Raw genomic sequence first — 1,153,433 nt, forward strand, 5'->3', positions numbered from 1 at the left:
AAATGGCAGATTTTATTCATTAAAAATACATTTCATTGCAAGTCATGTAATGTTGAAAGAATAACAGCTTAAAAAGACTCTTTCTCCCATGTCAGGAAAGCCAGCAATGCCATAGAGATTTATATTCTTCCTCTCCTTTGTTTACTATCTTAACTGTGTGGTTCCTCCCCTCATCCCCACGCTTATTGTCTTATAGTTTCCTGTTTGCTGCGGTAGCTCCAGATATTGCATGTATATTCAAGGCACAGAAGGAGCAGGGTAGGAAGAAAGAGAGGTATGGACTGTGGCTTTTCCCTTTCCTCAGGAAAGCAAGCTTTCCCAGAAACCTCCCAGCAGTCTTCCAATGGTTTCACTGGGTAGATCTGTCACATGACTACCCTCAGCTGTGAGGGAAGCTGGGAAAGCAAATGCTTCCTGGTGCTGAGCACATGGCTGCTCCCAAAGGGAGTTAGGGTTCTGTGAACAAGAAAAAAGGAGATGGATCATTGGGTGGGCAACTTATAGTGTCTGCCCCAGAACAGTTGACAATGATTTTTATCTGGATTTAAAAAGTGTGTCTTTAATTATGCATTCAGTGATTCATTCAATAAACACATCTTTTATATAATAGGTTTACAATGCCATGTTGAGTACGATAGTATTCTGGTTCTTAAGAAAATTAAGTCTGCAGTCGTTTCCAAGAATAAACCACTTATTATGAGAGAGATGTGTAGGACCATAAAATCCAATTTCACTCCCCCGCCCACCCCAAGGAAGAAGTACGTGGAGAAACTGAGATAGCTTCAAAGAGGAGGTGATGGTAGGACAAAATGTTAAGGACTGACTGACAACTGGCCTCGCGAGTGAGGACGCTGAGACAGCACCCGAGCAAGGCCGGTGGTGCTGGAGCAGGTCGTGCGAGTCCGCCAGGGTCTGTGCGGGAAAGCAGACACCTCTGCCAATACTCACAGCAGAGGGAGTTCAGAGCGGGGATTGGCTATATGATAGAGAGATTAAATGTGGGAAGATAATATGCAGAAACTGGGGTCAGCAGGGAGCCAGTATGATGCCTGCTAGAGGGAAAATGAAAGGACCAGAAGCTGAAACCATGGTGGGCCTGTCTGGCATGTGGGAAGTTGTAGAAGATACAAAGTTACTGATGCAAAAGCTGCCCTGGGCAGCAAGGAGAGATACCCTGGCTTCTTCCTTCTCCCTTCCCTCCTTTATTTTACCTGTGTCTCCCACTGGCCTAATGTAACCAGCTAGATGTCTGAAAGAGTGATGCCTGCAAGGGTCAGCCACAGTGGATAGGAACAGAAGGGGGAGAGGAGGCTGGATTCAGGGAAAACGGGCTCAGGACCAGTAATGCATCTTTGGAAAAACAGTGACTATCACTAATATGCAATAATGATAGCCAGCGTTTATAAGTGTTTAGTAAGTACCAAGAAGTATACTATACTGCTCACAAAAATTAGGAGATATTTCAAAATGACTATGAAGCGATAAAAAAAGAAGCATTTGATTTTTTTTTATTAAACAAGAACATCAGAAAAGCAAATGACAAGTCAAAAAAAGTTGTTTGACTATGCAAATGAGATGCAAAACCAACTTTATTTCATTGGTGAAAATGCACTATATATTGTAGAAGGCTGAAAGTACTGGAGCAAGTTCCCTGATACCCTAATTTTTGTGAACAGTGTGAATGTTTTAAATGTATTATCCTATTCAGTTAGTGTAGGTTAGGTACATAAAGAGGAATAGCAAGAGATGATGCTGAAATAGGAATTAAAAGCCAGGCTCACATCACAAAGCATGTATATACTACACCAAGGGTTTTGGACTGAGTCCTGAAGGCACTGAGGAAATCAGTGAAAGATAGTAAGCAGAGGAGTTATATCATTCAATTAGTATTTCTGAAAGATCATCCGTGACTATGTCTGAAGTTCTAAGCGTTGCTAACTCGTCAAAGTAAATAATGGGGATCTGACTAAGGAGACCTGGGAGTGTGACCGGCTTCTCTTCCTGCCTTCTCTCTGCCTCTGCTTGGAGCAGACAGAATCACTTCTGAACACTTCTGTCATCTGTTGACATAAGTACGATCTCCGTTTACTTTAGCCCAGCAAAACTGGAGCAGCAGACCTTTTTAAAGCAAAATATTTATTACTAATCTATACAATAGTTACAGTATTAATATATTACCCACCTCATTAACACACTTCCGGAGGGACCTATATCCTAGCAATGTTTTAGAGATAGTCTTGATCAATCTGCTAGTCCCTTAAAGCAGATGTGGTCCTTCTGATTTGGTTTTGAACTTTTAAAATAAATTAGTGTCATTTGTCATTGGGTGTGGAGGTGACAGTTGGAGACAGAACCTCAGATTATCTTGAAGTGTTGACACAATGTTATCACAGAGCCAAGACTTATGGCCTTGGAAGAGACATTTAGAGTTTCTCTCCTCCAACCACCTCTATCACAGATGAGAAGAGTGAGTGCACACAGGTTAAGCAAGGAGGACTGAGAGTAGCTGGTGGAGGTAGGGCTACAGCCCAACTCCCATCTTCATTGCCAAGTTGTCTACAGCTAAGAAGAAACTGCCATTTCAGAAATACTGCTCAGGTGATCAATCTCATCTCTCATGAACTGAAGCAGAAATGGGTGTTTATTGGCTCAGGAAACAGTTTAGGGGGGGTCCCAATTTCAGGCATGGGTCAGTCTAGGAACTTGCTACAGTAGTCAGGACTCAGCCACTTTCTGTTTCTTGGGTCTGCTTTCCTCTGAGCAGGTTCCATGATGAGGCAAGATGGCAACCAAAGTTCAGTCTAACAACCTGTCTGCCTAGCATCCCTAGTGAAAAGAACATGTCTCTCGCAATAATATCAACAAAAGTCGAGCTTGGGTCATGTGTCTGTCCTTGAACCAGTTGTTACAGCGGAAGAGAATGGAAGGCTCTGATTGGCTAGGTCTGGTTCCTATGTCTATATACTATAGGTTCAGCAGATGGGCTCAGCACTTGTATTGTCAAATTATCTATTTGGAGAGTGAAGGTGGTAAGGTTCCTCAATGGAAAATCCAAGTTTCAATCCAAGAAGAGAGAACGAGTGCTGGGCATTTCTCGGAACAAAACTGAGATGTAGACCCTGAGACTTACGTCAAATGACAGAGTGGATTTCCAGATAATATTGGTTAGGTTTTTCTGTTGGCTCTTACCTGTTATAGGAAATAATCCCCTTTAAGGAAAATGAATTTCTCATGTTCAAAGGACGTGTTTCCACCATGGAATTCAGAGAAGCCAATTGTTTCTGCAACTTCGAGAAATAATTCTGAGTAGAAGACCCCACCACCAGATCCTATCTCCAACCCCATGCAAAACAGGATTGCAAATGAATCCAAGCTCTCAAGTGAGCAAGCAGTATGCCTTGGGGCATCATTGTGTATTTGGGGGCTTCACTGGCCTCTTCAAGCTCTGTGAAAAATTAGCAAGAACAAGCCAACTATAGTAAGCAAAAACATAGGACTTTCTTTCCCTGTAATTTAAGTCTCACTGCTCTGACTTCACCTTCTCTGTTCTTTTTGTTCAAAAATGCATAAAAGGATCTATGGCTGTTTGAGAAAGCATTGTCTAAAAGCCACCTTTCCCTTCAGAGAACAGACATAAATGGAGAAGTTTGTAAGCATAATTCCAAGGCAGAACCTCTTTTTCTAATCTGAAAAAGAATTAGCTATATGGCAAAACTATTAAAAATTTAAAGGGCAAATAGCAAACTTGGAGGAAATATGTAACTTGTACTGAAAGCTGATAAAGAATATCCTTTACATATAAGGATTTTTTTTTGTGGAGAAAAGGTGAATATCACAATAGGAAAATGGGCTAAGGATATGAATAGCAAGTCGATAAAAGAAAATAAAATGTATGAAAGTAATTCATTTTACTAGTAATTTAAAAAACGCAAATGAAAACAAGGAGACACCACTTTTGCACTATCATATCAGCAAGAAGAAAATGTTGACAGTGCCCAGAGTTAGCCAGGGGAATACCTGGGAGTGGCTGATAACACGTGGAGTCAGAGGGGTAAGGGTGGGTAGGTTTTGGAAAGGTTTCATTTTGGCAACAAACATTCTAAGAAGCCACAAAACTTATACAGCTTTGACTCAACACCTCTAGGAACTTATCCTAAGAAAGTAAGTTAGAACTTTGCACATCGAATTAAAGATTCAGCTACAGGTTGTTTATAATAATAAAATACTGGAAACAACTAAGCTGTCCAATACACAGGGATTAGTTAAATATGTTAGGACCCATTCACTGCAGGTATTGAGTGGGAAAAAAATGTAAAGTATGAAAACGAAGTAAATGTCATTTTCTATTTGATTTTTGTTTTTAAGTGAGAGGAGGGGAGATAGTGAGACAGACTGCCACATGTGCCCCGACTGGGATCCACCTGGCAACCCCCTGCCTGGGGACCGATGCTCGAATAAACCAAGCTATGTTTAGCACCTGAGGTTGACAGACTAGTGAGCTGTCCTCAGCACCCTGGGCCTGTGCTTGAACCAATAGAACCACTGGCTGCAGGAGGGGAAGAGATAGAGAAGGGGAGGGAGAGAGAAGGAGGAGAGGAGGGGGAGAGGGAGGGAGAAAGGAGCAGATGGTTGCTTCTCTTGTGTGCCCTGGCTGGTGGATAGAACCTGGAATGTCCATATGTCAGACCGACGCTCTATCCACTGAGCCGAGTGGTTGGGGCCTTCTATTTGATTTTACACATAAAAGTTTTGAGGAATATTTGCAAAGATGTTCAGAGTAGTTTTCTCCTTATTTTATACTTCCTAACTTATCTTAAATGAACACAAATAAAAATTATAACATCAAAAAGGAAATCAAAGACTAAGAAATGTTAAACTGACTAGTTTCACAGGGATTTTCTCTAGACATCCTGCTCCCTTTTGGGGAAGGAACAATCACTTCTCTCTCTTCTGTGGGATGTGCTACAAATCCTATGGCAGAACAGAACTGCTCTACCCATTTGCCCTGCCTGGAGGGCCTCCGACTTCATGGGGGTGGGGGTGGGGTGGGCCTGGCTCCCCCGGGTGTGAGGAGAGCCCACACTGAGATAACCAAGCTAGGCTTTGATCTCAGTGCCTAGCCAGTGGCGTCTGAGGCCAAGCTGGGCTGCTCGCTAGGCCTCTGTGAAGAAGGGAAAGGGCCTGTCGCATATACCAGGGCGAGTTTTTCTTTTATTTTAGAAATAGAATGTTTCTGGAATTCTCTACTGTGTTTGCACACAGATATTGATCAGCTTTTATGAAGGAAGAAAAATGGGAGCAAAGACGCGGGGGACTCAGTCCGCTCAGCTGGTCTCCAGATTCCGTCTTGGGTGTGTTTCCAGTCTGCTACTGCCTATCTCCTTCTGGACTCTGAGACCCCTGGATAAGATTCCCTTTTAGTATCTTCTCTGCGCTTTTCGGGGAAAGAGGCTGGGAGCTAGGCAGGCCCTTTCATCTCCAGCTGATAAAGCTGTGTGTTTATTTAGATTTAGTCATAGTGACTCCATTTCAACAATTACATCTGCCCCCCTACCCCACCCCCGCCCCAACCCCCTGAACAATTGATGCCCCCTCTCCCTCTCTCCTTGGGCCCACTCCTGGACTTCCAAGGAATTTAAGAGATTTGAATCACAGCTCTGGATGCAATGATAGGGGGAGAAAAGAAGAAAAAGAAGAAAACCACGTCTGCAGGCCATGAGTCCATGGAACTGCGTATTTTCAGATGCCCCTGTGCTCCCGGTCCTTGACTCTAACGGTGTTTCATCTCATTGATTTCATTCGGTGTTGTTTCATTTTTCAAGGGAAACCCTTCCCTGTTCTGACTGTGTGTCATCTGGATGGAATTGCAGTGCTATCCGCTCCCACCTGATGGATAATTTCCTGCACTGCACGTTGCAAGGCAATCTGGTGAACACTCCTTCCCCCTGCTGAGCCAAGACATTTCATAATTCTTCAGTCCTTCACAAGGGGCTCCAGCTCAGAAGCTGCAGTGACTCAGAGGAGGATGAATGATTCCTCTGGCCTCTCCCCCCCCCCCCTTTCAGTTTCTAAGTATTTGTGTTGAGCTCTCTCTCAGACTGATGTGTCTTGGGGGTTGAATTCTGCTTCAGAAAGCAAGGAACTACATCTTCCCAGCCATCCACTTCACTTGTGACTTTCTCAGGGACTCCAGGAAGGTCACAGCGAGTCTCGTGCTTTCTTCCCCATCTGTTCATGTTAAGTTCTCAGCGAGCCCCATCAGGTTGAATGAGACCAGTGTATGGAGTGCTTAGAAATTCCTGAAGGACACTCGTCTCCCAGAGTCTTTACATAGTGGGCAGACCCGCAGCCAGAAAAGCAGAAATCTGACCAAACAGGGTGTTTAGTTTCTCTCCGAGTTCTAAAAGTCAGTTTTGTCAGGGAGTGTTGCCCACTCCCGGCTTCTGTCTAGGTCCCCACGTGTATTACAATCTTGGCTTCTAATGACGGATACTCTTTTTCTTTGCCTTGGAAAAATCGGATTTATTTTAGGAGTAGGGAAAAGAGATAACCAAACTCCATAAGGAATTTCTGGGGGTGATTTATATTTTGTTTTTCTTGATTGCGGGATGGTTTCACAGGTGTATACATATGATAAAACTTATCAAAGTTGACACTTTAAATGTGTACAGTTTATTGTATGTCAGTTATACCTCAATAAAGCTGCTAAAACAGAACAAAATAAAACCCTATATCCAACATTATTCATCACAAGAGTCCACTGTACTGCCTTGTACTATTAATAATAAGTAGGTGTTCAAGTTAAAAAAAAAACAACCCACGAGGAAATGATGTTGGCTCAGGCAGAACTTTCTAATGTGGTCCAGTGTCTCATATTATCTCTTTTGTCTACTTTCAGAATCTAAGAGAACTTAAAGCAAGATTCTATGTCTGGGGAAAGAGATTTAAGGGTAACTTGCTGTCAGAAACAAAGGCAAAGTGATGAAGTTCTACCAGAAATTATTTAAGACGAAGCTGTATATAGGAGACAGCCAGGAATCCACTCTTAAACAAGCTTGAACATTTTTAGCTTGGCTTGCACACCATCTTAATTGTTATCAGGCGGTTAACTGCTCACCAGTTCTCTCAGCCTGTAATTGAAGCAGCATTTATTGGTCATTTTGAAGGCTAGAATTTCAAACACGGCTCTCTGGATTGGAACAGGAAGCATGAAGCGGGAAAAGAGAAGAGTCAACTATCATTCAAATGGTGAGTGATTGCCCTCTCTTATCCACTATCCAAAGTACAGTAATTTTGCTAATTTAGATCAAATGTGAAAATCGTTTGTAGGTGGGCACAGACCCACAGGGCACTTGTAAGTGACTGACTATTCAAGGGTAGCACTGGATTACGCTCGTGGGAGAGGAATCAGCAGCAGGGCTGTGCTCTCCCGCCAGTCTGGCTTCTCTCTGTGGCACGGGCTCCTGCATGGGGCCAGGAGTTGTGAAGTGAGTATGGACATACCTCGGAGATGCTGTGGGCTTGGTTCCAGCAATCAAGTGGGTGGTAATCTTTTTGCTACGGGAGGTCTTGCCCTCCATTTGTTAAAAACACAAGACCTGTGAAGTACAGGAAAATGAAGCGCACTCAAAGGAGGTATGCTTGCACATTTCCCACCTGATGATGGGCAGGCTGGTTTGTTTGCAATAGGCTTGCTGCTCTAGATGTGTCCTTTTTACCTAACCTTTCCACTTGGAAGTAGTTATATTATTCCCATTTTATTAGAGGGGCAACTTGAAGCACAGAGACATCAGGCAACCTGCCCAGCATCACATAATACTAATACTAATTAATGCTAATGCTAATAGCAACCCATATAGCATTGACTACCAGCTAGAGATTATACCAATTGCTTCACTTATATTGACACATTTATTCTCCCAGTAACTATAATGAGTTACAAAATACTGTTATTCTCACCAAACATAAGGAAACTGAAGGCAAGGAACATAACTGGATCACTGGTTGGAAACTCTGGGTTTGCCTGGTCAAGGCACAAACCTGTTCCTCCCCCACCGCCTTTCTCTCTCTCTCCTCTCTTTAAAATCACATTTGATAAGTGGTAGAGTCTGTGCTTCATTAAACACAACATCGTGTGTCTTTCTCATATATTGAAGGCAGTTAATTAGCATCTGTGTGAATGTGTATGTGAGTTTTTGTATGTATCATTGGGAGAGTTGGCTCTGGCAACATACTAATTTGTTCTATTTCTAACCAAAATCCTTAATTTAGCTCAATTGATTAAGGCTAGATCGGAGTTTAACCTGACTGAAGTTTTTGCTCTGCCAGGGCCACAGAATGCCCCATGTGATCCCAGCCAGTTTCCAATGACAGCTGCCAGCACCCTTTGGGGAACTACACCAACCCCACTCCCAGTGCTTCTGGAAGGACTCTTAATGACAGCTCTTACTCCTTGACCACTGAAGTGAGCATGTTTTCTCCGCCTGGCCTCTTCAATGGCCACAGTGATGGGACCAGCATTCAGTATTTGACCAAACAAGGACCAATTAGAGTTCTTCCTTGAGACTGTATATTCATATGCTCAGGCAGAAAACCTCAGTGTCCCCTGGAAATTTTCATTAGAAGGGGTTATTCTTTTTTTTTTTTAATAATTTTATTTTTAATGGGGCGACATCAATAAATCAGGATACATATATTCAAAGATAACAAGTCCAGGTTATCTTGTTGTTCACTTATGTTGCATACCCATCACCCAAAGTCAGATTGTCCTCTGTCACCTTCTATCTAGTTTTCTTTGTGCCCCTCCTCCTCCCCCTTTCCCTCTCCCTCTCCCCCCTCCCCCCTAACCACCACACTCTTATCAATGTCTCTTAGTTTCACTTTTATGTCCCACCTACGTATGGAATAATGCAGTTCCTGTTTTTTTCTGATTTACTTATTTCACTTCGTATAATATTATCAAGATCCCACCATTTTGCTGTAAATCATCCGATGTCATCATTTCTTATGGCTGAGTAGTATTCCATAGTGTATATGTGCCACATCTTCTTTATCCAGTCATCTATTGAAGGGCTTTTCGGTTGTTTCCATGTCCTGGCCACTGTGAACAATGCTGCAATGAACATGGGGCTGCATGTGTCTTTATATATCAATGTTTCTGAGTTTTGGGGGTATATTCCCAGTAGAGAGATTGCTGGGTCATAAGGTAGTTCTATTTTCAGTTTTTTGAGGAACCACTATACTTTCTTCCATAATGGTTGTACTACTTTACATTCCCACCAACAGTGAAGGAGGATTCCTTTTTCTCCACAGCCTCTCGAACATTTGCTATTACCTGTCTTGTTAATAATAGCTAATCTAACAGGTGTGAGGTGGTATCTCATTGCAGTTTTGATTTGCATTTCTCTAATAGCTAAAGAAGATGAGCATCTTTTCATATATCTGTTGGCCATTTGTATTTCTTCCTGGGAGAAGTGTCTGTTCATGTCCTCTTCCCATTTTTTTATTGGATTGTTTGTTTGTTTGTTGTTGAGTTTTATGAGTTCTTTGTATATTTTGGATATTAGGCCCTCATCTGAGCTGTTGTTTGAAAATATCATTTCCCATTTAGTTGGCTGTCTGTTTATTTTGTTATCAGTTTCTCTTGCTGAGCAAAAACTTCTTAGTCTGATGTAGTCCCATTCATTAATTTTTGCCTTCACTTCTCTTGCCTTTGGAGTCAAATTCATAAAATGTTCTTTAAAACCCAGGTCCATGAGTTTAGTACTTATGTCTTCTTCTATGTACTTAATTGTTTCAGGTCTTATGTTTAGATCTTTGATCCATTTTGAGTTAATTTTAGTACAGGGGGACAAACTGTAGTCCAGTTTCATTCTTTTGCATGTGGCTTTCCAGTTTTCCCAGCACCATTTATTGAAGAGGCTTTCTTTTCTCCATTGTGTGTTGTTGGCCCATTTATCAAAAATTATTTGACTATATATATGTGGTTTTATTTCTGGGTTTTTTATTCTGTTCCATTGGTCTGAGTGTCTATTTTTCTGCCAATACCATGCTGTTTTGATTGTCGTGGCCCTATAATAGAGTTTGAAGTCAGGTATTGTAATGCCCCCAGCTTCATTCTTTTTCTTTAGGATTGCTTTGGCTATTCAGGGTTTTTTATAGTTCCATATAATCTGATGATTTTTTGCTCCATTTCTTTTAAAAATGTCATTGGAATTTTGATGGGAATTGCATTAAATTTGTATATTGCTTTGGGTAATATGGCCATCTTGATTATATTTATTCTTCCTAACCAAGAACAAGGAATATTCTTCCATCTCATTATATCTTTTTCGATTTCCCTTAACAATGGTTTATAGTTTTCATTATATAAGTCCTTTACATTCTTTGTTATGTTTATTCCTAAGTATTTTATTTTTTTTGTTGCAATCGTGAAGGGGATTATTCTTTTGAGTTTGTTCTCAAATGTTTCATTGTTGGCATATAGAAAGGCTATTGACTTCTGTATGTTAATTTTGTATTCTGCGACCTTACTGTATTGGCTTATTGTTCCTAGTAGTCTTTTTGTGGATTCTTTGGGGTTTTCGATGTATAGGATCATATCATCTGCAAAAAGTGATACCTTTACTTCTTCTTTTCCGATATGGATGCCTTTTATTTCTTTGTCTTGTCTGATTTCTCTGGCTAGAACCTCTAGTACCACATTAAATAAGAGTGGAGAGAGTGGACAACCCTGTCTTGTTCCTGATTTAAGGGGGAAAGCCTTCAGTTTAGTGCCATTTAATATGATGTTAGCTGATGGTTTATCATATATGGCCTTTATCATGTTGAGATATTTTCCTTCTATACCCATTTTGTTGAGAGTCTTAAACATAAAATTGTGTTGTATTTTATTGAAAGCCTTTTCTGCATCTATTGATAAGATCATGTGGTTTTTGTTCTTTGTTTTGTTGATATGGTGTATTACGTTAACCGTTTTACGTATGTTGAACCATCCTTGAGATTCTGGGATGAATCCCACTTGATCATGATGTATTATTTTTTTAATATGTTGTTGTATTCGATTTGCTAGTATTTTGTTTAGTATTTTAGCATCTGTATTCATGAGAGATATTGGTCTGTAGTTTTCTTTCTTTGTGCCATCCTTGCCTGGTTTTGGTATGAGGGTTATGTTGGCCTCATAAAATGTGTTTGGAAGTATTGCTTCTTCTTCAATTTTTTGGAAGACTTTGAGTAGAATAGGAACCAAGTCTTCTTTGAATGTTTGATAAAATTCACTGGTATAGCCATCAGGGCCTGGACTTTTATTTTTGGGGAGGTTTTTAATAGTTTTTTCTATTTCTTCTCTACTAATAGGTCTGTTTAGGCTTTCTGCTTCTTCTTGACTCAGTCTAGGAAGGTGGTATTGTTCTAGGAATTTATCCATTTCTTCTAGGTTGTTGAATTTAGTGGCATAAAGTTTTTCATAGTATTCTACAATAATTCTTTGTATATCTATGGTGTCCGTGGTGATTTCTCCTCTTTCATTTTGGATTTTGTTTATATGAGTTCTTTCTCTTTTTTCCTTGGTAAGTCTTGCCAAGGGTTTGTCAATTTTGTTGATCTTTTCAAAGAACCAGCTCTTTGTTCTATTAATTTTTTCTATAGTTTTACTGTTCTCTATTTCATTTATTTCTGTTCTGATTTTTATTATCTCCTTTCTTCGGCTGGTTTTGGGTTGTCTTTGTTCTTCTTTTTCTAGTTCCTTAAGGTGGGAAGTTAAGTGGTTCACTTGGGCTCTCTCTTGTTTGTTCCTATATGCCTGAAGTGATATGAACTTCCCTCTTATCACTGCTTTTGCTGCATCCCATAGATTCTGATATGTCGTATTGTCATTTTCATTAGTCTGTATATATCTTTTGATCTCTGCACTTATTTCTTCTTTGACCCATTCATTTTTTAAAAGTATGTTGTTTAGTTTCCACATTTTTGTGGGATTTTTTTCCTCTTTTTTGCAGTTGAATTCTAGTTTCAAGGCTTTATGATCAGAAAATATGCTTGGTACAACTTTGATTTTTCTGAATTTGCTGATGTTGTTTTTGTGGCCCAACATATGTTCAATTCTTGAGAATGATCCATGTACACTGGAGAAAAATATATACTCGGTCACTTTGGGATGAAATGTCCTGTAGATGCCTATCATATCCAGGTGCTCTAGTGTTTTGTTTAAGGCCACTATATCTTTGTTGATTCTCTGTTTGGATGACTGATCTAGAGCCGTCAGCGGTGTATTGAGGTCTCCAAGTATGATTGTATTTTTGTCAGTTTTTGTTTTAAGGTCAATAAGTAGCTGTCTTATATATTTTGGTGCTCCTTGGTTTGGTGCATATATATTAAGAATTGTTATGTCTTCTTGATTCAGTGTCCCCTTAGCCATTATAAAATGGCCATTTTTGTCTCTGAGTACTTTTGCTGTCTTGTAGTCAGCATTATCAGATATGAGTATTGCTACGCCTGCTTTTTTTTGGATGTTATTTGCTTGGAGTATTGTTTTCCAGCCTTTCACTTTGAATTTGTTTTTATCCTTGTTACTTAGATGAGTTTCCTGTAGGCAGCATACAGTTGGATTTTTTTTTAATCCATTCTGCTACTCTGTGCCTTTTTATCGGTGAGTTTAATCCGTTTACATTTAGTGTAATTATTGACACTTGTGAGTTCCCTATTGCCATTTTATTGGAGGGGTTATTCTTGTAGCTGTATGTGGCCATGTTCTATGGCAGAGGAACCCACCACAGTGGGAGAAACTGAGGCCCAAACATCAAGAAAAGCAGAGGCTGGCAACGGGGACAGGAAAGGGGAGAGGGAGAGAGGAAGCAAATGACATCGTTTGATTCTTAGAAGTTTCTCAGGTCCTCTTAACCTGTGAATTTTTAGTTATATGAACCAATAGACTTCCTTCATTAAGGTGGTTTTATTTGCATTTCTTTCATTGGTTACCTTAGAAGTATTAATATAAAAGAAATATTTTTCCTTTTTCTTAAAATATTAAAATTATGTCCACTTCAAATTTACTTTTAATAATGCTAAGCATTAGATTTATATTGTGAGGAAAAGCAATTGTGATTCTTTAAATACTCATAGTAAGAATATTGTTCTGCCTGACCAGGCGGTGATGCAGTGGATAGAGCATCAGCCTGGGATGCAGAAGACCCAGGTTCAAAACCCCAAGGTCACCAGCTTAAGCACCGGATCGCTGGCTTGAGCATGGGATCATAGCCATAACCCCATGTTAGCTGGCCTGAGCCCAAAGGTTGCTGGCTTGAAGCCCAAGGTTGTGGGCTTGAGCCCAAATTCATTGACGTGAGCAAAGGGTCACTGGCTGTGCTGTAGATACCCCTCTCCCCAGCCAAGGCACATATTAGAAGCAATCAACAAACAACTAAGGTGCCACAACAAAGACTTGATGCTTCTCATCTCTCTCCCTTCCTGTCTGTCCCTCTCTCTGTTTCTCTCTCTGTCTCTGTCACACACACACACACACACACACACACACACACACACACACACACACAATATTGTTCTATTTATTTTTAGGAAAGTCCTGCTATGGAATGTAGTATCATTAGAGAGGAAAATAAATATTATAAGATTAACATTATTGTGTCTATTGTAATAAAAACAGAACCAGAAGAGCAGAGATATGCTTCAGTCACAACGAGTGAAAATAAAAATAGATTCTTTATTGAAGAAGATGACTCCCTTGGGCAATAGAAGAGATTAATCAGGATTAGTAAAAATTGAGGCAATTCTAGAATTTTCCTTTAAAGCGGAATGCACTTGAGTGTTTTCCTACAAACTCTGTTCTAATCGAATAGATTTCAAAGACTGGGATCTCCTAGGCAGAGAAGTTCTCCCTCTACTTCCTTTGGTCCCAAAATCCCTGAGAGCACACCTTTAGGGAGCCACTCTTTTAATTAAACATTTCCTCTTTCTCTGCTTTTCCTTGAAAAGAACTTTGCAGGATAATATTATGTCACTTTCATCTTAAGACAGTAGTAATTTTCTAGCTGTTAAGTGCATGGATTTGAGTCAGATAGCTTTGGGTCACATCCTGGTTGCACCAGCTATGTGACTATACTCCTCTTGTTACCCCTGTCTTTCTGTACTTTATCTTCTTCTGCAAAGTGAGGGTAATAATAACATCTTCCTAAAGTGTTGTTATAGGACTAAGGAAGATAACACACATTTAGCATGGTGCTGGCCCAGAGCGCGTGCTCAGTAGATGTCAGCATTCTGGCTGGGTGCCAGGAGCACTAAAAAACCAGCCGGGAGTCCTGATGCTAAGCCTGCCCCTCCAAATACTGTCTTAGCGGCCTCGATCAAGCACATCTCGGTGTTTCTCACATGATCAATGGCAGTACTGATGTTCCTCGTGCCAAGTTCCCAGTGGTGGCAAACCTGAGGTGGGTGTTTTGAGGATAAAATGAACTAAGGGATATGAAGGACATTTGGAAAGAGTAAATAGGCTTAACAAATAATCAATACTATCAGGGGAAAGAGTTTAGCCATTCAACTAGTATTTAACCAGGTGGAAGGACCAAAATAGTATAGTTTTATGATCAAGCAGGTGGTAAATCCTGCTCTGTGATGGAAAAAACTCAGAAGACAACATGGGAATGACCACAATTAGGGAAAATGTAGGACATGGAAGATGAGGGAAAGGCAGACCTCACCTTCTTTCATTTTTGCAGTAGGCAAACTCCATAAAGTTTTCCTGAACCTTTCTCAGTGCGGCCAGCCTACAACCTGCTGTGATTTGGTCTGTTTTTCAAGCCTGTAAAAGGCAAGTCAAACACATATTTCTCAATAGCTTAGAAGAGAAGCCATTTGCACATATTATGCCCATTGCTCTAAATTAATGCAAGCTGCTTTCCAAGGAGCAGAATATATATATATATATATATTACCATTTATATATTACTTGTGGTAAAATGCACATAACATAAAACTTACCATCGTAATCATTTTTTAAATTTAAATTTATTGTGTCTACATAGATTCAAGTGTCCCCCTGAATGCATCCCCCTTCCCCTGTGTTCCTCTCAACATCCCCCTTTTTCTCCAGGGTTAGCTTTCTGCTCTCTATAACGTTAGGTTATGTGTGTATAATTTCACCAATCTCATTCCCTTTTCTGATCCCTTCCTCTCATCCCCTTTCCCTCTGTTTGCTTTCCCTCTGGCCAATTGATCCTGTCTCTGTCTCTATTCCGTTCCTCAGTTCATATTGTTCATTGGATTCCTCAAATGAGTGAGGTCATATGATATTTTTCTTTCTCTGCCTGGCTTATTTCACTAAACATAATAGTTTCCAGGTCCATCCATGTTGTCGCAAAAGGTAAGATTTCCTTCTTTTTCATGGCCCATAGTATTCCATTGTGCTTTTTAGTCCACTTGTCCACTGACGGGCATTTGGGCTGTTCCCATATCTTGGCTATTGTAAAAAAATGCTGCCATAAACATGGGGGAGCATTTCTTCTTTTGAATCCTTGATGTGTTCTTGGGATATATTTTTAAAGGTGGGATGGCTGGCTCAAAAGGCAGTTCTATTTTTATTTTTTTGAGAAATCTCCATACTGTTTTCCACATTGGTTGCACCAGTCTGCATTCCCACCAGCAATGCAGGAGGGTTCCCTTTTCTCGACATCCTCACCAGCACTTATTCTGTGTTGTTTTGTTAATGAGCACCATTCTGACTGCTGTAAGGTGGTATCTCATTGTGGTTTTAATTTGCATTTCTCTAATGATTAGTGACATTGAACATTTTTTCATATGCCTATTGGCCATCTGTATGTCCTCTTTGGAGAGGTACCTATTCATTCCTTTTGCCCATTTTTTGATTGGATTGCTTATCTTCCTGGTGTTGAGTTTTACAAGTTCTTTATAAATTTTGGTTATTAACCCCTTATCAGACATATTCTCAAATATATTCTCCCACCATGTGGTTTGTCTTTTTATTTTGTTCATATTGTCTTTAGCTGTGCAAAAGCTTTTTAGTTTGATATAGTCCCATTTGTTCATCCTGTACTTTATTTCCCTTGCCCGAGGAGATAAATCAGCAAATATATTGCTGCAAGAGATGTCAAAGAGCTTACTGCCTATGTTTTCTTCTAAGATGCTTGTGGTTTCACTGCATGCATTTAAGTCCTTTATCCATTTTGAGTTTATTTTTGTGAGTGGTGTAAGTTGGTGGTCTAGTTTCATTTTTTGGCAAGTAGCTGTCCAATGTTCCCAACACCATTTGTTAAAGAGACTGTCTTTACTCCATTGTATGATCTTATCTCCTTTGTCAAATATCAATTGTCCATAAAGGTGTGGGTTTATTTCTGGGTTTTCTGTTCTGTTCCATTGATCTATATGCCTGTTCTTATGCCAGTACCATGCTGTTTTGAGTACAATGGCCTTGTAGTATAACTTGATATCAGGAAGTGTGATACCTCCCACTTTATTCTTCCTTTTCAAGATTGCTGAGACTATTCGTGTTCTTTCTTGGTTCCATATACATTTTTGGAATATGTGTTCTATATCTTTGAAGTATGTCATTGGTATTTTAATTGGCATTGCATTGAACTTATAAATTGCTTTGGGTAGTATAGACATTTTGATGATGTTTATTCTTCCTAACCATGAACATGGTATATGCTTCCACTTGTTTGTATCTTCCTTGATTTCTTTTATCAATGTTTTGTAATTTTTCGAGTGCAAGTCTTTAACCTCCTTGGTTAAATTTACTCCTAGGTACTTTATTTTTTTGTTGTTGCAATAGTTAAGGGGATTGTTTTCTTAATTTCCTTTTCAGGCAGTTCATTGTTGGTGTATAAAAATGCCTCTGCTTTCTGAGTATTAATTTTATATCCTGCCGCCTTGCTGAATTCATTTATCAGGTCCAGTAGTTTTTTGACTGCGACTTTAGGGTTTTGTATGTACAGTATCATATCATCAGCAAATAATGATATTGTTACTTCTTCTTTTCCAATTTGGTTGCCTTTTATTTCTTCTTCTTGTCTGATTGCTGTGGCTAGGACTTACAGAACTATGTTGAAAAAGAGTGGTGAAAGGGGGCACACCTGTCTTGTTCCTGATCTTAAGGGGATTGCTTTTAACTTTTGTTCATTGAGTATGATGTTGGCTGTGGGTCTGTCATAGATGGTCTTTATTATGTTGAAGTATGTTCCCTGTATTCCCACTTTGCTGAGAGGTTTTTTGTTTGTTTGTTTTTTATAGAGACAGAGAGAGAGAGAGAGTCAGAGAGAGGGATAGATAGGAACAGACAGACAGGAGTGGAGAGAGATGAGAAGCATCAACCATTATTTTTTCGTTGTGACACCTTAGTTGTTCATTGATTGCTTTCTCATATGTGCCTTGACCATAGGGCTACAGCAGACCGAGTAACCCCTTGCTCAAGCCAGCAACCTTGGGTATAAGCTGGTGAGCTTTGGTCAAACCAGATGAGCCCATGCTCAAGCTGGCGACCTCAAGGTATCAAACCTGGGTTCTTCATATCCCAGTTCGACGCTCTATCCACTGTACCACCGCCTGGTCAGGCTGAGACTTTTGATCATAAATAGGTGCTGGATTTTATCAAATGCTTTTTCTGCATCTATTGATATTATCATGTGGTTTTTCTCCTTCCTTTTGTTTATGTGATGAATCACATTGATTGATTTGCTAATATTGTACCAGCCTTGCCTCTCCAGAATAAATCCCAGTTGATCATGATGTAATATTTTTTTTATGTATTGCTGGATCCAGTTTGCTAATATTTTGTTGAGAATTTTAGCATCTCAATTCATCAAGGATATTGGCCTATAGTTTTTTTCTTTGTGTTGTCTTTACCCGGTTTTCAAATCAGAATTATGCTTGCCTCATAAAAGGAGCTTGGAAGCCTTCCCTCCTCTTGAAATAGCTTGAGAAGGATAGGGATTAGTTCTTCTTTGAATGTTTGGTAGAATTCGCCTGTGAAGCCATCTGGCCCAGGGCTTTTGTTTGTTGGGACTTTTTTTGATAACTGTTTCTATTTCATTTGTTGTAATTAGTCTATTTAGATTTTCTAATTCTTCCAGATTGATTTTTGAAAGATTATCTTTTTCAAGGAATTTGTCCATTTCTCTTATGTTGTCTAATTTTTTAGTATACAGTTCTTCATAGTATTTTTTTTACAATCTTTTGTATTTCTGCTATGTCAGTTGTGACTTCTCCACTCTCATTTCTTTTTTTTTAAATTTTTTATTTATTCATTTTAGAGAGGAGAGGGAGAGACACAGAGAGAGAGAGAGAGAGAGAGAGAGAGAAGAGACAGAGAGAGAGAAGGGGGAGGAGCTGGAAGCATCAACTCCCATATATACCTTGACCAGGCAAGCCCAGGGTTTCGAACCGGCGACCTCAGCATTTCCAGGTCGACGCTTTATCCACTGCGCCACCACAGGTCAGGCTCCACTCTCATTTCTAATTTTATTTATTGAGTCCTCTCTCTTTTTTTCTTGGTGAGTCTGGTTAAAGGTTCATCTATCTTGTTTACCTTTTCAAAGAACCAGCTCTTGGTTTCATTGATCTTCTGTATTGTTTTTTTTAGCCTCTATGTCATTTATTTCCACTCTGACCTTTATTATTTTCTAACTTTTACTTTCTCTGGGCTTTACTTGCTGTTCTTTTTTTAGTTCTTTTAATTGCAGGGTTAAGTTGTTTATTTGAGCCTTTTCTAGCTTCTTAAGGTATGCCTGTAATGCTATAAACTTACCTCTCAAAACTGCTTTTATGTGTCCTATAAATTTTGAGTTGTTGTATGCTCATTTTTATTTGTTTCAAGGAAATTTTTTATTTCTTCCTTGATCTCATTGTTGACCCATTCGTTATTTAATAACATGCTGTTTAGTTTTCAAGTGTTTGAGTGTTTTTCAATTTTTCTATTGTAGTTGATTTCTAGTTTCATGCCATTGTGATCAGAGAAGATGCTTTATATGATTTCAATTTTCTTAAATTTATTGAGACCCATTTTGTGCCCTAACATGTGGTCTATTCTAGAGAATGTACCATGAACACTTGAAAAGAATGTATATTCTGCTGCTTTAGGGTGAAAAGTTCTGAAGATATCTATTAAATCCAATTGGTTTAGTGTGTCCCTTAATTCTGCTGTTGTTTATTAATTTTCTTTCCTGAGGATCTATCCAGTGATGTGAGTGGGGTATTGAAATCCCCTACTATTATAGTATTGGTGTTGATCTTGCCCTTTATATCCATCAAAGTCTGCTTTATATATATATTTAGGTGCTCCTATATTAGGTGCATAGATATTTATAATGGTTATCTCTTCCTGCTGAATTGCTTCCTTTATCATTATGTAGTGACCTTCTTTATCTCTTACTATAGTCTTTGTTTTAAAGTCTATTTGGTCAGATATAAGTATTGCTATCCCAGCTTTATTTTCATTTCCATTTGCATGAAATATTTTTTTTCATCCTTCTATTTTTAGTCTATGTGTATCTTTTGTTTTGAGGTGGGTCTCCTGTAGACAGCATATGTATGGGTCCAATTTTCTTATTCATTCAGCTACCCTATGTTTTTTGATTGGAGCATTTAATCCATTTACATTTAAGGTTATTATTGATATGTAGTTGTTTATTGCCATTTGATTCTTTAAATCTACATTCCTCTTTTACTAGATTTTTCCCCCCCTTTGTTCTGTTTACAACAGGCCCCTTAACATTTCTTGCAGCATTAGTTTAGTTGTGATGAATTCTTTGACCTTTTTTTTGTCTAGGAAGTTTTTCATTTCTCCTTCAATTTTAAATGATAGCCTTGCTGGATAAAGAAGTCTTGGTTATAGGTTCTTGTTCTGCATTACTTTGAATATTTCTTGCCATTCCCTTCTGGCTTCAAGTGTTTCTGTTGAAAAGTTGGATGTCATCCTTCTGGGGGCTCCTTTGTAGGTGATTGACTGTTTTTCTCTTGCAGCTTTTAGTATTCTTTCTTTATCTCTTAACTTTGGCATTTTGATTTTGATGTGTCTTGGTGTAGGTTCTTTTTTAATGAGGTTCTCTTTGCTTCTTGAACCTCTGTGACTCTTTCCTGCTTCAATTTAGGGAATTTTTTCAGCTATAATTTCTTCAATCAGGGTCTCTATTCTTTTTTCTTTCTCTTCTACTTTAGGAACCCTTATTATGTGGATATTGTTTCTCTTCATGTTGTCACAGAGCTCTCTTAGAGTTTCTTCAGACTTTTTGGTCCTCTTTTCTTTTTTCTGTTCTGCTTCCATGCTTTCACTTATCTTGTCCTCTAAGTCACTGATTCCAGCCTGCTTTTCTATCCTTCTAGTGTAGTCTTCATTTCTGATGTTGTGTTTGTCATTTCTGTCTGGTTCTTTTTTATGACTTTAGTGTCCTTTTTGATGCTTACAATTTCTTCCGCATCCTAGTCCAATGATCCATCCAATGCACCACCACCTAGTCAGGCCTTACAATTTCTTTATTTAGGTGCTCATTAAGTCCATCCATTGTAGCTTTGAGATCCTTAAGCATCCTAACAATCATTATTTTAAACTCTGCATCTGGTAATTTGATTACTTCTATTTCATCCAGATCTTTTTCTGGAAAATTTTCTTGTTGATTCATATAGCTTACATTCCTCTTTCTTCCTATTGTTTCTGTTTGTGGTTTGCAGGCTTGTTCAAGTTGTGGTTTCCTTAACTAGTAGAACCTCTTTTCCACTTTCTATATCTTAACTGGGTCAGGTGTGAGAAGCCCTTCCTTAAGATGTCACTCTAACAAGGATTGTTAGGTCCTGAACTGATACTCTCTGTATCTGACCTCTAAATGTGCCTTCCTTGGACCTTCTTGGTCAGAGCCTGGCACAGACCAGTAGGGGTTGCTGCCTATGACTGGCCCTTATCTATCTTTTGGAGCAACATGTGATCCAGACCCTGTGGCTGCCTCTGCTGAGCCCAGGTGCTATTGTTAATATCAACTTAGGCTGACTTTTATCTACTTTTGACCTAGAAGATGTTTATTGAAATGTTCAGGTTCCCCTGAGATCTGCTTTCTGCTACTTCTTATTGATGGCTACTTGTTGGGCTCAGTACTATAAATCAGGGGTTAGGTAAGGTATTAGATGTGGCTTGCCCCTTAGCGTCAGGTGTCATTCTATCCAACCTTCTTTTTTGTTTTATTTTTCTTTCTTTTCAGCCCTCAGAAGGGTGTGGCCACAGAAGTCCAATGAATGTGGCCTTTGTGTTCCTGAGGTGCAGTCTGTCCATTGGCCCGCCACCACCACTGCTGCTGCCTTGGGCATTCAGGCACGGCATTGCTGGCACCGGCCTGCTGCTGAGGTCACTGCGGCTTCCACCTTGCCTCCACAGCTGGGGCAGTGCACGTGTGCCTGGTCTGCAAGCTCTGGCTGCCCCCAGCCTCTGCCCCAACCCTGCAGGCAGGACTGCTTTGGTGTGGCCTGGGCTGCAAGCCTGGGCAGGTTCCCCAGCTTCTATGCATGACTGCGTTCATGCACCTGGGCCACAGCCACGGCCAGCTCCCAGCTTCTGCCCCTGCGGACAGGACCACACTCCTGTGTCCCACTGCCTCCTGCCCTTCGGCGAGCACTCAGCAGTGTGGGGGTAGCGTTGTAGCTCAGGCCTCAGCACTCAATACTGTATCCCTGATGGGCTCCCTGCTTCTAAGTGATTCTTTACTCTGACTAGCAGGAAAGCTTGTTTGGCTGGTGATCTGCTTCCCTTTGCTGGTATTGCTGGTTCCAGGAAAAATATTCACTTTAGATTTGAGTTGTGACTCAGCCCAGGGGTTAGGGTGGCTATCCCTCAAAGTGTTTCTCCCTGTGCCTCCTAGATTACACTCTCTTCCTGCTACTCTGGTCCTCTCATATCTCCTTATCCCCCGGATCCCCAGGTGAGTGGTTGTGAAAGAGGTTTTCTGTGCCATCCCTTTAAGACAAATCCTGGGTCTGAGAAATCTTTCTCTTTCTAGCAAACAGTATCCTGACTTGTTTCATAGCTAAATACTGTCTATACACCTCTTCTAGGCTCCAGGGCTGCCAGCTGGAGCTTCATTCCTGAGGCACAGGACCCTCCCCTCTCCGGTAAAACCCCACCATCACGCGAGTCCCTCCGGGCCGCCACTTGCTCCCAGGAGCTGGGCAGCCCTCTCTGTGTTTCTGCTCTTCCTACCAGTCTCAGTGTGGCTTCTTTGGTGATCTTTGGTTATAGATTCCTCTTGGTTTAGCCCAAAGTTGGTTTTTCCAGATGATTGTTCTTAAAATTAAGTTGTAATCCGCCTGACCAGGTGGTGGCGCAGTGGATAGAGCGTCGGACTGGGATGCGGAAGGACCCAGGTTCGAGACCCCGAGGTCGCCAGCTTGAGCGCGGGCTCATCTGGCTTGAGCAAAGAGCCAACCAGTTTGGACCCAAGGTCGCTAGCTCCAGCAGGGGGTTACTCGGTCTGCTGAATGCCCACGGTCAAGGCACATGTGAGAAAGCAATCAATGAACAACTAAGAAGTCGCAATGCACAACGAGAAACTGATGATTGATGCTTCTCATCTCTCTCCTTTCCTGTCTGTCTGTCCCTGTCTATCTCTGCCTCTGTTAAAAATAAATAAATAAATAAAGTTTTAAAAATTAAGTTGTAATCCACTTTGGTTCTGGGAGGTGGAAGTCAGTACATCTGCCTACTCCATCGCCATCTTGCTGCCCCTCCCATCTTAATCATTTTTAAAGTGAGACATTCAGTGGTATTAATAGATTAAATGTGCTTCCATCATCACCATCCATCTTTAGAACTCTTAATCTTGTAAAACTGAGACTCTGTGTTCATGAAACAATAACACCCCATCCCACCCAGCCCCTAGCACCCACCATTCTGCTCTGTCTCTATTGAGTTTAATTACTTGAGGGACCTCCTATCAATGGAATTATATAGTCTTTGTCCTTCTGTGACTGGCATATTTCACATGAAACTTTTTTTTTTTTTGGAAAAGGTCTAAGATAATTGTACCTGGAAATTTGGAGATTGGCCACATTCTAGATTTTTTATTTCCAGGCTCCCCAGTTTACAACATGTTCTCTCTCTTGGTTTCAACAGTATCTGGACTTTAGTAAATGGGCAGAAGGTGCCACTCTGTGTTCTTACGGCTTCTAATCAAAGCGGCTATATCTGGGTCTGCGAACTTCACCTTTTCTTGACTCTCTCCATTTTCCTCCACTTTCCAATAAACAAAGCCTTTGGGGGGAGGAGACGAACAGCCTGTGAGTTGCAGCGCCCTTGGACACTTTTGTCCGAGGAGTTTAATGGAGGCTTCTGAAGTCTGTAAAGCAAAGTGAGAAACAACAGCTGCTCCTGCACTCTGAGCTTCCATTAATAATGACATGTACATTTGTTGTAAAGGTAAACACACTCTGAAATGGGAACATTGCAAAGAAGACCTGGCTTATAGGCAGGGGAGAGGCCAAATGGACAGATCGCTAGTGATCCTGGTGATCCCGGGGCCAGCAGACAGAGGTGTGGTGGCAGTGTAGCCTTAGGAATGGGCGTCTGCACCCAGATCCTGAGAAAACGCACAGGGTGGGTGTGTCCTCATCCTCTGCATCTGGGCTCCGGGACACGCTCTCAGCTATGCGATGTCTATGTCCTTTGAACAGCTGACTTTTTATAAAGCATACATTCCAGCACTTACACTTCCAAGTGCTGGGTGCCCTCCTCAAAGTCACCACGTCACAAGAATATCCTTTTATTCATCAGGGCCACCCTGGAATGCTGCTATGAACAGGCCTATGAGCAAAGACAAAGTAAGTTTGCTGAGCTTTCTCATAATGGCAAGTCAAGCTTTGGCTTGGATTTTGAGACAGATGCTGAAATTTGATAAATGAAGCATGTAGTGTGTACAGTCACATGGTTTGCAGTAGAAAGGCCAGGCATAAGTTTGTATAAAATAATAGCTGGTGCTTATTGAGGCTAGCCAGGTACTAGTCTAAGTGTTCTGGTTAACATAGCTTATTGAATTTTCTCCATAACCCCCTGAGTTGGATGGTATTATCTCAGTTTTACAGAGCAGGAGACTGAGATACAGAGACGTTAAGTAACATGCCCCATCTTACACAGCTACCGATGGTGGAGTTGGAGTCTCATTTCATGCAGTCTAAATTGGGAAGACTCTCCTTAATTTTCTATATTGGCTTCCTAATTTATTTGTGTGGCTGAGAAATTGATGATTGAGCAAGTTACTAAAGGGACTTTCTGACTCAATCTTTCCTAGGTCTACAAGGCTCAGAGTTTCACTATTACAATTACTCCTTAGGCATTTTGTTTTGACAAAGGATTACACTTTTGACAAAGGCTACTGTGCTGTTATCATCTCCATTTTACAGGTGAGAAAACCAAGATGTAGACAGCTCACATGACTTGTCTGAATTCTCACCATTGTAAATGCAAAAACTACATGTGTGTTGCTTTGAAGAGCATTTATCCACATGTGTTTAATAAATTAAAAAGACTAAGGGAGCAGGGAGATGGAAAGCAAGGCAATGCAAACTGACATTTCAAGATGTAGTGAGAGATCCTAATCCTAGAATCCCATGGGATGGATGGGATGGTAGTAGTCTGGGTATCTATCCATCTATCTGTTCATCTGTCCGCCAATCTGTCCATTCATCCATCAGTTCATCCATCCATCCATCCATCCATCCATCTATTCATCTGTCCATCCATCTGAAATTTAATGAAGCCCTATGATGTTTTAGACATCATGTCAAAAGCTGGGATACAATGTTGTGCAAAAACAGACCAAGGCCCTCTGAGAGTTTAGAGTCTACAGGTGGAGTAGTAAAAATTTAACTGTGATAGGATCTGGGAAAGAGCAGTACAAATTGCTGTAAGAACAGTGAGCAAGGGGCTGGAACAGAATGATCTGAGGGCACTGTGTGTTTGGGAGGGGGAGAAAGAAATGCTGAAAGAGAGGTGGGGATGGGTTCAGCATGGTAGATGGTGCTGAATGCTCAAGAAACTGCAGCTCAGTCACCAGGTTGACTCTCCCTTGATGTTCAGTGATGGCCAAGTACATATGTGTGCAAACAATTCTAGCCCTGTGAAAGGAGTTATTATGGTCATGCACTCAGCCTTGACTCTCTTCCTCCCTAACTGTCCTACTCTATCTCCTTAGCACTTCAACTTTAGTTGTCTCATGCATGAAATGGTAAGGTCAGACAAACATTGTCTCTAATCTCTCATGAGAATCTTGTGTGGCTATGGTAGGAGCCTCAAGGGCTGTACCACTATCTGTCTTCCATTTTTCTGGTATCTCTGCAGAACCTGGGAGACAGGAGGGGCATCCATAAGGCAGCATGCCAGCAAAGACATGAAGTACCAGGGGGTCCAAGATGTGGTGGGGAGAGCAGAGGAGACTCTGTTCCTTTTGTTCTCAGAGAGAGGAGAATCAGGCAAAGAGGTCAACATTTACTCACTCCACTCTGAAAGCTGGGTTCATTGACAGGGGCCAAATCAATTCATTCTATAAACAACCCAGAAGACAGGTTTTGCCTGGAGAATTCAAAATATAAAGTCAGTGCAATCCAAACTACAGCTAAGAGTAGGTTTTCAAGCAGTCATTATTTACTAATAATATCAATAATAATAATAGTTAGCATTCATTGAGCATTTACTATGTGCTAATTGCTTCACATTCACTTTCTCATTTACTTCTCACATGAATTCTAAAAAGTAGATACTATGCTGTTATGATCTGCATTTTACAGTGTAGAAAAGTCACATGACTTGCTCACTGTAAATAGTACAACCAAGGTTGAAATCAAAGTTTGACTGATCACAAAGCTTTTAAACATTACTCTCTACTGCTTCTGTGGTAAAAGGCTGATTTTAAAATATTTACCAACTTGTTACTTGTTCATTAAGAAAGGTAGGTCTCTAAAGACAGTGAACCCAACATTGCTGGATTTTACATATGGGTAATTTTAAATATTTGGGAGTCTGACTAAGGGGTATTGAGTTTCTGCTTTGCTAAATAAGATCATCTTACCATCATTACTTTAAAAATGAATAACTTAAAAATAAAAAAAATCAAAATTAAATATTTTTTTGGAAAAGTTGAATAAATTTAACACCATGAACAAATTACTGCATCATTCTTGCTTTTCTCAATTTATTTCAAACCAGTGAAAACAGGACCCCAAAATGCTAACTGGTATAGTGCAAGAAATAATATTTGGGAGCATCTATCCATTGGCCTTTTATGAGCAACACTTTGAGTTAGAATACAGCTTAGAAAGAAAAATAGGATGGTATTTGTTATAATCCTTTATAACACAGACTTCCACTAACTTCATCTGGTTTCTATCCTTTCCACCACACAATTAGTCTGAATACTTGAGGTTTCCCTATTGTCTCCAGAAAGGTTCTTGGAGACAAGGTCAAATTAAGGGCAAGTCTCACAGGTCAGTGTGGTCTATTTTGAGCCATATGAATGTGTCTCTAAATAATATTTAAAAAATAAAATTGCTGCAGTACTAAAGTTATTGAGTATTCAAAACAAATGGTTGAGTAGGTTTTGGGCCAAAATCAAAGACCATATTTTAAAGGGGACCAATGATTTTATGATAAAATGATAATCTATCACAGCAAATGGGCAAAGAGAATTCACTTCAGCCATGAGGAGGCTCGGCTCTGATCAATGTTTGGGTGGATCTGATTTGTTTGGGCCAGTGACCTTTCCCTGCTCCAGTATTTTTGCAGACCTTTTTTGACCATTTGACATTGCACAGTTCTTCTTAGTTTATGAGTTACAGGTTATCTTGAGGGCAACATCTCCTTTTCTGGGGGGTATATATAGAAATTCAACCACCTTTACTTTGTGCCATCACATTTCTTCCTTATTTGGTTTTTTTTTTTTGACATTTTGGGGAGAATCTGACCAAGTGTGTGAAACATCTTTCTTTTTAAATAAAGTGAAGCACACTGTGAGGAAATATTACCTTTGTGAAATATTTTTTAACATTAAAAATAAAATGCTACACTTGATACAATTATAAGATCAGGTGACAGTATCATTAGTTTTAAATCTAAGGTTCCCGATCTCCAAGACACCCAGATAATTCAGACAGTATAGATAATCATTTCAAATATTTCAGGATTTTAGCCTCTCATTTTCCCCTGAGCAGTTCAGAAGACAAATAAAAATAAAGGTAAGGGCTTTTAGATATTTAGGAAAATATTTTCCATCAGTATAGCCTAGCAGCTATACTTCTGGAAATAGACATATTCAACTTCTCATTTGGGTCCTACTTATGTTTACATGACCTTGGGCATCTTAATGTCTTTAAGTCTCATTTTCCACATGTATAAAAAAGCAAGAGGCTCTATGTAAAGTTCTTAGTGTTATTGCTATTACATAAAGAGAGTTCAAAAAATATGGCAGAGGCTGTCTGAGCTCACCAAACAATCTATATGCTTCCTGACATTTCCCAGTTTCCCTTGATGTTAGTTGGGACCCATGGTTCGACAGCATATGTGTCATCTTGGGCTGAGGCAGTTAAAAGCTGTTGTGTATCCTTTCTCTCTCCCCCTGCGATAGTGATCTTGAAAGCCCCATGTTGAGATGGCCACATCACAAAATGAGGGATCCTGGATCCCTGAGTTACCACTTGGAAGAAAACTCCTGCGGCACCAAATGACATTTTGTTGTAAAGACACATTCAGCTTTTTCATATAAAGGCACTGGACTTTCAAGGATTCTCTATGTGGTAACATACCTTAATTATCCTAATACACCTAGCAATTGAGATACATATGCACTTTTATTCAAATCATCAAACCACATTTTTTTTCTATCTGGAGCCCATGTTCATAGTCCTACCTCAGTTTCTCTGGGTAGGCAATTCAGGAAAGCCTCTCTCATTCATGGATAATTTGTTTCCTCCTGACCTGTAAGAGGAGAAGCCCATTTTAAAGGTATGACTTCCAACCATCTGGTTACCAAGTCACTGGACAGAATCTGCCTACCTGATGGCTATGAGTTTGCTCTGTGGCCTGCGAAGATTCCAGATTCTCTTCAGATTATTTCTACTCACTGCAAACATATGTAACTTTTCATGGTCAAATGTAGTATTTTTTTTAGCTTAAATATCAATAGTATATTTAAAACCTGGGTATATTAGTTTCCTAGCAGCACCATAACAGACTACCACAGACTGTGTGGCTTAACCAAAAAACAATTTATTTTCTCAGGTTCTGAAGGATAGAAGTCCAAGATCAAGGTGCTGGCAGGGTTAGTTTCTTCTGAGGCCTCTCTGCTTGACTTGTAGATGACCATTATCTCACTGTGCCTTCACATGTTCTCCCCTCTGCATCTGTCTGTGCACACATTTTTTCTTCTAATAAACACTCTAGTCTTACTGGTTTAGGGCCCACTCTAAGGACCCCATTTAAATTTAATTACCTCTTTTACAATTCCTATGTCTTCACATTCAGAGGTACTGGGAGTCAGGACTTTGACCTGTGAATTTAGCAGGAAACAAGTTCAGCCCACCACACTGGGAAGTTAGGATTTCAATGAGAAAAGAAGCCCAAACACTGGAGCTCCTAGGCTACGGCCTCAGGGCATGAGTCTGAGACAGGAACAGAGAGTGCACAGACGTGGGGCAGCCCAGCAGCCAGGATCTCGTCCTCCCTTCTCCCTCTCTGTCTCTCTCTCTCCCTCTCTCTCCCTCTCTGTCTCTCTCTCTCCCTCTCTCTCTCCTCTCTAAAAATGAATAAATAAAATTAAAAAAAATTAAAATCGATTACAAGGCAATAGTAGCTAATCAATCTACACAGCTTTTAACTCAGCTCGTTCACATGCTGTCAAGATTGATCACTGACCATTGATTTATCTAGAGCCAGCTCAAACAGTACAGCATTTAGAAAGTCATGTAAGAGACATATGAGGGCACTTTTCAGGGATGGCCCTTCCCCAGCTTGGTAAACAGGGCAGACACTATAAAAGCAAAAGAATATTTGTTCCCCAATTGCTCATTAGCTTTCATGCTTTTGTTTAGTTTGGATTCATCAGTCGGACGGAACCAGAAAACTGGATCAGCCTATTTACTGATTTAGTTTGAGCGCCTGGTCAACGTGCCTTACCCCGGGGAGCACTTCCAATGCCACCAAGAAAAGGCTGCACTCACATAAATAAAGCTTGGGCCATAATCTTTACTAATTAGACAAAAATATTTCCATTTCAATTTTGGATTTTGCTGTGCTTTCCAAACATGTGAAAAAAACAATCTGAGGTTTCGTATATGCTTGCTGTTTCAAACTCACGCATCAACGTAAGAACATAAAAGGAAGTAAAATCCAGACTCTTGGAGCAGGGAGAAGTGATGAATTGCTGGCCTTCTAAAGACAATCACTACACAAAGCCAAGTAATAAGTTAATAATGTCTCAGATCAGGAGTGAATAACCACAGCTTGCCTAAGAGGCAGATGACAACGTGTGGAGGCCTGTGCAGGCGACTATCTCGGACAGCGATTGGGAATGACAATCACCGTGACAGGCTGGTTTATTCCTGACTGTGAGAAGTTTAACAAACCAACCTCAGACCCCAGAGTTCATTCCAGTCTAGATTAGAAAGAAGACTGTTTCCTCTGACCTGCACAGACTCGGGGCAGAAATGGGAGGCTATTTCATGGTGGTATTGGAGAGATGGTGTGGAGGGTCTCCAACAAAAGCCTTAGTGGTCTAAGCCGACATGCCAAGTATTTGTTGGTGGCCCAGAATTCTGCGAATAAGCACTGTGGAAAGCAAAGCAGGTCGGTCAGTGTGTGTCAGGCTAAGGGTCAGTTATGCAGCAGGAGTCTGCTGCCCAACTTCTGGGGGTGGGGGGTGGGAGCCAGGCTGTGAGTTGGGACTGCTTCTGGGACTCACTTTGCAGGGCAGCCTGATCATGGACAGGCCCAGCCCCAGACTTCACCCACTCCCCCCTCACCTGGGAGCATCCTCTCTGGCCGCATACCACGCCCCCCAGCCTTGCCCTGGTCAGGCAGCCTCCCTTAGAGGCTGGCAGCTGGGTCAGCAAGGCTGCTGGGAGTCTGTGACCAACCCAGACAAAACCTTGAGGAACGGACTCAATTTTCAGTCCTTGAAACTGCCTGTTTCCCCCTTGTCCACCTGCCTTTAGCACCAAAGTAGAGAAAATAATCACCTTCTGGTCTGGGTGTCCAGACAGCTGTCCCTTTCTTACAGGTGCTCGTTGCCTGAGGTTGATTTGTGCTCACCACAGACTCCTAACCTTCTGTACCCTGGTCACTCATTGGATTGTTCTGAGGTTTAAATGAAGTAATATTTATCAAATACCTGGCACATGGTGAGGCCATACAGGTTTTTCTAAAAGAAGTTAAGTCCGAGTCTGATTAATTTTACTTGTAATGGCACCAAGTTAGCTCACTGGCTACCCTCGTAATTCCCGAACTTGGCCATTTAAGATTTGTTTATCCTGCTCTGAATAGCATCATTCTGGAGAGGTGCTTCTTAGTTCTTGTAGTCTGGCCGTTCTTTGGGGTGAAGCCTCCAGAGAAGATGGCTTGGGGATTGGGGAGAGAAGACACTGGACCAGAGATTCTGGGAGGACCAGAACCACACAGCCTAGTTTGAAGGCCACAGAAAGGAGCAACCACAAGGCCTCAGGAGGCCCAAGAAGGTGTTGGGAGCAATCTGAGGCTGGGGTCAATGGGACCTGCCACTAGTGGCTGCTTAATCAGGCTGGTCCAGCCATAGTGCACCTGGCACTGCCGAAGCTGTCTCCTCACCTTCCTCTCTCATTCTTCTACTCCATTACCAGTCTTCCATCCACATCTTCATAACGGAGTGAAGAGGGCATCGTAACCTGGTGAATTAGACAAGGTGGGCCAGGGAAAGGAGAGGAGGAGGGGAGGGATCAGAGGTAGTCAGTACCCACTTGTACCTTGGCTACCTGACAGCTCACACGTCATGAGTCCGTCCTCCGGCTGAGGAGCCTGAGGCATTCATGGTGACATGACTTGGTCAATGTACACCACCCAGTGAGTGGAGGCAGCATCCAATGTTAGCTAAACATGCAAGTGCTGAAGTCAGACTCCTTCAGTACCTTGGCTCACATCCTACTCTGGGGGAAGAAAAGCGTGGGCTGTTGGTGCTCTGGGACCAGGCACTACAGTAAGAAACAGAGCAAAGTAGCCTCAGATCCCAGAGCTCGCTCTAGAGCTTCTTTTAGAAAGAAGACTTTTTTTTTTTACTCACACAGAGTTTGGGTAGGAATGGGGACTGTTTTATGATGCCAACAAAAGCTTTCATGTTCTGGGCCAACACACCAAGTATTGGCTGGTGACCCAGAGTCTGCAGGCGAGCATTACGTAAAGCGAAGCAGGTCAGTGTCAGGCCAGGGGTCAGCTGTGTGGCAGGGGTCTGCTGCCCCGCTTCCAGCAAGAGTAGGGGCCAGCCCCTGGCCTGTCAGAACTCGGGGACAGCAGCAATCACCTACCCAGCCTCTTACTGCATCGCTAAAGAAAACTAGCCAGGGACCTAGTGGGAGAGCACAGAGCTCAGGGTGGGGAGCGTCAGATTTGAGTCCTGACTGCTTCCTGCGCACACGAGCCGTTCACGTAACCCCGGGCCCTCCGCTTCTTCCCTGGTAGGTTGAGAGTTGGAAAGGGGTTTCCAAATGTTTTTAGTTGTACTGTTGTAGCGAAACCAGCGAGAGTATACAGACGTTCTCTACACAAAGTTCAGATTTAAAGGAGTCTTTTATCAAAGCCCACAACTGCACGAGGACCTAAGTCATTCCGGTCATGCAGCCCCAAACACAGTTTGAAGTTAGCTTTTAAAGACAGAATTACACACTAATTGGAAAATGGGGAGGAGGGGAAGCAGAGCAGTAAAACAAAGCAGTGAAACAAGCTCTCTTACAGTATTTATCTATGAGATTAACTCAGGGAGAAACCTTCTGGGAACATCTGTAACCTTGCGGAACTACCCAAGGCCACAGCCTGGGAGACCAGCCTCAAGGCCAGGGGGAGGGAGTCTTTTAGAAAACAATGTAAGTTCAGCTGAAAGTTACATCTGCTAAGAGCCTTTCTTTTCTACATTTCAGTACAACCCTTTTCTTCAACCCAACGCTTAAGTGGAGCCCAAGGAGCTGAGCCTTCTTGTCGGCCCCATCCCAATCAGACACCCTCACCCCAGCTGAGGGACTTGCTCAAAGGGCATAGCTTAAAGTCCACTCTCTAAACAATGCTTCTCAAAATTTTAATGTGTGTTATCATTGTCTAAATGCCTTTAAAACATAGATTCTGGCTCAGAAGTTAGGGGAAGAGTTGAAATTCTGATTTTCTGTCATGCCCCCATGGCAGGCTGCTCCTGCAGATCCCCCCTGTAAGAAATGAGATAGTCTCTGTTTAGTTATAACAGCCTATAAATTCTCCTGACCCCTAACTCAGTGCACATTGCTACAATGGTCCCCCCAGTGATGGTTCTCAGTGGCATGGGAAGATATCATGTGCTAGCTTGCTCTCTGCCTGTTCCTCCCTTTATGTAGCAATGTGTAGGGGTACTTTTGGACTCCACAGTCATTAGGATCAATGTTGGCATCTGGTAGGTTGAGGCCCAAGAACCGCTGGATATTCTGAAGAACATGGAGTTACTGCACATGGCAAAGAGTTGTCAGCATATGTTTTTAGGCTCAGCAGCTGACAAAAACTTCCCCCCTTCCTCAACTTTTATTGTGGAAACTATTCACACCCAGCCCTGGCCGGTTGGCTCAGCGGTAGAGCGTCGGCCTGGCATGCGGGGGACCCGGGTTCGATTCCCGGCCAGGGCACACAGGAGAAGCGCCCATTTGCTTCTCCACCCCCCCTCCTTCCTCTCTGTCTCTCTCTTCCCCTCCCGCAGCCAAGGCTCCATTGGAGCGGAGATGGCTCGGGCGCTGGGGATGGCTCCTTGGCCTCTGCCCCAGGCACTAGAGTGGCTCTGGTCACGGCAGAGCGACGCCCGGAGGGGCAGAGCATCGCCCCCTGGTGGGCAGAGCGTCGCCCCTTGTGGGCGTGCTGGGTGGATCCCGGTGGGGCGCATGCGGGAGTCTGTCTGACTGTCTCTCCCCGTTTCCAGCTTCAGAAAAATACAAAAAAACCCCACAAAAAACCACTATTCACACCCAGAGAAAAGTTGCAAGAGTAATTCAAGGGACACCTGAGTGCCTTTCACCTATATTTTTCAATTGGTAATATTTTGGAACATTTGCTTTATTATTTTTTCTATGTGTATATGGGGAAAAAAAACCCTTCACTCTCTCCTGCTCCCTTTCTCTCTCTCTTACCAAATCATGTAAGATTTAATTACAGACATCCTAATACTTTACCTCTAAATATATCAGCTTATATTTTCTTAATTACAATGGCTATGTCTGACATAACTAAAGATATTACACTCAGGAAAAGACATTGCTACAATTATAATTAAAATGAATAATTTACAGTGTATGTTTATGAATTTTCCCAACTGTACCAATAATGTCCTTTCTGGATTTTAAAAAAAAATTTCAGAATATAATCAAAGATTGTATCCCCATGGCTTTCTAATGCCCACTGAATGTTCATGTAGGTTAAAAAAGAAACAAGTATCTTTGTCGCTGAGCCTAGAGCTTAACTTTATAAGTAAACACAAAGTTATTTTTCCGTAGTTTTAATAAACATTGAATTCTACACAAATGCAATTACTGGGTAAATGAAGGAAGAGTGTGGTACTTTGCTTTGTCTGGGAGTTTAATTAAAGTTGCTCCCCATTTTGGGAAATTGCATCACTGAAGGCAATGCTGCTGATGGCGTCTGTGTTGCCAAACAACATACCTGTATGACCTGTATTCATCACAGAAGCATGTGTATGCAGGTGTAAGCGTTTAACTATTTTATTATGGCTTCCAGTTTATGCCCACTTATTTATATACTCCATCACATATTATTTTATTAAAAATTGTTTCTTTTTATTTCTCTTTCACTTTAAAGTTAGGGTATTGTGTTGGTATTTTTTTTAAATGGTGCATTGTAGGTAGGTATAATAACAATAAATTTTATTTCAGGATAATAGAGGGGTGTTACAAAGCATTGATCATTAAAAGGAGTTAATGACCCCTATTTGAAAATCTAAAATTAGAAAGACCAACCACACCAAATGTTGGTGAATATGTGAAGCAACTGGGATATTTAAACACTGCTGCTGGGAATGTAAAATGGGACAGCCTCTTTGGAGAACAGTAGGACAGTTTCTTTAAAAGTAAAACGTGTGCCTACCATATGATCCAGCCATTCTCTTTCTAGAACTTTACTCCAGAGAAGTAAAGACACTTGTTAATACAACAACCTCCACAGGAGGGTTCATAGCAGTTTCACTTGTCATAGCCCAAACTGGGCACAACGTAAATGTCCACCAACAAACAGATGACTGGATAAACAAATTGTAGTATATCCATACAGTGAACTACTACGAAGCAATAAAAAGGCATTAGCCACTGGTACACACTAAATCATGGGTGAATTTCAGAATAATTGGACTGAGTGAAAGCAATCAGAATAAAAACGTCCATGCTGCATGATTATCCCACTGGAAATTTTTGAAAAGATAAACTAATCCAAAGGGATGGAGAGTCAATTAGTGGCCACTGGTGGGCAAAGGGGTGGGGTGTTGGGTGGAAAGGGGACTAAGGGAGGGATTACAAAAGGTCAGGAGAAAACTTTTAAGGCACTGGCTATGTTTCTTATACTGATAGTGGTGATGTTTCACAAGTTCATGCATGTGTCAAAATGTATCAAATTGTACACTTTAAATATGTATGATTTTTAAAATGTCAACTAAGAGAAAAGGGGGTTGTTGTTAAATACAGTCTGTGCAATGTCCTCTAAGATTTGGGCTCTTACCACCTTTGTCCAGATAACCACTCTTCTCTTGAATGGTTGATCCCAAAAGATCTACATTAATTATGGTGGTTTCATTTCTCTCCTCCCCCATAGATTAGATTATGTGTGGGCCTCAGTATCCCTGCTGGACAATAGATATGAGAAAAAAAATCTTTGGGGGTAGTTTCTGTGAAGAATTTCTTCCTTCAAAAGAAAGAAAGAGAGGACACTTTTTTGCACTTTGACCTGGCTTTGTCCAGATGTCATGTCTGGGGTTTCTACAGACATCTTGTGAATGTGAAGGATGGCCCTCTGGGAATAAAGCTAACACATTGAGGAGGACAAAGCAGAGATATGGAAAGAAATTGGGTTTTTTATAACATTGTTCAGCTTTTGAATGAACTAACCTGGCCTATCTCTAGACTGTTTTGTGTCATATGAGTTACCTTATCATAAGAGGGAGTTGAGTCTAGATTTTGTGTGTGTGTGTGTGTGTGTCACATGTAGCCAAAGGCATCCTACCTGATAAATTCCTTATCTTTGAAGACTTAACTCAAGTATCACCTTTTCCAGGAAGTCTTCCCGGATATGTATTTCCTTTGGGCCTGGACTAGGTTAGATATCCCTAATCTGTGTCCTCAGAAATCCTCTTCATAGCCTTTTTTCACACTGTGTGTAGTTATTATTTACAATCTTTCTGCTGCATTGGATGGAAAACTTCTCAGCACAGGACTGTGTTTCATTTACCTCTGCTTCACCAGAATGCAGACAGTAATTGAGACATAGTAGGCATGTTATCAATACCAGATCAACTGAATTGAAACTCTCCTGCTCACCTTGTCATACACTAGTAAGTGGGTCTCACATTCCCCCAGCCATTATCAGCCTCATATTTCTCACATCTAACGGTTTCTTTCGTTGGTTCCTCATTGGTTGCTCTTTCCTGCTCTTTAGAAACTGGAGTTATCTTTGAAGTCTCTCTGCATCTAAAAAGGCCATCCTCCAGGTGTGTCCGCGCGGGCTGCAAGGGAAAGAGGAAAGGGGGCTTGGCCCCTTCTCCGCCTTCTGGGCACTGCCTCTCAGTTGCTGCCCACCATGGCCTTGGCTATTCAGGCAGCATCAGCTTTTCTGCCCAGAGAGCTGGTGGGCCAAAGGCCCTGTGCTTTTACTGGCTTTCCCCTGTCCCTCCTTCAGGTCTACTTGGGTTATGTTTCTACAGATGTCTTGGCCCAGGTTTGCCAAGGTTTCTAAGTTCTCTCTATTAGACTCTTCTGTAAGTCCTTCTTGGGCCTTTCCCAAGAGCACTGACTCCAGTGATACTGAGAGGTAATGTTTTCCTCTCTCCCACATCATTGCCAGTGAAAAAGATGTAAACCCAGAACAGGCCAACGCCCAGCCTCTGGGGGCTCCCCCTGCACATTTTCTTCCCTTCCTCAGAACCTCAGGCTGGAAACAACACTGTGCATCACTTCTTTAGCTGCAAATGGTGCAAGATGACGGGATAACTATCAAACAGCATCGTCCCTCTCCCCTCCCCTTCCTCTCTCAGCATTTCTTCTCTTCCTATATTGTACCTTAAACCCATACACTGACACTAGACCATCTGGTTTTGGTCCTTGTTCATTACTTAATAACTTTGTAATCTTGGGGGTGAAACTTGAACCTTCTGTACCTCAAGTCCCTCATCTCCAAATTGATGACGATTATGCTACACCGATTGTGTAGGGCTGTTTTGAATATTAAAATGTAATACATAGAAGGCTCACAAACATGCTTCGTACAAGCTAAATTCAACATAGGTGTTAAATATTATATCACTATATACATAAGCATTCACTATTAAGGTGTTAATTATTACATTAATATGTTTAAGATGAGTATAATATGGGTGTTAAGTGAAATGTTACTACTCCTACTACCATCACTGCCACTACACTGCTACTGGCTAGCATTATTGAGCACAATTTATTTTGTGTCTGGTGTTTACTATACTAGACTAGAATCTAAAACCACTAGCCTCGTTTTGAATCTGCCTACAGCCCTACAGCTGGTTCCCAAAAAATTCAGTTTTTGAGTTTATGGTCATCTCTTTTCTAAGCACTATACATTGATTTTATTATTTAATTTTCACAACAAGCTTATAAAGTAATCACCACTAAGGTCCAATTAACATAGATGAGGAAGCTGAGGCTTAGATTAAATGTCTTGCCAAAAGTTACACCAATTACAAGTGGAAAAACTAAGACTTGAGCCCAGTCTGACTACACCTGTGATTCTCACACATGAGTAAACATCAGATCCCTAGTGGGCATGTTAAAACACAGATTGTTGGACCCACCCCAGACTATCTGATTCAGAAAGTCTAGAGTGTGGTCTGAGAATCTGCATTTCTAGTAACTTCCTAGGTAATGTTGACATTGCTGGCCTGGGGTCACATTTTGAGGTCTACTGTATCAGTTATGGCCCTGGTTTATCCTAAAAGAGGCAGAATCCTTTTGTTCAGGGTTTTTCAACTGCCACTCTGCAGTCTGATGCTGGTTCTCCAGAAATTTTGTGCCAGTCCACAAAAGATTCAACCACCCTAATGTTGATGAAGATTATAGACCTAATGATATAGACTCTATAATCTTCATTGAAAAAAGTTTTAGTTAATGTCTTGAATTTTGGCAAAAAAAAAAATTAGTTAAGACTCATATTTGTCATCATAGGGGAACATTTTCTGTTTGTGATCCCACTCTCAATCTTCTAGGGGACATTGTGACTTGAATTCAATGTCTTACGTAGGAGCTCAAGGAAACAGACTCTCACATTATACTTGGTTAAGCTCATCTCCTTGATTAGATTTCTGTTATTTTATTAGTTTTTGTCTTTTCACAAGGAGGTCACTTATTTCAGGAGTTTTTCCTGCAAAGGAATCATGAATCTGAACACCAGAAAGCTGACACTGTAAACTTCAATCACCAATCTGTGGGGAGGCCCAGGAGACAATCAGACTGGTAAAGGGTATGGCAATTAATTTTATGTGCCAACCTGACTGGGCTGTGGGTGCCCAGGTTAGACATTGTTCCTGGAGTGTCTGTGAGGGTGTTTCTGAGTGAGATTAGCATTTGAATTAGTGGACTCAATAAAGGAGATTGGGCCCTGGCCGGTTGGCTCAGCGGTAGAGCGTTGGCCTGGCGTGTGGGGGACCCGGGTTCGATTCCCAGCCAGGGCACACAGGAGAAGCGCCCATTTGCTTCTCCACCCCCTCCTCCTTCCTCTCTGTCTCTCTCTTCCCCTCCCGCAGCCGAGGCTCCATTGGAGCAAAGATGGCCTGGGCGCTGGGGATGGCTCCTTGGCCTCTGCCCCAGGCGCTAGAGTGGCTCTGGTCACGGCAGAGCGATGCCCCAGAGGGGCAGAGCATCACCCCCTGGTGGGCAGAGCGTCGCCCCTGGTGGGTGTGCCAGGTGGATCCCGGTCGGGCACATGCGGGAGTCTGTCTGACTGTCTCTCCCCATTTCCAGCTGCAGAAAAATACAAAAAAATAAAATAAAATAAAGGAGATTGTCCTCCCCAATGTGGGTGGGCATCATCTTGTCCATTGAGGGCCTGAATAGGATAAGAGGCAGAAGAAGGAACAATTCACCCCCTTTTTTCTGTCTCACTGTTTGAGCAAGGACATCTCATCTCATCTTCTATGGCCTTCAGAATTGGACTGAATTATATCACCAGCTTTTCTGGGTCACTAACTTGGAGACAAGCATGGGACTTTTCAGCCTCCATAACCATCTGAACCAATTCCTCATAATCTTTCTCTTTCTCTCCACATATAAATGTATGGGTTTGAGTGCAGTGATCCTCTCCTCACCAATGGGGAAAGCATGCTAATAGTTATGGCACTCAGTGGCTCCACAGTTACCAAACCTGGTGATTGTGAAAAAGTACAAATAGAAGCAAGGAGCAAGGACTACGGTGTTGGATGGGTTCTCCCAAATGCACCGGAGCATTTACAGAAAGTAAATAGCCAGCGAAGGTCCTTTCATTCTCAGCTCAATCATGATCTAGGAACCAGAAAATTTTCGTGGCAACCCTAAAAGAATCTTTTATTTATCATAGCCACAGGCTCATATTGCCAAAAAATCAACACAAATTTAATTGGGAGGATTGCAGGCTTGCAATGTCAGTTGAATTCACAGCCTTTCCAAGTTTCTCATGTAAAATTTAGGGAACTGATTGGAAAAGAAGGAGACACTGAAATTTGAAGGGGAACATTAGGTTGGAACAGGCACTCTAATACTAACTAGCATGTCTTTGAGCCTCCTTGGCTGGATGGAGTTTGTCCTCCTGGAGGATAGTCTTCCTTTGAGTGAAAGCCTCATGCAGGACAGAAGCCTTGCAAAGGGATGTTCATCCTTCTCAGCACCCTCCACTGCTACCTTTGTTGCCACTGGACTAATAACTAGGGTCAAATATCAACATGCTCCAGGGGTCAGGAACATATGATGACCTAGGAGGAAATAGCATATATACACTGAAAGATGGTGCTAATATGTATTGGGCAGAAAACCTGAAGATTATATATGGGAGTGGGTTTTGTAAAATATAATACTGTGTCTTGTCTTTGGGGCATGATGAAGCATACTTTAACAAACTTCATTTTATGGAAGAATATTGGGGAGAATAGCCTTTACAGAAACTAAAAATGTATCACAAAGCTACAGTATTTGAAACAGAATAAGACTAGTATATGAATAAAGAGAAAGATTAGTAGAATAAAATAGGGTCCAGAGAAATACCTAAGTGTGAACAGTAATTTGAGTTATGAAAACAGTGGCATTTCATGTAAGTTGTCAAAAAACAAATCAGTCAATTAATAGGATAGCAATCTGGGGGGTCAGAGGGAAAGTGGAGAGAGAGAAAAGGAGAGAGAGGAAGCTGAGTGCCTACACTATTTCTTACCTAAAATGAATTCCGTTTTGGTCTATTATTTGCAACATACATATAAAAATTTTATTAAAGCATTAGAATAAAGGTAGAATTTTATTCTCTTGGAATGATGAAGTTATTTTGAGCATGTTATAAGACACAGGAGATATAAAGAACAGATTTATAAATTTGACCATGCAACAATTTTAAGTAGCAAAACAAACATAACAATGCCAAGAAACAGACTGGGAACTATAACTGCCATCCATGTAGTAGACAGAGACTCAGTTCATTTGATTTACAAAGAACTATTATAAACCAAGAGGGAAAAAAGTGAAAACCAATAGAAAAATAGAAGAAAGATAAAAAACAAACAATCTCACAAAGAAATAAATACAGTCTGACCAGGCGGTGGCACAGTGGATAGAACATCGGAATGGGATGCCGAGGACCCAGGTTCAAAACCTCAAGGTTGCCGGCTTGAGTGCCAGCTCATCTGGCTTAAGCATAGGTTCATCAGCTTGAGCACAGGGTCACTCGCTTGAGCGTGGAATCATAGACATGACCCCATGGTCGCTAGCTTGAGCCCAAAGGTCGCTGGTTTAAGTCCAAGGTTGCTGGCTTGAGCAAGAAATAACTTGCTCTGCTGTAACACCCCCCCCCCATCAAGGCACATATGAAAAATCAATCAATGAAGAACTAAGGAGCCGCTACAAAGAATTGATATATCATCTCCCTCCTTTCCTGTCTGTCTGTCCCTCTCTCTGTCACAAAAAGGAAGGAAGGAAGGAAGGAAGGAAGGAAGGAAGGAAGGAAGGAAGGAAGGAAGGAAGGAAGGAAGGAAAGAGGGAAGGGAGGGAGGAAGAAAGGAAGGGGGAGGGAGGGAGAGAGGGAGGGAGGAGGGGGAGGGAGGGAGGAAGAAAGGAAGAAGGAGGGAGGGAGGAAGAAGGAAGGAGGGAGGAAGGGAGGGAGGAAAGGGGGAGGGAGGGAGAGAAAGAGAGAGAGATTGAGAGAGAGAGAAAGAAAGAAAGAGAAAGAAAGAAAGAGAAATAAAAGAAAGAAAGAAAAAAGAAAGAAAGAGAGAGAAGAGATACAAATACATGAAAACAACACTGGGAAAACAGTATAAAGACTGATGATATGGTGTCAGTGAAAGTGTAGGAAAGAGGAACTGGACTGCACTCTTGATGCAAATACAAACTGATGCAGTTTTTGAAAGTTAGTCAAATTTGTCAAAATTTAAAATGTGAATGCCTTTTGACCCAGCTCTAAAATATTTATGAGATATGTATTCACAGTGGTGCACAGGATATTTAAACAAGATGCTTATCTTTGTCTTGTTGGCATTAGTGAAAAAAACATGCTGGAAACAATGTAAATGTGTTTCACTAGAGAACTGGTTAAATAAATCATGTTACACCTGTACAATGACTCTGTAGGGCCACTTAAAACAATGAGGTAGAGCTATAAACATTGACATGGAAAGATAGATCTAGTGTATCATTAAGTATAAAGGAATAAATTTCTGAATTATATTTATTGTGCAATCTCATCAGTGTAAACAAAATAGTATATACATATATATGTGTGTGTATACATATAAATATATAGAAAAAGTCTGGAAGACATACAAGAATCATTAATAGCTTTTACCTCCGGAAAGTGGGATCGGGAAGGCTGTGTTTGACAAGTGGCCTGAGATTACCTTTTATTTTATACAATTCTCATTTTGTGAATGTATATCAATTTTATATTTTAAAAAACACAGTTTTCTCTTCTTCCTCTCCTGCCTTAAATATATATATTTATATATATATATATATATATATATATATATATATATATATATATATATATCCTCCTTTCTCTTTCTTTTTTGGCACCACCCTGCTTCCCAGCGGATTTCTTCTCCTCCGTTCTGGACGTTGCCCAGGGTAATCACTCAAGCTCCCTCCGGCTGAGGATCCCAGAAAGAGTGGGGAAGGCTCTGGCTGGGCTGACAAGCTGGAGACCTGAGGTCTCTTTTCTTGTGTTGCCTGCAGCTAACGTTGTGATCGGGGAAACTGGACCTCTTTGAGCCTCTGTTTCTTTGGGAAATGGGGCTTTGGGAAGGTTTCTTCAGGGTCTCTGTCATATTGATGGCCCGAGCAGTGACCTCCTCCAGTTCAGCAGCTCTTGTCTTCTGCAGACCCGGCCCCTGCCTTATATGGGAAGCTCCCAGGACCTTTCACATGTAGGTGCCGCTGACACTGATGGGCAACAGAAGGCTTTATTCCACCTGCATCTGCTCTATTTCGGGGCTGCTATCAGCCAGCTCACATCTCAAGCTTGCTTTTGTTATCTAAATGGCCCTCTTGGGGTTGGAAACAGATGCTTGAGCCATTAAGGAGAGCTGTCTTTGTCTAAGTTTGAAGTGGGTTTCTCTGAACAATCCTGTCACTCAAACACCTGGGTACCTCCTGAGTTGAGTCTAGAGACATTACAGTGTTGGTGTCCTGTATGTGGAAGGACTGTGGACCCAGGCCTAACTGTTGGCTGTCTAAAACATGACATAAACAACTCCATAAACATGACGTGTGTGTGTGTGTGTGTGTGTGTGTGTGTGTGTGTGTGTGTGTGAGAGAGAGAGAGAGAGAGACAGAGAGAGAGACAGAGAGAAAAGGAGAAACTACCTTTTTCTAACAACTCCCTCTGAGCTGCCGGCATGCTTGGTGCTTCACATAGGGCACATCATCTAATCCCCCAACTACCCTAGGCGCTACGTGCTATAACCCCATTTCACAGATGAGGAAAACTGAGGCTCGCAGAGAGACAGTGACTTGCGAACCCATTTACAAGACATCGGTTTGGTTCAAAGAAGTTGGGTCAAAGGGTATACACAGAGACTTTCTTCCCCTGTGTCACGCCTGCCCTTTTGTTTTGCTTTTGGCAAGAACGTGAGAGATCGCCTGGTGAATACTGGAGGATGGTCTCTGGTCTTCCTCAAGCCTTCCCTCATCTTCACTCCCAACCACCACCAAAATTTAATTATCCCCATTTTCTTTCTGCGCCAGATATTTGTTTAAATAAATGAAAACCTTATGGTTAACAGTACTTGCCAAGTTGTGGCGGCGGGGTGCGGGAGGAGGGCCAGCGCTGAGAAAGCAGGGTACGAAGCCAATGCTTACTCGTCGTTTAAAATATAGTCTGTGCCGTGTTGGACATTCGCACAAAGCTTCGAATCCATTTCGTTGATTCGGGCACCTTTTGGAGGAGAACCAACGTGTCATGAAATATGGGTCTGGGAGGCAACCTCACTGGAGCTCGTTTTTCAACGACAGACAGGTTCCACCTTATCTCAAGTGCCTTCATTCCTAAAATTATAAGCATATGTCCTACTGCTATTGAAAATCAATGTGTCGAGACAACAAGCTGTGTGGTGGGAGACAGTGTGCAAAACAGGAAGCCCCGCGAGTGCTTCCATGCTTCTCCAGGAGACAAATTACTCCGCAATTTTCACTGGGAACAACCATAAAAGTTAGTGTTTTATTTCCTGGACTTCTAAAAGCCTAATTGGTGCCCATATGTCAGACTAATATTTCTTTCAGCCCTTTAAACTCAGCGGCAAGACTAGGCTGGAGGGGGAAAAAAGGATAATTGAGTTCTCCTTGGAATGAAATGACTTCACCTGCAAATGCCCGGACTTCGTCTATACACAGTTTGCATATTACCTGTCCTTTTCTGGGTTCCTTAGTCCCTCTCCTGCTCACAGGGGAAACCCTTCCCAGCCTTTGCACCTTCCCCTATAATGTAAACCCCAGATCACTTCTTTGTGAACTTAAAGATTATTCTAGAACCCCTGGTGAGTTTGGCAATATTCCCAGAAGAAGGTTATGCGTGAGCTTTTAAAGAGGACACAAGGAACTGCTTCAACATCATTGAATGCAAGGACCTTTCTGGGAGGGCAGGGATTTTTGTGTGTTTTCTTCATTCTGCATCTCCATCACCTAAGACAAAGCCAAGGCCCATTCGTGATGTTGCAAACACTATTTGTTGAATTAAGGATTACATAAATTTGAGGGGCCATCTGCAGTTGTTGCCTGCCTGCAGTCATGCCTTTCTTCCTGGTATGAGCACCTAGAGATGTGTTTGGGGAAGCTCACCTTTCCCACTCTCAGAGCCCCTGGCTCAGGTAGAGCTGGACTATCCCCCGTTCCAGCAGTGGGCGTGTGTTCCAGGCTTGAATCTGGGGTTGCAGTAATTGGTTTAGAAATGGGCGCAGGATCCAAGGACAGTCAGTCTTGAGGGTTTTGTGGGAACTCTGGGCAAAAGTTTTTTTTCCCACTGAAGCTGCTATCTCTTTGGACACTGTAAGCCACAGAGAGGTCCTGCCTGGGAGTCAACCCAAAACAGAGAAAAACAGAGCCAAGAAATGGAGAGATGGAATTTTACAGACATGATTTAACCCTTGGATCTAACTATTCCTGAGGCCCCAAATTCCCTAGAATTTTAAATTATATGACCCAATATATTCCCTCAAACCAGTTAAGTTTCTAGAAATCAAAGAGATATGAGATAAAGAACTGAATTAGGGAAATATTAACGATTTTTACCATCTCAGTAACTATGATTTTTTTTACAATGTGTTGATACTAGTCAAGACTAATACTAGTCAAGAACCAGGCTGCTGTTTTCTAAGAGACCCCAAAACACAGCAACCTGAATGAGATAGACCCTCCCCCACCATGAAGAAATCTGGGAGGCAGTCCAGGGCTGTGACGGACACAACTAAGATTCTATCTTGTTACTTTATCATCCTCTAAATGTAGCTGCCCTTTCATGCTCTCATGGTTCATGTTCAAGCTCCTGAGATAATAATTAAATGAGATAATACATGCATGTTAACTATATCTAAAATCACTTTTATTATCCTTTGTGATCCGAGAACATTCTCTCTCCCTAATTCTATATGGGGCACCTGGTAGAGAAAGTGTCTAGTTTTTTTTTTACAATGAGTATACATTGCTTTTATGTTTAACAATGTAATATTCAAGAGTAATAACTTCTTTGTGTTTGTAAAAATGAAACATGCTCATTAGAAAGTATTTAGCGAATAGAGAAATGTATATTTTCTAATACCAACCCCAAATGATTATCATTAGGAAAATGATATTTCACATCTTTCTAAGTAGATGTCATCAGTTACAAGGTTTTTATCTCCATGAAATATATAAAATCTGATTCAAATTGTTTTAACACATAGGGAAATATGTTGATTCCCATAATTGACATCCAGAGACAGGTTGATCTGACCAGCTCTATTTCTCTGTGACTCTGTCTACCCTCTGAGTGTGTGTGGGGTGGGGAGCATGAGTCCTAGGCTGGCTTCCCTGGTGGTAAAGTGGCTGTAGTGTAGCTTTGTACCTTCCCACCACCAAGTCCAGAGGGAGAGAGGGAGACTCCTGTGGTGACGGTCTTTTAAAAGCTAGGAAGCTAGTTTCCCCACAAGTCCCCAGCAAGCCTTTCTGCAGGGTCACAAAGCCATCCAGATGCTGTGACAGGAATAGGCCACAGTCTGGTTGGCTTTGTCCTGAGCTCCCGAGGATAAGGAGGAATGAGATTATCCTGACACCAGTCACATCACCCAGAGCTGGAGCTGGGTCAGAGTCCCCTGAAGTACATAGGTTACCCGATGGACAGATGACTGTCTGGATAGAAATGAGCATTCTGTTTGAAAACAGAGGGAGGAAAGGGGAGTTTATGCTAATGAGAGATTGAAAGACAAACAGACATAGACAGGAAGAAATATTCTTACAGAAATACACTGCTCATAAAAATGAGGGGATATTTCAAAATGAATATGAAGTGATAAAAAAGCATTTGATATGTCACTTGCTACTCAATCACGATCATTAAGTTTGCATTCCATTTGCATAATTGAACAACTTACTTTGACTTCTCATTTGCTTTTCTAATGCTCTTGTTTAATAAAAAAAATCAAATGCTTTCTTTTATCACTTTATATTATTCATTTTGAAATATCCCCTCTTTTTTGTGAGCCATATGTAAGTATGTTACACATGCTCTTACTAATAAAATAATAGTTTAATATTACTTGAATTTAACATTAGAAAAGTAAAAATGAAACTGCGGCTCTTGAGTTAAACGTATCTTTACCACAAGAGCCATGATTTCCTTAAAATTCCCTCTTGAAGAAATAAGGTTAAGAAAAGAAATTATGAAAAATGTTAAGAAGTTGAAGTTATTTTTTAACAGCAGTTTTCAATTTTAGACAGTATTAAATGACTCATGAATATAAAAGATGAGTAAATCTTTAGACTTGTCCTTCCTCCCAGCTCCCGCCCCTCTCCTCCCAATGTTGGCTCTATTACTGTTTGTGCAATATCGTAGTTTATAACAGTCACCGTCTGTTGTGGAAACATTACTCCCATAGTTGTTTAATATCATCAGCTCCATGTTCAAATGAATTACATTTCATGATACGTTCTTTTCACCCCAGTCTTTCCATTCCCAAATTCTTTATTTTGATTCATCTCTAAATTGACTGGGTTTCATTGCTGAATAACTTTTTTCAAGAAAGATCCATGAGTGTGAATTCTCTGCGTTCTTTCATGTGTCAGAATATTTTCTGCTGCCTGTATCCTGGCACTTGTATCCTGCTCTCTGTGACAGGGACTCACTCCTTGGCAAAGCCCGTTATTCAGTGGGTAAACAGCTTTCCGAATGAGTAATTATTTCTATATATGAAGGCAGAATGTGCTTTCCTGAACATCAACCTGTAGACTGCACTTCTGCTCTGTTTAGCAGGTGACATATAGGCAGTATTTGAAGTTGTCACAATGTAAAAACATCAGCATACTAAAAGGAAAAAGAACCCCTACATGATTTTCGTGCTTTAGTAGGAACAACACAGATCACAATAATTTGTGTGAAGTATTTTTTATTCATACCTATATGGCCCATAGCCACAGCCACCATTACAGCTGCCTGGCCCGTGCAGGTTTACATTTGATTCGGACAAACAGTAATGAAACAATGGAGCCAAGAACCTGTGGGCCATTAGCTTTAATCCTAGCTTGCACCCGGTGGGCAAGAAATACACACAGTGGAAAAGCACTTTGCCTTTCCATTCAGGGCTCCCAAAGCCACTGATTCATCTGAGTTTCCTAGAATCAAAGGTTTCTAGCTCACCAGCCTTATTTACCTCTGTTGGTCAAATAAGTTTGTAAATATGATATATATGTTTGCATGCTTATAGTTTGCATTGGGTGTGGGGGACAGGCTGTAAACAGGCAGGGTCGTTACAGCCTAAGGCTTAGTTTTAAAACTAAGTTTTTCTCACCCTTTTAATACTAAGATCTTTTCAAAACTAAGCTCTTCCCCACACCCTTGACTGTTACATGATGGGGGGTGGTGAACTTTCATGAGGAATCCCATTATGCTCAGTTAAGTGACTTTGTTTCGAGGACTTTCTTGTTTGTATATTGGATTACAGGTTTTGATTTCTACACTATAAAATGGGGCAGAGGAGACCATGTTGGAGAAGAGCAGAGAAAGGCCACATGGAGGAGAGGAAAAGCAGTCAAGATGGTGGAGTGCTGAAAGAGAACCAGTTTGTGCAGAGTTTGTGCAGAGAGAAGGAGATGGGGAACAGAGGTGAATAAGGCTGGTGAGGTAGAAACCTTTGATTCTAGGAAACTCAGATGAATCAGTGGCTTTGGGAGCCCTGAATGGAAAGGGAAGTGTTTTTCAACTGTATGTATTTCTTGCCCGCTGGGTACAAGCTAGGATTAAAGCTAATGACCCACCAGTTCTTGGCTCTGTTGTTTCATTACCGTCTGTCCGAATCAAATGTGAACCTGCATGGGCCAGGCAGCTGTGATGGTGGCCGTGGCTACTGGCTTTACAACCTCTGTTCCCCATCTCCTTCTCTCTGCACTAACTCTGCACAAACTGGCTTCTCCTTTAGCACTCCGCCATCTTGGCTGCCTCTCTTTGCAATGCTAATTTCAGGAACCAAGAAAGAGCAAGCCCTCGGTCTGCCCCATTTTATAGTGTAGAAATTAAAATCTTTAAGCCAATATACAAATAATAAAATCTCTGAAACAAAGCCACTTATCTGAGGCATAAATGGGATTCCTCATAAGGGTGCACCACCCCACATCATGCAACAGTCAAAGGTGTGGGGAAAAGCTTAGTGTTGAGAAGATTTTAGGATTAAAAGGATGGGAAAGGCTTAGTTTTAAAACTAAGCCTCCTTAGGCTATTAGGACCCTGCCTACATACAGCCTGTCACCCACACTTAATGCAAACTATAAGTGAGCAAACATATACATCATATTTGCAAACTTATTTGACCCACAATACACAAAAAGATACAGCAGGAAAAAAGGATTTTAACTGTAAGAGTACCAGAATAACTTTGTAGCAAGTTTTTCTATGAATTTAACAGAATCCTACAAAATCTTGTTCAAAGTCATAGCTCACTGCTCCTACAAATGTTGGCAACCTTAAAAAAAAATTAAAAGGAGTGTTGCTGAAATCTGGCTCTTATCACCTCTCTGCCTCTCAGGCTGCTGAACAAGCACTTGGTGAGTGAGAAGAGCGTTTCCCAGCAACCCGACCCCTTCTCGGGAGGAAGCCGCCCGAGGGCCACTTCCTAATCTGCACCCTCTGCTTGCTGGTGCCAAACGACCCATTTAGAAATATTGTTTGGGCAAATAACTGCTCTGTAGCCAGAGGTCTCAAAAAATACTTTAAAAAGTCTTTTCAACAATGCTCATTCCAGTCTGTAACAGAAATGTACTTACATTTTTGCACCAGCTCAGATGTTCCTAAACAAACACTTGGGAGCTTCCGATGGTCTTTTGCTCTCCTTTTGAGAGTAGATGTCCCTGAGGAATTTGGGTGACACTTCAGTACTGACACTCTGGAGTTAGATAAGAGGCAGATGGAGACACAAGGGCGGTGTGCAGAAGGTCAAGAGCCCCGTGACCCCGCAGTCCCTCCTGCGCCTGAGCTGAAGGCCAGCAGGCTTTGCCCTTTCTCACCGTAGCCTCAGAAGAAAGGGTGGCATCTCTGGGTGAAGCCCTTTCGGCCCTTCTGTGGAGTCTTCATTTTTAGGTCAATGCGCACAAACTTCAAGTAATTCTCCTCCAATTCTACATTTTCAAAGAGGCTTCCTTAGATCTTTTATCTTTTTCCTTTTTTCTGAGCATTGGGGCAACATTCTTCTCAGTTACAAAGGTCATAATTCAGGCTCTTCCATCTTTCTCCTGCCCTTTTTCACTTCTGGAAAGAGGCAGAGCTCTCTGATGACCTTTGCCCCTCTGTTCCTGACCTTGTGTGTGAGCACTTAGAAAAGACAGATCTATTCTCCAACGGAGGGCTTTTCCCTTAAACTAACAGAGGCTCGGCCCTGGCCAGTTGGCTCAGTGGTAGAGCATTGGCCTGGCATGTGGAAGTCCTGATTTGATGGCCAGTCAGGGCACATAGGAGAGGCAACCATCTGCTTCTCTAGCACATTCCCCTCTGCCCCCCCCCTTCCTCTCCGGTAGCCATGGCAAAATTGTTTGGAGTGCATCGGCCTGAGTGCTGAGAATGGCTCTATAGGGCCTCAGCCTCAGGTGCTGGAAATACAGTGTGTCCGTCAAGTCCTGGCGCACTTTTGACCCGTCACAGGAAAGCAACAAAAGACGATAGAAATGTGAAATCTGCACCAAATAAGAGGAAAACCCTCCCAGTTTCTGTAGGATGATGTGGCAGCATGTGCGCATGTGCAGATGATGATGTAACACTATGTATACAGCGGAGCAGCCCACGGCCATGCCAGTCGAGATGTGGATGCTGCAGAGCAGGGATCCTCAAACTGGGGGCCAGTTTACTGTCCCTCAGACCGTTGGAGGGCCGGACTATAAAAAAAAAACTATGAACAAATCCCTATGCACACTGCACATATCTTATTTTAAAGTAAAAAAACAAAATGGGAACAAATACAATATTTAAAATAAAGAACAAGTAAATTTAAATCAACAAACTGATCAGTATTTCAATGGGAACTATGGGCCTGCTTTTGGCTAATGAGATGGTCAATGTCCAGTTCCATATTTGTCACTGATAGCCGTAATAAGTGATATGATGTGCTTCCGGAGCCGTGACGTGTGCGTCTGCATCACTGGAAGTAGTGCTGTACAAGAGCAATGCCCCGCTTTGCGGCACCACCACGTCAGTACTCCTCTCACTGACCACCAATGGAAGAGGTGCCTCTTCTGGAAGTGCGGCGGGGGCCGTATAAATGGCCTCAGGGGGCCGCATGCCGTAGTTTGGGGACCCCTGGTACAGAGGAAAGTTCAGTGTGTTCTGTGGCTCGCTAAATTAGAATCCATAACCAAAGTGCAACGTGAATATCGGCGTGTTTATAACGAAGTGCCACCACATAGGAATAACATTACTTGGTGGGATAAGCAGTTGAAGGAAACCAGCAGTTTGGTGGAGAAACCCCGTTCTGGTAGGCCATCAGTCAGTGACGAGTCTGTAGAGGCTATATGGGATAGCTACCTAAGGAGCCCTAAAAAATCTGTGTGTGAGCCCACATCGAACTGCACTGAATAGGTATGAAGCTGGGAGAGTTTTCCTTTTATTTGGTGTAGATTTCACATTTCTATCATCTTTTGTTGCTTTCCTGTGACCGGTCAAAAGTGCACCATGACTTTACGGACACACTGTAGCTTGGTTGCGAGCAGGGCCCAGATGGGCATAGCACTGGCCCCAGATGGGGGTTGCCAGGTGGATCCCAGTTAGAGTGCATGCAGGAGTCTGTCTCTCTGTCTCCCCTCCTCTCACTTGGAAAAAAGAAGAAAAAAAGAAAAGAAAAGAAAAAAAACTAACAGAGGCTCTCCTTGGTAGAGAGCATACTCAGCACTGGTCCTATGCATAGATGACCTCATCGACTGCTCTCAGTATCTCCCTGAGGTAGACTCTTTCTTATTCCTCCTTCACATGGTGGGAAATGAAAGTGCTGAGACGTTAAATGACTTACCCAAGGTTACCTATCTAGGAAATAGAAGAACTTGAATTTGAATCCAGTTAGTTTGATTTCAGAGTTTGTATTCTTCAACCCCACATGATACTGCTACCCTATGTATGACAGTGTGGAGTACCTACATGTATAGCACATGCCCATTAATTCAGCTCTGCTTGGCTCTCCTGGTCACTCACTCAAGTGATCATTTCCAGGTAATATCTTGTGAGCACCTCATGAAGTGCTCTTCTAAGTGATAAAAGGGGCAGGGGCAGATACCTGTAGGTGACTTATGATGCTGGCAGCATCTTCCACAGGTCTCATAGGTGCCCAATAGGATTTCAGTTTCCAGCAATGTAATGGATTACATTCCACAAACTCGCCCTGCTATGAAACACCTGGAAATAGAGCTAGCACTATAAAAAGAGCTAGCATCCCTTTAAAAGTCCATCTGGGCTCAAAAAGAAAAGAAAATTCCAGGGACCAAAAATGAAATGGAAAATAAAAACCAGAATACAGGCTGCTAACTAAAACTGGGGCTGCCTGGGGGTATTTGATGGTCTCAGCAACCAAGGAACTTGCTATTTACTGGTGACTCTGGAACAGGAGAAAGAATTGATATTCCACATTAAGTTGCTATTCTTAATGAAAGGATAAAGGGAAGAAAGACCCCCAAAAGACCTCTGAGTTGGGAAAAAATTTGAAACCCCGGCTTGCCCTCACCTGGTTCTAAGGTACAATTGTTATATGGTGCTGATGAGCACTGGTGTTAAATTAGCAAAAAGATGGTTTTTAGATACCCCCAAAGTTCCTAGCAAAAGCAAGGGTGAATTATCACTGAAGAGACACCCCAAACCAGAATTCCTTAGGATCGACCACTGAGAATAAATTCACTGTCCAAGATTTAAAAAACCCCAATCATATATGAGTCAACGCCAGTAGACATATCAATAACAAGTATAAATCTTTTCAAAATTCAGATATCAGATAGAGACTATAAACTAGAAGGTTTAATGTGATGAATGGTAGAAAAAATAAATAATAAGAAAAAAAGAAACCATTAAAAAAGACAAGTCAGTTTGTGCCGAATAGAACTTGGAGAAATGAATGAGGTTACAAACTTGGGCAGCTGAAGAGGGAGCCAGTGAAGACGTGGTCCAGCTGTCTCCACCTGAGGCAGAAACAAACAAACAGAAATGTCCATAAGGTGGCCATGAGAACAAGATGGTGCCAGGAAGGCAATCTGGGGTCTTTGGGGGAAACAATAGACAAGAACAGCTCTTTTTGAACTGGAGCTGCTATGTTGGCAAATCCTTTCTGAAAAGGGCTAGATAATAATTATTTTTTGGCCTTGCAAAGCCATATATCTGTCTCTGTCACACAGAATGATTTTCTTTTTGCAATCTTTTGAAATGTAAAATTTTTTCTTAGCTTTTGGGTTGTACAAACCAGGCTTCAGGTGAGATTTGGCCCAGTGGCTATCACTTGGGGATCCTTGTGCTGAGCCAGAAGTCTGTAGCTCTCATGGCCTTTTTCACGGAGAAGTGAGGCGATCTGCTTGGGAATGAAACTGCTGAAGGGAGCCCTCGCCAGGGGAGAGAAAGAGAACACAGATTCCTAGTGGCATGCTTGCAGTGTCTGGACCCACCATGTACAAAGATCCAACCCAGGACGTTTTAATTATGGTGAACCAATAAATATTTTTTAAAAGTCATTTTGACTTGGTTTTATGCCACTTATAAACAAAAGAGGAACATGCAAATTTAGCAGTGCACTTGAAGCTCACTTTAAAAGAAGCTCCAAATCCTTTGTGCATTCTAATCTGTCTGCCTTAATATTATCTAAACTGTAATCACTTTTGTTCAGGAATTACTTAAAACCAAATGAATGCAATATTGTTTTAAAGTCAGTTGCTATGTGGAGGCAAAAATAGGAGAGAAAAATAATATTTTTGTGTATCTCTGTGCTGTATTGAGTGTTTTACGTGTTCTCTCGTTGGATAGTCAAAATGGCTTGGTGAAATACTCATCAACCCTGTTATAGGTGAGAAATCTAGACTTGTAGGTGAAGTAGTTAGTCCAAGACCAGTCTTAAGATGAAACCGACAGTCTGACTGCTTGGATCTAGGACTGTTTGGATCCAAAATCTGTGCTCTTCTGTAAGCCCAAACTGAAAAAGTCCTAGATCAATGTTTGCATGGGAAAACATCTTGTTTAAGTGTTGGGTTGGAGAATCCCTGAGGCATAGGTATCTGGAGGAGGAGTGCAAGCAGAAAGGGAAAAATACACCATTCTACATGGGAAAACAAGAAGGATGTTGGGTTTGGGCTCCTGAAAAAACAGAAGTGTGTATGTGTGTGTGTGGGGGGGTTCAGGGTGGGTGGCAGAAAAAGGATTAGAGAGAGAGGAGCTGGGAAATTTTAGAAAAGTAGGAATGTAATGTTGAGTGGAGGCAGGGTTGCAGAAAGATCGAATGTGTGATTTTCAGTTGTTTTCTCTGTAGTATACAATATCATCCCTCCCTCTTACCACCCAGTCTTCAGTGAAATGCCATGATTGATGGCTGCCTTTGAGGGAGGGGGGAGAATTATAGAGAAGAATCTGTCTGTTATGTAGAAGCTGATGCCAGAGCAGAATTGAAAAAATAGCTACAAGACATGGAACAGAGCAAATTTTGACTAAGTCAGGATGTGAGAATAGAATTAATTGTTAAGACTGTAAAAATTTTTACCAGAATTTGGAGAGCCCTTGGGAAGTGCTTTAGGTTTACCTAATCTTCAGAATGATATTAGGAATTAGACTTGAGTCCATAACCAAACAGGAATAGATTAAGAATCCATGGAATCAGGACTTGAATCAATCTTCTCTAGAGTTGAAGGGCCAGGAGACTGTAGCTGACGGCTGAGCTATTGTACATACTTACTTAACTACTATATGACTCAGCAATTCTCCTTGATCAAGGAGCCTGAACTGTTGGGAAACAGACTTATGAAGAAATTGTGTAGTTAGTCTGACAGTAAGATGCTGTGAAATGTGTTGAAAGCATAAAGGGCAAAATGATCAACTCTGCCCAGGTGGTCAGGGAGGGCTCCAAATAGGAAGTGTTATGGTGAAACCAGGCCCTAAAAGACAGGAAGGAGTTAATTACTCAGAGAGGGGAAGGGAGACTCTCTGGCCAGAGAGGACAGGTGTGCACAAAGGTGAGTCAGGGAAGGACATGTCAGGAAGTAGGAAGCTTCCTCTGAGAGAATCCAGAGGGTAGAGATGGCCCAAAGCCACGTAATTTTGTATAACTCCTTTTCTTTTCCATCATGTTGCTTATTATGTAAGAAAGCTGCTCAATAAAATTTGTTCTCAAGAGTCACTTAGAAGGAGGGAGCCATCAGGAATACAGTATTGAGTGCTAGGGTCTGAGCTGCATTGCCCCCGACACACACACTGCTGAGGGCTCCTCGGAGGGCGGGTGGCAGCAGGACATGGAAGCACGGTCCCCTCCACGGGGGTGGAAGCCAGGCTGGCCACTACTGAGGCCCACAGGGGCAAGGTGAAAGCCTGGTGAAAGCGAAAGAATGGGTGGACAGCCATGGCTGAGCAGGGGCTTGCAGCCCCGCCCAAGAGCCAGGGCTTGCAGCTCGGCCTGCGAGCACAGCCCTGCCATTTTGGGGCAGGGCTAAAGCGGGCTAACCGGAAGAAAGCTATGGCTGAGCGGGGGTGTGCACTCCACCATGGAGCAGGTTTTGTGGCTGTCAGAAACATAGCTCTGCCTGCGGGGGGCAGGGGGTGAGGCGAATGCCAGGAAGGGGCAGAGACCCATGGCTGAGCATTGATATGAAGCCCTGCTGGTGGTGCCATGGCTTCTGGCCCTAGGGTAGAGTGTAGCCCCACCTTAGGGGGGCTGGGCAAAGGCCGAGGCCAACCAGGGCTTGTAGCCTGGGCATGTGAATACACCCCGGCCTGTGGAGGAGAGGTAGAAACCGCAGTGACTGCCACAGACTGACGACACTGGCAACACCCATACTTGAACACCTGAGGCAGCTGCAGAAGAGGTGGCTGGCCTGCTGACAGACCAAACATAGAGAACACAGAGGCCACACCCATTGGACTCCTGTGGCCACACCCTTCTTATACACAGACAGAATGGGAAGGCAGAGAAATGCAACTCAAATGAATCAAGAGAAATCCCCAGAAAAGAACTTAAATGAGTCAGATATAAACAAATTACCAGATGCAGAGTTTAAAATAATGACTGTTAGGATACTCAAAGATCTTAGAACAGCAATAGATGAACATAGCTAGCACCTAAATAAAGAGATAGCAAATATAAAAAAGGACATTCAAATAATAAAAAAGAATCAGTCAGAAATGACAAATACAATATCAGAAATAAAGACCACAATGGGAGGAATTAAAAGCAGGATGGATGAGGCTGAGGATTGAATCAATGAGTTAGAGGACAAGATAAACGAAGGCATGGAAGCAGAACAGCAAAAAGAAAAGAGACTCAAAACGTCTGAGGAAACTCTAAGAGAGCTCTGTGACAACATGAGGAAAAATAACATCCACATCATAGGGGTTCCTGAAGAAGAAGAGAAAGAACAAAAGATAAAAACCTTCTTCAACCAAATCATTTCTAAAAACTTCCCTAAATTGATGCAGGAAAAGTCACACAAGTTCAAGAAGAACAGAGAATTTCATTAAAGAGAAACCCAAAGAAATCTACACCAAGACGCATCATAATTAAAATACTAAAGCTAAGAGATAAAGAAAAAATATAAAAAACTGCTAGAGGAAAAAAGACTATCACCTACAAAGGAGCCCCCATAAGAATGACATCCAATTTGTCAACAGAAACACTTGAGGCCAGAAGGGAATGGCAAGAAATATTCAAAGTAATGCAGAACAAGAGCCTACAATCAAGACTACTTTATCCAGCAAGGCTATTGTATAAAATTGAAGGAGAAATAAAAACCTTCCCAGACAAAAAAAAACTCAAGGAACTCATTACAACCAAACCAATGCTGCAAGAAATGTTAAGGGACCTGTTGTAAATAGAACAAAGGTGGAAAAGAATATAGTAAAAGAGGAAGACAGATTTAAAGAATAAAATGGCAAAAAACAACTACATATCAATAATAACTTTAAATGTAAATGGATTAAGCGGTCCAATGAAAAGACATAGCGTAGCTGCATGGATAAGAAAACAGGACCCATACATATACTGTCTACAAGAGACACAGCTCAAAACAAAAGATACACATAGACTAAAAGGAAAAGGATGGAAAAAAATATTTCATGCAAATGGAAATGAAAAAAAAAAGCGGGCGTAAATACTTAGACAAAATGAACTTTAAAACAAAGGCTATAGTAAGAGATAAAGAAGGTCACTACATAATAATAAAGGGAGCAATCCAACAGGAAGATATAATCATTATAAATATCTACGCACCTAATATAGGAGCACCTAAATATTGATATATAAAACAGACTTTGATGGATATAAACAGCGAGATCAACAGCAATACTATAATACTAGGGGATATCAATACCTTACTAACATCACTGGATAGATCCTCAAGAAAGAAAATTAACAAAAAAACAGCAGACTTAAAGGACACTAAATGAACTAGATTTAATAGATATCTTCAGAACCTTTCACCCTAAAGCAGCAGAATATACATTTTTTTCAAGTGCTCATAGTACATTCTGTAGGATAGACCACATGTTAGGGCATAAAAGTGCCCTAAAAAATTTAAGAAAATTGAAATCATATCAAGCATTTTCTCTGATCACAATGGCATGAAACTAGAAATCAACCACAACAGAAAAACTCAAAAATACTCAAACACATGGAACCTAATAGCATGATATTAAATAATGAATGGGTTAACAATGAGGTCAAGAAGAAATAAAAAAAATTCCTAGAAATGAATGATAACGAGCATACAACAACTCAAAATTTATGGGACACAGCAAAAGCAGTACTGAGAGGGAAGTTCATAGCACTACAGGCATACCTTTAAAAGCTAGAAAAAGCTCAAATAAACAACCTAACCATGCATCTAAAAGAACTAGAAAAAGAATAGTAAGTAAAGCCTAAGTGTAGTAGAAGGAAGGAAATAATAAAGATCAGAGCAGAAATAAATAACATAGAGGCTAAAGAAACAATACAGAGGATTAATGAAACCAAGAGCTGGTTCTTTGAAAGGGTAAACAAGATCAACAAACCTTTAACCAGGCTCACCAAGAAAAAAAGAGAGAGGACTCAAATAAATAAAATTAGAAATGAGAGTGGAGAAATAACAACTGACACAACAGAAATACAAAATATTGTAAGAAAATACTATGAAGAACTGTGTGCCAAAAAATTAGACAACCTAGGTGAAATGGACAAATTCCTTGAAACATATAATTTTTCAAAAATCAATCTGGAAGAATCAGAAAATCTAAACGACCAATTACAACAAATGAGATCAAAACAGTTATCAAAAAACTCCCAAAAAACAAAAGTCCTGGGCCAGATGGCTTCACAGGTGAATTCTACCAAAGATTCAAAGAAGAACTAACTCCTTTCTCAAACTATTTCAAAAAATTCAAGAGGAACGAAGATTTTCAAGCTCCTGTTATGAGGCGAGCATAATTCTGATACCAAAACCAGGCAAAGACAACACAAAGAAAGAAAATTATAAGCCAATTTCCCTGATGAATTTAGGTGCTAAAATTCTCAACAAAATATTAGCAAACTGAATCCAGCAATACATGAAAAAAAATCATACATCATGGTCAAGTGGGATTTATTCTGGGGAGGAAAGGATGGTACAATATTAGCAAATCAATCAATGTGATTCATCACATAAACAAAAGGAAGGAGAAAAACCACATAATAATTTCAATAGATGCAGAAAAAGCATTTGATAAAATCCAGCACCCAATTATAATCAAAACTCTCAACAAAGTGGGAATACAGGGAACATACCTCAACATAATAAAGGCCATCTATGACAAATCCACAGCGAACATCATACTTAATGGGCAAAAATTAAAAGCAATCCCCTTAAGATCAGGAACAAGGCAGGGGTGACTCCTTTCATCACTCTTTTTCAATATAGTTCTGGAAGTCCTAGCCACAGCAATCAGACAAGAAGAAATAAAAATCCAAATTGGAAAAAAAGAAGTAACAATATCATTATTTGCTGATGATATGATACTGTTCATAGAAAACCCTAAAGTCACAGTAAAAAAACTACTGAATCTGATAAATGAATTCAGCAAGGTGGCAGGATATAAATTTAATACTCAGAAAGCAGAGGCATTTTTATACACCAACAATGAACTGTCTGAAAAGGAAATTAAGAAAACAATCCCCTTAACTATTACAACAAAAAATAATAATAAAGTACCTAGGAGTAAATTTAACCAAGGAGGTTAAAGACTTGCACTCAAAACATTATAAAACATTGATAAAAGAAATCAGGGAAGATACAAACAAGTGGAAGCATATACAGTGCTCATGGATAGAAAGAATAAACATCATTAAAATGCCTATATTTCCCAAAGCAATTTATAAATTCAATGCAATTTCTATTAAAATACCAATGACATACTTCAAAGATGTAGAATAAATATTCCAAAAATTTATATGGAACCAAAAAAAGAACACGAATAGCCTCAGCAATCTTAAGAAAGAAGACTAAAGTGGGAGGCATCACACTTCCTGATATCAAGTTATACTACAAGGCCATTGTACTCAAAACAGCCTGGTACTGGCATAAGAACAAGCATATAGATTAATGGAACAGAACAGAGAACACAGAAATAAACCCACACCATTATGGACAACTGATATTTGACAAAGGTGGTAAGATCATACAATGGAGTAAAGACAGTCTCTTTAACAAATGGTGTTGGGAACATTGGACAGCTATCTGCCAAAAAATGAAACTAGACCACCAACTTACACCACTCACAAAAATAAACTCAAAATGGATAAAGGACTTAAATGCATGCAGTGAAACCACAAGCATCTTAGAAGAAAACATAGGCAGTAAGCTCTTTGACATCTCTCGCAGCAATATATTTGCTAATTATCTCCTCGGGCAAGGGAAATAAAGGACAGGATGAACAAATGGGACTATATCAAACTGAAAAGCTTTTGCACAGCTAAAGACAATATGAACAAAATAAAAAGACAAACCACATGGTGGGAGAATATACTTGAGAATATGTCTGATAAGGGGTTAATAACCAAAATTTATAAAGAACTTGTAAATCTCAACACCAGGAAGATAAACATTCCAATCAAGAAATGGGCAAAAGGAATGAATAGACATTTCTCCAAAGAGGACATACAGCTGGCTGATATACAGATGAAAAAATGTTCAACATCACTAATCATTAGAGAAATGCAAATTAAAACCACAATGAGATACCACCTTATAGTAGTCAGAATGGTGCTCATTAACAAAACAACACATGATAGGTGCTGGTTAGGATATGGAGAAAGGGGAACCCTCCTGCACTGCTGGTGGGAATGCAGACTGGTGCAGCCACTGTGGAAAACAGTATGGAGATTTCTCAAAAAATTAAAAATAGAACCAACTTTTGACCCAGCCATTCCACTTTTAGAAATATATCCCAAGAACACCATATCACTAACTCAAAAAAAGAAATGCACCCCCATGTTTATGGCAGCATTGTTCACAGTAGTAAAGATTTGGAAACAGCCCAAGTGTCCGTCAGTGGACAAGTGGATTAAAAAGCAGTGGTACATATATACAATGGAATACTATGGGGCCATGAAAAAGAAGGAAATATTACCTTTTGCAACAACATGGATGGACCTGGAAACTATTATGTTAAGTGAAATAAGCCAGAGAAAGAAAAATATCATATGACCTCACTCATTTGAGGAATCCAAGGAACAATGTGAACTGAGGAACAGAATTAAACCTGTTGGGAGGTGGGCAAGTGATATGTTGAGGAGAATATGTGGGGAAGGGGGGATGCAATCAGGGCAACACTAGAATCTATGTAAACACAATAAATTAAATAAAAAACATAAAATTCATTCTCAGAATTGCCAACATATCTTCTATTTAATAATAACTAAGATTTAATGGAGTACTTGTTTTCCTTTCTTTCTGCTCTCTGGAGTATTTAATATTTGGTGGCCTTACAGTTGTTCTTACTGTGAACATGTGTCTTGATGAACATCATGATGTAAATCAAGGACTTGGAGATTTTAATTGATTATATTGCAAAGAAGCAATATTGTGTGTTAATAATCCATAGCTTGAATTTAAAACCCAGCCCTGATACCTGTTGGTGAAGCACAATTTATTTAACTGTTTTCAGCCTTAGTTTCCTCATCCTAAAAAGGGGATAATAAATTTACATGGCTGAACTGTGGTGAGGAGTAAATTACATGACTTGTATAAAGTGGTCAGCCTGTGATTGTCATAGGTGCTCCATAAATATGAGTTCCCTATTTTCAAATTAAATGGGATTTTTATTGTATGTGATTTTTGTATTTAATAGGGTAGCCTCTAGCCACATGTGGCTACTGAGCACTTGAAATGTGACTAGTCCTGCCCTGGCCTGATAGCTCGGTTGGTTAGAACATCGTCCCAAAGCAGAAAGGTTGCTGGTTTGATTCCCAGTCAGGTCACATACAGAAACAAATCTATGTTTCTATCCCTCTGTCTCTCCCTCACACTGCTGGCCCATTCCTCTCTTGCTGAAATCAATAAATAGAACTTAAAGAAAAAAAGAAATATGGCTAGTTCAAATTGGGAAGTGCTATAAATATAAAATATATAGATTCTAAAAACTTGTTATGAACAAAAGAATATAAAATATCCCATGAATACATTTTTATATTGATTACATATTTAAGTGATAAAATTTTTTATATATTCAATTAATTAAAATATATTCTTAAAATAGTGCCACCTGTATCCTTTCATTTTTTAAAACATGGTTACTCAAAATTTTAAATTTTATTAGCAGCTCACTTTATATATTGCTATTAAGACAGTTGCTGATCCAGAGGAATTTTGGAATTAAACTTAAGGTCTTTCCAATGTCCAGGTGATCAATTAAATATTTAAATTTTTAAAAATCTTTTTGCTCTAAAGATCAAATTGCCTAAAATTCAATGAGGTTTTGACAGTAAGTGTTGGTACTTAGTCATTAGGGATCTGTTAAATGATTTTGATGGGAAAAGAAAATCCAGTTGTCAATATTTACTTTTTTGTGTGTGTGTATTTCCTCACCATCTGTATAATCTGAATACCCTATGCTCTATGTTACAGGTAAGTGTGAAAGTTCAAGGGCTGTCTCTCTGACTCACTTCTGATGGAATCCTTCAGCCCAGGCACAGCCGCACTCCGTCCCTCCTGGATTGCTCAAGGAATTTGTTTTCTCTTCATGTGTGACAGCGCTTTCACTGCTTGAACTCCTCATTCTTCTTAGAATCCACACAGGGATGTCCCTGGACTACACAGGAAATTCTTTTAACTTTTAAAGTCATTAGTAGACCTCAGGTTTAACGTTAAGATCATTTAAACGTATACACATAAATGAAGAAACCCAATATAGGAGGTATGGTCTCTATCAAAAAATGCAGGGCCTCCGCTGTCTTTGGGATGTAGAAAAAGGCTGCCTCATTTCTTCATACACTGTATCTCTTCTTCCTTGCTATCATTTTTCAACCTCTTGCTGGGGTAGGCACAGGGGTGAACAAAACTCCATTAAGCACTTACACAGGTGGAAGCAGAGAGACAAAGGAGAGTGAAGCCAGTTTTCATGGTCAGGCCCCATGGAGAAGAAAATTCTCCATTTTCTTCTCACCAATTCTTAGTACCTCTAACCTGTCTTTCAAGCTGAAGAATACTCTCCCACAGTGGCTACCTCTTCTTAAGGGCACCTATAACCTCCACATTGCTAAACCAAATAGATATTTTCAGTCATATTATAGGAATACCTTTAATGTCCACATTACTTAATCTAGTAACAAGGGTGCCATAGCTGTTCTCACTGTCTCTCTTCCCTCATCTTTCAGCCAACATTCTCCAGTAGGCTTCCTCCTACCAGGCCTACCAGTCTTCCAAATGGCTCCTTCAGAGGTCATCCATGGCACACACAATGGTACATCAACATGTATTTTTCAGTTCTCTCTATTTTAACCTCTCATCGATATATCATCCTTCCATCTTGAGTGACTCTCTTGGCTTTCCAGCACAATCCTTATCTAGTTTGCTCTTAGATATTTGGATGTCCCCTGTCCATCTCTTTGTAGGCTCAATGACTCCCTGTCCATTAAGTGTTGCCTTCCCAAGACTTGGCCATAAGTCCTATTCTCTTCTTCTATTCAATACTCTCTCCTTTGGCTTCCAGCAATCATAACTAGAGACAGCGTTTCAGCAACTGATAATTCTGATAATCCTAAAATACATTTATCAGCCCATAATGCTTTCCTGAGCTCCAATCTAATATATTTTACCTCTTACCTGATATCTTGAGGTGAATGTCTTAAATATCTTCAAAATCAACAAGGCCAAACTAAACCACAATGCCTGCTTCTCCATAAGGTTTTTGTTTTTCAGAAAATGATGGTACTAGTCACTTTTTGCATGAGCCAGCAATCAAAAGGTCACTTTTGAAACCTCTGTTTTTCTTTGCTTTTCCACTAACTGTATCACAAATTTCTGACATTCTTGTGTGCTAATAATCTCTCAGATCCATTCTGTTCTTTCCATCCTCCCTGCGAACCCTGAGCCAAAGTTACCATCATTTCTTGGTTGGATTGCTTCAGTAGCCTCCTGTCTTCTTTTCCTCTCACTCCCCTTCAAACACAGCTACCAGCATCATCAGGTGTATTACTTCTAGGACTTGTTGAATCTTCTCTATCTTAGTCCCCTTCCAGAATATGGAAACCCTGGGCACTTTTAGATGTGGCCGAGGAGCTCCATGATTTTTGAAAGCATTAGGATTTACTAGGAGTTCAGAGAAAAGAGAAAGTTACGTCCAGCAAATGGGCCAGGGGAGACTTCACAAAGGAGGGGGTTTGACTCTGAGACATCATTAAGCTCCTATTATATAGACATGGAAAAGAGTCATTTTAGGGAATGGAAACATGAGCCGAAACAAGAAGGCAGCAAAATACAAGTATTGATTCATTTAATAGTTCATTATTGAGTATTCATTATGAGACAGGCTCTGTTATAGGTGCTGTAAATAGATTGATGAACAAACTAGACATTGTCTCTGGCCTCACAGAGATAATAGTCAAGAGGTACAGTGTGGGGGTGTAGGGGCCATGGAGCATGGGAAGGGAAGAGTGGGAAGCTGGGCTGGAAGAGCAAGCTGAGGCCAGATCGTGGAAGGATCTTGAACAGAAGGCAAGGGGTTTCAGATTTTAGTCTTTCATTCAAGATTTATAAACTCAAATGCTTGCTGGGGACAATAAAAAAAAATGTAAATTCGGGAAGTAGAATGAATGTGAGTTGAAAAAAAATGAGTTGAGGTTGGTTTAAAATGGAAATCCTAAACTCTGTCCAAAGCAGTGAGAGACTCCTCAACCACAGCTAGTTACTGCCATGGGGTGATGGGTCCAGAGGCTGACTCTCAAAGAAGGAAACACAAGATTTTAGAGAGCTTTTTGGTGTGTTAAATAGTGAGAAGTGAGACCTGAAGATGGCAGCGGAGTCGGCAGACGCACAGACTCCCAGCTCACACCACCAAACTGGATTATAAACTAATTTATGAACAATCAGCATGAAAAACCACATCTGAACTACAAGAACAGCTTTCAAAAATCAAGGAGCAAAGAAGAAGCCACAACAAACCTGGTAGAGAGCACCTGAATCTCCCCTGCTTACAGGAACAGGGGTGGTGGTGGTGAGGCTGGGCTCTCAATTCCAAGGATAAAGAGCAGTAAATATTGCTCACAGCCACTTACCTGGCGACCAGGGAACAAGGAGTGTTGAAAGGGCCCGCTTGTCTTCCAAAAAGAAAGGAGAAAGAGAGAGACAGATGGTGAGGGGGAGAGGAATATAGGTGATGACATAAAAAGCTGACTCATTCAGTGCTGGAGGCAGCCATAACTGGGGGAGGGGCTGATCCTTCCACAAAGCAAAATACAAAAGTACTTCCAGGTCATAGAGATACATACATCTCTCCAGCTCCAATCAGCGCAACAAGACACAGCTGAAAACAAGAAGTGGGGAGGAGGGGCAGTAACTCAGGTCTCCTTGGAGATCTGAGATACACCTCCCCCTACTGAAGCTGAGAAAACAACACGCCCCCAGAGAGAATAACTGGCAGAAGAAGATTTCAAAACCTCAGGTCACACCCACTGCATTCCTGGATACAGTTTCAAATAAGCCCCCAGCTGAGATCAGCAAACAAGACAATCACCTGTTAAGAAAACAAACAAATCAAGATTTCAAAGCGGCCCAAATCCTAAAGTGGATTACAAATAATAGCTGAAGCCAACCCAAGAAGACTTAGAAACAACACAAGTAAAAACTAGAGACAGACAACACCAAACCTAGACTCAACCAGCTCTACAAAGAAAACACCCAGATACCCAGGCACAATGAGAAGACAAAGAAGTGCAATCCAAATGAAACCACAAGAGAGACCTTCAGGAGATGAACTGAGTGATATGGAAATAATTAAACTTCTGGATGCAGATTATAAGGATGCTTAGGGATGTTAGAACAACAATTGATGGTCATCACGAACACCTAAATAAAGAAATAGCAAGTATAAAAAAGGATATTGAAATATTAAAAAAGAATCAGTCGGAGATGACAAATACAATATCAGAAATGAAGACCACAATGGAAGGAATTAAAAACAGAATGAATACAGCTGAGGATCGAATGAGCGAGTTGGAGGACAACTGGAATGAAGGCATGAAAGCAGAGAAGAAAAGAGAAAAGAGACTCAAAAAGTAAAAAAAAAAAAGTCAGAGGAAACTCTTAGAGAGCTCTGTGACAACATGAAGAGAAATAACATCTGCATCATAGGGTTTCCTGAAGAAGAAGAAAAAGAACAAGGGATAGAGACTTTGTTCAATCATATCATAGCTGAAAACTTCCCTAAATTAATGCAAGAGAAACTCTCACAAGTCCAAGAAGCACAGAGGACTCCATTAAAGAGAAACCCAAAGAAACCTACACCAAGACACATCATAATTAAAATACCAAAGCTAAGCGATAAAGAGAAAATATTAAAAGCTGCAAGAGAAAAAAAAGTTATCACCTACAAAGGAGCCCCCATAAGGATGACATCTGACTTCTCAACAGAAACACTTGAGGCCAGAAGGGAATGGCAAGAAATATTCAAAGTAATGCAGAACAAGAACCTACAACCAAGACTACTTTATCCAGCAAGGCTATCATTTAAAATTGAAGAAGAAATAAAAAGTTTCCCAGACAAAAAAAACTTAAGGAATTCATTACAACCAAACCAATGCTGCAGGAAATGTTAAGGGGCATGGTATAAACAGACCAAAGTGGAAAAAGAATATAGCAAAAGAGAAATACAGCTTTAAAGAATAAAATGGCAATAAACAATTACGTGTCAATAATAACCCTAAATGTAAATGGATTAAATGATCCAATCAAAAGATATAGGGTAGCTGCATGGATGAGAAAACAGGACCCACACATATGCTGTCTACAAGAGACACACCTTAAAACAAAAGATGCACATAGGTTGAAGGTAAAAGGATGGAAAAAAAACATTTCATGCAAATAGGAATGAAAAAAAAGCTGGGGTAGCAATACTTATATCAGACAAAATGGACTTTAAAACAAAGAACATAGTAAGAGATAAAGAAGGCCACTACATAATGATAAAGGGAGCAATCCAACAGGAAGATATAACTATTATAAATATCTACGCACCTAATATAGGAGCACCTAAATATATTAAGCAGACCTTGATGGATATAAAGAGCAAGATCAACAGCAACACTATAATAGTAAGGGATTTTAATACCCCACTAACATCACCAGATAGATCCTCAAGGAAGAAAATTAACAAAGAAACAGCAGACTTAAAGGACACACTAGATCAACTCGATTTAATAGATATCTACAGAACCTTTCACCCTAAAGCAGCAGAATATACATTCTATCCAAGTGCTCATGGTACATTCTCTAGGATAGAACACATGTTAGGGCACAAAAGTGGTCTCAACAAATTTAAGATGATTGAAATCATATCAAACACTTTCTCTGATCACAATGGCATGAAACTAGTAATCAACCACAACAGAAAAGCTCAAAAATTCTCAAACACATGGAAACTAAATAGCAGGTTGTTAAATAACGAATGGATTAAGAATGAGATCAAAGAAGAAATTAAAAAATTTCTAGAAACGAATGATAATGAGCATACAACAACTCAAATTTTATGGGACACAGCAAAAGCAGTCCTGAGAGGGAAGTTCATAGCACTACAGGCACACTTTAAGAAGCTAGAAAAAGCTCAAATAAACAACTTAACCCTGCATCTAAAAGAACTAGAAAAAGAACAGCAAGTAAAGCCTAAATGTAGTAGAAGGAAGAAAATAATAAAGATCAGAGCAGAAATAAATGACATAGAGACTAAAGAAACAATACAGAAGATTAATGAACCTAGGAGCTAGTTTTTTGAAAAGGTAAACAAGATTGATGAACCTTTAACTAGACTCACCAAGAAAAAGAGAGAGAGGACTCAAATAAATAAAATTAGAAATGAGAGGGGAGAAATAACAACTGACACAACAGAAATACAAAGGATTGTAAGAAAATACTATGAAGAACTGTGTGCCAAAAAACTAGACAACCTAGGTGAAATGGACAAATTCCTTGAAACATACAATCTTCCAAAAATCAGTCTGGAAGAATCAGAAAACCTAAACAGACTGATTACACCAAATGAGATCAAAACAGTTATCACAAAACTCCCAACAAAGAAAAGTCCTGGGCCTGATGACTTCACAAGTGAATTCTACCAAATATTCAAAGAAGAACTAACTCCTATCCTTCTCAAGCTATTTCAAAAAATTCAAGAGGAAGGAAGACTTCCAAGCTCCTTTTATGAGGCGAGCATAATTTTGGTTCCAAAACCAGGCAAAGACAACACAAAGAAAGAAAATCATAGGCCAATATCCCTGATAAATATAGATGCTAAAATCCTCAACAAAATATTAGCAAACTGGATCCAACAATATATGGAAAATATCATACACCATGATCAAGTGGGATTTATTCTTGTGAGGCAAGGCTGGTACAATATTCGCAAATCTATCAATGTTATTCATCACATAAATGAAAGGAAGGAGAAAAATATGATAATTTCAATAGATGCAGAAAAAGAATTTGATAAAATCCAGCACCCATTCATGATCAAAACTCTCAGCAAAGTGGGAATACAGGGAACATACCTCAACATGATAAAAGCCATCTATGAGAAACCCACAGCCAACATCATACTCAATGGGCAAAATTAAAAGCAATCCCCTTAAGATCAGGAACAAGGCAGAGGTGCCCCCTTTCACCACTCTTATTCAACATAGTCCTGGAAGTCCTAGCCACAGCAATCAGACAAGAAGAAGAAATACAAGGCATTCAAGTTGGAAAAGAAGAAGTAAAACTATCATTATTTGCAGATGATATGATATTGTATATAGAAAACCCTAAAGTCTCAGTCAAAAAACTACTAGACCTGATAAATGAATTCAGCAAGGTGGCAGGATATAAAATTAATACTCAGAAATCAGAAGCATTTTTATACACCAACAATGAACAATCAGAAAGAGAAATTAAGGAAACAATCTCCTTCACTATTGCAACCAAAAAAATAAATTACCTAGGAGTACATTTAACCAAGGAGACTAAAGACTTGTACTCGGAAAATTATAAAACATTGATAAAAGAAATCAAGGAAGATACAAACAAGTGGAAGCATATACCATGCTCATGGTTAGGAAGAATAAACATCATTAAAATGTCCATATTACCCAAAGTAATTTATAAATTCAATGCAATACCAATTAAAATACCAATGACATACTTTAAAGATATAGATCACATATTCCAAAAATTTATATGGAACCAAAAGAGAACACGAATAGCCTCAGCAATCTTAAAAAAGAAGAATAAGCCCTGGCCGGTTGGCTCAGTGGTAGAGCATCGGCCTGGCTTGCAGAGGTCCCGGGTTCGATTCCCGGCCAGGGCACACAGGAGAAGCGCCATTCTGCTTCTCCAGCCCTCCCCCTCTCTTTCCTCTCTGTCTATCTCTTCCCCTCCCACAGCCGAGGCTCCATTGGAGCAAAGATGGCCGGGGCGCTGGGGATGGCTCCTTGGCCACTGCCCCAGGCGCTAGAGTGGCTCTGGTCGCAACAGAGCGACACCCTGGATGGGCAGAGCATCGCTCCCTGGTGGGCAGAGTGTCGCCCCCTGATGGGCATGCCGGACGGATCATGGTCGGGCGCATGTGGGAGTCTGTCTGACTGTCTCTCCCCATTTCCAGCTTCAGAAAAATACAAAAAAAAAAACAAAAAAGAGAGAGAGAGAGAGAGAAGAATAAAGGGGAGGTATCAGACTTCCTGATATCAAGCTATACTACAAGGCCATTGTACTCAAAACAGCCTGGTACTGGCATAAGAACAGGCACATAGATCAATGGAACAGAACTGAGAACTCAGAAATAAACCCACAGCTCTATGGACAACTAATATTTGACAAAGGAGGTAAGGAAATACAATGGAGTAAAGACAGCCTCTTCAACAAATGGTGTTGGGAAAATTGGACAACAACCTGCAAAAAAATGAAACTAGACCATCAACTTACACTACTCACAAAAATAAACTCAAAATGGATAAAAGACTTAAATGTAAGGCGTGAAACCATAAGCATCTTAGAAGAAAACACAGGCAGTAAGCTCTCTGACATCTCTCGCAGCAATATATTTGCTGATTTATCTCCACGGGCAAGGGAAATAAAAGACAGGATAAACAAATGGGACTATATCAAACTAAAAAGCTTTTGCATGGCCAAAGATAATAAGAACAGAATAAAAAGACAAACTACACAATGGGAGAACATATTTGACAGTATGTCTGATAAGGGGTTAATAACCAAAATTTATAAAGTACTTGTAAATCTCAGCACTAGAAAGACAAACAATCCAATCCAAAAATGGGCAAAAGAAATGAATAGACACTTCTCCAAAGAGGACACACAGATGGCCAATAGGCATATGAAAAAATGCTCAACATCACTAATCATTAGAGAAATGCAAATTAAAACCACAATGAGATATCACCTCACACCGGTCAGAATGGTGCTCATCAATAAAACAACACAGAATAAGTGCTGGCGAGGACGTGGAGAAAAGGGAACCCTCCTGCATTGCTGGTGGGAATGCAGACTGGTGCAGCCTCTGTGGAAAACAGTATGGAGATTCCTAAAAAAAATTGAAAATCTAACTGCCTTTTACCCAGCCATCCCACTTTTAGGAATATACCCCAAGGACACCATAGAATGGTTCCAGAAGGAGAAATGCACCCCCATGTTTATAGCAGCATTGTTCACAATAGCAAAGATCTAGAAACAGCCCAAGTGTCCATCAGAGGACGAGTGGATTAAAAAACTTTGGTACATATATACTATGGAATACTACTCAGCCATAAGAAATGATGGCATCGGATCATTTACAATAACATGGATGGACTTGATAACATTATTCAGAGTGAAATAAGTAAATTAGAAAAAAACTAAGAACTATATGAACCAATGCATAGATGGGACATAAAAATGAGACTTAGAGACATAGACAAGAATGTGATGGTAACAGGACATGGGGTGGAGGGGTGGGGAAGGGACGAGGAAGGAGAGGGAGGGAGTGGGGGGAGGGTAGGGGCGCAAAGAAAACCAGATAGAAGGTGATGGAGGATGATTTGACTTTGAGTGAGGGGTATGCAGCATAATAAAAGGTCAAAATAATCTGGAGATGTTTTCTCGGAACATATGTACCCTGATTTATCAATGTCACTGCATTAAAATTAATAAAAATAAGATTTAAAAAAAATAAATAGTGATAAGTAATTCAGTCTTTTAAAATTATAATGAAGATCAATTAAAATATGAATATAAGCTGGATTCACTTGTGAGACACTAATTTGTGGGCTCTGCTTGATACAAATGGGAGCTGCTGAAGACTGCTCATGTATAATATGGGTTAAAGATAGGAGCCTGTAATCAGAGAGCCCAGGAGGTGTGGCCTAGGAGTCCAGGAATGAGTCTGGGTTAGTATTTAGGCAATGAGAAAGAAGATGCACCTATCCAAAGAATCCAAATGATATGCTGGAAAAAAATTCCATGAGCCAACCCCTCTTCCAGACAGATAAGTGTGGCCACATGAATAATTTTGACCAATGTGATGATCATGGCAGGTTGCTGGGTAAAGTTTTAGGACAAGTCTTAAAAAAGAATATGCCTTTTTGTTCTCCTTCCTTCCATCTTTCATCTTTCTGGAATGTGGACATGACAGCTGAAATTCAGGTCATTCATAGGTGATGAAGAAGAAGGATGGAAGGACTAGGGTCTCTATATCCACAGAGCCACCGTCTCAACCTGGGCTTGCCTACGTTGAAATTTCTACATGAAAGAAAAATGTTTTCTCTGTTTAACTTGCTGCTTTGAGTTTTCTGTTAAGGCTGTTGGGCCTAGTTCTAACTAAGAAAGGAACTAGCTGGATGTAGAGGGAACAGTGGTGATAGGAGTCAGGCTTGGGTATAAGGCAGTGGAAAGGCAGGAGTAGCAAGAAGCTCAACACACATTGGAAGGAGCAGGTCTATAGATAAAAAGGACCTACTGTGTGCTCACAGTGTTTCAGACACCATTCTAACTGTTTTGCATATGTTCATTTGTTGAAATCTAACAACAATTCTATAAAGATACTGTTCTATAACCATTTTACATATGGGAAAACTAAGGTAACTTACTCAAGGTTTCCCAGCCATTAAGTAGTAGAACCATGTGCTACTCAAGTGACCTGCTCCAGTACCCACACCTATAACCTCTGTGCTATGCCGCCTTCACCTGCCATGTGGTCTGTCCCTACCATCACTCCCATAGCAGCTCCTCCACTCTATCTCTTACTTGTTGCTCTCTGGCCACAATGCTTCCTTTTGTCCTTGAAAATGCCAAGTCTCTTCCTGCCTCAGCTCAAAACCTTTGTCCTAGCTGAACTCTTTGCCTAGAAAGCTCTTCTCTCTGTTGCATGATTGGCTCTTTTCTAACTCTGGTCTCAGCTCTAAAAGGACAGTAGTAGTTGAGATACTCTTGCAATGCATGTTTCTTGTGCAGAATTATAAACTGTCTCCACATTCTCAGATCCATGCTTGTTTCTACATTTAAGCAAAATAGAATGGTCTATTTAAAGAAAAAACCCTATGATCCTAGAACTGAAGTGCCAGAGAGTTGTCATGTCCTCCAAGAAATTCTCTGGCTAATGGAGAAGCACACAAGAAAACCCACATATAGATAGAAGACAAGATGGCGCTGGAGTAGGCAGATGTACCAACATCTACCTCCCAGAACCAAAGTGGATTACAAACTAATTTTAAGAACTATCATCTGGAAAAACCAACTTTGGACTAAACTAAGAGGACTCTTCAACCAAGGAACACTGAAGAAGCCACATCAAGACTGGTAGGAAAAGTGGAAACGCGGATAGGGCTGCCCAGTTCCTCGGAGCGAACGGCAGCTGGGAGAGACTCGCATGGCGGGAAGTGAGTTTAGCAGAGAGGGGAGGATCCTGAGCCCCAGGAACAAAGCCTCAGCCTGCAGCCCCAGAGCCCAGAAGAGGCGTAAGGACAGTATTTAGCTGGAAACAAGTCAGGATACTGTTTGTGAGAAAGAGTCTGATTTCTCAGACCTAGGATTCTTCTTAAAGGGACCACGCAGAACAGCTCTCTCACAACCACTCACCCGGGGCTCCGGGGGATGGGGAGAGAGGAGAATACCAGAGTAGCAGGAAGAGAGTGCAATCTAGGAGGCACAGAGAGAAACATTTTAGGAGATAGCCACCCTTACCCCTGGGACAAGTCACTCCCCAAATCTGAAGTGAATATTTCCCCTGGAAATAGCAATACCAGCAAAGGGAAGCAGGAGAGCAGCCAAGCAAGCTCCCCCTGTGGCACTCAGAGCAGAGTTGCTTAGAAGGAGGGAGCTTCTGGGTCTACAATAATGAGTGTTAGGGTCTGAGCTGCAGTGCCTGCACCCATGCGGCTGAGGGCTCACTGGAGGGCAGGCGGCAGTGAGAGATGGAAGTGCGGTGCTGTTGCAGGGGCGGAAGCTGGCTGGCCACCACTAGGCTCAGGTGCAAACTCAGTCTTGCCCGGCTGGGGAGGAGGGAGCGTGCAAAAGTGATCAAGCCCAGCTGCTGGCAGCCTGTAATCCAGCCTGTGGGAGAAGGGCGGGAACCCCAGAAAGGGTGGAGACCAGCCCCTGAGCAAGGGCGCAGGAGCAAAGCCTTGCCCCGCCCTTGCAACCCAGGCTTGTGGTCTGACTTGGGAGCCGGCTCCTTCCGCAGGGGTGGAGCCAAAAACCCAGAACAGGAGGAGTTTCGCTACTGAGCTGAACGTGGGCATGCAGTCCTGCCTGGCCGGTAGAGCCAAGGCTAGCAGCCATTCCACGAGTGGGCTCCTCCTGCAAGGGCGGGGCGAAAGCTCAGAAACAGACAGAGACCCGCAGCTGAGCAAAGGTGCTCACCAGTGCCCTCAGGACCGAGCATAATGTCACCCACAGGGGTGGGGCAAAGGCCAAGGCCACCAAGGCTTGTGCACCCGAGCACATGATCACAGCCACTCCCGTGAAGAGAAAATGCAAAGGCAGAGAAATGCAACACAAATGAACCAAGAGAAATCCCCAGAAAAGGACCGAAATGAATCAGATATAACCAAATTACCAGATGCAGGGTTTAAAATAATGATTGTTAGGATGCTCAAAGATATTAGAACAACAATAGATGGTCATTATGAACACCTAAATAAAGAGATAGCAAATATAAAAAAGAATCAGTCAGAAATGACAAATACAATATCTGAAATAAAGAATACAATGGAAGGAATTAAAAGCAGGATGGATAAAGCAGAGAATCGAATCAGTGAGTTAGAGGACATGATAAATAAAGGCACGAAGCAGAGCAGAAAAAAGAAAAGAGACTCAAAACGTCTGAGGAAACTCTAAGAGAGCTCTGTGACAACACGAAGAGAAATAACATCCACATCATAGGGGTTCCTGAAGAAGAAGAGAAAGAACAAGGGATAGAGACTTTGTTCAAACATATCATGGCTGAAAACTTCCTTCAATTAAGGCAGGAAAACATTTTACATGTTCAGGAAGCACAGAGAACTCCATTAAGGAGAAACCCAAAGAAATCAACACCAAGACACATACATCATAATTAAAATACCAAAGCTAAGTGATAAAGAGAAAATATTAAAAGCTAATAGAGAAAAAAAGACTATCACCTACAAAGGAGTCCCCATAAGGATGACTTCTGACTTCAAATAGAAACACTTGAGGCTAGAAGAAAATGGCAAGAAATATTCAAAGTAATGCAGAACAAGAGCCTACAACCAAGACTACTTTATCCAGCAAGGCTATCATTTAAAATTGAAGGAGAAATAAAAAGCTTTACAGACAAAAATACCTCAAGGAATTCACTGCAACCAAACCAAGGCTACAAGAAATGCTAAGGGACCTGTTGTAAACAGATCAAAGGAGAAAAAGAATATAGCAAAAGAGGAATACAGTTTTAAAGAATAAAATGGCAATAAACAATTACATATCAATAATTACCTTAAATGTAAATGGATTAAATGATCCAATCAAAAGACGTAGGGTAGCTGCGTGGATAAGAAAACAGGACCCATACATATGCTGTCTATAAGAGACACACCTTAAAACAAAAGATGCACATAGGTTGAAGGTAAAAGGATGGAAAAAAAACATTTCATGCAAATGGGAATGATAAAAAAGCTGGGGTAGCAATACTTATATCAGACAAAATGGACTTTAAAACAAAGACTATAGTTAGAAATAAAGAAGGTCACTACATAATGATAAAGGGAGCAATCCATAAGGAAGATATAACCGTTATAAATATCTACGCACCTAATATAGGAGCACCTAAATATATAAAGCAGACTTTGATGGACTTAAAGGGCGAGATCAACAGCAATACTATAATAGTAGGGGATTTCAATACCCTATTAACATCATTAGATAGATCCTCAAGAAAGAAAATTAACAAACAGCAGACTTAAAGGACATATTAGATCAACTCGATTTAATAGATATCTTCAGAACCTTTCACCCTAAAACAGCAGAATATACATTATTTTCAAGCGCTCATGGTACATTCTCTAGAATAGACCACATGTTAGTGCACAAAAGTGTTGTCAAAAAATTTAAGAAGATTGAAATCATATTGAGCACTTTCTCTGATCACAATGGCATTAAACTAGAAATCAACCACAACAGAAAAACTGGAAAAACATTCAAACACTTGGAAACTAAATAGAATATTATTAAATAATGAATGGATTAACAATGAAATCAAAGAAGAAATTAAAAAATTCCTAGAAACAGACGATAATGAACATACATCAACTCAAAATTTATGGGACACAGCAAAAGCAGTCCTGAGAGGGAAGTTTAGAGCATTACAGGCATACCTCAAGAAGCTAGAAAAAGCTCAAATAAACAACTTGACCCTACATCTAAAAGAACTAGAAAAAGAACAGCAAGTAAAGCCCAGAGCTAGTAGAAGGAAGGAAATAATAAAGATCAGAGCAGAAATAAATAACATAGAGGCTAAAGAAACAATACAGAGGATCAATGAAACCAGGAGCTGGTTCTCCGAAAAGGTAAACAAGATCAATGAACCTTTAACCAGACTCACCAAGAAAAAAAGAGAGAGGACTCAAATAAATAAAATTAGAAATGAGAGGGGAGAAATAACAACTGACACAACAGAAATACAAAATATTGTAAGAAAATACTATGAAGAGCTGTACGCCAAAAAACTAGACAACCTAGATGAAATGGACAAATTCCTTGAAACATACAATCTTCCAAAAATCAATCTGGAAGAATCAGAAAACCTAAACAGACCAATTACAACAAATGAGATTGAAACAGCTATCAAAAAACTCCCAACAAAGAAAAGTCCTGGGCCTGATGGCTTCACAAGTGAATTCTACCAAATATTCAAAGAAGAATTAACTCCTATCCTTCTCAAGCTATTTCAAAAAATTCAAGAGGAAGGAAGACTTCCAAGCTCCTTTTATGAGGAAAGCATAATTCTGATTCCAAAACAAGGCAAAGACAACACAAAAAGAGAAAATTATAGGCCAATATCCCTGATGAATTTAGATGCAAAAATCCTCAACAAAATATTAGCAAACTGGATCCAGCAATATATGAAAAAAATCATACACCATGATCAAGTGGGATTTATTCTTGTGAGGCAAGGCTGGTACAATATTTGCAAATCAATCAATGTGATTCATCACATAAACAAAAGGAAGGAGAAAAATATGATAATTTCAATAGATGCAGAAAAAGAATTTGATAAAATCCAGCACCCATTCATGATCAAAACTCTCAACAAAGTGGGAAAACAGGGAACATACTTCAACATGATAAAAGCCATCTATGAGAAACCCACAGCCAACATCATACTCAATGGGCAAAAATTAAAAGCAATCCCCTTAAGATCAGGAACAAGGCAGAGGTGCCCCCTTTCACCACTCTTATTCAACATAGTCCTGGAAGTCCTAGCCACAGCAATCAGACAATAAAAAGAAATAAAAGGCATCCAAATTGGAAAAGAAGAAGTAAAACTATCATTATTTGCAGATGATATGATATTGTATATAGAAAACCCTAAAGTCTCAGTCAAAAAACTACTAGACCTGATAAATGAATTCAGCAAGGTGGCAGGATATAAAATCAATACTCAGAAATCAGAGGTATTTTTATACACTAACAATGAACTGTCAGAGAGAGAAATTAAGGAATCAATCGCCTTTACCATTGCAAACAAAAAATTAAAGTTCCTAGGAATAAATTTAACCAGGGAGATTAAAGACTTGTACTCAGAAAATTATAAAACATTGATAAAAGAAATCAGGGAAGATATGAACAAGTGGAGGCATATACCGTGCTCATGGTTAGGAAGAATAAATATCATTAAAATGTCTATATTACCAAAAGCAATTTATAAATTCAATTCAATACTGATTAAAATATCAATGACTTACTTCAAAGATATAGAACACATATTCCAAAAATTTATATGGAACCAAAAGAGAACACAAATAGCCTCAGCAATCTTGAAAAGGAAGTACAAAGCGGGAGGTATCACACTTTCGGATATCAAGTTATATTATAAGGCCATTGTACTCAAAACAGCCTGGTACTGGCATAAGAACAGGCATATAGATCAATGGAACAGAACTGAGACCCCAGAAATAAACTCACACTTTTATCAACAACTAATATTTGACAAAGGAGATAAGAGCATACATTGGAGTAAAGACAGCCTCTTCAACAAATGGTGTTGGGAAAATTGGACAGCTACCTGCAAAAAAATGAAACTAGACCATCAACTTACACCACTCACAAAAATAAACTCAAAATGGATAAAAGACTTAAATGCAAGCCATAAAACCATAAGCATCTTAGAAGAAAACATAGGCAGTAAGCTCTCTGACATCTCTCGCAGCAATATATTTGATTTGTCCCCACAGGCAAGTGAAATAAAAGACAGAATAAACAAATGGGACTTTATCAAACTAAAATGCTTCTGCAGAGCTAAAGACAATAAGAACAGAATAAAAAGATAAACTACACAATGGGAGAATATATTTGACAATGCGTCTGATAAGGGGTTAATAACCAAGATTTATAAAGAACTTATAAAACTTAATACCAGGAAGACAAACAATCCAATCCAAAAATGGGCAAAAGAAATGAATAGACACTTCTCCAAAGAGGACACACAGATGGCCAATAGGCATATGAAAAAATGCTCAACATCACTAATCATTAGAGAAATGCAAATTAAAACCACAATGAGATATCACCTCACACCAGTCAGAATGGCGCTCATCAATAAAACAACACAGAATAAGTGCTGGCGAGGACGTGGAGAAAAGGGAATCCTCCTGCATTGCTGGTGGAAATGCAGACTGGTGCAGCCTCTGTGGAAAACAGTATGGAGATTCCTCAAGAAATTAAAAATCAAACTGCCATTTGACCCAGCTATACCACTGTTAGGAATATACCCCAAGAACACCATAACACTGTTTGAAAAGAAGAAATGCACCCCCATGTTTATGGCAGCATTGTTCACAATAGCAAAGATCTAGAAACAGCTCAAGTGTCCATCAGAGGACGAGTGGATTAAAAAGCTTTGGTATATATATATATATACTATGGAATACTACTCAGCCATAAGAAATGATGACATCAGATCTTTTACAACAACATGGATGGGCCTTGATAACATTATACTGAGCGAAATAAGTAAATTAGAAAGAACTAAGAACTATATGATTCCATACATAGGTGAGACATAAAAATGAGACTCAGAGACATGGGCAATAGTGTTGAGGTTACAGGGTGGGGGGAGGAGAGGGAGGGGGTTGGGGGAGGGGAGAGGCACAAAGAAAACCAGTTAGAAGGTGACAGAAGACAATTTTATCAATGTCACCCCATCAAAATCAATAAAAAAAAATGTGTCTCACGGCTAATTCAGGCAGTTAGAAGAAGAGTATAAGGATGCTAATTCTGCTTCTCAGGCCACATCCTGCAAAAGGGGCCCCAAGCAAATTGGTTATTTGGCTCCTCTGATTTTGCCAATTGGATTTAAAAAAAAATAGGTCAGGAACGCCCTGAAATGGAACTAACAATACATGGGCATAAATTTAAAGGACTTTTAGATACTGGAGCTGATGTATCTGTTATTGCTAAGCTACATTGGCCTCCTTCCTGGCCCACTCATGCAGCAGCCACAGAATTACAAGGTACAGGGCAGAGTAAATCCCCTCAACAAAGTTCTAGTTTTCTACATTGGGAAGATTAAGAAGGTCATTCTGGATTTTTTAAGCCTTATGTGCTCACTGGATAGCCAATTAATTTGTGAGCTAGGATGTTTTGAAAAATATGGGAGTGTTGCCTGTCAGTCCTAATGGTTTAGTCAGTACTCAGATGCTTGATCGGGGATTTTTGCCCAACAAGAGTCTAGGGAAAGAACAGCGAGGGATTCTCACCCCCAGAGAAGTGGCACCCAATACCAGAAGGTGTGGATTAGGATATCAAAATTTAGCATAGGGGCCTTGGTAGCTCCTGCTACCTCAATATTGCATTGTGCAGACCCAATTACTTGGAAATCAGATAATACTGTATGGGTAGACCAATGGCCCCTTTCTCAGGAGAAACTTAGGGCAGCTGCTCAATTGGTACAAGAGCAGCTACAGCTTGGGCACATTAAACCATCTAATAGCCCATGGAATACACTTCCATATTTTGATCTTGTTGCCTCCTGGATTATCAAGGGGCATAGGCGACCCTTACAGCTTATAGGTTTTGAGCCTCAAAATTATTGTTGTTCCTTTTTTCAAAGGATCAACAACAATGGCTCTGGGAGACTTCCACTAAATGGCAAATCGCTCTTGCAAATCAATGGACAACTTTATACTGAAACTGTCAATTTAAAATCAGCTCAAAGTCTAGAATTATATGCTATGATCATGGCTTTTCAGCATTTGCCATATAGCCCCTTTAATCTATATACAGACAGCAAATATTTACTTATGGTGTTTCCACTATAAAGACTGCTGTCTTAGGGACAAATGCTGATGAACTATTTCAGCAGTTCTTCCTTCTTCAAAGACTTGTATGTCAACATAGAGCTCCATGTTTCATGGGACATATTTGAGCTCACTCCATGCTCCCTGGAGCTTTAGCACAAGGGAATGCCCCCCCCCATCCTTTTTTTTTGTATTTTTCTGAAGTTGGAAATGGAGAGGCAGTCAGACAGACTCCTGCATGCGCCTGACTGGGATCCACCCGGCACGCCTACCACGGGGGAATGCTCTGCCCATCTGGGGTGTTGCTCTGTTGCAACCAGAGCCATTCTAGCGCCTGAGGCAGAGGCCACAGGGCCATCCTTAGCACCCGGGGTGGCTTTGCTCATGTGGAGCCTTGGCTGCGGGAGGGGAAGAGGGAGACAGAGAGGAAGGAGGGGGGAGGAGTGGAGAGGCAGATGGGCGCTTCTCCTGTGTGCTCTGGCCGGGAAGCGATCCCGGGAATCCTGCACACCAGGCCAATGCTCTACCACTGAGCCAACCGGCCAGGGCCTAGGAATGCCCTTGTTGATCAAGCTACCCAAAAGAAAATTATTTGGAGCAACCATGACAGATCGGGCAATTCAGTCTGATACTATTCATCACCAGAATGCTGCAGCCCTGTGTAAACAGTTTCAACTTTCTCGGGAAGCAGCACGGCAGATTGGGAAATCCTGTCCAAGGGGTCCTATACTACAATCTTCCCCTTCATTTGGAGTTAACCCTCAAAGACCCCTACCAGGACAACTTTGGCAGATTAATGTTACTCATATACCTTCATTTGGCAAACAGTCCTATCTCCACATTACAGTGGATACATATTCTGGATTTATAGTAACCTCTGTCAGAATAGGAGAGGCTGCTAAGCATGTTATAGCTCATTGTCTGTATGCATTGTTCTATACTGGATTTCCTAAACTGGTTAAACTGAAAATGCTCCTGCATATGGAGCAAAAGCATTTACTGTATATTCTCATTCTTACAATCTTTAAAGTTAAGGTATTATTAAAGTATACCCAGCAAATATTTTAAGGTCAATTTAAAAAAATTTAAAAGGGGGTAGTCATATCCTGGGACTCCTACGGGTCTACCATATCATGCTTTTTACTTAAAAAAAATTAAATTTCTTTTGAATGCTGATGAACAGGAGACACCAAATCTTTTTCGTCTGCAAACTACTACCTTCTTTATTTGATTCAACTAATAACACTGTTTTGTTTTTTTCCAAATAGCTCCAGATATAAGGAAAAGATTTATATAGGTGGATGGGGATCCTCAAACCACTCAGCAAGATCTTCTGAGCATGGCTTTTAAGATACCTAGAGGCAGAAAAAGCCCAATAGAGATCAGGGGAACTACCAGCTTTTAGGATATGCCCTTAAAGGCTCCAATGCCCCAAAGGGATCTTATAGGATGCTATCTGGGTCCTGCTTCAATAGTGGAAAGGAAGGTCATTGAGCTAAAGCCTGCCAGGCTTACATGCCTCTGCTGTAAGGAAACAGGGACACTGGAAGGTGGGCTTCCCCCTCGCTCCTCTAAGGGAGGGTTCAGTCTCTTCCAGCCCTGCTCCAGCCACCTATGACCTAACCTTGCCCATGCTGGGGTTTGCCACTGAAGGCTGAAGGTGCCCAGGGCCGTCAGCCTCATCTACGACACTGTGGATGAGCCTAGGGTATTTCTTCCAAGAAGCAGGTAAACTGATCTCATTCGCACAAGGGCCACTTAACTACGTCTTGCCTGAATAGTCAGGTTTTTTATTCTCCCTCGAAGATCTCTGTTGTGGGTGTTGATAGTCCTATTTTCTGCTGCTTTGTTTAATATATAGTGTTTCCTTTATCTCTCCTACCTCAATGCCCCACTCATATTTCAGGCTGGGACCTACTCCTAATTTAGAGCTCTCTTTCCCCCTTTTGTCAACTTCTATTATGAATCTACCTTTGCCACCCAGCTTAGTGTATCCCAAGGTTCTCTTTACCATGCCACAGTCGCAGAGCTCCAGGGAAAAGCAACCTGGTCTCATCTCTCCAGGCAGAGGAGAACAGAAGCTCCATATCCACACATGCTGCAGATGGCTTTTCCAGTCTACCTGAATCATTACCAGCTAGAAGCAGCTATCATTGGGACTTGGACGTGAGCTGCAAAGTGTAGAATTGTGACAACAATTCCAGTGCCATGCGGACTTTTCCTGGACTCCTGCTCCCTGTGACAGCTCCTAACAGACTGAACTGTAGTTGAGTTGCATTTTTCAGGAATTTGGCATGGTGATGGGGCCAACTTGGACTTGTTGAACATGTTAAGGACACTACTCTTTTATGGATTCTTGCTGTATTGGCCAAGAGTTTGCTTAAAGGCTTTAATCACTGTAAAAAATATATATAGAGAAGACTAGATAAAGAAGATGTGGCACATATACACCATGGTATACTATTCAGCCATAAGAAATAATGACATTGGATCACTTACAACAAAATGGTGGGATCTTGATAACATTATACAGAGTGAAATAAGTAAATCAGAAAAAAACAAGAACTGCAGGATTCCATACATTAGTGGGACATAAGAACGAGACTAAGAGACATGGACAAGAGTGTGGTGGTTACGGGGGAGGGGTACAAAGAAAACTAGATAGAACTAGATAGAAGGTGACAGAGGACAATCTGACTTTGGGTGATGGCTATGCAACAGAATTGAATGACAAGATAACTTGGACATGTTTTCTTTGAATTTATGTACCCTGATTTACTGATCACCCCATTAAAATAAAAATTTATTTATAAAAAAAAAAAAAAGAAAACCCACATGTATGGTGTATTGTAAGTGCTCTTAGGGAGGTGCAGGGGTGAAGTGCACACCAAAGACAGAGAGAACAGCTTCTATAGAGACTACTGCAAATAGTTGAATGTTAAAAGATCAAAGTCTACTGGTTGTCTCCAGTTTTTTTTATTCCCATTTTATTGGTAACAGATCTCCCAATTTATTGCTAGACAGACAGCCACCACAAACAATGATTAGCTTTCCCAGTCCCTTTTGCAGCAAATGTGCCCATGTGGGCCCTGGCCGGTTGGCTCAGCGGTAAAGCGTCGGCCTGGTGTGCGGGGGACCCGGGTTCGATTCCCGGCCAGGGCACATAGGAGAAGAGCCCATTTGCTTCTCCACCCCCGCCCTCCTTCCTCTCTGTCTCTCTCTTCCCCTCCCACAACCAAGGTTCCATTGGAGCAAAGATGACCCAGGCGTTGGGGATGGCTCCTTGGCCTCTGCCCCAGGCGCTAGAGTGGCTCTGGTCGTGGCAGAGCGACGCCCCGGAGGGGCAGAGCATCACCCCCTGGTGGGCGTGCCGGGTGGATCCCGGTCGGGCACATGCGGGAGTCTGTCTGACTGTCTCTCCCCATTTCCAGCTTCAGAAAAATACAAAAAAATAAAAATAAAAAAAATTTAAAAATGTGCCCATGTGACAATATTACAAGGAGCAAAAAGTAAAAGTTCCTAATTGGAACTTAACTAGAATAAAACATCAAGGGAAGGGCAAGACTAATTGTGATCCTTCGTCCTTCCTGTGTGCTAAAATGTGGATCTCAATCAGCCCTCTTGGCCAGTGACGTGGAGGTTACCTGGTGAAGAAGGCGGAGCAGTAACATAGAAAGGACTTGGATATTGGATAATTAGAAAACTGTTCCTGCCATATGGGAAGGGGGCGACATCAGCATTTTATAGTTTATACCACTCTTATTTTTAGTTTTCTATAATGTGTAACCAAACCTAATCCTGATCCGGAGAGTACCATACAGTAAATGAAGCTCGAAAGATAAAGTCAAAACAGTCAAGTCATTGAAAGGAATATTAAGAAACTTGAACTGCATCCTGAAGCAATGAAAAGAAGGTGGATGTTTTTAGTAGTAGATAAACAAGATTGAATTCACTTTTTTTTTTTGAAAAATTACTCTTGGGAATGAAAGCATCCTTGGGAAGCATGAATTGGGGGGAGCAAGACCGGAGTCAGGGAGGGCTGGCGGAGCCTGTTGTAAGTGATTCAATGGGATAGTGAACTTCTGGACTACAGTAACAGATTCGGAGTTAGTGGAAATGAAAGGAAGCTGAAGAAATAGAACCTCTAGAACTCAACTCGGTGGTGTATTGGCTAAGAAGGGAGCACTTTTACCAACTTCCAGTGTTCCCACTCAGCCATTGCATCACTCATGAGTGGAAGACATTAGAAGAAGCAATTTAACCAGGCTGTGAAGGGGAGACCCCATCTAAACATATGGAAACGAAACAGTGGGAGATTCTGGAAACAGGGTATTAACCCAGTTTCCAGATTGCCAGCCCACATGTAGGATTTTTTGGCATAGTCAAAAACATGAACCAAACAGATCTGGTTCGAATTCTGCACAAACCGTGTCCATGTCATCTGACCTTTGGCCCAGTTATTACCTCCAGGCCTGCAGTTTCCTCCTGTATACAATGAACACGCTCACAGAGACTTCACTGGGTTTTGTGAAGAGTAAATGAAATTCTCAGTAGAGTGACTAGACATAGTAAATGGTCGATTCATGAGACCTGTTATTTGCTGCTTGTTAAGTATTTAAGTCATCATGTGGGAACATTTCTCTTCCTCCTGAGCTATGAACTAAATATTCATGTCCCCCTAGAAGATGAGATTTAGAGATGGAAGTCTGGGAGGTAATTAGGGTTTGATGAGGTCATGATGGGATTTGTATCCTTACCTGAAGAGGAAAAAGTTTGAATGGCTTTCTGCAAACCAGGAAGAGAGGGGGGTCTCTTAAGGAACCTACTTGGCTGGAACCTTGAATTTCGACTTCCAGCCTCCAGAACCGTGAGAAATAATTTCCTGTTGTTTAAGTCACCGTGTCTCTGGTATTTTGATATGGCAGCCCAAGGTGACTAAGGCATTCTGCTTAGTCTCTTAAAAGTCATTAGTATAGGCCCTGGCCGGTTGGCTCAGTGGTAGAGCGTCGGCCTGGCGTGCAAGGGGTCCCGGGTTCGATTCCCGGCCAGGGCACACAGGAGAAGGGCCCATCTGCTTCTCCACCCCTCCCCCTCTCCTTCCTCTCTGTCTCTCTCTTCCCCTCCCGCAGCCTAGGCTCCATTGGAGTGAAGATGGCCCGGGCGCTGGGGATGGCTCCTTGGCCTCTGCCCCAGGCGCTGGGGTGGCTCTGGTCGCAGCAGAGCGACGCCCCGGAGGAGCAGAACATTGCCCCCTGGTGGGCATGCCGGGTGGATCCCTGTCGGGCGCATGCGGGAGTCTGTCTGACTGTCTCTCCCCGTTTCCAGCTTCGGAAAAATACAAAAAAAAAAAAAAAAAAAAAGTCATTAGTATATAGCACCCTGTTAGTCTATGATGGTCAATGAAGAACCTATTCAAGTTTACCTTCATTTTGGTTCTCTTTATGCTCAGATCTCTCTCAACTCCTTTCAATGGCTGATAATCTCACCTGGAAGTTCCAGCAAAAATGCTTTTAAAAGTTTTAAATTTCCTGATAAAGATTTTGGTAAAATCCTAGAAGTATTAATGTGGTATACAAATGATTTCTTCCCTTTTATAAACCCTTTTTTTTCTCTTTGAAAGAATCTCAGTTGGCTTTATTGAACAAAAAAAAATTTAGTATGACATATAATATTAACCAGCTATAAATCTGGAAGAAATTAAAAAACCAGACAGAAGTCTTTGATTTTAAAAGCATATTTAATCATGATTTAAAGCAAAATGAAAGACCACAAATCTATTCAGACATTCCTAACAGTGAAGAAATAACTTTTATCAAAATCTTGTAACCTTACTCACACCGAAAGAAATTGTCCCTAAGCAATGCTGACAATCCTGTCAGAGATGTGAATCTGAAAATACTGTGTATTTTTTAAATTATACATTGGAAGCCAATATGCTCAATGAAATTCCAGAATGAGTCCACTCCAGTTTTGCAATAGGCACTGACTCATCCCAAACTCCTCCCTGTTTCCTTTTGGCAAAGTCTCCCACTTACACACACACACGTGCACGCACGCACTCACACACAAGCACAAACATATCTTCAGTTAGAACCAGTGATGCTGATACATCAAAATATTCAGTTAATCCAGTAGACTTTCATTTCTGTTTTCTGCCTCTGTTTCCCCATCCCAGATGGAGGGAAAACATCCCATTTACCAGCTGGCACATCTCCTGGATGAGCTGAAACGCAGAGACCTCCTGACCTAAGGGGGTGGGTTGGCCCTTTGTGCTTTCATATTCAGGCTGCTTCACAGGCTCTCACAGAAAGCCCAGAGAGCTGTGTTACCCACGGGCTCTCACTGAAAGCCCAGAGAGCTGTGTTACCCACGGGCTCTCACAGAAAGCCCAGAGAGCTGTGTTACCCACGGGCTCTCACTGAAAGCCCAGAGAGCTGTGTTACCCACGGGCTCTCACAGAAAGCCCAGAGAGCTGTGTTACCCACGGGCTCTCACAGAAAGCCCAGAGAGCTGTGTTACCCACGGGCTCTCACAGAAAGCCCAGAGAGCTGTGTTACCCACGGGCTCTCACAGAAAGCCCAGAGAGCTGTGTTACCGACCCCACAGATGCCAAAACTGAGATGGGTTGACATTTATTGAGCAGTGACCACATAACAAATGATTTATCAAGAAAGAGACAGTCTTCCAGTGAGATGACAGACAGTTAATTTTTCTTCCAGTTCTGCTGAGGTAGAGAGTCCATGAAATAAATTAGCTTTAAAATGTATGGTTTACACTAATAAAAGATCTTTAAAAAAAAAGAACTATTTTTGAGATATAATTTACATACACAAAATTTATTCTTTTCAAGTATACTATTCAGTGGGTTTTATTTAATATATTTACAAATTTCTATGACCATCACTATTATCTATTCCCAGAACCTTTTGCTACCCCCAACACACACAAAGAAAACACCATACCTACTAGCAGTCAATCTCATCACTCCAGCCCTCCAGCCCTAGGCGATCACTAATCTACTTTCTGCCCTACAGATTTACCAGTTCTTGACATTTCATATAAATGGCATCATGTAACATATGGCCTTTTGTGCCTGGCTTCTTTCACTTAACAGTGTTTTTAAGATTCTAGATGAGTGTTTTTGATGCAAGGTTGAATTATTCTACTAACAGTTATCCTGTATCAAGTGTCTCTCTATGTCAAAGTGCTTTACATGCATGATCTCACTTCACCCTCACAACAATGCAATGAGGCATATACAATTATATCTGTTTGGGAGGAGGACTTGGGGCTAACAGGGAAGTCAAGTCACTTGCCAAAGATCACACAGCTAATAAGTGACATAAAAGGATTTCAATTTAGATCCACTTGACGCCAAAGCAGTGATCTTAGCCTATAGGCTCCATTGCCAGAATTCTTTTTTTTTTTTTTTTTTTTTTTTATTTTTCTGAAGCTGGAAACGGGGAGAGACAGCCAGACAGACTCCCGCATGCGCCCAACCGGGATCCACCTGGCACGCCCACCAGGGGCGACGCTCTCCCCACCAGGGGGCAATGCTCTGCCCATCCAGGGCGTCGCTCTGACGCCACCAGAGCCACTCTAGCGCCTGGGGCAGAGGCCAAGGAGCCATCCCCAGCACCCGGGCCATCCTTGCTCCAATGGAGCGTCGGCTGCAGGAGGGGAAGAGAGAGACGGAGAGGAAGAAGTGTGTGTGTGTGTGGGGGGGGGGTGGAGAAGCAAATGGGCGCTTCTCCTATGTGCCCTGGCCGGGAATCGAACCTGGGTCCCCCGCACGCCAGGCCGACGCTCTACCGCTGAGCCAACCGGCCAGGGCCCAGAATTCTTTTTTTTTTTTTTCTTTTCATTCTTTCTTTCTTTTTTTAGCAAGAGAGAGAAGTGGGGGTGGAAAGACAGGAACAGACAGACAGGAAGGGAGAGAGATGAGAAGCATCAATTCTTTGTTGCAGCACCTTAGTTGTTTATTGATTGCTTTTTCATATGTGCCTTGACTGGGAATCTTCAGCCAAGCCAGTGATCTCTTGCTCAAGCCAGTGACCTTTGGGCTAAAGCCAGCAACCATGGGGTCATGTTTATGATCCCATGCTCAAGCCAGTGACCCTATACTCAAGCTGGTGAGCCTGCACTCAAGTCAGCAACCTTGGGGTTTCGAGCCTGGGTTCACTGTGTTCCAGGTCAATGCTCTATTCACTGTGCCACACCACCTGGCCCAGCTCCATTGCCAGAATTCTTAGAGACGAGTTCAGACATCCTCATTTGGGTCTCTAATTGGTGGGCTAATAAATCAGATTAGTCACCAACAGAAACTGGTCTTCTTGAGAAATTTTGGAGAAGTAGAAGAGTCATCTTGCCCATCACTATGTCTTCATAGAAGATTCAGCCCTAAGAATCTTGAGATGAGGTCCAACTTATTTCTGAAGACCCTTCAAAGAATCCCAAAACATCCAAGCAGAAATTCAGATAGCTGTCAGTTTCATGTTTCTCCCAGAAGAAATGATGCAACCTACAATTGAAATCCAAGTTTAACCTTTAATTTCAACTATTTGTATCACCCCCTGCCCTGAAATTTCAAGAAACCAAGTGTTCAGGAGTTATTAGCCTCATTTCTCCCTGTTTATATCCTCCCAAACCCTAGAGGCCTTGCGACCCATAAACTGACATGGTTCAGCAGTGGGCTGCGTGGGTCAACAAGGAGCAAAACAAAGGGTCTGAGTCATTTTTCCTTAAAACACTGAATCTGGATGCATTTTGGATGCAGGTGCAGAGGAAATGGTCTTTAAAGGATGATACATTATTAGGCACACTGTTAGCCAACCAAACTCAAATGCTCAGATCTTCATCCCGGTACAATTTTAGGCTTGAGTTGAATCCTTTAAAGGGGAGAAGAGAGCACTATTCCCCTCCTATTCCAAAGGAAGGAGAGTCTGGCTGCCTGGCTCCTGCTGTCTCTCTGCTGTTTCTGTCTTCTCTGCCAATACACCCAAGAGAGCTAACCTTAGTTGTAGAGCCAGATCCAAACAGTGTCCTAAACCTCACTCTGCGTATTCCTAGGTGTGAGGCAAGTTACTTAACCTCTCTAAGCCTGTGTTTCCTCACTTGTTAAATGGGAATATTAAAACCAAACTCTTAGGGCTATTAGGAGGATTAAATGAGATAAAATATGTAAAGCACTCAGTAGAGTGTTTAACATGCAGTCCATCCCAGTAAACATTAGCTCTTGTTTTTATAAACGTCTCTGGGACATTTGGAAGTGCATCCCCGCGACATGTAATGCTGTCTCTACTTTAGCTGGCTGAACACACATGATTTAGAGAGGCAGGGAGGGAATGAAAATGGGAGCCAGCTTGCCGGTGTGAGCACGGCAGCTGAAAGGGAAAAGCTTTCAGGCGGCTGGGAAATTGAAGTGTTTTTTTGTCTTGGGCTATCAGACCTCCTCCTCTTGGAGGAGGAAGGGATTAGAGGCTGGGCCCAAGTAAGGAGCCCAAACAATAGGATGCTAAGTGAGAGGGGAAGGCCAAGAGCAGCACTGCTCAGGAGCCAAGGTTCAGAGACTGGGAGTGGGAACGGGGGGGACTCCAGCCACATGGGTGTGGGGAGGACCGCCCTGGCCATTGCTAACCACTCACTCCAGGGAGGAAGTTCGGAATGGGCACGGCTTCTCCCAGACAACGCGTTCCCTCACCGGGAGCCAAGGTTTGGTGAGAGGAGCTCAAGCTAGATTTCAGTCCCCTGCCCTTCCCCACTCATCTCCCCAAATGGGTCCCCCAGCAGGACCTGGACTTAACAGTCCTAAACGGCCTTGAGCAGAGCTGCAACTGAGTCTGTCTATGGACTGAGAGTTCACAACCAGGAAGATGAGGGCAAGTAGGCTGACCTCTGTCCAGGGCAGGAAGGAAGGAGGGAGGAGCTTAGTAACGTGTTTCTCTATATTTTGCCATATTTGTGAACCACAATAGCAGTCTGGACTCTTCAGAAACAAGCTGAAATGGAGGCTGAGATAGCAGGTGTTTATTAGGGATCAGCATCTGTGAAGGCAAAGAGGGAGAAGCAGAATTGGATAGGGGAGAAGTCAAAGTGCAATCTTGACAAACCCCTCAGCCAGCATGGGGGAGGGGGGCTGGGAGGTTGCCCTTCAGAGGGTCAGAGAAGGCGGGTTTCCACCATACCCCACCAAACTCAGGTGGACTGGGGGAGGGCGTGACCTTGGGCAGACCCTGCAGCTGAGGGGGTCCTGAAGAAGCTGCCAGCTGAAGGTTGTCTGTTGATGACACTCCCAGCAGCTGGACAGCATGCCTTCCTTACAGGCAGTCTGGGTGGTACATGGTGCTGTCTACACAGCCACCTTGGCAACTATTCACAGGCAATTAACAAATACAGTGTGTCCATAAAGTCATGGTGCACTTTTGACTCGTCACAGGAAAGCAACAAAAGACGATAGAAATGTGAAATCTGCACCAAATAAAAGGAAAACTCTCCCAGTTTCATACCTATTCAGTGCAGTTCGATGTGGGCTCACACACAGATTTTTTAGGGCTCCTTAGGTAGCTATGCCATATAGCCTCTACAGACTCGTCACTGACTGATGGCCTACCAGAACAGGATTTCTCCACCAAACTGCCGGTTTCCTTCAACTGCTTATCCCACTGAGTAATGTTATTCCTATGTGGTGGCGCTTCGTTATAAACGCGCTGATATTCACGTTGCACTTTGGTCACAGATTCAAATTTAGCAAGCCACAGAACACACTGAACTTTCCTCTGTACCGACCACATTTCGACTGGCATGGCTGTGGGCTGCTCTGCTATATACACAGTGTTACGTCATCCTCTGCGCATGCGCACATGCTGCCACATCATCCTACAGAAACGGGGAGGGTTTTCCTTTTATTTAGTGCAGATTTCACATTTCTTTTTTTTTTTTTTTTTTTCATTTTTCCGAAGATGGAAACGGGGAGGCAGTCAGACAGACTCCTGCATGTGCCTGACCGGGATCCACCCGGCATGCCCACCAGGGGGCGATGCTCTGCCCCTCTGGGGCGTCACTCTGTTGCAACCAGAGCCATTCTAGCACCTGAGGCAGAGGCCACAGAGCCATCCCCAGGCAATCTTTGCTCCAATGGAGCCTCGGCTGCGGGAGGGGAAGAGAGAGACAGAAAGGAAAGAGAGGGGTAGGGGTGGAGAAGCAGATGGGTGCTTCTTCTGTGTGCCCTGGCCGGGAATCGAACCTGGGACTCCTGCACGCCAGGCCGACGCTCTACCGCTGAGCCAACCGGCCAGGGCCAGATTTCACATTTCTATCGTCTTTTGTTGCTTTCCTGTGACCGGTCAAAAAGTGCACCATGACTTTACGGACACACTGTACTGAAACATTGCTCCCCGGGGGAATATAGGGCGAGGTTCCTGTGAGCCTCTGATCACAACTTTTTCATCAACAGATGAACACATAATTTCATTTTAGGTTTGTTTCTTTTTAAAGACATTTAAAAAAATATGTATTGTTCATTCATTAACATTGAACTCACAGCCAATAGCCCCACAATTCTTGCCTGGAGGAAGCTTATCTGAATGCACCTGTTCTGTGTTTTCTCCCCAGCCTCATCACATCTTCCAGGGCTCAGGGACACTGGCTGGAGCTTCAGAACTACCTACAAAAAAAATCACAAAAAATGCAACAACAAAAAGATGTGTCACCGAATGGAGCACGAAAAGGACTCTTTCTCTTCAAAGAAAGGTTTTTCTCCTCAAGTTTCTGTTGGAATGATTCATGGGATTTGTTTACAGAATGGGACCTGAAACAAGACAGCAGGGAGTCACCCTGCTCAGCCTCCACAGGGAAGTATCTGACCTGCCGCCCACGTTTGCAGCCAATCTGCCTGTCTGCAAATAACCGTGAAAACATTGTGAGTATTCACTTTGGGGTTACAAGTAAATTTTAGCAAGTAGGTGAATTCTTAAGTTCAGAATCCGTGGGTAATGAGGAATAATTGTACTCAACATTTTTAACTGACATCCTTCTTATAATTTAAATACTTACTCTATTCTCATTTGGTAATATTGATGACATCATGGTTGATATCTACCAGATATATTTTTTGTAACATATATTAATTTAAACACAGCACTGTTAAAGTTAAACCGTTCATCTTTAGACTGCCCAAGCTCACTTCATACACCCCTAGCGGTATGCAGAACTCAGGACTCAGTGATCTTTGTGGCTGGATTTTGTGGGTATCCTGAATTTGTTATGTGGATGATTTGGTCCCACCCCATCTCAAGAAAGGTTTTTCTCCTCAAGATTTTGTTGGAATCATTCATTTGTTCCAGGACCATCAGACTAAGAGAGACTACTCTTCCATATTCCACTCAGCATAAGTTAATGTTTATCCTTCACTTGCTAATAAAACAACAGCCAGTGTTTAATGTGAATTGATCCAAATGCGAGAATTCAGCAACTTTCCAAATCCACCAATTTCTTCCTGTGTGGTTAAGCGTTCCCACATCCAATGGAAACGGAGAGAGAACATGACAAAGTATTGGAATAGTATCCTGCAAGCTATTTGTTTGCTTTGAAAATCTTAATAAAAGCCTTCTCCAATTGATTTTTTATAACTTCGTGGAAAGCAAGAATAATTTCTGAGAAAAAGCTGCTTTTTTCAGACAAAACACCATTTGATCTCCTGGTACACTGTGGATCAGTTCTAAGTGCTACCTGCAAACGGTAACGTAAGATGTCCAAGGCTGATAACGTTGCGAAGCTTCTGTGATGGTGCAATAGTCACAGGGGTGCAAGTTGTTCCCTTGGGTGGGATGTCTATTCAAAGCGTATGAGCTTTGTAATTGGCCTCCAGCTTCTCTGACATGTTGTAATCTAAGTAGGTTCCCCCACTATTTGTAAGCAGCAGCTGAGATTTTTAAAGACAAAGCTAAATATTCATTAGTTGAAAGTGGAGATGATTTAAACTAAACCAAAGACAGCGTGTAATACAGATTTTGTAACTCGGAGCCTATATTAAATATTCAAGAACCCACATTGTGTTTTCTTCTCCTTTGTTATGTTTTCTGATGGGTATTAATGTCCGCATCTGAATTTCTTTGGTAATGCCACCCTCCCCGAGTTAATTACTTCAGGAGAGAGAAAGAGTTGCTACAGATATAATAGAACTAGCCCCACTCACCAGGAGGGACCCTCCCACTCTGAATACGGACTCCAGATGAGGGGAAAGTTTGTAGTCCCTGTACTTTACCACATATGGAGTGCTTCAGGAGAATTCTGCTTCCCTTGGCTTTTACAGCATCTATTTCCCTCTTGGATTTTATCTTATGATGGGTGGCCATAGGTTTTGTCCAGTTGTGCGGTTTAGCAGTTCACACTGCTTTGGCAAAACTGATACCTAATTTTTTTTTTTAGTTCGGTGAACTGATTGTTAAATGGCGCTTGTAATCAGGTTTCTCTCTAAGGCGGGCACTTGGACAACTGCCCAATGTGGAAATCACAAATTTACATTCCTTACTCTTTTATTTTTCTTTTTTCTTTTATTATTCATTGAGAGGTAGAGAGTCAGACTCCTGCATTCACCCTGACTGGGATCCACCCGGCAAGCCCACTAGGGAGTGATGCTCTGTCCATCTGGGCCACTGGCTTTGTTGCTAGGCAACTGAGCTATTTCAGTGCCTGAGCTGAGGCCATAGAACCATCCTCAGTACCTAGAGCCAACTTACTCAAACCGTTCAAGCCTTGACTGTGGGAGGGGAAGAGAGAAAGAGAAAAGGGGGTAGGGGAAGGGTGGATAAGCAGGTGGTTGCTTCTCCTGTTTGCCCTGACTGGGAATCAAATCTGGAACTTCCACACACTGGGCCAACGCTATACTGCTAAGCCAACTGGCTAAGGCCATTCTTTATTCTTCTCAATGTTCATCTGCGCAACAGCATAGTCCAAGTGCTTCGAGCAATGTTCACTCCGTCCATAGATGAAAAGAATTGCAAGGGAGGATTCCAATCAAGAAGCAATATGGAAATATTTTAAATAACAGTTTTATTGTTTTTTGTCAGGTATTACTTAATATTTTTCCTTAATATTTTAAAACTCTTTCTTATAATCTAGTTTTGTGTACCTCTTTTCTTATTCTTATTTAAGTATGAAATGCGTGAAATAATAAACTACCTTTCGGTATGTTGTTTTTTTATACTTAATGGTCATTAGCGCAGAGAACCGGTTGTTAAATTATTTGAATCTCACTACTGGTTTGTCTTCACAGAATACATGTCACCTGCTTTGTTCTCTAGACTACACAGTGCCCCCTGAAAGGCACAGCATCGTACTATGATGCGAACAGGTTACTGGAATATGATCCTCATGCTTCGCCATGGCCAGATGGCCTCCTGGAGTAGCAGGAGCCTCCTGGACCATCACCTCTGGCCTTGAATAGCCTCATCCATAGTCTAATACTCAGCACAAGAATGATCGTTTTCTATATGAGCCATGACACGAGAAAGGCTGGGGCACACCACTGGAGACCGAGTTTCATCATGGCTTCGGGAACCTTGAAAGGTCCCTTAATGCCGTTATCCTCAGACATGTTCGCTTGACTTTCCAGTACCTGCTCACCAGTCCCCAGAACAACTGGCCCATCTCTGAACTTGAGACTGGCCTAGCTGTGTTCATAACTGTGGCAGAGACTGACTAGATGTTCCAACCCACTTCCCCTCCTGGGCTTAGACACAACTGCTTTCCCCAAACCCCTTTCATCCAGCTGGGGACATAAGACTAGCTCTTGGAAGAGATGTGACACTTCTGGGTCAAAGCGACTAAGAGTTACGTGCCTTCTCCACACTTTCCTCCTAACTTCTCACTCCAGAGTGTCCTTGGACACAGCATGTGTTGAAGAGGGCAGCTAGTCCCTTAGTGACTGCATTTTGTCCACAATCTCTAACTGGCTGAAAGGGACTTGATGTGAGTGAGAAATACACTTTTTATTGTGTTGAGTTCTAAGACTTCAGGATTTATCTGTTATAACAATTAGCACTACTTACGATGATCAGTATAATTTCTTTGTTATAGACATTCATGGGGTTATGGGCTGAACTGTGTAACCCCCCAAAAAAGTCATGTTTGAAGTCACAACCCCCAATACCTCAGAGTGTAACTGTATTTGGAGATGAGGTCTTTAAAGAAGTGACTAATGAGGTCAAAATGAGGCTGTGAGGGTAGGTCTTAAGCCAGCAGGCCTGGTGTCCTTGTAAGAAGACCACACCAGAAGCACCAGTGCACAGAGGGGTCGCCATGGGCAGAGGGGTGGGAGGGTAGTCACCTGCAAACCAAGGAGAGGGGCCTCGGAGGGGCCCCCACCGCCGGCCCCTTGATCTTGGAGTCCAGCCTCCAGAACTGTGAGACAATCATTTTCTGTTTTTCAAACCACCCAGTCTGTGGTATTTTGTCATGGCAGCCCTGGCCTCCTCAGGTATCATCTTGTTTCCTTCTTCTTTCCCAAGAGATTTGCTTGTGCCTTTAACTGGGAGTGACTGAGCCCTCATTTGTGCCAGCTCTCCTGTCTCTGCCATAGGTATCTTTCCTGACCTCCAAACACTGTTCATAATTCCTGTTCTCACGTGAATCCAAACACACATGTTACTTTTGCTTGTTATTTCCCACACTTCATGACTGTCTCGGTCACAGGTTTATTCAACAAAGGTCTTTACCAAAAGCCGCCCAGGATTTGAATCTAGCGCAGTCCGAGGCCCCACCGGGAGCTAGGTTGAGTAGGTGAACACAAGCTGAAAACACTTGTGAAACATTCTCCTATGACGGCATCTCTGTGTCAGCCTCTGCCCTTAAAGCCTGTTGCTGACAAACCCCTGACATCGTAGGTTTCTCTGACACAGGCCCCCTCTCCGGAGACCGTGAACGCGAGCAGCCCGGCCTGGTGTGTGAGTGCAGGGTCAGCGGAATCGCCCATCTCCCTGCCCGCGCTGGAGCCAGAACCTGCTATGGAATCTGCCAGCCTGTCTAATTGTGGCAACTGTCACATGGAGCCAAAACCAAGCTCTGCTGATGGAAGCAAGATGCACAACCCTGGGAGGCCACAAAACCCAAGATACTACCCTGCCAAAGCTTTGCTCTGTCTGGCTCAGAGCTTTAGACTAGGCAACCACCTCACTGATAGATGGAGCTTCCAAGGTATATACACAGGGCCACTGCTTGCTTAATGGAAAGTATTTTATCATTCAGCTGAGGAAACTTGTTTAATGGAGCTCCCTCTACTGGGCGATTAGTCATTCTGAGCTTTCTGTGTTCACAAAACTGGAGGAGAAACGACCCGGTTACCAGGCACCCACTGACACAGTCAGTGAGGTGTCAGTATTCCCTGAGGTGAGAACACTAAGGGGTGCATGAGCGGGGCCCTCTGGGTCTTCTCAGTCCTTTTTGGGTGGTTTGCCACTCTTTGTGCATCAGTAACTTGGGTTCTGAGAGAAAAGGGGCAGTAATCCCAAGCAGCCTTCCAAAAGGTGCAGGATAATATGGTTACACTGTTTTCTCGTAGGGGCAGATACGATCCCAAGTTCAGCTCCGCAGGAAGTCAACAAGCATGAGAAACAACGGGGCAGAGTGTTCCAGAAAGGCAAGCCAAGACACGTTTACCAAAGGGGCCCTTCCAAAAATAAGGGCAGACCGAGAGGAAAGCGGGCAGCTGTCCGGAGAGTCTTACTGGGGACATCGGTGGGGACTCCAGGCTTGGACCAAAGCTTAGTCTCGACCTTTGCTGAACTCCTACAGACTCGAAGACAGGACAATCCAGATCTGCTTCTTTTTTACCCTGTGTTCTCTTTTTCCTCCCACTGCCGAGCTGGGTCAACAGGAAGATCTAACACAGGAGAGGAGGCAGTGAGAGTGACTGAAAATGTGTCTCTTTGCTCTGCAGATCTCAGGGTCCTCCTGGTCTCAGTTCCACACATGAGTGAAGCTTACTCTCAGCTGAGCCGGAGTGGTGAGTCCACCCCGGTCACACACTTGTACACGCCCACCCAGACTTAGCGTAAACATTGTCTACGTTGGGGTCTGAGGAGGTGCGATAAGTAACACTTTTCTTCCCTGTCACAGGAGTCAGGCAAATGGAGATTACTGCATTTCTTAGATACCACATTGTCTACAGATTGAAGGTTTATGGCAACCCTATGTCAAGCGAGTCTATAGGTACCATTTTTTCTAACAGGGTCGAGTGATTTTTAGCGATAAAGTATTTTAAATTAAGGATATACCTTGGTTTATTTTTTTAGACATAATTCTTTTATACTCTTAATATAGTATAACTTTTATATGCACTGAGAAACAAAAAAAATATTGTATGATTCCTTTTACTGCGATGTTCACTTTTTTGTGGTGGTCTGGCACTGAGCCTGCAGTGTCTCCACGGCAGGGGTCCCCAAACTACGGCCTGCGGGCCACATGTGGCCCCCTGAGGCCATTTATCCGGCCCCCGCCACACTTCCAGAAGGGGTACCACTTTCATTGGTGGTCAGTGAGAGGAGCATAGTTCCCATTGAAATACTGGCCAGTTTGTTGATTTAAATTTACTTGTTCTTTATTTTAAATATTGTATTTGTTCCCGTTTTGTGTTTTTACTTTAAAATAAGATATGTGCACTATGCATAGGGATTTGTTTATAGTTTTTTTTATAGTCTGGCCCTCCAACGATCTGAGGGACAGTGAACTGGCCCCCTGTGTAAAAAGTTTGGGGACCCCTGCTCCACGGTATGCCTCTGCTGGGTGGGGAGATTGTACAGGACTTTAAATATGCTAGTTACGTGGGCTTGCTGGTCTCCCCCGCCGTGCTGAACTCACCCAGTTACAAGCAGCATCTCCCCGGCAGAGCCTGCCTCTGTGAAGTTTATAGCATGGAGGAGCAGAAGGCAAGGGTTCCACTAGGGAATGACTGAGTCACCCTGTTCTAAACTCACAGATCAGAGAAGTCACCCCGCATCCCCTGGGGAGATGAATGAAGGGGTGGCAAGTGGCCAGGAGTGGGGCTCTAGTGGAGGGCTCCACATGGAAGGAAACATCAGGAGAGGCACACATGTCCTTTGGAAGCCTTCGCCTCTTTCCCTCTGTATGGGCACAGCGGGGACACTCACGCACACCCTCAGCACTTCCAACAAAGACGGAGGCAGAGCTCCACCCTGAGCTTTTGTAGCCCGAGATGACATCTGTCGCTGCCCTTATCCTTCTGCGCGAGAACTGATGTCCTTCTCTACTCCCTGCATCAGAGCTTGAACTCCTGGGAGGCAAGACTGTATCGCATTACTGTTTAAACGCACCTCTGAATCCCTAGTGCCTAGTACTAGCGCACAGTGGATGCTGAAGAAATGTTTCTAGGATGGGTGGGTGGATGAATGAACAGACAAAACAAATGAAGAAAGGTTATAACTGTAGGGACCCAGAGAGGTGGGGCTTCTTTCTAGAGACAAATTAAGGCTGACTCAGTCTAAGGGCAAAGTTGCCTCGAGCCTGAGAGTTACCCCGGAGCACCCCTGGGGCCAGTCAGCCTAATGGAGGCCGCCAGAGTGAAGAGGATTGGATCCGAGCTAAAGTGCTCAGAATGCCAGGGTTTCTGGGTGCCGTCAGCCCTGTTGGACCTCACAGCCTGGCGGGGCCCCTCGGCCTGAGTGGGGCCTTTCCTGCGTCCTGTGTGCTCTCCCGGCTCCCCGTGTGCCCCACTGCTCCCCACTCTCCCTTCTCTAGGCTGCAGGCCCTCTGGGTCCTGGCTGCAGAGGTGCTCTGGGGGTCTCCAACCCCGGAAAACACAAGAACCTCTCACAACCGAAGCACAACTGTTAACAAGAGCTAAATAGTCACATATTACACATCATACTTTGGCGGGGGGGTTGCTGGTATGGACTCAGATATCATCTTGCCCAGAGAATGAACTTCATAAATACTGGTTGGATAATTAGTTGATCAATATACTATGTGTAATTGCACTGATAACAGGTACAGGACTTTGAACGAGGAAAGATGGTGGAAGAGAGGCACGCTAAGACCTGCTGACTTTTTCCCGGGCGTGTGATGCCGTGGTTAAGATACGGAAACTAGCCCATCGGGCCTGAGTCTGTGCTCACCTCCGCTGTGGTGTTTCCAACCGCAGTTTCCTCCCCCGTAACCTGGAGGTAATAGTCGTACCTGCCTCATCAGGCTGTTCAATGGAGATTAAATAAAACAAAATGCACAAAGTGCTTGGCATGGTATCAGGCAGACAGTAAATATTTAACAAATATCTTTTATCGTTATTGACGTTGTTTTGCTTTATATGAGTTAAGATTCTAGGGCAGTGCAGGCAGCTGCGGGGGGAGGGGGGTAGAATTGTAAAAGGTTTTCAGGAACCTGTGTTGAAGGGGTAAAGCCTAGGCTGACCCCATGCTGTGTCACAGCTCTGTGACTCTACAAGATGTCCACAGTGGACTGGTTTTCTGCAAAATGAAGATGAACAGTGAATGGGGTCAGGGAAATGTACAGGAGCTCAGAGAAAGAGTTGGGAGAAGAGTCTTTCAATCACTAAATCAAGCTCAACCCCACCTCCTCCCCAACCCCCCAAATCCCTGACAAGGCAGCCTCATGTTCTTACCTGGAGAGTTCACTTTGGGGATCTCATTCAGCCTCCATCCACAAAGGCAGCAGAAATAGTCAGAGAGAGAGAGAGAGAGAGAGAAGGAGAGAGAGGTCTCATCCTGCCAACCCAACCATTTCTGGGGCCCTGTTTCCTACCTCCCTCTTAAGAGGAGACAAGGTCCTTGGCCCAGTAGCCATCAAAGGTGTTAGAGGGACACCTTGCATGGACCTGCCAGGGAAAACAAACAAGCCCCGCCTTTCGCTGCCCTGGGCAACCTCCCGGGGTGCTGCAGAGGGAGGTCTGCCTGTGTGGTCACAGAGGGAAGCAGCTCGTCGCTGGGGCCCTTGACCGGTGGAGGAGCAACTGTGGGGTTGGGGGGAAGCCTGTGGGCTATTTTTGGCCAGGCCCACAACTGCAGTCAATGGAGGTTTTGTTTATGTAACATCTGCAGAAGGCCCTTTGGAGAAAATAACCCCGGGTCTCCAGGCCAGGGCTGCAACGAGCAGGGGTGCGGCGGGAGCTTCCTGTTGTTCTTGGCTCCGCTGCCCGGCTGTTCGTCCGGCTCCTCTCCTAAAGCCGTTGGCTTCCAAACTGCCTGCTCCTTCCGGGCGCCCTCTTCTCAGCGTCCTTCCGAGGGCAGAGCAGACAGAATTGTCCCTCAGAGGTGGGGACTCGGGCTCTGGGCCGCAGAGTTGCCCTCCGGACCTCAGGCTCCCCGTCACTGTGCAGCCTCAGGACGTTTCAGGGTGTCCTTCTTGCACATCTTTAGCTGAGGGGTTCGCAGTGAAATCCCAGTGTGATTAGTGAAAGGGGTATGGCCTGAGGTCAGCAGCGTGAGTCTGAGTCCCAGTCTACCATTTGGCAGTTGTAGGATCTAGGGCAATTTGCATAATCCCCAAAGTTGTTTATTACGGACATACAAAAGCGTATCTAAGTACATCAGGGATAAATACACATAATATGTTTATTGCCCTCCTACCAGGCTTATTCAAAGACATTATGACTTTACATATTGTTATCTTTTTGAAACCCAGGTTCCCTTGGTGCTATGGTCTGAATGTTTGTGTCCTTCCAAAATCCATACATTGAAATCCTAACCCTTAAGTGTGATGGTACTAGGACGTGTGGCCTTTGGGAAGTTCTTAGGTCATGAGGATGGAACCCTCATGAGTGGTATTTGTGCCCTTATAAAAAAGGTTCCAGAGAGCTTCCTGCCCCCTTCTGCTCTATGAGGGTACCACAAAAAGTCCGCAACCCAGAAGAGAGCACTGAACGTTCATGATGACACCCGATCTCAGCCTCCAGAAGAGTGAGAAGTTTATTTCTGTCATTGATAAGTCACCAGGTCTACGGTGTTTTATTACATCAGTCCAAACAGCAACACAGTAGGGAAAGGTTGGGGTAAGAGACCCTTTTTCAGTGTAAGTAAAGTTTACATACACAAAAATGTACAAATCTGGAATGGGCAGTTTGGTAAATTTATTTACCTGTGTATCCACCCATGAGCTACTGCTCAGATCACAGCACAGAACATTCCCTTCAGCCTGTGTGAGAAGTTCCTGTGTGTCCCTTTCTCGTCAATAACTTGCTCATCCCCAATCTACCTGTCTTAGCCAGCTAGCACTGACAAAACAGAATACCACAGACTGGGGAGTTTAAACAATAGACATTGATTCCTCGCCGTTCTGGAGGCCGGAAGTCTGAGATCCGTGTGCCAACGAGGCCAGGTTCTGGTGAGAACTCTGACTAGGTTGAAGCAGGAGCTCTCTGGCGTCTTTTCTGATAAGAACACTAATCTTATCAGAACAGGGCCTCACCCATATGACCTCATTTAACCTTAATTACTGCCTCCACTTACAGTTCCATCGGAGGCTAGGGCTTCCACATGCGAAGTTGGGGGAGACGCAGTCCATATAGTGCCACCTCCACTCCCTGCTCCTCCAGCCCCTGCCTGGCAGCCACTACTTTGTTCATAACATCTCAAAACTGGGAGCAGCCTAAAAGTCCCCCAACACAAAAAATGGGTAAGTGGACATTGTATAAGTAATCTCATACAATGAAATACTCTTGCAATAAAAAAATATGGCCTACTGATATAGAGGAGCCATTGAAGGTATTCCCCTGAGCAAGTTATGAGTGAAGCAAACCAGCGGAGGCGTTTGGAACTTGTAAATTCTGATCTGTGCTGAGATCACCCCAAAGGTTGGTTTGTTCAGACCAAGTTTTGAAAGCAAAATTCCAACTCTTTCAGGGCCTTACCTAACCACTGATGGTGTTGGGCCCCCAAATGGTGACGGCATCCCCAGCTCAGAACATGATTGGTTGGTGTCCAGTAGAGCCTTGTTAATATGAAACAGGGCTTTCCTGGGGGAGAAATTGACTTTGAATTTGGACTTTCTATTGTTTTTATTTAAGAACAATAGGGTAACCAGTTGGCTGAGGAAAAAAAACAGTTGTTTCAAGTTAAGTGTAATTTTGAATTAAGCCAATATTGGCTTAACAGGTTTTACTCGAGTTGATTTTCTGTACATAGGATGTTTTACTGCGTCCGAGGAAGATCGTGGTAGACTTCTGCGTCTGTTGTGACTTGGCCTTATGCTTTGTAAAATATCAAAGTATGTACATTTATTTTTAACAGTTGTTCTTCCGGTTTGGGTTAAACTGTTTAACAGGAAAAAGGTTTTATTTTTAATATATATATAAATTATCTCTTTTGAGGCAAGGAGTTTAAATTCTCTTAAATAATAGATTTTAAAGTGAAGGTAGCTAGAACTTGAGATCTGAAGTAACAAGCCAAACCGCTCAAAATTCTGCACAATACAACATTTCCCAGGCAATAGATTGGGTTTTCTACTCCCAGAGGTTTTGTTCTGGTTTCTGAGTCTGGTTTTTATCCAGAGGCCTTGCTTGCCTGTTGTCCTAATTTGCCTTTGGTTTTTGCACTATGTGGATATTACAATAGCCAGAAGCAGGGACGCCAGTGAGGATAGAGGGAAGGTCTGCATTGTAATATCCAAGGGACCTGGATTTGAGTCCTAGATCCTCCCTACTTGACTGTGTGCCCTCAGTTTCATCATTTGTAAAAGGAAAGTGATAATGCCTGCTTCTGAGCATGTGATAAGAATTTGGAAGTAGTATCTGTGAGGTGCCTGGCTTATTCATTACCTACTATGTGTCAGACACCTTACTGATGGGGACAGAGCAGTGAACAAAATGATCTCTGCCCCAAGGAACTCATGGAGGTTCAATAAACAGGCACTATTCCAACTTGTACATGAAAAGATGCTCGACATCACAGATCATTGGGAAATACAAATCAAAACCACGATGAGATATCACCTCTCACCTATTTGTATGGCTATTATTTTAAAAAATCAAGAGATAACAAATGATGGGGAGAATGTGGAAAAATTGGAACGCTTGCCCTGTTGGTGGAAATGCAAAACGATGTGGTCACAGGGAAAGACAGTATGAGGTTCCTCAAAAATTTACAAATAGAGCTGCCATACAATCTGCAATTTCACTTCTGAATATTTTTTCAGAAGAATTAAAATCAAGATGCCAAAGCAGTATTTGTGCACCCGTGCTCATTAAAACATTACTGACAATAGCCAAAATGTAGAAACAATCTAAAGGTTTATTGCTGGATGAATAGATAAAGAAAAGCTGGTATAACCATGCAATGGAATATTATTCAACCTTAAAAAGGAAGAAAATCCTATCATATGGAACAATATAGATGAATGTTGAAGACATTATGTTAAGTGAAAGAAGCCCGTCACAGAAGGACAAATACCGCATGACTCCATCTATGTAATAGTCAAGCTCATCGAACCAGAGAGTAGAATGGTGGTTGCTAAGGAAAGGCGGAAATGGAGAGTTGCTATTTAACAAATATAAAGTTCAATTATACCAAATAAATAAGTTCTAGAAATCTGCTCTACAATATAACACCTATAGTTAATAATAACATACAGTATATTTTTAAAAATTAAGAGGATAAACCTCATGTTAAGTGTTCTACAACAATTAGAAAAAAGGAAACTGTCTAAATTTAATTACATAATATTTGCATAACTCAAAAATTTAAATTTATCATAAAATTCATTGAATTTTGTGATATGTAAATTATATTTCAATAAAGCTGTTTCCAAAAAATGGTAGATGGAATATTATTCAGCACTAAAAAGAAGTGAGCTATCAAGCTGTGAAAAGACATAGGAGAAACGTAGATGAATATGAAAGAAGCCAGTCTGAAAAGGCTACATACTGCATGATTCCACCTATATGACATTCTGGAAGAGACAAAGCTAGGGAGACAATAAAAAGGCAGTGGATGCCAGGGGTTGGGAGGGATGAACAGGTGGAACACAGGATACTATAATGATGGATACGTGTCATTACACATTTGTCCGAACTCATAGCAGGTACAACACCAAGAGTGAACCCCAAGGTAAACAAACTTTGGGCAATTATGATGGGTCAGGGTAGACCTGTCCTTGGAACAAATATATCATTTTGGTGAGTGCAGTTAATAATTAAAGAGGCTATGCAGGTGTGAGGGAAGGGGTCTATGGGAAATCTCTAAATCTTCCTCTTAATTTAATCATAGACTTAAAAGTGCGATAAAAAATAGTCTTTAAAAAATTTAACAGCCCCACCTCCTTCAAGTCTGCTCTGTGTCGCCATTCGCCCTCTCAGACCCTCTTTGTCTGTTCCACTCTTTTTTCTCATAATCACCTTCTGACATACTATATAATTTATTTACCTTATGTAATTGATTCTAAGTGGTACATCCAATTTCACACTTTAGTACACATGAATCAGGAAGTGTTTAATAATTGGCAGTAATTAGTAGTGCTCTTTCTATCTCTAGTGCATCTCTTAACATTGTCCTTTTAAAGACAATATGTGTCATGTTATGTTATTGTTTGTTTGTTTTCATTTATTTTCCATATGAGAATGTCAGCTGAATAAGGGTAGGGCTCTTTATTTTGTTCACCGCTATATTCTAAGTGCCTAGAACAGTACCTGGTATGTAGCAGGTTCTTGATAAACATTTGTTGAAAGAATGAATAGGTATCATGCCTACTGTTAATAAACTGATTATAAAACAAGAAAACTAAAATTAAAAGATTAGATGAGTTATTAGTAGAACGACCTATTTTTACTATTTCCTCACTGTTCTATCCTGGGAATACTGGGAAAAGAGCCTGGGTAAGAAGAATGTTGGTGAGTCACTCTAGGGTATAAAGTGACCTCCAGAGACCTTTGGGAAGGTTAAAAAAGGTTACATTAGTTAGCTCAGTCCCAGAAGCCTCTGTCCATACTGTCCCTCCTCTGAAGCACTAATTCATGACATTCCCTGAGGGTAGCCCAGTCCTATAGGAAACGTTGATAGATGGTCCCCCCACTCTCCATCGGTCAATTAATCTCTTCAACATGCCTTGATTGTCCAGGAATCACCTGTCCCCCAAAGCAGGCTCAGTCTTTCAGTTTTGTTGGCCAGCACTGCATTGGCCCTTATTAGCAGTGACCTGGAGGCCCCTGAGGTTGGGCGGGGGATGGGTGGTTTCCCCGGACAGTCTGGAGAGGCTGTGCAGCATTCATTACCGATGGCCCTGGGGCAGGACTGACACCAGGTCTGGGCTTGCGCACCTGGTAATGGTTAGTTTCCTCGTTAGAGGAACCTCCGCTCTGGTTCACATTAGCTGATGTTTACTGTCACTGCCACAGACCACCCCCTTGTTTTCCTTTTGTTTCAAGGGATAAATCTTATATTGTCAGCCCTTTAGAAGGAATGAACGGGTCAAGGAGCTGGGAAAACCCATGGGGGGAGGGGGGACAAGTGCAACTTCCCATAGGATAGAGACCCCCTTTCTCAAGCAGCTTTAAGTTGCTTCACTTTTTTCTCTCTCGTTCGACCACAATGCCTGGGATCCACAGTATTTTTAAGGAACCATAAAAATATTTTCTTTTCTTTTTTTAATCAGAAGGAAAAAAAATAAACTTTTAGGGTTAAAAAATGTTTTTATTTTTGTCTGACAGCAGAGAATTTTCAGGTCAATGAAAAACTTTTATATTTTGCCTAAAATAAAAAAAAAATGTGAAGTATTTAAAGTTATTTCAAAAATAATTTCTAATTTCGATGGTATTATGAGGAAGGGGCCCATGAAAGTCACATGGTGGCCTTGTTTATTACCAGATTAGGAAGGTGATCTTGTCCTTCGTGTGAGGACTGGTGGATGGGGAACCTCTGGGACTGTGGCAAACAGCAAAGGGAATGTTGAAGGGAAGATGCACAGACATGTCCTGAGTGCCACTATGGTGAGCCTGGTGCTGGCATGTTAGGCATGTTATCTTATTGAAGGCTTACAACTCTGGGAGCCCATAGAATCACCCAATTTTTCAATGAGCCCCGTGTCTTCCCCTTTCTTAAAAAAATTCATTGCCATGCTCATAAATCCTTCTCAATTAGCTTATCCAAATGTTGCTTGGATTTTTTTTTTTTTTAGAAAATTGTTTTTTTCTCTCTTTGATCTTTAAATTAGAACCAGGAAGATGGTTTTGTTTTTTTTTTTTACCGTCAGAGCTGGACTTAGGAGGTAAACAACTTTTGACTGTGTTCGAAGTTGCTCCTGGAATCTTGGTCTTGATAACCTGCCTTGGAGAAATACGTCAATTTTACTTACTATTTTTGTAATGTTTAAAATGTCCAAAGATCATTTAAAAAACAATTTCACAATCAAACTTTAGTCCCGTTGGCCCTCGTGCAAACACCCACGCTGTCCTCAGAATGTGGCCTATGGGCCATTCAGTTAGGAAAAACAGAAAACAAAGTCTGCCCACTGAAACAAATCCTGCAAAATCTGGCCCTAGAAAGACAAACTGCACTGACTTCCGGAGCCCGAGGATCTTGATTGAACAACTTGGGTCGTTCGTTTATTTAATGTCCCTGCGTGCCTGCTGTGTTATATATTGGGCATAGTGCCAGCAGCTGACCATTCAAACATAAACGGGAGTTAGTTCTAGCTCTCAAGCCCTTCACAGTCTAGTGGGAAAGACCATCCTGGCCCGTATCCTTTAGCCCTAGACTCTTGCAGAGGCCTCCTAACTGTCCTCCATTCTCCACACCTGAGACAGAAGGTCCCATGTAAACATACTGGCCATGCCCCTCTGTTTTTCTAAACCAGGCCAAGACCCCCAGTCTGTTCATGGCTCTCCCCTTGCTATTTCATAGTCCTAGAATGCTTGCCCGTCAGCCGCCAGAGGCCCACGGGGCTCCTCCTCACCTCCTTCAGGCTGTTATGCAAATGTCATTTCAGGGAGGCTTCTCCTCCCTTCACTATTCACTATTGTAGCTCCTGTTGGGAACCTTCCTTTGCCTTTTCCTGCAATTATTTTCTTCTATTGCACTTTTCATCATCTAACCATGCTGTGGCATTTTACTTATTTATTTTCATTATCTATCTCCCCTCTGCTTTCTAAGAGCAAATATTTTGTCTGTTCTATATCCAACCGCTTAATCCCAATCTAAGGAGCACCTGGAATAGTACCTAAAGCAGCAGTTTTCTGCCGTGTGCCACCACAGGGACACTGGTACGGGCAAGGATTTTTAAAACGTGCGCTACCTGCCTATTTAGTCAGGGGCACTGACCTCTTTCCCTTAGATTAGCAAATAAAAAAAAAATGACAACAGCCAACACAACTATAGCCATTTATAGTGTGAATGAATAAAAATTACACTTATTTTTTGTCAGTTAGGCAAAAAATATATTTTCCAGTGTGCTGCAGAAATTTTAGTAATTAGTTTATATGTGCCATGAAATAAAAAGAAAAGGTTGAAAATTGCTGATTTAGAGTATAGTAGTTGCTCAATAAGAATTTATTTTTTGTATAACTAAGTGACTGAATGAAACATTCGTATAAAACGAACACGTGCTACATAGGAATGGCTTTTTGAGCACACAGGCTGATGCGCGCTTAACGAAACCTTGCAGGCTGACGCCAACAGGTGACTTTGCACTTAACCTCAGAGGTTCAGCAGCACTTAGCCAGGCGAAGAGAAAAGGAAAGGTGCTCAGGTGGACGGAGCAGTGTAAGTGAAAGAACGTGCCTGTTCGGGAACTGCAGGAGGTAGGGTGCTGAGTGTGGGAGTGTGTGGAACAGGCAGTGGCATGAAACAAGGTTGGAAATGTAGCCCAGCTCTAGCTTGTGTCCAACTGAGGAGTGCTGACCTCTTTTATCAGAGGATGGGAGCTACTGACGGTTCTTGAGCAGAAGAAAACCACCACCAGGTTTATGTTTTAAGAAGACCACTCTGGAAGTCCTGTGGGGGAAAAATTGGGGGGAAGCTGGAAATTGGGGGCAGAAAGAGCAGCTTCAAAGGTTGCTGCACTCTGCTTGCCACATCTATTGCGAGGGTGAAGACCATTCTCAGCAATCAGACTGTCACATCCCAGAAAATGTGGACCTCACTCTGAAGGACACACAGTTACTGTGAAGGACCCCAGAGGCACCTTGTGGAGAGACTTCGATCACATCAGTGCAGAACTCAGTCTCCTTGGAAAGAAAAAGAAGAGGCAGTGAGCTAACAAATGGGGAAATAGAAAGGAACAGGAAATAGGTCGCATTGTCTGTAGTCACATGCAGAACGTGATCAAGGGCATTCCACTGGGCTTTAGTTACAAGGCGAGGTCTGTGTAACACTCACTACCCCGTCAATGTGGTTATTCAGGAGAATGTTTCTCTTGTTGAAATCAGAAATTTCTTGGGCAAAAAATTTATCTGCAGGGTTCAGATGAGGTCAGGCATTGCTTGTTCAGTATCTTAAGCCCAGAAAGATGAGTTGTCTCTTGAAGGAAATAACATTGAACTGGTATCAAATTCAGCAGTTTTGATTCAGTAAGCCACAGCAGTTAAAAACAAGGATATCAGAAAATTTTTGGATGGTATCTATGCTTCCAAAAAAGGAACCATTCAGCAGGCTGATGAATAAGATCTAAGTTGTCCAGTTAGAGAAATAGAAGATGCTGGATGATTCCTCAGACTTATTTGTGATATTTTAAAGATGCAATAAAGCCATGTGTTAGAAGAAATTTTTTTTATGTTGGTGCAGTAAAATTGTTGAAAGTGGACAAATACTTGCAGCAGTGAGAGTAGGTGTGACAAAGAGAAAGGATTTAAGAGATATTGAGATAGTAGATTCTAAAGGATTTGATGACCCGTGGGAGGGGGGAGGAGAGAAGAGACTGGCTTGAGTGGAAAAAGGAGAGAATGACTCTTTCTAGTGTCTTTTGGGTAATGCAGGTAAATATAGAAATTCATCCCATAAATATTTATTGACAACCACTGTGTACAAGGTACTAATCCAGGCACTGGGGATATGGCTTTGCACAAAACAGAAAAAGCCCAAGTGGAAGAGACTGTCAATAAATAAGTCAAGAGGTAGTACACTTTCAGACTGGGATAAGCCTGTGACAAAAACACAGCATGGGGAAAAGATGCAGTGCAATGTTTATTTTATGGAGGAGTCTGGGGACAGTTCTCTGAGGAGGTGATGTTAGAGCACAGGAAAGCCTTGTGAAGGTCTGGAGGGAAAGATGCAGGCAGGGGAAATAGTGAGCACAGAGGCTGTGACTGAAACAAAGGGCTTGCCTGACAAACAATACAAAGGTCCATGTGGAGCTCGGTGAGTTAAGTGACATGGCAAAGGAAGGTAGGCGGGGACTAGATTCTTCCAGCTTTGTCCACCATGACGCTGAGTGTGGATTTCATTTGGAGTGTGATGGGAAGCCATTGAATGGGTTTGAACAAGGGTGAGACGTAATGTGACTTACTTTTTTGTTGTCTTTAAATCTTAATGGCTGTGGGATATAGAATGAATTTCAGAGATATAAGAATGAAAGCCGTAGTTCAGGTAAAAGAAAAGGGTGGCTAAGAGTTGGGTTGTAGCAACAAAAATGTTGAGAAGTAGATAATCTTTTTGTCGTTTGGAAGGTTGAACAATCAGAACTTGCAGAGGGATTGACTAATGGGGGAGAATAGGAATGAAGAATTACTCCAGGGTTATTCACCTGAAAAAGTAGGTAGATGTTGATGCTCTTTACTGAGGGTGAGAAATGTTGGGAGAAATAGGTTTTAAGGTGATGGAGGAGGGAATCAACTGTTTTCAGACATATTTCACTTGGAAAGCCTATTTAATTCCCTGAAGGAAACACAGTAAGACAGCTAGATACGCAGGTCTGGAGTTCATAGGGAAGGATTGGGCTAAAATGAAAATTTGAAGGTGTTTGATGACTTGAGATTGAATGACATCACCAGGGAGCTGAACATAAATAGGAAAGAGAAGGTGGCCCGGGCCTGACGCTTGCTCTCTCAAGATCACAGTGGTTGAGTGGAGGAGGAGCAGCCCTGATAGATGAAGGAGATGTCACTGAGACAAATTTGAGCAGGTGGTGCCCCAAATGCCAAGCGAAGAGATTGTTTCAAGAATGAAAGAGTGATCTTCTGTGTGAAATGCTGCGGAGAGGTCCAGTAAGATGAGACCGGAGACTAAGGCATTGGGCACGGCAAGGTTGCCAACATAAAGACTTTGCCTACCTTGACAGGAGCTGTTTTGGAGAGTGGGAAGTGAGAAAGTGAAAATAAGGACTAGCGATTGCTCAAAAACCTTTGCTCTGAAAGAATGTAGAGAGAGGATGTGAGCACTGAACAGAAACAAGAGGTCCAGGGGCTTTTATTTTGTTTTATTTATTTATTTTTACTGCATATTTATGTGGAGATGGAAGTTATTCAGTAAAAGAGGAAAACTAATGACACAGGAGAGAGAGGGGTGAATTTTAGGAACCAAACCTTTGACTCAGTAGGAGGATGGGGCAGAGTGGAGGGGTTGGTCTTAGTAACAGGTACTTTCCCACCTGCTGTAAGAGGAAGGCACATAGGGGCACAGGTGCTGGTCCTACAAGGAGGCGTCCTCTCCAGTTGTGTTTACCTATGTGGGAAAATGCACTGCTCACAAAAATTAGGGGATCAGGGAACGTACAGATATTCCAGTGCTTTCAGCTTTTTGTATAGTGCATTTTTCACCAATGAAATAAAAGTTGGTTTTGCATCTCATTTGCACAATCTAACTTTCTTTGACTTGTTTGCTTTTCTGATGTTCTTGTTAAATAAAAAATATCAAATGCTTCTTTTTTTATCGCTTCATATTCATTTTGAAACATTCCCTAATTTTTGTGAGCAGTATATTCAGCCAAGAGGGAGGAAGTAGTATGGATGCTGGAAGCTTGAGAAGCAAGGAGGAGAATATGAAGAGTAGCCACAGGATCAGGTGAGCCAGCTGGAGAGCAAATATATTCGGGTTGTTAGGCAATGGTGAGTGCTCACATAAGATACAGTGTTTAATTCCCATCCCCAGCTTTATTGAGATATAACTGACATATAACACTGTATAAGTTTAAGGTGTACAATGTGTTGATTTGATACTCTTGGATATGGTATAATGATAAGTACAGTAGCATTAGTTAATACTTCTATCGTGTCATATAATTACCATTTCTTTTTTTGTGGGGAGAAGATTAAGAGCTACTTGCTTAGCCACTTTCAGGTATATAATACAGAATTGTTAACTATAATCACCATGCTGTACATTAGATTGCTAGAACTTATCAATGGGAGGCGGTGCCCTTTGACTGACACCTCCCTATGCGCCCCACACCCCAGGCACTGGCAGCCATCATTGTACTCTCATTTCTTTCTTTTATTTAATGAAAGATTTTATTATGTGACTTGCAAACTGGCACCTCCAAGTTACTTCCAAAAGCATTTATTGTCAGCATTAACAATAAATTAAGGGCCCTGGCCAGTTGGCTCAGCGGTAGAGCGTCCACCAGGCATGTGGAAGTCCCGGGTTCAATTCCCAGCCTCACTCAGGAGAAGCGCCCATCTGCTTCTCCATCCTTGCCCCTCTCCTTTCTCTCTCTCTCTCTACCCCTCCCACAGCCGAGGCTCCATTGGAGCAAAGTTAGCCTGGGTGCTGAGGATGGCTCCATGACCTCCAGCTCAGGAGCTTGAATGGCTCTGATTGCAGCGGAGCAACACCCAGACTGGCAGAGCATCATCCCCTTGGGCATGCTGGGTGGATCCCGGTCAGGCGCATGTGGAACTCTGTCTGCCACGCTCCCCCCTTCTCACTTCAGAAAAATAAAAATAAAAAATTTAATTAAGTGGGTAACACAAGACAACTATGGAGAAGGGCACCTTAAAATGGGTAGATTCTGGTTTCCTTAAAATAAAAGGTTGCTATTCTGTATTTATATATCCCTGTCTATCTGTCTGTTCTTTTTCCATTTATGATCACCTTCCACAAATTGCTGAGTGTGCAACACTAGGAGCCAGAAGAGTGTCACAAATTTCAGTATTCTCTCTGTTCCCAGCTCTCCAGGGTTCTGCTCTGTTTCTGTGAGTTTGGCTTCTTAAAATCCCAGATATACATGAGATCATGCAGTATTTGTCTTTGTCTGATATATTTTACTTAGCATAATGCCCTCAAGATTCATCCATATTCTTGCAAATGGCAGGATTTTCTTCTTTTTGATGACTAAATTATACGGTCCCTAATTTAAAGTGAGATCATTCAGTCTGGTAGTATGTTTAACTCAAGCCATTTTAGCCACATGAGAGCAGGTGTAAAGTAGGGAGAGAAAAACAAATTATGATGCTTTGGTGGAGGGAAGCATTGTGGGGTAGGAAGAGAGCCCAGCTCGGCACGTATTGGGTTTGAAATATCTAAGGAATCCAGGTGAAACTGATAGACAGTTGGAAATTGGGATTCATGCTATAAATCAGGCGTCCCCAAACTATGGCCCGTGGGCCGCATGCGGCCCCCTGAGGCCATTTATCCGGCCCCCCGCCACACTTCCAGAAGGGGCACCTCTTTCATTGATGGTCAGTGAGAGGAGCACTGTATGTGGCAGCCCTCCAATGGTCTGAGGGACAGTGAACTGGCCCCCTGTGTAAAAAGTTTGGGGACCCCTGCTAAATGGAGTGTTGGGAATTCACTCACTGATTCAACATTGACTGAGTGTGTTCTGTGTGCAAGACAATGTTCTAAACACTGAGATACAGCAGTGAACACAAGATAGAACCCCTGCCTTTATACAGAGTCTGCGTGCTCATGAGGAAAATCATTGTGTGTAGTTCGGGGGTTTCCACAGAGAGACATGTGCAGCCCAGGGATGTGCAAAATGGTCCTTTGTATGTGGGTAGAAAATATTTGAACTTCCATTCCATATTTCTTATCTTTTTTTAGCATCTATTTTTGTATGTGTCTTACTAATTTTATAATATGTTAACAATAATACATACATCATTACACAATAAATATGTGTGTTGGGAGATGCATACTCAAAAATTATTTACTGATGGAAGTTCTTGATCAAAAGCATTGGAAAACACTAACCATATGTGAGATAGTAGAGAAAGAGGGATTTTAGTGAAGTTCCCCCCAAACTGACATTGTCGAGGATGTATGTAAGGAAGTAGATTAGCTTTCTGCAAAGCACAACCTCTGAATTATTTCATCCTGTGTTGGGAATTAAAATGCCTAAGTGGCCCTGGCCAGTTGGCTCAGTGGTAGAGTGTCGGCCTGGTGTGCAGAAGTCCCGGGTTCAATTCCCGGCCAGGGCACACGGGAGAAGCGCCCATCTGCTTCTCCACCCCTCCCCCTCTCCTTCCTCTCTGTCTCTCTTTTCCCCTCCCTCAGCGAGGCTCCATTGGAGCAAAGATGGCCCGGGCGCTGGCCATCTGCCCCAGGTGCTAGAGTGGCTCTGGTTGCAACAGAGCGACGCCCCGGAGGGGCAAAGCATCGCCCCCTGGTGGGCAGAGCGTCGCCCCCTGGTGGGCATGCCGGGTGGATCCCGGTCGGGCGCATGCGGGAGTCTGTCTGACTGTCTCTTCCCGTTTCCAGCTTCAGAAAAATACAAAAAAAAAAAAAAAATGCCTAAGTGACCACCAGCCTTCCAGAAGTGGGACAGAATAACAATATCAAAAGGACTTTATTATGATTGTGCTGTTGAAAAACAGGACAAGCTGCAATGTGACGAGGTAGAGACCGTTCAGCAGAGGCAGGATGGCGGTTGGTGAGACAGGCTCTGGAGGGGCGTGGAGGACCCCTGACTGGATAAAGAAGATTGGGCTGCATGGCTCCCAGGAGCTTTGTAACTCTAAGCATCCACACTGGGTAGGCTGAGTCACAACCTTGCATCTACAAATAGAGGGGCGATGGTGTGCCCAGACTGTAGCAGAGGAAGAGCAGGGGAATGTGTCAGTATTCCCAACTTACTTCATGGGAGAGGGAGCCTGGGGACCAGATGGGAACATTTTGGTTCCTGTGGTTGGTATTTCCCAATAGTGGAGAAGAGTGACTCACTGATGAAAATCACCCTAGAAAAGCAGCTCAGAATAGAGAAAAATTACGCTATGTGTCATTGTCTCTAGTGTTGATGGGTAAGGACGCTGAGGCTCAGAGAGGCCAAGTAAGTAACCCAGAGTCACCCACCTGGTAAGTGGTGGCGCTGGAATTTAAAACCAGCACTAACTTAAAACCCCAAGTTTTCTCTGCTACATGCTAAATCGAAGAAATGCCTTAGAAAAAAAACACAAAGACTGCAGGTGCTCAAGGAGAATGCCCTCCTAAGGATACAGGTGGCCTGCTGTAACACAGAAAACAAGTTACCAAAGCCTGACAATGGTTTAAACAAGATGGAAATCTTTTTCTTTCACATACCATCTGAGCATAGTCAGGACTGATGGGAGAGCCCCATGTGCTGGGGACCCCGTTCCTTCTCACTCTTGGCTCTGCCACCCACGATGGTGTCCTTTATCTGTATGGTTGTATGTTGCATCGGTGCCTGCCATGTCCACCGGGTCTGCAGTTCATGCAGCAGGGAGATAGAGAAGGAGAAGGGAGGCCCTGGATCCTCTGAGGAGTGACCCATTATTGCATACCTCGCTTCTGCTCACAGACTCCTGACCGGAACTGGCCACACCAAGTCATGAGGAAGCCGGAATGTCTTCTTCCAGGGAGCTGGGTGCCCAGCTAAAACTCAGAGATGCTACTCCCTAAAGGAGAAAGGGAGGATGAAGGTTGATAGGCACCAGCAGCCTCTGGCACAAGAGATTACATCTGTTAGAAGAACAAGAAAAAGTGCATTAAAGAACTTACACTATTCTAGAGGGAAGGGGGAAGTATTCCGGTTATGGAAACAGTCTGGGCAAGGGCAGAGACACATCTTTTCTAGAGAAGAGCTTGTAGCCAGGGCTGGAGAACATTTAGTAGGGCATACACGGGAACTCTAAGAAACAGGGCTGAAAATGTGTCTCATGGGCCTCCAATATATCAGGTAAGGGATTGCTACACTGTCTTTGTATGCAAGCCATTGCAAGTTTGTAAGCGGAAAAGGTGTTATGACGGGGGTTGTGCTTTTCAGAGATTGTTCCAGCAGCTGAATGCATAGTGTATATGGAGGAGGGTGTGATAGGAAGTAGGATGGGACAGTAGGGAAACACCGACCAAGTCAGGAGTCTGGCCCTGGGGTCACGGGGCCAGCATTCATGTCTCAGCTTCAGCACTTACCTGTCGCACAGGAAACCCGGACACTCTATGGAGAATGCTTAGCACGTAAGGGGCATTTGGTGAGTGTTAGGTAGGCTGCTATAGCCCCCAGCCCCAGCCTGGGGCTCCACTGTCATGCCCTGAACAGCAGAGATTTGCCTCACATCTCTAACCACCTCTCCCTGGTGAATCACTGCAATGGACGGTGGTAGATGATTTCTTTTAGAGGTTGCACATAAAAAAAAAAAAATAACAATAATGTCAAACACCAACACCCAAAGAGTTGGACAAGGTAAGAACTTCCTTAGTGTTATTAGAAACAAAACGATTGTCCCATGTAGGTCAGCGTAGAAGAGTTGTGTAATACTTGTATGCCTCTCATCCAGAGAAGTATGATGCTGTATTGAGGGAAACGCCAGAATATCTGAGCCCCCCGGGGCTAACCCCCCCCCCCCATGCAATGCCTCTTTGCTTTAGGCTGTGTTCAAGTCAGTTATTCATTGTTTCATGTAGGTAGGTAGCCTCTTACACAATCAAAAAGCCCATCAGTGCTTTTACACACCAAAAGGAATGTTAAGTGAGACTTTTGTCCTTGGATTGAAAACATTTTATTGATAGAAGATATAAGAAGGAGAAAAACTGTTAATGCGAGGGACAGAAAACCTATCTGTCTCGGGGAAAGAACTTGAAGACGTAAATTGCCGAGCTGGCTGACACAGCTGTGCCCCTCTGCTGTGTCTATTAGACAAGGGATATCGCTTCACTAAAGAGGCATGGAGCACCACAGTTTTAAGTCTTCACGGTCTTAACTCCTGTATCTGTCTGCACAGCCTGAACCACTGGTTCCCCACCTGAGGAGTGGAATCACAGTAAACCCCCTCTGTTTTGATTCATGGAGGAAAAGAGCTATTCGAGTTAGTAAAAGTTCTGAAGTGCATTTTTTTTAACCTCCCATGCCTAGTGTTGAATTAATTCATGTTCCTCATTTCACCAGGCGTTATTGTAATTTATCCTTGGGAAATCCGTTTTATTCTTCTCCTGCCTTCCCATTTTTCTTTCTTCTTTCCTTTTCTCTCCTTTCCACAACACCATCTGTTCTAATGTGTTCAATATGTATTGTGTGTGTGCTTGCAAAATAAATGTGTGCTCTGGTGCACGTGCATTTTAATTTTTGCATACTAGCTTGCCTTTAGAACATATGCTGTGCAATCTCAACATTTACTCTCCACTGTCCCCATGATGGGTCTGCAGATTGCCTTCAATAACCCAATCCACTAGTAATGTTAACGTGGCTTCGTTTATTCAGCAAATAGTTACATGAGCACCTACTATGTTTGAGGTGTGATTCTAGCCACTTAGGATATATCAGATAACAAGCAGATAAAAAGTCCTTTGCTTTTAAAGTTTACAATTCAGCAGAATGTGATAAAAATTAAACTTTGTATGTTGGAAGGTGATAGATGTGACACGGAAAAAGAAAATGTAGCCCTGGCTGGTTGGCTCAGTGGTAGAGTGTTGGCCCAGTGTGTGGAAGTTCCAAGTTCAATTCCTGGTCAGGGCACATAAGAGAAGCGCCCATCTGCTTCTCCACCCTTGCCCCTTTTCTTCTTCTCTCTCTCTTCTCCTCCTTCAGCCAAAGCTCCATTGGAGCAAAGTTGGCTCTGGTGCTGAGGACGGCTCCATGGTCTCCTCCTCAGGCTCTAGAATGGCTCAGATTGCAGCAGAGCAACACCCCAGAGGGGCAGAACATCGCCTCCTGGTGGGCATGCTTAGTGGATCCCAGTAGGGCGCATGCGAGAGTCTGTCTGACTGACTCCTCGCTTCTAACTTCGGAAAAATACAAAAAAGAAAAAAAAAGGAAAATGTAGATTAGAGAAAGCAGGACAGGCATTGTAGGAAGAGAGGACCTGGCAGCAATTGAAATAGTTTTTCAGGGTGGTCATTTGAGCTTAGCCTTGAAGAAGACAAGGGCATGAGCATGAGGAGCCCTCAGGGAAGAGATATCCAGGAAGCGGGAACAGCCACTGCCAAGCCTTAAGGCTAGAACATGCTGGACAGGTTGACGCTACAGCCAGCAGGCCAGAGTGACGGGGGCCACGTGAGTAAGAGAGAGGTCAGTGGGAAGTGAGGACAGATCGCGTAAAGCCTTGAAGGGCATTTTAAAACACTTTGATTTTTATTTTAGGTGGAGAACCTCTGGAGAGTTTTGAGCAACGATGTGTCAGGATCTGATTTATGTTTTTAAAAGATCAGTCTGGCTGACCTGCTCAGAAAAGACTGCATGACAAGCAGGGCACGGAGAGACGTGGTTACAAGACTTCTGTAATCAGATGAACGAAAGAGGGTGATAGATGAGAGCAGAGTGCAGGTGGTAAAGATGGTGAGAGGTGGTCAGACTTGGGACAGATTTGACACTTAAAACTCGTAAGATTTCTCAAAGCTCCATGTCTCACTAGGATATAATGAGAAAACCACAAGAGTACAAGGCTCCCATACTATCAATGAGAAAAAGCCCAGGATAATTTACAAAATCATAACTTTTTGTAAACCCATCAGAGAGCTGAGGTCTCAAAGCAAACCAAAGAAATGGAATTCAAAAAAATTGACAAGATCCTCCCAGGAGAAACGAGATGCACAGACTGTTTCACTTGTGGAGAGACACGGGGAGAGGAGGTGGCTGTCGTAGAAGTGATGAGAAGAAACAAACTATATAATTTTAGCAACTTCCTAAAGACCTGCTATGGGCTGGTGCCCCAGGGTAGGGTAGCGAGGAGCTGTGCACACCAGAGGGGTTGCCACTCTCAATCTCCTCTTCGGGGTCCTCTACCAGGTGCTCTCAAAGGTTGAGGGCAAGGCAGGGGACCGAAGCGAGCGTCCCTCAGTGTCCCAGGTGTGCAGGAAAGGAGCAGATGCCACTGGAAAGTAGCTAAGAAGCACTGCGTGTCCTCCCCCAGCCTTTCTGTCTGACAAAGCAAAGTCTCATGCCGCTGACAGAAATGCAACAAAAAAGTCTCACCTCGAGCTCCTGGGGGGGAAGGGTAGAAGTAAAACCCCTCTGCCTTTGAGTGAGGGGTATAATCGCCTTACTCCTGCCCCCAGGGACCAGGAAAAGATTCACGCTTCTGGGGGAAGGAAGGAGGCAAATCCCACGGGCCCCTAGAGCAGGGGCAAGAAAACCTCTTGGCCCCAGGATCTTGCACCAATACAAAGCAGGGTTCTGTGACTGCCAGGGAAGGGGCAGGAAATCTCTCCTGTCCAGCAGTGTGCACCAATGTGAGTCTTACTCCCACGGGGAAGAGAGAGGGCATGGTGAAGAAAAGCAGGAATGCTGGAAGACCCTACTCCCAGAGCCAAGTACACAGTCTTTACCTAAGACTACAGTTGGACCAGAAGAATTGAGAATCCCCTCCTGCCATCTAACCAGGAGCCTCATACCATGTAACAAGCACTAATATTATAGTACAGAAGGAGCAATAACAGGGTCAAAGAGCCTCCATATGTCCACATGCAGGGACTGCTGAAGTCAGAGAGTAAAACAGAAACACAGAAATTACTGTTCTAGTACCCAAGACCTCCCACTAAGTAAAAGGTAAAGATAATGTTACCTCTGGAGGAATTTGTAGCCTATGCTGCCCTGAAGGTAAAGATCACAGTAATAAACCAGACACAGCCCACCTACTGAGTAGATGACTCAGTTTCCCTATACTAATGGCCTGACAGAATAAGAGTTGTGTCCACTTCTGAGAGTAAATATCATTTACCCCAGTCTCTAACACAGTGTCTTGAATTCAATAAAAAATGATAAGACACACACAAAAAAGCAAGGCGAGAAAAAAGACACCCATTGTTCAGAGATAACTCCATTAACAGAACCAGCTCAGAGATACTAGAATTATCACAATGTGTCTTTGAAATAACTTTGATTAATATGTTAAAGGAATTAGTGGAAACTTTGCAAACAAATGGAGAAAGACTGTTCCCAGGCAAGGGGGAATAGGATTAGGATGATCCTTTGAACAATTTCAAGTCATTTCAGTGGCTGGAGGCAAGGGTAGTATGTGAGGGGTGGTACCTTCATGCTACAAGCACAAACAGACCTACCTATAAATGGAAAAATATCAAGGTTCTGCTGGCAAGGAAGAACAAGGAAATGACTATGATGTAGGCAACCAGTAGCAATATTGTGAGGGCACTTATGGAAATCACTACACTTTAGTTAATATTTTTTAAAGACCTAAAGCAAACTTTATGCTCTTATTTTCTCAGAACCTTCTAGGTGTGTGTGTGTGTGTGTGTGTGTGTGTGTGTGTGTGTGTGTGTGAGAGAGAGAGAGAGAGAGAGAGAGAGAGTCAAAGTTAGAGTAATATAAGAAAGGATGGCCATGATGACACCAAAGCTATGTCACTTTTCCCTGGACTGGGTCATATCTTATCATACAGTGGATGGACAGGTCTCAGTAGACTCCAGGAAGAAACAGAGGTAGAAGGAGAAAAACTCAAAAAAGAAATACAATCAAGCAGAAACACTGGATGGAAAAGAAATTAGAATAAACAGAGCTGAGAGGAAAATACAGCAAAGATGAAGAAAACAAGGAAAAAGACTGCAGAGAATTAACACTAACTTCATACGATTGTAAGTTGTATCAACTAGGATTACATTACTGTACATAACCGACAACTTGACTAATGTCTTAAACAAGGAGGCATTTTGTTTTGTTTTTATATAATATGAAATCTGGAGGTAAAGAGTTGCTAACATAGGTTCAGTAACTCAGTGATGTTAGGGCTGACATCTTTGTTACTATAAGAGAGTTGCCACAGCTCCAGCAATCACATCTGGGTTTCAGACAGGAAGAAGATGTAGTAACACCAGCTATTCCTGTCACCTGTATCAGAACCACCCCTCTCCATCTGAATACTTCTGATTACGTTCATTGGCCCACAGGTCACCTCTAGCAGCAAGAGAAGGTGGAAAAGCAAGTATTTATCTGGGTCATTTCCTTTGCAAGCAGAATCCAGGTTCTGTTAGTAAGGAAAGAGGGTACATGATATTGGATAGACAATATCAACAGAATCTGCTCCTTGAATATTCGTTGAGCCAGTTTCTGGAAAAGAGGCTAATATAGCATCTGGCACATGTAACAGATGCTCAGTAACTGCAGGTCTAGAAAAAGCTGAAGAAAAAGAACTTCTCTGAGATAGAGATTAGGCAATGGCCTATCAGAGGTCAGGTTCCCACACTACAAGACTGACAAATGCAATGTTTAAACTTGATTTCGTAAATCCTTAAAATACTCAGCAAAGACATTGCCATCCATTTTAAGAGCAGTATTAACAGTGGGGTGGGGGTTGTCCATATATCCTTAGCAGGTGGGACGGTTATTGTAAACGAAGAGGAGAGAAATGGGGCCAGAGGCAGAGAAATAGCAAATGTCACAGGAAATAAGTACATGTAGAGGTAGCCTCCACTCTGAAAAGGACTTTTGAGAGGTGGAAGACAAATAGCGCACGGAGTCGGTGAGTGTATTATATATACACGCATGTGCACTGTATAAATATTTCACAGGCCGCCAAGCCATTCTTCAGAACCGTGATATAGGAGAAGTTTCCATACTGCCAAACAAATTTTTTCAACGTATCCCTTCTGTCCACTTTGCAAAATCATTTCAAGGATATTAATTTTGTTGCTCTTAAGAAATTTTAAGGAATAACTTTTAGAGTCTATGTCCACACAGTCTAGGGGAAGAGAGGAACTGATTTAAATTCTGAGTTCTTTAACAATGATAACCGACAGAATGAATTTAAGCTCAACACAAAATCCTTTTCCATAATAATAAGTTCTTTTTTTCCCAAAAATCTGATGATAATAGCTGTAGATCATATTTTTCATCTCGCCGTTCAATTTCTTGGGGGTACATGATACTACAGGTAATAGGTACTGGTCCCTTTTCTGAAGTCATGCAGGGAGACATGTCATTAGTCCATAATGACATCTCTTTCTCTTGCTAATGAAAAATGGTGGGGAAGGCTGGCTACAAAAAAGTACCAGAACATCTGTTTAGGGACAGCCTTTTAGAGAATATGTATTTAGTGGCAATCATCCTGGTTCAAATAATTGTTTTCAATCAATATCCAGTTAGGGACCTTAATTAGGCTAAAAAAAAAAAAGAAAATATGTTTGAAAATTATTTTATTCAGTATGGATAAATAATTATTAACTATATTACCATACAGTTAAGTTAAACATTATAACTTACTACAAACATACAACACAGGAACATTCTGATTTTGACTCCCGATCCTTTTTTACGTAAGGAGATGGCTACATTTGTTTGGATATAAGCTTTGATGCTTCAATAAAGACCCCAAATGACAGGATTTCCTAGAAGTATGTGCTCTCTCATGTACAAGGTCGGGAAGATAATCCAGGGCTGGCATGGCAACTCCACAATCACCATGAGCCCAGGCTCTTTCTAACTTTATTGTGGGGTCATCCTCAACAGATGATTTTTACCTCATGGTCTGTCTTAGTCTTCTCAGACTGCCATGACAAAACAGTACAGACTGGGTGGCTTAAATAACGGAAATTTCTATTCTCACAGTCCTAGAGGCTAGAAGTCCAAGGTCAAGGTGCCAGCGGGTTTGGTTTCAGCTGAGGCCTTTCTTTCTGACTTGCAGACTACCACCTTCTTGCTGTGTCCTCACCTAAACTTTTTCCTCTGTGTGTTTGTGTTCCTGTGGTATCTTCCTTTTCTTATAAGGGCTCCAGCCCTATTGGATTAGGACCTCACGTTATGACCTCATTTAACTTTAATTACCTCCATAAAGACCCTATCTCCAAATACAGTCCCATTAGTGGCTAGGACTTCAACATATGTATTTTGGATGGATACAATTTTGTCTATAATATGGGCCAGGATAGCTGCTATAGCTCCAACGATAATATTCACATTCCAGTTAGAAAACAGAGAAGAAGAAAAAAAGAGGAAAGGGCACAATTTCTCTCTTTAAGGGCATAGCAAGAAAGTTACACACATTACTTCCATTCAAATTAATTCCATTGGCCAAATCCTAGCCCTAGGGCCACACCTAATTGCAAAGCAGGCTGGGAAATAGATTCTCTAGTAGTGGAACTTCCATGCATTTGGTTTAAATTTCTATTCTGAAGAGGGGAAGAGATGATAGGAGATGACCAGCAGTATCAGCCACTGGAAATAGTCTAGTGTCTGGTATAACCATATTAGTATGTCCATTTTGTCCCTTCTCTCTCTACTTTCCTTTTGTTTTTTCCTGCTTCCTCTCCAGAGAATTGGTTCCACTCTCTGCAACCTGGGAGGAACATGGTGCATCCTTATAGCTGAAGGCTACATTATGGTATCCAAAAGACACTTGAATGCATTATTATATCTCTTTTCCTTTGCTGGTGAGGAGATAAAATATGTGAGGGGGTTATGCAACGAGCCATGTGAGGTTATTAAGGGAGAATGTAGAGGTAGGGAAGAGAACTAAGATGGAAACATTAGAGCACTTTGTCTGCTGGCAGGAGTGATAACCCTTTGTCCTATTTTTAAATATCTACAACAAGAGCAGACCTTTTATAGGGGAGAGGACATTTAGAGCCCTTTGACTTCCTGTATTATTTCACTCAGAGCAACAACTGGCTCTTGCCTCCTGCTTCATGTCTCTTGAAAGTGGAATGTCTCCTTCCATTAGTATTTTTAATCTTCCTCATACAAAATTGTGCGATTTCCTGCTGTATCTCTCCTGTAATAGTCTAGCCAAGTTCTTCTTTGTTGGACTCTCCACTGTTGCTTTAAGCTCTCCCAAAAGCCTTGCGTTAGTCCTTGACTCTTCCATGCCTTCATGGGAACATTTCATTCTGGTACTCATGAAAGAGCTTTAGAAAGAGCATCTTGTTATCTTGGCTCCATTTCAACCGACAAGTATTTATTGAGCGCTGTCTGTGTTCCAACCCTGTTCTAGATCCTGTAGAATACTGACATAAAAGACTCTGAGGCCTGGAAAGCACCTTTGAGGTAGCCACTGATTTTCCAAATGAGAAAACTGAAGTCCAAAGGAGAAACAGCTTACCCCAGTGTCAAGAGGTTATTTAGAAGAGAAACCTGCTGAGTCTTCCCATTTCCAATTCTCATTAAGATTTACATTTTGGGAAGATGAAAGAAAGCATACGGAATAATGCAGAGCCTTCTCTGAGTCAAGTACCATGTGCTCAGTATGCTATGTAAATTGCACTATCCCCCAAAGAACTTAGTAAGATGACTTTGTGAGAACCTATTTGAAGAAATAATGACTGAATACTTCCCTAACCTGGTGAAGGAAAAAGACGCACAAGTCCAGGAAGCACAAAGAGTCCTAAACCCAAAGAGGCCCACACCAAGACTCATCATAATTAAAATGGCAAAGGTGAAAGACAAAGAGAAAAATTTTTAAATAGCAAGAGAAAGACAGTACCTACAAGGGAACTCCCATAAGACTATCAGATGATTTCTCAACAGAAACGTTTCAGGCCAGAAGGGATTGGCATAAAATAGTTTAAGGGATGAAAAGCAAGGACCTACAATGAAGTCTACTTTACCCAGCAAAGCTATCATTTAACATTGAAGAAGAAATAAAGAGTTTCCTAAACAAGAAAAAGCTAAAGGTGTTCATTACCACCAAACCAGTATTATAAGAAATGTTAAAGGGTCTTACTTAGAAGAAGAGAGAAAAACAAGAGAAACAGAGTTAAAAAGAATAAAATGGCAATAGATGCATACCTATCAACAATCACTTTAAATGTAAATGGCTTAAATGCTCCAATTAAAACTCATAGGGTAGCTGAATGGATAAGAAAATATGATCCAAATATATGCTTTCTATCAAAGACTCACCACAGAATGAAAGACACATGCAGACTAAAAATAAAAGATAGAAAAAGATATTTTACGCTAATTGAAGGGGAAAAAAATCTGGGGTAGCAATAATTATATCTGACAAAATAGACTTTAAAACCAAGGCTATAATAAGAGACAAAGAAGGACACTATCTAATGATAAAGGGAGCAAACCAACAAGTGCATATAACTCTTGTAAATCTTTATACATCTAACATAGAAGCACCTAAATATATAAAGCAAATCTTGATGGACATAAAGGGAGAAATCAGCACTAATACAGTCATAGTAAGGGGTTTTAACACCCAACTGACATCAATGGATAGATAAATCTTCCAGGCAGAAACTCAATAAGGAAATGATGCCCTTAAATGACACACTGAATCAGCTGGATTTAATTGATATCTCCAGAGCATTTTACCCCAAAGCAGCAGAATATACATTTTTTTCAAGTTCACATGGAACATTTTCTAGGAAAGATCACATCTTAGAACACAAAATAAGTTCTCTATAAATATAAGAAGATTGAAATTCTATCAAGCATCTTCTCTCACCATAATGGTATGAAAGTAGAAATGAATCATAAGAAAAAAACTGAAAGACACACAAAGACATGGAGACTAAATAACATGTTACTAATAATGAATGGTTTAACAGTAAGATCAAGGAAGAAATCAGAAGATACTCTGAAACAAACGAAAATGAGAATACAACAACCCAAAATCTATACAACACAGCAAAAGCAGTCATAAGAAGAAGTTCATAGCATTACAGGCCTACCTCAAGAAACAAGAAAAATGTCAAATGAACAATTTAACTTCACACTGAACAGAACTATAAAAAGAATAACAAACAAAGCCCAAAGTGAGTAGAAAAAAATAATAAAGATCAGAGCAGAAATAAAAGAAATAGAGTCTAAAAAAATATAAAAGGTCAATGAAACCAAGAGCTAATTCTTTGAAAAGATAAACAAAACTGACAAACCTTTAATCAGACTCAGCAAGAGATAGAGAGAGAACCCAAATAGGTAAAATCAGAAGTGAAACAGGAGGAGTAACAACTGACACCAAAGAAATATAAAGGATTGTAATAAAATATTACAAACAATTATATGCCAACAAATTGGACAATCTGGAAGAAAGGAATAAATTTCTAGAATCATGCAGTCTTCCAAAACTGAATCAGAAAGAATCAGAAAATCTGATTAGACACATTACAATTAGTGAAATTGAAGCAGGAATCCAAAAATTCCCACCAAACAGACGTCCTAGACTGGTTAGGTTCACTGGTGAATTGTGCCAAACATTCAAAGAAGTATTAACACCAATCCTTTTCAAACTATTCCAAAAAAATTCAAGAGGAGGAAAGACTCCCAAATTTATTTTATGAAGCCAGCGTTATCCTAATTTCAAAACCAGATAAAGATACTACAAAGAAAGAAAATAGCCACAGTGATCTTGTGAAAGAACAAAGTTGGAGGAATCATACTACCTGATGTCAAACTATGCTATGAGGCCACCATAACCAAAACAGCATGGTTCCTGCATAAAAAGACATAGAGATCAATGGAACAGAATACAGAGTCCAGAAATAAATCCATGCCATTCAGGTCAATTAATATTTTACAAAGGAGGCAAGAACGTATCATGGGGTAAAGACAGTCTATGCAACATACGATGTTGGAAAAATTGGACAGATACATGAAAAAAGATAAAACCACATCACCTTCTTACACCATACACAAAAATAACTCAAAATAGATAAAAGACTTAAATGTTAGACTCAAAACTATAAAAATCCTAGAAGAAAAGATAGGCAGTAAAATCTCAGACGCTTTTGTTGCAGTTTTTATTCTGCTATATCTCTTCATCAAGGAAAACAAAAGAAAAAATAAACGAGTGGGACTACATAAAACTAAAAAGTGTTTTCACAGCAAAGGAAAAATCCACAGAATGAAAAGACAACCCACTGAATGGGAGAACATATTTTCCAATGATACATTTGATAAGGGGCTAATATCCAAAATTTACAAAGAACATATAAAACTCAACACCAAAAAAAACCCCCAAACAACTCAATTAGAAAATGGGCAGAGGAACTGAATAATACTTCTCTAAAGAGGACATACAAATGGCCAATAAATGTGTGAAAAGATATTCAACATCACTAATCATCAGAGAAATGCAAATCAAAACCACAATCAGATATTTCCTGTCAGAATGGCTGTCATCAATAAATCAACAAACAACAAGTGTTGGTGGAGAAAAGGGAACCCTTGTGCACTGTTAGTGGGAATGCAGATTGGTGCAGCCACTGTGGAAAGCAGTATAGAGTTACCTCAAAAAATTAAAAATGGAACTGCTTTTTTGACCCAGAAATTGCACTTCTAGGAATATATATGAAGAAACCCAAAACCAAAAATTCGAAAGAATATATGCACCCTTATGTTCATTGCAGCATTATTTATAATAGCCAAGGCTTGGAAGCAGCCCAAGTGCTCATCAGTAGATAAACAGATAAAAAAGCTGTGGTATATTTACACAGTGGAATACTACTTGGCCATAAAAAAGAAGAAAATGTTACCTTTTGCAACAACATGAACAGACCTGGAGAGTATTATGCTAAATGAAATAAGTCAATCAGAGAAAGACAAGTACCAAATGGTTTTACCTATATATGGAATCTAATGAGCAAAACAAACTAACAAACAAAATAGCAACAGACTCATAAATACAGAAAACAGATAGACAGCTGTCAGAGGGGAGAAGGGTTGGGGGCATGAGTGAAAAAGGTGAAGGGAGTAAGTAACAAACAAACATACTTACACAGAGACAACAGTTTATTGATTACCAGAGGGAAAGGGGGTTAGGAGGATGTGGAAGATAGTAAAGGAGGGATAAATGGTGTTGGAAGGAAACTTGACTTTGGGTGGTGAACACACAATACACTATACAGAGGATGTAGTATAGATTTGTACACATAAAACTTTAATAATTTTATTAACTTATGTCACCCCCAATAAACTCAATTAAATACATATATAAATGATTATATACTGTATATGTGGATAATGGGAGCAGGATTCTCACTGTTGGAGAAGGAAGTTAAACCAGTACTGAAAGGGAGAAACTGGATCAACCCTGTGGTTGATTGGAATTGGAAGTGTTGATGTGAACCCATGATTTTCTATACATGGATAGAGAGATTCATAGAAAGAGAGATGTAGAAATAAACATAGATATACATAAAAATTAATTAAAATGTGCACAGCAGACCCTCCTACCACAGAACTCTATCTGGATAAAGTAACAATCCAAATTCTGGACATACAAAGCTAAGGATGAGATGCCGGATGTCAGGGCGCTGGTATTTCGTAGGCACTCTTAGAGACTAATCAGTCAGACATCCAGGGGTCTGTCTTACTCTTGGCCTTATTTAAACTGCTACAGGTATCTTATTTACCTTCCCAACAACTCTGTGAAATAGATATCATTATCCCATTTCAGAGATAAAACATCCAGGCTTAAAGAGGACATTCTGGGTAGAGGAGTGTGGCCTGATCACCAAGCGACTGTGATGGCATACAAAATTCAAGTTTTAACCCTGGCCGGTTGGCTCAGCGGTAGAGCGTCGGCCTAGCGTGCAGAGGACCCGGGTTCGATTCCGGCCAGGGCACACAGGAGAAGCGCCCATTTGCTTCTCCACCCCTCCGCCGAGCCTTCCTCTCTGTCTCTCTCTTCCCCTCCCGCAGCCAAGGCTCCATTGGAGCAAATATGGCCCGGGCGCTGGGGATGGCTCTGTGGCCTCTGCCTCAGGCGCTAGAGTGGCTCTGGTCGCAACATGGCGATGCCCAGGATGGGCAGAGCATCGCCCCCTGGTGGGCAGAGCGTCGCCCCATGGTGGGCATGCCGGGTGGATCCCGGTCGGGCGCATGCGGGAGTCTGTCTGTCTCTCCCTGTTTCCAGCTTCAGAAAAATGCAACAACAACAACAAAAAAAAACCAAAAAAAAAAAGATTCAAGTTTTATTGAGAGCTCTTCTCATCCACGAGGTGCAGGAATAAGTCACATTCTTCTCTTTGTCCAGCTTCCCAGTGCAGGCAAGATGGTGCAAGTGTGTGGGGCAGAAGCAGTTCGGTGGACAGGGGTGTGGCTGTCAAGGTGAACTTGATGTTGAGTGTTGGTCCTCAAGGCTGATCTCTCTGTCTCTGTGCAGCACGGAGGCCCGTGGTGCCTCCTGCTCAGGACAGAGAGCTCTTTCGGAGAGAGGCAGAATACGGCCCTGAAACTCCATCATAGAGCTGGGCCTCTGCAGAATGAACAGGGGCTAAAAAAAAAGGCTACGAGGACTGGGTGCGGAGGGTGAGGAGAGAAAGGTTGACCAGAGAAGAGGCTTGGGGCCAGGTGCCCACCTGAGAGGGCTGTTTGTCCTAAAATCGGATTTTAGGCAGCATTTGTAGCCTCTTCTGGAGCCATAGGATTGCTTTCTTTATAGAAATGGGGTTTTCCTTTATAACTTTCTGTATGTTGCTGGACTGTGAATAGAGTTAGATACAGATATTTGTGTATATATGCAGAAAAAAATATCTAAAATTATAGTCACCAAAAAAATGTTATTAGTTGTGATCTCTGAGTGAAAGCATTTGATGATTTTTACTTTCTTCTTTATACTTTCTGTATTTTTTTAAAAAATAATGAGCTAGAATTTTTTTTCATGAGAATAAATGAGATTATTTTTTATTGTCATTTTGGGAAACAAAGAAACTACCATGCTTATCCACTAGCTTCAAATACGATTGCTGACTTCAGGATGCTCATTAGTTTCAAAGCAATCCTGTGTGCAAAACAGTATCCTCTGGCCACACAAACAATCTGAGAAGAGATAGGAGAAAATGAGGTACATACCCAGTTTTGCATCTGAGAGTGCGTTCATGTTACACCCTCCCCAGATCACACACTTTCTGGTTCCAAAAACAGGCTGTCCAATATCTCACGTCTCCAGGCAACATCACTTTCAACCTTCCCAGCCATTTACTCACTGCCCCTGAGGGCAAAGCAGGCTATTCCAGCGAATTATGACTATCAAGGATGTAGTAGGAGAAGCTGACAAAACAAGGAGGGAATGGAGTGAGGTTTTTCAAATTCACAGTCCAAGAAGAAAGGTGATGACCACTCCAGAGTGTATACCAGGAAGTAGACAAGAATCAAAATGCCCTGAAAATTTTAGAATGAGGTCAATTAAATGTTGGCCTGGGGTACTGAAGCAGGCTTGCGATTTCCTTCTTTGAAGACCTCTTAGCAATAAATACATGACCAACTAACAGGATTTGTTTGTGTGGTTGACTGTATAAAGGCAAAAAAATTCCCCAGACTGTGGTTACGGGGTGTTTAGATTTACTTCATTCCAAGAGGAAAACAGCAACTCATGCCCAACCCAATCCTCCCTCACTACCCTGACTTCCAACGGTTGGGGCATTTAAAAATACGTATCACCTCTATCTACAGTTTGTAGTTTTCAGAGTTCAAGTTATACAATGAATCTGGACTGCATTCCTGACAAGGAGACCCAGGTAGAAAGAGCAGGGGGACCTGAGTCAGATTCCTTCCATTTTGAAGAAACAGAGGACTTCTTTGAAGAGCGAGCGCCTTCCCTAGACCGGTGCTGTCCCAAATGCTAGCCACTGGCCATGTGCAGCTGGGACAATTTAAGTTTATTCAACTAGGTATGGAGTCTCAGGAGAACAGAGGACACAGACAGTTCTGAGCATGGGACCACCTCCTCTCTCCATGTTTCTAAGATTTTCAAGAGTGATAACACATGTGGCAATACATTTTTCCTTTAAAATAGTCTATTTTCTTTCCATGTACACAGAAAAAAGTTGAGAAGGATGCACACCAAATGACAAACAGCGGGACTAAGAATGGGACTATCTTCCCGGCCAGGGCACACAGGAGAAGCGCCCATTTGCTTCTCCACCCCTCCGCCGCACTTTCCTCTCTGTCTCTCTCTTCCCCTCCCGCAGCCAAGGCTCCATTGGAGCAAAGATGGCCCGGGCGCTGGGGTTGGCTCCTTGGCCTCTGCCCCAGGCGCTAGAGTGGCTCTGGTCACAACATGGCGACGCCCAGGATGGGCAGAGCATCGCCCCCTGGTGGGCAGAGCGTCGCCCCATGGTGGGCGTGCCGGGTGGATCCCGGTCGGGCGCATGCGGGAGTCTGTCTGACTGTCTCTCCCTGTTTCCAGCTTCAGAAAAATGAAAAAAAATAAAATAAAATAAGAATGGGACTATCCCTGGGCAAAACAAAGAAACCGCCACACGTGTCCACTAGCTTCAGATATGGTCTGCAGGTGGCACAGGTGGGCCACAGGGCAGAAGGAGAATGAAGAGGGACTTCCACTTGTTCTTTTAGTGACTTCTGGGTTGTTGAATTTTTTTTTTTATTGGATGAGGGCGCTTTAATTTTTAATACGAGAAAATTAATAGAGTCCTAAAAATAAATACATGAGCAAATAAACACATGGATCTAAAAATTCTAGCCAATCTCATTTTTCTTCTCTAAGAACAAAGATTGTAGGAATAATAAACAATGTTTGGGAAGAAATCTTGACTGCTTTCACCTGCCATATGTTTGGCTGGGTCCAAAGCAACTGGCATGCCATTGTTTACCCACAATGTTTGCGTGAATTTGGTTGGCTTCATGTCCTGGGCTCTGCAGTTCTAAAATCAGCACCACGCCAGCTGGGAACATTCATGCTCCTCCTTCACCCCCAGTGCTGGATGAACAGAGATGTGAGTTCTTTGCTTTGCCTGATGACCTTCCTTGCCTTCAAGGACTCATTCTTGGTCTTATTTAAGGGTCACATTTACTGAGATGCTGAGTTTCCTCTATATCAATATGGTCAAATAGAAATTGAAATGTTCTTCCATGTAAAGTTTGGCTGATCCATTTTGCTGCCTACACATACTTAAACATGAATGTCTAACAATATGCCAGTTAATTTTATCATTCTCTTGGTCAAGCTGGCCATTTTCTTTTCTTATTTAAATGAAACCTATGGAGTTATCAAGCTCAAAAAATGATATTCTGAAATATGATATTTTCTCAACTACATATGTGTCGACTTCCATTTGCATTTGGCTTTTGATGAATAATAGTTCACATCCACTAGCTGGGAAACTTTTAAACTTATTTACTAGTAAAAAGACTTTGATGGTAGAACAAAGATTGTCTATCTATCTATCTATCTATCTATCTATCTATCTATCCATCAATCCATCCATCCATCCATCTTGCCTGTGAAAAACTGAGAAGGTTACTCCTGGAGAAAGCGAGAAAGCCTCAGAGAACACAATTAGAGCATATGCCCTGTGGACGAAAGGCTGTGTGGAGGAAAGAGTGGGTAGGAAAAGCTTCAGTCTCAGCGCAGCTCTGAGGCTCTGAGGAGCAGCTGGGGAAGCCTGGCCTTGGTGTGAATGTTACAGTGGGCCCAATGGTGGGGCAACAGGAGGTCATCAGCCAGTGACATGCCCCGTAGCAGTTCTCTTGAGGGAGCTCTGAGAGAAGCATGTATTAGTCTTCTAGAGCTGCTGTAACACATTCTACAGCCTGAGTTACTTAAATTAATTCTCTCTCAGTTCTGGAGGCTAGAAGTCCAAGATCAAGGTGCCAGCAGGGTTGGTTTTCTCGGAGGGCCATGAAGGAAGAATGTGTTGCTGGATTCTCCTCTTGGGTTATAGATGGTCACTGTCTTCCTGTGTTTTCAAGTTGTCTTTCCTCTGCATACATCTGTAACCAAATTTCCCCTTTTTATAAAGATACTAGTCATATTGGATTAGGGCCCATGTTGGATAATGACATGATTTTAACTTAGTTACCTCTGTAAAGACCCTATCTCCAAATAAGATCACATTCTGAAACACTGGGAATTAGGGCTCCAACATAGGAATTTGGGGGACACAATGCAACCCATGACATGAACCTCTGTGGTCGCCACAGTTCATCCCTCAGGCCACACAGCTGCCATTCACACTGGTTCAGGGAACAGCTCCTCCCAGTCTCTCATTGGCTTCCCTCCCTGAGGAGAAACCGAGAAGAGAAAAACTAGTGAAATAAGCCACTGCCCATACGGCTGTCGTGAGACTCAGGGCAGCAGCAGGCGTGCCTCCTCTCCCCCCACCACTCCTCAGTCTAAACCTCACTTCCCAGCAGGTGTTTGTGGCTCTCCTGACAGGGTGAGATTTGCCCATGCTAATTACCCCTGGTGAGGTCACTATTTCGGGCAGTAGAATCGGAAACAGAGACACACTTCTTCTCCACAGACCTGCTTTCAAGACTTCATTCCCACTTAAATCATATTCTTTTTTTTTTTCTTCAGCATTTGTACTTAAAGATTAAAGCCTCACCTTGGCATTTTTATTTTATTTATTTATTTATTTATTTATTTATTTATTGTATTTTTCTGAAGCTGGAAACGGGGAGAGACAGTCAGACAGACTCCCACATGCGCCCGACCGGGAGCCACCTGGCATACTCACCAGGGGCGATGCTCTGCCCATCCTGGGCATCGCTATGTTGTGACTAGAGCCACTCTAGCGCCTGAGGCAGAGGCCACAGAGCCATCCTCAGTGCCCGGGCCATCTCTGCTCCAATGGAGCCTTGGCTGCGGGAGGGGAAGAGAGAGACAGAGAGGAAGGAGAGGGGGAGGGGTGGAAAAGCAGATGGGCGCCTCTCCTGTGTGCCCTGGCCGGGAATCGAACCCGAGACTTCTGCACGCCAGGCCGATGCTCTACCACTGAGCCAACCGGCCAGGGCCCATTAAATCATATTCTTGCTGGGAAAATCAGAGAATGAGGACTCTGTTTTCTGGTGGAAGCATAAGGACCTTCTGAATGGTTAAACTTTCAAAGGATAGGTGACCATTTCTATTAGAAATAAAATTTTGAAAGCTGGTTGTGGTACAAGGGCACAGAGCAGAATGTTTCCTGGTTCCTATTGGGGGACATTTCCAGTTCCTATCTCTGATTCTCCCTTATTTCAACAATTAGCACAAGGCCTTTGCACAGCCAAGTAAGTTGGCAAGAACTTTTTAAACTAGGATTCCCCCACTTAAAACACAAATTAGCTTTTTCCCTTTTTACTTCTCTTTAGTAAAAGTGATTTTAAAATGACGAAACTTGTCATTAATAACCCTTTGTGTGTGTGTGTGACTAAAATAGTAAAATCAAGCAGGGCTCTGATTATTACACATGAAATTTGTGCTCTGAATTCTTCTTTTGGGATTTCTGAGCTTTGTCTAAAAATACAATTTCAATGTACCCAGGTTACAATTAATGACATTTTCTGGGAGGCAGCATAATAATAGGAATGTTTTGTTAGGTTGATTTCGGCTACAAGAACACCTTCATTAAAAGTGGTCTTAAACAGCCTGACCTGTGGTGCCACAGTAGGTAAAGTGTCAACCTAGAACACTGAGGTCGCCAGTTCAAAACCCGGGGCTTGCCTGGTCAAGGCACATATGGGAGTTGATGCTTCCTGCTCCTCTCCCCTTCTCTCTCTCTCTCTCTTTCTCTAAAATGCATAAATAAAGTCTTAAAAAATGTTTTTTAAAAAACCTGGTCTTAAACACACAGGAATTTTATCATCTCACAAAACCAGAATTTGAGAGGTAAGCAGGCAAGGCCAGGTTGGATCAGCAGACTGATGCATCATTAAGGATAGAGGTTCTTTCCACCTGTCTGCCAGCTGACTTCTCCTAGGGTCCTATTGGTCACAGATGTGTGTTCTAGTGCAAGGGGTTCTGGGAAGGGGATGCATCTCCAGCCTCTCACAAGAAGTAGTAACAGTGGGAGTAGGCAGCCAACAGGTCCATCACACAGAAGCTGATGTGATCAGAGCCTCTGGGATCAAATTATTAGAATGATGGCTCCTCTACTAATCACTGCTGTAAACTTGAGCAAGTTTCTTCATCCACTGTGTGAATTAAATGCAACAATATGTGATACCTTTTTATTAAGTGAGAGGAGGGGAGGCAGAGATAAACTCTCGCATGCACCCTGACCGTAATCCACCCAGCAAGTCCATTAGGGAGTGATGCTCTGCTCACCTGGGGCCACTGCTCTGTTGCAACTGGAGCCATTTTCTAGTGCCTGAGGTAAAGGCCGTGGAGCCATCATCAGCACGTGGGGCCAGCTTTCTCTAATTGAGCCATGGCTGCAGGAGAGGAGAAGTGAAAGAGAGAGAGAGAGAGAGAGAGAGAGAGAAGTGAGAGTGGGAGGGGGAGGGGGAGGGGGAGGGGGAGGGGAAGGGGAGGAGAAACAGGTGGGTGCTTCTCCTGCGAGCCCTGGCTGGGAATCAAATCAGGATATTTACACGTCAGGCCAATGCTCTACCACTGAGCAAACCAGCCAAGGTATGATGCCTTTTTAAATGCATCTGCCACAGGGTGAATATTAAACATCATCATTATTTGGACATTTAGAGTTACAGGTCTCTAGGGGTTTGGGGTTCATCCACATGCTCTGGCTAAGAAAAATGACTGACCAGTTGGATTTAAGTTGCCTTAATGTTAAGTTTTTATTGGACCTTAACTGCTACTGTTATCTTTAATACTTCAGACTTATTATTGCCATATTTTTTATTTAGAAAACTCTTAGTTGGCAACCTTGTCTACTAAACATTTCCAGAAAAACTCTCAGAGGTAGAAAAAGTGTCTTTGTGTCCTGTGGGTGGAGCCAAACTCCTCCAAGTTGCCCCCACCCACTCCCTCACTCTCCTGTCCTGTCTTCATATCCTGTTCTTGGCTCTGTTCTCACTACTTCTTAAGAGAAAGTTCCACACAGTTCTGCGCCTCTCCCAAGCTCTGTTTCCCAATTCTCTGGCCAACTTAGGGAGAGGGCCGAACCAAGCTATTAAGATTTTCCTTTAAAATTTGATAAAGTCAATGGGCTGGGAGTTGGCACAGCCATTCTGAATTGCAGTTGGACACATCAAACATTTAAATGCATAATTCCTTTAACCCAGCAATTCCACTTCTATCAATGTAAGTGATAAGGTAAAGCTCACAAAGCACTGTTTGTGTAAGCAAAATTTTTGTTAACAACCTGCGTCCACTAATAGTAAATATTTTAAATAATTCTGGCCTTTTCACATCATGGCTCATTTTTTAAAACATGAGGAAGAGCTGTGTACACTGACTTGAAAGAGTGTCCAAAATGTATTTCACTCATTTTAAATTTGAGTTTAAAAACAAAATATAGACCGTTGCCTATTCTACTGTATCAGTTCTATATTGTTTCATAACACACCATTCCAAAAACTGTCATGCCTTAAAAACAGCAATCATTTATGTACTCATGATTTTGTGGTTTGGCAGTTTGGGTTGGGCTCAGTTAGGACGGCTTGTCTTTGCTATATGTGGCCTTGGCTGGGTGCACTCTTATATACTGCTCACAAAAATTAGGGGATATTTTATCGCTTCGTATGAAGAGCTTCAAATGAAGACTTTCAAATGAAGCAATAAAATATCCTCTAATTTTTGTGAGCAGTAGACAGGGGACCGTTGTCTCCACCTGGCCCTTTTCTCTACCTATTCTCATATCCTCAGGAAGGCTAGTTCGGGCTGTTCCCATGGCAGCAGCAGCATACCAAAGGGTGACAGCAAATCTTGTAGCCTTGACTTCTGATCCCCACAGGGTCATCTCTGCCTATTTCTATTGCCGAAAGCAAGTCATAAGGCTGAATCAGAATCTAGCTAGCTAGCTAGATCAGCGGTTCTCAACCTGTGGGTCGCGACCCCAGCGGGGTCGCCTAAAGCCATCGGAAAATACATAATGCATATCAGGTATTTACATTCCGAATCATAACTGTAGCAAAATTACAGTTATGAAGTAGCCACCAAAATTATTTTTTGGTTTGGGGTCACCGCAACATGAGGAACTGTATTGCGGAGTCACGGCATTAGAAAGGTTGAGAACCACTGAGCTAGATGGATGGATAGATATAGTTATATATATATATATATATATATAAAATAATTATCCCTAGCAACTGGGATGAGGGTGTGTAAGTGTGCATGTCTGTGTGTGTGTGTGTGTGTGTGTGTTTGATATTGGGCATGAAGGGACAGGCAGGATTATACTTTTTACTTGAGGTCCTTTTTTCTTCACACTTGTCTGAGTTTTTCACTAAGAGTGTTTTACTTCTGTGATTTTTAAAGCAAAACATAATTTCTCTTGATATCTCAAAGCATTTGTACGTGCACATGTTTATGAGCAGCTGGGTGGGGAAAGAGGTACTGACCCATGTAGAGTCTTTAGAGGCCACGTGGCACGATTGCCCTGGACACGGAAGGTCTAGCAACTGTACATCAGCACAGGCCTGGTGTGCGAGGACGAGCGCTCTGACCAAGAGCATGGAGACCGCAGAACTAAGGCAACTACACTGAGATTTGAGCATCCATTTTCCTTTGAAACGAGATTTCCCAGAAGAGACAACATCAACCAGTCACTGAAACACAATTAGTACAGCTGGAGTTGGTTTAGAACACTAAGAATCTGTTTGAAAAAACAAACATAAAATGGGGTCCAGCTGTCTGAACCAGTTTAGAGAACTCTCCACGTTTAAAAACAAAATGCTTCTATGTTTTCCAATTGCTTTTTCATTGTGATGTGGCTTTAAAAATTAAACAGCCCAACCAATTAATCAGAGCAATTAACCAGGCCTTTTCAAAATGAGGATTATAAAGCCTTTTGTCCTCTAAAAATAAAGACGTGTCACAGCATCTTGGAATTTTTTTTTTTTTCAAAAGTCTGATATAACTCCATGAATTTTTTCCTGGATTGTAAGAAATCTGGAGTGTTCTTCACATCATTCTTTCCATTCATAATACTTGTTATTGCTCTTTTATTTATGTATTATGTGTTGACAGAATCCTCAGTACTGAAAACAAAATCGTGGAGAACACTGCAGTCCTTGCCTGGTGAATAACAATTTGGTTACCTTCTCCATGACTGTCCCAAAATAGACAATATTGAGGCTCATGGCATTCACAGAGCCCTGGAGGAGGTAGTTTCCCCCCAAAGGGAAATATTTCTAATTTTTTTAAAAGGCATGAAAAAAAAAATAAATGTATAAAGATGACATCTTCCTAAACCCTGGGGCAAAACCAAACTGCTCAGCATTTCTAATACATGGGACAGTGAAAAATTTCAGTCTATGCATTCTTCCTACTCTGATGAAAAATTTAGAGATATTTAACCCCGGCTGGGTAGCTCAGCTGGTTAGAGTATTGTTCTGATACACCTGGGTTGCGGGTTTGATCCTCAGTCAGAGCACATGTAAGAATCAACCAATGGTGGTATATAAATAAGTAAAAAAACATATCATTGTTGCTCTCTCTCTCTCTCTCTCAAATCAATAAATTAAAAAAATAGAGACATTGCAAGTAAAATTTGATTTTTCTTGATGTAACAAGTCCTGTTATTTGTCTTTATTGCTTTCAGAGCAACCTCTGCTCCCAATTCCCCTTCCTATGGTAGTCTGGGGCACCTTAGGGGTAGAAATGAATTACCCTAGAGATTGCAAACTGAGTTTTCCTGGGAAGCAGTTGGGAGGAAGTGCAGCCACTGCGAGGTAACTTGAAATTCACAGGGTGCAGATCTGAGGGCTGGATATCTGATGAGTATGCCCAGCTCCAGGACCCACTGTGGTTTGGAGCAAGCCCCCTACATCCTTCTAGGTCTGTTCACTTCAATGATAGGGTACTTATTTGTGAGCAGAGTCTTGCAAACTATTATATGGATGACAGGAGTGCAGGCCCGAAATCCTAGATAGGGAGATCAAGTGCACGATGTGCATTTGATTGGGTTGGCTCACAGGCAAAGCCATCTAATATGAGATTCCTTGGGGAGTTTATGTAGGTTTTATTCACTAGTCTAGGATGTAGAAGTTTTAACACTGGTTTTGCAGACAAGGCTAACATCTAATATACACATTTTCTAATTCTTGTGTAAAATTTGTTTTTACGTGCATTTACACATAGATATAAAAGTTGTTTATATTGAATAAAAGAAACAATTTAAAATATAACACAAATTACTGAAGTTAGGGGGTAGGGGGTGTTTCTTCTAGTTGAGGAAAGAAACAGTGAATAAAAGACCCTAAATCAGCAGCCACTTTAAGGAGCTGGTCTGAGAGGTTTCTGCTGCCTTCCCTGAGCCATGAGATCCACAGTCTGTCCTCCCAACAGGGGCAGGCACGGAAGGAGATGGAAGCTAGAAAGCAGAGACCTGCATCAGCTGGCCTGGTGTCCCCCCATGAGTTGCCTAAAACAGGGAACCCAGGGGCTACACAGGCACCCTTCCTGTCATCCAAGTGTGAGCACGTAAGATCCAGGAGGCAGAGGGAAAGAGACCCTTACTTTTCAATGCAGCAGCCCAGTACCTGGAATGGGGTGGGCATGCTCTGACCAATCAGATTGGTCCTTCCTCTTCCTCTTGGGAGGAGCTCTGGGAGGTGACTGGCAGCCCACTTCCATATTGTGCTCTCTTGGGGAATGAATTGGAATTTGCTTCCGAAAAACGGACAGGAAAATAAACATTTCCTGCTCTGCCTCAACACAAATAAATACCCTCCCCCCCGTAAGAATAAATTATCTCATAGGCATGCCCAGTGTTGTCCTAACCAGGATCCAGATTAGGATGAGATGTTGGGGAGGGTGTGGCTGGTGATGAGTCATCAGATATTTGAAAATTTATATAAAACACAGAACAAGCACCTCCCACTTAGAGTTTTTGCTCTGAGAGATTTTTTTTTTTGTAGTATGTTGGCTGTTTGAATTTGGAACACACTCCCCCCATAAACTGAGGCTCTAAATCTAAGTGGTATTTGGTTTCGCAGAGCTGGCCTCCAAACGGGTTTATAACGGCAGTTTCCACTCGGCCGTATTGTTTCCACAGGGAACTACTTACGAAAGCTAAACTGGGAAGCCAGAAACATGTTGGTCTTGGGCCCACTCCAGCCCATCCCCTAGGTCCCCCTTCACTGGGGTCCCCACGCTATGGAACAGTGTCCTCTCAGAAGCCACAGAAAGGGGAACCTCAGGGGAGGACTTGGTTAGATTCTCTGAGACCGTGGTCTTGCTAATTCTCTGTGTGCACAAGGAGAAACTGTGTCTGCATCTGAATAAGTACAAGTAAGTACCTCTCAACAGCTATTTAAGAAATTCTTAAGTGATGTGAATTGAGAGAAAAAGATTTTCTCATTTAACTACTCATTCTTTTATTCAACTTACTTTTTTTTCCCCCTTTAATTTGGAACTTACTATGTACCAGGCCTTGGACAGGTAGTTGTGAACAAAACAGACCTAGTTCCTGCCTTCAGACCTAGCCGTCGGCGGAGGAGTGGGTATAGAAGGGTTAACTATACATTAAGCAAATAAGCAAGTAATACCCTTACAAATTGTATCAAGTACTACAAAGGAAATGGGGGAGAGGTTCTCTAGAAAATGACATTTGAGCTGAGACCTGAAAGATGAGTTAGGAGGTGAGAAGGGGGTTGTGTGTGTAGGGGGGGGGGGGGGTAGGGGTGGAGGGCGGTTGAGTGCGGCAAAGCTGTGCGATGGAGGAGAGAGCTCAGCGTGCTCAGGAGACACCGGGCCAGCATGAGACGGGAATATGCTGACAGGGGAGTGTAGCCGAGGTAACACTGCAACATTGCAGAGGTGACGGCAACCAAATTGTGCCAAAACTCGTGAGCCAAGTCAGCAATTCTTTATTTCTTCCTTAGTGCAGTGGAAAGCCTTGAGGCTTTTTCTTAGGCTAATGGCATCACGAGTTACTCTTGCAAAAGTCTAGTCTGGCTGAAGTGAGGAGTGCAGATCTGGTGGAGGGCCCCCAGGCAGAAAGAGCAGGAAGACCAGCTGGGAGCCTGCTGCGTGGCCGCAGCCCAGAGGGCAAGCCAGCAGTGGGTATCAACCAGTGGTCCCCAACCTTTTTTGGGCCACAGACCAGTTTAATGTCAGAAAATATTTTCACGGACCGGCCTTTAGGATGGGATGGATAAATGTATCACGTGACCGAGACAAGCGTCAAGAGTGAGTGAGTCCTAGATGGATGTAACAGAGGGAATCTGGTCATTTTTTAAAAATAAAACATCGTTCAGACTTAAATATAAATAAAATGGAAATAATGTAAGTTATTTATTCTTTCTCTGCGGACTGGTACCAAATGGCCCACGGGACCGGTCTGCGGCCTGGGGGTTGGGGACCACTGGTATAAACTAGGAGGTGGAATTGATCAAAGAGCTCTGTAATGGCAAGTGGGACTGCAGGAGGAGGCTGAGGAAAAGCAGCCCTCAGGCCGCAGCACTCCGGGGAAAGGGCCATGTGCTGAGGCGGAAAAAGAAAGAACATCTAGAGGAGTTGAGGAGTTGGCTTTGGCTGTGTGAACTTGGAAATGGCTGTGAGGCTCTGGGGGCGTGGTTGAGCCAGCAATACAAACATGGGAGCCGTTGGCACAGAGGTGGTGTTAAAGCCTCAGGTGGGGCTTTGGGCTCCTCTCTGCCTCTACATTGTGTGGACACAGGTGAACAGACTACCACTTACCGTATTTCCCCATGTATAAGATGCTCCCATGTATAGAAGCACCTTCCTTAGTTTGGGGGCCCAAAATTTTGAAAAAAAAAAGTGTACATTATTACATAAAGTTATTGAACTCAAGGTTTATTGATCTACAACAATGAGTGCAAAACCAAGCACAAAAAAGTGAGAAATGCAAGTTTAAAACTCTACAACCACTGTATAAAACGCACCCAGTTTTTAGACCCCAAATTTTTCAAAAAATGGTGAGTCTTATACGTAGGGAAATACGGTATGTGCTTAGAGGAGGAAAAAAAGACAGCAATCAGTTTCAAAGAAACCATTTCCACCTCCTGTTATGATAAATCCATTTCCCCCATGAGCGTCTTGTAAAGTGGGCATATTCCAAGCTAGCTCAGGTGCTACAGAATGCCGAAAGGGCTCCACTCTGGTTTTGCATTGCTCAGAGTTCACACCCCTCCCTCAGAATGCACCCAAAATGAAATTGTTTTCTCTGCATGTAACTGGGCATGTTACTTTTCTGGGACACCAAATACCGGGCCATTTTACCTTGTGTGGCAAAGCCATGTGTGCTTTCCCATAATAATTAGGATTTTGATTACATCTGGACATTTGTGCCGAGTTGGAGCTTGTCACTCACCTGGAATATCCCACGCCAAGTGGAATGGATACTCTGAAGCCGCAGAGTCTGAGCAGACCCAGGTCTCCACGCCATGAGCTGCCAGGGAGTGAGTAATTCTGGCTTTGGAAAGGGCACATTTGTAAGGCTAAATTAATACGTCCTGTTTTTCATCCATGACTTCTCTCTGTTTCCAGTTTTAAACAGTCAGCGCCCTTGGTTACATGACCATGCAAAAAATATTTTTGGAGTTGTGCGTGTTTATTGTCAATCCCAGAACGGACTCAATTCTTGGATCCAATTTAATCAGGACTGATCCAGATGCTTGCAGGAGAGGAGGGAGAAGTGAAATTCATTTACCTTACTTTTCTGAATGAAAAAGCTCGAAGCTTCCAATGGTCCCCGGGCCTGCTGTCTTTATTTCCTGGTGGTGAAAAGCTGTGAAGCAGATGAGGAGCATGAAAGCGTACATGACCTCAGCTCCTTTCCAGCGTTTGGTTTTTTGTTTCACATGATAAGGTTGAAAAGGCCCATTTGACTCTAATAAATTGCCTTTTCTCATCAAAGAACTCCAAGACCCGAATCTATAAACATATTTGGACACTGTACTCAGTTGAAAACCACCTGGAAAGAAAAGTGAAATGGTATCTAAACTGAACACCCAGTCCCTCTCTAATCTTCTTTATTGCTCTGACTCTGATAATGCTGGAATCTCTGTTAAGAACAAAAAGCTGACCCACCTCAAGTTTAAAGGCTTAGGGGGCCCCAGAACAAAACATCCTAAAGCTGCACCACATCAAACCCAAGGGTAACAAGGATGAGCAAGAACTGCCCCGATGTCGCAACTTTCATATTTACAAAAACAGACAACGTGGACCCCGCTGGGAGCCATCTCCTTGTCGCCTAATCAATGATTGTGCTTTCCTTTGACTGGCGGCCAGCTGTCCTGGGTAACCGCCATGGCACGGGAGAGCTCAGGGCGAATGACTGAGGTAAAGACGAACACAATAAAAAAACAATGAGAAAAAAAGAAGTTGCACAATGACCTGGAAACTGAAAACACATGTGCTGAGTGATCTCTTCCTTAACAAGCAGAAGTGTTGGGGCTGGGAATTGAGTGTCATTCATTCTATGGATTATTGATTAAAAGAAGCTTGGAATGGTTAGGCTCCCAAAGTCAAAAGGACACACTTGTCATCAGGCTGTGACCAAAGCACACACAGAGGCCAAGAGATTCACAGTGCACTTCCTTTTGGTAGATTAGAGTCACGGTGACAGCAGCCAGAAACACCTTGGATCAGAGAGAAGAGAGGGCACCCGGGCTAGGGGTGTTCTGTGGGCAAGTGACGTAAATATAGCAGGGATCCACAGCACTGGGGGAGACCGCTTAACTCACCAGTGATTTATGTTTCTGTCTAGAATTCTATTCCCAGAGCTGAGTTTACTAAGCGAGCCATTTGCCCACCACCAGACCTGTCAGTCTGCAGAAGTACTTAAGCTGACGAGCAGGAAAAGCAAGATGCAGAAAAACACCCTTCCAGAAAGGCAGTTTTTACATTTTTAAAATGTAGCTGGGTCACTTTGCAGGATTGTGACTTAATCTCTCTAACCCTCAATTTCTACATCTATAAAACGGGAGTGAGAGTTACAGGATTATGTTGAGAATTAAATAAAATAGAGCAGGCAGATCAGAAAATCCTCACAGGACCCGGAAGACAGTAAGCACGCAGTAAGTGTTAGCAAAGATGCTGCTTCTGTTGATAATGATGATGACATTGAAGAATGCGTAGAAAAAATCCTATTTAAACAACAATTCTGTATCTGCAGAGATAAAAGTCTTAACTAGCATCAGCCATCAACATGCTCAGTTTTGCCTACAAACATCAGCCAATGTCCCGCTATGAGAGACACTGCCTATAGCAAATCTTTGGGTTTTGGCAGGGCATTGGAACAAGTCAGAATCGCTTGATTTGTCTGATACAGATTTCAGGGCGCATTTCTTTGCATATGTAAACATGAAAAGATGCCCAGGATTCTGAAACCCATCCAGGTCCCGGCATGATGATGTCCCAGGACTCATCATGACCTGAAGGTGCAGTGACCCTGTGTTTATTTCCTTGTGGATTTCCCTTGGCGGGCTCCAAGCTCACATTCCCACTGCCTGCAGGAAAACAACAGCAGGGTCGCAGCAAACCCGACTTGGCAGTCCTGCAGGTGAACAAAGGGATCCTGGCTTTTACCGACAGCAAAAAGGAAGTTCGTTCAAGGAAGGGTGGGGGTGCGCAGTCCCATCCACACCAGACCAGAGCCGGCACTGATGCTAACGACAGCCTGCTCTGAGGGGGCTGCTCTCCCTGCAAACTCCCAGCTAGTTTCTCTCAGGGTCGTGGATCAGCTCCGTCCGTGACATTGTGCTGGTGCTGAGTGTTCTGGGATCACAGAGGAGCCTTGCAGAAGAAACGGGTGAGCTGATCATCCCCCGAGTGTACAAAGTGAAGTGGTTTACGTGCATGTCTGCGAGACAGGACAGAGGAAAGAGGAAGAACATTTCCCTGGGCTACTGCTGAGTCAGAAGAGCTCAGCCTGAAGGGGGACTGTCCCCCAAGGCCTCACACCGCTGGAACTGCCCTGCCAGCGCAGCAAAGGTAAGAGGCCTGGTTCTCATGCAATTTGAGAAAAGCTTTTCCCTTGACTACCCCAGCCCAGTCCCCCACTCTGCCTCTAACACACACACACACACACACACACACACACACACACACAGAGTTGTGAGAAGAACCTACTTAATATGTTTTTCAAAACACTCTAAAAAGACCTCAGGACGTTTGCTCTCCTTATGTCCGATTTCTTTTCTGGGCTGGTCTTCTGGGAAGCTTTCCTTTACTTTTAAAAATAAGAACTGCTTTGTAATTTAATATTTTTATTGGCCAATCTGGTCTGTAAAAACATAAGCAAAACCACTAATGGTGACTATATTTACATAACATTATTCTTCATCAGCATTCAGAACACAGTCACATGTTCCATTCCCACGGCAGGAAGAGGCACTGTCATCGCAGACTCACTCATGCAGACTTAGGTGCAGAGAAATTGCGACTTGCCCAGCAGCTTGTGGGTAGGTAAGGGCCAGACAGCATATCTTATCTCTACTCCTGCCTCTTTTCAGTAGAATGATGACTCCACTTTCTAAACCAAATACTGACCGCATTCTCTGCCATATATTCTGGCAAATGATCTGGTGAGAAGATGAAGTTTAGAGGCTGAAACTCTCCTGAATAGTCCAGAAATAGATTGTCCTAGTGTCCAGTACAATATACCACTCATTACTTACACCTGTTTCCACCCACTGCCAGGCCTTGCATCCAGTTGAACAAGTATTGATAAATAATGTGCCTTGTGCTCAACACTGGGTCACATGTCAGGGTGTGGTACAAACCGTCTGCTCAAGGAGATCAGCAGGCGTGCCGAGTGGGGCTGGGTGGCAGTGTGTGTGAGAACTCCCCGCAGCCAGTGAGCATCATGCTTGGGTTGGCAGGAAGTGGGTGCTTGCCCCGAGGAAGAGCTCTTCAGATCCGCACAACTCCCCACGCACCACTGTGCTCAGAGCTGGGGTGAGGAGCACAGCCTGGGAATTAAACCATCTGGACTTGAATGTTGGTCTCAGTGCCTATTAGCTCTGTGTCCTGCGGTAATTCAGTAAACCCCTGCAATCTCAGTGTTCTGATATATAAAATGGGAATATTGGCAATACCTACTTTGTGGAGCTGTCGTAAGGTTTAAATGAGATAATGCATGTGAGGCCTCGATAATTGCTGACTATTGCAATGACCATGTGCCGGGCTCCATGGGCCGTGCTAGGAATGCAGATAGGAGGAGCCCTACTCTCAATTTGGTTCGGATGTTGTGAGTTAGTTGTATGCAGCTGTTTGCATGCAGTGTGATATGTGCCCTGGGATGACAGAGGAGGGACCTGCTGTGTCTGTGAGATTTGGGGTGAGGGTTCCAGCAGCCTGTCTGGAAAGCTGAGAAGAGTTTTCCCAGCGAGGCCTACACAGAGGAAGGTGGCATAGGGCAGTGGAAAGAGCTGTGCGGATTTGATTCTGAACCCAGCTTTCTCCTCTGCCAGATTCATAGCCTAACTGCCTTAGTCACTGGGGCTGCCATGACAAAATACCACATCCTGGGTCATGAAAACAACACATTTATTTTCTCTAAGTTCTAGAGGCTAGAATTTCCAAGTGAAGGAATCAGCAGGTCTGGTTCCTTCCTGGTCACTCTCCTTGGCTTGCCGATGGGGCCTTCTCGCTGTGTCCTCACAGGTCTTACCCCTGTGGGCGCCCACCCCTGGTGTCCCTCCACGTGTCCAACTTTCTTCTGCTCATAGGACACCCATCACATTGGATTAGGGCTTACCCTGATGACCTCCTTTTAATTTAATCACATCTATAAAGGCTCTCTATCCAAATTCAGTCACATTCTGAGATACTGGGCTTCAACATAGGAAAGTAACAATGACCTAGTTACTAAATCTTGCTGAGCCCTATTTCCTCTCTCTAAGTATAAATATGGGGACTATATTTAAACAGAAGAACCGTTATGATGATTATTAAAGAAAACGCAGAATGCCTATCCTGCTTTCTGGCCCACAAGAGGTGCCCGATAGGCAGTGGTTATTATTAGCCCTGTGGACCAAGCCTCGAATGAACGTGATGGGGTCAGTCCCCTGCACAGGTCACATTCCCGATCAACAGTGAAGAACTTGTCCTTGGTTGTCCCACAGACTTCCTGAGAGCTCAAAGGAACCCTCAGTGTTTCTGCTTTTTGGTTCTGGCAGCTGTGTCCATCATCAGAGAAGTCAAATATTGGCACTGTCAGCCCTGCAGATGCATGTGCTAGGTAGCTCTTTCTAGCTATTCAGGAATCTATTCATTCTTTATGAGTGCGGTGAGAGTCCCCATCTCCTGCACCTCAGCAGAGAACCAACATACAGCAGATGTGCCCACTGCATTTTGTCCACCCCAAAATAGCCTCTGGACAGCTGTGTCCTTGAAAAGCTGGAAAATACTATCATTTCAACTTAATGTAGTCATTAGTTGTAAAGATAGTTATAGAATATATGTGTGTATATATGTGTATGTATATGTGTAGTATACATATATATATATGTATATTGTTTTGGAAAATCTCAAACTTTTAGAAGAAGGGCATGTACAGTATGGTACAAAGAATTGTGTACTACATTCTTCTGAACACCTTTGAGAATAAACCACCAAAATGAGGCCTCATTTTACATAAATACAGTTATGTGCATTTCCAACAGATTTCTCCTGCATAACCACAAAATCAGGAAATGAATATTGATACATTAATACTATCTAATCCTCAGACCCAGTTTGTTTTCAATTGTAATTGAATCCTCAGACCAATTCAAGTGTTTGCCAGTTGTCCCAATAACATCCTTTACAGCCAGCAAGTATTTCGGAATTAGGCATTTAGTTGTCACGTCACCTTCGTCTGCTCCAGCACGGAGTGTTGCCTTGGTATTTCCTTCACTTTCATTACCTTGACACGTTTTTAAAATAGAGGCAACAGGCCTGACCTGTGGTGGCGCAGTGGATAAAGCGTCGACCTGGAAATGCCGAGGTCGCCGGTTCAAGACCCTGGGCTTGCCTGGTCAAGGCACAAATGGGAGTTGATGCTTCCAGCTCCTCCCCCTTTCTCTCTCTCTATCTCTCCTCTGTCTCTCCCTCTCCTCTCTAAAATGAATAAGTAAAAAAAAATAGTTAAAATAGAGGCAACAGGCAGGTATTCTGTAGAATGTTTCTTAATTTGGGTTTGTCTGAGTTTCCTCATGCTTAAGTCAAGTTACACAATTTTAGTAAGAATAGCTCAGAAATGATGCTGTGTTCTCATAACCAGTCGGGTGGCAAATGATTTTAAATTTCACTGAGATCATTTGATTGAGAAGCTGTCTTCCAGAGTTCTCTATGGTAAATTACTCTTCTTCCTTTTTAATTAATAAGTAGGGAAATAGTTTGAAAGTACATAAATATCTAATTTCTAATCAAAATTTCACTGTGCCCTTTTGGCATGTTCCCATCATCCTTTGAGCACTTCCTGGTACAACAAGATGTGACAGTTTTTAAACCAGCTATTTTCCCCCCAAAAAAGTTCTAGTTCCTTTTGGTGGAGAATTATTTAGAATCCAAGGTCTGACTGCTCAGTGTGCTGATTGCTAATTGGAATATCACTCTTCCCTGACTATGTGGGTAGAGTCAGGACCTGTATGTGTATGTATACATCTATATTTCTATATCAATCTAAATGTATTTAAAAATTTAAACTCACACTGGTACTTCCAATTCCAATCCAACACCGCTGGACTCGTTCTAGTTTTCTCCCTTTCCACGTTTGTGAGGCTCGTCTCTAATGCTGATGGAGCCTGGCCCCCATTATCCTTACGTATTTCCTTACTTGATCCGTCATCTGAAAGCAACCAGCTGCAGTCACGACCATGCCCCCTACCCCATGCAGGTGACGTTGCCATGCCTGAGTTTTGGTGCTCCAGGCTGCCCCATCAGGAGAACAACTTCCTCTTGCTATCCAGGCCTGGCCCCTGTGCTGGGCAGCCCTTCTCTGTGGCGAGCCTACCCACCCTGTCTGGGCCACCATCCTCCTCCATCCCCCACCTTGGTGACCACCTTCTCTGCCCCACATAATGACTTTAAGGACTGAATTATTTAGAAAGAGAAGGGAAGAGTAAGAAGACGTTCATTCAGTCTTGACATTGTTTAGAAACTCGGAAGTCACTGTGATCCATGATAACATTTGTGCACATATATGCATTGTCATTGTCTTTGATTTGCGGGGAGTAGAGGGGTCTCCTCCATTTCTCTAGAGCACATGTCCTGAGTTCAAGGCCTAAGGGAGTGAGGTCCACACCACCGATTGTGTTCCATTTGGTACTACTGTCATCTATACAACATGGGCTGCTTATTATCTGCTCAGGGTACTCACAGCATTTCCAGAGCGCAACTACTGTTGGGCAATTGCTGTTCCTTTTTCTACTCTAAGTCCTAATCTAGGTTTCCCTTCATTTATTCACTCAAAACCCAACACTAAGCAGTTTTCATGTATCAGGTTCTTGTCTAGTTTGAGACATAGAGATTTAAAACCTTGGTCTCCACCCTCAAGGATCTGTCAGTCCACACTGAGGGAAGCAGACTAGAGTCAGGCAGGCCCAGTGCCATTCAGGAAAGCACAATCACAGCCGTCGGACCGCCTGCCTTGGGAAGGCTCCTCACCCAGATGGGGCGGCAGAGGGGAGACAGATGCCAGAGGGATCCCCGAATGAGCGGGTGCTAACAAGGTGGGGAACAGTTGGGAGGGAGGCAAAGCGGTGGTGTGCGTGACATGCCAGAGGCGAAGGGAGGGACTGGAAAGGCAGGTGCAGGCTGGTTGAGGTGAATCGCTTGCATGCCGGGCCGATATGGTTGGATTCTGGCCATCAGAGCAAGAGACTCTGGAGCCAAATTTTAGGGGTTCAGATCTTGGCTCTGCAATGTACTAGCTGTGTGATCTTAGGCAAGTTACTGCTCTTGACTATAAAACTAGAGATTATACTAGTACTTACCTCATGGGATTGAAAAGATTAAATTTGTTCTTTTACATAGTACACAGAAAAGGGTGTATAATAAATGTTAGGTTTTATTATTATTTCTAGCAAAGCAGAGTCACTAAAAAACATCATTAATTAAAACAGAATTTTTTTATTTTATTTTCTTATTAGCATTTGGAGAGAGTGGAGAGAGAAAGAGAAAGAAAGAGGAGAAGAGTAAGAAAGACGGTAGAGAAGTGGGAAGCATCTACTCATAGTAGTTGCTTTCTGTATGTGCCTTGACCGGGCAAGCTCAGGGATTTGAATAGGCAACCTCACTGTTAAAGAGAAATTTAAAAGAATAGATTTGAGCAATTCAAAAGTAACACTATCTCATCATTAGAAATAAAGTTGTAACTATGTCAGATAAGGGATGTTAATTAGACATATTGTGGCAATCACTTTTCAATGTATATGGATACCAAATCAGTATGTTGTAAACCTGAAACTAATATAATGTTATATGTAAATTATATCTCAACTTAGAAAAGAAACTCTGAAGTCATTATCTGGAAAAAGAAATCAGAACTTTGCTGCAGTTATGTAAGCTTATTTTATGGCTAACTGTTGTTTTTCTTTTGACATGTACTTTGGGAGGTGAGGTGCCACCATAATCTTGTCATTGTTTTGGCCTTTAAAGGTTACAGTGTTACAGAAGATTGGTTTCCCATTCACTGAGATCATTTGGAGCAGCTGTTGTACTCACTCATTGAGTTCCAGGCCAGTAGTACCTGGGACTGGTTGTCTGACAAATCCAGCACCAACCAAGGCTACCCCAAAGCTTGAAATCTAGTATTGTTAAAGCAGTTCTGCCCCTCACTGTGGAGGTTAGGAGTGGCAGGGTGCAGAGTGCGGGCATCCTTGAAACTGTCTTAAAAATCTATTTGAAATAGGAGTTGGCAGCCTTTCCACAATGGCCTCTTAGTCTCTGCCTTTGAAACTGTGAGGCAGTCCTCTTTTCCCGATAGTCCACGTGCCCAGAGAGCCAGGGGAACCAAAAATAGAAGCTCAGAAATGTCGATGGTGCATCAAAATTAAAATTTTCTATGCACGAAAGGATACAGTCAATACAGTGAAAGTAACTGTGGAACAGGAGATTATATTTGCAAACCATATATCTGCTAAGGGTTGATATACAGAATATATAAAAAACTCCTGTGCCTGACCTGTGATGGTGCAGTGGATAAAGTGTTGACCTGGAATGCTGAGGTCACCGGTTCAAAACCCTGGGCTTGTTCGGTCAGGACACATATAAGAAGCAACTACTACAAGTTGATGCTTCCCGCTCCTTTCCTCCACTTTCTCTCTCTCTAAAATTAATAAGTAAATTTTTTTTTTTAAAAAAAGAACTCCTGCGACTCAATGATTAAACGAAAACAAACAACCTGAATCCAAAAAAATGGGCAAAATAGACATTTCTCTAAAGAAGATATTCAAATGGCAAACAAGCACATGAAAAGATATTCAATGTCACTAATCATTAGGGAAATGCAAATCAAAACCACAACGAAATACTATCTCACACCCCTTAGAATGGTTGCTATAAAAATAAAAATAAAATACCAACTATTGGCAAAGATGTGGGAAAAGTGGAGTCCTTGTGCTCTGTTGCTGGGAATATAGAATGGTGTAGCTATGAAAAATGGTATGGTGATGCCTCAAAAAATTAAAAACAGAATTAACATATGAACGAGAAATTCCACTTCTGAATGTATGCCCAAAAGATTGAAAGTAAGAACTTAAACAGATATTTGCCCAACCATGTTCATGGAAGCATCGTTCACAATATCCAAGAGATGGAAGCAAATCAAGTGTCCATCAACAGACAAAAGAATAAACAAATGTGATAAAAACATGCAGTGGAGTATTACTTGGCCTTCAAAAAGGAATGAAGTTCTGACACATGCTACAACATGGATGGAACTTGAGGACGTGCTTCCAAGTGAAATAAGCCAGTCACAAAAACAAGTACTGAATGGTTCCACTTCTGTGAGGTCCCTGGAGTCGTCAAATTCATAGACTGAAGATGGAATGGAGGTTGCCAGGGGCTGGAAGAAGAAGGAGTGGAAGGTTACTGTGGAATGCTCAGAGTTTCCGTTTTACTAGATGAAAAGGATTCTGGAGATGGATGGTGGCAACAGTAGCACAACACCGTCAATGTACTTAATGTCATTGACTTACCTGTACACTTAAAATTGGTTAAAATGGTCAATTTTGACATGTGTATTTTACCACAATTTAAAAAATTAATTTTAAAATGTCAATAAAGCTGGGATTTTCTGCATACCACAATGAACCACTGCTTCTGGGGAAAATGGTTAGAAGGGGGAAAAAAATTCTACATCTCATAGAGAAATTTTTTTTGCATCTCCATGTTTCCTAGAAATGTTTGAGACTTATATTTCAATATTTAAGTTTTATTTGAAAGCTCTTCTCTGGAAAAATAAGTACATAAGAAACAAAGTTTTGGTCAGAACTTGGTCATGTTTTCAAAGACTGACTGAGATATTTACTAAATCACAAAAAAATCTACAACTCTAACAGAGTGTAAAGAGACGGCCTCTGGAAACAGTAAGGTGGACATCACCTTGAAGATACAGACATGGAAGAGACACTATGAAGTATGTTTGATTAGACAATTATCTGTGTCCTACTAAAACATTTTCAGCTTGTGGTTTTTGACTGGTGGCAGTTGAGCCAAAGGTGGTGTCTGAGAGAATTTTAAGAGACGTTCATACTGGTCACTCCCTTCTGCACCGAAAGGTGGACACACAGAGCCCGCATGAGGCTGAATTTGAACTCAAGGTCACCACCTGTGTCAGGTGAGGCATCCGCCTGACCTCGGGTTCCGGGACAGGAGGAGGAGAGGAAGCAGAGCAAGAAGGGCCTTTCTGCCCTCTTCCCTGAACTTGAATGGTGAAGGAAATGTTTAACTCATGTTCTTTTCTTCAACTAATTCCCAACCCCCTTCATTCGGATTCCTCTGACCAGGGAGTAGAATAAGAAATAGCTAACTCGTTTACCAGTCCCCCGACCCCCTTCATCCGGTCATCCATTTTTTTCTGACCATTCTTCAACCCCCTTACCTAGTTAATGATATCCACATCTCTCCCTTCCACCTTGGCATGGCCATTTAAACTAGCCAATCAAGAAAGAATGAGATTGTGCGGTCAACACTCCAGCCAATGGAACAAGATCCAGCAGCCTAGGGCCTGCATTAGGGGGAAAAAAAATCAAAATTTGCCCTCTGCCCATGCGCTTGCTGGCCGGCTTTCACTAGCGACAGCACACTCTTCTGCAGAAGTTATTCAAGTTGCCTTGCTGAGGTGTTTTGTCTCCACAAGTCTTGCTTAATTCCATCTCTAACAACAGGAGGCTGGATCTGATGGCTGGGGCAGGTTCTGCCTTCCTCCACTAATAGGTCCGCCTCGTCTCCTCAGGGGCCTTAATTTACTCCCATGTACTATTGGAGCAGTAATAAAATACTCTTGGGCAACGGTGCTTTATAAGCCATACAACAGAAGTAGGATTTTATTTGTGTGTATACTACTTCAGTGGTCCCCAACCCTTTTTTGGGCCAAGGGCTGGTTTAATGTCAGAAAATATTTTCACGGACCGGCCTTTAGGGTGGGACGGATAAATGTATCACGTGGCCAGACAAGCGTCAAGAGTGAGTCTTAGACGGATGTAACAGAGGGAATCTGGTCATTTTTTAAAAATAAAACATCGTTCAGACTTAAATATAAATAAAACAGAAATAATGTAAGTTATTTATTTTTTCTCTGTGGACCGGTACCAAATGGCCCACGGACCAGTACAGGTCCGCGGCCTGGGGGTTGGGGACCACTGTACTACGTTATTCCACAAAGAAACTGTGGAGGTTACAGCTGGAGAATGGAGAGCAGAACACTGGTCATCCACTAACAAGGCCTGAGTCTGGCCAGCACGGGGTTCTTCATCTTTTTCTACTAGCCACCGACATCTAAAAATCAGGAGATTTCATATTAAAATCCAAATTTCAAATTCTGTTAGAACAGGCAAATTTGACCACCCTGGTCCCATACTCATTCGCTAACTCACTCACTCAGCAAGTGTGGACTGGGGGACAGTTCAGTGCCAGACACTGTTCTGGGTACGAGGACATAGCAGGGGTAAGGCAAGCATAATCAAGTAAACAAATAAGTAAGATAGTTACAGAAAGTGAGAAATGCTGTGAATAAAGCAGGGTTAGGGTAGATATTGACATCGAGGGTAAGGAGATGATACTGTTTTAGTACCAGAGTGGCCAGAAAGAGCTCTTTCAGTTTGCCACAGTCCACACCATGCCTTATTACACCACTCACTTTAGTTATTTACTGGTAGCTGGAAACTGGAGGTATCTGACGTCGTGAGCTCTGCAATAAGATGATGGGAAATGTAATCAAAAATTTAAATTAAGAACAGGAGGAATATAAATAAGAACAGGATGACATAACCAGAGGAAATAAGACCAAATTAGAGCCTTTGTGATTGGTATAGTTGACATCAGATTTAACTCTGAGCTTCCTGGCAACCAGAGCAAAGGGAAGATCTGTGCGATGGCATCATCCCCTTTCTCAGAAAGGAAGTAATAAAGCCATTCCTTTCTAGGTACAAAGCTTCCCTTACCTGAACAGGAGTAGGGATTGAACATGTCAGGCTTTATAAAGGAAACTCTGATTGATCAAGTGATCAGTATCTTCACCAATACATGCCCAGAAGTACGGTATTTCTCACTGTTTCAGTTATTCAAAACACCTTTATTTAGACACTAATGCAAGCACAGGAGATGCAAAATGCCTTGTCTGGTTTTTTTTTCTAGCGTCTGTCTATAAATAAAAGATGAGAGTGTAGCTCAGTGGTGAAGATGGTTGCATGATAGGTCAAGATAATGCAGTGCAGACCCCCTGCTCAGGCTGAGCTCAATTCACAGAGTATTTAGAAGAATGGACAGAATAGAAGAATGTCACTCAAACTATCATCCTTCTGTAACTATCTTCTCAGTCAGCTAGAGAGAAACTGAAGAGTAGAATTAACAGTTCTTTGTGACATTCTTTAGTAACAGCAGCTCCTCTTACTAAAAAACCATTTATTTCTGTGGCCCTTGGACTCTGATATAAGTAAGGAAATCTCCCGCTGTCTGGAACAGCCCACTGGTGAAACAGCCATGGTCATGCACAGGGGTTCCTTAATGCTGAGAACAGCCCACCTGAGGGGAGAGTATTTCTAAGTCTATTCACTGACACACACCCCCTGCTCCCTGCCCACGAGGACTCTGCCACACTCCTGGGACAGTGACCAAAGACCCGGAAATCAAGCCTGTCTTCTAGAATGTTCCTTGGGAGCTCTTTATGTCTCCAGTGTCCAAAGCCTCATAAAAGTTCCCTTGCCAAAGGAACTCAAAGGATTCTTTTTTGCATTTTTTTTGCATTTTTTCGAAGCTGGAAACAGGGAGGCAGTCAGACAGACTCCCGCATGTGCCCGACCGGGATCCACCCGGCATGCCTTCCAGGGGGCGATGCTCCGCCCATCTAGGGCATTGCTCTTTTGCAACCAGAGCCACTCTAGCACCTGAGGCAGAGGCCATAGAGCCATCCTCAGCGCTGGGCCAACTTTGTTCCAATGGAGCCTTGGCTGCAGGAGGGGAAGAGAGAGACAGAGAGGAAGGAGAGGGGGAGGGGTGGAGAAGCAAATGGGCGCCTCTCCTGTGTGCCCTGGCCGGGAATCGAACCTGGGACTCCTGCACGCCAGGCCGATGTTCTATCACTGAGCTAACCAGCCAGGGCCTCAAAGGATTCTTAATTTGGGTCAACCCCACTGTGTGTCTCCAAGGGCAGAGTATGCCTTTAAGTGTGTCTCCTGCCCCACAAGGTAACATACAGGCAGAAATATAGTTAAGCCAAATTTTCTGTTTTTATTTTTTGGCCAAGATGCTACCTGGCTAAGCCCTTGTCATCTGGATTATCTTTTGGCTCCCTGGCGACCCCGTGGGCTCACTCTCCCGCAGCTGGCAAGAATCGGGCATTGTCTGAGGGCCAGGGCCACCGCCTGGCTTCTCCCTCACTCTTTTGAAAATGGAGAAGAGCAATTTGCCTGTGCTGGTTGTAATCCTTACCCAGACTTCCTCCACTCCATTACCACACCTCTGTCTGTTACTCTGACTAAGTATCCTCTGGGAGCCAACCTCACAGAACTGGTTCCCTGGGTTTGCAACAATGACCTTCCAGAAACTCCCTGAGCTCACCCTGGCACAGGCCTCGCAGTCTCTGCCTGGCTGTCTGGCAATCGAGTCTTCGGTGCTGGAGTAGCCAACCCCACCTGAGATGTTATCCAAGTCATTGGACGTGGAATCCCGCCCAGGCTTGGAATGAAACAGACTTGAGTTCCCGAGGATTTGCGACAAGAGTCCCAGTCGGTGCTGTACTGTCTGACAGACTTCACTGTGTGAATTTCTCATCATGGACTGTAAACAACTTATACACGTAAATCTGAACATGTGCATGAAGACCTCAATATATAATACATTGTTTTAACTTAAATCACTTTTCCTTCATTATTTTTATCACTAACGTGAAGTGCAGCATACCCATCAGGATTTATTTCTGAGGGTTGAGAGTTAAGTTATTAAGACTTCAGAGTAAATGTTTTTATAGACTAATAAAAATTTGTTGCCAATTGGCGCAGAGTGGCTGGGAAACACACCTGGCAGGGTGCTTTGTGTTTGGCAGGAGCTCAATGTATGGAATAATAATAATCATAGTCACTCACTTGCCAGACATTGTCAAACTCTGTCCATGGCTTGGTTTGTCTTAATTCTAATAATTCTGAAAAGTTTGTCTTGTTCAAATCTCATAATACAGTTATTTCCATTTGCTGGTGCAGAGACTGAGGTTTAAAGAGATTAAATAGCTTACCCGAAAGCACCAAGCAGCAGGACCTGGGTGTGAAGGCATGTGTGTTCCACTCCAAAGCTCTTAACAGGGGGAGAGGGAAGGGAGGAAGGGCGAAGGGAGAGGGTGAGCAGTCTTGGGCAGCCAGCTCTTCACATCCCCAAGCTTGCTGACCAACTCTCCACATCCTCACTGCGGTGCCTGTGTAACAAATGAACAAAGAACTGCTTTTTCAGACTCTGCGTCTGTTACCCTTTCTGTCCATGCTGGTTGACATGTGATTAAATCTTTAAGATTGAGGTTTCTCAATCTGACCAATGCTGGTATTCTGGGCTGGATAATTCTTGGTTATGGAAAGCTGTCCTGTGCATTGTAGGGTAGTTAGCAGCATCCCTGGCCCCTACCCTCTAGATGCCATAACACCTACCAAATTGTGACAATAAACAATGTCTCCAGACAATGCCAAGTGCCCCGCAGAGGGCAAAACCACAGCATTAGATACCACCGGAAGTAAGAGGGGATTAAAGCTCGCAGAGGTGCTGAGAGAAGTCCCCCAAGGGCGGAGCCTCTGTGTGTGTGCCTGGGAGGTGTCCTGGGGACTCGTGGAGTGAAGCAGTCCCTCTCTTAGCCACAGCGTCATTCTGACCTCAAACTAAGTGAAGAAGGCCAAAGCGCCAAGCAGCTCAAAGGAAGCCTCAGGCTTGACAGACTTGCAGTTGGGTAAAGCAGGGGTCCCTCCCAAAGGCCCCAAGGACCATGCTTGGCCTTCCCGGAGTCACCATTGTGGCAGGACATTTGTGTATATCTGGAAACCGTTCTTTTCTTCCATAGCCATCTGTGTGCTGTTTATAAATATTTGAACCCAAGCATAAATAGTTAAAGAGAAATGATGCAAGATATGACTTTAGGGGTGTACAGGGTCTGTGAGCAGTGCCTGAGCCGGTGCTGGCCTCTCATGGCCTATCACAAGATGGCCAGGGGCCATGGCAGCCCCGGGTTCTACATTATGCCTTCAAGTTAAAACCTTGACTACATCTCCAATGTTAAATACATGCTGAATTGTAACATATGTTCAAAAGCACTAATTTGTTCAATATACACATTTAAAATGGATCACGATTCTCATATCTCTGTTTTGGAATTTCTCTCATTTGTAATATCCGAAGAGCCTCAAAGAGTAAGCGTGGCCTGGGCCTGTGCTGACTTCTGGCCCCGCCGGCTCTCCTCAGGACAAGGCAGCGTGAGGCCCAGAGGCAGCGTGAGGCCCAGAGGCAGTGTGCTCTCCACGGGCCAGAAGATCCCCGGCTCCCAAATTGTCCAGCAGGCTCTGATTAATGCTGAAAATTCCATGAAAACTTTCTATGCAGCATGGTACATTCTAATTCTTTAAATCGAAAATATCACTGAGAGAATGTATCATGATCTCTCAAAACTCAATCGTTAGAAAATAGACAGGCTAATTTAAGAAATGGTAAAAATAAAAAGATTTGAACAGTCATTTTGCTAAAAGAAGTTACACAGAGAACAAGTAAACACATTGAAAGCTGCTCAACATCATTAGTTATTAAGAAAAAGCAAGTTAAAACCAGAATGAGATCCTATTGCAGTTTGAATGGCTAAATCAAAAAAGACTGACCATTCCGAATGTGGGTGAGGATACGTAGGGACCAGACGGCTGGTGGGGAGGTAAAATAGTGCAGCCGCTTTGGAAAATGGGTTGGCAGTTTCTTAAAAAACTAAATGTACACCTGCCATATAAACCAGCCATTGTGTTCCTAACTATTTACCAAGAGAAATGAAATCCTTTATCTATAAAGAAGCTTGTATACCTATAGTCGCAGCAGCTGGAAACAACCCAAATGGCCATCAACAGGTGAATGAATAGGCTGGTTGTGGTATGGCCATACAACGGAATATTACTCAGTGATAAAAAAATAAATAAAAAAAAAAGGAATGAACTGTTAATACACACAATATGAAAGAAATTCAGAATTATGCTGAGTTAAAGCTCCAGACCAAAAAAGAATACACAGTGTCTGATTTCATTCCTATTGAATTCTAGAAAATGCAAATAATCTATAGTCATCAACTGTAGATCAGTGGTACCTGGGGATGTGGTTGTGGAGCAAGGAGTGAGATAGGCGTTACAAAGAAGCAGAAGTGGATAGTTGTGGATGATAAACATCTACTATCCTGATTGTGGTGATGATTTCATGGCTGTATCTGGGTACCAGAATCAATGGGATTATACACATTAAAGGTGTGCATTACGAGGGAGCCCTGGGTGCTGTGAGGGGGGCAGAGACACAGTCATTGTTTCGGGCAACACCTGGGCAATTTCTCCATTCCCTCTCAGGCTGAGCGCAGAGGTTGCTGCCCGCGCTCCTCAGCCCTGCCCGGCTAGTGTTACCGCAGTGTGAGAAACGCATAAAAAATACAGCAGCTTCTGGGTCGGAGACAGCCTTGCTGAGGCACCTTCTCATACTACCTGAAGGGCACCCTCTATCTAGGTAAATCCTCTGGGGGCCAGGAGAGATTAGATCAAAAAGCACTGGCTATATTTGCATGGCTGGCTAAAAATCCCGCTGCTTAGAGAGTAAAGGGTGCCTCCTCCCCAGAAAGAGGAGAGTGGCCGAGCAGCTCGGATCCCTTCCAGCATGTTCAGGCCAGAAAACTGTGCAGCGTCCCAGTGTTCACTGAGGAAATAAATGCACACACACACACACACACACACACACGCACACACACGCACACACACGCACACACTCACAGAAACAGAGCCCAGCCGCCGCGGAGGCTGGGGCCTGCAGGTGCAAGCTCCAATTAGAGCAGCCGGCCTCCCAATACCTTTTCATCCTGAACAAGGCTAGGCCTCAGCCCCCGCCAGGGACTGGGAGGCCCGGAAGGACTGCCGACCAGACGGAGGAGAACAAAGACTGGCCAGAGAAAAGCAGCTCCTGTGAGTCGAACCTGAAACCCTAGCTTCATTTTCCAAACCTCCTGTGAGAATTAGCCAATGTACAATTTTGTGGACACGCAGTCCCTGGCCACAGGGAGACAAATCCCCTTGCAAGGCCCTCCACTTCCTCCATAAATTATCGTGGGGAGTTTCCTTTTGCTAACCAGCGCGGCACAGTGTTTCTATAATGGCACCACCATGTTGGTGGTTTCCACCATTGACAGCAGTTCCCCTTAAACTGATGTATTTTTCAGGGTTACGGATGCAGGGTGGTCCCTCTGTAACTGGTAGTTCTTTATCATTAATATCACATCAAGGCTCAAAACAAAAGCACTTGTGACTTTATTTTTAGCAAAGAGCTATGTGTTTGATGTTCCTCCCAATGCTCTATTCTTAGCAGAAAAACACTAAGACCACTGACTCATTTTCTCCACGTCTCCTCCTACTCTCTCCCTCTTCATATTTATTGACTTTTGTTTTTAAAGAGAAGGCTAGGAAGGTCGAGAAGCAGCCAAAGAAGCACTCCAGGGGAAAAAGGACCCTTTTGCAGGTGTGCCTTCCTGGTGGTTCTCCAGGCTGCTTGACGACCACCAACCCCTCTGTCAGGGGCCGCTTCCTGGACTTCCTGACAATTTTTCTCGTTTTTCATAACAAAATCCCAAAAGAAGTGCCAACAATTAGAAATGTTAACAAAAGAATGTTAAAAAAAAACCCTATATTTCTATCACTCCTGTCCTACTGTTTTCTGTGTTTCTCTCCAGATCTTGTCACTGGTCATAGTTTGTCGTGTGTGTGTGTGTGTGTGTGTGTGTGTGTGTGTGTGTGTGTGCATGCTGACCTGACTTCTCCACTGGGTTTTCGGTCATGACATAGGAATGGCTGGTAAGTTAGCAATGGAAGAAATTGTCCTTTTGACACTTATACATCCAAAAAGCAGTGAATTGTCATTGCTGAGTATTTACTGCTCCTGGGGAGATTCAGAGTGGGGTTCCTGTGAACCTCTACTTACAGCAGACTCATCAGTTGGTCAATTCATATCCTAGTTTCATGTGTGTTTCTGTTTGAAGACTCTTTATTTAAAATAAATTATTGATTCATTAATCCTGAACTCCCCGACAGCCGCACTATTGTTTGAGCCTGAATGAAACTTATCTAACACACCTATTTTCTCTGTAAGGTACAGTTCAGCCTTCTTGTGCTTAGAGATACTACGCAACTCTTCAGAACTACTTTAGGGGGCCGTTATTTTTTAAATTGACATATAACATATTAGTTTCAGGTGTACAGCCTAATGATTCAATATTTGTATATACTGCAAACTGATCGCTACAGTAAGTCTAGTAAGCATTCATCACCATATATAGTTACAAAGTTTTTTCTTAGCAACTTTTTTTTTCTTAGCAACTTTTTTTTCTTAGCAACACAATATTAACTATAGTCACCAGGCTGTACTAGGGGCTATTTTAAATAGTGAAAATTGAGCTGCCATATTTCAAGCAACAGAAAGCACAGAAATGCAAACCGTGACAGTCAGTAGACCAGGCAGAAAACACCTGTTGACAGCAGGAGAGCTGAAACAAGAGGCAGGGTACCATCTTGTGGGACCTCAACTGGGAATTTGTGTATCAGATGACTTAAACTTTTTGCTGCTCTGCACATGTCTGTAAATAACTGAAAGTGCGTGAGTATTGATTTTGGGGTTATACATACATTTTATTAAACAGGCAAATTTTAAAATATGGAATCCCTGAATAATGAGGATCGACTATACCTGCATTGTATTAATGCAGTGTGTTGTAAGGACAGAAGATGGGTAGCCATTCATTTTCCCTTCAGGGGTCGTCAAACTTTTTATAAAAACCGCCCACTTTTGCAGTGCTGGTAGACCTGGTCCCTACCGCCCACTAGTGGGCGGTCCAGCTTTCATGGTGGGCCAATCGCGGCGCTGTTTGGTTGCACGGTAGGGACCAGGTTGCACTGCAAAAGTGGGCGGTTTTTATAAAAAGTTTGACGACCCCTGTTAGCTGCCTCCAATTAGTGTAAATAATTTCCTTCAAAAGTGGTGGTCTCAGAAATATCTGGTGGGAGCCTTCTATCTTGCTTCCATAATTGCCAGGTCAGGTTGAGTGGGGTCCATTGGGGTTGCAGTCAGAAAGCCTGAGTTTGAGTGGTGCTTCTGGCTTTAGTCTCTATCAACAGCTTGACCATGAACATGGCAGACATATTGTCATCTACAAAAGAGAAGGTCCCGAGGTCATCAATTCTAAGATGCTCATTCTTTCTCATTTTAACATATCTGAAATGGTGTGGTCTTTTTGTTTTGTTTTGTTTTCCAATTGGTGATATGCCCTGGTTTCATTGTCAGCGTTCTGTTTTCTTTCTGGGTGGTACATAAAATACAGGTGCCTATTCCACCCTTTGGCATCGCAGAAGTGATGCAATACAGTAACAATGAAACCTGCATTGTGGTCTTGTGAGCACTGAGCAATGCTACAACTCCATAGGGCTGTTGTGGAAAAGTAAATAAGCTATGAAAGGGTCTGAACAGCGCAGGGCACTTGACACGAAGGAATTATTATCATGACTAGGAGTATTTTCTTGCCTCTGGAATTTTACTTTTGAAATTTCTCAAGAAATTTTATAAAAATTGCACTATGACCCTCAACCACTCTAATTATATTTTCCACACAGTCATTGGTGAAAACAAATTAATGTAGAGAAGCACACAATTTTTTGTCAATGGAAATAATTCCAAAAGGAACTACTGCTTTGAGAAAAGCAAACATGTTTCTTGGGGGCCAGAGTTGTCCTTTCTTCATGTCTATGATGTTGCAACAGGGAAACCTTCGATTATTGGGGTTCACTTATTTGCATTGTGAGATTCTTGGCCAGTGCAAATTAAATTCCCTTTTATAAAACCACTTTTGCTTATGTTCTGGCTTCTTAATAGTAAAAGGAAAATGAAACAATTGAGACAATAATTCAGTCCCAAATTATTAGTATAACTCAAGCTTCTTTATTCTGTGTCATCTAGATCATCGCTTCATTGTTCTGTTTTGGGGGGGAGGAGGTTACTTAGATTCTAAGTGCAAGAGAAAGTTTATAACACCTTCATTCCGAATAGAAGCTTTAAACGAGAGCCCCTGGCCATGTTTCCTTGTACATGTCTGCTTCTTGATGAAGGGGCACGCTAAATATCAATACAAGACATGTGGTGGCATCACCCAGTTGGGTATGTAGGACTGAGGACCTGCTGAGGCTTTGCTCCCTGTTAGCAAAGTATGGAGGCTGCTCTATCTGCTGTTCTAGGGCCATATGACTATCAAAGTAAATGGAAAAATGGAAAGTGGTGGAAAATCAGAATTCACCAGGCTGCTTCTGTGTGCCGTTTTGTTCGGGGCTTGTGGATAACTGTTCCAGCACAGCTAAATACGGGCCTGATCATTTCCACTCCACTGTTAGCGGAACCTGACACTCAGAGGTGAAATGATTCGTGTAAGGTCACAGGAGTAAAAAACAGAAGCACCTTAACTCCTAGTTCTGTCTCAAAGCCCCGCTCTTTCTGTTCTGGGGGAAAACCAGGGCTAACGAGCGAGCGTCCCAGAGGGGCTGCTACGATTCCTTTGCCCTCCGTCCTCCTTCTCCCAGGGTATTTCAAACCTGGCCGCTCATTCACATGGTTGCCTCCTCGCTGCAAAGATGTGCACAAGCAAAGGCTTGCTATTCTTTCTGAGACAGCGAATTTTTGTTTTTCCTCAAACCAGGCAATGATACCTCCCTTTTACTCCAACACTCTTCTCCCTTAAAAAAAAAAAATAAGAAAGTAATAGATGGATGATCTTAATGAGATTCCTCTTTGATTTCTGTTCTGAATAGCAGGTATTGTCCTCAGAAGTTATTACTTTTGGAGTGCCGGCCAATAAAGATCCGTATCTGCTCTTCTTAAATGCAGCGCTGGAACACAGAGATTCTAATTGGCCTGCCAAGGTCACACAGTGAATTAGCAGTGGAGCCAGCAGTGGGGCCCACTGCTCCAACTCCCCCTCACCGGCTGCCTCAGCCCACACTGCTGTTTCATGCACACTTAGTAAATATTTACAGCTTTAAATATCTTCCCAGCTGTAGTCAGGACAAGAAGTACTTTCATATATGTATATGCATGTAAAACAGATGTGAGAAATATAAACGAAGTAAATGGACACAAAACCCGATCGTAAAAGTCCCAGACTAAAACCTAGGGGACCCAAGATTTGGTCCCACCCTGTCCTTTTCACTATTTGGTTGGTCTTTAATGCTCTGGGCAGAGAGGTCACCCCGTGACTAAAAGACTTATAGCCTGTGGTCACTGATGAAAAAGGATGAGGAAAATGTTCAGTGTGGCAACTTTCCCAAGCTCGATGCTTTAAAACATTTTATTTTGGAAAAAGTAATAAACACCCACTATAAGATGGTTTGTTTCTAATGTATTAGATTGCATTAGATAGACTATTGATCAAATTATGCCCCTACTTCCCAATAGACATGATTAAAAAAAAATTTTTTTTTAATTGATTGATTTCAGAGAGAGAGGAAAAGAGAGAGAAAGAGAAAGACAGGAACATCGATCTGTTCCTGTATGTGCCCTGACCCAGGATCGAACTGACAACCTCTGTAGTTCCAGACGATGCTCTAACCAGCTGAGCTGACCAAGCAGGGTAATAGATAGACATGTTTTCTATTCAAGCATATATAACTTACACCAAAATATAAGTTCTATTTTTCTTTATAATAATATTTAAATGATTGCAATATATTGACACTAAATGGAGTCTATTCTAAATCACACCTATTCTTTAATGTAAGGTATTTGAGGAAGAACACCTATTGAAATCGAAAGATGAGTGGTGGGCCTTATCCTAACTGCTTGTTTTCAAAAATGTGGAGGGTGCTTACCCTTCTCCTTCCTATTCCAAAATGCTGAGAAAGGATTCGGATTGACTTGATGAATCAACCACCACTTGGAACATCCCTGTGACCAGAGAGAAAGGGACCATGGTTTGCCGAGTCTGGGCCATGTGCCCACCCTTCTTGCAGGGTGTAGGGGTGAGCTGACTGAGCAGTGATACCCACCGGGACCAGGGAGTGGAGAAAGAGCACCCCAGGGGGAAGGGAGTACCAATGCCAGGGAAGGGTAGACAAATGCGCTGGGCAGACAAAAAAAGTATTAATTAGCTCAGCTTATTTCATTGGGCTTATGAGAATAATTATTATTAAAATCCAGTTGAGCAGCTAGTATTGGGTGCTCAAGGCTAATTTATGACTTTCAGATTACCCACCATCTTCAGTGTAGAATGTTACCAGGACAGACACGATTCACAATATACTCCATGACCTAGTGAGTTGATTTGCAATGATTTCATAGTGTTAGTAACAAGAATATTAGTAACAGAAGACATGGTTTACAATCAATTTCTGCCCAGAGTTCCAGAGCTTCCCAAATAATATTTTATGAATTCTAGGAGGTCTGCTGTGAAGTAGCTGGCACATATTTTGCTATAGAGCCTTCCTGGTGATGGTCCTGAGCTCTAAGGAGGTTATGCAATCTCCCCAAAGTCCCACAGCCAGTTTGTAGCAGAGCCAGTGAACTCTTGTCCTGCATCCTGACTACAGGGAACAGCTCCCTTCTGCTCCACCATTTGGCCCAGACGAGAAAGACTGATGTTAATGAGGGTTCTTATGTCAAGCACTAGTGTGATTGTTTTTTAATGGCCTTTATTTTTGTCTTACAAGGAAAATAGTATATCCTTCCCTGGCTCAACACTATTTCAGGAAAAGCCACAAACTAGACCCTTGAGTCCTATTTACAAAACTAAACCCAACATAACTCTGCTGAGCTGGCAAAACCCGATAACCTCCCTCCAACCTGCCTGGCCATGGCCCACGGAACGAGGACCTGTGTGTTTGGGTATCACCGCGCATTTTTCTTAGTGTAACATGGCTGTGGGAGGTGAAAAGCAGTTACACAAAATGAAGGCAGAACCCTGGAAAAGGGGAGAGTAAAAGGGAGATATAAAGGGGGGAAAGGAGGAAAGAGAGGGGAGAGAGACTAAGAAAATCACAGTGCATGAGGGACCAAAGAGGACGCTGAGAGACAAGTTTAGAAGGAGGTGGAAAGTTTCAGGAGGCAAGGGAAGCTGACCCTACTGAATTCCTACTATGTACCATGGACTTCCATATCCATTCTCTTGTTGCGTTTAATGGCATCATCATGACGTCCTTGCAAGGGATGTGTGGCTATCTCATATTAGGTAGAGAAGGAAACAGGATAATAGAGTCCAGGTAACTTGATTCATGCAGCTAAGAAGTGGTGAACTTGTGGCTGACCCCAGATGTAGCTAACTAACTATTCACATTCTTTCTGCCCACCCTCCCCATCACCCACATACTATCTAATCACTTAGGATGGGTTCTCTAGGAGCAGAGCCAGAGACAGGATTCTTGTACACAAGGATTTCTTGATGAAATGCTCTCAGGAGAATGGGAATGAGGGAAGCAGGACAGGGCAGGGGGAAAGTCTAAGCAAGGAGATAGGCTCCGTAACCAACGTTAGCCTGGTCCAGCAGGGAAAATGGATTGCCCTTCAGAATTCATCCCGTTCAAGGCCAGGGAGTCAGACTTTGGCACCCTGCCGGTCAGCCATTGTCTGTGAGCTGTCTCTCTTGGCCAGGATGGAAAAAGATGTGGGGATGTGATCTCCAGGGAGAGTCTGTTTAGCAGAAGGCCGGTCTCTGAAGAAGGAGGTGGCTGTAAGCTGTTAGCAGCCACAGCAACTGGGGATGGGTGCACCAGCCCAGCAAAGGATCTGTGCCAGGCAGCGAACAGTGTCTGCCCTACAATCAGCTGCCGTCCTCTTAGTGGGCAAGGAAGGAGAGTAGAGGAGACCAGGGGAGAAGGAACCACTGCCCCACGGTCATCGCAGTCACTGAATGTCCCACTCTGACTACCAATGTCATCCAAGAACCTGGCCCCTGCACTGGCCCATCTCACAGCCCATCAGCAGACCTCATGCTGGGGCAGCTCCTGCGACAATGTGACCCTAGATCTGTCCCCTCAAACTGCCCTGCTCCCCTCAGTGGCCCAACTGCCTCCCCTTCAGGTCAAAATTCAATGCCTTCGAAGACTCAGAGGGCCCAGCGTCTTTGACCTCACCTTCACCACACTCTTGTATTCATCACCAACTCTTCCTCTACTCTCTCTTCTTTGCTTTCCTCCTGCCAATTTTATTTTTAAATTTTAAACATGGGATAACTTTGTAATCTCACTAAGCCAAGAATTCTAATAAAAAAAAAAATCAATGCCCAGGCTCCCTCCATCTCCAGGGAAATCCTGAATCAATCAATTAACCTGGGATTTCTCTTAAGTCCCAGCATGATTCTCATCACAGCCAGGATGGAGAATCAGGGAGCCAGGCGCTCAATCACTTTGGGCCTATGTATTAGAATCTCTGTGTTGAGACCCCATTCCCCAGAAATTCTGATTCGATTGGTCTTGTACTGGGGTTTTAAAGTCCTCTGGATGCTTTAAGGTGAAGCCAGAGTGGAGAGGACCTCTGGCGTGGGGAGTTTTTAAACTGTTCCACGGGGAGGCGCGTCCGCGTGGGGAGATGTGGAGCCGGGTTGGAATCAGATCCCGGGGAGAGGAAACGAGGCTTCCATGCTCAGAAGCAGCCCAGGAAAAGAAGAGACTCTGTGGATTTGACAATGAGCAGCCAGTTTGCTCACCTGTCTTTCCAAATGTAAAGTGGAACTAGATTTTTCAGGAATCTATTTGCTTCTTCAAGGCTTCCTTGGCAGCTTTCTGTTGGAGGCCACATGGAGGCTCCTCCTGAAAATGGTGGGCAGCAAAGGGGATTATTATACCTGAGATCTGACCTAGAATAATTTACCCGGTCAAGACAGTTCAGACATTATCCCCCCCCCCCCCCTTACACACACTCCCCATCCTTCATCCCCACCAGGTACGCAGGCCCCATGAAGACTAGCCTTTGGGTTCTGAAATCGTTTCTAAGCTCTCTTATTCATGGCTCTCTGCCCTCCTTCCCTGTCCTACACACACACACACACACACACACACACACACACACACTCTTCCATATTAACTTCATCCATAGAACTGCACTTCCAGCCCAGCGGTCCCCACTGCAGAACTCTCACCATTCCCTGTGAGGACTCACCTGAGCTGGCCTGCCGGAAATGGCCTCTGCAGCCAGGTAGGCCCTGACCCCCTTGGCAGATGGTTCACATGCTCGATCCTGATTTGCTCTTCCAAATTATAAAAGCTGATCTCACCAATCCTCAGTATTCCTTGTAGTTATTATACTCCATAACGTCACTGCAAACACTGACCTAGCAAACACGGAAGAGAAATAGAGGGTTAGCTTCCTATAAACTTCTGGACACATTTTCAGCAATCAATCAATTTATAACCTTGTTTCATGTGTATTTTTTCCAAAAGCACCTTATTTAATATGTGTGATTGATTCATTCACATTGAATTCACTGACAGTGGCACCATAACTTGTGCCTTATCTAACACACCTATATTTTCTATCAGCCACAACACAGCAATTTTATAAATTAGAAACCCATTCAGCACAATGCCTTGGGACTATTTTTTTTTTTTTTTTGTATTTTTCTGAAGCTGGAAACGGGGAGAGACAGTCACACAGACTCCCGCATGTGCCTGACCGGGATCCACCGGCACGCCCACCAAGGGGCGACGCTCTGCCCACCAGGGGGCGATGCTCTGCCCCTCCGGGGCGTCGCTCTGCCGCGACCAGAGCCACTCTAGCGCCTGGGGCAGAGGCCAAGGAGCCATCCCCAGCGCCCGGGCCATCTTTGCTCCAATGGAGCCTTGGCTGCGGGAGGGGAAGAGAGAGACAGAGAGGAAGGAGGGGGTGGGGGAGGGAGAAGCAAATGGGCTCTTCTCCTATGTGCCCTGGCCGGGAATCGAACCCGGGTCCTCCGCATGCCAGGCCAACGCTCTACCGCTGAGCCAACCGGCCAGGGCGGTACTATTTTTTTAAATTGATTTTAGAGGGAAAGGAAGAGAGACAGACAGACAAACTGAAACAGGGAATCAAACTGGCAACCCCTGCACTTCTGGAAGACACTCTAATTAACAGTTATCTGGCTTTAATCAGTGAAGTTACCAGTAGAAAGCACAGAAACACAAATTTTGTGGCACTAAACAGACCATGGAGTGGACACTGAGAGCTGAAAGGCGAAGGCAGGTGCACCGAGCAAGCCCTCGAATGACTGCAAAAGGGCGTGGGTACCACTCTCGGGGCTACAGAACAGTCCGAGCAAGTACATGGGTGCACAATTGTGGAATCCACAAATAATGAGAACCAACTTTATATACATACTGTAAGGTATTTTTCCCCGCCAAGAAGGAAAGAAGGGGCCGGAGCCACAAAGTGTGGAATAGTAAAAGGCTTTATTGAGTACAGAGCACGCATCCCACCCGACAAGGTTCCCTGGCCCCGAGGAAAGATGGAGGCCAGGGAAGTCGCAAGAGGTGACCCGTGTGGGAAATATTTAAAGGGTCCCTAGGGTGGTCAAGCTAATATGACGTGGTGAAATCTCACTGGCTGGCAGACGGTCGCTTTTTTCCAAAGGGTTCCTGTGAAGCCTCTTTTGGTGCGCTTGGTTGTGGGCGGTCCTAGCTAAAGTGTGCGGGTCTGGGTTCCCCACATGACCATCCCCCATTATCCACCAACCTTACATTCTGACTTTTTGTGTTAAATAGAAAAGGGGCGCCATTTATTCATCTGGCTACTTCCTGCTGAATAGGGGCATCGTGGGGAGGGGGAGATCGGAAGGTGGTGGCTTTGAGGGGTGTCAGGAGGAACATCTGTTTGGCCGTGAGTTGAGAAACTTTGCAGATGCGGTCCTGTAAGAATTTTTTAAAAAGAGGAGTAATAGGGGATTTGTAGGGTCCAGCCTTTTGGTGAGCTGGAGATGGATGGAGTCCAGTGGTTCTGACTGCCAGTGGTCCTGTAAGGAGGAAAGCTTGAGGCAAAACTGCATGTCAGGAGTGGCATAAAAAGGGGAAAGGAAAGGGTCCCATCCATTACCATAACCGAGACCTGTGAGGGAACTAGAGGTCCAGAGTGTGAGGGCAAAACAGAGAAGGTAGCCCCTGTGTCCACAAGAAATGAGATGGACTTACCCACTCATTGCAGAACCCTGGGTTATCCAAGTCCAGGCCATGTCCTAGGAGTTTGAGTGATGCACTCACCTGGCAGGATTGGCCTTTCATTCGGGTAGCTTGTCCTCCACGTAGAGACACTGAAGAAAAGCCTGTTACCCAAAGGGGCAATCGCTCCACCAGTGACTGGGCTGCTTGCAGTCAGGGCAGGGCTCAGTGGGCAGCTGCAGGCAGGGGCCCTGCAGGGACCAGTGACCCTGCTTGCCACACTTAAAGCAAGCTGCTGGTGGCTCTGCTAGTCTCAGGGTTGCCACAAGAGTTTGGGTTTGGAGCGTTACCTTCTGCATGCGGGCCTGGTGAACAGCCTTGGCCTGTCTCTACTAGTTAGGACCATTAAAAACTTTAAATGCCATGTTCACAGGTTCCGGATAGGAGTTTGGGGGTTGGGAATAAGAGGAGCAGGGCTCATGGGGAGCCCAGCACCCAGATCCGGCAGGAAACGCTGGAGCCAAAGGCAGGACAGGGCCAGAACTTCCTGCAAGAAAATTGGGGTTGAGCATCGGGGTCCTGCAAACTGGTGTTAAGAGCCAATAGTAGGTGGAGAAAGGCTTGACGGAGGAGGGACTTAAGAACACAGTGGAGAATGGAGGGGCCCCTGGCCAGCAGGGGAGGAAAAAGAGAGATGGTAGTGGTGGATAAGAAACAGGATTTTGCAAAGGGAGGGGAGGGGGCTCTCAGAGGGAAGAGACCTGAGCACAAAAGAGGTCCACAGAGGGACCAGAGAAGTCCCAAGAGAGGGGTGCCCCCGGGGGTCAGACAAGAGGGAGAGAGAGTTGGGAGTCTGCAGAGAAGGAAAGATCAGGAGTGGAAGTTTTAGGTGAGGTTTCTCTGGCCAGAAAAAGGCCTGCGCGGTGAACAGGCGGCACAGAGATTAAGGATGGGCACGCAAATAATTAGAAGCCATGTATGTAAGAGATCTTCAATCAGTTTCCAGCTTTTTTGGTGATAGTTAAGTTGATGAGGGTGTTAAAACCAGAAGTCCCTTCAGGAGGCTAATTTAGTGGGTTCTGTGGCCTGACCACAGCGGAGAAGAAGAACAGTTTCTTTTTCTTTAGGGAGGGAGCTTCCTGTGCCCCCATGGCTGCCTTCAGGCCTTGGAGTGGTCAGATTTGAGTATTAGCATCCTAAAACTCAAAGTCTGGCCACGGACGGAGAAGGTAAAGTGGATGTGCTCTGGACGTCTCCACAAGTACACTCACCCGGAATGAAAAGACTTCCCTGATGTAGCTACGGTTTCGGACAGGGAGTCTTGGAAGAAAGAACTGAGGGGAAGGCTGGAGGCAGGAGACTTACTGCACTGTGCACCGAAGTGGGTGGAAGGTCAGAGATCCTGGTTCTTTTCTCAGAGGGGAAGGAAAGAGGAGTGGTCCTTGTGGACTTCACACTCCTCCCGGGTTTTCGGCGCCAAAATGTAAGGTATTTTTCCCCACTGAAAAGGAAGGAAGGGGCCGGAGCCACGAAGTGTGGAATAGTAAAAGGCTTTATTGAGTACAGAGCACGCATCCTGCCCAGCGAGGTTCCCTGGCCCCGAGGAAAGATGGAGGCCAGGGAAGTCACAAGTGGTGACCCGTGTGGGAAATATTTAAAGGGTCCCTAGGGTGGTCGAGCTAATATGACGTGGTGAAATCTCACTGGCTGGCAGTTCCTGTGAAGCTTCTTTTGGCACGCTTGGTTGTGGGCGGTACTAGCCAAAGTTTGCGGGTCTGGGTTCCCCACGTGACCATCCACCATTATCCACCCGACCTTACACATACAATTCTGAATGATAAGATATTTTAATACTTCACTATTAATTTAAAAGACCTCTGTTTTTAGCAAGAGCTCCTAAAATACTACATAACTCAGATGAAGAAAAGAAACTCATATGGTGTTGTTACTTTTTTTAACCAAGAAATTATTTTTATGGGAAAATATTCATATTTCCAAAGATAATCGAAGATTTTTTTTTCTAGACCAATGAAACAATAGGAAAAATAATAGGTACATTGTATAGATTTTTGCTTCTCACTGGAACAGTGTTTTAGTAATGAGAGAAATAGGTTCATTTGTGGTCTTTATCATAAATACATAAAGAGAATTTGTTTTAATTTTTTTTTGTTTTTGAAAATGGTATCATCCATTTGAAAAATCAAACCAAGGTGTGTGCTTGTCACATAAGAATCAAACCAAAGCAAACGTGTTGGCCTCAGTGTGTCCAGCTGAGAGCCGCTGGGCAGAGGCACAGACTGCCCAGCACCACCCTGACTGCTCCAGAGGCTGAGCAGAGGCACAGACTGCCCAGCACCACCCTGACCACTCCAGAGGCTGAGCAGACACGGACTGCCCAGCACCACCCTGACTGCTCCAGAGGCTGAGCAGAGGCACAGACTGCCCAGCACCACTCTGACTGCTCCAGAGGCTGAGCAGACACGGACTGCCCAGCACCACCCTGACTGCTCCAGAGGCTGAGCAGAGGCACAGACTGCCCAGCACCACGCTGACTGCTCCAGAGGCTGAGCAGAGGCACAGACTGCCCAGCACCACTCTGACTGCTCCAGAGGCTGAGCAGACACGGACTGCCCAGCACCACCCTGACTGCTCCAGAGGCTGAGCAGACACGGACTGCCCAGCACCACCCTGACCACTCCAGAGGCTGAGCAGACATGGACTGCCCAGCACCACCCTGACCACTCCAGAGGCTGAGCAGAGGCACAGACTGCCCAGCACCACGCTGACTGCTCCAGAGGCTGAGCAGACATGGACTGCCCAGCACCACCCTGACCACTCCAGAGGCTGAGCAGAGGCACAGACTGCCCAGCACCACCCTGACTGCTCCAGAGGCTGAGCAGAGGCACAGACTGCCCAGCACCACCCTGACTGCTCCAGAGGCTGAGCAGAGGCACAGACTGCCCAGCACCACCCTGACTGCTCCAGAGGCTGAGCAGAGGCACAGACTGCCCAGCACCACCCTGACTGCTCCAGAGGCTGAGCAGAGGCACAGACTGCCCAGCACCACCCTGACTGCTCCAGAGGCTGAGCAGAGGCACAGACTGCCCAGCACCACCCTGACTGCTCCAGAGGCTGAGCAGAGGCACAGACTGCCCAACACCACCCTGACTGCTCCAGAGGCTGAGCAGACACGGACTGCCCAGCACCACCCTGACCACTCCAGAGGCTGAGCAGAGGCACAGACTGCCCAGCACCACCCTGACTGCTCCAGAGGCTGAGCAGAGGCACAGACTGCCCAGCACCACCCTGACTGCTCCAGAGGCTGAGCAGAGGCACAGACTGCCCAGCACCACTCTGACTACTCCAGAGGCTGAGCAGACACGGACTGCCCAGCACCACCCTGACCACTCCAGAGGCTGAGCAGAGGCACAGACTGCCCAGCACCACCCTGACTGCTCCAGAGGCTGAGCAGACACGGACTGCCCAGCACCACCCTGACCACTCCAGAGGCTGAGCAGACACGGAGCACCATGTCTTCCCCCCCCCCCCCCCCCAGGTCTGAGCTCGTTCTGTAACCTGCTCTTCAGCTCTGTGGCGACATCAGTAGGGCAGACAGTTCTGCCTCTGGTTCAGAGCAGCCTTGGACAGGGCTGTGGTCGGTGTGCAGACGGACCATTTGGAAGGCAGATTATGTCATTTTCTTTACAACGCGCTTTCTTTCCAGGTCTTGGAAAGAAGTCACACTTTGGCACTGCCTTGGGGTATTTTTAAAGGATGGGCCAACACAAGGGCAAAAGGCATCAGAGTGAGTTCTCTCTCTCTCTCTTTTTTTTTTTAATGCTAGTCTTTCATAATATAAAGTTATTTATTCATTTAAAATTATTTTATTTAAAAAATTAAATTTAATGAGGTGACATTGGTCCATAGGATTACATAGGTTGCAGGTCTATATCTCCATAGCACATGATCTGTACGTTACATTGTGTGCTCATCACCCAGAGCCAAACCTCCTTTGTCACCATATGTTGGGCTCCCTTTAGCCCCTATTACCCTATCCCTCTGGTAACCACCATACTGTTGGTTGCTTCCTAAATGCAGTTTTCCTCAGGGACTGTGAAATCAGAGTTAGGTAAATCCCTGGTCCACTCGACTGAGAGCTGAGCACTGCCGTTGACACCATCCTGAAGCTGTCTCGTGGAGCGTGCAGGAGCACTGGCCAAGAGAGGCTGCTCTTCCTGTCCCTCAGAGGGGCAGCAATGGCAGGAGGACTCCACAGGCTCTGGTTCAGCTCAGAGCATTGAATTTGAACAGATTACAGCATCTGTCTTTAGATGTGTGCTGACTCAAGGCTGATCCACCTATACTAAGCACAGTTAAAGAAGAGAAAGAGGATTACTTCACTAACATGCATTCATTCAAGGATTATTTAATTTTTTAAATATTTCAATTTTTTTTCTTTAGATTGGGAGAATTCAATTGGGATGACTTCATTTTATTAGAGTCAGGGGACAACAATTTAAAGCAGAAAATCTTTTGTTGATCTGTGGTTGAGTTGCTTTTAGTGAAAGAGCCACCATTAGAAAGAATTCTCATGTAAATAATGTGAATCAACCAAAGTTATTTGGAAAGAAATGAAACTTTCAACAAGATTGTTTGACGCTGTTAGACTCACTTTAACAAAACTTGATTGTCATTTTTTCTTATATAAATTAATAGACAGTTCAAATGACAGATGAGGACCACCCTGTACCTCAAGGACCGTGATAAGAGAGTTAAGAGGATGTAAAAACTCGTGGGTAATCACAAACTCCAAACCTGATCCCCTTCACAGTATTTCGGAGTGTCTTCTTACAGGAGCTAAGCTCTCCTCCCTGAGGACACCAGTAGCCTATGAGACAAAGGCTGGGTACAAAGTTTGAACCATCCCATGCCACAGTCCCATTAAAACCTAGTGAGTGGACTTGGGGCAAATAAGGGTGAAGGGGACAAGAGTATGTGGCACTCCCACAGGCCACTCCTGTCCGAAAAGCTGGCCCCACCTCCTCGGCCAGTCTTTATTATTGAGTTTTTTTGTTTGTTTGTTTGTTTGTTTGTTTGTTTGTTTTGTCAGAAAAGAGAGAGGAATGAAGGTTTGGTCTTCCCGACTACTTGATGTGCCTTTCCATTTCAGTTTCTTGGCAAAGATAGGTGCATGGTATGTTTTTTATTAGATTTCAAAAGTAAAATTAATACTCGAGTCTTTGGTTTTTATGATTATAAAGCTCTTTTCGGAAGCCCCAAAGAACATCAGAGCTTTCTTTGGATCACAAAAGAGCTGAAGAAGAGCTTGCTTCCTTTCTTTGGTTTGCCTATTTATGGTGAAAAGAATGTAAAGAAATGACTTTTGACTGAGAAGAGAGATGATTCGCTGTACTGGCTTGCTCCCAATTTTGTCAACTGTCCATATGGCTCTGGCACACTTCCAATCTGGTCTCCACACTGAAGCAGGGCCATCTCTTCAGAATGCTGTTATGCCCAGCACATAACACAGACCCTGGCTCAAACCAGGTTCCACAAAAGTTAGATAAATGAGTGAGAAAATGGATAGTAGTTTGCAGGTAGCTAAACCCTACTTGTTTTTTTCCTTTAAAAAAGCTCTGTTGAGTTATAATTTACAACCATATATTTTACCATTTTGAAGTGTACAGTTTGGTGGCCTTAGTATATTTATAAGGTTGTGGAACCATCACCACTATCAAATTTCAGAACATCTTCATTACCCCAAGAAGAATCCCCAGACCTATTCACATCCCCGACTCTGCTCAGCTCCGAAAAAGTACTAATCTAATTTCTCTCTCTATGGATTTGCCTATTCCAAGATTTTCTTTTAAATGGAAGTACGTATATGATATGAGAACTGTTGTGTCAGACATCTTTCACTTAGTATAATGCTTTCAATATTTTCATCCATGTTGTAACATGTATCAGTACTTCGTTATTTTTTATTGGTAAATAATATTCCATTATGTGAACATACCACATTCTGTTTATCCATTCATACACTGATGGACAGTTGGGTGCCTCCTGCCTTTTGGTTATTGTAAATAATGCTGCTATAAACCTGAGAGTACAAATATCTGTTTGGGTTTCTGCTTTCTGAATCTTTTAAATAAGTATCTGGGAATGGGGTTACTGGATCATATGGTAATCCAAAATTTAATTTTCTTAAAGGAATTGCCATACTGTTTTGAACAATAGATCTACCACTTAACATTCACATCAACATTGCACAAGAGTACTAATTTCTCCACATTTTGGCCAATACTTGTTATTTTATGGGTTTTTTTTTTCTTTAATAATAACCCTTCTAATGAATGTGAAGTGATATCTCACTGCGGGTCAACATTTGTGTTGTCTATCTTTTTTATTTTAGCAATCCTAGAGTGCATGAAGTGTTATATTATGGTTTGGATTTGCATTTCTCTAATAATTAATGATATTGAGAATCTTTTCATGTGCTTATTGACTATTTGTATATCTCCTTTGAGAACTGCCTATTCAAATTATTTGACCTGTTTGAAATTGGCATGTTTGTCTTTATTGTTGAAGTTGTAAGGGTTCTTTATATAGTCGGAATACAAATCCTGTTTCTAATATATGATTTTCAAATATTTTCTTACAGTCCATGGGTTCTGTTTTTATTTTCTTGTTGGTGTTCTTTGAAACACAAAGGATTTGACAAAACCATTTTGTTGTTGTTGTTATTGTTGTGGTTTTTGCTTTGGTGTCATAGCTAAGAAACCGTTGCCTAATCCAAGGTCATGAAGATTGACTCATGTTATCTTCTAAGAATTTTATAGCTTTTGCTCTGCGTTTAGACCAATGATTCTTTTTTATATTGAGATATCATTAACATATAACATTGTATTAGGTTCAGGCATACAACATAATAATTTTATATGTTTATATTGTAAAATGATTGCCAGAATAAGTTTCATGGATATCCATTACCATGCATAGTCAAAAATGTTTTTTTCTTGTGATAAGAACTTTTAAAATATACTCTCTTAGCAACCTTAAAAATATAATACAGTATTGTTAACTACAGTCAACATGCCAATAATCTATTTTGAGTTAATTTCTATATATGCTATACCTACATTAAAAAATATTAATGTAAAAATATATCAATCTTTTTTAAAACACACACACACAATTGAATTTATTTTGTATTGCTACAATGTTGGGCAATTTCCTTAAATCATTTTCTTATGAATTTAAATATATATATATATATATGGATGTTTATATGTAAAAGTATTTTGATATTTAGCCATGTATATTGCATTTAAGAATTCAGAAAATGGTTGACTATTTTATTTTACCAATCATTTAATAAACTTTTATGTATCTAATGTGCACATGCAGCTTTCCAAGAAGTAGATGGTCTGCAGAGCCAAATGCTGCAGAGAGGTCAAGGTGAAGGACAACCTAGGAAACGCCTTTAGGGTTTGATGGTTAGAGATGACAAATACCCTGTCAACTTCAGCGGAGGGGAGGCTGGGCAGCGAGGGCCAGGAGGTCGCAGTTAACAGGACTATTTGTTATGGAAAGAAAAGAAATAGGGTCATTATTACAAGGTACAAAATAGTCAAGTAAAGAATAATGCAATATGCATATGTGTGTTGAGGAGAGATCCAGTGAAAAGGAGAAATTAAGAGCCCGGTTCTCAGAGACAGGCAGAAAAGACGACATTAAGAACATAGGTTACACAGTAACTTGGAAATGAGAGAAACTATATTCCTTTGAGGAGTAACTACTTACACAAAGATCTTTCAATTCATAGTTGTAATTTAAACTAAAAGAAGTTCAAAACCTAGAACTTGATCTTCAGGGTGCAGACACACCTGGGTTTAAATTTTGGCTTTGATGCTTGTTAGCTGTGTGACCTCGGGCAAGCAATTGAACTCTTTAGTTTCCTCTTCTATGAAATTGGGAACAAAAATAGACCTACTTTTTATGTGAGGATTCTATGAAATCTATATATAAAACTCTCAATAGTTATAAATTCTCGGTAACTCTAACAAAAATTAAAAACATAGAAACATCCATATGACTTCAACTGAGAATTCAGTTGGTTGGAATTATGTTTTATACCACCAAATCCTCTTCCTACCACTTTGTCACAATATTCTTGACAAGTATTTGAGAAGCACAACATATGGTTTGTATAAGGATTGAGCTTGACATATCTTCATTCATGCTATTATATATGGAGTCAACCCTCCCCCCATCCTCTAGTATAACTGAGATGAAGTCAGCTCACATTTTAGTCAAGCAGCTTCCATTGGTTGACTGGGATATAGTCTAGCCATACCCTACAAAGTGCGCAATAGAGCCAGAGCGATGACGTCAGCTCTCCATTTTGAAATCTCTTCCAACACAAACCGCAATAAGTTATTAAAGCTTTTTATGACTGAATATTGCCATACAACATTTCCCCTAATCTCGGGGTAATAAAAATACAAGCTGTTTTTACCTTTCTTGTGTAACCGTATTATGGGCAAAACTCATTAAAACTCCCCTGTAACAGAATAATATATATTTCACTTTGAAGAGGAATAAAATTGTGAAAGAATATGCTATTGACTTTCAGTAACATAAATCAGATTGTAAAATCATGTGACACGGGCAACGGGAGCAGTCTTTCTGCCCCACTCCCACACTGCCCTCCCCGCCCCCCCCCCCCAGCAGTGCTGTTCCTTCTGAGAAAGACAAGTCACTGCACTGTGTTGGGGGTATCGTGTCGGGGTTTTTCCACCCCCAGAATATTACTCTTCTAAACCTCTTCCTTCTCATGAGCTCCCTTTTTTTTGTTTTCTTTACTGTATCCTGTTGCAATAAGAGGATTTTGTTTTTATACTGATTTGGAAAACTTCCTTCCTGGCATTCAGATTCTCTCCTCAGATGTCAGAGTGAGAGATAATGAGCCATTGCTAGCCCTTGGGTGGGGGAGCGACAGAGGGAACAAGGAGAGCTGTAGTCTCCACAGCCCGGTCAGGTTGACATAATCCATGTGTGAGAGTGGCCTAGTGTGAGCCAACAGTAGTTCACTGTTCACTTCCACGGCACCGTGGCATTAAAATGCAGGGCTGCTGTTCTGAAAATCATCAGTATTTTCCAATCGACACACTCTTTGCCACGTCAATAGGTTTTCTGAAGAACTGACTCACTCAGAACAAAGCTGGATTGATTGCAAATGCCAACCCTCTTGATTCGAATCCGCCCTTCCTGGTTTACGACATACCTACGATCTCTCTGAGGCAGGGTCCATTCAGAAGCTTCCTTCTCATGAAATAACCCAAATGTGCAATAAATAGTGTTTTTAAAAGATACCTAGGGAAATAAGGGAGACACGTGACTTAGTGTAATTTGCTAATAAAAGAGATTTTGAAAACTAATTATTATCCTCCAGAGGCCTGTTCAGATAAAACCTTAATTTCCAAAAGTTGCCTACATATCACAAATATTAGAATTTGAGCACTCAAAACATCTATGGCGAGGTAGGGAGGGGGCTTCCAGGATTGCTTACTCCCACTCCCTCACTTACGAATGAGGAGTCAGCCCAGGGAGGTGAAGTGAAAGACCCAAAGCCATGGACCGCTGGCTGGCACTGTATTTAGAACCCACCTCTCAACACTGTGTTCACTTCCTTTCCTCTCACTGCCTCCATCTTTGGAAGTGGGCTCTGGTAAATCAGAACATACTGGAAAATCATCATGCTAACTTTTCAAAAGTAGAAATTAGATTGTCTTTTTAACCCCTAGCACTTCCCAGTCTCCTCTGGCCCTACCTTTCTGTCCGGTTCTCTTGACCCTAATGAACCAGACAAGTGATTAGAATTATGTGACTGTGAAGAGCGACTTGTAAATCCTTTGATAAAATTCATGTGGTATCTCATTGGGTATTTGCCACATCTCATTCACCCACACATTGTTTCATCACATGAACATTGACTGAGTGAGCACCTATTACATGCAAGGAAGCAATCCCTGCAAATTACAGAAAAAAGGAAAGTCTTTCTGACGTTGAGAAGCTCCCAGTCTAGTACTGTAGACAAACAGGTCAATAAACAACCTGCAGCCAGCATGCTGTCACAAAGGGGGTCATGACTCCAGGGGTCAGAGAAGGCAAAGGAGGGAAGGGTACTCAGAGCAGAGGGTGCTACACAGAATATGACTGGGCAGGCCAGGGGATTGCTAGGTCCTTCAGAGTAGCTAGAACTGGGCTTCTGAAATTTTAATGTGCACCCAGGTCAACCCGGTTCTTGTTAAAATGTAGATTTTGATTTTGTAGGTCAGGCGTGAGCTGGGAAATTCTGCACTGATAACAAGCTGTGAGGTAAGGTCAAAGTACCCAGTGGCCACCACTTTCAGTGGTAAGGAGCTGGGGGAGATGAAGGTGGGGACTTAAGCAGGAGCCAGTCCAGGAGTGTCTGGACAGTGATCTTATAGAATTGGATTCTCTCCTAAAAGTAACAGGAATAACAAGTACACTTGAGTAACCTGAAACTGACGTTGGTTTTCTAAGTTTATCGGGAGCTCACAAGTCATTTTCACTAAGAATCTTTCTCACCCTCCCCTCAGAACCCACTGCACCGTAAGGAACCACCGATTCACCCATCCAATTCACTGAGCTGAAATTCTAAGCACTGAAAGGACAGTTATGCCTTTTTCAGCATTGAATCTTCAAATTGAATGCACCCAACACCTATTTGGCCCATAGGAGGTTTTCCATAAACTTTAATCATCTGATCTGTTTGTCTGGATCAAATGTTAGCATATATCAGAATCACGGAGGGGGCTTATAATAACTATTGCTGGATTCCACGCCCAGAACTTAAGATTCAATAAGTCTGGGGTGGAGCCTGAGGTTCACATTTCTAACATGCTCACAAGTGATTTATAATTCACACCCATTGGGATAGCTATCACAAAAAAGGCAGACAATAACAAATGTTGGAGCAATTTGCAACTTTCTTACATTGCTGATGAGACTATAAAATGGTGCAACGACTGTGGAAAACAGTTTGGCAGTTCCTCATAAAGTGATACATAGAGTTACTATATGACCCAGAAATTCTATTCCTAGGTATATACCCAGTATAATTGGAAACATTGTGTTCTCACAATAACTCATACATGAATGTTCATAGTAGCATTGTTTTTTTATAGACAAATGTATTTATTTATTTTTATTTATTTAATTAATTAGTGAGAGAGAGAGAAAAGGACAGGCAGGGACAGACAGACAGAAAGGGAGAGAGACTAGAAGCATCAATTCTTCATTGCAGCACCTTAGTTGTTCATTGATTGCTTTTCATGTGTGCCTTGACCAGGTGCCCCCAGCAGAGTCAGTGATCTCTTGCTCAAGCCAGTGACCCTGGGATCAGGTCTATGATCCCACACTCAAGCCAGTGACACTGTGCTCAAGCTGGTGAGCCTGTGCTCAAGCTGGATGTGCCCAGGCTCAAGCCAGTGACCTCGGGGTTTCAAACCTGGGTCTTCAGCATCCCAGGCTAACATTCTATTTACTGCGCCACTGCCTGGTCAGGTAGTAGTATTGTTTATAACAGCCAAAATGTGGAAAGAACCCAAAGGCCCATCAATTAATGAACAGCTGAACAAAATATGGCATATCTATACAATGGAATAACATTCCATTATACAAAAGAATGAAGGACTGATACATGCTAGAACGTGGATGAGACTTGAAAACATTGTGCTAAGTGAAAGAACTCTGATACCAAAGGCCACATACTGTATGTCTCAATTTATATAAAATAGGCAAATTCATAGAGACAGAAAGCAGACAAGTGGTTTCCAGGGCTAGAGAAAGAAGGGAATGGGGAGTGACTGACAACAGTATGGAATTCGTTCTGGAATGATGAAGATGTTCTGGAATTAGATAGCCAGGATGATTGCACATCTCGTAAAAATACTAAAGCCCCCTAAATTGTATCCTTCAAAAGGTGAATTACATAGTATGTGAATTATATCTCAATGTAAAAAATAATATATGATTCTATAATACTCCTTGGAGAGAAGAACATTTTCATCTTAGAGTTGCACTGTCCGATAAGGTAGCCACTAGTCACATGTGGCTCTTGAGCTCTTGAAACGTGGCTAGTCCAAAACAATCTGTGTTCTAAGTGTAAAATACACATTGAAATTCCAAAATTTAGTTTATAAAAAAAGGAATGTACATTATGTAAATACATTTTTAAAATGGAAATGATAGTATTTTGAAAATATTTAGTTAAACAAAATATAATGTTAAAAGTAACTTACCTGTTTGTCTTTACTCTTTAGAATATGGCTACTAGAAAATTTAAAATACTGTACATGGCCCCCATTGTGGCTCACATTATCTTTCTATTGACCAGCTCTTTGAGGACCTCCCCCGTAGCTTCTGTCTTTGTAGAGACACATGAAAGTGTTTATGTCTGGAGGCTAGTGAATCTGACACTGGTCCTTTGCCTCAACATAAAGGCCTTTGTACCAAGGCTTGATTAGCTCTATTACATTAGCATGACTCAACACGTGTAAACAGGGCAAGTCAATAGATGTTTCCAGTTTTTGTTCTTTGAGTAGTAAGCCACCTGCAAAAACAGAGCCTTGTTATCTCAAAGAGTTCTGGGCCATTATTATTTTAGAAAGTACTTTTTGTGTCTCTTGCTAATGAACTACACAGCAAGTCATCTGAAAAAGAAATTTTTAAGGCATAATTTCTTCTCTCTTCAGAGTAACTTTTTCCAAGGCTTGAGTCCTATGTCAAAATAATCTTAGCCTTGACATGTATTTCTAGATAGCAGTGAAATTGATCACAGGATTCTCCGGAAGGGAAAATTGTTTTTAAATAAGCTGAAGACAAGGATTTATTTAATAGGTGAAGTAGTTAAGGGCAAATTATTTAAATAGTGTAGAAATTTCTATCAGTAAAGAGGTTCAACAGTTTGCTTTTTAAAAAATTGTATCATCCTACCTAATCACTATTAATACATAGCTGTCTATCTCTCCTGGGGATAAAAATGCCTTGATAAGTCAAAATTACTCTATATTGAGAAAATTGACCCAAATTCTATTGTTCATTATCGGTCAACAAATAAGAGAACAATATTTTTCATCCATTCCAAAACAAGTGCTCTAAATTTTGAGAGGGTAAATTCAATTTTTTATAGGTCTGGTTATATAACGCCCCTCTGTTATAATTTAGTGGCTAGGCTAAATGTAATCTTTTTGCTTTTACTTCAATAAAACAAAAAAGATGTTTACATTACACACATAGAAGATGTGGGTGGGCATGTCTCCGTACATTTTTCTTTTCTCTTCGCCAACAAGGTTGTATAAAAATATTTACTGCTTTCTTATAGGCTCATGTATGTGGTGTGTGTCCACGTCATGAGGCAGAAGGATGGATTATTCAATGGAGTTTTCATGAACCCACATTTAAGTGTTTCCTCAGCTGTGTTTACAGCTTTGGGTTTCTAAGCCTCTTGAGAGGTAATCAGTTTTGATTACCTTAAATCCCAAAGTAAATTTTTCTGGATATTATTCTGGTTGCTAACACAGGTTAGTCTGGCCTATTGAACCATCTTTTAGTGCTGTGACATCCCAAATGAAAACTGTGGTTTTGCTTCGAGAAGAAAGAGGGATTTGAAATATGACTTAGATTCTTCGCTGCAAGATGTGAGGGCTCAAAATTCTTTTGCTCTCTGTTCTTTTTTTTTTAAATCATATCTTGTCTTCTTCTTTGGTCATCTCATTGTGTAAATCTGGTTTCTTCAAAAAAAGTGTAAGTTTGACCCGGGCCGATTGGCTCAGTGGTAGAGTGTCGGCCCAGCATGTGTAAGTCCCAGGTTCAATTCCCAGCCAGGGCACACAGGAGAAGTGCCCATCTGCTTCTCTGCCCCTCCCTCTCTCCTTCCTCTCTGTCTCTCTCTTCCCCTCCCATTGCCAAGGCTCCATTGGAGCAAAGTTGGCCTGGGCATTGAGGATGGCTCTATGGCCTCCACCTCAGGTGCTAGAGTGGCTCCAATTACAGCGGAGCAATGCCCCAGAGGGGCCAAGCATCACCCCCTGGTGGGCATGCTGGGTGGATCCCGGTCAGGCACATTCCAGAGTCTGTCTGACTCCTCCCCCCCCACCCCTGTTTCTCACTTTGGAAAAATACAAAAAAAAATGTGATTTTTTTTTTTTTTGCATTTATGTACAACACAGACCTAGGCTCTCAGTAATACTTGTTTCTTGATGAATGAGAAGTACTAGTGATATTTCAAAGTTTTGGAGATTGTAATTTATAGGTGACTTTTTCTTAGGTAACTTTTATAAATGACAATGTTTAATTTTCCTTAATTTAAACCTTCTAGCTGTAGCTGCACAATTACTATATTTAGAGCCAGAGTTGGCCAGGACCTAAGGCTATATCACTTTATACTGTGTTAGTTTGGGCAGCTCAATTAACCCATTGGTGCCTCAGTTTCCTTATGGAAATGATAACTAACTAAATTAGTTAATTCATGTAAAGTGCGCAGCATAATGATTGGCATGTTGATACGGTGTCAATAAATGTTAGCTGCTTCTCCTGTTGTTCCTGTTGCTCCTGACACTTAGTATCAGTACAGTCACCACACTGCAGACCAATGAGCTCAGTCCTCCCCCAGATAGAGAGAACCTCTCTTCTGCCGAGCTGGGATTGTTGAGGGTGATCTAGGGCAAAAAGTGAGGCCACAAGGAAACACCTGCAGAGCTGGCTAAGTAAACCAAGTCAACCAGACGATTCAGATTGTGACACTTGCAAGCACGAAGAAAGTGAGGTGAAAGTGGCAACAGGTGTCTCATGAAATTCTTAATTTGGTCAGCATATGCTGACTTCCCACCGGCTGTCTGGTGCTGTGCTGGTTGCAGGATACTGTAGAGTAGATGGAAGAGCCAGGGGCTGCTTTTGCAATCTTCTGCCCCCTATAAACTTTTAATTGTATAGTACCTAAGAGTTATTTGTATCCCTGTAGGGAATGTTTTTCTAGATTTCTAGAGAGAAACATAGAAAAGCAGCCTTATTATATACAGAACCCTAGAAGAAAGAAAGATGAGATAAATATTGGATTAAAACAGAGGTCAGGAACCTATGGCTCGCGAGCCAGATATGGCTCTTTTGATGGGGCTCGCAGACAAATCTTTAACAACAAAAAAAAATGTTAAAAATATAAAACATTCTCATGTATTACAATTCATTAATTTCCTACCACTCATGTTCATGGTTGCAGGTAGCTGGAGCCAATCACAGCTGTCCTCTGGGACAACACCAAATTTTTATTGGATAACCGTAACAGTACAGGGGTCGTTGCATGGCTCTCACAGAATTACATTTTAAAATATGTGGCGTTCATGGCTCTCTCAGCCAAAAAGTTTCCCGACCCCTGGATTAAAATATCCAAGCCTCTGTATTCATCAGTGATATGAGAAACCACTTCAAAACTCAGTGTCTCAACCAATAGTCACATATTATTTCTCACAATTCGGTGGAAGGGGTGGTTGGCTGAGCTAGTCCTCTGCAGGTTTTGCTCAGGATCACTTGTGAGGTTGCCTTCAGCTGGAAGGTCTTATTCACATGCCTGGGAGTTGGCGGTAGACAGCAGCCTCAGTTCTCCTCCTGTGGTCTCTCCTTCCCAGGGGGCCGGCCTGAGCTGCTGGGCAGTGTGGCCGTCTCAAGGTTCCAGAAGGGCAGGAGTGGAGGCTGCAGAGCTCTCAAGGACCCTCCGGAACCCTCACCTCGCCCCGGTCCCCCCCCCCCACCGCCAGGCCAGGCTGATTTGCTGGCATGGAGAAATAGTGCCCATGTCTTGCTGAAAGAAGCATATCACATTGCAAAGGGGTTGGGCACAGAATCAGTTAACTACTGTGGCAGGCGAACCACTCCAAAAGTTAATGGCTTAAAACAACAATTTTTTATTTCTCCATGATTCACTGGGGGCCGTCATGATACTCAACTCCCACAGTCTATTTACTCTTTAAATTGTGGCATTTTCTCTTTAGTGCATGTTTATCCCTCCTGTTTCTTTCTGCAATTAATCAACTTAAAGTGTCATGGCCCAACAAGGGTCCGTGATTTGAAGAAAAAGGAAAATTGCATTTCTTTCCCACTCTCGGAGTTCAAAAGCAGGAATGGCTCCAAAAGTCAACTTGGGATAAGATGAAGAGAGTGCATGTTTCAGTAAAGAAAAGGAGCCGGATTCTGAGGCCAGGCCACACCCTGGTGTCCCCTCTGCACCTGGAGCTTCCTTTGAAGTGAAGGAAATCGCTCCACCACGCGGAGGCTGAAGGAGGCAGACAGATGTGAGCCTGGAATTTGAATCTGGTAAACATTCTGTAAACATCGAGGAGGGGATGGACTCACGGGCAGTAGATAGCGTGAGCTGACCGAAGGCATCTCGTTAGTGTTCTTGCCTTCTTGCATGCCATTTCATATTTGATCCTGGTGAAGTTCACAGTTTAGACAACTCTAAGATTCTAAGATGTATGTCCTAAATTTAGCGCAATTTATTCATTTCCCCAAGTACTTGTAGCAGAACCCTTCACCTTCTGGCTTCTCTGTTGTGCAGAAAGGACCATGGGGAGTCTGCCCACAATGGCATGATTTACTTCACTTAGAAACATTAGCCTGGGAGTCATTTCAAGAAAGGAAATATAGACAAGGAGAGATAAAAAAAACCCCAAAAGGAAACTATTTCCAGAAGAATTTTGGAGCCTTTCTGAGTGCTAGTTCTGAGAGGAAGCACAGTGTCATGGGAAGACAAGGCTTAGAACTGAGTACGGGCATCCCGGACTAGGAAATTCTTTCCTGGAAGGGTATAGATGGAATAGCACATTTTCCTGGAAAGGAAGAAGTTATCTGTAAGACAGAGTCCCTCTAACTGGCCTGGCTGGGTGAGTCTATTATGTCTTAAAAGCACACATTCATATGTTTTTACAAATGCACATACATGATCAATTCAAGCAAAGGTACAGGTGTGCTCATGTGTAAGTGGTCTTTTTGTTTGTTTTCCCTTTTTCTGGCTTGGTGCTCCTCTTCTCTTCAATGCATATCAATTCCCAGCCCATCCCCATACCCAGATAACTGATAATAATAATCTAGTATGTATTTTCCCTGTTTTACACACAGCTGTATAATCAATCATGTACAGATGCACACACATTCACACTTGGGGGCTTTTTGATCATTGTTTAGCAAAAATAGCACCATAGTCATATCTTTTTTTTTTTTTTTTTTGCCTTGTGCTTTACTCAGTCAATAATACATTCCAAAATCCTCTGCAACCAGCACAACTCTGATTCATTCTCCTTAATGGCTGCATTGTTCCATCATATGGATATACCCTTCAGGGGCACCCAATTGCTAGAAACACATTGTAGCTTTTACAGTTTGCAAACAAAACAAAACAATCCCCCTCCCCCTACCAAAAAGAACACCTTTATATAAATCCTTATGTTCTGATGACTTTCTTTCCATTGGAGAGGTTCTCAGGAGAAGGATTGCTGGCCTGAAGAGTATATGTATTTAAAATTTTAGTAGCTATTGTCATACTGTTTCTCCAAGAGACAGTAGCGCTTTTGACCCCACCCATGCTGCGTGAGAGTCCTCCCTTCCCTACAACCTCACCAGTATTGGCTCACGGGTCAGGTCTTTGCCGTGCTGGACAACCTGGTACGTATAACATATCTCATTGTTAGTGTTATTTGCATTGCCCTCGCTTTTGATGAATTGAAGGATCTTTTCATGTATCTTAGCCATTTGGATTTGTTTTTCTGGTTACTGCCTAATTATATCCTTTGTCCATTTTCCTATGGGTTTGTTCTTACTTCTACTGTCAAAGTATTATAAATCTCTATATATTATAAAAACTAAATGTTACTTTTATTATCTACATTTCTGAAAATCTTCCATGGTTCATTGTACTTTTATAATATCTTTGACTTAATTTTTATTATTAAATATAACTATCTTTTTTTCTCAAAGCTTTGAACTTCTCAGTTTTGATAAGGGAAGTTTTCCTGTATCATATAGTATATATGATCTACTGGATTTTCTTGCAAGAGCCTTGCTTTATCTTTTACGGTTTTTTTTTTTTTTTTACATGTTTGATGTTTTTGGTGCATGTATTTGTACTATCTCCTTGCATGCACAATAACAACGGGATCCAATAGGATGCTGGTTTGAGTATACTGGCTTTATAGAGAGCCTCAGTAACTGGTGAGGAAGTCCCCTGCTCCATCTCTATTTTTCCAGAATTACTTGCCTTTTGGGGGGTACTTATTTTTCTCTAGAAACTTTTTTTTAATAAATTTTTATTTTAATGGGGTGACATCAATAAATCAGGGTACATACATTCAAAGAAAACATTTCCAGGTTATCTTGTCATTCAGTTCTGTTGCATACCCATCACCCAAAGAGAGATCGTCCTCCGTCACCCTCCATCCAGCTCTCCCCGTACCCCTCTCCCTCCCCGTCTCCCTCCTCCCCTCCCCCCACCCCCCATAACCACCCCACTCCCGTCCATGTCTCTTAGTCTCATTTTTATGTCCCACCAATGCATGGAATCCTGCAGTTCCTGTTTTTTTCTGATTCACTTATTTCACTCCGCACAATGCTATCAAGACTCCACCATTCCGCTGTAAGTGATCCGATGTCATCATTTCTTCTAGCTGAACAGCATACCACGATGTATATGTTCCCCATCTTCTTTACCCAGTCTTCTATTTTTTTTTACAGTGATTAAAAGCCTTTAAGCAAACTCTTGGCCAATACAGCAAGAATCCATAAAAGAGTAGTGTCTTTAACATGTTCACCAAGTCCAAGTTGGCCCCATCACCATGCCAAATTCCTGAAAAATGCAACTCAACCACAGTTCAGTCTGTTAGGAGCTGTCACAGGGAGCAGGGGTCCAGGAAAAGTCCACATCCAGGAAAAATCCTCATGGCACTGGAATTGTTGTCACCATTCTATACTTTGCAGCTCATGTCCAAGTCCCAATGACCACTGCTTCTAGCTGGTAATGATTCAGGTAGACTGGAAAAGCCATCTGCAGCATGTGTGGATATGGAGCTTCTGTTCTCCTCTGCCTGGAGAGATGAGACCAGGTTGCTTTTCCCTGGAGCTCTGCGACTGTGGCATGGTAAAGAGAACCTTGGGATACACTAAGCTGGGTGGCAAAGGTAGATTCATAATAGAAGTTGACAAAAGGGGGAAAGAGAGCTCTAAATTAGGAGTAGGTCCCAGCCTGAAATATGAGTGGGGCATTGAGGTAGGAGGGATAAAGGAAACACTATATATTAAGCAAAGCAGCAGAAAATAGGACTATCAACACCCACAACAGAGATCTTCGAGGGAAGAATAAAAAACCTGACTATTCAAGCAAGACATAGTTAGGTGGCCCTTGTGCAAATGAGATCGGTTTACCTGCTTCCTGGAAGAAATACCCTAGGCTCGTCCACAGTGTCGTAGATGGGGCCGACGGCCCTGGGCACTTTCAGCCTTCAGTGGCAAACCCCAGCATTCTGGGCAAGGTTAGGTCATAGGTGGCTGGAGCAGGGCTGGAAGAGACTGAACCCTCCCTTAGAGGAGCGAGGGAGAAGCCTACCTTCCAGTGTCCCTGTTTCCTCACAGCAGAGGCATGTAAGCCTGGCAGGCTTTAGCTCAATGACCTTCCTTTCCACTATTGAAGCAGGACCCAGATGGCATCCTATGAGACCCCTTTGGGGTGTTGGAGCCTTTAAGGGTGTATCCTAAAAGCTGGTAGTTCCCCTGATCTCTACTGGGCTTTTTCTGCCTCTAGGTATCTTAAAAGCCATGCTCAGAGGATCTCGCTGAGGGGTTTGAGGATCCCCATCTGCCTATATAAATCTTTTCCATATATCTGGAGCTATTTGGAAAAAGACAAAACAGTGTTATTAGCTGGATCTAATAAAGAAGGTAGTAGTTTGCATTCTCTAGAAACTTTGAGTGTAATACATACCCAGTTTGAAGAAATTTAATATTTTTACAGCATTGAGTCTTCTCATCCAAGATAATGGCATATCTTTCCATATCTCCATTACTCCTTTTACATATTTTAGTATGACTTAGTTGTTTATCCCCCCTTTTTTGGTTATACTTGTTTCTAAGTATTTCATAGTGGTTTCATTGTTACTATTTTAAATCAATTTTTTCTATTCCTTTTCTTATTGGCAGGTTAAAAAAAACCTAATGACTTTTTCTTTTTTTTTTTTTAATATTTTAAATGCATTACTGTTCCAAATTCTCTTAATTCCAGGAGAGTTTTACTAACCTCCTTTGGGTTTTCTAGGTTTACGATTGTATATCATCATAAAAAGTAGATCATTTTTCTTCCTCTTTTCCAATGTTTTTCCTAGTTTTCAAATTTGTTGCCATAACATTTTGTATTATGTCTCTTTTAATATTTTTGCTCATTTTTTAAGGTCTGTTATTTCTAATTTATGATCTTTTTATAACTTTGCTTTTTCTCCTTTTAAAAAATCACACTTATCAAATATATAGATTTTTAGTATAGCAAGATTTTAAATGTATTTACATATTTTACTACTTATTTTTTCTGTTTTATTAATGTAAGCTTTTTAAATTACCTTCATTAATTGCTATTGTTCTTTTTATAATTTTTCTAGGATATAGATTTTATTTTATATTTCCCATCATCTTTACACAAGAAAGGCATTTTGGCTATAAATTTTTTTCTGACAGTTTTTATAGTGTTTTAGAGTACATTATAAAATTATTTTTTTGCATCACCTTTGAGATGGTCAGTAATTTTCACTTTGATTTCTTCTTTGAACCAAATACTTTTTAAGTATTTCTTAATTTTCAAATAGTCAATTTTGGGGCCACCTTTTAAAAATTTTTAAAATGTATTGAATTAGGATCAGATCATGCAATCTATAAAATCTTTACCCTTTGAATTTGCTGAAGTTTTCTTTGTAGCCAGTAATATGATCAGTCTTTATAAATATTCTGTAGACACATGAAAAGTAATAAAAATTCTCTGTATCAGCCATGTAGGGTTTTGTTCAATAATTTTGTTGGGGAACAGCATGCCACAGAGGTTAAAAGCAAAGACTTTAGAGGAAATATGTCTACCTTTATATCTTGACTTATTATAGAAAGATTAAATTATTTAATATTCATAAAGTACTTAGAATAAAAATTAGCATATATGAATGATATATAATTAATTGTTATATACATTTTTTAAAATCAGTCAATTTATCTATACCCTAATTTCTGCCTTTCTATAGAATTGTCAGTATAGTCAAAAGAAATATATTGGATTCACATACATTTTTTGATGTTTTTGAAACTGGTTTGTGAATTAAAACATTATTCTTGTATGACTTTTTAATTACATTTTGAACTTTTTTTTTTTTTTTTTTTTTTTAGTGAGAGAAACAAAGAGAGGGATAGACAGGGACAGACAGGCAGGAAGGGAGATGAGAAGCATCAATTCTTCATTGAGGCACCTTAGTTGTTCACTGATTACTTTCTCATATGTGCCTTGATCGGGAGGGCTACAGCAGAGCAAGTGGCCCCTTGCTCAAACCAGCGCCCTTGGACTCAAGCCAGCAACCTTGGGCTTCAAGCCAGTGACCTTTGGGCTCAAGCCAGCGACCCTGGGATCATGTCTATGATCCCACGCTCAAGCCAGCAACCCCATGATCAAGCTGGTGAGCCCATGCTCAAGCCGGCGATCTCGGGTCTTTGAACCTGTGTCCTCCACATCCCAGGCTGATGCTCTATCCACTGCATCACTGCCTGGTCAGGCACATTTTGAACTATTAAAGTGATAAAATTTTAAATGCATTAGTTTTTAGCTTTTCTTTTCTCTAGATTTTCAATGTTCATCTTGATTCCTTGAATTTCTCTTATCTTTATTATTTATTTTTTTACACTTGACCATACAAAATTAAAATGTTCTTTGTTGTTTAATAAACTTTGTCCCAACTTCAGTTTTTCTTAACTAACTTGCCTTTTATACCAGGTAGTACATAATAACCATTCTTGTTATACTTTAGGATACTAGTTTCTTTCAGAGCAGCTCAGGGGAGACAAGGTGGCCTGTGTAATCAGATTGGATTAAAGGCATGCGCCCAAAGTGGTGTTAAGTGTGCTGAGATACACAGTTCATTCATTTTTGCCATTGGCCATGTTTTTTTTTTTTTTTTAGATCCAAGTTTCTGTTTCTTATCATACTCCTTTTGCCTAAAGAAATTCCTTGAAGATTTCCTGTAGTGCAGGTCTGTTTGCCATTGAATGCTCTCAGTTATTTTTTAAAAAAATCCGAAATAGTTTTAATTCCTTTTATATTTGAAACAATTTTTTCAATGGAAATAGAATTTGGGGCTGACAGTTTTTCTACCTTTAGCACTTGAAAGATGTTCCTCCATTGTCATTTGGCTTTTATAACTTCTTATGAGAAATTCTGTTGTCTACACTTGTTTCTCTGATTGTAATGTGTCTCTTTTTCTCTGACTTTATTCATAATTTTCTTTTCATTTTTGCTTTCCAACATTTTAAACATAATGTATATATTTTTTGGGGGGGTGGAGAGGTAGGAATTTATCCTGCCTGATATTTCTATTAGCAGAAGTTTTGAGAACCAACAATGAATCTACAATTTGATGTCTTTTATTAATTTTGGGGAAATCTCCACAATTACCTCTCATTTTTTCTTTTGTCTATTTTTTGTTATTATTCTCCTTTTGTGATTTCAATTATATGTATGCTAGACTGATATCATCTCATAGCTCCTATATTGTTTTATTTTGTTTTTACTCCTTCTCCTTGCAGCCATAATAAGTAATTTCTATGGATTTATCTTCAAGTTCACCAATTCTTCCTTTGAGTTTGTTGATTATATTGATGTCTCCCTTAACTCTCTGATGTCTATGCATATCAAACAGGGGTTATGAGGAGGGAGTAGTTGTTTTAGCATGTGTTTAGCATCAATTTATCTTTTTTGTTACTTGATTCTACTCTGAAATATTTTCATATTTTTCAACAACTTTTATAGAACATTAAATTACCTCCCATTAATTTTGTATACCTCTTTTTTCTTGTCCAATTTTGTAGTCACAGTTTTAAGACTATCCTAACAACATATAAAGTTACCTACCAGAATGTTTTTAAATCCAAGTTGTTTTTATATTTCTAATAGCGTTTATCTTATACAGTTTGACGTTTGATGCATACTTTGTTGTTTGATTTAAACAGGATTGTGACTATTGTATCTTCTTTATAACAAGTGTCTTTTATGACAGAAAGTTCTTTTTATTCTGTTTAATAATTTTAAAGTTAAATTCCATCTTTGCTGATGTTAAAATTTTCCTTCAGATATATATATATATATATATATTTGTATTTTTCTGAAGCTGGAAACGGGGAGAGACAGACTCCCACATGCGCCCGACCAGGATCCACCCGGCACGTCCTCCAGGGGCGAGGCTCTGCCCACCAGGGGGCGATGCTCTGCTCCTCAGGGGCATCGCTCTGCCACGACCAGAGCCACTCTAGCGCCTGGGGCAGAGGCCAAGGAGCCATCCCCAGCACCCGGGCCATCTTTGCTCCAATGGAGCCTTTGCTGCGGGAGGGGAAGAGAGAGACAGAGAGGAAGGAGGGGGGTGGGGGTAGAGAAGCAAATGGGCGCTTCTCCAGTGTGCCCTGGCCGGAAATCAAACCCGGGTCCCCCGCATGCCAGGCCAACGCTCTACCGCTGAGCCAACCGGCCAGGGCCTCCTTCAGATATTTTTATCTTTCCATTTGACTTCTTTTCCTCTCATATTTCACCACATAGGCACCTAGGTGAATTTTGTGTTTGAAAGTCCTTGCTATTTACATATTCAGAAAATATTTATTGACCACCCACCCTGTCCTATACTCTGTTCTCAGCATCGGTATAAAGTAGGATCCCTGACCTCCAGAAATTCTGTGGGAGGAGACAGTTGATAATGCACATAGTAAATAACCAATTAATTCTATATCAGAAGTGCTAAATGCTGTGAAATAAAAGTGGAGCCAAATATGTAGGACTGGGAGTACAAGGCAGGGGTAAGGTTGCAAATAGAGTGGTTATGATAGGCCCTGTTGGGAAGATGACATTTGAACAAAGATTAAAGGAGGAAGCGAGCTAGCCGTGTGGACATCTCAAGGAAGATTATTGCAGGCAAAAGGAACAGCCAATACAAAATCATAAATGGAGATATGCTTGGCATGTACAAGGAACAGTAAAGCAACCAGTGTGGTTAGAACAGAATGATAAGGAGAAATCAGAAGATTAGGCCTGAGGATCATCATGGATTTGGCAACAGGATGTCATGGGTAACCTGGCTGAGAGGCACAGTGCTGATGGAGTGGAAGGGAAATGTCCTTTTCCTCATTCAGTATGCTGGTGAATATACGTAATTCTATGTTTTTCTCTCTAATTTGTTTACTGTTGGTTTGGCTTTATTTTTTGCACTTTGCCCTTTCTTAATTTTTGCAAGTTTGATCATTTCTGAGGGAGGATATCTTCAGTCTGAATTCCTTGAGTTTCCTGCCATCCAGCACTAATCTCATTTCCGCCTTTGCCTGGCACACACAGAGGTGGGGAGTTTCAGCTATTCTTTCCTGCAAGTCCTGGACACAGAGCACAGCAGAGAGCTGTGTGTGGCTTTGAGCCACTGTGTCAGTCTGAGCAGGAAACAGGTGCCATTGTCAAATCAGGTCACTGAAAAAGAATTACTAAGGAATTTTTCCCAAAAGTGAGCAAAGGGATAGTACAGAACTTGGTTCTAGTGAGAGTGTGTGTTTGATGGGATGGATGAAGCCATTACCATGCAGGAGGAGAGAAACAGGGACTAGAACTCTGAATGAAAGCATGTGCCCTATGTCAGAAAATTAACCACTCCATTGATATGGAAGGGGAGTTTAAATGCACATGAAATACCATGTCACTTCCTCTGAAATCCTCTACATCTGTAGCATTATCTTTTCCAATTTCCCACATTGCTACCCTCTTTTCTTGGAAGAGGCCAGCTGTGATCTGCCATCCCTTCCCAAGAGGTCCGGCCCCATTCAGACATGAACACAAACCCTTAGTCTTGGAGAATTTACCTTCCAGTTTATTATAGGAAAGGCAAAGTTGTCTCTCTGACTTTGGACTGATGTTCATAATTCACTCTTGGTTATGAACAAACAAACAAGAAATAAACAAATCTAGCCAGCCCAAGTACATTACAGGTGTCAGGGATGCACCCTGGCGCACCCTTTGGAGATGTAGTTAAACTCGGCCTGAAGCCCCACATCACTGCCCGTGGGGATTCACAGCCCTCAACGCAGTCTCTGGGAGTTCCTGGGCTACTTCCTGTGGCTTCTCCCTGCCTTCACACTCCCTCACCGGCGTGGGCTCTACCAGTTCTGCTTCTTGTCCACTTGGCATTTAAGTCTAGACATTTCAGCAGTCTTCTCCAAACACTCCCTTGACTCCAAGCATTTTGTGAGTATTAAGGGCTTTGATGAAAGGTCACTTTTCATTTGGTCTCAGTTCACTTTTCCTCATTCTCCAGTTTAAGGAGGATGTACTGTGCTTGTGATGAGAGAACAGATAGAGAGTTCCCCAGCTTTAGGGGCTAGTATATTTTTAGTGGGGCCGTGGAAAAAGTGATATAAATTCTTTTCTAGGAAGGCTTGAACAACATTCAGCAGCCCATCAGCAACTTTGAATAGACCTACCATCAATTTGGTAAATCTCCAAATTCCAAACCATCAAATTTGCAGAACAACAAATGGGGTTTGTCAGCTCCCCTGTTTTCTGCACCATAACCATAGATCCATAAGAACTGTTCATATGTACGGTGGCCCTATGTCAGTGGAATGGGCATCAGAAAGAAACTGTTTTCTATTTGTGAAACCATTGCCAACGATTCTAGACAATACGATAATTTGTGTAACTAGGGATGGTTTCTAAAATATTAACAGTCAGTACAGCACAGGCATTAACCATCAGAATAGACCTGCCCAATGGAAACGTAAGTCAGGAGGAGAGACGTGGACACCAGCCGAATGCCCTGCCTATAACCCCCAGGCAACTCCGCATTTGTACCACGTGATTCTTGTTTCTTTCCCTTTCTGAACTGTACTTTGTTCACTTGTGCTTTCATTCAACAAAGACATTATTAGGCTTCTTTATACGTTTTCCCAACCTTTCTCAGCTCCTGTCCTATTGTCACTCACACAGATATTTTCTCTAATAGAAGCCCTTGCTCATCTCAGCATCTGTTCCTCACAGGACCCAGACTAACCCCCAGTGGTGGTGTCAAGATCACAGACAGTAGAGCTCACTTGTTACATTTGGATCCTTTCCTACATCATCACTACAAAGGGCAACTTCATTTCCATTACTTTGGGCATGTGCTTCGACAGACTAGTGACTTCTTTTTCTCACTCTGTCCCTCTCTCCATCATACCAGTGGAATCCTAAGATTTCCTGGTAAAGATCCCCTTTGCTTTTTTATGAACTCTCGGGTGATCATTTCCAGGGCAGACCATGGTGCTAACAGAAGATAGCCATTTAAGCAGGAATAAAGAGCGCAGTGGTATACAGATTCTATAGAACAGGGAGATTTGTGGGAGGGGGGTGGGGAACAGGAAGAAATAATGGTAATCAGTCTGGAGAATTTTCTTTGAGATCACTTGCACTTGGGAATGGCCTATTGGTGACCCCTGGCACATGGTTTATGGTCTCTTTATTCTAGAGAAGCTGCTACCTTAAGTGGGTTGAGGATAGACCAGGAACCTCACAGATCTTCCACATCAAGTTCAAAGGTGTGTGCAGCAGCCCCGAGGGGCAGAGATGAGGAAGAAACATACCACACACCACTACTGTCCCCTCGGCCAAAACCCCACAGCTACATGACATTGAAAAATAAACATCCCCGGTACAGTTGGCTTGCTGTCACACTCAGCGAGTTGACGGGTAGGTGGAAGGAGCATGAACAGTGTTAATCCAGGTGCAGCCAAATCTCCTAGAAGAACTCGCTGCCCTGGGGAGACACATTAGTGAAAGTCACCGACACAGCCGTGTGAGCGTGCCTGTGACAGGACTTGTCAAAGCTGCGCCTCCAGTCCACCTTCTGAGACGACTCAGAGAAAGTGGGAGAGGACTGGAAGGGCGGCCTCTCTTCCTGCCAAATGGGCCACGCCACTTTAGGGGTACAACCTGAACTGGAAAAACCAGCCAGGCCACCCTGGGCTGATGGCAGGCACTGATTTCAACAAAACCTCATATTAATACGGGATAAACAGGGAACTTGCAGACCTGGGGCCTCTATGACCAGTTAATAGCACTGTTTCGAGCTCTTAGCTCTTCATAAAGGTTCATTGAATTGAGCTGAAGAGATTTGAAGAGAAAATGCAGGCCTCTTGCTAGGCATGCTCCTCTCCCCGTGGTGATGGGTGCCCTCTGTCTCGCCTGGACTCTAGCCCCTTGGTTACAGTTAGAGCCAGCATTTCCAGCTCAGGATTAGTTGAGCTACTCAGTAACGGTAGACTCTGGGAAGGGTCCATGATGATAGCAACCCCACAATCTCATAATTGGCAAAGAGCAGTAGGAGAAGAGAGCATTAATTACTCAGTGATAATCTAAACTTTGCACTGGAAGTGCAGCTTCCATGCTGAGCTAGGGAGGAGATGGCTGCCCCTGGGGTTGGAGTTACCAGAACTAGACACAGAGAAGCCCTCCCACCGCATTGTCCGACCGGGGTCCACTGCTCCATCTCGCTGTGGCTTCATGACCGCCAGGAAATCTACCCTTGCTTACTTCAGGCCCCACATCACGAATTAGTGGCAGGTGCTCACAGGGCATTCACCACTAAGAAGGATGAAATGAAGAAGGCATCCAATCAGATTCACTGTCCAAGTTAAAAAGAAGCATCTTCATCTGCTCATGATGTGAGAAAAGTTCAATGACGTTTCCTTTGCTGAGACTTTGTTAATCAGAATCTGACCAAGGGGCCATCTCCCCAGTAATGGTGAGTGGTTTCCATGATATTCTCTTTCTTCTGCATAGTCTTTGGCTTTGGAGAATGAAAGGATGACTTCTTGGCAGGGATTCCTGTTTTCTGAGGCCCAGCCCTGTCTTGGATGGAAGTGAAAGGTCCCCACCTAGAAAGTTGGCTTCTCTTGTGCGTATCACACCCGGGGAGGGCAGCAACATGAGCCTCCCCTCGCTGTTGTCTTTTCCACCCCGTCCCTATTGGGACATTTTTTTGTGAGTCATTTTATGTTATTGGTTAGTTGTTATAAATTTTCAACTCCCTCAGGAAAAGTTTGAAGACGTTGGGCTAAGGCCTGGGAGAGCACTGTGTGAAGCAGCAAGCCTGTGGAGGGGTGTTATGAGGAGGATGGTTATTTGTCCTTATTCACTGAGTGTTGAAGATGCAAAATTAACATTAAATGGGAATTAAATTACAAAACAATTAAAAAGTATATGAAGTTTGAGGTGAGGCTCTTTAAAAAATAGGTTTACTGCCCTGGCCGGTTGGCTCAGCGGTAGAGAGTCGGCCTAGCGTGCGGAGAACCCGGGTTCGATTCCCAGCCAGGGCACACAGGAGAAGCGCCCATTTGCTTCTCCACCCCTCCGCCGCGCTTTCCTCTCTGTCTCTCTCTTCCCCTCCCGCAGCCAAGGCTCCATTGGAGCAAAGATGGCCCGGGCGCTGGGGATGGCTCTGTGGCCTCTGCCTCAGGCGCTAGAGTGGCTCTGGTCGCAACATGGCGACGCCCAGGATGGGCAGAGCATTGCCCCCTGGTGGGCAGAGCGTCACCCCTGGTGGGCATGCCGGGTGGATCCCGGTCGGGCGCATGCGGGAGTCTGTCTGACTGTCTCTCCCCGTTTCCAGCTTCAGAAAAATGAAAAAAAAAAAAAATAGGTTTACTGGCATTGCCAACTCTCCTTTAAAGGGATTTCAATTTATCTAAATACAGATGTTACTGTCACCTGACAGCACAGTTCTTTTTCAAACTGTTCTCTTGAGATGCCAGCCAGAGCTGACTATAGGCACAAAACTCTGAGCCTGCCTTTGAGAAGTAGTCTTTCTAACCACTCTGCATTTGTGAAATTGTAAAGCTGCAAAAGATCTCGGGTCCTCTGGGGTGACACATGCAGATTCTAGAAGCAGGTTCGGTCCCTATTCCCGTGGGCCTCCTTCTCCGCCCGGCCCAGCATGGCTAAGGGCCAGGACACGGCTGTGAGGGCTCCTGGGAAGACAGTGGGTTCTACTGTCAAGAACTACACTCCAATATCGGCTCCATCATTTACGAGCTGGGAAAACCTGGGCAAGTATTTTTTATTATTTATTTATTTTCCAATTTATTTTTTAATAGTATGTTAAAATAAAACATACAGTACTATTTTATTTTAACACGGATAAGAAGCACTCCATTCCAAAGAATTCCTTTAAACAATAGCTGCCGAGTTAGGACTCAACACACTCCTTTACCTGATTCCTCAGTCCATAGCGTTCATTTCTACCGGCCTAGAGTCAGCCGTTTCAAGCATTTTTTCCCTAAAGGTAAAATCTATATATTGATATATCTGGGCTGAATTCAGTTTGCAGTTTGGAAACTGAAGACTGCCATGAGGGATTCTGTTTGTTAAAATATACCCCGATAGACAGCCTTCTCCATGGAGGTAAGCGGCGCGTCCCCATGAGCAAAGAGCTTCTCATTCTTTACAAGAATCCACGTGCTCTGGTTCATCTACAGAAGGTGGCTGTGGTTTTTCCAGGAAGCCACTGCCTGATGAGGGAGGCGAATTTTCTTGTGTCGGAAATTAAGGATCATTTGTGCAGAAACAGACATGAGTAACAGAGTATTAGCTGTATCAATATCCTGATGATACCTGGGCCTTCACCAGAATGGTAAAGTGTTGCCAAACTAGCTTTCCTTTGTGTTGGCAGAGCGCACACCATGATATATGGTCCCTTTCTTCTCAGCCACGAGGCTGGCACTCCCGCCAGAGTCTAGAGCAGGGGTCGAGAACCTATGGCTCGTGAGCCAGATGTGGCTCTTTTGATGGCTGCATCTGGCTCGCAGAAAAATCTTTAATAAAAAATATAATAATGTTAAAAATATAAAACATTCTCATGTATTACAATCCATTCATTTCCTACCGCTCATGTTCATGGTTGCGGGTGGCTGGAGCCAATCACAGCTGTCCTCCAGTTCAACACCAAATTTTTATTGGATAATGCCTAACGTACACGAGTCGTTGTATGGCTCTCATGGAATTACATTTTAAAATATGTGGCGTTCATGGCTCTCTCAGGCAAAAAGATTCCCGACCCCTGGTTTAGAGGAAACGGGCAGGAGGCGATGAGCCCATTCAAGCGCATTAGCAGTGTTGTCCAGTGGGGATTTTTCTATTTTTCAATTGATGCAAACTTTAAAACCACCCTATTTGAAAAAGGGGGTAGATCTATTTCCATAAGAAAATGTTATATTTACCAATAGAGTTTCTTTTTGTTGCTATTATTGAATTTATTGGGATGACATTGGTTCACAAAACTGTACAGGTTTCAAATGCACAACTCACCAAACACCATCGGCTCACCCCATAGTGTGCCCTCCTAGGCAAGTACTTCTTAACCTGGAACCTGTAAATGAGAAGAGACAGGCCCACTTCCCTCCTTCACGTACTGCAACTGTACCATTCCTTTCTTGTGGCAATTTTCATCTTGTGCTTTAATCGTTGATCTTGACCTATGCCTCTATTGACTGCGAGGTTCTAAAAACAGAGGCTTCTCCTCTTTGACACTGACTAGGATATTAATGGTGCTTAATAAATTTGTTGAATAAGGGAGGGAATGAATGAATGAGTGAATGAGTGAATTATGGGTGTCCAGGTAGTAGCATTATTGTGAAACTTGGGCTAGGCCCTGAGGATCTATGAAGAGCGTCTTCTCTGGCTGTCTGCAGAGAAGACAGTCTTTTAAAAAAATACAATTAGTAAAGTAACTGTTGAAGTAGCATGTGGGGAGAACGCAGAGAGACACGGATACCTACCTGCTTGGGGAAGCCAGGGAAGATTTTGTGAAGGAGATGGCATTTGAGTTGAGCCCTGAAGATGAAGTAGGAGTTTCCCAGCCTGAGCGAGCAATAATACCTGAGTCTCAGGTGTGCCTGTGACCAGCTAGTCATATTGGACAAGTTACTTTACCTCTCAGTGACTCGGTGTCTTCATCTGTTAAGTAGAGTTCATTCGTGGGGTTTCTGCCAGGATTCTGTAAGAAAACGTAGACGAAGTGCATAACACCACTCCGGGCAAAGGGAAAGGAGCACTGAGTGCTGGGCGGAGCTGCGTGGGGAAGCCCCAGGCGGGAGACCCTCGCTGTTACAGGAACCACAAACCAGGTTGCGGAGGGCACCCAGGGGGACACCAGTAAATACTGTCTCTCTTCCCCACCTGGGTTTGGGATAGTTTTGGAAATTCAAAAGAGTAATTATGAAGGCCAAAATATCGCATTTAAATGGCAATGGCTACATTGGAGAACAAGGCCCGAAACAACAAAAGCAGAGCTTGAAGGCACCCAGACTGGGCAGATCTGGGCCGGACCGCTTCTCAAACAGACGCCTGTCCAAAAAAGACTCAGAGCAGGAGCAGGAAACACCTCAGGAAAGGGCTCGCTCACTCTCAAGACAGAAGAGGGAGGAGCAAAACCGAGCCGGCCTGGTTTTCTTTCCCATTTTCGTCAGGGACACTGAGGGGAGAGTGAGTACAGTGTGGAGCATTGTCAGAGCTTGCTTTGGAAGCTGCTTTTCTATAGAATGGGGGTGTAGAGAGTGCTCCCCATTAACACAGTGGTACTAGAGCGTGGCAGCTAGGGTCATGATGGTGAACCTATGACACACGTGTCAGCACTGACACACGTAGCCATTTTCAATGACATGCGGCCTCATCCAAGAGAAGTATGGGGCCGCATGCCGAGAAGGACTTTTCATCCTCGACTCCTGCACAGCCAGGTGCAGTAGCTGAGGATAAAACATTGCTGTAGTGTAGACACTGTGCTGGAGGTCTGTAGGCCAAAACAACAGAACTCTCGCACAGAGCGTCTAGTTCCGGGACTTCCGGTTAGGCCGTTAGGGGATCTTTGACCTCACTTCTGGCCAGTGGAGCAGGGAGCAGCAGAATGCTGTGGGGGACGTATCTCTGGGGCCCTGTGATCGCCATTACCAGCAACCACATAACCACAGCAACCATCATCCAATCTACTGTTCTGGGGTGTCATGGATTTCTAATTGACCATCATTACTGAGATAAGTGAGGGGGAAGCTGGGAGAGGCGAGGGCCTGTGCTATGGGTGCCGTTTCCCGCCATTAGAAATAGAGGCAGCTATCTTAACTTACATAAGATGCAACTTGCAGAATTTCAAGACAGCATCTGGGCTCAGGCGTTTGTTGACTTGAGGTCAAAGCTTGAGAATCTGGAAAGGTGCCACTTGGAGAATCAAGAGGAGTGGCACTACGAACAGGAAATTTGGAGTGCCTAGAACCGACTACCAGACACTTTTAGCACCCTGAAAAATATAGCAATGGCTTTACTCACAGTTTTTTCCTCTACATACTTTTGTGAGACTTTATTCTTGGTGTTAAATAATATAAAAACCAACAAAAGAAACAGATTGACAGATGAAGTTAGTAGCGCTTGCTTGGGCTTGCAGTGTACAAAATACCAACCTTCAATTGAAGATTTAGCCAATGAAATTCAGCAACAAAAAAGTCACTAATAGGCAGGTTAGTTAAAGAATTCCCCCTCCCCCTCACTTATCTTAGTTCACAGCACCCCACACAAGTTAAATATCAAGACCAACAAAAGAAACCGACTGACAGATGAACAAAGAAGTCACTAAGCAGGTAAGTTAAATAATTAGTTTTTGGTTTACTAAATATAGTTATATATTACAATTATACATTTTTGCTATTTCAACTATAAATATTGTGAAATTATGGTTTTTTTCACAAAGTGACACACCACCTGAGTAATGCTCGGTTTTTTGGCGAATTTTGACACACCAAGCTCAAAAGATTGCTGTCACTGAGCCGGGGGGGGGGGGGGGGTATTGTGTGGATGGGAAGGGTGTTGATGAGGTCTGACAGGCAGGCAGGGGCAACACAATTGAACTGAAGGTGGAAGGCCACTGAGAGGAAAGGAAGAGGCACTAGCTGGGTTGGCAAGGAGAGTGACAAGTGCAGCTGCCACTGCAGACCACACCTAGTGACGCCAGTCTTTATGCTTATAGAGAGGGCTGCCGCCATGGTTCCTCCAGGTCATCAGGAAGTTGAAGAAGCTGCCACGGAAGTGGCATCTGGACCAAATAGGCTTGAAGTGACAACAGTGGGGAGTGGATATTCCTGGGCCACCTCCAGGAGTCCAGAAACCAGGGATCAGAATCCAGAGAAGAAGGCAAAACTGAAATAGGAGCGAGAATACAGCAAAGAGTAGCATTCTCATATTTTTTTTGAAATGGAAGATTTGGGGATGATAAAAATATCCAAGGGGCAGCCCTGAGAGTGGGCAGCTTAAGAGGAGTAGAGGTAAATGTCCTTGTAGTTGAGGAGGTCAAGGATGCTGGAGGCGTCATCTAGAAGGACATGGAAGCCCTCAAGATGGGGCTAAAGTTAACTAGGAGAGACATTTTACATCTTTTACATCTTTAAAGATGGCATTTAGTCATTTATAGTGGATATTTATAAAGGAATCAATAAAGAAACAATGATATGACAAGCTCCAAAATAGCTACAATCATCACAAAAATATTGACAAACCAACCTGGTTTGTGGAAGAATGGGGTCATAGAAACATAAAGATATTTACAGTTGTGAGCCATCTCTAATAACTGAGGTACTCTCTCTCCTCCCAAAAGTATACAAACCAGAGGAGTGTCTGCTGCTAAACTATAGCTCCAAAGAATATCCTAGAAGCCCATCTGCAAACCAGGCAACACACAGGCTGTGAGTGTGTAGGAGAAATGCAATCTCTTCACACAGAACCAGATGTCATCTATCACATCAGCTGATATTTGTGATTATTACTGTTATTTTCCATAATTGCCCTTCAGGGATCTGCCTCTTTGTATCATGTTAAGTACTTGTAATTAGCCAATGAAAGATTTGGAGCTAAACTAGTTTTGAAAAAAAAAAAGACTGAGAAACTGAGGCCAATATGATGGAATGTACACAGTAATTCCATTCTCATAATGTTAAATACGTTCAGCCAAGATGCTTTTTCTAGAGATGTGTTTTATTAGAATCAGATGGAGTATGTCCACTTTTGTTGTAGCATTCACTTTTCTTAGACCACTCTACAAATAAGCCATAAAAAAAGAAAGAGAAAGAAAGAAGGAAAGGGAGGGAGGGAGGGAGGGAGGAAGGAAGGAAGGAAGGAAGGAAGGAAGGAAGGAAGGAAGGAAGGAAGGAAGGAAGGAAGGAGAGAGAGAGAGAAAGAAAGAAAGAAAGAAAGAAAGAAAGAAAGAAAGAAAGAAAGAAAGAAAGAAAGAAAGAAAGAAAGAAAGAAAGAAAGAAAGAAAGAAAGAGAAAGAAAGAAAGAACAAGCAAATGAGCTTCCAAAAAGTAATTCTGAAGGATCACCTCACGGGGCTGAGCAATACGTTCATTGCCAGAGGCAATCCTTGAGAATGCCAACCTTCATTGTGGTGATTTAGAAGGAAAAGACTTTGAAAACAGACCTCCTTTCCCCCTTTCGATTTCCCTGTCAAGACACATAAAAGAATTTAAACTAATCAAAAAGCCCAAGTGAGCTGGCTGGTTAACGAGGACAGGCCCAACCTTGAGTTCAGAGAGCTTTCTAATGCATTCCACCTGTCTCTCCCAGGAGCAAAGTTTACAGGATATAGTGACTGCAAAGGAGGCTTGCTTCTAAAGAGAAAGAAGCTCACATAGCCGCCAAAATGGTGTATCATGGACTTTTAGCTCAACGTTGAAAGCGTTGTCACTCTTAATAAATTACCTCATGCCCAAAATACTGAATTTCTTTCTTTCTTCCTTAAAAAGAAAAAAAAAAAAAAGGCTGTTTAATCATCATGGGAAAAGGAGCCGGCAGACACTCCTCTGGTTTGTGTACTTTTGGGGGGAGAGAGAGTACCTCGGTTATTAGAGATGGCTCACAACTGTAAATATCTTTATGTTTCTATGACCTCATTCTTCCACAAACCTGGTTGGTTTGTCAATATTTTTGTGATGATTGTAGCTATTTTGGAGGTTGTCATATCATTGTTTCTTTATTGATTGAAAACCTGAATCAGTCGATCCTGGTCCCACCTTACCCATCCATTCAGCATGTGACGGGTTCTCTTCACCCTGGCAGGACGAACATTTTTCATTGTCTGGTCTTTCCCGTCCCCCACCACACAGCTTCCTCCTCGACACACATAGGCTGTGATCACCCCTGCCTTCGCCTACAGTCCTGCCCCACCTGGACCTGTTTGCCTTTCTCCAAATCCACCGCTCCAAATCTTTCAAAGTCCAATTCATGTTCCATTCTCCATGACCTCTTCCCCAACGGCACCAGCCAACACCAATCTTTTTCCAACCTGATTATCCCTCCCACTTCCTGTCAAACTAAGGATAGAAATTGCACTGTGCTTGGACTTACGTTTTGAAGATATTGAGGTTGCCTCTGAGCTCAAGGGCACTATAGCCCTTCAGCAATAACTGTGAAAATAGTACGGGGGCAGGAATGGAGAGGTGGGTGTGTGCTTAGTATTTGCTAACCTTGGTCTAAACCACCCACCTTGGCAGTGGTTCCTATTGGAACTTACTTTCACATTGTCTCGTATCACCCACTTGTCTGGAGTTCCGTGTTCTTATGAAGTGATAGAGAGGAACAACCATAACAGAGGTCATAGAGAGTTACAACTGACCTTTTTGGAGGGGCTCTTCAAGGTGGCTTTCCCTTCCTGGGGTTGGTTTGATAGGCCTCAAAAAGATGATTTCAGATATGCAATAGGGATGCTGGATTTCCTGGTATGTTTTCTCATAAATATATCTGTAAATATATCCATATGTATGTCCTATACATATATACTCAATGTAGAAACTAGATTACTAATTAATTTGCAATTGGAGACGATTCTTCCCAGAAATTACACTCCCCAGGCCATTTCTTCAAGGCACTTCCTTCTGAACAGAGGATAGGTAAGAGGCTTCCTAGTTTCTGAGAAGTTGTCCAAGGAGCATGAAATCAGAGCCTTCCTCGCCTCTCCTTCCAGCGGTGAAAGCTGCTCTGGCCTGCGACTCACTGGGGTGCTGTCCCTGCGACTCACTGGGGTGCTGTCCCTAAGCAAGTGCCCAGCCTCTGTGTGCTTTGGTTTTCCCAGCTGGAAATGCAGATAGTTCTCCTGCCTAACATACAGGGTTGTTGTAAAGAGTGCTTACAACAGTAAGTAGCATCTGCTAAGCACTTATTCAGTGTTAGTTCTTTATGACTTTTATTTTTATCTTTTTACCAATTCTTTAGAAATTTTATTTCCATAATAATACAACAGCCCTAATAGAATAATGAAGCCCATGTTGATTTTTTTTTTTAACCTTTAAAGATTATTCAAAATCCAGGAGTACCTACACAGGTCTTACTTGGGATGGCCGATTGTGTGAAATACTTTGGGGTTTTTTCTCTCCTTTTCTCTACACCATGCCTGGGAGGGAATGCTACTCCTGGTTCAACGCCTGTTCTAAATTTTTATTCCCTAGGTTGTATGTGCAGACATCTGTGTGTATGTGAATATAGTAAGTGAAGCCCCATGAAGCCCCATACCTTCGAGGCCTTTTGATTCAGCATCAATGCACTGTCCCGTCTCACAGATTTTTTTTCTCGGCCACCCTCCCCCCTTCCAAAAACAAAATAGCCTGTCTGTGATTCTCCTATCTCAAGTTGGAGCTGGGCCCTTCGGAAAAGGTGAGGCGTGATTGACACACAGGGAAGGCAGGCTTCTGTGAAGACTGCTGGAGGGTGACCTTCCAGGTGATTCATCAGGTTGGCGGGCCCGCCCAGCCCCTCCCCCCATCCAGGGGTGTCCTGCTGATGTTTCTTAATTGAGTATCAAACTGGAGGACTGGTACTTTTTCCTGAAAGACCTGCGTATAAAAGGTTTTGCTGTCTTCATCTTTGTCGCCTTTGTTGTTTATAAAAATAAAGAGGTAGCCCCACCTACCTTCGTTTCTATTGGATAAAACACAGGAGTTTTTGTTTGTTTGTTTTTAAGCTTCCAACTCTTCCAAGTGCACACAGTTCCCAGGTGGGGAAGGTAGTTGGAGCAGTCTGCGGTGGCTAGGTGGCTCAGGAGCGGAGCCAGCTCTCCTGTGAGGAACCGTCCAGAGCCTGCCCCACACCCTGCGCCCTTGACTAGAATTTCTTCTCCTTGCCTCGCTGGTTGTTTTACAGAGTGTCAAATGACTGCCCACACTGAGTCAATGTCAAGACCAAGAGAAAGAATCAAATCTTGCTTTTCCCCCTCCAATCCCCACCCTTCTCCTCCCTCTCCCCCCTCCCATCTCCCCTTCCCTGGTTACCCTTCTCCCCTCTCCCCTCCCCCAAGCCACAACACCAACCAACCAAACAAGTGGTCTGAAATCCTCTAAAGTAGTAACAGTATTAGAACCTGTGGAACCAAAGCATTTCCAGTATCAGTAGAGGGGGGAAAGGGAAAGAGGGATACAGAATAGGGGAGAAATAAGAATTTCAACGTATTTTTTTCTTTAAGGGGAGAAACAGTGTGTCTGAGCAAGCAGGCCATGGCCAGGGTAGGAGAACCCACAATTCCCCCAAATAACATACTCCAGAGATTGAAAAAATTGTCCAGAGATGCTGGACAAGGGCCACAGGAATACAAAACGTCTACATCCGATGATGGGAGTTGTTTACAATCCTCTGGAAGATGCCAAAGGGTTTAACAGTCAGGGGTAATCGCTCTCAGCTGCGGTGCGGGCCTATCACCCTCCTCCAGCCTTCCCTGCTGGAAAAGCTGAAGCAACACAGGAACAACACAGTGACTTGTCCAGGGTCACACTCTGAGCTTGGGACAGAAATAGTTCTGACTCCTTCCTCCTGGCTCTAACCAGCAGACAACGCCACCTTATTACTGTACTATCATTCAAATCTGAATCATTTAAATGACTCCTAATTGCAGGCCTATAGTGAAGTGTAACCTCCGTGTGACTCTGCCAGGCGAGCCCAGGTAGGAATGGCTGGGGCTTTACAGTCTCCCGAATATGGAATTGAAATGCTGGAAGGAGTAAGGGAGGGGAAAAGCATCTGCAAACTCCACTTGGAAACTGCTGACAGTACCCCATTTAGGGTTTTTTCAATGAATTTGATGTCACCTCCAATTAGTTATCATGTCGGAACTGAGAAGCACTTGGTGTTCAAATGAATGCCATTCAAAACAGCATTTGAGGGTAAATCTCAGCTATTTCTCAAGCAATCCATCTTCACACCCTTCCTTTTTTATGCCCCACTAAATTACTGTCTCATTTTGGTGTTTAAACTCCTTTTTAACTATTTTGTAGGCAGCTATTTGGAGGTGGGGGGGCAGGGAAGCAACCAGGCGTGTATGATGTCCGATCTGTCCACGGGGCTGGCCACGTGCTGTGCTCAGGAAAGAAAGTGCATTCCACTCAGCAAATCGCTCTAACTGATTCATTTGACCACGCAGAGACGCCACCTACCTGCTTGCAGGTATTCAGGTAAATGACAGGTGGGCGGGACCTACTGACTGTTTCAATAGCTAAGGTCCCAGCAATGTTTTATCTGTGGAGGCTCCCGTGATGTCACATGTTTCCTGCTCTCCACCAACCAATGCCCTCCTCCTTCCTCTAGGCACCTGTATCCCGAAGCTGAGGCCGGTCACAGCGGCGGCGGCGGCCCAGGGAGCTGCTGGATTCATCCACGAAGCATGAGGAGCTGGCCGGCTGCCTCAGCGTTGAGAGCCCCAGGCAGGCACTTAAAAAGGTGAGCTGAAACCCTCCATTTTTCTCTCTTGGCATATAGACCACTGGCCCCGTGAGGGATGTGAATGAGGAATGTGAATGGAGAATACAAGCCTGAGTGTCTGTCCCAGAGGGAGAAGCCCTTGGAGAGGAAGAGCAGAGGATGCCTTTGACATTCTGGCTGCACAGGAAAGTTCTCCCAGGCCAGAGAGTTCATCCTTTTTGCTTCTCTTAATCATTAATCCAGCTTCTGCGTGTCTGGGAAGTTGATCTGATTTTTTTTTTTTTTTTTTTTTTTAAACCCTAGAGTGTAGTGGAGACTTTTTTTTGAAACTTTAACTCAGTTCAGCCTGTCTAATGGGAGTTGGGAGCAGTGCCAAGTTCAGAATTGCCTTATTTGCCTATTTTGCTTTACTTTCTGCATTCGTCATGCCAGAGACAATTTCAATCAAAACCTGTGAACCGTCCTTAATATTTTTCCCCTGAAAGGTTGTTACTCAAACAGGTCAATTCTGTTGCCCCCTTCAGACGTCCTCTACCCCAGTTTCCCTCCCTCTAGTTCTCTTTAAAAAAAAAAGTCTACTTTTTTTGTTGTTGTTCTTTTTAAAACCACTTTGCTGTCTGGTTAGAATTGTTTACATTCAGATCTGGACTGGCTGCCTGTTGACCTTCAGTTAAAGTAAAGACTACTTCCTCTTTGCTTACAAGAATGGAACTTCAGGTCTGACTCTTAATTTTTGGGCACTTGTCCACTTTTTCTCTCTTTTTCTTTTTAGCAGCAAATATACTGAGGAGAGTGTTCTGCCAGGACCTGACTTTTTTTTTTTTTTACAAGTAATTTTACCTGTAGGATCCATTTTGGTTTTCCTAGTCCTGATTACAGCCATTTCTACTTCTTTTCTTGACAGCCAGTAGCCATACTCGACACCCAATCCTGTTGTTAGAGAAAGAAACCACCTCCGAACCCAGTCCATCGTGTGTCCGCCCCCCCCCCCCATGAGCTGGAAAACTTGGGAGAGAAATCTACCTTCTAGGGAGGCATTTCATTCATCGGTTATTTTTCTGAGATTTCAGTTAGCAAATATGTTTGCAAAAGAATAACCTGTTAGGAATTATGCTCATCTTCATCCACCCAGAAACATAAAGTGCATGTCTATTCTTCAAAAAGTATAATTGAAACAAGCTGAGAAAATCCTTGTCTCAGTTGCTTCACTGAGAATCGGCAGCGCGCTTGTTGCCAATTTCCCTCTTACTCCTTGGAGGCTTGTATTGTTCTTTAACTGACCTGTGTGTCAGTTCTTTGTGTCTGCGGGTGTGTTTGGGTGGTGGTGACTGCTTGTCCTTCACTAATGTTCGCACTTGAGTCAGAGTTTTGACAGTTGGGGAGAGAAAAAAAAAATCTCTTGGATCCTGAATCTTCTGGATAAAAACATGTCCTTAAAGTCACAAAATTCTCCCACAAGATTACCATGGTTTATGGTTCTTTGCACAGTAGTTAATTTATGATTGAATGAATCAATTCATCACTACATGTCAGCTTCTCTGGCTATTCAATGAACAAAGCTGTGGCTACCAGGTCCCCAGATAATAGAAAGGGGGAAAAATGACAGAGGCTAGCATTTCAGGGTCAGGTTGTCTAGAATGCCGTTGGTCTCTTGGATAATTTGCATGTGAGTATTGTTCAAAGTGGCGAACAGAGACTCAGTGGTTCCCTTCCTGTGATAACCCCATCCCTTGATTCAAGTGGCAATAAGGCCTGACGGCAAAACTGTAAAATCTCTTCCATTTACATCCTTAACTTCTCTGACCCTCAGTTTCTTCATTAGTAAAACGAGGAGATAAGGATCTCTACGATGTAATGTAGTCGTGAAAAGTAACATATATGGAGCGCTGAGTGACAATGTCTGGTGCCAGGTGGGAGCCACACAGAGGCTAGGTCCATTCTTCTAGGAAGGCATCTCCCTGGGTTGTTTGAAGGAGACAGTCTGACCCTGTCGAGATAAGAGATCTTACGTACTTACAGTTGTTAAGAACCCTGATAGTTCTTGTTATGGTTATTAATTGTAAGTAATTGACTTCAAGGTTAACAGATCATAGAAAGAAAGCAGTCAGGAGGCAGGAGAATGCTTAAACTATGTCATTAAACAGCCAGGCAGGCTGGTCCCTGCCAGTCTCCCGGCCGTTGCTGTCACTCCTACCTTCCCCCACTCAGGGCGCTCATCCCAGGACAGACCCACAGGTCTTCAGGGGATGTGTCTTGTTGCCACTGTCTATAATCTGACTTGCTGGCCACCCTTCTGCTTTTGGGCATGCTATCTCCAGGGCAGACTGGTGGGTGCTTGACCTCCTCCAATCTTGCAGGTCAACACCTTTTGCTGACACCTGGGTGAGCTGCTTGCCAAGTCACTGGGAGAAGGAGGCAGCTGGTTTGGAAACTACACTGTGCCAAGAAAGGGGGACTGTGGGTCCCTTGAATATGACTGTCCCCTAATGGAATATCCTCTGCCCTTCGAACACCTTGAGTCACTACACAAGAAACGGAAGAAACGGTGTGTTCCCAGGCCCCTGGGTCTCACCCTATCCTGAAAAGATAAGGCAAGCTTTCATCATTCAAGAGCTAAGTAATAGCCTAGTTGACTGAGGACAAGGGTTTATAACCTTGAACCCACTACTAGCTTACTTAGGGGACCCTGGGGAAGAACCTCAACCCCCATGCCCATCAGCTTCCTTGTCTACCTTTTCCCAAAAGAGGGATGCTAAAATGGCATCCTTCACAAAACACCTCTGTCCCGGAACAGAAGCTGCCTGGCTGTGCACCCAGGACAGCAGGCCAGACTGACAGCGGAGGGGCGAGCGGTGCCTCAGTGGGGCTTAGCAATCTTACTCATTCAATTCTCGGTGAACTGGTGCTCCTGCTTTAGAATAGTGGGCTGGTCTCTGACATCTGCCTGGGTTCAAAACCCAGCTCTACGGTGTACTAGCTGTGTGGCCTGGGATAGGTTCTTAGCCCCTCTTTACCTCAGCTATAAAACAGAGTTACTGTGGAGATGAAGTGAGTCGAAACATGTAAAGTTCTTGGGAAAGTGCCCGGCACAATGATAGCTGGTACTAGCACTATTTTCCTGAAAGGAAAGTATAATGGGTAGGATCAGAAATCTGGGTTCCAGGCTGGTTCCGCCATGTAAATTACTAAGCTAAATAAGTGACTTAGTATCTCTTTGTCTCTGTCTCCTCATCTGGAAAATGAAATACTTATCAAACCCAGTGCTGTAAGGAGGAATAATTGAAATGACTTTATGTACATGCCAAGTACATAGTAAGTGCTCAACACATCTTAAGCATTGTTATAAATTATTATTAAAAAAACATTGGTTATATCAGTTACAGTTAGACATCTAAGGTCATGCTTGTCTGGTTATAATAATTATAGAAACAGTAATAAGTCAAAGGCTAAAGACTGAACAAAGCAGATTTCCCTGAAAGGCCCCGAAAGGCCTGGAAGGAATGCCAGGTAACAAAGATTATCTTGTTTATCTTGGAGTTGCAGGGTAGGGTAGCTGCCAGTCTCAATGCCTGGTCTTTGCAGAACTGTGGGCAGTAGGATTCTGCGACTAAATAAACAGTGGATTCTTCTGGAGCAGTGATTCCTGGCTTCCTGGCTTCTGGTGTCTTCTTTTTAGATTTGAATTCCTCACTTAAAGTGGAGAACATCCGGTCTGCTAGGATCCTAATGACTTAAAAGGCCATTCTGTAAGATGCTGCCAAGAGAGGACCGAGGAGGGAGGCTCTGCAATGGGCTCTCCTCATCGCCTCAGCATTCAGAGACTTCCTGATGGTGCACAGCCATGCCTGACCTCCAGATGCTGACATCACATAGACACTTTGATGGGGGTGGCAAGTTTATTGTCCTCTGACAGTGTGTCCCAAGTATTGAGGGCTTTTCAAAACTATTTGGAGGGAAGACTACATCACCCTTCTGGGATTAGTGTGATTTAATCATTTTCTATCCCCAAAGAATAAGAATTAACATGAAAACCATAATGTTTCTCAGAACAAACACATCATTGAACTGAAATCAGAAACAGAAAATGTTGGTTGTCTCCTGCAAACCTCTTATAGTCATCATCTGGTCTTATCACATTTTGTTGTAAGTGACTCGAGTAGAGTGACTTACTGTTTAGTTACCCAGAGACACACTTCAGATCAGTATAAGGAAGAGCTTTCTAAGAATTAGAGTTGTCCCCAAATCCAGTAGGTTGCCTCTGGGGTACTGAGTTCCCTGTCACTGAAGGTGAATATTTCTTGGTATATTTAGCAGGTGGTATGGGCTTGTGAATGGATGAATGAATGAATGCCAAAGAGGATTTGTATTCCTTTTGCAGCACATACTGTACACTCATCTGAAAATAAAGATTATATCGCTGATTTCACAGTACCATTTTAAAGATTAAATGAAAAAAATAATGTAAAATACCTAGCACAGTACCTTGTTCCTAGTGACCCGCTTATCTAAGAGTAATAATTATTGCTTTGTTTTATATTCTTAAAAGAATGGGAGAGAATAGATTCCTGCTTCAAGTAGAGGGTAGACAAGATCTCCAAATTTGAAATTTACAGTTTGTATTCTGGTCTCTTTATTCAAACTCTCTCTACCGCTGATCTTCTTCCTTCATTTCTCCAGAACTCCCTCCGCTCTAGGAAGCCAAATGGCTGGACCCGGTGGACTGACGAGTACAGTGCTAGCAGTACCAGGAATTCTGTCCCAGTTACCCAGGGCCATTTTTTTTTTTTTTTTTTTACATCACTAATTTGTGACTTGGAATGCATGGACTTAAATTCCGCCATTATTTTCCAGTGACTCTTATTTGCTTCTTGTGTTGATGCATTTGTCACAAGGACAAAAAAGAGTTCACCAGCGGCAGCAGAGTGGAAGGTCTCCAAGAATTTTCTTTAATGACCTCTTGGCACCATCCATGCATGGCAACAGCACATGCATGTCATTGCTATCTGCTGAGATGATTTGCATCACTTGCTGATGACTGCTTGGTCAGTCACGTGGCCTTTTTTTGAATAGAACACTGCATGTTTAGGCTCCTGCGTGCTCATATTAACACATGAGTCACCTAGTGTTTTCATAGTCCTCATTAAGTATTATTGTTATGCTTGTAATATGTCTTTGACAACACACACACACACACCCTCAGCCAATCTATCTATGGCCTGTTTTTCGCTTGGGGCCCTTACAATTGTGGTTTAACAATCATCCTTGAAGACTTTTGTGTTATAGCTTAGTAATGGATTAAAAATAAGTTATTATGTTTTTATATTAGGGCAAAACTACTATTCCCTAAGTACGTAATAGTCTAAGTAACTGCCACGCCGATGTACTTTCTGTATTCCTAAGCTGTGTAGGGAAGTGTTGGAGGGTTTCATTGGGATGTTTGCCCCATTTCTGGGGAAAACCCCTGGAAATACATAGCCCCTATATTAGCTTTCTAGTGCTGCTATAACAAATTATCATAAACCTGGAAGCTTAAAACGACACAAGCTTATTCTCTCACAGTTCTGGAGGCCAGAGCTTGAAGTCAAGGTGCTGGCAGAGCCTTGCTTCCTCCAAAGGCTCCAGAGGAGGGTCTTTCCTTGCCTCCTCCAGCTTCCGGTGGCCGCGGCGCTCCCTCAGTGTGGCTGTGGAACTCCGGTCTGCCTTCACATCTCCTTCTTCCCTATGTCTGTGTCTTCTCTCCTGTCTCTGACAAAGACACTTGTTGCTGGATTTAGGATGAATCAGATCATTCAGCATGATCTCACTTGAGATCCTGAATTATATCTTCAAAGACCATTTTTCTAATAAGGTCACATTCATAGGTTCTGGGGTTTTGGATGTGGACATGTCTTCTGAGGGGGGGGGGCATCATTATACTTCCTATATGCCCCAACTGACATACACACGCACAGACCCATCTCACTACTTATGGAGAGACTCCTTGTCCACTTCGACACTGAAATAATAGGCAAAACATAGGCAAGGAGAGTTTAAGTTGGCAGCCTTTGCCACTACCATTATTTATTTCTATGTTCAAGGCACAATAGTGCTTTATATTCTAATGACCTATTGAGTATTTTCAGTCCATAGTGTGATGTATCTATAAAAGCAGATCAGTAAAGACCACCTTAGGTTGTCTTTAATACATAAGTAGTGTCCCTGTTAAGGAAGTGGTTAGTGATGATTCTACAGTATCCTAAACTCATTCATCTACAACTGGTTAGGTAAGTGTTCACATCCAGGTGCCATGTTTTCAAAGGGACCTTAACAAACTAGAGGTGTCCTGAATGGACCATTTACTACCACCTGGAATACCCAGGAGGACAAACAGCTGGAGAAACCAGAGACAAAGAAAAGACAAGAGAGAAACCACCAACAACACCATCTTTAATTTGGGGGAGGGGCTGTCGTTTGTTACACTGAAAGGCAGAACAAGGGTCAAAGGTCACAGTAAGGAGAGAAGCATTTAGCTATTGGCAAACTGATGCACTCCCCATCGTTGGAGGTGTTTCCAGCAGAAGTTGGTAGGTCACAGCTCAGGGATGCTGTAAAGAGGATTCCTGCACTTGGTGAGAATCTAAGATCCTTGCTCAACTCAAACTCTTGTGACTTCTAAATAAATAATTTTAAAATCTCAAATACACAGTGTCACGGGGGATCACCAAACACCACTGTGTGTGTTCCTCTTCCTTGGTTGAGAAATTTGCTCAGGTTCCTCCCCCAAACCTAGATTTCTTCCCACTTGTCCACATCCCACTTCTCTTTCGTGAGCCGCACAGAAGGCCCTCTATTCCGTGAGCTTGCCTGGGCTCTCTGGGCCACACTCAACTGCTCGCTGGTCCCGTTCCCTCCAAACTCGTCCCTAGCTCTTATTTTGGAAGACCGCCCTCATTGCCATACTTACTGTGTATTCTCTTGCAGTGTTTTAACATTTTTTTCTATATGTGCCCTTTATTTTTCTAATTAGACTTAACTCCTTGAAGATGAAATTGAATTCCCTGTGGGAACTCTCACAGAATTTAAGGCACATTCCAGCATGTAATAGGTGATCAATGAGTACCTGTAGAATTGAAACACAGCCGAAAAATATTAACAATACAAGTATCTTCCTTCATCTTGTTCTTCTCTCCACAAAGGGTTATCTGTTAAAAAGTCATAAGCGTTTCCTGAAATTGTTTTTGTAGCTTTGGGTGGAAGAATGCCCTGCTTCTCCTCTGACACGGGCCTTCCCGGGATCCTATGACAACCATGGGCATGAACAGAGCCCTTGTTCAATACAGAATACTCAGCCTTCATTTCAGCTGTTGGTAGGGGCGAGCTCTGTTTTACCGTGTTGATAGACCAGGAAATGGAAGGACGCTTTTTCTGGGACAGAGCTCTTATAGACAGACTCAACTATGGAAGGTGTGCCTCACAACCCAGGGGAAAGGCAGTAATCTGCAGGGGAAGGCAAAGCTCCTCTCGGCCCCACCTGGGAGGATCTGCCCTGGCTTCTTAAACTTGTCTCTAACTGATGAGCTACTTAGGACTCTTTCCACTTAATTACTTCCCTTGTTTTTCCCCCACTTTCTAAATATCTATGCTTTCAGTTATTGCCTCCAAAGGCATTATCTTGTCTTCTTTTAGTTCAATTCTCCTTTAATTTCTTGGCTATATTTTGACCTCCTTAAAGATTGTTTGTTTTTTTCTGTCCTCCTGGTGTTGCCAATGCTCCGCAGGCTAGTGTCGTTCACAGATTGTGTGAGTGAACTGCCTGCTCCCTCTTGGAGACCATAGAATTAGATATTACTTAGGAGCAGAGCTACCCCCACCTTGGCAATAGTCCATAAGCACCTGCCATCCCTCTGCTCCCTCTTCTTTTCCTCTGCAATGTATATAGCACTCCTCCCCCCACCTCCCTACCCCCAGAACTCCTACTTTCTACTCTGGCTCTTGATTCAAGAATATCTTTTATCCCATGTATGACTATTTGTATTCGGGTCACTAGAGCTCCCAATTCCTCTCTATTACAGATGTGTCTCTAAGCTGAGGAGTAATCCATTTGTCCATCTTCTTATATACATTGGCTCACAACTGATATTTACTTAAAAATTGATGGCACCAAGTCGATATTGATTATTGACACCTGTAAATCTCACACATTTGTCCGTAATCTAAAATGTAACTGTAAATTTATTATGTTTAATGGAAGATGGACTTTGCCCTAATTTTGGCAATTGCTTTCCCCCGGTATGTAATCTAATTTAGGAGTTCCAGTCAGGGTCAGGAGTGGCTAGCTCAACGTGCCTACTAGGAATTATTTTAGAGAAAGAGGCAAGGCCACCAGATTAACGGCACCGTCTGCTCTGTTTCTCCTTGGGTATCCTTCCGGTTTTCAAGGGCCAGGATGGTGTTCTGACAGTGATCGTGACCTGTGCCCTGAGCAGTGGCCCCGGTGACCGGCCTGAAGCCAACTCTGCAGCTATTTTGCCCCATGTAGCTTTATCCAAGATTTAAAGCGTCATCATCAACAACAAGAAAAACCTTAAGCTCAATTTCTGGCAGGGAGATCATTGGGTACAGGGTTCGTGGACTTCCTGTGTTTGAGATGCACTGTAAAACATTAGGGTTAGTTCAAGGAATGAAAAGATTCCAAACAAAATTAAATAAGTCAGCAAAAATTGTGAAGCAGACACAATTACAGTAGGGCAGAGCCTCACATTGCTTCTAAAATGTCACGGTCCCACGGTGTCCTTGCCAGAGAGACCTGTTTGATCACATGACTGGGCTCTCTCATATACTCACAGAACAAAGCTCTTCCAGGATCCGGTCATTTTGTGAACCTTTGGGGGACCTGGCTTTAGATTACATTTCTTTCTCTCATTTGAAGCAAGCTCCTCCGTTCTTTTTCTTGCCTCATGAATCCTTAAGCAAGTTGATCACCTGGTATCTCTAACAAATGAAATAATCAGCTGGAGCAACCACCAGGTGAGACCTCGGTTAAAACTCAGTGGCACACCTGTGACAAGTTTGTATTTCTCCGGTTTTGCCTTTGCAGGGATGGGAAAAGGTCAGGTACGAGGGAAATACTGAGACCCACAGGAGTTGTTGGTAGCAGAGCTGCATCCAAACTACACTCTCTGTACTTGGGTTTCTAAAAATAATAGCGACAGGGTCATGATTAAGGTGAGGCAAATGAGGCCACTCTTCTTTCGGTGCAGAATTTAAGGAGGCACCAGAAATTTCAGTAATCACAATAAGTAATGTTTTGATGATTATTTTAAAAAATCAAAACTAATGCAAAAAAAAGTCTATGATGAACAAACGATCAAAATTTATTTTAAATAAAGACAAGATCAATAAGCTGAATTTATTTTTAAATTATTTAAGACTATCAGTCAGAGAAACTGTCAAATACAGCAAGTCCCTTCATTGAAAATGAGATAAGCAAAGAGGAAGGCTTTGCAACTAACCTTCTGTTTTTAGCATAAATAAAATATTTAAACTTAAAATGATGTTGTGATTTTTAATATTACATTTCATGTTTCCCAAATTTTTTCAATTACCTGAGTGATGCCATTACAATTACACAGAAAACACGTGTATCAGGAGATACACACTTCCTTTAGCCTCAGGCTGCGACGTGGGTCAGCACAGCACGAGTGGGATAAATGCATCTGTATTCAGAAATGTCTTCAGTGCATTTTTGCGAACGTGTTGGTCATAGACCCAGTAGGAATTTTCCGTAGGCGTGGCTTTCTAGTAGGTGCCCCTCCCCTAAATAAGTGGAGAACTCCAAGAGGGCCAGTACACCTCGGGCAATTGTGCATCTTCTCTGCAGGGCTGAGGGAGGGCAGGGGAAGGAGCACCTGCAGCTGCAGGACTTCCGGTTCATTCCATTGTCCCCGCCTCCGCTGCCCTCGGCCTGCCACTATTTTAACTTCTCCATTTGTTAGTGAACTCCAGGGAAAGTTAACCAATGTTTGTGCTTTGGGGAGGAAAAAGTATCTCTGATTTGCCATTTGTTTAAATGGTTTCCACTTCTCTTGTGTTGTTTTGTTGGCAAATTTTAGAACAGCAAGAATGATCAAAATAAAGGAGTGCTTACAAACAAATGGAGGGCCCCAATTTCCCCAAATATCTGGGGATCAGGTCAAACATGAAGGGTTCTAACGTGGAACTCGTTAGCCAATGAGGACTTTCTTCTGTTTATAAAAATCTACCCGATGCCATTAAATATCTTTGCATTTTCTAAATCGTGTTCATGGTCCTTGTTTTTGCTTTTAAGAGCCCTACTTTTCTGCTTTATTAACCATGATTTTTCCATCCCCTCTGTAGACAAGAATTGCTAATAGCTTCCTCTAGGCCCCGGGCAGGGCCTCCTGCTCAGCCTGCCGCCTCACCAGAGAAAACAGAGCGTCTTAAGCTCTGGGCGTGGTTATTCCCCTGCAGTGCGTCCTGGAGTTTTTCCTGTTCGGTCTCCACACACTTTGTAGCAGGGACACTGATAAAGCAGGGAGCTTGCAGAGGAGGGTGGTCGGGCTTCTGGAGTCTGCAGACCTGAAGGAACGTCAGGTGAACCTAAGGCTGCTGAACCTGGGGGAGAACACGCGGTGTGCCTTCAAATACTGAGAGGGCTGAAGGAAATGCACATTTTCTAAATAGCTCCTAGGATATTGCTGGCACTTGTGGAGGGGTGGGTGAATTCTAGAGAGGCATATTCTTGCTCAATATATGGACTTTCCCTCCCTAATAGAGTTATCCAAAGGAGGAACGATCTGTTTTATAAAGTAATACAGGTCTGTTGCATTTAAGGACCATTTCTCAAGACTCTCTTTCAACCTGCAGAGTCAATGGCTACAACATTGCGTCTTTGTGAAGGTTATAGTTCCAATTCAGGACATACTGCCCTTTGACTCTAAGGATGGATTCTCCCCCCCCCCTTTTTTAAATTTTGCAATTATGGTTTACTTTCAATATTATTTTGTATTGGTATTAGGTGGATGTATAGTGGTTAGACAATCATATACTTTACAGAGTGATTCCCCAGATATTTCCAGTACCCTACCTGGCACCATACATAGTTATCACAATATTATTGACTATATTCCCTATGCTATACATTATATCCCCACGACTATTTTTTTAACTACCTGTTTGTACTTCTTAATTTCTCCACTTCTTTCTCCCAGTTACCCAACCCACCTCCCCTCTGGCAACCGCCCATCAGTCTGTTTTCTGTGTTTATGAGTGTGTTTCAATTTTATTTGTTCATTCATTTTGGTTTTTAGATTCCACATGTAAGTAGAAACATATGGTACTTTCCCTGACTTAGTTTACTTAGCATAATACCCTCTAGATCCATCCATACTGTCACAAATGGTTAAGATTTTATTCTTTTTATGGCCAAGTGATATTCCATTGTATATATGTACCACATCTTTTTTACCCACTTGTTTGTTGATGGGCATTTGAGTTATTTAGAATGGGTTCTTTTTAATAACATGATGTCCCATTACTATTGTTGGAAAACTGTGACTCACGCAACTATTGAAGAGATGCTTTAGAGTCAAGTCTTGTCCTTTCAGTAGGAGGAAAATATGAAATTGTCAGTGAAGTATATCCATCGCCTTTTTAATGAGTATATGGTTTACTCTGGTGACTTCATGAGGTAACTGTTGTCTATAAAACCCATGTGCAGCCTGACCTGTGGTGGCGCAGTGGATAAAGCATCGACCTGGAATGCTGAGATTGCCGGTTCAAAACCCTGGGCTTGCCCAGTCAAGGCACATATGAGAGTTGAAGCTTCCTGCCTCTCTCTCTCTCTCTCTCTCTCTCTCTCTCTCCTCTAAAATGAATAAATTTAAAAAAAGTGTTTAAAACCCATGTGCATTTAGAGAGTTAGTGGGGCAATGGCACACCAGGGACTCCATTGTTCTGGGAAGTTATCTCAGGCAGAAATGTTTCTACTTCCAAACAGGCTGTATCCCAAAGGCTATTCTTAAGTCTATTGGGGCCTGACCTGTGGTGGCATAGTGGATAAAGCATCAACCTGGAATGCTGAGGTTGCTGGTTCAAAACCCTGGCCTTGCCCGGTCAAGGCATATATGGGAGTTGAAGCTTCCTGCTCCTCCTCCACTTCTCTCTCTCTCTCTTTCTCTCTCTCCCCTCTAAAATGAATAAATAAAAATATTAAAAAAAAATTTAAGACTATTGGGTTTTTAGTGTAGGGACAGTACACATACTACTTCTAATGACCCTCTCGGTTGAGGACAGCACTGATTCACACTTGTTCAGGAATATATCTTTGTTGTCAGCCACAGAAGGTCAGAATTTGAAAGTTAGGTAGAAGAATGTCTGTATAAGTTTCAGGTGAGACCATAAACTGGTGAGAAAGGAAGCAGATTAGAGACAAACAGAGGTGGAGATTTTTATTTTTCCTGGCACTGCTCAGCACTACAGTATGTAGACAACACATAGGTCTTTGGGTCACCGCAGGCTTCTCGTCTACCCCAACTCAGAGGAAAGGGGAAAAGAATGGTTTCCAAGCCACAGTAGGGTTGCACCACCTCCATCCCCCATACACACACTCAGTGAGGGAATCCATTTCTGTGCTCTTTCTCCAAACGTAAAAAAAAAAAAAAAAAAAAAAAAAAAAAAAAAAGAAACCATTTACAGGTTGCTCTCCTTCCTTCAGCCAGGGCTGGAAGTGCTGATATCCAACACATTAATTAATGTAGATGGACCCAAAGATGACAAGCCTTCTCGCTCACTTTTGGAGGAGAAATAGTTTACCTTTTAAGCCCTAATGATTTTTTATTATTTCCTCTCAGTGCAGTAGCACAGCACATCTATGTCAAAAGTATGATACATCACACATTTATATGATGTAAACTGGAAATAAGAAATGTCGGGTTAATGTTCTTAATCATATTTTTAAAAGTCTACCTAGTTCTTTCTTTAGAGCCAAAACTGCTTGTTCAGTCAATTCTCTCATAATCTGTGTTTATTCATATAGGCTTTATTTAGTCTAAAGCAAAGTTGGAAAATATATACAGCAGTGTTTACATTAATATTATATGAAGAATCTGGTTTATGCACAAGGGCGAGTGCCAGGGAATTCAAACTGCTCTCAGAGGGAGAGGACAAAGGGAGGAAGAGAACCAGAAGGAGGAAAGGAGAGAGAGAGGAGGGAGGGAAGAGGTGGAAGGAAGGGAGGAAGGAAAGGAAAGGAAAGGAAAGGAAAGGAAAGGAAAGGAAAGGAAAGGAAAGGAAAGGGGAGGGAGGGAGGGAGGGAAGAAGGAAGGAAGGAAAGAGAGAGAGAGAAAGAAAGAAAGAAAGAAAGAAAGAAGGAAAGAAAGGTATTGGAGTTGGAATGAAAACCTGCCATTTTTGCTTGCCCCCTCGGGCATTTTAGCACTCAGTAAAGTCAAAGAAACCTTTTATTCAGAGATCTCGGCAAAACCTATTTGCAAGGCAGCATAATGAGGTTTTTTTTAAAAGCGTCTAATGTCCCAGGACTCTCAGAGTTGGTTAGTTACATGATGGGATTTTGACTAGTCATAGTCAGGGGATAAGCTGGGAGACAAAGCAGCAAAGTAGGTGCAGAGCCCGGAGTCAGCAACCCCTTCTTGGTTTGTTTCTTTTTTGGTGTGACTAGCCAGTTACTTACATGTCACACTTCAGTTTCCTTATCTGTTAAAAGAAAGAAAGAAAGAAAAACCTGGGGATTTGTGAGTATTAAATAACATGATATATAAGGCCCCTAGCACAGTGCCTGGCATGTGGTCCGTGCTCTGTTAGAAAGCAAAGAATAAAAAATTTTCCAAAATAGCCAATCACCCAGAAGAGAACAAACCACCTCCAATTTATTGGCACCAAATCACAGCACTCCAGTTCTGCAAGAGACTATAACTCTATAACTAGTTGGGTGATTTGCTTTTTTCTTTTCTTTTTTTTTTTTTTTTTTTTGCATTTTTATGAAGCTGGAAACAGGGAGGCAGTCAGACAGACTCCCGCATGTACCCGACTGGGATCCACCCAGCACGCCCACCAGGGGTCTATGCTCTGCCCATCTGGGGCATCACTCTGTTGCATTCAGAGCCATCCTAGCACCTGAGGCAGAGGCCACAGAGCCATCCTCAGCGCCCAGGCCATCTTTGCTCCAATGGAGCCTTGGCTGCGGGAGGGGAAGAGAGAGACAGAGAAGAAGGAGAGGGGGAGGGTTGGAGAAGCAGATGGGCGCTTCTCCTGTGTGCCGTGGCTGGGAATCGAACCCGGGACTCCTGCACACCAGGCCAACGTGTTCTTCAAACAGAATATTATTAGGAACCTGATGTGTCCAAGAATTAAAAGTGGAGCTAACACTGGGTGAGGCAGAGATGTGGCCACCACACCACCCTCCAGTCCTTCCCACCACTGGAGGACGCGGAGGCATCTGACACCTTCCAGAGCACAATTTGAAAACCGAAAATCGGGTCCTCCTTCTCCGTTTCCCCAGGAAGGGAATGGCCCCGAAATGTGAAGTTGTTTTCCATGGTGCAAACAGAGCGACATTCCTATCATTTCTAGTAAGGGACATGAAGAAGAATGGGTGGGACCAAAGCACGCGAGAGGATATTTGACAGAATTCTTTATTTTATTATTATTATTAATTTTAATGGGGTGACATAGATCAATCAGGGTACATATGTTCAGAGAAAACATCTCCAGGTTATTTTGACATTTGATTATGTTGCACACCCATCACCCAAAGTCAAATTGACAGAATTCTTACAGAGAAGACTTAAAAGATTTAGAGCATTAGTTCAAAATATGTAAGTCATGTTCTATAGTGGAAAATAATTTTGGGGGTGGCCCATTTCCACTTTCATGTTTATTTTTCAACTGTGTCTCATGCCACTTAAAGTTTTCCCTGGGTGGCTCTGGTACCTTCTATCAGCCTTGAGGACAAATAGCAGCTGGGTATGTTTCCATAAAATTTGACTAGAAACAGCTTCACCTTCTGTTGCCCCCTCCACCTCAGCCTCCTGTAGTCCCTTTGATGCCAGAGAAACTGCTGTGACTCCTGCCTGTTTTCCCATTCAGGGTATTTACTTCAACCTCCTGACTGGGGTGTCCTCTCCGGCATGTTAGCACAGCCCAGAAATGTAAACACAAAGCCGCCCCAATGGAAGTCTGAAGTCAATGTATTTTCTTTTTGAGATAAGGCGATGTTTGCACAAACAACCTCGGACTTTATTTGGATAAGAGGAAAGATATCACACAATTTATGACTGCTGTGCTGTTTCCAAATGTAGCCGGTTTCCTGTTGGGCTGTTCACGTGTCTGATGTTCTCGTGGAATGCTGCAAGTCTTTCACTGACTTTCAGAAAACAACAGAGTGGAGTTGGGGAGTAGTGTGGGGTGTGGGATTCCTGTTTTTATAATTCTTAAAATATTTTCTTTATTGATTTGAGAGAGAGACACCTATTTGAGAGAGAGAGAGAAAGGGAGAGAGAGAGAAACAACGATTTGTTGTGGGTGTGGGGTTCTTAATCGTTACAAGAGCAGACCATGTCTCCTCGGGCACGCCTCTGTTTGCACTGCCAACCTGGGCTGCTAATGAGTTGCACTCACACCCACTCGGCCAAACAGGGGATGCCATGAGAGCTGGGACATAGTCTTTAAAGTTCTCTGGCAGGTCTCTATACCCAACTCACTCCCTAGCCTAGAGCTTGTGCCAAAAAACTACTTACTGACTAATTTTCCAAGAGACTTCCTAGATTTTAATAGGCATGCTAATTACTTCATTATTTTGTATTTCTATACCAAAGAAAAATACATAACATGATACTATTCTACTGGTTTGAAATATATATATATATATATACATATTAAATAAAAGACTACTATTAGAACTAAACAAAAAGACCCCTTGTAGGAATGAAAGGTTTCAGTTTCCAGGCCGAGTGAGCTAGACTAGAGAAAAAATGAATTCAATAGCAATACATGCAAGAATTGTAGACTATCTATTGATCACTGATTGTATACCAGGCACAATTCTAAAAGCTTATGTATCATATCTCATTTAATTCTTACATCAGTCCCATGAGGTCAGCTGTTACTATCACCAAGGCTTAAATTATTGTCCATGGTGGTGGTGGGATTTGAACCTGGGCAGTGTGTCTCCAGAGCCTGCTTAACCAGTAAATAACTAACTGATTGAGTGAGTAAAATGCATACCAAAAACAATGCTTTCACCATAGTAGAAATACAGCAGCCTCAACAGCCCTTATTTCTTCTCAGATCAGTTAGTAGAAAGCTCTGATGTCCTACATTTCCTCAGCTTCGAAGAAAGATGGAAAAGAAAGATAGGAAAAATCCATCAGCATGTTACCTGTTTTTCTTCTCTTGAGCCAACAGAGAATTTTATAACTCACTGATGTATTTTATTTTTTTTTAACAGATTACATTTCTTAGAGCCTATTACTTCTGAGTTACTCTAGGCACTTTTCAGATACTACCCAAATGATTTTTCCATAGCACCATGAGAATGTGAAAGGAGAACACTATTCCCTCTCTAAAAGGTGGTTAAATTGAGGCGTAGTGAGGCAGGGTCGCTTGCCCAAGGTCCCGTCACTCAACCCTGGCCTTCTGAATCAGAGATCGGTGGCCTGTCTACCGGCCGCACTGTCTCATGTCTGTAACAGAGGGTCTTCAGTTTGCCATGTAAACAAAGATGTCATCTTGTTCTCTCTTAGATTTGTGGATGGCTTCTAGAAGACCTTGATTGGCTCCTGAGGAAATATTACTGTGCTGGGTTGGTTTCCTGTCCCCCTGTCCCCCTGGTCGACCATGAGCCAGCCAGACACTGCTGATGACCCGGATCCCAACCCCACACCTCTGTGTGTGGTGTGTGGCCAAACCCACTCTCCTGAGGAAAATCACTTCTACACCTACACAGAAGATGTGGACGATGACCTCATGTGCCACATCTGCCTACAAGCATTGCTGGACCCTCTGGACACTCCCTGTGGACACACCTACTGTACACTCTGCCTCACCAACTTCCTAGTGAACAAGGACTTCTGCCCCCTGGATCGCAAGCCTGTGGTTCTCCAGCACTGCAAGAAATCCAGCATCCTGGTCCACAAGCTCCTCAACAAGCTGACGGTGACCTGCCCGTTCACCGAGCACTGCGCCGCGGTGCTGCAGCGCTGCGACCTTGAGCATCACTTTCACACCAGGTAGGGCCCCTCCTCCGCCCACTGTGAGCCGGCGCTCACCTGCCTCCCGCAGGCGGGGCTCCACCTGTGTCCTGGTGCTCCATGCAGGCCTGTTTCTCTGTCTGCTTCTTTGCAACCAGTGAAAGAATTCATTCAAAATAAGAAACATTTTAATTAAGTGTTTGTGGTTGTGGCACAGCATAAGGAAATGGCACAGGGTAGAACTGTGTTCTCTGTGTGTGTGCTTTGGGGGGGGGGATTGGAGGTAAAATAGACGCAAGATAAAATTTACCATTTTAATGAGTTTTATTAAGTGTCCAGTTCAGGGGCCTTAAATGCATTCACGTTGCTGTGCATCATCCCTCACCATCATCCGTCCTCAGAACTTTTTTCATCTTCCAGAACTGAAACTGTACCCATGCAACAAAATCTCCCGTTCCCTCCCCTCCAGAATGGGTAACCACGGTTCTACTCTCTGTCTCCATGAACCTGGCTGTGCTGAGAACCTAGAAAAGGGGAACCCTTTGATATTTGCCCTCATGACTGGCTTGGTTCAGATGTGTGCCTTTTGAAATGTGAGAGAGAATGGGAAGATCTGGTGAGCGGCTTTCTCTGAAGCTTGTGATCCCCAAGAACGCTCCTGGGTGGGCACCACTGTCTTTTCATGTAAGAAAAAAATGTCTCCTAACATGACCCATACTTATTAGAATTTCCTCTGGACAGGAATTGGCGAAGCCCAGCTGTTCTCTGAAGAGATAGGAGTTATTTTTGACTAAGGATTAAAATGAGAAATTTAGAAAACATTTTGTCCTTTAAGCGAATTGTTCTATGAACTTTTTGGTCAAGGTGCACACCCCGGCCGCAGACGGACAGAGTGACCGCCACTGCTGCAGGCAGCGTCACCTGCTCCACCTGTCCGCCCATGATTTTGTCCAGGTGCATGACGTTCCTGGGCAGCCCTCAGGGCGGCCCTGGGTCTAGCTCCACATGAGGTGGTGTCTTAGAACATGTAAGGTGCTTAGTAAAGTGTGAACAATAATGCCGCAATTATTTTGTGAGAGAGAATTTGGTGTTTATCTCGGTTTCTATCATGACCAGGGCAAGAAGCAAGTGCAGGTATTTCTTCTTAAAGGTCACATTCCTTAGGCCATGAATTGGAGTCTTTGTCTTTGGGGACACACAGATTCTCTACCATGGGAGTCTGCATCCAAAGCAGGGGCCGGGGTGTAATGCTCACATGGTTTCTACAGTCATTACGCCCGAGAAGTCGCTCTGCTCCCCAAGGTGCTGAGCCAGACGCCTCTAACTCGGTGTGTGGTTGCCTCTGCCCCTGCGTTATTGCTGGTATGTGAGCTAGGGTGCTCCTCTTCTGTGACTGACTGGGAGGGGATGTGGCCAGAGGAGAAGAGGGTAGGGAGTCCATCTGTGACCTTTGCTGAGAGTTGTCTCCAGGTAGGAGAGGTGTCACCTGGGTGGAAGTAGGTCTGGGGTCAGGGATGAGGTAGGTGCAGCAGGTGCTGGTGCAGAACCAGAGCTGGGACCGGGACCACACTAGGTGGAGGAGCTGAGGGGCGGGCGGGAAAGGCCCCGGTATAGTTCCTTCTGCACGTCGTATCCCCGTGTTTCTGAATTGCTGCAACTTACACATTTGCGTTTGGGAGCTCTGTTGGTTTCCATTTGCTGCTGTAACAAATGATCAAAAAAGTAATGGCTTAAAACCACAAAAATGTGGTATCTACAGTTGTAAGGGTTCTAAGTTCAACCTGGGTCCCAAGGTACCAACATCAAAGTGTTGGGAAGGCTAGTTCCTTTTGGCTTTAGGGAAGAATTGCTTTCTTGCCTTATCCAGCTTCTCGAGGTCACCTGCTTTCCTTGGCTTGTGGCCTGTTTTTCTATCTTCAAAGATGGCATTACAGAATCTCTCTCTCTCTCTCTTCCTCTCTCTCTCTCTCTCTCTCTGTCTCTCTCTCTGTCTCTCCTGTTTCCATGGTCACCTCTCCCTCTGTGACTCTGCCCCTCCTGCCTCTCTCATACCTGATTACCCTGGGGTCCACTCACTGCATCCACCTGGATTATCCAGGGTCCGCTCCTCATCTCTAGGTCCTTACCTTAGTCACATCAGTAAAGCCCTTCTACCATGTAAAGTAACATAAGCATGGGACCTGAGCTTTAGGAGTGGACATCTGGCGGGTGGTCATTATCCTGTCCACCACAGGAGTTTTGCAGGAAAAGGCAAAAAGAGAAAAGAGAGAGAAGAAAATAAATGGAGGTGCTTTCTGGAGAGAAAGTAGAAACTGAGCAGTTAGTTCCTCCTCATCTAGAAATGGATGTGGGGCCAAGAACAGCCTCTGAAAAAGTGGGGGTAAGACGTTCATGGACCTAAGGGCAAGACCAGGGTCTGGGGCGGGGGGAGGGCTGTGAAGGACTGTTGGGGACCTGTGGGGTCTTGGAGGGAGATGCCACAAGCACACTCAGCAGCCCAGAGCGGAGACTGCATTCGCGCCCACGCAGGCTATGCGACCCACACCTCAGGGTGCCCTGGGCTAAAGGCTTGGTGAGCACTCTGCTGATAGTGATATGCATGTTGGGAAAACAACAGTGAGGAAAGAGCACAAAACTAACTGAACTCACCTCTCTGAGCTGCGCCTCCGCTCCTTCCCGGTGCCAGTCAGCGGCTCTCTGTGGAGGGGAAGCTCTCCTGGCAAGGAGGTGTGGGCCCAACACGCGCTCTAGAGCCTCTCCACACTTCAGCTTCCTAAGTAGGTCGAAACCCACATTTCTAAAAATATGGTCTATATGTTAGTCATCAAATGCTTAATATACACCTCCCCTCTTCGCAGCCCCTGAGCCTTTTATTGGTGAGGATGGAGAATTTGGAGCTAACCCAGAGCCTGCCTCCAGAGCCCTCTGGGCCTGACGCCAGGGCCTGAGCCTGGGCCAGAGACAACTTCTTTCTCCCCTGAGGAGGGGTATTAACATTAAATAGTTACCATCTCTGGAATTCCTTGAACTGGGAAAACCCAGAGGCAAGTGTTTTCCTCACATTTCTCTGTGAGGCCTCCAGGATGGTGGCTGCCTGTAGGGGGTGTTGTCAGATGTTTATACTAGAAGACAGCTTTGTTTATAAATTTTGCATCTTGGTTTCAGGATTGAAATATAACGAATTTAAAAATATTCAAATAGTGCCAAAAATTATGGCACTATTTGAATGGAAACTGGTGAGGCTGAGTCTACCCAGTATGGAGAACTTAACATTAATTCTGGCTGGAAACTTCCGTGCGACCAGTAGGGGGACCCACTTGCTCCTTTGGGTGAGTCCAGCGGAGCTCAGTCCTGAGCTTTCCAGGGACCCACATGCTTAGGTTTATCTACCTGTGAAATGGGTTTCATTTCAGTTGGCTCCTGGAACACAGAGCTCTTGCAGAAATAATCACATCTAGAATGTTCCCATTTGTCCCTCTAGAAAAAGGACACCAAGGAGAGAAAGGCTTTCCTCGCCAGCCAGGGTCTCAGTTTACTGCCCGTCCTTAGGACCTCGCTAATCCAACAGTTCACTGGAGGCAGGGGTGCAGGCCGTGGCATCTCATCTGTAAACAAATGCTGCCTGTTTTCTCCAGGATCTGGGTCACATGTAAACATTGTTATCTAACTACTTCAGGTCCTTAGTTGAATGTAAATCCTTCAGTGAAACATTTAGGTCAGACTGTGGGTGCGTGTGACTGGCTGGACCAGCAGCTACGGGGATAACTGTTTCTGACTTCGGACTAGAGAGGACTTCTAGGGGAGTAAATCTGGGCATGGAAACTAATGCTTGGAATCTCCTGGCTAATTCTGTTGCCTTCTGCCCTCTTAGATGCTTGCAGAAGGCCCATCACATGGGCATGCGGCAAAGAATTCCCATGAGGGTGATGGGCCAAGTCAAATGGCAGCCTTCCTAACTGGAGGACATTGCCAGCAGACAGATGGGGCGCAACAGAGGACCGACTCCATGCATCTCTCTTGACCCCGACTATCAGGGGGTGTATGGAAGAAGCAAAGGTTTAACTTCCTGGAGTCTGAGTGGGAGTAACGTTAGCCTCAAGGCTACCTCTTAATTGTGTAATATCATCATCTGCATCTATAATATTTATCAAGATCCACAATAGGCCAGTCCCCAAAAGACAGAAAAATCTATACAAGCCATGATATCTACCTCTGAGAAAATCACATTTTAAAGGTAAAAGAGAGAAATTGAAAACACACGCACATTGAATTGTTTTGTAGGACAAGTCATTTTACCCTTTAGTTTTTCTCTTATGGAAGATAATGAAATGGGAGAATAATAAAGCTGACCCTTCTTAGGTATTTGCTAGCATGCATAAAGAGACCTTTGTTCCATGTTGTGGAGTCAGCCCAGAATGGAAATGTGATGGAGCTGGCACAGCTAACTAAAGGCCCTCTGGGTTGTTTTCTCTATTAACTTTGCACCCACTGTCCTGGAAGTTCCTTCTCCAAAGACCTAACCCTGGAACTTCTCTTTTATTTTATGTATTTATTTTTTTAGTGATAGAGAGACAGACAGGGACAAATAGGAAAGGAGAAAAATGAGAAGCATCAACTCATAGTTGTGGCACCTTAGTTGTTTATTGATTGCTTTCTCATATGTGCCTGGACCGGTGGGCTCCAGCCAAGCCAGTGACCCCTTGCTCAAGCCTTAAGCTCAAACCAGCAACCTTGGGCTTCAAGCCAGCAACCATGGGGTCATGTCTATGATTCCATGCTCAAACTGGCAACCCTGCCCTCAAGCTGGTGAGCCTGTGTTCAAGCCAATGATCCCAGGTCAATGCTCTATCTGCTGTGCCACTGCTTGGTCAGGCTACCCTGGAACTTCTCTTGACCTTTACTTATATCTGGGCCCTGTTCTATAGTGCATTCAATACAACACAGGCTCAGCTGTTTACAGTACAGGGAAGATTTTACTGCCAAACTGAAGGTCTAGGGCACTATTAATCTAGAAAGGTGGGTAAATTAGTCTTGTTGGTTATTGAGGCCTGGCTCATCATCTCCACTGTAACTTGAACATGTATCCTTCATGTTCCCAGTTTTTCCTGACGTTACTTAGCTAAGAGCCGCTCGTTTGGCTCTCCTGGGCATGGAATAAATAAGGCAATTTTTCTGCATTACATTTTTAAAAGAACAATTAAATTTCCATCAGATAATGCTCCAAGCAATTCTTTAAAGAAACAACCTTGTCCTGGGCACTCCTTCCCGGAAATCTTCCTTACCTTTTTTCTTTCTTCCTGGTCAGGTATTATCCATCCGTATAAATGCTTTAACCCCTATCATGGCTCTTAAAGTTTGAAGTCCTGTTCTGCTAACTTGTCTCTGATTGAGAAAGTTTGTCCAAAAAATTGACTCTTTAAATAAATTGAATTCTTTTTTATATTATAAGTTATTGAGTATCTACTATGTTCCAGGTACTGTGATGAGGATGATGGAGAACACGATCAGCAGAACTCCATCTTTCATGGAGTTCCCTGTTCAGTGAAGAGAAAAGACACACACACACACACACACACACACACACACACACACACACACACAAATAAGAGGTGATAGGTGATATCTGAGATGACATTTGAAGGGTAAATAGGACGTAGGCAAAACCTGGTATCAAGAATTAGAGTTAGGACTATTTATTTGTGAGTAAACTACAGAGAAATCCATGACTATTTAAAGGTGGGATTTTTATCCCCACGGAATTGTATTAGTTAGGATTACATCTGATAGAAGTCAGCTTATATTGGTTTAACTATTTTTTCTTTTTCTTATTTAACACAAATTCTAAAGTTAGGAAGTCTATGATGTTGTCATAATGCCATCAGGAATCCAGGGTCATTCTGCTTTTCAGATTAGCATTCTCAAGTTTGTCACCTAATGATCTTAGGATAGCTGCTCAAACTCCAGCCTTACATCCAAGTTCCAGGTAGAAAAAACCAGGTAGGAAGAACAAAGCAGGAATGACAAAATACAATGTGCAGACTGAGACTCCACTCTTAAAGAACTTTCTGGAGTGCCTCACCCGATCATTTCTGCTTATACCTCATTGGCCAATATTATATTACATGACTGCCCATCTATGAGAGAGGTTACATGCATTACGACCTTGAAAAAAACTGGGCTCTGTTAAGGAAGAAAAGGAGATTAGCTATTGGCTAGGCATCCAGCAGTTTTTGCAGTAGTGACATAAGCAACAACAAAAAAACAGTACCTTCATTTTTTATATTGCATTCGTATCCATTAATACATTTTATCCTTTTGAAATGCAAAGAAGTGAAAGGGCAGGCATTCTTATATTTTCACAGAGAGTTTGAGAAGCAACCTGACATGTTCAAGATTTCAGAAATGCAAGCCAGTACACTGTGAAACCCACAGGCTTTATGACACACAATGTTGCTTATGAGTTCTGATCTATACAATAGAGCATGAGTCAGGACTTGGTGAAACTGCATGTTTCGTTCTGTGAAACACAGATGTCAGGTCCCTAATAGTATAAGAGAAAAGAGAGGGCAGGAAGAGAATAACAAAGCCTTTTGGAGACAAGTGCTTAGCTGCCAGCTAGCCTCACTCCCTATTATTAGTAATTATTATTAACAATATATATAACAACAGCTAACACTCACTGAGACCTTTGTTCTTCATAGGCATTATCTCATCCTACCTTCATAACAACAGTGTGACTTAGGCCCTATTATTATTGTTTTTCTTTTACTGAGGAGAAAATGGAGGTTCAGAGAGGTTAAACAGCATGCTCAGTGTCACACAGCAAGTATGTGGTAGAGTTCAGGTTCAAAACAAGGCTGTTTGACTCCAGCATCTAAATACCAAACTTGACATCCTTTTTACTGCTCTTCGCCAGCTCTGACTCACTCTTGCATACCAGACTTAAACGGAATGGAATTCAAATTAAGGCCTCAACAAAATTAATACATGTCATGCTTTATTAAAGTTGCTTATCTTGGATCTAAACTGTAGAAGTTAAATCTGTACATTTTAAGGGTCTACTGTATTTAATCTGTTTTAAACTTGCCTCAAGTAAATGTATATCTCTGATGCCAATTCCTACTTCTTACAGTTGATCTTCCTACTTGCAATTGGTCTCATCCCATAGATTTTTCTCTGGTCTTCTTCCTCCCAAGTGTAGGTTGCTGTGAATGCTTGGTTGTCATTACTGGAACTATCCCTTTGAGCCATTTCTATTAAGATTCAGGCCTTGAGTTGGCAGAATGAATTTTAATCTTGAATATAGAGCAGAAGGAGAAGACTCCTGGGGGTTTCTGTGGCATTCCAGGGCTTAGGCCTGCAAAGTAATCCTACTATTAAGTTGATAGTACCATCTAGAGCCACAGACCTTAAAGCTGGAAGAGAGGGTGTGGTCCAGGCTCTGCTGAACCAAGCAGATAAGGCAGGGTTTGGGAACCTTTTTGGCTGAGAGAGCCATGAACGCCACATATTTTAAAATGTAATTTCATGAGAGCCATACAACGACCCGTATACATTACGCATTATCCAATAAAAATTTGTTGTCTCGGAGACAGCTGTTATTGGCTCCAGCCACCCGCAACCATGAACATGAGTGGTAGGAAATGAATGGATTATAATACAGTACATGAGAATGTTTTATATATATATATTTTTTTGTATTTTTCTGAAGCTGGAAACGGGGAGAGACAGTCAGACAGACTCCTGCATGTGCCCGACCGGGATCCACCCCGCACGCCCACCAGGGGGCAATGCTCTGCCCCTCCGGGCGTCGCTCTGCTGGGACCAGAGCCACTCTAGCGCCTGGGGCAGAGGCCAAAGAGCCATCCCCAGCGCCCGGGCCATCTTTGCTCCAATGGAGTCTTGGCTGCAGGAGGGGAAGAGAAGAGACAGAGAGGAAGGGGGGGGGGTGGAGAAGCAAATGGGTGCTTCTCCTGTGTGCCCTGGCTAGGAATCGAACCCGGGTCCCCCGCACGCCAGGCCGACGCTCTACCGCTGAGCCAACCAGCCAGGGCCATGTTTTATATTTTTAACGTTATTATTTTTTTTATTAAAGATTTGTCTGCGAGCCAGATGCAACCATCAAAAGAGCCACATCTGGCTTGCGAGCCGTAGGTTTCCGACCCCTGAGATAAGGGATTCCAAGCTCCATTTCAAAGATGAGATGACTGAGACTCATAGCTTTCCATGAGATGCCCAGGGTCCCACAGCTAGGGGCAGGGCTTATTTCAGTTACTCAGGGAAGACGGAGGAATGGAGTGCCCTTTTCCCTCACACAACAGAAGCCTGTACATTGTTTGGACAGAGCTTTATATCTATCAAGGTTCTTTGTTTTTCTCAAAGAGAATAATTTTCCAAAATAGGCAAGGAAGCCCTCACTTCTCTCGTATCTGGGTTTAGTCGGGACAGTGAGAGATAAAATGCCTCAAATTCATATTCTAAACCTACATTTAGAGGTGCAGTTGGTTCGTGTATCATAGCTCTGTCACGCTATCAGAAGCCTCCCCTTGAGCTGAGATCTGCAGCCTGTGTCCCCAGGATGCTAATTTCTCACAGCGTCTTCCTCGAGCAAGCTGGAGGACAGCTCTGGTTATTTGCTCATTCACCCCGCAGGGTCTGAATATGCCATGCTCGTGCCCTTTCCCAACACAGTTTAGCTTCCAGCCCATCTGCTCCTGGCCAGTGATGTAAATGTACCAGCTGCTTCTCAAGAGCCAGTCGGCATCCTGCAGGAGGGGCAGGTCCCTTTCTGGGGCATCAGCCTGCCTGCTCTCTGCCTAAGCCCTCTCGCAAACCATGGTGGGTCCCTTCCTTGTCCTGTTTACCCATCTGAGAATCAGAGGGTGCAGCCCTCTGCCAGGCCCATTACATATTTATCAGCGTGGCTTGAATGAAGGGCTCTAAGTCAGATTTCTTATGATCTCCTGACTGTGGGGACATGGCAAGGTTTGTTTAAAGGGGCTGGGCTGGGCCCCTGCAGCTGACAGAGAAGGTGTCCAGGAAGAAAGCAGCACACTGCTTGGAAAATGAAGGCGCTTCTGTTGCTGGTCCTGCCTTGGCTCAGCCCTGCCAACTACATTGACAATGTGGGCAACCTGCACTTCCTGTACTCAGAACTGTGAGTCCCCCTCTAATCGTGCTGCCTGGGTTGGTGTGCCGGCTGTATTGGGGGTGGGACCTGAGTCAGCTGCCCCCCCCCATGTCTGCTTATTGGAATGAATTCCACATACACTGAATGCACTTGGACAAATCACCCTGCCAGCAGTTTAAAGCAATGCTTAGCTGTCTGTGACTTCACAGAGAAACCATCTTACTGATGCGGTGCTTTCCCAACAAGGCGTTTTTTCTCTCCTTTTGTGCCAATAATGCTTTTTTCTTTTTTCTTTCTTTTTTCTTTCTTTCTTTCTCTCTCTCTTTCTTTCTTTCTTTCTTTCTTTCTTTCTCTCTCTCTCTCTCTCTCTCTCTCTCTTTCTCTTTCTTCCTCCCTCCCTTCCTTCCTTCCTTCCTTCCTTCCTTCCTTCCTTCCTTCCTTCCTTCCTTCCTTCCTTCCTTTCTTTCTCCCCCCCCTCTCTCTTTCTTTCTTTCTACTCTGCTTTTTCTCAATAGATGAGTCTTCTCTTCCTTCCATAAATAGAGCCTCAGAATGGAGCCTGTATGCTCGGCAGCCACTCTCGGGCATTCCTCATTGCAAACAGAAATCACCCCTTTTTGAGACAGTTGGACTCTGTACCTGAAAGCACATACAGTATCAGAGTAGGGGAAAGAGAGCCCTAGATGTAAAATATGTATCTCTTTTGTTTTTCTTTTTGGTCATTGTCAAACAGATGGGAAAGCAGGAAGAACTGGGTAGTGACCACCCATATATCCCCATTGCCTAAAATTAAGGATTTACATTTTTTGCCACCTTTGCCTCATTTATTTATTCCTTATTGAAGTGGTTTGGAGTAATGTGCAGTTATTATAACATTTCAACTCTGTTTCATTACATGTCTCTAAAAAATAAAGACATCTTTCTACACAACCTATGTCTGTTTTATAAGAGGATATGACTAATGTCCCCCAACCTCGACATTGATATTTTTCTGGCTCCTTTCGTTAATAAGCTTTGAAAGAGGATTGCTGATAGATGTCAACAGCTTCAGCAGTCATATAAAAAAGTTGCTGCTGTGTGTGCCTTGGTGTTTGGAGTATTTACAAAAATGTATTTCTCCTTATTAACTAGACTGGTCCGAATAACAAGGGTTAGCTTACATGTAAATTAGAGTCCGTGGGCAAATGAACAGAGGGACTCTAAAAAGAATTTGTAGAACCCAGACTTGAAACACTTGGCTGGTCATATTTAGATAGAGATGCCCCATCCCTGTGAATCTGAGTGATAACCAGGGCCTCTTCTGTAATTAGCCAGACTGACCAACTTGTCCAGCACAGTAGATGCTCAATAAATGCTTGATTATTAGAGGAAATAACAGATTACCTAGGTCCTTGGAGGCAAGCCTTTCATTTTGAGAACTCTACATTTTAGGGTGATCTGGTCCTCCCTTAATGGAATGTAACCCACTACACTTTAGATAAGAAGGTTCAAAGAGAAAGTATCTGGCTCAAGCCTGAATAGTGAGCACCTCTGGGATAATAATGAGATTGTGGTCTCTTTTCTAGAAAAAACATGCAATGGCAGAACTCACGAGGATTATGAAAAGTTCCCTTTCTTGTCTTGATGAGTGCTGCAGTGGTGTCTCTGAAAGCTAGTGCCAATGCTCCTCCCATTGCCCTTTCCCACCTACTGTCTTTGTTAATTACTGTATTAGTTTCCTACGGCTGCTGTAACAAGTTACCCCACTTTTAGTGGCCTAAAACCATAGAAGTTTGTTTTCTCATAGTTCTGGAGGCCATAAGCTTGAAATCAAGGTGTCAATAGGACCACGGTTCCTGTGAAGGCTTTAGGGAAGGAACCCTACCCTGCCTCTTCCTGTTTCTAGTGGTTTCCCGGGCTTCTCAGCTTGTGGCCGTGTAACTCCAATCTCCGCCTCGGGCTTCACATCACCTTCTCCTGTGTCCTCTCCAGTTCTGTCTCTGTCTTCTCTTCTTATAAGGACGTCTGTTGTTGGATTTAAGGCCTATCTGAATAATTCAGGATGATCACATCTTGAGATTTTTAGCTTAATTGCATCTGGAAGAACCCTTTTTTCCAAATAAAGTCACATCACAGTTCCCGGTGGACCTATCTTTTTGGGGGGGTCACCATTTAACTCACTGCAGGTGCTACTGAGGAACCTGTCCGTTGAGTTGCTTTCAGTTTTATAGCCTATTTGAAGGAAGGCTCTCAGACCGGCTTAACAGTTTTTTTTTCCTACAAGTTCATGAATCAAAGGCAACTCTTTCATTGAATCACTGAGTGGACGTAAGCAAGCCATTCTTCCCAAACTCTGAAGTAATCCAGGAAGCTGGTGCCAGGAAACTTCCAAGACACTGTGCCCAAACTAATTTGGTAGAACTTTCTGGGAATCTTTTAGTTGCTGGGAATGCTCTGAGGGAGGAGTCTGTGCAGTTACCTGATGCTACTGCGGGTAATGAACTCACCAGTGAATGAAGGACACATTTCAGGCACTGTGGCAGGCATTGTAAGGAATACAACTGGAAGAAATGAGGCACAGTACTCCCCCTCAAGGAATTGTCAGTCTAATGGAGAAGATAGAATGAATACACGTAAGAAATATAAACGGTGACCCAAGGTATAAGAGAGCAAGTTTTTAAAAAGAAGAGAAGGGAGTAAGTTGAGAAGCAGTGGAGACTGTCCATTTCAGTGAAAGTAGCCAGGGAAAGCTTCTAGAAAAGTGAGAGGTTTGAGCTGGATTTTGAAGTAATCAGAGAGGAATTAGGTAAAATCAAGAATGGAAAGAGAAAGCATTTTAGGCAAGGTAAATACCACAGGCAAACAGGTAGCAAGGTGGCTGTGGTTGTCACTAAAGCTTTAGAAAATGGCAATTGAGAGCATTGAGTGGGACTTCTGGGTCTGTCTGGCATTCTTGGGAGAGAATACCAGTGGTGGCTGCACGGCCCTGAGATGAAGAGATCCTACTCTCATGACCGTGGGCTGCTGGGCTCCTGGAGGCGGGCGACGCTGGGTGGGCTCTCCAGGAAGGCTCTGGGGGGCCTGTCTTCCTCCTGCTGCTTCATCTAAGTGGGACTCTCTGGGTCCACACCCACCCCCTCAGGAAAAAGCTGGAGCTAATCCATTAAATGGAGTCAAATTGAGCATGTGACCCAGGGGGTCTTAAACTCAAATGATACAGGAACTAGGCAGGAGCAATTTAAACATGTGAATCATTTGGATATACAGCTACTGCTCGACTTACGACCACGATTGGTTCAGACAGACCAGTTATAGCATGATTTGGTCGTAAGTTGAGTAGGCTATACGTACAGTACTGTGAAATGATGTTATAAAAATCTTTAAGTCATATTTTATCATAATTTTCTTTTATTATTGTTATATGTCATAATTTTCTTTGTTCATTTTATGCCATTTGTATCATCTCTACACCATTTTGTTTCTTATTTTTACATTCGTCAGGTTTAAGTAAAACACTGCATTATCAGTACAACTGGTTTAATATTTGCAAAGACAATTTCCTCTTGGTAGACATCTTGGGAGAGGTTTAATGAAAAATATCCAAGACACAAAACACAAATTGCTGTACCGAGTCTGGGATAACAGTTGAAATGGTGCACGCGGAGATGGTAGTGCTGCCGGAAGCTGGTCCGCACTGTCGTACGCCCAGCTGGGCAACGCTTGCGCTGCCAGACGCGGAGCAGCCGTGGCTAGCAATTGTGGTCGTAAAGTCGAATGGTCATAAGTTGCATAGGTCATAAGTCGATTAATATTTGTAATACAGAAGAAAGTGGTGAACTCTGGTCCACTAACTGCAGAGAACACAGTAGATACAGGGGTGGGCAAAAGTCGGTAAATAATAGTAATTAATACAAAATTAATAAGTAATAATACAAGAATGAACTCTGTTCTACCTACTCACAACTGTAAATCTACTCTTGGCTACTCCTGAATATATATATAATGACTTAAGGTATTCACATTCAACTGAACACAAAATAAAAGAAAAACACCTTGTCTAATCCAGCTTTAGCCTTGAAGGGCCCATAGCTGATGACTCTGGCAGCTCCTTCATTACACATGCCCCTTGCCTCCTGTTGCCATGACCCAGCAGAGTGGATTCCACAGGAGGAGCTTACAACCAGAGTATTTGGTGTGCAGCCCGCCTCCACAGGTCAGGGCGCAGGGAGTCTGGGATTGTTCTGGAGGCTACAAAGAGCATGCCGTAGGATGAAGGGCAATGCTCTCTTCCCCTACAAGCCCGGACCCCTGACTCCCACAAACTCTCAATTTTCTAAACCCCAAAGCGGATTTAGGAAATAGACTTTCACTCACAGGCATGAGCACGGACACCGCCTTCTCATCTTCCTGGGCCTATTTGCAGCCCCACATATGACAACACTTTTGGGTGAAGTCCTCAGAGCAGCTTGGGTTCTGAGGACAACCCGCATGAGAGCTGAGGGCTGGGTTTGGTTTTTAAAATGCAGATGCTTGGGCTTTAAATCAAACCTTCTGAAACAAAAATCTTCTACTTCAGCTTTCTTCCCAGAGACACTGTCTGTGGCAGAGCAGCTGAGCCGTCAGAAGTGGGGGCTCCAGACTCGGGGTTAAACGCAGGAACCTGCCTCGGATTAGCTGTGTGAGCTTGAGCCAGCTACTTGATCTCTCTTGCCTCGTGTTCCAAATCTGCAAAATGAAAATAACAGTGGTACCTTCCTCAGACAGTGTTGTGAAGATCAAATGAGCGAACACACCTAAGCGTCCGCTGGGCAGGGTCTCTGAAGGGTGGCGAGCCCCTGAAATGAATGCTCCTGCCATTGTTGTGTGTCTCTGCAGATAGTCAGGAAATGCTGGCCGTCTTTCTAGATTACATTCAAATATTTCTGGTTTGTAAATGTCATCGCTATGAACAGTATTCGTGCCAGGATCTGGAGAGCAAAGTTACTCTAGTCCCTGACCCCTGCAGAGATAAAAGTTCTAAGTGGGAACAGTTTATTCCGACGGGAGTTTCATGCCCGGAAAATTAAGATGAATGACTCTGATTTTGCAACTTGAATCATTTAGGTCTTCACAAGAACATGTTCTCCTGGACAAACTGCCAAGAGCACAGGAGTTAGGAGGCAACCTCCTGTGTGTCCTTCTCGGGAAGTGGGGTTTGTCCAGAAATCAAAGATGTGGGACACCGACCCAGTGTCTCCGGCCCACAAGTCTAACTACCCTCTTCCTTGCAGAACTTTCTCAGACCAACTTGCACAGTGCACCTCTGACACACTGCACTGTCGTTATGCAGCCAGAATGCTCGCTCTGGGGCTCACGGACCAGAGAGCTGCACTACCCCCACCCTGCCAGCTGAGCCTTCCAGACTTCCGTGGGAAGATGGCTCACTTTAACTTTACAGATCACTCCTTCGGCCCTGGTCCACCTTCTCCGTTTCCCCTCATCTAGGTCAAGGCCGAACCTGAGCAACTTTATTTTCTCCCTGCCGACTTCAGGTAGATTTGGGCCAGGGGTTGGGTCATGGACTACATCACCTAGGGAAGCATCCCTTTAAACAACCCTATACTAAATAGAGAGCCACAGAAGGTGCCTCTAGATGGCTGCAGTTGAATTTTCGTGTGAGTGAGGAGGGAGGGGAGGAGGGAGGGAACACTGGGGTCACCTCAGCACCCATTTCCTCCTCACTTCATTTTCACTGTGTTAACAACTCCCAATACTTGTGTCGACGCCAGAAGTGTCCAAACCCATAGATGGTTTCTATGAGTTTATTTGAGCCAAACTGATGACAATTGCCAGGAAGCAAAAGCACAACAGATTGAGAAGAGGCTCCAGAGAACAGCAGCGTTACAGCACATTTTATACATTACGATCAAAGGACGGGATGCAGGAAGGTTACGTGGAATCTATTGACGGTAGATTGGGGAGGCGGGAGAGAGCAGAACAGGGGTGGGGGATCTCTGAGACGGGGGAAGTAAAATGAAGAGACACACGCTTCTTTTACATAGGTGGGCACAGGACAGTTAGTTATCAGCATTAACAGCACATAGGGATGGTGTTCGGGGAACACGACAATGAGGGGCTCTGTGGCTCCTGCTCTGCTGAGGTGCGTGCGTGTCCGCTGAAGGGCCCGGAAAAGGAGATCATATCCTAGATGCAGAAAGATGGTGGTAGACAGGCTGAGTTAAGGGGAAGACTGACCTTTGTTACGGAAACTACAGGAAGTGACTGCCTACCGTGACTCACTCTGTTAGACAGTTTTCATTTCAGACCGTCGTCCTATGTGGCTCCTTTAGGTCTCTCAGCTCCTAGGGCTCACCATGCAGGCCTCTCCCCTGAGCTTGTCAGGTTTGGTATGGGGCCCCTTTTTCGTCTGCACTTCGCAAGTTTAAACCAACAGGGTGAGCTCTGGGGATTTGCCAGCAAATGCTTTCTAAGTTGAGTCTCAAAGAATTTTTTTTTTTTCATCAAAATTGAAAAGAAAAAATAATGTTGCTAATCTCGAGATTGTGTGTGTGTGTGTGTGTGTGTGTGTGTGTGTGTGTGTGTGTGTGATGTTTTGAGGATTTGAAGTCGAGTTTGGATGAGGACCTGGAAGGAAGGAGGTAGAGTTTGCAGAGAAAGAGGGTGAGGTGGGGAAATCATACTCCAACAGAGAGGAGCGAGGCCCAGTCTGGGGAGCACAGTCAGGGCCCATTTGGGTTCAGTGATTCTCTTCACGTGTCTCAAAGGATGGCAGTTTAGCACTTGTGTCGTAGGTCCTTTTTCCTTAAATCTGCAAATGTATTTGGAAGGGAATTGGAGCGGCATGTTCATGATTCATTTACATCTAACTCATCACAGTGTTCCTTTGCAGTTGTTCTTTGATGTTCACAGGGCATCATGCTCCCATTAATGGTCTTGTTTTCTTTTTGTCCCTTGGATTCAGTGGATTCTCTTTTACCCGGCTGTAAAGCAACTTCCGTCCCAAACAGTTTGCTTCCTGGTCTAAAAGGCAAAACCCAGGAGATCACAGACTGCTTCATGTTTGGTTGACTTTTTATTTAACTTTTATAATGAAAACTTCAATTCAAAAGCAGAAGAGTATAATGGGCCCTATATACCTGATTACCCATCTTTAATATGTAACAATTCATGGATATCTTGTTTCATCTATATCCTCCTTGAACTGTTTTGAAGCACATCTCAAACATATTTCACCTGCAAGTGTTTCGGTATTTATCTGTAAAGCGTAGATTGTTAAGAAATATAACCATAATACTAATATCACAACAAAAACAAGTAAACATAATTTCTTATCAAATATGTAGTCAGTTCAAATTTTCCCTATTGTCTCCTAACTTTTCTTTCAGCAGTTTGTTTGAATCATGAGCTAATTTAATTATACTTTGCAATGGGTTGCCATCTCTCTTAAGTCTCCACCCCACCCCACTCCCTTCCACACTCCATTGACACAAAGGAGTTCTTGAAGTAAATTTTGAATAATAATAGCTTTGGCAAACTCAAAATACTGAGCTAGTCGCTGAAAAACAGAAAAATAAAGCAGTTATTTTAATTGACTGTCAAGTCCAGGGAAATCTAAAAGGAGACAAGAGCCAAACATTGAACAGTCTTAGAAATTCAACCAAGTTTAACCAAGATGAATGTTTTGATGACTTTGTCACCCAGAAGCTCTAAGAGGGGAACTTAAAGAGAATGGAGGACTGTCTTTTCCCTGGGGCAATAATCGCTCAAGTTTTTCAATCACAGACCTATATTAATAAAGAAATTCATCCATATGCCTGTCATATGTATTGTTCTCTATACATTATACATATGTATTACTGCATTAGTGTATCTACTATAAAACATAATGTTCTGAAAGAGTAAGAGAACATTGTACTTAAGAGTCCTGTTACAGTGCCCCACGTTCCTTACGGGTGTCATCACTTTGGAGCCCACCGTGGAAAAACAGGCTCTCAGTCCTCCTCGGCACTAGAGCACAACCCCTTCAAAGTCAATGGGAGGAACTTCCTGCTGCCAGTCCGTGGGATTGGGCTTGGAAGGAGTAGGGCCGGAAGTGGCCCATTTCTTCAGGCCAACGAAAACTTGCAGGCCAAAGAACCAGATATCTTTTCTTGTAGTCATTTTCCCCGTTTCTGACCATCACCCCTTCCTCTGTGTGGCCCACGTGGACCCCACCCTCTGCCAGCTTCCTCCACCTTTAACCACACCTGCATTCATACACACCAGGAGTGGGGCCAGGATGGGCCACGGTTGTGAAAGCGGAAGTATTTAGAATTTAAGGAGTCCTCGTTTTAAAAGAGACACAATCATAAATTCATACTTGCTAGGTCTCCAGTCAGATTCTTGGAAGGGCTCGCGCATGCCTTGAGATCCAGTCACCAGTCTTCCGGGAACCCCTTCCCGCATGAGCACCAAACACCACTGTGTCTCTGTGTGCCCTCCACCCCCATTTCGTACTCTCTTAGTTCCCTATGGGACTGGCTGTGGAACCCTCGTTCCCCTCTAAGCCCACTTCTGTGTTTAACTCTTGCATATCCAGTGCTAGAACAGTCTTCCTTCCTGATGCTCTGTGGGCCTACTAAGTACCGGGGGCCCCTTCTCCACCTTTGGCCTTCAGTAGCAGCTCTATGCAGAAAAGTGGGAACGGGAGAGGTCAGGGCCCCAAGACAACGAGTAAGTCCCTTTGTCATCCTGAGGACATAATCAAGTGGCCTAAGCACTGGAAGGTTGGAGGTGACTGGTGATTAAAGGCACACACCAGAGATTCAGGCTGATTTGAGTTCCTATGCAGTCTCGGCCGGCAGGCAACATTGGGCAGGTGACTTGAGACCTCTGAGCTTTCCTCATACACGAATGGAGACAATAGCACATCCACTCAGGTTGTTGTCAGTACTCATGGAAATTATGTAAAGCATTCAACAAAGTTCCTGCCCAAAGAAAACCCTGAAAGTATGGATTCTAGTAACAGAAAGAATTCTAAGAACATATTTCATCAATTCTGAGATACTTTTTAGCCTCTGAGAGCAGGCTATATCTTAGAATCAATGCACCATACATGCGCAGTGTTTTTCGTTCTTGATGATCTGTAAAATAATGCTGCATCCTGTAAGAAAGTCTTCAATTTGGTAATAATTAACTTTGCTAATAATTAAACTTCATCCATCCACAGAGAGCATGGATGGGTTGAGGTCAAGAAAATGGAATTGCTGAAACCATGTAGTTCCTCCCTCCGCTCCCCTCCCCCCCTTTCCCTTTCCTTCTCCATGGAGAGGCAGGTGAGTGATTTACCTGAGCTGAGAAAGGGGCAGCTAGCCCCTTGGGGTGAAGTCTGGCTGATCCACTTGTTAGTGGACGGGGCCACGCCTCCCACCCAGCTCCAGTTACACCTGTGGGTCCTTCTCTACCACACCCCCTTTCTCCCTTGACTCTGTCTCCCACTCTTCTTCATTCCTCAGCCTCTCAGTTCCTTTCCTTGCTACCTTGGCACTGCAGCTCCCACTCCCTTTCTCTTCCCTACTCCACGTCCCTTCCCCAATCTGAGAGAAAGGCTGAATCCAGCACATTCTTTGGCTGGAGGAGTGTGTGTCCCAGAACCGTAGATTTCTAGAGTCAAGGGAGGCCATGGAGATGATGTAGCCCAGTTTTCCCATTTTGTAGAACAAACTAGGCATAGAAGTTTGCCCAAATGATTTAACCCTGACAGTAACAAGGTCTATGAACCTGGGTAAATCATGACATTTTGCCAGGGAACGATGGTAATGCATTCATTATTTTAATGTGTCCTCAGGAAACAATAAAACTGGAGTTGTTAAAATTTTTAATTAACAGCTTTGGGCAAAGCAATTGCATAGATGTGATTCAATGATGCATGTGACCATGTGCATCACCTGTTAGTAACTGAATGTCCTCTGAGAGTATCTAACCATCTGGGCATGCTCAGAGAATCCTATCATGGGACTTGCTTGCCCAATTTTGTACAAATGCAGCCTGGGGTCATTTGACAGTTATGAAGCTTTACATTCAAATATGGCATTCCAAGGATTTGCACTCTGTGCAAGGGTTTCATATGTAAAGGATGCAGCCGAGAGGCAGAGCAGAGCCCAGTCATGAAGCAGTTACAAACTTCAGCTTGTGATTTAAAATCTGGCATCTGGAGTCTTTCTGGTCTGAGTTCAGGTCCTGCTGCATCGCTCCCCAGCTGTGTAACCTGGGCTAGCCGAGTCACTTCACCTCAGCGGGGCCTCAAGTTTCTCATCTTTAAATCAGCTCTTAATGTCAGTACCTAATTCATGGGGTAACAGGGACAGATAGTACACTCGAAGCAGTTAGTACACTGGGAGCATTGTGAGCGCTGGAAGCGGCTGTGGTGAAGATAAATAACTTTGTGTGTACCTCACAGCTAAGGCAGCGACTCCCACCTTATTGATGAGATTCATTGAGCACAAGCATCCTGATTCCAGAACCAGGGCATTTTCCACGGCAGCTCCCTTTGTTGCCATGGAGATGGCATTGCTGGAGTGTGTGTCGGGTTGCTCCAGCCTCTACAGTCCACTAGGGCCAGGCTGGGGGATAGAGATGGATTCTGAACCAGAAAAGTGAATTGCTTTACGGATGAAACTTTTCTGGATGAACTATTTGGGCAGTTTCTCTGGCCAGTTAAAATTATGCTGAAGACGGAGCTTTCTAGCATGTACAATTATTTTTTCCACTGAAGTAGACATAAGGAGGCAGACTACAAGTGGTCCCAAAGACGTCTTTAAAGTGGTCAACCGAAAAATGTTTTTGGCCTCATGAGCTAATTGATGATAGATTAAAGAGGATCAAAGGGGTTCTGTTGTAAATGCATCTGGAATAACCCTTTCTGCCAATGCTGCTGCAGTTTTTATAGAAAAACACCTGGCACCATCAAAAGTAGAAGCCTCCCCCCGCACCCCCCATGACAGAAACCCTGTGGAAGTTTCAGTGTCACCAGGGATGTGTAGGTCGTGAAGCATCGGAGTCCTGAGTGTGGACGCCAGAGCCAGGCGGACGCTGGCTCTGTCACTTATTAGGTGTGTGTCTTCGGGTAGCTGCCTTCACTTCTGAGCTCAGCCTCAGGGAGTTCGGTAAATGAGGCCATGCATATGCAGCACCAGGGCCATGCCTGACACATGGTGGGATTGACTAGCGTTAGCTATTTTACTGTTTTTTGTCTTTGCTACTCCACAAGCCAACTTCCTTTCTCATTTTCTCTCTAAAAAAAATACCCAGGTAGCGCTGGGCAGTAGTGTTGGTGTCTGATGACTGAAGGCTCTTCCCTTTTTTGGCCTTCTTGGGTTATAGTCCGACAGTGGCCTATTCTCATCAAGGAATTATAATTCCTTTTCACATCACAAAAGAATGATTAAATCCCTGGATGGTTGGCTCAGTGGTAGAACATTGGTCTGGCATGTAGATGTCCTGGGTTCGATTCCTGGTCAGGAGAATCGCCCATCTGCTTCTCCACCCCTCCCTCTCTTTCTCTCTCTCTGTCTCTCCCTGTCTCTCTCTCTCTCTCTCTCTCTCTCTCTCTCTTTCCCTCCTTCCCAACCCCCACCCCTCACCCCCACCCTCGCAGCCATGGCTGGATTGGAGCGAGTTGGCCCTGGGTGCTGAGGATGGCTCCATGGCCTCTGCTTTAAGTGCCAAAAAGAGTTTGATTGCTGAGCAACGGAGCAACGCCCCAGGTGGGCAGAGCATCTCCCCCTAGTGGGCTTGCCAGGTAGATACCGGTCAGGGTGCATGTAGAAGTCTGTCTCTGCCTCCCCTCCTCGTACTGAATTTAAAGAAAAAAGAATGATTAAACATCTGAGAGGTGCTGATTCTCCATTAAAAGCCCCCGAACACATATAGTCAGCTTCAGGGACTCTTAAGTCCAAATAACGACTTGCCAGGAACGGTGTCTAGGACTCAAATATAGGACAAGGCAGGATGAAGGAGACTGAGAAAAGCCGTCTTTCCTATAACTGAGGCACTGTTTCTTCAATTACAACATAGGGACTTTGGGTTATCCTGTGGGAAATGTGTTCAGTTTGGTTCTGTAATGTGCCCTTCAGTTGCTTATATCACTAAAGAACGCATCAGAGTGACTGACTTCCACTTTACAGTTGATTTCTGTGCCCATAGTCCTCTCGCTTTCTTGGTGTGATTGACAGGGCTGGGTTGAGGCATGTGAATCGCAAAGAAGTCCAGTGATTTGGTTCTCCTTCAGATTTTTTATTTAACATCTAACAAAGGCAGGGACTTTCTGTTGATAAAAACAAACAACCAGTTACTTTACATAAACATGGTGCCTGCTTTGTTTGGTAGAAGAAAAATCCAGCAGGACTTTTCCTGCTTCTGAGTTATTAATTCTCTGTTTAGTGTTTTGTTGCATAAGAGTGATTTTTTCCAAACTAGGCAACCCACCGGTAGTTGAATTACGTTTACACTTGCGTACTGAAAAGAAAGCACTCATTGCTCGGAAGTGTATAATTAATAACAAATACTGAGTACCTATGAAACACCAGGCATGTCCTAGGCTCTGAGGGTTCTGCAATAAGCGATGTGCTAATGAGCGGGCAATAACAAGCAGATGTAGTATGGCGGATAGAAATGAGGGGTATGAAATAAAACAGCGTCTCCTCATCTGGTTTATTTTCACGGGAAGGCCTCTTTGAGGAGGCAGCGTGGAAGCAGAAACCAAACCTAACGGAACCGAGGGAGGGAGCCGGGAGGGCCTCTGAAATTGGGACTTGTGCATCAGGCTGTCCTGTTTGCAAACCGTAGACCTGACCCTAGCTCTGCCTCTCATGTGGGTTTGGCCTCCCGAGGCCTCAGTGGTGTCATCTGTAAAGGGGGAATGGATTCCTGCAGCCCAGGATTCCTGTTGATGACAGGGAGGCCCGTGAGCAGGGAGCTGGCACCTAGGCAGGCTAGGCAGGCCAGGTGGGGCTGGGGGGTGGCGTGGGAGGGGGGGAGGTCCCGCTACGCATGCTCTTACCTCTGCTGTTTTATTCCTGGAGGAGGATTGGGAAAGGATTTTTACCTGCATAAGAGCCCTGGCCAGTTGGCTCAGTGATAGAGCGTCGGTCCAGCATGTGAAAGTCCTGGGTTTGATTCTCAGTCAGGGCACACAGGAGAAGTGACCATCTGCTTTTCCACCCTTCCCCCTTCTCTCTCTCTCTCTCTCTCTCTCTCTCTCTCTCTCTCTCTCCCCCTTCTTCTCCCCCTCTCCCCCTCCCACAGCCATGGCTCAAATGGTTTGGGCAAAATTGGTCCCGGGCACTGAGGATGGCTCCATGGCCTCCCCTCAGGTGCTAAAATAGCTTGGTTGCTGAGCAATGGAGCAGTGGCCCCAGATGGGCAGAGCATCGCCCGGTGAGAGGCTTGCCCAGTGGATCCCAGTCAGGGCACAGGCAGGAGTCTGTCTCTCTGCTTCCCCGCCTCTCATTTAGTAATAAATTTTTTTTTAAATCACAATGGGTCACGTGGTCCTGAATATAGTTTTGAATGGGAATCTCAAATACCAGTGATCTTTCTCTCCACATCACCCCCGATCTTACTCAGTGTGAATTCATATATTTACTTTTCTCATCCCTAAATTGCATGGCTTTCTGAATTTCTCTAGCTTGTTCATATCTGTTTTTGGTGGGTTCGCTCTAATTGCAGGTGTGTCTGTGTCTAACATTGTTTTTTCTTTTTTCTTCCTCATATCTCACATCTCCTGTGGCACATCCCATCTGAGTGACATCCATAAATCTTGTGGCACCCTGTCCCAGGTCATTCGTCAGGGGCTTGAGTCGGGCCGATGTGATGATGGATCGTTAAGACACCCCCTGAAACACCTGTCACAGCTGGGCTTGACGCCACGTTTGTTTGTGATTTCTGTCCATTTTCAGCCCCCCTTTTGAATCTTTGGACGAAAAGTGAAAATAAAATATTTCCCAAGACACTGCACGTTCAGCTCAATGCCCCCCTCCCTGTCACTTTAGGTTCTGAACTACCATCATGAGCATTCGAGTCTTTAAAATAATGTGATAAGCTCATCTGTGGCAATGGAAATGCACATTGTTCTTTGTTCGTTCATCCCTGGTATTCTGAACCCTCTAATTTTGTTTCCCTAACGTTTATTCCACAATTGGTTAAACCAGCAATTTCACGTATCCTGCTCTAATTTTTCACTACTCTTTCCCTCTGCTTCCTTTCTGTATCACAATCACATGTGGCTGGTCGCTTTCCAATCTTCTAACATCCCCCTGTGTGCAAGGTAATTTTTCAGAACTAATTATTCATCTTGACTGCACCAGTGTTCAGTAAGCATATTAGTCAAAATCTTTAGCTCCCCGAGGACGTGTCATCTGGAACAGCTGATTTATGTGGGTTTGTGTTTGCCAAATATTCCTCTACCTATTTTTTTGTGTGTGTGTGTCTAACTTATCTGTGTAAGTTTCTAATACTCCAGATTTCACCTATGTGTACTTATGAAGATATTTTTAAAGGCAGTTTTAACATTTGTTTTAACATTTTTATTTCAGTCTTTGCCTCTTTTAAAAACTTGGTAGATCTGTGTTTTTTCAAGCTTCTGGGCCTACTTTTTTGTGACTCAGGATGAGCTTACAGATGTTAATGCTGTTGCTAAGTGGTAAGTCATTTTGATTCAGCTCGTATTTTCCTCTGCTGTGCTTAATGGATACAATCCATTGTCCAGGCGTCTTGCTGTTCTTGTATTCAGAACTGTTCAATAGTCCTGATTTTCTGACACGTGACTAAATAGGTGTTCACTTTCCCCATTTGATATAAACTGTTAGAGACTGGAATAAAAAAATCACAAATTATAAATTTCAGGGAGAAAATAGCAATGAAATATGCTGATGAGCTTCTTAGGAACCTTTCTCATCTTCCGAAAATGTAGAACTTTCCACTACGCAAATAATTTGGCACTAATTATTCACTCTTTTCCTCAGTGGAATAATTTAATTCAACCTAGCCTCTTTTTTCAACATGACCTTGCCAAGTCAAGATGACTGTAGAGAGCATTTTGCTGAAGTTTACCCAATTGCTATCTGTATCCTAATTTAGTCGATACCTCCACCCACCCACTGGAGAATCCTGAAGCCACAGAGCACATTTCTGGCATTTATTTTTAGAAAGTCATCCAGTGCCTTTATTTTACTGAAGACAAATGTTTGACCCCAACAAGCAAGGACGCTTAAACCTGTGACCGCTCCATGCCAGTGACTGTCTGACAGAAAGCTCTTTTTGGGAGGCTTTAATCCTCATTCTCAGAGGCTTTACCAGCTTGGAAGGCACTTGGTGCTGAGGTTGGGGTGGGACTACGTTCAAGTGAAGCCCGCAGGCATCTGGAACTGTTAGCCCGGACAGCACAGTTGCCATGCCTTTTATCTATCTATCTACCCATTTATTTATTCAAATGGCATTAGATTTTATTAGAGTAGCCTAAGCAAAAAAAGAAAGAAAGAAAGAAAAAAACTACAGCAACTAAAAATACTGTTTCCACTTTCAACCATGTGGTCAAGTCAACCTGTGTCACAGATGCCCCGTGGAAGGATCTCAGAAGTAAAATACTCATTGCAGCTGGTTGCTATGGGGGAGTAGCCTCCCTCATGGCTCTTATAAGAAACCGTTGTCACTGTCCTCAGAAAGCATTAATCTTAAAATGTGTAGTAAATCCAGAGGAGGAGTAAGCTTGGTTGAGGCCCCAGGCGCAAAAGAAAATATTGGGCCCCTTAAAAAAAAGAGAGAGAGGCCCTGGCCGGTTGGCTCAGTGGTAGAGCATCAGCCTGGCTTGCAGGAGTCCCGGGTTTGATTCCCGGCCAGGGCACACAGGAGAGGTGCCCATCTGCTTCTCCACCCCTCCCCCTCTTCTTCCTCTCTGTCTCTCTCTTCCCCTCCAGCAGCCGAGGCGGTTGGCCCGGGCACTGAGGATGGCTCCATGGTCTTTGCCTCAGGTGCTAGAATGGCCTTGGTTGCAACAGAGCAACGCCCCAGATGGGCAGAGCATCGCCCCCTGGTGGGCGTGCCGGGTGGATCCCGGTCGGATGCATGCAGGAGTCTGTCTGACTGCTTCCCCGTTTCCAACTTCAGAAAAATACCAAAAGAGAGAGAGAGAGAGAGAGAGAGAAAATAAAAATCCATGTTAACCATATTTTTAAATAAATAAAAAATACTATGTACTCTTAATGTTAAAATTGCACATATGAAACCCAACTTGGTGCCATTAGAAAAAAGTATAAAGTTGGGGTTTTGCGGGGCCCTTCAGAAGTTGGGGCCCAGGGCACGTGCTCGGTGCACCCGCTGTTAAATCCGCCTCTGAGTAAACCACGTCTCTGATGGCATCAGTTCAGGTGACAGAGTCCCATTACTGCAGGGCTGAAGTAGATGTACATTTTGAAGACATCAGAGCAGAGGTTAAACCAAACGAGCTGGAACTGAACCATTTTCTGCAATCAAAAGAATGTATGAATCATATACTTACGCTATAGGCGGAGAAATTTCAAAGTTCTAACATCTTATACTTAAAAATGAGTCATTGGAAAAGAAGGAATGAGAGAACATCTGAGCATGTTGTCATTCCAGGCCTAACTCGGTAGGTAATTACGATATACTCTGTATAGACAGAGGGGAGCATGATTTTCTCACTTCCTGAAACTCTGCATGACGAGGGGACCAGAAGAGCAGGGAACATTGCTGGGGACCTTCTGGAAGGAGACAGCAGACATTTCTCTAGGCCTGGCCTTGGGCACCTGGTAGCTCCCCGTGGGGCCCTGTTTGTGGCAGAGGGAACCCTGACCTCCTGTGCTTTCCATAAAGCACCAAGAGTGCTTTCGGTGTTGTGGGATGGTTACACTGCCGATCTGATTCTAGGGAGGAAATCTATCTTATTTAAAGTTTAAAGAAAAAACTCAAAGCAGAGAGCCCTTGGAACTGACTCCACTCTCAGTGGGGCCAAGTCCTGTTTCTGGATCCCCTTCAACCAGTCGGATCTCCTGGACGTGACCAGTGAAATCTGTGTGTGACTGTTAATCCACGCTTTGGCTTCTCCCCCTGATTACTTCCAGGAGTCGCAGAACATGTTGTCCCCGCTGAGGGTCTTCGGTTACCTTCTCTTTTCTCTCTACCCCCGAAGGGCCTGTGTTCCAGTGTGCTCATGCTTGGCCTTTCCTGGAGTCTGGACACTCACGGCTGCTGCACTCTGAATGTTTGTGTGTTGTCCCCAGTGAGACGCACACCTGTGAGTTTGAAGGCTCCTTCAATCACAGCTTTTGAATCACAGATGAACGAAGCGAGACTTGGGCTACGTGGGGAAGAGCTTTTGTCCAAATACATGCCATGATACTAGGCTTAAGCCATCTGGCACAGCAAGTAGACAGACTCTGACTCCTCTAAAATAGAAGACTCATGCAGATTAATGGGACTTCAATTGCAATTTAGTGGTTTTCTAGAGAGATACACGAATCCATTCAGGAAAGCAGCCGAGGGGTTCTGCTCTCATGCCCCACCTCAGTTACATGGGTGCCCCCTCTCTGCTTTGCCCCTGGAGTTAGTAGAAGCCCCCAGTGCAGCCAAATTGTAAGAAAAAGCTGGTCTACATAGCAAAAGACAATGCTGCCAGAGGTGTTTTCTGTCATGCTGCTTCTGGCTCTTAGGCTTCACGACAAGGTCCCACTCAACACCGTGGTCGTGGCCAGGCCAGGAGAAAGGGGTGCAGGTAAAACCCAGACACCGTGGTGTCCCACCCCACAAGCAATCCCCACCCTGTAGGACCTGTGTGGTCCAGGTACCAGGCTTGGGGGTAGGTCTTTGTGATTGGGTTTTGTGTTTGTTTCTTTTTTAAGACATTTATATTTATTTAACCAGTGGCTGATAGAAACCGATTGCTATGCAAAAATTTTTACATACTTTGTGTCCCCTAACAGTTTCTGAATGACGATAATTAGAGAAGTTGTTACTGACAGAAGCCAAGCCCCTCCCAGCCTTAGGATAGTCTGTCCCAGCTCACCCTGGTCACCAGCTTCCCCACACCATCACCCGAAAAGAAGGAACTCGATGGACCAGGCTGTGTGTTTTATGAGGAAGATGGAGTGCTGCTCTTTTGAAACCTCTTTTCATTTTTGGTGACAAAGATGTTCTGTTCCTTAGCTATGTGAGAGGGTGCGGTTAGGCTGGAATCCGTCAGGAGGGAAATAAGGCAAAGGAGAGTGCCCAGGGCTGCCCGCCTGTGTGGATCTCTGTGAGGCTGATGGCAGAGCAAAGCTGAGCAAGAATTAATGGAGGGATGGAGAGGGTGAGAAAATACTAAGGAGCCTCAACCTAATCTTCTTTAACTACTCAGCGTGTGTGTGTGTGTGTGTGTGTGTGTGTGTGTGTGTGTGTGTGTGTAACTGTAAAAGGAATAAAACTAATTAGTGCTTGGCAAAGAACCAGAACCTGTTAATAGGAACACTATAGCCTCTCTTCCCTCTCTACCCAGGAACAAGGCTAGACATAGAACTCAGCCCTCAGACAAAAGATTAAGAAAGGGTAGACCTTAGGCTGCTGTACATGTAAAACTTTAAGGGTCCTGTTTGCCATTTCCAAGCATTTATAGGCATTCTCATAATTTCTTTATAATTTGCTGGGTGTTGGACTCCATAAAAAGGGCCAGGTGTTCATGCAAGTTGGCAGCCTTTGAAAAATTGTACATATACACCTTTTTCACATGTTTTAAAGCAAAGCACTTTTGACAGGATAATCAGTATACCTTCCCTCACTACTCCCTGCCCTGCAGTGCAAAGAAAAAACAGCTAGAGGTGAGGCTCTTCACCCAATGCCATGCCAGGGTAATGACTGACATGGGCTATAAATCAGTAACCAAAAAGGTAGGTTTTCCTAAGTAATTAGGATATAATCACTGCTCAGGCCACATTAGAGATATGTAGATTTTTGTTACCAACAGAGAAAAGAATGATCGTGGGGTTGGAGCAAAATTCCACATTGATGCTAGTATTTATTCCATAGTGTAATGCGTGGAGTCTACCTCATCTTTTATGTTGTGGTTTAACCAAGTCAATGTGTCATTAGGTGTAGAATCAGGAAGAGGAAGAGAACCAGCTAATTATAGAAAAACAGGAGCGATTTCTTGTGAACATTTTGTGCCTCCTCAGGGCAATCAAAGGCTCTTGAGAGGCATGTAGAGCATTTGTTCAAGGAAGCTGTGTCACTTGGTGTTTATGAAATCCTTTCTAAAAATAACGAAGCAAACAGACTCATAGACACAGAACAGACTGACGGTTGCCAGATGGGAGGGGGCTGGGGGCCCTGGGTGACAAAGGTGAAGGGATTAAGTACAAGTTGGTAGTCACAAAATAGTCATGGGGGTGGAAAGCACTGCAGAGGGGATACAGGCAATAACACTGTAATAACTCTGAGGGTGCCAAGTGGGTCCTAGCCCTATCAGGAGTATCACTTCATAAATTATATAAATGTCTAACCACTATGCTGTACACCTGAAACTAATATAAAACAATTTTGAACGTCAACTGTGATTGAAAAATAAATTTTTTTAAATCCGAAAAGCAGCGATGTGGGAATAGAAGCACCAGACTCGAAATGTGGCAGCTCTGAGATCTAATATAGAGTTGGTTCAGCGGGACGCTAACCACATTTTTATAAAGTACATCTGTGGAACACTCTGTGTTCCGGGACAGAGGTGGAGAAAAAGGGGAAACCTTTTTCGGTCATGAGTTGTGTGTGGTCTAGGCAACGTTCTACTTGGTAATGCTTCTGGATATTTTACTGTGACCCTTTTTATGTTTATCTCCCAGGGTCAGAATTCCTCAGGGGACAGTTTTGATGGCTGTGCCCTTAGTGAGAATCTTCTCATCTCCACTGGGTGATGTGTGGCTTTAGTTACCAGAGGAAATCCTGTTAGGTATTTCCCATGAGATTGCCATGAGCTTTTGTTTGACTTGAACTTGAGGACATAGGCGATGCCTTCATAGAGGGCATTGCATTTATGTAGAAACAGCCTTAGCTATCCACTACCTATCTCTTTGTGGTTCAATAAGAAAAACCATGCTACCAGGTTAGGTGAAATCACTAATAGAACAATGGTAAGATACTACAGGGCGTTGTAAAATGCTCAATAAAAATAGGTGGGAAATTTGGGGTCAGGGTCAAGTGATTCAACCACAAGGCTTACATTGGTGCAGTCCCTGAAAACCTCGGAGGAGTACTGACCTTGACTGAGTCTAATATTAATAGTTTAGTATTTGAACTTCCCCATCTGTAAACGGGGGTGATGGTGCCTTTGTCAACAGTTTTCAAGCTGTATACCAGGGGTCCCCAAACTTTTTACACAGGGGGCCAGTTCACTGTCCCTCAGACCATTGGAGGGCCGGACTATAAAAAAAACTATGAACAAATCCCTATGCACACTGCACATATCTTATTTTAAAGTAAAAAAACAAAACGGGAACAAATACAATATTTAAAATAAAAAACAAGTAAATTTAAATCAAGAAACTGACCAGTATTTCAATGGGAACTATGGGCCTGCTTTTGGCTAATGAGATGGTCAATGTGCTCCTTTCATTGACCACCAATGAAAGAGGTGCCCCTTCCGGAAGTGCAGCGGGGGGCCGGATAAATGGCCTCAGGGGGCCGCATGTGGCCCGCGGGCCATAGTTTGGGGACCCCTGCTGTATACCATAGAAATAAAGATAGCCCCGTGTGTTGCTGAGATGAGCCAGTAGATGAATGAGAAATAGTAGAGGCAATGAGAGGGAAGGGGGTAGCATCAAGAGGTGAGGACCGACGGGGAATTGCTTGGTGTGCACATGGTACTAGGAGTGGGGACCTTCTTCAGGCATCTGGGACTCCTGGCTCCTGGCTCTTACCATCCTGCGTCTCATTCTAATCCATACCAAGAGATTGTCGTTTTAAAAATATAACTGATAGTAGTGTTTACCTCTGAGGACATTAACATGGTGTCTTAAAAAGTATACATAAATAGAATGGTAAAACGAATCATAAAAAGAATTGATGTTCAGTTTCGTTACAATGCAATGAGACAATTTATTTCATTGCCCTGGCTGGTAAGCAGAATAAAATAAAGTTTGTTGTTTTGGATGAATGGGGAGATAGTTCACTTGTGGCCACATCAAAATGCAGATTTTATGTCATGGAAATAATAACATTTCAGGAGAGAGACAATGATTGCAATAGAATTTGCAAAAAGAGCCATGTCTGAAACAGCCAAAACAAGAAACCACATCTCAGTCGTTTATGGGGTCTGCGTGACCTAATTAAACAGACTTAGTTTGTAATGGATACAGCAATATTGGTAGGTCTCATCTGACTTTGATTGTATTGTTTGTGTTCCTTAAAAAATAATAATAGCCTGACCTGTGGTGGCACAGTGGATAAAGCGTCGACCTGGAAATGCTGAGGTCGCCAGTTTGAAACCCTGGGCTTGCCTGGTCAAGGCACATATGGGAGTTGATGCTTCCAGCTCCTCCCCCCTTCTCTCTCTCTCTCTCTCCTCTCTAAAATGAGTAAATAATAAAAATAAAATAAAATTTAAAATAATAATAATAATAATAAATCTAAACCTTTAAATAATAGTGCAGAAAAAAAAGTCTGCATCGATTTCTCTTCTGATTCTTTATTGCCATGCAGATTTATAATTATCCCCAGAAGATGATAGATACCTTCCATCAGCTTCATAACTTGCTAGAAAAACATTTCCATTTATATCAGGTTAACACTACTGGTTTCCTTTCACCTACGAGCACCGTCATTTCCATTGTAATTTTTTAAAAGACCCTTTCTCAGACATTCTCCTGGTGATCCTTCCCAAAATGCAGTGAGTTGCACAGGTCAAGCGTCATCGTGGCCAGGACACTGAGGCTCCCAGGGAGGGCAGCCAGGCCAGAGACCACGGCTGCTGAGAGAAGGTCGAGCACAAGTCATTTGACTTTCAGCATGGTTCTCTCCTGAGCACTAGAGGATGGTTAAGATGTTTCCTAACTTTTTCCCATCTTCCCCAAAGACAGACATAATCTCTTAGGCTTCTGTGGCATACCAAGTGACCAAGATCCAAGACCTAGAAGTAACTTCCGTTATCCCATTACTAACTTATGACACTTAAGGTGGAAGCTAGGGCCCTACCCAGCGACACAGTACACTTGAGAAAAAGGCTTGTAAATGCAGTTGAAGAATTAAGTCTGTAAAGGTAACGATGGAAAATTGGCAGTGAGGTTCGTATTTCGAAGGCACAGCTGCTCAGCAAACCCTTGTACAATATTTCTGCCTGGAGTTCTAGACCTACGCTTACTCATGCCTACAATTTCATTAGAAATCCTATTATTAAAGTCTTCCATGTGTCTGTCTTAGAATAAACTTGAGAAGTAGGCTGTGACTGTCCTCAGTGCTACCGATTTGGGCATCCTCCATGACCTTGCATTTCTATCCCTCTCTGCCCTCACTGCCCTGGCAACCTGAGCTCTGCCGTCCGCCAAGACACGGTCAGGGGTTCTCAAACCTCAGTGTGCCTGGAATCACCTGCAGAGCTTAAAAACTCAGGTGCGTGGCACTCCTCTAACCCGTAGAGCTGAGTTTCACAGTCTTAGCCCTATTGATGTTTGGGGTCAGATCCTTCTTTGCTGTGGGGGGCTGTCCTGTGCATTGTAGGATGTCTACAGCATTCCTGGCCTCAGCCCACTAAATGCCAGTAGCAACCTCTCCGGTTGTAGCCATCAAAACTGTCCTCAGCCATTGTCTAACGTCTCTGGGGGCACAAGATTGCCTGGTTGAGAACTATGTCTTAGGGATTCTGATTCCTAAGAAGAGAATGGGGCCCAAGATCCTATTTTTAACAAGTTCCTTCGACAAATCTAGCTTCTGTATGTACCTTATTAGGCCTTTTCTTCCTTCTCAACACCCCGTGTCCTTCAGCCCCTGCTTGCAAGGCCACCTGGAAGGTCACAGAAGTGTTCAGGGTGAGGCCCAGCTCTGCTCTTCGCAAGCAGGGCATGATGCTGCCCAAAGGCAATGAACTCCCTAAATAAATAAACAAACCCGTGCTCTGCGGCAGGCGTGGCCTGGCTGCATCTGTGAGTATCCGCGCTCAGTAACAGAGCCCTTCTGGTGGGGATGTTCCTGCTGTTGTATAACCCAAGAAAACAATAAACAGCCTCCCCTGAGGAGATTGTTAGACCCAAAAGGGCCCCCCCCCCCAGAGCATTAGTGTAGCAGACTCCCAGAGGGGGAAATGTTTGGAGCAGATGATGCTGGCGGCCCCCTCTGGGGCAGCCTGGAACTTTCCCTGAGAGGGGCTAGACCTGACTCCACCCGCAGGGGAGGCAGCCTCGGTCGAGACCCCAGCCCTCAGTCCCGCAACCACCGGCCACCAGCAAAGCCAAGTCTGCTGCCAGGGTTCTAGCATGAACGGTTTGAATGCTCTCAGGAATTCCATTTAGTCTGTCTCCTTTGGGTGGGACTTCCTCCCTACACAGTGAAATTGGGGATGTTATTTTCCAACTGTCACGAGGAGAATTTCCTCCAGGGACTAAGTGCTCCACAAGAGCCGGCCCACACCAGGGGCAAGGCCGTCTGAGGGATCTTTACGGAAAACATTTTATTTGCAAACAAGACTGGCTGCAGCCTCACAGGGCCAGGGTTTCCCGTGTGTGTGTTCCCTTGGGGCTTTCAGATTTTGTAGCTGATGGTTTTATGTCAGCAGGTACTTCCTTAAAGGGGACACTGAATATATTGATATTCATGTCCATGGTCCATCCCTTAAGAAAAAAAGCCATTGCGCAGTTATGTTTAGAAATGACGTTGCCTCCGTTTTTCATTGGAAGACATGAATAGACATGTGGGCTGTCAGCTTGTGGCTTCGATGTGTCCTTATCAGAGCCCAGAGCCCCTGAACTTCTTCCTAGCAAAAAGAGCACCTGAGACAGAAAGCGGTTTCCAGTTCTCAAGGAGGCCACACAAGGTCTGCCTCCTAAACATTCCTGAAGAGACAGAAATAAGTACCTCGCCAGGATGCTGTCCTGATAGAACAAAGAGCAATGACACCCGCATCCGAAAGATTTGTTCCAAGATCCCTCTTAGAACTCTGGGCATTCATTACGGTCCAAGGTCAAGAAAAATGAAGTGCAGGAATTGTGGCTCACCCGCAGCTTCGTTCAAACATATCACAAACGTGGGGCGTTTCAGTCTCACGTTTAGTCCTCGTTCACAGTTTACACGATGGTTATGAGTTCATTCACCACCCTTTACATCCCCCCCACCCCCCCGAGCTTATATGTTTACATGGCGGGAAAGCATCGGGGTAGGCAAAACCAAACAACTAGCTTCAAGCTAAAATAATTTATACTAAACATTTGGAAACTAAATATTGTCCTAACCACTGCCTGTTTCTGTGAGCCTCATCCAGGGGGCGGTGAGTGGAGAATGTGAGATGGACCCCGTGTCGAGCCGGGCCAAGCTATAGCATTTTAAGATGATTGGGGGCATTAGAGAGCATCGTCTAATTCAAGTCTCTCACTTTACAGATAAAAAGATGCCCCTCAAAATGTAAGTGGTTTGCTTCAAAAACACAATGGGTTTGTACAGAAAAAGGACAGGTGGTATATCTTAACTTTTGACCCAGCTTCCGGCAAATCACACAATTCTGTTGCCCATAAAGTGTTCTTTCCCTATGTCTTGTTCCTTGCTGGATGGAGGAAAGTAGAGAAAAAATTCTCCGCTAGTTCCCGCCAAGTTCAGCTTACTGGAGGAAAGAGAGTCAGGAGGCTGAAGCGGTGTGTGCTGTCAGCTTGGGCTGCCATAACCAGCCACCCTCGTGACTTGATCTCTTTAAAGATCCTATCTCCAAATAGTTATATTCTTAGGTACTGGGGTTGGAACTTTAACATATACATGGGAGCAGGGCACAATTTAGTCCATGCCGTATATATGTCTGCACATTTTTGTGCAAAAGAAGAGAAAATGAGACAGGGCAACAGAGAGAGGGGGAGAAGGTGTAAACATGAACAAGAGGGTGCTCAGAGGCCTGTCAGGGAAATATAATCATTTGATGTCAGGACCTTGACGGCAGATGGATGGAGAAAGAGAAGAAGAAATAAGAAAGAGAGAGAGAAGCTGTGGGCTTCTACCTGGCCAACTACCAGGACCCTTAGGACTTTATATCATTATCTGACAGGACCTGGTATACCTGAGGTTGAGGTGTTAGTCTTCCAACAGAGCAGGGTAGGGATTAGAGCATCACTGTTCTAGCTCGTTTATTTGGTTTGCAACTAGACCACCCAGGAGTTCAATATGTAGGGCAATGGGTTTAAAAAGGTCCAGCTCTATACTTTGTGTCCATTATGGTAGTCATTCTGATATAAAGAATAGTTTGTTGGTTTCCCCACTTAGTGCCAGGGTTTGGTGGGTTGATCGGTTAGTAATTCAGACACAGGAATTCAGAATTATGGAACTAGTTCAGAAGTCGCTATTGTCTCTCATTTACATAGTAACAAGTACTCATCATTTTATATCAACATTTATAAATCCTCCAAATTGAATTTCTGATATAAACATGGGATTGGACAATTAAGAATGTGTCCACTGATTGAGGGGTTGTTTTGTTGTTGATGTCACCATTGATTAAAAGAGATTTATCCTGGAATCTTTATTAAATATTTTCTTTTCTAAATATTCCCAAAATAAGCAATCATGCTTTTCCTTTAGGCAGCTTCCAAACAAATGGCCTGTATTTTTAAAAAACTTACTTCCAATAACCAAGTGATTATCTTGATTAAACAATAATTAGATAGATACTGGCAATTTGCAAAGTCCAATTTGCAAATTACTGCTTTGCCCATTTTATTAAATGACAGGGTACATGCTAGCACCAACCAGGTGGTATATCCCCAAAATGTGATTGAGCTAACAAAGAACTTTATTATTTTAACCATCAGCCCAGCTTGCCAGTGCCTTCCCCCTGACATGCCCCTTTTCCTGGTCTTCAGAGTACTGTGCCTGAGAGGGGGGGGGGCTGTTCAGCCACAGGATAATTGCATTGCCTACCGTGGTTTTGATCCAGTAACCTTCAGTGACTGAGTCCACCTTTAAGAAGTTTTGAACGCTTGAGCAATTTCCATTCGCCATCCTGACTGACCCTTCCCTCCCCGTGACAGTGTTGGCTGGAGGACTTTGTTGACTGAGGGACAGAACTGGTTCTTAGATTTGCTGAGGTCAAAGGGAGCTGGCATTGCAGACAGGCAGCCAAGCATCTTTGTGTATGGTGAGCTAGAGAAGCTAGGTTAGGCTGAATGAGTAGCGCTTCAACAGTAGAAGTACAGTTTGTGTGCACAAAAAGGCTCATGCTGGAGTCTTCCTGGTTTACCAGCTGTATGACTCGGGGTCAGTGGCAGAGCTTTCAGTTAGTTTTTCAATCTGTAATGAGGGGGAATCATAGCCCACCTGGAGTGGCTTTGGGAGTTCTAAATGGCACTGAAAGAGAAGAGAGGGCATGTGAAGGCCCTCTGGCTGCAACGGGCTGCAAAAGGTAGGTTACCACTATTTGGGTAACACGGGAGGGTTTCCTGGGAGCTTTCAACCTATACACTCTGATTTCCTCCACACGAGACCCTCTTCAGATCATGTGTAAACTATCAATAGAAGAAAGCACCCCATTGGCAAGTGGACAGAGTCTTTTTTGCAAAATCATCTTGGGCTTCTGGTGTGGCCTTGGATGAGTGATTTAGCCTCTCTGAGTCTGTTTCCTATTCTCTGCAATGGAGGAAAACAACACGCTTGTCCCCGGAGTTGGTGGCTACTAGTATATGTGAAAGATACCATGTATGAAAGGGTGGTACAGGGCTCAGCAAATGTCCGCTTCCCGGAGGGCCATTTCCTCTGCCACCTCCACACCTGGCCCTTGGGTCATTCCCAGGACAGGAAACCTCTACTCTCCAGTACTAACCCTTCAAATTACAATTTCAATGAGATAGTGACCATTCTGTTACCAAGCTCCAATGAAAGCCTTGTTGACTGTAATTTTAAAACGGGGGGGGGGGGGGGAGACATTTTGATATAAACTGTAGGACTGTTTCTTATCAAACCGTATCTTCCCCAAAACACATTAATACTATTAATGTGAAGAGAGCAGATATTAGCCAAATCTCCTGATCTTCTGGGGGAACAAAGATCCTTATCCAGAATGTCAGTTATATAATCCAATTGATGGTCAATTGAAGAACAGGCTGACCAGCCAGCTTACAATTATGGTAATAGAAAAAGTGGTCTTCTGAAGATTAGTTCCCATGTCATGATTAATGAAACCCTGTACTATAATTAACCGAGTCCCCTCCCTGCCAGGCAGCAGGAGGAGGGGAGACAGTGGCAACGGAGCCCTCTAGCAGAGTTTAGGACAACCGGCAAAGAACAGAGAGCTCTTCATTGTTGCATGTGTCTGAATCCAGAGTGAGTTCTTCAGTGTATCCGGGCTGTCCTCACTTGAAGAGGCCAAAACTAAACTTGCAAGTTCACCAATGACACAGAAAAGCAAGGGTTTCCTTCTAGCAGACCACCGTCTGATTTTACGTGAGCTATGCACATTTACATTTGAAAACTCATTACACAGCTTGAGATAATCATTTTCTTTTTTATATATATATAATTTTATTTTTTTAATGGGGCGACATCAATAAATCAGTATACATATATTCAAAGATAACAAGTCCAGGTTATCTTGTCGTTCAATTATGTTGCATACCCATCACCCAAAGTCAAATTGTCCTCTGTCACCTTCTATCTAGTTTTCTTTGTGCCCCTCTCCCTCCCCCTTTCCCTCTCCCTCCCCCCCCCCTAACCACCACACTTTTATCAATGTCTCTTAGTTTCACTTTTATGTCCCACCTACGTATGGAATAATGCAGTTCCTGGTTTTTTCTGATTTACTTATTTCGCTTCGTGAGATAATCATTTTCAAAGTTCAAAATATAATCTCTTTTCTCTCTAACAATTCTTTTTTTTTTTTTTTCAGTGACAGAGAGAGGGATAGATAGGGACAGACAGACAAGAAGGGAGAGAGATGAGAAGCATCAGTCATTAGTTTTTCATTGTGACACCTTAGTTGTTCATTGATTGCTTTTTCATATGTGCCTTGACCATGGGGCTACAGCAGACCGAGTAACCCCTTGCTCAATCCGGCGACTTTGGGTCCAAGTTGGTGAGCTTTGCTCAAACCAGATGAGCCCACGCTCAAGCTGGCGACCTCGGGGTCTCGAACCTGGGTCCTTCCGCATCCCAGTCCGACGCTCTATCCACTGCGCCACCGCCTGGTCAGGCTCTAACAATTCTTGATGTAATCTTTGCCAGGAACATGAACCCATGCCTAGTTTGCTCTTTCCTTGAGAGATTTCTGTTGTTTAATCTAGCTGGTGGCCTATGCAATTATTCATCTGTATTCATATTATGATAAACAACTCATAATCAATGAAATGCCTAACATATTAACAAAAATTTAAAGTATCTAAGTTAAGATCCACAGGATGTTAGCACCAAATTCCATCATCTAGAGACATAAATTATTGCTGGTTGTGATAATACTCTGCAGATTCACTTCCTATTCTCCCTGTGTTCATTCGTTGTTGGCAGATGGGTAAAAGCTTGATTTGAACAACTTGGAAGTCCACTTTGCCCTAATAAATCTGGGAACTCTGTTTACTCTCAGTGGAATAATTGGACAGATTAAAATGTTTGACCCCGATCATTTCAGTTTAGTTCTCTGGTGATAGAGTTTAGTCATGAACAGGTAGAGTGATAAATTAGATGGTTGGCAGGTGGCCAAAGTTTAGCTTTTACTCATTTTTTTTTCTATTTCCTTTCTTTGCTATTCCTTCCCTAGGGATTGTTGAATTCTTAGAGAAGTAAAAGGAAAAAGGATCAAATAGATTGAAACCCAAAAGGCAACCTCAGCCCACAATGATAGAAAGTAAGAGCTAAAGCCACACTTAGGATTCAGTCTGGTGATAGCAATCAAAACTAGATACGGCCTGACCAGGCAGTAGCGCAGTGGCTAGAGTGTCAGACTGGGACGCGGAGGACCCAGGTTTGAAACCTGAGGTCACTGGCTTGAGCATGGGCTCATCTGGTTTGAGCAAAGCTCACCAGCTTGAGCCCAAGGTCACTGGCTTGAGCAAGAGGTCATTTGGTCTGCTGTAGCCCCCCAGTCAAGGCACATATGAGAAAGTAATCAATGAACAACTAAGGTGCCGCAATGAAGAATTGATGCTTCTCATCTTTCTCCCTTCCTGTCTGTCCCTCTCTCTGTCTCTCTCTATCTCTGTCTCACACACACACAAAAAAAATCTAGATATGTACGGAAGTGTCAAAGGGTCAACAGGGAGATGTAGCCTTTAACACATAGGTAAATCCTAAACTCTGTTTATTGAAAATCATTTACTAAGAACACATAGTGGGAAAATAGTATCTGAAAATATTTACTCACCTCAAGGATTTTGAATCTTAATTTGTACGGGTGTGTGTGTGTGTCTGTGCGTGTGTGCATGTGTGTGTGTGTTCATGTATTGGAGAAGTGGGTGTGGAAATAAACGGGATGTAGGAAAGTATGGGTGGCATTAAAGTTATTTCCATTCTTATTCCTGGTTCAATGCAGATATTGGACCAGGAATACAGAGACATTTTTAGACAGATAGTTGAAATCAAGAATCTATTGAAATATTCCTTCATCATCATCCAATAAGCATTCATTGAAAGCCTGTTATATATCAAGCACTCCGTATAGCTCCAAATTGGGTTTTATTATTTTAGGCTTATACTAGAGCTGAAAGAGAATTCAATAGATACTACATTAAGGTTTTAACTATTTAAGGTAATGGAAACACCTTTAATGTGGTTTATATTAAGCCATAGGAATCCAGCATTATGTTCATGGCCTTTTATTTACTCCTTGAAATAGATATGTTTTGTGATCATATTGGACATTGCTTGATTATGTATTAAATATATTGTGCAAATAAATAACACTGTAAGAATTCAACTCCTAATATTTTGGATGAAACATTAATTTGTGCTTTATGTTGTAACCCCCTGCACTCATGGGTTGGCACTGAGCCTTAATTCTCTCCTTTTCCAAGTCCAAATGTAGCAGAGAAAGAAACCCTCTTCTACCTCTTTTCCTAAGGGACATGCACAACTGTGTCCTACTACCCACTTCCCCAGAGATGGTTCCTAACGCAGCCTTCAGAGAGGGAAAAAGGAAATCACTCAATAGCTACCGTGGGAGCAAAGACACTTGGCCACCCAGACATCAATAATGAAATGAAAGATTTAAAAAATCCACACAGTAATGTGGCAGGGGCAGTCAGTCCTAAGCAGTGAGATGCAAGTGACTGGGTTAGCGGTTCTCAACCAGAAATACATATTAGGATCACCTGGACACTTTACAAAAACACAGATATTAGTGGCCACACCCCAGAGATTCTGATTTATTAGTCTGATATACCTAATAGGCTGGATGTTTAAGTCTTTTTAAATGAATCTATGGTTCAGCCACAGTTACGAACTGATAGATAGGGGAACAAGCATGTTGATACAGTGATGATTGAATTATTTAGCAGTATATCTTAAAAGCCCTAAAACTGTATATTTCGTGTGGCCCAGTTATGGAAAAACAATACACAAACATAAACATATATGTATACCTGTCTATGCATTGAAAGAGATTGGAAGAATAGATATTAACAGATTAGCAGGCATCTTATTTGGGGGCAAAGTTATGGGTTATCCTTTCTTTTTTTACTTTTCTATATTTTCAAAAATCATAGGTACCTGTCATGTTTGAGCCATTACAAAAGGTGGAGACTACAAAAGACATGGTCTTAAGGAGTTTGCAGTCTAGTTGAAGAGACCCGCCCAATGTTCATCAGCATGCCATGTTATCATGTGATGACACTGAGCCCTGGGCTAGAGCACGTGTGGTCCACACTGGGCTTTCTCTGTCTTGTTTCTGTGGCAGAGTGCTCACCATCAGAGGGCGGAGTCTTCGGAGCACCTAGTCATGTGCCTTATATTTAGTAGATTTTCGTGGTCATTCAAATATTTGTGGAATAGATGGATGAACGAGCTCAAAGAGGAGAAAGGTGACTATTAAACTTCAGTAGAGACAGTGAGACTACAGGCAGGCTTTGCACAAACCAAGTTGGATTTGTTTGAACAGCAGCCACTCCAGGTAAGGGGCCAGTTTGGATGAGAATTGAAGTGGCGGTGGGCTTGATGTGAGGGGACAGTTTGTAGGTGTGCTCTACTGCAGAAAGCCTTGTCTAGTTCAGTGACTTGTTTTCATGAAACCTAAGAAATTGGGCAGAGAAATAGCCAAAAGGTCGGCCTGACAGGAAAGAGAGAGAAAGAAGAGGTTTTCAATTATCCAATAAGTGAATAAACAGTCAGCATTTTCTACAAATAGAAGAATCTACTCCCTACTCCATTTGCATAACACAATTCTGGGGAAATTAAATATTCACTGAGGGACTAAGGTTGTTTCCTTTTAATATAGTGGAAAGAAGAGGAAAGCTCATTACAAGTAGAAACTGGCTAGAAAAATAGACTTTGTTTCAGGCACAAGACTCGGCATAAAAGAGTCAAATATCTCGACATGACATATTCTCAAACTGAGTGAGGAAAAACACACTTCTTCAATATCTGAGCACCGAGTAGGCAGTGATTTTCAACCTCCAGTCTATGAACCAGCCCACCAGAAATTCTGTGCCAGTCCACGAAAGAGTTAACCACCCTGATGTTGTATGAAGATTATAGACCCAACGATCTTGGTTGAATTTGCTTATGCTCAGAGTGATTTCTGCCTTAGCAATACTTGAAATAATTCTCCTATTTTCACCGGCCCCCAAGTGCAAAAAGGTTGAAAATCACTGGAGTAGTGGATCCAGGAGGGTTCACAATTACCCAGCTCAGAAAGGGCTTGAAGAAGTTCAAGCATTTCATAGTTATCCTAAGAACTAGAGTGGAATGCACTTTGAAGAACAAAGAAAATGCTTTAAAATGCTGTCTGAGAACAATTTCCACTTGAATGCAATGCCGCCTTCTCCCACCCCACACTCCAATGCCGCCTTCTCCCACCCCACACTCCAGTGCCGCCTTCTCCCACCCCACACTCCAATGCCGCCTTCTCCCACCTACACTCCAATGCCGCCTTCTCCCACCCCACACTCCAATGCCGCCTTCTCCCACCCACACTCCAATGCCGCCTTCTCCCACCCCACACTCCAATGCCGCCTTCTCCCACCCACACTCCAATGCCGCCTTCTCCCACCCCACACTCCAATGCCGCCTTCTCCCACCCACACTCCAATGCCGCCTTCTCCCACCCCACACTCCAATGCCGCCTTCTCCCACCCCATACTCCAATGCCGCCTTCTCCCACCCCACACTCCATCGCCGCCTTCTCCCACCCCACACTCCAATGCCACCTTCTCCCACCCCATACTCCAATGCCACCTTCTCCCACCCCACACTCCAATGCCGCCTTCTCCCACCCCACACGCCAATGCCGCCTTCTCCCACCCCACACTCCAATGCCGCCTTCTCCCACCCCACACTCCAATGCCGCCTTCTCCCACCCACACTCCAATGCCGCCTTCTCCCACCCCACACACCATCGCCACCTTCTCCCACCCCACACTCCAATGCCACCTTCTCCCACCCCATACTCCAATGCCACCTTCTCCCACCCCACACTCCAATGCCACCTTCTCCCACCCCACACGCCAATGCCACCTTCTCCCACCCCACACTCCAATGCCGCCTTCTCCCACCCCACACTCCAATGCCGCCTTCTCCCACCCACACGCCAATGCCACCTTCTCCCACCCCACACTCCAATGCCGCCTTCTCCCACCCCATACTCCAACGCCACCTTCTCCCACCCCACACTCCAATGCCACCTTCTCCCACCCCATACTCCAATGCCACCTTCTCCCACCCCACACTCCAATGCCGCCTTCTCCCACCCACACTCCAACGCCACCTTCTCCCACCCACACTCCATCGCCACACTGAGCTGTGAGAGCCTCTGGACTGCGCCACAAAAACTCAAGCTGCTCAGATGAGACGCATCCCAGGCGGCTGGAAAGCAAGGCTGCTGCTTTCACAGCCATTGGGAAAACCTCACTGGGCAGCCAGTTCTGATATTCGGAAACCCTCACCGCCTTGCAGCCCACCCTTTCCCAGTTTCCCTAAACACATTTTCTGGTCAGTCCTGAAATAGAAGCAGTTGACCCATAGCCTGGTTTCTCGAAAATGAAAAGCTAGACTTTGGTTATTTCCCAGGACTTTAAAAAGTAAAGATGGTAATTCTGAATGGAAACCAAGAATTGCAGGGACCAAATGTTAACCAGAAAGAAGATGCTCCCCACCCTCAATCACCACCATGGCCATGACCAACGCAAACACTCCCTAATTCATGGGTAGTTGAAGAAAAACTCAAATCATTTATAGTATGAGAAATATCTGCTCTCCCTCTCCCGACGTGCCCAGGGAAAGACTCAGTAACTCCAAAGATGCTGGAGACTCAGAATGGATCGACTGTCCTGCCGTCTCTGAAGAACGGACCTGGCATGGGGACCGACCGGACCAGCCCTCCACCAGCCCTCATTAACCGCTGTCAATGTCACATCTGGTTTCAGGGCTGGAACCCTCAGGCTTCACCCCGGGAGCAGCGCTGGTATTTATCAGGCACTCCTGCCTATCCGCTGGGCTCTTCCTAAGTAGACGGTGGAGTGGGCTCTTCCAGGCGCTGGGAGCCCAGGGATTTCATGCAGTTCGGACCTGCCAGGGCTGCCGGGAGGGATGTGCTGACACGACAGTTTGGGGGTGGCCTTTTGGACACCCTGCTAAAAAGGTGTCATGTGAGCACTTACTGGGGGGATCTGAAACCACGAGCACCACCACCCAACTCACTTCAATTTCTCTTAAATCTTTGGGCAAAACATAGGGAAAGGAAAAAAAAAAAAGATGTGGCAGAATACCATGGCGAAGAGCATGCTATTCAGAGTCGCAGCTCTGACTTCAGCTCTGGCTCTGCCACGTGGGGCGCCAGCCTGTCCTGGTTTGCCTGGAATGGGCCCAGTTTTGAAACTGATAATCCTACATGCCAAGATCCCAGTCAGCCCTAGGCCAGCTGGGGCGGTGAGTCACCCCAAATACTGTGTGCCCCTGGGCACGTGAACCTCCAAATTACATTTCCACATCTGCGAGCACTCGCCCCGTCTGTGGCCCGGCGGTCAGAGCAGCCGCGAAGGCACAGGCAGCCGGAAGCTCATGGCTCATTAGGTTCTTGTGAGGATTAAATGGCCAAAGTGCTCAGAACTGCCTGCCCCATGTTAAGAACCACGTATGTTCATTATTAATATTATCATAAGGTACCTTGACAGTTACACACAGGCTTTAAATCAGCAACAACAAAATTCCAGACAGAGGTATGATCAGCTTTCAGCTTCTTTGCTTTAATGCTGTGCCATCTCAGATAAATTACTTAACGTCTCTGAGCGTTGTTTTCCCCACCTGTAAAATGGGGACAGTAGAACGCAGCTGGGGCAGAGTTTGACAGGATAAACCCCATTGCCATGCCTAGTGATGTAGCCCATGCACCGGACAAGTAACAGCTCAGGTGTTTTCTCTTATGACTTCTGACTAACAGAAAACATAAATGCCTGGCCAGCTTGGGATGAATAGGTCAGCTTCTTTTCACCAAGAAATCCTGCTTCTCCCTACAATTGCTGTGTATTTATACCGTGCATTTGCATGTGATTGCCTGAACTGAGGGGCTCCCTCTAAAGGAGGAATAAATAACCCCCCCAGAGGTGCCCACACACCCAGACTGGATGGTTTTAAGCTTCTACTGCCTAGAATGCTTGGCGCTACACCCCTGCTCAGAGATAATCGGGTTCTCTTCAGAGAGGAAGAACGGCAGGACGATACCAGCAAGTGAGAACCCCGCAGCTGCCTCCCCCACCCACTGGCACACTGACCCACGAAGCGTGCCCCACTGACAACAGCCCTGTTGCCGGAGGAGCAGATGTTGAGACACAGGCAGCTGGAAGCTCATGGCTCCGGCCTGAAGATGCTGCTGACTTGGTGAGAACAGGCCACACACGCCAGCCCCTGCTGTTTGTAGTCCTCAGAGCAGCCACTAAGCTGGCAGTGAAAAAATCTGTAGTAAAGAGTATAAGCCCTGAACGGTTGGCTAAGTGGTAGAGTGCAGCCCAGTGTGTGGAAGTCCCGGGTTCAATTCCCAGTCAGGGCACACAGGAGAAGTGCCCATCTGCTTCTCCACTCCTCCCCCTTTCACCTCTCTCTCTCTCTCTCTCTCTCTCTCTTCCCCTCCTGCAGCCATGGCTCAACTGTAGCAAGTTGGCCCTGGGGTGCTGAGGATGGCTCCATGGCCTCCACCTCAGGCTCTAAGAAGAACATGGTTGCTGAGCATACCCCAGATGGGCAGAGTATTGGCCCCTTAGTGGGCTTGCCTGGTGGATCCCGGTCAGGGTAATTGCAGGAATCTGTCTTTGCCTCCCCACCTCTCACTGAATAAAAAAGTTTTTTAAAAAGAGTATAATGTTGTAAATAACCTTTTAATTTTTCTTGCTTTTTCTTGTCTCTTACATTGGAGTCACCTGTGAATCATCAGCCACCAGGGTACATATAGTGCATCCTAAGCCTCAACTGAAAGTCTGTCTGTCTTAGGTTCAAATCCCAGCCCCTCCAAAGCTGTGTGACTTTGGGAAAGTGAATGTCTCTGTGCCTTAATTTGTCATTAATAAAATGGAGCCCTGGCCGGTTGGTTCAGCGGTAGAGCGTCGGCCTAGCGTGCGGAGGACCCGGGTTCGATTCCCGGCCAGAGCACATAGGAGAAGCGCCCATTTGCTTCTCCACCCCTCCGCCGCGCTTTCCTCTCTGTCTCTCTCTTCCCCTCCCGCAGCCAAGGCTCCATTGGAGCAAAGATGGCCCGGGCGCTGGGGATGGCTCTGTGGCCTCTGCCTCAGGTGCTAGAGTGGCTCTGGTCGCAACATGGCAACGCCCAGGATGGGCAGAGCATCGCCCCCTGGTGGGCAGAGCGTCGCCCCTGGTGGGCGTGCCGGGTGGATCCCGGTCGGGCACATGCAGGAGTCTGTCTGACTGTCTCTCCCTGTTTCCAGCTTCAGAAAAATGGAAAAAAAAATAAAATAAAAATAAATAAATAAATAAATAAAATGGCATTTGGGGGTCTTCCTCATCGGGATGATGTTAGGACTGCACAGGTTGTATGAACAAAGTCCATGGACTAATGTCTGGTCCATAGCAAGTGTGCTGCATTGGCTGTAATTGTAAGGTATCATTAATTTGCATTGGGATTTAAAGAACAAAGGGATGTAGCCACAGGTCGCCTTGCAGACTTAACTCTATAAACTAGAAAAGATAGAAAAGGAGAGCCATTAACATTAGGTAAAAGACTATCTGCTTCTTCCCTGGGGGGAAAGCCCCCCAGAGTAAAAATTGACACTGTGCTGATGGGCTGAACGTTTCTCATGCCTGCACAGCTTGGTGGATCTATTCTATGGGAACATGTCGGCATATTGGGTAAACTGAGTCAAGTGTGCGCACTTATGTTGGCATCGGCCGTTTGTCTCCTAAGCTGACTCTGCCTTCGGAGACCCTGCGCCTCTCCCCACCTCACCCTGCCCAAGCCAAGAGCCGGGAGTTCTAGCTTCCCAGAGCTTGGCCTGCATTTTCATGTTGTTTTCCAGTTTGCTTTGAATTTTCTTTCTGGAATTCATTAACAAGTGAGGCAAGGGTGGTTGGAATTGCTGGGGACATTGTCACCAGCGGTGTGGAGGCAGGAGATAGGGACCAGTGAAAGGACGGAGTGTGTGGTTGGGGGGGGATGTGAGGAGTCCTCGGCTTTCCGGGATGACAGCCTTCAAGGGCTCAAGTTCATACTCAAGAGCCTAAGCTGACTCCCAGAGGGTGAGCTTGCCCAAGCTGTGACCTCTTTTACTTAGGAACTGATGTTTACTTCACCCATGACTACACAAAAGTGCTAATGATTTTTTTTTCACATATGGTTTCTGCTAGCTCTGTGAGTGGCCACGTAATTTGACCCCAGGGAATATAGGTTTTAAATTTAGAGGGGGAGAAAATGTAATCCAAATAAGGAATAATGACCTCACCTAATGTTCTTAGACCAAAGAGATATTATTTAAGAAGCTGCAGGTATAGCAAGTGAAATGTACAAACTAATGATCCCATCAAAATCAGGAAATTGCCACAACGGGTCCAGTGCTCAGGACCAGGCTGCCTGACAGCCGGAGGAATCGTGTTAATAGACATGGTATTACTGTTACTTGAATCTTTTCCAAGTAACATGATCAGGATTTAATTAGCAAGGATGGGCTCTGCTCGAGGGTGGGCTCAGGGAGCTCAAAGGAGACTGTTTTGGAAGATGATGACTGATGCATTTATTTTTATCTTATGCACAGTAAAGATTTGTAGTGCTTTGCATTAAAGGGATCATGAAATATTAGTGATATATTTTAAAGTTATCACTTTAAAAAAAAGTAAAAAAAAAAAAAAAAAAGGCCGCCTGCAATGATTAAAACACATCTGGGCCAACACAATTAAAGTATAAACAGAGCCCTGGCCGGCGGTAGAGCATCGGCCTGGCGTGTGGAAGTCCGGAGTTCAATTCCCAGTCAGGGCACACAGGAGAAGTGCCCATCTGCTTCTCCATCCTTCCCCCTCTCTTTTCTCTCTCTCTCTGTCTTCCCCTCCAGCAGCCAAGGCTGCATTGGAGCAAAGTTGGTCTGAGCACTGAGGATGGCTCCATGGCCTCGGCCTCAGGCACTAGAATGGCTCCGGCCACAGTGGAGCAATGCCCCAGATGGACAGAGCATCGCCCCCTGGTGGGCATGCCTGGTGGATCCTGGTTGGGCGCATGCAGAAGTCTGTCTGACTGCCTTCCCACTTAAAAATACAAAAAAACAAAAAGCCAAAGACAAATAAATTATAAACAGAAACCACTTAATAAAAGGGGCAAGAAAAACACAGCGGCCCCCAGACTCTCCCAGGCTGCTCTGATACGCTGACTTCGCATCCGTGAGTGTTGTCTACACAGGGCTGAGGGTTTAGTGGGGAGCAAGGCAAGAATGAACATTTTCTCCTCTGGAAGCTATATTCTACTGGGGGGCGGGCAGAAACTGTTATTTAAAATAGCAATAAATAGCCCTGGCCGGTTGGCTCAGCGGTAGAGCGTCGGCCTAGCGTGCGGAGGACCCGGGTTCGATTCCCGGCCAGGGCACACAGGAGAAGCGCCCATTTGCTTCTCCACCCCTCCGCCGCGCTTTCCTCTCTGTCTCTCTCTTCCCCTCCCGCAGCCAAGGCTCCATTGGAGCAAAGATGGCCCGGGCGCTGGGGATGGCTCTGTGGCCTCTGCCTCAGGCGCTAGAGTGGCTCTGGTTGCAATATGGCGACGCCCAGGATGGGCAGAGCATCGCCCCCTGGTGGGCAGAGCTTCGCCCCATGGTGGGCATGCCAGGATCCCGGTCGGGCACATGCGGGAGTCTGTCTGACTGTCTCTCCCCATTTCCAGCTTCAGAAAAATGAAAGAAAAAAAAAATAGCAGTAAATAAACATACAAAATAACCTCAAACGTGTAAGTGCTGAGGAAGTGACGCGGTGACTGGGAGGCTGGGAGCAGTGGTCCGCTGTCGACTGATGGTCATGGTTTTATGTGAGGAGGTGACTGAGCCTCCACTGTCAACTACACCCTTCCTACTCCCTCCTACCCTCTCCTGTGTTGGCGTCAGGCTTCTCAATGCCCACTTGTCCCTGGCCGCCAAAGGCATGGCTTAGCCCGCCTGAACCCCAGAAATGGGTGATGGCCTAGTGGCCAGGTGTCCTGGGTTTTGCCCCCAGCACCCCTCCAGCATTCCTCTTCCTCTCACGTCATCTGTGTTCCATGCCTGTGTCACTAGGGACAAAATCTGCACTGAGTCCAATACTGCCAGCAGCTCCCACGCACGAGCGTCCTCCAGGCCTTTGAATGTGACATTCACACCTTGTCGCTAGACCAGTGTCACTCATTTTCCCAGACTCAGCTCACATTTTACATCTTCTGAGAAGCCTTCCCTGGTTACCCTGAGCAGAGTAACGAGGGGCCCCTTCCTCTGAGCTCTCCCAACACTCGGCTCATCCTGCGAACGCCCTCTGGTTATGTGGCCTGGTGGATATTCTGTTTGCACGTCCATCTCCTCAAGTGCAAACACTAGAGTATTTTTCTTTGCACCCATGGTGTCTAACATTATGACACCTGATAATAATAATTATGCTAGTTACTGTTTACTGAGTTACTACTATATTCCAGGTACTGTTAGGCACTTTGCATGCTTTTCTAAACCTTGAAGTAAGTAAACATTATTTGCCCATTTTACACCCAGGAAGAGTGAGTCAGAGGAATAAGGAACTTGTTCAGAGCCACGGAGCTCACAGGTGGCAGACCCAGGGTCCACACCAGGTGTTCTAAACTTGAAAGTCTGTGCTTTTTCTGCTTTGCTGCCCCATCTTTCTCAGGAGGTCCGCCTCCTGCAGTGTTCACTGATGGGGGAATAAATCACTCTTAAAAAAACTCTGCTGGACCAGCATAATCTAGTAATGCGAGGTATATGGTAACCACTTCTCTTAGACATACCTCATGCATAATAGTTTTAAAACACACATCAAATAAAATCTTGAGTTATTAGGGAAGTAGGTGAAAAAGAAAGAAATTGAAAAAAAGTCTTACTTTTCCTCTTTCCTTTGTTTCACCTTGACGTGGAGTGTAGGGAAATGGAGGAGGAGAATCACGTGCTCGCTGAGGGAGCAAGGAGATTGGCGTCAACATCACAATCAGCCACAGCAGTTACATGTTATAGGGACCATGTCGGTGAACCCATCAGTTCCCAGTTTGGTAATTTCAATAGACAGAATATCAACAGGGAGGATGCTGTTAGTTTAATTTAGCATGTCTGCTGAGTGTCTGCCCGGGGTGATCTGTGATAAGCAGACCCTGTGAAAAGTACCCAGGTGAGCAAAGCTTTGTCCCTTTACACCCATTTTTGATACCCTGGGGAGCAAGGCATGCCCAGGGCGAACTAGTTAGCTACGGCAAGAGCTGATGTGCCCTGGCTGTTGGCCAGAAGAGACAGCGAATCTAGGAGCTAACTCTTCTCCAGGCACCAGTGTGAGGAAGCCATCTTGGTCCTGGAGGGGTAAGTGTTACAGTCTGGAGAAAGAGTGTTCCAGACCACGGCAGAATGCAAAGCCCCTGAGCGGAGCCTGCCAGGCAAGTGCGGAGACCGGCAGGCGGCGAATGAGCGAGGGGTGGGTGAGGGCAGCGGTGACGGGACAGAAAGCACGGCCTCGTCGGGATCGTGCGTTTCAGTAAAACGGGGACTTGGTGTGAAAGGGTCCTCCGCGGCTCTGTGGAGAAGAGCTGGGGAAGCGGAGCAAGTGCAGGAACGGCGCAGTCTCTCCGGAGGATGTTGCGGTGCTCCAGGCGGTGGTGACGGTGGCTTGGACCAGGGCTGCTGCGGTGCCCCAGGCGGTGGTGACGGTGGCTTGGACCAGGGCTGTTGCGGTGCCCCAGGCGGTGGTGACGGTGGCTTGGACCAGGGCTGTTGCGGTGCCCCAGGCGGTGGTGACGGTGGCTTGGACCAGGGCTGTTGCGGTGCCCCAGGCGGTGGTGATGGTGGCTTGGACCAGCGCTGTTGCGGTGCTCCAGGCGGTGGTGACGGTGGCTTGGACCAGGGCTGTTGCGGTGCTCCAGGCGGTGGTGACGGTGGCTTGGACCAGGGCTGTTGCGGTGCCCCAGGCGGTGGTGATGGTGGCTTGGACCAGAGTTTGGGCAGCGGAAATGATGAGAAGTAGTTGAATCCTGGGTAGATCTTGCTGGATTATATTTGGAGTGTCCAGAGAAAGATAGGGTTCAGGGATGGCTCTGGGGGTTTTGGGCCTGAACGACAGGATGGATGTGAGGTGCTATTTAAAAACGGGGAAGATGGGGGACGAGCCAGTTTGGCGGGAAAGGTCTGGTGTTTGGGTACGTGAAGATTGAGAAGCTTGAGACGTGTAAGTACAGACGCGGGGTGAACAGTTTGCTATACGAGCCTGGGGTGCAGGGGAGGCCCAGGACAGGGGCCAGGCTGTGGGAGGGGAGAAAGCATGGAATCCCACAGCTTGCAGTCCAGTCCCTGCTCCACTCTAGGCACCTGGACAAGGCTTTCTTCCCTTCTGGCTTCTGTATCCTCATCTGTGAAGCGGAGGTGGTTTAACTAGTACGACAGGCTGGTTAGGAGGGTAAAAACCCACAGCGTAAAGCATAACACACAGCACACAGTAGATCCGCAGACGTTAGCTGTCCTCTTCCCAACTCCCTTCTGGATTGCCAGAGTGGGGTGATGTGGGCACCTATTGCATGCCTCTTGTGAGGCCGTGATCAACACAGGTCAAGAAAGTCCTGGAAAGTCAGGAGTGAAAAGCTGAGTTGAAGTGGTTAGGATGGTGGGTTGGGGGTGAGGGCAGGAGAAGACTGCGAGCAGGGAGGTCAGCCAGGCAGGACGTATAGCAAAGCCATGGGGTGTGGTGTCAGGAAGGCTCTGGACCCGCGGTTGGCAGCTGAGCATGCACGACCACCCTCAGCCCCCGGGTCACTCGCACCGTGACAGAGACGGTCAGTGAGCTGGAGCACAGTGGGCCCGAGGCTCCCTGAGGTCTGCCTCCCAGTTGCCTTGTTCAAGGACACGAAGGAGAGCCTGGTGCTCTCTCCCGAGCCACCTCCCAGCCTGGCCCCCAGGTACCAGCTCTGAGCAAAGTTGGAGTCACTCCTACTGCCCCACAGAGCAGCTGAAGCCCAAGGTCAGCTCCTGGCAGGGACACTTGCTTCCTCCAGAGCCCTCTAAATTTGATTCTCTGCCTGAAAGTGAAGATGTTCATTAGGGTAGAATGTCTCCCTTTCCCGCTATATAACAGCTCTGGGCAAGTGATTAGCTCTCCCATGAGTGAAAAGGAAACAGTTAAGAATTCAGTCTTACTCCCGGACTTGGATCAGACTGGTGCTGGGGCAAATAATGAAAGGAACCCTGTTTCGGGCTATGTCCCCTACGCATGCACGCACACACACACCCCACCCAGGTGGGGAGTGGGGAAGCGAGGGGGAAGACTGTAAGGGTGCCTGTGTTGCTCCCTGAGGGGCTGGAAAGAGAGCAGCCAGCCTGATTCGCCCACACTAGCACTTTTATTCCCAGAAGTCGGGATCTGTCAACCCTACAGATAGATCTGGCCTACAGATGTGTTCTGTGTGGCCAACACAAAGGTCTTAAAAACTTTGCGCTTGTTGCCAACTTTTAAAATCAAGAGATTTTACATTAAAAACTGAATTTCAGGCCTGAGCAGGCAGTGGCGCAGTGGATAGAACGTCGGACTGGGATGTGGAGGACCCAGGTTTGAGACCCCGGGGTCGCCAGCTTGAGTGTGGGCTCATCTGGTTTGAGCAAAGCTCACCAGCTTGGATCCAAGGTCTCTGGCTTGAGCAAGGGGTTACTCAGTCTGTTGAAGGCCCACGGTCAAGGCACATATGAGAAAGCAATCAATGAACAACTAAGGTGTCACAACAAAAAACTGATGATTGATGCTTCTCATCTCTCTCTTTTCCTGTCTGTCTATCCCTATCTATCCCTCTCTCTGACTCTCTCTCTGTCTCTGTAAAACAAAACAAAACAAAAACTGAATTTCAGCTTCCAAATTGCTCACTTCAGCAGCACTAAGCTGACCTTTTCTAAAATTTTTAATTTTTTTTTATTTTGGCTTAATCCCTTCACCTTTTTCACCCAGCCCCAATGACCCTCTGACAGTTGTCAGTCTGTTCCCCATATTTATGAGTCTGTTGCTATTTTTTTTGTTAGTTTATTTGTTCAGTAGATTCCACATATACGTGAAATCATATGGTACCTGTCTTTCTCTCACTGGCTTATTTCACTTACCATAATACTCTTCAGATCTGTCCATGCTGTTGCAAAAGGTATGATTTCCTTCTTTTTTATGGCCGAGTAGTATTCCATTTTGTAAATGTATCATAGTTTTTTTATCCAATCATTCACTGCTGAGCATTTGGGCTGTTTCCAAATCTCGGTTATTGTAAATGATGCCGCAATAAACATAGGGATGCATATATTCCTTTGAATCAATGATTTGGGTTTGTTCAGATAGTCCCAGAAGTAGAATCACTGGGTCAAAAGCAGTTCCACTTCTAATTTTTTGAAGAAACTCCATACTGCTTTCCCCAGTGGCTGCACCAATCTGCATTTCCATTAACAGTGCACAAGGGTTTCCTTTTCTCCACACCCTCACCAACACATGCTGATTGGTGCTTTATTGATAATGGCCATTCTGACAGGTGTGAGGTGATATCTCATTGTGGTTCTAATTTGCATTTCTCTGATAGTAATATTGAGCATCTTTTCATATACCTATTGGCTATATGTATGTTTTGGTGTGTTTTTTGGGGGGGGGAGAAGTGTTTCTTCAGGTTCTTTGTTTATTATTTAATTGGATTTTTTTTGGTGTTGAGTTTTATAAGTTCTTTATAAATTTCGCATATTAACCTCTTATCAGATATATAATTGACGAATATGTTCTCCCATTCAGTGTGTAATCTTTTCATTGTGTGGATGGTTTCCTTTGCTGTGCAAAAACTTTTTAGTTTGATGTAGTCCTGTTTGGTTTTTTTCTTTTGTTTTCTTTGCCTGTGGAGATATATCAGAAAAAAATATTGCTATGAGAAATGTCCTAGGTTTTATTGCCTATATTTTCTTCTAAGATTTTTATGGTTTCAAGGCTAATGTTTAAATCTTTAATCCATTTTGAGTTTATTCTTGTGTATGGTATGAGAAGGTGGTCTAGTTTTATTTTTTTGCATCTGCTTGTCCAGTTTTTTTCAACAGCACTTATTGAATAGACTATTTTTACCTCATTGTATTTTCTTGCCTTCTTTATCAAATATTAATTGATCATAAAGGTGCGGGTTTATTTCTGGGCTCTCTATTCTGTGCCACTGGTCTATATGTCTGTTTTTATGCCTGTACTATGCTGTTTTTGTTACTATGGCCTTGTACTATAGTTTGATATCAGGTAGCATGATTCATCCAGCTTCGTTATTTCTTAAGATCACTGTTTCTATTTGGTGTCTTTTGTGGTTCCATATACCTTTTTGGAATATTTGTTCTAGTTCTGTGAAATATACCATTGATATCTTGATAGGAATTGTGTTGAATCTAGAGATTGTTGGGGTAGTATAGACATTTTAATGTTGTTAAGTCTTTCTACCCATAAACACAATATATACTTCCACTTATTTGTAACTTCTTCAATTTTTTTCTTCAGTGTCTTATAATTTTCTAAGTACAGGTCTTATACATCCATGGTTAAATTTATTCCTATGTTTTTTATTTTCTTTAATTTAATTATAAATGGAATTGTTTACTTAGTTTCTCTTTCTGATAGTTCATTATTGGTATATAAAAATCCAATTGATTTCTGCGTATTTATTTTGTGTCCTGCTACTTTATTGAATTCATTTATCAGTTCTGGTAGTTTTTTTTTTGTTGTTGTTGTTGTTATTTTTCTTTTTTGGTGAAATCTTTAGGATTCGCTATATACAGTATCATGTCATCTACAAATAATGACAATATTAGTTTTTTCTTTCCAATTTAGATGCCTTTTATTTCTTCTTGTCTGATTGCTGTAGCTAGGTCTTCCATAATTATGTTCAATAAGAGGTGGGGAAACGTACATACCTGTCTTGTTTCTGATCTTAACGGAAATGCTTTTAGTTTTTGCCCATTGAGTATGATGTTGGCTGTGGGTTTGTCATGTATGACATGTATAACATTGGGTATGTTCCCTCTACTACCACTTTGCTGAGAGTTTTTATCATAAATGAGTGCTGGATTTTATCAAATGCTTTTTCTGCATCTATATGATCATGGAATTTTTATCATTCATTTTGTTTATGTGGTATATCATGATCTTCTTTTATTGAGCTATAATTGACATATAACATATTAGTTTCAGTTGTACAACATAATGCTTCAATATATATAGTATAATATATGTATATATGTGTGTGTATATGTATATGTACAATATATGTATATATCTTGGAAAATGATAATAAGTCTAATTAACATTGTCATCATACATAGTTACAAAATTTCACAATGAGAACTTTTAAGATTTATTCTCTTAGCAACTTTCTAAAATGCAATACAGTATTATCAACTATAGCCACCATACTGTACATTACATGCCCACAACTAATTTTACAAATTGGAAGTTTGTACCTTTTGACCCCTTCACCCATTTCACCACCACCCCCAACCTCTGGTAACCATGAATCTCTTGTTTCTATAAGCTTGGTTTTTGTTTATTTTTTAAGGTTTTACGTATGAAATCACCTGATTTCATATAGATGGTGGCAGAGTAAATTGAGTATCGACCTAGGATGCTGAAAACCCAGGTTTGAGGCCCCAAGATCAGTGGCTTTAGCAGTGGCTCATAGACATGACCCCATGGTCGCTGGCTTGAGCCCAAGGTCACTGGTCCAAGGTCGCTGGCTTGAGCAAGAGGTCACGGGCTCAGCTGGAGCTCACCAGTCAAGGCACATATAAGAAAGCAATAAGTGGACAACTAAAGTGCCGTAAGGAATAATTGATAATTGATGTTTCTCATCTCTTTCCCTTCCTGTTCGTCCCTGTCTGTCCCATCCCCTCTTGTTTAAAAAAAAAAAATCATATTTGTCTTAGTCTGGCTCATTTCATTTAGCATAATGCTGTCAGTCTATCTGCATTGTCACAAATGACAAGATAGCATTACTTTTTTATGGCTAAATAATATTTCTCTGTGAGTGTGTGTGTATCACCTTTCCTTTATCCATTTATCCACTGATTGACACTTAGATTATTTCCATATTTTAGCTACTGTAAAAATGCTGTAATATAAGTATAATACCTTTCAAATTAGTTTTTTGTTTTTATTTCATTGGAGAAATAGCCAAAAGTGGAATTTCTGGATCCTATGGTAGTTCTTTCTTTAAATTTTTGAGAAATCTTCATAATGTTTTCCATAGTGCCTGCCCCATTTTACTTTCCTAACAATAATGCACAAGGGTTCCCACTTCTCTACATCTCCACCGTTTATTTGTTGTCATTTGATTTGTATCTCCCTGATGATTAGTGATGTTGTGAGAGTTTTGGGGGTTTTTTTTAATGTGCCTGTTGGTCATCTATACATCTTCTTTAAAAATTTTCTGTTCAGATTATCTGCCCATTTTTAAATTCAGGTATTTTTTCTTTTCTTCTTCTTCTTCTTCTTCTTCTTCTTCTTCTTCTTCTTCTTCTTCTTCTTCTTCTTATTCTTCTTCTTCCTTTTTTTTTTTTTTTTTTTTTGCTATTGAATTGTATAAATTCTTTATATATTTTTGATATTAACCTTTTATCAGCTATGTAATTTGCTAATATTTTCTCCCATTTTGTAGGTTGTCTTTTCATTTTGTTGGTGATTTCCTTCACTGTACAGAAGTTTTTTAGTTTGATGTAGTCTCATTTGCATATTTTTCTTTTGGTACCTTTGTTTTGGTGTCTGATCCAAAAAAAGTCATTTTTAAGACCAATGTCAATAAGCTTACCAGCTGTATTTTCCTTTAAGGGTTTTATAGTTTTAGGTCTTACATTCACATTATCAATTCATTTACAGTTAAGTTTGAGTGTGGTATAAGATAGTGGTTCTGTTTCATTCTTTTTCATGTGGTTCTCCCAACACCATTCATTGAAGAGACTGTCTTTTCCCTATTTTATATTCTTGATTTCTTTGTTGTAAATTAATTTGTCATATGTGTGGGGGGTTTATTTCTGGACTCTGTGCTGTTACATTCATTTACATGTCTATTTTTATGCCTAACCATGCTGTTTTGATTACTATAGTTTTGTAATATAGGTTGAAATCAGGAAATATGATGTCTGCAGCTTTGTTCTCCTTTCTCAAGATTGCTTTGGCTATTTGGGGTCTTTTTATGATTCCATATACATTTTAGAATTGTTTTTTGTATTTCTGTTATAAACATCATTGGAAATTTTATAGAGATTACATTGAATCTGTAGATTGCTTTCAGACCATAGACATCATAATATTAATTCTTCTAATTTATGAGCATGCAAAATCTTTGCATTTATTTGTGTCTTCAATGTCTTGATGAAAGTTTTTAGTGTATAGATCTTTTACCTCTTTGGTTAAATTTATTCTTAGTTATTTTATTCTTTTTGATGAAATTACAAATGAGATTTCCATTAATTTGAGAGAGAGAAAGAAAGGAGAGCAAAGGGAGTAAAAGAGAAGCATCAACTCATTTCACTTAATTGTTCCATTTAGTTGTATACTCATTGATTGCTTTTCATATATGCCCTGACCAGAGGTCAGACCCATTATCTCTGGTGCACTGGGTCAACACTTTATTCACTGAGCCACCTGGCAAGGGCTGAGATTATTTTTTAACTTCTTTTTCTGATAGATAATTATTAGTATATAGAAATGCAATGTATTTTTATATATATTAATAGTTTGGTATCCTCCAACTTTACTAAATTTATTAGTTCTAACAGTTTTTTTTTTCTTTTCTTTTCTTTTTTTTTTTTTTTTTTTGTATTTTTCTGAAGCTGGAAACGGGGAGAGACAGTCAGACAGACTCCCGCATGCGCCCGACCGGGATCCACCCGGCACGCCCACCAGGGGCGCTGCTCTGCCCACCAGGGGGCGATGCTCTGCCCCTCCGGGGTGTCGCTCTGCTGTGACCAGAGCCACTCTAGCGCCTGGGGCAGAGGCCGAGGAGCCATCCCCAGCGCCCGGGCCATCATTGCTCCAGTGGAGCCTCGGCTGCGGGAGGGGAAGAGAGAGACAGAGAGGAAGGAGTGGGGGGTGGAGAAGCAGATGGGCGCTTCTCCTATGTGCCCTGGCCGGGAATCGAACCCGGGTCCCCCGCACACCAGGCCGACGCTCTACCACTGAGCCAACCGGCCAGGGCCGTTCTAACAGTTTTTTGATGGAGTCTTTATGGTTTTCTGTTATCTGCAAATAGTGACAGTTTTACTTCTTGCTTTCCAATTTATATCTTTTCTTCCTCCTTCACTCCCTCCCTTCCTCACTCCCTCCTTTCCTCCCTTCCTTCCTTCATTCCTTCCTTCCCTTTTTTCTTTTCCTTGAAATAGTCTCCTTGAGGCACCAATCAGCAGAGTGTGTCAGCTGTGTGGCTGCTGCACCCTTAAAACACTGCTCCACATGCCCCCCCCCTCCCAGCCTGATTGCCCTTGTTTCCTCACCTGACTAGCATATAGTTTGTAAGTCTCATTTCAAGGAGGGACAGACTTGCAATTAATAAACTCAACATGAGGAGCAGACTCGAAATTTAGCTAATTCAGAAGTGAACCAAGACAGCAAGAACGTGAGGGAAGTTAGATCAGAGGGAGGTTGTATAGTTACTCAGACTGTTATGATGAGAATATTGAGGCTCTTTCTTATGAACAACTTTGATTCTTCTGTTATAGTGGATAGTTCCATCAGAAAGTAGCCCTCCCCTGAAAGCCAGCTTATGATGCCCAGTTGGCTGAACTCAGTGGAGGACACCCCATCAGAGCCTCCATGAATTATGCCTGGGGTCCATCCTGCTTTCAGGTCAACTTCCATTAATATTGAACTCATGGGCTTGGGAATTTTTGCAAGAAGGTTGATCATTTTCTCTTCTTGCTCCCCACCCTTACAAAAAGGACAGAAATTCCATGGTGCACCCAGTGTCAGCATTCTAATATTAAGACTGACTTGCCTCTGCTCACTTGGATATAGGAGCTCAAAATTCCAATTCTATTATTCAAACAACAACAAATGATTTTCAGAGTTGTTTTGCTGAACAAACAGCATATCAAAAGCACATAGTTTGCTTAGAAAATAGTTTTCCAGCCCTGGCCAGTTGGCTCAGTGGTAGAGTGTTGGCCCAGCATGTGGATGTCCTGGGTTTGATTCCCAGTCAGAGCACACAGGAGAAGTGCCCATCTGCTTCTCTCCCCCTCCCCCTCACCTTTCTCTCTATCTCTCTCTTCCCCTCCCACAGCCAAGGCTCCATTGGTTTGAGCGCATCAACCCTGGGCACTGAGGATGGCTCCAAGAAGCCTTTGCCTCAGCTGCCAAAAGTAGTTCAGTTGCAAGCATGGCCCCATATGGGCAGAGCATCGGTCCCAGATGGCGGTTGCCAGGTGGATTCTGGTCAGGGTGCATGTGGTAGTCTGTCTCTATCTCCCCTCCTCTCACTTGGAAAAGAAGAAAAAGAAAAAGAGAAAAATGATTTTTCATGTTCCCTTATGTTCATCCTTCAAGTTCATGGCCATCGCCCATCACCACCTGAGAGTACTTAGTGCTCAGGATAACTTAAAGAGAGAATAAATCCTGCTTGCTTTGAACACAACCCAGGGTTCACAGTATGTTCCTGTGCTGGCCAAGCTAATCAGCCCTTCCCTTATCCTCCCTTCTTTTGTGCTTGTAAATCCAGAGGCCCCACTATTAGTCAACACAAAAGAGATAATTAGTAAGTACGAGCTGCTACCTTCATAGATCACTCTGCCTCAGATCCCAGCTAAGCCAAGAGACTGGAGCAGGCAACGTTACACAAGTATGAGTTGCTTTAGCAGAACCTTTTTTTTTACCAACGCTTATGAGCTGGAACCTTAAATCTAGATTCTGTACCCTCTGCAGCTATTGTAAGGATATGAGGCCACAGGGAAGGCTTACTTGCCCATTTTAAGAAGTTTTTCTTTCCTGACTCATGTGTCTTTGGAACTCCAAGGATTTGAAACAGCAATGGTTTCTTAATGTTATAGTCTTGGGATTCAGATACTTTTAAATACGTTCACCCTCCTCCCAAATGAGACAGCAGAATAGGATGCCACTTTTTCCCACTGGGTTATGTGATGTCCCCAGAAAGCCATGGCTGGTACCTTTGCCAGCCATTTGTCCAATCAGAAAATTCATTTTCTGCCCTGGCAGGACACATATAATGGGCAAGGGCATTGCTGCCCCAAGAAAAGAAACTCTTTCTAGTCTGACTAAATCGTCTAGGAGCTTCCTTCCTGTGTGTGGCTAACCAAACACTACTGGCCTGCATAGAAGTGTTCCACTCAAGCATTTATGACCTTGGAGCTGCTCAAATGAATGTTGGCTTTTATTTTTTCCATCACAAAGTATTTCTTCCAATTTTTTGAGTTTCCCATATCAACCACTTTGCTATTTTTAAGCAGAAAAATTCCAAGCCAATGTAGCTAATCAGAACGGTAAGACTTTATCAATTCAAATAGGGAGACTGAATGCTTTCAGTGAGGAAAGGACTAGCATTGGAAGCTGGTGGCCTGTTTCATCCTTGATAACAGTGTAAGCTTATATAATTAAAATCCTTTCTCTACTAATAGTGAAACCACATTTCATCAAATCTAAGATGCCACTGATTACAAGAAACATATTTCATATACCAACAAGAAAAGAAAATTTAAAAATCTTCCACTGGTTAAATGATCTCAAAACATCCTCAAAGTTATCCCTACAGTGTGTGGACTGGTCACATCAGACACTTGGGGCTTTGAAATCCATTCAGACAAACTGGTGACTTCTCCTGCCCTCTAGTTGTATTGTTTGGCATAAAATAGTTCAGTCCTTTTGAATAATCTCAGTAACAAAATGTAACACCACTTTCATCTTCTTGGGAGGTATCTTTTTTCCTAAGCAAATAAAACATTTGCTTGTCTCTTTGCAAGAGAATACAGAATGTCTATCCTTCTAACAATGAATATTTGTTTCATCAATACCAAATTTATATGCCACTTACTGTTTTGGAGACCTTCTGTATCTATAATAACTTTTCATTTCAATGTTGAATAATAATGTAATCTAAGACATTTATGACAATTAAACTCTACTGAGAGTAGATGTAACTCAATAGAAATGACAACATGGACAGTTGTGACCATGTTTGCCATGCCCAGGCAGTGGCATCTGCAGCAGGAGCTGTAAGACCACCAGTCACCCATGCATTCTAATCTCAAAGATGTTAAAGTACGAAAAAAAGAACATCTTATAATGCATAAATTATGGAAGTAGCTACAATTTACTGAGGACTTACTATCTATCTGACAAGGTACTAAACTCTCGACAAGACAATGTCAGTCAGATTTTATAGCAACCCAAGATGTATGTGCAAATAAAATGTTTCACGAGGTTAACAAAATTGCCCCAGGTCACACAGCTAGGTAAACTCTAAAGCAAGGATTATTTTTCTGATATGGATAGTAGATCCTTCTGTGTACCACCTATGCGGTGATTCTATCGCCATGGACCATATACATACTGTGTGCATACTGACTATAGGTTGCTGATTGATTCTGTTTTCATTCAAGCATCTTACCTGTATACCTGAAGCATCACTCAAAATAGGCTCTCAAATGAGTTATTTAAAATAGCTCATTCCTTCTCATTCTTTTGACTAAGACCATATACTACTCACAAAAATTAGGGGATATTTCAAAAATGAATATAAAATTATAAAATATCTTCTAATTTTTGTGAGAAGTATATATACAAATAGCCACTTCTTAAAGGGGCTTATTCATATAATTTCTGCCCTCACAAAAAGTATGGAAGCTATTGTGGCTATCTGCAGCTACTTCTTCTCCACAGTGCAATGACATAGTTCAATCACTACCATTATCTAACCAAAACCCTACCAGAGTGCCGAAATAACTTGCCCAGTTGTACACGAAAGTACATTCATAACACATATATGGACCTAGATCAACTCAAACCTGGTCTCCTGGCTCTTGGGCCTGCTATTTAACACGGATGGAAATGGGTACAGACTACTATGTTTGTTTGTTTTTCAACCATAGATGTTGTTTTACTCTCCCAGTGTTAGAAGATAGAACAATGAATGAAATTTTTTAGCACACAGGAGTCCCCAACCCTCGTCCTGGTCACTCTGTGGCCAGCCCAGATGTACAGAAGGAAAGCTAGCAAGTCTGCCTCTCAGAAATGGCCATGCTGAGTAAATTCCTGTGGCTTGTGGCCACTCTGTTTCCATGGACAGTGAAATACGGAATCTAGGAGGAGCGTTGAACTTACGTTCAGTGCTTTGGGAGCTAAACCCAAAAGAGAGGACCGTGAATGTGACTAAATGCTTTTGTAGTCAAAATAAATACAAGCAAGAAAGAATTACCAAGTCCAATTAATAGTTGAAGATCACCAGCCTCAGGCCATAGTCTTGTAGATACCACAATGACTTTCATAAATTTGCATTCCAGGGACCAATGTAGAGATAGCTCTAAGAGAATTCAATAAGCATCTTTCAAAAATTTTCTCAAATTAGTGCATTTGGTTGGCAAGTGTGCTCTGAGTTTGTACACGTAAAAAGGGAGGTAGATCTAGGGGTGAGCAAATCAAGCTCTGAGAGTAGCACGCATGCCTATGTGAAGAGGTTGGTTGAATAATGAGCCAAGCTGAAGCCTTTTCTCATGTCCCCTGGCTTTGTCACAGCTGTAAGGGTGCCTCCCACTACGGCCTGACCAAAGACAGGAAGAGGCGCTCTCAAGATGGCTGTCCGGACGGCTGGGCGAGCCTCACAGCCACAACACTCTTCCCGGAGGTTTCTGCAGCTGCCACCGTTGCCTTAATGACAGACGAGCCTGGCCTGGACAACCCTGCCTACGTGTCCACAGTGGAGGATGGTCAGCCAGCAGGCAGTCCGTCAGACTTTGGCCGGAGCAACCGAACTAGGGGTGAGTCAAACGGATGGTTGTCCTGGAATGGACTCCTTGCCTTGGGATGGTCCAAGGCAAGGAATATTGTGGAATATTCCCTATGGAAAGTTCTCGAAATGTTTTTTTTTAAGGAGAACTCACTCTAGTAGTTTTGGCAGCCACCCAATGTCCAATTCTCCAAAGTAAAATAAAACCACGGGTACTTCAGATCATTAAAAAAAAATGTGTAATCTGAGTTGGTGAAAGGGGGTGGAACTAGTCCTAATGACTCATTCCCCCCACCCCACCCCCCGCAGAGCCGGTACCTTCCCATCTGTGCGGCTCCTGAAAGGTGTCGTTCTTCAGCCCAACCCCGGACAAAAGAAAAGCAGATTTTTAAACAAGTCATACAATTTCACTGTAAAAAAAATTTAGAACTATACCTAAGCAAATTCTACCATCCTACCACGTAGCAGTGATTACCAGTTGTGTTTTGCTGTACATCTTACCAGATGTGTGCCTCAAAGAGGATTTCTGTGCCTGTGGAGCGACTGTTCCTTCTCTCTGTTTCTCAGCATGGCCCTTCGAGAGATCTTCTGTTAGAAGCAGATCATTTAAAAAAATAAATCGAGCTCTGAGTGTTCTTCGAAGGACGAAGAGTGGAAGTGTTGTTGCCAGCCAAGCTGACCAGGTCAGAGAAAATTCTGAAAACTCCACTTCCTCTGAAGGTAAATGAACTCGCGGCAGGCTGGGGACGGGCTCGTCTTCCAGAATGACTTCAGGGGTGATAACAACCTGACCGCCACTCACTTTCTGTGACAACTCTCCTCCTAAGGACATGTTTCTTACGTTGATTAGCCTATTTCTCACATACGTAATTGCAAGCACAAATTATTGTTCTCTGTTTTTACATAGGTGTGGGAAAAGGTGTTAGAACGCCCACCTTCAGGTACTAGCTTAATACATACAAAGAATAATTATAGTTAATAAATGAAAAAGAGAGCCATGCCTGGCAAAGAGTAAATGCTGTGTAACTACTTGTTCTTATTCCAACTATGGATGGCCTATTGCGAGGTTGGAGCTGTGTTTCAAAAAGACGAATGTGTCAGCCGTGTCGTGGGTGCAGGGTGCTTAGAGACTCCTTGGATGCCCCCCGAGGCTCTTACTCTGGAACAGGATGACGTCGGAAGTTCCAGTGAGGCTGGTGGTGATACCTGGTTTATCCATACTTTTTATATGGGTGAAGAGACTGGCTCTACTGCTTATCAGCTGCATGGCCCTGGCCAGGTTACTTAAATTCTCTAAGCCAGCGGTTCTCAACCTATGGGTTGCGACCCCGGCGGGGATCGAACGACCAAAACACAGGCATCCCCTAAAGCCATCAGAAATACATATTTTATTTAAAAATGTATTGTATAATAAATACATATTTCCGATGGCTTTAGGCAACCCCTGTGTTTTGGTCATTCGACCCCCGCCGGGGTCGCGACCCACAGGTTGAAAACCGCTGCTCTAAGCTTTAGTGTTTCATCATCCTTAGAGGAAAAAACGATAATAATTATTACTTCATAGGATTTTTAGGACTAAAAAAAAGAAAAAAACTATTCATACCAATTGCTTAGCTCAATGCTCAGTATAAAATAATAAACTCTTAGTAAATAACATTGTATCACTAAATCCTTGAGTGAAGAAAGATATTGAACAATTCTTTTTTTTTCTCCTAGACCAACGCATGTTTGGCAGTTTAAAAATTTAACTCTTTAAAGTCACTAGGGTCTAACTGGTGTGACTGTATTTAACATCATTTACAAGTGTGATTGGTGTGTCCTCTCAGATTATTAAATCAAACATCCTTGAGTGGTTTAGGTTTGGGAATACGGTTTTTGTAAATCTGCTGGGAGAGAGGGAGAAGAGAGGAAGAAAATCAGCAGCTTTGATTATTTTCAAATCTTTCTTTGTTCAAAATAATTTTTTTTAATTTCCATTCCCTTGTCACCAAACCTGTTCCAGCAAATGCTTGTGGTGTATCTTACTCAGTGTAATCAGTGTAGTTTAAACAGTAACTGAACTCGGTCACCGAAGCGCTGTTAGCACCAGGGAACTGACAGGTTAAGATGGCTGCCCACAGGTCACAGCAAAGCCAGTCACTTCTTGTAAATTAAATCCCACTGGGGGTTAAGGACCCACATTTACAGTGTTTCTGGCTTCCTCTGGCCACTAAATTGCTTTGTTTATCATGTTCTATAGTACTTAGAAAGAATTAAAGTTATTTCTGTATTGTTCCTAGAAAGTTGAGTACTCATGAATGAACTCAGAGTTCATTAGAGAAAATGGACTAAGGTCATGGGGTGTGATAATAATCACAAAGAATGCATTATGCAGAACTAGGCGTGTGGTCTTGATCTTCCCAGCTGACATAATTAAGGAAAAATCAGGTGAGGGGGCAGAGGTGGTTGTCAGCAGCTACAGGAAACAGAAGCATTTCTGCCCTCCTCATTCAAACTCAAGCCTCAAGCAGCTCCAGCTGAGTGTCTCACCCACCAGACAAGGTTTAGCTTGGCCTGCGATTTAATGGTGTCCCCTCTGTATACTTCCATTCAAACCCAGGTGGGGAACAGCACCAGTTGTTACTGCTGGCTTCTAGGTATATAGGGCAAGTCCCCTGTGTGACTGTTACCAGGTTGTGAACCCCTGGCTCCAGGGAAACCTAACTTTGCAACTTTCATCCAGTCTCATCACTTCCCTTCTCTGGGCTCAAATATCCTCACTTGTCAAAAAAAGGTTTGACTTGCTATCAAACCGCACAATAATTAGAGCAGATCTTCAATGTGTGGGCACCGTGGAATGGGGTGGGGAGGGCGTGAAATACGTCATGGGGGAAAAAAGAGTCCTCAGTTCAAGATCACGTTTGAAAATGCCAGCCTAGAGATTTCTGAGTCTCCTCCTTGCTCTGAATTAGTGATTTTGGCAAAGTGGGTCCAAACCTCTTAAAGCCACCAACTAAGCCTGGGGCTCTTTTATTTAATCACGAATCAAGCTGTTTGAGTTCCTTTATTGACAAGTGTCTGGTGGAGAGGACTGGTCAGTCCCTAAGCCTGAGAAGCAGGAACTTCTGGGAAGAAATATTCAAAATGATCTGAGAGGGCAGATGAGCAGGTGTGTTTTGTTTTGTTTCTTGATAAGTAAGTGATGAAACTGCAGTCTGTTCTATAAAGACCTGTCATTCATTCATTCATTCATTCCTGTTCACCCAAATATTGACTAAAGTCTCCTGTGTGCAGAGATCTGTGCACAGAATGCCAGAAGAGCCAGAAGTTATGTCTTCGGGGGTCTTAGAGTTCAGTGGGAGATATAAGAAAGGGGCATAAAAAATAATAGAAGATTGAATACAATGAGAAATGAAGAGAAAGTTTTACGGGAAATGGAATGTTTAGAGAGAGCAGGGAATGAGGGATCAGGGCAGAGTTTAATTGGAAGGGATCATTTCATGCAGGCTTTGAAGGAAAAATTGGGTTTAGGCCTAGAATAAAAATCATTCCAGGCAAAGAAGCTTATGCTGGCATGGAGGAAGGAAAATTGAAAACATGTATGAGGAACAATGCATAGTTTATTTTGGCTGAAACCAAAGTTTGGCAAGAAGAGTGGTTGGAAATGTCCGTTGGGTGGGCGTCTTAAGTAAATACTGTCTTTGTCCATTTTAGTCTTTCCAAGGTTGTATCACCTGATTCCAGATGGTGAAATTACCAGCATCAAGATTAATCGAGTGGATCCCAATGAAAACCTCTCCATTAGGCTTGTGGGAGGCAGCGAAACCCCCCTGGTCCACATCATTATCCAACACATCTATCACGACGGGGTGATTGCCAGAGATGGCCGGCTACTGCCAGGAGACATCATACTAAAGGTGGAGACCATGGCTGTGAGGCCACGGAAAAGGGCTTGATAAAAAGCACTTCAGAGCAACTAACTGGGTGGATGGATGGATGGATGGATGGATGGATGGATGGTGGGTGGACAGATGGATGGATGGATGGGTAGATGGGTGGATTGATGGGTAGATGAAATACTAAAATAAAAGTAGAGCAGTCACTTTTCCTAATTACTATGTTGATATGCTTAATATGACCATTATAATTTAATTGAGATAGGTCTTTGTCCTCATCTTTCTTCCTCATTTTTTCCTCTTATTTCTCTCTGTTGTACATACTTCTCTGTCTCTATCATTTGTCTGTCTCCCCTTCCTTCTTTCTTCTCCTCCTCCCTCTCTCTTTCTACCCCTTCCTCCTAACTTTAAGTAACAGCAACATAAAACAATATAAAACTAGAGCATATATCTTTCAAAATTGCTTTTAGATAGATAATGGAACACTTCATATTTTATCTACTTACTCACATTCACACACGGCTCTCCCTGTAGCTTAATGGACCTCCATGGGGCTGGGGGGGGGGGGAGAAGTCATCCCTAAGTTATTTCCACCAACCCATAGACATTCAGGGAGACAGGTGGTGGACAGAATACTTTGGGCAGTACCGTCCGTCCTCTGAGGTTTGGTGGAGGGGAAGGACGTTAGGGAGGATTTATTCAAAAGAAGAGACAGGATAAAGGAAGAGTTGTTTATCAGACAAAAGTCAAGCATGTGCCAAAAGTGACAGAAAATTTCTTCCTGGTAATATATTTCCCATCTGATACTCAGATGACAGCTTCATCCACCCCTTCTAGGTCACTGAGGGGTCAGCTACTGCCACATCATGAGCAGTTTCTTTGGCAAGATGTCCTTATTCTTTGGAATAAGAGAAAATGTAAAGCATTTATCGCAGAAACACTGAAATTCCCACTGGCCTCCGAGGGTGGGGTTCAAGGCAGGGCCCGTCAACACTAAGGGACAGTCCGGGTGCAATCAGCAGTGCTCCCCGTGGCACCCTCCCAGCTCTGGTGGAGACTATGACCCTCTCCTGCCTGGGAGGGTTGCACAAGAAAACATTCGGATTCCTACGGCCTTCGCTGGCGCTCGCAGGCGAAACGGCTGCCAGGACTGTTTAGCAGGCGACCCTGACCTTCTCTTGGCCTGGATGTGACAGAGAAACCAGACACAGGCTGAGGCGACAGATCAGAGTGAGGTCTTTAAGCTCACCTGGGCTTGGACAAAGGCCCTGCGCCTCCTCTGTGCAGGAGGGAGCTTCCCTCCTCCCAGAGACGCAGCAGGGAGCCCACAGTTGTATGCTGCAGGAAGGAAGGCCCTTTAAAATCTCACTGCAGAGCTCCTCGAACAATTGGCTGCAAGTACAAGAAATCTTACCAAACCATAGAAACTCAAGAAGGTTGTTTCTGTTCTGTGGGGCCTCCCTCCATAAGCACAGAGGAGCACAGGGCTGCTGTGAAACTGTTTTCGTCCAGAGCAATGACTGCCCGTGGGGGCTGGAGCCTTCGGGCTGGGCCACTCAGCCAGGGTAATTAAAACCAGACAGCCCCGTGGGCATCCATCCCACAGATCTTTAATGAGGCACAAATGAGAGGGCCGAGCTTGACGACATTTAAGTAGCATCCTAAAGTGATCCAGCCCTTCAGTGAAAGAGCCTAGAAACTTCTATTCACACCAGTTTATTCAAAACTGCAGAGATTTTGTTGTTTTTGAGAACACAGGCAAAAACTTTGCAAAATTCTTTCTCTGTCTCTCTCTCTCTCTGTTTCTCTCTCTCTCTCTCTCTCTCTCTCACACACACACACACACACACACACATGCACACACGCACACACGCTCAGTAGTGCGGCCTGGAAGTTCCAGTATGGGTGACCCAGGGAGAAAAATTCGTTTGGGTACTTTGAGAAAGAAAATGTCACCTCAGTTTGAATTGAACAGCAGTTTACTTTTATCATTGGAGCTCTGTGGAACATTTTCTATTCTTATTTGCCTTTTTATACCTTTTTTTCTTTTTTTCTCTTCACTCCAACTGAAAAAAATAAGTTTGGCAACAGAAGTGAGAGTGCAGATTACATGAATTGTAGGGCCTGGGTAAGGACGGGGGAAGTCAGATAGTTCCCGCCAAGAGAGACCTGGGAAGGTGTTACAGGTGACACTCGTGGCAGGGTAAGGGGTAATGTTGGAAGATGGAGATATCGGGATACAGGATAAGGTGACAGAGCAGAGCGGCTCTGTGAACGGCCCTGATGGTTCTGTGGTCCTGGGCCTTCTGGGAAGGGTCATGGCAGGCGGAGCTGACAGCTGGGTCCCCTCCCCCCAGGTCAATGGGATGGACATCAGCAATGTGCGCCACAACTACGCCCTGCGCCTCCTGCGGCGGCCGTGCCAGGTGCTCTGGCTGACTGTGCTGCGTGAGCAGAAATTCCGGAGCAGGAACAATGGACAGGCACTGGACACCTATGGGCCCCGGGATGACAGCTTCCATGTGATTCTCAACAAAAGCAGCCCTGAGGAACAGCTTGGAATAAAACTGGTGCGCAAGGTGGACGAACCTGGGGTGTTCATTTTCAACGTGCTGAATGGTGGTGTGGCAGACCGACACGGTCAGCTGGAGGAGAACGACCGAGTGCTGGCCATCAATGGACATGACCTCAGATACGGCAGCCCGGAAACGGCGGCTCATCTGATCCAGGTGGGTCACAGGTCTCCCCTAGATCCCGACCAGAAACCCTCAGCCTGAGCAGGGATGCTCAGCACCCTGACCACCTTCCCTGTCCCTGCTAATGTGATATACAGTGCCTCCCCTTCGAAGAGTCGAGATCGAAGGCCAGGTAAGAACATTACTCAAACAAATGCTGTGTTTTGGGGTGATGGACATTCCTTAGGTTTTGCCAGCCATCCAGTCTGATGCAGGTGAATACACTGGGCTGTGTACTGCCAGCTCACCAGGTTCAGATCACTCTAGGTTAGCAAGGTTGTGTCATCCCTGTACCTAGCATGTTAGTTATAGACCCAAGGGTCATTCAGATAGATTCTGGACACACTCAAGCCATCCCATTGTACCAATTGTCATTAGAAGCTGTGCCATGCACCCTCCAGTGATCCTGTGGACAGAGACCACTATAGGAGTGGCTAAGGCTAAGACCCTTCTCTATGATTACATCCAAGCCCCATGGAAAGCCCACAGTAACTCAGGTATAAGCTTGTGAAGAAGTCCTCTAAGAAGAGAGATATATAAACTATTGATCATTCAGGCCAATAGAGCTTCCAATAGCACAGCATTGGTTCAGATTAATTCACTTTCCAAGCAATGTGGTGTCATTCAGCCGCAGTATGCATTTTGTTGACTTTGGTTGAGTCGTCATGAGTTTTCTAATGTTCACTGAGCTTCTAGCTTTATTCTTAAAGCAGCAGGCTTTGCTCTGTGGTTTTATATTCTCACATCCATTCATTTACTTCATTGAGTCTATATGTATTCAGTTTCTGCTGCTTGACTAGCCCTAGGTTAGGTGCAGAGAACAGAGAGAGGGTGACCCTTAGGCTTACGGGAGGTGGACTTTTTCTAAATTACTTCATATGGAATGATGGTCATGTTGTGGAGACATTAAGCGCTGTGCTGCTGCAGATGAAGGAGAGGAATTTTTCTTAGGTGGCCTAGAAACTCTGCAGAGAATTAAGATCTTGAACTGGGGTTTTGAGGAATCAGAAGTTCTCCAGGTGGACGAGGCAAGGAGGGTCACCCTAAAGACATCCAACACAAAAGGACATTTCCCTAAAGCCTGTTAGGAAAAAAGGTTAATACCTGGAGCAAGGTGTCTTAGGAAGCATTTGCAATGGTCTGGCACATCATGTCAGCTTCTATTTAGCGACTGAAGTGACTTCAAAAATAGTGAGTTAGCATCCATATTGACTGACTCTTGTGCCAAGTTCCATGGAGGACGACAGTCAGAACACAGAGTCTGCCCTCAAGGACTTGATTATCCAAGTTTAAATAAATCTCCCTACCCTCCGGTTCCAGCCACGGAGTTCTTCCGGGTGTTGGCAACACTCTTCAGTATTGTGTGTGTCTTATCCCTCTTCTTTGGGAAGAATCAAATTGTGGATGATACTGTCATTTTAAATGTGGATAACCTGAGGCAGAGGGGACAAGGGGACTTATCTGACTGCTCAGTCTACCAGAATAGGAACCACACGCCGTATCTTGGTCCCTGAACTATGGCTCTTGGTGGTACCCCAATTCCAAGGTGATTCTCAGCCTGATGGGTATTCCCAGTGAGGTGTGATGTCCTATAGCTAGAGAACAAAAGCAGGCTTATAAGAGGCATCGCCCTTCTGGAGTTTATGCCATCTCTTCCCAAATTCACATGCCCAGCCCCAACCTCTCCGAACACCATACCTCATATGCAGCGGCCGCTTTGTTTCTCCATGTGGATGTCTAGAAGTCATCTCAAATGTAAAGTCCAAAACCAAATCCTTGGCTCTCTTCCACTCCAGCCCTTGTCATATCTGCTCTTCCTCCTGTCTTTCCCAGTCTCTAAAAATGACACCACCATTTACCCAGTTACTGGGGCCAAAAAGAATCTTTACCCTTTTTTTTTTGTTTTTTGTTTTTTTGAAGTGAGAAGCGGGGAGGCAGAGAGACAGACTCTTGCATGCGTTCAACTGGGATCCACCCAGCAAGCCCACCAGGGGGGCAATTATCTGCCCATATGCGATGTTGCTCCACTGCAACCGGAGCCATTCTAGTGCATGAGGCGTAGGCCATGGAGTCATCCTCAGCACCCGGGCCAACTTTACTCCATTGGATCCTGGGCTGTGGGAGGGGAAGAGAGAGATAGAGAGAAAGAAGAAGGGGAGGGGTGGAGAAGCAGATGAGCGCTTCTCCTGTGTGCCCTGGCTGGGAATCGAGCCTGATACATCCACACACTGGGCCAACCACTCTACCACTGAGCCAGCTGGCCAGGGCTTTTACTCTTTTTAACATCCCCTTTCCACAACCCATTTCTCACCACTTCCATGGTTTCCATCAGTCAGGCAACCATCAGCTTTGGTCTGGCCACTGCAGGAACCTCTTCACTGTCTTCTTGCTTCCACTCTCAATCCTCTCCCTGTGCTCTTCCCACAGCAGTTAGAATGACCGCTTTGCAAAGTCAGTGCCATCATTGTCCCTCTCTTGCACTCAGCTCTCTGATGCTTCCCAAGACACGTAGATGAAAAATTCTAAAACCCAGCACTGGCCTCCAATGCCGTACATAGTTTGGCTTCTAGTTGTGTCTCCAAACTTTACTTCCTAGCCGTCACTTTGCTGTCTTACTACTCTTCTGAGTTTTCAAAAACTTCTTCACCTGAGGACTACAGTATTCTTACTGTCCCTCTGACTGGAACATTCTTCCAAATAGCTATGTGACTCACTCCCACACTTTATTCAGATCTCTTCTCAAATGCCACCTCTGACAATCCCACTTTAAATAGCATCTACTCCCAATTCTGTATCCTCTAATCGGCTTTGTTTTCTATCAACTAATTATTATTACCTGCCAATTAAATAAAGTATAATACAGTATAGGATTATATCTCAATCACTTAGAGAAATGCCTGGCATTTGTAGACATTCCATATATATATATATATATATATATATATATATATATATATATATATATATTTGTTGAATATATAAATTGAGTCAAATTTTAAAATTTTAAATTATTAAAAATATAATTTAAATATTTTATCTCATAGGGATTTTTTTTGTTAAACCATTTACCAAATAACAAGTGCCAAATATACTTTTATATGCTATTTGTCCCTAAGATAGCATCTCTATTTTTGTCCACTTGAATTTGTTCCATTATTATTGGCTGAGAACCTTCTGTGTGCTGAGAGGTGGGCGGTACAATAGGAGACAACACTGACACAGTTCCTGGCCGATAGAGTTTGGAACACATTCCCATTTCTGATCTCAAACACAATCAAGCCAGCATGAAGTAGATTATTCCTGCCTGTACGTATTGCTGGGTGAGGCAGAAAATAGGCAATGTTTATGAAAACATTAACCCATGAAAAAGGAAATAGTCCTTGCTGTTTTTTCATCAGGAAGAAACTGCACTCTAAAATAATCTGCATGATTATTTTCTCTTTAAAAAAACTAGGCTTTTAGCTGTTCATCAATTTTTTTGTTGTTGTTACACTTGTTAACGCCCTCTGCAGGTCGATCAGTGCAACTTGCATTCATTCTAGAGTGCCTGCCAACTGCACTTTGCAACAGGCAAAACAAAAAACTCCCTTACTCATGTCATTTGGAAAACTTTGGCATTCTACATAGGATTGAATATGGCATGCTACTTTTGTAGATTAGTAACAGAAGAGGAAAAACATTCTTTTTCCCTGAGAAAGTTAATTTATGAAATCTTGCCTAACAGTGGGACTTCCTAAAAGATTCTTCTGCTTGCTAAACAAAGCCAACGTGCTTTATAAGCAGGGAAGGAGAAATAAAAATAAAAAAAATGGGCAAAGCTAGTTGGAAATAAAATGGAAAAAATAGAAGGCTGGGAAAACCCAGTTAAGCAATCTCAGGAGGAGTGGATTTTATTTATGTGATACTTGTAACACACACCAGGCTGGGAACATTACACTAAATACCCTCAAAGGTTACAACTCAAGTTCCCAACCAGTCCGTGGCTGTATTGCCCTTGTACCTACTCCATGAATCATAGTTACCTTACGGAGAAATTCCCAGACAACATGTCCTTTGCTTATGTTTTCTCCCACAGTACCACTCACTCTGCCTCTCTCTACATGATTTCAGGGAAAAGTTATTACAGAAAAGCCACAACTGTTTTGAATTTGACCAGCTTTACAGATGTGGAGGTCTAACCTCAGCTTACTCAGCAGCTGCCCTGGGTGCCAGAGCCCAGAATCAGAGATGTTGAGAGTCAGGCTCCTGAAGAGGAGAAATCTAAGGAGATGGAAGCTTCAACTATGGGGCAGTGAACTTATTTAGAACTTAGTACAACTTTATTTTTCTCTGTCAATTTAAGGTTTTTGAGAACCATGGCTAGAATAACTGTGTGAAAGAGATGACTTTGTGGAACTGTCTGGTGTCATACCTACAATGAGAGAACAAAGAAATATGGACGAAGGATTTGAGATGCTAGAGACAAAATGACATGTGAACATTCCAAACCTTGGCCATTCAGCAGATATGTATCCAACGCTCAGTATGAGAGTGGTTTAGCCTGAGACTTGTGCCTATTTTGAGATGTTCTCAGTGAGTTCATATTTATTTAGTTCAAATATACACATTCAGTAGATCAGGGGTCCCCAAACTACGGCCCACGGGCCACATGCGGCCCCCTGAGGCCATTTATCCACCCCCGCCGCACTTTCGGAAGGGGCACCTCTTTCATTGGTGGTCAGTGAGAGGAGCATAGTTCCCATTGAAATACTGGTCAGTTTGTTGATTTAAATTTACTTGTTCTTTATTTTAAATATTATATTTGTTCCCGTTTTTTTTTTGTTTGTTTTTTTTTTTACTTTAAAATAAGATACATGCAGTGTGCATAGGGATTTGTTCATAGTTTTTTTATAGTCTGGCCCTCCAATGGTCTGAGGGACAGTGAACTGGCCCCCTGTGTAAAAAGTTTGGGGACCCCTGCAGTAGATGAAGAAAGTCATCATGAATTTCAAATTTTGAGTACCCCTTTTGTGCTTTTTTTCCCTAGGCAACTTCCAGACTCAGTGCAAAAACTAAAATAATTCAAAGCCAGTTGAAGAGGTGGTGATAAGATTGGTTTTCATTCATACTGACATATGTGTGGTCCCCTTCCCCCTACCCCGCATGACTTCATATTTAAAGGAAAAGCGCTCTTCAAAGAACTGACATCCAAGCTCTTCAAGTTTTTAAAAGGAAAGTGATTGGCCTTTAGACAAAGCCAGAAACTAATACCGGGGATCCTCGGGTTACGGCAGTCTCAACATAGGATGTTTTGAGTTTACAACACTCACTTTCATAAAAACTAAAAAAAAAATTGAGACGCGTGCTCCGGCATTGTACTTACGGACTACGTGGGTGAACTAGTTTGGTTGTGCGGCGGAAGAATACACAGTAACGCAGCATATTAGTGAGGGTCTTGGGATCCCCCAGCATGCTGACCTAGGCCATTTTCTACAAGTGTTGCTAGGGTGTGTTTCAACTAACACCAAAATTCGGGTTATATCACATCCTAGGAACAGAACTGTGTCGTAACCCAAAGACCCTCTGTAATGCACTATTCACCGACTTTTGTTCTAAATACACGATTCCAGCTCATGAGTTTCAGTGCAAAACTGGAAAAGGGGCAGCACTGTTGTTCGCTGGAGCCAGTAAGAATTGTCAGTGTGGCCCTGGCCGGTTGGCTCAGCGGTAGAGCGTCGGCCTGGCGTGCGGGGGACCTGGGTTCGATTCCCGGCCAGGGCACATAGGAGAAGCGCCCATTTGCTTCTCCACCCCCCCCCTTCCTCTCTGTCTCTCTCTTCCCCTCCCGCAGCCAAGGCTCCATTGGAGCAAAGATGGCCCGGGCGCTGGGGGTGGCTCCTTGGCCTCTGCCCCAGGCGCTAGAGTGGCTCTGGTCGCGGCAGAGCATCGCCCCCTGGTCGGCAGAGCATCGCCCCTGGTGGGCGTGCCGGGTGGATCCCGGTCGGGCGCATGCGGGAGTCTGTCTGTCTCTCCCCGTTTCCAGCTTCAGAAAAAAGAAAAAAAAAAAAAAAAAAGAATTGTCAGTGAAGTAAGACCTGAGAGATCGCTGTGCTTTTTACACATTAGCACAACTAATACAGAATCAAATGCCTTTAAACCAATTTTCTTAGCGTGGTATTGTAGCAAATTTAAGGCTCATAGACTTAATACATCAATTCTAAAAAACATTTCTTCTGAGTTGAATTCTTATAGTCCTAATGGTTTTTACACGGAGCTCCAAATTCCATGCATTCGTATTGAAACATGACTTAAACTGTACAGCTTAGAATTTTGGGAGCGAATCCATCAAAGCCACACACTGCAAATATGAGGGGATCTTGAAACTTCACTGCCTTTCTCCAACCTACATCTTCCCCACTTGCACTTTCTTCTTCCATGGGAGAGAACTGACCATAGGGGTAACTTCCAGGAACCAGAAAGAAAAGCTGTTTGGGGTGAAAGAGCTGGGTCATTCTGTGGACAGCAGATTCAGGGACTCAAGAACTAAATTCTTATTTTGACCATGTCACTGACATGTGTAGGATTCTGTCTGTATATGTTGTAACAACATCATCATTCATTTCTTCATCTCTAAAAGATATGTGCATCTATGAACGTAAAGATGAAAAAGGAGCCAGAATCTAGTGGGGGGAAATTCGCTAAACTGCTATGTCAGATCTTTTCTTACCTGGTTAAATCCTGTTTACCTCCTTCCTCAGTATCCTTTTCCCTTTGCTAGGCTCTGGTTGCTCTTAGCTTGCTATAGTAGCTGCTGCCTCTCCGGCAGAAGATACGAATTCTTTCTAAATGTGCCAGGCACTGTGCTGAAGTTTCAATGGTGAACAAGTTGCCATACACCATACTTGCTTTCATGATGTTCATTTTACAGGGAGCGATATCAGCTTACAGTGCACCGTTAGCTCATGCTGGATTTGTGTTTCTAGAGCCCCTGACTTTTTGCTCAGTGAGAGGTACTTTTGTTTCTCAGCAGTTCCCTTGCTCACTGGAAGGAGAGTTAGGGCAAGGACTTTGTTTCTGTACCTCCTTGTGTATAGTATGTTGCCACCTCACCAGGAATAACTGATGACTTAAGTGTTTTTCTAGCATATCAATTGGTGACCCTGTTCATCTGGGTCAACATCCTGGTGTCTGTGTTTGCCAAAAAGGGTCTTTGTGCCATAGGAAATCTCGGAGCAAGGCTGCACGCTACAGTGTAGTGGGGGTCTGGGAATCTCACTGTCATCTTTCAGTTGGTCAGTGATGATGAAGACACACATCTGTGGACCTCTTGACTTCACAGAACACAGAGACAATCCCCTGTGCACATATGAAATGGTAAAATGGGAACTCTACCAATGAGGTCTTGGGTGCAGCTGGTCCACCAACAAGAAAAGAAAAAGGAAAAAATGCCCTATTCTGTGCTAGTCAGACTAGAATTCATTTTCTAGTTCCAATTCTGTTGTTATTAGAGTAAGTCCAGAGTTCATCAAGGTTTTGAGATGACTTGAAAGTATATTAAATTTTGAAGACACTAGGAATATTTGACCTCAGAAGGAGAAATGATAAGGGAGGGCAGCGATGAGAGTTATCTTTAAGTAGGGTTGTCATGTGGAAATCAATCTGAGGTTACCCAGAGGGCATGGCTAGAACCAATGAGCTGGCAAGAGAATGGCCAATTTAAGCTCAACCTGAGGACAAACTTTCTAATTAGTGCTATCTAAAATGGCCTGGACTGCCTTGAGACACAGTGAGTTCACTGTCATTGGAGGCACTGAGGCATGAAGGGGGTGACAACATTCATGGAAATGGAAGGGAAATGGAAGCAGGGAAAATGTTGGATTAGATCAGTGGTAGTCAACCTTTTTATACCTATCGCCCACTTTTGTATCTCTGTTTAGTAGTAACATTTTCTAACCACTCACCAGTTCCACAGTAATGGTGATTTATAAAGTAGGGAAGTAACTTTACTTTATAAAATTTATAAAGCAGAATTACAGCAAGTTAAAGCATATAATAATAATTACTTACCAAGTACTTTATGTCGGATTTTCACTGTTTTGCAGAATAAATCTTTATAAAACAACTTACTATAGTTAAATCTATCTTTTTATTTATACTTTGGTTGCTCCATTACCACCCACCATGAAAGCTGGAACGCCCACTAGTGGGCGGTAGGGACCAGGTTGACTACCACTGGATTAGATGATGTCTGACATCCCTTCTCTATCTGTGACTTTTTATTAAATAACTGTGGAACCAGCTCTCCGTAATTCCCAGGTCGTTGTGAGCACAGGATGGATGATCTGAGAATGATACTGAGCAGCCGCTGGAAGGGAAACTAAAGTGGGGGCAGCCTGGACAGTGTAGAAAGAATCATCCCCACAAGTATATGTTGAAAATTGTCTCTCTTTGAATTCACGGAAAAGAAACCAGTATGGTATGCAGACGCAGAATGAGTTTTATTTTGTTTTTTGTTGTTTTTTTCTAAAGACATAGTCATTAAAGTCTGATCAGGTGATGGTGCAGTGGATGGAATGTTGGACTGGGATGCAGAGGACCCAGGTTCAAAACCCAGAGGTCGCCAACTTGAGCATGGGATCATGGACATGACCCCATAGTCGCTGGCTTGAGCAAGAGGTCTCTTGCTCTGCTGTAGCCCCACGGTCAAGGCACATATGAGAAAGCAATCAATGAACAACTAAGGTGCCACAACCAGGAATTGATTCTTCTCATCTCTCTCCCTTCCTGTCTGTCCTTATCTATCCCTCTCTCTAACTCTATCTCTGCCAAAAAAAAAAGAAAAAAAATATATTAAGAAATAGTCATTAAAACCTCTAATGTCAATGGATGAAATGCTAACTAGAGAGATAAGCTCTGTAAGCTTATGTTATTATAAATTCAACTATACCTCTCACTCATCTCTATAACAGGAGAGACACCCAGTCGAGCGTGGGTCTCCTGTGGGCCCACACTGTCTTATAAAAGGTGCTGTGTGTATGGCCTACCTGCTCTGAGCAGCACAATCTCCATGCCCAGTGGTCAGTGTAGAGTTTTTCTCTTTCAGGTATTTCTATAGAATAAAACCAGGGGCATAGAGTGGTGAATGTGGTGACTCTTAATTTGATACTTTATAAATCTAACATAAGAAACACAATGAATGCATACAGTTTACATATGCATTGCATACACTTTACCACATAAATTGCATACAGTTTACCAAACATTTTATTTAAGCATGTGCATATATATTTTTTAAAGTAGCAAGTGCTATAAGTCATTTGGTTTAACTCCTAGCCTTTGGCTGGGTGAGAAATTTACACCTTTGACGTACAGGTACTCTGTCTGCTCTTGCTCTGCCTTTTTAATGGTGACCCTCTCAGCCACCACATGGGCCCAGATAATGCCAGGACAGAAAGACCCCTCTACTCCAATAACTGGTTCTGTGCTATGCTTCTCCTGGCTCCTTAATTTTCATTGTTCTGTTCTTTGATTTTCATTGTTCTGTTCGGTGAAGTTTCTGGTCCATGTTGCATTCTGACAATTTGAGCAATTCTTTTTAGCCGTATCAGTTTTGTAGGAAAAAGAGCAGTTTCCAGTCTGAACATGATGGAACAAGGCATTCCCAGACTCCTCCGTCCAACTGTTAGGGGTGGAATTTTATTATTTTAAAGTGGGCTAAATACAAATGAGGCTGCCAGACTATGGTTCCCTTCAGTGGCCTCCACTTACTCTCATCATATAAATATTATTGGCAGTTTTTAATCAAGTCTCAAATGCTTAGAGAAAAACAGACGTTTAACAGAACAACACAAAATAAACTTTTCCATGAAAAACAATCCTCAATTATTAACCCTCTGGCTTTCTCTGACATTTAGGATTTTCCTATTTTTTCACATAGAAGTAAGTAGTTGATTCTACCTCTGGAAGCTCTAATATGTGTTACCCATCTCTCTCTGGTGGCCCCCGTTTCTGACTGTCCCTGAAGTTGGAACAAGCTCCAGAGGGCAGGAGCCATGTCCCCAGGGCTATTAGTGAAGTGCCTGGCCCAGAGGTGGCATATGTCAACTATGGGGACAGAATGGTTACAACAAGCTGAGGTCCACAAGAGAGAATATGGATGCCATCGGAATCTCTTCTCTTTGACTTGTAGGAAGGAGAGAGGGAGTTGAATGCTTGGACTCTTGGAAGAGAAAGGAGTATAAGTTAAAGCAATCAGCCTATGTAACTTGTAACCACACTGTCCAGAGTTTGTCTAGAGCAGTGTTTCCCAACCTTTTTTGGGCCATGCCCCACCTTAACCTTTCTAAAATTTTTATGTCCCCCCCTATGTAACATACATAATTTTTAACATTAAAAAATTGATTTGTTCACTTAATAAACATAAATGATAGGTTCTAGGAAGAAATCACTATGAAATTGTTAACAAAACACAGTAAGTAAAATTTCAAAACATATAATGAAAAACAGAAATTTAAATTCCAAATAATTTTAATACAGATTTTTCTATATTAATTTATTATTTTAATTTAGTGTGATCCTTGCGCTTGATGCTTGCTGCACAGAGATTTTATATTAGGTTCCAATTTGGTTAGCTTTAGTCTCAAGACCACGTTGTGTTATATCCAGCTGATTTCTTTTTTTTACCAGTAAGTCATTTACAGCACTAAATCCACATTCAGCTAAAAATGAAGATGGAAACGGTAGCAATAGTTTTCTTGCAATTTGGTTGAATTTGGGTATTTGATTTCTGTTTCCTCACAAAGCCATGCCATTGCTCCTTTGATATTGAATAAAGCTTTAATTGACTCATCATTTTGCAATTCTGCGAGTTCTTCTTGATACTGCATATTTGATATATCAGACAAATCCACTAACATTGGCTGCATCATCCATGTTGGGAAATCAATTTGTTTTATTTTTTTTTTAATTTTTTTTCTTTCATTTTTCTGAAGCTGGAAACAGGAAGAGACAGTCAGACAGACTCCCGCATGCGCCCGACCGGGATCCACCCGGCACGCCCACTAGGGGCGACGCTCTGCCCACCAGGGGGCGATGCTCTGCCCATCCTGGGCGTTGCCATGTTGCAACCAGAGCCACTCTAGCGCCTGGGGCAGAGGCCACAGAGCCATCCCCAGCGCCCGGGCCATCTTTGCTCCAATGGAGCCTTGGCTGCGGGAGGGGAGGAGAGAGACAGAGAGGAAAGCGCGGCGGAGGGGTGGAGAAGCAAATGGGCGCTTCTCCTGTGTGCCCTGGCCGGGAATCGAACCCGGGTCCTCCGCACGCTAGGCCGACGCTCTACCGCTGAGCCAACCGGCCAGGGCCTCAATTTGTTTTAAATCAGAAAATCTTTCTTTTAAATCAGCCGATAGAATATTCAAATGATTGACAATAACAAGTAAAGCAGTATCAGTTACTTCACATTTTTGGAGCCAATGAAACTGTTTAAAGTTTTTGTTATTAATATGGTTCTGACATAACTCAATATTGGTAATGAAACCAAATATCTTTTCTTTTGCATCGACAAGAGTTTTATTTGTTCCTTGAAGTTGCTTGTTTAATATATTTAGTTTTTCAAAGATATCGGCTAAATAACTCACAAATGCTTTACCATCTATTGTTAACAGATACTTCATTTCAGGTTTGTCGCTTAAAAAAATCACTAAGAGTATCAAACAGTTCCATAAATCTTTTCAAACAGTTTCCTTTAGATAGTCATCTTACTTCAGTATGAAGTAAAAGTCTCACATGGTCTTCATTTTGTTCTTCACAAAATAGCTTGAAAAGATGCTCACATTTGGCACTAGCTTTAATAGCATTAACACACTTTATTACTGTATGTAATACTTCATTCAGAACAGGTGAGATGTTTTTAGCTACCAAGTTTTCCCTATGAATAACACAATGCACAAGAATCATTTCTGGATTCGCATCTTTCATCAATTTTAAGCAGCCATTTTTCTTGCCCATCATATTGGGAGCACCATCTGCAGCACAAGATGTTACATTTTTCATTGGTATATCATTGACATCTAAGTAGTTTTTTAGCTTATTATATATATCTTTGGAGGTAGTGGTGTTTTCTAATCTTTTACAGAACAACATTTCTTCAGCAAAATGTCCTTTATCAATATATCTTACGTAAGTTATCAATACTGCCTCACTGTCTCTCAAAGTTGATTCATCCATTTGCAAGGAGAATTTTCTTGTTTTCAGCTTTTCAATAAGTTGTTTTTCAATATCCTCACTCATTTCGTCTATTCTTCTGCTAACGGTATTGTCACTGAGTGGCATAGCTTTTACATCTTTGTCATCTTTTTCAAGAACCGTTTTAAGAAATGCTGATATTGACGGTTTTATTAAATTCTCTCCTATAGTGTGATTTTCTCCAGTTATAGCGATGTATAAAGAAATTTGATAACTAGCCTCAAGAACACGATTATTAGTTGAAGTATGAGCAGTAAATAGAGACTTTAATGTTTTTTTTTCAAAATTTTTCTTTAAAGTTTTAAAGTAACTCAAATCTGAATTAATATGAGCACTATGTTTTGCCTTCAAATGCGCCTCAAGACGACCTCGTTTCATTGATTTGTTGGTCAAGCATTGCTGGCATAAAAGACAAAAAGGAATCCGCTCATCGTGAACAGTGGGTATGAACCCAAATTTTAAATATTCCTCCGAATATTGACGAGTTTTTTTCTTGCTTGCACCACTCATTTTACTATGGGCTATAATAAAAATAAGATCAATTAAAAACTAATATTAAAATATGTGTTAAAATATATTCAATGTGACAGTAAACGTATACTAAAAATTCATATTTATTTAAATGTATATACCACATCTACTACACTACCACCGCAAATCAAAAGGTATCTATATTTTTTCCACTTGACAAAATTTTCTGGAAAGTTATGCTTCTAAAATTAAAATTGTCATGCATGCACTATTATAGCCCCAATAATATTTATAAAATATTATTGCTTTCTAGCCCCGATGCAAGAAGTACTTAATAAAGAGTTTAATATTGATAAAAATAAAATCAAATACTTACCAATTATATCTATACAATATATATATGTATATTTATTAAATCAATGAGCTTTTACAGCAGTTTTGACTGACACTTATTTCAAATTAACATCAACTGAATGATGTGAAACACTACAGAAGTTGCAATGGGCCAATTAGGTGAGAATAACTGCGTTGTTTAGCGAGTTTTTAAAACATCCGGGGTTCCCCGCGGCAGACGGCACGCTCCGCGGTGAACCCATCGTTAAGTTTACTTAACGATGCCAATCACCCAGTTGATATTTTGGTCTCGTCAAATGAAATTATACTTAATAATTATTTACTGCAATTATTTAAGAATTGCATTTTTTGTTAAATTTGGCACCGATATCTAGCATTGCATTTAAATGGCCCGGGGCAAAAGAGTTAAAGTCGTGTCGAGTCCATTTTCATATTGCCTGCCCTTAACTATTGAATTGCCCCACAGGGGCGTGGGCCCCACGTTGGGAAACACTGGTCTAGAGCAAAATGGAGGTTGCTGAAGGGAGAGAGGAAACTTCAAGTGAAAAGAATCTAGCTCTCACCTTGTTTACTGCTTGAGCCACAATTGTTAAACAGTCCTTTCATTCATATTGCAGTCCCCCAAGATGCAAGAGGAAGCTGCCCTACCCTCCACCTAACATGCTCTTCCAGCATCAGTGTGCTGTGCCCGTCTCCCTGGCACATGTTTCTGTGAGGATGAAACAAACAAGTTTCTATCATTCTCTCCTTCACTCAGTCTCTCTGTGCCTCCCCTTCCCCCACCTCTCACACTCACTCCCCGTTCACACCGACTCACCTCTGTGGAAAGAAAGACTGATGCTAAGGGCTGTTTCTCGACATGGAATCCAGCTGTTCCTGAGAGATGGAGCCAGGACAAACACATTAGCCCATTTTCCACCTTCCACTTCAAAAGCTCGGAAAGAAAGTGCATCAGATAGAGTCTCCCCAAGAGCAATTTATAAGGCGGCTGGTGAGAGCAACGCAACCCCCCCCCCCCGCCCCAGTCCTTGCAGGGAATTTATTTTCACGTAAATTGATAACAGGGTTATTTATTAGAGTGTTCTTCCTGCCAACATCTTAATACTGAAGTCAGTATTTGAAAATCAGTGAGAGATTTGTGCTGGAAAGTGTGAATTAAATAACTCTTGGAGGCTGTTCCTTGACATTTTGGATTTTGCCTGGCACGTTGATTCCACATGTAAGTGTTGGATTTTCTCAGCGTTTATGAGGTGGCTAGGTCATGTTCCTGGTCCAAAGTGAATGGGATGCAATGTGCTGGCCTAGAGACAAAGCTGCTGCCCGATCCTTCAAAACATCGGAGTTTCCCTGCAGATAAGCAGATCTAGGCTCGGCCATTGAAGTTTGGACTTGAATGCTTGCCACTTTTTATCTCAATAATTTTTGTTTCAGAAGGTTCTGAGAGATAGCCTCTTTAAGATAAGTGGGGCTTACGGTCTAAAGAGACAGTGATTATGAAATACTCTTCCAAGAATTGAATTTAGTTGACTAATGCCATAGTTCTTTGTGTCAGCCTGCTTCGTTACTGTTTCCTGGGCTTGTTATTTTTGTTCTGTTCTGACACAGGCTTCATATGTGATAAAACAACAACAACAAAAAAACCAACAACCCCACCAGGGGTTGTGGGGTAGGAGAAGGAGCAGAGAAAGGGCGAGTACCCCTGACTCGGTAGATCAGCAGATGTGGTGGCCGGCTTTACATGAAGGAAACTGAGTGACGAACCTGACTTTGCCTTCTGAGTCCTGTTTGGTAGGATCTTCTAGATGCATGTGGTGTTGACGACAGACACACTGTAGACATGCTGTAGCAGTTGCTTTGAAAAGTTTATCTAATGAACAGCCACCCAATTGATGACCCTAAGTTTTAAGAAAGTCCTCAGGAGAGGTGTGTATTAATGTAAGAATGCAAAGTCATGAAGGTTTGGGCTGATTAGTATTGGACGACAGAAGTGGGGATCTGATTTCATTGGTGGCGGCTTAAGGTTTTAAAAACAAGGTCCTAGCCCCTGAGAGTGGGGGTGAGCTGTATGCTGTGGAGAGGAAGATGCCGAGAGGAGGGAAACAGCTCAGCTCCCATTTTCCAAGCTCATGGAGAGGAACACACACTTTCCATGGCCTCCTTTCATGACCTGACTTGTTCATGGTCTGACGACCACGCCTGCGACATGAGAAAGAAGGCAGGCACGCAAGTGTCCAGCCCTGCTGTGTCTGGGAGTGATCAGCGGATGGGAGGAAGAAAAGAAAATGTAGAACTTAACTCCTCTCTCCTCCACTTTCCTTGTCCCCAGATCTAGATTTGGAAGGGGGCCTTTCTAATCCAATCTAGCACACCCCAGCCACTGTTAGCATTTACTAGAGCAATGGGGGAGCTCAAGTAGCTACTCACCAGGGGCTGTCAAGGGAGCCCCGTTCATGTGCGTTTCTCAGGTTCAACATCTAACTATCCTACAAATCTGGAGCCTCAGTAATCAGCAGTTCTGGAATAATGATGTATGCTCTCAAACACACGTGAAACTCATCTGTGGCAGAAAGCCAATCTGTAAATTTATGGTGTGGAATGGGCCTTAAGATAAGCAATAGGTTTGCTATTTGTAATGCTTTGTCCAAGTATCAACATGCATAGCAGAGAGGGATAGTAGTCAGAATTAATGGTCATAACATAAAAAAATAAAGGATCAAGGCAAAGGCCTTCGATCAGGCTGTGTTAGACCCTACTGATTCATCCCTGTAGTCAGACGGGCTCATCTTTTCTGATACTCAAATGCTTGAAACCATCAGATGCAGAATTTCTCTTCCTACAGTGGTACCATCACTGCCACTCACTCCACTTCTTCTGCTTTGTTGTTTACCTTGGGTCTTAGACCTTTGGCTGGGATTCTACTGGCTGCTACTTTACATTGTACACCCAATTCTTCTGCAGAGTTTTTCAGACAAAGGAAATAGCCCTGGCTGCTTGACTCAGTGGTAAAGCATTGGCCTGGTATTTATAAATACCGGGTTCGATTCCCAGGCAAACAGAAGAAGCGACTATCTGCTTCTCCACCCCTCGCCCTCCTCCCTTTCTCTTTTTTTTTCCTCCCACAGCTATGGCTCGATTGGTTCAAGTGCATTGGCCCTGGGCGCTGAGGATGGCTCCATGGAGCCTCCACCTCAGGTGCTAAAGATAGCTCAGTTGCCTAACAAGGGCCCCAGATGGGCAGAGCATCAGCCCCTGCTGGGAATTGTCAGGTGCATCCCAGTTGGGGCACATGCAGGAGTCTATCTCTCCTCCTCTCACTTGGAAAAATAAGAAAAAGGAAGAGAAAAAAAGATAAAGGAAATAACTCTGTGTTCTTGAGAAATGACTAGGTGGACACTGCCATGAAAGATACTAGAAACCACTTTTTTTTTCCATAAAAAAGGTAAAGCCCCGGGGTGGATGCCTGGGAGGGAAGCTCTGCGTGGCTAACACCTGTGTCTTATCCCAGGCCAGTGAAAGGCGCATTCACCTCGTCGTGTCCCGCCAGGTTCGTCAGCAGAGTCCTGACATCTTCCGGGAAGCCGGCTGGGACAGCAACGGCAGCCGGTCCCCAGGGCCAGAGGACAGGAGCAGCAGTCCCAAGGTGAGGCCCAGCAGAGCATGTCCACTGCTTCTGTGGGAGCTATTTCTTGGGAAGGATGCACACTTGAACATTTCTAAGTGTCATCTCTGGACTTCATCACTTAAACATGATGTGACTTACCTTGTAAAGCTAAAAGCCCAAAGTCCCATCTTTAAGACCTGGTGAGATAACAGGTGTCTCCCATCTAAGCAGCACAAAGGGTGGAGAGTTTGGAAACCTGATTTTGCACACCGCATATGGAGACCTAAATTCTAATCTAAGCCAAATAGATGTCATGTTTTTTTCAAGTCATTTTGTATAAGGATTTTTTGTTGTTGTTTGCTTTAAAATGAAACAAGAGGTTTGCTTGGCTTCTGGATTTTAAAGTTCCTAGTCTGTTTGAATATTAACAGTTCCCTTGCTATATTTAGCATGTTTGTTTTTGTAGAAGGACCCAGAAAAATAATATAGACACTTGAAGTTCACGTAACATTAGGGCACGGTGGAGGTTGGGGCACACCCAAGAACACACACATGTCCTATCTTACGGAATTTAAATCCAGAAAATGATTTACAAACTGGACGAAGCAGAACATATCTGTAGACAATGCATCCTCAGGTCAGCAATTTGCAGCCTCTCTTTAAATGAGGTGACTCAGCCCAATTTCTGCTTCTGTCTGTGGCCAGTCTTAGAGGCAATGCTATAACCTCTCCATTGGGATAGGTGTCCAAGCAATACACCTTGCTTAGGCTAAATTGAGTCCTATAGCCCTGGCTTGGCATCTTCTTGTGATGGTGATGAGTTTCTAGCCATCATTTCTTCTGGGATCTGGTTTCATTAAATCCCTTGTAACTAAAACAAACAAACAAAAAACAAACCCCACAGGCAGTCCCTTCTTCCTGAATCAGACGAGGGAATGCCTGCGTACCACGTCAGGCTATGTTTCAGTATGGAGTAACTCATGAGTTTGATTTTTTGAGCAATGCACATAGAACAGTACTCAACATTTTGACTTTGGAACATGTCTGCTTTGTATGCTGTTAATTACACAGCCTGCAAGGCCACACCCCTTCCCCTTTCACCAGCCAGCCAGCCGTGCTCCATAAATCCATAAAGTCCAGGCTTATTTATAATAAGCAATCTCAACAGACCAAGTATCTCCTGCTAAAACATTTTCTGAATAAGGACTCCAGGTGTCTTTGTCCTAATAAATACTCTTAGTGTGCTTAAATTAAACTAATGCTGCTTATTAATAGAAAACTAATTCATTCTAATTACAGTTTTAATCTAATTAACTGATTATTGGTGAATTAGCTAGACCATATTATATTCTAGCTCATTGAACCAGTAAGAATAAAGCTTCCACCAGCAACTTCTTTATAATCCCTTCCACCAAATCATGAATCATGGAAGGAGCCAAGATGATCTGGTCAAATGTTTGTTGCCACCTTCTCTTATGTGTTCAATCCCTGGAAAACATATATAACAAACTGGCCTAGTAGAAATTATAATTATTTTCATTTCAACTTGTAGTTCTATCTGCCTTCTAAAATGCTCTCTCTCTCTCACAACACACAAAGTGACATATTTGAAATGAAACAAAGACACATGGCCCTTTGATGATTAGTTTTTTATGATCCTACTAAAGCTGTAGTTTGTTTAGGAAACAATGTGTCTTTTGAAAGCAGGAAGTTACTCAAAGAAATACCAAAGAAAGCAAACCAAGATTTGTGAGACAACGATGTTTTTAGCAAATTGAGAACTTAAAGAATTCTAGGCACCAAATTTAGGAGTGTGGTTACCTCTGTGGGAGAGGAAAGGGAATGTGACTAGAGGGAATCAGAGAGGGACTTCAACTGTTCCTGGAACATGTGTGTGACACTGGGTTGCCAAGGTACATGGATGGGCAGGTTATGTTCATCTTTATACCTTGTGTCTAACATGGTTTTTAAAAATCCAAAGCAAATATTGTATCACATATATTTATGGTTGAGTGGTCTAGTTGAAGGGTACAAGTACCCCTGATATATTTTAATCAGCTTCAACTGTTTCATCATAAATCATGTTTTAAACATTAGGAAGCATCCTGAAGTCTCCAAAGTAGAGTCGGGGCGTGGGGAGAACAGACAGAAAAGATCTGTTGTATTTAACTCTCCTCTCCCAACCCAAGTCAAACAAGTCTGGGTACGGAGGGTTTGTGGGAGCATTTGAGTTTTTCCATTCCGGCACGGGTGTCCCTGTGGGGAAGGCGAGTGCTGGGGGAGACACAGCACAGGGACGCACAGGCACATTTCTCATTTGGGGCAGTCCACTGTGTCTGTTGGGCCCGAAGTTGCTCCATGAAGCACATGTTTGCTCAGTGCAGAAAAGCCACTTGGTAAGCACAACGAAGGGAAAGAAGGCTCTGCTCTCCAGTAACTTGCATCTAAAAATACAGATAACATGTCTCTGCAGCCAGGAGGACAAAACTTTCTGCGTTCAAATCGTGTATGCCATGTGTTTCATTTGACAGATTTGAATTTGGGTTGAGTTCTCTAGTCAATGAACTAAACTCTTTCTGGAAAAATTGGGTGATTGATTCTCACATGTGGGTTAAACAACTGAAAATTGATAAATTCACTTAGATCATGTGTTTACATATTACCTCTATAAGCAAAAGAGCATAGTGGGGAGAACGCAGACTTAGAGTCCGACATCCTGGGTTTGGGGTCCCAACATTCCTTCTGCCGTCTCTGCCTCACTGGTCAGACATTGTAAACTGTTGGGCCTCGGTTTGCCTGCCCTGACCTATTTAAGTAGAAAACAAATATTTCCTTCTTTTCCCTAAAGGTGTATCTGGCCAATTGGTACAATATTCAAGGAATATTTACAAGAAAATAATTAAAGCTTCATGAATTCCCATTAACTATAGTGGCAAAAGTGAAGCCAGTATAACTTCTGGAATATTTTATATTTAATTTGCTACTTTCAAATGAATTCTGTAACAGTTTTTTGTTGTTGTTGTTTTAAACCAAAGTATTCTTGGGTAGAAGCCCTATATCCCATTAGATTACATTTCTTTTAGCCACAGCTTTACAGTACAAGGGCATTCTTCCCCATTTGGTAGATGAAGTCAGAGGGAGCTTGAGTGATCACCTTATAACAAATCTCATAAGCTAATTACTTTTAGAAACCCAAATAACAATAAAAGATGTTCAGACTCACTACAAAGAAAGGCACTTAAATTATTGGAATCTTTGTTTTCCTGGGAAAATATTACAAACATTGATAAAAGCCTAGTATTGGCAGAATTGTGAGAAATCACCCTTTTCAGAATGTATTGGTAAGATTATAAATGACAGAACCATTTCAAAGGCAATTTATCAATATCTAAAAAATGTAAAATGCCCTAGGCTCTTTGATTTTGCCATTGTAATTCTAGAACATTAGCCTAGAGAAATAGTTTACCTGACTGCACAAGATATGTGTATCTAAGGATGTTCAGTGTCCCTGTTTAATTTTGCAGATGGCAAACAACCTATCATCAATGGGGGATATAACATACCGACATGAGGTATTAGGCAGCTGTTCAAGAATGAGATAGTGTGTGTGAAATGTATTTGTTTTCCAGAATATTCCATACTGTGTTTTAGACAGCACCTTGGGAGATTGATCAGCTACCCTTAAGCCCCGTCCACATGTGGAAATAATGAAATGAAGTCCTTCTCGGAGAACATCAGGAGTAATGCTTTATGGATACCCCCAGGAAGGAGCTAAGCAACAGGGCAGAGAGTAGGAGTCTCCGGGTTTAGAACTCTTGCCAAATTGGGGGCATTTCAGAACCGCCTGCATCTCCAAGTGGGGTTCTTTTGAGAGATGTTTGTGATTAAAGGAAGAGACATCCTGCATCTAATTGCTTTTCAGAGGGAAGAGTTATGTACAGGGAATGGATCTTGAGAGCCCCGCTAAATCTACTCCTTGGCCTCAGCCACAGTGCTAGGACTATTACTTATTTGTCTTATTTTGAAATTTTTCTCTGAAGAAAAGTCCCATTTCAGTTTTATAACCCGCATCTGATAACCATTATATTCAAGGTTCTGGGATTTAGATAACACAATCCAGACCTTACAAGTAATAATTGTAACATATACCTTACCATAATTATTCATAGTTTCTGATTTATTACTGTTACTACAAAAAATGATTTGTGACAATTGGCAATTTATCCACCCATTTATTCAACAAACATGTACTTACCATCAATGTGCTAAATGCTCTGTTCAGTACTAGGGATACAGTAATAGGCCATACTGTGTACAATAAGGCCATTAAAACAGACGTGAGTAACTTAAAACCAAAGGAAATCATGAGATAATACATGCACAAAAGGAAATCATGAGATAATACATGCACAAAAGGAAATCATGAGATAATACATGCACAAAAGGAAATCATGAGATAATACATGCACAAAAGCCTAGGCTCATCTTGCTTCATAATGAAGCAGTTAAAATTGACCCTGTGCACGCAGGTAGAAGTTTTGTGTGATGTCAACCATCAGATTTATAGAAGCCTGTTGAATTATAAATTGATTTGTTGGATAACATACATACAGGACTCACGCAGAAAGGATATGCTAAGTCTGTCACCTTCTCTCATCTAGTTAGGTTCCCCTAACTCCATGAAATCCCTTTTTCTTCCAGTTTCTTTATGAAAATGCAAATAGTAATATAAATTCTCATTTTCCTTTCTTTTCAAAAACAAAAGGCAGTACACTTACATATTTCTGTACCTTGATTTTTTAAAATCAGATGTGTTTTTAAATCTCTTATTTTTTTATTGAATTTACTGGGGGACATTGGTTAATAAAATTATACAGGTTCCAGGTGCGCAAGTCTAAATCATCTGTGCAGTGCATTGTGTTCACCACCCCGAGTCAATTCTCCCTCCATCACCATCTACCCCCTCTTCCCTCCTCCGCCCCCTTTCCCGCTTACAGTCCCCACATTGCTGTCTGCGTCTGTAAATTTTCTTTTTCTGTTTAATCCCTTTCTTTCACCCAGCCCCCTACCCCATCCCCTATGGCAGCTCTCAGTCATTTTCTTTCCTTAGGTACAACTGGAAGCTATGTTTAGAGGCAAAGACTTCTTTGAGATCTGATCAAGTGTTATACTTATTTGCAGTGTACACACCTAGTCTTAGTTCCCCGCGCCAGCAGGGAGAAGACATTTTTGAATAAGTATATATTGATATGTATTCATTGATAAACAGTGCCCCAAACTCTCTTATTATATATTTCAAAATAAAACATATAGCTTTGCACCTTTTTCATCTACTGCTGTTCCATCAAAATAAGTTTTCTTAGTTTGATTTTCAAACGTTGGTCTACAGTTCTATATGATACAATATGTATAGTATATATTTGTATTTTATATTTATATATATTTTTATATAATGAGAGTACAACTGACTACATACTATTTAGAAAGCTCAAGTAAGAAAGAGTAAAGATACCAATTTGGGGGGGGGGGTCTAGATATTGGTGAGCTTTTAGTCATAAGAGCTATTCATAGGCCTTCAGGCTATTATTTTTCTTTGAGAGTTTCTATAATTGGTTGCCTGCATAAATTAAACTGGTACTTTTTAATTAAAATATGGTTACATTTTTAACTTAGAAAAAATTCCTGATATTCATGAATGACAAGAACTTTATGAAATGCTGACTCACTACTTGTCAGGAATGAATGAATCACTTGAAAATTTTGAGTACAGTGCACGTATGCTATTTCTCCAGGGGTCTCCAATCTGTTCCACCTTCCATTTTTACTGGTCCTGTTTAAAACGTAGACTTCCTCTGAGTCAGCCTATGGAATTTGGAATACTGTAACGTTGCCGAGGGTGGGGGGCAAAGCAAGGTTCTCTACATGCATGTCTTTCTCTGTGAGACCAGGCACCACCATCACATATTTATGCAATTTTGGCAGTTTTTGTATGTAGGAAATACAAACCCATGTTTGTTTTTGTCTGTGCCTTTAGTGCCTCCAACCTGCGGTCACTTGTCATGAGAAGGTGGTTAGTGTCCAAAAAGACCCCAGCGAATCTCTCGGCATGACCGTTGCAGGGGGAGCATCACACAGGGAGTGGGATTTGCCTATCTATGTCATCAATGTTGAGCCCGGAGGAGTCATAAGTAGAGATGGAAGAATAAAAACAGGTAAAAAGAGACTCTTAAGGTTCTGGGGTAGTAGAGTGTTAAAAGGAATTAGCAGCTTGTTGGGTTAAGTAACTGTTACCAGATTTCACAAGAATGCAAGGGTGATCTGGCCAGGACATCTGTTATCCATTGACCGTGATTGGTTTTAGTATAATTGCTGGACTGGGTTTCAACCCTTGATTCATGCGGGTTGACGTGGACGCCATCTTGCTTGCTAGTAAAACAAGTACTGCAAACTATTCAAGAATAGGAAAATGCTACAGTTAAGAGCAAGCTGCCTAGATTAAATGGCATAATTTGGTTCCATTTATTCCAAATGATTCTTTGCTGAACTGACCCAGTGATGAAACTATTCATGAATTGTTCCATTTTGTGGGTTGGATAGAATGAACTGGATATAGTCTAACTGAATGAATATTGAGTCAAAGTACCAGGTGATAGGTGCTTTTCCCACTGGAAAAGTGTTTAATTACTTTAATCTTATGTGGCCTGGACTCTTGGAATGAAGATGTCAAATGTGTAACCTTAATAATATTGTCAGTTCACATGGGGGTAGCTCCAATGGTTGAGCAATTATGTCATTTAAGGACTCACATTCAAAAGTACAATTCTGAAAGAACAAGTGCTCAGTCTGTGGAGCTGGGGTGGGGAAGAGGATGGCATGTTAATGGATTTCATCAACCAGCCTAACAGTGCTTGTTTGGGGGTCAGGAAGGACCATTTTTCTCCTCCTGTTTTTAACTCTTGCTATGGTTTTTCTGTGTATAAATATATACATGTATATTTTTAAAAAGCTATTCAAAGGAGACAGAAAATCAGGAAAGAGATAAAAGATTAGAAATAGAAATGTTAACTCTTCTTTCCACCTCTTTTAAGAAAACAGTTCCGGCCTGACCAGTGGTGGTGCAATGCAGAGCATTCACCTGGGATGCTGAGGTCTCAGCTTCGAAATCCCAAGGTTGCTGGCATGAGCCCAAGGTCACTGGCTTGAGCAAGGGGTCACTGGTTCAGCTGGAGCCCTGGTCAAGGCACATATAAGAAGTAATCAATGAACAACTAAAGTGCCACAACTATGAGTTGATTGTTCTCATCTCTCTCCCTTCCTGTCTCTCACTCGCTCACTTAAAAAAAATGTTCCAGGGCCCATTTTTAACTCTTCTGCCAGATACTCTTAGTAGTTTCTTATTCATTCATTCATTCAAACCATGTTTATTAGGTGCCTGCCACACGCTAGGCTCTGTGTAGGTGATGAAAGCTTTTGCCAAGTGCTCTCCCTTTGTGCTAAAAATAGGAAACAAAAAATAGGAGTGAAAATGTAAGGTTTCTTTGATTAAACAGTAAATGAGAATAATCTTCCTTTCCTTTCCCTTCCCTTTTTTTCCCTTCCTTTTATTTTTATTTTTAATTTATTTTTTAAAGGCAAGAGCCAAACACCAACGGGTATGCTTTAGCAACCTCCAAAACGACTTACTAACACCTTGGAGAATGCAGTTCACCATTTGCTATATGAGAATCCAGCCTCATATCAATGCAAGAGGCTAATGACATACCCCTCATCCTCACAACTTCCCCACATCCCAGTCAGTCCCTGCCCCTTTGCACTTTACACAAAAAGGTCCTGTTTGCACTCCCACTAAAGATAGCTTCTGCTTCTTTGACTATTAGGTGACATTTTGTTGAATGTGAATGGGGTTGAACTAACAGAGGTCAGCAGGAGCAAGGCTGTTGCATTATTGAAAAGCACAGCCTCCTCGGTGGTTCTTAAAGCTTTGGAAGTCAAACAATGTGAGTCCCCAGAAGACTGCAGCAGCCCAGAAGCCCTGGACTCAGACTCCAACCACAACACGGCCCCGCCCATCGACTGGTCCCCCTCCTGGGTCATGTGGCTGGAACTACCACGGTGAGCCCCAATGTGACATCCTTAGGGAGGTGTGGGAGGAAACAATTGTATTTCTTAGATCACTCTTCCATTCTCTTGGGCTGATTCATGGCACTACCATCTTAACCCTGGGCTTGGTTGTGGGACTATTTGAAATCATTGTCTTCCCTTTTAAAACTGAAAATGCATGCAGAAATCACTGGGGAGGGAGGAAAGCTTGGATGTGGAAACATGATTAGGCATTCACGACAAGGACTGCCACAGTTTTTTCAGTTCATCCAACAGGGAGCTCAGCCCATTTGAAGAGGTGGCTGAAATTCAGCTGTTCACACACCCTGGAGCACAGGGGCAGTTCACCTTTCCCTAATTTGCTAGCAGTACAGCCCCAAGAACTTGCAGGAGGATGACTCCCTTCTGTCTTTTTTTACTTCTTTAGCTTTCCGGTGGCCCTGGCTAAACATAAAGCAATGCAGCAGACCACTTTGCCTTCCCCACATTTAAGTGTGTGTTGAGAATGCATCTCTGATCTTTTCTCCCTAGTTCCTACTCTTGTGAGGTTCTTGCTTAAAAGTTCAGGAAGCAGCTGGGCCATCATTTTAGTGAGATGTAGCTAGATGTAAAGCTGTTTAATTGTCTCATAAACACTTCAGGAAAGGATTTTTGGGGTAGCCTTGCTCAATGGCTATATACAGAAATTAAATATTCAAAGAACAGATAGGTTTGTTTACCCACATCAGAGCATAAACTCTTGGCCTTCAAAAGGTTCTAATTCCAATGCATGATTTAAATGTTAGATACTGGAGTCACTGAAGATGACATGATTAAATGAAAGCAGGATGTTTCGTGTTTAGTACATTTTTCTTGAGGGTGGAGATAGGTCAGCTTCTATCATTCTCTTTTTTTAAAGTTTAAATGAGGTTTAAAAAAACATCCCTAACTCAAATACAAATTGACCTAGACTCCTCTTTGAGCCTTCAGGAATTGATCAATTTTAAATGAGTACAATTTTAAATAGTTGAACACTGAGCATTAAGGCAGTTTAAAAATCTTTATCTTAGAACTGAGCCTAGATGGAAGAGTATTAACTTTTTATTGTTAAAAAATATTTTTGAAATTGCAATATATATAGATCATTTTTTTGTGCTTCAAATCTATTGTTATGTAATTAAGGTTCATGTCAGAGGGGACAAGCAGATGCTTTTTATTTCAAATATGACCAAGTAAATGGCTTTCTTCCCCTCCTTTGTCCCTGCTCTTGCCAGAACAATCTGGATTTTGCTCTTTTCCTTTAGAATAGAAAGGCAGACAACACTGGTTTTCAGTGCCCTGACAATTCGTAGTTTCATCTCCTTCTCTCCTTGCGGTCATTTCACAAGCACAGTACACAATTCAGAGGGCACCAGTGGGTCTAGATTGAAAAGCTGAGTCGCCACCCTAGTCCCCTCAGGTCTGCTCAGTGTAATCTACGTCACCAATTCTTTGTATTTTTTCAGGGAGTATCTGTCAGGCGGTGGCAAACCGTTTCTAAAACGGGTCAGAGTTTAGACTCTGTGGGTCATACTGTCTGTCACAACTATGCAGTTCTGTGGCAGTGTGAAAGCAGCCATAGACAATACGTAAACAAGAGCAGAGCTGTTTATTTGTAAAAACAGGTGGCTGAGCTATAGTTTGCTGGCCCCGTTGATGTATTTTTGCGCGCGCGCGCACGCACGCACGCACGCGCACACACACACACACAGTGGTGACGTACACACTATTATGTACTCAATGATTTTTAAGAAATCTAATACACCTTGGCTATCATTTCATATCAGTACGTATGAAGCTGCCTCATTCTTTCAGTGGCTCAATCATATCCTATTGTATCAAGGTACCACCATTTATTGAATTGATAGTAGACACTTAGGTTGTTTTCCAACTTTGTGTTCACAAACAATGCTAAAATAAGAATTCCTAAGCAATGTATAATGATAGCATACACTACCAGTAGGAAATGGTTCAATTACCTACCAGTGGATGTATAACCATGTGACAGTTTGCCTGGGTCTACGATCTTACCCCACTCTGACTTTGTAGGCATTGTATCACTGTTAACCAGCATTGAATCGTGGGGCAGAGAACAGTGTGGCTCATCTCATTTCTTCCCATCTATGTGTGGCTTGGTCTTTTCACCTAATGTTCAAAATAACTTGAGTTCTTTTCAGGGAGTCCATTTATGTATTTGATATGTTGTGTTCTATACCTTCCATTTTCTCTTGAATTCATTTCAAATGTTTATTTCTATTACTTTCTTTGCTTATTTTCATTTGTCCTTCATATCCCTTACTGTTTTCAGTAGTGTATCTTTGTTTTTGTAGCCACTTCTGTTTTCATATTTCTCTTCCACTTCTTTCTTCTGTTGGCTCATTCTTGTCTCATCTCTTCCTTGAAATCTTCACTGATCTTTTATAATTTGATAAGTAGTTTTAATTCACAGTAATAATGGTTAGAATTTCATTTTCTGTAGCAGCATTTCATTTCTGTGGTGGCATTTTTCTGGAGAGTGGTTTTAGTCTCGTCAGCATTATACTGTTACTTTCTTGTGTTTGTAGTGTTTCTGCTGATTCTTTTTTAGTGTTTGAGTTAAGTAAATCTTTCCCGGAGCTGCTAATTGCTGGGGGTTCATACTCCAGGTGCTAGGGTTTCTTTACTTCTCCCAAACCGATTAAGATCAGCCTTGCAAGGCAAATCCCAGTACATCTCCCTCCTTTCCCTTACCATACTGACAGCTACTTCCTGTCCTAGCGGTTGTCTGTCTGGGTTATCACCTCACGTATGCCCTCCTCCACCACACTGGGCTGGGGGAAGCTCTGCTAAACAGTCGGCCTGCCTACTTCTGGTGTTTCCACGCGGAACAGGTGTCTGCCTATCAGTGGACCACTCACTATTGCCCTAGACCCTGAAGGGCACATAATTTTAGAATCACGCAGGGGCTCAGAAAAATACTGAGGGCCACTGAGAAGAGGGCTGAGTAAAGGGACCAGCAGTGAGAAAAAAAATATGTATAGCTTCTAGAGCAACCAAAGGCTTCACCATACTTACCAACTCCTTTCAACAGTTTAAATTATTTTTGAGGCAAACCATAAGTTTCTTATTTGGAAACATTAACAAGGTATTTGCTATTCTTTATATTTTGCAAAAATCTTCAATTAGGCCTACCTAGAATAAGTTCAGGATAGGAAAAAAGCTCACATTTAAATTCAGAGTTTAACAAATGTCACTGACATTGGTCACTTAACATCATTTCACAGGATATTTTTGGGTTTTTTTTCAAAATGTTAATATTTTAATGTACAGCTTAAAAACAAAATAATATTCTGGTTTAATTTTTTTAATCAACATGGAAATGTTAAGTATCCATTAAACCGGTTACTGGAGTGGGGGATTTTAGAGTCAAATCCAGCTCTGTAAGTATAACCTCTATCCTAACGGTAATACAGTCTGCACTTAGCCTGTACCTATATGAACACTGATCCAAATGCCACCGAACCATCTGTATTTCTAGTTTAGCTGAAGATCCTACTCATTTATAGACAGCCTGTGGTTTTCCCTTCTGCTATACCTTTTACTGTCAGTTTTCTCTCTTCCAATATGAATAATTCTTAATAATCTTTAAATGTACAATTTCCACTCATTTTATGCCTGCAAGTATCTCTATAACCTTTATTAAACACATAGAACTACAGATAAACTAATATTTTTCAAAAAGTCCAAAACTTCCAACAAATGCATTAGGGTAGGTTTAAATTTTTTCACTGAGATTAATCATTCTAAGAATTTTGCCTTCATTTAAAATTATATGTACAAGTAAATAAAAACGGCATCCATAAGTATGCTTGAATTGGGTTTACCAATAACAATTTATGCATATCCAACTTTTTGCTTAGTATAAATTTAGGCATTAAATCTTTTATGATTACCTTTACCAGCAGACATACAAACAAAACATTTGGTGTCATTTTTTAAAAAGGTTTTTAACAATGGAAAATGGAAGTTCAATTAGAAAAAGCCAGCTAACAGCACAAAGGTCAACAGGCTATGACACAATTTTGAGTGAGACCCATCCATTGCTATTTACCCTAAAATAATGCTAATAAAGAAAATGGGAAATGAATCACCATAATTATTGACTATGAGTTCAACCTAACTGTGCTTATATATTGGTTACATTCTATTTCAGGTACCTGTATAACTGTAAAGATGTTATACTACGAAGAAACACAGCTGGAAGTCTAGGCTTTTGCATTGTAGGAGGTTACGAAGAATACAATGGGAACAAACCTTTTTTCATCAAATCCATTGTTGAAGGAACACCAGCATACAATGATGGAAGAATTAGGTAATGACAACTATTTACCAAAAAAACCCCACAAAAAACTTATAATCAAATATTGTATTATACATGTAAAAGTTGGCCCCACTTAAAATAAGGCATGTATACCTTTTTATTGGTAAGAAATTAAACAGATTTTATGTAGTCAATTTCTAAGAAATCCAAAATGATTATAGTTATTTGGTCCCATACAGCAACTTGCTTTACTTTTAGCATCTCTTCTAGTGCAAGGTGAGTGGAGAGTTTGCAGAATTTAAGTGAGGAAGGGAGAAAAAAAACATGAGAAGTTATGTTATTAAAATTAACAGATGTAACAAAAATTAGGACCACCAAATAAACTTGAATTAACTTTAGCTATGGATCAAAACGTTAATTTGATCCTTGTTTTATCTATTTTTTTTAGATGTGGTGATATTCTTCTTGCTGTCAATGGGAGGAATACATCCGGAATGATACATGCTTGCTTGGCAAGGATGCTGAAAGAACTTAAAGGAAAAATCACTCTCACTATTGTTTCTTGGCCTGGCACTTTTTTATAGAATGAATGACGGGTCACGGAAAATCAGAAATGTATTGAAACAATTATTTATCTTGTCAATTTTTGTATTTAAAGGCTACATTGTAAAAATGTGAACGTTAATTTCAGCAAAAGTATGACCTAATAAAAGCCAGTTACACCTCAAAAAAGATAATTCTCAAAACACAAATAACACTAATAGTTTTTATTCAGTGTGGAGGATTTTGCATCACTCTACATCTTTAAGTTTATATTTTTCTATTTAATAAAGCTCTTAAACAGATGAAGTGGTTTGTATGTCCATAATGAATTTGAATCATACAATTAAGTTAAATTAAAAATCTGATATATGCTGAGGTCTGCAAGGGTACATTATGGGTATTTTAAAAACAATTTACAGCCAGGGGATTGTAAAAGTACATTACTGAAAAATGTTCCTTTCATCATGTGAAATAAATATTTTTTAAAATTATAGTTTTTTTGTGATACTAAATTCATTTCTATTACCTCTACTTAAAAGAACCTAGTAATTCTTTCAAAACCATGTTGTTATCATCACTGACAAATACCTAAGAGGTAACCCTGAAACTGTTCACAGAACTATAAACTTGTTCTTTAATAGGAAATAATGGAAGCTCTTGTCACTTAATTTTGATTCACAGTATAGATATTAACTGTATAAAAACCTGCAGGCTGCTCCACCAATGAGCCTTGGGAAAAGCCTCAAAGGCCACACCAGCTTGACCCTGGTTCATACAGATGGCCATGAGGAAATTCAAACTTGTGTCAGTGACAAGTGTCCGCGTGCCTGCTAGGAACTACACTTAGGCTAAGCTGTTTTGTGGAGGCCACACAAATACCATCAGATTTTATTATTCTAGATATAAAAGTTCCCCATTTAATTTCACCATTAACCTAGATACAGAATACTGAAAACCTATCAAAAAGTTGTGATCTCAAAACTGTATGAGTTCTTTAATATGCTAAGGAATTGCTAAAAGATTAGTTTTTATCTCAAGACTCAGAGGTGCCCTTTCATGCCTTTTGCAGTGTAACCTCTTCAGAGACTAGTATTTAACTCAAGAAAACTATGGCTAAGATGGAAGCTTGACCTTTATCAGATACTGGTATATACTAAGCTGAACATAGCTCTTTCAATTCCCTGCTGAGTGACTCATTCACATTACTTTCTTGGATATAAAGTCATTGCTATCTTATTTTTTAAATATTACAAAACAAAGATTTTTAACTTAACATGAAAATTCACTTTTATTTTGGAAAAAAAATTATACTAACAAAAGACTAAGGGGAAATTTCTTAAACATTATCCAGAAAAATAAACAAGATCTGTAGTATCTATTTCTGGTACTAATATACACAAAAGGTTATACCATGCCTATTCTGCAGGGGTGGCTTCGGTGCTCTCCTGTTCAGGGGCAGGCTCACTGCCAGCTTCTTTTCCTTCTTTGCTTCTTTTAGATTTTTTGTGCTTGTGTCTCCTGTGACTATCTCCTTCTTCACTTTCATGGCGACGTCTACTATTACTAGAAAAACAAAAAGGTGTGTTCTTAAAAATGCTTAAGTATACAAGTTGTGAAAAAAAATCCACTTTGTCTAAGTAAATTCTCAATGCTGGATTTAAAATTTTTTAACGCATTATTTTTCTCAAACACTGTAGGGAGTAATCACTTTTTTGTGACTTTTATGTTGAATTATATTTACATTATAGGCTCATCTTCACCAATACTATTCTAGATTTCCAGGGTCCATATATTTTATTCTGAAAAACAAATTATAAATGAAAAACTGAAGCACTAAATCAGAAATACTTTCTAGGACTGATTTTAGGCAAATGATAGGCATTAGAATTTCATAATTTATTATTTGAGATGACAAGGTTCTGAATTTCCTTTAATTAAACTGCTTTAATAATAATTACTATTAGAGACTGGTTCGTATGTTAAATTTGTATGTCATATGACATACGAACATGTCAAACATGACAATGTAATAAGACTATATTTTATATTCCATGCTAATTTTGGTTTACTAGTATTAAACATAGTCTAATTAGTTTTAAAAGTTAGATTTAAAAATCTTTGTTGAAGCCTCTAAGAACCAACTACTTCAAAGGATTATTCTTAATCTTCCAATTATACCTGTCTTCTACTGCTTATTGGGAAAGTTTGCTTTTACTTCCTGAAGTCACATCAGCTTCTTAGCTTCAAAGTGACTCACTATTTTATTAAAGAACAAACCTTCGAGATGACTTGTGTCTTGTTTCCTCTTTCTCTCTGTGTCGTCTTTCTCTATGTCGTTCTTCTTTCTCTCGACTTGCTCTGTGACGCTCATAGCCTCTTTCTGCATACTCCCTATATCTGTATCGTTCTTCATCACTGAAATTAGAATAGAAACAACTTTTCTTGACAACTGGACTGTTAACAGTGAATGATTTCAAACTGATGACCTGAGCCCAAACCAGAAGGCCCCATGTTAGCACCTTATAGAGAACAGATGCAAAATATTTGTTGAACTGAGGGGGAAACAATGCCATTCCTAAATCAAGACTAAAGCTAATACAAGAATACAAAATATGTAATTACATATAATGTTAAGGGAACAATTTTGTTCTATGCTTTCACAATTGTTATAGGGTATTTTATAAAATAATGCTGTTTTTCTTCAAAAACTGGAAGCTATAACTAATTTAATTTTAATTAGCTTTCTTTTACTCCTCTTAGGATTAAAAGCATATTTGCATATTTCAGATAACCAACCAAAATTCTCATATTACTTTTAAAATGGTAGGCACACAGAGTCTAAAAATGTATTTTAAATATTTAGCTCACAAAGGCTATACAGTAAAAAGTAGATGAAGGTTCTTAAGTTTTTCAATCACATAAAGATTACGTTCATATATTGAAGAAGTACAGGAATGAAGACCAGAGGGGCATCAACTTCTACAATACCCACAAAAAATGCAGGCAAAAAGATGCCAGTGGACACACTTGCATTCTGACATCCCAATTACCGATACTACAGGTATGTGGTGAGAAGGGATTCACAGGTCTAGTAACCTCAAATGCATCACCGTGAGCTGCACCTCCATTTCCTGACTTTGGATAGAATGGGCTGGGGAAACTGGGTCTGGTGGTATACTTTCCCTCCCTAGCCACGTCCTCTTCTCATGTCCCTTCACTGACATTCTTCTCTTTCCAATCATTCCAGTCTCTCTTTTTTGTTCAGCAAAGATGTCAATACTTTTTACAACCCAATATCAGTAAACTCATTTAGAATGAATGAAAATAACTTTTAGAGAACACTGTGTGCTGAAGAGTCTTGGATAGAAATACATATTTAATACAAATTATTAATTTGAAGCATCATGGTGTTGAGGAATGTCAGTAGAGTTACAGAAGATAGAATCAGGTGAAAGTATAAGCCATATACAAAAATCAGCCTCTGGTCTCCTAGCCAAAGTAACGATGCAGTAGTGCTATGCCTAATGCAAGTCATATTCCTGATCTAGTTATTACTGCTTCAATACATTATATTATAAAAATACTTTATTAAAATAAGAAAATGTACTAATATACAGGTATAGGTATATAAGTGTGTGTGAGTACATATGTATACATAAGCTTTTCCCCCTAACTATAAATACATACTTTGTATTTGGAAGGTGGAAGCACGTCACTTGAAAAGCAATGTTGACAGGCAATGTAGAGTAGTGGGAAGAATATAGGTAGATTAGGCCCAGGATCACACCCTGATTCTATTTCTTACTAAATGTGTGACCCAGGGTAAGTTACATAACCTGTCCAGGCCTCAGTTTAGAACATCTGTAAAACTGGCAACAGTTTTTTTCAGGGTTGTTGTAGAATTGGCAATAACATTTATACAGTGCTTGGTACAAGAGAAGGCCCTCGATAAATGGCAGCCAACATGTAGGCTCACCATCTTCAGTAAACTTACTGCTCAATTTTGCAAAAGCAGAATTATTACTATTATTTTTTTAAGTGAGAGGAGAGGAGATAGTGAGAGACTCCTGCATGTGCCCCAACTGAGATCCACCCAGCAACCCATCTAAAGCCAATGCTTGAATCAACTGAGCTATTTTTAGCACCTGAGGCTAAGGGAAACGGACCTATCCTCAGCACCCGGGGTCACACTCAAACCTATCAAACCACTGGCTATAAGAGTGGAAGAGGGAGAGAAGGGGGAGAGGGAGGGAGAGAGAAGCAGATGGTCACTTTTCTTGTGTGCTCTGACCGGGAATCTAATCCGGGACATCCATACACCAAGCTGACGCTCTATCCACTGAGCAAACCATCCAGGGCCAAAAATATTTGTAACGTTTCTGAAGCAGAATAAACTACCGTGTACCAGGACAAAGGAATGTTGTTAATATTATCTTTTTAAAAAATGAGGCTCTCTTTGTAATAATTCCAACTAGGTTTACATTAAAACAAAGTCAGTTATCTCTTAATTAGTCATTTGGAACTTTCTTATGCTTACATCAATTTTTGATAGCTTTGAGGCCTTTTAAGATTATAAAAGCAACCACATGATGGGAACCTTACTACAGAAGATGGGAGATTTGGTCTCATACACAAAATACAAAGACCCCTTCTTAGATAAGCAGCTGCAGCGCAAAAGTTTCTCTGGGCCTGGAAATCATTAGCATTCATTCAAATACCCTAGAACCAACAGACTTCATTCTGGCCCACAGTAAGTGACCTAAAGACCAGATGTTGAAACTGGTCTGTAATTTTCAAAACAATGACCCTATAATTTGTAACACAACACATACTATATGCCATACTGCTAAAATGTCAGTCTTCAAAAAAAATAAAGGTCTTTTAGTTCACCTGAATTTTCCAGGAAACACTTTATTCCTGGGATAATTCAGAACAACACAAAATTCCTCCACCTATTGCCTCTGTGGCCTTGAACTTTTAGTCAGACTTAGGCAAACACTGACTTCTGATGCCCTACAGCATAACAACCTGAAAATTAAATGTGGTTTAACCCTTAACACTTTGGTTTTAATAAAAGTTAAGCAGCATGTGTATGTGAAATTGAATCTGGGATTTCGCTTCAGATATTCTATAAACCTTACGTTACATATGTTTATTCAAAGAAAATTTATGAGCTGTAGCAAAGCCATTCCTTTCAATCTTCTCTACCATCAAGTTTTACAATAAGCTCCTTAGCCTGTGAGTATGGACATTCTAGAGGTAACAGTCAAATAGTCTAACTGCATTAGAAACAATTCAACCTTCTGGAAAGCAATGCCCTTGAGCTTAACAGAATCATGCTGACCTATGCAGCTAAAGTTAACAGCATATGTCCCACCACATAAACACAAAACATACATTCACACATTCATACAAACATGTATGTATCACATTCATTTAGTTAATAAAAGTTTATCAGGTTTTTATCAGTTAGCTTTAACTTAATTTTTGTTCATTTAAAAGTCTTTCTAGATAAAGGTTTTACCAAGTTTCCAAAATTGTTTTTTCTATATTATATTTACCTTCCTCCTCTGAAATACGTAAGTCACTTTGTACACTGACACAGAAATGAAAAATGGTGGTCAATGCCCTTAAAGAGGCTTACTAAGAAAAACCTGCTAAAGAAAATATATAAAATACTTAGGGAACATGTGAACAAAATTAATTCTTTCAGGTTCAGAGATGCTCACAGAAGACAGATGTGAGCTGGACCTTGAAGAATGAATAAAGTTTGTGAAGCAGAGAGGTAAGAAACAACATGAACAAAGAAAGTATGGAACCATGAGGAACTCCCAGAATAGCAACCAGGTCACACAGCCAGAAGCTGCAGCGCATTGGTTTGTGAGAGAACTGGGGTTAAATGTAGCAAGGTGCATGACTCCTGACTTGTGGATCGTAAGAAGAATCAGGAGTTTATCTTTCAGGCCAGCAGGACATGCCAGTCCCACAGCACTGTGTGAATTCTTTCCACTGGCACAAAACATATTACAGATACAATTTCCAGATCCCCAAATTCCGTATTTATCTTTCCTAAATCTGAACTGCCTCATAATATTACTGCAGGTAAAACACCATGCTACTTCTCCAGCTAACCTGCTTCTCTTACAATCACCCTCCAGGCCCTTTACAAAAAAAAAAAAAAAAAAAAAAAGGGCATTCCTTTCACCAATTTTACTATGGTATAATATATTGGCTCAGGGTGTAAAAACCATCATGACATCAAGCAGTTCTAATTCATAATATTAATGGCAGTGAGACTTATTTTATTCAAGGACTCATAAAAGTGTCTTTTAGGGCTTTAGGTTTTCCTATCTTATACATCATTCTTCTAAAAACAAAGTATGGAGTAAGAAATGGAATATCTTACTTCATACATGCTGTAATGTGGTGGAAGTCATAACAATTTCCCCTGAACTAGTACAAACAAAAACAAAAAATCCTTTTAAAGAAAAGCAAAGTATTGGAATACAGCACCTTATTTTGAGCTCTGTGACTATTCTGTTTATTAAACTCTAAGTAAGAGAATATATATATATTAACTCATTTGACTAAAAAGAAAAGTGAAGGAAGACTTTTTTTTCCATTAGAAACTGAATGCAGTCTAGCTATATAACTTGACAATGAGAGCTGTCTCTTACCAATTACATTAGAATACAATCTTTTGTGTGTGTGTGACAGAGACCGAGAGAGACAGATAGGGACAGATAGACAGGAAGGGAGAGAGGTGAGATGCATCAACTTTTTAGTGTGGCACCCTAGCTGTTCATTGATTGCTTTCTCATATGTACCTTGATCAGGGGACTACAGCAGACCAAGTGACCCCTTGCTCAAGCCAGCCAGCAACCTTGGGCTCAAGCTGGTGAGCCTTGCTCAAATCAGATGAGCCCACGCTCAAGCCTGCAACCTCAAGGTTTCAAACCTGGGTCCTTACATCCCAGTCCTATGCTCTATCCACTGCACCACTGCCTGGTCAGGCTATATTATATTTATATATACAAATAAATAATGATAATTAAAACCAGGGAAAATTTTAAATAATTAAAATTCATATGGTCATGTAAGTTTTTTATGCATTTTAACTTACATAAGTACGTTGTAAGGAAGACTGACAGGATGATCAATTAAAAAAGATTGTCTTAAGAATAAAAATATTTACGTTATAGTAAGTCTTTGGGGGCCTTGGCTGGTTGGGTCAGTGGTAAGCCTCTGCCCAGTGTTATAGTAAGTCTTTGGGGGCCCTGGCTGGTTGGGTCAGTAGTAAGCCTCTGCCGGCGTGTGGATGACCCGGGTTCGAATCCCAGTCAGAGCACATGGGAGAAGCATCCATCTGCTCTTGGTATTCTCTCTCTCCCTCACCCCCTGCAGCCATGGCTCTAGTGGAGCAAGTTGGCCCTAGGCATTAGGATGACTCCATGGCCTCTGCCTCAGGAGCTAAGAAGAGGTGGATTGCTGAGCAACAGTGCAACACCCCAAATGGGCAGAGCATTGCCCCCTAGTGGGCTTGCCAGGTAGACCCCGAAGGGGGCGCATGTGGGAGTCTGTGTCTCTGTCTCCCCTCCTCTCACTGGAAAAAAAAAATCTTTGGGGGAAGTAGCTCAGAAATAAGAATTTCACCTCAAAAAAAAACAAAAAAAACTTAATGTCCACCTATTAAAGAAAGCTTGTTCATGCACTTTAAAAAATGGATGATGGCCCTGGCCGATTGGCTCAGCGGTAGAGCATCGGCCTGGCATGGGGGGGACCCGGGTTCGATTCCCGGCCAGGGCACATAGGAGAAGCGCCCATTTGCTTCTCTACCCCCCACCTCCTTCCTCTCTGTCTCTCTCTTCCCCTCCCGCAGCCAAGGCTCCACTGGAGCAAAGATGGCCCGGGCGCTGGGGATGGCTCCTTGGCCTCTGCCCCAGGCACTAGAGTGGCTCTGGTCGCAGCAGAGCGACACCCCGGAGGGGCAGAGCATCGCCCCCTGGTGGGCAGAGCGTCGCCCCTGGTGGGCGTGTCGGGTGGATCCCGGTCGGGCGCATGAGGGAGTCTGTCTGACTGTCTCTCCCCATTTCCAGCTTCAGAAAAAAAAAAAAATGGATGATGATGTTTAGCAAATCACTATAATGTTCTTAACCCATCAGATATATTTAAAAGAGCAATAATTTTGTTTTAAAACTGTAATGTTTATAATACATTGGAAATTATATATTGTCAACTATTTACATTTAAGGTGAAAATTGTAGATGGCAATATATGTGTGGGGGTACAACGTTTTCAAAATTCTTTTAAGGGTGAAGTAAGCAGATTTGAAGACTACTGTATTTTAAAAACATGGCTATCCTAAATATAAATACTCTTCAAGCAATCCTTTCTCAACTGAATTAGATTTTCCATCCTATTATCAAATATAAAACCTACAGTGCACATAAATACACGTATACAAACTCATGCACATTCCACAAACCTGTTGAAAACACTGGGCGTAGGACTGTGGTCGCGCTCCCTCTCCCTCTCTCTCGTGCGCTCTCTCTCTCTGTCCCGATCGCGCTCTCGGTCTCGGTCTCTGTCTCGGTCCCTGTCCCGGTCTTTCTCTCTTCTTGCATAATAGTCCCATTGCTTGCTGGTGTCCACAAGACTAGGCCACGAAGGAGCAGAACCAGGAAGGTGGGGAAAGGCAACTAAAAAAACCACAACATAACAATTAAACACAAAAGTTATGGTATTTAAAAGACAAAAGAAAAAGACCAGAAAAAGTACTAAAAAATAAAGACAAAACTCCCACCAAAAATGTTTCATTAAATTATATTGAAAACTTATAATTAGAAATTAGATGGTGCCACTGATTAGGGGAATATCCAGAAACAAACCTTAAAAAGACCTAACATATAAAGACATTTCATTTTGCAAGGTGAACAGGAACCAGAAATATAGACACGACAAACTTAGCAATATCAAAAATATAAACCAGATTTTATTAGGATTATCTTCAAAGAGAAAATGATAGTCAATCTAGAAACATGTACTGAATAAATTATATTTCAAAAATAAGAAAACAAAACAAAGGCATTTATAAACAAAACAAACGGAATCGGCAGAGTTCAGCAAAAGTACATCTATCAGATAGATGTATAATTCATTTAAAGAGTAACCAATAAAATATATATTTTTTCAAAACAATAAAGGAAAAAAACAGAATTTTTAAAAAATCAATTCAACGAAGATGGAAAACATGGGGGTGAGGTCAACAAGGTTATTAGCTCAACAGTCAGAATACTATAAAAGATCAACTTCATCAGGACTGAATGTATAGGTTATATAACAGGATTTTTATTCATACTTCTAAAAACTGGGACTATATTCTGAAGATGAAAACCACATAAAATGGTTGAAAGGATGGGAGAAAAAATATTAATATCCCTCAATCTCTTACTGTATAACAAAACTGAGTCGTACAGTAAAAATTATCTAGGAAAGAAGAACTACATAAAGATGGAAAACGTAACTAACCAAGAAGACAGAACAAATTAAACTCCCCAGTGTCTAACACCATAACCTTAAGTTTTAGAGAGTAAGAGCTACTACTAATATAAGTAGAAATAAAAAAATCCACAAAGATTATGAGAGAATGCCAAATTTATCTCAATTATTGATACCTTAAGCAGACAATATAATTGCTGCAGATATGTAAGGCTTGAACAAAGCACTGTTAACAAGGTTGATAATGAACATAACAGAATACTGTCTATAAAAGTTAAAGAATACTCCTTCTTCTCAGCACATATGAAACATTTACAAAAATAGGCTATGTACTTTCAGAGGATAAAATAAACACTCTACTCCCTGATCACCATACAATTTAAATTAGTAAAATTTTAAATTTATGAAAAAATAATCTCCATATATTTCAAATTAAAAATACATTTCTCATAACTCAGGTGTCAAAAAATTTTTTTAAATCATTTAGGAACTGATTATAAACATCAAATGTCTAGAGATGCAAACTGTTCTGGATGAAAAGTTACTCTCCAAAAGCACTACATTAAAAAAGATGAAAAAGGCCCTGGCCGGTTGGCTCAGCGGTAGAGCGTCGGCCAGGTGTGCAGGAGTCCCGGGTTCAATTCCCGGCCAGGGCACACAGGAGAAGCGCCCATCTGCTTCTCCATCCCTCCCCCTCTCCTTCCTCTCTGCTCTCTCTTCCCCTCCTGCAGCCAAGGCTCCACTGGAGCAGAGTTTGCCTGGGCGCTGAGGGTGGTTCTGTGGCCTCTGCCTCAGGTGCTTGAATGGCTCTGGATGCAAAAGAGCGATGCCCCAGAGGGGCAGAGCATCGCCCCCTGGTGGGCATGCCGGGTGGATCCCGGTCGGGCGCATGCGGGAGTCTGTCTGACTGCCTCCCTGTTTCCAGCTTCAGAAAAATGAAGAAAAAAAAAGATGAAAAATTAACACACTAAGCTTCTAACTTAAGAATTTAGAAAAGCACAGAATTCAAATTATACTATAGAGCCATGATAATCACAGAATTCAAATTATACTATAGTGCCACGACAATCAAAACAGCACAGTATTGGCAGGAAAACAGACACACAGACCAATGGCACAGAATCATATATATGGATAAATAATCTTTGACAAAGGAGCCCAAAACACACAATGGAAAGAAAGCCTCTTCAATAAATGGTGCTGGGAAAGCCTCTTCAATAAACATACAAAAGAATAAAACTTGACTATACCTTGTCCCCATGCACAAAAATTAATTCAAAATGGATCAAAGACCTAAACAAAAGATCTGAAACAATAAATTACATAGAAGAGAACATAGGTACTAAATTCATGGCCTTGGCCATAGAGAACAATTTATAAATTTGACCCCAAAGGCAAGAGAAATAAAGGCAAAAATAAATGAATGGGACTATATCAAACTAAAAAGTTTCTGCACAGAAAAAGAAACTGGCAACAAAACAAATAGGCAGCCAATTAAATGGGAGATGCTATTTGCAAACAAAAGCTCCAATAAGGGGTTAATATCCAAAATACATAAAGAACTCACAAAGCTCAGCAACAAACAAACCAACCATCCAATTAAAAAATGGGGAGAGGATCTGAACAGACACTTCTCCCATGAAGACATCCAAATGGCCAACAGATATATGAAAAGATACTCATCTTCACTAGCTATTCGAGAAATGCAAATCAAAACTACCACCTCACACCTGTTAGATTAGCTATTAGCTATTATCAACAAGACAGGTAGTAACAAATGTTGGAGAGTCTGTGGAGAAGAATCATTCATGCTGTGGTAATGCAAATTAGTACAACCATTATGAAAGGAAGTATGGTGGTTCCTCAGAAATTAAGAATAGAACTACTATATGACCCAGCAATCCCTCTACTGGCTATCTATTTCAAAACTCAAAAACATTGGTATATAAAGACACATTCACCCCCATTTTCATCGCAGCATTATTCATTGGCCAAGACTTGGAAACAACCAAAGTGTCCCTCAAGAGAGGACTGGATAAAAAAAGATGTGGTACATATACTGCTCACAAAAATTAGGGGATATTTTAAAATGAATATGAAGCAATAAAATATCCCCTAATTTTTGTGAGCAGTGTATATACCCTGGAACACTACTCAGCCATAAGAAATGACGACATATTGCCATTTATGACAACATGGATGAATCCTGAGAACATTATACTGAGTGAAATAAGTAAATCAGAAAAAGCTAAGAACTGTATGATTTCACAAATAGGTGGGATATAAAATTGAGACTCATGTACATAGATAAAAGTGAAGTCGTTACCAGGGGGAGGGGACCATGAGAGAGAGGAATGTGGGGGAGGAATAAGGATGTAAAGAGGGACAAATACACGGCAATGGAAAATTATTTGACCTTGGGTGATGGGTATAGAATATAATCAAGCTCAAATGCTATAGAAATGTTTACCTGAAACCTATGTACTCTTATTGGTAAATGTCACCCTGCTAAATTCAATTTTCTAAATAAAATTTAGAAAGATTATGAAAAACAGAATAATCTAAAAGAAGAGAGATAATAAAAAGTATAAATCAAGAAAACAGAAAAATACTACACAAATAAAAAAGTCGGAAGTTGGTTTTTGTAGACAAATAAAACATGACAATCTCTGACAAGACTATACAGAAAGAGACTGCATGAACAATATCAGAACCAAAGAAAGACCACAACTACAAATGGTGCAGAGATTAAACAGTGCATAAACTATACACTTGATGAGAACACATTTAAAGACTTAGCTGCAGACAGATTAATTCTTAAAAATTACCAAACAAAAGTGACTCAAGAATTAAAAGAAATCTTAATCATCCTATAACTATTAAAGATATTAAATTAGTAATTTAAAACCTTTCCACAAGATCAGATGGCTTTTATAGGTAGGTTTTTATTAGTTTATAAGGTATTGACCATGTCAAAATCCTAGATAAATCAGTACTTTTTTTAAAGTAATCAATCATGTATCTCAGCAAATAAATAGTGGTTTAATATTAGAAAAACATTAGAAATCTGCCACATTAACAAGTTAGAGAAAAACAGTATAATTATCTCAGAAAGCAGTTGATAAAAATAAAGATCATTCAGTTTAAAAACTATTAGAAAACTAGAAGAAATTTTCCTTACTGATGTAGGGTTCTATCAAAAACCTAACAGTAAAACTGTAGTAGTAAAAATTATAAAAGCTTTGAAAAAAAGGTATTAAGAAAAGAACTCTACTTTCAATACCTCAACATTATATGGAGGACTTAGAACAGTAAAAAGAACAAACAAACAAAAAAATGGTGGAGGGTGAGAAAGAAGAATCAGAAAAGGAACAAAATCATTATCTGCAGATGGTATTACCTGAAGACACTTTACAAATTATAGTGAAAATTTAACAGGTAACTGGCTACATGATCAACATACAATGATCGATGTATGTACCTTTATTATGCATAACTCCATAGTATATAGAGACACATGAATGAAACAAAAACCAATTCTATTTCTAAATATAAGCCAACAGAACATGGAATTCAAATGAATATATCATTTACAACAACAAAAACACCATATGCCTATTACTAAATCTAGCCAAAGATAGGCAAGTAGTATATATGAAGATAATTATAGCACTTAACTGAAACACATTAAAAGACATCTCCCTAAATGGTGAGTCTTTGTTTATAGATGAAATCATGTTGTAAGGTATGAATTTCACACAAAATTGATAGGGAGCTCAACTGAATTTCAACCTATGGTATAAGAGCTAAAACTACAGAGCCAGGCTACATGGGTTTCAAATCCTGACTGCCATTTACTGTGATACTAGGGAAATTACTTAATCTGGCTGTTTTTCATTTTCCTGTCCATAAAATGAGGATAATAACAGTATGCCTGCTTTATAAGGTTGTCAGGATTACATGAGTTTGTCATTTAACAAACATAATATAAATGCCAGTTATTTTAGTCAAAATCTAAACAGTTTTTCATGGAACTTGTAAAGTTGGTTCTAAAATGAATATGGAAGAACAGTGGCTCAAGAATACTTCCAAAAAGAAAGTATGGTGGTTCCTCAAAAAACTGAAAATAGAACTACCTTATGACCCAGCAATCCCTCTACTGGGTGTATACCCCCAAAACTCAGAAACATTGATACGTAAAGACACATGCAGCCCCATGTTTATTGCAGCATTGTTCACAGTGGCCAGGACATGGAAACAACCAAAAAGCCCGTCAATAGATGACTGGATAAAGAAGATGTGGCACATATACACTATGGAATACTACTCAGCCATAAGAAATGATGACATCGGAACATTTACAGCAAAATGGTGGGATCTTGATAACATGATACGAAGCGAAATAAGTAAATCAGAAAAAACCAGGAACTGCATTATTCCATACGTAGGTGGGACATAAAAGTGAAACTAAGAGACATTGATAAGAGTGTGGTGGTTACGGGGGGGAGGGGGGAATGGGAGAGGGAAAGGGGGAGGGGGAGGGGCACAAAGAAAACAAGATAGAAGGTGACAGAGGACAATCTGACTTTGGGTGATGGCTATGCATCATAATTGAACGACAAGATACCCTGGACTTGTTATCTTTGAATATATGTATCCTGATTTATTGATGTCACCCCATTAAAAAAATAAAATTATTTAAAAAAAAAAAAAAAAAAGAATACTTCCAAATAAAGGTTACATTTTGCTTAACTAGGTATCAGATTTACAATAAAATTTATAATTAAGATAGTGCATCATTATTAGCACAAAGAGTAGTTAAAGAAACCAAATGAATAGTCGAGAAAGCAAAGAAACAGATTCATGATCCTTATGAAGGATAGACTACTCAACAAATTGTTCTTATACCTTTACTTTATAACATAGGCAACAATTTATTTTCCAGATGGGTTAAGGATATATACATGAAAAACAAAATCTGAAAACTTCTGGGGAAAAATATGTACTAGACTCTAGAGAATATTTTTTATATACTCAAGGTTGAGAAAGTCATGGTCCAAATATGAACTCAATTAAAACATGGTATGACTTTACACAGTTGAAGTATATAATGGTAATTTTAATATATTTGTCATAGGAACGTTCTCCTTTGAGTGGCTTGAGTATCAAAACTAGCTCTATAGTACACAATGCTTCCAGTCATAATAATGTAAATAAGGTTTATTGTTTAGCTTTTAGAATAAAAAAACTTGCCACAGACATAATTTTGGTACAGGACAAGATATAAACGCTGTAAGTAGCAGTAGAGCTAACCAAGGTTGAGAGGCAGAGGGAAAGGAAGAGATGAAGGCTTAGAAAGATGCACAGTAGTTGTGATGATGGTACTACCTGAAAACAGGACACTATAATTTCTTCTCATGGATTATAGTCATGTGCCACTTAATGATGAAGATACATTCTGAGAAATACATTATTAGGCATTTTCCTTGTTGTGCAAATATTAAGAGTGCACTTAAAAAACCTAGATGGTATAGCCTACTATATACCTAGGCTATCTGGTATGGCTATCCGGTGTAGCATATGCTGCAAGCCGGAATAGCATGTTACTATACGAAACACAAGACTAAATCAAGCACAAGAGAAAATGACAAAATCAAAAGTGGTAAAAATGCGATGTATGAGGCTGCGGCTCATGTAACATGGCATACTGTTTTACAACAAACCTTTTTTTTGTAAGTACAAATAGCACACTCTAAAAATAATGGTAAAACATTTAATATAGTAAATACATAAACCACTAACACAATCCTTTATTAAGTATCATGTACTGTACACAACTGTATGTGCTATACTTTTATATGACTGGCAGGGCAGGTGTGTTTACACCAACATCACCACAAACACATGGATAATGCATTACAATGGCTATGATGTGATGAGGCGATGGAAATTTTTTAGTTCCATTATCTTATAGGACCAGTCACATATATACGTAGTTTGGTCCATCACTGACAGAGCATCGTTATGCAGTTAAGCAGCACAGAATGTACTCCCAACAGTTTATTGTTCTCCTAATCAAGCAGGTGTCTGAGCCATTCCCACCTTCTACTACCAATAATTTCCTCACAGTAGGGAACCAGAATGGAACTTCTCCAAGTAATCTAGCAATTTCACAACTCAGCATAATACTGAACTCTTCAGAGCCCTCTGAATCAGGTTGAAACTAGACAGTTATAAGGCCCTGCATCCTCTCTTCTCATTTCTGGGCATTCATCATGCATTCTTTACGCTCCAGCCACACCACACTTCTTCCAGTTCATAAAGCCCACCACATTGTCATTACCACATCTCTGAACATGTTTTGAACTTCAAGTCACATCATTTATAGCTCCACCCCTTGGGAATGGGAGACCCCTGGCACTATGCTCTCATGACACCCTCTTCTATACCTGGCTGTTTCCTCACTACCCTATAAACATGATAAGGGCAAACTTACATCTATGTCTAGTTTACTGTATCCCTAAAACCTAGTACCAATGCACAGCACTTTAAAATAAAATAGGTAACCAAGGATCTAAGCAGAAAGTGGTATTAAAAGCCCTTGGAATGGATAAAGTTGGTAAGAGTGAACCTGATAGAGAACCTAGCCAAAGAATCAAGGAAAAAAGATAAACCACTGATGGGGAAAGATCAGAGTAAGGCTAGATGGATACTATGAGTCAAAACCCAGAAAGATTATGGACCATAAAGACAATTGGTGAGAAATCCTAAATCTTTTAAGGAAAAGAAAAAGTATAAATATCACTGTTACATCATCATTCATTAATTTTTAAAAGTTCAGTTGATAAAAAAATAAAATTTATCTGTTAACTGTCCTTAAATATAAGATCTAGTTACTACTACTTTAGTTAATACATAGTATTTTAAACCATGGAAGTATGTTTTCATTGCTATAAAAATATTTAAGTCCTTTATTGATTCAAATGGATCTGGTAACTAAAAATACTTACCATTGCCATATGGAAAAGCACGTGCAGAACGACTATCATAGCCAGAGGAATGTCCACTGTTGAAGAAAAATGTATATTTATGTAGTGCAAATAAATTTTAAATTTTAACAGTTTGGTGCAAAACAAAAAGGCAGAGAAGTATGACTTATTTAACCACATTATAATAATAAGCTTTAATTCAGTAACTTTACTTTTAATTCTATAAACACAGGCTTTTTAACCTCTAAAAATATTAAACTTTAACACCAGTTGTAAAGAAAAATATAGCTTGCTAGTACTATTTAATATGAATAATCCAATGAATTCATCTTAACTAATAACAGAGAAACTCTAAGGCTCTTAGTTAAAATTTAGTCTTAAAAAGAAATTGGGTCTTAATGGTTATAAATCATTACTTCAGCCCCACTGACAGGATCAACAAATAATACTTTTAACCTTTTGATTGAGAAAACAAACATATGTTTAACAAGGACTTAATGAAATTAAATCCTTATGTTCTCACAAATCACACTCCACTGAGTTTTATCATTTTCTTTCAAAATCATATGGTTTGTTGCTATTGATATAAAAAGATTCTCACAATTTTTCTGTCTTTTTATATCAGTTGAATCACTTTTTCAGAAATACACTACCTTTAGAGTTTAATCACCACTTAAGCAGAAATAATTATTGTCAACATTTATTAGTGATTTCTATCTATCAAGAATTATGCCAATGCTTTATATTTACTGGCTGTTTTAATCTTTACAATTCTATCAACCCCATTTGGTAAAAGAAACTAGGTGTTGAAGAGTAGTTATGAATTTTGTTTAGTCTAGTGTTTTTTCCACTGCCGGCCCACCGACCACAGCTGAGAAACACTGTGCCTAGCAGCACAGAGCTGGTCAATTATGGCGGTCAAATATGGCCTCGGTCTGTGTGATTCCAAAGCCTATGTTGTTAAACACAATGTTGGCATCCATGAAGTCAATATTCTTTAGTATAGCATTTCAACTAACATGAACCGTAAATACAGAGTATAAAAATAAGGCTAAGGCTCCTCCCATGCAGAATGGACCCAGCCCCCCTTTGTGGGAGCTGAGCTGTAGCAGGGTAGCAAGGACTTCGGCAGCTTTTCCTCACCATGGTCCCTGGTAACAACTGTCCTCACCTCATCCTAAAACAGACACTCACTATTCATGATTACTAGTCATCTGTTTGTATTTCCCACAAAATTGACTACAGTCAATTTTTAAAAAAATCAATTTAGGAGTTTCTTTAATCAGTATGCCATAAATCAAAGGAAGATATTTCAAAATATTATCAGTTTTCTTTGTATTTTGTTATTGGGCCATGTAGATTCAACGTCTTATATAAAAGTAACTAACATTGATCTAGACTTATTAATTAAAAGGTAAGGACTACCATTTACAAAATTAAGTCTTTGAAAATATTACCAAAATATGTATGAGTCTTCAATTAAGTCTATCAATGACAAAAAATTTACAGTATACGCAATGATTTACCTTTCTATTGTTGGTATAAGAGATGGAGGTGGAGCGCCTGGTGGAGGCGGAAAACCTGAAAAATTCAATCATAAGAAAAAAAATGTTAAGAGAATATGTACATTTAATGCCAAGAGTGGAATAAAGTTGCTGCACATTACTAAATTTTTCTGGGGACATAACATGCTTTTCTATGTTATAATGGACAGAAAAAAATGAAGCTTAAACTTATAAACAGATACTAGAATAATAAAACTTTAAATGAACAGTCTGGTCTAACATACAGAACACAAACTGGAAGTCAGGACACCCACACAGGTCTTATTTTCAGCACCACACACAGCCCATTTTGTATGAGAAAGTTCATCTCAATGCCTTACCTTTTTCACACATAAAACAGTAGTATTGCCACCAGATATGTTATACTATTTTAGAAGAAAAACAACTAAAATAACATTTACCTCTTTCAAAAAATATTTTGAGTTTCAGATGTATAGAAATTTCCTTAAAATATATAATTTATAAATAAAATTTTACCAGTAGATAGAATAAATGCTTAAGGCTGAGAATATTCATTATAAAACATTTTAATAGCACAACCCTAAAAAATTATTTTATAAAGAAAGGCACATAATGTAGTTTTGCATTAGTTTGGAAAGAAAGAAATTTGCACTTTTATATCATGAGGTTTGTATTATCAATAGTTTGCAATACCTAAATGAAATACCACAGAATGTGGCTAAAAGGGACCCTAACAGTTAATCTACCCTGCACTTGCAAATTCAGATAGGCAAACAGAATCCCAACAAAGACTTTAAGATTCCACAACTTACACCAATTCCTTCCAAGTTTTAACAGCTCTCACTACTAGGAAATCCATTAAATTATATTATTTAAATCTCTCACACTGCAATACATATGCTATCCTAAATGAAGACAAGAAACAATCCATTGTCCTATTATCTAACACCTTCTACATATTAAAAACATTTCCACTAGGCCTTCATTTTAGTATTATGTGTAAAAAATTGAATCCCAGTTCTCTTAACCCTTTCCAAAAGTCTAATTAAATTAGTTTTCGCCCTACTTCAAGTTGTTCCAAATTAACCGTGCTCATCTTCACTGATTCCAGTTTTAGGATTTATAAATCCTACACTGAACATTTTAGCAGTGTACAATTTAGCAATTACCACGTTAGTCCTCAGAGTCCACAATCCTATTTTATACAGTCTTACCATCACATTTCTTTTTAAACTAAAAAGACAGACCAATGAATCCTTTACAACTAACCTTTCCTGGTAAGTCTCCTTCAGCCACATTCACAATCAGTGACTACCTCACATCTAACAATGAGTACTGACCTATGCTATCTCAACTCTGCTGCTTCTGTTTAACAAGTCTTTTTGATTTTAGACCCACCCTTCCAAGCACTGTCACTTCTCATTGTCTTTATGCTCCTTGGCTTTTAATACTGAAATCAGCTAACCCACTTGCTATCATATTTGCATCGCACTACAAAAAAACAAACAAAAAAACAAAATCTGAAAAAAAAGTAAAAAGCCAAAACTGGGCCATATATAAACTATTGATCATAATACCATTATAACAATGAACAATTTAATCACCAAAGAACAACCATCTGTCCAGTTACCAATCTACCTAATAGAGTGGTTCAGAACATATTTTCTCATGATTTTTAGTTATGTCAGTAGGGTAAAAAAATAAGAAACCATAATAAAGTCAAGATAAACAATCTTTCTCATTTCTTGCAGTCAATTTATCACATAAAAATTTGTTGGTACTTTCTATAAGAATTTTATATCCTATATTCACTTTTCTTCAACAAATTGATATGGTGGGAATTTCTCAGAATCTCTATTTCTACAGAAATGGGTAAGACAGGTATAAGAAAACTAATTATCTTAATCAAAACTGGAATGAAGCAAAGGCAGAGCTGAAAATAGGACCTTGAAATCCCAATAGCCTATTTCACATTCTAACCATATCAACACTGTCCCTCCTGTAACTATAGGCTTGAAATTTCATGTTTATTAACAATGATGGAGAAAACATGGAAAAAGTTTTACCTGGAGGTGGTACAGTTATTGGAATACCTAAAAAACAAGTGATGAAATTTAATATAGTAATTGGATTTTATAATCTGTTATGTATTTATGCCATCACCAAAAAAATAACCAAACAAAAAAAACAAAAACCAAAAAGAACCAAAAACAAAAAAACCTTTGAAATAACCCCCTCGCCTCATTTTCCTGGCTTATTCACTCAAGAGAAACATTCTGCTTTCTTGCAGAGGACCAACAATTCGAGTATAACATCTGACTTCCTGATGAAAACCCAGTCTAACAACCTGATAATAGGTTTTCCCCCACAAGCTGTAATCACCAAGTTAGACATCAGTTTTAAAAAGAGCACACCTGTGCATACACAAACATCAAACTCCATAAAAATAACACTAAGTTTGATAATCAACATCTGATCTTATAATTTTAACATTTTAATACAAAAATAGATCAACGAGCTCTTTAATACTGTAGATACCGCAAGGTAACTTGGAAGAGGATGGATGTTCACTTAGTAAAGCTTTGTGGGACATTCAAAGGTTGACAGGAGTGGGGAAAGGTTATTATTTCCCTTGATTTGTGGGAGTAGAGAAAAAGGGTATAGCCAATTCATATATATACACAACCACAGGGCACATTAAAATAAATGTAGATACTTTACTTCTACAGGAGTTAGAAAATACTAATTTGAGTGACTCTCACTCATTTGTACACTTTATGAACTTTAAGAAACATTCAACTATGTATAAACATTCTCAGTTTATATGTGCCCTTTAATCCGAATGTAAAACTTATGTGGCACGCACTTTTTTCTTTAAAGAAAAATAACATTACTAAGTAGGAAAACAGAAAAAAGTTAAAAACAATTTCATGATAATTTTATACCATAAATAACTGCAACAAAGCCAAAATGGTTTATTAAGTCCCATCTTCATAACTGTAGCAAATTTAGTCCAAAGAGGAAAATAATCTAATTCATGAACTAAATGCATGGGGAAAAAATAATGAAAGCTGAATCACTTTCAAATGTTTTGTCAATGGAAAATCTGCTAATAATTTATTTTAAAAAATTTCTCTGTTTTACCAGAAAAGGAGTTTTTATATAAAAAGATCTCCAGGCAGCAAGTGGCCTTAAAATGGAGGATGAAGCGCCATTTTAACCACCAAGCAATAAAAGGACACGATAAACTTACAAAACCAACAAGACTGAGAAAAATATGTAAAGCGGCCATCCTCTTTCAAAAATCATTAGGCCTCTACAAGTCTACTTAACCTGATCTACACTTACTGGCAATTCTCATCCATCCTGTGGTTACCCTGTTGCTTTCAAAATTACTAAACTAAAAGAATCCAGCAAACAATACAAGTCAGAAGAATCCCAGATGCCTAACTGCATGGGAGAGTATGAAGGGCAGAGCATATTCAGTGTTGTTAATATCCACTGTTACCCCATTTTCTTTAGAACCGTATAGGTTTTTTTCGTGCACTACTGAACTTTTCACTTTGTAATCTAGTTTTTGTATTTAAACACCTATCTTCTTAGGTATATAATAACTATACCAAAACCTACTCTGTAATTCTAATAACTTTACCCAAATGAACACATGAGCAGTATGTATCATTCAGCTAAGGCTCATGCTCACTATAGCTTACTAAAATATGAATTCATGTGAAATAACTAAAATTACTTGTCAGTCCTTCTAAAATTTAGTCCTCATAAACATTAACATTGTCAAACTTTCACAAAACATAGTGACAAAAGACATATAACCAAACTGTTAAATATAGTCTGCTTTTAATTTGCATCTTACTACAATAGTATCATAGGATAGGTTGTTGTTGTTTTTTAATCAACTAGAAGAAATTAAGAACAGACAAAAAGATCATGCTATCTATATAGATGGTTTTCCAATCAGTAGTTACACATGAGAAAGTTGGCATCACAATTAGAAAGAGACCTTTTTGTGAGACTTCTATTCCACCTACGATATTTCAGTGCAAATCTTTATTGGTAAATTTTCACTGAAACTTAACTTATAAAGTTGATTAAACACAATACAATCAATTCTTTGATAATTATCAAATGTATTTTCAAAATGCAACTGAAAAAGTTTAATATATGATACAATGTTAGGCAAACATAACTCTCATCTAAAAACCACTATTTAGCATTTGACTTTTGTTAACAAAAGAGAAACAGGGTAAGAAAAAAAAAGTCATCTCAAAAATCCCTGTGCTCTCCCTCAACAGTTCCACCTTCCTGGCCAACACATGTGCTGTCTAACCAACAGACTTGAAATACACAAGGCAAGTACTGTGTTTGTTTTGTCATTTACTCTATAAAATGAGTAGGGAAAAAATGTTTATTTTCCTGGAAAGTCTTGTATAAGAGTAGTAAAGATTTCTAGTATTGGCCAAAAGCTTTCAGAAATGTAATATTCAGGTTCTAATGGTGCTGAACAGATCAGTGGTTTTGAAATTTCAGCAGCCATCAGAACCAACTGGAGAGTTTGTGAAAACACAGATTGCTGGGCCCCTCCCCTCCCCTAGCTTCTCTGATTCAGTGAGTCTGGAAAGGGGACAGAGAATCTGCATTCCTATCAAGATGATAATGTTGCTGACCAAAGAGCTTACTTTGAGAATCACTGGATTAGATTCTAAACTTCTCTTTTATATTGCTGAACACTTCAATATTCAATACAGACAAAATAAATTCCATTCCAAATTGTTATGAAACAGGCTTGTGACACTTTGAAGTAAAACAATACAGCTGTATGACAGCCTATACTATCTGGCATCCTCAAAAGAAAGAGAATTTAACTTTCTAATTTATTACGCATACTCTTTAAAGTATGAGGATGGGAGAACCTGAAATCTTATCTGGAGGACTGAAGAAATTGAAGCAAAGAAACAGAAAGGTAGCATACCTGCAAACACCATACTAAAAGAATGTTTACAATTCTCACAAAATTAAGAGGCTCCATATTTAACAAAAGAATAAAAATTATCTATGAACTCATTCTCAATAGTTCATCATTATTTTGTATAACTAAGGCAAAAAGAGTTACATGATAGGCAGCCTCTGACATGGCTTCCCTGAGCCTCCTAGTATTTATTCCTTTTTATATGAGTGGTAAATATCCTCTCCTTGAGTCCTGGCTGGATATAATTACTTGTTTCTAACAAACAAAATAAGCAAAAATGATAGGATTTCACTTCCATGACTACATTTCAAAAGATAGTGACTTCCACTTTGCAGGTATCCTCTATTATCTTCTCAGCATGCATGCTTTGATGAAATAAGCTGCCATACTGGAAAGAAAACCTCTTTTCAACAAAATGGTGAGGTTGGAAATGAATCTTTCTCAGTCAAGCCTATGAAATGACCATCTCAAAGTGGGTAACAGAGACCTTTAAGCAGAGGACCCAGCTAAGCTGTCCCCAGATTCTTAACACAAAAAAACTGTTCAATAATAAATATAATGTTGTTTAGAGTCACTATATGCTGGAGTAATTTATTATGCAGCAATAGCTAACCAATGCATATAATAACTACCTATCATTTCTCTATTAAGTTCAAATAAAAAAAAACCCTCATGGCAGAATTAAGTGATAGGTTCTCAGTTTCAAATTTCAATAGCACTATTTATGTTGCAAATAAATAAGCCTGATTACTTTCCTTAAGTCTCAATGATTTCTACTTTTAAATCAGCAAGCATATATAAGTTCTGCACAGAGAAACAATACATAGTCAAGATTTATAAAATCATTAAATATCACCTTCCACCACATGCTTTTTTCTATGTATCAGAATTCTTAAAATTATATGCACATATATATCACCTACCATTTACTCTTAAAAAAAAAGAAACATAGGGCCTGACCAGGCAGTGACGCAGTGGATAGAGCGTCGGACTGGGATACCGAAGACCCAGGTTCGAGACCCCGAGGTCCCCAGCTTGAGAGCGGACTCATCTGGTTTGAGCAAAAGCCCACCAACTTGAACCCAAGGTCACTGGCCCAGCAAGGGGTTACTTGGTCTGCTGAAGGCCCGCAGTCAAGGCACATATGAGAAAGCAATCAATGAACAACTAAGGTGTTGCAATGCTCAACGAAAAACTAATGATTGATGCTTCTCATCTCTCTCCGTTCCTGTCTGTCTGTCCCTCTCTATCCTTCTCTCTGACTCACTGTCTCTGTAAAAAATAAAATAAAAAATAAAAAAGAGTCTGTCTCTGCCTCCCCACCTAAAAAAATAAAAAATAAATAAAATAAAACCATCAGAGCTGGAGACAAGATCTTTAAAAAAAAAAAAAGAAACATAGGATATAGAATAAAATTATATTTAATAATTAAAATGAAACAATTATAATATAATATAGAATATAAGTAATTTTAAAAGAAAAAAATGTGTTTAAAAGGTAGTATGGTCACAAAACTTAAAGCAACAAAGTTACCAGAATACTTCATACCTAACAGGTAAAAAAGATGACTTACAGCTAACTAAAATGGAATGAACTATTTTATCCTTATCAGGATCTCTTTTAATCCTTAATCTACAGGCCACAGAAATTAAAATTCTGTTAAACAGAAACATAGAAATTTTATTATTTTTACAAAAAGAAACTTGTAAAGGAATTAATCTGTATAAACTTATATAATCACAATGACATGTCATACAAACAAAAGGCAAATATTAAACTATAATTAAATTCTTTAAAAAATGTAGCATGTTATTAAAAATATAGCTATTATAAAGGGAGTATCCACTAGCAACGAAGACATTCAAAAATCAACACCCTGAAATTCACCATTCAAAAGAAGCTTTTAATTTCTATGAAACTTACATTTAAGTTAATTTTTAATTATACCAGAATATACTACTTTTACACATAAAGATATTAGTCCCTATTTTGAGTTTATTAAAAACACAATAGACTAAGTGTTTGTTGTTTTTTTAACATAGAAAAACACAATAAAAGAGAAAATGAGTGCAGTTCTCAAGAACTTCAAGGAATTCTTTTGCAAAGATACTTTTCTAAGATACATTTTTGAACTGCTTACATTTTTGGCAAATAACATCAGTTAATAAGCAGACGTGCTCTATAGGACCAAAAAGGAACATGGAACTATAAAATTAGCTTAATAAATGCTATATTCATAAAATAGATTATCAATTAAAGAGACAAAATTGTACTTCCTCAAATGTGCTATAAATATTCATCCAATATAGGCCACCCTTCTGCCAAAGCAGCAGTTCTCAAAATGTCAGCTGGAGATTCCTGGGGTTCCTACGACCCTTCTAAGAATCTGCAAGGTCATCGTTACTTTTATAAAAATACAAAGATGTCACTTGCCACTGTCACCCTCATTCTCTTATAGGTGTACAATGAAGTTTGCTCGAGGCTACATGACATGTAAACTCACAACAGTTTTAGTGCAGAAACATAAAGGAGAGTCCAGTTTCCCATTAAGCCACACACAGTAAAGAGTTTCCATAAGTTTAAAATAATGCCATTGTTGACACTAAATGTTTTTTGTTCTGGAAAAATAGCTATTTTTTAAGAAAATGTTTTCATAATCTTCATCTGTAATGAGTATGAGTATTTTTTAAAATAGTATTTAAACTAATATTTTAATTTATCAGTTAATATCCAATACAAAAAATAGATATAACATGCATACACAAAAGCTCTTTGGGATCTGCAGTAATTGTTAAGAGCGAAGGAGTCTGTGACCAAAAGGTTCCAAAGCCACTGTGTGGAACCAGACTGCTAACAAAAGTAATGCAAAGACACAGGAGGCCTTGGAGGGAATGCAGACAACTCTAGATGTAAGTTGCTTTTCTCTCAAACCCAAAATCAGGATAGTTAAGGAATAAACAAGATTTTCAAGTTCATATAATTTGTAGTAGTACTAGATAAGTAGTAAGACTTGACAATCTTTTAGGAGACACTCTACTTCCTTCTAAAACGCAGCTTACACATTTTGAAATCTAGATAAACAGCGAAACCCGAATCCAACTTTAGAGTAGAGATGACTTGTCTGTGGTCCAGACTAGTTGGGCTGCATCTCAGTAAAGCAAAGAGAATCTTTGAGGTAGCAAAATTCTACTCCTCAGCTAGATTTCAGTTGTTCCCAAGATATACAGAACCATAGTCACATGAGCCTTAATATTAATGTAACAAAAAATGAGTTTAAACTGAATTTGCTTTCTGTCCATAAACTCCATTATTGAAAACTGAAGATAAAAAGTCACTGAAGTATATTAACATTTAAAAGACTAAATTAAAAAAGTCTATCATAAAATGTAATATTGGTTGAACATAGTTTAGGTTGAATATAGTTTGCTTATGATTATTTTTTAAAACAAACAAAATAAGCCATACACAAATAAATATTGAATAATTTCACTTATATGAGGTACCCAGAATAGGGAAGTTCATAGAGAAAAAAACGTCTAGAGGCTACCAGGGACAGACGTAAGCAGGAAGGGGTGCTTGTTTAATAAATACAAAGTTTTATGTTATAGATAATAAAAAAGTTTTAGGTGCAAATGCTAGTGAAAGTTACATAACATTGTGAATGTACTTAATGTCACTGAATTGTAACATTTATGAAATGTTAGTTAAAAACATAAATACCATGTTATATATACATATTTTACCACAATAAAAAAATAACCTATAACATCAATTCTTCCAATTTCATAATTTTTCTTCTAGTGAACAACTATTTCAAAACTAATTTGTTCAGTAAACACAGACTTCTACACAAATAAGGCAAATAAATATCTCAAGTTAACTGGATTTTTAAAAAAAAAATCTGATTCCTGTGTAACTTCCCTACACACACACACACACACACACGTGCATACACTTCAACATCAAGGAAATACTTGGGGAAGAAAAGCCTCTAAGACAATTTATTAGGGTGAATACACACAATCCAATAATATAGCCTTCTTGACACAGGTAATGATTCACTTCAACATAGTTAATAGGCTTTCAATCAAAACTGCCTGAGTTAGAATTCTGGTTCTCCTACTTTCTAGCTATAACTTAAACTCTTTGAGTTTAATTTCCTCATCTGTAAAATTATGATAGCATCTACTTTGATGCTGTCAAGAATAAGATTGTTAATACAAATGTATTTAGAAGAATGTCTTCAATGGTAAGCATTCAATAAATTATTTTTTACTATTACTCAGTGAAAGCATGAAACCACACTAAAGTAAATATCCTTTAAATGAATGTTGTCTATCACACCTTATCATTGCTAAGGAGTAACTATCTACTTATGCTATGAGCCAATTATAGAGTTGACTACAAATTTTATCCTCTAAAACAGGGCATTTGAGTGAATAATAATTAGGATAAAAATTATAAAGTAGGGATGTTATACACAAATCTGGATGTATAATCACCCTATTCATTAAAAAACTGGTAGCACACCAAATATTGAGTTCTATATATATCATTACTTACTTGTCCCATTATCTAAAAAAAAAATACACCATAGTTTTAAAAACTTATGCATTTAAACTAATGTTAACAAAGGAAAAATTAAAATATATTTAAATTAATTCTCAAAAGTTTTTTTTCTTTTCATATTTCTCAACAAAGCACAAAGAAAACCTAAGGTCTCTCCTAGAAAAAGAGTTTACTTATTAAGGCAATACTTAACAAAAAGACCCCTGAGTCACAGCTTTCTTTCATTGGCTGCTTATGATTCTTAAGGTGATATAAATTACAACAAACTCAATAGACATACTACAATCATGTAGTCCTTTGGTAAATGATAAGTTAAAATGTGGCTTTTGGCCCTGGCCAGTTGCCTCAGTGGTAGAGCATCGGCCTGGCATGTGGAAGTCCCGAGTTCGATTCCTGGCCAGGGCACAGGAGAAGCGCCCATCTGCTTCTCCACCCTTCCCCTCTTCTTTCTCTCTCTCTCTCTCTTCCCCTCCCACAGCCAAGGCCCCATTAAAGCAAAGTTGGCTCTGGGCACTGAGGATAGCTCCATGACCTCCGCCTCAGGCACTAGAATGGCTCCAGTTGCAATGGAGTAATGCCCCAGATGGGCAGAGCATTGCCAGGTAGCATGCCAGGTGGATCCTGGTTGGGCACATGCGGGAGTCTCTCTCTCTTTGCCTCCCTGCTTCTCACTTAAGAAAAATACAAAAAATAAAATAAATAAAATGTCTAGTATGTTTCTATGTAGCCACAGTGTTTTTTAAAGCCAGTATTCTGATTGGTAAGTGCCTGGGTGACAGTACCAACTGTCAATCTGAAAATCCCCCTGTGTTACAAGAATACTACAGGGAAGGACATTTTCAGACCCTTTATTTGCCTTGTATATACTCTGAACATAACTGTCACCTTAAAACAAAGACAATCTCTTGTAAATATGAACTGAGTGAGTGGTCATGGCTCTTAGGTATAAACTGACATATATTACAACCTAAAAAGCTATTACACAAAGAATTCTGATTAGGACTAATAGCTAATTTTTATCATTGACTACAAATATTTGCCCTAGAAAAAAAGTAATTACTATCTCAATCAATCTTGTTAGTTTCACTAAAATTGGTTAAGGGGGAGAAATACTAGAAACCATTTGGGAATAAAATAAAGGCTACTGGATAAAAGGCTGACAGGCCTGACCAAGCGGTGGCGCAGTGGATAGAGCATCGGACTCGGATGCCGAGAACCCAAGTTCGAGACCTCGAGGTCGCCAGCTTGAGCACGGGCTCATCTGGTTTAAGCAAAAGCTCACCAGCTTGAGCCCAAGGTCATTGGCTCGAGCAAGGGGTTACTCAGTCTGCTGAAGGCCTGCAGTCAAGGCACATATGAGAAAGCAATCAATGAACAACTAAGGTGCGCAATGCACAACAAAAAACCAATGATTGATGCTTCTTATCTCTCCGTTTCTGTCTGTCTGTCCCTGTCTATCCCTCTCTCTGATTCACTCTGTCTCTGTAAAAAAAAATAAAAAAAATAAATAAATAAAAGGCTGACAGTATAAAATTTGAGGATTATTTGTAATTTTTTTCTATTAGCACTATTTAGTTTTTAATACATTATCAAAAGTGGCTAAAAATACAATAAAATTTACATTAATTTTCTGTCTCATTTAAAAGTAAATACCAGGTACCTGGCAACCAGAAGTAGTCTCCTAAAAGGAAACCAGTATACAAATAAACAAGACGACCAGTCTGAGATTTTTATATCAAAAATCTCTTGCCTGACCTGTGGTGGCGCAGTGGATAAAGTGTCGACCTGGAATGCTGAGGTCGTGGGTTTGAAACCCTGGGCTTGCCTGGTCAAGGCACATATGGGAGTTGATGCTTCCAGCTCCTCCCCCCTTCTCTCTCTCTGTCTCTTTCTCCTCTCTCTTTCTCTCCTCTCTAAAAATGAATAAATAAAATAAAATAAAAATAATAATAATAATAAAAATCTCTTCACAGAATATATAAATATATTTATATATATATATTTTACCTATTCCAATTCTAGAAGTATTTTTTAAAGTTTTCTCGAAACAATTTAACATAGTTTATAATTCAATATGACCTTATACAATTAGCAACTTTAGTTTGGGGAATACAATCAGATTTTTGGATCATAAGTTTAGTATCTGTACATTTTTTCTCTATTTTAGAATACTGTCTCTGCTATGCTGAAATAGCAAGACATATACATATCTATTTCAGTATGAATTTACTGAAGACAACATAATTTCCTATGTATTACTTTTAATGCAACGCATTCAATAAAGATGTTATCTTCTGATACATATATTTAATTGTTAAATTGAAAAGAAAAAAAAAAGAGTCATAGATTATTTTTTTCAAAAGCAAATGTCTTATGTACTATTTACCTGGCGGTGGAATCAGAGGTGGAGCAGTGCTGACAGTTGGAGGAGGTGGAAGAAATGGAGGAGGTGGAAGGTGGGTGGGAGGAGCTCCCGGAGGGAAAAACGGAGGTGGTTTGCTAAAATTGTTGTCTACTTCAGTAGCAGATCTTTCAGAAAGAACCTAAAATTAGAGCACAGCTAATTAAAAAAAGATGAATAAATGTTCTTACTTATGATTAAACTCATTAAATTAATTTCAGTTACTCTAAGAATCAAGTAAAAAGTTTTATTCACATAGACAAATTTTGAGGAAGCAGGACTAATTTTCTATATGTGATGTTTGTGTATATATACACATAATGAATATACACTTAGAAACATTTAAAGCCTAAAACAAACAACTGAATCATTATTAAAAAGAAATCTGAATAAAGAGTAATTAATAAAAAGTCTAAAAAGAGATAATTAAGTACTTTATAATGTAATAAGTATTATATTTGTTACCCAACTGAAGTTAAAGACTTCAAATTAAAGCAATGTAACCTCTAGTCCCAGATACTAGCATTAAGAAATTAACATGGCAGCAGAACCAGATATCCATTGTAGCAGAGCCTGTCATCACCAGGTTGCAAAGTGAGAGACTGTAAAGTACAGAAGGGACAGATATATAACTTTTTTGTATGTGACCTTTGTAACTTGGGATTCTAATATGTAAACACATTGAAGAAATATAGAAAGAGGCAGCATAAAGTTATATATTTTCTCAAATCCTTACTAGCTAAAGAATATCATTTAACCATATAATCCATTCATTAACTTTTCCTAAATTTATGTAATTTTTGTAAAGCATATGCTGATAAGCTATTTTTTTAATGAAGGGGACAGATTTATTTTAAGAAATTATAGCATTTTAATGGTGTGGAAAAGAGAAAACCACCTTCATTTAAAAATGATTTTCCTTTAAAGATGCTAAAAAGAACATTTTCATGATTAATTTATTAAAGGTAATAAAAATGAAAAACACTTTGGACATTTTTTAAGTATTCATAAAAAGGAAAAACCAACAAAGTAGAAACAGACTCATTGACACAGAGAACAGACTGACAGCTGTCAGGGAAGAAGGTTGGAAGACTAGGCAAAAAGGTAAGGGGATTAACAAACAAACAAAAAACAACTCACAGGCACAGACAAACATATGGGGATTATAAGGGAAAGGGGATTGGGGGAAGCAGGGAATAAATACTGATGGAAAGGGACATGACTTGGGGTGGTAAACACCCAACACAATATATAGATGATGTATTACAGAACTGTACACCTGCCACCCTTATTTCTTTTTATTCAGTGAGAGGAGGGGAGGCAGAGACAGACTCCCACATGTGCCCCCACCAGGATCCACCCCACAAGCCCACTAGGGGGTGATGCTCTGCCTATCTGGGGCACTGCTCCGTTGCTCAGCAATTGAGCTCTTCTTAGGCCTGAGGCGGAGGCCATGGAGCCATCCTCAGCACCCGGGGCCAACTAGCTACAATCGAGCCATAGCTGCGGGTTTGGGTGGTGGAAGAGAGAGAAGTGAGAGAGGGAGGAGTGAAGAAGCAGATGGGTGCCTTTCTTGTGTGCCATGACAGGGGATTGAACCCAGCACATCCACACACCAGGCTGACACTCTACCACTGAGCCAACAGGACAGGGCTGCTGAGTTCTAACTTTAATTATCACAGTTACTAATCACTCATCCCTTTTCATTCTTTCACTTGAAAACAAAGGGCTTATAAATTTGCTTCCTCCAAATATAGACACATTAAATAAATTACGACATATCCATAAAATAAAGCTATCATGAAGAGATTTTTGTTTTTTTTGTTTTGTTTTGTTTTTATATTTTTTCTGAAGTGAGAAACAGGAAGGCAGAGACAGACTCCTGCATGCGCCCAATCAGGATCCACAAGGCAAGCCCACTGGGGGGCAATGTTCTGTCCATTTGGGCATTGCTCCATTGCAACCACAAGCATTCTAGTGCCTGAGGCAGAGGCCACGGAGCCATCCTCAGCGCCCAGGCCAACTTTACTCCAATGGACTCTTGGCTGCAGGAGGGAAGAGACAGAGAGAAAGGAGAGGGGGAGGGGTGGAGAAGCAGATGGGCACTTCTCCTGTGTGCTCTGGCTGAAAATCGAACAGAGGACATCCATACTCCAGGCCAATGCTCTACCACTGCACCAACCGGCCAGGGCCTAGGTTATATTTTAAGAATAAGCAAAAATGCAAGTGGTAATTTCAAATTTAAAAAAAAGGGGGGGGGAATTCACAAAAATATACTAGTATTCCAATCTTGCTTAGTGAGAAAGAAGAGATGTACCAGAATATTAAAAGTGGTATTTTTACGTGGTAGAATTATCAGTGGTTTCATTTTTTTTCTTTAGATTTTTCCCATATTTCCCTCTTTTTGTCCAATAAAGCCATATACGGTATTATGTTTATAACAAGGGGGGGAAATCTCATTAAAAACAACTTAAAGGTTATACATTCTAAATGGAATAGCTTTCATAATAAAAGGGTGATTGACTCCACATTTTAAATCTTTTTGTAGTCCCTAACACCATAGCATAGCACTATGAATATATATCAAATAAATGCAATTGAAACATGCATATAATTTTTCAGCTAAAAAAATAATTTTAAAAATATTAAACCTGTATGTTGCTGTTTTCATTTGCCCGTCGTCTTCCTTCAACTCGGCTGATGGTTATAGTCTGACCAATAACATCAATTGCCCCAGGTAATCTCCTGTAACATAAAAATTGAATCCACTTTCACCTAATAAGAAGTTTAAAAAAATAATACATATATCAGGTGAGAAATAAACCTAAAACCCTTTGCAAGATACTTTAAAATAAAATCAGATTAGAATACACACTGAAATTATCTCACTGAATTAGATATCCCTACTTTGCATTGTGATAAATACTAAATCTTTTTAATAAGCTTGGACCAACCCATCCAATAATGATCATGTTTAATTTAAGTATTTTATAGGCTTTCTTCTAAATTTACTATTTTTAATACTATCCAACTGAATTTATACTTCTGGAATTAAATCAGGTAACAAATGTTAAACAATTGAAAATAAAATAATTTGGCCACCATAATTATAATACATAGCACACGTCTATTACAAAAACTTAGAAATGCCCTAAAAGAGACCTGAAAAGAAATAATATTCATTTTGATACACAGAGGATACTTTCCTGCAAATTCAATAGGAAAATCTAAAGTTAAATCTTTTTAAGAAAAACCGTTTAGTACAGTAAGGACTTTATTAAAGTATGTATGTTTAGTAAGATACAGAAATGACCTGTAGGAATAAACAATAAAAAGTAAATGCAAATTAGATGAATTTGTCTTGAATACATTTCAGTTATGAACAATTCTAATTTAAAATTTTATGCCTGACCAGACGGTGGCGCAGTTGATAGAGCGTCAGACTGGGATGCCGAGGACCCAGGTTCGGGACCATGAGATCGCCAGCTTGCTGGATTTTCTCCATCTTTTTTAATGTACTATCATCAAGAACTACTAGTCTCAAGCAAGGGTTTAACTCGGTCTGCTGAAGGCCCACGGTCAAGGCACATATGAGAAAGCAATCAATGAACAAATAAGCTGTCGCAATGCGCAACGAAAAACGAATAATTGATGCTTCTCATCTCTCCATTCCTGTCTGTCTGTCCCTGTCTAACCCTCTCTTTGACTCTCTGTCTCTGTAAAAAACAAAACAAAACAAAACAACACAACAACCTTTATAAAAGTAAACAACTAAAGTACCATTAATCCTTCCACAGTCATCCAAGTAAGGTTTCTAACATGACTAAACACAGCAGTTACCATCTGTTGAATGCATATATATTTTACCTAAACCTTACAATAACACTTAACCTAAAAAACTACCATGTTCTTGTTAGAAATTATAAAGCTAGAGCCCCAAGTGATATCACTGACCTCAGTAACAATTACATGGCAAAACTAACTTTCAAGCCTGCGTCTGATTCCAAAGCTTACAGATTCCTTCGAGTCATGCTGCCTTCCAGCAGGATAACTGGTCTTTGAGAAATATAAGACTTCTGGAAAATCAAGGAATGGGACAAGTTTGTCTCAAGCCAAGCTTGAAAAATCCCATAATTTTATGATCACAAAAACAATGGCATTTGAAATGTCTTTACACAATTAATTCCTACTTACCATTTGGCCCCATTTTAAGACTTCTGTCCTCTATACATTTAATACAATTTTTTTTTAAAGTTCAAGCCTTTCTGATTTTATGCCTGAGTCACTGACTTCCTAGGCTGCCTCATGATCTCAAAGACCAACAGCGATATTACTTAACCTTCAATATAGAAAAATCCAAATACAATACCTTTAACATAAATATTGCTCCAATTTATTCTCCAAAACTTAAAATAATTATAAAAGTATGACCACTATAAACTTCACATCAAAGCACATGCCACTAGCCCTCCGATGTATGCACACATTTCAGATTCCAACAGATAAAAAAGGTTTGTAGTCTGAGGCCAGGATTTCCCTCACCATTTATTGTCACATAGACTTCACTGTAAAAATCTTCATTTCTATTTCCTTTTCCATTCTTTTCTATTCTTAATTGCTGAATTTTCTCTATCTTTTTAAATGTACTACCATCAAGAACTACTAGTCTCACAAATTTGTTTGGATTTGAAATTTGGATTACAAATTCTCCAAATTGTTAAAAGTGGCAACAATTAAAGCTGCATACAATACTATAATTTTTGTGCTGGAGGGAATATTCCTATAACCTTTCACCATGGATTTCTAAGAACTTTTGCTTCCAAAAACTCTTCAGCATATGGGAATGCTTATTTCTTAAAGTTTATCTTAAATATGATCAGAGAAGTCTAATTATTTTTTTCAATGTTAAATGGATTCTTTAATTACTAAAGATTCAAAATGGCAAATACTGTGCTTCTAAAAACATAAAAATGAGAAATTATCCTTAAAAAATCCATATCTCTAGAGGGAGTCCAGAATTTTCAACTCCTTACGTTTCCATAAAAATAACGCCTCCTTGGTCAGGCATTTTTACCATACAAGTTAATTTAACTTAATCAGAATTGTGATGGTTAGCATTTTGTTTAGAAACATCTTATGACAAATACATAAGTTTATATAGTACTAAAGTAACAAAAAGCACATATTAACACAGAGGAGTAATGGAATTCAACGTTTTCTGATGCCACATTACAGAAAAGAATATTGATTTCCACAATGCACAAGTTTAGCTAGCTTTAAAATTTTGTTCAATAAGACAGAAAGCTAATACAGCTATCAAGATTCTTTTCCCTGGCCTGGATGGCTCAGTTGGTTAGAGCAGCATCCAGAAGTGCAGAGGTTGCAGGTTCAATCCCCAGTCAAGACACATAAGGGAACAGAGTGATGTTCCTGTCTTTTTCTCCTTCTCTCCCTAAATCAGTAAAATTCTCTTCCCTACACTGGATTCAATCATGGAGTAAAAAGCTGAAAGACACAAACTAATCACAGTGATATCTACAGTTTCATTAATCTACAGTGTAATACAGGCAGTGAATGTTCATAAGAGCCTCTATCTTTCCTCCTGGCACAAATGAATATGAAAACGTATGATATTATAATTAAATTAAAATGTCATGCCTTGGCCAGATAGTTTGGTTGGTTGAAGCATAGTCCCGAAGCACAGAGGTTTCTGGTTCGATCCCTGGTCAGGGCACATATAGAAGGAGCAGCTTGATGTTCCTGTCTCTGTCTCTCCCTCTCCCTTCCTCTCTCATTAAAATCAATAAATAATTTTTTAAATGTCCATACTGATGATTCTGATGTTCCTGAAAGGTATGAGGGCTGCTTACAGAGATATAACAGAAAATTTTAAAAGTGACAAAATCAGAGCCAAGGGAAGAGAAAAACAAAAGGTTAGTTATTAATCTTTTGTTATAAATTTATCTCTGAGCTTATTTTTTAACAGCCAAAATAAAGGACATTAATTAATAACAAAAATTTAATGTGTAAAAACAAAGCATTATCTCTGAAGACTGCTTTTCCTGGTAATAATAACAGCTGGTATTTATTTATTTTTATTTATTTGAGAGGAGGGGAGATAGACTCCTGCATGCACAAGGCGACCCCCATCTGAGGCTACTGTTCTGCCCATGGGGGAAGCTGTGCTTGCCACCGAGCTATTGCTTAACACCTGAGGCGGAGACTCTACAGAGCCATCCTCAGTGGCCAGGGCTAACACACTCTAATAGGAGAAGCTACCATCTGCTTCTCCTCCCCTTCTCCTCTAGCTATGGCTGCAGGAGGGGGAGCAAGAGAGAGAATGATAAAGGGGAGGAAGAGGTAAAGAGAAGCAGATAGTAGCTTCTCCTGTGTGCCCTGACCGGGGATTGAACTTGGGACTTCCACACACCAGTTTGACGTTCTACCACTGAGCCAACTGGCCAGAGCCACAGCTGGTATTTATTGAGCTTCTACTATGTGATAGAAAAGTACTGCTCTAAGCACTTTATATACACAGGCACCCCTTGACTTACAATGGTGTTATATTATAATAAACCCATCATAACTTGAGAATATCGTTAAGTTGAAATGTTTTAATACACTTAACATACCGAGCATTGTATCAAAGCTTAGCTTAGCCTACCTTACGTGTGTTCAGAACACCTACATTTGCCTACAGTTGGGCAAAATCATCTCACCGCTGCTGCTCAGCATGAGAGTATGTTGCCACAGACCACTAACCCAGGAAGACATTAAAGACGAAAATTCAAAATTCAAAGTATAGTTTCCACTAATTATATATCCCTTTCACACTATCATAAAGTCAAAAAATCATGAAGCTAAACCATTACTAAGTTGGAGACCATCTGTATTTACTCCTCATAATAACCCTATGAGGAAGCAACTATTTCCTATTTTATAGATGAAAATAAACAGCAAAAATTTTTACCTAAGTCTACCTTAAGAGCAAGTATGATAGAGTACAGTTTTTCAACTTTTTAGACCATAAAACACAGTTCTTTAAGAAATACTTGGCACAGGCCCTGGCCGGTTGGCTCAGTGGTAGAGCGTCGGCCTGGCGTGCGGAAGTTCTGGTTCGATTCCCGGCCAGGGCACACAGGAGAAGCGCCCATCTGCTTCTCCACCCCTCCCCCTCTCCTTCCTCTCTGTCTCTCTCTTCCCCTCCCGCAGCCAAGGCTCCATTGGAGCAAAAGATGGCCGGGGCACTGGGGATGGCTCCTTGGCCTCTGCCCCAGGCGCTAGAGTGGCTCTGGTTGCAACAGAGCAACACCCCAGATGGGCAGAGCGTCGCCCCCTGGTGGGCATGCCGGGTGGATCCCAGTCGGGCGCATGCGGGAGTCTGTCTGACTGCCTCCCCGTTTCCAGCTTCAGAAAAATACCAAAAAAAAAGAAATACTTGGCACAGCAATCTAATACATACATATTGTATAAAAAACTTAGTTTCATGAAACAATACTATAAAAAAGTAATATTAAAATAAAATATAATTTTATAAATATTTAAGTATAACAGAAAAAGAAAAATAAACAATACAAAACCAAGAAATATTTGGTGGTCAAAACCACCAAACTGACTTCACATCCCACTAATGGATTACAATCTAATGCTTTGAAAACACTAAAATAGGAGAAAAGTCTCCAATATTATTACTACAATAAAACAGGGCTGTTTCTCAAAATATTCCTCGATACTGGGTGAAGCATAACAATAATGCACAATGCAATAAAAGCAATTTATTTAATAACAGGAAGCAAATAATGTGGTCTGAGTATACAGCCCTCTTAACAACTGTTAGGCTAGATCTAAGAATGTAATTATACTTTAGAGCAAGAGTTTTTTTGTTGTGCTGGGTTTTTTTTAGATTTTTTTACTTATTGATCTTTAGAGAGAGGAGAGGAGGGAGAGGGAAAGGAAGGAGAGGGAAAGAGGGAGAGAGAATGAGGGAGAGAAAGAGAGAGAGAAAGAGGGGAGAGGAACTGGAAGCATCAACTTGTAGCAGTTTCTTCCCGTAGTGCCTCGACCAGGCAAGCCCAGAGTTTCAAACCAGGGACCTCAGTGTTCCAGTCGACACTTTATTCACTGTGCCACCACAGGTCAGGCTAGAGCAAGAGTCTTAACTAGAGTACATGTGATACAGAAAAATCACGAGGTCCCTGAACCTAAATATACACATGTGTATGCATGTACTTTTCAGGCAAGAGTCCACAGTTTGCAGAAAATTTCTAAAAGGGTTACTATTTTAAAGACAGTTCAGAACCACTATTCTAAAAAAATGAATCACATATTCTTCCAGAAATCTATACTATTGTTGCTTTCTCATATCAGGGCTTCTATTAAGAACTGGACACAGATATTCTAGGGCATATTCTCTAGGAGGAAAAAACCCCTAGAATGTAGCTATTTCATACACCTAAGTTAAAGACAGATGTCGTCGGTATAAATATGTAACTCAGACATCTAAATAGATGGCTATAACGATTCTGCACGGAAAACTGGTAAAACATTTTTAAAGCTCCTAGAAAAAAGATGAACTTTGAAAAACATGTAGTATAGATTTAGACACATAGGATGAAAAGGGAAGGAATTTTAGATGGAGGGAAGAATGTAAGCAGAGAAAGGATGTGCGAATATTATGTGTAGGATTCCAATTTGGCAATAGACTATCAATCTGTTTGCAACAGAAAAAAGTACAATCCACCTTTGATAGTGGTTACCAACAAAAAGACTTTCAAAGAGACAAAGAATATAAATTAAATGAGAATTATATACAGGAAAGGGATCCGAGAGGCTGTGAAATACTATGAAAATGTCAGTTCTTGTTATAGCTAAATAATTTTATTTTATAATCCAAGATGCTCAATTAACATTTGAATTTAATCTTTATGCCAGCCCAGAATCTAGTCTCTAAATCAGTGGTTCCCAAATTTGCCTGCATATTGTAATCAACTAGGGAGATTTTAGGAATACCAATGCCCGGGGGCACTCCAGACTATTTAAACTGGGAGTCTCTTTTGGGCCTCGGCATCATTAAATTTTGAAGCTCACCCGCTAATTCCAATATTAGTCAAAGTTGAAGACTACATACCCAAGAAAAAAACATATATTTGCTCTCTTCTAGGAAAAACTTAAAGTACTTGATAAAAATCAATGTTTAACTCCCTTACTAAATATATATATATTAATATAAAATCATACCATCAAAGTCTGATAATGAAGGTAAGAATGTCATTTATCACATACACATATTTTTATATTGATTTTTAGTTTTACGGACTGACAGTACTGCTTCTGTATTTTTTTTAACTTTCAAAAGCACAAGAATAACTTACTCTATAGTGTATACCTAGTTTATAAGAAAACTTAATATGTCCCATTTTTTACATGAAGATCTATTCATCACAACTCCTGTCTAGAAAAGTAATATATGACCAAAAGTAAAATCACAGAATTTAAAACATATAACTGATTTTCTATCAGTGCTTTGTTTAAAAAGGCTGAGAAAGCCTATGACGAGTGCAGAGATCCAAAAGGAGCTAACACTTACTGGGTGCTCTCCAAGAGGTGCTTTCACAGGCTTAGAAATTATTTAATTCACAAGTAGGTTGCAAGTAAGGTGTAAGTCCACTTAGTTTTATTTTCACAGAAAATGGAAAGATGCTCTTTTGTGTAGTGAAGTGCCAGGATCAGGATTTAGGCTCAGGTAAGACCAACTCCTAAACCTTTCTCTTATTCAGCAAGAAGTATTTTCTAAGCTAATTTGGGGCCTGACTTTACTTTTTAAGCTATAATAAAAACAAATAAAAACTCCCAAGTACCTAACGGTGAAAGATGATAAAATTTGACTTACTGAAATACATAAATGTGTTCACTGGACAGTCAAATGTACTCACTTTTTTGCAGAGCTTGGAATAAAGTATTGCCTGTCATATTTAATTTCATTTTTAAATGTATCATTGGTAGGAAAAGATATTCTACAGCAAATTTATTTTAAAGATTTTATTTACTGGTTTTAAAGGGAGGAGAGAGAGAGACAGAGAGAGAAAGGGAGAGGGAGGAGAGGGAAGCATCAGCTTGTAGTAGTTGCTTCCCGTATGTGCCTTGACCAGGAAAGCCCAGGATTTCGAGCCAGCAACCTCAGTATTCCAGGTCGATCGATGCTTTATCCACTGAACCGCCACAGGTCAGGCAGTCAGGCAACAGTGATTTTTTTTTTAATAAAGGTTTTCAGTGTGGTGATTGCCAAGGGGAGGGATGAAGGAGGGTATGGGGGCAATAAATGGTGATGGACAAATACTTGATTGTGGGGGGCACTGGTAAACAGCAATGTGTGATAGTATTGACCACCTGAAACCAGCATCACCCCAATAACATTTAATTTAAAAATAAATTAATAAACAAAGGCCTTCATGTGTCTAATCACATAAATCTTACAAGCTACACAATACAGAAACATGTAGAGTCCTCAATCAAATGCCATGAAGGTACAGGCACATCTTTTTGGTACATTATTTCATCAAGACATAGTAGTAAGTAGTGCAAGAACAAATGAAAAGTTCTCTTCTAGATGCAATGTTCATTCAACATCTAGTTTTATTACTATAAGTTTTATGTTTGTTTATTTTAAGAAAGCAAGCAGGTTTAAATATTTTAGTGGTTCTACACTGAAAAACAATTTTACTACTCCTCTTTCAAGAGTCTGAATCAGTTAAAAAGCACTGACACTGATAAACAAGTTTAAAAAAACAACATAGAATCTACAACTAATTACCTAAGAGAAACAGAATTAAATATTATAAAATGGAAACAAAAGAGAAATAAACTGAACATTAGTTTAAGCATAGTAATCATTCACATTGCCAATTTCAATTTTCTTACTTCATTAAAATTAGTGCAATCTTCTTAGTGACTATAAGTTACAAAACTGAACTTATAACACAAACCTGCACCAATAAAATGCCATTGTATGTACACAGTTAGCTCAAAAAGCACTATTAAACAAACTTTGAGAACAGTTTTAAACAAATTAAGAGGTACAAGTATAAGTTTGCGTCTCAAACAAATACAGTAACTTAAGAAAATGATCTCAACCACTGTTTAATTGCTCTTTACAGAGACTTAAGTAATACTTCAAAGGAATACTTCCCTTCCCCCTCCCATCTCTAAAAATTAATCAATTAAAAAAAAAAAAGCCCCGGCTGGATAGTTCAGTTGGTTGGAGTGTCATCCTGCCGTGCAGAGGATGCCAGGTGGACTCCGGTCGGGGCACATACAGGAGCAGCTGCATGTTCCTGTCTTTCTCTCCCTGCCTCTCTCAAAAGAAAAAAAAAATCATACTACCTACATTCCTTGAAACTAATCACAAAATCTGGTTTCCAAGGCATCTTTTTTTTGGGGGGGGGGCAGGGGGAGGTTTCATAGCATAAACACTGAAATGTATCATTTTCAGATATGAGAACTAATATTTTCCCTGTAAACTAGTCATCTTCTTTCTTTCTTTCTTTCTTTCTTTCTTTCTTTCTTTCTTTCTTTCTTTCTTTCTTTCTTTTTTTTTTTTTGTATTTTTCTGAAGCTGGAAACAGGGAGAGACAGTTAGACAGACTCCCGCATGCGCCCGACCGGGATCCACCCGGCACGCCCACCAGGGGCGACGCTCTGCCCACCAGGGGGCGATGCTCTGCCACGACCAGAGCCACTCTAGCGCCTGGGGCAGAGGCCAAGGAGCCTTCCCCAGCGCCTGGGCCATCTTTGCTCCAATGGAGCCTTGGCTGCGGGAGGGGAAGAGAGAGACAGAGAGGAAGGGGGGGGGGTGGAGAAGCAAATGGGTGCTTCTCCTATGTGCCCTGGCCGGGAATCGAACCAGGGTCCCCCGCACGCCAGGCCGACACTCTACCGCTGAGCCAACCGGCCAGGGCCATAGTCATCTTTTTTCAATTATTGTATCAAAAACAACTATTTTAAATAAAAAAATCCTAAGTCAAATGACTGATAAAGAAGAAATTCCTGATGTTAAAATAATATTAGCAAAAAATCCCACAAAACCACAAAGTTTAAAATTACATTAAAAATAATGGATTTTTAAAGTAATTCTATATCTCGGCTAATGCAAGTCAACTTTCCTAAACTGGAGATATGAAATGAAGACAATGTAGGACTCTAGCCATGACTTCGCCTCTTAATTAGCCACAAATTTTGGCCAAATTCCCTAATTTCTCAGATTTCATTTTTCATGTAAATCAGGGACTAGCCAGAAAATAAAGAATTTCAGGATAAAAAGAGCCTTCCAGATAACACAGGCCAGCCCTATCATTTTACAAATGTGGCAATAAAGGCCTAAAGATTTTAGGGAACTGTCCTAAAATCATACAAGTGCAAAACCGAACCTAATTAATATACCATGAAACAGCTGCAAATTTAACACATTGTTGACCGCTCACGAGTTAACTTGTGTTTGCACTTGCATTAGCTATTTTAAGTTTTGAAACTCAGGGTAATAAGGATTATTGTATTTGTGACTGTTCACTCTGAGGGTCGAAGTTCAATGAACAGCACCCCGTTCTATATTCTCATGCAGACTCCTTTTCTTCCCACTCCTCCAGGCGTGAGAACGCAAACTCGAATACAACAGTAAACAAAAACAATCAAGAGTGTCGAGCCGTCTAAACTTGGACTATTTTCTAACTACTCGCAGTTTAAACATACATATCAAGGATATGTAAAGGATATTGTAAAATCTTTCTTCGTCATGTTCAATCCAACTAGAACGTGTAAAGTGTGTGTTTCAAAAGGAAACCAGCAAAACCAGATATATTTGCAAGACATGTTGTGTACCATTACACGTAGGTTACTGCTATACAGTGTACCACACAAAAAAAACCCCTAAAATACATAATATGCATAAAATATAATATGTAGCAGATATGTACAAAGTTTCATTTAAATTCATTATGTATAAATAAAGTATACTGACGTTTATTGTTTCACTTTCATACTCAATTACAAAAAGTAGCCGGTGACATGAGATAACTTTTGCATAAAATTGCTGGTCAACGTTAAGAAAGTAGTTTGTTTTTTTTTAAAAAAAGATTATTGATTTTACAGAGAGGAGAGAGAAAGGGAGAAAAGCAGGGGGGTTGGAGGAGCGAGAAGCATCAACTCATAGTTGCTTTCCATATGTGCCTTAATTGGGCAAGTCCAGGGTTTTGAACTGGCGACCTCGGTGTTCCAGGTTGAGTTGTATCCACTGTGCCACCACAGGTCAGGCAGAAAGTAGTTATTCTTTATATACAAAGATAGCTACTGACTTATTATCAACAGGAGCATCATGAAAATGAAAACTCTTAGGGTCAGTAAGAGGCTGTCCATGTTGTTGAATACATTAAATATAAATCCAGTATTTCTTTATGCACTGTGCTAAAATAATAAAATTAATTGTTATATAAAAATTATACTATTAGCACTGTTGTTAAAAACTTTTGGGTTCCATAGAAGTATTAAAGGTGAAAAGATTCACTGACTCTGCTCCACACTTGTCAGATCTAACTTTTCTTTGTTTAAAATAACCCTTGAAATTTCTATTGGTTCTTCAAGGAGAATTTTAGCTTTAAAAACTAAGATCAATCAATGTTTTACACTGTAAAACTACTTTTGCCCCACCCTATACATTTCTATCTGTATGAATTACTGTACTTATAGTATTGGACAGCCTTTAAAAAGTGAAAATATTTCTGACTTTGAGACATATACCCATTTTTGAGAATGACTTAATTTATTCTCTCCTAACAAGAAATCCTATCACAGTAAGTTACCTAGAAATTTCTAATACTTGTAAAGGCCTATATAATAAAGACCCCAAAGAATAAAAAATCTAAAACAATAAAATTCTGATGTTTTGTCCCCCTGCTTTTCTTTTAAAGACATCTGAGCATAATTTACATATGGAAAAGTCTATAAATGAAAATAATTAAAAGCATATAACATCAAGCTGCCCAGGAAGAAAGCTTAAAATTCTATAACAAAAACATAATAGTTCTCCCATTCCAAATATACCATCATTGTATAAAACTTCAAATGGTAAATTACAAAGGTATCTTAGTCTATACTTCTAAGTCAAGCAAAATATAACTGCTTAGACTGATGACTGTTGCCATTGCACTTACTTACCCTAACATACTTGCTTCTCGCTACATCCCTTAGGGTAGAAATTATTATTCCCATTTTATAGGCTTCGAGAGTTTACAATACACATCCAAGACTGTATACTTTGTAAGATTTAGAACACAAACCAAAATTCTATGAAGGGTGAATCATGCGTAAAAGCATAGCAACGATAAGGGAAATAGCACTTCCTAGGTCAGCTGGTAGACCCACTTAGGAAATGGCAGGTTCATGCACTGCAGTGGGATGTAAAGATTGGAAACAATCAGTGAAGTCCAATTTTATGAGTGCTACATACTGACTCAGAATTTAAATTTTCTTAAGCAAATAGTGAAAAGCACCCAGAGATTTTTAAGTAAGTTGTAGTATAAAAAAGAATAATTAAACCTGCAGCAAGGGGGAAGAAAAAAATACTTATTGAGAAGCCATTTGCATGGTTCTATGCAATTTATATTATATGATAAAAGGCTGGAGAGATAAGAAGCATGACAGTAGGTGATTAGACCTGATTTATAAAGTAACTTAAACCTTTAATACTATACTCAAAATCCTAATTTGGGAGTAAAAATATAGCAAAGTCTAATTAACAGGTATTATCTTACTAACAAAACAAAACAACACTGACGCTTTACCTGAACATCAGGGAGTACCCAATGTTTGAAAGCAGACCTACCTTAGATCAGGTGACTCGGCTCTCCCATATCGATCCTGCCACTTCCCAACGCTGGAATTGGCTTTTCTGGAGGCGGAGCTTGTCTGAGACTGGGAAGAGGTGCTGTTTCTGGCAAGATAAATTGTGTTTTTTCTTATATATTGTTGCCTCTGAGCCCCCCCCCTTGTTTTGCTTTTTCCCCCCTTGACATGCTTTTCCTAAAATCCTTTATCATGTTTCTATAGTATCATTCTCTTCAAATCACAAAATATTTGCTGTGGTACTAAGACAGCTAGTGGCATTTAAATATAGATGTGTTACCAACATTTTGTGAACTCTAAAATATTTTTAGAATATTTTTCAACATAGATGGTATCACGTCAAAATGCAGAAATAAAAGTCAAGGTTTTATTCAGGTTATGTTACCAAGAAATAAATTTCTGAGCTTGTATGAATTAACAACATTAATTTCTAGTTTCATAAAAACTTATTCAAAATTTTGGCATTTCTTTCCCTATTTCCTTCAATAATAGGTATAAGTATTGTTAGGGTAACCAATTAACAGTAGCACTCTGATTTGTTTAACAAAAACCTATACTAAGTAAATATTTCATAAAAATTCATTTCAAAAAAATAGAACTTTCAAAGTAAAATTCTAAAAAAATATATATTTATGTATCTACTTATTTATGTAAAAAAACCAAACAAACAGAAGCACAAACCAGAAACCTAAATGAAATGAAATGGCTCTGGCAAGTTGACTCAGTGGTAGAGCGTCAACAGGGCATGTGGCAGTCTTGGGCTTGATTTCCAGTCTGGGCACACAGGAGAGGTGACCATCTGCTTCTTCCCTTCCTTTTCTCTCTTTCTCCCTCTTCTCCTCCCATAGCCATGGCTCAGCTGATTTTAGCATGCTGGCCCAGGCACTGTGGATGGCTCCCTGGAGCTTCTGTCTCAGGTGCTAAAAATAGCTCAGTTGCCAGCATGGCCTCCAAATGGGTAGAGTATTGGCCCCAGGCAAGGGTTGCTGGGTGAATCCCAGTCAGGGCACATGAAGGAGTCTGTCTATCTTTCATCCTCTCACTTAAATAAAAAAAAAATAAATAAATTTAAAAAAATAAATGAAATTGGTTATTAAAAGAGAAAAAAACTGGGAAAAGAGACAAATCTAAGTACACATTGTATAGCTTGCCTTTGGAACTACGCTAAATGTTTTATGTCTGTGAAAAATAATGTGAATAAGCAAAGAGGAAAAGAAATGCTTATACTGAATACAAATAGAAGCTACAGATCAAATTATATTTTAAATGATTAATATAATTATTCTGAAGAAAACCTTCAAATACAATATGTTCACTACATATTCTCAGTCTAAAAAAAAGAATTGCAAAGATATCTTGAACCCCAAAAGGTTTTTTGTAATTGTAGGTGTAGCAGCTCTAATGTATTTTCTGTATATTATAAAATGAAGCAAATGAGAAATATTGAAGTTCTTGGGAACTAGGTTTTCTCTATGGAAAAGAAGGATACAATATGGAATAGAGAAAGGAAAGTAGAACATCGTGATGTCAAACTGAAATAGAAACATGATGAATGAATAATTAAAACTTATAAATTGAACAGTACCAATGAGCCTAATTAGTGCCAAGATCTTGGTTTCTAATTACCATTTCCCACTAAAAGTCATCAGAGTGCCTTCAAGAAATGGATGCTTCCAGGTGTTGTAGTAATATAATGTTATAGTAGTTAAATATATAGAAATATAAAAAATATGGAAGATATATAAAATTAAGATATAGTATTAAAATTAATTAAGGAAATTAAATAAAGTTATGCCATCTGGATAGGAATTATGTGTGCAGATGTGATAAACAGACTCTGACTTTCGAGCAGGGCCCAGTTAGTGTGTGTGTGAAGTTATACATAGATAAGAAGTGGCTTGGTGTCATAACTCCATAAGTTAACATAAACAAGAAGCTTCCCTAGGAACATCTTAAAAATGGCTTGATGTAACATTTCAGTAGATTAACATAAAAAGGGCTCCCTTGAAGGAACTACCAAAAAGGTGGTTTAAGGTGATAATCCTGTAAATTGACACCTGTTAGAAGGTAGATTGAGAAAATAATCTTGTAGATTGACACCTGTTAGAAGGTGTAGGCCAGAAAAGATACTAAAGCTGTGGGGCCCCTGCTGAGGTAGTCGCCCAAACTCCAATGTGAACATGGACTGTCTCCACGCTGCTCTGAGCTCTGACCAAAGGCAGCCGAGAGGAGCACGCCGACCGGGCCCCCTTAAACTGTAACCAGGCATGCCAAAAGGATTTGTGAGTAATAAACTGCCTGTGTGATTCTTGCAACTAACTTTGTGTGTCGGTCTTGTGTCTTTCCTCCGGTGGCAGTTAGTGTCGGCACCGGTAAGTAGAATCCGCATAGCGGCCTCAAGAGTAGTTTCGAAGAGGCTGCCAGCCTGCTGATATAGCAGCAGGAATGTCCCGCTGCACAGGGAAGTCAAATCAGGGATGCCTGATCGACATAGAGTTTAGGCTCTACTGGGACAACAGGGAAGGGACAGGGAAAGTACAAGATAAGCCTGAAACATCTGGCTGTGCCAAAAAGTAAAAAAATTCTTAAAAAAAAATATGGCCTGACCAGGAGGTGGCGCAGTGGATAGAGCATGGGACAGGGATGCAGAGGACCCAGGTTCGAGACCCCGAGGTCGCCAGCTTGAACGCAGGCTCATCTGGTTTGAGCAAAGCTCACCAGCTCGGACCCAAGGTCGCTGGCTCGAGCAAGGGGTTACTCGGTCTGCTGAAGGTCAAGGCACATATGAGGAAGCAATCAATGAACAACTAAAGTGTTGCAACAAAAAACTGATGATTGATGTTTCTCATCTCTATCCATTCCTGTCTGTCTGTCCCTATCTATCCCTCTCTCTGACTCTCTCTGTCTCTGTAAAAAAAAAAAAAAAAAAAAAAAATGGAGACATGTCAAAAGGTCACAGGAGCCAGTTTGAAGGGGCTTCCATGGACCAAATATGGAACAATTTGAGCATGAATATCAGTTACAGTATATATAAATCAAATATATATAGTTCATATACTACATTACAAATAAGCCATATTTATAAGCCACACATACTTCTCATGCACAAAATAAAAATCAATGAGTTCATCTGATAATAAGTGGGTGGGGAAATTGGAATACTCATTTTAAAGAATGACAACTAATAAATATAAGAGAACAGAGGTAGATAATCACTATTTTGCAGCCATTATATTAATAATCGATTAAAACAAAAATCATCAACAGCTACTAAAATTAAAAGAAAAACAGGATATGTAGGTGGTCTCTTCAGATTACTTATTAAACACAAAAGGGAAACATAATAACTGCAGAAATCCAAAGGACACTACCACAAATAAATGATTGAAGTTATCACCACTAATAATGTGACAAAGTGAGAAGGATACTTCATCATTCACTTAGTATACATGTCCCAAAAGCAAAACCTGAATCTAATAAAAAGAAAGCATCAACAAAACGATTGGATTGTACTCTTCAAAATTCAATGTCAACAAATACAAAGAATGTTTGAGACACTGTCTCAGATTAAAGAATAAAGAGATTAAGTTAATTATATTAAATGATCCCACACTGAATCTTAAATCAAGAAGGAAAGAAAAGAACTTTCATAAAAGTAATAATTGGCAAAATCTATGGCTTATATTATGTCTTAAATGACATTACAGTTTTCTCCCTAAAGTCAGAAAAATTTTACTTTGAAAGAAATCTCTCTAGGCTCTGGCTGGGCGGCACCGTGGACAGAGCGTTGGTGCACGGAGGCCCCGGGTTTGATCTCCAGCCGAGAACACACAAGCAGCAATCAGTGAAGGCACAACTAAATGCAACAACTAAGTGGAACAACGAATTCATCCTCCTCTCTCTCTCTCTCACTGTCCCTCGTTCTTTCTCAAGTCAATGGAAAAATTTAGAAGAAAAAAACGATGTCTCTCTAATCTCCATAAAAATAAAAAACAGAAAACAGATACTTCACAATTATCGAAATGCTTCACAATTGTCGAAAATTACCCTTTGACCACGTGAAGATGAATCCAGAAAACAATCTTTCCTAGTAATAAACAGGTAGGTACTATTTTGCTTTTGGTTTTGTTTTGAGAGGCAGTGAGAGACAGAGACAGGAACATCGAGCTGCCCCTGTGTGTAACTTGACTGGGAAATCGAACCAGCAACCTACACAATCCAGGACAATGCTCCAACTAACTTATCCAGCCAGGTGGTAGGTACTGTTCCTTACATCCACAAGTAACATGCTGGGTATGTTCCTATAGGAGTTGTATTGGTAATTATCCATTTTTTAGTAGTAAATCTGCTAATATTTCTATCATTTGTTTCCTTTTTTTTTTACTGTCCCTTACTCACCACTGTCCTTCTTTCTCTCCTTATATCCGTGGTCCAGCATTTCAATCACTCCTGCAAGTATCTTCTCACCTTTCTTGTCCCTCTAACCCTATGTCCTATTTGCCTGGTAGAACTACATCCTCTGTTAAATCCAACTGTAGCTAATCTTAATAAACATAAACCACAGGAGCAAGCTGACTTATTTAAAACACATGGCCATTAACAGCTGGAAATGTACAGTCTCTCTCCCTACGTCATCAATTTTTCACTTTACTAATTCATTCCTACAGTGGTGAGATTCAGCAATTCGGCAGAACCGATACCTACTTTTTTTGTTGAGTTCGGCAAACCTGTTGTTAAAATGGCATTGTAATCAGGGGTCTCTCAAAGGTAGGCACCAAGAGGCCGCCCAATGTGGAAACTACAAATTTACATTGCATACTCTTTTTTAATGTTCATCTGTGCAACAGTGTGTGCTAAATGCCCGTAGTAATGTTCATTCCGTCCATAGGTGAAAAAAATTTAACGGGAGTATGCTTGTAGTATTTATCTATTCATTTCATAATACTCATTATACCTTTGGTGAAATACTACAGTTTAATTCCCTTGCGTTTGTTACTTCAGTAAACAAACATATAATAACATAAAAAGAAAAAATGCCAAACAATGAGGGCGTGACAAACTATCATTGATCCTAACAGTTTTATTGTTTTTTGTCACGTATTATTTAACATCTTTTCATTAATATTTTTAAACTTTCTTATAATCTATATAGTTTTGTACTAATGGCCATGTGTTTTAAATAAGTCAGCTTGCTCCTTTATTGTTCTTATTTAAGTATTAAATACATGGAATAATAAACTACCTTTCTGAAAACAATCATTAAGGCAGAGAATTGGTTGTTAAATTATTTCTTTCACCTTGGAAAAAAGCACTCAACTCTAACATTTTCCTAGAAGTAACCTAAAAATCCGACTCCTTTTCCCTAGTTTATTCATCTCTAAGTAACTAGTTCAGTCCTTTTCCTCTCTTCTCACTCACTCCTTTCCACTATTATTACCAAATAAGTCTGCTTCCCTGCTGCTGAGAACAAAATTAAAGCAATGGAGAGAATTTTCAGTTGTTCCCATCACCATTATCTATCCACCACCTTCACAAGCTGCTTTCCTTCCTGTGACTATGAGTGAACTGTCCATGCACCTTCGTAGGGCTAAACTCTCCACTTGCATATTATACCTAATCCCCTGTGACCTTCTTAAAGTCACTTCATTAACAACTGTCCCTTCTCTAGTAACTAATTCTCCTAAATACACAAATTTGCTGCAATCTCTTTCATTTTGGAAAAAGCCTTCTCCTGACCCCACAGTTATCTCCAGATATTATACTGTCTCTGCTGCCCTCAAAAAAGAGGGAAAAAATCCTCAAAATAATTATGTATTCTCTCTTCAATACAAAAAAATCTTTCCAGAAAGTCTTTTTTTTTTTTTCTTTTGGAGAGAGGGAGAGAGATGAGAAGCATCAACTGGTAGTTGAAGCACTTTAGTTGTTCAATGATTGGTTTTCATATGTGCCTTGACTGGGGGTGGGGGAGGAGGCTTCCAGTTGAGCCAGTGGCCCCTTGCTTAAGCCATCGACCTTGGGTTTCAAGACAGCAACCTTTGGGCTCAGGCCAATGATCATGAAGTCATATCAATGACCCCATGCTCAAGCTGGCAAACTCAGGGTTTGACACCTGGGACCTCAGCATTCCAGGTTAATACTTTATCCACTGTGCCACCACTGGTCAGGCCAGAAAGTCTTTTTTTAATCTTAACCTTACACCACTAAAAATGACTCTGGTCAGGATCACCAGTGACCTTTGCATTTTAATATCAAGTCATTCTCAGTATTCTTCTTATTGGTCAATCAGTATTATTTGATGGTTAATTACTCCTACTTTGAAATGCATCCTTTTCAAGATGTACAATGGGTGTGCTTTTAACCTTGCTAGTCATTCTTCTCTGCTGGTCTCCTCTTAATGGCTCATCCTTATTTTTCTGATCTGCAGCGAGTCCCCAAGGACTCTGTCCTCTTTACCACTTCTCTATCAATATTTACCTCTTCTATGATCTAATTCAGTTTCATTTCATACTATTTAAACATTAATCACTCCAAATTTGTATCTCCAGCCCCTACCTTTCATCTATATATCTATTCCACTTTAATATCTAGTAGGCATCTCAATTTTATTATGTTCTAAACCAATGGTTTTTAACCACCAGTCTGCAAAAGAACTAACCACATTGATCAAAATCTATAATCTTCATAAAACATCAGAGGGGTTATCTCTTTCCTGGACTGACACTGCCATGAACCAGTAGTTGTAAAACACTATCCTAAACTGAACTCTTGGTCTTCTTCCTGCAAAAATCACGCCTCATGTAGTCTTTTCCATCTCAGCTATAAAAGATATACCTTTGAAACATATCTAGTATTTGGCTACTTCTCATTATCTATGACATTACTACCTTGGTTCAAGTCACCATTATCTCTTGCCTTAAATCAGGGGTCCCCAAACTTTTTACACAGGGGGCCAGTTCACTGTCCCTCAGACCGTTGGAGGGCCAGACTGCACATATCTTAAAGTAAAAAAACAAAACGGGAACAAATACAATATTTAAAATAAAGAACAAGTAAATTTAAATCAACAAACTGACCAGTATTTCAATGGGAACTATGGGCCTGCTTTTGGCTAATGAGATGGTCAATGTCCGGTTCCATATTTGTTACTGCTAGCCGTAACAAGTGATATGACACACTTCCGGAGCCATGATGCGTGCATCCTGCGTCACCGGAAGTAGTACTGTACGTGAGCGACACCCCCACCCCCGGCTTTGCTTTCACTGACCACCAATGAAAGAGGTGCCCCTTCCGGAAGTGCGGTGGGGCTGGATAAATGGCCTCAGGGGGCCGTAGTTTGGGGACCCTTGCCTTAAATAATCATTATAACCTCCCAAATGACCTCCCAGTTTCTGTCCTTAAAATCTCAGTAGTTTGATCTTAATAATAGCAGTGAGACTTTAAAAACCTAAGGCAGCCCTGGCAGGGTAGCTCAGTTAGTTAGACCATCATCCCCATATGCTAAGGTTGTGGTTTTGCTCCCCAGTCAAAACACATATAAGAATCAACCAATGAATGCATAAATAAGTGGATCAACAAATTGCCTCTCTCTCCCTGCCTCTCTATAAAATCAATAAATCAATTTAAAAATAAACCTAAAGTAGATTCTTTCATTCTTCTGCTCAAAATCTGATGGTGACTCCCCATTCATTTCACTTATAGCAAAACCTTTATAATACTCTACATAAAGGGTCGGGAACTTATGGCTCCTGAGCCAGATGTGGCTCTTTTGATGGCTGCATCTGGCTCGCAGAAAAATCTTTAATAAAAAAAAATGTTAAAAATATAAAACATTCTCAGGTATTACAATCCATTCATTTCCTACTGCTCATGTTCATGGTTGCAGATGGCTGGAGCCAATCACAGCTGTCCTTTGGGAAACACCAAATTTTTATTGGATTATGTGTAACGTACACAGGTCGTTCTATGGCTCTCACGGAATTATATTTCAAAATATGTGGCATTCATGGCTCTCTCAGCCAAAAAGGTTCCCGACCCCTGCTCTACATAATCTGGCCCAAGCTTTAAAAAGGGGGGAGACAGGCAAATACAGAAAAACTACTACTGATAGTTAATTATGATATTAGCAAATATCCATAGAGTATTTATTTACTCTGTGTGTGTATGTGTGTGTGTGTGTGTGTGTGTGTGTATATATATACACACCACTATTCTAAAATATTTAATATAAGGCCCTGGCTGGTTGGCTCAGTGGTAGAGCATCAGCCTGGCGTGCAGGAGTCCCGGGTTCGATTACCGGCCAGGGCACACAGGAGAAGCACCCATCTGCTTTTCCACCTTTCCCCCTCTCCTTCCTCTGTCTCTCTCTTCCCGCAGCCAAGGCTTCATTGGAGCAAAGTTTGCCCGGGAACTGAGGATGGCTCTATGACCTCTGCCTCAGGTGCTAGAATGGCTCTGGTTGCAAGAGAGCAACGCCCCCTGGTGGGCATGCCGGGTGGATCCCAGTCGGGCGCATGTGGGAATCTGTCTGACTGTCTCCCCGTTTCCAACTTCAGAAAAATATTTTAAAAATTTTAAAAATAAATAAAATATTTAATATAAATTAATTCATTTAATATGCATAACTACCCTTGAGGAACATATTACTGTGCTTTACAGATCAGAAAATTAAAGAACAAGATTGGGGGATTTGCCCAAGAACACATACCTAGTAAGTAAACAGAACTAAAATCTGAAGTCTGGCTCTTGAGTCCAAGCTTTTACCATTACTCTACACCACAGAACACAATACACTCAATGAATGAAATCTGACCACTAATATGTAGATTACTATATATTAAAAGGCTCAATATTCCTCAGCTATCATAATTTCTTAGTCAAACATTTTGTAAAATTCCATTTAGTTTTAATAATATTTGGAAATACCCATGACTAGTGATTATTAAGATGAGAAGTGATAGTCAAAATCCAATGGCTTTGTGACATTTAATTTTAGCTAAAAGTTTCAAAAATCTCTATTTCAGGGCTAAACTACATAAGGTCTCTTCCTATATTCATATATTATGAAATATAACCTCAAAGCAGTTCAAAATTGCAGAATAATAAAATCAGAAAACTGTATAAAATAAATATAAGCAAGGAACATAAAAGGTAAATAATCTGGCTAAGAACTAGAAATAGTTATTATTTCAGGCTTAGAGAAATAAGTGATTTAAATCAAGTTCAAGCCAGAATTCAACTGCTGACATCAAACTTCCCTACTCTTAGCTAATCCTTTACCATTTTCCTGCTAACCATTTGTCATGTTTAATTTAAAAGGACATCCTTCAGCATATTTGCCTCTCACAATTGGTACCTTGTGGAACTCAAAGTTAGATATTATCACAAGAAACCAAGGGGAAAAAAATGGCTTTAATTGAAAGATTTTCCAGGCTGAAATTTCTACAATCTCTTTTATTAAAATCAGTAAAACATCTTTAGGCTAATGGATAAGGATTTAAGAAACTCTAATAACTCTTTATATAAGAATTCTAAGCATAGAAAACAGCAAGACCATTGTTGTTACCACCTCTCCTGAATACAAAATTGTCTCTGTACACACACATAACTATAGTACCATATTTCATTTCTTGCCTTGATCTTTTCAGATGGAATAGCACTCAGACAAGTTTTTCACAAAGAATTCATTTTGTATTAAACAAAGTAGAATGTCCAGTTTTTTGGTAGCACATTTAGAGCTTTTACACTACATAGGGCATTAATAAAAGATGAAGATACTAATGCCTTCAATAAACTGAATTATAATGGTCTAACTAACCTGCTTGGTGGAAGTCCAGTCTTGAACAAAGAAGGAGGAGAAGTAAACTCAGCTTTTGTAGATGGAAGTGCTGTTTCCTTCTCCGAATTTCCAGTTCTTCCCTGCTGTACCTTAAAAAAAGGGTTATTAGCTTGTTTAATAGAATACTCAAAAATAATACACCGGTTTTAAAATAAATTTGTAATATCTGATTTGAAATGAAATATAAAGAATGTTTAATTGCTGAATATTTAATAAAATTAACCTATTTTAGAACAGCATTAGGGGAAAGACACCAAAGATGAAGTATGGGATCAAAGTGTTCCCAATGATTACAAATTTCACTTTAATGTCTTAAAAGTCCAATGAACTATAACTCTTTAACATTTTCATTAATTCCCTCAGATCTCCACATATAAGTCCAAGATACTTGGTTAAAACTCAATGTTTCGGAGCTCAAGAAATGCTTTGAAGAATTTTCCCTTTCTATAGTCACTACCCTTCTTATCTAAGAAAACCACCAGTGACCATTTTAGCAGCTCTAATCATTTTCCATTCAGACTGTGATTTGCTAAAACACAACTATTAACTATCTGTTCCTGCAGTTCCATACCATCTCTCCCATTTCCACCATCATCAACATCCTGCCAGCTCTATACACTGGCAAGCTGGAAGTCAGTCATCTGTCTCCGTACTACCTCTTCCCTTTATTTTCATTTTCAAAACTAAGTACCAACCTCACCCATAATTTCTCCCAGATTTGTCTATCCCATCGGCTCCTATCATATCCTTCGAGTACAATTCGTTTTTTCTCCTTTACAATGATAAAATATACCTGTATGTGCTCTTGCTTTTATACTCACCTTTCTATCTAAACCTGTCATTATTTAATTTATTAAATTTAAACAAACTGCCTGGCGTATGTTGGCACAGTGGATAGAGCATCGACCTGGGATGCTGAGGACCTAGATTCAAAACCCAGAGGTCACCGGCTTGAGCATGGGCTCATAGACATAATCCCATGGTCGCTGGTTTGAGCAAGGCGTCAATGGCTCAGCTGAAACTCACCAGTCAAGGCACATATAAGAAGCAATCAATGAACAACTAACAGTGATGCAACTACAAGCAGAAGCTTTTCATCCACTCCCTTCCTGTCTTGTATGTCTATCTTGCTTGCTAAATAAAAGTAAACCAAGTTGAAAATGCCCTACACTTGAATAGCATCACAACGTTCTTCGTGCACTATTTATATTCTACTGCCCCTGTTCAGACTATATTCAGCATCATTCTCCTTTTCCCATGAGGCAAAGGCCAAGAGAATCTCAGAAACCATGACTCTGATAATCAAACCACTGACTGGATTCCAGAAACCACATACCTCTCAAATAATCAATGAGAAAAAGAAACCTATATCTATATATTTAAGCCATTATAGTGAGAGCTCTTATTAATAGAGCTGAACCCAATTCCTAATTGGTGCCTCCACATAATTAGGGTTTAACATTGACATTATTTTAAGAGTCCTACTGCTTAAAAATATCTACTTAAAAGGTATTGACCCTAATGAGGAAAGATGAGGATATAAAATTGACAAAATGTGATAATAGGAACTAAACATGATTCATTCATCAAACATTTACTAAATATTTATTTGTACTAGAAGCTGAGACTACACAGAAGAATACAACAAAATCCCAGACTGTGGGAAAGGAAAGACATACAAATAATGAAAGTAATACAATAAATGCTATAAAAAATATCAATGAGATAAAAGATGCTACGAGAACACAGAAAAAGAAATGCATTGCTCTTCATAGAGATATCAGAAATACTCAAGAGTTGACACTATGGTCTAAACTGTTTCCCGAGTTCCAATAATTTACATCCAACTTCTTACATGTCAAAAAGTATTATCTCAAACTTGCCATGGTCAAAACAAAACTACTGATTTTCCACTATTCCCCAATCTGATCCTCTCTTTCTTACAAAAGTAAATGGCACCATCATCTATCAAATTGCTCAAGGAAAAAAGTCCTATCAGTTATCCAATACGTATAAACATTCAGTGTCAATTTTACTTATATAAGATACACCAAATTTCAAGCACTTATCATTATTTCCATTCCTAAAAGCCAAGTCAAACCCACTGCCACATCTCAACCATTCTACTAAATTAACCTGTCTTTCTGCTTTGGTCTCACATACCTAAAATCTATCCTCTATACCAGGGGTCCCCAAACTTTTTACACAGGGGGCCAGTTCACTGTCCCTCAGACCGTTGGAGGGTCGCCACATACAGTGCTCCTCTCACTGACCACCAATGAAAGAGGTGACCCTTCAGGAAGTGCAGCGGGGGCTGAATAAATGGCCTCAGGGGGGCCGCATTGGCCCGTGGGGCCGTAGTTTGGGGACACCTGCCAAAGTAACCTTATTAAAGTGTAAATGGATTCATCTCTCCCTGCTCAAATTCTCTAATAGCTTCCCAATGCAAACAGAGTAAAAGCTAAACTTATAATGGCCTACAAGGATTTACTTGGTATGACCCTGCCTACCTCTCCAACCTTGTTTACCTCTTCCTCCCCAACTTATCTTTATTATGCGCAGTCATAATGTACTTTTCCGAACTCTTTTTAACATTTAAATTCCTCTTTATGAGAACTTTTTTTTTTTGTATTTTTCTGAAGTGAGAAGCGGGGAGGCAGAGAAACAGACTCCCACATGCATCCGACAGGGATGCGCCCGACAGGGATCTACCCGGCATGCCCACCAGGGGATGATGCTCTGCCCATCTGGGCCGTTGCTCCATTGTGACCAGAGCCATTCTAACGCCTGAGGTGAAGGCCATGGAGCCATCCCCAGTGCTCAGGCCAACTTTGCATGAGGGGAAGAGAGAAATAGAGAAAATGGAGAGGAGGAAAGGTGGAGAAGAAGATGGGCACTTCTCCTGTGTGCCCTGGTCCAGAATTGAACCTTGAACCTGGGATTTCCACACACCAGGCTGATGCTCTACCACTGAGAGCCATGGGCTCTTGTTATGAGAACTTTTGCACTAGATGTTCCTTCTACTTGGAATATCTCTCCTCATATTTTCTCATGTACCTCTTTCTAACCGAATATTGTTCAAACATCTTCTTGGAATGGCCTTCTCCAACCAGTCCTGAACAATCTACCATATTATCATTTTGTATTTTCTTCACAGAATTTCTTAATATTGTTATCTAAAGCAGTGGTCCCCAACCCCCGGGGCCATGGACCAGTACCGGTCCATGGGCCATTTGGTACTGGTCCGCAGAGAAAGAATAAATAACTTACATTATTTCCATTCTATTTATATTTAAGTTTAAATGATGTTTTATTTTTATTTTTTTATTTTTATTTTTCGAAGCTCTTTCTCTTGTTTTTTTTTTTAATTTTTTTATTTTATTTATTCATTTTTAAAGAGAGAGAGAGAGAGAGAGGGAGAGAGAGACAGAAAGAGAGAAGGGGGGAGGAGCTGGAAGCAACTCCCATATGTGCCCTGACCAGGCAAGCCAGGGTTTCGAACTGGCGACCTCAGCATTCCAGGTCGACGCTTTATCCACTGCGCCACCACAGGTCAGGCAATGTTTTATTTTTAAAAAATGACCAGATTCCCTCTGTTACATCCGTCTAAGACTCACTCTTGATGCTTGTCTTGGTCACGTGATACATTTATCCGTCCCACTCCTTTTACAAGGCTGGTCCGTGAAAATATTTTCTGACATTAAACCGGTCCGTGGCCCCAAAAAAGGTTGGGGACCACTGATCTAAAGTTATCTTCTTTACTGTTGTATGGTGATGGTCTGTTTGCTGCCACTGTAACACAGAATCTGAAAATATGGATGGTCTCCAGTTCAAATCTACACCCCAAATGCCTAAAAACAATGTCTGTCATACAATAAGTGCTCATTATACTATATTTGTTATTTGATTGATTTTAGAACTAGTTTAAATGTCAGTTCTTCAGTTTGTAACTAATATAATTTTGGCATTATCTAATTAATAACTACTTTCCCATTAAGTCAGATAAATTCTAACACAGAGAGTTTATCTATGTCTATAATGCTCACCTCATCTCCACACCCATCCTGAGATACTTCCTGGCATAGGCAAAGCTCAATTAAAAACTGGGAAGGGGGGCCTTACTGGTGGTGGTGCACTGGATAGAGCATTGACCTGGGATGCTGAGGACCCAGGTTTGAAATCCTCAGGTTGCTGGCCTGAGTGCAGGCTAACCAGCTTGAGCACAGGGTTGCTGGCTTGAGCCCAAAGGTCACTGGCTTGAGCAAGGGGTCACTGGCTTGATTTGAACCTCCTAATCATACAAGAAACAATCAATGAACAACTAAAGTGACCCAGCTACAAGTTGATGGTTCTCCTTTCTCTCCCTTCCAGTCTCTGTATCTCTTTACATACCCCCTCCTCTTCCTCCTTCTCTCTCGCTAAAAAAATAAAAATGGGAAGAGGTAAGGGAGAAAGTTTAGAGAAGTGGAAGAGGAAAGAAAAGAAAGGGAAGAGAGCATAAATAAAAAAAGAAAAGGTATCAGGAAGACAGGTACATTTTAAAACATGTAAATAAGGCTTGTGTTTCCTTATGGTTTTTACTCTCAATTTCTTCATAATGTATTAATTATATTAAACAATTCTTAAAACCCTCACCATTTCAGCAATGCTCCCAAACCATTTCCATTATCATTATCCACTTGTTTGTCTTCAAATGTTTTACTCAGGATTACAAAGACTCAAAATTTATTTAATTATAACACTCTTTTTTTCCCCCATGATGTTATCTATTAAGAAATGACTGTAAAATACCATGACTGGTTTTCTAAAAACAAACTCATGTCAGTTCTTACATATCCAAACAAAAGTTGAATGAAGTCTAAAATTAAGAATTTAAATATATACCAAAATTATGCTACCACTGTATCAAAACTTAAATGATTTTGTGAAATATCTTTCAGCTGCCCTTCATAGCATTTATAAAAGTTTGACATTATAAACAAAGTAATATCTAAAAATAATGGGTTATACAACTATTTAAAGTGTTATTTATAAAATGAAATAAAAAACTTTAATAAACTAAGAAAACATTTACCAGATAATATTAAGGTAAAAAAGAAAAAAGTAGAAAACCACATGTTATCAAAATTTTGTTTTAACCAACAAGAACAAAAAGATTGGAAAGCAACAAAATTTAGGACCTTTAAAGTGGATAAAGCCTGTCTAGATTGTGGCAAAGTGGACAGGGGACACTGAGGTCCCAGATTTGAAACTCTAGGTCGCCGGCTTGAGCATGAAATCCTCGACATAACCCCATGGTCTCTGGCTTGAGCAAGGAGTCACTGGCTCAGTTGGAGCCCTTCCCCTTTGTCAAGGCACATATGAAAAAAGAATCAGTAAACAACCAAAGTGCCCCAACTATGAGTTAATGCTTCTCATCTCTCTTCCTTCCTCTTTCTGTCTCTCTCTCTCAAAAAAAAATAGTGGATAAAAATATATAACTGACTTAGCAGACAAAAAAACCTGAATCCTAAATCAGCAATGACAAAGCACCTTTCATGGCAAGATCTCAAAAGGTTCAGGAATTGACAACATTCAAAGCAGCTAAGTAGAAATCCTCTAAGTTGAGTATTGGAATCATCTTTTCTGAAAAATCATATTACCACACACACACACACACACAAAAAGTAAAACAACCTAAAATACTGACATCAGGGACTATGAAAAAGCTTTGCCTTACAGTAAAGCCCCACAGTCAGCAAGCTCTATTCACATGCACAGAGTTTCCAATTACTTTTGGTGACCTAGTCTCATGACTGAATGGCCAAGAATCAACAAACATTTGAGAAAAGTCTAAGTCAGAGGCCAAAAAAACAAACTTAAAATATCAACTTGAAGCCCTATCCAGTGGCTCAGGGGATAGAGCACTGGCCCAGCGTATGGACGTTCTGGGTTTGATTCCTGGTCAGGGCACCCATGAGAAGCGACCATCTGCTTCTCTCCCCAACCCACACCTCCTTTTCTCTCTCTTCCCCTCCCACAGTCAGTGGCACGATTGGTTCAAATGTGGCCCTGGGCACTGAGGATAGCTCGGCTGGTCTAAGCATATCAGCTTCAGGTGCTAAAAATAGCTCAGTACTCAAGCATCAGCCCCAGACAGGGTTGCTGGGTGACTCCCAATTGGGGTGCATGCGGGAATCTGTCTTTCTACTCTTTGTTCACTTAAAAAAAAAATCAACTTGAGAAAAACAGATTATGCGGAAAAGAAAAATAATACCTAACAGAAACAAACAACCTATCATTAATCTGTTTTGAGAGACTGGCGTGGGGATACTGCATCACTACACGCATGAGCAAAAATAGCACGCTACAGTTTAATACTGAATGCGAATTATCTTGGCTATTAAAGATATAACAGCAGAAATGAAAAAGAAAATAGAAGGGTTGTAAGGTTGAAGAAATCTATCAGAAAATAGAAGACAGATACGGAATATAAGAGAAAAAGATAAGAAAATTAAAAGACCAGCATAAGAGGTCTAAAATAAATAAGGGGTCCAAAAGGCAGAAGAAAGCAGAAAGGACACTAAAAAATAACAGAAGAAAATACTCCAGAAGTAAATGATTCATGCTTCCAAATTAAGAAGATACAAATGAATACTTGGTACAATGGATGATAACAGGCCAAGACACATAGTTGTGAAATTCAACAATGGTGACAAAACCCTTAAATGCTTCCATAGAGAAAAATGATGTGTGTATACACATGTCCATAAAATACTTCAATAGAAAGTGATGGTCAATTTTTTCTTACACATACATGTTACTCATACCTTCTAGTCACTACTCTCTTGTCCCGTGCTCCAAATTATATAAATACACAACTGTTTCTGTAACCAATTTAAGTGACTTTATTTATTTTTGACAGAGACAGAGAGAGTGTTAGAGAGAGGGATAGATAGGGACAGACAAGAAGGAAGAGAGATGAGAATCATCAATTCTTCGTTTCGGCATCTTAGTTGTTCAATGATTGCTTTCTCATATGTGCCTTGATGGGGGCGAGGGGAGTACAGCAGAGAGAGTGACTCCTTGCTCAAGTTAGCAACCTTGGGTTCAAGCCAGTGACCATGGGGTCCTGTGTATGAACCCATGCTCAAGCCAGCAACTGGACACTCAATCTGGTGAGCCTGCACTCAAGCTGGAGACCTTGGGGTTTTGAAACTGGGTCCTCCACATCGCAGTCTGATGCTCTACTCACTGCGCCACCACCTGGTCAGGCTGACTTTATTTTTATACCTATTAAACTTCATCATCTTTCATTTCAATAATAAACAAACAAAACCCAAAATGAAACAAAACCTTTTTATTTGAAGTATATAAAAGATTTTAAGAACGTCAAAATGTTGATAATCATGAGGCACTATAATAAAACATATGGAAAGGTCATTTGTACTATTTCTATCATACTGTATGTTTGAAAATTTACTTAATGAAAAGTAAAAAAAGTTAAAGAGAACAAGTTGCTTGTCTCTAAGGATAAAAAAAGTCTTTGCAGTAGACATGAAAAGAACTTAGATTACAATTCTCAAATCTGTTATTATGTCCATTCAGCACTATGGACCTCGTTCATTTCGTTCCTACAGTACTATAATAGCTTCCTACCTGGTCGATGACTCCCTTTTCTCTCTTTTACATTATATATCTTACCCTGGTGGCCAGATCTTTTTCTATAAACCAGATTTGCTCATACTAGTCTACACAAAAACTTTCAAATGGCTTCCTATTGCCGAATGTCTGCAGACTAGTTTAAGATTAAGGTCTATATTATCATGGCCCCATATCTACCATTTCTAGACTTCTCTGCTACAGTTTCTCTCATCCACCTCAACTATGCTTTCATGCTATCTGGTTTTGCTCATATTGCTCTCTTTGATGACAATGTTCTATACTACATTCTCTCCTCCTAATGAAAACTCTAATGTTTCAATTATGACCTCTCTCATACTCCTAGACTCTGCAATGTAGGATAACTCACTCTTCTGAACTCTCTACACTTTGTCAAATCCATCAACATAACATTTGTTATAATACTGTATATCATCATAGTTACTCCATATGTACACTTCACTCAATAATGAGCTTCTTGAATATGGAAAACCTGTCTTACTGTAGCATCTAAAACAGTGCTGGGTGTACTAGAGAAGCTCAGATATAATAAGAATATTTGGGAAGGTTTTTCACTTCTCTTGCTCACCAATCCTAATTATTCTAGTTCAAATGGTGGATAAATGGGAAGAGCTTGACTTTATTTATCCAACCACAGCACAAAATGTGGTCAGAATAGTGTTAACTTATAAATCACTCTCCTATTTACAAATAGGTAGTAACTCCTCCAACTCATACTCATTTCTAGGCTTTCTGGAATTAAACCACACTCCACAAAGCCATCTCTCTTCTCTCCTCTCCAAAGAGGACGGATCCAATAAGGCTAATTTCTTAAATAATCCTCTCATCTGCTTCTAGTCAATTGACGTATAAATTTCTTTACCTGTGCATTTCCTCAATCTGCAATAGTTTTTTTCTCCAAACTCTCAAAGCTCTGATTAAGATGGCATATACTTCTTGGCCTGACCTGTGGTGGCACAGTGGATAAAGTGTCGACCTGGAAATGCTGAGGTCGCCGGTTCGAAACCCTGGGCTTGCCTGGTCAAGGCACATATGGGAGTTGATGCTTCCAGCTTCCTCCCCCTTCTCTCTCTCTCTGTCTCTCTCTCCTCTCTATCCCTCTCTGTCTGTCCTATGAGTTTCCTTTTTATTTTTTAGTTTAAGAAGTTCACTGCTAAAAGACAAACTATACAGAAGCTGGCAGTTTACAAGGAAAATTTTCATTTCTGTTAGAAGAAAATTCAGAGCACCACCGCAAATGAACTATTTCATTATCAAAAACACTTTTTTATGTATTCATTTTTAATCACATGTAACAATATATTCAATGTCTGAATATGTAAATATCACCAAAAACTCAATGACCATTTATTTAAAATATGAAAAATATCATCATGCACTTTCAAGATAGTTACAGCAGAACAAGAACCAAATACTCACCCAGAGTAGGATGTAAATTAAAATAAAATTCTCTATACAGAACTGTGTCCAGCAGAGCAGCTACATCTGCAGCTACAGAACGTGCACTGCATTAAGGCAGTATTTAGGTGGACAGAGCTGCAGTCCGAAAAGGGCACAAAAAAATTCCTGCCCACAAAAGTTCCCTAAATATACAAACCAATTTAGAAGCCTTTCCCAGTCTTCAAACCAGTGTCATTCAATATAAGAATTAAGAATCAAGAACTAAGATGAAGAAAGAAGAGTATACAATCAGGTTTCAAGAATAGGCTGCTATGTATTGCAGAAGTATGAAAATTTATTATTCCTTGGACTGGGACTGTGATCATATGGAATAGGGAAGCCAGAAGTCAGACTTGATATCCAAGTGGTGGTATCAACCTGCAATGCCCTCACTAAACCTAGTCCTTTTTTAAGTATTAATTTTAAAATTAATGGCTTTAACCTATCTTGTTGAGTCTTTCTTAGAGACTCTCAAAGAATGCATAAGATTCTTGAGCTATCTTACACTACACCAATAATTTCACTGTCATAGAGATAATAAGCCTTACCATTTTTAAAAAGAAAATTAGGAAAGATGAATCCCTAATTCTGATAAAGATTACATATACATGATCTGTAATAAGAGCTTAACGTGTTGGCATGAACTTTTATATCCTATATACACTGACTAAAAACAAAATCACAACATAGAGCAAGAATAGTTTTACTTGGCATTTGTTAGTAAAATAGGCTATAAACTCACATGCTTGCAAAAGTGGAGATAAAAAACAGTCAGCAAATTTGTAAGTCACCAGGAAGCTGAAGGTTTGGAAAAAAGGTAGCTATTTCCACTTGAACCTTGTTCCTTGAGTAGTGGTATGGAAGCAGACTCAAGAACAAACTATGAGAGCAACCAAGGATAATTTACTAAAATTCACCTTAAAAAGATTGAATCTGCCATCTTGGATCTCTGCACCTGGTGTAACTTCCATAGTACAGTCTTCGGCCTAAGTTAAATGACATATTCCCCATTAAGATACCACATAATTTTTAACTGATAGGCCATAAAATGACAAACTAGTTGTGGCTAGGCTGTGACTTGAAACTAAGAACATCAGAAAATCATTAGTATGAACTTGAAAGGGAAGAAAGGAAAAACAAACAAACATGGTAAAAAGAATGGAATTTTTAAACTATCATATAGCTTTTAACCACCTTTAGAGGAAAAAGTGATTTATTTGGAAAGTAAAATTGGGACAGCAGAAAGAAAAGGCTGGGGTATTCTGAAACATTTATTAATTACCGTAATTTTATTTGTAGTAGAGGTAACTGGTATAACTTCAAGTCCCATCCGTATCCTCTTTTGTTTTTCACAGTAAGCTTTCCAGGTATCTTCATTAAACCCATAATTAAAATAATCAGAAAGATCAGCACCTAAAAATAAAACAGTGTACAAATATTTCAGTTCAATTTTTTATGCAGCATAGAAATATAAACTTATATAAACTTAGAGTTCATTTAGTCTTATCACCCCTTCTAATCTTACCTGTTTGCCCAATTACTATAAAGCAAAGAACTCTTAAGAATTTTTTATCAAAATGATTTCCTTTAGAAACATATTATAATAAAACAATATGTAAGTCTACTTTAATATAATGGTAGGCCACCAGCAAGATTTAATAAATTCATTATTGTTTAATTTATTACATTAATTCATTATTACTCTCATGAGCTTAAGACTACAAAAATGATACTAAAACAATATTCTAAACCGATACTGAAAAATAATTTTTTAATGACTGTTTATACTATAAATCTTTTGAAACCCATATAATCCACAATAACCTTACCAGGTTTACGCCATGGTTTATCTTCAAAAGAATCCAAATCTACCTCCAAGAGTGGAACTCCATTAACGCTTCCAGGTGCCTCAAGGTCTACCCCTTTGACTTTTGTTCCTATTTAAAAAAATTACAAAATGGTAAAGGAGCTATGTTAGCAAGAAGCTGAGAATTACAATAGACAATCAGAAAACATTGACAACTTTTTATTGGTGCTAGCACTAAATATAGCAAAGGTTCCAAACAAAGCATTGATGTTTACCATAAATAAAAGGTAAGGTCAGCCCTGGCTGGTTGGCTCAGTGGCAGAGCATCAGCCTGACGTGTAGAAGTCCAGGGTTCAATTCCCAGCCAGGGCACATAGGAGAGGTGCCCATTTGCTTCACCATCCTTACCCCCTCTCCTTTCTCTCTGTTTCTCTCTTCCCCTCCCACAGCCAGAGGTCCATTGGAGCAAAGTTGGCCCAGGCGCTGAGGATGGCTCTGTGGCCTCCGCCTCAGGCGCTAGAATGGCTCCGGTTGCAACAGAGCATGGCCCATGCTGGGTGGATCCTGGTCAGGCTCATGTGTGAGTCTATCTCTCTGCCTCCCTGCTTCTCACTTCAAAACAATATGAAAAAAAAATGTCTAAGGTCAAACTTTAAGGTATAGCTATAAGATAAAATGGATAGAGAGATTAGGGACTTATTATTTACAATAAGTAACTCCTGTACAACTAACAAGTTTCTAACTTCCATGTTTTAAATCTGTTTTTGTACAGTCTGCAAGCTAAGAAAAGTTTTTACCTTTTTAAAGGATTGTAAGACAAATAAGTAAAATAAACAAAATACCATATGGGAACCTGAAGTGGCCCTCACAGCCTAATATATTTATTATCCAGCCCTGTGATATATGGGCAAAAGTGGTATTTTTTAATTGAGCTGTAATAGCTATTACAATCTATTTATCACCTATTCAGATATCCTATATGCCTTATTTTCCTATTGATACAGATTGTGGGGGAGTAATTAGGGCCAATATATACAGTGACAGAAGATGATTTGACTTTGGGTTATAGGCACACAATGCAATGTATATTCAGTGGTCAGCAAACTCATTAGTCAACAGAGCCAAATATCAACAGTACAATGATTGAAATTTCTTTTGTAAGCCAATTTTTTTTTTTTTTTTTTTTTACAGGGACAGAGAGAGAGTAAGAGAGAGGGATAGATAGGGACAGACAGAAACAGAGAGAGATGAGAAGCATCAATCATCAGTTTTTCGTTGTGACACCTTAGTTGTTCATTGATTGCTTTCTCATATGTGCCTTGACTGTGGGCCTTCAGCAGACCGAGTAACCCCTTGCTTGAGCCAGCGACCTTGGGCTCAAGCTGGTGACCTCAAGGTCTCAAACCTGGGTCCTCCATATCCCAGTGTGATGCTCTATCCACTGCGCCACCGCCTGGTCAGACACGAGCCAAATTTTTTAAACTTAAACTACATAGGTAGGTAAATTGTTATTAACTTAATTAGGGTACCCCTAAGCTGGCCAAAGAGCAGCATGTGGTTCGTGAGTCGCGGTTTGCTGACCACTGATATAGATCATGTATCGCAAAGATGTATGGTTGAAACCTTTATGAGCCTATTAACCAATGTCACCCCAATACATTAAATAATAAGAAATTTTTAAAAGAAAAACACAATTTTTACCTGTAGCTCCATAAACTCTTCCTCCTGTCTTGATATTAAGATTTACAGGTGCTGTACCGTAACTCCTAAAAACAAAACCAAAATTATCCTGAGAAACTTAAAAAGAAAAAAAGGAATATATTCAATATGTATAAATAAATTATACAGCCACATAGTAACTGGATAAACTGACAATGACTCATACATTTTAGAAAATGTTTTAAACTTTTAAAAGTCTATCACTTGCTCAGTAAAAGATAAAAACAAATACTGTTTAAAAGTTTGACTTGTTTTCCATCCAAAAACCTACCTGCCACTAACTCAGTATCTCACTATAGCACACATCACAGGAAACATGGCTAGGAAGGAAAGAAGAGTTTCTATGCTTTGTCATCATTTCCTTGTCTCCTATTTAATTCAACATACACAACAATCCTGCAAGAATGAAATTTCTACCCTTTGTTCCCAAATCCAATGACCGCCCTTAAATCCTTCCTGCTTCTGGTATTGTTGATAAATCCTCTTTCAAATACCCATGGAGTACTTCTGTGGGTAAAATGAAGTTTACATGAAATTCAAAAATAAGTCTAGAGTAAAAGCAGAACAATGTTTGGTGATGATCTGTGGTTAATGATCAGGAAAAAACAAGAGGTAAGTTTCTAAATTGCTTGTAATATTCCATATCTTGATTTGGATGGTGGTTACATGAATTTATACACTTCAAAAATTTATTGAGCTGCACCTTTTTAAATGTAGTACAATGTTCATGTGATAGAGGGGGAAAAAATCTAGAGTCAGATGGACCAGGGTTCAAACATAAGTTTTGTTATTAATAGTATAACCTTAAAATAGTATAACCTTAACCAAGTCACTATAGACCCCACAGACCTCGTATAAATTTTCTGTAATATGATTTTATAGACAGTTCCTTGCTTTTTAATATACCGTATTTCCCCATGTATAAGACACACCCTTTTTGAAAAATTTGGGGTCTAAAAACTGAGTGTCTTATATAGTGGTTGTCAAGTCATTTAAGAAGTGAGGCATTTCAAATGCCATAGATGGAACCGAGGACGAGGCAATATATGAAGACTGATTTGTCATCAGACACAGAGGAGGACAAGCTAATGGATGGGAGTTTTGACAGTGATGAGGAGTTGTATGAATTTTATGATGAATGAAACTTGAGTTCAATAACTTATGTATGCAATACATATTTTTCAAATTACAGGCCCCAAAATTAAGGTGCGTCTTATACACAGGAGCATCTTATACTTGGGGAAATATGGTAATGTATTCTGTGTAAGAGTAGGAAAATCAAATATATTGACCAAAATAAACTTTACACTATTGGGCAGGTTAGGGGGAAAAAGACAGAAGGGAATATATGATATATGGAAGAAGGCTCAAAAAAAGATAAGACAGAGCAAAAAAAGATAAGACCTCAAGTTCCAGACAATTGTTTTCAATGATATATTTCTCAACATTACATTCATATTACTTAATTTGGTTCTTTAGCCTAACAAGTTTAGCCAACTGGACTTCTGAAAATACACTGCTCTTGGTCTGCCTACTGATTTCCACCTTTTGGTCTCCAAGGTACTAAATTTATGAGACCTACTTTATTCATTTAAACAGCACTACCATTTTGTTTTCTGCTTTAAAAAATAAGGATAAATGAATTAAAATATTCAAATAATTGTATAAAGTTCCACCACTATAAATGCAAGAAATAAAAATAGCCCAAATTTAACTGTTAACAATCAAACAGTACTATCATTACCAACTTGAACTGTTTACTCATGTCACTGATTAATTAATCCACTTAAATGCTTAAGCACCAATAATACATCACATATAATTCTAGCTAAGGAGAGAGACTGAGGTGCTAGACAAATATGGCTCCTGCCCCATGATGCTTACATTTCAACAATCAAAATTTGGCACAGCAAAAGCACTTTGGGGTATGATATACAGAAGTTCTAAATGTTTGAAAGTCAAATGTACAAACATCAGTGACTGTCTCTAAATGGTCCTCTTACAGAACTGCTAAAGGACAAAACAAAACAGCATTTATAAAAGGCCTAGCCAGAAGTTCAATAAACTTTTCTTTCTCCCCAGATACTTTCTCTTCCCCATTTCTGCCTTTTAAAACATCACTTTTCTTTTCTAAAGGCACAAAACCTTTGTATCCAGTATCTTTAGAGAAGTTCAGCTGTCTGAAAAACTGCACTTAAGCAAATCTGGTTCTGTGCAACAGACCTCCATGAAGTTTCATGCTTCCCTAGGTGCTAGATCTTACATACCTGGGTATCTAAAGGAACTTCAAAATAAATGCACCAAAAAAGTTTTTAACCTGCTCCTCTCATATTACTCATACACAGTAATACACTGTTCTGTACTCAATAAACTGCTCTAGAAACCTCTAAGTCACTACATCCTTTTTATCCCTCTCCATTCACAACCAGTTACTCATTTATTTCTATTTATTACTCACTCAATTATACCTCACTTTCCCATCTATTCCTATACTACTGCTGTTGGCTTAGTATGGATTATTTCATGTGGATAATCACTTCAACAACTAATTTTTATCTAGTCCATCTCAACTGTTACTGCTAGAGTTCTTTCCAAATAATCTGACTTGCCTAAAAAAGCCTTCAAAGGTTCCATGATAGCCATGCTAGCATAGCAAAAATGTCCTAACTTCCTGTTCCTCAAGTAGTTTTAAATATTCTTTCTCATCTACCTTTATCCTCCAGCCATGTGATTCCTTTAAACCACGCTTGCACATCTAAGTAGTATCCTCTGCCTAAATCATCAGTCCTCTCTTACTTCTAACTCAAGAATTATTCAAAGTAAAAATATTTCCTTCTCTAGGATCTTCAACACCTGTAGGTTTTTAGCAACTCTGAGTTTTCAAATCGCTTTGAACCTGTTACTATTCTAGCACTTAACTATACTACAACTATCTGCTCACCTGTTTATCCTTTCTCATTACTTCTGGTAAATAAGGACTATTATATTATCTTTATATCCCCACCATCAATTAGTACAGTGCCAGGCAAACTGTATTTAAAAAGTGCTAACTGGAAGAAGGGATGACTCTCAAAGCTATAGTTAAGAAACCTCTTCTCTATACAAGATAAATTATTCCTACCATTCCTTCATATCTTATAGAGCAGTGGTCCCCAACCCCCGGACTGCGCACCAGTCCGTGGGCCATTTGGTACTGGTCCGCAGAGAAAGAATAAATAACTTACATTATTTACATTTTATTTATATTTAAGTCTGAACGATGTTTTATTTTTTATCCGTCCCACCCTAAAGGCCGGTCCATGAAAATATTTTCTGACATTAAACCGGTCCGCGGCCCAAAAAAGGTTGGGGACCACTGTTACAGAGAATATGAACTTTGTAACAAAAGTGTTACAAAAAATGCTATTTTGTACTAACAGCTAACAAATTTAATATTGTTCCTGGAGCATAATTTGCCCTTTAAATGTGCTTATGAAGTGTACACAAAAAAAACATTCACCAAACTTAACTTTCTCACTGGCTTTCTTTCAGTTTTCTGAAAGAAAAGAATATATCTTGAGATATCAAGGTTAAGTAAGCTTTATACACTTCAGAAAAATCTGTAACTTCAAAATGCATTAAAAATACATTAAAAAACAAATGGTTTGATGAATGAGTGAAGGCATGGATAGATGGAGATACACATACACACACACACACACCTATCTATACCTATGTATAAATGTGTATATTACATGTGTGTGTATATACATGCATATACACTAAAGCAACCATAGCATTATATAAATTGAATAACCTAGATAATGAGTAAGTGGATGTTCACACATCAATGCCTTAAACATTTTGAATATTTAAGTTTTCATAATCAAATGTTGAGTTAGAAAATGTTCAAAGAAATTGTTTTTAATATGCAGTCTACTTGGCCAATAAACATTTACTGAATTCTTACTACATGTAAGACAATATAAGAAATAGGAAAATCCATAAACTATGTTTTCTATTCTTAAGAAATTTAGAGTCTAAGAATGTATAAACATAACTAGAATTCATGCAACTGGAAATTGCTGTAAGAAATAAAATTCAGATAAAATACTATGAGAGTCTCTGTGCACTTTATATTTGTATGCAATTCTTACCAAAAACTGTTCATATTAATAAAAGATATCACCATTTGCTTTCATTGCTCTATACGGGAGTCCTTGGGTTACAACACAATTCCATTCTTATGACAGTGACATAACCTGAATTTTGGTGTAAGTTGAAATACACTCTAGCCTAACACAAATGGAACACTTATGCTTTTAACAGTCCAAGATGGTGTACGTAAGAGTACTAGGGGATGCTAAGTCCCTCACTCATATGCCACATTACTGCATATTCTTCTGCCGCACGCAACCAAACTACAATAGTTCGCCCATGTTGTCCGTAAGTATGACCCTGACAGTGTTAAGCCAAAACACTTCTCAATTTTTTTTTTTTTGGTATTTTTCCGAAGTTAGAAGCAGAGAGACAGTCAGACAGACTCCCACATGCGCCCATCTGGGATCCACCCAGCATGCCCACCAGGGTTGTTGTGAAATTGCAACCGGAGCCGTTCTAGCACCTGAGGTGGAGGCCATGGAGCCGTCCTCAGCATCTGGGCAACTTTGCTCCAATGGAGCCTTGGCTGTGGGAGGGGAAGAAAGGGATCAAGAGAAAGGAGAGGGGGAAGTATGGAAAAGTAGATGGGCACTTCTCCTGTGTGCCCTGACTAGGAATCAAACACAGGACTTCAACACGCCGGATTGATGTTCTACTACTGAGCCAACTGGCCAGGGCCACTCACATCTCAATCTTATAAAGTCTTAATTGGAGTAAACCTCATAAACTCAAAACATCATATGTTGAGACTGTCATAACCTGAGGACCCCCTGTACTTGCAAATACAAATAACTTTATATAAGTATTTACTAACCATACCATGATTATTGTGTCAAAATAAGCTGTTCCTTTTGCATAATGCAGATGGTAAAATAAAGGCCTATTAGCATAGGAGTCCTACTATCAATATACAGTAAGCTCAACACTACTTAAGTGGGGATGAAGAGAACATCAAGAGTTATGTACCCCTAACATGAGTAATTTTGTCCCAAAAAAGTTGCTAAGGTTTTAAAGTTACAGTCATTATTATAATGCAAAATTGACTTCCTGAAGTAAGTAAGTGCTGAAAGAACTGGCTCTACTTAAAAAATAAAACGCAGGAGTGGGCAAAAGGAGGTTTACAGTTGTGTGTACATGAAAAACAGAGTTTATTATTGTATTATTATTATCAACCTACTTTTGCCCACTGGGTATTCAAAAGTACTTATGTGTTTATACATGGGTGAGCAAACGCAGGTTTACAGTTTATATGAAAAATAATAGAATAATTAAGAAATAATAAATCAAGAATAAACTGTTTCCCATACTTGCAACTTGTAAACCTACTTTTGTCCATCCCTGAATATTGGTTGATTCCAGATAAGGCTGCTTAATAAATAAACTATAGTACAATTAATGAAAAGTTTATGTTCCCAATGCACAACTCCATCGATCTGAAAAACACAGAAGTCATAAAAAAATCACAACCTGTACTCTAATATATTCCCTTCCAATATTTCCGTAAGATTCTTAATGTGCTCAGTGAGTCAATGACAATCCATTCACTTGATTCAGAATGTTACCAACTATAAAACATGAGACAACACATTGGCCTAAACTGGTCTACAGGATAATTAACTTAAAAACTATGAGGAGCAAAAAGAAATACTTATAATATTGTTGTTTCTGGACAAAAAATTTAAAAACCTACACTTAGTTTTAGATAAGTTATAAAATTGCAGCACAATAGAGACGCAAACTGTCAATTTAAGGTTTTCTAATTCTAACTAAAGAATTTGTTGTACTCGACTCATTTATAAAAACACTTTAATTTCAAGACTAAAAAATTCTTTTGATTCTTTACTTTACTTAATTATCTTTAGGAAAGAAATATTTCCATGGTGAAATTCCCTTTTACCATGAGCTATAATTAAAATATAAGACTTAATTTTAGGTGTACAACATAATAGTTTATGCTTAAATTGCAGAGTTTAGTTAACACATCACCACATACAGGTACAATTTTCTTTACTTGTGATGAGAACTTTTGAGACCTATTCTCTCAAAAACTCATGGTGAAATTTTAACAAGAGTTCTTTCATATCGTAAAATGGAAAAATGTAAAAACACTGGAATCAAGCCCTAAAGGTTTGATACAGGCACACTACCTTTGATTCAGTCCCACAATTGTTATTTAAAAATAACTTACCCATACTGTGGTGCTCCTGTTTTAATGTCTCCTATGGTGACATGAACATCATCCTCATCATCATCACTGTCACTGTCACTATCATCTTCAGTCTCGGTCACTTTCTATACCAACATAAACAATTATACAATACATTCAATAATCCATTTCAACATCTAACATGAATAAATGAAGTACTTAACCATTTTGCGATTAAGCTAGTTTTACAGAAAAAAGTTGTAAGTTCACAGAACTGCTATTTATTTCAATTCATTTATAATTTCAATGCTTTACATGATGAAAAAGGATTAATGCAAAAATCTTTTTTTGCCATTATCTTTGTGTAAATAATACCTCGGGATTTTTCCTACTATTTATAACTATTCTCTTGCAAAATAGATATAAGGCAATTTACTAAGATACAGAGAAGATAAAATTATAAAAAGTTTCTGAGAAACTCTTGGTAAAAAGAATATGAAGTTAAGAGAAAAACAATTAATTTTAAGAATCACAGTGTCCTGATTAAAAAGCACTAAACAGCAGCTCACCTATGCCTAGAATTCAGAAGAGACCTTGCAGGCAAACAGTTCAGGGAATAGTTTGTTTCTATGGATATAAATGTGGGGCTCTTTACAAAGGTTTTTTTTTTTTTTTTTTTTTTTTTTTGGTGACAAAGTCAGACAGAGGGACAGATAGGGACAGAGAGCCTGGAAGGGAGAGAGATGAGAAGCATCAATTCTTCTTTGAAGCACCTTAGTTGTTCATTGATTGCTTTCTCATATGGGCCTTGACCATGGGGCTACAGTTGACCAAGTGACCCCTTGCTCGAGCCAGCGACCTTGGGTCCAAGCTGGTGAGCCTTGCTCAAACCAGATGAGCTCCGCTCAAGCTGGCAACCTTGGGGTCTCGAACCTGGGTCCTCCCGTCCTAGTCTGATGCTCTATCCACTGCGCTACTGCCTGATCAGGTTCTAAAAGGTTGTGCTTAGTTACATAATAGTGAATTTAAAAAGTAGAACACCTAGGCAAAATAATTTTTGTATACAAATTCAAACTTGCAGAACAATTTTTGTTTTTATTTTTACAGAGTTAGAATGTTAAAAATATTCATAGGACCCCTTATATGTCCACACCCTCAAACTATATCACATTCAACAAGCATGAGGTCAAATACTGTCACATAAATTTTTTTTTACTAAAAAACATGACAATCAATGTTGGGTTTAAAGATTCAAATGTTTGCTTTGAAAATCAGGGGATGATCTATTCAGTTGATCAGTGACCATTAAGTTCCTTAAGGCAAAAACATCAAGCCTTCACACATGCCCTATTTCATCTGAACTCTTCCCACTACTTCTCTTCGCTATGCTTTTGATAGCACTAAGATGATGTAGGTAGCCAGATCATGCATGATACTTAAAGTCATTAAATTTTGGCTTTGTTCTAAGTGAAAGCAAAACTATTGGTAAAAATTTCAGACAGAGAAGTAACGAGATTGGAAAGCTTTATGTTACCGGTTTAGGCACGCCGTTTTCAGCAGTTTCATCTTCATTTCCAGATGGGGGATTATTAGCACTACAAACAACAAAATAAGTATACATCCCTAGTATTACTTTTCAGAAGTACAGATAAGGTACACTAGTATTATTTTTGTTTGTTTTATTTATTGATTTTAGAGAGTGGAGAGAGGAGGAGAGAAAAATAGAAACATCAGTCTGTTGCTCCACTCACCCATGCATCACTGGTTTACTTGTGTTACATGCCCTGACCGAGATCGAACCCTCAATCCTAACGTATCGGGACAATGCTCCAACTGAGCTACAACTATGTCTGAGTTTCCTAAAATTGTTTCTACTGATGCTAAGAAGATGGATGGTAAAAACCATGTACCTGTCGTACTACGCTATTCCTCATGCCTTACATAAAACACATACTCAACAAAAAAGAAAAGAGGATGGAACTGCCTCCATAATTTGTTAATGATGTCATATTAGCAATTTGATGATGGGGTATGATTTGAGGGGTTGTTTTGGGGGTTTTTTTTTTGCACTTTTAAAATATGTATCACACTTAATCAATTTTACTTATCCTAAATCTTTATTGAACATACACTATGTGCCAGGTACTACTATAATTGCCAAGGACTACCTAATAGTTCCCTCTTTTCAGATATAAATTATGACCACATGAACTCTCAGTATTCAATTAACATATATGCTTCTGGCTTTCTGTTTCATCCATTTTATTGGATGGTATGTTTCTCATCATATAAAAACAAATTTTAAGATAAAAGTTCATCTTCATTTAAAACTGCCTTACAATTTGATACTAATGACAGCTGCAAACTAATTTTGATGTATTTAAAAACTAATTACTTTTTTAAGGCCAGTTAATACTAGAATTTGCCATTACAACAAAATTGACACAACAGTAAGATACTCTTAATCTCATGTCTTCCCTTCAAGTATATGGCCATTATTAATAATCAAATAAAACTTCTAGTACTATAGTATAACTGGTTTCTTAAATTTTTAATAATTATAATTTCCATAGAGGGAATTAACCATTTACCTCATTTTATAAAGAAATACAAGTACAAAGCAACTAACAATTATTCAGTAACATTTCTATTTAAAAAAAAAATCTAGATGTTGATATTGTTCAAAGGTATATAGATCATTAGATTTCTGCTATCTTCTTAACAATCTGTTATGCAGTTTCTATACAAATCAATTTATTTTCTACCTTGGTATTTTATAAATACAATCTCCAAATAAAGTAAAATAAAGGATAAAAACTGATAGTTTATCTGTTAAATTTTCACTGTTCTATTACTTGACACAAGAAAACAACTATATTTTTACAGAATATTTACCTCCTGCTTCTAGGTAGCCAGGTAACTTACAACCTTATATTCATTTAAAAAAAATTTATTTTGTTCAGTGAGAGGTGAGGAGGCAAAGGCAGACCCTACATGCACCACCAGGATCCACCTGCAAGCCTACTAGTGGGTGATGCTCTGCCCTTCTGGGGCCATTACTCCGTTGATCAGCAACCAAGCTATTTTAGGGCCTGAGGTGAGGCCATGGTGCCATCCTCAGCGCCTGGGGCCATCTTGCTCAGATGAGCTATAGCTGCGGGAAAGAGAAGAGGAAAGAGGGAGAGAGAAAAGGGGGAGGTGGGGAGGTAGAGAGGTAGAGAGAAAAAAGGGAGGAGAGGAAGAAAAGAGGAAAAGCAGATGGTCGCTTCTCCTGTGTGCCCTGACCGGGAATCGAACCTGGGACTTCCACACACTGGACCAATGCTCTACCTCTGAGCCAACTGGCCTGGGACACCAATTAACTTCTTGACCAAATGAAAAACAGGACATGAAGAAATACTTAAGTAATTTCCAAACAATAAATTCCACAAATCCTTATTTTGTGGTCAAATTTAGCATTAGAAACTGGGTTGAATACGTAAATTTAAAAGCTAAATTATAAAATTTCAGATGATACTGCAATGAGTTAAAAGAAATATCTTCCAACATAAAGGATAGTTTTAAGTGGGGAAGAAAACTCTAATTTCAGAACCCACAAAGCTATTTCTAGTTGTACTCACTTCTTTCCTCCATTCACTTGTTTTTAAATAACAGCTCTGAGATATATACCACAAAATCCACTCATTTGAAATGTACAACTCAACGGTTTTTAGTGTGTTTACAGAATAGTGCATCAATAACGACTAATTCCGAAACATTTTCATCACCCCAAAAATAAATCTTGTATGTATCAGTCACTATCCATTTTATCCTGTACCCAGTCTGAACAAACACTAACTTTCTTGAGTCTCTATGGATCTACCTATTCTGCCTATCTAATATAAGTAGAATTATATAATACAGTCCTTTGTGACTGACTTCTTTCACTTAGCATAATGTTTCCAAGGTTTACCCATGTTGTAATACATGAGTACCTCATTTCTTTTTACTGCCAAAGAGTATTCTACTATATAAATACACCACATTTTATCTATCCATTCATTATTTAATGAACATGGGTTATTTCCATTTTTTGGCTATTATAAATAATGCTGCTAATAAACACTCATGTACAGCAGGTGTTCAAATAACATCCTTTTGTTTAAAGTCGTTTTGTTCTAATATTGATAAGGAGCCTAGGAACATAACTTTTGTTTATATCAATTAGTCTATGGCAGAACCGATCTCATTAAAGGTAGCTTCACTTAAACTTGTAGAATCTATCCATGGCGTTAAGTGAGAACTCAACTGTACAAGTTTTTGTGTAGATGTATGTTTTCATTTCTCTTAAGGTACACAGACATAGCAGTATATTCCTGGATCACATGTTAACTGTATGTTTAACCTTTTAAGGAACTGCCAGTGTATTTCCCAAAGCAGCTGTACCATTTTACAATCCCATCATCAGTGTAGGGGGGTTCCAATTTCTCCATATCCTCACCAACACCTTTCACTGTCTTTTTAATTACTGCCATCCTAGTGGATGTAAAGTGCCTTTTCCTCTACTTATTAAACCCAATATTCTCTAAAAGCTGTTTTTGTTTAACCATCCCTTTCCCCATTACAGAACACTAAAGCTTCTAGTCAGAGTCAACCTGTATGCATGAGTTGTTTTGAAATTTAGAATTCAGTTTCTGGCTCCCAGTACAACACTCATACTATTCTAGCAATATAACAAAAGAAACTAATCTTATAAAAAATTCATTAATTCCACTTTGCATTTAAATAAATATAAAATGCTGAAATTATAACAAAAGTGCATTACACTATCAGAAATATTAATTGTGAAAGTAGTAATTAAAATTATTTTAAAAATTTTAAGTTACAGCGGTAGAGTGTCGGCCTGGCGTGCGGGGGACCCGGGTTCGATTCCCGGCCAGGGCACATAGGAGAAGCGCCCATTTGCTTCTCCACCCCCCCCTCCTTCCTCTCTGTCTCTCTCTTCCCCTCCCGCAGCCAAGGCTCCATTGGAGCAAAGATGGCCCGGACGCTGGGGATGGCTCCTTGGCCTCTGCCCAGGCGCTAGAGTGGCTCTGGTCGCGGCAGAGCGACGTCCCGGAGGGGCAGAGCGTCGCCCCTGGTGGGCGTGCCGGGTGGATCCCGGTCGGGCGCATGCGGGAATCTGTCTGACTGTCTCTCCCCATTTCCAGCTTCAGAAAAATACAAAAAAAAAAAAAAAATTTAAGTTAAAATTTTTTTCTTAGTAGTCTAATGGTTACACTGCATATTCCACTACTGAGCTCACTTAAGAATAAAAAGTTACTTAACAATAAAAAGTATTTAAATCTTTACTTCAAAATCTTTGTTCCCTGAGCTAGTAACAAATAGACTGGTATAAGATTAGGTCCTGAAACAGGAATAAACTTCCAAACATTCAATGTCTTCCAACCTTTAGCCAAAAAGTTGTAATCAAACCAATGATTATAATAAAATAATTCTGACAAGTTGTTGACAGAACTGTATCACACGATCTGTTAAGTATCAACAAGAAATTTCACTAACCTGGTATTTTCTTCTTCTGGCCTTTCAACTTCATTTTCATCTACCAAAAAAAATATGTAAATAAATAAATAAAATTAACAAACTACTCTTAAAGAAACCAGTAGTATGAAAATCTGAAGTGATCATCACAAGCACTAACCTAGGTCCTTTGCCAAATCACTGTGCACATGCACGTCCCATGGGCCTATAAGCACATCCAAAGTTAGATCACCTTATAATGACTTAACAAAATACGTCTTTTATGAAAAAAAAAAAAAGTCAGACTTTACTTCCATAAAAATCAACTTAGGTATTAAAGACTTCTAGATCTTTGTAAAGGAAACCCTACACGTTTACATTTAAAGAGTATTACTAATGCTAAATCTTGCCACCAAAGACAACTTATTTTACAAGGGTATCAGAAACAAAGTTTGTCAAAGTCACATCATCAAGGAGCTGCTACATGGTGCCCAAACGTATGTTTTTTACTACACTATTCTAAAGCCAATCAAGAATAGAGATTTCTGGCAAGGAACAAATATTAACTCTTAAATCTAATATGTGAAACAAAATGGGACTGTGACTTGATAAAAATTAAAAACCCAATGTCTAAACAAGTCGTTTTCAACAAAGAAGTACAAGATGCATTAAAATTTGAGAAAAAAATGCATAAGACAATATTGAAAACTATAAGCCTAAGGGACATTGTGTTACTTCTACGATGTGGGTTAAAAAATAGTCTCTTAAATGAAAAAAACTTCACCTTAATACATACAGGAGACATTCGGGATTTTCTTTATGGGCCAAAATGTATTCCATATCTTTCTTTCTCTCAATTAATTATTTTTAAAGCACGACTTTCAGACAAGGAGGTACCCTTGCAGGTGCATTCCATACAAACTGACCATCAAGAAACAAGACGTTAATTTTACAGTATCAACTTTATTTAGCTCTTACAGAATGACTGTTGCTTAAAGAACAGGACAGAAAGGGCATCCTACAGCCAAGGGGCTTGAAGAGACACACCAACACTGCTCCCGATCAATATAAAAAACAAGAGCCAAAAGCGCGGTGGAGAGGAGGCCGAGAAGCCTTGGCGGGGCGGAGGACGAGGATGGGGGCCGGGCCCCGCGCCCGGGTACCAGGTCCGACCCAGCCGTCGCCGGGGGCGTGCGTGCTGGGGGTGTGGGCTGGGCGACAGGAGGCCGAGGCGGGTGGGGAAACGCGCACGCAGCGCTCGGCCTGACTTAGGCCGAACCAGGTGCCCTACCAGAGGCCCCAAGCAGGGCCTTGAGGGGTCCAGGAGGAGGACCGTTTGCGCGCCGGGAGGAGAGGCCCGAGAGAACCGGGGAGAGAGAGAAGGGACAGGAAGTTCCGTACCGCCATAGAGCCACTCTTCCTCCTCATCCCCTCCGGTCCCGCCGCTCAGCTCCGACACTAGGCGCTCTGCCTCCCCGGCCGACATGGCCGCCCCCAGCACAAGTTAAAGGCAGCGGTCAACAGCCCCCTCAAACCCCTTCCCCAGTCTCGCTGCCTGAGGACGGGAGAGGGGCGCAAGAACGCCAGCGATCGAACGAAGGAAGCACGAGACACAAATCCACGGGACGTGGTCGCCGTAGCAGAGGCGGCAAATAAGACTCTGGCCTCGGCCCGCCTGCACATGCGCAGCAGCTTCCAAGTGGCGCGACGTCTGTAGTTGGCCACCTGGGCTATTATGCGCATGCGCATCGTAGTTAGCCCTGCCCCTATACGTTCCCACTGTGCTTTTCTAGCTCTGATAGCTGTCTTGGCTTCCTGCGTAAATTAGGGTTCCCCTCCCCCAATCATTCCTCTAATAATCCGTATTGCCTTCGCCTAGTAGTACTCTATTATTTCTTACTGCCCTTGATGCTTTCTCTTCGCAACCTTTTTTCCTGTTTTTCAATAATCTTAAAAGCCTTTTTTCTATTCTTCGTACGTTGTATTAGCGCTACTAAAGAATAGTTCTCCCTGTCAGTCCCCTGTTTCTTGTTAAATAAGAAGTGATAATTCATGGACTCTTTCTTGAAAAATTAATATTAACAGCAAACAAAAGCAAAACTAGTATAGGAAGAGTGCATTCTCCTTGTTAAAACAAAGCATTATAGTTAAGGTAAAAGACTCCACCCCCCCAACTATCGACCTATCTATTGTCCTTTCCAAAGGTAGCTCTTGTTATTTGTTTGCTTGAATCATTCTGAAATTTTCTACACATTTACTTCAGTTGAATTGTATTGTTTTAGTGGGAGAACCTAAGGTTAATCTTTTTGTGGATTGCTTTATTATTATTTTTTAATTGAACAGCGTCTTGGAGATCCTTTCATGTTAGTACATATATTTCAATGTCCATTTTTAAGTGCTTCATAATATTCAATAACGTTGCTCTAATAAAGTGAATATGGCTATTCCTCTGTAGATGTCATTTAGATTTTCACTTTTTCATTTTAACACAAAATAAAACCTATAATTGAAGATCCTTGTCAATGACTTCTTGTAGATGTGTATCAGTGTTTCTCCGAGATAGATCATAAAGTATCCGCAGGTTTTATTTTAGAAGATAATGCCAAATTTTCAGGCCACTTTTGACAATACATCTTTCAAGAAGATGACAGATGATTGGTAAAAACTAGTGTTCTAGTTCTTGAGTATACTGCCTAGTTTCTGACCTCAGGTAATCAATCTTCCTCTGCTTCAGTTTTCTCACCAATAAAATGGAAAAGCTGAATTAGATGATCTCTAAAGCCTTTCAGTTCTAAAGTTTTCAAACAAGACACTTTTTCAATGAAAAGAAACCAATATAATTCTTAAAATCAATAATTTTCCATTCTATAATAAGTAAATACTAGCTTTTGTTTGTTTATTTAACAATTACTAAATACCTGCTGTTTAAGAAATTGGAAAATAAAGATATAACTAAAACATAGTCCCTGCCCTGAAAGAGCTCTCTATTATGTAAGGGTGGTAAGCAATGAGCTGTCCTACAGGAAAAGGTAGATCTGCTATAAAGGAAGCACAAATCGTTCCCATCCTACCAGTTTGACACCGTTTTATATAATTTAAATGAATCATGTGGTTTTAATTGTTCTACTTTTGAACACTCTTCTATCTGCTATTCTCAGTCTCCCTTACCTGTATGGGAAAATCCCTGCATCCTTCTGAACTCTTAAGACATAATAAACTTTGTGACATCTTTCCTAAATTCCACTTTATCTCTCCCCATTTCTTTCTTTATTCAGTAAACATTTATGTAGGGATTGCCAAGTGCCAGGAACTCTTCTAGGCTATGTAGATGCAGCGGTGAGAAAAAAAAAAAAAAAAAAAGTCCTCCTCTCATGAAGCTTTCATTCTAATGAAGAGATAGCCAATAAACATAAATGTATGTCAGTGGTAACAAGGATTATCTTGGCCTTTACTGGAAGTAATGGAATGAAGGTTTTACATTCTGCATGGGAGTGTCATATAGCCATCATTATAGTTTGATTTATCATTCCATGAGCATATAATGAACTTGGATAGTTTCATGGAAGAAACAACTGCCTTATGCTGAGGAGCCTCTATTTCCTTTCAGCTACCTGAAATGAGCTTGTTTTACAAAGAATTACTTAAACGGAACTGAAGAATTATTAAATAATAATGGATGCATCCAAATTGCCTTCATGGAGGTAGCACTTGAGCTAAGCTTTAAAAGAAAGATTTCCACAAGCAGAGAAGCCCATAAATCACTAAAGCCAGTCTTAAAAGTCATCTTCCTGCTTGCTTTCAAATTGGGTTCCTTGCCTGGATAAGCTCCCTCAGTTAAAGATGTCTTTATCACTTTATTCTTCAGGGGAAACTTTAAAGATAGATAGCTTGAAGATATTGTATAAAATTATGATGTTATTAAACTATAATACTCTATATATTCTGATTATATTTGTTTCCCATGTAATTTTTTTGTGACCTGTTGGTTCTTTGCAAAACAACAATAACAACAAAGCATCAATTGTAATGTATCTATCTCAGAATTACTGAAGGAAAATTCTTAATAGATGATTAAAACGACGATAAGAGTACAAGAGTTAAAAACAAAATAAAAGTACTTTGCTCAGTATCTAACATAGCAAGGACTCATAAATGTGTTTTGAATATGTCATTTAAGCCCAACTGTGCTATTTGCTGTTAATTTTAGATGTATTGCTTTGATTTCAGTGTTCTTCAGTTTTCTCATCAGCAAATCAATATATTAAAATAAAATTCTACACCCACTTCTTGGAAGAATAACGAAGCTAAAATGAGGTTTCAAATGTCAAAGCATTTGAAAGATTAGTGGCAAGCAGGTGGTGAGTTATGGTTTAGACCTACTGTCCTTTGAACAATCTGAATTACTGCATATGTGCAAAGGGTTTTCTTTCTCTCTAGATATTTCCATGAGCAATTAAGTCCCAATTATCTATCCTCCTCTATATTCGTACTCGTTGTCCCACTTAGTTTGCCTTCATTGGTTGCTTCTGATATATACCCTGACCAGGGATTGAACCCACGACTTCAGTGAGCTAGGGCTGAAAATTGTATCGTTTTGTATTACATCTGCACTGTTAATTAAACTGCACATTCTTTGAGGGTGAGAAGAATTTTTTTCTGTAGTCAGCAGATCCTGTCTTGCAATGTCAATGACATGGAAAGTGCATAGTAAATCTTTAAATTGATTGTGCATATTGAGGATTTAAAAATGAGGTGAGGCGAGATAAGCTTGATTTTTTAAGGTGTAGAAATAATTGCTGGGGGTTTTTTAGTGAAAGACAAATCACATTTAAATAAGGTAAATCTGATTATCTTAAGCATGTAATTTTAGCAGGAATTAATTTGACTCTACCACAACAGTTGAGAGCAAGAAATGAAAGAAAGGAAATTTTGACACACGATATGGATGAACCTTGAGGATACTATGCTAAGTGAAATAAGCCCATCACAGAAAGACAAATATTGTTTGCTTTCATTTATATGAGGTATCTAGAGTAGTCAATTCACAAAACCACAAAATAGAATGATGGTTGCCAGGATTTGGGGAGGGGGAAATGGGGAATTGTCATTTAATGAATAGACTGTAGAGTTTCAGTTTTGCAAGATGAAAAGCTCTATAGATTGGTTGCACATAAATGCAAAAATACTACTGAATCATTCACTTAAAATGGTTAAGATAGCAAATTTTATGTTATCTGTATTTTGTCACACTTTAAAAATCAGACAAATAAACAAAACGTGTCCCAACTGAACTCAGTACATTTATATCCCAAACTGCTTCTTTTTTGATTTTCCAAATCGCAGTGACTGCCATGTAAATTTTCTGACATTAATCAGAAAATTTCCCTCTGCTTTACTCTGTCAATCAGGTTTTTGGCTATGTCCCTTTAATACCTCTTTATATACCCCTCAGTGTCTATTATCTTCATTGGTTCCTTACTTACTCTGGGCAGAATAGTTGCTGTTACTGTTTCCTAACTGTTCTCCTCGCTCAAAATCTTACTGCCACATCTTTACTGGAATTTTCTTTTCTAAACTCCAGGTGTGAACAAATTATTTCCACTCTTAAAAATACTTTAATAGTTCCCCCTAGGCTGCTACTATTTAAAATAAAAAATAAGACTCATCTTGATCTAATCCATTCCTTTCTAGTTACTAGCGCCTATCTCATCTTGAGTCTCTATACAATATACTCCAGTTATACTAAACTATTTGTAGTTCCAAAGAACATACTGTATGGTTTCATGACTCACTTTATTCATGCTACAGTTTCTGCCTGGACTGCCAGGAATCCTCGACCCCATCTTGTCCACCTGGTGAACACCTGGTTTTCTTTGAAGACAACTCAAAAAAACTCATTTCCTATATGAAATTTTCAACCACTTCCTTTTTCAGTTCACCCAGTCAGAATTTATTTTTCTCCCTTTGGAATTCCTACACATTAAAAAAAAAGTCATTACGTCTTTAACATTTTATTGCACTTGCTCACTTTACCTGTATGGGTGCTTTTAATTGATTCTTTTGAAGGCAAAGCTGTGGCTTATTTGTTTTTATATCCCCAATGTCCAACACAGTTTCTGGAATATTATACAAGTCCATTAGAAGTTGGTTGATTGACTACATTATTTATTATATGGATATGAATTGAATATTATTCAACATTTATTGAACACCTGTTATCTTCTAGCATTGGGGATACACAATACATAATAGTGCACAATTTAGCTCAACACGTATGTTAAAGAAAATAGGTATGTTAAAACTTACCCCAAGATATGTCAAATGCTTAGTAAGAGGTATCAACTGAATGTTCTGTGTTGAGGGGCTTAAGAGGACGTGGTGATGATAGCCATGGTGGTGATTTAGTAAGGTGACCACCTTTTTTACAATGAAAAGGAGTACAAAAAGAAATTGAAGAAAAAAACATTGTAAATAAAATAAACATTTTATTCACTGCAACAGTAATACACTATAACAGTGGTCTCTAAGCCCTGGGCCGCAGACCTGTACCAGTCTGTGGGCCATTTGGTACCGGGCCGCAGAAAAAGAATAAATAACTTACATTATTTCTGTTTTATTTATATTTAAGTCTGAACGATGTTTTATTTTTAAAAAATGAACAGGTTCCCTCTGTTCCATCCGTCTAAGACTCACTCTTGATGCTTGTCTCAGTTACGTGATACATTTATCCGTCCCACCCTAAAGGTCGGTACGTGAAAATGTTTTCTGACATTAAACCGGTTCTTGGCCCAAAAGAGGTTGGGGACCACTGCACTATAATATAAATGCATAATTAAAACACTTGTAATATTTTATATTGTAATTTTGCTTACATGCCTATTAATTTTTAATAATAATTGTAAGAAAAAAGTTCTCAGATACAAATAAGTCACATCATACGCAATGGATCGACTGCATCAATGGAATACGGACATTTACAGGTTAATCTTCCAATATCAAAAAGGAGCACATGTAACAGGACACTTTTCCAGGGAGGACGGAACGTACAAAAGAAAGACTGTCCTCCCTAAAGGAGGACGATTGGTCACCTTAGATTTAGGAACATCCTCACATAGATAGTATCATTATAATGATTATTTTTGTTAGGAGTTTGCAGGGTGTAAATTCTTTGTAGATCAGGGAATATATTTTACTAACCATTGTATCTTCAGAATCTGGTACAGTGATTATACTTCATAAGTGTTTAATAAATACCATTTGAATAATAGAACCCATGAAACATTCTGGGATCAATCTGCAGACCTCATTGTGCGGGTGTATAATGTTCCAGGCTGGAAGTAACTGGAGAGAAACTGAGAAGTCAGGAAGGATTTTGGTGCCATTTTAAGGGGTCTGGCTGTATCTTTTAGGCAATTGGGTCAGGAGAGGCCTTTAAGTAGGAAATGGACCAATTTAGCTTATTAGGAAGAAAACTGAATTTCTGGGAGAAGAGATGCAAAGCTTAGAAATGATGGGGGATCATTGCAACTGTCCAGGTGAGTGATGGTGGATTAAGACAGTGACGGCAAGGCTGAGAAGGGACTGAATTCTAAGATTTTTGAAGTTGATCGAAATTTACTGACAATGCAATGAGGGAGGGAAAATGGGGAAAGTAAAAAGATCAGTAGGTTGTTTATGAGGCCTATGTGCAGTAACATATGTGACAAGGTTCTATAAACTACAAAACATTACCCTGGCCGGTTGGCTCAGTGGTAGAGTGTCGGCCTGGCGTGCAGGAGTCCCAGGTTCGATTCCCAGCCAGGGCACACAGGAGAAGTGCCCATCTGCTTCTCCACCCCTCCCCCTCTCCTTCCTCTCTGTCTCTCTCTTCCCCTTCAGCAGCCAAGGCTCCACTAGAGCAAAGTTGGCCGGGGTACTAAGGATGGCTCCGTGGCCTCTGCCTCATGCGCTAGAATGGCTCTGTTGCAACACAGCAACGCCCCGGATGGGCAGAGCATCACCCCCTGGTGGGTGTGCCCTGTGGATCCCGGTTGGGGGCACGCGGGAGTCTGTCTGCCTGCCTCCCCGTTTCCAACTTCAGAAAAATACAAAAACAACAACCTACAAAACATTACAGTTGGTTTATCTTAGGCTGCTTGGAGGTTAGATGAAGGGAGTGGCTATACTTTTAAATAGATATTCATATCTAAGGAAGTATCAAACTTTTCATTCTAAGGGGCAGGGAAAGGTAATCTCAGCAGACAGGGAGAGGAAAAGAACATACTCCAGCTCTTCCCAGCCAGCTCCTCACCTCCCTGAACTTTCGAGGAACCCCAGAGCCACGGAACTCCGCCCACTCCTTCTTCCCAGTCCTCAGCATTCTGCCGGGAGGGTCTCCGGGCAAGCCAATCACGTTCTGTTTACGTCATCACCGTGCGCAGTCGCTGGGCGAGTCAGACGCGGAACCGCGTGTACTGTGTTGACTGTCAAAGTCTCAGCGAGTCCAGTTGCCGGAAGCTGTGGGTTCTGAGTGAAGTTCTTGCACTTGAGTCCCCGAATCTGCGAGTTTCGAACTATGAGCGTCCCAGGCGTGCAATCCTTTACCCAGCAGGGCTGGGACCAGGTGCTGGCCAAAGTGAAGCGGGCTGTGGTCTACCTGGACGCTGCCTGTGCCGAGAGCCTGCACTGGGGCTGCGGATCCACCCGGCTCCTGGAGGCGGTGGGGGGTCCTGAGTGTCACCTGAGGGAGTTCGAGCCCACAGCAGTTGGTGGCGGACCTAAGCAGCCCAAGGTGGTCTTCGTGCTGAGCTGTCTACTGAAAGGCCGAACCGTGGAGACTCTACGGAACATCATCAGCCGCAGTCACTTCCAGTACTGTGTGGTGGTCACGGCCGTGAACCACGCTGTCCACCTCACAGCTAATCACGTGCCAGCAGCGGCAGCGGCTGAGCTGGAGGGTCAGCAGCTGGTGTTCGAGCAACTGGAGGAGAAGCTGTGTGAATGGATGGGCAACATGAACTACACCGCCGAGGTCCTGCACATCCCGTTGTTGCTAGCCCCTGCTGCTCCCCACCTTGCCTTGACTCCAGCCTTTGCTACCCTTTTTCCACTGTTACCCCAAGATGTGTATCTTCTTAATAGTGCCCGACCCGACAAGAGGAGGCTGGGGAGCCTGGGTGAGGTGGATGCCGCTGCCCTGCCCCCTGAGCTGCTACTGCAGATCAGGTGCTTGGTGTCAGGCCTCAGTTCTCTGTGTGAGCATTTAGGAGTACGGGAGGAATGTTTTGCTGTGGGTCCCTTCAGTCGGATCATCGCTGCAGATCTGGCCAATTATGCTCCTGCCAAGAACAGAAGGAAGACTTCTGCAGGCAGGGCCTCAGTGGTCTTTGTGGACAGAACTATGGATCTCACAGGTAAATGGGATTGCTGTGCAGGTCTTCATAACCACTCTCCAAGGTTCTGGGACTTTCATTGATTCAGCATATATACATTATTGGCCTCTTACTGTATGTCAGGTTAAGGATACAAAGATGAAGTAAATGTACAGAGTCTCTGATCTCACAAAGGAAGGTGCAGAAAGCAAATTAGCAATTTCAATCAATTTGTCAAATGCTGTAATGGGTAAATACATCTTCAATGTGCATTGCCTTGTTACACAACAACTACATCTATCTCAAGAGACTGGAAAAATGTAATTTGCAGACATCAAGGAGAACTGTTTACCTGGGAACTTTTTAGAATGTGCAGATGCTGGTATTCACAACATCTTTCCTAAGAGGGCTCTAATTTTTTGGAGAAGTGTTAACATGATTTAGTGGAAGGAAACTGTACAACAAAACATGAAATTATCATAGAGAGTTAGTTGAATTTTGGATTTCTTTGAGTATTAATAATGTAACTCCCTTCTGGGCTTAGTTTAAAGACATATTTCACTTTTAGACTTTTGACCCACCTCTGGATCTCAGGACCACTTACAGCCACTCGGTATTCATTCAGCAAGTATTTAATGAGGAGCTGGTAGTCTCAATGATGGGGAGTCGACCAGAAACCACAGACAACATAAATAAGATGTAATTCCTTTCAGGCCTAATCAATGAATGTTCTACTAGACTAGAACTCTTTGTTGTTGTTTTTTAAGATTTCATTTCTTGATTTTAGTGAGAGAAGTGAGAGAGAGAGAAAGAGGGGGAAGAGCAGTAAGCATCAACTCCTGTTTGCTTCTTGTATGTGCCTTGACAGGGCAAGCCCAGGGTTTCAAATCTGGAACCTCAGTGTTCCAGGTTAGCGCTTTATCCACTGCACCACCACAGGTCAGGCTAGAACTCTTATTTAATGTCAACAGTTGCCTTAGAAGCACTCATAGTGGCTGTGTCTTCAGTCACTTTTATGAACCTGATTTTTTTTTTTTAATAAAGAGTATAGTTTTGGGAGTTATCTGTCTCCCGAATTTGACTTCTTGTCTGTAATTTACAAGTTGTGCTGTCTTGAGCAGGTTACTTAAACTGAATCTTCTGCTCTGTAAATGAGCATAATAATACCTACCTATTAGACTTGGAAGAATCCAGTGGTTGGTAAATGTACAGTATGGAGCTTAATACCTGGTACACTATAAGCTCTCAATAAATATTAACTGTTGTAATAAAGATGATGATTGAATGAATAAAGATCTCTATGATAATAAAGATCATGAGGATGATTTCTTGAATTCCAGTTTGGTCTTTTCTATCTAGTTCTTCTGTTCAAATATTATGACAACAACAAATAAAATTATAGAAAAATAGAGATAGAAAGAGCTAGAGACAGAGAGACATTAAGAAACAAAATGTTAATTGAAGTGAGTGGGATTGAAACAAGTGAGTTTGCCAAGTCCCACCCATTTTTGGAATGAGGTCTTCCAAGCAATAAAGGCTTTTGGAAAGATAACTTAGTTTCATGGGAAAAGTATTAAATTGTGTCATTGGTCTTGAGTTTCAATTTTAGTTCATTATTTTATTTGTTATTAAAAGAATTAATACATGTAAAGCACCTAAAACAATTCCTTGTACATAGAAAGCACTCTATAAATACATCTATCAATGCAAACTATTAACATTCATTCATTCATACTTTTCTTTATCTAGAACATATTTAGTGAGAACCTACTAGCTACCAAGTTGCCTGTCAGATATGGTAGGTATAGGATGAACTAAATAAACAGTTGCCATTATGAATTTATGGGTCTAGCTGAGGGGAGATTCTGGGTCTTACAATCTTCATCAGTAAAACAAAGTTTGGCTCTAAAATTAAGGATAGTGTTATCCTATGGCACCATTTACCTGGCTAACTATATGCTGATAATTTACTTGTTCAATCAATATTTATTAATACTTACCATATGAATAGCACTGTACTAAGTGCTGGGAATATAGTTGTAACTGGAGCAGACACAAGGTCTGCCCTCATGGAGCATTAAGTCTAACACATAAGACCCATGTCTACTAATTAATTGTGAGCTTGATTGGTATTACAGAGGGCAAACTGCTAGGTTTGTATTGTTGATTTTTGTAACAGAAACTAAATGTTTGGTAGTCTTGATAGTGGGGCCGTTATAAAACATGAATCCAGCTTCTCTTGACTCCCTTTCTCCCTTTTTGTGAGTTCTTATTATCTATCTGCTTAAACAGGAGCAGTTGGACATCATGGAGACAACCTGGTAGAGAAGATCATTTCAGTGCTTCCGCAGCTTCCTGGCCACACCAATGATGTGATGGTTAACATGGTAGAGCTCACCTCACTGCAGAATGAAGAGGAGAATCAGAATATAGTTGCACCAGGCTGTCTTGCACAATCCAAGTAGGATATGTAGATTTTTTTAACCTTTCATTCTTCTCTTTCTTCCATTTTCTTTCTTTCTTAGAGTGTTCTGTGAAAGAAAAATGACAGGTTGGTCAGGCTGAATAATTCATAGTAGATAGCATTTAGAAAAAACATTTTTTTTTCTTAACTATAATAACCATACCCATTAAATAACAATAAGCTGACAAGTATGGAATTTTATAGAGGTGTCATTTGGAGATAATATAAACTTGTTCCCAGGATCAGTTAAATGAGTCAGTTTGTGCATTTCTGTTTCACAGACAGCCTTACATGAATTTGTCCCTTGTCTTACTCAATTTCTCTTTCTCAGTTGACTTTTCCACATGATTAAAAAACTGCCTATATAGCTATGAAACAGTGCCATCTGTGTAGATGTAAATGGTATGTTCTGGGAATTAATGGGAAAAGTTTGTATTTCTGTGTATATTTTTTTCACATGCTTAGAGAAATTCAAGAACAAAGATGATGTATATACTTTTTTATGCAGAGTTTAAAAAATAAAAGAACATTTTCTCCAGAAACATGACAGTAAAAATATACAATAGTTACCTTCTCTTTGTCCTCCATCAACAATTCTATGGGAAAAAATATATATATATTAAAAAGTGAACAAGTATCTGAGTGCCTGTTCCCTTTACCTTCATGTTATTAGTTTTTATACAAAGCAAGACCTTTAAGTACTATAGTTTTAAATATTAAAAGTAATGGATACATTTAAAGTTTCCTATCATATTAGGAATTAATTTTCAGCTTCTGAAATTTTCAATGTTTTTTGTAGATAGTTAATAACATTTATTGGATTCTCAGTATGTATGAACCAGTGTGGTTAGAAAACAGAAAGTTCTATAGCTTGTCTTTTTTGCAAACTTATAAACACAGCAAAAACATGGGCCATGAGTCCACTTTGGCAGTACATGTATGAAAACATAGGCCTAAGAGCTTGTAGTTTTACAAACCCAGAATTAATTGTGATTGGAAATACATTTAGCAGTTCAGAGGGACATTCAAAAGTTAATTATTAAGGACTTACTGTGAGTCTTACTCTGGGTTAAGTACTATGAAGAACATAACAGGATATAAAATATCATTTTTTACTTCAAGGAACACTTTTCTTGTTGAAATAGTTATGATTTACATAGAGGTATAATTAAAAACAGTATAAGTCAAGACTCGTATATCTGCTACAGATTCTGTAAGTCCTACAAAGTACCAGGTTAATGTGGTCTTTGTAGATCAGTGTGGCTTTATGGAAGTGGCGGTACTTGAGTTGACGTATTGAAGGATTTGAGAAAGGAGAGAAGGCGAGCATGAGCGTAGGTGTGGAAACAAGAATGGTCAGTTATGAGGAGGAAAGATAACCTCATCGAACCACCATTGCCATCAGATATATTAACATTTTTTAGGACTTACTATGTGCCCAGCATACTTCAGTCATTTTACATTTTGGAAGTCATTTAAGCTTTACAGTAACCCAATGAGGTAGGTTGTGTTATTCTTCCATTTTACAGGTAAGAAACTGAGGCAAGGAGACAGTAAGTAACAAAGCTGTCAGGAAGTGGAACTATATTGTGAGCCCTGAATTTCTGACATCAGAGCCACTGTTTTAACTTCTATGCAGTAGCGAGAGAAGAGTTGGCTTCTGAACAGCGACAATGAGAGACAAAAATCAAGTTACTTGATGATTTAAATTGGTGAGACCTGTTTATTCAATGTAGTGTTTACACAAACAACACAAATCAATTTTGGGTAATACTGATGGAATCAAAGGAAGAACTTTTAATCAGATTTTGAAAAAAACAACAGTTCCCAGGATCTAGGAGGCAAAAACCTGGGAAAAGCCTGTTCAAGGCCTTGACACCCGAAGGACTGAATTTTAATTGTTTTCCATCTAAGTCATTATTCTTAAGATTCAGGTTTCAGAGGAAAGGGGAAGATAGGCCTGACTTCGGCCTTGTGCCCACCCTTTTCCCAGTGGAGGCTGGGAGCAGTTCATACTGTCTGAGAATTGTGCCAAGCTCGCATGGCATGGTGGAGAGTTCTTCAAAGGAAAACTGAAACATTTGACAAAAGAATGGGAAAGGGATGCTAGGAAGGCAGAATGAGTAGCCCCTCAATAATAATAGCACACACTCATAGAGGACTTATTGTGTAATAGGCATTGTTCTAATCACTTTATATAATTTATTTATTCTCCGTCTCTATGAGATGGATTCTATTATCATCCTCTTTTATAAATGAGGAAGGAGATTAAATAATGTACCTGAGGTGACACCCAGAAATGGTGCAGGGCCCATATTTGAACCGAGGCAGTCTGGCTTTAAAGTCTATGCCTATTGGCCTGGCCCAGTTGCTCAGTTGGTTAGAGTGTCAAGGTTGTGGGTTGGATCCCTGGTCAGGGCACATACATGAATCAACCAATAAATGAATTAAAAAGTAGAATTACAAATCTCCCTTCTCCCTAAAAATTGATTTTAAAAAATTATAAAGTCAGTGCTTACTGTTATCCTATGCCACTTCCACAAAAGTCTAACATAATTACAAAGAGAACACATGACCTCCCCAGAGAAGTTGGCAAAAAGACAGAAGAGTGGAATCCACCATGAATGAGCAGAAAAAGCAAGAGAATTCTGAGAACTGTAGTAGGGCAAATGTAAGAATCAAGATATTGCTCAGATCTACAAGTAGCATTTTGAACCTGGCCTATGAAATAACCTTGATTCCTCAGCCCTCATTTTACCCCAACCTTAGTCCCAGTCTTGGAATCCCATTCCTCTTTCCACTGTTTGCTTTAGAAAAGGGAAGTATAAGAGACAGTCTTCAGTTTTCTTGGTCAGATTTCTCTGCTTCTCAAAAAAAGAGGTTCAAGAAAAAGACATACTTTCCCTTTCCCCTTATCCTCCTCCCTCAACTGCCAGGACTCTGATGTAAGTCCTGAAGTTGTTGTGGCCATCTTGCTCATATCCAGAAGTTGAAGCTAACAGCTGGAAGGTGGAGTGGCCAAAGGAGGCACAGAGAAGAGCAGCAACTGGGATCCTGTGTCTGGTCCACCTATCATGTAGCGGAGGATAGTTGCTCATTGTTTAAGCCAAAGTGAGTTGCTATTTTTCTATCACTTGTAACCAAAGGCATCCTAACTGATACATTTTCTGTACCTCATTATTTCGTCTATAAATGAAGGTGTTGACCTATATGACTTCTAAGGCTCTTGGATTTAAAATAAAAATTCTTCCTGATTGAGCCCCATATGTGACTCAGCTCTGCCCCTGAGCACTTACAGCTAAGTTCATTCATATATCTTTCATCCTGCTGCTCTTTGTTTTCAGCAGGTGCCTTTCCTCTCAGATTGTGAGTGAGTGTTGTCATGGAATATGAGCTTTGAGTGCCACCCAAGTATGAGAGTGCAGTTGTGAATGTCAAAGGTGGGGATGGGTTCTAGAAGGATCCAAATAAAGAGGAAAGCTTTAATGAGAACAGGTTTGGTGAAATAGTGAGACCAGAAATCAGGTTGCAGAAGATAGAGATAGATGGTGAAAAAATTATAAGCAGATAAAGGTCTAAAACAGAGAGAAAACTGATGGTTGCCAGAGAGGAAGGGGTTGGGGGATGGGTGGAAAGGGGGAAGGGGAGTATAATCAATAATACTGTGATCATTGCATGCTGCATGGTAAACAGTGGTGATTAGATTTAGTGTGGTGATCACATCGTAAGGTGTATAAATGTTGAATCACTATGCTGTACACCTGAAACTAATAATATTGTATGCCAGCTACTCAAATAAATAAAAAAATAAAGATGGTAATAAGTTTACTTAGAAAATAGCAATAACTGGGATAAAATGGTAGTTATTACATTTTTTTTTTCCTGAAGCTGGAAACGGGGAGGCAGTCAGACAGACTCTCGCATTCGCCCGCCTGGGATCCACCCGGCATGCCCACCAGGGGCGATGCTCTGTCCCTCCGGGGCGTCGCTCTGTTGCGACCAGAGCCACTCCAGTGCCTGAGGCAGAGGCCATGGAGCCATTCCCAGCGCCCGGGCCATCCCTGCTCCAATGGAGCCCTGGCTGCGGGAGGGGAAGAGAGAGACAGAGAGGAAGAAGAGGGGGAGGGTGGAGAAGCAGATGGACACCTCTCCTGTGTGCCCCGGCAGGAATCGAACCCGGGACTTCCGCACGCCAGGCCGACGCTCTACCGCTGAGCCAACCGGCCAGGGCCTTACATTTTTTTTACAATTACTTGGAAGACTTAAAGAATTATACTGATTAATTGCTCTACAAAAGAGATATTGAAATAAATTCAATTTTCCTAGCATATAATGTACTTCTATCAAAATAACAAGCACAACTACTGCCTCCAAGATCACCCCTCCCCAGAAACTTCTCAGTGAAATAAGTGTGAGGATAAAAATGTTAGAACTAAAATGCAAAACAGATGGGTGCTTGGCAATAAATAATGTTCCTGCAGTGGAATAATCTTTAAAAAGCATGTCTCTATCTATGATATCAGCCTTGATAATCAAAATTTACTCCTAATAGAATCTTATAAAAGGCTGTTTATAATTATAGGCACTGAAATTACTGCCAATGCAAATGAGGAATTGATAACTTAAATGCATTATGGCTTTGCAGCCCTTGTCCATTGGTCCCAGGATTACGTAGAATATTTTCTTCAAGAAGGAGGCAGAACTTGACTGTTCTTATGTTTTCCTTCTGCTGAAGAGGGTATCATTCCCTGCCCCGTCTCCATTCTCCCTAACCTTTCAGTTTAAGCACCCTTACCCTGACTTCTTTTACTGTGTGCTTGTTGTCCCTGTCTTTGATGTAACACAGCGCCTTGGGACTGCAGGTTCTGGCCTGTGCAGGGCCCACTTCTCCTCCCGTGGCTCTCCATATGCCTCACAGTGAAAACCAAAGACCTTGCAATGGCCTGTGGGTCCGAGTATTGGCTGGTTTTCAGGTTCCTCTCTAACCTCATCTCTTACTTGCTCTACCTGACTCACTCTTCTACAGCCACACTACATTCCTTTCTTGTCCCCTAACAGGGCGCTCGCTGTCCGGCCACAGGGCTTCTTCTCTTGCTGTTCCTTCTGCCTGGATCGTTCTTCCCACAGATACATATTTGCCCCACATTTCCTTCTTGGTTAGTCCTTTCCAGTCCATCTTAGCACTTATTTTTCTCCCTATTTTATTGTTTTTTTACTTGGCACTTACTACTTTTAGTGTACTTATTTTGTAGACTTGTCTCTCCTCTCCTAGAAAGCAATGGAGAGAATTGCCCTCTAGAGAGTCCCATGAGAGGAAGGATTATTCGTTTTATTCACTGCCATGTCCCCAGTGCCTAGAATAGTAGTTGGCACTCAGGAGATACTTGTTGAAGGGAAGCATGGTGATAGACGTCTCCAGGCAGGATCTGGGAGTGTAGTGAGGTTGCTGGACTGATACAGAGAGGGTGAAGCCAAGCCAGAGCATCGGAGAGGTTCGTTTGGGCATGGACAGGTTCTCATTATTGAATATTCAGACGCTCTTGTTGGGTTAGCAAAATATAGCAAAACTGACCCAGCAATCCTACCTTAGGATTTTATTTTATAAATGTATTTTGCATACATGTGGAATGATATATTACCTTTATTAATCACTATGGTATTTGTAATAGCAAGATGGGAAATAACTTGACTGTCTTTTCAGCTCACTAAACTGTGGTACATTCATCTGATGGAATAATATTCAGCTATTAAAATAGAATGATGAATGAAGAAAATGCTCATATACTGATCAGCAATGAGCTCAATGACATACTTCAAGTGAAAAGAGCAAGGTGTAGTATGCCTGTTTGTAAAGAGGGGAGGTATATATTCACATTTGCATTAAATATACCAGGAAAATATACAAGGAACTGATGACAGTGGCCTCCTCTGTAGAGGGCCGCTGGGTGGCAGGGGGCACACTGAGAGATTAGTAAAACGAGTGAAAATGGAGCGAGGTGGGTGATGTCAGTTTGTATGGATTGGCTTCCCAATCAGGTGAATGTATTTCCTATTAAAAATAAACAGAAGTTAGATTTAAATAAAAAACACTACTTCCTTCTTAAGCCAGCCTAAGGTAGGTTTCTGTGCCCCCAGGAAGAAAGGTGCTGTCTCCTTGGAACCTATACCCAGCTTTTCTCTACCACATTGCCTTCCTTCCCCAATGAACTCCTCTGTCCTCTAACATTTCTATCCAAATGCCAAAGCATTACATTGTAATAATTTGTTACATGTCTGTCTCCCCTAGTAGCTTGTAAATTCCTTGGAACTCTTAATAAATGCTAGTAAACTGAATAAAAAAATGAATAAATGATTAAATCTTATTACATTTGAGGCCAAGTATTAAAATGATTATATAAAATGATGAAAAGGCTTATGGACTTCATTTTAGCACTAAAGTTTTATAAGAGTTTTCATAATGTATACACACACATATTTATATATCTTATTTTTTCTCATTAACTTTCTGCAGTATAGGAATTTTGTATGTACTTTTCCTCAAATGCACCTCATTGTCTAGGTCAGTGAGAAGGAAGGATGGTAACACTGAATGCCTGAATTTTGTCAGATATTATGCTAGTGTTTTAAAATGCATATTTGACGTAATTCTGTAAAACAACTCTACAAGGTCGATCTTATTCTTTATTTGTTTTTATAGAAGTTGAAAGAGACTTAAGTAAACCTGCCCTAAGCCAAACTTTCCCTAAGAGATTGAATCAGGTTTAAAACTTTTTTTTTGTGCCCTGGCGGGTGGCTCAGTGGATAGAGCGTTGGCCAGGCATATGGATGTCCCAGGTTCAATTCCCGGTCAGGGCACACAGGAGAAGTGACCATCTATCTGCTTCTCTCCCCTTCCTGCTCCTGCTTCTCCACCTCTTCCCCTGTAGCCAGTGGCTTGATTGGTTCCAGCATCAGCCCCAGGTGTTGAGGATAGCTCAGTTGGTCCAAGAGCATCAGCCTCAGGTACTAAAAATAGCTCAGTTGATTAGAGCACTGACCCAGGCAGGGGTTGCTGGGTAGATCCCCATTGGGAGGCATGCAGGAGTCTGTCTCATTATCTCTTCTCCTCTCACTTAAAAACAAACAAACAAACCAAAAAAATCCCCACTCTTTTTTGCTATTTTTTATTGAGGTATAATATAAAAATTATATTAGTTTCAGGTATACAACATGATGATTTAATATTGTATATATAGCAAAATGATCACCCAAGTCTAGGTAACATCCCTCACCATACATAGTTACAAATATTTTTCCTTGTGATGAGAGCTGAAAGTTTTTTACTGTTCAGCAACTTTCAAATATGTAACACACTATTATTAACTATAGTTGCCATGTTGTACATTACATTCCTGTGACATTTATTTTATGGGAAAATTTGTACTTTTTGACTTCTTTCTCCCATCACCCCTACCCCACGCCACTCCTGGCAACCACCAACCTATTATTTGTATCTATGAACTTGGTTTATAAAATATTGTTTTTAATTCCAAGACACGTTTCTATTATACCATACCAACTCTCTGACTCATGCTTAGTTGAATGAATGTATAAGTTAACCAATTAAATTATAAATGGTGGGGGCCCTGATTTATATAAAAACAAGAGAGAGAGAGACAGACAGACAGACAAACAGACAGACTGGAAGGGAGAGAGATGAGAAGCATCAACTCGTCACTTTAGTTGTTGTTCATTGATTGCTTCTCATATGTGCCTGGACCAGAGGCCTCCATCTGAGCCAGTGGCCTCTCTGTTCAAGCCAGCAACCTTGGGCTTCAAGCCAGCATCCTTTCAGCTCAAGCCAGCAACCTTTGGCCTCAAACCGGCAACCTTGCGATTATTTCGATGAGCCCATGCTCAACCCGGCAATCCCAAACTCAAGCTGCTGATCTCGGGGTTTCGAACCTGGGACCTCAGCATCCCAGGTCTATGCTCTGTTTACTACACTACCACCTGTCAGGCTCTTGTTAGTTTTTATGTTAGAAGTGGGAATGTTTTTTTCCTAGACTATAGAGCAATAACTCTGTAGTAACAGAGTAGATCTTATAGATAAGAGACAAATGCAGCAGTGGTTCAATCTAAACACTTATAACCCCATTTTTGTTAACCTTCATACTGTGAAGTAACCTGATAATGGAGTATATTAAACCATTAACTGGAACTCCAAGTCAAAAATTCTTAAATCATCTCTAAATAATGATGACATTTTCTATTCTGTTTTTGGTTTCCAAATACCAGTTCAATATCACTATTAAAAAGACAATAACATTTTCAGAGGGAAGAAAGGTAATTTTTGTTTTGAGCAGAACTAGAGGTATTACTTTGATTTTAAGTTTCCCCACAAATAGTATTACTGAACTTGGATGGGAACATTAAGTGACTTGGATATTTTGTGTTGACTTTGAGTCGGAGAGCTAGCACACAAGGGGGTGTGTCATCACAACAGTGTTATGAATGACCTTGCCGTTGGTACTGGCTGTGGGCATCTCTTCCTCCCCACTTGGACCTCCCTGAAAAAATTGGCTTTTTTTTTTTTTTTTTACTTTTCAAGTAAAAATTGCAAACTGAGTAGAAGAAAGGCCTACCTCTTCTAAGCATACAGCTTGCTATATTTAACTTTTTTGAGGCTTTCTAAAAATCATCTGGTCTCAGTTACAGGTTTGGAAAACAGAATTAATGAGTAATTTGTGGGGAGAAATAAAGCAGGGTTCTTTTCTGAAAATGAGGGGATAAGTGTCCACTAAGAAATAATTAAATAATTCAATATGCCATAGACATTTCAGTTATATTTCTTAATAAAAAATTATGTTTCATAGTTAATAGTTTTCAAAATATTAAAATGCATGTTAAGAAATAAGTTTTTGTTAAAGGTAGAAATGCTTGTTCTATAATTGTTCATGTATTGCAGCTCTATCATGGTGTTAGTTCAGGAATGTGCAGGCAACCCCAGAATCTTTTTCACATTGAAAAATTTTAAATGGTTTGTGGTCTGTGTTATAAGAAGACTGAACTCTGGGTCATTGTGGCTTTGGGATCCATAATTTAAATGGAAACTATGGCTCCTTTATTTAAACAAAGCCAAAAACCCTCTGAAGTTAGCTAAATGGAAAAAGAAGAAATGGAAAGACTAATTACATTTGAGTGACAAGTTTTTAATTAGGTTGATGTTTATTGCCTAAGCAAAAGTCAACAAGTCCAAAAATTTAACTCCTGGTGAGTTAAACAACCACAACTTTTTATTTTTTTTATTTATTCACCTTTAGAGAGGAGAGAGAGACAGAGAGGGAGAGAGAGGAGAGAGAGACAGAGAGAGCGAGGGGGGAGGAGCTGGAAGCATCAACTCCCATATGTGCCTTGACCAGGCAAGCCCAGGGTTTCAAACTGGCGACCTCAGCATTTCCAGGTCGATGCTTTATCCACTGCGCCACCACAGGTCAGGCCGACAACAACCACAGCTTTTATTGGGGTGCTCCTGAATCTTTTTTTTTTAAATATGCTGATTTTAGAGAGAAGGTAAGGGAGAGTGAGAGAGACAGAAACATCAGTCTGTCCCCTGAATGTTCCCTAACCAGGGATCAAAACTGGCAACTTCTGTGCATCAGAATGATGCTCTAACCAACTGAGCTATCTGGCCAGGGCCGAATTCTATGTAATATAGACCAAATGTGTTGAACAGCACAACAAATACGTCCCACAGCTCTGACTACAGCTTCTCTCTTCTAATACTTGCTGGTATTCTTGCCTGAGGGCCCTTTTCCTTTCTTTTACTTTTCTTCCCTTTTACTTTGCCATCTAATAATAGTATCACTATAGGATAATTGGGGTACCTGGGATCAACAGAGGGTGGTAAGTGTCCTTTTAGCAGATCTGGAAGGAGGATACAGAAAGAACTAACAAAGTGATGGTTTTAGCATTAAAAGAAGGTTTTGGGGGAGTCCAAGGAAGGGGAAGTATGAAATCCTGGAAGTCTATTTGGGTAAATGTCCTGAAAGTAAATCCTTTGAGCCTGTAAATGTGTGTTATAATTTATCCAAAATATATATAAATTGACTACTCTGTACCAGGCACTTGAAGACAAGCTCTTTGCTCTCATGGAATTTACCCTAATAGGGGAGACAGACAAGAAAACAGATAAACACATGAATATATTATGTCAGCTGGGGATAAGGGATATGAAGCAAATAAAAGAGTAAGGGAATCAAGAGTGATGAGGGATTTGGGGTGATGAGGATGTCTATGGAGGAGGTAGAAAAAGCCTTTCTGAGGAGACGTCTTTCAAAGACCTTAGTGAAGCCGAGTCAGGAGCTGGAACATTCCAGCCCAGGGAAACGACTAGTTCAAAGATAAAATATGCCATTAATTTGTGTTTCTCTAATGGCTAATGATGTTGAACATCTTTACCTGTACTTATTTTCCACCTGAATATCCTCTTAGATAAAATGTCTCTTCATGCCTTTTGCCCATTTACTAATTAGAATTTTTTTATTGTTGAGTTTATACAAGCCTTTGTCAGATAAGTGATTTGCAGATATTTTCTTCTAATCTGTAGCTTATCTTTTCATCTTAACAGGGTCTTTGCACAAAATAAAAGTTTTTTAATTATGATGAAGTTCAATCATCGATTTTTCTTTTTATGAATCGTTTAAGAGCTCTATCTGCCTAGCCCTTGATTATAAAGTTTTTTTCTATGATTTTCTCTCTGAAAGTTTTATTATTTAATGTTCTACATTTAAGTTGGTGGTTCATTCTCAGTTAATTTCTTTAACAGGTTTAAGACATAAGACATACTGAAGTCCTTTGTTTCTTTTGCCTATGCATGTGCAATTGCTCCACTTATTTTTCCTCCATTGAATCACTTTAGCACCCTTGACAAAAATCAGTGAAACATATTCCTTTGGACATGTTACTGGGTTCGATATTCTGTTCCACTGATTTGTATGTCTTCCATGTATTAGTACTATATAGTCTTGACTACTACAGCTATATAATAAGTATCAAAGTCAGGTAGACTGATCCTTTCATTTTAACTTCTTTTTCACATTTTTTTTTAAATATAGCTCATTTGCCTTTATATGTAAAATTTAGAACAATCTTATCTATGCCCATAAAAAGTATTGCTGGGATTTTGATAAAAATTGCATTACACTTATCAATTTGAAGTAAACTGACATCTTTACTGTGAGTCTTATACCCACAAACTAACTTGATATATCTTGATATATGTCTATTTATTTAAATTACTGTTGATTTTTTTTTTTTTTAGTGAAAGAGACAGACAGACAGACAGGGACAGGCAGGAAGGGAGAGAGATGAGAAGCATCAACTAGTAGTTGTGGCACCTTAGTTGTTCATTGATGGCTTTCTCATATGTGCCTTGACTAGAGGGCTCCAGCTGAGCCAGTGATGCCTTGCTCAAGCCAGTGATCTTGGACTTCAAGCCAGTGACTGTGGGGTCATGTCTATGATCCCATGCTCAAGCTGGTGAACCTGTGCTCAAGCCAGATGAGCCCACACTCAAGCCAGCAACCTTGAGGTTTTGAATCTGGGCCCTAAGTGCTCTATCCACTGCACCACCTGGGTCAATGCTCTATCCACTGCACCACCACTTGGTCAGGCCATTGTTGATTTTTTAAATCAATGTTTTGTACCTTTCAGCATATATATCCTGTACATGTTTTGTTAAATTTATACATTTAGTATTTCATTTTTGTGTGATTATAAATGTTACTGTAATTTTATTTTATTTTTTAAGAAGAATTTATTTATTGATTTTTAGGGAGAGAGAGAGAAGTGGATAGGGAGGAGCAGGAAGCATCAACTTATAGTTGATTCTTGCATGTTCCTTGACTGGGCAAACCTGGGGTTTTGAACGAGCGACCTCAGCATTCCAGGTTGATGCTTTATCCACTTTGCCACCACAGGTCAGGCTCTCATTTTCATTATCTATGTCCACATGTTCATTGACAGTGTATAGAAATACAATTGATTTTTGTATGTTTATTTTGTATACTGCAACATTGCTGAATTACTTACTTGTTTTAGGATTTTGCTTGTTAGATTCCTTGGACTTTTTTAGGAAGATAATTATGACATGTAAAAATAGCGTCAGTTTTATTTATTTACTTATGACCTGTATGTCTTTTACTTCCATTTTAGTTATTGCCCTGGCTAGAACTTCCAGTATTATATTGAATGAGAATGGTAAGAACAGATATCCTAGCTTTATTCACAGTCTTAGGGGGAAGACATTCAGTCTTTTGCTATTAAGTATAATGCGAGCTGTAGATTTATTTTTTAATAAGCTTTTTATTTATTAAATTTTTTAAATTCACTGATTTGGAGATAGAGGAATAAGAAAGAGAGAGAGAGGAAAACATTGATTTATTGTTCCACTTACTTATGCATTCATTGGTTGATCCTTCTATGTGCCCTGACCGCTGTATCAGGACAATGCTGTAACCAAATGAAATACCGGCCAGGGCTAAGATGCTTTTTATTTATTAAGGAATTGTCCCTCTAGTTCTGTTTCTCTAAGAGTTTTTTTTTTTTTATCATAAATGGGTGTTACATTTTGTTAAAGCCTTTTCTGCATCAATGGATATGATCATGTGATTTTAAAAATAATTTTACCTTGTTAACATGGTAGATTACAGTGATGGATTTTTAAATATTAAACCAGCATTGTATTTCTGAGTAAACTCCACTTGGTTATGTGTACAATTTGTATTGTTAAATTCTATTTGCTAATATTTTATGTATTGTGTTCTATTTGCTAATATTTTGTTAAAGATTTTTGCATCCATATTCATGAAGGATTCTAGTTTGTAGTTTTCTTATTTTGTGTGCTGTCTTTCGTTTTTTGTGTCATGGTAATACTAGTTTCATAAAATGGATTGAGAAGTAGTCTCTCCTCTTATTATCTGGAAAAGGATGTATATAAATTGTATTAATTTTTCTTAAATCTGGTAGAATTCTGTAGTGAAACCACCTGAAACTGGAGATTTTTATTTGGGATGTTTTATTTACTTATTTGTGTATTTATTTATTTATGTATTTATTTATTATTTTTTTAGCAAGGGAGAGAGAGAGACAGCCAGAGAGTCGGACAGGAAGAGCGAGAGATGAGAAGCATTAACTTGTAGTTGGGTCACTTTAGATGTTCATTGATTGGTTTCTCATATGCGCATTGATGGGGGGGGTGCTCCAGCCAAGCCAGTGACCCGTGACCCCTTTTCCAAGCCAGTGACGTTGAGCTCAAGCCAGAGACCATGGGGTCATGTCTATGATCCCATGCTCAAGCTGGTGAGCCTGCATTCAAGTCGGCGACCGTGAGGTTTGGAACCTGGGTCCTCCGCATCTCAGTAGATGTTCTATCCATTGTGCTGCCACCTAGTCAGGCTCTATTTGGGGTGTTTTAAATTATAAATTTAACTTCCTAATGTTGATACTTTTTTTGTGTGTTTTTTTTTTCAGTCTTGCTAGAAGTTTGTCAATTTATTGATTATTTTTCCTTAGGAAACAGTTTTATGTTTCAATGATTTTTTTTGTATTTTTTGTTTATAATTTCATTGATTTCTGCTTTTATCTTTATTCCTTCCTTCCTTCTGCTTTTTTTTAGTTTATTGTGCTCTTCTTTTTCTAGGTTGTTTAGGTGTGAGCTCACACTGTTGGCTTGAAATTTTTTCCTTTTATAAAGATATTAAATGTTTGCATTTAGTACTATAAAATTTTCTCTCAGCACTACTTTAGGTATATTTTACAGGTTTGATATGTTGCACTTTTATTTTGATTTTTAAAATTTATTTTATGATCTTCACTGAGACTTTTTGTTTGATGCATTATTTAGAAGTGTGTTGTTTAGTTTTCAAATGGAGATTTTTCATGTTATATTTCTGTTACTTATTTTTTAGTTTGTTTCCATTGTCATTAGGAAATACACTCCATATGATTTCAATTACTTTAAATTTGTTGAGGTTTTTTTTTTTATGGCCCAGAATATGGTCTATCTTGATATGTGTTCCACAGGCACTTGAAAAGAATGTGTATAATGCTTTTGTTGGGTCGAGTGTTCTATAAGTGTTGATTATATCCTGTCAGTTGATGGTGTTGTTGAGTTCTTATGTATTCTTGTTGATTTGGCCTAGTATTCTATCAAATATTGGGATAAGGGTGATGAAATCTCTAATTATAATTGTGAATTTGTCTTTTTTTCCTTTCAGTTCTATCAGATTTTTCTTCTCATATTTATTAGCTCTGTTGTTAAGTGCATATGCTGCTATAGCCCCATGAACACTATTGAGCATCTACTAGCCCTTGGGTGTGTATAAACAAACTAAATGACTGGGCTGACTCTTTTTTTTTATTATAATTTTATTTTTTTAATGGGGTGACATCAATAAATCAGGATACATATATTCAAAGATAACATGTCCAGGTTATCTTGTTGTTCAATTATGTTGCATACCCATCACCCAAAGTCAGATTGTCCTCTGTCACCTTCTATCTAGTTTTCTTTGTGCCCCTCCCCCTCCCCTTTCCCTTTCCCTCTCCCCCCTCCCCCCGTAACCACCACACTCTCATCAATGTCTCTTAGTCTCACTTTTGGTGAATTTAGAATTTCCTTTAATTCCCATCCCCTTAGCCCCTAACCTCTACCCTTTGGCAGCTATCAGCTTATTCTTTATACCTCTGGATCTGTTTCTGTTTGTTTGTTTCTTTTGTCCCTGACAAAACTGATAGCAAGACCCCATATCTTCTAGGAATGACAAGATACTTTCTCTTTCTTGTCTTGTTGCATGTGGTGTTGAATAGGAGTGGTGATGGTGTCTATCCTTGTCTTATTTCCGAGTTTAAAGGGAATATTTCTAATGTTTTCCCACTTAGAATTATGTTCATTGTAATCTTTATCAGGTTAAGGAAGTTTCTCTTCTGTTCCTAATTTACCAAGGATTGATTTATTTTATTGTTTTTTTGAAATCATAGTGGGTGTTGAAATCTGTCCAGTGTCTTTTCTGACTCTATTAAGATCATATGGTTTCTTTCTTCTCATCTGTTAATGTGGTGAATTGCATCGATAGATACTCAAATACTGAATCATTCTAGTATACTTTGCATAAACTCAGCTTCATCATGGTTTACTATTTTCTCCTAGGCTTTTTATGACCTTGGTGTTTCTTTCTCTAGTTCGTTCAGGATTGATTTGGGGGAGAATTAGCAGTTATGTAGCTATAGTTTTCTGAATGGAACTGGACTAGCTTAAACAATAATACTCTTGATATATAGTTTTGATACTGAAGTGTTACTGTTTGTTATGCTCTCTGAACCTCAGTCTCCTCAACTGACAATGTGGGTTATAGCAATGCTGCCGCTTAGGAGTGTGAGACTCAAATGAGGTAGAGATGAGTCCATTGCCTTGTACAGTGCCTTCAGAACACTACAATTATAAACTAGCCTATGCTAAGCCTGCTTAGCCTGCTTACCCTGCCTTGCTCTCATTCTTATGAAAACCACAATAAAGACTCATGCCCACGTTTTCCCCTCACTTCCTCTGCCTCCTGACCAACCCTGGTTCTTCCTCATGATGCCCTGTGTGGTGAGCCAGGCCTCCTCCTTTTTAGGGACCTGTGAGTATAAAAACTACTCTCTTTGAGACAGTCATTTTCATTTGTGCGTGTCTTACCATACCCGCACAACAAATCCCAGATACAGTTCAAAACAGGATTGATGCCATGTGTCAGGATGCAGTGTGCTTCCAGGCCAGGCGGGGGAGTGTGAAGCAGTTGTTTGGGAAGTTCCTTACTATGATACTGTTCTCTATGCAGGACATTCTAGATGTGTACTAGTTTTCCCTTCATTTGGGGTTTTTGAGTTCCTGTCTTTTTTACTGATAGGGTAATTTTGCCTGCAAAAATTTAGAAGAAAACATAAAGATTCTTTTTTTACTCTATTCCTTAGGTCTGGAGCCTCAAGAAGTGGTTCCCAGATTTTTGGGTTTCATGGAGCATAGAAATGAAACAACAACATAAAGCTCCCTTCTTTTATTAGTCCACTGAGATCCTTTTGCCACATGGCACACTCAGAAGAGTAATTATCTTACAACATTGAAAATACTTTACATTGATTAATATAGCTTTATGAGAAACTCTACCTCATCCTCATGATAAACAAAAATAGTGTTTGCTGTGCAAATGCAACTTCAAAATAAATTCTTTTTTCTACCCCCCCAGATTACAATCCTTAAATCTCCTCTTAATGAATTAACTATTGTATATTATTCTCTCCTCAGAGTTGTATCCCCAAAAACACTTCACACTGTTTTTACACATTTTTAAGGTACCAAAGGAGATGATACAAAATACCTTAGCAAAATAGTTAGGCATTAAGATGGTCAATAACGGGAACATCATAAATTTATATTTTACCTGATCCAAAACCAACCAAAAACTAGTGAAGAATAAAACAAGACTGTAATCCTTCTGACAAATCAAGTTTTCCCAACTTAGTATCTTTGGAACTTCACACATATTGTGAGTATAGATATACTGATGTCAGTCACCCATGGTGAACAGAGTGAAGAGACTCTAGAATCACTAGGAATAATACATTATGATGATTTTGAAATGACCCTTCTTCATGGAGCAGAATGACAGAAGGGTAAAATGAACAGATGAGTTTGCTTCTAAGAACTTCTATAAAACTGTCTCTAACTCTTTATCTTCAACTTTTTTGACACATGAACTAATCCTTAACTTTCCAAGTCTTGAATGCAAGCCAAAACACACAGATGTAATCCAGGCTAGAGTAGAGTTTCCTGGTGAATCAAGTGCTGGCCTTTGGAATGGGTCATGGAAGTAACTTACAGGAACTCAAAATTTATCCTTCAGCATTAAAAAAATGTGCACAGAGGGATGTTTGTTTGGTTTTTCAGAAATCTAACGGTGTTAGTGATTTAAAGTCCTCATATTGAGGTATGGAGTTAATCTGTTTTATGCATTAGGAGTCCATATGAAAAAGTCTCTCCTATGCCTTATTGTTTGCTGGGAGGAAATTATTAATGTTTGTGTTCATTTTGGTGTTATTATTAATGAGCTAGCAGAAAGAAGGAATAAGAAGATAGTTGTCTGCACTGTGATGAAGTTTAATTACTCTCAATTATTTTATATCATGGCTAACAGCTTGTATGTTAGGTTTTGGTTCATTTTAAAGAGATTTCATGGGTCAGTTGCAGTGCTAAATGAGGGTACATTAAAGGAAGAAATGATAAACTAGATCATTCCTTGGAAAGAGATGAAACTGATTATATATCAGTAGGAAATTGTTCTCTTATTAATTTGAACATGATAAAGCTTGTGTGCAATTGTTTATCCTGGAATTAATGTTTTAGCCTGGATTTTTATTTAGTTTTTTTTTTTTAACACATGGTCATGATTTCTTCACTGTTAAAGACACTCTAATACCTTTATAATCCAGACTAGTCACACAGATATATTTTCTGGTAGCTATAGATTGATACAAAAGGATCATGCATTTTTGAAAGGACATTTTTTTTTTTTTTTTTTTTTTTTTTACAGAGACAGAGAAAGAATCAGAGAAAGGGGTAGATAGGGACAGACAGACAGGCATGAAGAGAGATGAGAAGCATCAATCATTATTTTTTTGTTGCAACACCTTAGTTCATTGATTGCTTTCTCACATATGCCTTGACCGTGGGGCTACAGCAGACTGAGTAACCCCTTGCTGGAGCCAGCGACCTTGGATCCAAGCTGGTGAGCTTTGCTCAAACCAGATGAGCCTGTGCTCAAGCTGGTGACCTCAGGGTCTCAAACCTGGGTCTTCCGCATCCCAGTCTGATGCTCTATCCCAGGGGTCCCCAAACTACCGCCCGCGGGCTGCATGCAGCCCCCTGAGGCCATTTATTCAGCCCCCATCGCACTTCTGGAAGGGGCACCTCTTTCATTGGTGGTCAGTGAAAGGAGCACAGGACGCATCCTGTGCTCCTGGAGTACTGTATGTGGCGGGCTCGCTCATGTACAGTACTACTTCCGGTGATGCAGGACACACGCGTCACGGCTCCGGAAGCGCGTCATATCACTTGTTACGGCTAGCAGTGACAAATATGGAACTGGACATTGACCATCTCATTAGCCAAAAGTAGGCCCGTAGTTCCCATTGAAATACTGGTCAGTTTGTTGATTTAAATTTACTTGTTCTTTATTTTAAATATTGTATTTGTTCCCGTTTTGATTTTTACTTTAAAATAAGATATGTGCAGTGTGCATAGGGACTTGTTCATAGTTTTTTTTATAGTACGGCCATCCAATGGTCTGAGGGACAGTGAACTGGCCCCCTGTGTAAAAAAATTTGGGGACCCTGCTCTATCCACTGTGCCACCGCCTGGTCAGGCTGGAGGGACATTTAATACCAAATCAAAAGTATATGATATACAATATTATTATGCTAATCATTTAGAACAGATAATACATTTATTCATGATTTCAACATGACTGCTTTTCCCCAGTAGAACAATACAAATTAAATTTATGTGGTGTGCCCTGACCTGCGGTTGCACAGTGGATAAAGCGTCGACCTGGAACGCCAACATCATCAATTCAAAGTCCTGGGCTTGCCTGGTCAAGGCACATATGGGAGTTGATGCTTCCTGCTCCTCTCCCCTCTTTTCTCTTCTTTCTCTCTTGTTCTCTTCTCTTTAAAATGAATAAATAAAATCTTTTAAAAAGTAAGAAAAACAACCATAATTTTAAAAAAATTATGTGGTGCTTTGTTCTTGTTGAACAAATCAATGAAAATCACTTTGCTATCATCTAAGAGATATACAATATTGATGAAACTTGAGGGGTAGACACCAGTGACTTGATCAAAGCACAACTTGTGTCAGGGTCCATGTTTTTTCTGTTCTACTCTGATTCTTCCCTGAAATGTACTCAATGTAATATTCTAGTTTGAAGATTTTTGAAGCAATCTTATCCTTTTCCACAGTGTATTTCATAGTTATAGGAACAGTCTTTTTTTTCCTTTCTTTATTTTTTTAGAGAGGAGCGAGTGAGAGAGAGAGAGAAAGAAAGAGAAAAGAGGTGGGGGAGGAGCTGGAAGCATCAACTCTCATCCGTATGTGCCTTGACCAGACAAGTGCAGGGTTTCAAAACGGCAACCTCAGCCTTCCAGGTCGATGCTTTATCCACTGCGCCTCCACAGGTCAGGTGGAGACAGTCTTTAACAAATGTGCAGTGGATGCAGAAACTCATTAAAACAATCTCCTCCTTTCAGTTGTTGAACCAAGAGAGTTGGTTTCTGTTGATGTGATGATTTTTTGGAACTGCACATAGCTTCTGTGCAGTTCTTGTTTTCTAGTCATTACTGTAGTATAGTGGCTTTTTCACCAAAACTTTATGACCTTGAACAAGGTATTTGATTTCTCATAGTCACAGTTTTCTTCTCTGTAAAAGAGAAGGACACTGGAAAATTTGTTAGGAAACTTTGATTGTAAGTTTTCTTTTATGGTTTCTGTGTGCTGTGTTCAGAAAATAAACTCCAGAACATGAATTATATGAGGCAGTGATTTTATGTTTGTTTAATTCACTGCTGTTTCCCCAGCACATGAACAGGGTCTGGTGTATAGTGGGCACTCACTCATATTTGTTGAATAAATGAACAAAAGCACAACATAAGAACCTCCAATGTGATGAAATAGATGGATTAGATCCTCATAGTTTTGTAATATTTAAAAATTAAATTTTATCTGCACACTTTGAAAGGATTATAGGTTTGTTTGTTTTTAAAGGATTATAGTTTTAAAGTCCATTTAAAGACTGATTATTTATACATATATTTATTCAGCTGTGCAAGTAATAGTGAATCTGATTCTAACCCTCCTGTGATAAAATTCCTTAGTGGCTCTCCTTGCCCGTGGGGTAAAGGCTAAAAATTTTAACTTATTTTAGAAAGCCTTCTGAGATCTGCTCCATGCTTATTTTTTTCAGCTTCATCTTCTACATCTCCTTCTCCTCTTCTCCCTGCTCCCTGTTTCCCTTCCCCCCCTCGTGCTGACACTCTTGGCTACAGCCACACTAAACTTCTTTCAGGTTCTCAGTGTCCTGCTCCCTACCTTTTGGTCATCCTAAGTGTTGCTCTTTCCTCCTCCCCATCTCCCCCTTTGTCTTTGCTTCCACAGACAGCACCCTTTATTTCCTATATCAGCTCATAGTGCATTATCTTGTAGTTATCGGTTTAGTGCCTGCTTTCTCCAGCTAGGCTTCGAAGCTTGCTGAGAGAAGATCTATCTCTGACTTGTTCACCCTTATACACTGTTACACTCACAGTGTCTGGCACAGTCCACGGGCACATGGGGCATTGGTGGCCTGAGTGCACTGCCACCATGGTGCCAGGATGCAGATATTACGATAAAGCCAAAAAGCTTCTATCTTTAATACCCTGTGATTTCACTCCAAAGTCATTAAAGTAAACTTTATTTAATGATATATCATTTGATTTAGTGACAAACATTATAAATAAAATAAAATAAAACAGAGCAGGTGGGATTGGGAATAGGAAGTGCCAAATTAGCTCAAGTGGTCAGGAAGAAAGCCTTGAGCTTCACCTAGTATAGAACTGGCATTTGGTTGGTGCCCGATAAACATTTGTTGAATAAATGAGACTTAGTCAACTAACATCTGGAGGAAGAGGGTTCTAGGCAAAGAGAATAGCAAGTACAAAGGCCCTGAGTTGAAAACACAGCTGACCTATTGAGGAGGTTGACATCAGGCCACTGTGGCTGAGGCCTAATGGATGAAGCTAACCAAGGTGAGAGAGAAAGTTATAGATTTAGGACTGCACCAAAGCCTGTTGGCCAAAATATGAGAACTTCAATTTTACTGTAGTTTTAGTAGGAAACATGGGATAGTTTTGGATAGAGGAATAATATAATCTGATAACTTTAGGAAGTCACTCTAGTTTAAGCCATCATTAATTCTCGCTTGGACCATACAGTAGTCCTTACCCAGTCCTTATATCCATTATCTACAATGAGGCCACAGTGATTTTTTTATTACACACCTGATCAGGTCAGTTTGTTGCAAAAGACCTTTTACTTGACCTTGGGAAAAAGTCTGTAATCACTAATGTGGGTTATCAGACCTTGCATGATTTGATACGAGCTGAGGGCTGTGTTATACTAGATCAGTGGTTTTCAAACATTTTGAAGTTGGGGTGCATTTAAAATCCTACAAATAATTGTAGGCACACTATATACAAATTTCTGAGAAATATGTTATAATAATTCAAATACTAAAGAAAAAATATAAAGTCTAAGCATGCTTTTATGGTAATTAAACAAAATAAATACAACAAAATTAAATTTATTCTGACACTAAAAAACACTTTTATGTTACATTTTTTGAGTTATGCTTTTAAGAATTTGTAAAAAAGAGGGGTTAAAATATAAAGAAACGACAAAAGTTATCTTTTTATATATATAGATATATTCTTAGTAAAATTTAGTAAATTCAGCAGGTCCTGGCACCAATGTGTTAAGTTTTTGTATTTTTGTGTTTATGAGAAACATGAGCCTGATGTGTCCTAGTGATTTCTTCAATGTTTGGACATATATTTGAAAGGCAAACTCTCATTTCCTCGTCAATACATTGAAGAATTCCTCTCTTTTTACTCTTAATTGTGTTGAGTGCAGAAAACCCCCACCATACATATCATCTTAACTTTACACCAAACAAAGGATAGAAGAAACTTGCCTCTAGTCTTTCTGGGGAACATGGGGGGGGGGTAGTGTAAACAATCCAGCACCACAGCTTAACAGCCTTTTGCAACCTAATCAGGCAAATCAGGTGGGGAGTTGGGCAGACTCTCAGCTTACAGCCAATTCCCCACACCTCTATCCCCCCAAAATCTAAACTCCAAAACCCTGTTGGTTTTTTGGTCCCCAACAGGCACATATTTCTCTGGAATACCATAAGGCGCACCTGGAAATCTTCTAGGGCACACACTCTGAGAACTACTGGAGTAGATCTTCATGTTCCATTCATACTTGTTTTCATTTCCTTGCAAAGTCTCAAGTTCTCTTCTCAGGACTCCTACCCATGATACTACTGCCACGGCTCTTTTACTCCATTCTTCAACTGGCTAATTCCTACTCATTTTTCAGGACTCGCTGGCACATCCTCAGCTCCCCTGACCTCCACTTGCACACCAGACCAGGTTAGGTGTTATATACTCTCCCATTCTCTTCTTCTGTCACCTGTGCAGGAGCATGCTCAGTTCTAGCTTCCTGCGGGATCCCTAGCTTTAGGAGGGCAGGTCACTGGAGGTTGCTCACAGCTGTGGTTGCAGTACTTCACTGAGTGTCTAGCCCACAGGAAGTGCTCATATTGTGACAGAATGGATAGACCTAGAGCCGTGATGGCAAACCTTTTTATAAAAACCACTCACTTTGCAGTGCTGGTCAACCTGGTCCCTCCCGCCCACTGGTGGGCGGTCCAGCTTTCACGGTGGGCCAATCGCAGCACCGTTTGGTTGCTCTGCTACCGCCCACCATGAAAGCTGGAATGCCCACTAGTGGGCGGGAAGGACCAGGTTGACCAGCACTGCAAAGTGAGTGGTTTTTATAAAAAGGTTCGCCATCACGAACCTAGAGGGTAATGTGCTAAGTAAAAGAAGACAGAGGACAAATGCAGTATGACTTCACTTATATGTGCAACCTAAAAAAACAAAATAGAAACAGACTCATTGATATGGGAACTCAGATATGCCAGAAGAGTAGGAGGAGAGTGTGGGAACAAAAACAATGAGGAGAAACAAGATCACAAATTTCCTGTTGTAAAACCAATAGGTCACAGTTCTGTTATGTACAACATAGGGAATATAGCCAATAATATAAGCTTGTACAATGGCAGATGGTGATCACTTTGTTACATATAATAATGTTGAACAACTATGTTGTACACCTGAAACTAATGTAATATTGTATCTTAACTATATTTTATAATAAAAAAAGAAAGAATGCAGGACTGCTTTCCAGTGCCAAGGTCTATCAATATCCTTCTGTGTTTAGCTGCTTTCTCTTCTATTGAGATAAAGCTAAGTGGATAATTTTGTTAAAGATGAGGCAATTGTTTAAAAAAGGGTTCAAGAAGAAAGATGACTATTGAAACCTCTGTGAATAGTCTAATTAACAAAACTACTTTTAGAGCTCATTAAGCTCACCCCTGATGGAAGCCATTATTTTCTGCTGTGAAAATCTGTGACTCAGATTGCTCTCTGTTTAAAATCAGTTGAAAATGTTTGTTTGTTTATTTTGTTATTATTGTAGTTCTGTTGAAATACTGTGACTGTTATTGCAGATCCTGTGAGTAAGCTTAACTTCCAGAGCGTGCCTCAAAGAAACCATTTCTCTGAGTTTAGTCACAAGATAATGATATACACTCACATTTCACCCTCAGTCCCTTAATTACCTGCCTTCCATTTGATTGAAGTGTCACCATGATTCAACATTCAATCACCTTTTAAAAATTAATTCTGTCTTGTATTTTATTTGGTGATGAATAGCCTGTCAGTTTCTAGCAGACTGCACTTGACATTTTCATACATGCCAAACCAAAGTAGCTCTAAGATTTCATTCATAATGGAGTCATTCTGGTGACTAGTAAGAGCCAAAAATTAACTGAAAGAACCTTATCTTCATGTACAGAAGTATTCTGAAGTTTTTAAAAAAGCTAATTCTAGCAGGTTATTGTTGTGTGTATATTGTAGTCTTTTTCAAACAAGACAATTTGTCATAATAGTTTGATTTTTAAGGCTACAAGGTAATCAGTATATACAAAAAGGATATACATTTAGTATGTATTTGACGTAGTTACTGTCAATATTACAACTAATTCCATTTCATAGTAAAAAATGGATCTTTTCATAGGACAAATATTCTATTCTATTATTTGTTTCAATAGATTCCTTACATACAATATAAAAGTAGAACATTGCTCTCTGTTTCTACAGTGATAAAATAGCTAGAGGTTATTTCTCCTTTCCCAAGAATATAATGAATCTCAAATAAGATCTAGATTAGAAATAAAACCTCAGGGAAATTTAGACTGTAGTGTTTTGTCTTTTCAGTTTATAAATGATATATGTATAAAATGATATAAAATTCAGCAAAGTCTTCTTGGAGAGAAACATTTAAAGGAGAGAGGTGAATGAAAGTGATTGGCATTGTATACAAAGTGACTGTCAATGGCTTGTAGTAACCTACAAGGGGAACAGTATGATATTGTTTAAAAGAGAAAGTGTGCAAAATCCTGAGAGCAAGTTTTACCAGCTTTGTGAGTTACTGTGGATTTGTTTCACTATTTACCCTTTACATTCTGTCTTAACTGGGGCCCATGTGTCAATTTAAGGGGAGAATAAAGGATTTGAAAGAAAATCAGCATGAAAAGTTGAAAATAATTGACATTCTACATAGTTGATGCTCTTGATGATTTGCATAATACAAGCCTGGTATATAGTATAATGAAAATGGTACTGGACTCAGAAGTCAGTTACCTGGGTATAAGTCCTGGTTTTGCTTTTTAAGTACAGGTTGAGTGTACTTAAGTAAGACAGTGGCCTCTTTGATGGTCTTTAATTGGGGCAGAGATAATGGCTTAGTTCATGAAGAGAGGATCAAATAAATTATAAGTAGTTGTTTTATAAATCCTGAAATGTTTCTAAACTAGAATGTAGTGGTGGTATTTAAAATTAGTTTTTAGTATTATGTTTGGTTTGCCTTTCAAAAATCTTAAATTACTCATGAAAAAAAAAAGAAAAAAGCTGTTTTGGGTGGGCCTGATTGTTAAAAACATGTTGCCCAGCTGTTCTTAAACTTAAGGGAAAAGACTAAGTAAGACTAAGGTTTACAGTAGAGCACAAAGGGTTTAGATTAGGTATAAATACAATCTAATAGCAGTTTGATTTGTTTAAAATAGTAGTATTTTTCTCAGGCATACTATTAAACTTTCTTTAGATGCCTTCAAAAACTGAAAATAGACTTTCATCATCTGTGTTGGTTTAGGTAATGTTTTGCTGAAGATGTAAGGATGATTAATTTAATATTACCTTTAATGTTTGCTTCTACTACAAAAGCTATACATCACTTTTTAAGTCAGCCTGGAAATACTTATAAAATTGGACCTCCTCAAAAAAGTAACAAATGTAGTTTTAAAATGTCCTGTTCTGTTCAGTCTACAGAATTTCAATGTGGTCAAATTAATGGGGCAGGAAGCTAGAATAGAAGTCATTGCTTAAAAATCTTCATCAACTTACTATAGTTCTAAGTCTCTAAGTAATCCATATCAAAATTCTTTACATCACCAAGTCATATATAAGGGGATTGCTTGAATTGAGGTTTTCAGTGTTTCCATTGGTATCATGAATTCTGCATTATGTATTGTTGGCCTTTTTATATTAGAAATTGAAGCTACTAGCAGTGGTTATCCACATGTGTATGCAAGACTAATGTGCTTCTATTTATTTATTTTTTTAAGTGTAAGGAAGGGAGATAGCGAGATAGATTCTTGCATGTGCCCTGGCAGGGATTCACCCGGCAACCCTGTCTATAGCCAATGCTCAAGTACCAAGCTATTTTTAGTGCCTAAGGCTGATGCATTTGGATCAACTGAGCTATCCTCAATGCCCAGGGCCACACTTGAACCAATCGAGCCACTGGCTGCAAGAGGGGAAGAGGGAGAAAAAGGGGAGAGGGGAGGGGAGAGAAACAGATGGTTGCTTCTCAAGTATGCCCTGACTGGGAATCAAACCCAGATATCCATACACTGGCCCAACACTCTATCCACTGAGCCACCAGCCAGTTCCCTAACATGCTTCTAAGACAGGCTTCTTCCTATAGCATATAAGAAAATTCTTACCTTTGATATTTTTTGTTACTACTATTGCTTCTATGTTTATTGATCACTTAATATATGCCAGGCATTGTTCTAGGTGCTTTAGATAAATTAGCACATTTAATTCTCACAACAACCCACTGAATAATTTAATATTACCATCCCCAGTTAAGAGGGCAGGAAACGTACAGGGAGGTTAAGTGGCTCTCTTAGGGACATAGAGCTGACAAGTGGCAGAATCAGAACCCTTTGTTGTGTGGTTCCAGCCTGCCACTAGTCTCCTATGCTGGTGCTCTTGTCACCACCCTCCGTGTAGTGCTTGCTGCCTCCTCTGGAAAACAGAAAGTTTGTACAGTTGAAAAGGATAAAGAATGTGTCTAAAATACACTTATCATGATTATAGTATGGATTTCGGTTAACTTTTCTTGACTTATAAAATTCAACATCAGGGGTTGGTTTCATGTGAAACTTCAATAGTATGGAATGTGTATTGGATCAACTATTCTGAGCATATTAGAAAAAGGCAGTGATTAACTCCCATACTCAGGTGCCAATATAGTAGTGTGTGTGTAAACCACCAGGCATCAGCAAGAGTGACTTGGTGTCGACATGGTTACAGGACACAGCAGAGCGGCTAATGAGTATGACCTTGACTTCTTCAGTGCTGAGTATTCAGAAAACCAGAATTAGTTCATGAATGTTAACTGAGTAATCTTGAAATGACCATGTGTGATGTGGGTGTTAGTATAGTGTTTTGAATAGGAAGTAGATATTAGAAACTGCCACACATATCTAGACAATCAGAATTGTTTATATTAAAAGAAATCACTTTTAAGGAAGCATAGATTGACATTATTAGAGTTAGAGGTATGGAAACTATTTCTTCTAAAATGTTTTATTATAAAAGAGCCAGAGAGTACAAGCCCCAAGTTATATAAGTATAGGTGAACAAGTCAGTGTTGTATAAAAATATTCAATATAATTACGTAAAGCCATCTAATATATTACAAACCCTCAAACATATTGAATTATAGGACAGTATCATTCATAGCAATAGTAACAGTAGTAACAACCACACAACTACTCATACTTATTGTAAATCAGGAAAGTGCGTTATGTACATTTAACCTTTACAGTGTGTGAGATGGTTGCTATTATCACCTCCATCTCACAGATGAGAAAACAGAGGGAAAGGATTAGTTATGTGCGTAAGGTTACTTAACTAGCAAGCATTATTCATTCATATTTATTAAGTGTACCTAACATAGGCTGGCAGTATTCTAAGTAGTAGAAAATCAGTAATGAGAAAAACAAAGTCCAGTTTTCATAGAAGGACCTTACCTTCTGTGAGGAAAGTAAACAGCAAACAGATGATCATAGAAACATATAAGAAGTCAGATGGTGATAAGGATTGTGTGGGACAGTAAAGCCCAGTAAAAGGGAAGTGAGGGGTGCTGGTTATGGTGTTGGGATGGGCTGTCATTATTCTTTTATACAGAACAGTAAGGAGGACCTCTCTGGTAAGGTGGCATTTCAGCAGACACCTGAGGGAGAGGAGGGGTAATTTGTAGGAAGACCATTCTGGCAAAGGAGGGAAAGAGGTCCCTGTACTTGGAGTGCCTGAGGAAGACCGAAGAGGCCATTTAGGTGCTGTGGGTGAAAAATGGCTGGTCAGAGTTTGAATGCAGATTGATCTGACCCCAGATCCCACATTTTTTATCACCATACTAATCTGATGGGTCAACCACAGTGTTACCTAACCCACTGTGGTCTTGGAGACACTCTGTATTGTACTCATGGAAAAGAGGAGGGCAGTACATTTCTACTCTAGAAGTTCTGTGTGTAGAGTTCAGTGTATGTGAGAAATCCCTGTGGTTTATGGAGAATAAAAATAGGAAATGATTGTGTACTTTAAATTGGGGAAACTGGGGCTATAACTCGCTGCTCAGGATTTTGTAGTGGTTCTTCATTGCCTTCAGAGCTTTGTAGAAGGTAAGTAACTTTCCCAAAACCCCAAAGGAAATAGACCTAGTTTTTAATGATGTCAAATACTATGTTCACAACTGCTAAGCAATGCTACTCTTCTCAAAATGCAAAATCAATCCCATGTGCACTGGCAACCTACAGACTGAAATCGACAAGCCTTGGTAAGGAACGCAGGGCCCTCAGAGAATAGCTCCCATCTTCTCTTTAGCCCTTACTTCTACTGGCCCTCCCTGGCACCTTAGCATGGAGCAAAACAGTTCTCCTGGGTGTCGTGTACCCAGAACTATGCATATTCTGAAATAGTCTTCTTCCTCTTGCTTTATTTTTGGTTATATGTTTTTGTTTTGCTTTTTTTGGGGGTGGGGCAGACAAGGACAGACAGGAAGAGAGAGAGATGAGAAGCATCAACTCATTGTTGCAGCTCCTTAGTTGTTCATTGATTGTTTTCTCAAATGTGCCTTGACCAGGGGCTACAGCCTAGCCAGTGACCCCTTGCTCAAGCCATCAACCTTTGCCTCAAGCCTGCCACCCCATGCTCAAGCCAGCGATCCCATGCTCAAGCTGGTGAGCCCATGCTCAAGCTGGATGAGCCTACGCTCAAGCCAGTGACCTTGGGGTTTTGAACCTGGGTCCTCAGTGTCCCAAGCCTGATGCTCTATCCACTGTGCAACTGCCTGGTCAGGCTTTCCTCTTGTTTGGTGATGAAGATTTTGTATCTTCCTTGAGGACTTTCTTTACCATTCTCCTTCCCAGATTGAATTATAACTTCTTTCCTTGGCTGTTTTTAGAATTTATGTGTTTGTGAACTTGCTCACATTTCCAGTAGAAATCATTCTCTGAGCCTCTGCCCTCTCAGCTGATAAATCTGTGCAAGCATTTGTCATGCCTCTTATCACACTATTTGGCAGGGGGGGGGGAAGGGAATAATTTCTTTGCTTATATCTCTGCCTCTTATAAGTCATTGAAAGCTTATACCTTGTTTTTATCTATATCTCAACTACTGAGAATAGGGCTTGGCATGTAGTTTACCTGTTTATTTAAATTTAACATAAACTAGTGATGCAGAGTTAAAATGATGCAGAGTTAAAATGTTTTCATTAGATCAAAACAAATGGAATATGCTAAGCAGTGATGTTAGTTGACTCAGAAAAAAAAATAGGTGATATTGAAAGTAACTGCTCTTTAATGAAAGATTAGTATGTGCCAGACATGAAACTCAGTGCTGAAGTACAGCATCTCATTATTCCAAGTCAAATTTGAACTTGAAAGATATACTTTATTGGGGTATCACTTTAAAGCTGAATTAATACCTTATTAGTTATAAATTTTTAAACTAAACCTTAAAAATGCATTTATTTTCAAACAATTGCTAACTGGATAGTAAGAGACTTTAGTAGAGCTATAAGTGGCGGAAAAAGCCCTTGGGATAGGACAGAAGTCATCTTTGTTTCTGTATATTCAGTTTTTAAAACATTACTACAAATGGGTATACTTGGCTACATGTAAGCAGTCTTCCGGAAAGAACACTGTATTCATTTATAATTTAAAAATGGTGTTTTGGGTGAGACAGAGGGCTTTTGGAGTAGGGAGCCCAGATGAGACCCTGTTTAATGCAGTGCTTCGTTCCCTTATCAATGGTTAATTGTAAAGGCTTCAGTAAGTGCCATCCTTCCAACCTAAGGCCCAAAGCACAATACTTAAGGCCTTGGTTACTTAGCCTCATTCTTGATTTTTATTCAATAGAAAACCCATTCATTTGGAATTCTACTGAGTGATTTTTGAACAGGAATTTTTATTGCTAATTGCTTTGTGTTTTCTAGACAAGTATGTTATCTCAAATTGATATGCTTATTATCACTGACAACTTATTTTTTGACATGGATTAATTTTGGCATACATAACATTTATATGTTACTATAGCAATATTAAACTATACTCTGAAATGCTTTTAAATGCAAAGTCTGAAAACAATGTATCATATCATTTCCCTCCACTTCTCAGAGCATGATGTAATCTTTCTTTCTTTTCTTTTCTTTCCTCTTTCTTTCTTTTCTTTTTTTCTTTCTCTTTCTTTCTTTCTTTCTTTCTTTTTCTTTCTTTCTCTCTTTCTCTCTCTCTCTTTCTTCCTCCCTCCCTCCTTTCCTTCCTTCCTTCCTTTTCTTTCTTAATTTTTCGCTTGATTTTATTGTCTCCTTAGGTTCTCAATATTTTGTGCTGATTAAAGTGGATCAGATAGTCTTTATTTAATCCTAATGCTTAGAGTCTATCAGTAGGAAAGACTACATTAGTGTTCACAAAAGATATTTAAGAAATTAGTTTGCTTTCAACCCTTTTCGTTCTCCAGTAGAAATTTATTCTAAAGCTCTGTGTGGTTTTATTGCAGTGACACTGCAGCCAGAGCCCTGTGGGAAGCCTTACTAAGCACCAAGCACAAAGAGGCAGTGATGGAAGTCCGGAGACATCTAGTGGAAGCAGCAAGCAAAGAAAATCTGCCAATCAAGATGAGTATGGGTAAGAGTCTACTTCAGCCAGGATAGACGGTAACTGCAGGCTCTAAGGGAGTTCATTTAAGTCTGCTGTGAATGGTGAGCCAACTTAACCAGTATGGCATGTTGTTAAAAGTATTGAAGTATTTGTAAACTGTTGAAAGAGTGGGGAGGAAATACGTACACATTGCCCTTGAGGCTCAACAATGACCCCTTTTCTTAGACTTAAATTTGGGAACACCAGGAGAGTCATTGGATGCAAAGAATAATTCTTTTAGTTTCTTTAGTTAATGTAGAACTATTGAAATCAGTCTGTACCACCTTCCTTTCATTCTATTCCACCCTCACCTTCCTACCTTTTAATCCTCCCTCCCTACTTAATGTGGATAAAAACTCTTTTTATTAATTTTGCATTTTGAATGAACTATTATGCTGACAAAGCAGTTGAGCAGATAGGCATGCTTTGGCCTGGCCTCTCACCTTCAGAGGGCTCTGCTAATTGTCCAGTCACATAAATGTTATCCCTTCTTGACTAGGGTATCCCATATCTCATTTTTCTCATTTCTCATGTTTTTCCACACTCAGCTTTGTCTTCAGTCTTAGAAGAATCAGGCTGAAATGGAATATAAGTTTTAAATAGCTTTTTCTTTTGGTTAAAATGTCAGAGAACTAATGTTTTCATTTCAGAAAAGGAATTTGGTGTTTTATTTTATTTTATTTTTTTAGGTGAGAGGAGAGTGATAGTGAGGCAGACTCCCACAAGTGCCCCAGCCAAGGTCCAGGTGGCAACACCATCTGAGGCCAATGCTCTAGTACTGAGGTATTTTGGCACCTGAGGCTGATACGCTTTGACCAACTGAGCTATCCTCAGCACCTGGGGCCATGCTCAATTGAACTACTGGGTGTGGGAGGGGAATAGGGAGAGAAAGGGGAGGAGGATGGGGAAAGAAACAGATGGACGCTTCTCCTATGTGCCCTGAATGGGAATTGAACCTGGGATGTCCATACACCAGGCTGATGCTTTATCCACTGAGCCACTGGCCAAGGCCAGTGTTTTACTTTTTTGTTAAATAATTCTATTAATATGGAAGTACTTAAATATATATATTGAATCTGGTTAATAGGAAAATTTTACTTATGGAAGGTTTATTTCTATATTTTAAAAATGTTTTCTTACTTATAACCTGCTCTTAGATATCCAATAAATAGTATTAGTACATTTTACTGAGAGGAAAATCTTTGCTGAGATTCCTAGCCCAAGTTCTTAAGAACTTATAAGTACAAAATTTAAACTATCAGTTTGAAATGGAAGAACAAGATTCTAGAAGTAAAGAAATGTGGATAAACCTTGAAGAAAAAATGTTAACAGAGTCATTACTGGGGGAAAAAAATCATGACTTCAGTGTGTAGGGAAACTATATTTGAGGGCTTCAAGGAACATAATGATAATAAGAAAAATGAAAATAGTATTTATAGAATATTTACAATGTGCCAGGTTTTCTTCTGATTTTTTCAGGTGTTATTTTATTTAATTCTCAGTAATTCTGGTGAGATAGGTACCATTACTATCCAATTTTTCAGAAAAGGGAACTGGAATAGAGAAAAATTAAGTCGAAGACCTTACCTCTGAGAAGGAATAGGACCGAAATTCAAACCCAGACAGTCTGGTGAAAGAGAAGATGCTCTTCATTTGTAAAACCATCCTTGTTCTATACAACCAATGCCAGAAGTCCTACTGTTGTATTAGGGTAGAAATAAAACTGCTACTTTAAGACCATCCTGGCATTTGACTATTAATTTCAGTTCCTTTCTTTCTTCCTCTCTCTCTGCCTCCCTCCTTTCTCTTTCTCTTCTTCTTCTTTTTTTTTACATTTCCACAGTTCTAGGTACATATTAAGAGTAAGCATGTTTACTTTGTAGAGTTCTTCATCCATGATTATGTGAAACAACAAGTAGTTGAGGGCTTGGCTGGTTGTCTCAGTGGTAGAGTGTCTGCCCGGTGTGTGGATGTCCTTGGTACTACAATTCCTGGTCAGGATACACAGGAGAAGTGCCCATATGCTTCTCTACCCCTCCCCCTCTCGCCTCTTTCTCTCTCTCTCTCTCTTTCTTTTTCTCTCTCTCTGTCCCTTCTGCAACCATGGCTCAATTAGGGGGAGCTGGCCCCATGCACTGAGGATGGCTCGATGGCCTCCCCCTCAGGCACTAGAATGGCTCCAGTTACAATGGAGCAGTGGCCCCAGGTGAGCAGAGCATCACCCCCTAGTGGACTTGCCAGCTGGATCCCAGTCAGGTGTATGAGGGAGTCTGTCTCTGCCTCCCCTCCTCTCACTAAAAAAGTACTTGATATAGTCAATCAAGAAAAGTAGAAACGCACAAAAGGTCTTGGTGATAAGATTGACTTATAGTCTGCTTCAGTGATATATCTTATGATGCTATCACAGAGCATAAGTGAATTTTTATTGTTTAATGCACAACTCTTGAAAGATTAACACACATTACTTTTTGAAAAGGCTGTGTCTTTTTTTTAAAAAAATCAGAACTAAGGTGGGAAAAGTTGAGTAACTTCATAAGGATTCAGATTTAAATGTTTTGAGATTTCTGTTGGCTAAAAAAAATTTAGATAAAATGGTTTGCTTTATCCCTCAAACTCCAGACATGGGGGAGGGTGGGAAGAGAAATAAAAGAGAAGAAAATAGACAGTTGTTAGCAAACTTCTGTTGTAAAAGGGCCAAAGGGATAGATCCAAATCACTCTATCCAGTGTCAAGTATAATTTAGTAAAAGAAATGCAGTGTGACTACCCACTTCTGCTTCATGTCACTAGTCATAATACTAGTCAGAATTTTTGGTGTGTTTCATTTCTATGTACCAACAGATATACAGCCATCGACAGCAAGGAAAATAGCTGCAATATAAACATAATAAAACACTGGTATTTGAAAACTGTGTATCATTTAGCTTATCATTATAAGAAGCCATGTTCTTATGTCTTACATATACCAAAGTATAAAATTTTTTTGACTGTCATAGAGACTTCTAGTATTTTTGAGACATTAACCAGAGATTTTAATTTTATACTGAGGATCATCTTGTATTGAATTTTTTTTTTGTATTTTTGTATTTTTCTGAAGCTGGAAACGGGGGGGAGACAGTCAGACAGACTCCCGCATGCGCCCGACCGGGATCCACCCGGCACGACCACCAGGGGCGACGCTCTGCCCACCAGGAGGCGATGCTTTGCTGCGACCAGAGCCACTCTAGCGCCTGGGGCAGAGGCCAAGGAGCCATCCCCAGCTCCCGGGCCATCTTTGCTCCAATGGAGCCTTGGCTGCGGGAGGGGAAGAGAGAGACAGAGAGGAAGGAGGGGGTGGCGGGGGTGGAGAAGCAAATGGGCGCTTCTCCTATGTGCCCTGGCCAGGAATTGAACCCGGGTCCCCCGCACTCCAGGCCGACGCTCTACCGCTGAGCCAACTGGCCAGGGCCTTGTATTGAAATTTACTGAGAGGGATCCCATGAGTAAAATCTCAGATCTTAAATATAAAATTTTTCAGTACAAGGTAATATTAAAACATTATCAGCACTAGGAGAAATAAACATCATCCTCTTAAAGGAGAAAATTTCATTGCTAAAACAAACCCACAAACTTTTGTGTATGTAGATTATATCTATTGATATCTGAGGAATAGATAGATATATAGATTTTTAGATAGGTAGGTAGGTAGGTAGGTAGATAGATAGATAGATAGGTAGATAAAAGGTAGATAGCTCCCAGAAATAGCTCACATTGAAAATTGAAGCAGGAAAATTTTTTTAAAGTATTTATTAAGTAATGTAAAAATATAATAAACTTTTTACATGTTAATATAAATAACATATTTTTGTAAAAAATAACTATGTTCTAAAATAAAAAAAGTTAGTGAGAACAATGGCACAGTTTTATATTTTTGCACATCTTGATGTCTGGTTTAATAGAAGACAGCTATATCTCATATCTGCTTTTCATTCAACATGTGATGTATTCTTTTGTTTAAAGTATACAAAGAAAATCTTGTCATACAAATATGCATAGTTTTAAAAGGAAGAAATATTTTAATAACTTTTCAGAAAACTGAAGATACTCTTCTTTGATACGATATTATTTTTACAAGAGATAATTTCTTATAGGTTAATTGCAATAAAGAATATAAATCCATATAATTAAATTCTCTATATACTGTTATGTTAAAAACCATTGCTCGCTCTTGCACTTTGAATGGATCTTTTACACACAAAGCGTTCTATACCATTGTACATTAGGCACTTGGAAAATACTGGTTCTTTAAATTGTGCAGATCTTCCAAATGTTGTACACAGTATGCAATATAATAAAACCACATTTGTTGCTACCCTCACTTAAAGATTTTCTAAGGTATCCTTAGAATATTTCATTCGTTTTTTATTTTTTAGAAAAATGTGTGAAGAACTCGTTTTTCAGTTGTCTCTTCCAGTAAATATTTTGGGCCATTAAAACAGTGTGACTAGTTCAGTTCACAGTCAGAAAACCACACTGGTGCTTTTCCGCAAGGCAGTCCTTCTATCATACTTAGGTTGGCACCAGAAGTATTTCTCGTATATTTCTCATTTCTTTACACAGCGTATTGACATTTTCTTAAGAGTTCGGATTTGATAAAATGAATTACATTTGCAGTTTCATCATGGCCATTCTGAAGTGAAATTGCCTACTTATTTATATTGGTGTCACTACTGTGATTGACGCCAAAGCACCAGCACTTTTACCTGTTATTCTTTTTGTACCCTCAGTGCAAACACAGCATAGTAACAAGATTGGGTGATATCTTAGTATTATAATGAAAATAGTTTTGATTTTTCTGACTATCTAATAGTGTCTCAGGGTCCCTGGGGTGTGTCTTTGAGAACCGTTATTTAAAAGATGGCCATGTTCTCTGTAGTTCAACATTAGTACAATTTCCTGGAGATCTTTGGAATCATAGTTAGATGTGAAAATAAAAGAAGAAACCTCATTGAAATTTTTTCCAGATAGATCCAGATCTAGAAGTAATAGACAATTATTGGATCCTTGTTGGTGATAGGGAACATATAAAATATTATCTTGCATTCAAAGAAACAAGTTATTTAAATTTGCTGAATCTGTTTTTCTGTTTGCAAAACGGGGATTCTAGGACCTGTAAACCTGATAATTAGATGGGATGATTACGTATATGAGACATAGTGTTTGTGAAATTTAAGATGTTCTGTAAAAGGAGTGGATAGCATGATGAAATTATTTATCGTCTTCTGGTCAGATAAAACCCATTATGAAAACTGTGTCCAATGGTCATGCAACTGTGCATGAAGAGTGCTCTACCAGATGTAGGGATGGAGTTAATCTCTCAGCAGGTTTTGTGCCCTGATCATCTCACTGGGAAATATGTGACTAGAGTAATGGTTTGCAGAAGTGAAAGTAGGGATTTGGGATTTAGTTACCTAGTGATTTTGTTGAAGCCTTAATCTAAAGGAAATATAAGAAATATAACAATATTTCTAAAGGAGATATAAAATTATCATCTAGAGAGAGAAGGTAGAATAAGTGAGAAGAGAGTGGAAGGCAGAGCCTTAAGGCATACATCCATTTAGGGGTATAAAGAAGAGAATCTAAAGAAAGAGACAGAAGGTTTTCACTGAATCTAAAATTAATAATGCTTGAAAGTGTTAGGGTCACTAAACAAATGGTTTCTTCTTACACTTGCACCTAAAACAGAATTAGTTGCCTCTGTTTCTTTAGTTCCTCATCTGATATATGGGAATCTGAATTTCTTTTTCTCCTTTTTATTGAATTTATTGGAGTGATACTGTTTAACAAAATTATACAGGTTTCAGGTGCACAGTTCTACAAAACGTCTCCTGTACACTGTTTTGTGTGTTCACCACCCCAAGTCAAGTTTTCATCCATCACCAGTCATTCCCCCTAGAGCCTCCTGCACCTCCCCCCAGCAATCACAACACTGTTGTTCATGTCCGTCAATCTGTGGTCCTTTCATCAAGCATCTACCCTGTGGCTCTATGTTTTTAACTTAAATTGGTGCATCTTCTTTTTTCTTTTTCCCTTCTCCTCTTCTTCATTCTCCTCTTATTATTATTAATCTTTATGTTTTCTCAAAATAAGGGACCCTCAACATGAGAATATGGGCTAGGAGTTTAAAAACCTATCAGAATGATGGGGGAGGGGTATACAGCACAATCAAATGTCAAAATAATCTGGAGATGTTTTCTCTCAACATATGTACCCTGGTTTATCAATGTCACTGAATTAAATTTAATAAATAAATTAATTTTAAAAAACCCTATCAGAATGATATGGTCAGGAGGCTCATGGCTGCAGGATGGAAGTTTCTTTACTTAGAAGCTCTCTTGAAACCAGAAATTTCTTTCCAAGTCAGAGTGGACCCACCAAGGAAATGCCCCTCCCCTGGCAGCCTAATAGTCTACCTCCTTGGTAACAGGGGCAGTCATCTATTTCTTTTCATGCTCTCTGCTGATTTTATAAAAATTGATGCAGTGTTTAAGTCAGCCTTGGGAAGGCTCCATTTCCAAAGAAAGCCAAACCATAAATGTTTCTGGTGGTTTTATATTTCACTGTTTTGTTTAACTTTCAGGGTGAGCTATTTATTTTCTATTTGTGACCTCTGGTCCTGAAGTAGTTATAGTTTATTCTGTACTATCCTGAAAACATGTCTTGCAACAGGTTTCTGAACTTTGGATCCATTTGATTGAATTGATTCATATAAATAAAATGCTATTTTTACATTAGTTTCTTATTCTTTTTTGATAATGCTGCAGAGCTCAAAATCTGTGCTGCAGGAAATATATACTATTTAAAGGATATCCCAGAAAACCATCTGCAGTATTTATGGTGTATAAAAGTGGTGGCACTGGCATAAAAACAGACATATAGATCAATGGAACAGAATAGAGAGCCCAGAAATAAACTCATGCCTTTATGGTCAATTAGCAAAGGAAGAATGTGAGACTTTCCCAGGTGTGAAGAAAAGCATCATCAAATTGAATAGGCTTACTGAAAAACAAGTAGGAAGAATAAAAAAACCTCTAAACTAGACATAATCACTGTGAATCCTCAGAGTACTAGAAAAGGAGAAGGTCCTAAGGGTCCCACGATGGGCAAAGGAAGCTCACGTGCAAAGGAACAAGAATGAGAGTGGCACACTTTCCTCATCAGTAAGCTTGAAAATCTGAGGTAATGAAGCAAAGTGCTATTATAACCAAGAATTCTAGACCCAGATAAGCATTGAGGGCAAGAAAAAGCCTTTCAAAAATAAAAGGGCTTTGCTTTCTACACACCTTTTTTGAGAAAGTTACTTGAGCATATCCAGCAAAATAAGAATTACACCAAGAAAGAAAAGTCAGGGATTTAACACTGTTCCAGCAGAGGAGAGCAATAAAGGGAGTTCTATGTTGCTGGCTGTGCAGGAAGGCCTGGAGGGCCAACCACCCGGGGTGGACCTGGAGAATGACAGGGTTTGGTAGTCAAGTATTCAGAAATAAAAAAATAAAATAAAATATAACCCCACAAACTCTAAAAATTAGAATACTTTAAATCTTTGGTTAAGAGAGATAATGCCCCCCCTACCCCCAAAAAGAATTCCATTGAACATTCTAGAAACACAGTGTATTATATGAATAAGGAAATGTAATCATAGCACATTATTATATAATTCATAATGATGCAAACACTACTGATTCATTTTGACCCTTTAAATCAAACTATAAAGAAGCACATAAGACTAAAGTATACTTATAGAACAAAATATAAATGCTATCAATTTTGACCAGATAAAAATAAAAGTAAATATGAGTTGGAAGATAAAAGGGGGAATATGAAGTAAAGAGAAGGGAGCGTAGCTAAAATCCTCTTCTTAGAACATGAAAAAGGCATGCCATTTATAGTTGACAGAATAAGAAAGAAAGTTTAAGTATATAATGTAAGTTACAACGATAACCAACACATTGGAGCAGAAGCGTTTGAAATCTTTTGTCTGTCTATGGACTATCTCACCATATCACCATCTCTTTGTTGTTGTGTGTTCCTAGCCTTTAAGTTCCTCTCTGTCACTCTGACAGAATGAGAATCAGCTGTAAAACCTATGTGATGTGCTTGGTCTGCCCTCTGAGCCTTTTGTACATTACTTTCTTTTTCTTTTTTTTTTTTTCTTCTTTTTTTTTTGTATTTTTCTGAAGCTGGAAACGGGGAGAGACAGTCAGACAGACTCCCGCATGCGCCCGACCGGGATCCACCCGGCACGCCCACCAGGGGCGATGCTCTGCCCACCAGGGGGCGATGCTCTGCCCCTCCAGGGCATCGCTCTGCTGTGACCAGAGCCACTCTAGCGCCTGGGGCAGAGGCCAAGGAGCCATCCCCAGCGCCCAGGCCATCTTTGCTCCAATGGTGCCTCGGCTGTGGGAGGGGAAGAGAGAGACAGAGAGGAAGGAGGGGGGGATGGAGAAGCAAATGGGCGCTTCTCCTATGTGCCCTGGCCAGGAATCGAACCCGGGTCCCCCGCACGCCAGGCCGATGCTCTACCACTGAGCCAACCGGCCAGGGCCTGTACATTACTTTCAAAACTCCTAAACCATCTTTCATATACAAGACACTGCTCTCTTATGTCAGCCGTTGAATTAACATTTGGAATTTTCCCTGATGGTGTTGCCCACCAACCAATAATTTAATTTTAATAGAGTTGTCACCTTTGTCTATATATCAGCACAGGTGGTGTTGCTATCTTACATGTGTATCCTAGAAAACTTGCTTTGCAAAAGTCACATACTCTCAGTATAGGGCTCATGATAAAAAAGATATCATTTGCAGAAGCCCATTCAAAAATCTTTGCAAACTTATTATCAGTGCACTAATAAAAACAAGAATCTTGATAAAAAATACTAGCATAGTTAATATTATGTTAAATTCCTATAAATAACAAAATGTTATAGCATATATGTGAACAAAAGACTTGAAGGTAGCTCACTGAATTGGGGGATAAAGGGGTTTTGAGGCTGTTTAGTTACGAAGACAAAAGCCAAAAGCCCTGAAAATCAGGTAGAACCAAACAGGAAGCTCTTCCAGGGTGGGACCCACAGCCAGGCAAAGCCAAGAGGACTAGGGATGTGTGGGTGCCACACATGGCGCTCAGTTCCTCTGGAGGCTTGCGGCGTTCAGCTGTGTTCATTTCCTTTACAATCCTCTGATGGTACTTGGTGGCACAAATTGTTAAAATTATGAGAAAAATAACAAATGAATAGATATGACCTTTGTATAAATTAAAATTATTTCCATTTGCCAACGATTGTGTGTGAGTTAATAGAGTTTTAGCAGAACATATTCTATTTAAATATTTTAATGTCCTTTGCCTTTATTATATGAGAAAAAAGATTGAAAAAATGGAAAATGAAATGCTAATTACTGGGAATGCAAGTCTTAAAATATATGTTTGTTTACTTACATTTCACACACTGGGTATTCATTCATGTTTTTAGGAAAATGAATAAAAAACATGCAATGACAATATTATTTCTCATAGCAAGAGTTTCCTTAAAATAACATATAGTACAGTACTAAATATGGTATTTTAGACAAAATTTCTGATGGTGGTTGCTTTCTACCATTAAAACACAGGTTTATGATTAAATCAAACCTGGCACTGAATACATTTAAAGACTCCCAACAAAGAATCGCCTATGTGTAGATATTTTAAATATATTTTAATAAGTCACAAAACAAGTTGAGAGAGTTATAATTTATTGAGTGTATATAATAAATAGAAAAATAGGCTCCATTATGCATTTGAGTTCAATTAAATTCAATTTTTAAAGGATCATAAACTATATTTATTAAAATATTAAATCATTTTGTTTCCCAAATCTGTCCCCTTTTCCCCTAGAGATAATTATATTTTAATAAGAATTTTAAAATATGTATAGAATTGATGGTTGAAAAAGTTTAATGTTTTTCTCCTAGCTAAGTTGAAATTAGAACCTTATTTCTCTTTCTTAGAAACTATTAACCAGAAAAATAAAACCTAATAGCTGTTCCTGCTTGAAAACCATTTTTTTAAATTTCAAATTGTCATTTTTTGAAAAAGTTGCTGTATGTTATGTGGTCTTGATATAAAATAACTTGTTTTTATGGCTTTAAAAATGGTTTGCAAAGCTTTCTGGGCTGACATATTGAAATCACCATGTAAATCTGCTTGACAGGTGTTCTGGGTGTTTTTGGTAATGTGAGATTTGAATAAATGTTCTGTCTATGGCTTTTCAACACCTGGTTCTATAATTAGGGGATATTTCAAAATGAATATGAAACTATAAAATATTCCCTAATTTTTGTGAGCAGTATAGTTGCTTGCTGTTTTAGTTGATATGAACTGAGAAGCTTTCTCAAATCGTTAATCTCATTATAGTCTTTTTATTAGTATTTTGCCTTCTTTTGTGTAAGGTTGTGATTAAGTTTAAAACTTGAAAATGTAACTAGCCTGTATTTTAAAACATTTGTGTTAAGTAGTCTTTTACTAAATGCCAACTAGCATGTTATGGATTTTTATCAAAAGTTCTGCTTTCATGACCTATCTTATGAAATGTTCATGGCTTGTGTGTATAAGTAAGGATATACAGAGAGTAGCAGAATTCATCAAGGATGAGTAATTGCTAAATTCACAATGTAATGTTCCATTGGCATTTCCTTTATGAAATACACCCATTTGTTTCTTTGGACCAAGTACCTGATGTGGGAATGTGGTGCTATACAAGTATGGTTACTGGGTCTGAGTCTGAGCTTGGAAATGCTAACTGGATAAAAAGTTCAACTATAGGTATATTTTTGAATCAAAGACACCCTTATCTTTAAGTAGAGCACAGGATTATTACAATAGAAGTCTAGGCAACCCCTCCAATGACTTTCTCTGATGATTTCCATGTCTGTGGTCTCTCTATAAGACAGTTATATTACAAATATGCAGATTGTGTGTATTTTGAGCCTGTTTGATTCCTCATCCTTCAGTTGAGGGCATAGCACTAGAGAGGTAGGCAGTTTCATACCATGTAGAACCATTCACACTTTCAAGCAATTTTGATTAAGTGCTTATTTTTATAATTATTTCATGAATATCTCTCTTGATAAACATATCTCTGTGTGTCCAGGAACAACACTACCATCACCTGCAGTACAGTGAATAAGCAAATGGAACTTGCAGTGATCTTAAATTTGAACCCGTTTTGTGTGAAAATTATACCTTATTAAACCTGACTCAAAACCAGAGTTCATGAGCCTCTTCTTTATTTGTAATTTAAGCAAGTGAAATCGTTAGCTTGTTATTTGGAGAATCAGGAATGAACTCATGCTCTACCAGGGACCAAAGAAACTAGTGGGACTCAACTTCCTACTTTCCATTCTTACTATTATTATTCTTTAGATGCTCACCCTGATGAACTGATAAGGAGTTTAAAAATTCTTAATATTGTTAAAATGTAATGAAGAGAAGAATATGTCACAGGCTTATAAGTTTCTTCTGTCAAAGTCTTTTTTTTGTATTATTATCTGTGGCAAAAGGCATTTATTAAGTGATATCTGCCATTTAGCACCATGTAAGACACCTAATTCTCAGTGCTTCAGGTCGGGCTAAGCGATGCAGCTCATGTTTGTTTGCTACCTCACAGTGTTGCTGTGAGGATCAGAACAGGGCATGGTTGCACTGTGTAAATTGCAAAGTGCTGAATAAACACAGGTGGGTTCATTACCAAATATTAACAAACCCCTGTATAACAAACAAACTTGGATTTTAGGCATCGGAGAGCAATCTGCAAACACGGCCTGGGTAAGATGTGTAGGAAGGATTTACTTGACTTTCATCTGAGTTTGGCCCCACTGCCTTCCTCTTGCCCAATACGGAGAATATGCAGTGCTCAAGAGTTTTGTTCATAGCTCTGATACACGGCAGGAATTAAATTCGACAGCTAGGAGAGTGAAAAGTGACTCAGTTGAAGGACTGCTGTTGGCAAAAGTGAAATATAGAGGCTCTGATGGAGTGACTCGTCAACAGGTTTTTTGTTTGTTTTTGTAAAAGCTCTTTCTTTATGATGTAGGTTTTCACATTCCAAATCTAGGTGATCTCTGTAGCAAATGCTTCCTTCTGATATCTTATCTTCCAGTGTTTTTGCCACCCTCATTTTCCATACATTTTTGTTTTGTGTAACATCCAGTTTTTATGGTCACAAACCCACTGATACCAGTGATAAACTTTAATCTACAGTCATAACAAAATTCTCCTTTTATTGTGTATACACACATACACACACACACGATTAGAAATCTTGCCTTTTGGCCTCTTAGATTGCTAAATCTTATGTCTTGGAGACATACCCCATGTTGAGCTCAACAATTTATTTGTGTGCGTTTGAGAATTTATTTACGGGGGTACTGCAGAATTAGAAAATGAATTCTACTGGCAATATAGCCTTGGCCAGATCACTTAACATCTGTTTCCTCACTTGCAAAATGCAAGTAATAATTTCAATTTCACTGTTGTCACCATGTTGTCGTAGGAATCACAATAGCTTAGCAAAACTTGAAGTCAACGCTGGAGTTCTGTGCCAATATAAGGCAGTTAATATTATTAATGACACTCTTCTTATTATTTTTACCACTCCCAGAAGAGGTTCACTGATAAATTATTATGTTTCTCCAGGGAGAGTCACTCCGGTGCAGCTCATGTCCTATATTCAGCTCTTTAAGAACAACCTCAAAGCTCTAGCAAATCACTGTGGACTCCTGCAGCTTGGGCTGGCCACTGTTCAGACTCTGAAACACCTGCACACTGCCAAGTGGGACAACTTTCTGGCTTTTGAAAGGCTCCTTCTCCAGGTATGTTGCTATGGGAGCTTCTTGGGATATTAATAATTAAAATTTTCACTTCCAGAGAAAGACATTGATATTTTTTGTAGTCTCAGCAATAAATCATATTGCTGACATATGCTCTATATCATATTCTCCTTGTGCCCCAAAGTAAAATTTAAGTAGAAACTTTTTCCATACCTTTTTAAAATTTTGACCATGACATTTTTGGCTTCTCACTCAACACTAAGAATGTTTTTGAGCATTTGGCTCACCTTTGAAAACCATTTTTCATTTTTATGACACTTGGATCTTTCTTGATCTTTATGGCACCCTTATTCAATTCCTACTGCTTTTCCTGTAGAACAGCACACAGCTTAAAATGATACTAGTGTAAGATGAAGGGAGGAAAACTCCATTTGTAGTTTTATGAAAAAATTTGTATGTGGGGTAGGACCTTTTCATGATTGATGAAATGTTTTTATGGAAAACTTGTAAAAAGATATATTTTTAAAAACTTGTAAAGTATTTCAAACTGACATAAAATAATATGACAAATATCCCAGTATTCTCTATATAAACTCAATATTATTTACTAGTTTTTAATCCTTTTTCATTAAAGAAATAAAACTAGAGATAAATAAAGTTGAAGAATCTCTGATATTATACCCTTCCCTGGCATTCTCTGATTCCCCTTTTTCCTTCCCCAGAGGTAATTACAAGCTACATTACTTGTTTCTTTATTTTTATTAAATATTTATTTTTTTATGAATAGTGCAGATTATTGTCACGGGTTTTACTTTTCATGTAAGTGATGTCGCACTATCAATATCCCTAAACAACCTGCTTTTTTTTTTTTTTTTTTTCCATTTTTTTCTGAAGCTGGAAACGGGGAGAGACAGTGAGACAGACTCCCGCATGCGCCCGACCGGGATCCACCCGGCACGCCCACCAGGGGCGATGCTCTGCCCACCAGGGGGCGATGCTCTGCCCATCCTGGGCGTCGCCATGTTGCGACCAGAGCCACTCCAGCGCCTGAGGCAGAGGCCACAGAGCCAACCCCAGAGCCCGGGCCATCCTTGCTCCAATGGAGCCTCAGCTGCGGGAGGGGAAGAGAGAGACAGAGAGGAAAGCGCAGCGGAGGGGTGGAGAAGCAAATGGGCGCTTCTCCTGTGTGCCCTGGCCGGGAATCGAACCCGGGTCCTCCGCATGCTAGGCCGACGCTCTACCGCTGAGCCAACCGGCCAGGGCCAACCTGCTTTTTCAGCAATCTATTTTTAAGATAATCCAAATTGACATGTATAAATTTAGTTCATTTATTGGAACTATACCATACTATTTGATTGTATAGATATACAAAAATTTATCCACTCCATATTGATGTATAGTTAGGCTGTTCGATATTTGTGTGTGTGAGATTAGAAAGAAATGTGATGAATATCCTGGTATAGGCCTTTGGGAACACATGTCAAAGATTTTGCTAGGATATATGCCTTGGACAGGATTGTTAGATTGTTGAACATGTATGTTGCTGAGTTTACTGAATATCATCAGATAGTTCACCAAAGAAGTTGACTAGTAGACCCTTCTGCTAGGAAGGGATTGCAGCTTGTTTCCCAACACAGTGTCCAGAACACAGGATTATCAAACTAAACATTTTTTTAGTGAGTCAGTGCTATCTCTTTGTATACATTTGCAATTCTTTGACTACTGTGAAGTTGAGCGTCTTTTAAAATATTTATTGGCTATTTGAATTTTCCTTTCTATCAATTGTTCATTCTTACACTTTGCTTATTTTTTCTCATTGGGTAACAACAAAAGCTGTTTTACATCATGCAGATAGATACATCTCTCAGACTATGGTTTGCCCATTAACTTTAAGTCCTGTATTTTATTGTATAAAAGTTTTAAATTTTGATATAGTCTAGTTAATATTATCCTTTACGATTTGTGCTTTTTTATGTTTTATATTAGAAGTCCTTTTTACCCCAATTTCTAACTATATTGTTCTATATTTTATACTAACAATAACAGTTTACTTTTTTTTTTTTTTTTTTTCTGAAGCTGGAAACAGGGAGAGACAGTCAGACAGACTCCCGCATGCGCCCGACCGGGATCCACCCGGCACGCCCACCAGGGGCGACGCTCTGCCCACCAGGGGGCGATGCTCTGCCCATCCTGGGCGTCGCCATGTTGCGACCAGAGCCACTCTAGCGCCTGGGGCAGAGGCCACAGAGCCATCCCCAGCGCCCGGGCCATCTTTGCTCCAATGGAGCCTTGGCTGCGGGAGGGGAAGAGAGAGACAGAGAGGGAAAGCGCGGCGGAGGGGTGGAGAAGCAAATGGGCGCTTCTCCTGTGTGCCCTGGCCGGTAATCGAACCCGGGTCCTCCGCACGCTAGGCCGACGCAACAGTTTACTTTTACATTTGAATTTTTAATCCACCTGGAATTTATTTTTGTTTATGATATTATTAGGATCTAATTTTCTTTTTTTCCATATGGATAGCCCGTTTTCCCCACACCGTTTATGAAATGTTCCATTGTACTTTGGATTACTTATCCAACAGTCATTTTTCTCTTTCTTATGTTGGCAGAACACCAGTTGTATTCTGTGTCTACTCTTTTCCCACATGATTTAGGCAAATGCTGATTGGTCTCAGATTATACTGATAGTCTCATTTCCCCACTTAGCAATTGGCTTAGCAGGTCTAGCCTAAGAGAGATAAAGGGAAGTTTGCTGAAGGTAATTCTAGAAAAGATTTTCTTTTTTTTTTTCTGAAGTTGGAAACGGGGAGGCAGTCAGACAGACTCCCACATGCGCCCCACCAGGATCCACCCGGCATGCCCACCAGGGGGCAATGCTCTGCCCATCTGGGGCGTCGCTCTGCCGCAATCAGAGCCATTCTAGCACCTGAGGCAGAGGCCACAGAGCCATCCTCAGCACCCGGGCCAACTTTGCTCCAATGGAGCTTTGGCTGCGGGAGGGGAAGAGAGAGACAGAGAGGAAGGAGTGGGGGAGGGGTGGAGAAGCAGATGGGCGCTTCTTCTGTGTGCCCTGGCCGGGAATCGAACCCGGGACTCCCGCATGCCAGGCCAATGCTCTACCACTGAGCCAACTGGCCAGGGCTGAAAAAGATTTTCTTTTGCCCTTATACACAGATACATAATGAAGAAACAAGCTCCTTTTTAAGCCTCTTGATGTAAGTTTATGACACTTTGAGCGCTTTGTTTATAATGAATAGAACTCACTGATATTTGAAGGAAGACAAAACAGAACCTGAATCCATAATAATGAGTTTGAGCCTTATCAAAAAGTATCTGGTTTTGTGAGATGATAATTCTTCTCATTGTTCAAAGCCATTTTAACAGTTGGTTTTCTGTAATTTGTAGCTGAAAATATTCATCCTTTTCCCACTGATATGTATAATAATATTCTAAGAGTTCATATAAAGATGGGTTTATTTTTCTATTTCTAGCATTCTAGTGTTCAGTTTATTCATCACAGAATTCATACCACAGCATTTTAAAATCAATATATCCACTTTATGTTTTTCTCTATAAAAGAGGCTTATTAGATTAATTCATGTGTATTTTAAAGATTTTGATGCCATTGTGAATTAAATTTTAAAAGATTTCTAATACTTTATTGGTGGCATGTAGAAATGCTCTTTTTTTACTTTGAATAATTTTTTTGTTTTTTAATTATTGTTGGCATACAATATTATATTAGTTTCAGGTGTACAATCCAGTGATTAGATATTATGTAACTTACTAAGTGATCATCATGATAAATCTAGTAGCCATCTGACACCATACATAGTTATTACAATATTATTGACTATATTCCCTATGTTGTACTTTACATCCCCATAACTATTCTATAACTACCAATTTGTACTTCTTAATCCCATTCTTTTTTATCCATCCTCCTAACCCCCCTCCCATCTGGCAACCATCAAAATATTCTTTGTACCCCATGAATGTTTCTGTTCTCCCTGTCTGTTTATCTTGTTTTCTGGATTCCACATATAATAAAATCATATAATATTTGCATTTCTTTGACTGACTAATTCACTCAGCACAATGCCATCTAGGTTCACCCATGTTGTTGCAGATGGCAAGAATTCATTCTTTTTTATGGCTGAGTCATAATTGTATATATGTGCCACTTCTTCTTTACCCATTCATCTATTGATGGACACTTAGGTTGCTTTCATATCTTAGTTATGGTAAAGAATGCTGCAATGAACATATGGATGTATATATTTTTTTGATGTAGTGTTTTGGGTTTCTTCAGATAAGTACCCAGAAGTAGTTGCTGGGTCCTCCTTTGTCTCGTTATATACCCTTTGTTTTAAAATCTGGGTATAAGTATTCCTACCCCAGCTTTTTGTTTGTTTGTTTCTATTTTCATGAAATATCTTTCCCCATGCCTTTACTTTCAGTTTGTCTGTATCTTTTTATCTGAAATGAGTGTCTTGAAGGCACCATATGCAAGGATCTTGTTTTGTTATCTACTCAGCCTCCATATGTCTTTTTATTGGAGCATTACCATTTGCATTTAAAGTAATTGTTAATAGATATGTATTTATTGTCATTTTATTATTTATATTTTCATCTTTCTTCTTCTCCTCCTCCTTCCTTTTCTTCCCCCCTTCCTCCTTCTCTTTCCCCTCTTCCTTCTCCTCCTCCTCTTTCTTCTTATGTTTTCTATCTCTGTTTTTATTTTTTCTATCTCTTTGTTCAAGTTCTCACTGAGTTCATCTACTCTTCTCCTAAGTTCAGTGAGCTTCCTTATAACTAGTGTTTTGAACTCTGCATCTGGCAGATTGCTTATCTCTATTTTGTTTAGTTCTTTCTGTGGAGTTTTGTTCTGTACTTTCATTTGAGACACATTTCTTTGTCTCTTCACATTGGCTGCCTCCCTGTGTTTGTTTCTATGTATTAGGTAGAACCACTATGTCTTCTGGGCTTGGTAGAGTGGCCTTATGTAGTAGGTGTCCTATAGGGCCAGTGGTGCAGCCTCCTTGATCACCCAAGCTGAGTCTTCCAGGTGCACTCCCCTGTGGGCTGTGTACACTGTCTTGTTTTAATTGAGCTCTGATTCCTATTTGAACCTCAATGAGAAGGATTTACCCCCACCCATCCGATCAACTGTGAGGACTGGCTGGGACCATTGAACCACTATGGAGAACCAGCTGTTTAGGGACAATCCCAAAGAGTAAGACTTACTTCATCAAGACTCTGGTGCCCACTGAGTTTGTCCCTTGAATATGTCACTTGTGGAGGTGTTTGGGTGGTGTTTTGGTGTGCTGGCTCTGGGGTCTCCTAGGAGGTGCAGGCCAAGGTCAGCGACCACCTGTGCCCTGCCTGGGGCCACCCAGCATGACCTACAAAGTGATCTGCAGGTGGCTTCTAACTGTGTTGGGCTTGGAGGTGCCCAGGAGAGGCTAAGCTATAAACCACGGCCAGCAGCCACTAGTGCAGGGTCTGGGGCCACTTATTGCAGCAGTTCTCAACCTGTGGGTCGCGACCCCGGCGATATTATGTATTGTATAATAAATATGTATTTTCCGATGGCTTTAGGCGACCCCTGTGTTTTGGTCGTTCGACCCCCGCCGGGGTCGCGACCCACAGGTTGAGAACCGCTGACTTAGTGAGTAGGACAGGGTATGCCAAGGCCAGGTGCGGCTGTTCAAGAGTTTAGGAAAGTCTGAAGCAGGAGCCAAGGCAGGCCATTTGATTGGAAAATCCATCTGGTGGGTGAGTGCATGGGACAGGATCTCAAGCAATCAGCAGAGCAGGGGAATGGTGTTAGCCAGGTTGATGGAGACTCAGATATGACAATCACCTGCTGGCTTTGTTGGGGGAGGGCTTAGAAAAGGAACAGTGGCCTCTGACAGCACTTCTGTCTGGAAGAAAGTTGCCCCTCCAGCTTTCACTTGATGCCAGACAATTCAGTTCTTCTTGGATGTTCCTTGTGCCTTTTGAGCTGCTGCCCCAGCACTGGAGGTCAGAGTGAGTGAATTCATGTATGGGTCCTCTAAGTGAAACACCTGGGACTCCAGCAGCCCTTCCTTTCACTCAGTCACAATTGAAGTTGGGTTTTGCAGCTAGCAGTTATGGGTATGTATCTCCCTGGCACTAGAACCTTATGCTGGGGGTGCGGGTCTGGTGTGGGGCTGGGAACTCTCACTCCTCAGGGGGAACCTCTTCAACTGAGATATTCCTCCCAATTTTTAAGTGCCACATGTGGGTATGGGACTAGACATTTCTGTATCTCTGACCCCTCTACCAGTCTCAATGTGGTTTCTTCTTTCTTTAGTTGTAGGATTTCTGTTTAGCTAGATTTCATGTGGTTCTGAATGATCGTTTTATGGCTGAGTAGTGTACCACATCTTCTTTATCCAGTCCTCTATCAAGGGACACTTTGGTTGTTTTCAGGTCTTGGCCACTACAAATAAAGCTGTGATGAACATGAGAGTGTGTGTGTGTCTTTGCATACCAGTGTTTTTGAGTTCTTTGAATAAATACCCAGTAGAGGGATTTCTGAGTCATATGGTTGTTCTATTCTTAATTTTTTGAGGAAACTACCATACTTTCTTCCATAATGACTGTACTAGACTACATTCTCACCAGCAGTGAATGAGGATTCCTTTTTCTTCATAGCCTCTCCAACACTTATTACCAGTCTTGTTGATAATAGCCAATATGACAGGTGTAAGTTAGTATCTCATTGTAGTTTTGATATGCATTTTAAAAATTTTATTTAGAAAATTAAATTTAACAGGGTGAGATTGATCAATAAGAGTACATAGGTTTCAGGCAAACATTTTTATAGCATTTAAACTGTTGATTATGTTGTATATCCATCACCCAAAGTCCAATCATTCTCCATCACCTTATATTTGTCACTCTTTACACCCTTCTCCGCACCCCTTGCTGCCATCCCCCTTCATTTTCTTTTTAACAGCAAAGATGAGCGTCTTTTCATTTATCTGTTGGCCTTTTGTATGTCTTCTTGGGAGAAGTGTCTGTTCACGTCCTCTCCCCATTTTTTAATTGGATTGTTTGCTTGTTTATTGCCAAGCTTTATGAGTTCTTTATATATTTTGGACATTAACCCCTTATTGGAATTGTTGCTTATAAAATCATCTCACATTTGGCTGGCTGGCTTTTTGTTTTGTTGTCAGTTTCTTTTGCTGTGCAGAAACTTTTTATTTTTATATAGTGGGACTTCTTTTGTATGTAATTTATTTTTAGAAATGTTCTGTATGTGCTCAGAAGGAATGTTTATTATCTAATCGTTGATTGTTGGTTTTCAAAAATGTTTCTTGGCTCATAGTGATTATATGTAATAACTACATATATTACATATAATAAAATATATTGTTATAATATAAATAATCATTAATAATTGAATGATTTAAAGCTACAAGTTTTAAATTCTTAATCTTATTTATTTATTAGCTTTCAACAGAGGTGTTTAAAAATTTGTCATCATTGTTTTTTATAAGGAATATTTGATAACTCTCTATTTCTATCTCCATATCCTATACCTATACCTATACTTATACCTATTAAAAACCATGAATTCATACTGATGTCACAATTCTAATCTAATATCACAAGTTTGTTCTAGTTTTCTCCCTTTCTTTCCTTATTTGTAATCCCCTTCTCTGATGGTGAGGAACCTGTCTCCCCTTATACTCATCACATATAATGACTTGATAAATCCTGCCCTATGTCATCAGCCTTCCCTTAAAGCTGCTGTCCCTTTTATGGGTGCCATCCTCACCTCACCTGGGCTGTGTTTTCCGGCTCCAGGCCATGTCGCAGCCCACATAGATGTTCTCTTTCCTTTCACATCCTGTTGATACCCTTTGCCAGAATACTGCCATTGACACTCCCCTGTTTGGATCTTCTCACCTCCCTGCTCAAGCTCTGACACTCTGTCTTGGGATACTGCTATGCCCCAACCTTCATATGCATGCCTTTCTCACCTCCTTTAGTTCTGACAACCTCATGTAATGCTGCTACTTATAACACCTCCTCTCTCCCCAAGGGGCCTCGATAGCCATTTGGACACCCCCCTCACCTAGCTCCGGTTCTGATACCCTGCACCAGGCTCTCACAGCCTTATCTTACACATGGATGTTCTCTCTATGCTCTTGGGTTCCAGTAACTCATGCCAGGCTCTACCAACCACTTTGATGCCCTTTTCACCCTCATTTGACTCTGGCACCTTTACTGGGCTGTCATTGCCTCACCCCTTTTCGCTCCCTTGGGCTCTGATAAGCTGCTCTGGGCCATTGCTACAACCTTCTTCCCTCCCTCCTGCACTACCACATGGGCACCTCCTCACCCTGCTGCTGCCTACCACTGATGTCCTTTAAGGTGACTCTCTAGCTCCAACATCTAACAAAAGTATTTATTACACAAGCAGTGTTCTCCCAAGAATATTAGTCTTTCAACTTATTAGAGATTTTGAAGAAACTTGACACAGTATTAATTCTAAGCCACCTGTATTTATTATTAATTTTGAAATCCGAGTCCATATGAGGCTACCTCAGATGTGATGTGGTACTTGGTATGATTCTTTCAGCAAATGAAAAGGAATAAAAAGACTGAAAAAAGAAGCATTTAAAATACTAAAACCTTACTTTTATTATAATTGCTCATTATACTGGCTAATGCTATGTTCTCAATGACTCTGGATCCTTACAAGTTAGTGGTTCAGTGTAAGTGAACTTACAAGCTAGCCATCAGGATTTCTCTTTGTTTGACATGCTTATTTTATGTAGTATACACTCATCTATTAGTGTAGCAAGTCATACTATAAGGTGAGCTGTTCCTTTTACAGATTTTAGTTTGAAAGTAGAGCATTTGAATTTATTTTGAGCATGAGGACAACTCTTAGCTTTTTCTTAAGGGATTTTTCTTATACTGACCAACTTTCCTACTTTCTAAACACCAGCTGAGTGACCCTACAATTCCATTATGACACTGTCTACATAGAGTTAGGACAGACTCTAGTAGGCTCAGTCCCACGAGACTGTCCCCACTTCAGACAACAGTTGCAAATTTGAGCATCTCATACTTCTGACCAGGGATAGTCAACCTTTTTATACCTACCGCCCACTTTTGTATCTCTGTTAGTAGTAAAACTTTCTAACCGCCCATCAGTTCCACAGTAATGGTGATTTATAAAGTAGGGAAGTAACTTTACTTTATTAAATTTATAAAGCAGAGTTACAGCAAGTTAAAGCATATAATAATAATTACTTACCAAGTACTTTATGTCGGATTTTTGCTAAGTTTGACAGAATAAATCTTTATAAAACAATTTACTATAGTTAAATCTATCTTTTCATTTATACTTTGGTTGCTTCGCTACCACCCACCATGAAAGCTGGAACACCCACTAGTGGGCAGTAGGGACCAGGTTGACTACCACTGCTTCTGACCAACCGATTATAAATTGGGATTTCCCTCACCCCCTTTTCAGGTTTGATAGTTTGCTATAATGGCTCACAAAACTTAGGGAAACATTTAAGTTTACTGGCTATTATAAAGGATATTAAAAGGATACAAATGAACAGCCAGGCTAAGAGGTACATCTAGTGAGAACCAGAAGGAGACCAAGGCAGGACTTTTGTCCCCTGGAGTTGGGATGTGTTAACCAACCCCAAAGCTCTCTGAATTCTGTCCTTTAAGGATTTTTATGGAAATTTCACCATGTAAGGATGATTGATTATTAACTCAATCTCTAGCCCTCTTCCCTCCCTTTAGAATAAGGGGTGGAGCTGAAAGTTCCAAAGTGCTACTCCTGGAGCCTGGTGACCAGCCCCTATCCCCAACTCTCAAGGAATCTACCAGGAGTCACCTCATTAGAACAAAAGATGTTCCTGTCACCTAGGAAATTCGAAGGGATTTAGGAGTTCTCTGTACCAGGAAACAGTGTCAAAGACCAAATATTAGAACAAAAGATGCTGCGGCCACCCCATTTGCTCAGGAAAGCACAACAGTTTTAGGAGCTTTGTGTCTGAAAGTAGGCGGGCGGGGGGGGGGGGTAGGGCAGAGATAGTTACCTGCAATAAATGGATAAATATTTGAGCAGTTTACCAGAGTCTAAGGGATGTCTTGTTATAACCTTTAGGCCAGAGACTTCTTATGTTCTTATCACCTATTCTCACCTTTTCACAAAGCACAGGGTCACCCAAAATAATGCCTTCACAGCTACTCTTGCAACTAGCTGTGACCAGGTTCTGGTGAGTGAGACATGAGTGGAAGTGACGTGGGCCACCTTCAGGCTGTGTGCTGAAAGGACAGGTGCGTGCCTTTCCTCTCCCCTTTCTGTGTGCTGAAATGCAGCCAGGGGGGCAGGAGTGGGAGGGGCTGGCTCAAGTTATGAGAGGAAGTTACATATTGAAGATGTTTCAACAAAAAGATGGAAGAACCATAGTTGATTCACTGAAAAAGGTGCAAACACCATACCAGCCCTGGACCACCTACTGCAGGGGTCCCCAAACTACGGCCCGGCCCGCGGGCCACATGCGGCCCCCTGAGGCCATTTATCCGGCCCCCACCGCACTTCCGGAAGGGGCACCTCTTTCATTGGTGGTCAGTGAGAGGAACATAGTTCCCATTGAAATACTGGTCAGTTTGTTGATTTAAATTTACTTGTTCTTTATTTTAAATATTGTATTTGTTCCCGTTTTGTTTTTTTACTTTAAGATAAGATATGTGCAGTGTGCATAGGAATTTGTTCATAGTTTTTTTTATAGTCCGGCCCTCCAACGGTCTGAGAGACAGTGAACTGGCCCCCTGTGTAAAAAGTTTGGGGACCCCTGACCTACCTGGTCTTTATTTGAGTGCAATATCTTTTTATCTTGATAAGCCTCTATAATTTTGAGACTTTGTGATAAAAGCCAAACATTCCAATTAGTGTGGTCATTTTGTACTGCAATTTTCCTCACAGAAGTTTGTGCTGTGAGCTTTGTAATTCTTATCATTTTATAATCTCATGGGGAAATGATAAAAAAAAAATGGGTGTGTTGACGCATGGAGTATTTGAAAATAGTGTATTATATTTAACTTATTTTAGTGCAACAGTAAATTATTAGAGTTCCAATTTCTAAGAAATTTATGGGGCCCTGGCCGGTTGGCTCAGTGGTAGAGCGTCGGCCTGGCGTGCGGAAGTCCCGGGTTCGATTCCCAGCCAGGGCACACAGGAGAGGCGCCCATCTGCTTCTCCACCCCTCCCCCTCTCCTTCCTCTCTGTCTCTGTCTTCCCCTCCCACAGCCAAGGCTCCATTGGAGCAAAGATGGCCCGGGCGCTGAGGATAGCTCCATGGCCTCTGCCTCAGGCGCTAGAGTGGCTCTGGTCGCGACAGAGCGACACCCCGGATGGGCAGAGCATCGCCCCCTGGTGGGCGTGCCGGGTGGATCCCGGTCAGGCGCATGCGGGAGTCTCTCTGACTTGCCTCCCGTTTCCAGCTTCAGAAAAATACAAAAAAAAAAAAAAAAAAAAAAAAAAAAAGAAAAAAAAAAAGAAAGAAATTTATGTGAAAAAGACCCAGGTGGACATTTGGAATTAAAGAGAGATGAATAAGCTAAAATGATGGTCTATCAGAGAGAGGTTCATGTGGTTAGACTCTTTTATTAATTTTAAAGACCTCTATCCCCTTTAATCTCTACAATTCAGATCACCTGATGAGTCACTGCCTCATCTAAAGATAGAATAAATGTTACTAATTATCAGAAATTTAAGTGATCTCTTACTTTCTCCAGTGAAGTCTCTGCCCTCTAATTCTTTGCCAAGAGAGGTGTCGTTTCCAAATGATGGAGAGAAAAGACTGAAAATCTTTTTTCAAAAGCAAGTATTCTGTTCCGTTCCATGTACTCATGATCTACTGAGCACGTGCCATCTGCTGGACGCTGAGGTTATAAGACTAAAATATATATATATGCTTTCTTGGAGGAATCTAGAGTTTATTTATTTTTAGTTTTTTCTTTTCATTTATTTATTAATTGAATTTATTAGGATGACAGTGGTTCACTAGTCAGGTTTTGCCTGACACAGTGGATAGAAGAACATTGACCAGGGACACTGAGGTCCCAGTTTAGAAACCCCGAGATTGCCACTTGAGCACAGGTTCAACAGCTTAAACACGGGGGTTGCCGGCTTGAGCATGGGACCATTGACATGATCCTATGGTCACTGGCTTGAGTCCAAAGGTCACTGGCTTGAGCTCAACTTTGCTGGCTTAAGCAAGGGGTCACTGGATCAGCTTGAGTCCCCGGTCAAGGCACATATGAGGAGTAATCAGTGAACAACTAAAGTGACTTGGAGTTAATGCTTCTCATCTCTCTCCCTTTCTGTCTCTCTGCCTCTCTCCTCTTTCTAAAACAAACAAACAAACATACAAAAACAAAACAAACAAAAACACTATGCAGGTTTTAAGTGTACACTGCATCATGTACCCTCTGCCCCAAGCGAAGTCCCCATTGACCCCATGCCTAGCTCCACCTCTCCCCAACCCCTGCTTCCCCTCTGGCTGTTGCCACCTTGTTGTCTGTGTCTGTGTGTTATGTATATATGATGTTTTCTGACTAATCCCTTCACCTTTATCCAGTCCCTTCACTGTCCTCCCCTCTGACAACTGTCCAGCTGTTCCATGTGTCCATTCCTGTCTTTCATTTTGTACACCAGTTTATTGTGTTCATTAGATTCCACATATGAGTGAAATCATATGGTATTTGTCCTGGCTGACTTATTTCACCTCGCATAATGATTTCCAGGTCCATCCATGCTGTTGCAAAAGGTAAGATTTTCTTCTTTTTATGGCTGTGTAGTATTCCATTATGTAAATGTACTATGGCTTTTTTATCTACTCATCCACTGATGGGAACTTGGGCTGTTTCCGGATCTTGGCTATTGTAAATGATGCCACAGTCAACATGGGGAGTGCATATGTTCTTTCAAATTAGTGTTTAGGGATTCTTAGGATATATTCCCAGAAGTGAGATAGATGGGTCAAAAGGCAGATCCATTTTTAATTTTTTTAGGAAATGCCATACTGTTTTCCATAGTATCAGCATGAGTCCACATTCCCACTAACAGTGCACAAAGGCTCCCTTTTCTCTACATTCTTGCTAGCACTTGTTATTTGTTGATTTGTTGATATAATCATTCTGACAGGTGTGAGGTTATAGCTCATTGTGATTTTAATTTACATCTCTCTTGATAGTTAGTGATGTTGAGCATTTCTTCATGTCTAGTGGCCATCTGTATGTCTCCTTTGGAAAAGTGTCTCTTCAGGTCTTTTGCCCATTTTTTAATTGTATTGTTTGTCTTCCTGGTGTTGAGTTTTGTAAGTTCTTTATAAATTTTGGATATTAACCCCTTAGCAGATGTATCAACAAATATGTTCTCCCATTCAATTATTTTCTTTTTGATTTATTGGTTTCTTTCACTGTGAAAAAGCCTATTTGCTTGATGTAGCCCTATTTGTTCATTCTTTCCTTTGTTTCTCTTACCCAAGGAGATATGTCAGCATAAATATTGTTATGAGAGATGTCTTAGATCAGCAGTTCTCAACCTGTGGGTCACGACCCCGGTGGGGTCGCCTAAAGCCATCGGAAAATACATAATGCATATCAGGTATTTATTCCGAATCATAACAGTAGCAAAATTACAGTTATGAAGTAGCCACCAAAATTATTTTTTGGTTTGGGGTCACTGCAACATGATGAACTGTATTGCGGGGTCACGGCATTAGAAAGGTTGAGAACCACTGTCTTAGATTTTGCTGCCTATGTTTTCTTTTAGGATTTTTAGGGTTTTTCAATTTACATTTAAGTCTTTTATCCATTTTGAATTCATGTGAATGGTGTAAGTGGGTGGTCTGGTTTCATTTCTTTGCATGTACCTGTCCAATTTTCCCAAAACCACTTATTGAAAAGACTGTCTTTAGTCCACTGCATACTTTTGCCTTCTTTTTCAAATGTTACTTGACCATAACATCATGGATTTATTTCTGGGCTCTCTGTTCTGTTCCATTGATCTATATGCCTGTTCTTATACCAGTGTCAGGGTGTTTTAATTACAATGGCCTTGTAGTATAGTTTGATTTCAAGTAGTGTGACACCTCCAACTTTGTTCTTCTTTGTCACAATAGCTGAGTTCACTTAGGGTCTTTTTTGGTTCCATATAAATTTTTGAAATATTTGTTCTAGATTTGTGAAATACGCCATTGGTATTTTAAAATGAATTGCATTGAATCTGTAGCTTGCTTTGGGTAGTATGGACATTTTAATGATGTTAATTCTTCTAGTCCATGAACATGGTATATGCTCCCATTTATTTGTATCATCCTCAATTTCTTTCTTCAATATCCTATAATTTTCTGAGCATAGGTCTTTTACCTCTGTGGTTAAATTTATTCTTAGGTACCATATATATGAAATATGTCTGAGATTTTTACTGCCTATGTTTTCTTCTAGGATTTTTGTGATTTTGCCACTTATTTATATATTTGTTGCCATAGAGTTTATTCTGTAATGTGGACTAGATATCAGCACATTAGTACTATTTGTGCCATTTTCAAGAGATTTTCTAGGATGGTCTGAATACCTGAGTGCATTTATAGTATTGCCCCATGAGAAAAATAAGTTCTAGATTCTCATCAACCAATTTACAAGTAAATTTCTTGAATTGCTGATTCATACTTGAGGACTGTATGGCAGAGGTTGGCCAAGTTATGAACCTGACCGTGGTCCTACTGCTAGTAAGAGTCAAAGCAAAGCCAGGTTAAAACCCAGATCTGGCTGATACTGAAGTCATGCCCTTCACTACTATTTATTGCTAGAATATTCATCCTGGGGCAAGGCATTAAAATGACTGCTGGCTATTTTCTTTGTATATGCCACTCATACTTGTTCTGAGGCATTAGAATAAAAAAGTTTTAAAAACACAGTAAGGTCTACATAACTCATTAATACAAATTTCAGTTTATATGCATTTAAGTTGCTAACTTTGAGATTGCAATCATTAAAATATTTCCTACTAATACGTTTTTTCTTGATAGATCTATAAATTTGGTATCTAGGTTAGATTTCCATTTTGAGTCTTATTCTTCAGCAAGCCTTTTAGTGAAACCTGATGAGAATACATCATCTCAATTATACTTTTCTCCTGCAGAATATTTCATTGTATGTTGTTCTTCTTCCCCGTCACGTTATGGTGTAGCATTTTTGAATAATAAAATGACAGAGACAAATGGAAAATAGAAAATAACACCCATGAACTTCTTGTTCCCTTGCCCAAGCAAGGCACATTGCCAGGGTTTTGGAGTTAGGTGAGTTTGCGCCAAGCATCTGATTAGAAAGTGAGAGTCTAATGTATAGGCTAAGTGAACAATTGCTTTTAAACTGGGCCTCCCTTAGACGCAGTGATATCATATGTTATTCCAGCTGGAAGCCCGAGTTAGTAATCAGGCAAAGTAAGTTCAAGCCTAACAATTTTGGTTCTTTGAGTTTTGTGGGTCTACCAAAAAAGTTTCAAATACAGACTTTATGCCTGTGGCTGAAAGTACATCTGGGTGGGTCTTCATGTTGTGAAAAACAAGAAGGGCACTACCGTCTGGTTTTCTTGACCAACAGGGAAATAATGATAGTTTGTGCTTCCCTGCACTGATTGGATATTCTGTCCTGCCGGCTCCCTCTAGCTGTTTGTGCTGTGCTGGCCTCCCCAATGTTGCTGGGATTCATTTTTTTCTTTTTAAACATCTGAGTGCTTAAGAAATAACACTGTCTAATTGAGTTTTCCTTCCTTCCTCCCTCCCTCCCTCCCTCCCTCCCTCCCTCCCTCCCTCCCTTCCTTCCTTCCTTCCTTCCTTCCTTCCTTCCTTCCTTCCTTCCTTCCTTCCTCCTTCCCTCCCTCCCTCCCTTTCTTCCTTCTTCTTCCTTAATGTTAGTCAACTTTGGAGAAACCACGTCTTGCTTATGTCCATTCACAGGTGTCTTGGGTATAACTTACTGGCAGGTATCTCTGAAAGAAGCCTAGGCCTAGTCTGGCTGAATATTTAGAGGACCTCACCACTTCACTTCTGACTTAGAATTTGAAGGTCCTAGAGCAGGAGTTGGGAACCTATGGCTCACAGACAAATCTTTAATAAAAAAAATAACGTTAAAAATATGAAACAGCCTGACTTGTGGTGGCGCAGTGGATAAAGCGTCGACCTGGAAATGCTGAGGTCACCGGTTCAAAACCCTGGGCTTGCCTTGTCAAGGCACATATGGGAGTTGATGCTTCCAGCTCCTCCCCCCCGTCTCTCTGTCCTCTCTCTCTCTCTTTCTCCTCTCTAAAATGAATAAATAAATAAAAATATAAAACATTCTCATGTATTACAATCCATTCATTTCCTACCACTCATGTTCATGGTTGCGGGTAGCTGGAGCCAATCACAGCTGTCCTCCGGGACAACACCAAATTTTTATTGGATAATGCATAACGTACACGGGTCGTTGTATGGCTCTTACAAAATTACATTTTAAAATATGTGGCATTCATGGCCCTCTCAGCCAGAAAGGTTCCCAACTCCTGTTCTAGAGGTTAGCTTGACATTAGAGAGTACCTAAGACTAGACGGTAGGCCTAAGCCTGGATATGGGTTTTTCCATTTTCTTTTTCTTTTTTTTTACCACTCTCAAAGGCCTAGATAGGATGAATTACTTATCAAGGGTTTTTTATTTTGTTTTGTTTTGTTTTGTTTTTGCTAGACACTGCTTTCTCCTCAAAAGTAGGGGAAATGCCCTGGCCGGTTGGCTCAGTGGTAGAGCGTCGGCCTGGCATGCGGAAGTCCCGGGTCGATTCCCGGCCAGGGCACACAGGAGAAGCGCCCATCTGCTTCTCCACCCCTCCCCCTCTCCTTCCTCTCTGTCTCTCTCTTCCCCTCCCACAACCAAGGCTCCATTGGAGCAAAGATGGCCCGGGCGCTGCGGATGGCTCCTTGGCCTCTGCCCCAGGCGCTAGAATGGCTCTGGTCGCAACAGAGCGACGCCCCGGATGGGCAGAGCGTCGCCCCCTGGTGGGCGTGCCAGGTGGATCCCAGTCGGGCACATGCGGGAGTCTGTCTGACTGCCTCCCTGTTTCCAGCTTCGGAAAAATACAAAAAAAAAAAAAAAAGAATAGGAAAAATATTTGTTTAGGCTCTCAAGTTTCTTTCTGGTGAGGGACACTGAGCATTTGGCCAAGCTTGGTTCACCTGAGCATCTTGACTGAATGTCTGTGCTTTGGTATTTCCTCTGTCACTCCCATCTTTACTTCTGGGTTAAGGAACTCAAAGCGGAAGGGGAATAGTGCTGAATGGGACCTGATGTACCAAATAAGCCTATTCCAGTGGAAAGTATGTCTCATTTTCTCCAGACTGTTGTTGGTGTTGGAGGTGATAAATGTCAAGTGCTACGAATCTCCTAAAGAGTTATGTGGTTGAGGAGGAGAGCTGTGCGTGGCCCTCTCCTCAGCACTCTCTCCACTCAGTCTTTTCCAGTAGGGGCAGCACTTGCTTAAAACTTGCCAGATAGTGTTGTGTCATGCTACAAGCATTATGGAAATACTTATTCTAGAGTAATTTATGTCATTTTATATCTGTGCAGAAAAATATTCACCACTGAGCAGTTACATATTGCTGTACCAAATAAGCCTAGTCCAGTGGAAAATATGCGTTAAAAATTGATAGATTACCATATTGCCATATGGAGCTTTTTCTATTATTATCTATTCATGCAATTAAAATAAATCTTTCTTGTTTGACAAAAGAGCATAAAAGATTCCTTTTTGTTTTCACTCAGTCCATGTTGAGTTGTTCTAATATTTTTAATTGGGTTTTGTTTTGTTTAATGTTGCAGTTTTCTTTGTATACTACTGTTTGAAATTTGTTTTTCTTGCAACACAAGAAAAACATTTGTAATATTTAAATAGAAAAAAGTGAGGAAGTGAAATTGGAAAATTTGGGGTTTCACAATATCTTATCTCTCACTGAAAAATATACTTTTTCTTATGAATACATGATATTCATACTTTTTTATTTTATAGTCAACTTATTTTTGGTAGAAAAACATTATAAACTATAAAATAATTATAAAATAAAATGTGTAGATTATATCAAGGCATTTAGGGAGTAGAAGGAATATAATTATGTGAAACCTTCATATGGACAGGGTCCTCAGGTTACGACAGTCTCGACATATGACATTTTGAGTTTATAGCACTCCCATAAAAACTTTAAAAAATTGAGATGTGAATGTTTCAGCTTACGCCATTCGCATCGTACTTATGGACTACATGGGTGAACTGGTTTGGTTGCACACGGTGGAAGAATACACAGTAATGAGTGTATGAGTGAGGGAGTCGGCGTCCCCAGTGCACTTACCTACGCCATTTTGGACTGTTAAAAGCGCAAGTGTTCCATTTGTGTTGCTGTTTTTGGCGACTTTCTGGCCCTTATCATGGCTCCTAAACGAAAGTCAGAGTTTTCAGATGATAGTGTTTCGAAGAAGAGGAAAGCCATCACGATGAAAGTGACGTTAGACGTTGTAAAGAGATTAGAAAAAGGAGAATCAGTGACAAACATTGGCCACATGTTAGATCTTAGCTGCTCTACTGTAGCAACAATTATCAAGGATAAAGACCTCATCCTAGAACATGTAAAGGGATCAGCCCCTATGAAATCGACTGTGATTACTAAACAATGAAGTGGCATAATGATTGAGATGGAGAGATTTCCAGTTTTGTGGCTGGAAGACCAGCATCAGCGGCATGTACCAGTTAGGATAGGTAAGTGACTTAGGCTAGGGTATGTTTCAACTTAAACCAAAATTCAGGTTATGTCACTGTCGTAGGAAGAGAACTGTGCTGTCATCCAAGGACCCCCTGTATGTAATGTTTTAGTTCATTTATTTTTTTAAGGTAACTTTCATTTGGTGGATTTGGGGTTTTTTTGTTCATTTAAAGATTTTAAAAAAATTATCATAGTCTAACCTGACCAGGTGGTGATACAGTGGATAGAGCATTCACCTGGGATGCTGAGGATTCAGGTTTGAAACCCTGAGGTTGCTGGCTTGATTGCGAGCTTGCGTGGCTCGAGTGCAGAGTGCAGGGTCACTGGGATGAGTGGGGGATTGTAGACATGACCCCATGGTCACTGGCTTGAGCCCAAAGGTCATTGGTTTGAAGCTCAAAGTTGCTGGCTTGAGCAAGGGGTTACTGGCTTGACTGTAGCCCCCAATTAATGAGAAGCAATCAGTGAACAACTGAAGTGCCACAACTATGAGTTGATGCTTCTCATCTCTCCCTTCCTGTCTGTCTCTTGTCTCTCTTTCTCAGTCTAACTGATAAAAATAAAAGGCATACTGGCAATAATCTCTGTAAGCATATCTCTCCAGAAGAAAGCTGCCCATGTAAATATGATAAGTATGCTAACCGGGCACACATCATCAGCACTATCTCTACTGACCAGTATAGTTCCTATGGAACCCACCTGATTTAAATTCTCCTTATGAACAATTCATATACTAATTGGGGAAAGCCTAATTCAGTATGTTTCTGCCTAGCATGACAAAAGAATAGAGTAAAAAAAAAAGATAAATTTTGACCAAAGTTAGAAGCAAAGATATTTCACTTTTGTAGCAGTGCTAATGAAATGTCCAGCAAATGGAAGTAATTTCTTATGTCAGCAGAACATAAAATCCACCCATCCAACCAACAAATGCTTATTCAGCACCTATAGACACCAGACACTGTGCTTGGCACTCAGGCTGCATTAGCAAACAAGGAAAGTAAGGTCTCTGCTATTGTGGAGCTAGCATTATATAGTGAGTCGAGTCAAGCAATAAAAGTTAAATGATAAGAACTGTAGTCAGCACGAATTTTGAGTATCTTTTGGGTGTGAAGCACTCTATTAGATGTTAAGTTGGGTTTGTTTTTTTTTGTTTTCTTTTTTTTTTTTAATTTTCTGAAGCTGGAAACAGGGAGAGACAGTCAGACAGACTCCCGCATGCACCCGACCGGGATCCACCCCGCACGCCCACCAGGGGCAACGCTCTGCCCACCAGGGGGCGATGCTCTGCCCCTCTGGGGCGTTGCTCTGTCGCGACCAGAGCCACTCTAGCGCCTGGGGCAGAGGCCAAGGAGCCAACCCCAGTGCTCGGGCCATCTTTGCTCCAATGGAGCCTTGGCTGCGGGAGGGGAAGAGAGAGACAGAGAGGAAGGAGAGGGGGAGGGGTGGAGAAGCAGATGGGCGCTTCTCCTGTGTGCCCTGGCCAGGAATCGAACCCTGGATCCCTGCACTCCAGGCCAACGCTCTACCACTGAGCCAACCGGCCAGGGCCGTTAAGTTGGTTTTTTTAAGAATAGTTTTTAATTGGTAAAGGTTTTATGTTTTAACACATGATTGGTCTCTATTTCACTATGCCATCCACCCTTATTCGTACATCCACACTATCAGTCGTAGCGTGTCTCAGAGTTATTTGCATCTACCTCTTTTTGTCACAATTACTCCGATACTGACAGCCTAGCTTCTTACAACTGATCCATGCTTTCCTTCACTTGGAATATGCCTGATTTATAAGATGCACACAGTACATATTGATTCAATTAACATGTAGTTCTTTACAGTTAGTGAGACATTTTTATCTGATTTATCTCAAATTGATCTATACCAAACCTTTATAAGAGAGGTGATTTATGGTTGGAGCAACAGAAAATGCAAGAATTTAAGACTATTTATGGTCAGACAGAATATATATGTTTTTAGGCACAGGTAAGAAAGTCATGGGTCATAGCCAAATCTGTTTTCAGAACACTAATCGGACCACCTCCCCCCCTTTTTGTTGTCAAAATTCATAGAAGAGGAGGGTGTAGCCTATCTGTCTATAACGTGGTCCAATCTTGTCAAATCCACAGATCTTGCCCAAAACTCTTATCATCTTTCTTTTGTCAAACCACTACCACTTTCACCTTTCACTTTGTGAAATCTTTCTGAAGTTTTTACAAGATGCGTATACTGAAATTGTAGGATATTGATTCTTATTACCACTTCGTCCACCACCACTGAGCTCTTGCTAAGTACAACCAGGCTGAAGCGCTTTACATGCGTTGTCTTATTCAGACCTCAGGATTCTGGGGACTATTGTACAGATGAGGAAACAAGCTTAGAGGAGTTAAATGCCTGCTTCTGGTGGAGTCTGGATTCTGTCCTGGCTCTGCCTGACTACAGATCTGTGCTCTCACCAATTACACTATACTGCCTTGAAGAGCTTCTTTGAAAATAGAAGTTAAAAGTGTATGTCGCTGTTAAGCTCCATCTCTAGTACAGAACGTGCCTCTCTGCCTGTTTACAAGAAAATCATCTGAACATCAGTTTACCAGGAAGTATAAATCCTGGCTCACGATTTTTGATGTTTTATAGAATTGAGCCTTTGTTTTTGCTTTATGAATAAATAACATACCTTGGATGTTTTTCAAGGAGCAAGTCTCTCCAGTACATCTAATTCTTTTTATTTGCCACTTTTCAGCCACACATTATGAATGACCAGTAAATACAGAAAGAGAGCTTGAGGCTTCCAGTGCAAGTTCCAAAGGCTGGACGTTCTGGTACAGAGAGATTTGACTCAAACAACAGGCAGTTTTCAAGTTCTTGTAAAGACTCTGTATTATACATAGTTTACATTTACTTCAGAAATCTCAGCCCTGTTTGTATGTACCAGGTGGATCCTTATTGTTGGAAGTTACATTAGCAGTCATCTTTGTAAGAATCTGCTTTATGCCAAATCCTCTCTATAGACAGTTTTTGTGGGTCTATTTAATACCTAAATTTTCTTTGTTAACAGTGTGTGAATAGACCAGTTTTACTGTTAGCTTTGAGGGACAGCACAATCAAATCAATAAACTATTTACTTCTTTTTTTTAAACTATTTAAAAATTTATATTGATATCTCTCATATACAATACTCTTTTCTCAAAGTGTACTTTATTTTGACATCTTTCAATGGAAGCAGTTATAACTGGTGCTTATTTATACAAAAGTACTGAGTGGTGACCGGAAGGCATTTACTATTGAAGGACGGGATGCTCAATAAAAAGGCCAGAAGAGACACTCTCAGAGGTTACCCATCCCAGCCATTTTCCACTCTGGCCATCGCTTGCTCCATCTTCGTCCTCAGGACCACAAAATGGTAAAAAGGCACGAGAAGATCCAGGACACCCTTAACCGCTCAGAGCTCTCTGGAATGTACCTCTACTGGCACTTTCTTTTTTCTGCTGGGGGTAAATAACTCAGAAAAAAGCCAATCACTTGACAACTGTACAAGGAGTGTTAAAAAGATGATTTTGTTAGTAATAGAGGGGTTTTTGTAGGTAGGCTGGTTTCTGGTGGTAAAAGGGATTGTTTTAATGAGACACACGTAGTTATAGTGATCTTCATATGCAAATCTGATCGTTTCATTGTCCTCTGCACCTTTGCATGTGCTGTTTTCTCTCACTGGGTCACTTTCTCTGCCTCCCCAGAATTCCTGGGTGCTTCCCATCATCTTGCACTGATCGGCCTGTCTTTTTATTGTCTAATTTATTTGTATTTCTGTAGCTCTATGAAGGTGGGGATTGTATATTTTGTTTACTGCTGGTTTTCCACCTGGCACATAGTAGGTATTCAATACAAATTTTTTTCTCTACTGATGAATTTAATGCAAAATCAGTCAGAATTCCAGTGAATGATTTTTTGAAAGAATTTAAGCCATTCTAAAAAATCGCCATTAAAAATCTGAAAACCAGTAATGTTAAATGAGACTTTTTCATTTAAGCTACATTATGATATTTATTAATATATATATAAATTATATATCAGCAATGCTAATCAATAATTTTCAGTTTCTTTGTTTTGGTTTTATTGTTTACTCTTTTAATTCAGTAATACACCACCCCTCTCATCAACAATAATTGCTAATTATACAGTACTGTTGCAAAAGAGTTCAGGAACAGATGCAAGAGTATTTTAGTATTTAATGAACTTAGTGTATTTTTTTTGTTTGTTTGTTTGTTGTTGTTTTTTTTTAACAGAGGCAGAGATAGACAGGGACAGACAGACGGGAACGGAGAGAGATGAGAAGCATCAATCATCAGTTTCTCGTTGCGCATTGCGACTTCTTAGTTGTTCATTGATTGCTTTCTCACATGTGCCTTGACCGCGGGCCTTCAGCAGACTGAGTAACCCCCTGCTGGAGCCAGCGACCTTGGGTCCAAGCTGGTGCGCTCTTTGCTCAAGCCAGATGAGCCCGCGCTCAAGCTGGCGACCTCGGGGTCTCGAACCTGGGTCCTTCTGCATCCCAGTCCGACGCTCTATCCACTGCGCCACCACCTGGTCAGGCGAACTTAGTGTATTTAATAAAGGCAGTCCCACAAACCAGTGGGAAATGGAAGAAGGTTTAATAAATGAATAGAACAGTTGGTGGGGGGTGGTTATTTCTGTATAAAAAGTGTAAATTAAAAACTAAAACCAAAAGAAAGCTACTATAAAATATTGGCAATCATATGGTTTATCAAGAACTATTAAAGAACATCCCAAACATAAAAGTTATAGAATTAATCACAAAGGGGGAGAATGTCCAGATATGGTAAAGTATAGCTTAGTACTTAAGAGAAAGAACTTTAATATCAGATAGTTCAGAGATTTGAATTTTGACCCTGATCTTACTGAGTGATCTTGTGGAAAATTATATACCTCATTAAGCAAACCTCAGCTTCCTCATCTATAAATTGGAGGTCTTAATAAGAAGAGCAAACTCTTTAAGTCTTCAGAATACAAAAACTTATGTAAAGTACTTGCCTTTGCCAGTAACATAGAAACCATAAATTTTAGCCATTATTATTACCACTAAAAATTTTACATAGGATATTGATAAATCAAAACCACTATAAAAGGTGAACAAAATATTATAAAGACAAAGATTGATATACATGAATATGCAGAATCCATTCATATGAATAAGAAAAATATAATCACTTAACCAAAAAAGAATAATAAAAAATATGTGCCCAGCCATTTTATAGACAAAGAAATAACAGTGGCCAATAAACATATGATAAAAAGTCACTTTTCCTAGTAATAAAAAAGGTAAACTCAAGCTACACTGAGAAGCAACTTACCACTTTAAATAAGCAAAAATTATTATTATTTTTTTAATTTTTTATTTTTTTTTAAGATTTTATTTATTCATTATAGAGAGGGGAGAGAGAGAGAGAAGTGGGAAGAGCAAGAAGCATCAACTCCCATATGTGCCTTGACCAGGCAAGCCCAGGGTTTTGAATTGGCGACCTCAGCGTTTCCAGGTCGACACTTTATCCACTGCACCACCACAGGTCAGGCCACAAAAATTATTTAACAAATGATAATTCAGTGTTGGGTAGAGCTCAATGGCATGGTCTTGAAGACACATTACTTTGGGAGAGTGATTTTTTTTTTCTTAAATTTTTAAAAAATTTATTGATTTGAGAGAGAGTGAGAGAGGAGAGAAGGGAGGGAGAGAAACATCGATTTGTTGTTCCACTTACTCAGTGCCATTCACTGGTTGATTTGTGTGTGTGTGTGTGTGTGTGTGTGTGTGCGCCCTAACTCCCTGACTGGGGATCAAACCTGCAATATTGGCAGGAGAATGAATTTTTTCAAAGCACTTTGGCAATATATGATGAGTTTCTTGACAAGGTTTATATCTTTTCTGCTAATTTTATTTCTATTGATTAATCTTGCCATAATCAGAGATGCTAATATGATTTACTTGGAAAGATGTTTACTACAATTTTATTTATAATAATAAAAAATTAGGAGCAACTTAAATGTTCCACAAAAGAAGAATGATGGAACTCTGTATATAGTTATTAAAAATCAAATAATTAAAGAATATTTTTAATGAAGTGAGGAAATGTTAATAGAATTTTAATGAGAAAAGTGTTTTTTTCCCTATTATTTTTATTTAGAAATTCAATTTAATGGAGTGACATTACAAGTGCTTATTCTTATGGATATAAAAATAAAACTGCACATATAATATGAACCCAACTCTGTCAAGTTTAAAAAGAAGAAAAAGAAAGTAGAGGGACATTAGGTACGTAAACAGAATTAGAAGAAATAATGGAAAAATACATGAAAATGATTATCATAGTTTTGAATGAGTGGTGGGTTTTCCAGTTATCTGTTGCCACACAGGAAATTACCCCCAAACTTACTGGCTTAAAGCAAACATCTTATGATAGCTCACAATTTGGTGTGGCAGAAATTCAAGCAGAGCTCAGCTGGGCAATTCTTCAGCTCCACATGGCAATGAGTGAGGTGACTTGGTGGTGGCATTCAGCTGGTAGAGGAGTGAGGGTCCAAGATGGCTTCAGTCACATGTCTTGAAGGACGGGCTCAGTTGTAGGATCTATACATGGCCTCTTCAGCATGGCAGCCTCTGCGTAGTCAGACCTCTTACCTGGACGCTCAGGTAAGAGAGATAGATCCAGGAGAACTTGTGGAAGCTGCTACAAGACATCTTATTCTTATAACAGCCTCTGAAGTCTCGCATATCACTTCTACTGACCAGCTCAGAACTGAGAAGAAAAACATCAGACTACTTTTCAAGGGCAGGAGAAGCAAATAATTTGTGATCATTTTTAGTCTACTTCAGTTAGATTGAGTGGTTTTTATTTTCCTGTTCTTTCAAGGTCTGTGATGCAAATGTATTCTCTTTTGTATATTTGTAAGAAATCTTTGTACAGTGTGTCCATAAAGTCATGGTGCACTTTTGACCGGTCACAGGAAAGCAACAAAAGACGATAGAAATGTGAAATCTGCACCAAATAAAAGGAAAACCCTCCCAGTTTCTGTAGGATGATGTGGCAGCATGTGTGCATGTGCAGATGATGATGTAACACCGTGTATACAGTGGAGCAGCCCATGGCCTTGCCAGTCGAGATGTGGACGGCACGTTTATAATGAAGCACCACCACATAGGAATAACATTACTCGGTGGGATAAGCAGTTGAAGGAAACCAGCAGTTTGGTGGAGAAACCCCGTTCTGGTAGGCCATCAGTCAGTGACGAGTCTATAGAGGCATGGGATAGCTACCTAAGGAGCCCTAAAAAATCTGTGCACGAGCCCACATCGAACTGCACTGAATGGGTATGAAACTGGGAGAGTGTTCCTTTTATTTGGTGCAGATTTCACATTTCTATATCTTTTGTTACTTTCCTGTGACCGGTCAAAAGTGCACCATGACTTTACGGACACACTGTATATTCAGTTCACAGCCTTGAAGGAGATAATTCGCATCAAGTATTGTACTTAGCATTGTGTCTGGTATAAATAAAGCCCTCTGTAAGTGTCAGCTGCCATCAGTATTATCTTTGTTCCTTTCTCATTGGAATAGAAATGAATTGGTGGTTTATTTGTGGTGACTCATTAAAAAAGGCATTTAAAAATACAATAATTTTGTCTGGGCAAGCCAAACAAGATTTCTCAAGCAGTTGATACTTAAACTATGTTTTAAAGGATGAGAGAGAATTTGCCAGTTAGGGAAGGGGGAGAAAGGCACTCAAGGTAGTAGGAGTTGCGTATTTGGAGACACAGAGTTCAGCTAGTGCCTGGCTTGCTGCAGGATCTGTTAGCATGGTGGGGCTCAGATATAAGGTGCACATTTGTAGAGAAAGGGCTGAGGCTGGTGGAGGGAAGGATGAAATTCAAGAGAGAATCCGGAAACAGGACAAACTGGCTGGTTGTAATCAGTCACTACAACTGATTAGCTGTAACAGTTCTTTTTGAGTTAGAGCAAAAACAAATTTATCTGTTTGCTAGTTAAAGCAATCTTACTAGCTGTTTCTGATTCAGTTTTCTTTCTTTTAACTTCAACATGAATTGTATGTGAAAAAGACAGAATTCAGACCAAGTAATAAACTACACATGGATAAATTTCCTTTCCAGCCAAAACAATAACGAGTTGGAGAAAATGGCTGGCTAAGCTGTATTTCTAGGTTTAAAAATAAAGTGATTTATATATATATTTTTTCCAGAGAGTCAACAGAATCGAACATTTGTCCATCATCTCAGAGTGTTTGTTCCTGCCTGTGGGGCTTATTACCTTCATTCTTATTGTCCCGGGGCTCTTGTGTTCATGTGCCATATGGCCTCCACATCTGGTGACCAGTCCGTGCTCTTTTGGGGGGAAAAAAACAAAATTTCCTTTGAGGCACTATGAATACATTTCTGTAGAATCTGCTACTGCCCATGTCTTCAAATATCTGGGTCCAAAATTAAATGCATAAAGCTGAAATTATATTACTTTTCAAAGATAACAATAATTAAATAAGACACAATACAAATTAGGGCCTTAAGCTTTTTGGAACGAGTTCTTCTCTTTCAGCATATTACCGTACTTGTGATGATATCCCTTTGATGTTTTGACATATCTCTGAAATCATGATTAAATATGGTAACCAGAACTAGTACTGACTTAGTGTACTGGGCAAGTCATTTGGAAGCAATATTATAGGGGGAAAATGCCGTTTGGAAAAGCTCTCCTAATTTTAATGAATTTAATTTGTCTTGTGAAGTTCCAAATCTTTTTTTCTCTTTCTCTCCAGAACTGTCATTAAAGTAGTTATCTTAATAAGTTATTAAGCCAAATAAAAAAGTAAGTTCAAAATATTATTAGCAAATGGTTATCACTTAATATTTTCAAATCTTATTACAGCCAGATATCCACTGTTTCATGGATAAAAATAACAATTAAGCTCTCTGGCAACTACTCATATTGGTATGCTTTGCAGTCATTTAAAAATAATTTCTTCCATCAAAGCTTTGAGAAGAATGTTGGAGCACATACATGTGCAATTCTGTGTTGGTGACATAATCAAGATTCTGTGTTTCAACACCAAGGGTTTTATTCTCTTTTTAACTCACTGAGTCATTGTTGCTTCTCTCACTGTTTTAGCACATGATTAAAATTTGTACCATTTTTCTTGCGTTAAAGAAACAAAGTTGGGGGAAAGAGGAAAGACATAATCCAGATAAGATGGTTGTATAGGAACAGATTTCCAAAGTGTTAACTGATGTTGTGAAAAGCTGTTTTAGTAATAAACCTAATGAGAAAACAATGTGGTCAGGAAACTCAGTGATACTGAAATTTGACTCCTTCAAAGTAATGTCAGGTACCAGGAACAAAGGGATATAATGAACAGCATTAGTACCATGTGTTGCTAAATGTAGTTTTTTGTTTTGTTCCATTTGCTGCCTCTTCTCGAAGCCTCCAGTGGTGTTGGTTGGGTTCAAGGACTGGAGATGCCACCAGGTCCTGCAGAGCAGCTGGGTCTCCCCTCTTTCTCAGCCTCTAATCACCATCTCCCAGAAATATTTATCTTGTTCTACCTTCCCCTAATTTGTCTCCTGGCGATGCTGTTTTAATCTTAATTATTCTTCTCCAGCACAATAATCTTGACTTGGAGTTCATATGAGTAATAAGTAAAAAAGTAATAAGCAAGCAATTAATGCAATATTCTAAAAATTGTATACAAAATCTGGACAATATTCATTAGTTGGGAATTCATATCATAAATCACCATTGGAGAACAAGTTAGAGATGGTAAGGCATAAATATGCCAAATTGTGGTAATATTGTGAGAATAAATAATTACCAGCAAGGTCTTTTTATTTTTATTTATTTTTAAAATTTTGATTTATTGGGGAGACATTGAATAATAAAATTATATAGGTTTCAGGTATACAATTCTATAATACATCCTCTCTACATTGCAGTATGTGTTCACCACACTAGGTCAAGTCTTCTTTCATCACCATTTATCTACCCTTTACCCTCTTCTACCTCCCCTGACCCTAACAAGGCCCTTTTAATTCATAAAGATTTGGATTCATTACAATTTATGTTGCAAGGCAAGATCTTGGTGACATTAAGGATGCACAGGGTAGGCTCTGGCTGGGTAGCTCAGTTGGTTGGAGCATCGTGCTGAAGTTGTGGATTCAATCCTCAGTCAGGGCACATACAAGAATCAGCCAATGACAGCATGAATAATTGGAACAACAAATCAATGTTTCTCTCTCTCCCCCTCTCTTCCTGTCTCTCTAAAAAATCAATCAATAAAAAAAGATGCACAGGGTAGTTTAGTCTCAATAGGCAAAGACTCCTGTGAATGGGAGTCAAGAGACCTATTTTTCAGTCTTTAAATTCTTTGCTTCTTAGTTTCTTCATCAATCAAATAAGGGTATTTTCTTCTCTCCTTTCCCTGAGGAGATTCAGTAATGATCAATATTACCTTACTCCCAAGTCTCCAAGGAGAGTTGCTTGATCTTTCTAAGCCCCCTTTCTCTCATCTGTTTAGTCGGGGTGGCTTTTGGCTGGTTCTGGACATTAGGAATAATGTATACACTGCATTAGGCACAGTCACTGCAAACTCATGGGTACTTGAAAGATAGATTTGATCATTGCAGTGACTACTGTTACTCTTGCTACTACTCTGCTGCTGTTGCTATTACTGCTGTTACCTTTTTATTTGCCAGTACTTGACCAATACTAGTTCTTTTCTATAATTAAAATAAGAATTATTATGCAACTGAGATTTATTTGTACTACTTCTGTATGGAAAATTTGTTTCTCTTTTTTGAAAGAAAGAGAAGATAGCATTTTGAATATCCCTGAATGTAATATAAATTAAGGTTTCAAATTTTTTATTTCAGTAAGGCATGTTTATTTTCTTAGAGAGATGTGCCCCCTTCTCCACCTTCAACAGTAGAATCAATAGGAACTGGATGGAGTCTTTGAGACTTTTGTTTTTGCATTTGACCCCTGAATTATCAAAGATTTTGAATTATGGTTAGTAAGATGTTATTAATTGCTTTATTGTACCTAAATGCTGTTAAATTGTGCACATGTGTACATTTAGATGGTCTTTGAATAACTCAATACTTGATCATATTTCATATAATCATATTCTTTGTATTTCTGATAAGTTAATAAACACACAATTACTTATTTCAATAATTATTGAATGCCTACTATGTGACTAATCGTCATAATCCATGTGGTAGGACTAGAGCAGTGAATACTAGAGAGTCCTTTCCCTAATAGAACTTACATTCTAATTAAGGAAACAGATAGTAAACACACAAACAAACATATAAACAACCAAATATAAGGCATATATAACTTATAAACTGATCAGATTGTCTAGCATCTGGTTCTTTGATTGGTGCCCTTGCTGTACTGGCTCTTAAATAATTTGAGTATGGGGATTGGGGAAGCTCTCCTGTACTGTGTGGTTAGGTTTGGACTTTTCTGAAGAAATGACATTTGAGTGGAGACCTCAATAAAAGGGAGAGTGAGCCATGAGACCATCTAGGGAGAGAGTGTTCTAGGCAGAGGCATCAGGAAGTTCAAACACCCTGAGGCAGGTTGGAGGCCACTGCTGTGGTATGAGTGTCAGGTGGTGGGGGGATGAGCTCCAAGAGGTGGACGAGTAGGGTGGAGGACAGATTCTGAGGTCTCATAGACCCTGGTGGTGGTGGTGTTATTATTATTATTGTTTGGTATTTTTATCTCAGTATGTCTTAAAATGTTAAACATTGAGAAAAACCATATGTCGGTTGGATGAATGTAAAAATTTTAAGAACCCTTTGAAGCAGAATTCCACAGGTACTCTTACATGCTGTGTTATTTGCTCGTACATCTAATCCTTGAGTTCCCTTTTAGCTTACTGGCATGAAGTTTCTATGTACAATACTTAAGAGTTGTGACAAATGAGGCTTTCTGTTTTGTTGCTTTTTACAGGGCCTGCCTGGGAGCAAGGCCTGACTTTGGAGATCACATTTACTCTGGCTTTAATTTTTGCCCCCTCTCTATATCAAAAGTCAGGTTCCTGAAGAGAAATGAATTAAATAAGAGACAGATTTTTCTTATTCTATTCCAAGAAGGTTTTGGAGTTTTTGTTTTGGCACTGTGTGTCTCCAAGAAGAATTTTTTCCCAATACACCTGCAGCAATAAAACATAAAAAGATAGTGATCTTGTGTTCTCTTTTTATTCATCAATTCTTTACATGTATGTAGAGACCACTGGGTCTAAAATCTTGAGTGGTATTGATTATCTTTAGATAGTGAAATTTGTAAAACAGTGGAGCTTTTTACACCAAGCCTATGAAATAATTTTAGGAGCTCTTTTTTTTAAATTTTTTAATTTTATTTATTCATTTTAGAGAGGAGAGAGAGAGGGAGAGAGAGAGACAGAGAGACAGCGGGGAGGAGCTAGAAGCATCAACTCCCATATGTGCCTTGACCAGGCAAGCCCAGGGTTTCGAACCGGCGACCTCAGCCTTTCCAGGTCGACGCTTTATCCACTGCGCCACCACGGGTCAGGCAAGCCTATGAAATAATTTTAATAGAATCATCATCGCTAGAAAGTATTTATATTTACCATATGTTATTATTACAGAAGTGTTTCAATAGTTAAATAATTGGAATAGCCATACTGACACATACAAGCTGAATATTTTACTTGGCCCACTGTCTACCTGCACCTAGCTGTCATAAACTTTCTTTTTAATCAACTATATTTGTAAACAAGATAGAAAAAGTAGAATGTGCTGGTTTAAAAAATTATTGATGTCATCATTGCAAATGAGTTAAGTAAGGTTGACTTGTGAAGCAGAATTTGAATAGTTCTATTCATTTCTTTTAAAAAACTGGCATCATTTCAAGAGAACAAATGATCCTATGTAGAAATTGTATAACAATAACTGCTCTAAAACTATGTCTAATATGAACAGTTTTCCTTGTACCTTTATGAATGTTAGTCATTTGTCTGTAACCCCTTATCTCTGCCTCCTCCGCAGCAAATGTGCGTGTGTGCTACCTCTTGCACTCTCTCACTCATCATCTCCTTTAGACTTTATTGTGCTGTTGTTCTCTGTTCATGTGCAAATATCTTTGCTTTCTTTTGATTTGGGTACTCTTTCCAGCCTGTCCTGGAATTGGTTGTTGGTCTGGGAAGTGAGTTGGGCAAATACTGGCAACAAGGTTTCATAGGGGTTGTGTCAACTTTGTTGTACTGAGTACACCAACCTAAACATATTTCCCACATTTTGTATTGTTTTGGCTCTTGCGAACCCTGGTCCTTTTAAGGCTATAATACAGTGATATCTACATTTTCATTGATAATCCGTTCGAAAACAATCGGCAAAATTCGAAACCGAGGAAAATGAGGCAATTATTCCATATGAATCAATGTAAATCCAATTACTGTACTCAGTAATCACTTACATGTCATTGTAGTATTAGCATTCGCAATCAATAAAAAAAACACTGGAAAGTAATGGAATTGTTTGGCTAGATGCGCGGGGTGATGTTCACACAGCTAGAAACAACTGAGCAGGAGAACATGTGGGTCACCCTTTGTTTTCACAAAATTAGCAGCGAGGTCACGTGGGCACAGCAATGAAAACCAAGACAATTTTTTTTGTGGAAAAAAATCGATAAAAACCGAAACCGATGATAACAGAAGTCCGCGAAAACCGAGGCATTACTGTACTGTATATGGTTACCTTTACTAATTTAGGGAAGGAAAGGAGCATTTGGTTTTGAGCAGAGGAGATTGTTTTCCCAGTAGTGAACTCTATTAGGTTCTGAGTGTTAATTTTTCCCAGCAGAAGGAACAGAAGTGCCATGCCTGAGTGACTTATAATTCGGCTGGAGGAAACTCAGCTTGGGAGTGTACCTCCCATCTGATATTAGAAGGCAGCCCAAGAAGGCAACATGAAGCAGTAAACTAGAAAGGAGGAAATAGCCGCATAAAGCCGGGAATTCAAACTCCTCAGTTGGCATTTTTTACCTTTCAGTATATAGTTTAAACCAGCGGCTCTCAAACTTCTTGAACATTATTATGGAACCCAAAGAACGTTTGTTTATGAGGGTTATAGCTGTTGATATTAACTATCTTAGAAAATAAAACTGAGAAATTAAAAAAAAACTTATTACTTGATTAAAAATAACAGTAATAAATCCACTGCATGTTAAAAAATAATAATTTTTGCATGAAAAATACTATTTTTCAAAACAAAAGCATTTAATTAGAAGAGTGGCATTGTTTTGTATTTTGAAAATCTCTTGAAAATGTCTGCCTTAATCGGAGACAGCTGCATCCTCCTATCTGCTTCTGCGTTCAGTCTGTTGTCATCTCACATGTCTCATAGCTTCTGGAAAACTTCACTGTGTGCTCCTCAGAGAATGAGAGTGAAAAAAAGCAAATAATGTCTTAGTCTTATTATGAAAATAATTTTGACCTTGTGGCCCTTCTGAAAAGGTTCCCTAGGGTCCCCTGACCACAGTTTGAGAACTATTGGCCTAAACAAATCTCTCTAGTTACACTCTTGTGTCAATCACCTACATAGCCTCTTAGTCAACACTTCAGCCTGTTCTCCCCACCCATTACCCTAGCTGCCTGCAGTTTAGAGATCAGCAGCTTAAGCACTGGAGTCAAGTAGAATCTATTCACTATCTCCCCTTCTGTCTTTCTTACTATCTCCCTTTCTCTCACTTAAAAAAATGAAAAAAAGAGAACAAGGGAACCTGCATTTTTGAAATAAAACTATGAAGTCCTTTCCATAGTGATCAGTGCTAGAACATGTTGGTTAATTTTAAAAAGGAGTTTAAAAGAGAGAATCATAAAAAAAAAGAAGATGGCATTTGCACATCAACATTTTTTACTTATATGAAATATATCCATTTGTTCACCAGTCTTGTGCTGTAATAGTGCCAAGTATTTTCTTTGATTAAAGGTTTGATGATTGGAGTTACCCTTTCTCTTTGTTGTGTAAACTACATTCAAAATGCATCATCTACTATTTCAAATTTTGCATTTTTAAAAAATGGACTAAGATCTTAAAGCCACGTGCAAAACAATCTAAAGGTTCTATGAACACTGTTCTTTCACTTCTCTGTGATGTTGCTTCTCGAGGACGAGACTATGTCTTGCCCTCTTTTTCCTAGTCTTAACACAATGTCTAACAATAGTAAATATTCCCTGAAAACATATTGAGTGTATAGTGAGGGCATGCACCCATGAATAAACGAAGCACAGGCTATATAGTGGAATTATGTTCATTATATATGATTTCTGATCCCACCCTTAACATTTGAGGGAGCAATAGTTAAATGAACAGCCTTATATTTAGAGAGGAACTGACCATTAACTGGCTTTCTAATGTTTGAATCTTTTAAAACTGTTTCCTATTTCTTTTGGTTTTTTTCCATTTTTGTCCTGGGAGATAGTCTCAATTTTGTCTTTAAAGCTTTTTATTGAGTTTTTTATTTTTGATATCATATTTTTAATTTCAAGAGTTCTTTGTGAGTGTGTGCATGTGTGTACTCTGTATATTACTTTTTTAACTTTGCAAATTCTTTTGCTATTAAACATACATTACATGACTGTCACCAAAGTGGGAAGATGACTCTCCAATAGAAAACTTGCTAAACCAATTATGTCCTTTATGTCTAATTTAATATAATTTTTTAAAGAGAATAATTTTTTAAATTATTTTTGTTTTTAAAAAGATTACAACTCTGACTACATGAACTATTTGCTTTTGTTCTTTCTCCTTTCCTACTTTCTTTTGTTTTCCTGCAGAATACTTCCCACTTACTTTAAAATGTGAATAAGCTAAATTTTTAGTAGTAGCTGGTAAGAATCTAAATGAAACTTGATTACATCTAAGTGTTGTTAAAAAATAGTAGCTACTTGAGAGATTAGAAAATTCTCAGATTCTAGATTTTATATCTTTTTTTTTCCCTATGGGACAAATATGTTTAATATATTGCATAGGGAAACTTTTTTAACCAGTTAAGATACTGGAGAATCATATCAGTAAGCAAACCAACAAATTAGATTTTGAGACAAAGTAAATATAATAAGTAATAATAGCAAAAGCAATAATTAAAAGTATTATAATTTGATTTTTGTATAAAGTAAATAAAGAAACTGAGAAACAGGAGGCAGGGAGAGGGGTGAAATGAAATGTCGGGATGGCAATGGATGGGGATCGGCTCGGGGGAGGGTAACACACAATACTGTGTACGGAGATGTGTTGTGGAGTTGGGCACCCAAAACCTTTATGGCTATTATGTTAACCGGTGTCACTCCAATAAATTCAATTAAAAAAAGAAAGTTGACTTATTTTATAATAATTATTTTTAAATAGCATTTTGTTCTTGTTTTATGAATATAATATCTTCTCCCTGATGGTTATTTTCATATTGCTTTTTAATTTTTTTTTAAGTTGTGTTTTTCTCTATATTCTATGTTAGAATCTTTCTTCAGATGTTGGATAATTGCTGGTTGTATGGCTTAGAGTACATGTCTAAAAAGTTGAATGGATATGCTGAACCTATATTAGGCTTATAGATTTGAGTTTTACAAGTGGGTGATCAGGTAAGTTGTTTGCTGGTGAACCATTAGAATCCAAACTATGCCTTTTCTCTTGAGCTATAAGTATTCCCCCAAAGAGTTCCCTCCCAATTTTCTGCATTGAATGGAAAAGGCCTTAATGTATCTTCTGAAAGCTATGTAGAAGAAAGTGTGGTATCTTAGTCCATGCAGGCTGCTATACCAAAATGCCACAGGCTGCATAAACTTATAAACAACAGAAATCTATTTCCCATGGTTCTGAACGCCAGGACAAAATCAAGATCAGGGTGCCAGCAAGGTTACATTCTGATGAAGGCCCTCTTCCTGCTTCACAGCTAGCGTCTTCTCGCTGTGTCTGTATGTGGTTAAGGGGCCACTGAGCTTTCTGGAGCACCAGTCCCCCTCATGAAGGTACATCCTCATGACTTAAGCACCTCCCAAAGGTCCCAGTTCCTTATATCATCATTTCTGGAGGCAAGAATTTCAATATATGAATTTTAGGGGGGAGGGGACATGAACATTCAGACCAGCAGATGGATAATGTCAGCGTTCAGCTTTTGATGTATGTCAGTTAATCCCCATGTCTTTACTCAGCAACCCCTAGACCAAAACCTTTTGTGTTAATCTCTCCAGAGGACCCTCCCATCTGCCCCCAAGGTAAGGGAAAGGCAGTTGCCAAGTGCTGTAATATGTTGGAAGAGACTTAAAGATCCAGGCCCTTCTCAAACAATTTTATCCCACTTATTAATGTACTAAGTCCCTCACAACTTCTGAGGAAGCTCTTGCTGTTAATTTCAGAGCCTTGGCGGACTCCGTAGTGTAAATAGGTTTACTTTTTCCACCAGTTAGAATAGGGGTCAGGAACCTATGGTTCGCGAGCCAGACGTGGCTCTTTTGATGGCTGCATCTGGCTCGCAGACAAATCTTTAATAAAAAAAGAAATAATAACGTTAAAAATATAAAACATTCTCATGTATTACAATGCATTCATTTTCTACCCCTCATGTTCATGGTTGTGGGTGGCTGGAACCAATCACAGCTGTCCTCCGGGACACCAAATTTTTATTGGATAATGCGTAATGTACACAGGTCATTGTATAGCTCTCATGGAATTACAGTTTAAAATATGTGGCATTCATGGCTCTCTCAGCCAAAAAGGTTCCTGACCCCTGAGTTAGAACCTGGCTTTCCTGGTTCTCCTGAGTCCTTTAGCACGTTTGCATTGACTTTCAAACTTCCAAAATTTTATTGCTGTTATTTCCTCTTCAGTTTTCTTTGTATTTGTGAGTTTAGTTATTAAAACACAAAAGCTTTTATTTTCTAGGTTTGTTGTTTTCTTTTTGTAATTTTATTGGGGTTTTGGGAGGTAGAATATTTAGTTGTATATGTTTAATCTTCCAGCTTTACCCTGAATTCTTGATCTTACTAAAATTTAAAATGTCACTTACAAATCTTCTATTACATCTTCCTGACCTCACTAGAGTCATATACAAACTAAAGGGACTATTTGACCATACTTTCCCTTTTTAAGATCTGTGCTTCTGTATATTATTTGTAAATAGTAATATCAACTATATTTTCCAGCAAGTACTCAGACTTTACTGAAATTTTAAACTTTGATTTTGAGGATGGATTTATATATCTCAGATGCATAGAGATGACTGACTGAAGTGAATTCATTGTGTGTGTGTGATGAGATCGAGTCTATCAGAAGCTATACAGGTCATAAGGTAGATTAAATTTATGTGCTTACAACAATATACTTTCATCTACATTTATTCTTCAACAGTAAATATATATCAGAATTTGATCTAAACATATTTTGCTAAAACCAAAGACTGTCTACTTCATGAAGTAAAACTCCTTTCAGTTATTAATAGAAGGCTTGCCCTAGCTCCTGGTTTTCCAAACAGGAAGCCCCAGTCTTTTTTCTAGAAACTGTTTTTTTCTTTCACTCTAAACAGTGAAAAACTGTTACTAGTCAGAGACAGTGCTTATATTTTGCCTTCAAATCAGGATGCTGTAGTAATTTTTTTTCATTTGTACTACACTTTAGCAGTTCAACATTTTCAGAGATTCACATTCATAATACTTCTTACATACTACAGAGAATTTTTTGTCGAGGGTGAGTTTGGAGGTGGGCGGTGGGAAGAAAAGCAGGGGAGGTTGCTAGGTAGGAATTAAGATGAACCTCTCTGATGACTCTGGTGTCGACTCAGTTTCTTGTAACCCAGTTTTAAGAGTTCGGGTGAAGTATAGTCCCCATCCATAGAAAGAAATATTATTATATAACTGCAAGCTGTGTTTCTGATTTTGGCTAACAATCTCAGTGCTGGGGACTGAATTATATCCCCTCAAAATTCATATGGTGAAGCCTTGTAACCCCCCATGTGATGATACTTGGAGATGAGGTCTTTGGGAGATACTTGGGGTTAGATGAGGTTGTGAGAGGGCAGGGCCCGCCCTCAATAGGATTAGTGAGTGCATTGTAAGAATAGACACCAGAGAGCTCGCTTGCTTTCTGTCTGCCACATGAGGACAGGGTGAGAAGACAGCCACTTGAAAGCCAGAAAGAGAGCCCTCCCAAAACCCAGCCCTGCTGGCACTCTGATCTCGGACTTCAAGCCTTCAGAACTGTGAGAAAATAAATTTCTGTTGTGTAAGCAGTCCAGTCTATGGTATTTTGTTATGGCAGCCCAAGCTATTAATGCACTTGGAAATTCTGTCATTGGTCATATGGGAGACACCTGCCTTCAACCCATCCATACTCCGGAAACACAACTGAGGACTTTTCTCACACCAGACATTCCTCCAGTTCTTTTACACACCAACTGTGTGTGCAGTAATTCAATTCAGTTCTGACACTATCCACCTGGATTTAGTATCAGATCCGCCAAGGTAAAGAGTCTCAGTGCCACAAGACAACGTCACTTCAGATGCCAGTTGTAAGTTTGGCCACCAGTACTTCTCACTGACTAGCTATAAATCAGAGGTTCCTATGAGCCCCTTCTCTGGTTCCGTAGTTTGCTAGAAAGTCTTATAGAACTCAGTAAAGCACTTCATTTACATTGATCAGTTTATTAGAAAGGATAAAACTCTGGAACAAGCAAATGGAAGAGGTGAATAGGGCAGGGTGCAGGGTGGGAGAGGGGGAGGGCAGGACGTGGAGCTTCGGTGCCCTCTCTGATGCACCACTCTGCCAGCAAGTTAATGTGCTCAGCAATCTGGAACCCCATCAGATCCGCTCAGGAGTGTTTACGGTGGTCAATCTCCGGCCCCCCTTTCCTACAGGGCTGTGGGAGGGACAGGAAGTTTCAACCCTCTAATCAACCCGCCTTTCTGGCGATCATTTCCATCTCGAGGCTCCCTAAAGATCCCACCCTAAGTCACCTTGCTAGCATAAACTTAGATGTGATCATCAGAAGAGGTTTGCTATGAGTAATGGAAGATACTGGAAGACACTCTTGTCACTCAAGAAGTTCCAAGGGATTTAGAAGCTCTGTGCCAGGAACCTGAGACAAAGGCCAAATATATCTCTTATTGTATAGCATACAACCCAAAGCTCATACCCGTTTTTCTGGGTTAGCGCCTCACTCCTGTAAGAAGGAAGGGAGGTAGAAAAGTAAGTACAGGTTTCTGGGGTTTGTCAGGGTGCTTTTTGACTATACAGGTGACAGAGAAATGTTTTCAATAATAGGGAAAATATGTTATTATTAGAAGAAAAATGCTGCCATTTTCTCTGTCACAAATGCCAGCATTTGGAAATGAAATCATGCTTGCACTCAGAGGAACCGAATGGTCACGTGAGCTTTGCCACAGAGGAACCTTGGACCCTGCACACTGTGGCAGTGCTATTTTGACTGGTGAGAAACTAATTAGAAGATGGGACCATTTTACATTCTCTTTAAAAGACTGAGAGTTTCAAACAGATTTTTCAAGGAAATGCATACCTAGTGCTCTGCCATTAGTCAATTACTTTGTTGCAACTGTCACGGGTTCTTTTGTACAATAATTATGAAGAATTATGTCCCAACTGGCAACTCAAATATATGTTGTTTAATCTCAATTTGAGGGAAATTTGGTGGTAATTATAGGTCCAGTTTTTCTGTTAAGTCTTGAAAAAGGATACTGTCACAATTGAGAAGAACTGATGAGAAGGCAGTGGGCAGAGCAGCTTCTCCAAGCTGGGTGCACTGCAGTCTTGTGCGGTCATGCACACACACTCACACTCACTCACACTCACTCACACAACATAAAACCAAAGAGCTCCAACTTTAAAACAACTTCAACCGAAATGGAGAAGTATAGAGAACAGTAAGGAATAAACTTAACCTAACTTGAAGTAATGAAATTTAGAATTTATAGTGTTCAAGCATGATTCAGTGAATTCTTGCTGGCTTCTTATGACATAATGTTTTTACTTTTTTAGTCTCTCTTCTTATACATTTAAAAATATTAACTCATATATCTATAAAGGGATAGTTTTAGTATTGAATTTTTCAGGAGAATTATTAGATTGGGAAAAATCCTTGCTTGAATCTGTAACATCCCAATCTCTTAAAACAAGCAAGCCAACAAACCTTTGAGATGAAATTAAAAACAAAGATAAGCATAAACACTTGGTAAGACTGCATGAGGCTTGTTTTAAAGTCAAACAGTTTTTGTTTTATTTGGTGACATAACGCTTTCAGGCATTAAAGAAAAGTTTCAATTGCTCAAATTTACAGAATTTAGAGAAAGTATTATGGATTACCATTATGTATGGTTTAAAAAAATCTCATTATATCTTGTATCTATAGGTTTTATTCTTGGAACCTGGCAAAGAATTTGCTTTTTCCTCTGCAAATTCCCAAAGCATTGTAAGTCATTGGAAGCCAAGCATTTAGTACAAACAGTTTCAGTTTCCATATTTCCTAGCAGGCCAGCCAAGAGCCATTCTAGGCAAATGGAAAAAAAAGGTTTATTTCTGAATATACAAATACAAATACTTGTAAATATTTTCTTACCTCATATTTTTGAAATTAGCATCAATTAGCATTGGTCACCTTGACTTGTGTTTATACACCAGCTCTGTATTATTTCATTTTGTACCAAGATAAAACATTCATTCTCTCTCTTTCTCTCTCTCTTTTTTTTTTTTTTTACCATCTCCCGATGTGATATTTTATTTATAATAAAGAACATCTGGATATTTGCAATTGGAGAAGTCTTCATGCTTTTGAAATATGACATTCAATAAATAGTTCTTCCACTGCTAAGTAGCAATTTTGTCTCAGATATTTGGGTAGGTTTTTATAACAGGCATTTATTTTTTGTATCATTTAAGACATCTTAATATTGTAAATAGGCAGTCAAAAAGCAAGTTGGAGTCAAGGAAAAAAAATCTAAAAATTTGTAATAAATTACGATAATTATGCCAACATGGTGTAATCTTAAAGAATAATGGTCCTTTTTCCTCCTTCGGTCAGCCCATGTTTCAAGAGTGAGCATGATGTTACAATACTGCCCCCTACTGTAAGACTGCTTGGCCCTTTCAAAAGAAAATCAAGAAAAGATAGAAACCCACAGATGACTAGGACTAGTAGATCTCATTACATTTGGCATTTTAAAAGCATATTCTGATGAATGGTTCAGGCCTCTGAAATGCAGAGATCTAGAATAACAGTACAATATATACTTTTGTTTCTCAGTTTGTTTTCTTTTGAATTAATGTCTCTGCTGCTCTGTTCCTTTGAATTAAACAGAGGAGACTTTCCTCCCCTGACATACTTTGAGATGATGGATCTTATCCTGGGCTTCGTGAATGTGTTTTTGTTTTAATTAATGTTGGTTTCAAGGAATTTTGCATCTTTGAAAAAAAAAAAAGCATGCAGAGTATCTCTGAGGCTGGATAAAGAATGATGCTTTTGTCTATCTTCAGTGTGACTTTGGTATTTTTAATAATGGGAATGAGTCTTGTGGCAAAGTATAGCAATTCAACCAATCATATCTTGGAGCTCATCCAGTCTTAAATCTAACTCTCTGTAAACAACTTTGGTTCCTTTTGCATTGAGTAAAACTACACATTCATGTGAACAAGCATTTGGCATGACTAATATTTAGACTGACTTTTTTTAAGTTGAATTTTTTTTTTGTATTTTTATGGGCATTGTTTAACAAAATGATTTTGATGATATTTCTTTTGCCAATGCATATTTTATGACATTAAAAAACAAATCAAAAGCCACTTAGCGTATGAATCATTGTTAAAGTCAGCAGTAATCCACTGTGTAAAATCTCCCTGTAAAGGCTCCGAGGCTGGGGGCTTAAACCTGGAGCACATTAAATTAGTTCCAGTCTCTCGCGAATGGGCTGTGCCTGGCTTGCTTAGGCAGGCAAAACGGAAACAGGCAGTTTATAACAAGAAGTCTGCTTTAAAAACCATGGGGTTCATTGGAGAAAGATTTATATCCCCCACTTATATAAACATTACAAATGTGGATTGCAAGTAGGAGGGAAGCCTTTATCGAAATCTCTTGAAGAGCTTTTTCATTGTGAGTAAAATGGACAGCTTGCACTGTTGTTTGAAGATATGCCAGCAATTCGACAATCATCTTTTTCACTGCTTTGCCTGATTAAAACGTAGCATTGTGAAGACTAACCAGACCACCTACTTTTAATTTATTTTCATGATGAGACTATGTTGGCATCTAAAGTGGAGCCAAAAAACTCTGTGCCAAAGGAAAAAATTGTCATTTCAGGATTTTTTTTTAAGAAGACAAATTAATTATGTAAAATCTTGGGGTGAGGAGAATCAGAGAAACTAGATGTCAGTTTTTATCACCTCCTGATTTAAAATGATTTTTGTATGTAAACACTATCCTAGGTATCATGTTGTGTGTAGGATTATAATGGGACACAAAAGAGGCTTGAATTATTTGGTCCAGTAAACTGAGAAAGGCTGCAAGGAAGGATTACCATTTGAGAGTACAGTAGCTATTTGTTTACTGTTTCACATATGGTGATTTTCAGGTCCATGAGCTAAATTTCTTTATTCCTCTCATTTGTTTTTATTTCATTTTCAATATCTCAAAAATCACCACAGAAATGTACTTTCCTTTGCCCCAAACATGTCTAACAGGGCAGTAAGACCGAATTATCTTTTTTCTTTAGGCTTGTTAACAATAGCTTCTATTTGATGAACTTTCGTCACAATCCCAGGTAGTACTAAATCAGCCTTTCTTAGGATGTCCTCAGTCTGTCTCGAAGAGAGCACATCTGTTTTTAGTATTCTTAGATGGTTCTATACGTGAGGTTATTCAGATGTACCTTAAAAAAAATCAGGGCTTACGGTAAGAAGTGATATAACATGAAACTAGTACCTACAAGAATGTGGGGGTTAGCATCTCAGGGAGTTCAGCCCTGGAGCACCAGCTTGAGCTATTTGCCCACCAAGCTTAGTACCAGTGACTGCAATTAGAAGTAAAGGCAGATTTTGAAAAGGAAGAATGTTCATTTGACTTCCAGGTATGCAGAAGCAAGAGATGTGATAGGTCCAACATAAAATGTCGTATAATCAAGGCTCTCCACCAATAACATCAAAATAGTGATAACAATAATAATTTTAGTGAGTCTGTTTGTTAAGCTGTTATTATATGCCATGCAGCATACTCAATGCCTTACATATATCATTATTTTTCATCTTTGCAACAACTCAGTTTCTTAAATAAAGGGTGCAGAGACTTGGGTCACATGCTCAGGTCATACCACTGGTGGTGGTAGAGCTGGTCATTGAAACCAGACATTCTGACTCTAGAGTCATAGACTCTTAGCACTCTATAGTACACATTGATTTTCCTGTTCCTGGAGACACTGGGGTTTCCATATCGCATCTCTTACTTGTTATCCTGTTAACGCCAAACCCTATCCAGTTTAGATCCATAGATATTTTAATCAGCAGGTATATCTGTACCTGTAGCCATGATGGTCAGATAAATGGCGCTGAGCATGATAATAAACTGCTTTGTGTTGTGAACTGGGGTGGAGGCAGAAGGGATACAGGGTGACTTCTACCAAAGGTTGTCAGGTAGTGATGAAAAGAATGGTTTAGTCAAGGACACCTGGTACTCTGTACAGAAGGATTAAGATAAAAAATGATTCTTTTTAATCTGTACCTTGTCTGTGATGTTCCAAACAATTAAGTTACCCTAAATCTGTAATATTTTCTAATGATAGTTAGAATTCCACTGTGGAAGGCTTCAAAGATAAATTGACCTAAAGTTGAAGGCAGCAGACTTCTTAGCCACTTACAATTGGTACTTCTTTGGCTGAGTAAAATTTTGTTCTTTGAGAACTTTGACTGTAATATAAAGAACAAAATGTATATGTTATTAAAATGGATTTTCATAATGAATAGCAGTCAGTCTTCAAAGTAAGGCACAAAAACACCACCAGCAATAATGTATAATTATAGGCTCTAGAGAGGTTGTGAAAGACAATAGTGAATTTCTTTACTTTATATAATCAGAGTACATGTCGGCCAAGAAAGAGAAAATCCTGATGGTATGAGCTGACATACTGGTCGTAGTGAGAGGAGGGAGAGGAGGAAAGGAGAAAGCCCTGCTCTTGTTAGGATGCTTACCTGTGAGATAAAAGGCACAGTCAGTAGGAGAAGAAACAAAGGTGAAACTATTGTGTTTATAGTATTTTAAATGAAGAAGGTAATTGGTAGAAAAACCAAAGTTGTGATATAAATAGATGATGTCTGTGTGTGGGGGGATGTGGGATAGGGATGAATGTGAGCTAAATTCTGGTATATCATAATAGGAAGTCAGTAGTAGATGGTGTTAAAAAATATGATTTATGAAAGAAGTGGTATAATTATAACTCATTATTTAATGACTTGTTGGTGAGTCCCAGAGAAACCAAACCCCCAAATCAACCAAAAGTGGTTTCCTCTGAGAAACAGGAGCGGGCTGGTGAAGGGCTGAGCAGGGGGCTGTGGCCTTCCGTGACAGACCCTTCTGCACTGTTTGAATGGGATCCTCTGAATCATGGTCACGTTTTATTTTGATAAGAATAAAAATTAAATTTAAAACCACAGTGATAGAAACAAAAGAACACTGAAGGTTCTACTTTAAAAACATATCTCTTCATGTACTCCATTATACCTTTTTTCCTTCTTAAGGAGAATCTGAAAAATTAAGTAGAATGCAGCATGTAAGTAACTGCTCTTGGTTTTGTTTAGTCTCAAAAGTTCCCTTTGTTGGTAAGGTGAAGGTTTCCAGAGAAGACATTTTTCATAATGTTTGGTTAATTAGACCAGCTTTTTTGATGACTAAATAAACCTGACCAATGACCTGTGGACCATTTTGATTAATTTTCAACCCAAATTACTGCTGTCCATAGATTTAAGTGATGGATGTAGTGACATGGTGCCTCAAGGACTTCTTAGACTATCTGTGCCTCTTCGGTACCGTTACTGGAGTCTGCTTGTGTTGTAGGTCTGTTTCTCTGTAACAGATAATCACAGCAACCTTGACTGTCTGGACTCTTAATGCTGGTTAATCACTTATGAAATTCTGTTATGTTCTCTTTAGAGGTGGTAGCTAATCCCAGCCTGTTGCACGCTTTAACATCAGCATTTGTCTTAGTTTCCTTTGCAGATGATTTTTGCTTACTTTTTACATCATCATTCCTAAAGAGACTTTTCTTGGTCATATGTATTATTCCTGAAAACCTTAGTTGACTGAACATATATGACCTTAAAGTTATCTTTAGTTCCAAGGAAATTTAGTCATTTCCCAGTTTAGCAATCTGACAAGTCAGATGTTATTTATGCTTATAAGTTTTTAAAATAAAGAAATAGTTTTATATATATATTTGCATTTCCTGAGTATGTTGTCTTTGGCTTGATAATTTCTTTTGTACCATTAACCATGAATAGAAAATCAAGCTTTCCCAGTGTACTATCCTTAAAGATTCCTAAGAAATGCTGTTGTTTTACAATATTTTAATTTTTTTTTTAATATTGAAAATTTACTAATTGACTTCAGAATGAGAGGAAGGGAAAGAAAGAGGCAGAGAGAAGAACACTGATTTGTTGTTCTGCTTATTTATGCATTCATTGGTTGATTTTTCTATGTGCCCTGACCAGGGATCAAACCCACAACCTTGATGTATCTGGATGACACTCTAACCAACTGAGCTCCTTGACCAGGGCTTATAATATTTTTTAAATGGGCTATCCTATCCAAAGATTAACACTTACTGTATTGGTAGCACCTCCTCTCTGTAGAGCATTTTAACACCCCATATCCCGTTTGCTCGCCACAGCAACCCTGTGAGAGAGACTGGGAGCACTGTCATTCCCACTCCACGGGCCAGAAGGAGAGCGGAGAGTGACCTGCATGCAGTCGCACGGTTGGTGGTGGAGGGACAATCCGGTGCTCTTACCTCGAGTTCACGTTGCTCTGCAGCAAGCAAGATTTAAATCTCAGGTTTATGCTTAAAAGCAATAAGCAAGTGTGTCGGACTATGAGAGCAGGTTTCACACCCATCGGCAGCCAGGCAAATAATATCGACATGGTGGAAGACAATGGAGAGTTGCAGAGACGGTTGTGACCCTGAGAGCAGGTGCCCAGGCTCAAGAGGGCAGCATTTCTATAGATCCTCTCTATTCAGCAGTTTAGTCTCAATGTTGCTTGAACATTCAGATTTTTAAGAAAAATTGAGAGTTTGAATTTTTTCTGAGAAATTGTCTAATTTCCAAACACCTTTCCTGCTAAAACAAAGTATTTGACTCCCAGGGCCTGCAGCTTGAGACCTCTGCAGTAATTACTACTGTTCCACTGTTTAGGCTCAGGGATAGGCAGAGGTGAGGCCACCCCTGGGGCTGAGCTCATCTTTTCTTCCACCACCCATCCATCCTCCAGGGATGGTCTCCGCTGGAAAGGTAACCGTGGAAATGGGGCTCCGGTGACACAGCAGGTAACAGGCAGTCGATGCCAGACCTTTCTGCATCCAGGAAACTCCTCTCTAATTGTTTTTTTTTTCTGGTTTTCATAGGGAAAAACATTTCTGAGGTTACAAAGAAATTCTCTGTTATTTTCTGTGATAATGCCTTATTTATTTCTGTTTAAGAGGCCACCTAATCATGGTCATGTTTGATGTATCCAGGAAAAAATAATTTATGAATATTATCAAACTTGATTTTTATGTTAGCAAATATTGTTGAAGTTTTATATTTAATATTGTTCTAGATCTAAACAAAAGTAAATGCAAACCTTACACTTTTTGGTTATCAGTATAGTTTTTCTGTAATAGCATATTTTGATTCTAAAATAATTTTATGTCTTAATTTCTATACCGTCAGAGACTTTAAATAGCAACTCTAGTTTTAAACATATTTGTAACAACTCTCTGGTGTCAGGTTCTGGAGGAGATGAAACTAGGTGCTCCTAACTAGAGAGGGGACAAGGCCCCTGGGCGGGGAAGGTAGCCGCAACTTGCTATGTCCACTCAGTCTGTGCTTACTGTTAGAGCAGCCCCGGCCAACTAAGACAGGCAGATCAGTCGTGGAGGGTGGAGGCAAACTTCTGATGTCCCTGCCCCATACTTATTGCCTCCTTTTGGTTTCATGAGACAGAAATCCAAATCAAATGGTGATGAGTGGCTTCAGGCATGGTTGAGTCTAGCTTGTAAAACAGTTTCTTAGGACTCTGTTTCTCTCCATTTTTGGTTCTACTTCCTTCTTTATTTTGGGGTAGGCTCCAAATGATGGTTAAGCCCCCCCCCCCCCCAGCAACAACAGGCTTATTATATTCTTTCAGCATGGAACCAGGGAAGAAAGAATGTGCTTTTTTCCTAAGAGCTTAAAGAAGTATTTCACGTCTAGCCTGACCTATGGTGGTGTAGTGGATAGAGTGTGGACCTGGGATGCTGAGGTTCCAGGTTCAAAACCCCGAGGTCACCACCTTGAGTGCAGACTCATCTGGCTTCAGCGTGGGGTTCCCAGCTTGAGCGTGGTATCATATAATTGATCCAATGGTTGCTGGCTTGAGCCCAAAGGTTGTTGGCATGGAACCTAAGGTTGCTGGCCTGAGCAAGGGGTCACTGGCTCAGTTGGAGTCCCATAGTCAAGGCACATAAGAGAAATAATCAGTGAACAACTTGTGCCACACTGTCAGCTCCTGAAGTTAGAAAATGAGTTCAACGCTACTATATGAGTCAAAATGTGAGAAGTAGCCTACCCCCCAAAGGAAAACTGGGTGCTCTTAACCAGAGAGGAGGCAATAGATGCTGGCAGAAAAAAACAGGTGAACCATTGTACCTGGGATAGACAGTAGATAGCAATTTGGGCAGTTATTTGATTTATTTTATTAGATGAAATTAAGAATCTTAAGTTGGATCTATTATCAAATTGGTTTTAAAAAGGAACAGGTGAATAGGCTGCTCTCTCAAATATCATTAACTTTTGGGACTTTTGTTCATTAATAGTCATAATAATGAATCAATGTACAATCTAGTGACACAATGCTGTGTCCGTTCCTTCTATGTCATATGGGGAAGAGGAGGCTAAATGTATATATTTGTATTCAGACTAGATTCATTCTGAAATTGGGCCATTCTTAGGTTTATTATAAAGCTGGGAACACACATGTGCGCGTGCACACACACACACACACACACACACGATTTTTGAAGCATGAGGACTTTGTCTCCTTTTGTCTCTTTCCAAAGTGGTTGAACTGATTTTTCCCCTTAGCTGTGACCAAACATTTGAACTGTCAACCAAAAAGGTCTCTTTAAATTTGCAGAAAGCAATGAGTTATAGCCTGGATAAACACACACTGGAAGTGTTTCTAGGACTGTAACCATAAGATCGGTAAATCTTTTATAATTAATGTTTGTTTTTGTTTTTTCTTTTTGCTGCTGAGTAAGCATGAGATTAAGGTGTCAGCTTTATCTAGTACTGCTTGGTTGTTTTTTTTCCCCTAATGCCATTTAACCATTAAGCATGTGCTGGTCCCCTGAGTTGTTTCGAACTTTTTTCCATTAAACGACTTGGACTTCTTCTATACCCATAGACTGTGGGTCTGATGATCACTACTGTATGCCTTCTGGGGAACGGAGTGCAGCCCGCATTGAAGATATAGTCTAAAATTAGGGCCCTCTCAGGAGTGGGGCAGGACCACCTCCTAATGACTTTTTCTTTATTTTGTAAAAGATAATTCTTATTATTTTAAATTATAAAAATATATAGAGAAATATGGAATGTTATAGCTTTCCAAAGACACCTATAATTTTATTTAGAAATAATGTTAGCATTTGGTAAGTTTTCTTTCAGATCTTTTTTATATAATCTGTTGTTGTTTTTAATGAAAATGGAATCAGGTAATAATGCTGCTCTATCATTTGTTTTGTTCATTCATGGCTTTAACTATCTTCCATGAGATCACTGTAGTCAGTGTTGTAAAGACATTATAATTAATTTACTAACCATTCTCATTGTTTGGATCACTATGTTATGTTCAGTTTTTCACCCTTATGAACAAGGCTGCAGTGTAAATATTTGTACATATCAGTGATAATTTTCTTGGTATAAATAAAATACCTAGATTTCCTAGGTCAAAGGTATGTACAGTTTAAGGCTTTCGATCCTTACTGGCAAAATGTTGTCTGGAAATATGCCAGTTGGAACTCTCTACAGAGCTCTGTCAGTGTGCCCTTTGTTTCACACCGCCACCGATACTGCAGATTTAATAGGAAAAATTTATATCTCATTTTAACCGACACCTTCTAATTACTTAATTGAATGAAGTAGTTGTTTTTTCATGTTTGGTTATTTCATTGTATATGTTCTTATTTTGTGAAATGCTCAATTCTGCTTTTCTGTTAGTTCTACAGGGGTTTTCATCTTTATGTTAATTGATAAAAGATCTTAATGTATTTAGGATAGTCATCTTTTTTCTGCCTGTTTATTTGATATTTATTTATTTATTTATTTATTTTAAGAATAAGGCTATTTTTATGCAGTCAAATCTTTTTTCTTCCTGGTTTGTTTTAAACATTTGTGGAAGACATTGTGTCTGGCGTTGTAGTAAGAACTTTACAGTCATTATCTCATTCATCTGACCCCATGAACTGTACAATCCGGGGGTTATTATTAGCAATCCATTTTACAGTGAAGAAACTGGCTCCACAAATGGTACCTGGGAATCCATGCAGCCTGGCTCAGGGCTGGCTCTCTTGACCATTTAATGCTTCGCTTGCTTGATTTCTGTTTTGAGTGTCATAATTAGAAATTCTTTTCACCTCTTAAGATTATGTAAACATTCACCTGTATTGTATCTTTTTTTCAGTATAATTATGGTTTAATGTTTACCTGTTATTTAATTAAATGTTTTACCTCATAATCTCTGGATCTCTTTTGTTCTCTTTATGCAGACACAGAGAATAATTGCTTGTTGCTTTTTACTCATGACTCTTTCTTTGTTTTTATAGCTGCTGCTAAATTCCTTTCTTCTTTCCTCTTCTGCTAATACCAGTGTTTGTTCCACAAGAATTTGCTGGGAAGGCAGTTGGTGCAAGAATCTTTGTTAGTCGCTGTGGGCATAAAAAAATGAAGTGGTCTACCTCTCCAGAAACTTGTGATGTAGTGGCAAGAAAGAGAAACAGAAGTAAGAAACTTGAATGTGAACTCTAAGTCCTATAAAAGAGAGAAACATAAAATAATGGGAAAAGGAGAAAAAAATTCAAGAGTTAGAAAAAAAAATTGAAATGGTGAGGGAGGTAGGCATAATTAAGAAAGAATTAATGAGCCTGACCAGGAGGAGGCACAGTGGATAGAGCATCAATCTGGGATCAGAGGACCCAGGCTCAAAAGCCCAATGTCTCTAGCTTGAACGCAGGCTCACCAGCTTGAGCGCAGGGTCACTGTCTTGAGTGTGGGATCATACACATGACCCTGTGGTCACTGGCTTGAGCCCAAAGGTCACTGGCTTAAAGTTCAAGGTCATTGGCTTGAACAAGGGGTTACTGGCTTGACTGGAGTCCCCCCCCCCGACCTCCATCAAGGCACATATGAGATAATAATCAATGAGCAACTAAGGTACCACAACAAAGAATTGATGCTTCTCATCTCTCTCCCTTCCTGTCTGTCTGTCCCTATCTGTCCCTTTCTCTGTCTCTCTGTCTCTTTGTCTCTCGCTAAAAGGAGAGAAAGAAACAAAGAATTTGTGACAAGTGAAGTTTAAACCAGACCTTGAAGGACAGGAAACACTCGGACTATAAAATTAGGATGGTATTAGAGTCATCTCGTAGGGCTGTCATATAAATCAATGATGGGTGCTAGCATGCTGTTAAAAACTGACTCAATGTTAAGCGTTGTCTTTGAGATCATGACTTGAGCAATATCCTGAAAAATGCTGATTGTTAAGTCCTACCTTGTTTATTTTTATTTATATATTAGAGTTTCCTTTTGATTTTTTGTGTTAATAATTGCTGGTTTTATTCATGATTTTCTACCTTGCTTTTTACAAAGCTATTCATGTTGCCTTTAGAGGAAAGTGGGATATTTCTGAAGAAAAATAAATTTAATTAACTTGGAGCCAGTTTTATTAACTTTTATATATCATGCTTTTATTCTGAAAACTATTCATTTTTTACAAATTAACCTTAGACTTCTGTTTAATTAAGAGTCTGACGATCTCACTTGTAGATTATAATCAGTTATATTTAAGTATCTTTTGTTATGTGCATGTGTACGCACACGCATGTTTTATATTACTCTTAGTAACTAAAACAGTAGCTGAAAATAATGTATTAAATAATTCAAGTTTAATTCAAACAATGAATAGTGTTTTCAAAAACCATGTCCTATACCCTTTTGCTTTTGGGTCGCTTGGGGCTCAGAGCACTCTCCCGTTGGAAGCAGGCTCCTGCCAGGGAAGGACAGCATGACGAGGAACAATAGCAGAGATCAGGAAGCAGGAAGCTTGAAGCCTAGAATGGAATCTTGGGAACCTCAATATGTAGCTGTCTGAAACGTGGGACAAGGACTAGGTCAAATAGATGATGATTGCTAAATCCTTCTCTATCTTCCTTTGAGAACAGAAGCCAGTCCCTAAGCCTTGAGGGCAGGCAACAGGCAGGAGATCAGGGTAAGGGGACCAAGGGCTAGGCACTGCTCTTACTGATCTTTAACATTTATGGGACACTGAGTGGGACACAGTGAGAAACCAGACCGTGTCTCTTTTTCTTCTCTTCTTTCTGTCCATACTCATCTGAACTGTCACTCACCCCCCGCCGCCCCAGGACCAACTGTTTTTGAGGAAAACACAGCTCTGCCACTAGTCCATATGGTACCTTTATAGGAATAAGAAAAGGCTCTCCTCCCTCAAGACAATTGTCATACTCCCTCTGCCAGAAAACTGTCATACTTTATATGACATCTATATTGTCTATGACTCTAATTGTGTCCCCTTAAATGTACAGTATAGATCATATGGTACTGGGTAGTGGAAGAAGGGAGGAAAAATTATACAGGCCATTTTGAAGACATTTTTACCCCTGTAGTCTTACCCCAGCACATAACTGCCTACCCTACCCTCTGTAGAGCTACAGCCGGCATCTTGGATTGCACGGTTCTTTGTTGCTCAGGACTGCCTTCGGCACTGAGGGTGTTTGGTGCTCCGGTTCCCCTTTCCACTGCTCACACTAAATGTCTGTACTCACCAGTTATTGCGTCAGCCCCAAACACCCACTCCCATTTCCAGATGTCCCCTAGAGGGACAGATCATTCAAGCTGAAGACCTCTACCCTGGACTGACTAATCCTCATTCTCAAAGGTGCTGTGCATGAAAGCTATGCCTTCCTGTTGCCTCCTCTGTGCATGTTTCCGTTCTTCCCTCAGACAGACTCAGTCCCTCTGTGCTCCCACAGAGCACCCTATATCAACACTTGTTTGGGCAAATGCCACACAACATTGTGTTTGGATTTGATGGCCTGTCTCTCTCTCTCCCCCATTAGACTTTGAACTATTGAGGCCGGGGGTATTATCATTTTGATATCCACAGACTTCAACACAGTGCTTGCATCTTCCTGGGAAGTTTTTCTCTCCCTTCTCTACCAGGTCAACTATAATTTTAAAATCTCTAAAACTTGATTTTAATATATAAAAGAATTTTGCATAATGAAGTACCACTTGAAATCAAACAAATAAAGACATATAGTATATTATAATTCAAAATAGTAGGGAATTGATGCTATAATACATCTAAAATATTAGTTTGCTGTTTTGACCAGCATTTTTAAGAATGTCAGGCTGTTGCAAATATAATTCTATGTCAAAATTTTTATAGCTTAGTACTATGCAAGTAGGTAAGATAAGATGTTTTGTGTATGGTTCCTATATAGATTCTTGTCCTAAACTTAATATTACAGAGGATTATCATTACCAGAGAATTTAATTACTATCTATATTTCCTTTTGAATTGTATGTTCCACTGAGTCAGCTCCTGTGGCCAGAAGAAAGTGAAGAGTTGTTTTTTTTTCTCTCTTATCTCTCTATAGTGTGTGTAAGACAAATAGCTCTTAGTAATGTTCACTGGCTTCTGGTTTGGAGAGGACATTTTTATATTTCATTTGATTTGTTTTGAAAGCTTTTTAACCCCCCTAGCAAGAGGTGAGTCAAAATCATCACAGTAAATCCATCCACAAAAAGATTGCTTGCTCATCAGGAAAGTTAATCTCCTGTAGCTACTGGGATTGTTTCACGGGCGACCAGGGTATATTAAAGCAAGTAAAAAGTTCCCAAGCTTCTGCAAGGACTCGTGATTACAATAGAGGTTGTTATTTCTGCTTAACACTATTGCCATTTGACATGAAGCAAGTAATAAGTACAAAGTGAGGCATTGATAAGTGAATTCCTGTTGCCAAATACTTGCTTAGGGGTAGTGTACCAGCCATCTGGAAAGGCCTTTGGGCATACAGAGCTGATAATGGTTCAATTAGTTAGGATACATCGGAAGCTATAATAAATAGACTCTAAAATACAGAAGACACAAGTGTTATAGAAATTTCACTTGCTCTCATGTAAGAATCTCTGTTAGTGGTCTAGGGTTAGTAAGGTGACTTATTGGTGCTCAGGCTCAGACACCCTCAATTTGGTTATTTTGCTCTACACACTTTCATTTTTTCATTCCAAATAGCTGCTCTGACTCTTGCAAGAGTTCCTTATTCCACAGGTAAAAAATAGGTACAAAGAGGAAGTAGTGGGTATGACATGTTTTCTTTAAGATCGTGACCCAGAATTGATACCTGTCACTATAACTCACCATCCCATTGGTTATATGGCCATACCTAGTGAAAGGGAGGCTGGAAAATGCAGTCTCTTTGAGGGGTGGCTATGTGTCATGCTAAAGAGGTGGTTGTAAGGAAATCAAATATTGGAGCATAAGTAACAAGCTCTGCTTAAATGGCTCTCGCTACTAGTTACAATTGCTGAAAATCAGTGAAATGAATGGCACATTTGGATGGGACATTTCCTTGGAGTAGATTACTTTTCCTAGTTCCTTTAATAATCTTTGAAAGACACTTCAGGTAATGCTGATAAAATAGACTATGTCATTATCCTTGCTTGGATTAGCTGTTATACTTGCTTGGATTAACTGTTCTATGTGTCAACATCATGCAGAATGAAGCCAAGATCAGGCAGCCTGCTGCACTCTCGGGCCACCTGTGGATATGGAAACTAGTACAACTTTGTTCTTAAAATTGTTGTTTTATACCTGCTAGTCTCCATCATCCTGATAACCAAAATGTAAGGAAGATAGAAGATTTCATAAGAGTCCCAAAGTACGGGCACATTCTTATTATAACCCTACTAAATGTTAATTTTATTTCTTTTTTTAAATAAAAATTTTATTAAGTATAATTCACATACTATGTAATTCGCCAATTTAAAATGTACAAGTTATTGGTTTTTCATTTATTCACAGCTGTTCAACCACCACCACATCTATTTTAGATTATTTTATCACCCCAACAAGAAACCCTGTACCCATTAGAAGTACTCACTCTTTCCCTCCAGCATCTCCCCACCCGTCAGCCTTCTGCCATCCCTCCCTCAGCCATAGCCTCAGTAGTTACCAACCTTTCTTTGCATCTGTTGATTTGTTCATATAAATGGAAAGATATGTTGTCTTTTCTTTTTTGACAGAGATGGAGAGAGGGATAGAAAGGGACAGACAGGAAGGGAGAGATGAGAAGTATCAATTCTTCAGTGCTGTACCTTAGTTGTTCATTGATTGCTTTCTCATATGTGCCTTGACCTGGGGGCTACAGCAAAGCAAGTGACCCCTTGCTCAAGCCAGTAACCTTGGGCTTCAAGCCAAGTGACCTTTGAGCTCCAGCCAGTGGCCATGGGGTTATATTTATAATCCCACACTCAAGTTAGTGACCCCTCGCTCAAGCTGGTAAGCCCGCACTCAAGCCAGATAAGCCTGTGCTCAAGCCTATGATCTCCTTGGAGTCTCAAACCTGGGTCCTCTGCGTCCCAGTTTGACACCCGATCCACTGCGCCACCATCTGGTCAGGCTGTTATGTGATCTTTTATTACTTCTTCCCCTTAGCATGTTTTAACAGTCCATCCATGTTGTAGCATGTATCAGAGCTTCATTTCTTTTATTCCTGAATATTATTGCATTCCATGAGTATCCATGTTTAAATCCATTCATTGATAGATGGATATTTGAGTATTTCCATATTTTTGTTATTATGAATAATATTGCTGTGAATATTTTTTTTTTAGATTTTATCTATTCATTTTTATTAGAGAGAGAGAGAGTGGAAGAGATAGAGAGAGAACAGGGGGAGGAGCAGGAAGCATCAATTCCCATATGTACCTTGGTCAGGCAAGCCCAGGGTTTTGAACCGGCGACCTCAGCATTCCAGGTCGACGCTTTATCCACTGCGCCACCACAGGTCTGCTGTGAATATTTATGTGTTAGTTTTTATTTCTTAAAATGTTTTTCCTCTCAATTTACTTTGACTTCTAAAAAAAAGGGCCTTAATCCCTTCGCCTCTCCTAGCCCACTCTCTGACTCTCTTTCCTCCAGATTTTGCATGGTCTTTACTTCCTCGAGGAAACTTTATCCAATCTCCCAATTTGGGATTGGGTGCTCAAAATGTATTCTACCCTAAAACCAGGAATGCTATTTACTGTCTTCACGCCAAACCTTTTATTGTAACTGTCAGTTCATATATTACTGTTACCACTAAGTTCTGAGCTATATGAGGGGTGGACCTTGTTCATTTACCAACATAACCCTTCTATCTAGCACACAGTGTTCCTGGACACACGTTTATTACATAAATGTAAGAATGAATGGATGAAAAGAAGGGAAAGAGGAGGGAGGCAAAGCTAACAAAAAGGGAAGAAGAAATAGAAGAGGAGAAAGTACGTTTGATTTCATTTATGTTAACATGTTTGAAAACTGCGTCTATCTGACCCACCCAGCTGTGGTCTAGACCAGTGGTCTCCAACCCCCAGGCCGCAGACCGGTACCGGTCCGTGGGTCATTTGGTACCGGTTCACAGAGAAAGAATAAGTAACTTACATAATTTTCGTTTTATTTATTTTTAAGTCTGAACGATGTTTCATTTTTAAAAAATGACCAGATTCCCTCTGTTACATTCGTCTAAGACTCACTCTTGACTCTTGTCTTGGTCACGTGATACATTTATCCATCCCACCCTAAAGGCCAGTCCGTGAAAATATTTTCTGACATTAAACCGGTCCGTCGCCCAAAAAAGGTTGGGGACCACTGGTCTAGATGATTTTGTTGCTTGAATGTCCACTTGCTTAGCATGATGGTTGTTCCTTTTTCCTAGTCAGGTCCCTCCTCTACACTGATGGTGGGGAGCGGAGGGGAATTGGGGCTTGGCTGGAGTGAGAGCATTTCTGTCTTGGCTCTCTGGTCTGCTGGCCCAGGTAACAGTCTCATTTACTACCCAAGGTATCTCATCGGTTCACTCCCAGAGAGCTCCAGGACGTTTTAAGAGTGTTTCAGTAATGTAGTTCAACTTGTATTATACTCTAGCAGTTCATAAAAATAAATTTATTTTGGATGTTATCTGTATTTTTAAGCATTGCTTATTTAAAAACCTATCTAGTATTTTTAGACTTGCCAAAGTGCATTTCTACATAAGCTTTGAGTTGCAGAGTTTTTAAAGGAGAAAATTTTTAGAGATAGACATGTTTTTAGTTTGACTATGTTATTTAAATCATGGTATTCAATGATACATTTTTGTTATGGTGCATTCCATTGTTACTTTCAACATTGAGGGCTCTTTCCCAACGTAGTGTGCCTGCTCTGTAAAATAAAGTGATAAATATTTGAGTAGATAAGAATAATTGAAAGTAGGCTGTTATGTGGAAGCAGAGAGATATGAAGAATTGGATGGGCAACTGTCACTACAGTTATAAATTCACAGCCTTGGTGATAGATTCTTAATAAATAATTAAATCAAACACGGGTTTGAAAGATATAAAAATTTTATATGTATCATGGGATTATAAAGCTGGAACCAGGAACTTTTGAAATCCTGTTGTGCAGTGCTCCCATTTTATGGATGAGAAGAGACCCTAAGTGACATATCGATAGTCACCAAAAGTGACAGTTGTCTTACTTGCTATTTAAGTGCTGTTTGATTTCTAAAACTGTCACAGCCTATAGTCTAGTAAAATATTTCCTAGAGGCAAATTTAAAGACACCAAAGTGTTCTAAATTAGTCACTGCTCTTTTATTACTTTAAATCTTATTTCTGGGAAAAAAGAGACAAGGCATGAATAAACAAAATAATAGCAATATAAATCTGATTCTTGGTTTTATTTCAATTAATGTAGGAGTTCAATGTCAGTCTACAATGAATGCTAAAGAAAAAGGGAAGATTTCAGAAGAACATAGTTATTATATACACTCATTAAATTATTTGCAGATTAAAACATTTAGTCTTACTCCATGTGCAGTTGAAAGGCTAAATTTAGTAGAATTTTTTGTTTATATTTGAATAATTTGGAAAACATTACAATTTTGTCTCAAGTGAATTTGCACATTTAATATGCTAGCCTCTAAAAAAAACAGGAAATTCAAAAATGCAAACCAAGCTAAAATATATCACACCACATGGCTTTGTTTTAAGAAATAAAATTTATTCCTGCAGTAATAATATTTGCTTTTTACTTAAGTGGGAAAATTATTAACTCTAAAAATGATTTGAAATTTTTGCTATTTGTTAGGTGCCTTCTGAATTCCTGAATTTCAATTCAAATTCCTGCGGAATTCTATGAGGATGGCTAAATATGCACAGCCATTGTTGAGAGAGAAAGTTTGATCTGCCGTCAGCAGAATATGAAACCCAGAGTAGAGTGAGACTGAGGCTGAGTGAGGCTCTCTCTAGTCAATATGGTGCACTGGTCAGTCACAAACATTAAGAACAGTCGCCTGTACTGCACGGCAAAGGCAGCGACATTTGCATGGATGATATGAATCTTTATTATAAACAAAAACATTCCATGCCAAGTGTACTGAATAAAAGACATTTCTCTTGGCTGAGAACAAGGGTGAGGTGTGGGGGTGTAGGGACACACTGATTCATATTAGCAGATGCTTTTCTCTTTGTAGTGACTTTCCTGTCCTAAGACTCTTAGCAAATTGAGGAAATAAGCCAATTTCCAATTTTGTTCCTGTGAGTCTCACTTTATTCTTCCTACTGATTAATTTAGTCATTTGGTTTGAGTGGAGATGAAGGATAGAATTGATATATTCGCCTGACCAGGCAGTGGCACAGTGGATAGAGCATTGAACTGGGACACAGACCCAGGCTCAAAACCCGAGGTCACTGGCTTTACTGCCAGATCATCCAGCTTGAGTGTGGGCTCACCCACTTGAGCCCGGGGTCGCTGGCTTGAGCAAGGGGTCACTTGCTCTGCTGTAGCCCTCAGTCAAGGCACATATGAGAAAGCAATCAATGAACAACTAAGGAGCTGCAATGAAGAATTGATACTTCTCATCTCTCTCCCTTCTTGTCTGTCTGCCCCTATCTAACCCTCTCTCTGTCTCTGTCAAAAAAAAAAAAAGAATTGATATATTCAAGCAACTCTTTCTGAACACTTTAGGATGTGCTTGATACTATAATAAAAGCTCTATGTACAAAGGTGATTATTATTCAGAATTTGTCCAATTATATTTATTCTACTATATCCAGTTTCTATTGTGCAGTAACGGTAATGTCCATTCCTTTTACTGTGATTCATTGGCTGCTTTTCAGGGTGTGTGTGTGTGTGTGTGTGTGTGTGTGTGTGTGTATGTGTGTGTGTGTGTATTTTGTATAATTTTATTATAATGTTGCCATTCTGGATTTTTTTACATTATCCCTGCTTGGTGTACATTATATTTCCTGTTCTATGTGTTTATATTTTTCTTCAGTTCTAGAATATTATCATGTATTATCTTTTCTAGTATTATATCTCTTCCCCCTCTTTTTTAATTCTGGGATTCCAGTGAAATTTGTTTTATGCCTTCTCATTCAATATTCTTTCTATATTGTTTGTCTTTTCTTTCTTTGCCATAGTTTTGATAATATCTTCATATTTATCCTCTATTTCAGTATTTTTCTCTTCAGTATTTGAAGTCACTATTTGAGTTTTTAATTTCATATATTATGTTTTTTACTTTTAAAAATCCTGCTTTATTCTTTTTTGTTAAAAAATCTTCAGGTTACTTTTAATAGTATATTATTCTCATCTTAATTTTTTCATTTTTATCTTAATTTTTTGAACATTTCATATATAATCAGTTTATATTCTTCATCTCACGATTTGCTTCCTTGTGTGTTTTGTAAATTTTGTTTGTGCGCTCATAGCCAGTAGAATAATCTTCGGTAATTCTTCAGGCCTCTCCATAGGGAAGATTTGGTTAGGCTCCTCCATAGAGCTAGAGGTCAATAGGGACACTACCAACCTACAACTGCTTTAGTCACTCCAGTGTCCTGAATTGACATAGGAATTGCAAGTTTAATTCTCCCATCCTGAAAGGGGCCCAAGGCCAAATTTTTGGATCCTTTGCAGAAGCCAGTGTTTCCCCAAGGGAGCACTAGCTTTCTGTTGGTTTGTTTTCCAGTGTCTAGTTTCAGCTCAATGGTTGTTTTGTTTGTTTGTTTTGCCAGTACAGATTTTTTTTTTTACTTTCTTACAAGCCAGCAATGAATTAAAAAGTAAGTTTATTATCATTTATATATGATTGCATTGTATGTGTGCATTATTGTAGTAAGAGGGCTTATAGTATCTGGCCTAAAATTACTCTAGGACATTGTAGTTCACCTTTAACCCTTCGAGTAGTACGAACGTTCCTATACATCCTCACTCAAAGGATTAACAAAAACTCACTACTAAAAGGGTTAATTATTTCACCACTCCAATAATCTGTGTTGTTAAGAAAAGAACAGGTGGTGGCACAGTGGATAGAGCATCGGACTGGGATGCCGAGGACCCAGGTTCGAGACCCTGAGGTTGCCAGCTTGAGCGCAGGCTCATCTGGTTTGAGCAAAAGCTCACCAGCTTGGACCCAAGGTCACTGGCTTGAACAAGGGGTTACTCTGTCTGCTGAAGGCCCACGGTCAAGGCACATATGAGAGAGCAATCAATGATCAAATAAGGTGTTGCAACGAAAAAACTAGTGATTGATGCTTCTCATCTCTCCATTCCTGTCTGTCTGTCACTGTCTATCCCTCTCTCTGACAAAAAAAACAAAACAAAAGAAAAGAAAACTTTTGGCATAATTAATATTGAGAATTTTGAATAATGGAGAGAAACACTGCAAGTTAGAGAAATTTGTCCCATGTGAGGAGAGACCTGAATGTCTCCTCTTGGATTTGGTGGATAGTATTACCCAGTGTTTCTCAAGCACTGGTCCGCGGACCAGCACCCGTCCACCAGAAATTTTGTGCCAATCCGCTAAAGAGTTAACCACCGTAATGCTGTATGAAGATTATAGATCCAGTGCTCTTACTTGAATTTGCTTATGCGCAAGTGATTTGTGCCTTAGTGGTCCCCAAGTGTAAAAAAGTTGAAAACTACTGATATAATCAATGTAAAATCTTAGCATTTGGCTCTGTCTTTATCCTAGGTTACCAGATATTTTTTATATAATTTTTTTTTTTCCTGAAGCTGGAAACGGGGAGAGACAGTCAGACAGACTCCCGCATGCGCCCCACCGGGATCCACCCAGCACGCCCACCAGGGGCGACGCTCTGCCCACCAGGGGGCGATGCTCTGCCCCTCCGGGGCGTCGCTCCGCCATGACCAGAGCCACTCCAGCGCCTGGGGCAGAGGCCAAGGAGCCATCCCCAGCGCCTGGGCCATCTTTGCTCCAATGGAGCCTCACTGCGGGAGGGGAAGAGAGAGACAGAGAGGAAGGAGAGGGGGAGGGGTGGAGAGGCAGATGGGCGCCTCTCCTGTGTGCCCAGGCCGAGAATCGAACCCGGGACCTCTGCACGCCAAGCCGACGCACTACCACTGAGCCAACCAGCCAGGGCCTTTTATATGATTTTTAAACACAATTAAAACCCAAATCAACTGTCTTGGTTCACTAACCAGATTATAAATATTGAGTAGCTCACCAAGGACATCTGGAAATGCCTAGGAGCAACTGACAAGCTGAATATCCTGAAAGGTGACCTTATTTTAGGAATTTTCTTTACCCACTGTTTATGCTGTGGTCGTATCAGTGTTGATGTTCAATATTTGGTGATTCCCATCAATCTTCAAGTCCTGCTGGACGGGTTACATAAGGTAGTAACTGATAAATAAGTGACACCTGTGCCTTGACCATGGTAGACCATTGAGTAAGTCACATCCACCAGTGATTACAGTGCAGTGGGCTAGGAGGTGTGTAGGAGGGAGCATCTCTGCCTGTGCTACTGAGAGTCTAACTCATTAAGAAGACTTCACAGAGGAGGGGACATATACATTGGGTATTAAAGAATAAGTAAGAATTATCAGGTGGAGAGAGGGAGGATCAGGAATTTCAAGCAAAAGGGTCATGAGTGGGCTCTATCTGGTTTCCTCTATTTGTCAATATTTGCATCAGTTGTAGGGAAACATATGTTGTTTACCACAAGTTGCCATAATCCTTTTTTTTCTCATTTTTAGAAATGTTTCCCTTTACAATCTAGGAAATTACTTTGTTTGTCTCAATTGTTTTCCAACTTCAAATTTTCCCTCTTTCTACTGTGTCCCCAGCATTCATTTCTCTCCAGGTGCCTTCCCAGAGAAGGGGCCTGTTTCACAAGCATGAAGGTAAAGAATATCAGGTATTACCAATACAGAATTAATGATCTATTCTACAAGCAGCTAGCTTGTTTCACGGAGTTTTGTTTCTTCTTTCTTTTTGTCACTAAGGCAAAGAAAGGAGATTGGCATATTGGCAAAAATGGGACATCATGACTTCTGAGCCCTCATTCGTTTTTTGCTTACTATGAAAAGTGCATTGGATACACCAATATTCATAACAGCAGTATTCACAATAGTCAAGGTGGAAACAACCCAAATGTCTATCAATAGATTAATAGATTTTAAAAATGTGGTATATACCTACAATGGAATATTTTTCAATGTAATAAAGGAATTTCTGACACATGCTACAACATGGATGAAGCTGGAAGATACTGTGCTAAACGAAATAGATATTGTATGATTCCACTTATATGAGACACCTAGAGTAGTCAAATTCATAGAGACAGAAAGTAGAATGGTAGTTGCCAAGGCCTGGGGGAGGAGGCAATGGGGAGGTATTGCTTAATGGATATAGAGTCTAAGTTTGAGAGGATTAAAAGTTCTGGAGCCTGACTGGTGGTGGCACAATAGGTAGAACATTGACCCAGAACCCCTGGGTTCAAAGCCCCTGGGTTGTCAGCTTGAGCATGGGTGTGTTGGTTTGAACACGGGATCATCAACATGATCCCAAGGTCTTTAGCTTGAGCCCAAATGTCACTGGCTTGAAGCCCAAGGTCACTGGCTTGAGCAAGGGGTCACTGGCTCGGCTTGAGCCCCGCTCAAGGCACATATGAGAAGCAATCAATGAACAACTAAAATGAAGCAACTATGAGTTAATCCTTCTCATCTATCTTTCTCCTCCCTCTCTCTCCCTTCATGTCTCTCTCTCTCTCTCTCTGAAATATAAACTACATTTTTAAAAAAGTTCTGGAGATAGATGAATAGTTGGTAATAGTTGGAATAGTCTGGTAATAGTTGTATAACAATGTGAAAGTATTTAATGACACTGAACTGTACACTTAAAAATGGCTAAGATGGCCTGACCTGTGGTGGTGCAGTAGATAAAGCGTCGACCTGGAAATGCTGAGGTTGCCGGTTCAAAATCCTGGGCTTGCCTAGTCAAAGCACATATAGGAGTTGATGCTTCCAGCTCCTCCCCCCCTTCTCTCTCTCTGTCTCTTCTCTCTCTCTCTCTCTCTCTCTCTCTCTTTCTCTCTCCCTCTCCTCTCTAAAATGAATAAAAAAATAAAAAAATTAAAAAAATGGCTAAGATGATAATTTTTATGTTATGTATATTGTACCACAATAAAAATAAAAAGTGCAGCTATGAAAAGGTGAGTTGGAAAAAGTCATTTGTGTGAAGGATTACTATTTCAGAAACCTCATTTATTTAGTCACCCATTTATTCAACAAATAATGAATTCCTATTATGTATCACCGACATTTTAGACACCAGGCATAGGGCAGGGAACAAAACAGAAAACAATCATAGACTGAGCATTTGGTGAGGTGAAACAGACAATGAACAGAGTAAGTAAACATGTCATAAGTAGGGGCTGAAGTTCTCTGGAGAAATCCAAGGCAGGGAAGGGGGTGGGCTGAGTGGTATTAGGGGAGAACTGTTTCAATTGGTCAGATTAGTTAGTCTTCAGTGAGAAGTGGCATTTAAGTCAAGACCTGAAGCCAGTGTGGGTCAGCCACATAGGATATCTGGGGGAGGGGGAGTGGAAGGGGGAGTGTTTCACGGAGAGGGATCATCGAGGGTCAAGGCCTGAGACAGACACAGAGGAATTAACAACAGATTTCATAGGGAAAAGCTGGGAGAGAACTGATCTCTCACTTCTTTCCAGTCTGCCTTTCTTTTTCTTTTTTCCCTAAACTGTGGGTATATTAAATGTTATATTTATTAAATTAGTACTTTTGATACATACACACACAAGCAATAAAATATTTTATTTATCTGCCCCCAAAAGCATAAAAATCGATGTAGTTTTGAGTAATGCAAGCTGTCAGAACTTTTGCAGAAAAATTACATTAATTTTGCATTTTCAATAAGACAGTATATTCTACTAATTGTGGTTTAATGGTAACTCTATGTCACTGTGTGATAGCTTTCTGTGGCTGCTGTTACACATTACCAAAGCTTGGCGGCTGGCTTTATTTATTTATTTTTTATTTTTTAAAAATTAAAAAATGTTTTCAAGTCTCCATGCTGTTCATTAGTCTTAAAGTTTATTAGAAGAAGTTTAACTTCCCTTACTTTCAGGGTGGCCCTGAGGGGAGCCAGAGCCTCCATACGACTAGTTGGGTTGGACGTATGCATGTTGCTTGTGTGGCTTTAGCCATGGTGGGTGTGATGGAGCCAGGTCAAAGCCATCCCCGGGGTGCCTGAAAGGGTCAGCAGTGCAGGGACGAGGCCATATGGCAGGAGTCCAGGCGCTTCACTGAACAAGCGGCCAAGTCTCAGGGGGTGGAAGGCAGTGGGTAGCTCAATCTCTGAAGATACAGAAATCCATCTAGCCCACCAGGCCTCTGCTAAACAGAAGCGTAGCTTTGGAGAGGAAGTGAATAAAGTAGCAATGAATGTGGTAGTAAAGCAAGCAGAGACTGCTTGATAGTTGGTGAGGTGCTCATCGCATTTGTAGTCCATGAAGTCTGAGGTGAGCTATGTGGTCTCAGCTTTTTCTTGAAAATGTGAGGCCCAGAGATGTGAGATGCTATAGTTTAGTGGTAGAGCTGGACTTCTAATTTACCCTTTCATACTGTCCCTTTAATGAAATGAAATATGTACCTACTGAATATAGTGCATTTTCAAAATAGGAGGAAAAGTATCTTTCAGTTAATTCCTGTAGGATGTGATTTGAGCAGCTCCAGAAAGGTTTCCTCTGACAAATTACTGCCCAACTACTACCAAACCAGAAAGTTAACCATTAAAGAGTCAGCTCACTTCCTCTTAGATTCTCTTCTTTTAAATTGCAGAATTCTCATGGAAGACTCAGCCATCCCACCATTCATTTCTAGGAGTAGGAATGCTCATTACTAGTGCAATGGAGGGGTAAAGTCTGAAAAAGGGCAGATGAGACCGCCAAAGTCAAACCTACTTCCTTCGTTACTCTGCCTTTGGGTCCCCATTCCAGCTCTTAGGCTTTGTTCTGGAGCTGGTCCAAACTTCCCCTCTGGAGCAGAGGAGGTTCCTGAATTGCTTCTGAATAAGATGTCCCAGGCTGCTGAGATTCTGGCTGGGATGCTTCTAGAAGAGAGGGCTCTGGGGCCTTGTCTCAGCTCCCTGAGCCGCGGGTCTCTGCAGGAACGTCCTGGGTGTGGGGAACGGTGCGCTGCTACTGAACACAATCTCCGTGGTTCTGGTACCTCTCCTGAGCGAGTTTGGGGCTTGAACAGGACAGTGCCATTCTCCTTACTTCCTGTCAAATGATACGCAATGTGTTGAAATAGCACTTCAGAGAACCATCCTGGCTTCACAGACTACCTTTACGCTGGCCCCTTTCACTGGTGCTCCACAGGCCTTTTCTTCCTCCTCCTCATCAGTAGTCTTTGCTCTTTGCTTTGCTCTGTGATCCTGGACTTCAAATTCTATCATAGGCCTGGAAGTGCAGTATCACATTCTCCGTTAAGATAGCTAAGATTTATATTTTCATCTTCTCATAGATCCTCTAATTAGCCAAAGTGTAACTCCTTTGCTGGAGTTAGCAAAATGACATCACAGTTGCCTGCTAAGATGTGTGAAACCGTTGCGTAGCCAGAGTGAAAAGAAAGCAAGCAAGGAAGGAAGAAGTGGGTGTGGGACGGGTTTTTAGATATGTATGGATTCTATGGAGTATTTTGTTATAAGAGGTGAAATTTACTGAGAGTTTAAGCAGAGAGTGGACACATTGAATTGGCACGGATTGGAGGAGGGTGAATATTTTTATACAGGCTTCAGAAGCCTAGTGTTGACCTGTTTTTATTATTTTTATTGGTTCCCTTGACAAACTATCCTAACTTGGGGCCAACAGAACCAGCAGGAAATTTAGGTCGTGGATAGTTACATTTAAAAAAACTCCAGTTTTTAGCGGCTCCTCAATCATTATAATTGATTGATGATAACATGGCAAAGAGAGCTCTTAAATCGTTTAAGTGGCCAGATAAAGACAAATGGCTGGAGATGCTGTTGCATGCACAGCTCCCAACTCCCTGTGGTGTTCTGTTCTGCTCTGCGAAGAAGCAGCTTGTCCCTCATTGCATTCAGTGTATGGCCCAGCTGGCCTGTTTACAGAAAACAGCCTCTCAAACTTGGCAGTTTTGTTTGAAGCACAGCGTAACATCATTTCCCAAGAGATGGGGAAAAAAACATTCCAAAAAAATTTCTATCCCCCTAAAACATATGTGTCTTTTAAACTGAACAGCCATTGAAATTGTACTTTCCATCTTTCTCAGAAATTAAGGCTGCGGCCTTTACCTGTAGCCGAAGGTAAGTGTAGCAAAATTGAGTTACTTTGGTAACTCCTGTAAGCATCTTCTATCTTCTTGCTCTTGCTCTGGACAAATGTTAATCTGTAATAAGAACTCTCAGTAGATAGCTCTGTTCTTCCCAGGACACAGGAAATGTGGCCTGGTATAATGGCATTTTAAACAGTTCCTACTGAAGTCAAATATAACATAGGAAAGTGCAGCTCAGTGAGTTTTACTAACTGAAGACATCTGTGTAATCAGCACCCAGATCAAGAAACAGAATATTACTCGCAAGCCTGGAAGCCTCCCAGTTACTCCTTTCTTCCAAAGGGCAGGGACTTCTAAAAACATAGATTGGTTTTCACTGGTTCTTTCTGTCTTTTTCTTTCTTTCTTTTTTTTTTTTTTTACATAAATGGAATCATATAATGTGTTTTTTTATGGATTCTTTCATTCAACATTATATTTATGAGATTTACCTGTATTGTTGATTTATAAAATTATAGATTATTCTCATTGCTTTGTAGTTTTCCATTGCGTGAGTGCCTATACTACAATTTTTCTCTAACGGCATGTTTAGTGGGAGAAAAAGTTGTAGAATCTGTTTTCTCCTTGACTGAGGACTCCACGTTTCCCAGTGCCGGGGAGTCATTCATTCAGACACAGAAGGCCAGCTCATTCCAGGTGCCCCTCACAGCGGTGGATTCTGGGAGTCATGTTCATACTTTGAAAGTAGCCTCTCTGTGTTCCTTTACATCTTGTTCTCTTAAGTCTTCTTAATATATTCTTCCAACTTTCCTGTCTGTGCCGTTATTGTACTCACTTCGGAATCGTTCCATTTATTCTGGTGCCTTCCTCACTGCCCTGAGCTCAAGCATCCTCATTCCTGAAATATTTATATCCATCCTGTTTTTACATTTCACTCCAATTCTGCCTCTCTCTTTTCTCCTTTGAACCACCTCCTCCTGTTCTGAAGCTCCATTCATAAAGCCTGGAATAATTTTAGACTTTTCTTTCTCTCTCACATTCCTTATCCAACCTATCAGCAATCTATGCTGGCTTTAGCTTCAAAAAATCTTCAAATTCAACCAATTCCCAGTACCTCCAGTCTTCTCCCTTGATCTAAGCCCCACTGCTCCTCACTTGGATAATTGAGCTTGCTTCCTACCTGTCTCTGTCCTTCGGCCCTTGCCCCATGGTCTATTCTCTTCACTGCAGCTTGAGTAATAGTTTTTTAAAACATAAATTAAATCATCCCACTCTTTGTATGAAATTTTATTCATCTCAGGAAAAAAGTGGAAGTTCTAACAATGGGCTCCGTGGTTCTGCATTATCTGGGCTCTCCTCTGCCTTGTCCCTTACCCCTTCTCACTTCCCTTGCTAAGGTAACTTAGCCTGTCCATACAAGCTCCACAGCATTGATTTTCCGCCCTCTTTCTGCATCTTCTCATCGGAAGCCCATGCCATAGCCCCAGCCCACCCTCTTCAGATCAGACGCTCCTGGAGATCGCTTCTCCCCTCTCTGATGACTTCAGGATCTGACCCTTTTGGTGACTATCTTCTCAGCGCGTCCCATTCTTCTTCTTCTTCTTCTTTTTTTTTTTTTTTAACATAGTGAGAGGTAAACATAGAGAACTGTGCTCTTTGTACAGGATTCACTTGGTTAGCAGCTACACAGATGGGGGCCATTGGCCCAGTGGCACTAGCTCTCCTAAGCCCCAGCCAGCTGTCACTTGGATTTTGGGGTTGGGGGATAAACATGCATGGAGACACAAGGATGGGAAATTCTGCCTTAAAATTTGTGGCAAGAACCACATATTTCTCTATGAGAAGTTTTTGAACTTGAATAAGATTCTGGGGCCAATCATCTGTCTTACTGGGACTCTTAAAAACTTCAAGCCAGGCCCTGGCCTGTTGGCTCAGTGGTAGAGTGTGGATGTTGTGGCATATGGATGTCCTGGGTTCAGTTCCCAATCAGAGAACACAGGCAGAGCAACCACCTGCTTCTCCACTTCTCCCGCTCCCTCTTCTCTCTTCTTCTCTCTCCCTCTCCCCCTCCTGCAGCCGTGGCTTGATTGGTTCAAATGCATCAGCCCCAGGCACTAAGGATGGCTCCATGGAGCCTCCACCTCAAGTGCTAAAAATAGCTTGGTTATAAGCATGGCCTCAGATGAGCAGAGCATCAGCCCCAGATAGGGGTTGCCAGGTGGATCCTGGTCGGTCAGGGCTCATGCAGGAATCTGTCTTTGTATCTTCTCTCCTCTTACTTGAAAAAGAAGAAGAAGAAAAAAAAAAGAGCTGCAAGTCCATAGCTCACCTCTGAGGTGTTAAGTGGGCCTAGCTGCCACCCGCCTTATCTGCTCATTTGCTGGGTTCCCTTGATGATTTGTCTCAGAATCCTGGCATCACACCCCGTCTCAAGAGTCTGATTCCTGTACCCCACAAGCCCCGGTTTCCCTCTGACTGGAAAGTGCTATAGAGGAAGTGTGCAGGGGACCAGGAGTAGGTTTTGGAGGAAGAGAGTGTGGAGTTGAACTCAGCTCAACCTTTTGCCAGCTAATGTTCTTGACAACTAATCTCCTCAAGGTCAGTGTCTTCATCTGAAATAATAATACCTGTGTTACAGGGTAGCCAGGAGGATTACACAAGCTAATTGATAATTACATCTTTGTAAATGTTCATTTCTGTTTTTCTGATGTTAGCTACTTCATTACAAGGTGAATGTAGTTTTGATACTGTGTTCAAAGGATGAGCTAGGTGTTGGAGGTACCATTAGGAATAAGATGTGGTTCTTGCCATCAAGGATTTTTCTGTCTTAAAAAGGAGCTAGGCATGAACAAACAATTAAATCCAGGGTGATAAAGAGCCATGGCAGAGGGAAATAAAGGCTTCTCACAGATAACAAAATAGGCACATTTAACACATGTAGGGAAAATCAAAGAAAATAATGCTTCAATGGAATCACAAGGCCAGTGGAAAAGAGGGAAAATGTGTACTCAGGAGGCAGGGAGATAAGCATGATCGAAAGCACAGAGGTACAGGCAGGTCGTTCAGTGAGGCTGAAATGTAGCCTGTAAGGAAAGGCTTCATGATGGATGAGGCTGAGCAGTTAATCTGGACTATGAAGGTGAAAGAAGTGCCTATGGCTTTATCTTGGAACCATGGAATAGTTTTAAGGAGATAAAATATACATATTTGGTTTAGAATGAGATAAATCATGACTAGAGATAATGGTAGTTGCAATTTAAATGGTAGAGGAAGGAACAGAAAGGAGGACATGGTATATATAACTGTGAGGACTTGGTGGCTGATGTATGTGACAGGGACAAGGGGAAGCTGCAGTTGAGTCTAAGTTTCTGTCTTGGTCAACTGGAAGAGCATATGTATCACATAGGTATGCCGACTGCGAAGCAGGTTGGGGGGTAAAAACTCTTCATTTCAGTTTTAGATGTGTTGAGTTAATTCACAGGTGAGTTGCATGAGTGGAGAAGTCTAATAGGTGGCTGATTGTATGGGTAGGGAGTAAGGAGAGAAATTTGGCTAGAGACACAGATTTGTCCAACAGTGAGTTATATTAGTATGCAGATTAAGGTGCAATGCCAAAGGAATCCACAAATACGGCGACTCAAACAGGAGAGTTTATTTTCTGTACACATTGCAGTCTAGAAATTATTGGGTGGTTCAGTTCAGACGCTGCTCAAAATTTGGTTCGCAGACCAGCAACATTGGGATCATATGAGAACTTGTGCTGGGGTTGAGGGGGGGGGGGGCTGGTATATGGGGGATAAATGGTGATGGACGAAGACTTGACTTGGGGGGGATACACAATACGGTGTATAGAGATATGTTGTTGGCACCTGAAACCTGTATAATTATGATAACCAGTGTCACCTTAATAAATTCAATTAAAAATAAAATAGAGGTGTTTGTGGAATAAAAAAAAAAAAAGACAAAGCACAGAATCTTCAGGCCTCATTTCAAACCTAAAGAATTAGCATTTACATTTAACAAGAGTCCCAGGTAATTCACACGCACATGAAATTTTGAGAAGCTCTGTCTGATTCAAGGGATCAATGTTGCTTTGCCTTCCTTTCAAAGAAGACAGTTGACACTAGCTTACTACCACTTTATCTGCATTAAGTCATAAAAAAGGGAAGAGAGAGTAGAAAATAATGAGCTTTCTTTTTAGAATGTGATATCCATAAATCAGTAAATATTGGTATTTATTGTATTAGGAATTAAAACTAAGAAAAGTTTAAAATGACTTATTAATTCCTTTAAAATAGTAACAAACATGTTTACATGCTAACATAAATGACATACTATATTTCCAAAACAAAACAATAAGTGAGAATATCATTGGTTTATATGTTTGTAAATCTTTATAATGTCTTACTGAATAGAAAACAACTGGATTCTTGTATTTGCGTCCTCATTTAATATGCTGCCATATGGTATTCGGTTGAAGTATATGAGGAAAGTTCAGCCTCATGCAGATTCATAATTGGAAAAGGGAGGGATATTTTGATAGACTTTTCAGATGTTTGCAGATTTTTTTTTATATATCTGAACTCTGAAAGTAGTAATTTCTTAAAGGTAAGTCATAATGGGGGATTGGAAACCGTATCAGTGAGCTTTTTGTACTATTTTATGTTAAAATTCATTCATCTATCTTGTATTTTGGATGGATCTTTTCCCTATGCCTGATTCTCTTACATCACACATGGGTCATTTGGAAAATATTGGCTCCCTGAGTAATGCAGATCTTCCAAATGTTGATATATTTCATTATGCAATTCCAAAAAACTCACATTTTTAATGTCACCATTAATCTCGTTGGAAAGTCTTTAAGTATGGAGAATCTGGCAGTAGCAGATACAAGTTTTCCAAAGTCTGAATTTTTTGCTTAAAAGGCAGAATTTTATCATTGGCAATAAATATATCAGTTGTTTTTCTTCAAGGAACAAGCTCACTTTGTTCATTTTTGAGAAAATGTTTGGCAAATATCCAAGTCTTAATAATCATAATTTCTCTACTGAAAGTCTTTCAATTAACAATAGTATTGCATGAGAGAAACCACTGGTTCAGTTCACAACTCAAATAATTACGTAAGTGCTTTTCCTCCAGATAACCATTGTACTTAGGATATAGTAGAAATGCTTTATGCATAATTCCTATTTTGTTACACAGAGTACTAAAGAAACATTTATCTAAGGGTTGACATTTTGTAAGATTAATTTTTACTACTTAATCAAGAGCATTCTTAAGTGAAATTGGCTTTAAAAAAAATTCCATCTGTGAGTACATAGCATAGTGATAAAGACGACATACAATGCCTGTTAGCGCAATTTGCAGCCACTCGCTGTAATCTGTGCTAAGGTACCAGCAATCTCATCCCCATTACGTTTGCACTCTTAGCATAAATGTCAACACAGTGAAAAGGGTAAAGAATGTTTAGTATAATTGTAAAAGCACTTTTAACCTTATACATATCTTGAAGATTCTCTGGGGCCCTGGCCGGTTGGCTCAGCGGCAGAGCATTGGACCAGCGTGTGGAAGTTTTAGGTCTGATTCCTGGTCAGGGCACACAGGAGAAGAGACCATCTGCTTCTTCACGCTCCCCCTTTCCCCCCCCCCTGCAGCCATGGCTTGAGTGAGCAAGTTGGCTCTGGGTGCCGAGGATAGCTCCATCAGGCGTCCCCAAACTACGGCCCGCTGGCCGCATGCAGCCCCCCTGAGGCCATTTATCCGCCCCCCACCGCACTTCCGGAAGGGCCACCGCTTTCATTGGTGGTCAGTGAGAGGAGCACTGTATGTGGCGGCCCTCCAATGGTCTGAGGGACAGTGAACTGGCCCTCTGTGTAAACAGTTTGGGGACCCCTGCCCATGGCCTCACCTCCAGCGGTAAAGTAGCTCAGTTGCCAAGCAATAGAGCAGCGACTCCAGATGGGCAGAACATCAACCCCAAATGGAGGTTGTCGGGTGGATCCCGGATAGGACGCATGTGGGAGTCTGTCTGTCTCCCTGCCTCTCACTTGATTAAAAAAGAAATGTTCTCTGGGATCTCAGGTCTACCATCCACACTTTAAAAATAACTATCCTATATGTTTATTCTGGGCTTGATGAATATTGATATATGAAATTGCATGGTTTTAAACTAACTAGTTCTAGGTGAAACTGATAAGTAGCAAATTTTAAATGTGGTGTGTCTCTGTGCCTTCCCTCTCTGTGCCATCCCTGATGGTGCACACTGGATCCCTAGTGGTGCAGACGGACAAGGTACCACCCCGTACCTTCATCCTTGCTCTTCCCGTTTGTTTAGTTATTTGGCAATTATCTACGCAACCCTACTATGTATCAGGCTCTCTGCCTGGACTGTGGGCCCCAAAGTGGAGCTTCTTATGTCCTACCTTTCACAAACTACATGTATTAATTTCCTATCGCTGGTATAGCAAATCGCCACAAACTTAGTGGCATAAAACACAAATTCACTCTCTTACAATTATGTGAGTCAGAAGTCTGACACCAGTCTCACTGGACTAAAATCAAGGTGTTGGCAGCATTGCATTTCTTCTCAGAGTCTCTAGGGGAGCATCTTATACCTCCCAACTTCTAGAGACCCCTTTCATTCTTTGGCTCATGGCCCACTTCCTCCATCTTTAACGCCAACAGAGTAGCTTCTCTCCGACGCTTCATCATTGCATCTCCCTCTGACCACAGGTGGAAAATGTCCTCTACTTTAAGGACTCATGTGACCAGATTGGGCTTACCCAGTAATGCAAGATTCAGTCTCCCCATCTGAAAATCTGTAACCTAAATTGCAGCTGCAAAGTCCCATTTGTTATATAAGGTAACATATTTATGGTTCTGAGACTGGAGTTAGGGCTTCTTTGGGGGGCCATTTTTCTGCCTAGCACACACTCTTAGTAAGTGTGCATGGAATATTTGTTGAAGGGATGAAAGAAGGATTCTATCCCATTGCTCATTTCTCAGAGCTTCGCTTATTATTGCATCATCACCATTGTTTACTCCAGCCCCACTCACCTGTTTGTAAGACAGTCAGGGGTCCCCAAACTTTCTACACAGGGAGTCAGTTCACTGTCCCTCAGACCGTTGGAGGGCCGCCACACACAGTGCTCCTCTCACTGACCACCAATGAAAGAGGTGCCTCTTCCAGAAGTGCGGCGGGGGCTGGATAAATGGCCTCAGGGGGCCACATGAGGCCCTTGGGCTGTAGTTTGGGGACGCCTGATGTAAGTTCTTGAATCTTGTATCTTTCTTAGTTCTTTGCATGCTCAGAGTATATCATAGCCTGGCACATCAGATGTACACAATAAAGAATGCTTAAATGAATCAATGAGCTAACCCTTCACATACCAAGTTCCATTTTTGCATTTTGCCTGGGACACACATGAAGAAGTATATAGAATGGCTTGTTATGGGAATATAAGGCCCAGTGGCAAGTATTCATGCCAGCATGGCAAGTGAGGTTTTTGGGGTAGAAGGGCCTTAGGCAGTCCTTCAGGAAGCATGCCTGAGACTGAATAGGAGCTTGGAGGAGCTGCAGAGATGGGTTCTCCAGCAGCACCTTAGGATGGCTTAGGGCACCACTGAGTGTCTGCAGTCTCTGCACCACAGAGGGGCAGGTGTGAAGCCAGCCCAGCCTGCTCTGGGCGCACTTTGCTCCTCGTGCCTGCAGAGGTAGCCAGCACAGAGACTGACTGACTTTGCAGAGGTGTTTTGATTCAGCCAGAAAGTTGGATTTTTCTAAAGCCAATATGCATTTTACAGAGGGCCTTTTGTATGGAGGTAGTGGGGACTCGTTCAAAAATAACAGGAGCCCCAGTCTACAGAATAGTTTTGTCACTCTAGACACAGCTCCAGTCTTCCACCTCCTGCCAGTGGGCCCATTTATATCAAAATGAATCAGAAATTTAATCCCTGGAATTTTATAAAGAAGTCATTTATTTTTTTGCTTTGGTTGTGCTTTGTTCTGTGTATGCTTTTTAAATGGAAGTGTTTAATAATGTTTATATTGCCTTTAACCTTTGACTGACTTTGCAATTCAGTCCGACATGTGGTTTCCCATCCAGTGTTTTGAGGCCGTTCCTCCCTCCTCTGAGACTGCTAACCTCCTATTCCTAGAAGGTATTCCATTCCCTTACCAATCATCTCAATCATTTCTGCCGGGAAGAAAGGAGTCCATAGAGAGGTAGGAGATAGTAGTTGGTGTGACAGTTAATATTTACCTGAGGCTATGTGCTGGGCACACTATGTGATTTATTTCTATTATTAAATCTTCAAAACGAACTTATGAAGCAAAGGCTTTTATTGTCTATCCTCAAATGTACAGGAAAGTGTTTTCCAAGGAATTAAACTTTAGAGAAGAGGGTGTTATGTTTGAGTCCCGACAAAGACTGTCCCATTTTAGGGATTATTCTGTTTTAAGCCACAAAGTTATTTGAGTAATTGTCCCAGAATTATGAAAACAAGTGCCTATGATTTGGGATTAGTTAATATTCAAGTATTTGTGGCATTATTGCCACTTTATAGATGAGGAAACTGAGACTTGGCAAAGGTTAACAACTTACCCAAAGTCACCCAGCTAATAAGTGGTACAGCCAGGATTCAAACCCAGGCATATAATCATACTCCCACATCCTCATTATTAATCCCCCTTAGATTCTTTCTTTCACCTTTAAAAAGGTTTCAGTATAGGGAATCACTGATGTTTTCCTTCCTTCTTGTCAAAGTTTCACTCTAAGAGCAAAGAGGATCAGATGGTGAATATATATCCAGTCTGGAGCCATGCATTTATGAATAGTGCTAGGAAGCTCTAATTTACCTTCTAACCAAAGTGTCATGGGAATCCTTCTGTTTCATCCTAGCCAGATGATCACCCTGCCTCCCTTTGCCATTGGTGGGAAGTTTATTGCTTCCTGAGTCAGTCCCTTACCTTGGTGCTGGTTGTAGGAATCTTCCACCTACTAAGCTCAAATTGTCTTTCCTGGAATTTTCAGTCTAATAGAAAGGAGATTAAACTGTGCCTGGGTTTGTCTCATCTGATCTTCCCTATCCTTTTCAGTCATTCTTCTTTCCTTCCCAATAAATATTTTATTTTATTTTCCTTTTCACTGAATTTATTAGGATGACACTGGTTAACAAAATTATACAAGTTTCAGGTGCACAGTTCTACAATACATCATCTGTACACTGTATTGCGTGTTCACGGCCCCAAGTCAAGTCTCTGTCCATCACTTTTTATCCCCCTTTAATACTCCTCCACCGCCCCCGTGCCTCCTCCCCTGCAATCACCACACTGTTGTCCATGATCATGAGTTTCATTTTAGAATAGTTTTAGATATATAGACAAATTGCCAAGATAACACAGAAATTTTCTATATATCCCTCGGCTTATTATTAACATCTTACATTACTGAGGTACATTTGTCAAAACTAAAAAACCAACATTGGTCCATTATGATTAGGTATAAACTCTAGACTTTATTCTAATTTCACTAGTTTTCCCCTTTCTCTGTTCCACAATCCCAAATGACATTTAGTCATTTTGTTTCCTTAGTCTCATCTGGTGTATGATAGCTTTTCCGCCTTTCCTTTTTTCATGGCCTTGACAGCTTTGAAACGTATTGGTGAGGCATTTTATAGAGTGTCTCTCAATTAGGATTTATCTAACGTTTCATTGTGTGCTTTTGGGTCTGGGAGAATATTACAAAAGTGAGTCTCATTTTCATCGCGTCATATTAGGGACACGATATCACTATGACTTACCACTGGTAATGATAACCTTGATCTTCTGGCTAAGGTACAGTTACTCCTCCCTCCCCTTTTTATACATGATCTTTTGAAAAGCAAGTCTTCGTGCACAGCCTGTACTCAAGAGGCGGGGCTTCTGCTTCCAGGTGGAGGGTATCTATACAAGCAATTGGGAATTTTCTGTGAGAAAGCTTTATCTCTTCTCCTTTATTTATTTATTAATATAATCACTTATTCATATTAGTATGGAGTGATGCACTTTTTTTTATACTTTGGATTGTAATACATTACAACATAATTTTCTTGCTTATATTGTTTCGGCTTTGGCCACTGGAAGGTCTTCCAGTTGTCTCTTATGTTCTTCTGACTGGATGCCATTCTTTTGTTTTTTAAGGGCTTCCTGTTTTCTGGAACCACAAGATCTCCCAGGTTCCTCTTGTATTTCCCCTGACCCATCCCTGGAATTAGCCATTTCTCCAAGGATCCCTGATTGCTTTTATTTTGGAATATTAGAAACTTAGACCAGACTACTGGTCATGCTCACTGCTCCTGGGGTGTCACTCCTTCTAGATAATATTAGTGGACAGAGTTAGGATAACATTATATATATCAGACTATGTTGCACACATGTGTACAGTATTTCTGTGTTTGCATTTGTTTCCACAGTAAAACTTTCTTTTTTTTGAGCACTTATAGTTTGTTGTGGAGCCAATAATGAAAATATGATTTGCTACCTTCTACTACCAATGGTAATGTTAAAAAAAAAAAAAAGTGGAAGGGGGTAAAAATGGAGAACTTGATAAAAATATAACTTAAGAGCATAGCCATCCTCTAGTTATATCATTTCATTTTAGAGATAGAAGATTCTAGAGGTTAAGGAACCTAGGTAGTAGAGCAGCCAGGAATAGAACTGAGCTTTCTGAAATGGAGCCTCTTCATCTCCTCTGTGTCCCATGCCTCCTTAAGACGTATCTTAGATTAAGAACTTGAAAATGCTGCTCTGGCCTGCCCAGGTGGTGGTGCAGTGGATAGAGGGTTGGCCAGTGGATAGAGGACCCAGGTTTGAAACCCTAAGGTTGCTGACTTGTGTACGGGCTCACCAGCTTGAGCACAGGGTCACTGGCTTGAGCTTGGGATCATAGACATGACCCCTTGGTCACTGGCTTGAGCCCAAAGGTCACTGGCTTGAAGCTCAAGGTTGCCATCTTGAGTCCAAGGTTGTTGGCTTGAGCAACGGGTCACTCAGTCTGCTGGAGTCCCCTGGTCAAGGCACATATGAGAAAGCAATCAATGAACAACTAGTCGCAATGAAGAATTGATGCTTCTCATCTCTCTACCTTCCTATCTGCCCCTATCCTACTCTCTCTCTCTCTCTCTCTCTCTCTCACTAAAAATAAGAAAAGAAAGAAAAAGAAGAAAAGAAAAGAAAATGGTGCTCTGATGCCCAAATGTTAGTGAGTGAATCTTTTGAAATGACTACTATGATTATCCTACCATGTTTTACATTTTATTACTATTTCTTAAAATAATCCTTTTACTCTGGGGAGAGAATCATAGGCCTTCTATAGGATAAACACTTGATGTATACACCTACTTTTTAGACAGAGGATATAAAACAATGAAGGAATCTGTTGAATATCATCCAAGGAGTTGGTGATAGAGTAAAAAGTAAAAAAAAATAAAATAAAAAAAATGCTGCAACCCCCATGGCCCTTCTTTGAAATTGCTTTTGGCAGCCTGTAAAGCAAAGAAAGAATACTCGAAGGTTCCTCCCAGGAGAATCCTGAAGCTATAGGACAGTTCTAGGCTGCCTCCAAAACTTCCTGCCATTTCCTTTGAGAAGCGGGTGTGTTTATACTCGGTAAAGCATGTCTTGTCACTATTAACAGTAAACTGTCCGTTCTACTCTTTCCATTTGTACCTTATTCATTCCAAAGGCTTACCATTTTCTTTTGTGTGGTATGTGATGAACATCCAAGATTTTTAGTGAAAATAAATGGTAACAGCTGTTTTTCATGTACCAAATAATATTAACCTTGAGATGCTATATCCAAACTTTTCCAGGTGTAGAAATGACTTGACTAGAGAAGCTCGTTCTGGGTAGTCATCCAGATCAGTCAGTGACGGTCAGCTGCTTGCTGCCGGCTTTGTTCAGAGAGAGTTTCTGTAGGTCTTTCTTTATTCCAATATTAGTATGGCTTTTTCTCTTTAAAATAGTCCATGTTCATCCCGTACATAAACACCTACCCTAAAGTCTCATCTTCCTTTCCTGCTTTATTTTTCTCTATTTTAACACCATCTACTACATTATATATTTTTGCTTTTTAGCTTGTTTCCCCCGAGTACAATGTAAGCTCTTTGAGAGCAGGGGATTACTTTGTTCACTGCTATATCCCCAGACCAAGAACAGTACCTGGAACATAGCACATGCTCAATGAACACTTTTGAATGAACAGTTTGGAATTTGCAAGTTGTAATCATTTAGTCCCTGATTTTAATATAAATACAAATAGTTGAGTTTTATTTTATATTATAGGTGAAATTAAATCACATTATTGAAAATAGTTATTAAAAAATAGGAGTTTATCTCTTCACCAAAAAAATCTCAGAATTTGTACTAGAAATGTGCACAGTGCTTTGTAAGTTAGGCACTTGCTCCAATTATGCAATACTATTTTCACATGCGTGGAATTTTGAAGTTCTCTGTTAAATATTATTCAAGAAATTGGTGGAAGAACTAAAAGCAAAACTTTTTTCAAAGTGTTAAGGTGAATTACCTTCCTACTAACCCTAAGATATCTTGAACCCCAAATGACATTACCCAGTTTCATCCTTTCTTCATTCACCAGATTTAATAGAAAATGACTTCTCATTGTTATTAAAAAAAAACAAACAAACCTATTCAGACTGATATTTACCAATATAGAGAATATTGAAAAGATTATGCTGTACAATGTGAAGTCATTCCTTTAAAGGCATGTCAGCATTCGTTTGGATATACAGATGCTGGCATATTTTTATTTTTAATCATTTACTTTACAAATATGTTATTTTTATTTTAAATTTCTAGTGTCTGAAGTACTTGTATTTTTATTTTTCAAACTAGTGGACTCTGTCTGAGCAATATGTAAGAAAACATGAAAAGTTTTATAATTTGACTAGCTGTTTTATAAACGAAGTCTTTCAAAACAACAACTCTAATGCCAAATTTCTTATGGCATTCTCTCCAGGATGAGAAACAAACAAATAAGAAGCAATCTAGGCATCTAGGCAGAGAACATCATGGACTTGTTTGCATGCTTTGGACTGACGTGGTGCATGGATTACACCTTTGTACAAGACTGATGTATTTTCACATTACCACTTTTTATTTCAGAGCATTGGGGAGTCGACGATGTCTGTTGTGTTAAATCAGCTGCTGCCCATGATTAAGCCTTCGAATGAGAGGACCAATGATGACTACAGCCCCGAAGAGCTGTTGATCCTCCTAATATACATTTACTCTGTCCCTGGAGAGTTCACAGAGGACAAAGACCTGGCTGAAACTGAAGAAAAAGTGAAGAGAGCATTGGCTCAGGTCTTTTGTGAGGAGTCTGTGTTGTCACCTTTGCTGCAAAAAATCACAGGTGAGTGGTTACCAAAGGTACAGGACATGAACATCACTGATACAGAAAACAGGTTTCAAAATAAAAGCTGTGTCAGAAAGAGGACGTAGCCACCTTATTGGAATGGTTTGAAATTTCTTAAGGCCTGATGAATGCTAGCAAGCCGTTAGGATCGCAGGGTTCCACTGCAAGTATTCTTTTCTCCAGCCGTGGGAGTGAAATGGCCTTTCAGTTGCTTGTCGGAATTCATATTCCTTAGAGCCAAAGCCTTGTTAAAGTAGCAAAATACTTAGAAGGCATAATATCTTAAAGTAAAAATAAAATGTAGTGCACCCTATTCCCAGGCTTTCTGTTGACATATTCTCTTTGACATTGTCATTTCAAACTTAAAAAAAGGTCTTTCTAAAATATTACACAATGTTATAGTATTAAAAAGTTGCTCTTTTTTAGAGTAGTTTTCTATTTTGACTCATATTTCATTTTGAAGCTGCATTAATTGGTGGTCTCCAAAATAATACCCAAACATCCCAGTAAAGTAGGATGTTAATTTGGGAGAAATATACAATTAAATATTATAAAATCTAACTTTTCACTTCTAGTAAGAACTGCGATATAACTCATAGAACATTCATTTGTTTTACTCTGTATCAAATTCCGTATTTTTATTTATATTTTCTGTAAAGCTTATTTCCATTGGTATGAACTGAGCCTGGGTCTGTTTGAGAGTGTGATGTTATTAAAACTTACACATGAAACTTAAATAGTTTAAAAACATACCAAGTTTCAATTCACTAGTGAATGTGTGTGTGTAGACCTCTCCATTCAGTAATGCTCAATTGAGCCAGAATATATATCTTCCAACTCTCCCTCCTGTCCCCTGTCGTGCCTTGCTGGGGGGAGTACCCAGCTTGCTCAGAAGCAGGCTGTGTAGCTGTCAACCCAAGCAGCCCATGCGCGTGTGTGTTTTCCTTTGTGCCCATACTGACCTTTCCTATGTTTGGTTATGGAAAATGAAACCCTCATGAGATGGAAACCAAATGAAGTTTCCACAGAAATGAGACGTGTTCTTCCTTAGTATAGAACCTGTTTGCCAACTTAAATGTACTTAAGGAAAACTTGTGGAATTTGTTCCCATTTCACTTAGGTACAGCACTATATGTGATTACATGCATTTGACTCTAAATGAATACTGAAGCTTTTATATGGTTTATACTGTGCTAAGAACAGTGATGTGATTCAAAATAAAATTTAATGGTAGGAGAATTTAATTGGAAGTTATTCTTGAAATGCATAATTTCAGAAACAGACAACAAAGATGGTGTGTTTTAGCTGAGGCTATTTGGATAGGTTTTCTGTAACGTTAGTATGTTTTCATATTATATTGGGAATTGAGGTTACACTCTAACACTCATTTAATATTTGCTCAAGGTGTTTATTGACCTAGCATTTCATTCTTTATTAGTTTCTCTATTTATGATTGCTCAGGATATTGCATTTTCTTGCTTTTAACTGTGATTTCACATTTTAAAACACTTCTGTACATTTATGTTTATATTAGGAGAATTTGTAAGTTTAGCAGTTGAAGGTTAAAAAAATAAGAATTCATGGAAATTTTAGTATAGTTAAAATTTTTAGCAACATCTTATTTTGTAACACTGAGTACACATTTCTCCCCAGATGAACTTTGCACATATAGTTTAAACAGAAGGGATAGGATATGCTACTTAAATTTGACTTAAGTGAATTTACCAGCCGTGGAACACACATGTGTTGATCAACCTCTCTGTGTACACCAAAAGGACTTTATTTCTGAAGATAGACTTACTTGGCTGGTTAGACATACACCCTTATTAAGTATGGTGTAAAGTTAAATCTCCTGAGAACTAGGGCTTATGTTTCTGTTAGCTAGCTGCTGAGAACAATGTTTAATCTACATTCCATGATAAAAGGTAATAGGAGAGTGCTGAGGCTGTCATAATCTTGTAGAATAGGATGAGATACCACAGTATGTACTGAAGAAGCCAATTGCTTTCACATGTGTTTATCATGGAACCTACCATGTGACCAGGTTAGCCTGGCTTTTTACCATGAACTTATCCATTTCATTGTGCTTATGTTATTCCATTTTACAGTTTTGGCTTACTTGTTACTGGGTGGCAGAATTTATTTTATGTCTTGTGCATATTTTGTGGCTGATGAAATTTGGGTAAAAAGTATTATTGAAAATAAGCAATTAATCAATATAAGAATTCTACTTTTTATAAAATGCTATAATTTTACTAATATTAACTGTCAATAGGGTCGAGAAAGCAAAACTTTTTGTGCACTAAAATCTTGAGTATGTTGTCACCCAACTGCTAAGTGATAGAGCCAGGATTTGGCATGGATCTAGAGCTCATGTCTTTAAACACAAAATTCTAAGCCTGCCACAAGCTCACTTCCATAACCACTGCATTTTTTTTTTTCAGAGACAGAGAGAGAGAGTCAGAGAGAGGGATAGACAGGGACAGACAGACAGGAACAGAGACATGAGAAGCATCAATTTTTAGTTTTTTGTTGCGCGTTGCGACACCTTAGTTGTTCATTGATTGCTTTCTCATATATGCCTTGACCACGGGCCTTCAGCAGACCAAGTAGCCCCTTGCTAGAGCCAGTGATCTTGGGTCCAAGCTGGTGAGCTTTTTGCTTAAACCAGATTAGCCTGTGCTCAAGCTGGCGACCTCGGAGTCTCGAACCTGGGTCCTCCGCATACCAGTCTGACACTCTATCCACTGTGCCACTGCCTGGTCAGGCACCACCACATTTATTATATTCCTTAACTTACACTTGCTTACACTTACTGTGTTAAGCCATGCATACTCAACCATTCCAACATGTTCCTGTTTTTTGAATCGTGAATTAATATTTGGTTAATATTTTAGATATTACTTATGACTTTTAATTTGTTTATAATAGCTACTTATAGATGCGTCCTTGTACCTTCCTGTTTTTGTGCATGTTCCTCTTTGTTTCTGCATTGCTATAAAGAAATTAAAATGCCATTTCTAGTCATTGAAGTCTGTTGGTTGGCTAGCTCTTTTAAAATCTTTTATTTCAATAATATCTCGACAATAATTGCCTTATGTGTAAAATCATGTTTTCTTTTGTATGTTAAACATGTAATTTAATTTTGACCATTTCTTTTATTTCTCCCTACTCTTCCCTGTTATGGAAAGGTCAATGAGAAATTGTAATTGGCAAAACAAAACAAAACTTCAGCATGGTCAGTGGCAGCATGCTATTTTCTTTTTAATAGATAGTTTTGGGGAGAGTGGTAGGCAAAAATTCTTTTCTACACACACAAAATAACAAGGATTGGCTCTCTGGGTGTCAGTGGTGTGAGCTGAAGGAAGAAAATGGGTATGGTCTAACTATGCTCTTTAATGTTGTTCTTTCTCAGTCTTGTTAAGTTCAAAGAGAATATCAGTTTCCATATACGTTAGTGTTCACATGGCAGTCACAAGAGAAACCAAAGGAAGACCATTTGAACTGTCTTCAGAAAATGAAATCAAAATGCTAATTTTAAAGATCTGTACAGACTTGGAATGTCATCCTACAGGAAAAGCATAGGGCTCAGAGGCAGAAATACTTGATGCAGACGTCTTGGCTCTGCCATTTCCTAACAGATATGAGCAAGTTACCCATCTTTAATAAACACAAGTGCCCTATTGACCACTCATGATTTTGCCAAGAATAAAGCAATGTTATATGTGTGAGCTAATTTTTGGTCCGTGCAGTATTGTAAATAGGCCGTTTCTCCCCATCGATGCTATTGTTTTGATAGCATCTAGCTGTCATATAGAGTAGTACTTCCCAAACTTATTCACATTGTGATGATGCACATAGATAGTGAGAATGTTTACATTGTACACTGAGATAAGTGGACAGGACTCTTATGGTCAGAGGCAACTGGCCACTGTAGGCATTGACTCAGTTGACCTGTGAACTGAAATGAAGCAGCAGGTTGGCACGCGTGGACCCTGTTAGGAGCAAATCACTGTGTTTTTTGTTTAGTCAAAAGGGTCTGGAAGGAAAATAAAGGAAAACAAAACTTGCATATGAATTTTAACACCCAAAACTGTTTTAGAAAAAAAATTTTTTGGTAAACAACGTTTATGCTACTCATTGATTTATTTCCCTGAATTTTTATACAATCTTTAAAGAAAAGGTCAACAGGGGTTATATCTATTTAATTAGGTTTAGTGTAAAGCTAGGGAATTAATAATTCAAAGTATCTAAAGATTATGTGGTTCAAGGTAGAGGTATAAAAATGCCATAGAAACTGTAATTTATACTTGTTGGACTCTTATTTTGCTTCCTGTTGATAACTTGGGGTTATCAATTACTATATTTTTGCATTAGGATTGCACCTGGATATCTGTAGTAAAAAATTACCAAATTAGCTTAACCAACAGGGATTTCTTTTTCTCAACAGGAAGTTCAGAGACAGGTAGCAAAACTCTTTCTGGCTTCTCCCTCCCTCCCGCCCTGCCTGCCTCCCTTCTTTCTTTCCTTCCCTCCTGAAGTTGTGGTTTTGTCATCATGGTCCTATGGTGGGCACTTCTTCCTGACATACTGTATTCATGCTTCAGTCAAGAGGTGAGGAAGGATGTAAGTAAGAGGCATGTAGCAGTGAGTCTGCTCTTTTTATGTTAGGAAAATAATAGTCTTTCTGTAAGTCCTAACCAGAACCCTTGTATCATTGTCTAGAACTAGGTGTCATGACCATCTCTGGCTACAGGAGAATCTAATGGATATTTTTAAATGGGCATGTATTTGTCATGAATAAATCAGAATTCTGTTAGAAGGAAGTAGGTAAGAATGGACATTAGGTAAGACACTTTTATTTGCTGCAGGTATCTTTATAGGCTTCCCTGACAGAGGAAATTCTAAGACAAGATAATATACTGTGAAGTGGAGTGATGCCCAGGTTGCTTTAATTTTACAGTTATCATATTGAAATGTCCTTTAAAAATATGTACTGAAATGACATGCTATTGCATGCTAGTGTCATGAGACATATCAGAATTACTTTCAACTTATCAATGTTTATTGAACATGTCTGTATACCTAGCATTATTCTAAGCCTGGAACCCTGAGGGGATTGGGTGCTGAGTGTAAAGCATCTGAGCACAGGATTTGCAGTAGGTGGATCTGGGTTCTGGTTCTGACTGTAGGGCTCAATAGTTGTATAAAAATGTCATTTTACTTTACTGATTTTTGGTTTCCTCATAAATAAAATGGAGATAGAAATAGCACGAAACTCATCATATAAAATATTCAAAGTGCCTGATACAGATCCTGATGCGTCATGTGTCCTCAGTGTATGTTATCTGTGCCATCATTACTTTTATCATTATTGTTATTTCTTTGTTGTCATCACCATTACAATCATCAGGCAATATCTCTTCTCAAAGAGCTTGCAGTCATTTTAGAAATAAGACAAACACAAAGAATACTACAAAACAGCATAATATTATACAAAATATAATTAAGCATTCAAAGTATGAATTTAATATGATAACCTGGTATTAAATGACATCTATGAACAAAGAATTTCAAGTTACTGAATTGTATCTGACCATATAGAATCCCATATAAATAAGGATTGGGGAAATATCAGGTAATAATACCATTAAAATAACTGACAATCCTACGCTCTGGATGGGTTGCCCAGTGGATAGAGTGTCATCCTGAAGTGCCAAGGTCATGGGTTTGATCCCCAGTCAGGACACATACAAGAAGCAACCAATGAATGTACAACTAAAATGGGGCAACTAAGTGAAATAAGTTGGTGCTTCTATCTCTCTCTCTCTGTCAAATCAATGTAAACATTTTTTTAAAGTCTAACAATCCTAGATAACGCTATAATGTTCAAAGTACTTTTATATACAGTCTCTCTTTTGATATGAAAAGAATATATATTTGAGCCCATAAACTCACATATCTAGATATACCCCAAATCTGAGCTCAAATGAGATATATCTATATTGCTGAGTTCTCTTTGAGATAATTTATTCACAAATATAACCACTAGTATTTTAAACATGGTTTGGGAGAGAATATAAAAGTGTATCTAAATTTGGAAATAGCAGTTTTCACTGTGTTCCCATGTTTCCCATATCAGTCCCCTCCCTAATAAACCTGTTGTTTTTAGGTACAACCCAGGTACATTCTTGGGAGGTCCTGTAGTCACCTGGCTTTATGAAAGGTGTAAGGACTCACAGGCATGTCATCATGTTTTATTGAATAGACTCAATAATTATTCAATCTATTCCCTTTGCGCATGAGAAAAATCAAGGCCCCAAGAGGTTGACCTGCTTGCCTCAGATTACTAACCAATATCCTGTTCAATACAAGGATGAGACTTGAGACTGTGTCTCCTGATTCCCAGTTTAGGATTTCTTTTTCACTATACCAGTGATTCCTGAGCTTTGGTTCATGGGTCTCTAGGAAAATATAGGACTTAGAGCAAAACATTCATTGTTCCATATGTGCTTAATACCTCCTCCATAAACTAAATATTACTCGTCACATATAAATATACAATACTTGTGATGTTATTGATTTATAATATATAAATTTATTTAAAGATATTGAAGTTATAGAATTTTTTCTTTGTACCTTTCAATTGGAAAATACCGAAAGCATAATTATATCCATGGTATCCCCATACTTTAAAAATGTTGAAACCATGGGTTACAACAGGAGTATCAAACTCAAGTGCTTATAAGGGCCAGTAAATAATTTAAATAAGTGAAATAGGTTAGGTTTTAGAACAACAACAGTGAAAATACAATGATAATTAGCAAAGGATATTCAGCCTTAATGAAGGAGCAATAGGGAGTGGTGGGGACTGTGTCAAACTGGTGATCCTCCAGTTGTTGCCAGGAAAGCATAAACCTGATATTGCCAATCTCTCAAAAAATCAGGAATCTAAAAATTTTTAAATTCAAAATTAACCTAGTTTAATAAATCAGCTCATTTTCTAAAACACTGTATGAATCAAAAGAGGTGTTACTAAAGGGCAGAACTCAGCCTGTGGGTGTCCAGGTCTTAATTTTTTCACTAGATTCTGACTCAGATATTGATTACAAAGGAAAGCTTTTGAATCTCTAACTCTAGGACTTCCTAGAAATCTGAAAGAACTCCAGGAAGATGAAATGGTACATGACAGTTCATCAGAAAGCAAAGGGAGGGACCCAGTGACCTCTTTTTTAGACCTCTTTAACTAAAGGAAAAAACTCACATTTGTTTAAATGTTAATCTGGCATAATTTATCAGTGAGGTCGCATAGATTTTCTTTCCAAATAAAGTCTATAAAGATACCATCTAAGTGGAAGTAGACTTCTCACAAAACTCTACTTATTGGACAAAAAATTCTAGGAGGCAGTCTGAGTTTTAATAAAAAGAAGATATCTCAGGAAAAGAGTCAGCCAAAAAGTCTGACTCATCCCATGAGAAGAACTTCCCACCACAAGGAACAGACACTGGGACTTAGGCATTGGCAAGAATTGTACTAATTGAGTTCTAAGACATTTTTAGACTTTAAATTATTAGAATGTGAAGAGTAAGTTTTATGGAAAGGATGGTACATAAAAGCTCCTCAACTTCTGTGGATGGTGTTTTTCTAGCTAGATCTATGGCTATGCCTCCTTTGCTATTTAATTCCCAAAACATTGACTTAAAATAATGGTAAGATTCTTGTTAGTCTAACTCAGAGGTAGTCAACCTTTTTATACCTACCGCCCACTTTTGTATCTCTGTTAGTAGTAAAATTTTCTAACCGCCCACCGGTTCTACAGTAATGGTGATTTATAAAGTAGGGAAGTAACTTTACTTTATAAAATTTATAAAGCAGAGTTACAGCAAGTTAAAGCATATAATAATAATTACTTACCAAGTACTTTATGTCGTATTTTTGCTAAATTTGGCAGAATAAATCTTTATAACACAAGTTACTATAGTTAAATCTATCTTTTTATTTATACTTTGCTTGCTCCGCTACCGCTCACCATGAAAGCTGGAATGCCCACTAGTGGATGGTAGGGACCAGGTTGACTACCACTGGTCTAACTGGAATAATCAGAACTTCATGCTGATTTGGATAAACATCTATAAATTACCTTCCAAACAGCGTGATTTTTTAGATCATATTCAAATTTTTTTATATAGTTTTGATTTTGAGCAGTTTTATTTCCCAAGTTTTTCCTTTTCTTTTCCTTCTCACTTTTCCGTTGCCCTGTGTAACATCAACTATGTATAACAAACGAAGGTCCAGTTTGGAAAATACCATTCTTAAGGACACCCAGAAGGTAAACATAGTCTAGTGAGCTCTCAACTGGGGTTCGCTTGCATTCTGTAATGGCTACCTAACAGAGAGTCTCTTTATCAATTTCAAATGAGGAAGGAGTTGAAAATTTGCTTTTTAATAGGTTGTGCAAGGCAGCTCATGGTGTTTTAAGGTCTTCTTTACAATAGAAAACATGCATGTGCCCCTTTTCATAGTAAAACAAAGCCACATTCTACAACGAAGAGTAAAAATCTATTGCAGTGATTTGTTTATGACACCTTTCTTCTCTTGAATTGGGTAATGATAGACCATATACAATTATTATCACTACTGTGGCTGCCACATTATTATAAAAACTAGCATCTCCATTAGCACAAGGCACAGACATTTTGTTTATTATGTCAGTGAGATATGCTTTTCAAACAAAGCATTTTTCATAATTGGCCAAGGATTATTCCTAGTCCTGTAGAAAGTTTGTTTTTTTAGTAAAATGTGGAGTACTTCCGAACAAATTTGTAAAAGATGAGCTAATGCTCATTTCTCCTGGATGCTTCCTTTGCGCCATCACCTCTGCATTCTTCCCTCTCGCACAGCTTGCCCTCAGCAATTCATCAGATTCAGAATATGCATTTTTGCAGCTCTTTGCTCCTAAGGGCACTGTTCAGATTGAAAAACAGTTTTCAAGATTTCACAAATCTTTCCCTTGAGAAGTTGTTCCTTAGACCTTGAGCATTCCTATTGGCTTGGCAATGACAAGGATGGTGGTGTGGTAACTGGAAGAGTGATCCTAAAGACTCATCACCAGTCTTCATGTTACCCACACTTGCACAAAAACTTGAGCTAATTATAGTAAGTGACAGTGTACAAAATGGTGACTGTTGAATCCGCCCCCTCAGCTGAAGGAGAACCTCAGGATGTAGGGAAAATACATTTCAGAAGGTACTCGACCTCATCTCTTGGTCCTAATATGGATTCTCGGTTATTGCAATACTCCAATATTAGACTTTTCATTAGGAATAAATACACCTTCATTTCACATTTCAGGTGTCCTGTTTCAGGGCTGCCCAAATGAAATAAACCAAACCAAAACAAAAGACAGATTGTTGTTTTCCATTATGGCTTGCAACACTGTTTGCTATAATAGGGTCTATTTTTCCTCTAGATTTCTAAGATTTCTGCTGGAAACTCTGATGAAGAACATATGTCTGCCCTAAATCTCTCCCATGAGAAATGTTGGAGCCGTTACATTTAGTTTTACTGTCCAACATATTAAAACAGTTAACCACAGCGCATATTATAAAACAGCTATATCAAGTGAAGTTTAAAATATTTAGTTCATATTTAAAATATATCACAAGCTGTGAAGAAAGGTATTTAGAGCCGCCTATTATGGTGGCTAACTAGTTAAGCAATTTTGCTAACATATTAAGGGATTACTACATATTACTTTCTCAAACACTTAATTTTTCCATGCTACATAAGAATGGTCATTCTTCACTTAAACACTGGAACAGATCTTTTGCACTGATATTTATGTGTACATAAATACATGAGACGTACTGTCTATATCACTATATTTTGCATCTGCACAAGATTGCAATAATCATAATTGTGTATATGAATGAGAGATTAATTATTGTTGATTCTTAACTACATATTAGATATATAAATGTCTCAATCATGGATGAGAAGAAATGGAATGCATAGAATACAGGGTAGTTTTATTGAACACATAGCTATAGACAAGATAGGAGAGATGTGGTGGTCTCATTGAAAAGTAAGGAGAGGGCCTTATTTCTACTCCTAACTATGCCCCTTGATGTGTAACCTGAAAGTAAGTTGTTTAGCTTGCTTCAGACCTAGGATACTCATCATAAGAGTTTCTTTAGGTGAATCTAAGGTCTCTTTTTTTCTCTTCCATTCTATGGTTCTAGTTTCATATGCCTTTTATTTTTATCTCAATCAGGATATTCCCTTTCCTACTTTTAAATCAGCTCTTCCTAAATACCTCTCTGCTTTTTCAGGACACCACCAGCCTCTCAGGAGGGAAGCGAGGGAGTCATTGACTCAACTGCACCCCCTATAGCAGTCAGCCACTCCCTACAGCCCATCTCTGTTTCCTTGGAGATGCTGTTTGCATCTCTCCAAAGATGCTTCCTTATGCTCAGGCACACACTGGCCCGTGGACTTCTCTCAGCATCCCTGACTCCATACCTATCCACTCATTCATCCCTGCCTGCTGGTGGATGCCAGCCTAACATTCTTACATTTAATTTTATATGTTACTACTCTAAGATTTTTCCTCTACTATTGCAGCCATACATTCTCATTGTAGAAAATTTAGAAATATAAGTAACAATGTAGAAGCCACAAATAAATTTCACTTTATTGATTAGGAAAATAAGTATATGTTGCTTATGGTCTTTTTCTTTTATTCCTACTGAATTATTTATTTATTCTTAATAATTTAAAATCAGAGCAATTGGATTATTAAGGTTATTAAAACTTAGTCATATATTTTGCTCATATGTTTTCCATGTTGGTATCTGCCTTTCATATGTGCTCATATGGGAAGTACAGAGACACAGCTATATTTGGGAGAGTCGGGGTAGGGGCTCCAGCAATTTGAACAGGCCTCTACATCTTCTAAGCGTTTCTTCCTCCTAAGTATTACCTCATTCTTTCCTATCACAACTGCCTCTGTGTGACCTTTCATCTTTCCCAGCCATTCCTGCCTTATGTCATTCCAGAATAGCAACCCAAGGAAAAAAAAAAAAGCCTTTTACTTCTAGGGGTTATAGATCAATCCTAGGAAATGAAGCTGACTTTCAGTCGCTGCTACCAGGAGAATGGGTTCCCTTTGACCAAGATGAGTCATGAGTGTTCATTACCCAAAGTCAAGTCTCCTTTCATCACCATATTTTGGACTCCCTTTATGTAGATATACAGATGATGTATTATAGAATTGTATACTTGAAACATATATATATATATTTTTATTGACCAATGTCACTCCAATAAACTTAATAAAATTTAAAATAAACTAATTTATTTTTTAAAAAGAGATGAATCATGAGCCCCTTACATGTGTTGTATGGTGGCAGACAAGCGGGAGTCAGGGGCAGGAATTTGGAGCAGTGGGCAGTGGGCTGTGCCAGTCCACTATTCCTACTTAGAGTAGAGGTTGGAGTGATTCCACAAAGGAAGGGATACTAACATACAGAAGTGAGGTATGTTTACCACGAGGACCTTTCACTAATCAACCAGTTTTATATCTTTACATTAAAAAATGCATCATATCTTTCTTGAGTCTAATATTTTACCTGTAAATGGATGAAGATGTCATTGGTACATGAATCATTGCTACAAGAGTAGGTATTTGTTTTCTTAAGAGTAATTGTCTGAGCCTAACCAGGTGGTGGCGCAGTGGATAGAGCATCGGACTGGGATGCGGAAGGACCCAGGTTCGAGACCAGAGGTCGCCAGCTTGAGCGCGGGCTCATCTGGCTTGAGCAAAAAGCTCACCAGCTTGGACCCAAGGTCGCTGGCTCCAGCAAGGGGTTACTCAGTCTGCTGAAGGCCCACAGTCAAGGCACATATGAAAAAGCAATCAATGAATAACTAAGAAGTCACAACGCGTAAGGAAAAACTAATGATTGATGCTTTTCATCTCTCTCCGTTCCTGTCTGTCTGTCCCTGTCTATCTCTGCCTCTGCAAGAAAATAATAATAATAAATAAATAAATAATAAAAGCTAGGTTGCCCAGTGTAATTTTTTTTAAAAAAAGAATAATTGTCTGAAATTTTCTTAAGTCTTAGAAAACAGCATCAGAGCAACAGTCAACAAAGTAATTCTCAGAACTAAAGCCGTGCTTACCACGTGAATGCCCCTCGATACTCAAGTAGCAATAACTGTGGCTGTCATGCATAGCTGTGTAATTACATATCATTCTTTGACTAGAACCTTTAGAAGGGCAGGGATTGTCATTTGGGTGAATTTTAAAGCTACATTCATGTTTATATGTTCCTTAAAATATTTATAAGTCAGATTTTTCCCTGATTACAGAAATCTTACTTGTTTATGTTAGAATGCTTGAAAGGTCTTTTACTCTTTAACAAACAGAAAAAATTTAAAAATTACCTACAAATCTACCACCCAGGGAAAACTACTGTTAGTATTTTGATGTATATTTGATGACCTACTGTTAAGTGGAAACTCAGGTCCCAGACATGCCACCCAAGTGAAGATTTCAGGTGGGATTTTGTTTAAAATGTGTTTTGCAGTTTATCTATTAAGGTCATAGGCCTAGAATAAAGAAGGCACAGGCTTATTGTCAGCATAGGTTTCTGAAACTAATATTGGAAGAGAAGTTGTTGAGAATATTAGTGCTGAATCCATGTTCCAAGTTCTAGGAGACGTTATCCTCAAAAGTAAAATCAGAATACAAAGCAAGGTCCTCTAAGCCTAAAAGGAGGATGGATCATTAGGCCCCTAGGTAGGAGGAAAAACATTTAAGTGTAAGCAGTTCAACCTAAAATTGCAGCAGAAGAAAATTAAAAAGAGACACAAAGGGCTCTAGGCTTTGACTTACATTATTTTATTATGTGAGAATGGAAGATTAACATTTTAAAAGCCAGAAGGAAAACATATGTGTACAATGACAAGTGATATCGGTGTGTATTTTAAAATTTAGTTTTAAATGTAACCAAGAAATGTAACTCCCATAGAAGCCTGACATTTTCTGCCTCCATGTGTTGCCTGTTTGTTCTGTCCTTAGCACCTGGACTGAATTGGTCCCAAACGGAATTGTAATTTTCACTGAAGTGTTTATAAAATGAAGCCCCCTTCTTTTTTTGTTTTAACTTTCATTTTAAACACAAGACATATGCCTGCACCTCTTCGTCAGGCTTTCTTGAGTTGTTGCCAACCTGACAGAGAACCATCTGGAACAGGAAACTGATACGGTGCAGTGTTCATTAACAATTGACATTTTCCAACATGCAAAATGGGTAGGGTTTTAATTTTAGAAGCTGTGGTTTTTTCCAGACTGTACTCTAAAACAATTGGACTCCTTATTTTTGTTGTGGTGGTTAGGAAAACAGTTAAACCTGATCTGTTTTCTACATGTAGTGATGTCGCATTTGGAGTTTCTATTCTGTACAAATCACCACCTTGCAAAGAATTGAATTTTTTGGCCAAGAAAGATTTTCTTTCTAGTTATAATGTGATCAGATACTTCCTAACTGGGAATACACACCCTTTCTGTCAAAGTACAGTTTAAGCACGCTGCATCAAATAAACATTACCATTTGTTTCAGTTCTCACTATTTTGGTCATCTCTGATGTACAAGAAGTGAAGTCAAGTTTCCATCTATTAAAAATTCTTAGAACATTTTAAATTTTGTTCCTACACAGAGTGCACAATACCAAGTTATTCTGTAATTGTGTCTTTATTACTGCTTTTAAACTTGAGTCTCTGCTTGCCATCCCCCGTCTCCCGTCCTCCCTCCCAGTCTCACCCTTCTGTGAGGGAACCCGTCACCATGGGAGTTTGCACATCATATTCTTGATTATTTCAAGTTGTTCTCCCTGAGCACGCAGAAGCCCAGACAAAATGACATCATCTGAGATGAGTTCAGCCCTTTATTTTAGAAATGGATATTTAATGACTTTTGACTTTAGGGCGATTATAGCATTTGAGAGCAGCAGCCCTTTCAGATATTAGAATGGAAGTGTTGAAGCTGTTCTATATCAGGGCAGCTCCACACAGAGGTTAGAATAAAACAAAAACCACCAGGGCATATTTGTTGTAACTTTCTGGTAGGGTCTGTGCAAATAAAAATAAAAATATCAAATTCCTAATTACTTCCTGATTGTTATTATCTTTATAGTTCTTTCTTGAGCCATTTTATGCCTACATTTATTTTAAATTTAGATTCAATATGTGAAAACTCAGTGAAAAATTCTGGGAACATACATATACTGGCTTTTTTTTTTTTTTTTTTTTTTTAGGGACATGGCTCTTGTTTTGCAATTGGGTAGTGAAAAAAACCAGTATTTTGCTTAAAATAATAGAATAGCAAAAATGGACATGATCAGGCTGAAAAAAATCTGGGTCATTACTCTCCTGGGTAGGGAGGAGCTAGAAACAGTTGCCAGATAGAGGGCTCCACCCAGTGTCCTCTGCATCTGGACAACACGGCACACCCTCGGCACTGGACTTCACAGACAGTAGAATGTCGTTTTTCTATGATCACCTCTCACTCTGGAGGCCTCTTTTCCCCCCTCGCATATCCTTTGTTCCAGTCACAGTTATTCAGTTCCTTAAATACCTTCCACTCCCCCAAGACTTGATGTCTTTGTACAAGTAGTTCTCTCCAACTAATTCCCCTCCCCAGCCCAATAAGCCCCTGTGGACCTCAGTTCACATGTCCTGGGGTTAGCCCCCTCTGACTCTTCATAATAGCTCAGAGACCCACGCCCCATCGAGTGTCTAAAGCAGGGGTCCCCAAACTTTTTACACAGGGGGCCAGTTCACTGTCCCTCAGACCGTTGGAGGGCCACCACATACAGTGCTCCTCTCACTGACCACCAATGAAAGAGGTGCCCCTTCTGGAAGTGTGGCGGGGGGGGGGCAGATAAATGGCCTCAGGGGGCCGCATGAGACCCACGGGCTGTAGTTTGGGGACTCCTGGTCTAAAATGAACAGGTTATAGATTTGTGTGATGATTTGATTAGCATCTGCCTTTCCTTCTTGATTATAACTCCATGACTTGTGTTTATCATTGTATCTCAAACACGGATCATGTTTTGGGGGCACATGGAAGGCTTTTGATAAGTATTCATTAAATGAATGAGAGAATTAAAAAGTTGGCTCAGCTTCAGTGTTTAATCTGACACTCTGCAACATTGCAAATATGTTGCAGCTTTACCAGAGGAACTTTTTGTTACCTAAAATGAATGGGAAACTTGCAAAATGCTAGAAGGACAATGAGAATGAAGAAGGCTTTAAATCCAGGTAAATAATATGTTTAAGAACCCTTCTATGTTTCTCCCCAGGGTTTAAATAATTTTATTTTTATCTCTACAATAAAATATTTTCCAACAGTGCTATATTTTAAATACTATTTCCTATGCCTAAAATACATCTCCTACCCACATTCTTACCTGTAAAACTCTCACTTGTTCATTAAGATGCAACTCCCTAGTCATCCCAGCCCAAAGTGAACCCCGTGCCACAGTATTGATTTGTGCAGTCCTAGGGCACCTATACAGTATTTGCATTGTCTCATATACTTGATATTTATACATGTGTGCTCTTCATACCTGGTGATTTTGGGCAATTTACCTAACCTCTCTTTATCTCCACTACTCTACCTTTTAAATAGGGATTAGAGAAGCCCTGGCCAGGTGGCTCAATGGATGGAGCATTATCCTGGCTCAGTGAGGTCATGAGTTTGACCCCTGTTCAGGGCACATATGAGAAACAATCAATGAATGCAAAACTATTGAATAGGTGTAACAACTAAGTGGAACAAGTTGACACTTCTTTCTCTCCCCCCCCCTCAAATTAATGGGAAAATATTTTAAAACATGAGGCCATAATAGTGCCTATCTTATGGGATTGCCCTATGTAGCACTTAGCTGTGTATAGCTACTAGTGTTATGTTACCTCTTCTATTACATTAAGTTCCTAAGGATAGAGACCATATATTATTTACCTTTGCATATCTGGCTCCCATTTTAAAATTGTGGTGCTGAATAAAGGAAGGAATAAATACTGAGTTTTGACATTTTTATGATGCTCTTCACTTTTCTCTAATTCTAGACTTGGTTTACATTGAATGGAGGCTAGACTGACAGCTCACCCTTTAGGGGTCTAGAACTGATTCTAGGATGTTCAGATGGTGAAATAATTTGGTAACAATGACTATTTCCTGTAAAATCTTCTCAGTTTACAAAACTCTATTTGCTGTATTGCAGAAAACGATTTCTTCTAGTCCCAATAAGCCAAATAATACAAACAACATATCATCATCTTTAAAGTAAATCTGGATATCCCTCCCCAACACCATTTAGAAAATAAATCTAGAAGTTGACTCTTATTTTTCTTTCACACATATGTATTTGGAATTGAATTTTTTTTTAACTTTGTAAGAAAAGAACATTTAAGCCATGCATAGGTACGATGAACTTACTTTCTTATACTTCCTTTTTCTGAAGAAAATCTTACAGGTAGGGTGATCACCTGACCCTCAGCTTCCATTGAGCTGTCAGATGCCAGTGCACTTGCCTGTATGACAAGAAGAACACCGATAGACTTGGTCTCTCTTTCTCAGATACTTGGGCCCACGTTCCTAGTACACCAACCGGCACTAATAGGATTTAATAGTTATTGTACACCAGAATATCTAGAGATAGCATCAAACCCATCTCGTGGGATGATCTAGCTCATAGTCTGAATGACACAGTGAGCTGTTGGGCCCTCTACTAGGACGGAGCCCTACCTGCAATGTTCTATTCCACCAAGCTCGTCACTAGGACACATAGAGTCTTTGGTGTTCTGTTCCCCGGGATGGGAATTTTTATTTTTATTTATTTATTCTTTTTTTAACTGAATTTTAAAGATGTACTCAAAGCCATTTCAAACATGGGATTTCATTCTACTTCCCATCCACTGTACAATCCCCTTACCAAACGTTTTAGTTAATAACATTTTACATTGAACTGAAATGCCAGACTTAACTTAGTATACCTATTACTTATTTCACAAAGAACTTTAAGCCATTACAATACAAATAAAATATCAATAAGAAATCAAGAACATATAAACATCAAAAAACACAGATCATAAAGGCTATTTTAAATGTTCACCTCTCAGCTTCTAAGAAGCAAAAGTAAAAAAAGAGAAATCATTTATATATTTTATAATTTTATAAAATATCAAAAAGTATCAGGCAATATAAAATTTTTTGTTACTAAATTCTAAAAAGATTATTCATATGACTGGGCAGGGCATTTACTATGATTGAACATGACTCAGTGAAAATAATTTTTCAGTGAATTAAGATAATATAGTCCATGTACTTAAGTTTTGAGTGGTTCAGCTTGATCCATCAGGAGGCAGAAGGGGGATTTTTTGGACTGTTGTTAACACAGATGTGTCTGTGGAGATCCATTTGAATTCCTTTCCAAAGTGGTTTCCAAGAACCGTTCTGCAAGCCAGCTGTAGCAGAATCGCGGGAGAGTTGTTTAGCATGCAGATCTGCAGGTTCTACTGCAGACCTACTGAACCTGGAAGTTGAGAGGTCAGATCTGGGGATCCATATGGAACCAGAGATGGTATATCTGGCACCTGATTGATCAGGCATAGGAAGGGGCTTTCCTTTGAGACATCACCTCACCTTCTCTTCTGGAACATTTAAACAAGGTCCTAGCTCATTGACCAGGATGGGAGTTGCCCACTTGGAGTGGGTCAGTTGGCAGACTCTTGGTTGTCAGCGAGCAGTCACTTCTTACAGGCATTCAACTGGCGACCCGCTGGCCATGTCTGTCTGTGCCCATCACACAGCTCCTCAGTAAAGGAGCTAGAATTACAAGTGAGGCCAAAGCCAGAGTTCTCATCTCTGCACCTTGTAGTGTGCTGATTCTGGACTGGGCTCCCCCAGATACTCCTCCCCACCTATTTATTCTGTTTATTTCTCATTGTTTATGGTGACACAGCTGTTCCATTTAGTGGCTGAAGTTCTTGCCAGGACAGGGTTCGTGTGGGGACTCTTTCTTCCCTTTCACCATGAGTGAGCTGGAGCTTGTCAGCATGTCACACTTCAGAAGTTACAGCCCAAGATTTTTTTTCCCTTTAGAATTTGGTATTTGGTGCTGAAGTAATTGAGTCTCAGCATTCCTTAGCTTATGCCATTAGGTGAGGACTTGGTGTAAATGGATAATATGGTGGTGATGGCAGCTGAAATATTAAAAGCCACAACACATTTTGGAAGAGAAGATAAGAAAAATGAGAGCAGTCTTAGTAGTTGCTTATATTAGTAGTCTTGATTAATCTCTCCTTTTAGAAAACATCAAATTGCTAATGCATCTATAATCACTGTACCAGCCATAACCAGTTAGGTGTGTTTATGTAATATGAAACAGTATGCAGGCAGGGCTGGCTGGCGTGTCACTTTCTTCCATGAAGGGAGTCAAGGTTACAGGCCTCGCTGCTTCTCTCTGTACCGTGTTTCTGCAGGACACCCTTCTCGTATGACCAGGTCGCAGCCTAGCACTGAGTCGGTTCTGCCAGCAGCCCCCAGAGGCGGTTCTGTTGTGGACATGGAAGGGCCCCGAAGGGACTGCCCATACCAGCATTCCCCTAGGTCAGGCGGCCTCCTCCCTACAACTCCTCAGATGGAAACAGGGCTGAGGACTCCTAACCAGTGAGCCTTAGCAGCTCTGTGGCTCCGTCTTGTGTGGCCTCCTCAGTGTTTGTGAAAACTTTCAATTGAAAGCCAAACTAGAAAAATAGAAAGACGTCCCATAAAAGTTGAGTTTTTTCAAGAAAAATGTAAAGAATCAATTGGAGCTGAGTGGTGGCTGCCATCTTAGGAGAGGCCGTGTGCTCCCTCCAGTCCCAGCATCAGCCTTCCACTCCCCGCCCCCAATCCCCTCAACCCCCCCCCAATCCCCTCAACCCCCGCCCCCAACCTCCCCAACCCACGCTCTTTCAATGCGCAGAGCAGCTGTAGCCATGACTTCATCACCACTGCCGGGTTCTTCCGCCCCCCCCCCCAGTGGAATGAAAGAACAGAAAGAATATGGTACGTCAACTGTAATTAAAAAACAAATACAAAAAAAAGGGGAAAAGAGCTCAGTAAGTATTTACATGCACTAAAAAATAAGAAGAGTAGAGCAGGCAGCAGTGCTGATCAACTTGGAGGTGGTTCACTTATCACTGTGTCAGTTTTGTAAACAGGAACCCAAGGTCCACACATGACGAGTGTCCTTAGAGGTCCAGAAATGCTTCAAGCACAGGCTGTGGTGTGTAGTAGCTACTTGGCAACCATCTGCTAAATGACTGACTCTGCGACTAGAAGTCCCAGGTGCTTGGGGACTCAGGGTCATTTGTTTGGCTAGAGGAAGAGGCATCATGGGGCAGTTTGGGAATATTAATAATATATGCAGAGCTTAGATGACAGGTAGAAGTTTTTTAGTTTCCATAAAACACAGGACTTTATTTTTATTTTGTGATGGGATACCTTGGCCACTTAATTCCAAAGTCCTTTGGGAGACATTAAACTTTAGCGACCTTATAAAATTCCATTAAATTTGTTCTCATTTATGCAAAAAGTCCTCTTGGATTCTATTGGGTCTGACAGTCTCTCTAACCTGACATCAGCTATTGTTGCCAGTGTCGAGCTATGAAGCAGGGGCTACATACTATGTCTCTGTCACCTCTGGCTCTCTGTGACCCAGAGACCTTTGGTGTTAACCATGAACCTTTATTTTGTTAATAACACCTGGGCTCAGCCCTACCAGGCCAAATACAAGTTAGTAATGCCTCATCACAGTGGTTGAGAGTAGGGTTCCATGAGTTGCCTAGTTTAGAATTCTGCTTGTGCTGCTGCTTATCATGTGGCCCTGCAAGTTATGTATCATTTCTGTATCTTAATTTTCTCACCTGAAAAATGGGTATCCTAGTAACACCTACATTCTAGCATTGTTAGAACAGTGCCTGGCACATATTGAGCACTCAGTAAGTGACAGCTGCTATTTTGGTGGTGGTAGTGACAAGGGCAGGAATATCTGTCATAAATTATAAGAATATCACCAATAAAAAATGAAAAAAAGATTATAGCCATTAAGAACATTTTTGTGATTTAGTTTTGTCTTAAATGCATTAATACTTGAAAATTACAAAATCTTTTTTTTACACCAGACTATAAAAATATTGTATAATTTTTTCCTTTTAATGCATGATCAAGTTTGATTTGATAAAACAAGAACCTTTCAGTTAGCACACAAGGGGCCCATTGCTTTCCTGCTTACAAAAGGCAAATGAGGCTTGTGTGAGGGAGGTAATGATCTTCCCATAGTAATTACTGTTCTGTAAAACCCAGTGCGTTCTCACCCTCATGCCTGAAGGAACACAAGGCTGGTTTTTGTGTGTGCTCCTTCTAGTGAAGGCCAGCTTGGAATGTGGTATGATGTCACTGCTGATTGGGCCCTGGGGTCTGGGTTTCATCTGTGTTGTTGGAATACCTCAATTTATCTGTTTTCCACAGGGGATTACGGCACTCTTCAGGGGGTTGGAAAATTCTGAAATGAAAGCATACTTCATCGGTAAGACATGCCTATCCCAAACACCGGCAGTCTTCACAAGGTTAACAGTGTACGTTAACCTGAAGGAACTATTATTTTCCTTAGCCACCAAACCACAGGATTTTTTAACTGCCTTTATTACCATCTCGCCCTCTAATCCAGCCCCTTACTTGGGACAGAACCTCAGTTTCAGAGGGGTAAATGCTCGTTCTGGCCCTTTTCTTTCCAGTTAAAAATTCCTTTCAGGTCTCCACCAGGAGAAAGTGAATCTATCAGTTACAGTTAGTTTCCTAAGTGGCTTTGAACACCATGTGGTATGGATACCATTGAAACAAAAGCCTTCCATCAGTGGGGGGAAAAAAAGTGAATGCCTTGCAGACTATAAAAGGAAAGAAATGTAGTGTGGTGGTTAAAAGAGAGCAGAGGGAGGTGTGGAAGGAAGTCTTGGAGAGTCGGAATTGGAAGTATCCTCTCCGATTAGGCCTGGGACCTTGGCTCGTTCTCATCTGTCAGTTTCTTCCTCTGTGAAGGGGAGTCACAAGCACAGCCCTTTCACGGAGCCGGGGGGATGAGTGCTTGACCTGCTGGCAACAAGCACTCAGCAGCTAGCAGGTTATCGTGATTGCTGTTACTATTAGCATGCCTTCCTCTACTGAACCTGGGAGAAAGTTCTCCTTATTCAAGTTACGAGATCTCATGTCGTCAAAGCGTTTCGAAACAGTTCTTTTCTGATAGGAAAATTTGAATTAGCTCTCTCTTTGTGATCATGTCTCATTTCATATCTTACTGATCATCAAATCTCTTGAACTAATCAATAACTACGCATAGGTGGAGAAATGCAGTCACCAATATGACTAATGTTATTTCATTTTAACTCCTAGTGGACTGTGAGCTGTCTGAGCCGATCATTTCATCAGTCCTCGCTTGTTTACTGAGCACCTAGTGTGTCCCAGTCAGGAGTGGGTTCTGGGGACTCAGTGGAAAGTGGCAGAAAGCCCCTGTCCTGCGAGAGCTTGTGTTTTAGTGGCAACATTGCTCCCTGCTCATACTTATGTCCCACTCATACTGCACGGTACCTGGTATACAGTGAGTACTCAATACATGTAGGGTTGTTGGGTGAACTGAGTGCAGCTTACTGAAATGAAAGTCCAGTGTGCCCTTTCTGGAAAGTTTTCTTTAAAGAAAACTTTTTTTCTTTCTATGAAAGAGCCACCTTGTCTTTATGTTTTATTTATTAACAATTTCTATCAGTCTGGTTGGATGGAAAAATACATCTAGCTGATTACTGTCTTCTTGATGTTTGAAGAAACCCTTTGCTATGATCCCGTTTATATAAAATTACCTGTGGTTTTGGATGTATATTTGAAAAATGTGTAAAGAGAGGTTTAACAGAAATACAACCCAAGGTTGGTGGACTTGCTCTTGAATGTTACCAGACTTGGAAACACTCGACAAGAGCTCCTTCTCTAATGTACACAGAACTCCTAGTCGGCCAGCACACCAACAGCTTCCCCTCTATACCTGAAGGAGAAAGACAGCAGGTGGCGAGGGGGCGGGAGCTAGCACGGGAAGGCCTGTGTGGTGAGTGGACTTGTATAGCATGCTTTACCTTTTTTTTTTTTTAAGATATTAAACTTAATATCTTAAAATCTTAATTGATCAATAAGAGTATATCAGTTTCGGGTGAACATTTCTATAGCCTTTCACCCAAAGTAAAATCATTTCCATCCCTGTATATTTGTCCCTCTGTACTCCCCTCCCCCCACCCCCTAACCCCTGGTAACCACTTCGCTTTTATCGGTGTGGTGTCCATGAGTCTCAGATTTATATCCCAGCTATGTGGGGTGTATATTTGTCTCTCTTTACTCCCTTCTTTACCTTTTTTATTAAAATCGCCTCTTACCACTAAATACAGCTGAGGAACCTGAGGGTCAGAGGTTAAGAAACTCCCAAGGACACACAGTTGGGAAGTAGCAGAGGCTGGATTTGGGCCCAGGCTTGCCCACCCAGAGGTGCTGCCTGCGGGGACAAGTCCGTACCCCTCCTCCACCTGACTGATGTTCTTGGGCGGGTCTTACAGGAGTCACAAATCTCTTCCTCAAAGCTGCTCTGGGATGAGCAGAACAGATCACAGGAAGTGGGAAGTTGAAGTGTGCTCTTGTGGCCTGCAATCCTCAGGCTGAACACATGGGCTCAGAGGAGGGGAGGCAGCATGACCTGTAAAAAACAAACAAACAAACAAACCCAACTTCCTAGTCCATTTCTCAGAGCCTAACAAGCTAAGACGCAGCAGTTTTGTCCAGGTGCAGTTAGAATCAGTGCATCTTTGGTTTTCTTTTTCCAATAGCATCATCAACTCTTATCCCTCAGAGAACCCGAGATATCTGTAACAAGGTGCTGGCACCTAGAGGCCCTGTGGATGTCTAAAAACCTGTTTGTGTTTCAAGAATATGTTAACATTCTTCTGCCTTCTACTATCTTCCTCAAAGCCCCAAAAATACTGCCTGGGTCTGTTGTTTGTTGAGGAGTATGTGGCTCAGGATTCTTTCAGTTGTCATATATGGAAGAAAACCCAACTGAATTAAGCAAAAAAGGGAGTTTATGGTTTCACATAAACTAATAGCCCAAAGCTACCAGCTTCCGGCACAGCTGGATCCAGAGGCTCAGTGTTGTCAGGACTCTGCTCCTCCACCAGTGTTCTTCTCCACTAGCCTGGACATTCCATGTTTGTATTCTGTATAATTGTTAATTGTTCACCAAATATTTTTCCACTTTCTTCCTTCTGGGCTCAAGGCATTTTAGTCCTCTGTCTCCTAAAGTTAGGTGCAGCAGTGTGGTTTGCTTTGACCAGTAAAGTGTGAACATAAAAGGCATGTGCCACCTCTGGGCAGAAGCTTTTATGAGCCATTGCACTTTTCACTATGTGCCCTTCTCCCTACCATGGTGATCAATGAAGTATGTGTCAAGATGGGGCCTCCATCAGCTTAAGTCACTGAGCAACTTCCATGAGCAGAGCTCCCCTGCTGACCCTTGATGGGCATGTAGAATGAAGGAGAGCCTCTGTTGCATTAAACCACTGCAGTTTCACATTGTACTAGAACACAGTAGCCTATTCTGGCTAACCTATCCTCCGGGTTCACCGCAAGGGAAAACAAAATGAATTTCTATACTGAGTTCTCGAATAAGAGTTCCAGTATCTACTCTGAATGCTATGGTTAGATGATGTAGCCATTTCTGCATCAACCCTGTGGCCTAAGAAGGCAGTGCTCTGACTGACCAGACCAAGGTCACATCTTTACCCTTGAGTCAGGAGAAATCAGCCCACCCAGTGCTCATGGACAGAGTGAAAGCAACAGAAAAATAGAGGATTAAACGAAATATGTGCTCTGTAAAAAGTAATAAAAACTTTCCGCAGCATTTCTCCTTTTTATTCTGGAGCAAGACTTCCATTGTCAGACCCTTTAGATGGCCAGTGTCTGCACAAAACTACTGAAGAGAATTTTACAGACTTATTTATTGTCAAACTATTAACAGCTGTTGTCAGGAAAAATTGTAAATTAAAGTGGAAAACCTGTCAGTCTCATATCCGGGTGTCAGTAATAAAATAAAATGGTAAAATATTAATGTAACTGCCTTTCTTTTACTTAAGTTACTTCCATAATATCCCCCAACTTCAGTATTTTTCTAGCTTTAGTAAAGATACTGCCAGTGAGAGTACATGTGTATTCTCTCTTTGACTTCTTACACTGATTGATAACCTCTCAACCTCTGATTGATGCTCATTAATTCTGCCCTCTGGGAATCAGGATGAAAATAAATCTTTACCACTACCATGTGTGTGGAAAATACTAGCACAGACCTGGCATAGTGAAGAACAGGTTTGCAATGTAAATTTTTTTTTTTTTAATTTAAAGATTTCTTGTGCTAATCTTTTCTTCTTTGGGTTAATCTTATCATATTTTCTAGTTTTTCCTTGAATGACATGCTTCTAAGTCTCCTAATTATATTGGCTATTTTCTTCTTCTTGTGCTCTGATTTGCCTATTTATCTATTTTCCTTTTATTTTTTAATCTATTCCATAACCTCAGTCTTTTAGTTTGGTGTGTTTAGGCCATTTAAATTTATTGTAATAATTTAAATAATTTTATTATTTCTTTTCTGTTCCTTGTGTTTTTTATTCTTATGTTTTCACTTCCCTTCCTTCTTTTGAGTAGTTTAAACATTTTTTTAGTGTTTCATTTTAATTTTTATGAAAACTTTTTATTCAATTTTTTATTCAAAAATTTTTGCAAATCTTTCTATAGTATTTTGGTCTCTTTTTAATCAATTTTAAAAATTTATTTATAAACAAGGGACATTGGATTTTTATTTTGTATATATTTGCAAATATTTTTTTCTATATTTATGGTCTTTTTACTTTGCATACAATGTTTTTGCTATGGATTTTTTTTTTTTAGATAGTCAAATATATCAATCTTTTTTTATGGCATCTGGATTTTGAGTCATAGTTAGAAAACCTTTTTTAATTTTTTAATTTTTAGGTTATAGAAGAATGATAGAGGAATTCCATGCATTTAAAAAATTAATTGTATGATTTTATTTTTTAAGTATCCAATCTATTTGAAGTGTGTACTTATGGATAGCATGGAAAATAGATAAAAGTTTTAATAGTCTTTCTATTTGCACTCCAGTACCACACTGTTATAATTACAGACATTGCAGTAAGTTTTAATATTTTATTTGGCTCTCTCTCATTGATAGCTCCCATATTGTTTTCTTTAGATAACTTTGTGTAGTTATTTTTTATTTGAACTTTAATATTTAGTAAGGTCAGTTTGTTTATTTCCAGGAAAAAAAAAAAAGACTATTGGTATCTTTATCGGGATTTTACAAAATTTATAAACTTACTTATCAGAGGTATCTTTTGACGAGTTGAGATGTTCTAACCAAGAACCAAAGATGTCTTTTCATTTGTTCAAGTCTACAATTGTGTTTTAGAAGTGTTTTTCATATAAGTTTAAATTTTTTCTTTTTAAATCTATTTCTAAGTATTTTATATTTTTCATTGTTATTGTAAACAAGGTTCTTTCTACCTTTACATCTTTTAACTTCAGTATTCTTTAAATTTATCTTTCAAAGCTCTGCTTAATGCATTTTTTCATTTCAAACAACAATCTCAGCTCAGCCAGACTGTGTGCTATGCATCAAAGATAATTCTTCCATGAGTAACTAACTGCTTTCATGTTAGCAGATAAGTTTAAAACCTTACACGTTGTGTAGACTGGAATTCGCTGGAACTTCCACCATCCAGAATTTAGAAGACCAACTACTATCAAAAGGAGAATATCATTCTGTAAGCTCTGTGAGTTTCTCGTTGATTAGTGCAACAGGAATGTTGTAACCACAAAGAATGGAACAGGGCCAGAGATCAGCACCAAGTCTTATGGGAAATTAGCATCTGGAGCTGTAGCTCACTGCTGGGTTTCTGTACAGTATAGGAGTGACTAGAACAGCCCCATAAAGTCACTCATCCTGAGTTTATGCAAGCCAATCCTTTTTATAATGCATGAGGGGTGTTGTGTGTTAAGTATTTTACCATACAGAACATATTGGTAGTTCTTCCCTGTTCATGGGAGCTACAGTGCTTCAGTGTAAACTTTGTGTTTGACATTTTTGTCTTCACTGAGGCATTTGAAGTTAAGCCAGAAGTGGAGATCTGTCTTTTCTGTACTTAATTTCACAGCTGTGGGTTTGTGTGATTCATTCTGCAATACATTTGGGGGAGTGGAGTGGTGATTATTTATGCTGAAGTTCTGAACATTTACAAAGTTGTGAGATTTTAATGGAAACTTACAGTTTTTTACAAATTACTTTTGCCATTGGTACATTTTACACTCACTAGAAAAGATAGATAATAGAAAATACAGAAAAAGAAAGCAAATTTTCAGTACCCAGAATAATGCTGAAATAAAAACAGAAGTTCATTTTTCATAATCTGTTGATAATTGCTGGGTTTGGACTGTGGTCATATATGATTTCATGGAGAACCTTGTGTGTTTGTTTATCATCCCTTATCCAAATCTTATTCTCACAGGACACGTTGTCAGAAAACCTACTAAAGCATTTTTTTAGTAAAAGGATTTTGTAATATAGTCCTAATGACCTTTCAACACCTGGTTTAATGAAAGCAATTACATTTGCTGTGTAACATGGATAGAAAATAGTTATGACTAATTAAATCATCAAAATAAGAAACCATTTCTGTTTCTCTTTTCACATTAATGTGCATGCATATGTGCACACAGTTATTCATTTATTTATTTCTATAAAACTTGGTCTTTTACAACTGTGATATATTTATGATTCTTAATATTCTAAAGGCCATAATCAGGAATGCTAATATTTTTAGAATGTAATGAATAACAATAATAATAGATAATATATATTACACATTTTTGTGCCAAACTCTGTTCCACAAATGTCTTTATTCTTCATAGGAGTCCTATTTAGTAGTTGCTATTATTATCCTGCATTTACCAAAGGAGGAAACTGAGGCAAGTTAAATAACTTACCCCAAGCTCACTGAGATAGTTAAGTATTGGTCATTTAATTCTTGGGCTCTTAACCACCATTTAGCAGAAATGACATCTGAGGGTTCTGCTTGCTAATGTGACAACTCCGAGTGCTGTTACTATCATTCTATCTCTTATCCAGCTTCACTGGCCCCCTTGCTGTTATTCAAATGGACTGAGCATATTCCTGACTTGATACAGTGTTCTATCCTCTCTTCCTCAGATACCCACTTGGCTCACTGAGACTTCCTTCAGAGCAGCCTTTCTGACCACCTGTGCAGAATAACCCAGTCCCAAAATGGGCCTTCTGCTTTATTCTTTTAGTCTGCTTTGCTTTTTTGTATAAAACTTATCATCTGACATACTATATTTTTACTTATTCTACCTCATGTCAACAATCTGTTTTCCACCTCTATAATTTCATCATTTCAAGAATGTTCTATAAATGGAACCACACAGTAAGTGACCTTATGAAATTGGCTTTTTTCACTCATATAGCCTTGACATCTAAGTTGTTGGCAATAGTTCATTCCTTTACATTGCTGAGCGGTATTCCATGGCTTATGTTTCACAGTTTATTTAACCATTCAGCTATTGATGGACATATGGGTTGTTTCCAGTTTGGGGTTGTTATAAATAAAAATGCTATGAACATTCACGTACAGGTTTTTGTGTAGGTGTAAATTTTTATTTCTCTAGGACAAATGACTGAGAGTATAATTGCTGAATTGCATGGTAAGTGTATATTTAGATGCCAAACAAATTGCCCAACTATTTTCCAGATTAGGTGGACCATTTTACACTTCCACTAGCACTGTAAGATCTTTCTTTTTTAAGATGTTCAGAAAACATAAGGGCTTTTCATTATGTATTGTATTATGAGTTTTATCAGACAAATTGCAATGTAAATTCATCAAAGGCTGAGACTGTGCCCTTCTGTCTCTGTATATATGCTTGTAGCACAGGGCTGTTAGTATTGCTTATTATAACTACTTGTTGAATGAAATGAAGCACTGATAGGAGCTACAATGTGCACACTACATCTTGTGGCAATTTCTTTTTTTTTTTTTTTTTTTTATTTTATAATTTTATTTTTTTAATGGGGTGACATCAATAAATCAGGATACATATATTCAAAGATAACAAGTCCAGGTTATCTTGTCGTTCAATTATGTTGCATACCCACCACCCAAAGTCAGATTGTCCTCTGTCACCTTCTATCTTGTTTTCTTTGTGCCCCTCCCACCCCCTATCCCTCTCCCATTCCCCCCTCCCCCCCGTAACCACCACACTCTTATCAATGTCTCTTAGTTTCACTATTATGTCCCACCTACGTATGGAATAATACAGTTCCTGTTTTTTTCTGATTTACTTATTTCGCTTCGTATCATGTTATCAAGATCCCACCATTTTGCTGTAAATGTTCTGATGTCATCATTTCTTATGGCTGAGTAGTATTCCATAGTGTATATGTGCCACATCTTCTTTATCCAGTCATCTATTGATGGGCTTTTTGGTTGTTTCCATGTCCTGGCCACTGTGAACAATGCTGCAATGAACATGGGGCTGCATGTGTCTTTACGTATCAATGTTTCTGAGTTTTGGGGATATATACCCAGTAGAGGGATTCCTGGGTCATAAGGTAGTTCTATTTTCAGTTTTTTGAGGAACGACCATACTTTCTTCCATAATGGTTGTACTACTTTACATTCCCACCAACAGTGTATGAGGGTTCCTTTTTCTCCACAGCCTCTCCAACATTTGCTATTACCTGACTTGCTAATAACAGCTAATCGAACAGGTGTGAGGTGGTATCTCATTGCCGTTTTGATTTGCATTTCTCTAATAGCTAAAGAAGATGAGCATCTTTTCATATATCTGTTGGCCATTTGTATTTCTTCCTGGGAGAAGTGTCTATTCATATCCTCTTCCCATTTTTTTATTGGATTGTTTGTTTGTTTGTTGTTGAGTTTTATGAGTTCTTTGTATATTTTGGATATTAGGCCCTTATCTGAGCTGTTGTTTGAAAATATCATTTCCCATTTAGTTGGCTTTCTGTTTATTTTGTTATCAGTTTCCCTTGCTGAGCAAAAACTTCTTAGTCTGATGTAGTCCCATTCATTAATTTTTGCCTTCACTTCTCTTGCCATTGGAGTCAAATTCATAAAATGCTCTTTAAAACCCAGGTCCATGAGTTGAGTACCTATGTCTTCTTCTATGTACTTAATTGTTTCAGGTCTTATGTTTAGATCTTTGATCCATTTTGAGTTAATTTTTGTACAGGGGGAGAGACTGTAGTCCAGTTTCATTCTTTTGCATGTGGCTTTCCAGTTTTCCCAGCACCATTTATTGAAGAGGCTTTCTTTTCTCCATTGTGTGTTGTTGGCCCCTTTATCAAAAATTATTTGACTATATATATGTGGTTTTATTTCTGGACTTTCTATTCTGTTCCATTGGTCTGAGTGTCTATTTTTCTGCCAATACCATGCTGTTTTGATTGTCGTGGCCCTATAATAGAGTTTGAAGTCAGGTATTGTTATGCCCCCAGCTTCATTCTTTTTCTTTAGGATTGCTTTGGCTATTCGGGGTTTTTTATAGTTCCATATAAATCTGATGATTTTTTGCTCTATTTCTTTAAAAAATGTCATTGGAATTTTGATGGGAATTGCATTAAATTTGTATATTGCTTTGGGTAATATAGCCATCTTGATTATATTTATTCTTCCTAGCCAAGAACAAGGTATATTCTTCCATCTCATTATATCTTTTTCGATTTCCCTTAACAATGGTTTATAGTTTTCATTATATAAGTCCTTTACATTCTTTGTTATGTTTATTCCTAAGTATTTTATTTTTTTTGTTGCAATCGTGAAGGGGATTATTCTTTTGAGTTCCTTCTCAGTTGTTTCATTGTTGGCATATAGAAAGGCTATTGACTTCTGTATGTTAATTTTGTATCCTGCGACCTTACTGTATTGGCTTATTGTTTCTAGTAGTCTTTTTGTGGATTCTTTGGGGTTTTCGATGTATAGGATCATATCATCTGCAAAAAGTGATACCTTTACTTCTTCTTTTCCGATATGGATGCCTTTTATTTCTTTGTCTTGTCTGATTGCTCTGGCTAGAACCTCTAGTACCACATTAAATAAGAGTGGAGAGAGTGGACAACCCTGTCTTGTTCCTGATTTAAGGGGGAAAGCCTTCAGTTTAGTGCCATTTAATATGATGTTAGCTGATGGTTTATCATATATGGCCTTTATCATGTTGAGATATTTTCCTTCTATACCCATTTTGTTGAGAGTCTTAAACATAAAATTGTGTTGTATTTTATCGAAAGCCTTTTCTGCGTCTATTGATAAGATCATGTGGTTTTTGTTCTTTGTTTTGTTGATATGGTGTATTACATTAATCGTTTTACGTATGTTGAACCATCCTTGAGATTCTGGGATGAATCCTACTTGATCATGATGTATTATTTTTTTAATATGTTGTTGTATTCGATTTGCTAGTATTTTGTTTAGTATTTTAGCATCTGTATTCATTAGAGATATTGGTCTGTAGTTTTCTTTTTTTGTGCCATCCTTGCCTGGTTTTGGTATGAGGGTTATGTTGGCCTCATAAAATGTGTTTGGAAGTATTGCTTCTTCTTCAATTTTTTGGAAGACTTTGAGTAGAATAGGAACCAAGTCTTCTTTGAATGTTTGATAAAATTCGCTGGTATAGCCGTCAGGGCCTGGACTTTTATTTTTGGGGAGGTTTTTAATGGTTTTTTCTATTTCTTCTCTACTGATAGGTCTGTTTAGGCTTTCTGCTTCTTCTTGACTCAGTCTAGGAAGGTTGTATTTTTCTAGGAATTTATCCATTTCTTCTAGGTTGTTGAATTTAGTGGCATAAAGTTTTTCATAGTATTCTACAATAATTCTTTGTATATCTACGGTGTCCGTGGTGATTTCTCCTCTTTCATTTTGGATTTTGTTTATATGAGTTCTTTCTCTTTTTTCCTTGGTAAGTCTTGCCAAGGGTTTGTCAATTTTGTTGATCTTTTCAAAGAACCAGCTCCTTGTTCTATTAATTTTTTCTATAGTTTTTCTGTTCTCTAATTCATTTATTTCTGCTCTGATTTTTATTATTTCCTTTCTTCGGCTGGTTTTGGGTTGTCTTTGTTCTTCTTTTTCTAGTTCCTTAAGGTGGGAAATTAAGTGGTTCACTTGGGCTCTCTCTTGTTTGTTCATATATGCCTGAAGCGATATGAACTTCCCTCTTATCACTGCCTTTGCTGCATCCCATAGATTCTGATATGTCGTATTGTCATTTTCATTAGTCTGTATATATCTTTTGATCTCTGCACTTATTTCTTCTTTGACCCATTCATTTTTTAAAAGTATGTTGTTTAGTTTCCACATTTTTGTGGGATTTTTTTCCTCTTTTTTGCAGTTGAATTCTAGTTTCAAGGCTTTATGATCAGAAAATATGCTTGGTACAACTTCAATTTTTCTGAATTTGCTGATGTTGTTTTTGTGGCCCAACATATGGTCAATTCTTGAGAATGATCCATGTACACTGGAGAAAAATGTATACTCAGTCACTTTGGGATGAAATGTCCTGTAGATGTCTATCATATCCAGGTGCTCTAGTGTTTTGTTTAAGGCCACTATGTCTTTGTTGATTCTCTGTTTGGATGACCGATCTAGAGCCGTCAGCGGTGTATTGAGGTCTCCAAGTATGATTGTATTTTTGTCAGTTTTTGTTTTAAGATCAATAAGTAGCTGTCTTATATATTTTGGTGCTCCTTGGTTTGGTGCATATATATTAAGAATTGTTATGTCTTCTTGATTCAGTGTCCCCTTAGCCATTATGAAATGGCCATTTTTGTCTCTAAGTACTTTTCCTGTCTTGTAGTCAGCATTATCCGATATGAGTATTGCTACACCTGCTTTTTTTTGGATGTTATTTGCTTGGAGTATTGTTTTCCAGCCTTTCACTTTGAATTTGTTTTTATCCTTGTTACTTAGATGAGTTTCCTGTAGGCAGCATACAGTTGGATTTTCTTTTTTAATCCATTCTGCTACTCTGTGCCTTTTTATTGGTGAGTTTAATCCATTTACATTTAGTGTAATTATTGATACTTGTGAGTTCCCTATTGCCATTTTATATCTTGCTTTCTGTTAGTTTTGTGTCTTGTTTGATCCTTCTCTTTCGTTTTTCTATCTTTTGTTTTTATTTGGTTGTATTCCATACATCTTTCCTCTGTTGCTATCTTTTTTATCTCATGTGCTTCTGTGGTGGTTTTTTCAATGGTGGTTACCTTTGAGTAATGAAAAGGGTCCCTACCCTGTTCATTGTAGCGAACTATTTTGTGAGTACTTTTGCACTCCATCGTCCTTTGCTACTGTTAATCTCCGTCTTCTCCCCCTCTTTCTTTTTGTTGTTGTCACAGTTTAAATTTGGTTTTATTGTGTTCTTCTTGGAGCTTTTACTTGTCGCTCTGTTTTTTTTTTGTTCTTTGTATCTGATTGGAGAACCCCCTTTAGTAATTCCTGGAGTGGGGGTTTTCTGATGATAAATTCCCTCATCTTTTCTGTATCTGTGAATGTTTTTATTTCTCCTTCGTATTTGAAGGATAGCTTTGATGGGTATAGTATTCGTGGCTGAAAGTTCCTCTCTTTCAGGACTTTAAATATTGAGGTCCACTCTCTTCTAGCTTGTAGAGTTTCTGCTGAGAAATCTGATGATAATCTAATGGGCCTTCCTTTATATGTTGTATTCTTCTTTTCCCTGGCTGCCTTGAGAATTTTTTCTTTGCTTTTGGTTTGTGTCAATTTCATTATGATATGCCTTGGAGTAGGTTTGTTGGGGTTAAGAAAACTTGGAGTTCTGTTTGCTTCTTGAACTTGAGGCTTTAGTTCTTTCCACAGGCTTGGGAAGTTCTCATCAATTATTTGTTTAAGTATGTTCTCCATTCCATTTTCTCTCTCTTCTCCCTCTGATATACCTATTATTCTTATGTTATTCTTTTTGATGGAGTCAGATAATTCTTGTAGGGCTATCTCATTTTTTTTAATTTTTGAGTCTCTTTCTTCTTCTCTCTGTTGTGCCTCAAGTTGCTTGTCTTCTATTTCACTAATCCTCTCTTCTATCTGACCTGTTCTATTAGCTAAGCTTGTTACTTCGTTTTTCAGCTCGTGAATTGAGTTTTTCATCTCTGTTTGATTTGTTTTTATAGTTTCAATTTCCTTGGACATATATTCTTTGTGTTCATGGAGTTGTTTTCTGAGCTCCCTATATTGCCTTTCTGTGTTTTCTTGTATATCTCGGAGGATTTTTAGGATTTCTATCTTGAATTCTCTGTCATTTAGCTCCAAGGTTTCCAATATATTAAATTTTTTCTCCATAGATTTTTTCCTCATCTAGCTGTGTTACCTCTCTTTCTTTTGTATCCATGATATTCGATTTTCTCTTCCTTAATGGCATCTGAGGGTGGTTTTGTTGATAGTATTAATGAGATTTAATAAAGAATAAAAAGTTAAAAAAAATAAAAAAATAACAAATCGAAAAGAGTTGTTTTTTTTAAAAAAAATTAATAATGAAATAAAGAAAAATAAAATAAAATAAAAATTTTTTAAAAAAGGAAATTATTCCCCCCCTCTTTTTTTCCTCTCCTCTCCTCTCCCCTCTTTCTTGAGAAAATCTTGTGGTGGACTGTGAGTTATAACAAACCATGCCTGTGATGGAGGGCCTGAATTGGGGAAAAGTAATAAAGGGGCAAAAAAGAGAGAAAGAAAAAAAAAAAAAAAAAAAAAAAAAAAAAGAAAAAAAAAAAAAAAAAAAGAGCGTATGGACCCACAAAAAGCAAATAAGGAAAAAATTTGGGTCAAGAATAAAATGATTTGCTTTTAGGTGTTGGTTTTCTAAGAGTTATGATGAGAGGAATAAGAGGAAAATGGAAAAATGGGGGGACAAATTAAAAACTTACTATTGTATTTAGTGGAACAAGAAGTAGATAATATGGAGAGCCAGGGATGGGAGCACTGCTAGTGAGTTAAAAAGGTGAAGTAAAAACCCCCCAAAATGCCACAAACATAGGTTTGAGTCCCAGATAAGATAATTTGTTTGTTATTGAGGTTTGAATGAGAGGAGATGTAAAGGAGAAAGGAAGAAACTAATATAGAGGGAGAAAAGAAAGAGAGAGAGAGAAAAAAAGAGGGAACCACTAAAAGAAGAAAAAAGAAAGGAGAGAGAGAGAGAGAGTTAAGGGTTTTGGAGTGCAATCCTCATAGAGAGAAAGGAAGAGAAGAGAAATGATAATGGGAGATGTAACACTTATGGGTAGTGTAGTTCAGGGAGAGGAGAGAGTAAGACCGGTAGAGAGTTAATCGGCCAAATTGGAGGAGGAAAAAAAAGTCTCAAGAATGAAGATAAGAGAAACAAACGAACAAATATAATAAAATGGGATAGGTTATAAAGTCTGCAGATTATTCTTGATTTTGAGAGGTTATCTTCTTGCTTTTTCTTTTCTCTCCCTCTTCCTGGTCGGTGACTCTGTACCCCGGGTTCTGCCCCTTTGGCACGCTCAGGTTGCAGTTGATAAGTCTCTATGGCAATGTCATGTATTGTGCTTTATTCTCGTTGGGAGTCGAGGCTCATTAGCATTTATAGGCTCCGACAGTGAGAGAGTCCGTGTTCCTGGAGCCTTTCTCCTAGTCTTTCCTTCCTTAATTAGTAGCCTGATAGTCCAGGTATGGGGTTGCTGCTGCCTCTGCCTGGATAGTAAGAGGCTCAAATTGCTGGCAACTCCCCACTCTATTTCCACTCAGCACAGGGCTCTGGGTAAGGCTCAGTCAGTCAGAGCTGCTAGCATAATCAGGCGGGCTTTCCGCCCACTCGAAGACCTCTGGCTCTGCCACTCTATCCGGTAACACAAGCGGGCGCCCACTTCCGGGGTGCTTGGAGGAAACTCTCACTCACTGTCTGCAACCAGGATATCCTGCCAGCAGTCTCACGCTCTGAGTGAAACCCCCAACCGCAGGGAAAAGTTGCAGCGTTGGAATTGAGTCTCGCTCCGTCCCCGTGTGCGGCTTTTGCAAGGCACTGGGGCGGCCCGAGATTCCGCTTTGGCCCACACAAAGGCCCCTGACTCTGCCCCTCTGTGCGATAACACGGGCGCGCACTGCCGAGGCACTCGGAGGAATCGCTCACTCCTTATCTGCGCGCGCAAACCAGGATATGAGGCCGGCCGCGGTTCCCTCTGAGTGAAACAGCCTCCAGCACGGAAAATCTCCACCGTTGGGATTAGTTCTCACTCCCTCCCGTGTGTGGCTTTCCCAGGGCGCTGGGGCTGCCCAGAGACTCTGCCCTCAGCCCACAGAAAGGCCTCTGACCCTGCCTCTCCGTGGGGCAACACGGGCACCCACTCTCGGGGCCTAGGAAGAAATCTCTCTTCCACTAACTGCGCACCGACCAGGAGACCGGGTAAAATGGCCGCTCCGCTCGTCTTTCTTTGTTTGGGTTTGGCGCGAGTGTTAGCTTGTATTGCCCGGGTTGCCACAGGATCAGATTTTCCTCGGCTTGGATCTCTGAGCCACAGCCTGGTTCGGCCGTTTTTGCTGCGGCGGCCTGGATCTATTCACCCCCTTTGCCCGCCTCAGTTTCTATATTCACAGTTACCAGAGAAAGCCACCCTGTTTAGGTTAGTGAGGAAGGCGGAGCATTTCTTACTCCCTATTTCCTTCGGGGTTTGGTTATATATTTAGCCAATTTTTCACTCAATCATACCTTTGGGTGTATTGTGAAGAATCTGGAAGCTCCAAGTATAGGTTTTTCTGTTTCTGGTTGAAGATCTTGTTGAGTTTTGGGGGAGATTTATCGGTATCGCTTCCTACTCCGCCATTACTCTGACGTCATCTCGTTTGTGGCAATTTCTAATTGGGGTTTGATACCCTGGGATTATTTCTTTTCATGTATAATATTCTGATGTAATTTTGATGTCTCTTTTTCTGCCATTCCTCCTAAAAACCAGCAGTGATGTTGATTTTTACTCTAGGTGATTTATATTTCTTTAATTATTGAGTCATTGTATCTTCTGTAAATTTCCACAGCCCAGCAGAATATAAACTAAAAGAATTTCTTCAAGAGTAAAACTGTAAGTTATTATAATTGGAAAAAGAGCATGACCTATTGTGTCTTTATATCAATAGTTAAGATGTGATGTTGCTAAGATGGCTTAAAAGGGACCAGACTCCATAGCCATGTACATCTTTTCTCCCAGAAATCCCCAAGTGTGCCTGTGTTCTATCACAGGTCACCTGAGCAGTTTTTATGAAAGTTGTAGCCACAGGACTCAGGAGAGACTTTAGGTTTTCTAAATTGGAACTGTTGAATGTTGTACTAAACTGACATTTTATGGAACAATAAGTCATAATTAACTTTTATTTAGCAATCAGATTTATATAGATATCCCTGGAGGACTATGTTAATATCAGGTATTTTCCAGAGTCTAAATTACTGAAAGACCATCAGAGATAATATATGCCCTAGTGGTGTTTTGTTTTTTAATATTCTTAATCACTTTAGGACATATGCACCTTCATAGCACAGAGTTTGCCAGATTTCTTCTTTTCCCAGGTGCTAAGAGTCAGCTCTTTATTTCTAATGGGAGATAGCACTCTTCCATGTTAGAAAAATTCATAGCATTATTCCCTCCCATGTGACTATCTCTCTAAACTTTGTGTCTCCCAACTCACTGCTCTTTCCTGTCAACAGTCATCAGAGACACAGTTTCCTTTATGGAGTCCATGGATTTAAGCTTTACAAATCTCGTGGTGTTTTGTATATATAAATGACTATATTATAAGGTAGAACATGACAGTATAGCACTCATCTGTATTATTGCCATCCAACACTAAACAACATGACATAGCAGCTATAAGATTGTGGTCCTAGAGTCACATGACAAATCTGTGATGGGCTGTGCCGCCGTGAAGGTTAGAAGTTTAGTAAGTCAGAAGACCTGTGTTTGAGTCCCTGATTCCTGGACCTTGGTAACTTTCTTAACCTAAACCTCAATTGTCTCATCTGCATTTGGGAATTGAGAATAATAATAGTGGCTTAACAGTTGCAAAGAAACCACCACAGATTTCACACTAGCTTTACTTGAATTAAATATTGCTCTCTAGAAATTTCAGTTGTGCCTGACCTGTGGTGGCGCAGGGGATAAAGCATCAACCTGGAAATGCTGAGGTTGCCGGTTCAAAACCCTGGGCTTGCCTGGTCAAGGCACATATGGGAGTTGATGCTTCCTGCTCCTCCCCCCTTCTCTCTCTCTCTCTCTCCTCTCTATAATGAATAAATAAAATCTTAAAAAAAAAAAAAAAAAAGAAATTTCAGTTGTATTCTGTTAAATATATATATATATTACTGTTTATCTGATTATTTTAGAGAATTTTTATTTTATAGTACTATAATTAAAAGATAATGCACAAAGTGCTAATGACGTTTTTATTTCTACCTCAGTGGTCCCTGAAATAATTCTCCTATTTTCACCAGTCCCTAAGTGTAAAAAGGTTGAAAACAACTGCTGTAGATAATTTTACTCAAGCTCATTTCTTTCCTATTTAGCCTTTTTTTTTTTTTGTATTTTTCTGAAGCTGGAAACGAGAGGCAGTCAAACAGACTCCCGCATGTGCCCCACCGGGATCCACCCGGCATGCCCACCAGGGGGCGATGCTCTGCCCATCTGAGGCAGAGGCCATAGAGCCATCCCCAGTGCCCGGGGCCAACTTTGCTCCAATGGAGCCCTGACTGCAGGAGAGGAAGAGAGAGACAGAGAGGAAGGAGAAGGGGAGGGGTGGAGAAGCAGATAGGCGCTTCTCCTGTGTGCCCTGGCCGGGAATCAAACCCGGGACTCCTGCACTCCAGGCCAACGCTCTACCACTGAGCCAACCGGCCAGGGCCCTATTCAGCTTTTATAATTCTTCACTATACCCTCTCTTAATATATTTATTTAGCTAGCACTGAGATTCTAGGAATACAGAGCAAAGAAATATTTGCCTCTGCTCTCAAGGAGATTGTGTTTTTTTTTTTTTTTTTTTTTCCATTTTTCTGAAGCTGGAAACAGGGAGAGACAGTCAGACAGACTCCCGCATGCGCCCGACCGGGATCCACCCGGCACGCCCACCAGGGGCGACGCTCTGCCCACCAGGGGGCGATGCTCTGCCCATCCTGGGCGTCGCCATATTGGGACCAGAGCCACTCTAGCGCCTGAGGCAGAGGCCACAGAGCCATCCCCAGCGCCCGGGCCATCTTTGCTCCAATGGAGACTTGGCTGCGGGAGGGGAAGAGAGAGACAGAGAGGAAAGCGCGGCGGAGGGGTGGAGAAGCAAATGGGCGCTTCTCCTGTGTGCCCTGGCCGGGAATCGAACCCGGGTCCTCCGCACGCTAGGCCGACGCTCTACCGCTGAGCCAACCGGCCAGGGCGGAGATTGTGTTTTTTAAAAGATTAAATTTATTGGGATAATGTCAATTAGTAACATATGTACAAGTTTCAGATGTACAAATGTATAGTACATCATCAATATATTCCATTGTGTACTCGCCACCCTTGTGTTCAGTCCAGGGAGCTTCTGTCTTATACGGAAACACACTAAAGAGACATTCCTAAAGAGGTGTCCTGTCCTGCTTGCCTTTCATTTTCATTCCATCTCTTTCAGTATTTTCAGTGAGTTTAGCATGTGCATTTTCTAAAATTGTTGCCATATATGATTTGAATCCAACAGAAAATCTGTTTGTGGGGAGCTGTTTGTTTTTGGTTTTTTATTTTATGTTTTGTTGCCAAAATAGTTTTCACTTGTTATCCTCTTTTTGACTGGCTTCCAGTAGAATTTTAGATACAAAGCAACAGATGGCTGGGAAGAGGTTTTCGCAATGTCCCTTGGGCCTAGGGTAATCCCACTTGCCACCCAGACATTACAGTTTCTGACAAACCTTCAAAGTTTCTCCAGCTTGTTTTCCAGTGCAAAACTAGACTGTGCTTAGAAGTCACCATAGCATATTTTATTATTACTAACATGAAATTCTGGCTATTGTAGCATTCTGTAGAAGAAGCAAATATATTATACACAATGGCACAAATGTCTTTATAATTAATTTTCTTTTAATGGTTGAGCATGTTTTGAAATATTACAGGGGAAATATATATGTACAACTTACCATCTTTAAAAATGTTGGCAAACAAAGATGGTCTTTGAATTAATAATATTAGCATTTAGTCCAGATTTAGATTCTAAAACATTTGAAAATATAGAAATTCTACAAGCAGACAAGCCATCTAGAGGTGGGCCTCACTTCTATCCATTGTCAAAAAACTGCTCAGATTCGTTCATTTTGATGTCTTGTCAAACAACTTTCACCTACGTTATATAGAAAAACAATTCTTTTATCATAAATGTTTTATGACAAAGTGAATTCTGACTATGCAACTTTTAATTAGTCCACTTCATAGATATTGTTTCTTTTATAACTATAGAATTAAACGAGAGGTAAACCAGAAGCCTGGTTGTTGATACATCTCCTAATTACATATACCAGCACAATGAATTTCATCAAAATTAAAAACTTATTTTCCCAAAAGGTACTATCAAAAAGAGTAAAACAAAATTCCACAGAATTAGAGAAAATATTTGCAAATCATTTATTTAGTAATAGTTTAGTATTCAGAATATATAAATAACTTATAACTCATCAATAAAAAGACAAATAATCCAATTGAAAAGTACACAAAGGATTTTAATAGACATTTCTGCAAAAAAAAAAATGACCAATAAACATATAAAAAGATTCTCAGCTTTCTTAGTCATTAAGAAAATGCAAATCAAAACCACAAGCTACCACTTCACACCCATAAGAATAACTGAAATTTTTAAAAAAAGTACAATAACAAACATTGGTGAGGATGTGGAGAACTAGAACGTTCCTACACTGCTGATGGGAATGTAAAATGATGCAGCCACTCTGGAAAACGCTTGGCAGTTCCTCAGAGAGTTAAACATAAAGTTACCATATGAACCAGCAATTCCACTTGTCTATCCAAGACATTAAGAATGTATGTTCACACAGAAACTGGTATGTGAATGCTTATAGTAATATTTCTCTCAATAGCCCCAAAGTAGAAACAACCCAAATGTTTTAGCTGATGAATGGTTTAACAAAATGTTGTATAGCCATGCAGTGGAATATTAATATTATTCAGTCATAAAAATGGATGAAGTACTGACACGTGCTATAACCTAGATAAAGCTTGAAAACATTATGCTAAATGAAATAAGGCAGACACAAGAAGCCACACAGTATGATTCCATTTATATGAAATAACCAGAATAGGCAAATATATAGGGACAAAAAGTGAGTGAGTGATTACCGGGGGCCTGGGGTGGGGAACGTAAGGTAGTGAGTGGGGAAGAAGGAGGAGAGAAGAGCATAGAGGATGGCTGCTAATGGGCCTGGGTGTTTTTATGGGATGATAGAACTGTTCTAGAATTATTAGTGTTGATGGCTGCACAACTTTGCAAATACGTTAAAATCCCCTGAACTGTATGCTTTAAAATGGTGAATTTTATGGTATGTGACCTCAACCTTTAAAAATCTACACAAAAAAACCTATAGAAAATCAATTAAATTAAGAATCATCTTGATATGAAAATATGGTAATCACTGCAGAGTCATGATGTTCCCCTTGAGGTCTTATTAAAAAGATGTTTATGACAGCAATTATCTCTCCCAGGATATAGATGATAGATTATACAGAAATCACCTAGACTTCCTTAACCCACATACTGAGATAAATGTCTGAAATTCTGCTTCAAGTGTTGTCAAGTAAATTTAACCATGTGTTGTTGCATTTATGGAGTTAGGAGGTAGACTAGAGTTTATAACAACTGATTGAAATAATGAACGTAGAAGATAACGCCTGAAGCTGGAACTGTCGCATTTTTTATCATATCTATTCTAAGATGCACATCCCTCCTCCCCCAGTTTTAACACCTTTGGGGTGTATTTTACACTTGACAGTGTCTTGGGTTTTATGAAATATGGCAGTTTTGTATTGTGTTTGCTTTCAATGCCTTTCTAGGGGGGTTAGCCATAAAAGATGAACTTTGCTATTCCCTAAAGGGCTATTTATATTAAAATATCATCGCCAAAGCACCCCTAGCAGTTTGTTTACTTTGAAGCTTTGAAACCCAGTTGTTGACATATCTCCTAATTGCATAAAAATAGTTCTTAGAGGTTAAATAAAAGCTTCCCACACCCCTCCTTGTCTTTTGTATTATGAGCACCGTGAATAATTTTCCTCCATTGTTTTTGTGGATTGGGTGGAAAAAGGTTTCTCAGTCGTTCTGCCTTCTTATTCCCTTCTGTTACAATGGGCCACTGGAAGGAGTAGGTGGAAACTTGAAATAATCAGGCATTTTATAAATCGTGTTTCTACATATGATTTTTTTATTTGAAACTTTGAGCATAAACTTTTCTTTTTGTTTTTTTTTAAACTTTGAGTATAAAGTTTTCAATGTTTCTATTATAGACCATAATTTAATCGTTTTTTTAAAATTGCTATAGCATATTCTAACTATATCATAAAAACCCTATAATACAACAAAGAGAGTTAAAGTTTTACCCAGTACCTTCTTTAAGTCCTTAGGAATCAGAAGATCTTAGATTCCTGAGTGAAGATTGGGAGGATATTGTTAATCCATAGTTTACAAATATTTGTTTTACCCCTAAACATGGAGTGAACCTGGTAATTACAAATAGCTATACTTCTTAAAAATATGAACATGAGATGAAAACTCAGAGCATACTTAGGCTCAGAAGCAGGTGTCATGGGAGTATTTTCATCATTAGCCCTCTTAGTTCTGAGTGATGGCATCCTTCTCCAAAGACAGAGTTTTCACTGGCATAACCTTTAAGCAAGTGTATTAATCCTAACCATCTGTCTATACGTGTTATACAACAGGACTACCTAACTATTCCCATAGTGAACAAAGAAATTGCTTCATGTATGTGTCAAAATGAATATTTATGCATATGTATCTTGTAATATATGTTTTCTATATAACACAGATAAGTATCTCTGTATGCCACACAGCCATCAATCATTCCCTAGGGGCTTAGTTCAATGGTGATTTATAATGGCAAGATTGACTTTCTCGTGCTCTTGGTTGAAGATTTGAACTGGATATTAAGTCTAGGTTATAAAGCACAATGTCAAGGGAAGAGAAGCATTTAGTAAGAGCCTAAATCATATACTTTGCCAGGAACCATATAATGGTCATTACTGAGTGCTTTTCAGTTTGGATTCTTATTGTTGTTTTAAAAAATCCTCTGGGTGCTTAGATGAGTATATGTACTGGACAATCTCCTCTCTCCTACTTTCTTTCCAGCACTTTCAGACCCCTCCTAGTGAACGAAGAGTAGATTGTAGAGAGCTTCCACAAAAAGTCAAGAAGTTCTCACTACTGTACCTTCCTAGCTATCTCCGCCTAGGCATTTTGGCCATCAGTGTTTTTCATGGGACAGCCTAATTGTAGAATGTCACATGAAAAACTCATTTCAGACCCAAGAAATTGCAGTGTTCTTGCTTGATTTACACTTCATTCTGTTTTCCATCTCAACTCATAAGCTCAAGTAAAAGAATGAGTTGTAGCCATTTGACAATTGTTTTATTCTATTAGGCAGTACAGCATTGTGGACAAGACCATGGGTCCTGGAGTCAGCTTATGTGGGTTCATATTCTGATTCCACTGTTTACTATCTCTGTGATTCTGGGCAAGTTATTTAATCTCTCTGTACTTTATGAGTCTTATCTATAATGTGGGGCTTGCAGTAGCATCTGCCATATGGCAATATTATCATAATTAAGTGAAATTGTATGCGTGAACCACTTAGAACATTACTGACACAGACAGTGCCCAAGGAAATGCTTCTTAATCACGATAGAAAGTAGAACTAAAATAGACTTCTGATTTATGAATACTATAGTAGTTTGAATTATTTGCTACCAAAAAAAGGGTAAATTGAGACTAAAGGCAGTTTAGTGTACTAGAAAGACTATGAGCTTCAGACATATAAAGACCTGATTCTAAAATTCATTAAATGCTTTGTGATTCCAGGCAAATATTTAACGTTTCTAAGTCCCAGTTCTTTGTAAAATGAATTAATAAGGCAATTGTTCTATCCAATAGTATAATACCAATGATGGTGCTCCAGAAAGAACTCCTATAAGCAAACAAATAACCAGTTCCTATTAATCATTCAAAGGACTTAGAAAAACTAACAATGTCCTTGATGGGTCTAGTGGTGATCATCTTGATATCCTAAACCTGGTAGAGCTTAACAATGATTACCAGGCAGAACCTGACAATACACAAGCTGTCGTGTAGAATGTTGGCCTGAAAAGGAAGATTTAAAGTATATCACAAAGAAAACTGGCATATATTTTAGGTGTAAAATCCAGTAAACTCCTAACAACAACTAATTATCTGATCTTGTGCAAGTCACTTAACTATCCTATGCCTCATTGCTGATATTGGATGACTGGTCTAGACCAGTGGTCCCCAACCTTTTTTGGGCCACAGACCGGTTTAATGTCAGAAAATATTTTCACAGACCGGCCTTTAGGGTGGGACAGATAAATGTATCACGTGACCGAGACAAGTGTCAAGAGTGAGTCTTAGATGTAACAGAGGGAATCTGGTCATTTTTTTTTAAAATAAAACATCGTTCAGACTTAAAAATAAATAAAACGGAAATAATGTAAGTTATTTATTCTTTCTCTGCAGAGCAGTACCAAATGGCCCACGGACCAGTACCAGTCCGCGGCCCCAGGGTTGGGGACCACTGGTCTAGATGACTTTTGAGAAATAAATGTTCATGAGTTCAGGAAAGATAGAATGGGCTTTTAATACCATAGAGCTGATTGAGCATTTGTCAAACTAGGATATAAACATTATTGTAGTTTGCAACAGTTTGTTCAGAAAAGTAGGATATGAGAAAGGGAGAAGTGAAAATTAGATTTGAAAACTGAAATTTGACCTATTAAACACAGTTAATCATTTAAAAGATCACAAAGTTTTAAAAGCACTGATCGAATATTAAAATAACTACATGTAGAAAACTTCTGTTTTAGAAGTTTTGTTGTTATTTTTACTGTCATACTGTGAGATCTTAAAATTAAATGTGATCACACTGAAGCCAATTACCTACATATGTACCCCGCCACACACACAATGCTGTATTTCCTCAGAAGAACAAAGGAAGGTTCTTTCTCTTTTTTTTTTTTTGTGAGAGGAAGGGAGGCAGAGAGACAGATTCCTGCATGTACCACAGGGATCCACCTGGCAAACCCACTAGGGGGCAATGCTCTGCCCATCTAGGGCCTTGCTCCATTGCTTAGCAACCAGAGCCATATTTTAGCACCTGAGGCAGAGGCCATGGAGCCATCCTCAGCACCCAAGGCCAACTCACTCAAACCAATTGAGCCATGGCTGTGAGAGGTGGAGAGAGAGAGAAAGAAGAGGGAGGGGTAGAGAAGCAGATGGTCACTTCTCCTGTGTGCCCTGAAAAGGACATCCACACGCCAGGCTGACGTTCTACCAATGAGTCAACCAGCCAGGGCCAGAAAGTTCTTTCTTATAGGAAGGAAATACAGTGTAAGCTCCATGATATCCATGCTATTGGATACTAGCATTGTATTCTGAGACTTTCCCATGACAAAGTTTGAGCATTATATGAAATATCATTAGTGCATTTATATTAGCATGAATATCAAGTCTATTGTCTCAAGGTTCTACTCTGCTGCTGAATGAGGAAATATATTAATTTGTTCAGAATAGAATAGAATAGAATAGAATAGAATAGAATAGAATAGGAAATAGGAAATAGGAAATAGGAAATAGGAAATGAAGCCCACTGGATAAACCCAGTGTGCCAGCAGCCCACTCTGGGCCAGTACAGGGAAATGCTGCCCAGGAGCCCTTGTCTGTCACCATTTAAAGGTTCATCAAATTCAATGGAGAGCTACATTGAAATGCTTCGAGTTGGCAGGTCCTTTTTCCCTCACAGCTTTTTAAATTACTCCTTTTCCCACTGATTGGTCCATCCACTTCATTTCCCTCTTACTATTTCGCTAGCACGTCTGCTCCTGACAGTTGTAAGGACTCAACGCCAGCCAGATATCAGCGGGCTAGCTCAGCCCAGCAGCAGCTTAGAAATGAGTCTGACCAGCGCCGGGGAGCAGAGGCTTTTCATAAATAATGGTGTGTTCTTGTCAGCGGTTTTGGCCCTCGAAGGATGGTAACATGTTTCCATAGCAGATGGGTCAGCTCTTGTCTGCCATTCTGTCTTTTGAACTTCCTGTTCAAGGGTATGGTTTTCATCAACCTTGATGCTATAAAGCACACCTACTTTATAAGATTGTATTTTTTTAGCAAAATAAAAAAAATTAAAAAACTGTTTTTGTGTATAAAAGGTTTCTTTGAAAAAGATTAAAAGGGCGTGGAGTAGCCAGCCCAGATGTCCAAATGAAAAGTTGTAACTGTGAAAGGAGCTTTTTCTTGTAATGCAAGATGGGAACAACCTTTTCTAGGCTCCAGTTTCATTAAATGCCATTGAGAAATTATACCTTTTGCTATAAAACTGCTTTCCCATATATTTTTTCTAAATAGTCCCTGGATATATATGTCATTTTGCCCACTCATGCCTACAAATCTTTTGGCAGGAAAAATAATGTCTTCTATCTTTTCATTTCAGCATCTTGATCTCATTTGCAGAGGGGCAACCCAAATGCAGTGTTCACAGGGTGAGCTGGGTTCGGAATGTTTGGTATGCTAGCCTCATTTCGATGGTATTTACTGCCGGGCGGGGGGCGGGGGGGCGCTGACCATGGCTCAGGTAAATTATAGGGACCGATCAACCTTATTGGACCCATAAAGTTAGCTTCATCCAAGCAATAGAAAGTGAACAAGTTTCAAAGCTTTGTCTATTTTCAGAGGGAAAAATAACATATTTCTGTCATGTCTACAGTGGAAACACAAGTGTGTCCTACGTTAAGGAATATTTTCTTTCTGTCTATATGTGAGAGAATAGATGTTAACTAAGCCTATTGTGGTCATCATTTCATAGTATATGTACATCAAACCACCATGCTGTACACCTTAAACGTATCCAGTGATGATGTCAATTATTTCTCCATGAAATGAGGGGAAAACTAATGAGCCATGGAAAAATGAAAGTTTTGTTCTTAGTTGCTACTAAAATTTAATAGAATATAAAATCCTTGAAAACTAAGAAGTTTTTCTCTTTTTTTAATTTAGAAAATTAAATTTAGTGGGGTGACATTGATCAACAAGAGTACATAGATTTCAAGTAAACATCACCACATCATTTGAACAGTTAATTATGTTGTACACCCATCACCCAAAGTCAAATCATTTTCCATCACCTTATATTTGTTCCTCTTTACACCCTTCCCCAACCCCTCCCCCACACCTCTCCCCAACACCCCTCTCCCCCTGGTAACCACTGCACTCTTACCTATTTCCATGAGTCTCAGTTTTGTGTCCCACCTATGTGTGATATCATAGTTTTTAGCTTTTTCTGACGTACTTATTTCACTCAGTATAATGTTCTCAAGGTCCATCTATGTTGTCATAAATGATGCTATGTCATCATTTCTTATGGCTGAGTAGTATTCCATTGTATATATGTATCACATCTTCTTTATCCAGTCCTCTATCAAGGGGCACTTTGGTTGTTTCCATGTCTTGGCCACTAATTTTTTCTCTTTTGTTTCCTACTTTATTCATGGCACCTAAAAGGTTATGACACATAATAGGCTCTCAACATACATTTGTTGAATTAATGAAAAAGTCATTGAATACATTTTCATTGAGGCAAACTGAAAATGATAAGAACTAAAAATAGTAAATCTTTAGGCTCAATTAGATCTTATCCTTAAATTGATCGCCTGAGTGTTCATTTGTTAAATAAAAGGGAAAAATGAAATAAGATACACAAAAGCTAGAAAGATGCCATTGAAGATAATGATGCAGTGAGTGAGGAGAGCTAAAATTATGGATTGAAAGTGTCACACTAGTGTTTTAAATGCTGAAAGAAGCTCACAGAATCATGGCATTTGATAGACCCCTTTACTGTAAAAGAAGGTAGTTCAACAGTTTTGTGACAGAATTTTTGAGAAGTTTAGGGTCATCAAAGTTAGCACCACTAAATTCTCATCAGAAAGTCCCAATTCTCTGTATTAAAATTTTTCTTTTGTTAGTTTGTGCTTATTTTTGTCCTTGAAACTATTTATCTTTATAAGGTCAGGCCCTGTGTCTGTTTGGCTTACCACAGTATTCCCAGCTCCTAGCCCAGTGCCTGGCATATAGTGAGTGCCTAATAAACATTGCATGAATGAAAGCTTAGGAATTGAATTTACATTATCATGTTTAATGTTTCTATGTCAGTGTTCTTTAGGTGGCAAGTATCAGAAACCCAGCTCAGACCAACAATAACGGTGGTTTTCTTGGGAGGAGACTAAGTCCAATCAAAGACTAGTAGAAGCCACAGCAGCCACGACATATCAGGGACTGAACCGGGGTCTGGATTGCAGCCAGAATTCGCTCTTTCTCTCCATCCCTGTCTCTTGTCTTGGCCTCTTCTTATGTGTAGATGATAATCCTCTACTGCGCATGAGGGTTTCTTTAAGAACCTGAGTCTCCAGACTCATGTCTAACAATTCACCCACCAGAGAAGAAATGTCATCCCATCAGCTCCATTTGTAGAGTTATTACGGGAGTGCCTAGAGTGGCCTGTTTGGATTATACACAACTAGAAAAGATCTGTCACCAGTAAAAAGGGAGGCTGTGGTGTTAGTGAAACATTACACATGAGACAAAGATTTTTTAAAGCTTTTTTTTGCATATAAGCATATGCAGATTGTATTACTAGCTTGTGCTTTAAAAAGTAGAAATAATTGTAATGTAATTAAGTAAGAACTTTATGATGTCTAAAATTTTTAGTTATAAGAGAATAGAACCCCCCCCCTTCAGCCTGACCTGTGGTGGTGCAGTGGATAAAGCGTCGACCTGGAAATGCTGAGGTCGCCGGTTTGAAACCCTGGGCTTTCCTGGTCAAGGCACATATGGGAGTTGATGCTTCCAGCTCCTCCCCCTGTCTCTCTCTCTCTCTCTTCTCTAAAATGAATAAATAAAAATTAAAAAAAGAACCCCCCCTTCAGAATATAATTCTTGCTCTTGAGATAGATGTATTTAACTTTCTTATACGTTTCTAAGAAGGATTTTTTTACAAAAACTGAGGATACCTTTACATGTATGTATTTCAGCCATTGGGACAGTGAGGAGGGAATGGGGTTTGAAATCACTCCACTTGGTGATAGTTTCTACTCTGTTATTAACTGAGCAAGAGAAAGCCCCTGAGCATTTTGTGTTTGTTTGTTTTTGCTTTTGAATCAATATTGTGGGGTTTATGTTTGTTTTTTAATCTATAAACTGATGGAATTTAAAAACAATTTCTGCTTGACAGGGTGATTGTGAATATTAAGAAAGATGATAGGTGTGAAAAACATTGGTAATTACAGAGTACAGACATTAAGTGGTTATGTTGTATCCTGTACAGATGCTCCTCAACTTACAGTGGGGTTACATCTGGATAAACCCATTATAAATTGAAATTTTCATTAGTTGAAAATGCATTGTCAGTATTGGTGTTTACCCTCGTGTTGCTTGGCTGCACGATCCTGTGGCTTACTGCCACTGTTGAACATCACAAGAGACTGTCGTAACAAATATTACTAGCCTGGAAAAAAGTCAAAATTCAAAATTTGAAGTATGATTTCTACTAAATATGTACAGCTTTGGGACCGTTATAAAGCTGAAAAATTGTAAATTGAACCATCGTAAGCCAGAGACCGTGCATATATATTTCTAAAGTGGTATTCTTAATTTGGGATCCATGGATTACCGCCCCCCCCCAAAATTAGATGTAAATTTGTATATGTTTATACCTGTATCAGTTAATAGTAGGTTCAGCTGTGACAGAATACCAAGAAACTGTGACTTAACAAAACATAAATTCATTTCCCTCTAAAACTCTACAAATTCCAGGCATAAGCCTTCCAGAACTAGTATGGCAGCTCCATAATCATTAGCCCAGGCTCTTCCCTTGTTTTGCTTTACTAAATCGTTGGTTTTTTCCTCTTAGTCCAAATGACAGTTTAAGCATTCAAGCTAGCAACATAAATGAGTGGGTGGAGGGAGTGGTAGAAGGCAATGATCCCTACCTTTAAGAACACTTCCTGGAAGTTGAACGTGACACTCATGCTTATATCTCATTGACCAGAATATAGTCACCCTAGCCCCACCTAGCAAAAAGAGCAACTAATAATCGAGGCATTCTATTACTAAGCAAGGAGGAAGTGGGCCTAATGACCGAGTCTTATATGTCTACAATAATATGGATATATATGTTAGCAGCTTTCATTAGAATATTTTTTTTTTTGGTATTTTTCTGAAGTTGGAAACGGGGAGGCAGTCAGACAGACTCCCGCATGCGCCCAACCAGGATCCACCCAGCACGCCCACCAGGGGGCGATGCTCTGCCCATCTGGGGTGTCGCTCTGTTGCAACCAGAGCCATTCTAGCGCCTGAGGCAGAGGCCACAGAGCCATCCTCAGCGCCCGGGCCAACTTTGCTCCAATGGAGCCTTGGCTGCGGGAGGGGAAGAGAGAGACAGAGAGGAAGGAGAGGGAGAGGGGTGGAGAAGCAGATGGGTGCTTCTCCTGTGTGCCCTGGCCGGGAATCAAACCCGGGACTCCTGCATGCCAGGCTGATGCTCTACCACTGAGCCAACCTGCCAGGGCCTCATTAGAATCTTAAAGAGATTTATTATAATTTATTAAAAGTAAAACAAAAAACACTGTTCCAAAGTAGAATCAGCCATTTCATTATGTAAACCTACAGAATAAAGATACCTTTCTAGATCATTTTCTACCTGTGCTGTGAGCAGGAGAATAGGAAATAATCAGTCAACACGTTAGTATAGATCTGATGCTGTTGTATACACAACATAGATACCACTGATAACGATAGTTCATTATTTTATTCTACCCTCTTAAATCAATCACTTCACATATTTTAAGTCAGGGGCTTCTTTTGCATGCCCTCAGCTTATGATGTATTGCTTGAAAGATTATTAAGCAATTTAAAATTTTATCTGTATTCTTTCTTCTTTCATCATTTTGGATAATAATCAGGATTCTTTTTGAGAATTAATTGACTTCTGTTTTACATGATTAATTTAATTTCAAATTAATAAAGCCTAGGGAATACAGTATCTTTCTTAATTTAATTGAATTTTTGCTTTAATGCTTTTGCTTTGTATAAATCGTCTGATCTTTTTGTTTTCACCCCATTTTAAGTAAGTCATGTTGAGCAAAACATAAAATGTCAAAAATTCTAATTTAATTCATTTCAAACATAAACAACTTATAAAACTAACTCTAATAAAGTAAACAGTTTTTAGACATTTTAATGGTTTTATTTTGTTTTTATTGTGCATAGTCTTCACTTGTGCAGAAACTTGTAGCTATAAATAGTTGGGTTATTTATTTTAATTTATGTCTACTAAGAAGTTTCTCTCTTTAGAAATAAGTCAGATGTCAGCATTAAACACATGACCCAGAAAATAGTCCTACTAATTTAATTGTCAAAGTAAAAATATGTCAGAATTTTTTAAAGTATTAAAAATAGTTAATTATGCAGCTGTAAAAAAAATTAATCCTGATTAACACAGAAAGATATTTATTTATATTATTACAATGGAAAGGAAAGTTGCAAAGTAAGTATGTCTAATATGTTATTAAAAATATTTAAGTGTCAAGGAGAAAACAATTTCTAACAATATACACCAGCTATCCAACCTCATAGCATCTATATTTGAATGATGAGATTAAAGATGATTTTCACTTTCTAGAGTATTTTCTCTATGTTGTATAGATTTTTATAGTATTATGGTACATTATTTTTATTACCAGGAAAAAACAATAACTAGCAAGCTTGTCTCATTTTGGAGAACAGTTACTTATAATAAAATGGGTAAACCAAGGTAGTATTTTTTTTCACCACAGAGTTCTATCTTTAAAAATAAAAATGTCACTTAGAAAGTAAAATTATATACCCGTGGATGAGCACTATGATTCCGAAGGGTAGCATTCGGGAAATTGGATATATTGCTGCTTTTGTGGCAGAAGCTTCTTTGCCTTGCCTGTGTTGGACTGATCGCTACATGGAATTGCAATGAGATATGCAATACAGTAACTCAATGTCAATTGGAAATTCAGTCTCCTGGATATCCTTCCCTATAGAGTCACTGACTTAACGTTAATGAGGATGTGTGTGTGTTACTTATCACAAGGTGTGAGATTAGCAGGTGACTGCTGGGGAAATCAGTAAAGCTTTTGTGCACTGTGAAAGGAAGAATAAGCCCACTATTTAAACCAAGCCCAGGCTTTCCCTTCTTTGGATTCCCTAGCGGATCCTTCATCTGAATCTAAGCCTTAAAAATAAAGCCACTTTCTATGCCTCTCTGTGCACACTGAGAATCTTGCCAAAGCCTTCTATGAGATATCTGTGAATTTGTCCTGGGAGAACATCACGCAGTGTCCTTGGCTTCCTGTTCTAAATGATCCACTCCAATGACACACTGTAATACTACTCAAGGTAGGGAGAATAAGCTGCCAAGACCTATTTATCACTTTGCTGGCCTTGAACTGTGCCCATCCATTTAAAGTTAAAAGGGGGGGGGGGGGGCGGTTATAGGAAGAGCCTTTTTTCTCTCCCGCCTTGCCAACACTAGTATCTTGTATAAAGAATAAAATAAATTGTCTAGTGTTTCACTGCTGTGGTTTTCCTACCCTATGAACTGCCATTCCTTAAAAATGTATAAGAGAATGAATTTGGGAAACTACATGCCTGCAGTTTCACAAATAAATATTGAATGTCCAAAGCTAGGAAGCGTTGCTTAAATAGATGATGGTTATCCATATCATGGAATATTATGCTACCATTAAAAATGATGTTGAAAAGTATTTAATAAAGTGCAGAGATGGTCAGAGTATTTAATTGTATGAATAACCATCATCATCTGTTTAACCAAAATATGTAAAATATTATCCCAATTTTGGTTTTTAAAATAAAAAATACGTATACAGGAAAAAGTACAGAAAGATATGCCCCAGTATACTTCTTTTAGGTACCTTTGAGTGAAAGGATTATGCTTCAGTTATACTCTCTCTTTCCCTCCCTCTCTCTTTCTTTTTCTTTCTTTCATCAGTATTTATTAACTTTTCTACTTCTGAAATAAACTAAAAGTGAAGTCATCTAAAATAAGTTAATTAGTGTTCTTACCTAAAATAGAAAAATTGCCAGTTAACTAAAACAAAGGGGATACATTTTAAAGTATATTATTTCTGGCAGTTAAATTTATATTTTAAAAAAGACACTAGAAACCGAGGGTGGGGTGGGGGTATTACGGGAACTCTACTTTCTGCATATTTTCATCTAAACCTAAAGCATCTCTAAAGTTAAATCTATTAATTATTTGTAAATGCCCCTTTACACTTGTGTTAACTTGGGTGTCTTTTATTGTCTCGCCATCACAGGTTATGATAGTCTGTGTTAATTAATTAATAATTGAGCTTGAATAAGCCATAGGGCAGTGATTACGAGTAAGACAGTCTGGCTGTAGCCTGGGAGCAGTAAGGGCTGGCTCAGTATTCTGAAGGTTGTTAGGACCTGATACTGTGACTCCTCCCTTTGGCTGACTCCTCCTGACCTCTTGAACCTCAAACTCTATCATATCCCTCCCCCTCTTAGTCATAGACCAAAGAAGAACATTTACCCTCTGGATTCCCATACAAGTTGGTGGTGAATCCTATCCTCGGGGTCTTTGCTGTGAAATCAATTCAGTGCACATGCTGGTTCTGAAAGGTTGACACAGTTTACAGCCACTCTGTTGTTTAAAATCCTGCATCCAGAAAGCCCTTTTTGAACTACGAGTACTGACCACATGGACCAAAAGCAAGATGTGAGGTCCAGGGTGAGTAAAGCAGTTTGAGATGCATACAGGAACTAGGAGGCCAAGATATATAGGATTGAGGTCTCTACCCCCATGCTGTATATCTTGCTCCTTGTTTCCTGTAGCATGAGGCTACAGGGAGAAGGAAGAGAGAAAAAGGTAGAAGGGAACCAAGCAAGATTGATGAGGGAGCCATCACTGTTCTGGGCTTGGCTGGGAGTAGGATTCTAGGCATCATTTTCACCTAACCGACCAGGAGTAACTACCTTACCTACTATAGTTACCTCTTCCCTCCCCTTTTGTCATTCCATAAACATGCATTAGATATCTGCACTGTGCCCAGCTCTTTGCTACTATAATGGTGAGAACAAGCTTCCATGTCCCCTTTTCCTCATGAGGCTTATAGTCTAATGGGAGAAAACTGATCAAATAACTACACATAAAAATATTTATATAAAGTTGCAGCTGTGACAATAGCCAGGGAGGAGAGGTACACATTTTTATTAAATATTATATTATTATTATATCACACATATTATGTATTGTATTATCATAGCAGGGTTGAACCTAGGAAGTTAGGCAAAATGTTGGCAAAGAAGTAACACTTGAGCTGAAATTTGAAGAATGAGTTGAGAGAACAAGAGTGGAAGGTTTTCCGGACAGAAGGCAAGGCATGTGCTAAAGCACTATCTAATCTTGCTGTTTGGAAGGGGCCTACTAGAGCATAGAAAAAGCCTTCAGTTTTTAATGTTCCGATTCCCGAACACCCCACATCAGTGGTCCCCAACCTTTTTTGGGCCACAGAGCAGTTTAATGTCAGAAAATATTTTCACGGACCGGCCTTTTAGGTTGGGATGGATAAATGTATCATGTGACCGAGACAAGCATCAAGAGTGAATCCTAGCCTGACCTGTGGTGGTGCAGTGGATAAAGCATTGACCTGGAATGCTGAGGTCTCCGGTTCAAAACCCTGGGCTTGCCTGGTCAAGGGAGCTGAAGCTTTCTTCTTCTCCCTTCTCTCCCTCTCTCTCTCTCACTCTCTCTTTCTCTCTCTCCTTCTCCCTCTCCCCTCTCTAAAATGAATAAATTAAAAAAAAAAAAAGAGTGAGTCTTAGATGGATGTAACAGCAGGGGTCCCCAAACTACTGCCCGCAGGCTGCATGCAGCCCCCTGAGGCCATTTATTTGGCCCCGCTGTACTTCCAGAAGGGGCACCTCTTTCATTGGACCATCTCATTAGCCAAAAGCAGGCCCATAGTTCCCATTGAAATACTGGTCAGTTTGGGCCCTGGCCGGTTGGCTCAGTGGTAGAGCGTCGGCCTGGTGTGCAGAAGTCCCAGGTTCAATTCCCGTCCAGGGCACACAGGAGAAGCGCCCATCTGCTTCTCCACCCCTCCCCCTCTCCTTCCTCTCTGTCTCTCTCTTCCCTTCCCGCAGTGAGGCTCCATTGGAGCAGGGATGGCCCGGGTGCTGGGGATGGCTCCTTGGCCTCTGCCTCAGGCGCTGGAATGGCTCTGGTCACAGCAGAGTGACGCCCCGGAAGGGCAGAGCATCGCCCCCTGGTGGGCAGAGCATAGGCCCCTGGTGGGCGTGCCAGGTGGATCCCGGTCAGGCGCATGCGGGAGTCTGTCTGTCTCTCCCTGTTTCCAGCTTCAGAAAAATACCAAAAAAAAAAAAAAAAAAAAAAAGAAATACTGGTCAGTTTGTTGATTTAAATTTACTTGTTCTTTATTTTAAATATTGTATTTGTTCCCGTTTTGTCTTTTTACTTTAAGATATGTGCAGTGTGCATAGGGATTTGTTCATAGTTTTTTTTTTATAGTCTGGCCCTCCAACGTTCTGAGGGACAGTGAACTGGCCCCCTGTGTAAAAAGTTTGGGGACCCCTGTTAAAGAGGGAATCTGGTCATTTTTTAAAAATAAAACATCGTTCAGACTTAAATATAAATAAAACGGAAATAATGTAAGTTATTTATTCTTTCTCTGCGAACCGGTACCAAATGGCCCACGGACCGGTACCGGTCTGCGGCCTGGGGGTTGGTCTGCGGCCTGGGGGTTGGGGACTACTGCCCCACATAACTCTTCCAGGTGCAAATGAGTATTCTTCTGAAACCGTGGTATTCATTTTTGTGTGTTTTGTTTCAGCTATAGAATTTGTTTTTACAGCTGCACTTTCTAGTACAGAATTTGAATATGTATCATAAAAATCACAGGGAAAGAATATACATATTGATTGTTCTGATTTTGATTGCTAAATGGCCGCTGTCACCCGGCAACTCTTTCATCACCTTGAGAACTGTAAAATAAGCTCCAAAGGTCAGGCTCTCAAAGTTAGGTTGTGTTAATAACATGATTTTCATATGCTTTTTAATTTTGCTTAACATTGCAGCTTTGATTTTAGACACAAACCAAATTAGATTGAGCTTTGCCCGCAAGTTGTTTTCTTTGTAATTTTTTGATAAGGTAAAGAGTTTTGTCAAGCACTGTTTTTAATGCTTGAATTTAGAGAACTTCAAAGACAATTAGTCCTGGTCAGGACATTCATCTGTGATTATTTTCAGGGGGAAATGGTAGCATTAAATCACCTGATGTTAAGAGAATGATTTTACTTCAAAGCATAGTTCCAGAACATTCTTTCTGGTCTTGCCATAAGTTCCTGTTCCTTAAGGTTTTATTCTTATAAGAGCTGTTCGGTGAATACAGTAGCAAGAATATGGATGAAAAACATATGGTCTTTTTGTTCAAGGGCTCTGTTGGTCATTTTCTTTTTTATTGAATTTATTGGGGGTGATATTGATTAATAAAATTATATATTTTTCAGGCGTACAGGTATATAATACATCACCACATATTGTATTGTATATTCATCACCCCCAAGTCAAGTCCCTTTCCATCACCATTTACCCCCCTATCTCCCCTCTACTTCTCCCCATGTCCCTTCCCCTCTGGTATCACATGATCATTTTCTTTTTGTAGACCTTCAATCAGCAATGCTATTCATTTCTCCAGGGTATAGGATCGTGCTGTGCATGTGTTAAAACTGTTGAAAAATGGCAAAACATATAGTATGGTAGTGAAATGGCAACAGGAAGCATTGTGGATATAATTCTTTCTACTTAGGAAGAAAACAAGCTCTATTTTGATTAGATAAGATAACAGAAACCAAATGGAAGGAGAAAAAATTATTATAAAAATTTTTAAGACAAAAATTTTAAAATAGAATGGTAATGTTTTAAAATAATGTTGACCTAACAGACACTATGACATACTTTGAAGTGTGATATTATTAGTATAAAAGCAGAATAGCTGTTAATGTCTTTACATATAATTAATTATAGTTTTAAAAATAATAATAAAATCTATTAGATGAACCAGAGTATTAATGATGGATTGCTGGGGTAATTTCTCAGCAGGATTTTAGAGATTGTCTATGCTTTCTCTTACTCTGACATCTGGCTTATTATTTGTATTGTAAGTATTCTTACAGTAGAAGTATTCACTTTCTTTCCAGAGTTCCCTTTCATATGTAGAGCAAAGTTTGTCTCTGTTATCCTTTCCCCCAGGTTACTTTCCTGGTCTATATCCTTGAATTAATTTATATTAAGTATAAATATTCTTAACTCACAAGAGCCATATTGAATTTATTGTGCTAACTGGAATAAGCCATTTATGACTGCTGATAGTTACATGCCTGTCATTTGTATACTAATTAATATACTGAGATGACATTCCGTTCTAAGTCTTCCTACCACGCTCAAGGTGTCTGCTGCTATAACTAGAGTTCTTGCCCATCCATTTGTCAGTATTTTCTGATTGCTTCTACCACCCACCTCCTTTTGTCTTCTGTAATTATTGGAAAAACTAATTGGCTATTTTCTAAAAAGAAACATGTTCACATAAGTAAGTTCCTAGTAGAAAATGATAGATGACCCCCCCCCCAAAGTATGAATATTTTAAATTATGAGTTATAATTTTTAATCACTTTCCATGTACCAGACACTAAAGTAACTACTTTACATGGTTTATTTCATTAAACCCTATAAAATCATTGCCTTTCTTATGCCTATTTTTTAAATGAGAAAATTGAGCTCAAGTTAAGAAATTTGTTTCAGTTTTCATAAATAGTAAGTGGTGGGGTTAAAATTCAAACTTTATAAGGGTATGTTTTAAGGCTATGGTTGTTTATTTTTCTACATAAATGTCACTCTGTATTGTATAACGGTATCTTCTGAAAGTGAGCTTATTCAGTAACGGAGGCCTCACCCTCAGTTATTACACCGTGATGTCTCGTGTCTGCTTTCAAAGAGCTTCATGATCTAGGACTTTCTCCTGAATTGTCCTCAGAGTTTCCTGACATTGGTATAGGAAACAAATAATGTTGCTTGTAGGTTTGGAAAGGAGGCATAGGGTGGACTCTGTTATCTCCAGGGCACATGCCAAAGCAATGAATCTCTCCCTCCATTTACGGTTTCCCCAAGGCTGTTTGCATTACCAGGATATTGTTAGAAATTTCTTTAATAGCAACTTTGCCATTGCATTCAGTGTTTGAGCAAAAAATGAATGTTTTGGGAGCTATTACCTGTCCTAAAGAATGAAGAGAAACCTAGATAATGCTAATGTTTCATATAAAGAACCAACTTCTTAAGGAAGGAAGCAAAAGGGAGTGTGAGGCTGCAGTTTGCCTCGAAGTTAAGCCACAAATCACAGGAAATCAAAGATAGACAGCTGATGCCTTGAGCTCAGCTAGAATAAAATTCTGATAAGCAGAGAATTTGCCACTGAAGCCCTTTTACAAGAGCTGATTGTGTTCATCTGGGGTGGTCCTTAGAGGGGTAATTGAATCAAGTAAATTTAATTTTAGTGATTAAGGAAGTTATTTGAGATGAAGAGACCTTGAATAAATTCTGGGCACCTTAATCAAATAACTGTGAATCTTATTTAAGTGATGCAAAAGTCTCTCACTTTTCTCATATAATGAGAGATAAGCAATGTTTTCCTAGAGGTTTGGGTCTGAAGCCTAACTTCCCTGTTTATCAGGTTTGAGACTTTGGGGAAGTAACTTCACTCCTCTTAGCTCCACTTTCCTTATCTGTTTATAAGGGAGGATAGTATTTCCTCTTTAAGATCATGCATTTAATTTATAAAATTAAAATCAGAGCCCTCTCCTCCTTCCTTTTTATCTCTTTGTTATTATTTTCGATGTATGTTCTCTAAGGAACTATACATTTCTTACTAGCTTTGGAAAATTGTTACAGTGAGAGATAATAGAATAATGACTCTGGGGTTTTTTTTATTAGGACTTATAAAAATTGATTATACAGTTTTATATATGCTTAAAGTTGAAAGTCATAAATTCAGTATTCACAAATAAATTATGGGTTAAGTCTAACAAAAACACTCTTCCAAATACAGTTTTCAATTGTGAAGATGAAATCGCTAAATTAATCCTCACCATGTTATTAATAAATATATGTTAAGTTCCTACACAGGACTTTGTTTTATATATTATAAGTATGAACATGCATTTTTCTAAATTAAGCTCCCATTTTGTCCTCTCATTGTGAAAAGAACTCAGGAAATTACTAGATAAATGAATCCTTTTTTGTAGGCCCAGGTAATTCCACTTTTGTAGTAGTGTTCGTATATCACTGTACACCTATTAAACTATATGGCTTCCATTCGCTGATACCAGTTCTTAAGAGACTGAATCACTGGACGGTGCTCAAAAACAAATTCTCTTGTGTCCAAACACACGTGAGATTGCCTCTCCTCTCACTTGACCTGAAAATACTTTCTTTTTCTGTGTGTCACCATCGAGTCATAATTTTATCCCAGCACTACACTTATGTCATGGTAGGATAAAGTTTTTATACTTTATGGTTATACTTTAAGGTAATGTTTGAGTAAATTTTTAAAAACACAGCTCCTGATTACCATTCTTCCCATGCCTGAGTTCCTTAGCCGACTGGATATAGTGTTTTTGTTTACAGGTACATAGGTTATGATATGTAAGGATAAATATACCTAGGGTTTCTTGCTTGGGGCTCTGATGACTAGGGTTTGGGTTTGAGCAGGAATGCAGAGGAGCAATTCCAAGTCAGCAGTTGTCTGTGGAGAAATGGGGGTCCTGGTGGAAGCAAAGGTAACTCTCTGATGAGAGATGATGAATAAACTACCAATATTAGTAGTTATTAACAAATATTATTATTATTTTACGTATTATATTTTAGAATTACAATAGTAATAATATATATATTTATTATTAAGCTGAAAGTACTTTTATTTACTTATATATTTTTAATTGAATTTATTGGGGTGGGTGACACTGGATAACATAATTATACAGATATTCAGGTTGCAAGTGCCCAGTTCCACAACACATCTCTATACACCGTGTTGTGTGTTCACCCCCAAGTCAAGTCCTCTTTCATCACCGTATATCCTCTGCACCCGCCTCCACTGCCCCCCAGCAGTAACCACACTGTTGTGGTGGCCATGACTTTTGTTTGTTTGTTTATTTTGGTTTGCTCACTCCCTCCACCCACCTCCACCTCCCTGGACGAAGGCTTGTGCCACATGTGGATTTAATTACATCTGGCCAACTGGTTCTCCTACCCCTCTGTTCAAATGTGGGTTTGGGAAAAGTGACTTAATATTTCTCTTAGATCAGCTTGTCACATTTCCTTTTAAAGTACTGAAGGAAGGCAAAGTAAGGCAATCTGATTTGCATAATGGAAATAGAGGGACATATTGCCTTTATGAGAATTTCTTGTGACACACCTCCCGGGGAAAAAGGTCCTTAAAAACTACCATCTGATCTCACAGCCCTGAAGCACTTCACACATAGGGTGTTATTTTCCAAATGAATAAATAACACAACTGCAGTAAGCAGAACTCTGCCCTAGAGGAACCCACGATGTGAAGGGCAACAGAAGGCAGAACCAGGGACTTTCATCCAGCCCGTCATACTCTGAAAAGGCTATCTGGTTGCTATTTCCCATTTCTTCATTTGTGCCCAAAACACCTTCTACTATGGCACGTAGGAGAGGACAGTTCCTAAGACAGGAATGGACTGGATATGTTACAGTGGTCCACTTAGTGGTTTGGAGCAAGGGCTCTGGAGACAGACAAGCAGGGTCCAAATCCTGGCTCCCCCCTCATCAGAAGTCTGACCTTGGAGAAGCCTTCCTCTAGCATCATTGGGAGGACTCAGAGAACAAGTGGGAAACAGAAATGAGCCCAGTACAGAGTAAGACCTCAATAAATACTAACCTATGGTGATGATAAAATGTAAGTGTTCAATTTCATGTTTTCTTCTCTAAGGGATGTTCAAAACTGAAGAAAGGCCTAATGTTTTTTAAGGTCTTAACACAATTAAAATAGAGATATGTCAAAACAGTCTTATAAAAATTATGGCATTTTAAAATATTTACATTTCTTTATGATATTTTTATTATATAAAAATATTTATATAAAGGCATTTGGTCAATGCTTTTAATAAAAAATGTAATGCTGTGTGTTTTTGCTACTCTCAAAATAATTAGAAGATAAGTTCAGAATTTATAGTTCACTCTAGGTGTTATGACCCAGTAAAGCAGCAGTTTTTATACTTTATGGTTTTCAGAATCTCTTTTATACTCTTATAAATAATTACAAAATCCCAAAGGGCTTTGTTCATATGTTTGTGTATCTATTACTGTTCATCTATTATAATTTAAACCTGATAATAATACATTAACATGGTAATATATCTTTACAAAAAATAACCAGATTTTTAACAAAAAATACACGTCATGAGCAACACTGTTTTAAAAGTTTGCATATTTCTTTAACATCTTGCTCTGTAGAAGGCAGGTAGATTCTCTCATCTCCTTTTGTATCACATGTCAGGTGGCCACTGTTTTGTCATGAGAGAATGAGAATGAAAAGGCCAAATAACGTATCATGCCACACATCCATATTTCGAGGCCCCTCATAGGTCAGAGATGGGGCCAAACAGCTCTCACCAGTAGCCTTGTAATAACTTTGAAATCATGCAGAGCATAATATCTTTTTCATAGAGGAAGTGGAAATAACTGGACCCCACTGACCTAATTCTACAACTTTTAATTTTTTAAACTCCTTGTCTGTTCTTTATTAATTCCACATCTAATGAGGAGGGCATGTTGTCTTGGTCATAATATGGGAAACTTTTTGGCTCATTTGAAGGAAAAACCTCACTATCTCCATTTGTAAAAAAAAAATGAGGAAATTGAACTGAACATGTTCAAGAACACTTTCTGTGTCAAATTTTTTATTCTTACTTAAACTGCAAAGACTATCATTTAAAAGAAGAAAAAATTGTTTTTTGTGTCTTGCTGCTATAGTTCTAGGGATTTGTTACTACATAAAATATTGTATTGCAACATTGCAAGGAGCAATAAGTTTGCTCTGAGAATTACTGAAGTTGTCGCAATCTCCTGCCATATCAAGTAGTCTTGAATTGACTTACACTGAACTGATTTAGGTTTCGAACCTTGTTTACGTGGAAGAAGGAGCCTGCAGATTACCCCTTCCCAGCCACAGTCAGGAAAAAGGAAAGAAAATTTTACCAAAAGGCATTTGTGAAATGGAGATTAATATATAAGTGGGCTCTGCTTGGTTTTTAAGTAGTGTTGAGTGGTCAGGCAGGTTCTGAAGACAGACACAACCAGGATCCATGCCCCAACTCTGCCCTTTGGTACTTAAGGGCCTTGGATAGTTCAGATCTCTGAGTCTCAGTTTCCTCATCTCTAAAATGTCTACCTGACATGGTTGCTTTAGACACTGAATGACACAAGCCATTGTCATGCCAGGCCCATGGTAGTTCCAAATGGTGGTTCTGTCCTTTATTAGATTTCTTTTTTTTTTTTTGCATTTTTCTGAAGCTGGAAACGGGGAGGCAGTCAGACAGACTCCCGCATGTGCCCGACCGGGATCCACCCGGCATGCCCACCAGGGGGTGATGCTCTGTCGCGACCAGAGCCACTCTAGCGCCTGGGGCAGAGGCCAAGGAGCCATCCCCAGCGCCCGGGCCATCTTTTTGCTCCAGTGGAGCCTCGGCTGCGGGAGGGGAAGAGAGAGACAGAGAGGAAAGAGAGGGGGAGGGGTGGAGAAGCAGATGGGCGCCTCTCCTGTGTGCCCTGGCCGGGAATCGAACCCGGGACTTCCGCATGCCAGGCCAACGCTCTACCACTGAGCCAGCCGGCCAGGGCCTATTAGATTTCTTTATCTGTAAAATGGGATAATGACACCTACCTTTCACAGTAACCAGCACAAAGTCTAGCATAGAATGAGTTCAACTGATAATAATAATAATAGTAGTTATTATTATTACTCATCTTACATAAGTATTCTGAAACAGCTGCTGTTTTATACCATTGTGTACCATATAGAAAATATTTTAGTCACAGCTTTGTTTGTTTGTGGAGGCAAATTCTAAAACTCTCAAAGTTGGAGTCTCCTCCATTTATCTTTTTTTGCTAACCAGCATTTCCCTACCATGAGGTGAGTTTGGTCATAGAGTAACTGGTATTCTCAAGAAAAAGAACACTTTTATTTCCCTTTGTGCCCACCCACTTTTCTGTCCGCTGCTTATCTACTAGACACTGGCTGCCCTGGACTTCTCCATTCACCTCTCACCACCTCTAGAAGTCCCCAAGTCTTCATTTTCCTCCATTTCCAGCAAAACCTAGGAATGTTTGTTGGACAAAACCTAGGAATGTTTTTTTGTTATAAGAGAAAAGTTTCTTTATTGTTACTGTAGTTTCCACATAATTTTTTTCTTTTTTTTTCAAATATGGGGTGACATTGGTTAACAAAATCATATAGGTTTCAGATATACAATTCCACAATACATCATCTATATACTGTATTGTGTGTTCACCATCCCAGGTAGGAACTCTATTAGCGGTAAATATTTTGCAGTTTTTGCTACTTGAATAATTTATTTAATAGTAGGTGAATAACACTGAATTTTAGACATTTTGCCAAAACAGTATATCTTTTGACTCTATTTTGGAAATATATATATATTTTTTTACTTTTTCTTTTATTAATTTTACTAGGGTGACATCAATAAATCAGGGTACATATATTCAAAGAAAACATGTCCAGGTTATCTTGTCAATCAATTATGTTGCATACACATCACCCAAAGTCAGATTGTCCTCCATCACCTTCTATCTAGTTTTCTTTGTGCCCCTCCTCCTCCCCCTTTTCCTCTCCCCCCCTAACCACTACACTCTAATAAATGTCTCTTAGTCTCATTTTTATGTCCCACCTATGTATAGAATAATGCAGTTCTTGGTTTTTTCTGATTTACTTATTTCACTTCATATAATGTTATCAAGATCCCACCATTTTGCTGTAAATGATCCGATGTCATCATTTCTTATGGCTGAGTAGTATTCCATAGTGGATATGTGCCACATCTTCTTTATCCAGTCTTCTATTGAAGGGCTTTTTGGTTGTTTCCATATCTTGGCCACTGTGAAAAATGCTGCAATGAACATGGGGCTGCATGTGTCTTTATGTATCAATATATCTGAGGTTTTGGGGTATATACCCAATAGAGGGATTGCTGGGTCATAAGGTAGTTCTATTTTCAGTTTTTTGAGGAACCACCATACTTTCTTCCATAATGGTTGTACTACTTTACATTCCCACCAACAGTGAATGAGGGTTCCTTTTTCTCCACAGCCTCTCCAACATTTGCTATTACCTGTCTTGTTAATAATAGCTAATCTAACAGGTGTGAGGTGGTATCTCATTGCAGTTTTGATTTGCATTTCTCTAATAACTAATGAAGATGAGCATCTTTTTATATATCTGTTGGCCATTTGTATTTGTTCCTGGGAGAAGTGTCTGTTCATGTCCTCTTCCCATTTTTTTATTGGATTGTTTGTTTGTTTGTTGTTGAGTTTTATGAGTTCTTTGTATATTTTGGATATTAGGCCCTTCTCTGAGCTGTTGTTTGAAAATATCATTTCCCATTTAGTTGTCTGTCTGTTTATTTTGTTGTCAGTTTCTCTTGCTGAGCAGAGAGTCTGATGTAGTCCCATTCATTTTTTTTTTTTTGGCCTTCACTTCCTTTCCTTTGGAGTCAAATTCATAAAATGCTCTTTAAAACCAAGGTCCATGAGTTTAGAACCTATGTCTTCTTCTATGTACTTTATTGTTTCGGGTTTTATATTTAGGTCTTTGATCCATTTTGAATTAATTTTAGTACAAGGGTACAAACTGTAGTCGAGTTTCATTCTTTTGCATGTGGCTTTCCAGTTTTCCCAGCACCATTTGTTGAAGAGGCTTTCTTTTCTCCATTGTGTGTAGTTGGCCCCTTTATCAAAAATTATTTGACCATATATATGTGGTTTTATTTCTGGACTTTCTATTCTGTTCCATTGGTCTGAATATCTATTTTTCTGCCAGTACCATGCCGTTTTGATTGTTGTGGCTCTATAATATAGTTTGAAGTCAGGTATTGTAATGCCCCCAGCTTCATTCTTTTTCTTTAGGATTGCTTTGGCTATTTGGGGGTTTTTATAGTTCCATATAAATCTGATAATTATTTGTTCCATTTCTTTAAAAAATATCATTGGAATTTTGATGGGAATTGCATTAAATTTGTATATTCCTTTGGGTAATATGGCCATCTTGATTATATTTATTCTTCCTATCCAAGAGCAAGGAATATTCTTCCATCTCATTGTATCTTTTTCGATTTCCCTTAACAATGGTTTGTAGTTTTCATTATATAAGTCCTTTACATTCTTTGTTATGTTTATTCCTAGGTATTTTTGTTGTTGTTGCAATCGTGAAGGGGCTTATTTTTTTGAGTTCGTTCTCAAATGTTTCATTGTTGTCATATAGAAAGACTATGGACTTTTGTATGTTAATTTTGTATCCTGCGACCTTACTGTATTGGCTTATTGTTTCTAGTAGTCTTTTTGTAGATTCTTTGGGGTTTTCGATGTATAGGATCATATCATCTGCAAAAAGTGATACCTTTACTTCTTCTTTTCCGATATGGATGTCTTTTATTCCTTTGTCTTGTCTGATTGCTCTGGCTAGAACTTCTAGCACCACATTAAATAAGAGTGGAGAGAGTGGACAACCCTGTCTTGTTCCTGATTTAAGGGGGAAAGCCTTCAGTTTAGTGCCATTTAATATGATGTTAGCTGATGGTTTATCATATATGGCCTTTATCATGTTGAGATATTTTCCTTCTATACCCATTTTGTTGAGAGTCTTAAACATAAAATTGTGTTGTATTTTATCGAAAGCCTTTTCTGCATCTATTGATAAGATCACGTGGTTTTCTTTGTTTTGTTGATATGGTGTATTACGTTAACTGTTTTACGTATGTTGAACCATCCTTGAGATTCTGGGATGAATCCCACTTGATCATGATGTATTATTTTTTTAATATGTTGTTGTATTCGATTTGCTAGTATTTTGTTTAGTATTTTAGCATCTGTATTCATTAGAGATATTGGTCTGTAGTTTTCTTTTTTTGTGCTGTCCTTGCCCGGTTTCAATATGAGGGTTATGTTGGCCTCATAAAATGTGTTTGGAAGTATTGCTTCTTCTTTAATTTTTTGGAAGATTTTCAGTAGAATAGGAACCAAGTCTTCTTTGAATGTTTGATAGAATTCACTAGTATAACTGTCTGCGCCTGGACTTTTATTTTGGTGGAGGTTTTTAATAGTTTTTTCTATTTCTTCCCTACTAATTGGTCTGTTTAGGCTTTCTGCTTTTTCTTGACTCAGTCTAGGAAGGTTGTATTGTCCTAGGAATTTATCCATTTCTTCTAGATTGTTGAATTTAGTGGCATAAAGTTTTTCATAGTATTCTACAATAATTCTTTGTATATCTATGATATCCGTGGTGATTTCTTCTCTTTCATTTTGGATTTTGTTTATATGAGTTCTTTCTCTTTTTTACTTGGTGAGTCTTGCCAAGGGTTTGTCAATTTTGCTGATCTTTTCAAAGACCAGCTCCTTGTTCTATTAATTTTTTCTATAGTTTTTCTGTTCTCTATTTCATTTATTTCTGCTCTGATTTTTATTATCTCCTTTCTTCGGCTGGTTTTGGGTTTTCTTTGTTCTTTTTCTAGTTCCTTAAGGTGTGACATTAAGTGGTTCACTTGGGCTCTCTCTTGTTTGTTCATATAGGCCTGAAGTGATATGAACTTCCCTCTTATCACTGCTTTTCCTGCATCCCATAGATTCTGATATGTCGTATTTTCATTTTCATTTGTCTGTATATATCTCTTGATCTCTGCGCTTATTTCTTCTTTGACCCATTCATTTTTTAAAAGTATGTTGTTTAGTTTTCACATTTTTGTGGGTTTTTTTTCTCTTTTTTGCAGTTGAATTCTAGTTTCAAGGCTTTATGATCAGAAAATATGCTTGATACAACTTTGATTTTTCTGAATTTGCTGATGTTATTTTTGTGGCCCAGCATGTGGTCAATTCTTGAGAATGATCCATGTACACTGGAGAAAAATGTATACTCTGTCACTTTGGGATGAAATGTCCTGTAGATGTCTATCATATCCAGGTGCTCTAGTGTTTTGTTTAATGCCAATTTATCTTTCTTGATTCTCTGTTTGGATGACCGATCTAGAGCTGTCAGTGGTATATTGAGGTCTCCAAGTATGATTGTATTTTTGTCGGTTTTTGTTTTAAGGTCAATAAGTAGCTGTCATATATTTTGGTGCTCCTTGGTTTGGTGCATATATATTAAGAATTGTTTTTATTTTATTTTATTTATTTATTTATTTATTTATTTATTTATTTATTTATTTATATTTTTCTGAGGCAGTCACACAGACTCCCACATGCGCCCGACCGGGATCCACCCAGCACGCCCACCAGGGGGCAATGCTCTGCCTATCCGAGGCGTCGCTCTGTCGCGACCAGAGCCACTCTAGCACCTGGGGCAGAGGCCAAGGAGCCATCCCCAGCACCCGGGCCATCTTTTGCTCCAATGGAGACTCGGCTGCGGGAGGGAAAGAGAGAGACAGAGAGGAAGGAGAGAGGGAGGGGTGGAGAAGCAGATGAGCGCCTCTCCTGTGTGCCCTGGCTGGGAATCGAACCCGGGACTTCCGCACGCCAGGCTGACACTCTACCACTGAACCAACTGGCCAGAGCATTAAAAATTGTTATGTCTTCTTGATTCAGCATCCCCTTAATCATTATCAAATGACCATTTTTGTCTTTGAGTACTTTTGCTGTCTTGTAGTCAGCATTATCAGATATGAGTATTGCTACGCCTGCTTTTTTTTTTTTTTTTTTTGTATTTTTCTGAAGCTGGAAATGGGGAGAGACAGTCAGACAGACTCCCGCATGCGCCCGACCGGGATCCACCTGGCACGCCCACCAGGGGGCGACGCTCTGCCCCTCTGGGGCGTCGCTCTGTTATGACCAGAGCCACTCTAGCGCCTGGGGCAGAGGCCAAGGAGCCATCCCCAGCGCCCAGGCCATCTTTGCTCCAATGGAGCCTTGGCTGCGGGAGGGGAAGAGAGAGACAGAGAGGAAGGAGAGGGGGAAGGGTGGAGAAGCAGATGAGTGCTTCTCCTGTGTGCCCTGGCTGGGAATCAAACCTGGGACTTCTGCACGCCAGGCCGACGCTCTACCACTGAGCCAACCGGCCAGGGCTTGCGCCTACTTTTTTTTGGATGTTGTTTGCTTGGAGTATTGTTTTCCAGCCTTTCACTTTGAATTTGTTTTTATCCTTGTTCCTTAGATGAGTTTCTTGTAGGCAGCATACAGTTGGATTTTTTTTAATCCATTCTGCTACTCTGTGCCTTTTTATTAGTGAGTTTAATCCATTTACATTTAGTGTAATTATTGACACTTGTGAATTTCCTATTGCCATTTTATACATTGCTTTTTGTTAGTTTTATGTCTTGTTTGATTCTTCTCTTTCGTTTTTCTATCTTTTGTTTTTGTTTGGTTGTATTCCATACATCTTTCCTCTGTTGCTATCTTTTTTAAACCCTGTGCTTCAGTGGTTTTTTTTCAATGGTGGTTACCATTAAGTAGTGAAAAGGGTTCCTACCCTGTTCATTGTAGTGCACTATCTTGTGAGTACTTTTGCACTCCATCGTCCTTTGCTACTGTTAATCTCCATCCTCTCCCCCTCTTTTTTTTTTGTTGTTGTCACAGTTTAAATTTGGTTTTGTTGTGTTCTTGGTGGAGCTTTTACTTGTGGTTTTGTTTTGTTTTGTTCTTTGAATCTGGTTGGAAAACCCCCTTTAGTACTTCCTGGAGTGGGATTTTTCTGATGATAAATTCCCTCATCTCTTCTGTATCTGTGAATGTTTTTATTTCTCCTTCATATTTGAAGGATAGCTTTGATGGGTATAGTATTCGTGGCTGAAAGTTTCTTTCAGGACCTTAAATATTGGGGCCCACTCTCTTCTAGCTTGTAGAGTTTCTGTTGAGAAATCTGGTGATAATCTAATGGGCCTTCCTTTGTATGTTGTATTCTTCTTTTCCCTGGCTGCCTTGAGGATTTTTTCTTTATTGTTGGTTTGTGCCAATTTCATTATGATGTGCCTTGGAATAGGTTTGTTGGGGTTAAGAAAACTTGGAGTTCTGTTTGCTTCTTGAATTTGAGGCTTTAATTCTTTCCACAGGCTTGGGAAGTTCTCATCTATTATTTGTTTGAATATGTTCTCCATTCCATTTTCTCTCTCTTCTCTCTCTGATATACCTATTATTCTTATGTTATTCTTTTTGATGGAGTCAGACAATTCCTGTAGGGCTTTCTCATTTTTTTAAATTTTTGAGTCTCTTTCTTCTCCTCTTTGTGCCTCAAGTTGCTTGTCTTCTATTTCACTAATCCTACCTTCTATCTGGCCTGTTCTATTAGCTAAGCTTGTTACCTTGTTTTTCAGCTCGTGAATTGAGTTTTTCATCTCTGTTTGATTTGTTTTTATAGTTTTAATTTCCTTGGAAATACATTCTTTGTGTTCATTGAGTTGTTTTCTGAGCTCCCTAAATTGCCTTTCTGTGTTTTCTTGTATATCTCTGAGTATTTTTAGAATTTTTATTTTAAATTCTCAGTCATTTAGCTCAAAGGTTTCCAATATATTAAATTTTTTTCCCATAGATTTTTCCTCATCTATTTGCACTACCTCTCTGTCTTTTGTATTCATGATATTCAATTTCTTTTTCCTTAATGGCATCTGAGGGTGGTTTTGTTGATAGTATTAATGAGAATTAATAAAGAATAAAAAGTTAAAAAATAAAAAAGAATAAAAAATTATTATCCCTCCCCTTTTTTTCCTCTCCTCTCCTCTCCCCTCCTTCTTGAGAAAATCTTGTAGTGAACTGTGAATTATATTGTGCTAAATAGAACAAAATCTACCTATAATGGAGGGCCTGAGTTGGGGAGAAGTGATAAAGGGGCAAAAAAGGGGGTATGGACCCAAAAAATGCAAAAAAGGAAAAAATTTGGGTCAAGAATAAAATGATTTGCTTTTAGGTGATGGTTGACTAAGAGATATGATGAGAGGAATAAGAGGGAAACAGGAAAAAGGGGGGGAAAATTAAAAAATTACTATTGTATTTAGTGGAGCAAGAACTAGATAAAATGGAGAGCCAGGGTTGGGAGCACTGCTAGTGAGTTTAAAAAGCGAAGTAAAAAAACCCCAAAGTGCCACAAAGAAAAATTTAAGTCCCAGATAAAATAATTTGTTCGTGATTGAGGATTGAATGAGAGGAAAAGTAAAGGAGAGAAGAAGAAACTAATATAGAGGAAGAGAAAAAGAAAGAGGAAAATATAAAAAGAAGAAAAAAGAATAAAAGGAGAGAGAGTTAAGGGTTTTGGAGTGCAACTCTCATAGAGAGAAAGGAAGAAGAAAGAAAAGATAGTGGGAGATGTAACACTTATGGGTAGTGTAGTTCAAGGAGAGGAGAGACTAAGACCAGCAGAGAATTAAACGACCAAATTGGAAGAGGAAGAAAATAATCAAGACAAGAAGATAAGAGAAACAAATGAACAAATAAAATAAAATGGGATAAGTTATAAAGTCTTTGGATTAGTCTTGATTTTGAGAGGTTATCTTCTTGCTTTTTCTTTTCTCTCCCTCTTCCTGGTAGGTGACTCTGTACCCCGGGTTCTGCCCCTGTGGCACGCTTAGGTAGAGGTTTGCAGTTGATAAGTCTCTGTGGCGATGTCATATATTGGGCTTCAGTCTCGTTGGCAGTCGAGGCTCATTAGCATTTGCAGGCTCTGCCAATGACAGAGTCCATGTTCCCAGAGCCTCTCTCCTAGTCTTTCCTTCCTGAATTAGTAGCCTGATGATCCAGCTATGGGGTTGCTGCTGCCTCTGCCTGAAGAGTAAGAGGCTCAAAGAGCTGGCAAATCCCTACTCTATTCCCACTCAGCACAGGGCTCTGGGTAAGACTCAATCAGTCAGAGCCCCTAGCATAATCAGGCAGGGTTTCAGCCCACACAAAGACCTCTGACTCTGCCCCTCTGTCCAGGAATATGGGTGCCCACTCCCGGGGGAATCTCTCGCCCACTATCTGTGCTCGTCAACCAGGATATCCGGCCAGCTGCCTCTCACCCCTGGTGAGGCACCCCGCCCGCACGGAAAAGTTCGAGCATAGGGAATTTCGCTGCCACTCACTCCCCATGCGCTGCTTTTTGGGGCTCAGGGGCGACCCCAAGATTCCGGTTTTGGCCCACACAAAGGCCTCTGACTCTGCCCCTCTGTCCGGTAATATGGGCGCCCACTCCTGGGGCTCTAGGAGGAATCTCTCGCCCACTATCTGCGTGCGCCAACCAGGAGATCGGGCGGTTGGCTGTCCCAAGTGCCTTTCTTTGTCTGGATTTGGCACAAGCGTTAGCTTGTGTTGACTGGGTTGCCACAAGCACAGTTTTTCCTCATCTTGGATGTCCGTGCCACAGCCTCGTTCGGATGTTTGTGCCGCAGTCTGGTTCTGTTCACACCCTATGCCCGCCTTAGTTCCTATACTCTCAGTTCCCAGTGAAAGCAGCCCTTATTTAGGTTAGTGAGGAAGACGGAGTGTTTCTTCCTCCTTCTTTCCTTCGGGGTTGATTATATATTTAGTCAATTTTTCACTCGATCATACCTTCATGTTTAGTGTGGAACTTCTGAAGGCTCCAAGGATAGATTTTTCTGTCTCTAGTTGAAGATCTTTTTGAATTTTTGGGGAGATTTATCGGTATCCTTATGGTGCCATTTCTCTTATTTTGGAAATATTAAAACAAATTAACAAGAAAAGTCAGTCAATTCAATTGACTGAAAAATTCTTTCTTAGGACTGCTTAGGGAATTCTGTTTTTATGTAATAAGCTGTGTGTTCCTATGGTAACAACCTGGAAACTTGTGTCCTTTGTTCTGGGAAATGTTCCTTTATTACTTCTTTGATATGTCTCTCATTTTTCTGTGCCACCTGTTGTTCATATATTAGACTTTTCTAGAATGATTCTCTAAGGGTTTGTTTGTTTTCTTTCTTTTGTTTTTTACCTAATTCTTCCCCCGCCTTTTTTTCCAGGTGTACAATTTCTTCAATTTTATCTTTCAACCCTTTTTTTTTTTCAAATTATTTCTGCTGTCATTTTGAATTTATGAGAGCTCTTTCTTATTCTCTGAATGTTTCTTTTTAAGGCACCCTATTCTTGTTTCATTGATGCAATATTTTCTCTTCTCTCTGAAGACATTTTTTTATAATTTTGGTAATCCCCTGTGTTATTTGTATATCCTCTGAATTTTTTTATTCTGGTTCTTTTTATCTCTGCCTCCTTTATGTAGGAAGCTTGCCTTAGATGTCTGTTGACCTCATTCATGGGGCACTCAAGGGACCATTGGATGCTCTGTGTAGGTAGGATGGCTCTTTGTGCCTGATAGTTCTCACTGGCTGGTGGCTGGCCCATGGGCCCAGGCACCTGAATAGTAGTATCTGTGGCCTTCTTCTCTCAGGTCGGCCCACATTTCCAGAGAGGAATCTCCCTGCCCAAGGTTTCTTAGGTCTGCAGCCTCTCAAAACCTTGGATGGAGAGAAAAGTTATATCTTATTTTTTCATTAACCTCTAACTGAAATTAACATTTATTTCAATTATCAATATAGTCAACAAATCACAACAGTACCAGTATTTATCACTTTCTACCAACAGCAACCAAGATAGGAGAAGCGCCCATCTGCTTCTCCACCCCTCCTCCTCTCCTTCCTCTCTGTCTTTCTCTTCCCCTCCCACAGCCGAGGCTCTATTGTAGCAAAGATGGCCCGGGCGCTGAGGATGGCTCTGTGGCCTCTGCCTCAGGCACTAGAATGGTTCTGGTTGCAACAGAGCAATGACCCAGATGGGCAGAGCATCGCTCCCTGGTGGGCATGCCGGGTGGATCCCGGTTGGGCGCTTGCGGGAGTCTGTCTGACTGCCTCCCTGTTTCCAGCTTTGGAAAAATGCAAAAAAAAAAGAAAAGAAAAACATACAGGTGGGGCTAAAGTAGGTCTACAGTGGTGAGTATGGGAAGCACAGAGTTTATTCTTATATTATTATTTTTAAATTACTGTATTATTTTTTATATGAACAACTACAACCCTACTTCTTTCCCACCCTGTATATTATTATCACATTTTTTTCTACTTGAGAATTGTATTTCAATTTACTTGGTTTTCTCAGCACTTTTATGTATTTTTTTTCATACATTCAAAGCATCATTCTGATAATGGTTCCAATCAGCTTCACCAGACTGTCAGTTTGCTTGTGTGTGTGCGCGCACACACACACACACACTCACATGTACAAGAGCAAAAAGATCAAGAACTCCCTTTTTGTGGCCTGGGAATAACTTTTTAAAACTTTTCAGGTGACTCTGTTGTACAGCCAGTCCACTGTAATATGGACTTTGTCCTGAAATTCTGCATATATTTAAAATAAGCCATTTTCCCTCAAGCATTATGTGTATTTGAACTAAAGATATATCAATAGTTAATCATCTATGTGGTTGTCTGACTGATTTGTATATTGAAAACATGTATTATTTTCATTTTACTAAGTATAACATTGATCCAGATCTTTTTTATTAAATAAATCTCCTGCTCTGCCCTACATACAATTACATAGAAACATGCTAGTAAACTATTATGTATAAATGAAATAATCTATTTATTGGCACAGAATACTAAAATTACTATCTCTCAGCATTGTTATTTAAAGTAGACTGTCAATCATCCTTGTAATTAGACTTGTAATTAACTAAGTTGATAATATATTCCACTGCCATTTAATTGGTCAAATTTTCTCTGATAGCATCAGGTACCCTGGGAAGTTCAGTGCTCAGGGTGACGGGGAGATTCCCTTGCTTGAACAGCTTGGACTGACATGAGCTGAGTACCTTTCTAGTCTAAGCTGTCTTTTCTCTGTCAATTTTCTATCAGTCTCTGCGTTGCCATTTAGCTGCTCAATGTTAGCGTTAATAACTTTACTTTGGGGCTGCTAACACAGCACAGGGTGTATATGACTTTATTGTTACTCCCAATCACAATGGAAAACTAATGAGCGGCTTCTAGTTAGCCTCCTTCCTAGCCTTGAATGGCACATACCTTCCCCCTGCTTTAATGAGCAAGCTCCAGACCCTGATATTTTTATCTTCATCAGCTGTCCCTGCCTCTCCTCCCTTTCCCTGGAACTCCTCTCATGTCCTCATTATCTCTCTTCCTTCTCCATCCTGTAGTCTCCCCACTCAGTACCCATATGCTTCTTCCCCTTTCATCACTGTGTTTCAAAATACACAGCAATCTGAAAGTGAAGGAGATGGGGGAAAGTATAGAAACAAATGATTAGCGGCTGAAAGTGGTTCTTTACTAGAGAAGGCGAGCAATTAGAAACACACAATGTATTATGGAAAATCCTGCCTCTAGGAGGGAGTCGTGAGAGTTCACACTACTTGTTATTGTCCAAATTGTATTTCATGTTTGATTCTGCAATTTAATTAAATAAAACTTAGGGAAAAAATATTAGCTGTAAGTCCTTTTGTTGTGGGTAAAACAGAATCAGCATCTTCCTATAAAATTTACTATTTCCCTTCAGTCCAGGAGCTGTCATTTCTTTGAGGGCCAAAACATACATTTTGTATTAACATTCTAGAGATGTTGATAGAGCTAAACTGTGGCCGGCTGGAGGGTCGGGATTTGCAGTAGGAATGGACATCCCCTGGGTCATCACCTGAGGTCATTAAATTGATTTACTCTAGGTCCACTGGCTGTATGTTAATGCAGCTTAGCTGTAAAAATACAAGGCCCCATTGTGTAATACAGGCAGTGCATTGTTATTTTTCTAGGCTTGTCAAGGTAAAAAATGTGTCTGTTTGCCTTCCCCTGTGACCTGAAAAATTTTTTTGTTTTTTAGCTATATTAGAGAGTAGTAGGACACCCTGAAAATGTTGGTTTTGGAAGGTACCTTCAGAAATAACATATAAAAAAAATTGGCAACATAATTTGGTAAAGGTGCCAGGGATGCACATGTTCATTTAGGGGCACTTTTATTACCCTTCCTTCTCAGTTAAGTGCCAGGACTAGGAGTGAACCACATTAAGAGTCTCTAAGAGGCTGGTGGTTCTTCTGATGGTGGTCTGCTGTGGCCAGAGAGGTCATTTCACTGCAGCCAGTTGTGAGGCCAAGCAAAGGGGCACATGCTCCAACACCCGGAACCCTAGGAAGCCACACTAAATATACTGTTTCCAAGGTTTGCCCAAATAAACCAGGTGGCATTCAGCTTGCCCGGGCATTTAGTATAACGTTCGCTGTGGGTTGCTGCAGGGCCCGTGTGTCTGTCATAAGATACTGGGGAGTCCTGGTATTTTTCTCTCTCTCTCTTTTTTTTCTTTTTGGCATGTGACTATTGGTAGTCATTTCTTCAGATCTGTCTTCTTGTGGGTTCCTCCAGGGTGGTTCTGTTTTAACCTAGTAGGTACCAAGATGAATACCTTATAGGAAATTGCCATGCAGCTTCATATGTGGTTTTCTAATGGGCCTATTTTTAGGCTACTTTCCATACTTCGGGGACTCCCAAGCACTCTTTCCCAAGGGTATGTCGCCAGCTGTGGATGTTTAAATGCTACAAGTGGACACAGGGGAGAGAGGCCATGTCACTTTTCTACCTATCACTCTGCCATGTGGGCTTCTGAGCCTCATGGCCTGGAGGCCCCCAGGCTTGAGTTAGAATCTGAACCCTGCCACATCCTGTCTGAGTGACCTCCAGCAAGCTACTGACCCTCTTGAAGCAGCAGTTTCCTACTATGTAGAATGGAGATTAATAGCAGACTTTCAAGGGACTGCTTTGAAGTTTAAATCAGGTAATGAATGCAAATGGTCTAGTAGCTAGTAAGCATTCAATAAGGGTTAGATACTGCAATTAGCTATTATTATTGCTATTACCCTGAATATCCTGACCTAATTCATGCCCTACAACCCACAAACACAAACCCCCAAATTATCGTCATTGCCACTTCTCTCCCCTTAATCTGTTCATTTTAACTTGTTAAAGGCAGAGTTATAAAAAATAACAACTAATTTTTGATGCCTAAGCTATTCATTTTGATTCTTTACTAAACTCATCTCTGGCTTCTTATACTCTAAAGGGTTTTAGTTTCTTTAAACCAAACATTGGTTAAAATGTCCTCTTGTTAACTTTTCTACCTGTTATATGTTCTACTCTGTATTTTTTTTTCTTTTTTTTTTCTTTTTATTTATTCATTTTTTTTTTTTAGAGAGGAGAGAGACAGAGAGGGAGAGAGAGGAGAGAGAGACAGAGAGAAGGGGGGAGGAGCTAGAAGCATCAACTCCCATATGTGCCTTGACCAGGCAAGCCCAGGGTTTCAAACCGGCGACCTCAGCATTTCCAGGTCGACGCTTTATCCACTGCGCCACCACAGGTCAGGCTCTACTCTGTATTTTTTAATTCAAGCTCAACAATTCATGGACATAGATAATAGTGTAGTGATTACCAGGAGGAGGGGGACATAAGGGAGGGAAATGGGGGGAGGGAGTGGGGGAAAGGATGCAAAGGGGGACAAATATAAGGTGACAGAAAATTATTTGACTTTGAGGGATGGGTATACAACATAATCAACAGTTCAAATGCTATAGAAATGTTTACCGGAAACCTATGTACTCTTATTGATCAGTGTCACCCTCTTAAATTTAATTTTCTAAGTAAAATTAAAAAAAAAATAACTCAAGCTCAACAAATATTTACCAGGCCCCTTCTGTGTGATGGGCACCATGCTAGGAGCCAAGGATACAGAGCTGATTAATACATGATTCTTGCCCTTGAGGGGCCTTAAATTTAGTGGGGAGAGCAGACATGTAAAAAGCCAACTGAAATATAAAGTAATAATTGTCATAAATCATAGGAGGAATGAAAAACACACAAGGGACCAAGGTGAAGATGTTCCTGACTTAGCCCCAGGGAAACCGGGGAGTCTTCACTGAGGGGACAGAGCGGAGTTATTCTCTGAGGAAGAGGAGGTGTCAGGGTGAGAGCAGGTGTCTCCTCTCTAGGCAGAGGGAACAGCAGCTGCAAAAGCATGGAGGTGAACAACAGAATGGCGTGTCTGGAGAGTTTCACTAGCATGAGCCTGGAGCCTGTTGTGTGAATGTGAGCCCCAGAAGATGAGAGCGGGGCATCCAGAGGAGCTAGATTACAAAGCTTCGTAGGCCTTTAGAGATTTAGACTCAATCCTATGGACACTGATAGAGCCATTGCAGGTTTTTCGCAGTGCAGTCCCTGTTTTCGTTTTCATTAAAGTACCACTTAAATGTAGTAAAGTATACAATTGATAAGTCTACAGCCTAATGGATGTTTAGTTTGTGTGCACCTCCGTGTATATGCAATATTCCCAGCAGCTCCCTGGACACCCTCCCATCGGTCCCCCAGAGGCAACCACCATTCCGACCTCTACATGACTTTTTACCAGTTTTGAACTTGGCATAACTGGATTCATACAGTATGTGCTCTTTCGTGTTCAGCTTCTTTCACTCAACATATTACCTATGAGGTGCACCCATGTTGTTGTATGGAGCAGTCCGCCTGTTCCTTTTTGGATGTCATATAGTATTACCTCTGCAGTCACTTGTGACTACTGGTTTGTTTGTTTTATAGTCGCTGACCTGAAGTTTCTAAAAATGGACTAAAAATGGATTCCTCCATTTTCACTTTACAGAATGTTCATTGTATAAGTAAGTCTCCATTACCAATTGGGCTTTCAGTCAGGGACTTTCCCACTGTCCCACCTGAAGGACTAAAGATCCGTCAGTGGCTAAGACATTTAGGATATGAATATCTCAAGAGAAGATTGGCTCAAGGGTTTTCTAGTTCATAATGTAAGGCCTTTATATTCCTATTATTCCTTACTGCCTCCAATGACCTCATCGATTAATAAATGGTTATTGAGAACTTACTAGGTGCCAGACCTTTGGACATATGACCAAAAGGTTGTAATGGGCAATCAATCAAGATTCTTCCCTAATCTAGAGGGCTGGGGAAAGTTTTCTTGAAGAGGTAACTGTTGATCTGAGAACTCAAGGACAAGCAGCAGTTAACCAGGAGGAACAAGGGGGAACAGCATATGGAAAGGCCCTATAGTGGAAGGAAACCCCCAAACTTAAAGAAACTTAAAGAACGTTGGTGTATCCAGAACGAAGAGGGAAAGGAGAGAGAATGGTAGAATTGGGCCTGGAGGTACAGACAGTGACCCAGTCATGTGAGAGCATTTGGCCTTTTACAAATCCTGGATTTCATTAAAAAGGCAAGGTAACGCCTTTTAAAGGTGTTAAGAAAGGGAGTGATATGATCAATTTTATATGTTTTAAATAATTACATTCTCTGTTGCACTTTTATTAAAATAAAGTGGGCTTACTGCTGAATTTCTGATCTGTAGGTTTGGGAAAATTAGCTCTAATTAACAACCAGTCACTATCCTTTAGACTTCAGCTCATTTTTAGTATATTTGGGTCTTTTCTGTATTTTTTCTCTTCCTAACATTCTAGACTTCAAAACTTCCTTCCCTTTAACTAAGAGATGAGGGGAAATAAACGGCAGAAGTGATTTTAAAATCCTTCTTTTCTTCTTTAACTGAAATCTTTGAATGGAGGTAGACCTGAGGGTTTCCACTTCAGAGGAGCTGACACTGATGTGTCACTAGGCTGCTTGAGTGTCATTATCTTTACTCTATATCCAGACTGAGAAACAGTTTAGTGACATAAATAATTGTATTAGGGTAGTTAACTCTATAGCCTTCATAATAACAACAACCCCCCCCCCAAGAAAAACAAACAAACAAAGCAGCTTAACTTAAAATTAATTTTCTCATTCAAACCAGACCCAGTATGGCTGAGGTGGCCCTCTTCCATAGGGTACAGCTCAGGGACCTGGGTTCTGCCCCTAGGTGCTTATGTAGTCTCAGAGCCTTTGCCTTCCAGCCACACTGCTGGGGAACCGAATATCACACAGGACGGGGTGTTGCTAGTCATGGAAGGGGCAAACATCCCATCACACTGCGCACATTCTGTTGGCTAGAGCACAGTCACATACCCTCAGAACCCAAATGGAAATAAGACCAAGTGAATGTCTGAGGAGTCATCATCTAGCCAGTCTGCTAGAGCAATATAAAGTGTGCTGAAACTTTCGTTGCTTTTTGTAAATTACATTTATTCATCCTTTCAGTCCCTAAGTGTCATAAGTATTTGCACTGTGCCAGCACTGGGAGTACAGTGGGGAGCACAGTGGGGAGCACAGTGGGGAGCACGATAGACAATATGGTTTCTGCCTCATGGGGCTTGCAGTTTGACCAAGATACAGTCAGAAATAAAACAATCACACAATGGGCCTTGGCTGGCTGGCTCAGCGGTAAAGCATTGGCCTGGTGTGTGGAAGTCCTGGGTTCGATTCCCGGCCAGCCCACACAGGAGAAGCTCCCATCTGCTTCCCCCCCTCCCTCTACTCCCTCCTCTCTGTCTCTCTCTTCCCCTCCCACAGCCAAGGCTCCATGGGAGCAAGATTGGCCCCAGTGCTGAGGATGGCTCCATGGCCTCTGCCTCAGGCACTAGTATGGCTGTGGTTGCAAAGGAGCAATGCCACAAATGGGCAGAGCATCACCTCCTAGTGGGCGTGCTGGGTGGATCCCGGTCGGGCGCATACAACAGTCTGTCTCTGCCTTCCTGCTTCTCACTTCAGAAAAAAACCAAAAATAAAAATAAAAAATCACACAATGAGTATGTAATTATAACATTGTAATAGGGCTATGAAGGAAAAGAGCATGAGAAAGCACATGCCAGTAAACTTGACCTAGTAAAAGTGTTCAGGGAGAGACTCTCAAAGGAAGAGTCAGGTAACCTGACAGGTGATAAGAGGTAGAGAGACAGAAGTGGGTAGCTTTTGAAGGGAGCAAGAAGGAGCACTTGGAGTTTTAAGATTTGAAGGAAGCATAGCTGAAGTCCAAGGAGAATGGGGAGACAGGAGTCTGATGGTCCAAAGGCTGGTGGGCCATGAAAGGAAAACTTTCAGGGAAATAAAACAGTGGGCAGCCATTGAAGGACTTTCAGCCTGGGAGTAACATAAGGATACCTGCTTTATATAACACTAGGCCTCAGTGTGGAGAATGGATGGGTGTGAAGCAAGAGATGATGTTGGCGTTATCTAGGTGGCTTTTCCCTGGTTTCGGATCTTCCTTTATAGCTCCCCGCCAACACATTATATGTCAAACTGTTAGGCGCCAATGGAAGGACTGTAATTTTCAGTTTCAGACATGGAGATGTTATCTGTATTATTGAAGTACTATAATCCAATCCAATTCTGAGTTCTTTGTCATTTTGAAATAGTCCTCATGGCCTATACTGTCAGTCTTGATTCCATTAATTACATTAGCTATTTAGCCAGGCTGTTGCTAGCAAGATTTGCCTCCACTTAATCTGGAACTGGTAGAAAGTAGTACCCATGACTGCCCTGTCTGCCATTTTGAAAATGTCTAATCAACACCTCATTTGTCCAGCCCTATTGACGGATAAGCTATCCCCTGTAAGATCTTATTTCTCTTAAGTACTCAGAAGTGTTTTTAAGACTTTTTTATTTTCTGATTTCAAAAGTGGGCATAGAAACAATATTAAAGAGATTTTTTAAAGGAAAAAATTCCTTATCTCTATTATAACAATAATTTTTACTTTTGTATATCAGAGTATTTGTGGCCTTGCATATATATATGTATATAAATATCTTCCATTGTTTGTTCATTTTTTGTTTTTAATAAAATATATTTATTTAAGTACAGTTGACATATAATATTCTATCAGTTTCAGGTATACAACATAGGGATTTGACATTTGTATACCTTATGATGTGATCACCACAATAAGTCTAATAACCAACTGTCCCCAAACACAGTTACCACAACATTGCTGACTATATTCCCCTTCGTGTTTTTCACCCATCTCCCCACCCCCCACCCCTCTGGCAACCATCTATTTGATTTGTTTCTTTTTTTAAATGTTCATTTTCTTTTTATGAATTTTTTGGGATGACACTGGTTAATAAAATTATACAGGTTTCAGGTGTGCAATCCTGCAACACATCATCTGTACACTGTATTGTGTTCACCATCCCAAACAAGTCTCCTCTCATCACCATTTACCTCCCCTATATTCTTCACTGTCTCGTCTATAGTAGGAGGCAAAAATTATTTGTTGGCTGACTCAATTAATATATAAATGAATACATGTTAAATTGAAGAAATTTTAAAATGCTGAACAGTCAAAAGAAGGAAATTTTAAAAACCTAATGTAAACTTTACCAAAAAAAAAAAAAGGATAAAAACTTGGCCTGGTTTTTTTTTTTAATGTTTATTTATTGATTTTAGTGAGAGAGGGAGAGAGAGACAGGAACATCAGTCTGTTCCTGTGTGTGCCCTGATCGGGGATCAAACCAGCAACCCCTGGTCGATGATGCTCCAGCCGACTGAGCTATCCAGTCAGGGCTACGTAGTTATAATAGATTGTTTTTGTATTCTACTTTTCTAAAAACAAAGAAACAAAAAACAAACTAACACTTGCATGGCCTTTTTTATAAAATATTTTATATCATTTTCTGACATGAGGTAGTCAGAGCAGATACTATTATCAGAAATTTTCTGAGAATCAGATTAGATGGCTGGGAGCAAGGGCAGGATCAGGCAGGATCCCACAGTTCCAGCAGACCCAGTCCTTCCGCTCAGCGTGCCTGCTGCCTCTCTGCCCGCTCTCACATGCCGTCCTGTCACTTGGGAACAAACGTGAGGACGAGGGGTTGGTGAGTGGCAGCGACATGTAGTGGTTTAGAGTACCAGGAAGCCAGACTCCCTGGATTTGAATCCCTGTTCCTCTGTGTGTGCTCATACAATTTACTTAACCTCGGCAAACCTACCACTTTGAGCGCATCAATGAAAAAAATTAACAGATTCCATATTTTGAAAATATATTTTGGCAATTTTACTATTTTTAAAAGTTTTTATTTAAAAAGAATTTTTTTAATTTTTTATTAATTTTAATGGGGTGACATTGATAAATCAGGGTACATATGTTCAGAGAAAACATCTCAAGGTTATTTTGACATTTGATTATGCTGCATGCCCATCACCCAAAGTCCAATTGTCTTCTGTCGCCTTCTAACTGGTTTTCTTTGCCCCTCCCCACCCCAACCCCCTTCCTCTTCTCCCCTCCCCCGTAACCACCACACTCTTGTCCATGTCTCTGTGTCTCATTTTTATGTCCCACCTATGTAAGGAATCATATAGTTCTTAGTTTTTTTCTGATTTACTTATATTGGCTCAGTATAATGTTATAAAGGTCCATTCATGTTGTTGTAAATGATCCAATGTCATCATTTCTTATGGCTGAGTAGTATTCCATAGTATATATGTACCAAAGCTTATTAATCCACTCATCCTGTGACGGACACTTGGGCTGTTTCCAGATCTTTGCTATTGTGAACAATGCTGCCATAAACAAGGGGGTGCATTTCTTCTTTTGAAACAGTGCTATGCTGTTCTTGGGGTATATTCCTAAAAGTGGGATAGTTGGGTCAAAAGGCAGTTTGATATTTAATTTTTTGAGGAATCTCCATACTGTTTTCCACAGTGGCTGCACCATTCTGCATTCCCACCAGCAGTGCAGGAGGGTTCCCTTTTCTCCACATCCTCACCAGCACTTATTCTGTGTTGTTTTGTTGATGAGCGCCATTCTGACTGCTGTGAGGTGATATCTCATTGTGGTTTTAATTTGCATTTCTCTAATGATTAGTGATGTTGAGCATTTTTTCATATGCCTATTGGCCATCTGTATGTCCTCTTTGGAGAAGTGTCTATTCATTTCTTTTGCCCATTTTTTTATTGGGTCATTTATCTTCCTGGTGTTGAGTTTTACAAGTTCTTTATAAATTTTGGTTATTAACCCTTTATCAGATGTATTGTCAAATATGTTCTCCATTGTGTAGTTTGTCTTTTTATTCTGTTCTTGTTGTCTTTAGCTGCGCAAAAGCTTTTTAGTTTGATATAGTCCCATTTGTTTATCCTGTCTTTTATTTCACTTGCCCATGGAGATAAATCAGCAAATATATTGCTGTGAGATGTCAGAAAGCTTACTGCCTGTGTTTTCTTCTAAGATACTTATAGTTTCATGACTTACATTTAAGTCTGTTATCCATTTTGAGTTTATTTTTGTGAATGGTGTAAGTTGGTGGTCTAGTTTCATTTTTTTGTAGCTAGCTGTCCAATTTTCCCAACATCATTTGTTGAAGAGGCTGTGTTTACTCCATTGTATTTCCTTACCTCCTTTGTCAAATATCAGTTGTCCATAAAGGAGTGGGTTTATTTCTGGGTTCTCTGTTCTGTTCTATTGATCTATATGCCTGTTCTTTTGCCAGTACCAGGCTGTTTTGAGTACAATGGCCTTGTAGTATAACTTGATATCCGGAAGTGTGATACCTCCCACTTTATTCTTTCTTTTTAAGATTGCTGAGGCTATTTGTGTTCTCTTTTGGTTCCATATAAATTTTTGGAATATCTGTTCTATATCTTTGAAGTATGTCATTGCTATTTTAATTTGTATTGCATTGAATTTATAAATTGCTTTTGGTAATATAGACATTTTAATGACATTTATTCTTCCTAACCATGAGCACGGTATATGCTTCCACTTGTTTGTATCTTCCTTGATTTCTTTTATCAATGTTTTGTAATTTTCTGAGTACAAGTCTTTAATCTCCCTGGTTAAATTTATTCCTAGATACTTTATTTTTTTGGTTGCAATGGTGAAGGGGATTGCTTCCTTAATATCTCCTTCTTACAATTCATTGTTAGTGTATAAAAATGTCTCTGATTTCTGAGAATTAATTTTATACTGAGACTTTAGGATTTTCTATATACAATATCATATCATCTGCAAATAATGATAGTTTTACTTCTTCTTTTCCAATTTAGATGCCTTTTATTTCTTTTTCTTGTCTGATTGCTGTGGCTAGGACTTCCAGAACTATGTTGAATAAGAGTGGTGAAAGGGGGCACCCCTGCCTTGTTCCTGATCTTAAGGAGATTGCTTTTAATTTTTGCCCATTGAGTATGATGTTGGCTGTGGGCTTGTCATAGATGGCCTTTATCATGTTGAGGTATGTTCCCTGTATTCCCACTTTGCTAAGAGGTTTGATCATGAATGGGTGCTGGATTTTATCAAATGCTTTTTCTGCATCTATTGAAATTATTATGTGGTTTTTCTCTTTCCTTTTGTTTATGTGATGAATCACATTGATTGATTTGCAAATATTGTACCAGCCTTGCCTCCCCAGAATAAATCCCACTTGATCATGGTGTATGATTTTTTCATATATTGCTGGATCCAATTTGCTAATATTTTGTTCAGGATTTTACCATCTAAATTTATCAGAGATATTGGCCTATAATTTTCTTTCTTTGTGTTGTCTTTGCCTGGTTTTGGAATCAGAATTATGCTCACCTTATAAAAGGAGCTTGGAAGTCTTCTTTCCTCTTGAATTTTTTGAAATAGCTTGGGAAGGATAGGAGATAGTTCTTCTTTGAATATTTGGTAGAATTCACTTGTAAAGCCATCAGGCCCAAGACTTTTCTTTTTTGGGAGTTTTTTGATAACTGTTTCAATCTCATTTGTTGTAATCAGTCTGTTTAGGTTTTCTGTTTCTTCCAGATTAATTTATGGAAGATTATATGTTTCAAGAAATTTGTCCATTTCATCTAGGTTGTCTAGTTTTTTGGCATACAGTTCTTCATAGTATTTTCTTACAATATTTTGTATTTCTGTTGTGTCAGTTGTTATTTCTCCACTCTCATTTCTAATTTTATTTATTTCAGTCTTCTCTCTTTTTTTCTTGGTGAGTCTGCTTAAAGATTCATCGACCTTGTTTACCTTTTCAAAGAACCAGCTCCTAGTTTCATTGATCCTCTGTATTGTTTCTTTAGTCTCTATGTCATTTATTTCCACTCTGATCTTTATTATTTCCTTCCTTCTACTACCTCTGGGCTTTATTGCTGTTCTTTTTCTAGTTCTGTTAGATGCAGGGTCAAGTTGTTTATTTGAGCTTTTTCTAGCTTCTTGAGATATGGCTGTAGTGCTATGAACTTCCCTCTCAGGACTGCTTTTGCTTTGTCCCATCAATTTTGAGTTGTATGCTCATTATCGTTCGTTTCTAGGAATTTTTTAATTTTTTCTTTGATCTCATTGTTAACCCATTCATTATTTAATAACATGCCATTTAGTTTCCAAGTGCTTCAGTATTTTTCAGTTTTTCTGTTATGGTTGATTTCTAGTTTCATGCCATTGTGATCAGAGAAAATGCTTAATATGATTTTAGTCTTCTTAAATTTGTTCAGACCACTTTTGTGCCGTAACATGTGGTCTATCCTAGAGAATGTACCATGAGCACTTGAAAAGAATGTATATTTTGCTGCTTTGGGGTGAAAGGTTCTGAAGATATCTATTAAATCGAGTTGATCTAGTATGTCCTTTAAGTGTACTGTTTCATTGTTAATTTTCCTTCTTGAGGATCTATCTAGTGATGTTAGTGGGGATTGAAATCCTCTACTATTATAGTATTGCTGTTGATCTCACCCTTTAAATCCATCAAAGTCTGTTTTATATATTTAGATGCTCCTATATTAGGTGTGTAGATATTTATAACGGTTATATCTTCCTGTTGGATTGCTCCCTTTATCATTAAGTAATGACCTTCTTTATCTCTTACTATAGCCTTTGTTTTAAAGTCCATTTTGTCTGATATAAATATTGCTACCCCAGCTTTTCTTTCATTTCCATTTGCATGAAATATTTTTTTCATTCTTTTATCTTCAGTCTATGTGCATCTTTTATTTTAAGGTGTGTCTCTTGGAGACAGCAAATGTATGGTCCTGTTTCCTTATCCGCACAGCGACCCAATGTCTTTTGATTGGATCATTTAATCCATTTACATTTAAGGTTATTATTGATATGTAGTTGTGTATTGCCATTTTATTCTTTAAAACTATATTCCTCTTTGCTATATTCTTTTTCCCCTTTGATCTGTTTACAACAGGCCCCTTAGCATTTCTTGCAGCATTGCTTTGGTTGTAATGAATTCCTTGAGGGTTTTTTGGTGTAGAAACTTATTTCTCCTTCAATTTTATTTATTTATTTTTTATTTATTTTTTTTTTTTTCATTTTTCTGAAGCTGGAAACAGGGAGAGACAGTCAGACAGACTCCCGCATGCGCCCAACCGGGATCCACCCGGCACGCCCACCATGGGGCAACGCTCTGCCCACCAGGGGGCGATGCTCTGCCCATCCTGGGCATCGCCATGTTGCGACCAGAGCCACTCTAGTGCCTGGGGCAGAGGCCAAGGAGCCATCCCCAGCGCCCCGGGCCCTCTTTGCTCCAATGGAGCCTCAGCTGCGGGAGGGGAAGAGAGAGACAGAGAGGAAAGTGCGGCGGAGGGGTGGAGAAGCAAATGGGCGCTTCTCCTGTGTGCCCTGGCCGGGAATTGAACCCGGGTCCTCCGCACGCTAGGCCGACGCTCTACCGCTGAGCCAACCGGCCAGGGCCTCTCCTTCAATTTTAAATGATAGTCTTGCTCAATAAAGTAGTCTTGGTTATAGGCTCTTGTTCTGCATTACTTTGAATATTTCTTGCCAATCTTTTCTGTCCTCAAGTGTTTCTGTTGAGAAATCAGAAGTCATCCTTATGAGGGCTCCTTTGTAGGTGATAGCCTTTTTTTCTCTAGCAGCTTTTAATATTTTCTCTTTAATCACTTAGCTTTGGTATTTTAATTATGATGTGTCTTGGTGTAGATTTCCTTGGGTTTCTCTTTAATGGAATTCTCTGTGCTTCTTGAACTTATGAGATGTTTTCCTGCCTTAATTTAGGGAAGTTTTCAGCTATGATATTTTTGAACAAAGTCTCTATCTCTTGTCCTTTCTCTTCTTCTTCAGGAACCCCTATGCTGCAGATGTTATTTCTCTTCATGTTGTCACAGAGCTCTCTTAGATTTTCCTCAGACTTTTTGAGTCTCTTTTCTTTTTTCTGCTCTGCTTCCATGCCTTCATTTATCTTGTCCTCTAACTCGCTGATTCGATTCTCAGCTTCATCCATCCTGCTTTTAATTTCTTCCATTGTGTTTTTTATTTCTGATATTGTATTTGTCATTTCTGACTGATTCTTTTTTATTATTTCAATGTCCTTTTTTATATTTGCTATCTCTTTATTTAGGTGTTCATAATGACCATCTATTGTTGTTCTAAGATCTTTGAGCATCCTGACAATCGTTATTTTAAACTCTGCATCCAGTAATTTGGTTATATCTGACTCATTCAGGTTCTTTTCTGGGGATTTCTCTTGATTCATTTGTGTTACATTTCTCTGCCTTCTCATTTTGTCTATGTAAAAGAAGGTTTTGGCCACTGGAGTCCACTGGGTGTGGCCTCTGTGTTCCCTAGGTGTGGTTTGTCTGCAGGCCCGCCACCCCATCTGCTGCTGCTGTGTAGGGCATTTGGGTACTGGGGTTGCTGGTGCCAGCCCACTGGGCTTTAAAAAGAATTTTTAAAAGGAGTTTATTTTTTTATTTAAATAATACAGAGGTACATTAATGTTTCCTTAGTTACCACATCAAAAATCTGATGTGCATCCTAACAAAACTTTTTCTATGCCATATATATTTATGTATTTTGTATATACAGAAATGAAACAGTGTTAAAAGTTATACTCTTTTGCAAGTTGCTTTTTTAATTTAATAAGATAATACTTTTAATGTTTTTCCCTCACTCTAACCTGCATATTTTATTATAATTATGTAGAAATTTTCTCCAGATAATTATTTTTCTCACTGTAGGTTTTTTTTTCAGTTTAATTAATATTTATTTACAAATGCATGAAATGACACAGCAACATGGTCAAAGATTGTTTAGAGTTAAGCATGACTGGTTTCTTTTCTCAACACTGTTTTTTATATGTCATCTCCCTAATTCATTTATATTGGTCAGTTGACAACTACCTAAGATCTGCAGCCTAATTAGATGCTTTAATTTTGCTGCCATCTGTTTCCAGCCTCTTTTTGGCTTAGAGCCATCACTCTTACTTCACTTCTCACTGATGTGGGGTCATCTGATCACCCTCTCTCCCCACCCCACCTGCGTGCCTGTCCTGGTTTCATCTAATCTCTGTTGCCTTCAGTATTATAAAGCAGAGCTTTGCAGACATGTTTTTCTAGCCTTCTCCCCTCTTATCCCTGATTTCCTTAATAGGAAGTCAATTAATTTATAATAAAATTGGGCTTTTATTGATAGCTAAATCCACTGACACAATCAAGAATGGTAAGGTGGTATTTATTTTTAGAAATAGTGCCAGTCCAGGTGCTTTCTGATTTCCCTGTTCTACATGACAGAATAAGTCTTAATACCTCAAGTTGTAAAGATTCCACTTGACTTTGCTCCAAGACAAACCAGAAGTAGAATTAGGATGACAATCACGTAGTCCCAAGGAAGGAGGGCAAGAGACTGTCCCCAGAAAGGCCATCAGTCCACTCAGAGTGGTTCTGGGGCTACGTTTGCATAAATGGAGGAAATGAAGATAAAATGATACTATTCAGCTGCAAAAAAAAGGGTTGGAAAAAAATATAGAGGAAACTAGTTTAGTTCACATTTTTATTTTCCAGAGAATGTTTTATCCTGCATTAGGAACTTTTCGTATGCATTTTCCTAGACACATTATTTATTTATTGTAGTATTTAGATCCTGCCTTAAAGTTCCAACTTCTAGCAAGACCAATAATGCATCCTTTTATTTCTATTGGATTGAGTAAGGCAAAGTACATAATGATGTGTTAAAGAAAGCCAAGAAGTTTGTTCTGATTTTCTATCAGTACATAAGAAGATGATTAACAGACTTGCTATGTCCACAAGGGGTTTGTGGCTCCTTTAACTGCGTGTGTTCTGGGGGAAAGTCCATTCTTTGGAGGCCCATCTCCTTTGTGAATCTGTAAGCCTTCATGAGAATATTGTTTTTCTCAAAATATCACAATTTTTGAAAAAGCATGATTAAGGTGAACATATTTAGAGTAATTTCACTCCCACCTGATAAACACAGTTTGAATAGGTATCCACTTTATATGTTCAATTTTGGATGAAATTCTTCTTTCACAGAAGAACTATGTGGTAGCCAACCTTTAAGATGGTACTCCGTGATGCTCAGTCCCTGGTCCTCACATCTTTCTGTGTCCCCTCCCACACTGAATGCAGAAGAATTAGGTAACTAACAAGATAGGATACTACAGAAATGACCAAGTATGACTTCTGAGGCTAGATTATAAAAGATATTGAGGCTTCGTCCTTGCTCTCTCTTAAATCACTCCCTCTTGAGGAATCCAGTCATCACTTCATGGGACACTAAGTCTTGCGAGAGGAGCCAAAGCCTCCTGCCACACTCAGCACCAAACTGCCAGCAATGTGAATGTGCTATCTTGGAAGCGGAACCTGCAGAGCCAGAAGCCCCAGCTCAGCCATTCTTGAATTCCCACACAAACTGTGAGATAATAAATGCTCATTATTGTTTAAGCCTTTAGGTTTTGAGGTAGTTTATTACTCAGAAATAGGTAACTAATACAGATGACATCACAATCCTAACAGTGGAGCTGAGACTTGGAAATGTGTCTACATGTTTTAGCCCCAAGCATTATTGTGAGTTCCATTATCAGTAGACTCATATTCCTTTTATAAAAACTGAATTAAAAAATAACAGTCTACATCCATTTTTATAGGATTCCCTACAGCTCCTGGTAAATCTCTCTACCTGTGATACCTTAGTGGAATGTGAGATTAGTAAACAGCATGAATTTCATAGATAAGGTCGCTACTTCTTTGTTGCTTCAAGGCCATGGTTTTGCTTCTCTTATGTAGAGGAGGGTACTGAACTTGCTATTGGATCTTATTATTATAGAACTTTTTATTATTATGAAACTTTTGATATCATTTAGTCTACTGATTCTCTAACCAACTTTTAGAATGCAATCCTTTAATTCCACATAAATATTTCATGGAGCCCTACTATCTGAAACCAAATATGTTAGCGTTTTATTAGTATAATTATATTTTATAAGTTAAAAATATCTATGTGCCCAGCACGCTTCCGCTGCACCATTCTGCTATTCAAAAATATCTATGTATAATAAAAATAATTAGTAACAGTAATGAGGCCTTTTAAAAATTTTAATGTAAATTTACTATGATATTTATAATGAATTAAGGCATTTTGATAAATACAAAAGTGAAATTGGGGATTATAGATGACAGTTACAATTTTATATCAGCTCTATCATCCAATTTATTTGCTATCTTGGTTGGTTATGGTATGATAAGCTCAGTTATACTATGATAACAAATATATCTGGAAATTACAGTGGCTTAACTTAACAGAAGTTTATTTGTCACTCACATCAAAACCTGACATGGGTCAGGCAACTCCCTCTAATCAATGACTAAGTGACTTAAAGAGACCCAAGCACCTCCATCTCTATAGGCCCTGCCAACTTCTACTTGAAGCAAGCAAAGGAAGTAAAGAGAATAGGGCAAAAGGGAATGAAGAAGGAAAACAGATATATACTTAACAGACTAGTCTGGAAATTACACAAATAACATTCACTTGTATTGGTCAAAATAAGTCATGTGACCACCTAACTCAAGAGATGCTGGGAAGTATAAAGGAGTATGTCAATATTGTTGAGCAGCAACGATTTTTGCTAAAATTACAAAATATTGCCAAAACACTAATACACATTAGTAAGCAAATGGTTATTATTATTTTTTAAATGGCTATTCTTGAATATGAGAATACTCTTCAACAAAACATTAGGACCAACTCTGTTAGCTATATGACATATATTGGTACTTTGATGAATGAAGTTAATACATATAAGTATGCATTTTGGCTTTCCTGGATTTTATTATTATATTTTTTAATGGCATAAATCAGGTACTTGTGGACTTCTCGAAAACTGCAGCCTAGAAGTGAGACTAAAGGAACCATGAAAAAACTTAGTTCCTCTATCAATCTTAGTGCTTTATCCTCTACTCGACTCCCATCAACTCTCAAACACAGTTTTGTGTTCAATGGCACCCTAAAATTAGTCATATATCTTGGTAAAAGCCAGGTTTGGTTTGATTCATACAAGTATGGAAAATGTATGAGTATTAAAAAGGCCTTGTGCCGTGTATTTTAACTCTAAATTCTACAGAGATTGCAAATTTAGCTGCTTGCAGAGACTAGATAGGTAATAGAAATGTGACAGGGGAACTGAGTCACGCCATAGGAACTGGGCACACTTGCTCAACTTCAGGTGATTGTGGCCATGTGGGAATGAGAGCCCAGTGATCTCAGACCTTGGTTACTTATTTTTTGGAGAAGCCTTATACTATTTATATGGCAATAAATGTCTCTAATAGCAGGTTGTTGAGACCCGAGCAGTGATTTTATAAACTTCCATATTTGGGTTGGGGAATCTATGGCAATTCCATCAACATGGAGTATAGAAAATGACAGAAAAATGGTGTAGCAGTCCAGCCAAGACCAACTTTGTGAACTACATCAGGGTTCTTGATTACCAAAGGGCCCAGAAGTCATGGGAGGCACTACACAGCCCTGCCTTCATTAAACCCATGAAACCAGGTCTTGGCTCTAAGTATATTTGGACATGTTTTACCCTTTTGACATATCCTATTTGTCCCTCAGCTTAACAAAGTGGAGTGTTAACATCCCATGCTGTTATATTGAAATGAGGACAAATAAAGAAATAAGGAAACTCCCTAGGGCAGCATATGATAGAAATGAAGAAATGGGTTAGGCCTGGGAAAGCAGAGCTGTGCTGCAAAGTATTTGACAAGATAAAACTCAAGTATTAGAATCTATGTAAACATAATAAATAAAAAATAATAAAATACAAAAAAAAAAACCACACCAACTCAAGTATTTGGGTAGTTTTAAATAATTTTATTACCACTGAAATAGTGAAGCACAATTTTTGAAGCAAAAATTTGTGCATTTCTTAAAAGCTACATCAAACCAACCCCAAACTACATGTAAAAAAATGACCTTTTCCATTTTCAAAGGTGGAGACAATGTGGCTCATTCTTTTTGTTCCTCTCATCTTCGCCCAATACTTAATCGTACAAAACTAAATTCTTACATTTCCCAAAGTGCTGGCCTGGGGTGTATAGTTATTCACTTAGTTACTCTCACTGGGCATCTCATCTCCTGATTTAAATGCTGCTTTGCTGTGCACAAGTATTGCAAATAGGTAGATGCAATGGGATGTTGATATACTTTGCATAGAATTGTCTTTAGAGCAACTTGACTCTGTAGAAACGCCATATGTCTACTGAATTACGTGTAATGATTGTTAATCCCTGTTCAGTATAAAACATACCTTTTGAATCTGCCATGTTCACCAACACCCTTGTTCCTATCATCATCAATGAGAATGTTTCAGGTATCCATAAACTATTAGACACAACACAAGATGCAGCAGCAGTGAGGGTTCTAGAAACAAGCCTCTGCCACCGGGGATACCACAGATGCTTGCACACATCCTTTTAATTAGCATACTATTAGCCTGACCTGTGGTGGCGCAGTGGATAAAGCGTCGACTTGGAAATGCTGAGGTTGCCGGTTCGAAACTCTGGGCTTGCCTGGTCAAGGCACATATGGGAGTTGATGTTTCCAGCTCCTCCCCCCTTCTCTCTCTCTCTGTGTCTTTCTCCTCTCTCTCCCGCTCTCTGTCCTCTCTAAAAATGAATAAATAAAATAAAATAAAATTTAATTAGCATACTATTGACCCAATAATAGCTTCTTCTGAGAGATGTGTTTTATATTCCAGTCCACCCAGCTGGCACGGATGTGCTGCTTAAGGGCCACTAATAAAAGCCTTTATAAAAATGCACACAGCATATGTCTAGCAGCAGATTAATAGATTGAATAGTCCTGTGATTATCTTCCCCTGACACATACCAAATAAATGAAATGATTAAACATCTAAAACCTGAGCAATTGTTTAGGTTTAACAAGGGTTTTATTTCATTCTCATAGCAACAAGTTCAAAATCTTTTAACTTCTATTTTCAAAATTAGTTATCATTTTCACTCTTGGTGAAATCCTTTACAAAATTCATCAGTAAGATATAAGTCATTAAAAAGCACAGTGCTTGCTGGTAATGCTGAAAGTTCTGTAATGAATCTGCTACAAATAGACAATGAATAACAAGTGTGCATTGAAAGAATTTAATGTATTGTTATGGTTTGCAGAAAAGGTAAGAAACCCATAGGACAGTGATATTTATCATTGTACTATTTAGATCTTTTTTTCTTTTTCAATTACAGTTGGTATATAATACTATGTTAGTTTCAAGTGTACAATGTAGTGATTAGACATTTATATAATTTACAAAGTGATCATCCTGGTAAATGTAGTACACGTCTGACATCATACATAGTTATTACAGTATTATTGACTATCTTCCCTATGCTGTACCTTACATCTCTAGGACTGGTTTTCTATCTGGCAATTTGTACATTTTAATCCCTTCCCCTTTTACCCCATAAATCCCCTTCTGTCTGGCAACCATCATTTTGTCCTCTGTATTTATAATTCTGTTTTTTTTCTTTTGTTCATTTATTTTGTTTTCTAGATTCCTCATATGAGTGAAATCATATGGTATTTGTCTTTCTCTGTCTGACTTATTTCACTTGGCACAATACCCTCTAGGTCCATCCATGTTGTCACAAATGGCAAGATTTCATTATTTTTTTAAATTGTATTGAGTTTATTGAGATGATATTGATTAATAAAACCATATAGGTTTCAAGTATGCAACTCACTTACCACCCAAAGTTAAGTATCTGTCCATCCCTCTTTATCCCCTTTTGCCCACTTCCATCTCCTCCCTTTCTCTCTGGCTATCACCATATTGTTGTTTGTGTCTTTGTGTCATATATATATATTTTTTTTTTTTTGCTTAATCCTTTCACCCTTTTTCATCCAGCCCTCCTACCCTCTTCCTCTGACCGCTATCATTCTGTTCTGTGTATCTATGCTTCTGTTTTTATTTTGTTTGCTAACTTATTTTATTGATTAGATTTCACGTATAAGAAAGATCATATGGTATTTGTCTTTGACTGGTTTATTTTACTTAGCATAATGCTTTCCAGATTCATCCATGCTGTTACAAAAGGTAAGATTTTCTTCCTTATTATGGCTGAGTAGTATTCCACTGTGTAAATGTAGTACAGTTTTTTTTTATCCACTCATCTATTGATGGGCACTTGAGCTGTTTTCAAATTTTTGCTATTGTAAATAATGCTTCAGTGGACATAGGGGTGCATATATTCTCTTGAATTTGTGTTTCAGGTTTCTTCATATATATTCCCAGAAATGGAATCTCTGGGTCAAGGTGTAGTTCTATTTTTGATCTTTTGCGGAAGCTCCATGCTGTTTTCCACAGTGGGTACACCAGTCTACATTCCCACCAACAATATGCAAGGGCTCCCTTTCCTCCCAATCCTTGCCAGCACTTGTTGTTTGTTGATTCTGACAGGTGTGAGGTGGTATCTCATTGTGGTTTTAATTTGCATCTCTCTGATGATTAGTGACATTGAGCATCTTTTCATGTCTGTCGACCATCTGAATGTTTCCTTCAGAGAAATGTCTATTCAGATCCTTTGCCTATTTTTTAATTATATTGTTTGTCTTCTTGGTGTTGAGTTGTATGAGATGATTATAAATTTTGGATGTTGATCCTTTATCAAATGTATGAATGAATATATTCTCCCATTTAGTGGGTTGTATTTTCATTTATTGATAGTTTCTTTTGCTGTGCAAAAGCTTTTATTTTGATATAGTCCTATTTATTTTTTTCTCCTTTGTTTCCCTTGCCTGAAGAAATATAAGCATTTGGTAAAATCCAGCACCCATTTATGATAAAAACCTTCAGCGAAGTAGGAATGGAGGGAACATACCCAACATAATAAAAGCCATATATGACAAACCCACATCCAACATCATACTCAATGGGAAAAAACTAAAAGCCTTTTCCCTAAGATCAGCAACAAGACAGGGATGTCCCCTTTCACCAGTCTTATTCAACGTAGTGCTGGAAGTTCTAGCCGCAGCAGTCAGACAGGAAGATTTCATTATTATTATTAAATTTTTTTTGTATTTTTCTGAAGCTGGAAACGGGAAGAGACAGCCAGACAGACTCCCGCATGCGCCCGACCGGGATCCACCGGCACGCCCACCAGGGGCGAAGCTCTGCCCACCAGGGGGCGATGCTCTGCCTCTCCGGGGGGTTGCTCTGCCGCGACCATAGCCACTCTAGCGCCTGGGGCAGAGGCCAAGGAGCCATCCTCAGCGCCCGGGCTATCCTTGCTCCAATGGAGCCTTGGCTGCGGGAGGGGAAGAGAGAGACAGAGAGGAAGGAGGGGGGGTGGAGAAGCAAATGGGCGCCTCTCCTATGTGCCCTGGCCGGGAATTGAACCCAGGTCCCCCGCACGCCAAGCCGATGCTCTACCGCTGAGCCAACTGGCCAGGCGTTATTTTTTATAGCTAAGTAATATTCCATTACATAGAGCATTTTAAAGAAATTTTCAAATTAATTGGAGCAAAATATCTATGTTAAACACAGCAACTGCTTTACATTTTCACACTAGCAATATTCCATAATGAAACATTATAGAATCTCAAATAATTTCACTTTTATTGCATTGTAAGAAATTAAAATTTAATTTTAATGAACCTCTCTTATGAAATTAAGGTATGGTAATATAAAAATCCAATGTATATTTTTTATAAATAAAGATCCTTCTTCAGATAATTAGCTCTATTCATTCATTCTGTATTTTATTAATTCTGGACAATTGACATTAGAGTCAAGCTCACCTTCCTTTTCATATCCTGGATGAGTCACTCTCTCTGGTTGTTACATGGGATAAATATATAAATATATATTACTTGATTTGATGACATTAGCAAAGAGTAATGGTGCTATTAACAAATAGGGAGAGAGTGTGAAAATCCAGTTCAAAAAGGAATATATGTGGAGAATTCCAGGCCACACTCCCCCACTGTATCCTTGCTGGGTCCATATCACTGTGCTGGATGCTGACGGAAGCGGTGTGTTAGTAGCGTGAAGTCACTGCCCTCTGACTGCCACATTGGGCAGATAAGCACAAGTGAACCATGTAATTAGCTGTTCAAGACAGAGTGAGATTAAGTGTCAAATAAGTGATGCCAAAGATAAATCTGGACAAGGTTCAGAGAATAAGAGATGGATGAAAGCAGCAGAGAAACAGGGAAAAATCAGGGGCCCTAGGGTCAGACAGTCATAGGAAAGACTTGTCTTAACCATTTTATAACAACAACATGGTCTTAAGTCACTTAATGTCACTGAGCTCCAATTTCCTTATCTGTAATGTGGGATCAAAATGCCCTCTTTACAAGTTGTTATGGTGATGGAATGAGATAATATGGGACATACTTGATGTGTAGGAGCCACCAATTCCATGGCAGCTGTTGCTGTGGCTATTCTGATCTAACAGAGGCAGAAGTGGGGCAGCCAGTCCTCATGCAAAGGATATGCTTGAACCTGAGGACAATGAAGGATTTGCTTAGGGCCTGCCATTTAAACACAGGAATCGGTGAGAACATAGGTCCACTAGAAACTAGTCTTAAAAATGTGCTAGAGAATTTTACACTTTATTGGAGTCTGGTCACAGAGAGCCTTGACTGCCAGTAAGAGAAGTTCTGACCCTTCTAAGGGTGGTTTGGAGGCAACTGTGTGGAACATTTTGAGAAAGAAAGTTACCTGAGGAAATTGGTGTTTTAAGACTCCTATTTTGATATGATAATTGGATATGCAACCTCACTTGGAAATGTGAGAGTCAAAAGAGAAGGGTGATAAAAAGTGCACATTTATTGAACACCTTTGGTATGTGTTTTATACCATGGCCTGAAAGCCAGTCTCTCATTCCAAATGGGGTTCCCACTAAGGAAGAATCAGTCAACCTCTCTTCCTCTTTATGAAAGTGAAAGAGCAAAAGAGCCTTTCAGAATTCTGAAGGGACTAGACTGGAGCAAGCAAACCACCTCCTGTGGCAGAATGAGAGAGAATCTATGAGCTGGGATGCAGATTCTGTTAGAAAGAACAACCTTAGAATGCAAATACTGTCTGAAGACACAACCTGGTGTTTTCCATGTTCTTTCTCCCTATCCTTTGGTACTTCGAATTAATAATGAAGAAGACTCAAAGACTTCAGACATAAGGCATGATTGCTACATAAAACTCTTCATTCAGACCCATTTTCATTAAAACCAGACTGTTTTAAAATGACAGCTATTTAAAACAAGCTTTTCTGTGATCATGGGAACATCTGTGAAGAAACATACAGGAGCTGAATTATCTATCTGAAAAGTTATATCCAAAAATATCCAGTTTCTTTTACAGTTGAGAGTGAGCCAAGGAAAGGTGACTTCATTTTGGCAGACTCCCTAGTCTATGGAACCCTCCTCAGACTCATGAAAAGATTTGCCAACCCCAGGGGCTATGAGTGGAGCAACCACTACTCTATGTACAGAGTTCTCTTGTTGGGTTTCAGTGAATGCCAGTAAATAGTTCTGTAAATCAGAAAACAGGATTTTTTTTTTTAGACTTGCATTCATTTTTCTTTTCAGAAGTATCTCTTCAACATGCTGTTCTTATTAAGGAAAATTCTGGTAACCATGTGATTCTTGAAAAGTCAATTTGTGTTTCCAATTAATTTTCAAAAAATGTTACACTTAAAGCCTGACATTGGCCAACCCTTTTAAAAATCCATAGCTCCACCATGTTATTTGCACTGAATGCAATCTTGATAAAAAACCTTCATGTTCTGGCTTACACAGAAGTGGAATGTTCCAAGAAGATAGCCAAGATCTCTATTTCCCAGGGTTAGGTTGAACTGTGATGTTATGGTCGTTGTTGGAGTGTTGTCATGTTTATCATAGATCGTTTTCTGCCTTGTTTAGCCTGGATGAGTTCTCTGGCCTGTAACAGATATATGTGGTTGTAAAGCAATTAGATGTTTTTCTGTGAAAAGACAACTTCAGATCTGAGAGAATGTAAGCGTTTAAAAATCCTGAAGATTTGGAAGCTGTAAAAAGCTTTGCTTTTACGGCACATGTGGTTAGAGGATGTGTCTCATATTGATTGGCCTTTTCTATCGATTACATAAAATGTTCTTCTAAACCTGGCAGGCATTGTGATTGGCAACATGCATGCTGGCTCAAAGGGAAACTACCAACCTGACCTTCAAATCTGACTTTCAACTCAGAATTAAGCTTCCATTTCAAATTATTGCTAAAACCTCTTTATAAGCACCTAGAAGGAAATCACTTAAATTCTGTGCTTTTATGGGAAAATACATATCTTCAGCTCAGGACATAATATTTATACTTTTGTATTATAAAAATCTATTTATTTAAAAACACCTTATATTGTTATAATATGGATATTATAGAAAATGAAAGTCCTTTATCATCCAACTTCTCAGAAAATCTTTCTCTTACTATTTTGGGGAATATTTCTCTATAGTTTTTCTTCTATAGAGTTACTAACCTACACATGCATATATTCAATAAAATGGAATAACCATATGCCTACACTTCTACATCTTGTTTTCTCTTTTAAAAACCTTCTCTTGCTATTATGTGCAAGTCTACCTTATTCCTTTTTGGCAGGATATTTTTTTCCTTGTGAAGTGGTTTATAATTTATTTGGACAGCCCTCTGTATGGACATTAACACAATATACTGTATATTTACTTTTTAATTTACATATAGAACAATTCACTATTTTTTGGCTTAAAGTTCTATGAGTTTTGATGAACAAAGACAGCCATGTAACCACTGCCACAATGAAGATACAGAATTGTTCCATCAATATAGAAGCTGCCCCATGCTGTCTCTTTGTAGTCAATCTCTTTCCCCACCTTGGCAATCACTGATCTATTTTCTATTTCTATAATCTTGTCATTTCCCAAATATCATAAAAATGGAATCATGGAGGTTGTAGCCTTAGGAATATGGCTTCTTTCACTTAGCCTAATGTGTCTGAGATCCATCAATGCTGTGTGTATCAGTAGCTCATTTATATTTATTGTTACATTGTGGAGAGGTGCTAGTTTGTTTATCCACTTACCAGTTGAAGGGCCTTTGGGTTGTTTCCAGGTTTTGAAATTATGAATGAAGTCAGTTAAATATACATTTAGAGGTTTTTTTTATGTTAATGTAAGCTTTTATTTTGGGTGGATATATACCCAAGAGTGAGATTACTCGGTCACATAGTATATATTTAATTTTATAAGAAACTGCAGCCCTGGCCAGTTGGCTCCATGGCTAGAACATCAGCCCAGTGTGCAGACATCCCAGGTTTGATCTCCAGTCAGAGCTGACCCTCTGCTTCTCTCCCTTTCCTTCTCTCCCTTATCTCTCTCTTCCCCTCCGCAGCCAGTAGCTCAATTGGTTTGCGTTGGCCCTGTGCACTGAGGATAGCTTGATTGGTTCTAGCATGTCAGCCTTAGGCACTAAAAATAGCTCAGTTGATTCAAACATTGGCCCCAGACTGAGGTTGCCGGGGTGAATCCCAGTTAGGGCATATGCAGGAGTCTGTCTCACTATCTCCCCTCCTCTCACTTGAAAAAGAAAAAAGAAAAGAAGAAACTGCTATGTTGTTTTCAAAGCACCTGTACCATTTTGCATTCCCACCAGCAATATGAAAGGGTTCCAGTGTTGGACATTCTCACCAGCACTCGATATGGTCATTTTTTTGTTGTTTGAACCACTCTACAATGTTGGGCATCTGTTGATATGCTTATTTGCCATTTATATATCTTCTTAGGTAAAGTATCTGTTTAAATCTTTCCCCATTTTTTATTGGATTATTTTTTATTATCAAGTTTTGAGAGTTCTTTATATTTTCTGGATGCAACTTCTTCACCACATATTGTTTTGTAAATATTTTCCCTGGACCATGTTTGTCTTTTCAGACTGTGTCTTTTATAGATCAGAGGTTTTAAACTTTGATGATGTCTAATTCATCATTTTTAAATGGATGATGACTTCAGTGTCATCTAAATCAGTGGTCCTTAACCTTTTTTGGGCCACGGACTGGTTTAATGTCAGAAAATATTTTCACGGACTGGCCTTTAGGGTGGGACAGATAAATGTATCACATGACCGAGACAAGCGTTAAGAGTGAGTCTTAGAGACCTGAAGATGGCAGCGGAGTAGGCAGATGCACAGACTCCCAGCTCACACCACTGAACTGGATTATAAACTAATTTATGAACAATCAGCATGAAAAACCAAATCTGGACTACAAGAACAGCTTTCAAAAACCAAGGAGCAAAGAAGAAGCCACAACAAACCTGGTAGGGAGCACCTGAATCTCCTCTGCTTACAGGAACAGCAGGGGGGGGGGTGAGGCTGGGCTCTCACTCCAAGGAAAAGAGCAGTAAATACTGCTCACAGCCACTTTCCTGGTGACCAGGGAACGAGGTGTGTTGAAAGGGCCCGCTTGTCATCCAAAAAGAAAGGAGAGAGAGAGAGATGGATGATGAGAGGAAGAGGAATACAGGTGATGACATGAAAAGCTGACTCATTCATAACTGGAGGTGGTCATAACTGGGGGAGGGGCTGATCCTTCCACAAAGCAAAATACAAAAGTACTTCCAGGTCATAGAGATACAGACATCTCTCTAGCTCCAATCAGCACAACAGAACACAGCTGAAAACAAGAAGTGGGGAGGAGGGGCAGTAACTCAGGTCTCCATGGAGATCTGAGATACACCTCCCCCTACTGAAGCTGAGAAAACAACCCACCCCCAGAGAGATTAACTGGCAGAAGAGGACTTCAGAGCCTCAGGTCACACCCACCGCATCCTGGATACAGTTTCAAATAAGTATCCTGCTGAGATCAGCAAACAAGACAATCACCTGTTAAGAAAACAAACAAATCAAGGCTTCAAAGTGGCCCAAATCCGAAAATGGATTACAAATAATAGCTGATGCCAACCCAAGAAGACCTAGAAACAACACAAGTGAAAACTGGAGGCAGAAAACACCAAGCCTAGACTCAACCAGCTCTACAAAGAAAACACCCAAACACACAGACACAATGAGAAGACAAAGAAGTGCAATCCAGATGAAATCACAAGAGAAACCTTCAGGAGATGAACTAAGAGATATGGAAATAATCAAACTTCCAGATGCGGAGTTCAAAATAATGATTGTAAGGATGCTTAGGGATCTTAGAACAACAATGGATGGTCATCACAAACACCTAAATAAAAAAAATAGCAAGTATAAAAAAGGATATTGAAATATTAAAAAAGAATCAGTCGGAGATGACAAGTACAATATCAGAAATGAAGACCACAATGGAAGGAATTAAAAACAGGATGGATAGAGCTGAGGATCGAATAAGCAAGTTGGAGGACAACTGGAATGAAGGCATGAAAGCAGAGAAGAAAAAAGAAAAGAGACTCAAAAAGTCTGCGGAAACTCTTAGAGAGCTCTGTGGCAACATAAAGAGAAATAACATCCGCATCATAGGGGTTCCTGAAGAAGAAGAGAAAGAACAAGGGATAGAGGCTTTGTTCAATCATATCATAGCTGAAAACTTTCCTAAATTAATGCAGGAGAAACTCTCACAAGTTCAAGAAGCACAGAGAACTCCACTAAAGAGAAACCCAAAGAAACCTACACCAAGACACATCATTATTTTAATTTAATAATTAAAATACCAAAGCTAAGTGATAAAGAGAAAATATTAAAAGCTGCAAGAGAAATAAAGGCTATCACCTACAAAGGAGCCCCTATAAGGATGACATCAGACTTCTCAACAGAAACACTTCAAGCCAGAAGGGAATGGCAAGAAATATTCAAAGCAATGCAGAACAAGAACCTACAATCAAGACTACTTTATCCAGCAATGCTATCATTTAAAATTGAAAGAGAAATAAAAAGTTTCCCAGACAAAAAAAAAAAAAACTCAAGGAATTCATTACAACCAAACCAATGCTCCAGGAAATGTTAAGGGGCATGGTGTAAACAGATCAAAGTGGGAAAAGAATATAGCAAAAGAGGAATACAGTTTTAAAGAATAAAATGGCAATAAACAACTACATATCAATAATAACCGTAAATGTAAATGAATTAAATGATCCAATCAAAAGACACAGGGTAGCTACATGGATAGAAAGCAGGACCCGTACATATGCTGTCTACAAGAGACACACCTTAAAACAAAAGATGCACATAGGTTGAAGGTAAAAGGATGGAAAAAATATTTCATGCAAGTGGAAATGAAAAAAAAGCTGGGGTAGCAATACTTATATCAGACAAAATGAACTTTAAACGAAAAAATATAGTAAGAGATAAAGAAGGCCACTACATAATGATAAAGAGAGCAATCCAACAGGAAGATATAACTATTATAAATATCTACGCACCTAATATAGGAGCACCTAAATATATAAAGCAGACTTTGATGGATATAAAGAGCGAGATCAACAGCAACACTATAATAGTAGGGGATTTTAATACCCCACTAACATCACTAGATAGATCCTCAAGAAAGAAAATTAACAAAGAAACAGCAGACTTAAAGATACATTAGATCAACTCGATTTAATAGATATCTTTAGAACCTTTTATCCTAAAGCAGTAGAATATACATATTTTTCAAGTGCTCATGGTACATTCTCTAGGATAGACCACATGTTAGGGAACAAAAGTGGTCTCAACAAATTTAAGAAGTTTGAAACATATCAAGCACATTCTCTGATCACAATGGCATGAAACTAGAAATCAACCACAACAGAGAAGCTCAAAAATTCTCAAACACATGGAAACTAAATAGCAGGTTGTTAAATAATGAATGGATTAAGAATGAGATCAAAGAAGAAATAATAAAATTCCTAGAAATGAATGATAATGAGCATACAACAATTCAAAATTTATGGGACACAGCAAAAGCAGTACTGAGAGGGAAGTTCATAGCATTACAGGCACACTTTAAAAAGCTAGAAAAAGCTCAAGTAAACAACTTAACCCTGCATCTAAAAGAACTAGAAAAAGAACAGTAAGTAAAGCCCAGAGATAGAAGAAGGAAGGAAATAATAAAGATCAGAGAAGAAATAAATGATTTAGAGACTAAAGAAACAATACAGAGGTACAATGAAACTAGGAGCTGGTTTTTTGAAAAGGTAAACAAAATTGATGAACCTTTAACTAGACTCACCAAGAAAAAGAGAGAGAGGACTCAAATAAATAAAATTAGAAATGAGAGTGGAGAAATAATAACTGACACAACAGAAATACAAAGGATTGTAAGAAAATACTATGAAGAACTGCATGCCAAAATACTAGATGACCTAGATGAAATGGACAAATTCCTTGAAACATACAATCTTCCAAAAATCAATCTGGAAGAATCAGAAAACCTAAACAGACCGATTACACCAAATGAGATCAAAACAATTATCAAAAAACTTCGAACAAAGAAAAGTCCTGGGCCAGATGGCTTCACAAGTGAATTCTACCAAATATTCAAAGAAGAACTAACTCCTATCCTTCTCAAGCTATTTCAAAAAATTCAAGAGAAAGGAAGACTTCCAAGCTCCTTTTATGAGGCAAGCATAATTCTGATTCCAAAACCAGGCAAAGACAACTCAAAGAAAGAAAATTATAGGCAAATATCCCTGATGAATATAGATGCTAAAATCCTCAACAAAATATTAACAAACTGGATTCAACAATATATGGAAAAAATCATACACCATGATCAAGTGGGATTTATTCTTGGGAGGCAAGGCTGGTACAATATTTGCAAATCTATCAATGTTATTCATCACATAAACAAAAGGAAGGAGAAAAACCACATGATAATTTCAATAGATCCAGAAAAAGCATTTGATAAAATGCAGCACCCATTCATGATCAAAACTCTCAACAAAGTGAGACAACAGGGAACATACCTCAACATGATAAAAGCCATCTATGAAAAACCCACAGCCAACATCATACTCAATGGGCAAAAATTAAAAGAAATCCCCTTAAGATCAGGAACAAGGCAGGGGTGCCCCCTTTCGCCACTCTTATTCAACATAGTCCTGGAAGTCCTAACCACAGCAATCAGACAAGAAAAAGAAATAAAAGGCATTCAAGTTGGTAAAGAAGAAGTAAAGCTATCATTATTTGCAGATGATATGATATTGTATATAGAAAATCCTAAAGTCTCAGTCAAAAAACTACTGGACCTGATAAATTCAGCAAGGTGGCAGGAGATAAAATTAATACTCAGAAATCAGAGGCATTTTTATACACCAACAATGAACAGTCAGAAAGAGAAATTAAGGAAACAATTCCCTTCACTATTACAACCCAAAAAATAAAGTACCTAGGAGTACATTTAACCAAGGAGACTAAAGACTTGTACTCAGAAAATTATAAAACATTGATAAAAGAAATCAAGGAAGATACAAACAAGTGGAAGCATATACCTTGCTCATGGTTAGGAAGAATAAACATCATTAAAATGTCTGTATTATCCAAAGCATTTTATAAATTCAATGCAGTACAAATTAAAATACCAACAACATACTTTAAAGATATAGATCACATATTCCAAAAATTTATATGGAACCCAAAGAGAACACGAATAGCCTCAGCAATCTTAAAAAAGAAGAATAAAGTGGGAGCTATCACACTTCCTGATATCAAGCTACACTACAAGGCCATTGTACTCAAAACAGCCTGGTACTGGCATAAGAACAGGCACATAGATCAATGGAACAGAACGGAGGACCCAGAAATTAACCCACAGCTGTATGGACAACTGATATTTGACAAAGGAGGTAAGGAAATACAATGGAGTAAAGACAGCCTCTTCAACAAATGGTGTTGGGAAAATTGGACAGCAACCTGCAGAAAAATGAAACTAGACCACCAACTTACACCATTCACAAAAATAAACTCAAAATGGATAAAAGACTTAAATGTAAGGCGTGAAACCATAAGCATCTTAGAAGAAAACATAGGCAGTAAGCTCTCCGACATCTCTTGCGTTATATTTGCTGATTTATCTCCACGGGCAAGGGAAATAAAAGACAGGATAAATAAATGGGACTATATCAAACTAAAAAGCTTTTGCACAGCCAAAGGCAATAAGAACAGGATAAAAAGACAAACTACACAATGGAGAACATATCTGACAGTACATCTGATAAGGGGTTAATAACCAAAATTTATAAAGAACTTGTAAAACTCAACACCAGAAAGACAAACAATCCAATCAATAAATGGGCAAAAGAAATGAATAGACACTTCTCCAAAAAGGACATACAGATGGCCAATAGGTATATGAAAAAATGCTCAACATCACTAATCATTAGAGAATTGCAAATTAAATCCACAATGAGATATCACCTCACACTGGTCAGAATGGCGCTCATCAACAAAACAACACAGAATAAGTGCTGGCGAGGATGTGGAGAAAAGGGAACCCTCCTACACTGCTGGTGGGAATGCAGACTGGTGCAGCCTCTGTGGAAAACAGTATGGAGATTCCTCAAAAAATTGAAAATCGAACTGCCTTTTGCTCCAGTCATCCCACTTTTAGGAATATACCCCAAGAACACCATAGAACGGTTCCAGAAGGAGAAATGCACCCCCATGTTTATAGCAGCATTGTTCACAATAGCAAAGATCTGGAAACAGCCCAAGTGTCCATCAAAGGACGAGTGGATTAAAAGCTTTGGTACATATATACTATGGAATACTACTCAGCCATAAGAAATGATGACATAGCATCATTTACAATAACATGGATGGATCTTGATAACATTATACGGAGTGAAATAAGTAAATCAGAAAAAACTAAGAATTATATGAACCCAGGCATAGATGGGACATAAAAATGAGACTCAGAGACATGGACAAAAATGTGATGGTAACAGGGAGTGGGGTGGAGGGGGCGAGGAAGGAGAGGAAGGGGGTAGGGGGAGAGTAGGGGCACAAAGAAAACCAGATAGAAGGTGACAGAAGACAATTTGACTTTGGGTGAGGGGTATGCAGCATAATCAAAGGTTAAAATAATCTGGAGGTATTTTCTCGGAACATATGTACCCTGATTTATCAATGTCACTGCGTTAAAATTAATAATAAAAAAAGAGTGAGTCTTAGATGGATGTAACAGAGGGAATCTGGTCATTTTTTAAAAATAAAACATTGTTCAGACTTAAAAATAAATAAAACAGAAATAATGTAAGTTATCTATTCTTTCTCTGCAGACTGGTACCAAATGGCCCACGGACCGGTACCAGTCCGCAGCCCAGGTGTTGGGGACCACTGATCTAAATCTTTGCCTAACCTAAGACCTCAACAATCTTCTCTGTTTTCTTCTAGAAGTTGTATAGTTTTAGATCTTATATTCAGATCTATGATGCACTTAGAGTTAGTTTTCATATAAAATGCAGGTTAGTGGTTGCAGTTCATATTTTTGCTTATGAATCTGGTAGTTTCAGCGCCATTCAATGAAAAACTTATCCTTTGTCCATTGAACTGCCTTAGCACACTTATCAAAATGAATTGCTCATATGTGTGTGCATATAATTCTAGACACTTTATCCTATTCCAGAGTTATGAATGTTAAAGATCTACCATATTGTTGCTAAATTTATCCCAATAAATGAAACTACCAAATTTTATTTAGACCATGTACTTGTTTATTGAAGTCAAAATAAATGCATTTTATTGTTAAACTTGGGTCATAAAACCTTGTATTGTTTCAGGCAGAGTTTGGCAGGGGAAGAACAAAGTTAATGAAAAACAATGTGTGCCCCCTTTGGTTTAAATATATTTTTTTGGTAGGATTTTTCCATAGATGAAGATTAGTGTTAAACTTTTCCAGATTCTTTCTAATTGGGAAATTGTAAATTACAGAATAATCACCCCTTACACTGAAACACACACACACACACACACACACGCATATCACACACACACACACACACACACCACAGAAGAAGGAAAATTTTATAACTCAAAAACATTTCGTATTTGTTTAAGCCTAAAATAATAGAATATTTTTGTTACCAAAAGCTTGGCTTTCCCCTTATATTGGAGCAGAGTATTAGAAACTGCCTTTTTTGTTTGTTTCAACCAGCAGTATCACAAAACAAGGTGTCAAATATGTGTAACATGCATTTATCAATGAAATGGTTCAGAAAATAACCCCCCTCTTACCTGTCTCTCATCTCTAGTTTGCTAGCTTACTATATACTTGCTTTCCTAACCCTCAGAAGCCCTGAGGACATTTCACCAGTAAGTGAATCAACTCTGTGGTAGAGGAAATCAGAAAAAAATTACTTAAGCAAACTTGAAAAGAGCCAGGCAGGTGCCCCCTCTTTCTATTTAACCCATAAAATGCTTGACCAGGGAAAACTTAGAACCCTGGGGAAGAGCTTTCTTCCTTCTATTTCTTTTATTTTCCTCCTATCTCCCTCCCTTTTTTCTTTCATTTATATTTAATAGGTGTCATTGAGCCTGTTTTGAAGAATTTTGACACAGTTCTTTCCTGATAATTTAGTTAAACAGAGAACACATATATGCAGAACCTTAGAGTAATACCATAGTATGACTCACAAAGAATTCTACAAAACCAAGTTTTACTAAGATGCACTGAAAAAAAAAAAAATTTTTACCAATAAGATAAAATAGTGCTGGTCTTTTCTCTAATGTGACAAAAATAAAAAGAAATGGGTAAAATTTTAAGCATTTTCTTTCATAAAATTTTTTAAACTTTCATATTTGCTACCTCTAGTCTATTCTAGGAAGAAAAAAGTAGAATCTGAATTAGCACAAAATTTACATACTTTTTATTAAATAATATGTATGTTCATCCTCATCTCCAAATCACACCTGGACTGCCAGGAGAATTTAAAGAACTGCTAAAGTGACAACTGCAGAGAGTTCATGAAATGATGGACCTGGGGGCTGGGGGGGCCTGTCTAATCACCTTCCCCGAGCCTGTCAGGAAACATCACAGGGCAGGTTGCGCATTTTCCCAAGGTCACTGCCTGGGACACTGCAGAGCTGCACCAGTTCTTGCCTCTGAAAAGCTGCTTAAAGTGTCCCCAGGATAGTCTCAGAGGGGAGAGGTGTGTGGGCCGAGTGACTGACCAGGCCTCAAGAGGAGACAGCCCGGCCTGCAGGGATGGCGAGAATGGGGGTGGGGGGGTGCTGAGGGCATGTGTTTGCAGAGCCGTCGAGTGTGGTCACTCCAGGAGTGCAGCACGTGGTTCTGAGTGAGGCTGGTACTGTTGGAGGCTGTCTGTCCCGCTGCCGGCATGGTCACTGAGGAACTTAAGGGGCTCCATCACATTAATCCTGCATGGTCATTATATTATGATCATATATATATGGTGCATATTAATTCTGTCCAGTCATTAGGCTAACAGTGACTGCATTGCTGTTTCAAAAGTGTAAAGCATGCACCTCTCATTTGGTCAGAGAAAGTACTCTATAACTTCACACTTTTACTAGTAGGGAAAATCTGTAAGAGTTTAGTAACCACTTTCAGCTTTGGAATTTGTCATTCTTCATTCCTTGCTTTTTCTTTTTTTTCCTTAATGGTTTAAGTTTGAAAGTTTGCATTTCATTAAGTTTCTTCTGGTGCCCTGGACCACACCCTATTCCAGTGACACTTTAAGTGGCAATTGCTATAACTCTGGTGGCCTGAGAGCTATGGAGTGTCTCAAACATCCAGAAGGCTTCTAGAGTGATGGCCTAAAATCCAGAGGAGAGGGAGTTACAATACGATGGCAAGCCAGTACAGATTTGTGGGGTTCTCCCTGTAACTTCATTCTGGTATCCACAATGGGTCAGAGACCAAGTCAGCCCTGGGGATGCCTGTCTTTGAGTGTGGGCCCTGATATCCTCATTTCCCATTTAATGCATCATTGCCACACCGGTCCTGTGGCTTGGCCACAGTGTCGTAGAAGGACTGGACTAGGCACTAGGAGGTGGCACTTTTAGCTTCTGTTAAGTCTTCTGTTTACACAGTAAGTGACCATCGAATGCCTGCTGTGTACATGCGTTGTGCTAGACATTGGCAATGCAGTGTTAGTTTCTGCCCTGTGGAGCGTCAGTTATGTCTCTAGTTAGCAGGAGGCTCTGGGCAAGTTTTCCTTTTCTGTAAATAAAGGGCCTGGACTGGGTGTTCTTGAAAGGTCCTTCCTAACTGAAATAGTCTAATCCTGAAAGCAGAGTTCCTGGTATCTCTGAGGGGAACTGAGGGACAACTTAAGCAGTATGGGGGGAAATGCTAATGAAACAGCAATCTAACAGAAAGCATTGTGGAGCTTTGTTTGTTTTATGTTTTTTGGTGTTGACAGCTTCCCTTTCCTGGAACATTTTATGGACTTTTCTTGAGAAGGAGAAAGAAGAAATTGAACATCTTTGGGTGTTTATACCATCCATGTTAGATCAAGTAGATCTGAAGAACATAAGTCAGTCTACATAAAAAAGATTCTCTTGAAGCTTTTAATATATAAAATTATCCTTGGCACATCAAGTTAGTTTTACAAATGTAGCTAACAAAAGTTAGATTTTAACAAACTTTTGTTTAAATATTAAATCTGTAAACCCAATAATATGACACTAATTAAAAACATTTTTTCACCCTAGCCAAAATTGTTTTGTTGTCTCAGCAGTAGAGCGCTGGCCCAATGTATAGATGTCCCAAGTTTGACTCCCAGTCAGGGCACACAGGAAAAGCGCCCATCTTCTTCTCCAAGCCTCCCCCTCTCATTTCTCTCTCTCTCTCTCCCTCTCCTGCAGCTATGGATTGATTGGAGCGAGTTGGCCTCTGGTGCTGAGAATGGCTCCAGGGCCTCTGCCTCAGGTGCTAAGAAAAGCTCAGTTGCTGAGCAATGGAGCAATGCCCCAGATGGGCAGAGCATCACCCCCTAGTGGGCTTGCTGGGTGGATCTCAGTCAGGATGCATGCAGGAGTCTGTCTCTGCCTCCCCTCCTCTCGCTGAATTAAGAAAAAAGTTTTGTTTCTCCTGTGGAAACCAGCAGCAGGCCACGTGGGTCATCGGAGGTGATAAAACATGGTCCTTGTGTTCAGAGACTTCAGTGCGGTAGTGTCTTCTCCTGCATGCATTAAGTAGCTTTTAAAAAAAAAAATTTTTTTTAACTCAAGTCTTTAGCATTCATAATAAAAATATGATATCCTCGATAATTGGGGAGGGGTGACATCACAATAGAATATGCTAAGAAGATTTGGAAATGAAAACTTGTGCTTTAACTAAAATGTTGGAGATCAGGAAGGGGCTGTCTTCCTCCTGTATGGGTGATTGCTAGGTTGTACTTACGAGGCATTCTCCATTAGCAGCACGAAGAGTATTCGGTTTTCTTTGACGTATTTCTTAGTTTGGAATTACCAGTGCTGTTTGACATCAATTACACTAAAAAATGTTTTTGTGGATTAACAGAAATGTTTGCTTTGGTGTTGATTTTCTAATTCTGTTGTAAAATGGATATCCCATCTGTGCTTCATCCACAACAACTTGGAAATAAAGATATTTTTAAGTAGATAAATATGATTTGAGAATTTGGAAAACTTAGTCTGGTATTTATATGAGCAAGTATAGATTTCTATTTAAGAGGTGGCCACCCAGAAGGGCTAGGCCACCTTCCCCTCTATTTCAACCTCCTTTTTTTATTCCATTTTTTTTCTATTTCTAAATATAATAATAGAAGCATTCAACAGAGCAACACAGCAGGGCTGTGGAAGTGCTCACGGGTCAGATCAGTCAGATGTGCCCTGTTCAGCCTTGAATAGATAAGGTGCTCTATTACCTGTGGAAAAAATGTACCAAGTACTCAGAGTGTGAGCTGATGTTCTGGGGGAAGTAGGCAGCTGGGGTCTAGAAGCCAGTAATAATGCCTCTGAGGAACCGAGAACTGCCTTCTTCAGTCTGGCTGAGCCTGGGATATTCTGGGCCCTTGTGTGATTACTGAGGTGCTGACAGACAAGAGACAAGGGGGCACTGGGATACTGGCATTAGCATCATTTCAGGGCTCTGCTAAAAACCTTACTTGGAGTGGCTGAAAAGAGAAGAAATGGCTGTAGGTGTTAAAATCAATTATTTGATAGCAATACTATCAATGATTGCTGGGGGAAGCTGGACATTTTCTTTTTTGTTTTCTTGTTTGTTTTATATTTATTTGTTAAATAAATAAAATAACTTCAAAAGAGGCCAGCCCAAAAGTTGATAAAGAACTACCACTTGTTCATGCAACCATTTATTCATTGAATATTTGTTAATTGGCTACTTTATGCTGCCGTTCCTCTACCTGGCTCCCCTCCTTATCTTCTGTCCTCTTCCAGGTCAGTTGTACTATTTTTTAATTAGGGCTTAAAGTCCTATCTGTTTAGCTATTACCTGGAATATACTGGATGAAAAGTCTTTGGTTTTCAGTGTTTGTTAGCCTGTTTGAGTTGAATATGAAAAAATATCCTCTTTAGAGGACTTTCTGCAGCCAAAATTCAGCCCAGCTGCTTGATATTGAGGCAATAAGTGAGTCTTCAGGTTTCCTGTGATTGCTAGGACTTGTCATTAGGGTTTTATAAACAACCACAGTTTTTAATGAAAGCAGACATCTTGGAAACAGCAGGTTTCCATAGGTTGGTTGTTTTCCAGATTCCCAAGAAAAAGAGAGTCGAGTTTCTTTTCTGGGCTAACCTCAGACTCATTTGACTGACAGTGTCTCTAGAACTCTGACTTGTCATCGGCAGGACTCCGCATGCACCCACCATCTCCCACCCAAACGGAGAGATGTTCTCAATGTTGGGAATGAAACTTTCCCTTGAGTGATTGTCTTGTCATGGTAAGCCAGTGGTGACAGAGCTCACACTCAACGGAGCTAACTGTTCACCTTCAGATAACATTCTGGGGTTTTTTTTGTTTTGTTTTTGTTTTTGTTTTTTCATTTTTTTGAAGCTGAAAACGGGAAGGCAGTAAGACAGACTCCCGCATGCGCCCGACTGGGATCCACCCGGCATGCTCACCAGGGGGCGATGTTCTGCCCCTCTGGGGCGTCGCTTTGTTGCATCCAGAGCCATTCTAGCACCTGAGGCAGAGGCCACAGAGCCATCCCCAGTGCCTGGGCCATCTTTGCTCCAATGGAGCCTCGGCTGCGGGAGGGGAAGAGAGAGACAGAGAGGAAGGAGAGGGGGAGGAGTGGAGAAGCAGATGGGCGCTTCTCCTGTGTGCCCTGGCTGGGAATCAAACTTGAGACTCCTGTATGCCAGGCCGACGCTCTACCGCTAAGCCAACCGGCCAGGGCCAAGATAACATTCTGGAAACCTCCCAGACTGACACTTGGAGCTGCGTTTATTAATATTGCACCAAAAGAGTTCCAATGTTAATACAGAAACATAATATAAAAACAGTGAAAATACCAGGGCAAAAAGAAAATAAGAGTAGAAAGTAAAAAGAGGCTAAAGGTAAGAGAAAAAAAATTATGGATGTACAGTGGTGCCTTGACACATGAGTTGAATTCGTTTCATTGCTGAGCTCATGACTCAGTTTGCTCATGTGTTCAATTGAATTTTCCCATTTAAATTAATGGGAATGCAATTAATCCGTTCTGGCCCCCAAAATACACAGGAATTTTTTGTTTTATATGCTTTTAAATAAGAAAATGTACTCTATAAATAACAAATATATAATAAGAGAGAATGTAAAGAAATAAACTGGTTTATGAAGTATATTTACCTTCAAGGTCAGGTGCAGATGCTGTTGGAGGGGGAGGAGACTGGCAGAGGAGATTTTCATTTTGTGTGCTATATCACTTAACATAACTTACTCTACACGCTTAATGCTACATTTAATTGCAAAATTTAACTTACACACTACGTGTGATATGTAACTTTATCACTAAACTTAATTGCCATTTTTTTACTTTGCTTAATCATCATTGTATGGCTTCCTTCTCCTTCCCCTTCTCCTTCTCTGCTCTTTTCAAAACTTTTTGGCTTGAAAACCCTTCTTCCAGCAACATTAGCATAACAATGACCCTTCCCAAGCAGGAAGGTAATTAGTGATTTCACAGATAGCTGCCCAGCACCATTTTTAACAATAAAAGTGAGCAAACTCAGAAAATACAAATTTTACAAACTCATTTGCCCAACAATCATCATTTTCTTCACTGACTTTTGACTCTTTTGCCACACTTTCCTTGCTTTCACTTAGAGGCCATTTCAACAAAAACCTTTCCATGGAAGTTTGTTTCTTCCTTTCTTACAGAATGTTCAGCAGGCTATCTAGTGGTGGTGGCAGAAGCTCGTGATTCAAATATCCGCTTCTAACTTAAAGCAAAAAATCCTGTGAATGACTGCTCATCTCTCAAATTGCTTGTGATTTAAAGTGCTCATGTGTCAAGGTACCACTGTAATTGTAAAACATAAAAGCCAGAGAGGATCCTATGTAGTTGAGATTGGATTTGGCACAGAGCTTCCTAGCAGCCAAAGAAAAAAGAGAACTAAAATCAGTTAGAATTTGGGAGAGGGGATTAATGTTACAGCATTCTGCCCACCCAAACTTCACCTTCTAAGTTGGGCTGTTTCCTGGGTTCCTGAAAATTCCTGCAGCCACACAAATATTTTCAGGACCAGGTTCACATAGGTCCATAATTCCTTTTCCCAAAGTGTGGTTGGGAAGCAGGTGTTCCAATTTTCCCAAGTGCAGTGTTGGATGATTCATTCATTGAATAGGAGTCACACCCAGATTTTAGCACCTCATCTCAGCAATACTTATCTTTTAGGGAGCAGATTCAACTCAGAAGGAAGAAAAGAGAAGTGGAGACATGAACCAGGAGTTCAAAATTAGATGTGGTATTACAGAAAAGGATTTTTCCTTCCTGGAATCTAGATCACATTTAGACCCACATACCCAGGAGTCTAAATATTTATTGGGCTCTCTATGCAAAAAGGTCTCAAGACAATACAACTACCAATGCATATCATAAATTAAATCAGTTGCTTGTGATGTACCAAAGAGGTTTAATGGGTCTTTCTTTAGCCTTTTAGATAGTATTCAAAAAGCCTGTAGAATCACTGCTTAATCTATAAATTTACCTTGGCCCCATTCATTCATCTGTACAATAAATAATTCTTGCCCTCCAATCTTGTGCCAGGCACTGGGATAAAACAGTGAATAAAACTGTCAAAATCTCGCCTGACCTGTGGTGGCGCAGTGGATAAAGCATCCACCTGGAATGCTGAGGTCACCGGTTCGAAAACCTGGGCTTGCCTGGTCAAGTCACATATGGGAGTTGATGCTTCCTGCTCCTCTCCCCTTCTCTCTCTGCTCTCTCTCTCTCTCTCTCTCCTTTCTAAAATGAATTTAAAAAATTTTTTAAAAACTGTCAAAATCTCTACGCACGTAGAGTTTATAATTATTATTTTGCTGCTGTTACTTAATGCTAAGAAGAAACAGTGAACTCTTCTTGTATTTTTTTTATCTGACCAGCCAGTCTCTGAAGTATTATCTCATTTCTCTCTTGATCTCTAAATTACCCTGCAAGGAAGTTTGGCAGGAATTAATTCCCTCTTTAGAGATCAGGAAAAAGTTTAAACTTGCCCGAATCATACAGAGCTGGGATTCAAAACCAAGTCTCTCTAACTCTTAGGCCTAACCGTTCATTCTCTATGATACCATTCTCCAAATGAGATATTTTCACTTTATTTTCTGTCCTCCAGTTTGGTAGATGGACAATGATAAGCAGCTCTCCATGACACGGTAGATACAGACATACTGATTTCTCAGGAAACGAAGCCAATAGGGATGAATAATCAGAATGCAAAATTGTTTTAGACCTGCTGTTGGAGGCTCTGGCTTTGTTTCAGGCATATGTTCAAGGCTACCTTGTGGGTAGACAAAACAGAAAGTACTGCATTTTTATTTCTTGTCTCTAGCAATTAAAAAACTTTAGGCCCCCCTGTAAGAGAAAAAATAACATTTTTCAATGTTTGGTCTCTTTTATATGCATTTCTCAATAGTTAACTTGCATTCAACATCCTTCTGCAGTCCAACCTTCTTTCCCAACCTACCACAGATAATATTTTTCCTGCCTTCACAACTTAAAGGACAAGAGACTACAGTCAGAGAAGGTTTCCGACACCACCACAAATCACTTGACAGCACCCCCAGTGGTGTTAGCCATCACGCGCCGTGATAGATGGGGCTGTGGTCCCTCCTCATTCCCCACACTGGGATGCTGGCATCCAGTCACTGGAGCAGAATGGCCCAGTAATGTTTTCCATCTGCTGGCTTGGCACCAGTCATCACCGAGTGTCACCTGGGTTCTGTCTTACGGTCTCTAGGGCCAAGGCTAGAGGCACTACAGAAGAACCTTATTCATCTGTCAACACTGTTTACTTTATGTGAACAAAACAAGATTGTGCTGAAGTATATAAAAGAATTTTACTGGAAAACAAAGGTCTAGTCAAAAAGGCCTGAAATGCTTTTACCCACCATCTCTCTTCCTTTCCTCTCCCCCACATCTTCAAATTCTGACAGATCTCAAATGTCACCTTCTCTAAGGAGCTTTTCCCAGTACCCTTAGCCCTCGATGTGCCCTGGAGAACTTATTTCATACAGCATTGTCTCACTAGTATTTATTTGTATTTCTCTCTCTCCCACTAAACTGTAAACCCTTCAAAAGAGGATAGGCACTGGATCTTTTAAAGTTCATACCATACGGTGTGTATCCACTCAGGCAATGCTTTGCAAGTTTAGGGGGGAAAGTAGTAATCTCCTTTAAACAAAACCTGCAGGAATAAAATATGTTGGAAGTTGCCATTATAAAAAAATGAGTTAGTTGAAACCTTTTCTCCTTTTATAAAAAGTTAGGAGTTTCAGTGTAGGGGCTTTACGATATCCTTTTACAGACAATTTTTTAAAAAAACAACTGAAATTTTTTATTGTTGAAAACCAACAGGATATTTGAATCTATTAAATATCATTTAAAATTGACCTCATACATTTGACAGCCCCATCATCAATCAAATGGTCCAATAAGTTTTTGTTTGCAGTTCTAAAATGGATTTCTGCTTTGACTGAAAATTTTACATTTTTAGTATTTTATCATCTAAGTGATATATATGCTAGTCATGATTGGAATCACTTCTAAAAGTACGTAAGGCTTTTCTAAATGTATGACATCCACACTGGCTTGCACAGTCTAGGGAGAGTTGATGAGGTGACTACAGCAACAATTCTGGAAGAAGAAAGGTCTGGGGCAAAATTTTGACTCAAACAAAAGCCCAACCATCTACTCTAGCATTCAGACCTTTCCACACCAACTTGTCATCGAAGGACAGACAGGTTTTCATGACTGGCTGTTAGCTGAGCAGTAACCTTTGCCCCCAGGCCCCATCTTCTTCAATGCATGTTCACTATGACCACATCTGGGAGGTCTTTCTGGGCCCGGCCTGACGGCAGTATGCATCACTTATAACCACAATTAGTCACGTGGCCATTCCTCCTTGCTGGGGAGGCTGGGAAACGCAGGCAGGCTGTGTGCCAGGCGGAGGAGGCCAGCCCTCTAGGTGCAGCTATCTACTCTGAGATCTGAACTCATTTCTTAGGAAAGCGGGTTCCAGGCAGAGGGTGGTGGGAGTGGACTGGAAGATACAAACACCGGAGCTATTTGGATGGGAATTAGCAGCACTTAGTGACTGGCTGGCTGGAGGGGAAAGCAGCAAAACAAGAACAGGACCGACACTTTCCTAACCTCTCCCCGCCTCTGTCCTTTTTAGATTCTATGAAAATTATTTCTATAAAGCAACTGGATAAGGCTCTGAACAAGTGTCTGTTGCAAAGTTGTTCTGAAACAGTGACCCATTAACTCACAAGGTGCATATAAACTGGCTTTTCACACCCACTCTAGACCATTTGAATTTTTAGAAAGATGTGAAAGAGAGTATCATCTAATTAACATAGCAAGTACAGTACTATTACAAGTACATTAAAAGTCTTTATAGTAAAGAAAAGTCATAAAATGACATGCTAATTCAGTGTATGGGCATTAGAAGAACTATTATCTATTCAAAAATAGTTAGAAAAGAATCAACCAAGATGAGCTGGTTGCTAATGGTTTTGGCGTGGGAGGAAAAACTGCGTTGAGATTCTTGGCTCTGAGGTAGGGTCAGGAAGGTCAGCAGCCCAGCGTCGACCTTTGTGTTTGGAATCTTTCATATTAACTCACCAGACTGTTGTAATTTGGTGAACCAAATAGCAGAAATGTAGCCGGCGGTTTCTGCGCCTGAACTTTAAACCTCCTGAGTCGTTTGTCCTTTATGATAATAATAAGCATTGCTCAGGATCCAAAGCAGAGTAGCCACCTAAGACCCACCATATTAATCTAAATTAAATCAGTGAGTGACCATGAGAAAACCTGCTGGGAAGATGGGGGTGGGCAGCTGAGCAGCACAGCTGTATACCTTTGTATGTTGATTATTTAGTACTCTGTTTAGAAGTGAGTTTTCAATGAGTGATATGTCTGATAGAACGAGAGAATTTCAGCAACATTGATGTGACCCATGCTGATCAATTGCCAGGGTTCTCCAGTCCCTGGAGAATCCAAAAGGAGGGTTTCTTACTCCTTATTTCTTCTTCTGATGAAGTAATAAATGTAATTTTATAACTGGAGCCGATGGTATTTTTCAAAATTAAATATCTGTTTATGGTAGAAAACTGTGGAGCTAAAATTTTTAAATCAAATTTGATCTCATCACCTAGAGATTATGACTATAGATATTTTGGTAAGTTCTTTCAATTCCTAGGCTTGTGTATATATAACTATACATCTACCTATATAAATAAGGCTCAAATACAAATTAACCTTTATATCAGGATCACTTCCTAAGTTATTTTCAAACATTTACCTTTAATAGTTCTAAGATCTGCTCTTATTTATTTAAACAGTTTCTGGTTTTGGACATTTCAGTTGTTTCCAGATTTTGAACATCCTTTGTGCATGAATCCTTGTCCTTGTCCTTAATTGCTTTCTTAGAATAAAGTCTTGGAAATGGAATTTCTAAGTCAAAGGCTACAATCCTTTTTTAAGGCTTCTGATGACTGTGAGGCCCATTGCACCCCAGGAAGTTTGCTGAACTTTATTCTTAGCATCTGAGTATGAGTTTAGTACCTATGTTTTCTTTTATGTAATTTATTTTTTCAGATCTTATATTTAGGTCTTTGATTCATTTTGAATTATTTTTTTTGTGCAAGGAGACAAACTCACCAACCTCATTTCAGCATTGAGTATCGCTCTTTACTCCTCAGGTGAGAGCTGGAATGTTCAGACTGGGCTTTTATTTCTCTAGCTTTATAAGCTGCTTTGCATAATAGCTGGCCACCTCAAGTATATACTGCATGGAGGCTATTACAACAAAACCTTATTATGGCTGCCCTTGGTCTAAAGGCTAATAAGAACAGACACAGACCATCTAAGATGTATCCAGGATAAGTCCATGCATGATATAGTTCTTAATGAGCAAAGTTGGGCTGGTATGAGTTTTGTTGCATTTATATCTCCCAAGCATCCTTTGGGAGAGTAGTCTTTAGTCTCCAGAGTTGATATGCTGGGTCTCTTCCCCAGAAATGTCTGCCTAGCCATAAAGGAAACTCCAAGCGTGAAAACTGCACATCATGGGCCTAGTGTTTTCCTGCTGACAGAGAATTGATTGACTGAATGTTAATCACTCTGACTTGAGTGATTCTGTCCACTCAGGATGAATTGGGGAGAAATCACCAGAAGGAAATTGGCCTCTGAAGTGTGAGAACATTGGATTATCGCCGTCAGGAGCAATGCTTGTCAGGGACGTTGCATTTTTGCCTTGGTTCAGATCTCGTGTTGTTTAGAGCAGTATTGGAGTGCAGTGAGATGTAGACCTGCCGTTCTCTATGAGTACATCATCCTACTTATTTTCCTTTCCATTTTAGTAGGTGTGAACATAGATTTATAATCGCTTACAATGCTTGGTCTATCTTGTAACAATATCAAAATTTCACTAACTCTCTCCTAAATGCTTAACAATGTCACAGAAATCAATTACCGTATATTTTACTCCATAAGATGCACTTTTTCCCCAAAAAAAAGTGGAGGGGAAAATGCCCGTACATCTTATGGAGCGAAAAATACAGTATTTTATTAAATATTTTAGCACACCATTTGGTTCAAAATATTTTTTTTATTTTCCTCCTTAAAACCCTCGGTGTGTCTAAATGGTCAGGTGCGTCTTATGGAACAAAAAATACGGTAAATCATTCAATAAATATGTGTCCAGCCCCAACACAGACCCTGGGGTGAGAACAGTAAATGAGTCCAGCAAGTCTCTGCCATCACAGGGCTTGTGTTCTGATGTGGGAAGACAATACACAAAAATATATAGTATGTCACGCACTGTTAATAGCTTGGGAGAAAACCAGAGTAGGTGGAGGGAGTGGGAGGATAGAGAATTGAGTGTGAGTGAGCTATTTTATATGGGGTGGTCAGGAAAGGCCTCCCTGAATAGGAGATATTGATGAACAGGCCTGGAGAGAGCAAGGCAGTGAACCTTTTGGATATTAGGGGAATAACATACCAGATTGAAGAAGCAGCAAATGCAAGGGCCCTGATGTGGAGGCTTGTTGGTCTATACCGCGAGGGCAGAATGAGCAGGTAGGGGTGGGAGGAGAGGTAGCAGGGCGCAGAGCAGATAAGCCCTGCTTGGTCTCTGTAGAGGCTGTGGCTGTTGTGTAGTGAGGGGGGGGGCATGGAGGGTTTAGAGCAAAGAAGTGACATGACTGGACCTCAGTTTTTGTTGGCAGCAGAAGTGGTTTACCCATCAAAGCAGGAAGAAAGTTAGAGTACTTGGCACAGGTGCAGAGTGTGGTAAATGGGCAGTGGGACCACATGGAAGGCCTCATCTGATGGCTTCTGCTTCTTGGTGAGGTAGGAAGCCAGGCCACCAGCCTGCCGTGAGGTTGGAGAGGGGCGTTAGAGGCTTGAGGAGAGGAGAGGGTGTGCAGTAATGGTCTCGGAGGGTGGGCGGCTGAACTGAGAAATAAGACTTCATATGGCCGTGAATGCCATGATTACCAATCTCTTGAGTAAAGGACCAACTGCATAAAATTTATTTAAAATTTTTTTTTAATTTTCCTTTAGTCAGCTGCCTCTGCAGCCTTCAACCTGTCACCCTTGGCCAATTTTCTTTGCCAGTCTTGACACATGACAACTCTAGGAGTTTTGATACAGTGTAAGGACTGAAATCTTGGACTAACGGAGCTGGAAAGGGCCTTAGAAATCCTGTGATCCAATCCCTTCATTTTATGCAGAAGAGACGAGAATCCACCAGTGCGATGGAGGGACCTGCCCAGGGCACAGAACCCGTGGGTCATAGAGCCGACCTCAAATTCTGACCTCTGATTCCTGACCCAGGTCTCTTCCTATGACAACAAGTTGCTCTTTATTATCCCTTAAAAGTTAAGTTTAAAAGAACTTAGTTGTTCAAATGTTGGATAATTTTAAGTTTCCATTCTGATGGAATCTAACTAATTTAATTTAAATAATACTTAAAAGTTAGAGCAAGCACTTTTTAAAAATGTACGGAGGTTTGTAAAACCCATATAGCGCCTACTAGTTCATCTTTCGTGTTACATATGGGTGTAAAAAGCATCGTCACCAGAAATTTGGGCAAATTCCTTCACTATTTCACACAGCATGTTTTTATTTGAGTTATTCCTCCTTTATTCCCTCTCTCCTTGTCTTTTATGTGTGATTGAATGTTTCCCAAGTGTATTTCCAGTGGATGAAGTGTGGTCCATGTGGTACTATTTCACAATCACTGGATAATTGCCCTCATATTTTTAAGAAGCAGAAAATAGCCTATTGTGCTATGGTCAATGGTACCCACCGACAGGAGTATATGTAAGAACTCTGCTTCTCTCTTTTAGGGAAGAGGAAGGAGATAGAAGCAGGAGGGAGGAAAAAGTTTTGATCATTTTTGAATGTCCTGAAAAACCATCTTGGGAAAGATTCATGGTTCTTCAGGTTTCCTAAGACACTTAAAAAATGTTCACATAAAAAAACCCCAAATAACCAAAATAATCCTAAAGAAAAAAAGGGAAGCTGGAGGCATTACGATACCTGACTTCAAATTATACTACAGAACCACAAATATCAAAACAGCATGGTATTGGCAGAAAAATAGACACACAGACCAATGGAACAGCATAGAGAGCCCAGAAATAAAACTACATATATACAGTCAAATCATCTTTGATAAAAGGGCCAAAAACACATGATGGAGAAAAGAAAGCCTCTTCAATAAATGGTGTTGAGATAATTGGAAAGCCACATGCAAAAGAATGAAACTTGACTACAGCTTGTTTCCTTGCACAAAAATTAATTCAAAATGGATCAAAGACTTAAATATAAGATCTGAAAAAATAAATTACATAAAGAAAACATAGGTACTAAACTCATGGACCTTGGTTATAAAGAGCACTTTATGAATTTGACTCCAAAGGCAAGGGAAGTGAAGGCAAAGATAAATGAATGGGACTACATCAGACTAAGAAGCTTTTGCACAGCAAGAGAAACTGACAACAAAATAAACAGACAGCCAACTAAATGAAGTTGATATTTTCAAACAACAGCACAGATAAAGGCCTAATATCCAAAATATACAAAGAACTCATAAAACTCAACAACAAACAAGCAAACAACCCAATAAAAAAATGGGAAGAGGACATGAACAGACACTTCTCCCAGGAAGAAATACAAATGGCCAACAGATATATGAAAAGATACTCATCTTCATTAGCTATTAGAGAAATGCAATTTTAAAACTACAATGAGATATCACCTCACACCTATTAGATTGGCTATTATCAACAAGACAGGAAATAACAAGTGTTGGAGAGGCTGTGGAGAAAAAGGAACCTTCATCCACTGTTGGTGGGAATGTAAAGTAGTACAACCATTATGGAAGAAAGTATGGTGGTTCCTCAAAATATTAAGAATAGAACTACCATATGACCCAGCAACCCCTCTACTGGGTATATACTCCCAAAACTGGAAAACATGGGTACATAAAGACACATGCACCCCCATGTTCATTGCAGCATTGTTCACTGTGGTCAAGAAATGGAAACAACCAAAGTGTCCCTCAATAGAGGATTGGATAAAGAAAATGTGATACCATTTTATGAGGCCAACATAACCCTCATACCAAAACCAGGCAAGGATGGCACAAAAAAAGAAAACTACAGACCAATATCTCTAATGAATACAGATGCTAAAATACTAAACAAAATACTAGCAAATCGAATACAACAACATATTAAAAAAATAATACATCATGATCAAGTGGGATTCATCCCAGAATCTCAAGGATGGTTCAACATACGTAAAACGGTTAATGTAATACACCATATCAACAAAACAAAGAACAAAAACCACATGATCTTATCAATAGACGCAGAAAAGGCTTTCGATAAAATACAACACAATTTTATGTTTAAGACTCTCAACAAAATGGGTATAGAAGGAAAATATCTCCACATGATAAAGGCCATATATGATAAACCATCAGCTAACATCATATTAAATGGCACTAAACTGAAGGCTTTCCCCCTTAAATCAGGAACAAGACAGGGTTGTCCACTCTCTCCACTCTTATTTAATGTGGTACTAGAGGTTCTAGCCAGAGCAATCAGACAAGACAAAGAAATAAAAGGCATCCATATCGGAAAAGAAGAAGTAAAGGTATCACTTTTTGCAGATGATATGATCCTATACATCGAAAACCCCAAAGAATCCACAAAAAGACTACTAGAAACAATAAGCCAATACAGTAAGGTCGCAGGATACAAAATTAACATACAGAAGTCAATAGCCTTTCTATATGCCAACAATGAAACAACTGAGAAGGAACTCAAAAGAATAATCCCCTTCACGATTGCAACAAAAAAAATAAAATACTTAGGAATAAACATAACAAAGAATGTAAAGGACTTATATAATGAAAACTATAAACCATTGTTAAGGGAAATCGAAAAAGATATAATGAGATGGAAGAATATACCTTGTTCTTGGCTAGGAAGAATAAATATAATCAAGATGGCTATATTACCCAAAGCAATATACAAATTTAATGCAATTCCCATCAAAATCCCAATGACATTTTTTAAAGAAATAGAGCAAAAAAATCATCAGATTTATATGGAACTATAAAAAACCCCGAATAGCCAAAGCAATCCTAAAGAAAAAGAATGAAGCTGGGGGCATAACAATACCTGACTTCAAACTCTATTATAGGGCCACGACAATCAAAACAGCATGGTATTGGCAGAAAAATAGACACTCAGACCAATGGAACAGAATAGAAAGTCCAGAAATAAAACCACATATATATAGTCAAATAATTTTTGATAAAGGGGCCAACAACACACAATGGAGAAAAGAAAGCCTCTTCAATAAATGGTGCTGGGAAAACTGGAAAGCCACATGCAAAAGAATGAAACTGGACTATAGTCTCTCCCCCTGTACAAAAATTAACTCAAAATGGATCAAAGATCTAAACATAAGACCTGAAACAATTAAGTACATAGAAGAAGACATAGGTACTCAACTCATGGACCTGGGTTTTAAAGAGCATTTTATGAATTTGACTCCAATGGCAAGAGAAGTGAAGGCAAAAATTAATGAATGGGACTACATCAGACTAAGAAGTTTTTGCTCAGCAAGGGAAACTGATAACAAAATAAACAGAAAGCCAACTAAATGGGAAATGATATTTTCAAACAACAGCTCAGATAAGGGCCTAATATCCAAAATATACAAAGAACTCATAAAACTCAACAACAAACAAACAAACAATCCAATAAAAAAATGGGAAGAGGATATGAATAGACACTTCTCCCAGGAAGAAATACAAATGGCCAACAGATATATGAAAAGATGCTCATCTTCTTTAGCTATTAGAGAAATGCAAATCAAAACGGCAATGAGATACCACCTCACACCTGTTCGATTAGCTGTTATTAGCAAGTCAGGTAATAGCAAATGTTGGAGAGGCTGTGGAGAAAAAGGAACCCTCATACACTGTTGGTGGGAATGTAAAGTAGTACAACCATTATGGAAGAAAGTATGGTGGTTCCTCAAAAAACTGAAAATAGAACTACCTTATGACCCAGCAATCCCTCTACTGGGTATATATCCCCAAAACTCAGAAACATTGATACGTAAAGACACATGCAGCCCCATGTTTATTGCAGCATTGTTCACAGTGGCCAGGACATGGAAACAACCAAAAAGCCCATCAATAGATGACTGGATAAAGAAGATGTGGCACATATACACTATGGAATACTACTCAGCCATAAGAAATGATGACTTCGGAACATTTACAGCAAAATGGTGGGATCTTGATAACATGATACGAAGCGAAATAAGTAAATCAGAAAAAAACAGGAACTGTATTATTCCATACGTAGGTGGGACATAATAGTGAAACTAAGAGACATTGATAAGAGTGTGGTGGTTACGGGGGGGAGGGGGGAATGGGAGAGGGATAGGGGGTGGGAGGGGCACAAAGAAAACAAGATAGAAGGTGACAGAGGATAATCTGACTTTGGGTGGTGGGTATGCAACATAATTGAACGACAAGATAACCTGGACTTGTTATCTTTGAATATATGTATCCTGATTTATTGATGTCACCCCATTAAAAAAATAAAATTATATAAAAAAAAAAAATAAAAAAAAAGAAAATGTGATACATATATACAATGGAATACTACTCAGCCATAAGAAATGATGACATAGTATCATTGATGACAATATGGATGGACCTTGATAGCACTATATTGAGTGAAATAAGAAAATCAGAAAAAGCTAACATAGGTGGGACACAAAATTGAGACTCATGGACATAGATAAAAGTGCAGTGGTTACCAGGGGGAGGGGAAGGGAGGAAAGTGGGGTGGGAGAAGAAAGGGGCTTAAAGAGAAACAAATATGGGGTGATGGAGGATGATTTGACTTTGGGTGATGGGTATACGGCATGATCGACTGTCCAAATGATGTGGAGATGTTTTCTCTAAATCTGTGTGCTCTGGTTGACCAGTGTCACCCTGTTAAATTTAATTGTCTAAATTATATAAAGGGGGAGGATGTTCAAACCCAGTTAAATGAAATGTTCCAAAAAGTGACAAGTATACATTTTCTTTCACCTATATTCTATTTTTTCACCTTATCTTTTAATGAGGACCTCCTACATGCCTCTAACATGATTCATTAATTTTTGTCTAACACAGAGAACATTTAGAACACTCGCTGATGACTAAAGAGCTCAGGAGTTTTAGCCAGATAAAAAATTTTGCACAGTGAAGCCCTGGAGTTTTGAAAACTACATAAAGATTTTAAGGATTTTTAAAAGCTTCATATTCTAACAGTATACAGTTTGTCCATTATTTCTTAATCTGCTTGACCCCTCCCCCCCAAAGTGAAAATATTAACACAGAACAGATATGATATTCTTGTTTTCTGCTCCTATGTTATCCAGGATGGTAACCAAAAAGCTAAATTTATGTCATCAGATTTCTTTCCATGGCAACTGACTATAATGTTAAAACATTGGATTACTGACTGGTTCAAGATGAAGGTTAAGGAAGATTTTTTTTTTTGAACAGGATCATCCAAACCCAACACCACAGGGAATATTATCAGAACTGCTTCCAGCAGCGTGTCCTCTTCAAAAACTCTTCTCATTTATGCTGACAGCTTTGTTTTATTTTGTGACGATTTTTGTTTTTTTATTTTTTTTCATTGTTTAATGTTTTAATTTTGTTTGTTTGGGTTATTTATTTATTCCCATTTTCCCCCAGAAGTGATCGGATATAAAAATGGTTTTGTTTTTTTGTTGCTGTTTTGTTTTGGTAATAGAACCCCCCTCTCTTAAGAAGCTGTCTCTGCCCTCATCAATTCTTCCTGCATAAGTAAGAGTTATTTTGGAACTTTAGTCAGAAACATCTGTACTTTGTGCTAGACAAACATCTGCCTTCCTACAAGAGCTGCTGGCCCTCCTGATGTTAGATAAAGGCACTCTGCTCTCTGAAGGCCCCTCAGAGAGAAGAGAAAGAATGCAGAAAGAGGAGTCCACTGATTCTTTAACCCAGAGTGCCTCTTTGTGGCCTGGACAAGTTACTACAGAAAGAAGGTGAACATAGCTAAACTGTTTACCAGTTTGCTCTTCACTCCCCCTTCCCAAACTCATGAAGTTTTGAAAGGCAAACTATATTTTTATGAATGTATTATTTGATGACACATATGAGTACAGAGCTTCTGAGAGCACGCAGACCTTCATTACCATCTTGGAAGTTAAGCCAGTGTTAGCGTGCACTGTACTTGAGGTATTTTTCTAATAGTGATGGAAGACATATGCTGATCAGTCTTCAAAGTCTTATCAGAACGGCCAGTATTGACAACATGCGTTTAAGAGATTTTTCTCTTGGGAGGCCTGCCCTGCCTCTGCTTGCTTACTCCAAAGGTTGGGTTAGTTGTAATTTTTTTTTCCTACTTTTCTGTATTCCTTACTAGGTTATAATTTCCTTCAAGGCAGAGCTGTTTTGTTCTTTACCTCTGTATTTACAGTGGACATCACAGTACCTGGCACATAGTAGGTCCTCATTAAACACTGGATGAATGATAGGTGTTTAAGGATCAACTGTGGTGGGTCAGAGGTATAAAATCTATAATCTTGGCCTATGTCCTGACCATCCGAGTATATGGTTAGTCTTTATTACTGTGTTTTTCTGTACTTACTATTTGGAAATTGCCTTAAATATAGAGAGCTTTACTTAATGAGAAACTGAGGTACCAAATAGCAGACCCTGTAATAAAGTTGGACGTTTGACATAGTTCTTCTTCTCCCTCCTGACTTTGCTGGCTTTGGGTTTGTTTTGCTAAATCATTAGCTCATAATGTCTCCTTTTTATTCAAAACATCTGCCACCCAGTACTACGCAGTAAAATTTTCTAGTGAATACTAAAAGCTCTGAGCAAAAATAGTCCCGTGTACCCTAACAGCGGGAATTGCCGAGTTATGCTAGTTTTCAGAGCACAGAGACCTCCTAACCATTTTTTGATTATTCACTTATCATCTGCATCAAAACATGCTGTGTAGGAAACACTTTATTTAAACGATGCATTTAACAATGTTTTGAGAATTGAGCTATATTGCACCAAACACATGTATCATTCAACAAACACTTATTGATCTCTTATTCTGTGTTTGCATTGTGCTAGGATTACAGAAGCTGGTAAGACAGGCCTCCCTGGGCCTCATGGGGAGGCTGAGGGAGCCCTAATGTGTATAGTGCTTGTGTAATCGAGGTCTGTACATGCAGATGGTGAGAGAGCACAGTGAAGAGAGTAGTGCCTATGAAATGCTTCATAAATTCTGGGTGAATTGAAGTCAAGGCCTTTTTAAGGTAAGTGGAAACACCTTTGTGTGTTGTAAAGCCAAACTGATAACAGCATCTTAGAGTACAGGAGAGACTAGCCAGGCGAATAATGTTATATAGCACACTTAAAAACATTTCATTTGAGCAAGGCAAGGAAGGAATGCTTGCATGTAGAGAGTGGCCAGTAAAAACCAGAGACTCTGACTTTTGTACCTCCCCGCAGTGTGGGCCACTGACAGATTTTCCGAACGCTCTGAAACTTCCCTTGCCAAGCTTTTACAACAGTTGTTCCTTCTGCCTGGAATAGTCACTGCCACTCTGTCCCCAGTCCATCCCCTCCCTCCAACCCGGCGGCACCGTCTCTCATAGCACTCTGAGCTTTCCCATCGTGGCACCTGCCCGAGCATGATGTGAGCAGTTCACCTGTGTAGCTGCCTGACTCCCCTACAGTACTGTGAGCTACCTGGCAAAGGGAGAGTGTCTGCTAAGCCGGGGCCTAGCACTTGCTTGATACTTTAAGTCTTAAAAGAGATGTGTTGATTAAGTTCATGCATTCCCAGTGGCTCTCAGTATTGTGTCTCTTTATGTGACCTCAGAAGACCAGCAATGACTCAGTTGGCCCTTTTTACTGGAAGAAGAGACAAGCCCTTCTCATATAGATGAATGGAATGTAAAACCCTTCGCTGCATAAACCCAAGCAAGTATCCTTTCCTTCAGTGGTGAACATGGGAAAGTTTCTTGGAGGAGAGGAAAGTATATTGTTTTTTAAAAAAGGAAGATACACAGTCTAGGATCTGCCCTAGAGCCTGTTTCCTTATTTGTAAATAAGGAGATGGGCTTGATGACCTCACAGGACCTTCCAGCAAAAATTGTTCTAGGACATCAAACGGTACTATTAAACCATCTTATTACTGTCAAAATTCCACATAATGTTTATTAAGATTTTGTAGAGTACTTATGAATAGTTTAGAAGAAAAAGTGAAGACACTATCTCCCCGGTAGCCTCTAGTATACAAGACTTCCATGATTTTTGTTGATTAACTAAATGATTGAGAGAAAACTCTGGCCAGGTAGCTCAGTTGATTAGAGCATTGTTCCAATATGTCAAAGTTGCAATTCAATCTCTGGTCAGGGCACATACAAGAATCAACCAATGAATGCATGAATAAATGAAACAACAAAATTGATCTCTTTCTCCCTCTCTCTCTCTTTCTCTCTGTCTCTCCCCCTTCCCTGTCTCTCTCTCTCTCTTTCTATTTAAAATCAATAAATACAAAATTTTTTAGAAATTGAGAGAACCTGCCCATTAGCTCAGTTGGTTTTAGAGCATCATCCTGAAACACCAAGGTTGCAGGTTCAATCCCTGGTCAGGGCATGTATGAGAAGAGACCAATGAATGCACAACTAAGTGGAACAACAGATGAATGCTTCTCTCTCTCTCTCTCTCTCTCTCTCTCTCTCTTTCTTCTTCTTCTTCTTCTTCTTCTTCTTCTTCTTCTTCTTCTTCTTCTTCTTCTCTCTGTCTAAAATTAATAATTTTAAATATTTTTGAGAAAAAAGCCAATAGTTAAACAGGAAATATACTTACTGTTGATGGGATTTTTAAAAAGGAAAGGGAGAATTGTCTGTAAGGGCACCGGTAGACATTTATTGGAAAACATGTAATTTAAACCATCTCATTATTTTTTATATGGGAATTGGTTCATGAATCTACAGTGAAAAACTCTTACAATCAGAGAATTAGGCCATGAAACTAGCATCACTGTATTTACAAGCCAGTACTTGATAAAGGTCATAAACTCCTGATTTGAGGAAGTGTCTTTTTGAAATTTAGTAACAAAGAGTTATCACGAGTGTATTGGAAGGTGTGAAGAATGAATGATCTGTTCTAAATGTCCGGTCTCTATCAGATGGCTGTTTTCTGGGGCTCTCGCAGTTTTCAGACACAGAACTACAAACGTGTTTGTTGTCAGCGAGGCTGCCGTTAGGAATGGGCGAGGAGCTGCGCCGCTGCTTTTCTACGGAGCAGTCGCAGAAGCGCGGAGTTCAGTCTAGCTGGGCCCCTTCCTGTCATAAATAAGATTACTTTCATTTCACTTGTGGAGTGTGCTATTCCTCAGAGTAATGAATTTCCTCTGTGCCTTTGAGCACATAAACATGGTTTTCATTAGCTTTCTCTCTTAAAAAAGAGAGAGAGAGAGAGAGAGAGAGAGAGAAAGGCAGGGGACAACAAGGTGGAAGGAGGGAGAATCTGAGCGAAATTAATAGATGCCAATTAACTCTATAAATGTAGATGGACACTTTGCCAAGTGGCTGGAACCTGTTTATGAGCAGTACCAAGAAGGTACCGGTTGCTTTCTTCTGCAAGGCTACCGAAGTGCAGTGGCACAGAGAGGGATGCGGGGTTCATCCTACATGAACACAGAAGCAGACAGATTAAGAGAATATTCTTTTTTGAATCTCATTTTAAGAACTACACAAGTCCATCAGAGTGGCTCCCAGACCATACAAACAGTCCTGGTTTCTTCTGGAATTTTGGAGGGCATCTCAGAGGACAATATATATGTCTCTTAGCGCAGTCTCTGTGTCCACCTCCCCTGCCTTTGCGCTGTGTGTGTGTGTGTGTGTGTGGTTTTACGCTAATCAGATATCCCAGCCTTTCCCGATTTCAAATGTACCCCCTTGAGATTTGGAAGTCATGCAGTTCATAGTGTTAAATGTGCTATTGCTCATTTTTATGATTTGGAACCCCTTGTTGAGGGTTACTCATTACAACGGTTGGACTTCTCTCAGTGATGGTGCATATTTGAGCCTAAAAGTTGTTTGCAATCCATTGACCCTTTGACTTCTGCCAGGATCTTTTTTTTTCTGTTGTTTTTAGAAATTTGGGGGCAGAGAGTAGAGTCATGGGGTGTTCTCAAATCATCCCAGAGAAGGAATTAGGCCATTAAAGAAAAAGAAAAAGTCTAGAACTTGTTTTCCAAAATTACTTATTCCCGATGGAAAATCCCCAGGTCTGTATTTCTAGAATCATTTTCTCTCCTCCAATATCGATGCTGTTTCAACCCCCAATTCATACTGTAGCATGTGTTTATTTATTCCTCCAGAGTGGAATAATAAGGCTCTGAAACCATCAAGAAATGGAATTCTGGGCCATGGGTTGTCACTGGCAATTTGCAGCAAACAGACTTTAATCCCAATAAAGAAGCTTGATACATTTTACAGTGAGGTGTCTTCCAGCCCGTTTTTGACCTCCTGGATAGGTGTTCTTGTTACAGGTTGGTAGCACAGCCTGTTTCCATTTGAAATGAGAAGGACAGAGTTGTCTAACTGGAACCAGTGCCTCTCATAGGTGAAGGCTGCTTTGCTGAAATGTGTACAACACACAACAAGGAACCTTAAAAAAACAAGCTTCCACAGGAAATTATTTCTGGCTTGTTTTTGTTGAGAGAGAATGTTGCATATTAAAAGTTCCCTGAAGTTGTTTAATATTTGCTTGGTAGTGTGCTAGTTCTTAATCAAGTCCTTCTCCTCGGTAAATCATGTCAACTCTGTCACTGTTTTGATTGGAAGCATGAATAGTAACGCTGAAAATTTCCCAGGACAGTGAACCTCGCAGCTGTGGAAGGCTGGAGCTATTTACCAGTATTATTAAAGGACCTGAGTGACTTTTTGCGGGGGAGGGGGTGCTAAAATGGAGTAAAATTCATAAAGTGCACAGAGATTTAGAATGAAGGTTCCTTTATGAGCACAGCCCCATAACAATATCCTCATAGAAATAGATACAGCATAGTAACAATCGTTCCATCAATTGGCAAACATTCTGCTGTCCTTTGCCCTCTTTTGGAGGGAAAAATAGAGTCCAGATGTAAAACATGAAATTAAGCATATTTAGTGCTTTGGAACGGTGTTTGAATGATATGCTTCTTCAAGGGACTCTGGAGAAACAAATATCACCTTTGTTTCCTAAAGGCATTTAAAAGAGTTTACCATCAATGTTTTAAGGCCTTAATTCTCCTTAGAACAAAAGAAGTCAGGGACTTTTACATTTTCATCCTATAAAGATGTGCTGACTAGACTGCCTCCTGTTGCTTGGGGATCTAAGGAGCAGCCTCAGAGTACAGAGGCTGTGTCGGAGGCTCTGGTAACCAAGGAGCAGGAAAGGGAACACAAGGAACTGAAAACGTTTGCTTGGGAGCTGAGACCAAGACCACACCTAAGACGTGTTAGAAACATCCTTTCCAGAATGTTTCTTTGTTCACATGTTGATTCCTTTATTAAATCATTCACACTTTGAAGAAATGTTTATTGAGCATCTACTCTGAGCCCAGAACTCTGCCAGGTGCTGGGAGGCCTAATTTAAAGGCATCTTGCCCTCAAGGACAAGATTTCCTTCCAAGAATGTCTGTCCTCACTGCTGTAGTATAAAAAGCAGCTGGATTCCCCAGTTTAGCCTTGACATTCAGCAGAACTTAATGTATCTGAACTGAAGAGTACAATCCTGTTAGCTTGGCTGTTGTTCTGTTCATTGCCAGCATCTTTGCTGTTGTGTAAAAGCCATCATTCGTTTCAAAGGCATCTTTCTAATTGGATAGAAATCTCTGTCATATTTAGGCCCTAAGAAACACTTCGTACAAAATATTTTTAAGTCAGTTAAAGAAAGCATCTGTAAATCTGCCATAATTCTAAAGTTACCTGTCAGGAATAAACATCAAGATCCTGCAAAGCTACAGAAATGTAGTGAATGTGTTTTCTTTGGGGCCAGAGCAGGATAATAATTAGGGAAGAAACCTCTAAACTATCAACTCAGCAAAGCAAATAGCAGAGTGTTTGGGACTGAGTAATCATGTGGGAGGCGGGACACTGGGAGAAATGAGGTAGGATATAGAGGGGCTCCAGCCTAATCTTGGGCAGGAAATGAAACATAAGCTCTTGACTTAGAAGAAGGTGTGCTCTGAGCTATCAGTGCAGCCCCAGGAAATACAGTGAGCACTGAGCTCTGTAGGCCAGAGGGTTGATGAAATGTGGGGTCCTTGGGAAAGTTACAGGAAACCAGACAGAACACATGTGCAGGGCCATCTTGTGTTCCTACCAGGAATGCATATGCTGTTCCGGGCCTTGTTCTGGCCTTGTTCCTCAAGAAAGATAGTTTAGAATTGAGCAAGGTTCATAGAAATGCAATTAAAATGATAAAGGGGAGCAAAGGTGATGGTGAGAGAGGACACAAGCCATATTAGGAAAAAACAAAAGCGGTGAGGTTCTTTCGTCTGTAGAAATGGGGGTTGCGACTGGTTGTGTCTATGGAAGAAGGTTACACATAGGTCATCCCTCAATCTCAGCATTGCTAGAAGCAGGAGAGAACCATAATCAGTTGGGAAGCCTTGACCAAGACATTTTCCTTTTCTTTGGACGCCAGTTTCTACTTTTGTAGTCCACATTCTAAGGAGTGTCCAGCGGCATACCTGTCCCACAGAGTGCAACTGTTAAAAAAAAAAAAAAAAAAAAGGTATTCCTTAGCCAACTAAATTTGAAAATCTCTGCATATCATCTTTTCCAGTAGGTTCATCATTTGCATTTGGTATTAAAAGCTCTCAGAAATTCATCCTTAAGGAAAAGTTATTTAACTTTTGTGGATTTCAATCAGTATTTCCCAAAGTTGTTTGACCACGAAATCCTTTGTTCACATCATAGTGCCTATGAAGACTTTTAAAAGTACTTTGGGGAAGACTAGACTCCAAGATCCCTAAGGTTGCTACAAGGACATTAGTCTTAGAAAGAGAAAGTGCTTCCTGACGACGAGAAACTTGCTTTTTCTAGAGCTATTATCGGAAGAATATCACAATTTGCAAGGAGGAGTTTAGAGCCACTTATGGATGATAGGATGATGGCAGATTTTCAAAGGTAACTGGGGGGTGAGGCTCACAAGCCAAGGAAAGCCATGGTAGTCTACACAGTGCTTTCAGGAGCTACTGTTGAGACCCAGGCCTCCGCATCAGGGCTAGGTTGTTCTATCAGGACATAACATGCACCATCAAAAGAGAAAGTGCATGGAGGGGGCTCATTTAACCCTTTGAGTAGTACGAACGTTCAGTATGTCCTCGTGCCTCCTGACCATCCAGAGTAGATTTTAAAAATGTGTAAGGCAACATTAAAAAAAGGCAAATATATGTTCTTCTTGTTTCCATAAATTGGTTATCAAACCAACATGATTTTAAGTTAATTAAACTGGAACTCAAACTAATTTCATTTTTTGAAAAAATACTCACTCCCAGGGGTCAGCAAGCATGAAAAAAACTCACTACTCAAAGGATTAAGTTTTGGCTGAATCAAGCAAATAGTTCTTTAGGATAATAAAATTACAGACAATTCGAAGCACTTCTCTTGGACTTTTTGGCTAGTCATATTCCCTTATTTAAAGTGGAACTTCATGCCCATTAAGACAATATCAGCCGCTTCCCATAGCTTGTGTCTGAAAACCTGGCTAAGCATTACATTCCAACAGTTTTGTAGCCGTGGTCGTGGGCATGCACGTGTGTGTGTGTGTGTGTGTGTGTGTGTGTGTGTGTGTGTGTGTGTTATCTAAAAACCCTTCTCTAGTTTGAAAAGTGTTTTTTACTGCACTTCTCCATCCCCTGAGCCACTGGCTGCCTCTTCCTCCTGCCTCTCACCTCCTCACCAAGCCTGTGTCCATAGCCACAATGTTCCTCCCACATTGTGGTGTTTTCCTGTGACTGATGGGACTTCAGGGAAAGCAAATGAACATGGAGGACTGGAAAACAGAGGCTTATGACAGCTCCTTGCTCTCTGACACACCTCAGCTTCTGTTCCTGCAGCATGATCTTTCCCACAGTGCTGGCGTCCCCCGCGCCCCACGCTTCCCCGGTCTGCCTCCCCAGCGCAGGCCCAGGGAGGCAGAGGTGGAGGAAGGGGTCTTCCCACAGGGGCTGTGCCAGTGGGCTCCCACAGTGCGGGCTCCCTCACTGTGGGCTCCCTCACTGCGGGCTCCTCGCTGCGGGCTCCTCGCCGTGGGCTCCCTCGCCGTGGGCTCCCTCGCCGTGGGCTCCCTCGCCATGGGCTCCCCACTGCGGGCTCCCTCACTGCGGGCTCCCTCACTGTGGGCTCCCTCACTGCGGGCTCCTCGCTGCGGGCTCCTCGCCGTGGGCTCCCTCGCCGTGGGCTCCCTCGCCGTGGGCTCCCCACTGCGGGCTCCCTCACTGCGGGCTCCCTCACTGTGGGCTCCCTCACTGTGGGCTCCCCACTGCGGGCTCCTCGCCGCGGGCTCCTCGCCGTGGGCTCCCGCACCCTGTGGGCTCCCGCACCCTGTGGGCTCCCTCACCGTGGGCTCCCTCACCGTGGGCTCCCGCACCTTGTGGGCTCCCTCACTGCGGGCTCCCTCACCGCGGGCTCCCTCACTGTGGGCTCCCTCACCGTGGGCTCCCTCACTGCGGACTCCCTCACTGTGGGCTCCCTCACTGCGGGCTCCCTCACTGTGGGCTCCCTCACTGCGGACTCCCTCACTGCGGGCTCCCTCACTGCGGACTCCCTCACTGCGGGCTCCCTCACTGCGGGCTCCCTCACTGCGGACTCCCTCACTGCGGACTCCCTCACTGCGGGCTCCCTCACTGCGGGCTCCCTCACTGTGGGCTCCCGCACCCTGTGGGCTCCCTCACTGTGGGCTCCCTCACCCTGCGGGCTCCCTCACTGTGGGCTCCCTCTCCCTGCGGCTTCCAGTTGAGACAGGCTAATGGAGCGGCACAGGCTGGAGATTTCAGGAAGACAGCAAGTTTGAGTATTTATCCCCTGATTTCCTGTCAGGCCACCCCCTCCATGGAGCTCCTTCTTCTGCGTTCTGGAAACCGCTTCCTCCCTTTGCCATCAGGCCTAGGCATGGCCTCTGTTACTAGCCCTGGACAACTGGACCTTCTCCATTTGTTAGTATCCGTAAGCCCTGCCCACACATCTTTATAAATAGCCCCCTTAGAGAACTCTGCTCATCTCACCCAGTCTGAGTGTGTCAGCTCTTTCCTGCAGAGACTCCAATACACCCACCCTTCTGTAACCTTTTGCTGTCCAGCCAATAGCACTGTTCGGTAAATCCCAGCTTAGGCTCATTTTATTTCCTGAAGCCTCTTCATTCCACATGCATCTCTTCTTGAGCTCTCCCAGCCCCACACAGAAGCACCTAGAGATGCTCTCCTGTGCACAGACTGCTGCACTAAGACCGATGCTCTTCATGCTTAGAGCTGATGTCTCACAGTGTGCAGGAAGGGTAGCTAATGAGTAGCAGAAGTTGCCAAGTGGTAGCCTGACTGGTTACTGTTGGCCAGTTATCAAACTTCTGAAGAGTACTTCCAGGCATGACTGAGCAGGTTGTAGAATTAGAAGGAGGGTACTATTATTATCTCCATGTTATAAATACTCCAGAATCCATGCTCATCACACTATACTAAGCTACAGCTCATAGTGTTTCGAAATTTTTAAATTACCAGTTACATTTGTAATTCAGATTTTACTTTAAAATCATCATTTCTAGTGTCTTAAAAAAAAAAGGACTGTCTGCCTACTGAGACCCATAGGCCATGGCCAGAGGTAAGTAGGAGTTGCCCTGTTCAGCTAGGGGTGCTCCCCAGCTTGTGACGGTCTCTGAGCAGCCCGTTTCTGCATTCAGGCCTCCTTCCTGACTTCTGGGGCCTCATTTCTGGGACCCCTGCAGGATAGTGAGTTTATGTGTGGCCGTTTGGAAGCCACTCACATGCCCTTATTTCCCACATAAACTCCTAGTTCCCTACCTAGATGAGGTTTGAGGAAGGTGGAGTCTATAGTTTATACTTCTCTCAACACCTAGCACAGAGCAGGTTGTACTCGATTTAAGAGGGAAGGAGGGAGGGAGGGAGGGAGGAAGGAAGGGGGAGAGCTGTGGATTTGAAGAAAACAACCCACTCAAGTTCACTAACTTTACTGAGAAATTTAGGTAACTCAGCAGGACATGGGAGGCACCCTTGCGCTCAGATTGGATTTAATCCCTTAAGAGAGTTTACCTGGAAAGCCTAACAAGTAAAGAAAGCCTGTGCACCTTCCTAAACGTAGCTGCTGATGGCACTATTGCTGCTGCTGCTCCCTGCAAGCCCTGGGAGTACAGTTTCTGGGAGAGAAAATACCCACTGCTGGAGAGGGCTGGAGGGGAGGGGATGGCCTTTTGTGGGTGAAGCAAGAAGGTGAAGGGAAATTTCAAAGAAGCGGTGAATATAGAGGATCTTGCTGCTGATGGACATGGGTTCCAGAAGGCACAGAGATGTGGAAGTTGAGCAGGGGGGAGTGGAAGCAGAGAAGGAATGTGTAGAGTCACACTGGGAGCTGGAGTGATGAGGAGTGACCTGGGGCCGTGGGTGACAGATGTTAAAAAGGGAGCCGGACATGTTGGAGTTATTCCTAGTGGTCTCCAAGGTGGACTGTGGTGGTGAGGCCGTGAGTGTTGGCAGAAAGGCAGGGATGGAAGGGAAAGGATTTTCCAGCACACAGAGCTTTGGGTCCCCTCTTCAGTCCTGTTTTCTCCTGGAGTATGAGTATGTGACATGTGGTAGTGCTTATTCAAAGGCAAGTATTGCTGTGGAGTTTGCAGCCCTGTAAGGGATGGTGCCTTTTGCATTTGTGAATGCACGCAAAATTTGCAAGCTTTCAGTAGAATGGATGTTACTATAGTAACACAGCTAAGATGCTTTCTTCAGTTTTGTTAAGAATGCTTAAGTCTTATTTTTTCATTGTAATATCCTTTGGCCTTTTTATTGCAAGTTTTATTATTCCATCTTATTATAGTTTGACCTGTTTTTGTAGGACCAAATGACTTCAAGAAATAGATGCCAATTTAAGAAAATGAATCATTTTTCCTAAGACAGGGGCTTCTGCATTTGTAATGGTGTAATCGGCATACCTATCAATATAGGAATATGAAGAGCTTATAGTGTTTGCAGCTGTCTCTTCAGTTTAATATGCGAGGACAGGAAGCCTCACAAACTCCTCCTCCTGGGTAGGAAAAATGATAGGTTGGGGTTGCAGAGTTGGCCAAGCCTTGGGGTTCTTGGTCCTTGCTGAGCAGGGTCAGATGCCTGAGCGCCAGCAGGCAAGCCAGGGACTTTTCCATCAGCAGAGATCAGCTGTGTTGGGTCACTCTTGTTCACTCCCCTTGAGACTTCATGGAAAAGTACAGAATTTGCAGATCTTGTTAACTTCTATTGCCATGGCCTCCATGGATTTGGGGAACGGGGTCATGACCGAAGTTGTGTGAAATCCCCTCTTCTCCCCAAAGCAGTGAGCTTTCAGGGGGAAAAAGACCTGAGGATACCCCCCCAGTGCTGAACAGCTTCCCTGATTCTCTGCTCTCCTTGCATCTGGCACCTGCCCTCAGGGTGTTGGGGAGGAGAATCACCCCAGAAAGTTTCTTCGTCTGTCCAAAAGAATCATAATGGCAGCCATGGTCAGGTAGCTCAGTTGGTTAGAGCATCATCCTGATACACCAAAGTTGCCATCCCTTCCCCAGTCAGGGCACATACAAGAAACAACCAATAAATGCATGAATAAGTGGAACAACAAATCAATGTTTCTCTCCCCCCACCTCTCTCTCAACTCCCTTCCTCTCTTTCTAAAATCTGTAAATTATTTAAAAAGAATCATAATGGTACCCATCTTATAGGGTTGTTGTAGGAATTAAGTGAATTAAACAATGTCTGGCATATAGTAAGGACTATCTAACTGAGTGTTATAGGCCTTATTCTGATGACAGTGAACAATGACAGTGGGTGTCGGGCCAGCCCCCAGTGCCCCTTTATGTGAGATGTAACCAGAGTTGTCTCTGAGTGGGTCGTCCTGATCCGGCCCCCTCATAGCACTTGTTCATGTTTCCTGCCCATGCTCTCCAGTCGTCGGTTCTCATGCAGCTGAGATGCCCACCGGATGGGACAGCTTTAGACCGGAGAGATTCTGAATCAGAGCCAGAGGCCTCCATCGCTGACCACTGACCACATGTCGTGTGTGTATTGTTATTCAGTTTCCCTTTGTGGCTAAGGAGTGGACACCTAAGTACTGCTTCTTTATATAGAAGGCTCTGACAGCACATTTGCTGATTAAAAGGGAGGCCTCACAGAGCATTCATTTTGAAATGCATAGTAGTACTTACAAACCAGGACTATTTCAGGCTGAAATAGGGAGGGCATGCTTTTTGTTTACTTCCTCCTAATGAGAATGCCTCAGAAGTTTAAAAGCTGTTATTGTGCCCTCTTCCTCTTCCTCAACATTTCAGCTACCCAGTCTAAGAAGCTGCTGACCAGTGCTGTCCTTAAAGTTGTCATTTAGCTTTGAAAGGAATCCTCGTTCACTCTCCCCTTAGAATTGTAGCACGCTGCCTTTGTTGACCAAATGTGTACTGAAATTTTTAATATATTTCAAATTCTATCTGATTCCTGTCTCCTCTGGGAGGTAGTCCTTGACCTCCATCCAATTATGTGAAATATTTCCTCCTCTGTGCTATTTCTGGACTGGCACATACCATTGTTGTTGTACTCATTGCACTGCTTTAACATTTAATGGTTATTTAATAATGCCTATTATGTGCCAGGGACAGGTAGACTCCAAAAATCTAACCGCACATGAGACCCCAGAGCAGTGCTGTCTAATAGAACTTCCAGGGGTGACGGAAGTGTTCGGTGTCTGCCTTGTGCATTCTGCTAGCCATTATCCACGTGACTATGAGCACTTGAAATGTGGCTTGTGCAACTGAGGAAGTAATTGTGCCACTTTATTAATTTAAATTTACATTTAAATAGTAACATATGGCTAATGACTACTGTATGGAACAGCATAGCTCTAGACTATATACTTCATAAAGACAGAGATCTTTCTCTTTTGATTATCACAGTACTCACAGCACCAAGAACAATGCCTGGCACTTGGTATGAAGGAGGAAAAAAAAAAAGCAGAGGGTAAAGAGAGGTGGGAATGAGGGAGGGAGAGAGGGAGGGAGGCAGGGAGGGAGGGAGGGAGAAAGTCCAGGTCTGTCCTCATACAGCTTTAGAGTAGAGACTTATTGTTTATATATTTGTTTACAAATCTTTAAGCCTTGAAGGCAAGGAGTTTTCTTTGCCCTTACCCTTAGACCCATTGTCTAGAACCATATTGAGACCACAGAAGTTGCTCAAAAAATGTAGTAAGTTGGACTGAATCAGTTGCTGAATAAATACAATACAAGCAGGAGCTTGACCTGTGGTGGCGCAGTGGATAAAGCATCGACCTGGAACTCTGAGGTTGCTGGTTCAAAACCCTGGGCTTACCTGGTCAAGGCACATATGGGAAGCAGCTACTATGAGTTGATGCTTCCTGCTTCTCTCTCTCTCTCTCTCTTTCTCTCTGTTTCTCCTCTATCTAAAAATCAATTAAAAAATTTTAAAAACCCCACCAAATTTAACAATCTAGAAGAAATGGATAAATTTCTAGAACAATACAATCTTCCTAGACTGAGTCATGAAGAAGCAGAAAGCCTAAACAGAACCAGGGAGGAAATAGAAACAACTATCAAAAACCTCCCCAAAAATAAAAGTCCAGGGCCAGACGGCTATACTAGTGAATTCTATCAAACATTCAAAGAAGACTTGGTTCCTATTCTATTCAAAGTCTTCCAAAAAACTGAAGAAGCAGCAGCAATCCTGCCAAACACATTTTATGAGGCCAACATAACCCTCATACTGAAACCTGGCAAGGACAATACAAAAAAAGAAAACTACAGACCAATATCTCTAATGAATACAGATGCTAAAATACTAAACAAAATACTAGCAAATCAAATACAACAACACATTAAAAAAAATAATTCATCATGATCAAGTGGGATTCATCCCAGAATCACAAGGATGGTTCAACATACGTAAAATGGTTAATGTAATACACCATATTAACAAAACAAAGAACAAAAACCATACTATCTTATCAATAGATGCAGAAAAGGCATTCAATAAAATGCAACATCATTTTATGTTTAAAACAACAAAATGGGTATAGAAGGAAAATATCTCAATATAATAAAGGCCATTTATGATAAACCATCAGCTAACATCATATTAAATGGCATAAAACTGAGGACTTTTCCCCTAAAGTCAGGAACAAGACAAGGTTGTCCACTCTCTCCACTCTCATTTAACGTAGTGCTGGAAGTTCTAGCATGAGCAATCAGACAAGAAAAAGAAATAAAAGGCATTCATACTGGGAAAGAAGAAGTAAAGGTATCACTTTTTGCAGATGATATGATCCTATACATCAAAAACCCCAAAGACTCCACAAAAAGACTACTAGAAACAATAAAACAATACAGTAAGGTTGCAGAATACAAAATTAATATACGAAAGTCCATTGCCTTCCTATATGCCAACAATGAAACAGCAGAAAATGAGCTCAAAAAAATAATTCCCTTCATAGTTGCAACAAAAAAATAAAATACCTGAGAATAAACATAACAAAGAAGGTAAAGGACCTATATAATGAAAACTACAAAGCATTTTTAAGGGAAATCGAAAAAGACATAATGAAACAGTAAAATATTCTTTGTTCTTGGATAGGAAAAATAAATATAGTCAAAATGACTATATAACTCAAAGCGATATACAAATTTAATGCAATTCCCATCAAAATTCCAATGTCTTAAAGAAATGGAACAAAAAAATCATCAGGTTTATATGGAATTATAAAAAAAACCCAATAAAATAAAAAATTAAATTAAAAAAAACCCAAATAGCCAAAGCAATCCTAAGGAAAAAGAACAAAGCTGGGGGCATTACACTACCTGACTTCAAATTATATTATAGAGCCACGATAATCAAAACAGCATGATATTGGCAGAAAAATAGACGTTCAGACCAATGGAACAGAATAGAGAACTCAGAAATAAAACCACACGTATATGGTCAAATAATTTTTGATAAAGGAGCAAACAACACACAATGGAGAAAAGAAAGCCTCTTCAACAAATGGTGCTGGGAAAACTGGAAAGCCACATGCAAAAGAATGAAACTCTACTACAGTTTGTCCCCTTGTACTAAAATTAATTCAAAATTGATCAAAGACCTAATATAGGACCGGAAACATTAAATTACGTAGAAGAAAACATAGGTACTAAACTCACGGACCTTGGTTATAAAGAGCACTTTATGAATTTGACTCCAAAGGCAAGGGAAGTAAAGGCAAAGATAAATGAATGGGACTATATCAGACTAAGAAGCTTTTGCTCAGCAAGAGAAACTGACAACAAAATAAACAGACAGCCAACTAAATGGAGTTGATATTTTCAAACAACAGCACAGATAAAGGCCTAATATCCAAAATATACAAAGAAGTTATAAAACTCAACAACAAACAACAAACAATCCAATAAAAAAATGGGAAGAGGACATGAACAGACACTTCTCCCAGAAAGAAATACAAATGGCCAACAGATATATGAAAAGATGCTCATCTTCATTAGCTATTAGAGAAATGCAAATCAAAACTACAATGAGATACCACCTCACACCTGTTAGATTAGCTATTATCAACAAGACAGGTAATAAGTGTTGAAGAGGCTGTGGAGAAAAAGGAACCCTCATCCACTGTTGGTGGGAATGTAAAGTAGTACAACCATTATGGAAGAAAGTATGGTGGTTCCTCAAAAAATTAAAAATAAACTACCATATGACCCAGCAATTCCTCTACTGGGTATATACCCCCAAAACTCAAACACATTGGTACATAAAGACACATGCAGCCCCATGTTCATTGCAGCATTGTTCACAGTAGCCAAGACATGGAAACAACCAAAAAGCCTTTCAATAGATGACTGGATAAAGAAGATGTGGTATATGTATATACTATGGAATACTACTCAGCCATAAGAAATGATGACATCGGATCATTTACAACAACATGGATGGACCTTGATAACATTATACCGAGTGAAATTAGTAAATCAGAAAAAACTAAGAACTATAGGATTCCATACATAGGTGGGACTCAGGGACATGGACAAGAGTGTGGTGGTTACCGGGGGTGGGGGAGAGGATGGGCACAAAGAAAACCAGATAGAAGGTGTGACGGAAGACAATTTGACTTTGGGTAATGAGTATGCAACATAATCAAATGTCAAAATAACCTGAAGATGTTTTCTCTAAACTTATGTATCCTGATTGATAAATATCACCCCATTAAAATTAATTTTAAAAATGAAAATAAAAAAACTACAAGCAGGAGAAGACCACTGCCTGGGGCTGTGAGACAGGCAGGCAGATGCCAGAGGCTGCCTCTCCTCCAGGCCCTCTCAGCCCTGCAGGCAGATTTGCCTTCTCTGGCAGTCCTCACCCCTGGCTCCCTGACTTGGAAATCCAACTGTGGACCACTTAAACCCTTTGTGGAGAGAAAGGGGACCGTGTATACTTTGTTATTACCATCCTCAAATTCCTCCCTGTCTTCCTCTTAGCCATGGGTCCTCACAACGCCTTTCTCAGTGCGTGCTTCCTTTGCTGTTCTGCATCTTCTGGCCTCTCTCCCCCTCCTCTCTTCTGACAGCCACGGCCGGGCTGCCTGATACTCTACAGTCTCTTAACTGCAAGACCCTCAGCGGAATATAGTAGAAAACAGTGGTTTTAGGGTTAGACCCCTTAGATTCCAATCTTAGCTCTGCAGCTTACTATTAACATGAACTTGGGCCAATTACAAACCTCTTAGAAGTTCACTTTTCTCATCTGTCAGTGACATAACCGTGCTCTCTCTGAAATTTAAGATTATGTAAAGCATCTAGCATGATGCTTGGTGCTCTCTTTCTTGTGTGAATATAACTTTTCCAAATCACCTGAATGCATATAAATTTAAAGTTAGTTTGGGATGTTCAAATTTTACTTACAGTTCACTTACATACTGTTCTACACATCTATTTTTTCCATTAAAAGATTAAATTACTGCCTGACTGGTGGTGGCTCAGTGGGTAGAGAATCTACCTGAAATACTGAGGTCGCTAGTTCGAAACCCAAAGTCGCCAGCTTCAGTGTGGGCTGTCCAGCTTGAGTGCAGGATTGTTGATAGAATCCCCAGGTCACAGGCTTGAGCCCTAGGTCACCAGCTTAAGCAAAAGGTCACTGGCTTGACTTGAGTTCGAGGTTGGGGTCCAATCCCTGGTCAGGGCATGTGCAAGAAGTAATCAATGCACAACTAAAGTGAAGCAATGTGTTGATGCTTCTCTTTCTCTCCCTTCCCCCCTCTCTCTCTCTCTCTCTCTCTCTCTCTTTCAAAAAAGATTAAACTACTAAAAATATAACTGGTATACCGTTTATCTGAAAAAATAGTTTGTTTTAATTATTGTAATAAAGATAAGCAAGGTCTTAGTGGAGCATAGTGGAAACCTCTTTTACAAGTAAGTAAAAGTCCATTTTTTATCTGTTTTCTCCATTGCAAATCAAGCAAACTGCCTAATTAAGCCAAATAAACAGAGGAAGAGGAATAAAGTAATGGAAAAAAGCAATTCAGTGAGAGACAGGAAATGAGGATGTTCTAAACGTAAACTCATCAGGGTAATTAGGGTTATTTCTAATTCCTCCATGTGTATTTCCAATGCCTCTGTGTGCTCTCTTGACTGTCCAGGTAGGAAGGGCAACAGTGTAGGCATGTAACTGATCACTGTACAGCAGCCCTCGGAGGCAAAGTCTTGGTTCTCCACGGCTACCATGCACTCCCTCCCCCCAAAAATATCTGAACACGAAACAACCCTTCAATCAACTTAGTCCTTAGGAAGGAAGACACACTGTTTTATAGTTAGCTTTGATTACTATAGTACAAAATTATATTTGAGAAGTATCAAAAAAGCAGTTTTTTTCCCCAAAGTAAGCAACCAATGTCATAGCATTTACTATAGCACTAACACATTGTTCTTCATTAAAGACTGCAATGCTAGGAGAATTCTAGATTCTTCTAGATCAATGCTAGATGGGATTGATTCTAGGTTCAGTTCTGCTATCAGTTAGCTGTGTAACCTTAGACAAGTTCTTGAGGCTTCAGTTTCCTCATCTCTCAACTGAAAAAGAAAGGAGTGTGGTTGTTTTACTATATAGAATCCCTTATATTACATATGTCTATGTTTCTTTATTATAGATACTAAATATGTGAATATTTGTAATAATATATGTTCAGTATATGGGAAAATTAGTATAAATCACCTGAACACCCTTTTACATTTCTTTTAACTGATACAGTGTTGGTTATTGGGCAACTTCAGTCTTGGGATTAAAATACAATTTAGGAGCTATAGTCAGTTCATGGGCATAAATACTAAAAGGATGGAGAATTGTTTTTATGTTTCCCTTTTCTATTCTTAGAACCTTAATGACATTGGTCATTAAGTTTATTCATACAATAAATAGGTATTAAATTCTTGCTGTGGGCTAAAAAGAATGCCAAGCCCTGAAAGTTTAAGCTGAGACCACAGCCCTGTCCTTAAAGACATAGTACCCTAGGGCCCCAGTGCCGCCTATCTCTGCCTGTGCAGTCAGTGACAATCTCCGTAAGAGTGGAGTTTCATGATGGAGGACAGTTTTCCAGGTGGGCAGAGCACAGAGGACAGGGAACATTCAGGGCACTACAAGTTGCTGAGTAGGAGTGTGCTCCCAGTGTGCATGTCGGGGGGAGGGAGGGAAAGAGGAGTGGATGTAGTGTATGTGGGAGCAGCTGCTGCAAGCTTTCATTAAGATCTTTTCAATTGGTTTAGCTGTGTTCAAAACTTACTAAGACCTAGGGTTCATGAAAGGCTTCCTGGAAGAAGTAACATCTAAACTGAAGTTCATGGGTAAGTAAGTAGGAGTTAGCTAGGTGAAGAGGAAAGATAAAAGAATGTTCTGGGAGTGGCAATAGCATACGCAAAGGCCTACTGAGGGGAGAGAGTTGGCACTGCCACAGCTTCAAGGCAAATTAGAGTAGTGGGAGGTAAAGCCACATGGGTAAGCAAGGAACAGCTCATGAAGGGCTTCAGGGAGCCATCCTGAGCCTTACTCTCAGGCCGCCCTCCTTCCCTTTGAGTAGGACAAGGGCACACGGTTACAGTGCAGGGTAAAGGCTGAGAGGGGAAACAGCCTCTTCCACATTATAGTAGGTGTTCCCCCAGCTCCCAGGATCCAGAAAGAAAAACGTTTTGTGACTGTAAGACATGTGTCTGTATGTGAAGTCAGCTGTGTTAAATACAGAATGTAAGTCTTAGTTCTATTTATCTTTACAAATATTTCATCAAGGTAGAAACCAAAGCAAAGGAAGATAACAGCCGCATCTCGTAAATAGACTTCCCACAATTCCTTCAGTTTGGTGTCGCCTTCCCCCTTGATCCACTTTATTAATGCTCCGCCTCTGGGCAGGAGGAAGAGAATTATCCTGCAATCGGATGAGTATTATTAAATGGAATACAAATGAATTAGTTTGTACTCTATTAATTTGGGAGATGTGGTAATTCATACCAGTAATGGACTGAATTTTTCTTTGGTCTTTGAAATAAGGCATTCAAATCAGTGTAAATAGGTTTTAGGGCACATGTGATTGAGATGCTAATTATATGCCTTTTTTGTCATTTCATTAAAGCAGGTCCCCAAGGATTTTATTTGCCAGCACTCTTGTCAGCTTTGAAGGGTCATCTTATGTTCTTGAAAGTAACAATCACTCAGTGCCTTAAAAATTGATTCCATGATTATCTCTTCTTTGCTAATTCAAGCAGCCCGCAAATTAAAATTTGGGTGGAAATAGTAAAAAGTATATATAAATATAGTTAAATTTACAGAAAAGGATAGGTGATTTTTGCCCCAGATGAGGCTGTCTTTGTCGACACCCTTTGCTCTAGACTTCTGACCCAGGGACTGTTGGGATAGGGTATGCCCAGAACATGTTTACAGTATTTAATAGCACCCCACATTATTATTGTTAGTATCAGTAGTAGAACTCAAAGACATTTGAACTAGTATTTTGAACTATCATGCTAGATTTTCATGTATTGCACAAAGATAATTGCACTGTACATTCGTGACTCTGTAACTCCATGTCAACAGCAATTGAGCATCTGTCTCCTTTTCATGTGATCCAGACAGAAAGGAGTCCCTGACTCCAGAGAGTGGTGGCTCCACACCTACAGTGACGTCTTGGGCTGAGGATGAGGTGGTAAGCACTAGGAAAGCTGCTTAGAAATGAATAGCCCTTTCACTTCATGAATATGGGAATATGCATTAAAGAATGAACAAGTGGGATATCATCTCTTACTATTGAGAGATTGATAGTTGAATGTGTTTTTTGGCTATACTACAACTTTCTTATGACATAAATTGCTCAAAGGTAAATTGCTACCCCTCAGGTAAATTGATTCTTTTTTAAAAATTAATTTTAATGGGGTGACATTGATAAATCAGGGTATATATGTTCAGAGACAACTTCTCTAGGTTATTTTGACATCTGATTATACTGCATTCCCATCACCCAAAGTCCAATTGTCTTCCGTCATCTTCTAACTGGTTTTCTTTGTGCCCCTCCCCTCCCCTCACCACTCCATCTCCTCCCACCCCTACCCCGTAACCATCACACTCTTATCCATGTCTCTGAGTCTCATTTTTATATCCCACCTATGTATGGAATCATATAGTTCTTAGTTTTTTCTGATTTACTTATTTCGCTCAGTATAATGTTATCAAGGTCCATCCATGTTGTTGTAAATGATCCGAAGTCATCATTTCTTATGGCTGAGTAGTATTCCATAATCTATATGTACCCAAGCTTTTTAATCCACTTGTCCTCTGACGGACACTTGGGCTGTTTCCAGATCTTCACTATTGTGAGCAATGCTGCCATAAACATGGGGGTGCATTTCTCCTTTTGAAACAGTGCTATGGTGTTCTTGGGGTATATTCCTAAAAGTGGGATAGCTGGGTCAAAAGGCAGTTTGATTTTTAATTTTTTGAGGAATCTCCATACTGTTTTCCACAGTGGCTGCACCAGTCTGCATTCCCACCAGCAGTGCAGGAGGATTCCCTTTTCTCCACATCCTTGCCAGCACTTATTCTGTGTTGTTTTGTTGATGAATGCCATTTTGTGAGGTGATATCTCATTGTGGTTTTAATTTGCATTTCTCTTATGATTAGTGATGTTGAGCATGTTTTTATATGCCTATTGGCCATCTGTATGTCCTCTTTGGAGAAGTGTCTATTCATTTCTTTCGCCCATTTTTGATTGGATTGTCTTCCTGGTGTTGAGTTTTACAAGTTCTTAATAAATTTTGGTTATAAATCCCTTATCAGACAAATTGTCAAATATGTTCTCCCATTGTGTAGTTTGTCTTTTTATTCTGTTCTTATTGTCATTAGCTGCACAAAAGCTTTTTAGTTTGATATAGTCCCATTTGTTTATCCTGTCTTTTATTTCACTAGCCCGTGGAGATAAATCGGCAAATATATATATTGCTGCGAGAGATGTCAGAGAGCTTACTGCCTATGCTTTCTTCTAAGATACTTATGGTTTTATACAGCTTACATTTAAGTCTTTTATTCATTTTGAGTTTATTTTCGTGACTGGTGTAAGTTGGTGGTCTAGTTTCATTTTTTTGCAGGTAGCTGTCCAATTTTCCCAACACCATTTGTTGAAGAGGCTGTCTTTACTCCATTGTATTTCCTTACCTCCTTTGTCAAATATCAGTTGTCCATACAGCTGTGGGTTTATTTCTGGGTTCTCTGTTCTGTTCCATTGATCTATATGCCTGTTCTTATGCCAGTACCAGGCTGTTTTGAGTACAATGGCCTTGTAGTATAACTTGATATCCGGAAGTGTGATACCTCCCACTTTATTCTTCCTTTTCAAGATTGCTGAAGCTATATGTGTTCTCTTTTGGTTCCATATAAATTTTTGGAATATATTGATATGTTTTATATCTTTGAAGTATGTCATTGGTATTTTAATTGATATTGCATTGAATTTATAAATTGCTTTGGGTAATATAGACATTTTAATGATGTTTATTCTTCCTAACCATGAGCACAGTATACACTTCCACTTGTTTGTATCATCCCTGATTTCTTTTTATCAATGTTTTATAATTTTCCGAGTACAAGTCTTTAATCGCCCTGGTTAAATTTATTCCTAGGTACTTTATTGTTTTGGTTGCAATGGTGAAAGGGATTACTTCCTTAATTTCTCTTTCTGACAGTTCATTGTTAGTGTATAAAAATGCCTCTAATTTCTGAGTATTAATTTTATTTCCTGCCACCTTGCTGAATTCATTTATCAGGTCCAGTAGTTTTTTTGACTGAGACTTTAGGGTTTTTTATATACAATATCATATCATCTGAAAATAATGATAGTTTTACTTCTAATTTTCCAATTTAGATGCTTTTTATTTCTTTTTCTTGTCTGATTGCTGTGGCTAGGACTTCCAGAACTATGTTGAATAAGAGTGGTGAAAGGGAGCACCCCTGCCTTGTTCCTGATCTTAAGGGGATTTATTTTAATTTTTGCCCATTGATTATGATGTTGGCTGTGGGTTTGTGATAGATGGCCTTTATTATGTTGAGGTATGTTCCCTGTATTCCCACTTTGCTGACAGTTTTGATCATGAATGGGTGCTGTATTTTATCAAATACTTTTTCTGCATCTATAGAAATTATCATGTGGTTTTTCTCCTCCTTTTGTTTATGTGATGAATCACATTGATTGATTTGCAAATATTGTACCAGTCTTGCCTCCCCAGAATAAATCCCACTTGATCATGGTGTATGATTTTTTTCATATATTGCTGGATTCGGTTTGCTAATATTTTGTTGAGAATTTTAGCATCTAAATTCATCAGGGACATTGGCCTATAATTTTCTTTCTTCGTGTTGTCTTTGCCTGGTTTTGGAATCAGAATTATGCTCGCCTCATAAAAGAAGCTTGGAAGTCTTCCTACCTCTTAAATTTTTTGAAATAGATAGAGAAGGATAGGAGTTAGTTCTTCTTTGAATATTTGGTAGAATTCACTTGTGAAGCCATCAGGCCCAGGACTTTTCTTTTGGGGGAGTTTTTTGATAACTGTTTCAATCTCATTTGTTGTAATCAGTCTGTTTAGGTTTTCTGAATCTTCCAGATTAATTTTTAGAAGATTATATATGTTTCAAGGAATTTGTCCATTTGATCTAGGTTGTCTAGTTTTTTGGCATACAGCTCTTCCTAGTATTTTCTTACAATATTTTGTATTTCTGTTGTGTCAGTTGTTTTTTCTCCACTCTCATTTCTAATTTTCTTTATTTGAGTCCTCTCTCTATTTTCTTGGTGAGTCTGGTTAAAGGTTCATTGATCTGTTTACCTTTTCAAAGAACCAGCTCCTGGTTTCATTGATCCTCTGTATTGTTTCTTTAACCTCTATGTCATTTATTTCCACTCTGATCTTTATTATTTCCTTCCTTATATTAATACTACCTCTGGGCTTTACTTGCTGTTCTTTTTCTAGTTCTTTTAGATGCAGGGTCAAGTTGTTTATTTGAGCTTTTTCTATCTTCTTAAGGTATCCCTGTAATGCTATGAACTTCCCTCTCAGGACTGCTTTTGCTTTGTCCCATAAATTTTGAGTTGATGTATGCTCTTTATTGTTCATCTAGGAATTTGTTTATTTCTTCTTTGATCTTATTGTTAACCCATTCGTTATTTAATAACATGCTATTTAATTTCCAAGTGTTTGAGTTTTTTCAATTTTTCTGTTGTGGTTAATTTCTAGTTTCATGCCATTGTGATCAGATAAAGTGCTCAATATGATTTCAATCTTCTTAAATTTGTTGAGAAGGCTTTTGTGCCCTAACATGTGGTCTATCCTAGAGAATATACCATGAGCACTTGAAAAGAATGTATATTCTGCCTCTTTGGGGTGAAAGGTTCTGAAGATATCTATTAAATCAAGTTGATCTAGTGTGTCCTTTAAGTCTGCTGTTTTTTTGTTAATTTTCTTTCTTGAGGATCTATCTAGTGATGTTAATGAGGTATTAAAATCCCCTAGTATTATAGTATTGCTGTTGATCTCTCCCTTTAAATCCATCAAAGTCTGTTTTATATATTTAGGTGCTCCTATATTAGGTACGTAGATATTTATAATAGTTATATCTTCCAGTTGGATTTCTCCCTTTATCATTATGTAGTGACCTTCTTTATCACTTACTATAGCCTTTGTTTTAAAGTCCATTTTGTCTGATATAAGTATTGCTACCCCAGCTTTTTTTTCATTTTCATTTGCGTGAAATATATTTTTCCATCCTTTTATATTCAGTATGTGCATCTTTTGTTTTAAGGTGTGTCTCTTTTAGACAGCATATGTATAGGTCCTGTTTTCTTATCAACACCGCTACCCTATGTCTTTTGATCAGATCATATTATCCATTTGCATTTAAGGTTATTATTGATATGTAGTTGTTTATTGCCATTTTATTCTTTAAAACTGTATTCCTCTTTTGCCTTATTCTTTTACCCTTTGGTCTGTTTACAACAGGCCCCTTTGCATTTCTTGCAGCATTGGTTTGGTTATAGTGAATTCCTTGAGTTTTTTTTGTTTTTTTTTTTTTGGTCTGGAAAGCTTTTTATTTCCCCTTCAATTTTAAATGATAGCCTTGCTGGATAAAGTAGTATTGGTTGTAGGCTCTTGTTCTGCATTACTTTGAATATTTCTTTCCATTCTCTTCTGGCCTCAAGTGTTTCTGTTGACATGTTGGAAGTCATCCTTACGGGGGCTCCTTTGTAAGTGATAGCCTTTTTTTCTCTAGCAGCTTTTAATATTTTCTCTTTATCACTTAGCTTTGGTAGTTTAATTATGATGTGTCTTGGTGTAGATTTCCTTGGTTTTCTCTTTAATGGAGTTCTCTGTGCTTCTTGAACTTGTGAGATGTTTTCCTGACTTAATTTAGGGAAATTTTCAGCGATGATATGTTTGAACAAAGTCTCTATCCCTTGTTCTTTCTCTTCTTCTTCAGGAACCCCTATGATGCAGATGTTATTTCTCTTCATGTTGTCACAGAGCTCTCTTAGAGTTTCCTCAGACTTTTTGAGTCTCTTTTCTTTTTTCTGCTCTGCTTCCGTGCCTTCATTTATCTTGTCCTCTAACTTGCTGATTCGACTCTCAGCTTCATCCATCCTGCTTTTAATTCCTTTCATTGTGTTCTTTATTTCTGATATTATATTTGTCATTTCTGACTGATTCTTTTTTATTATTTGAATGTCCTTTTTTATATTTGCTATCTCTTTATTTAGGTGTTCGTAATGACCATCTATTGTTGTTCTAAGATCTTTAAGCATCCTAACAATCGTTATTTTAAACTCTGCATCCAGTAATTTGGTTATATCTGACTCATTTAGGTCCTTTTCTGGGGATTTCTCTTGATTAATTTGTGTTACATTTCTCTGCCTTCCCATTTTGTCTGTGTAAAAGAAGGTTTCAGCCACTGGAGTCCACTGGATGTGGCCTCTGTGTTCCCTAGGTGTGGTCTGTCTGCAGGCCCACCACCCCCTCTGCTGTTGCTGCCTAGGGCATTAGGGTTTGGGGGTTGCTGGTGCCAGCCCACTGGGGCTGTTGCTGTGGTTTCCACCTCTCCTTCAGGGGAAGGGCTGTGATCACATTCTCGAGTGTACAAGCCTCGGTGGCCTGGGCCTTTGTCCTGCCCCTGCAGGTAGCGTTATGTGCCACGCCCAGCCTCAAACCTTGGCCCTGAGGGCTGGGCTGAGCACCTTTGCTCAGCTGTGGGTCTCCACCTGATTCTCAGCTTTTGCCTCGCCCTTGCGGGAGGAGCTGGCTCCCAAGTCAGGCCACAAGCCTCGGTTCCGCAGGCGGGGCAAGGCTGTGCTCCTGCGCCCTTGCTCAAGGGCGGGTCCCTGCCCCTTCCGGGGCTCCTGCCCTTCCCCCCCCCCGCCCCACAGGCTGGATTGCAGGCGGCCCGCAGCTGGGCTTGACCACTTTCGCGCATCTCCTCCGCCCCAGCCTGCCAATACTGAGCTCACACCTGGGCATCAGTGGTGGCCAACTGGCTTCTGCCCTTGCTGACAGAACCGCACTTCCGCATCCTGTCACTGCCCTCCCTCGGGGAGCTCTCAGCCATGTGGGTGGGGGCGCTGCAGCTCAGACCCTAAGACTCACTACTGTAGTCCCGAAAGCTCCCTCCTTCTAAGCGACTCTGCTCTGAGTGCCATGGGAGAGCTTGTTTGGCTGGTGTCCTGCTTCCCTTTGCTGGTATTGCTGTTTCCAGGGAAATATTCACTTCAGATTTGGGGAGTGACTCAGCCCAGGGGTTAGGGTGGCTGTCCCTCAAAGTGTTTCTCCCTGTGCCTCCTAGATTACACTCTTCCTGCTGCTCCGGTCCTCTCCTCTCTCTCCATTCCCCGGAGCCCTGGGTGAGTGGTTGTGAGAGAGGTTCTCTGCATGGTCCTTTTAAGAAGAATCCTGGGTCTGAGAAATCAGTCTCTTTCTCACAAACAATATCCTGACTTGTTTCCAGCTAAATACTGTCCATACACTTCTTCTAGGCTCTGGGGCTGCAGGCTGGGGCTTTGTTCCTGGGGCTCAGGACCCTCCCCTCTCTGCTAAACTCACTTCCTGCCACACGAGTCTCTCCAGGCTGCTGTTCACTCTGGGGAGCTGGGAAGCCCTCTCTGCATTTCTGCTTTTCCTACCAGTCTCAGTGTGGCTTCTTCAGTGTTCCTTGGTTGAAGAGTCCTCTTAGTTTAGTCCAAAGTTGGTTTTTCCAGATGATGGTTCTTAAAATTAAGTTGTAATCCACTTTGGTTCTGGGAGGTGGAAGTTGGTACGTCTGCCTCCTCCATCGGCATCTTCCTGCCTCCAAATTGATTCTTTTTTGAAATAAAACTAACTTTGCTTCCATTTTCTCATTATTTGGTAACATTGGTTTTATATCTCCTGCAAGGTCAAAAGCCATGTCTGCCTTACCCACACTGTAGCCTCACCATGCCTGGCACATACAAGGCCTTGACTACATATCTGATGAATGGTTGCTAAGATCTTACCTCTCCAGTGAGAAATGTTTCTTCATGATTCCAGACCTTACTAGTAACTGTGACTTCCTTTGTGCAGCTTCCCAATTTTACTACTAGCTAGCAATGTGTACTGACTGCATAAAAAATATCTGTAGATCCTAAGTTGTCCTTCTATAAAATGAAGGGTTTGGGTTTCGTCAACTCAAAAGTCCCTTGGATTTATACCAGTATTCTACCACATGTTTGAAAGAATTAGATCATCCAATAAAAAAAAATATAAGAAAAATAGTATTATTACTATTCTTGATTAGTGGTTAAGACCAACAGACTATCTTATCTTGAAATCATATCTCTTTTAAAAGAGAATTTACCAACATCCCAAATCCCAGAATCCAGGTGCTGTCAGGAATTCAGGCATAGAGGACCCTCTGGGCCAAGGCACTCTCTTCCTGAAATAGTTGGGTTTAGGCCGCAATTCCTCATCTGTGTTTCTACACTGGTGAGCAGTTACACCATTCAGGAACCTCTGGGTCTCCTTTTGTTTAAGGCCTATTTCCCAGGGAGGTGAAGGGTTCTCATCTCTCCTCCTCCCCATCCCAAACCCTGGGGTGGTCTCTTTACCATTCCCAAAGCTGGGAGTGGGAGGATTGAGGGGTATGAAAAGGCCATCTCAGACAGCCTTTCTCTGAAGGCTGGACCGACGTTCGCCTGTGTTGTCTACCCCAGAACTGCTTCCCCTGGTCCCACTCCCAGCAGGCTCCACATAAGCAAGAGGCACATCTCTGTACCTGCTCTTAGAAGGACAAGAGAGAATACCACAAAAGGCTTTTTGCCTCATTCCTGCCATGTGAAGTTCCAGTTTTCCCTACCTCCTGTGTTTGCCCAAAGCTCTTCCATTCCTTGGTCCAACTCCAGCAGACCCCTCTCTTAGGGTTTGAGTGGGAGGAGGGGAGCCCAGAGCTCCCTTCAAAGCCCCATATGGAGCCAACAACAGCCTGCACACAGCCAGGACCTGAGGGAAGAGCTCCAGAATGAGCTCAGAGGGATACAGCCTAAGTCCCTCTAGCACTGCAGCATGGAGAGGTCCTTGGTTTGGGGGCAGAAGGTCACGGTTTCCTGAGCCACACCTACGTCATTGCTGGCCTGATGTCACGTATGCCCCCAAAGCAAGCTGAAAGGTAAACATTGGAGGTGTGCCTGATGACACTGCTATTCTGAGTTTTATAGACACACAAATGCAACCAAGTGCTCATTCTGGGCTTTGAAAAGAGACTTGACTGTGCGTCCATTGAGTGGCTGTGCAGCTGGAAACGCTGGAATGCAGCCCCAGCGCCTTCTCTGGGGGCGGTCCTTTGTCCTGGCTGCTGACCTTTCTCCTTCCTCACACGAGGAAGTTTGCCCTGTTGGGAAGAGTAACAGACGCAGACATCTTAATTTGTTCTTGGCAAGAACCACAATCTGCATTGCTGTGGGGGTCAGGAGAGTCATAAATAATTCATAGGGTTCTGGCATTCTGAGAGGAGATGAGCCAAATTAGTCAGAATTTCATTTTGTTCTCCCCCCATACCCCCCAAACCCCAGACACCCTGTGGCTGCCTGTCCCCTCAGCCAGCATCTTCCCTCTTATTCCTCAGGAGGGGAAGGGGGGCAGGTCCTCTCCGAATGAACGCGAAACACATTGAGCTGGTATGTGAAGATGCTGTGATGCAGAAACTAGGACATCTTGAAAGCTGAAACATAAAACAACATTTTTAAAAGGGAAAATGACTCCAATGTGTTTCCAATAGGGGCCGCACAGGAAATGGGGTGGAGGCTCCCGTGACGCGCAGGGGAGCCGGCTCCAGCTGGAGGGCTTTTATCACCGGTCCGTTATCATCTGCGCATCAGATCCCCAAGGTCCAGCTCTGGAGACAGTGAGTCCTTCTGCCTAGAGCAGTTAGAACGTCAGTGTGATCTTGTGCTCCCCTGTCTCTTTCGGCATTTAAAAGTTGAAATAACAAGCCTGGTCCCGTCTGCCTCCGAGTTGTAAATGTGTGAACAAGCACTTCCACAGCCCGAGGTGATCTTTTGTTTGAGACTTATTCTCGTTTAACCAGAGATTGGAGAAGAAAGTGACTCCAAAAGCAGTAGCAAGACCTCGGTTGTCTGTCCAGTGTGGTTTAGGCACAGAGCGGTGGCTAAATAGGACCAGCGTGGTACTCTGGTCAGAGCTGGCGTGGAGTGAGACCTCGTCTCCGGCTCGTTACCGCCATCAGCGGGACCAGCCTTCCTCTCTGCCACCGAATTAGTCAGAATTTGGACCTCCTGACTAGATACGGGCTCTCCTGCCTTTCTGATTCTCGAGCGGGGAGAGTGGGGCCGCCTCAGGCAGCATGTGCAAGAAGGCAGAGCAGTGAGTGCTCAGGGCATAAACACGGGTGAGCCGCTTCTAGGCACCGTCCCTGCTGCAGACCTACAGTGTCCCCGGCCTCCCGCCCTCCCTCCCCGCACCGTCCCTGCTGCAGACTACAGTGTTCCCGGCCTCCCCGCCCTCCCTCCCCACACCCTCCCTGCTGCCGACCTACAGTGTTCCCGGCCTCCCCGCCCTCCCCGCCCTCCTTACCCCTCCTGCACACACTCTCTGTCCTGTCCTTGGAGACGGAGTCCAGACAGGTGTCAGTTCCTCGAAGCAGGCAGTACTTAGCAGTTTTCAGCAGAGTTCTGTGGGCAGAGCTTTGACAGGAGATCTAAGGTTTTTGGACTGTGACCTTTATTTCATATCTTTTCTGTTCTACCGGAACCAGGCATAATGCTAAGTTCTGCTCGAACATGACTCAGTTCTTGCTCTTAGGAAACTAAATCCAGAAGGGGAGACACAAGTAAGCACAACAGTTACTCAATGACACGTGTGCTTTTTTCCTTCCAGTAGACAGTATTTAGAGGTAAAAGAAAGCTTCATCTCCAGCGACAGATGTTGGTGGCATCGTTAACACAGTAGGTAGCCATAAAGTGTTGTATAACGTTGATCATGATGACGATGATAAATACGCTTTGTGGTGTGATGCAGATGCCCTCACTCTTTCCCGGGGTTTGTAAGGGAGCATCACCACCAGTGCCGGCAGGAAGGATGCCAGTCAGCATCCCTCTGCGGAGTCCCACAGGCAGACAGTTAGCGGACAGGCAGAATGGGGCGGAGAAGGGGAGGACTCTGGGGTCAGAGCACAGGCCCCGCCGCCTGAGACTCCGGGGAACCAAAGCTGAGTCTTCTCGAGAGAGAGGTCCCTGTGTCGAGCGGGTCAGACGAGCTCCACGCCCCTCAGGGAACACTGGGTCTTGCAGTCCATCCTCTGCCCTTGACAGATAAGGACACTGGTGCCAGAGAGGTTCATTACCTCGCCCCAGGTCATACCAGCAGAGCCAGGAGTAGTTAGTTTCCAGGCCTCCCTGTTCTCTCCACTTCCCCTCTCGTCACTGCAGGGTGGTCAGGGGCAGTGTAAGACATCCGCGAGATGTCAGGGCTTTCCAGAGCAGTACACCAACAAGGCAATGTGAAAAAGTATATAGGGGCCCTCTAACTTTGGTCAGAGTCCACCCACAATGTGTCCAGAATACCTGGGCTCCCTTAGGCTCACCCTACTGTGACCCGTAGGCCTCAGAGTATCTTGTTATCCCTCCTTCAACCACTCGGGGGAGCCACTGGCCCACAGGTGCCCCTGTGAACTGGCTTGGCCTCCAGTGCTGTGCCTCCCAAGCCCACGGGCCAGAGTAGTGAGGCTGGACGGGGGCCACCGAGACGCAGGGGTGCCGTCATTCCCCTCATCAGGCACTGCCCGCAGGACATGGCTGGGGTCCCCCGTCATCTTTTGGAAAACCCCCGTTAGCTCCTACATGTCCTTCTCTCTCTAGCTCTTCTGCCGAGGGAATTTCATGTCAAGCACAAAGCAGTCTATGAATAATTCCCACATCCAAAGAAAAATTAAAATGATGATTTTTTTAAAGTTAAAGTGAATTTGGTGGCCATTTGGATCACTGCAGTTGGGGTGCTCAGGGCGGAGCCCCAGCGAGCTCACTGACTCTGCCCGGGGCGTGCGGCACGGAATGACTCTGCCCAGGACGTGCGGCACGGAATGACTCTGCCCAGGACGTGCGGCACGGAATGACTCTGCCCGGGGCGTGCGGCACGGAATGACTCTGCCCGGGTCGTGCGGCACGGAATGACTCTGCCCAGGACGTGCGGCACGGAATGACTCTGCCCGGGGCGTGTGGCACGGAATGACTCTGCCCGGGACGTGTGGCACGGAATGACTCTGCCCGGGACGTGCGGCACGGAATGACTCTGCCCGGGGCGTGTGGCACGGAATGACTCTGCCCAGGACGTGTGGCACGGAATGACTCTGCCCGGGGCGTGTGGCACGGAATGACTCTGCCCGGGACGTGTGGCACGGAATGACTCTGCCCGGGACGTGTGGCACGGAATGACTCTGCCCGGGGCATGCGGCACAGAATGACTCTGCCCGGGTTGTGCGGCACGGAATGACTCTGCCCGGGTTGTGCGGCACGGAATGACTCTGCCCAGGTCGTGTGGCACGGAATGACTCTGCCCAGGACGTGTGGCATGGAATGACTCTGCCCGGGGCGTGCGGCACGGAATGACTCTGCCCGGGTCGTGCGGCACGGAATGACTCTGCCCGGGTCGTGCGGCACGGAATGACTCTGCCCGGGACGTGTGGCACGGAATGACTCTGCCCGGGGCGTGTGGCACGGGTTCTGTTCCCACCACACAGCCCAGTGCGGAGCCCCAGCGAGCTCGCTGACTCTGCCCGGGGCGTGTGGCACAGAATGACTCTGCCCGGGGCGTGTGGCACAGAATGACTCTGCCCGGGGCGTGTGGCACAGAATGACTCTGCCCGGGACGTGTGGCACGGAATGACTCTGCCCGGGGCGTGTGGCACGGGTTCTGTTCCCACCACACAGCCCAGTGCGGAGCCCCAGCGAGCTCGCTGACTCTGCCCGGGGCGTGTGGCACAGAATGACTCTGCCCGGGGCGTGCGGCACGGAATGACTCTGCCTGGGGCGTGTGGCACGGGTTCTGTTCCCACCACACAGCCCAGGCTGCCAGCCCCCTGTGGCTGTCTTGTTTCTTCAGTCTCCCTAAAGCACTCGTTTTGAGGACAGAAACAGCATATGTAAAAAATTACATGGAGCCTATAAACACACTCAAGGCCAAAACCCAGAGCTGCTGTTAGCTGTGCATCCCAGTAGCCACCAAAAGCATTGTGATGACTTAGTTGCAGCCCATAAATAAAAGATCCAATTTAAGAGAAGAAACAGAATAAAAACGCACACATATTTTTACGGCTGCTTGGGGAAATGGATCCACTGTCCAGACATGGACTTTTTTTTGTTTATACCCCTCCTCATTCCAATAGGACTCACGATTGCGTCGGGGCAAATGTTGGCAGATAGAACTGTCTGAGCGCGACCGTTTAATGCCAGAAAGACCCCCTGCCTGCACAGCTGCAGGCCCACCTGGGTCCCAGAACCTGAAAGAGCTGAAGGCACTTCCCTCGGGTGGCAGCTGGGTGCAGCAAGGCCAGGTTTCCTTGAGGCTGGCCCTCTTACACATGGAGACGTTGAGAACCTGGGCATTAGTAACCAGGCTCTGTGTCTAGCGGTCCACTCCTCTCCCCTGACCTCAACCAAAGTTCTGTCTTCGAAGGCCAGCCTTGTTCCCCAAGGCCGAGTCCGTCCTCTGAGACCTGTGTGATCGTCCTGATCCCCCAAGCTCAGGAGCCTTTCCTCTGTCCTCAATCCTCTTGGTGGGAGGAGTTCATGCCGTGAGTGTCTCTCCTTGAACCCTAATCTGGCCTCCTCAGATAGAATGGTAAGAATGTGAACTTTGAAATCAGCAGATCTGGGAATGAGTCCAGAGTTGGCCTTTTACTGTCCTTAAAACCTTAAAACCTTGACAGTTTACTTAGCTTCAGTTTTCTTATCTTGAGATGTGATGAGCATTAGCACCAGTCCCAGAGGTCTGCGTGAGAGCAGAATGAGATAACGCCTACGAGACAGGGGCCGGCACATGAGTGTAATGCATGGCTGCATTGTTATCAGCCTTGCCGCTCGCCAAGCACGTGGGACACCGGCTGTCTAGCTCCTGGATCTCCGTCTGTCTGGCCGGCAAAGAAGCTCTCCTGCGGCCCAGGTATGCTCAGCCCCCAAGATGCCCCCTGTACTAAGGTGACCAACTTTTTTACAATAAAAAAGGAGGACAAAAATAAATTGAAGGAAACAATATCGTAAATAAAAGAAACATTTTATTCATTGCAACAATAATACACTATAATATGATAAATGCATAATAAAAACATTTGTAATATATTGTAATTATGCTTACATGCCTATTAATTTTTAATAATAATTGTGAGAAAAAGTACTCATTTAGATACAAATACATCACATCACATACAATGGATCGACTCTGCATCGATCGAATACGGACATTGACAGATTAGTCTTCCAATATCAAAAAAGAGGACATGGAGGAAGACACTTTTCAAGGGAGGGCGGAACTTACAAAAGAAGGACTCCCTAAAGGAGGACGATTGGTCACCTTACCTGTACCCCTTCCCTTCCTGGGCATCCCTCCTGCCACCACACTCCCTAACACACACACACACACACACACACACACACACACACACACCCGCCGCTGCTTGCTGTCCCGATTTCGCACCCCAGGGACCAGCCTGGCACTGTGTTCCTGCCACCCAGTCTGCTCCACAGTCAGGCCCTCCCTCTACCCCCACTGCCTCTGCCTTGTTCCGATGGAAATGACGATAAAAACAGCGGGGCCTTGGCCGGTTGGCTCAGTGGTAGAGCGTCAGCCTGGCGTGCAGGAGTCCTGGGTTCGATTCCCAGCCAGGGCACATAGGAGAAGCGCCCATCTGCTTCTCCACCCCTCCCCCTCTCCTTCCTCTCTGTCTCTCTCTTCCCCTCCCGCAGCCAAGGCTCCATTGGAGCAGAGTTGACCCAGGCACTGAGGATGGCTCCATGGCCTCTGCCTCAGGTGCTAGAATGGCTCTGGTTGCAACAGAGCAATGCCCCAGATGGGCAGAGCATCGCCCCCTGGTGGGCATGCCAGGTGGATCCCGGTCGGGCGCATGCGGGAGTCTGTCTGACTGCCTCCCAATTTCCAACTTCAGAAAAATACAAAAAAAAAAACAAAAAACCAGTGGGCCTTTTCTGTAAGATCAATGGTCATGTCTTTTGTTGGGAAAACCAACCCTTTCAATGTTTTATGACTTTGACCCCCGTTTTAAAAATTCATTTCAAAAATAATAGCACAAGATGAACAAAGTAGATGTGTGCTTGCCCTCAATTTGCTCACAGTTTAGTGAGGGAACAGTGTGCAGGGAAAAGACTATATACATTTGCTGAAATGGATAAAATGCCATTTTAACTATGCCACTTACGTGGTTCTTTCATTTGGCAAGTTATGTAACTCACTTGTGCCTCATTTTCTTCATGTGAAAAATGGGATAACAACAGCCTCTACCTCTGGTTTGACAGCAGCCTCAGCTCTGCCCTCTGAGTGGCACACAATCTGCCCGGCTGGACGGAGAGCCCCAAATTACATAATTCCCTTTAAATAGTTAAGACAGGGTCCGTGCATTACAAATGCACAGTGATCAGTTGTTACCAACGGCGATGGCCAAACAAGCCTCGTGAAGCACGTTGGCTTACAAGGATTGCTGTCATTAAGAGCCTGATGTATTTTGTCTCTTTAGCAACATATTTGCAGTCACCCCTAGACGTGAGAAGACAGTTGCCTCACTCCCTCTCACCAGTTCCCCCTTCAGGAGCCGCGGAATCGGTGGGTGTCTCTTTCAGTCCTGCCCCTGCCTCCGCACTCCTGCCAGAGGATAATGAATGAGCGTGGTGAATCCTGCTGCAGTTAACCACCGTCTGTGAGATGCGTCAGCAGATTATCTGAGAGCGTTTGGAGGAATGATAGATTACTTGGGGGCTATTTAGAAGTACAGCAATAATGCGAAAGAGTTGAAGGAGGCATGAATGGTGGAGGGAGGGGGAGGCTGCCAGGGTGCTAGGAGTGGAGGCAGAGGAGGAGAGTCGGAGGAGGAAGGCCTGAGGGTAGGAGCGGCTGGGCAGCGGAAGGGGACCAGGAGAGTGAGGGGCAGGAGGACACGCAGAGAGAGAAGTCGTTAGTCAGCCAACAGAAAGGCCATTTGAACACACAAAATGCATCAGGCAGACTGGGAGAAAATGGAATAAAAGAAGTGGAAAAAGAGATCTCAAGGTGAATATAGTTCAGTGCAGAAGTGGAAAACGTACAGTCGGTGCTGCCTATTTTATGTACACAAAGGAGCAAGACTCTGTCTGGGAGACATTACTGAGCCCCTCTGAAGCCACCACTGGAAGGGCCATGGTATTTATTTTCGTTCTTTTTTTGTATTATATGAGAAGTGGACACACTGGCTCAGCTTATACAGTGTTATCATAAGTTGAACTTCACAGTTACAGCATTTCAAATGCTGAAGTAATATGATATGATATAGCATATAATGCTCTGAAGGACATTATAGTATGGACAAAGACAAAACTGAAGTGAGACTGTTAATAAGACTACTTACATCACTTCTAAGGGTGCTTTATCAATAGCAGCATCTCTGTCTCATGGCATCCCTTTAAGGTAAATAATGGATGCAGCATGGTTTTTCTTTATCAAAGGAGATTAAAGGACTAGCCCCAAAATCCATCAGTTATTCGCAGAACTAGAAACACCACCCACGTTTCCTGTTCCGCTCTTTAAATGATTGCCCATTCTGTTGATCCTTAAGAAACAAACGGACTTGGGAATTGGATGCTCAGGTGAGACCCTGGGTTCCCCAATGTGTTAACTTTATAAACTGGAGCACCTAACTTGGCCTCTCTGAGGTTCCATTTCCCTGTGATTATTGTAACTGTTAGAGATAAAACGTGCACAGCATCAGGAACCAGTAGATGGTCATAAATTACAGCTATTACTATTTTCATACAACTGAAAATAGTAATAATCATCTTTACAGTCCAGAGAAAGTATTTCATTAGCAAAAACGTGGGGCTGCAAGATTAAGTCAAGGAAGGAAAGGAAAATAAGCCCATGAAAAACCATGCTGGAGTCAATGTATTCCACAGCAAAGGGAAATGTGTTCCTTTATTGCCTCTGGGTCAGTATTACCCAAGTAGAATAAGTACAGAAATGGAGTAAATTCAGCCACAAACCTTGTGAAATACCATTGAAATGGAGGTTTGGCATCCAGAGAAGTGGTTTTAATCTGTACCTTAAGATTAAGATAATGAGATAAGTGGAAACCAAACCACAGTCATGCACTGCTTAACAACGTTTAGGTCAACAATGGAGCACAGATGTGATGGTGGTCCCATAAAATTGTCATGAAGTTTAAAAATTTCTGTCACTTAGGCCCTGACTGGGTGACTCAGTGGGGAAAGTGTTGACTTGGTACACCAGTTATTCGTCCAACCCCCAGTCAGGGCACATACGAGAAGCAATCAGTGAGTACACAACTAAATTGAACAAATAGGTGAAACAATGAGTTGGTGCTTCTCCCTCTTCTTCCCCTCTTCTCTCTCTCCTTCCCCTCTTCTCTCTCTCCTTCCCTTCTCTCTTTCTCGAATCAATAGAAAAAAATTTTTTGTAATTCCTATTACTTAGTGACATCATAGCTGTCATGATGTCATATGCATCATAACATCATAGTGCAATGTATTATTCGCGTGTTTGTGGTGATGCTGGTATAAACACACCTACTGCGCTACCGGTCGTATAGCACATACAATTATGTACAGTATGTAATACTTTATAATAATAATGAACAACTATGTTACTGGTTTATATGTTTGTTATATTTTTATAATTATTTTACTTTTGTAAGAGAGGAAGGAAAGGGAGGGAAATAAAGAGAAGCATCAACTCATTGTTCCACTTAGTTTTACTTCTTTTTTTTTTTTGTATTTTTCTGAAGCTGGAAACGGGGAGAGACAGTCAGACAGACTCCCGCATGCGCCCGACCAGGATCCACCTGGCACGCCCACCAGGGGCGACGCTCTTCCCACCAGGGGGCGATGCTCTGCCCCTCTGGGGCGTCGCTCTGATGCAACCAGAGCCACTCTAGCGCCTAGGGCAGAGGCCAAGGAGCCATCCCCAGCGCCCGGGCCATCCTTGCTCCAATGGAGCCTTGGCTGCGGGAGGGGAAGAGAGAGACAGAGAGGAAGGAGGGGGGGTGGAGAAGCAAATGGGCGCTTCTCCTATGTTCCCTGGCTGGGAATCGAACCCGGGTCCCCCGCACGCCAGGCCTACGCTCCACCGCTGAGCCAACCGGCCAGGGCCTAGTTTTACTTCTTATATGTGCCCTGACCATGGCTCAAGCCAATGGCCTCAGGGTTGAGCCAGAACCCTCAGGATCCATCCAGTGCCCTCAGGATCACGCTGGCAAACGCCGATCCATCCAGCCATCTGTGCCACTGGCCAGGGCTACACTTTTATCACTAGTTTAGAGCAGGGGTCTCAAACTCACGGCCCACCGGCCGCATGCGGCCCGCCCACCAATTTGTGCGGCCCGCAGACTGGCCCGCAGACTAATCCACGAAGTTTGATTAGTCTGCGGGCCGCACAAAATTGGTGGGCGGGCCGCACAGCCGCGAGTTTGAGACCCCTGGTTTAGAGCATACTCTTCCTGCTTATAAGAAATTTTTTTTTCTGTGAAACAGTGTACTGTATTGCGCCAGCAGCGGAACACATACATCTCGCATTTGCCACATCTCTTGATAATATCATTTCTCTTGTGCTTGATTTAATCTCATGTTGTTTCATGTGCACAGATTTGTAGCCTGGGAGCACTAGGCTGTCCCATGCAGCCTAGGAGTGTGGTAGGCTATGCCATCTAGGTTTGTGTAAGTGCACTCTGACGTTCACACATGGTTGGAATTGCCTGATGGCTCACTTTTCTCAGCGCATATCCCAGGTGATCGGTGGCACATGACTATATAAAAACAGGGGTTAGGTTGAAGCCTGATGTTTCTTATTTTGAAAAAATCTGAGAATCAGCAGCAACCATTCCCTCCTGGACTTGATTGTCTGAATCAAAACCCTTTCTAGAGGCTTGGGATATACCGGCCTTCTAATTCTTTAACTAGTATGTTGGACAGGCGTGGTTCGTGAGGTCAAATCATAAAGGAACCTCACTTTGTTTCTCACTGTTACTCCAAAATATCCATTAAGGTGGAGTTCTTCCTCTACCCCTGGATGGCTATTTGGGCAAGTCCGTAACATTTCTGGTCACTCTTAGGAAACACAGTCTCAGTTTAGTCATTTGTATGTCCAACCCCATGTAATAGCTGAACTTGAAGCTTAAAGGTAAGGCATTTCTCTCTTTCCCTGCTTCTGCTGCTGCACTTGAAGAAGGGAGGTGTGGCTGACTGCTTCTCTCTTCCCTCCTGTAAGATTCCCCCTCCTCTTTCTCCTCTGCCTCCTTTTCCTCCTCCTCCAGTAGCTGATCTGTTGCAGTTTCCAACTCCCACAAGGGTTGAGTTTACAGAGACAGGAGAGGAGGGAGGGGCAGGAAAGTTCTTACCTTTCCGACACTGTAATGAGCTGGCATCACACCCTCTGGTCTTGGCAGATGTTTCAACCAAGCTCTTTCTCCTCTCTGCACTCTGGACAGGTCTTTGGAGACACCCACATCACTTGTGATCTCTCCCCTGCAGTCCCTTCCACTAAGGAAATGCGGTTCCAGCTACTCCAGTCGGTCAGCTTGATGAGGGGGGATTGCATCGTGGTGTTTGTTCACTTCTTTCTTTTTTTTATGGAGGGCAGGTAGTTGCATGTGTCCTCCCCTTCTCTCATAATAATGTAAAAAGCACAAAAAATTCAAATAAATGAGAAGATGGAGATAAGTGAATCTGAACAGAAGTACTACCGCTTGGCATTAGTTTGGTGAGGAACGTACCGGGTATTCTGATTTACAAGAGGCTCATGATAACGGCAGACGACCCACTCCTCATTTCAGCAGGTTCCCCTCTCCAGATGAGTGACCTCATCTTTCCGTGAGCTGTGTTTAAAGAGAAACTCCACTAAAACCTGTGCTCTGGAGATTCCAAGAAAAAAAAAGAGAACAAGGGCCCGAAAAGTGTTGGCTTGAAGAGGAAGGCTTGTGAGGAAAGGATGGCTATTTGAAAATACCAGTTTGTCTGCAGTTTAGAAAAACAAAGCATAATGCAGCAAAAGGGGAAGGACTGATACATAATTATTCCTCTCAAAGTCCTTTCAGGCTATTGTGAGTGAGCAACTGTTCCAAACATGACGTGTCAGGGTCTAATTTCTCGCCGAGGAGCTGGTTGAGCCTTATGGAATTCTAATTTTATTAATTAAGAAGTGTTCAAATGTTGGCGTTTTCATATATTTTTAAAATCTGTCATCACTAATCTGAACTTTGCTTCTGTTGTTTAGAACTTTTACAATTTAAATTTGGTATTTTTATAACCCCAGGACTAGGCCCCAAGCTTCTTGAGATAAGGACTGGTGACTTCCTTATCTTCGCATTCCTTGCAGTGCCCAGCAGATGATAGTTGCAGAGAAAATATTAACTCATAGCACAAACTCGAAACCAGGCTTGGACTTAAACCATCATTTGCCATGGAGGTTGCAGAACTTAACTCCAATCATGGAGTTTTCCCTTGAAACAGAAAGTGGAAGGTACAAGAAATTTAAAAACCTTACAAGTGATCAACAACTTTAAAAAAAACTGTATCAAGTTCTCCCCTCTAAAGGCCCCAGGGAGGGGCGAGGAAGGTGGAAGGCGTGGCCCTCCAGGCTGCAGAGGGTCAGGCGTGGCTGGAAGAGACTGGGTTCAGCCTCGGCCTCAGACACCTTCCAAAGCCAAGGGCAGAGGCTAAAATAGGGGTCCCCAAACTACGGCCCGTGGGCCACATGCGGCCCCCTGAGGCCATTTATCTGGCCCCCGCCGCACTTCTAGAAGGGGCACCTCTTTCATTGGTGGTCAGTGGAGGAGCATAGTTCCCATTGAAATACTGGTCAGTTTGTTGATTTAAATTTACTTGTTTGTTATTTTAAATATTGTATTTCTTCCCGTTTTGTTTTTTTACTTTAAAATAAGATATGTGCAGTGTGCATAGGGATTTGTTCATAGTTTTTTTGTAGTCCGGCCCTCCAACTGTCTGAGGGACGGTGAACTGGCCCCTGTGTAAAAAGTTTGGGGACCCCTGGGCTAAAACAAGATAGCTTGCCTGTGCCTCTCCCCGATGCCGGGCAGAGACGAGAGCGAAAGCAGGCTATTGAAAGAAACTGTGCACCACTTCTGCCCACTCAGTGTCTAATGAGAAGTGATATCTTGGCAATCTCCTCAGCAGTTTTTAAATTCCAACCCTAGTGCGCACGTCTCTCTCTCTCTCTCTCTCTCTCTCTCTCTCTCTCTCTCTCTCTCTCCCCCTCTCTCGTGTTTTTCTCATCTGATTGGAAATTCCCAAGTGTGTTTAGGGCTTTGTTCTAGAAAGAGTGAACATAGCTGGAATTGCACAGTGTCATCTGTTACATATTTGGAGAAACTTCTTAAATCCTAACTCGACACTAACCTGCTCACTCTGACCCAGAATTTCCAGAGAGACACTTGGGTCTTCTAAAATCATAAACATTTAATATTTGTGTTCCTGACCTATCTTTAAAATGCAAAAATATTTGCATCTGGCATTTTGAAATCTTCTAAAGGAAAATTACCAGACCTCTTTGCGGGTGTGATTTCTTAACAGAATAAAACTGCCACGGTTTTGTAAAATACTGCTACGAGGCCCTCGACATGCCTCCAGAACACCCTCAAATTTATCAACACCAAGTCCCCAGAGTCACCAAAAATGATATTACCATTTCATTACAGATGCATTTGGGAACCCCAGTAACTTGAAAGGCTTCTATTTTCATATTTAGGATGAAACATAAGGCTAATTAATAAAATATGGATCTAAGCACCATGCCAAATGAAATAAATATTTATTGGAAGTAACTAAAATGACATTGCTGCAGTAGAAAGGTCTTAAAAGTATACTCTGAAGAATGCTGAATATGTTTGTGTGTGTGTCCACAAACATGCTATTATGTCCAACCTCCAGCACTGGGTGAGGACTGCCCCAGAGCCAGCGAGCAGTCAACACTGTCGCACAATATTAAGAAAGTCTTTTGTGATTAATATCTTTAAAATCTCAAGAGGAATTGTAAACCTTAAATTATCTAAGGCTTAGCTGTATGGCTCCCAATTAAACGAGTGAGGTGTGTTTTTAAATACCCGATCCCGCTGAAAATTCCCCATAGCTTTTTTTAAAAGCTATAAAATGTGTTACTGGCGACAGAATTCAACTTAATAGGTTTCAGAAGGTTTTGATAGTGCATTCACACTTCAGCTTATAAAAGGGGTAGGCAAGTAAGCAAAATCATTTTTCCTATATTCTACATGATTGAGAAGGGTGCAGAATCCAGCTGAATTTTATTAAAGCAATTTTGGGAAGTCCAGGACAGCCCATGACTAAAAGAGGACTCAAAACTCAGTACCCGGGACCTGAGGTTAGCTATTGCTCATGGCTCAGTGTGCCCTCTCGATCTAGGCCTCTGCTGACCCAAGGATTTGTCACTGATGATTCAACTACAAGAACTACTTAGACCCGTGTAGAGTTCATGGTTAAAAGCAGTTTCCCATTCATTCTGTCACATAGAGGTCACTCTTAGGTCATATGTGTCCCCAGAAGATCCTAGTTTCAGAGCAACTGAAACCTTTGTAAGCTTTTTTGTTTGTCTGGGCCATTAGAAAGCATTTGATTTCAGTGTCAATCATCTTGTGGGTCTTTTGTTTCCCCAAATAAAGAATTAAAAGCTGGTTGGATCCTCATAGCAGTGCTTGCAGGGCCACCTTGACAATGGTGGCTTTGTGACACAGTGTTGAAGTCATCCTTTTATAGAGCAGCACAAAAAGGTGCTCTTAGACACAAGCCACACTCAAATTCTTCAACTTGTTGTGTCCGTGATTTTTATAATTTACCTGCTCCTCCCCTTTATTTCTATATGAATGCATCCAATACAGCCTCTTCCTCTCCCAAAGCCTGAGTTTTGCAGAAGTTCCTTTGGCATCATTCCCCAACTGGGGTCATATTTACAACCCGTTTCACTGACTTCCTGTGCAGGAACCTGGCAGAGGCAGCAACGGGGAGGCCCGACACATGCATTTTGAAAGGTCTGGGATTCCCGTACACCCTCCTTCGTGCACTGATAACCCTATTTACCCGGTCAGAAAGCTGTGTGGAGTCAACATTTGGATGAGGCTTTCTCTGAGGGGAACAGATGTCCAACAAAACCACCTAAATTCTCTGGAAGAGATGACTCAGATGGAGCATCAGGATTATTGTGGGCCCTTTTACTGGCAGGCTGGATACTAGGCTTACTCCTGAAGCAAATATGAATGTTTCCTTTCCCATGTCTCAAGTATGGAGCCAGACCAGAAAAAGAAAGAGAGAGTTTGTGACGCCAGTTCCTCTTGATTTTTCCCAGCAGAGGTCACTGCTCTCATGATCTAGATGGGTTCTGTAAACTAGGTTCAACAAACTGGAAGGACATCGGACAGTGCAGACCCTCTATAAGCCCTGTTATCCTGTGGGTAAGAAAAATAGCAATTGTCTAGAAAATATAGATTTTTCAATCAGTTTATTTAACATCTTGGTATTTTAGATAAGTCTCTACAAAGCTAAAGTAATATATCCCTTTTGAACATTTGAGCACATACAAAAACATACATACAAACTATGGTTTTAAAATTATATTTGCTTCTTTAAAATATTGCTTCCCCCTTTAGAGCATTTAACACAAAAGAAGAGTTATAAATATTATTTATTGCAAGTCTCTGCTGTATTGTGGTTTTAGTTGTATCTACTTTTAAAACCAATTTCATAGGTGTTAAAAATGACAAATGCATGTATTTAACATTTGAATTTGGTTTTATAGGACCTGGTGCCCTTAAATGTCTTGACAGAGTTATCATGTCCTTTCTGTCTTTGCTTGTGAACTTTTGTAGACTATTGTCTGGCAAGGATTCAGGTCTTATGTCAAAGGCATTGAAACAATACCTTGTGTCCTTGGAACCATAACGTTGTCAAAAGCCTTTATAATAAAGCAGGGATCAAGTGGTTTACACTGGAACTCAATAAAAATGCCTTCTCTAAGAGAGAGTAGGGAATCATGGTCATAAACAGAGCCCAGTGGAAATCCTTGAAAATGGGTTTCCTAAAAAGTACTTATTGCACCACATGGGTCATTATTTCGAATCTTTCTGTCATGTAAATCTCCCTAAAATAAATTGGGATGAAGTAGAGAGAGAGTCAAGGCTGCTACTTCTCCCCCAGTGGGTTGCTGCGTGAGCAAGCTTAGCTGGTTGCGGAATCATCTTGAACAGTAGAGGGCAGAAGAGGAGTGTCAGAGCACAGGGCTGGCCAAAAACCAGGACGCTGGGAAACTGAATCAAAGCCTGTTCTCTCAAGATGATGTTCACTTTCTACTGACAGTGAAAGATTCTTTCAAACTGTATTGTAAATGTGTCCATCTTTATAAAGTTGATAAATAACATCTGAACAAAAGCTGTCAAACAGGAATGCCAGTGTTTATGCTAATAAGCTGTTTGTTTATTATAAGTTAAAGCTGTTCACTTTGGAGTGGTGGAAAAATTCAGTAACACATTCTATACAAGCTTCATCATCATTGATCGCTGTAATCCAAAGCAGGCCTCAGACTAGTCAGATAGGAGAGTCATCAAAATCAATGTTGTTGCTATGAGTGCCAGTTTATACTGAACATTCTAGACATGTGCATCAATTTAGCAATAAATGTGTGTGCCAATCCCTGTGAGTCAAACTAGCCTTGTGCAAACTACAGTGTAACTCTGATCTATTTCCTCTTGGCCTTAGTAACCCCTCTGGGATGCTAGTGAGAATAGCAGTTATGAATGCAGCACCGTCCCCACCAGCACACGACTCTGCCGGCCGCAGTGCAGTTCACATCTACTGCACTGTCTCTGTTTGAAGCCCCGCTTGGCCACATGTCCCATCTCATAAATGGTACCCTCATCCACGCAAGCAAGAAACCTAAGAGTCCTCCTTGTTCCCTCCCTCTTCCTTACTTCCCACAACACAAAGTCATCTCGATTCCAATTCTAACGTGTATCTCAAACCCATTCCCTTCTTTCCAGCTGCACTGTGCACCCTCACCTGAGCCCCCACCCTCGCACACCTGCACCACTGCTGGAGCCTCCAGCTGACTCTTCTCATTCAGCAGGGGTGCGGCCTTTCTATTGGAAAACATGGATCAGACCCTAGCATTCCCCTGCGTGAAACCCTTAAACTGCTGCCCATTGAACTTGGAATGCAGTCCAAACCCACTGTGGCAGCCGACTAAGCCCTGACGGTTCCTCCCACCTCACCCAGCACCCCTCCCAGTTCTTTGTGACAGCAGGACCTGCCCATAGGCCCTTGCCTCTGCCTGAGGTATGTGATTTTGGGAAGTCACTTAACCTTCTAGGCCTTGGTTTTCTTTTCTGTTAAAGGCGCTCAGTCCCTTTCCAGCAGTGACCCTTCTGTTCCCTTTGAAAAGACAGAAGTTCTCTTGAATTTATTTTTAATAACCTTCCACCAAGCATTGATCCTGAAATAATATGAGAGATTAGCCACATGTCCATTGGAAAATATTTTCCAAGTATAGTACAAGAGTACAAAATGCTTTGAAACTGAGATGTATATGTTAACCAGCAATGTTTTCAATTAATAGAGGGATTTCATACCATTGGAGACACCATAAAGCCTAAAATCACAGCAGGGCAGGAGACTTAATCCTTAGAAAGTAAACTAGCTGCTCTCTCACGAGCTTCTGTCTAAATGTCCCAGTTATGTGTGGGGATGTGTCTATGCCGGCATTCTAACCACTCTTTATTAAAAGTGCATTTTCAAGGTTTATACTATTCTCATCAGCAGCACAATGTTGTCAGGTTTCCCATTTCAGACGCCCAAAACCAGAATTCTGGGCCAAATTTCCTTTCTTCCATTGCCTCTAGCAGATGCTAAATAACATGTTTCCAAACTAGCGTACCACAGGAAATGAAGGCGAGTTCTTGAAACATGTTTATTTATAAACTGAACCAAGCCCACGTCGATTCAGTTCACCTCTGCAAACTTGGTTGAGTATGTCTCCGATGCCAGGCCCCTGCCAAGTACCAGGATACAGTAAGGAGATGCTGGCCCAGCTCTAGAAGCCCTCATGGTCCAGCAGACCCACACGCAGACAGATCATGTCAGAGGTCTGCTGAAACAATACAGGTGGTGCTGGTGGGCCCTCGTGCTGTAAATGCTTGTTTCAGCGTGGAAGTATCAGGCAAAGTGGAGTAGTAATTACATGTCAAAGAAGCAAATAGCGTCCCAGGAAAGGGAGCCAGGTGAGCAGACAAGCAGGAAGTACAGCAGCCATGTCCTCAAGGGGAACAGTCAGGATTCGAGAGGGGCTGTGGCCAGAGATCAAGCTGCCAAGAAGCAGGTCCCGTGTTGTGAAGAGCCTGGTACAACCTGCATCGTGCTCTCTATAAAATTTGACCTGTATCCTGAAATACTGATAATAATGTATCGAGACTTCACTAAATGCCACTTTCCATGAAATAACTCGTGTAATTCTACACGGCTGAGATTCCAGCCCAGCCCAGGTCCACCCTCCCTTCAGCCCCGTTAGGAAACACTGTGTTATTCTACCTCCCAGAGAAAAGGAGACAAAAAACTGTGTGACCCTGGGCAAGTTACTCAGTCTCTCTGAGCCTCATTTTATCATCTGTAAAATGGAAATAATTGGGTTGTTTTAAGAACTAAACAAGTTGAAACGTAAAATGTTTACTTAACACATGGTATGTACCTGCTATTATCTTCTTCAACATTATAATTAATTTTTAAGATTAAAAAAATGGAAAAACATAACCCTATTTGCATTTTAAAAGGTGTCTAAGAGGGCTGGGTGAGGAAGGCTGGGGCAAGGCTGCCATACTGCCAACTCTAGGGGGCACCGTTCACTTTGTAGTCAATATAAATGTGTCCCTTGAACCTGGGCTGTGCAAATCTCCTAGAAGGACTAGACAGGGAGTAATCCAAAAATGAGAACGTCAGTGGGGGAAACGGAGGAGAAGGGGCTGGGAGAGCTATTTAGAGGCTAGTGTTGAGTGAGTGAGGACAGTAAGGGAGTGGGAGCAGTCTTGCTCCATGGCCAGGCTGGCCTGAGCAGGTGTGCTGGGAGGAGACATGGGGTGTGGAATCAATGCAGATTATTATATTTCTGTGTCTCTAACTTCTTTCCAAAAGGAAAATAAACATAATTTTAGATTAGCAATTCTTTTTCTAAGTGTTTCTTTCTCTTATGAGTATAAATCATTGGGGTTGACTGTGTTCTTAATAACATACCCCAGTGAGGTTCAGTGCCAGGACAAATGTCAGAATCCTGTTTTGATATCCTGCGAGAGTAGTCTTCTGTTTGGCAAGATTGACCATGTTATTTCTGAATTAAGGATTTCAATCACCCAAGGTATCTTGTTTTTTTGGTTGGTTGTTTTTGTTTGTTTTGGGTTTTTTAGTGAGAGGAAGGGAGGCAGAGAGACAGACTCCCACATATGCTCCAACCAGGATCCACCAGTAGGGGGTTATACACTGCCCATCTGGAACCATTGCTCCATTGCTCAGCAATGGAGCCATTTTTTTTCACACCACAGAGCCATCCTCAGCACCCGAGGCCAACTCACTGGAACCAGTTGAGCCATGGTGGTGGGAAAGGAAGAGAGAAAGAGAAGTGGGAGGGGTGGAGAAGCAGATTGTTGCTTCTCCTGTGTGCCCTGACCAGGAATTAAACCCAGAACATCCACACACCAGGCCAACACTCTACCACTAAGCCAACCAGCCAGAGCCCCAAGGCATCTTTTAAGCAAAGTGTGGCAAATAACAATGAAAACTCCTAGTAGTTGTGGGGAAGTTCACGTTGTTAGTGTATGTTTAAAGTACCTCATCAGCCCTGGCCAGTTGGTTCAGTGGTAGAGCGTTGGCCCAGTCTATGGATGTCCCAGGTTCGATTCCCAGTCAGGACACACAGGAGAAGTGACCATCTGCTTCTCCACCCCCTCCTACTTCCTTCTCTCTCTCTCTCTCTCTCTCTCTCTCTCTCTCTCTTTCTCTTTCCCCTTCCCCTTTCCCTTCCCACAGCCATGGCTTGAAATCGAGCGAGTTGGCCCAAGGTGCTGAGGAGAGCTTCATGGCCTTGCCTCAGGTGCTAAAACATAGCTTGGTTGCTGAGCAATAGTGAAACAGCCCCAGATGGGCAGAGCATCACCCCATAGGGGGCTTGCCAGGTGGATCCTGGTTGAGGTGCATGTGGTAGTCTGTCTCTCTGCCCTGCCCTGCTCTCTAAAAAATATAAATAAATAAATAAATAAATAAATAAATAAATAAAATAGCTCATCACAGGGCATGTGAGTGCAAGGTTTTAATGATACAGAATATTTTTTTAAAAAAGCTGTAGTGTGTCCTTTTCTAAAGACAACCTCAGAATATCCTGAAAATAGAAGAGCCAGAAGAGAGCCTGGGTGCGTCACTGCCTCAGCCCCTGGCAAGCCTGTGCACAGGGCATGTTATCCACCCTCCTCAGCTGGGCAAAGCCTTCGTCCCCTGGAGCAGACTGTGGCAGGCTTCAGGGTGATTTCCTTAGCCTCTTTGAGTTGCAAAGTATCTTTTATACTTTACCTTACTATTAACTACCCCCAAAGAAAAACAGACTTGGCTTATTAGCTCACATTGACTGAGACACATTTTGGGGAGAAGTGGATTTTGGTCTGTGCTTTATCTAACTGGGATGCTTACCAAATAAGCCACTTTGGGGGACCAAAACCAGAGAGCTGTTGACACCTCGGTCATATTCAGGGTCCACTGTGTAAAGCACACATTTTGCCTGAAATTGATGTCACACTGCTTTATCCTTTCCCTACTGATCCTTTTTTGTTTGTTTTAAAGCAAATTTTATTTTTCAAATTAACCATAATAACCATTCAATAATTAGGAGAAATATGTAAAAATAAACTTTAAAGAAACAAACCATCTGCATAATTTGATACTTAATTGTAAAAATAATAATAATTAATAATAAATACCATTTGTTGAGTCCTAATTTTAGATAAGTGCTGTGCTATGTATTTTATATGTATTATTGTATTCAAGCCTCACAACCACCATGAAAGATACATTACTTCTGTTTACACAGGAGAAGGTTGGGCTCCAATACACACAACTCCTGGACACTGATTAGCATATCTGCTGGAAATGCCTGTAGGCCATCTGAGAGTAGCAGCACACATCAGGGAAAGCAGTGCCCAGGCGTCCAGTGAAACTCTCGGACCGGGAGTATACTCTCTTGCTCCAGGGGTGACTTTGGGCAGCTTCTAGAACAAACTTCCTTGTTGGACCTGTTGACTTTGAGACTACAGATTCAGTTCTTCCTTGGTTGTGGCGGCCATTTGCTTGACCTGTGTCCTCTCTCCACAAGGGGCCTTTCATTTCTTCATTCTCCTCTCTACAAGTAATTATTGAGTACTTTTTATGTGCCAAGCACTGCTCTAAGGATTGGAGGCACAGCAGTGAACAACATTGATTATTTTGTGTCAATATCCGTTCAGTAGAGCTTAATTTTGCTGGGCACAGAGAGAAAATAGACAAAGAAGTCAGCCTGAATCCTACTTTGAGTCTCATATGCGACTGTGACTCCAGGCTTCTGACCAACCACACATCATAAACCCTTGCACAAGCGCTTTCTCACCTGCCCCTGGCAGTCCACATCTCCTTCTGAAGCCGTCAGAACTCACTGCAGAGATAGACGGCCTGGCTCCATCCCTTACTCACAGGCCTGGACTGTGAGTGAGGCTGCACAGGTCTAGTGACTCCTCCATACCCGTTTTCCTCTTTATTATATGCTCAACCTCCTGGTAGCTACAGCACAAGAGGAACTGGCCAGTCACACAGTCTTTATTCCTGAACAAAGTGTCTGCCTCACATTATTTCCATCTTCAACTGGATGGAATGATCTAGAAGAAAACATTATGCCCTCTTTCTTTAGTCAGTTCTCACTTAGATGCCTATATCTTTCATCTGGCCCAAGGTCTGGCCCCTTGAGCTCAGCAGGTCCAAAGACAACCCTTACTGCTGTAGTCATCGTCTGATAATACTGTCCTGTCACTCTTTTCGCAGTTTTCACCTCCTCAGCCTTGGGAAGAGGGAGGGGGTATGTGTGCCCCTGACCCTCTCTACCGTCCGGTGGAACATCGTGGACCCGTCATCTTCTTAGGGACTAGTCCTAAGCCTTTAGCCACTGTTCACGTTCATAAATGATGCCACAGTAGCATATATTTCTCTCATAAAGCACAGTCAAGTGTAAGTGGCCCCTTTAGAATCTTAGTAATGCTATAAATACTGGACAAAAATATGTGACTTTCTTCTAAGAACTGTCAGTTATCCACAACTCCTTCTGCTTGGCTCCACTTCCGGAGGCAGCACAGCAGTTGACTCTCCTGGGGGGCGACTGTTCGAAGCAAAGAAAGTTGCCAACTCAAGGGAATCCCAGCGACCCCCGTCAGAGCAGTCACAGCAAGCAGGCAGCAATACGTGACATGGTGCTCACTTGTGTGAGGGTCTCTGCTGAGAGCTTGGACAACCTTTGGGGTTGGTGCTATTATTTTATCTATCTTTCAGGGGAGAAAATGAAAGCCCAGAGAGGTGAAATAACTAACCCATGATTCCCCGGGTGGTAAGCGGTGGAATGAGGATGCAACTCTAGGCTGTCTGGCCCAGGTCAGAGCCAGAATCTCAGGTCTGAGATCTCTCTCACTCTGAGCAAGCAGTGAGGCTGTGATGAGCTGCAGGTGCCGGGTCTTTGGCTGGGCTCGCCCACTGTGGGCGGAGCTGCCACACCCACCATCGCCAGGGCATTCGAATCCATGCCCCCAGAATGCGGCAGATCGTCAGACGTCACGACGTTTGGATCCCTAGGAAGCTGAGCTCCTTCCGTGCCGGGGTCTGTTGGCATTCAGATTCCACTGAGCCCACTTTTCTCTGTAGTTCATCAAGAGGTGAAGCCCGGGAGAGAAAGCTGAGTTTGGGGATGATACTTCTTACAGGGAAAGCTGGGGGTCTGGGAGGGAAGCCACAATTGCCTGTGACTTTTTGAAAGAGGAAGTAATTTTCTATTTGAAGACAAGGGAAAGGCTTCCCCTAACAGATTTCATTTGTTAAAGCTGCTTGATACAAGTTAGTTAATTTAAATACAATAGCACCGTTTTACAGAGTACCTGGGATATTTCTTGTGCTTTCCTTTATAAAGCCTTTAGCTAGAAACCCAAATGTACTTGAGAACAGAATCTTACAAACAACCTTTTTCCCCATTTTCCTTGAGCTTTCTATCCTTTTAAAAACATTTTATAGGCCCTGGCCGGTTGGCTCAGCGGTAGAGCGTCGGCCTAGCGTGCGGAGGACCCGGGTTCGATTCCCGGCCAGGGCACATAGGAGAAGCGCCCATTTGCTTCTCCACCCCTTCGCCGCGCCTTCCTCTCTGTCTCTCTCTTCCCCTCCCGCAGCCAAGGCTCCATTGGTCTCTTCCCCTCCCGCAGCCAAGGCTCCATTGGAGCAAAGATGGCCCGGGCGCTGGGGATGGCTCTGTGGCCTCTGCCCCAGACGCTAGAGTGGCTCTGGTCGCAACATGGCGACACCCAGGAGGGTCGCAACATGGCGACGCCCAGGATGGGCAGAGCATCGCCCCCTGGTGGGCAGAGCGTCTCCCCCTGGTGGGCGTGCCGGGTGGATCCCGGTCGGGCGCATGCGGGAGTCTGTCTGACTGTCTCTCCCTGTTTCCAGCTTCAGAAAAATGCAAAAAAAAAAAAATTTTATAGAAGAAAAAAAAGTCAGCTCAGACTGTCACTGTTTTCCATAATGTGCTTGCAGCTCGTACTAGTCAGTGGGGTAACTCCAGTAACAGCCCCCAAACCTCCAGAGCTCCACACAACTCCCATTCCTCAGCCCAGCTGTATCTCCCACTCTGGGCAGCAGGGGGCTCTGCTTATCACAGTCCCCCAGGCGCAGACCCGGGATCAGGCTCGGGGTGGCACGCATTCCCGGGTCACTGAGGCAGGGGAAGGAGAAACAACAGCACAGGCAGGCTGTTAACATTCCGCCTGAAAATAACACCCATCACCTCACCTCTGTCCACTGGCCAAAGGTACACAGCGACGCCAGTCTCGGGGGAGGGGGGTGGAGTTGTACCCCTACATGTGCCTGCAAGGACAAGAGGTGGAGTGTTTGAAAATAGCCTTTACCTGTTTGTAACTGTATTATAGCCTCCCTTGAGCCCTAATCTACTATATTGTTTTCTTGCTGTTGGATATTTAGGCCAGAAGCAATGAGTTTATATATGATTTTAGAATATACATTTGAATGTGTTTTATGTCCCTGTCCCCAAATAACATGTGGCTGGGCAGTATGAGCTCCCTTGTGCATATAAATACACGCGCACACACACCCAGACACACACCCAGTCTGCTACCAACACCCACACCAGCAGTTTCCAACTCGGTCTTGCAGTAAGAAGGTATAAATCAGAAATCTTGTCATACTCACTTTTCTCTGGCTATGTTTTTGATCACCTTCTTTGTAGTGAAGAATTTATCACAGTATCTATCTCCCAGCCCGCCAGCTGAGATCTGCACTAATGCTGAGAGCACACACACCTGATCACCTGTTTGCCCCATGGGCACAGATTGGAAGATTAGACACTAACAAAGCCCGGCTCAGCAATACAACCAAATGTGCCTGCATGTTCTGATTTGCTCCCATTGAAACTCGGGTTGTTGTCATAGGTACCACCTCCCTTCCCTGCTGTAGCTGCTGACGTTGTGCCTTTTTGTAAGAATGCCTTTTGTGTCCAGTGCTTCAGAGGTGTCTGCACAGCGGTGTGACAGCAGCCGGTGCACTGGGCCCTCGCGCAGCCGTCTCGGCCAAGTGAGAGCAGAGATGACATTAGAGGTGAAGTGAGGACACGGTGCGAGGCCGCTGCCCCTGTGAAGGCACTGGCACTTCCCAATAATAAAAATTACATTTAACTAACAAAGTAATTACAGAGAGGATCTGGCTAAAGTTATATTGGGACTGAGAAGGTGCTCACACTGATGGGCGTGCGATAAGGACTCAGTGTCAGCTCACACAGAGCAGGGCCTGAGCCGTGGAGCCCAGAGGGCCACAGAGCAGGGGACGGAGGGCCTCAGAGCACAGCCAGGCTCAGGAAAGCACTAGGACCACCAGGAGTCAGCAGCAGCTATGGTTTGATGAGGAGATGTGTCCTTCTGTGAACATATCAAAAGTGCAGAGAACTGAACCAGTTCCCCTCGGAAGGAAAGCCAGGACTGGTTGGAATGAGGGGGCGTTACAGGATGTTTGGGACTCCCGGGTTCCCATTCTGGGACGGCCACTGTTAACTCTATTCCTTTGGCACATACTACGCAGCCTCGCTATGCTTCAGCTTCCTCATCTGTAATAGGGGATCACTAAGAGTATCGACCTCACAGGAATGTTGTGACGATTAAACAAGATAGATGTTCAGTAAATTATTTTACGTTACATATGTAATATATATATAATATATACATATGTAACATATAATAGTATACATATTATAAAATATGTGTGTATTGCTTATAACAAAGACTACCATGTCATAAATGCTTGAAAAATGTTCGTGCTAAGTGGGGTTCTTGGGTCCCAGATGCAAAATGGGATTTAGGACAAGCTGGGGTTCACTGTAGGAACCACCCCCATAGAGGAAAGTCACTTAGACAGTAGAAGGAAGCTGTGGTAGAAAGACCTACAATGTTCAGGGTCATGCTGTTTTGAAGTTGGTTGAAGATGCAAAATATGGGCAACAGGGATGAACTTTGAAGACATTGTATCAATAGTAAGTGAAGCAAACCAGTCCCAAAAGGGCAAATACCATAGGATCACACTAATAAGCATACCTAGCATAGCCACATTTATAGAGGTGACAAGTGGAATGGCATTTGCCAGGGGCCAGAGTGAAGGGAGAATAGTGATTTATTGCTTAGTGGGCACAGAGTCTCAGTCTGCATGATGAGAAGAGTTCTGAAAGTGGACGGTGGTTTGGCTGGACAGCAGAGCGAATGCCCTCCGTGCTGCGAACCTGCACGCTTAACATGGTTCAAATGGTAATTTTTATATCCTGGATATTTGCCACAATTTTTTAAAAACTAAGGAAATCATAAAATACAAACTTCAGTGTAAATTTTGATTCATTGATGGCAACAAATGTGTCATACTAATACATATAAAATGCCAATAACAGAAGAAACTAAGTCAGAGTATGTGAGAAATCTCAGTACTTGCTTCATGGTTTCTTTTTAAATCGAAAACTATTCCATAAAATGAAGTTGATTGTTTAAAAAAAAGTAGCTGTGGAAGATAGGAAGACCCAGGTAAAGACTCAGTTAGGCTAGAGCAAGGGGTAGTGGAGATTGCTGGAGAATGACCGTGAATCAAGAGCAGAGGTTGTCGAAGTGGGCTGGAAGGTAATGCGGCGAGGAGGGAAGGCGCGGGGCGGGACAGGAGGCCTTGGTCCCGGAGTCCTGCTGCTTTGCTGTCTAAGGAGATGTGGTTCCTAAGCATGTCAGGAATGAATTATTTATTGGATATCATTCTTAAATAAGATTGCACCATTTTAAAGTCTTGTCCTTAAAAGTCCCCAGAAAGTCTTTATGAATCAGATCCAAGTTCAACACATTATTAGCATGAATTTCTGTATCTGTCATGTTTACCAAGGCTGTTTAACTCTCTTAATAACTAGTAGTGTTATTACCGTAGAATATTATATGAAGAAACTAGAATCAAATTATTTGAGTAATAAATGATAGAGGAAGGAATTAAACTATGATCTTCTAACTGTAACAGCAAAAGAATGAATTGTGAGTTTCTAAGCTGCTATGATAACTGTCAAGTCAAATGAAATTAAGTCGCATATGGGGGCGAGGTGTTTGCCTAATTCCAGATCCAGCCAGTCATCCTGGCTATAGAAGAGGTGCTATAGGAGGCACTGAGGAGAAGACGTGGGCACAGGACTGCCCTTTTGACAGGTGTGCCCTGCTCCACCCTTGCCATGTGCCAGAATGTCAGCATTATCGGCATCACTTTGACCGTCTGCACCGTGCTGTAGAGATCCGGCATGCGTGGATTCTGACCCACAGGGTGAGGACACTAGGGATGCAGGGACCCAGGTCACAAGTGGGCAGATGACAGGGACACAAGGTGGACCTAGCGTGATGGGGACAGAATGAAGGGAGCGTGCACTCGGCAGCTGGAAGAAAGCAGGCATTGAGGCAGGGCTGCCGGAGGGACCAAGACCCCTGAGTTGTGACAGGGAATCATAGTCTGTGCTGTTCGTGGAGACATCTTTAAAAATCAGCATTATGCTATACAACATGTCAATATTAGAGCGCTCATATTTTTTGGCTTTCCTAGTTCACTATATTTATCGGGCTATTTTCAGTATGGCTTGCAGAAAAGGAAAGACATACACCAGGATGCAACAACAGTATGAAAAGATTAGCACAAACACTCTCTAACATTCTCCAGCTCAGCCTCCACAGCCACGGTGCGTCTAGCATGTAGTAGGTGGCAATAAGTGCTTTTTTGAATAAATGGTTGCAATATGGAATAAATGTCATTTAACACTTGCGTGTGCGTGTGTGTGTGTGTGTGTGTGTGTGTCTTTGGGCAGTTTTGGTTTCTGTGTGAGGTGTTTCTTTTATTATTATTAAATCTATTTACCATCGTATATTCTACCTTTGAGGTAAGGAATCGTGTAATTAATGTCATCTTTATAACTATTTGTATATAACTAAAAATTCTGTGAGGCTTTTTCCATGTACATGGAATAAAAGCTGATACAGTTTTCTAACACACAGTCTAGGTTAACATGTTGTTTTATTTAAAATGCTTGTCTTAGACCAGCCTGTTTCATGCTGGCCCATCATTAGAACCAGTCAAGTAAAGAAGTAAAGACTGGGCAACCAGCTACATTGGATGAGAGTTGGGATTAAAACATCCAAGGATCTCTTCTGATGCTGAGTCCGTTTCTCTGTGACTGCCCACCCCAAATCATCTGAGGCCAGTACTCCCTTTGCAATCTGAGGTAGTGTATAGTTGTTGAGTATATAATCTTTACTTTGCAAACCATGGACTCAGTGAAATGAAAAGTCAAGCCAGTCAGCCTGCAAGCCTTACAGAATGTGCCCAGGCCCGTGGGTGGAGGCAACCAGAGTGCTGCAAAGGCCGCTAAGAACACACTGACTCTCGGGAAGTATGACAATCTTCTTCATAGGTTAAAATGGCTCTAATATTTTGAAAATTTTGGACTGTTGGCGACAGCAATTAGTAGTCACTGCTAGTGACTTAAGGATGGTGATACACACGCATCTTCGCCCTTCTGCTTACAGCCTGTGCCTCAGCCAATTCAGAACTTAAGCAACTAACAAGAGAAATAAAAATTTTCTGACCTAGTTTTTGAATCTTTACAAGATGCATAGGTAAAAATATTTTCTCTGCACTAATTAACTGAAAAGTCTTGGGACATAATTTGGAAGCTTTCCATCTCAAAAATGGATGCCCAGGACATTGCTAAATGACTTGTTTCCAGGAAAGATGGGTTGGTTTTAATCCATTGTTGAGCTTCTCAATGGAAATAGATAAATAAAATCTGCGTTTCTTTCTCCCAATTACAGTATTTCCTCATGTATAAGACGCACCCATTTTTGGAAAATTTGAGATCTAAAAACTGGGTGTGTCTTATATAGTGGTTGTAGATTTTTTTACTTGCATTTTCCACTTTTTTGCACTTGTTTTTGCACTCATTGTTGAAGACAGTGATGAGGACACAGATAAGGACAAGCTAATGGATGGGAGTTTTGACAGTGATGAGGAGTTGTATGAATTTTATGATGAATAAAACATGAGTTCAATAACTTTATGTAATACATTCTTTTTCAAATTTCGGGCCCCAAAATTAAGGTGTGTCTTTCACATTGGAGCGTCTTATACATGGGGAAATACAGTAATCACAAGAGAATAATGTAATTTGGGGAGGACAAATGTATGCCTAATCCTTCACTTCTGTGTCTCGTTTTTCTTATGCATTTCTTGATTTCCACATATTTGATTAACCATTCAGATAACTATGCAACGTGGAACCTCTAAGTTCCATAACTATTGCTTCTTGTCTCGTCCAACAAGTGAAATCAGAAGGCAGATGTTTCTCCTCCCATCAACTCTGTTCTTCTCAGGATGCTATCTCATGGCACAGGACTGAGGCCGAGGAAGAGGAACACGGACTGCAGCTTACTGGTTTACAGAGGAGATACCTGTTTGGGGGAGGCTCCTTCTCCTCTTCCTGAAAAATCCAAAGTAATAATCGTGGTTAGAAGAGAGGGAGTTCAAGTTCATCTGATGGAGAAACTTTTACACACTGTTGAGCTTGTAACTACACCTTACTTATATCTGAAGTGGTTCAATTTAGGATAAAAATGGAGGGAGGTTCACAAAAACCAAACGTCAGATCCAGGTCATGTGCTCTCTCAGAAAGATGGAGTGCCTTTTAGAATCTGGCTTCAAAAAATGGGGAAGAGAAGGCAGTTCACGGACCTTACAGCAAATCTTAATGCAAAAGAATTCAGCCTCTGTAAACATTTCTGAAGCCCTAGGGTGAGTGACCCCAAATAGTCCTGCTGACCTCATGTTGCATTAAAACAACAGCAAAAATAATGACGACAGAGAGAAATGCTTTCGTTTTTAATCAAAAAGCAGATGGACCCAAATGATCCCAAGAGTAATTTTTTTTTTTATTGTGACCAGGGCATAAATTTAATAAGTTGCAAATTTAGGAAAATACATTTTTTTAATGGAGGGTAATTAAAATGCTTTCGTAGGAAATGGAGTATTTTTGGAAACTTGGTCAAACCCATGTTTATTTAGCAACTTTTTTTTTTTTTTTTAATAAATTTTTATTAATGGTAATGGGATGACATTAATAAATCAGGGTACATATATTCAAAGAAAACATGTCTAGGTTATTTTGTCATCAAATTATGTTGCAAACCCCTCGCCCAAAGTCAGATTGTCCTCCGTCACCCTCTATCTAGTTCTCTGTGCCCCTCCCCCTCCCCCTAACTCTCTCCCTCCCTCCCTCCCATGTCCTCCCTCCCCCCCCACCCTTGGTAACCACCACACTCTTGTCCATGTCTCTTAGTCTCATTTTTATGTTCCACCAATGTATGGAATCATGTAGTTCTTGTTTTTTTCTGATTTTATTTAGCAACTTCTTGATTTAAACAAAGCCGATGTTTGTGTGTTGTGCGGGGGGAGGAGACAGGAGAATCAGTGCACTTCTGTATACACATGTCGCTTTTATGTGGCTCTGAAGCCTCAGCCCTTCTTTCTGGTCTCTCTTTTTGGGGGTGGGGATGGGGTCTCATCTAAGCTCAGGACTTCAGCGATGTCATCTGTGGAAATAATTAATTTGGAAAAGAAAGATTTACAAAGACCATGATAGGAAAATATTAAGTAAGCTGTTCTATATACAAGGAATCAGGCCAAACTCCTTCCTCTGGGAAGCCAGCCTGGGGAAGAGGCTAGTTTCCCACCACCGATAAAGGGCGGAGGAAGCAAGCGTATACAGCTGCTGACTTCTGCTACCCGCTGTCCGGCCCAGCAATGCTCTTCCGGCTGTGTCACCTTCAGGAGGAAACACTACGACCTTTGGAATGAATGTACAGGGAAGACCGTTTCAGCTCATTAAAAAGAATCACATTAAACATTTAACATATTATGTCACAATTTGACATGTTATGTTGAAATTTAACATTTTACGTTCAACAAGGTTGATGACTTCAAGAGTGTGAGAGGTGGCATGAGTGAAAGTGTTTGGGTTGGACAACTATCCGTCAGAATGTCTGGAAGGGAGAGTTCGGCTTTGGGTCAGAGCTTGTGTGAAGGGCCCTCAGAATCTGCTCAGAGCTGTGAGTTCTGCATTTGCAACCCTGATCTCCTCCTGGCACAGGAAGCTGCAGAATTGGCTGTGACCTCAGAGGCCGTTTTATCCAACCCTACACAGACAGCTAAAGGAAGTACCATGTCCTGCTTTGAGCTCCAGATCCATGCCCTCAAATGCTGCCCCCTTAAGTCTCTGGGGGGGGGGATTCATCCCCCATTTCAAACCAACTCCACCTCTACTTGCCATCAGTAAAACCAGAGGAACAGGCACTCAGAATCATCTGCCTTCTCTTTTTTCTTTCTCTATTTCTCTCTCTCTCTCTTTCTTTCTCTCTCTCTCTCTCTCTTTATTAAATAAGAGGAGGAGAGAGAATGAGACAGGCTCCCACATGTACCCCAACCGGAATCTTCCTGGCAACCCAGTCGGGCTGATGCTCAAGTACCAAGCTATTTTTAGTGCCTGAGGCTGACATGCTTGGACCAACAGAGCTATCCTCAGCACTTGGGGCCACACTCTAACTAATTGAGCCACTGGCTGCAGGAGGGAAAAAGAGAGAGAATGGGAAGATAGAGAGGGAGAGAAGCAGATAGTCACTTCTCCTGAGTGCTGTGCCTAGGAATCAAACCCGGGACATCCATATGCTAGGCCAATGTTTTATCCACTGAGTCACCAGCCAGGGCCTGCCTTCTTTCCTTTTCTCATTCCCACCATCATCACTGTAATACTGCCTCCAGCCTATCAGTAGTTGCCTTATTAATGTCCCTGATGCCACTTACGTGCCTCTCTAAGCCATGCTGCAGAATATCACCATCTACACCATCTATACACAATCTCAAGGTTGGGAGATACCAGAGAATTCATCTCCTTCTACCTCCTGTCTCATGCATGGCCCCTTACTGAATCATTTCCTCTTTCTTCAGTATTTTCTTTCTCAGAAGTCATCAATGGATTCTCTTGCCTATATGCTATAAAGTTCTTGTTCCCTAGGTTTGCATTCATGCCTCCCCTCCCATCTCCTGCCAGGTCTGGCCTCAGTTTACCTTTCCAGATGGGCTTTCACCAACACCAACCCCTGAGGCTGGTTTTCTCATAATTCCCACACTTATACCTTTCTGCCTCCAAATGACAAATGACAGCTAATCAATCTAACTAGCTTTTGAAAAACAAAACCAAACCAGTTTCTACTGAGTAGGAAGACCAGGGGTAGAGCTGGTTTCCTCACTCTTTGCCTCCAGAGTCTGTCTCTATCCTGTTAGTTTCACTCTCCAGTCCCCCCCACCCCAGCCCCTGTCGCAGGGAAGTGGCCACCAGCAGCTCCAGGATTGCATCCTCTGAGCACACAATCACGGAGAAAGAAGAGATTCTCTTTGCCTGTGGTTCCTGCCAAAACCCCGGTCAGTCTCACTGGATGGACCGGATTGTGTACCCATTCTGAACCCTCGCAATGACCAGAGGGATAGGGTGCTTTCGTTAGCAAGGTCAAGGTCAGCCCCATCTGAACCACAACAACCAAGGGTAAGTTTAAGGAAAATCAGAGTGCTGTCATCATGAGAAGTGGGAATGGGAACTGCAACCATTTCCTCTACTCAGCCTGCTCTGCCAACTGTCCTCGTCTTCTCCCAGGCCCAGCCCCTGGGGGAAGGTCCCACTTCCCCCAGGAGGTTAGTGAACAGCCGGCTCATCATGAGTCCTGAACTCCTACCATACTTGCTTTCTGAAGCATTCCAGGTCTTGGACTGACTGCTAAGGTCCTTGAAGGCAGAAGCCAGGTCTTCTGAATCTTCACGTCTTGGTTTCCTCATTGCACCCAGGACTGTTGTGCTTTGCATAATTGATACATGACAAATTTGTTGTTGATGACTCTTGCTAATAGCAGTGTGCATGTTCTGTGTCAGAAAGAAGGGCGAGCTGCATGGGAAAAGCAGATGTGTGTCTCCGGGGAAATGTAGCAGCAGGCAGCCCGTGGGCCTGGGGGCCATGTGATGGACGCGGGCATTTGGCCATCTCAGTAGCCCGAGTGAGGCCTTGGCTAAGGGGCCCTGCATCCTTGCACTCGGGGCAGGAAGGTGATGAAATTACAAGGTGCACTGAGTGCAGGCTTTTCTGTCACATGGACCTCAGTTTCAGCAGGAAAGGACAAGAGTAAATAGACCAAATGGCAATTTAGAGGAAAGAATGAAGGCAAGGGGTAAGAGAGGCATTCTTAGGAGAAATAAGTACAAAAGTTGAGGAAAAAGTCAAGACCAGAGTTGACAAGACCCACCTGTTCTCAGTGAAAAGCCTATTTGCTCTCATACTCTTCACTCACAGCCTACTTTTACCTGGTTGTTTTTTTCTGTATGTATGTTCCAAGTGTGAGTGTGTGTGTGTGTGTGTGTGTGTGTGTGTGTGTGTTTCAATTTAAAAACCTTTCTCTCACTCTCTGTCTCTCTCTCCCTCACATGCACCATCAGTGTTCTCTGATCAGTGTGTGTGTGTGTGTGTGTGTTTCGATTTAAAAACCTTTCTCTCACTCTCTGTCTCTCTCTCCCTCACATATACCATCAGTGTTCTCTGATCAGTGTGTGTGTGTGTGTGTTTCAATTTAAAGATTATTTATTTATTTATTTACAGAGACAGAGAGAGAGTCAGTGAGAGGGACAGACAGGACAGACAGACAGGAACGGAGAGATGAGAAGCATCAATCATTAGTTTTGCGTTGCGCATTGCGACCCTTTAGTTGTTCATTGAATGCTTTCTCATATGTGCCTTGACCGTGGAGCCACAGCAGACCGAGTAACCCCTCGCTCGAGCCAGCGACCCTGGGTCCAAGGTGGTGAGTTTTTGCTCTAACCAGATGAGCCTGCGCACAAGCTGGCAACCTTGGGTCTCGAACCTGGGTCCTCCGCATCCCAGTCCGACGCTCCATCCACTGCGCCACCGCCTGGTCAGGCGTGTGTGTTTCAATTTAAAAGCCTTTCTCTCACTCTCTGTCTCTCTCTCCCTCACATGTACCATCAGTGTTCTCTGATCAGTGTGTGTGTGTGTGTGTGTGTGTGTGTTTCAATTTAAAAACCTTTCTCTCACTCTCTGTCTCTCTCCCTCACATGTACCATCAGTGTTCTCTGATCAGTGACCCTTTTCTCAGTAACCAGTTCCATATGCTTATTGACTCCCATTTGTAAAATAACTTTAAGAAAATTCTTTTAGCTCAGGTTATATCATCTTGTTTTTACATTCCTTCTAAATGGGAGGAATTTGATGTGGTTTAAACATTTTAGAGAATGAAGAATTTGCCTGTGTCGTATATGAAACAAGATCTTGTGTTGTATCAAGCTGATCTAAAGAAGATGTTTGGGATATTTGGGGGTTAACTCTGGGCCCAATGAAGGAGAAAAGCTTGCATTCTTGAAGAGTCTCTAACAAAAGAAAACCACAGGCCATCATAATAGAAGTGGTAAGATTTAGGAATTACATACCTGGGTTCTCAGACTTGAATATGCTTACGAATTACGTGGGGTTCTTGTTAAATAGATTCCTGTCCTTACCCCCAGGGATCCTGGCTTTGTAGATCTGGGTGGAGCCAGGAATCTGCATTTTAATAAGCACTCCAGGTGACAGGTGAGAGTGGTCCATACACCACACTGACACAGGCCAACCTCCTGCTTTTAGGCATGAGGAAACTGCAGCCAGTAGTTGTGAGGTGACCTGTTGGGCATCGCACTGCCATTATAGGCTTTACCTTTCAAAGCCTCAGTTCCCTGCTCAGTAAAGCAGGAATAATAGTGTTACCTATTTCCAAGGGTTATTCGGAGAGTTAGATATAATCATACGTGTAAAGCAGTTTGCCTAATGCCTAACATATAATACGTTCAGGTTGATGCTTAACTGTTATTATCAGCTTATTATTATTTATGGTAAATTTTCTCCCTGCTTGAAGTGGGTTTACCTGTAGGGCTTGCCATAAGAGGCCGAGACCATCTGGGACGGATTGGCAAGGTGCCACTGGGGAGCGAGACGGGGTCTTCCGAGCTTGACAGAAAGACGGCTTTCCTCAGTTCCAGCCGCGTGTGCCCCTGTGGTTCTGGGAGTAGGTGACTGACATGGGCCTCAATAGTCCCCTCCTTAAGCCTGCCCATCGGGAGCTTTCCCTTTCTCCTCTCATGGGTGTGAGGGAGGTCTGTCGTAGACACAGAGCGATGGGGTTAGATGGTAAGCAGACAGAAGCCAGCTGTTGGGGGTGAGGGTGAAAGCTAACGAAAGGTCAGTAAGGAGAACTTCTCCTGCACGTATTCAATGTTCCTGCATTGCAGAATGTGCATACCTGAAGGAGCATCAGCAAACGTCTGGTCCGGCACCTCCCCCTCTGCATGTATGGGTGAGAGAAGTGCCCGGATTGAGGCAGAGCTAGGATAAGAGCCCAGTTAATTCCCTTCCTGACCAGAAATAAACAAACACGTAGTACCTGCCTTACAGTATAACAAAAGGGCCTCACAGCCTGGTGAGGTTTTCATACGCAAGCACAGTTCCTAGCTGGGAATGAAGACTGGGGTCAAGTGTTCATGCATGGGTGTATTTTCTAATTGCACTCAGAGTGTCATTGTTGCCTTCCCTACCTTGGGGAGCAAAAGCAGCCCTGCTTAGTCTGAAGGAACAATTTTGATGCAATGAGAGAAAATGAACCTTTTTTCCTTTGTGTCTGACTTTAGTTCTCGTGCACAAAGAACCTGTGTTCCAGGGAGTGCCCAGAGATGGCTGTTGGGACCCTAACAATCATGTTTACTGTTCAACTGCACAAGGAGGCCGTCTGTCAGGCTTAATGGTTCTCCCTTAAAAGCAGCAACCATCAGCCAGTTAATAAAGAACAGCCCTCGCCGCATCCTGCTTGGGCTGGTTAACTGAGATTTATATTAACAAATGAGAATGTAAGTATAAACTTGGTCTGGTGTAAGCACACGCCTCTCCCAGGTTCAGGTCTCTCTCTGAGCCGGGGGCACCTGGTCCAGCACTTAGAACTGCACGGTGATGTCTCATCTCTGTACACAAAATCAAATGAGGACTGCATCAGAGAAGACAGGCACAGGGCGAGCACTTCTGCCGCGATTTCCATGAATGACCTCTCTCTTCTGCTTGGGCTTTGGGACCTGGGGTGCGTCTGCCATTGTGCGGCCGCGGAAGAACGGGGAACAAAGCCCCATGAGCACGGCGCCCGGTGAGCGGTGACCGTCGGCACCACGTGGTATGTGGGCCAGCCTTTGTGAGGGGTCAGCCGGGACTTGTGAGAGCCCACAAACTGCCACGTCAGGAAGAACCGCTGCTATTCTCAGCAGCTGAGAGCTGGTAGCAGCTGCCAACACTGTTCTTGTGTGTGTGTGTTTTTTTTAACTTAGACCCCATACTGCTCCTATCCTGCTGATTCTTTCAGTGTTCCTTTCGGAGGGGCAGATGGTGACAGTTCTCCAGATGTTGCCGCTTTCATGTCCATCTGATGTGTAGTCAGCGTGCCAGGGTTTTTTATGTCAGTCAGCTCACACGTGCAGGCAGGCCGGCCCGGAGGGCGCCCTTTCTCGGGCTGACCAGCGGCGTGGCCTCTGCTCCGCACAGGTGGAGGCGCCGAGGCCACACTGGGTCCCTTGCCTTGTCCAACCCTCCTGGCACATTAGGGTTGCATCCTACTCCTCTGGAAGGCTGGCTTTGGCATTTGAAGCCCGGGGCGGTTTCTGGATTTGTGGGAAGTCTCGCCCTCCTCCCTTATGGACATCAGTGAGTCCCCCCCAAAGGCTGAAGACCTGAGTTGTGAGAAAGTGTTTCATTCTGACCTCCAATCCTATTTTGCTAAGATGCTGGGACCTCAGCAACTCCATCCCCTTTGCTCCTTCCCCCGTGACCCCTTTCTGGCTGCTCCCCTTGGGGCAGGTCCCAGCAGTCCTGCAGAAGCCCGAGGCCCAGCGCTGAAGATGCTTTGGTAGACGTCTGTGGTTGTGCTTGTCCTGCACCAAACCTCCTTCTGAGAGTCCTTCCTGAGGGACTGTCCTTCCTCTGCCTCTCCTCCGTTTTCTCTGTCTACCTAGCACAGTGCCCCATCTCGGCCACAGAATGGGCCTGTCAGATTTCTTGTCTCAAACTTGACTAACTGAAAGGAAAGAAAGAGCCTACTTTCTCCGTCGTGAAGCTGGGAAGACCTGCGTGTGAGAGCGGCGGCATCCATGTTTCCGTGCTTCACGGAGGACACCGGCCTGCAGGAGCATTCAGCTGCTCATCAGGAAGAAGACGGGTCCTCGGCAGCATTTAAAGACTTAGAGCAGGGGTCTGCAGTCCACCTGCCTGGTCGGACTCGCAGCCCTGTCAGCGACTGACGGCGGCTCCTTAAGCAAGTCACTTCCCCCCTCTATGTCTCAGTCTCTACATATGAAAAACGGGTAATAATAACCCCCATTTTATAGGGCCATTGTGAGGAGAAAATGTTCTAAAAAACATAAAGGGCTTAGCATAGGTTCTATCACATTAGTAAATGCTTAATAAATAGTAGCAATAATAAGTTGCTTCACATGGAGCCTTGGATCTGGCTTCTTATATTCTGGTTGTACGTGTTGCTTCTGGGGAAAGGGACTTGGCAAATTGGCAGAAAGACCAGTGGGATTCCTGGGTGAGTTCTTGCTTGCAGAACTGGAACCCGCCACCCTACGCCTGCCTCTCCAATACAAGTACAGGGGAAATCCTGGCACCAGCTGCCAACCAGGGAGACTTGGCCACCGCTGCTCGCCCCATCCTCCTGCACAGGCGCCGATGTGGGGGAGGGGGGCGAAGGCGCAGGTGGGAGCAACGTAGCCAATAGATGGAGTGAGAAGTGGGAGAAGAGGACACAGTGTGGGAGGAGTCTGACGTCAGGAGCAGGTAGCCAATAGATGGAGTGAGAAGTGGGAGAAGAGGACACAGTGTGGGAGGAGTCTGACGTCAGGAGCAGGTAGCCAATAGATGGAGTGAGGAGGTGGGAGAAGAGGACACAGTGTGGGAGGAGTCTGACGTCAGGAGCGGGAGCGGGAGGGGTAGGTGAGGAGGGCGGTCTGAGATCCCCCTTTGTGGCTGTGCAGATAGGAGCCCCTCGCAGAGGAGGGAGCCCCTACCACGTCCTGTCATGGCCCCCAAAACTCCCTCATCTTCCCACTGCTTAGTCAGGCATGTGCATCTACAGACCCATCCTGAGCTCGTGTTTGTGCCTAAAGGACATGCTGAGATCCTGGACTTAATTTCTGCATGTCTTTGCTACTGATACAGCTGTGTGAGCCATGGTTATTTTATTTCCATTTCCTCACATTCCCTCTCTGGGATGTGTACTGGACTGCGTGGTCCTTTTTGTTGGTGGTGGTGGTGTTTCGAGGCCTGGGTCTGTTTGCCCCTGTGTATATGAAATTGCTGATTTTCCCCCATATTTGACCTGCCAAAACAGTAATTTCATATTGTTCAACTGTGGGTTTTTTTTTCAAGTTTAGGTTATAACTGTAAGTTTCCAGAGGAATAGGACCATAGCCACCTGCCCTGGGCACCTGCCACTGAGTTGTAGCCCGATGTGACAAAAGCCAGTGAACTGTCGGTGAGAGAGTGTGGCCACGAGAGCAGCTCACACCTCCATGGCACCTTGCTGTGCCCGGCACTGCTCACGTGTTCACACTCATAATCCTCACCCCACACCACAACATGGGTGCGTGGAGCGCCCCCATCTGGGGTGAGGCGACAGAGACAAGGGAGCTCGCCCATGGGCACACAGCAAGTAGATGGCAGAACTAAGATTTGAACCCAGACAGCCTGGCTCACAAGTCGGTTGCCGTAACCACTGTGCTACAACACCTTTGACCATAATAAGTAGTGAGTCGGTGCTCCTCCGTCCATCACTGTAGCTCCTGCTGTCATTATTCATCAAACATTCCTGCCCAGCCTTTGCAGGTTTGGGATACCCCAGGATTGTTGTTGGCTCGGTAGAAATAGTTTTTCTGGATAAACGCTAATATACAGTAAATCCATTGGCAATGACCTACTTGAAAACTTTATTTTTGTTTAGTATTTGGCCACCACTCTCCCACTCCTCCATCCACTTCCCCGTGCACGTGCAGCTCCCGAGACTTTGCCAGGCTTTCTCATGGCCATCCTTCCCTTCAGCCCTCACAGTCCCCGTCTCCTGGGTGAGGACACTGATGCCCTGACAGCGGGAAAGGGGCTTGCCCAGGTCTCACCTGTGACTCCGTCTGTAGACAAGCCCATGACTGGAGGCTGTCCCCAGAACTCACTGGCTATGTTGAAGACATTGTGTGTCCCCTGCTCCATTCCTCAGGGCTGTGCGACTTTGGTGAGAGGGTCAATCCTCCCCGAGCTTCTGTTCCTTTAGTTTTCGATGAGAAGTATTTATTTATGCCAGGCAAGATTAGGGTCTAATGCTGTCTGTGAACTTCTTTATAGAGCAGACATACTAGAGGTTTCCTACCTTTCTTTTTATTCTGCTCTAGGCTGGCTGCCCTGTGATACTCCAAGTCACAATCGTTGGCACAAACTCTTACCAGGTCTACGGGGTGTAAAACTAAACTAGATGCACATTCTTTACTACATTATCGTTGTAAACTATTGTAATGAAATGGCTGCCTCTAGAGTTTTTCATTTGCCAGGTGGGGACAATTATAATACTAACTCCCTCAAGGGTACCTTATGAAGACTGAAGGAGGCAGTGGGTAAAGCTCAGGGCCCAGGGCTTTACAAGCGCTCAGATGGTGCTGTTGTTGCAGCTATTACTGGTTATTTGTTGCTGTGGTTTGTGGTGCTGTTACTTTTCCATGCTAACCAGCAGAGTGGTTACTAGTCCTATGGGGCATTGTAAAGCTGTAAACGCTTTTCTCCTATTCTATGGCTACTAAAAAGATACTTTTCCTGTGTTTCAAGATGCCAGTTGTTGTTTCTCATGGGTTCCCTGCTATTTGGTGACTTTCCCAGAGAACATTAGGGTCTCATGAAGATTTCTATTTTTACTTGGGAAAAAGCAGGGGAGAATTTAAGTAACATTTAAGGGAATGGAAGGATTATCATTTTTCTAATGGACCTGTTCCACATGTGTCCCCTTATCACTAACAGATTGTGAAGCTATAAAGCTTCCCATTCCGCACTAAATCATGAGTTACAGAGCAGCGAAGGGAAATGCTGTCAGCGGCCATGTGGCAGCCCCCGGTGCTCGGCTCGCTAGACATTCCCCATAGGTGGTGACTACTCATTTCAAACGCTGTTTTAAAATTAACTGTTGCTATAATGGAAATATTTTTAAGCCTGTGTTTAGAATTGTGATGGGGAGAAGATAAACTTTATTCCCAAGAAAACGTAAACTGGCCCTGGGTGACTTACTTGCTCTATTTCTCTCACAAGAGTTGTTACCCTTTCAAAGTTGCTAAGTCTTAAGCTCTTCATTCCCTTGCAGTGGACTCCCAGGCTGCAGAGAGGAGGGCAGCTACATTTATATTGTCCCCTAGAAAGATCTGTGACTGTGGGGGTGTTACTGTCCGGGCCCCACATGAAACTGTCTAGGGTGGGGAATGGGAGAGAGTAGAGTTAGGGAGTAGCTTTAGGCCATTACTCAGGCCAACAGACAGACAGACAGACGTTCAGAGAGGCCAAAAGAAAGCAGCAGTGTGACGTCCCTACTTTCAGCCTGTCTTCTGCCCCAGCCAGACTCCCTCTGTGCCAACCTGGCACTGACCTGCTCTCTCGGTACTGACTGCAGGTACAGGTATCGGCTCCTAGAGTGGGTTTGTCATAAACTAGACTCATCTCTTATGGGTTGATTTTTACCAGTGTAGTGGGCAGCAATCTCAGAATAGATGTTTAAGTGTATACCACAGATGCAACTTGGGACATTTTTTCTCTAACCCTCTTAATTTATTCCTTGTGCTCCTATTCCCCTGGGAGGTAGAAACATACAGTCTGGCAATTTCAGGTCCCCAGACTCCGCTTTGCAAAGGGCTCTGAGGAGCTGACCTGTCCCCCACATGCTCTCTGTCCCTGAAGGCACCTCAGTGACAGCCTTCATTCCACTGGTGCTCTGCTGTCAGGCCACAGGCCCGGTGGCCGGCCGTTTGGAAGGTCCCTCGGGCCCAGCTCGCTCCATCTCTCCAGGTCTCTTTGAACTCCATTCATGCAGAGAAGCTTTCTGCTGCGCTTGAGCACATGGGGCCCACGGAACTCTAAGAGTGTGTTTGAAGCATCATCTGTGGCCATGCTGCTCGGGGCCACATGTAGTGCTGAGCCATGGAAAACTCTGGGACCCCATCTGATGCATGACATGGACGTTTTCGTTCTGGCCTCCACTCAGAAGGTGAAGCACAGATGCCCTTGTCTGTCCTATAAACCCACAAACATGTCCAAGGGTTCCCTCACTCTCCCCAAGGACATCTTTGATCCACGGACCTTTCTGGAGTCTTGGTGGCAAGAAGCCTAACTCTGCCTCTTTCGATCCCCTGAGGATCCTCAGGACCTGACTTTCGGAACTCAACACCTCGCTGACTGAGAGGAGGTGGGTTGTAGGATCAAAAGAAATAAGGTTTTGTGCTTGTGTATGCAGACCATTACTTTTTTTAAAATATTATCTTGCCAAACTAGAACCACTTTCAGAGTAACCACACTTCTTCCTTTGCCCCCAGATAGAATCTACGGGCTTCTTTTTCTTGTCCCATGCCCTGCCCATTACTGCCTGCTGCCCTGTTGTGTGTACATACGTGCTCGTTGAGGCCATTGGCCAACACCCTCCGACTCACAGCCAGCTTCACCCCTGTGAGGCACACGCTGCCATGCCAGCCTCACCTGCCCAGCACGAGACTCTGTCCCCAGAAGCTGGACTTCCCTCTGCTCTCCTAGATTCAGGGTTCAAAGCCAGCATGCGCATTCTGACATTTTGGTGGTATAGGCCTACCAACCATATTTAGGCCCTAAATCAGGGGTCCCCAAACTTTTTACACAGGGGGCTAGTTCACTGTCCCTCAGACCATTGGAGGGACAGACTATAAAAAAAAAACTATGAACAAATCCCTATGCACACTGCACATATCTTATTTTAAAGTAAAAAAACAAAACGGGAACAAATACAATATTTAAAATAAAGAACAAGTAAATTTAAATCAACAAACTGACCAGTATTTCAATGGGAACTATGGGCCTGCTTTTGGCTAATGAGATGGTCAATGTCCGGTTCCATATTTGTCACTGCTAGCCGTAACAAGTGATATGACACGCTTCCAGAGCCATGATGCGTGCATCCTGCGTCACCGGAAGTAGTACTGTACATGAGCGACACCACCACATACAGTACTCCAGGAGCACAGGATGCGGATGCTCACTGACCACCAATGAAAGAGGTGCCCCTTCCGGAAGTGCGACGGGGACCAGATAAATGGCCTCAGGGGGCCGCATGTGGCCCACAGGCCGTAGTTTGGGGACCCCTACCCTAAATCAAAGAGTGAGAGGTTTGTACTTTCATTGTTTCCATGGAGCATGTAGATCTGGCCCTTGTGGTTTACCCACGTATCCCTGTATCCTGCAAGAAGTAGGAAAGGCCGAAACTTCAGGGTGGTCACAAAAAACTTCAGTTCCAACAGCGGAGCCAGTGTCCTAGGGGAAATTTATTTCTCTGAGCCTCTCAGTAAGCTTGTAGGAAAAACTGTCCGCCCAGAACCCTGAGGGAAAACAGCCCATAAAGAAAAGAGGCTGAGAACACCTGTTGGTTAAGTCAGAAGTGAAAGTAATGGGCCTCAGACATCAAAAGGGTGAGTGGCCGCTTTCCGAAACAGCTGAAGCCACAAACGGCAGCTGGAGAGGAAGCGCTGCATCCACGAAGAGCAGCCCTGTGCACTCCCGGCTCCTGGGCTCTGAACCCTGAACCGAATTTTCATAATGCACAAGTTGGAAAAGATCCCACATTCAAAGTATAAATAGATAAGTATTAAATTTAAAAATAAATGTGGGTGTGTATATATAGCAAACTGGTGTCCTGAGAGTATGTTAGGGTCTATAAGAATTTATGATGAGAACAGGGAGCCCCAAAAAGGTCACATGGCTTTTCCTCGGCCCTGAGAGCCGAGGGCTGCGCATCACCTCTGAGAGGCGGAGCCTGGGGCCGTTGGTCCTGTGTCTCTCCTCCAGAGCCCAGAGCCCACGTGCTCAGAACTGTAACCCAGCCTCACGATGCAAGTCTTTTTAAGCCACATCGTAGGCTGCCTGCTCTTAATAATTTGGTATTAGAAGCGCCTGTGTAGAGAGAAGAAAATAAAGGCAGGGTGAGGAAGACAGAGAATATACATTACACCCCTAGAAATAGACACGTAGAAAGAATCAACCCACCCATCGTTTTAAACCTAGCCTGTCCACCCTCGTGAAGGTTACACACTGGCAGGGAGAGGAAAGGATCCAGCATTTCCCCTACCGGTTATTTGCTCTCGTGGTGGCATGCTCTGGGGTCAAACTTCTTATCAGTAGGAGTCAGAAAGGATGATGATATTGGCATGTGTGAGCCTCGGTTGCCCTAAATTAGCTGGGCGTGTCACCCCTAGCAGTGGGACATCAGCCCTGACAGCATTCGTGCCTTCCAGGATTTTCCTAGCTCATTCGCACCTTCAAGGTTGCATTAAGGTTATTGTAGTTCTCTCTCTTTGCTGAAGAAGAAACTGAAATTCAGAATTAAAGAAAATGTCCAAAGGTCCACAGTAAATCCAAGTTTTCTTTGTTGTTGTTGTTTTGTTTGTTTGTTGGGGAGGAGTTGTGGCATTGATACTTGAAACCAGGCAAATCCAAGCTTTCTGACTCAAAATTTCTCGTTTCTCCTGCGGCACCGCAGCTGCTCCATTTGTAATTTCAGTGTTTTCGGGCCCATGGGCCTTGTGGGGGCTGGGAAAGCCATGGCTCTGCTGATTAAGAACAAGCCCCAGTGAGACAGAAAGGGGATGGGATCTGCATTGACAGGGCACGTGTTGTGTCCCAGGCCCCCGGCCCTGCCCCCGCCCTGGCTATCGACAACCCTGCCCTCTCACCTGCTCCCCGCCTGCTCACCCCCGTGAGACTGTGTCCGCCTCGGCACGTGTTGTCTCCCAGGCCCACGGCCCTGCCCCCGCCCTGGCTATCGACAACCCTGCCCTCTCACCTGCTCCCTGCCTGCTCAGCCCCGTGAGACTGTGTCCGCCTCAGCACATGTTGTGTTCCAGGCCCCCAGCCCTGCCCCCGCCCTGGCCGTGGACAACCCTGCCCTCTCACCTGTTCCCCGCCTGCTCAGCCCCGTGAGACTGTGTCCGCCTCGGCACGTGTTGTCTCCCAGGCCCACGGCCCTGCCCCCGCCCTGGCTATCGACAACCCTGCCCTCTCACCTGCTCCCCGCCTGCTCAGCCCCGTGAGACTGTGTCCGCCTCGGCACATGTTGTGTTCCAGGCCCCTGGCCCTTCCCCCGCCCTGGCTACGGAAAACCCTGCCCTCTCACCTGCTCCCCGCCTGCTCACCCCCCTGAGACTGTGTCCGCCTCAGTGCCCCAATTATGTGTCAAGTTGCATATTTTTCACACTTCACGTGATTTCTTCTGTGATTTGCCTCTTCATATTCGTTGCCTATTTTTCTACTTGTATTTTTTTTCCTTTTCCTTATTGATTTCCTTATTTGACTTCTTCACTGTCTATATAACTCTTTGTTGGTTTTATATGTTACAAATATCTCATACTGGCTTTAGGCTTGTCTTTCAACTTTGTTTATGGTATAGTTCAATTTTTCCAAAAGTTTTTAAATTTTGGTTTTTCACATTTAGTCCTTTAATACCCAGGATTTTTTTTTTTGTATAATTTATGAAATAGAAATCAAATTTTGTATTGATTGCATCCAAACACTACTTGTTGAGTAGTTCACCTTTTCCTCCCTGGATTTCAGGGTTATCTTGGTTGTGCGTTGTTTCCACACACGCGTGAAACTGTTAACGGGCTCTGTTTTATTCCTCTATCTCTCTGCCAAGATTACACTGTCTAAATTAATATATATAATACTTGTTACATTATAAACGTATAATGAGCCTTGTTCATCTTCAAATCTGCCGTAGTTCTCTTAACCCTTTCTTCTCCCATAGAAGTTTTAGAATTGAAAATTACACTTTTGTGATTTCACTGAACGTGTCCTAAATTAATAGATTAATTTGGGAACAATTGATATGTTTACAGTCTTAATCCCTAATACTACTTGAGTTTGGGAGTATCTATCACAGTGAGTGAAGGCCAGAGCTCGCTCTGAACGATGAAACGAGGCCTGGTCCGTCCGGCAGCTCCCTGCTGAGTGGAGGGATTTATCAAAACTAACTGTGGGTGAATTACAGCAGGTATTCTCGATGGTGAGCCAAGGTGGGAAGTGATTTTTGTCGTCCCATTTGCCAAGAATTTTTTCTAGCTAAGTGATCAAATATATGTAATTAGGGAGGAGAGAACATGTAAGAACAGTGTAACGGTCCAGTCAGCTGGAGTCGTGTGATGGCCTGCAGGAGGACACAGGGAACGATGTTTGCAGGCTGGACACTCTGCCAGCTAGACGGGAGAGTCAGAATGGAATAACGAGACGCAAGAATGGTGACCGCAAGCCGGCCGAGTTTGACGCGTCCTGGCCAGTTTCATTCCAAAGATTATTACCCTTCCCCTCTGATGAGTGCTTCCCTCTTCCTCCCAGCTTTTCTACCACAGTGCCCGAGACTCGAGCGAAAACAGTTCCCGAATTCCAAAGAGTAACAATGATAATTCTTTCTTTTGAAAGGCTTTGATACTCTTAATGAGGATTTTTAAAGGATGAGAGCCTATTTCTTTTTATTCTTAAAATTTTCAAGAAAATAAAGTAAGTAATTGTATTACTTTAAATTATAGGAATACACAGAATATTTTGAGGAAGGGAATAAAAACTGTAGTGTTTGCTCATGACTTGAATCACAGTCGTTGTCATGGTAAATCATGTGTCGTTCCAGTTATCATGAGAATTATAATACTGTACTCCTTTCTCTTTGTTCAAGTCAGAGTAATGGATTTGAGGTTTCCACATCAGACATGGTTTTAAGGAGAAGTAAGGGAGCAGGTCTTCCCAACCTTTTTAGACTTGGAATACTTTAGCCATTGGTCATTTTAAAACACAGCATCCCCCTATGCTATGAAATTTTGAGGATATCTTTGGGATCCTTCTAAAATAGGCCAATGATATTCATAGGCGATAATCACTCCTTTAAAGAGGCATTTTGCACAAAGAAGGAAAACATAGCTGGCTGACCGTCAGAACCAACAACGGCATTAAAAGTGCAGACCCCGGGTGCCACTCCGCGGGGTCCTGTATTAGCCATCTATGACAATCTTCTACTCTTTTGAAGCAGGCATCTTCTTCTCTCGAGTTTTTACAAGTAACTATTTCATTTTCCACTATAATTAGTTATTCCAAGTCCACAGGTTTTTATTTTCTCCTTAACGTATAAGATCTAGAAGATGATTTAAAAGGATGCAGCATTTGCTTTCAAAATTCAGTTAATTTAAGAATAAGACAAAAAAATGTTTAATGCATAAATCCCTATCTCATTATGCATTATTTTAAAAAGATGAAGAATATTACAATTCTCATTAGTCTTTCTGTAAGTGGAGAGTTGGAGAGAGAAAAAGAGAATTAAACTTAAAGTCAGTAAAAGACCCATTGCATTTGAAACTTATGTTGTTTTACACTTCTTGGAAAGCATGTCCAGGAATATCTGAGAGCTGAAGTCAGTAGGAAGGCCACATTCTAGCAGGAGCTGTAGCTTTCTGTTGATAAGAAATTCTATCCCTTTAGTTTTGTTTATTAATGGTGGTGTTTTTTGGTTTGGAGTTTTTCACCCTTGACTTTAGCAGAAGTACAACTCATTTTCCCATGGATTCACACTTAGAACTGATGAAAAAAGAAACATTTATGAAAATGTCAGGGTGGCCCAGGCCAATTGGCTCAGCAGTAGAGCATCGGCCCAGAGTGTGGAAGTCCGGAGTTCAACTCCTGTCAGGGCACACAAGAGAAGCAACCATCCCGTTCTCTATCTCTTTCTCTTCCCCTCCTGCAGCCATGGCTTGAAAGGTTTGAGCAAAGTTAGTCCCCAGTGCTGAGGATGACTCCATGGCCTCACCCCAGGCAATAAAATAGTTTGGTTGCTGAGCAATGGAGCATCGGCCCAGAAAGGCAGAGCATTATTGCCTGGTAGGGGGCTCACCTGGTAGATCCCCAGTCAAGGCGCATGCAGGAGGAAGAAAGGAAGGAGGGAGGGAGAGAGGGAGGAAGAAAGAAGGAAAACATCAGTGTTATATCCTCATATTTATTTACATGACAAGGATTGATATGATTTTGCCTAAGTTCCGAATGTGTATGTTTGGGGGAATAAAATCTTAAGTGGGTGCTATAGAAATAAAGAGACAACTAGATTTTCTGGGCTAAGCCTCTAGTTCAACAAAGAAAGGTAAGTTCAATGTATAATTAAATAAAAATGCATAATACTTACATTGTATGACTATAGTTTCAGTGAACAAGATGTAAACAATATAGATAAAAACATGGTTCCTTTTGCTGCCTCCTCTTTTCTAATTCCACTCTTATTTTCATAAGTAGACCCTGTCATCAATTTGGATAGAATCCTCCACACTCTTTTCTAAGTATTCGCATACATGTGTATGGGCAAAGTCTTACCTAGAAGTACATAGGGATTTTTAAGTATATATGATATTACAGTCTGCATATTGTTCTGCTACCCAATTTTTCCGCTTACATACTATGTCTTAAGAGTTCTTTCCAGGTCATTACGAATAGGTCTACCTTGTTCAACTTCTAATGGCTGCATAATATCCTATGTTATTAATTTAATTTTATGGATATGCATATTAAATTTCTAATTATTTTCTATTACAAACCATGCATAATGACCACCACCCTTCTACATAGTTGTTTGTACCCAAGTATGATTATTTCTAGGGTAGATTCCTGAAAGTAGAGTTGCTGGATCATAGGGCCTACATATTTGTAGTTTTAGTAGATGCAATCGTATTGCCCTCCAAAACAACTTTGCTGATCTACATTTCCACTCACCCTGTACATTACCACTGAGGCATGATAGTGCAAAGCTTTAAAATGTTTGCAATTAATGGTGAAGGGAAAAAAATTATATTATATTTTGATTTAATGAGATTTGATTTTTAAAGCCTTTTAAGAATGTCATCTAATGAATTCATTCACATACACAGAGGACCCCTTCTTTGTCTGCCCATATGCTTGTGGTGTTTATGTTCACTGTAAAAGTGCCTTGTTATAGCCACAAGTCAGGGCTGCCTCCAGAGCCCAATTTGAAGACAGAATCAGTGGCTACTATGGCAACCAGCTTTGTGCTAGATGCTGGGAGAAAGAAGTGACTATTACATGATGAGAGGTTAGGTGACAGTGGCTTCTGGAAAATGTCCTTCCTACTGGCGTAAACTGATGTCTGGGAAATGTTCTTTAGGAAAACAAATCCCTTTACATTAAGCGCTGACCCTTTGCAAGAGACATTCACTATCAGAAAGGAATTGGTCTCAACCATGCGAGCACTGGATGACCTCCATAGTCCCTTCCATGGCCAATGTTCTATGATTCTTTACTGAGATTAGCTAATTGATAGGACTCAACAGGGCCTTAAGGGAACTGGAATTTAGGAGACAGGAGGTGGTCAAGAATTATCTGCAGTTAGTGTGGTCATAAGAAGGTTTGATTCCCTTTGGGTAACTCAAAGATATTGAGTAACTGCAGGGAAGGACTTCAGAAGGAAGCCACCTTCTCCTACCCACTAGTTGACTTGAAGGTCACCTCACCTACCTATAGCTTTGCTCAGAGGAATGTGTCTAATCAAACATTAGAGGACGGTGCCCAGCCAAACAACTAAAATTTATTTAAAACCATATCAGAAAGCTGTAATAGCTCATCTAGGATATCAATTAAGACACATGAGAAGAGAAGCTAACCAGTGATGTCACTGAGAGCAAAGTTTAGATGATAACTATTTCATGAGTACAACAGATATAGGCAATTAGATTTTCTCTTATAGAAGCATGGTTCGCTGGCATAGACTCTCAAGGATTGGAATACAGTAATATAGTTTGAAAGCATTCTATTTTTTTTCCCTCATGGTCTCTTTCTTTAGTGTTTGACTCTATTTGTCTGGGTTTCATTGTCAAATTCGAGACATTGAGGACAGAAGAGGGAGCTTAACAGTTGCAAGACATGGTTATTATAAAGTAGTATCATTTTCGGTGTCCTCTCCCCAACCATTGACCATCGGGTATTGAATTCAAACATTGTTGCAGCATGAAAATCTTTTAAAAATAAGACGAGTAGCCTGACCAGGCGGAGGTGCAGTGGATACAGTGTCGGACTGGGATGCAGAGGACCCAGGTTCGAGACCCTGAGGTCACCAGTTTGAGTGCGGACTCATCTGGCTTGAGCAAAAGCTCACCAGCTTGGACTCAAGGTCACTGGCTCAAGCAAGGGGTTACTCGGTCTGCTGAAGGCCTGCGGTCAAGGCACATATAAGAAAGCAATCAATGAACAACTAAGGTGTCAAGAACGAAAAACTGATGATTGATGCTTCTCATCTCTTCGTTCTTGTCTGTCCCTATCTATCCCTCTCTCTGACTCTCTCTCTGTCCCTGTAAAATAATAATAATAATAAGACAAGTAGTAATATGTTATTTGTATGAATAAATAAATAAATAAAGAATCCTTAGTCCTCATAGATACAGAGAAGAAACTGATGGTTGCCAGATGGGAAGACAGTTGGGGGACTGGTTGGAAAAGGTGAAGGAATTAAAAAATACGGATTGGTAGTTACACAATTGTCCTGGGATGTAATAGAGGGTATAGTCAATAATATTGTAATCATTAATTATGGGGCCACGTGGTATTAGACTTATTAGAAGGATCACTTTGTAAGTTATATAAATGTCTAACCACTACACTGTACACCTGAAACTAATATAATATTGAATGTCAACTGTAATTGAAAAAAAAGAGACCTCAGTCTTGATGAAAATTGACATAAAATAAGTATTGAAAAGTCTTATGCTTAATTATATTAATCCAGACAGAGCTAAAAGAGACAGAATGTGTTTAAAATTACACCTTATCTATTACTAAATAAAACCCACTGGGAATATTTTTAGTGCATATTATTCTTGTCAGTTTCTAATGGTTTACTGGCTGAATAATTGTTGGCACCATTGACATTTTGACATCCCGGAGCTTTTATGTTTATTTCGGCTCTCATTTCATTATATTGTTTGGAAAATAAAATGCTCTCAGTGGGCTAAAAATAATTCACCTCTCCCTTGTAGTTCTATTTTAGGCACATTGAAGGGTTGGGAAAGAACAAAGATGCCCAGCTAGGCCTTACAGAGCCATTGTAGTGGGAGTTCAGCCAGTGGTGGGATTCAGCCAGTTTGCACAGTTCAGCAGAACCGATATCTAATTTTTTGTTGAGTTCGATGAACCATTTGTTAAAATGGCATTTTGTAATCAGGGTTCTCTCTAAGGTGGGCGCCTGGGGAGTCGCCCAGTGTGGAAATCACAAATTTATATTCCTTAGTATTTTAACATTCACCTGCACAACAGCGTGTTCTAACCATCTGTCGTGATGTTTGTTACATCCATAGGTGAAAAAAATTGCAAGTGAGGACACCAATCAAGAAGCAATATGGAAATATCTTAAATAATCATTTTATTTTTTTTGTCAGGTATTATTTAATATTTTTTCATTAATATTTTAAAACTTTCTTATAACCTAGTTTTGTGTACCTCTTTTATTGTTCTTATTTAAGTATTAAAAGCATGAAATAATAAACTACCTTTCAGGATATCATTTCTTTATATACTTAAAATGGTCATTAGGGCAGAGAACTGGTTACTAAATTATTTGAATCCCACCACTGAGCTCAGGGCCTCTCTTCATGCCTTCCCTATTATACTTTTAGTTTAGTAATAGATAAACCCAATGCCTGTCTTCAGCAGGGATTTAAAACAAAACAACAAAAGCTATAAGTGATTAAAACAGTTTCTTTGATATAAGATGTTTAGACTTCAGCACGTTCCATTAGGCATTCTCTTGATCACTGAAGCCAGGGAGCTGGGGCTCAGCCCACCTTGCTGTGTGAAGCACACCTTCCTGAACCTGTGGGCTACTCCTATACCTGTGCACTACTCCCACACTTGTGTGCTACTCCCATACTTGTGTGCTACTCCCACACCTGTGGGCTACTCCCATACCTGTGGGCTACTCCCACACTTGTGCACTACTCCCACACTTGTGTGCTACTCCCATACTTGTGTGCTACTCCCACACCTGTGGGCTACTCCCATACCTGTGTGCTACTCCCACACCTGTGCACCACTCCCACACTTGTGTGCTGCTCCCACACCTGTGTGCTACTCCCACACTCGTGGGCTACTCCCACACTTGTGTGCTACTCCTGCACTTGTGGGCTACTCTCATACCTGTGGGATACTCCCACACCTGTGGTCTACTCCCATACCTTTGGTTTGTTTTAATTATTTTTACCATCTTAGATATTCTTTAGTAGCAACAGGGTAATATCAAATTTCATTCTGCTTAATACTTTTGTTTCCTTGGCTTTTCCCTTCCATAGCAGATTTACATGGGGCATATCCTTAGCTATCTTAAGCTTGTAATACACATAGGCAAACCCCATTTTGGTGAGGAATAATCTTGCATGAAAATGCTCAGGACAGCTAAACTGTTTCCAAGGCCAAGCCACTGGCCCACTTGAGTAAGACTTATTATAATGAAATGCTTTCTCCTTGGACCTCTGCCTCTCTCCCTTCTATACTCCTCACCCTGAGAGGCTGCACAGTGAGAGTCCTACCTAAAGACATGAACTATTGTTCTGCCTTTCACTGAGTGTTGGGCTGTTTCAGGCCATTCCATATATTAATTAATTGTTCCCCTCAACAGCCCTCTGAAGGAAGTACTATTGTCACCTGTATTTCATTGAGGAAGCCCAGAAAAGTTGGGTTACTTGTCTAGGTCCACACAGCTAATGCTTGGCAGAGCCAGAAATCACAGTCTCCTTAGTTCGGGAGCCCATGCTCCTAACAGCCACGTGATTCTATCTTTCCTAAGCCAGTATCATCAGTATTTCTGGGATCTTTGAGATGACTGCAGGGGAGCATCTAACTACGGGACAAGAAACCAAGAACTGAAAAGTTTAGTTTTCTAGGCTCTGCTATACAGAAAGACCCACAAAAGGAAGTTAAAAGAGGTGTTAGAAAAGCAGCCATCCTATCTGCCATGTGTTTCCCTATCATTTGTCTATTTGTTCATTGTCTCTCTCCTCAACTAGAATTTAAGAGCCCCAAAGCTAGAATGTTGTTTGTTTATACTGCATCTCCTAGGAACTATAGCTAGTGCATAGTAGGTACTTAATAAATGCGTGTAATAAATTCAGTCAACTGGAAGTAGCTTTCTAGAACTGTGCCAAGAGGCCCTGGCTGGTTGGCTCAGTGGTAGAGCATCAGCCTGGCGTGCAGGAGTCCTGGGTTCAATTCTCGGCCAGGGCACACAGGAGAAGCGCCCATCTGCTTCTCCACCCCTCCCCCTCTCCTTCCTCTCTGTCTCTCTCTTCCCCTCCCGCAGCCAAGGATCCATTGGAGCAAAGTTGGCCCGGGCACTGAGGATGGCTCTATGGCCTCTGCCTCAGGCGCTAGAATGACTCTGGTTGCAACAGAGCGACACCCAGGATGGGCAGAGCATCGCCCCTGGTGGGCGTGCCGGGTGGATCCCGGTCGGGCGCATGCGGGAGTCTGTCTGACTGCCTCCCCGTTTCTGGCTTCGGAAAAATACTAAATAAATAAATAACTGTGCCAAGAATGGGTATGAGGCTAATTGCCAGGACTTAGCAGTGTTGTTATGGGCTCGGAGAGAGGGTGTCAGCACCTCAGCCACCAAACTGCCACCGGGGCCTGGGGAAATCAAGGGAGATTAATGGGAAAGGTGTCTTCAGAGCTGGTATAGCAAGGAAGACTTTACCAGGTACAGGATCCAGAGGACATTTCTGACAGCGGGAAGGACATGCCTGTGGATCTTGACCGCCCTTCTCTGTAGAACATGTTCATTTCTACCCCAGAGATCATTGTGTTCTCTTTCCAGCATCTGAAGTGCCCTTTGCTCCCCAACTTTCTATCAGTCTGTGTCTTTTCCTCCTCAGCCCTCTGTCATGGGACAGGAAGCCGCTTGCCCATTGCCACCGGACAGGTCACACCCATCCGGAGCCCTCAGAGATCACATGGTCTAGGGATACTGAGTGTCTTTCTGAAGTTCAGACTCACAGGCGAAGTTTTATGTCTCCTATTATTTCATCTCTGTTCCTCCTTCGAGCTGCCGTTAGGATTGCAGATCATCTTCAGATCTCCTACTTAACGTATTAAGCCTTCTAGAGTTAGGCTGTTGAATTGCCCAAAGTCCAAGACTATACCATTAACTTCCAAAGTAGGATTTCTTTTTCTCCCTAGACCTGGGCCTGGTTGTGGCCCTAAAATATTTCCACCCGGGAGAGCCATTTACTTCTCAATTTCCAAACAGGAGTGCTCCCCTCTGAAGCTCCGCATTCAGACCTGCATTGCTGAGAATAATCAGAAGAAGCCCGAGCCATTCTGAAGTTCAATACTGTCATCAAGGGCCTTAGACCTGCTGGTGCTCAGCAGTCTCCAAACTTCCTTAGACGCCTTTCTACCCTCACTGCGTCTGCTCGTTCTGTCAGGTGACCAATCAGCATGGATTGACTGTTGAGTGTCAGGCACTGGGCAAGGTCTGATGAATGTGTCAACAATTCAGAAATGAGCAGGGAAAACTCAGCAGGCAAATTGCCCTCAGTCCTCCTGAGCCGGGGTGCAGCCGCCCAGGGACTGTGTGCTCCCTGCTCAGGTTTGAATTCCTGAGCCCACTGGGCCGGGGGCGGCTGTGACCAGCAGGGCGGAGCCGCCTCTCTTGGTTTCTTGGGTGTCTTTGATGTCATCAGCCAGTGGCAACATGCCACCACAGTGCCTGCCAGGGTGAGGCAGATGGCGTACCCCTCCCAAATGTGTGCAAATCTGAGTAGGGCGAGAATTATGTTTATGACACATCTTTATTTGGCCATCACTTCTCATTGGCTTTCCTAGTTTTCCCTTCTTATCTCCTCCCCACTCCTTTTTTTGTTCCTTCCATGGCTTCAAGCATACTCTCAAGCCTCACTCCACTCACTCCCTTGGCCAAGCCAAATAGCTCATTGAAGCGTCCTGGAATTGCGGCTTTACCTGTCTGCCGCCTACGCTAGACTCAGCTGCTCAGGAGCAGGAGGCCACACCTCCCTTGTTCACGCCGAGGGTCCTGGTGCAGGGGCTGCCGCGGAGTATGGACGCAGGCTGTGCATGTCCACCGAATGAATGCCTCTCCCACCGAATGTTCACGTGTTTCACCCTGCAGGTAACCTAGCTGCACACGCTTGTTGTAGAAAGTATAGCATAATCGCCAGTTTCTGACAGACTTGAATTTGAAACTCACTTCTGTCACTTACTAGCCATATAACCTTGGCTGAGTCCCCTTCCCTGTCTGAACCTCAGTTTCCAGTCTGTAAAATGGAGGTACCACCTACTTAGTGCTCCCAAGTAGATTCAGTGCATTAACACGTAAATATCTAAAAATACAGTAAAGGTCCATGTTTGTTTTCATTTTGCTTCTAGTTGACTGTGTAGATTCTTCATTCATTTTCCCCTTTTTCACCCAGAATCGGGAGGGTTGGTGTTTGTATCAGTTAACATGGGCTAAAACCTGACAACACCAGAGTCTCCGTGGCTTAAAACAACAATGCTTAGTTTTTTCTCTGGGCTCTGTGTCCCCTTCAGGTCTGGGGGGCTCTGCCAGACTGCCTGAGGCTTCCTCTCCAGAGAGCCTTTCATGATGACTGAGGCAGGTAGGAGGGAAGTGGTCAATTGTGCATTGCATTTTAAAGGCTTGCACTGAGAAGTGGCACATGTCTCTGACACTCATATTTTACCACCCAGAGTAAAACCCTTATTCAGGAAGCGTGCAATCCTACCACATGTCCGGAAGAGAAGAATTGGGGTGGTGTTGAACACCAATGACCAACTCAGCAATAACAAGATGAGTTGACTTTAAAGTACTATAAAATCTTGCCTGACCAGTGGTGGCGCAGTGGATAGAGCATTGGCCTGAGATGCCAAGGACCCAGGTTCGAAATCCCGAGGTCGCCGGTGGAGCACAAGCTCACCCAGCTTGAGCGCAGGCTCACCAGTTTGAATGTGGAGTTGCTGGCTTGAGCATGGGATCATAGACATGAGCCCAAGGTTGCTGGCTTGAGCAAGCAGTCACTGGCTTGTCTGCAGCCCCGCAGTCAAGGCACATATGAGAAAGCAATCATTGAACAACTAAGGTGCTGGCAACTATGAGTTGATGCTTCTCATTTCTCTCCCTTCCTCTTCCTCCCTCCCTCCTCTCTCTCTCTCTCTTTCTTTCGCAAAAAAAAGTAATGTAAAATCTTAAGTTATTTTCACAAAAATTCAGCATGAGGACTGTTGAGCAAATGCATGAAATTTATAAGATTGTAATGATGACTGTATAGCCTTCCCGAGAGAACAGATTATTTTAACGATATTAAGTGTTAGTTATTAGCAATGAGACCCTGGGGTTGCGGTCCAGTCTTACATATTTCCCACAACAGGCAGCAGATTCCTCCGCTTCTTAGTAGATGTCCGATTACTATTCAATAGATTAGCCCTACTATCAATATGCACTTGCAAGTAATAAAGTATGTTTCCTCCCAAAACTAGCCTAGAATTTAAGGTGCCATAATTTAAACTGACCCTTCTACTAGCTATTTGCTTAAATTTGGCTATTTTACTGTGTTTATGATGTGCTTTTTATGATAACCACTTCATATGTTGATTGCCTGCTGTGGTAAAAATGTAATATTAAAGAGTCTGGCCTCTGGGACCTTGACAGCCTGGGTTCAAATTATGGTTCTGCTGTTAACTGACTGAGTGGCTTTGGGCAAATTACTCAACCTCTCAGTGCCTCATGTTTCTCATCTGTGAAACGGGGGTGGTGGTAGCACCTACCTCATAGGATAGTTCTGAGGATTAAATAAATTAATGTATATAAAGTACTTAGAATAGTACTTGTCACACCGTAAGTGCACAGTAAATGTGAACTGTTATCATCACTCCTAGTGGGGAAATGTAAAGGAAGTTTGAGGCAGGAAGAAGTTTTTGCTTTGTTGCTATTGCATCCCATGCTTAGAAGGGTGCACACTTCAGGCACTCAGTAAATATTTGCTGAGGGCATCAATGAATAAGCTCTACTCTCATGAAATTTAAAATTCAGCCTAATCCTTGATTCATTTCTTGGAATAATATGAGAATTTCCTTCTCTTAAAGCTGGCTTGACCAACCTTGAATTTTCTATTTTCACAGTTATGTGTTTTCTGATGCATGCTAAAATAAGTAAATATTAGCCCTTCAGGTCAGCTTACATAGAACTAATAAATCATGAGTTGATTTAAAGTTAATTCACAGGGAGAGACTGAGTAAATAATGTAACAGACAGGACGTAGAAGGAGCGGAAGTGAACGTGATGGAGAAAGGGCTGAGCTCTGGAGGCACAGGCTTAGCCGGCACTGTGGGCTGTGGAGGCAGAGGAGCAAGGTGGCCCGAGCCGGCTTCTGCAGCCAGGACGAATAGGACAGGAGCCGGAGGGGCCAGCCTGATGTCGGAAGCCAGGCAGTGGCGTTCATTAAGGCTTGTGGTGAGAACAGAGGAGGTGTTGTCAGGACTCAGAAAAGCAATCAGACTTGACTGTGCCCAGGGGAGGAGAAGAGGTATATTGAGGTATATTAAGGCCTGACCTGAAGACACTCACTGACTTAGGTCGCATAAATCAGGGCTCTGGCTGACCCTGCAAGTAATAGAGTGGAATGTACCTGACCCCACATTCAATGGCAGAGTCGGTCTTTTCCATCAGGTTTTCTTCTCCGCTAGAAACAAAGACTCTGCTCTTGACCTGTTCAGAGAGATGGGAACCCAGAAGACCATGTTGAAGGGTGAAAAGTGAAACTGAGCATCTGATTTCTGCCATGAATCAGGGATAAGGTGACAAGGTTAGGCAGGTGAAACTGTGGCACTCAGCAGTGTTCATCTGGGGAAGGTCAGAGCAGGTAGCCAGGAATAAATCACCCCACTGCCCAGGGGCCAGCCTTCCTCCCCACCGACCGGAGGGAGTGGTACTTTGGGCAGCCATGAAAAAGAAAACAATGAAATTGATGTGTATTACTTTTCAGAACTGGAATATCTATTGTTTTGCTAACTTTAATACTTAAGTTCTATGCTTATTTTTAAAAATCAAATGGAAAAGAAGTACTTAAAGTAGAAAGTAGGTCTCCCATAATTTTAGAGATAACAACCTTTGATAGATACTGCTTCATTCAACAACTAATTACTGAGCACTACCTTTGTGCCAGACATAACACTACTTTAGGAGGCTCAAATGCATCAACTTACTCAGCTTTGTATTGTCTTACTCAGCCGACATTCTGTAGCTGCGCTGTCTAATACAGTAACCACATGTGACTATTAAATTAATTGAAATTATATGCAATTTAGAAGTGAGATTCCCATCACACTAGCCACACTTCAAGTGCTCAAAGCAATATATAGCTAGTGCTACCATATTGGACCACACAGATATAGAACATTTCCATCATTGCAGAAAGTTCTACGGGCAATCAAATTCTAGAGGAATGTAACTGTTAATAGTTTGTAATATAGACATATATTGTGTGTGTGTGTGTATCCATGTGTATATATATCTAAAATCTATAATGGTATGTATACTACACAGCATATGTACTATACCTACTGTTCAGCAATCTACTCTTGTCATTTAATCTAGCACAGACATCTTTTTGTGTCTAGAAATAGAAAGTCAGACACATCAATTTTTGCCCACATATTGATGGGTGTTTGATTCCAGTTTTTCACTGTTACAAACAATATAATTATGACCACCTTTGGAACCTATATCCTTATGCATTTCTCTAACCCTTTCAAAGCACTGTTTACACAATGGACTGAGACAGCACAGGTAAGGTGCTGAGCACACAGCAGGAGCTCAGTGCTGCTGCTGTGTGTGTATGAGTGTGTGTGTGTGTGTGTGTGTGTGTGTGTGTGTGTGTGTGTGTGACTGTGCTTGACAACACTGCAGAAGTCTCTGGAGGGGCCGTTTCAAGGAGTTGCTGCTTCAGAGATTTTCTGCCTAGATCAGTCCCTGAGGCTTCTCACAACCAGAAGAGCGGACAGCCGTCACCTGCCTCTGGCTGTGTAAACCCTGAAGCCGCAGCTCACAATTCTCTATGGAGTTTGGAAGGGGGGTTGTTTGTTTTTTGCTTTTTAGAAAAATATTTTATTGATTGATTTTAGAGAAAGACAGAAGTGGGGGAGGAGCAAGAGGCTTCAACTCGTAGTTGTTGCTTCTCACATGTGCCCTGACTGGGCAAACCTGGTGTATGGAGCTGGCCCCCTCAGCATTCTCTGTGGACACTTTGCCCACCCAACACCACAGGTCAGACAATGTTTGTTTCTTTTTTGCTTTTTGTTTTCAGAAGACTTACACATTTTGAATTTAGCCACACATTCGATTTACCGACCACTTTCTGAGTGCCTGGTTGTGAATGACGTGCATTTCTGAGAATGGTCTCATTTTATGAGCTTGCAGTGAAACTTTCGTGACAACAAGACTGATGATTAAGCCTAGTCCTGAGCTACCTGCACGACTTTGTCGCCTGGAGGGAGGCAAGCCCTTGGTGCAGAAATGAAGGCAGATATTGGCTGGCATGTGAAGAGAGAATCCAACTTTTACCAACCTGGGCATTCTGGGTTGATGGTGTTTTCTTTCCCGTGTGGAGGCCTAAAAGAAAATCCAACCATTCTGAGTTTTGATTTCTAAAGTCACTCTTAACTCCCTTGCCCTTTCAGTGAAACAAGTTCTGTCTTTGCTCCAGGGTTAAATGTATGTTCTGCCTGCAGACAGAGAGCTGTCTGTAGCTACCCAGTTCTTCAACCCGACCCCATCTCCATCCTTCAGGGTGAAAAAGTTCCAGCTCTGAGTCCAGCCGCCCCCATCACCTTTCAAGACACGTGGTGGACATAGAGTAACTGCAAAAACAGCTGTGGGCTTAAGTATGTCCCTGCCCAGAAGCATGTGAAAACCTAGAAACCTTAAGACGTGGTGGTAATTCATTGTTATTGACAATTTAAACCTCCCGGTAGCTACTACCTCCATCAAAGGTTGGAGGAGACGGGTGAGAGACTCCACAGGAGCTTAAGACGGGATCAGGGTTGGGACAGATGAGAAGGTCCTCGAAGGCTGCAGACGGTGGCTCTCTCCAGCCCAGCAGGAAGCCTGGCTCTGTCCTCAGGGTCAGGGTGGCAGAGAGATCAGCTGTCTTCTCTCCTGCCCCTTCCAGATGCAACTCCAACTTAAATGCAACTTGCCCGAGCTGCCAGAGGCAGGCATCTCCCTGTGAACTCCCTGCTCCTTGCTTTGTTTGTGGTCACCCTCCAGGCTCTTCCTTGCCTCTAAAAGAAGCAGGAAGACGAGGGGAGGGGTGTATTTTTACCCTTCTTCTCCGTGCCCAGGGCGCATTGGCAGCCCTCGCTGGACTGCGTCCCATCTCTGCATCAGGCATGGCTTACCCACACACTGATCCACACTGCCTCCAAAAGAAAGTAAGAAAGAGTGATAGATAAGAGGCCTCATTTAGTGGGAGCTTATGTTTCAGGCGTAGCGATGCTGGCTCAGTTCAATGGAGATTTACAACAACAGGTGCAGTGGAACCTTAGACTGAGGCAGAGGGCGATTTTTGTGTGTGTTGAGAGAGGGGGGAGGGGAGGGTTTCATTTGATCTGTCTGCTACTGGAAGAAAAATAGCATTTGCTCTTCAGTTCTTTTAAAAAGCAAAAGGGATGAAAAGAACTTTAGGCCAATAAGCATCCCTTTTGTTCTTCTCTTTTTCTCCAAAAGATCAGAAAAAGATTCCATATTATCAACCACCTCCTAGCCTTTCCCAAAAATATAAAAAGTCACGACTGTCCCTCCATACTTACAAATCTCATGAGAGAGAGCTCACTGTAGCTGGGGCTCAAAAAACATAATGGAAAAGAAAAGATTGTTAGACTTTAAAAAAAGACCCTCCTGTTAATGACAGTGAGAACAAGAGACTGAGGAGGGCCGGGCAGTAATTTGAAAGGTTTTCAGATGTGCTGTGATTTAGACTTCTGATTTTATCCTTTTCTACACAGGGACAATTAGCTGTAGGACAGGTTTGTGTAATTAGCACACAAGCCAAACCTTGAGTGATTTATTCTTTTTAGTTAGATAAGAAAGCATTTCCCAGTGACACATTACAGCCAGAAATAACACAAATTATTCCTACACTCATATTGGTATTTCTCAAATAATAGGCAATTGACCTTTGGTACTGTTTGTTTGTTTATTTATTTATTTTTAGAGAGAGGCAGGAGGAGAGAGACAAAGAGACAGGAAAATCGAGTTGTTCCTATATGTGCCCTGATTAGAGATTGAACTGGCAACATCTATGCTTTAGGACCACAGTCTAACCAAGCGAGCTATCCAGCCAGGATGTAATTTTTTTTTAATTTATTGATCTTTAGAGAGACAGAGACAGGAAGGGAGAGAAAGGGGAGTGGGAAGGGAAACAATCATTTGCTGTTCCACTAAATTGTGCACTCATTGGTTACTTCCTATGTGTGTGTCCTCATCGGGAATCGAACCTGCAACCTTATTGTTTCGAGATGATGCTCTTAACCAACTGAGGTAACTGGCCAGGCCTTTGGTACTATTTTTAAAACTAGCAAGAAGACCTGGACCAAGATTCAGACAGGAGCAGAAATAGTGCACCTTGATGGGGTCCTTCACAGCTTGCCTCTTTGCTGACACCTCCAGGAAGCCTTCCAGGTGGTCTTGTGTGTGTTGGGTGGGAGGTGCCCTGGGGCCTCTGCTGCAGCTGCATCAGGCAGGCCCACCCCTCCCCCGCACACGCACCTCTGCACTGGACAATAAGGAGGGCAGACTGTGGCGGGTAAAGAGGTACAGAGGTGGTGGCACCTCAGGCACACTTCCTGGACAGACGGGATCGGCCTCCGCAGGTCTTGGAAGGACTTGCTGTGGAAGGAGCCTCTGGGCTTCACTTCTATCTGTCTGAAATGCCAGACTGGCCCACTGGTTCTGAAACTATGCACCAGGGGACACCGTTCCCCGCTAAAATCAAAAGATGGCAGTCTTTCTGTAAGTCAAAGATAAATAGTGTGAGCAGAGCAGATGTTTACCACCACAGGTTTACATCCACCCTGAGTTTCCTTATCCTTGTTACTGCTTCAGCTCCTGTAGCACCCAGGAAAGAACCAGCAAGAAGCAAGCAACTGTTAACGTGAAAACTTCCAGCTGTGCTCAACTCATGGCCATGCTTGGCAATGCCTCTCCGTGCGTTTAATGTAGGCTTGTTTCCCATACTTCAGAAAATGAGATCAAATGCAGTATTTTGTCAGTGTCCTAGAAGGTGCAGCATGGCTTCCAGGTACTCTGCCACCTGACAGCTTTTGAAAACAGCCAGATGCAAGTAATCTCTCAAGCCAGCTCTGAGATGATTTCCGTGTGGCAAACCATGTCAAGCTATTCAGAACCACCAAAATGTCAACACATTTTGAAAGGGAACTCTGGTATAAATGACAGGATTGTAATGCAATAGAATTGATTCAACAGAATAGAAACGATCAGCCTGTTAGAAAGCATTAGACAGTCCGGGCTTGAGAGCTTGCCTGTGATTACTGCTGGGAGCCCATGTGCCACCTCCTTGGAAAAAAAGGACTGGAAGGTTTGTGCGCATGCGCTCTGGTGGAAGTGTCTGTGCAGGCATTTCCCCTGCCTGGGGCGAGTTTCATTCCTAGAAAGGGGGACCCAAAGCCAAAATGATATGAGAGAGATCTGAGTTTCCCATGGTGATAGCCCAATAATAGATTATGTGACCGATCAAAAATTGATGCCTACTTTGTTAAAGAAATAGCCTCGAATATGGTACTCCAGTCATTCTGAATGTTGAACTTGCAGCTCTCTTTGTCTGGGGTGATTTAGATAAATTTAATTGGCTGCCTTAATAACCAACATATGAAACTGTATTTTTTAAAGTGATACTACACTCTCTATGTTAACCACCTAAAAGGTTACGATAAAGGTTATACTCTGTTGGTATAGTCAGGGCCGTCAGTGAAGCTTCTTGGGAGAGAAATGTTTTGGAATAGTTGGGGCTGTTTCCCTTCTCCTGCGATGGTCCAGGACAGCCTTTGTCCAGCCTTCACTGGCGCTTCCTGAGATAGCACAACCGCTCAGGACAGCGCTGCTGTCCCTCCACCTGCGTCCTGCGTCTTGCGTCCTGCTCCCTGCTCCCTGGGCCTCGCCCGACTTGGTCTTGCACCCTGCCATTAAAAATGCAAGTTCCAAAACATAGTCCTGACCATTTTCTTTCCTTCGGGCTTCCCCACATGTTTTCTCACAAAAAGCCTCGGGGCTTGGCCTAGAATTCTGGGCACTCACATTTTCTCGTGACTGCACAAGTCTTTCCACGTCCACCACACATCCCGACCTGCCTAATAATAATAGATTTCAGCTGTCATTTCTTCCTTGTTTCAGCTGCTTTTGAAAGCTGAATTCGCTGGAGGCTTAAAAAGTGGCGTAACCGGTTTTTGTTGCATTACGTTTTTAAAGATGATAGCTGATACATTTAAAAGATTATATCATATATATGTGTTATAAATCATAATTCTATGTACCCACAAACCTACCACCCTATCCCAAAGAGTGGCTTGCCCACCCACCCCCACCCGGAGGGAATCACATTACTGGTTTGTATTTATTACTCTCTGTTTAAAATAGCTTTATCTCATTCCTATCGATACATACCTAAACCATATAGAGTTCAGTTTTTCTTGTTAAAGAAAAAAAACAATTTATATGGCCAATTGAGGTTGCTCTTCTATAAAGAAGCCTTTTTGGGAGGTGACCCCCTTACTCACGCACGCACGCAGGCTGCAGTTGCTCAAACCCATCTGGGAGCTCTGTTTGAAATTTCCTGCAGGGATAGTTTATCAGCTCCTCAAGAGCCAGTGCTGTTGCTTTATAGCGCACTGGTCTCTTCCAACTCTTTTCCTCATTCACTTATTTTAGATGTATTCAGTGATGCCTTCTGGAAGCTCGGCCCGGGCTGGAAATCAGCAGTGAGTCAAGGACAGCCCGGCTGCCCCTGAGCTTGTTACCATCTGTCCTCTGCTTTCTCCTTGTCATTTGAGCAATAGCTGTAGTCCACAGGCCAGTCAATTCCAAAACACTACGCCAGTGGTGAGATTCAAATAATTTAACAACCTGTTCTCTGCCCTAATGACCATTTTAAGTATAAAAAAATGATATACTGAAAGGTAGTTTATTATTTCATACATTTAATACTTAAATTACTTAAATAAGAACAGTAAAAGATATACAATACTAGATTATGTTATAAGAAAGAGTTTTAAAATATTAATGAAAAATATTAAATAATAACCTGACAAAAATACCCTGTTATTTAAGATATTTCCATATTGCTTCTTCTTTTTTTTTTTTTTTTTTTTTTTTGTATTTTTCCGAAGCCAGAAACGGGGAGGCAGTCAGACAGACTCCCGCATGCGCCCGACCGGGATCCACCCGGCACGCCCACCAGAGGGCGATGCTCTGCCCATCCGGGGCGTCGCTCTGTTGCAAGCAGAGCTACTCCAGCGCCTGAGGCAGAGGCCACAGAGCCATCCTCAGCGCCCGGGCCATCCTTGCTCCAATGAAGCCTTGGCTGCGAGAGGGGAAGAGAGAGACAGAGAGGAAGGAGAGGGGGAGGGGTGGAGAAGCAGATGGACGCCTCTCCTGTGTGCCCTGGCCAGGAATCGAACCCGGGACTCCTGCACGCCAGGCCGACGCTCTACCAATGAGCCAACCGGCCAGGGCCTCCATATTGCTTCTTGATTGGCGTCCTCACTTGCAATTTTCACCTATGGACAGAATGAACATTCCTACGGGTGCTTAGATTGTGCTGTTGTTGCTCAGATGAACATTAAAAAAGAGTAAGGACTGTAAATTTGTGATTTCCACATTGGGCAGCTGCCCAGGCGCCTACCTTACAGAGAACCCTGATTACAAGTGCTGTTTTAACAGCCAGTTTACCAAACTCAACAAAAAATTAGGTTTCAGTTCTGCTGAACCAGTGCAAACCGGCTAAATCCCACCACTGCACTAAACAGGAGTCAGTGATCCAAGGGGTCATGAGGTCAGTGTGGGCTGGGAGTCTGAGGGGACACATAAGGAGAGACTTTGGGTAGTGGTCAGCCTTTGTGGGCTGCCAGGAGTCCTTTGTGACCCCACCTGGATCTCTCTGACTTTGACTTTCTGTTAGGCCAGCTTCACTGACATACCCATCCAAGCCTACGTCATTACCTGCACACCTGCCGGGGAGCCCCTGCCATGTGGTGTAGATCAGGACTCAGCCATGTATGAGGAAATGAGCCAAGACCTGAGGTCTGACAGCTGAGACCTGATTTTTTGTATTAGAGAGGAACTTAAAAGGCACACTACACAACAGTCATGAGAGGCAAAGCTCAGCATAGGGAATATAGTCAATAATATTCTAATAACTATGTATGATGTCAGATGGGTATGAGATTTATTGGGATGATCGCTTAGTAAGTTTTGTAATGTCTAATCACTGTGGTATACACCTGAAACTAATATATCATTGTATATCAACTGTAATTGACAAATATAAATTATTTAAAAACAGTCACACTAGGTCATTCAATATTAGAATGCTGACACAGATACTGTTGCCTTTATAGCATAAAGAATCTCAAATATATATATGTATATTTGTATATAATGTAATATAATGAATAAGAATTATATATTATGTTGCTACATCTTATATGTTCTCAACCAGCCTCCACTGGACACATTCACCGGAATACCCGGCATTTTACAACCCTGTGTGAAACAGAATGACTGCAGACTCGCTGAGCCCTCCGAGCCCTCGGGCAGTCTCCTGTGCCGGGGCACCTCCGCTCTTCTGGTTGACTTGTATGATTCCCAAGATTAGGTTGGGTTTCTTTCCAGATCTGAGTGTGCCAGTTGTACTCCTTATTAAGTTTCAAGCCTAAATTAAATGTCCTTTCACACTGATGAAATATGAATTCAAAACCAAAAAAGTGTTTCAGTGAAAACCCCATTGAATGCTTTTGAAAGACTCAGTAAAGCATTTTAAAAATGCTTTTGAATTAGGTGTGAGAAGGCGATTATAAAAGGATGTAGGAAAAAAGCATGTTCAATCGAAAAGAATGCTGCTCTGATTGTGCTGCAGGTGTCCTTGACGCCTTGTTCCACTTCAGTGAACTGAAAGTGGAAATTCGGCATGGTCCATATGGTTTAAAAAGATTTTTTTTTTATACAGAACTCATCAGGCAATACTTGTCCTTCCCTCAGAAGATGAGTGAAAAAGTGAACATTTATGTTTTAATTTTAAACAAAATTTTATGCATCTACACATATATGTGTGTGTGTGAGATCAATTTTCATGATCCCTGTCTTTAAGGGACATCTAGTCGCCAATTGTTTGGAAAAGAGGACTTTTACTGTAGTTTTATTTCTGCACTGACCAGCACTGCCCTACTCAAGAGAGGCTTTGACCAGCCAGCCTCCCTAAAGAGCTCAGATGTGATGACGCTTGCTGAGATCTATTCGGTTTATTGTGCTTGGTTTGGTTGTAATTTACCAAACATTTATCGAAAGCCATGAGAAGAGACGCCATCTTTAAAACCATGATTTGAAAAGAGAGAAAAGGCAGTGTCACACAGCCGGATGGATGAGGGAGGTCGTGACCTCCCAGTGCTCTGCCCTTTCTGGCCGAGTCACACTCCGAAACTGACCTTTTCTCTGACCACCCCAGGAGCCCGTGGGGCTGGGCCCCTGCTGCCAGAAGTTTGCTGAGATGCAGAAAGGCAGGATGCTAACTGGACAGTGGGCCTGGCGTTTTCTATCTCTGGGCCAGTACAAGGAGATAGCCTTGGATAACTTGGGTCCAGATGAGAAAAGAACCTCTTAATCAGGCTCAAATATTTTTTTATTCTAGTTCTTGTCAATCAGATGGGAGGGGCCTTTAACACTGGGAGAATACTGTCACTAAAGAGGGCCACATTTCAGATCCTATTTTAGCCATGCCCCTCAGCATTTCAGCCACAGAAGTGACATGTTTTATGTTCTGCCTGCTTAAGTGCTCTGTGTGTATGTGTGTGTGTGGATGTGTGTGTGTGTGTGTCTCTCTCTCTGTTGGAAAGCCTTAGATGACGGCTACTTCACCTCCAGTCCAGTGAAGGCCTTGGACACAGCAGCCTCCTGATACGAGATGCTTTATTTTGCTTTATACCTAAGGAATAAGACCATCAGACCTGTGGGACCAGACTGGAGTAAGAAGCACAGCTTCATTTCAGTCATCCCAGGAGGGTCATTAGGCTAGTCAGCTTTCTCTCCATTTAAACTTTATTGTGGCTGAAAGTGTGGGTCCTTGCAGTGTGTACAAAACCATGAAAACCACTGTTCTCACTCTGCCGAGGTAAAAGTTCGTCAGTAAGTGGAGACGGGGGAGAGGGGAGTGGGGAAAGGTAGGCACGGTCACGGGAGACCTCTTTTGTGGCTTTGAAGGGTAACTGGACCCCTGCCCAAGAGATCCCAAGCCCTGCAGAGAAAGAAATTGCAGGGGCATGAGTCAGCCCCTATTTTAGAAGAACACAGGGGTGCCCTAGGGATTGGGGGGGGAGGCTCCCTTATCGAGAAGTAGGCAGCTGAAGCATACAGATCATGCTTAGCTGAAGGCTAGGATCAGCTTCTGGTTTATTATCTATTTAACCAAGTGGATTAAGTGAGAATTGACTGGAATTGTACACTTAGAGTTCCCTTACAAAACACCATTATCTCGTAAACTGGTTTAATGGAGCAGGCTGTCAGAGGCTTATTAGAAGTAACTGAATACAGCACCTTACAGAGCAGAGACCCAAAAGAGAGAGTATGCAGCCAGGCCTGGGAGACCTCACCCCTTGTGTGGCCTCAGAAGATGAACCTGGGGTCCAGCTGCAAACCACACCGTTAGTGTCACCGCCAGGGCCAGGCCCTGGTCTTCACTCCATTTTAAAAGCTTGTCTTCGATATTTAGAGTGAGTTAGTGTTTTCTTGATGCTTTCTACATGTGGTCTTAGCACATATGAAAGAAGGCAATTGATTAACAGGGCCCACTCAAGTTAGACTGTGAGTGTTTAAATCTTAGCTTTCCTACTACTAGTTGAGTGACTTTGTATTATTTAAGTTTTCTATGACTCAGTTTCCCCATCTACAAAATGGGAATGATATTAGTACCTACCTTACCGAGCTTCTGTGGCAATTAAATGGGCTAATATGTGTAAACTTCTTAGAATAGTTGCCTAACATAAATGAGCGTTCAGTGATTATCGCTATCACTATTTTCACAGAAGACAATTCATTCCTTTTTACAGCTTTTCCACCCACATCTTCTCTTCACTATAATCACAGCAGGAATTTAGAATGAATTACCTTCACAGAGGAGGTTCTGAATGGGAGAGGCAGTGTGCGTGGAGCAGCTCACGTCTGTGATCAAAGGGACATTTTGAACCCTGACTTTGCTAGGGAAGTGATATGATCTTGCACAAGTCACTTGTCCCGTCTGATTCACATTTCTTTTCTTTTTTTTTTTTTTTTTTTTTTTTTGTATTTTTCTGAAGCTAGAAACGGGGAGAGACAGTCAGACAGACTCCCACATGCGCCCGACCGGGATCCACCTGGCACACCCACCAGGGGGCGATGCTCTGCCCACCAGGGGGCGATGCTCTGCACCTCCGGGGCGTCGCTCCACCGCGACCAGAGCCACTCCAGCGCCTGGGGCAGAGGCCAAGGAGCCATCTCCAGTGCCCGGGCCATCTTTGCTCCAATGGAGCCTCGGCTGCGGGAGAGGAAGAGAGAGACAGAGAGGAAGGAGAGGGGGAGGGGTGGAGAAGCAGATGGGCGCTTCTCCTGTGTGCCCTGGCTGGGAATCGAACCCGGGACTTCTGCATGCCAGGCTGACGCTCTACCACTGAGCCAACCGGCCAGGGCCATGATTCACATTTCTAATGCAGTGTGTGTAACTTTTATTACGGGATTTGATAAATGAATCTAAATCCTGCTTTGGGTGCAGATTGAGATAATGAAAAATGCTCAGAGACTGATAAAAATGGCCTGGTGCCCCAGGAATGTGCACATTGTAGATAGAACACTCGCTGTAAGGATGCCAGACGCGCACCAAGGGTGGGTGATTTGGGTGGAAGTTGCCCTTGTGCAATTGGTAATTGACTAGCAGGAAAGTTTTACTTTGTTGGGCAACTTAAGACTTTTCTTTTCCTCCCAACAATTTCTTCAGTCTTATTTTCTGTTGAGTTTGGTAAGGTCATTTACCAGTAATTTGCAAACATTTTTGTCAAACAGCCTGCAACACAGGTGACCTAACTCCACAACTACATAGCCTGTGCTTGGTTCCAATATATAATCCACAATTTCCATGTATAATCTATAATTTTCAGTAATTTATAATCCAGTAGGTGATTCTATTCCACTCAGCATAATGGGTGAACATAATATTTTTTTCCAAAAAATTGAAATATTTCTGTTCTCTAAAAATTACTTTAAATTAAAAACATACAGCCCTGGCTAGTGGCTCAGTAGATAGAGCATCGGCCTGGCATGTGATGTCCCGGGTTTGATCTTCAGTCAGGGAACACATGAGAAGCTACCATCTGCTTTCCTTTCCCCCTTCTCTCTATTTCCCTCCCACAGCCAGTGGCTCGATTGGTTTGATCATTGGTCTTAGTGTTGAGGATAACTCAGTTGGTCCCATCACATTAGCCTTGGGTGCTAAAAATAGCTTGGTTGATTTGAGCATCAGCCCCAGACGGGGTTGCCAGGTGGATCCTGGTTAGGGATGGTGCGGATCAGGGCACATGCAGGAGTCTGTCTCACTATCTCCCCTCCTCTCACCTAAAAAAACAAACAAATATATATATTTGTGTATATATATATATATGTGTGTGTGTGTGTGTGTGTGTGTGTGTGTGTGTATGTATATATTTTGCCTATTGGCTGAATTGTGTTTTAGAGGAATTGAAAGACTATGCAAAGTATTAGAACTAGTAATGTTTTCATAACATTTTATTTGAAAGAGCAGTACATAATGTACAGCACTTAGATATGACCGATAGAACACGCCGAGGCTGCAGGTTTGATCCCTGGTCAGGGCACATATGAGAACCAATCAATGTCGGCATTCATAAGTGGAACAACAAACCAATGTCTCTCTTTCTCTCCCTCTTTTCCTTTTTCTCTCCCTAAATATCACTATATATTTAAAAAAAAAAAAAAGAGTAGAAGTTCAGCTACTCACACCCACCTCACTGTGTTGACTGTGGTTAGGCTCCTTCGGATGCTCCTATGAAAGTTTAGCAACACTTTTAGTTTAAGTTTAACTTTTAGTTTAAGCTTTTTTGGATCTAGCTCTACATCCTGAAAACGATTCTCTTTTTATCAAAATCAACAAGTGTCTCGTTAGTTCTACCCACTTGGATAGCTGTGATCATGAAGACAGATAAAAGCACCGGGAGATGTGGAGACATCAGAGCCCTGTCGCACTACCGGTGGGAATGTGAAATGGTGCAGGCGCTTTGGAGAACAGTCTGGTAACACCTCCAAAGGTTAAACACAGAGTTTCTGTATGACTCAGCCATTCTACTACTGGATACATACCCAAGAGCATTGAAAGTGTACGTCCACACAGAAACTGGTACATGTAAAACTAGCATCTTTATAATGGCCAGAATGTGGAAACGCCCCAAATATCCATCAACTGATGAATGGATATATAAAATGTGTATGTCCACACAGTGAATATCAGTCAGCAATACAGAAAAAATGAAGTACCAATAAATACCACAACTTGGATGAACCCTGAAAACATAATGCTAAATAAAAGATCACATATTGTAGGACTCCACGTCTGAACTAGGTAAATCCATGGAGAGAGAAAACAGGTTAGTGTTTGCCAGGGACAGGGGGGTAGAGGGAAATGGGGGTGACAGCTAACAGGTTTGCAGTTTCTTACTGAGTGGTAAAAATGCCCTAACGTTGATTGTGGTGATGATGACTGGGAAACTATACAACTCTGTGAATATACTAGTAGCTACTGAGTTGTAAACTTTAAACAGGTTATTGTATTATGTGTGACTTCTGTCTCAATAAAACTGTTCGACAAAAGAGATTCCAGGCTCTGGATCCAGGCTGCCTGTGTTCAGGGTGGGAGGCTCTGGGGCCCTGAGACAGGGGCTCGGGAGCAAGGGCCGCATCTGGAAAGGGATCCCAGGAAGCAGGAGGGAAGTGAGAGAGGGAGGGAGGAGAGCCAGAAAGGGCGACCTTGGAGTTACAGCTGTGGGCAGCTGGGGCTCCGTCCTGCCGAGGTCCCTCGGCAAGGGCGAGATCACAGCTCAGAATCGTTCTCCTGGCGGAAGAGAAAGCTGGGCTGTCTCTGTGAGTGCTCACTCCACAGCCTGCTCCGCAGAAAGGTCAGACATGCTCCCACACCTGGAGAAAGCCCTCAGACAGGAAGAGACACAAAGACAGACAGACATAGACAGACAGACAGATCGACGTCAGGTACTTGAGGTAAGAAGCAGAGTGCACAGGAACTGTTACCCAAGCCCACAGGTGACATCCAGAGTGACCAATAGATGTGGGCAGAGCATCGGCAGTGCCTGCTGACAGGAGTGTTACTTAACCCTCATCCTTAAAATGGGAAAAATAATAGCTCCTATCGCATAGGATGATGTGAGGATTAACGAGTTATAGTAATGCAGTATCTAAGAGCATCAAAAGTGCCCATCTTGAATCTTTCTCTATTTTTTTAACTTCTGATTTATCCACAATCATTTCTTTTCTAAATGAGTTTCTAACAAAATAGAGAATAAATTCATCTATTATAAGTTTCTAAAAGAAATAGAATCATCGCCAAGAACAGTCTTCTCATTAGGCCCCCTATGTGTTTTATCAACTTTGAATCTGCCTTTTCCAGTATGCCGTATGCTTTGTTAGCACATTAGAAAGATGCCCATCCCAGCAAGTTCTGTTACTGGAGAACTCTATGAACTTTCTCATTCTTGCTCTTCTATTTTATGGGAACTGTTGGTGAGATTCAAGCGAGAGAGTTTCATCACGGCCTCTCTCATATTTGCCTGTGTCTCCTATTTTCCCAAAGCTGCGTTCTGAGGACAGTGGATCCCAGCAAGTTTGCTTTCTGTGAAACTTCTGCATTCTAGGGGTTGGAGCAGTGGCTGCGGTCCCAGGCAGTTCCGAGTTCTGCTTCTGTCAAAGGCTTTTGTACTTAATATGTTTCATGGCTCATGGATGGTTGAAACAGCCCACTTAGTAAACCGCCAGGGGGAAATGGGGTTTTAAAAAAACCCTAACTGTGTTACATCGAGCTCTAGCTGTCACGATTAAAACTTAATTCACCCAAGAATATATCTCTGCTCTGTTTCAGGCTGTGACTCTTCCAGTAACCTGACGTTTCACCTATCCAAAATTGCCGTGGATGAAATCTTTACTTCGCTTCGGGACATTGCTGGAGCTCGGAGCCTCATGAAACAGTTGAAGTCTGTATATGCTCCTGGAAATCATACCCACCAGGCAAGTCCATATGGTTTAAAGTAACCATTTCATCTGTGTTGCATTTTTAGGATTCGGAGACTATAAGAAAATTTTCCTCTTTAACCTCTCTAAAATGAGGGATTGTTTGAGATGAACTCCAAGTCCCTTTCCAGTGCAGAGTTCTGGGTGCCCCTGCCTCTGAGAGCCTCCCCGTTCATTTGAAGAGCAGGCTTCACGCAGTGAGGTGAGCGTTGGATTGGGACAGTCCCCACTCTGTAACTGTGGCTCTGTCCCAGACTTCTTCGACAACCTGAGGCAAGTCCCTTCACCGCCATGGCCCCAGTTACTACAGGTTTCAGATGGGGGACCGGCCGTAGGTCATTCACAACAAGGTTCTGTATCTAAGCAGTCCATAAACATTTCGGACAATTAGAAGAATAAAATTACTTATTAATAGTACAGCAACAAAAAAAGTTTGTGATAGCAAAAGGCTTCGTTATTTAAAATTCGCCCACTGCTCTGTAAGGGAGTGGAGGAGGTGTTTGACTGGTGAGTGGGAAGATGATATGAGGACCCAGGAACAGAGGAATGCCTGCTCTGTAAAAACTCAGCAGGGGGAACCTTAGAAACCCCAGAGGGAAGCTTGGGGAGTGAAGGCGGCCCAGAGCCAGCGGGTTGGGCCGGCTCTGTGGGACGAGGAAGGGGACAGGACTCAGGTTCCCTGGGGAGAAGGGACACAATGAGCTTTCAAAGAAGAACAGGTGCTTCTGACAGAACAGCTCACTAAGTTTTGCTGAGGGGCATGTGAAGGAACCTTCGCCTCCATCTCCCCACAACATCTTCTGTAAAATCCGCTCTATTTCATTGGTAAAGCCTGGCACAGTGAAGGGTTCCATTCAGGGTGCTGACTTTTTAAGGCAGGCAGGTAAACAAGAGTGAAGGTGTCACGACAGCCCAGCAAGAGCCAGCTCTTCCTCCCATGTACTCATAGAGCAGCTGGCACTTAGTTCTCCTACCCTCCGTTTTCCCTGATTCTCATGACAAGTAAGCCAGAGGGGATCATTATCCCAAGGTCTAGGAAGGCCAAGTGACCTGCCACAGGCACATTGTTGTCGAGGGCCAGATGCCAGGTCTTTGTGACCAGTACAAAATCTCCCCCTCTACTATACTATAGTTCTCATGGAAACTATAGAAGTATTGATTGACAGTGCCAATGGGCATCTGAAATCACACACCAAGGTATAATGGACCTTAGAAACAGGCACAGTATTTAGACAATTTTGGTTAGAAACACAAACCCCATCCAGTGATCTAAAAACACCTGCCCCAAAATATAGATAAAGTCACTTAGCTAATTATATGTAGTTTTGCCATTAAAAAATAGCGATCTTAAATACTGTGGTATGAACTAGTTCTATAAGACATGTTAGAACTGATAATATGTGATGAAATTTAGACCAAAGAATGTCAAGAAAGAAGTGGCTACTATTGTTGGCAAAGGGAAAATGAAGCACTAAATTAATGAGGTCTTTTCATTGTTATGATCATCATGGTGATTGATTTGGCAACTTCACATAAAGATGTATTAGCTATAAATCTTGGGCATGGTAAGGATCATGGTAAGTTTCCTGGACGTTATTGCCCTGCTGCCAACGCTCTCATTTCTCCAGGCCTCAGAACCCTGTCCTGCAGCCATGGCTTCTGGAAATGAGCCTTCCCCGGATTGCAGACACCCTGAATGCCAGGGAGCGGCACATGGGGACAATGGGGCAGGGAGCAGTGTGTGTGTGCATATCTCAGAGGAGAATAAATCAATAATGATAGAGACACATAGTGAAATGCTGTGAAATCACCAAAATGAGTGGGATAGATCTAAGTGTTCTGAGCAGAGACTGTATTTGAACCCATGTCTCAGACCCAGAAAATTCTAACTAAAACGGAGGTGCATGATCTATTAGGTGAAAAAAATACGTGTTGTAGATCACGTATAAAGATCTATAAAGCATTATGCTATTTTGGTTAAAAAGTAATGATCACAATATATGGTTATGTGTATTTCATCAGTCTTTAAATTTTGGGGGGGAAATTATAATGGTGACCTTGTGGGGAATGAGAAGGGTTGGAAAGACAAAGAGGACCTCTGACTTCTTGCTCTATATTTATATATTATATGTAGAGGAAAAGGTTTTGATGGGATTATAGGTAAGCTTTACCTGTTTTGGTTTGTCAATATATTTTTTTTAATTTTTAAATTGTATTTAGACAATTAACCTTAACGGGGTGACATTGATCAATAAGAGTACATAGGTTGCAGGTAAACATTTCTATAGCATTTTAACTGTTGATTATGTTGTATACCCATCATCCAAAGTCAAATCATTTTCTATCACCTCATATTTGTTCCTCTTTACACACTTCCCCCAGCCTCTCTTCTGTTCCCACATCCCCCTCCCCCCGGGTAACCACTTCACTTTATCTGTGTCCATGAGTCTCAGTTTTACATCCCACCTATGTGTGAAATCATACAGTTCTTAGCTTTTTTTGATTGACTTATTTCACTCAGTATAATGGTCTCAAGGTCCACCCATGTTATAAATGTCACTATGTCATCGTTTCTTACGGCTGAGTAGTATTCCATTGTGTACATGTACCACAAAGAAGCTTTAAGTCACAGACGTAAGCCCTGCCAGGACAGAGGTTTGATCTCATTTGCTCACTGCCATATTCTCTGTCTAGAGTGCTATCTTGCCCACAGTGGATGCTTAATAAATATTTGTTGGGTGCATCTTGTATACAATGCATATATCTTTATTACACATCAGGGGAGTTGATAGGACCTAAAGTGTGTATAATTAGAAAAGGACAAATGTCCAGACCAAAACCAGAGTCCAGTTGTGTCTACTGTTGAAGATAGGTCTTGGCTGGGCAACTTTCTGTCTGTCCATTTCTCCTCCCAATCCGGTCCTCAGTCGTATGGCTCCAGGAAGAATGTGTGCTTTCTGTCTAGTCCCATGCTGTTTCTACACAGAAGCTAGTGGAGATGTCCCGGACTCCGGAACAGTGGGAAAGTGCTGGGTCTGGCCTGGCCTGGCTCCTGTCCCAGCTCTGAGCAGTGTTGCAGCCCTAGGCTCTGACCCCGGGCACCAGGGCCCTGCCGGCCTGGCCGCCCTCCCGGAGCACCCCACCCCGCTCTGCCGCGCACGAGCTGCCTCCCAGAGCCACTTCTCTTTCCTGTGTTTGCACTAGAGCTGCCTCTCGTTTAATCTCCACCCCTAGTCCTTTAGGGAAATGTGTCAATCACAGCACAGATGCAGAAAGCAGATGTCACTCCTGTCATTTTAAGGAGATGGTGATTTCATACAAGAATTAAGAACGTAAAAAGTCTCTGGAAGTGCTGGAGGAGTAGGATCCAGACTGGGCTTCCAGAAACGAGTCCAGAACATCACCACAGACTTGGGCCCTCCAGTCAGGACAGCGGGCGAAGGGGATCAGGAGGCTGCTGTAGCTCTTGACTGGAGGAAAACAGCATCAAAGCTAGAGACAGCACCTGTGTTTGCTGCTGTGACATCTAGCGGGCCTAGCTCAGTGCTCGAGGCCTGTTTGCTGGGCGGGTCGGTGGGTGGACAGTGGGTCCTGGACTGTGGGTCTTATCCAGAATGGTATTATGTTCTTAATCTTTTGTGAGAGGGAGGTTAGCACAGAGGTCAACACAATGAATTTTAGTTCCTGAGCTTTTGTGTTCCTAGCCCGTCTCTGCCCCTACTAGCTCTGTTACCTTCGGTAAGTTACTCCACCTCTCTGTACTGGTTCCTCCTCTGGAAGAAGAAGCTAATTAGCTGTCTTATACAGCTGCCTTAAGAATTAGATGACTTAATACATAGAGAGCCCCCAGGACAGGAGCTGACACATAGACAGCACTGTGTAAGCATTTGCTATAAAGTAGTAGTTTCCAACCAAGTCTGTGGACCAGTCCACCAGAAATTCCGTGCCGGTCCACAAAAGAGTCAATCACTCTGGTGCTGATGAAGATTATAGACCCAATGATCTGAGTCGAATTAGCTTATGCTCAGGGTGATTTCTGCCTTAGTGGTCCCTGAAATAACTCTCCTATTTACACTGATCCCTAAGTATAAAACGTTTGAAAACCACTGCAGTGTAAAGGACAACATAGGCCTTCTCTTTGTCCTGTTTTGTAGCGTTTTGTCTCGTCCTTTGCCAAGGACATTGGGCTGCACGGAAAGGGCGTCCTCCTGAAGCTGGCTGGTCAGCCGTCCTGTTAGCTGCTGTGCACAGTACAGCACACTGGCCGACACCAGTGTGTTTGCAAAGGTTGTGTTTGTTCGGGGACTCTGTTGACTAGAACCCTAAGCCCAGTTCTGCTTGTGCAGAAAATCTGCTTATGCATTCATTTCTGACTGCAACTGTTCCAGTTTAACGGGAGGTTTCCCCTGCCCAAGTGCCACCATGTCTGATGTGCTACAGCTCCTCAGTGGCAGCAGGAGCAGATGAGGCAGATGTCTTACGAGCCCTTTCAGAAAAAACAATCTCATGGCTCTTGCTTGTTTTGGTCGAGATCTCAAAGTGCTGCGCTGCGCTGTGCTGAGCTGTGCTGTGCTGAGCTGTGCTGTGCTGTGCTGTGCTGAGCTGTGCTGTGCTGTGCTGTGCTGCATGCTGTGCTGAGCTGTGCTGTGCTGTGCTGCGCTGCGCTGTGCTGAGCTGTGCTGTGCTGCATGCTGTGCTGAGCTGAGCTGTGCTGTGCTGAGCTGTGCTGTGCTGCGCTCTGCTGAGCTGTGCTGTGCTGTGCTGAGCTGTGCTGTGCTGAGCTGTGCTGTGCTGCATGCTGTGCTGAGCTGTGCTGTGCTGTGCTGAGCTATGCTGCGCTGAGCTGCGCTGTGCTGTGCTGTGCTGAGCTGTGCTGTGCTGTGCTGAGCTGTGCTGTGCTGTGCTGTGCTGTGCTGTGCTGTGCTGAGCTGTGCTGTGCTGAGCTGCACTGCGCAGTGCTGTGCTGAGCTGTGCTGTGCTGTGCTGCGCTCTGCTGAGTTGCGCTGTGCTGAGCTATGCTGTGCTGTGCTGCACTGCGCTGTGCTGAGCTATGCTGTGCTGAGCTGCGCTGCGCTGCGCTGTGCTGAGCTATGCTGTGCTGAGCTGCGCTGCGCTCTGCTGAGTTGCACTGTGCTGAGCTATGCTGTGCTGAGTTGCGCTGTGCTGAGCTGTGCTGAGCTGCGCTGCGCTGGAGAAAACTTCCCACAGATGCATACTGTCTTTTGTGCCTCTGGTGAGTTGAACAAGAGTATTTAGAACCAGCAGCATCTCAAGAGGCTTGATTCATCTCGTGCCTGGTAAAATTTGGCTCTCTGAACAGTCTGTGGGCCTAGTCTCTGTCAACAGTCCCTAGCCCTGGCCACCAGCTGTTCTCTTCCAAGAGCTACACTCTGCTCCTCCTCCCAATTCTATCCACCTAACCGCAGACCTGCTGCTAGGGTTCTTGCCAAAAGAACCAGCTTAAGGACAGGAGTAAACTTGGGTCTAGGAACCGGCTCTGCCCTTCAGTCTGCTTCTTAATGCCTTGTGAACACATGCAAATTAGTTAATAGCTTCAGGCTTTGGTCTCATACTGAACCTAACGGACTACACTCAAAAATGTTAAAACAGTCTGCTTTGGTTGGATGGATGGATGAATGGGTGGACGGATGGCTGACCAGATAGACAAATGAACCATTTCTCTTTTTCTTTACTTTTTATTTTTTTTTTGTAGTGAGAGAGAGAAGGGGAGGGAGAGAGACAGAGGGACGATAGACAGGAAGGGAGAGAGATGAGAAGCATCAATTCTTCATGGTGGCACCTTAGTTGTTCATTGATTACTTTCTCATATGTGCCTTGACCATGAGGTGGGGGGATGGCTCAAGCCAGCGACCTTGGGCTTCAAGCCAGTGAACTTGGGCTCAAGCCAGCGACCATGGGTCATGTCTATGATCCCATGCTCAAGCCAGTGGCCCCACGCTCAAGCTGGTGAGGCCACGCTCAACCTGGATGAGCCCATGCTCAAGGCACGACCTTGGGGTTTTGAAGCTGGATCCTTAGAGTCCCAAGCTGACACTCTGTCCACTGTGCCAAGGCCTGGTCTTGCTGAACCACTATTTCCATTTGCAGAACAAACCATTTCTTTAAGAAGATAAAAAGATAAAATATATCTTAGTATAGCAAAAATAAAAATAAAGAAACCATAGAATAGTCAAAGCCATGAGCAGTTCTGGAGAGACATCTTTATGTACAATCTTGGATTAAAGCAAACTGAATATCCTCCCTGCAAGTCTAGTTTCCCTGAGAAGTTGGTGGTTCAGAGTCAGTTTTGCAGAAGATGGAGAAGCATTTTCAGGAGCAGGACAGAGAATCCCTAGCTGCACCAGCAAACACTAACCAGCAAAGCCAAGGCCAGCAGCCCTGACTGATGGGAGGTGGTTATGACAACAACTCAGGTTTTCTGGGAAACTGGTATCCTGGGCCATCTTTAAAGAGCATCAAATTCAAGAAGATACTGGAGTTAAACTCCTATCTCAAAATTATCTGACTTATGTGTACTGTTAGAAACTGCTGCTATACTCAATACTTTTCTTTAAGAGTGAGATCAGGTCAATAAAAGTCTTCTTGACCTAATCACACATTATCTCCACCACAAAAGAAGCAGCAGGCACTTTTCTTCCCTGGAGTGGTCCTTGTGACCACCCGGGAAGCAGTCCACACAGCCTTTGAGAAGCCATTGGGTGGAGGGGGCAGTTCCCTGGCTTAAACCTCATGTCCTATAGGAGCCCGTTTCTCTGGAACACTCCCCAGGTGTAGCTTCCAGTGTTCCTCCAAGGGACAGGCCCAGTTATACCAGCCGTACAAGACTCATTGCACCCAGAGAAGCCCCACCCTCCGGCTTTCTATCCAGTCTTTATAGTTCTCCCAATCTAACGCAGTTTACCCGGCAGGGGTCATTTTTATCATAAGCAATCTTGCCTGGCTAGAGTTTGACATTCTTCCCTTATCAGGTTTCCAGGGAAACAGAGCTAAAATGTTAACCAAAGGTCAAATTCTTATGAGAAGGGAAAGGGGGTTTAATAATACTTTGTCTACAATATGCATCTTGCCAGTTGTTAAGGAAATAATTTTATTAATGTTTCAATCCAGACTTTACAGTGTGTCTGTGGCAGAGACGATGATATATGAACCCCAAACTCCATTTCTTTTTCCTCCTGGGCACAGTTAGGCCACCTTTTCCAGATTCTGTTGCAGGTAAATGTAGGTTTATGACTAATTCTGGCCAATGAGTCATGGCGGGAGTGGCAGAGATCATTTTCAGGCTGAACCCATGGCAATCTCCCTGGAAGTCCTCCGTCCTCTCTCTCAGCGTCTGCTGATGAGCTGGCTGCACAGGCTTCCGCGCGGGGTCGCAGCCCCACAGAGAACGGCGGGCCACTCGCTAGTGGAACCTGGCGTCTGACGGCGGAGTAGGGCACAGACCTCCTGCTGCCAACACACGCTGCATATGATACAAGCAAGAAATGAATGAGCAGTGAGAAAAGGAAAGGATGAATGTGTCTGTGTTTTAAATCCCCCCCCCCATAAAAAGATGAACTAGCAAAGAATGCTTGATTAGGAAAATTAAATTACTATGGTTAACCCTCTTAATGTTGAGGCAAACTACAGAATTAATATTCCCCCTCTCTCTGGCCCTTTCTGACATGTGAGAGACTTCGAACAGAGCTAGGGAAGACATCCATCTCCCCCATCGCCACCTTCTATGTGGTCCTTTGCTGGCTGAACTGAAAATTCCATGACAGTCAGAGGTTTCTCGTCTAAGAACCGCCCAAGCGGCTCATTCCAGTCAGATTTCAGTGACATGATTGGGGGCACAGACCAACCCACACTAAGTGGCTGAGAGGAAGGAGCCAAAGCTTCTCATCATTAAAATCCTAAGTAGAAAATCCAAGAAATGTGTTTGCTAAGAAGTTGAAACAAGTACCGCTTTGTAGCTGATCAATTCGTTTCCAAATTGTGCTTATTAGATGCATAATGTTACTTAGTTGTCCTGTGCTTAGCTGTTTTGATAAAGAAGTTAGAGGTCTTTTCTATATAACATTTAATTGGGGAAACCTATGAATGAGCATCTTTTAAAATTAATAATACTTATAATATTTAGTGTGCATTTGGGTATAAGTTAAAAAAGAAAAAAGAAGAAAAACCTCAAACTGGTTTAAACAAGGAAGGTAATTTATTGAATCCTATGACTTAGAACAGGCGTCCCCAAACTATGGCACGCGGGCCACATGCGGCCCCCTGAGGCCATTTATCCGGCCCCCACCGCACTTCCAGAAGGGGCACCTCTTTCATTGGTGGTCAGTGAGAGGAGCATAGTTCCCATTGAAATACTGGTCAGTTTGTTGATTTAAATTTACTTGCTGTTTATTTTAAATATTGTATTTGTTCCCGTTTTGTTTTTTTTACTTTAAAATAAGATATGTGCAGTGTGCATAGGGCTTTGTTCATAGTTTTTTTTATAGTCTGGCCCTCCAACGGTCTGAGGGACAGTGAACTGGCCCCCTGTGTAAAAAGTTTGGGGACCCCTGACTTAGAAGTTTGGAAAAGGGGCTCTGTCAAGTGGGAAGAGGCCTTGGGGGGGAGGGAGCAGCAAGTAAACAGGTTAAACAGGGAGAAGCAAGCTCCCTCCTGCTCTTCCTTCTGGTCTCTCCAGTGCCCCCTATTGGCAGAGGCTAATGGACCCAGATTTCTTTTTTTTCTTTTCTTTTTTACAGAGACAGAGAGATAGTCAGAGAGAGGGATAGATAGGGACAGACAGCAACAGAGAGAGATGAGAAGCATCAATCATTAGGTTTTTGTTGCGACACCTTAGTTGTTCATTGATTGCTTTCTCATATGTGCCTTGACCGTGGGGCTACAGCAGACTGAGTGACCCCTTGCTGGAGCCAGCGACCTTGGGTTCAAGCTGGTGAGCTTTGCTCAAACCAAATGAGCCCACGCTCAAGCTGGCAACCTCGGGGTCTCGAACCTGAGTCCTTCTCATCCCAGTCTGATGCTCTATCCACTGCGCCACCGCCCAGTCAAACTAATGGACCCAGATTTCAAAGCACAAGAGTTTGCTGAGCCTGAGCCCAACATCAGACATCTGAGTACAGAAGGGCAGGTGTGACGTGGAGAGACAATAGCTGAATAACAATCACATCTCTCTATGGAAAATGATATTTCAAATTGCTGTCATATGAAAAGGTAATTAGAGAGAATACAACCCAGAAATGTAAGAAACAGGTATTATAGAGGTATGTCAGGTGGTTAATAAAGGCATTTGTTACTTTTCTTGATTATGTCATGTTTAGCTGTTTCTTTTCTGTATTTAAATTGTTCTTTCTGTCCTTATTCTAAATAAATGTTACCTACATACTGTAAAAAAAATAAATAAAAAATATTTACAACCTTCCCCAATAACATGCAGAGATCACAAGTTTCCAAGAATGAAGGTGCTTAGGGGATAGCACTTCCCAATCTCCGCTTGCCTCTCAAGTGGAGCCTGGCTCAGTGGGGGCTTTCTTCTGGGTGCTTTGTTCCCCAGAGCTTAGCTGAGAGGGGAGCAGGGGGTAGAGTAAGGTCCCCAGTTCCCCCACATGGCTTTCCCTTCTCCCGGTCTACACGGGCCTCTGGAGCCCTGAGCACAGTGCCATCACCCCCAGTGCACTGCGGCTGCACGGAGGAAGTGCCGAGGGTAGTGTTTTACCTGTGTCCCAGAGCCGCCTTCCTGTCTCTGAGCTTTTCCAGGACCATTGCTCTCCCTTCCTGCAGAAGGTACCTCCAATGGAGGGCAACACCTTGTCTTTATTGTTTTTTTTGGGGGGGGGGTTTCTTTGTAGGTTGGAAGGCATACTATCTCCTCTCTTAAGCGTGACAGCCAATGGGTATTTCTCTGTGATTCTGCTTAAAGTTATTCCACACAACTGGTTATATATATATATTTTTTTCTATACTTGCTATGTGTATATATATACACACATACATACATTCATACATATATATATATGCTAATAAAACAAATTAATTGTAAGGTACTAGAAGGAAGGAATGGCCTTTTATTTCTTTATATTATTTTGTGTGTGTGTGTGGCAGAGACAGAGAGAGTCAGAGAGAGGGACAGATAGGGACAGACAGACAGGAAGGGAGAGAGATGAGAAACATCAATTCTTCGTTGCAGTTCCTTAGTTGTTCAGTGATTGCTTTCTCATATGTGCCTTGACTGGGGGACTACAGCAGACCAAGTGACCCCTTGCTCGAGCCAGCGACCTTGGGTCCAAGCTGATGAGCCTTGCTCAAACCAGATGAGCCCACGCTCAAGCTGGCGACCTCAGGGTCTCGATCCTGGGTCCTCCACATCCCTGTCCGATGCTCTATCCACTGCCTGGTCAGGCTCTTTATATTCTTTTTGTGATTTGTTCAGTTAGTATTTTATTCAGTTGCAAGTAACAGAGAGCTGGAACATCATGGCTTAAACCGATCAGGGTTGTATTGTCATGTAAAGTAGGTCCTGATGTAGCCTGTCCATGCTGTGGCCATGGTGGCTCTGCCCGCCATCGCTGACCAAGGTTCCTCCACTCTCTGCTTCAGCGTCTCTGAGGGACAGCCCTGTGTGTCACTGGCTGCTGGGGCTCAGGCATCACTCCCGGGTTCCAGGCAGCAGAGCAGAGAAAGAGGACCAAGGCACCCCTTGCCTTTTAAAAAGGAGACCTCTGACACTCCCACTCCCCCTGCACTTACCCCTCATTGTCCAGACTCAGCTACATGGCCGTGCCCAGCTGCAAGGAAGCTGGAGAGCAGTTTTTTAGCCAATTGATAATGGGCCTGGCGAAGAATTGGATTCTGTTACAAAGGAAGAAGTCAATGAATTTTTTATGACAATGCTGATAAAGTAGAGTATTGGCCAAAAGACTTCTCCTTGGGAGCATTCTAAAGAAATTAAAGTTTAAGTTTAAAAAATTAAATGTCCAGCGAAGCTGAGATGATAAAGGGCTCTTAAGCCAGATTACTCAGGGGAGAAGATTTATAGAATTCAGAGGTCATTCCATGACCTTTTATACTTTATTTTTTAACATTAAAAATATTTATTGGCCCTGGCTAGTTGGTTCAGCGGTAGAGCGTCAGTCAGCCTGGCATGGGAAATCCCAGGTTTGATTCCCAGTCAGGGCACACAGGAGAAGTGACCATCTGCTTCTCTACCCTTCCTCCCCTCCCCTTTCCACAGCCAAGGCTTGAGTGGTTCCAGCAAGCTGGCTCCATGCCCTTGCCTCAGGCACTAAAATAGCTTGGCTGCTGAGCAATGGAGCAATGCCCCAGATAGGCAGAGCATCGCCCCATTAGAGGGCTTGCCAAGTGGATCCCGGGTCAGGGCACATGTGGGAGTCTGTCTCTCTGCCTCTTGCCTCCCATTTAATAAAAAAAGAAAAAAGAAAATATTTATTGGATTATGGATTATGTTATCATTCTAGAAGTATACCTGTTAATTTTTAAATCTTTGAAAAAAGGAGAACATAATGTCCCCTGCTCCTAGAACATAGAGATAGCCCTAATTAACATTTGGTGTGCTTTATTCTAGTCTCTTCCATGCATAATCTATTCCTTTTTCACAAATAAAAAAAAATCTTCTTGCTGTTTGCAGTGGTGTTTTAACTGTGTTTTTAAAAAGCAATACATTGGAAAGTGTTCCTTCCACCTTTGTCCCTTAATCAGTCCCCTGTCCCATGATCACTGCTCATGGTTGTCTCTGTGTATCACATCAGAGTTTGTTTTTTACATGTTTCAACAAATACAAGCTGTGATACATTTCACATAATTGCCAGCCCACCTTACACAGGGCTTCTCACCTTGATTTTCTCACTCCCACTTGATTCTTACGTTCTGCCTGGTCAGCACAGGGCTTCCCTCCTCATTTGCACAGCATTCCCTCCTGGGATGTGTCCCATTTATTACACAGCTCCCTATTGATGGGCACTTGAGTTGTTTTCTATATTTCGCTATTACAAACTATTAATAAACAGCCTTTTATAAGTATAATTTACATATATTAGCATATTTATAGGATAAATTCTTATAAGTGAAATTTGTAGGTCAAATGCATTTGTACTTTTGATAGGTATTGCCAATCTATCTGCTCTTTATGCTGGTTGTAGCAGTTTACCCTCCCATTGACAATATGTGAGAATTTCTGTTTCCTCATGGACTCATCAAAAGTGTATTCTCACATTTCTGGATTTTTGCCTATATGGTAAATTGTTAAAATCTACCATGAGCCTGACCAGGCAGTGGCACAGTATATAAAGTGTTGGCTGGGACACTGAGGACCCAAGTTCAAAACCCCGAAGTCACCAGCTTGAGTGAGGGATCATCCAGCTTGAACAGAGGCTCACCAGCTTGAGTGCAGCATCACTGGCTTGAGCATGGGATCATAAATATGACCCCATGGTTGCTGGCTTGACCCCAGAGGTTGCTGGCTTGAAGCTCAAGGTCACTTGCCTGAGCAAGGGGGTTACTGACTTGGCTGAAGCCCCCAGTCACGGCACATATGAGAAAGTAATCAATGAACAACTAAGGTGCCACAACTGTGGGTTGATGTTTCTCATCTCTTTCCCTTCCTTTCTCTCTGTCCATTTTTCCCTCCCTTCGCTCTCTCTCAAATAAGTAAATAAAAATAAACAAAATTTTAAAAAAATCATATCATGATATAGCTTTATTTTGAGGAAGGTTGACTCAAGTGTGTGTATATGTGTGTGATTTAATTTCTATCTTCTCGCTGTTCCTGCTCAGTGCTTTACCTTTCAAGAGCATTAACCAACGAGATCTCTGGGCATGCACTGGTCGGTTCGACTGATAAACATAAGAAAGCTGCACTCCTCAACTGAACAGTTGCTATTTCCTCCCTGCATCTTATTCCTGACAAATACATCAGCTGCATTCTAGCCGAATGATTGCTTATGACTTTGATAGTTTATACCCTGCCTTATTTCTAAGATATTTTAGGTACAAAAATAGGAATAAAGGGAAAATAAAAATTTTAAAAAAACTACAATAAGAAAAGCAAGATGAAGGCAGATAAAGTCAATAGTCATTCCTCGCCATATCTGTGATTCACTTTTTGCTGTCTCACTGAATCACAGATTTTAAAACTGTATATATCTAATTTTGTATTATCACGGATTTTTCACTATATTGTGGGATTTTGTGGTATATATGTATTTTTATATATTTGTTATTTTAAGTATTTTTGCAGTAAAATAATCATTTTCTAGCCTAAAAATTGAAAACAATATAAAAATATTAATTAAAACATATTAAAAGGATATTAAAATAAAATATGTAGCATACAGCAGATGAGTAGACAGACTTGCAAGAAAGGAAAACACAGCTACAGCCACTTCCGCTTGAGCTAGTTTGCCCACGTGAGATCGTACACGGCACACTATTGGCTGATGGATGGGAGGCGACCAACCAGAGCACTGTGTTCTGTATCTTTATTATATGTGGCTTAAGTGTCTGTTTGTCGCCGATAGCTTATTGGTTGCTTGCATAACTGTACTAGCCAATGGGGTGAAGTTGCCACGGCTGAATGCAAATTGAGCGGGTCAGGGGGAAGGTGAACATTTGTTTGCATTGGCAATCATCTATTTTACATAAAAACTACGTCTTAACGTAATTTCTTTTAAGAATATCTCCTAGAAAATACAGCACTGAAGAGGAGAGAAAAGGAGCTAAAGCTGCACAAAAACGGCTTTCTCGACAAAAAGAAACCACTGAGCAGAGAAAGACAAGGCTTGCTTCAGTCGCAGAGCAAATGCATCTTTCTTGGCAAAATGAGACTGATGAGCATAGAGAAACAAGGCTTGCCTCAGATGCAAGACAAAAAAGCCTGTCTCAACAAAATGAGTCCCTTGAACAAAGGCAAGAGAGAAATGCAAAAAAAAAACGACAGAGTAATGCTGACCGAAACGCAAAAAGGATTAAAACATATTTAAATCACCTTTATTTATTGAGCTAGCGGTGGCTCTTAAGAAATGTACCGCCAGTGGTTTCCTTCATTGCACTCTACTTTAAGCAATTAAGCAAGTAGAAGGGGGAAACCCCATGGGGCACTAAGCAAAGGGGCGTCCTTGCCGCCTGCCCTGGGTAATTCAGTTTGAATTAGCAGACACCTTTGCACAAATCATTTTAATTACAATTTATAATATCTAGAACAGCGGTCATTTCATATGACCGCCAGGCTTTCTAGTATATAAATAATAAAATAAATATAAGGTCTCAACTTTGTGGATTTTCGCCTGTAGCAGGGGGTTTCTGAAACCTAATCCCCCTGATAGATGAAGGACCACTGTGCACCAAATATCCCTGACCCTTGCTAAAGGCAACTTACAGATTAGGCCAATGCCAAGAGAAAAACAAGAGTTGAAGACATCTCACCAGCGCCCTGTCAGAACCTGGCTTTTCTGGGCCTATAATAGATACGCTAGCTATATAACAGATATAGAGAGTGCATTGAGGGAAGACGTTCTTTCTTCCATCATCCTTGATGCTGCAAACTCGGGTGTCCTGTGGAACTGGAGCAGCGGAGGCAGCAACAGGGCCGAGAGGAAGGGGGCACGGCTGATGGCGAGAGCAGCGAAGAGCTCCGCAGTAGGGAGATCCAAGGAGAGAGGCGGGGCGGGGGTGGGGGGCACAGGCTCAGACGGCGCAGCAGTGAGAGGCAGCTGCCTCCAAATTAAATGTGGAAGGGTTATTGCGGTCACAGAAAAGGAAAGCATTTAGCATTATTTATCAAAAGTTCAACTAAATTCTACTGAAATGTTTATAGTACCACGCAGCTTGCCTCCTCTTACGCCCTGACCTTGGTCAGATTCCTTTTTGGCACCTTGGCTTCTCTTTCCGGCCAAGTCGTACTTGGAGTTGAGCTCTATAGAGGAAGGAGGGCTTGCTCGGGCCTGGACTAAACATTGTAAGAGAACATTCGAGTTTCTAGCAGAGGGAGCGTAATTCTACCAATGTTTAGGGAAAACTGGAGACCGTCTTTATGTCTACATCAAATGACAATACTTTACTTTCCAGTATACTTCATACATAAAATGATCACTTTCAATCTTGGTCGAAAAGCTAGTCATTCTATGGTTATAGCTCCAATGAGAGAGATTTGCTAGTAGAAGGGAATATGAGAAACAATTAGTGGCAGATTACTGGGGCGAAAATTTACCCAAAAAAACCCATGTTGTTATAATTGCCCTTTCATACACAAAAGCATGAGCATTGCTCACTATCAAAATAAACTTGTTTTGTTTCATCTGGTGCAGATAAAGCTGTCCTCTCTCCAGACCAAACAAACCCTGTAACTTACAGCACAATATTTTCTCTTTCCAGGCATCCTATAAGCCGTTGTTGAAGCAGGTTGTAGAGGAAATATTTGATCCTGAAAGGCCAGATCCTGTTGATATCGAACACATGTCTGCAGGCCTCACTGATCTCCTTAAAACTGGATTTAGCATGTTCATGAAGGTAAAGTAACTATGAAAAGGTAATCCTGAATGTAACGCTGTCTTTGCCGGGCGTGAAAATGCTGACACCCCCTTAACCTGTCGAATGCCACATAAGATACTGTCCAGTATTTTGGCTCTTCTGAAATCATGTACGATCTATATTTGACTTTTGGTTAAAAGCAGCCTGACCTTCCAGCCTCATGCAGATTCTTTTGATGAAAGCACTGTGATCTTTTCTGATCAGTATGTAAAGACACAAGCCCTTCAGGACAGCACTGTTGAAAATGTCTCTCCTCCTGGCCTACATTTCCATGTAACAGGAACCCATCTACTGCTCTGTTGTTCTTAATTAGTGCCAGTCTGTTGTTATTAATTCTAGAACTTATTATGAAGGATAATGAGTAACTCTGCTCGGTCGTATGATCAGCATCACCCCAAAACCCATTTTAAAATGACTTTTGTCCCACATATTCCCAGTTGACAAGTGCTAGAATTTCTCTGGCTAATATCAAGAGTGGGCCAAAATTACTGCACAGCTTTTGCAGTGGGGATGAAAGGAGGAAAAGTACACAGATGCGATCTATTTTTAACCCACTGCAAAGTTTCTGAATTTAAAAGGATCCAAACAAGATCATGGGCAGACCTCCCAGTCGATGTCAGGGTTTCAGTTGTAATAACTCTTGGAAATAACAGAATGTTTTGCCAGCTTCAAAGCGACTTTGAAATCATGAATTAATCTACATAGAAGAGCTGGCCTCTGCCAGGAAAACTGGTCCACTCCAAAGCCAGAGGACAGAAGCCAGACAATCAGACTCTCAACCAAGCGGTTAACGGCTGGAGTAGACGTGCAGGTCTCCTTCCTGCTGTTCCCAATTATCATCAACTTCTGTTGCAGTGCATCGCTGGTGTATTTTTTGCACGCGTGCGTGTGTGCGTGTATGTGTGTGTGTTTTAAATAACACAGCACAGATCCACTTCTCAGAGATGTTCAGGGGCTCCTGTGTTGAACGTAAGCCCAGGGTGGTTCAGCAGCCCTTCGTGAGGGCTAGTTCTTACAGACACCTCCAGGCTAGATGTGGTCTCTGACCCTTCCACTTGATCACCCTATTCCTTCATTCACGAGCTTGGACTTCACCCTGAAGAGAGACTAAAATATCAAATGTGCTCGTCCAGGCCCTGGTCAGTAAGGTCTGAGGCTGGCCCAGGGGCTGTGCGTCCATTCCCAGCCAGGCTGCTGCACACTTGGTCTGGCCAAGGCCACAAGGAGAGCTGGAGCCCGCCTGCACTCTGCTCACCACACGAGTTGTTAGTTTGCGAGTAGGCACGGTGTACATGGAACGAGGCCCTGACTCACTTTTTGTCCCGTGATGCTCCACAGAAAGAACTTGTTTCTTAGCAAAAGGGTCTGCGACCAAGTATGTTTGAGAAACACTGGACTGAACAGCAAAATCCTTTGCCGCTTGACTTCATGATGCCTTTGAAGTGCTAATGGGCTTCGCAGCTCTGCAGGGCCCATACAGAATATCTGTTGTGGGAGGACTGTCCACGTGCGTTTTCTATCACTGTTTCATAAACCGTGAGTCATCACATTTTAAAATTACCCTCGTAAATGCTACAGGGTGTTTTCTGCAGCTCTTCCTGTGGTCAGAAACTTCCCTGTCCCAAGGTGGACTCTGCTTCGGAGGAAGGTTGGAACCATCCTGGGCCAACTTCGGACGCTGTGCTTGTCCCCATTCAGACCTCTGGACTTAGGGGGTCGGAGGACATGCTCCTGCACCTTGAGACTGACCTCGAAGGGAGGTTTTGAAGTTGTAAATACAAGAGAAAAGAATTTTTGTTCTCCCAACAGCTGTCAGAATCCATTCCCTGGCCCCCAGCTGCTGGGCCACTGGTCTCAGTCACCGGGGGGGGGGGGGGGTCATCTGTGGACAGGGGGTGGGGAGGGTCTCGGTGGGCTGGCCGAAGAGCCCTCCCGCCCCAGTACCCTAAGGGAGAGTCGTTCTGTTCTGTTTCTACGTGGGCCTGGGCAGCTGGCTCTTCCCACCATTTCATACAATGTGACAAGGAAAGGTACCTGTGGCCATATGTTCAGGGTCTTGACAAAAATGGGATAAATGTAAAGAGGAATAACCAATAGGGCTTTGAGAAAGCAACTGTGATTTCCCAAAGAGCTCTGTCTTTGAGATGGAGGTGAGGCCATCAGGAGAGGGTATCTCTGCCCTGCTGTAAGGCCAGTGGAGAGAAGAAGGTGCAGAGTGCAGGTGGGATAGCCCTTGGCCAGGGCTACTTCCCAGTCTCTCTGGGCCTGTTTCCCATTGTTCCTCACTCACCACCCAGAGATATGCAGCTGACCTGTTCTCAGCATGTACCATGGGATCAGCCATTCTTGTATTTAAACCTCACAGCAATCCTAGGAGGTAGGTTCTACCATTATCCCTGCTCTGTCAATGGGGAAGCTGAGGCCCAGGCAGTTAAGCAGTAGATGTGAACTTCCAGAAGAAGGTGAGATTGGCTCGTACCCTTTGCTGTTCTCGGGTGTTTTCCAAAGAGCACACAGGAAACGGGACGCCGGGATCGGTCTCCAGGTCGGTCTTACTGAAAAGCCCACACTCTTACCATGACATTTTTTAACTTCAGTATACTTTTCAGCATTTTTTTTTTTTCATTTTTCTGAAGCTGGAAACAGGGAGAGACAGTCAGACAGACTCCCGCATGCGCCCGACCGGGATCCACCCGGCACGCCCACCAGGGGCGAAGCTCTGCCCACCAGGGGGCGATGCTCTGCCCATCCTGGGCGTCGCCATGTTGCGACCAGAGCCACTCTAGCGCCTGGGGCAGAGGCCACAGAGCCATCCCCAGCGCCCGGGCCATTTTTGCTCCAATGGAGCCTTGGCTGCGGGAGGGGAAGAGAGAGACAGAGAGGAAAGTGCGGCGGAGGGGTGGAGAAGCAAATGGGCGCTTCTCCTGTGTGCCCTGGCCGGGAATCGAACCCGGGTCCTCCGCACGCTAGGCTGACGCTCTACCGCTGAGTCAACTGGCCAGGGCTCAGCATTTTTTTGAAAGTTAAATATTTATCTGTCATTAATCCTTTTCTTTTTTTTTTTAATAATTATTTTTTTAATGGAGCGACATCAATAAATCAAGATACATATATTCAAAGATAACAAGTCCAGGTTATCTTGTCGTTCAATTATGTTGCATACCCATCACCCAAAGTCAGATTGTCCTCTGTCACCTTCTATCTAGTTTTCTTTGTGCACCTCCCCCTCCCCCTTTCCCTTTCCCTCTCCCCCCCCTCCCCCCGTAACCACCACACTCTTATCAATGTCTCTTAGTTTCACTTTTATGTCCCACCTACGTATGGAATAATGCAGTTCCTGGTTTTTTCTGATTTACTTATTTCACTTCGTATAATGTTATCAAGATCCCACCATTTTGCTGTAAATGATCCGATGTCATCATTTCTTATGGCTGAGTAGTATTCCATAGTGTATATGTGCCACATCTTCTTTATCCAGTCATCTATTGACGGGCTTTTTGGTTGTTTCCATGTCCTGGCCACTGTGAACAATGCTGCAATGAACATGGGGCTGCATGTGTCTTTACGTATCAATGTTTCTGAGTTTTGGGGGTATATACCCAATAGAGGGATTGCTGGGTCATAAGGTAGTTCTATTTTCAGTTTTTTGAGGAATCACCATACTTTCTTCCATAATGGTTGTACTACTTTATAGTCCCACCAACAGTGAATGAGGGTTCCTTTTTCTCCACAGCCTCTCCAACATTTGCTATTACCTGTCTTGTTAATAATAGCTAATCTAACAGGTGTGAGGTGGTATCCAATGACATTTTTTAAAGAAATAGAGCAAAAAAATCATCAAATTTATATGGAACTATAAAAAACCCCGAATAGCCAAAGCAATCCTAAAGAAAAAGAATGAAGCTGGGGGCATTACAATACCTGACTTCAAACTATATTATAGGGCCACGACAATCAAAACAGCATGGTATTGGCAGAAAAATAGACACTCAGACCAATGGAACAGATTAGAAAGTCCAGAAATAAAACCACATATATATAGTCAAATAATTTTTGATAAAGGGGCCAACAACAAACAATGGAGAAAAGAAAGCCTCTTCAATAAATGGTGCTGGGAAAACTGGAAAGCCACATGCAAAAGAATGAAACTGGACTACAGTCTCTCCCCCTGTACTAAAATTAACTCAAAATGGATCAAAGATCTAAACATAAGACCTGAAACAATTAAGTACATAGAAGAAGACATAGGTACTCAACTCATGGACCTGGGTTTTAAAGAGCATTTTATTAATTTGACTCCAAAGGCAAGAGAAGTGAAGGCAAAAATTAATGAATGGGACTACATCAGACTAAGAAGTTTTTGCTCAGCAAGAGAAACTGATAACAAAATAAACAGAAAGCCAACTAAATGGGAAATGATATTTTCAAACAACAGCTCAGATAAGGGCCTAATATCCAAAATATACAAAGAATTCATAAACTCAACAACAAACCAACAAACAATCCCATAAAAAAATGGGAAGAGGACATGAACAGACACTTCTCCCAGGAAGAAATACAAATGGCCAACAGATATATGAAAAGATGCTCATCTTCTTTAGCTATTAGAGAAATGCAAATCAAAACTGCAATGAAATCCTTTTCTTTATAATTACTCATTAGCACAGATACTTTCCCTGCCCAGCATCTATGCGGCTCATGACTAAAGTCCATGCCTGGACCGGTCATCAAGGCAGCCAGTGTGAGGGCCCATCTGCTGGGGCCCTGTCTGCTTTTCTGGGACTTGGCCCCACGCCTCGTTGGCAGTGTGCACCCCCACCCCGCCTCCCCAGACCAGGGGAAGGACTTTGCGTATGGCTGTAGTTGCCTCTGTAACATCACATCTCTGTATGAGCACCAGCAGTCGCTGCTTTCTTCTCACTCGCTGTCTCGCTGTTTGCCTCTGGGACCTGCTCCCCCAACACCCACCCAGGACCCACTGAGTGGTGCTGAGCTGAGCCTGGAAGGAACAAGAAGACAGAGCCTGATGAAACGAAGGTGTCCAAGGGGCCCCTCCCGGGCTTAGGGGACCTCAGAGAGTTCCAGAGCTGGAAACAGAGCTGAGCCTCTAGTCTGTCCCTACCCTGTCTCTGCTCTCACGGCGGTGTCGCAATGATGTCAGCTCAGGCCATGCAGGGCAGGACTGTAGATGTGGAGTGGCCGCAGGTGGACTGAGGCGCTGCTGAGCGATGGGCTGGGAAGCCGGCGGCAGCAGCGTCCCCACGGCGGGTGTGGGGAGGACACAGGACAGGGCTCCCCAGGCCCCTGACACACATCGTCTTCAGGGCTCTGTGCCTCTTATACACACTCCTGTGGCTTCACTCGTACATTGTTTTCTAATGAAGTACGTTAGGTGTCTTTTCCCCAACTACTGTTTTCTCACTGCACAACTTGATCAACTGTACATTAGAGATCAAGATATTATCAATTCAGTGAATTGTAATCTGTCATTTGCCATGAAAAGAAAAAGAAAAAAAAGAATAGAACAGACTAGGAAGGTGAAACCTTGCATCTAGCAAGGGAAAACAAAACAGCCCGATTCGTACCTGCGCACGTAAGATTTAAATGTATCTCTTGCAATTGGTCACAATCAAAAGAATGTGAAAGCTATGGCTCTGAGAATGAAGGGCTGAACTAGGTCTGTTTATTCTTCTGCATCCTCAACAATAGAGCCAAGTCCCAGATAGGCTTTACATACAGCCGGCACTCGCGGGGGGGCAGAGGGGTGTTCCCAGTGGCCAGTTAGAGTCATTGGTTCCTCCGTCCAACTTTCTGCCCTTAAGCCAAAAGCTATGTTTCAGCAACTTCACGGGGGGTAGAAGATAGCAGATCCATCAGTCAACTCCAGTGACCCTCAAAGGAATCTGTGACCCTCTTTTCTAGCTGCTGCTAAGCTAGGCGAAGCTGGTCATTGTTTTGTCATTACGTAACCCCAGAGAAGCCCGGCCGTGTGCTCCCACTCGCCGCCCGCCGCGCTCCCAGATACGTGGGGGAGACGGAAGCCTGGCTCCACGTCTGTCAGAGAACCCTGGCGGTCTCGTCTCCCGTCCACAGCGTGCAGACCTCCTTCCTCCGACTTCTTTGTCTCTCTGGAGAACAGAGCAGTGGCAGGGGGACTGATGGTGTAGTGAGAGAACTCAACGGAAGTCGAGAGGAGAAATGTCCTAACAGGGGGTCGGCAGCAGGATGAGTCTTACCCAGGGAGATTTAGGGACCTCTTTTCTATCTAACAACCGTAATGTTTTTGTTTGGCTTTGTAAATAGTAGAAGGTCATCTAGTATATGGCTAACAGCACTTTCTTCTAACTGCTCGTATCTGCTTCCAGGAGGCAGTAGAGTAGTGGTAGCCTGCTTGAGTCAGATTGTCTGGGTTAGGACTTGAGCTCCGCCACTCAGTTGTGTGACCCGAGAGCATCATTTCACCCCTCCAGACATAAGTCTCCTCATCTGTGAAATGAGGATAAAAACAGTACCAACTGTATGGGGCTGTTATGAGAATTACATGAGCTAATGCATACAATCACTCAGAGCAGTGCCTGGCCTACAGGAAGCGCTGGTTCAGTATTTCCTAGTCTCGTCTCTCTGAGTTTGTGATCCTGGCCAGACTGCGACTCTCGAGAAAGTCCACCTGGAGTATCTCTGTACCCCTGTGCACAGCCAGGACTTGGGCATTTGGCGCATACAGACTAACTGCTGCATGAACAAGCATTTAAGATACGCACAGGTTTCATATTTCCATTTTGGTTTGCTGTTGCCAGAGAGACATGGAGTTCTAAATGTTCTTTTAGTTGTGTTAGTGGGAAGCCGTGTTTATAAGACTTCATGTATTTCTCCAGACCCCTTTTTCTTCTCCACTGTGTGTCCAACCTGTTGCTATCCCCAGTCTTGGGGGCTATGACCTTGCCCCTCCTGGGGAAAGCTGTAGGGAGCTGGTGAAATTCTGCACTGTGACAAGATGGTTCAAAAGGAATAGAGGCCATGAGGAACAGACCCTGGCCGCCCAGGACACAGACTCCACCGGGAGCACTCCGGAAGCATGGTCTGCAGGTGCCGAGAGAGCAATGCTCTGCCCCACAAGTGTTTGGGTCTCCCCTCACAGCCTCCACGCTGTGGGGGACTGGAGGCCTCAATCCCAGACACTGGGAAGTGGCTCACAGAAATCTTAATCTTATTCAGGTAAAGGTCTGCAGGCAGTGAAAGTTAAGAACAATGCCCGTGTGTCTAAGATTCTCTGCATCAAACAAATGCTCTGTGAGAGAGAAGTCAGAGCAGCTGGATTTTGCCCTTATTATAGCCAGACCCTTGTTTGCATCATCCTGCAACTTGTTAAAATCCCTCTCTTCCTATTGCTTTAGCGTGCTTTTCTGTACACATCAGACTGCCAGAGAAGTCTCTCATCCCCACCTGTTCTGGTTATCCATTACTGCAAGAAGCTGTCTCCAAACATTGGCTTGAGATAATATTGACCATTTATTTTGTCCATGGAGTTGTAGTCTGGGCAGAGCTCAACAGGGAAGGGTTCGCCTCCAAGATGGCACATTCCCCGTTAATGCTGACTGTTGGCTGGAGCTCAGCCTAGCCTGTGAGCTAAGGCACTCAGTCCTCTCCACGTGGCCTGTGCTTCCTCTCAGCATGGCGGCTGTGTTCCAAGGACACGCATCCTGAGAGAGGGCCAGGTGAAGCCTCAGATGTCACATAGCATTTCTCCCACAGTACTCCATTTGTCCAGGCAGTCACAAATGCCCACGCAGGGTCACTGGGAGGGGACATAATCTTTTCCTCCAGAAAAGGGAACAAGAGCATGAAGAACAGAAAATATTATTGTGGCCACTTTAGGAAAATACAGTATGTCCCTCAACTAAATATACGTTTGACTTTCCCACTCGGCAAGGACAGTGTTTGGCTAATTCCAATTTCCCTTCAATCGAGAAGATGAAAAAGTCACTTACACTTCTGACCTGGTTTCAGAATAAGTGAGCCCAGAAGGCTTTGGTAATAAAAGGTCTGCCTGCTGTTTGCCCACTGTCTTTTTTTTTTTTAAGATTTTATTTATTGATTTTAGAGAGAGAGGGAGGAAGCAATACCATAGTTGCTTCACTTTAGTTGTTCACTGATTGCTTCTCGTGTATGCCATGACCTGAGCAAGCCCAAGGTTTCAAACCAGCAACCTCACCAGGTCGATGCTCTATCCACTGCGCCACCACAGGTCAGGCACCCATAATCATTTTTAATAATATAACTTTTTTTAAAAAAAACAACACAAACCTTGGGAGAGGAGTGATAAGAAAACGAGCTGCAAACCCTTCCCCTCCCAGGTTCTCTCCATCAAGCCCTGTAAGGTAAAGCAGACACACTAGGAGGAGAGCGACTGGACGGCGAGATCATTCTTCATGCAGCTCTGAGACAGTGTTTCAAGTCAGCCGAAGGCACCCCTCCGCCAGGGGAGAGACTTGTGATTAGCCACATAAAGCTGTCGGCTTCAAAGGGCAGTGCCCTAGGGGCGGGGGATCTCACGCTGGAGAGAAGCGGCTTTGGCAGAACCTGACCGTCTTCAAACAGCCAAGGCTTCTCTCCAAATGCTTGTTCACGGAGCACCTTGATCTCTTTAGAGGAAAGCTTGATAGTGATCTAATAAATAAATAGAAACATACCTTCCCCCTCTTGCTACAACGTTAATTTAATTTAAAACTAGCATGTCTAATAGGCAGCACTTTTAAAATGCATTTCTGGAATTTGTGGTTTGGATTTCAGTCTCCTGAAAATAATATACTTTATATCTACTCCATGTGTTTGGACCCCAACTTGTTTTGACTAAAGGACATGATTTGTCAAGATGTTTTCTCTGCTGGAATGGGCGTGAGAAGGGTGGTTTTATCTAAAAATTGCATGAGGCCATTTTATTTTTTTATGTGTACTTTTAAGAAGTTTTTGTTGTTGTTCCACTTCTTATATGGCCATGCTTAATTGGGAAAAAATAAGAGATTTGTGGAAAAGGGTCCAAGGAGACCGAGTGCTTGGCTCTGGGCCCTTAATTTGTGTTGGTACAAGGGGGCCATGGCCTTGGTGGCAATAGAAAAAGGCCCCCAAGAAAAGGCAGAGAACTGCTCAGGCAGGCCCTGGGCAGCTGGGGGGAGGGGCTGAATTCTTTCAGTTGCAATTAAAATGCCAACAAATTGCACTAACTTTAAGAAAACAAAAAGGATAATTTGCTGTGAGGACCAAAGACTGTCTCAGGGAACCGAAGGACAGGGACGCAGCGGGCCCCAGGGAGGAAGGCGCTGAGGAGTGGAAAGCCATCTGGAACCCAGACAGTGTTTTGAGACATGCTCTAGCCTACAGAAGATGCCGGGACGGTGCCCAGCATTCTATAGGTCCTCAGTAAGTGTTAGTCGAATGAATGGCTGGAGAGCTATGCCACAGCTTTTGGTTCTTCGTAAGAATTCGGCATTGATTCAGCTTGGTCTCTCTTAGGTTAGGTCTTGACTCCCAGTGAAAAATCTAGAGGTGGCCCAGCCTGGGCCAGAGATCCATTCTTAGACCGTTATTTAACCATGGCTGAGGGGCAGGATCAGACTCTAACCACATGGCTGCCGGGAGCATGCCTCACAGCCATGGAGACTGTTGACATGTGGGTTGGAAAGACCTGCAGAGGCGGCTACAGCAGGAGGAGCACTCTGTGGGGATGAGGGACAAAATTCACGAGCATCCGGTGGCCGTTGACATCAGACCCTTGGGCTGTAAGAGCTGGACATTCCTGGAGGTCATCGAGTCCAGCTCCTCATTGTTGACATAAGAAAAACAGGACTCGGAGGGTTGAACGGTTGGCTTTGGTCAGTTATACTTACTGGTATTTCTGACAAGAGGAAAACATCTCAGCACTTGGTGTTTGTTGACTAAGTAAGTACACGCTCTAGACTTTCTGTTTTCAACAGTATTTACAACCACTGTTTGTATTTTCTTCTTCTTAATTATACTCCGTACTGTGAGGTAGGGGTTGATTTTTGTCTAACATTAATCAAGTATGATCCATAAATCCTACTGAGATGGACTTTGGTAGGACTCGTTACACAGAAACAGAAACGTGGTGGTGACAGTCTGCGCACTCGGCTGCTGGTGAGCGATGACTGGAGCTCGTGTGTGTGCTCCCACTGTGGTGGGAAAGGACGGTGCCCAGACGCCACTGCGGAGCTTCCAGTGTGCTAGGGAGGTCGACCAGGAGACTGAGGCCTGCAGGGCGGAGAGAGAAGTAGGGTGCCAGAGGGCGTGGAGCACAGAAAAGGAGGAGCTCTGTCCCCAGAGGGGCAGGGTGTGCTCAGACCAGTAGCAGTTAGGAGCAGAGTGATGACTGGCCATGGTGCACAGAAGGACTTACAGGTGGGTCTTCATGGCTAGAGCTGAGAATGGCCTGTGGGAGCAGAAGAATAGAAGCCAGATAAGCAGATGCTACATCATAAAGGACTGAAGGGTAGACGTTTGACCTGGAATAATGAGGCACCACTTAAGGTGTTTTAGAAATAGATAGCCAGTTTAGATTTTGTCAAGTTCGCCCTGGCAGCCGGGCAAGAGGGGGAAGGAGGCCAGGCTGGTGCCCTGCTGGAGGGGGAAGGTGAGAGGCAAGCCGGCACTCGGGGCGGGCTGAGGGCAGAGGGCGGGGAGCAGCGCTGCAGTTCCGCAGGCCTCGGTGTTGATTGGGTGAGGGAGTAAATGAGAGGACAAGCTACTTACCTCATTGAGCCTCAGTTGTCCGTATCTGTAAAGTAGAGCCTCTAACTACTTCATAGATTCTAAGGATTGCACAGAGAAATGCACAACCCCTGCTTTCTTTTACTCAGTAGCACTTACCACCCTTCTTTTTAACCATTTACTTACTGGTTTTGTCATTCTCCCCAACAAAAATGCCAGTTCTGTAACAGCAGGGATGCCTGTCTGCTTTCTTCACTGCTGAATCCCTGATGTCTAGAGAAGTGTCTGGCTCATAGTAGCTGCTCAATAAATAGTTGTGGGCTAGATCAATGAATAAGTAAAACAAACACAGCGCTAGACGTGAAGTGTTCGGTGACTCTGGCTACGCGCTTCCGAGTTCCTGTTGGGAGAAAAGGCCATTACCAAGCCATCTTCAAAGTCAGCATAACTGTTCTCCGGGCCTTGTGCCCTTAATGCCAAAGCTTCTTTTGTCCTTTCCTGCCCACTGTTCAGGAACGGGGGACCTGACCCTTGCTGGCGCTAGAGACCAGTGAGTCACACATGGATAGACTCTGAACGGAGGAGGCTTGGCAGCAGGGTCCCCAGAACTCCTGGAGAAGTCCAGGAAAACCAGAAGCAGCGGAAACCCTTCTCATGGAAACCAACCAGGACATTAAAGAGCGCTCTGGGGCCCACAGCTGCAGAGAAGGTCTCAACAGCGTCTGCTTCAAAGGCTGGGATGGGTGGTAGGAAGAAACAGTCTTATCTGACCAGAACTGAGGTCTTAAAGTCACAGCCAGCAACGAAAAAGCGAGCGGTGGGCCTGCTTGCTCTATTAATCCGTGTGTTTGCAAAGGCAGTAATGATGCTTGAATCTTTCATCTTCAAAGTGCCTTATGCCACACACTCACATACAGACGGGACCCAGCCTGTGTGGTGCACTACAAGACATGTGTTATTTTGATGGAAAAGACTTCACTGCCCAATTGCCTGCTGACTTGACATGTGCTAAAAGGAAAGTCTGGTATCAAAACATAAATCTAAACAGAAACCAAAATAGCAAACAGCAACATGCATTAATCAGACCCGTCTATTTGTACCAAAATCCACATTCCCTCAGCTCTCTGGCCCCAGGGTACTGTTCTTTGTTGTTGCCATTCATTTCTTTTTCCCTTTTCATCTTTCAGTACATCCTTCCAAGATTCTCACCATGTGCTTCAGAGTCCAGACTCTCTTATGGAAAACATATGTGTCTGGGAACATACTGTACCCCTTGGCGTTCTGGAGCCAGTTTTATTTCTGTCCCAAGATTAAGTGAGAAACAACAATTGTTTGTAGGACTGTAGGGAACTTCGGGTTAGTGTAAAGTTGGGAGGAACCACACGTAAAGCAAAGAGAGTTTCTAAAAGACCTCTAAAGAAAGAGGAGCATCTTCAGTTCACCCATGGGTCTCATTCATTCTTTCATTGGTGTTTTTAATGCAACATTTGTTGAAAGTTCACCATAAACTTAGGTCAGTGCTCAGAGCCAAAATACCAAAGTAAATTTGATCAGTCCCTACCCTCTAGAATCTTACAATCTAGGAGAGGAGACAGGCCAGGATAAGAAGGTTAGCAGTCCAGTTTGACAAGGCCAAGGCAGAAGTATCTGTCAGATTTAGGTCATGGGGCAGGAATTGAGAGATGGTTAGGGAGAGGATGCTTTTTAAAGAAGACTAAGAGAGGCATGACCGGTGGTGGTACAGTGGAGAGAGCATCGATCTGGGATGCTGAGATTCCAGGTTCAAAACTCCAAGGTCGCTAGTTTGAGTGTGGGGTTGCCACCTTGAGTGTGGGGTCACCAGCTTGAGCACAGAATCATCAACACAAGCACAAAAGTCACTGGCTTGAATTCTAACGATGCTGCTTGAGCCCAAGGTCACTAGCTTGAACCCAAGGTCGCTGGCTTGAGCAAGGGGTCACTGGCTTGGCTTGATCCCCCAGTCAAGGCATATATGAGAAGCAATCAATAAACAATTAAACTGACGCAACTATGAGTTGATGCTTCTCATCTCTCTCTCCCTCTTTCTCTCTCTCTCTCTCTAAAAAAAAAAGACTAAGAGGGAAAGGGAAGGAGGTAAAGAAGAGGAGGCGAGAGTACTTTACACAGAAGAAACTATATATGCCACATAAAATCATACGATGCATATGATATTCAAATTCTTTAATAACTGAAACATCATGGGCACACACAGAGGCCAGAGCCCGCCTGGGGCCCCAACCAATGCCTGTGGACTGCGGGTCTTTCCTACTCATATGGGAAAATCTCAGGGTATAGTGGAGTGAAAAAATCAAGGTATGATACTGAGTGTTATAAGTCAAGACGTTAGTTACCCTTGGTGAGGGAATGACAGGAGGGAGCCAGAAGGGGGTCCCCAGGGTCCTGGCTTTCTGTTTCTTGATCTGAGTGCCGATCACACAGGTTTGTAAACTTTGTGAAAATAATTCGACTTGAACACTTGTGATAAATGCTCTTTTCAGCACAAATGTTTAACAAAGTGTCATATGTCTGCCAAAATGTTTCAAAACAAATAAACAAATACTATGCATTTAGGCAAGTCTCAATTTATTGTGAATGATTTCAGCAAATAGTGTGTGTGCAGGAGATAAAAATAGAGAATGTAAAGCAAAGCCATGTTGTAAGAGCCTTATGTACTGAGTTAAGGAGTTTGAGCTTCGTCCTCAGAACTAAGAGGCGCTTTGGAGAGGGTGTGAGCCTGTGTTGGAGCTGAGGGGCGTTAGACTGTGGCCTCCAGGCTCGGGTCTCTGGTTCCACGATGTAGTCACTGTGCCATGATATATACACTTCAAGCTCTTCATCTGCAAAATACACTAGTGATTTTGTTTGCCTCCTAAGAATGTTCTGAGAATTGAATAAGACAATACACAAAAATATTTAGTATAGTGGGCACTATATTCAGTAATAAATATTTGCCTTTTAGAAAGCTTCCTGGAGCAGGAATGAGGGGAATGGCTGGGGGGTTGGGGGGGGGGGACAGACCAGGGACAGATACTTGAATCAGAAGGCCATGGCTCCCTCTCTTCCTTCTTTTCCATTCTGAATTTCCTCCCTAGAAGCCAACGGGTCACTTTTATAACCGGAAGCACTTAATGTGTTATCTTTTTAAGCGTTTTAAAATAAGATGTTGAAAAGTAGGTCTATTCAGGGGAGGGAGCCAGAAGCACCCACTGAGAAGGACGCTGGAGCAGAGATAAGAGATGCTTCCTGTCAGCCCACTGCCCCATCCTGCTACTCCCGGGGACGTCCAGCCGCTCCATCAGGGCCTGTGCCTCGGAGTGTGGGTCAGTGAATACACTCACCACCTCTCAGCCTGCTGCCCCGTCCTGCTACTCCCGGGGACGTCCAGCCGCTCCACCAGGGCCTGTGCCTCGGAGTGTGGATCAGTGAATACACTCACCACCTCTCAGCCTGCTGCCCCGTCCTGCTACTCCCGGGGACGTCCAGCCGCTCCAGGGCCTGTGCCTCAGAGTGTGGATCAGTGAATACACTTACCACCTCTCAGCCTGCTGCCCCGTCCTGCTACTCCCGGGGACGTCCAGCCGCTCCACCAGGGTCTGTGCCTCGGAGTGTGGGTCAGTGAATACACTCACCACCTCTCAGCCTGCTGCCCCGTCCTGCTACTCCCGGGGACGTCCTGCTGCTCCACCAGGGTCTGTGCCTCAGAGTGTGGATCAGTGAACGCACTCACCACCTCTCAGCCTGATGCCCCGTCCTGCTACTCCCGGGGACGTCCAGCCGCTCCACCAGGGTCTGTGCCTCAGAGTGTGGATCAGTGAACGCACTCACCACCTCTCAGCCTGATGCCCCGTCCTGCTACTCCCGGGGACGTCCAGCTGCTCCACCAGGGCCTGTGCCTCGGAGTGTGGATCAGTGAATACACTTACCACCTCTCAGCCTGATGCCCTGTCCTGCTACTCCCGGGGACGTCCAGCTGCTCCACCAGGGCCTGTGCCTCGGAGTGTGGATCAGTGAATACACTCACCACCTCTCAGCCTGATGCCCTGTCCTGCTACTCCCGGGGACGTCCAGCCGCTCCAGGGCCTGTGCCTCGGAGTGTGGGTCAGTGAATGCACTTACCACCTCTCAGCCTGCTGCCCCGTCCTGCTACTCCCGGGAACGTCCTGCTGCTCCAGGGCCTGTGCCTCGGAGTGTGGATCAGTGAACGCACTCACCACCTCTCAGCCTGCTGCCCCGTCCTGCTACTCCCGGGGACGTCCAGCCGCTCCACCAGGGCCTGTGCCTCGGAGTGTGGGTCAGTGAATACACTCACCACCTCTCAGCCTGCTGCCCCGTCCTGCTACTCCCGGGGACGTCCAGCTGCTCCACCAGGGCCTGTGCCTCGGAGTGTGGATCAGTGAATACACTCACCACCTCTCAGCCTGCTGCCCCGTCCTGCTACTCCCGGGGACGTCCTGCTGCTCCAGGGCCTGTGCCTCGGAGTGTGGATCAGTGAATGCACTCACCACCTCTCTGTGGAGTTGAAGTCCGTTTCTCCCACCTCTGCTTCAGTGGACATGGAGCAGCGGCAGCAGCCTGCCTGTGATGCCCACTCCCCCGTGTCCTGGCCGGGCTTCCAGCCCCCCCACCCAGCTGGTGGCTGCTGGCCAGACTTAGCTCACACCGCTTGTCCTGCCGACCTGTAACAAACCAACTCTGACTTCCAGATGGGGCTGAAAACTTTCTGTCTTCCAGAACCCCCTCTGGTCCCCTTCAGTTAGTCACTAAGTCCATGTGCTGTTCCCTTTGCATCTCCTGAGGGGTTACGGCGAGTCCTTCTCATTTTAGTTTCTAACAATACCCTGCCTCGTTGGTGAAATCGTAGCAGCAGGAGAAATTGCCCACAGCCTCCAGTGGAGCGCTCCACGCAGAGGCGTTCGAGGATGGCTGGCTGGCAGGAGATAAGGGAAGGGGTGAAGCTGTGAGACACTGCGAGCCTCTGAGGGTGGGCGGCGGTCTTCTTCATCCTTTTACCCCTTCACCACCGCCACCCTGGGGTTTTCACCACCACCAGTTCCACGGACACTTACTGCGCACCTACTACCTGCCAGAAACCGCTCCATGTAAGCTGGAAAGCCAGCGGGGAATGGTGACGAGGTCCCGTCTTGCGCAGTGTACGTTCCAGTAGAGGTGACAGCCAGTGAGGGAAGGAGCAAACAAGCAGGTTAACCGCAGGCTGTCATGAGCGCCTCACGGGAAATAAACAGAGCTGTGTAACAAAGAAGGGGCCTGCTTGTGCTCAGGACTGAACACTGATACGGAAGGAACAGGTTGCCCCTTGTTAGTTTTGCCCCAATAAGCCTTCGCTCCTTATGTAATGCCCCCAGTGCTTGAATTTTTCTTTCAATAAACTGTTTATTTGAAGGGACGTAAAAAGGTGACCTCTTGTGCATTTTCCTGGTCCATGGTTCGCAAACCACTGACACATCTGATTGCTAACAAATCATAATCTCTCTAAGGGTCCTTTCTGTCGCCTGTTCTTTGCCGGTCACAGCCCTGGGGCCCAAGGAAGGCCGCTGCAGACGGCGCCCAGCGGCACAGCGCCCGCACCACCGCCGCTGCAGACGGCGCCCGCACCACCGCCGCTGCAGACGGCGCCCCGCGGCACGGCGCCCGCACCACCGCCCGTCTGATGCCCGTGCTGGTTTGTCTTACAGGTGAGCCGGCCCCATCCCAGCGACCATCCTCTCCTGATCCTCTTTGTGGTAGGCGGAGTCACAGTCTCTGAAGCCAAAATGATCAAAGACCTCGTGCCGTCTCTGAAGCCAGGAACCCAGGTATGAGCCCTTGGTGATGCGAACGAGTCCCGGGGCAGGAGTGGGAGGGGAGCGAGGGGCTTTCATCAGGCTTCCCATCTCCACCCCGGCTGCTGTCCATCTGCTCCTTCCATGTCACCGTCTCCTTCTGCAGGCCCAGGTCAGCCGTCCTTCTATCAGCCGTCCTTCTGGGGGGGCGCAGGGGCTCTCCTTTTAGTCCTGTCCTGCCTCTGGCTCCACGGGCTGCATGGTTTGTCCCTCTTCCCGGCTCCTGCATGTGTCCTCTGGGGTCCAGTCAGCACTGAGTTCCTCAGGAGTCTTCTTCACTGCCTTCCAGGCCCCAGATGGCCGAGGGCAACCCCGGGCTTCCCCCTGTGGCAGTTAGGGACCCGGCTGGAGGACTGGGGGCAGCGCATTGTCATGACAATGCAAGTGTAGACTTGTTCTCTGTAGCCTCCTGTCGGGTCCCATCTCACTCCCCCAAAAAGTGGCCTGGTGTTTAAGAACATAGACCTCTGGATTTCAGGTGATCTAGGAGAGAAAGGCCCTCGGTCTTCTCGTTTAGAAAGTGGGGCGGGGGAGGCTGCGACTCTTAGATAAGTGCCCATACATCTTAGCACAGCGCCCAGCCCATAGCCCTCCATAAGGGGTGGTACAGCTATCATCAACCACTTCTGAGGGGTCGGCACCCTGCTCGCAGGAGGGCTGAGGCTCCCGGCATGAGTCAGCCGGCACCCACGAGAACGGCTTCCGGAGAAGGGAAGCTCTGGCCTGGCTGGGGAAGCGGACCCTGTCCCTCGGGGCAACGAAACCCTGCCTCAGTAGGTCCCCAAAACAGGTCCTGAGACGGAGGCGGGCGCAGGTGGTTTACCTGAAGGTGATTTCAAGGAGCAGAAAAGAGAAACAGCAGAGGGAGGAGAACCGGAGAGGGTGCCTCGTGGAGGTGGCTGCTGCTGGGCATCGCTGAGGTCGGTCCTCTGGAGGCCCAGGAGCCGGGTCTGCACACCTCGGAGCCGTCCTGCGGGGCCACCGGGAGTCTCAGACACCTTCTCATAGACTCCCTCCTCCCACACGACCCGTCGTGACTCGCCCCGTCAGCTCCGCGCCCCCCTGCACACTGCTGAGCAGCTTGCGTGGTTTGGAGAAACAACACAGAGGCGCATCTGGTGATTCCGGGGCGGGGGGCACTGGTAGTGCAGGAAACTGATCACAGCTGCACAGACACCAGGGGTTCCCGTCCAGGCCTGGTTGCCATGGGTGCCGGAGTCTTTGTCTCCCACCTCCACCTTCTGCTGAAATTTCACCAGCTGTGACCACGACAGGTGACAGTAACAGCAGCCAGCCACGTTGTGCCCTCGCTCTGGCCTTCTGTGAAGTTCCACTTCCCATCGCAGGCCTTTCCTGCATCTCCACCGGCATCTGAAGGGCGTACTCCGCAGCGCTGCATCGGCCACATGCCTGCCGCTCCCTGCCGGCCGGCCGTCTCCTCCTGGAGGACGAAGGCCATGGCTTCCCAGGCCTGGGCACAGGCAGGAGCTCCGGAAGCCTGGCGGTCTGATGGATTGAGTGGCTGCAGGAGAACTGGGTTGGTGTTGGAATGGGCCACCTGGTAAAGCAGAAAAGATCTGGTCCCTGTTTTTCTCCAGATACCCACCTGCGAAATGGGCTACTTGGGAGCTACAGTAGGTTCTTGAGCAGGGGAATGACCAGTCCTTGGCTGTGACCACTTCTGCTGTTACTGTCACCTGTCATGGTCACAGCTGGAGACGTTTCTAACAAAGTGGTAAATTCTGCCTCATTTAACACCCTCTCTGTCAGGAGTGTTAAGGATCTATTTAGTGAGCCATTGCCTTTTTAGCCAGATTTTTTTTTTTTTAAAATCAGAAAGCACACATCTCGCTGCCCCTAACACGGTGAATCACATTCTTCGCGCTTCAGAACAGCCATGCATTGTAACAGCCTGACAGACATGTTAATCCCCACTCTACAAGGATAAAATGCGGACATTTCAGAGCCAGGGGACCGGAGCTTGACAACGGAGACCAACTCCGCAGTGGCTTTGCTGCAGTGTGACCCTGTGCTCAGTCATCTGCGGAGGGAGCTTCTCAAAGAATTTGGGCTTAAGGAGCAGCCTCAGCTGCTCCCTGTGCTTTGTGCAGGACGCCCCCGAAGTGTTAACAGACCGGCAGAGAGTTCTCACCCTGCTCTTCACCTCCAGGTCTCTGAAAGGGGGTGGATTACCTGGTGTTTGCTGGAGTGACAGCTGTGGAGGCAAATCCTCTCTTAGAGCTCAGCAGACTCGCACCTGCCTGGCCCTGCAGCTACCTCTGCCCAGACCCGGGCACGAGCAGCCTCCTGCTTCCAGCAGTGCGAGCCGGCCTTGCTGCTCCAGCCGTGCACACCCTGGCACACGCCGGAGCCCTGCTGCTCCAGCCGTGCACACCCTGGCACACGCCGGAGCCCTGCTGCTCCAGCCGTGCACACCCTGGCACACGCCGGAGCCCTGCTGCTCCAGCCGTGCACACCCTGGCACACGCCACAGCCAGTCGTGCTCGGCTCGGGCTCACTGCCGCCACGGCACAGGTGTGAACTAGACCCTCTGTGCACCAACAGATTTCCAAAGGCACCTTGGGCAACCAAGAGCCACTCTGACTTGGCCTTTGATGTCCAGCCTACATTCTAACTGAGCATCTCCGGTGACAAGGATTTGTCCCCCCAAGGCAGTCTCTCTGAGTCTCTTTCCTGGTCTGTCTGTTAAATTGGACTACCTGATTATTCATCTACTCTGTGCCAGGCCCTGGTTCTTGTGCTGAGGATAGAGCGGTGACCAAGCCAGACACGGCCCTCCTCCAGGGAACTCACACTGTAATGGTGGTGACTGACACAACACACGAAAACCCCACCCACCAGAGACAAGCGTGCTGAGAACACAAGGTGCTGTGGTGGGAGTAACTGGGTAGGGCGGGTCCTTCCCGCGGAGGAGAAGGCTGTGGCCGAAGTTAGAAAGGCATTCAGGGACTGGCTCTTCAAGGGAAACTGACAGACTCCATTAAAGGCGCATCCAGAAGTGAGTTCTCTTTCACAGAAAGTGATGAAGAGTGTGTGAAACAGTGGGGTCCGGAGCACATTCGCACTGGTGCTCCCATCGGACTGCTGCCATCCTCTGAAATGGGAGCGTTGCTGGACGCGCCGGTGAGAGACCGTGGCAGCTGGAGAAGGTCCTCTCCCCTGACCACCAAAAAGGGGGCAAAGAGCCACTCCCTCACCCATCGCACACGGCCACCGCCACAAGGCTCAGGAGGCATTGCCCGGTGCCTGGCACTGGCGGCACTGGGCTCCGTCTCACCCTCTCGCTGCGTGCGGGGCTCCTTGCCCAGACAGCTCTGCGGGCTGGACTCAGTGGCTGGACAGTGGCCAGGAAGCCGGCAGCAGCCTGGGATTGTGGGAGGAAAATAACAGGGAGGCGCCCTCCCAGAAAACACAAGGACAGGCCAGCTCGGGACCCAGGAAGACCAAGCGGGCAACCTGACCAGCCCTCTGCCGCCTCTTCTAGGCACACGCATGTCACCCCCCTCCGCCGCCTCTTCTAGGCACATGAATGTCACCCAGCCCTCCGCTGCCTCTTCTAGGCACACACATGTCACCCCCTCCGCCGCCTCTTCTTGGCACACGCATGTCACCCCCTCCGCCGCCTCTTCTAGGCACACGCATGTCACCCCTCCGCCGCCTCTTCTAGGCACACGCATGTCACCCCCTCCGCCGCCTCTTCTAGGCACACGCATGTCACCCCCTCCGCCGCCTCTTCTAGGCACACGCGTGTCACCCCCTCCGCCGCCTCTTCTAGGCACACGCGTGTCACCCCTCCGCCGCCTCTTCTAGGCACACGCGTGTCACCCCCTCCGCCGCCTCTTCTAGGCACACGCATGTCACCCCCTCCGCCGCCTCTTCTAGGCACACGCGTGTCACCCCCTCCGCCGCCTCTTCTAGGCACACGCATGTCACCCCTCCGCCGCCTCTTCTAGGCACACGCATGTCACCCCCTCCGCCGCCTCTTCTAGGCACACGCGTGTCACCCCTCCGCCGCCTCTTCTAGGCACACGCGTGTCACCCCTCCGCCGCCTCTTCTAGGCACACGCGTGTCACCCCTCCGCCGCCTCTTCTAGGCACACGCGTGTCACCCCCTCCGCCGCCTCTTCTAGGCACACGCGTGTCACCCCTCCGCCGCCTCTTCTAGGCACACGCGTGTCACCCCTCCGCCGCCTCTTCTAGGCACACGCGTGTCACCCCTCCGCCGCCTCTTCTAGGCACACGCGTGTCACCCCCTCCGCCGCCTCTTCTAGGCACACGCGTGTCACCCCTCCGCCGCCTCTTCTAGGCACACGCGTGTCACCCCCTCCGCCGCCTCTTCTAGGCACACGCGTGTCACCCCTCCGCCGCCTCTTCTAGGCACACGCGTGTCACCCCTACGCTTTCATGTGGTTCTGTGTTCCTGGCGTTAACCGTTCGCTGAGAATGACTTTTTAAAACCTAGACCCAGAAATTTGCTCATACACACCTCAATCTTGCACAACTTTGGGGGTTCAAGGAGACCTAAATCCTGGCTCTGAAACCTGTCTTCCCTGAGGTTGATGGGAAGCCCCAGGAGAAAAGTCAAGTGATGTTAAAGAAAATCAGAAGGGACGAGAGTGAGAAGTCACGACTCACACTCGGCGCTCTTCAGGGGAGGCTGGTGAGCGCAGCACTCGCCCTCCGGCCGGAAGGCAGGCCCGACAGCGCACGGTGTGTCCTCCAGAAAGCTTGGTCACGTCCATTCAACCGACCCGCTGTCCCTCTGCTTTAATGAACACACTGTTGTGTTTAACCTAAGTGTGAGCACGTGCACATGTGTGTGCACACGTGAGGCTGAGCAGGGCCTTGAACAGGACATGTGCTCAACACCAGGTCGTCAGATAGATGAATGTGCAGCTTGGTGCCTGTGCGCAGGTGTGGCACTTTTCCTGGGAAGAACCTCCCAAGTTTAAAAGAAAAAGGGAGAAAAACATTTCATCCCCTGCCAAGCAGAGGGTTATGGAATCTAAATCCTGGACTGCCCCGCCTCCTCTGTGCTAAGCAGAAATAGGACCGGAAGATGCTGGCACCTACAAATTATAGTGATGGCCGGGAGAAGTGGGCAGGGGAACAGAGTGGGGGGTACCCTCCCAGCCCTGGCTGGTCCTGCGCGGGCTCAGGGCAGGCTGAGAACAAAGGCTGACCCGTCCCTCTCGGAGGACCTGGTGTCCTCCACCCCGTCTCACAAGTGGCAGTTTCCATCAGTGGTCTTGGCTGCCTGGGAAAGCCAGGTCTCTGAGAGGAATTCTCTAACACTCACTTTGCCTAATATCACGCATTTGATTACTGTGTTTATCAAATTTACATTTCCTAAATCACAGGCTAGTTTCAGACTCTCTTCAGCTTTTTCTTTGTCATCTTTGAGTGCCTTTTTCCTCCATTTGCCTTAATTTTTAGAATTTCCAGGACTATATTTAGCAAAGTAATGCAGAAATGCCATCAGTTGAACGGGGGGCAAAAAATATAACCTCTGAAAATTCTCAAAAGCAATCTGAAAACCAAAAGATGCCCGAGATATGAAAACACTTAAGGACCATCAGCTGCTGCATTGTAAATGAAATGTCAGCAGTGCGGTCCTGCATGTCCTGCAAAACGAGAATGTGACATGAGTAGGCTTTTAGTTGAATTGATGTGAAACAGATTTACCCAGAGCTATGTGAGCTGTCTTCTACTAGAGAAACTCCCTGCTGACCGTTGCTAAACTCACTGCCTCCTCCATTGTCTTACTGTTTTTGTTCATTCACTTAATCATTCACTAACTCATTAGTGATCTGATCGAAGACCTAATCTGATCAGGTCTTATGCTAAGACACAATAAAAAGACTCAGTTAAGGAAACGGGGAGGACGGGGTGATACCAACAGCCATGGGAATACAGTCCGTCTTGACGGGTGGGGGATGTCCAAGAAGGCTTCCTGGAGGTGGTGATGCCTGAGCAGATGAGAGGTCTTCAGACAAAGAATGAGGGAACTCATGTTCCAGACAAAGAAGCATCTCCAGATTCCAGTTGTGAAGCTGAAAGTAGTGACGGCGGCTAGAGTGTGGACGTGATGGCGAGGGGGGTTGGTGGCAGGGGCTGGGTGCGGTGTGTATCACATTCTCAAGTCCTGAAATGCTCTAAGTGGTCGGGCTTTCAGAGGGCAAGGAGGAGACAGCGAGGATTTTAAGCCCCTGAGTAAAAGGATCAGATTCACTAGGGGAGGATGTCTCCCCCAGCCCCTGCTCCATCAGCCCCAGGGACTGCTGTGTGCCAAACAGAGGGAGTACTGCAGAGGATAAAGCCAGTGAGGTGGCGATGATGAGGAGGACAGCAATGGCAGCTACCATGATAAGCCCCTCTAGAGCCTACCATCATGCAAAATATTTTGCGTATATGTTCACATTTGACCCTCATAATAATCATATGAAGTGGATGTCACTATTCCTACTTCACAGACAAGAAGATCGAGTCTCAGTGATGAAGCAACTTCTCCTGAGTCATTTGTCTGGCAAGTGGCCCAGCTGGGGTCCAACTCAGCATGGACACTCCTAAGCCTGGGCTCTTCTTAACCACTATGCAATCTGGCAAGAGCCCCGGTCTCAGCGCTGCTTTCTCCCCTCCTCCCAGGGCCCCTAACTTACCTCACATGCTGCCTGTTTGCCATCTGTTTCTCTTCAGCCCACCACAGAGCAGGCCCAGACTCCCACACGCTGTGTAACTACCTGCTTGTTTAGATGTGAGGGGCCTGGCCTCTGGTTGCAGCTCGGTGGAGGTGACCAAACCCAGAGTCTCTCTCGGCGTGGCTGGAAGCCCAGCGTGCAGCTGAGAGTGATGCTCTCGGCCCAGTTACCACTGCTCTAGGAGGGTCAACATCAACTGAGTCAGGAGCTTTTTCCCTCCCAGTCCCTCAGTCCTGCCAACAAGACTTGAAGCATCCTGAGAGACTCACTCTAGCCTTTCCACCTGCCCCCACCTCAGCCAGGGAGGAGGCTGCCATCTTGGCACTGACATAAGGACTTAGAGGCTGGCAGTGGTGCAGAGGAGCAAGTCACAAAGGCAGAAGTGTTTCTGAGCTTGTGGTCTATGAATCCTAGCTGTCCACGAACCTCACCTGAAACTCGATCCAGAGTCTTGTGTGGATCAAATAGGAACATATGCTTATTTCTTAGTGAGTTCTTAGCCGTCATAAAACTCAAAAGGAGGCCTATGACCCATCATCAGGCCACAATAAAATGGCAGCTCACGACTGCTGAGCACCTCCCGTGCCCGATGCGGCTGGCCTTACGTAAGCCTTACCGCAGAGCCTTGAGCCTGGGGCTGTCCTTCCGGGAGAGGCAGGTGGAGGCTCCAGGTCAGGCGACTGTTCCTCGGGGCGCAGCCAGTCGGCAGCGGGGCTGAGCTCTGGGGGTCTGCTGGGGGTGCCGCCACTAGCCAGCGGTCAGGCGTGGCTGAGAAGTCCCTGAGGAGCCAGTAGGACCCTCTCCAGAGCCACACAGTCCAGTGGCGTCCCCGCCCCGTGTGTGGATGCCAGGGTAGGCCAGCTCTCGCTCACTGCCCTCAAACTCTCGTCGTGTGGCTCTCAGAGAAAAATGTGAGCACAGATTTCAGTGTATTTTTTTCTGCCTAAGACATGACTGGGCTGACATGAGCCCTATATGTTTAATAGCTGTTTCTAATATTTGTTTTAAACAAAAAACGTCAATAACCCTCATTTTTTGGTTAACAACAAGAGAACTATAAAGTGCTCTTTCTCTCTTCTCCAGCCCTGACTTCATCCCCTCCGCTCGCTCCGCAGCAGAGTGGGCGGACTGTTCGGGCCAGTGAGCTGGGAAATGGGGGTTGGCTAATTCATTGGTTTGGTTACACCTGGGACAACTTTGGGGGGTGGGAGGGGAGAAAGTGAAGAGCGTACCGACTTGCACTCTCCCAAGAGGCGCACAGCCGGGCGGTGTGGCCACGTGAGGCTGCCGGCCTTGTAACGGTCTTCACTCAGGTGCTAGGCTCTGAATTCTGATTCTAGAACCTCCCCTAGTCACCGCCTCATCAAGTGGGTGTTCAACACCTGCCTGTGCAGAACCTCTTACAAAGCACCCCAGAGCCCCAGCCAGCCCGAGGGGACAAGCTCTCCCCGAGCTGCAGAGACAAGTCTGCCCCAGAGGAAAGACCGGGCCAAGGGCAGCGGGAAGGGTCACCTGTCAGAGAGACAGGCCCGAGAGGCCCACAAGTCCATGTGGGCGAGGAGAGGACAGCAGCCTGGCCTGAGCCCTGGACCATAGAAAAGTGACCAGACAGTCACTTGATGCTGGAGCCAGCCTGTCTTTGGAATCCTGACGTAACTACTCTTTTTGTGTCTTTGGGCAAGTTTCTTAACTTTACTGTACTTTTTCTCCTTACCTCCAAAATAAAAATAATATATGTCCCTATTTCATAGGGTTGTTGTAAAAGCTAAGTGGATATTAAATGAGATCATTCTCGGCTGGCACGTTATAAGAACTGATCAAATATTAGCCGCCAGCAGCATCATCATCATTGCTATGGGTTGAATTATGTCCCCCTCCCAAAAGACGTTGAGGTCTGAACCCCTAGGACCTGTGAATGTAACCTTATTTGGAAATGGGTCTTTGTAGATGATTAAGATGAAGTCACTTATCATGACCGTGTCCTAACAAAAAGGGGAGATCTGGACACAGAGACAGACGCCGAGAAGAGAGACAGTGTGAAGACACGGGATGCTGAGAGGGAAGCATGGAGCAGAACCCCCCGCCCCAGAACCTTTACAAGGAGCCAACCAGTCATGCCAGCAGCACCTTGATCTTGGACTTCTGACACAGTAAATTTCTGTCCTTTAAGCCACCCAGTTTGGGGTACTAGGAAATTACTACAATCCCCATCGTTATTACCCACCACAGCATTTACCTCTTGGGGGTGCCTTCTCCTGTTCGCTGACGGAGGAGAAACCTCGACATCAAGGTCAAATGACTGGGTCGCAATGTGGCAGTATGATCAAGTTCAACTCAGCAGCAAGGAGGTGGCTGGGCTCACCTTTCTCAGTGCCCGCTGGTAAAGGGTCAGTAGGCACAGCCTGCTGCCCAGAGGCCGCCCTTCCCAGACTGCGCACCCTTGTTCCACCCGGGACACTGGCATCCGGTGGCCCTGGAGCTGCCGCCGCCTTCTGCCTGTTCTCCGCAGGGCACACTCCATGCCTCCCCGCAAAGAAATGTGTTGCATTTTATTTCTCATCGTCTGATCGCCTGAGATTGACTTCCCTAACTGTCTGCGTGTGTTTCCCCTCCTGTTGTTAGGTAATCGTGCTCTCCACACGACTCCTGAAGCCGCTTGACGTGCCTGAGCTGTTATTCGCAACGGACCGGCTGCACCCAGACCTTGGCGTCTGAGCATCTCCTAAGAAGATGAGACCTACCCACGATGGCAATGCCAATACTACCATCTGTCACCATTCAGGACACGCCTCCAAACCCAGTGTCCCTGGTACTGGTGTTGGCGTGACTGAGTTCTGTCGGAAGGGTCTTGAGAACCACACAGCAAAAGAGTTTGCTTGCTTTCCTGTGATTCTTAAAAAAAAAAAATTATTTTTATTCTTCTAATGGTGTCAGACTGTCTCTCAGCTGGCCTGATTTGTAGTAACTCCCCTGTATTCTTAATCCTCTATTTGCGATCTTCCGGATTCCACCTGCAAGTTCAATAATTCTAAATAAATGCCTGCTGGTGAGCGTTGGTAGAGTGCAAGCCCTTTGATCTGTTCTGTAGTTGCTACAGAAGAAACTGGACATGCTTTAGAATTATAAATGTGAGGCCAGTTTGTTTTTTTTCTTAAGATTACATTACTGAGGAGGGAACATTGCAAATAGGATCTGAAGCTTTGCTTCTGTCCTGATCTGAGACATTTTTGAAAGGGGGAGGCAGGGAGAGAGTATGGACTAGGACCGCTCTGGTTGTAAATCAGCCCGCGTGACAAAGGGCCGCATTGTTCCCGCCTGCACACCCGCCTTTGTGAAACCCAACGGGGAGGGAGGGGGCGGGAGTCTGTCTCTGCCTGAACAAGGCTCCTCCGCTCCCAGAGGATGACCCCAGTAAAGATACCTGGTCTCAGGGAGTCGACATTTGGACCCCAACCCCTGTGACTTTTGTGATTTAGTTTCTATTGAAATATAAAGCTTTCTTTTCTATAAGTCTCAATATTCCTTCTGGACATAGCAGAAAAAAATCTAGATCCATTTTGTTAAATTATATAAGAATTCTGGCAAAAATTAACCCAGACATTTGTAGGTGTGTGGTTGATGGAAATTTCTAACATCTCTAAAAGGTGTTTGTAATAAAGGAATAAAGTTGAAACAGAGTGTCCAGTGTGGATTAAATGGTTCTTGACAAAACACTGCCACTTTGTGAAAAAAAAAAAAACTGTGAAGTTGGAAGTCATTCTGAGACATAATCAAAGCAGGTTTTATAGACACTGACATTCCTTTCTTCTTCTTCTTCTTTTTTTTTTTAGTCCAAGTATGGTTTCCACTTCACACCAGTTCTTTCATGGTGCTCCACACTGGAGACCTCAGATGCTTCTTTGATTTTGCTAATACCTGTACAGAAGTTTGTGTTTTAATAAGAAAATGGCAGTAGTCCCAAAGAAATGACCATTGAAGCAGAAATCATTATTTTATAAAACAAAAAAAAATCAGAAGTAACCTATTATGAGTCTCAAATCTGCGTTCACTCATTCAGCCAGTTGTCCCATTTCTTCCCAAATGTCGGTGAGCACCTGGCGCGTTCCAGGCACGCTGCTAGGTTCCGGCAGTGGTGGCGAATGGGTCAGACGCGTCCCAGACTCTGCGGTTCTCACAGAATGAGCAGCTGGTGCTTCTGATGATCGGGCGCTGTGTGAGTGTCTGCTCAAGGTTAAGTTTTAAACCATATGTCTATCTGCAAAAAGGAAACTTTTTTGGAAATATAAGAACCAAACTGCTAACAAGTGGCTACCTCTGGGAAGGAGTGTAGAATGAGAGGGCTAAGAGAAGGGAGGAGCTTGCTATGTTTTTTTATACATTCAAGTATTTCTTATTTAGTAACTATGTACTTAATTACAGCCTACTCAGCAGCTCATAATCTTAATTGTCTTGTTTGTTTTGATAAAAAATGAATTTTAATCTACTTTATTGTAGTATAATTTACACGCAATGAAAATGGTCTTGTTTGAAATGCGCAAGGCATCGAGTTTTAACAAATGTATATACCTGTGTAACTGTCACCACAATAAAAAAAAAAATAGAACATTTCCACCATCTGTAAAGATTCCCTTGTGGCCTTTTACAGTCAGTTTCCTCATCCACCTCCAGCCCCAGGAAAACACTGATTTGCTTTCTGAAAGTAGATACTAGTTTTGCCTTTCCTAGAACTGCACAAAAATGAATCGTACAGTTTGTACTCTTATATCTGGCTTCTTTCATTCGGTAAAATGTTTCTGAGATTCATCCATGTTGTTGTGCATCGGTCATTTTCTCCTTTTATTCTTTTTATTGATGGATGGTGTTCCGTTGTACAGACGATGACATCTGTCTATCCACTTACCTCTTTTTTTTTTTTTTTTTTTTTTGTATTTTTCTGAAGCTGGAAACAGGGAGAGACAGTCAGACAGACTCCCGCATGCGCCCGACTGGGATCCACCCGGCACGCCCACCAGGGGCGACGCTCTGCCCCTCTGGGGCGTCGCTCTGCCGCGACCAGAGCCACTCCAGCACCTGGGGCAGAGGCCAAGGAGCCATCCCCAGCGCCCGGGCCATCCTTGCTCCAATAGAGCCTTGGCTGCGGGAGGGGAAGAGAGACACAGAGAGGAAGGGGGGGTGGAGAAGCAAATGGGCGCTTCTCCTATGTGCCCTGGCCAGGAATCGAACCCGGGTCCCCCGCACACCAGGCCGACGCTCTACCGCTGAGCCAACCAGCCAGGGCCTATCCACTTACCTCTTGAAAGTTTGGGTTGTTTCCAGGTTCTAGCTCTTCTGATTCAAGCCGTTGTCAACCCTGAAGGTCTCGTCTTGGTATATACTTCTGTGTTGTTTGAATTTCTTCACTGCAAACATGTATTTGTGTATTAATTTTATGGCTTTAATATATTTTTGCAACTTTTTTTTTTTTTTTGCCTTTTAAAAAGGAACATGCAAGAGCTTCTAATCTGAGATGACAAGTGGAGGAAGTTCCTGATTGTAAATGTTATCATTCAGCAGTTCCTGTGTCCCAATAATGCTCTCAATACTATATTAAATATGGCCGGAGGTGGTCTCTGAATGGTGCAGGGAAATGTCAGAAGTTTGGTTTACGGTCGTCTTTCCGCTTCTCTGCGGCCACGAGTTGGAGGAGCTGAGTGAGCAAGGCAGGCAACCGGGTAGAAGGCTTTGGAGAAAAGGTCAGATGGAAGAAGTTCGTGGTGATCAGAGCTGGGTTTGAAGGAGAAGGTAGGAGGCCCAGGGCAGAGCACTACTTCTTCAATGACAAGCAGGAACATGATGGAAACTTGATATAAATTCTTCAAAGAGCCTTCAGCAGGTAACGAAAGAGAGGAGCCTCAGAAAATAGCACACTGGCCCCTGGGCAGGCCTTCTTGGAGCCTCTGCAGCTCCCGGCCCAGGGGTAGGAGGGGGTGGAGTGGAAACAGGCCCAGCTCTTGGCCTTCTGTGAAGGAACGGTGGTTAGACCTGAGCTCCAAAGTCTTCTCTGGGTTTAAGTCTCAGCTCTGCCACTTACAACATTGTGGGTCTCCAAGCCGCAGTGCCTCCACCTGTAAAATCCAGGCGGTAATGAAAGGACCTACCTCATGAGAGGGCTGCTGTGGAGGGAAGCCATCCCTAACACAGCAGCTGGCACGTAACATTAGGAACCTATGTAGTTACTGCTGGGGCCACCGAGGAAGACGCCTCACGAAATGATACAGTCTCAACAGGAGGATAATAAAGAGAAAACCTGAGGCATCCCTGGGGTCCACAGATGAGAAAATGGAGGGATAATACCTCAGTCCCACATACATCCAAGATAGTAAAGCCCAGAGGCCAGGAGCAGGGCCTGCAGCCTGACTCAGTGACATGGGTTCCAATCCCACGTCGTCCTCATAGAAGCTCATGTCTCCTGGTCTCAGTTGACTGAAATCAGGCAGTGATAGAAACTAGCATGCTGGGTTGTAAGAATCAAAAGAATTAAACTTGCAAAGCACTCAGAGTATGGCACAAGGCAAGCTGGCTGAGAACATGTCAGTCACTATTGTTGTAAATGTCTATTGCTTGCTCACGCAGGGCCTATGTCTCTAACTGAACTTTCTCCATTGCTAATATTAGCCATGAAGTAATTGCATGGATTCTGAGACTGACACCCTGACTTAGCATTTGAACTTCACCCAAATGTACCAATTCTAAAAGGACTTTCCCCCTCCCAGATGTCAGTCACCTATAGGTGGCTTCAAAGGCCAAACTGAGTAGCAATGCTGAGTTTGTCCTCTCTGGGGCTGTGTCTGAGTGTTCACCACCTAAACTCTGGCAGCCAGAGCCAAAACAAGCAGCTACAATGGCAAACCTTCCGCCGAGCTCCTGCAGACCACTCTCTCAGCACAACTGATAGAGGGGTGGAGATCTGTAGCCATTGACTTCGCCTTTGTTGACCCTCCTTCTGGAGTCCACTCCCTGGCACACAAAGCGGGCACAGCAAAGCGTTTGGGACTTCCGGGGAGCTGCAGCAGGCAGCGAAGGGCTGTCCCCAGAGGGCCAGGGCCGATGGAAATGGCTCTGTTTACACCAGGGCCCCCTCCATCACAAGGTTATTCCAATAACAAAGAATTCCATCAAGCTCCCCCTAAGACCACTATTATTTATTTTACCCTGGTTACCAGAAACATAATCTCAACAACAAATAATCCAGTATCACAACTGTTGTCTGCTATCCCTACCCAAGGGACATGAAGATGAACTCTATCTCTAATTTTTTAAAGGAATTTTCAAAGACAAGACCAGATGATGGAGGGAATTTGCGAAGGGAGCATGGTGGGTGGTGGCTGGGATCGCCACCCTCGGTAATAAACCTAATTCCCTTCTCTTCTCACCAAGTTAGGTGGGAAGTGAGGATGATAACGACTTTAGAAAACTTCTCTCTTTAGATATTGAAAGGAGTACAGAAAACACTAGCGTTCCTGGGTTCCTGGGTTATTTATTTTAAGTAAATATCTAGAGCCCTACAGTTCCCTCTGGGCCATTCCCCGAGAGCCCTGTCTTGACTTCTGGGCAGACTTGGGGCAGCCCCACTTCCCTCCCAGGTGTGAGGCAGGACCAGGAGCTACCCAACTGCTCAGTTTTCAGTGAGTTGCCACGAGCTTGTTCATGTATCCAGAAAACACACTCGTTGTCTCCCACTTTGGAACGTAAGGTGAATGTTGAAATCCCATTTTTCACCAGCATGAAGGGCTGACTGTAAATATGCCCAGAGCTGGGGGTAGCTGGGTGGGCGACGTGCTGGGCAAGCCAGTGCCAGCGGCCGGCCGAGGGGCCGGGCGGGCTGAGGGGCCTTCGCCAGCTCCTCACCGCGCCACGCCGGGCAGGCTGCAGAGTTCCGAATGGTTTTGATTAGCTGCAGGGAGGAAACTCGAAAGCCAGACATCACGACAGACAAGGATCCGGTTCTGAGGCAGACGGGCTATGGCTGTGGGCTGGGCCCCGCCCCTGCCTGGACGTCTTTATTACTGAGCGGGGACTGCAGGCCAGCGAGCAGCCGGCTGATGGCAACAGCAGATGTGGCTGCGGCAGCCAGGCGGCCTCCGCCAGGGAGGAGCCGTAGCTCCTAGTAGCAACAGGGAGATGGAGGAAAGCGAGACGGAAGACAGGGGCCGGGGCAGGGAAGGGCAGCGTGGGGAAGACAAAGAGGAGCGCTCCGAAGACGATTTGCTTAGAGCAGAGCTGGGAAGCTGTGGCCAGCTGCCAGGGTCTAGGCTGGGGCATCCGACAGACCTGGGGGGGAGTCCTGAACCTGCCACTTCAAAGCCGGACCAGCTACTGAATTCTTCGGATCCTGTCCTCGCTTGCCCGTATCTGTAGGGGGACCAACAATGGAGTGTGGAGTGTGGAGTTGGTGTGAAGAAGCACTCATACAGTGCCTGGCACATAGGTTTTCAATATGTAGGAACAGTAATTGTAACTCCCTGTATGGCCCTAAACAGGTTATTTAATCTCACTGAGCCTCCGTTTTCTCACCTTTAAAATGGAAGTCATTATTACCTTCCTCACAGGATTCTTCAAAAGATTAAAAGAGATCATTTATAATCTCAATAAATTTAAATGCTCAATAAATTCTAATTCCTTTCCTTTCTCCATTCCCTTCTCCACCCTCCATGAGCACACATGCACCCCTCCCTTCCCTCGCCCAGGTAGCACAGCAGGTGGGAGAGGGGTGTTCCTAGTGCCCTGTGTTGTAGTCCAGGAATATAAAAACACTTTGAATGCTTACTGCGTGCTATGGAAGGCTATCGGGCTTGGAGACAGAGCTGCACTGAAATCCACACTCAGCCATTTTCTGGTCATGGGATATTGGCCAACCGTGTACACTTTGTGGCCTCAATTACTTTTTCTGTAAAATGGGAGAAATGATAAACACTTCACAGTCCAATATAAGAATTAGATCTATAAAATGCCTATAGTGCCTGACCAGTGGTAGTGCAGTGGATAAAGTGTTGACCTAGGACACTTAGATTACAGATTCAAGCCGGCTTGAGTGCAGGCTCACCAGCTTGAGCATGAGGTTGCTGGCTTGAGCATGGGATCATGGATATGACCACGTGGTCACTGGCTTGAGCCCAAAGGTTGCTGGCTTGAAGCTCAAGGTCACTGGTGTGAGCCCAATGTCGCTGGCTTGAGCAAGAGGTCACTGGCTCAGCTGGAGCCCCCTGATCAAGGCCCATATGAGAAAGCAATCAATGAACAACTAAGGTGCTGCAATGAAGAATTCCTGTCTCTCTGTTTCTCTTGTCTCTGTGTGTCTCTCTCTCACTAAAAAATAAAAAAATAAATATAGTAAAATAAAATGCCTATAGAAGGGACCAATTAAAGGAATCTTTAAAAAGAACAAGTAATTTAAAAGTGACAAACAAGGGTTAAGAGATATTAATAATGAGAGGAGCAAAGGTAATGAAATGTGAAGCTAAAATTCATAAGAAAAAAACGTGATGTATTCTGGAACTATAAATAGTCGTGTCAGCCTGAGACAGTGGACAGAACTGGGACTTGGGTGGTTTCCAGCTCTCTCTCTTTCTCCTTTCCCCACCCCCCCCCCTTGAGTGTGGCCTTGAACAAACCATTCCGTCCCTCTGAATGAGGTAGATTTCTCAGACCCCTTCCAGCCCATCTTTTTCTTTTTCTTTTTTTTTTTTTCAATTAGTAATTTTAGAGAGAGAGGACCGTAATGAGAGAGAGAGAGAAACAGGAACATCGATCTGTTCCTGTATGTGCCCTGACCGGAGACTGAATTTACAATTTTGGCATATCAGAATGATGCTCTAACCAACCGAGCTATCCGGGCAGGGCCTTCCAGCCCGAACTTCTAGGGTGAAGTGAGGTGCAGCTCGCAGTTCAGCAAGCAGCAGGAGAGGTCTGCGCAGGGTCTGCTCCTGGAAGAGATGGAAAGTAAGAGGGAAAGGAGCCATGTGCCAGTAATAAACAGAGGGGCAGCACTGCCCAGCACCTTTGCAAAATAAAGCCACAGGAAAATTCTCTATCTTTAATTCCAGAACATTGGTAGAAGACCACTGTTAAGTACACAAAGTTTAACCTTTCACTCGCTGGACATTATTTTTTTTTAGATTTTATTTATTCATTTTTAGAGAGACAGGATTGAGAGAGAGAGAGAGAGAGAGAGAGGGGGGAGGAGCAGGAAGCATCAACTCCCATATGTGCCTTGACCAGGCAAGCCTAGGTTTACAAACCGGTTACCTCAGTGTTCCAGGTCGACACTTTATCCTATGCGCCACCAGTTCAGGCTCACTGGACTTTATTTATTTATTTATTTATTGTATTTTTCTGAAGCTGGAAACGGGGAGGCAGTCAGACAGACTCCCGCATGCGCCGACCGGGATCCACCCGGCACGCCCACCAGGGGGCGATGCTCTGCCCCTCCAGGGTGTCGCTTTGCTGCAACCAGAGCCACTCTAGCGCCTGGGGCAGAGGCCAAGGAGCCATCCCCAGCGCCCGGGCCATCTTTGCTCCAATGGAGCCTCGCTGCAAGAGGGAAAGAGAGAGACAGAGAGGAAGGAGAGGGGGAGGGGTGGAGAAGCAAATGGGCGCTTCTCCTGTGTGCCCTGGCCGGGAATCGAACCCGGGACCTCTGCACGCCAGGCCGATGCTCTACCACTGAGCCAACCAGCCAGGGCCATCACTGGACATTATTAATACAACCAAATAGAATACACAGACATGAAGGCAAACAGAAGCTTGTTGGAGATACTTGTCACTCACTCTGATTTAAGATGTTTTTAGAATCTCATGTTAGCACCATTTCCTTCCCTCACCCCAACACACACTCCCTCCTCCGAGGTTAAGTTAGGCTTGAAGTATAAAAAAATTGCCTTCCGTATAAGGTAAGGTTTGGGGCATCCACAAAAGGCCTGTCAAGAGCAGGGAGGGCGTTTACCCTGTGACAAAACAGAGTTTAAAGTCTGGTACCGCGCCATAGCAGGCCCTCAATAGCTCTTCATTTTGGCTGCTTCCCTTGGTCCCACAGCCCTGCATTTGCAACAGTATTTTACATATAAAATCTTATAAAGGATTGGGAACACTGAATATTTTAAACAATAATATAAATGGAGCCACTTTAAAATGGAGCCAGAGCTGCCACGTCCAAGGAACCGCCTTGCATGTCTTATACCTCAACCCCTGGAATGTTAAAGACGGGGCAAAATGACGTTTGGACTGCGCCTAGGCAACCTTGTTTCCTAAAGAACTATTTACAAAGATAACAAGATGACTACCGGACTGATGACTACAGGCATGAAAATTAAAAACAGAATGAACATCAATCACTGTTATCTGCACCAAGAGAAATGCCTTCCTCCATTAATATAACTGTTCCCTTCCCTTTCTCATTAATACCCATTGCATTTGACTCCTAATTGAAACATTAATGACTCCTGAATACCTCAAATAAACACTTGTTTGCCTTTTAATACAAAAGGCCTTCTTATTTTTAAGTTTACAATTTAGTCTGAAGACATTGATTCACGTCCTTTGTGTAAGCTTGAGGACATCATTCACAACTCAGAGCCTGTTTTTCTCATCTGTAAAATAGATTTCCTCCTGCACCCTCTACATCAGGCTCTCTGGAGAAATGAATGAGGTCAGATACGTAAAAGCACTACTGAAACAAATATAAGGTGTATTACTTGCCCATAAAGACGGCGACTCACTGAGCTCGCATGAAAGCTCTGAGTTTTAGCATAGTCTAGTGGCAGAGGGAGGGGCGCTGACCAGCCAAGGTCAAGGGCTCAAAGCTTCTACAATGAGAACAAAGTTCACTTTTTGAAAGCAGCATACCCAAAAAGAGGTTTGCCAAATCAAGCCTATATGGAGAAGCAGTAATCTGGTGTGAAAGCATTAATATCTTCAAGGCTTAGCTGAGATGTCTTCACAGCATAAAGCATAGAGCCAGACAAGTCTGGCTTGCCGGGAGGATCATGAAGGAAACAAATAGGAGACATGCTATTCTTGAATGGAAAGCAGCAGACAAACTACAGTTTACAACAGTCACGTGGTGTGGCCTTTGACAAGATATTTAACTTGTTTGCAAGCCTGTTTCCTCATCTGCAAAGTGGAAGTAATAGCAGAATGCACCTCTCTGTTTGGGATATTTAAGAGATAACCCTTAGAAGGCATAATGCCTAACTCAACACACTCAAGATATTGAATAATTAATTCTTTGTCTGAGGGACAAAAGGTGAGTGTTTCAATAAAAGACCAAGTCTGACATCTGCTCTTTTAAAATGAGATTTATTGTACATAAAATAAATTAATTACAATTTAAGCCAAAGCATGAGTGGCTTTGTAAAGTGCATCTGTGTAGGAGATTTGTGCATCTGTTCACTCGCTGGAAGATAGTGTTTTTGCATGTAAGCCATGACTCAACCAGGCTTGGGAAGCAGCCCAGCGTCATTGCCATGAGCCATTTACACAAACCACACCAAATTCAATGGACACAATTTTTGTTTCCTGTACCTAATGCAACAGTCTTTAAAAAAAAAATTATACAGTCTCAAAACTACTCAAAATTCTGAAGCTGAAGAGTTTGAGTTCTCAACCACTCAACACAGGCCCAACTAAGGAGTCTCCCCATGTCAGGCCATATAAGCTTACAAGATGTCTGGGTACACATTTTGGCCCATAAACCTCACCCTTTTTTTGGGGGGGGGGAATGAGGAAATATTTTCCTCTTTGTTCTTTAAAAGGAAATCTGGGTACCCTTCAGGTTAGAAAAACACTATAAAGAATAGTGTTCCAGAGATGCAAATCTTCCTTGTAAAGAAGAAGGGGGAGAATGAAAAGAAAGAAGAAAGAAAAAAAAATGGAAAGCCTGTGAGAGCTTACTCCACTCTTTCATTCCCACTGTAACTCACATCAATATATTCGATGAAACTACAACTGACCATCATTTACAAGGTAGTTAAGGACAAAACCCAAAGAGATTATGCCCCCTCCCTCTCCACAGGAAAAGACATGGAGGACATTTCACATATTCAGAGGGTGGCTCAGCGGGCTCATTCAAGCCTCATCAGTTCTGTCCTCCGCTCAGAACACCTCCTCTCCTGCACCAGTTCCATAGGCCCTCCTGGCCTCCCTGCTCCAGCCCTTTCTGGAACCATGAATTACTGTCAGCATTCAACGTTCCTGCACCGGAAGAACTTCAGGCTCTCTTCCTGTGAAGACCAAACCCCTCGAGTGCCTCTACTTCAGACGGAGGTGACAGTCCTCACTTTGGCAGAAAGGGCTTGCTTGAACCTCCTCTTCAGGTCCTGCATGTTGGGCGACTTGGGCCTGGGGATGAGGGAGGTTCTTCGCTTCTCTGGCGTGCTGCTCGGCGGCTGTTTGTGACTCACTTCTTTGCACAGGACGTGGAAAGCGTTGTAGACATCATTGTAATTTTCGCTCACAGACACTTCATAGAATGAGCAGCCCAGCATGCTGGCCAGCTGTAGTCCAAGCTGAGGGTCCACCTGTTTGACGTGCAATAGGTCAGCTTTGTTGGCCACAACCACCACAGGCAGCCGAGTGCCCAGGTGCAGCTGCTGGACGTGCTGGTGGAGCTGGCCAATGAGTTCATAGCTCTTGTAGTCAGTGACGGAGAAGACGATCACCACAGCGTCTGCCCAGCGAATGCACCTATTCAGCTGTTCGTTGCAGCTCAAGCCGTTCTCGTGGACCTGAAACAGAAGGGTGATGGCAAGGTGAATGGCGAGTTCAGAAAAGAGCCCTGGCTTGGCTGGATAGAGAATTCAAAAAGAGCCCTTGACAGTAATACCAGGTTGCAGGCCATAAACAAGTTATATCCCCACACACTTCGGCTTTCTTGACAATATGTTGATCCAGCTGCATGGAGTTGGAATAAATAACAGTGCTGCTCACCACACTCAAGTGGAAAATTGACCTGCAGAGAACTCCATGCAGAGAGACTTTGTAGTTGCATAAAATGGGAAATTAACTGGCTAGACAGTAAGTCTGGGGAAGTAAAGATAGGAGCTGGAAGCATTTAAACCTGGATAACTGCCCAGTTCAAGAGGGAAAACACACACACACACATACACACACACACTAGCATGGCTCTTTTGTCTATAGAGTAACTTTCCACAATAAAAAGTGATTCCAAGTATTTGGAGACTATATCTAGACGTTTGATTTTTAATGGCAAAACACAAATATAAAAAGTGATCTTTTTAACCTTAGCAAAGAAACTTTGCCAATTTCAAGTGTGTTTGATTTGGTCTTTCCTGCTGGGTAGAATCCTTCTAAGGGAAGATTTCTGCCCCTCAGACTAATCTCCCAAATTAAGCCAGGTTAAGACTCACCGACAGCCAGGTTCAATTAAAGTGTCAAGCATGTAAGAGCTTTGACTTGACTCCCCAACGAGAACTGAACAATTCTACAGCCAAGCAGATTCCCCACTGACCCAGGCCCGTATCTCAGAGCTTCTTACCTGGATACCTGGAGTGTCCTGAACCTGAATAGCCAGGGTTTCACCTTCTATTTGGACTTGTCTGGTGTAGAGATTACCTGTCAAGGCAAAAAAAAAAATTTTTTTTTATTTTTTTAAACCATCATGTCCTTGTACAACCGCAAAAATATTGAGGAATATTTTTTTAACTGTTATTATTTTGAAAGAAAATATAACCTAAACCAATGCACACACACACACACACACAAAAGCTATAGCTTATCCTAGTTAATGGGCCTCATTCAGATTTTAACAACTGTAATTCTTACTCCATATTAGTGAATGTATTGAAACCAGGGCAAAATTTACAAGTTTTTGGAAACTAATTTATCTAATTTTAAGCAGAGCTTTCATATTTAAAGTAGTTCCTTGAAGCACATTTTCTTGCTCAGCATGTGTGGGATTTCTGTTTTATTTTAATACTTTATCACTCGGACATATATTTATATTTTAGCTATTACATACAATGGCTTGGTCGGCAAATTTTGTTAGTAAACGCACAGCCCACATTACCAACTGAAATGAAAATGTGACATCAGGACCGCCAACTCTGCATCAAAGCAGAAGGCTGCCATGCCTTATCTGGGGATGGTCTGTACAGCGCATTGCAAATAATCCCCCGCAGGTACTTCATGTGGCCTAAGGAATGAAGCAATTTGCTAACAGAACATAGGTTGAAAGCCCTTAAGCCTCTCCAATAGCTAGTCTTAATCACAGGGATTGAAATAGTGTCCTCTTATTTATTCAGGAAGGCTCCTAAAATTCTAGTGTGTAGTCATTTTTCTTTGTTAAGAAAAGAGAACTTTAGGTTTACAACTGCTCTCCTTTGGCCTTTGCTTTAAAAGGTCACCTCTGAAAGGCAGGCAGCCAGCAGAGAGGGGTAGGGGCGGTCGGGGGAGGAGCGGGTCATCCTTTTTTTTTTATGACTTTTGCAGCAGTGTTTTGAAGGGAGAGCCTCTTCAGAACAAAAGGTGCTTCCAACTGGGGTCCCTATAGTTAAAACATACCAAGAGGAATACTTTCAGGCACTTGATAAAATGATGAATGGGTCTGGAATGGAATGAGGCCAGATGGCAGTTATAGGAAGGGGGGAGCAGGGAGGAGGCAAGCGAAGTTGGATGTGGCAAGATCCTGATGCTGACTTTAAAAAAAAAATCCCGATGCTGACTGTCACTCTGAAGGACCCTGCCTGCGAGACACCAAAAATTGAGAACAGCGGCACTGGAGCAAGCTAAAGGTATGTATTTTCCTCAAATGTACTTCCTCACCTGCATTTCTTTCATAGTCACCGATGAATCGTTTGGTGAGGAACCGGACCACCAGAGCTGCAGGTCAGAAAAGAGAAAGGAGAGTGGCTTAAACTGGGCACTTAAGTTAGATGGTCTTCACCCCAACCCCAGCCTGGAAATCAATTCTCCCAGAGCAAGTCAGCCGACCACCAAGTGAAATCCCCCCCCCCCCCCCCCCCCCCCGCTTCTTGACCCTTCTTCCAGCCACATGGGCAGAGGGCTAGAAGGCACGGTGAATTATGGCTCAGTGCAGCTGGAAAGGTCTTTTAGCCCACCCCCTCCTCTGAGTCCGCCTGAGCCACACCTAAGCCTTCCAGCCGGCAAAAGTCTTTCCTAACCTTAAAGACCTCGAAGAGAGTTCATTAAGTGCCCCTTTGTGCCAGGCACTGACAGAGGTTCAAGAAACCCAAAGTTCTAATTCTGGTGTATCGGCGGTGCCGGGAAAGTCGCCTGGCCATTCTGGATCCCATTTCTCTCATCAGTTGGGGTAGAAGCGATGCTGGCTCGGCTCCCTCCGGAGGGGCAGTCCAGCTGCAGCTCCCACCTCTCCCCTGCCTCGTTTATCCGCAACGTCCGGCCCCGGAGATAAACAGGTTCTCGCCCGAGTGCGAGGACTCACCAGTCTTGCCCACGCCGCTGGCCCCCACCACGGCGATCTTGACCAGCCGGCGCCCCGCCGCCCCCAAGCAGTAATCCGCAGCAGCGGCGCTGCCCGAAGCGGGGTACTCGGCGATGGTGCACATGTTCTGAATGAGGCGCATCGCCGCTCAGGCCGGGGCTGCTCCAGGCGGGACAGGCGCTGCGGGGCAGAAGGCTCGCGCTGCGCGGGAGCGAGCGGGAGGCTCTGGCCCAGGGTACCGGCGGTAGGAAGAAAAAAACAACAAAAAGAGCACCCGAGTGAATACCGCGATCAACTTGAGCAGGCTCAGACTCGGGACTGTGACTGCACCCGGGCTGCGCGCGCGCTGTTTTCTCCCGGGTCGACCCCGCCCCCTAACTCCCAAGGCCAATCCCCGGGTGCTCTGCACGAAGCCCCGCCCCCGGCGCCGGGCCGCGCGCGCCGCGCCCCTCGGGGCGTCGGGAGCCAGTGCGGAGCCCCGTGAGGCGCGGGCGAAGTGGGGCAGCGGGCCGGAGGGGAGCAACGTGTGGGCCGGAGCCGACGGCTCAGCCAATGGCGGGCGCCGGGGAGGGTCCCGCTGTGGCCGCACGGGGCATGTGCTGTGGCTGAGGAGTTGGGAGGGCCTCGGGTACCGGCAGGCGGGGCTCAGCCTGGGGGCGGATGCCGTCCGGGTCTCCCTAGAGCAGTTCCCGGGCATCTGCCCCGCCCCGGTGCCCAGTGCGCCCGCCCCTCTCTGCAGCCAACTGACCTCCCGGCCCCTACCCCGCCCACTCTCCGGGAACCTGCGCCCCGGAGGCGGGGCCTCGGGGCTGTGAGCGCTCGGGGTCCGGGAGCCTGGCATCGGGCCTGTCTCCTTAATTTGGGGCGTGATTGCACTGACTGGAGTCCGTCTGGCTTGGCATCAGGATCATAGATTTGGCTGCAGTAGCAATCAGTAACACAGACCCCATAAACACTCTCCTAAAACGTTACTTTTAACTTTGTAGCTAAATAATGTCACCCACCTGTCTCTAGACCCACATTCTCTGGCTCTTGTCGATAAGGCGGCGGATCGTTCAGCCTCTAACAAGCTCACGTGAACACACCTACCGTCGGGTGCATGTACAGCACTCCCAGAGGCAAATCAAGAAGTAATTACAGAACAAGCTTTCCAGCGCCTCACACACAGTCACACCGCCAAGAGCTGTGAAATGGAAAGAAACAGTTACCCCAGCTGAGTCTGGACACCGACTACGTTGGGAAGCAGAGACCGGAAAGGGCCTGCATTACGTCTCTGGTCACAGGGAATGGCAAGGTTAGTAAAGTGACTCGATGCCCAGGAAGATGTGTGCTTGCATTCATAAACCCCAAGCTCCAGCCCCTTAAAGTCTCATCAGGGAAAGACATCTTCAACAGTAGGCTGACTTCCCCATCTGGGCAATATTCTGTAGCTGGAACTGACTGCAAATGTCACCAGACATTTAGGCTGACCACCTCCATCTCATCCCTTCTCCTCCCCACCCTTCAAACCTGTGGGTTGCCATATGTTCCAGAGGCCTCTCCTGGGAACAAACACTGTAACTTTGTATGCACTGCCACATTAAAGGTTGAAATGTAAATGTATAAACCAGTTCTCTTATTTACACATCAGGCAGCTAGTTTGATTCTGTCCTCCACCCTCAACTTAACGGACCGGGTATTTGACAGAATTTATGATGCTGACTCAATTCAAACTGAAATGAGCCCTCTTGCCTATCTGTTTAGGTGTTCTCACAAATTCAAAAGGCAGAGGAAAGGTAATTTCAAACTGCTTTGGTAGCAAGTTTTCTAGGATATACAACGCAATTGGCAAGACACACAACCTTAGCAATAAATATAATAAAAGGTCAACTTCAGTGGAAATCACAAAAATGAAATAAGTTCAGTCATTTGAGTAAGGAGGGAGGAAAAGAGCATTTAGAACATGTACCATGTCTTTCTGCCTGGTTTAATCAAATTTTAATTTTGATATGCTATAAAATCAAATGTAACAAGATTATAATTACAGGTAACCATGTACTTTTAAAAACCCTCCCCCCAAAATCCTGTAATTCTAACATGCTTACATGGTGAAATAATTATATAGCCTAAAGTTTTTGTGTAACTGCTTTTTATACACAGACACTCACATGCAGACGTGACAAAAGTTGTCAAGGGGAATTTTGCCTTGACTTTAAAATGCTTCTAGGTCTTGATTTTTATTACCATGAGCTTGTACCAAGCCTGTGATTTTTCTGTCTGAAACACAAAGGCTGAATTTGCTATACTTATTTTAAGTCTAAATGATCTGTCTGTGCTCTGAAGAACACAGAAAAGAAAGAAACAAGGGAAAGATGGGGGAAAGTAAGGGGAGCTCTTCAAATTCCAAATATCTATCTTCAAAAGATGACACTGAGAATTACCCCTTCTTGGAAATGGATAGAATTAATAAAAGGGGAGGGGAAGGGGCAAGAGCACTGATATACATTAAGACTTGTTTTCATTCCAGGCTGAGGGCTAGGGATTTAGCCTACAAACATCTCATTTTACCTTCATGACAATACTGTGAGGTAGACATCATTCTTTCCAGTTGCATGGTCTATAGTGGCTCACAGTTCTGTGGGTGAACTGTGCTCAGCTGGTCAGTTCTTGCTTGGGATCTCCCGTGTTGTTGTAGCCAGGTGACAGCCAGGGCTAGAGTCATCCAAGGCCTCATCTGGGCTGGACATCCAGGATGGCTTCTTCACTTACATGTCTGCCTTTCAGCTGAATGCCAGGACAGCTGGGACTAGCCAGCGTCTCGCTCTCTCTCTTTCTCCAGCCTCTCCACGTGGTAGCTCAGGCTCCTTCATAGCATGGTAGGTGACTTCCCTTACAGTGACTATTCTAAGACAAGAAGTGGAAGCTGCCAGCCGTTTAAAGCTCCCACATGGAATTTCGTATAGCATCACTTCTGCTATATGCTATTGGCCGAACATTCACGGAGCCCACCCAAATTAAAGGGAAGTGGCAGGGACATACATCACACCTTCAGATGGGAATGGTGTCAAAGAATTTGTGGTCGTCTGTAATTCACTCCATTTTATAAATGAGAAAACAAAATATCAGGTTAAAAATTCCTCCAAGGTCAAAGGACAAAGCCAAAATCTGAAAAGGATGAATAACATAAAACTCAGCCAGCATGTTCACAGTGAAATGGTCTCCTGTGACGCAGTGCTACAAAGTGCTGTGACTGCTTTCTCTCTTGCTCTCCCCTCTGCTTTTTTTGTTTGTTTGTTTAAGTGAAAAGAAATGGGACTGGAAGGGGGGCTACTATATGAGAAACTTGGGAAGGAGCTGATCTCAGATCTGAGAGCTTCCGGAGATAATTCCGTTTCTGAAATTCCTTAGTATACCAGAATATAAATTCAATAACTATTTATGGAATGTCTGAGCCATGAGCGTACCAGGCACTATGCCTATGCTGGGTCTCAAATCTACACTGGCAAACGAGACAGACTTTGCTATCGCTGCAGTTAACATCTAGCATAGGAGACAGAGAAACGGATGAGCAATTTCAATACAGCGTGAGGAAATACTTTGATGGGGGAATTTGGAAGCTGTAGAATCACATGGTTGGACTAAAAGCCCGGATTGGGGGAGTCAAGGAAGAATGTGTAAAAGTTTGAGTAGTTGAACAGTTTGTATTGTATGTATGTGTGTGTGTGTGTGTGTACGCATGCACATATATGTGCTAGTATGAAGCAGGGGCCTTGGAGGTAGAGAGGTAACTTAGTTGTAGAGAATATAGCATTTGCCAGTAAACTGCAGATACTCAGTCAATATTTGTGAACTGAAAGTGAAAGCAAAAGCCTCACCTTGAAAGAATGAATTCAAGGAATAGAATAGTTCCCAGTGGAAAGACAGAGGGAAGAGCCGGTGATTCTGAGGGGCACACATATCGATGACATAAGCCCCAGAGACTGTGTAGTCCTCCCTTCCGTGACAGTGTGCCCCATGGAAGCCAAATGAGCTTTCCCCTCTGTCTGTGTTACTAGTTGTTTCTCCCAAATCATCCCTCTCTGAGCATTCAGGCCTTGGTCAAAAAACAGAATTTTTTTTTTTGAGAATTTTTTTAACCCTGTCTGTTTAGGTCTAGTAAACAGACACCTTTTCAGCTATTTAAACAAAAAAACAATTAATACAGAGAATTACCCACATTCAGTGTTGTCGGAAGGGCTAGAACGGTGGGCTCTAGGCTGGGTCTGCAGATGGGACTCCCAGAGCTGCAGAACTGACCCACCCAGGGAGCTGCTGCCTCTTGCATAATCAAGAAGATAGGGAATCGGGAGGTCTCCACTGTCGCCATTGCTATGTCTTTCCAGAGCCACCAGGGTAGAGACTGAACATGTGAGCTGTAAGTGAAAGGGCCAGTATCTCCACAATGGAGCGGGCTGCGGAAAGCAGCCAAACCACAGAGAGAGGCTCCTGCCTTGCACATTTTATTGAGTGCATCTAGTTAATGAAGTTAATTTGTATCCATTACCCTAGCTGCAAAGGAGTCTGGAGAATGTGTTTAGCTTTCTAGTCTCAGCCATATATGAAGACACTAGAAATGGAAAGGGAGCTGAGCATGAACCCCCCATTTTCTCCATACTTCTCTAACATCCCAAAGAACATAAAATCCCAGCGAAGGAGAAATAGGGCCTCAGCAGACATTTAATTTTCATTTATAAAAGAGTATAATGAGGTTCTTTTTCAATTGACTGCTCTGAGCCCACTGTTCAAGACCACTCACTGTTTTCCTCACTTCTGTGTGATATGTGTCAACACCCAGCTCTGTTTCCCTGTAGTCTGGCACAGGGAGCATCTATGGATTTTCCTTGCTCGGCATCCTTTTTCATCCTTTAGGAAGAGCACCCAATTTTCCTTTGGAAACCTCCTCTGCCCCAGTTCCATTTTGCTCGAGTGGTGGTGGTAGGGTCGTTTCAACTCCTAATTTAGGGGTGGGCACCAGTCAGTTACAGGCATTCTTTCAGGGCTGGCCCAGTGAATTCAGGGCTCTCAGAGGAGAGTTTTGCTGGGAAGAGGAAGCTGGTGTCAATCCGCTGGTCAAATGTGAGCCTGGGTCCCCAGGTAGTCATGTTGTTCACCTCATGGGACAGTCTGCCTCATCGTGAAGCCAACCCAAAAGAAAGCGAAGCTCAGAGGCAGAGAAAGCCAGGATACTGTAGCATCTTTTCGGGCCTTGCCTTCAGCCATGCGTGAAAATCCAGACTCACCCCTTGGTCCACTTATAGGAGCGCGCAGTCAGTTTTTTAAATTTAAGCTGATTTGAGCTGGATCGCTGTCACTTGTAGTCCTGTTTGTGTGGAGCTGCAGTCTCTGCACAAGACTGACCCCTGGTATCAGCATCGTCCCCCTTTCCGAGCTCAGCCACGCCTCCTTCACTGGAAACCACAGCTGTCAGGCGGGCCCTTCCTGTTTATTTCACCTTTGTCCCTATCAGTGCTATCCAGCATCTATAGAAACAGTCCCACAATTGAAAAAAACATTAGCACATCCAGACAATGGAATATTAATCAGCACTAGAAATAAATGGCTATCAGCCATCAAAAAGACATGGAGAAAGCTTAACTACATATTAATAAGTGAAAGAAGCCAATCTGAAAAAGCTATAAACTGTATGATTCCAACTATATGACATTCTGGAAAAGGCAAAACTAGGAAGATAGTAAGAAGATCAGTGTTTGCCAGGGGGTGGTGGTGAGCAGGTGAGATGCAGAGGAATCTTAGAGCAGTACAGCCACTCTGTCTGATACCATAATGGAGGACACATGTCATTATACATTGTCCAAACCCATAACATTCGCAACACCCAAGAGTGAGCCCCAATGTAAACTATGGAATTTGGGTGACAGAGATATGTCACGGCAGGTCTATCACTTGAAACCAATGTACCGCCTCGTGGGGATGTTGATAGTGGGAGAAGCTGTGCATGGGGGGGGGGGGGCAGGGGGTGTATGAGAGATCTGTGCCTTCGATAAATGTAGCTGGGAACCTAGAACTGCTCTAAAAATAGTCTATTTTCTTAAAATAGAGCCTGACCAGGCGGTGGCGCAGTGGATAGAGTGTTGGACTGGGAGTGGAAGGACCCAGATTCGAGATCCCGAGGTCGCCAGCTTGAGCGCAGGCTCATCTGGTTTGAGCAAAAGCTCACCAGCTTGGACCCAAGGTCGCTGGCTCGAGCAAGGGGTTACTCAGTCTGCTGAAGGCTCATGGTCAAGGCACATACGAGAAAGCAATCAATGAACAACTAAGGTATCACAACAAAAAACTGATGATTGATGCTTCTCATCTGTCTCCATTCCTGTCTGTCTGTCCCTGTCTATCCCTCTGACTCTCTCTCTGTCTCTGTAAAATAAATAAATAAATAAATAAATAAATAAATAAATAAATAAAATTTAAAAAAAATAGAGATGTTATAGGGCATCTAATCCATCTCCCTCTTACACCATCTCTGCTAAGAAATTTTCCAAGTGAGTCTAGAATACTTCCAGTAATGGCAACACCCTACCATTCACAGCAGCACACCTATACTGAGCTGGTATCTTTGCTCCTACAGGCGCTCTCCAGAGAGACAGACTTGGTGTGCTCACCAGCTTCCCAACACCTGGTCTGTTGCTCCTTTGCCTGTCTTGGTGGTTTGGAAAGGACTGGAGGACTGGGAGGGGAGAGGGAAGGGTGGCTGCCTGGGCCATGGAGTTGCAAAGAGACAGCGAACAGGCAGCGTGCCTCCTCGTCTACCCAGAGGACCAGAGGATGCATGTGAGAAGCATTTTTAATATTCAGCTGTGGGAATTGGGAAGAACTCTGACTTGGCAACAGCTGTTGGATTACAGAGAGGAAGGAATCCATTCTGAGCTGCTCATTTTCTGAGCGACCTCTGAGTAGAAAAAGGGAGACAGATGTCCCTTAGCGTGCAGGGCTGTCATCCGGAGGCTCTGGGCAGTGTGTGTTAGCTGTGTCACAGCCCTGCGCATGTCGCTGCAGGGCGTGTCTGGGACGCATGGGTGCTCTGGGTTTGTTTTGTTGTTAACCTACCTTTAAAGAGACACTGGACTGGAAGACAGAATCACTAGGTTCAAAAGACAAAATATTTAGGGAAGGCAGATTGGAACTTATTTTAATAAAGAGGATCCACACACACATACACATCTCTCTGGCGATTAGAAAGATCACTGATGCCTGACCAGGTGGTGGCGCAGTGGATAGAGCGTTGGACTGGGATGCGGAGGACCCAGGTTCAAGACCCCAAGGTCACCAGCTTGAGCACGGGCTCATCTGGTTGGAGCAAAGCTCACCAGCTTGGACCCAAGGTCTCTGGCTTGAGCAAGGGGTTACTCGGTCTGCTGAAGGCCCATGGTCAAGGCACATATGAGAAAGCAATCAATGAACAACTAAGGTGTCACAATGAAAAACTGATGATTGATGCTTCTCATCTCTCTCCATTCCTGTCTGTCTGTCCCTATCTATCCCTCTCTCTGATTCTATAAAAAGGAAAGAAAAAAAAAGATCACCAATGATTAGAGAACAACTTTAACTTTGAAAAAAAAAGTAATATTTGTGTGTGTGTATGTGAAGATGTTTTCATTTCTCTGAGATAATTTTCAGTAGTGCAATTGCTGGTCGATTGATGGTTAAAAAAATAAAAAGTAAGCCTTTGCGTTCCTGCAAGGGGCCTTCCCTTCCCTTCCCTTCCCTTCCCTTCCCTTCCCTTCCCTTCCCTTCCCTTCCCTTCTCTTCCCACATACCTTGGTTGGTTTCTATGGCAGCAAATAACCCACGTTTCCCCCTTTCCACACCCCGGGAGAAAGAAAGACTAGTGTTCCGCATTATATTCCCTTGCTGCTCTGTCAGATGTTATCTTTCTTATTCTGGAAGGTTTCTTCCACCCTCTTTCTCTATTTCCATGGAATATATAAACTGAAGGTAAAAGAAAAGGCACAAATAATTCTCTTTTTCATTCAGGGCAAAATCTGAGATTTTCTTTTGCTTTCAATGGTTTGAGTCTTAATAGCCCAAGTCATTTTTCTGGGAACAGAATACCTATTTGATAAGCAATCTAATGACAATAACTCAGAATAATTTCACGTTTTAAAGATTACTTGAAACAACTAGTGAATGTCCACTGTGTTTTCACTGAGAGCAGGAAAACTAACCGTGCCCATTTTCCCAAAGCCTTTGTGTGAACAGCGTTAGGTACTATCAGTACTGCGTTATTAATAAAGACATTGTTAGGAGTTCCTTTAGTTAAATGGAAGTCTAACAGGGTTGTACCTAGGCTGCGCTAATGTTCTTTCAGATCTTTTAGTTCTCTTCTTCTGTTCTCCAGTGGGAAGAATCCAACAAACATACTCACCTGCTCATTTTCTCTCTAACCCATCATTTGTACAAAGACAAAGGAGCAAAGAGAAAGAAGTATCAGCCGGGTCCCCAGGAATGAGTGTTCTTGGGATACTAAACAAGAGACTGTGGTCAGAAGGTAATGCCCAGGCAGAAGAGCCTCAGAAAGAGTCAGACAATTAGTCAATTGTTTAACAGAACACTTTCTCTCAAAGTCCTAAGTGATTGGACACACTCACTATTTGCCCCCCCAACTTCCTCGGGGGTGGGGTGCCTAAAGGGCCAAGCACCCTTATTTGTTTTTGCACAGATGGCAAAGCCTCTCCCCACAGCCTCAGTTCCTTAGTGTAATCTACTAAACTAACAAAATATTGAAACTCATTATGAATATACCCCTAGGATATGAGAGAAGAACAAGCTTGCTTTCCCTTATTCCTCAAATTGCTGGGAAAGTGAGGGATTAAGTCTTGTTTGGGGCCAACACCACTAATTCTCATTGCTGTATCTGGCTTTCAAAATTACACCCTCTAAGCCCTAATTAGCACCACTGTCTCAGACCATTTAGTAGTGTCTAAAAGATCACGGGTTAAAATGTGAATTATAGAAGTGGAGCCCCCCAGTTAGCAGAGGTATGTAAGTTACATGGTTGGTGAAAATGCAAATGGTGATGTGATTGGTTCTTAAACAAATGTGAAATTCAGTAACCACCAAAAAGCATTTTCATTGTAACAGTAGTCTATGAAAGCTTAGGCATTTCACCAGGATTTTTGCATTGTTAATGCATTTTCCTTCTGATTAAGAAAGAAAATGGATGGTAGATGAAAAAAACTTGACCTGACGGTTTTTAGGAAATGCACAAATGACTCATGTACTCACTTGATTTGACAAGAGTACTGGTTTCTATATAAAGAAACAACTTAGCCCCAAAATAGAAGTGGCACACAGCAGAATGCAGCTCATAGAGGAATCACACATTCCCAGCATGAGGAACTTGAAGGCTGGTATGCTGGGGCATCTCTGCTGGGAATGCTGGTGAAGCCCATTATTAATGCATTTGGAATGTAAAGCCAGCACTCCAGGACCTTAAAGTTTTCAACGATAGGAAGACTCTAGTGTAATTTGACACAATTCTTAACTGACTCTAACAGCAAACAACAACAAAAATAAAACAATTTTTTTTTGTTGCAAAGAATGTGTATTCCCATGCTAACTAGAAAATATATTTAGCTCAGTGATAAATAAATTATAACAGATTTTGTGCCATATAGTATGTTGAATATCCAATGAGATTAGGCATATGAAAGTTCATGTAAATTATAAAAGTTGAATACGTTTAAATATGTATTATGAGAACAAAGCAGTTATTTTTCCAGCTTGATGTGTCCTTAATCAGTTATGGGGCAGTATCGTATATTATCTTTATAATGCAGTCCAATCTTCTCCCAGACTCCTCTTTACCTGGACCTAGATGAGGAGATAGGCTGGAGGGACCACACTGAAAACTTTGCTGTGTTCGTTTGCCAAAACACACAGTAGAGTCAATCAAGGCTTTCCTCTGCTCCCTCTCCAGGGCCAAGAGGTGGAATCATTTGTTTCGGACAAGCGATTGCACTCCATTACCAACCAGACCCACTGGCATTTTAGGGCAGAGTGCAGCAGGCTTGTTGCCGTTACAGCACATGCTGGACCGTGGCGGGAACAGTGTCCAGACTGTTGTACTAGGCAGCATCACAGTCAAGGAGCCTCTCAACAAATTGGCAAAGCAGTGAGACCCTTAGCAGCTTCTCCTTCACTATATAAAGCAGCCCAGCCCTGAGGAGGTCCTTCCAAGGCCTAGCCTGCCTCCCCCTGGCCCTCCATTCCTCCTCTGCAGTTCACAGCAGGCCGGTGCCCTTGGACGTGTGCCTTCACCATTTGATACGCTACATTGTCAAATGCTGTTTTGTTTATTGGCCAGTTCTCCACACTAGAGCATCAGCACCACGAGAGTAGAGATTTTATTTCCTTCACTGCTCTATCTCCAGAGCCTAGAAGAGTACTTAGCATGTAACACACATGAGCACTTAATTTGTGCTTGTGAAAAAAGAAAAAAAAAATGAGTGAATCACTCTGCATTTTCTATGCACTGAGAAAGAAGGAGGCAGTGGAGAGAGCCTAAGGAGCAAGAATGGGGGGAGGGAGGCCTAAGGAAGTCAGGACTGCAGGGAGTGGGGAGGGTTGGGGGAGGTATGAGAACACCCATGAGATTGGCTTTGGAGAACAGACAGGCTGTTCCAGCTACTGGCTCAGTAGACTGACAGAGAGGATGGGTTTGCAGTCTGAGGTGGCTTTGAGGAGGAGAGGATGGAGGAAGCGCTACTGATGACCAACTTGCGTCTCAGGGAAGTAGAACAAGATCAATGGCTCTGAATGGGGTGTGGGACCAGGAAATAGCAGGGGGGTGGTGAGGAAGGCTGGAGGAGGACAGACAGGCAGGGTACATCCTCTGAAATGCTTTGGAGAAACCAAGGACCAGCTGGAACGAAGGAACAGGAATATGGAGGGTGTGTCATATCATGATTTATAAAGTATTTGGTCTTCATCCACAGTTTCTGGCTGACAGCTCTCAAAATTCCTTGGAAGTTCCTAAATATTGGGAGTATGAAAGCTATCTTCTGTATTTTAATGAGGTGGCTTTTGCATCCCACTCAAAGGTGTTTGCCGGGAGAACCAACCAAGTGATTTAGGGTTTTGGACCTTTCAGCCCACCCCCCACCTCCAGGACTGAAGGTTGAGTTCGTGCAATTGCCAATGACTTAGTCAGTCATGACTGTGTAATGAGGCCTCCACAAAAACACAGGAGGACAGCTCATTGTTGGCTACCTTTTTCAGAAAGCTTCCCTATTGGGGAACCAGAACGCTTGCATTTTTCCACTGTGCTGGGCCCCAAGCTTCATGAGAACAGAGACCCTTTTTGTTTGGGACCTCACCCTATGTATCATCTGACTGTTGATTCTTAGCCTTTCATATTCTTTGTAATAAATTGTTAATCTAGTGAGTAACCAGGTTTGCCTGAGTTTGGTGAGCCATTCTAGCAAATTAATAGAACCCAAGGAGAAAGTCACTGGAACCTCCCATCTATAGCTGGCTCATTAGAAGCACAGGTAAGAGCCTGGGCTTGCAGCCGACTCTGCAGTGTGTATGGAGGCGGGCTGGGGAGCAGTCTTGTAAGACAAATCCTCAACCTGGGGAATCTGATGCTACTGTCTCCCAAGAGATATCTTCAGAATTGAGTTGAACTCTTGGATACCCCGCTGGTGTCCAGGAATTGTTTGCTGGTGTGAGGGGAGTCCCCCACTCCCCACCGCCATGATGGCGTTAGGCCGGGAAGCCTGTACCGTGTGGCTCAGGCAGCAACGTTCTACACTGCGAAGGAGAAGCGGAGAAGGGGAGTGGCTTCTCGGAGAGCCAAGGGGGCGAGGTTATCTAGGACTTTGGTGAGTGGCTGATTCTGGAGTCTAAGTGGGAAGTGAATCGAGGCTATCCACGAGGAACCTACCAGAAGGGAGAACGATGGCGGGGGATTCCCGAAGCCTTCCTGTGGGCCAGCCACGGTGCCGCCCAGCGAGGGTGAGTGGCCGGGCGTTTCACGCTGGGACAGGCCGTGGATGGGCGCACAGGCTAGCCCATCAGCTCGCAAGGGCAAGGACTGAATTATTTTCCTCTTTTGTATTCTGTGCACCTAGGAAGTGCCTGGCGTACACTAAGTCTCAATAAGTAGTTGGTGAATAAGATAAATGAACAAAGCAGATTACACGCAAGAACTGGCACTGTCTCACGTGGGTCTTATCATGGCCCTTGGGAGACTTACATGCCCTCCTCTGCAATGATAATTAATGCTTATTAAGCACATTCCACGTCCCAGGCACTGTTCCAAGTGCTCCATATATATTGACTCCTTTACTTGCCACCACAAATCCACAAGACAAGGCTAATACTGTTGTCATCCCTGTTTATAGAAATGTAACCCAGGCCCAGGGAAGTTGGCCAGTTTGTTCACAGTGACCCAGCTAGGAAGTAGGAAAAGCAACACAGCCTGTCCACTCCGGAGCCCCACAACTCACAACCTGCTGCCCCTGTCTCAACAGGCTCTACTGTCTGGCTCCCAGGGCCAAGTCCCTTTACCCTCAGCCTTTATCTTACCTTTCTATCTTTCATGCAACTTGCAGGTGGAGGAGGTTTCTACTTGGAATGGAATGTGTGAAATGCCGGGATGAAGAGGGCAGCAGGCTGGAAAGAAGGCTGGAGGCCCATGCTGTGTGTGTGTGTGGGGGGGGGGGGGTGAGAGGTAGGGCTGCGGTTGTAAAAGTGACTTCTCATATAACCACCAGGTAAGCGCCTTCCCCTACAGCGCTGTGGCTCACAGCTACAGGGCAGTGATTTGACCAGGACGTTGCTTCTGTCCATTTAGGGTCAGAGTGTAAGAAGTTCAGAACTGGTTACCTGGAAAAGCACCACCAAACCCAATACTTTCAGTTTATTCCCAATAACGGAGGTGGACAGAATAGTACTTTCTGAATTCAACCACCTCTTCATTTTGCCCAGGAGTCTGAGGGCCCAAAAAAGACTCAGAGTTGAGTCTGCGGAGTGAAATTTAACTCCAACCGTAAGCAAGTCTCTCTGCAAGGTGCTTTTTTTAAAAAAAAGGAAAAATGGCATTCACCTATTTCCTGGTGTTTTGTTGTTTCCACCTTCTGTCCTGTTACATAAACGCCAGCGGCAGTCAGAGCGGGGATAATGCTTCACAATAGGCCCCGTGCTCGGTGACCAGCAGCGCATTTGCTGAACGCTGGTGGCTGTTGACAAATGCCACCGCTCCACTTGAGCATTAATCATCCACCGAACCTTCGATTGCTTTGTTCGTCCTGCCCATGTGACCATTATGTATATTGATGACAGGCTCCAGCGGGGGCTTGGAGGGGAGGATTCTATTTCTGTCGCAGATGGAAAGTTTATTCTCCTTCCCTGACAAACACAGTCATCTCCAGTTGTCCTCATTAACGTGATGCTGAAAAAAATGTAAAGTTGGTGCTTTTTTTTTTTTTAATGCTAAAACAAAAAGAAGATATTCCAGAGGTACTAGGTGTTTAACTGTGAAGTAGGGTCAGTCAAGTTTATTTGTTAATCGCCCTGTGTGTGAGAGGCCATGGCCATGGGAGGGTCACTGAAATAATTTGGCATGATCCCCGCCCCCAAGGAGTATGTGGTCTGGCTAGGAAAGAGTGGATGATATATTATGATGCGTACAGATCCTGTCAAACTGTACTTGAGAAAGACAAAGGTCAATGGAGCTGGAGTGCCGATAAATAGGAGGCTTCTTAGAGGCGCTGGAGGTTGAGCTGGACCTTGAAGGATGAGTGAGATTTGGCTGAGAGCGCGTTTGAAGAAGGAATGAAGGTGGTGTCATCGAGGGGTGGCAGAGGCTGTGCTGACAGAGGAGTTGTGTTAGGTCGAAGTGGGAACTTGGATCGGATGAGTGAGATGTTGCCAGATTATGTAAGGATTTGAAAGCGGGAAGGCAGGACATTTAGACTTGAGACTTTGTACTCATTAGTGTCCAGACCTGGTGGGGAACCCCAAGGTTCCAAGAGGCGTGAAGGGCTCTCCCAGGAGCCAGCTACCCTTCCTGGAGCCCATTGGCAGGAGAGGCACACTCCAGAATTTGCTAAAACCAACGGTTTGAATTACCAAATAAGAAACATTGTGATCAATGCTAACATCTGGAATGCTGCACATTTCAATTACTGACTCAAATTATGGCCCATTTCTTATACTTGTTTGTCCATGAGAAACAAAGAAGCTAACACCACTGATCCCGGTGCCTTGGAGTTCAGAGGCAGAAGTCCATGTGTGGGATCCAGCGCAGTAAAAGAAGTGGGGAAAGGAGACACAGGGTGGCCCAAGCCTTGAGAAAGAGGATAAGGAGGACCAGGAACCTAAAGAACTGGCTGCTTGAGCAGCTTGATTATTAGCAGTCTGATTGACCAGATGAAAAGCAGATCAACATGGGAATGGAATTCATCTGGAGGCTGATCCCATCCAGTCAGCATTTAGGGGGCATCTACCATGTCAGGAGTGTGTTAGAGAAGGAAAGCTGGACCATGTCAGTGAGAAAAAGAACCCTAAGTGTCCAGCATGGGAAGCCTAAGCATGTCCAGCCAAGACCTCACTCATTTATTCATTAATTAATTTGCCTATGCATCTAAAATATGTTGAGTTGTCCAATTCCGGGGGGCCCTTTCTACATGAATGGCACCTCTGGAGCACCATGCAAATATGAATGGTGCATCTGGAACTGTGTTTTGGGGTGGCCTGAATTGCATGTCTATTGAGTGCCAGGCACTGTTGTAGGTGTCAGTAAATATAGGTTCAGGGACAAGTCCAAGAATAGGAACCAGCCAACCAGTCAAGGTTGCAGGTTAGAAGAGCATAGAAAGACAAAAGAGCAATATTTGCATGCACAAGGCCCCAAAGCCAGTCCTGCCAAACCCCAGGGCCCAGGCTGCCAGCTCATTCCTGTGGCCGCATATTCTGCTCCTCCCATTTCCGATCGCTATGAAGAAGGCTGAGAGGTACTGTAGAGAGGTGAAAATTAAAGCACATTTATAGACAGATGCCAGGTTTATAAAGTATCCTCTACAAATTCCCCCAGGGGGTTGCCTTCGTCCCATGATGAAAGGGCAGCATGAGAATAGAATCAGCCCCTCTGGAGACATGCCAGACACCCCGAGTGGCTGGATTCTCAGCCTGCAGCTGGAGAATAGACACCTTGCTTTACTCCCCGGGGAAGGCTGGTGGCAGACAACAATTCCAAACCTGTGATGACACCTTTCTCTCTACCTTATTCAGCACTTGAGTGAGAAAGGTGATGTTGGTAAAAATTTATAGGCTGCCCTGCCCTAATTTCTGCAAACCTTCTGATTTTCCTTCTCACTGGCTGTGTGATCTACTGGCCGTGAGTTAACAGTCGCATACCTGGTACCGGAGGAGCAGAAGGACGCTTTGGGGAAGTCAGTACTAATGTCACGTTGATGGCTTCTATCATAGTAAGCTGGCTGTAATGTCACAGCAGGTGTCTAATTACTTAAAACTATAGAAGAGATTTCCAGAGAAAGCCCCAGTCAGGAAAGCAATAGGAAGCCCCTGTTCACAGCTGTCTCCCACTCAAACTGTGAAATCCCTCAACCCTCGGATCCTGGTGGGAGACGGGGTCAGTGGCGGTGGCAGTCTTTGATGCTGAAGGATAATCCATGATGCTTTAGCTAAGAGAGCAGGAAGGACCTCAGCTGAGGAGCAGAGGAACAGCAAGGCTGGTGGGAGGGGCTTTTAGGGGGAGGTTAGGAAAAGAACCTACCTTTTTAAATTAGGATACATCCTGCACAAAACATGACAGAAACTTAATTCAAACTGGCTTAAGGATCAAAATGAAATGTCTGGGCTTGTGTAACTGGAAATCCCAAAGGTAGGTTTGGTAGGTTCATGCCCGGCTGGGTTTGCAGGCTCCAGCAACCTCCAGAGGTCCATAGGACTCAGGCCGGCTTCTCCTGTCCTGCCCGTCTGCCTTCCCAGGCTGGCTCTGACCAGGCGGTTGGCCCTGGAAGCTTCAGGCTTCTATCAGCCACACAGCTAGCAACTCTCAGCCAAAAAAGATCTTGTCCCAGTCACTCCAGCAAAAGTTCCAGAATTGAACCTCCTTGGCCTGTCCTGGGGTACAGGCCCAACCCAGAGTCAATCATCTTGGCCAAGTGGAGAGAAAATGCTGATTGCTGGGTCTAAATCATGTGCCCATTGCTGGAGCAAAGCGGGTAAGGTCAGCCCCACTGAATTGTTTGGACCAGGAGTGAGAATAGATTGACAGTAAATGGGAAATGGATGCCAGGCAGATAAAAGTACAGATCACCAACTTTTGCTCCCCTCCATGGATAAGTGAACAGTCTCTTCTGGGGTGTTGGCTTACAGGGTTCTGGCTCATAATACTGAGATAGAATGGAGCCTGCCTAGACCAGGGTATGCTGCCCTGGACCCCTTGGGACTTTTTGCTTCTCTAACTAGCCTTTAGTGTGTCTCTCTGGAAAAGAGAAAAGTGAAATTTAGATGGCATTTCTAAAAGGGCTTTACCTCCAATGGCTGGCCCACATGCACCGGACAATCAAAACTCTGTAGCGAGGTCGTGTGGGGACAGATGTTTATATCTCAAGGCCTCTGTTCCAACTCTACCGTCTGCCTCCCATGTGATCCTAGACAGATTAGTCTAATTACTGCAGTATGTGTTGATTAAGATTGAGATGGAGTTAGGAAGGTCAAAAGGCCTGAAATCGCCCTGGCCGGTTGACTCAGCGGTAGAGCGTCGGCCTGGCATGCGGGGGACCCGGGTTCGATTCCCCGCCAGGGCACATAGGAGAAGCGCCCATTTGCTTCTCCACCCCCACCCCCTCCTTCCTCTCTGTCTCTCTCTTCCCCTCCCGCAGCCAAGGCTCCATTGGAGCAAAGATGGCCCGGGCGCTAGAGTGGCTCTAGTCGCGGCAGAGGGATGCCCCGGAGGGACGGAGCATCGCCCCCTGGTGGGCAGAGTTTTGCCCCTGGTGGGCGTGCCGGGTGGATCCCGGTCGGGCACATGCGGGAGTCTGTCTGACTGTCTCTCCCCGTTTCCAGCTTCAGAAAAAAAAAAAAAAAAAAAAAAAGGCCTGAAATCACTGTACCCTTCCTCTTAGCCTGGCTGAAGAACATTCCTTCAGCTGGATGACCGTGTCTAGGAGGGCCCCACACTTTGCTGAGGGAGGGAACCTCTGGGCGAATGCTACCTAATAGAAGAAGCTTCTTTGCTGCCATAAGCGAGTGTCAGGGAATAAGCCTGTGCTTGTGGTAGACGCTATTGCCTGTCATCCAGCAGCTCCTCTCAACCCTCTTGCAGCTTCTATGGAAGCAGAAAAGGCCCCGCTTTCATTTCTCAGTCGCCTTTGCAGCAAGGAGGAGGTGACAGAGTTCTGGCCAGCGACACAGAGGAGGTGGAAGTTTGTTGAGTTTCAGGAAAGTGTTCCGCATCGATACAGCTGCCACTGCCCCTCTGCGCTAACAGGAGGAGGTCAGCCCATGCGAGTGAGGCAGGCAGGAGGTGGGCGTGGAGCAGAGCACAGGGAGTTCTCTTCTGGTTGCTCCATTTTTGCAGTGAAGTGGAGAGCAGGGCCATCAGCTAAGAATGAGGACCGGGAAGGAGGTGTTGGGGTGTTGAGGAGGGAGGAGAAGATGTGAATCGGTCCCGGCAGGGAGGTGGCAGGAGGTAAATAAACTAGACACCCTGGGACTGCTGGGCAGACTGGGGACTGACTGACGAGGTTAGTGGTCAGATTGTAAAGAGAGACGAGCCGGCATGGATGAGTGTTTTCCTCCAGCCTCGTTCATTCACTGTGTGCAGGCCTGGACTGGGATTTAGGTAGGGTTCATATTTTGCCAGACAAGTATAATAAAAAAGGAGGAAAGGTAGTCCTGGACGGTTTGCTCAGTGGTAGAGCGTCAGCCCAGCATGTGGAAGTCCCGGGTTTGATTCCCAGCCAGGGCACACAGGAGAGGCGCCCATCTGCTTCTCCACCCCTCCCCCTCTCCTTTCTCTTTATCTCTTTCTTCCCCTCCCGCAGCTGAGGCTCCACTGGAGCAAAGTTGGCCCGGTCACTGAAAACGGCTCCATGGCCTCCACCTCAGGTGCTAGAATGGCTCCGGCCTCAACAAAGCAGCAATACAGAAGATCAGATCCCCCTGGTGGGTATGCCAGGTGGATCCAGATCAAGCACATGCGGGAGTCTGTCTGACTGCCTCCCCACTTCTTACTTTGGAAAATACAAATAATAATAATAATAATAATAATAATAAATTAATTTAAAAAAGGAAGAAAGGAAAGGGGTTGACAGACTTTGCAAGGAAGAGACTATAAACGTGGCCCACGGACACTAAGCCGAGATGGAGGGGCCTGAGAGGAAGCAGGCAAGGCAGTAAACTAAACGGAGTCTTCCACACACGGGGGCGGGGGGGGGGGGGCTGAAGAATGGTGTGAGTTGAGCTGCTAGGGGAAGGGAGCTGGGAAAGGGGGAGGTGGTGGTCAGCGGGGGGCTGTCTGAAATTGAAGAAGGAGGCACAGTTGTTGGCCATGACAAGATTATGATAAAGATGTAGCATCCAGAGTAGAAAATGCAGGCAAATAGATTATTCTTTCCTCCTTCACGAATTTAGATATCCAGACCTAAAGTGCTCTCCTCCCATGTCCCACCCAAAGGCTGTTTCTCCCTGTAGCTGTCCCTGCTAACAGACTCCCAGCTGGACCTGGGTCCGGTCCGGGAGATCCCCAGCACAGACAGCAGCGGACAGGACTGTGGGCGAGGGGACCTTGAGGAACAGGGAGTCATGGCGGAAATGGAGGCTCCGTCTCAGCACAAGGCGAGCGCTGAGGAAACGGAAGTGGCTGCAAGGCCAGGGGGAGCCGGCTCCCTGGGCTGAGGAGGTGTGCTCCAGCCGAGAGCCCTCTGCTTGCTTAGCCTGAGGGAGTCCCCAGACTGAGGGGGAGGTGGAAGCAGAGGAGGAAGGCAAGGCTGGGCCCACTTGTTGGAAGTGAAAAGCTGAGGGGCCAGCAGGACAAGGTGTCTACACAGTGGTCACCCCTTATCGGTGGTTTCACTGTCGGAGGTCTCAGTTACACGCGGTCTGTGGTGGTCAAAAAATATTAAATGGAAATTTCAAAAATCAACAATTCATAATTGTTAAATGGTGGACTGTTCTGAGCGGCATGTTAAAACCTTGCGTGGTCCCTCCCTGACGGGAATCATCTCTTTATCCAGCATCTCCGCCCTATAGACTCTCTTCACCAGTTCATCACTTCGTGGCCCTCTCCGTTACCGCACCGAACTATCTGGTCTTGCTTGTGTTCAGGTCACCCTTGTTTTACATAGTAATGGCCCCAAAGAGCAAGTCTAGTGATGCTGGTGACTCAGATGTGCCACAGAGAAGCCACGAATGCTACTTTTCAGTGAAAAGGTGAATTGTTCTCAAGAAAGAAAGAAAAAAACTATATGCTGAGGTTGCTAACATCTATGGTAAAAACAAATCATCTACCTGTGAAACTGCATAATTTATAAGTCACACTTCATCATAGGTGTCTATATATGTGTAGAATCTATAGGGTTCAGTGCTATCTGCTGTTATATCATCTACCTGGGGTCTTGGACTGTATCCCCTGTGGATAGGAGGGGTCTCTTGTGGTCGGGATTCCAGAGCTGGGAGGGACTAGCAGAAGTCTTGGTGTGGACATGTCAGGGGGTCCAAAGTAGATAGTCATGCCCCACAACTGTCAGGGTCCTGGGTTTTTTGTTGCTATTGTTGTTGGGTTTTTGCCCACCACTCTAACTATGGCTTTCATTTTGGTGGGGTTACTTTGGGCAAGTTGCTTTATCTTTCTGAGACTCGGTTTCTTCATCTGAAGAATGGGACCAGTAACAATATCTACTTCATGAGGCTAATGTGCAGCTAATGAAGATAATATATAAAAAGTGCTCTGCACCAGTGCTGACGAAGAAATCTTAGTTGTTATTTGTTTGTTTTCAGAACCAGTACAATGTCAGGTATGTAATTGGAGCTCAAAAAATATCTGTAGAATTAATTATTATTATCATTATTATTGTCGCTGACACTTAGTACTCACAAGCTCTATCCAGAACCACACTGCATTTAAAACACAGCACCCAGGAAGGGCCCGCTTTGCTTGACCCAACTGTATTTCTGGATAACCAGTTGCCTGAGTTGGGACTGACCTGGGAGCAATTGTCAAAGGGCAGCTGATGAAGGGACCAGCCCCACGTCAGCCCAACAGAGCCCAAAGACAGCGCCTCGACCAGACCAGACGCTACTAATGGGTTCTGTTCGCCTGCCAAATTCCCCCGTCCGTCCTCCACTGGGGAAAAAGCAGACCCGACCGAGTCCTTGGGAGGCCAACTCCTGCCAGAGGCTGGGAGTCTGGGAAGGAACGCGAGGAGACGGTCACTACAGGGGACCGTTCCTGGGAGTTCTGCACGGGCCTGGGAGGCGTTTCCCTACCCTTGAACCCCCAGCTGCCCCTGCCTGTGCAGCCCTCGCTTCAGGCCGCCTGCACTTCCTTCCTCCCGGCATCTCGGAGGGATTGTGGCCAGAAAGCTCACGGAAGTCAAAACAAGCCTGGTGATATGAAAACCATATGAAAACTTGGCAGGGCCCCGGTTCAGCCTAATGGGCCTCCCAGACCTCCCCGGGCCCAGACAGTGGCCCTTTGTGAGGTCGGGCCCTGGCTCCCTACCTCCCAATTCACAGAGACAAAACGAAGAGGGAAAGAGTACAAGGAAAGGCTGCCAGTCTCTTCTCTATCGTCCCCGGGCTTCGAAGGGCGTAGAAACAGGTTGATATCAGACACTTGACGTGATGAGTATTATTTGAGTGTTTGCTACCTGCCAGGCTTATTCATAGTGGCTCTCGTTTCTCTCAACGGATGCTCATGGTATACCTTATTCCCATTTCAAAACTGAGGTCTCTGAGGTTTATGGCAGTCAAGTAACCAAGGTTACACAGCTTGCAAGTGGTTCCAACACAGGCCCATCTGGCTGAAAACCTTGACCTTTCATTATTACAGAGCATCCTCCCAGACGACCTTTCGATTTTGTTTCAAACAAATTTACCGACATTCAGGGTTCTGCCTCGAGGATTAGCTTTCAGAAAAAGATGTTTCCCATTCTAAAGAGAAGTTGAGTTAATTCTTCCTTCTGGTCTTATAAATCTTTGGACAATACTCTAATATGTCAATTGTGATTTATACCCGAAGTTACTGTATTTCAAAGCCTACTGGGGTGGAAAGGAGCTGTCATTATTGTGATGCTAAAATTAGATGTTCTTTTAGAGCAACTGAAGAAAACACTACTTACGCAGAAAGCGAGACAAGTGGCCGTGCAAGTATGACAATTTGCTTCTCGGTTCCCAAAGTTCAGAAGAGCAGGCTTGATGTGCAAGTACGTTGCAGAGGTAATTTGTTTGTAATCTACAGTTATTTTTTTTCCATTGATTTCAGATAAAAAGAAAGAGGGAGAGAGATAGAGGGAGAGGGAGAGGGGAAGGGAGAGACAGAGAGAGAGAAGCACCAACTCGTTGTTTCACTTAGTTGTTCTATTTAGTTGTACACTCGTTGATTGCTTCTCCTATATGCCCTGACTGGGGGTCAAACCCGCAACGGCAACCTCTGGTGCCCTGGGTCAATGCTTTATCCACTGAGCCACCCAGCCAGGGCTATAATCTACAATTATTTATATATCCAAAATATATCTTCTTGTGGTTGAAATTAATTTATTTTAAAAATTGACAAACTGTTGCCTGACCAGGCAGTGGCACAGTGGATAGAGCATAGGACTGGGATGTGGAAGGACTCAGGTTCGAGACCCCAAGGTTGCCAGCTTGAGCGCGGGCTCATCTGGCTTGAGGAAAAAGCTCACTAGCGTAGACCCAAGGTCACTGGCTCGAGCAAGGGGTTACTCAGTCTCCTGAAGGCCCGTGGTCAAGGCACATATGAGAAAGCAATCAATGAACAACTATGGTGTCGCAAAGAAAAACTGGTGATTGATGCTTCTCATCTCTCTCCATTCCTGTCTGTCTGTCCCTATCTATCCCTCTATCTGACTTTCTCTCTGTCCCTGTAAAAAAATAAAAAAATAAAAAAATAATTAATAAATGATTGAAATGTTCTTATTTAAAAAAACAAATTGAGCCTGACCTGTGGTGGTGCAGTGGGATAAAGCATCGACCTGGAAGTGCTGAGGTCGCTGGTTCGAAACCCTGGGCTTTCCTGGTCAAGGCACGTATGGGAGTTGATGCTTCCAGCTCCTCCCCCCTTCTCTCTCTCTGTCTCTCCTCTCTCTCTCTCTCTCTCTGTCTCTCCTTCTCCTCTCTAAAAAATGAATAAATAAATAAATAAAATGTTATCTGTATCTATGAGAAAAACCAACAACAAATTGACAAACTATTGTAAGCTGGACAAAACCCAGGTGTTCTGGGCCCTGGAGGGTTGGCTCAGTGGTATAGCATCGGTCTGGCATGTGAATGTCCTGGGTTCAATTCCCGGTCAGGGCACACAGGAGAAGTGACCATCTGCTTCTCTACCTCTTCCTTTCCCCTCTTTGTCTCTCTCTCTCTTCTGCTCCCATAGCCATGGCTCAATTGGTTATAACAAGTTGGTCCCGGGCCCTAAGGATGGCTCCATGGAGCCTCCTGCTTCAGCACTAAAAAATAGCTTGGTTGCTGAGCAGCAGCTCTAGTTGGGCAGAGCATCCCTCATAGGGGGATTGCCGGATGGATCCCAATCAGGGGTACATGCAGGCATCTGTATCTCTGTCTCCTCTCCTCTCACTTAAAAAAATAAAAAAGAAAGGAAAAAAACTCCGAGTGTTCTGAATCTCTTTTTTAGGGATGGCAGCCAGGAGCTGGAGCTCACTCCCAGGAGCTGCGTGGCTCACTTCTGGAGCTAACCAGAGCCCTGATCATTTCAGGAGACACGAGATCTGTTTCACCTTCGTCATGCGAAGACTCATGGAGGGCCCTCCCACTCGCTGGGATGAGGCAAGGAAGAGAGCAGGTAGGGGCCAAAACAATCCAAGCAAAGGGCTGAAACAACCCAAATGCTCTTTGGCAGGAGCCTGGTTAGAGAAACCTGCACACCCAAAGGGGCTGGATAGCAATTAAGAATAAGCTAGATCTGTGGGGATTAATAAATAACAACTTTTGGATTTCTTTTTATTTCCAACAAATTCTTTCTTGTGCATTTTGTAAAAGGGCAGACTAGTGTATATAATAGCTACTTTTTAAATCGAGAGTTATTTGTCTCTATACCTTTCTGTCTTCCCAGTGTGTGTGTCTATATACCTATCTATATCTACATATAAATATCTCTACATGAATATGCTTTGAATACCTCTCGATTGGTAGCTAATAAACTGGTAACAGTGGTTGTTTCTAGAGAGGAAACTTAGTAGTCTGCAGATCAGAGGTCAAAAGAACATTTACTCTTCACTGTAGACCCATTTAAAGTGTCTGAATTTAAAAAAATTTTTGAACTAATTTTACCATAGCACACACTGATTCAGTGCATATTACATACCAGGTACTGTACTAAGCATTTCACTTGTATAAAGTCATTGAATCCTCACCACACCCTTAGAAATAGGAACTATTATTACAACCATTTTGCAGATAAGAAAACTGAGGTACAAAGAGCTTATGCCCCTAGTAAGTGGTAAAAGCTGGCATCTGATCCCAGGTAGAGAGGCTCCAAATCCCAAATGTATGTACTGCTTTTCACAGATAATAAAGACACTGTTTTTTCAATGTCAAGGAAAGCTGTTGCAGCCATCTGTGACCTTGAGGTGAACCATCCCTGGGCCCATGATTGGCAGCTCTGTTTCCCATGACTGAGGGGTGGGTTGCTGGGTGAGGTTTGGAGGGAGGTGGGGGAGGTGAGAAGGTGAACCCAGTACCTAGGTTCCCCAGTTAGTAACACAAGGGGATGTCATTCTCTGACAACCCTTGATCTCCATAAGTCTATTGCTAATTTTAAAATATATAAATTAGATCTTGTTTTAAGCCTCCATTACATTAGCAGACCAAGGGGGAGAAATTAAAGAGGCTCACCTGGTCTTAAATGGATGGATGGAAACTGAACTCCCTCTCCCCTCCATTCTCCTCACTGCATTAAAGAAGTGCATTGTGTTGTCTAAACCAGTCTGGGCTGCAGTGAGAATGGCATTCTCTCCCAAGTCACCGTAACCCGGAGTCAGGCTTGGCCCACGGGCCATCTGGCCGCAAACCCCACAGTGCTCTCCTTATACTCAGAGCCGTACTAATTGCCTTGTTAACAGAGCTCCTCTCAAGAGAATGAAATTTAAGCAGAGGAATATCAGGACGTGATTTCAAGAGCAGTGAGTTGATCCAGAAACTGATAGTATTTCCAGTAACCAAGTCCCAGAAGGCCCACAGAGCAAATAAAGAATGTTTTAATGGTATTGTCAAGAGGATAAGACTTGTCAAGGCAGATTTGCAAACAGGAAAGGGGGCAGAGACTGTTCTCGTCTAGACATCTGATTAGCGGGAAACTGTGGGATTATGAGGAGTGTGGAGTTTTCTGGCTGCCGCTTCTGAGGAGGTCAAGCTTTCTGCACAAAAGGCTGGATGAGAGAAACGTTTGTCTCTAATAGAAAATGCTGACGGGTCCTCGTCCTCCTGGGGCTCCAGCAGCCAATTCTAGACCAAGAGAATGTATCAGTAGATTTAAATCTGCTGCTGTTCGGGACGGTGGGCAAGTCACTGGTGGGGTGGGTCTGGGGGCAGAGATGAGAGATTCACTGCTGGAGGAGGCGGATCTGGGGATGTCACCCCGTCCTGCCCTGTCATCTGGAGTCCCAAGTTGCTTTCTGATCATGCAGCTTAGCTGATCTCTTGGACTTGGGACCTCTGTTCTGCTAAATAACAAACAGTCCACTTTGTTCCGTCACCATGCCCCGGAAACCACAGACACCTCAACACTTCCAGGGTGGAAATGAGAGGTTGTGGGTTGGGCAGACAAGTAATTCTTGCCTGGGTAGTGATGAAGCCAAGGGAACCCAGGATGCGTGTGGAATGGTTGCACAGGTATGGGTGATGGGACTCTGGAGGTCATGGGTAAGTTGTAAAAGGAAGTGGACTTGGAATCTGGAAACTTGAGGTTATAGGATAGGTTCCCCATCCCCAAAGTGAGGACATTAATATTGCTATCCCTGTCCCTGTCCCAACTGAGTACTTTCTATTCAGTGGTCAGTCATTACTGCCCACGCCCAGAGCTGCATATTTCTGCCACGACCTAGGACAGGGGTAGCCAGGCACCGTCTGGGAGGCCGTCACAGCCCGGCCCCACCTCAGAAGCGGGCACTGCAGCACATGCTGTAGTTGGTGGGGGGAATACAAATGGTAATCACAGGGGGTCCTCGGGTTACGACACAGTTCCATTCCTACGACAGTGACATAACTTGAATTTTGGTGTAAGTGAGAACACACCCTAGCCTAACACAAACAGAACACTAGTGCTTTGAACAGTCCAAAGTGGTGCAGGTAAGCATACTAGGGGACGCCAACTCCCTAACTTATACGGGCATTACTGCATTTTCTTCCGCTGTGCGCAACCAAACTAGTTCGCCCACGTAGTCCGTAAGTACGATGCTCATGGGGTAAGCCGAAACACTCACGTCTCAAGTTGTTGACGTTTTTATGGTTGTGAGCATCGTAAACTCGAAACTTTATATGTCGAGACTGTCATAACCCGAGGACCCCCTGTACATTACTCTGTGTCCATCTAGGCCAGGGGTCCCCAAACTACGGCCCGTGGGCTGCATGCAGCCCCCTGAGGTCATTTATCCGGCCCCCGCCGCACTTCTAGAAGGGGCACCTCTTTCACTGATGGTCAGTGGAGGGTCTGCATCCTGTGCTCCTGGAGTCCTGTATGTGGCGGTGCCGCAAATCGCAGCATCGCTCACGCACAGCACTACTTCTGGTGTCGCGGGACGCACGTGTCACGGCTCCGGAAGCGCGTCTTATCACTTGTTACGGCTAGCAGTGACAAATATGGAACTGGGCATTGGCCATCTCATTAGCCAAAAGCAGGCCCATAGTTCCCATTGAAATACTGGTCAGTTTGTTGATTTAAATTTACTTGTTCTTTATTTTAAATATTGTATTTGTTCCCGTTTTGTTTTTTTTACTTTAAAATAAGATATGTGCAGTGTGCATAGGGATTTGTTCATAGTTTTTTTATAGTCCAGCCCTCCAACGGTCTGAGGGACAGTAAACTGGCCCCCTGTGTAAAAAGTTTGGGGTATAGGCAAAGAAAAGCCACTCTGAAGTTAAAACAGGGAATGTATTCCAGGGCGTCTGTTACATGCGCGATGCAAAAGGCTGAGAAGCCAGACAGGATGATGAGACAATCCCAAAATTGGCAACAGCAGGAAGCTGCTACCACCAGAAGGCAGGAGAGAGGGAGGAGATGGTGCAACCAAGGCAGAAGGAGGAGGCTCGGACTGGAGCCATCACCAAAACAAGCCTGTCTGGTGGGAGGTAGGGCTGGGAGGAGCCATGGAAAAGTCAGCACCCATGCCCTGGCTGGTTGGCTCAATGGCAGAGCGTCGGCCTGGCGTGCAGGAGTCCCGGGTTCGATTCCCAGCCAGGGCACACAGGAGAGGTGCCCATCTGCTTCTCCACCCCTCCCCCTCTCCTTCCTCTCTGTCTCTCTCTTCCCCTCCCACAGCCAAGGCTCCATTGGAGCAAAGTTGGCCCACGTGCTGAGGATGGCTCCTTGGCCTCTGCCTCAGGACCTAGAATGGCTCTGGTTGCAACAGAGCAACGCCCCAGATGGGCGGAGCATCGCCCCCTGGTGGGCGTGCTGGGTGGATCCCAGTCGGGCGCATGCAGGAGTCTGTGTGACTGCCTCCCCTTTTCCAACTTGAGAAAAATACAAAAAAAAAGAAAAGAAAAGAAAGAAAGAAAAGTCAGCACCCAGGCAGGGAGAGGAAGTGAGCAGAAAGCACCTTAGATTTTCTCCTTCACCCCATCCTCTAACCTCCTCCTGGGATCCAGTGTGCAGGGTCAGCCCCTTGCCACCCAGAGCAGGCAGGGTGAGGCCACACTGGCGCAGAGGAATAGGGTCAGACATTCTGTAAAACCTTCCCTGAGCATCCTGAGTTCTTTCCTCTGCGACAACCAGAATAACCATAGGACGATGAGAAATTACTGGCATACTATCTCTTTCACCTTCCCCCTGCCACACGCCAGCCCCACAAACTCTGAGCTCCATGAGGGCAGGGATGGAGTCGGCCTTATTCATTGTTGTGTCCACAACACCCAGCACCGTAAGTGATTCGTGGTTGATTCTTTAAAATGTTTGTTAAAAGTAATAGAGTGAATGAATCACTGTTTACGGCCCACCTTGAGAGCATGATTCCGAGTGGAGTGCGCAGGATTTTAGATCTATGTTTGCACTCGGCACGCACACATCCGTAAGGACTAGGACATCACCCAGCCCCTAAGGTTGGAGTTTTAGAGCTCAGCTTCACACAGCTTCAGCAGGATTCTAGAATTCAAACAGATATTACTCTGTTAGCAGGACAGGATTTTGTCCCTTGATAAATACAGAATTTTTTGTATTTTATATCTTATAAACCATAACACGGTGTATTCAGGGGTAGAAGTTTTAGTAATAATGATCATTACGTTTTGCTTGGTCAGTGCACCTTCTGCATCCACTGAGTGACAGGGAAGAATTGAAGGGTTTCTCCTTTCCAAGATCTATGAGAACTATAGAAATTCCAGGTGACAATTTAAACTGGTTAGTCACAGCTGTGGCTGGTTGGCTCAGCGGTAGAGCGTCGGCCTAGCGTGCGGAGGACCCGGGTTCAATTCCCGGCCAGGGCACACAGGAGAAGCGCCCATTTGCTTCTCCACCCCTCCGCCGCGCTTTCCCTCTCTGTCTCTCTCTTCCCCTCCCGCAGCCAAGGCTCCATTGGAGCAAAGATGGCCCGGGCGCTGGGGATGGCTCTGTGGCCTCTGCCCCAGGCGCTAGAGTGGCTCTGGTCGCAACATGGCGACGCCCAGGATGGGCAGAGCATCGCCCCCTGGTGGGCAGAGCGTTGCCCCTGGTGGGCGTGCCGGGTGGATCCCGGTCGGGCGCATGTGGGAGTCTGTCTGACTGTCTCTCCCTGTTTCCAACTTCAGAAAAATGAAAAAAATAAAAAAATAAAATAAATAAACTGGTTAGTCACAGAAGGAGATAATAAAGAGGAAGATGAGACATGATGTAGAGAGGAAGATCAAAGTGAATAAAGAAAGAGGGCGTGGGGTAGTTCACACACTGCCAGGGCAGAGGGGTGGCGTGGCGGGTGGTGGGGGGGCAGGGGGAGAGGCCCAGAGCTCTCGGGTGCAGGAGGTGCCTAGAGCGGGTGAGTGAAGTCCGTGAGAAGTAAAGAAAGCCAAGGCCAGTTAGGGCAGAAGCACAGCAGAAACTTGACCGGGCAAATTTTATGAAGCCAGAAAGCGGCTAGCAGGTTGGTGACTATAGCAGACAACTACAACTAACTACTAACTTGTGTTTGTTGTCACACTGTGCAAAGGATCCAGCTCAACACTCGTTCTCCGGTTAACCCTGTGAGGTAGAGACTAGTATTTTTCCATTTTGCTTATAGGAAACTAGTGGATATTTGGGATGTGTGTGTGCATGTGTGTGTGTATTGCTTTGTTTTGGCTTTGCCGCGTTCATTCCTCATTCTTAATCGTGCATGGGTTTCCTTGTGAAGAATGTGGTTTCCAAGAAGGTCCTAATTAGCCTCACCTTGTGGTCTTCACATCCGTTATAGCCTCCGCCCACATGGAATATGGCTGACCTATCCTGAATGTTTGATATATATCAACATACTTAATCTTCCCAACAATCCCACAGGGTAGGTACTAGTGTGTCCTCTTAGTACACACACCCCATGGAGTGTGAAGTAGAGGTGCAGAGAACCGAAGCGACTTGCCCAGGCTTGCGCGACCCGCCGCTGGTGAGACTGGGATTTGAATCCAGTTTTCTCCCTCCAGAGCCTGTGCTGCCCGAAGGAAAGGAGGTTTATGGAAGGATAGTGGGTGTTCACAGGACTGATGGAAAGCCAGTAGAACCGGGCTCTGGAGGCGTCTTAAACTCCCAAGGGGAGGTCTAGTTCTTGCTAGGATCCCCCTGTGCCTCTGTGATTTGTCCCTCCTCCCCATTAGAGCGCAGGTGACAGCTACTGCTCCCATCCTCAGGCTGCTCTGCTCTCCTCCTTGCTTGTCCTGTGTCCCCCAGGGCTGCCACCACATCCAAGGCCTCACACTGACACTCCCTCCTCCTGGGACTCCAGGGACACAGCCTCCCGCCTTGGCCGCACCACCAGCCGTCTCACTTCCTGTGGGTACTTTCTCAATAGGTCCTCGCTGACCGAACTATCGGGAGTTTTACCTCCCACGGACACTTGTTCTCGCCCTGCCCACAAGGTAGACACTGTTGTTGCCCAGCCCAGATTCTTTCCTGGGCCGTGCGCCCACGCCACGCTGCTGTAAAGGACTGTCAGTGTCTCCATGTGGCCTGCTTCACCGGAGGATCGCCCTCCACTCACAGGTGCTGCCTTGGTTGGGCAGCTGCAGCCCCTTTCCTCCCCCCGCCCCCACCGGGCAGCCTACATTCAGTGACTGAAAGCTATGGGGACACCAGTGGCTGGCTCCCAAGCCTCGACGTGGGGACCGTTCTGTGGTGAATACTCCAGTCTCTTGGGAATCAAACCTAAGGTCACATTCTACTGTAAAGCCAGGAGCCATGGCCAGGGCCACTATCACAGCAGCCCGGTCCATGCAGGTTCGCATTGGATTCGGACAGTCGGTAAAGAAACAACGGAACCACAAACTGGTGGGCCATAGTCTTTAATCCTAGCTTGCACCCAGCGGGCAAGTAAAAATACACACTGGGCTCCAAAACCCACTCACATTCAGTGCTCACAAAGCCACTGACTTATCCGAGTTTCCTAGAATCAAAGGTTTCTAGCTCACCAGCCTTATTCTCCTCTGTTCCCCATCTCCTTCCTTATCCCAGATACAAACTCTACACAAATTGGCATCTCACTCAGCACTCCGCCATCTTGGCTGCTTCTCCTGGCCACATGGCCTCTTTCTGCTCTCTGCTCTGCTCCCTCTGCTCTCTCCTCTAATCATCCCAGGAACCAAGAGAGCAAGCTCCTGCTCCATCTCCATTTTATAGTGTAGAAATCCAAACCCTTAATCCAATATACAAAATAGGAAAGTCTCTAATACAGTCACTTCTCTGAGGCATGATTGGATTGTACCACCCCACATCAAAATGGGTGGGAAAGGCCTGACCTGTGGCGGCGCAGTGGATAAAGCGTCGACCTGGAAATGCTGAGGTCGCCGGTTCGAAACCCTGGGCTTGCCTGGTCAAGGCACATATGGGAGTTGATGCTTCCAGCTCCTCCCCCTTCTCTCTCTCTGTCTCTGTCTCTCTCTCCTCTCTAAAAAATGAATAAATAAATAAATAAAATGCTATTTGAAAAAGACAAAATATTTAAAAAAAAAAAAAATGGGTGGGAAAGGCTTAATCCCAAAACCAAGCCCCAGGCTACAAGGATTCTACCTGCCCACAGAGACACACATTAATATCACCTGGGCAATGGCCTCCTCGTGGGCAGCGCCGTCTTTAACAAAGTGAGCATAATACATTTTATCTGCCCAACATCTACCTTTACACTTTTTCATTCACTACCTACTTCCTTTACTCCCTTTAAGAGCTCTCCCTTAACAAACAAACAAAAAGCAAAACAAACAGCAAAACACCTGCACCAAATACCTGTCTCAGGCTCTGCTTCTGGAGAACGAGAACCCCACCTAAGACTTTTCTGTTGGTTTTTCTTCTTAGTGATCACTAACATACTATATACTTAAATCTGTCCATCTTTCTCACGAAGATGTCCCTACAGGAGGGCAGTCACTCTGTCTGCTTTGTCCACTGCCGCACACTCAGTAGCTGGAGCTGTGCCTGGTACAGTAGGTGCTTGTAAATGTGTGTTGAAAGAATGAATGAGTCCTTATACTTCTATGAGTGCTATGATGTGCACATATCCCGATCTTATTGATCAGATTGTGAGCCTTGGAAACGGCTAACTCTTCCCCACAAACTCTGCCCACCTTCTCAATCTGTTTTCTGCCTATCAAGATAGCCTCTGACCCCAGTGATCTGCTCTTCCCTATCTTGGGTGACTGCCCAGTAACTTGTTTGTTTGTCCCAAGGCATCTGTCAGCTCCTCTTGGGACCACCTTCCTCCCACAGTTTGCTCACTCTGATCTCAGATTAGGTAAGGAAGAGAAATCTATTCATCTGCATCCAGGAATAATGAGAAAACTAGGTAGATGAGGTAAGAGGTAGAAGGCATCCAGGTGAGGCTGTTTTTCCTCATTGGGGAGAGCGATTGAATATGCGATAGAGATGGGAATGGCCACAGGCAAGGGAAAAGCTCCTTTTCTTCTGAGTTGTAACCCTGCCAAAGCAAGCTGAGAGCCATTGCCTAGCTCATTCTAAAGGTTAATTCTGGCACAATTTAACCTGGGGTCTGTTGGGAAGATAAAATATATTATGCTCACTTTGTTAAAGATGGTGCTGCCCACGTGGAAGCCTGTCGCCCAGGTGATTGCTTGGGATGGGCATGATTATATTAATGTGTGTTGGGGGCGGGCTGTGGGCAGGCAGGATCCTTATAGCCTGGGGCTTAGTTTTGGGACTAAGCCTTTCCCACCCTTTTTGATGTAGGGTGGTGCACTCTCATGAGGAATCCCATCATGCTTCAGATAAGTGACTTTGTATTAGAGACTTCCTTGTTTGTATATTGGATTAAAAGTTTTGATTTCTACACTATAAAGTGGGGCAGACCAAGAGCTTGCTCACTCTTGGTTCTTGAGATTAGCATTAGAGCAGAGAGCAGAGAAAGGAGAGCAAAGAAAGGCCACGTGGAGGAAAGAAGAGGCAATCAAGATGGCAGAGTGCTGAAAGAGAAGCCAGTTTGTGCAGAGAGAAAGAGATGGGGAACTGTTGGTCAAATAAGTTTGTAAACATGATATATATGTTTGCTCGCTTGTGACTTATAATGGGTGTGGGGGACAGGCTATAAGCAGGCCAGGTCGTTGTAGCCTGAGGTTTGGTTTTGGGACTAAGCTTTTCCCCACACCCTTGACTGATTGTATGATCTGGGTGGTGCACTCTCATGAGGAATCCAATTATGCCTTGGATAAGTGACTTTGTATCGGAGACTTCCTTGTTTGTATATTGGATTAAGGGATTTTGGTTTTCTACACTATAAAGTGGGACAGACCAGGAGCTCGGACACACAGTTCCTGCTATCACAATTGCAGGGGCTCCCCTGATCCCTTGCCCTTCATGGGAAGAGCTGGTTTTCTGCTTTTCCCTTGTCTTCTTTTGTGGTTTGCCTGTCTTGGTGAGACACCAATAAATAGGATGACCCCCCATCCTCTGACTCTGCCATTTCTTTATCGTCTGCCCGAATCCAATGGGAACCTACATGTGAATGGTCACGATGGTGGCTCCTGGCCTTACAACTGGCGTAGTCGGCAGGATGGGGGGGGCCATCCTATTTATTGTTGTCTTGCTCACAGGCTGCAAGTACCTCTGCATAGGACACAGGCAAGTTCCAAGCATACCCCGTGCCCACTATGGTAAAACAGTTACAGGAATTCTTAGGTTTGTTGGGGTATTGGCGAGCATTTATACCGCATTTGGCTCAGTTACTATGCCCCTTGTACAACCTTATTCGAAAGGGGGTTCGCTGGGATTGGACTGAGCAGGCGCAAGGTTCATTTGCAGCTGCTAAGAGAGCTGTCAAGGTGGCACAGGCCTTGAATGTGTTTGATCCTGCCAGGCCCTGTGAGCTGGATGTTCATGTAACCTCGGAGAGGTTTGGATGGGGCTTGTGGCAGCGGACAGAGCGCCTACGGCAACCTATTGGATTTTGGTCCCAATTGTGGAAAGGTGCTGAAGTTCGTTACTGTTGGGCAGATAAAATGTATTATGCTCACTTTGTTAAAGAGGCCGTTGCCCAGGTGATATTAATGTGTGTTGGGGTGGGCTAAAGGCAGGCGGAATCCTTGTAGCATGGGGCTTGGTTTTGGGATTAAGCCTTTCCTACCCTTTTTGATGTAGGGCGGTACAATCCAATCATGCCTCAGAGAAGTGACTTTGTATTAGAGACTTCCCTGTTTTGTATATTGGATTAAGAGTTTGGATTGCTACACTATAAAATGGGGACGAAGTGGGAGCTTGGGCTCTTGGTTCCTGAGATAATCATTAGAAGAGAGAGCAGAGGAGAGCAGAGAAAGGCCACGTGGAGGAGGCCAGGAGAAGCAGCCAAGATGGCGGAATGTTGAGTGAGAAGCCAATTTGGGCAGAGTTTGTATCTGGGATAAGGAAAGGAGATGGGGAACAGAGGTGAATAAGTCTGGTGAGCTAGAAACCTTTGATTCTAGGAAACTCGGATAAGTCAGTAGCTTTGTGAGCACTGAATGTGACTGGGTTTTGGAGCCCAGTGTGTATTTTTACTTGCCTGCCGGGTGCAAAGCTAGAATTAAAGACTATGGCCACCAGTTTTTGGCTCCGCTGTTTCTTTGCCGACTGTCCGAATCCAATGCGAACCTGCATGAGCCAGGCTTCTCTGATGCTGGCCATGGCCCTGCCTCCTGGCTTTACAGTTACTCATTAGTAGAGAATCAGCTGGCAGCTGTGTATGCTGCCCTCCTGGCAACTGAGAGTATTACAACCACAACACCAGTTACAGTCAAAACAACATACCCTATAGCTGGATGGGTGAGAGATTGGGCAACTAAACCACATAGTGGTATGGCCCAAATGTCTACCCTGGCCAAGTGGGGTGCCTATCTGCAACAACGCTGTGCTCTTAGCACCAGCCCATTGAGGGCAGAACTGCAGGAAGTCTTGGGTCCAGTCACCTATGCGACCTTAGAGTCAGGTGCAACTGGGGCTCAGGAGGCAGAACCTGAGGTCAGTCCCTACCAGGAGGGGCGGGTGCCCATCCCCGAAGATGCCTGGTATACTGATGGTTCCAGCAGGGCCAACCTGCCAAATGGACGGCTATCGCCTTCCATCCGGCCACTGAGACTATTTGGATGGACATGGGTACAGGCCAAAGCAGCCAATGGGCAGAATTAAGAGCTGTTTGGCTAGTTGCCCATAATGAACCTTCACCTCTGGTGATCTGTACTGACAGTTGGGCTGTCTATCGTGGACTGACCCTTTGGATTGCTACTTGGCACATTAACCAGTGGATGGTAATGCACCGTCCATTATGGGGTCAGGCCATGTGGCAGGACTTATGGGAAATAGGACACCAAAGCAGGTGACAGTATATCATGTCACAGGGCATGCCCCTCTAGCCCATCCTGGGAATGATGAGGCAGATACGTTGGCAAGGGTACGATGGTTGGAGACTGCACCTGCAGGTGATGTGGCACAGTGGCTGCACCGGCGCCTGCTCCATGCAGGACAGAAAACTATGTGGGCTACGGTTAAGGCTTGGAACTTGCCTGTGTCCTATGCAGAGGTACTTGCAGCCTGTGAGCAATGTGCAGTATGTTCCAAGGAATACCCTCGGAGACCACTGGTGTCACCTGGACAGATCCAGAGGGGTCATGTTCCACTGACACGATGGCAGATATACATCATTGGACCCTTACCAAAGTCAGAAGGGTACCAGTATGCAGTCACTTGTGTAGATACTGCCACCGGGCTGCTTGCTGCTTACCCCGCTCGTAACCCTGACCAGAGGGCAGTCATACAGGCTCTGGACCGCCTGAGTGCTGCATACGGGCGACCGCTGGTCCTTGAAAGTGACAATGGTACCCACTTCACTGATTCAACGGTGAGGCAATGGGCTCAAAAGCTGGGGGTGGACTGGAAGTACCATGTTCCCTACCACCCCCAGGCTGCTGGCATCATTGAGCGTTATAATGGACTCTTAAAGCAGGGACTGCGACAGGAGGGGGGCACCGGCTCTCTTACTGGATGGACACGCCGCTTATGGACAGTACTTCGGATTTTGAATGAGCAACCTCGACGGGGAAGCCCAGCTCCAGTAGAGGCCCTCCTGCATCGGACAGCTGCCCCTATTCAGTTGCAGATACGCACCAAGGACATTTTACTCAAGCCAGGTTTCGGACAGCAGGGCAACGTGCTCTTGCCTGCTCCAACAGCCCTTCTTAAAGGACAACGGCTTCAATGGACTTGGCCCTGGACTGTACAGGCCCCCCATCTGAGATGGGTGGCCTTGTTGGCACCATGGGGAAAGGGGTTAGAGGTGGACCTCCAGTTAACTCCTTGGGCAACCAGCACCTGGCCACCTAAGGTAGAAGTGTATTATCCCTTGAGTGCTCAAGGGGACAGCATTTTGAAGGGTACCTTTGTAATTTCTTTATGGCCAATAATGAGTTCCCCTATTTTACTACACATAGAACCAGCAGATGCTGGTGTATTGGCCAATAAGGTTTGGTATGCCCGCTCAGGGCGGCCTCTGGTGCCAGCTACAGTGCTGTCTGCAGACAAAACTCTGGCCTGTATTCTGCCAGAGGGAAAGGATTTGCCTCTCTTGGTGCCACTGACAGCTCTCTCATTTCGCCCATAGTTTTTGATCTGTTAATCCTATTGCTGTAGTTGGTACTATTTCTGTTTATGCAATGTATCCTACTCCTTGCACAGTGACCATCATGGAAGATGCCTGTGGTTTAGATTGTAAAGCGAGCAAAAGGGGTGGAATGTTGGTCAAATAAGTTTGTAAACATGATATATATGTTTGCTCGCTTGTGACTTATAATGGGTGTGGGGGACAGGCTATAAGCAGGCCAGGTTGTTGTAGCCTGAGGTTTGGTTTTGGGACTAAGCTTTTCCCCACACTCCTGACTGATTGTATGATCTGGGTGGTGCACTCTCATGAGGAATCCAATTATGCCTTGGATAAGTGACTTTGTATCAGAGACTTCCTTGTTTGTATATTGGATTAAGGGATTTTGGTTTTCTACACTATAAAGTGGGACAGACCAGGAGCTCGGACACACAGTTCCTGCTATCACAATTGCAGGGGCTCCCCAGATCCCTTGCCCTTCATGGGAAGAGCTGGTTTTCTGCTTTTCCCTTGTCTTCTTTTGTGGTTTGCCTGTCTTGGTGAGACACCAATAAATAGGATGGCCCCCCATCCTCTGACTCCGCCATTTCTTTATCGTCTGCCCGAATCCAATGGGAACCTACATGTGAATGGTCACGATGGCGGCTCCTGGCCTTACAGGAACAAAGGAGAATAAGGCTGGTGAGGTAAAAAACCTTTGATTCTAGGAAACTCGGATAAGTCAGTAGCTTTGTGAGTACTGAATGAGTGGGTTTTGGAGCCCAATGTGTGTTTTTACTTGCCCACCGGGTGCAACCTAGGATTAAAGGTAATGGCCCACCAGTTCGTGGCTCCATGTTTCATTACTGTCTGTTCAAATCTAATGCAAACCTGCATGTGAATGGCCACGATGGTGGCTACTGGCTTTACATGGTCCAACAGGCTGCACTGTTATCAGCCCGGAGTGACTACAGGGCTGGAGAAATGGAATGGAGCCGTGGAGTGGGGCTCAGATCTCAGCAGTTCTGCACTTCTTTTTTTTTTTAATTTTATTTATTTTTTACAGAGACAGAGAGTGAGTCAGAGAGAGGGATAAACAGGGACAGACAGGAACGGAGAGAGATGAGAAGCATTGTAAAGCCAGCAGCCACGGCCAGGACCACTATCACAGCAGCCCGGCCTATGCAAGTTCGCATTGGATTCGGACAGTTGGTAAAGAAACCATGGAGCCAAAAACTGGTGGGCCATAGTCTTTAATCTAGCTTGCACCCGGCGGGCAAGTAAAAATACACACTGGGCTCCAAAACCCAGTCACATTCAGTGCTCACAAAGCCATTGACTTATCCAAGTTTCCTAGAATCAAAGGTTTCTAGCTCACCAGCCTTATTCTCCTCAGTTCCCCATCTCCTTCCTTATCCCAGATACAAACTCTGTACAAACTGGCATCTCACTCAGCACTCCGCCATCTTGGCTGCTTTTCCTGGCCTTCTCCACGTGGCCTCCTCCCGCTGCTGGCTCTATTCTCTCTGCTCTCTCATGCTAACCTCAGGAACCAAGAGCCCAAGCTCCCGTTCTACCCCTATTTTATAGTGTAGCTTCACAACCTTTAATCCAATATACAAAATAGGGAAGTCTCTAATACAAAGTCACTTTCTGAGGCATGATTGGATTGTACCGCCCTACATCAAAAAGGGTAGGAAAGGCTTAATCCCAAAACCAAGCCTCAGGGTACAATAATTCTCAACACACATTAATATCACCTGGGCGACAGCCTCCTCCTGTTATCTTTAACAAAGTGAGCATAATACATTTTATCTGCCCAACAAGCATCAATCATTAGTTCTTCACTGCGTGTTGCAACACCTTAGTTGTTCATTGATTGCTTTCTCACATGTGCCTTGACCGCGGGCCTTTAGCAGTCCGAGCAACCCCTTGCTGGAGCCAGCGACCTTGGGTCCAAGCTGGTGAGTCTTGCTCAAACCAGATGAGCCCACATTCAAGCTGGCGACCTCGAGGTCTCGAACCTGGGTCCTTCCGCATCCCAGTCCGATGCTCTATCTACTGTGCCACGGCCTGGTCAGGCAGTTCTGCACTTCTGCCTGTTAGTTGAGCACAATGGGCAGCGACATTCACAGCAGTCGGGGGTGGGTGCGCTGGCCAGAAGGTACCTAAAGGAAGTGAGGAAAGCAGTGGGGGCCGGGGGTGGGGTGAGGTGGGGTGGTGTGAGCAGGTGGGGAGAGCTTCAGGAAGAGGGAATGTCGGTGTAAGGGCTCTGACGTGGCGGTGGCCCTGGGTGCTAAAGGCAAAGGCAGGAGGCTGGGAAAGGGCAGAGTGGGGGAGGGGAGCAGATGAGGCCCGCCCTGTCCCAGGAATGTGTGGATCCCAAGCACTGTGGCTTCCTCTGGAGGGTTTAGAAGCCGCTGGAATGTTTCAAGCAGAGGATTGGCATGATCTCCCTTTCGTTTTAACACACTCATTCTGGCTGGCATGTAGAGAGTGGACAGCAGAGGCAAAGCGTGGGAGCTGAGAGGCCGATTAGCAAGCCATCACAACAATACAGATGAGGAGAGTGACTTGGACCAGGGTGGTGGCAGTGAGGGCGGTGAGGGTGGTCAAATTCGGGAAATACTTTGAAAGTTGAACCAAGAGGATGTTTTGAGATGGAGAAGCTGGGGATGGGGCACTTTCAGGGGATGACTTGAAGTCAGTTTGGACATGGTGAGTTCGTGGTGTCCATTGGACATCCAAGGAAATGTCGAGCAAGTAGGCAGGTGGATATGGATGTGGGAGTTGTCAGTGAAAAGCCGTCACTGTCACTCAAAGCCATGATACCATAAAGATAAAAGGGAAGTAACAGAGCAGACCTAAGCTGGGGCCACCCACTGGACATGAGGCATCTCCCTGAGGCCAAGGGCAGACCCACTTTTATTTCCCCAGAGCGCTCACCTGTGACAATGTCACAGGGAGTGTCACTAATCCAGAAACCCTGCCCTGGGGCATTCGATTATGATTCTGAATCATAAATGCAGAAATTTTCAAATCTAGGCAATACATCAAAAACTTACATTTTCAAGAAAGTAGGGGGTTGGTAGCTGGTAATAGGATTTGTAAATGAGTCACCGCAGACCTGCTATTAATCAAGCTTCACACACAGGGCCCTCTCTTGCATTTCAAACAGGATCCTGTCTGTAAAAGTGAGGCACCTGCTTTTTATCAGTGCATCTGTTGTTTAAAGGTGTCCCTGTCTCCAGGTGTGGACACTCAAAAGTCATCTGCTCAGATCGCCCCCTGGGGGTGTCACTTGCCAAGCTGTCCATCATGGCCCTCCCTTCCTGGGGAGAAGATGGGACAGAGCTGGGAGGGAAGGAGCAAAGCTTCCCCTGCCTCTGGGGCCCTGTCCCTCAATTCCACGTGTGCGACTCCAGCCTGACACTGAAGTCTCTCTTCTGGTCACCACAGGTGGAAGCACACCAGCTCAGGAAGACACTAAAGAAAGGAAGTGCCAGCCCTGGCAGGTTGGCTCAGCGGTAGAGCGTCGGCCTGGCATGCGGGGGACCCGGGTTCGATTCCCGGCCAGGGCACACAGGAGAAGCGCCCATTTGCTTCTCCACCCCCCTCCTCCTTCCTCTCTGTCTCTCTCTTCCCCTCCCGCAGCCAAGGCTCCATTGGAGCAAAGATGGCCCAGGCACTGGGGATGGCTCCTTGGCCTCTGCCCCAGGCACTAGAGTGGCTCTGGCCGTGGCAGAGTGACGCCCCAGAGGGGCAGAGCATCGCCCCCTGGTGGGCAGAGCGTCGCCCCTGGTGGCGTGCCGGGTGGATCCCGGTCGGGCGCATGTGGGAGTCTGTCTGACTGTCTCTCCCTGTTTCCAGCTTCAGAAAAAGAAAAAAAAAAAAAAATAGAGACTTCCCTTAATAAAAAAATAAATAAATAAAAATAAAAAATAAAAAGAAAGGAAGTGCCTTTTCAAAGCTTACTTTAATTTGGAGACCTTTTTTAAAGCACCAGTGCTGTGAGAGGAAGAGCATTGGGTGGAGGGGCCCTCTGTTCATATTCTGCCGTGAATCAATGGGATGACTTTGGGTGTATGTTTAATCTATTTGTACCTTGCCCCTCATGTAGAAAATGGGGATCTGAACACCCCATGGGCTTGTTCTGAGGATTAGAGGAATTGAAATGTGTCAAGTGCAAAGAAGAATGTCTGTCACAAATTAAATTATTGCATTTTATTTTATGCTATGTTAATATAGTTGGCATTATTATTATTATTATTATTATTATTATTATTGTATTGATATAAAAACATCCAAACTGTAGGAAATTTTTATAAGAGTTCATTAGAGCCAAACAGAGGATACTTTTAGAAACAAGGTCTCAACAGATTAAAAAAGTGCTTCCCAGAATGACTATTTGCAGTTTATTTTGTGCATTTGGAATTAAGGAGGGAACTTAAGGAAGATTAAATGAAATGGGCAAAAGCAAGGCCAGGACTGGATTATAGGACAGTTAATAAGGGGATGTGCTCTCTTGAGGGTAGTTACACTTTCGAGTGCTCTGAAAAAGGCCTGTCAGAAGTGCACTAACCAAGGTGTACAAAAACAATGGCCAGGGCTTGCCTCATGCAAATACAAATCTTTTTCTAAAGAAGTTGTCGGCTTGGGGTATAAGTACCCACGATGACCTGCCCAGTTAGGAGTTTACGATCAGCTCACCCTGTGAAGTTACTTTCAGTCTCTGGACTTGTCAGATTCAGTACAGAGCCCCTTTTTTTGTTCACAGCTGAGCCGACTCTGTGCCAGTTAGCTTTGTGATCTTGGCCCAGCAGGTTCACTTCTCAAAGCTGTTGGGCTCCTGGCCTCCAAGGGGCTCTCGTGTCCCACAGCAGTCGGTGAATTCCTGGCTCCAAAACTGGGGAAAACTCCTCAACTGCACATTCAGTAGGCACAGTAACAGACAAGGCACACTTGCAGGACAATGGGGGCACCATCAGGAGGGGGCTCCCCGCGGGAGGTGAGGGAGCTAGGAACAGGCAAGGTTGCGTGGCCTCCTGCTTCCTGTCACCTTCTCTGCACAGTGCCTTCTCCACCACCCCCCACTTCTTCCTTGCACCCTGGATCCCTGGAAGAGCTGTACAAAGTGCTCTGAACAGCCAATCCTGGTGGTGTTCATGTCTACAATTTCCAGAAAACAATCACATTTCATTAATTTCTTCCAGGAAACAGTTCCCATACAAAAAACCCCCAAAAGACCTAAATTTTTGAGAAAGAATCTCTCTGTTTGCAACGTCTGTAAGTTCTTGCTTATGGCTTTTTCTTTTTTTATTGAATTTATTAGGGTGACACTGGTGAATAAAATTACATAGGATTCAGGTGTACTGTTCTATGATACATCATCTGTGTATTGTATTGTGTGTTCACCACCCCAAGCCAAGGCGCCGTCCGTCACCAAGGTCTTGCTTATGTTTAACTTCCCCTTCCCGTTAACGATGTTGGCACCCTGTCTCCCATGGCATGCGGATGCATTACCTGGGCCTCGATGCACCTTGCCAAGCTGGGAGGGAATAGCTCATGGGCAGCCCACTGGAATCACTGGGTGCCCAGGGCTGTGCCAATGTGGGAAGAGGAAAGTGGAGGAAGGAGAGTCCTGATCTAAGGGCCAGGAGCAGACCCAACAGAGGCTTCTAGTCCCCCGGGCAAGCTAATCATTTGACCTCTGACTTGATTAGGAATAGTATTTGGTTCCTAATATCAGAGATCTGACTGTTACCTTCAACAAGAGGCTGTTCCTCTGTCACACAGGAGATGTCTAGGGGCTTCTAGAGCTCCACAGCTCCTTCAGCAGCAGACCCCTTGTAGCTTTATGCTCCACCATCCTACATCATTGCTTCCCACAGCATTCCATACAACACTCTGTCTCCCTCTTACCGGCCAGAGCTCAGCCACACAGCTGCTCCTGGCTGCAGAGGAGGCCGTGTTACTGATGGAGACACTGACGGCGGTTTGAGGGTACAGGGAGGGTGAGGACTGTTAGTAGCAGCACAGCCTCCATTGTACTATCCTGAGCAGTTTGCCCTGGCTCCAAACTTGCACACCCACCTGGCAACAAAGCACTTCATAAAGCACCATATTTACTCGTTACTCAAATACTCCCCAGAGAACACCAGAAGATTTTTTTTCACCCGTGTTATACTATCTTCTCCTCAGAGAAATTGTAGTGAATAGAGTTGTCTTTGTGTTGGTACATTTCCAAGGATGCTTTTACTTCACAGCAATGTTTAAACTCCCTTCAAAACTGAGTCTGAGAATTTACCTGGCAGGTGCAATCATAAATCTGGCTCTGACTAAAGATCTAGGCCATCGTCTTAGCAATGACACCATCTGTCTGGATCCTTTATTCATTCAACAACTGTTTGTTAAGCATCTAACCTGCCCAAAACACTGCTAGATATCATTGACCCAAGAACCAGCACGTGCACTATCACTGCCCTCTTGGTAGAAAATCCACAGGCACTTACAATGCCTGGTGGGGAAGTGTCGAGGGGCCAAGGGTGAGGTTCCCTGGAAGTTCACTGGCAGTGGCCTTGGCCCCATCTAGGAGTGTCACGAAAGGCTACCAGAGGGGTGACTTCGAGCTTGGGAGCTGGAAGTGAAGCAGCGGTTATTCAGATTGTGAATGACAAAGAAGTCGCAGGATCAGAGAAGGATAGATCCTCTCGCCACAGTGCAGAGAATGAATTGGAGAGGGGCAAGTATGGCGGCAGGGAGACCAGCAGTGAGGCCATTGCTTCGTCCAAGTGAGCAAAGAGAAGCAGAGGCAGCTTGCCTGGAGGGAAGGGGGCGCATCCAAGAGCCGTTTGGATGCCGTTTGGAAGTGGCCTCGAGAGAACTTGGTGATTGGTTGATGAAGAGGATCGGTTTGGGATGGGAGGAGGGATTCAGACATGCTGGTGGGTTCCTGGCTTCAGGAGCTCTAGATGCTGATGTGTCCTGGGACTGCATAAGATGGGGGACAGGCCAGGACGTGTGGCCTAACCTGCCACTCCGCCTGTGGCCCCAGGACACCAGGTCAAAGGAGAGTACTGCAGGGAGAACTTCGAGTGAGTTTAGCTCTGGGCAGGTCGTGTTTGAAGGGCCTGCGGAGATAACCAGGAGGAAGTAGCAAGGATGTCCTTCTGGGGTGCAGGGAGACGATTCTGAAGTCATACCCACACTCTCGCATTTGCCACCCTCAGTGTCGCATGTATAAACGGGGCTGTGCTGGGCTGTGTGATGTGGGCCAGAGGCCCCTTCCTGCTCCAGCATTCTCTGGGCCACAAATCAGCTTCCCTTCCACCCTCACTGCCGCGTCCCAGGGCTGACGTGCCATGCAGGGGTTGTAGGAGAGCAAAGCACGAGGGAATCTATCAGATTCTTGTAATCAGTTTAGTTACACAACAAAATTCAGATCAGAGTGGGGATTAGCAGAGGAAGCTTGTGAACAGTGCTTTGAACTTCCCAGATGAAAGCCTCCTCCCCCATTCACACGAAGAAAGCCCAAGGTATTAAAGCATGACATAAACGCATTGCTACCCCCTGGCCTCGGCGATGCAGCTGGCTGGGTGACCTGTTGGCATCCTAAATTGCCTTCCCCACATGGCATTCCACCCAGGTCTCCCAGAGGGGAAACGGATTCCGTCCTCAGCCCGCTGCTCCTGGAATTGCAAGCATTTGGTGGGCCGGCCCCCAGGCCTGCCTTTCCTGGGACTCCCGCCTGCAGCCCGGGAGGGCAGAGTCAGAGAGACACCACTTCCCCACCACCTCTGCCTGCACCCCGGAGAGAGAGAAGAGGGGCGGGCCCGACCTGCTGCTGGCGGGTTATTGTTCCCAGACAGAGGCTGTCAGACCCTGTCAGCCTCAGATACACACTGAGAGCACTACATCCGCGCTCCTGGAATGTGAAGCTGCCCGGCCTCACCTTCTGTGGCCCTCGGTTCAGTAACATGTTGAGTCCCTTCAGTCTCACTCAGAGCTAACGCCCTCTCTCCCACTCAGAGCCGCTGCGTCCGCAGCACACGTGCACTGCGGCTGTAAATATTGAAGCCGGGCTAACGGGACGCGTATCTAGATGGAATTGATGACACTGAGTTGTGTGAGCCGAGTGGGTGTTACCTGTTAGCTCCATGATGAGCTGTGGAGCCAGAAGCTGTGCTTCTCGGGCCTGGTGGTCATGATGCTGACCTGAGGGCTGGCTGCCTGGGGGAACGGGACAGGGGGCTGGGGCAGGAACGTGACAATTGGGCGGAGTGCTGCTTAGTTCAGGGCCTGGCTGCTGGCACCATGAAGGTCTTGCCAGGGGCTGCTGCAGGGGTCCCGTGCCCCCCATTCCCCACTCAGTGTACCCAGCCTGCCATAAAGGGAAGCCCACTGCACTCCAGGTCTGGCGTGGACTCTTCGAGCTGTGATGCTGCTCCCAGCCTCAGACCCTTTCCTCTGGAAGTCTGTTTTCCTTTGTCTACCTGAAATAGCTTAGGTCACAAGGGTGGGGACAGGCGAGGGTACCAGGGGGCCTAGGGGTGGTGGGTGATTTGCTCAGGATCACACAGCAATTGATGGTGAAACTGAATCTGTAATCCCAGACCTCCCCTTACTCTCCTTCCCTTTAGTTGTTGAATTGTGTCCCCCAAAAAGATATATGGAAGTCCTAGCCCCTGGTGTATGTATATGCGACCTTATTTGGAAACAGAATCTTTGCAGATGTAAGCAGGTTGAGATAAGGTCATTAGGGTGGACCCTGCTCTAATGTGACTGGTCTCCTGTAACAGGAGGGAAATGTAGACCAAGACACAGGCATGGAGAAAAAATATCCATGGGAGATGAGGCAGGGATAGAGCTCTGCTCTCACAAGCCAAGGAGCACCTGGAGAAAGCCACCAGGAGCTGGAAGAGGCGAGAGCGTCCCTACATCCGAGCCTTCAGAGGGAGCACGACCCTGCCAATACCGTGATTCAAACTTCTAACCTCCAGAACCGAGAACGAATACATTTCTGTTGCTTCTCGTGATCCAGTTTCCACAGCAGCCCTTGGAAACCAATACATCATCCAATAGCATTTCTGATGCAAGAACTGTATGAAATTCTGAACAAAAATGTAGTTTTGTAGAAGCAATAAGAAATGGCTCATTATGGGTTTGGGACATTAGAATACCTACCAGGTCATGTTGAGTGTGCAAGTCATCTTCAAGGAGGACCTCTCTGTGCCTCCTCTTACCCTGATAAATACCTTCCATCAAGGCCCAATGATATGAGCTCCTTATCATTCTTTTTTTTTAAATTTTAATTTAATTTTATTTTATTTATTCATTTAAGAGAGGAGAGAGAGAGAGGAAAGAGAGAAGGGGGAGGAGCTGGAAGCATCAACTCCCATATGTGCCTTGACCAGGCAAGCCCAGAGTTTCAAACCGGCAACCTCAGCATTTCCAGGTCAACGCTTTATCCACTGTGCCACCACAGATCAGGCTCCTTGTCATTCTTAAACTTTAATTTACAAGTTGATGGAAAGTCAGAGGAGGGATTTCTCCTCTTAATCCTTAATGCTGCCCAACATAATTCTGATCATTTGCATCTTTAAAATCACAGGGATTTATCAAATTCTATAGCCCATGGGAGTGACCTCTGGGGTTAAGAATTCCTGGTTTATGCCTGACCAGGAGGTGGCACAGTGGATAGAGTGTTAACCTGGGATGCTGAGAACCCAGGTTTGAAACCCTGAGGTTGATAGCTTGAGCGTGGGCTCACCAGCTTGAGCACGGGGTCGCCTGCTTGAGCGTGGGATTATAGACATGACCCCATGGTCGCTGGCTTGAGCCCAAAGGTTGCTGGCTTGAAGCACAAGGCCAGTTGATACAAGGGATCATTGGCTTGGCTGGAGCTTTCCAGTCAAGGCACGTATGAGAAAGCAATCAAATGAACAAATAGTGTGCCACAACAAGTTGATGCTCCTCATCTCTCTCCTTTCCTCTGTCTCTCTCTGTCTCTCTCTCTCTCTTTTAAAAAGAAAAGAAGAAAGAATTCCTGGTATACATCTGCCTTGTGGCCTCACCCTATCCCAATGACTCCATTAAACTGAGTCATTTAATTCAGTGGATTCTGTAAAGAATATAAGATTTGAAATAGAAGAAAATGCTGTGACTCAGGTTTAGAACTGACTGTGGGCTGTGGGTTTGATTAAATGGATACTTTCCAATTAACCTTAATGTTTATCCTAATTCTCAAGAGATGAATATTATATGATGGCAAATTTTCAAGAATCCATTGGCCAACTTCTTAAGTTTGTGATGATGTTTCTTACAAGGCATCAGTTGGTGGTTTGCATCCATGGATAGCTGTGTTCAGGCCCAAACACCAAGCAACACTGGTCCGAGAGAACCCTCACGCCCGCTTTCTTCTGCCAGCCTCACACATCAGCTGAGGGTTAGTTGCCCAAACCCAAATCTTCTGGTTGCATAACTTTGGAAGTAGTGGTCTTAATACATGTGTTCTATTTTCTTGCCTCACTGCTCTTTGCTGAAGCTTCTTGTTTACTATGGAATTGCTAGTAATCTAAACACATCAAGGGACAGTTCTCCCTGCCCCACACGGTGTGATTTGAACTAAGTGGAACCATACCTTTGCTGTCTTCCCAGACCAACAGGTGGAACCAATTTAAAACCTTATGGTAATAGCATTGCGTGTGCAGAAACTCCCCTGTGTGTTTTAATGTTCCTCCCAAGGACATCATGTTCTTGCCTGTGTTTTGTCTACCAAAGACAGGCACTGCACTCCAAGGGTATTAGGTCTAAACAATTGGCCGTTGCTTAAACCAATTATGGTATGGTCATACAATGCACCCCTATGTAGCCACAGAAAGTCATGCTTTGGAAGCAAATTTTATGACATGGGAAAATGTTTATGGTCTGCTGTTAAGTGAGAAAGCTGCTTACAAAACAGAATGTACAGTATGAAAACAATGGCGGAAAATTTATTTATACATCCATAGAGATTCTGGGAGGCCCCAGCCTGTGTAAGGGACAAGGACATTGCTCCAGCGAACAAGCAGTGACTGAGCCCTCGGCCCAGGGCTGTGCCTGCTGGGAAGGTCCGTCTTTTTCTGATCACACATGGGCCCGTACAGACTGGCTTCAACCCTGGAGGCTATGGATGAATCTAAATTTTATTCTATGTGCTTTTCCATATTTTGCAAAAGTTCTTCAATGAGTATGTGCTACTTTTGCCTAACTAAAATAAAAAGATCTACAATATAACCAAGTTAAAAAATATAATTAGACCCTGGCCGGTTGGCTCAGCGGTAGAGCGTCGGCCTGGCGTGCAGGAGTCCCGGGTTCGATTCCCGGCCAGGGCACACAGAAGAAGCGCCCATCTGCTTCTCCACCCCTCCCCCTCTCCTTCCTCTCTGTCTCTCTCTTCCCTTCCCACAGCTGAGGCTCCATTGGAGCAAAGATGGCCCGGGTGCTGGGGATGGCTCTGTGGCCTCTGCCTCAGGCACTAGAATGGCTCTGGACGCAACAGAGCGACGCCCAATAGGGGCAAAGCATCGCCCCCTGGTGGGCATGACGGGTGGATCCCGGTCGGGCGCATGTGGGAGTCTGTCTGACTGCCTCCCCATTTCCAGCTTCGGAAAAATGAAAAAAAAAAAAAAATATATATATATATATATAATTAATGGAATTGTGAACGCTGATTTGATATTAAGGAATTATTTTTTAACTGAGCTAATAATATTGTGGTTGTGCTTTTAAAAGGAGCCATTAGCTTTTAGAGATGCATACTGAAATGTATATTGATGAAATAAAGCGATATTTGGGATTTGCTTCAAAATAATATGGGATTTGCTTCAAAATAATTTGCTTCAAAGTTTAATAACCGCAAAACCGCACACATGAGCATGGTCCTCCTGATGCCCCTTACCCTGTTTCTGCTTTCTTATTTTGCATAATTCTTGCCACCATTTAACAAACTATATCATCTGCTCATAAATAAGGTCTATTGTTATTCTCCCCTCTCACTAGAATGTGAGCATGACCAGGGCAAGAATTTATGTCTGTTTTGTTCATTGGTGGAACATAGAAATCCAGTCCTAGAAAAATGCATAGCACATAGTAAGTCTTCATTAAACTCTTGCTGAATGAATGAATAAATGCCACATGTTATAGGAAGCCATGTAGCTCATGGCCCAGATAGCTGCTGACATACAAGCAGAAGTCAATAAATGCCTATTGAATAGAATGAGATTAAACCGTCATAAAACCTGTCCTAAGGAGAATTCTGGGAGAGCCTAATTAGAGAGGCAGAATTAGCCCCTTCCCAAACTATTTTTTCTAGTTTTATTGTTTCTTTCCTCACCAGATTTCCAAATCCTGAGCCGCCCACATAGGAGCAGTGATTTTCTGCTGGTGAGTCAGTGCTAAATGGTTTCTGAGCTGGATGAGCTGAAAACGACTCCCCCCAAATTAGAAAAGGTTAGCCTTTTAAAGATTCAGAGATTATATCTTGATCTCTTAATAAGGTACAATTAATCATGCCAGTGAACATAATGACCAAGAATAGTTTCCAAGGAGCAGCCTAGTGCTGGGTAATTATAAATCAGAGGGTTTGATGAGTCCAGGATGCTGCTGGATGGGGCCCCGACGGACCAAGCTGCGCAAACCACGTATCTCACAGAGGAATAAGGGCAGGAGCGTGCTCTGCGCCTGGTGCTGGCCGCTGCCTCCCCTTGGCGCCCGCTCTGATGCCCGCACTCTCATTTGTCCTTTAGAAGCCACTTTGGAATGCTTATTTCCTTATTTCCTGAAATAACAGCCTTTAAGTCTAAAAATAATAATAATTGGCTGCTGAGAGTACAATGTTGAAGCCTCGGTTTTCATTTGGTTTTTTATCATTTCAATTTGGTTTGGTTGTTTTTGCCTTTTGCAGAGTTCACAGCAACACTGACGTCTTTTTTTTTATCTACTTTTTATTTATAGTAAAGCAGTAAGGCATGTTTTGAAGGGTGTTTAGAAAATATGGATGAGTGAAAGAAAGAAAATATTTCAAACTGCCCATAACCACACTGCCAGAGACAGCCGTAGCCGCCATCAAGTGTCTCATCACCATCTTACTCCATCTCGCGAGCTTCCTTACTTCCTGCCCATCTCCCTCTTTGTTCAGATATCGTACCGTGTTTGTGGCAATTGTAAGGAGGCGTGTGCCACAGTGAGCAATGAGGACAGTGACACCCTGCTGACTCCCAGTCTTCGCTCCCAGGCACCCACTTCTGCAGGGAGGTCATCTTCCTCTTGCCCTAGGCTTACAAGAGTTAAACCACAGGCCTCCAGTAAGGATGCTGTGACCCAGGGCCTAAGTGCCACCTGGAAGACATTCTGGTTCTAGGTCTGTCTCAGAGTTACTGTGAACCTTTAGCTTCCAGAAATCAATGAATGAAAAGAAAATTTACCCATCTTTCATCTGACAGGAATTTACCAGCTGCCTACTCTTTGCCAATGTTCCCATTATCAACTGCGCATTACACACCATTACAAAACAAAATGGCTGAAGCAACTATTTACTATTACTTCTTACACATTTGTCTTCGGCTGGGCTTTGCCGGGACGTTCTTGCTTTGAGTCTTGTGTCGCTGCAATCATATGCCGCTAGACCAGAAGTCAGCCAAACCCAAAGGCTCACCTGGGCTGGACACCCAAGATGCCTCCCTTGAGTTGCAGGAGCCTCTGTGCTCGGCCCTCCATGCTGTGCCTCCTCTTCATGTACTGATTCATTGTCCAGGCTCCTCCCCTCAGCTCGGCCTTCACAAAGCAAGGTGGCTGCAAGGTGCTCGCACTTCTTACGTGACAACTGGCTTCCAAAGGTGGACGGTAGAAGCTGCCAGTAGAGTTAAGGGCCATGCCTAGAACAGGGACAGTGTCACTCCTGCCACATTCTATGAGAAACAGCTGTCATAGGACCCACCCAGATGGAAGGAGGTGGAGAAATAGACTCCACCTCTTGATGGGAGAGTGGCGGTCACACTGCAGAAGTGTGTGAGGGATGGGAAATACATCTCTGGAAACTACAGTCTGCCACAGGTGGGCACTGGGCACAGCCAGAGCGTACAGTGTTGAGAGCCCCTCAGTTCACAGAGCTCACATCCAGGAGGCAAGATAGACATTTAACAAGTAACCATGCAGTAAAAATATATATATTTCCACATTGAAAAGTCAGGTTCTAGAAAGGAAAAGAATAAAAGCAGCTTGGTCAAAAATGCCTCTCGAAAATGGAGCCCGTAGACTGAGACCCCAGCGGTGAGCAGGAGTTATCCAGGTGAATAGCATTCCAAGCAGAAGGAACAGCGTGTGAGGAAGGAGAGTGGAGTTCAAGTGTCCAAGAGGAAGCTGTGCGCAGGATGAGGCTGGAAAAGGAAGCCAGGGCTCAGTCATGCAGGGCCTGGCAGCCTCACTGAGTGTCTCGAACTTTTTCTCAGTGCAATAGAAAACCAGTTGTTTGGTTTAGGTTAGGTTCAGCTGCAAGTCACAGAAACCAAAATAACGATCTATTAAACAGAGCACACACAGATCCCTCCCTCCCATGAACTCTGTTTTGCCTACTCCGTCAGAGGCTAGGAAGCCTGTTCACAGTATTAGGGAACCAGCACCTCCTATGTTCCATCTGCCATCCTCAGAACACAGTTCACCCCTGCCTCATGTTTCAGGATGGCTGCTTGAACTCCAGCCATCATGTCTACTTGGCATTCAGCAGAAAGAAGGAAGGAGGACATCTCTTAGGATACATGTATGTCATTTCTGTTTACTTTCATTGGCAACACCCATCTGCTAGAGAGGCTCGGGAATGGAGTCTTTAGTACTAGCAGGTTTTAAGAAAGAGAGTAGTTCCTACCTTGCCTGAACATGTTATAAAACAGGACATTTCATTGTCAAGGTTCTTGAGTTCTTTCTCCAACACACACACTACAGTTCTCTGGGGGACCTTGAGCATTCCCTTAACTTCTGTGGGCCTTCAGTTCCACACGGGCAAAAAGGAGGCTGTCCTGCTCATCTAAGTGTGAATGTGAACTGGTGAGGTAATAGCAATTAAAGGGCTTAGCAGGGGGTAGGAATGAGTAATCATTTTTAGGGAGGATGTTACTTTTGAGAGATACCCAATCTGTGAACTATTTAGAGATTTGAAAACACCAAGGGTATAAACAACACTCCATCTTTCCAATGTTCATTCCGTAACCCAGCAACCAGCAAGCAGTGCTTAAGAGCACATAAGTGGGATGATGTCTACTGTCCTTAAGAAGACAGAACTGAGTTGAAGTCATCAGCTTCCTCAGAAATGCCAAGTTTCTCTGACCTGCCCCCCAAGCAGATCACAGTCACAAGCTTTTGCTCAGGTCGCTGAGATAACAGACCAGAATGCAGTTTCCAGGAAAGTTGGAGGGGTTCACACGCCACACAGGCAGAAGCAGGACTTAGGACAAGTTGGTCTCGAAACCCTGGCTTACAGGCAGAGTTGGACAGAACTAACGCTTGTTTGTTCTTATTCCCAAAGCTCCCACCGCCTACCAATACAGTCAGATTAGTTGTTTATGGACTACCTACTAAGCTACGTGGTAGACTCTGAGATATACTTATCTATAAATAATTATCTCATTCAACACTCAACCGTCCAGAGAGGCAGGAACTAAGCATGCTTCAATCTCGCAGCTGAAGAAACTGAGGTCTTAGAGCCCATAGTTACTACAGACTAATAACATTATCTGTTCCCAAAGGTCTGGCTCTGTAGCCCTTGAATGTAAACCCCTGATTGCCCTGCCTCCAACCTCCTGAAGTCTCAGCATACCTCACCTCAATTCAGCACACAGGTCTCGAAGTCCTACAATGTGCCAGGCCCTGGGCCAGCTGGTGGTGTCGTAGAGACAAAAGGACACAGTCCTGGTCCTCAAAGTTTACAGGCTGATGGAGGCACACACTGGTCACTGCTGCTGAGTGCGCTGCGTGGTGTCACGTACCTGGGAGGAAGGCCTGACGCCCCGTGGAGACCGGGCCAGCAGCAGCCAGTCTTAGGTTTCCTGGACAAGGCAATGCCTCAGCCAAGGCTGACGTCTCTGACTCAGACACACTTGAATGTGTCCGAAATAGTACACATGCTTTGCGTGCATACGTGCCCACACTCAAATACTGCTGCGTTATGACTAGCCCCTTTGGATTCATTAGTTTGATCTTCCTCGTTTATTTATAAACAGAGTTTCAGTCACCACTAGTAAGAATGGCTGGGTGGGCTTTCCTGAACCTCAGCCCACCTATTTTATAGGTCAGCCCATTTATCTGATGATATTTCATCTTTCCAGATTTGGGAGCAAAAGGCAGCCTCACGTAAACTTGTGGAGGAGGACCAAGGACAGGCCTACGCTGACCGTCCCACCTCGTCCGGAGGGCCGGCCCCTGGTGGGAACCAGTCTCCCTTCTGCCCACTCTTCTTCACCATGGGCTTGTTAGGGCCTTAATTCTCATCTTTCATCCCCGTGACCATTGTTTCCATGGAGAACACTTTGTTCTGTTGGAAAACACAAGTCCTGAAACTGAAAAAAGAAATGAAATTTTCAATTTTCAGTTGCTTTTGTGGGGTCCTCCCATGGAAGGGTCCATATTGCCTCCACCATCTGAACATTCTATCTCTTTTTCCTTCTCAAGAGAGTAAGATAAAGGAAAAGCCTGGGGTGCCAGTCCATTGCAAGGAAAGATCCAGAAAGGGCACAGCCGGAATGGCTGACCACCAGCCTTGCTCCTGTGAGGCTCAGAGTTTAGCTATTCAGTGTTTAGTAACGCACATGAACTTGGGCCTGCCCGGAGCTTCTACACGGCAGGGACTGGTGCACAGGCTGATAGAAGGGGGGAGAGAAGGGGTCATGCTTTGAGGTCATACTTGACACGTGATGGAGAAAACTTCAATTGTCCATATCAGACATGGAAGGCTGGGTATTATGAGTAGAGCTTACAGCCTTCCCTTAAGATTAGAAGGAAGATAATAGTCTTATCAAGTTGATCACTTCATAAGGTATATAAATGTCTAATCACTATGTTGTCATCTGAAACTAACATTGTATGTCAACTATAATTGAAGATAAATTTTTAATAAAGATTAGAAAAAAGAGAAGATAAAGGGAGAGAGAAGAATAGAGGGAGGGGAAGAATGAATGGACAGAAGGTGGAGAAGATAAAATAATTTAAAAACCAGAGTTTCTAAAACCAGCTTCTGTCAAATTTTCACTGTGTTCAATGTTGAAACCCTCATTCCACCAATAATAATAATAATAATAATAATTAATAAATATTTACTATTAGGACTAGAATTCTGATGTGATATTATGCTGTGAGTAAAGCATGTGAGTCTTGGAGAAAAGCAGAACTAATTTTAAATCTTGACCCTGCTAACTCTTAGCCAGTGACCTAGAATAAGCCTCAGTTTCCTTGTGACTAAAAGTGGGTATGATGACACCCAAGTAGAGAGGCAACCATGCCTGATGGCATAGTGTGGGCACTGGGCTCTGCCCTCCATGGTGGGATTGGAAAGCTTGGTGGTCTGGCCCCACTGCACCCTAACATCACCCCGAGAGAGGAGTCCCCAAGGAAGGCATTTAGACACTGCTGAAGGTTGGAGGAGGGCAGGGCTGAGGTGGGAAGGGCAGGTCCAGAAGAAGTGAGTCTGTGCTAAGTGTGTGAGTGAGAACAGCTGTCGGGGGCGGCCATCGGACTGCCAGCTCTGGTCAGGCATTTGTTGATCTTCTGGTCCATTAGGTTTCTCACATATTAATTACTTTCCTTTGCCTAACCCCCTTCTTACCTCTGTGAAATTCTGGAAAACAATGCACCTCTCCATTCATTTATATTCTGTACTCAAGACATGAAATTCAGGCCTGAAGCCATTGTTTTCAGTTTTGAGGTTGATGGCTCTTGTGTTCTTTCTTCAATGGCTGTCCTCCTCTCGTGGGCTATGTTTACCCAAGAGAGGTATGTTTATCCCTTAAGCAGGCGATTGACTCGTATTTAGATTCTCAAACAACCCAATTTGCTATAGGGTCTGTGTGAAGTGTGTGTGTGTGTGTGTGTGTGTGTGTTGTGTGTGTTCGTGCTTTCGTGCACGCGCATGTGTTGTGTGTGTTCCCGTCCAGTATGGCATCTCGGAAATTATATAAAGTATATTTAAAAAATCACTTCAAATTGCATGACCATTAATATAGGAACATTGACCTTTTGTGGGGGGAGGTGGCCGTGTTGTTTTTTTTTACAGAGACAGAGAGAGAGTCAGAGAGAGGGATAGATAGGGACAGACAGACAGGAACGGAGAGAGATGAGAAGCATCAACCAATTTTTTGTTGCTACACCTTAGTTGTTCATTGATTGCTTTCTCATATGTGCCTTGACCGTGGGGCTACAGCAGACCGAGTAACCCCTTGCTCAGCTTGGATCTTGGGTCCAAGCTGGTGAGCTTTGCTCAAGCCAGATGAGCCCGCGCTCAAGCTGGCGACCTCGGGGTCTCGAACCTGAGTCCTCCACATCCCAGTCCGACGCTCCATCCACTGCGCCACCGCCTGGTCAGGCACATTGATCTTTTTTAATCTTACAAGTTCCATAAGCAAATTTAAATGTGTCCTTTTCCTTCTTTGTTTAGTAAGTTAACTGATCACTTGGGCATTTTCCTGATTTCTGATGTTGAGAAACCCCACATACTTCCTTGCAGTACATAGGTTTCTGACAGCTCTTAAAATGGCTTGTAACCAGGACGGAAAAACGTGATCTTTTCCAAGATGGGCCTAAAGAAGAAATTTCTCCAGGAATGAAGTTAAAAGAGATAACTTATATGTAAGTAATTGCTTAGGAATGAACATATATGATATAGTAATTGCTCAATGTGATGACACAGTCTAAATATGTTTTATTTGCAATGTTCTTAGAACAACTTATCAAAGTAACTTGTGCTGTGAAATAAGATATTTCTCTCCGAATTAAGAACTCCAAGAGCTCCAAAGAGAAATGGAACGTAGCACCTCTTAGGGGATATTTCCAAAAGAAAGGAAAAGCTAACCCTTATTAAAACTTGAAAAATTTAGTGTGTTTAGATGAAATAATTCAGTACAGTTTATCCAGATAAGGAAGGCTATTGCAATACAATGACCCTATTTTAGCCTTGGATATATGAAATACAGTAATAACAGTCTAACTTCTTAGAACTCATTGGGTATTTCTCAGGGATCTAGTCTTTCATCTCAGCTATTTGGATGTGTTTAGTTTCGTCATTAAATGCATTATGTATTATATAAATAGAAAAGCATGTTTTAATGTTGAGGCAGAGAGTCCTTTTAAAAATAACTTTTTCTGGCCTGACCTGTGGTGGCACAGTGGATAAAGCGTCGACCTGGAAATGCTGAGGTTGCCGGTTCGAAACCCTGGGCTTGCCTGGTCAAGGCACATATGGGAGTTGATGCTTCCAGCTCCTCTCCCCTTCTCTCTCTCTCTCTCTCTCTCTCTCTCTTCTCTAAAAATAAAAATAACTTTTTCTTATAAAAAGTTGGACAGATTTACAGAGAAAATAAAAGTCACCCATAACCACACCATTAGGGAGCACCATTATTAGTATATATATTGGTGTCATACTTTTATTTTTTGTGCATAAATAACACAGTTTTTAAAAAGTAGGGAATCTGGAGATTATTATGCTAAATGAAATAAGCCAGCCAAAGAAAGAAAAATATCATATGACCTCACTTATATGTGGAATCTAATGAACAAAGTGAACTGAGGAATGGAATAGAGGCAGAGGTGGGGTCACAGGGAGCAGAGGAACAGCTGTCAGAGGGAAGGGGGATGAGGGGAAGGGATCTGAGAAGGTGAAGGGATTAGTAATATTACATATACAGAACACAGAGATACAGATAACAGGACAGGAAGTCCCAGGGGGAAGGGGGAGGGAGTCAGGGAGAAGGGGACAGAGCAGGTATAATGGGGGTTAAGGGGGTGAGGGTGTTATATTGAGTGGGACACTTGAATTCATGTTAACACAATAAATTAAAATTAATTTTTAAAATGTAGGAAATCATAACAGGCATACAGTTTTGCATCCTGGTTTGTTGTCCTTATTGTTCCGACTGAACATATGCTAGGAAGGTTTCCCCATGTCGTTATTCATTCCTATACCATTGTTATTATGATCTACACAGTTCTCCATTGTGTGAATGGGCTGCAATTTTTAGAAAATCAGCTCCCTGCTGTGTGTCATTTGAATTCTTTTCTGGGTTTTTGTTCTCTTGTTGTGTATCATAAATAATGGTGTAGATAGGCCTTTGTGCATATCTATGACCACTTCTCTGGAATACAGAGTAGGAACGTTTGTAAAGTGTTTACACGTAAGGCTGAACTACCCTCCCAACAGGCTATACCAATGAATACTCACTCCAGGAACGTGTAAGAATAGTGGAGAAGTGGAACATGAGCACGCTGGGTTCGTTTCAGCTCTGCCACCCTTTGGTCATGTGGTCCTGGACAAATCACAGAAATTCTCTGTGCTTCAGACATCACATCTGAAAAATGGGAAAATAAATGTATTTATGTCATGTGGCTGTTGGGAGGATTAAATGAGGTCAAGTGCTTGGACCTGCAAATGGCACGTCATCATCCAGGAGACTCTTACAGCCAGGTGCTTCCTTTACTCGTGATTCAGTTCACTCAGCAAATGCTTCTTGGTGTCCTCCGTGGGCCAGGCTCTGTTCTTGGCACTTGGGGTACATGAGTGAACAAAACAAATGACGATCCTTGTCCTCATGGAGGGCACATTCTAGTGGCGGGAGGGAGGAGACAATAAATAACAGACAGGACAAACAAGTAATTGTACAGTGTATTAGAGGGTGAAGAGTGTGCTATGGAGGACAGTGAGCAGAGGAAGGATTTTCCGGAATTCAGGGGCTAAGGTTGGAATTTTAAGAAGGGTAATCAGAATAGGCACCAGTGAGAAGGTGACAGCTGAGCAAAGACTAGAGAGGTGAGAGAGCTCGACCAGCAGATAACAGGAGAATGGCTCTACAAGAACACTCCTGGAGCCGCTGGGGCAGGCCAGTGGCAACACGGCTTGGAGCCACGGGTTCCAGGGGGTGGGGAGGAGGAGGAGGTGACCACATGGGTGCGGGGCAGAGCACCGGGGCCTGGAAGCGGGGCAGGGAGCAGGTCACACAGGGCCTTTTCTGAGCAGAGGAGTAACATGATGTGACTTACATTTTGAAATCACTCTCACCTCTGTGTTGAGAATAGACTATAAGGGTTAAGGGTAGAAACAGCGAGCCTGTTGAGGGGACGCTGCAGGGGGAGGTGATGGTGACTCTGACCCGGGAGGAAGTACTGAAGGTGGCCCAAGGTGGCCGGGTTCTGTTGTGAAGGCAGCAACGGTAGGATTTCCCATAGGGTGCAAATTGCATTTGGAGTCAAGGACTTATTCCGTAGCTTTTGACTAAAATACTTTGAAAAATGGAGTCGCCTTTAACTCGGATAGATCAGGAACTGAGTTTGGGAAGTGCTGAGTGTGAAAAGTTTGTGAGATATCTACGCAGAGATATTGTATTGTGAAGGCGGCTGGATAGATAAACTTCTGGAGTTTGTAGGAGACTGCTAGAACAAAGGAATTCATTGGCATATGCATGATATTTTTTTAAAGCTACAAGATTAAATAAACTCTCCAAGAAAATGCAATTAGAGAGGCCCAATGACTGAACCAAGGTAGGGAGATAACTAGGAGAGTGTGATGTTCTGGAGGCCAATTGAAAAAGAAAGAGGACCAAGGAAGGAGTGATCTAATATGTCAAATGGTACTCAGAGGTCAAGTTCAGATGCAGCCTGCGAAATGATAGATTAATATAGATTCAGCAGCCTTGCCTGAGGAAAGCAGATTTGATGGAGTGGGCAGAACAAAGGGCCTCAAGAGTAGGTTTAAGAAAAAATGGGAGAAAACTTGGGAAGAGTGAGTACGGACAATTCTTTGAGGAATCCTTTTGCTCTAAAATAAATGTGGCAGTAGCTAGTTGAGGAAATAGAATTAAAAGCAGATAATGTGTGTGTGCGCGCACGTGCATGTGTGTGTGTTAAAGAATGGTGGAAATAATGGCACGTGTGTACACTTATGGGAAGGGTCCTAAAGAGAGAGGAAACTTCCTGGCGTAGGAAAGAGGAGAAGTGTTGGAACATCGTGAGTAGGCAAGAGCGAATGGGTGTAGTCTAAAGTGGGAGAACTGGTTTCAAATAGAAGTGTAAGAAATTCATCTTTATTAGGACATGGCTTCAGATGCCGGATAGTGGGCAGTTGTGGGAAAGAGAATCTGTGAACGTTCTCTGCTGATCGCCGTGTATTTATTGAGCACCTGCCGGTTTCCCAGCACGAGGCTGCCCATTCGGTCATCCTACCAGGTTCTCCATATCTTTGATGCGCCTCGGCCTTTCTGGAATAACGCAGGAATGTTTCAAAGACTTACTGGGTTTCAAGGGACAGTGGTAATGATACCGATAGGAGACTGGAGAGAAAAGCGTCTTTCCAAAGTCCTCCCTGAATACATGTGTCCTTCCTGGGGTCAAGAATTTGAAGCAGTTACCCTATCGTCCATTGCTAAACATTGATAAGACTTCATGCTAAAAATAGTTGTGCTAAAAATAAAGCCTCCCAGCACTTATCTGAATTTTGTCAACTAAACTGCCAACAGCTATGTCTACATATTTGGAAACATCTATACGAACACTTTGATATTTGGAAACATCAGAAATCTTGGCATCATTTGGCATTTTTCAAGCTTTATACTTCATATCTAGATATTCTGGTTTTGTGTCAACACAGCCAGGCAGTGTGTGAGCAATCCACTTGAAATCAAGCCTCTGTCCACAGCGGTCAGTTTTCATCCTCATGGACCTCACTCACTAATCACAGAACCATGCGAAACAAAGTGTTATTGTTATTTTATTTTATCTTGAATTGTCCATGAAAATAAGTGTTTCCTTATGTTTAGACCTAAACTTTCTCAAAAAATTCCCATTTTGTGATTTAATTCGCACTTAAACTATTTCAATTTCTTCTGTTACCTCAAACAATTACAAACCTTCATCTCCTTTTTAATATTTGATGAAATCTTAAGCCTATTAAATCCCTTCCACATCGTGGCCAATGTGTACTCGTCAGGGTTCTTATCAAACTTCATGGCCAGGTCAGCTGCGCTTTTATTGCCTCTGGATTATGTTACTGCGGTTCATTATGAGTTGCTGGATAAGACGCTGCAGCATAACTGACTGGTAATTGGATCCAAGGCACCGTTCAGCTTTTCAAAAAACCTGTGATTCTTTGTAGTCAATTAGGTATTAAATTCAGCTTCCTTTTTTTTATACGCCTTATCACGATAACAGATAGGCAAATCATTTCGTGTCCTTAAGAGTACTTCACAATCTGTTGTCCCATATTTATATGTACTTATTGTGTATACAATACCACTCAACTCCAGGAAAAGCAAACGTTTCCATAGCTGGCTTCTGAAACTTTAAAAACATTTTTTATTTATTGATTTTAGAGAGAGAAGAAGGGGGAGAGAGAAACATTGATTTGTTGTTCTACTTGTTTATGCATTCATTGATTGAGTCTTGTATATGCCCTGACCAGGGATCAAACCCACAACCATTGTGTATTGGGATGATGCTCTAACTAACTAAGCTACCTGGCCAGGGCTGGTTCCTGAGTCTTTGATACCTCTTTATATGACACAGTAGGTTGTTTACACCAGCATCACCACAAACATGCAAGTAATGTATTTCAATATGATATTAAGGTGGCTATGATGTCACTAGGCAATAAGAAGTTTTTAGCTCCATTATAATCTTATGGACCCACCATCATATATGCAGTCCATCACATTCATTCATTCATGATGCGTCATGTCTTGTGCTGGGTAATGTTCTATCTTGAGCCACTACTCAATTATACTTGATCTTTAAGGAAACCCTGAGTGCAGTGGTCAGTGCTTTCTTCTAGAATGACTTTACAGTTGTCTTGGCCACATACCAGGAGGCATTTGAATACTGTGACCAGCATTTGTTCTGAACTTGGGGTTTTCCCTAACTGCAGTGCTAATACATATTTACAATCCGTGGCCACATGTTAGGCTATTATAAATTATAACATAAAACCACTTTAATTAATTTTTTCTACCCAAACTAATGATAGGAACAAATGGTTTTCCTCATAGCCTCAACTACCAGCAGCAATCAGATTACCCTACATTTTCACTGAACTTCAGCCATTAAGTAATTCCAGCTTCACCGCGGGTTTTACTCTCGGAGAGCTTGAGAGAAACAGGAGAGAGACCTGCGAAACTTAGCAATCAGTAGAAGAAGTTTCTAAACTGTGTACTAAAGAACGTTTTATCATGGTGAATTAATTGGCTTATCAATTAGGATATAATCATAATAATCACATGATAGGTATGTAACTGGGTATGTGGGTATAAAATAAACCTTGAATATTCATTTAAAGAAAAATTATGATAGCACTTTCCTGGGAAAAGAAGCAGGAGCATGGAAATAGGAAGGAAATCTGATGATATCCTATCATCCATTGCAGGATATTGATAGATGATGCCTGAACTCTATACACCAGAAAATCGTAATGTCAGGATACTATTTAAAGATAGGGGCCTGACCTGTGGTGATGCAGTAGATAGGGCGTTGGCCTGGAACCCTGGGCTTGCCTGGTCAGGGCATGTGTGGGAGTTGATGCTTCCTGCTCCACCACCCCCCATTCTCTCTCTCTCTCTCTCTCCTCTCTAAAATGAATAGATAAAAAATATCTTTAAAGATATGAATGTAAGTACCAGAAAAACATTTAACAAGAATCTCAGGAGAGGTACATGGGACTGGGCTTTGGTTTGTAGAGCTTGCTTGTTCTAGCTTGAGAAAGCATGTTAGGCACATCTCTTCCCAAGTCCCTGTTCAGTGACTTCACAGTGGGATCTGAAATTATCCATGGTGGGAGTATTTATACCACTGAAACAGAACCTACTATAAATCGGAACTGTTTTTTCCCCAGAGAGTCAGTTGCTAAACGTTTACCAGCATAACACTGGGGGTGGAATAGAGGTTCCATTTTTTTAGTTACAAACTTTGCTGTACTATACATTTTTCAAGATGTGTATTTGTATCGCTTTGTGGAAATGATATTTTTCAAGGAGTAACCCATGGGGAAGAAAGAATATCAGAGAGAGGGCATTTGCCTTACCAAATATCAGAACATGTCATAAAACCAACATAATCTAATCATTATGGTACAGACATAACAAAAAACAAACAGAAGAAAATAGGCCAGAATCCATAAATTGGTCCCTACATATATATTAAATGTATACATGATGAAGTAGTATTTCAATCCAATGAGGGAAAAGTGATTAAGTTATAAATACTGTGTTGTAAGGTACCAAAAAGCTGCAAAATTAATATTGATATTCTAGGAGGAAAGGTCAGGTTTTCCTGTCCCGTCCTTCCTTTGGGGAGGGGAGGGAGAATAATGTAGAAATTTCTGGCTTGCAAGAATAATGGGTCATTTAGGGGTTTTTTTCTTTTTTTTTTCTTTTTTTTTGTTTTTTGTATTTTTCCGAAGCTGGAAACGGGGAGAGACAGTCAGACAGACTCCCGCATGCGCCTGACCGGGATCCACCCGGCACGCCCACCAGGGGCGGAAGTTCTGCCCACCAGGGGGCGATGCTCTGCCCCTCTGGGGCATCACTCTGTTGCGACCAGAGCCACTCTAGCGCCTGGGGCAGAGGCCAAGGAGCCATCCCCAGTGCCCAAGCCATCTTTGCTCCAATGGAGCCTCGGCTGCGGGAGGGGAAGAGAGAGACAGAGAGGAAGGAGAGGGGGAGGGGGGGAGAAGCAGATGGGCGCTTCTCCTGTGTGCCCTGGCCGGGAATCGAACCCAGGACTTCTGCATGCCAGGCTGATGCTCTACCACTGAGCCAACTGGCCAGGGCCATGGGTCATTTAGTTTTAAATCTAAAATAAAGGTTAACCGAGAAACTTCTTCTCTTTCAATAGGAGACAGAATTTACATACCACCTTACATTGAACATGTTCCTCCCCCTTCCTGGAATCTTGAGAGTACCATACCTCTAGGCAAAGGAGGGAAGATGAACCCTAAAAGATTTATAAACATCTTTGATTGTGTTACCTTGAAAGTCTTAATGTTTCTGTATATCCCCTAAACCAGCAGTTCTCAACCTATGGGTCGCGACCCCAGCAGGGTCACCTAAAGCCATCGGAAAATACATAATGCATATCAGGTATTTACATTCCAAATCATAACTGTAGCAAAGTTACAGTTATGAAGTAGCCACCAAAATTATTTTTTGGTTTGGGGTCACCGCAACATGAGGAACTGTATTGCGGGGTCACGGCATTAGAAAGGTTGAGAACCCCTGCCCTAAACAAATGTCATAAGCTTGTGCCATGATGTTATGCTCTCCTCCGCCCGTGTGTGATCAAGACTATATAAACAGCCCCTGAAATATTTTGGGGCACACGATTTGGGTTTGCAACAACAGCTCCGTGTCAGCCATATGCGGCCGGCATATTTAATAAATCTCCTCCTTTAATAAAACTCTTCAGAATTCACCTGGACTTGGTGTCTCTACGTAAAACCCGCGTAATTGAGGTACGGGTACTTGACAACAACTGGTGATACAATTGTCAATCCACCTTTGTTAGTCTGCTTGGGCGGCCATAACAAAATACCACAGGCCAGGTGACTTAAACAACAGACACTTATTTTCTCATACTTCTGGGGACAGGAAGTCCATGATAAAGTTGCCAGCAGGTTTGACTTCTCCTGAGGCATCTCTCCTTGGCTTGCAGATAGCCATCTCCTCACTGTGTCCTCACATGGGCTTTGTCTGTGCACACAAACCCCTGGTGTTTCTTCCTCTGCTTATAAGGACGTCAGTCATATTGGACTAGGACCCATACTTGTGCTTCATTTAACCTTAGTTACCTCTTTATAGGTCCTATTTCCAAACAGTCACATCAGGAACTAAGGTTTCAACATATGAATTTGGGATGAGCACAATTCAATCCATAACACCTATGAAAAGTAAAATTTGACCCTTATAGAATAAAAGACTTGAACATAAAAAAATTAAATCATAAAAATCTTAAATAATAATCCAGGAGATTATTGTTACCTAAGGCAATGAATGCTTCTTAACCAAGTCGGGAATCTCATAAACTATAAAATAATGACTATATTAAAACATATAACTTTGTAAGGTGAAAGATATTTTAAACAAGGTGTATCAGTCAGGATACAGTGCAAGAAACATGAACCACCCAAAGTTTTTCAAGAAAAGAGGAATTTAATACAGGAATTAAGTGTTTGCAAAAGTATTGGGGGCGCTAGAGGACCATTGGCAGTCATGTGGCTGCCAGTATGTGACCGATTTAAAATTAATCTACAAAATTACAACTCAGATACCAGAAAGTTGTTGCTGCTACCATTGCTGCCTCCTCAACTCTCACAATCAGGAAATTGGTCTCAGACACTGGAATGCAAAGCGAGGTCACAAATATTCACATCTCTCCAAAGTTGCTTTCCAGCAAAAACAGCAGAAGAAATCAGCCTCCATCTCTCTTCTAGCTTCCAGGTCTTGCATGAGTGCATCTCATTGGTGCAAATAATTCACATCGACTCCCAGTTACATGAGAGTCTATAAAATGTGCTGTTTCTCTTTCCAGCCCCTGTGATCAGGAGCGAACTTAGATGGGGACAGCAAATGACCAGTCTATCTCCAGGGAACAAAGTCCATGAAAAAAGACTACATTTGGGGATTGAATGTGGAAATGACTGATAGTAGACAAAAGCTTACAATTTTAAATCATTAAAACCTCTTAAAGATGAATGAGGAAAAAGTAAACAAACCAACACAAAAGGAGTAAATGATATCAAACATGCAATTCACACAAATGACAAAGATTTAAAACATTAAAAGGAGAAAAAGAAAAATTTGTTTAGTCTCATAACCAAAATTAAACAACACTAAGATATAACTTTATACGATCATACTGGCAAGAATTTTAAAGAGCAATGACATCTTAATCATGGGGTTTGGGGTGGGGAGGGTCCTTGATAAGTTTAGGATTTAGGTAAAGAAAAGAGAAACCACCCTAGCTGTTTTAATTAGAAAGGAATTTAATACCAGGAGTTAGGTGCTTGAAAAATACCTATTACTGAACGGGCTGGAGCAGTTGGCTCTAAGCTGGACCTCCAGTAAAGAGTCCCAGAAAACCACTGCTGAACCTGCCATCGGAGCTACTGCTGGATTGCTTGCTTGCTTTCTCATGGAAGTGAATATAATGAAATATCACTAATGTAAAATAATAGGTTATGTGTGTGTGTGTGCAGAAATAGGTATCTGACTACATGAGCACGAAGGAAAACAGGGAAGGACAGGCCCTAGGTTGTTACCGTCAGTGTGGGTTACCCACAAAGGTGAAGGGATGGGGCACTTGAAATGCTGAGTAGAAAGGGTAGGAGAGGGAATGAGGAAAACGAGATGAAAGAAAAGGGGAAAAAAGAGAAAAACAGCAAAAAACGAAAAAAGCTTATATTTTCAGCTTGGTTCATGGAAAGTCAGTCTCTCAAAGCCCACAAGTTTAAAAGCCATCTCCAAACCACTGTTCAGCCAAACATGGCCTGGTTGATATGCATGAGAGCAAACATCAAGCTAAATTATTATCCAGATGTTCTAGAATGGAATCATGTCTATTCTGGAAAGCAATTTGGCAAAAGCCACAAAACTTTCACATCCATCGATCCAGAAATTCCACTTATAGAAAGCTAAGTAAAAATCCTGAGGAGATTTGGGTATAATCTTTATCTTTAAGATGTTTTTTTAAAAATATTAATTATAGGCCCTGGCCGGTTGGCTCAGTGGTAGAGCGTCGGCCTGGCGTGCAGAAGTCCCAGGTTCGATTCCCAGCCAGGGCACACAGGAGAAGCGCCCATTTGCTTCTCCACCCCTCCCCCTCTCCTTCCTCTCTATCTCTCTCTTCCCCTCCCACAGCGAGGCTCCATTGGAGCAAAGATGGCCCGGGCACTGGGGATGGCTCTGGTCGCAACAGAGCAATGCCCCGGAGGGGCACAGCATCGCCCCTGGTGGGCGTGCCCGGTGGATCCCGGTCGGGCGCATGCGGGAGTCTGTCTGACTGTCTCTCCCCGTTTCCAGCTTCAGAGAAAAAATATATATATATTAATTATAATAGCAAAACATAAGGAAAAACCAGTATAAATGTTTAGCAAACGTTAATTAATAGATCCACAGAATGGATCATCAAGCAACCACTAAAAATTGTAATTTTAAAGATTTTTTAATAGCATAGGAAACCGCTCATGATGTAATATTAAGGGAATAATAAAACAAGAGATAAAATTATGTACCGCCCAATTTCACTGCTGCCAGACACACACAAGCACAGAAGGCCTCGAGGAAAGTCACCAAAATCATGATTCTGAGTAGCTCTAAGAAATAGATTGGAATGGTTATTATTTTCTTCATTTGTTTGTATATTTTCCAACTTTTTTAGAATGAGCATTTTTGGGGGCTGGAATGTTCTTCTGCTGTGAAGTAGGGCAAACTGGCCAACAACTCAGCCACCCAGGGATTCATAGACGGTAAATTCTACGAGGGCAGTCATCTGCTTAGCCCTGTGCTCCACTGCCTGAAACATGGTAGTAGATGCATGCAGGCATGCAGCGATGCAGGGATGGATGGATGGGTGGGTGGGTGGACAGATGGACGGATGGACAGATGGATGCAAGGATGAATTCGGTCGTTCTGGTGGGCCAGGCAGGGGGTTCCTTCCTTTTTCAACCCTATATTCTTTTCTCCTGAAGCTTTAAGGCACAGTAGGACTTTCTCAGAGATTGGAGGACTAGTCTGTTAATTAAAGTATAAGTACCACTTTCAACTTCCATATATATATATATATATATATATATATATATATATATATATATATATCAGGTTATAAAGAGAGAATAAGATTCTGTGAGAGAGAGCCAGAAATAACCAGACAGTATCTGTACCTTTATTAATACAACACATGAAATAATTGCCGTTATGTGTGGGAATCACTTGGTCCTCAGGTTCTCTCTCAGGTCTTATCCACATCCTGAGTCATGTCGAGCCTCTTTGCTTCTATTGCAGTAAGGAAGAGCATAAGCCAATATCATACCAGCAAGAGCTGGGCAAGGAAGGCATTTGGGGCATTTAGTACATTTAATTTATTTTATTTTATTTATTCATTTATAGAAAGGAGAGAGAGGGAGAGGAGAGAGAAAGAGAGAGAGAGAGAGAAGGGGGGAGGAGCTGGAAGCATCAACTCCCATATGTGCCTTGACCAGGCAAGCCCAGGGTTTCGAACCGGCGACCTCAGCATTTCCAGGTCGACGCTTTATCCACTGCGCCACCACAGGTCAGGCCATTTAGTACATTTAAAACTCAGGTCATATTCTTTGAAACTTCAGAGTTACAATTTTGTAAATGACTATTTTGCTCAAGATCAATGAATCTACCATTTTGAGCACGAACTGATATATGAGGCACCTTAACTATGTATTTGTACTTAATCCTAACAACAATATTATTATCCCTGGTTGTTTTTTTTTTATAAAGAGCTGAGAAGATAAAATTTGCCTGAGGGCACACAGTAAAAAACAGAGCCAGGATTCAAAGGTGAGCCTGTCCAGCTCCCAAACCCGAGTCCATTGCACCCAGCAGTCAGACTCACAGCCTAATTCCCTCCCACTCCAACTCTGTTAAGGCAGGTCCTTTCATTGCCACTATGATACATTCATTGGCAGTCAGTTAAACCAGTTCTTGCACAGACTTTGCTAATGGATGTTAATGCTGCTGTTCTACAACAGCTCTCCTTCCAGGGATGCCTGCGAATATGTCAGTCAAAGTCATGCTGAGCTGTAACATATTATACTTTCCTTAACAAATTTCTCACCTAGTCATAAAATAATTGTCGATCTTGCCTGTGTATGTTGGTGTTTACATCCTGGCTGTGAGCAGTAGTGCAAGAAAACATCAAAGTTTTGTGGGTGACAAAGAATCACCTCTTATCTTCACTTCAAAGGCAACCAAACAAAAAATCCTTCCCAGCAACACCTTTGAAATGAATGTCAGTCACTCTTCTTCTTCAACTTGTTTATGCTAGTATATGCATTATCATGAGCGAAGCTTGAAAACCTTAAACCTCCTCTAAAATAGCAGTAAAAATACCTGCAGCACACACACTTCTTTCCCTGATGTATTAAAAAAGAATTTTAGTAAATTTTCTAACATCAATTTTAAAAGAATGCCAACAGCCTGACCAGTGGTGGCACAGTGAATAGAGCATTGACCTGGGACGCTAAGGACCCAGGTTCGAAACCCCAAGGTCGCCAGCTTGAGCGCAGCTCACCAGTTTGAACATGGGGGTGCAAGCTCAAGTGTAGGATCATAGACATGACCCCATGGTAGCTGACTAGAGTCCAAATGTCGCTGGCTTGAGCCCAAGTTCACTGGCTTGAGCAAGGGGTCACTGACTCAGCTGGAGCCTTCCCAGTCAAGGCACGTATGAGAAAGCAATCGATGAACAATTAAGGTGCCACAACTACAAGTTTATGCTTCTCATCTCTTCTTTCCCATCTGTCTATCCCTCTCTTTTTTTTTTTCTCTCTCTCTCTCTCTAAAACCCCTCAGGACAGATCAGATCACCTGTAAGTAACCTACTATGTTATTGGAATTTGATGAAGGGTATTATGAAATGCCTTAAAATGGTTTTAAACATTTTCAATTAAAATACCCTGAATTTAGTAATTCATTGAATGGAAAAATATGTATTAGCTCTTATGCTAGATCTAAGGATATGGCCTTGTACAGTCTTTGCTAAAGTAATAGTAGGGTCTGACCCAGGGGTCCCCAAACTACGGCCCGCGGGCCACATGCGGCCCCCTGAGGCCATTTATCCGGCCCCCCGCTGCACTTCCGGAAGGGGCACCTCTTTCATTGGTGGTCAGTGAGAGGAGCATAGTTCCCATTGAAATACTGGTCAGTTTGTTGATTTAAATTTACTTGTTCTTTATTTTAAATATTGTATTTGTTCCCTTTTTGTTTCTTTACTTTAAAATAAGATATGTGCAGTGTGCATAGGGATTTGTTCATAGTTTTTTTTATAGTCTGGCCCTCCAATGGTCTGAAGGACAGTGAACTGGCCCCCTGTCTAAAAAGTTTGGGGGCCCCTGGTCTGACCTGTGGTGGCGCAGTGGATAAAATGTTGACCTAGAACACTGAAGTCTCTGTTTCAAAACCCGGGGCTTGCCTGATCATAAGAAACAGCTAGGAGTTGATGCTTCCCGCTCCTCCCACTCCTCCTGCTCACCTCCTCACCTCTCTCTCCTCTCTCTAAAATAAATAAATAAAGTATTTAAAAATAAATAACATAAGAATGGTCAAACATGAAAACGCTCCACTTCCCCCACTCACACACACCTGCACGGCCTCTCTGCCATGCAGGGTATTAAAGGATGTGAGCAAGAGCCTGAGACAGACTCTTCATTATTGCCAGTTTTATCTCAATTCCAGCATGTATTACAAGGGTGATTTCTCCTTTGAGTTATTGAAATGAGGTGAGAATTTATTTGGGGGAATTTTGTGAATAGGAATTGTCTTCATTCTTTCTATAAAATTCATCTCAGAGTCCAGATAATGAACATGAATAGCAGCATGGCCAGAAGCATGAAGCTGCTATGTGAGATGGACTCCGGTGCAGCAAACAGATGTTACTTTAGCGCTCACAGGTCAGTGAGTCCCAGAGGCTGCCACCCTCTTCAGTTCCTTCTTTAGACTCATCAATGAGAAGCTCCTCCTTCCCTGAGGAGAGTGAGGAAGGGACCAGGGACAGACAGGCATGTTATCCTACTGGAAATACCTCCACCTGCAATCCATAGGCATGGGGAATTAAGCACGTCCCCCTAACCAGCTCAATATTTGAAGTACTATAGTTGATCTCATTCCATGTAGTTCTTACCTGGATTCTGTCTTTAAAAAATGAGTCAGTCACACTGTGTGTGTGTGTGACTGAATTTCTGAAACAAGGACCATGCTCTTCCACAGAAACAGTCATCTAGGACAGATAGGAGCAACTTCTGACTAGCAGGAGCCCTGCCAAATCACTAAGTTTAAGAGCGTTTGCCTGACCAGGCGGTAGCACAGTGGATAGAGTGTCAATGTGGGATGCTGAGGACCCAGGTTCGAAACCCCGAGGTCACCAGCTTAAGTGCAGGCTGACCAACTTGAGCACAGGGTTGCCGACTTGAGCATGGGATCATAGACACGACCCCAAAGTCGCTGGTTTGAGCAAGGGGTCACTGGCTTGGCTGGAGCCCCTGGTCAAGGCACATAAGAGAAGCAATCAATGGACAACTAAAGTGCCACAACTACAACTTGATGTTTCTCATCTTTCTCCCTTTCTGTCGTCTCTGTCTTTCTCTCGCTCACTTAAAAAAAAAAAAAAAAAAAGAGTGTTTAATGACTTCATGTACCATTCATCCTAGGCCCACAGTATCAAGAATGGGATTGGTGGAAAGATCTCAGAATGACCAACAGTCACTCTAAAGCACATTATCACAAACTCCTCTACTGGCTTAACATGTAAACTCCCAGATACCACATCCAGACACACTGACTTACTTTGACATTTTTTCCAGCAAGCCAACTTTATTCAACATAGGTTCTAATAATGCATTTCAGATACTCTCACTAATCTCCCTAAAAATAAAGCGTGCGGCCTTAGAAAAACAAGTAGACTTCGATTTATAAGGCAACTCTTTCATTTCCTTCCTACTGTTTTCATTATCATTTGAAAGATTTATCTTATTCTCCTTTCTGTTTAAATTTGGAAACCAAAAATTTAAAGAACTGCTGATAAAGTACATATTTCAGACTTAAAAGTTTTAGCCTAATATTAACTCTATCAGAAAAAAAGCTAGTGGATTTTCATTTTTCATGAAAATATGGTAACAAAAATGCATTTGCATTTACAAGACAGGTCAAGGTCATTGGGGGTGCTCATTAATCCTGCCACTCCAATGGAAAAGGCTAAAAGCATTGCCTACATTTTGCAGATGGAAAAACAGTAACAGGTTCCATCTTGCTTTGGATCTAATAGCAAATAGCCTGTAGTAGAGCCTGACGTAGAACCTGAAGGAATTTGTGCTCCTTTTTTGATGTAGAACAGGACTCAACTCAAGCAGTATCATTAAAATTGTGCTACAGAAGAAGCAAGTTTATCTTTTCTTTTTTTTTTTTAAGATTTTTATTTATTCATTTTAAAGAGGGGAGAGAGAGGGAGGAGGGGGGAGGAGCAGGAAGCATCAACTCCCATATGTGCCTTGACCAGGCAAGCCCAGGGTTTCGAACTGGAGAACTCAGCGTTCCAGGTCGACGCTTTATCCACTGCGTCACCACAGGCCAGGCGCAAGTTTATCTTTTCACTCAATTTTCTTTTACATAATTATATACCGTAGTTCATTCTGGCTGTACTTTCAATGGGAGAGCTTATGCTATTTATTTTAACTGACCAACAAAATATAATTTATAGAGCAATCTCATAGAATACATCAGATGCTCAGCATAATTATATAAAATCATTTCGAAGAACTTTTTAAAAGAAAAAGCAATATTTAAAATCCAATATAGAGGAGAAGCGCCCATTTGCTTCTCCACCCCCCCTCCTTCCTCTCTGTCTCTCTCTTCCCCTCCCGCAGCCAAGGCTCCATTGGAGCAAAGATGGCCCGGGCGCTGGGGATGGCTCCTTGGCCTCTGCCTCAGGCGCTAGAGTGGCTCTGGTCTCGGCAGAGCGACCCCCCGGAGGGGCAGAGCATCGCCCCCTGGTGGGCAGAGCGTCGCCCCTGGTGGGCGTGCTGGGTGGATCCCAGTCGGGCGCATGCGGGAGTCTGTCTCTCTCCGTTTCCAGCTTCAGAAAATTACAAAAAATAAATAAATAAAATCCAATATAAAAAATTAAGAATAAATAAACGGTGATGGAAAATGATATGACTTTGGGTGATGGGCACACAACACAGTCAACAGTTCAAATATTATAGAGATGTTCACGCAAAGTCTATGTACTCTTTTTGATCAATGTCACCCCCTTAACTTTAATTTCTGAATTTAAAAAAAATCCAATATAAAAATAAATGATAAAATAAAATCCAATGTAGAGTCAAGGAGACTTTTGCTTAAGATGGCAGAGTAGGTAAACTCTGAGATTGCCTCCTCCCATGACTACATCAAAATTACAACTAAGCCCTGGCCGGGTTGGCTCAGCGGTAGAGCGTCGGCCTAGTGTGCGGAGGACCCGGGTTCGATTCCCGGCCAGGGCACACAGGAGAAGCGCCCATTTGCTTCTCCACCCCTCCGCCGCGCTTTCCTCTCTGTCTCTCTCTTCCCCTCCCGCAGCCAAGGCTCCATTGGAGCAAAGATGGCCCGGGCGCTGGGGATGGCTCTGTGGCCTCTGCCCCAGGCGCTACAGTGGCTCTGGTCGCAACATGGCGACGCCCAGGATGGGCAGAGCATCGCCCCCTGGTGGGCAGAGCGTCGCCCCTGGTGGGCGTGCTGGGTGGATCCCGGTCGGGCGCATGCGGGAGTCTGTCTGACTGTCTCTCCCTGTTTCCAGCTTCAGAAAAATGAAAAAAGAAAAAGGAAAGGAAAAAAAAAAAAAAAATTACAACTAAATTAGCCTGACCTGTGGTGGCGCAGTGAATAAAGCATCAACCTGAAACACTGAGGTCGCTAGTTTGAAACCCCAGGCTTAACGGGTCAAATGGGAGTTAATGCTTCCTGCTCCTCCCCCCTTCTCTCATTCTCTCTCTCCCCCATCTCTAAAATAAAAAAATAAAAATTACAACTATATTATAGAACAACCCTTGAGAACCACACTGAAGACTAGCTGAATAGAACTCCTATAACTAAGAATATAAAGACTAAGAATATAAAGAAGAAGCCACGTTGAGTCTGGTAAGAGGGGTGGAGATGAAAAAACAGGCAAGTTCCACACCCATGGTGTGGCAATTAAAAATCAGGAGGGGCATCTTGGCTGCAGATGTCCCCCTGAGGAGCAAACAGTCCCTATCCCACACTGGACACTACAGTGTTGGGTACCAGTGCTATTTCCAGGCAACTATATTATGCTCCCCATATTGGATACTATTCATAAAGTCCTGGTTTATGGTAGAAATTAAAATATTTAGTAGGAACTGCATTATTCCATACGTAGGTGGGACATAAAAGTGAGACTAAGAGACATTGATAAGAGTGTGGTGGTTACGGGTGGAGGGGGGAGAGGGAGAGGGAAAGGGGGAGGGGGAGGGGCACAAAAAAACTAGATAGAAGGTGACAGAGGACAATCTGACTTTGGGTGATGGGTATGCAACATAATTGAACGACAAGATAACCTGGACATGTTATCTTTGAATATATGTATCCTGATTTATTGATGTCGCCCCATTAAAAAAATAAAATTATTAAAAAATAAATAAAAAATATTTAGTAGAATTTTCTTTGAAACGCATTAAGAATGTTAACCATTGTCATGAGTTTCAAAGGTAATTGGAAAATAAAATATAATTAAGAAAAGGAATGCATTCCATGATGTGGGGTATTAAATTTGGTCAACTTTAGAAATATTATGTTTACATGTTATGAAATATTATAAAAACATGTTCAGCTTCACTAATCATTGGAGAAATGCAAATAAAACCCACAATAAAATGCAGATGCCACAATACTGTATATAGAGAACCCTAAAGGTTTATCACAAACCTACTAGAGCTAATAAATGAATTTAGTAAAAAGCAGGATACAGGCCCTGGCCAGTTGGCTCAGCGGTAGAGCGTCGGCCTGGCGTGCGGGGGACCCGGGTTCGATTCCCGGCCAGGGCACATAGGAGAAGCGCCCATTTGCTTCTCCACCCCCCCCCCTCCTTCCTCTCTGTCTCTCTCTTCCCCTCCCGCAGTCAAGGCTCCATTGGAGCAAAGATGGCCCGGGCACTGGGGATGGCTCCTTGGCCTCTGCCCCAGGCGCTGGAGTGGCTCTGGTCGCTGCAGAGCGACGCCCCGGAGAGGCAGAGCATCGCCCCCTGGTGGGTAGAGCGTCACCGCTGGTGGGCGTGCCGGGTGGATCCCGGTCGGGCGCATGCGGGAGTCTGTCTGACTGTCTCTCCCTGTTTCCAGCTTCAGAAAAATACAAAAAAAAAAAAAAAAGCAGGATACAAAATAAATATCCAGAAATCAGTTGTATTTTTATACACTAAAAATGAAATATCAGAAAGGGAAACTAAGAAAACAATCCAATATACACTTGCATCAAAAAAATAGAATACATAGGAATAAATTTAACCAAGGATGTCAAAGACCTGTACTTGGAAAATTATCAGACACTGAAGAAAGGAACTGAAGAAGATACAAATAAGTATAGCATATACCATGTTCATGGATAGAGATAATTAACATCATGAAAATGTCCATACTGCCCTGGCTGGATAGCTCAGTTGGTTTGAGCATCATTTCAAAGTGCAAAGATTGCTGTTTCAATCCCCGCTCAGGGCACATACAGAAAGAACTTGATGTTTCTGTTTCTTTGTCTCTCTCTCTCTCTCTCTCTCAGCCTCTCAAAAAAAAAAAAATCCGTACTACCCTAAGACTCTAAGCAATCTATAGAGTCAACACACTTCCAATGGTGTATTTCATAGAACTAGAACAAACATTCCAAAAATTTATATGAAACCACAAAAGACCCAGAATAGCCACAGCAATCTTGAGAAAGAACAAAGTTGGAGAAATCATGCTACCTGTTATCAAACGCTACTAAAGGCCACAGTAATCAAAACAGCATGGTACTGACATAAAAACAAATATATAGATCAATGAAACAGAATAGAGAACCCAGAAATAAACCCATGCTCTAAGGAGACAAGAACATACAGTGGGGTAAAGATAGTCTATTCAATAAATGATATTGGGATAATTGAACAGATATGTGCAAAAAAATGAAACTAGACTACTTTCTTACACCATACACAAGAATAAACTCAAAATGGATTAAAGATTTAAATTTTAGACTCAAAATCATATAAATCTTAGAATAAGATATAGGCAGTAAAATCTTGGGACATTTCTAGTAGCAATATTTTTTATAATATATCTCCTTGAGCAAGGGAAACAAAAGAAAAAAACATCAAACTAAAATGTTTTCACACAGCAAAGGAAACAATCAACAAAATGAAAAAGAAGACCACCCACTGAATGGAAGAACATATCCACCAATGATACATCTGATAAGGGGTTAATATCCAAAATTTATAAAGAACTTATACAACACCCCAAAAAAAATACAATTAAAAAATGGCCAAAGAACCTGAATTGACACTTTGAGATATCACCTCACACCTGTCAGAATACAATCATCAATAAATCAACAAACAGCAAGTGTTGGTGAGAATGTGGAGAAAAGGGAACCTTCATAAACTGTTGGGGGGATGCAGACACATGCAGCCACTGTGGGACATGGTATGGAGTTTCCTCAAAAAATTAAAAATAGAACTGCTGCATGACCCAGCAATCTGCTTCTGGGAATATAACCAGAGACCCAAAACACTGATTGAGTCAAAAGAACATATGCACCCCTGTGTTCACTGCAGCATTATTTACAATAGCCATGATTTAGAAGCAGTCCAAATGCCCATCAGTAGATGAGTGGATAAAAAAGCTATAGTACATTTATACAGTGGAATACTACTTAGCCATAAAAAAGAATGAAATTTTACCCTTTGTGACAGCATGACTGGAGCTGGAGAGTATTTTGCTAAGTGAAATAAGCCAGTCATAAAAAAACAAGTACCATATGATTTCACTTATATGTGGAATCTAATGAACAAAACAAACTAGAAAACAAAAGATACAGAGAACAGATTGACAGTGGTCAGAGGGGAGGGGGTTTCAGGAACTGGATGAAAAAAGTGAAGGGATTAACCAAAGAGTAAAAACTCATAAACACAACAGTATGGTGATTACCAGAAGGAAAGGGGGTGGGGGGAGGTAGAAGAGAGTAAAGGGGGGATACATGGAGATTGAAGGAGACTTGACTTGGGGTGGTGAACATACAATACAATACACAGTTGATGTATTAAAGACTTGTACACCAGAAACCTATATAATTTTTTTTTTTTTTTGTATTTTTCTGAAGCTGGAAACAGGAAGAGACAGTCAGACAGACTCCCGCATGCGCCGACCAGGATCCACCCGGCACGCCCACCAGGGGCGATGCTCTGCCCACCAGGGGGCGATGCTCTGCCCCTCCGGGGCGTCGCTCCGCCATGACCAGAGCCACTCCAGCGCCTGGGGCAGAGGCCAAGGAGCCATCCCCAGCGCCCGGGCCATCCCTGCTCCAACGGAGCCTCGGCTGCGGGAGGTGAAGAGAGAGAGAGGAAGGAGGGGGTAGGGGTGGAGAAGCAAATGAGCGCTTCTCCTATGTGCCCTGGCCGGGAATCGAACCCGGGTCCCCCGCGCGCCAGGCCGACACTCTACCACTGAGCCAACCGGCCAGGGCTTATAATTTTATTAACCAATCTCACCCAATAAATTCAATAAAAAATTTAGAAAGACACAGTGAGATAACATCTCACACCTGTCACAATGGCTATCATCAACAAATTAATAAACAGCAAGCATTGGCTAGGATGTGGAGAACAGGGAACCCTCGTCCACTATTGCTAGGATTGTAAATTGGTGCAGTCACTATGGAAAGCAATATGGAGGTTCCTCAAAAAATTAAAAATACAACTACAATATGACCCATCAATTCTACTTCTGTGTATTTATCTGAAGAAAGCCAGAACACTAATTCAAAAATATATATGCACTCCTATGTTCATTGCAGCTTTATTTACAAAAAGTACAATATGGAAGCAATCTAAGTGTCCATCTATCGATAAATGAATAAACAAGATGTGGTATGTTGTTAGTATTCAGGGTCTCATGAAGAGGAGTCACAAAGGAATGAGGCAGCAACAATACTGCAAGTGGAGGACCCCCCATCTCTCCAGGACTGAGGTGCTTTGGAGAGATCAGCTATCCAATTTATTAAGCAGAAACATGACATCATGCATGAGAAACTAACAAGCAGAATACAGTGTCCAATTTTATTATTTAGTTTTGCAAAACTGATTAGATTGTTCTTGCCCTTTCTGAGACATAACACCGCACCATCTGCTGTCTGATTCCTGACCTGCAGAAAGCTCCAGCAGGGCCAAGCATCGCATCCTTGAGGTCTTCCCTGGACATGCGACTGCCTTCAGTCATGAGTGCTTGGTCTCGACCTTCACTTCCTCAGGATGGGAACAGAAAGTCACTGGGTGCTTTGGCTTTCCTCCAACAGTGGTACATACTGTATATATAATACAATGGATTATTCATCAACCATTAAAAAGAAAGGTTGCCATCGTGACAGTATAGATGGACCTAGAGCATATTATGCTAAGTGAAATAAGTCAGAAAAAGACAACATCATAAGATTTTACTTATATGTGGAACCTAAGAAACAATCAAAACAGAAATAAATTCATAGATACAAAGAACACATTGGTGATCACCAGAAAGGAGTGAGTTGGGGGGATGGGTGAAAAAGGTGAAGGGATTAAGAAGTACAATTTGCCAGATATACAAGTAGTTACAGGATGTAAAGAACAACATAGGTGATATAGTGAATAATATTATAATAACTATGGTGTTATATGGGCATTATTAGATTTATCAAGGGATCACTAATCACTATGTTGTACACATGAAACTAATATAATATTGTATGTCAACTGTAATTGGAAAATTATTTTTAATAATAAAAAATAAAATCTTCTATAATCAAACACTGTATGACAACAAGCCCCGTTATTTAGGTTCAGCTAGTCAACATGCAACTTCTAATGTGGAATATGATTTTGGACTTAAAGGGTTCTAAATTAAATCCCATGATCACTTTTAAGGAAAAGCATCTTTGAAGTTAGAGAAATTGAGAATTCCATGCTGCCATCCTGTGTCCACCATCTGGCCATTGCAGCTATGGTTTCAGTTTCCTCTTCTAAGTTTGTGTATTTGTGTACAAGTGTTGAGGTGAAACTTTAGCCACTTGCTGCTACATTTTGGAAGTGCTTAGAGTTCCTAATATGTTCACCAGCCAATTATACTATTATAAATAGTATGTATGGGAACAGAATAGCTCTCACAAAATATTAGCAATATGTGAATCCTCAGGTGCAAAATGAGGAATTTCATTTTGCCCACTGTACCCAGCAGCTAGCTGAAAAGATTAAATGTGATAAGCTATGTAGAGCAGTTAAAGGAGTGAAGAGCATGTAGTAAGTTTGCAATAAAGATTTTAGCTCTTGCTGTTTTTAACATACTGCCTTGAATACATGCCAGCCTTGCAGACATCAACTTTTTATCGACATGTATTTGCACAATACATTATTTATGAGCATCATTTATGAGCATTAAAAAGTTTTTTTTATTGAATGATTTTAGAGAAAAAGAGAGACGGGAACATTGATCTTGTTCCTGTATGTGCCCTGACCGGGGATCGAACTGGCAACCTGTGTGTTTCAGGACAACAGTCTAACTAACCGAGTTATCGGGCCAGGGCAATGAGCATTTTTAAGATGATCTAAAATGTCTGGCATAGACAGGCAGCCATCAGCATCTCCCACCACATTCCCTCGACCCCACTCCTGCAGCCCAGTTTATATCATGCTATCCCCACCTCTTGGCTTTCTGTGCAGAAGTCACAGCAACCTTCGTTCATTTCCATGAATGCGCTGAACTCTTTCCTAGACACACTTCTGCTCTTCCCTCTACCTGGCACTGTTCCCCACACTATCTCTCCTTTGCCTCATAAACTTATCTTCTATTTTCTGCTTAATCATCCCTTCCTCAGTCTCATAACTGAGTCTTGAACTTCCATTTGAACTCCCATTAAGTGGTAATTTTACATTTTTAAATGTGATTATGTCTCTTTTGCCCACTACACTAAAAGTTACCCAAGAGCAATTCCATGTTTTGGGTTAAGTTTTCTCAGTACTTATTTAACTCCAGGTCTGCCACAGTACTCTGCATATGGTAGGCTCTCAAAACATATGGGCTCTATAAATGAATAAACACATCATAACATGAGGCTATTGTTCCCATGGACTGAGCATTTCTCTCTTTCCGCTTTATTTCATAATCACTGTTCTTATTACATTAGGATTTATTCCACTATACTGTGAAAACATACATATTTTTACGAGAAAAAATTATGTGGGAAAAATAATATATAAAGTTAATTTAAAAAGGAGAGGGAGAGAAAGAGGAAATAATAAAGTAGACAGTTAGAAATAGGGTGGTGAGTAAACATTAGCAAAGGGCAGTACGAGTGGTGAATATACCCAATCTCAATCCAGACAGAAGAGAAAACACAGTGAGGAGTCAGTGAAGAGGCAGGAAAGAAACATAAAGAATGGCCTTGGGGGAGCTGAGGAGTAGAGTGGGAGTGGAGCCCACACCAGGGAAGCAGGTGTGTGCTGGTGGTAGGTAGGGACCCCTCTAGCTGGCAGCACAGTGGAGAGAGAACGCAGGCTGCAAGCCCATTCACGGGCTGGTAGAGGAGGTACTAGGAAGCTGAGGGACCCTATCCCATACCTATTACAAGTAGTCTTCTTCATGAGTACTCTCGTGGACTGCCCCAGGACTGTGGACCATGTGTCCTGCGCTCAGGACTATGGTCCTTGTCCATCTTGCATCTTGGTCTCTGTATTATCGAATATGGATCAAAATAGGACCCCACTCGGGTGTGCAGAGCACCAACCAGCCATCACAGCTGGTAAAGAGCCTTTTGTCATATTTAGTCATTTCTGCAGTGAAATATATTCTCCGAAGCAGCACAGGAATTCCAGTCATGCTGAATTTTGCATCCCTGTTTTTTAGTGTCCCAAGGGGCATTTGTTCACAGAAAAGGCTATTTGCTATTTTTAGTTTTCAAGTTGCAGTAAATATTTAGGTTTTTCTCCTTAGCAGTTAGCATCCTAAGACATATCTTATACTTACATCTTGATTTTTTATTCTTCACTAAAAGGTGAAAGCCCTAGGTTTCATTCATGTAGAGAATTAAAAGGCTGCGTGGCACTTAAGAGGCACTCAAAAGTGGAAACAAGTGTGGCATGGAAGAAAGCAGCTCAGCATTCTAGGAGGCTGTGCGACCCAGAGCCCTGGACCAGGTGCTGAGCTGAGAAGGGTAACGACGAGGGCCTCACCAGGAGGGTTCTAGTGTAAGGCACTTTGGCCTAAGAGACCAGATCCACTAGGGCCAAAGCCTGGGGAGGATACAGATAATTCTGGGTCCAAGTCCCGGACTCCCTTAGGACACAAAAAGGACGTTCCGTCCGGTCAGCTAGTCCTGCCACCACCGCAGAAGCCAGGAGGTAAGACAACCTGCGACAATGCCGCGGCCCCGCCTCTCTCCGCCCCGCCCCGTCCCGCCCTGCTGCTCCAGGGATTGGCTGTTGCCCCGCGGCCTCCCTCCCTGGCCCCTCCCCTATCCCGGGGATTGGCTGCCCGCCCTATCGCCCTTCTCGAGATCGCTCGCAGCCTGCCGAGTTTCGGGGTTGGCGGGCTCCTTTGTCCGGCCGAGTTGGAAGTTGAGTGTTCCCACGAGGCTCCTCTGCGCAGGCTCAGCTCGTCCTCCCGCCTCGAAATGAGCCAGAAGGAGCCGGTGGCAGAGGACCCTGAACACCAATGGCGGGGCTCGCACCGCCCCCACTTTCCAGGGGTTGGCTGCTGCGCCGCCCTCTGCCCCGCCCCGAACCGCAGAACCGGTCTCTGTGCGCGAGTCTCCGGCCTCTTTCGTCTCGTGGACTTGGCGGGTGAGTGGCTGTTGTGTCCGGTCCCTTAGGGTAGGGAGGTCGCCCGGCGGGCCGGCGGGCCGGCGGGTCCGTGGGCCGGGGTGGGGCTGGGTTCGCCCGCGTCCCCTCGAGCTTTGCCCGCCCGGAGCTCCGCTGCTCCCGGCGGCCAGAACGGAGGGGTAGAGCAGCCCTCGACGACCCGGGGGGCGGGCGGCCGTGCCCGTTCCGGGGCCGCGCGAGGCACAGACACCGCGCGGAGCCGCCTGGAGTTCCCGCGGGCAGGCCCGGCGCGGTCGCCAGCCTGTGCTCTGCTTCCCCAGGGCGCAGCCGCGGCTGATTTGTCGCGGGTTGCGGTTCCAGTCCCACGTCCCTTGCCAGGGCGAGCCTGTCCGAGAGCGACCTTGGGCCTGGGGACTTTGTCTCCATCGTCTGCGGGGGCTGGAGGGGGGTGCCTCGGCCAGACCTGTGAGCGCTTGTATTATTGCAGGAATCAAAGGAGGACAAAAACGCCCAACTTGATGAAGGAAGTAGGATTTATTTTGCCGCAGAGCAGCGTGACCTAAAGAGGCAAGTCAAACACGTGCTCCCTACCCTTTATAGAACACGGGCTTACATGCCAGGGGCTTGAGCAAGGGTAGTCAACCTTTTTATACCTACCGCTCACTTTTGTAACTCTGTTAGTAGCAAAATTTTCTAACCGCCCACCGGTTCCACAGTAACAGTGATTTATAAAATAGGGAAGTAACTTTACTTTATAAAAGTTATAAAGCAGAGTTGCAGCAAGTTAAAGCATATAGTAATAATTACTTACCAAGTACTTTATGTCGGATTTTTGCTGTTTGGCAGAATAAATCTTTATAAAACAACTTACTATAGTTAAATCTTATCTTTTTATTTATACTTTGCATACATAGAAATTACATTAGTTAATTGAATTATTAGGCCCTGGCCGGTTGGCTCAGCGGTAGAGCGTCGGCCTAGCATGCGGAGGGCCTGGGTTCAATTCCTGGCCAGGGCACACAGGAGCTCATTTGCTTCTCCACCCCTCCGCCGCGCTTTCCTCTCTGTCTCTCTCTTCCCCTCCCGCAGCCAAGGCTCCATTGGAGCAAAGATGGCCCGGGCGCTGGGGATGGCTCTGTGGCCTCTGCCTCAGGCGCTAGAATGGCTCTGGTCACAACATGGCGATGCCCAGGATGGGCAGAGCATCGCCCCCTGGTGGGCGTGCCGGGTGGATCCTGGTCGGGCGCATGCGGGAGTCTGTCTGGCTGTCTCTCCCTGTTTCCAGCTTCAGAAAAATGAAAGGAAAAACAAATTGAATTATTAGTGGGATCCCTGAGGCTGATGCTAGGAAACTAAATATTGAATATCTGGATCAATTTTGTGAGGAACAAACAAAAGTCTCCCCTTTCAGAAATATTTAGGCCTTTTCTTTCTTTTGTCATAATATGATTAACAGCACTAAATCCTCATTCCACAAGATATGAGGTAGGGAAAGGTATCAATAAACTGAATACCAATTTTCACATATTTGGATATAAGACCGGCATTTTTTTATTTTGCTATATGTTTTCATAGCCACCACTGTCAAATTTATGTTTACTTCATCATATCTAATTTCTAACAGTTCTTGGCAAGTTGTATCAGCTTCTTCAATATTTGCAGTAGAAGGATTTTTCATCCAGTTATATACCTTCAATTTCAAAAAAACTTCAAATCGTTTTTCTATGTCAAATTTAAGTTCGTTGAGATGGCTACTGAATCTATCAATATTGTCTGGAGTTACAATATCTTTTATCAAGTTTGTCAATAAATAATAGCACAATACTTTGGCAACCTATAAGAGTTTTATTAGCTCCTTGAAGCTGCAAATTGACATCACTAGCATAGAGCAGTGGTCCCCAACCCCCGGGCCGCGGACCGGTACCGGTCCGCAGAGAAAGAATAAATAACTTACATTATTTCCGTTTTATTTATATTTAAGTCTAAACGATGTTTTATTTATTTTTTTTAATGACCAGGTTCCCTCTGTTATATTCATCTAAGACTCACTCTTGACGCTTGTCTCAGTCACGTGATACATTTATCCTGTCCCACCTTAAAGGCTGGTCTGTGAAAATATTTTCTGACATTAAACCGGTCTGTGGCCCAAAAAAGGTTGGGGACCACTGACGTAGATGACCTTGCTTCTAGCTGCGGAAACGGAGGTGAGCTGCTGGACAGCCATTGAGGGTCTTTTACAAACACTGCAGACGCTGGAGTACTGAGTGTCAGCTAAAAAGGCACAACTCTGCACTTCCAAGGTGACCTGTCTAGGCTACCACATTGAGGTGGGGAAGCGCACTCTTTCCTCCAGCTGTATAAAAACTAGCCTTCAGATTCCAACCCCCACTTCCAAGCAACAAGTCCAAGAATTTCTCGGTGCAGTCTGATATTGCAGACCATGGATCCCCAGGTTTGCTGAGATAGCCAAGCCTCAATACTCATGCACAGCAGGAGCCCAAGAGTTAAGTTGGACAGACAAGGAACAAGAAGCTCTTGAGACCCTCAAAAAGGCCCTCACCGAAGCCCCTGCCCTGACCCTGCCTGACATTACAAAGCCTTTCCAGCTCTTTCTTCATAAGAGCAAAGGAATCGCAAAAGGGGTTTTGACTCAAATGCTAGGGCCATGGCACAGGTCTGTCACTTAACCTCTCCAAGTGACTAGACCCTGTTGCATCTGGGTGGCCTGTCTTAGAGCCATAGCAGCCACTGCCATACTGGTCAGAGAGGCAGACAAATTGACCATGGGCAGGAACTCTTCCTGACAGCCCCCCCATGCTGTAGAGACTTTGCTTAGAGGAACTCCCGAACAGTGGATGTCTAACGCCCTCATCACGCAATATCAGGCTCTGCTCATAGACCAGCCTCGCATTAAGTTTGTCCAGACGCAGGCTATCAACCCAGCAAGGCTAATGGTGATCAGGACCCCAGCATTCCTCTGCATGACTGCTCTGAGGTATTAGATTCTGTCCAGACTGCAAGGCCAGACCTTTCTGATGTACCCCTACTTAATGCTAAAGAACAGCTATTCACAGATGGCAGTAGTTTTGTTTTAGACAGGGTCTGACATGCTGGAGCAGCTGTAGTAACTTTTTTTTTTTTTTTTCACTTTTCTGAAGCTGGAAACAGGGAGAGACAGTCAGACAGACTCCCGCATGCGCCCGACCAGGATCCACCCGGCACGCCCACCAGGGGGCGATGCTCTGCCCATCCTGGGCGTCGCCATGTTGCGACCAGAGCCACTCTAGCACCTGAGGCAGAGGCCACAGAGCCATCCCCAGCGTCCGGGCCATCTTTGCTCCAATGGAGCCTTGGCTGCGGGAGGGGAAGAGAGAGACAGAGAGGAAGGCGCCGCGGAGGGGTGGAGAAGCAAATGGGCGCTTCTCCTGTGTGCCCTGGGCGGGAATCGAACCCGGGTCCTCCGCACGCTAGGCCGACGCTCTACCGCTGAGCCAACCGGCCAGGGCTGTAGTGACTCTTGATAAGACCATCTGGGCCCAATCCTTGCCTCACGGGACCTTAGCTCAGCGGGCAGAACTTACTGCTCTCACCCAGGCTTTGAGGTGGGCCAAGAGAAAGAAAGTCAACATTTACAGTGACAGTAGGTATGCTTTTGCCACTGCCCATGTTCATGCAGCAATCTATAAGATAGGATTTTTAATGTCTGCTGGTAAGGACATTAAAAACAGAGAAGAAATTTTAGCCTTGCTGCCGTTTGGTGTCCAGAAACTATAGCTCTTATACATTGTCCAGGACACCAGAAGGGGGACTCAATAGAAGCAAGAGGAAATTGGGCAGTTGATCAGGCAGCCAAAGAAGTAATCCTAAAACCAGGAGGGCCTTTAGAAGTTTTAGGAACCTTGCCAGAACCCTTGTTGCCAGAAACTCCTTTTTATAACCAATCAGAAGAAAATTTTGCTAAAAGGAAAGAGATGTGTAAAAATGAAAAGGGGTGGTTAGAATTACCAGACAAAAGACTTTTTGCCTAAAGCTTTAGGTAGGGAGATAGTTAACCAGTTATATCAAGCCACTCATCTAGGCCAAACTAAGCTAATAAAATTCAAACAGAATTACTATCTACCAGAATTAGAATCTGTAGTAGAAAGCATAGTGTCCAAGTGTTTAGTCTGTGCTCAAATAAATGCTAAGCAAAGTAGAGAAATCACAAGACGAAATAGTGAAAGAAGAGCTTTCCCAGGAGAACATTGGGAAATAGATTTTACTAAAGTAAAGCCACCAGCACAGGGATGTAAGTACTTATTAGTTTTTATTGACACCTTTTCAGGATGGGCAGAAGCTTTCCGTACTAGAAATGAGACCACAGTAACAGTTGTTAAGAAATTATTGCATGAAATAATCCCCAGGTTTGGCTTGCCCATTTATATTGGATCTGATAATGGGCCTGCATTTGTGTCTAAGATCTCACAGCTAGTAGGAAAAGCACTCAACATTAATTGGAAATTACATTGTGTTTACAGGCCTCAGAGTTTGGGACAGATCAAAAAAAGAAACCAAACTCTGAAAGAGGTTCCTGACTAAATTCATTTTAGAAACGGGTAAAAAAAATCAGGTCAATCTCCTTCCCTTTGCTATTTTGAAAACATGATGTACCCCCTAAAAAGTTGGGTTTACACCCTAGGAAATTGTATTTAGGAGACCACCATTGCTCCCTAAACTTAGAGCTGAAATGTTAGCAGAATTAAGAAACCAAGAACTCATTAGGTCGTTGCAGGAGCTGCAGAAAACCCAGGGGCAGATCCATAAGCAGGTGTGAGAGACTCCCTTTGCTCAGCTCTGAGCCTGCTCACCTGTTCCATCCCCGGGGACTACATCCTCGTGGAGAAGTCCATCGACGAAGCCCTGACTCCGGCTTGGAAGGGACCCTACTGCGTTATCCTGACGCATCCCGGCGTGGATTCATCACTCATGGATCAAGAAGGCCGCCTCAGGATGGACCATCACAGCTACCAAGCACCCTTTAAAATTAAGATGAACCCATGTCTAATTGTTTTATTTTGCTTTTTGTATGTAATCCCCTATAGTTTAGGAAAAACTTGTACTTTCTATGTTAACAATTCTGGAATAGTTAGGGAAAAACTATCCCTCCTTAGAAAAAATATAGAAAAAAGGCAAAGAGAATTAGAAGAATCGAAGAATTGGTACCAAAGCATGTTTAATTGGTCGCCATGGTTGACAACCTTACTGTCTGTAGTACTTGGTCTTCTTACTCTAATAATTCTTTGTCTAATATTAGGATCATGCTTAATCAATTTTATAACAAGGTTAGTTAGAGAGTAAACTCCATTGAATTAATGACATGCAGAAATCAATGTACACTTGTGCAGCAGGATAGTGAAAAGGCTGAATTGAGAATTTGATTAAAACTTACATAAAACCAATAGGGAATGAAATGTAGCAACCCTATGACCTTGACCACAGAAGTAGTTTTGCAAGATTTGCAGATGTATCTGGAATTGGAAAGGCCCAGAATATAGTTTTATAAGAATGCTCCGTTGTTGCTACTGGTCAGGTAGAATGATGAACTTGTTTTTCTACTTTTGTAACATGCTTTGCTAAGCACTCAACAGCACCCACACCCAAGATTGTTCTAAAGATAACTTTAGCCTTAGCTTAACTAGCTTGTTGCACTTCTGTAGCCCCACTTGGCTAGGTGCCCATTTCCAGCTCTTTTCTTCCTGACCAAAGATGTGGTTTTTGCCTGTAAAAGCAAACCCCTGAGCTAGTTCGGGGCCACATGATTTGGATGACTAGTCCCAGTGCGGTCACCAGCTCTGAAGTAAACTCCGTTCAACGAATTGATTGTGTGGCTAAGAGTTTGTTTCCTTGCTGTCCAGATATAACGTAATAATGTCTAAGCCTGTAGAGAATTTTTATAAAAATGTATATGAGCCAAACAGGATACGCCCAGGAGGTAGTATCTCAGCAGACAGAAAAATGCTTCCTAGGCTGAGTTTGCAGTCCCTTTATGCATTTGTGTTACCAGACTCGGTTTAGGGACCCAAACCTAAATCCTGCCCAATGCTGTTGCCTCCAAAGAACAAGACTGAGTTCAGGAAAGTAGAGCAAAAACTTTCTTTTTTGATCAAGAAATGGAGAAAAGTGAGCTTATGCTCAGAAGACACCTTGTCCCTAGTTAAGGTTTGGGGAGGTGTTAACGAAACTAGTTGGGTAAGTGGGATCAGGGAGTGGGGATTTCTCAGCAAAGGGGCGGCGGTTTGTGGGAAGAGGATGCACAGTCCTGATGGCTCCAGTTGCACAGGACACTGATTATGCCTTGTGATGTAGATTTCTGCCCTCCAGGGTGTGATTTTTACTATATTAATGAAGACAAATTCTTCAGAGGTCACTGAGGTGGGTGAGGGGATCTGAACACCATCTCATAGTGATCTCCTGTTGATCTGTCTGCAAGTGTTAAGCACCGAGAAGTCTGCCTTAGTTCCTGTAGGCAAGCATAGCCTGTGACCTACTTTAGATTATTTGGGAACAGTAGGATTTCTTAGATGATAGCCTGATGACATTTGGAATTAAGGAGGGAAGTAAGAAAGATTAAATACAGGTGGGACTTAGATTATAGGATGTTAAGATTGTATACTCCCTTGAGGGTGGTTGTGCCTCCCAGGGGTCTAAAAAGGATTACTCTGGCGTTTCAAACATGTTAACTGAGATGTACACCAGTAGTGATCAGGGTTTGCTTAAGGGGTCCCCAAACTTTTTACACAGGGGGCCAGTTCACTGTCCCTCAGACCGTTGGAGGGCCGGACTATAAAAAAAAATTATGAACAAATCCCTATGCACACTGCACATAATTTATTTTTAAAGTAAAAAAAACGGGAACAAATACAATATTTAAAATAAAGAACAAGTAAATTTAAATCAACAAACTGACCAGTATTTCAATGGGAACTATGCTCCTCTCACTGACCACCAATGAAAGGTGCCCCTTCCAGAAGTGGGGCGGGGGCCGGATAAATGGCCTCAGGGGGCAGCATGCGGCCCGCGGACCCTGGCTTAAGGCAAAGATCAACCTTTTTAAGTTATTTTTTTTATAAATTTTTATTAATGGTAATGGGATGACATTAATAAATCAGGGTACATATATTCAAAGAAAACATGTCTAGGTTATTTTGTCATTAAATTATGTTGCATATCCCTCGCCCAAAGTCAGATTGTCCTCTGCCACCCTCTATCTAGTTCTCTGTGCCCCTCCCCCTAACCCTCCCTCCCATGTCCTCCCTCCCCCCACCTCTGGTAACCACCACACTCTTGTCCATGTCTCTTAGAAAGATCAACCTTTTACTAAAGAAATAAAATGGCCTGACCAGGCGGTGGCGCAGTATGCCGGGGTCCAGCCCTGGGGGGAATCCAGGGGTCCCACAGGAAGAGACGGCATCGCCGCTGTAAGGCCAGGGCCACCACTACAGCAGCCCGGCTCATGCAGGTTCGCATTGGATTCGGACAGTCGGTAAAGAAACAACGGAACCACAAACTGGTGGGCCGTAGTCTTTAATCCTAGCTTGCACCCGGCAGGCAAGTAAAAACATACACTGGGCTCCAAAACCCACTCACATTCAGTGCTCACAAAGCCACTGACTTAACCGAGTTTCCTAGAATCAAAGGTTTCTAGCTCACCAGCCTTATTCTCCTCAGTTCCCCATCTCCTTCCTTCTCTCTACACAAACAACACAAACTGGCATCTCACTCAGCACTCCACCATCTTGGCTGCTTCTCCTGGCCACATGCCCCCTTTCCGCTGCTCTCTGCTCTGCTTGCTCCCTCTGCTCTCATGCAAATCATCCCAGGAACCAAGAGAGCAAGCTCCTATTCTGCCCCTATTTTATATTGTAGCTTCACAACCTTTAATCCAATATACAAAATAGGGAAGTCTTTAATACAGTCACTTCTCTGAGGCATGATTGGATTGTACCACCCCACATCAAAACGGGCGGGAAAGGCTTAATCCCAAAACCAAGCCCCAGGCTACAGGGATTCTGCCTGCCCACAGAGACACACATTAATATCACCTGGGCAACGGCCTCCACGTGGGCAGCGCCACTTTAACAAAGTGAGCATAATACCTATTTTATCTGCCCAACAGCCGCGAATCGAGTGAGAGCCGAATTCTTTTTTTCTCTTTAGCATTTACTGCCAGGCATCTCTGCCAATGGTTGGTCTAGCTTTATTTTTATACACACACACTAAGTTACAATCACATGATATTCTGAATACATTGATTAATAATTGTTTTTGTTTCACTATGGTTACATATTTCTAGGCATTAGTTAATTCATTTTTATAAGCTATAAATCAGGTGGTAAGTCATTCAAAGTACAGTTATACAATAACTTGAATAGCAACAATATTGGTACAAACTTCTAAAAGGTCAGTACTAATTAATAACTATCTTACCTAAGGTCCTATTGTCTAGTCAAATTTTATTTATCTACTATATTCATACACTAGTTAAGTTCTAACTTTATTTTTCCCAGAGTGTTCTACCACCTGCAGGTCAGATATGCAAGAAGAAAGGAAAATTTCTTTACCACATGAAAAGGCTAGGGAGGTAAAGTAATGACTTAAATGAAGGCTGAAAGGTGCTTCTGTGTATAGTTACTGTTTCCTACCTATTCATAAGTCACAATCTATTTATTCTAACATGATTAATAGAAGGAATTCTACAAACAACTCTTTTTGAGGGATATCATAGCCAGCCTCTTATGTCTATGAGCCCAGGCAAAGGAGCTTACGGGCTTTTCTGTGGAACTCACACCCTCTGTCTCATTTTCAAAGAAATTACTTTGAATCTACAGGGAAAGCACGGTACTATCCCTGTGCCATAAATAATAGCACACACCCAGAAAAGGGGGGATATAAGGCCAAATTAATTCAAAAGGTCAAAGGGGGAAGTATCGTTGTGCCTTTTCTCTGCAGTGACTTTGTCAACCAGCAGCTATTGGTCTTCACTGCGGTGACTTTGTCAACCAGCAGCCATTGGTCTTCTCTGCTGTGACTTTGTCAATCAGTAGTTTTCGATCTTTTGCTGTGGCCTTGTTAGCCAGCAGTTGTGGATAGTGTCGGACTGGGATGCCGAGGACCCAGGTTCGAGACCCGAGGTCACCAGTTTGAGCACGGGCTCATCTGGTTTGAGCAAAAAGCTCACCAGCTTGGACCCAAGGTCGCTGGCTCCAGCAAGGGGTTACTCGGTCTGCTGAAGGCCCACGGTCAAGGCACATATGAGAAAGCAATCAATGAACAACTGAGGAGTCGCAATGCGCAATGAAAAACTAATGATTGATGCTTCTCATCTCTCTCCGTTCCTGCCTGTCTGTCCCTGTCTATGCCTCTATCTGACTCTATCTCTGTTAAAAAATAAATAAATAAATAAAATGGCCTGACCAGTGGATAGAGTGTTGGACTGGGATGCGGAGGACCCAGGTTTGAGACCCCCAGGTCACCAGCTTGAACAAAAAGCTCACCAGCTGGCTCAAGCAAGGGGTTACTCGGTCTGCTGAAGGCCCACGGTCAAGGCACATATGAGAAAGCAATCAATGAACAACTAAGGTGTCGCAACGAAAAACTGATGATTGATGCTTCTCATCTCTCCGTTCCTGTCTGTCCCTATCTATCCCTCTCTCTGACTCTCTGTCTCTGTAATAAATAAATAAATAAATAAATAAATAATGGCTGAGGTGTGACAACCATGACCTATTCAGTTAGGAATTCATGATCAGCTCACATTGTACATTTAATGGCCAACTTTTTGGTCCTTTAGTGTTGTCTTTAAAGTGCTATGAAGTCTTAGTATTGATGTCATCTTGCTGAAACAGTGGACTCTTAGGGATGGGGCAGTAACAACTGTAGTGTGAGTTGAGGCCTAATTTTCTCAAAAGGGGAAGGGCAGGTATTGCATGCAAATAGAAACTTAAAAAAAAAAATCTGGTATAGCAATACCTCTACCAGACAAAATGGATTCTAAAACAGGCTGTAATAAGAGGCAAAGAAGGGCATTTCATAATGATAAAAGGGTCAATCCAACAGTATATAACCCTTGTATGCCCACAATGTAGAAGCACCTAAATATATAAAGTGAATATTAATGGACATAAAGGTCAGCATTTTATTCTTTTTATGGCTGAGTAATCCTTGTATATATGTGCCACATCTTCTTTATCCATTTGTCTGTTGAAGGATACTTACTTAGTTTGCTTCCATATGTTGGCTACTTTGAATAAAGCTGCAATGAACATAGCGATGCATAGATCTTTTTGACTTAGTGTTCTTTATTCCTTTGAATAAATACACAGAAGTGGGATTGCTGGAATGTGTGGTAGTTCTATCTTTAATTTATTGAGGAACTGCCACAATGTTTTCCATAGAGGCTGCACTAATTTACCACCCCACCAACAGTGCATGAGGGTTCCATTTTCTCCACATTCTAGCCAACACTTGTTAATTTGTTGATGACAGTCATTCTGAAAGGTGTGAAGTGATATCTCATTGTGGTTCTACTTTGCATTTCTGTGATGATTAGTGAAGTTGAGCATCTTTGCATGTTTTTTGACCATCCGTATGTTCTCTATGGAGAACTGTCTTCTGATTCTCTGCTAATTTTTTAATTGGATTGTTTGGGGGGGGGAGTTGCTGTTAAATTGTATGACTTTCATAACATTTTGCATATTAACCATCAGATGCTCTAAAAATATCAATTAAGTTCATTAATCTAATACATCATTTAAAGCCATGTGTCCTTGTAAGTTTTCATTTGCATAAGATAACCTTTTTCCATTACTTCACTTTGTGTGTGTGTGTGTGTGTGTGTGTGTGTGTGTCTGTGTGTCTTTTGATCTGAAGTGATTCTCCTGTAGGCAGCATATATGGGTCTTGGTGGTATTTTTTTATCCATTTAGTCACCCTGTGTCTTTTGATTGTAGCATTTAGTGATTTACATTTAAGTGATTTTTTTATTGGTATGTAATTATTGCCCAATTGATTGTTTTTAGATCATTTTTATAGTTCTTCCATGTTCCTTTCTGGTTCTCTTGGTCTCTTGCATGTTGATGACTTTTTATAGTGTTATGTTTGAATTCTTTTTCATTTATGTCCTGTATATTTCTTACAGATTTTTAATTTGAGGTTAATATATGCTTCAGTTAAACTAGTGTTACATGTTTATAATACTCTGTTTTAAGTGATGGTTACCTAAGTTCAAACACATTCTAAAATCACTAGAATTTTTACCCTTCCACACATTGATGTTTTTTGAGCTGCTGCCCATGCTCTGGAGCTTACAGCGAGTGGGCTTGTGAGCAAGTAAGTCTATACACAGTTCCTTTAAGAGAAGCACCTTGGTCTCTAGCAGCCTTTGTCTTTTCTGGGATGCAACCCTTGCACTGATGTCCCTATGTGGGAGCCTGGTGTGGGGCTGGGGCCCCTTGCTCCTCAGGGGGGCCTCAGCAGTTGAGATATCCCTTCCGATTCTTAATTGTCCCACAGTGAGTGTGGGACCTAGCTGTTCTGTGCCTCTGCCCCTATGAGTCTCAACATGGCTTCTTTATATCATTAGATAGGACTTTAAAAAATATATATTTTACATATTGACTTTAGAGAGATGGGGGGGCAGGGGGTATGTGCCTTGACCAGACAAGACCAGGGTTTGAAACCATGGATCTCAGTGTATGGCCAGTGGTCCCCGTCATGGCCATGCAGGTTCTCATTGGATTCAGGCAGACGGTAAAGAAACAGTGGAGCCAAAACATGGTGGGCCATTCCTTTATTAAAATCTTGTACTGGCCAATGGGCAAACACACAGGGAAAACACTTCCCTTTCACCCATTCAGAGCTCCCAAAGCCACTGACACATTCTCCAGTTCCACAACCCGGAGAATCTTCTCCAGTTTCTCCTAGAATCGAAGGCTCCACCAGTCTCAGTGGAACTCGCCAAAGCCCCTCAGCTCCGGTTCCACATCTGCACCCCTTCTCTCCCTCCGCCAACATTCTGCCAACATGGCTTCTTCTTCAGCACTCTGCATTCTCTCTGCTCTCCCAGCCAGACTGCCTGGACCCACAAAGACCCCTCCTCCAGCAACATTAGCAAAACAGTGGCCCCTCCCAAGCAGGAATATAATCCGCAATTTGCAGTCAACTGCCCTGGTCTGAGGGCAAGCATACACGTGGCTGCCCAGCACCATTTTTTAACAATAAAAGAAAGCAAACAAAAAATGCCAATTTTACCAACTCATTTGCCCAACATCAGCATTCCAGGTCGATGCTTTATCCATGGCACCACCACAGGTCAGGCTCATTAGATAGCACTTCTATTCAGCTAGCCATCAAGTGGTTCTCAATGGTGGTTCTATAATTTAGTTGCAATTTTGATGTGATTGTGGGAAGAGGCAAGCACAGAGTTCTCCTACTCTGCCATCTTGACCACCATTTGGGGATTACTTTTTCCCATCAGTATTTACCCACATTAAGGCTATTGCTCTGTATCTTTGAGATGTTGACATTTGGATACAATCCAATTGTCATACCTCAGTTAGACATATAAAGAGTGGTAAATGTCCCTGGGATACGTGGAGTGGTTTGTCAGGGTTATATTTTTGGACAAGTGTTGTTTATTCCATGAAATCCTCCCCCCCCCCCATGAAATCCTCTTTTTAGAGCCCTAGTGTGTTAGTTCATGTACGTGTTGAAGTGTAGGCAATTGAGCCCCTATAGGTAAGATCGGTTTCCCATTGGGTCCAAGCCATATGTTTGTTTGGGTCAAAGATTCCCCATTTTTGTTGTCATGTCCTCTTCTGTAGCTGTGTTTTGGAACAGTAAAACACAGTTTTAATTGATTTAGCAGGGAGCAAAAACCATTCTCAGGTCTGGATAACTTGATTGCTTAGTGCTGCTTATTAGTTTCAGCATCAGCTAAATGATTTCCTTTTGCTTCCATGCTGATATAGTTTTCTTTTTTTTTCTTTTCTTTTTTTTTATAGTGACAAGATGGGAAGGCAGAGACAGACTACTACATGTGCCCAGACTGGGATCCACCTGGCAAGCCCACTAGCAGGTGATGCTCTGCCCATCTGGGGCCCTTGCTCAGTTGCAACTGGAGCCATTTTGTAGTGCCTGAGGTGAAGGCCATGGAGCCATCCTCAGTACTCAGGGCCAACTCACTGCAATCAAGCCATGGCTGCAGGAGGAGAAGAGAAGAGAAAGAGAGAAGCAAGAGGAGGAGGGGTAGAGAAGCAGGTGGGTGCTTCTCCTGGGTGCCCTGACTAGGAATTGAACTGGGACATCCACATATTGGGCCAAAGTTCTACCACTGAGCCAATCTGCCAGCGCCCATGGCTATATCTTTAGAATATCCTGGAAGCCTGATAACTGGCAATTGTGTTGGCTGCTGTATGGCATCTAATAATTCTGCAACCTGCTATTCTTTATAGCCTGCCCTGAAGAAGTTAAGCCTGGCTGCTTCCATAACATTCCAAAGTCATGAGATATACCAAAGACAGAGTGACTAGCTGTGTAAATATTGGCTATTTGATCTTTGGCCAATTGCCACGCTCAAGTTAGAATAATGTAATTTGATGTTGGGCAAGTCTCATTTCAGGTAAATAAAAACTTTCATTTACATCCACCATGGAAGTTGATGCCTACCCAGCTCAGGAATGTTCCTGTACATCTTTGAGATAAAATCCATCCGTAAAACAAATTAAGGCGGGATTATCAAAAAGAGTTTTCTGTAAATCATTCCTAACAGCAAGAAAGTGGTCAGTAGGTAAAATGCAGTCATGGGTATCTTCATCCTGTAAAGAAGGTAGTAAAGTTGCTGGGTGTAGACTCTTCATTGTCCTAAAGTAATAATAGGCACAGAAAGCAGGAATACTTCATAAGAACACAGTCAGCTGGCCAAGTAATGCTGAGCATAGTGAGAGTTTAGCAAATATTCAACAGAATGGGGAGCATAAACGATTAAAAGAGAGCCCATAACTATTTATTCTGTTTGTTTACATAACGTAACTATTGCAGGGATGGCTGTCATACTGAGAGGGAGCCCTTTTACTACTAAATTTAATTGCTGGCTATAATATCCAGTAAGTCCATGATGATCTCCACATTTCTGAGTTAGAACTCCTAAAGCTTTTTTTTTTTTTTTTTTAATTTTCATGTGTGAAAAGGAAGAAAGGATGTTTATAATTAGGGTGTCCCAAAGTGGAAACTTTAGAAGATTCTTCTATTAGAGCTTCTATAGCTTGTTTTCCTTCAGAGTTCTGTAGGATTGAATCAAGTCAATCTGATTTTAATAAGCAAGTAATGAAAAATTTGGGACGCAGTTGTGACAGCATTTAGTCAGCCCTACAAACCCCCTAAATTCTTCCTTAGTTCTTGGAAGAAGAAAGGATAGGGTTCCTCTTGAGTCTTGTCTTTTGATACCCTGTGTTCCTTTATAGCTAGCTATTGTAATAGGTAAATTGTGTCCTTTTGGAAGTCTTGTAATGTCCTAGAGCATAAAAAGTAAATTGTCCACATACTGGATTAGAGTGGAATCTCTGGGAAAACCAACACCATTTAAATCAGCCTTTAGAGAAATAGCTCGAGTTCTCTATATCCCTGGGGCATTACAGTCTGAGGAAACTGGCGATCGTCCCAGACGTCAGCCAAGAGATATTGACTTCTTTTTCTACAGGAAATGCTGAAAAGGCACTACATAAATCTATTACTGAAAATATTGGCACTCCACAAGAATGGCTGGTAATAGGGTATATGGATTTGAAACCACAGGGTCTCTGGGAATAACTATTTTATTTATAGCTCAAATCTCCATCCTTTTCCATTAGGTTTCTATACCAGAAGAACAGGAGAATTACATGGAATGATAAGCCTTCTTTTTAAGTAAACTTGTATAATGGACTTAATTCCAGCTAGCGCATCAGGTGAATATTAGGTAGAGGCAAAGTATTGTCAATAGTTATTTTTGTAGGAGTGGCTTACTTGATCTTGTAACTTGTAACAAGTAGGATTGGCTGCCTGCCACAACAACAGCCACGCTCATGAGACAAGTGCTGGTGCAAAAGGAAGGGTGTTTACTCAGATGCCGCGACCTGGGAGGACGGTAGACTCCCATCTCAAAGAACATCTCCTCTTCCTGCTCAAGCCCACAGTTCTTGCAAGGATAAGGAGGAGAGGGATTTTTTCTATCCAAATGTCTTGCTAGCTTTTGGCATGCTCAGTGTAAGAACCTCCCCCTGTATCATCTTGGCCAATGCAGGAGATTCCCTGGTGCTCCCTGGCTGTCTATGCTAACAACAACCCACCAGAATGGCATAAAAGTTATAAATTGAGAATATCTGAAGGTACTGGCTGACAAAGTAAAACCCTTGCGCTAATTTTTTTTTTTTTTTTTTTTTTTTTTTTTAGTATTTTACAGGAAAGCAGCAAGCTTCCTCTCAGTGTCCCGGTGACAACCAGACCAAGCCAGACCAGACTGGTCCCAGGGACTTGAGCAGGTGCAGAAAGCCAACACATGAACTCCAAGCAATGCCAACAGATAGTCAGAATCTAGCCAAACCTTTGTATACACACCCACTCCTTGTGGGCAGTATTCAAAAGCTAGGGCTGCCTAACAGTTTGCACTTGCCCAGGCATCTTAATCTAAACTAATCAGAAGTTAACAAAACATTTTGCAAAACTCAGTATCTTTCCTTGAAAGCCCTGAGAGACTGATCTGAGCCTTGTCTTTAGTCTCCGTGTCTGGCTGCCTGACGAACCCTTGCTCTCTGTGAAAAACTGTTGCTTCAGCCTTTGGCTTCCTGTGCACATTGGACAACAAGCCCCTCAATCTGGTTTGATAACAAAAGGTCATATAGCTTCCAAGCTAAACTTCAATGGGTAGAAACAACAGTTACCTACTCAGGCCATGAAATATCTCAGGGTACTCAGAAACAACCTAAAACTCCTTGAATCAATTTTGTCCACTCCTCTCCCAAAGGTAGGAGATTATAAGAATCTTTATGGGCCATTGCTGCCGCTTCTTTCCCAATTTCATTGCTCTTGCCAAAAGTTTATATACTGTCCTCCCAGATACAGCCACAGAACCCTTTACTGAGGCCATGGCCTCTGCGTCATTGCCGTTAGAATTATCCAGCCTTCACATTACCCAGTTTTCACTATGTTTCCAGGAAAATTAATGGGATAGCTGCATGTATTCTAGGACAAGCTGTTTGCTTTCTGACATATCCCTAAGAATATTGGTCATGTCAGTTCTGTGGTATCAGGCATGCCCCATGCCCATATGCAGTAACCTCAGCTGCCACCCTATTTGACAGAACCAGTACTCTTAAACCAGTTTCCCCTGTTCATCGCCACTTAGAGGTAGAAGAATTCAGTGCTCACATATTAAATGTATATTCTGTGTACATTGATTGGAAGGATTTCTGGAAATCCTTTTAAATTAGTCTCAATCAGGTTTGGATAGTCATTCCCTATATCAAATAACTGAAGACTTTATTTCCATAGGGAGAAAGCTATAAACCACTTAAGTTGGGATAATCTGCTGTGCTCCTGATGTCCTGTGGGCAGTTAATCTATAGTCTAATGGGGCATTCCTCTGGGGTGAGTTGTAGCCACCTTCCCAACATGGGTAGCAGCAGAGAATAGGACAGCTCAGAAAGGAAAAGCCAAAGCTAATGAAAGCTAATGACATAAAGCGGGTGGGCAATGAGACTCCCACCCCCTTTTTAAATGTTGAGTATTAATGACTCATTCACATAGAGAAAATAACTATTTCAGGTTACACAAAAAATAAAATAGTATTCTGGGTATGTCTTAGAGGTGGGTTTATAGTTTATAGTCATGTTGGCGTCAAAAGAACATAAAAAGTGAAGACTACTTCAGTGGTGATCATTCCTGAGCAGACGTCCTATATCTGTTTCTTCCCTGTGTGTGCTAAGCAAAGTGAAGTTACACTTGTGCATTGAAACTAGAGGAGCCATAGGGGTACTATGTGTTGGTAGCACACAGATCATGAGATAGATGAGGGACACAGAATGCTATATTGGAGTGGCAGAAGTGTTAGGAAAAGAAATCTAGATTCTTGATATAATCTCAATTTTTTTTCTAACAGAGAGATAGTAAAGGTTGTAGGGCCAGTCTTGCTTTCTCAGTGGCCTTGAAGATAATAAAGATTGAGTTTATTATAAATAAATATCATTTCAGTAGAAGGTTGATAGCCACTGGCCCTTGGGATTCAGTGCTCAAAGGTCACTTAAGACGTTCAGGACAAACTAGATCATCTACTTATTTGAATACCTAGTCTATTCTGCTAGAATGAAGCTTCACAAGGACAGGTATATCTGTTGAAACACAATGAAGAAGGTTGTGGCGAGGATTAAATAATGCATTAAAGCCCTCATGATTGACTGTGGGTGTTGCTTAACTTAATGTAAGATTGAGTTCCCTTATAGTCAATATGAGTATCAGGTTTGAAGTTTAGCATTGGCTGTTAGATGTAAGTTTTAGCAAACTTATGAGTAAAGTAGATTATACCATTTAGGAGTTCTTGTCATGGTTTAATTTGTTTCCCTGTTCAAGTCTTCCAGTACATTGGAAACCTTATACATATATTCAAATGTACTTATTTAGTTAGCCCTATTTCACACTGTCAAGTACTAATAAAGATAAGAAAATTTGTGAAATGAGAATGTCATTGAACTTAGAAAATGTCTGTCTATTGGAAAGATAAAGTTTTATCAGCTGGCATGAGTGATTTTGAGATGTGTTAAGCCACACAATGTTGGGTTAGAAAGCTTTTCTGCTTCCATATGTAAAATTTGTAGGAATGAAAAGTTATAGACAGTAGTTTCAAAATTACTAATGATGAAGACAAAGACTTTTTGATATTTGAAATCAGTTCTCTTAGAATTAAGAATAATCCTTTGATTAATGCTTGTTACAATGATAAATGGCTTGAACACAACCTACACATAGAATTAAGATGGCTTTCCAAAAACCATTGTTTTAAAGTGCTTTGCTCACAATTGACATAAAAAGTTTTGGTTTAATGAATGAAAAACATTAAAATTATTGTGTAAATATTCTTTCTTGTTAAACAAAATTTTAGCATTCAATGGTAGATATTTTGTTTTGCAGTTATTACTGTTTTTCATTATGATTTCCTACTTCCTTCTACACTTATAATCAAATGTTAGGAACAATCAAATAAAGAGGATACAGCTCAGAAAAATGGGCAGGAAATTTAACAGATACTTTATAAAGTTATTTCTAAATAACCAATAAACTTAATAAAGTCACATAAGATATAATTATCACCTACCAAAATGGTCAAAATGGAAAATACCAAGTGTCCCATGAGAATGGAACTGGAACTCTCATATGTTACTTCTAGGAGTGTGAATTGGTGCAAAAACTTTGGAAAACTTAAAAATATCTACTGAGTTTGAACATGGCACAACCTATGATCCAACAACTCCATTTCTAGGTATATAGCCAACAAATGCATTCATCATTTATGTTCATCAAAAGACAATGTACATAGAAGCAATATTTTTAATACCTCCAAAATGTACACTACTCTAATACCTATCAACAATTGACTGGATGAAGTGTTGTACATTCACACATTGGAATGAATGCAATACAGCATTCTCATGAAAAAACTATAACTGGTCAAAAATATAAAAGGTCTACCGGAAAGTTCTGTCCGTTTCTATCACAAGTTTCAGCACGTAATCACATGTTTATCTGGCGCATGTGTGCCTCTCTATTTTTATCACTTTATGTATATATACTGATGTAGCAAATTAACTAAAACAAAGTTGATTCATGTTAGTCTTATGTATGAAGAGATAGTGTACCCATGGCTACTGATAAAATTCATCTACGCCACTGTATTGTATACGAATTTCAACAAGGAAGAAATGCTACAGAAGCATGTAGAAATTTATTGAAAGTGTTTGGTGAAGGTACAGTTTCTGATAAGACATGCAGAAGATGGTTCGAAAAATTTGAAACAGGTGATTTTGACCTTTCTGATAAGCCACGTTCTGGGCGACCATCTTTGATCAATGACGATGTTGTTAAGACCATGTTGGAGCAAGATCCTTTTCTGACAACATCGGAGATCGCAGAAAGGCTTAATTCAGCTCAGCAAACCATTTCGGACCATATTCAGAAGATAGGATTGGTGTGGAAATATTCAAGATGGGTGCCACATGAATTAAGTCAGAAGAATTTGGATGATCAAGTCATATGCATATCTCTGCTTGCTCGGAACAAAATCGAGCCTTTCTTGAACCGGATGATAACAGGATGAAAAGTGGATTACCTACGAAAACATGGTAAGGAAAAGGGCATATTGTGAACCCGGAAAACCCAACCCTTCCACCTCTAAACCAAATTTGACTCTGAATAAGAGAATGTTGTGTATATGGTGGGACAATTGAGGACCAATACATTCTGAGCTTTTAAAATCAAACGAAAAGCTCAATTTGGAGAAGTATTGTCAGCAACTGGATAATTTAAAGACAGCAGTCCAAAAAAGGCCGGCGATGCTCAATAGGAAAAACATACTGCATCATGATAATGCCAGACCACATGCTGCTTTGGGGACTCGTCAAAAAATTGCAGAACTAGGCTGGGAAATTCTTTCGCATCCACCATATTCCCCGGACTTAGCACCCTCTGACTATCACTTGTTTTTGTCCTTACAAAATTTTTTGAAGGGCAAAAAATTCAAAAATGAAGAAGATATCAAACAAGCACTGGTTCAATTTTTCACATCAAAAGATAAAACATTTTTCAAAAATAGGATATACAAATTGCCCTCATGCTGGCAAGAAATCATTAATAATAATGGTAATTATGCCTGACCAGGTGGTGGCGCAGTGGATAGAGCATTGGGCTGGGATGTGGAGGACCCAGGTTCGAGACCCCGAGGCTGCCAGCTTGAGTGCAGGCTCATCTGGTTTGAGCAAAGCTCACCAGCTTGGACCCAAGGTCACTGGCTCAAGCAAGGGGTTACTCGGTCTGCTGTAGCCCCACGGTCAAGGCACATATGAGAAAGCAATCAATGAACAACTAAGGTGTCACAACGAAAAACTGATGATTGATGCTTCTCATCTCTCTCCGTTCCTGTCTGTCCCTATCTATCCCTCTCTCTGACTCTCTCTCTGTCAAAAAAATAAAAAATAATGACAATTATATTATTTAATAAAGTTTATTGATGGTAAGAAAAATTTGTGTTTTGTTTTTGTATTTTGTATTTGTATTTTGTAAAAATCCGCATTCCTGCGGATTCAGCCACGTGTTTCTGCCAAGATGGACAGAACTTTCCGGTAGACCTTTTATGAATGACACTAATGAACATAATAGTTAAAGAAACCAGATACAAAAGAGTATGCACTGTAATTGTTCCATTTATATAATGTACAAGCAAGAATACTACTCTTTACAATGTACTGTTCTAAGTCAGGGTAGTGGAAACCCTAATGTGGAAGGGATTAGGAAGTGATGGGAAGGAAACACTTCCAGGATGCTGGCTATGTGCTCTTTTATTTGTCTATTTTCTATATATGAAAATAATTCATGCTCCATGCTAAATACATTGTCTTACAAGAATTTTATATCTCAATTTAAAACCTTTGTGTTTTTGTGACCCCTCTCCCCCCATTTTTAGAAGGAATCTATGTATTGCAGGTCAGAAATTTCTGGTTACACTGGCTGAATGTGGAAATAACTGATTTTTGCAAAGATTAGGTATATAGCTGTTATTCATCCAGATTGGTATTACTTGCAAACTCCATTTTGAGGACAGTATAAGAGGGTTTTATTTTTTTTGCCATGTTTTACTTTTTTTTTTTTTTTTTGTCCATCAATGTGCCTTTCATCTTTTAAAAATATACCACAATACTAATGGCAGGTTCCATAGCTTTTTGCTTGTTTGTTTTCACTTAGATCAAATAGTACTGAGACTGAAAAAGATATGTACCATTATTTTCTTCCTTAAAAACTATTGTAATATCTTGGACTTGGTTTTCACTGGGTAGTTAAGAAAACAGCCTATTTTCTTTCTTTCTTTTTTTTAATTCACTGAGGAGGGGAAGCAGAGACAGACTCCTGCATGCGCCCAACTGAGATCCACCTGGAAAGCCCACTAGGGGGCAATGCTCTGCCCATCTGGCACTGCTCCATTGTTCAGCAACTAAGCTCTTCCTAGCACCTGAGGCAGAGGCCATGGAGCCATCCTCAGTGGCCTTGAGCCAACTCTCCAATCAAGCCATGGCTGCAGGAGGGAGAGAGAGAGAGAGAAGTGGGATGGGTGGGCTGGTGGAAAAGCAAATGGGTGCTTCTCTGTGCCCTGACCAGGAATCCAACCTGGGACATCCACATACTGGGCCAACACTCTACCACTGAGCCAACTGGACAGAGCCAGGGCCTGTTTTCTGAAGGTTTTCTCTCTTCATTCTTAATTGTTCTTTCTCTCGTGTGTGTGCTTACTGGACCTCCAAACTTCAGGCTTACAGCTTGTGGAACATTCTGTTAATTTAATATAGAGCTGAAGTCAATGATTAGGAACATCACTAAAAATTGACTTTATTTTCCTTAGTCATTGACACCCTGTGTACATGACTGGCCCAATGTCCACCTCATAAGATGTTAGGAGGCTTCACAATGAAGAAGCAGGAAGGACTGGGGGCCCCTGCCCCCACATGCTGAGTGCCAATGCCAAGGCTTTTCCTGGCACAATATGCTTCCTGGTGTCACAAGCTTAGGTCTCCTCCTGGAGAGTGAGGGGCTCTTCTTTCTCCCCAGTTGACTGCACATTCACTCTGAACCCAACTGGGTGGACAGCCTGACCATTTAAACCTAATGGTTGGGGGGGGGGGATAGGAGGGAGAGAACACAAAACAAAAAGACGGGGGAAAAAAGCTGATTGGTGATGACTGCACACGTGCCTTCTAGGTGCTAACTATGGGTATTCTATGGTATTAATCTTGACATTCCTGCGGATTCAGCCACGTGTTTCTGCCAAGCTGGAGGAAGCAATGGTAATTTGGGGTTTTTTGGTTTTGTCTTCAGATAATGGAAAGCTTTTGTAAAAAGCTGAATGCCAGTTAAGTTTTATGGCTTCAATTTCCTTTAGAAATAAAGTTCTCTGGGTCCAAAACAAAGGAGAAGGGCAAGTTTTTAAAAGAAAATAACCCAACCAAAGCGAAAATGGGAAAAATTCTGATATTGCCACAATTCATTAGAAAACTGACACGCTGAATGTACTTACGCCAAATGGCTATAAGTACAAAACAAATCAGTGACTTATCTTGACTATTTTGTGATTTTTTTTCCTTTTTTTTTTCTTTTCTCCTCTGCCCCTTGGCAGTTCGATTGATGGTGTTATTCAAACAGGACCGAATCCCTGCCAAATGCAGGAGTGACCCCATCGCCTCTTTCATCTCCCCTTCGTCACTCTGGGAAGGTGTGTGTGTTTGGGGCGGGGATTTCATGTGTCTCTTTGAAGGGCAGCGTGTCGCTGGGGCCCTTCCTTAACGCTGTCCTCCAGAGCATCCTTGGCCTCTTTCAGTTGTTTCCTGTTGTCCTCCATTTCGCTATGGCTCTCCTGCCTCCCCTTGGTGGCCAGCTCGTAGTGGTCGTCAGCCGAGGAGGAGGAGACCGAGTTGCTGGCGGCCTAGATGCTCCTGGCGTTGGAGGACTAAGCACTATCGTAGTTGTGATCTCGGTTGATCCCCGGGAGGGGAGCCGCACCACAGCTCGCACTCAGTCTGCTTCCTCCAGCCGGTGAGGCGGTCATAACCGGGGGAGTGATTGGCCTTGGCCGGACCCGGGAAAGGGCCCCGGCTCAGAACCTGCGCTCTGTTTTGTATGACTCTTGGAGGAACTTGTAGGACTCCATTTCTCTTGAAGAAGGTACTGCCCAGCCAAATGGGTGTATTTGATGCGCTTTGGGTGTGCCTGAGGAGAGGCAGGAGGGGAGTTGAACACGTGTGGGTGTGTTGGTAAGGTGTCTTTTTCAAAGCTTGAATTAAATTTTGTCTATACTCTGAGTCTATGCACCACGATGACCCTTTCCCAATACTCTGACTCCTCTCTCTGCCCACTTTCCTAAAACACTTATTCAAGGACAAATTATGTCTCACTGAGTTCTTCCACCCAGTAGGTGCGTTTGCAAAGTACGGGAAATGTTCCAAGATCCAGTTGTAGATATGCCTTACTGGCAGGAGCTTGGTTGGAGGGTAGTCTTCGATGGCTATAAACATGAGGCAGGTAAAGCAGTAGGGGGATTTGAGGTGGGGTTCTGCCTGGTCTCATAGGGCATGTCAGAGCGAGCAGGGAATGGGAGTGTGTCATCGTTCAGGTCCCAGACGCTGCAGAGGACTGACACCCAGAAGATCTTCGGCAAGTTCTTGCTCTCATGCAGCCAGTTCAGGTTGGTGAGCTCTTCATCTGCCATGGCCTCCTCTTCTAATCTGATATCAGGCCGAAAAAGTCAAAGTCATCGTTTTTCCTGAAGGGCCTGGAGAAACTGCTGCCCCGGTAATACTGAACCCGCTGGAGACATTAATTCCTGAGCTTTCTGGCTTCTTACTGGGAAGCATGACTGGATCCATTTACTTGAGGGCTCCTGAGTCAGAATGGGTCCAGGAAACCGAGGTGAGCATTTCTCCAGTCACAAAGAAGCTTCCATTATTACAAAAACTAGTCTTCTAGGATGCTGCTTCTAGTGGCTTCACCTGCGCCCCCTGTTCCCCATTGCTTCTGGGGGCTGCATGGGGGGTTGGGGGTGATTCTGTGCCCTGGGCTCGGGTGGCCCCGTTCTATCTATTGAGTTCATTGCTGGTGTGATCAGTTTGTGAAATTTCAGCAGGCTGTTTATTTATGGTTTGTGTACTTCTCCATAGGTGTGACTATTTTAATAAATAGCACTCACTGCCAGAACCTACAGGTAATGAGGCCACAGAAGGATTTGACATTTGAGAGAGTTGAGAAGGATGTGAGAGACATAATCAGCTTTGCATTAGGAAGATTAGTTCTTGACTTTGTAAATGGCAAGGAGAGGAGTTAAGGGGCCATTCACAGAAGTAATCCAGGCAAGCCAATGTGAAGGCCTGAAATAAGGTGGACTTAAGAGCAATAGGAATGACAAAACTTGGGGCAGGTCGCTAAATTCCCCCTCTGCCTCTGATACCTTCTTTTGAAAAATATTAATTGTGCCTACTTCATTAATGATTATTCTGATGGTAAATGAGCTAAGGGAAGGGGGGGTTAGTGATGTCCAGAAAAGAAGAAAGCAGTTCTCATTGCATATTATGCTGAGCAAGATAGAAATTGTTGAGATTAGAAAGCTTTAAAAGAAATATCTTACTTTGGCAAAATCCATACAAACCTCCCTGTCTTGGACTGGGTCAGTGTAGGACACAGAGTGGAAGGCGGAGATTAGAAATGAGACCGAACCTGTCAGAAGCAGGACTTGAAACGGCCCTAAAATGCCACGGATAAAGGGATAGGACTGTCTCCCTCCGGGAGGGGTCAAGCAGGAGTGCCAGGAACTGAGAGCGAGAGTGGGCGTCTCCCTCTGCCGCTCTCCACCCTCTCAGCGGAGAGGTGGGGCGGGAAAATATATCCCGTGCGCCCAGGACGGCCCCCATTCGGTGATTGGCAGACTCCGTCTTCCAGGATTCTCGAGCGTCAGAACTCTCGCGAGGTTACAAGTCTTCTCTGGCCCTTGGTCCCTTGGTTCCATTGCTAAGAGTTGTTTACCCCCTTCGGTTGCCTCGGACGCCTGGAGACCTCCACCGATTCTCAGTTCTTAAGCGAGGAATGGGGCGCCGCCACGGAGTTTGACAAGCTGCAGACAAGGATCAACCTTTCTTAGGACCCCGGACCTGCCGTGCTTCGAGGTCAGGGCGAGGCGCGGCCCTGGCGTTGGGTTCTTTGAGCCGCCAGAGCTCGCGTTTCCCTCTCGCTCACCTGCCCTCTCTGCAGGTGGAGGTGGACTTGTCAGAGCGGCTCTGCTGCCGCTTGACAGAAGGAACCTATGGTCGTAAAACGCGACCCGGTAGGCCCTGTCAGGTACTAACTAACACGTCATCTGTGTCGAAGGGTGTGCAACCTCGAATGGGACATTTGAATGAAAAATACTGGGTGAACTTCTGGCTCTGTTGTTAACACACTTTTTAATGCATGCAGTACGGTATGATAGGATGCAGATAGGGCTTACCTGTCTTACTTAAATGATCGGCTCCGGCCGTCCCAGACCGTTTCTAGCTCAAGCTTTTCCTGCTAATTTACACGTAGTTCAAGTGGGTCTACGGGTCACAGTTTGTTTCTAATGCAGACACTTAAAAAAGCAACCCTATTCACCTACCCAAAAGGTAACCTAGATTCTTTCCGTAAAGGATCATGTCCGGATGTATTGAATTATTGCACTTGTCAGACAACACAAAAGTACTTAATATTTAAGGCTACCAGTCTGTTAGCAAAAGGAGATTGGGAAGAGAATATTTAACTCTAGATAACTGAATACCTTGCATGGAGAAAAACAAATGTTGGCTGGATATGGAGAAATTGAAACCCTTGTTCGTTGCTGGTAGGAACATGAAATGGTTTAGCCACTGTGGCAAATAGTTTGTTGGCTCCTTAAAAAGTTAAATATAGAGTTACTCTATGACCCAGCAATCCCAGCTCTTGGTGGTATACACCCAAAAGTTGAAAGCAGGGATTCAGTTCCTTGTACACTGGTGTCCATAGCAACATTATTGTTCCATAGCCAAAAGGTGGGAACAGCCCAAAAGTCCGTCTAGAAATAAACAAAATATGTATACATACAGTGGAATATTATTCAGCTTTAAAAAGGAATGAATTATATCTGTGACAAGGTTCAAGTTGAACCTTGAAAACATTGTGGTAAGTGAAATAAGCCAGACAACTAGGACATTTACTATCCGATTCCACTTATATGAGGTACTTAGTATACTCAAAATCATAGAGACGGGAAGTACAGTAGAGGTTAACAGGCTAGGGAGAGAGAAAAATGAGGAGCTACTATTAAATGGATGTAGATTTGCTGTTTGGGCTGATGTAAAAGTTCTGAAAATGTGATTGCACAACATTGTGAATATGATTAATGCCATTGAATTGTACACTTAAGGTTAAAAGAGAGCCTGACCAAGCAGTGGCCCAGTGGATAGAGCGTCAGACTGGGATGCAGAGGACCCAGGTTCAAGACCCCGAGGTCACCAGCTTGAGCGCGGGCTCATCTGATTTGAGCAGAGCTCACCAGCTTGGACCCAAGGTTGCTGGCTTGAGCAAGGGGTTACTCAGTCTGCTGTAGCCCCACGGTCAAGGCACATATGAGAAAGCAATCAGTGAACAACTAAGGTGTTGCAACGAAAAACTGATGATTGATGCTTCTCGTCTCTCTCCGTTCCTGTCTGTCCCTATATATCCCTCTCTCTGACTCTCTGTCTCTGTAACTAAAAATTTTTTAAAAAGGTAAAAGAATAAGTTTTATGTTATGTATATTTCACCACAATAAAAAGCAAAAACAGTACTTATCAACAGATACAATTTAAAGTCACAACCAATCATTGAAAAACCTTGTTTTAATTTTAATTCCAGTATCTGCTTTGTACAATCATAGTTTGTGAAAACCTTTTCAAACTTTGAGAACTAAATGAAAGAAAATTGTGGTCAACCTGACCAGGTGGTGGTGCAGTAGATAGAGCACCACCCTGGAATGCGGTTGACCCAGGTTCAAAACCCTGAGGTCACTGGCTTGAGCACGGGGCTCACCAGCCTAAGTGCAGGGTCGCCAACTTGAATGTGGGATGGTAGACATGACCCCATGGTCTCTGGCTTGAGCCCAAAGGTCACTGGCTTGAGCAAGGCGTTGCTGGTTTGGCTGGAGCCACCCTCACCCCCTCCCACCCCCATCAAGGCACGTATGAGAAAGCAATCAATGAACAACTAAGGTGCCCTAACTATGAGTTGATGCTTCTCATCTCCCTTCCTGTCTGTCTGTCCCTGTATGTCCCTCTCCTGCTCTCTCTCGCTAAAAAAGAAGAAAGAAATCAAGAGAAAAAAGAAATTTGTGTTCAGAGTTCACAAAATGCAATTTTTCAATGTGTGTGTGTTTGTGTTAAACGTTGAGTACTCTAGGTGGTGTTTGCTGGATGAATATGGGTAACAATACTTATGTATTAGAATTCCCAGGGATCCAACTACACATATTGTATTCAACAAGCTAGAGACATTATTGGCATCTACTCTCTTGTTATGTGTTTAGAAATAAGCTATTTTGGTAATATGCATTTGAGCCTCCCTATCAGTCAACATCATTAGAAAAACCATAATTTGAACCTTTGCTTATTCTAAATATACAGCCAAGACAAGGGGCAGCTTACATAATGTTATTAGGTTGTATATATTTAAATTTTTTTCCCATTGATTTGAGAGAAAGGGGAAGAGAGAGAGAGAGAGAGAGAGAGAAGCATCAATTTGTTATTCCACTTAGCTGTTCCTTTAGTGTATACTCATTGATTGGTCCTCAGAATGTACCCTGACCGGGATCGAACCTACGGCCTTGTTGTACTGGTACTATGCTCATTTAGCCACTTGGTCAGGGCTTCTATTTTTTAATCCTAGGGTGTTTTTTTTTTGGGGGGGGGAAGGGCATCAGTGCTCTCTGCACATAGTTAATTACTTCAAATATCAATACTCTATCCATTGACAAGTGAGAAAATGCTGATTTATTTTCTCCCCTTTTATAGACAGGAAAATAGAAGACAGTCAAGCTGAGATGGTGTGATGCTGAGAGCTTCATCAACTCCTCTAGAGATCATTGGCACTCTTCTCTTGTAATTTTGACTAATTTTCACCGCAGCTTATGAAATCAGAGGAGTGATTGTTGCTGGGCATACACTTGTTTCAGCTGGCCACAACCATGTTTTCAAGGTTGCCAGCCAACTTTGTGAGTAGATGTGGATAGAATTATTCCTTCTTTTTAATTATAAAAAATGAGTGGCCATTTTTGGAACAAAGAATTCAGATTAAACTGTGTAATGTTAAATAAATCTGCAAGTGGGACACTTGAAATGTTAAAAGTAGCTTACGGTGAAGAAGTAACGTCAAGAGCAAGATTTGACTGGCACAAAAGGTTTAAAAAAGGTAGAGATGATACTCATGGTGATGCTCGAAGTGGCCGTCCAGTCACCCACAGGATCCATGAAAATATTGAGAATGTCAGAATTTTGGTTTGTTCAAATAGCCAGTTAACTGTAAGAAAATGCTGAAGACTTAAATTTAGATAAACAGACTCATGTTGAAATAAAAATTTGCACGTGAGGAAAATTCTAGCAAGATTGCATCTTCTGCTGTTATAGTTGATGAGTCTATAGAGACCAAACAAAAATAGAGCTGCACAGGAATCTGCCACTTGGGTATATAGTCAGGATATAGTCCTACAGTTTTGTGTTATTTGTCTTGGAGAAACTTCAGGCTGAATCTAAAGTGAGCTGAACTTCTTCAAACATTTTTCATTGGCTTTGTGTGAACATGATTTAAGCAGAGAGCAACTGTAGAGCTGAGTGTGACAAAGTAGAGAACGTGGAGCTAGAAGTTTATTAGGATGAAGGTAGCAAACTGTTAGCTCAAAATAAGGAACTAACATGGGGGCATGTCTATCTTTTCCTTTTTTAAAAAAATAAGTGAGCCTGACCTGTGGTGGCGCGGTGGGATAAAGCATCGACCTGGAACACTGAGGTCACCAGTTCAAAACCCTGGGCTTGCCTGGTGAAGGCACATATGGGAGTTGATGCTTCCTGCTCCTCCCCCTTCTCTCTCTCTCTTTCTCCCTCTTTTCCTCTCTCTCTCTTTCTCTCTCTCCTCTCTGAAAAAAAAATGGAATAAATAACATCTTAAAAAATTTTTTTTGGCCTGATCTGTGGTGGCGCAGTGGGATAAAGCGTCGACCTGGAACACTGAGGTCACCGGTTCGAAACCCTGGGCTTGCCCGGTCAAGGCACATATGGGAGTCGAAGCTTCCTGCTCCTCCCCCTTCTCTTTCTCTCTGTCTCTCTCTCTCACTCCTCTCTCTCTAAAAAATCAATAAATAGCCTGACCTGTGGTGGTGCAGTGGATAAAGTGTCGACCTGGAAATGCTGAGGTCGCCGGTTCGAAACCCTGGGCTTGCCTGGTCAAGGCACATATGGGAGTTGATGCTTCCTGCTCCTCCCCCCTCTCTCTCTCGCTCTCTCTCTCTCTCTCCCTCTCCCTCTCCCTCTCCCTCTCTCTCTCCTTTCTAACATGAATAAAAAAATAATAAATAAATGTTTAAAAAAAAAAGCTAAAAAAAAATCAATAAATAAAATTTAAAAAATGATTGATTTTAGAGAGAGAACCATTGATTTATTGTCCATTTATTTATGCATTCAGGGGTTGAATCTTGTATGTGCCCTGACTGGGGATTGAACCCACAAGCTTGGCATGTGGGGATGACACTCTAACCAACAGCTACCCAGTCAGGGCTTACTTTATTTCCTCAAGGTGAACACATTTGAATAAAAAATGAGGACCTGATTTTGGTCAAAAGCTCACAAAACTGTCTACTCTTTATGTAATCTAAATCCCAGCTTAAAGCATTTTTATGTATAAACTGTTCAGGTTTGGAATTTGGTATAAAGGGAGATCAATAGGGCTCAGTTTTGATTCTTCTTTCATCAGGAGAAGGAGATTCCATAGGTTGAGAATGATTTCCACATTTTCCATGTACTACTGAGTGTGGTGGTTATTTCTCTCTGAAGCTTCTGTTCTAATAAGCATTCATCGAAGGGAAGGCATTATCTTGAATATCCCTGAGACCATAAATAGCTTCAAGAACATTATGGTCAAGTCAATTGCTGGTTTTGCTCAAATACTAATAAAGCATTGGTAATTCATGTCAGAGTTAACATAGATATGACATTCTTATACAGAAATAATAGGTGAAAATGGTTTCACATAAAAGAAATATTGACGAACCTAGAAAATAATGCAAGGTAAAGAATTTCAGATATTTTGGTCTATTAACATTAATGTTTTAGATAAGGAGCAAGTCAAATCATTCATTGCTTCTTCCCATAAAATAAATTTTGCATTCAACGAGCTTGAACTTCTCATTCAGAAACTTGGATTCTTTGCCTCAGTTTCCTTCCCAGTCTTGGTATGATGCTGCCATCACTAAGTGTTGGTGTTGTTGAAATATAGATACCAAGATTACAATATCTCGGACTTAAGTTAGAGCCCTGTGGTAATGACTGTGAGACGACTAGTTTTATTAGTTATTATTTTATTAGTTATACTATATATTTTCTTTTTAAAGCCTCCCAGAAATTCAAGGTTACATTTCATGAAACATGAGCCAAAACTAATTGAGGCCGATTACGGAAAAATTGTCTCCTTTTAATGGTCTGTGTTTCCTCTGGGACACTGCTGCCTGAAGCTGCAGGGCCCGCAAGGCAACAATTATGGCAATTAGAATAATTTTTTTGTATTGTTTTTGTTACTGAATTTTTACAACTTGAACTTTGGATGGTGTTTTGTACTGTGCAATGAAATTTATTAAAAATATACATAAATAACTGACATTCCAATAAACCATAAATTGACTTTTTATATTAGTTTTGATCATCTGTGCTTTATTTTGAAGTATTTGTTAATCCTTTATATTTTAGCCACATGTTCATGTCTTTCATGTTTTAAATCTAAACAAATTTTAAGTTTATTGCCATAGCTCTGATTTTTTTTTTTTTTTTTTGAGAGAAAGGCACAGGGACAGATAGGAAGGGAGAGAGAGAAAGGATGGAGAGAGAGGTGAGAAGCAGCAGCTTGTAGTTGCAGCACCTTAGTGGTTGACTGCTTCTCATATATACCTTGACTGAGGGGCTCAAGCCAAGTCAGCGACCCTTTGCTTAAGCCAGCGACCATGGGCTTCAAGCCAGCAACCTTTGGGCTCAAGCCAGTGACCTTGGGTTTCGAACCTGGGTCCCAGATTGATGCTCTCTCCACTGTGCAACCACCTGTAGACCAATTACTTCTTAGCTTCAGTTTATCTGTAAATTAGTAATTATAATAACTAAAGCTCAGTTTATATATAGTACATCTAATTACCTGGTGAGTAGTAAGCACTCAGTAAATGTCATATTCTTTGGTAGTACTATAGGATAATTTTTATTTTATTTTATTGATTTTAGAGAGAGAGGAAGGGAGAGAGACCAGAAGCATAGATCTGTTTCTGTATGTGCCCTGACCCAGGATTGAACCGGCAACTTCTTCGTATCCGGACGATGTTCTAAACAACTGAGATATCTGGCCAGGGCTGCATCATTTTTATAATGCCATCTGGTCCTTGTGATATTAGAACAAAATGACGATACTGATATTTTAGTATTTATATAATACTAAAATTCTGGTGGCTTATTTTTTCTTTTTCTTTTTTTTTTTTTGGTGGGGGAGAGAGGGACAAATAGGAAGGGAGAGAGATGAGAAACATCAACTCATAGTTGTGACACCTTAGTTGTTCCTTAATTTCTTTCTCATACATGCCTTGACTGGGGGTACCAGCTGAGCCAGTGACCTTGGGCTTCAAGCCAGCAACCATGGAGTCATGTCTCTGATTCCACACTCAAGCCAGCGACCCCGCACTCAAGCCAGATGAGCCTGTGCTCACGCTGGCAACATTAGGGTTTCGAACCTGGGTTCTCAGCATCCCAGGCCAATGCTCTATTCACCATACCACCTCATGGTGAAGTAGAATGCTGGTGGCTTTAATGTTCAATAAATAAGAGAGCACCTACTATAGGCCAAGTACTATTCTAGGTATAGTGAACACAGTGGACAAAAATGGTTATGGTTGCAATTGATCCAATAGAGGCCTCCAAAGTCAAGGACTGTGGGGCTTTCTGAGTGCTATAACTAGTCAGCAATGTGGGAGAAGGGGGCATTGGCAGGACAGAAGGCCTTTATGAGGTGATTTCAAATGCTAAGTAGATAAAGGGAAGGCAAAATTGAGAGCAAACAGTCCTAAAGTTTAACAGGCTACAAACAGCAAGTTCTGGCAGACCAAGGAAGGCATAAAATGCTACATGAACAATGGTCCAGTGAAGGCAAAAATGGGCGAAGAAAATGACAATGTTTTCTAGCTACTGCCAAGATAAAAGATGTAAACTATGTGTGTTAAAGTCTGACTTCAGGCTCTAGCAAATTTCCAGGAATAACCACTGGTTTCACAAATGTCTCCACTCCACTGAGTGGTAGTGGTGGTTCATGTGGAGACCCTGGGTCTGCCACAGACCCTCCTGCTTCTCCCACTATCCAACTTCATCAGCTCAGCCCGGTTTCCACTCGGTTTCCCAAATAATTTTTTTGGTATAAAGAATGTTGCCTAGTTTAAAGTCCACTAGACTAAACAGTAGCACATAAAAGTTGTGAGTAGCCTGACCTGTGGTGGCGCAGTGGATAAAGTGTTGACCTGGAAATGCTGAGGTCGCCGGTTCAAAACCCTGGACCTTCCCGGTGAAGGCACATATGGGAGTTGATGCTTGCTACTCCTCCCCCCTTCTCTCTCTCTCTCTTCCCCTTCTTTAAAAATTAATAAATAAAATCTTTAAAAATAAAGTTGTGAGTAATTTTATGGGGGGGTGAAATATTGGGGGCACAAGTAACTTATTTTTTTAAAGGTGCTTCACAGAGTATAGAATTTAGAATTATAGAGATACTAGAACTGCACTATTCAGTATGACAACCATTAGTCTCATATGGCTATCTAAATCAAAACTAAACAAAAATTCCAATCCTCATGGCATTAGCTACATTTCAGTTTCTTGATAGTCAGGTGTGGCTAATGGCTACTGCTCTGGACAGCAAATGATAGACTCCATTGCTGCAGCAAGTTTTTATTGCCAGTATTGTTCTAGAGATTACATGGTGCAGCCACCTTGTTTTACTGAAAAATAAATCTGTCAAAATCTAGAGATGGTGGCCTTGTCCGGTTGGCTCAGTGGTAGAGTGTTGGCCTGGCGTGCAGGAGTCCCGGGTTCGATTCCTGGCCAGGGCACACAGGAGAAGCGCCCATCTGCTTCTCCACCCCTCCCCCTCTCCTTCCTCTCTGTCTCTCTCTTCCCCTCCCACAGCCAAGGCTCCATTGGAGCAAAGTTGGCCTGGACGCTGAGGATGGCTCCATGGCCTCTGCCTCAGGTGCCCTGGTTGCAACAGAGCAACGCCCCAGATGGGCAAAGCATCGCCCCCTGGTGGGCATGCCAGGTGGATCCCAGTCAGGCGCATGTGGGAATCTGTCTGACTGCCTCCCCGTTTCCAACTTCAGAAAAATACAAAAAAAAAAAAAAAAAACTTTAGAGATGGTGTAGTAGGCTAAATAATACCTTCCAAAGATACCAAGTCCTAATCTTAAACCTGTAAATGCTACCTTATTTGGAAAAAGGTCTTTGCAGATGGGGTTAGGTTAAGGATCTTGAGTTGGGGAAATCATTTTAAATAATCTCTTTGGGTCATAAATCAAATCACAAGTTACTTTATAAGAGGGAGGCAGAAAGAGATTCTATGTACAGTGTTGGCTATGAAGACTGGAGTAATGCAACTTCAAGCTGAGGAAAGCTGGTAGCCACCAAAAGTTAGAAGATTTGGGGAACCAAACACACCCACCCCCTAGCCCCAGCCTCCTGAGGGAGCATGCTTTTACAAACAAATACATTTGTTTTCTAGTTCTTGGTTAACTCCATTTTACGTCTAGAACGTATTACTTCCTTCTTCCTTTGTACATGGATGTCTAGCTCCGTTCTGGCATTTATCAACCATGAACGAGCTGGGTTTCCCCATACAGATGGAATGAAGAGAGACGGGGAAAGACTACAGGTTTTTTTATTATTAGGAATTTGCTACAGTGGAAAAAAGAGGATTAAAAGAAAATCTACTGGCGTGCAGAAGTCCCGGGTTCAATTCCCGGCCAGGGCACACAGGAGAAGCGCTCATCTGCTTCTCCACCCCTCCCCCTCTCCTTCCTCTCTGTCTCTCTCTTCCCCTCCCGCAGCCGAGGCTCCATTGGAGCAAAGATGGCCCGGGCTCTGGGGATGGCTCCTTGGCCTCTGCCCCAGGCGCTAGAGTGGCTCTAGTCGCAAAGGGGCGACACCCCGGAGGGGCAGAGCATTGCCCCCTGGTGGGCGTGCTGGGTGGATCCCAGTCGGGCGCATGCGAGAGTCTGTCTGTCTCCCTGTTTCCAGCTTCAGAAAAATATCAAAAAGAAAGAAAGAAAGAAAGAAAGAAAGAAAGAAAGAAAGAAAGAAAGAAAGAAAGAAAGAAAAGAAAAAGAAGAAAGAAAGAAGGAAAATCTAAGGGAGACACCGGGACTAATGAGTTTCTATGCAAGACAGTAAAAAAGAACAGGACCATGGGTTATATGTTCCATCCTAAAGCCGAAGAGAAAAGCAGTGTTTGCCTGTTACCAGCAGCTTTTTTTTGTCCAGGGGAATTGGTGGCTGCTCAGAGAGTTCAGGCAATTGGCTATTGTTATGTTTTGAATTTGTGGACATTGAGGAACTTTTCTGCAGATTAACCTATCATTTCTGAGTTTCTACAACCAATCTCATTTTATATAGGGGAGATTTCTGGGGTCCAGAACCAGGCATATTGCCCTCCACTACACATTGCCCTGATTTGGCTGAGACCTTCTGCCCAATTCTGTCTGGTAACTAGATGCATCTCCTACTGACCTATGGGGTCACCTATGGTCCTACCTGCTCTTACCAAGCTCATCCTACAGCCAGGATCACACTGTCAAATCTCAGTTTGGTGACCCAGGCCCTGCTCTCTGATACATGTTCGGAAGACATTGAGATAAGAAAAGTGAAGGGACAGCAAATTGGTGTTCCTTCTGGCACCTTAACCCATGTTATTATGATCTTATGAATATCTACAAAATAGTGGCTGGGTGCTAGGATTTATTGATAAACTTTATTTCACTTCTTCTTCACCAAAATCATCTTAATCACATCCTCAACCACACTCTACATCAAGTCCTATAATTTACTGTTAAAGAACATTTCAACAGCTTTCCATTGTCCTTAGCAGAAAACACAAACTATCAGGGTCTCCTTCATGGTCTAGCCCCCAGCTACCCTCTTAGGCCACTCTGCTCCTACCTCTCTAAGTTCCATTTCCAGTTCTGGGTTCTTAAACCAGTCAAGTGCTTTCCAGTTCTCTGTCCAGGCTCTACCAAAGGCTGTACTTTGTATCTGTAAATCCCCAACCCCACACGAATAGCCTATCTTGATCAACCAACAAAATCCCGTTTGCTTGTTTCTCTTCTGCTTCACCACCCCACTTCCCTCCCACATGCCTGGTGAAAGGTAGTGTAGTAAATACTGTGTTTTGAGGGCCTAACCTTTCACTGTTTGGGTTCAAACACAAGACCCAACATTTGCTTTCTGCTCTGTGACCCTGTAAAGTTATTCAACATGTCTCACTTTCCCCACCTATAATGTAGGGATGATAAAAGGTATTTTGAGAATAAAATTTATTAACTGATGGTTAACTCTTGAAACTAATAGAACTTTTCCTTTTGGCATATAGAGTATCTCCAATTTTATTCCACTTGCTTGTTGCCATGCTTGAGTCTGTCACCTAGGGGAAAGGCTTATAGTGGCCCACCCCTGGTTGATTACAGTCTACTTATCGACACTGTAAACGAGTATTAACAGAGAGCATGAGGAAGGGAGGCTGGTCCTTTCCGGAGGGGCCTTGAGGTATGCTTGTTGCAAGAGATGTGGGCCCGCCTCTCTTTAAGTTTGTTTCCGCAGGGAAGACCCTAATCATAGAATAGACTAGTATAGTTGTAGGGAAGAAATGTCCAGGTCGTGGTCTAACCGCTAGGACCTCCACAAGAGAGTCCCAAGGAAAGCGGTCGGCCTTAGAAATCCAGATCCAGGAAGGCAAAGGCCTGGGGAAGTGCAGTGACTCTCAGAGGTTCCCACAAGGCTCTTCCGCGCAGGCTCAGCTCGTCCTCCCGCCTCGAAATGAGCCAGAAGGAGCCGGTGGCTGAGGACCCCGAACACCAATGGCGGGGCTCGCACCGCCCCCGCTTCCCAGGGATTGGCTGCTGCGCCGCCCTCTGCCCCGCCCCGAACCGCGGAACCGGTCTCTGTGCGCGAGTTTCCGGCCTCTTTTGTCTCGTGGACTTGGCGGGTGAGTGGCTGTTGTGTCCGGTCCCTTAGGGTAGGGAGGTCGCCCGGCGGGCCGGCGGGTCCGTGGGCTAGGGTGGGGCTGGGTTCGCCCGCGTCCCCTCGAGCTTTGCCCGCCCGGAGCTCCGCTGCTCCCGGCGGCCAGAACGGAGGGGTAGAGCAGCCCTCGACGACCCGGGGGGCGGGCGGCCGTGCCCGTTCCGGGGCCGCGCGAGGCACAGACACCGCGCGGAGCCGCCTGGAGTTCCCGCGGGCAGGCCCGGCGCGGTCGCCAGCCTGTGCTCTGCTTCCCCAGGGCGCAGCCGCGGCTGATTTGTCGCGGGTTGCGGTTCCAGTCCCACGTCCCTTGCGAGGGCGAGCCTGTCCGAGAGCGACCTTGGGCCTGGGGACTTTGTCTCCATCGTCTGTGGGGTGCAGCGGCCTGAGTTCCCAGCGCAGGTATGTACGCCTCTGTCCTTGATAGAAAATGACCTGGGCCCAGAGCACGTGGCAAATGGCGACCCCGGGGCTCCTGGGCTCCTGGGCGCGGTATGGAGCACAGGCCGGAATCTGGCTCCTTTAACGTAAAGGAAGTTTACGTTCCCGTGCGGAATGGCTGCTTCTAATGGGGTTATATTGGACTTGAACGTTAAAGGAGCCGCTGAGATCAGTGGGTTATTGAAAGAGAAACTTGTAACAAATTCCAGGTCGCCCTTTCCTAAGCCCTTTTAAGGTTGACGCAATACCTTAGGAGGCTAACACAGAAGGGTAAAGTAAGTCTCCATAAAACCCAGAGAAGAGATGGGTAAAACTCGTCTTTGGATCCTGTCTGGAGTCACAGTTGAAACAGAAGTAAAATTTAAGTTTGAGCACTTTTGCGATAGTCTTACACAGTTAATAGCAAAGTGATAAATTAACCTTATCTTAGATGATACCTTCCGACATGCCTTTTAAACATGTGTACACAAAGGCTTTTTCTCAAAGATAAATTAAGAAGAATATACCTCAAAGGCTTCATTATGTTTAAATGGTCATTCAAAATCTTTATATATATATATATGTAAAGAAAACTACCACTACAAGCCATTGATGCTGGAAAGCAATGATGCTGGTATTTTAATTGACTTAACCAACTTTCATGCTGCAGTTTACAATATGCAGTACTTCTGTCTGATTAGGTCAGACATTCTTATATGGCTTGTGGCAACCATATGTCCGTGCTCCGGCAGGCATAGGAGTTAGAGCAGCAGCACAATGCTAGTGAGAGCAGTGGCATAGGTGCTTCATTTTCACCTTTTCCTTTAATCCTCACAGCTCCATGAAGTTGATGCTAGTCTCTCATTTTACAGGTGAAGCAATAGACGGGTAGTGGCTTGAGATCCCATCGCTTATGTGTAGCCCTAAACAAGAAGCCTAATACAGTGATACCTTGAGATACCAACAGACCAACATACAAAATAATTTTTTTTTTTAAGATACGAGCTGCGACTCGGTCCATAATTTTGTTTGAGATACGAGCGAAATTCCGAGATACAAGTTGTGATTTGGGAAGCTGCTGCTAGTTGGCGTGTTGGTGCACAGGTCCAGTATCGGCAGCACAACACCAGCATCTCATTCTTTCTCACATGTTACCCACAGAATCAAGTCGAATCTCGTGCACTGTACTTGTTCTTGCTTCATTTTTGCATTTTTTACTAACTTTTTTTGTGTGCTATCATGGGGCCAAAGAAAGTGAGTGTAAAGGACAGTGGTGAGAAGAAGAAGAGAATGATGTCCATAGAAGTAAAGCAAGAAATAATAGAAAAACATGAGCATGGTGTACGAGTAATTGAACTAGCAAGGCTGTACAACCGTAATACATCTACAATTTGTACCATCCTTAAACAAAAGGATGCCATCAAAAGCGCAAATCCAGCAAAAGGAACTACAATTCTGTCCCAATTAAGGACAAATATCCATGAAGAAATGGAGAAGCTTCTGCTGGTGTGGGTGAAGGAGAAAGAGCTGGCAGGAGATACAGTGACGGAGACTGTAATATGTGAAAAGGCACGTATTATTTACTGTGACTTGAAGAAGAAAGAACCATCAACCTCGAAAGAGGCAGCAAAAGATACATTTAAGGCAAGTCACGGCTGGTTTGAAAATTTCAAAAAGAGATCAGGCATCCACTCAGTGGTGAGGCGTGGTGAAGCTGCGAGTGCTGATGTTAAGGCAGCTGAAGAGTACATTGCACATTTTGCTGCACTAATCGCAACTGAGGAGTTGAAGGAGCTACAGATGATGCAACATACGAAGCTTCTGCAAGAGATTAGTAGTGAGGAGGAGGTAGAGTTGGAGGAAGTGATTTCTACAAGTGAAATTAAAGACATGCTGGTGATGTGGGAGAAGCTTTCAAGTTTCATTGAAAAGAAACACCCAGAAAAAGTTTCAACTGGTCATGCTTCAGCACTTTTTAATGACATTTGTTTGTCACATTTCCGTAACATTTTAAAAGGCAGGCAAAAGCAGACCTCTTTGGATAGATTTTTATTCAAAAGTCCTGCATGTGAAAGTGCCAAACGTGCAGCCAAAAAGGCAAAAACAGGTGATGATTAAATGAAAAATACATAATGCTAAGCTTAGGTTAAGTTTAAAATTGAGGAAGTGCATTTTTTTACAATTAAGGTTTTGTGGTTTCATTTTAAGTAAAGAAAGTGCAGCTTTAGTTTTGTTTAAAGTAAAGAAAATGCAGTTTTAGTTTACATTTAGTGTTAAAATGCAGTTTTAGTTTACGTGTCCACAGTGCCTGCATCCCTTCCTCCCTCCCTCCTCTGCCATTCACCTCCATTAGCTGCACTCGTCTGTCTCCAAGGTAAGAATACAGTACTAAATAACACTTTTTTCTTTTATTTCATATATTTTGGTATGCATTGATAAAGTATACATGTGTGATTCTTAATTAAAAACATGTCTTTTTTCATAATTTAGGATGGCTTGGGGATGTTTCACAGGGCTGGAACAGATTAAATCTTTTTCAGTTATCTTAAATGGGAGAAATTTGTTTGATATACAAGTTGACTGACTTACGAGCTCGGTTACAGAATGAGTTAAGCTCGTATCTCAAGGTACCACTATATGTAACTTTTTTGGCTTAGTTGTCCTGGTGTAACAAAATTATTTAAACCAGCAAAACCAACTTTTATTTCATTGGTGAAAATGCACCATACAAAAGGCTGAAAGTACTGTAGTCATTTGCATGTTCTCTGATCTTGAAAGTGCACATCCTGCAATTTTCCAGCCCTGTAATGCCCCTGTAACATGATTTTTTTTTTTTTTTTTCTGAAGCTGGAAACGGGGAGAGACAGTCAGATAGACTCCCGCATGCGCCCGACCGGGATCCACCCGGCACGCCCACCAGGGGGCGATGCTCTGCCCCTCCGGCATCGCTCTGCTGCGACCAGAGCCACTCTAGCGCCTGGGGCAGAGGCCAAGGAGCCATCCCCAGCACCCGGGCCATCTTTTTGCTCCAATGGAGCCTTGGCTGTGGGAGGGGAAGAGAGAGACAGAGAGGAAGGAGGGGGGGGTGGAGAAGCAAATGGGCGCTTCTCCTATGTGCCCTGGCCGGGAATCGAACCCGGGTCCCCCACATGCCAGGCCGACGTTCTACCGCTGAGCCAACTGGCCAGGGCCCCCTGTAACATGATTTGCTTGACTGTGAACCCTGGAGAGCCATAGGACGTCTTGAAGCTGGTCAAACACAGATGACAGTGGCAACAGCACTTGGAATGTCCCAAGGCATGATTAGCAGACTGGAATTGCTTTCAAGAGACTGACACAGTATGAGCAAGAGGAAGGCAGGGTCGCCCATCTACCACAACAGCAAGAGATGACCTCTACTTGACCTTATTGGCAAGAAGGAACAGGCGCAGCAGTGCAACAGCTGCGGGGACAGTTTCTTGCTGCCACTAGATGATGGATATGTACCCATGCCATACGAAATCGGCTCCATCATGTCAGACTGCGTGCCCAGCGACCAGTGGCATGCATTCCGTTATCCGCTTAACTGTAGAACCTGTTGAAGGAGGGCTGATGAGCATTGTCATTGGACCCATGATGAATGGTGAGCTGTCCTCTTCTCTGCTGAGTCACATTCAGTCTGCAGCCTAACAATCATCGTATCCTGATCTGGCATGAACAAGGAACATTGGAGAATCCATGTTTCATGCGAGAAAAGGACTCCTTCGGTAGTGGTGGAATCATGGTGTGCAGAGGCGATTTAACGGCGGGCGCACTGGGCACGCACCCTGGGTCCTGACTTCTGAAGGGCCCCGCAAAACCCTAACTTGACACTTTTTTTAATGACACCAAGTTTGGTTTTATATGTGCAATTTTAACATTAATAGTACATAATATTTTTTATTTATTTAAAAATATGGTTAACATGTATTTTTATTTTCTCTGTCTCTCACTCTTTTTTAAGGGGCCCAATATTTTCTTCTGCACCCGGGGCCTCAACCGACCTTAATCTACTTCTGATGGTGTGGGCTGGCATCGGCATTGGTGGTCGTACCCACCTCGACGTCATCAGAAACGGCTCGCTTACTGCTGTCAGATATCGAGATGAGGTCCTGCATTCTATAGTGGTACCCTATGCTCTTTTTTTTTTTATCGCTTCATATTTATTTTGAAATAGCCCCTAATTTTTGTGAGCAGTGTATTTCTGGTTTGGGCGGGGGTGGCGGGGAAGACCACAGTAGATTATTAAGAATATAAACTCAGTATTTACATTGTACCTACAGAAGTTCTCAAAAATTTGGCACAGGGGGAGCTGATCTCAGCATGTTGGTTTTCTAAGAATGTAGAATAATGTAAAAAGGGAGATAAAGGACACAATGGTGCTCAAGTTATTAGAATAGAAAAGTACTGGCGGTAATGGGGAGATACCCCATTACTGCTATGTGATTGCAGTAAGATGAACAGCTCGATATGTACTAGAAGGTCTTCCTGTTGCTCAGCTCAATGTCCACAAATATCTCATTTTCTTAAATAAAGACATTTAATATTCACCTTGGAGTCATTCTTAATGCTTATTTCATAACATTGTTGTAGCCCTTTTTCTTAAACTTTTTTTAATATTCCATATTCTGTAAAATCCAGCCTTATGACTTCTATGGATAATTTAATCAACAAATACGTTAGGGGGAGAAAAGAGGGAAGGGAAATGGGAAGTGCATGTGTGTGCAGTGGAAGTGGAGGACTTTTTTTTTTCTCTTTGGGGGTGTAGAAGGGGAAGAAGAGAGGAGATAGGTATGCTCCCTCATGTACCTTATCGGGATCCACCCGACAAACCCACCTCGGAGGGCCAATGTTCCGACCAATCAAGCCACTGGCTACAGGAGTGGAAGAAAAGCAGATGGTTGCTTCTCTTTGTGCTCTGACCAGGAATTGAACCCAGATTATCTATAGGCCAGGCTGACACTCCACTGAGTCAACTGGCCAAGGCTAGAGGACACAATTTCAATAGGGCTATCAGGGAAGAACCAAATATGGAAGATCTGAAAGACCTGAGATGCTTTTCTATTTAATTTATTATTCACTCTATTTATTGTTTATACCCTATTTTATTTCAGAAAGAATTTGTAGTCGACAAGGATTTATTACAATGAGATTTTAAAAGCATAGTGAGGAAATTGGAGTACAGGGAAAAGGAAATAAACTCTGGGGCTACTACACAAACTATAGTTCTATCCATTTGCTAGGTCAAAATGTCGCCCTGACGATAGCAATGGCCCAGATGGCAGAGCATCACCCTTGGGGGGCTTGCTGGGTGGATCCTGGTCAGGGCTCATGCTGGAATCTGTCTCTCTGCCTCCACTCCTCAATAAAGGTTGCCCTGAGCTTCCTGACAGTCGATGCAAAAATCAGAAGTAGAAATAAATCATTCAAGAGAAACAATCCTGAAAGAAATCTCCTCCATTGACCTTCATAAAGAAAGTACTTCAACCAGCCTCTTCAATATCAGTAACCTAAAAGGAATGCTTTTAATCATTTATTTAAACTTTCATATGTCCAAGATTTCTGTTGCCTAGGTGGAGTGTTTCCACACCAAGGTGATTTAGCATGCATAAACTTAAAATGATTTTTAATTATGTGGCAAGAAGGTTATCAGGAAGCATATACACTTTACTGAAATACTGAAATTAGTGACTGAAAACATGATTTTTTTCTCTTTAGAAAGATTTGATAATTGGGGCTGATACCCTGGTCAAAGATTTTTCATTGTTTTATATATAAAATTAAAATATCATAAGAGGTTAGGTAATAGTTTGACCAGGCGGTGGTGCAGTAGATAGAGCGTCGGACTAGGACACATAAGACAGAAGTTGCTAACTTGAACATGGCTTATCAGCTTGAGCATGGGATCACAGACATGACCCCTAAGGTCGCTGGTTTGAGCAAGGCCTTGGTCACTCACTGCTGGAGCCCCTCCCTCCATCAAGGCACATAGGAGAAAGTAATCAATGAACAACTAAGCCATAACTGAGTTGATGTTTCTCATCTCCCTGCTGTCCCTATCTGTCACTAAAAAAAAAAGGGTTAGGTAATAAAGCCCTCCATAGGAATTCAACAATAAATGATAATCCCTACACAACACATCAAAGTACAAACAAATTTATTTTGATGTGAAATTAGAGGAAGTAACTGAAGACTTAGTTAACAATTTTATCTTAAAGTGGCTTTTGAGTAAAGAATTTTAACTTTTTCTCTTTAAAAAAATCACTGGGGAACTTTGAGCCCAGTGCTTCCTACTCTGTTCATTAATTTCTCCAAGTTAATGGAAATATTCCAATTCTCTGACCTTTTTCTGTTGACAGAAAGTAAGGACCTGCCTCTAATATTTGTCCTTAAGCCTTACACTAACTCATCAGATACAAGAGGAATTTTTTGAATCAAAATAACACTCAAGGCCCTGGCCGGTTGGCTCAGCGGTGGAGCTTCGGCCTGGCGTGGGGGGGGCTGGGTTCCATTCCCGGCCAGGGCACACAGGAGAAGCGTCCATTTGCTTCTCCACCCCCCTCCTTCCTCTCTGTCTCTCTCTTCCCCTCCCGCAGCCAAGGCTCCATTGGAGCAAAAGATATCCCGGGCGCTGGGGATGGCTCCTTGGCCTCTGCCCCAGGCGCTAGAGTGGCTCTGTTCGCAGCAGAGCTACGCCCTGGGCGTTGCCCCTGGTGGGCGTGCCGGGTGGATCCCGGTCGGTCGCATGCGGGAGTCTGTCTGTCTCTCCCTGTTTCCAGCTTCAGAAAAATACAAAAAAAAAAAAACCACTCAAGAGTCCCTAAGTTCCTCTATTTTTAAAAATTTTAAAGATTTTATTTACTGATTTTGGGGGGTGGGGTGGGAAGTATCAACTTGCAGCAGTTACTTCTGCTTCTCTATGTGCCTGACCCAGCAAGCCTAGGGTTGTGAATTTAGGACCTCAGCATTCCAGGTCAACAGCCTATTCACTGTGCCACCACAAGTCAGGCAATTTCCTTTATTCTTAAAACTTGTCATGAAAATTACCAAATACAAAGATTAAGTCCCCGAGTATCTTCCAGTCAACTATCAGCCAAAAGCTTTTGTCTTGAATTCTTGTTCCATCTAGCTGACTTGACAACAACAAAAATAAAACATATTCCACCACAATGCCAGTAGGATTGCTAAGAGAATAATTTCAAGTCCATACTCAGAGTCTTCCATTGTCTAAAAACACCAGTTTTACAGTTTGAATTAAGATTCAAATAAAGTTTCCTCATATTTAGTTCTAAGTGCCCTTTGTTTCTCCTAATACCTTAACTTTAACAGTTTCTGAGATGCAGTGTTCCAGTACCATAAAACGCACCCTCTTGAAGGGCACAACCCAGTGGTTTTTAGTATAAGAATTGTGCAATCATCACCATTATCTAATTCTGGAACATTTTCTCCAAAAAGAAACCCATTTCACACTTGCTTCCCCTCCCCCTTCCCCACATCTTGGGCAACCACTAATCTACTTCCTGTCTATGGATTTGCCTATTCTGGACATTTTGTGTAAACGGGCTTACACAAGATTTTTTTCTGTGTGTTTGTGCCTGGCCTTTTAAACAGCATATTTCAGTGCCCAACAAATGAGTAGTGCTATGCTGTGCTGGGACAGCACTCCTTTTCATGGCTGCATAATATCTCATGATTGGATATACTGAATTGCGTTTATCCATTTATCAGGTGGTGGCTATGCCTTTGACTTTCTGAAGAAACTATGTCATGTAGAGTGTTCCACATGCTGGCTGATGGCTTACTCCTGCTTTTTGTTTATCCTGTTTTTCTTATAGGCTTGAGAGAAACCCACATTCATGAAATCTTGGTTGTCAGATTTTAGGGTGTGGAAGAACCCCCGGCGTGCTTCTCTAGGTGCAGATTTTTAAGCTCCGTCACTGGATTGATTTAGTAGACTTGAAATGGGGCCCAGGAATCTGTATTTTTAACACACCAGTTCTTATGCAGGTTTTCTGAGAACATATTTTGAGAAACTCTGTCCTTTAAACCTGGATTTTAATGGCACTTAACATTTCATAAGAAAACCATAAAAGCAGCTGGTAGATCATTCATTGCCTAAGACTTAAATAAAGTTGGAAATACTCATAGAATTACTGAAAGGGGTGAATGTAACTTAATATTCTGGCTGATATCTTCTGAGTTGGAGACATTTGAAGGAATGACGGCCAAGAGAATTGTGTGGCAGATGTGACTTAGTCACCCTGGAATGAGTGAAGTAGCCAAATTTAGCTTTAAAGGCAATGAAGCCATTAGTCTCTAAGAATTAAATCACTGCACAGATCTTTACAGTATTGACCTCGAAATTTACAAATGCATTCAGATTAATTAATTGGAGTACTTTGGGGTTCAGGGAATTTTAATTCTTAACCTGAAGCCATTTTCTTTTAGGTGAGCAAGAACAAAGTAAATTGTAGATATTTGAAGAGAGCGATCCTTTTACTCTAGAAATATGCTACAACAAAGTACAACCATTTTTGCTTCAACACTTTTTCATTATAGTTTCCATTATCTAAATAGAGTATTTTACAGCACCAAAAACTCCCGAGTAGAAAGAGTTGTTTTCTCTTAATTTAATGACAAGAGTTTTCTTTCACTTAATAGATGAGTGATCCTGTTAAGGGTCTTTTAATGGTGTCAGAGCATCCAGAGCAGCAAATGGAGTTCCATTTACTCTGTGTGCCTCATTACACTATCACCGAAGAGGGTAATGTGGTTGAAGAAAAAACCACCAGTGCTTTTTTAGGCTTTGAGAGAAAAAAAAAATGGATTTTAGGATATGACAACTGAATTTCAACATTCAAATGCCTTTCCAAGGGCATTCATTGGGGCATTATTTGTAGAAGGGACTCCAGTTTTTGAGCAATTAATAACCTCAACTTTTTTACCTCATTAGCCTGACTAGGCTGAGTACCGACAGCAACCGTATGTTTTTTTTAACAGTTTTTTATTAGGTAAGATTTCAAGCATACCCTCAGATAACGGGAAGACATACCCAGTGTCCAGCTTCAGCAATTAGCAATGGTTTGCCCATTTCATTCATTGGACCACCTACTTGTATTTTTGCTCATTCATTTTCAAGGAAATTTCAGACAGTGTGTCATTTCTCCTGTAAAAGACTTTAATATGCACTTCTAATCGATAACATTTTAACACACACGATGCCTTTATTACACCTAACAATATACATTTTATTATTATCTGATGTCTGGTCCGTATTTGTTTTCTTGGTTGTCTCAAAGCTGTCCCTTTATAGTAGATTTTTTCTAATCGGAATCCAGACAAGATCCACACATAGCATGATAAGTCTCTTTTATTTTGTAATAATCCTCCCTTGTTTGAACACTGATTTGTTGTAGAATTGGATGGTTTGTCCCATAAAATGTCTTAGTGTATTTAACTTATTTTTATTTAACTTATTTCCTAGAAGCTGGCTTTAGGAGATTCAGTTGAATTTTTTGGGTAAGGAAACATGCTTCCGGTGCATTACATCACAGGGCACATAATGACCCGCTTGTCCCATTTTTCCAAGCTGCTTTAATGATTTCAGGTGGTGTCAATCTGATTCTTCACCTTAAAGTTAGCCATCACCCTGTCTTCTATGTCTGTTCATTCTTTATACTCTATTCCATTGGTAGCTATAAAATAGTGATTACATTTAAAAACCATCCCTTCTGTATTTATTAGCTGGACTTCTATAAGGAACAGCTTTTGCTCACAGACTATTTAGCTACTCCATAAACATTTTTACAGGGAAGGCAGGATAAATTCATCCTTTCCTTTACTTAGCAAATTTCAGCTTAATATTACCTCTAATAATCATGGGGAAGTTTTGTATTTTTCTGAATTCAGGACTTTTATGTTTTACATTTCATCAGAAGTATGTTTTTAAAATTGATGCTGGAGATGGAGTCATGAAATGTTGGCATCAGCCTTCTGATACAGTGTTTCTCAAAGTATGACTGCAAACCATATACATATCAGAACCCCATGGGGCATTGGTTAATAGGTAAATTCTTAGTCCCACCAAGACCTACTGGTCCAGTCTTTGAAAGTAAGCCCTGGAATCTGCATTTCTAACAGACCCCTGTAGGAATTTCTAAAATAGCTATGGAATGAATACTCTTATGGGACAGCCTCTTCAGAGCTTGGGAACAAAGCGCCAAGTGGTGGGTACACAACTGAGCATTTACTCTGGAAAAAGGTAATGAGATTAACCACTGATAACTCAAGAGAAGGGAGGGTAAATTAGCAACTTCACGAAGTCCAAGTGGTGCTATGCAGTGCTAGAATTCTTGCAGTGCTGTATCTTGGTTGAGACAATCTAGGTTCTGACTACCTATTGTGATTACAACAGTAAATTCTGTACAAGGTTCTACATGGCATTGAACTAATCTTTCTTATGGATTCCCATGGACAGTATTTTGTTCAATTAATTGATTTGAGAGAGAGACAGGAACATATGTGAAGTTGGATGTGTTCCTGTATGTGCCCTGACCAGAAATCAAACTGGCAACCTCTGTGCTTCGGGACGATACTCTAACCAACTTGCAAGGGCTAGATCAGTGTTGTTTACATCCATAGCTTCAGATCCTGCAAACTGCTGTTTACTGGGCCCCAGAGATTCCCACATCATGATTATGTCATTTCAGGTAACAACAGTTCTACATCCATTTAAGACATGGAGTGCCATTTATATTTGAGGTATCAGTTAACATTGTTATACATTCTAGTTTTGAATTGCTCATTTCTGGGGAACTCATGTTTGATTTTTTTTTTTAATTTTTTTATTATTTATTCATTTTAGAGAGGAGAGAGAGGGAGTCAGAGAGAGAGAGAGAGAGATAGAGACAGGGGGGAGGAGCTGGAAGCATCAACTCCCATATGTGCCTTGACCAGGCAAGCCCAGGGTTTCGAACTGGCGACCTCAGCATTTCCAGGTCGACGCTTTATCCACTGCGCCACCACAGGTCAGGCTTGATATTTTATTAAAATCCTCTAATGCTTGACTTTTTGAGCAAAACATTTGTTTAGTTGGTTTTCCATAAAAGTGATGATCCATCTTTGTAATTTCATCTGCCTTTATTTACTGAATTTTAAATAGTGTTGAATATACTGACTCACAGGAAAAAATATAGATGCTTAAAAAAAGAGCCAGACTTGCAGATCTTGTCAATTGAATTTCTGTAAATTAGGAAAAGCTAAACTACATCTCTCAGCATTTTTCTGCCATGTACTCGGTAAGAGAGAATGGGAGTCCGGTTCCTGGGGCAGAACGGAAGGCTCAGATCTCTAGATGAGTGCAGGCACGTTGTATGCCAGTGAAGTTCAGTGTTATTTCAGTATCCAGCCCATAGAAAGGGCATGGGAAAGGATGGGACAGGGTGGGGCAATCTAGCAGAGCCCTTCAGAACACCAGAATTCTATGCAACCTGTTTTGAGATTCTTCGAGTTGCTGGCAAAGTCCTGGCATTGTTACCTCTGGGCAGAAATCTGGCCTTAAGACTGTCTGGCTAGGGCAGGGGTAATAAACCCAAAGGCCTGTGAGGGCCAGGAAGACAGCATTACTGAGTGAAGAGGCTTGAATAGGAGAATGCAGTTAGGAAGACATGTTCCCAGTGAAGGAAGGCACCCCCTCTCAGCCACTGGCCTTGACCAGGATTATGGAACCCAAATAGCTGGAGCTTTTGGAAGTTTCAAGAGATGCTGATAATCTGAATTTTTATATGAGCTTTCTAGATATCAAATGTTGATATTAACAAATGGATCTTAAGTACAGCTGTGGTTAAACTAAATGTCTGTGGACCACTGTTTTGGGGCTTTTGATTTAGGGGATACAGTACTTTAAATTAATACCACAATGAAATAGTAGGGAACTTAACATTTTCCAGATCAAAATGAGTAAGTTAGAGTCTATGGCTGGTTTGCTGATGCTTTTAGCAGATACTCCAGCCATAAACCTTATAGGGATATTAGCTATATTCTGGTCAGTAGCCAAAGGTTAGACGTTTGCAGTTGTGTGTCATTTGTCACCTAGACGCTCTGGATGAATGAATATGGATCGGTGCAGAGACATAACTCAAAGTCCATGCTCTATTGATTATGGACCAGTGTTGACACTGACATCTTCCTGTAAGGAAACTGTTGCATTACAGAGCTAGCCACCTGCCCCCCCCCCCCCTGCACCAGCATCCTCAGAGGAAAACAAAACTGCGTATTTATAAAACTCTAAGCCTTGACTTGCTGGAAAGGAAGGTAGTGAGGATTTGGACAGACCGCTCTTGTCTTTCTGAAGAGTGATAGCCAGATAGCATGTTCTGTTGGGATTGGATTTCAGTGTCAAGTTGTCTTCTAATTAGAAAGAGAAAGCATGGCTATATACTTACAACATATGGACATATTGATATTTCATGGTTAAGTGCACTCACAATCTGAACTTTGTAAAATTAAATCAAGTTTAAAGAGAAAGTTTACTCTTAAGTAAACGTGTTGGATAAAATTCTGTATCCTATCAAAGGCTAAGTGCATATGAACTAGAATTCTAGTTCTGGCTCTGTCTGCAGCTGGTCTAGGCCTCCTTCATTTGACCTGTCTTGGCTCCAAGTTGGTTGAATTAGAATAGGGAGGATGTGGAGCAGCTGGAACTCTGACACGCTGCTGGTGGGAGTATAAGTTAGTATGAGCACCTTAAGCACCTCTTTGGCATTATCTCCCCGAGTTGATCATATGCATACCCTAGGACCCAGCAACTTATGCCTAAGTGTATACTCCACAGAAATGTGTGCTCGTGTTCTCCAAAGAACACATAACAAGAACATCATAGGAGCATTTTTGGCAATAGTCTTCAGCTAGAAATAACCCAAATATCTGACAATGTTGAATTTGTGACATCTTCATGCAATGGAATACTATATGGCAACAAAAACTAATGAACTATACAGCTTCTTTGAGCAACACCACTGAATCTCAAACATAATATTGAGCAAAAAAAAAAAGGGGGGGAGCAAAAAATAGTTACACACTGTATGGTTTTATTTATATAAGCACACACAAACAAACCTGACCTATGGTGGCATAGTGGATAAAGCGTCCACCTGGAATGTTGAGGTCGCCGGTTCGAAACCCTGGGCTTCCCTGGTCAAGGCACATATGGGAGTTGATGCTTCCTACTCCTTCCTCCCTCCTCACTCTCAAATGAAAAAATAAAATCTAAAAACACACACACACAAAGCCCAGGCAAAACTAAGCTATGGTGTTAGCAGTCAGAATAGGGTTACCGTTGGGGACGAGAGGATAGTGATGGTGCAGGAGAGAAGACTCACTGGTGCTGGTGACGTTCCATTTCTTCACCTGGGTGCTATCGTGTGGGTGTGTCTGTGTTGTGACGGTTCGTTTAAGATTTATGCACTTTTCTATTTTAAAAATACTGAAAACAAAAAAGTTGATGCTTTGTGCTTAGACATAATAGCTCTTTTAAAAAGTTCTAATAACCCATAGGAATCAGCAATAGCTGTTGCTGAGACTTATTATTTTGTAACATTGACTTCAGCCAAATGGCTCATAACTACCAACGCACTCCCCACGAGACAGGTAAGCTATCTTGAGTTGCCCTGTTATTAAAAAGAAAAAAGTCCAAGTAGCAATGAGTATAGGATACCTAAAATGGGAACATCTACAGTGTCATTGTGTGTGTGTGTGTGTGTGAGACAGAGAGAGAGAAGCATCAACTTGTTGTTCCACTTAGTTGTGCATCCATTGATTGCATCTCATGTGCCCTGACCAGGGCTCAAACCAATGACTTTGGGTAAAGCCGACACCTTCAGAATCAACTCAATGACCCTGGGATTGAGCCAGCGACCCCAGTGCTCCAGGACGATGCTCTATCCACTGTGCGACCAGCCTGGGCTACAGTGGCATTTCAGAGGTTCCAGTTGAACTAGAATTTTATCAATAACAGCACAAACCATTTATAATTATTTTAATCAATTAGTACTTTTGAAGGTTTTCATGTGGGTTTGAAAGGCTTATCAAGTGATAACATTCTGAGTCAGTCAGTTCCTCACAGCTTACCCTTTTTGGCCACTGGTGACAGTAACTGATGACTAGCATGTGCGTAGTACCGTACAAGGTACATAGCACCGCAGCCACCACTAGGATGCTGCTCATGTGGCCTTGTTATGGTCACCCTTAATCTGGCCATCTGACCCAATTTTCTGAGAAGAAATGGAGTAAAGCCATGACCACTGACTGGGGACAAAACTGTACACTGAGAGAGTTCAGTACTGTCTTACCTTGTCCTCAATGGACCATGTGTTTGACAGCTTTCTAGAAGGGCAGAACCAAAGAAAATTATACGCACTTCCTCCTGAGGGAAGTTCATTCCAGGTGCCACCTGTGAATCCTTGCCCTGCCACCAGGTGGCAGTGGTGGCAGTGAGGTTAAAGCTATGGCAGTAATCACACCTGTACTGGGAGCACAGGAGGGCATAATTCTTCCTTTATTGTAAGTAGTGTTTGCGGACATGGAAGGAATCTAAATGCCCCCAAAGAAAGCCTGTTCTAAATCTGATCAGGCTATTAGAACAAATATACCTTAGAGAGTCTATACTTAGAATTCTTCAAACACACGCCCACATTCAACAATGAATAAGGTTTTGTTAAAACGTTGATGAGATGCCATAGAAACTTAACTCTTTTTACTATCAATTCGCCTATGGTAAAATTGGCCTTGTTATACCTTTTTTTTGCTTAGTCACAGAACCTATTGACAACAGTAAGTGAGAATTTATTGTATTTATGTGCCTCACTATTCTGAGGGAATGGCAGTAACAAAGTAGTCAGAACCCTCCGATGGAGCTTCTTTTCCTGTCTACTGTGAAAATAGAGGGCATCTCATATTAACTTCCTCAACCTAATGGCTGGAATTCCTCTTTTCCAAAGCTCTTGGGCCCTTGATCTGCCTTCCCTATCCTTTTAATAATGGAACTCCATCAAACCTCACTTCTAGGTTAACTAGCCTCTCATCTTCTGATGACAAACATACTCAGGGTCTCTACACACTAATAAGCATTGTGAAAAGGACAAATGAAATGAGCAAACCTGTCCACTGATTGCCTGACCTTCCTTAAGCTGCTGTCTGAGATCTCCTTATTTTATGACCAAATCTCTATAGATAATCTCTGCAAGCTCATGTGCTTCAACTTCCTTATCACACACTCACCTTCTAAACCTCACCCTCCCCATACCCACGAGGGCTGTCAGTTCTATTAATTCAGACCCAAATCTGGAGGAAAGTAAATACAACCCGGAAAGCAGGATGGTGAGCGAAATGGTTCTGGTCAAGTGTGCATAGTGTTTCAGGTACAATAATTACTTGCTAAGTGTCTGAGAGCCTCCTGTGTGGGTATCTAGCATTCTGCCAGGCATCTTAGCTTTCTAAGAAATAAAAGTGATCTTTGATAAAAACTTACCAAGAAAGGTGGAATTGAGAAATCTTCCTCGAGGTGAGGTTTGAACTGTGTTTTGAGGAATGAGTGGGCTTGAAATATAAGGAAGAATAATTGCCCAAGAGTGAGGGGAGTCAAGGGAATGCGGGCTTAAAAACATGAAGTGAGACTGATGTATTTGTTTTAAGAATTGGCGGTGGGACTTGACCAGGTGGTGGCACAGTGGATAGAGCATCTGACTGGGATGCAGAGGTCCCAGGTTCGAAACCCAAAGTCACCAGCTTAAGCACGGGCTCACCATCTTGAGCGTGAGATCATAACCATGACCCCATGGTTGCTGGCTTGAGCCCAAAGGTTGCTGGTTTGAAGCCCAAGGTCATGGCTTGAACCCAAAGTCGCTGACTTGAGCAAGGGGTCGCTCACCCTGCTGTAGCCCCTGGTCAAGGCACATATTAGAAAGCAATCAATGAACAACTAAGGAGACTAAGGAGCCGCAATGAAGAATTGATGCTTCTCATCTCCCTTTCTGTCTGTCCCTATCTGTCCCTCTCTCCATCTCTATCTGTCTCTGTCACCAAAAAAAAAGAAAAGAAAAAAAAAGAATGGGAGGTGGGAAAACAATTGGAAGAGGTGGGGCAGAGCCTGATTAGGGAGGTTTTTGCAAACCAAGCAGAGCGCTACTCACTGAAGCTACTTTTGACTGTTACTGCCCTTTCTTCCCCTTCAAAGCCAAATATCTTTAAGTCTTCTCATCTCTCTTTCACTTAACAACCCATTCCAATATGTATTCTATCCTAACCATTCCATGCAAGCTGCCATTGATAGAATTCAAAGGACTCTTGAGTTAATAAACTCTGGTGAGATAATACATGAACTGAGGCAAATTAAACTCTGAGGCTGTTTTTCTCTTCTCTAAAATGAGCATTATAATACCATGCCTTCCTCATAGGGATGTCAGAAGGATTAAATGCATTTGAAAGCCTTGCTGGAGAACTGAAAGTTGTTACTGTTAGTATTGTTTAAATTCTTACTGGTTTCAGAGAGAGAGGGAGTAAGAGAGAGGGAGAGAGAAACGATTTGTTTTCCCACTTGTCTATGCTTTCATTGGATGCTTCTTGTATGTGCCCTGACCATGAATCAAACCTGCAACCTTGGTGTATCGGGAGGATGCTCTAAGTCTAACCAACTGAGCTCTCAGCCAGAGCAACTACTGTTAGTATTTATCTTCCTTGATCTCTTAGCTGTATTTGATACATTTGACTATTTCTTCCATCTTGAAATACTCTGGCTTTTGTAATATTGTATGTTTCTTTGCATCTTCTATACTATAGAAGCTCTATATTAGTTTTGTTTTTGTTTTTTTCTTCTCGTCCTCCTCCTGAACCTTGTGTGGTGGAGCTCTCCTGGACTATCCCCTTGTCAGTTCTCATTCTATACACTCCTAGGCAATTTCACCCATAACTGTATCCTCACTATCTTCTCTATTTTACTTACTCTTAGATTTATCTCCAGTCCAGACATTTCTTTTGTGCCCTAGACTCGTGATTGATACACGTATTCTCAAATCCAGATCTTTCTTACCACCTACACTGAACTTTCTCCTTCAGCATTCTCTGTTGTAAAAAAAAAATAAAAAAATTACATTCCTTTTCATTTTAGTCAGAATCTTGGGATTCATCTTTGACTCAGCCCTCATTCCCATCAGTCACCAGATTCAGCTGACTACCTTCAAAAGAAAGTCTTCAATCTCTCCACTTTTATTTTCCCCATTGCCACTCCTTACCTAAAACCTGAGGTGCCAACAACTCTGGGTTTTCTCACCAGATTTCTTTTTTTTTTTTTTAATAATTTTATTTATTTATTCATTTTAGAAAGGGGAGAGAGAGAGAAGAGAGAGAGAGAAGGGGGGAGGAGCAGGAAGCATCAACTCCCATATGTGCCTTGACCAGGCAAGCCCAGGGTTTTGAACCGGCGACCTCAGCATTTCCAGGTCGACGCTTTATCTACTGCACCACCACAGGTCAGGCCTCACCAGATTTCTAACTGGCCTCACCTAGAATGCTGCCGCACTCCTCCTTCAACTTTCTTTCCTCATGTAGTAGCAGCTAGAGTAATCTCTTCTTTCAGTTAATCAAAATGGATGAGAAAATAAAGTCTAATCATGTTCCAGTCTAGCTTAAAAATCCTTCAATGGCATTTCAAAATAAGCCAATTGTTCCAAAGACTTAAAGTCTTAACCACCCATAAATACACTCATAATTTTAGATGTAGTTTCCCTGTTATACAAAGTCAAATTTGATGTTCACTCCAAAGTTAGCTTATCCTTATTTTATACTAATTGCATGTAAAAGTAGCAAAGGCATTCATAATGTCGACGAGCACCACTAATGAAATTGAACACTGCGGGCACTCTGACATTCTTCTTTTATCTTAGGATCACCAGTGCCTCACACAGCATTGGGCACAAAGTTTGTAATAAGTATTTGATGCATGAGAAAAAGAAAAACTGCTGTCATCAAGTTCCTCACAGAATTGAAATATAACCAACAGAAGCCAGTTTGGTTTCAAACTCAAGTCTACAACCAGCAAAATGTTTTTCTCTCAGACAGCCAAATGTTTACTAACATTTGCATATCGAGTAAGCTGCAATAACCTATTTGGCAATGAGGAAAAAGAAGAAGGAATGAATGTGCCAGGCACAGTGCCTGAGACCACATGAGATTTTTAAAAATTCACTAGACAAGATTCCTTTTTTCCAGGAGCTTCCAGGCCACTTGGAGAGAAGCAACTGTCCAGATAGTATCTGATTTTGAGGCTTTTCCTATGGACAAGGCACTGTGTCTTTCTTTAGGTATGTCTCTTCATGTCTCTTCATGTCTGATGAGGGTTGGGAAATAAACATTAATCAAAAAAATCACATGCACAATAATAAAAGCAGCTATCCCATATAGTGGTTAGTACGTGCCAGGCACACTTTTAGTACTTCACATATACTAATGCAAAGACACTCTCTGAGGGGCACTCTTATCTTCATTTTATAGATAAACAGGCACAGAGAGATTAAAAACTTGCTTGAGGTCATATAGCTGGTATAGGCAGTCTGGATCCAGGGTTCATTTTTTTTTTTTTAATTAAGTGAGAGGTGGGGAGGGGGGAACGCAGAGAAAGACTCCCGCTTGCATCCCTACTGGGATCCACCTGGCAAGCCCTCTATAGGGTGATGCTCAGCCCATCTGGGGCCGCTGCTCCATTGCTTGGCAACCAAGCTCTTTTAGCACCTGAGGCAGGGCCATGGAGCCATTCTCAGCACCTGGGGCCACCTTGTTCAAACTATTCAAGCCATATCTGCTGGAAGAGAAGAGGGAGAGAGAAAGAAGGGGGAGGGGGAAGAAGCAGATGGTTGCTTCTCCTGTGTGCCCTGACCAGGAATCAAACCAGGGACTTTCACATGTCAGGCCAATGCTCTACCGCTGAGCCAACCAGCCAGGGCCCCAGAGTTCATTTTTTAACCACCCACTGTACTGCCTCTATGCTATATGGCATAAATGTATTTATAAATATAAGGTCCACAAAGGGAAGATAAATGGTGCTATAAGAACATATAACAAGGGCATTTCATCATCTTGTCTTGAATCATTGGAAGGCTGAGTGGTGTTAACTAAGCAAAGAGAGGAAGCAGGAGAAGGACACAAGAAACTGGTAACAAGAGGGGAAAACATGGAACCACCTGGATATGGGAGTTAATTGGTGGGGTGGGGGTGAGCAATCAGGAGAGGTTTTATGAAAGACACAGAGCCATCCCCCCAAAGATTGGTTTAGTGAGTAGAGAAGAAAAGGAAACATCATGAATTTGGAATGAACCTAATGAATTTTGGGGGACAGGGAAACTGGTTATTAGAATTCTTTAAGTGGTAATAGCAGATACTCACTTTAAATTGGCCAAATAAAACAAAGACTTTAATGATTTTAGTTGCTAAAGAGTCCAGGAAATAGATCATGCAGCAAGTGGACAAAGAATGTTGTTAGGATCTCTCTTTCATTCCTCAGACTCATGTTTCTATGTTGGCTTCATGCTCAGGCAGTGGGAAGATGGCTGCTCTAGATTTTATCCAATTAGCTCAGAAGGGTGTACTTCCTCACCCAAAAACCCAGGGCCGGCTTTCATTGGCTCAGCTTATATTGCATCCTCTTTGCTGAACCAATCACTGTGTCTGGGCTATAAGTTATTCTCATTGGCCAAGTCTGGATCATGTGCCTTACTCTGGAGCCAGGGGGCTGGTGTGACACACCTGAACCTTCAGTTCTGAGAATGGGAGAGGGAAAGTCCCCGAAGTCGAATCTGGGAGTTAGGCAGGCAAAAACAGAGAAGGCCACACAAGAGGTTGGATCAGTGCTATTCATACTTTACATACAAAATATCATTGAGTAGGGCTGAAATGGGCACCGGGAGTCTGCACTTCTAATAGGCTCCCAGGTGAGGCCAGTGGGCTGATTCATGGACATTTTGGGTCGCAAGGGGCACACTACCTGGAGTGACTGCCTCCTTCAAGTTCATTTAGGCTGTTTAGTGCTAGACTATATCCCATCCTTCTATTTGTCTACTTTTCCCAGTTCTAGCGGATACTGTCATACCAGCTGGTTCCTATATATGAAACACTTTTTCTCAAAGTTCTCTCATTAGCTTATCAACATTTTCATGATTTTACCTCTTATCACTTGCAAATAATGTTTCCTTGCTGAGTGAAGCTGTATTCTTCTTCAGCTGATGGCGTTTTCCAATTTACACTTGTGAATACCAACCTGGTAATAGTGTAAAAATGTACTTAATTATTCATGAGGCTGACAAGATCTGCTGTGTTCAATTGATTTGTTGTATATATAATTCACCGCCTGAATTTCAATCTGGATGTTTGTCTACGTTGAACACTTCAGTTTTAGGCTATACACTGTTACAAGGCATGTAAAATATCCTTTTAACTTGCTGATACAGCACTCAGAAATCAGATGATGTTCAATTTTCATTATGTGAATGGTGTTTCAGCCCTGTGGACTCTACAATCCATTGTACCAATGCTGGCAGAAATATTGAACTCTATTATGGTATAAAATTTCCATATCATTTATGGAAAGCTTTGGATTAATGCCTTTATGGTGAAATGTGTATGAAATTGATCCTAGGGGCTGTTTTAAACTTGAGGTTGCTTCTGAACTTGTTTTGTGATCTTGCCCAAGTCTTTAAACTTTTCTAGGCCTCAGTTTCCCAAATGACCATAGTTTGGGTGTTCTGTTTTTCTCCTCTCCCAAGGTGCTCAGCCCAGATAGCACACCAGCTTCATTTGTAATATTTGGGTAACATGATCAAAGGAGGATATTTGATCCTCTAAGTCTTATTTTATCGATCAGCAAAAGGCGATGACAATAGCTTCAATTACCCGAGTTACCATGGTGACTGAAGATCATGAAAGATCATGACAGACAATGCTAAGAAATTAAAGTTTAGTGATCACCATCATAAGGATCTGTTTGTAAATAAGATGTAGGCAGAATGACTTAACATAAACAGGAATTTACTCCTTAAATCCAATGAAATATACAGAGCCAATATGACCCCACAAAACTTTGGTTAGCAGTTGTCTTTTATTTCCACCCAGGTCCTTGGGATATCAGCAGTCAACGGGTCTCAAATCTTAGTGAATGATGCTAAATAGACAATGGAGAATAGGAAGTGAAATTTTCCCTTGGTTAGAGAAAAGCTATCTTCAATGATATTAATTTCTAATTTGTCATTAAATATATTGGTTTAAGAATTACCACGAGTTTTACTAGTTCAACTTTTCTGTCGAAAGCCCTGAACATATCTGCTAAATGGTGTAGATTTGCTCTTTGAGCCAGAAGCCAGGACCTTTTATGCGGGAAACGTGTCTATGCCAGTACAGCACCAATCTCAAAACCTGGAGACAGAGGGGTTTTTCTTTAAGATGCGTTAAAGTTTAGTGCTCTTTCTGGGTTCAAATTGCTCCTCAGATAGTGCTTACTCCTCGCCCAGAATCGAGACTTGTCCTTTGTACCTGTTAATGTCACAAATTGCCTGAATGCGTCGCTCTGGCCTCCGCCCAGACCCAGATTCCTCTCCCCTCCCGGCGCCCTTTACCAGGCAGCCGGCCCACTCACTGCTGGCGAGGGCTTTCTGCCACTCCCATGTCCTGACCCCATTTACTTCTTGGGTCCTCGCCGGTGCCATCTGGCTGTAACCTCGGGGAGAAGCTAAAAGTTGGCCTTGGTCACCCCTACCCCTCTGCGTTCTTTACTCGCCAAAATATAAAGACCGGGGCTGCTGGAAGATGAGAGGTAGGGAAGAAAAAGTAAAGACAAAACGGCTCCGTGTCTCCACCGGCCCTCTCCGCGGCGTCAGTGCCCGGGGCCGGGGCGCCCGCAGCCTGCTTTCGGCCGGAGGCGCGGCCCTTCTGCCCGGCGGGGTCGGTCGCCTGCCGCTGTCCCTGGTTCCCCCGCGGAGCTGCGGGCCCCGAGGAGGCCGCCGCCGTCGCATCCGGGTCGGCCCGGGGGACCCGCGCGGTGCGGTTGCCGCAGCCGCGCGGGAGAGAGCTCTGGCTCGGCCCCGCATTCAGCCCAAATACAGTGAAGCAGGAAATAAAAGGAAAAGAAGAAAGCCGAGCGCCGTGGCCGGGGGCGCGGGCGGGCGGGCGGAGCCGAGGCCGACCGTACGGCGGGAGCGCAGGGCGCCGGCAGCACGCGGCGCGCTTGGCCGGCCCTCCCTCCCCGCGCCGCCGGCCGCGGCCCCGGCTCCTCGGCTCCGCCAATCCCCGCCCTCCGTTCTCCTCCCGCCCGCCCCGCCTTCCCCGCCTCCGCCTCCTCCCTCCCGGCCTCCCTCTCCCAGCCAAACTGAAAGCCGGACCCCAGGCCGCCTCCCCGCCGCCGCCCCGCCGCCGCCCGGCCTCCCCGCGAGCGCTCCACCATGGACAGTCCTGTTTTCACCTTGTAAAGATGGCGGTGCGGGATCGCTGCAACCTTTAGACTAATGACTGTCCGAAACATCGCCTCCATCTGTAATATGGTGAGTGGCCGCCGTCGGCGCCTCGGGGGTCGTGCCCGAGGCGCGGTGAGGCAAAGAAAGGGAAACCCGAGCCGCACCGTCGCCCGGCGGTGGGGTGGGGGCCGGCGGGGGCCGCGCCGCGCCGCGAGAAGTTCCCGGCCCTGGGTGCGCGGACGGGCCGCGGCCCCGGAGCCCCTGGGGAGGGTCCCGGAGCCCTCCGCCCCCCTCTCTGCCCCGGGACTTGGGAGCCCGGCCGCCGGTCCCTCGGCCGCGCCGCGTGCCTCCGCCCTCGGGTTGCGGTGCAAGCGTCTGGGGGGGAGGCCGAACCCGGACGTCCCGGGGGAGGGGGTTGGGGGACTATCGAGGGATGGCGGGTACCCATCCTGTCCTTACGGTAGAAGAAGCCCTGCCGGTCTTCTTGGCTGCCCTCATCTCATTTTAAGTTCACTCCTTAAACTGTATTTAAAATTCACTTTGCAAAGGTAATCGGTCTCTGGAGACATTTGAAATGTCATAAAGCTGTAAAAAAGTGCAAAATTGTATTTAGAGAAGTGAACTTCACCTGGTTTGAGAAAGCACAGAAATTTGTTTTAGATACCTCAGTTTCCCCACCTGTGAAAGAAGAACAAGGATACATGAAGACCCAAGGGTGGTGGGGCTGGAGGAGGTCCCAGGGTGATCTTGCCTGATGTTCTGTAGATCCGGTGGAGGCTGGTGGGCGTGGACACAGCTAGGGGACATCAGCGGGCTCTGATGGGGGACTGCTTCCCTGGTGTGGTGGTGACTTTAATTTGGGTTTTCCCCATTGCTTTCCCTTGCTTTTCAGTTTCTGCAGGAACAACAGCTTCTAGCCCTTGGGTCCTCAGGGTGCACCTTTGGCACCCCCACTTGTCACAGCCTTGGTGTGCACAACTTGCCCCCCTGGAGTAAGACACTGCCCTGCTGTGTGGAGTGAGAGAGTGTGCACTTTGCCTTGTTGTCCAGGTCCTTCCCCCCACTCCTCATCGTGGCTCCCCTATCTCCAGCTGGAACACCAGCTCCTTTAGTGCCAGTTTGGGGAAAACTTCTGCTGTAGCTAATAGAGGCCCCTAAAGGGAATCTGAGGAGGCTTCATTAGGCGGCCTGGAGGTAAGGTGATCTGGCTGCCCTCCCCCCATTACACAGCCTTTTCCCTCTTCTGTCCTACATTTTGTTGCAAGATTAACACATGGCGAAGGAGCATTAAGGAGCCATGTGTTAGCTCAGGGGTAGAATTGCAACCCAGTGGTGCTGGCTTCATTTTTCAGCACTGTTGGATGTGGCCACTGCGGTGGTCAGCAGAATAAATGCTGGGGCTTCCTGGAGTGATAGCTGCCAAGGTGTTGGCACAGCACCAGTTAGATGTGGTGGGTGGCTCCTGGAGCATATAGATTTCCTCTCCTTCCCTTCCTTCTCCAGGAGATGGGTCTCCTGCTCCTTCCTGTCCAGTGGCGTTAATGTTGCTTGGTGCAGTGGAACGGTGATGCCTTTCTGCTCTGGTTCTCTCTACGCTATGATCACCTCCTGAGGGGAACTTGGAAAGCAGGAGCTCAAATACTCTTCTTTCATGCCTGCTGGGGTGGCCTCAGGCTTACAGGGCAGCGAGGTGCAGTCCCAGCCCTTGCTGGTGTTCCTGTCCAGCTTGTGCGTCCACCTCTTTGTACTAAAAGCAGGTTGGAAACTTGAGAGCTGGTATGTCCCAAGAGGAAGCCAGTCACCAGCTTTTTTTTTTTTTTTTTTTAATCCTCAGTGCAGCTGGGGTTTCTTGGCGCACCAGGGCAGAATGTCACTACTTGCTTCTAGTAAAACCCAGTGAGGGAGGCAAGTGGCAGGGAGGACGTGAGATGAGCAGGCCAGTGCCGTGTCTGGGGAGTTGACAACCTCATGTGGAATCTTTAAAAAGGTACCAAGTTTAGCATCATCACCCAGGTGAGGTGAGGAACCAATATTTCCTAAGTAGGGAGTTTTATGTTCCTATTCGGACATTGTGTCTTGAGCAAGTAATGATGAATTTGGGCTCTAAAGTTAGACTTCCTCAGTTCAAATCCTGGATCTAACACATACTAGCTTTGTCCTTGAACAGGTTGTGCTTTGTCTTTCTTTTTTTTATTTTTATTTTTTTTTATTTTATTTTTTTAATATTTATTTATTTTTTTTTACAGAGGCAGAGATAGACAGGGACAGACAGACAGGAACGGAGAGAGATGAGAAGCATCAATCATCAGTTTCTCGTTGTGCGTTGCGACTTCTTAGTTGTTCATTGATTGCTTTCTCACATGTGCCTTGACCGTGGGCCTTCAGCAGACTGAGTAACCCCCTGCTGGAGCCAGTGACCTTGGGTCCAAGCTGGTGAGCTCTTTGCTCAAGCCAGATGAGCCCGCGTTCAAGCTGGCGACCTCGGGGTCTCGAACCTGGGTCCTTCCGCATCCCAGTCCGACGCTCTATCCACTGCGCCACCACCTGGTCAGGCGCTTTGTCTTTCTTTACCTATAAAAATGAGATGGTTCCCACCTCCTAGGACTGTTGTATTAAGTTACTAAGCCTAGTTCATAGCAGGACGTCAGTAAGTGTTAGCTGTTCTCAATATCATCTCATGTCATCTTCAGTTGTTTAAAGCAGGGGTCCCCAAACTTTCTACACAGGGGGCCAGTTCACTGTCCCTCAGACCATTGGAGGGCCGGACTATTAAAAAAAAAGCTATGAACAAATCCCTATACACACTGCACATATCTTATTTTAAAGTAAAACAAAACAAAACAAAAAAAAAACAAAACGGGAACAAATACAATATTTAAAATAAAGAACAAGTAAATTTAAATCAACAAACTGACCAGTATTTCAATGGGAACTATGGGCCTGCTTTTGGCTAATGAGATGGTCAATGTGCTTCTCTTACTGACCACCAATGAAAGAGGTGCCCCTTTGGAAGTGCCGGAGGGTGCCGGGTAAATGGCCTCAGGGGGCCGCATGCGGCCCTCCCGTGGGCTGTAGTTTGGGGACCCTGGCTTAAAGGATAGTGGAGATTATGCTTTCTTGGACCTGATGGAAGCAAGCAGTAATGTAAACAACTCACGTGTTCATTTATGTAAACCAGGCTGAAGGACTGTATACAAAGACTGGGATGGGCATCCTTAACCCCGCCCCTTATAAAAGGCTGCTCAGGTCACCCGGGCCCCTCCCAGTCTCACATCCCTCACGGGAGGGCATGTGATGAGGAGACTGCTGTCTTTCCATGTGATCCGACGTAAATTTTCATTTGGTTCCTCTTTAGGTTCTTCACATGATGATGAATTGTTTCCAGGTAGGTCTTCTGGGGGTCTCTCCTCACTGTTTAGCTTCTCCCTGGTGCTTTTATTGACTATTCCCTCAGCTAACTCCGTTTGGCCTTAGTTGGTTTGAGTAGTTGTAGTAAGAGCAAGTGGCTCTTGCATTTTGTTGTTGTTGTTGTTTATTGATTTTTAGAGAGAGGAGAGAGAGAGAAAGAAAGGGAGAGAGAGAAAGACGGGAGAAGTGGGAAGCATCGACTTGGTAGTAGTTGCTTCCTGTATGTGCCTTGACCAGGCAAGCCCAGAGCTCTGAACTGGTGACCTCAGCATTCCAGGTCGACATTTTATCCACTGGGCCACCACAGGTCAGGCTGCATTTTTTTTAAAAGCAGGTCATTTGGCATATTTTAAATACACTGATGTGTGTCCAGAAAGGGTGTGAAAGGATATCATCCTTCTAGGTGGGACTTGAACGACCAGGACCTAATGTTGAAAAGTAGATTTGTTTTGTCCACTGGACAAGAAAGAATTGAGCAGAGCAGAAATAGAACTTGTAGCAAATCCTTCATGTGATTAAGAAATAAACACCCCCCCCCCCTCAGACTTCTTGTGCCAATTATAGATATAAGGGACTTGGAAAACATTCATATCCCTCCACTTGTCCCCTTGCCAGCTGAGATTTTATTATCCTTTGGAAATTTAATGCTAGTTTCCATTTGTTTTAATTTTACTTCCATGTGAATTTCTGCCATTGTGATTCTTGATCAACTTGCTCAGGGCTCGTCAGTTTAGCCTCACAGCATGTCTGGTTCACAGATAATAAAGCTTGTTTGGCTGGTGTGTTGTAATTTTTAAAATGCCCTAGCTGCTACCAAGCATGAGGAAATGTCCCTTGTGTATAATCCTCTGATACTTGTCTGGACCAATAGAGTTAACTTCCTGTGTATTTTTATGGTGCTACAAATGCAAGGTTTTTGTTTTTGGTAAGTTTTTTGTTAGAAGAGCTTGAGGGATTTTCTAAAAAGGAAGCATTTGTTGGGAGAAACCGAATGTGCCCTCTAGAAATGCCCCTTGGACTGAATTGTGCACATGGGTCTAAATCATCTGATCTTAATTTTATTTCTTAATAGTGCTGTGAAATGTGCCATAGGGGGAATGCCCTTTGTCAAATAGATTACATTTTTACTTAGGTAAATAGCCATTTGTTGAGGACCTGCAATGCCAGTGTCGGCACATACTCTGCAGGTGCTAGTAAATGAAGGAGGTGAGTCCCTGTCTCCAAGGGGCTCAGCGGTTTCTTATCTTGTGGATGTAACATTGATGAAGATGAAAGTTTTAGTACAGTGTGATATCCACACAGATAAAGGTTGAACAAAATCTCAGAAGTAATATAGTGTAAAGACTGATGAACACAGCCAGATATTTCTTTAATATATTTGCAGTTGACCAAAGTTGGTTTTTTTTTTTTATGCAAGGATGTGACTACAGTCAGTGTAACTTAGAGCTGGAATAGTACCATTGGGGGTCTCTCCATTTAGGCATGAGTCTAGTGGTGCCTTTGGACAAACTATTGATTGGAACTTATTTTTTCTCAACTTATGAAACTGATTTTTGTTGTTTGTCAAAAGCTTCTCGGTGAGTAGTGTTTCTTAGCGTCTTTATAGAAATCTGCCTCTCTTAATTGGTTAGTAACTACTTGAGTACCTAACAACATTGTTTAAACTGTGTTAAACTTACCAGATACAGTATTAGCATTTCAGCATCCATTGAACAACCCCAGGATATTACTGGGCACCTTTCCAAGTGCCAGATTTGACTTCTTTTTAAATAAATGAACTCACCTTGATATGATGGGAAAGTAAAATTAATAAAAATCTGAAACGACGCTAGAGGAATTTTATAGAGATCATTTTATTTTGACAAGTCAGTTACTTACCTAAGGCATGTATTTTGCGAATCGCTGGAAAAAAAGTTTTTAAAAACATTTAAAAATATATAACTCACATAATTTGGGAGAAGAGAACTTGCCACTTCCTCTGTTATTCATGCTTCCCATTCTCAGAGAAGATTGGAGACAAAACTTAGTTTAATGTTATCAGCTGGGAGTTGTTTTCACTCAGGAATGAGGGTCTACTCTGATATTACCAGTTTTCAGAAATTGCTAGGTGGGGTGGGTTACTATCTAAGGAAAAATTCTGTTCCAGCCTCTCTGGTCTAATGGAGATATTTGTGTTGGTCAGGTCCTAACAGTTAGGTCTATGTATTTTCCAGTTTTTTTCTTAGAATCCTAGGGTGAAAGCAAAGCTGAATGGTGATATTCAGTTAGAATTAAAGATTGTCATACCATTTGCTGGATGTCAGCTCTATGTGTTCCATTTCACCCCTACAATAAAACCTATTTATTTATTTCTTACTAATGTGGAATTTTGGTCTGTTGGGTTTGTAATTGAAAGCAATATTCAGTGTTGATTCTCTTAGCAATTAAGAGAAAATTTTCTCATTCATATGTCTTTTCTCCCAGCCTGTTCTATCTAGTTAGCTTGAATGAGTTGAAGTTTTCAGATGGTGTTTAATTCTGTGGAATCATCAGAAAGACATCTCTAGCCTGCCCGTGGAACCAGTACAAAGCAGACTATTTGAAAAAGTTATAAAAGATGGTATCTTTTAATCTTGTTAATTCTTCCGCTCTAAATATTTTAGTGCAACTTCATATAATAACCCTTCAGTTGTGGTGAAACCAAGTGTTCGTCTAAGGGTTGAAAGGCCTTGCTGATCTTTTAAGAGAAAAGGCCACTCAAAAATGAACCAGCAAAAATTTTCTTGAGGCAAATAAATTCTGTGTTAACAACCAACCTCAGCACTAAACAGTTTGGAATGTTTCTGTTCTGGGATTGCTGCTTAGAAATTTGGGGATGTCAGAAGGCCTCTGCTTGGAATTTTACCATAAATCTGAGAGTGATTATTTGCTATGAATGGAGTGTGGGGAAAACCCTATTGGTTTCTAAAGCTTCATTTTCCACTTATAGGTCCAGCCCATCAAGTTCTGATGTCACTTTGAGAATCTGCAAATGCTTTATAGTTGCTTAGACTTGGGACTCTTTTTCTGGGTGGTGGTGAATTTCAGGCAGAGAGAAAAATACGGAGAGTAATAGAGTGAGTAACCATATATCTAGCTCCACTTGAAGAAATAAAATATTACAAATAATAGGTGAACCTTTCTGCATCTCATTCCCCTTCCCTTCAGACAGTTTCACTGTTCTGAATTTGGTACTTATCATGTGTTTTTATAGTTTTATTAGATATATATGTATTCATAAACCAGATATAGTATTGTTTCCTCACGTTTATACATGCTCTGTAATACTGAAAAACTTCTCAGTTTGCTTTTGTTTAAATTACGATTTTAAGATTTACCCATTAAGATACATGCAATTCTAGGTTGTTTTAACGGCTGTGTAATATTCCATTTCATGAATGTGCTGCAGTATATTCACTTTACTGCTGATCAACACTTGGGTTTATGGTTTTTTATGTGTGCCATTTTAGAGCGACGAACAGTTTTGAATTGGTCTCCCTGTGCATGCTTCAGGTTTTTCTGAAGTCTGTCCCTAAAAGGGAAATTTCTGGGTCAAAGGAAACAGGCGTCTTTGCCCCTATCTGATTGCTCAGTTGCTTTCCATAGCAGTTGTGCCGATTTGCATTCCACCCGGTAGCGGTCAGGAGTTCCGGGTGCCCCGCAGGCTGGCAGACAGCACCCGGCATTGTTAGACTTGAGGTTTGCCAGTTCGATGGGTGCGAAATGGTATCTTCATGGTTAAAAATTTGCACTTTCCTGTTTACTAGTGAGACTGAACATCTTTTTTTGTGTTTGTTGTTTTTAATCCAGAGGCTTTGGAGCAGTTTTCCAGGGTTTGTAAGTCAGGATGGCAGTGGTGGTTTTGTGTGAAAGTAGGGAAAAGAATGGATAGAACAGTTTGAGGAAATGATAATAAATTGAAAAAAAGTGAATCCTTGTAGCAAAAGGACTCTAGACTAGAAGCTATCTTTTTTTTTTTTTTTTTAAAGAAATTCACATTTAAATTTTATTTTATTTATTCATTTTAGAGAGGAGAGAGAGAGAGGAGAGAGAGACAGAGAGAGAGAAGGGAGGGAGGAGCTGGAAGCATCAACTCCCATATGTGCCTTGACCAGGCAAGCCCAGGGTTTCGAACCGGCGACCTCAGCATTTCCAGGTCGATGCTTTATCCACTGCACCACCACAGGTCAGGCTAGACTAGATGCTATCTTGAATGTCGAGGGTAAATTCTGGGTACATCACTGTGCTGGCCAGGCCTTTCAGTTCAAGTTACATTTTTTTCATGCGTTTAATTGAAGTTAGCTTTGGTGAAAATTCTGTTTGGGGCCTTTTCCAGTGAGAACAACAAACATAAAGGCTGGACTTGTGGAGTTTTCCTGTTTACCCAGTTGATTTTTGAAGTCCCTTTTAGAAAGGGAATGTAAAATTATGTTCTTCCTACGATACATTTTTGCGTCCTTCAGGTCAGGTGCACGGTGCAGGAAACCAGCTGTTATCAGGATCTGCTTGAAGATAGTTGTGGAATTACTATCTCAACTATTTAGAAAACATTCCTTGCAGTTTATTTTGATTTTCAGAGTATGACAAATGTCATACATGTCTGAACACAGACATATGGTTTTAAACATATGACTGACAATATCTTTAAAAATATGCTATACTTTCGTGGTTCTTTGGTGTACGGAAAAATTGTGCCCATACATGCATTCTCTTATTAAAAATTCAGACTCTGGGTTTCTATCTCCAGAGATTTTGAGTAGGTAGGCCAAAGGTGAGGCCCTGGGATGCACATTCTAAACTAAGTCTTCCCTTGTCCCCACTCCTCCCTCATTCTGTTACAGGTGAGCTGACAACCACGTTTTGAGAAATACTGTTTTCCTTGTGCAATAACCTTGGCCCCTTAAAAAAATATTGCTTATAGAAATTATTTGCCGCCTGACCAGGCGGTGGCGCAGTGGATAGAGCGTTGGGCTGGGATGCAGAGGACCCAGGTTTGAGACTCCGAGGTTGCCAGCTTGAGCGCGGGCTCATCTGGTTTGAGCAAAGCTCACCAGCCTGGACCCAAGTTCCCTGGCTCGAGCAAGGGGTTACTCGGTCTGCTGAAGGCCCACGGTCAAGGCACATACGAGAAAGCAATCAATGAAAAACTAAAGTGCCACAACAAAAAACTGATGATTGATACTTCACATCTCCATTCCTGTCTGTCTGTCCTTATCTATCCCTTTCTCTGACTCTGTCTCTGTAAAAAAAAAGAAAAAAGAAAAGGAAGAAATTATTTGCCATGTGAAAGTTTTTAAAAATTGATATAAAATTTTAAGGTAGTAATTTAACTTCAAGAGCTATAGATCATTGCCATTCTGTAGATGTATATCTCGATATTACATAGCAATGTTTTTATTACTTTATGCCCCTAGAATAGAGATTCATAACCCTGGCTACATACCACATCATGTGAGAAGCTTTTAAAAGACATTTTTTTAAAATTGCAAAATATTATACCCAAAAGAGTGGAGAAAAGACTGTATTTTAATATATTTATATGCAAATACCCAGCCTTCAGATTTAACAGATATTAAAATTTAGTGATATTTGGTTAAGATTTTTTTCTTAAACATAAAACCTTAAAAAATTCTCTAACCACCCCTCTTTCCTCTCCCTTCCTCCCAGAACTAACCATTTTCCTGAGGTTGATGTGATGTTTACTCTGCATATCTTTATACTTCATATTTATGAATCCATAAGCAGTGATATCAATGTCTGTGTCTAAAAATATGTATCCTTTTGCAGCTTTTTTTCACTCAACAATTATATTTGAGATTATGCTGACACAAACTCTTCTTTTATTCATTCTAATTGTTCGGTAGCTGTATTCTTTGACTTAACGATGGTTTACTTATTACCTTATTTAGGGACAATTGGATAGCTCCCATACTATTCTTTCTGGAAACAGTGCCATACTGAATGTTTCTGTTTCTGTCTTCTTTGTGCATGCGCCTTTGTTTCTCCAGGATGTAGTCCTGGAAGTGGAAGTGCTATTCTTAGGATCAGCCCTCTGCAGCTCTGTGAGGTGTTAGGTCAAACTGAGATTTTGCATTTCCAGCAACCTCTCTGGTGACCAGATGCTCCTGGTTTGGGGAGCACACTGAGCAGCACAGCCCTATGGGAAGGAAAGGAAAACCATTTCTTCCTACTCCTCTAGAGAGGAGGAGTTGGGATTTGGAATCTCAGAGGTTGGTAAATTTCGAGTCTGTTTCCTCATCCCTTTACAACACAGAAAGGCAGAGGATGGAGTCCCCACACAGCTGTTTTGGGAGAATCAAAGGAGATCCTGCCTACAGAAGCATTTTGTGAACCGTGATGCCCTCACGCATGTTAATTTTCACAATTATTCTCATTTTTTTCTGTGAATTAATATTTCCCTTCACTTTATGCAAAGCACAGAGCTGTCGGTATTGCAGGGTTCTGTGGAATTCTGCTTTCATTCTGACCTCTGTTCACATTTAGCGGGCGTTTGGGTAGGAGTGGGATCGGGAAGGAAGTTGGGTGGGCGATAAGCAGAGGCAGAATTCACCAAATGGTATGGCTCCGATGGCGATGCTGGCAAGGTGGGGGGAGGAACGGAGCTGGAGAGAGGCCCACAGCTCTCCCAGTCAGCTCTGCGCTGGAACAGGTCATGACAGGATAGTAGGGAGACACTAATTTATTTCCCAAGCAGACACTTCTTAAAGTGAGAGGGGGTGCTCAAAACAATAATTCAGTATTTGAATCTACTGTGGGTCTGATCAGAGCTATTCAGGGAAAACTAGGTGTGGGGTCAACCCAAGGTTAAGCCACCGCAGGATACTGCCTTTTACTTATTTATTAAGTAATCTTTTTAAGATTTTTTTTAAAATTTTTATTTATTTTTTACAGAGACAGAGAGTGAGTCAGAGAGAGGAATAGACAGGGACAGACAGACAGGAACGGAGAGATGAGAAGCATCAATCATTAGTTTTTCATTGTGCATTGCAACACCTTAGTTGTTCATTGATTGCTTTCTCATATGTGCCTTGACCGCGGGCCTTCAGCAGACCGAGTAACCCCTTGCTGGAGCCAGCGACCTAGGGTTCAAGCTGGTGGGCTCTTCCTCAAACCAGATGAGCCCACACTCAAGCTGACGACCTCGGGGTCTCGAACCTGGGTCTTCTGCATCCCAGTCCGACGCTCTATCCACTGCGCCACCACCTGGTCAGGCTTAAGATTTTATTTATTGATTTTAGAGGGAGAAAATGACTGGAGGGGAAGAGCGGAAAGCATCGAGTCATAGTTGCTTCCCATATGTGTCTTAACCAGGCAAGCCCAGGGTTTCGAACCAGCCACCTCAGCATTCCAGGTCAATGCTTTATCCACTGCACCACCACAGGTCAGGCAGGACACTGCCTTTTAAATGCAAGGCTTCATTCAGGGTGCTTTGGTAACTGGGGTCCTGTCTCACCCATTTCTGAGAGCATGAGAGAAGCAGTGTGGTGTGGAGGGAGAAGGGCAAATAAAAATAAAGTGACAGTCAGAACTAGTGTGTATTGTTTGCTGGGGGGGGGGCTATTATACTCAAGCATGTCTTCTGGATTAAAACCATGGAAGTGGATCCAGTTCCTTAGGCCAGTGGTTCTTAAATGTCATTTTGTTCTTCTTCCTGGTTTTCATTATATCTGTGAACCACCTGAACTTGTTTAGCGTACATTTTCCTTAAGTCTGTTCACTTTCTTTTTTTTTTTTTTTTTACAGAGACAGAGAGAGAGTCAGAGGGATAGATAGGAACAGACAGACAGGAATGGAGAGAGATGAGAAGCGTCAATCATCAGTTTTTCATTGCGACACCTTAGTTGTTCATTGATTGCTTTCTCATATGTGCCTTGACCACGGGCCTTCAGCAGACCGAGTAACCCCTTGCTCAAGCCAGTAACCTTGGGTCCAAGCTGGTGAGCTTTGCTCAAACCAGATGAGCCCGCGCTCAAGCTGGCGACTTCGGGGTCTCGAACCTGGGTCCTCCGCATCCCAGTCTGACGCTCTATCCACTGTGCCACCGCCTGGTCAGGCAAGTCTGTTCACTTTCTATTAATTTGGACTCATTTGTGCTTGGACATCTGTGAAGTAATGAGTTTGATGAGCTAATTATGTTTTTCAAATAACATCAAAAACATAATTATTTAAAAATGTTCTTACTTGTACTACCTGAGATTGTCTCGCCTCCCTCCGGATGTGTGGTCTGGAACTTAGGAGGCACTGGCTCATATAAGAGGTTCTTTATGGTGGTTCAAAAACTGGTTTGCAGATTACGGCTGGTAAGCTCCCTTGGGCAGTAGATGGGCACGTGGATGAGAGCTGGTTGGAGTTTCCACACTGCTGTGGGGCGGCTGTGAGAGCTTGCCACTCTCAGAGACTTTGCTTCTCATCCATGACGTGCATGATTGGAGAACTTGCCTTCCCGGCCGTTGCAGGACTTAAATGGAATCATTTATGTCAAGTGCCTAGCCCAGTGCCTGCCTGGATATTTTATTACAGTTTTATTCTAGAGTTTCTCTTTTTCCCACCAGCTAAAGGGTACAAATGATGCAGTTTGAAAGAACTACATCTTGAGTTCCATCCTGACCTTGACACTTTGTGGCTTTCAGGACATTGGCCAGGTGACTTAGGCCTCTCTCTGTCTGTAAGATGTTAAGAAGCGTTCCTGCTGCTGAGCAGTGCTGAGAAGGAGTCCAGCGAGCACGTTGTAATCTTAACTTCCAATCAAAGACGAGGCCAGGGAGAGAAGGTGTGCTGAGCGGACAAAAGGAGGAAGGAACTGTGATTTCCGGCTGAGATATCTTGGTAGACATGGCGCTGGTGTGTGGCAAAGCTTTTGTATTCATCAGCCAGGATACAGTGTTTTTCTTTTTCCTGATAATGAGGGCATATCATGTAGTAAAAGGTTTTTAGTTGTCTAATATGCGTATAACTTATCTCTTTGTTTTATTTGTTATATATCAGTTAGGTGTTCCTAAATAAGAAATACACAAAGTACCTAAGCTCAGTTTGTCTCCCTTTTTTCCTTTTTTCCTTCCTTCCTTTTTTCCTTCCTTCCTTTTTTCCTTCCTTCCTTTTTTCCTTCCTTCCTTTTTTCCTTCCTTCCTTTTTTCCTTCCTTCCTTTTTTCCTTCCTTCCTTCCTTCCTTCCTTCCTTCCTTCCTTCCTTCCTTCCTTCCTTCCTTCCTTCCTCTTCCCTCCCTCCCTCCCTCCCTTCCTTCTTTCTACAGATAGAGAGAGAAAGAGAAGCACAGACAGGGACAGACAGACAAGAATGGAGAGAGATGAGAAGCATCAACTCATAGTTGTGGCACTTTTGTTCATTGATTGCATTCTCTTATATGCCTTGACCAGGGGGCTCCAGCTGAGCCAGTAACGCCTTACTCAAGCCAGCGACCTTCGACTTCAAATCAGAGATCTTTGGACTCAAGCCAGCAACCATGGGGTTGTGTCTGTGATCCCATGCTCAAGTTGGCAAATCTGTACTCAAGCTGGTGAGCCTGCGCTCAAACTGGCAACCTCGGGATCTCAAACCTGGGTCCTCAGCATCCCAGGCCGACACTCTATCCACCGTGCCACTGCCTGGTCAGGCAACTAAGCTTAGTTTGTTTCTTTTTAACTTTTAGTTTTTAATTAGTTTACATCCAGTATTATTTTGTATCCGTTCCAGGTTTACAACAGTGGTTAGATAATCATATACTTTACAAAGCCCCCCCCCCCGCCCCCAATATTTCCAGTATTCCCCTGGCACTGTACATAGTCATTACAGTATTACTGACTACAGTCCCGGTGCTGTACTTTACAACCCTACAACTGTTCTGTAACTACCAGTTTGTCCTTCATCCCTTCACCTTTTTATCCCAGTTGCCCAGCTCCCCTGCATATGGCAACCCCCGGTCTGTTCTCTGCATGAGTCTGTTCTTGTTTTCTTTTGTTTATTTGTTTATATTGTTCTTTAGAGTCCACATGTATGGAAAGTGAGATCTTATGGTATTTGTCTTTTTCTGACTTATTTTTCTTAGCATAATACCCTCTATGCCAGGGGTAGTCAACCTTTTTATACCTACCGCCCACTTTTGTATCTCTGTTAGTAGTAAAATTTTCTAACCGCCCACCGGTTCCACAGTAATGGTGATTTATAAAGTAGGAAAGTAACTTTACTTTATATAATTTATAAAGCAGAGTTACAGCAAGTTAAAGCATATAATAATAATTACTTACCAAGTACTTTATGTCGGATTTTCGCTAAGTTTGGCAGAACAAATCTTTATAAAACAACTTACTATAGTTAAATCTATCTTTTTATTTATACTTTGGTTGCTCCACCACCACCCACCATGAAAGCTGGAACGCCCACTAGTGGGCGTAGGGACCAGGTTGACTACCACTGCACTAGGTCCATCCATCCTGTTGCAAGTCATTTTTTTTTTTTTTAAGGAAAATTTAAAGTGTTTAGAAAAGTAATGTGAGTTCACATGGTAAAAAATTTAAATTGTACAAAAGGATATTTGTTGAAAGTATGCCCATCATCCACTTCTTGCCCCTGGCATCAGTCAGTATGTACAGTGTTTTCTGCTTCCACTCAGAAGAGCCTTATGTATATACAAGCATATTTGTGTGTATTTCTCTCCTAGTTTTTGAAAACACAAATAATACTAATGGCATATAGTAATCTGTCCGGATCTGCGCCCTTGCTCTTTGTGTCTTGGGGTGCGTCTGTGCTCGCCTGTGAAGAGAGAACCTCCTCATGCTTTTTTCATGGCTGCAGAGCATTCGGTTGCTTCAGTGGATTGAATTCGCTTGACCCGCCCTCCACCAGTGGGCACCATGGTAGTTTTCCAGCCCTTGGTTTCCACAAACAAGGCTGCTGGGGACAGCTTTGCTCATACATCATTACACGTATGTGGGGAGTATGTCTGTCTGCTGACTTCCTGGAGATGGATTTCCATTTGTAACTTGGGTGGGGTTTGCCAAATTGCCCTCCACCAGCCGTATAAGTGACTCATTGCCCACAGCCTTGCCAAAACAGTGGGCTCTCCAAAAGCCTTTCGGTCTTTGCCAGTCAGGGGGAAAATGGTGTCGTAGCGTATTTTTGGTTCACGTTTCTTTTCCTAGGAGTGAGTTTGAGCAGCAGTTCACACATGTAAGGAAACAAGCTCAATTTCATTTAACTGCTTTGCTGTTGGCAATTATTTTCAAAGTCTGTAGGGAAGGACCCGTTTTATTTTTATTTTCAATCTGTTGTAGACCGATATTTTTGTAAACTACAATAAAAAACATTATGAGCGAAGTGGAATAAAACCCCCAAAGATACATAAAACACAAACCCCAATTTTTTATTACTAAACTCGACAGATACAAGATTACTCGTTCATTATACATGCTTTCAGTTTCTGAACTTAGCTCATGGTGGAGTGTTAGTGCTGAGTAATATGTCTCCAAAGAACTCACTCCATCTTTTTCCCCCATTGCCACCCTGTTTGGGGATGGGAGGAGGGAGTACAGAATTTTATGTTTCAGATTTTGTAATCGGTACATGACAGGATGTTTTTGTTGCATGAGAGTAAAAGATCTCTGCCAGTGCAGAACTGCTGCAGAGGGCCTGGCTCCTGAGGGCAGGGGTGCCACATAAACACACTGGGGCGGCTCTCCCACGCTGTGTCCCCCGCCCACCCTGTGAGGCGCGGACACAGTCTTTCACTGACAAAGACCTTGAGCTTGAACGGGAGGGGACAGGATGAGAGGGGAATGCTTGAAATCCTCCTATTGGTCAACTTTGTAGAGCTGGCCTCTGACCTGGGGCTTTGCCAGGAATCCATGCTGCTCTTCCAGGAAGCGATGGGAATGGTACTTCCAGGTGAAGTAAGAGACCCATAATCAGGAGGCGTCCTGGTGGCTTTGCAGAACATGGATTGGGAATGAGGTTCTCTGATAGCTCACCGAGTTCAGGCAGCAGTTATGAGTATTTCCTCCTTTCTCTACCTTCAGCTGGAGGACAGACACAGGCCCAGTGTTGTTTGTCCTGTTTTGAGTTGAAATTTTATCCTTGTTGTTTGTTGTGTTTAGAGTTGAAATTTTATCTTTGCTTGAGAACTTTGTTATTCTGCCCCTCGACACGTGGAGAGTTGTTTTACGAGCCAGAGTCTGGCTGTTCTTTACTGTCCCTTCCTTGATGACATGGGATCTCTGTGTACTCCAGGGTCGTCTTTTTTTCATTAACAGTTGTTTTTGCTTCCGTGCTATTATGGTCATTAAATGAAGTCATGTTGAGGTCTTTTTCAGAGTTATTTCTCCCCACCCAATATCATGTAAGGCAAGGAAATGCCATGATAATCATGGTGCAGAATGAAAATGCTCTTGTGCCCTAGCCGGTTGGCTCAGCGGTAGAGCATCGGCCTAGCGTGCGGAGGACCCGGGTTCGATTCCCGGCCAGGGCACACAGGAGAAGCGCCCATTTGCTTCTCCACCCCTCCGCCGCACTTTCCTCTCTGTCTCTCTCTTCCCCTCCCGCAGCCGAGGCTCCATTGGAGCAAAGATGGCCCGGGCGCTGGGGATGGCTCCTTGGCCTCTGCCCCAGGCGCTAGAGTGGCTCTGGTCGCAATATGGCGACGCCCAGGATGGGCAGAGCATCGCCCCCTGGTGGGCAGAGCGTCGCCCCTGGTGGGCGTACCGGGTGGATCCCGGTCGGGCGCATGTGGGAGTCTGTCTGACTGTCTCTCCCCGTTTCCAGCTTCAGAAAAAAAGGAAAAAAAAAAAAAAAAAAAAAAAAAAAAGCCTGACCTGTGGTGGCGCAGTGGGATAAAGCGTCGACCTGGAACACTGAGGTTGCCGGTTCGAAACCTTGGGCTTGCCCGGTCAAGGCACATATGGGAGTTGATGCTTCCTGCTCCTCCCTCCCCTTCTCTCTCTCTCTCTCCTCTCTCTCTAAAAATTAATAAATAAAATATAAAAAAAAAAAAAAGAAAATGCTCTTGCTCTGGCTGAGAGCTCAGTTGGTTAGAGCATCGCCCCAGTACACCAAGGTTGCAGGTTTGATCCCTGGTCAGGGCACATATAAGAGTCAACCAGTGACTAAATAAAAAGTGGAATAAATCGATGTTATTTCTCTCTCTCTCTCTCACTCTCTCTCTCTCCCTCCCCTTTCCTCCCTCTCTCAAATCAGGAAGAAAAAGTAATTAGAAAATGTTCTTTAACTGCCTTCCTGTGGATGATCGGCTCCCTGTGAGGAGCCTGAAAGGGAACGGGGTGGGGGGTGAGCACTGTGGAGCCAGGAAATGGATTGTAGTATAATGGTATTAAGATTGCAGGCCCACAACTGACTTCTGCTTCATACTGACACTTGACCTTGGCAAGTTACTTACCCTCTATTAACCTTCTTTCCCTCACCTGTGAGATGGGGCGAGTCAGGTCCTGTTAAGTAATTTATCCTCCGGGAGAGTCTTGGTCAGTGTTGGTCAGTGGGACTGGGTGATTTGTCTGCTGTCTAAGCAGCACGGGCACTCGTCGTCACTGAGTATGGTGCGCCTCGTCGGCAGCTAATGTGTGCCAGCCCACAGCGCAAGAGGACATGCTCAGAAGCAGTCTGGCTCCCTGCCTAGTCCCTACATCTGCAGCTAAGGAATGACTAAAATGTGAATGGAAGATCATCTTCCCTGGCTTGTGGTCAGGAGCTCAGACAGACTCCGGAGCAGAGTGGCCTCGGTTTGAGGCTGGCTCTGCCTTCACGAACTGAGTGAGCTTGGCGGGTTCCTCCACATCTTCGTGAGGAGAGTGGGGATGATAAATACCCTCGGCCTGGGTTAGTGGACAAGATGAAATGAATAATACATAGACATGAAGGTCTCTTGAATGAGTAGCAAATACTATTTACCCTTCCTGTTTCCCAAATGTATTCATTCAGCAAATGTATTAAGTGCTTTTTATGTGCCAGATGCTCTGCTAGGCCCTGGCAAACCAGTCGGATGGAATCCCTGTCCTCACCAAGCTTTGGTCTAGTGTCATGTTAGCAAGCTTTTTGCTAAATGGCTAGGTTGTAAATATTTTAGGTTTTGTGGATCATAATGTCTGTGTTTCAACTATTCACGTCTGCTATTGTATTGTGAAAGTAGCTACAGTAAGTAAATGAGTGATAGTAGCTGTTCCAATGAATGTGTATTTATGAAAACAGTTGGTAAGTCAGCTTTGGCCCATGGACTGTCATTTGCCACCCTGTGGTCCAGTGGAAGACAGATGTTAAATAATCACAAATTAGTCTGTTATTATAAATGATGATAAGAGCTGTGAAGCTGCCGCTAGGATTCTGTGGGAAGGAGGGTCAGGGAAGGCAGCTCTGAAGTGACGGGGAAGCCAGATGAAGGCTGGAGGGGGAGCCAGAGGAGGAGGGGGGGAGGTGGGCGCTCCAGGGTTGGAGAACTGGCCACACTAGCTCTGAGCCTCTTGGCTACAACCTGCATTTTTGTCTCTCAGAGGCACAACAGGTATTGACAGCTTTCTTTGGATAAAAACATAACGGTAATCTTTTTCCTGGTACATAATTCATGCCAGGTCTCTCCCGCCCTTCCTCCCAGTAATCCCAACTCAGAGATGAGCGATAGTATTAATACATTTACACATTTTGTTCAGCATTCTCCTAATAGGTCCTTTTTCTATCTATTTCATTGTTTTTGTTATTATCGTTATCTACACAAAACTTCTGAAGTCGGGGTAGTAAGATTGCACATTATTCCATTATTAAGTGTAAAAAAACCCTTTACTCCTTAGAACTCATTTCTGCTTTTTGGTGCTGTTTTCTCTTTTGCTTTTTTAACCTTTCTGTCATTTTCTTTTTCTGTCTGGCTGGACAGAGATCCACAGTTCTTAAAACTGTTTTGAAAAAAACCCGTGTTCGCCTTGATAGGTTGTGTTTCTCCTAACTTCCAGCCTCTGTTTTATATTTCCTTTTAAACAGGTGCTTTTATAGAAAGGGACATTCCAGAATGTTTCGAGGGTGCCTCAGAGGTAGGGGTACGATTGAGAGCCCTCCGGTGTCTTCAGATCTTCAATTCCTGTGATTCTGACCTTCCGAGGGATTCCACCCCCATAAGAATAGAATCCGAGTGTATAGCGGCTGGGAACACATGCTCTGGAGGCGGTTGTTGAGAGTCTGGACCCACTCCCTGCTAGCTGTGTGAACTAGGATAAAGTCACTTGCCTTCTCTGTGTCTCAGTGTGCTTACCTTGAAAATGGGGAGAATAATGGCATCCACCTTAGAAGGTTGTTCTGAGGATGAACATGAGTAAAACACACATTAAGTCGTAGAGCAGTGACTGAACACAGTCAAGGAAGCTATTTATGGGTTATCTGTTGTTATTATGACTAATTACATCTGGGAAACCAGTCCATCATGCCTCTTAACCCATCCTGAACTCTGGCCAGAGGGTCCAGACTAGTCCTGAGTTCGTGGCCTGCATCAGTTCAGTTTTGCTCTGCTTTCTCTGTAAGGCTGTAGGAATGACCTTTTGTCACCAGAAGTCTGGGAATACCGTTAGGTTTGAAAACTAGTCTTTTAGGTACTTTTGTACATACTTGATAAGTAAATATTCTTTAGAACATAGACCTAAAAATGTTTTAGCAACAATATTCATCTCTCCTATCATATATTTTAAATCATGGTTTGTAAGTAATGCCATTCTCTGTGTACTTAGAAATCCATACGTATGTCACTTATGTCCTTTCTTGTGTGCCCTCTCTGCTTTGTACAAACTTAGAGGCGAGGCTGCCCGTCTTAGGATGGGAAAAATGGGCTGCCGTGGTGCTCTTGGGAAAGTAGGTTTCCTTCTTGGAGCCTGTGAAATGGTCGAGCTGATCTGCGAGGACCCCTCCTGGTCTCTGTTTGGTTTGGGCTCCCCCTGTGCTGACACTGTTCTCGGTGTCTGTGGACCTTGCAGTGCCATTGTTCTCACCAGGTCCTCCCTCTGGGCAAGGATCTGTCTCCTGTTACTACCCACAAGGAAGACATCCTAATGTGTTTTTCTCATAAATTGCTTTTAAAATTGCTTTAAAAAGAAGTGCCTTTCTATACCCATCTCATGCATTTATGATTCATCCTTCCTGGGTTGTTTTGTGTTTGTGTAGCACCCCTCGATAGTCACCGAATTGCTTTCAGAAGTGCTTTGAAGAGCCAACATTACCGTCTCCTTGTTGGAACTTGTCCCAGCCCAGATTCTATTTTTAATAAAGTATGGTGCATTGTTTTTCAAAGGTTTACCAGATTTCTTTACTAATGGAAATATGAACTCTGTTTCTCATACCTCCAGACCTTGTGATTTATGGCCATAGATATGTGTTTCTGTTCGGCATCTGGTCATATAACAGTTACGTTCAGTGCCTCCCATTTGCCTTTTATGCCACAGTGCTGGGTGTTAGCAGTGGAAGTCCAGCCTCTTGGGTTTATCAGCTAGTGCTCGACTTACGACCACGATTGGTTCAGACAGACCGGTTGTAACACAATTTGATCATAAGTTGAGTAGGCTATATGTACAGTACTGTGAAATGATGTTATAAAAATCTCTAAGTCATATTTTATCATAATTTTCTTTCATTATTGTTATATATCATAATTTTCTTTGTTCATTTTATGGCGTTTGTATCATCTCTACACCATTTTGTTTCTTATTTTTACATTCATCAGGTTTAAGTAAAACACTGCATTACCAGTACAACTGGTTTAATATTTGCAAAGACAATTTCCTCTTGGTAGACATCTTGGGAGGGGTTTGATGAAAAATATCCAAGACACAAAACACAAATTGCTGTACCGAGTCTGGGATAACAGTTGAAATGGTGCACGCGGAGATGGTAGTGCTGCCGGAAGCTGGTCCGCACTGTCGTACGCGCAGCTGGGCAACACTTGCGCTGACAGACACGGAGCAGTCGGGGCTAGCAATTGTGGTTGTAAAGTCAAATGGTCGCAAGTTGCATAGGCCATAAGTCGATCAATATTTGTAATGCGTCTTACAATTTACATAGTGCTGATCATGATCCGTTTTGCCTGATTCTCTCTGCCACCCTGAGCAATGAGCAGGCTGGATATCCACAACCCAGCCTCTCGGCCAGGAAACTAAGGACAGGAGAGGAAGGGAACACAATCAAAGGCTAATTTATAGTGGGGAGAAAAAAATTGGCCATTTCAGCTCTGAGCTATGTGATGTGGGTCTTAAATAACTGCCCTCCAGGATACCAGTTTGCTAACTTTTTATTAAACTTTTCATGACAAAAATAGTATATTCTCGTAGTAAAAAATGCAAACAATGGAGAAGAGAAAACAGAAAGGCCCTTGGTGACCTCCGTATCTTCTAGCCCCACTCCCAAACACTGGGACTGCTGTTAATTATTTCTCAAGTATTTTATGTAGGTGTTGAATTCACCTGGGCTGCAGTGTTCACTTTGTGTTCCTCATGTAGAGTGCTACCGGCCCAAAGCAGGGCTGAATGTCTTTAGATGGAGTGAATGACATTTCCAGTATTGTCCTGTACACGTTGTTACTTGCTAACATTTTTTTATTATTTTTTAAAATTTGTATTTATTTGAATATTTGTAATGGATTTTAGACAGGGAGAGAGAGAAGAACATCAGTCTGTTCCTGTATGTGCCCTGACCAAGGATCGAACGTCAACCTTTGTGCTTTGGGATGAAGCGTTAACCAACTGAGCCACTTGGCCAGAGCTAACATGTTTTTACTTATTACCATATCTTGGACAAATCTTATAGCAGTACCTATAAAGCAGCTTTACTTTTTAAAAATAGCTGCGCCGTATTTTAGCCTATGGATTACTGAAATTAACCAATTCAAGATATTTCTTTTTTTCTGATACACATTTTGCTGTAAATATCACCTGTGCCGTTGACTACTGGCTGTTCCCTCATCTCCATTTCCATTTCTGATTCTAGCCACTTGTGGCTGCTCAGGTGGAGCCCACGTCTCTCAAGCTCCCTTGCGTGGATGTTGGAGTGTGGCTATGTGACTGGCCAGTGAAGTCATGAGCAGAAGCGATAGGTTCAGGCAGTGGTGGGATTCAAAGAATTTAACAACCGATTCTCTACCCCAATCACTGTTTGAGTATAAAAAATATTGTTTATTGTCTCGTGCATTTAATAAATAAGAACAATAAAAGAGGTATACAAAACTAGATTATAAGAAAGTTTTAAAATGTTAATGAAAAATATTAAAGAATACCTGACAAAAAACTATAAAATTGTTAAGATATTTCCATATTGCTTTTTGATTGGCATCCTCACTGCAGTTTTCTTCTTCTTCTTTTTTTTTTTTTTTTATAGGAACAGAGAGAGTCAGAGAGAGGGATAGATAGGGACAGACAGACAGGAATGGAGAGAGATGAGAAGCATCAATCATCAGTTTTTTGTTGCGGCGCCTTAGTTGTTTATTGATTGCTTTCTCATATATATGCCTTGACCGCGGGCCTTCAGCAGACTGAGTAACTCCTTGCTCGAGCCAGTGACCTTGGGTCCAAGCTGGTGAGCTTTTTTTTTTGCTCAAGCCAGATGAGCCCGCGCTGAAGCTGGTGACCTTGGGGTCTTGAACCTGGGTCCTTCGCATCCCAGTCCCACACTCTATCCACTGCGCCACCGCCTGGTCAGGCGAGTTTTCTTCACTTTTATCCAAGCATAATCAGCTGTGTGATTTATCCTTAACCTTCTTTTCACTCACTGTCAGAGTGGGATCCCATTCCTTTAAAGTATAAATTTGTGATTTCCACATTGGGCAGCTGCCCAGGCGCCCACCTTAAAACCCTGATTACAAGTGCCGTTTTAACAACCGGTTTGCCAAACTCAACAAAAAAATTAGATATCGGTTCTGCTGAACCAGTGCAAACCGGTTGAATCCCACCACGGGATACAGGCAAAGAGCATCCTTGAAAGGGGAGGAGCACTATCTACCCCCCTCTTGCCTGCTGCCCCCAGCAGAGGTTTTTAGACACAGGAGCTGCAGTGGCCACCTTATTAGTTCCAGAGATAGAAACTGACTCTTGAGGATGACAGCAACAGGATAAAAAGAGCCCAAGTCCCCAACACTGTAAAAAGCCACCAATTGAGGCCTGCACCACTTTCTCTTAAAACATTTGCATAAAAGAGAGAAATAAATTTCCATCTTGTTTAAGCCATGCTTATATCATTTGGGTCTTTGTTACAGTCTCTCTTTCTACCTGTGGGAGTGTGCAGGTAGAATACATGGCTTAAAGTGGTGCTGCAGGGATGAGGGACATGCTCTTTAAAGTGCTTACTGGTATGGCCTTTTTGGCCCTTAAGCAGTTGAGTAGTCGTCATCGTCATTGCCTTCATCTCACGAAACATTACCCATCAAGTCTGGGTCCTTTTATAATGTAGAGATTTACATTTAATATAATGAATCCCAAAATCTGTTAAAGATGTACACAAATTCAGGTTAACAATGGGAAATACAAAGCATGTGAAGCAAGAGTTTGGTTTCAACTCTCAGTATCAGTGGCATTCTGTATCCATGGGGATTCCTGGAGAGTGTGTCACAAAGGGAAGGGAGGGGGAGGGAGGGGTGGAAGGAACCACAGGCCTCATTGACCAGCGGGGAGGGAGAGCGCACTGGGGAAGCTGCTCAGACCGCCACAGCCAGCTGGTGCTGCTGGCCTGCCGTGTGCTGGCCACGGAGAGCACAGTGCTGCCCAGGCCAGACTGCCTTTGCTCCCTTGACGTATGTAATTTAGGGGCCAGGATAGATGCTAATAATTATATAAATAACAATTGGAATAGATACTGTAAGGGAGACATACAGCATACTACGAGTGGGGAGTAGAGAGTGTGTGTGGGGGTTATGTTAGTTTTCTATTGCAGTAAAAAATTACCACAAACTGTGTAGCTTAAAATAACACACATTAGTTTTCCCAGTGCTCTGGGTTGCACACTTTCCCAAGGCTCTAGGAGAGAACGTGTTTTCTCGTCTTTTCCCGTTTCTAAAGGCTGCCTGCATCCCCTGGCTCACAGCCCCTTCCTCCACCTTCAGGGCCTGCAGCACAGTGTCTTCGCATCTGTCTCTGAACCCTGCTGTGCAGTCACATTTCCTCACTGACTGATACTCTTGCCTTTGGCCTGAGAACCCTTGTGATTACCCTGGCCCCACCCAGATAATCCAGGATAATCTCCCCCTCTCAAGATCCTGAAGTTAATCATACCTGCAAAATCCCTTTGCCATGGAAGGTAACATGTTCACAGGTTCCAGGGATTGGATGTGGACACTTTTGAGGGGCCCTGATTCTTTCTGTCACAGGGCTGACCTGCATCTAGGAGTGGCCAGTGAAGAATTACCTGAGAAGGACGACAGGGACAAGCCGTCAGGAGGCAGGGAGGAAGAGCCACAGATGATGCGTGGGAGGGAACTTGAGGTATTGGAGGAACAAAATGAAAGCGGTTGTGGCAGCCAAGTGTACAAGCCAGTGACTGGCAGGTGAGAAACACTGGAGACTGTGGAAGTCTCTGGAGGATTTAAAGCCGATTTGTATTAAAAAGAGCACTTTTGCTGCTGTGTTGAAAGCGAGGTTAGAGGTGGGTACAGGGCATGTTGGAGGCCACTCAGAGAGCGATTGTAATTCAGATGAGAGATGCTGGCCGCCTGGCCTAACTGGTGGCAGGAGATTAGAACAAATGTGAATGGACTTGAGAGACTTAAGGGGAGTGAATCAACGAGACAGTGGGTGCAGAGGGGAAGTCGGCCACCACCACCCTGACCCCAAGGTTTCCGGCTGGGAGGAAGGTGGTGTTGTCATTTACTAAGTGGGGAAACACCAGGAAAAGATTGGATTCCGGGAAAGAAAAAGTGCAAGCTCTGGTTTGGGGTAGATTGATTTTGACTGTCTGAGACAGGTGAGTGGAGATGTCAGTATTCATCCAGTCTGAGGGGGCTTAGAACAGATTCCTGGGATGGAGATAAAGAGTTGGAAGTGGTAGGCACACAGCCACTGATTGAATTATATGAGTGGCTGTTGCCTGGACCAGTGATTTTCGACCTTTTTTGAGCCGCGGCACATTTTTTACATTTACAAAATCCTGGGGCACACCATCTACCAAAATGACACAAAATGACACTCTAACACAGCACATATTATACATATAGTTAATAATATAGTTTCTAAATGTATTTATACTCACTTAGTGTGAAACCTGGGCCTGTTTCGATGAACACAAAAGGGATATCCTGGCAGGAATGGTAGAAAGACACACACGAAGCTCTTCCTCAACAGTTCTCAGTCTCTCTCTGTTTTTAGTTTTTATCGCAGTCAAGCTTGAGAAGCTCAGCTCACATAGATATGTGGTTAAAAACAGGAGCAATGTCAAAATAGCTTTGTTGGCCAGAATGGGGAACTCCTTGGCAACAGATAACCAAAAACTGTCCAAAGGAAGATCAGCAAACTTTAGCTTTAAAGTTAGATAACATTGTGATGCATTGTATATCACCCTCTGCGGGGGCCTCTTTTAAAAAGAAAAAGGTCAAATATCTATATACACCATCAGGATAGACATAACCAGCTGAGGCTGAGGCTTCATCTAGTGGTGGCAACATTTACCTCCAGTCCTGACCAGGATTAGAAATCAGGACCATGGGGAGGAGTAGCAGCTTCAACTACTCGCTGGGGCCACACAATGACAAGTGTGCAGCAGCCTGAGCGGGACCTTCCTGGGTGTGGATGAGAGGCGGCCTACTATTGGTTCATCGCTAGTGGTCGGGATGAATCCTAGAAGGTGATTGGTCAGTGAGTGTTCCCTGTGCCTCCACTCTTCCTGTCGCTGATAGCTGGAGGGATTATGAGGGGAATGTTTATGTTCAGATGGAAGTGGCTGGCGGCGGGCCGGATAAATAGCCTCCGCGGGCTGTATGTATCCGGCACGCAGGCCGTAGTTTGGGGACCCATGTTTAATTTCCCCATGGCACACCTGACCATGTCTCACGGCACACTGGTTGAAAAACACTGGCCTGGACTCCCCAGAGAGGCATACGGAAGGGAGGAGGGCTCAGACAGGACTGCATGTGAAGGAAGCCAACAGCTAATGGAGGCCCTTAGAATTGACAGTCTGGAGCTCATCAAGGATGGAGTTGGGGTAGAATCCAGAAGTGGCTGTTTTGAGGGAAGATGGGGAAGTGAGGATAAAGAGACAAGTCTTCAAGAACATGGAAAACTTCACATATGTAGTATTAATTTCCTATTGCTGCTGTAACAAATTACCACTAACTTCATCCCTTAAACAATACAAACTGGTTTTCTCACAGTTCTGGAGGTCAGAAATCTGAGTGGGTCTCTCTGAGCTAAAACGGAGGCAGTGCAGGTCTGCGTTCCTCCGGGAGACTGGACTGTCCTCTTGCATTTTGGCTTCTGGAGGCTGCCTGTGCTCCTTGGCCCTGGGCCCCCTGGCTCCGTCTTCAGAGTCGGCCATGAATCGGTCACGGCGAGTGAGCCCTTCCCACCCTGCACCACTGGTCAGTTTTTCTGCTTCTCTCCCCCACATTTAAGGATACTTGTGATGACCTTTATAATCCAGGACAAGTCTTCTATTTTAGCATCAGCAAATGGAGTTTGTCTACAACCTAAATTTCCCTTTGCCATGTAGGGTAATGTATTCACAAATTCTGGGGATTAGGATGTGGACATCTTTGGGAGACCATTATTCTGCCTTTGCCCAAATATGAATAATATATTGAGTCACACCTACCCACCACTCAGCTCCAGCAACACATTTTCTACCCCTCCCCCACCTCTCCCCACTACACCATTGAACCATTTGAAACAAATCTTAGACTTATCTGATTAAATTGTAACTGGGGAAGATCTTTGAGAGAGTATGTATGTATTTTTGGTAGGAGAGACACTTAAGCATGTGAATTCTGATGGGAAGGATTTAATAATAGAGGCGATACTGGCCTTGGACAAAAGAGATCTCTGTCATTAACAGGGGAGGTACATAGGTTTGGAGGTTTGGGAGGGTGAAATTAAGGAAATTCTCTGCTGGTTTAAAAGAAATTTTTTTTCCCCTGTTGAATGGGAGGCCAGTGAGAAAGGCAAGGGGATGCTGGCGTTTTGAGGAGCTTGGGGGAGTGGCAGGTGAGGGCACTAGAGAAACCAGAGGGTGAGCGCCTAGAACCTTGGAATGTGGGACATGTTGAGAGCCACTTGAATTTGGTGAATTCTAGTGAATCCAGTGTGTGACTTTTACCCCATAGCGTTGCACATTTGTCTGGGTGTAGGTTCAGAGAAGGTAGATGATCTGTTGTTTGTTTTGCCAGGTGATGTGACCAAAGGACTGGGAAGGGGTATTTGTAAGAGCAGTTGAGATCGTGGTCCGTGGGCCCTACGCCGAGCGAGGAAGCAGAGGAGTACAAGGGTCTGGTGCGATGTGTGTAACGGTGACGGGAGGGCTTTTGGGAAGTCAGCTGAAGAGGCGTCAAACAAAAGACAGCTGGGCAAGCATGTCAATGGTGCTTATTGACATGACCATTTTGACTCTCATCCCTCTTTTTTGGTCATTTCTACCTGTAACAGCCTCTTCTCTTTTGGGAAGTCAGCTGAAGAGGCGTCAAACAAAAGACAGCTGGGCAAGAGGACATTGAGTTGCTGAGAGAGCAGGGGGTGGAAAGAGTCCACAGGCTCCTCCACATGGGTGTGACACCACCCAGGACGCTGGCAGGAGGTGGGACGCAAAGGGGCGTCTTCTGTGAGTGGGGTCGGCCAGGAAGAGGAGAAAGGAAGGAATAGGCACAGGCCACAGAAGGTGGGTGTTTGACAGGGAGTTTCTCTTAAGCACTGCCCCCTGGGTCACTGTCCTCGGTATGAATCAGCAGTCCCTTCTCCAACTCCCCTCTAATGAGAGGATATTAAGATAGGTAGAAAAAAAGTGAACTGAATCCAGTAATTCCCAAGTAGCAAAAATCCTGGATTAACTTGAATATATGGCTAGCTCTTAAAGATTTAGCGAGCTCTCTCTCTTCATGTGCTATACTTGCATATCTGACATTCCTTCTGGGCTCTAAGCCATGTATACGACTGTTGCTTCAGAAATGGCGATGGGTGTATTTAATATGCATAATTTACATAGATTTATGATTGAGATGTAGCTGCTTTGAAAATTCTTAGTGATTTTTGTCTATACCATAGAATTGTGCTGTAATTTGGTAAGTATTATTTTGAAAATTCAGCCTTGAGTTTGGGGTTGCATTATTGTGAAGGCAGTGAAAACCACACACACACACAGACACACACACACGTAGAGAAACTTGTGCACACAGATTACCAGTTAATTCAGCCTCAGGTGAAGGGTGAAGGAATGTGGATTGGTGGAACAGTGTGTAGACTGAAAAACTAGTGAGACAGGGTGTTATGATAAGGAGATGCAATGTGCTATTTCTGTTTGGTTCTCTTTGCATAGAATTGGGTTATTTTGCATTTAATGGTGCTTATTGACATGACCATTTTGACTCTCATCCCTCTTTTTTGGTCATTTCTACCTGTAACAGAGGATGCCAGTTAAGTTAGAATAAGTAGCAGCAGCAGATTTATTTGTTTGTTTATTTTTAAGTGAGAGGAGGGGAGATATACAGACTCCCTTATGCACCTGGACGTGGATCCACCCAGCAATCCCATCTGGGGCAGATACTCTGCCTATCTGGGGCTAGTGCTCAAAACTGAGCTATTTTTAGCACCTAAGGTAGAGGCTCCATGGAGCCATCATCAGATCCTAGAGCCAGTGTGCTCGAGCCAGTCGAGCCATGGCTGTGGGAGCGAAAAAGAGAGAGAGAGAGAGAGAGAGAGAGAGAGAGAGAGAGAGAGAAGGGGGATGGGTGGAGAAGCAGATGGTCTCTTTTCCTGTGTGCCCTGACCAGGAATCAAACCCAAGACTTCCACACATCAGGTCAATGCTCTGCCACTGAGCCAACTGGCTAGTGCCCAGATTTTTATTTTATTTTATTATTATTATTATTATTATTATTATTATTTTAAACAGAGACAGAGAGTCAGAGAGAGAGGGACAGATAGGGACAGACAGACAGGAATGGAGAGAGATGAGAAGCATCAATCATCAGCCCCTCGTTGCAACACCTCAGTTGTTTATTGATTGCTCTCTCATACGTGCCTTGACCGTGGGCCTTCAGCAGACCAAGTAACCCCCTTGCTCAAGCCAGCGACCCTGGGTCCAAGCTGGTGAGCTTTGCTCAAACCAGACGAGCCTGCACTCAAGTTGGTGACCTCGGGGTCTCAAACCTGAGTCTTCCGCATCCCAGTCCGACGCTCCATCCACTGCACCACCGCCTGGTCAGGCTATTATTATTTTTTAATGAAACATAACAGTTTCTTTTTCTTTTTAAAATACCTATCTCCAAAATCTTTGAGATTTTGTGAGCTGTGAGTCTCGTGATAGCCTGAGAACACGAGAAGGCTATAAGATAGAGCCACGGCACATAGGGAGCCTGATCTTACTCACCCTCACACTCCTTCCCTCGTTGGACTAAACTTTGGTCACTTTTCCTAATCCCAGCAGACTCATCTAGGCCCTGGAGAGGAAGGAAAATCAGTGTGTTGGTGGTGGTGTCCCCTTATCCCTAGTAGGGCTCAGTGAATGGTCTTGTTTGATAGCATTGCTTTGCAAAGCATTTGATTGTGATCATGGGCTCTCAAGTCTGACCCCCGGGTTTAAGTCCCAGCTCTGCCACTGTGGTCCTTGGACAGATGCTTAACCCTTCTGAGCCTCATGTTTCTGTTTGTAAGTGGGGATTATAAAAGTACTTACTTTATAGGATTATTGTGAGAATAAATAGCACAGTCCCTGGCACATGGTAGGGGTTCCCATTAATGATTATTATCATTGTGTTGGAGTGTTCAACTTGTGTTCACATGGCTTACCAATTTGATGCATTTGGGAATTGTTAGGTTTTAAATTGTATTTCTTCACTCACAATATTCTTTGGATGTTTCACTTTCTCAGTAATGCCAGCTCTGACCATCCTACTTTTAATTATTATTGGGGGGTTTTTTTTGAGAGAGACAGGAAGAGGGAAAGATGAGAAGCATCAATTTGTAGTTGCATCACTTTACTTATTCATTGATTGTTTCTCATATGTGCCTTGACTGGAAGGCTCAGGCTGAGCCAGTGACCCATGCTCAAGCCAGTGACCATGGGCTCAAGCCAGCTAGCGTGGAATCATATCGATGATCCCATGCTCAAGCTGGTGACCTTGGGGTTTCAAACCTGGGACCTCAATGTCCCAGGTCGATGCTCTATCCACTGCGCCACCACCAGTCAGACTCTGATCACCCTGTTTAAAGTTGCAGCAGTCCACCTTCTACTGTTCCTTCTGGCGTGCCTCTCCTTCACATCCCTGGAGTCCTTACCCTCACTTCCTCACCTTTATTTTACTCCACTGCGCGCTCAGAACCTTCTGTTCAGTGTACCTACTTTTTCTGTCTTCATCAGCTAAAATGTGGACTCTGAGAGCAGGCTTTGTTCACTGTTATATTATGAGAGCCTAGAATGGTGCCCAACACACAGTGGGTGTGTGAGAAATCTTTATCAGAATGAAGAAATTGACTTTGAAAGTGATTATGCGATTCTGTACACCACTATGATTAGAGCTGCCACTGCTACCTGAGCTTAGAATGTGCCTTTCAGAAGCTCTTAGTGATAGTTGGCTCATTTGCCTGTCTCCAGCCTTCTTTCCTTGTAGGATAAATGCAGCCAGGTATAACAGGTTTGAGTGATGATTAAGTTGGATTAGGAGAGGATTTATGGCTGGTTTTACTTCTGACACCTTTTCTTTCAGCGTGAACCTTACCCAGCACTGGGGTGACCAGGGGAGATGCTGTCTCAAGTGGCCTCTCAAGTATCGTTTTACTTTCTTGTCTATTTTACATGCAACAGAGCTCTTGTTTTTCTCTTTCAGGGCACCAATGCCTCTGCTCTGGAAAAAGACATTGGTCCAGAGCAGTTTCCAATCAATGAACACTACTTCGGATTGGTCAACGTAAGTATTTTGAAAATGTATTATATTTGGCAGACATTTTAGAGTACTCGAAGCAACTCGGCTGCCATTTTCATTGACAGTTTTTTGATAACTGTTCATGCTCTTTGGTTAATCAGAAGGGGCAGATGTGTGGGAGGCTGAAATTTAATCCAGTTTTTGAAAATAAGAGTTATCTCAGAATGAAGGGTTTAATTACTACAGTATTGGGTCAGGTTCTTATTTTTTCCACCTGTATTTGAAAGGATTCCCTTTGCACACATAACTTTCAGAGGGCATTTTATTAACTTCTGCTGCCACAGCTGCTTTTATATGTTCTTTCTTTACCCCTGGTCCGATAGAGACCTCGGCAGTCTGTTTCTATATGCAGCAGTGCAGTCAGAGTGTTCAGAGTGCTAACAGCTCATCTCCAGTGACTGTTGAGCGGGATAACGTGGGGGTGGTCACCTGAAGCAGGGGTGCTTGTGGGGGACCAGTTTGTCTCAGGGTTCCTTGGCCTCGTTTTCCCTGTGCTCAGCGGTGGCTCCTGCATATGGCCAGACTGCTTACCAGGCTCTGCTTCCTTGATAAATTGTTTGTGACCCACTGGTAAAGCAGTATCACCCACCACCCTCATGAACTTTCTTCCTCACTTATCCTTTCTCCCTGCAGTGGAGTTTTCAGTGACATCAAGTGTTGACTTAGGAGCCCCTGGCTTTCTGGAACCACTGCTCTGAGCATAGGCAGTCAGGTCCCAGGTGTGATAGGTAGTAATTTCCACTGGGGAGGCTGGAAATAGTCTCTGCAAGTGAATGCTGCTTGTGCTATAGTGGAGAGAATATATTGGCTTCAAAGTATTATAATATAGACCTATGTCTGAGCTTTGCCTGCTTTTCACTAGCTGTGTGATCTTGGGCAAGTCACTCAACCTCTTTGAGCCTCCTTTTTCCCATCAATAAAATGGAAATCATAGTGGTTTCTGCTCTCAGCCAGAGCTCCCATTGAAGACCTTGACATGAGGCTGAGGTACACTGTGTGGCACTTGGTGAACATTAGTTTCTTTTCTTTCCCAGGGGTTGTCCGCTGGATTAAGACCAAGTGTTATTGAAGGGTATTTGAGTGAAGGCAAGACGTGTGTGAAAAAGAATGCAAGAAGGAGGGGTGCCGCACTGGAATGCAGGCATCGTGTCAATGAAACCCTGCTTCTGATTTAATACAGTTTATGTTTTAGCTGTTGTGCTCAGGCCTCTGCGTAAGCTCTGTGAAGAGAGTTGTCTAAGTTGTGGGAGTTCTGCCCTGGCTAAGGAAAATACACATGCAGACCACAGGGAAAAAGAAGTACGGCCACTCCTAGTTTGTGGGAGCATTGTGAGACCTAAATGGTTTAATAGCTTTATGTTCACTTTGAATGGTAATTCATGAGAATTCCAGATTTTCTTTGAAAAGAAGTTTGTCTCCTATTACAGAATTGTGTCCAAGTAGATGAAAATATGTAAAAATAGGAAATGTTCTATCTTAGCATGTGTAGAAATGTCATGGCAAGTACGACAGAGCATCTGTCTGGCTCCTAGGTAAATGGCACACAAGCCATCAGCTAGTCCTGAGACGATGTTTGGGTTCTATTCTAATCTTGCACAGCATTTTGTTATCAATGATGTCAATCTTGTTATTTCCTTAGTCTTTTCTTCTTCATTTTCCTGTGTAAGAAAAATTCTAAAGTGATCATCTCTGCCATGTTCTTCCACCAAGTTGGTTTTCTAGTTAGTAGAAACCAGTGAGATGATGGTTTTCCCTTCTTTATTTTACTTTTATTTATTTATTTAAGTGAGAGCAGGGGAGGCAGAGAGATAGACTCTCACATGCTCCCTGACTGGGATCCACTGGGCAAGCCCATCTGGGGTGTTGCTCTGTTGCTTGACAATGGAGCTATTTTTAGCACCTGAGGTGGAAGGCCATTCTCAGCACTAGGGGCCATAATTGGGGGCCACAGTCGAGCCATGGCTATGGGGGGAGGAAACAGAGAGAGAAGGGGAAGGGGTGGAGAAGCAGATGGTTGTTTCTCCTGTGTGCCCTGACTGAAATCAAACCTGGGACATCCACTGCCCCCCAGCCGCTGGCTGGATGCTCTTTTTCACTGAGTCAACCGGCCAGGGCCACTTTTCCCCACTTTAATAATCATCTGAGTGTCTGTGGTTCTTGAGAGGTGTAACATACGATTGTGCGGGCCCTAATCTGACTGTAGGAGGCCGGGAACTGAATGGTGTTGTATTGCCATTTTGGCAGAAACAAGATCGAGGGTAATTGAGGAGTTATGAGGGAGGATGCCGGTGGGATGGCTGGAGGAGGCACCTCTGCCTTCGCTGCTCTGGAGGAAGCCAGGAGACATGGTCCAAAGCCAGTGGACAGCAGCACTAGAATCTAGAACAAGAAAAACTAAAACAAGTCCCCATTCAATACAGACTGTTTCATCTGAGCAAGTGGCTCCTAGTTCCTGGATTTCTTTTCACTTTGGATTCTTATTTTTGCTGTCAGAGGGGTTTTGATGTGTTGCACTGCAGTATCTTTTATTTAGCCAGCTGCCTTTCTGGGTCTCCAGATTATGTCGAGTTTGTTTCTTCTCTATTTTTTAACCACCAGAAGGTCTCATTCGACTTTTTTTCTGTCCAGGCCGAATGCATGTTACCATTTTAGAGATGCTGATGGGCTAGACACTAGAGAGACAGCGGGCTTATATAAACTCACATTCATGTCCCTGTTGATCAGCGAGTTGCGTGTTTCAGGTGGTTTACTAGTATTCTGACCTGGTGAGCAGGACTCGGATATGGGAAATCCAGGCCGGTTTGTGCAGGGTGGCCTTCTTCCTCTCCCCACCCATTCAGAGGAGGCCTGTCCCAGCACCGGGACTTGACCACCCCTGTTGTCCTTTGGCAGTTTGGGAACACGTGCTACTGTAACTCCGTGCTTCAGGCATTGTACTTCTGCCGGCCATTCCGTGAGAATGTGCTGGCATACAAGGCCCAGCAAAAGAAGAAGGAAAACTTGCTGACGTGCCTGGCAGACCTTTTCCACAGCATTGCCACGCAGAAGAAGAAAGTTGGCGTGATCCCACCAAAGAAGTTCATTTCAAGGCTGAGGAAGGAGAATGGTGAGTAGTATGATGATGAATGTGTTCAAGGGTCTGAAATAGGAGAATTGACAGTTCTATGTGTCCTCAAAAGAAAACCCCTTTTTCCCCAGGGGATAACAGTATGACCCAACTACTCAAGTATATATTTTTTTAGATTTATTTATTTATTCATTTTTATTAGAAAGAGAGAGGAGAGAGAGAGAGAGGAAAGAGAGAGAGAGAGAACGGGAGGGGGGGGAGAAGCAGGAAGCATCAGCTCCCATATGTGCCTTGACCAAGCATACCTGGGGTTTCAAACTGGCGACCTCAGCATTCCAGGTCGATGCTTCATCCACTGTGCTGCCACAGGTCAGGCTCAAGTATAATTTTTTTTTTTGTATTTTTCTGAAGTTGGAAACGGAGAGGCAGTCAGACAGACTCTCACATGCACCCGACCAGGATCTACCTGACATGCCCACCAGGGGGTGATGCTCCGCCCATCTGGGGCATTGCTCTGTTGCAACCAGAGCCACTCTAGCGCCTGGGGCAGAGGCCATAGAGCCATCCTCAGCGCTCGGGCCAACTTTGCTCCAATGGAGCCTTGGCTGTGGGAGGGGAAGAAAGAGACAGAGAGGAAGGAGAGGGTGAGGGGTGGAGAAGCAGATGGGCGCCTCTCCTGTGTGCCCTGGCCGGGAATCGAACCCGGGACTCCTGCATGCCAGGCCGACACTCTACCACTGAGCCAACCAGCCAGGGCTCAAGTATAATTTTTGAAGAAAGATATTTCTTCTTTTCTACTCAGTATACATAAAGTAAAACTGGATAAAAAATATGCTTTAAAAATCTGGATTTGTCACTTCATTTTGGAGTGGTCTTTTTATTTGCTTCACATTTGGAAGGTACTCTTTTCTGAGTAGGTTTATAATAAGAGGAAAGATTGCCCAAAGCAGCCTTCTAAGCTGTACGCTGATTGGAATAAATAGTACTATCTTATAAACTTGTCATAAGTAAATTCATATTATCTAATCAGAGACTACTGTTTTAAAAATAATACCTCTTTTATTTGCTTAAGACAATTGAAGTATATTAAATTGATACCCTTAATATGATAAAAATGTCCTACTGTCACTTGCTTTTTTTCCTGCATTTTTATCTTTTTGTGTGTGTGTGTAGGGGGGGTTTAAATGGTGGTTACCCCAGAAGTTTTGCATTGGTAATTTTTATGACCATAGAAATATTTGATACAGCAACTTGTGTTTCTCCTTGATTTCAGCCTTTCTCCATCAGATTTGCACAGTTAATCAAATGTTTATTTTATAAAGTCTCATTAAATATTTGCTGTCTTTTAATGTTGTTATAGTTTATATATACCAGAATAAAAATAATCTGAGAGGGGAGCAGAGCACTCCCAAGTCTCGTTGTGAGCATGATTAATAATGAGATTTCACAGCTGCATTAGATGGTCCGTCCGTATGGCAGGGAGCAGTGGTCCGCTCTTGAGAGTGTTTGTGTTGGGTTTCAGAACCCTGTCAGACAGATACATTCTCACTGGTAGCCCTCACCTCCCTCATGTGCTTCATGTAAGCTGCTTCCGGGCTGGCCCAGGGTTTCATCTGATCTTCAGGAAGAGACCCTAGTTGCTCTGGATAAATTACAGAATGAATAATTGGTCACTGCGGACATATAATATTAAATACTGATATTTTATCATGGAACTTATCAAGTACTTTCTGCTGTTTTGTTTTTTGTAAAATAAAAAATTTTAGTAGCTTTTCATTTACATGATAAGTTTAGGGAAATATGAGAAATTTGGTTCTTGATTGATGGGTGGTTAAAAAAGGAAATTACTAAAAATTCTTTTAAATCTTACCTGTTGAAGTGGCAAAGTAGAGATGAATATATCCTGTACCTGTCTACCCTTTCGATATAAAGTGCAGCATGTAAAATTGAGCTTTGTGTTTGCTTTTTAAGAACCAAAAATTGAAATAATGACCTTCTCCTTTTCAGATCTCTTTGATAACTACATGCAGCAGGATGCTCATGAATTTTTAAATTATTTGCTAAACACTATTGCGGACATCCTGCAGGAAGAGAAGAAACAGGAGAAACAAAACGGGAAATTAAAAAACGGCAACATGAACGAACCTGCAGAGAATAATAAACCCGAACTCACCTGGGTCCATGAGATTTTTCAGGGAACGCTCACCAATGAAACTCGATGCTTGAACTGTGAAACTGTAAGCGTTGGTTGGGCTCTTGTGTGATTTGCTTGTGTGTATTTATTTGTACAGGCCATGTTGTGTGAGCTCAGTGTGGTGTCCGTGTCTGGCCGCTGTCTTCAGTACAGGCAGGCAGTTGTGTTTGTGTATATGAACGTCAGGTGCAAACTTTTGGAGGCATGTCTCTATCTAAGACGGTTCAGCTGGCTCAAGTAGAGTGCTGAGGGCACATCTCAGCAACTGGGTTGCTTTGCATCCTGGGAAAATTTTAGGATCCCCAAGTTGAACCGTCAAGCTGGCTGTCCACTAGTGATCTTGAAAAGATTTTGGTTATAGGAGGTCATGTGTGACTCTGAGACCATCTCCCCAGCTTTAAGGAAATCAGCTGTGTGGATGGTGAACTTGAAGTCAGAAGACAGGCTTGCCTCCTCATTCCACAGCAGTTAGTGGGTGTTTGGACAAGTGCCATAATTGCTGTTTGGATGAACCTGGCGCATCGTAGGCATTTAGTGTTAGTTGAATCTGAAGACATGAGCTCCAGAATATGATTCAGGATGTTAGGTCTGCTTGGAGTATTTGATTTAATTCTATGTGTGGCCGCATAATATGATAGTTAGAACCCCCCTCTAGAGCCAGACTGCTGAGTTTGTGTGTTGGCTCAGCCACTCAGCTGTGGGACCCTGTGCAAATTATTCTACCTCTCTGTCCTTACCCCCTCATCTGAATTGACGATGATGAGAGTCCCTCTCTATCTCAAAAGTTTGTTGGAGTATTACATGAGTTAACATTTATAAAACACTTAGAACCGCCCTGGCCGGTTGGCTCAGTGGTAGAGCGTCAGCCTGGCGTGCAGAGGTCCCGGGTTCGATTCCCTGCCAGGGCACACAGGAGAAGTGCCCATCTGCTTCTCCACCCCTCCCCCTCTCCTTCCTCTCTTTCTCTCTCCCCCTCCCCGCAGTGAGGCTCCATTGGAGCAAAGAGGGCGCTGGGGATGGCTCCTTGGCCTCTGCCCCAGGCGCTGGAGTGGCTCTGGTCGTGACAGAGCGACGCCCCGGAGGGGGCAGAGCATCGCCCCCTGGTGGGCAGAGCGTCGCCCCCCTGGTGGGTGTGCCAGGTGGATCCCGGTCGGGCTCATGTCTGTCTGACTGTCTCTCCCCGTTTCCAGCTTCAGAAAAATACAAAAAAATACAATAAATAAATAAATAAATAAATAAATAAACACTTAGAACCATGCTTGGCACATAGGAATATGTACTGAATGTCAGCTATTATTACTCATTACAATTACTGACAACATGGGAAGTCTTTGGGTTCCTCCGCGGTCTCAGAATTTCTTAACATTGTATGAAGAATTCTGTAGGGTTGTGCATTCTTTTCTGGGGAGAGGGACAGTAGCTTCATCAGATTCTGCAAAGGGACTGTGACCCAGAAGGAACAAAGATATGTGGATTTAAGTGGAAGGCTCTTTGTTTTTTGACAGTCTTTCTTTTCCTTGCAATTTATTTGTTGAAGAAATGAGCTTATCTGTCCTGTGGCATTGCCCACGTTCTGGAAACCTCTGTGGTGGTGTTTAATATGTGTAGTAAATGGCAGTATGTTTTTACCATCCTACTCTTCGTTTTGCTTTAACATAACACACCTATTTTATATTTCTTTTTTCTCTCCTGCCTTCTTTTGGATCAATGAAATACAGTTTTTGATTTTTTGTTTTAATCTTTAAAATAAATGTGTTGCATAAATCCATCTTCAACTACCCTGTGGATTTTCAGGAAGACTCAGATGAGCAGCTCAGTTTTCTTTGTAGTTGCTTTTTTGTCTATGAACAGGTCAGTTGATCCCAACAAATGCAAATACTGCATCTCAAATATTTGTATTGAAAATGCTATTACCTAGCCTGTTATTTCCGGCAGGGTTATTATAGATGGGAAGCCTGAGGCCAAAGGTTCTCCCAAACATTCTGGATGATATTGTAGAGTTTATGATAATGGGATTCCAACCATTTATAGTTGGTTGTGGAATGAATGAGGGTGTGTGGCTCAGTCTTTCTGCAGGACGGGGCAGTCCGATTGTTTCTCTAGTTTACTTCTCCTTGAAATGATTTCCAGATGATTTGAGGCAAGGGTGTATTTTCCCCTGGAGTTTCTAGGATAATCACCTCCATTTTCTTAGATCCTTTAACTGAATGGGATCCTAGGAGTCATCTAATCCTTTCTCTGCCTGTGCCCGAGTCCCTTCTGTGTTGTCATAGCCAGTTGGTCACCAGCATCTACTGGACCCTGTCCAGAGACAGGGAACTCAATCTCCAGAGGAGATGCATTCCATTTTTAGAAAGCTCTAATTGTTAGAAAGCTCTCTACTTTCTAAGAAAATACATAACTGCAGCCCCCCCCCCCCCCCCCCCGCCCCGTGCTGTAAAATGTTGAGGATTTAGTGTAAAAGAACACTTAGCGTTCAAGTTCTTCTTCACAGGATGAGACACACAGGCCCCTGGGAGTAATGTCTTCGGCCCAGGGCAGGCAGCCTTCAGACCACGTTTCAGTCAGAATTGCCAAGACCCACATTTGTGAAATCTCACAGTGGGATTACACTGCTCCAGATCCCAGCAGCAAATTAGCCCCCAGGGCTCCTTGCCATTGTAGCCGCCTGGCTGCTAGTCCCGCCAATTGAGGACTACTCTTTGTGCCAGCCTTCCTGCTTTCAGAAAACAATCAATTTTTTTTCTGGGTCTCACCCTTTGTAAATGTTGCTTGTGATTGCAGTACAAATGTCAACTGCGGGATTTATGAGACAAACAGTTTCATTCTGCAATAGACTTGGAGAGACTGTTGGAGAGGGGTAATGCAATGCTGGCTTTCCTAGATGACCTTGAGCAAAGCACTTAGACTTGAGGCATGGCGATTGCACAGCGAACCTCTGCTCCCCCTTGGTGGCTCCTTGCTGATTCATAAGATTTGCAAGGCCAGTTGGAGCTGAATTTTGTTGTTGCCATTAATTTCTCTCCCCTTTTCATTTTAACTGACTTTTTGCTCTGTAAACCTGTGATTTTCCTTGCTTCTCAGTGGCTTTAAGAAACATTTCTGTCTGTTATTAGAGCCAAAGATTGTCTAAAGAACCACTTTTCTTATAAAGTACCAGTGGTATAGCCCCTTCTTGCTTTGTTTGCAGGGGTTAGAATTGATCCAGTAAAGCTTCTGGGTTCCTCACGGAAGGAGAGTGGAGTGGGTGGTGTGGCCAGGTGTGATTCTGAGTCCCTGGGATTCAGGTGGGGCTATGGTTGCATTTGTCCTAAGCCCACCATCTTGGCTCCAGTCTAATTCTGCATATTTTCAGTTCCTGGCTGATCAGCATGGGGTTCCTGCCTGGTCACCTTTTCCATTAAGCCCAGGAAAGGAGTCTTTAAATTTAGAAGCACATTTGAATATACTTTTAATGACTCAGGAACTTAGCAAAGCTCATGATTTATATATATATATTCCCTATAAATTAATTTGATCTATGAATTGATTTGTAATTATTACTTTAAAAAGAACAAAACAAGTAGAGTCTTTGCCACCCTTCTTAAGCTAGAGTTTTTGAGCACTTCATGCCCAGAATGGGGGAGAAGAAAGGAGCGTAGATGTAACTGGTGGTATTGGAGGTATTGGAGTCTTAGTGATAGATATGTTTCCGTGGAGACAAGCTGTATTTTCACTTAGACCAGAATGAGATCCTTGTGTGTGGGAAGAAAACGGTTTCATTTTTCTGGCAGCTTTCTGGGAAGAGAGAAAGGAAAAAAGAATTGCTTGATCACTCATTGCTGTTGACTAAGTCAATCTGGGACAGGGAGAGGGAAAAATCCAAGTGGGAGGGTTTAGTGCCATAGTTTGATATCCCCAGTAGGGTTCATCCACCTGAACAGAGCTTTCTCACACTCTTAATTCTGGAAGCAGCTTGCATTGGGAATTAAGAAAGTTACAGTAACTTTATTCAGTTGGTTAATTAGATTTGTACCATTCCACCCTCTCCTAAAACAGAAAAGGTAGAGAAAAAGATTTCCATCTAACAGGAGATAGTTTTTATTTGTTTTTGTTCCTTTCCAGTTGTAAGAGCTTTGCTAGAACCTGATTGTAGCCATCTAAATTATGTGGTGATTTCAATTGGCCTCTTTTAAATCCCTCCCAGAAAAGGGCCATTTAGGTCTAGTAAAAGATTTGCTAATTAAAAAATATACCTGTGGATTAGTTTAAGAAAACAGAATGTATAAGAAGAAAATCATTTATAATTTTGTCATCTAGATGTCTTTGTTGACTTTAAGATATCTTTCTACGATTTCAGTCTTTTGTTATTTATCCACTCATTCAGTATTTATTGGGCACCTACTAAATGCTAAAAATTACTTTAGGTATTGGGGTATAGCAGCTAGAACAAACAACAAACAAAAGATAGTCCCTGTTTCATTGTTTAATTTATACATGTAAAGCTATAAATCTTCTTTTAAGCACTGCTTTAGCTGCATCCCACAAATCTGGATGTGTTGTCATTAGTTCAGAATATTTTCTAATTTTCTCTTGTGATATTTTTCTTTGATCCATGCATTACTTAGAGGTATGCTGTCTAATTTTCAAATATTTGGATATCTAAATGTTACTAATTTAGAATTGTGGTTAGGGAATATATTCTGTATGATTTCAATCTTTCCTAATTTATTGTAACATGTTTTAAATCCTAATACATGGTCTGTCCTCTTTTTTTTTTTTTTTAAGTGAGAGAAAGGGAGATAGAGACAGATTTCTGCATGCACCCCGACCAGGATCCACCTGGCAAACCCCTGTCTGGTGCCAGTGCTGGAATCAACTGAGCTATAACTCAGCACCTCAGGCCGTCACTCAGAGCAGCCGAGCTGTCCTCAGCACCCAGGCTGATGCTCAAACCAGTTGAGCCCCTGGCTGCAACCAGGGAAGAGGGATAGAAGGGGGAAAGGGAGGGGATGAGAAGCAGAGGGTCACTTCTCCTGTGTGCCCTGACCACGGATCAGACCAGGAATGTCTGCACACTGGCCAATACTCTATCCTCTGAGCCAGCCAGCCACCCAGAGCATGGTCTGTTCTCTTAAATGGACTTGAAAACAGGGTCTCTCAACCTTGGAATTAACATTTAAGATGAGGAAATTCTTCGTTGTGGGGTGCTGTCCTGTGCAGTATAGGTCGTGTAGCAGCATCTCTGGCTTCTGCCTTGTAGATGCCAATAACGTCCTCCAAGTTGTAACAATGAAAAGGTCTCCAGACGTTGCCAGATGTCTCCTGGCAGGCTGTTTGCTGAGAATCACTGAGTTGAAAAGATGTATATTTTGCAGTTGTTACTCATAGTATTCTATAATTGGTCAGAAGGTCATGGTGGCCAATAGAATTATTAAGATCTTGTGTTTTTTTAATCACTTTGACCCCAAGTTTTCTATTAATTTCTGAGAAAGGGGTTAAAATATGTTTGTGGGATTGTTTTATTCGTCTTCTAATCCTATCAGTTTTTGCTTCATTAATTTCTTACTTTTTAAAAACAACTTTTAAGTATAATTTATATACCATCAGTGCATGCATTCAGTGGTTTTTAGACAGTAATTTGATGAGTTGTACAACAGTCATCACAGTTGAGTTTGAAAGCGCTGCCATCACACCAGTGCGGCCCCTTGCATCCCACAGCTAAGCTCTGGCGCAAGCCCCAGGCCACCGCTGAGCTGGTTTCTGTCTTTAAATATTTGCCTTTTCTGGACATTTCATATAAATGGAATCAAGCAATATGTGGTCATTCATGTCTTTTTTTTCTTTTTTTTTACTTGCATAACATTTTTGAGGTTCCTTTGAGTTATAGCATATGGTTACTTTGTTTTTATTGGGGAATAGTGGCACAGCTTCCTGTGTATTTGAGGCTCTGTCATAAAGGGCTTCCATATTTTTTACTGTTTTTTTAGTAAATTTGACACAATTATTAAGAAGTAACCTTTTTTAATTTCTCATAATTTTTTCTAAAATTTATTTTATCTGATATTAATATACCCCACTACAACTTACGTTCACTCTTTACATATTGTATCTTTTTCCATCCATTTACTTTCAACCTATCTGTGTCTTTATATTTAAAGTTTAACTCTCATGGATAGCATATAGCTGGTCTTGCTTTGCTTAAAAGAAATCCATACTGCAGTTTCTGTTGTTCACTTGTAATGTTTGTTGTATTCATGTTTAATATAATAATTGCTGCAGCTGGGTTTGGAGCCCCCATTTTATTATTTGTTTTCTGTTTATTCATCCTCTACTTTAGTCGCTGTGTTTCTGTTTCTCTACCTTTTAAAAAATATTATTTTACTATTGATGTTGTGGTTCTAGAGATTGCTATACACTGCACTTTTTACAGTGCACTGACAGTTAATACTACTATTTCACATAGGAAGCTTATAATTGTCTGAGCCCCTGTTCCTCTGTCCCCACCTGCCTTGTCCTTCATGCTCTAGCTATTATGTGCATTACTCTACATGTATTATAAACCCCCAGAACGAAGTCAGAACTGCCTTTCTTCATGTGTCTCTACCTGGTGTCCTTTTGCTTTAGCTGGAAGAACTCTAACCTTTCGTGTAGTGCACTTCTGTTAATAAGGAATTCTCTTTTGTTTTGCTTTCATTCTTGAAGGGTATATTCATGGGATATTCTTTATTGATAGTTTTTTCTTTCAGCACGTTAAATAAGTTGTTCACCTCCTGGACTCCATCTGTAATTTGTGATGAGAGGACACATTCCAACAGATTTATTCTCTTGTAATGTGTCATTTTTCTCTAGGTGTTTTTAAGATTTGCTTCTTACCTTTGGCTTTTGACAGTTTGACTATGGTGTGCTTTGGTTGACTCTCTTTGTATTTATCATACTTGGTGTTTGTTGTGTATCTTGAAATCTATAAATGTATGTCTCACCAAATTTAGGAAATATTCAGCCATTTTTGCCCTATTCATCTCTCCTTCATGAACTCTAATTATATGTATAATGTTATTTAACAGGTCTTTGAGTATCTGTTAATTTTTATTTAAATTTTTTTTATTCTCATTGGATAATTTCTATTGACATGTCTTCAAGTCCACTTGATCTTTCCTCTTTCATTTCCAGTTTGCTGTTGAGTTCATTCAGTGTATTAATTTTTCAATTTTGTAATTTCCATTTGATTTTTTTAATTTTATAATATTTCTGTTTCTCTGTTGAAAAAAGATTTTTTTTTTTTTGGTTCATTGTGAATTGAACTTAGTTCAATTTTCTGAAGATAGTTATACCAGTTTCTTTAAAATCCTTGTTTGCTATTTCCAACATCTGGGTCATCTTAAGATTCCTCTCAGTTGTTTTATTTTTAAAATGTCTTCCATTTGCCTGGTTCTTCACAGATTGTAAGTTTGGATTGTATCTAGGATACCGAGAATGTCAGATTTGACACTCTGGGTTCTGTTTGTTTTTTTCAATGAGTATTGAGTTTCTTTAGTTTTAGCAGGCAGGTAACTTGGTTGGGCTCAAACTATAAACTCTGTTTCTTAGGCAGCAATTTGACTCAGGTCAGGCCTTTTGTCTCTGGCTGAGTTGCTGTGATTGTACTCGGGGTATGTGCAGCTCAGGGTCGTCAGCCAAAGATTTGGGCGGGCAGGCAGGCAGGCAGAGTGAAGGACTCTTTCCTTTGTTTCCTTTCTTTCCAGTGGACATGGTTCCCAGATTCAGTTTTCTGTGTCCTAGACCAGAAAGACTGCATTTCCCACCCCCACAGATCCCAGGTTAGGGCTGTGGAAATCTGAACTTGTGCTCTGCCCCTCTCCTCCAAGTGTGGACTCCCCACCTGCCTGTTTGTGTTCACTCTCCAATGCCTTCAGGCAACAGCATTTTGTACTTATCTGAGTTTATAGTTTTCTGGGGGAGAGTTGGAATGCCAGGATCTTACTAATTACTAAAGCCAGTCTTTTGAAGTTTCATTTTAGTATGGGAGAAACAGACAACACACAAATAAAAATAGATTATTTATAATGTTAAATATAGTAAGTTCTCACTTAATGTCATCTATAGGCTCTGACTTTAAGTGACACAATGTATACTGAAACCAATTTTACTATAGGCTAAATGATATAAACAAGAGTTTAGTTCCCATAGCATCTCATCAATGTTTTAATGAAAAGATGTTGAACAAAAAACCACATTATTAAAGGACTTTCTGTAGTTGTACTAGTTAGCTGTTACTTTGTGACAAACTACCCCAAAACTGTTTATTATTGTAATTCATGCAACTGTGGACTTGGCTGAACTAGTGTTTATATTTTGTCTGGCTCACTCACATGTCTGCAGACCAGCTGGGGCTTGGCTCTAGGCTGGGCTTGGCTGGCTACCCTAGTCAGAATCACTCTGCTCTGTGGGTCTCTTGTTGTCTCTCTGAGAACAGTGGGCTAGACTGGGCCAGTCTTTCTTATGGTGATGACAAAAGGACAGAGAGTAATTTAATAAGTGCTTATTTAGCCCTTGTTTATAATGTGCCTTCTAACATGCCACTGGCCAAAACAAGTCACGTGGCTGAACTCAGAATCAAGGATGGGGAAACATCTTGAGGAGAAGATCTGTAAATTCATGTGGCAAAGAAGCTAGTATAGGCAATTTGGGGTCTTTCATTTGTTCGTTCTACCATAGCAATAATAAGTGCCATAAAAATTAAATTGGCGTGATAGAGACAAGGGGTATATGTGTGTATGTGTGCAAATATTCAGGGGTGGGCAAAAGTGGGTTTATAGTTATTCATAAGGAAAATAATACAATAATAAACTGTGTTTCACATAGTCACAATTGTAAATCTACTTTTGCTCACCCCTTTATATAGGCCTTTTTAAAAAATATACAAAATTGGAATTAATTTATATAATTGTGTAGCCAACTTTTTATTTAATATGATACCTATAATGTAGTAAACTGCTTCTAACTTTCTGACCGTTTTAGATCATTTAAATTTGTCTACTCACCATGATTTGTTGGGTGCTTGCTTTTTAATTTTTATTTATTTTTTATTTTTCTGTTGATTTGAAAGAGAGAGGAAGGTGGAGAGAGGGTGGGGAGGGGGAGGAAGAGAGAGAGAAGCACTAACTCATTGTTCTACGTAGTTGGGCACTCTTTGGTCACTTCTCATATGTTCCCTGAGCAGGGACTGAACATGACCTTGGCCTGCTGGGACGAGGCTCTATCCACTGAGCCACCCAGTCAGGGTGAGTGCTTACTTCTTAAAGCACTTTACATGTATTTATAGCATCCTTAAAACAGCCTTGTGAAATAGGTACTCTTTCTGTCCTCACTTTACAGATGAGGAAACTGAGGTACAGAGAGGCTAAGTAACTGGCTGGAAGTGGTCACTTTATGAGGGCAGAGATAGGGTGTGAAGCTGTCCAGGCTGTCTCTATACACATTTTTGTGTAACTTATGCAAGTATAAAAGATTGTGTTCATAGCTCTGAATATTTCTTTAGGTAATTTTCTATCAGTGGAGTATTGGGTCACAGGGTAACTGTCACACTTAAAGGAGTATTATTTTCATTTTGTTGCCAATTGACTGAGCATCTCAGGGTTGTCACAGGAATAATTTGACCTCCCACTCCAAGACAGTGAAATGCTAGGCTCGCTGGTGAACTGCTGGAATATGAACACTTACTTGTGAGCTTCAGTAAGAAGGAGGGCCAGAACTGGTGGCGTGCGAGCTGTGGAGGACTGAGCAGTAGCCGGGCCAGGGAACTGGCTCTGCTGAGAGCAGTCCGCAGTGCGGCCGGCCTGTGTGAGCCACGCCTGCAGGCCAGCTCCAGGTCCAGTTGTTGTCACAGACAGCACAGGGTTCTGCAGAGGATGACCCCTTCTCTTATCAGAGGACAGCTGCATGTGTAACTGGTGTGACTCTCCAGCCCATTGCACAGTAGGCTCCCCGGACCCCCATGCAGTTTGAGTGAGCGGGCACAGGAAAAGGGGAGTGATCTCAAGGGACTGGCAGAAAGCACGGACAACCTAGTGGAAGGTGGTCGCCGGAGCAGTAGGTTTCTAAGTCTTATCTTTTTTCCGTTTTCATTTGTATCATTCTGCCAGTCTGAGCTATACAGATATCTGTCTGATAACCCTGCTGTGGACAGTGGGGGAAATGGATGGAGAAGAAGAGAAATCTGGTTGAGTTTTACTAATTAAAAATTCTGAGTCAGAGCTGGGAGAGAGATATGATTAAGTTGAAAATTTGGAATATACCAAGCCATGTACAACTTTCACTGCAGTTGTGAGTTTTGGTCACCTGTAGGTGTTTAAGGTACTCTGTCTATTGTGTATTGTGTGCCTAATTTTCTCTCTCTCTCTCTTTTTTTTTTTTGCTTCAGGTTAGTAGCAAAGATGAAGATTTTCTTGATCTTTCTGTTGATGTGGAGCAGAACACATCTATTACCCACTGTCTAAGGTAACCTCATGAATTTTAACTAGTCTGAGCTTTTGATCAGGCTAGTAAATAAGTAGGGGAAATAGCCTGTATTTCTTCAGGAAATAATCTTCCTTTCTATTCAACCCATTTAATCCTATTTTCTATTTCTTCTTTTCCAAGAGATTTAAAATAAGTATATGTGGTCTGGAGAAAAGTCCTGCCGAGAAGAGAGAGGATCAAGTGGAAGTGATTAGTCATTAAGTTTAAAAATGGGTTTTTAATCTTTAATACAGATGTAGGCTTCCTTTCCCCAGCCCACACATACGTACACACATAGTGAATTACACGATTAAGTTAATAAGTGCTGTGGATGCCTGCCATTCCTTTCTTTTTTCTAAGCTGATCTATTCTGTTACTGTAAAAATCATGCCCTCTGAGCCAAGAACCAGTGAGGAAGCTGCCTTTTCCTCCGCTTCCAGCATTGCGTGAGCTGGTTCCTGGGTGCAGGTTTCTCCTCATTAGGACTGAGTGGCGGAAGGGGTCTGCAGTGTCAGACCAGTTCCTGCCCGGGGTAACTACAGGCACTGTGTATTTAAATTGTGCTCAGAGTTGCTGTACAGACATGGTTTCCTTCTCCCCTCCTCACTGCCTTCTGCCCTCTCCTCTTTGCAACAAGAGGTTGTGAGAGCTTAGGATTAGCCTGGCCCTGTTCTGGACACTGGAAATAGAGGAGTGAGCGCCAGACACGCCTCTCACAGCGCTTGCAGTCCGTGGGGTCCGCAGACAGTGATCAGTACTTTGAAGGAAATTAAATAGGTATAGAATGGGGGAGCCAGGGTAGACCTAGTGGTCAGGCGGGTCTCCCATTGCTTAGGGCACTGCAGCTCAGAGACATTGAAAAAAGTTTTTTTATAAATTATTTTATTGATTTTTTAGAAAGAAAAAGGCGGGGAGAGAGACAGGAGCATAGATGTGTTCCTGTGTGTGCCCTGACTGGGGATTGAACTGGCACCCTCTGTGCTTCAGGACAGTGCTCTAACCAAATGAGCTGTCCAGCTACGGCCAGAGATACCTGATAGTGTCCTAACAAGGCACTGTTGACTTTTATCAGTAGGAGCAAGGTGACAGAATTGTTCTTTCAGGAGTGCAGGTTACTTGGAACATTATAGAAGATATAGATTAAAGGGCTTGCTGTGGCAGTTGGCTGTAAGAAAGTCACCTTTCAGGGCTAAGGCACCAACTCCAACATGGAAGAGCTTGGTTCGTCCGGGTGTAATGCACTGTGTGAGCTGGGGGCAGATTGTGCTCCCACTTCCCAGGAGTCAGACCCCACTGAGATTGTTTTTAAAGTTTCCCAGGTGATTCTAATGAACAGCCATGGGAACCACTGCTGTAGATTCTAGAACAAAGCTTCGCCACTGGTGCGCCATGGAAAGTGGGTTGCAGGTGCGTATGACCCCCTTGGCTCCTTAGAGACTGGGCAGAGCAGTGGGCAGCCACATCAGTTTCCCGCCGCTCCTTCTGTGTAGTACCGTTTCCTGTGTGGGTCCTGGCATGAAAATGATCAGGAAGCATTGCTTGAGAAATTTTTACTTTTTGAGAGAGAGAGAGAGAGACAGTAAGGGAGAGAAATAGCATCAGCTTGTAGTTGCTTCATTTTAGTTGTTCATTGATTGCTTCTCATATGTGCCCTGACTGGGGGGATGCAAGCCGATCCAGTGACCCCTTCTCAAGCCAGCAGCCTTGGGCTCAACTTAGTGACTTTGGGCTTCATTTTGGGATCATTTTGATGATCCTGCACTCAAGCTGGTGATCCCATGTTCAAGCCAGCGACCCTGCACTCAGTCTGGTTGAGCCTGTGTTCAAGGTTTTTAACCTGGGACCTCAGTGTCCCAGGTTGACGGCTCTATCCACTGTGCCACCACCAGTCAGGCTGTATGAGAATTTTTAAAAATCTGTTTTTTGAGTTATTATGTTGAGTGGAATAATTAAGATTTTAGTTTTTAAAAAATGTATCAAATATAGACATTAACTTGGACATGACAGCTGCCTTTATAGTACATGACCTTCCTGTTCATGAAAATAGTCCTCCATTTTTTTATGGTTTCCTGTATATATTTTCATAAGGTTTTATAGTTTGCTTTCTTTATAAAGGTATGTATTTTATATTAGATTTGTTTGGCCTTGGCTGGTTGTCTCAGTGGTAGAGCCTCAGCCTGGCATATGAATGTCCCAGGTTTGATTCTTGGTCAGGGCACACAGGAGAAGCAACTATCTGCTCCACCCCTCCCCCTTCCCTTTCTTTCTCTCTCTCTCTCTCTCTCTTCCACTCCCACAGCCATGGCTTGGTTGGAGCAAGTTAGCCCCAGGCTCTGAGGAAGGCTCTGTGGCCTTGCCTGAGGCACTGAAAATAGATCAGTTGCCAAGCAACAGAGCAACATCCCCAGATGACAGAACATTGCCCGTTAGGGGGCTTGCTGGGTGGATCCCAGTCAGGGCGCATGCAGGAGTCTGTCTCTCTGCCTCCCCGCTTCTTACTTAAGAAAAAAAAAAAAAAGATTTGTTCCCAAAGTATATTTTTAAATAGTGCTATATTATCACTATGACTCTTTTGAAAGAAGTACTAAGAATTTTGTGCTTTTTTTCTAACCTTGTCTTAGCTTTAGTAATTTATCCTGAGTGTTAGAAAGATGTCTCTACTCTCTCCTTCCCCTTTGATTTTTTTGAAAAGTTTCCGCAACCTTTGTTGCCTGCTTTTGCTCCAGCAGTTATACAAAAGCAGCTGGCAGACCTGGTCTGCCTCAGGGTTTCCTGCTGGGGCCCTCCCCCTTTCCTAACTTGGTCTTATTCCAACTCTTCGTACAGACCCCCTAACGCGTTACCCTGCCTCTCGTGGCAACATGCTTCCGGCCAGCTGGGCCTGGGCAGGCTGGTGGTTATTTGTCAACTGGGTCCTTAAATTAGGTACTGACTTCTGCTATATTTCTGCCTATCTGGTTCTACAAATACTGCAGAAAACTGTCTTTGAGAAGTAAGAGTGAGTAAAACGTGTCCATTCCTGTTCATTGCTCTGCAGCCATGGTTAGTCTGGTTCTCTAGCTGGATAAAGAGGCTTGTCTGTGGTGGGTGGGCCACGGGTGTGACTCTCCACCATCACCCATGCTCACGTTCCCTCTGCCCTGCCCTCACCTCATTCCACTCAGTCATTCCGTGCCCGCCAGGAAGTGTTCATACATCAGTTACTGCACTGCAGAGTCAGCCCACACTCATTCAGCCAAATTAGACTATTATGCACCAAGCACTTGAAATTCAGGGATTGAGTATAATTGCCTTCTAGATTATTTCCTTGCCTTTTGACCCCCTCCAGTTCTTCCGCCGTGGCGCTGCTAGAAGTGGCCTTTTTAAAAAGCACTGTCTGATTCTCTCTCTTTTTTTTTTTTTTTGCTAAAACTGGTGAGTGGTACTTACCAGAGCCTCAGGGGCCATGCCAGCTGCTCAGCAATGGGCCACCCTCACCTGAGAGCCCCTGCTGTGGCGTTCTGTTCTCTGTGTCCCTCTGCAGCCCTTGCCTCTGACCCGCCCTGCGCACTTCCTCTCTGAGAACTGACCTGGTGGGCTCCTTGGGAACACATGGGAACGTCCTGAACTATCCTAACGGGCTCAAGCTCACTTCTCCCTCCCCTGGGCTCTCCCCTGGGCTCTCCCCCGGGCTCTCCCCTGGACTCTGTACACACGCCTGTCTTCGTTCTTTGGTTCAGCCGGCACGCATTAGTGAGTGGTGCCATGCCTCGGGGCTGCTTTCGGTGTGGGGCTGGGTGTGGGGCTGTAGCGGTAGTGAGCACACGGTCACAGCCCAAAAGGGGGAGGCGGGTGGTAAGTGAATGTGAGGATGGATTCAAATAGCGATAAGTGCTCGGAAGGAAACTGGATGGAACTGGGGTAGGAGCTTAGGGGGTCTGGAGGGATAGGCACTGAGGGGCTTTGGAGAGAGTGGGCAGGGGAGTCTTCTCGCAAGAGGTAACATTTCCACTGAGCTCTGAGTGAGTGAAGCCAGCATGGAAACCTCTGGAAAGGAGCAGTTAATGCAGAGACTACAGTGTCTGTGAGTGCCCCGAGGCAGCGGTGGGGCTGGAGCAGAGCAAAGGAAGCCGGCCGGAGCGGAGATGAGGTCAGAGGAGCGGTCACAGGTCTGAAGGTGGCTGGGCTGGCTGCTGTGGCAAGGGGTTTAGATTTTATTCCCACGTGCACTGAGGAACTGTCTGAGGGTTTAGGCAGGGCAGTCAGTCGCCGGAGGTGATTTGTGTTGCACCTGCCCTGAGCACCCAGTGCCGGAACTGGCGCGCCTGCCCGCGTCCCTGGTGGGCTGAGCTGGGACGGCTCTGCGAGTCTCCTTCCCGGGGCTGCTGCTCAGTATTTGGGGATTTAGTGACCAAACAATCCATGTTTTCTTTTGATGAGCTCTGTTTAAGTGGTTGAGTCCTGGGTACCATGTAAATAATAAATAACAGTTTCAATCTAATGAAATTGATCACTCTGGTGCTGGGACACTCCCTGGGCATTGGGAAATGTCACAGACCTTTCCCTGACCCCGGGTGTTACTGTAGTCTGGATGTTCTTTCAGCCTTTGAAGCAGCATCACAGGAATGTTAAATAGATTCTCAGTGACCAGAAACGAATGAAAAGCTGTGACATTTAAAAAAATGGAAACTATAAGTAGGCACTAAGTCAAATACAGATATAACACCACGATGACATTTGTTACCAACAGGAGGCCAACTGAAGTTCATACCATCCGGGTGTGGGGAGGTGAGGAGCAGGGGCCAGTCGGAAGTAGGCGTCTCCTGATCATTCGGGACTTTCTTAGCTCAGTATGAAAGCAGTTGTATATGATTTAAACTTCATTATCCTCACTTTTGTGCTCTTGGGAACATAGACCCCCTGAGGTGTACTGTTTTTTAGTAACTGTACAACAATGCCACCTTGCATTTTATGTGATGACCTTTTTGGACTCAACTTCACGGTGGACGTTTACTACAGTTAGTATTTTTCTGTTATAATTTACATCTCCAATTGACAGGGATTCTCTGTTAAACCCTGAGTTTTTTTTTGTGACTCAACTGGAAACATCTCTGTGTCCCATTAAATACAGCTGTTCTTGAAACTCTCCCATGGTCCAGCCCAGCGGACGTGGTCTAATGGCGTCATAGCTCCTGCTTGTAGGGGGCTCTTTCCTCATCACTTCTTCGCCCACACTCACTTAATAAGTACGCTACAGGTTATAGAGGGATGAAAAATGTGGTGTACCAAGCCCAGTTTGTTCTTTTTAAATGGTAAATATTTTTCTCTGCAGAGACTTCAGCAACACAGAAACACTGTGCAGTGAACAGAAGTACTATTGTGAGACGTGCTGCAGCAAACAGGAGGCCCAGAAAAGGTGCGCGAGGGTGCCGCTCAGGAGGGGGGCGTGGTGTCCGGACGGGCCAGCCCGCGGAGAGCCGTGGGCTCCTAGCCGAGGAGCTGTGGAGAAGTCAGTTACCTTCCTCTCCGGTAATAAAAACTAGGATGAGAGTGCCAACATTGGAGAGTTTTCCATTTGTCTGATTATTTACTCGTTTGTTTATTCATGTATTCATTCAAATAAATTCAAGTTTTATTGAGTGCTGCTATGTGCCTGACACAATGCTGGGTGAACAAGTGGTGATCAAATATAATCACTCCTCTTGGGGATAAAGACATTCTATATGGGGACAGCATGTTACATAACATACAGTAGTAATTAATTAACCTTGTTAGTGTTGCCTAATAATTAGAAGTTCTTATTTAGAAGGTATAAGAGATTGAAAAATGAATATTTAATAGGAAATCAATAGCACATCAGTTACGTGGATACATGATAAGCAAGTTATCAGGTTCTGAACTGATGGAGGACCCAGTGTTGCCCATCTTTCTGTCACCAGCAGGCAGCCAGGTACAGGACAACTCTTGGACAATTTGAGATACTCAGTGATTCCCTGTTATTTCCCCCCAGAAGCCTTGTGAAGACACTGTGAGTTAAATCGACCCTGCCCGTGGTTGTGGAGTACTTCCGGTAACACAGAGATGCTCACTAGTGCCATCTAAGCCTTCAGGGGTCTAGAGCTGAGGATGGACTAGTTTCTCTGCCCAGCCTCCCCGCCCTTCTCCCCCAGACTTCCGCCTCTTTCCTTGCTTCATCTTAACTTACAGAAAAGGTTAGCAATTTTGGCAGGCGGACTGGAGGCGGTAGGTTGTGATCTCTTCCTAGCGGACAGGGGAGTTCGCTTCTGCTCCTGTTCGTATAATCTAAGTCAGTGTAAGGCCAGCCCAGGTCTCTTATGTGGCATGGGGTGTTTTCTCTTCAACCCGGGGGGTCTTCTACATGAAAACGTCATGTGTTCCTGTGAAATACAGGGTTCCCCGTAATTCAGATGTTTTTGCTAATGATGTTATTTGGCTTATTTTTTATGAACAGGGTTTTTAACTTACTAGATTCCCAAATAATATTCTCTTAAAATTTGTCCTTTTCAAATATACATTGAAAATGTACATAAGCTGAACAAAATTTACACTAACTCAGGACATGCTTAGCCTGGGGCCCCTGGGAGGTGATGGAAGAGTCTGTTCTAGCAGTGGTAACCACATAAGCTGTTGTCTTTGTGACTTTTTACCAAAGGATGCTAATGGCTCTAGTGAGAAAAGCTTTCGGTGTTTATGTCAGTTAGGGGTACTGCACCAAACAGAACAGTTCCTTTCCTGTGCTTTCTCAAAGCCAGTGTACTCAGGTACAGGGACGAGCTTAGAGCAGAAAGCAGCATTGCCCAAACCTGGCCACAGAAAACCCCACGTCGGTAACATCTCCAGTGCTCTCATGAGCCCAGTTTGGGAAATGGGGCCCTCAGCCAACCCTTGCATTTTAATTAATGAGGAAATTGAATCAGAGAAAGGAAATGACTTGCCCACGAGCACAAAAGGCATGAGAGTGAACCTGGTGTGTTTGGGGGTTTTTTTGTTTGTTTTTTCTTTTTGGTTTCTGAAAGAAACAGAGGGACAGGCAGAAAGGGAGAGAGATGAGAAGCATCACCTCATGGTTGTGGCATTTATTTTAGTTGTTCATTGATTGCTTTCTCATACATGCCTTGGCCAGGGGGCCTCCAGCTGAGCCAGTGACCCCTTGCTCAAGCCAGCAACCTTGGGCTCAAGTCAGTGACCATGGAGTCATGTCTATGATCCCACACTGAAGCCGTTGGCCTGGGGTTTTGAACTTGGGTCCTCGGCATCCCAGGTCAACAGTCTACCCACCGCGCCACCACCTGGTCAAGTGCGTTTGGTTTCTTGATGCCAGCAGCTCGCAGTGTCTGAACATCCCACTGGTTCTCAGACCTGGAAGTCCAGACACATTCTTCTTTTCCCAAAAGCTGTCACCCCTCCCCCGTGTTATCCAGGAAGGGTGGGGAGAGGATTGTCCAAGTGCTGTTCCCCCCTGGGAAGCAGAGGGCAGTGACAGAGACCAATTGCAATCCTATTTTTATTGGTACTGAAATTCTGTAATGTCTCCTTTGACCAACTCAGACCACTGTTGCATTCTTCTTTGCTAACTGTGCTGCAGTTAGCCGAGGGTGCAGGGTACGTCTGCTCTGCGTAAGCGAGCATACTTGCCGTCTTGGGAGTAGTTTGGTTATTTGCAGTTGGTTAGACCCATCCTGAGCTCCATGTGTGCAGGCAGTGGTGGATTCTGTGTCCCTAACAGGAGTCAAGTACAACTGATTTCCTCATGGTCTCTTAGGATGAGAGTGAAGAAGCTGCCCATGATTTTGGCTCTGCACCTAAAGCGGTTCAAGTACATGGAGCAGCTGCACAGGTACACCAAGCTGTCTTACCGTGTGGTCTTCCCGCTGGAGCTCCGGCTCTTCAACACCTCCAGCGACGCCGTGAACCTGGACCGCATGTACGACCTGGTCGCTGTGGTGGTTCACTGTGGCAGGTAAGGGCCAGCGGGCAGCGGGGTGCGCGGGAGAAGTGCGAGGGTCGCCCCTAGGCCGAACTAGCTCACCTGGGCCTTTCCCGAGCTGTGAGGCTCCGTAACAGTGCGACTTTTGGGGATCTCTTCCAAGTCCTTCCAAGTTTATGTATCACCTCAAAATAAATATAAAAAATAAAAATAAACGGCAATATAATAAGATAATCTGAATGTCTGTCAGGGAAATAATACATCTCCATTGGTTATAAATAATGCTTGGTAGGAGTTTGAAATAACATGGCAGATATGATTTTAATTTTAAAAAAAGCCAAGTTACATACCATGTGACTTCATAAGTATTTTAAAATGTATGGATAAAGACTAGAAGTGGTAGATCAGAGTTAATAATTTTTTGGCATTTTAAATGATTAAAAGTGTACTCTTAAAAAATATTCTTTATGCACATTTTCAGTCTTTGCCCAACATTCTGTAAGAAGTACATAATCAAAGAAGAGAGGGTAAGAGAGAGAAGACCCCCAGATACACGAGAGCAAAGTGTTTTTCTGAAAATCCTTTGATCAAATACTTTTATTCCACAATTTGGAGGAAGGTCTAAATATGGAAAAGCCTGTTTGTTGTGAATTCACCTCTTGTTATCAGTTGCTCAGCCGAGGTCAGGTTTATGTTCCCTTCCTGGGTGGGCACGCTTTGCCCTGCCCTCGCAGGTTTGGGGTCGGCCATGCCTCAGAGCGGGTGTCTTTTCCTCTCCATCTGCTGGGATTGGATCGTGGTGAATGGACCATTACCAAGAGGTTCACGGCTCAACGTGGAGGAATGGAATGATGTACAAGGGTGGATGGTGCCGGGAACTGAACTCCACATCTTAAGCACCCATTTTGTCCTTTGCGTGTTAACTTTAAGTTGCTAGTAAGTTACATTTATCGGCCAGGTATAAGCCAGCTTTGTGTGTTCCCTGAGGAATAAATAGTTCTGACGGTTATTCTTTTTTTTTTTTTTTGACAGAGACAGTGTCAGAAAGAGGGACAGATAGGGACGGACAGACAGGAAGGAAGAGAGATGAGAAACATCAATTCTTCGTTGTGGCACCTTAGTTGTTCATTGTTGCTTCTCATATGTGCCTTGACCAGGGGTCTACAGCCAAGCCAGTGACCCCTTGCTCAAGCTGGCAACCTTGGGCTTTAAGCCAGTGACCTTTGGGCTTAAGCCAGTGTGACCTTTGGGCTCAAGCCAGTGACTCCACGTTCAAGCTGGTGAGCCAGTGCTCAATATGGATGAGCCCGTGCTCAAGCCAGTGACCTCAAGGTTTCGAACCTGCGTCCTCCACTTTCCACGTTCTGTCCACTGCACCACCACCTGTTCAAGCCTGATAGTTATTCTTTTAAAGACGTAGGGAGTCCAGTGATTGGGGAGCTAGCCAGGAACACTGGGTGGGACCCCAGCAGTGGGGAGGAGGAGTTTTTGGAGAAGCAGAGCCTGGAAAGCATTGTGGCTACAGCGGGCAGTGTGACAGGTAATGGGGCAAACTCTCGTGTGTGTTGGGGATGCATGGGTTTTCAGTATGGATCTCTGTGTGTGCCAACTCATCTCTGAAAATACTGGTGAGGACAAGGCAGAGACCCATTTCGGGGACTGGGTGATGAGCGAGAGGTTGGGTTTTGGAACAGTCAGCTTCTGGGGACACAAGGTCAGAGCGGCCCTGGCAGTGAGGATGCGTTGGCGTTGAGCCATGCATGCTGCTCACCAGGATTCTTTAAATTCTTCCACACTAGAGGGACAAGTGTTCCGATCCATAAGCAGGGCTGGCGGGGCCCTGGGAAGCTCTGGCATTAGGGATCCGAGCCCCTTCCTACTCTGTGCCAAGATCTCCTGGTCCGCACTGGCACTGGGTGCACGGCCTCACTCACTGATTTCTACTGCAAGTGTATTTTGAACCCTGGTTCCCTGGGTTTCAGGGCAGGATCTGAAGGTACAGCAATGAACGAGACACAGAGGGCACTGCCCTCTTAAAGCCGAAGATCTAGTGGGAAAGGTAATGCACAAGTAAACAGCAACCTGCCGCAGCCAAAACAAACAGACCGCTGCAAAGCGACCTATGGTTTTGATTCATGCTATGAGGATTGAAGGGGCGAGGAGAGAGCCAGGGGAGGGTCCTCTTCAGGGGAAGTGATCTGCAAAGATTTATCTAGGAAGGTGACATTTTAGCTGTGGCCTCAGGGAGGGCTTGGGTCAAGAATGCAGACATTGGGGGAGGATCTTTTCAGGCAGTGACAGCAAGTGCAAAGGCAGGACAAGAGAAGGGTGAGGTGAGTGAGAACAGAAAAAGCCAGTGGGCTGGCGCTCAGAGGGAGGGGTAGAGTGGGTGGATGAGGCTGAAGAGAGGCAGGAACAAACCATGTGGGTCATCTTGTATTTAAAGAATGCAAACAAAGGAAAATTAAGCTTTGCAGCTTTATTGGTACATTGAAAAACAAAACTCTTAATTTAGGTTTAAAATCCTCTCATTTGTGCACATCTAACTGTACCGTACTAGCTGTTTTGTTGTTCTTTCTACTTATTGTGTAATATAAACATTTTTAATTTTAGTCCTTGTTATTATACATTGTATGCTAACATCTTTCTGAAAATCAAATCAGATCATATCATTGCTCAGAATTTCCCCGTGTCTTCTTGGCTCACGTACAGCAAAGTCCCAGATATTATCCATGATACCCCCTTCCCTCTCTGGCCCCCTGCCTGCCACCCTCCCTGGGTCACTGGGCTGTGGCCTCCTTGCCGGTCTGTGAAAACAGCCAGAGCTATACTTGCAAGACCTTTGCACTTGCTGACCCCTGTTCCTGAAACTTCCATCTACTAGTCCCATGTCTTGTCTTGTCCCCCCAGTCATCTCCTTCCTAGAAATTTGCTTCTGCTCAATGTCACCGTATCGGAGAGGCCTCCTTTCATCACTGTATGAGGGAGAACACCTTCCCTCTGCGCTCACTGTGCATCACTCTACTTGACTCTTCGTGGCACTTATCACCACTGGACACTGATTTTAGTGTGTGTATTGCCTTTTCAACCCCATCTCCACCCCCAAATGAACTTAGTTATGTCCACTGTGTGCTGCCCCTGACAGCCACACCAGGATCTGGCACACTGCAGGTATATAGTGATTCTTAGTATTTGTTGAATATGAAGGTCTGTTTTCCCCCAGTGGATTGTGAGTCCTTAGGAGACGGATGCCTTGTTCATCTTTGCATTCTCTTGTGCCCAGCACAGTGCCGGCACCTGGCCTTTCTTTATACACCGGTCCAGCGAATGTGGCCACAGACCTCACCTATGCCAAGTGTTCTGCCCTGATAGTTTTTTTCTAGTGAATCACTGCTTATAAAGAACTACATAGAGTTTATAAAGAGATAAATGTTAGTTAACTTCGTTACTTTTGTTTGTTCTTTTCCAGCGGTCCTAATCGTGGGCATTATATTACGATAGTGAAAAGTCATGGCTTCTGGCTTTTGTTTGATGATGACATTGTAGAGGTTAGTATGCAGAGTGCTCTCCAGTTGCGGTAGGGTGGGGGTGGCATTTTGGAGAATGTGAAGGTGAAATAGACCTGTTTCTCATAATCTGACCTTAAAACAACGTCCATTTCTATCAAAACTAAATTCTACGCCTTCCCATTTTCTCTGGAAAGGGAGAAGGGGTGTAATCGTGGACTCATTAATACTATGTTCTTGTTAACTGATCAGCTATAGACATGGGATCTTTATGGCTCCATCAATCAGACTTACATATGAGTTCTGTTCCCCAACGTGAACAAAGCCCTCTATAGTATAGACCCCTGGTCGGCAAACCGTGGCTTGTGAGCCACATGCGGCTTTTTGGCCCTTTGAGTGTGGCTCTTCCACAAAATGCCACGTACGGGCGCTACCTCAATAAGGAATGTACCTACCTATATAATTTAAGTTTAAAAAATTTGGCTCTCAAAAGAAATTTCAGTCATTGTACTATTGATATTTTTGGCTCTGTTGACTAATGAGTTTGCCGACCGCTGGTATAGACCAACTAATAAACTTTGAAGTTCTATTAAAATTTACTATTATACCAAATTTTTCTTGGATTGGTTCTTATTAAAATATTATTTTTCATTCTGTTGGACCTGGAAATCTTATATCACACCCTAGTATCCCATGTGGTGATTTGTTGAAAAGGAGTACTCAGTGGAAAGAATTCCACGCTCAAGGACAAGATCTCAGTTAGCCCAGGGGTGAAAGGGCAGGGAGTGGAAGAATCAAGGTTCTCCAGAACCCTCAGTTGACTGAAAGACAGAAGTCCTGGCTTCTCCAGAAGCTTCCCAGATATGGCTGCTGACCAATTGGAGGGTGGCTTTCTTCCCCAGTGACTTGCCACTTATGTATTCGTGCCCTGCTGCCACGGCTGTGGCATTGCCAGTTTGTTTGTTTGTTTTTTGTTTGTTTGTTTTTTTTTTCCATTTTTTTTTTGTTTGTTTTTTCTGAAGCTGGAAACAGGGAGAGACAGTCAGACAGACTCCCGCATGCGCCCGACCGGGATCCACCCGGCACGCCCACCAGGGGCGATGCTCTGCCCACCAGGGGGCGATGCTCTGCCCATCCTGGGCGTCGCCATGTTGTGACCAGAGCCACTCTAGCGCCTGAGGCAGAGGCCACAGAGCCATCCCCAGCGCCTGGGCCATCTTTGCTCCAATGGAGCCTCGGCTGCGGGAGGGGAGGAGAGAGACAGAGAGGAAAGCGCGGCGGAGGGGTGGAGAAGCAAATGGGCGCTTCTCCTGTGTGCCCTGGCCGGAATCGAACCCGGGTCCTCCGCACGCTAGGCCGACGCTCTACCGCTGAGCCAACCGGCCAGGGCCAGCCAGTTTGTTTTTGAAAGTTCCTAGTTGTGATTTTATCGCCAGTAGTATTTTTTACATTTTTCTTGTGCATTCTGTCAGTTTTTATGTCCTTCTCCCAGTAAACATGTTAAACATGTATATTGTTTTATTTCTCTTTTATTGCAGAAAATAGATGCCCAAGCTATTGAAGAATTCTATGGCCTGACGTCAGATATATCAAAAAACTCAGAATCTGGATATATTTTATTCTATCAGTCAAGAGAATAACTTAAAGAACTGTGGGACTAACTCAATGGGGGGAAATGTTCAAAGCACGTTCCCTGGTTCTCTGCAGACTTTCTCCTTTCCGGCCGCTGATGGTATCACTCCGAGTCTCAATGGTTCGGCTGTGTTAGACTTTCTCTCCCTTTGTTTTTTTTTAATCCATGCAGCACTATTCGTGGTTTTATTTTAGTCTGAGGTAGAGTTAACTGCAATCAGGTTGTAGTAAGATTTATATGAATAACAGTTGCTAATTTTAGGACTGGGTCAATGCGCCACTGGCTGTGTCTGGCTGGATTAGAATGACATCCTAGAATGTCTGCAGTCTATTCTGGGTCTCTGCTGAACTTCCTAAATGGTTTCCAGGGTCTCCTTTCAATACATTCCTTTAACTGGTCCCCGGAAACATTGCTACCCGTTTTGAGCTTCTCTGCCTCTTCCAGGACAGAAGAATTGGGTAGACGTTCACCTTTAGGGCTGCAACGATAGCTTTAAGTTTGTACAGGTGAAATTGTTTAAAAGTGAGTAACCTCAGATACTAAAACCATCCTCCAGGTAGGACAGGGTGAAGAGCTGCTTGTGTGCCCCGGGGCTGTGCTCACCTGTTAGAATTCCCCGGGGCAGGGCAGGTGGGGAGCTCAGGGCAGGCAAAGCCTAGAGGAGGTAGCTTTTGTGGGGAGTAAAAAGTTACTTTACTTATCTTTCTACCAAAACCACATTTCAGGAAAATAACTCTTTGCTGTTTGTTTTTAGTGACACTTTGTTCGGTAAGGTCCTGTGAGTTGTATCTGTCCTGTACCTGGCGCTGCTGAGCTTTCCAGGGTCCCTTTCCAGATCTGCTGGTGTTCCGCCGTCAGTGGTGGCAGGGCCGGGACTGCACGGCGGCTGTCCCCGGCGCAGCGCTCCTTAGCCGGTCAGAACCAGCACCATCCTTGATCCGGAAGAACGAAGGCACTGCACCTTGACCACCGTCAAGCCGCGCTGTGTGGCTGTTCACTTTTAAACATTTCAGTCTGTTTACTGAGGCCCTGGCCAGTCCCGGGCCAGCATGGAGCCTTCCCCAGTCGGATGAGAGGGATGATGCGAGTTAGCCGGGCGTGAAGGTGGGCGGAGGGAGTGACGGCGGGAGGGCGGAAGGAACCAATTGGCTCAGGCTCCGAGAATGCTTGGCAAAGAGGAGTTTTTTGGAAGAACCTCATCTCACCATAGTTACTTTTACTTTTTTCACTTTTGTTATATATGTATTTATTAGATCATTTGCGAATTGGTACCTTTATTAAAAGGGTCGATGTGGTGTTTTGCCGTTGAGCTGGTTTTTGGTTTCCTACAAATACTATGAGTCATAGACCTTCCTTTGGGAAGCCCGTTGACTTCCATACACTATAATAAACTGTGAACACGTTCTTTACCTAATAAATCAGCTAACAAACATGGCGAACGTTTGGCATAATGTGAACTAAAACAAAATGAAAACTTTAGTGACCATTTTGCAGTAATTAAGGAGCATAGCACTTTATCTAGACAAAAACTGGATTTCTTATCTTGGAAATATCTTGAACTGTTTACTGCTCAGAACTTAAATATCGGCATGCCAACACTTCATTTGTTCATGCTTGAAGTGAAATGTTTTGCTTTTCACTGGAGAATTCAAAACAGGGTGATCTTCACGTTATTGATTCATACGAGTGACAAAAATATACCTTGCCTTACTTAGAGGCAAATTCATATTTATAAATATTTTGTCTGTTTTTTCCTCCATGAAACATATGCAGTAATCACTTACTGGAAAGGTGAGTTTTTATTGTTTTTAAGGAGAGACACTTTCCACTCGAAGGTGATTGTTATAGGGGACTGTTTGTACTATATATAACCCGTATATTTGACTGCAGGTTGCAAAGTTTAAAAAAATGATGGTGATATCTAATATATTTGGAACTGATTCATGAGAAACACTATTAAAATTATCTTTGAAATGACTCTTGAAGCTAATTTATTAGAAAAAAAAATGTTTCCTTTGGAAGCCTGTATAAGTAATATCTAAATGCAAAGTCATAGATTCAGTATTTTTTTTCTTTTATGTACCAAGGATTTTTTTCCAGTGACTTTACTGAAGTCATTCCTTTTCATAGGAAGGCTTAGTTAAAATTTAGTAGCCGTGGATAGTTTCAGAATAAAAACATAGTAAGTATAGAAGGTGATACAAAGACATTAAAGTACATGTGTGATGCAGGAAAAGAAGTTTGGGGAAAGACCAGAATGCCCTTCCTCTCCAACACTCCATCAGTTTTTTAAACTTTAGAGCTATCTGGTAGTCTCTTCCCCTTCCTCTCCACTTAATGAAACAGACAGCAGGCAGCTACATTTCCCCCGGTCGTTTCACTTCATATGAAGACAGGAGCATGCACACACTTTCTCACTTCATCCCTCGTTCGTCACGCAGAGCAGAGACCGGTGCGGTATACGTGGGACCGTTCTGAGGTCAGTGGGGCACAGGCTGGGCAGCCCTCCCGCACACGGCCAGGCTCATTGTGTCCTTTTCTGGCGGGAGTAAAGCCTGCTGTGGTTTTTCTTTCTTTTTTAACTACTGGGTGTTTTAAAATAAGTTACAGTGTTTTACACTTAAAAAAGAGAAGAAGTATTTGCTTATCGGTTACTTACTAGTTTAACATCTAGATTATGGTACAGTATGCTAAAAATAAGTCATTTGTTTAAAGGTAAATTTTGATAAAATGCTGACATCAGTCATGGTGTGTTGGTGCATTTTCCACTCTGAAGCTGCACGGAGTGCCTAATGTGAAGAGAGCCGAGGAACGACACAGAAGGTGTGGCTCGAATAGGAGCCAGTCATATTTGGTTTTATAGCCTGGTATATTTTGGATTTCAGATGAAATGGGGGGGGCGGTGACAGAAATGGTCCCTATATGTTTATTTTCATGGATACCCTTAGTTTCATGGGCATGCCTGACAATGGACTGCATTCTAACTGGAGCATAGGGCTTATTTTAGATATTGGAGTGTAGCTTTGTTACAGATGGATTTTATCTTTAAACATTGCATTTGATTAACTTTGTATATTCATGTGTATTATAATATCATGCACTAAATATTTTGCCTTTGTTTGCTATCAGATGGTCAAGGCATTTATCGGCACTGTTGTGATTCACTCATGTAAATGGCATGGGTCAGGGAAAATGACTTCCTACTTTTATGCCTAATTAAATTTTCTGTTTTCCAGTATTACATTAATTTGTTTTGGGCTTCCATTTCTGTGTAACCAAAATAGTTACTGTATGTGTGTGGCATTCATATGACTTTGTTGCTAAAAAAAAAAATAGTTTTTATTTAAAATAATCTATACCTTGGTTTTTAAAAATGTAACCAATTCAAGCACTTTAAGCAATAATGTCAATCTTGTGAAATTTCAATCAGTTTAACACCCTGCCTCTAAAAATTGTTTGCAAAAAGTAAAAAAGAAAGAATAAATAAATAAATAAAATAGGAATTCCCTTCCTGGAGAATCATATCCAGGTAATGTTACACACCTGGACTTAAAATCCTTATAAAAATGTGAGTCCCTGGTAAGTCGTCTCTAGGTAATTATTCCAGACTGAATTTCAAAGCAGTGGAAATGTGAAGTATGTTCTGGTCATTGTAATATATCAAAGCTGTCAAGGCTGACAAAGCCAATGTTCTGAGGACAACTTACTACATTTTTGAGTGAAATGATCAATGGAATTAATCTAGAAACCTGTATCTAGGGAGTAGCAAATTGAGCATATCAGAGGAGAAAGAATCACAGGAGGTCATTAGGCAGCACAATGGATTCCTTAGCTGGAACTTTGCATAGCAAGTCTACCAGTTATGAAATAAAAGATTTGTGCCCCAAATAAGGAAGTGGTGTCCGGTTCTGTGGTCCTGTGAACATCTGGTTTCTAGACAGAGGAGGAGTGCTGTCCTGGCCCTGGTGCACTGACAGCCAGACCAGGCTCTGGGCGGTTTGTGAGTCAGGGTGCGTGTCACTTCCTACACTGGCCTGCCAGAGTGGGGCAGGTGCGGGCCATGTCCTGTGGTCTCACAATGGGCCTTGCGGGACCAGGACTCCGCCTTTCTGTGAATATGCCCAAAGTTTTCTCTCCCCAACCAGACACTCAAGAGGTCCATATGTGGATAGGGGGTTGTCATGTAATACATTTGTTTGGGCCTGATTATGGAAATATGAACCCACAGACCAAGAGCAGGGCCATGTGCCCTTATGTCTCCCCGTTTTGTTTCCACCCACCCGTTCTCGGCACAATTAGTGAAACTAAGGCTCCCGGTTCTAGAGCTCTCTGGTTGAACCTGACTGAGCTGGAGCCGCTTGTCGGGAGAGTGACTTGTATCCGCCATGAAGGCTGTAGGAGGGAAAGACCTCAAGAAAATGTTTTTCTAGGCTTCCTTTTGTTCACCCATCAAATGGAGTTTACTACCAGAATGATAATTTCTGGAGAGAGAGAACTGTACCCCAGTTCTCGAAATTTCCCTCTGTTCTCTGTTCAATGATACTTAACCTCCCTTCAACAGTGGCTCAAGTCTTCCATTTCCATTGCCTTATATTCTGATGAACACAAAAATATTTGCTAAATCATTTTTTTTTCCTGAGGGATAATACTAAAACAAAGCACTTAGACTTGTCCTAGAGGTGCCCCAGGTGGGGAGATCTTTGTAATTAAGCCATACTGTAGCACCTATATAGCCATGGCACTGTGCTTGGAGTTGGGGGATAAAACGGTGAAGCAGATAGGACCCTCTTCGTTTCTTCAGGAGAAAAAAAAATGGTCTGGGGCAAAGATATTTAAATTGTGAAAATGTGGGGTGAGGGGCATTCATCACAGTTTGGCATAGGTTTGTATTTGACCTGAGTCTTCCCGAGCAGGCGGGCACTGCTCAGATGGGTACCGTCAGATAAGGCGGGCAGGTTCCATTTTCTCTTGGCTCTGCTTCCTGGATCCCACCTGCCTGCCTGCTCTCAGTGTGGCCTTAGCTTGCTTTAGCTCCTAGGGATGACAGTTTGTCACACAGTGTATACATTGATTACGTGGTAGCAAAGGCCTTGAACATCTTGCCTCTTAATTCTCATGTGAAAGAGCCAGAGTATGGAAAGTCTTAGCAGTGGATGTTATGATTCAAATGCCTCAACAGTTTCTTGACATTATCACTAAATGATTGGAACCCAAGTCAATCAGGGTATGAGAGTTGTTAAGCTGTGTGACTATTGGCTTACCAGCCTGTGTTCCCTCTCATTCGTTCCCTTATGTGTCAGCAGTGCTGTGAACAGCACTCATTAGGAGCTTACAAACAAATGAAAAATAACTTCATTTTGGTTATGAGACACCAGAGTCAGAAATGACATTAGATTTTGTAATGACGATTCCTAATTTTGTGCTCGTTCCCACATGATGATTCATAATAAAGTATTTATTGATGACCTTTGGTATCACATTCACGTGATTTACGCGGGTGCGTCTTTCACTTTTCCCCCGAGAGGGAGCAGCGGGTTGTGTTAATGCGGTGTGCAATTCTACAGAAACCTTCATGGGAAGGTTGTACTGGCTGAAATCTTTTTTGTTCTTACCTCCTCACTGAAGTATTACTGAGTTTTCAGAAAGCGGAGACTAAGATTGGATTTAGCTGGAAGCAGAATAATTTGATGGTTGAACCCACCCCCACCATTTCTCTAAATTTAACCAAGTCCTTCTTTGATCCAAGTCAACTGTATTTGGATTTCAGTCTCTCTTAATTGACCTTGCCTGACAGAACATTCAGTGCTGAGACAAATGAAAGTAAACATGAAAATTTAAGAGGGAGCCTTCATACCTTCTGCAGCAAGCGAAAGGCTCTTCACTCTATATACATCTCTAGGTTGAGAACTGCTCATTTCCCATGTGAAATGATGGAAAAGTAATTTTGTAATGACTTACGAAATGTGTGTGAAGAGACTCCTTCCATTGGCCTCCCTCGCATGCCCACCCCCAGAATATATTGTTTAAAAACTCTTTGAAGTTCTTTCTGCATATTTCTCCATCTCTGTTGTATGTCCCCCCTTGGACTTAAAAGGCTTGAGCAGGAGCTGGGCGGGGGTGGGGTGTAGAATGGAGAGAAACCCTCTTCCTAGATGTTCATTGATAGACCTAGGTCTTTAAACTTTGTCATTGGAAGAGTTGTGAAGGTTTATGAAGAACAACCTCCCCGCAGAATATGTCCTGCACAGATGGGAATTTGTGCAGAATATAGAATGAGGGAATGTGGACCTCAGGAGTAAGAGGAAAGGAATAAAGTTAAGATCCTTCTAACATTCCTTGTTAGCTTCCAGCCTTGGTCTCACTGGCCCCATCTGTTCACTTGCCCTGCAGGGTTAGATGGGACCCCAATGGACTCCAGAAATGCCTTTGGCTCATTGATGCACAGCCTACAGAGTCTGTGCTCTTTGTTGTTGCCCTGACCTTGATCTCTCATAGAATTTTAGACTCAATAGTAGCTTGAACCAGACCTATTGGTCTCAGCTCAGGTTCTGGTGTGGGTGGTCACTAGCTGGTGCCATCATCCTCAGCATGTGGGAAAGCAAAGGATCAGGAGGCATAAGTGTTCAAGTCCTGACTGGCTTCCTGGTTCAATGATGTTAGGGGTCTTGTCATCTAAGTCAGATGTTGGACTTAATTTGTTGGGGGTTAGGATGCTAGTGTGTGGTGTTTGGAAGAAGGGCTCTTCCCCATGGGTCCTTGAGAGAGCGAGACATACAGATGTCAAAACAATGAAAAGCATAGAATAGCTAGTTATGTAAATAAGAAATTCTGGAGTACTCTGCTGTATATACTGTTTCATTTTATCTAATCCCCACAACATTTTCCAAGCATGAAAGGCAAAAAGGTGAGAAAAAGAAAAACAGCAGCCCGACAGCCAGGAACTTGGCTAAAACAGCTCCACCGTGAGTGTTGTGTGAGCTGGCAGCACTCACAGCTGGGCCGTGGTGTTTCTGGCTGGACGTAGTCTCGCAGATCACCAGCCTCAGACAGGGTCACGCTGTGACCATGATGAAGTGAAACAAAAAGTAAGGCAACTTCATAATTCTAAGCATGGACGAAAACAAGGTGCCTGCAAACCACAAAAGACCTAACATCTCACTCCCACCAAGTTCGAGTCACTGTTTGTTGCCGTATTACCAATGACAGTGTTAGCTCTGCTCTCATCTGTCCTAGGTGAAGTTTATTAAGGTACATGATCAAAGAATTATCCCCACTTCTTGACCACACCCAATCCAGAGTGAACTCCTGTCCCTTGAACCCTCCCCCAAATTGCCAAACTGAAGTCCCAATCCTCTAAGTTCTTTCTAACAACCTCTTACTGAGCTGCCCGGCCGTCCGCCAGGGTGTGTGGTCTCTCACGGCTGTGAAGGTTAAACATAGTTCGTTCAACCACAGTCGTGGCACTAGTGGTCTGGCTGGGAGCATCAATGTAGGAGTTTGCTGAACTGACAAAGCCACTTCCTGCGCTTAGCCTGGGTCTGCTGTTCTTGTTGCCAGAAGGGAAAGGAGTCACATTCAAGGTTGTCATCAGGGTCTTGATCCATCTAATTGATTTAGAGTAACTCCTGCCCATAGGGGACGATGGTGTTTGGGTTGGATGCTAAGAGAAGCTTCTTAAAAGTAACTTGGGATAAATCTGGACCTCAGTTTTTCCTAACCTGTAAAGTGAAGTTAGAACAGGGTTATGATGTGTAGAAACTGCTGGAAAGCACGATAGATAAATAGCGTAGAGATTATGAGCAGGTAAGGTAAGACTGGCAAGCTTTGCTCATTGTTGATAGGTTCCTGGCACTTCCACACCCACCCTTAGAATCAGGCTCAGGTGTTTCTGTCTCCAGAGCCCAGGAGTTCACTGAGGCATCAGAACCCCTTTTCAAGGCAGGACCTGAGATCAGTAAGATGGGGCCTGAGCTCCATCTGTAGAGAAGATACAAAGTCTACTTTAAGAATTCCAATTTTCTCCAACAGACGGGGTTCCAGTTCTGATTCTTATTACAAATGCCAAAGAACTTTTTAGAATCACCGGGCCGGGGTGAGGTTGGGGTCAGTGAGGGGTGGAGAAGGCTGAGGGTCATAGGGGTGATTGACACAGTGCAGGGTCTAGTGCCCTCTAGTGGAAATAGCCTAAAAATAGCCCCTGACTTTTTCCTCAACTGCTGTGCACATCTTACACATGTATAATTTGCTCGTGTGGTTTTTGTTAAAAACGACCGAAGACCTAACAATTATCATGAATCCAAACAAAGGCTTAAGTTAAAGAGGCCCTCCCCTTTTCTGCAAGATGGGACAATGAACGAAGGATCCCAGGGTCAAAGGAGGGAAGAAAATGACCCCCTTGAAAACTGCTCATCCCCTCCAAAGATTCATGCGTAGGCATGGTCGCTGAGTGAAAACAAATGCATGTGTCTGGCAGGTACTAGCGTGGAGGAACCGAAGTCAGAAGAACAGAGGACAGGCCTTCCTGTTCCTGTTTCCCTTGTTAATACAGCAAAGCAGGAAAGGAACAGGAAGGAAGGAAAGAAAAGCGGCACCATTGAGAAACTGATGAAAGGATTTAAATCAAAGATCTAAGAGCCACTTTTGTACTGGGGAGCTACAGGAGGAGTGTGCAATGGCGAGCCAGCTCAGGTGACAAAGCACCATTTTAATCATCACAGCCCTACCCACGGGCAAAGACGCTGTTTCCGTCATTTGTGTTTTGGTTAAAATTCTTTGTAAGCTATTGATTTTGCGGCACAAGATGCCCTGAAAGTGATATGGAGTAGGGACTCATTGATTTAGAATTACTAGAAAATTATTTTGCATTTTGGAGCAGTTTTACATTATTTTCTTAAAGCATTTATTGGAAATTTTGACTGCTGACTCCAAACTGTAGGATCTATCATAGAATTTTAATTCCGTTAGACTCAGGATTTTTCTCTTCTCCCTTTGACTGAATGGGGGAGTGAAGTATGGGGCAAAGAGTCTATAGTATCATCTGAGAATAGGAGCTGTGAATAAATAAACAATGGATGGCTGAGAAGAACGTTCAATAAAGAAAGACAGCAAAGGCTAGCGGAAAGGAATAGGGAGAAATTGTGCGTTAATTCTTCCTCAGCATGGCTGGCTAGTGTGTGACTTCAGTCACAGTAAGATTTAGAGGAAGCCGACTGAGAGAATCTTTTAAAATAGATTTCAGGGAAAGCAGATATATCTTTTTTTTTTTTTTTTTTTTTTTTTTTAGAGAGGAGAGGGAGAGAGAGAGAGAAGAGACAGAGAGAGAGAAGGGGGGGGAGGAGCTGGAAGCATCAACTCCCATATGTGCCTTGACCAGGCAAGCCCAGGGTTTCGAACCGGCGACCTCAGCATTTCCAGGTCAACGCTTTATCCCACTGTGCCACCACAGGTCAGGCGATATATCTTATTTTTAAAAAACTTTATTATGGGAAATTTTAAATATGTACAAAAGTAGAACAGAGCATCCATGAATTCATGACTCAGCTTTAGCAGTTAATTATGGCCAGTCTTGTTTCAGACTGATAGAATTTTCAGATAGAACCAGAACAAACTAACTCTTCAGGATCTCAAAACCCATAAGGGATAAATACATGAGATGTAGGTATAATGTAGATCAACAGCCAGCTCTAAGGGCTTATCCACTGGTTTTGTCATTCCTCTAACTTGCAAGGTTTCCTCATAGATGTCAGACACACTTTTGCAATGCAGAGATTTTTATGCTTGCAATATTTAATTTGTATAATGGCTAAATATTGTGAAATATACTGCTCACAAAAATTAGGGGATATTTCCAAATGAATATGAAGTGATAAAATATCCCCTAATTTTTGTGAGCAGTATATTATGTATCTGAAGTGTTAGAGGGCAACTACATTTATTTGGAAAATTATAATGAAAATAATGGCCCTTTATAACTAATACAGATTACAGAGTATGGCCTTACATACGCGTATGCCAAGATAGAAGCTTCAATAGCTCACAGCTGTCTCATGTGCTTCCTCACCTTAGTTTTCACCTTTCTTTTTTCTTTTTTTTTTTCATTTTTCCGAAGCTGGAAAAGGGGAGGCAGTCAGACAGACTCTCGCATGCGCCAGACCAGGATCCACCCGGCACGCCCACCAGAAGGCGATGTTCTACCCCTCTGGGGCATTGCTCTGTTGCAACCAGAGCCATTCTAGCGCCTGAGGCAGAGGCCACAGAGCCATCCTCAGCACCCAGGCCATCTTTGCTCCAATGGAACCTCGGCTGCGAGAGGGGAAGAGAGAGACAGAGAGGAAGGAGAGGGGGAGGGGTGGAGAAGCAGATGGGCGCTTCTCCTGTGTGCCCTGGCCAGGAATCGAACCCGGGACTCCTGCACGCCAGGCCGACGCTCTACCACTAAGCCAAATGGCCAGGGCAGTTTTCACCTTTCTATCTGCCCCTTCTGCAATTTTTCTAAAGAGACTGCACCAGGTTTAATGTTTCCATTTGTCTCTAACCGTTCTGATTGGTATTTTTCCTCCTGGCATGTCATTAGCAGATTTCACTGTTCAGTGGATTAAATCAAAGAATGTCAGAGAGGGAAGAAGTTTCTGGATAACAAGATAAACTTTCCCTAGTTGTGGGAGACTGCAAGTAGCAAAGCTCTTGTAGTTTTAGGCTTAGCAAAAGGCTAAGTTCTCCCCCATACCCCTCCATATTGGCTATGAAGCTGAGTATTTGCACTCATCCCAAACCCCCACCTCACTTGCTTAGTGAAGTTGCTAAAGGCTAGGTTTTTCTCCACATCTCCATGTTAGCTGTGAGGCTGGATTATTTCTACTCCTCCCATCCTCCATGTCCCTCAGAGAGACTGGAGGAGTTGTCTTTTTATTCTTTGTTTTGTGAAGTAAAATGTTATATATGGTGGGGGTTTTCTGCACTTGGGAGAATTCTTGGGTTGCCTTGGAAATGTGACTTTGTTTTAATAATCTCTTTGATTGCTAATGACTTCACTTTGCCTTATACATAATGCAGATTTGGGGGTGGAGCTCTCTCTCTGTCTTGCCATTAGCTTGCAGAGGCCTCCGGATCCCAGCCTATTTCTCTTTAAGCCTATTTTCTTCATTCCACATCGTTCTCCCTCAGGGACCTGGAATTACTAGCTGCGCTGGTCGTGGTACCTAGTTAAGAAGGAAATGGAAGCCCTGCGATCTAAACAATGCCTGCATTGCTTCCCAAGTCAGTACTATCTAGAGCAGTGGTAGTCAACCTGGTCCATACCACCCACTAGTGGGCATTCCAGCTTTCATGGTGGGCGATAGCGGAGCAACCGAAGTATAAATAAAAAGATAGATTTAACTATAGTAAGTTGTTTTATAAAGATTTATTCTGCCAAACTTAGCAAAAATTGGACATAAAGTACTTGGTAAGTAATTATTATTATATGCTTTAACTTGCTGTAACTCTGCTTTATAAATTTTATAAAGTAAGTTACTTTCCTACTTTATAAATCACCATTACCGTGGAACCAGTGGGCGGTTAGAAAATTTTACTACTAACAGAGATACAAAAGTGGGCGGTAGGTATAAAAAGGTTGACTACCCCTGATCTAGAGTGAGGAAAGAGAGAATGGAGAAGGTTGCCCCTGTGTTGAAGCGGAGTCACTATTCTGTGCAGTGGACCCTTGCAACAGGACAAGGATGCCAACTCCATTATAGCTCTCTGAATCTGCATCTCTACCTGGTGACGGAGGCAGGACCTCAGAGCTGCAGGGGTCTGGGCAGGGAAAGAGAAGGAGGTGGTCTTGGCAGTGAGGGGTAGAGCAGAAACCAGAGGATAACGGATAGACCTCATCCTCCCCACCTCACTGTCCAAAGGATCTAGGGCTAAGGTTCCCAAACTTTTCAGTTAGTACAAGCTTTCTGAAAAATAAAATCTTAGATAGATCCTTACTGTGTGTGTATATAGGATGTTATATGGCGTTTAATTTGTATACATTTCTTTTGTAAGTTAATTTTATAAGTTAATGAAAACAAGGCTACTTGATGAACATGAAATCTTGAAGTCAAGGGTTATCGGGAACAGGGTGACAGTGGAAATCTGTTAGTGGTCTCAGATCCTGGTTTATATCTGAATTCTATTGTGCTCACACAGGATTAAGAAAATCCCAGGTCAGAAAGATACACTATTGCAAAAGGTGTTTTTTTGTTTGTTTTGTTTTTGTTGTTTTTAAACAGCTGTCTTTGCAATATCCAGGATCCTTTTCAACAAAGATAATGGGGGAATTTTATTTTTGAGATCTTCCTAAAAATAAGATAATTACCTTTTATCTCAGTTAGGGGTCTCCAATGAGGTTAAATTGATGTATAACACACTTGAGTATGTCTGTTGATTACTAAACCAGGTTGAATTTAAAAGTTGAAATGTTCAAAAGCATTTGTGGAACCCCTGAAACAGGGTTCCATGGCACACAGTTTGAAAACCGCCAGTCCAGTGTTAAAAAGGTAAGGTTTCATTTATTTCCTTACCCAAACATCTTTTAGTCTTTAATGCTGCCATTTCATGACTTTCCCCTCCTTTAGACATGGCATTGAGCTATTTTTTTTCTAGCTCTATTGAGATATAATTGACATATAACATTGTGTATGTTTAAGGTGTAAAACATAATAATTTTATATATGTATATATTGCAAAATAATAGCACAAAAAGGTTAGTTAACACACCCATCACCTCACATAATGTGTGTGTATGTGTATGAGTGTGTGTCTGTGTGTGGTAAGAACCTTTAATATCTACTCTCTTTGCATATTTCAAATAGTGTTGAGCTCATTGATTTCCCTAAACACTGTTGGTAGGAGATGGAAAGGAGGGTGAAGTAGCCAGCTGTTCTGCCTGGGTCCCTGCGTTCCCGTCACCCTTTCTTCCTCTCGGCTTTCTCTCCTGGCTTAGAAGAAGGTGGGGTCCAGTACCAAGTAAAAATTATTGGCCCTGGCCGGTAGCTCAGTTGGTTAGAGTGTCGTCCTGACATGCCGAGGTTGTGGGTTGGATCCCTGACCAGGGCTCATAAGAGAACCAACCAATGGTGGCATGTGTAAGTGGGATAACAAATTGGTTTCTCTCTCTCTCTCTCTCTCTCTCTCTCTCTCTCTCTCTCTCCCCCCCTCTTCCTTCCACTTTCTCTAAAAACCAATCAATTAAAATTTTTTTAACAAGTAAAATTATTAAGTTGGTGAATTTCATTCTTATGGCTTCTTCCGTCCTTTAATCAAGACTTTCCCATTCAATGTCCCATGACTTGGACCTGCTTTCTGTGAGGTGTTTGCTGGCTACTCTGTAAACTAACTCAGCTCATAGGTGTTTGCCGGTACTCTTTTACAAGTGTTAGTTGTTTTTTTTTTTATCACATATTTATTGAGCAGTTGCTATATGTCAGATACTAAGTTCAGCACTTTATATGAGTTACCTCCTTGGGCTCTCACAACAATCCTGAGGGATAAGATCTGATATTATCATTTCTACTTAGAGATGAGAAAACTGAGGCTGGGACTTTCAAAGTTTGCCAAGTCTTGTTGGAGCTCCTTGTGTTTCGGACCACCCAAACCCCGGGTTTGAATTCCTCAAAGGTGGGGTGGCTTAGAAACAAGCTTTTGTTCATCTGATCTTTCCCCAAATACACAGACATAACAGCACAGACTTTGAAATCAAATGAACAAAATTAGAATACAGGTTCTGCCACTTACTAGGCATGTGTCCTTGGTCAGTCTCAGTCACCTCATCTGTGAAATGGGGATGAAAACAACAGTGCCCCTGTTTAAGTGTCGTGAGGAGTAAATGAGATGAAGTTTGTGAGGCACATGATATAACACCTGCCATGTGTTCGGTGCATTCAGTACATTAGATGCTGGGATGAAAGTGTTGAGAATGTATCAGCTATTACTTTGTCATTATGAATCCATCAGTAGACCTGGACTAGCTGACTACAGCACTACCAATCAAATCTCCTTAAGCACGTATTTAAAATAGGCTTAAGTGTAGTTGCCTGGATTAATTTAAGAAAAGAAGTGAGACCATAAGAACACCATTGAGCTTAATTCTTTTATACTTTGAAAGTATGATCGCCTTTCTGAGAGAGGCCCACACCTGTTCAGTCTCTTCTAGGGCCTCGTTCTAAAGTTAGCATTTTTATCTTCCTTTCCTTGAGGGCTCAGAAGTCCACAGAGTGGGGCTCAGGCGCAGTGGCTGCTGTCCGGGCCAGCCAATAAGAGAGCAGAAAGAGCTGAAGGCATCAAGTCATTAGTCTTGCCCTTGGAGCAAACTTCCAGAAAGAACTCTGGGAGAAATTTTGCCCCCAGAGCTGTTCAGACTGCTGGTGTCTAATTCGGTCAGTGTTTCCACCACTGATGCTGCTCTGCACTTGCAGAAGGACCCGGGCTTGCTGGCTCCAGGCCTCCCTGGGGCACGCACACCATGGGTCTTAGCGGGGGCAGTGGTGCTGGCAGCGCCCAGCCTCAAAGACGCTGCAGTCTCTCCTGGGCCTAAACCAGTGGTTCTCAAAGTGTACGCCAGGGTGCACTGGTGCACCCTAGAAGATTTCCGGGTGTGCTCTATGGTATTCCAGAGAAATATGTGCCTGTTGGGGACCAAAAAACCAACAGGGTTTTTGGAGTTTAGATTTTTGGGGAACAGAGGTGTGGGGAATTGGCTGTAAGCTGACAGTCTGCCCATCCCCCCACCTCACTTGCCTGATTAGGTTGCAAAAGGCTGTTAAGCTGTGGTGCTGGATTGTTTACACTACCCCCCATGTTCCCCGGAAAGACTAGAGGCAGGGTTCTTCTATCCTTTGTTTGGTGTGAAGTTAAGATGATATGTATGGTGGGGGGTTTCTACACTCAACACAATTAAGAGTAAAAAGAGAGGAATTCTTCAATGTATTGATGAGGAAATGAGAGTTTGCCTTTCAAATATATGCCCAAACATTGAAGAAATCACTAGAACACATTAGGCTCATGTTTCTCATAAACACAAGAATGAAAAAACTTAACACATTTGTACTGGGACCTGCTGAATTTACTAAATCTTACTAAGAATGTATCTATATATATAAAGAGATAACTTTTTTGTCTTTTTTTATTTTTTAACCTCTCTTTTATGAATTCTAAAAAGCATAACTCAAAAAATATAACATAAAAATGTTTTTTAATGTCAGAATAAATTTAATTTTGTTGTAGATTATTTTGTTTAATTACCATAAAAGTATGCTTGGACTTTATATATTTTTTCTTTAATATTTGACTTAATTATTATAACATATTTCTCAGAAATTTGTATATAGTGTGCCTACAATTATTTGTAGGATTTTAAATGTACCCTGACTTCAAAAAGTTTGAGAACCACTGGCCTATGGGGCCCGTGGAGAAGGCTTCTCACTTGCCGAGAATCCACGGATGGCTGGCCCAGCAAACCAACTGCTCCGACTGTGTAGCTGCCTGGCAGGCCCTCTCCTGGGCCATCGGGGGCTCTCCTGGGCCATCGGGGGCTCTCCTGGGCCATCGGGAGCTCTCCCTGGGCCATCGCGGGCTCTCCTGGGCCATCAGGGGCCCTCCTGGGCCATCGGGGGCCCTCCCTGGGCCATCGGGGGCTCTCCTGGGCCATCAGGGGCCCTCCCTGGGCCATCGGGCCCTCTCCTGGGCCATCAGGGGCTCTCCTGGGGCATCGGGGGCTCTCCTGGGCCATCGGGAGCTCTCCCTGGGCCATCGCGGGCTCTCCTGGGCCATCAGGGGCCCTCCCTGGGCCATCGGGGGCTCTCCTGGGCGCAGCCACTCAGGGGCACCCTTGCTCTTCCTAGCAGTGAGGCAGCGTGTTGTCTTTTCTTCCTTGTCCACGTTAAGAAAACAGCAGAAAATGAAGACTCTTCAGAATGCTTTTTGCCATTTTGTGTGTGTGTGTGTGTGTGTGTGTGTGTGTGTGTGTGTGTGTACATTTGACTTCCACTGATATTTTTACAAAATTCCAGGTGGCACACAAATCATTGTTGATAAAATTCAGAAATACCCAGTTAAATTGAGTGAAAACTGGAAGTTCTCCTTTGCTTTCTCCTAACTCCACTTCTCCAAAGGTAACAATTAACAAACATTTGCAGAAGGATCCTCCAGACCTTTATTTTCATTAATTGATATACACACATAGTTATATAAACATGTATATATATGTGTTTAGTTTTGATTTAGAAACATAAATGTTATTAAATGTTATTCCGCAACTTGCTTTTTATTCCTAATTTAACAGTTTTGAGCTACATGAGCTACACTAGAGCTACTTCATTAACCACACACACACACACACACACACACACACACACAACATTGCATGTAATTCCATAATATATACCATAACTTATTTTAAAAACATATAGGAACTTTTCTTTTCCCTGTTAAAAGCAACCTTGTAATGAGTACCTTTGTACATGCATCGTTGTGCATATAGCACTTTTAAATCGAAAACTTTACCCCTTGGGCAGGAAGAATTTGCACTAGGAGGATTGGAAGGTTTAGCCATGTCCACATGCAAGTACAGCATTGGTCCAGGGAGGAGATTAGAGGGGCTCATAAAATCCTCCAGACAGTAGGTAACACTGAACTTCAGAACTATTTGGTTTTATGAATGCCACAAAGAAATGTTTTATTTTCACGTTTGTTTAAGGTATGTAGACCCTAGAACCATCATCTAAGGGTAATCATTGGAATCGTAATGTTAAGATTGCCGGAAGACAGTGTCTAAGGACTTCATGTCTATCCTTCTCTGGGCTGTGGGGTAAGTATCCTGGAGCCAAGAGAGGCTTGAAAGTTGCTAATGTGTGTTTTTCCATTGTTACCCTTTCACCAGAGTCTAGAATTTCCAAGTGGTTCGATTATGAAACTTGGCTTCTTGCTAAAATGTTTTCCCTTGATCTAGGGTTGTTTTATAATTGTTGCCAAAGGCACATGATTTAAATTGTAAATGCCACAAAATGTATTCTTCTTCTGTTATTCTTGAGATGAAATTTAGAAACCTGAAGTTGAAGGGTAGGACTTGGAAAGAGCACTTAGGAAGCTGCCATTTCAAACAAAGACTTTAATCAAAGTGAAGGCATCACCCCCTGCTTTGACCTTACAGTCACCTGAATGATCTTGTTTGTCTGTCAGACAATCCCTGAGCAGTGATTAATAAACCCACTCTAGCCTGGGGGTGGGTGTGCTCTGAAACACTGGGAGAGGCAAAATGCAGCCGTCTCCGCCTGGAATGCAAACCTCACGATGCCCGGCGTTGGGTTCTCCGACCTGACGGTGCCTCAGAACCCGTGGGACGCTCTCCACACACCAGGTTCTGGGTCTCACCACACGCCATTCCCCAGGCCCATTGCTTCGCCTCCAAGGCATATGTCAAACACAGGGGTCCCCAAACTACGGCCCGCGGGCCACATGCGGCCCCCTGAGGCCATTTTTCTGGCCCCCGCCACACTTCAGGAAAGGGCACCTCTTGCATTGGTGGTCAGTGAGAGGAGCATAGTTCCCATTGAAATACTGGTCAGTTTGTTGATTTAAATTTACTTGTTCTTTATTTTAAATATTGTATTTGTTCCCATTTTGTTTTTTTACTTTAAAATAAGGTATGTGCAGTGTGCATAGTGATTTGTTCATAGTTTTTTTTTTTAGTCCGGCCCTCCAATGGTCTGAGGGACAGTGAACTGGCCCCCTGTGTAAAAAGTTTGGGGACCCCTGGTCAAACACATAGGCGTCTCTTCATACTCAGTGCCAATGCCTAGTCCAAGCCACCTTCTGTCTTGCCTGGACCAACCTTCTTTATTGCTCCCTGCAATCTATTCATGCACACCAACCCGGATGATTTCTCTTACCTTTTTATTTTGAAAAATTACAAACCTACAGAAAAGTTGAAAGAACAGAATAATAAACACCTGTATACCCTTTATCTAGAGTTACTAATTATTATATTTTGCCATACCTGCTTTATTTCCCTTTATGCATGTATATATCATTATTATTACTATTATTATGACTTTTGCTGATTCACTTGAAGGTATGCTGGAGGCTGCATGGCCTTTCACTTCTAAATATGTCAGTGTGCATCTACTACAAACAACAGCCTTCTTTCACATAATAACCATAGAACACTGATCAAGACATTGATTCAATGCTATTATTTATATATATTTAAATTTTGCCAATTATCTGAAAAATGTCCTTTATAATTTTTTTTTATTTATTTTTTTGCTGCCAGGATCCAATCCCCAGAAGATTGGATCATATGATGACATTAGTCATCATATCTTTAGTCTTTTTTAGTCTTAGACTTTCCTTGTCTTTTGTAACGTTAGGATTTTTGGTGTGCCAGCCAGTCACTTAGAGAACACTCCTTCCTCCATTTGGGTCTGTCTGAGGTTTCCCCATGAGCAGATGCAGGTGATTCCCTCCTGGTAGGGTCCTTCTCAGAGCATCACGTCAGAGGTTAGGGGGAGGTTTTAACATGGGACTAGGTGCTTCTGCTGGGCTTGTCACCCTGCGGCGGCTCTCGCTGAATGGATCGTTCCATACGATGCCGGCAAAGCCATGCAGTTACAGCCCCTGCTTCTCTCCAGCCTCGCCCAGCCCTACAGACTGGGCTTTTCCACTTCTTGAGCCAGTCAAATCCACTCCCCGGAAAGCTCTTTCCCACCCTTTCTCCTCCTCCACTTCCTCTTCCTCTTCCTGCTTTTCCTCCTCTTCCTCTTCCTGCTTCTCCTCCTCCTCCTCCCCCACTCCCCTCAGTATGGTTGACACACCTAGTGTATTAGCTTCAGTTGTACAACATCATTATTCCACATTTATACACCTTATGAGGTGACTGCCATGATCAGTGTGGTAATCATCTGTCCCCATAGAAAATTATTACGATATTACTGACTGTATTCCTTGTGCTGTACGTTATATCCTGAGACTCGGTTATTTTATAACTAGAAATTGGTTCCTCTTAATCTCCTTCACGTTTTTCACCTGTTCTCTCTCCTCCCCTCCCCTGTGGCAACCATCAGTTTGTTCTCTGTATCCTTGAGTCTGTTTCTGTTTTGTTTTGATGGCTTGTTTGTTTTGGCTTTTTTAGATTCCACACCTGAGTGAAATCATGTGGTACTTGTCTTTTTCTGTCTGACTTACTTCACTAAGCATAATCTCCTCCAGGTCCGTTCATGCTGTTGCAACTAGCAAGGTTTCATTCTTTGTACGGCTAATATCCCATCCTAGTTCTACTTGCGCTCAGTAGATCTACATATTCTGGGCATTCAGCTGTGGATGAGGGACAGAGCGAGGAACTGCTGTTATCTGAAACAGAGGTCGCTGTGAGGGGATTGTCATGGAAACAGTTTACCTTCCAAGGCCACCTGCCTTTTGTCTTCTTCACTTCATTCTTTTCATGCTGGATCACTCAAAAACCACACCGGGTACTTGACACTCTCAGAAGTACCACCCCTCTACCATGTGACAGGTTAGGTCTGATTTTGGTCTTTAAAATTTTTTTGCCATAAGAGAATCTAGCAGCATTTCTTTTTCTTTTCTTTTTCTTTCTTTTCTTTTTTTTTTTTTTTTTTTGGTGACAGAGACAGAGACAGAGAGAGGGAGATAGGGACAGACAGACAGGAAGGGAGAGAGATGAGAAGCATCAATTCTTCGTTGCAGCTGTTTAGTCTCCTTAGTTGTTCATTGATTGCTTTCTCATATGTACCTTGACCAGGGGCTACAACAGAATGAGTGACCCTTTGCTCAAGCCTGCGACCTTGAGCTCAAGCCAGCAACCTTAGGGTCAAGTCAGAGACCTTGGGCTTCAAGCCAGGAAACTTGGGGTCATGTCTATGATCCCACACTCAAGCCAGTGACCCCTCACTCAAGCTGGTGAGCCCACACTCAAGCCAGCTGAGCCTGCACTCAAGCTAGTGACCTTTGGGTTTTGAACCTGGGTCCTCTGTGTCCCAGTCCAATGCTCTATCCACTGCACCACCGCCTGGTCAGGCGAGAACCTAATAGCATTTAAAAAATAAACTTTTAATTTTAGAATAGTCTAGATTTACAGAAGAGTTGCAAAAATATTACAGAGAGTTCCTGTGTAACTCCTCACCCTTTCCCCTACGGTGGACATCTTACTAGGGACACTCGTCACATTATTAAACTCATCACATTATTAATGCACATGAGAAACCTTGGTGCATTATTATTAACTACACTCCAGACTGTATTCCGATTGTCCTAGTCTCCCGCGTCTGTTCCCTTTCTGTCGAGAACCCAGTTTGGAGGATCCCTCACAGTTAGCTGTCATTTCTTCACAGTCTGCTCTGGTCTGGGACAGTTTTGCATTATTTTCTTGTTTTTGTTTTTTGGTTTTTTCATTCAACAAATTTCTATTTTTTTTAAGATGTAGAATGTGATCATTTAATATATGTCTGCACTGTAAAATAATTACTGCACAATCAAATTAATTACCATGTTTTTCATGATCTTGACAGTTTAGGGAGTACGGGTCAGCAAGTTTATAGAAGTCCTTCAAATCCAGTTTGTCTGATGGTTTGCTCGTGACTTGATTGAGCTAATGAATTTTGGAAAGAATCCCACAGAGGTGAAGTACCTTCTTGCCTCAGGTCCCGCGGACCCATGCTATCAGCAGGGTGCATCACTGTGGGGGCTAACTGTGCTCCCTTGGGGAAGGGGGTGTCTGCAGACGTGGCCAATGTGACATTATTATTTTTCCCATTCCACTCTTTTTTTAAAAATTTTTTTAAAAATTTTATTTATTCATTTTTTAGAAAGGAGAGAGAGAGGGAGGGAGAGAGAGAGAGAAGAGAGAGAGAGAGACAGAGAGAGAGAAGGGGGAGGAGCAGGAAGCATCAACTCCCATATGTGCCTTGACCAGGCAAGCCCAGAGTTTTGAACCAGCGACCTCAGAATTTCCAGGTCGACGCTTTATCCACTGCGCCACCACAGGTCAGGCCCATTCCACTCTTTACTCTTTGGAAACAAGTCACTAAGTCTAGCCCACATTGGGGGCAGGGTACAAACCTGCTTTAAAGAAGTTAGTAAATACATATATTAGGACCTTGTTTCAATATTTTGCAAATGCTAATTAGCAAATACCTTAATAGGACATGGCATTTCCTAACTGGTTCACAGCCAAGAAGTAGCAAGGATTTGCTAGGAAGTATTATGTTGAAAATATTTTGAATCTTATGAAGAATCCCCTAAATTCACATACTCATTTAATACTAGATATTTATTGAGTGCATACTATATGCCCAGCAGTGCTGGGATCCCATGGACACGTATTTCTCTATTCCAAAGTTTGGCGTGGGACAATAAATCTAATTGCAACTGCTTGTTTTACTTCCTTCACTCCAGCCATCCTGACTGGGCTTTTCTACTTCCTTGAGTGAGTCAGTCTCCTTGAAAAGCTCTTCCCAGTGCCTGTGATGAGCCAGACACTGGGTGAGGTGCTCTGTGTTTATCTGTAAATCACCTCGACTGTTCCACAGGGAAGCGTTTACTGTTCTTATGTTATTTTAAAAATAATTTTTTTTAATCAGAGAAATTCAGCATCAGAAGATTTACAGTGACAAATAAGATCATCACCCATGAGCCGGGCAGTCCCCCAGAAGTAATCCCCCTCACCTGTTCTAGCCATTTCTCCTGATGTTTGTAAATAATATGCTTAAATTCTTCTTAAAAATTAAAATATATATATATATATATGTTAAAGGCAAAATAAAACACAGATACAGAACGCCACACAAAGCCAATAAATGGCTTAATGGGCTATTGTGAGCCGAGCCCCTTGTCACCACCACCCAAGACAAGAGGCAGGACTTTGTGAGACGCACCAGAGAGCCTGCCACGTGCCCCGTCCTCACCTCCGCTCCTCCTTCCCCTGATGGAACTGTTTTGCTGACTATTATGGCTACCACTTTCTTGTGTTTTTAAAACTAGGTTTATTACCTGGTGTGCACGCTTGGTCACTATGGTTTGGTTAGACCGTTAACAAAATTATGTGTTTTAAGTCTCTTTTAATCTACAAGTTTCTTTTCATTCTTTTTTTTTCTTACAAAATTTACAAGCTCGATTTTCTTAGGTTTAATCCTGGAGGGTGTGTAATCCGGCTCAATGCCTGGGGTTCCTCGTATTCTGGCTAGATATACAAATAGCCTGCCTGCAAACATTCTGACACCTATCATTTTTTGGAGAAAAACTTTAAATACAGTCAAATGATCATTTCGGAAGGTAAAGGCCAAACTGAAGTGTGGGTGCTTGGTAGAGACTAGCAGGATTTTACCTGTAGTAGGAAAATAACCAGAAATTTGTATGTAGTGTTGAAATAAAGAAGGCTTTAGAAATTGCATTCTGATTAAAAGTAAGTGCTCCAATGTCTGCCTGAGAGCAAATTCCTGAACTTCTCATTGTGTCAGTGCTCTCCTCTGTAATATAGGGGTGATAACTACCCCCTCAGTTATGTGAGGCTCACACGAGATATACACATGGCGTGCTGTGAATAGTGGTCGGCAAGCACAAAGTCAATGCTCAGTACTTTACAGCTGTTTTTATTCTTTGCAAAGGGGAATAAACTGAAAATGATGAGCTTCAGTCTGAGGTACATGGCTAGGATTCTCAATCCATTTATTTGTGTTTCTTCCTAGTACCTTTCCGGCTCTTACTCATGTGATTGAGGGTAAAATTAATTCATCTGCAGCTGTTCTTTAATCTCTGGTTATTTTCTGACTCTCTGGCAAATAAATTATTAACCTTTAAACAAAACAATTAGTCCTAGCTTGAAAGAATTTGTGTATGTCTCCAAGGACGGACACAGGGAAACAAATCCTTTGTTTCCTCTGTTTATACACAGATTGTGGAATGTAACTACTGAAACTTCCTCTCTCCTCTCCTGGCTTTTAGAGAAAGAAATAAAAAGCTATAGTAATTCATGTTTAGCAACAGAGAAAACTGATATGTTTCTATGTAAGTTTGTTTCCTGTTCTATGAGTTATATTTTCTAGTAAAAATGGTTATTTCTATGCGGTGAGTTGAATTATGTCTCCCAAAAAGGTATGTTCAAGTTCTAATCTTCTGGTACCTGTGAATGTGAACTTATTTGGGTCTTAGCAGATATAATTAAGGATTTTGAGATGAGATCATCCTACATGTAAGGTGGGCCCTAGATCCAGGGTCTGTGAACAGACAAAAAAGAAAAAACACCAGGAAGACTGAGGTAGAGATTGTAGTGATGTGTCTATGAGTCACAGAACACCAAGGACTTCCAACCTCCAGACACTGGGGGAGGGGCGTGTGGGATGTATTCTCCAGCAGAGCTTCCAGAAAGAGTCAACCCTGTCAACAGCTTGATTTTGGACTTCTGACTTCTGTAACTGTGAGAGAATAAATATCTGCTGTTTTAAGCGGCCACATTTGTGGTAATTTGTTTATGGCAGCCCTAAGAAACTAACATAACACTTAAGATAATAAAGTAAATTCTGAATGTTTTTATCCACTTTTTTTTTTTTTAGGTGACAGGAGGGGAGATAGTGAGGCAGACCCCTGCATGCGCCCTGACTAGGTTCTACAGACAACCCCATACGGGCTGACGCTTGAGTACCAAGCTATTTTTTGTGCCTGAGGCTGATGTGCTCCAGCGGAGCCATCCTTAGCGCCTGGAGCCATGCTCCAACCAATCGAGCCACTGGCTGTGGGAAGGGAAGAGGGAGAGAAGGGGGAAAGGGAGGAGGGGAGAATCAGAGGGTTGCTTCTCCTGTGTGCCCTGACCTGACTGGGAATCAAACCTGGGACATCCACACGCCCAGCCGATGTTCTATCCACTGGGCCACTGGACAGGGTCAAAAAATTTTTTTTTATCAGAAACTGAAGAAATTAGAGGGTAGTCCTAGACGTTCTACATCTGCTGGTACAAAGGAGACCCCCTTCTCTCATACACTTTTTATTTATCCTAAACTAAACACAGTTGGGAAAAGGTAACGTTCTGGTTAACTACCATGTCCCACCCAATGTCCAGGTTTTTAAGGAATCCAAATATTTAACCTACATTGCTCATAAAGTATTCATTCTTAGAATATTCAGAAGGAACTCTATGTCTTCAGAGACCTGGACGTTACCTGGAACATCCCCACCCTCACCCTGACATCCAATCAATCACCAACTGCTATAAAGGTTGTCTTCTAAATATCTCTTGTATTCATCGCTTCTTTCTGTTTCCTCTGTCACTGCTCCGAACTGCCGCTCCCTCTCACCCCGACTGCACGTCGGGGCCCAGTTGGTCTGCATACACCTGCTCACACACTGCAGCAGCCCTGCCTTTTAACGATACACATCTAAGTATGTTACCTCTTCCCTGAAATCCTTCCATGGGGCCTCCGGGCTCTTTTCGACAGAGATCGAACTTCTTGAGAGAAAAGACTTTGTTTCTTCTCTCTTCTAATTCAGTGCCTAAAACAGGGCATGGCACACCGTAGGTGCTCAAGGAATGTCCATGGAACGAATGACTCCAACCTACCTGCAAAATCTAGCTCTGCATAATCTAGAACATCATCTAGTCCAGTCCCCAAGGGTCCTTTGGGACCTTGGGACAATCTGTGAAATTCTCGGTTTCATCTTAGCTCCTGTTCCTCTGTGCTCACTGTGCCTTCGCCACATGGGGCCTCTCGGGTCTTTGCATACATTCTGTGTCTTCCTTCCTCCAAGGGTTTACCAGGCTTTTCCTCCTCTTTCTTATACCTCTTCCCTTAACTAGCATCTACACGTCAAATGCCACTTCCTCAGTGAAACTTCCCAGGTAAGATGACATATCCCTGTTATATGTTCTCATAGGACTTCATACATTTCCTCCCCCTTGCATATGACTCTGTAATTATTTATTTGTTTTTCAGTAATTACTTGTTTACTACCTGGGGTCCCCACTAGGCTTCAAGCTCCATGAGCAGAGTGACAGGCTCTACCTTAGTCACTACTGTGTCCCCAGAGCTGGGCACAGTGCCTTCTCTACACCAGCTGCTCAGTAAAGGTTTGTGGAATGAGTGAATTCCCCTGTGGGGTCTCAGCATTGTCCTTATGACTGTCAGTGTGCAGAGCACATTAGGAAAAAACAGGCTGAGCTTTCTGGCTTCGGGGTTCGTCATATCTGGCCATTCACAGTAATATTCACTGGGGATCAAAGATGATAGACAAGTTTATTTGATGTGTTCCCTGGGCAGACTGCTGGGGTATGATGGGAGAGGAGGGGAGAGAAGCCAGCGTGCTAGGTTAGAGTGATGGGCATAGCAGAGGTGGCAGAGACCAGCCAGAGGCTCTCCAACCCTATTCCCTGCTCGCCCTGGGCACAGGGCGGGACTGCATTTATCAGCTCCCTTGCAATGAACAGGGATTTCTGCTCTAGCAAGGATCAACTGACAACTCAACTGAGGGCTCAGCTAGAAGACAGTAACCCCTCTAGACTGCCTGCCCAAGAGCCAGTTGAGTTTTGCATGAGCAAGAAATAAAATTGTCTCTTGTGACATCACTAAGACTGGGGTTATTTGTTGTAATAGTGAGTGTACCCTAACAGAGAAGATGAGACTATTTGCTTAGCTTTTTCCTCTTTTGTTTTATTTTACTGTTTTGCTCAAACCAGGTAGAAATCACACCGTGGAATCTGAGAGTACATCAGTGGGTAGAGAATGCTTTGTTCAAGTTGACCAAAGATGAAATCATGTTTCGATTTTTTTTTAAATTGGCAAACAGGTCAACGAGTAATTTGCTGTCCCTTTCATTTCATTTTCTAAAAAAAAAATTATAAACAGGATTTAAAGAATAGTAACTCTTTGAAACTTTGGGGATACATTCTCTGCTATTAATTCTTTCCCCAAATCTCATTATCCCATGGAGAATCCCTGACAAAATTTACAGAAGCTTGAGCTCTACTTAAAACCTGAAAAGTGTAAGCATCTCCTTAGAACAGAGGTTTCTCCGGGGGGTGTGGGACTTGCGGAATGCGGTTTAAGTTAAACTTTTGCAGCAGGAGTCTTTCATAGAAACAAAGATTACTCCCGTGACTGAGCCCCTTTCGAAGGTCACCGCGATCAGCAGCCAAGGGCAGCGTATCTATGCTAGCAAGCAGGCCCAAACTTGGAACTGAGGGAAAACACACGATGAACCTGCCCAGTCCAGGAGAGCAGGGGCATGGTGGTTTGGGTGTTGGCCAATCTGAAGGTTGGGAATTTCAGCTGTCAAAATTGCCACAGCAGCCTCTGAAAAGCCGGAAGGGGTTAGCTGCAACATGCCAGGGGTCCTGTGCATACCTGCAGCCTTGTGGTGATTGTCATGGACTGAATGTTTGTGTCTCCTGAGCGCCACCCCCATGCGCAAATTCATATGTTGAAGCCCTAATGCCCAATGTATTGGTAATTAGGAGATGGAGCCATTGGGAGGTATCAGGTTTAGATGAGGTCATGAGGGTGGACCCCATGATGGGATTAGTGTCCTTATAAGGAGAAGAAGAGACCAGATCTTCCCTTCTCTTTGCCATGTGAAGAGACAGCAAGTTAGCAGCCAGGAAGAGGACCCTCGCCGGAGCCCAGCAGGCCGGCACCCTACCCTCAGACTTCCCAGGCTCCAGAACCATGAGAAATAAATATCTGCTGTTGAAACCACCAGTCTGTGGAGTTTGGTTTATAGTCGCCTGAGCTGAGATGGGGTTTATTTTGTACCTCAGTTTAAAAAGAGTTTCTGGCATTTAGAATGCAGGAACTGGGTTCTTGCCCTTGACCCAGTGACCTTTTGATGACTCCATGTGTTAGAAACTTATGAGAATCATTTCCTTTCTGGAATCCGAGAGACTTAGGAAATCTACCCCAATTCTAGGCAGATTGCTATTCTCCTAATTGCAATCACTCAGATCCATGTCCTCCACAAATTTGCAAACATCAGCACAGTGTCGCGTGAGACAGTGCCATGTTCCTTCCAAGCTCTCAGCGGCCCCTGTGCCGGAGGAAGCCCAGGTGCTTCTGTGGCTCACGCGTCTCCCCCATCCACTCTGCTGGTCCTGGGCAGCGAGGCATCCTTTCCCCTTACTCTGTGCTGATGGCTGCACTGCTTTATCACCCAGGCTTCTTTCTTTGCTGGCTATGGTAAGTGTAATGCGAACTGGCTTCAGTAGAAAGGGGGGATTATTGCTTCACACTATTGAAAAGACTAGGGTTCTATCTCCAGCTTCAATCACAGTCCAATCCAGGATTCAAAAAATATCACCAGGATCCACTCTCTTCCTTCTTTCCTTGTATATCCTCTGTTCCTCCTTTTTATTCTCAGTCTTTCAGCCCTATTCCCTCAAGTTAAGCTCTACTCTCGGTGCTCGCTGGTTCAAAATGGATGCTGCCCTAGATCTTCGAGTACCTGAGGGTGAAAGCCGTCAGAAAGGAGCACTAGCCTAGCACGTCCCAGAAGGGCTTCCTGTGTGTTCCCGGCTCTGATGCAAACGTGTTGGTACCTCAGACCAGCCACCACGGGCAGGGAGCTTAAACAAGCTGTTTGGCTGTCACATGCTTCGTCCTTTGTCCTTTGGGGGTGATGGGGTGGGGAGGAGCTGAGGGGTGGGGTGCAGCTGAGCCGCATACAGGAGGGTGGATTACCAAAAGAAATGGAGAGCAGGGCCTGTTAGTGGAAGTGTGGAGAGTGGGTACTGGATGACCTCAAATCCACAGATCTCCATTACCAGCATTACCAGCCCTGCCCAAACCTGTGCTCTGCTTCAAGGGAACAACAACAAGTCCTTAATTCCCTAAATAGTGAAAAAAGACCTCAACTTTTCTAATGATTTTGCTCAGGGCTGCCTGACAAATGTTATCTTTGAAGGAACAAAGTTTTAAACAAGAGAGGTGTTTCTGGGGACGTATGGGTGCACTGTCAACCTTCACCAACACGGGGAAGAAAGGAGGCCTGCTAATTACAGCGGCTCTAATGTCGGCACTTACACTCTGAGCACTGTGCTCAGCACTTTACACGTGTTTGTGACTAATGAAGAAAACAGGCATTAAAATTAGACTCTTAGGCTAGCAGCTCCCCAGTGGATGGAGCAGTGTCATCCAGCCCAGACCTCACTGCGGGCCGGGGAATAGTGCTGACTCATTGCTTACCCACTAACCTGCTATTCTGCTTGCCTTTGCTCTTTTTGAGTTTATATAGATCTTTTTGTTTCTTAAGATTTACAAACCCAAATGGATCACTTGTATTTATGAATTAGAATGAGTGGGTAGTTTTTTTTCTAAAATTAGTCTTGTTACCTTTAAATGTAAGATCCATTTCATTCCTACCAACTATCAATTCCATGAAGGCAGAGATTTTTCCTACTTTCTCCCCGTTGTATTCCTGGGGTGTAGAATGGTGCCTAGCATGAAATTGGCAACCTTTCCCAATCTCCAAGACCCCCAAACTTTTCTGGGTTTGAATCTGCTTGGGGGTCACCTGGAGGACATCACTCTCTGAGGACACTGGAAGGACTCTCTAGGGATGACAGCCACAGAGAAGACTAGTCCCCCCTAGCAGGCCCCTACCCTGCCATCTAACCTGAAGCAGCCCTTTTGAGGAAGTGGACCAAGAGCATCCTGGTACGTACCTTCCTTTCTCAACGGTGGTTCCAAAGACTGTAGAGTCCCTTGTGAGTGAAAGTATCTTGGAACCTCAACGGCAGACCCAGCGTTGGCTCTTTTCTGGAATGCTCAGTGATAGCTCTTTTATGGCCTCTAGGAAAACACTAGGAGAATATGATCCAAGGAACCATAGGTAAGCTGCAGAGTAACAGCTTAGGGTCCAGTAGAGAACGTTCAGCAGAGCATTCCCAGGTCATATGGGCCACTTGACATTCCTGCCCCTGCAATCACTTGCAGGGGGCCCACCCCTCCCTGACATCACCAGCGGGACTTGAAATTAATCATGGTACATTGAAAACACCGCTGTCCCATCTCTGTCCCAGTAGAGCCCAATCTCTACGTGAATCAGGTGTCCCTGATTCGACTTCCCCGTGCAGTGGGACACTCCTGCTTGTTAGCAGGGCTGGCAGCCTCTTCGAGACTACTCTTGAGGCGGCTATGAGGATTCTACTTATCAGTGCCAACACTAACTGCCACCGGAAGAAAGAAACAACCATATGTAAGTTAGTTGTAAAAATTACTCAGGCAGTTTATTACTCACAAATCCTTTTGGCGTGCCTGGGTACAGTTTAAGGGGGCCCTGTTGGCGTGCTCCTCTCGGCTGCCTTTGGTCAGAGCGGCGTGGAGACAGTCCACGTCAACACTGGTGTCTGGGCGACTTCCTCAGCAGGGGGCCCCTCAGCTTTAGTACCTTTTCTGGCCAATGCCTTCTAACAGGTGTCAATTTACAAGATTTTTATTTCAAACTACATTTTTGGGAGTTTTTTGCAGAGAGCCCTTTTTATGTTAATTTATTGAAATGTTACATTAAGCCACTTTTTTTTTTTTGTATTTTTCTGAAGCTGGAAACGGGGAGGCAGTCAGACAGACTCTCGCATGCGCCCGACCAGGATCCACCCGGCACGCCCACCAGGGGGCGATGTTCTGCCCCTCTGGGGCATCGCTCTTGTTGCAACCAGAGCCATTCTAGCGCCTGAGGCAGAGGCTACAGAGCCATCCCCAGCGTCCGGGCCATCTTTTGCTCCAATGGAGCCTTGGCTGCGGGAGGGGAAGAGAGAGACAGAGAGGAAGGAGAGGGGGAGGGGTGGAGAAGCAGATGGGCGCCTCTCCTGTGTGCCCTGGCTGGGAATCAAACCCGGGACTTCCGCACGCCAGGCCGACACTCTACCACTGAGCCAACCAGCCAGGGCCACATTAAGCCACTTTTAAGATGTTCCTAGGGAAGCCTCCTGTCTACGTCAACTCATGGAGTTATGACATCAAGCCACTTCTTATTTATATGTAACTACACGTATACTAACTGGGCCCTGCTTGAAAGTCAGAGTCTGTTTATCATATTTGTACACACTATATAAATTCCTATCCAGGTGGTATAACTTTATTTAATTTCCTTAATTGATTTTAGTATTATATCTTAATTACTTTTATATATTTTCCATATTTTTTGATATTTCTATATATTTAAATTATTATGACCTTACATTACTGCAACAATCCCCTTCACCAATATCTAATAAAGGGACAGGTAAAGCAAAATCACAGGAGGACACCAACTGAACAATGAATACCCTCTTTCCTAGGTCCCTTTCCGCACTGGGCTCTAAAAGCACATGCAGACAAGGAAGAAGCTTAATACCTCTCTCTGTCCTAGCGGGAGATAGGAGGATTCCTCTCTGGCAAAATCTGTCAGCCCAAGAGAAAAGCATTAATGGTGTCTAGCCTGATCGTGCGAGGAATTAGTGATCTCCAGCCTGAGAGCCTACCCGTCAACAAGCCCTGTGTACACAGAGTTTTTGTTTTTTCTCACTTTGTTCCTGAACTAATTTATGAGGACTTATAAAGTAGAGACATAAATGGTGTCAGCAAAGAAGCTGTGCCCAAAATGTAAACTCACACTTGCTTAGATCAGGCCACTAAATTGGCTCACTCTTTCAACAGCCAACTGTCCAGGGAAATAGACAGTTCTACACTCTGCAATATCCACAAGATAAAAGACAAGTAGTTGCTCTCAACTCTCTTCTCTCTATCACCATAGTGATGGTTACCATGGAATCTTCATCTGGACTTCACTTTTGTCGGTTTAATGTCTGTCCTTGGGGATATCTCAGAAAAATTATAGTAACCTTGTTTTTATTTGAACTGAAGTCACCCTGATGTGTCCATCGCTCCTGTGCCTAGCGCACACATTTCCCTTCTCATAACAGCTGATAAAGATACCTCTTGGGATAATTCTGTCATGGATTTTGACTTCTAACTCGCCAGTTCATTAGGTCACTAAAGAAGATTAAAGTGATGAAGGAGATTAATTTTTTCAAAAGAAAGAAAAACATTTTCATTGCAAGGGAGACTTCTAAAGCTTTCACACCCCAGGGGAAAGTGTCGGCTTAGATGTCTGTTTCACGCAGGGTTGTTGTGGAGCAAGGGTTATGCGCGCCCTATTAAGCATCACGCTTTGGAATTCTAAGTGCCCTCAGTGAAACAGTCAGGAGATTCAACTCAACTCAGGGCGTACCCCATGCTCTGCAAATTAACTACGTGGAAGTATAAAATATATATCTTTCTTTTTCTCTCTGAAAATATGAGAGATCATACTTCTGATGTCCCCAAAGATATCTGAACAATACAATATGGGTACAGTCATCTTTCCTGACCCCCTAAACATCCCAGCAAAGCAGAATTTTATCCCTTCATTAAAAATGAATAGGACAAAGAATCCTGTGTACAAATAAGGCATTTTTTTGGTTTAGTTTATTACTCTTACTTGCAACATATATTGAATATCTATTATGTGCCAGGCAATGAGGTAGGTGTCATAATACAATAACAAATAAAATCCTGCTCTTTTCAAGGAGTTGATAATCTAGTGGGGAAATAGGAGCATACAGAAACCTCACACAATATCTTGTGATCAGCACTATCAAATAGGTTTGTACAAAGCTGTGGGTGTGCTGGAAGGACCAATGAATTCTTTTCCACAGGGCTGAGGGTGGGGATGAGGAAAGGCCATCTTAGGGAAGGCTTTGCGGAGTCATTCTTATCTTTTCACATTTGTACAATGAAAGAAGAAGAAAAGCCAAGGTGGTTTCATCTGAACATCCAGTGAGTGCTGGGCAGTGGATATCAAGAAAAATAACATGCCGTTCTTGACCTTGAGAAATGTCCTACTTCTTCTGGGTCTGAAATCTACTTGGTTTCCTATAAACAGTATTCCCGAGCAAAATACATACCTCATGTATTTTGATAGGTATTTATTTTGATAAGTATCTTGATCTAAAGACTACAGAGGAGATGGTTTGTTCAGTGTGGGAAGGGAGGATGTCACTCTGAAAACTCAAGGAGTAATTGACGGAAGAGGCGTGGGGCTTTTTCTGTGCCACTCAGCAAGGCAGACCAGGGCAAGGGATGCAAATTACATAAAGGCAAATGTGAGTCCATTTTAAAGGAGACTTGTTTTTCTGAAACCTAGAACTCTCTAAACCTGGAACAAGGTGTCTTGTGGGGTGGTGGGTGCCTTGTTCTAATCAAGAAAAACAAAGATGTGAGATGATTTTCAGGCATTATAAACAGTTGGACCAGATTCACTTATTTAAGAATGAGCTATCACATGCTCAGCATTCTTCTAAGCATTAGGCATTTAATAATGAGTACGGCATAGATCTCTCCCTCCAGGAAACAGGCAGTCTCTGGGCACGTACATATATTCTGTTTACAAAAATTAGGGGATATTTCAAAATGAATATAAAGCAATAACAAAGCATTTGATTTTTTTTTTTATTAAACAAGAACATCAGAAAAGCAAACAACAAGTCAAAGAAAGTTGTTCAATTATGCAAATGAAATGCAAAACCAACTTTTATTTCACTGGTGAAAATACAAAAGGTTAAAAGTACTGCACGTTCCCTGATGCCCTAATGTTTGTGAGCAGTGCGGTGTGATGCGTGGCGGTGGAATTAATATGCTGGAGGGGATTATGGAAGGCTTCATAGAGGAAGTTACTTTGAAGCTGAAATCCAAAGGACAAGAATACAGAGCCAGGCCAAGGTAGTGGCAGGGGCAAGGGAGTGCCAGATTTCTTTCAAAGTCTAGTAGTCCATACAAATGTATTGGCCAATATGTGTAAAAAGAAACAAACAATCAAAAAAACCCCCAAAACAAACAAAAAGACTGTGTTAACCCTTTTCACTGGAGCAGGAAATAAATAAGATCGTGTTTACTAGGCATTTTTTTTAAAAAAAAAAATAATTAACCAAATTGTGGCTTATAAGTATATATGCAAATTAAAAATAGAAATTCACAGAGGGTTGGATACACCTTGAGTCGTACTCGCCTCCCAGTTATATTGCTAGTTGTCAATACCAGTCCCCAACCCTGTCCCCTTCCCTGCACGCCGGGGTGGGGGCGGTGAGGGTAGCAGCGTGGGAACTGAAGGGAGCTGGGACAGTGTCCAGTTCTGGAACTTACCTGACTTCTCCAAGGAAGGTGAAAACTTTACTCTCTGAGGAGCTGTTCCAGTGACTATGTGTTACAATCTACCCCCAAACTTAGTGATGAAAACAACCATTCATCATGCTCATGGATTCCGCGGGGCTAGGATTTGAACACGGTACAGCAGGGACAGCTGGTCTCAGCCTCAGAAGTCGGGGCTGGGATGACTTGTTCAGTCACTTGGCTGGTGGCTCACTCTGGGAAGGCCCACAGCATCTGGGGCTGGAGAGCTGGGGCTCCTTGGGCAGCTCTCCCCCCATGTTTCTGTTCTTTCCCCACATGGTCTCTCCAGCGTTGCGAATTCAAGGCAGCTGGATTTTTACAAGGTGCTTAGGGCTCCGGAGATGCACAGGGAGAGCCAGAGAGATGCAGGCGGGCGTAGGGGGTGCACCAAACACTGTATCCTACATGTGATCTAGCCTCAGAAGCTGCTGACATCACTGACACTACCCAGGTCGAAGGGGAGGGGACGCAGATTCCATGCCATGTTGGGGAGTGGAAGTTTCTGGAAAAGCATGTGGAACTGAAAATACTGCAATGGTCATTTTTGAAAAATCTCATCTGCCACAGGCACTTTTAATTTAATTTTAATTTAATTCTAAAGGGCACATGTGGCTAGTGGCTACTGTATTGTTCAGCTGAGCTCTAGAGGATCAGGTTTGGCCATTCTGTTTATCTGCGTTGTAATATTTACCATCTTTTTTTTTTATAGAGAATTCCATTTTTTTTAATTTTTATTTTTTCTTTATTCATTTTTAGAGAGGAGAGAGAGAGAGAGAGAGAGAGAGACAGAGAGACAGAGAGAGAGAAGGGGGGAGGAGCTAGAAGCGTCAACTCCCATATGTGCCTTGACCAGGCAAGCCCAGGGTTTTGAACCGGCGACCTCAGCGTTCTAGGTCGACGCTTTATCCACTGCGCCACCACAGGTCAGGCCATTTACCATCTTGATATAACTAGTTTCTCTCATGTCTATCCCTTTGACTAAAATAGAGGTTTTGGACTGTGTTTTATTCACTTTAGTGTCTCTAGCCCCTTTATAAATATATATACAATAAATGGCTTAAACTAGTGTCACTGAGGCTTGTGTGTTTAAAAGAAGAGAGAGAGAGAGAGAGAAAGAGAAAGAGAGAGAGAGGGAGGGAGGAGGGAGGGAGGAAGGAAGGAAGGAAGGAAGGAAGCAAGGAAGGAAGGAAAGAAGGAAAGAAAGAAGAGCATCAGAAACAGTAAGATTGTGCCCTAGGAGGCCAAGGTCTCTGCCAGCTGTAACACTGCGAGTCTGCCTCTCTTTAGGGCGACGATGGGCTGGCAGGTGGAACTGGCTTGGTGTTAACCTGCGTTTGCTTCCCCACCTGTCACTCTGTAACAGTGCTGCCCTATAGGACTTTCTGGGATGATGGAAACGTTTAGTATGTGCACTGTCCGCTATGTCACATGTGGCTATTGAGCACTTAAAATGTGGCTAGTGTGACTGAGAAACTAAATTTAAAATTTTATTTAGTTTTAATCAATTTTAATTTAATTCTAAAGAGCACATGTGGTTGGTGGCTACCGTATTGCTCAGCTGAGCTCTAGGGTCAGGTCTGGCCGTTCTGTTTCTGTTTAATATTTTACAGGAACAAATACTACTGGCCTTTTTTTTTCAGTTTTAAAAATTGAGTTGTAATTGACATCTAACATTCTAGTATTATCAGGTGTACAACCAAATGATTCAATATTTGTATATATTGCAAAATGATCGCCACAATAAGACTAGTGAGCATCTATCACCAGACATAGTTATAGAATTATTTTCTTGTAATGAGAAATTTGAACATTTTCTCTGTTAGCAGCTTGCAGATATTCAATGCAGTATTATTAATTGTATCAATAGTCGCAATGCCGCACATTACATCCTGGGACTCATTTACATCCTTGGCAGTTTGTATCTTTCGACCCCTTTACCATTTCACACCACCAGCCCTCCACCTCTGGCAACCATACTCTGTTCTCTGTATCTATGAGCTTGGCTTTTTGTTTTTGTTTCCAGTTTTATTTTTTTAAGATTCCACATAGAGGTGAGATTATACAGTATCTGTCTTTCTCTGCAAGACTTACTTCACTTAGCACAATATCCTTAAGGTACAACCACGTTGTCACAAATGGCATGATTTTTTTTATGGCTGAATAATATTTTATTGTGTATGTCTGTACACACACACACACACATCACATTTTCTTGATTCATTCATTCCTCAATGGACCCTTAGGTTGTTTCCATCTTTTTGCCATTCTAAATACTTCTTGCTTCAGCAACAGACACAAAAGCTACAAAAGTATTTTGTGTCCTTCCCTGATCCTTCCCAACAAATACTCCTTTAAATTCCTGAGACAAGCGGTTAGTTGCTGGTTTCAGCAACTTTCCCCTTTCCTCACATTCTCTATTTTCCAATCTTTTTCCCTGTTGGTCTCAAAATTATAAATTCTTTTTGTTTACATTTTGATTTCTACCTGGAAAAGTACGTCCTCGTGCCTAATCTGTATCGCACACACTAACGTAATGACCTGTGTTGAAAGGTTGTTGGTGTTACTTAAACCAGTGACCGCTTTCATTAAACCCGCCTTTAAACACTCGTTTGGGGTGGTGCTCACTGGGAATCTTTAGTCTGGCTTCTCCGGCTCCCTTGTATAATTTGAGCTGTCATTCTCCATATGCTTCCTTTCGGCATGTCCTGATTTTTATTAAACTGTCCTTGCAATGTTCTTGCTTTTCATGTGGCTTTTGCAGAGTGAAGAGCATTGTCTTTGTTGTAGTTTGGAAAGGGGTTGGGGTAACCTTACCTTTATGGACAAAAGTGTGCAGCTTTAGAATCCTGTTTTGAAAAATTTGAGAGTAAAAACAAATGTTTTCTCCCCTAAGCCCAGGAGTTCCGCCACGCAGAGAGTTTAGGAAGCGTGACTGGGGCTCTGGAGCATTTATATTCAAAAGGCAAGCTTTATTTTCCCAAGAATATGTGAGACATGGGGACCTGGGGTGATCTGGGGACCTAGGTTTTGCCTCAAAGGCACTCCGGTTTCTTGCTCTGGGAAGGAGGGGCTGCGTCTCTGGAAGCAACTGGAAGGTCAGGATGGTGTGCTAATAGCATTGTAGCTGGATTCAACTGTAAGCACGGCCAGAGAGAGTTTTGTCTGTTTTATTCACTGTTGTACCACCAGCTCTCATTCAGTTCATTATCCAACAAAACAGAGCAAGATTCCTACCCCGGTGAGACTGAACTGCTAGCATGAAGTGGGAAAGGGGGAGAAAGACACAAACAGAAGCAATAAAGAGGTAAATTAAAAGATGTTAGTGATGTGAGTGGGTAACACGCTACAACATAAGAAAGCAGAGAGCAGATGAGGGATATGGGAAGGCTGCAGTTTAAATGGCAATTTTAAACATAGTGGTCAGGCTAGGTGACACGAAATAATAGTTGAGCAAAGACCCAAAGTAAGGGTAGACTGGTGCTTAGAACAATACCTGGCTGAGAACTTACTTGTCAAGTGAACAAATAAGTAAGCAGTCTATCCTTCCATTCAATGCTGTGTCCTTCAGATGACCTTGAGATGGGCTGTGAGCATCTGCTGTCCCCCAGTGAGATTGAGATGTTCGATTATCTCTCCACAACAAACGTTCCCAGTGTTAAGTATTTTCATACAGCTCAGCTCCTACTTGTAAGCCAGCAATTTTGTCAGGTGTTCAACTGAGATTTAGTGATGTGTTTCAAAGCCAGAGGAAAAATTGACCTTATTGAATTTACTGAGATGTGCATTTATATGGTATTATTATCTCTAACTGGTACCTTCTCAAGCTATGTGAAAGCAAACCCTGCAGAATACATGTCTGTCCATCAAACCGAGTATTGCATATGTTTGGTGACGGTGGTGGGGAGGACTGTGGAGGTTTGCAGAATGGGGTAGAAAAGCCAATGTTCCCCACTTCACAGTTTTGCCTGGGGCTGGCCCTGTGGGAGAGTGCTAGTAATGAACATTCTTCCTTACTCTCAAATTATTTAATTTCATGGTGATTCTACGACTCCCACTTTAAGACTTGAGGCACAACGAAGGCAGATCGTTTGTCTGGGCTCCTCCGGGGTGAGAACGTGGAAACCAATAAAAGGCTTCCTGCTGCCAAGAGCCTAACTCTTGTGCTAAATACTCTATCCAAATGGACTGAGTTACCGGACTTGGAGTTGATGAAATAATCCATTCATTGATGTGAAAAATATATTTGAACCCCGTGTCGGAGCCTCCAGGAGGGCTGCCGAGGATCCCGGCCTTCTGTTATTTGTGTTCTCCAGCAGGTTCCCTTCTGCCCTCACTGGGGCTGACCTGGGTAACCAACAGGACATTATGCAAATGACAGGACGGGACCTATAAGGCCAGGACAGAACACACATTGTAACTTTCACCTTGCTTTCTTTTTTTTTTGTATTTTTCTGAAGTTGGAAACGGGGAGGCAGTCAGACAGAATCCCGCATGCGCCCGCCCGGGATCCACTCAGCATGCCCACGAGGGGGCGATGTTCTGCCCATCTGGGGCGTTGCTCTCTTGCAACCAGAGCCATTCTAGCGCCAGGGCCAGAGGCCACAGAGCCATCCTCAGCGCCCGGGCAAACTTTGCTCCAATGGAGCCTTGGCTGAGGGAGGGGAAGAGAGAGACAGAGAGGAAGGAGAGGGGGAGGGGTGGAGAAGCAGATGGGCGCTTCTCCTGTATGCCCTAGCCGGGAATTGAACCTGGGACTCCTGTACGCCAGGCTGACGCTCTACCACTGAGCCAATTGGCCAGGGCCTCACCTTGCTTTCTTGAGGAACCTAGAGGAGAAGCCATCCTACCCTGAGCAGCCCCCTACAGAGGGCTAAGTGGCAAGGAACTGAGTCAGGCCTTTACCACCAGCCAGCATCCGCCTGGACACCGTGACAATGAGCCATTCTGGATGTGTGTCTTCCAGGCCCAGTCAAGCCTTCAGGTGACTAAAGCCTGGGCTGACATCTTGATTGCAACCTCACAGAAAGACTACAATCCAGAACCATCCAGATAAGCTGGTCTCAGATTCCTTACTCACAGAAACTATGAGATAATAAATGTTTATTGTTGACCTGCTTTTATCCACAACAATTCTGACACCAAATGTATAATTATCTGATTCTCTGGATACCATCTGGGTGTTTAACAATTCAATTTAGTTCTGATATTACCTGGCATTTGTGTAGACCTGGCAGGTGTGCCCCACAAGACAGACCCTATTTCAAATGCCATTCACAAGTTCTGACCAATCGGCTATAAATCAGAGATTCCTACCACACCCTGCTCAGGTTTGAGAATTTGCTAAAAGGGTTCACAAACTCAGAAAACACTTTACTTATGCTTACCCATTTATTATAAAGAATATGGCTCGCCTGACCAGACGGTGCGCAGTGGATAGAGCGTAGGACTGGGATGCAGAAGACCCAGGTTTGACACCCCGAGGTCGCTAGCTCGAGTGTGGGCTCATCTGGTTTGAGCAAAGCTCACCAGCTTGGACCCAAGGTCGCTGGCTCCAGCAAGGGGTTACTCGGTCTGCTGTAGCCCCACGGTCAGGGCACATATGAGAAAGCAATCAATGAACAACTAAGGTGTTGCAAAGAAAAACTAATGATTGATGCTTCTCATCTCTCTCTGTTCCTGTCTGTCTGGCCCTGTCTATCCCTCTCTCTGACTCTGTAAAAAAAAAAAAAAAGAATATGGCTCAGGAACAGCCAAAAGGCAGAGGTGCATAGGGAAAGGTAGAGGAGGGGAAGGGAGATATAGCTGTGAACAAGACAGATGAGGCCCCACTCTCATGAAACATAATCAAATGGGAAGGGAGGGAGAATGAATACACACACTAATCAACATAATTTCAGTGGGTGATATGTTTTGAAGAAGTTAAAATCTATGATAAGAATAACCCCAATAAATAGTAGTCCTCTTTTGATTGCTGACGATCCATTCATTTCACACTGTTACAACTTCTAGAATCCAAACCTGCTGCTTATGTCTCATTTTTTTATGCTACAGTGCCATAATTGCCCAGACTTGGAAGCAACCAAAATGTCCTTGGCCATAAATAAAAACTTTGACAATGCAAACTGGGAATGAAACTCTTGAATTAGCTGGTTTTTATAGAAGTGGTACACACCATAATGCAGATAGAAAAATTTGGCCCTAAGTCACAAAAGGGGTGAATGGGGGATGCACCAGGGACAAGTCACCTGAAGAGTTTACAGGCAGCCTATTATGTTAAACCCCAAGGTTATTCCAAAACTTAAAAAAAAATGTATTGATTGAAAAAAATTACTTCTTACAGAATCTTTAGGTTCATAGTAAAAGTGAGCAGAAGGTATAGAGATTTCCCATGCACCACCTGTCCCCACACATGCACAGCCTCGCCCGTTATCAACACTCCTCACCAGAAGGGTACATGTGTTACAATCGAAACTACACTGACACATCATAATCATTCTAAATCTGCACTTGTGCATTCTGTGTGTTTGCACACATGTAATGACATGTATCCACTATTATAGTACCATGCAGAGTAGTTTTACTGCCTCAAAAAGCCTCCATGCTCTGTCTGTTCATCCCCCCCCCCCCCCCTCCCCGGCAATCACCAATCCACCAATCCTTTCACTGCCTCTGTAGTTTTGCCTTTCCCAGAATGTCATATAGTTGGAAACATACAGTATGTAGCTGTAGGGCCAGTATTCACGATCACCATCAAAGCCACCTGGCCCATGCAGGTTCGCATTTGATCTGGACCAGACCCTAGAGAAACAATTGAGCCGAAAACTGGTGGTCCATTTTTCTTTATTCTAGACTTGCACCCAGCAAGTGAGTAAAAACAAACACACTGGGCTCCAAAACCCACTCATTCAGTGCTCACAAAGCTACTGACTCATCCAATTTTTCCTAGAATCAAAGGTTTCCACCTCACCAGTCTTAGTCACCTCTGTTCCCCATCTCATTCTCCACGAATTGGCTTCTCCTTCCCCCATTCCGCCATTTTAGCTGCCTCCTCCACGTAGCTTCCTTGCCCTGCTACACCATGGGCTCTTCCTCTCTACAAGAAGGTGGCCACTCTCTCCAAAATGGCCTCCTAGCTCCTCCTTTTAAAATCTTTTGGCGTGAAAGCCCTCCCCAGCACACAATAGCATAACCACGCCCATCTCAAGCAAGAAGGGCAACCAGCTATATCATGTAAGGGCAGCTGCCATCTTTAACAATAAGGGTGAGAAAAAATAACTTGAGCTGCACAACAGTAGCCTTTTCAAACTGGCTTCTTCCACTTAGTAACATGCATTTAAGGTTCGTCAGTGCCTTTTCATGGCTGATAGCTCATTTCTTTTTAGTGCTGAATACTAATCCACTTTCTGGATGCACGTGGTTTATATTTCCATTCACTTTCTTAAGGAATATCTTGGTTGCTTCCAAGCTTTGGCAATTATGAATAAAACTTGTATCCACCTTTATAGTATCACACAGTGTGCAGGTTTTTGTATGGAGATAGGTTTTCAACTAATTGGGGTAAATACCAAGTGTAGAGCCAGGAGCCAGGGCCAACATCACAGCAGCCTCCTGGCCCATGCAGGTTCGCATTGGATTCGGACAGTCGGTAAAGAAACAACGGAGCCACAAACTGGTGGGCCATAGTCTTTAATTCTAGCTTGCACCTGGCGGGCAAGTAAAAACACACACTGGGCTCCAAAACCCACTCACATTCAGTGCTCACAAAGCCATTGACTTATCCAAGTTTCCTAGAATCAAAGGTTTCTAGCTCACCAGCCTTATTCTCCTCAGTTCCCCATCTCCTTCCTTCTCCAGCGTCAAACTGCACAAACTGGACTCTCACTCAATACTCTGCCATCTTGGCTGCTTCTCCTGGCCACATGGCCTCTTTCTGCTCTCTGCTCTGCTCCCTCTGCTCTCTCATGCTAATCATCCCAGGAACCAAGAGCGCAAGCTCCTGCTCCGTCCCCATTTTATAGTGTAGAAATCCAAACTCTTAATCCAATATACAAAATAGGGAAGTCTCTAATACAAAGTCACTTCTCTGAGGCATGATAGGATTGTACCACCCCACATCAAAAAAGGGTGGGAAAGGCTTAATCCCAAAACCAAGCCCCAGGCTACAAGGATTCTGCCTGCCAGAGACACACAATAATATCACCTGGGCAACGGCCTCCACGTGGGCAGCGCCACTTTAACAAAGTGAGTATAATACATTTTATCTGCCCAACACCAAGGCATAAATTGCTTTACTGTATGGTAAGAATATCATTAGTTTTATAAGAAACTGCTAAACCATGCTTCAAAGTATTGGTACCATTTTGCATTTCCATTAGCAGTGAATGATTTCTCCACATCTTCTCCGGCATTTGATGTCAGTGTTCTGGATTTTGGCCATTCTAATAAATGTGCAATAGTATCTCATTGTTTTAATCATCTTAACTTTTTAAAAAATTAATATAACTCATTTTACTTTAACTTTACTTTTAATTCACCCCCCCATACACACACACACACACACACACACACACACACACACAGATACACATTTAAGTGCCTTTAATGTGCAAGTACTCATGTTTAGCTTTCTAGGAAGATAAAAGAAGTCCACGGGGCAAAATCAACTTAAAAATTTAGCTGGAAAATTAAAAATTTCTTCTTTCTGTGTCTCAGGTGCCCTCCTCAGCAAACAGGATAAATTATCAAAGAATCTGTCTCTGAGGGCTATTGGGAAGACTAAATTTTAGACTTTTAAAGATTTAACAGAACAAAGAGAGGGCTCCTGGCTTGCTTTGCACAGCAGTTTAATTCCTGCTGGGTGACGGCTGCTTCCTGGGGTTAGTGCAGGAACTCATGGCTGGAGAGCTGCTTTTTCCTGCTTGGAGCTCTTTACATTACCAAGACTCCTACCTCCTGCCCTCTAACTACTGACAATCTCCAAAGCATGTGAGTAAGTTAAAAAAACAACAACAAGTAGCATGCAGAACAGTATTGTTAGCAAATTACCATGTGTGTGGCCAGTAGTTGCGGGGCCATTCACATGCAGTTTCTCATTGGATTTGGGCAGAGGTAAGTAACAGTGAAGCCAAAACATGGTGGACCATTCCTTTATTCAAGTCTCACACCGGCTGATGAGCACTGTACAGGGAAAACACTTTCCTTTCACTCATTCAGCACTCAGAAAGCCCTGACACATTATCTGGTTCACAACCAGGAGAATCTTCTCTGGTTTCCCTTAGAATCAAAGGTCCCACCAGTCTTAGCGGAGCTCGCAAAGCCTCTCAGCTCTGGTTCCCCATCTGCACACCTTCTCTCTGCACAAACTGGCTTCTTTTTCAGCATTCTGCATTCTCTCTGCTCTCCCTGCACAACATGTCTTCTCTCTGCCTCTTCTTCTATCAAAACTTCCTGGCACGTAAACCTCTCCTCCGGCAAACATTAGCAAGACAATGGCCCCTCCCAAGCAGGAAGGTAATTTGCAATTTCACAGACCACATTTACCTGGTGCTGCCCAGCCCCCAATGCAAACCATAAATGAGCAAACATAAAAATCATATTTTATAAACTTATTTGCCCAACATCATGTATGTAAAATACAAGAAAACATTTATACACAGCTGTTTGTTCACTATTATTATTTTATATTATTTATTTATTTATTTTTGGGGGAGGGGGAGAGAGAAAGAGAGGAAGAGTAGGAAAAAGGGGCGAGAAGGGGGAAGCATCTACAGCTAGTGCTTGATTTACGACCAGGATTGGTTCTGACAGACCGTTCGTATCACGATTTGGTCGTAAATTGAGTAGGCTATATGTACATTACTGTGAAATGATGTTATAAAAATCTTTAAGTCATATTTTATCATAATTTTCTTTCATTATTGTTATATATCATAATTTTCTTTGTTCATTTTATGCCATTTGTATCATCTCTACACCATTTTGTTTCTTATTTTTACATTCGTCAGGTTTAGGTAAAACACTGCATTAGCAGTACAACTGGTTTAATATTTGCAAAACATACAAAATTACAAAATACAGGTGCATACAAAAATACAAAATACAGATGTAAAAAATACCATAGGAAACATTTTCCCAATTTCAAAACATATCAAAATATATAAACATGTACGAAACATTTTATTGGCCGCTGGTGCTTGGCTGTGGATCATTGATGTCATCATCTGAGGCAGCAGTTGGGGTTATCGGAGTTGGTATTTTTATAAACATGTGCGATCACATTCACTTTCTTTCCTTCTTCATACTTGTTCATTGATTGCTTTCTCATATGTGCCTTGACCAGGGGGTTACAGCAGAGCGAGTGGCCCCTTGCTCAAGCCAGTGACCTTGGGCTCAAACCAGCGACCATAGGGTCATGTCTATGATCCCATGCTCAAGCCAGCGCCCCTGCACTCAAGCTGGTAACCCATGCTCAAGTTGGATGAGCCCGCGCTCATTTTTGTGTCGAGATCGATGGCCTTGCTTTCCTTCTTGGCAGGCTGAGGCGAAGACAAACACAATTTCCTCTTGGTAGACATCTTGGGAGGGGTTTGATGAAAAATATCCAAGACACAAAACACAAATTGCTGTACTGAGTCTGAGATAACAGTTGAAATGGTGCATGCGGAGATGGTAGTGCTGCCGGAAGCTGGTCCGCACTGTTGTACACCCAGCTGGGCAACGCTTGCGCTGCCAGATGCGGAGCAGTTGTGGCTAGCAATTGTGGTCATAAAGTAGAATGGCCCTAAGTTGCATAGGCCGTAAGTCGATCAATATCTGTATTCATAGTAGTTGCTTCCTATATGTGCCTTGACCAGACATGACCAAGGATTTGAAACGGTGACCTCAGTGTTTCAGGTCGACACTTTATCCACTGTGCCACCACAGGTCAGGCATGTTTGTTTATTACTAATAATACTGAATACTACTGTGTTGTAAGCATTTGCTAGGTGTTCAAGATACAGGAGCAATCCAGACAGATGAAATGGCAACCCTCGGGGAGCTTTTACACTATTAGTGTAAATAATAGTGACTCACCTATTATACATACAGCATTTTGGAGGATAGCGCTTACTTTCTAAAAACTAGATAAAGGAAACTTCCTTAAATTGGGCAAACAGGGAGAGAAGATCTTTTAGAATTAATGCAAAAGGTAGCAATACTACTTTTATGAGTGTGTAAGACTCTAAGTATATTGAAAAAATTACTAAGTAACTGAAGCTCTCTTCAGCAACAATATCAATAAGGAGCAGGGTGGAAGAGAGAACTCCAGTGAATTTTTCTCAAAATTCAAGAAGTTGAAGAGCCAATCCTGAGAACCCTGTGGACCCAGCTGTGACATTAATAAGGAGACGTAACTCTCAACTCTGAGTCTCTGTGTCTCTTCATTTAAATTTGTTAGAGAAAAGTCATTACACTATGACTCAAAGCAAGACTGGCCCGACTGCCCAGGAGCCAGGCTCCCCCATTTCCTCATGAGAGGGTAGGTGACACCCACTCTCCTCCAGTCATGAAGAAAGAATAAAGTGATTCTGTTGGTCTCTTTTTAATAACCTGAACTCTTTCACACCCCACCCCCTTTTTTAACCAAGGCAACCCTGAACGGCCCTGTCCGTCCTTTTTCTGTTTCCATTAGAGTCCAAGATGGCTAAGGGCAGTGCTGAGCCAGAGGCTCCAGTGCCTGCAAACCTCCGAGGCCCCTTTACTCATTCCTGACTTCACCTCGTCCCCCTGGTACAAATGATCAGAACTGCTCCCTTCCAAGGGCTAATGTGATGTGTAATCAACAACACCAAACAATCACGCAGGCCTTGGAAAGTGTGGAATGGTAAACTAGTCTTTCCCAAACTCTGGGAAGGGTTATTAGAGAAGTTGTTTAGCTTAGCGGTTAACAGCTAGGATACTGGAGATGCATACCAGTGAGCTCAGATTTGAGCTCTACCAAGGACCAGCTGGGTAGCAGCCTTGCCTTTGGCTGGGGGTGGCTCCCCCATGTGCCAGCCATGTGACTTTGGCAGGTCATTCTCTCTCTCTGTGCCTCAGGTGTCCTCTGCAAATTGGGGAGAAATTGTTGAAGAACCTGTCTCAGAAAGACTAAATGTGTAGATAGATTTGTGTGTCTGGCTTAGAGCAGGGGTCCCCAAACTACGGGGACCAGAGGACTACGGGGACACAAAGCGTGGTGTTGCTCATGAACAGTACTACTTCCGGTGACGCAGGATGTACGCATCACAGCTCTGGAAGCGCGTCATATCACTTGTTGCGGCTAGCAGTGACAAATATGGAACCGGACATTGACCATCTCATTAGCCAAAAGCAGGCCCATAGTTCCCATTGAAATACTGGTCAATTTGTTGATTTAAATTTACTTTTTCTTTATTTTAAATATTGTATTTGTTCCCATTGTGTGTTTTTTTTTTTTATATGTGCAGTGTGCATAGGTATTTGTTCATATTTTTTTTTATAGTCCGGCCCTCCAACGGTCTGAGGGACAGTGAACTGGCCCCCTGTGTAAAAAGTTTGGGGACCCCTGGCTTAGAGCGTGCCTTCCAAGTAAGAAATGTTGCAATCCTAACTCCTTGTATCTCAGAATGTGACCTTATTTGGAAATAGGGTCATTGCAGAAGTAATTTGTTAAGATGAGGTCACTAGGATGAGCCCTAACCTGGTTGGGGTCCTTATAAACAGGGGAAGTTTGGACACAGATACACAGGGACAGCACCATGTGCACATAAAGGCAGAGATGGGAGTGACACATCTACAAGCTAAGGAATGCCAGAGACGGCCAGCAAACTGCCAGAGGCCAGGGGAGATGATGGGACAGAGTCTCCCTCACACCCTCAGAAGGAACCAACCCTGCCAACACCGTAGGCTTAGCCTTCTAGCCTCCAGAACTGGGAGCAAATAAATTTCTGTTGTGGAATCAGCCCAGTCGGTGGTATTTTGTAATGGCAGTCCTAGGAACCTGTTGTAGTGAGCAAAGCACTTAGAACAGAGTTGGAATTACTGTGATTAGAAAAGACATTAAATGAGTTACTATAGGGAATCAGTGGGGAATTGGGTAAGTGGTCAGTGAATGCCAAAGATGACTTTTAGAACAAAACACTCAGAGGCTCCGAGTGACAAATAGCCTGGTCGCTTCCATGCAGTGATGAGTCCATAAGTAAAGGGGACACTCGGCCTCTTGTTAGGTGGAGGCTTATTTTACTTTAATGCAGTTACAATGAGGCTGGGTCAAGGTCTATCAGCAGCTCCGCTCACTGTTTAGTGAAAAATCATCCACCTCGGACAGGGGGGCTGCAAGAAAAGCAGCAGCCCCTGGGTGTGGGGGGCACAGATGCTGGCCCTGTAACGACATGCCAGGCAGCGGTGACAAAGCCCAAGGGCTGCTGGCGTGAGCAGAGTGGGAAACACCCACCCCCCATAGGGGCGCCTATGTGTGCCTCCACCTTTATGGAAGGAGGGACTTGGGGGCACTCTCACCCGTTCCTTGCTGTGCCCAGGTTGGCCTTGACTGTCCTGCACCCTGATGTTGCATTTGAAACCGCTATCTGTTCCAGATTTTTTCAAAGTGATTTGAAATCCTGAAAGTTATGCTGCTCTTCTTGGCTGCTGTTTGGAAGGAGCCGTATGCACGATGTGCTCTCTTTGTCCTCAGTTAACACACTGTGATTACAGCCTGCCTCTCCCACCAGCTCCTGTAACAAAGAAGGGTGGATATGTGAAAATTGTCCACGGTATTTTCAACACTGAGGAGAAATATCTCTTTGTTCTCAGCAGGCTTGCTGAGCTCTTAAGAAACCCTCCTGGGTCAGGAGCGTGAGGTCCCTCTGGGAGAGAGGGACAAGCCTTTTCCACCAGACTCCCGTTCCAGCTGACCTGACCGTGTCCACGTCGGCTCACGGTTTCATAATAATAATGATGCAATTATTATGGGTCCTTCCGGGGTTTATCTGAGGAGGGACGTTCAAGTTAAAAACAGATTATTTTGAAACAGCTCTTTTTGATCAAATTTTATCAGCCCATTATAGTCATTTGTATAAGACATTTTTTCCCAGAGTGCTCTGGGTGGTCACAGCTGTCTGTGCAGTGTGTCCTGACGACTTTGCAAGGTCCAGATGACCTCGCTGTTCAAGTCTGCGTTGTTCAGTGCAGTGCAGTATAACCACTCGCTGCACGTGGCTCTCAAGCACTTGAAATGTGGCCAATCAGAACTGAGACGTGCTCTAAGAGTAAAACACATGCCAGGTATCAGGCTTAGTACAGAAAAAGATGCAAAAGGTCTCAATCATTATTTCTTATTGATTACACAGTGAAATCGTAGTTTTGATATATGAGTTAAATATTAAAGTATTGTTAAAATAAATTTCACTGACTTCTTTTCATCTTTTAAAAATTTTCCAGTAGCATTTCAAATGTATGCATTTGTGGCTTACATTATATATTCTATTGCACAGTGCTATTTAAATCATCTGTGCAGTGTTTCTTATAAAGGTTACTTGGGTATTTTGATAAGTTGTTTTCCTCTTGAACGTTTAGTGCTGCCTTCTAGAAGTTGATAACCAATACCTCATTCTGATAATCAGTCTCTTCTTGATTGCTTTTTATGTCTGGTTGAGGTGATGTAGCCATTTGCTACCAAATATTGGAATATATGTATTTGAGTCTCTTTGCTCGTATGGGTCTATTTCTTCATCTTTAAACCAGAGTGTTGGAAGTGATATAGTCCCCAAGCCTCCTTCTGGTTTTAGGAATTTATGATTCTGTTTTTGAAAAACTGGGCCTTTAAAAAGGAGGAGGAGAATCTAGATCAGTCTTGCAGGATCTTGACATTTGAAGTGTGATAGAGTTTTCTAAAGATACAATCTTTTTTTTCAATTCTATTCCTGCTGAGACTGAAGTTGAATCAGAGCCTGTGAAGAGGCCAAGGCTGAGCAGGCAAAGAGGGGCAATGCTGCCTCCTATTGGGCTGGAGGGGAGCCACAGGTCTGCAGTGGGGTGTCCATGTGCAGAAAAGCTGTGCTGGTTATAGCTGAGAGTGAGGCCAATAGTTCTGGCAGTAGACACAGCACAGAGTGTGTGTGTGCATGCATGTGTGTGTGCGTGCGTGCATGTATGTCCTGACAATTCCTCCAGTGGCCTTGCCCAGTCAGCCCCACACCCCTTGCCAATGCTCTAATGTTTGATTCAAACAGGAACTGACAGCCCCTGGTTACAGGACTTGCTCTGAGGTTCTCTGCGGTCTGGGCTGGTGAAGCTGCAGGGATGTGAACGCGGGAGCTGCCCCTCAGGGTTCCAGCCTCCTGGAGACAGCAGGCCTGTGAGCAGGTGCCTGATAAGCCAGGAGGGTCAGCTCGGGAGGTCAGCCCAAACTGGGCTTCTAGCCCTTTCTGCTGGGAATCCTGACCAGGACAGTCCTTGAAGCAGTTCTTTAGTCAATACAATGATGGATCTGTAGTGTAAGTAGGAAGGATATGTGCACTTTTCTTTCTCTATGTGATATATTTAAGAGGAGGGGAACCTGAGCCATAGAAGCCACAGTCCTGGTGTCAGACTAACGTGTACAGAAGCCCAAATGAGTTTGTCTGTTTCTGCTACTCCCATGACCAGACTCTCCTACCCTGTCACCTTCCTGTCCTCTTAAACTCATCACTGTGATGCCGTCCTCATCACCTTTTATACAACACAGTGTGGAGATACACACATGCACACTGTATGCACACACACACCCTCCACTCCTTAGTAGCGAGCAGGCAGCTGTGTTATTCCATGTATGCAGGTATTACCAGCATATTCATGGAAAGAAGGAAAACAGGATCTCAGACTTGTTGCAGGCTCTGGGGACCTGAGGGAAAGCCACACGACTTCTGGAGAAGAATGAGAGCCACAGGACAGCAGAGCAGCTCCGAGCCCAGAATGAGTTATGGTGCATGGAAGTTTTGTTGGTATCCACACTGGATAGGGGCCAGTTAGTTTGCTGTCTGTCCCATCTCCTGTCTTCCCCTCTCCCGGAAGCGGGAATGTATTGATTTTCAAGTGGTCAGTCATGACGGGGCATGTCTCTTTTCTGACTGTATTTCTAACACACTCAAAGCAACTACTTCATTCTCTATTGGCTTATAATTTGCCTTCTGCCTTCTCATAGCTCCAAGCTTACTCAGGTCTCATAATTCCTACCTTCTCTTGATCCTTTAAATTTTTCTTCTAATCCTGCACATCATTTCCCTGAGCTTTTTTTCTTTCTTGTAACCAAAAACTGACTCCTTTTCTTTTTTTTTTTTTACAGTTTTCTTTTGGTTTTTTTGCAAGAAACAGAGAGAGAGTCAGACAGAGGGACAGACAGACAGAAAAGGAGAAAGATGAGAAGCATCAATTTTTCGTTGAGGCACTTTAATTGTTCAATGACTGCTTTCTCATATGTGCCTTGACTGGAGGGGCTACAGCAGAGTGAGTGACCCCTTGCTCAAGCCAGCAACCTTGGGCTCAAGCAGGTGATCTTGGGCTTCAAGCCAGTGACCTTTGGGCTCAAGCTACCAACCATGGGGTCACATCTATGATCCTACGCTCAAGCCAGTGACCCCACGCTCAAGCTGGCGACCCCACGCTCAAGCTGGTGAGCCCACCCTCAAGCCGGATGAGCCCATGCTTAAGTCGGTGACCTCAGGGTTCTAAACCTAGGTCCTCCATGTCCCAGTCTGATGCTCTATCCACTGCACCACCACCTTGTCAAGCAACTCTCCGTTTCTCTATTTTACCTTTTTGAGAATGAGAATTTGATGTCTTAATCCCCATCACTTTAGGACAGTGATTTCTTCCCAGGCCTGCTGGTCAGCACTACATGGACTACCTTTGGATCGGATGTCCATCTCTGGTTCAGTCAGCTGTGGCCACAGGGGTGAGGTGAAGGACCAGAAGTTTAGCGAAGAAAATAACCCCGAGTAGAACCCTTTATGAGAGGCACTGGCGGCAGTGAGTTCCGAGACTTCTAGCCCACACACACCTGCAGACTGCCTCCAACTCTCACTTGCAATGTTTCTTGTCTGTTGAGCATCTTCTTGGTCTGAGATCAGCTCCTGTAGGTCACCACTGGCCTACTTGGACATAGGTTTTGTCTATTCTCCTTGAGAGCAAAAGATGGGGTAGAGGAAAGCTGGTATGATTTTGCTTCTTTAATCAAAAAAGATGTTGAGAAAGAAGGAAGTGAGTGCTTCATGGTGCTGGGTAACAACACACACACACACACACACACACACACACACACACACACACACCCCACACACACCCACACACACGTGCACATGCAGTGTGCTGGGGGCCTTCCATTTAGATGAACTTTTGGGGGAAAAGAGAAGGGAGTGGGAGGTATTTGGAAAGTAACCTTGGGCATCTGTCCACTTGTTTTTTGGACACTGTCCTTGCCCAGTTACCACTGCTGGTCCTACAACAGTCCAGGCCTCTCACCCTGGGACCGTGCCAGCTCTGGGCCACACGACTCGGTCGGCCTTTTTACTTAGTTCTTTAATGCAGACCTGCCCCCTGTCCCCTCCACCTACACAGTCTCTACCTTCTGTTCTCTTTAAACATCTGTCAGCGATGGTGCAGGAGACAGGCCTCCTCAGAGTGAAACTGCTCCCCTCCTCCTGACATGCCTGGGTTCTCACCGTCTCCCGGGGAAAGAGCGGCAGGTCCTTCTGGATCTGGATGATCTGATTGTAAACTGAAGAGCGTTGAAGGTGGGAAAGGATGCCTACGCTTCCCTTCTGCTGGTGGTGTGCTCATGCTTTAGTAAGGTAAACGGCTACACAGTTCCAGAGTCCGTCTCCTGCCTGGTAGCAGAGACCCTTACTCTGCTGTGTAAACCCCAGGCTCGATTTTCTAGTAGAATTCTGGGTTCTGAGGGTAAAGTCCGTGCTCAGCACCAGGCACTGCTGTGGGAATGACAGGCTCCTAATGGTCAAGACTTAGACAACTGGGTGGCTTAGACAACAAACATTTATTTTCTCACAGTTCCAGAGGCTAGAAGCCCAAGATCAAGGTGCTGGCAGGGTTGGTTTGCTCCGGGACCTCTCCCCTTGGCTGGCGTAGGCCATCCTCTGTGTCCTCACATGGTCGTCCCTCTGTGCACCTGCCCCTTCCTCTTATATGGGCGTCAGTCATGGTGGGTTAAGGCCCCACCCTAATGGCTTCCTTTTAACTTAATCACCTCTTTAATCATTGGGAAGGTAATTCTAGGATGTGTCACAGTCTAACTTGAGAATGTGGGATGGCTCCAGTTTATTCCCCCCCACACATGGACTCAGTGGGCATTGCTGATGAGTGGCTGCCTCACCCGAGCAGAAATGTGAGGGCCCGGATTTCTTCATCTTGTGGCTCTGAATCCTCAACACCGGGCTTCCAAGGCCTCTGTGGTGCACGGGGGATGCGTGGCGGGGGCGGGGGCAGAGGACAGAGCAGCCAATTCTATCTGGGGCAGTGGTTTAACCATGTTAGATAATAAAACCCAGAACCATGTTAAATAAAAATAATAATATTAGGTATCTTTTTTTGCTTCTTGACTGTAATGTGCACGTCATCAATATTTCACTGTTAAGTATATGTTAAAATGGCCCCTTTTGCCCACACTCAGAGAGCATTTTTGCAATCCTTGGTTTGTGTTTGAAGAAGATGAATGGAACGGTGACTGGAGGATGACAGGAAGCTGTGCTCTGCAGGCGTGAGCAGTAAGGCGGACCAGACCGGGCCGTGACGGACGGCGCTGTCCTCACGCTTCTACCTTGGGAGCTTGGCTCCTACCCCATCGTGGAAGTTCAGTTTAAGAACTGTCTCGCAGTTGTCACAGAAATTGCCTCGTGGGCTGTAATTTTTAAAGGCATTTACAAGAACTTTGCAGCAGCACTTAAGAAGTGCTTTTGCATTGAAAGACACACACAGCTTCAGAATTTTCAGCATTTCATGATTTATGGTGCAGCAGGTAGGAACAGAAAGAGAGCATGAGAAATGAGATTGTGTATTTGTTTGCTAGGGCTCCCGTAATAAAATACCACACTCTGGGTGGCTTAGACAACAAACATTTATTTTCTCACAGTTTCAGAGGCTAGAAGCCCAAGATCAAGGTGCTGGTAGGGTTGGTTTGCTCTGAGACCTCTCCCCTTGGCTGGCGTAGGCCATCCTCTTGTGTCCTCACATGGTCGTCCCTCTGTGCACCCTGCCCCTTCCTCTTATACCGGAGTCAGTCATGATGGGTTAGGGCCCCACCTTAATGGCTTCCTTTTAACTTAATCACCTCTTTAATGACTCTCCTAATACAGTTACATTCTGAGATACTGGGGTTGGGACGTGGATATCTGAACTTTGAGGTGTTATAATTCAACCCCTAATGTGTGGTAAAATCCATCCTGTCAAGAAAGCAAGCCTTCTTGACTAATCTTTCGACTGTTTTGGTGAGTTAAGTAAAGAAGAGTTGCCCAGTATTGGATTGGCCCACCAGTGTTAGCACTCAAGTGGGAGCGGGCAAGGTTAGCTTAACCATTGTAGGACATTACCTCCGCCCTCCACCCCAGAGACCGTTCATACAGAAAGTTTTATGAAAAAGTCACCTATAATTATTGTGTTCTCCTGAACAGAGGCACAGCCATCTAAGTTACGTCATTTTAATCTCAAAACCAATGGAGAGGTGGTGAACATTAACATCCGAAGCAACGAAGGGACATTGGTCTGGTTTGGCATAAAGGTTGTTGTTTTATGGAGAAAAACTTTTCTGTGGGGGAATGACAAGTCAGCAGGCCCAGAAGAGGAAAATTAACTTCCTGTGCTGAGCACAGCTTCCCAGAATTCTGGGGATTTTGCCAGAGTCCAGCTGGTTCTCGGACAGGGTCATTGGACTTCTCGGGGGGAACTGTCAGAGGTCCCCTCCTGACTGCTGTGCAGCCTGAGCCAACTTGTTCTCTGCCAGTCTCTGCTTCAGATTTATGAATGATGAGAGGAAACGCTTGAGTCCAAGCTAGCTCAAACATAATCTTTGTAGCCCCAGCAATGCCTCTAGGGCTTCTGATGATGGACTGTCTCACCAGGCACTGCTCACATCACGTGTCACTCTCAGCTGCCAGGAGAGGGTTGGTGTTAAGAGGGTTGTAAATAAATTAAAGTTTACAAGGAACAACGGCCTCAGATCACAGTTAGAATGACCAATGTATTTATTCATTCATTTATTGAGCTCCTACTGCAGTGTCAGTTATTGTTAGAGGAGGCGGAGATACACTTCTGATAAGTAAACAGAAATCCCTGCTTCTAAGGGACTTTCACTCTACTGGGCAGAGACAGGTAATAAATAAAAGCATTTAAGTGAAAGACATCTTATGTCAGATGGTGATACATACATTCAGAGCTTCCCAGGAGGTGAGCAACTTTGCAGTTGTGAAGAGTGACCAAAGAAGGCTTCACAGAGAAAGGGACAGTTGAGCAGTCTTGAAGAAAGTGAGGCGGCAAGCCATGCAACCGTTTGGGGGAAGAGTGTTCCAGGCAGAGCGAGCGACTGGTGCACTGCCCTGAGACACAGGCGGGACGGGCAGGGAGAACAGCGGGACAGCAGGAGAAGGCCATGGGAACAGGAGGGCTTTGTGGGCCGTCAGGACTGTCACGCCAACTTTGAGAGAGCTGAGAAGCCGGGGAGGGTCTTTTTTTTTTCTCCTCTAGCTTTATTGAAGTATAAATAACAAATATAAAATATTTGAAATATACAATGTGATGATTTGATATACATATACATTTTCCCCGTTGAGTTAATGAACATATCCATCAATGTCAACTGATGCAGGCACTATGGAAAAACAGTATGGAGGTTGCTCAAGAAATTAGAAATAGAACTGCCATATGATCCTGTGGTCCCACTTCTAGATATATATCCAAAGGAAATGAAATCATTATCTTGAAGAACTGCACTCCCATGTTCCCAGCAGCGTTATTCACAGTAGCCAAGGTATGGAAACAACCGGTCCGGGCTTTGAGCAGGAGTGGCATGACCTAACAGGTTTTTACAAAGTTGATAACCATTGTGAAGGAGGCGAGCATGGAAGCAGGGAGACCAGTGAAGAGGCTATTGCAGCAATCCAGGCAAGAGACAGGTGGCTTGACCTGGGAAGGTAGCAAGAGACTGGTGAAAAGTGGTTGGATTTCAGATATGTTTTGAAGGTGAACCTTATTAGGATCTCCTGACAGCTTGGATGTGGAGTGTAAAAGGAAAAGAGGAGACAAGATGGACCTCAAAGACTTAGGCTCATAATAATAAGAAATCAAGGACTAAAGTATACTGCTCACAAAAATTAGGGGATATTTTATCGCTTCACACTCATTTTTGAAATATCCCCTGACTTTTGTGAGTAGTATAACTAGAAGTATTATCAGAAAGTATTTCTAGTCAATGGATCATTTTTGGAAGCTCTAATATTCAGACATCACTCTCTTACACTACTCAATGATATTGAAGTGTATAAAATGCTAAAATCCTCCAGTCTAGCTTTGCAGTACTTGATGCCTCCAACTCTTACACTTAGTCACACATTTACTCCCTCCTTTATTTATTCTCTTATTCATTCCATTCATTCAACCTCATCTCAGATGGTAGCCAAGAACTCCCTAGTCCTTGTGACCTAGATGGGATTTATTTGAACACTCCCATTCCATGGTATGTGAAGATCCAAAGATCTTCCCCAAATATCAGGAGAACTCAGGGTCTTCTGGCCTCTCCTACTCTTGACAGAAGCTACCACCAGTGCTGCCTCCGTTGTGCCCTGACACCAAGTATCGTGGGTGTTGGACACTCTGTTGATGATATGGGATGGGGCACCTAGTTTTCCCCATTCTCTTCCCTTTCCTCTGTCTTCTCCCTCTTTCTAGTTCTTCTTCCCCTCTTTTGGCCTTTATTTCTTTGGAATAAATGCTGACACTTATTTTTTTCAGTACAAGGAACAAACATTACCACTTTTGTGCATAGATATTTACAAGCAATTGTAAAATTTGAAAGGAAACCTGTGCTTGCTTCTGTCTACTGATCAATTCTAGGGAAAAGTCAAAGTTTCAGGGTTTTGATGCTCCTTGGTTTGCTGTGGCAGGAGGGGTGGCCACAAGGTGAGAGAAAAGGAAAGATGCAAACTGGAATGGCAAGCATTCGGCTTCTCAGCTCTGCAATTAAACACCAAAGGGCCGTTGGTTGGACTGGGTTGTATAACCTTTCAAATGAAGCAGAGCTCTGGCTTCACTGTAAACCTAATTTGTCTTTTTTAAAAAATCAATGAAGAAACAGGCAGAAAGAAGAGGTCAAAGCAAGAGACCTCTTGTACTGGGATTGTTGAAAACTATTGTTCCATAATTACCATGACTAAGACAACAGACACACTCTATTGAAGTTGACAGTCACGTTAGATCAATGCAGCTGGATCTCTGTAGGCTTTCCCTGCATGTCCCCAAGAAAAGTATAGCATGTTTGCACAAAGCAATCAAGAGAAAATAATAGACTATAATAACTCCAGATGAGCTATTGTGATATATTCTACCCATGTGAAAAGAGATGCATTTCATTTAGCTTGTTTGAAATGTAGCAAAACATCACTATATGGGGGAGAGAATCTATTCTCCATCCAAAATAATGAGAAGTTCAGGAGATTTGAGAAGAAACGTACTTGCCACTTAAACTAGGCTAGCCTAGAGTAGTCCGGACGACTGCAACTCTAACCTCGTTGGGTCCCATGAAGCACAGTCATGCTTTTCCTTCCTCTTTCATGGCACACATTACACAGTGGCTGCTCAAGAAGTGGCTTTTACATTGCATTGAGTTGAGCTGATTTCAGTTATCCAAAATTTCTCTCATTTCCACTAGAGTAGAGAATGGGGGCATTTGTGGCCATATTTCTCACATGGCAGCACATTCATTCTTGAAATTCATTTTATCATGTCCGTCTCTGTGCACTAGAATATAGTAACAAGCCCACCAGCCTCTGGATATGGATACAGGAGCCCCTGGAATATTTCCTTTTTTTCTGTTTGATTGGCTCACAGACTCAGGAGTGTATTAATGGAGGCAAGTATGAATCTATTGCCTACAAAAATTTTCTGAGTAGACTTATTTTTAGCTTTCTCATCACTGGCAATTAATTTTTTTTTTACAAGGTAACAGTGAAGTTTCAAAGATCACCGTAGAAGAAGCCATCCGTATTTACAAAGATGTCTCCACCTTTCACCATGAAGAGCCTCTTGTAGCTTTGTAGCACATAGGAGTTTATTTCCCCAAGAACCTAGTTTAGGAGGAAACCATTGTATGCTAGACCACTGAGAGAACTGGTTTGTTTTGAGGTATTCATTAGTAGACCACTGACATTTATTAAATACTTATAGCTTGTCAAGCATTATTATAGATGACACAGTGATGAATAAGATAAAGTCCTTTCCTTATGGAGCTTAAATTTTAGTGAAGAAGATAATAGAAAGCAAACAAATATATAATGTAATATTAAACAGTAAAAAAGCCTTAAGGGTTAAATAATAAAAATAATAATAAATAACAATAATAATAGTAATAATAGTAAAGGTTAAAGAGCAACAGAAGTGTCAGGAAGATCTCCTGGAAGAAGTGAGTTGCACTAAAGAGTATGAGCAAAGACAGTGAAAGAGCTTGGCTTGTTTGAGAAATAGTCATGAGGCCAGTGTAGTTGTAACATTAGCAAAAAAGTGACCCAAATTTGGTGAAAGGCATCAACACGCAGAACTAGCTGAGATTCTTATTAAACATCAAAGTGAAGATGTCAAAGTGATACTTAAGTTGGATATGTAAGTCTGAAGTGCAAGTTGGCACTGGAGTCACACATTTGAGAGTCACTGTAAAATAGATGGTATTTAAATTCATAATATTGAATGAGATCCCTTAGGTACAGAAAGTAGAGAAGTCATCTGAGGATCAAGGCTTGAAGAGTCATGGCAACCCTCAGGATTTTGGACAATAAAGGGAAACCAGCAAAGGGCATTGAAAATAACCCATTGGTGAGATCTGAGCACAGTCAGGAGGATGTTGAAGTCAAATTAAGGAAGTTTTTCAAAGAGGACAGAATGATCTTGTCACATTCTATTGAGAGGTACAGTAAAATCAGTGCTAAAAATCATCTATGAACTTTATCAGAGAGGAGTCATTGGTGGTTATAAAAGAGAAGATGCATAAGAATGATAGAATGTGAGCCTGGTTGGAGTGGATTCAGGAGAACATATGAGGAGACCAGTAAGAGTAGAAACCTCCAAGAACTGTGTTTCCCTGTTGCTCAGATGAAATGACATAGCTGCTTCTTCTGTTTGAACAATGATTGCAGTCTTGGGCACTGTTATTTAGGGCGAATGTACTAGAGAATGGTGATGCTGGAAGGGAACTTAGGAACCATATCCTCCAGTGATTTTTTTTTCCTCCAGTGATTTTTAAGAGGAGTTCCAACAGAATCTATTGAGCTGCCCCTCAAGATAGGACTGGATATGTTCACATAGTACATGCACATAGTACTTTAATCCCATTTCATATTGATATATTTTTTAAAAATCTGTTTAAATTTATTTGGAGAAGAAACTGAGCCCTATCCTGTGTGTGAAAAGGTAGATGACTAATGGTCATCATTACCAACCTTTTCTCTTTTGAACCAAGCAGTCTAGCACTGACCCAGTGTTCCTACCTCACAGATACAAAATGTCTCCATTAAGCATGCTCTTTAAGCATCTCACTCCTAGACTTCCTAGATTATTCCTTCTAGACATAATATATTATTCTCTCTTAGAGAACTTCTAATAGATTCATACTTTCTGTTAGGATATAAACTCAACTCCATGCAACAGACACACAGAATAGCAATGGCATATATGAAGGCATATATATATATATATATATATATGAAGTAGTGATCCCCCCTTCTTTCTTTACAAATCCAGGACTCGATCTACTCTTCTAACACTCAGCCTAATTCTTTCTCTGCAGAGTGTTTCCCTGTCATTCAGATCACATTAGAGATGATACACACTGTGTTTTACTAAAATGCACATCCATGTACTGCTTCTCAAGTTCAGTTTATCTTGGGTTTCCTATTATTTGAACAATCTCCATAGAAACTGCAAAATAAAAATTCACATTTCAAAATAGAAAAAAAAATTCACTCTTCAAATGAAGATTTTCCTAGGCTAAAATGATGGGAAAATGTGGAAAAAACCACATTATTTTACTATTTTAATGGTCAGCCCTGGAACAGAACATCTTTTAAAATCTGTCTGGTAGCTGAATTGGTGATTGAATTCCACAAGCAAATGCCAACATCAGCAAAGTAAAAACACAAGTGTTAGAGAAACGTTCTTCCTTCAGGAGACTAGGATCCAGATTTGGGTTGCCAGAGCTCAAAAATAAATGACCCACTTGCTGCGGCAGAGTTTACATAAATAACACCGTGCCCCATTCTCACTGTGTAGGGCGGAAGGAGAAATCTGTTAGTCTCTCTAGAACAGACGTTGGGACGAGTCATAATTTCTATGCAAACGTTTTCTGTACCAAAAATTAGGTCATATCAGCAGTGGCTTTTAGGAAGGAGTTCATGGAAACTCTAGTTTGATAATGCCTGAGGTATTCTGGGAATTTGTGCCAATTATTATATTTTTATATGACTAAAAACCCCAGTTTTTTAAATATGTTTCACATAACATAAAGTTCACTTAAAGTATATAATGCATTGGTTTTTAGTACAGCATATCACCATACTGTGTAGCCATTACCCTGATTCCAGAACACCTTCATCACCGAGAAAGAGGCCCCTTCCCTATTAGCAGTGACTCTTCTAGCCAGTCTCTGAAAATCACCAGTCTACTTTCTATCTGGCTTTGCCTATTCTGAACATTTCATAGAAATGGAATCTTAGAATACATTTTGTGCCTGGCTTCTATCACTTAGCATAACATTTTCAAGGTTCATCTATATTGTAATATGTATCAGAATTCCATTCTTTTTTTATGGCCAAATCATAGTCCATTATATGGATATACCATATTTTATTTTCCCATCAATCACTTGACAGACATTTGGGTTGTTTCTGCTTTTTAGCTATTATGAATAATGCGCTATGTATATCCGTACCAGTTTTTGTGTGGACATAGGTTTTCATCTCTCTTTGATATACTGCTGGGTCCTATGGTAACTCTATTTTAACATTCTGATGTATTATTAAACTATTTTACACAGGCCTATGACATTTTACACTCCTCCCATCAATACATGAGGATTCTGATTTCTCCACATCTTCACCAATACTTGTTATTATCTGTCTTTTTTATTATAGACATCTTAACGTGTGTAAAGTGGTATCTCGTGGTTTTGATTTGCATTTTCCTAATGATTAAATAATGTTGGGCATTTTTTCATTTGCTTTCTGACCATTTTCTATCTTTATGTAACATGTCCGTTCAAGTATTTTGCTCTTTTAAAATTTTTCATTGTCTTTTTAAAAAACCAAGTTCTTGAAATAAGTTCTTTGTAAGATATACGTATTGCAATTTTTTTCCCCAGTGTGTAACTCACTTTTTTTAATGGTATCTTTCAAAGAGGAGAAAAATTTAGTTTTGATGCAAGTCTAATTTATCAAATTTTTTTTCTGTTATAGTTTGTGTCTTTGGTGTCTTGTCTATAAAATTTTTTTCTATTCCTAGGTTGTAAAAACTTTCTTACATATTTTCTTTCAGAAGTTTTAGAGTTTTGGCCCTGGCTAGGTAGTTCAGTGGGTTAGAGCACCATCCTGATATACCAAGGTAGCAGGTTCAATCCCTGGTGAGAGCACATATAAGAATCAACCAATGAATGCATAAATAAGTGAAAAAAAATTAGATGTTTCTCTCTCTCTTTCTGTCTTTGTCTCACCCCCTTCCTCTCTTTTAAAATCAATCAATATATAAATGAAAAAGTTTGAGAGTTTGTAGCTTCTATGCATAAGCTTATAATGCATTTCAAGTTAATTTTTCTATATAGTATGAATTAAAAATTGAGTTTCTCGCTCCCCCCCATACGATATCTTTTGTAATAACACCACCGTTATCATTTCCTTACTGAATTTCCTTGACAGCCTAGTCAAAATCAATTGCCCTATATTTCTATCTCTAGACTGCCTATGCTAATTGGTCTATTTGTCTAGCCTTTCCCCAGTACCCCATGTCCTGTTTTCTATAGTCTTACACTTAGTTGTGAAATCAAGCAGAATAAGCCCTCAAACTTTGTTTTTCTTTGCAAGATTACTCTGGCTGTTCTCTGTTGTAACATTTCTATATACATTTTTGAATCAGCTTGCTAAATTCTACAAAAAAGCCTTTTGGGATTCTAATGGGGACTGGTTTTAATTCATAGATTAATTTGGGTAGAAATTAGGTCTTAATAAAATCAAGTCTTCCAATCCATGAACATAGGATTACTCTTCAGTTATTTTAGTTTTAATTTCTTGGTTTTCAATATAGAGATCATGTGTTTTTCATTACACTTATCCTCAAATATTTTAATATTTTTATTATTTTAAATGACATTGTTTTTAAATGTTTTCCATTTTTGGTGCTGATATAAATACTTTTCATATTTGTATACTGACCTTATTTCCTACAGTCTCACTTGTTTCAACATTTTGTATATATTTATTAGGAGTTTGTATATACTCGATCATGTTGTCCATAAATAAAGACAGTTATGCTTCCTTATTTCCAGACTTTTGCCCGTTATTTCCTTTTGCTGCCTATTGCACTGGCTAGAACTTCTAGCATGATGTGCAATAGAGATAATGAGATTAGGCATCCTTGCTTTTTTCCTGATCTTAGAAGGAAATAATTCACTTTTTCACCATTAAATTTTATGTTCTCTGTAGATTTTTCATAGATGCTCTTTACCAGAATGAGGATGTTCCATTCTGTTTTTATTTTTTGGGGAATTTTTTTTTTTGTGTGTGTATTTTTCTGAAGCTAGAAACAGGGAGAGACAGTCAGACAGACTCCCGTATGTGCCCGACCGGGATCCACCCGGCACGCCCACCAGGGGCGAGGCTCTGCCCACCAGGGGGCAATGCTCTGCCCCTCCCGGGCGTCGCTCTGTTGCGACCAGAGCCACTCTAGCGCCTGGGGCAGAGGCCAAGGAGCCATCCCCAGCGCCCGGGCCATCTTTGCTCCAATGGAGCCTTGGCTGCGGGAGGGGAAGAGAGAGACAGAGAGGAAGGAGAGGGGGAGGGGTGGAGAAGCAGATGGGCGCTTCTCCTGTGTGCCCTGGCCGGGAATCGAACCCGGGACTTCTGCACACCAGGCCGACACTCTACCACTGAGCCAACTGGCCAGGGCCTTGTTGGGAATTTTAAATAATGAAGTCATGTTGAAATCTCTATTGAGATGGTCATCTGATAGAACACTTTTGTTAATGTAGTCAATGAAATTTGACTTCAGAGTTAATTCTACCTCGCATTCTCAGGATAATCCCCTTTTATCATGATGTATATTTCTTTTTTTTTTTTTTTTTTCATTTTTCTGAAGCTGGAAACAGGGAGAGACAGTCAGACAGACTCCCGCATGCGCCCGACCGGGATCCACCCGGCACGCCCACCAGGGGCGGTGCTCTGCCCACCAGGGGGCGATGCTCTGCCCATCCTGGGCGTCGCCATGTTGCGACCAGAGCCACTCTAGCGCCTGAGGCAGAGGCCACAGAGCCATGCCCAGCGCCTGGGCCATCTTTACTCCAATGGAGCCTTGGCTGCGGGAGGGGAAGAGAGAGACAGAGAGGAAAGCGCGGCGGAGGGGTGGAGAAGCAAATGGGCGCTTCTCCTATGTGCCCTGGCCGGGAATCGAACCCGGGTCCTCCGCACGCTAGGCCGACGCTCTACCGCTGAGCCAACCGGCCAGGGCATGATGTATATTTCTTTTCGGAGATTGTTGGACTTGTTTTATCATACTTTGTTAAGAATTTTTGTATATATGTTTATGCGGAATATTGATCCTTACTTTTCTTATGATAATTGTCAGATTCTGATATTAGTTTATGCTGGCCAGATAGTATGGATTATGAGTGTTATCTCCTTCTCTGTGTTTTGATTTTATTGTTATTTCCTCCTTACATGTTAGAATTCACCAGTGTGGCAGGTGGATTCTCTATAAGCAAATGCTGAGATGGAGTCTGAGGGTGAAAGATGTCCGTTAGTGATCCACACCTGTACCGGGAGAGGAAAGTCTATTGGTTAAATGCAGAGGTTAAATTTCAAGGAGGGCCCTACAACCTTGGCTAACTGGGCACGCAGGGGGCTCTGGAGGCAGCATTACTTACTAGAGTTTCCGGTCTAGCCTTTATATCTTGCCTCACAGGTTGCTTCAAGAAGGCCATGACAATGGATGGGGCAGTATTCTGCAACTTGGGTGGGCCCCATCAATCCTTGTCAACTCAGCATCTGAGTTCTAATCCAGGTCCTTTAGCTCTCTGAGACGGCCTGTCTCCCCTGGTGTTCTGCCTCCTGCCCACAGTCCAGGAAGTGCGGGGCTGGTGGTAAGCTCACCACGTTTGCTTCCCTTCACTCAAGCATCACAGTTCTGCACTTCCAGTAGTGAAAGAAATCAGTTGTTTCATATACCTTTTCAGTTTTATAGTGATTTTGAACAGAAGAGCTGGTTCAAGATCAATTATTCTATCGTGTTGAGAAGAAAAAATATATACCTTAGTTCAGCATTTAACAGCCACTTTCATAGACGTTATCTTTATTAGAAATTTTTGACACAGCATTATCATTTTAAGATTTCTTTTTCCTTAGCTTAAAATTCTTGGAAACACAAAAGGCAGCAACAAACCCAGATCTCAGCTCTGAATGTTTGGCTAATGTAGGTCTCTTTTCAGATGTCCACTCTTCCCTTCCATCGATCCTATTATTGATATCCATCACGATAATACCCTTTAAAAAAATAAAATCGATCATATAAACAAGTCTTATGATAGATTACCAGACTCCTCAGCCAAAACAGAGGAGCTCCACTGTACCACCCTTCACAATCCAATTCTGCTTCTGGGCCAGCTCAGCAGAAAGCCTCCAAACCTGAGTGGCATGTCCACAGGTGCCATACGGAGCTCTGGTGGCCCACTCCTTTGGCTACCAGGGTCTTTTCTGCTTCCACATTCTGACTGGCTGGAAAGTCCGTCCTGGAAAGCTTTTAAGGTTTATGTTTTTCAAGAAAGAGTATTTGGGATAAAAATTGATCGGTTAGAATGAACAGGAGCAGGAGATAGATGGTATAGAGAAAGGAGGGGCTTTTGACATATTTCATTTTCATTTTTGTACATTGCTAGGTATACAGACAATAGACACTGGGTTCTTGATTGATGCAGAATTCCAATATCCAGCATAACTGGTACTTTCCCTTTATTAGTAGTCAGTTCATTTTCGGTCCTACATTTCCCTGTAGAAAGAATCATTGCTTTATTTTGGTACCTTTGAAATAATGGAAGACACTGTGAATGCAGGAGCAATAGCAACGGCATGGAAAAGAATTATCAGCAAGTGAGATTTCTAGTGTGGGTGTTGAAAACTAATGAAATGCTGTGTTCTGCTCCAGAGAACTTTTGATATTCTTCTTCTTTAGTTAAATTTGACTTTATTACCTATTGTTGCAGAAACCTGAAGAATAAAAAGTTCAGAAGACATCTGTGTTCAAATAGAGTGCAATTAAAAGGCCTGGGCAGGCATTAGAAGCTCATAAACAAGAGAGCTACTAAGAAGAAAAAAATCAAGAAGAAAATGCTGAGGCAGGTTATAACCTGCTAGGTATGAGAAGGCAGTAGAGAAGCAGAAAGAAAAGAAAAAGAACAGTTATGATCATTAATTCACAAATGGAAAAAGATAATTAGAGGCTCCCAAAAGGCTGAATTAATGATAATGCTTCTTCGGTTTCAACAAAGAAATTTCAGGCAATGACAAGCTTTTTAACTAACAATGAGGATTGATGAATAGAAAAAAATGTTAGTATCAGGATATTTCAAGGAACAGAGAAATAAATGAGTCCAGGATAGAATTTTTTTTAAAAAGCTACCAGGCATGCAACAGTGCATGGTAGTGGAACGGGAAGAAAATTATGCTGCAGTATTGTCTGCCACAGCAGCTGCACTCCTTGAAATTTCTCACAAACAGAATTGCTCCCGCCAGCAGGACCATGAGCCAGTGCAGAGCTAAGTAGCAGCTTCCTGCTGCAGCCCAGTCTTTTCACAGCATTATCCACTTTATTAGAGAAGTGAGACTAAATGTCGTGAGGGGATTCTGCTCATTTAAGGATGAACGTGATGGGCTTTCTTGAGGCTTCTCAGAAGTTCCCAGGGTGGTGTTAGCCTTGTCTGATCTTGAGCGGCCACATGCACAGTGTCTATACCCATGAGATCAACAATCCTTGGTCTTTTATTTGGAGGAACAGAAAATACCTTAGTCTCATCTTGGGTGGCGTAACTCTCAGATCATTGTCTTTCCAAGTGCTCCTTCCATTTGAAGACTTGGTTCTAATCAACAGAAGAGAAACTGTGTTCCTGGTGGTCCTCATCTATTTTTTTTGAGTAAAATATCTTTGGAAAACACAGGGCAAATGTGAAAAGCAAGTGAGATCTGCATTGAGGAATGGAAGTCAAAGACTTCCATTCAGAATATATGGTCTTCCATTCAAAGACCTCACGCAGAATATATGTTAGAACCAACTGAATAATGAGAACAAATGCAGGTCAATTTTATGGCTCTCAGACAATTCTAAACCACCGATAAGAATCACTGCAAAAGAAACAGTGGGGCCATGGCTGATTGGCTCAGGGGTAGAGCATGGGCCTGGCATGTCAATGTCCTGGGTTCGATTCCTGTCATGCACACAGGAGAAGTGCACATCTGCTTTTCCACTCTTCCCCCTCTTGCTTCTCTCTCTCTCTCTCTCTCTCTCTCTCTCTCTCTCTCTCCTGCAGCCATGGCTCAATTGGATTGAGTTGGCTCCAGTCACTGAGGATGGCTCTATGGCCTCCACCTCAGCAGCTAGGAAGTGCTCGGTTACTGAGTAATGGAGCATCGCCACCTAGTGGGCTGGCTCAGTGGATCCTGGTCACTGCATATACAGGAGTCTATTTCTGCCTCCCCTCCTCTCTATGAATATAAATAAATAGATAGATAGATAGATAATAAACAGTGGATTGAACTGCTTTCATGCTATCAAAATAGAACGAGAGCATTATGCAAAAACAATTCTCCTTTGCTATATCATTTTTCTTAAATTTTTATGTAGTCAAAGGTTGTATCAGCACAACAGATAAATGTTGTTAGTGCCATCACTTGCATGCACTGTACGCCTCCCTTTCTCAGTATGCATGTGGCAACCTGGAGAAACACATGTAATTAGGTATGTGTGTATGTGTTGGATTGATTCCAGTCTCAAATGAAGTAGTTTCCAAACTCCTCAGTGTTCTAAAGCTGCTCATTTAATGAAAGACACAGCTGCTGTGAGGAGGGGTGGATTGTTTTAGTTGACTGACTTCTTTGGTCTAAATTAATTAAATTAAATTAGATATTTAATGGTGCAATTTTTTTCTCCACCAGACAAAGTCAAGTCTGAATCTAATATCTTCCAGTGAGCAAAAATAAACTTTAAAAAATGAAGGAGAAAAATATGTATTGCTATTTTAGAAATACATCAATTGTATCTTGAGAATTCCAAGCCAAAGAAAACGTATTCTTTCATATTTTCTAAGATCCTGGTTTGTTTTCTTTTTTTAAATAAAATATTAGATAGTTGAATTAATATAAGGTCATCTTAAGGAGGAAATTATTGAATAATTATATATTTAACAAAATAGAAATTTATTTTGGGAGGTATGTTATCTGGTTTTCTGTGTCTATGTTTTACTTGGAAACTATATGAATGGAAAATAATTTTCTTTTATATGTCTCAGTTGAACTGAGATTTTTATGAACAGTTAAAGTTGAGAGAGGTGATAAAATAATTCTAATAAAAAATATAGTGGTTGGATTGAATAGAAAATTTTCATCTTTCATTGCATGGACATGTAATGTTTAAATTTGAAGACAAAATTAAAAGGACTATAAATCATAATTGATAAGTAAGTTTTAAAATATTAAAAGCAATCCAAATATTAAAAAAAGAAAATAATGAAGCAATGTAGGCTGCCACTTCTCTGGATATGTATTATTAAAACTATCATCTTGGAAATCTATACTGTTTATTTAATACAAGACAACTGTGCATAAAATATGAACCCTCACTGCTACACTAATTCTTACTTTTAAGATATCTCATGATACTATTAAACCCTTAAACTTTCCCAGCAGAAAGTGGGCTTCTAAAATCATCCATTCCCTAAGACAGGCATTTTATTTTTTTTAATCTTATTTTTATTAATCTTAATGCAGTGACATTGATAAATCAGGGTACATATGTTCTGAGAAAATATCTCCAGATTATTTTGACATTTGATTATGCTGCATACCCCTCACCCAAAGTCAAATTGTCTTCCGTCACCTTCTATCTGGTTTTCTTTGTGCCCCTCCCCTCCCCCTACCCCCTCTCTCTGCTTCCTCGCACCCTCCCCACCCCTCCACCCTACCCCCTGCTACCATCACATTCTTGTCCCATGTCTCTGAGTCTCATTTGTATGTCCCATCTATGTATGGGTTCATATAGTTCTTAGTTTTTTTCTGATTTACTTATTTCACTTCGTATAATGTTATCAAGGTCCATCCATGTTGTTGTAAATGATCCGATGTCATCATTTCTTATGGCTGAGTAGTATTCCATAGTATATATGTACCAAAGCTTTTTAATCCACTCGTCCTCTGACGGACACTTGGGCTGTTTCCAGATCTTCGCTATTGTGAACAATGCTGCCATTTTCTATAAAGCCCAGCTCCAGTATGGCTCTGAGGTCTGTCTGTCTGTCTCTCTCTCTCTCTCTCCTTAATTTCAGCCAAATCCTGACAAAGGTAGAGAAATATAGAAGAGAACTTTCTACATACAAAGGCGGAAGGTCACCTGGCTGTTGTTTCAGATTTCTGGATAATCTGCTAACCAGTCAATCAACTCCCCAGTGACAGTCTGTTATTGGCTCATTCTAGTAATTTCTAGAAACCCAGGGCTAGAGAAAGTGAAGTCCTTTGCCTTTGTACTACCAAAATGTAATGGAGAAATGGCTGTGAGATAAGGAATTTGTTGATTTGGCCTCTCTGCAGAGGCAGATTTAACATGGGCTCACTGGATGCATGCCTTGGGCCCTGACTTCTGAAGGGCCCCGCAAAACCCCAACTTTACACTTTTTTCTAATGAAACCAAGTTTTGTTTCATATGTGCAATTTTAATATTAATAGTACATAATATTTTTTATTTATTTAAAAATATGGTTAACATGTATTTTTTGTTGTTGTATTTTTTTCTGAAGTGAGAAACAGGGATGCAGAGATACAGACTCCCGCATGCGCCTCACTGGGATCCCCCCCCGCAAGCCCACTAGGGGGCGATGCTCTGCCCATCTGGGGCATTGCTCCATTGCAACCAGAGCCATTCTAGAACCTGAGGTGGAGGCCATGGAGCCAACCTCAATGCCCAGGCCAACTTTGCTCCAATGGAGCCTTGGCTGTGGGAGGGGAAGAGAGAGACAGAGAGGAAGGAGAGGGGGAGGGGTGGAGAAGCAGATGGGCGCTTCTCCTATGTGCCCTGGACAAGAATAGAACTGGAAACTTCCACATGCCGGACCGACGCTCTACCACTGAGCCAACCGGCCAGGGCCCAACATGTATTTTTATTTTCCCTCTCTCTTTTTTTTAAGGGGCCCAGTATTTTCTCTGCACCTGGGGCCTCAAACCGACCTTAATCTACCTCTGCCTCTCTGTATTCTAAACACATCAGGACCACTCTGCGTTTAGGAGAAAATATTTAATAAGCTTTGAGAATGCTAAGAGGCAAATCATTTTGATATCAGTTTTGCTAATCCGGTGTCTGACCCAACTGCATGCATAGAATTTTCTCAGTGGATTTAACATTGAATAAATTTCACAGAAATACAACTTTCATTTCCAGACTTTCATTCAGTAGTGAGCCGTGACCATCTCTCTTTACTGCTGAAGATAGTCTCATAGAATTTTTCCTTTCTGATTGGTGTTTGATTTATAAAAACAAAGTCTTGCCTGACCAGGCGGTGGCACAGTGGATAGAGTGTCGGACTGGGATGCAGAGGACCCAGGTTTGAGACCCCGAGGTCACCAGCTTGAGTGCGGGCTCATCTGGTTTGAGCAAAAGCTCACCTTCTTGGACCCAAGGTCACTGGCACGAGCAAAGGGTCATTTGGTCTGCCGTAGGCCCTCAGTCAAGGCACATATGAGAAAGCAATCAATGAACAACTAAGGTGTCACAATGAAAAACTAATGATTGATGTTTCTCATCTCTCCGTTCCTGTCTGTCTCTCCCTGTCTATCCCTCTCTCTGATTCTCTCTCTCTGTCTCTGTAAAAAAAACCCCAAAAACACAAGGTCTTGCCTTTTTCTGGCCTGTGCCCAGGTAAGACAGAAGGGCTCTATTTGGCCCCGGACTTCACTAGGCTCTCTCCCAGAAGCTTAGGGTTCCAAACAGTGGTTCCTGCCTTCAGGTGTTCATTGGAGTAGCCTCCCACCTCCTGGGGTCTTCCCTGTCTGGTCCCACTGATGAAGAGTGAACTCCCGACGTAGACCTGGTTAAGAGGTGGGGGGAGGCTTGCTGCAGCAACTTTGCTTTGGGGGATCTGAGAAAGGGGACTCTTTGTCTCTGAAATAACTATAATAAATGTCATTGCCAACCACAGTCTAAAGGCACAGGGCCCAGAGAGGCACACCTGAATAAACGGTGGGGAGACAGGAAGGGCGTCCAGAGAGTTTCCACCTCCTGCTGGGTAGACCCCAAATATTTTGGGGCCCAGGTCAAGGTACATGTGGAAGTTTTGAAAACCTCACATCTAAACGCTTAGAAGTTATAACCAACTTAACAAAATGTTAAATGAAGTGCTATATTCTCTACCTTGACAACTCTACCTTTATGAAGACTTGGAAGGCCAGGTTTGGATGCAGAACTCCTGGTCTCCCCAGAGATCTGAGCTGGAACGCGGCAGCATGGGAAGATCAATGTAGGTCGTGGGCTGCGAGCTGCCCCCCCCCCAGCTGGGCCCACACCATCTTCCTGTCCGAGCCCCAGCCACACGCCCACACGCGGTGGCTCTGTGGTTGTGCCTCAGGTCCAGCGGTGCAGACGTGCTGGGTGTGGTCTGTTCTTGGGATGGGCACAGAGTCCTGGGGCACGTCCTGGGCCCACATATTTCTCCCCTGTTGGGCAGGGATGTAGCCAGATGTTGGCCAGAATGGGACACGTCAAAGCGTGGGATCCTCTTGTTCGGTCCAAGGCAGTTTTACGGGAGTTCCCATGTGTGTTCAGACGAAGCTCCTTTCTTCAAGCAGTGATGGTGGTGGAGGACAGTATCCTAAAAAGTGTACGTTAATGACTTAGGTGTATAAAGAGAGTGAAAAAGTAAGTCAGGAGAGATGCAGGGAGACAGAGAAGAAAGAAAGAGAGGAAAAAAAGAAAAACTCTCCTATTAGCTTTTGTGTACACGCATGTACATGCACACACACACACACACACACATGCAACCCTTCACAAAAACTTACTAATTCTTCAGAAAGAGTCTTGAAAGTGTGACCTATTTCTGGAAACCAGTGGGACAGGGTGCTAGCAGTAGCCCAGTTCAGTACAAATAATGTGGCGGGTGGGGTGCGTGTGGGCACATCGGTGCAGCATAGAGTGGCTCTTAAGAAGCATGAGTTCTGAGTCAGACCTCCTATTTGAATCCTTACCCCACCACTTGCTGAATGACCTTGGGCAAGTCATTTCCCTTTGCTAAACTTTCTCATCTACAAAATACAGTATAATAGTAAGCAATAATAGTACTGCTTCCCTCACAGAATTGTAGCGAAGTTTAAATGATATATCATCCACGTGTAGTTGAATGTCTGCTCGGTAGTAGTTTCCGATTCCTCCCTTGCTGATGAGTCACAGTTCTGTTTGGGGTTCTGCAGAACCACAGGCTCAGGGTAGCTGAGCTCCATCTCCAGGCCCAAGGAGACCAATGAAAATGATTTCTTCCCTTTTTCCAGAGATATACAGGAAATGATTCCTTCTGTTGTTGCCTCTGTGTTGTGATGTTGGGAGCTGTGGCAGCCACTCTAGAGCCATGAAGGGAATTGGCTAAGAACAAGCTAACCCACTGAGAATGGCAGAGTGGGAAGGAGAGAAGAACCTGGGTGCCCCATGCCACTGTGTAGGCACTCAACTACCCAAACCCAAAGACGTTTTACCTTTGGTCTTTTTGTAATCTGAGATAGAAAATGTCCCTGTTGTTTAAGCAGCTTAAATTGGGTTCTACATAAATTCAGTCTGAAAGCATCCAGAGCCACATCATGACACAGAACCTGTTGTAGACAGTGCAGGTGCGATTGCGAGCGCAGTCAGCAAGAATTGCATTGGACTTAAAGGTGGGAGATGTCGTTCTACCATCAGCTCCTGGGCCAGAAATCGGTTTCACTGGCTGTTACTCATTACCGCTGCTCGTGTTGGGTCTTGTACTCTCTGGACTCTTGAATCTGTGCTTGGCTTGGTCTGCAGTACTGACTGGATTCTTCCTACCTGAGTGATTGACCTTCCCCACTGGGTACTTCCTTGCAGTATTACCAGCTGGACCCCAGCCCCAGAATCACACCCCTCACCTGCTGTACCTTCAGTTCCTTTCAGAAGTCTTGCCCGCCTCCCAAGTCCATGCCTCCACAGCTCTGCCTACTCTGTTTCCATCTGAGTAAAACCGGAGGGCGGTATTATATTCTTCAACCACACTTTGGACTTCTTTCTAAACTGAGCATGAGAATGGGGAGCTAAGAACTGATCCCTCTACCTCCCAATTCTTATAGGTTCCAGAACAGTAGTTCTCCACTGGGGGTAGATGGGAGAAAGGAGAGCTATTTTGCCCCCTAAGGATAATTTGCCAATGTCTGGGGACATGTTTGGTTATTGCAACTGGGGTGTGCTACTGGCATCTAGTGGGTAGAGGCTGGGGAGACCACTAAGCACCCTACAGTGTACAGGACAGCCCCTATAACAAAGAATTATCTTGGTCCAAAATATCAATTGTGCTGAAGTTGAGAAACAAAACCTTCCTCTAAAAAAATGAGGATATTAGAAATACATCACATTCAAGGGTTCTACAGCTTGGTGGCATCCCCACCTGCAGCAATCCTGCACCCTTCTGCTGAATTACTCTTTTATATTCTGTGTTGCTCAGACACAAGAGGAGGCCTCTTGTACTCTGGATATCACTTATCTCCTGTGCTTCCTCTGGACCCTTCTCGGTTTTTTAAAAAGGATTCTATGAATAATGAAAGCTTACTTTGGGGACAAGAGCCTTTTGATCTTCCGGCCTTTTCCTGTTTCCTGGAAGATTTTGCTCTCTTCCTCCTCTTCGGCATAATTCTAAAACCACATAACTGAGTCTTCAGTCAAATTCTCTTTGTAATTTTAGTAGATGGTTGCCTTAGGAAACTGGACCATAATCTTAGATCGATGCTGCCCCTGTTAAGGTTCAAATTTACAGTCTGTTCTGCTTTTGCGAAAGCCTAACATCTTAACAGCAAGGGTGGCCTTCATCCATCATTTCAGTGAAACTTTATTTTTGCAGGATTTCCTTTCAAGATGGTAGATTATGTACATTCTAGGGCAGAAGGCGAGAGAGAAAAAGTCTATCACTAGTAGAAAAGGAAGTAGCAGGACTGATCTCTCTGGGGTAAAATGAGAGGTTGAATCAGATCATAGAAGGTTTTGATTCACTGGCTTAACTCAGAACTCTTTATCAAGTGACCTGTAAGTCTTGACACTTTGTAACCATGAAAGATGGGAGGTCACTGCTCCAAAACAAGGAGAAACAGTCACCTGTGCCATGGAGGATTATGGAGCTCTGGGGCCAGCCGGTCAAAAATAGGGGCTTAACTTTTCTGTTCCATAAAATGGGAAGCTACTCCTGGAATTATGACCTGAGATTTTCCAGTGACTTAGAATTTCCCAAAGAGGTTTCACCCACATCGTGATTTCATTTGCTCCCCTAACAGCAGCCTGGTATGGTGGGCAGGTCAAGTGTTACTGCCAGCATGGGCCAGGAGGGAGGAGAAGTTGGAAAGGTTAAGTGACTTACTTAAAATTAATAAAGACGGGAGCTGTGTTAACTCGCTGAGGGATGCGTGACTTTTGAACATGTTCAAATGTTACAGATCTTCCTCAGAACAATTAAAACAATCTGTTCTTTAACCCCAATAGGTTCTTTTATCAGATAACAAGTCTTATCTTTTTTTCTTCAGAATATATATAGTCACTGGAATGTTTGAGCTGGAGTTCCTTTATTCATCTAGCCAGAGAGGGAGGGAGACAATAATAAATAAGATGTAATTCCTTAATCCTCATGTGCCTGTGAGGTAGGTGGTGTTGTTATTTCAATTTTATAGTGAAGGAAACTGCAGTCCATAGAAGTAAGTGACTGTGGCCAACATCACCCAGATGTAAAGTGAAAGACATGGGTTTGAAGGGTGTCTGTGTCACTCAAAGGCCCTACTCTTTTCATTGCACTCTTGCCTCTGAGTAATTCTACAAAAGAGAATCTATACTATGGCAGAGACTGGTCCTTGTTCCCCAGATTCCATTCTCCTTTTCAAGGGCCTCCCTTCTGCCCCCCAACAGTGTCATCAGAGCACATGGCCTCCCAGCTTGGGAAATGGAGGTCCTTGGCTTGACACTAACTGCTAATCTAGGAGACTTGTTCTCAGAAAAGGTGTGGCTTGCTATACCTACCTTCTAATTGTAACCCAGCTTCTAAGTTCTAAACCCTTAAGACCTGCTATGATGCTCGGCTTCTCATCTCTAGGACACCAGGAAGTTGGCACGAATGGGTCACAGCATGTCCATTAGAGAAATTAACCATGAAGGTAAGTTTTGTAATCATTGGGAATTACAGATGCCTTAGATGAGCTGATGAAATCGACAGAAAAGTGCACATTTTCACACATAATTTTGCACATTTCAGGGCTGTCCATAGAACTCCAGGGAGCCCATCCGTAAATATCCAGGTTCATAACCCACACACCTGTGGCTGGTTGATAGTACTATATTTGCATAAAAATATATCATAATAACCAATATTATCCACTAAGTTGGATATTTTGTGAGAACAAGACTTATAATATGCTGGCTTGGTAAAGTACTGTGTAGTAGGTGTTTTATGAGATGCATAGAGAACCAAATATCATGGGCTTGATTTTTCCATTTGGTTTAAAGATTTCCAGGCAAAATACTTTATTTTTAGAAATAGTTAGAAAATGAGGTGAGAGATTGAGAGTGAGGAAAGTGGTAGGGACTCAAGACCCGGGAATTCTCAGTTCCTTCCATATGTAAACCATTTAATAGCTTGTAAATGATTTAGCAGCTGGCCACTGGTCCCAGAATAAACCTTTTTATAGGCAAGAAGCCTGCCTCCTTTTCACTGTTTAGAAGATCCAGTCTAAAATTGAGGTAACACGTTAAGCTGTTTAATTTTGCTCACTGGTACAAAGATTCTTAACTTGATCTGTTAAAAAAAAAAAATCCCAGTGTTTCTTTGCCATCTTGGCAGAGATCACTAGTTGTGTCCCAGTTATCCAGTCTATCGTCATCAGCAGAGAACTCTAGGATGCTGGCTGGGCACATGACTGCCCAGAATAAAGACATTTCCCAGCAGCCTTTGCAGCTGGGTGAGGCTATCTGAATAAATTCTGGCGATGGAATGTAATTGGCTTGTATAACAGTAATTAATTACTGCTGGTGTGGTGGGGGGTAGGAGCCGCTCATCTCTTGTTTCTTTTCCCTTTTCTACTGGTTGAAATGTAGACGTAAGGAAGAGCCTTCCTGGACCACAAATCCAGATGCAGTTGGAATGGCAAATCAAAGGCAGTGGGAGCTCGGGTCCCTATCATTGTGGAGGTCCTGAACTGATTCGTGTTCCTCAAAACACCCCACGTTCTGAGACTTGTTAGAGGGACTCACAGGACTCAGCAGAGAGTTGCACTCACCACTAAGAGTTATCACAGCCATGTCGTGAGGATACACAGCCCGACCACGAGGGGCACGGGCGCAGGCGCAGTCTGGAGGCCGCCATGCAGACTTCCTCGTGCTCTCTGCCTCCTGGGCGGAGTCACGCAGAACTCACTCTTCCCGCGGCAGTGAAAATGCAGCACCATGTGTGATGTTTCCACATGGGGAAGCCCGTTAGAACTCGGCACCCAGTGGGGAGCTGGCCATGTTTGGCTCCCTCTGCCAAAATCCTCACAAGGAAAGCAGACTAACAAGTCTACAGTGCTAGTGGAATAAGACCATTGATCTCAATTTAAAAAAGTAATCCCTCACTATTTTCTTGAATTCTATGGCAGAGTTGCTAGTTCCCCAATATCAGCTCACTGTTGACTCAGCCTACCACAAAAGCCAAATTCCCAGGTGCTGGCTAAGCGCTGACTTTGCAGGCAGGCCTTTCTGAGGAGCAAGTTTGTAGGCTTGGTATGCAAACTCTTCTGCGCATGCGTAATCTACAATTACCTGAAAGAGAAATCAGCTTTCAACTTGTTTCAGCCACTGTTTCTCTGCACTTTCTGTCTCTTTTAGCCAAACATAATCCTAACAAATACTGTTCCTTCTTCTTGTTTTTGACATCTAGGTAGAACTAAATCTTGGTGTCCAATTTAACACTGGGGGTGGATGCTGACGCTGAGGGGACCATGCTCATCCAAGAAAACACGTCTTCACATTACCCACATGCTGCTTGGATGGCAGGCAGCACCAGTGTATTCCCAAAGTTCATTTGTAAACTCCCTGCGCAAATCGGCTCATGGAAGAAAGCCAAGGTGAGACTCTGAAGCAATGGGAGTGACCAGGCTCCTGTGAGGAACCTGCAACTTGCTTCTTAATTCTGCGATCACTCTGGGCAAACAGGCAGTGACATTCCTCCAGCTTACTGTAGGTCTGATTGATCACCAAGCCTCTTTACTGTTTCGGCTTTGCTATGGTAGTTCACATGGAGAAACATGGTACTTTATAGATTTTCTACATCAACATTCAGACTCTGGAGTTTGGTGGGGTTTTTTGTTTGTTTGTTTTTGGTTTGTTTTTTGTTTTTCTTTTTGCTTGTTTGTTTTGGAACCGGAAGGACTGTAACCCATTTCTCATTTAACAGAGGTAAAGTGTAATACAATCCACAAGACCCAGTAATTAGCAAAAATGGACATAGAAATCTGTTGTCTTGATCCCTACTTACATATAATCCTGAATAATCAATCAATCTGGGATCATCTATCTATTCATTCAGCAAAACCAGGAAATCCGGGTCCTTTGTGAAATTAGATCTGGGCACATGAACAGTCCCTAAACATGACTCACTCAGTGACTGGAATGTCACTGACTCCCCCTCAGGCTGTGTGGTGTCTTCAGAGGCAGGAAGAAAAGTCACCTCGCAGAGGCATCTGGATAAACAGAAGGCAATTCACTCTGTGACATTACATTTGCTTGTTGGGTATTTTAAATAGTGCCTGTGGGAGATAAAAAATGATCCTAGAACACAGGAAGCAGCCCAGCGTCTCCGAGCTGATTATAGTCACAGGGCTTCTCTCCTAGTCAGCATCAGATGCTTATTTGGCGACTTCTTTTGAGGTGCTCCTAAGATACTTGTGATTAACATTCAAGCACTAATTAATTTGCACGCACAGCAAATGATACTTCAGTCTCCATATATTTGTGTGGGCACTCGATAAATGTTACTTGAGGTTGTTAATATATGTTCAGCAAACAGAAAGACATTTCCCAGTTCCCGAATAACAACCCCTTTTAGAGAAAAGTATGTACACTGAATGTGAAAACCCTGGGGTTAAGAATCAAGTGACTCAGTGGGTTTTCCGGATCCTATTTGGAGCCAGTACCGGGCATTCGCTTTCCGCCCACTTATTTGAGCTGTTTGTGTGCTGACCAGAGTCTAAGGCAGCTTAATAAATGACTTCATCATAACCATCAGCTTGTTGAGGGCTGTTCTTTGTCACCTAATGGCACTGCTGAGCAAAGAATAAAACTCCTCTGAGCACCACTAAAAAAAAAATCACCAAAGCTCGTTCACTTTAGCTGGGAGCAGGGGGGATGGTGGCAAAGGCGTGGATTTGGGATAAGTTTCAGGTCAGCCTCTCTCTCTGTGTCACTAATTTTACCTCTGTGTGACTGTGAGAACCTGGCCAGCATTGCCTATCTATCAGGGCCGTCGTGAGGATAACACGAGAATATTTATGTAAACAACTGTGGAGTGTCAGGAAGCCACAAAGAGGCCTGTCTCACCCCTTCCATCAACTTCCCAGCGGAAAGAAGGTTTTCTTAGTGTAGAAGACATGGTTAGACTCTGGAAAGTGTAAGAAATCAGCTACATACATTGGAAGGCAGATGTCAAAGTTCTGCTTTTTTGTGTCTCAGATAGAAAAGAAATACCCACTCTTACGTTTCCCCAGATGATGGTACCTCAATCATGCCACTCTTCCCAGGTGACATCTGAGGGCCTGCTGGCCGCGCACTCTGTTCATAGGCATCTTACAAACTTCCTTCTCTCAGTTCCTTGCTTTCTTAGCCAAGAAGTGCTTACATGATTACAAATATTGATCAACTTACGACCTATGCAACTTACGACCATTCAACTTTACGACCACAATCGTTAGCCATGACTGCTCCACGTCTGGCAACGCAAGCGTTGCTCAGCTGGGCGTACAACAGTGCGGACCAGCTTCCGGCAGCACTACCATCTCCGCGTGCACCATTTCAACTGTTATCTCAGACTCGGTACAGCAATTTGTGTTTTGTGTCTTGGATATTTTTCATCAAACCCCTCCCAAGATGTCTACCAAGAGGAAATTGTCTTTGCAAATTTATATTAAACCAGTTGTACTGGTAATGCAGTGTTTTACTTAAACCTGATGAATGTAAAAATAAGAAACAAAATGGTGTAGAGATGATACAAATGGCATAAAATGAACAAAGAAAATTATGATTTAAAACAATAATGAAAGAAAATTATGATAAAATATGACTTAAAGATTTTTATAACACCATTTCACTGTACTGTACATATAACCTACTCAACTTATGACCAAATCGTGTTATGACCGATCTGTCGGAACCAATCGTGGTCATAAGTTGAGCACTAGCTGTATTTATGGTTTCTTTCTTTTCTTTTCTTTTTCTTTTTTTTGAGCTCTAGTAGTATGATGTTAACATCCAGGGAAGTAAAATAATCATTGCTGCTGCAGCAGCTCATTAACAACTGAGGACACACAGAGGTCCATGCACCAGAGCTTTAAAAATAAGCAATATAATTGATGATCCTCCACTGTAGAATGAGGAGCAGTACCCATATCATCCCAGGAAATGCAAGCAGCTACATCCACCCTCCTTCAGGGGTAGATTATCACGGGAGACTTGGATCCAGCCATCCTCACAGACATGGGAGAGGGTGACCGCACCTCCTTAGCAGGTATCTCTACAGTGTGATAGATGGCTCGACGGGCCAGATCACAGGTATCCTGCACCTCTGAGTCATAGGAGTAACTCTGATCTATGACCCCCTATGCATACACAGAACCAGAATCTACAGAGAAGGTGGCCCCTGAGATCCGGTTTTCTTCACTGTCCATGTAGCAGAGAGCAGGGTAATCCCAGCCACAGATTGTGGTGCCCATGGACAGACAGCCCACGCCTTTACACTGATACACCATGTTGGCCAGCAGCTTGGAGGCAGTTGACACTGCGATGCATTCTTTGTTTCAAAGCTCATAGGTTTAACATTGCTGAGCCAGTAGCCACTCCCAGAAACTGCAAACTGCTGTATCCTCAACCAGGGTGCATAGCAGGTAGGGGTTGACCTCTATCAATTTCCTTCCTGTCTGAGAGGCAATGGAGACACCCACTGTGACCTGGAGTCTGCTGCAACAATGCTTCTGTGTTGAAACTTGAAGGCCAGAGTGGTGGTCCCATGAAGTATTTTGATTCTTGGCTCCTCTGGGACAGTCCAGCTGGGCATGGCCAGGCTCAGCCCATCACTGGGACATCCTGGACTCAGGGCCAACAGATGGCACGAGCCTCAAGTCTGAAAAACCCAGGGCAGTTTACCAGTAGCGAGCTCCCTACATATGTAGTAAGGGCAAAAGGCTATGAGTTCTTTCTTGCTAATGATATTTTTTAAAGTTAAAATAAAGTTATGTGAATGTATCAATGACCTGGACTCATCTTTCAATGACTTTGCCATGTTCACATACCTAGGGTGGCCAGTGAGGGGCTCTGCTGATCCTGGCTTCTTTATTGGGGTGTTGGCTGGCTGCTCACTGATCTAGCCTGGCCTCGGCTGGGGAACCGCCACCCTGCTCTTCTGTCCTTCTTCTCTAGCAGGTGGCCTGGGTGTGAGCTCATGAAAATGGCTGCTCAGTACTTTGCTTGAATCACATTTGTTATCATATTGGTGTCACATCAGGAGGTGACATGGCTGGACCTGGAGTCAGAGAGGTAGGGCATGGCAAAGTGACCCGGAAAAGGGTGTGGATACAGAGAGGGGTGGCGAACTGGGGCTGTTTGGCAATCTATCATAACCTTAAAATGTATTTGTTTTCACAAAAGATTTCAGCAACATTTGAAAAATTCAAAGCCATATTGGAACAAACACATTCTTTAAAAAAAGAAGCGGTGGTATGGTATTAGTCAGATTACAGCGATTTTCAACCTTTTTTGAGCTGCGGCACATTTTTTACATTTACAAAATCCTGGGACACACCACCTACCAAAATGACACAAAATGACACTCTAACACAGTACATATTATACATATAGTTAATAATATAGTTTCTAAATGTATTTATACTCACACCTGACCATGTCTCACAGCACACTGGTTGAAAAACACTGCACTAAGGGACTGATTAAAATACATTAACGTAGTAAAGTATGTTGACATGTATCAAAATAATCATTATTTATGGTATTTTAAATGATCAAGTAATTAGATATTATTTTTAGTTTTTAAGAATTTTTATATTTTGAAGATGATTTTTTAACAGAGATATTTTTAAGTTTACCGATATAATAAAAGCTCTGGTCAGTTAATAAATAACTATTTCAAAGATTATATAATTTAAATTATTTTAGTACCTCTTTTCATTTTTCTTTTACTTTCAAAAATGTTTCTGTTTGGACAAAAAACTATATGGACACCACTCATATTCCCATCATTAGATACAGCCACACTGTTAACATTACTAATTATGTTTCTTTCTTTCTTTTTTTTTTAGAAAAAGAGAGAGAGAGAGAGAGGCTGAGGGGAGCAGACAGGAATTGACAGACAGGAAGGGAGAGAGATGAGAAGCATCAACTCACAGTTGTGGCACCTTAGTTGTTCATTGATTGCTTTCTCATATGTGCCTTGTCCAGAGGGCTCCAGCTGAGCCAGTGACCCCTTGCTCAAGCCAGCAACCTTGGGCTTCAAGCCAGTAACCTTTGGGCTCAAGCCAGCGACCATGGGGTAATGTCAATTATCCCACGCTCAAGCCAGAGACCCCATGCTCAAGCTGGTGAGCCCAAGTTCAAGCCAGTGACCTTGGGGTTTTGAACCTGGGTCCTCAGCGTCCCAAGCCAACAGTCTATCCACTGCACTACAATGATCAGGCCCTAATTATGTTTCTTAAAGAAAATTGAGGATGACTTTTGCTTTTAACAGTTAACATGATTTATTTTGAACATTTTTTTATGGCATTGTTTTTCTAAAAGCACAATTTTAAGAGCTCCAAAGTATGTAGCTCTGAACATCCCATGGTCAATTCTGCCAACCCCTTACCATTAGTCAGTACAGCTGTTTGCCTTGTTTCATTGTAATGATTGCTGCTCCAATGAAAATTCCTGCATATGAATGGGACTCACACCTTTGAGCTCTTTTTTACTTCCTTAATTTTCAGGAAGCTAAACAAATAGTCACTGCTCAAGTGAAGTCTATGGGAAAACAAGAATGTTTTAAAATGTCATCTGAAACAGGGACCTTGAATTATTGAAAATTAGAAAAAAAACACACCTTTGGATCTGATGACCTTGTTTTCTTTTCTGAGCAAAGAGCAAAGAAATAGAACAGCAGCCAGCTGACATGACTTTGCCCTTTCAGAAAGCAAGAGAGAGATTCATTTTCAAAGGCTCATGAGTGTGAAGATTATGATTGGAAGGCTGTCAGCTTCCTGCATAACCCTGGTAGCCTCGGGCTGTAGGTCAAACACTTGATGAAGTGAAGGCCTCCAGCCCCGACTAGCTGTGCACCAGTGGAGATTAGAAACAGGGCCTGGGACTGCTTTGGTGAAGTAACTTATTTTCATTTGGTGGGAAGCAGGGGCAAGGGTGGTGAGAAGACACTGCCCTAAATATGATATAATCCAGCTGTCCAAACACATGCAACTCAACTCAGTCATCATCCACCCTCCCCTCAAATCCAGATGTTTGCCATCGCACCATCTCAGAGTATCTTTCCTTCTATCGAATGTAACTTGCACTAACCATGTTTGTCAGGATTGCGTTTGTTTTTAATTAGAAGACATCTATTTTTATTCAGCTGGGCCCTTTCCACCTCAGCACAGGGACACAGCCCACCTTATGAACAAGCTTTAAGTCATAACTGCTCTTTACTTGATGACAAATCACAGAGGTTTTCATTCCAAGTCAGACATTAAATATCAGAAACTTCAAGACTACACTGTTTGTTGATTACTAGTATTTGTTAGCATATGGATAGGTTCATTTACACATTCTGTAGCCACTGAGTTCTTCTGATGGCAGTGGACTCTTAATATTTATGATCTTTGTGTTCCAAAACCTCCAATGATTGTGTTTCATAGACTTGCTTTCAGAGTCTAACCAGTGATCTTGCTTAGGTCATTAGCAATATCTCTGACCTTGATTATATGTAAATTAGAAGATGACAAATGTTATTGTGAGGATAAAATATCATACAATATTTCAAACACCCAGCAGAGTGATTTATATGTAGTAGGTAGGCACATATATGTTAATTCTTTCTAGTCTCTTCAAAATCTCTAGCTAGGAGTTGACTATTCTAGATGCCTGTCTGGTCCTACCTCTAGGAGATGGAAAGAGATTTTCAATGGCATTAGTTCTCTAAGCTTTAGCTCTTTTGCCTAGATGAGCATTTTGGATGTGCTGGGAACAAGTGAGGACAATTCTATAATGGGTCCCTTTCTTGTGAGCAGACGCTTTGCTTACCAAGAGCAATTCTCTGACTGCTAATTTTATTTCTAAAGTACATCAATAGTAGGTACCAGGGGAAGAGTATCTGGCGTTTATGACATTGGGAAGAAATATCTGTTGTTAAAAATAAATATGAGGACTATAAAATTAATTCTTTTTATTTTAATGGACTTGTTTATTAGGAGTTTGCTTTTCAAAAGGTGCCCATTCTTATGGGAAGAGAAAAATGAAGATTCTAAGTCTGTACGACTGTGCCAAGCCTAGAAATAATGGAGAGACATAGAGAGAGGTGCTCGTAAGGCCCTGTTGAGTCAATAGATAGCCTGCCCTCCTCTCTGTCTGCTGTCAGTCTCATTGTCTACCTTTTCCTCTGCTTTCTCGTTCTCTTCCTTCCTCTCTCATCTCTTTTCAAATTCTTTTCTTTGCTCTGATCTGCAACCTTGTCGCGATTTCTGTCTCCTGGTTTTCCCTCACCATAACATCTTGCCTGGTTCACACTCATCTCTTTGCTTTAACTTCCAATATTTTTGTCCAGACTCTGAGTCAAATTTAAGTCAGCAACAGGATGAGGCATAAAATAAATATTTGTGGGATGAAATCTGAGAAGTCCAGTGTGATTCTTCTTGTAAACTGAAAGTGGTTTACAGAACCTTTAACGTTATTGTCCATATACATCAAGTAGTCTGCTGACTGCCTCCCATACCTGTTATGAACTGAGTGCTTGTGTCTCTCCAGAATTCATATGTTGAAGCCCTAACCCATAGTGTGGCTATATTTGGTGGTGGGGCTTCTGAAAAAGTAAAGGAGGTTAAATAAGGTTACAAGAGTGGGGCCCTGGTCTAATAGGATTAGTGTCCTTATACAAAAAGACATCAGAAGTTCACCTACCCTCACATGACCTTCTGCCAAACTCATGCACTGAGGAAAGGCTATTTGAGCCCATTGGAAAAAGCTGGTCACCTGAAACCCCAGGGGAGAGCCCTCACCAGACCCCAGCCCTGCTGACCTTAGTCTTGAACTTCCAGTCTCCAGAACTGTGAGAAAATCAATTCTATTGTTTAAGTTGTCTTATCTGTGGTATTCTGTATGGCAGCTTCAGCAGACTAATACATAAAACTATTTCATTTAATCTGCTCAGTTATCTTACTAGGTCTTATTTTGTTATTTCATTTAAAAGATAAGGAAACCGAGGCACATAGAGGTATGCCTCAAAATATACAATTATTATGTAGTGGAGATAAAGAGTTGAACCCAGGTAATTTAACTATAGAAACCAAGCTTTTAGTGACTTTATATTTTTGCTTGGGCTTATATCATTAAGCCAACAAATACACTTTGAACTATGGAGAAAAGAAACTTTGTTCAGAGTGTAAAAATGGTGAAGGTAATTTTGGAAAAAAAAATGTTTTGACTACAAAAGAATTGAGTTTGACTTAAGAAACATTGACTTAGCCAAAATATATGAATCAATAATAGATTAAAACATTGACATTTATAGACTTTCTATTAAACTATCAAATTTTTGATTTACCTAATTATATTTAATATTGATTAGTTTTCAATTTAAGGAATGTATTTTCCAAATTCCACACATCGCTTATTAAGTGATAACTCACTCTGCCACGGGGTCCTGACTGAAAAGGCGTGGCAGTGGGGAGATCACTCACAGTGGGGAGAACCCACACTCACACACTCAGACACATTCATCAGTAAATCTTTTTTTGAGACCGTACCATGGGCCAGGTACCATTAGAATAATTGAGCCCTGGCTGGTTGGCTCAGCGGTAGAGCGTCGGCCTGGCGTGCGGGGGACCCGGGTTCGATTCCCGGCCAGGGCACACAGGAGAAGCGCCCATTTGCTTCTCCACCCCCGTCTCCTCCTTCCTCTCTGTCTCTCTCTTCCCCTCCCGCAGCCAAGGCTCCATTGGAGCAAAGATGGCCCGGGCGCTGGGGATGGCTCCTTGGCCTCTGCCCCAGGTGCTAGAGTGGCTCTGGTCGCAGCAGAGCCATGCCCCAGAGGGGCAGAGCATCGCCCCTGGTGAGCGTGCCGGGTGGATCCCAGTCGGGCGCATGCGGGAGTCTGTCTGACTGTCTCTCCCCGTTTCCAGCTTCAGAAAAATACAAAAAAAGAATAATTGAAAGATGACTAGGAGTTTGCCAGTTGGGTAAAATGTGTGTGTGTGTGTGTGTGTGTGTGTGTGTGTGGTAGGGGAGGTAGTGAGTTGTGGGTATAAGAAGTCATTTAGGAGAGGGGAGACTATGTGAAAGGTCTCAGGGGTGAGAAGACTGAGCAAGAGTGTGTGTGTGTGCGCGTGTGCATGCGTGTGTGTGTGTGTGTGTGTGTGAGAAAGTGTGGTAGTGGAGGTGGTAGAGGGGGTATAAGAGTGACATTCAGGAGAGGGAAGAACCTGTGATACATGAGGAGCAGATTGAGAGAGATCAATGTTTTTTCTTTTCTTTTATTTGGCATCTTGCTGTAGCGGGGACCGATGTTTTGCAGGATGTATAGGCTAAACTTGTAACTGTGAATGACCCTGACTGCAAAAAAATTACTTTGTGTTGTGCCTTTAAATTTAACCGAGGCTTGCTCAATATCTTGGCTCCAGCTTTTATGGCTGGTTGCAAATGGAAGATGCTGAGCCAGGTACCTAGTGATTTTCAACCTTTGTTTCTCACGCACTCATAAACTAATTACTAAAGAAAAAGGGGCCCTGACCTCTTTTCCCTTAGTAACTAATTTATTTGTGCCATGAGATGAAAATGGTTGTATTTAGTCAGGGGCACTGACCTTGGTAATTAGTGTGTATTTGTGCCATGAAAAAAAAAGGTTGAAAATCATGTTTATCAAAGCAATGTGAGTATGTGGTTTTATAAAAATGATAGAAAAGGACCTAGAACCTAAAGCCACAGTCCCCTGCTCAATATCTTCCCAAGATCATCTCTCCAGAGGTACTTATTTGCAGTTTGTTTAAAAGTTTCTATTTTTAATTCTTCTGATGATTCCTCTATTTCACTATGGATATGACTATAATTTTTTCAATTTTAGAAATCATCTATTAAATTCTCTCTGATAGATGAGAAATTAACCCAGCTAAAACAGTTCCTCAGCTATTCATTCCCAAATAGTTTTAAAACCCTTTCTAGTTCCTATATTGGTTACTTCTGGAAATTTTAAATATTTACACCATTATTTCTTTTTTTTTTTTTTTAAATTTTTATTAATGGTAATGGGATGACATTAATAAATCAGGGTACATATATTCAAAGAAAACATGTCTAGGTTATTTTGTCATCAAATTATGTTGCAAACCCCTCGCCCAAAGTCAGATTGTCCTCCGCCACCCTCCATCTAGTTCTCTGTGCCCCTCCCCCTCCCCTAACTCTCTCCCTCCCTCCCTCCCATGTCCTCCCTCCCCCCCACCCTTGGTAACCACCACACTCTTGTCCATGTCTCTTAGTCTCATTTTTATGTTCCACCAATGTATGGAATCATGTAGTTCTTGTTTTTTTCTGATTTACTTATTTCACTCCTTATAATGTTATCAAGATCCCACCATTTTGCTGTAAATGATCTGATGTCATCATTTCTTATGGCTGAGTAGTATTCCATAGTGTATATGTGCCACATCTTCTTTATCCAGTCTTCTATTGAAGGGCTTTTTGGTTGTTTCCATGTCTTGGCCACTGTGAACAGTGCTGCAATGAACATGGGGCTACATGTGTCTTCACGTATCAATGTTTCTGAGGTTTTGGGGTATATACCCAGTAGAGGGATTGCTGGGTCATAAGGTAGTTCTATTTGCAGTTTTTTGAGGAACCACCATACTTTCCTCCATAATGGTTGTACTACTTTACAGTCCCACCAACAGTGAATGAGGGTTCCTTTTTCTCCACAGCCTCTCCAACATTTACTATTACCCGTCTTGTTGATAATAGCTAATCTAACAGGAGTGAGGTGGTATCTCATTGTAGTTTTGATTTGCATTTCTCTAATAACTAATGAAGCTGAGCATCTTTTCATATATCTGTTGGCCATTTGTATCTCTTCCTGGGAGAAGTGTCTGTTCATGTCCTCTTCCCATTTTTTTATTGGATTGCTTGTTTGTTTGTTGTTGAGTTTTATGAGTTCTTTGTAAATTTTGGATATTAGGCCCTTATCTGAGCTGTCGTTTGAAAATATCAGTTCCCATATAGTTGGCTGTCTGTTTATTTTGATATCAGTTTCTCTTGCTGAGCAAAAACTTTTAATTCTGATGTAGTCCCATTCATTTATCTTTGCCTTCACTTCTCTTGCCATTGGAGTCAAGTTCATAAAATGTTCTTTAAAACCCAGGTCCATGATTTTAGTACCTATGTCTTCTTCTATGTACTTTATTGTTTCAGGTCTTATATTTAGGTCTTTGATCCATTTTGAATTAATTTTAGTACACGGGGACAGGCTGTAGTCGAGTTTCATTCTTTTGCATGTGGCTTTCCAGTTTTCCCAACACCATTTGTTGAAGAGGCTTTCTTTTCTCCATTGTGTGTTGTTGGCCCCTTTATCAAAGATTATTTGACCATATATATGTGGTTTTATTTCTGGGCTTTCTATTCTGTTCCATTGGTCTGAGTGTCTATTTTTTTGCCAATACCATGCTGTTTTGATTATCGTGACCCTATAATATAGTTTAAAGTCAGGTATTGTAATGCCCCCAGCTTCATTCTTTTTCCTTAGGATTGTTTTGGCTATTCGGGGTTTTTTATAGTTCCATATAAATCTGATGATTTTTTGTTCCATTTCTTTAAAAAATCTCATAGGGATTTTGATGGGAATTGCATTAAATTTGTATATTGCTTTGGGTAATATGGCCATTTTGATTATATTTATTCTTCCTATCCAAGAACAAGGAATATTTTTCCATCTCATTGTATCTTTTTCGATTTCCCTTAACAATGCTTTGTAATTTTCATTATATAGGTCCTTTACGTTCTTTGTTATGTTTATTCCTAGGTATTTTATTTTTTTTGTTGCAATCGTGAAGGGGATTATTTTTTTGAGTTCGTTTTCTAATATTTCATTGTTGGCATATAGAAAGGCTATGGACTTTTGTATGTTAATTTTGTATCCTGCGACCTTACTGTATTGGTTTATTGTTTCTAATAATCTTTTTGTGGAGTCCTTCGGGTTTTCGATGTATAGGATCATATCATCAGCAAAAAGTGATAGCTTTACTTCTTCTTTTCCGATATGGATGCCTTTTATTTCTTTGTCTTGTCTGATTGCTCTGGCCAGAACTTCTAGCACCACGTTGAATAAGAGTGGAGAGAGTGGACAACCCTGTCTTGTTCCTGATTTAAGGTAGAAAGTCCTCAGTTTTATGCCGTTTAATAGGATGTTGGCTGATGGTTTATCATATATGGCCTTTATCATGTTGAGATATTTTCCTTCTATACCCATTTTGTTGAGAGTCTTAAACATAAAATTGTGTTGTATTTTATCAAAAGCCTTTTCTGCATCTATTGATAAGATCATGTGGTTTTTGTTCTTTGTTTTGTTGATATGGTGTATTACGTTAACCGTTTTGCGTATGTTGAACCATCCTTGAGATTCTGGGATGAATCCCATTTGATCATGATGTATTATTTTTTTAATATGTTGTTGTATTCGGTTTGCCAGTATTTTGTTTAGTATTTTAGCATCTGTATTCATTAGAGATATTGGTCTGTAGTTTTCTTTCTTTGTGCCATCCTTGCCAGGTTTTGGTATGAGGGTTATGTTGGCCTCATAAAATGTGTTTGGAAGTATTGCTTCTTCTTCAATTTTTTGGAAGACTTTGAGTAGAATAGGAACCAAGTCTTCTTTGAATGTTTGATAGAATTCACTAGTATAACCATCTGGGCCTGGACTTTTATTTTTGGGGAGATTTTTAATAGTTTTTTCTATTTCCTCCCTGCTGATTGGTCTGTTTAGGCTTTCTGCTTCTTCATGACTCAGTCTAGGAAGGTTGTATTGTTCTAGGAATTTATCCATTTCTTCTAGATTGTTGTATTTGGTGGCATATAATTTTTCATAGTATTCTACAATAATTCTTTGTATATCTATGATATCTGTGGTGATCTCTCCTCTTTCATTTTGGATTTTATTTATTTGAGTCCTGTGTCTTTTTTCCTTGGTGAGTCTTGCCAAGGGTTTGTCAATTTTGTTGATCTTTTCAAAGAACCAGCTCCTTGTTTTATTGATTTTTTCTATAGTTTTTCTGTTCTCTATTTCATTTATTTCTGCTCTGATTTTTATTATCTCCTTTCTTCGGCTGGTTTTGGGTTGTCTTTGTTCTTCTTTTTCTAGTTCCTTAAGGTGTGAAGTTAAGTGGTTTACTTCGGCTCTCTCTTGTTTGTTCATATAGGCCTGAAGTGATATGAACTTTCCTCTTATTACTGCTTTTGCTGCATCCCAGAGATTCTGATATGTCGTATTTTCATTTTCATTTGTCTGTATATATCTTTTGATTTCTGCGTTTATTTCTTCTTTGACCCATTCATTTTTTAGAAGTATGTTGTTTAGTTTCCACATTTTTGTGGGTTTTTCCCCCTCTTTTTTGCAGTTGAATTCTAGTTTCAAGGCTTTATGATCAGAAAATATGCTTGGTACAATTTCAATTTTTCTAAATTTGCTGATATTGTCTTTGTGGCCCAACATATGGTCAATTCTTGAGAATGTTCCATGTACACTAGAGAAAAATGTATACTCTGTCGCTTTGGGATGAAGTGTCCTGTAGATGTCTATCATATCCAGGTGTTCTAGTATTTCGTTTAAGGCCACTATATCTTTATTGATTCTCTGTTTGGATGACCGATCTAGAGCCATCAGCGGTGTATTGAGGTCTCCAAGTATGATTGTATTTTTGTTAGTTTTTGTTTTAAGGTCAATAAGTAGCTGTCTTATATATTTTGGTGCTCCTTGGTTTGGAGCATATATATTAAGGATTGTTATGTCTTCTTGATTCAACTTCCCCTTAATCATTATGAAATGACCATTTTTGTCTCTGAGTACTTTTTCTGTCTTGTAGTCAGCATTATTAGATATGAGTATTGCTACGCCTGCTTTTTTTTGGGTGTTGTTTGCTTGGAGTATTGTTTTCCAGCCTTTCACTTTGAATTTTTTTTATCCTTGTTGCTTAGATGTGTTTCTTGTAGGCAGCATATAGTTGGATTTTCTTTTTTAATCCATTCTGCTACTCTGTGTCTTTTTATTGGTAAGTTTAATCCATTTACATTTAGTGTAATTATTGACACTTGTGGGTTCCCTACTGCCATTTTATAAATTGCTTTCTGTTAGTTTTGTATCTTGTTTGATTCTTCTTTTTTGTTTTTTTATCATTTGTTTTTGTTTGTTTGTGTTCCATACTTCTTTCCTCTGTTGCTACCTTTTTTAAGTCAAGTGTTTTTGTGGTGGTTTTTTTAAGGGTGGTTACCATTAAGTAATGAAAAGGGTACCTACCATATTCATTGTAGTACCCTATCTTATAAGTATTTCTGCACTTCATCATCCTTTGCTACTGTTAATCTCCATCCTCTCCCCCCTTTTTTTCCTTTGTTGTCACAGTTTAAGTTTGGTTTTATTGTGTTCTTGGTGGAGCTGTTACTTGTGGTGTTGTTTTCTTTTGTTCTTTGAATCTGGTTGGAAAACCCCCTTTAGTATTTCCTGGAGTGGGGGCTTTCTGTTGATAAATTCTCTCATCTTTTCTGTATTTGTGAATGTTTTTATATCTCCTTCATACTTGAAGGATAGCTTTGATGGGTATAGTATTCTTGGCTGAAAGTTCCTCTCTTTCAGGGCTTTAAATATTGGGGTCCACTCTCTTCTAGCTTGTAGAGTTTCTGCTGAGAAATCTGATGATAATCTAATAGGCCTTCCTTTATATGTTGTACTCTTCTTTTCCCTGGCTGCCTTGAGAAATTTTTCTTTGTCATTGGTTTGTGTCATCTTTATTATGATGTGCCTTGGAGTGGGTTTGTTGGGGTTAAGAAAACTTGGTGTTCTGTTTGCTTCTTGAATTTGAGGCTTTAGTTCCTTCCACAGGCTTGGGAAGTTCTCGTCTATTATTTGTTTGAGTATATTCTCCATTCCATTTTCTTTCTCTTCTCCCTCTGATATACCTATTATTCTTATGTTATTCTTTCTGATGGAGTCAGACAATTCCTGTAGGGCTTTCTCGTTTTTTATTATTTTTGAGTCTCTTTCTTCTTCTCTCTGTTGTGCCTCAAGTTGTTTGTCTTCTATTTCACTAATCCTATCTTCAATCTGGGCTGTTCTGTTAGCTAAGCTTGTTACCTCGTTTTTCAGCTCATGAATTGAGTTTTTCATTTCTGTTTGATTTGTTTTTATAGTTTCAATTTCCTTGGTAATATATTCTTTGTGTTCATTGAGTTGTTTTCTGATCTCCCTATATTGCCTTTCTGTGTTTTCTTGTATATCTCTGAGTATTTTTAAGATTTCTAGTTTAAATTCTCTGTCATTTAGCTCCAAGGCTTCCAATATGTTAAGTCTTTTCTCCATAGATTTTTCCACATCTATTTGTGTTACCTCTCTTTCTTTTGTATCCATAATATTCGATTTCCTCTTTCTTATTGGCATCTGAGGGTGGTCTTATTGATAGCACTAATTAGAATTAATAAAGAGTAAAAAGTAAAAAAAAAAAAAAAAAAAGGTAAAACACCCCACAAAAAAAACCAGTAATAATTTATTATTTCCCCCTTTTTTTTCTCTCTTCTCTTTCCCTCCTCTCCCCTCCTCAGGGAAATATCGTGCCTATAATGGAGGGCCTGATTTGGGGTGAAGAGTTCAAGGGGCAAAAAAAAGGGAGTAGGGACCTACTAAATGCAAAAAAAAAAAAAAAAAAGGGAAGAAAATCTTAGACAAGCATAAGATGATTTGCTTGTATGTGATGGTCAACTAAGAGAAATAATGAGAGGGATAAGAGGGAACCAGAAAAAAGGACCAAAAAAGAATAATAAAGAAGAAAAAATAAAAATAATAAGTAAAAATCTGTTGTATTAAGTGGAGCGAAGACTAAATACAATGGAGACCTTGGGTTGGGAGGACCCAAAATGCCACAAAAATAAACAAACAAGAAAAAAAAAATAAAAACAAAAGCAAAAAAGAGAAATAAAGCCAAAAAAAAGCCTTGAGTCCCAAATTAACTAATTTGTTCGTGATTGAGGATTATATGGGAGGAAAGTAAAATGAGAAAAGAAAAAATGAATAGAAAGGAAAAAATAAGAAAAAGAGAAAAACGAAGGAAGAAATAAAATAGGAAGAGAAAAAAACAAAATAAAGCAAGACAAAAAAAAAAAAAAAAGAGGAGAGAGTGAGAGTTAAGTGTTTTGGAGTATAACCTTAAAGGAGGGTGAGGATGAAGAAGAAAAATAAAATGCAACACTCATGGGTAGTGTAGTTCAAGAAAGGGGAAGCATAAGATGGGCAGAGAATAGAAGGACCGAGGTGGAGGAAATAAAGGCAAAAAGATAGAAGAAACAAACAACAACAACAACAACAACAACAACAACAAAAATAGTGGATCAAGTTGTAAAGTCTGTGGGTTTTTCTTGATTTTGAGAGGTTAACTTCTTCCTTTTTCTTTTCTCTCCCTCTTCCTGGTCGGTGACTCTGTACCCCAGGCTCTGCCCCTGTGTCACTCTTAGGTAGGGATTTGCAGTTGATGGGATTCTATGGCAATGTCATATAATTGGCTTTAGTCTTGCTGGAAGTAAAGGCTTGTTGGCGTTTGCAGGGTCCAACGATGAGAGAGTTTGCTTTCCTGGATTCTCTCTCCTAGTCCCCCCTTTCTGAATTAGCAGCCTGGTGATCCAGCTATAAGGCTGCAACTGCTTCTGCCTGGGGAGTAAGAGGCTCAAAGAGCTGGGAAATCCCCACTCTATCCCCACTCAGTGCAAGGCTTTGGGAAAGGCTCTGACAGTCAGGGCCTCCAGTGTAATCAGGCGGGGGTGGGTGTCAATTGTTGTCAAGGTGACTGTTCAGCACCTATCATTTAGTTGGACCTCTCAACCCAGGCTTTCCACACTTTGTAGCCTGTTTTTGCAGGGAAGAAGAGGCACTAGTCTCTGCTTACAACTAGTGTAGTATAGACCTTATTATCTGCCAAGTCCTTCTTGTTAGCGTTTATCCCTGAATATGGAGGCTCTATCAATCAGAAGTTGCCCCCGCCCCTTTAGGGAGAGGCACTAAAAATTATCACGCCTCTTGTCTTGGAACGCTGAATTGAGAGAGATCTTATCAATTAGAACCGAGGGTGCGCCGATTTCATGGGTTAAGCTAATTTCAGTGATTGGGTCGCAGCTGTGCTTCCGAAGGTATTTTAGGCTGCCTGCGCGTGCCCCTCCCCCAACGCTTGATTGTTAGCTTGAATGGCTGGGTGAGGTGCCCCGCCCACGGAGAGAATCTCCCAAGCCTCTCCCGCTCACCCCACCGCTGGCGGCTGGACTGCACCAGGCCCAGGATAATGGAGCCCCCTGGGTGTGCGGGCCAGCAGGGCGCCCTGGGCGCGTGGAATGCCCAAGGCACGTGCGTGAATGGGGCGCTCCGGGCACCGGTGGCCGGCGACCCCCACTCGCAGTGTGCGGGCCGCTGGGAACGTCAGCGGTGCTCAACCGGACCGGGCGCGCGCGCGCGGCTGCTCGTGGTGGCTCGCGGTGGCGGCTCGTGGCGGCCGCTCCGCTCGCGGCGGCGGCTCGCGGGGGCTCGCGGGGGCTCGCGGTGGCGGCTCGCGTCGGCCGCTCGCGGCTGCTCGCGGTTCCCAAGTATATGGGCTGACTCACCACAGGCGCACTTCCTTGCGGTTTGAAAGAACGTCCCTGTGGTAGCTTCCTCCACACCCTTGTCTCTCAGATTCAAGTGATAACAGTCCTTTTGCTTTCAGTTTGTGTGGAACTCCGGAATGCTCCGAGGATAAATTTTTCTGTTTCTAGTTGATAAATTTGTTGTGATTTAGGGGAGAGCTGTCGGACGCGCTGCTCACGGCGCCATTTCTGTCTACACCATTATTTCTTACAGTATCAAATACAAAGATTATCTCTCGACTTCCCTCTTTATCAGATGAAAATATTAGTCTCCTTCCCCCTTATTGCAGCTTTTATCTCTCATTTTATCCTAACGTTTGCCATTTGCAGTTTCATTTTTACATTATCATGGTTGAAATATTTAGATTCTTTTTTTGTGAGCCTAATTAAAGTTTTTCCATAGATGAATTCTAACTCTACAATGCTGGCTAGTGGTGCTTACGTTATAATTACATAAAGGCTGTTTATTGCAGGGTTAAATGGTTTGATTTGATTACACTTTATGCCTTATATTGATTTCGTTTTTTTCTGTTGTTTCTAAATATCTTTATTTTTTCCCTTATTGTTTTCTTTATTGCATGCATAGTATATATAAATATTATATGTTTCTATATCCCATATCTTCCTGAATTTTGGTTTACTCCTTCATTTTTCCAGCTCACATCCTCAAGTATCTTCAAAGGATGTGGGCAGGTGAGGTTTCAGGATCCTTGCGTACCTGATAATAATGTTATTATGCATCTACACTTGACCGATATTTTGGGAGTATATAGATCGTACTTTGAAAATAACTCTTTTTTCAGATCACTGGAGAATTAACTAATTTATCTTCTAGAGTCAGTTTCTGTTGATGAAAAGTCCTCTGCCTCATTCCTGTTTCTTTGTAAGTTGGACTCTTTTGTCTTTCTGAAAACAATAACATTTTCTCTTCATCCTTAATGCTCTGAAATTTCACAGTGATGTGTCTGCGTATTGTCTCGTGGGGAATTGTTTAGAAGCCACCTAGCTTCCGTGTACACTTTTTGGCAGAGGTAGCATCAGCATACTATTCTCTAGGTCACAGAGGAGAAAGACTCGCAGAGCAAGTCAGATGTTCAGATGTTCAGTTCATTAAATCAGTTTAGCATACAGCCCAAGGTAAGGGAGAGCGATTGGGTAGGCACTGCTGGTCCTTGGGGACACAAGGCACATGTCTCCTCTATCTTTCTGTCTCTGTTTCTGTCTGTCTGTCTGTCTCTCTCTCTGTGCCACACACCCCTCATCTTCCCGTGGATGGTAGGTTGTAGGACCAGAGTCCTACATATAGGACAGTGTTCAAGCAAGGAGGCTCACAGATGGACGCTACCGTGGGCAAGTGGCACAGGCTTGTCCTGTTGGAGAGATACAGGACAGGTGTGCCTGGCCACCGCTACAGCTAAGCCTACCTGCCTGCCGAGGGGCCGGGGTTTTATTATTGTTTCTTGAGCAGAGAACACATGGAGCCAGAATGAGCCTCACTAATAAGGGTTCTGAATACGAATGCTTCATGTCTCATGTATATTCAGTGCATTCTGGGTATTTGGTGCCTGTTGTATATTCTGTATATCATGAATATTTAGTATCCAGGTGCCTTGTGTATACTAGTACCTCTTGAATATTAGTCATCTTTTGGTTCTTTCATCTATCTTCTGCTTAACACAAACACTCTCTACCACTTATATGTACGTAAGATATGTGAGTTTCATCCACCCCATATGTTTTCTTTTCTCCGAGAGCAGAATTACCTATTTTTGAACAATATAACAACATAGTGAAATGTCTTTTTTTTTTATCCTGCTGGAATTTGGTAGATGCTTTAATTTTGATGACTCGCATTTTATTTCATAAATGTTCTTGGACTCACACTTTCCTTGATAATTCCTCCTTCCGTTTTCCTTATTTTCTCTTTCTAGAATTCAAATTAATAATTTATGTCTCTTACTTCTTTGCAGCTCTCTCCCATTTTTTGTAGTTTTTTCCACAGCTAGAAAAACATTCATCAGCTTTCTTTCTTAATGTGTCTAGTGTCTTTTTTTTAAATTCAGTAACCACATTTCAAAAGTAGACATTATTTTTTCAACAGTTTTATATTTACAGAATTGGAAGGAGAGAGCAGAGAATAGTCATCTACCTAGCACCCAGTTTCTCCTATTATATCAGTATAACACATTGGTTACACTTAATGAACCAGTATTCATACATTATTATTAACCAAGATTTATAGTTTATTTATATATCCTTAGCTTTGACCAAAGCTCCTTTTTCTGTGCCTGGATCCCACCTACGACACCACATTACATTTAACTGTCATATCTGGCTCCTCCTTCTTCACTGTTGGAATTTGTTTCAGTTTTTTCTCATAATGAAACTGGGATTAGGGATAATTGGGAGGCAGACTGCCGAGATAGAGTGTTGTCTTCATCACATCATTATCCAGGGCACATCCTAGCAACATGATTTGTGACTGTGGATGTTGGCTGCAGTAGTGCTTGTCATGTTGCTCCACTAGTTACTCTTTCCTTTTCACACCCTGCTCTTTGGAAGGAAGTCACCATGCACAGTCCACAGCTAAGGATCAGAGAGGTATGCTACCACCCTCCTTGAGAGTAGAGTATCCACATAATTTATTCAGAAATCTTCTGCCTAGGAGATTAGTCTCTTTTCCCCAATAACCACATACTTAGTTTCTCAAACCTTATTCTTGTTCTCTGTCCATTTCTCAGAGCATCCCATTCGCATGTGCTGTATCTTCCCTAATATCTCTGACCATATCATTAGAGGTATTGGCAGGAAGGGTCTTTTTAGGTCTCTGAATTTCTCTGACATTTCAGTTTCTTTTCATTTCTGGAGCTCTTTGGTTACTTATCACATTCAGGTAGAGTCATTAAGCAGGAGGGCTGGGAGCTCTGTCTACGGGAGAAGAGCTTGTTGGCTGACAGGTTTCACTTTAGGGTGAAAGGTGATCTGTTTCTTACCCTGGGGCCCTTCCATCAGAGGGCAGAGAGATTTATCAGAGACACCAACACTCCCAGTAGCTGTCCTGCTTATTCCTAGGCAGCTTGTGGGGCATTTTTACAGAAGAAAAGAACCCTCTATGTATTTGCCCTGGCTGCCGGTTGTTCTGAGCACAGATGGGTGTGTGTGTGTGTGTGTGTGTGTGTGACCGGTGGGCATTTTGTTTCGTAGACTGACCATTAAATAATACCTTTGTTGTCTGCCTCCCTTCTCACTCCTGCCCTCCACTGTGCCACGTGCAGTTTCCAAGGCTGAGATGCTGAGATGTCCTTAGGACTCCGGTGGGCAGAGTCCTGAGGACACTCCAGCTGGGACTGTGCACCTAGTGCCCTCACTTCATCAGTCAGTATTCTTCCATCTGCTTCCTGTCTCCTGGGAGCTTGCTAAGACCTCTCATACTCTGACGGGCCCCCTCGTGTCCTGGTTGTTATTCCCTAGTGTCATTTTAATGTGATTAGGGAGGGGAAAGAAGGTAACTTCTATGTTAGTCTGTCACCTTGAACACTGCTTCACTTGTTTTCATTATAAAAACATGTTATTTGATTATGGTAGGCTAAAGTGCTGTATCAAATTGATCCTAAAGCATGTACGATAGAATGGAAATTTGTTTCACATTAGTATTATAGCCCAAGGTTTCTAGTGGCAACTCTCCTCCCTGCAGTGACTCAGGGACCCAGGCTCTTCCTGTTTTGTGCTTTCTCCATTCTCAAGACCTTTACTGGTACCTGCATCTGGCCAGAGAAGAGCAAAAGAAGTGTGGAGAAGGCTTGCCTGCTTTTCCTCTTCTTTCTTCCCACTTTTTAAAATTAAATTTATTGGGGTGACATTGGGTAAGAACATTATATGATTTTCAAGTCTACAATTAATTCTATGATAGAATTATCTATATATTGTAATGTGCTCACCACCCAAAGTCTAATCTCCTTCCCTAACCACATATTTGACCCCTTAACCCTTTCCTGCCTCCCCCCACCCCTTTTCCCTCTGGTAACCACCATACTGTTGTCTGTGTCTATGACTTTCTTTGTTTTGTTGGTTTGCTTAGTTTTGCTTTCTGTTTTATATTCCATCTGTGAGTAAAACCATACAGTTCTTGTCTTTTTCCATGACATTTCACATAGTGTGATATTCTCAAGATCCATTCATGTTATTGCAAATGGCAGTATTTTATCCTTTCTTCTGGCTGAGTAGTATTCCATTGTATGGGGTGAGCAAAAGTAGGTTTACAGTTGTGAGTTCATGAAGCACTGAATTTATTCTTGTATTATTGTTTATTAATTATTATATTATTTATTTATAAGTGTAAACCTTCTCTTAACCACCCCTGTATATATGTGCCCCTCTTCTTTATCCAGTTGTCTATCAAAGGATACTTCAGTTGTTTCCATGCCTTAGCTACTGTGAATAATGCTGTGATAAACATAGGGGTGCACATATGTTTACAAATAAAAGTTTTCAAATTTTTCATGTAGATTCCCAGAAGAGGGATTACTGGGTCTGATCATGGCTCTATTTTTAATTTTCTGAGGACCCTCCATACTGTTTTCCATAGTGGCTGCACCAGTTTACCTTCCTACCAGGCATACCTGCTTCTTAAAAGCTTTGAGCCAGCTGCACACAGGTGGCATCTGCTTGTATTCCATTGGTGAGAAGGAGTCCTGGACCCAGTGAGATTCAAGGAGGCTGAACAAAGGCAGTCCCTAACGAGGCAGCCCCTTTCAGCTGCGCCCCTGTGTGATGAAGAGCGGCATGATCTGGTGGTACATCTGGTCTCCTGACCACACTTGTATGGGACCCAGAATGGAGGTAAGAGACAATGGTAAGAATTAGGCAGAGTTATATTTTGCTCAATGATAATCATTAGTCTATAAAAACAATATGGTATGATACCTTCACACCTGCATACTCTTAAAAGCTCTACCATACATCTCATTGAGCTACCCAGGGTGCTTTAAAAGGAAAACAATGCTAATTTAATAAAATCTATGTGTCAGGCATCAAGCTGGGTGATTTCCATACAATCCAGACAACACAGGTTCTCCCTGAGTCACAACAAAAGCTGTTTCTTTTTATGAAACTTGGGTTCCTTGCGGGAAAGGCATAGTACTTAAGGCTCTTTTAAAGAAATAATCTGCCCTAAAATTATCGCTCACCTATTAAGTGCTAGACATGATGCCAGGTTTTAGGAACAAATTTTCAGAAGCTCAGTTTTCTCTAAAATGCAAAGAAACCATCACAATACATTGCCACAATGGGACACAAGGAAGGGAGAGTTGTCCCTGCTGGAGGGCGGGGTGGGCTGGGGGGAAGGAGCTAGAGAAGGGGTCGCAAAGGAGGCTGGCCTTTGAATAGGATCCTGAAGGATAGCGAAGAAATGCCAGGGAGAAAGGAAAGGAGGGACACGCTGGCACAGGGACCAACTTACAAAGGTCAAAAAGCATGGGTTGCCTAGAAAGTCACTGGCCAATACGTGGGACAACCCAGGACAGCAAGGCCGGAAAGGGGAGGTGACAATGCAGAGGAGGATGGGAGCAATTGTTAGCCCATAATCCACCTCCTCCTAGAACTTTACCTCTCTCTTTTAGCTAATACACCTGAGAGCTATCTCTCTCACCCACAATTTTAGCTTCCTCAGTGAATGGAGCAGAAAAATCCCTCCAGACAAGGGCTTCCCCACTCAGACACTGTTGACGCATGGAGCCACATCCTTATTTGTTGGGGAGGTCATCCTGCACATTGGAGTATGTTTAGCCACCTCCCTGATCTATACCCACTAGACACTAGTAGCATCTCCCAAATTGTAATTAGTTTAAATGGCTCCTTAGACATTGCCAAAGGTCACCTGGGAGGAAGAATGGACTGGTTGAGAACTACTGCTTTAGGCAGATGTCACCTTTCTTTTATCATCTACCACAGAATCAAGCATTGTGTTTTGCATATAGTAGGGCAATGGGTAATTTGAGGACAGATCTCTTTTGAACCAAAGTGCCTTATTATACTGATACGTTAGTCAACAGCCCTACCCTGGCTCAGAGTAGTCTTATGAGGAGCAGTAACACATAACAGTTACACTCTATTTTATACTGTGGTCAATTTTAAAAAATGTCTGTCTCCTGCAGTAAATCGAAAGCTACAGTTTCAGTTTACATTTATTTTCTTAAATAGAAATTACCTTTTAAAAACGAACTGATTGAAGTCCAAGCAGATTAAAAATGATTCTTGAATACCCTTTCTTCCTTTTCTCTTTTTAACCAGAATGTACTCTTTCCTGCTTTATGGTTGAACCGCTATAAAAATAATACTGCTCTTACTTGCAGACGCCCTTGTGATCCATCTGGGGAAAATATCAGTCAAGCTCCTACATTTTCTCAACTAACTTTTGACTTTGCTGCCTACACATCTGGCATCTAAAACATATGGATCATTCTTTAATCAACAGCCCAGAATATCATCATTTTGAGCACCTGTCAGAGAATTCATCCAAGAATTGATTGCAGTTCAGCATTTGCCAAGAGCATGATGGAGACATCTGATTTTCAGAGCGAGAGTCTAAATGGCATATGAACTCCCCATTCCTCCCAGTTCTCTAACTTCTATCCCTGCACCAAATCAGCTTATTAGGAAAACAGCAGGTCTGGGCTCTATTATTCAAGCTTTTCACAGAAGGGCTTTTGGTTGGGGAAAAAGTTGTGATCTTGCCTTTTTTTTTTTTTTTTTTTTAAAGAGGGAAATATAAGAAATACCCATCTGTGGGGAAAATCTGTCTTTTGCAAAATCATAGTTCAAGTTGCTGCCAGTTATAATCCTGTTTCCTAAGAGTGAACTGAGCTCTGGCTCCAGCAGCGAGGCAGGAAAAGCCAGCATATGTCTCCAGACAGAACACGGGCAGGTGTCAAGGTCGGGGGCAGGAAAGGTCCCTGCTTCCGAGATCATCAGGATGTCTGTGACACCGTGCAAAAGAATGGAGCAGGTGCTCGGGGCCTGGGTGGGTGGGGGCATCTTTCATGCCTTCAGAATTAGGCCTTTGGACAAAGCCAACCCTCAGATGAACCCTAGTGGGGAGAAGAAAACATTTCTACTCTGAGATAGGGGACCTGGGACATTTAATTTGAAACGAGAGACTGAATGTACAAATAAACAATGTCAGACAAGATATTAAAATAGAATTCTGACCCACCACCTACAGCAACGTGCCCAGGGAACCAACTCATTATTTAGAATAACCAGCCCAAGGAGACAGCCTGCCGTAAGTCAGGCTTATAAGAAGTCAGACAGCTATCTCTAGTGACAGTCCAGGAAGCTAAACAATAATCTCTGTAACAATCAGGGCCCCAAATGGCCAGGACTTGATTGATAACTGACAGCTTCCCTATTTTTTGTTTCCGCTTTTTGTCCCAAAGTAGGACCAACTAGAGAAAGCCAAAGTGCACCCCGAAACAATCACATAGGGGGTGCCTCACCTCTAGTAAGCCTGCTGCAGATTCCCCGGGGCCACAGCCGAGCCACGGCACAGGGAAACCTTCCTTTCCCCCCCTCCTCCGCCCACCTGTGAGGCTGCGCTGGACGTGAATGATGGTGGTTGACTCCCTTTCTATCACAAGCTCTCTTAGTAAATAAATAGCCTTTGCTTGCTCTCATTTGGTCTTCATTTATCTCCATGGAATGTCAAAAATCATGTCACCTAATTTTGAAAACATGAGTCAAGTGTGATAGAGTGATACCCTGGAGGACCGGGTCCTCTGTCTCTGCGCACCCAGTTCCTTCGGTCTGTAATGGTCCTGTCCCTTCTCTTCCACCAGGCAAAACCCCACCCGTCCTTCTGGCCCAGCATGAGCGTCCCTGCTTCTCATGAGTCTTCTCTGCCTGTCATCAGCAAAACCCCAGGAATTCCCTTTTTCCTTCATGTTAGAGTGACGTCAGTCCAATACACAATGTCAACAAGAAGGAAGTATTTTCCGGGTGCTGCTTATTTCCTGGGTGCTTCTTCATGTGCATGTCAATAACTCTGGTCTTAACTTTGTGAGGGGGAATTCCTCCCTGACCTTCACCATGAGGAGGTCAAGGCTGTCTCTCACCATAGAACACTGAAGTGGGTCTGATCTGTTTCCCCAGTTAGATTCTGAGCTCCTTGCTCAGTTGATTTTTTACCCATTTTAATTCTTCCTGCAGAGCAATGTCAAGACACATGAAAGATGATTCTTAAAGGCTTGGTAAGTGAATGAATGAATGCGTGGATTCCTACAGGGCAGGAAAAATGAATATTTACAAGTCAAGCCTGGCTTAAAGGACTAATTATGGCCCTGGCCGGTTGGCTTAGTGGTAGAGCATTGGCCTGGTGTGCAGGAGTCCCGGGTTCGATTCCCAGCCAGGGCACACAGGAGAAGCGCCCATCTGCTTCTCCACCCCTCTCCCTCTCCTTCCTCTCTGTCTCTCTCTTTCCCTCCCGCAGCTGAGGCTCCATTGGAGCAAAGATGGCTCTGTGGCTTCTGCCTCAGGCGCTAGAATGGCTCTGGTTGCAACAGAGCAATGCCCCAGATGGGCAGAGCATCGCCCCCTGGTGGGCATGCCAGGTGGATCCCGGTGGGACACATGCGGGAGTCTGTCTGACTGCCTCCCCGTTTCCAGCTTCGGAGAAATGCAAAAAAAAAAAAAAAAAAAGACTAATTATTCAAAAGCATGGGCCATATGGTTCCTATAGGTAAAGGCATGTCGGTCAAACTTTTTCTTTCACCCAGACCCAGTGTCTTTGAATAGGAAATTAATCATTGTAAAATTCCGGGTGGAGGCTGCAAGTGTTTCTAGCTCTGGCTGGGTGGGTTTGAGGGCTTTGATGTCTGTGAGCTGCATATTGAAGATTTACCAAACAGCAGTAGCTTCCTACCTCAGAGAGGAGACAGATGTCAACAGGTGAGCTATCGCCGGTGCCTAAGCAACAGAACAGAAATTTTCTCTTGTAAGCAGTGCATCTTTTCGTCCTGCCTTAGGGATTCCACATCTTTGGTGCCTTTGGTTCACTTAATTATTTTAAACATTTTTTGTTGAAAAGTTGTCATAGCAACAGCATCAACGAATATTTCAGAGGACGAATTCTATTTTCAGCACCCTCAAATAACGTTTCATTGTGCCCATTATCTACCCCTGCTCATTTCACACATAAGCGTATTCTAAACTTGCAACCACGAAGCAATGTCTATTTTCTATTCTGCTGTTTCAACTTATATTACATCAAAAACATTTCCTTTGTTTCCAAAGCCTTCAAATTAAGAAACTTCAATAGCTGTACAGTGTTACACATTACTAAGTTATCCCCATGTTGTTGTACACTTAATTCACTGCTCATATTTTTATTACCTTCTAGCATCTTCTTGCATACAGTTTTTGCCTTCTGATTAATATTTCCTTAGAGGAGATTCTCAAGAATAGAATTTCTGGTATCTTTGTGGCTTCTGATAAATCACATCATGTTGGTTTCCAGAGGCACTTCTGCTAATTTGGAGAACCAGATTGTAGCTCTAGGAGGATGCCTTGCTATGAACCAGGCACACTTGTCCTTAGGGTGAGACGCTAGACAGTCGATGGATGCAGCCTCTCCTTAAAAGAATTAAAAGGCATTTGTTAGAAGTAGCGATGTGAGTGTCAGGTGCCTTGATTAAAATTTTCTGAAGCAAAACGATTTTGCCTGGATATATGAACTCGCATGCTGGTAATAGAGAGTTTTCTTTTTCCTTGTTCTGAGTTTTACATCTCATGCATCTAAGTGTGACTATAAAACCAGAGATTGGTTTTTAATAAATACCCTGGAATTCTTATATGCAAAAAAGGGCCATCTTCTCATAGGAACTTCTTAGGTAATTGTTCAAAACATGAAATCCTTAAGGAATTGCATTCATATCCAGTTTCTAAATGACCAAAGCAAATTTAGACTTATATTTTCTTTTTGCAGACCACGAGATACTCAAGCAGCTTGATGACTAAGCATGATGATATGCAGACCCAGTAGGCAAGTCAACTTCACGATCATAATCCCAGGAGCGCTCACCATGTGACCGGTTCAGTGCTAGGTCTTACTGAATGCACAACTGGTGCTAAGAGGGAAGTGCTAATATACCCATTTTACAGATCAGGAAACTGATGCTTGAGAGCATAAGAGAAGTGCTCTGTTATGTAGCAGGGTAGCAGCTGGTGTTGAAATCTAGGTCTATTTGAGCACTTATCAAAGGGTGGAGTGAATAACCCCTTAAAAGGGAGGCTGGTAGTGGAAGAGTTTCCTGAAATAAAGGCAGCAGTTCAGGTCCAGTGGGATGGGAAGGCAGGGATACTTGCATCATGGGTGGGGAGAAATCATTTTGTTATTCTCTCCTTCTCCCCACCAAGGGGCTGAGCTCTGCCTATGAGCCCAGGCCATCAAAAAGCTTTCTAGAGGAGGCCTAGCCTTCATCACAATGTATCTGCCTCCACTGGATTCACACCACAGCCTTGCCCTGGGGCACCAGGCGTTACTTGCTCAGCTACCAATCCACTGCTCTGTCCCTCCATCCCTGTTTCACTAGGCTCTGGCTTCCTTCTCCCTGTCTGTGTCTCTTATAGCGGGGAGGCATCATCGTTTATTTCCAAGAAATAGCAGGGTGCTAAGGCCTAATGTGACTTTGCCTACCTAGTCAGGAACAGATGGTGATGTTTTAACACTGTTAGACTCTACATCTGTCAATCAAGCAGATTTAGTCTGGTCGGACAGCAAAGGCATGAGCCCACAAATGAGGGGACCAGACCTTACACAAGTGATGGACTTCGTTGTCTTTATAAACACTAATAAACCGTTTAGCCGCAAGCACCTGTCTTCAATAATGGAGACTCAAACTACTTCCACAACTGCTAATCAAGTGGAAATCACTCTGTTGTGAAGGCTGCTTTGGGAATTTTGAGCACCATTTTATTTCTCTTCAAGCCTCTTGGAGGGTGTATTAGGTTTAGAGCCAGCCTTTTAACAAAGCATTATGTTTAATCTTTTTTACCACTTTGCTATTTTTCTCTAAAAATTATTTCCATTATACCAAATTCCATTTGGCCTTTTCTATATCTCCTTTATAACATTTTCTTTAAGAGATAAAAAGGCTATTAAATGCTGTGCAGTCCTAACCTGCCTTCAATAAAGAACGAAGCGGGGAGCGGCCTTGGACGGTCCGCGTTGTGAGCGAAGTGGCCTCACGTTCGGCACGGCTCCTCCTGCGCACGTGTGGAGGCGGGGCGTGGCTCTGCCTGGGAGAGAAATGGTGAGCTCCATCCTTGCGATTTATCAGAATGACGTTTCTTGGACTAAAAAACAGTCCGCTTATAATAAAAGATCTAACATTCATGTCATCAGAGTCCCAGAAAGAGAAAAAAGAATGTGGGGTTGAAAAAATACTGAAGTACTTTGATGGTGAAAGCAAAAAGGATAACGCCGTCTGAGGCTGGACATGTGAGGGGAGGAAATATTTATGATGCTTATGTTATGAATGCGAAAGGGTAAAGGGGCACAAGAGAGTTAAGTTTCCTGCACTTCATTCAAACAGGCTAAATGACAACGCCAGGAGATTATGTTCTTATGTATGGATAAAACAGTAGAGCTACCACTAAAAAAAAAAAAAAATCTGTATTAAAATACCCCCCAAAATGCTATAAATAAATCAAAATGGACTGCTACAAAATGTTCAAGTAATCCACAGAGAAAAAGAAAAGAGAGAAATTAAAAACAGAGACAACAAAACAAAAATTAAAATGGCACATTTACACACTAACGTCAATAATTACATTAAATAGAACTTACCTGAACACACCAATTAAAAGAGCTTGACAGAGTGGATTAAATAGTAGTACTCAACTACATGCTGTGTATAAGACACTTGTTTCCAATATAATGATCTAGGCCCCTGGAAAGCAGAAGAATGGAGAAAGCTACATTATAAGACATTAATGAGAGGAAAGTGGGAGTGGATATTTCAATGGCAGATAAAGTAGACTGTAGGGCAAAGAAGATTACCAGAGACAGGGAGGAACATGTATAATGATAAAAGGGCCAGTTCACCAAGCATACACAGTAATCCTAAATGTGTATGCAACAGAGGCACCAAATACGTAAAGCAAAACTGATTAACTAAAAGAATAAATAGACAAATTTATAATTATAGCTAGTGACTTTAATGCCCTCTTTCAAAAATAGACAGAACAGAATAAAATCAGCAAAGAGAGAGAACTCAACACGATCATTTATCATGATCTAATTGAGATTTATACAACCCTTCACCCAACAATAGCAGAATGTCTATACTTTTCAAATGTCCACAGAATATGTACCAAGATAGACCACATTCTAGCCCATAAAACAAACCTAAATAAATTTAAAGACTTAAAATAATAGAATATGTTCTCTGATCCCACAGGAATCAACTAAATGTCAATTAAAAAAAGAAAAGCTAACAGGAAAATCTCCAAACATTTAGAAACAACACATTTCTAAAATAATCCAGGGATCAAAAGAGAAGTCTCAAGCGAATTTTAAAAATATATATATTGATCCCAACAAAAATGAAAATAAAATGTATCAAAAAATTTTCAGGACAGTTTCAGTTATGCAAGATGAATAAGTTCTGGATATTTATCTAATGGGCAGCTGTAGGAAAATGGCTGGGAGATTAAACTGCACCCTCGACAGAAGTCTTTGGTGTGGACTTCGGAGTGCCAAGTCCTGCAAGTCCTGTGGGGCAGAACTCACTCCAGCAAGCACTGCTATTGTATGATTGTTCACAGGAAGCAGCTGATCCCTATGGCCATTTTCCTACAGGCCTGGGGCATTGGTTGGTCATATTTCTCTGCACCTGAATCCAATGGAGACCAATTTGGCCCATGCTCTGCTAATTTGCTTGATGAGCTAAGAAACCAATAAATACAATGAGGCTGCAGAGATCTGGGCTCTCAGTCCTAGAGGCTGGGAGTCCCCTGTACCCATTTTTTCTGTATGTTATGTCTTGTGTGTTTTTTCTTCAGTCTTGCAGTGCCTTCCTTTCGTGCACACCCACTGCTGAGCTGGTTGAGGCACGCAGGAATGTGACTGTGGTTGACAGTACTACTGTATTGTATATATGAAATGTGTTAAGAGGGTAGATCTTACCTGTTTTCACTACACACACACAAAAAAAAGAATAAAGGAAAAAATGGTAATGATGTGAGTTGATATAGATGTGCCAAGTAGCTTAATGTGGTGATTATGTATTTCAAAACATCAAGTTGTACATCTTAGATAAATACAATCATTATTTGTCGATTATATCTCAAAAAAAAAAAAAAACCAACTGGAGAAAACCTGTAGGATACAGTTAAGCAGTGCTCAGAGGGAAATTTGTAGCACTAAATGCATATGTTAGGAAAGAAGAAAAGTGTTAAGTAAATAATATAAGCTACCATTTCAATGTCCTAAAAAAGGAGATCAAACTAAACCCAAAGTAAGTAGAAGGAAGGAAATAAAAATAAGGGTGGAAATCAATGGAATTGAAAAACAATAGAGAAAATCAGTGAGAAGGAGCTGAATCTTAGAAAATATCAATAAAGTGACAAATCTTTAGCGAGACTGACACAGAAAAAGACAGAAGAACAACATCAGAAGTGAAACAGAGACAACCACATACTCTGCAGGCACCAGACAGATGAAAGGGAACACTCTGAAGATCTCTACACATATAAATTTGATGTTCATGGATAAATTTGACATCTTGTTGACATCAAGCTGATAAACTTAGATAAAACAGGTCAATTTCTTTAAAAACACAAACCACTATAACTCATCCAAATATAAAAATAGATCATTTGAATAGCTCTATAACTATTAAAGAAATGTCATTTGTAATTTTTAAATTCCCCCCAAAGAAATCTCCAGGCACAAATGGTTTCACTGCAGGAGTCTACCAACCATTTAAAGAAAAATGAACACCAATTCTGTATAATCTCCTCCAACAAATAGAAGAGGAAGAACTACTTTCTAATTCATTTTATGAAGCTAGTATTACCCTGATAACGAAAGCAAACAGATACAGTACATTTAAAAAAACAACTACGGACCAATATTTCTTATTAATATAATATATAGATCCAAATAATTCTTAACAAAATATTAGGAAATAAAATTCATATAACATAGAATATGGACAATTAAATTAGAAATATAATGCCATCTTTAATTAGAGAGGGAGAAATAGATGTAAATCAAATAAAACATGTACAGGGCTTGTATGCTGAAAATCTAAGATGATCTAAATAAATGGAGAGTGTACCGTGTTCATAGATTATAAGACTTAAATATGTCAATTCTCCCCAATTAATGTACAGGTTTAATATAATTCCTATCAAAATGTCAGCAAGATTCTTTTCTAGATATAGCAACATTGTTCTAAAACTTATATGGAAAGACAAAAAAAAACCACAAAACCCCAAACACCCTACAATAGCTAAAACCATTTTTGAAAAATAAGAACTAAGTGGGAGCAATCAGTTTATTTCATGACTTGTCTAAGCTATAGTTATTAAGACTGTGTGGTATTGTTAGAACAGATCAGTGGGGCAGAAGAGAGAGCCCAGAAACAGAGCTCCCCCCCAAAAAAATGTCCATCTGGTGTTATCACAAAGGTATGAAAGTATTCAAATGAAGGAAAGATGGTCTTCTCACCAAATGATCCTAAAACGATTGAATATCCATAGGCAAAAAGAAGTGAACCCAGACCTAAGTTATTTAGTGCTGGTAGGAATGTGAAATGGAACAACCACTCTGGAAAACCGTTTGACAGTTTCTTAAAAAACTGAATACATACAACAAACTACCATTCAACCGGGCAATTACACTCTTGGCAATTTACCCCAGAGAAATGAATACTTATGTTTACACGGACACCTGTACATGAATAGTTACAGCAGCTTCATTTGTACTAGCCCAAACTGGAAAGAGCACTCATGTCCTTCAATGATTAAGCTGTGACACATCCCAACTGACTACTGCTCATCAATAAAAAAGGAAGGAACTGCTGGTACATATGACAGCCTGGGTCAGTCTCTGGAGAATTATGCCGAGTGAAAAAAAAATCAAACCTTAAAGGTTACATATTATATAATTTCATTTAGAAAATATTTTCAAAATGACAAAATTAGAGAAATGGACAAGAGATTAGTGGCTGTCAGGGGTTAAAGAAAGAAGTGGGTGTGGTTTTAAAAGGGCAACACGAGAGGTTTTGTGGTGGTGGGAATGGTCTGTATTTTGACTCTGTCCATATCCGTACTGTGGTTGTGATAGTGTACCACAGTTCTGTAAGATGTCATCACTGTAAGAAATGAGATAGCAGGTACAGTATATTGGATCCCTTCTGTATTATTTCTTATAAGTGCATTTAAATCTAAAATTATCTCAAAATAATTGGCTGAATTTTTAAAATCCAGTCGTGACAGGTTTAAAAAATATGAATCAGGAAAGATTTACTGACCACTTACTATGGTTAGGGATCATTTTAGGAGGTAAGGCTACATCAGGAATTATAGAGGCAAAGTTCCCGCCTCATGGGGCTTATAGTTTAGTGTGGGAGAGAGAATTAACAAACAAATACATTCATAGTGTTCAGTGTTGGTAAGCACTATTACTGACAATAAAACAATTTAAGGGAGAGTGATTGAGGGAAAGCGTAGGAGGTAAGGGGACCCCCAGAGGGCTCCCAGGGGAAGATGGCCCCTGTGCAGAGATTTAAGCCAGCTGGTTTGGGACATGTTGCACTGAGAAGCCACTTGGGTACTATGTCCAGGTAGAGATGTCCAGAAGGTGGAATAAAGATAACGGACTCTGCAATCATATTCGTCAGTGTGACAGTCCTGTCATCGCTCATTGACAATGAAGCAGAGTCTAAGTAGGAGACACCCTTTTAAGTGTATGTCCCCCGGGAGGAGACACACGCCAACTCCTAAAGTCAGATCAGTGTATCACATGCCGAGCTGAAGTCTGGTAAGCACAGCTCCTGAGAGGGAAGTTTGGGGACAGAGGAGTTGGGTAGGTGCCTGGACACTGGAGGTCCGACTAACTCCCCTGGGGCTGCCTGTGAAGGGGCGGAGGAGCCTCCACGCAGCTCTGCCAGCCCCTACCCCCATTGTGCACCAACTGTCTGAAGGGCATCATCTGGGAGAGTCTCACCATCTTACTAGGCATTCTTGTTTTCATGTTACAGATGAGAAAAACCAAGGGTGGGGAGACTGAGGGACGGGATCTGAGAGCAGCACTGTCTAGCTTTATTGCCTCAGCGTGACTACTATTTGAGGTGTGTACTGGGCTGAACAGTGGTCCCCCAAACATTCAAGTCCACCCAGAACCTCAGAGTGTGACCATATTTGGCAACAGGGTTTCTGCAGATATGATTAATTATGTTAAAATGAGGTCATCCTGGATTAGAGTAGACCCTGAATCCGATGACAGGAGGTGTTATAAGAGAAAAGAGGGAGATTCAGACATGCCACCAGGGAGAGGAGAGGAAGGGCTCTTCCCCAGGGACGTCAGAGGGAATGCAGCCTGCCGACACCTTGCTTGGGACTGCAGCCTGCAGAACCGTGAGAGGATACGTTTCTACGGTTGTAAGCACTCCACTGGTGGTGGTTTGTTATGGCCCCTCTAGGAAAGGAACATCGATCCCCTGAAATGAACACAAGCCCATGTGCTCTATACTGTTGCTGCCAGAACCTTTAATTACATCATGTACAGCCCAGGACCCCAGACACACACTTACTTACCAAGCAGAACCCTCCCACCACAATCCTGTCCTCTCTGTTCCCCCTCACATGCTTCCTGCAGGTCCAGAGGGTTTTTGTTTTGTTTTGTTTTGTTTTTGTATCAGTGTTCACATTTCTACACACCTCCAGGATTCATGGGCCACTGATTAGTCTGAACTGCAATGCCTCCCCGCCCACCCTCTTTCCTGAAGCCCACTTTTCTTTTCAGCTGATCAGGTGAGTCGTACCGGAGAGGCCCAGTTCTAGGTTCCACCAGTTCCAGACATCCGGGTACTCCTGACCTGTCAGACCTACGTTTCCAATCCACTGTGTGAATATAGTTTGTAGGATTTTATTCAAAGGGATCCATCATCTTATCTATGGGATGTTTCCTAAATAAAATTCGTATTATCACGTTTGTGGACATCACCACTGAAAGCTTTATTTCTTTAAAAATTCCACTGGGCGGCCTTCTTCCACAGAGCTCCAAAAAAATGGCAGTCTGGCTATTGTCCTTAGTAAACCTTGTTCCAGCAAGTTCTGCATCCACTTAACTTTATGAATTAGGGTTCTGTGGTTTGGATTCCATCCCTGCTCCCCCACCACCCTCCTCCCAATTTAAACCCTTCTAACCCAGGGTTTCAGACACGTTGGGGGCTGGGGAAGCTGAATGCGGCATCTCATGATTCTTTGTCTCTTGCTGCCCCCTGCTGGGAAAATCATTGCTTTTCTTTTCTTTTTTAACTAAGGAAATGAAAGGACAGGTTCCTAGGGGTGGATGGGTCAGGGAGAAGCAGTGTCTTAGAGAGAAAGAGGGTCAGATAATTTCCATTATTTGAAGTTCTCACTTTATTAAAAAAAAATGGAGAAATGGAAATGGTGATATTGAAAGCGTATTTATATTTAGCTGACTGGTATTTTTAAACACACATAAATATAGTGTACTACAATTGTGTTTCTGCAAAATAATTCAATTTGTGAAAGTACCAATCCAAAGTACATTGCTGGTGGTTTGGCCTGGTCAGTCTTCCCAGCAACTCCCCCCGTCCCCCGCCAGAGGAAAGGCTGTGAGCCGTTCCTCTCGGAGGAAGCCATCTTTGTTAGAAAGGTTCTCTTGGGGCAGGAAGACTTCTGAAGTGCCCCTGTTGAGAGCTTCTCTGGGCTGACTGGTTACCCCCGGGCACTGCTCCGGGCCAGAGGGTCATCGGAAGAGTCTGGAGCCAAGCCCTGACCCTAGAACTTGACTGCAAGAGCAGAAGGAAGGCCCCTGAGACGACATCCCCAGTGCAGGTGCCCCACATGACAAAGTCAGGCTACCTCTGCTTCTTGCAGCAGAGGGACAAGAGTTTCTATTTGAGACCACGAACTTCAGGCCTCTTGGGAAAATACAGTTTCCAACATGCAGGGGCTGGTTCACTGTGTGCATATATTAAGAATCATGCCCTTACCAGTGACATGATGAAACCTTCATTCTTGCTTGAGAGAAAGAATTCAATCAAGAGACAAAGCATAGCAAGCGAAGCTAGGGTTTACTGGCTGTGCAGGAACACAGGCAGGGAGGCCTGAGTGAGGCCTGAGCGGGCAACTCACTGGCGAGAATGCGTACCTCGCTCCATCAGTTACAGAATTTAAGTATTTATGGGCTTTACTTCCTGGACTTTTCCATTCCCTTATTTTTTTCCTATTTTTTTTTTCCTTTCCAGCTTCTGCCTCTTGTTTATCTGTCTTCATTGTATTACAATGTGGCTAATACTGTAACAGGGCACTGGAGACCCCCAGTGTGGGTGTGGTGAGGCCTGTTTCCCTGCAGATGTGCACGAATGCATAGGGGCAAGTCATCCCTCCCCTCTTTGCCTGTCCCGGCTCATGTCTAACTAGCCACCTACCTTAACTGTGCTGCTTCTGGGTCTGCTCCACTCTGGTTCCCCTCTACCATCTTCTCTCTCAGTAGGCACCCCAACATAATCCGGATAGAATATTATTTGTTTCCTGTTTTACAGTGTCTCAGTTAAAACGGGCTCTGTCATTTCAATTAGTTGATCCAAGATGCTGGGACAGTGAATCAGAATCAGATTCAAGCTTCTTTGAAGGCATTAATGATAATGACAGTGCATTTTGTTCTGCCCACCCGAGTTTGTAGATTAAAATTCAAGCCCACATACCTGCTTGCCCAGACATCTCTTGTATTCCACCAGGTACCGCTATAATCAGTCATCTCTAACGTGGAACCTTCCCCCAGATCTGTTGCTGTCTCATAACCCAACTTCGCCTCCTCCCCTACACTGCCAGTGTGAGTAATTGAGAGTAAGACTTTAGAGATGTTTGTTGTGATTTTACATTGCCAAAACACCTACCTGAAAGATCAATGGACTTGTCTTCAGAATGGAGTAGAGGGCAACTCGGTATGAATTGGGGGGAAAATGCAATCCTTCACCACAGACGTTTTGCGGAGCATCGGAGTGGTGACCTCCCCCTGAAGGGAGGCCACCAGGGTCCCCCTGTGTGTGGAGACTCATTCTTACTCCATTCCTTCCCCCGTTAGAATGTGAGTCTAGGGCGAGCCCCGCTCCTGCTGCCTTGCTTCTCACAGAACCCAAAGCTCCAGTGGTGATTGGCACATAGGAAAACACTCAATACATATATGTTAATGGTCTCAGTGCAACTACCTGAACCAAATACACTATTTTTTTTAATGCCACAAAACAATCTAAAATGCAAATCTCATGAAGACCCTTCCCTTTTTAAGACCCGTCAATGAGTTGTCAGGGTTAAATCAAGAGCCCTGAAGGAAACCGTGAGTGCCTGGACCTGCACTCCAGCCACGTTGGACTCTTCCGGCTCAGACGCTAAAGGGCCATGCTTTCTAGCCTCCAGGCATTCGTCCAGGCTGTTCCCTCGTGTGTGATTCTCCTCACGCTCCTTGGCCAGCAGCAACTCCTCTGGTCTCAGCTCAGCTCTAATTCCCACTAAGAAGCCCCCAGAATGACACCAGTCATATCTTACTGCCACTATCACCCTGAGCGCCCACCTGAAGACGGGTCTATGCCTACCTTATTCACCATTACATCTACCACAAACTAAGTAAGACATTACTTGTCACATAATTGGTAGGCAATAAATGTGATGGTGTCTTTGTAACAGGGTGGGTGGGACTCTAAAGATTTTAATCATGGAAAGGAAGGTAGTCACCTCTTACTCTTTGGCTTGTCAATGCGGCAAACTCAGGTTCAAACCCAGACATCTGCGAGCTGGGTGATTTTGTTTGTGCAACCTCTCTGTGCCTCAGTTTCCGTCTGTAACATGGGGCTCATGACTTCACCTGGGTAAATGAGGTAGAGCTCTTATCCCAGGCCCTGACAATTCATGCTTAATTTGCATTAATTGTTTAATTAATATCGGTTAGATTATTAATCATTACTTCGGAGACCCTGGGCTTGCTGCTTTCTTCATTTCTAAGCTGCTGCCACCTCCTCTAAGGGCTCCTGCTGCACAAGACATGGTGTGTATGGTACATAAACATCCCCCCTCTTTTCCCGGCTAAGTCTTTAACGGGCCTTCATGGAAGAGAATTAGCTGCTAAACACTATGTTATCTCAAAAACAGCAAGTATGAGCGTACTCTGTGGATAACAGATATCATATTCGAGCTGACCCACCTCTCCTCTTTCAGGCTCTCTCAAAGGCTCTCTCTTCAGGGCTGGACAAAACAACGAGTTTGATGTAGAAACCCTTCGATTTCCACTTCGAGCTTGCCAGGCTCGAGTTCCCCAGATGAGTGTAATGTGCAGCCAAGTTTCATAACCACCATGTCAACATAAGAAACGTCTAAACCTGTAGAGAATTTTTGTGAATTTATTTGAGCCAAACTGACAACAATTGCAGGGAAGAAAATCTTAATGGATTGAGAAAATGCTCCCGAGAGGGTCCGTTTTGCACCTTATTTGTACATTACAATGAATATACACGCAATCCATTGGTGACAGGTTCGAGAGGCAAGAGAAAGCAATGCAGGGAACTCTGTGACTGGGTGAAAAGTGAAATGGAGAGACACATACTCCTTTTACATTTGTGGGTACAAAGTAGCAGTTAACAATTAACACAGTAACGGTAACAAGGACGGGGTTTGTGGTCTCTGCTCTGGTACAGTTAAGGGTCCAGAAAAAAAAAAATTATCCTGACATTCCAAATTATCCTGACTGTGTTTGGAAGCACTTCAGATGCCCACTGCCGTGATGATGACGATGAGAGCAATAATAAAATTCGCAGCCGTAAAGCATTTGTTGAGAGCACTGTTCCTTACAGGGTCAAAATTGCTATTCTTGTTTCACTGCTGGCTTTGAAGTAAATCTAGTCTTCTAATGCATAGAAAACATCCCCGGGTAACTTTCCTCACCCGGGGCTGATGGTTTTGTGCCAAGGACCGCAGTAACTCACACTAGGTCTCTCCTGGTCAGCCACCAGTTTCTTCCTGTCCTCAGATCCAGGCGCAGTGCTAGGGGCAGGCAATTCACCTCTCATGGAACCGGGTGTGTGCGTGTGTGCATTCGTATGCACATGTGTAGGTAGCACGTGTGTGTGTGTGTGTGTGTGTGTGTGTGTGTGTGTGTGTAGTTGCTATAGTTCAAGCCTGCGTAAGTATCCCTTTTGCTAACGTCTCCCCTCGTTTTATTTCTTGTTCAACCTTTCAAAATGAAGTAAATACAGTCCGATTGAACAAACATAATGAAATAGAGATGTAGGCTTTTTTTTTTTTTTAATGGAGTCACTCTAGACTTGAGTGGGAGGGGCAGAGTTGCTTTGGAATCTGTACTTGCCCTGAGACACACGGCCGTTTCTCCCCACGCAGTAATTTGTATCATGACATATTAATTACAAGAATAAAGTTTTCTTTAGCAGAGACCTGAAGGAGTAAGTTTTTAAAAGGCCGACATGGCCACTCGAGAGGGACTTCGTCCAGTTACTCTCAAGCTGCGGCGTGCGTCACAGCCGCCTGGACGGTTTATTAAAACAGATTGCCACTTGCGGGGTGGCGGACCCTCCTTAGAGCTTCTGACTCATAGGTCTGGGGTGGGGCTCAAAAATCTGCATTTTTTTTTTTTTTACAAGTTCCCAGGTGGTGCCGATTGGGGGAAAACACACTTTGAGAACTGCTTATTAGGTCCCTGGTTCTGAGACTTGTCTACATAAAAATTAATGAGGCCTGGACCCCACCTCCAGTGACTCTGGTTTGAATTGTATGAGGCCTAACCTGGACATTCGGGGGTTTTAAAAGTTCCCCAGATGAGTGTAATGTGCAGCCAAGTTTCATAACCACCATGTCAACATAAGAAACGTCTAAACCTGTAGAGAATTTTTGTGAATTTATTTGAGCCAAACTGACAACAATTGCAGGGAAGAAAATCTTAATGGATTGAGAAAATGCTCCCGAGAGGGTCCGTTTTGCACCTTATTTGTACATTACAATGAATATACACGCAATCCATTGGTGACAGGTTCGAGAGGCAAGAGAAAGCAATGCAGGGAACTCTGTGACTGGGTGAAAAGTGAAATGGAGAGACACATACTCCTTTTACATTTGTGGGTACAAAGTAGCAGTTAACAATTAACACGGTAACGGTAACAAGGACGGGGTTTGTGGTCTCTGCTCTGGTACAGTTAAGGGTCCAGAAAAAAAAAATTATCCTGACATTCCAAAGGTATGCTATTGTAGATGCAAAAAGACCGTAGACAAGCTCAGTTAAGATAAAGATGGTCCTTTGTCAGGGAAGATACCAGCCTAGGACATGACTACCCACCATGACTCACTTTTCGTTAGAAAGTTTCACTCCAGACCATCTTGAGCGATTACTTTCAGTCTCTGAGTTTGTAAGGCTGCCATGCAGACCTCCTCTGAGCTTGTCGGGTTTAGTATGTGGCCCCTTTTTCATCCACAACCGATAAGGGGGAAAGACTCACATGTGAAGAACAACGAGGGCTTGGAGCCCCAGAGTATGTGTGGGGTAGGCTGTCTCCTTCAGGTGACCGTTGTCCTGAACGGCGGTCAACAGGTGGGCAAGCAGTGGGCTTGTGCTCAAAGTCTCAAAGTGCATAACTTGTTAGTAGCCGCTTTTCCCGGAATTGGTTTTCAGGCTCCAGGAAGGCTGGAAAGAGTTCAGTACTATTCAGCAGGTGTTATCTTTTAGGGTTGTAAGTTCTATGTAAAGAAGCTTGATGCTAACTATGTAGGAAAGGCGTTTAGTAAGAAGATACCTAGCGATTTGAGGTTAAGCTTCCATAAGCAATGCATAAACCAAGGCTAGAGTGGCTAATGCGGAAGCTGCCTTTGCTGTTTGACCAGACACAGGAAGACCTGCTCAAGCCAAGGCCTCACCAAGAACTTGACACTATAAACCTCTGGCACCTCTGGAGGCCAGACACGTTCAGTCTTGCCCTCAACAGTAGAACAGGTTTTCAGCCCTGGCTGGTTGGCTTAGTAGTAGAGTGTCAGCCCCTTGCGTGGATATTTTGGTTTTGATTCTCTGTCAAGGCACAAAGGAGAAGTGACCATCTGCTTCTCCACCCATCCACCTCCCCCTTCTCTCTTTCTCTCTTCTCCCCCCCTAGCCATGGCTCAGTTGGTTTGAGCACATCAGCCCTGGGCACTGAGGATGGCTCCATGGAGCCTCCACCTCAGGTGCTAAAAACAGCTTAGTTCTGAGCATGGCCCCAGATGGGCAGAGCATCAGTCCCAGACTGGGACTGCTGGATGGATCCCGGTTGGGCTGCATGCGGGAGGAGTCTGTCTCTGTCTCCCCTCCTCTCACTTGGAAAAGAAGGGGAAAAAAGAAGAGGTTTTCAAGCAGCCCTCTGCTAAGCAGGATTACAGGAGCCCTGTCACATGACCTTTCTTGGCTGAGACACCTAGGGATGCAGGTGCTTACTGAAATGGGACATGAAATTGTGGGAATCCCTCCCAAAACTCCAAAGTTCCTCTGCAGCCTGGGAGGTGACATGGTGTGGTTGTTACCGCTTAGACCCTTGGCTCTTGCATCTTTCTTTTCTGAGCTACATGGCCTTCTTCCGAAGGGACTTTGACCCCACAAACAGCGGCCAGACCAGCTTTCCCTGTCCTCCGGTCTTCTGTGACTTTCATGGATGAATTTTACTACCAACCACTGCTCTTTTCAGAGAGCAGACAAGCATTGTGACAGCACTAAAGGCAGGAACTACTGTACCTGTCTGTGGATGCTTCTGCTTTGGCCAGACAAAAGGAGCCGATTGGGTAAAACCCGCCAGAATGTTGTTCACATGCTGGTTCCCACGCAGCCAGCACCTAGGGGAGAGCCAGTTGGCGTGCTGCTGCCTGAGGCTGTTCTGAACCCCTGATACAAAACAGCAAAGGGGTTTGGACGGTGCAAATGGAGTTGGAACATGTCTAACTGCTGGAGCGGTGGCCACATGGTGGTCTGGACTTCCTTGGAATTGAGAGCCAATGGCAGGTCTTCGGGAGTTCACGTTTCCTTTGTTTCACCGAAACCGCCCCTGTGAGCTCTGTGAAAGCAGGGTGTGTCTTCCTTTGTCATTTGTCTGCAGGCTTGATGAGAGGGGCACGCCCTGTGGGGACTCCGCGCTATACTTTGCCCTATTATCCATTCCCTCTACTGTGATAGCAGGTACCTACTTTCATTAGCCCCTACTTGCAAATAAGGAAATCCAAGGTAGGAAGGATATGAAGCTTGCCCACACTTAGGAACAAGGTGATTGAAAGAAACCCAAGCTGACTTCAGAGCCATACATTCCTGATATTGGACTAAAGGGGTCCATCTGCCTGCATGCATCAAAACCCAATAAGAGCCTGACCTGTGGTGGCGCAGTGGATAAAGTGTCAACCTGGAAACACTGTGGTTGCCGGTTCAAAACCCTGGCTTGCCTGGTCAAGGCACATATGGGAGGTGATGCTTCCTGCTCCTCCCCCCTTCTCTCTCTCTTCCTCTCTCTCTCTCTCGCCCCTCCCTCTCTAAAATGAATAAATAATAAAAAAAATTAACAAACAAACAAAAAAAACCCAATAAGACAAGAACGGGATTTTGAGGCAAAGAGAGCAAGGATTTATTTATTAGGAAGTGGTCCATGCTCAGAGACAGGTGAGCTGATTCTCAAAAAGACCTGGCTCCCGGATGTCTTCCAGGGGATGTAACCATAAGGGAGAAGTCATTAATCATGGTGACCGCAGGAGTCAGGCCGTGGGCTAGGGTAAAGGGTACTGCTCAGTGCGCTTGGCCCTGGTGTCCACCTGCCCTCACTTCATCTGTTCTTGATGCTTCTCTGAGCCTGGAGCTGAAACACAACTGAGACCTAGATGTTACCTCTAGTTTGACTGACACTCTGTCTCTGTGGTCAGTAGACCCCAGGCTTTGTTCCTGAGATGTTCTGATGCTGATCCAAACCCCTCTGTCCTGAGGGCTTACTGATTAAAGGCATGGACATGCAAGGGAGAGGAAGGCAGGTGGGTCAGGACACTAGAGGAGGCCACTTTGAATTCAAGGGAAAAAAGGAGAAAAGGTCATATGAAAGAAATGACGTTTTTACATGGCTACGCTCTTTATTTCCCAATAGAAATAAGGTATTATATTGTTTCTGGTTATATAAATTCTATATTACTAATTATAGAACTTCCTACAACCCAGGAAGATATAAGGGAAATGTCAAATTCATCTGAAATTCCATCATCCTGAGATAAGGAACATTCATATGTTCATACCTATTCTTTTGTACATCAGTTTACACACACACACACACACACACACACAGAGGCACTTGCTTTGTTGCACAAATGAAATTTTTATCTAATGTTGGTGAAATGGGGTATGTGGCAAAACAGCTGCAACTGGTAAAAGCTACAGGAAATTTCAGACCAGCCCACACAGGATTTATGGCTTGAAACTGGCAGACACCAGCTCAATCCAACATGGCGACTCACTTCACCTGACAGTAACTCCTGGCCTTATTACACGCCCATTGTAATACACTGACATGCTAAACGATGCACCTAGAACTGCCATGATTAGAGGAGGAAAGCCCATATGAGGACATAACATGGCCAACGGAGCTCTTTCAGAAGTCTCCACTCCATGTCCCAGAAAGATCCTGCATGTTCTTCCCCCTCATTGAATGCCCTATGCCACCCCTCTCCAGGTTAAATAAACCTCCATAAAGGAAGAAAATGCCACTCAAGGTGGCATGCTCTGTCTGTGGAGTAGCCCATGCTCGGTCTCACCGCTTTACTAATAAACTCACTTTCACTTTAAACTCTGTGCTGGCTGACGTCTGAATTCTTACCTGCGTGAAACCAAGAGACCACAGCGGGTTGTGGACACTCAGGTCCCGACCTCCACGTGCCTGCATCATTGTTCATGAAGCTTTTGCTTGTTTGATTATCAGTACAGCTCAAAGAAACCCTCTGGTTTTTTGTTTATTTGTTTTTATTACTGATTTATTATGACTGTGGATAAGACCAAAGTTAACTCTAAGCAGAAAGAACCCTTGCAGCAGGCCCGACCCCTCCCTGTGCGTGGGCAGGTCCATGGTACTGCAGTGGGGAGGAAATATGGCATGCTGAGAGCCTAGGTGCTTGAGACAGACCGCTAGAACTCTCTCACTAGCTGTGCAACATGCAGGAAGTTACTTAACCTCTCTGCATCTCAGCTCCCCGGTTATGAAGTGGGGACAATAGTACCTACCTCACAGGGCTGTTGTGAGAATTAAATTAGAAAACACACATAAATTCAGAACATTCCTTCATCCAGAGCAAAGGCTTAATGGTAACTGATATTATTAGACTACTTACTGTGTATGGAAGTCAAAGAGGTACTCAAGTGGATCATTGATTACCACGAAGCTACATGTGCTGTACATTAAAATATTTTTTCCTGATACAAATGACATTTAGAGCTCTTTTGTATCTCCCAAGTATAAAGTGTGTGGAGTGTAAGAGATTTTTAAAAATTTGTGTATTTACTCAGGGCATGAAAGACAAGAGCATATAATGTCGGAGAGGCATATTAAGGCTAGGAAGCTGAGGGCCTTGAAGTTGATATTTGTTTGCTCGTTTATTGATTCATTTATCAATTGACTGATAGTGCTGGGAACGTAGTAAATATCTGTTATTTAAAAGAATGGATGAAAATGACTGAAATATTTTGTGAGGGCCCACTAGGTGCCAGGTACTAAATGAGGGACATGAGAGATACAAAATGGAATACAATGAGCCCATGCCCTCCAGAAGCTTACTAGAGTCCAGGCAGCAAGAGTCTTCTGCTGGCTTCATTGTTTTTAAATTTAAGCTGCAAGGTACAGATGGATGTAAATTAAAGCCCAGACACATCCAAATTAATTACACTTGTTTCATCCTGTTTAGTTTACAAGTACAGCAGAAAAAAAAAGAATTTCAAAATTGAACCCGAATGTCGACCACCCAACAAGACGGAGAGTGAGCTCCTCTCCAGGGCTGTAAATCAGCCCAGTTCTGCAGGAGGAAGAGGCGGCTCTTAAGAAAGTGCACGAGGCAGAAGGGGTCCCCGCAACCAGCAGAGATGACTCCATTTTGCACGTGTGCCTTTGGAATACCACTTGAGCGCTCCCTCACGACAAAGGGAAAAAATGCTTGATGGAGCGGAGAATGCTTCATTCTTGGCCAAACCCAACCCGTCTTTTGGCGCAGTTACCCCAGCAGACAAGGAAGAGGTTAGCCAAGGTATTCACATGGGTTCCGAGTGGAGAATAAAACAGATGCTGAGGGTGAATATTCTCCAGTGAAATGCACTTGAACATGCAAATTCCTTTAAGTAAACCAAGAGTATTTTAATGTTTTGTTCCCTCCTCTTAGACCACCAGTGCCATTATTGGCCTTTATACTAATGACTTCTTACAGCAGATTCAGCAATGACTGTTGTCTTGTTGGTAAACCCACCGTTGAATTTTACATTTAGCTTCATGTGTTTGTTAATCAACTGCCTTGGGGGACAAAATATTAGAGGTGGTTTCTCCTAGATTTTATTACTTACAGACACAAAGTTTCATGTCGATTGGAAGAAACCTTTCTTCACTTTGTTAAACTTGGGACTCCTTCAAGAAAAAGTCACTGAACAGAATAAAATCCATTGTTGGCCTTATTGTTATTGTATGAGAAAAGATCAAAATAGCCATGTCAGCTTTTAAAGAGAGCGAACCTCATTCAATTGACTTTCCCATTGTTAGCTAAGTGAGTTTAGTTGTAACCAAAGAGATGATGGAAAAACAGTATGTGTTGCCCTCTTTTTTCCAATACTTGGCAATGGGGCTTCTTCTGGGCTTTGAACAGACCTAGAGGAAGGTGTTCAGGGGGCCTGGGAAGACCCACAGGCCCCTCACACTTGCTGCTACACATGCTACATCTTGCCCTGTTCCCTCTGGCTGTGGACCCAATCTAACGCTTTATAAAATATCTTTCTCTGGAACATATGTTTCTTCTTTATATTAAATACACAAAAAGGAGGTTCAAATAAAGGAAGACGTGTTACCAAAGCTGACTGACTTTTGAAGATGCTACATTTCAGAGGGGTTGTGTTTCCTGATTTACTCAAGTAAAGCAGTTGTCCCTGGTCAATTTTGTTTCTCAAGGTATGATTTTGTCACTTTCTTGCTATATGAAATATTGAATGGATACGGATCTTGTTTCACAAACTCCAGCGTAAAAGAAATATAACTCTGTACATTTTCCGTAACTCAGATTCATTTATGACTCTGAGCTCTTGTTCTGTTAGACCTGGGTGGTGGTTGGAGGGGGGGGGAGGGTCTTAAGATGAACCAAGGTGTGTGTGTGTGTGTGTGTGTGTGTGTGTGAACTGGTTACTGATGAAAGTTTTGAAATTATTGCCCTACTTGCTTAATTTTCAAATAAATATTTTGAGCTTTCTGAAATTGCTTAAAAAATTTTTTTTCATTCCTATTAACATGCCTCTGTGCAATTAGTTTCTCTACTATAGATGTTAAGAAAACAAAACATATGAACTATTTAGATATATATAATTCTCCGTGAGGATCATTTGCCAACAATACAACTTTAATGAAATCAATTATTCAGAAAGAAGCAAGCTCATTGGCTCATATTAAAACTTTAAAAATTGATATACATGAGGTTTGTTCTAAATGCGCATATAGAAGTGTGATATGAGTTATTTAATCATGACTTCTCTATTATGAATGCAGAAAACAGAAATGTACAAGTCTATTTGAAAAATCTGTTTAATTACCATTACTTACTCTTTCAATTAACATTTATAGTTTTGTTGATTTTCCCCCCTATACTATGTTTGTTCTGGCTACATTTATTGAAATTTAATTTTATATTTTTTGAATCTAATAATAAAAAATTTGGCCATATATATGTTTATTTAATTTTTCTTATAATTCATGTTTATTGTATTTTACAAAAGTATTGCTCTGTGATGATAAAATTATAAAACAAAATAATCTGGTTCATTACAAGTATTTTGGGAATTTACAAAAGACTGTACTCAAATCAGGAGGGGACTATATATCCTAAGTTTTATATGGAAAATATTTTCTTCTTCCCTGAAAGAGCTGCTGATTCAGAGGGCAAGCTTTCCCAGAAATCCCTGAGGGAGCCCTCATCCTTCGTAGCTCAGAGAATGGAGAACAGTAGGTGTGGGGAACTTAGCAGTTATTTCTACAACTATCAGAGTTGGTGCAAGTTCACGGCCAGCATCTGATTTCTATAACAATTATATTTAATCCCAAAGACCTTGCTCTTTCCAAGACACCTCACTGCCTCCTGAGGGAGGCAGAATTTATTTGGTCAATAAATATTTATTGAGCAACTATTATGTGCCTGTCTTGTTCTGAGCATTGAGAAGCCAGTGGTGATTGAAACAGTCAAAAATCCCTGCCTTCAGGGCATTTCCATTCTAGTAGAATGTGTAGGATTTGGTGACTGTCTGGCTCATTATATCTAAAATTAGGTTTTTGTGGGATGTTTGTATTATACATCAGTTTGTTCTCATTAAAAATAACTGTCTAAGATACGTTTTGCCCCAGTTCATGGACACAGTGACTTAATAGGATGCACTTTTTCAATGTTAAAGATTTTATTCAAAAAAATTTTTTAAATGTAGTTTTGTTTTGTTTTTAGATTTTTAAAAATTTTTTATTTATTCTTTTTAGAGAGGAGAGGGAGAGACAGAGAGAGAGAGAGAGAGAGAGAGAGAGAGAGAGAGGAGAGGAGAGACAGAGAGAGAGAAGGGGGGGAGGAGCTGGAAGCATCAACTCCCATATGTGCCTTGACCAGGCAAGCCTAGGGTTTCGAACCGGCGACCTCAGCATTTCCAGGTCAACGCTTTATCCACTGCACCACCACAGGTCAGGCTCAAATTTTTTTAAAGCTTCAGAACTAAACTGTACGAAAATATAGCAACTAATTAAGTACAAACTTATTTTAAGATAAGTATGTCAATGTTTTAGGCTATTCCCTAAATACTGCATGACCTTTAGATGTTCCCTCTCCAAAGACAAGTTTGAGAGTCCCTACTCTGGCCCTGGCTAGTTGGCTCAGCAGTAGTGCGTTGCCCGGCATGTGGAAGTCTCAGTTTTGACTCCCAGTCAGGGCACACAGATGAAGCAATCATCAGCTTCTCTCCCCATCTCTTTCTCTCTCTTCCCCTTTCCACAGCCACGGCTTGGATGAGCAAAGTTGTCTCGGGGCACTGAGGATGGCTCTATGGCCTCGCCTCTGGTGCTAAATAGCTTGGTTGCTGAGCAACGGAGCAGCAGCCCAGACAGGCAGAGCATTACCTGGTTAGGGGGCTTTCCAGGTGGATCCCAGTTGGATACATGCAAGAGTCTGTAAGAGTTGAAGAAAGAAGCTGTAAGGGCAAGCCCACACATGCACGCACACGGAAAAGTCAGGAGTGCAAACAGTTCTATGAGCAAATGCCTCACAGAGCGGAGCAGGAAACAATGAGGTTGACCAGTAGTGGGCTCCATGCTAGTGCATCTGATGTGTGTTTAGAGTTCTTCAGCTATATATTATTGTGAGCATGGTATATTTATGCAAACACATCATTGCACACAAAGTTGTATGTACCAGTGGGGGTCTCAATGACAACACTACTGATACTTTGGACCAGGTGATTCTTTGTTGAAGAGGGCTCTTCTGGGCTTTGCAAAGTGTTTAGCAGTATCTATGGCTTCTACCCACTAGATGCCAGTAGCAGCCCCACCCCCAGTCATGACAATAAAATAATGTCTTTAGACATCCCAGTGCCCCTTAGGGGTGGGAGTGCTCCTTCTTAACCAAGACCACTGATGTGCCCTGTCACCCTGTGCCATGCAGAGGTGCACATGTGCCCACAGCTATGACTGCACCCCCTTAGGCATTTACTACCAGGGTGTCCATTCCACTGGTCAGTGTCTGTGCTGGATGGACCTGTTGTTGACATTTTTGAGTGTCACTTTTCCAGGCTGTACTTTACACATTATTTAAGCTGGATCCAATAGAACATGGCTCTTGTGATTTCCCTTATGTACAATTTAAAATCCAAACCCAGTATAGATTACATTCTATATATTTTTTTCTGCAACCTTTGCATTTTCTGTAATCTTTAAACGTAAACACGGTAAACTCTATATTGCTAATGGACACACATTAAGTGTCAAGTTAAATATTATTAGCTCTGGCTTTTAGGGGGAAAGTTGATATCACATATTTTTTAAGTAAGCTTTGGAATCAAACAAACAAAAATCCAGCAAGGACAGTTCATGACTAACCATATTTTGGATCCTAGAGTGAGCTGACAGTTGCCCTGGAAAACAAGATGGCTGCTGTCCAGCAGGGCCAGGAGCCAGCCCACCTGAGGCAGGCTGGAGCCTTCCCACAACTGCCCAGCAACTTTGGAAGGAAAGGGACACGCTGCAACAGCTCACTATTTCATGGGAAAACACTTTTAGTATTGAAGCATGACTTGTTAATAAGGGAAAAAAATCACCCTAAGAACTGTAACTCAAACCAATGAATCGGTAAAAGATAAATTTTATACTTCTGAAAGTTGTTTGTTTACTGGAATCCAGACTCACATCTGGCAATTTTATTCGTCACAGCACCTGCCTTACAGATAAAAGTTGCAAATGGAACCACAGTGACTTCATAAAAACAGGTTTAAGTCTGTAAAAATTTTGCACAAGGTGACCCTAGAATAAATACCAAGCCTTTTTCAACCTTGACCAGTAGCATCCTATTGAATTGGAGATTTTTCAAGTCACCTGTGCACAAACACCAGTAACACACAGAGCCCCAGAGGGATGGCAGGCTGCAGCAAAACCAGTTTCACCACTCAGTGGTCACAGCCATCTAAGAACAGCCTCTGTCTGTCCACGTGTCCCATCACCACACTGCTGTTTGAAGCCGCATGAGGTGACAACTGGTAAGAACCAAGATAGTGAGAAAGACAGGCTCTGAGAAAGATACATCTGCTCTGATGACATTTATGTAACTGCCAAATGTACATGTGGTAAACTATGTTGCTAATGGATACACATATATTTATGTAAAACTATAAAATACAACTATAAGAATATACAACAAACTCATGGTAATGATGGGAATGGCATTTGAAGCATCTATAAAAGAGACTTTACGATATTTTCATTTTTTATTAAAAAACAAAGATGATTGACAAAAATGCTGTTATTAGTCTTGAGTAATAGAAAAACAATGAAACACACACACACACACACACACATACACACACACACATATTCTTGACAAGCAACCCAGAAGGAGCCCAGTGGCCCTTTCTTGAATAATCCTGATTGTTCCTCTATGCTAGCATGAATAAAGAATACTAACACCCTTCCAGACACTCAGACACAATAAACTTTCTAAAGCATCACTGAAGGTCACAAGGCTGATGTAGATCAAGTAAGAAATTGATATGGTGTCTGTTCAGGTCTTCCATAAAAATGCTGTGAAAGTTAGGTTTTGGTGCTTTGGGGGCCTGCAGGAGGACATACTAGATATGGGACACTTGAGTGCGGTCTCAGAGGATGAAGGTTCTAGAAGATGGAGAAGAAAAAGTGCTGGGAGAACTGAATGAGCAAAAGCAGGGAGAGGGACAAAGGAAATGATCCGTAGGGCAATAAATAGATAGGCATTGCTTGAATTGAGAGTTCATTGGGAGGTGGTGTGAAAAAGCAGTTGAGATTAGACTGGTGAAAATCAGTTTCCAGGCTAAGGATTTTAGACTTTACCCAAAATGCAGCTAAGGAATGGCAGAACCTGGGTGCTAACTCGGATCTTTTGGTTTCTAGCTCCTCTCCGCCTCCCTTCCTTCTCCTCCCTTCTACTGCCTCTCAATGTCTCTGTCTTCAGGAAGTATATTATTTCACCTGGAAATGAGCTGATCTGGGCTCTAGTTCATGAAGCAGTTGTGTGCCTTGGCCAAATCACCCTTCCGCATTCTGGTTTCTCAAATCTGTAATGAGATAGTGGAGCAAATAATTTCTGGCATGTTAAGATGGAAGTCAACTTTCTGGAAGATTAGTATAATGAGAGTGTGCAAATGGTTGGGGAGGCTGAAATAATCCTGTAGATGTAACAATTCTTCTGCTTCATGACTTACACTAAATACAACATAATGTCTTTCCTACAGAAAATACCTCCAATGACTTTCTCATTATTTTTTTACAAAATCATTTTAAGAAGTAGTTGTGCTCTGCTTTAATTTAATTTCATCTCCAGGTACTGTATCTTTCTTACTACTGAAGCAGTTTCATCTGTAAAATATTTTCTTCTTTAATGAGGCATGTGCCTGCCATCAAGACTAATGGCTCATCGTTTTTTAACATTTCATCCATTTTAACTTTCACCTAATCCCCGGAATCCATCCTGATGCCAAATTCCCAAATGTCCACTTGTGTTTGTCTACAACACAAAATAGGTCTCAGGAAGAAGAACAAAAAGATCAGGAAAAGTAGCCAACCAAATGCTGGACCATATAAACTTTCTCTTGATGTACCCGGAGTCTGCCAAACCAAAGTCCTTGAGGATCTTGAAGAATTCAAAGCCATATATAAAATAAATAAATGCAAATGGCACATTTCCTAGTTATGTGGGGTCTCCCTGGACTCCTCGAGGTCCAAGTTTTCCCCTTGTTCTTTCCTTCATTGGTGTCAGGGGGGATGGGGCCAGAGTTTGACCCTTTACTGAAACATTATATACAAGGAGGGAGGAATAAAAGAATAATACTGAGTCAGGTCCTAGAGGGAAGCCAAAGCAAAAGTAAACATCCCTCTTGGAAAAGAAACCTTTGCTCTTTCGAACCTCAGGCTTCACCTTTTCACAAATGAGCTGTTAAAGCTCTGATGTCCCTCTTTGACTGGACCTCTCTGAAGACAATTGGCCAAATTAAACGAGCCATTCTAAGTGGTCCCAATCATTTCTGTATTTTTCTCAGTTACACAACTATTTATCTGGTCTTGCTTATAATGTTGTAAGTCTCTAAAAGGCACATTTTCATATGGTCCCCAAAGGTTTATAATATACTGCTCACAAACATTAGGGGATATTTTATAGCTTCATATTCATTTTAAAATATCCCCTAATGTTTGTGAGCAGTATACAATGCCAACTATATTTAAAGAAAAACTTTTGTGTCTCTTACTTTCCACACTTCTCACACCAAGCATGTGGGCTTTGCTAACACCAGCCAATTCTCTAATTCTCCAGGCACCAACTGGATGACATTCAGTACAATTATGATGCTAACCACTAGGAATTAGTGCAAACCCCTACAGGTCAAGGGTTGAGTCCCATAAGACTGCCTCCTACTTCAGATGCCAACTTAAGTACCAGGTTGTCACCTGAGCTTCTCACCAACTGGCTATAAATCAGGGGTTCCCACAACCATCTCCTAGGATTTGATACTTTGTTAGAACAGCTTACAGAACTCAAGACAGTGATTCACTTACTATTACTTGCTTATTATAAAGGATACTACTGAGGAACAACCAAATAAAAGACATGCATATCATCATCATCATCATCCCCATTTTACAGACAAAAAAAAAAAAAAAAAATTGAGACCCAGAGAGCTAAGTGACTCATCCCAGGTCACCAAGATTGCAAGTAGCCCAGCTGGGGGTTGAGACCCTGGGGTTGAGGGCAGGAAATCATTTGATGCACCCCTACTCTAGAAGGGAGAGCAACAGGCAGATCAGGAAATGCCCCTTGAAATGTTTGCACTGCTGTTTGGCTAACCTCGGGGCAATATCTTAAAGATCATTTATATTCAAGAAATACAACAACAGTCTTTACTCTGCTTTTGCCTTTAGGGCTACTTTCCCCTCCTTCCTCTGCAGTTCTGAGGACAATTAGCCACATCTGTGGTGCCCCACTGACTCAAGATTCACCAGGTGGCAGTCCTTTGACTCTGGAAACATCTTAAATTTCAGAGGCATGAACTCTTTCTTTCTTTTCTCCTCTCCAGGGTTTTCCTCCTATTCCTGCCTCCTCTTCATCTTCTCCTCCCTAAAGTTCTTGTCTCTCCTCCTTCTCCACAACTTATTTAGTCCTGAAAAGAAGCCAGAGAAAAGATATTTGCTTTGGGAGAAGAGGAAAAAAATAAAAGATGAGCTAGCCAAGTAAAAGAATACCCTGATTTTCCACAAAGGGCTACTTCATGGAAAGATTGTGACTGATGGTGCTTTACAGTGGCTCTCTCTCTTTTCTTTTCTTCAGGAAAAACAAAGTTGATGTAAACAGCTGGAGACCGTCACTTGAAAAACCAAGAAAGTAAGATGAATAAAACTTCCTGTTTTCCTCTCCTACCCTAGTCTACAGGGGGCTGGCCTACGAGGCCACCTTCCAAACCAGATGTGTGATTCCCAGAGCATGTTTCAGAGTGTCTGCATAGCAATTATTCTTCACCCAGCAGGACCAGACCTTAGATTCACTTACAATGAGCGTGCTTCAGCCCAGTGCCTGCTGGGACTCAGGCCCCCCTTGGGAAAAGCAGGGGAAATGTGGCTAGCATATGACATGGGACCAATAGTTAAATTTTCTGACACGATCTCAATTGCATGCACCATGAATAGTGCCCTTCCGATAGGCCAGGTACTAAGCTAAGATTTTCGATTCACTCTTATCTAGTCTGAGTGACAACCATTTAAGGGGTTAGTATAATATTATGCTCCCTGTTCTGCAGTCACCTGACTCCAATTCCCTAACTAGGACAGGTCCCCATTCACTCCATCCATGCTCTCCACTTTGCCTTGTTTACGAAAGACAGACACGGGGAAGGGAGTGAAGAGGGACTTAGTATATACAGTGACAGAAGATGATTTGACTTTGGTTGATGGGAATACAACATCATCAGCAGTTTAAATGCTATAGAAATGTTCACCTGAAAAAGAAAAAAGAAAAAAAAAAGAAACGTTCACCTGAAAGCTAGGCACTCTTCTTGATCAATGTTACCCCATTAAATTAAATTTTTAAAATAAAATTTAAAATATACAAAAAAGACTAAAGAAAAGAAACATGAGAAGCCCTCCTTTCCAGGAAGGAGTATGGCTGCCGGCATCCCTTTCCCCTCTGGGCTGCGGGGCCTGTTGCTTTTTCTCCTTGCCTGCTCGTCCTCTTTGGAGACGTGCTGTCTTCCATTCTGGAGGTCTGTCTGCCTCCTCTGGGGTCACACCCAGTGGATGGGCCCTGGTGCCTGCTGCCAGTAATAACGCAGCTCCTTTTAGCTGCTGCTCCACTCCCTGGCCCATGTCTTCTTCCCGGATACATTACCCAGAGCAGGGAAGGCGTAGCCTCTTCATGGGAAAACTTGTAAGTGCACAAACAGGTCATAAAAATGAGTTCCAAGCTTGACGCCCATCTATACTTGGCCTTGTCATGCTGAGTGACACCAGGCTAATAGGACGTGTGTGTGTGTGTGTGGGGGGGGCGTTATTAACAGCTATCTTCCCTGAGAAGCAGGGCACAAAAAATATATATACTTTGGGTTGAAGCTATTTCTCACCTGTTGGGTAATTGCTAGTAACTAGAAATACATAGCCATCCAAAAAATGTGGGGCTTTTTTGTTTGTTTTTTGTGGGATCTTCCAAAAGTCCCATAACTTTCCAACCAGAACAATACCAGGATTAGCTTTCCAACTGCTCACAAAAATTAGGGGATCAGGGAACATGCAGAGACACTCCAGTACTTTCAGCCTTCTGTATAGAGCATTTTCACCAATGAAATAAAAGTTTGTTTTGCATCTCATTTGCATAATTGAACAACTTTCTTTGACTTGTCATTTGTTTTTTATTTTTTATTTTTTTATATTTAAGTCTGAACAATGTTTTATTTTTAAAAAATGACCAGAGTCCCTTTGTTACATCTGTCTAAGACTCACTCCTTTTTTTATAAATAAAATTTTATTTTAATGGGGTGACATCAATAAATCACGGTACATATGTTCAAAGAAAACATGTCCAGGTTATCTTGTCATTCAATTCTGTTGCATACCCATCACCCAAAGTCAGATTGTCCTCCATCACCTTCTATCTAGTTTTCTTTGTGCCCCTCTCCCACCCCCTCCCCCTCTCCTTTCCTCCCTCCCCTCACCCCCCATAACCACCATGCTCTTGTCCATGTCTCCACTGTGCCACTGCCTGGGACCTGTCCATGTCTCTTAGTGTCGTTTTTATGTCCCACCAATGTATGGAATCCTGCAGTTCTTGTTTTTTTCTGATTTACTTATTTCACTCTGTATAATGTTATCAAGATCCCACCATTTTGTTGTAAGTGATCCGATGTCATCATTTCTTATGGCTGAATAGTATACCATGGTGTATATGTGCCACATCTTCTTTATCCAGTCTTCTATTTTTTTTTTTACAATGATTAAAGCCTTTAAGCAAACTCTTGGCCAATACAGCAAGAATCCATAAAAGAGTAGTGTCCTTAACATGTTCACCAAGTCCAATTTGGCCCCAACACCATGCCAAATCCCTGAAAAATGCAACCCAACCCCAGTTCAGTCTGTTATGAGCTGTCACAGGGAGCAGGAGTCCAGGAAAAGTCCACATCCAGGAAAAGTCCGCGTGGCACTGGAATTGTTGTCACAGTTCTATACTTTGCAGCTCACGTCCAAGTCCCAGTGACCGCTGCTTCTAGCTGGTAATGATTCAGGTAGACTGGAAAAGCCATCTGCAGCATGTATGGAGATGGAGCTTCTGTTCTCCTCTGCCTGGAGAGGTGAGACCAGGGTGCTTTTCCCTGGAGCTCTGCGACTGTGGCTTGGTAAAGAGAACCTTGGGATACACTAAGCTGGGTGGCAAAGGTAGATTCATAATAGAAGTTGGCAAAGGGGGAAAGAGAGCTCTAAATTAAGAGTAGGTCCCAGCCTGAAATATGAGTGGGGCATTTAGGTGGGAGGAATAAAGGAAACACTATATATTAAACAAAGCAGCAGAAAATAGGACTATCAACACCCACAACAGAGATCTTCGAGGGAAGAATAAAAAACCTGGCTATTCAGGCAAGACATAGTTAGGTGGCCCTTGTGCAAATGAGATCAGTTTACCTGCTTCTTGGAAGAAATACCCTAGGCTCGTCCACAGTGTCGTAGATGGGGCCGACGGCCCTGGGCACCTTCAGCCTTCAGTGGCAAACCCCAGCTTTCTGGGCAAGGTTAGGTCATAGGTGGCTGGAGCAGGGCTGGAAGAGACTAAACCCTCCCTTAGAGGAGTGAGGGAGAAGCCTACCTTCCAGTGTCCCTGTTTCCTCACAGCAGAGGCATGTAAGTCTGGCAGGCTTTTGCTCAATGACCTTCCTTTCCACTATTGAAGCAGGACCCAGATGGCATCCTATGAGACCCCTTTGGGGTATTGGATCCTTTAAGGGCGTATCCTAAAAGCTGGTAGTTCCCTGATCTCTATTGGGCTTTTTCTGCCTCTTGGTATCTTAAAAGCCATGCTCAGAAGATCTCACTGAGGGGTTTGAGGATCCCCATCTGCCTATATAAATCTTTTCCATATATCTGGAAAAAGACAAAACAGTGTTATTAGCTGGATCAAATAAAGAAGGTAGTAGTTTGCAGGAAAAAAAGATTTGGCGTCTCCTGTTCATCAGCATTCAAAAGAAATTAAAAAAATTTTTAAGTAAAAAGCATGATATGGTAGACCCATAGGAGTTCCAGGATATGACTCCCCCCTTTTAAATATTTTTTTTAATTGACCTTAAAATATTTGCTGGGTACACTTTAATAATACTTTGACTTTAAAGATTGTAAGAATGTCAAAATACAGTAAATGCTTTTGCTCCATATGCAGGAGCATTGTCAGTTTAACCAGTTTAGGAAATCCAATAATAGAACAATGCATACAGACAATGGGCTATAACATGCTTAGCAGCCTCTCCTATTCTGACAGAGGTTACTATAAATCCAGAATATGTATCCACTGTAACGTGGACATAGGACTGTTTGCCAAATGAAGATATATGAGTAACATCCATTTGCCAAAGTTGTCCTGGTAGGGGTCCTTGAGGGTTAACTCCAAATGAAGGGGCAGATTGTAGTATAGGACCCCTTGGACAGGATTTACCAATCTGCTGTGCTGCTTCCCGAGAAAGTTGAAACTGTTTACACAGGGCTGCAGCATTCTGGGGATGAATAGTATGAGACTGAATTGCTCGATCTGTCATGGTTGCTCCAAATAATTTTCTTTTGGGTAGCTTGATCAACAAGGGCATTCCTAGGCCCTGGCCGGTTGGCTCAGTGGTAGAGCATCAGCCTGGCATGCAGGAGTCCTGGGTTTGCTTCCTGGCCAGGGCACACAGGAGAAGCACCCATCTGCTTCTCCACCCCTCCCCCTCCCCTTCCTCTCTGTCTCTCTCTTCCCCTCCTGCAGTCAAGGCTCCATTGGAGCAAAGTTGGTCCGGGTGCTGAGGATGGTTCTGCAGCCTCTGCCTCAGGTGCTAGAATGGCTCTGGTTGCAACAGAGCTACGCCCCAGATGGGCAGAACCTCTCCCCCCGCCCCATAGGCGTGCCAGGTGGATCCTGGTCGGGCTCATGCTGGGAGTCTGTCTGACTGCCTCCCCGTTTCCAACTTCAGAAAAATATAAAAAAAAAAAAAAAAAAAAAGGGGTGGGGTGGGGTGGGGGCATTCCCTTGTGCTAAAACTCCAGGGAGCATGGAATGAGCTTGAGTATGTCCTATGAAACATGGAGCTCTATGTTGACATACAAGTCTTTGAAGAAGGAGGAACTGCTGAAATAGTTCATCAGCATTTATCCCTAAGACAGCAGTCTTTATAGTGGAAACACCATAAGTAAATATTTGCTGTCTGTATATAGATTAAAGGGGGAATATGGCAAATGCTGAAAAGCCATGATCATGGCATAAAATTCTAGACTTTGAGCTGATTTTAAGTTGACTTGTCATTTGTTTTTTTGATGTTCTTGTTTAATTAATAAAACATAATCAAATGCTTCCTTTTTTTTATCGCTTCATCTTCATTTTGAAATATCCCCTAATTTTTGTGAGGAGTATATTTAGTAGTGGGTCTCCCTCAGTAGACTTCAGAGCTTTTGTGGGTGACCCCACGTCAGGTGCAGCTTCGTGTCACACACCCCCACCCCTGTTTGCCACATGTCGCCATGGAGAGAAGAACTTACTTGCTATCACACCACACCTTTGACCACGATCGCCAAGGACAAGAGGAGTGACCCCTCTCTCCAGGTTCAGGAACCCCTGGTGTCTCCCTGCTCGTTCCTTTCAGGAGAGAATTGCAGGCAGGTGTTTCATACTCACAATCTGGAAGACACGAATTTAAATAAAAATAAGGGGGAAAACTCCAAAAATTTTTATTGAAATTCTTAGTGCCATTTGTATCCTAATGTCGTTACCCCGAGTCCCCAAGAAGGGAATGTAATGTGTAGAGTTTCTCAAACTCTTTGGACCAGGGAGTCCTCTACTTGGGGACGTCCTACAGTATCAGTGTCTTGCAGACACACTTGAGGAGAGCACAGAGTAGCCACGTGGCCACCTTATATTAGGGACTGACCAATCTCAGTCCAATGCCGGGTGCTCTGCATACAGTTTCTCACTTGATACCCATCACACCCTAACCGGTGAGCCTTAATGTCATTACGTGGCAGTCAAGGAAACTGTGGCCTAGAGAAGTTCAGTCGTTTGCTCAAGGACACCCGGCCAGGAAAGGGGAGTGCCAGGGTAGGAACCAAAATATTTTGAACCCTAAATCTTATGTTCTTCTTTTTCCTTAAGAAATTTTTTTAAACAAAATTTCAAAATGCAAAAAGGATCATAATAAATATTCACCTTCCTACTATGCAAAGTTAGTAATTCTCAAGTTTGGTCACTGTAATGCCGGTGGCCGAGGCCAGGCAGGCCCACATTGGATTCGGGCAGATGGTAGAGAAATTGTGGAGCTGGAAAAGGTTGGTCAGTTCTGTTCAATAGAGTCTCACGACGGCGGAAAGCACACAGGCAGGGGAAACCGCCTCTCAGGCAAACAAACAGCAAAATGGCCCCTCACAGTGGCATAGGAGGCAAATCCGCCATCCACAATCGCCCATCTCTCTGGAGCACAAGCACCCACAGCCTTACATAGACCACACACACGTGCCTCTGCCATGTGCTCACACACTAATCAGGCAAAGAGCTTGCAGCCGGTAAACCAGCGAGCAAGCCTAACACAGCTGCCCCACAGTCACATTTGTATCTAGTATTTCTTTTTAAAAATAAATAAAATATTACAGATTAATCACACTTGTTTCTTATCAGCCTGCTTCCTGTTGTCAATGAATCCCAGGGGCCACGTTGTGAACGAAGGCATGGTCCAGGCTGCTTTTGGGTGCTGTCTTTCCAATTCATAAAACGATTTCCTCCCACTTACTTTTTCCCCAGCACCCTCTTGAGTTCCATTCTACATCTGATGCATAAAGAGAAATACTTTAAAATAACATGATAAGCAAATCCTGCATTCAGTAGCTGATACCTTGGACTACAGTTGAGAAAGGAGCCCACTCAAGTTTTCAAAGTGACAAGTAGAATCAAGGAGGCTGTTCTCAGGTGGGACAGGGACTGACTGCATTAGAGGAGCTGACAGTGGTGAGTGCTGAGGAGTACTAACTAGTGACATCACGTGGTGTAGCCAGAGTCACGGGTGGACCTGGGAGGCCCTGTGTCCAAGTGTGTTTATACCACCCATCACTCCAGACCAGACAGCTAAGGTAAAACTCCCTGCCATCCTTTTCTCCTTACTCAGTTTATTCTTCTACACAGTTATCCTTGACATTGTGTTATATTTTTACTTGATTATTGTTTCCTTTTTGTCTTCTGCACTAGAATGTAAGCTCTATGATGGTAGGAACTTGTCTGGTTGTCACTATGGTATTCCTTCACCCGCCCTTCTCTGCTCCAGCTCATTTGAGAATATTGAGTATTTCTGGGAAGGTGAAAGGAGTCATCCAAGAAAGAAGCAGAAAGAGAAGCTAAGATTTTAAGGACTCAAAGAAGAAGCAAATTTGATATCAAGGATGTCATAGGAGGCAAATCTGTACATTCATAAAAGAGAATTAAACTCCCATTTCATGGAACAATGTTTCCCAAGGAAGAATCATGTTGCTGGTCATAGGAGGGAAGAACAGGACACAGACGTTTGTATCTCCGACCTTCAGGTTGTGGAGGTAACGGTTCGACGACTGCAGGTGGTTAATCAAAAGGTACATTGGTTACCTTTACTGTGGGAACAAATGACCCCAGTTCTCTGTGGTTTGCAACAACAGAAGTTTACTTCTGGTGACTGCAGTTCTGCCGGGCTCTGCTCCTTGGGTCATCTTTATTTCGGATACAGGCTGGAGGAGAAGCCCTTATTTGTACCATGCTGTTCCCATGGCAAAGGGCTTCTGTTTAACTGTGGTCTAAGTCATTCGCACTCTCATTCTATCGGCCAAAGCTAGCTACATGGCCAAGCCCCGTGTCAAGGGGACCGGGCTGTATATTCCTCCTCTCAGAACAGTCACTGAAAAGTCCATGGCAACAAGCAGGAAGTGTAATGTTTTTACAGGAAAGAGGAACGAAGAGTAGAAAGCAATAATATAATCTTCCCCCACAAATTTTTCTATATTCCTGGAGCCAAAGAAATATTAAACCACTTCCCTTAATCATAGGAGAAGGAAGGATGAAAAAAGGAAAAAAATACAGAATCTTAAGCTTTCATAAGAACTAATGTCATATTTAGATATCTTAGGATAAATTGTCTTAAGATATAATAGATATTTTAGGATATCTTAATATCTCAGGCTATAATAAAAATAAGAATAAGAATATTGGTTAAGGTGACTGCTGCTATATCTAGTATTTTGTCATAAAGTTTTTTGCTATTTTCTGGTAGTTGCTCTTATTTCTAATTAATGATTTATTGCTTTTTTTCTAATGAGAAATGGCTGCTCAATTTTAGCAAATGCCTTTGAGTATTTGTGATATTTTCATGTATCCTTTAATCCATTAGCACAGTAACATTAAAAGATTTCTAAAAAATTTTAACTGTAGTTTTGCATTTTTAAACCCTGCTTAGTTATGATGTAATTTTTTTTTACTCACTACTGGATTTGATTTGCCAACATCTTATTTAAGATTTGATCTGCCAACTATTTTATTTAGGATTTTTGCAACAGCGTTAAAAAGTGAAATTAGTCTGCTACTTTTCTTCTGTGTCTGGTGTTGGTAAAGGCAAAAGGTTTATTTTCTCTGAAGAGAACTAAGAGCATCCATGTCTGGCTTCAGAGTCAGTGTCAGGCTAACTAGAAAACTGAGCTGAAATGTCCTCTCTCTTTTTTATATTCTAAGACAATTTTTGTGATGTGGGATTTACACATGCTTGGAGCATTCTTTTTAAGGTCACCTGTAAGGCCATCTGATCCTAATGCTTCTTAAAGAGGTATTATTTTAACAATTAGAAATTTTTTCCAAAAGTGAAACAGAAAAAGGTTGTTTTATTTTTATTCCATCTCTTATTATTTCTAAACTTATTTTTCTCTGAAATACTTTCCAATAGGTTTATTGTTTTTATTTGGATTGATTTAGATGCTTGGAAAATTTATGGGTTTTTTATTTAACTCTTTCAAAGTTATTGGTTTCTTATAGCACTGTGTAATATTTCATATGTAGGCAGAATCCATTTAACCACTGAAGAAAAACTACTTAAGTTGGAGTTCTCTGGTTTTAATTCTCTATATTAACGTAATAATTCTAGAAAGTCTGCATAGACATTTCAGGATTAAAATCCTACCTAGAAATAGAGAAATTATTTTCTCTAGCTTAATCAATCAGCTATTTTCTTGATTCAGGTGATAATGTCTTCAGAAAAAAAGTCTCGGGGCAAAATAAAGTGTATGTGAGTAAGCACATAGGCGGGCGTGAGCACACAGCCTGTGTTCACTGCTATTTAAAACCGTTGGAGACAGAAGGTACTCATTTGTTTTAATTACAAAACACAAGACACATTTCCAAAATAGCAGGGTTTCCCCTCCCTGGGAGGCTTGGGAAAGTTGATTTGGGACCCACTGATCTGTAACACAGGACATAGCTATTGCCTCCAATGTCTGGATTCTCCCACAAATATAATGATTTGGCACTTGTCCCTGTTAAAATTGTACATTTCACACACTTTGAGCCAGTAATGGTAATAGAGCCTCATGAGAAGAAAAGCTAATGAGGCAGCAACCCTAAAATGAGGGAAAAGGCAAAGATACTCTTCCCTCAGGTATTAGCCCATCAAAGTCCTTCCATCTACTTTTGTTTTCCCAGAATAGATACTGGACCAATGTATAAATAAAACCATTTGTTCTTATCCTTTTTAAATACTGGCATTTAAGATCACAGAAGCCTCACAGAGTATATTAGATGTGGCCTGGAGACTCTGGTGAATTTTCCTCTTTGTCCTTTGATTTGTCCCTCCAGCCCCTCAGGTCCCTCACCTCACATGTAGTTCTCCTGTGCATCTCTGTATGACAATTTCAGCCATCCTGATCATCTCAGCCTGCATTGCTGAAGCAGGTGGCTCCCAGAAGCTCACCTGGAAGCCTCTGAACATCTCAAGAATAACCAGGAATCTGTGGCAAGCTGTTTTAGTCTGCAGCAGTGAAATGGTTGGTTTTCAAAGGCTCATTCCCCTAAAACCACCGCACAGTGCACACCTACCTCCTCATCTGGCTGCAGCTGCCCCTGGGCATAATGGTCTATACTTCCAGTTCAGCTTTCCAACATCCTGAGTGTCTCTTATCAGCAAGTCCCTACCTGGAACCATTTGGCAAGAGGATTCTCAGAAATGTAGTCTCAAGAAGGGGGGTTAGTGGTGATGTGTTGATAACATACTATCAGCAAATTATTGTAAATCATCATGCACCCATATTATGGAACACTATTCTTAAATTTTAAAAAAATCAGGAAGCTTTATATATATGTTAAAATTAAAAGATTCTTAAGGTATGTGAAGTGAGGAAGGGACATTGCAACACAATAAGTACAGTGTAGCCCCATTATGTAAA

The 1,153,433-nt window shown here is 42.1% G+C and overlaps 6 protein-coding genes, 3 long non-coding RNA genes, 1 other non-coding gene and 2 pseudogenes across 27 annotated transcripts; 7 read left to right on the forward strand and 5 right to left on the reverse strand.

Annotated features, from left to right (window-relative positions):
- The first annotated feature begins 142,542 nt into the window (after positions 1–142,542).
- Positions 142,543–322,865, forward strand: LNX1 (ligand of numb-protein X 1). Of its 3 annotated transcripts, none has more exons than XM_066233592.1 (12): positions 142,543–142,731; positions 206,758–206,889; positions 223,632–224,117; positions 285,943–286,184; positions 286,721–286,873; positions 289,847–290,049; positions 292,386–292,757; positions 309,355–309,450; positions 315,446–315,623; positions 317,289–317,523; positions 321,722–321,880; positions 322,278–322,865. In XM_066233592.1, the coding sequence occupies exons 3-12, from the start codon at positions 223,726–223,728 to the stop codon at positions 322,411–322,413; spliced, it is 2,166 nt and encodes a 721-aa protein (XP_066089689.1). In that variant the 5' UTR covers positions 142,543–142,731; positions 206,758–206,889; positions 223,632–223,725; the 3' UTR covers positions 322,414–322,865. The 3 variants fall into 3 exon arrangements, with proteins under 3 accessions (XP_066089689.1, XP_066089688.1, XP_066089690.1); XM_066233591.1 differs by having other exon boundaries at positions 142,550–142,731; positions 309,316–309,450; XM_066233593.1 differs by lacking the exons at positions 142,543–142,731; positions 206,758–206,889; positions 223,632–224,117 and adding an exon at positions 232,882–233,235 and having other exon boundaries at positions 309,316–309,450.
- FIP1L1 (factor interacting with PAPOLA and CPSF1) lies at positions 322,582–403,160 on the reverse strand. Of its 8 annotated transcripts, XM_066233594.1 has the most exons (19): positions 402,878–403,160; positions 401,658–401,702; positions 401,519–401,558; positions 397,512–397,572; positions 396,020–396,123; positions 389,674–389,738; positions 387,995–388,102; positions 387,448–387,578; positions 387,083–387,151; positions 377,043–377,152; positions 367,209–367,316; positions 354,991–355,084; positions 352,325–352,481; positions 342,452–342,478; positions 340,386–340,440; positions 338,881–338,936; positions 330,858–331,071; positions 324,650–324,787; positions 322,582–323,935 (listed from the first exon to the last, which is right to left on the reverse strand). In XM_066233594.1, exons 1-19 carry the CDS (start codon positions 402,960–402,962, stop codon positions 323,788–323,790), a joined length of 1,815 nt encoding a protein of 604 aa, XP_066089691.1. In that variant the 5' UTR covers positions 402,963–403,160; the 3' UTR covers positions 322,582–323,787. The 8 variants fall into 8 exon arrangements, with proteins under 8 accessions (XP_066089691.1, XP_066089693.1, XP_066089694.1 ...); XM_066233596.1 differs by lacking the exon at positions 401,658–401,702; XM_066233597.1 differs by lacking the exon at positions 387,083–387,151.
- A 6,747-nt stretch (positions 403,161–409,907) lies between these two features.
- SCFD2 (sec1 family domain containing 2) lies at positions 409,908–804,458 on the forward strand. Its single transcript, XM_066280835.1, has 9 exons — positions 409,908–410,868; positions 413,119–413,287; positions 443,597–443,724; positions 456,451–456,626; positions 536,005–536,254; positions 761,790–761,935; positions 777,335–777,469; positions 793,927–794,046; positions 803,415–804,458. Exons 1-9 carry the CDS (start codon positions 410,031–410,033, stop codon positions 803,505–803,507), a joined length of 2,055 nt encoding a protein of 684 aa, XP_066136932.1. The 5' UTR covers positions 409,908–410,030; the 3' UTR covers positions 803,508–804,458.
- On the reverse strand, positions 733,093–734,312 carry LOC136306807 (uncharacterized). The gene is made up of 3 exons (XR_010725685.1): positions 734,236–734,312; positions 733,412–733,892; positions 733,093–733,236 (listed from the first exon to the last, which is right to left on the reverse strand). It is a non-coding gene; the product is annotated as an uncharacterized lncRNA (long non-coding RNA).
- An 8,646-nt stretch (positions 804,459–813,104) lies between the features above and the next one.
- Positions 813,105–817,559, reverse strand: RASL11B (RAS like family 11 member B). Its single transcript, XM_066232781.1, has 4 exons — positions 817,249–817,559; positions 816,609–816,665; positions 815,323–815,399; positions 813,105–814,552 (listed from the first exon to the last, which is right to left on the reverse strand). Exons 1-4 carry the CDS (start codon positions 817,388–817,390, stop codon positions 814,082–814,084), a joined length of 747 nt encoding a protein of 248 aa, XP_066088878.1. The 5' UTR covers positions 817,391–817,559; the 3' UTR covers positions 813,105–814,081.
- An 825-nt stretch (positions 817,560–818,384) lies between these two features.
- On the forward strand, positions 818,385–840,282 carry LOC136306740 (uncharacterized). Its single transcript, XR_010725671.1, has 3 exons — positions 818,385–818,542; positions 838,574–838,695; positions 840,128–840,282. It is a non-coding gene; the product is annotated as an uncharacterized lncRNA (long non-coding RNA).
- A 56,443-nt stretch (positions 840,283–896,725) lies between these two features.
- Positions 896,726–917,254, forward strand: LOC136306830 (uncharacterized). Of its 3 annotated transcripts, none has more exons than XR_010725691.1 (4): positions 896,726–896,990; positions 897,457–897,536; positions 910,010–910,265; positions 912,435–917,254. It is a non-coding gene; the product is annotated as an uncharacterized lncRNA (long non-coding RNA). The 3 variants fall into 3 exon arrangements; XR_010725690.1 differs by having other exon boundaries at positions 896,736–896,990; positions 910,010–910,083; XR_010725689.1 differs by lacking the exons at positions 910,010–910,265; positions 912,435–917,254 and adding an exon at positions 901,731–902,303 and having other exon boundaries at positions 896,737–896,990.
- A 1,547-nt stretch (positions 917,255–918,801) lies between these two features.
- Positions 918,802–920,656, reverse strand: LOC136306657 (forkhead box protein N3 pseudogene; annotated as a pseudogene).
- A 12,554-nt stretch (positions 920,657–933,210) lies between these two features.
- On the forward strand, positions 933,211–938,298 carry LOC136337808 (tigger transposable element-derived protein 1-like). Of its 6 annotated transcripts, XM_066279633.1 has the most exons (5): positions 933,222–933,308; positions 933,570–933,712; positions 934,603–936,104; positions 936,578–937,352; positions 937,713–938,298. In XM_066279633.1, the coding sequence occupies exon 3, from the start codon at positions 934,970–934,972 to the stop codon at positions 935,846–935,848; it is 879 nt and encodes a 292-aa protein (XP_066135730.1). In that variant the 5' UTR covers positions 933,222–933,308; positions 933,570–933,712; positions 934,603–934,969; the 3' UTR covers positions 935,849–936,104; positions 936,578–937,352; positions 937,713–938,298. The 6 variants fall into 6 exon arrangements, with proteins under 6 accessions (XP_066135731.1, XP_066135730.1, XP_066135732.1 ...); XM_066279634.1 differs by having other exon boundaries at positions 933,211–933,278; positions 936,578–938,298; XM_066279635.1 differs by having other exon boundaries at positions 934,568–936,104; positions 936,578–938,298.
- On the forward strand, positions 933,974–934,096 carry LOC136307288 (small nucleolar RNA SNORA26). The gene has a single exon (XR_010725944.1). It is a non-coding gene; the product is annotated as a small nucleolar RNA SNORA26 (small nucleolar RNA).
- Positions 938,299–956,150: 17,852 nt separating the features above from the next.
- USP46 (ubiquitin specific peptidase 46) lies at positions 956,151–1,019,007 on the forward strand. Of its 2 annotated transcripts, XM_066279384.1 has the most exons (10): positions 956,151–956,322; positions 959,591–959,620; positions 986,654–986,734; positions 989,642–989,855; positions 991,824–992,053; positions 1,002,413–1,002,489; positions 1,007,801–1,007,884; positions 1,010,252–1,010,449; positions 1,013,886–1,013,964; positions 1,015,461–1,019,007. In XM_066279384.1, the coding sequence occupies exons 1-10, from the start codon at positions 956,287–956,289 to the stop codon at positions 1,015,560–1,015,562; spliced, it is 1,131 nt and encodes a 376-aa protein (XP_066135481.1). In that variant the 5' UTR covers positions 956,151–956,286; the 3' UTR covers positions 1,015,563–1,019,007. The 2 variants fall into 2 exon arrangements, with proteins under 2 accessions (XP_066135481.1, XP_066135482.1); XM_066279385.1 differs by lacking the exon at positions 959,591–959,620 and having other exon boundaries at positions 956,152–956,322.
- Positions 1,019,008–1,093,335: 74,328 nt separating this feature from the next.
- LOC136306658 (proteasome subunit beta type-5 pseudogene) lies at positions 1,093,336–1,119,358 on the reverse strand (annotated as a pseudogene).
- Between the last annotated feature and the right edge of the window lie 34,075 nt (positions 1,119,359–1,153,433).

The sequence above is a fragment of the Saccopteryx bilineata genome, chromosome 5 (genome assembly GCF_036850765.1).
Source record: "Saccopteryx bilineata isolate mSacBil1 chromosome 5, mSacBil1_pri_phased_curated, whole genome shotgun sequence".
NCBI classification, from domain to species: Eukaryota; Metazoa; Chordata; class Mammalia; order Chiroptera; family Emballonuridae; genus Saccopteryx; species Saccopteryx bilineata.

What these genes read in the sequence shown, in the direction of transcription:
- FIP1L1 (XM_066233594.1), bottom strand. Translation starts at nt 402,962, where the DNA reads ATGTCGGCCGGGGAGGCAGAGCGCCTAGTGTCGGAGCTGAGCGGCGGG. An exon ending in AAGAGTTTATGGAGCTACAG is followed by an intron (nt 388,103 to 389,673) that starts GTAAAAATTGTG and finishes TTTTTTAAATAG; the next exon opens with GAACAAAAGTCAAAGGGGTA. An exon ending in TGCTTTTCCATATGGCAATG is followed by an intron (nt 331,072 to 338,880) that starts GTAAGTATTTTT and finishes TGGTTTTTTTAG; the next exon opens with TTGCCTTTCCCCACCTTCCT.
- USP46 (XM_066279384.1), top strand. Translation starts at nt 956,287, where the DNA reads ATGACTGTCCGAAACATCGCCTCCATCTGTAATATG. An exon ending in TCGCCTCCATCTGTAATATG is followed by an intron (nt 956,323 to 959,590) that starts GTGAGTGGCCGC and finishes GTTCCTCTTTAG; the next exon opens with GTTCTTCACATGATGATGAA. An exon ending in AAACAGGAGGCCCAGAAAAG is followed by an intron (nt 1,007,885 to 1,010,251) that starts GTGCGCGAGGGT and finishes ATGGTCTCTTAG; the next exon opens with GATGAGAGTGAAGAAGCTGC.
- SCFD2 (XM_066280835.1), top strand. Translation starts at nt 410,031, where the DNA reads ATGAGCGTCCCAGGCGTGCAATCCTTTACCCAGCAGGGCTGGGACCAG. An exon ending in TTGAAAGGCTCCTTCTCCAG is followed by an intron (nt 456,627 to 536,004) that starts GTATGTTGCTAT and finishes TTTTTATTTCAG; the next exon opens with AGCATTGGGGAGTCGACGAT. An exon ending in CTGGAAATCATACCCACCAG is followed by an intron (nt 761,936 to 777,334) that starts GCAAGTCCATAT and finishes TTCTCTTTCCAG; the next exon opens with GCATCCTATAAGCCGTTGTT.
- RASL11B (XM_066232781.1), bottom strand. Translation starts at nt 817,390, where the DNA reads ATGCGCCTCATTCAGAACATGTGCACCATCGCCGAGTACCCCGCTTCG. An exon ending in TGACTATGAAAGAAATGCAG is followed by an intron (nt 815,400 to 816,608) that starts GTGAGGAAGTAC and finishes TTGCCTTGACAG; the next exon opens with GTAATCTCTACACCAGACAA. An exon ending in AGGACACTCCAGGTATCCAG is followed by an intron (nt 814,553 to 815,322) that starts GTAAGAAGCTCT and finishes CTTCTGTTTCAG; the next exon opens with GTCCACGAGAACGGCTTGAG.
- LNX1 (XM_066233591.1), top strand. Translation starts at nt 223,726, where the DNA reads ATGAGCCAGCCAGACACTGCTGATGACCCGGATCCCAACCCCACACCT. An exon ending in ACAGGAGCAGCAGTCCCAAG is followed by an intron (nt 309,451 to 315,445) that starts GTGAGGCCCAGC and finishes CTGTGCCTTTAG; the next exon opens with TGCCTCCAACCTGCGGTCAC. An exon ending in ATGTGGCTGGAACTACCACG is followed by an intron (nt 317,524 to 321,721) that starts GTGAGCCCCAAT and finishes ATTCTATTTCAG; the next exon opens with GTACCTGTATAACTGTAAAG.
- LOC136337808 (XM_066279634.1), top strand. Translation starts at nt 934,970, where the DNA reads ATGGGGCCAAAGAAAGTGAGTGTAAAGGACAGTGGTGAGAAGAAGAAG.